The 1,153,433-nt window shown below is 40.0% G+C and overlaps 3 protein-coding genes, 2 long non-coding RNA genes and 2 other non-coding genes across 7 annotated transcripts in view; 3 read left to right on the top strand and 4 right to left on the bottom strand.

The window, feature by feature from the left end:
- LOC105737651 overlaps nt 1-6,233 on the bottom strand; it is a 14,777-nt gene extending 8,544 nt beyond the window's left edge. The window contains exons 1-2 of the long non-coding RNA XR_001113338.2: nt 5,968-6,233; nt 5,559-5,636 (exon numbers count right to left, since the gene is read on the bottom strand). This is a non-coding gene — a long non-coding RNA (uncharacterized LOC105737651). The remainder of the gene's footprint in view (nt 1-5,558; nt 5,637-5,967) is intronic.
- Nucleotides 6,234-50,412: 44,179 nt separating this feature from the next.
- LOC115830786 lies at nt 50,413-50,519 on the bottom strand. The gene has a single exon (XR_004026323.1). It is a non-coding gene; the product is annotated as a U6 spliceosomal RNA (small nuclear RNA).
- Nucleotides 50,520-113,322: 62,803 nt separating this feature from the next.
- On the top strand, nt 113,323-230,998 carry SDC2 (syndecan 2). The gene is made up of 5 exons (XM_030795453.1): nt 113,323-114,065; nt 212,719-212,830; nt 221,610-221,743; nt 227,564-227,699; nt 228,614-230,998. The coding sequence occupies exons 1-5, from the start codon at nt 114,006-114,008 to the stop codon at nt 228,775-228,777; spliced, it is 606 nt and encodes a 201-aa protein (XP_030651313.1). The 5' UTR covers nt 113,323-114,005; the 3' UTR covers nt 228,778-230,998.
- Nucleotides 230,999-252,668: 21,670 nt separating this feature from the next.
- Nucleotides 252,669-784,540, top strand: CPQ (carboxypeptidase Q). Its single transcript, XM_003268337.3, has 8 exons — nt 252,669-252,828; nt 392,397-392,861; nt 448,157-448,364; nt 495,154-495,361; nt 588,866-588,977; nt 669,399-669,490; nt 699,844-700,045; nt 784,059-784,540. Exons 2-8 carry the CDS (start codon nt 392,429-392,431, stop codon nt 784,220-784,222), a joined length of 1,419 nt encoding a protein of 472 aa, XP_003268385.1. The 5' UTR covers nt 252,669-252,828; nt 392,397-392,428; the 3' UTR covers nt 784,223-784,540.
- Nucleotides 574,841-1,093,627, bottom strand: LOC115830693. The gene is made up of 3 exons (XR_004026250.1): nt 1,093,251-1,093,627; nt 1,065,633-1,065,731; nt 574,841-576,588 (listed from the first exon to the last, which is right to left on the bottom strand). It is a non-coding gene; the product is annotated as an uncharacterized LOC115830693 (long non-coding RNA).
- On the bottom strand, nt 911,146-915,609 carry TSPYL5 (TSPY like 5). Its single transcript, XM_003268336.4, has one exon. The coding sequence runs from the start codon at nt 915,485-915,487 to the stop codon at nt 914,234-914,236; it is 1,254 nt and encodes a 417-aa protein (XP_003268384.1). The 5' UTR covers nt 915,488-915,609; the 3' UTR covers nt 911,146-914,233.
- Nucleotides 995,869-996,082, top strand: LOC115830759. Its single transcript, XR_004026303.1, has one exon. It is a non-coding gene; the product is annotated as a small nucleolar RNA U3 (small nucleolar RNA).
- Nucleotides 1,093,628-1,153,433: the final 59,806 nt, after the last annotated feature.

The raw sequence follows: 1,153,433 nt of genomic DNA, 5'->3' as shown, positions 1-1,153,433 counted from the left end.
AGTTGTTTGCTCCCTTGTAATCATGTGGGACCACCACCACATATCCAATTCATCATTGCCGCATAACTGTATTTGTTGAATGATTGATTCAATGAATGAATGAATTAATTAATTAATTAAAAAGTTGACCTTGAGGTAATCAAAGGGATAAAAATTAAATATTTTTGCCCATCACTGTAGCAAAGCTTTTTTTAAAGGAGTAATATGCAATGAGTATAGTAAATGCATGTAGTGAAAAGGACTTTCTCATGCAAATTGATGGGCATGCGAATTGTGAAAAGCAATTTGTCAACAACATGAACTGTGATGTGGTAGAAACTTTAAGTGCTCACCTCCTTCTGGTGCATGGGTGGACCACGCTTTCCCACCCAATCCCACCGCCTTGAAGGCAGACAGGGCTGTGTAACAAGTTCCGCCTACGGGGTATGAGTGAGTATTTAGGAACCTTCCCGTAAAGATGTAATCGGAGAGGAGGCTTGGTTGAGACGGTGGAACCAAAGCACTGAACAGTCCGGACTGCTAAGTCCCCATATGAGGACGGCAGCTTCAGACAGTAACCTGAGCCCAAAAATGAATTCCCATAACTAAGAAGCATATTTTTATTTTTTGTTAGGTCATTGAGATAATACTGCTGCTTGTTACCACAGCACACCTGGCTCATTCTGATTAACCTACTTATTTAATTCTTTTAATGTCTGTCAATTGAGCTATGCACCTATTATAAAACAGATCCAGAAATTCCATTTATAAGGAATAAGAGAATACTCCTAAATATGGAAAAATATATTTATACATGAAGATGATCCTTGTAAGGTTATTTTAAAAACAGCATTCCCGTAATAGAGTAGTTAGCTGCTAAAGAAAAACATACCACATGTGCTTAGTAGATATTTATAAAAAAGATGTAATAACGTGGGAAAATGTTTATGACTGCCATCCTCATAGACTTTCTATTCATACAGAATAAGATTGAAGAAAAATCACCAAAAATGTTAAAAATTGGTTTTGTTGGGTAGTGCAAATATAAGCAATTTCTTCTCCTTCTTTCTACAGCTTACAGTTTTCCAAATATTTTTAAATAAATGTATATCAATTTTTATAAAGAAAAAATGCTGCTCTTTCAATTACTTGTTTTAAAATTAATAACAAATAGGTTATTTTATTATCTCATTGGTAAGATTGTTCTTAATCCTGGAAACAGATTTTTCCCTAGTTGCTCCGAAATCCAGGTGGTGGACAAATCTTTAAATTTTATATTTTTTGCTACTTTTGTTTATATACATGCAGAAAAGGCAAATTTTAAGAAAAGATGTTTGTGAGTTCATCTCATTTAAAAGCACAATAGGCGGCCTATTGATTTTTAAAATAGGCTCTGACCTTGACCAAGGCCTTCCCGCTCTTTGGAGCCCATTGTCCTTCTCTGATCCATGAGAGATTGAATCTGGTGATCCCTAAGGCCCTCTTCCAGATCTTCTACTCTGTAATTCCATGTTCAAATGGAGTAAGATGTTCACAATTTGATATGTCAGAAGTGTAATTCAACCAGGCATTGGAAAACGTTTATCTAATTAATCTTTGCAAACAGGTATCTATGGAAACAACTTACATTTGTATTCAAGGGAGATAATCATTTATGAATTCATCCTTATACAATCATCACAAAGGTAAGTTGTGCCCAGGATAGCTTCTTGCAGTATGTACAACAGGACACAGTTTTACACCAGTTTTAGTAGAATCAAGTAGAAATCATTCTGACAAACTGAGATACCACCAGAGTTTCAGAAACTGGAGATTCTAGGTTGAAAATATATTGTAGGGATCGTGAGAGTCACAGTGCTCAGTAGACACAATTTTAGAAAAGCTGAGAAAAAGACACTAGAATGATGGAAGACCCAAGTAATCATGGAAAGCAGAAGAAAATGGATTAGATACAGAGAGCATCATTTTTCATTCAACCTGGGTCAGTTTTACCCAATAATTCTGGAATGACCACCTTGTTACCTAACTAGCTGCTCCTCCTTTCTGGGCCTGAGCTTCTACACATAGAAAATTAGGGCCCTTGACCAGATAGCATCTAAAATCCCTGCAAGCCCTAATAATAGGATTGAGCTAGTGTTTGTTTTTGCTATCATTTGATGTCCTTCAGCACTGATTTATAAGAACAAAATACAAAACTCAGGTTACGTGCAAGGAGACACTTTCATGTCTTGATAATGTCTGATAAGCAGAACTGGTGTCTTCCAGCTCACAGTTTTTTACTTCTCTCTAGCTTTATTCTTCAGACCTCTCTGGCTGCATGCAATAGAAGCTCAGTATGACCTGGCTCAAATCAAAAGGAGAAGCCTTCGTTCATATGACCAAGTCGCTGGAAGGGCATGGGTTCAGGTGGCCAAAAGACAATGAATGCAGGGTCTCGAACACTGTCAGGACTCTCCATGCTCTTTGGGTTTCAGTGTTCAAATCGGTTTCATCATGTTAGTGGAGTCATGGATACGGGCAGCTCTGGGCTCACATTCCTGGGGAAGTTAGCATTCTTCCTTAAGCTCATCTTTAATAATTCACAGGTAAGGACACTGGTGGCACAGCTTAGGTCACAATCCCAACACCCAGTCATCATGCTCAGAGGTGAGAGATATGATTTGCCAACGTGGTCACATGTCCAGTCTTTTTAATCAAGAGGATTTGAGTCATATTGGAAGCAATAGAGACATCCATACTGAGAGGGAAACAGAATAGCAGCTGTATTTGTTTTCTATTGCTGTGTCTCAAATTGCCACAAACTTAGAGGCTTAAAACAATGCTCGCCTATTAGTTCACAGTGCCATAGTTCAGAAGGCTGTGCACGGCGTGGCTGTGTTCTCTACTTAGGATCTCACAAGGCTAAAAGTGTTGGCAAGGTTTGTTTTTTTTTTCTCATTGAGAGCTCAGGGTCATCTTCCAAGCTCATGTGGTCATGGCAGCATTCACTTCCTTGAGGTCGTAGGACTGAGGCCCTCATTTCTTTGTTGGCTATCAGCCAGGGGCTGCTCTCAGCTCCTAAAGGCCCTTCATATTCCTCTTCAAATCCAGCTATGGAGAATCCCCCACCCTGGCCCCAGTGTCAAATTTATTTCACACTTCGAATCTTCGAATCTCTTTTACCAGCAAGAGCCTAGTCCTTTTTAAGAGCTTGGCTGATTAGATCAGCACCTGCTGCTCCCCAGATACTCCTCCCACCTTAAGGTCAGTTGATTTGGCACCTTAACTACATCTGCAAAATCTCTTCATGGTACCTAGCTTAGAGTTGGATTAAATAACTGGGAGAATGTGTACACCAGGGAAGAGGAGAGTGGGAATATTGGAGCTCGTCTTAGAATTCTGCCTAACTTGCCATATGAACTTAGGAAGTTTGAATCTGAGTTTGATCTTTTGAGGCATATCTCAAAAGATCAATCATCCAAAGACTAAATCTACCTAAATCTTGACCAACTAATTCACTTATTAAACTGGTTGCTTGACTCATGTAATCAATATAATTGAATTGAATAAATTTTTAAAAAGTCATATGATTGTCTTAACTTTAGGAAGATAGAATATGAATTTAAAATAGAGCTCACTTAGGTAAAAGCATGTTTTAAGCACTTTCTCCATGGTCCTTTTCAGATGAGGAGCTGTTTGATTCCATAAACTCAATTAGGCCCTTCTGTTATACATCCTCATGGAACTCTGTTCTATGACTTTCGAGACACTCTTAATTACTTACTCAACACTATTACCACTATCCTGTATCCTGACAATGCAGAATCTGCATTTCCTGTTCCATGCAGCATGCCTAGTACATGGCATAGTGGCTGGCACATAAAATAAATATTCACAGAATAAAAGAGGACAAATGCCAGGCCATGCTTTCATCATTTATGTACTCCCTGTGCTTAAGGCAGTACCAGCACATAGTAGATGTTCAACTGAAGTGGAAGGAAGTCACGAAAGGAGGGAAGAAGAGAGGAAAGCAGAACACAGTGCTAGGCCCCTTTAAAAGAAAGCAGCTAACTCTGCTTCCTGCTGTGTTGACTTGATTGACCTGTACAAACATTTCTTAGCATTTTACTTCCAAGAACAATCGTATAAGGTGATTTAATTATTTCCCAATGGTTGCTGGGACTCTTGAAGCCCATGCAGGACAATGGGCAAAAGGGTCCCCACACCAAAATTGGCATTGGGTATACCCAGAGGGTGTTTATCTGGCTGGACTCCATGCCACTGGTCACCCAAGGCTGTTCTCTTTGTTTGTTTTATCTCGAACACAGTCACATGTCCACTTCAGGTCTCTGTACAGGCAAAATGTGTCTGGAGTCAATTACTCAGCAAAGCAAATACACTCATCCCCAGGCCTGTACTAGACTTTAACTGCAGACAGGCCGAACTCACAGAACCTGTGCTGCTTACACAAAAGGAGACCTCTTATCACGTCCAGGGGGAAGTCAATATCACTTATAATATGTTAACTATCTCACTGACCCTGGAGATGATCTGGCTATGGAGAAGGGCTCAAGCAATCAAATATCTCTGAAAAAAGACACATAATCTGGGTCCAAAATGTCAGTAATAATGCACAAGCAGACCATCTTCTTGGAAGGAAATTTGGGAAATACCTTCCAGGGATGTCGTCCATGACATAGTGTTGGTCTTCCCTGCCAGCCCCCCCCCAGCTTCCTCCTTCCCCTACCCTGGCCTCACCCACAGCTACAACTCTCACTTCTCTTTTAACCTATAAGTGGAAGTCTGATGATGATCGCACACACGTCCTCCTTCCTAAGTGCTGCATTATGTCCTGCCTCTTTTTTTGCTCTGATGCATCACTAGTTGCAGGATGAAGCTATTCACAGACCCTGGATCAAGTCCATGGGGAGAGACGATAGGGAAGAACATGATTTTTAAAGATAGTTTTACCTCAACAGTGCTCAATCCCAGACCACTCTTCCCCAGTCACTTGCTTATTGCTATGGGCTGAATGTTTATGTCCTCTGAAAATTCATACGTTGAGGCCCTAACTCCCAACGTAATAGTATCTAGAGGTAAAGCCTTTGGGAGTATTAGGTTTAGATGAGGTCATGAGGGTGAGAATTCTCATGAGAGAAACAGTGCCCTTATAAGAAAAGGAAAATAGGCCGGGCACGGTGGCTCATGCCTGTAATCCCAGCACTTTGGGAAGCCAAGGTGAGTGGATCACCCGAGGTCAGGAGTTTGAGGTCAGCCTGGCCAACATGGTGAAACCCCGTCTCTACTAAAAATACAAAAATTAGCTGGGCTTGGTGGCGGGTGCCTGTAATCCTAGCTACTTGGGAGGCTGAGGCAGGAGACTCACTTGAACCAGGAGGCAGAGGTTACAGTGAGCCAAGATCGCGCCACTGCACTCCAGTCTGGGCAACAGAGTGAGACTCTGTCTCAAAAAAATAAGTAAATAAACAATAAAAAGAGGAAAATAGATTCTCTCTCTCTCTCTCTCTGTCGTCAGTGCACTCACCCAGGAAAAAAACCACACGAGGAAACAGCAAGACAGCAAGACAGCGGCCACTTACATGTACAAACCAGGAAGAGGGTCCTCACCAGGAAATGAATCCACTGTTACCTTGACCCTGGACTTCCAGCCTCCAGAACTGGGAGAAATAAATTGTTTTTTAAGCCACCCAGTCTATGGTATTTTGTTACAGCAGCCTGAGCCAACTAAGACACTTATTGCAATTAATTATTTGTATGATGACAGATTTCCTCCTTTCTATTACAGCTCTCTAAGAATTCATCTTATTTGGTTTCACCCCTCATGGTGCCTAACTACAGGTACTTATGTGTATAAATGGTTGTTAAATGTTTCTGAAACCTTCGCTTTTGTCCTAAGGAGTTTGGACTTGATCACTCATGCAGTAGTAGCTGCTGGGGGTTTCTGAATGCAAAGTGGTATTAGCTGTGTTTCTCAAGCAAATGACTTACCTTTGGAGCCTCAGGTTTCTGGTAAGAGAAATTATGTTGCACAAGGGCAGAAAGACGAGAAAGTTTTTTGAACAGCGTAACTCATTGCGTAAATGTAAAATATCCTTAAGAGCTCACATTTGCCCCTTGCATTCCTCAAAAGGGCAGAGCATCTGCTAAAAGACCAATCTGTGAAGCATTAACTTGACTTCTGCTTATTTAAGCTGGACTAACCTTGTGACTAATTCTGTCTCTGTGCTGTGGCTGCCTAAGTAGGGAACATGTCCAAATGTGGAGGGGTTGAAATCCCTTATTATGAGGAAAATATCCCAGCATGCCTTTCAACTTTACTTCTAGGCAAAAGTGAAGAAGATTCCTTTCTAAATAGCAAAAATTCACTTTGCTATACAAGAACTACTGAGGGGGATAAACCCTTGACTTTAAACTTGTCAAATATGTTTTGCAGCTCCAAAGGCTAAACACACACACAGACACGTACACAGACACACACACACATAGTCATGCCTATTGCTGCCATTTTATCCTTAGAATAACTTAGTTATAAAGACCACAATACACTAAACACTTCCTATAAAATGTCCTAGCCAGGGACTATGTGATAAAGATTTCCATATATGGGCGTGTGACTAAGGACTGAGAGCAAATATGGCAGACACTGCTGGCTACAAATCTTGGATAATTCCCTGAGAAGGAAAAGGAAAAAAAAAAGAAGCATAACAAACCTGCCGCATGCAGGAAATGCCTGGCTAACATAACGGCTGAGCATATTCGTGTGGGAAAATGCACAGGCTCACGAGCACCGGCTTTCAGGGGAAAGATGTCTTCAAAATACTCTCTCCCCATTTTTATGCTTTCAGATTCCTAAGAGCTTCTGCGGGGACTTCTGAAAACGATCTTGGCACTTTAGGCCAGGACTTTTTGAACAGCCTTTTTCAAGGGCTTAGCTCCATGTTCTTTGTAAACTGCTAAATCCTTCAACCTCTAAATTTTGTTTCAAAGTCATAAATTTCTCTCCAGGCTTCTTGGTTTTCAGAAACCAGCACAGCATGTTTCACTTGTGAACAACTGGAAGAAAGCAATTTTACTGCCAAACTTAAAAGAAAAATGGCAAGTTTCATTGGCTTTTAATTTTACATAAAGGTACGCCCTGCCTGCCAGATGTGGGTAAGTGCAATAGAATTAAACTTGTTTAATCTTCAGCATTGCATAGGTTTTCTAGTCTAAAAATATGTCACCAGGCTAAAACGCTGGTCTGTATGAACATAATGTAAATTAGAAGAGCTGAACATAATAGTCCTTGGTTAGCTTAGAAATTCAGCAGCACGGCTGGGCGCGGTGGCTCAAGCCTGTAATCCCAGCACTTTGGAAGGCCGAGGCGGGCAGATCACGAGGTCAGAATATCGAGACCATCCTGGCTAACACAGTGAAACCCCGTCTCTACTAAAAATACAAAAAATTAGCCGGGCATGTTGGCGGGCGCCTGTAGTCCCAGCTACTCGGGAGGCTGAGGCTGGAGAACGGCGTGAACCCGGGAGGCGGAGCTTGCAGTGAGCCGAGATCGCACCACTGCACTCCACCCTGGGGGACAGAGAAAGACTCCGTCTCAAAAAAAAAAAAAAAAAGAAATTCGGCAGCACAAGCACATTTGGGCTGTTATCTACTTGCAAGTCTACTGGTCCTCACTCCAAGTTCCTTTCTGCTATCTGCAGCCCCTACACACAGCCAGGGACATTGACGTTGTGGGGTCGGGTGGGCCACCTAGATTACAGGACAGTCCTGCCTTTACATAGGTGTGTGTTTTGGGGCAAGTCACTCACCTTCACTGAGCCTCGGGTCCTCACCTGAAAGGTAAGGATAACAGGAAGCCTCTCCCAAAGATGGGTCAAGATGAAATAACATGACAAGTGTAAACGTTTATCACCATGTCTGGCACTTCTTAAGCTCTCACTAAATAACAGCCTGTCTTTATTAGGTTCATCCGTCTCTGCTTGAGCGCTACTATAGAGGACAAATTGATCAGTGGGCACCACTGAGCTTTTGGTATTTCTGATACAAACCAATTCTGTAAGGCTCATTACATTTAAAATGTTAAAGCCAAAATGGATTTCTTCTGACTAACTTAATATGGACATGCTGAAGAACTTTGAAATCACCCACAGAGTCTCAGTAATTGGCTACATGTTATTTTTAATATATCAATTGATAGCCTGCAACAATCTTCCTTGACAAGTCCTAGGTTGAGTGTCAGAATCTCCCCCAGGGTGGGAGGTCCCTGGAAGCAGCTCATGGTTTTGTGTGTGTGTGTGTGTGTGTGTGTGTGTGTCTGTGAGAGAGAGAGAGATAGAGAGAGAGAGACATGAAGTTTTCAGACTAATGCTGCTCTACTACGGCACTTCCTCTTTATAGTGACTGAATGATACGGTTTGGCTATGTCCCCATCAAAATCTCAGCTTGAAATGTAATAATCCCCACATGTCAAAGATGGGGCCAGCTGGAGATAATTGAATCATGGGGTGATTTCGCTCATAATGTTCTCCTGGTAGTGAATAAGACTCACGAGATCTGATGGTTTCATAAATGGGAGTTCCCCTGAACAAGCCCTCTTGTCTGCCACCATGTAAGATGTGACTTTGCTTCTCCTTTGCCTTCCACCATGATTGTGAGGCCTCCCCAGCCACGTAGAACTGTGAGTCCATTAAACCTCTTTTTAAGATAATACCCAGTCTCAGGTATGTTTTTATTAGCAGTGTGAGAACAGACTAATACACTGATTGAGTTCCAATGCTCTGTTACTTAGGTACTTAGCCTTTCTGTGCCTCGATTTCCCCATCTGTAAAATGACTCTGAGCAACAGAATACCTACTTCCTGATGGCATTAGGAAGGGAGAGCTGTTTTTGCTACGCCTAAAAGCAGTATGGCATAGTCAAGAAAACAAGAGCTTTGGACTGGGCAGGGGCCTGGCTTCAAATCTCAGTCCATCCTGTTTCCAGCTGTGGCCATGGCCATGGACTTTACGTCTCTTGGCCTATTTTCTCATTTGTAACAGAGTGGCAGACCCTGATGTTGCTTATGCCGTATCTGTTCCTCATTCTTCTTTACCAATAAAACTCTGATTTTGTTTGGAGCTTAACTGTGCCCAGATAAAAATATTCATCTTACCAGTCGCCCATTTGATATAGTTCTGGCCAATGACACATAAGTAGAAATCACTGGGTACAGTGGATGGGAAGCTTGTTTCTTGAAAGAGCAGGCCAGGCTGGCATGAACTTCTCCCTTTGCCTTTTTTCCTTCTTCTCCCTCCCCCCGAACCCGGACATGATGCCTGGATGGGAGTCAGCCATCCCATAATCATGAGGTGGAAAATATGAAGAGGAAGGCCTACACACTAAGGATAGCAAAGCAGAAAGATGGAAAAGGCCTGGTCCCTGATGGCTCCCAGAGCTCCTGGGAAAGCCTGGGCAGCCTGCCTCCAGACTTCTTATTTTTAGAGACGAGTCTTTGTTGTCAGTCTTTCTGTTACTTGCAGTGAAACTCGTTCAGAACAAACACACGTGGGAACTAAAATGGTACTTACTTCCTAGGGTCCTCGTGAGAGTCAGAGAAGGTTAGGTATGTGAAGCATGTACCACAATTCCCAACACACATTTGACTTCCAATAAATGTGTATTCCCTTCCTCCCTTCCCCATCTTCACATTATGGATTCTCCCTGCTACCGGTAAATATCAAGGGTGTTGAGGGCCAGTTCAGGTATCTTCCTTTTAATGCATGTTAATCTCTAAGTGTGGATTACCAAACTAGAAGTGACCCCACCATCTGATATGACTTCCCAAAGCAAATACATATATAGACTGTCTTCTTAGAGCAGAGTTGCAGGAGAAAGGGAGCTAATGGCCACGTGGGGCTCTGCACTAGTACAAAGCATTTCAAGTTTTATGATAAATTCTGAGCCCCACATTTCAGGACAGACCTCCCTACTTAGAGAAGATGTCAAATGTGTGTGATGCTATCTGAAAACCACTGTCATATTAGCTACTTTTGTATGTTTAGCTTAGAAAATAGAAGATTTAGGGAAACATGGAAACTTTCTTCAACTATAACTTGCATCCTAGGGAGATCCAGTCAACTATTAGCTGTGTGGACTCAACAGCAGCTTCTGAAAAGCCTTCCAGTTCTATTTGAGATGAACTATGGGTCACAGGCTTTGAAAGGATGACCAATATATATTCTCAGTAAGTATTTAGTGAATTGATTAACTAATTAAAGACCTACATATTTGGCCCCGATGTTTCTATGTGAAAATGCAGCTGGAGTCCTCAATATCTAACTTATTGGTAAAGACATGGCCTTGTGTGAAATGGGGTCACCTACCTTTGAGGTCATCTGAAATCCAGCTTTACTTTTCTCTACCTGATAAGCTCCTGTTTTGGAAATGTACTGGGAAGACCACCTTGAAGAGGCAAGGCCTGCAGCCTACCCCAGCCCAAAGTCAAAAGCAGTGGCTATAAAACTGGAATTGCTAAGGCCAGAGGGACTGGTTTATGCACAAGTCATTTTTATGAACATCTTGTTTATTTCAAGTGAGTTAGCATCACACACATTTGGCATCTCCTCCAAGATGTCTACTTAGTTGGTTAGAAGCACATGAAATGGAGCCTGAGCTCTCAGCAATGGTATGTTGACTGTACTCAAAATTATTAAATCTCGAACACGTGGAAAAGAAAAAGTCATAATGCTACCAGTGGAGAGGAGAAAGTGCACACGAAATCTACGAATGTGAAAACAGCATGTTGGGAAATGAAGCAAAAGGAAATTTTTCATTACTTGTATCTGGTTTTATGTTATAGTGAAAGCTATCTGGCTATTACAGTTGGTTTTATGTAGACCTCATCTATAACTACCTAAGCACTCCACTGGGCTAAAATTTAATCAAATATCTTGGTTTCTAGCAAGTAGATTTGTGGCAAGCATCAGTGATTTTAAAAAAAAAAAAAAACACCTGAAGTATTCCCACCTTAGACTTAATAAATGTGCTCTTCTCAAATTCAGGTTGAAACAGAAGAAATTCGCTGATGGAGGCAAGGGAATTAGTTCTCTCACTTTTTATTTTTTCAACTTACTTAGACAACACATTCATTTTATTGAGGACTCCTGGCATTGAATGTGAAGTTTCAAAGCTTTGGAACTCATTTTTGAGGTGATATTGGGAAAAAAAGCATCACGTCTTTTTAATGAATTTTTTTCCACTATCAATAAAAGTCAGCTGAACCGTTTCCCATCGTTCTTCCCTCCTAAGCCTTGCTCCAACTTTACCTTTCTGTTTAAATCTGTCAAATTTCCAGTAAAATCCTCCTTCCCAGAATATGACAAACTTGACTAATGAAATTAAGGCACCTAACTCTGGCAATGAGGGAGAGGACCAAGTTCATGTGGATATTTTCCTCAGGATTTATTTGGATAATCTATAAAGTCCTGTATTTATACATGCTAATTTTTTTTTTAAATCCTATAAGAATGAATGGTGCACAGGCCCTTTTGGGAAGGCAGGAGGAGGTTGTGTAAGAATGAATTAGTTCCTCAAATCCACAGCTGGAGCCCTCTGCCAGCCTATCAGGGCCTGTAAACTGAACTTTTGCATACTTCAAGAACTGCAGTGGAGAATCCAGATGAGAGAGGAGCTAGGTTTGTCAGACAGCATCGGGAATCTTGTGTGTTCAGCTCCAAGTGCCATGTTTTAACCCAGACACCGACAGCCCAGAGAACACTGCGAGATGCTGGCAGGGCTGGAATCGATGCCGGCTCAAGTTTGCTCCAGGTGCTGCTGGTATGCAGGGTGAGGCGAAGCCCGCACGGGAGGCAGCACAGTAGCCTCTGATGCTGGAGCCCTGTCCTGGGAGAGAAGGGCCAGTGTTCTTAGATTTAGCGCCCAAGAGCAGCTTGGATCAGGGTGGAAGGAACACTCAGTGAAGCTGATCTCGGATCAAGATGAAGAAACGCTTTCTGACTCGGAGAATTGCCCCAAATGGAGTGAACTGCTCCATGAGAAGGTAATCCTTGTAATCAATAGCTGGTGTTTTAAGTCTCTTTAAGGTCTGTAAAACACTTTCATATGTATCATCTCAGTGGAGAGACGTTTCCCTATCTTACTGATGAGAAAACAGGATTCTGTGAGATCCATGGCTTTTCCAAAGTCACATCATCATCCTAGAGTCTTAGTGTTGGAAGGGACAAAAGATGTCACCCACACAAAGAAGTGAGTGAGGATCTGAGATTGGAATCAGCTCTCCCAGCCTCCTGGTCCAGTGCTCCTACCTGACATTTCGTGTCCTTTCAGCCTGCTCCTTTGGCTAGGAGTTTTCAAATTCTGTCTGGGAGCACCTAAGGATCATCCTTCACCCCTCTATTCCCACCTTCACCCACAGAAGTATAGCACAGTAAAGAATTATTCTGGCCAGGTAAGGTGGCTCACGCCTGTAATCCCAGCACTTTGGGAGGCCGAGGTGGGCAAATCACCTGAGGTCAGGAGTTTGAGACCAGCCTGATCAACATGGAGAAACCCTGTCTCTACTAAAAATACAAAATTAGCTGGGCGTGATGGCGCATGCCTGTAATCCCAGCTACTTGGGAGGTGGAGGCAGGAGAATCGCTTGAACCCGGGAGGTGGAGGTTGTGGTGAGCTCAGATCACACCATTGCACTCCAGCCTAGGCAACAAGAGTGAAACTCCATCTCAAAAAGAAACAAACAAACAACAAAAAGAATGATTCTAGCTGGGCTTGATTCTTAAGGTCTGCACTTAACTGGCAGTATAAACTTAACCTCTCTAAGCCTCAGTTTCATCATTCACCCACTGAGGATGGCAGTGGTACTATGTCTTGGGTCTTATGCTGCGGGGGTTAAATGAGATGATTCATGGATGATGTCCATTGGCACAGAATAAACACCCATTGGGTTTTCAGCTCAATTTCACCTGTGCCATCACCTAGTCCAGGTCTCTGTTGTCTCTCACTGGGAACTATAATATCCTCTTAATTAGTCTTCCCACATCCATTCGTGCCCTGTCCAATGTATTCTCCATATTAGAGATGAGTGACCTTCCTAAAATGCAAATCTGATCATGTCACTCACTCCTGGACTTAAAACTCTTTAGTGACTTCCATCGATTTTAGGATGAAGGCCAAAATCTTTAGCAAGGCCCACAACATCATGCAAGGTCTGGCCTCAGCACACCAGCCTCCAGCTTCAGCTAATACAACCTCCTCTCAATCAGCTCTGGCCACATTGGACTTCCTCCTGTTCCTAAAGTCTTGCAGGATCGTCGCCCACAGAAGGTCAGGTTGCCCCGCCCCCACCCTGCTACTCTCAGAGCCTTCTGGCATTATCCCCATGCATGGTCATATATTTGTGTGATTATTTCACTACAGTTTGTCACTAAATTATAAGTGCCTTAAGGGTTTGCTCACTGCTGTTCATCAACATCAGGCATGGAAGCTGTCATTTAGTAGATGCCCAAAGAATATTTGTTGAATGAGTAAATGGCTTTGTAGGGAGCACTTTCAGAAAATATTTCTATGAGGCTTAGGGTAGATTTACTCCGAGATCCCTGATTTCTTGGGGATTAGATGATTCCATGCTTCCTTGTGCATCCTCCTGTTCCCCTGTCCAGACATCTTAGTATGCAGATGAGTCCACAAGAGCCTTTCAATAAATCCTTGCAGCCTTATAAGCAAATGAGTCAGAGAAGTAGAAAATGAATCTTGAGCTAAATATATGGAAATTCTTATCCTGACATCCTCTTTACTTCCCAACAGAAAGGAAGACTTTTATTAGGCATGTGATTTGGGGCAAATTAATTAACATCTCTGAGCCTATTTCTTTGTTACAAAAATTATTGGAGTTAGTAGAGAACTCATCTAGATTCCTAGATATAAGTTCAACGTATAAAAAATAAAATCGTATCTCTTCATATCCGCAATAAATAATTTGAACTATAACTTAAAAATACTATTTATAATAACAATGTAAAAATATAAGGTATATGAATAAATATAGCAAAAGCTATGTAAGATCTTGTGGAGAAAATTATAAAGCTTTATTAAAAGACATTAAAAGGGATCTAAGTAATCAGAGAAATAGACCATATTCATGGTTATAAATACTTTATAATACAACTCTAATTGAATTCCTGAGAAAAACTAAAGAAAAGAAACATGACCAGAGTTTTTGTGGATTTGACAAGCTGGTAGTCATTAGATAAAAGGGTAGTGGGCCAAGAATAATCAAGACAATTCTGAAAAGAATCAGGTAGTGAAAGTATAGAGGAAATAAGATACCCTTAATTGCCTACAGCAATTAAGATGGTGTGGTTTGGTGCAGGGAAAGAAAAACAGACCAATGCAAAAGAATGCACAGTTCAGAAATAGATCCTTGCATAATGATAATAATATATAACAAAATTAAAATTAAAGATCAAAGAGAAAAGAATGGTTTAATCAATAAAACTATGCCAGGACAACCGGTCGTCTGTGTGGAAAAAATTAAAATAGATCTTCTCTTCACTCAATTTCCTAAAATTATCTCCAGGTAAATCAAGATATAAAAATGAAAAGTGGATCTTTAAAACTTTTGGGAGGCCGGGTGCAGTGGCTCACACCTGTAATCCCAGCACTTTGGGAGGCCACGTCAGGCAGATCATGAGGTCAGGAGTTCAAGACCAGCCTGACCAACATGGTGAATCCCGTCTCTACTAAAAATATAAAAATTAGCTGGGCATGGTGGTGCACGCCTGTAATCCCAGCTACTCAGGAGGCTGAGAGAGGAGAATCACTTGAACCCAGGAGGGGGAAGTTGCAGCGAGCCGAGATTGCGCCACTGCACTCCAGCCTGGGCGACAGAGTGAGACTCTATCTCAAAAAAAAAAAAAAAAAAAAAAGCCTTTTAGGAGGAAGTATTAGAGAGTAGCTTTCTGAAGGATTTCTAACCCTTAAGAGAAAAGATTGATAAATTTGACTGCATTAAAATCTCAAATGCTATTGAGTACAGAGTTTCAACTGAGAAAGATCCTAAAGCTCTGGATATGGATGCTGGTGATGCACAATGTGTGAATGTACTTAATGCTACAGAACTGTATACACTAAATGATTAAATGGTAAATTTCATGCTATGTATATTTTACCACAACTTTAAAAACCCAATACTATTAAAAAGTGAAAAAACAGGCCAGGTGCGGTGGCTTATGCCTGTACTCCCAGCACTTTGGGAGGCCGAGGTGCGCGGATCATGAGGTCAGGAGATTGAGACCGTCCTGGCTAACATGGTGAAACTCCATCTCTACTAAAAATACAGAAAAATTAGCTGGGCACAGTGGCGGGCACCTGTAGTCCCAGCTACTCAGGAGGCTGAGGCAGGAGAATGGCATAAACCTGGGAGGCAGAGCTTGCAGTGAGCCGAGATTGTACCACTGCACTCCAGCCTGGGTGACAGAGCAAGACTCCATCTCAAAAAAAAAAAAAAAAAGTGAAAGAACAATTGATAACCTAGAAGAAAAAGTGTTTACAATGAGTATCCAAAATACGTAAGAAGCCATACAAATAAGTGTTAAAAAAAAAAAAAAAAAAAGGAAATTAAAGAATGGTCAAGGTTTATGGACAGGCAATTCACAGAAGATAAACTCCAAATGGTCAATTAGTATATAAAAAGATGCTCATACTTACTAGTCATCAGGGAACTGTAAATCAATACTTCAATAAGATATTTTACATCCACCATATTGGCAAAAATTAAAATGTCTGACAATACTAAATGTTGGCCAGAATATGAAAAATGCAAACTCTCATCCTTGTTGGTGAGAGTGCCCATTGATATTTGGTATTGAACACTTTTGAGGTAACTCTGGCAGTATCTTATTGCAATGAACTGAATGTTTATGTCCCCCTAAAATTCATTCACTGAAGTCCTAACCCCCAAGGTGATGGTGTTAGAAAGTGGGGTTTGGGGGAGGTGATTAGGTTGTAGTAAGGGCAGAGTTCTCATGAGTGGGATTAGTGCCCTTATAAAAGAGATCCCTGAGAGCTTGTTTGCCCCTTTCACCATGTGAAGACATAGCAAGAAGGCACTCTCTGTGAACCAGAAAGTGGTCCCTCACCAGACACTAGATCTGCTGGCACCTGGATCTGGAACTTCCCAGCCCCTAGAACTGTGAATAAATTTCTGTTGTTTTTAAGCCACTCAGTCCATGATAATTTCTCATAGCAACCTGATGGACTAAGACACTTAAGAAACTCAAGATGGCCAAACCCTATGACTCAGAAATTCTACTCCTAGGTAGACATCCTAGATAAACTCTTGCACCCCTGCCCAGCACAAAGAAATGACTGAAATAGCAAACAACCAAAAGCACAATAACCTAATTGTCCATCAACAGACATATAAATAAATAATATAATAGAGTCATACATGGAATAAATTACAGCAAAAAATGAACAAATAAACCAGAACTTCATGTGTTAGCATGATACATCTTTTTTAAAGTTTTATAATTAAAGCAAATCTCAGAAGGATATATACTACAATATTCCATTTAGATAAATATTGTAAATAAGTGAAACAACAAAATGTGTTGTATAGGGATTCTTGTAGATGTCATAAAAGTATAAAGACATCTAAAGGAATGGTAAACACCAAAGCCAGTTCAGTGGCTAACTCCAGGATGAAGGAGGCTAATGTGATCTGAGAACAGTACCCAGAAGGCATTAACAATTCTAATAATATCTTATTTTTTAAAATGGAGAGCTGGTAAACTGTTACTCATGGTAATAATCTCTCTGCCTTCTGTATATTTGAACTATTTTATAATAAATTTTAAAAATATATTTGGATTGATTGATCCAACTTAAAACGAGAGCAGTCACACAAGGGTTTATGGGGCTCCTATTCCTGTGCCTTGCTTACATTAAAGTGGAGTTGGGGTTTCCTGTGCCCTTTCTGGGCTCAGAGGTGCCATGTGAATTCCTAGCATCCTTGCTGTATTATCTCTAGTTACCCTGCCTCCCTGGGCATATTCTCAGTGGACCTTAATAAGCACCCAGGCCAAAAACTTTAAAAGAAAATGTTTTGCCTTTAGTGCTGGGCGCAGTGGACAGAACCTTTATCCTCCTTTGGGGGATAAAGGAGCTAGCAGGAGAAGGGGCTGTAAAGAGCAGAACAGGGCAAATAGATCACAGCTTTGGCTCTCAGGCAGGCATTATTGCAGATTAACTGTTACTTCTCTGGCCAGAAGGAACACCAGGGCTTTGGGTCTTTACATCAGGTATGCGAATAAAACCAGTTTACTCACTCCACCTCAGGAGGCTAGTGGGCAAAATCTGCATTGCGTTATGGTCCCTCTCCACATCATGTACTACACACCTGTCTTTCTGCAACTGCCAAAGGTGAGAGTTGTCATAGTAAATCAGCAGGGCATTTTATTTGTCTCTTGACATGAGCTGTATAATAAGATGCCAACCCAGGGTCTGCTCCTGAAATGTGCCATCCCATCAGCCCTACTCCTTCTAAGGAAGAGCACAGAGAGATTACAGGGTCACAGGAAACAAGAAGAGCTGCCATCAGAGCAGCTAATAAATAAGAGGAACGTGGGCCAGTGATTAGAGTATACCATCCCCGGAGCTGCCAGTACAGCCCAGGAGGGGTGCTGCCAGCAGGATATTTGTTGAGCTTCTGTCCATTTGATCCCCAGACCAAACTGACATCCCTTATAAAGGAACATCAGACCCTGCTCTCTGGTTTCCTAACCATCCTCACTTTAACACCAGAAACAGGTCAAATCTATATCTGGGCAAAACGGACCGGATAACAAACTCAAGCACAAGGCTTGGGAAAGACACACTGAGCCTAGCTGGTTTACTCTTTGGCATTAAGATTGTGGGAGCCCTTTGTTGGGGGTAGGGGGGCTACTGTCCTGTCTTAAATGCACCTCGTTGGTTGTGGGATCCATTTCTGAGGTCTAGCTCCTGCCCTGAGGTGATTGGGGCCTGTAAGTAATAGTATCTCACAGTGAAAACCACCCAAAGTCTACACTAATAAGAGCTTTCTTCTCACTTTTTGTCCCAGAACAGCCCTAAGCCAATGGTGAGGGAATGAGAAGAAGAGTGTGACCATCAAAGTAGAAGAGAAAGAGTTGAGGGTTGCAGGAAGTGGGGAGGAAGCCCAAACAGTTGAGAAGGTGAAACCTCTCTCTCTCACACAGACACATACAGAGAAATCTCTCTCAGAAAACACATCTCTCTCTGTAGTAGTAGTAGTAGTAGCAGCAGCAGCAGCAGTAGTAGTCCATTTTTATGCTGCTGAAAAGGCACACCTGAGACTGGGCAATTTACAAAAGAAAGAGGTTTATAATGGACTTACAGTCCCACGTGGATGGGGAAGCCTAACAATTATGGTGGAAGGCAAGGAGGAGCAAGTCACATCTTACATGGATGGCAGCAGGCAAAAAGAGAAAGCTTTGCAGGGGAACTCCTCTTTTAAAAATCATCAGATCTCTTGAGACTCATTCACTGTCATGAGAACAGCACAGGAAAGACCCGACCCCAAAATTCAGTCACCTCCCACTGGGTTCCTCCCACGACACGTGGGAATTGTGGGAGTTACAATTCAAGATGAGATTTGGTGGGGACACAGCCAAATCATATCCTTCTCCTCCTCCTTCTTTTTCTCTTCTTCTTCTTATCCTCCTCCTCTCCTCCTCTTCCTCCTTCTTCTTCTTCCTCTTCCTCTTCTTCCTCTTCCTCCTCCTCCTTTTCGCTCTCTCTCAGACACACACACACACACACACACACACACACACACTTCTGTCTTATGCAAACACATCTCTCTTCCTCTGTCTCTCACACATACCCACCCCCTCTTCTGGCCTGGTGGTGAGGAGCATGGGCTCTGGCATTAGCTGGATTTGGATCCTGGCTATGCCACTTACCAGCTTGATGACTTTGGACAAGTTATTAAGCCACTGAGTGCCCCAGTTTCTTCCTTCCCCAGAAAGAATGACAATAGAAATCTGGAACCTGTATCATCTTCATTGCCAGGAAGATGAAATGAGTGAATGTGGGTTAAGCACTGAGTACTGGCATAGAACAAGTCCCATGTGATGTGAGTATCTGGTCAGTCAAGCAGTGAAGTATCCCATTCCTCATCCTCTCCCCACTTGTCTTCCTCAACTAGTCCCGGTAAGACTCCAAAACAGCCTTCTGGCTGCTCTGCCCACCTCTGCCCTAGGCAGGGAGAAAAGTGGGTGGATTAGGCTATCAGTCACCCCACTTCCTCCCTCAAGTTTTGGAACAATTGCAACCATGCCAGAAGGGGAGGTTCAAGGCCCCCCTTGCCCCAGTCACCAAGTTTTTCAGTATCTTGCTCAGGGTCACTAAATGTGAGGGAACAAATGGCAGCTTGTCAGCATGGTCAGTTCACCTGTGTCCTAGCTGTGTTTGGGGAGAGCCAGGTAGAATCTATCCTGCTCTCTTTTACTGGCATTAGGTGAGCATTGTAGAAATGGCATGTGTCTGACCTCTTTCTATCACTGCCTTGCAGCCCTGATTGGGCAAGGAGTGGGGGTTGCCCCATTTCCCCAGAAATATTGCTAATGGTTATTAAACAATTAATATGTGCCTGGCCCTACGTGAAACACTTTACATCTATATTATCTGTTTTAATCCTCCCAAGAACCCCTTGAGGTGGGTATTCATACTATGCCCATTTTACAAATGAGGTTAAATACAGATTAGGGAGCTTAAGTGACATACCAAGATCTTACCTCTCTTACCCCCTTCACATTTAGCCTTGGATTTGCTTGAATCTGTTCTGCTTGTCTCTCTGTCAGGGGTAGGGGGTGTTGAGGGAGGGTGTGGATCTTCTTCCTTTCCTTTCTATTCATCATCATGGCTTCCTGACAGCACATAAAATGTCTAGTATGGGGCTGAGAATGTAGTCAACTTTTTTTTTTTTTTGAGACAGTCTCGCTCTGTTGCTCAGGCTGGAGTACAGTTGTGCATTCCTGGCTCACTGCAACCTCTGCCTCCTGGGTTCAAGCAGTCCTCCTGCCTCAGCCTCCCTAGTAGCTGGGATTACAGGCACCCGCCACCATGCACAGCTAGTTTTTGTATTTTGGTAGAGATGGGGTTTCACCATGGGCTGGTCTCGAACTCTTGACCTCAAGCAATCCACCCGCCTCGGCCTCCCAAAGTGCAAGTGTGAGCCACCATGCCAGGCCATGTAGTAAACTCTTAACAAATGCTAGCTATTATTGCTGTATAATATTTATTGACCACACTGGATTAGGCCCTGGGAGTGGGCAAAGGATATAACACCATCCTGACATCCAAGTACTTACATTCTAGTGTGGGGGAGAATGAGAGGGGCAAAAGATAGGAACAGACACCTCATCAAAGATCTACAGATGGCAAATGAGCATATGAAAAAACCCTCATCATCATGTGTCATGAGGAAATTACAAATTAAAACAACAGTGAGCTATCCCTGCACATCTATGAGTGGCAAAAATCCAAAACACTGGCAACACCAAATGCTGGTGAGGACGTGGAACAATGAAACTCTCGCCCATTGCTTGTGAGAATGCAAAACGATACAGCCACTGTGAGGGAGAATTTGAAACTTTCTTACAAAACTAAACATACTCTTACCAAGCAATCCATCTATCATGCTCATTGGCATTTACCCAAAGGAGCTGAAACTTATGTCCACATAAAAACCTGCATATAAATGTTTATAGCAACTTTATTCATAATTGCCAGAGCTTGGAAGCAACCAAGATGTCCTCAGTAGGTAAATGGATAAACTGTGGTACATCCAGACAACCGCATATTATACAGTGCTAAAGAAAAATGAGGTATCAAACCATGAAAAGACATGGAGGAAATGTAAATGCATATTACTAAGTGAAAGATATAAATGTAATTGGCTTCTTTCACTTAGTAATATACGTTTACATTTCATTTACTACTAATTACTAATTACATTTCACTTATTACTAATTACTATTACATATTACTTATTACTAAGTGAAAGGCTACATACTGTATGATTCCAACATGAAATTTTGGAAAAGTATGGAGACAATAAAAAGATCAGTGGTTGGCAGGGGTTGGGGGAGGGAGGGATGAATAGGCAGAGCATAGAGGATTTTTAGGGCAGCGAGACTATTCTATATGGTGCTATAATGGTGGATACACGTCAATATAAATTTGTTTAAACCCATAGAAGGTACAACACCAAGAGTAAACCCTGAAATAAACTAGGGACTTTGGGTGATAATGATGTGTCAGTGTCAGTGTCAGTGTAGGTTCATGAATGGTAACAAATGGAGGATGTTGACGATGGGGGAGGCTGTGCCTGTGTGGGGGCAGGGGATATATGGGAACTCTTTGTATCTTCTGCTCGGTTCTTCTGAAAACATTGTAGGTCCTAGTGAACCTAAAACTGGTAAATAAATAGATCTAAAATATAAAATAGACATAAAATAAAGTCTATTTTTAAAAGATGATGCAGGGTGGACATTGACATCAGGAGACCCTAGTTCCAGCCTTGCTACTCTAAGACCTCGGAATAATTATTTAATCATTTCTGAAAAATGAAGAAAAGGGACTTAATAAAATCATATCCCCCTTTAGCTCTAGATCTTGTATAATAAAAATTATATTCAGGAACTTGAGTCATCCTACAAACATTTTGTCTTTGCCAAACTGAATCCTCTTTATATGTAACTTTCCCCTGTGTCTATGTCAAGAAAAGTTAATCAGATTATAATCACATCATCAGACCTTTCTGCAATTATTGCTAGCACATGGAGTACAGACTCCAAACAAAATTACGATGGAAGCAAACATTCCTTTGTTGTCCCGTGGCTTCCCTTTCCCCCTCTCTTCCCTCACCATTTCTGTCTCCTGGGAGGGTAGAATCCTCATCCTCTTCCCTTCTCCTTTTTAAAGACCCACTGCCAGGAAATGTCTCTGTAGTTCTCTCAGATATGCTTCTCCCTGTCCATGGGGAATTCTGACCCAGCTTTGTAGAGGCACCCATGGTATAAGGCATCTGATTCCTTGCCCAGCTCCTTTACCAGATTCTAAGCTCCTCAACGATAAGAACTATATCTCACTATGAGCACAGGCTCAGTTTATAGTTTCAAATAAGTCACTTCACATCAAAGGGCCCACTGCTGGTGAAGCCTGCTTTATTAGCTTTCTATGGAGTACATTTGAACCTCATTATTCATGGATTGTGTATTTTCTTTTTTCTTTTCTTTTTTTGAGATGGAGTTTCACTCTTGTTGTCCAGGCTGGAGTGCAATAACACGATCTCGGCTCACTGCAACCTCTGCCTCCCAGGTTCAAGCGATTCTCCTGCCTCAGCCTCCCAAGTAGCTGGGATTACCAGAACCCGCCACCACGCGCAGCTAATTTTTTGTATTTTTTAGTATCTACAGGGTTTCACCATGTTGGCCAGGCTGGTCTTGAACTCCTGACCTCAGGTGATCTGCCCACCTTGGCCTCTCAAAGTGCTGGGATTACAGGTGTGAGCCACCGCGCCCGGCCCGGATTGTGTATTTTCAAATGTATCTACAGGCGCTCACTAAAATGTATTTGTAGCTCCAAAATCAACACTCACAAAGAGCTTCATGGACATGCATAGAAAGGTGAAAAATGTGAGTAGCCCGAGGCACACATTCCCAGCTGAGGTCAAACGAGGCAACACTGCCTTCTTGTGTCAGCTGCCATATTCTACACGTGTCCTTTTTGTGGTCTAGGTCTAGGCTTAACATGTCTTACAAAGAAAACACCATATTAGCTGAGCTCCATTTAGTCATGACTTCTAGTGCTGGTGGACGTGAGTTCAGTGTTAATGAATCAATAATGTACACTAAACAAGGTATCTTTCAACAGAAACACACATAAAATAAGGTTATATATTGACTAGTTGATCAAAATGTTATCACCAGAGGCTCCAAAGAGTCTAACCCTGCATTGCCGCTTAGATCAATGGCTCAGTATTTGTTCATTCCGTGTTCATGGTGACTTTATAGAACATAACTACCACAAATAATAAGAATCAACCGTATCTGAATTTTTACAAGAAGAGGCCTGAATATCTTTGCAGAGATTCTCCGACCATGCTGAACAAATGGACTCATTCAGATAACAAACAAGATGGAGATATGGCCAGCCCAGTTGTCCCCAAAATCATGTTCCTCCCCTGAGTCCGTACAGTTTAAAACACTCCACATGATTGTCCCAGAAAAGTAAAAATGGCACCCAGTTGTCTTCTCGCTTTCCAGCCCATGATTTTACTGTGGGAAATCTAAAGTAAAAGCTAATTGTCTTCAGCACTTAAACTCTATTAGAAACATCACTAATAAGTAATTGGTTTTTTAAAACCACTTATTATGAGAAAAACAATAACTTCTCACCTAACCCTCAGGTCTGCAATACTCTAAATTCAGATTCTTTTATTAAAGATTAAAATACAGATTAAGTATTAAAATGTAAATTGTACTGAAGCTCCATAGAACCCATTAGAAGATCAAGATAGAGCAAAATAACACTTTACCACTCAGGAATGCAAATAAAAAGGCATCAAAATCTGCTACTTATAGCTTGAATCTGGGGTCCATTAATTTTGCATGCTTTTTTCCTAAAGAACAAAAAAGATAGGGGAAATAACCTTAAAAACAAATAGTAAAAATAAAAATTAAAAATGCAGCTAAGTGATATATTAGCTTCCAGTGGCTACTATAACAAATTTCCACAACTTGGTTGCTTAAAACAGTAGAAACTGCTGGTGCAGTGTCTCACACCTGTAATCCCAGTACTTTGGAAGGCCAAGGCAGAAGGATTGTCTGAGGCTAAAAGTTTGAATCCAGCCTGAGCAACATAGAGAGACCCTGTTTCTACCAAAATAAAAAAAAAAAAAAATAGCTAAGCATAGTGGTGCTCACCTGTAGTCTCAGCCACTCAGGAGACTGATGGGGGAGGATCAGTTGAGAGCAGAAGTTTGAGGCTGCAGTGAGCTATAATAGTGCCACTGCACTCCAGCCCGGGCAACAGAGTGAGACCCAGTCTCTCAAAAAACAATCCCCAAAAAACCAGCAGAAATGTATTATCTCTTAGTTCTTGAGGCTAACGTCCAAAATCAGTGCAACTAGGCCAAAATCAAGGTGTCAGCAGAGCCACACTCTGTTCTACGGGAGAAACTATTCCTTGTCTATTCCAACTGCTGATGGCATTCCTTTGCTTGCGGCCACATCACACCATGGTCACATCACTTCTCCTCTTTTCTGTGTGTGTCAGCTGTTCCTCTTCCTCCCTCCTATAAGGATATTTAGAGCCCATCTGTATAATCCAGGATAATGCCCCATCTCAAGATCCTTAATTCAACCATATTTGCAATATCCTTTTTTGCCATATACAGTAACATTTACAGGTTTCAGTGGTCAGGACATGCATGTCTTTTGGAGGACCATTATTCAGCCTACCACGGTGGTAAAGCTAATATTAATTATATCTATACACCAATGACCTAGCATAATGAAAAATAAGAGAAATGCCTATAAGAACACCCCCTCTGTGTTCCTGAGCCCCCATACTTCATGGTTGATTGTGATTCTTTTATAATAGCAATGACGATCGGAACTAACATTTATCGAGCACCTGCTGTGTGCCTGCTCCTGTGGTGTGAGCTGCCATGCATTAGCCCACAGAATTCTCACAATTATTCTTATGAGGTGGGACCACCATACTTCCATGTTCTATGGATGTGGAAACTGAAGAGGCTAAATCCACACTAAGAGAATGGCAGAACCATGATTCAAAACTGGGGACATCCAGCCCCAGTGACCCTGCCTCTAGTTCACTGGTGGTGCATCCTGGCTCTATGGGAAAGAGCATCTAACAGGCGGCAGTGAGTGTTATTGCTGCAGGCATGCAGTAGAAGCTGCCAACTACCAAACTGTGTGTGGATTGCAGCTTCCTGAGTTTCATATTACCCTAAGATAAAATGCTGTGCTGAGAGAGTAGGGAGCTCCTTTTAAGTTACTAAGGGTGGCACAGCTATTCAGGAGCTCATTTTAAGTCTATCTGAGAATTTGGGCAACATTTTACCTTCCTGAAGGTGAATGGAGCAGATCTGCCACACCAATTCCCTTCGATTGTTAATTCTAGGAGTTTCTGTGAATAGCGATAGATGAATATAGGCACTAACTGAGCCCATGGAGGTTAATGATGTTCACAGAGTATAAGGTTGCAGAAGCTGCAGATTCTTTTACATCGTGTTTTAGCAGCACAGAAGCAGGATGGATCCATTAAATGTCTGATGTTGAGATGCCCAGTGCTATAAGCCAGACTCACTGCTGACATGGATTAAATGGGCTGTAAAATGATTTTTCTGAGCCAAATGGTCCACTCGTTGTCCTGGAACACACTATCTCATGCCTGTGCTCACCCTGCTCTTCTTGTGTCAATTCCCAGCTCCCCACCAGCCAGCCATTGTCTCATATTGAGCACCTAATATATGCAAGGCATTGGGCTGGGTGCTGCCCGTAGAAAAGCAATTGAACAAGATTTCCCCACCCAAAAGTGGAACCTAGAGTCAGGCTATGGGAAAGGAGAAGTGGGCAGTTTATTCCAACACTCTTAAACTGGTAAGAGCTACCCACTCATTTATTCATTCAACAAATAGTTTTTGGTTATCTACTGCAGTGGTCCCCAACCTTTTCCGCACCAGGGACCAGTTTCATATAAAACATAGGGGAGTTGGGAGATGGTTTTGGGATGAAACGGTTCCACCTCAGATCATCAGGCATTAGTTAGATTCTCATAAGGAACACGCAACCTAGATGCCTCACATACGCAGTTCACAATAAGGCTGGCTCCTATGAGAATCTAAAGCCAGCGCTGATCTGACAGGAGGTGGAGCTAAGCGGCCATGCTCACTCACTGGGTGCTCACCTCCTGCTGTGCAGCTGGTTCCTAACAGGCCACTGCTGCCTACCAGTTCACGCCTACGGGATGGGACCCCTGATCTACTGTGTGCCAGGCACTCAAGAAGTAAAAACAAATGAAAATTAAAAGGCATGTAACCCAGTCTGAAAGAGAGTGTGGCTAACGCTTCTAGGAGGAGTTATAGACTTCACTTCATCTGAAAGACAGATAGGAATTATCTAGACCCAGTAAGAGGAGGATTTTCCAGGTGGCGGAGTAGCTCTGTAAGGCTGGGTCTGGGGGATCCTGGTAAGAGCTGTGATAGATAAGTGTGGGGAATTAGGGCCAGAACTTGGAGGAGTTTGAAGCCCATGTAGAGAATTCCAGATTTTATCCCAAGGGGAAGAGGAGCTCTTAAAAACTTTTTATTTTTTTAATAAAGAAAAAGTGTATTTTCATCACAAGAAGCATCCAGACTCTATATAACATATACCAACTTTATTTGGGAGGCTAAGGCGGGTGGATCACCTGAGGTCAGGAGTTCGAGACCAGCCTGTCCAACGTGGTGAAACCCTGTCTCTACTAAAAAAATACAAAAATTAGCCGGGCGTGGTGGCGTACGCCTCTAATCCCAGCTACTCAGGAGCTGAGGCAGGAGAATTGCTTGAACCCAGGAGATGGAGAATGCAGTGAGCCAAGATCACACCATGGCACTCCCACCTGGGCAACAGAGCAAGACTCCATCTCAAAAAAAAAAAAAAGTTAGGAAAACAAAAAAAATTTTTTAAAATTGATGTGGGTTGTATCTATACGAATTTTCTGGTTGTGATATTACCATTATGTCAGATATTACCACTGGGGGAAATTAGATGAAGAGTATTGTTATTATTTCTTACAATTGTATGTGAACTACAATTATGTCAAAACAAAAGTATCATTTTTAAAAACGTATACACACAAAAAAATTAAGTCAGAGAGATCTGCATGGGGTAAAAACATTGATATTGTCACGCAACACACCATTGGCTGTGCCTGGGGCTCAGGGGTGGTCTGTAATTTCTATTTCATTGCAAAGGAGCTGGGCCTGCTCAGGGCACCCAGAGGAAGGAAAAGTGGAATGGCTCAGATGACACTGGAATTCTATTAAAGAAGAGTACAATACCGTGGTTAGAAATAAGGGTGGCTGCTAGACTGTGGCTCAGAGGTGGGTCTAGACTTGCCCAACTCTCAGCTTACTAACAATAAAATTATGTTATATCCTTGGCCACTATGGGGTGTTGTGCCAGTCGGTGGCTTCCCAGCCTGCAGAACTGCCAGTGTTGTTTCTAGCAATGCTCCTTGAATACTTACAAACACACGATAAAAACTGCATAGTTGAATAAACACAAATACGCAGTAAGACATGTCCTAATATTCAATTCATAAGACAAAGTACGACAGAATTTAGAGCTTAAGAGTTTCTTGAAAGGTTTTTAACAATGGGAAGGACATGTTCAAATTTATCAAGTAGAAAATCCCTCTGGCAGCAGTATGGGCAATTTATGCAGAGGATGAAGAGCAGAGGGAGAAACAAGGACTTCTACTATAGCTACAGTGGTAAGGAAGAGATGATGGATTCCAAAATCAGCAAAAATTACTATCTTAATTAACCATAAATCCCCAGTAGAGTTTGGCCCCTGAACTTGGCTGCAAAACAGAAACCTCAAAATAGCAGTGATTTAAACAGGATAACCATTTGTTTATCTCTTACAAAAAGAAGTCTGGAACTGCTCCTGAATGGCAGCTCCAGAGTCATCAGGGACTCAGGCTCTGCCTGTCTTTCTGATCTGTGGAAATACACAGCTCTCATCCTTAAGTTACCTCATGGTTCAAGATTGCTGCCAGAACTCTGCTCTCGTGACCACGTTCCAGGGAGCAGAAAAGGAGAAAGCTGAGTGTGTAACTCTAAAAAAGCCTTCCCAGAACTCCTACACAGCACTGTTATTTATATCTCATTGGCCAAAATAACGTGGCCACGCCAACTCACAAGGAAGGCAGAGAAATAAAATATTCTAGCTGGGTGCCTTGCTACCCTCACTTCCAAATCTGGAATGGATAGGCTATGGATAATGAGCAGTCTCTGTCACAGCCATCAGTCAAGTAAGGCACAGAGAAGGTGAGATTATCCTGGTCCTCCAGGGCATGAGTCAAGGAGCACCGTGGACACTGTGATGTGTCACCATGGTCCCCATCAAGGAGGGGCTTGCTGTGTCGGCTGCAGGGGACACTGTGGCAGACAGCCTTTCCTGCTAGCCCTCCAGGGACTGCCTCAGCTGTAGAGAGCCTCCTTGCCCAGGGAGCCTCAGCAGCCTGCTTCAGTGACTATTGATCTATGAATATAAAGACCTGTTCATCGTGGTCCAAACAAGGCAGCTCTAAAGGACTATTCTGGCTCTGGAGCCTCCCATGGAGTTGATCAAGACTATTGTTGAGCGACACTGTGGCTTGACTTCTCTCTGCCCACTTCTGCTTCCTTGCCCTTCCTTCCACAGTGGTGGTCCCCAGGACTCTCCATAATAAACCTGCATGCCAACGTGCTCCAGATTCTGCCTCCTGAGCAACCCCGCCTATGCTGAGGAGGAGGATGTCTGCCTGGGACCAGGTATCAGAATTTCTAGGAAGAGATGAAACATTCATATTTATTGAACATGGAATGAGCTGAAAAGACAGAGAAATGCCACTATCCACACATGTTCATTTTTCTGTCTCCTGCTTGCTTCTCATGGCTGTCAGTGTGCATGCCTGTAACATCCTCTTATGCCCTCCAATGTGTTACTATCCATCTCTAGGAAGTTTGGACATCAGATGCTTCAACTTATTAAAACTAGGTATGAAGAAAAGGAAATGGGGCTGGGCGTGGTGGCTCACGCCTATAATCCCAGCACTTTGGGAGGTCCAGGCAGGTGGATCACCTGAGGTCAGGAGTTCAAGACCACCCTGGCCAACATGGTAAAACCCTGTCTCTGCTAAAAATACAAAAACAATTAGCTGGGCATGGTGGTGGAGGCCTGTAATCCCAGGTACTTGGAAGGCTGAAGCAAGAGAATCACTTGAACCTGGGAGGCGGAGGTTGCAGTGAGCGGAGATTGTGTCATTGCACTCCAGCCTGGGTGACAGAGCAAGACTCCATCTCCAAAAAGAAAAGAAAAGAAAAGGAAATGGATGTTGGATGACAGCTTGGTATTCCTAGTTATAAAATGCCTGAATGTCCATCGGCAAAACTTCCACCATCTCCAACTGTACTTAGAGTCCTTTTTGGCTTATTTTCTTGGTCCTGGCTAGGATCCTGATAAGTGAGGTGACTTTAAATACAGTAAATTAAGAGGGGAGAAAAGTTACTCTAATTTGGTGATATTTGTTATTCTAGCTCAGAAGTCAGGTTTTTATTTTTTGTTTTATTTATTTATTTATTTATTTATTTATTTATTTATTTATTTTTAGCTTCCCAGTGCTTATGGAATGTAGCCTCAGGACAGCTTCTCTGCATAGATGCCCTTCCTCTGGCATTCCAGATGCACATTTTTGAAAAGCGTGTCCACACAAATGTTCACTCAGGATGGAAAAAGGTCACCTGGGCTCCCAGTCATGTGTGAAAGGTACACATGACCCATGCAGGTAGCTCTCAGAGGAGTAGCTCTCCTGGGGTGCCAGGACTGCATCTTCCAGCTCGAGAGCCAGCAGGCTTTCCCTCTATGGCCCTGCCTCCCAACCAGTGTGCAGCAGTGATCTGCAAACAATAGACAGCACCAGAACCTTAGTACTTAGAAATGGTTTTTCATGTTTATGACTCAGAGCAAACATTATTTATATAGGACCTGTGAATATACCCAGTCAGGGGAAAAGAAGAGAAATTTGTGGAAAGAAAAGGAAATCTTGCTATCCATTTCTTGGGGGAGTTTGGATTCTAGGTTAGTGAGCGGCAGATGTTTGAGACACAAGTCTGCATGCTATGTGACTTTTGAGATTTTCCTGTTCACAGATCTTTCTGGCTTTGCCCATTTGTCTCTGCCAACAATTGGAATCGCCACCTTTATTTATCTCGATTTTTAAAAATTGAAATTGCAATAGCACTTTTCCTCACAAACACTTGTCAGGGCAGAGTTGCTAAGCAGTCTATAGCTGCTTTCTCCAGGTATGTTTTAAGGAGAAGCACTAGGAAAAAAATTCATGTCCATTTGCAAAATATTAACCCAAACAAGTCCGTAAATATATTTACACAGAGACTCGTATTTATCTTTGAATCTTCCAGGGCCTGCTGCCTGGAGGATGGCACATACTAAATATTTGTTAAATGAATGAATAAAGTAAGGAAGTGGATGACTGTATTACTGAGAGAATAAGTGAATGTAGGCTCAAGACATTTACTAGTAGAAAGATAAAATAAGCACACAAAAGTTATACAAGAAAGACTGAATGCTGGGAGGAGGGGATGATCACACCAGGTTAGATACTCAACCCTGGCTGCATGTCAGACTTATTGCTTAGAGCCACATGAAGGGCTTTAAAAATCCCAAAGTTGGCCAGGCTTGGTGGCTCACGCCTGTAATCCCAGCACTTTGGGAGGCTGAGGCGGGCGGATCACAAGGTCAGGAGATCGAGACCATCCTGGCTAACACAGTGAAACCCTGCCTCTACTACAAATACAAAAAATTACCCAGGCATGGTGGCAGGCTCCTGTAGTCCCAGCTACTCGGGAGGCTGAGGCAGAAGAATGGTGTGAACCCAGGAGGCGGAGCTTGCAGTGAGCCGAGATCACACCACTGCACTCCAGCCTGGGCAGTAGAGCAAGACTCCGTCTCAAAAAAAAAAAAAAAAAGTAAATAAAAAATAAAAATCCCGAAGTCCAGACTGCACTCCACATCAGTTAGACCAGAGCAGACCGAGGTGTTAGTATTTTTTAAAGTTTCTCAGGACATTTTAGGGTGTGGCCAGTGTTGAGAACGAACCATGAGACAAGAGGATCAAGAAGGATATAGGAAGTGGCTTTTGTGAACACCCTTTAAGGATGGGTAGAGTTTTGACTTGAAGAAATCAGCAGGAATACAGGAATACAGTAGCTTAACATGTCCTAACTTTTTCCCCTCCCAACTGCAATTCCAGCCTGACTATCCTACATAATCCAGACAGATGGTAGAAGCTGATCAGAGGGCACCTGTACAGTTTAGTGGCTTCTCCCCTCTGGGCGATGTGAGAGCCTGGGTACTAGTGTCTGAAGGACTCAGGTAAGGATCTGAACAGAGTTTCCCCAGAAAGCTGGCCTCAGGGGATTCTCCATCCCTGAGGAACATCCTCATCAGCTGGAAAGGCATGTCTGATTTCCATGGCTGAAAAGGTAAGTTGAGGCCATTTCATCCTTGAGGTGGGGAGCTCATGAATGATAGGAAACATAATAAAACATAAAGTCTTGCTTCTTGTGGTATCTTCACAAGGGCCCAACAACCCCTATGTGCTCCATTGCTGGCCTTTAGGACTGAGACCACAAGGCCATCTCCTACCCTTGGAAATGAGACCACATAAGATTCTTAGCAGCTATGCCTGAGCTCCAAGGAGTAAACACAGAAAAAGCACACATCAGAGAAGGACAACAGCTAGAGAGAGAGAAAAATGACAAACAAAGCAATCAGGAATGAAGAAGTACTCATCAAAAATTAGAGCTATTGGAGGAGATAAGTCTATGACCTATACAAAAATAAAAATAATGAGAAACTGAGGAGATTTAAGAAAAGTCCTTAAAAGATGACCTGGAATTTAAACAAATAAACATGACTTTTCAAATGAAAACTAATTGAATTAGGTGAAGAGTAGAACAGTCAGTGTTGAGATTCAACTCAGGGCCTGAGGATCAAGTCAAGATGTCCACTGCACAGGAAAACAGTAATTCCAGATGAAGGAACAGGTGGGAAGAGGCAACAATTAAACGATAGTGCAAGAACATTTCCTGTGGATAAAGAAGTATCAGAGGCTGAGTGTGGTGGCTCACGCCTGTAATCCCAGAACTTTGGGAGGCCGATGCAGGCAGATCACCTGAGGTCGGGAGTTCAAGACCAGCCTGGCCAGCATGGTGAAACCCTATCTCTACTAAAAATACAAAAATTAGCTGGGCGTGGTGGCAGGCATCTGTAATCCCAGCTACTCCAGAAGCTGAGGCAGGAGAATCACTTGAACCCGGGAGGCAGATGTTGCAGTGAGCCGAGATCGCACCATTGCACTCCAGCCTGGGCAACAGAACAAGACTCCGTCTCAAAATAATAAATAAAAATAAAAATAAAAAGAAGGATCAGAAAGTATGTGGGAAGGTTTCACTGGTTTAGGCTATATTAAAGAGGAAAGACACACCCAATCATATCATGGTAAAATTTCTGAATTCCACAGGTAGCACTATAAATTTTTTAAATTCACAGATAAAAAGAACGAGGAAGAAGAATCAGATTGACACTTAACATTGCTGTGTTGGAAGTTAGTAGAGTGACATTTATGGACTCTTGAGAAAAAAGGACTATGCCAGCCAGGATATCCTTCGTATATCAGCAAGAAAGGAAGATATTTGGGGTATGCAAGAATTCAGAGAATATATTATTCTCATACCTATCTGGGGAAAATACGAGAGAAAAGACTCTGGTGAAACAACAAATGAATCAGAACAGAGAACTCAAGATCATGGAAGAAGAATAAGATAGGAAATAGCAGTGAGCCATGCTTGCTTTTTATATAAATATGTATAATATCTAAACCCATAATGATAGACTATCTAAGAATGTGTAATACGAGTTCTAAATAAGGATTCCTGAAATAGGAAATAAAGACTCCAAGTAAATTCTAATAACGGTAATCTAGATTGAAAAGTTCTTCTGTATGTCAGCAAAACCTAGAAGTGGGAGAAGGACAGAACAATAAAGTCAAAGTCAAATTTATTTTATTATGACTTCTCTGGAGAGGGAGAGGAAAGTGAGGCAGAAAAAGTGTTCTAAAGGAGAACTAATAAATGTGAAAACGGAGTGAACTAAACAGAAAACAAAAACACAGGAGACACTGTCAACAAATCCAAAGGCTAAATCTTTTGTATCACTCCATTGCCAAGGCTGGAGGGCAGGACAGTAGTGCTATTTTGGCACACTGTAACCTCTGCCTCCCGAGTTCAAGCAATTCTAGTATCTCAGCCTCGGAGTAGTTGGAATTACAGGTGCACGCCACTACACTCGGCTAATTTTTGTATTTTTAGTAGAGATGGGGTTTCACCATGTTGGCCAGGCTGGTCTCAGACTCCTGACCTCAAGTGATCTACCCGCCTCTGGCCTCCCAAAGTGCTAGGACTACAGGCGTAAGCCACCACACCTAGCCCAAAGGCTAATTCTCAAAAAGTTCAACTAAACAGATAAACCTCTCTGAAATCTAATTAAAGAAAAAAGAACAACAACAACAAAAAGACAAGACTGGGAATGAATAAAGAGCCATGGTCTCAGATACAGAAGAGATTTGAACAATTATAAGAATGTATTATATGCTAACTCCATGATAACAAAGTTGAAGATCTAAAGGAAATTACCAAAGTTAATTCAAGAAGTGAAAACCTGAATAACTAATTATAGTGGGCCAAATCAGGAAGATTATTAAAGATCTACCATTGAAAAGGGTGTCAGGACAGAGGAGTCCACAGCTCAGTTTTCTAATCTTCAAAGAATAGATAATAGTAATGTTTATCAATATATTCTAGACAAAGGAATAAAAATGAAAGCTTACATACAAACCAAGCTTAATTTTAACACTAAAACCCTATAAAGACAGCATAAAAAGAAAAATTATAGACAAATACTTAATAACTGTTGATGCAAAAATCCTAAATAAAATATTGACAAATAGAATCTCGCAATGTGGCAAAAAGACTAACACACTATACTAAGGAGAATTTACTCTAATATTACTAAGCTCAACGTCAAGAAACATATCAACATAAGTCTTTTTATCAAAAAATTAAAGATGAAAAACCATATCATCTTATCAGTAGTTTCTGCAGAGGCACTTGATAACATTCAATAGCTATTCCTATTAAAGCTTTAAGTAAAATAAAAATTAGGATTGTTGGATATAATCAAATCTCTTTATCAAAAACCAATAGACAATATTCTAGTGAACAAAACACCAAAAACATTTCAATTAAAATCAAGAATCAGACAAGAATACCCACTATTACCATTTTAATTCAACATTTTCTTAGAGACTTAGAGAGTCAAACAAATGTATAAGGTAAGAAAAAGAAATGATTAGTGTAAATATTTGAAAGAAGTGACAAAGTATTGGAATATTTCTTTTTGCTCATGATTCTATCTTTTCTTTTCCAGATTTATGCCTGCTGTTACCATTACTGTTTAACATTGTCTTGGAGGTTTTTAGAAAATAGAATAAGAATATAAAATTGAATCACTAGCATAAATATTTGACAATGTTTTCTTTCATTTATCACATGATTGCATTCTTAGAAAACCTAGGAAACTAATTTAAAAAACAAAACAAAACAAAAAAGCACTCAGATTAGGCTGGGCATGGTGGCTTATGTCTGTAATCCCAGCACTTTGGGAGGCAGAGGCAGGAGGATCACCTGAGGTCAGGATTTCAAGACCAGCCTCACCAATGTGTTGAAACCTCACCTCTAATAAAAATAGAAAAGTTAGCTGGGCATGGTGACCCACGCCTGTAATCCCAGTTACTTGGGAGGCTGAGGCAGGAGAATCACTTGAACCTGAGAGGTGGAGGTTGCAGTGAGCTGAGATCTCGCCACTGCACTCCAGCCTGGGTGACAGAGTGAGACTCCATCTCAAAAAAAAAAAAAAAACCCACCACTCAGATTAATAAAGACTTCAGTAAGGTGGCAAGGCTTACCAAAATGCATATTAAATTAATTATTTATCTCCTATAGCATATTCATCAAGAAATATAAATGAGAAAAATATTTAATTTTAGTGATAAAAATCTATAAATTTTTTTTGTTTTTGTTTGTTTGTTTTTAGACAGAGTTTCGCTCTTGTCCCCCAGACTGGAGTGCAGTGGCACAATGTCGGCTCACTGCAATCTCCACCTCCCGGGTTCAAGGGATTCTCCTGCCTCAGCCTCCTGAGTGGCAGGGACTATAGGCACCTGCCACCATGCCCCGCTAATCTTTGTATTTTTGATAGAGATGGGGTTTCACCATGTTGGCCAGGCTGGTCTCAAACTCCTGACCTCAAGTGATGCGCCCACCTCAGCCTCCCAAAGTGCTGGGATTACAGGCGTGAGCCACCGTGCCCAGCTAAAATCTATAAAACATTGAGGGATAAATATAAAAGAGAGGTACAGGATTATGTGAAAAACAATCCTATGGGGAAAAAAAACATAAACAAAATAGGGATACATTTTAATACTATGCAATTTGTTGAGAGGAGTTAATCTCATAAAAAATTCATTCTCTAAAAAATTAAAAATTTAATGCAATCCCAATTATAAGCCCAGCAGATTTTTAAATTCTAAGAAAGTTTTGTATCGAAGTACAACATACACAGAAAAAGCAAATCCCTCTGCCGAATAAACAGTTGAAAAAGATGCTCACGCTCACCAGTAGTCAACAAACTACAAATTAAGTTTACAATGGAATAGGGCTTCATGACTGTAAGACTAGAAAAAAATTAAAACGAGAGGTAGCAACTGTCTCTACTAGGGATGAGGGTAAAAAGTACTGTATATTTTGCTGCTGAAAATATGTTTCAGCCTTTTTGAAAGCAATATATACTAAATTTTAAAATACACATGACTTTCAACCCTGGAATCCATTCAATAGAAGTAAAAGCATTGGTATATAAAGATATATGTATAACAATATTGCTTCATTGTTTAGAGGGACAGAAACTTAAAACAGAGGAAATATCCATCAATAGAGAAAGGGTTGGATAAATTATGAAAGAGCCTCATTATGGATTATAATGCTGCCAACACAAACAATGAAACTGAAACATACCAGGGAACTGAGAGGAATTTCTATGAGATATTTTTGAATGAGAGATAGAAGGTGCAGAGAATACATGATCCAATTTTTCCAAAGCAAGAAGTGAACCCAACAAAAAACTCAAATATGTAGAGAGAGACAGAGAGAGAGAGAGAAAGTACATGTACTTAAGCACGTGTGTATAATCACATATCAGATATTATATGAGCAATAAGAAAATTTAAAAACTGTTAGCATCTGGTTATCTGGGAGTAAAGAACTGGGGGAAAACTGGTGTAGATACCGGAAAGGACAAAGGTGGGAGGCTTCAGGGAATGTTTGGAAAAGAATGAGTAGTTCAGCTTGCTTCAGGGGTTGAGGTAACCCAAAGCTCACACCAGGCTGCTGGTGGGGTCCTCTCTTGGAAGATACTGAGGTCAGACTCTCAGTCTTAGAGCACGTAGGTGCAGGGTATATCACAGAGTGTGTCCGACCCACCAACATGTAACCTGGTAAGATCAGGTCATTAAGAATACCAAGGTACCAAGGTCACTGTAGGAAACCTGGGAGCACATAGCCTAATGTGGTGGTGGGTGAGGCACTCCTACAGGTCTCCTGTCCTGGAGGCCATGACTGTACAGAACCCAAATAACTCCTAGGGTCCACTTGACCCAGTTTTGCTAGGTTAAAGTCTACAAGTCAACAGTTATTAAAAATATACTCCAGTCTTCACTTCTGTCCCTTGACAAACGTTAAGGGATCAAACGCATAATCCACACCAACACACCTTAAAATACCCTTACCTGGAGCAGTGGAAGCATTTTAGAACGAGACAGAGGTGGTTGGTTGCACAACACTGTGAATATGCCAAATGCCACTGAATTGTTCCTCTGGAACTGGTTAGCTTTATGTTATGTGAATTTCTCCTCAATAAATTATTTAGAGGAGAAACAAACCCCTTTCTCTCCCAACCTAAGACTGCTTTTGTATCTCCCTCTCAACTCTGCGAAGAATGCTCCCCAAAGCCCAGCCCACAAGCCAGTCGGTTGAGTTTCCCTCTCTCTTCCTCCCTATGTTTCTTTCCTGTACCTACTCTTATGCCGCATCTTGAAATCCCAGGAGACAGGGTGGCAAACCGGAATTCTCCATATGGGGAGGAAAGAGACACGCTGAGAGGGAAAAGACAGCTTTTTGTTTAACAGGAGGTGAGAATGGGCGAGGCAAAGGCTGGCATTATTCAATCATAAGTTTTGCTTTCCCATATGTGAGCCTAAGGGACTTCTTGGGCTGTCCACCTTCTGCAGCCTGACTTCCCTCACGTCCTGAGTGGCTGTCCCCGCCTGTCACAACAGCTGTTCTTGGCCCACCGAAAGCCAAGGCCCTGCAGTGGGGAGCCCCCTACTAAAGAGTTACTTTTGAATAGGGACAAGGTACCCCTCACTGATGTGGTTACACTCCTCACCCCCCATCCTGGGGGCTTCTCTTGCCCTCCCCTCCTGGACTCTGGGGGAGGAAGGGAGGGACAGGAGAGCTCCACGCTTGGCAGCATGCTGTCTCGCAGAACAGGTGGTTTTGTTTATTTTTCTCCATTTGATTTACAAAATTGTACCCTTTACTAAAACAGCCTTGGGGCTTAAGCACAACAAGTACAGGCACAATGAGATGACATTTAATTACAGAAATATAAGCAGGAGACATCATGATGGAGCGGCAGAACTTACTGCCAAATAAACATTCACACAGCTCCCCACATTTGGCTGCTCAGCAGCTGAGAGAATGAGGAGACAGAAGGGTCTTCTGCTTGCACCTTGATCACCTACAGATGGCAGCAAGGCCAGGGATAGGACCAGTCTGTAGGGTCCAAAATGTACAGCCCCAGTCCCTGCCTCTCTTCACTCTGTACTTTAACGGGGGTAGGGGGTGGGGGGTGGTGGGGGCTCTTCTCTGGGCTTTTTGCTTCCTTTCCCTGCTTGTTTTAGGGAAGCAATCTACTAGTATTACTAGTATCAAAGAAAAGTTCTAGGCCAGGCACGGTGGCTCACACCTGTAATCCCAGCACTTTGGGAGGCTGAGGCAGGCGAATCACCTGAGGTCAGGAGTTTGAGACCAGCCTGCCCAACATGGAGAAACCCTGTCTCTATTAAAAATACAAAATTAGCCGGGCATGGTGGTGCATGCCTGTAATCCCAGCTACTCGGGAGGCTGAGGCAGGGAAATTGCTTGAACCCGGGAGGTGGAGGTTGCAGTGAGCCAAGATCGAGCCATTGCACTCTAGCCTGGGCAACAAGAATCTCAAAAAATAAATAAATAAATAAATAAATAAAAAGGGAGAAAGAAAAGTTCTAGAAGTCATTATGGTATAGTAGAAAGAACTTGCTACCTTTTTGTTTTTTTAAAGACAAACTGACTGGTTCAAATCCTGGCTTGTCACTTATGAGCTATGTTGAACTTCCACAAATCACATAAATTCTCTCAGCTTCCATTCTCTCACCCCTTCTGCAAGGTTGTTGGTTGTAATGACATAACTGGTTTACCGGGAGGCTCAACTCACTAGGGGCATAAATATGAAATGGTTTTATTTTTTCTGCAACTGCCCCCAGTGTGCTTATGTCAAATCCCCCTATTTTTCACTGGTTAACATCTCCTTTCTTGACAGCTCAGCCCCATTCCATAACATTGCAGTCACCTTTTAATACTAAATAGTTACTTTTGATCCTTAAGACTCTGCCCTGATTGTTCATTTTCAAATTTCAATCTTCTACCCAATCCAAATATTTTTCCTACCCTCCTAAGATTGTCACTATCAATATTTTATCAATACAGAATGCCCAGTGAAATTAGAATTTTAGATAAACAAGTAAGTGTTTAACGTAAGTGTCATATGATACTTTTATTTGTATTTGCGAATTCTTGCAATCCTACACCTTCCCCCAGCGGCACTGGATACTCTACTTTGGCTTTAGAGAAGTGGTTTGCAGCCTCAGCTGCTCATTAAAAATGTCAATGCCTAGGTTCCACTCCAGACCAGTTAAACCAGAATATCTGGGCTCATGAAGAATTCCTGAAAGCTTCCCCATGTGATTCTCATGTGCAACCCAGGCTGATAGGACGGCCAGACCCTGGGAGGGCGGCCTGGCCTCCTCAGCTTCCCCGAATACCTCCCCCTTCCCAGCATGCACTGCGCTGGTGTTGGGGGCAGGAGGAGAAAGAGAGGCAGGTCTCATCTTACTTGGATGCCTGTTGTAAGCTTGTAATCCTCTCTGTTGGCCACCACAGCTCCTCCATTTGATGACGACGGGCCATTTGTTCCAGGGTATGGCAGGCATCCAAATATGGGCACTTCTGTGAAACCCGTTTGTTGCTTCCCCGGAGGGCCCTGTGAGGGTCTTCCTGCTGCTTCGCCTGTGGTGTGGGAGATCAGGATTCAGCTTGCTCTCCCCAGATCAGCCCTCTGACAGAAGCAGCCCTGAGCCCCTAATAGCCTCTTGCTGCCAAGGGTCCCTTCCCTGACTAGGCAGCCTTGTTGGGGTGTGTGGAATACTGGGGTTGTCTGTCACAGGTTACAGACAGGGATGGAGGGAACTAGGGAAGGCATTTCTCCTTCCAAGCTTTGGTATGTCACGGAAACCTTAGAGTCCTGGAAGACTCAGAACCTCTGCTGGTCCAGTGGCATGGCAACGTTCCTATGCTAGGCAGCCACAGCGCCACATTAGTTTAGGCAGAGGTTCAGTTTAGTCTCCTCCCTTAAGTAAATTCATAGCACCGCCTCCCACCTCCACACTCCTCGACCTTAGGGAGATGCAAGCCTAACACACAGAGACTGTCTTCTCCATACTCCCAGTTCACCTGGAGGAGACAGGAGTTGGGGGGTTTGTGTTTGTGGGGCTGAAATTGGAATTTCTCAGCAAGCCTTGTGGGGACTTAGCTTGTCCCAAACACTGTGGTTCTCTGACCTCTTAGGAGGGGGTATCTAGCACCTCTTGTTCTTAGATGAGAGCCCTAGTTCCCACTTCAACAGTCCTGCACCCACCAGCATGGTTCACTCCTAATAACTGATGTTTGTTGAAATTTTCTATTTGCCAGGCACTGTGCTCAGCTGCTTCATTCATTATCTCCTTTAATCTTCAAAGCAGGGCAGGGTGGTAGGAATCACTTTTCTATTTTTCAGATAAGTAAATTTTGGCCAAGAGAGTTTAAATAATTTGCTAAAGGTCATACAGCTAATGAGAATCAGAGCTCAAATTTGACTCCAAAAGCCTTGCTTTCACCGTTATAATTTATAATATTTCCTCCCACTGTGATGTAATTTATGAATAAAACTTATCTTAGTGTCTGGTACACAGCAGGCACTCCACAAATATTCATTCTCTTACTAGATAACACTCAAACTAGAAATCAATAATCAAGTACAATTTTATAGTATTCAATCCAAGTTACTTAGAAGCAGTTTAAAGCTTTGTTTCATCATCCCCATGTAGTTATCTATTAACTAATTAGCTCTTTTTAAAAACCATCCCAGAGCAAGCAAGGATCACTCTTTTTTTTTTTTTTTAATTTTAATTTAAGTTCTGGGATACACGTGCAGAATGTGCTGGTTTGTTACATAGGCATACATGTGGCATGGTGGTTTGCTGCACCCATCAACCGGTCATCTAGGTTTTAAGCCCCGCATGCATTAGGTATTTGTCCTAATGCTCTCCCTCTCCTTGCCCCTAACCCCCAACAGGCCCCAGTGTGTGATTTTCCCCTCCCTGTGTCCATGTGTTCTCATTGTTCAACTCCCACTTATGAGGAAGAACATGCAGTGTTTGGTTTTCTGTTTCTGTGTTAGTTTGCTATGAATGATGGCTTCCAGCTTCATCCATGTCCCTGCAAAGTACATGAACTCATTCTTCTTTATGACTGCATAGTATTCCATGGTGTATATGTGCCACAAGGATCACGCTTTTAAAACACCTAATATGTGCCAGGCACTGTGCTAGTATTAAAGATAGAGGTTAAATACTTGTGTTAGTTCCCCGTGGCTGCTGTAACAAATGACCACAAACTGGGTGGCTTAAAACAGTGGAAATTTACTCTCTCATGGAACTGGAGCCCAGAAGTCTGAAATCAAGGTGATATCCACAGAGTTGAGCTCCCACTGAAGGCTCTTGGGAAATATCCTTCCTTGCCTCTTCCACTTTCTGATGGCTTCAGGGTATCTTTCTAATCCCTGGCCTTCTCCCTGTATCTGTGTCTTCTTCTTTTTCTGTCTTGTCTAAGGATTCTTGTCATAAGATTTAGGGCCCACACAAATAATTCTTATATCTACAAAGACCCTTTTTCCAAATAAGGTCACCTTCACAGGTTACAGGTGTTAGGACATGAATTTATCTTTTGGAGGGCCACCATTAACCCAGTACAAAATGATAGCATGCTGTGTTGAAGGAGCTTGGGTCTGGCCTTTGGAGTCAAAACATGTGTTCAAATCCCATCTATGCCCCCAACTCACTTGGGCAAATCACCCAACTTTTCTGACACATAAGTTCGGGTCTTCTGAGAAACAAACACCATGTAGAATTAGACATGCAAGAGATTTATTGGAGGAAAATTCCTGTGAAGGATAAAAGGCAAAGAGCAGGAATGAGCAAGGACAGTCTTAGACTGCAAGGCAGGTCTGACATCTGTGAAAGAAGAGCAGTAAGGAAGGAAGATTGTGTAGGAAAAGCCCCAGATTTTTCTGAGACATTTTCAGACAGGCCAATGGGAAATCCCTGAGTGAACATTGCCCATTAGATGAGACCTGCATCCTCCAGGAATGGGCCCTCTCTGATGCCCCAGCTGTGCTCAGTCACTGGCCAGCAGCAGCCCAGGGAAAGCAATGCCTTAGTTCAAATTTGGGAATAATTCTAGAGTAACAGTGGGGCTGTCAACTATCTATACTCTCCACAGAAGATTCTCTGGAAGGAGATTCGAGCAGAGTATTTTCATGGCCACCACATTAGTATTTTCTTTTATGTTTTTTAAATTTCTAAAATAGTAATAATAATACCTACTTGGCCACAATGCTGTAAAGACGAGACACATGGAAAGTGCCTACGGTGGTTCTGGCACACAGTAGGTCCATCGTAGCTCACCTTCAGGATGGTCCCCAGTGATCCCTGGTTCTTGGTAATCACTCTTGTGTAACTGCCTCCTGTTGAGTGTGGGCTGGATTTAATAACTCACGTCTAACAAGTAGAACAAGACAGAAGTGACAGTGTGTGGCTTGTACAAAGCGTAAAGAACCCATCAAAAAGTCAGAATTCTCTTCACTTAGAGAAGTAGGAAAAGGCTATGATGTGTAACCATGAATCTCTGACATAGCATGTAATCTAATACTTAGATGTGAGGGCAGGTCTAATGGATGACTTCCAGGAAATATTTTCTTATTCTTAAGAAAAGAATTCTTCTTTTCAAGAAATATCAAATATTTAAGGAACTGACACCAATCCTTCTCAAACTTTTCCAAAATATTGAACAGGAGGAAATACACCCTAACTCATTCTAGGTATTCCAATTTCCCTGTGTCCTTGCCAATGCTTGTTTTTTGATTTTGTTTGTTTTGTTTTTGATAATTTCCATTTGAGTGGATGTGAAGTTGTATCTCATTATGTCTTTTATTTGCATTTCCTTAATGATTAGTGTGTCTTTTCATGTGCTTATTGGCTATTTGTATAGCTTTGAAGAAATGTCTATTCAAGTCCTTTGCCCATTCGTATATCCAGTTGTTTGTTTTGTTTTTGTTAAGTTGTAGGAGTTCCTTAAATAGTTTGGATATTACTCTTATCAGATATATAATTTGCAACATTTTCTCCCATTCTGTGGGTTGCCTTTTCACTCCGTTTATAGTGGCCTATGATACATAAAAGGTTTTAATTTTGATGAAGTACAATTTATCAATTTTATCCTTTGTTGTCTGTGCTTTTGGTGTCAAAGCCAAGAAATCATTGCCAAATCCAATGTCAAGAAGCTTTTCCCAATGTTTTCTTCTAAGAATTTTATACCTCTTGCATTTAAGTCTCTGATTCATTTTAAATTAATTTTGGTATATGGATGAAAGTTGAGGGTCCAACTTCATTATTCACATGTGGATATACAGTTTTGAATTAGTTATTCTAAATGAATTTAGACTTATGGAGAAACTCACTGCATTATTTTTATTTTTCCCTGAAGATTAGCACAAACTTTATCAGAGTCTGTAGAATGATCTTTGGTAACCCCAGTCTAGGGAGAGAAAATGGTGGCCTGAAATAGAGCTGCAGAACAGAGTAGGGTGGAAGAAGAGGGGCTTAATTTGAGAGCTTCTCTGATGCAGAATCAATAGGATGTCATGGCTGGCAGAAAATGGCCTGTGAAGTCAGAGCACAAGGTCTGTTCAAGTGATAGGGCAGATCATATTTTCTTTAATAGTGCAACATAAAGAAAATATTCTAAAAGCTGGAAGCCACAGTACAATTTCTCTCAAGGTGCAATTTTGGTTTAAAAAATATCTTGGTTTATTCATTGGGGTGGGAAATAAAACATAAACCTTGCTGTAAAGAAGAAGATAGGAAAAAGGAAGGCTGAACTAGTTTGCAAAGGAAATGAGAATGTTGTGGTTTTGCATAGCAGCTGGGGAAGAAGAGGGTGAGGGGCCCAGGAAGTGAGGGAAAATAAACAAGGTGCAGGGAAGTTGGAGCCAGAGTTGTTGAGCATGATGGTGGAAGCTGGTGACTAAAGGGAAAAGAAAGCCAGATTGGAGTGGGAGCATAGAGACTTTGGAAAACAGGCTAATATTTTATGTTGGGTTTTTGTTGTTCTATGTGTTATGTAGCCATCTCCATTGTCTTCAACTTCCAGTAAACATCTGCCACATACTCTGCCTTGTGGTACCGGTTCTTTGGGAAGGTTAAGTCAAAGAAACAAAGACTGAGTACCTTTATAGGTACAAGGTAGGGAGGACAATGAGGTGAGATGCAAAAGGGAGCTGTTTCCTTCCACAACTATTAAACAAAATCTTGCACTTTCCAAGATTGAACCAATTTGAACCAGTCCCTGTGGTGCAAGGAACACTAGGTGCTGATGGGTTTTCTTTTTTGGTTACTCCCTGTCTTCACTCATTTTGTGCTGCTATGACAGAATGCCACAGATTGGGTTATTTATTTATTTATTATTTATTTATTTATTTATTTATTTTTATTTTTTGAGACAGAGTCTCACTCTGTCACCCAGGCTGGAGTGCAGTGCTGTGATCTCGGCTCACTGCAAGCTCCGCCTCCCGGGTTCATGCCATTCTCCTGCCTCAGCCTCCTGAGTAGCTGGGACTACAGGTGCCCGCCACCACACCCGGCCCAGACTTGGTAATTTATACAGGAAGAAATGTATTTGGCTCACAGATCTGGAGGCTGGGAAGTCCAAGGGCATAGTGCTGGCATCTACTCAGCAGCTGGTGAGGGCATTCTTGCTGTGTCATTCCATGGTAGAAGACAGAAGTGCAAGAGAACAAGAGGGAGTCAAGCTTGTTATAACAAGCCCACTGTCAAGATGACTAACCGACTCCCTTGATAACAACTTTAATTCATTCGTGAAGGCAGAACCTTCATGACCTAATCTCCGCTTATTAGGTCCCATGCCCCAACATTATTTCACTGGGGATTAAGTTTCCAACACAGAAAATTTGGAAGACACATTCAAACGATAGCACTCCCCATCTCTGAAACAATCACTGAGACAAAGAGGTGAGGTTATGCTGACACCAACAGAGGCAGGGTCAACCCACTCAACTCATGGCTTCTACATATGGAGGAAGGGGAGGTGAGTGTGCATGGATGCTGGAGAGACAACTGCAATGTTCACTTCATGGGTTTGAAGCAGTTTTCTTTTAAATTAGTATATAGTATGTATACATATATTTATAGAGTAGATGAGATATTTTGGTACAAGCATACAATGTGTAATAATCACATCAGGGTAAATGAAGTATCCACACCTCAAGCATTTATCATTTCTCTGTACTACAAACATTCCAGTTGTACTCTTTTGTTTTTAAGTGCACAATAAATTACTGGAGTGTAGTCACCCTGTTGTGCTATCAAATACTAGATCTTATTTAATCTATATAATTATATTTTTGTACCCTTTAACCACCACTGCACCCCCCTCCCCCAACGCTACCCTTCCCAGCCTCTGGCAACCATCATTCTACTCTCCATCTCCATGAGTTCAGTTATTTTAATTTTTAGCTCCCACAAATGAGCGAGCATATGTGAAGTTTCTCTTTCTGTGCCTGGCTTATTTCACTGAACATAAGGACCTCCAGTTCCATCCCTGTTGTTGCAAATGACAGGATCTCATTCTTTTTTATGACTGAATAGTACTCCATTGTGTGTATGTATCACATTTTCTTTATCCATTCATCTGTTGATGGATACTTAGATTGCCTCCAAATCTTGGCTATTGTGAATAGTGCCACAATAAATGTGGAAGTGCACATATTTCTTCAAAATACTGATTTCCTTTCCTTGGGGTATGTACCTGGCAGTGGGATTGCTGGATTATGTAGTAATTATATTTTTAGTGTTTTTTAAGGAACCACCATACTGTTCTTCATAGTGGTTGTACTAATTTACATTTCCACCAACAGTGTATCAGGGTTTCCTTTTCTCCACATCCTCAGAAGCATTCATTATTGCCTTTTGGATAAAACTATTTTTACTGTGGTGAGATGATATCTCATTGTACTTTTGATCTGCATTTATCTGATGATCACTGATGTTGAGCACCTTTTCATACACCTGTTTGCCATTTTTATGTCTTCTTTAGAGAAATATCTATTCTGCTCTTTTGCCCATTTTTAATCAGATTGTTAGATTTTGTACTATACAGTTCTTTGGGCTTCTTATGTATTCTGGTTATTAATCCCTTGTCAGATGGGTAGTTTGCAAATATTTTCTCCCATTCTGTGGGTGGTCTATTCACTTTGTTGATGTTTCCTTTGCTGTGCAGAAGCTTTTTAACTTGATGTGATCCCATTTGTCCATTTTGCTTTGGTTGCCTGTGCTTGTGGGGTATTACTCCAGGAATCTTTGCCCAGTCCAATGTCCTGGAGAGTTTCCCCAATGTTCTCTTTAGTGGTTTCATAGTTTGAGGTCTGAGATGTAAGTCTTTAGTCCATTTTGATTTGATTTTTACATATGGCATGAGATAGGGATCTAGTTTCATTCTTTTGCAGATGGATATCCAGTTTTCCCAGCACCATTTATTGAAGAGACTATGCTTTCCCCAATGTATATTCTTGGCACGTTTGTCAAAAATGAGTTCACTGTAGATATGTGGGTTTATTTCTGGGTTCTGTATTCTGTTATATTGGTCTGTGTGTCTGTCTTTATGCCAGTACTATGTCATTTTGGTTACCATAACCATAGCTCTGTGGTATAATTTGAAGTCAGGTAATGTGATTCCTCCCATTTTTTTCTTTTTGCTCAGTGTATTAGTCTGTTCTCACACTGCTAATAAAGACATACCCGAGACTGGGTAATTTATAAAGGAAAGAGGCTTAATTGACTCACAGGTCCACATGACTGGGAAGGCCTCACAATCATGGTGGAAGGCAAAGGAGGAGCAAAGTCACCTCTTACATGGCAGCAGGCAAGAGAGCATGTGCAGGGGAACTCCCCTTTATACAACCATCAGATTTCATGAGACTTATTCACTATCACGAGAACAGCATGGGAAAGACCTGCCCCCATGATTCAATTACCTCCCACCAGGTCCCTCCCACAACATGTGGGAATTATGGGAGCTACAATTCAAGATGAGATTTGGGTGAGGACACAGCCTAACCATATCATTCAGGATAGCTTTGGCTATTCTGGGTCCTCTGTGGTTCCATATAAATTTTAGGATTGTTTATTCTACTTCTGTAAAGAATGTCATTGGTATTTTGATAGAGATTACATTTAATCTGTAGATTGCTTTTGGTAGTGTGAATATTTTAACAATATTGATTCTACCAATCCATGAACATGGAATATCTTTTCCTTTTGTGTGTGTGTGTGTGTGTGTGTCCCCTCTTCAATTCCTTGCATCAGTGTTTTATAGTTTCTATTGTAAAGACTTTTCACTTCTTTGGTTACGTTTGTTCCTAGGTAGCTTATTTTATTGGTAGCTATTATTAATAGGATTAGTTTCTTCATTTCTTTTTCAGATTATTCACTGTTGGAATATAGAAATGCTACTAACTTTGTTTATTTTGTATCCTGCAACTTTACTGAATTTGTTTATCAGTTCAAATAGTTTTTTGGCGGAGTTTTTGGGTTTTTCTAAATATAAGATTATATCATCTGCAAACAAGGATAATTTGACTTCTTCCTTTCCAATTTGGATGTCTTTCTTTTGTCTGATTGCTCTAGCTAGAACTTCCAGTACTATGTGGAATAACAGTGGTGACAGTGGGCATCCTTATCCTCTTCCAGATCTTAGGAGGAAAGGCTTTCAGTTTTTCCCTATTCAATATAATACTAGCTGTGGGTCTGTCATATATAGTTCTTATTATGTTGAGGTATGTTCCTTCTATATGCAGTTTTTCAAGGGTTATTACCATGAAGGGATATTAAACTTTGTCATCTGCTTTTTCAGCATTACTTGAAATAATCATATGATTTTTTTCCTTCATTCTGTTGATATGATGTATTACATGGATTGATCTGCATATATTGAATTATCCTTGCATCCCTGAGATAAATCGCACTTGATCTTGATGAACAATCTTTTTAGTGTGTTGTTAAGTTTGGTTTGCTAGTATTTATTTTGTTGATAATTTTTGCATTAATACTCATCAGGGATATTTTTGGTGTTTTTAGAAAACTAAAAAAGTCATTTTTTTGGATGCATCTTTGTCTGGTTTTGGTATCAGGGTAATACTGACCTCATAGAATGAGTTTGGAAGTATTCCCTCCTCTTCTTCTTTTTTTAATAGCTTGGGTAGGATTAGTATTAGATCTTCTTTAAATGTTTCAGAAAATTCAGCAGTGAAGCCGTAGGGTCTCAGGATATTCTTTACTGGGAGACTTTTTATTATGACTTCAATCTCATTACTTGTTATTGATCTGTTCAGGTTTTAGATTTCTTCATGGTTCAATCTTGGTAGGTTGTATGTGTCTAGGAATTTGTCCATTTCTTCTAGGTTTTCTAATTTATTGGCATATAGTTGCTCATAGTTGTCTCTAATGACCCTTTGAATTTCTGTGATATCAGTTGCATTGTCTCCTTTTTCCTCTCTGATTTTATTTATTTAGGTCTTCTTTCTTGGTTTACTAGCCTGGCTAAAAGTTTGTCAGTTTTGTTTATCTCTTTAAAAAAAAAGTTTTGTTTCATTGATCTTTTGTATTGTTTTGTTCATTTCTATGTCATTTATTTCTGCTCTGATTTTTATTAATTATTTTCTTCTACAAATTTTAGGTTTGGCCTGCACATTGTGCACATGTACCCTAAAACCTAAAGTATAATAAAAAAAAAAATTTAGGTTTGGTTTGCTCTTGCTTTTATAGTTTTTAAAGATGCATTGTTAGGTTGTTTGTTTTATGTTTTTCTACTTTTTTGATGTAGATGTTTATTGCTACAAACTTTCCTCTTACTACTGCTTTTGTTGTATCCTATAGGTTTTTGTACGTATTGTTTCCATTTTTTGTTTCAAGAAATTTTAAAATTTTTTTCTTATTTCCTTAATTGACCCACTGGTCATTCCAGAGCATATTGTTTAATTTCCACGTGCTTGTATAGTTCTCAATGTTCCTCATGTTATTGATTTCTAATTTTATTACATTGTGGTCAGAGAAGACACAATACAATTTCAATATTTTTGAATTTTTATAAAGACTTGTTTCATGGCCTAACATATGGTCTGTCCTTGAGAATGATCCATGCGGTGAGGAGAGGAATGTGTATTCTGCAGCCATTGGTTGAAATCTTCTGTAAATATCTATTAGGTCCTTTTGGTTAATAGTGCAGATTAAGTCTGATGTTTTGTTGTTTGTCTTCTGTCTGTACGATCTGTCCAATGCTGAAAGTAGGATGTTGAAGTCTCCAGCTATTATTGTATTGGGGCCTATCTCTCTCTCTTTAGCTCTAATGATATTTGCTTTATATATCTTGGTCCTCCAATGTTGAGTGCTTATACATTTACAATTGTTATATCCTCTTGCTGAATTGACCCCTTTACAATTACATAATGACCTTCTTTGTCTCTTCTTATAGTTTCTGCCTTAAAATCTATTTGGTCTGATGTAAGTATAGCTACTTCTGCTCTTTTTTGGTTCCCATTGGCATAGAATATGTTTTTCCATTTCTTCCTATTTGTGTCTTTATACATAAAGTGTGTTCCTTGTAGGCAACAGATCATGGGGCTTTGTTTGTTTGTTTTTTGAGACAGAGTCTCACTGTCTTGCCCAGGCTGGCATGCGGCAGCACAATCTTGGCTCATTGCAACCTCTGCCTCTCAGGCTCAAGTGATCCTCCCACCTCAGCCTCCTGAGTAGCTGGGACTACAGATGCATGCTACCATGTCTGGCTAATTTTTGAATGTTTTGTAGAGACAGGGTTTTGCCATGTTGCCCAGGCTGGTCTTGAACTCCTGGGCTCAAGCAATCCACCTGCCTCAGCCTCCCAAATTGCTGGGATTACAGGTGTGGGCCACTGCACCAGGCTCAGATCATGTTTTTTAATTCATTCAGCCACCCTATACCTTTTGATTGGAGAGTTTAGTCCATTATATTCAATGTTATTATTGATAAGTAAGGACTTACTTATCAATTTTTTTTCCTGGTTGTTGTGTGGTCTTTCCTTCCTTCCTTCCTTCTTTCCTTCCTTCTTTCCTTCCTTCCTTCTTTCCTTCCTTCCTTCTTTCCTTCCTTCCTTCCTTCTTTCCTTCCTTCCTTCTTCCTTCCTTCCTTCCTTCTTTCCTTCCTTTCTTCCTCCCTCCCTCCCTCCCTTCCTCCCTGCCTTCCTTCCTTCCATCTGTCTTCCTTTTTGTGAAGGTGATTTTTTTCTGGTGGTATGTTTTAATTTCTTGCTTTTTATTTTTTGTGTATCTAATGTAGGCTTTTTAAATTTGAGGTTACCATGAAGCTTGTTAATAATATCTTATAACCGATTATTTTAAACGAATGATAACTTAACATTGATCGCAAAAACAAACAAGCAAAGAGAAAACTAATACAAAGTCTATATTTTAACTTCATCACCCCTACTTTTTAACTTTTAGTTGTTTCTATTTATATCTTACACTGCCTGTCTTGAAAAGTTGTTATCATCATCATAGTTGATAGGTTCATCTTTTGGTCTTTCTACTCAGGGCATGAGTAGTTTACACACCACAATTACCTTGTCAAAATATTTTGTATTTATCTCTATACTTAGTATTATCAGTGAGTTTTGTACCTTCAGGTGTTTTCTTATTGCTCATTAACAAGAACATGAATCACAAATGAATTTTTGTGAACATGAATTTGCACATCATCCTTGTGCAAGGGCCATGGTAATCTTCTCTGCATCATTCCAATTTTAGTATATGTGCTGCTAAAGAGAGCATTGAGCCAGTTTTTACAATATTAAAGTGAGATTTGGAAGACCTAGGGATGCCCAGGTTGCTAATGCTCAGGTTGTACAAGATAAGAAATACTAAAGTCCAGTAAAAGAAAAAAAAGCATATTGGCTTGATGTTCTTTGATTATGGTGTTTGAGCATTTTTCAACCATCCTGATTTTATTTTTTTATTTTATTTATTTATTTATTTATTTTTGGAGACGGAGTCTCGCTCTGTCACCCAGGCTGGAGTGCAGTGGCGCAATCTCGGCTCACTGCAAACTCCGCCTCCCGGGTTCACGCCATTCTCCTGTCTCAGCCTCTCCGAACAGCTGGAACTACAGGCACCCACCACCACGCCCAGCTAATTTTTTGTATTTTTAATAGAGACGAGGTTTCACCGTGGTCTCGATCTCCTGACCTCGTGATCTGCCCGCCTCAGCCTCCCAAAGTGCTGGGATTACAAGCGTGAGCCACCGTGCCCAGCCAACCATCCTGATTTTAAAATGTAAACTTCAGTATATTCATGGAAACAAGGTACAGTTGTTGAGAGCCAGTGTTTCAGCGTTCAAATCCCAGCTTTACCCCTTACTTTTACTTCTGTGATTCAGTCTTCTCATCCATACAATGAAGGTAATAATGATACTTGCTTCAAAACGTTATGATATGGTTTGACTCTGTGTCCTCACCTGAATCTCATCTTCAATTGTAATCCCCATGTTTCAAGGGAGGGACCTATAATCCCCACGTGTTGAGGGAGGGAAGCGATTGGATCATGGGGGCGGTTCCCCCATCTTGTTCTCACAATAGTGAGTGAGTTATCATGAGATCTGATGGTTTTATAAGTGACTGGCATTTCGCCTGCTTGCACTTCTCTCTCCTGCTGCCATGTGAAGAAGGCCCTTGCTTTGCCTTCCCCTTCCCCACCATGATCATAAGTTTCCTGAGGTGTTCCCAGCCATGTGGAACTGTGAGTCAATTAAACCTCTTTTCTTTATAAATTACCCAGTCTCAGGGAAGTTCTTTATAGCAGTGTGAGAATGGACTAATACAGAGAATTGGTACTGCGGAGAGTGAGGTATTGCTATAAGGATACCCAAAAATGTGAAATCAACTTTGTAACAGGCAGAGGTTGGAACAGTTTGGAGGGCTCAGAAGAAGACAGGAAGATGTGGGAAAGTTTGGAACTTCCTAGAGACTTGTTGAATGGTTTTGACCAAAATGCTGATAGTGATATGGACAATGAAGTCCAGGCTGAGGTGGTCACAGATGGAGATGAGGAACTTACTGGAAACTAGAGCAAGGGTCACTCTTGCTATGCTTTAGCAAAGAGACTGGTAGCATTTTGCCCCTGCCCTAGAGATCTGTAGAACTTTGAACTTGAGAGAGATGATCTGAAATTGGAACTTCCATTTAAAAGGGAAGCAAAGCATAAAAGTTTGGAAAATTTGTAGTCTGACAATGTAATAGAAAAGAAAAACCCATTTTCTGAGGAGAGCTTCAAGCCAACTGCAGAAATTTGCGTAAGTAATGAGGAGTCAAATGTCAATCACCAAGACAATGGGGAAAATATCTCCAGGGCCTGTCAGAGGTCTTCACTGTAGCCCCTCCCATCACAGGTTGGGAAGCCTAGGAGGAAAAAATGGTTTCATGGGCCAGGCCCAGGGCCTTGCTGCTTTGTGCCATCTCAGGACTTGGTTCCCTGCATCCCAGTCATGGCTAAGAGGAGCCAACGTACAACTCAGGCCATTGCTTCTGAGGGTGCAAGCCCCAAGATTTGGCAGCTTCCATGTGGTGTTGGGCCTGCACGTGCACAGAAGTCAAGAATTGAGGTTTGAGAAACTCTGCCTAGATTTCAGAGGATGTATGGAAACTCCTGGATGTCCAGGCAGAAGTCTGCAGGGGCAAAGCCCTCATGGAGAACATCTGCAAGAGCAATACAAAGGGGAAATACAGGGTTGGAGCCCCCACACAGGATCTCCACTGGGGCACTGCCTAGAGGAGCTGTGAGAAGAGGGCCACCATCCTCCAGACCTCAGAATGGCAGATCCACCAACAGCTTGCACTGTGTGTCTGGAAAAGCCTCAGACACTCAACACCAGCCATGAAAGTAGCCAGGGAGTGGGGCTGTACCCTGTAAAGCCACAGGGACAAAATTGCCCAAGGCCACGGGAGCCCACCCTTTGCATCAGCATGCCCTGGATTTGAGACATGGAGTCAGAGTAGATTATGTTGGAGCTTTAAGATTTAATGACTGCCCCACTGGATTTTGGACTTGCATAGGACCTGTAGTCCCTTTGTTTTGGCCAATATCTCCCATTTGGAATGGATGTATTTACCCAATGCCTGTACCTTCATTGTACCTTGGAAGAAATAAGCTTGTTTTTGATTTTACAGGCTCATGGATGGAAGGGACTTGCCTTGTCTCAGATGAGACTTTGGACTGTGGCTTTTGACTTAATGCTGAAATGTGTTAAGACTTTGGGGGACTGTTGGGAAGGCATGATTGGTTTTGAAATGTGAGGACATGATATTTGGTAGAGGTCAGGGATGGAATGATATGGTTTGGCTCTGTGTCCTCACACAAATCTCATCTTGAATTGTAATCCCCATGTATTGAGGGAGGGACCTGTAATCCCCACATCTTGAGGGAAGAAAGTGATTGGATCATGGGGGTGGTTTCCCCTATCCTGTTCTCATGATAGTGAATGAGTTCCCATGAGATCTGATGGTTTTATAAGTGTCTGGCATTTCCCCTGCTTGCACTTCTCTCTCCTGCTGTCATGTGAAGAAGGTCCTGGCTTCCCCTTCCCCACCATGATCATAAGTTTCCTGAGGTGTCCCCAGCCATTTGGAACTGTGAGTCAATTAAACCTCTTTCCTTTATAAATTACCTAGTCTTAGGAACTTCTTTATAGCAGTGTGAGAATGAACTAATACACATTAGTAGCAAGATTAAGTGACTAAATATTCATAAAACCCTCAGAACAGTGTCTGACACATGGTGTTTATTAAATAAAAGATTAAAAACTAGAATCTTTTGAGGTCCCTAATTTTCTCCCAGATTTTATCCCTCTTCCCAGAACATATCTGCCTCCTTCCTCTCCTGACCCAGAAGAAAAAGTCTACTGAAAAGCAGAATGCAATCAGTTGACTCTCCCTAGCCTCCACAAAATAGATTCATGTCTGAGGACCAAGAATAAATAATTGGCCTGATATTGATTTGGTTTTAGGGTCATTCTTTCTTTCCAGTGACTAAGTTGTTCTATTTAGAGCACTAAGAAGTCAGTGATTTACAAAATGGTGTTTTGATTGTGGAGTGAAAAAGAATGGATACCCTCATAAAATGGCAAAGTTAGTGGAACAGTATTTTGGCTGGGCAGAATATTTCAGGTTATCCCAGGCATTTAAAATCACAGGTGATGATTCTGTCTTAAATCGTTGATTGAAACCTTTTTTCCCACTCAGAAATTCAGACAATAATTCAGACAATGTACTGTGATGTTTATTACAGTATATTTTATAATAGTGAAAAGTTGAAAATAATTTATATGCTCAACAATAAGGACTCGTAAATGAATTATGGTGTAGTCACATACTAAAATTATGCAGCCACTAAAAGATGTATTTCAAAGAGCTTTCAATGACAGTTCAATGTTTTCAGTATAACGTTAAGTGAAAAGAGCAAGACACAAAACAGCATAAAGTGCAGAATCTCAATTTTGTGACAAATATACACACTCACCCAGATGCTCAAAGGAAAAAAAAAAAAGACGAGAAGAATATATGTCAGAAGCATACTGGTGGTTGCCTCTGGGAGGTGAGATACTAGGTGGTTTTAATTTTCTTCTTTGTATTTTATATGCATATCCCTAAATGACAGATCTTGACAAAGGTCCACACATTCCTGCTACTGAGATCCCTGAGCTGCCCTATATTCTTCACATCCTGTCTGTCAAACTCTCCTTCCATTATGTGTGATTCCCTTGTCTCCACTCAGTAATTTTCCCTTTTTCTTAAGAGGGAAGATATGGTTTCAGTTGCTTGAAAATAACAGAATATTAATTAGTACTCTCCCCTAATTGCTTCAGATGCATATATTTTATATCCTCAACTAAATTGTTAGTTCTTTGACACTATGGACTAGGTCTTTTAGTTTTCTCTGAGTTCTTGGTGCATAGGAACTCAGATACTGGGGTTTCCCTTGAATAGGTTGGGAGCCTAAAAAGGCACACAACAAACATCTTCTAAATGAATACAGGTGACTGAGAGGTGTAAGTTGTGGGGAAGGTGATACACAACAAACAGCATCTCCTCCCTAATCAGCTGCTGAGGCACATGACCAGGGCTTTTCGAGAGCAGAGCTAGCTTTTAGGGGAAGAAAAAGTCCATGAGTGCTGATCCTTTTATAAAAACAATCTTTCCCCTGCTAGTCATTAACCTGTAAGCCCAAGTCACTGAAAGAGTGCATCAGCAATGCATGCCCTGCAGCAGAATTCCTCTCCAGTTGAATTTAACTGAGGCTTGGATGGCATAAGCAAGGATCGATCCTGGGGACGTTTTAAGGGGCCTTTCTGAAGTCAGAAAATGCACATCTGCTTACATACTGAAACCTTCCAACTAGGCTTCTTTTTTTAATGAAACGGTTTCATAGATAATGTCTATTTTGTGCAATAAGTTTCTTTACAAGCATCATACAATATCTATACCACCCCGCTAAAAGGAAATTGAAGCAAAGGTAACTATCACTGCCTCTACACTGCACTTGGTAGTCTGTCCTTCGTGTCCATGTGTCTGTCTCCTTGGGTCTGTTCCTGTCTTTCTCCAACTCTCTTTTTGGGTTTTGGTGCTGCTCCCTTGGCCAAGAATCATTCTGCCCATATTTCTTCCTGCCATCACCTGTTCTCTGCTTAGATGCCACCCCCTCCAGAGTCCCTTTTATGACCACCCATCCCCACACAAACTTATCCCCTTCCCTCAGCCTAGACTGGGTAAGATGTCCTCCTGTGTGTCTCCTTTGCACTTTGCTCTCACTCTTCACAGCATGTTTTACACTGAATAGTAATGGTCTGCTCGTCTGTCTTCCCACTAAAAGATCTGCTTCATGCAAACTGCATGAGGCCAGCGACTGGCCCTTGTTCACCCCTGCATTCACTGTGTCAGCATATGGTATAGAGTTCAGTCATTCACTCAACAGACATTTGCTGAATGCGTCCTATGTGCCAGGCTCTGTACTAGGTGCTGGAAACAAACCATGAACAAAAACACAGTATCTAGATTACTTACCTTCTAGCTTGGAAGACAATGTGAATCCAATAAACATACAAATAAATATTATTAAACATCCATTATTGTGCCAAGCTCTGCTCCAGATACTGGGGACACAACAGTGAATCCCTACCCTTGAGGAGTTTACATTTCTAATTACACTATGATTACCATACAATAGAGAGATCAGTGGTGCCAGAGGACTTACAACAGGGCACTTGACCTGGTCTGCAGGGTGATCAGAGAAGACTTTCCTGAGGAAGTGACCTTGAAACTTCTTAAGCCTGTGCCCCACCACACTCCATTTATTGTGCCATACACACAATAAATTGAGTGTGTGTGTACGTGTTTTTGTGTTTGTGTGTATGAGTATTTACATCCACATCTCTATTTACATATAAAGCTCGATATAGATATAGACATAGGTATAGACAGACATAGATATATCCTGGGTTCTGAAGGATGAGCAGAAGTTACCTAGGCAAAGAGGAAGGGAAGGAACATTCCTGGCAGCTGGAGGGGTGTAGGCACAGGCTCTGATGCCGATGACGTTACAGTGCATTCATGGAGCTGGATGGAATGTAGAGACAATAGGGATGTGGACAGAGATGGGACTGGAGAGGTGGGCAGTCAATGGCTATTGGATGACCAATGAGTCAGCAGCATACACTCACTGTGGGAGGTGTGACCTGCACGCATTTGCCATACTAGTTGAGGACAGTTTCTTCTTCAAGCAGGTGTACATTTCCTGGCTCTTGGTATTTGCTTCCCCTACCAACCTGCTGAGTATTTGCTGATTTATTCCAGTTGAAGGGACCACTGATGGATGTGGTGTCCCAGACCTGGCCTCATTCTCATGGTCTTTATTTTTTATTTTTTGAGATAAGGTCTTGCTGTGTCACCCATGCTGGAATGCGGTGGCACAATCATGGCTCATGGCAGTCTCAACCTTCTGGGCTCAAGCAATCCTCCCACCTCAGGCTTCTAGGTAACTGGGAACATAAGTGTGTGCCACCATACCCGACTAATTAAAACTTTTTTGTGTACAGATGGGGTCTCACTATGTGTCCCGGGCTGCTCTCGATCTCCTGGGCTCGAGTGATCCTCCCTCCTTGACCTCCCAAAGTGCTGGGATTACTACAGGCATGAGCCACCATGCTCAACTCCCTCTAGTCTTTTTAGTAGTTTCTATGTACAGGCCTCTCTCTTCACACCCATGATGTTTTGCTGCCCCTGCATATCCCTTTGCCACACTCTGTAATGCCGATAGACATCAGGGAGCTGGAATATGTTATAAAAATATTGTAAAACACAAGCAGATAGCTTAATCTACAGTCTTCACAGAGTGAAAAAAAATCAGACCACATCATTTTCTAATTTTGTTATTAGAACTCTCTCCTCCTTACACAAAAGCTGAAAAATTCCTTAGGATGATCATGGAAAGTTTCGCTGAAGGATTTCACATCGTGCTTCTAAAACCTATCTTGTGCTTATTGGAGCAAACCAGTAAGCTACTCCTTAGCTTGTTTCTCTCTTTTAAAAGGTCTTTTTCATACAGCAAATTATGTCTAGATGCTAGAATAGGCTCTAATTACTTGTTTTGCTTTTCATCGGAGACTCACAGGCTCCTGGTGGGTGGAATGATTCACACTGGACCAAGTGTATGACCCCCAGTCCTTGCTGACTATGAGGCTAAGGAAGAGACAGCAGAAGGGAGGAAAGACAACAATAGCATCTCAAAAACAAAAGAGCAAGAGATGATGGTGACAACAGGGATTACGAAGTTACGTGTTAAAATGCACAGAAAACAGAAGGAAACAGCGAAGTGAAAAACACACCTGGGCCAGCCTTTGAGCACCAGAGGCTCACGTCTACCACAGATGGCCCACCCGAGGGGAACATCGATGGAATAAAGGCTGGACAAAGGTGAGATGGTGCTGAGCTAGGCTAGATTTGACAGCAGAGTCAGGAAAATAATAGATATTGGAAATCAAGAAATCAGGGCATTGAATGATGACAGGAGAGCATGACTTCCTGGAGCTGGAGACATTTCTAAGCAGTTGGCCACCTATAGATTTCCTATGAGGTGTATCCTGGATCTTCAAGAAGATATCTGATAATTAGATACCAGGGTAAAATGGAACTAGTGAACATATTAATGTCTTTATTTTTTAATGTGTTTTTCTGGTTGTAAAAGTAGAACATACAGATGAAAAGTGTAAAGGCAAAAATAATCAAATCCTGTCACCAAGGGAGCTTATTAAGTCTTTTTGGGGATTCCCTGTTCAATAAATGGTGCTGGGATAGCTGGCTAGCCATATGCAGAAGGATGAAACTCTGGACCACAACTTTTCACCATATACAAAAATTAACTCAAGATGGATTAAAGATTTAAATGTAAGACCTCAAACTATAAGAATCCTGGAAGAACACTTAGGAAACACCATTCTGGACATCAGCCTTGGGAAAGAATATATAACTAAGTCCTGAAAAGGAACTGCAACAACAACAAAAAAATGGACAAGTGGGACCTAATTAAATTAAAGAGCTTCTGCACAACAAAAGAAAATAATCAACAGAGTAAACACAACCTACAAAATGGGAGAAAATATTCACAAACTATGCATTTAACAAAGGTCTAATATCTTGAATTTATTTGGAACTTAAACAATTCAACAAGCAAAAACCAAATAGCTATTAAAAAGGGAGCAACAGACATGAGCAGACACTTCTCAAAAGAAGACAGACAAGCAGCCAGCACACATATGCAAAATGTTGGACCTCATTACTCATTAGGGAAATGCAAATCAAAACCACAACGAGATAGCATCTCACACCAGTCAGAATGGCTACTATTAAAAAGTCAAAAAATAACAGATACTGGTGAGGCTGCAGAGCAAAGAGAACATTTATACACTGTTAGTGGGAATGTAAATTAGCTCAGTCACTGTGGAAAGCAGTTTGGAGATTTCCCAAGGAACTTAAAACAGAACTGCCATTCAACGCAACAATCCAATTACTGGGTATATAACCCCAAGAAAATATATTGTTCTACCAAAAAGACACATACACTGATATGTTTATCACAGCACTATTCACAATAGCAAAGACATGGCATCAACCTAGGTGCCCATCAATGGTGGATTGCATAAAGAAAACGTGGTACTTTTATACCTTGGAACACTATGCAACCATAAAAACAATGAAATCATGTTCTATGCAGCAACATGGATGCAGCTGGAGGCCGTTATCCTAAGCAAATTAACACAAGAACAGAAAACCAAATATCACATGTTCTCACTTATAAGTGGAAATTAAACATGGACATAAAGATGGCAACAATAGGCACTAAGGACTACTAGAGTGGGAATGGAGGGAAGCAAGGGTTGAAAAACTATTGAGTACTATGCTCACTACCTGAGTGATAGAATCAGTTGTACCCCAAACCTCAGCACTATGCAACATACCTATGTAACAAACCTGTGTATGTACTCCCTGAATCTAAAATAAAAGTTGAAATTATTTTTTTTAAAGACTCAGGTATTTCCTTAGGTCTTTGTTTTATCTGTGCATATACAAGCACCCTCAAACTTTCCCCCCAAATAGGAAATAATATGAAATATTCCATGTTATAACCTGCTTTTCTATCTTAAACATATATAAAGTTGTTCTATATCAATATATATAATTTTGTGTCACTTTAATGACTAAATAGTATTCAATCATATGGATTTAAGTAATTTAATCTAGGGGCTCAAAAGTTTTTTTTTATTTTTAATCATTATAAATAATGTTATAATGATGTGTTTGCTGATAAAATTCAGTACATAGCTATGACTATCTTAGGATAAATTCCCACAAGTAGAATTGATAGGATAAAGGACATGCATGTTTTTAAAGAATATGAATACTATTCCAAATTTCCCTTATAAAGGTCATGCCAATTTATACTCCTGGGTCCTTCTATCAGCATAAAAGCATTCTCATTTTCTCACTTTCTCAATAACATGTACTTTTCAAGATGTTAATTCAGGGGAACACCATCCCTGCTAATTAAGCAGATTTGAAGGGAAGCACACATCAAATTCTTGTTATTGCAGTTTTCTCCCATTCTCAGCCTTTCTCACACTCCCCTACACTCTCCCCTTATTTCCTCCTTGGCATTATTTGGGTACCCATCTCTGTCTTGCATTAAAGTTGCTTAGAAAGAATCCCTACCCTTGAGTTCCTAACAAAATCCTTGCCAATGTTGTCCATAGTCAGCACACTCATTTAATTATGCATTCATTTGTTCCAACACTTATCAGGGGCCTACCAAGCACTGAGCACATCCGTGAAACAAAACACAGGGCCAGGCGTGGTGACTCACGCCTGTAATCCCAGCACTTTGGGAGGCCGAGGTGGGCGGATCACGAGGTCAGGAGTTTGAGACCAGCCTGACCAACATGGTGAAACCCCGTCTCTACTAAAAATACAAAAATTAGCTGGGCATGATGTTGCACGCCCATAATCCCAGCTAATCAGGAGGCTGAGGCAGGAGAATCGCTTGAACCTGAGAGGCAGAGGTTGCAGTGAGCCAGGATCACGCCACTGCGCTCCAGCCTGGGCGACAGAGCAAGACTTCGTCTCAAAAGAAACCAAACCAAAACAAAAAAAGAACACACAGTTGTCACACTCAAGGATTTTACCATGGAGTTGAAGAGAAGCAACATACATATTTCAACAACAGTGATCAAGCACTCATGATGTAGCAGACCCCCAGAATACAGAAATCAAAAATACCTAGCCTGTGACCTCTAGCAGCTTATGATTTCATGGAGAAGAGAGACCATAGACAAACAATTTCACCATCACATGGTTAGTGCTATGGATATCACAGTCCTGTGCAAGCAGAGGGCACTATGGTGTGGTGGGGAAAGAATGAGCTTCAGAATCAGGCAGCCTAGGTATGAATTTATGATTTTTCAACTTTCTAGTTCTGTGACCCTAGGCAACCCACTTGACGCTTGTTTTCATATATCAAACTTAATGTGCACATCACATGAAATAAGGTGTGTGCAGGGCCCTGTTACACTACGTGGAGACACTCGGTAAATGGTTGCTGTTAGCAGGGTATGGTCTTAGAAGAGGAGGGGCTGCAACAGGAATCAGAAGATGTTGCATCATTGGGCACAAAAGGTGGAGAAAGGAATTCCAAGCAAGGAAACAGCACTTGCAAAGTGGGGACATGAAAACACGTGACTTGTTTGGAAAATTATGGAAGTTTCGTGGTATAACATAAAATGAGAGATAGGGAAGGGCAGAAAACAAGGAACAAGAAGTAGGCCAAAGATCTGCAGAGGGCTTTGTAAGGCACAGTGAGAAGCATGGATGTTATCCTCTGTAGCTGTGCTATCCAATACAGTAGCCACTGGCTGCATGTGGCTATTTAAATTTAAATTAACTAAAATTAAATTGAATTTAAAATTCAGTTCCTCAGTCACACTAGCTGCATTTCAAGTACTCAGTAGCTGCATACAGGTTGTGGCTACTATATTGGACAGACACCATCGTAAAGACTTCCCTTGGACAGTGCTGCCCTAGAGCCTTGCTACTCAAAGTGATCTGCAGATGAGCAGCATCAGCCTCACCTGGGAGCTAGTTAGAAATGCAAGGTCTCAGGCTCCACCTGAGACCTACTAAATTAGAATCCACCTTTTAACAAGATCCATCCCCACCTTCACTGCAGGTGATTCACATGAATGTGGAAGTTCGAGAAGCGCTGCTGTCTAGAATAAGGAGCCATTGAAAGCCTTAAGCAGGAGCAGCATGGTCAAATCCACATTTTATAAGTTGGTAAGTGGGAGGATGAATAAGAAGAGGGCAAGACAGAGGAAGAGAGACCAGTCAAGAGATGGTGGCAACAGGGCTGCTGCTGCCACATTTGAGCAAGTTAGAAAAAGGTACCTCTTCTGGGCAGAAGCACCAAACAGGTGTGATGAGCACAGTGAGGCTGGATTTAAGCTCTCCCTCTGGCGAGGCACCCCTGGGCAGTGAGCACCCTGCGTGAGCTTACAAGGCAGCATGGTGGCAATTGTCCAGGTGGGTGATGAGGAAGGCCTGAACTATACGACTTGAGGATATTGATTAACGGAAAAGAGCCACCACTACATAGGGTAGTGTTTTGTAAAATGCCATGTGCTGTAGGAGGAGAGGGCAGCGGCAGGCGTGAGAGAGTAAGGCTGTGCCCTGCAAGAAGCAGAAAGGAGGCTGGCCTCTTCATATCACGTGCTAATGGGCTGCCCTGCTCTGTGGTGTCCCTGTCTCATTTCCCATCAGGAAAGTGATTAAACTAATTGCCTTTAGCCAGTGCTGTATTTCGGGCATATAATACCCATAATTTGGGGTTTGAATACAATTGCAGTAGATTATACTAATCACAGGAAAACTTCATTAAACTAATATGGGTTTATTCAAAAGAGTGTAGTTTTAAGCAATCAGTCCTCCCTAGTTGAAATGGTGCTTTCTTGTTTTATAATAAAATATATTGGATAATTCAAAACTCTGTTAATTGGAACTCTATTTTTTTCTAAAATGGACTTTTTAGAAAATGTTAACCCATTTGAAAATGTGGTCATCTTTTAAACTATGAGCCATAAAGAAAAAGAAAACTTAGAAGCAACCTTAAAGTAGAAGATCTTGAAACTTAGTTCTTTCTATTTTGAATACTTATGGATTTCTGGGACAGGGCCCCTGTGGTAGAGGGATGCAACCAATTTACAATGAACCAGCAGGAAGGGAGTTGAAGGAATATATGCAAACCTCACACTCCTCCCTCTCCCTCTTCTTCTCCTGGCATCCCCCCACCCCCTGCCACCCCACCATTGGCCAAACCTAACAGGAGGCCAGGTTGGTAAGGGAACCTGTTACTGCAGTCCATTCAGGAGAGACTTCCAAACCACAAAGCAAGGTGGAAAAGAGTAAAGAGTGAATCTGCAAGAGTGAAGGCTGTGAAGGGTAAGTAACCAGCACCTGCTCCACAAGCACACTCACAGTTATCCACAAACATATTTGCGTAACACCTTAAAGTTAGCAAGTACTCAACTTTCAAACATTTTTCAAATAAGTACTTGACCCATAGCAGGTACTCCATATGTATTTATTGTACAAATCAATGAAATATATTATTTGTCACTGAATTGATTTTTTCTATTCCCAATAATTGGGCTTCTTTATAAATTATTTTATTGTGGAATAATACACATAAAATTTACCATTTTATCCATTTTAAAGTATACAATTTGGTGCCATTAAGTTCAGTTGTGATGTTGTGCCACCATCATTCCTGTCTTCTTCCAGAAGTTTTCATCATTCCAAATGGAAACCCTATATGACAAATTATTTTTGAAGTGACAGACTTGTTTTTCATGCAAAGATTTGTGAAAGGCAAAGGATTTATAAGATCTATTAGACAGTATGATAATTTTCCTATTAGTCAAGATTTTAAAAAAAGACTTCAATATTATTTTATCAATAGAAACAGTGAAATACATACAGCAGTTACATAGAATTAACATACAGACAGCAGTTAATTCAAACATGGAACCTGGGTATTTGAGGAAATAACTTCCCGTTGACTACCTTGATTGATCAAATTGGCCAGAAAGTCGATTAATTTTTCATTTCAGCTGGACTATAGAGAGATGCTAATGCTCTAATAGCACATCCTTCCTCCTTCTCAAACGATGCAATATCCACTTTCAATTCCCAACCTTTGTCAATGAAGCCAGATAAATCGCTAAAGAGTTTTGATAACATAATTTGACAATCTCCGTCAGCCAGTTCATGGCAGATGGGAGGTCTAGTCCTGGTTCTGCCATCACTAGCTGCATGCATGCAGGGGCAATCTGGCCTAGCTTATCTGTAAAACAGGGGTTTTGGGGGCTGGACTTTGATTCCCTAAAACCCCTGGCCGCTCTAACATCCCCTGTGACTCTGGCTCTGCCCACAAACCTCTGAAGCTTTCACTGGAAAATGCTCCTAGTCTATGCACATCAAATATCTAAACACACAGTATTTACCCTTCTGATGAAACAGCCAGAGTGGAATTTGACCTTTCCAACGCATCATGGATGTGAGAGCCAACATTCTGTGCACGTAAAGCCAGTCGGGAACAGGTTTAGCATTTGGGCATGTAAGTAAGGCAGATTTGTTGACTAACATGTTTTCAGTGAGTATTTTAATGATATGGGGAAGCTAGTTCTGACCTATTGTCAGCAGCACAGTTTTCCCTACAGAACTGGTTGACTGGCACTAATTCATCCCCATTCTCCCACCTGGTCTCCTTGGTAACCAAGGGCCTAGACCTATGAGATATTTGCAGGACATCTGGCCAGGATTAAGGCACAGACTAGTGCTATCAGAGATCAAGCCCATAGCCTTGGCCTTTGAAGATCCCAAGCGAATTAAAGAACCGCAACCACAGGCAGGGATGTGAAACCACCCAACCCTGCTGCTGAGTCAGGTTAGCACAGCAGCTGAGAATGCAGGCTCTGCAACCAGGCTGCTTGGAACTAAACACCAGCCTGTCCCTTACTTATAGTGGAACCTTGGGCAAGTTAATTTGACTCTCCGGGCCTCAATGTCCTCCTCATTCGTAAAATGAGTTTAATAAAAGTACTTTCCTCGTATGGCTGTTGACAGAATTAAATGCATTAAAATACTAAGAGAATCTAGCCCTGTACATAGCAAGCATCCATTACAAATTAGGCAGTGATAATAGCACTGTGATCACCAGTAGCTAGGTTTAACACCAATAAGAAAAACACGGATTTTCTTTTTTTTTTTTTTGTGGGTGTTTCTTTTTTTTTAAATTTTATTATTATTATTATACTTTTAAGTTTTAGGGTACATGTGCACAATGTGCAGGTTTGTTACATATGTACACATGTGCCATATTGGTGTGCTGCTCCCATTAACTCATCATTTGGCATTAGGTATATCTCCTAATGCTATCCCTCCCCCCTCCCCCCACCCCACAACAGTCCCCAGAGTGTGATGTTCCCCTTCCTGTGTCCATGTGTTCTCATTGTTCAATTCCCACCTATGAGTGAGAACATGCAGTGTTTGGTTTTTTGTCCTTGCGATAGTTTGCTGAGAATGATGGTTTCCAGTTTCATCCATGTCCCTACAAAGGACATGAACTCATCATTTTTTATGGCTGCATAGTATTCCATGGTGTATATGAGCCACATTTTCTTAATCCAGTCTACCATTGTTGGACATTTGGGTTGGTTCCAAGTCTTTGCTATTGTGAATAGTGCCACGATAAACATACATGTGCATGTGTCTTTATAGCAGCATGATTTATAATCCCTTGGGTATTTACCCAGTAATGGGATGGCTGGGTCAAATGGTATTTCTAGTTCTAGATCCCTGAGGAATCGCCACACTGACTTCCACAGTGGTTGAACTAGTTTACAGTCCCACCAGCAGTGTAAAAGTGTTCCTATTTCTCCACATCCTCTCCAGCACCTGTTGTTTCCTGACTTTTTAATGATCGCCATTCTAACTGGTGTGAGATGGTATCTCATTGTGGTTTTGATTTGTATTTCTCTGATGGCCAGTGATGATGAGCATTTTTGCATGTGTTTTTTGGCTGCATAAATGTCTTCTTTTGAGAAGTGTCTGTTCATGTCCTTTGCCCACTTTGTGATGGGGTTGTTTGTTTTTTTCTTGTAAATTTGTTTGAGTTCATTGTAGATTCTGGATATTAGCCCTTTGTCAGATGAGTAGGTTGCAAAAATTTTCTCCCATTTTGTAGGTTGCCTGTTCACTCTGATGGTAGTTTCTTTTGCTGTGCAGAAGCTCTTTAGTTTAATTAGATCCCAATTGTCAATTTTGGCTTTTGTTGCCATTGCTTTTGGTGTTTTAGACATGAAGTCCTTGCCCATGCCTATGTCCTGAATGGTAATGCCTAGGCTTTCTTCTAGGGTTTTTATGGTTTTAGGTCTAACATGTAAATCTTTAATCCATCTTGAATTAATTTTTGTATAAGGTGTAAAGAAGGGATCCAGTTTCAGCTTTCTACATATGGCTAGCCAGTTTTCCCAGCACCATTTATTAAATAGGGAATCCTTTCCCCATTGCTTGTTTTTGTCAGGTTTGTCAAAGATCAGATGGTCGTAGACATGCGGCATTATTTCTGAGGGCTCTGTTCTGTTCCATTGATCTATATCTCTGTTTTGGTACCAGTACCATGCTGGAAAAACAGGGATTTTCAAGACAACCACATGCAGCATTGTTTTAGGGAGATCCACAGCAAAGATGGTGGGACTTTAAAAATGTAGCTTCGAAAGCCTCTGCTAGATTCCCATGACCAAGTATGCAAGGTTAGACTATCAGGACAGGGATCTGAACACAGTAAAGTTGTGGAGATTTAAGATCATAGGTTTTGGCGTCAGACAGATGTGAGTTGGGATACTAGCTCTGCAGATCACTAGCCGTGCAAACTTGAGTAAGTCCATCTATTGGAGCCTTGCTTTCCTGAAACGTAAAATGGGGATAGAAGCAGAACCTGTCCCAGAGGTTCGTGCTAATGACTAAATGGATAATGCATGCAAAGTCCTCAGCATACTGCTGGAACATAGCAAACCATCAATAAATATTAATGGCTATTATTACTAGGTCCAATGATGCACATATGACCCCAGTTTTCTCCCATATTCCTAAGTTTATTCACTTACTCATTCATTTCATCTGTCAAACATTTGTCGGTACTAGCTTTGTGCTTTTTATCAAATGGGACACCAAGGAATTAAAAAATGATTAAGAGATGAGGTTCATGCTCCTAACTATCTCACAGACTAGCCCAGAAGTGAGTAATAGATACTCCAAGTAACAGGAGGGCCACTGCCCAGCCCTCTATGCACAGTTTGGGATCACAGAAGGGAGCAGCCGCAGGAAGCAAGAGGCGGGTCAGGATTAAAGGAGGTGTGTGGAAGAGGCTCTCGATGGCTGAGGAAAGGCTGTATGGCCTAGCGGTGAGGGGCACAGGCTCTAGACTCCAAGGGCCTACATTCACAATTCTAGCTCTGCCACCATGAGCTCCTGTGACTTGGTTAAGCTACTTTATTTCTGAGTGTCTCAGTTCCTCTCAGTTACAAATGATAAAATGATAATACTTAAAGAATTAGTGAGTTAAAACATGGGAAGCATTGAACTGTGCCTGACTTGTAGTAAAAGTGATTGTTATGGCATGGATAAGAGAATGGGAGAATTCTTCAGGCAGGTTAGTGATCAGGAGCTTCCTTTTTCCCTTTTTAAATGAGATATGCCCACATAATCCTGCCACTGTGGTCCTCAAAGTCCAGAAAGATGAACCCTCTTAGTTTATCTCAAGAAAAGCTTAATCTTAGCTATGGCTTATCAGAAACACATGCGGACCCTAATAGATTATATTTCTAGTATATATTATATATATTATCTGCTATATATGTTGCATGTATATAATACATATATATGTCTTCACTTTCCCTTTGGGCCACTTTTCAGCAAGCACCGATTCAATATTACGCAGCACACAGAAACCACTTCCCCTTGGCCTTCTGGCATCCCACCCCCTCAACATTCATCTCCCCAGGTCCCAGCCTCATGCTGTCATTGCCCTGGGGTGGAGCTGATGAGTGTCATCTTGCAGGGCTCTCCATAGTTCCCTGACTGGGGTCCTGTTTGCCTGTGTTTCCAAATTCTTTAGGTAGAGTACCCACCACATAAGCCAGCCTCTTTCATGCTAAAACCAATCATCTCCCATAGAAAAATATGTACCTATTTTATGTTAAAACACCCCCTCTGCACTAAGGCAGAACAAAGAAAAACAATAGGGGTGGCCACAGCATTGAACCAACAGGAAATATGTTAAGAAATTTTCTGCTTAATTCACCACACAGAGGTCTGGCATAGAGACCCATTTCATGGCTTTCTTTATAAGGTCACCCAATGCCAAGCTTAAGCCCCTGACGTCTAATTTAGGAGGGTTAATAACATAATAGAGAATTCTAAGAGCAGCTGGGTAGATGCATCATTCTCTAAACCCCATTAGGATCCTGATTCCAGCAGCATCAAAAGTCTTATCTCCTGACCACCAGTGACTCAGTGAGCAGCCTGGCTCAGTGTGTCACCATGATGCTTGTCAGTGGATGCATCTGGCTTCACTGGCCATATGGTGGTTTGGAAGAGCTCTTTTGTAGTTCGATGGTTTGGAAATGACTGGGGCTCTCTTCACATTCTGTGCTTTTGGCTCATTTCTATTGGAGAAGAGCGGCTGCTTCTGGGGCTGACTTTGCCCTTGATACTGCTGATGGAAGCCTTATGAACTGATGTTTTTCATCATTCAAGCCATAATATCTTAACTTGTTAAGGCAGATAGGTAAGAACTAGTAGCTTAGGAGCAAGTTGTCAACAAGCAGCATTTCTTGAACAATTAAGATGTGTCAGACATGGTGTTGGTTGCTGGAGATACGGGGAGATAAACAAGACAAATAGGTCAGAGTAGTTGGGGAGAGAGATGAAAATGGCGATCACAGTCAAGTGGGACAAGTCCATAGGAGAGGGTGTGTGGGAGGCCATAGGAACTAAGTGAGCCAGAAATAGCTTCCAAAAAGTAGCTCCACTTGAGTTATAAAAAAAGAGTACCATTAATTGAGCACCTACCATGCCTAGGTCCTCTCCCGTATATTTTACTTGTGTTATTTCAATTCATTCTCTCACCAAAGACACACAGCTAATAAGCAACAGAGCTAGGGTTTGAATCTAGGGCAGTTGAACCAAAACCCATTCCACTCCATCCCACTGCTGAGAAACTAGGCAGGCCTGGGACAATGGGTGGGAAGATAGGATCTCAGGCCAGGGAAACAGCCCCAGTAATGGGAAACAACTGTGGACTCTAAGCCAAATAGAAATGGCAAGTGTAGAAATCCTTTCCCAGGCCTGCGGCAGCACGTAGCACATTCTGTTACTGAGCCCTGAAATGGCTTTAGACTCCTTCTCAATTCACTCCTGCAGGATCATTATGAATCAGTTTTGAAAGCTATCTGCTAAATGGAATAACTAGATAAATCTGGAAGGGCCATAGGGGTTCTAAAGGAAACTCGCAGAGCCAAAGGCTCAGGAAGGACACTTTTTTCTAAGTTCTCAGTTGCCTCAGAGGGAAGAATGCTAACCCTGGAAATTCTACTATTCAAATGCTGAGGCTAACACTTACTTAAGGAACAGGACCTGAGTTCAAGGTTAAGGTGCCTTTCTTTGATGTTGCAATCCTGGTATTAGCTACCAGGAGACACTTGTTGACTAGCCCAAATCCAGACTCTAGAATGGCCCTGAAAGCTTGGTAAGAAGTGCTCAAACTTGGGCTTTGCATTGAATATGTAAGAACAGATTCACATCAGCTACTTGCTTTGCCCTCCTACTTAATTAAAGCACTCTTACTATAGTTACAGAGAAGCATTAAAGGCTACTCACCTTTGGTTGAAATGTTTATATTCGGCTGCACCAACTTGGAAGATCACTTTGACCCAGCCAGAACTTTGATTAAAAATCTGCAACATTTTCTGCCTCTACAGTTTTTGAGCACTTGGCTGATGTTTGATGCCCAATTGGGATTAATCTCCATTTCCCATTAAGAGGAGTAACTATTTCTCAGGTAGTTTGTGTGTGTGTGTGTGTGTGTGTGTGTGTGTGTGTGTGTGTGTGTGCTGGCTGCAATATCTTTGCAATATCCTTGCAGGGGCTCCTGTGGGCTTAAACATATGACATTCAAAACATAATATGTAAACAAGTTTCTATCCATTTTATCAAGGGGGTTGTTTTCTCCATTTGTAATCTGTTTTTATGATTTTACTCTTACTGCAGGAAAAAAAGAAGTTAGAGGTGCATTCAGCCCATACCCATAACATTGAGATCAGCTCTCTGTGATGAAACTGGAAGCAAATTCCAGATGAGAGCCCCAATTGTTCCAGAAAAGCATTGCAAAGCCCAGTGTTCCTGACTAAGTTGTCACACACAAAGCAGAACCTTTGATAAGAGCCATACAACATCTGTTGCCTGGGTAACCATCAATCCATCAAGCCAACCTTGAGTCATAAATGGTGAGAGGAGAAGGGCTGCCAGGAAAAAGGGGTGTACAGACACTTCTTGCTCCTCCCCACCTCCAGATGTGGCCTCAGGCTGCCATGCAAGGTTAATAGAAGCCTACTGTTGTGTCCCTACAGACCTAAAAGACCCCTCTTACCTTAACCCTAATTCAAGGATTCTTGGATCTCCATTAGTCTTATTACAAAACCTCCTCAGGTTCTTATCAGTGCTTAGCACCTTACCAGCCCTAAGCCATACTCCTCACAATGCCAGTCCACTGATTGGCACTATGTTGTTCACAGGATGCTTCCTGGACTGCACTTCAGTAACACTAGACTAGGGTGTCCTCAGGACAACCGCGGCGGCTCACCAGAGCTCATGCGCTTCCTGTCACTTTCACTTCGGACTGTGCTGATGAGAAATCTACTATATGGTTCTGCTTTCCATCGCATCCAAGATGCTGCACACAAATTGAGAGAGGAAAATTGATAAATTTGCCCTCACTGAGCAACTAGCTCTAGTTCTGTACCAACACTCCTAGGTATATTCCCAAAAGAACTGAAAATAGGTGTCAAACAAAAACATGTACATGAATGTTCATAGCAGCACTATTTACTTCCCATAGCCAAAGGTTGGAAACAAACTAAATGTCCACGGATGGATGAATGGATAAATAAAATATGGTCTAGTATACAATGAAATAGTATTTGGCCATAAACAGGAATGAAGTGCTGATACCTGCTACTACATAGGTGAAACTTGGAAACATACTAAGTAAGTGAAACAAGCTGGACATAAAAAGTCACATATGGTATGATTCCATTTACATAAAATATTCAGAATAGGTAAATTAGTACAAACAGAAAGCAAATTAGTGGTTGCCAGGGATTGGGGAAGAGGAAGTATGAAGAGACTTCTTAATGGATATGAGGTTTCCTTTTGGAGTGATCAAATGTTTTAGAACAACATAGAGGTAATGGTTGTATAACATGGTGGATGCGCTTAATGCCAGTGAATTGTACACTTTAAAAACCTTAATTCTATGTTATGTAAATTTTACATTCATAAAAAGCAGTGCAATGAAATTTATTATTTTAAAATAAGAAAAATCAGAAGGAAAAACATTACCCTATAATTCTACCACCCCAAACCAAATACTGTTCCCAATTAATTCCATGTATGTTCTGTAGTAATAATTTATACTGCACATATAATTTATACTTTGTTTTAAAACTTAATGTTATTTCCAGGATGGGAACAGTGGCTCATGCCTGTAATCTCAACACTTTGGGAGGCTGAGGCAGGCAGATCACCAGAGGTCAGGAGTTTAAGACCAGCCTGTCCAATGTGGTGAAACCCTGTCTTTATTAAAAATACAAAAAAAAAAATTGGCTGGACTTGATGGCGGGCGCCTGTAATCCCAGCTACTCGGGAGGCTGAGGCAGGAGAATCTCTTGAACCCAGGAGGTAGAGGTTGCAGTGAGCCAAGATAGTGCCACTGCACTCCAGCCTGGAAGACAGAGCGAGACTCTGTCTCAAAACAAACAAACAAACAAACAAACAAACAAACAAACAAAATGTAATGTTATTTTCAGAGCATTATCTTTGTTACATAAGTTTCATAATCTTTAACTACTGAAGAAACTTTCTTAATATACATATTTTAAATTGCTTCTTAAAATTATTGTACTGATTTATATTGACACCTGAAATATATGAAAATATCTGTTTCACACACGTCCTTGCTAGCATTGACTAGTCTCCCAAAAAGAGGGGAAAAAAAGCACTACATAGTATTTTAATTCATTTCATTTGATTGTTGGGTTGTTATTGATTTTATTTGACTATTTTGAAACAAAAAAAAATTTGTTTTTTGTTTTGAAACTAATCCAATGCTTAGTAAAGACTCCTCTATGCTTTATTTTGTTAGAGTAGATACTAGTTAGTCATTATTGTTTTGGGGGTAATCCCACAGTAAATGCTTCTAAAAACTAGACTATATTAGAAACAGTTTGTCCCTGAAGGAGGAATTAGAAAATTGGAAGACTGATATGATCAAATTATCTATTGCAAAACTGAGCAGAGATAGAAATTATGAAAGATAAGACATAGAAATAAAAGTTTAAAGTTCCGGAAAAAATCAAATAGGTCGTATCAATGAAGGATTTGACCTTGTACAACTGTTGGAAGTGGTTAGACACTCCATGAAGCTATTGCCTTCCTGTTTGATGCTGTGGTAGCCACTATTTAGCCACAGAGGTCATGCACACTTCACCGCAACTTGGCTTGTTAACGAGTCACTGGAGATGAGGCACAGGAGCGCCACATCAGTGGCTGGCCTGCGACCCTTGCCCATGGCCTTTCTGCTCCTCACTGTGCCTCCTGGCTAAAGCATCCCTTTAGAGGATTGTAAAGAATGGCTGAATAAAAGGAGAACTTTAGGATTTCCATTGACATTGCCCAAGATTAATCCTGTATTTGTTCTCTAGTAAACCCAGGTAAGAATATTGCAGGGTAGTCTACTAGGTGGCAATCTGTCAAGATGCAAGGTTCTCCTCTTTCCTATATTAGAGTAGAAATAATGGGAGAAATGGGTTTAACTTCACTGTGCAGAAGAAACTGGGATTGAACTGTGATAAAACTTGTTGAAATAAAGCACACACATCATATGGACTCCACTTACGATGGGAGGAAGCTGTGTTCTCACTGGTCATTCCTCCATCCTTCAATGCCAAAGTGCAATGCAGGGTGCTGACTTCCACACTCTATCACGTAGAGCCATCGTGTCCTGGAGGCCAATCCCACCTTTCGACCCCAGCAACTCTGTTCATATCTAATTTATATATTGGAATTATATTAAGATGTTGTTTGGAAACAGATCGCAAATTCTAAAATTAGTTTGTAAACCCACTTTTTTTTTTTTAAATCTATGATCTATAATCTATAATTAATTGGTTTGGGTCTCAATTTTAATTTCTTCAAGCTGTATTATCTTAGGCTAGACACTTAGTATTTTGCCTCTCAAATTCCTTACCTGAAACATTGGTATACTATCTGACTATTCACTGATGTTTCTGAGGATCAGTCATGTGGGCAGTAAATAAGCTGTAGGCCTAAGGGCCCGGAAGAGCTATTTGAAAGGTGACAGCGTGCTGGCAGCCCTAGCAGCCCTCACTCGCTCTCGGCACCTCCTCGGCCTTGGCGCCCACTCTGGCCACACTTGAGGAGGCCTTCAGCCCAACGCTGCACTGTGGGAGCCCCTTTCTCGGCTGGCCAAGGCCGGAGCCGACTCCCTCAGCTTGCAGGGAGGTGTGGAGGGAGAGGTGCGGCGGGAACCGGGGCTGCCTGCGGCACTTGCTGGCCAGCATGAGTTCCGGGTGGGCGTGGGCTCGGGGGGCCCAGCACTCGGAGCGGCCGGCCAGCCCCGCAAGCCCCGGGCAGTGAGGGGCTTAGCACCTGGGCCAGCAGCTGCTGTGCTTGACTTCTCGGTGGGCCTTAGCTGCCTCCCCGCAGGACAGGGCTCGGGACCTGCAGCCCACCATGCCTGAGCTTCCCCCTCACACCACCCCCCACCATGGGCTCCTGCCTGCCCGAGCCTCCCCAACGAGTGCGGTCCCCTGCTCCATGGCGCCCAGTCCCATTGACCACCCAAGGGCTGAGGAGTGCAGGCGCAGTGCGGGGGACTGGCAGGCAGCTCCACCTGCAGCTGGGTGTGGGATCCACTCGGTGAAGCCAGCTGGGCTCCTGAATCTGGTGGCAACTTGGATAATCTTTATATCTAGCTAAGGGATTGTAAATACACCAATCGGCACTCTGTATCTAGCTCAAGGTTTGTAAACACACCAATCAGCACCCTGTGTCTAGCTCAGGGTTTGTGAATGCACCAATTGGCACTCTGTATCTAGTTAGTCTGGTGGGGACTTGGAGAATATGTCTAGCTAAGGGATTGTAAATGCACCAATCAGTACTCTGTATCTATCTCAAGGTTTGTAAACACACCAATCAGCACCCTGTGTCTAGTTCAAGGTTTGTGAATGCACCAATCGGCACTCTGTATCTAGTTAGTCTGGTGGGGACTTGGAGAATCTTTATGTCTAGCTAAGGGATTGTGAATGCACCAATCAGCACTCTGTATCTAGCTCAAGGTTTGTAAATGCACCAATCAGCACTCTGTGTCTAGCTCAGGGTTTGTAAATACACCAATTGACACTCTGTATCTAGCTAATCTAGTGGGGACATGGAGAACTTTTGTGTCTAGCTCAGGGATTGTAAACACACCAATCAGCACCCTGTCAAAACGGACCAATCAGCTCTCTGTAAAATGGACCAATCAGCAGGATGTGGGTGGGGCCAGATTAGAGAATAAAACCAGGCTGCCCGAGCCAGCAGTGGCAACTCGCTGGGGTCCGCTTCCACGCTGTGGAAGCTTAGTTCTTTCGCTCCTTGCTATAAATCTTGCTGCTGCTCACTCTTTGGGTCCACACTGCCTTTATGAGCTGTAACACTCACCGCGAAGGTCTGCAGCTTCATTCGTGAAGCCAGCGAGACCACGAACCCACCGGGAGGAACGAACAACTCCAGACGCACTGCCTTAAGAGCTGTAACACTCACCGCGAAGGTCTACAGCTTCACTCCTGAGCCACCAAGACCATGAATGCACCAGAAGGAAGAAACTCCGAACACATCCAAACATCAGAAGGAACAAACTCCAGACACGCCGCCTTTAGGAACCGTAACACTCACCGGGAGGGTCCATGGCTTCATTCTTGAAGTGAGTGAGACCAAGAACGCACCAATTCTGGACACACTATTGCAGTACTCCACGTAGGAGACGATAATGGCTTAGTATTGATAATGGCAGGATGAAGTATTTGTACTTGGAAATATTTTGAAGCTCAGGCTGGTAGGATTTGCAGACTGATTGATGAGGAGTGTGAGAAAAAGAGAAGAATCAAGAATGTTGCCAAGATTTTTATCCTGAGCTGCTGAAGAAAGTTAAAGCCATGTTGGGAAAAGCTGAGAGCAGCGGAAAGAGAAATAAAGAGAAGCAAGAATAAGAGATAGGGTCAGAGTCCTAATGAGCTCTCAGCGCTTTCCTTGCCCTCTGTATTAGTCCATTTTCACACTGCTATAAAGAACTGACCAAGACTGGGTAATTTAAAAAGAAAAAAGGTTTAATTGACTCACAGTTCTGCATGGCTGGGGAGGCCTCAGGAAATACACAGTTATGGCAGAAAGGGAAGCAGGCATGTCTTACATGGCAACCGGTGAGAGAGGTGTGAAGGAAAAACTGTCAAACACTTATAAAACCATCAGATCTCGTGCGAACTCACTCACTATCACGAGAACAGCACGGGGGAAACCACCCCTATGATCCAATCACCTCCGTCCCTCAATAAATGGGGATTACAATTGAAGATGAGATGTGGGTGGGGACACAGAGCCAAACCGTACCACCCTCTGATCATGGAAGTCACCCTGGTGTCCTCATTATTCATTTCCCCATTTTATTCAAGCTAATTGAATTGGTTTCTGTTACATGCAATCAGAGAGCCCTGGTTAATAGAAGTGCTGTACCATCTGTGTGCCCAATACTGTGCTGGGCCCTGGGGAAATGGAGAGGAATCAGCCACAGCTGCCTTCCAGGAGTGGCTCACAGTTTGTACTAGTCAGGGTTCTCCAGAAAAACAGAACCAATAAGATCCAATATGTGTACGTATACATATATATATGTAGACAGAGAGAGAGTCAGAGACAGAGAGAGACTGAGTTATTTTAAGGAATTGGCTCATGCAATTATGGAGGCTGGTAAATCCAAAATCTGTATGGTTGGCCTGAAGCCTGGAGCCCCAAGAAAGAGTTGATGTTGCAGCTTGAGTCCAAAGATGGTCTGGAGGCAGAATTCTCTCTTCCTTGGAGGGTGGAGGGAAGGAGTGTCAATCTTTTTCTCTTAAAGACTTAAACTGATTAGATGAGGCCCACCCATATTATGGGAGGTGATCTGTGCTTAATTCGTATTGAATTACTAATCCTGAAAAATGTCGTAATTGGTGCCATGTGGTGCCTGAATTTTTCTCTGAGCAAATCTAGCTGTGGTTTTGCTTTTGCTTTCTCTTCTGCAAGATGTAAATGCCTACCCTAAGGTTCCTTCTCTATTTCTGTGTGGGTTTGCAGCTGGTCAGGGTTCTTGGTTGTAACAAAGAAACTCAAAGTCTACTGATTTAAATGTTAATCTCACTAAAAAGTCCATCCACAGTAACAGCTAGACTAGTTTTGACTAACTATCTGGGTAACATGGCCTAGCCAAATTGACATATAAAATTAACCATCACAAAGTCTAATAGGGGAGGAAGACAGGTCAACAGATAGATTCTTATGATAAGTATTGGTTCTCCATATTGATTCACATTAGAAATATCTGGAGAGCTTTTTAAAAATACTGATTCCTAGACCCTACCCCAGACCAATGACTTCAGAATCTCTAGGGGTAAAGCTAAGAAAAGGTATTTTTTAAAAAACAAAACCAACGATCTTAATGCCCAACCACAGTTGAGCATCTTAAGTGTTCAAAACTGATAGAAAATGTTCTGGGAAGACAGCTGGAACAATGAACGCTGCCTGGGCCATGGTGAATGGCATCAAGGAGTGGGTACTGGGTTTGAAAGATTAGCAAAGATTCATCAGATGGGGAAGGCATAGGAGGAAAGGCATTCTAGGCATGGGGAACAGCATGGGCCAAGCCACAGAGCAATGAAAAGGTACTTAGGGAATAAAGTTCAATGGATAAAGCATATCTATTGTGTCACCTTACACATACACACACACATACATATACAAACGCTCATATCTTTATTCAAATATAAGCAGGTTATCTCCTACTGTTGGGTGAGACTTTTGCTAATAATCTAAACGTACATAAAACTCTACATCAAAAAAGGATGGAAACTATTTGGAGCTAGGTTCTTATTGAGGAGAAAATGTGGAAAGAAGGAAACTTCAAAAGTGAGAATTGCTAAAAATACATTTGTTATGTCTTAGTTCACATATCGGGATTTTAATATGGTGCAAATTGTAGCAAGCAGCAACAATCCCACATCAGTGAATCCCAACAGAATAGTTACACTTAGCCTAGACTGGTTGGGGGTTTTTCTGAGACATTTGTTCCCTGGTTTTGGGTCTTACTGCTCTCCCTCTGCACCTCTCCTTCCCCACTTCTTGCTTCAGTGCCTTTGATCGTATCATACACATTTGCCAAGATGTTCCCAGTCTTTGCCCCCACCCCGCCCTGGTTAACTCCTACTCATTCCTCATACCTCTCCTTAGATACCACTTCTTGCAGGAAGCCTTCCCTGAAGGAGAGCACTTAGGTTGAGCCTTAATGATCCCTTAACCTGTTTGTAAATTGAGAACACTTAGTATTTTTCTGCATTGTCTTTGGCTGTACAGTAAAGTTTCACATTCTTTCCTAATTCTGGAGCACAGGTCTAAATGAGATTTTTAAAGCGGATGCCATTTCAGAGCCTGTGAAGCAGCTGGAATCCCCTGTGGTCATTATTTCTCAGGAAGCAGATTTGAAAGATTGTAGCAAATGGGTGTTTGTTTTTCTTGGGTACTACAAGAAACACCGAGGAAGCCTTTAACTCTAAGCTGTGGCAGGTGGTGTTATTCCAGCGAAGAAATTAGGCATTAATAAGGATGGTAACACTAGAATCAGATGTGTATCTTCTCTCTGTGTTGGGAAGTTGCTGGAAGGACGCCAGGGTGTTGCATGGACACATCTGAAGCTCTCTAAGAAACGGAATTTGATCCCAAGAGGCCCTTTACAGGAGAGAGAAGTTTGTTAGCCATAAAGCTCTTAACCAAAAGTGAAAACCCCACATAAATGTTGATTTTTCCCTCTCCCTGGAGTTCCCTATGGCAGAGAACAGAGAGAACTGCATGCAAAAGTTTTAACAAAACAAGGAATTGAAGCTGGCAGTGGGGCAGGTGTAGGTGGTATGAATTTTTAATGATGAGATATCAAAACTATCATTTGGGACAAGAATTGTTGAGTTGAGTACTTCCCTACTTAAATAAAATGAAAACATAGGTACAAACAGGCTAGGCCTGATAAGAGGCTGTGTGAAAATAAAAGCCAGAAAATACTATATTTAATGTCATCCTAACTCTACTTCAAAGCAGGAAAAAATACTGCTTACAAAAAACACTGTTAGGAATGTTATTAACATTTTGACAGTGATTTCTATGAGTGTTGAGATTACAGGGAATACTTTTGCTTGATTACGTATTTTGGTGTTTTATATATTTTTCTATACTAAGCACACATTGCTTTTATAATAGAAGAGCAGTAAATTTTATTAAATAATAGTAAATAGACAATAATAAGTTAAAACATGAGGATATGTGTGCAGGAAGAGGGCTTTGGCTGGACCTGGGGCCCTGGGTACACTCAAGCTGTGTACCTGCAGAGTGAGGGAATGGCCAAGGTTGTGCTTTGCCAACTTGACAAATATAAAGAATAGTAACTCAGTGTTGTTTAAGCTTTGTCAATTTGAATAACCATTGTTGTTGAACACAGCCTTTGGAAAAAACACTGAGAAAGCATTTCAGGTATCTGCCATGGAAAATACCATCAAGTGGGACACCCACAGCGATCTCTGTACCCACAAAAGTCACACTTGATATCCTTGGTGAATTTTCCTTAAAAACTGTGGATGAACTTCCAGTGAGTGCATAAATAAGGTTTGTGGACTTCTGAATTCAACCAGAGAATTGTTACCCTTGTGTAGGAACTCCTAACTCAGAGCGGTTCTGTGGTTGGTAGGTAGATGAGGTGGATGTGCTTTTGAGAAAAATAATGGGACTATCCAAAGGGGGAAAAGACAGTTAATTGGCTACATTTGACTCATGCATTTGGTGCCCTGGGAGCCCCCATGCCAGTCTTCATCACTGGATGAGTGTTCCATCATTCAACCAAGGCAAACCATCTGCAATCCAGCAGGTACCTGGTAGACAGGATTGCCTAGTTTTCAGAAGCAAGTCAGCAACTGATGAAGAGTGGGCATGATCAGAAAATAAGTGAAAAAGAGATGAATTAGCTGGGCATGGTGGCTCATGCCTACAATCCCAGCACTTTGGGAGGCCGAGCGGCTGGATCATCTGAGGTCAGGAGTTTGAGACTAGCCTGACCAACATGGAGAAACCCTGTCTCTACTAAAAATACAAAATTAGCCAGGCGTGGTGACGCATGCCTGTAATAATCCCAGCTACTTGGGAGGCTGAGGCAGGAGAATCACTTGAACCCGGGAGGCAGAGGTTGCGACGAGCTGAGATCACGCCATTGCACTCCAGCCTGGGCAACAAGAGCGAAAGTCTGTTGCAAAAAAAAAAAGAAAAAGAGATGAATCAATCCTTATAGTTATTTCTAATTCCACCCTGCCATGCAGACCCATCGAGAGTCTTCCCAGGAAGCAAAAAGAATCCTTCAGTCCTGTAAAGTCACACTTTAAAGTTACACTGATGTGTCACTAAGGGCACCCCTCTGGAAGTCCTCACCCTATTTTGAGCCATGACTTGCTGACTTTCAAGCCAGGAAGAAGAGTTACTGTTAATAACTTGTCCTACACATATGAACCATTGGGAAAACACTCAGAGTTTCAGAATGCTGTTATCAAAATCTGCATCATCATCATCATTGTCATCATTATTAACTCGGGAGAGTTAACAGCATTTTTAGCTATCCGTGCTGAAGCAATTTTCTGAAGAAAATATTCCAGATTTACTATAGGATTGAATGAGGTTTTAGCATGCCAACAGCACGAGAGAGTTGGCATGAGCTTGATGAGAGGTTTAGCAGGGTGGAGGAAGTAAAAACTAGGAATATGTAAAACAAGTAGACAACAATCAATGACAACTGTTATTTATATAATAAATGCTCAATGATATCAATATTTATATCAATGACCAAATTTTTTTAACTTCATTTTTAAAAATTATCATACAGTAAAATCGACCTTTTTTGATACATAGTGGTATGAAGTTTAATACAGTATGGATTCATGTAACCACTACTGTAACCACACCAGATCAATCTGGCTCAACTTTTTTTTTTTTTTTTTTTTTGAGACAAAAGTCCCACTCTGTCGCCCAGGCTGGAGTACAGTGGTGCAATCTGGGCTCACTGCAACCTTCGACTCCTGGGTTCAAGCGATTCTCTTGCCTCAGCCTCCCGAGCAGCTGGGATTACAGTAGGTGCCCGCCACCATGCCTGGCTAATTTTTTTTTTTTTTTCATATTTTAGTAGAGACGGGGTTTCGCCATGTTGGCCAGGCTGGTCTCGAACTCCTGACCTCAGGTGATCCACCCGCCTCAGCCTCCCAAAGTGCTGGAATTACAGGCTTGAGCCACCGTGCCCAGCCACTGGCTCAACTTTTATGCAACAATGTTGTGAGTTGTTTTTCATTTGCCATAGACCCCTCAGGATGAAGGTCATGTAACCTGAGCATGCCCAGATGAACCAAGTGTGCAATCATAGGCGGAACCTAAGTGCCCGGACTGAGGAGCAGAGACTGAATTAAGAAGCAGACACTGCATGGCAGGATCCAGGATCCAATCAGATCGAGCTCTGGCATTGCCCCATGGTCGAGAGCAGGATCCAGTCAGATCATGCCTCCCAGCATCACTTCATTGCAAGATCCAACCAGATCACACCTCATTACCCTGTGTTTATAAAACCTGACCCAAACCCAGTTTGGGGAGACACACTGGGGCATTTGCTCCTGTCTCCTTGCCAAATAAAGAATTTTTGCTCAAAAGTGAGTGCCATGGTATTGACCTCTGTGTACATCAGGCAGCAAGCCCATTGATTTCTCGGTAACACTACCACAGTCAGGATGCAGAATAATTCTATCACTCCAGAAAAATTCTCCTGGCTGCCTATTTGTAGTCACACCCTCCCCTCACCCATATCCTTGGGCCACTGATCAGTTCTCTATCACTATAGCTTTGTCCTTTAGAGAATATCACATAAATGGATCATACAATGCATAACCTTTTGAGAATGACTTCCTTCACTCTGCATAGTGCTTTGAGATGCATCCAAGTTGTTGCATGTATTAATTGTTTTCTCCTTTTCATTGCTGAGTAGGATTCCATTGTATGTATACACCACAGTTTATGCATTCAAAGATATTTGGGTTGTTTTTAGACAATTCAGAGTATAGCTGCTATAAATATTTGTGTACAGATTTTTTTTATGAACACATTTTCATTTCTGTAGGGTAAATACCTAGGAGTGGAATTGCTGGGTCATATGATAAACCTATATTTAACTTTATATGGAAGTATTAGCATAGCTTGACTATTTTGCATTCTCATCAGCTATGTCTGAGAGTTCTAGTTGCTCTGTATCCTCCCCAGTACTTGGTATTGTTAGTATTTGTTTATTTTGACCATTCTACTAGGTATGTAGCAATACCTCATTGTGATTTTGATTTGCATTTCCCTAATGGTTAAAGATGTTGGACATCTTTTCATTTGCTTATTTGCCATCCTTATGTCCTCTTTAGTGAAGTATCTGTTTGTCTTTTGCTGGCTTTTAATTGATTTGTTTGTTTTCTTACTGTTGATTTTGAGGATTCTTATATATTCTAGATATAAGTCATTTGCAGGATATTTAATTTACTAATATTTTCTCCCAGTCTACAGCTTGTCTTTTCATTCTCTTAACAGTACATTTCATGGGCAAAAAGTTTTGATGAAGTCTAATGTATGATTGTCTTCTTTTATGAGTCATTCCTTTATGTCTAAGAACTAACTCCATGTTATAGTTTTGCCTGTGTTCTTTTTTTAAAAGTTTTATAGTTTTAGATTTTTCATATAGATCTTTGAAAGATCTTTGTGTAAGATAAGCTTTCTGTAAGATATAAAGTTAGGTCAAGGCTCATTTTTTTTGTTTATGAATGTCCAATTGTTCCAACACCATTTGTTGGAAAAGATCATCCTTTCTCCATTGAATTGCTTTTGCACCTGTGTAAAAAATCAATTGGATATATTGATGTGGCTCTATTTCTGAACTCTGTATTCTGTTCCATTGATTTGTGCATCTATAGTCCTTCATCAGTACCCTCACTTCTTGGTTACTGTAGCTTAATGGTAAGTTTTTAAATCAAATTGTGTGATTCTTCCAACTGTATTCTTCTTTCTCAAAATTCAGCTCATTCTCAATGAGCTTTTGCTTTGAGTCCAACATCATGACCAGCACTTTACATGCATGATCTCATTTAATCTTCACAACAAACCTTTGAGGATATGTGTCAGTTCATGCACACCAGAAAGCAGGTGGATTTAGAAGTGCGATGGATTTATTGGGAGGAATGGCTGTGGAGGATAAAGAGAAGAGGGAGCTGGACTAACAGGGAAAGATTTCAGATGTGAGGCTGGTCTGACCCCAGCAAAAGGAGAAGGGAAGGAAAGAGGCTTGAGTAAGAGGAGACTTAGTCTGTAGTTTAGCTCTGAGAAAGTCTCAGCCAAGGTTATGGGGGAATTCCAGAGCAAAAGTTCCCCAGTAGAGGTGTCCCATTTTGGGCAGAAATCACCAGGCTCTTGTACTCCAGTGTGCTAGTCATTGGCTTGGAGAAGTCTGGGAAAAGTGTGGCCTCACTGTGAATGCTGCACAGGAATTAAAATAGCGACTCTAACTATTATTTCCCCAAATGCAAATTTCACCTCATGATTAGATTTAACTATACTATAACAAACATGTGTATAGTTTGAATCCTTCCATGCTCAAAAATGAATATGTCAAGGTTTATAGAGTTACAAGTTTTACAGCAGTTTTCTGCTCTGGCAAGACCCAAATATTCATATGCAGTCAGCCCCCCATATACATGAGTTCCCCATCTGCAGATTAAACAAACTGGGGGTTGAACATATTTGGAAAAATAAAACCAACAATAAAAATGATAAAAATAGAAAACAATATAGCATAACAACTATTTACATAGCATTTACATTGTATTATATTTTATACGTAATCTAGAGGTGATTTAAAGTATACAGAAGGGTATGCATAGGTTGTATGCAAATACTACATTATCATTTTATATAAGAGATTTGTGCATGCATAGATTTTGATATCTGTGGGGGATTCTGGAACCACTGTCACTCAATATAGTGTTTTTGTGATGGAATTTAGATTCATTTCCCTGGACACAGACAGGGAACTGGACTTGGAATCTTTTTCTTGCCCTAGCTCCTTGTTAATGGATGTTTCTTGCTTTAATATTATTGCTCTTTCCCCTTCTTCCTTTCTTATCCCACTCTATAAATTTCTTCAGAGATCAAAGTCATCATCCACTCATGTCCTCCTGTCTGGTTAACAGAGGCCAGCTGTCTTCTGCTTTATTAAAATACCACATTCAGGATCTCTATAAGCAATGATCCCATTTAGCATCTGTAATAAAGTGCTATATCGTTGCATAGATGAGGCCTTTCTACAAAGCCTGTCGCTGACTGACAAATGTTTCACTGCACCCTGATACTGTAGGTGCATCCCCTTTGAACATTCTGAGGCATCCCTTTGTACAAGATGTTTTTAGTGTGTCCTTACTAAACATGTATACTGACAAGCAACTGGCAAATTGAGAACATTTCTCCGTTGATTTTTTTTCACTGATTTTTCTATTATTTAAGAAAAGAAACTGATAAATTAAGAAGGTATTCATTTCAGTAATAACAATAACATTGACTTAAATGTATATAGTTTTCTTTACTCCAGAATGTGCTTCCTTCTTTGAATCCTGCTATAGTATAGGAGGGAGGCAGGGCCAGTGTTATCACCCCGCTTTTTACAGATGAGAGCAGTATTGCCCAGAAAGCTAGTGGGACATCCAAGGCTTGAATCATGTGCCCTCTTCTCTACACACAAAAGCCTGTATACAGCATCATAATATGTAAACATAGAAGAGATACAAACCGTTAAAAAAGGAAATCGACAGAAGGTTTTGAGTGTTTGTGAACACGGAACATGCTAGGCATACACATGTTTATGTAGGAGCCCAACCACCCACTTTAATAAGAGAGTGACCCAGAGACCATTCACTCCCTGAATGAAAGAATGAATGAATGAACGAATGAATGAATGAATGAATGAGTGAACTAATGGAGGGCCTGCCCCAGACTTGAGCAAAGCAGCCATGTCCAGCATAGGGGCTCAGAGGGCAACCACAGGGTTCTGCCATTTTCAGAATACGTCTTTCTGTGTCATAATCTCATTTGCCCTGAAAGCCCTGCCAGGAAGCATCTACTAACAGTCAGATAGTGGAGTAGAGTGTTTTCCCTGGGCCTGGACAAAATACACTTTTATGTTCTGGAAGGAAATGGAGATGGTGGGTCAGCCTTTGCAATGAGCACATTTATGCCCATTGAATTCATCAGGAAAATGTATTGATTTCCTTCTACTCTTCCTCCTGCATTACCACTCTCATCATTTAACTTACCAGGTTGTCTGTCAGTCTCCATCATTTAGTGAGCAACATGATTATAGGAACACACTCATTCATCTTTATATTCTAAAGTGCCTATTACAGTTCCTGGCATAGTTGGCACTCATTAAGCCATTATCCAAATGAAGGAATGAGAACTATACACTAAGCATTAGGGCTAGGTTTTCTAGCATTCAGGTAAGGAGGAGGAGGATGTTATCAGTTAACATTTATCAGCACGTATTATATGCCAGCAACCCTGCTACATTTTTTTATATAAACAATCATATAGAACTCTCACACTAACCTTTATGAGGTAGGAATTTTTACTAGTCACATACACATATTAGGAAATTCATATTTGTCGGAATTAAATAATCTGCCTAAGATCACACAGTGAATATGTGGCAGAATTCTGTCTGTTGGACTCCAGGAAGCATAGTCTTAACTTCTATGTTATTCTTCTGGCCATACTGTCCAGTTCAGAAAGCTGATACATGGTCCACACCTTGATCTTTCAAAAGGGACAAAAAAGATTCCCTGGAAAATCTCGGCACCAAATCACCTTAGCTATGGGGGTAAATCTTAAATAGAAGGCAGGGTGCCATATTCAAGGAATTTATAGCTGTAATAAGCAGATGAGACTACCACACACATTAGAGAGAGAGGGAATATGAAATTGTCTAGATATTTACTGATTTATGTAGACAGTGATATCTTTATGAGTTGGTGAATGTACTCTGTATGCCCCACACTATGCTACATGCCTCACATCTATTATCTTAATGATCCTTCCAAGGACCTTTAAAAAATGTGTATTATTCTGTATTCACAAATGGAGAAAATGGAATTAGGAAAAGTAAGTAATTTGCCTTAAATCACAGAACTAAGAATACATGGTGGATTTGGGCTTCCAAGCCAGGCCATGTGATTGCAGAACCCAGATTGTACAACCCATTCTCTCTGCACTCTGAACCCAGAATGGCAGACAATGATGCCATAAGATGAGAGTGTCTCCAAAATATGCTGTTAAATGGAGACATTTTTGTGAAAAATGAGAATCCTTAGCAAAGACTCATAGATCTGATATAGATTAGCTTTTTTGGTTAGCTGGTAATTCAGTCAGTATACGAATGGGGCTGGAACACAGGAAAGATAAATATTTTATCTTCTGCTCAAAGATGAGAGACCTGAATAAGGGCCTCATAAGGCATCCTGAGTAGATAGGGTTATGACCCATGAAAGGATGCGGGTACTATAGCCCAAGGACCCTGGAAGTCCGAAGAGAAGCAGGTCCACATAGCAGAAAAGAGGATGATGTTGACCAAGTCCACGATTTCACTTTATTGCTTAAAGGAGTGGAAACATCATATCTTGGAGATTTATTCTTGGAGGTTATTCTGCTTATTTTATTATTCTGCTACTTTATAAGCAAAATATTACCTAGTAAAACAGCTAACATTGTGGAGCACTTGATATATGTGTGGGCTGTGTTCTATGGAAGCTTTACATGAATTATACTTCATTAAATCCTCACAATTAGCTATTAGGTAGTTGACTTTCAACAAAGATGGGCTGAATAAATGAGTATCGTATGTATTAATCTGCAGCTTGCTTTTTATTTAACATAACAATACATTTGGAGCTATTTCCAGGTAAGGATATAGTGACTGTTACATTCTTATAAATGGTCACATATTAGTCTGTAGTATCAATGTACCATGATCCATATAACCATTCTCCTATTGTTGGATATTTCGGACACTTCTATTTTCTTTACATAAACAATAATCCAACAGCTATCTTTGTTCATACAACCTTGTATACATTTACCAATATTTCTGTAGGATGGACATCAAAAATGAAGTGACACTCTTCTTTTATAAAGAATCAAAATCCAAGTTTCATTAATTGTTGAGTTGATGAAACAACTTTTAACTTCTGACCTAAATCAGCGTTTGAAACGTTCTTTTTCTCTTTTAATGTAAAGCTGAAAAACATCTTTTTTTTTTTTTTTTTTTGAGACGGAGTCTCGCTCTGTCGCCCAGGCTAGAGTGCAGTGGCGCTATCTCGGCTCACTGCAAGCTCTGCCTCCCGGGTTCACGCCATTCTCCTGCCTCAGCCTCTCCGAGTCGCTAGGACTACAGGCGCCCGCCACCACGCCCGGCTAATTTTTTGTATTTTTAGTAGAGACGGGGCTTCACCATGGTCTCAATCTCCTGACCTCGTGATCCGCCCGCCTTGGCCTCCCAAAGTGCTGGGATTACAAGCGTGAGCCACCGCGCCCGGCCAAACATCTTTTTAAGGATAGGAGGTATAAATTATAGGCCTTCTCTTTGAGATAATAGACCAAAAAGCTATGTGCAATCATAATAGAGCTATAAAATGGTATTCTGTTCTTCAGCATGAGGCAAATACAAAATTTCAGAGTAATGAATATAATTGTAGATGTTCTGATGTCAACTTCAGGCCTTATATCTTACAGTAATGCTCTTCATTAGTCATATCTTCAATTGATTTCTTGTGTGGATTTGTTTTTCTACATTGCACACCAAAATGTGTGGGAAATGTACTAGTGACTACTCAAGTGCTTTTTTTTTTTTTATTAAAAAAACCTTACATTGTATCTATTCATGCATTGATTCAACTATCATCTAAATACCTGAGTGTGTTATTTCAGAATTAGAATGTGGTTGGTAAGGAAGGTCTGTTGGAGGTAGAGAAATAGAATTGATCTAAAATAGTACCTGTAGAACCTTTCTCTTGCAGTGAAGCCTCCTAGGTTCTGAAAGAATTACAGATAGGTAAACGGAATGTCCACCGATGGATGAATGGATAAACAAAATGTGGCATATACATACAATGAAATAATGTTCAGTCTTAAAAATGAAGAATATTCTGACACATGCTACAACGTGGATGAATCCTGAGGGCATAATGCTAAGTGAAATAATCCAGTCACAACCTGGCTGGGCGTGGTGGCTCACGCCGGTAATCCCAGCACTTTGGGAGGCCGAGGCAGGTGGGTCACCTGAGGTCAGGAATTCAAGAACAGCCTGGCCAACATGGTGAAACCCCGTCTCTACTAAAAATACAAAAATTAGCCAGGCATGGTGGCACGTGCCTGTAATCCCACCACTTTGGGAGGCAAAGGCGGGTGGATCACAGGTCAGGAGTTTGAGACCAGCCTGACTAACATAGTGAAACCCCGTCTCTACTAAAAATGCAAAAATTAGCTGGGCTTGGTGGCACATGCCTGTAATCCCAGCTACTCATGAGGCTGAGGCAGGAATCCAGGAGATGGAGGTTGCAGTGAGCTGAGGTTGTGCCACGGCATTCCAGCCTGGGGGACAGAGTGAGACTCTACCTCAAAAAAAAAAAAAAAAAAAAAAAAGAAAATTACAAATAATCTAACCCAAATAATAAGGAATAGCAACAAGGAATCTGAGTTAGAGTAACTAACCTCTGTGTGCTCACATTTAAAATTGTATTATCAAATTTAATTGTAGTATTTGGGGTAGCCTAGATCCCAGTAGCAAAGTGTCCCCCAGAGGTAAAATGGCTAAAACCCTACAGAAGATAATTTATCTCATGAAACAGTCCATGTATGCGGTAGATAAATGCTTGTTAAGCAAATGAATGAATGAATAAATAAGTTAATGGATGTAGCTTATAAGACATGTACAAACCATATTACCAGATATGAATCTCAGGTTACCAGTTCAGATGTGAAAGAAATGTGGCTTTATTCTTCCATAATTAAACTTAAAATATATCTTGAACTTTCATTCTGCTGGGTTAAGTGGCCAAAATGAAATCTGAGACAACTCCTTGTCACTCTACAGTAGGCAGAATAATGGCCCCCAGGGATGCTTGGGTCCTAATTCCTAGAAGGTATGAATATGTTACCTTACATGGCAAAGGAGATTTTGAAGATATGATTAATTTAAAGATAGAGAGATAGGAAAAATATCCTGGATTACCTGGGTGGACCCAGTGTAATCACAAGCATCCTTGTAACTGAAAGGGGGAGGCAGGAGAGTCAAAGAAGATAGGGCAACAGAAACGGGGGTCAGGGTTAGAGATAGAGGGATTTGAAGATGCTACATTGCTGGCCTTGAAGAAGGGAGAAGGGACCATAAGTTAAGAAATGCAGGCGGCTTCTAGAATTTGGAAAATGAAAACAAACAAACAAACAAAAAGTAACAAAAATAAAAACAAAAAAACCCCACCAAAACAAAACTGGATTCTCCCTCAGAGCTTCCAGAAGAAACACTGTTCTGCTGACACCTTGAGATTAGTCCAGTGGAACCCATTTGAGACTTCCGACCTCTGGGACTTTAAGATAATACATTTGTGTTGTTTTACTCCACCAAGTGTGGTAATTTGTTATAGCAGTCATAGGAGACTAATACACACCCCACTGCCACTCTCCTGGCAGTGGTGGCTGAATTCTGGATTGGAAAGGAAATGGGGCTACAGAGAGGCCACAGAGTACAGGGACTCAGAGAGAAACCACCTGGATTCAAAACTCAGCTCAGTCACCTGCTTGCAGTTACCCTTAGTGAAGGGATGCAAGCTCTCTGAGTGTTAATTTCCACATCTGTAAATTGGGAAGAACAGTACCTACCTCATGAGGTTACTGTGAGGATTAAATATGTTGATTTAACAAATGGGTTTAGTACAGTGCCTGGCATGTAGTAAACAGTATATTTAGCTATTATGGTGATTTTTTTAAAAATTATATATATATATATATTATATATATATATATATATATATTTTTTTTTTTTTTTTTTTTTTTTTTTTTTTTTTTTTTTTTTTGAGATGGACTCTTGCTCTATTGCCCAGGCTGGAGGACATAGGGAGGCCTTAAGGGAAGCCACCATGCTGCAGTGGTGCAATCTCGGCTCACTGCAACCTCTGCCTCCGGAGTTCAAACAGTTCTCCTGCCTCAGCTTCTCGAGTAGCTGGAATGACAGGCACCCGGCACTACACCCAGCTAATTTTTATTTATTTATATTTTTTCTGAGATGGAGTTTCACTCAGTCGCCCAGGCTGGAGTGTGGTGGTGCAATCTCAGCTCAGTGCAACCTCTGCCTCCTGGGTTCAAGCAGTTCTCCTGCCTCAGCCTCCTGAGTAGCTGGGATTACTGGCACCCGCTACCACGCTTGACTAATTTTTTGTATTTTTAATAGAGATGGGGTATCACCATGTTGGCCACGCTAGTCTCAAACTCCTGGCCTCGGGTGATCTGCCTGCCTTGGCCTCCCAGAGTGCTGGGATTATAGGCATGAGCCACTGCGCCCAGCCAATGTTTGTATTTTTAGTAGAGACGAGGTTTCACTGTATTGCCCAGGTTAGTCTTGAACTCCTGATCTCAAATGATCCACCCACCTCGGCCTCCCAAAGTGCTGGGATTACAGGCGTGAGCCACCGCTCCTGGCCCTATATTGATTACTCTTATTATCATCATCTGGTCCTAGGTCTTGAGTAGTCCATGCTGCCAGATTCTGCTCCTCAGTCATAATCCATGCAGATTTCTGCTAAGTGGGTCCTCTCTGGGGCAGAAGATACTGGTGCTCCAGCCGGATCCCTTGAATCCCTTTTACTGTTGGTTGGTATGCTTGTCCCCTCAGCTTCTGTGGATGCTTGGCTGAAGGCTTACCCCTGCAAACATGTCCAGAGAATTGCCTTTGGGCAACGGAAGCCACTGTGCTCAGAGCTGAGATGCCTTCATGCGTGGCCAGGAACCCCTGGAGGAGGGTATGAAAGTCCTGCTCCCAGTCTCAAGGCAGGACAGACTCTGCAGTATAATTTATGCTCCAGAGCTCACAAGGACCTGTTGGGAGCCATATCCTTTCCCTTCCTTATCCTGCTGCCTCCCTTCCCTGTGGATGTCTCCTGAGAGAACTCTCTCGATATGTCACATGCACACAAAGTTTTGTCATGGGCTTTTTTTTTGTTTTAAGGGAATGTGACCTAAAATGTGGTCTGAGGCCTCAAGACACTGGCAGCTGTGTAGGCACGTGACAGGTAGCCCAGGAAACACTAAGGAGCTGTGGGGCTGTGGAGGAAGAAGAGGGTTGGGCTGGAGGAGCAGGGAAGGCCTCACAGAATGGGCTGAGCCAACATTCAGCCTGCACGCACCTCATGAAAATAGCACACATTTAGACCAGGCTTTGTTCTATCGGTCACCTTCAGATGTCATTGTGTCCTATGCACACAGAATGTGTAATGCTATTTTCAACCTGGACTTAATTGCCACAAAGTCAATTCATTTTCTGCAAAAAAAAAAAAAAAAAAAAAAAGGACAATGACTTCTAACCCTTAAGGCCTCCCTATGTCCTAGATCTTAAAAGTAAAACTCAAAAGCTCAAATTTTTGGTGCAACTAGAAACCCAATAAAAAGTTTCTGAGACAAGCAAAATTATATGTGTAGTTTTTCCCGAAGAGAGAGAAAAACAGGAAAAAGACTAAATAAACCATTAAATTTTGAGACATCTCAGCAATTCATACTATTATCTTTCTATTTTTCCTTTAGGTGATGCATTGTTTAATATGTAAGCATTTATTGCCATAGTGTCTCAGTACTTTATGAGTTTTTGTCATTGCATTTTCTGTCATTTACATATTTATGTTTCTTCCTGACTTCCCCTAATATCCAAGGCAACTCCTACCTCAATTTACACTCTTCTCTTTCATATCATCCATATAAATGTTGCCTCTCCTCGTCCCCATATGTTTTTTTTTCTTTAAAACAAAATAACTAATGGCCATTGGCAAGCTACCCTGGGAGCTGAAAGAGCATTGTTTCTTGGAATCACTAAAAAGTTGGACAAATTTACTGAAAGACACTGACTATATACTCCAGTGGAGGTCCAGACAACGAATCTAAAGGACAGTGTTCTCCCCAGGACATAAAAGTGTTCCACGAAAGGAGCAACTGACAATGACCAATCACTTGCCATTGAAGAGGACAAGAAAATGACAGTTAGTGACTCTCCACCATCCATTTGCTTCTCTAGCCCCTTCCATCTTATCCACCACCTTCCTATTTTTTCTGAACAGTTGCCAAGAACTAAATACAGCCCAAACAGAACTGTGGGACCTGCCTTGAGCTGACTGAGTGAGGGAACCAGGCTCCTCCAGGCCTACAGGGTGACCAGGGACAGCATGTCCAGGGGAGATTGCCCCAGTCATGGCCCGATGAAAGGCTACAGGCCCTCCCTGGGACAGAGGTGCTTAGGCATCAAAGGTGGAACTTGGGAGGGATGGAAGAGAAGCTACTCCTGATCTGCCCTCTGTTAATTTCCAACTTAGAAACACACTGGCATTTGTGTTGACACTTACTCATTGAGTCTCCAATGTAATTAGTTGATTTTTGTATTTTTAGGGTATAAAGTTGAAACTTGGAAGGAAAGGACAGAAAAGATACTTTTACTCCTTCTTCTCATTCTTCTCTTAAAAATATACAGTAATATATGTTTTGGGACCTTTCTTTGTTTACAGAGTCTTTTCTAGGATTCTTTACATTATTTTTTTTAGTTCTAAAGCAAGAATAGTGATAGACCAGAACCCAGATGCCTTACAAACTACTTTAAGGGAAAATAAGGAATTGTGTTAGCAAACATAGCATGTAGTACTTACTCATTCTCAACTATTTTTATTTATGACAAAGGCTTGCAAAATGTGTTGGTAATCTCCATTTAACATATTAACTAAACGAATGAAAAATAGAATGATTTGTTCAAAACTCATCACATTCATGGCATAGGCAAAGCAGGAAATTAAGAGCTCTTTGATGGGAACCCAAAAGAGCTTGTATAGCTTCTAATTTGGGGGAAAAGTTGTGAGTACACATGTCTGAACATAAAATGAAAACAGAAATATAACCTCTAGTTCATTTACTAATTATGAGAGAATGTAGCTTTCAGTTTTAGAGTTTAAAAGTGTATATCAATATTTGAATAGTTTTATGACGGCCTCAACTGAGCCTTCATTTATATCGCTATTAGCAACATTACTACACAAGAGATTTTCTAACAAAAATAAATAAATGCTTATATATCTTCTTGCCCCCACCCCTAAATGTGCATTACTATTTTCTATTGTACATAAAAGCAGTAAAGCCATTGTCAACAATTTCCACCTAAACTTGAGGCAGGAGAATAGGGTCTGGAGGCAGAGAACCTAAGGCCAACTCACTTCCTAGAACTGAATCAGAAGGACAGGCTGGAGTGCAGTGATGTGATCTTGGCTCACTGCAAGCTCCACCTCCTGGGTTCATGCCATTCTCCTGCCTCAGCCTCCCGAGTAGCTGGGACCACAGGCGCCCGCCACCACACCTGGCTGACTTTTTGTATTTTTAGTAGAGACGAGGTTTCACTGTGTTAGCCAGGATAAGGCTACTTCCTTTGCTACCTGTCCCCCTCCACTATTGCAGATGAAAAATAGAAAGTACATCTAATTGGTCCCCTGCTGCAGCCAATCAGACTGGTCGCTGGCCAAGTCTTCATTTGCATAGGGTATAATCAAGTAACCAATGGGAAATCTCTAGAGGGTATTTAAACCCCAGAAAATTCTGTAACCAGGGCTCTTGAGCCCCTTGCTCCAGCCTGCTACCACTCTGTGGCAGGTACTTTCGTTTCAATAAATCTATGCTTTCGTTGCTTCATTCAAAATGCCAAGAATCTGGACAACGCATAGTCAAGACCCTACCAGTAACAAACTGGTAAGTGCCTTTATAAGTTACCTCTTGGATAACTATACTGAGACCACTAAAGAGGAACAGAAGAACTCTAACTCAAGCCCTGCACTTTAAAAAATAGTATCCTTTAGCCTATAACAAAGGGTCTACAGTGAGAATGTTAAAGGCGAGCAAATTGAAAGGTACCAAGAAGAAAATCTTACAGGGAAGAAGAACATCAGAACATACATAGTGGGAAGAGATGGAAGAATGTATGGCCTTTCTTAAAATTGTCAGGTTTGGGTAGGTTTCTTGTCTTATTTTTGTCTTAATACTTTATAAATAAGAAGATACTTATATTTATTATCAGATAAAATATCTATCCAAGAGTATGATCTTATATTTGAATTGTACGAAGGGCTTTCTTGTTCTGTTTTCAGTGCATAATTGACTAAAACGGAACTACTGCCTATTTAATTATTTTCCCCCTTGTTTTCCTGTTATCTAAAAACCTGAGAATTAGATTTAAATTCAGTTTGTAATTTAGTTTTTGGTTGTTGTTGCTGTTGTTATTGTTTAGAACAATTATTGTTTCTAGTTCCAGCTGTATATTTATTCTCTCTCCTAGGTTCATTAGAGCTAAAAATAAATTGGATTAGGCTTAGATAAAATTAAACTGAATGCAATGTCTTTCAACTGAAAAAAAAGAACCTCAATATTCTTTATGCCGTTAATGATAACTACCATAGGCTCATCAATGTGATGACGTTGTCCAGAAGACAGGTAAATGTTCTATAGGCCAGTAAAAGTCTTTACAGAGTCAGGTTCAAAACCTTTATCTGCAACACTAACAAATTAATTTGGGCTTAATGTCTGGGGAGATTTGCGCTACACATGCAAATTATTATTACAGTAAGTTAATTCCCTGTAGGGGTCAATATAAGGGGAATGAGCATAATTCCATGACCAGGCTGAGGGGAAACTTTTCAACAAAAACAATCACATGTTGGAATGAGAAACCTTTTCTCAGAGAAATCTTAAAATGAGTCAAATATTTGTTTGTCCTAAGTGATTTAGTTGAAGTGTCTCTAGAGACTAAGTGATGAACTCTACAACTCTGAAAGCCCTTCCCATTCCTATAATCTGAAGATAAATCTCTGGGCAGTTCATTAGATTTGTGTTCTCATAAATGGGTGACTTGGTCTTCTCATCTTTGACTCTAATGAGAAAAATATATATTGAGAGGTTTTCTTCTTAGTCACTCTGTCACTCTTTCTACCTGAAAACGGAGAATACAGAAATGTGATTTATAAAGAGAAAAACAATAATAAGTGAAATTGGATCCCTACCTCATATCAAACACAAAAATCAATTCTAAATGGTTTAAGGATTTACGTGTCAAATGTAAAACTTTAAAACTTTCTGACCATGGATCTTCGAAAGAGTACATCCAAATGCACTGGTCGTAAAATAAGAGCTTGATAACTTTGACTAGATTAAAATGAACTTCTGCTCATCAAAGAGACCTTTCAAAAGTGAAAAGATAAGCTACATATTGAGATAAGGTATTTGTAACACATATAATAGATAATAATAGTTTTAGAGTATATAAAGCTAATAAGAGTTAATAAGGAAAAGACAAATAACCTAACAGAGGCCTACCCAAAAGTAACAGAAAGGCATTTCACAGAAGAGATAATATACATGGCCAAAGCAACTTTTGAAGAGATGCTCAAGTTTATTAGTTAAAAAGGAAATGCAAATCAAGACCACAACGAGATACCATTTTATACCCTTTCAATTGGCAAAAATTAACTAATTTGACACCAAGTTTCAGAAGGATGGGACTCAACAGGATTACAGGCAGGAATGTAAATTGCTACATCCATTTTGGAAAAACAATTTGGCATTATCTTGTAAAGTTGAACATTCCCATATCTCATGACCCAGCAATTCTACTCCTAGGCATATTCTTGTGTCCTACCTCAACATCCATATCTCTAGGAACAGCAAAAACTGATATTCACACTAGCAGAATAGATATTCTGTGACATAGTCACCCAACAGAACAAGTGAACCATAGCTACCCACCAGAACATAAATGAATTTGAGTAACGTAATAATGAGTGAGAACAGCAAGTTTGAGATATAAAATAAGCAAAACTAAACAACATATTGTTTACATATATACCAAACATGATAAACACAAAACTCAAAGTGGGGGTGTTTCTGGAATTGAAGATAGCACACAGGCAAGTTTTTTTTTTTTTTTTTGAGACGGAGTGAGTCTCAATCGCCAGGCTGGAGTGCAGTGGCGCAATCTTGGCTCACTGCAACCTCCGCCTCCCGGGTTCAAGTGATTCTCCTGTCTCAGCCTCCCGAGTAGCTAGGACTACAGGTGCCTGCCACCATGCCTGGCTAATTTTTTGTATTTTTAGTAGAGACAGGGTTTCACCATGTTGGCCAGGATGGTCTCGATCTGTTGACCTCATGATCCACCCGCCTCGACCTCCCAAAGTGCTGGGATTATAGGCGTGAGCCACCGCACTCAGCCAAGTTTTTTATTTTTATTTTTTACTTTTAGAGATGAGGCTTCATTCTGTCACCCAGGCTGGAGTTCAGTGGCATGATCACAACTCATTGCAGCTTTGACCTCCTGGGCTCAAGTGATCCTCCTGCTTCAGCCTCCCAAGTAGCTGGGACTACAGGTATGCACCACCATACCCGGCAAAGTTTTAAGTTTTGGGATAATTGTAGCTCTTAGATTGAATGGCAGGTTCATAAGTTTTCATTAATAATTAAGCAAAAACAAATTAGAAAATAAATAAGTGAAAAAGAAAAGATAGCTTATGTGGACCAAAGATAATAGCATTTGTGAACCAAGGATCGATTACAATTAACCAAATTTTGTATGTGTGAGATTCTCCTATATCCCAAAAGGTAAATCAGAATAAAAGTAGTGACTTCACAATTGGTTTATTTGCTCTCTTACAATAATTCAAGGATTATAAAGTATTTTACAAGTTTCAATTCAAAGAGTCTTTGCCACCTGAAGTCTTCTTACCCCTCCCTCCCACTTTGTCTGTTTTTCCTTTTTGGCTTATAGTTGGAGAAAGGCAATGCTTAAATTTTACAGTTAGAGAAAGAGAAAATGCTTAAATGTTATTCTCAAATATCAATGGTGAGCGTAGAAAAATGACTTCCTGGGCTTTTATCGCTGTACCCAACAATTCATCAGTGCATATTTCACCCTAATAGCAGCAAGTGACATGCCCAGTTCTTTGAGTTTTTCATTTTTTGCCTGTGGGGCTACTTGGATTTTATCTTGCTTCCTCCAGGCTCTAAAATTTACATTACCACTAGAAATCAAAATGGGCTTTGAATGCCATTGGTAACCAAGGAGCTTTGGGACTTGAAGAGGCCATTTACGAAGACTTGTAGAGACAAGAAGACTGTTATCTTTTGAACTCTAGTGGCTAATCCACCTCCTCCCAACCCTCCACCCACTGGACAATTGGAATGGGACCCAGTCTGGCACTAGAGTCAGACTCCAAAGGTACGTAGGTATTTTACCTGAAGCAGTCTGAGTAAGTGCAGCAAGAGTTGAGTAGGATCCACATTTTCGAGTGTCCTGCGCAGTCCAAACGAGAAAATCCAAGTTCAGCCACCAAATCCAAAGGGTGAATGGAGCCAAAAGAAAAGGAGGACGAAGCCAATAGGACAGGAACCAGTGGAATTCTGTTTGTAAATAGTCTTGGGCTATCGCAAGGAAAAAGATTAAAGTACCCTAAAATGTGAGAATGAGTCGGTTTAGTTCAGTTTTGTTTAAAGGCACAGTATTGGGGCTAATATTAACAAAACCCTCACTGTTTTAGTTTAACTGAATTCTTAGGTCTCTTTTCCATGAACGTCTGCCAACATAATTCAGATCTTTATTAGCAGCTAGTTTTTCATCTTCAAATACTTCTGAGCAGAGGCAATTGTATATAAAAGGGGAGGGCAGATTCTATGATGGAAGGAGGTTAATCAGGAAACAACAGAAAAACAGGAAACGTCATATGGGTTCATGCCAATGGTTAATCCAAATATTATGTTGTCAAGGGCTATTTTGTGACATATATTTATTTTTTCCTTGGAAGATAGGCTGTCAGTGTTCACAGGGCAGTTAATCCACTGTAAGCATTTAGCCAACATCTGCAATTTTCCCAACAGCAGTGTATGAAGTTCCAATTTCTTCACATCCTCACTAACACTTACCTCTAAATACCATTATATTGAGGATTAGACTTTAACATAAGGATTTTGGAGGGGCATAAACATTCAGTGTATAGCACTAGTTTTAGAGGGAAAGTGCTCAATATTTCATAATTAACATTGGTTTTAGCTTAAGGTCTTTCAAAGTTATGGCAGATATTTTCCAAAGCCGGACTCAACAATATTTTTTATCCTACATGTTTTTCTAGAACCTTGCCATGATACCAGTAGGAGGCAGAGTTTATTTTCCCTCCTCTTGAACATGAGCAGGCATTTGTGACTGTCTCAAGCAACACAGTATGATGGTAGGGAAGCGTGTGACCTCTAAGGGTTGGTCATGAAAGATGCCATGCTCTTCTCCCTGGCACTTTTGAGATACTTATTCTCAGAACCCCACTGCCATGCTGTGAGGAAGCCCAAGAAGCCAGAGCAGGGTTCCACGTGGAAAGGAACCAAGGTTCCTAGCTCACAGTTCAGCTGAGTTCCTGTCTGACAGCCAGTACCAACTTGTGAACCATGTGACTGAGTCAGCTCGAAAACAGAGCCCCCAGCCTTGGGTCAAACTGCCCCAGCCGACATTGCATGAAACAAGCAGACCTGTACTCCCCGAGCCTTACTCAAATTGCAGACTTGTGAGTGAAAAAAAGAAAATATGGTTGCTCTAAATGCCCATCAGTGACAGACCGGATAAAGAAAATGTGGTACATATACACCATGGAATATTATGCATCCATAAAAAAGAACGAGATCATCTCTTTTGCGGGAACATGGATGGAACTGGAGGCTATCATCCTTAGCAAACTAACTCAGGAACAGAAAACCAAATACTGCATTTCTCACTTTTAAGTAGAAGGTATATGATAAGAACGTATTAACCCAGAAAAGGAAACAGAAGACACTGGGGTCTATTTGAGAGTGGAGCGTGGAAGAAGGGAGAGCAGAAAAGATAACTACTGAGTACTGAGCTAAATACCTGGGTGATGTAATAATATGTACAACCCACCACTGTGACACATTTATCTGTGTAACAAACCTTCACATGTACCCCTAAACCTAAAATGAAAATTTAAAGATATATATTTAAAAAATTGGGGCCTGGTGCAGTGGCTCACTCCTATAATCCCAGCACTTTGGGAGGCCAAGGTGGGCGGATCACTTGAGGTTGGGAGTTCCAAACCAACCTGGCTAGCATGGTGAAACCCCGCCTCTACTAAAAATACAAAAATTATCTGGGCGTGGTGGTGGGCACCTGTAGTCCCAGCTACTTGGGAGGCTGAGACACGAGAATCACTTGAACCCAGGCAGTGAGCTGAGATCACACAACCCAGGCAGTGAGCTGAGATCACACCACTGCACTCCACCCTGAGCAACACAGCAAGACTCTGTCTCAAAAGAAAAAAAATTGCTTGTTAAAGCTACTGCATGTTGGGGTGGTTTGTGTTGTAGTAATAAATAACTGAAGCAGATACTCATTAGACTGAGAAAGTTACTTTCTGTTGTTCATGTGCTGAGAGTTTTATGATAAATTCATAATTTTTATCAAATATTTTTGCTGCATCTATTAATAAAATATTTCCCCCTTTTTTGTAATATGGTAAAATGTATAGATCATTTTTAAATATAAGGCCATCCTTGCATTCCTTATTCTTTTAATATATTGCTGGATTTGATTTTGTAATCTTTTGCTAAGATTTTTGTATTGATGTTCATAAGTGAGACTGGTTTGCAGTTTTCTTTCTTCATAATATCTTTGATAGGTTTTGTTATTAGGGTTACACTGGTTTTATAATGGTTCCTTTTCTTTTTCTTTTAGATACATAGCATATAAAAGGTACTCCTTGTCATTCGTCATCAGGGAAATGCAAATAAAAATAACAGTTAGATACCACTATGCACCTATTAGAATGGCCAAACTCTAAAACATTCACAACATCAAATGCTAGTGAGGATGTAGAGCAACAGGAACTCTCATTTATTGCTAGTGGGAATGCAAAATTGTACAGCCACTGTGGAAGACAACTGGACTGTTTCTTACAAAACTAAATATACTCTTACCATAGGATCCAGGAATTCCATTCCTTGATATTTATCCAAAGGAGTTGAAAACTTATGTCCACACACAACCCACACATAGATGCTGATAGCAGCTTTATTCACAATTGTCCAAACTTGGAAGCAATGAAGATGCCCTTCAGTAGGTGAATGAATAAACAGTGGTACATCCAGACAATGGAATATCACTTAGCACTAAAAAGAAATGAGCTATCAAGCCATGAAAAGACATGAAAGAAACTTAGCTGTATATTACTAAGTGAAAAAAGCTCATCTTAAAAGGCTGCATACTATATTATTTCAACTGTATGACATTCTGGGAAAGCCGAAGTTTGTAGACAGTAAAAAGATCAGTGGCTGCCAGGGGTTAGGGGGAAGGAGGGATGACTAGACAGAGCACAGAGGATTTTTAGGGCAGTGAGACTATTCTGTATGATATTATAATGGCAGACACATGTTGTTACAAATTTGTCCAAACCCACAGAATGCTGTGTGTTGGGGCAGAATGTACAATATCAAGAGTGAACACTATGGGCTTCTTTGCTGCTTTTCTGTAGGACCTTCAAACTTCCTTTATGCCTCTTTCTGAAGCACATTAACCCCAGCTGCATCTGGTATTCCAGGTGAGCATCCACTATAGATATTCCTAAGAAGAAAGATCATTTAGCAAAGACTCTCTTTTGCTTCTCTCTTTCTTTTTTCTTTTTTTTGACAGAGTCTCGCTCTGTCGCCCAGGCTGGAGTGCAGTGGCACAATCTCGGCTCACTGCAACCTCTGCCTCCCAGGTTCAAGCGATTCTCGTGCCTCAGCCTCTCCAGTAGCTAGGGATTACAGGCACGCACCATTGCTTCTCTTAAGGTCCCCTTTTGCTCAAAACACATACCAATGACACATAGAAACATCCAAATTACATTCTCTTTTGGCAGTACAAGTCATTTAGTACTTGATAGTAAAAACATTTTTAAAATCTGCAAATGGGGAAAACTAAAAATCACATTAAAAAACAAAACTGAAAACACTCTTGGTGAGATATTTATAAATTTTGCTTGAGCCTTTAAAAAGCTAACAGGTAGCTAATGCTTCCAATTCCTGGCCAAGAAGAATTTATGGAAAAGATTTCAGAAGACTTTTAAAAGCTCCAAATACATTGGGCTGGGAATCCTGGCTCTAAAATCCACTAGCTGAGTCAATTTGGACAACTCCTTCAGCTATAGTTTCTAGTCTATAAATGCAACTATTCCTTGGTCTGCAAGAAGCTTTTTCCCTGAAATACTCACCTTGCAAAATGTTATTTTTTTTGTTTTTTTTTTAAGACAGGGTCTCGCTCTGTTGCCCAAACCGGAGTGCAGTGGCACAATCACCACTCACTGCAGCCTCTACCTCCTGGGCTCAAGCAATCCTCCCACCTCAGCTTCCAGAGTAGATGGGACTACAGACACATGCCATGATGTCCAGGCAATTTTATTTTTATTTTTATTTTTACAGATGGGGTTTCACTGTGTTTCCCAGGATGGTCTTCAACTCCTAGGCTCAAGTGATCCTCTCACCTTAGCCTCCCAGAGTGCTGGGATTACAGGTGTAAAACAGCTTGGCCAGCTTGAAAAGTACCTGGATTACATGCGTGAGCCACCACACCCAGCAGCAAAGTACTCTTGTTATTTTAACTTCCTCTGTTCTCACTAAATCGGCTTCTAACCCGGATCTGTTTGACTCCATATCCTTTTCCATTTACCCTGTTATAATTTTGTTAGTTTATTTCCTTTTAGAAAATATAACTTGGTGGCTGGGTGCGGTGGCTCGTGCCTGTAATCTCAGCTTTGGGAGGTCGAGGCTGGGGGATCACTAGGTCAAGAGATCGAGACCATCTTGGCCAACACGGTGAAACCCCGTCTCTACTAAAAATACAGCAAATTATCTGGGCGTGGTGGCGGGCGCCTGTAGTCCCAGCTACTTGGGAGGCTGAGGCAGAAGAATCACTTGAACATGGGAGGTGGAGGTTGCAGTGAGCGGAGATCACGCCACTGTACTGCAGCCTGGCGACAGAGCCAGACTCCGTCTCTAAAACAAACAAACAAAAAAGAAAATATAACTTGGGGAGTTCACAGTAGTGGTAGTCCTGAGCACATCCCCATTTGCCCTCATGTATACCATTGATTTTCCCCAAGAGGATCCAGAAGAGAAATGGGCCATGCAGCGTCTGTGAGGTAGGAGGCACTGCCTGCTCTACGTGGGTATGCTAAGCCTTCCTGGCCACCTCTGCAAAGGCCAAAAGGGGACAATTCTTCCCTGCCCTTGAGACTGAGGACCAAGGAAGAGAGAAGCTTCCTGCAGGTAACCTGGCAGGGAAGCAAGAGAACTGGCAGCAGACTGGCCCATGGGTGTAGGGACACCTGAGAGGCCCTTTGTCTTCCACCACCTGTGGGTCCCCATTGTGAGGATTCTCCACCAACCAGATCTGAGACCGAACCAGCCAACAAAGAAACATGACACTGCATATGATGGCACCCAGCAGCCAGAGAGAGGAAAAACCAAAAGAACAAGCACACGCCCAAGGAAATACAACTGCTACAGGAGACAGATGAAAACAAGCTGGAAACAAAACAAACCAACAAAACCAAGCACTTAAACAGCCCAAGTGCATCTGCAAATAATAATAATAATAAGTCATTAATAATAAAAACACATGAGTTCTCATTAGAAATTTCACAGGGAAATTAAAGGAGAGAATGGTCACTGATCTGAATTAGTGGTCTGGAAATTCACGGACACAATCAAACAAATGTGAGAAGCTGGAAATCACAACAGAAAATGTAAGGGATTTGGAGGCTATCTATTCAGGACATTTAAAAGACAATAGAAGTTTCAGAAACAGAAAACAATATATTGAAAGAGAGAAAACAATTTTTAAAAAACTAAAGAAGGCCAGGCACGGTGACTCACGCGTGTAATCCCAGCACTTTGGGAGGCCAAGGTGGGTGAACCACAAGGTCAGGAGTTCAAGACCAGTCTGGCCAACATAGTGAAACCCCATCTCTACTAAAAATAGAAAAAAATTAGCCCAGTATGGTGGTGTGTGCCAGTAGTCCCAGCTACTCGGGAGGCTGAGGCAGGAGAATCGTGTGAACCCTGAAGGCGGAGGTTGCGGTGAGCCGAGATCGCGCCATTGCACTCCAGGCGGGGGGGTGGCCATGCGAGACTCAGTCTCAAACAAAACAAAACAAAACAACTAAACAAACGAAACCTTTCACTTGAGGAGAAAGACTTGAGTCAGTAAACTAAATGATCCACTGAAGAGAAATCACAAGTACACAGGCATAGCATAGCAAACCCCCCAAATTCTAGGGACAACTGGAAAATCTTATAAGCTCCTAAGCAGAAAGGACAATTATCCACAGAAAATGCATAGCCTCAAATGCTTTTTTATCATTAAAGAAATTTAAAATAAAAGAACTTAGAATTTCATTTAAGAAATTATAAAGAGATCAATTTTTAAAACAGGAAAAGGAATAACAATTAACAAAGAGAAAACAGCAAACAAACACAAAAAGAATAAGGATAAGTTTATGTAAAAGTGTCTTTTGAAAAAGATTAATAATAGAAATAAATCCCTCAGGAGCCTGATAAGAAAGAAGAGAAAGCCAAAGAGACAAGGTAAAAAAAATAGAAAAAAAATGCAAGAGAAATTTTTAACAATAAGGAAATATTTATCTCTCTAAAGGTAAATCTGACAACAAATTTTAAAACCTGGAGGATAATAATGGTTTTCCAGCAAAATACAAATCACTAAAATGGACCCAAGAAGAAATCGTAAATCTGAATAGACCAATTATGACAGAAGAAAGGGTAGTAAGAGAGCTACCACTTAAATAGGCACCAAGACCAAATGGGCATTTGGACTGGGTGCTATCTAATTTCTAAAGAACTGATCATTTCAATGCTATTCAAATTAGTCCAGAATAGAGAGGAAATACAGAAAAGTCTCCAACTCATTTTACATAGCCAGCACGACTTTAATGCCACAGCTTGATCTAGTAGAACACAGAATAAAAAATTATAGACCTATATCACTTTCAAATAAGATGCAAAAACTTCCAAACAAAATATGGGCAGACATCAGCAAGTTCTCAAAAACTGGTGCGCTAAGATCAAGCAAATTTTTTTCAAGGAACGTGGGAGTGACTTGCTTTCTGAAAATCACTCTCAGTGACCATCGGCACAATCTATTACATCAACAGACTAAAGGATAAAATCCACAGGATTATATCAGTAGATTCTGAGAAAGCTCGAATAAAACTAAACGACCATCTCTAACAAAAACTCAAGATAAGTAATGAAATTTTTGATCTACTAAAGACAATTCACAAACAAACCACAACTGTCATTCCAAATCATAACACACAATACACTAAACCATTTCCATTAAAACCGGGAACCAGTTGTTAAAACTAGTTACTAAACAACTGGCATAGACATTGAAAAAGATATTAAAACAACATTTTTTGCTGATGACCTAATTGCATACCTAGAAATCCATGAGATTCTAGTAAAATATCTACTAGATTCACTTAAAAATTATTGGTAAGATGGTAGTATACAAAATAAATATTAAAGATAGACAGTTTTTCTCTGCTCTAGCAGTAAGTTCTTAAATGAAAATAGGGGAAATTCTATTTACAATAGTGACACAATGTAGGTAAATAATGGGAATATATTTAACAAGAGGTTCACAGGATCTATAGGAAAACTATAAAATCTTATGAGCAGACATTTAAAAAAGATCTGAACAAAATTGAGTATAACATTTTATGGTTTGAGATGACTTAATATCATAAAAATGTTACTTGTACCAAAACCAATGCATAAATTTAGTTCAATTCCAAATGGAATCCTAAAATGGCTTATTTTAATTGTCTAAAATATCTTTAGAATTTATGTGGATGAAGAAAATGCCCAAAAATATTCAAGAAAGCCATGAGAAAAACAACCACCAGTGTCTGGTCAGGGAGAGCAGGGAGATTGACTTTGGGAATATCAGAGGGTTCTATAAAGTCGTGGTAATCAAATGAATATGCTATGACATGGGAATAGACAAACACATTAGTGGGTAGAATAGATAATTAGAAATGGTTACAGTATATATAAGAATATATGCAGCTGGACGCAGTGGATCACGCCTGTAACCCCAGCACTTTGGGAGGCCGAGGCAGGCGGATCACAAGGTCAGGAGATCGAGACCATCCTGGCTAACATGGTGAAAACCCGTCTCTACTAAAAATACAAAAAATTAGCCCAGCGTGGTGGCGGGGGCGCCTGTAGTCCCAGCTACTCAGGAGGCTGAGGCAGGAGAATGGTGTAAACCCGGGAGGTGGAGGTTGCAGTGAGCCCAGATCGTGCCACTGTACTCCAGCCTGGGCAATAGAGCAAGACTCCATCTCAAAAAAAAAAAAAAAAAAAGAACATATGCAAGATGGATTAATAACATAGTAATGTTAATAGCAATCATATCAGAGCTCTTCCAAAAAAAGCATTTTACCATGTAGAAAGGTGGGGAAAAGATATGAACAGACAGTTCACAGAAGACCAACTCCAAATACAACAAACACATGAAAAGATGCTCTAAAGCACTAATAGTCAGGAAATTGCACATAACAAGAGCAATGAGCTGTCACTTCATACTTATCAAACTGGCTGAGAAGAAAGCTAACACCTATTGCTGGCTGGGATGTGGAAAAAGGAAAAAAAAAAAGATACCCTCAACATCACTGGTGGGAGTGTGTGAACTTTTTGTTGTTGTTGTAAAACTGTCAAGCAACATCCCATAAAACTATAAACATTTATACCTTCCAATCCAACAATCCCACTTTGGGGAATCTAGCCCACAGAAAGAAAATCACCAGTAACTAAGGAAATATGTAAAAGGTATTTCCTGTCATATTGTTTGCAGTAGGGGAAAATACTCGACTGGAAACAAAAGAGATGCTTATTACAGAGAAATAGCTAGGTCAAGTTGGAAATACCAGTACCAAGGGGGTAAAAGACCCACATTATATACATGAATGAAGTTTCCGTCAGGTGACTTGGAGGGATTTCGACAAGATGAAAGTGTGTTTAATAGGATTCTATTTTTAAAAACAACTAAGAACAAAACAAACTAGCATTAAAAACTCATGCGTGGGGCTGGGCTCGGTGGCTCACGCCTGTAATCCCAGTACTTTGGGAGGCTGAGGCGGGCAGATCACCTGAGGTCAGGAGTTCAAGATCAGCCTGGCCAACATAGCAGAACCCCCGTCTCTACTAAAAATACAAAAATTAGCTGGGTGTGGTGGTGTGTGCCTGTAATCCCAGATACTCAGGAGGCTGAGGTGGGAGAATTGCTTGAACCCAGGAGGCAGAGGTTGCAATGAGCCGAGATCATGTCATTGCACTCTAGTCTGGCCAACGAATGAAACTCTGTCTCAAAACAAAACAAAACAAACAAACAAGAAAAAAACTCATGTGTGTGTCATGGATTTGTAAGTGTATCCCTATAGGATTATACAAATAGAGAAAGAGAGGACAATTCATACCAGGCTATTCATATGGGTCACCCTGGGGTGTTGGGGTGTGCCTGTGGTGAGTAGGGGTTGGGGGATAGGAGGAGACACTAGCTTTTGTGGTGCGACACTGGAATGAAATCCACAGAGAAACCCTCAGCCTTTTGTCATTTGTATTACTAACAGCTACAAGAACAAGAGCAAAAAGTAGACATTTTGAGTTCCCATTTCATGATAAATTGTATTATTTTCTTTCCCTGAAGCATTTTTCTTATTTCTATCTGAACTCATAGGAGCATTTGATTTTCATTTTAACAATTCAAAACTATTTACTGCTATTTCAGAACTTGCAAGTTTGGAATTTTATACTATTTTCCTGGGTTTTTAGTTGGATTTAAACTTGTTATGGCACTTGAAAAAAAAAGATAGAATGGTGTGTGTTCTTGTTTCCTAGGCCTTTCTGAGTGGTATTCAGTTTTATGTTTATACTTTTAGCCACAACAGAACATGTTTCTAAGAGCAAATTTTACAGCAGCTCCAATATTCCATGCTAGGTTAGAATTAATTATCATAGAAGTCTGTTATCTAATCTGGTGGATCAGCGAAGGCTTCCTGGAGGAGGTGTGCAACACACAGTAGGCATTCAGATATTTGCTAATGAGGACACTTCTAAACTGACCCTTAAAGGGCAAGCAGGAGTTAGGCAGGCAAAGAGAGTTGAGAGAACAGATGAGTTATTCCAGGCAGAGAAAATACTAGTCACAAATGGCATTTGTAACAACTGGCATTTATTGAGAGGAAATACTAATAACCACAACTGGCATTTATTGAGACAACTGGCATTTATTGAAAGTTCACTAGGTGCAAGGTAGCTTGCTAAATACTTTATGTGTATTATTAACTCATAGGCTCCACACATTAACCCTATTATCTCCAAACTACAGATGAAGAAACAGGTTTAAATTTAGTGGCCTGCTCAGGTGTCAAGGCCTCTAAGAACACCGTAAGAGGTGGAACTGGGATTCAAACCCCAGTCTGTGTATTTCCAAAGCCTGAGGTTTTAACCACTGCAGGGCACAGCCTACCCTAACAGCAAGTGTAAGAGCCTGTGTTAGGTGTCCTTAATGTATTGGGTTGCTTAACAACTCAGCCAGGCATGGCTATCCTACCTGTTTCTCATTTCACTAGCTGAAAGAATTTAGTAACATTTTCACACCTGGACATTTGTGTGCCTTGACCTCTAGATCTTTTAGAAAAGTGTTCAGTGAGGCAATTCCTGGCATTAACTTGTAGGTGTTCCCAGCACTAATACTATTTAATTCAGCAAAGAATCTATGTATTCTACTCTGCTTTTAGAGTTTTAAAGATACCAAATTCTACATGGAAAACATTTTCCCCCAAGGTAATTCATAAGTAAAACTTGTTTTTCTTTAAAAGTTTGTGTTTTTTCCTGAAAATCTAAATAATGTTAGTAGTAGTTTATCTTCACTAAAACTGTTCTTAAGTATACATGGCTCATAAAACACTAAATGGCAAGATTTCCATTCTATCCAGAGTAAAGCTAAGGTAGTCAAAGCTCTTTGCTTTATTTTCATCTCTGTCTGGGACTGGATTCATTTGTTTACCAAGAACTAGTAATAAATTAATTACTAGTAAATTTAGCTCTTTAGCTAATGAAAAATGAGGAATTTACCTTAAGGATACCATAGTATCTTGTATATCCTAAAGGAAGAAAGTTTATTTGGGTTTCAAAAGAGGCTAGAAAAGGGACTGGAAAAAAAAAACCCAAAAACCGGAAACCTACATTATTCTGGAGCCATATGTCCTCTGCTGTTGCTTCTCTCTGTTCATCTGCTTCATTCTTTCCATTTTACATCAACCTTTTCTCTCTCACCATACAAGGACCCCTTAGCAATTCTGGATTACTCCCAGGTCAACAACATACAATTTAGTTAGACTCTGAGTTCCTTGGCTCAAATAATCTGAAAGGTGAATCTGATTGGCCACTGGCCCACTAATAAATTGCCTCCCCCTGCTTCCAGCCCTGGTCTACATAATTGTGATCAAGGAGGTGTGGAATCATCTAAATGATGATATGTAACATGTAGGCCCCTTTCCAGGGCCTTGGAGAGGGTAGATTTCTAAGAACAGTCAATGAGGTTAGAGCTAGCTACCATTAAAGTAATCACCTGCAGAGAGTAGTAATAAGAGTAGTCCCAGCTGGGCACAGTGGCAAGTACCTGTAGTCCCAGCTACTTGGGAGGCTGAGGAGGGAGGATCACTTGTATCCAGGAGTTTGAGGCTGCAGTGAGTTATGATCATACTACCACACTCCAGCCTGGGCCACAGAGTAAGACCCCCTTTCTAAAAAGAAAAAGAAAAAGAAAAAAAAGAATAGGACTGTCCACCAACAGACGAAGAAAATGTGTGGTGCATATACACAATGGAATACCATTTAGCCTTATAAAAGAAGGGAGTGGGGCTCTTCCAGCTACATGGAAGGATTGCTTGAGCCCAGAAGTTGGAGTTCAGCCTGGGCAACATAGCCAGATCCTGTCTCAAAAAAAGAAAAAAAAAAGAAATTCTGTCATTTGTGATGACATAGGTGAACCTGGAGGACATTATGCTAAGCCAGTTATAGAATGGCAAATACCACATGATTCCACTTATGTGCAATCTTAAAAAGTTGAATTCACGGTAAGTTCAAGAGATCCGTTGTATATCATAGTGACTATAGCTAACAATATATTGTATCCTCGAAAACTGCTGAGAAAAGAGATTTTAAGTGCTCTTACCACAAAAAATTTGTTTGTGAGGCAATGCATATGTTAATCAGATTGATTTAATCATTCCCCAATGTATACATTATTAATTAATTAAGTATTTAATAGACAGGGTCTTGCTCTGTCACCCTGGCTGGAGTGCAGTGGTTCGATGATAGCTCACTGTAACCTTGAACCCCTAGGCTCAAGTGACTCTCTTACCTCAGCCACCCGAGTAGCTGGGACTACAGGTGTATGTGCCACTGCTGCACCTGGCTACATATTTTTAAACAGCATGCTGTACACCATAAATATATACAATTTTTATTTGTCAATTTAAAAAATAGTACCATTTTACATAAAATTAATCAAGGTTAGACTTTCCTGTTCAACTGGATATATACAAATGCAATGCAAAATAACTTGAAGATACCTCTGTGGTACCTTCCTGGATTCATACATCCAAATCTATAACATTCAAATATGGCTCTTTGGATATGTATTTTAGTCCATAAATAATGTTTTCTTTAAACTATATCTGATTTTAGAATGAAATTCATCATGTACTTTAGTCACAGATTCATGACTTGAGAACAACTCTTAGTTTAAAAATGTACTAACTCTAACAAGGTTCAAGAAAATTCACGTGCCTACCCAGTGAGTACCTGAGTTGCAGCAGGTGATCCATACATATTTGTTGACTGAATGTCAAATTTTGCCAGCCTTTAAAGAACCACACCACACTGTTAGAAAAACTGACATGAAGGGCCAAGTCTGATGGCTCACACCTGTAATCTCGGACCCTTCAGAGGCCAAGGGGGAGGATCACTTGAGTCTAGGAGTTCGATGCCAGCCTGGGCAATATAGTGAGCCTTCGTCTCTAAAAAAAGAAAAAAAGAAAAAAAAGAAAAAGAAAAACAGAAGTAAGCGTTTTATCTCCTGTCTTATTTTATGTATTATGCACTTCCTTGATTTTCCTGTGTCCTACTATCCAAAACTGTAGCAATTTTGTTCAACATTAGCACCATATCATTTTATAAAACTCAAATCAGCCAACTTCCCTGGGAAGGGGTTGATGGAGGTGAATAAAGAGAACAGTGGAAAGCTTGAGGCTGAAAATAGACTTTTTTTTTTTTTTTTTGGAGACAGAGTCTTGCTCTGTTGCCCAGGCTAGAGTACAGTGGCGTGATCTCGGCTCACTGCAACTTCTACCTCCCGGGTTCAAGCGATTCTCCTGCCTCAGCCTCCCGAGTAGCTGCGACTACAGGTGCTCACCATCACACCTGGCTAATTTTTGTTGTTGTTAGTAAAGACAGGGTTTCACCGTGTTGCCCAGGCTGGTCTTGAACTCCTGAGCTCAGGCAATCTGCCTGCCTTGGCCTCCCAAAGTGCTAGGATTACAGGCGTGAGCCACCGTGCCAGGCCTGAAAATAGATTTTTTTGGATTGCCTGTAGATTTTGGTCATGGCCTCAGCTCACTTGCCAGTATTAGCGATGGCTCATTAATGGTTGGCTGGCTGGATATCCTATTCCTCTCAGCTTCTATCATCTTTCAAGTCAATTTCATAAGAGCCAATCCTACCAAATTGATTTCTAGCCTGGACTCCTCGTAACAGTCCAGGGGGTGCCAAGTGGAAGAACAACCGAGAACAACAGAATGGCATCTTTTTTTTCCGCTATCCCCTACTCTGACAATTCACCTCAGGACAGAACACCTGTTGATCCATGGTTGTAATGTGGTATCATTTGTTACCGTAGTGACAGAGTCCAATGTGTCAGTTTAGGTTAAAAACTGTCTTTAGTAGCTTTCATTTCTATTTTTTCACTTGTCTCGTTCTCTTTATTTTATATTTTTTTACATGTTTGCATCTTAATCTCTATGTTGTTTATTTTTAGTATTTTCTCCTGAGATTCTTGAAGTGTGGTAATTATTCTTTTAGCAATCAATGAAGCCATGTGGAAAGTGATTGGTTAAGCTGTGCCCCTCAAAGCATAGCCCTCAAACCTGAGGACTTGAGGTATATTAGCAAAGAACCTTTGGTTCTAGTCACAAGCTATACTTAGTGAATTAGATATACTCCACAAAATTCTGCCAAAGTTTAGTCTCCATCAGTTTTTTAAACATTTCCAATTAGCAAAACACACAAACAGGCCTACATCGTTTGCAAATTTAGACAAATCCTGACTAATACCAATGGACCTCCCCTGACCTCTGTCCCCATCCCCACTCAGCATGGGTGACCTCTTTGCAGCCAGCTCTTGTGTAAGTGCTTTTTATCCTGTCAGATTATCCTTCTTGCCACAGCTGTTAATAAATCTGAACACAAGATCTTGAATATTTGTTTTCATCTACTTAATATTGTGTCAAAATGGTACCAATTCCCTTATTATATATACTCTCAATGGAGTATTTATCATCTTTAAAGAAACAAGTCACTGAGCATCTCATAAACACCAAGAGCCTTGGGGTGTGCCTTCAGGGCAGCAGACAGATACATCCCTTCAACACGTGTATCCACTTATTCATTTTTTATCACTGTCTGCCCAAGCTGAATCAGAGAGCATTCACCACGCTTCTTGTTACATGGGTGCCCCAGTAAACAGCAATAACTGTGAGAACGAGCAAACCAGTGGAGTGCATTTCCTGTTTTACTGGAATTCCAATTTATTTGATGAATACTTAACTGTTGGGGACAATGGAGGTGTGGCCTTGCCTGAAGGCTGGCGAGTAGACAAGGCCTCTTATGAGGACAGAGCTGGTATTTTATGGCTCTTTGCATGTATTTTGCATTGCTGATTTTCCTTTGGAGCCCTTTTTAAGAAGTCTCCCCATCTCATGAAACTCTTCAACCCACAGACTCCATCTTACAAATAAGGGCACTAGGCTGGTGGCTCACGTCTGTAATCCCAGCACTTTGGGAGGCTGAGGCAGGCAGATCACTTGAGCCCAAGAGTTTGAGACCAGCCTGGGCAACAATGGAAAACCCTGTCTCTATAAAAAACACAAAAATTAGTTGGTGTGGTGGCCTGTGCCTGTAGTCCCAGCTACTTGGTAGGCTGAGGTGGGAGGATTGCTTGAGCCTGGGAGGTCGAGGCTACAGTAAGCTGTGATCACCACTGCACTCCAGCCTGGGCAAGAGTGAGACCCTGTCTCAAAAAAAAAAAAAGGCTGTGGTTCATTTTTTCAAAAGCTAAGTGGAGCCCACATTGGCACAGGTGCCAGCTACAGTGTCTGTGGAATCAGAAGCATCATATGATGTTACAACTTCTGGCCTCTTGCTCTTTTTCTTCTTTCTCCTTTGCCTACTCTTCTATTTCTCCATATTACCTTTTTGGTTGCCAATGCCTTAGATTTGCTCATGAGCATTTGTAGGTTTGGTAGTTGGCACACAAAACCAAAGGACTAAGTGTCTCCAAGTTTGAGTTGTAATTCTCCAGTTAAATTTCTTTCTTTAAGATTTATTACAGTAATAGGTTACTAAGACATTTTAATTCTCACTTAGGGTATGACTGTATTTTATTCTAGTATTGAGTTGAAAAATTACCATGGCCTCATATCTATATATCTACATCTGTGTATTTTAAAGGCTCACAACTCTTATACGGTATAAATTGAGCTTTAGAGCAAAATATTTATAATGTGTCTTTATGTACCAGAAATGAGAATACAGTGGTGAATAGACAGAAAAGTCTCTGGTTTCCTGTAGTGGGTATTCTAGGAGCAGAATGGCTTCATAATTCATTTACTCCATAAGTCAGAGAGAAAAATGATGGCACAAACTGCAAGGGATTTGTGTGTAAAATTTGTGACAGTACGAAAAAGAAAAGAAACTGGAAGGGAATACGCATTTGCCGTGTTCTATGATACTCCACAGACATTGTAACAAAATATTTCATGTCAGTTACTTCCATTTAGGAAATACGTGTTCATTATTTTCTTCAGACTAAGAATTACTTTATCCCTCTTTTCTCTGAAGTTATCTTAAATCTGTTATTATTCAGGGTCTCTATCCAACTTCTCATCAAATTACCCTATTTGTAGCTTCCAAACGTTAACACCTCTCTGCTAAAATGGAGCCTATAAAAAGCCTTAGGGGCATAAACTGTGTGTGAGGCAGAAATGGTATTTAAGCCCTTAATGAAGTTATGAGCTTTCAAACTGTTGCACTTTGGGTTTACAGGATCCTTCCTCCGTGTCCCTTTTTTGGGGGTGCGGGAGGATTTGGGAGAGTGGGAAATACTCTCACTACATATTTATTACATTAATTATCTTGTCTTTTAAAATGCAATTTTCATGAACTGGCGATTTATGAACACTTCACATTGCTTGAAAGTATCTTACAATTTTTTTTTTCCTCAACTCACAAGGCAGTTTCTTTCTACTGGTCGAATTCTCAAGGCAGAAAAGCTACATACGTCCCTCGTTTCTTCACTAATTGTTCTCTAGAAAAGGGAAAGTGAAGAAGAAGGGAAAGAGAAAAGACAACGGGGAAGAAAAGAGCATAGAGGAGAGAGGAAAAGTGGGGAGAGAAGGGAAGAAAGGGAGCGAGAAAACGCAGGAGCCCTGGTTTGCCGGTGAGCAGACCCGGCGCAGCCACAACGCGGAGCCGCAGCGCCCACTGGTCCTCGGAGCTGCCAATCGGCGCGTAATCCTGTAGGAATTTCTCCCGGGTTTATCTGGGAGTCACACTGCCGCCTCCTCTCCCCAGTCGCCCAGGGGAGCCCAGAGAAGCAGGCTCGGGAGGGAGGGAGGGAGCCGGAGGAAAAGAAGAGGAGGAGAAGGAGGAGGACCCAGGAAGGGGGCGCGGCGCGGCGCGGGAGGAGGAGGGGCGCAGCCGCGGAGCCAGTGGCCCAGCTCGGACGCGCTGCTCTCCAGATACTCCCGGAGCTCCAGCCGCGCGGATCTCGCGCCCCCGCCGCTCTGCCCCCAAACTTCTGCCGCAGCTCCCTTTCAAGCCAGCGAATTTATTCCTTAAAACCAGAAACTGAACCTCGGCACGGGAAAGAAGTCCGCGGAGGAGCAAAACCACAGCAGAACAAGAAAAGCTTCAGAGAGCAGCCTTGCCGAAGCACCAACTCCGTGTGGGGAGTGCAGAAACCAACAAGTGAGAGGGCGCCGCGTTCCTGGGGCGCAGCTGCGGGCGGCAGGAGCAGGCGCAGGAGGAGGAAGCGAGCGCCCCCGAGCCCGAGTCCCCGAGTCCCCGAGTCCCCGAGCCCGAGCCGCAATCGCTGCGGCTACTCTGCTCCGGGTTCCTGTGCGCGGGCTGCGCCGAGCGCTGCGCAGGAGGCTTCGTTTTGCCCTGGTTGCAAGCGGCGGCTGGGAGCAGCCGGTCCCTGGGGAATATGCGGCGCGCGTGGATCCTGCTCACCTTGGGCTTGGTGGCCTGCGTGTCGGCGGAGTCGGTGAGTGGGCCAGGCGGGGGACGCGCGCGCCGTTTAGGGTGTTTGAAGCTACGAGAGGAGCCCGCAGGGAATAGGGGAGCGCCACCTGGGGAACCCCCAGCCCCCCAGTATACACCGGAGATCCGCTGGGACAAATGCGCTCGTCCGATCACCCTTTTCCCCTCTTCCGATCACCCTTTTCCCCTCTTCCCTTCCGCAGAAAAGCGCTGCTCGCTGGCGTTGCCCCGCGGTCTGCGGGAATGGGGGCACCGAGAATTGCAGTTTGGTCTAGCCGCAGAGGCCCCTGAAGTCACTCCCAACTTCTTCGCCCTCGGCGGGTCTGGCTGCGTGGTCCGGGAAGGACGGAGGGGAAAGGGTGGCAGGAAGGGGGAGCCTGGGTCGGGCTCGCGAGGGAACCGCTCCTCTCCGCGCGCTCCTCGAGACCAGGGATGACCTGGAAACTTTGGGGTCCCTTCCTCCGCACACCATCCCCCACGCCAGCTTTCCTATTTGACTGCATGCAAGTTCTGGGGAGATGGGGGCCAGATTTAAGAGACCCGCGAGTGTCCAGAGAGAAAAGTTTGCAAAAGTTCTTTTGTTTGATGCTCCCTGCGGCGAGGGCGAGGTAACCGACACTACGTGGAGTCGCAGTACGCTGTCCCTCAAGGGGACACTGGGGGATGCACGGAACGCGTCCGAAAATGCTGGGACGCCGGCCACTGGATTCCCAGTCCTGCGGCGACCCCCTCCTCGTTGAGGGGCGGAGGTTGGACCGCGGGGCGTCAGAGGCAGGAGGACATTTTCATAGGAGTTACACGGGAGTGAGGCAAGCAGGGCGAGGCGGGGTACGTGTGACACGGCGCTCGGCTTCGGGTCGCCTGGCCGCGGGGGGACAGAGGCTTCCCTCCCGCCACGCTCGCCCTCTCTGGCCCTGGCGGGGCGCTTCTGGGGCCGGGAGGAGTCTCGTCTCTGGCGGGGCGCCTGCGGGCACCCAGCTTCCCTTCCCCGCCCTGGCGGTGGGAACTTGATTTCTCCTTTTGGTCCCGCTTCGGGGGCTGGAGCTTGTTTCCCCACGTCGCCCAATGAGCGCCCTCTAAAGGGAACTGCCTCCTTGGCCGCCTCTCGTCCGCAGCTGCCTCTACCTGGGCGCCAGGACCTTTGTCTAGCCAGGTGGAAGCTTGAGCACCCCGGATTTCGTCTGCAGCCTCAGTGCCCTCTGGGGTCTCAGGGAGTGCGGCTGTTTCTGGCCCTTCTGGTTCCCCACGTCCTCTCCCTTTGCCATTAATAACGTATCAATTTCTAATTAACTGAATTGTCTCTTCAAAGACAAATTATATCATCTTAAGGTCTTTTAGGTGGTTTTATGAGTTTGAGTCTCCCTCCCCACCTTTTTGTGCTGAGGCTAATTTAGGACTGGGAAACCTCTTTGGCATCGAGCGGCAGATGGACATTTTTAATCAGTGTGGGAGCCTCTGTGTGCGCTAGCAGATCCCCATACGTTCTTTGTGGTTGGAGAGCATGTAGAATTGGAAACTGTACAGACTACATGAGTATTTTGGGTGCTAAGGTTGTGAAATAGAACTCCGAGCCTTATCAGTGTTTCCCTTTGGCAAATGATGGTTTAATCCGTTGGTATTAGTTATCTCCCAGCCAGTTATGATGAACTTTGGCTCTTTGTACACCAAAAGGCAGCCGTTCTCTTGTTTATTTCAGATAAACGTTGTTGCTCCTCTTGTTGCAAAACAGGGCAAAGGGACTTCATCTAATAAATTTCAAGAGCCTGCCTAAAAAACTGCACATGGTTAAGGAGGCCCTTTTTTTGCTGAGTCTTATTCAGGGATTTGCTAGGAAATGTTACTGTTTTGGGATTCTGGAGAGAGAATGTTTCTGTCTTCTGCCCCTCTGGGTTTTTGCATAAATCTACCAGTGCTCCTTAAGGAAGTTTTTTGGCCGAACTATGTACCCGTCCTCCCCGGTGACAGCTTTGCCCTGAACTGTGTATCTTTGGGGTTCTAATATTTCTCAATTTGAACCAGAACTGGATGCTTTCCGAGTGAACTGCTTCATTGTGATAGATACTGTTTTCAGTAATTGGAAAATCATCCAAAAAGGGTGATTAGATATTTATAAAATGTCAACTTGGAGACTAGCAGAGAATCTTTGTTAGGCAGTGAGTCAGTCTTTCTAAATAGAAGCTGTTTCAAGGCCCAGAATGGCTAACAGTCCATTTAAATTACTTTTCAGTCTCTGTTTCATGTATAGCAGCAAAAATATAAATGAAGTCAAAAGACTGAATTTAAAAAAAATTAGCAATTACAGAATATTATTTCCAGGACTTTGCATTTTAATTTGAAAACTGCAGCTGTTTCCTGGGATTTAGAAGTAGTGATTTGGGTTTAAAGTCTCCCTTTAAAAGGAAGAAAGGAAAACTGCCTATAGTTAGTGAATTCTTGAGTTTTATACTTAGCTCTGGGGGTAAAAAAGAAGGTTCTCAGGAACTAAGGCTCAAAACTGCCTATGAAAAGGAACTGGTAGCTGTTCCTTTATGGATCCTGGAGACAGCTGGGAAAGCCTGTTTCTAGTGATCCATTCATACTTTCCACTGGCAGGTTAGGTCTTTCGCTGCGGAACACCAGGCAAGGGGAAAATCTGACTGAGTGTGGCAGTAGTGATATGCTGCTGGTTTTCTGTCCATTTTGTACATGACTGTTTATCTTTAGAAATAATATATTGCAGACTGCTATAAACACGTAATTTGAACTGGAAATATGTTTAAGAAAAGGAAGTGTTTTGAACTAGAGGAATTTTATAAACATTCTTAGATGTCTGTAAATTAAAAGAAACTGTCAAGTCATTTGGGCCCATGCATTATCTCTTGGTGTATTATGAAAGGCAGGCTCTGGAAAGTTTGTATTAGAAGGGTAACTAAAATCGAAATCATGTAACTGTTTGCAGTTCTTTAGAAAATATAGTTTGGCTGTTTTATGAGTGAAACAAATTGCTTTTGCTGGGGAATTTTATAAAAACAAGGGCTCTTTCTCTCTTAGTTGGGTATTAGCAGAAGGAAGATATCATTTAAGAGGGAAAGATCTTGAAAGATCAGGCTTGTAGAAAATGGATGTCTGAGAAGCAATTTGAGCATGCCCTTCAGCTTCTGCTTTTAGGACCTGATATGTCTTGTTTTGATGGTAACCAACCTTCCAGGGGTAGCCTACCCTGTGTAATATGATCACTTAAATGGCGCCTTGGATAATCATTAGTTTGGAAAGGATTTCAAAAGGTGAACTGGTTTGTTCCCTGGGTGGAACTAGTTTTCAAGTCTCCAAAAGCCCCCAGAGACCTGACTGGCCAGCCAGAGGTGGCTTGGAGTCTCCTTAGGTTGGCAAGGCCCCTGAACCTGACCCAGTCACACAGAGCCCCACCAGCCCTGTCATTAAGGTTTATAGCGAGTCCAGTCAAGCCACTGTGCTGTTGGCATCCCTGCTGGTGGGGATCCAGTTGTCCTGTGAGGAATGCCATCTGAGTTTAGATTCTCACTAGATTGTCCTTCTTCCATTGCCAAAAATCAAACTAAAAGATTTTGCGCTTCCTTTTCTTCTTCCCAAGGCAGAAGGGTGCATTGCAGAATCTCAAAACCACTGAATTCTTTTCATGGACTAGAGGCCAAAATAAAGTCTTAGAGAAAAGCCAGAAGTAACGAAGAAGAATCTTTGCTAAAACCAATCTAATTTAACTTTTTTAGTCAACTGTGCCAGTACTATCATTTTCATTCTAATCATTTGGATTTAAATCTTGAAGAAGCCCTGGACTCATTCATCTTTGTTGGTTTCCACGTCCAGTCAGCCTCTAAGTCCAGGTGTGCATTCATTCTGCAAATATTTATTTCGTACCTACTAGGTGCTTGAGGTAAAGCAGTGAGCAACCAGGCAAATATCCCTTTGCCTTCTTGGAGCTTGCATTCTAGTGATCTTTCCGTTCATTTTTTCATGCCTTCAGTGGCCAGCGTGAAACTTCCGCAGGAGTGCCAACCGGTCCCAGAATGCCCTGGCCCATGGGAACCTGCACTTAAAGATGCAGCACCAACAGGTGTTTACCCAGCTCCTGACCTGAGCTCAGCACTGCAAAGGAGTCAGGGGTTTGGAAACGTGGTCCCTTCCCACAGCGCTAATCTTTTTTTTTTTTTTTTTTCTCTTGAGATGGAGTCTCGCTCTTGTTACCGAGGCTGGAGTGCAATGGCATGATCTTGGCTCACTGCAACCACCATCTCCCAGGTTCAAGCGATTCTCCTGCCTCAGCCTCCTGAGTAGCTGGGACTACAGGCACGTTTCACTGCACCTGGCTAATTTTTGTATTTTTAGTAGGGATGGGGTTTCAACATGTTGGCCAGGCTGGTCTCCAACTCCTGACCTCAGCTGATCCACCACCTCGGCCACTCAAAGTGCTGGGATTACAGGCGTGAGCCACCACGCCTGGCCATTGGTCTCTTCCTGCAGCAGTAATCTTGATGGGAGAGAAAATTTCAAATGAAGAGCTTTCCCTCTTTTTTTCTTCCTTGGGGGCTTGCCAGCTTGCGCTTCTGTCAATAGCCTTGTAGTTGCCATTCCTGGCCCAGACACTTGCATGCAGTTTGGTTTGTCCTCTGCCACTTTAATCATGTTGCCCATGGTCTAGACACCTCCATGTCCTTGTTTTCATGGCATATAGTCTGTATGTCTCTGCTGGATTTATAAGCGGCTCCATAATAGCCATGTTACCCACTTGATCATGTTCCACCACATCTCCCAGCCCTGGCCCATTGATATCAGTATCATGAACACTCCCTGGACATTGCTACTTTTTCAGTGTTTCTCCTTTTAAATGCTATTGATTAAATGCAAGCTCCAAATACCTTTTCATGGCTGATCCAGCCCTGTTGTTTTTAATCCTTCTGTAAATAGCAAGGCATACTGATGATCAGAATCATTGGAAGTATGTGAAAATACAGATTTCAGGCCTCCTCTCAGACTTACACAATCAGAAGCCTGAATGGGGGTGGGAGTGTGGGGGAAACTGTATTTTTATAAAGCAACTGAGATGATTCTAATGAATCAGACTAATTTGGGAATCGCTGGTCTAGATCACAGCATTACCCTTAATTATGTGCTATTCTGTGTTACTACTAGGGTTTTCAGCAGTAGCTGGGCTTAGAGTACAAAGGGCTTGGGCTTGGGAGGTGGACAAGTCTGGGTTCAGATGCTGGTACCTTGCCACTTGATGTGTCAGAACTTGGACAGCATATTAAAGCTCTGAGTCACTTAAAAAAGTGTGTGTGTGTAAATTGGACCTAAGAATGCCTTTATAACATGACTGTTGTGAAGATGAAATGAAGGGAGCATATGAATGATACTTGAAGCACAGAAGATAGGACGTTTTTTTTTCTTCCGTTCCTCTCTTGGCCGCTTATTTTTTGGCAATGAAATGAATGAAATGAGGGAGCCATGTCAGATGTTCTTACCTCTCTGACATTCTAAAGAGGTGAATTTTCTCTCCCATCAAGTGATCGTGCTATGGGAAGAAACCATGTTTCCAAACCTCGTACGCCTGTGCAGTGCTGAGCTGGGTAAACATCTGTTGACGCTGCATGTTGAAGTGCAGGTACCTGTGGGCCTGGACATTTTGGGGTTGGTTGGCACTCCTGCAGAAGTTTCATGCTGGCCACTGAAGACATTATGGTTCAGGGTCAACTGAATACACCAGCTCCCAGTGGACCTGGGCTAGTTGTCCGGTTTTGATGCCTTTGCACTCAGTGTCATCAGCATTGCAGGGTTGCTGTCAAGAATAAAGAAGACATTGATGTAACGTCCTGACACATCAGCTGTGCACAATCACACCTCCTCCTCTTCACTGAGGCTGTGCTGAGATTCCAGCACATGGGAAGGAGAGAGTTAGAATTTAGTCTGTATCATGTGTTGGTATGCCGTTGGTCATTTAGAATGGGGTGGCAGGGGTAGTGAGTATATTTTGGGGATCTGGGGGCAGAAAAGGGAGTATTTTTATTTTTTAAGAGTGGAAATGTGGCCTGGCATGGTATCTCATGCCTGTAATCCCAGCATTTTGGGAGGCCGAGGTGGGCCAATCACCTGAGGTCAAGAGTTCGAGACCAGCCTGGCCAACATGGTGAAACCCCGTCTCTACTAAAAATATAAAAATTAGCCGGGTGTGGTGATGGACACCTATAATCCCAGCTACTCGGGAGGCTGAGGCAGGAGAATTGCTTGAACACAGGAGACAGAGGTTGCAATGAGCCGAGATCCTGCCATGGCACTCCAGCCTGGCGACAGAGTGAGACTCCATCTCAAAAAAAAAAAAAAAAAAAAAAAAGAGTGGAAATGCATGAAATTTCTTCTTTTAGCCATTTGGGCTTTAGGTCTTACTATTAAAAATCTCGATTGCATTTTGATAAGTCTGTTTCTAGGCAGGATTAGCTTTAGCAACAAGGACAGAGGGGTGAATGCCTCTGAATGGGAGAGGATACTGTTGAAATAGAATTGTGAATGTCTGTTTTTCTCGAGTATCTCAAAGAATTGGTAGGAGTGGGAGAATGGAGAAGCCTTGAAATCTTTGGAGATTTTCCATTTGCATTTCACATCAGCAGAGTGAAGCCAACGAGTGTGCAGCTGGTGGCGTGATAGCCAATGCAGTCTTGGAAAAATGGGAAAATGTTATTAAAGACATGTTTTCACAGTTTTTTTCTCTACCATTCAATCTATTTTGTGAAAAACGTCACAAAGACTCAGTAAGTATGCTCTCTACAAAGCATTTTGGTTTTTTTTTTTTTATGATTACACAGGTATATTAAATACAAGTAGCCGTGATGTTTAAGGAGTATGTGCAATTAATAGAATTTAGTCTCATGGTATAAGAATGACACATGGAACAAGATACACAATTATTAAAGGAAATTTTTTTTTTTTAAGGGAAAAGTTAAATATGTATTTTTTTTTTTTTTGAGACAGAGTCTCACTCTGTCACCCAGGCTGGAGCGCAGTGGCATAAATGAGGCTCACTGCAACCTCCTCCCCTCGTTCAAGTGATTCTCCTGCCTCAGCCTCCTGAGTAGCTGGGATTACAGCGCACACCACCACGCCTGGCTATTTTTTTTTTTTTTTGTATTTTTAGTAGAGATGGGATTTCACCATGTTGGCCAGGCTAGTCTTGAACTCTTGACCTCAACTGATCCGCCTGCCTCGGCCTCCCAAAGTGCTGGGATTGCAGACGTGAGCCACTGCACCCAGCCGAGTTAAGTATGTATTTATGTGTAATTTGTTATTAAATATAAATACAGTAGACTAAATATACAACATTTTAAGTCAAGGCAAAAGCAAGGTTTTGTACACATGTAATTAACTGTCTTAATCCCTGTGAGACCTCAGTTTTTCCATCTCTAAAATGATGGAGTTGAACAAGAAGAACTCTCTTTAATATTTACATTTTCTGCTCTTTAGGGTATGGTAGGAGAAATGTGAAGATTAACTTAATAAGTAATTATTAATCCCCGGTCAAATACTTCTAATTTTATTATTGAAACATGGAATTTATTCACCTTACAGAAAGGCAAGTAATTTCTAATAGCTCATGGTAACCTGTTACCTTGAACTGAGTATTCATTGTTTACTAGGAGTGTATACATTGTCCTGAGTATTCACGATCTAATGTCTATTTATATTAGTCTGTTCTCACTCTGCTAATAAAGACATACCCGAGACTAGGTAATTTATAAAGGAAAGACTTTGATGGACTCACAGTTCCACATGGCTGGGGAGACCTCACAATCATGGCCGAAGGCAAAGGAGAAGCAAAGGCACGTCTTACATGGTGGCAGGCAAGAGAGCTTGTGCAGGGGAACTCCCATTTATAAAACCACCACATCTTTTGAGACTTACTACCACAAGAAAAGTGCAGGGGAAACCGCTCCCATGTTTCAGTTATCTCCACCTGGCCCTGCCCTTGAAACATGGGGATTATTACAGTTCAGGGTGAGATTTGGGTGGGCACACAGCCAAACCATATCACTAGTATTTTTTTATATATTTTCTGATACAAGCCAGAGTAACATAAAGAACAGCTGAGTGGCAAAAATAACTTTCATTCTAGATAGAAGACTACATGACTTGATATACTGGGGGGCTTTTTAAACTATAAGTCTCATAAAGTGTTTTAGGCTCCTCATATGGTTTCTGGCCTGGATCTCCATTTCCGGAGTTGCCTTCCATTTGGTCCCTCTCTAGAGCACTTGAGCCTGGTCTGAGTACTGTGCAGACCACAAGCAAGAATCTAAATGAGCAGACTATGGTAGTGTTGCCTGGGTTTGGATACACTTACTATGTAACCTTGGGCAAGTTTCTTAACCTTTCTGAGCTCAATTTTCTCATCTGTAAAATTGAATATCCTAAAATAAGCTTTTAGGATTATGTGAGACACAATAGGTAGGGACTTTTTAGCATAAGGGAATGTCCATGCTTTGTGTCACATACTAGTTATAATTCCTGGCTTTCTGCTTCTCTGAAGAATAAGGGCTTGGCACACACATTACTTGGGCTCATCTGATAAGCTCTAGCCCAGAGGATGGCTCAGCATATGCATGCTAAGGCCTACTTTTTCATAACGGGGGCTTTCTTCTTGTCTTGGGGTAGACTAGTTCTACGCTGAGATATTGGGACTATGTTTGTAGTCAGCTTTTCTCTAAAAGTGGATGATGTGAGAAAATATGCCATTTATTATTTCTGGCTGATGAAAGGTTCCTTACAGGGACAGGACAAATCCGTGTTAAGATGTGAAAAGCTCATCTTTCCCAGTAATTTTACCTCTACAAATCTGTCCAAAGGAAATCATTACCAGGTAAATAGTATTTAATGTCTTTGTTGAAGTCTTACTTATAGTAGTTAAAAAAATGGAAACAACCCAAGTGTACAATAATAGAGTAATTGTTTAATAAGATTCTGATTTAGACACTGAATATCATGTGGCCATTAAAGATTTATTTGAAGGGTATTTATAACTTAGAAACTACAGTACACAAAAAGTTGGATATAAAACTATGTATAGTGAGACCTTGGTTATATTTTAAAAGGTGTGTGTGTATATAAAGATAATGTATATATACAAATCCATACATGTCATAGAACTGTGTAGATACACATACACAAACATACATAGCATGAATACAAGTAAAACTAGGAAAATCAGAATAAGATTGGTAGATTGTATCAATATCAATATCCTTGTTGTGATGTCTACTGTAGTTTTATAAATGTTACCATTGGCGGAAACTAGGAAGGGGCACAAGAGATCTTTGTATTATTTCTTACACTGTGTGTGAGTCTACAGTTATCTCAACAAAAATTTCAATTAAAAAATGACAGCAGAGCTAGATTGTTGTTCAAGTTAAGTTCTGCTGATCCTTCAGAGAAAGATATGTTATAAAGCTCAGAGAATGATAGAAGGCTGTTCCTTCTCATTTTAGGAGGTTAGCATCACTCTATGTCAAAACCAGACAAGAAGAGCAGAAAAAACAAACCTATAGGCCGATGTCACTTATATTAGATGTCAAAATTTTAAATAGAGTATTATTAAATTGAATACAGCAGTTTATTAAAAGAATAATGATGGGCCCAAGTGGGATTTTTCCAAGGACAGTTTCAACATCGGAAAAGCAATGCAGGTATTAACAGTTTAAGGGAGATAACAATATGATCATCTCAACAGATGCAGAAAAAGCATCTGACCAAAGTACATGTGAAAGTATTAATATAAAGGTCCCCAAATTCTGGTTAACTGAAGGCATGTTATATTTGGCTAGTACATCTGTGCTTCGGACTCAATTCACTTGACATGTTTAGGAACCAAAAGGCCTCTGTTTACAAAGTTGTTAGGCAACAGTCTCTAGTTGCATGAGTGACAGATGTGTGACAACCCAATAAAGGATGGGCCATGGCATATATAGATTCTAATTCATATGGAGTTGTTCTAGCATTGCCCAGGTTCACTGTGTACTCACAAATTAAGACAATGCAAGAGATGGTTTTGAATGTTTTAGAATCAGATAAATTGGGGTTCAGTTTCTGGTATTACCACTTAAAAGCCGTGTGGCCTTAAAAGCCATGAGAAGTCTCTTATCATCTCCAAGCTTGTTTCTTCAGTGTGAAACTGGGATTAGAATAGTTTGCTTTTTGGTTATTTTGAAGATTAGCCTCAATAATGACTAAAATCTTCTAACACAAAGCCTGACCCATAGTAGGTGATTTAAACCTGTTGGTTTCTCTTTTCTTCTAAGTTTTGTGATTCTGCAGTATATTATATTTTATGTATAAATATATATGCATATGTTTTGTGTTTCTCACTTGCATCCTGACTCTTAACTCTATGGGACATATATTTTCACAAATTTAGAACTGGTTTTTATTTTTATTTTTATTCTTTATTTTATTTTTTTTGTGTGAGCAACAAGGCTGTTTATTTCACCTGGGTGCAGGCGGGCTGAGTCCGAAAAGAGAGTCAGTGAAGGGAGATAGGGGTGGGGCCGTTGTATAAGATTTGTGTAGGTAAAGGAAAATTACAGTTAAAGGGGGGTTGTTCTCTGGCGGGCAGGTGTGGGGGTCACAAGGTGCTCAGTAGGGGAGCTTTTGAGCCAGGATGAGCCAGGAGAAGGAATTTCATAAGATAATGTCATCATTTAAGGCAGGAACAGGCCATTTTCACTTCTTTTGTGGTGGAATGTCATCATAGAACTGGTTTATTTTTAGTCAGGCAAGTTATGATGCTTAATTATATTTTGTATTTCCCCTATGGCAAGTTATGATGCTTAATTATATTTTGTATTTCCCCTATCACCCATATTTCCTGAATAATACTTAGCTAAAACTTGCATACAAGTTGGAAATTTAGTTAAGACTGGAAAATCTTTGGTAGTACTTGGATTATAATTAAAATACTTAAAGAAGGTCAGCCACGGAACCCTAATTATTTTTATTTTTTTTATTTTTTTTTGAGACAGGGTCTCGCTCTGTCGCCTAGGCTGGAGTGCAGTGGTGCAATCTCGGCTCACTGCAGCCTCTGCCTCCCAGGTTCAAGCCATTCTCCTGCCTCAGCCTTCTGAGTAGCTGGGACTACAGGTGCACCACCATACCCGGCTACTTTTTGTATTTTTAGTAGAGACAGGGTTTCACCATGTTGGCCAGGATGGTCTCGATCTCCTGACCTCGTGATCCCCCTGCCTTGGCCTCCCAAAGTGCTGGGATTACAGGCATGAGCCACCGTGCCTGGCCTGGAACCCTAAATTTTAAACACTGTTTTATATAAATTTACTAATGAATTAAAATCTTAACTTTATTTATATCCCACTTCTGAACTCGCTTAAATAGGAGTGGTGTTTTGATTTGATGATTAGATTTGATTAGATTTTGTGATTATGCTGATTAGTTATTGAATTAAGTTTTGTACTTGATAAATCAGTTTAACAATGGACACACGTTACTATAAGCCAAAGAAGGACAAAGCTCTCTGTTGGTCCTGCAAGTTAAAAAGAAATTATGACATGGTACTCATCTTCAAGTAACTACTATCTACATTATGATTATTTAGAGAATTGAAAATGAGTTGGGCCAACACTTAAAATATGTGTTATATGTACAATATGCATCAGTTTTCATTGAATCTAGTTGGGCATTTGTACAATCAAAATTGCCAAAAAAGCACAATGGAGAATAAGAAGAGCCCCTTGTAGTAGAGAAGTCAGTGGTCTCCTGGAAAGGCAAAACCTTCCTAAAACCTTCGTTGAAGTGGCACAGTATATTGGAGAAAAATGAGAATTCTATTGATGACTTGGAGACACTTGATTTTCATATGTTTCCCTTTTTCCCAATCTTCTCTTCAAAGAAAGACTTCCAAATGGTAAAATGTACAAAAGGTAGAAAGAGTAAGAAATTGTTTAGAACCTGAATGATGTGTTGATACTTCTATCAGGGGAGAAAGTAACCTTATATTTCAGCCAGTCTTGATTCTCCATATTCTATAATCTTTGGGGTCTTAAAAGTGAGAGCTGGGCCTTTGTATATATCATATGTAATCAGGTAAAAAGTATATATTTATAATATATACTTATACACACCGTATATTATATACATTACTTATATGTATCCGGCAAAAACTTACAAGAGACGGAGTCTCACTCTGTTGCCCAGGCCGCAGTGCAGTGGTGTGACTATGGCTCACTGCAACCTCGATCTCCTGGGCTCGAGGCATTTTACTGCCTCAGCCTCCTGAATAGCTAGAACTTACAGGCACCAGTTCTGGCTGTTTTTGTTGTTGTTGTTCACGTGGGGTCTCATTCTGTGGCCCAGGCTGTGGACCTTATATTAGGTGTTCAGTTAGATCAAATAGCTTTAGCTGGCCGGGCACGGTGGCTCACACCTGTAATCCCAGCACTTTGGGAGGCTGAGGTGGGTGGATCATGAGGTCAGGAGATCGAGACCATCCTGGATAACACAATGAAACTGTCTCTACTAAAAATACAAAAAATTAGCTGGGTGTGGTGGCAGGCACCTGTAGTCCCAGCTACTCGGGAGGCTGAGGTGGGAGTATGGCGTGAACCTGAGAGGTGGAGATTGCAGTGAGCCGAGATCATGCCACCGCACTCCAGCCTGGGCAACAAAGCAAGCCTGTCTCGGGGAAAAAAAAAAAAGATAACTTAGCTAAGTAATCAAAGAGGTTTAAAAGTCTTGGGATAATTCTCACTGTATTCTTTTGGATTTTGCTTTTTTAGTTTTTGTAACAATGGAATTTAGAGCTGGAATGGACTTTTAAAAGGAAACACATCCAGAGAGCTTAAGTGATTTATCCAAGATTACATAGGTAATTAGTGGCAGAGTTGTAAATTTAGCCTACGCTGTTTTATTAGTATATTTTCTTATATAACATTCCTTTTCTGGCTGCTTCTACTCCCTCATTCCCCCCATTAATGATTAGCACCTAATGCACTTATTTCTGGCACATGTTTGATAAATAAATGAAATACCATGAAACATACATTTTACGTTATACATTTAGCATCAGTGTGGTTAGTGGGTTTTGTGCAGAATCCTTTGGTGTTTAGATACTTTTTCAATTTCCAGCAAAACTGTGTTCCAACTAATTCCTTTACCTGCTGGTGAAACTTCAGGCTAATTACGGGAAGACAGTTGAGAGGACTGAGATTTGGAAGACCCAGAGACTGAAATAGAGTTGATTTGTAAGTCTTAGGAAGATTGTGGAGACTTATAGATAGAAAAGGAGATAAAAGCTTCCTGGAGATAAGAATCGGGACCAGAAGCAAAATCCTCATGAATTAATACTGCATTTTCTGGGGGAAAGAAGGCTGCTATTGTAGTTAAGAGAAAAGAACATTCCTTGGATTTTTATGCTAAAAATATGTCAGTGCCTTCCAGGAGAGAGTCTGATGCACTTACAGCCCAGGTAGAAGTGCTTTTTTACCCAATTCCTTTTGCCAGTCTTAGATGTAGGCTCCTCTTTTCTCCCAAGAGTTTCCTCTTGAATATTGGCCAGGTGCGGTGGCTCATGCCTGTAATCCCAGCACTTTGGGAGGCCGAGGTGGGTGGATCACGAGGTCAGGAGTTCAAGATCAGCGTGGCCAACATGGTGAAACCCTGTCTCTACTAAAAATACAAAAATAGGCCAGGCGCGGTGGCTCACACCTGTAATCCCAGCATTTTGGGAGGCCGAGGCGGGCAGATCACGAGGTCAGGAGATCAAGACCATCTTGGCTAACATGGTGAAACCCTATCTCTACTAAAAATACAAAAAATTAGCCGGGCATGGGGGCGGGTGCCTGTGGTCCCAGCTACTCGGGAGGTTGAGGCCGGAGAATGGCGTGAACCCGGGAGGCGGAGTTTGCAGTGAGCCGAGATTGCGCCACTGCACTCCATCCTGGGCAACAGAGCAAGACTCCGTCTCAAAAAAAAATAAATAAATAAAAAATAAATAATAATAATTAGCCGGGTGTGGTCATGGGCGCCTGTACTCCCAGCTCCTCGGGAGGCTGAGGCAGCAGAGTGGCTTTAACACAGGAGGCGGAGGTTGCAGTGAGCCGAGATTGAGCCACTGCGCTCCAGCCTGGGTGACAGAGCAAGACTCCATCTCAAAAAAAAAAAAAAAAAAGAAAAAAAAAGATTATTGGTTTATAAATTTTATCATAACACAAATGTATTTGAGTCAAACTTTTTCAGAAAAATGTCTGTGAGATGTTTTTAAGAAAAGAATTTTATTAAAAGGCAGTAACATTAAAAATTACCACAGCCTTCTCCTACTATAGATAGGCATTTTCCGTTCATTGTCTATAACTGTCTCACAACTGCTATGCGGTATTACTTGCCAAGTCTGCATTTTATGTGGCCCAGCACAAGTTAGAGCCTCAGTTTTTCTAGCTTTAAATAGTCTTGCTATGACACAGTAATCTTTCAAGAGAGCAGTGAAAGTGTCTAAATGTATCACCACTGTTTAACGTAGTCCAATGGGTGCAACCCTGGATCATGAAGTGTCTAATGGTTGCAGCCTCAAATCACGAAGTATCTAATGAAGGACTGCAGCCCTGAATCATGAAGTGTCAGAATCTTCCTTTTCATTGGTTGGCCTAATCTTCCAGGTCGCTGATACTCTGATTTCTTTACCAACTTTTAGCATATTGCTTTAATGGCTTCTTTCTGCAAACTTCAGTCTGGTAGTGGGAGAACTAAGAGGTAGAATTAATAGAACCTCTCTAAATCTCAGCTCTGCCAATTTCTGGACTTGGGCAGGTGATTTAACCTCTCTATGCTTCCATTTTCACATCTGTAAAAAGGAGATTAGTCATCGTAGCCACCTCATAGAGGTGTTGTGAGGGCTAATGCCTTAATTAATGGGTGTCAAGCACTAATAAAAGTGCGCAGGATAGAGCCTGCACTAGACTCTTAGTGTTGACGATGATTGAAATGGACAGCTAATTAGATGTACTGACCAAAGAAGACGGTGTCAATAGTCTTTTGAGGTTTTGAACATGAGGCAGAGAAGAATGATGGTGCCACTGACCAGATCAGGAGGACAGACCGATTTTTTTCCTCTTCTTTTTGTGGCTCTTGTGTTTTGGTGAAAGGAGGAGGCATTTTGGTTTCTCTAGGTTTTCCATCTGGGTAGTGGAGGGCATGTTCTCCATTATGGGTTTTCAACCCTTGCTGCCGATTACGTAAACTTGGGAAGCTTTTAAAAACTATTCATGCCTTGGCCCCACTCCAGACAATTAAATCAAAATCTATGTGGTTGGGGTCCAGCTCCCTGTTAAAGCTTATTCTCACTTCCAGAAGGCTTGAGAACCCTGCTCTAGAGGACTTCTTAGTCTCCAGTTTAGAGGGCAGCCTAGCAGGCAAGATTTTGTATTCTTAACGTATGCTTTCTACTGCTGTGATTAAGCCCCATGTAATGAGGTGGCTTTCCAGGACTCATCTGCTGCCTGTCACAGTCTAAGCAGTGTGGAATTGGGAAATCCTTGCTCCCTTCCAGCTTCTTCCTTTTCTCCAATGTCTTTTCTGCTGGATCATACTTTTTTCTTTTGACTATTATTTTGGTGGATTTGGAAACATTTGAGAGGTCTTTAGACAGAAGACTGCATAGCTATAAAGTAAGTTTATCTGAGGATGTCTTTTAAAAAAATGCACACATTGCCCTTCCTGAAGGAAAACTTTTCCTAGTGGAACAAAGGACACTTGTCCTCTTGGTCTGGTTACAGAAAAGCATGTTTGGCCAGCTTATTAGATTTTCCTGAGTTCATACTTTGAACAGAAAAATTGCATGTTTTACTGATTGGAAATACATTCTGGGACTTGATTGAATATACTGATCATGTATAGGTCCTGCATAGGTGTCTTAATAACGGCCTTCTTACCGTACCTGCACTTAAGTTCAGCAATTTGGACCTGGTTCAAGTCGCTTCAATTCCATGGAGCTGTATTGTTTGCGGCTGAAGTAGGAAGAGAGAGTGCTTTAGGCTGTCTTGTGAGCAAGACATCTGAGTTGTCTTTAGTTCATGCTTAAGCACAAAAGCAGCAGCCCATCATCTAATCTATTCATAGTTTACTTTGGGTATCTAATTTGGGAGCATGCTGCCCCTCACTCACTTCTAAAACACAATTTTCCATCCATTGAATAAAAGGGTCTATCTTTAATTGACTCAGGGAACAAAACCTTGTTGAAGAATTCTGGATTTCTCAAAGCTTTTAAAAATTGCTCTGCAGGATAGCATTACAATGCTGACCCTACCGTCACTCAACATGTATCTGTCCTACAATGGAGTTGGAAGAGGGATTATTCTGAGAAGGCTATTAAAATGAAACATTTACTATGATTCATAGGCTTTTAAACCCAGTAAGTCTGTAATATGTAGAGTAAAATTCAACATCAGTTTATTATTTTGGTGATGATAGGGTTAAATGTGTCTTTACAAAGTATTAAGCATGCACAGAGAAACTGCAAATGTGAATTCTCTTCGTTCTCCCCATTAGGAGTGTATGCCTGATAGATAAATGTTCCAGAGCATTCATGTAATACAATTAGTAGATGTAAGTGCTTTTTCTCAGTGGAAATTGAGGTCTGTTACAAGGAGTAACAGATTAGGCCAGTGGTTCTCGAAGTAGGGACTGATCAGCAGCATCTACAGCTCCTTGGACCTTGTTAGAAATGGAGATTCTGGGCCTCTCTGCAGACCTAGCAATCAGAAACTTTGCAGGTAGGGCCCAGCAGTCTTGAGCTTTAAAAAGCCCTTCTGCATGCTAACGTTCGAGAATCTCTGAGCTATGGTTCTCACCTTGACAGCACAGACACTATTGAGAGTCCTTGGTTGTGGGGCACGGGTGTCGGTATTTTTGTTTCTTAAGCTGCCTTGGTGATTCCAGTGTTCAGTCAGGATTAGAGGCTGCTGCTCTAGGACCTTGCTACCCAAAATGGGGGTCCCAGACCAGCAGCGTGGGCATCACCTGGGAGCTCTTTAGAAATCCAGGCTATCAAACCCCACCTGAGACCTACTGAATCGTATTTAAGTTTAACAAGATTCCCAGTGACTCATAAGCACATTAAAGTTTGTGAAACACTGATTTATAGAAATACTGAGTTTCCTTTGTAGAAGCCAGCCCTTAGAACGCCCTTAATTTAAAAGTTTTGTGAGGAGGTAGAACAGCTGTTTTGGCTTCTGCCTGGCAGTGACTCAGGGAAGCAATCACTGGGGGCAAGGGAAGATTCCAAAAGCTGCGAAGGACCCAGGACCATTCCATCAAGTGAGTGCTGGTGCAAGTAATGAAAATCCCAACTCAGATTGGCTTAAGCAATGGAAACTTTTTGGTTCAGATAATGGAAAAGTTCAGGAGTAGTTCTGTTTTCAGGTCTGGCTGCATCAAGAGGCTTATGTGATTTTTTTTTTTTTTTTTTTTTTTTTTTTTTTTTTTTTTTTTTTTAAATCAGCCTCAAGGCTTACGTAACTCTCAGCTCAACCTGACTTTGTTAGATTCACTTTCAGGTTTTATAGAATTAGAGTAACAGCTAAGCTGTTGTTAAAAAGAGATTCCTAAACATAGTGGGTTAAAGTAGATTTATTTCTGTTTGACACAACAGTCCCAAGACAGGTATGGTGGGATAGCTCTGCTGTGCTCACACGCAGTTCTTACCTGCTGGTCCAAGGTGGCCAGTCCATCCATACTGTCTCCCAGCCAGGAGAGAGAGTCAAGGGGGAGAACATACCCATTCCTTTTAATGCCACAGCCTGGAGGGGTAACACATCACTTACACTTATATCCCACTAGTTGCAGCATAGTCACATGGTCACACAAGGTACTATGAGGGCTGGGAAATGTAGTCTCTACATGGGTGGCCACATGCCCAACTAAAATCTGGGGATGTTTTGTTACTAAAAAGGGAAGACTTTAGGTATTGATGACAACCAGGAGCGACTTCTCCTCTGGTGGTGGCAAGATGGAGTCTGGCAACTTCAGGTTAACAGCCCATCCTCTCAGCAGTTGCAGTAGAAAGCACTACTCTTTCCTAGTTCTTCCAGTAAGAATCCCCGAATAGCTTCCTAGTTCCTTAATTTCTGGGAACTACACATGAAGAAGTGTCCCCAGAATCCCGTGGACTGTGATAGAAAAGGATTGGTTCCCCCAAAGAGAACTTTTAATAGCAGGCATAGAACAGAGAGACCTTTACCTCACTCCTTTGTGAATTGGCATTTGGACCCAGACAAGAAAGGAAAGTGGAGAACACGGGGGTGCTCAAGCCAGATGTGGGGGCATTGGGGGCTATTTACTGTTGAGTTAGTCAAGTATGGAATATTTGAAGATTATTAGCACGTGACATAAAGGGTATTTAGGAATAAATGTGTTTGCTGAGTTTAATAAACATAGGAGACTGTAACAGTGTACTTTTGATCTTCCGATCTCTTATTTTAATGGTTGGTAAATAACAGTAAAAGAAAATATAAACTTTGGTAAATGCTTTTAAGAATGTTTTAAATTATTTAATCTTTAATTGCTAAAGATTATATAAATAGAAGCCTTTAGTGCATCAGACAACCATGAGTGTTGGAGAGATGATGAATTGAACTTGTGTTTACCGTCTCCTTCTCAAGGTTTTGTTTTCTTAGTATGTTTTTTATGCTTAGTACTTTTTTATACTTTATTCATTACACAAAGGATTTGAGGTAATTTCCAAGACTAAGGCCTTTCTCACAAGCTTTAGAAGAAAATTCTAAAAGCATACTACATCCTGCTTTTAAAAAAAGTTGTGACAGTCTTACATGATAGAAAAATAATATATCATATTCAAAATAACATGGTATTTCCAAGGCTCTCAACTGCTTATTGTCCTTTTAATAAAAATGTGGATTGTAGGCACATCTGCTATAAATGAATTAAAATTTCATTTGCCCAGAACTTTGTGTATTCCATTAATAAGATTTACCCAAAACACTATTGTTGGTTTAATAAATATTAAGAGAGCATTTGGGATGTGCCTCCTGGCGTTTGTTGTTTCTCTCCTTTGAGCATTAACTACCCTTCTGAGTGTTCACAGGCTGCCTTTGTTGTTTTGTGCCTTGAGGTATAAATAGAGGCAGAAAACCCAGAAGATGCAAACAAATTTAATACTATAAACTATTTACAGATGTGTTTAGTATTCATTCAATAGAACCTTTTAGTTTATTGAATATAAACCAACTTTAGCATTCTACATGTGCAAGGGGTTCTGTTTTTTCTTTTATTGAAAATTTTAAAGACGACAAAAACATCTTTTGGTAGTATCATCATCTAATAAGCACCAGAAAGATGTAACGTCATGACTTGCATCTGACCCTTTGTCTTCTTGGATCTTACATACTTTTGGACAACCAAGAGTAAAAAGGGCGGAAACTTCCAATCTCGACTGAGTAAAAGGAAAGCCTTTCTAAGAGGTGGTCAAAGATGGAACAGGCTACTTCAGCAGGAGGCAGGACCTGTACCTGGAGCTAAGCTGGTGTGTGTTTGGATCGCTGTTTACTGAGGATCTTTAGAGGAGATTCAAGCCATCAACTGGCTGGGGAGAGTTGCTGACCTTTATAGCTTCCTTCTAACCTTAGAAGATTCTGTACGACATTTTAAAGGTGAGTGCTGAGCAACTTAAACTATATTTTATTTCCTTTCCTGGTAACTTGGTCTGACTGAGACTAGGCATCTTTTGTTGCCTGTAGTTGAAGGAGTCTGGCATTCTAGGACCAACTTGCTGTTCAACTGATGGCAAAATCTCTATTTGCCAAAGTTAGGGGACTGTGTATGTAACCGCTGAAATCTAACATTACCTCAAACTTCAAGGGACTCTGACAGGTACTTTAACCAGTTAGAATGGCACACTTGACTGTCTGGTTTGAGTCAGAGCAGTGAGTGCCTGGGAGAAAACAGCAAACTCAAGACACCATGAGTGGACTTCAGGGAGAGGGAAGAGAGACAGAGGGGCCCACAGGCCAGCACGAAGAGTATAGAGGGAAAGTGGCCACTGTCCCAACCTGCCAGGGGTTTGGGAGGCACTCTTAATTTCCCAAGCATTCACTTATCCACACTTTGACCAGGCAACCCTTCTTAGGCTGGACGGGGACACTCTTGCTGGACCTTGATCACCCATGACCCATGTGTCATAGTGCAGAGCTTTCCTTCTGAGGCTTAAGTGACCAGTGTGACAAGAACCCTGAAACACCTAATGCACAGAAGGACTCTAGGCTCATGGTCCCCAACCTTTCTGGCACCAGGGACCGGTTTCATGGGAGACAGTTTTTCCACAGGTGTTGGGGGGGATGGTTTTGGAATGAAACTGTTCCATCTTGGATCATCAGGCATCAGACTCCTTTCACAAGGAGTGTGCAAACTAGATTCCTTGCCTGTGTAATTCACAGGGGTTTGCGTTCCTAGGGGAATCTAATGCTGCCACTGATCTGACAGGAGGTCGAGTGCAGGCGGTAATGAGACTGGATGGCTACTCACCTCCTGCTGTGGGGCTGGGTTCCTAACAGGCTGTGGACCAGTGCAGGCGGTAATGAGACTGGATGGCTACTCACCTCCTGCTGTGGGGCTGGGTTCCTAACAGGCTGTGGACCAGTACTGGTCTGCGGCCCCGGGGGTCGGGGAATCCCTGCTCTAGTCATGAACCATTTGTTTCCCTCTTGATTTTTCCTGTACTAGCACTCACTTCCATGTTTCCTTCTTTATTCTGGGTAAAGCAAGAGAATGTTGGACAGGTAGCCAGAAGACTTGGGTTCTTATAGGCTGGCCTTTCTCTGCCAGTAACCAGCTGTGACCTCTGGCAAATCACTCAGCCTCTTTTACCTCAGTTTCCCTTTTTGTAAAACCAGCTAGTTTCTGCAGTCAAACCTTCGATAGTTCTATAATGGCTATGCTTTTCTTAAGGAGTCACTTTTTTCCCCTACTTTCTACCTACTGCCTTGCAATGAAGTTTTTAAAATTCCGGTCCAGACTTTAACACTGTGTTCTATTCTCCTCTCTTCTCCTTTGGCAGCCAACTAAATTGGTTACAGTTGTCATGTAGAATGCTGTAATCTTTCATGACTAACCATTTCCTCTCTTAGAGATGCCACTTCATCTAGCTGCTGTAGCTCGGATTTCTTCTTCACAGATAAGAGGATGGAGGTTGCTCTTGATATGGGAAATAAAAGTCGAAGCAGGAGGTAAAGTTCCACCGTAGAGGGAAAATGTCCACCTGTTGGAGACAGGAAACAACTGGGGTGCGAAGGGCCAGCTGTCCATGTTCTATCGATGAAAATTCCCAGCAGATTTTTTTCTGTATTTTTGGCTCTGAATATTATACACTGAACATAGAGTCTTGTCCTGGAATCTGATAGTTTTCTTAAACACTGGACAAGTGAATATACTCCAAAAAGATCATGAGGCCATGGGTATTGTATTCTGAGGTCCCGAAAAGTTGATGAATCTTCTCTTCCAAAGGCGAATATTTTTACCAGCATGAGCTACCCAGAAAATTTTAAATTTGAAAATCTCCCAAATGCCCATGATTTTGATGGCAAGAATTGTTAGAGGCAGGTGGAAAATGCTGCCCAACTGTGATCATGACACTTTCACCAACTTAGGCTCCCTAGCCCTGGGACTGGCCAAAGAACCCAGTGTTGGGCTGGAAGGGGAGCCCTTCCAGGCTGATGGATCTCTTTGCCCCAAGTGCTGTTGTCACACTGCCGGTGTTCGAATCGCCTTGGGGATTGGGGTTATTTGTTAAAAATGCACATTCTTGCATCCCATCTCAGACCCTGCATTTGAATGTAGCTGAAACATACTGAAGTTACAGAATCATTGCTTTTGGCTGAAAACCTAGAAAGCTTGTAATGGCTTTCTGTGGACCCCACCTCTCTGCTTAACCTTTTTGGGTTTTTAGTTCTGGATCTAAGGCCCTCCCCTCTCTAAAATGCAAAATTTGACACTGAGCTAAAGATCCAAACATAGCAATTATTATCTAGAAATTATTCCTTTAAAAATAGTTTATTTAGCCATGCAATAGGATAACTGTCAAACAATATTTTATGCTACTTAGAGTTGTACATATAGGTACATAACATTGAATAGCTTTGTTGAAGTAATGTACCTATCACAAAAATTCACCCATTTAAAGCGTAGTTTTTAGTGTATTCACACAATTGTGCAACAGTAACCACAGTCTAACTTTAGAATATTTTAATCATGCCCCCACCTCAAAAAAAAAAACCTGTACCCATTTGCAGTCACTTTTCATTCCGCTCACTTCAAGGCCTAGGCAACCACTGGTCTCCCTTCTGTCTCTGTAGATTTGCCTATTCTGGACATTTTGTGTAAGTGGAATCATGTAATATATGGCCTTTTGTGATTAACTTCTTTCAGTTAGCATGTTTTCAAGGTTCATCCATGTTGTAGCACTAGTACTTCATTTCTCTTTATTGCCAAATAAATAAATATTTATTGTGCATTGTATATAGTCATACCCCCTTTTCCATTTGTTAGTTGGTGGACATTTGGGTTGTTTCAACCTTTTGGCTATTAGGAGTAATGCCGCCATAAGCATTTGTGTCCAAGTGTACAAGTTTCATGGGGCTATATGTTCATACATTTCCATTTCTCCTGAGTATATATACCTACGAGTGGAATTTCTGGGTGATATGGTAACTCTGTATAACATTTCAAGAAACTGCCACACTGTTTTGCAAGGTAGCTGTACCATTTTACATTCCCACCAGCAATGCACAGGGTTCCAGTTTTTCCACATCCTCATCAATACTTATTATTGTCTGTCCTTATGATTACAATCACTATTGGGTATGAAGTGGTATCTTATTGTGGTTCTGGTTTTCATTTTCTTACTGACTGATGACGTTGAGCAAGATGTCTTTTTGTGTTCTTCTTAGCCATTTGTATTTACTCTGTGAAGAAATGTCTATTCAGATGTCTATTCTGTGGGTTGTCTTTTCATTTTCTTAATAGTGTCCTTTGAAGCACACAAGTTTTAGATGTTTATGAAGTCAAACTTACCATTGTTTTTCTTTTGTTGCTTATGTTTTTGGTGTCATATATAAGAAACACTGCCTAACTGAAAATTGCAAACATCTATTCCTATTTTCTTCCAAGAGTTTTATGCTTTTAGTTCTTACATTTAGATCTAAAATCCATTTTGAATTAGTTTTTGCATATGTTGTGGGGTTGGGGTACAGTTTATTTTCTTCTTTATGCATGTGGTATCCAGTTGTCCCAACACTTTCTTAAAAAGTCTTATTCTTTCCCCATTGAATTCTTGGAACACTTGTTGAAAATATATTGACCATAAATGTAAAGGTTTATTTCTGCACTCTCAATTCTATTCCTTTTATCTGTATGATTTATATGAAGTACTATATGTACATATTTTTGTATATATGTGTGTGTATAAATACACACATATATTTGTGTGTGCGCACGCATGTGTGTGTATATATATTATATATATATTATATATATATTATATATTATATATATATACACACACATGAATCTTAAAATTGTTTTTCCTTTGGCCTTAATTTAGGTGATTAGGGAAATGGACAAGTAAATAGGTAGGAATTAAAGACGTTAACTACACCAGGAGACTTGACCATGAAGTCCCTCCTGCCTCAGCTGAACTCATTTAACAGGGATACAAAGAGCCGCAGAACGATTGGTTTGCTGTTGGTTTTTATTCTTTTTCTCTCCCTCCCTGAAATGGAGTGCCTTTCAGAATGTTTTGGAGTAGGGTGCATTTTAGATATCTCTAGTCCTTGGCCTAGCCCTGACAGTGAGGTCTTGGCTAAGATACTTAATGAGTTCTGAATGCCCCCCTCCTCACCCTTAAGCAGCTGATTTTTCTAAGTTTTGTTTCGCTTCATGGTATAAAAAGCCTAGTCATGTGATCTTCATAATGTTTCTTGGTTATTTTAATTTTTGATGGTAAAAAATGCCTGACAGAAAAAAAAACCCAAGACTTTGCTGTGACACGGTGCGCTTCTGCCTTGTGGACCTAGTTGGAGAGACAGCCTTACCTTGAGAGGTTTTTTTTTTTTTTTTGAGACAGAGTCTCTCTCTGTCACGCAGGCTGGAATGCAGTGGCGCGATCTCGGCTCACTGCAAGCTCCGCCTCCCAGGTTCACGCCATTCTCCTGCCTCAGCCTCCCAAGTAGCTAGGACTACAGACGCCCGCCACCATGCCCGGCTAATTTTTGTATTTTTAGTAGAGACAGGTTTCACCATATTGGCCAGATGGTCTTGATCTCTTGACCTCGTGATCCGCCCGCCTTGGCCTCCCAAAGTGGTGGGATTACGGGCGTGAGCCACTGTGCCTGGCTTACCTTGAGAGCTTTTAACTACAGATAAAGAGCTGAAACTTCTTGTGAAAATGTCTTAATTTTATTCTTGGGTCCGTGGGAATTTAGAAATATAGGCTTTTAATTGTTCACAGCTGGTGCATGAATAGAGCGGTAATAATAATTAGGAATAATATGGTTCACCTCCTAAGCTGTTAGTTTCAATCCGTTAAATTTTTTTGATCAGAAGTCTGGCACAGTCTGCAAGTGAGACCATTTGGAGGAGGTCCATCCTAGGTTTCAGTCAAGAAGTGTGCATGTCTGTCTTGTCCTGCTAATTTGTTACAATGATTTCTATGGTTTGATTTTAATGTTTTTCATCTAAAAACACACGTGCAAATCCAGCCTACACTCAACAAAATCCATCCAGACATTCCCACTACAGAGCCCTTGAGTGACCATTTTCTCTAAGTTAGAGGGAGCTTGCAGCCTCTCCTGCATCCCTCTGCGGTGGGAGGAGCCTTGCTAGGGGAGAGAGGGGGTTTGCTCTAAGTCTTCTGTGAATGGAGGCCGACCCAGAGTGCCCAGAGTGCGGTGCTCCCTGTAATTCCCCAGAGAGTAGTTTGGAAATCTTAAAGCTGATTTACAGTTATTTAGTCCCTGCCCCTCCCCCCACACTATTTTTTGTAAAATCCTCAAATTTCAAAGTATTAGTACAATTTATTAGTGATGTTTACTTTTCATCATTTCTTAATGCTCCACGATACAGAAATTTTTCAAAATGTTTCAAAATGACAAATATTTAGTAGAGAATAAGGATTAAAAAAGGAATGTGTTCTTGAAGAGTGATGTGGTTGGAGGTTGTTTTCTGGGAAGGTTTAACAAAATAGTTGTCTTAGGAGAACACATCATAATATCAGATTATTTAATGAAACCTCTTTTATCTTAGATAATCTAGGGGGAAAAATCCTAAATTTACACTTAAGTGGTAAAAAAAAGTTAAATCTCAATTTAATTATTTTTTAGAAGTAGTATAAAATTTTTTTTTTCTTTTGAGACAGAGTCTAGCTGTGTCACCCAGGCTGGAGTGTAGTGGCGCAATCTCTCCACCTCCCGGGTTCAAGCGATTCTCGTGCCTCAACTTCCTGTAGCTGGGATTACAGGCGCGCACCTCCACGCCTGGCTCAGTTTTTATATTTCAGTAGAGACAGGGTTTGTTGGCCAAGCTGGTCTTGAACTCCTGACCTCAAGTGATCTGCCTGCCTCAGCCTCCCAAAGTGCTGGGATTACAGGTGCGAGCCACCACACTCGGCGTTAGAAGTAGTAGTATAAAATTGATGACATCAACAAGTTGATAGCTTCTCATAATTTATGCTGCCCACTAATTTGGCTAATTTAGTAAATAGTTGTTACCTGGAACCAAATGATTTCTCATAACATGCCTTCTTGGCCTTTCTCACGGGACTTCCTGGAACAAGATGACTTTTGTTGGGTAGAGCTGATAAAAGAATCCAGCCATAAAACTTTGTAGTGACAACTTTTTACTTTTAAAAGTATATATTGTAAAAAGCTCTCTTGAATCTACAAATAGAATCCATTTTACTAAAGCTAGGGTGTTAGTCCCATTATATTTCCAAGAAAACACAGTATAATTGTCACTTTTGAGGGCCATCGAACTGAAGTAGAGAAAGGTGGTGACTTTATGGAAACACCAGATTAGTATTAGAAATTAGCATGAGATCTATACATTTAGCAGTTTCTAAAGGTGATTTCTGCTGCTTCACCCACTCTTACTGTTTCCTGAAGTATTGCTTGTCAAAGTGATTAGAGGAGCAGTAATAATTCATTTACAGGGAGTCTTACTGCCTTTTCCCTTCCAGAGCCTCTCCTCACATCCCAAGCTGTTTATATGTGATGTTCAGCTTGTGGACAGGGTGTGTGCTTATGTTTTAAGTATTTGCTTCTGGAGAGCTAGCTAGAAAAAGCAAAACAGAGAAACCCATTGGCGTTTTGAGAGTTGAATCCACAAGAAGATGTTGTTTGCACTGTGCCGAAAACATAAGGTCCAAACAGCCGGAACAGGCCTGGTGCCAGGCAATTTCACTGTGAGAGAAAGCTGAGGTCTGATGCGGTTCTCTAAGGATTAGCTGCAACTCAGCAGCTGCTGTCTGAGTTTGATTATGCACATCCTGAGACCTGCATTAACCCTTGGGCCCCTGGGGGAACCTCAGGGCTGTCTTCTAAACAAAGGACTCTTCCCCTGGACACCCAGGGGCAAAAGCCAAAACAATATGGAGGTTAAAAGAAGGCGGAGCTCTGGGAGACTGGATTTGAGAGAACAATCTAGGAAGGAAACGGATTGTAGAATTTTCGAACTGCGGGTGCCTTTTAAGACCCTTTCATTTTATTGGTCAAGAAGCAGAGGCTCAGAGAAGTTAAGTAACTTGCCCAAGGAGAATCAGTCAAAACTTAAGTCCAGGTGTCTTCATTCCCAGCTAAGCTGTTTCATGCAGCACCACATCCCTAATGGGATGATTTTCACATTCGTATAAATAATATGTTGTGTATTTTTGAAAACTGCGCTGAGAGGAAACCAAAAGCATTTTTGAATTATGTGTTAATCACTTTTTATAGACTGTCTAGGGATATTCAGATTTTTCTTTCAAATAGCATTTTATCAGTGTGTAAGTCTTAATAAGTGACGGGTAAATAGATCATTCCAGTACATACCATGTATAATTCTTAAAAGCAGAACAGGAGTCCTGGGAAGGTGTTAGGAGGGAAAGCTCGGATCTAGGGAGACTGCTCTGAAAACAAGGAAGGATGTTTATGGAACGAACTCTTTTGTTCAACCATGGCGATGTCTGGATCAGGGCAGCCTTGGAGGATTTATGGCCTCCAGTCTGGAGAAGGTAGGTGGGCTCACATTATCTGTGTTGTAAGAAAAGTGTGTGGGGTCTTTGAGCCTAAGGCTGTCCAGGTAACAAGAGACTCTGTCAAAAAAATATGTCTATTTAGAGTTCTTTGAGAGTAATATGTTGCTATTTATTTCACATCTGTGTCGGGTATTCAGCATTTTCCCTGCTTTGCGGTTGTAATAAGATCCTCAGCTTTCTTCCTTTTAAAGGTTGGGGAGCTAATTTCTTGTAGGAAATAACACATTAAATCCAAGCGTATCACTAAAACGTGTCTTCTCTTTTTGCTCAATTAAAAGATTGAGCTGTTCGCGTTTTGTTTGATATGGGGGTACTTATTGAACATTGTCAACCTAAAGCATTTTGAGTAAACAAGAGAAAAATCAGGATGGCCTAATTCACTAAAATTCCAAGTAGATTTGGGATGTGTTTTTATACTTTTTAATTATGAGATTTTAAATTGCTTTATTTGTAAAGGTTGAGTGTGAGCTGAGTCTGTGTCTTTTTCTGTAGTCCTACCATCCTTTCTGCAAAACTCAAGTGAAAATTATTTATTTAGGATGCCCTATTGAGATATAGTGGAATGTCTTTGTTTGCATTTATTCTTTTTCTAGGATTTTGGTTATATCTATAGCTGTAAATAAAGGGGAAAGGAAGGCTTGGAGTGCATGCTAGGACAAGAGGTCCCAAGTAGGAAAAAAAGTCTTGCCTTAGAGCTATGCCTTGGGAAGTGCTTTTTATGTAGTAACCTAATCAGGACATGCCTGTGTCTATTTATTGTTGGATGAGTTTTTGAAGTACATATTGCCTGAAAGAGAATTTTTCAAGTGGTTACCTAATTTTTTTTTTCTCCTCTGGCTGGAGAAAAGTTAGAACAGAAGGGAACGCTGTGTATTATTTTTGTTGTTCTTCACTAAAGATATAGTCTTGGCTACTTTGGAAAAAGAAGGAAGGTATGAAATGGTGGTTAATCCTTTCCTCCATTTTGTCCCCAATTGCTTGCAGTGTCTTTTCACCCTACCGAGAAGCACTTTCTCAAAGCTATCTCTGTACTGTGATGATATCAGAGGAGTCAACTAAAAGCGATTTTCTCTGTAGACAGTTATTCTAGTTTATGGGATGTATTATAAAACTATTGGGGAAAATCACTGAACTACTAAGGTAAGGGAAATAGCTTAAGGATCTATGATCCATATTTGAAATAGTTATTAAGTTATATAATTGGATTTTTAGAGAACAAGATAGAGCAGTTTCAGGATGTAAGGTGTAAGATAAATCTGGTACATGAACTGCTTCCAAATTGTCACCCTGACCAGAAGTAGTAACATTCCTCAGGTGGTGGCTTTATCTAGAAAGGGGAAATGGCTATTTCTGGATTAGCTTTATACAAATGAGTGTATTTCCCACCTGCTGCTTTTGCCTGGGGTTGGAATTTTTCCTTTTCACTGCTTGTTACTTGGCGTTTGGATGGAAATGTATCCTCCCTTTCAGAGCCAGAAGATTCTGTGTGAGTCATCAAGAAAAATTTCTCTGAGGAGTTATTAATTCAGTTAGTTGCTCCATAGTAAATGGTTCATGCAACAGTGATAAACCTCTGAATTTGAAATCTTCTTTAAAATCTTTTTTCCTTCAAAAAATGCATACAGTGGATTGCTGAGCATCTAAAATCCTGCACTGTTCAGCACTGTCATTCTTGGTAATCGCTTTTTAGAGGATTTGGTGTTGTTTTACTGCTTAAGCTAAACCCCGAAGTTTAAACTTTTGTACTGTGGAAGTAGCTTATGAGTCCTTTAGATTTCCTGGAAGAGGAAAGATGAGTGTGTGGTGAATATATATAAATATCACATATTTGAATGTGTTACTTACTAATTTTGGTTGAGCATTAAGGTTGCCCCTAATGGATGGGATCTCTGCCAGGGGTAACTCCTGGAGTCGTAGGTACTGTTGGAGAGGAACCTTTCATTCTCGGCATTCTGGGGGAGATTTACATCTGTAAGCCGGATAAAAATATGTGGAAAGGTGATTAGTTTAATTGGCCCACTATTATAATTATTCAGTAGGAGGTGGCTGTGGGACTGCTATTATAGCCCAAAATGCCTGGTAGGAAGAGGCGGAGACTCATTGAAAACAGCAGCAAGGTTATAAAACGTTTGTTTAAACGTGCATTTAATAACAGATTACCCTGGTGCTTTAAAGACAGAGGAATGCTTAAGTATTTGGTACAAGAATCCATCCAAAAAAAGACGTGGATTTTTTTTGCAAAGATAATTGTGGGAAATTCTGCTAATGATTTCTTTTCCCTTAAAATATCATACAGGGGAATAGGATTTAGCTAGGTGTAAAGTTGCTCAACGTGTTGGTAACTTTAAGATTATTTCTTCTCTGGTTGTTGCCACAGACACTCAGGGTGGCCACAATGGTGGTGTTGTTTTAGGCTTCCTTCAGAAAAGAAGTCCAGTCCAGGATAATGTTGTAAAGTGGAGTATTTTTCTTTCACATCAAAGGGCAAGGAATGTTTTACAGACAGTGAGCTAAGAAGTAGGGCGCAGACATTTCAGTACTTGCGTTGGGAAACTATGTGTGGAATGTCATAGTTCATATACCAGAGACCCTGAAGTGAATCCAGGTGCTTGCACGGTGCTAACTTTTCCTGGAGTGAGATGACTGTAGGCAGAAATTGCAGCCACATGAACCTAAAATAAAATTGATGGCTTTATTGGACATTCTTTTCATGAGATTTAACTTCTTAACGTGCACATACATCACTCTGGGGATGTCATTATCATGGCTGACCTTTTGTTTGGGGGAGCTGCTGCTCGCTGTCTGCGCAGCTCTGATCAGCTTGGCTTTGATTACCGCCCACATCTGTTGAGCATGTGAGAGAGAGATTTTCAAAAATCTCAAGCACACTGACAACTGGCTACAAAGATTTAATTAAAACCAGTCAGAACTAATTTCAGTTATATATTCCAGTTTAGGGTATCAACTCTTCTGGTTTCAGAAGTGGGAGTTATGACTTCCTAAAAGTTGTTGTTGAAGGCAGCATGAGGAAATCTCCTTGGGCAAGCAGTGGGTTTCTTTGTCTTAGCTCCACTGCTACCTGGGGTTAATGATTGCAGGGTGGCTGGCATAATGAACCAGTGCCGGAAAGCTTATTATCAACATGCTCAAGTCATATTTTGAAATCATTCCTCCTTCCTTTTTCTCCTTTCCAATACAAGTCAGAGCACTGCTGTGGTTCCACCTAATAAATACTGCAGGCTTCATTGGGCTGTTTAATGAGACCTAATATAGTATCATTTGTGCACTTTAGTGGGTGGTTCCTATTTATACTTTTGTGTGGTTTACTGCTCAATCTTGGAAAGATGTGGAGTTTGAGGGTTTATCAGTTACAGTTTTTTGTGGAACCAGTTTGAGTGAGACAAGACTGGCCATTATTTGTCAGGTTACATGGATCTTCATATGAGCTATGAAGATACTGGAATAATTGGGTCACAGTAATGTAAAATAGTAGTCTGTACTTTCAGCTCATTCCAGAGGAATGATTGGAAGCCCTGCTCTCCCTCTCTTCTGCATGCAAACCTCAGGCGTGATTTCGGCCTGTGCCCAACTGTTCTTGAAATGTTCAAGGCTGTCCTTTCCCCCTCTGTGATGAGGCTTTCAGTCGATGTGTGACGTCACTTAGGGCAGGAACTGGCACTGTCTTGATCCTGGCTGTCCTGGAGAAGCTTCTGTGCTTGGCCTTGGGAAGCCACCCCATTTGGTGCTGCTGTAGTCTCCTTTCTGCTCCTCTTTTAACAGCTGCCTCCCACCTGTGCTCACTTCCACCTGCAGGCCTTGTTTTCCAGCGGCACTGGAGTGCCATGCTGAGGTCACTGGACAAGTTCCTCATCAGAGCCCCCTTCCCATTGGAGTGAGGCCGCACCCCATCCTGCCTGGGCTTACTTTGTGAGTTGCTTGGGGACACGGAGAAGGCTCTTGCCCGTGGTGCTTTATATGAGGTCCAATTCCTCCAGTGTTTGCCATCTCCTTTAGAGCTCTCTGGTGACAAAATCTTCTTCAGCTGGTCTACCCTCCAGGCTGGTGAGTTGAACTCAGACTGGTGCTTGGAAAGGTTAAAGGACTTGTCCAAGATGTTACCTTACTGGTAAACTGCATCCCCAAGTCTTTATTGATCTCCGAGGGCATCTCTTAATTTGTTGGAGTTTTCTTTTCCTGGAAAAAATACTGCTTGGGTCTCAGTTTCTCCACATATAAAATCAGAATAAGACCATAAATTCATGTAATTGAAAGGGGCAGTTTCAGGAAGAAAACTTAAGATAAGGAAAGCCTCCGGAAAAGGGTCTGGGATGACATTATTTCCAGAGTGCTTTCCACACATTGTCAAGGTGGGGCCGCACAGGAACCTTGTGGGGTAGGCATCATTGACCTGTTTCAGAGATGAACAAAGTCAGTCCCAGAGACCTTGAATGGAGGCTTGTCAAAGCTAAGCGTACGGCTTCAAGTTTAACCATCAAATGGTAGAGTTAGTCATGGCTTTTGGATGTGCGGGGCCAGGCATGTTTTCGCCTTGTGGTTCTTTTCCTGATATTTCGGGTCTGTGGGGCTCCTCAAAGTGGCTTTGTACCTATTTTTGTTATGGGTGTAAGGAAGTTAGAATTCTGTGAATATGTACTGATTTTTGGTGATTCTGAATTTAAACATAGGCGTCTATAAAGCTAATACTTGAAGTTTTGGTGTAATGAAGCATCAAAAATACTTTTACATATGAAAAAGGAAAAAATGAGAATTTTACATGCTTGACATACCAAGCTGATCTCCTTAAAGTGGTTGCAAAAACCACCCAGTTGTTATACGATTGTTTGTTTCTTGTTTCTTGTTATGTAGCGTATTTCCAGTAAGTGGAGGGTCCAAATATTTTATAGTTACAGAAACTTCTTCTCTCCTTCCTTGAAGTTTAAAAAAGTGGATCAAATGTCTGCCTATTTTCAAGGAGGCGGGGAGACAGAAGATCTTTTCCAGATTGCAGGAAGGCCAACACAGGTTGCACCCAGGGAACTATGGAAACCACTGTTGAGGAGGAAGGAATTGGGTGAAAATTAAAGAATCGAGCTAGTAAAAGTGAAAAGAGGCCTTTGGTTTTTTTTGGACAGTTTTTTTTTTCTTTTTTTTTCTTTTTTGAGACGGAGTCTCGCTCTGTCGCCCAGGCTGGAGTGCAGTGGCGCAATCTCGGCTCACTGCAAGCTCCGCCTCCCAGGTTCACGCCATTCTCCTGCCTCAGCCTCTCCGAGTAGCTGGGACTACAGGTGCCCGCCACCACGCCCGGCTAATTTTTTTGTATTTTTAGTAGAGACGGGGTTTCACCGTGGTCTCGATCTCCTGACCTCGTGATCCGCCCGCCTCGGCCTCCCAAAGTGCTGGGATTACAAGCGTGAGCCACCGCGCCCGGCCTTTTTTGGACAGTTTTTAAGGGCCTTCATAAATACTTGGTGTACTCCTCAAAGACCAAGCGTTGAAGGGTCAAGTCAGGGAATTAAAACTTGGATTCTGTGTTGACCCCTGTGTAGCTGTGGCCAGGGCTGCTGATTTTCCCCTGATGATCCATTGGTAGAACAAGGCCAGTGGTACTGTTTTCTGGTGCAGGGGTGGCTCGGACCTGCAGGGGAGTTACGGAGGCTGGCCACTGGTTTGGAGCAGACAGGTAAGTAGCCTCTAGGGAGGTGGTAGCTTTGTACAACAGTCTGTTCCCGATGTCTGGGTGACTCTTGTTCCCAATACTTGGCTCTCTTTTTGGATGTCAGTGTCATACTCTTCATTCTCCATGTCTCCTGCTAATTTTTGGCATTGACCCATCCAGGATTTATTTCAGCAGCTAGCATGGTGCCTGACCTATCCATAGTAGGTGCTTAGTAAATACTGCACTCCACAGGGGGAAGAGGGCAGGCACGTTCTGCCTATTGACGTGGTGGGAAGAGAGACCGTGCTTAGGGACAGTTTTGGGAGCTTCATTATTTCTGCCTCGGGAGTGTTTGAATGCACCCTATTTTGCTATAGGGGAAACACCGCAATAACATAAATCCCACTTGAATCATTCTTTGTTCTATCACCCCTGCCCTTATCACTGCTCTTGTAAGACAGGCATCTTAGGAGACTCCTAATCCTCTCCCTGCCTCTGGTGGGTGCATGACACTGATCTAGCTTCCACTTGCACAGTTCTCTCTCTCTCTCTCCCCTTAAAAGAGAAATATGATCATGTTATTCTCCTACTTACATGCCTGTCAGTGGCTCCCCAATGCCTTACTTCTGTGGCACACAGAACCCTACGTGATCTGGTCCTGCGTGCTCTGCAAGTGGCAAGTCCCAGGGCCTCTTTGTGCAGGCTGTTCAAGGGGGTCTCATAACCTACCAGTCCGAGTTAGACTTGTTGGGTCTTAAAACCAAGCTGCTTTGAGTTGGGTCTTCAGATGAACTGGGAATCAACATATTTGGGATGGATCTGTAGGGTGCATTTAAAAAAAAGGCACTGAATGTTTGGAATGGAGTGCAACAATTAATGTTCAGTTACCAGAGAAAATTAAGGTATTAAGGGATCTGTGCATATAGTTTTCAAAAATCAGTTAAACAAAAAGCCTGTTTTTTAACTGATTCTATAGTTCATTTGGAAGACTATGTATATTACATGTATATCATATATCTACATATGTGATATATTTAGAATAGAAAAATGAAGCAGAAACTTCTACTACCAAATATTAAAATACATTATAAAGTGATGATAAAAGAAGATGATGTGGGCATAAAAACATGCAAATAATCCAACGAAATAGCACTTTTCAAAACTTTTTTTAGCGTATGGAATAACTTAATGATAAGTCATTGGGGAAGGAACAGATTATTTGATAAAGGGAGTTGTGAAACTGGGTATTTTAAAAAATCTATATCTTTGCTTTGGTAACACACCAAAATATCTTTCATATGGACTGGATTTAAATATATATATTTAAAGCTCTAAGCTAGAAAAAAAATGTGGAGAAAATTTGATCTCCGAGAAAGAGGATTTTTTTAAGCCTAAAAGCCAAAAACTCTGATTGCTCAACTTAAGTACGTAACAGTATTCATTTTACTGAAGAATTACACATAACTAATAATGATCACTAGAATAGAAAAATGTCAAAAGAAAAAACACACAGTATTCATTGTCCTCTCATAAAATTAAGAAAGATTTAGAAAATGCAAATACTCAGTGCTCATAAGAATATGGTTAGATTTTCAACACTTTCTAGAAGGAAAAATGTTAAAATAAATTCCAAAGAAAAAATTTTTTAAATGGTTTGGTTTTTACATATACTGGGGAAACTATTTTAAAGACTAGAGTTAATTATTTCAAAATAAAAATAATCTTTCTAATTTTAGTTTCACAATGTTGGTTTTTAATCTTTGTTTGATTTTAAACAACCTTTTAGTCTTTGGGCTGTCCCAAATTATAAATTATATGTCTGTAACTTACTATTGTTAATCATACAGTTCTCCATATAAAAAATGGCAGAGAGATAAACTGGAAAAATATGCCCTGTGAAGGGGATTTATGATCCTTAATATCCCAGAAGAAGACCATAATGAGGCATCTTATGTAACAGAGAAGTCATATAGGGCTTCAGTTTCTAAAGTGCTCAAATTGTAATTCATAGTGTGACTTTGAACAGGCTCCTTTACCTCTCTTGGTCTCAGTGTCTTCATCTGTGAAATGGGAGGGTTGGGTTAGATCAGTTTCCCAGCTGAGATGCCCTGGCACAGCTGTGCCAAAATTCGGATGCCCCTCGGCCCTAAAGACAGCTGGACAGAGCTGGGGTGGAGGCCCTAGGTCAGTTACTTCCACCCAAGGGCAGCCATTTGTTTTCCCCAAGGAAAATAGTACCACAGATCACTCTCAATGCACTCTTAGATAATGAGTTGTCTTACTCTTAAATTCAAGAGGTGAGAGCTACGTGGAAGAGGAGATAATTTTGGACATCACAGTGAACCATTCATCCTTCCCACTCAATATTCAATAGGTATGTTAAAAAATGAATGGAAGAAAACACATCAAAATGTTATTAGTAATTATCTCTGGTGATTGACTCACAGGTAATTTTTATGTCCTTATTTATAATACTCTGCCTCATTCAAATTTAATGTTAAGAATTTGTTAAATTTAAATAAGAAAAGTTATTTAAAACAAATCCCAACCTGTACCCATTTTTATATTTAAAAACTCCATGAGTATGAGTGACGGCTATGGCTGTCAGAGTTAAGAATCTAACAAAAATAAAACATCCAACATGGACCCATTTCACATTATGGAAATATCCTGGGATATTTTCATTCCAAGGTTTCTTGCTCAGTGCTTACTTTCAAGGCTGGTTTCAGGTGTGAGGAAGAAGCTTTGAGCAGAAGCCCTGTCTGTAGAGTGAGTGAGTAGCCTTCTTACTTGGGGCAGCTGATCCCAAAAGTCTTCCTCTCCATCTCCCTCCTTCAATGCTTTCTTCCCTTATTTTTCCCCTTCCCCGTGACCCCTGAATTGCTGATAATTCCTTTTCTTCTTTGTTCTTCTCAATCCCCGGCGTGTATATGGTTAGAAGTTCCTGGTGCCCACTTAGCTGAGCCACAGAGATTCCATTTTTAACTTGTCCCTCATATGCCAGCCCGTCTAGTTCCTTAGGCATTACTGCCTTCCCTCTCCCAGCTTTATTCTGCTTATTTACATCTTTCTGGGAATGATGTGCCTCAAACTTTCCAACCTATTAGTTTAAACCAGATTTAGTGGCAGGGGCGGGGGGAAGTAGACTTTCTCTGCCCTTTGGTTTTGCTTTACTTTGAGATAAACACTGTATACATTAAAGGTGCTTAAATGATGTTTTCTCTGACTTCTTAAAGGGGTTACTTTTCATTGACTCCTAACATTTTAATTCTCTGATTGTGATTGTTTTGTCAAATCATGGGGTGGAGTGCATATGGGGAATTAGAAAACTAATTGTCGTTATAACCTTTCAGCGGAATTTTGGAATGATTAATAGCTACGTTAATATGCCATAACATAATTACTTATAAAAATCAGAATATACTACCACCTTGTTAGTATTAAAACTGTGCTAGGCTGGGCGCGGTGGCTCACGCCTGTAATCCCAGCACTTTGGGAGGCTGAGATCAGGAGTTCGAGATCAGCCTGGCCAACATGGTGAAACCCCGTCTCTACTAAAAATATAAAAATTAGCTGGACGTGTTAGCGGGTGCCTGTAATCCCAGCTAGTTGGGAGGCTGAGGCAGGAGAATTTCTGGAACCCAGGAGGTGGAGGTTGCAGTGAGCTGTGATCGTACCATTGCACTCTGGCCTGGGAGACAGAGTAAGACTCCGTCTAAAAGAAAACAAAATGAAACAAAAAAACCCTGCTAAAATATAGGTTATTTTCTTTATATAACATTTTAGGACCTTACAGTGTACCTTAGCTTTCTGAGCATAGATAACAAATGAAGATAATAAGAAATATTGTTTTATATGGTTTATAAAGCACTGTGCTCTACATTGCAGTTTATAGAACCACATAACAGTTGGCCATGGGCAGTATCTCAGGAAGCCTTACAATCTCAGGAAGACTGACAGAATGGCAGAGCTAAGATGGACCTCAGGGTCATCTAATCCAGTGTTTCCCAACCATTTTCACATCATGGCACACATTGAAAAGGTGCACAGCACACCCTGGGGAAATAAATGACTGCTCTTGGCTGGAGGTAGTGGATCTGAGGCCTCCAGCCTAAGCTGTGTCCAGCTCCGCTGAGGGCTGATGGGCATCAGAACCTTGGCCCAGCTGTCCTAGGGCATTCCAGTTGGGAACTGTGATCTAACCCAACCCTGCCATTTTACAGATGAGACACATCTGCGTTCACATATTGAGACCCAGAGAAGTAAAGTAGATTGTTCAAGGTTACACAGCGAATTAGTGACATTATGCTAAATAGAATTTGAGCATTTCAGAAACTGGAGTTTAATATAACTTCTCTTTTACATTGCATGCCTCATTATGTTGTTCTTACAGTACATTAGAACTTTTATAGGGCATGTTTTTCCAAAAGGTTTACCTCTGCCTTATTGTATATGGAGAAGTATGATTAATATTAGTAAATTATAGATATATTTCTTTTGGACAACCTAAAGAATAAAAGGCTCTTTTAAACCCCAAATTCAAGTTAAAAATTGAGATTATGAAGCTAAAAATAGTCTAACATATGTAAAAACAATTTAAAAATATTTTATTTACACAAAGAATGTACTCAGGCTATGAAACTTGTATGCTGGCAGTTGCCTCGCTTTAAAAAATTCAAGAGAGAAAAGTAAGATGGAAAAGAAAATTAAAATTGTAAACATTTTAATGACTCACCACTACCTCCATCCTTAGATTTCTTTGCTATCAACTATTTAAACCCTTTAAGAATATTAGGAAACCATGGTTACTTGGCATGGTTTTATAATTCTGTTCTGGTAACCTCTAAATTCTCCTTCAACCCCATGATGATTCACTGATTCTAGTGTAATGAGGGCTTGGTTCAGCCTTACATACATTTACGTGTGTGCCAACCAAGATATACATGGGAACATGGCATCTCATTTTCAGTTCTTTGTCTGAACCACAAAATTTATGTGCCAATTCAGGACAGTTTATGGCACTAGGTTTGTAATATCAGAGTGACTTGTTCCACCATGACCTCAGGATGGTAGTTGTAGACTAGCGACACCTTCCATTAACAGCTGGTTGACCTTGGAAAAGTTCTATAATCTCTTTTTTTCCCTCTGTTTTTTCATCTGTGAAGTGAAGGACAGACTACCTACCTGCTAGGATTGTTGTATGGATTAAATGCATTAGTTAATGCAAAGTCTTAAGAACAGCACCCAGTGTACACAGAAATAAATATGATAAATAAGTACAGTGAATGTGGGCTGTTTTCATCACCATTATTAGTAATAGCTGCCATGAGTTGTCATTGAATAGGGAGCAGTAAGGGGGCCTCCAGGTATAAACAAGACCCACCCTGCTTTGTCAGTCTCAGGTTTTATAAAAATAGTCGCCGCCTAACTGAGTTCTTGGGGCACCAAGGAATAGGATTATTATTACCAGATGCCCCTGAGTCTCTGCTTATTGAGGTGTTTTGTTTTGCTTTTTTTTTTTTTTTGATAGGGCTTTGTTTGGGAAAAAAAGGAAAATCTACCTCCAGGGACATGGGTAAAATATTTTTTCCCTTAGTTAACATTAAATTCCAGTCATTCTTTTGCAGAAGTATTGTGGAACAGAAGGGAGGGATAAAGATTCCAACTTTAGACATTAGACTAAGAATGCATGTAATGAGTACCCAGACAGCATGACACTTCTTCAGTTATCACTGCCACCCCCATCCCCCCAAAAAAACACTGTGAGGGAAAGAGCAGCAGCTGTGAACTCAGACAGGCTGAGTGCAGCCCCTAGCCCACACTTAATGGCTGAGTACATCCGGGCTATGCATTCACCTTCTCTGATGGGTCTTCTAGGTTGGAGTCATCTTCTAGAGGTGCTGTAAGCTGGTGTAAGAGACTAGCAAAGTGCCAGCAGCATAGGCCCTGTGCCTAAATGTGCCCACATTTTTCTGAGTTCATCTTTGCTAAGGGGAGTTTTTTTTCTTAAGTACATACTGTGTCCGGAATTGGTGGGTTCTTGGTCTCACCGACTTCAAGAATGAAGCCGCAGACCCTCACGGTGAATGTTGCAGTTCTTAAAGGCGGCGTGTCCGGAGTTGTTCCTTCTGAATTTGGATGTGTTCGGAGTTTGTTCCTTCTGGTGGGTGCGTGGTCTCGCTGGCTTCAGGAGTGAAGCTGCAGACCTTCGCGGTGAATGTTACAGCTCTTAAGGTGGTGTGTCTGGAGTTGTTCGTTCCTCCTGGTGGGTTCATGGTCTTGCAGGCTTCAGGAGTGAAGCTGCGGACCTTTGTGGGGAGTGTTATAGCTCATAAAGGCAGTGTGGACCCAAAGAGTGAGCACCAGCAAGATTTATTGCAAAGAGCAAAAGAACAAAGCTTCCACATTGTGGAAGGGGGACCCAAGCCGGTTGCCACTGCTGGCTTGGGCACCCTGCTTTTATTCTCTTATCTGGCCCCACCCACATCCTGCTGATTGGTCCATTTTACAGAAAGCTGATTGGTCTGTTTTACAGAGAGCTGATTGGTGTGTTTTGACAGGGTGGTGATTGGTGTGTTTACAATCCCTGAGCTAGACACAAAAATTCTGTAAGTCCCCACTAGATTAGCTAGACACAGAGCACTGATTGGTGCATTTACAAACCTTGAGCTAGACACAGGGTGCTGATTGGTGTATTTACAAACCTTGAGCTAGACACAGAGTGCTGATTGGTGTATTTACAATCCCTTAGCTAGACATAAAGGTTCTCCAAGTCCCCACCAGATTGGCTAGACACAGAGTGCTGATTGGTGCATTTACAAACCTTGAGCTAGACACACAGAGTGCTGATTGGTGTATCTACAATCCCTTAGCTAGACATAAAGGTTCTCCAAGTCCCCACTAGACTCAGGAGCCCAGCTGGCTTCACCCAGTGGATCCTGCACCGGGGCCCCATGTGGAGCTGCCTGCCAGTCCTGCGCTGTGCGCCTGCACTCCTCAGCCCTTGGGTGGTAGATGGGACCAGGCACCGCAGAGCAGGGGGCGGCGCTTGTCAGGGATGCTCGGGCATGGCGGGCTGCAGGTCCCGAGCCCTGCCCCACTGGGAGGCAGCTGAGGCCCAGCGAGAATTCGAGGGCAGCGCCGGTGGGCCGGCACTGCTGGGGGACCCGGTGCACCCTCCGCAGCTGCTGGCCCGGGTGTTAAGCCCCTCACTGCCCGGGGCCGGCGGTGCCCACTGGCCGCTCAGAGTGCGGGGCCCGCTGAGCCCACACCCACTCGGAACTCGCTCTGGCCCACAAGCGCCGTGTGCAGCCCCAGTTCCCGCCCGCGCCTCTCCCTCCACACCTCCCTGCAAGCTGAGGGAGCTGGCTGCAGCCTCGGCCAGCCCAGAGAGGGGGCCCCCACAGCGCAGTGGTGGGCTGAAGGGCTCCTCGAACATGGCCAGAGTGGACGCTGAGGCCAAGGAGGTGCCGATAGCAAGCGAGGGTTGTGAGGGCTGTCAGCACGCTGTCACCTCTCAATACTTTAGGCAATTTCTTGTGGTGGCACATTCGAGACTGTTTCATGCAGTGACTTTTTCATTTTCCTTTCTTTTTTTGAGACTCTTGCCCTGTTGCCTAGGCTGGAGTACAGTGGTGCAATCATAGCTCACTGCAATTTCAAACTCCTGGGCTCAAGCGATCCTCCCACCTCAGCCTCCTGAGTAGTCAAGACTATAGGCGCATACCACCATACCTGGCTATTTTTTTAATTTTTTACAGAGATGAGGGCTCGTCATGTTGCCCAGGCTGATCTCAACCAGTCTTCTTACCTCGGCCTCCAAGAGTGCTGGGATTCCAGGCATGAACCACTGTGCTTGGCTGGCCTTTTCACTGTCTATTAATGGTTCTCAGGGTCATCTCCCACTGCCCTTCTTCCCCAGGAATATTTTAGCAGCATTCTAAGCTATTTCAGCTCCTTTAGTTTTGTTGCTTATATCTTTGCTACCCTTGCTCACCATTACAATTCAAAGCCTCACTGTTCTTGCCTTCTCACTGATGGGTTAGCCTTTTTTTCTTCTATCACAAATAGGGTTGCTAGATAAAATATTGGGCACCCAGTTAAGATGGAATTTCAGATAAATGCCAAATAATTTTTGTTTTTTTTGTTTTTTTGTTTTTTGAGACAGAGTCTCCCTCTGTAGCCCAGGCTGGAGTGCAGTGGTGCGATCTCGGCTCACTGCAACCTCCGCCTCCTGGGTCCCAGTTCAAGCAATTCTCCTGTGTCAGCCTCCGAGTAGCTGGGATTACAGGCATGTGCCACCACGCCCAGCTAATTTTTGTATTTTTAGTAGAGATGGGGTTTCACCATGTTGGCCAGGCTGGTCTTGGACTCCTGACATCATGATCCGCCCACCTTGGCCTTCCAAAGTGCTGGGATTACAGGTGTGAGCCACTGCGCCTGGCCCCAAACAATTTTTTAGCCTAAGTGTGGTCCATCCACTATTTGGGACATACTTACACTAAAAATTATTTGTTTATCTGGAATTCAGATTTAACAGAGCATCCTGTATTTTTAAGTCTGGCCACTCTATAAATATCTGTACCAATTCTCCCTTTATAACTTTTTACCCATACGGCAGCATGTTTTGGCCAAGAGGAATAAAAGAGGCTTCTCAGGTATTTCCTAAGGCCCTGTTTTGACGAACTTAAAGAGAAAATGCCAACAGGTTAATAGGAGATTCTGACAACGAAGAGGAATTCTTGTGATTGTAGGGGTTGAGATATATATTGACTTCAATTTGGGAGATCACTTGGTAAATGTGAGGTGTCTGTATTTTGGGCTGAATGTCAACTCTGGAAGTAGGTGAAAGTTAAGTTGTATATCCACATGCCATTCCAACTCCGTTCAAAACTTAGAACAATACTGTCTTCCATACCTAATTCACAGTCCTAATGGTCAGGTATTAGCTGAACAGAACAAAGAAGCCTGCCTTAGAGGATGTTGTGAATGGGTTTTGGGGATGGTTTTTTTTTATATTGAGACACAATATAAAAAGATGGTCAGACCAGCTAAGTATGACATGAGGCAGTTTTATGAAACGTAAAAATGGCTTTTTCATGCAGCTCAAAGGCATGGATGTAGAAAGGGAAAGACCAAAAAGGAATGATTTGTGTATGTCAGCCCACTAACATTTATGGAAATGTCCCTGGGGACTACCGAAGTAATCAGATGACATGGACTTGCCCCTCGAGGAATTTAATTTATGGGTGAGAAATTTGAAAAGAAAGTGGCTTATCCTAGCTTTTCTTTTTTTTTTTTTTTCTTTTGTTTCTTCCAAAAATTTTCTCCCAAGGGACAGAAGTGGGTCTGCCACAGCTATGGATAGGAATAAGCAAGTGAAAGGAGGCAGTGACATGGGTACTTCCACATAGAGGCTGCACTGTGATGATTCAGGAATATTTCTTGAGTACCCTTTATTTAATTTAATTTAATTTTATTTTATTATTTTGAGACAGGGTCTTGCTCTGTTGCCCAGGCTGGAGTGCAGTAGTGCAACCTTTGCTCACTGTAGCCTCAACCTCTACGGCCCAAGGGACCTCAGCCTCAACAAGTAGCTGAGACTACAGATGTGTGCCACCATGCCTGGCTAATTTTTGTAATTTTTGTAGATATGGGGTTTCACTATGTTGCCCAGGCCAATCTGCAACTCCTGGACTCAAGCAATCCCCCTCTCTTGGCCTCCCAAAGTGCTGGGATTACAGACATGAGCCACTGAGTTGAGTACCTTTTAGGTGGGTTGTCATCATATTTGAGTGCCTAGCATGGTGTTAGGTGCTAACGATGTAGCAACAGTCAGCAAGGGCAGAATCTCAGCTCTGTAGAGCTTGTGTGTTGTCATCATAGGTACTTTGAGAAATGCAAAGATAGACCAGGTAGGATAGGGAATTCTGGCCTCTAGGAGCTTCCTTAGTGTTGATTACCTATGCTTTTCCTTCTGTGGCAATTGGAGACTCAGTCTGCTGTTGGCCAGAATACTGGATAACTGGCAGGTAACTCTGCATTGTTAGGAAGGCTGATCAGACTTCAGGTCCCCCACTGAGGAGTTTTACATCTGGATCTTCAGCAGCTGGTCTAAACTGACAATGGCAGGCTTCAGTAAAATCAGCCAATCAATTTATCTATATTATAAAATGATGAAGGCATGCTCCATCGGTATCAGATAGAGTACCTTCTAATATTGGTGCATTATCAGTACCTTTGTGTGTAGGAGGCCTGCTGTAATGAAAAACAGTAGAGCTCGATTCATCCTAATTACATTTTGATCAGTTTTAGGGGATTAAAAAGATTGTACTGTGACAATAAGGTTTTTCCTTCTTACCAAAAGAATTTATAAATGGTACAGAAAATGAAAGACGGCTAGTGGTTTTAGCAGTTCTAATGTTTTTTTCTTTTTTTAGATCAGGAAAAAAAACTCCACTGTGATTCTAAAACCCGTTGGAATTTGAACTCTTGCCTATGTTCTAAAAGTGTCTTGAATTGCTTGGGATCCCAAGCCTGAAGTTTACAGGATCTCATGGTGTCCAGGTATCCGAGAATAGTCATAAAGTTCTCCGAAAATTGTGAAAACCATCTACTTAAGGGACACACGCATGCAATGGAGTATTCTTCGATGGCAGCATTTTCTTTTGGGGGAAATAGCAAATCAGGCAGTAATGAGGTGTAAGGTCAGGAAAACTGCATAGAAATCAATGACTGTGTTCAGAGAAGTTAAAAGAAATTAATAACTTTTCTTCTGTATGATTTTTGCTTTGGGATATTTTGGTTATTTTTTACTGGTTTCAGATGCTATTTTAATCAGTATTTTGTTTGTATTTTGTAGGCCCATGAATATGAAGGATAACTTAGATTTTAAAAGTTCTTTCTTCTATTCCTCAAGGGCTGATGGACTTAAAAATACCTGTCAGTTGAACCTTTAAAATCTTTTTATTGACAAGTGACTCCTGATTTCAGGCCTAATTGGTTCCTGAATGTTTAGTCTTGAGGCATGGTCATAACACAAACTCTTACTTCCTGCAGGCTGTGTTATCTGTAAAGCTTATGTTTTGTTTTTGTTTTTTTGTGTTTTTTTTTTTTCTTTTTGAGACAGAGTCTCGCCCTGTTGCCAGGCTGGAGTGCAGTAGCACAATCTTGGCTCACTGCAACCTCCACCTCCCAGGTTCAAGCTATTCCCCTGCCTCAGCCTCCTGAGTAGCTGGGATTATAGGTGCACACCACCACGCCCAGCTAATTTTTGTATTTTTAGTAGAGACGGGGTTTCACCTTGTTGGTCAGGCTGGTCTTGAACTCCTGACCTTGTGATCCACCCTCCTTAGCCTCCCGAAGTTCTGGGATTACAGACGTGAGCCACTGCGCCCAGCCAAAGCCTTTGTTATATATTGGGCTTCCATTCTTGAAAGCTGGTTCTATACTATAAAAATAACAAAGTCAATATGAAAATGTGTCAAAAATATGAATGTACCTCTTAAATACACATATTTATTAACTATTTCAAACAAAAGTACTAAAGATAAAAAAAGTTATACTGTAAATGTTACTTTCAGGGAAATTTTTTCTGCTGAGGTTGAGTTGACTGAACCTTTTGAAGTACAATGTTAAGTCTTTCTAAAGCATATAGAGGTATTTTTTTTCCAGTGTTTCAAGGTCTTTCAAATAGTGTTAAAAAATAGAGTTATCTGCTCCCAATTCTATTGCATATGAAAAGTGTAGAAATGCTGGGAAGTTTGTTAATTGCCAAAAGTTGAAGGAGGGGCAGTTTCCATGGCAACTTCTTCAGTAACCCATGCTCTGATATTTCAGAAGGATATTCTTTGCTGAGCTGTGAATGCAGTATTAAGAATTCAATCAAATCTTCAGAATGTGAAGAGCAATTGCTAAAGAAAATCATTTGCCCTGTGCACAGTTAGACCAAAGAGCTGGCTGGATCTGTGCTGTCCCCTATTGAGTCAGCCTTACCTGTCCACTAATCAAGGCGTTGCCTTCTGGATATAGTCCTTGGTGAGTCTGCTAGCCATCTGGTTTTGGTCATCCCTGTGAAAGTCTTAGGAAAGGCAATAACAGTTGGAGCTGTGTTTGGTTGAGTTAGATTCGTGACTGAATATCATTAGGATGTATTCCTTTAATCTGTATGTGTTGGGAAATGATTTGTGTGTCTGAAGAAAGTAAGCAACATACAAATTTTGTCTAAAAGGCCACATTTATGCTGTAATAATTTTCTGGTTTTCCTTTTAAATAAGGGGACAAACCAGGGCCTGGCATTATCTTGTAATAACCAGTACTGAGCATAGAATTTTATGTGTCCATGTCTATGCCTTCGTGAATTGTCAGATTCTGCAGACATGACCTGAAAGGGAGATCTTTTATCTCCCATGTTTTCAAAGATGAAACCCATCCATGTGTGAATGAGATGATATAAAAGTATTTTGTTCAGACATTTTTGGGTACTTACATTTTCTTACTGATCTTCTCGACTAGATTTTGTGCTTTGTAGGGTTGTGCACATATAAAGTACTGAAGTATTTATGGATTTTATAATATGTTGACTCATTTTCTGGTTGAATTTGTATTTTTAAAAATTATTAAATAATATTAAAGAGAAACAATCATCTTGCATTATTGCTAATAGTCAAGTAAACATCAATCTCTAAATCAACGTGTTAAGTACAGTGCATATTTGCTTGCCTAGCACTATACCATAGGGATCAAAAGGGAATGTAGGAAATGATGCCTGCATCGTTTAAGTTGCCCAGTCTGATTTTATAACCTCTTATTCATAGTTGAAAAGCAATATGACATGAATTTAATTAGGTTTTCACTTAACAAGGCAATTTACTCCATTTTTTTCATTCATTCTGTTTTCTTGTGTTAGATGGCATTTCTGATATTTATAGTCTTTGGTCATTCCCCTACCCAGGTTTTCCAATTTTCTACGGTGTCATTTCTGGAGCAAGGTATAATTTAACCCTTACCTACCCTTAGGACACCATATGATATAAATTAACTTATCCTGACTTCCATAACCACAGAAGGGAACCTGCTTGGGGGTGGGGTCTCACTGTTACCCAGGCTAATTCTGACCAGTTAACTTGGTTGGGAAAATGGGGACATATTGACGGAAGAAATCCTTTTAAAACCAGTCAAGCCTCCAGTAAGTTCAAGAAATAGGAAGAAAAATGTAGTGTTCATTACATGAACATGAAAATCATCTGTGATTATGCCTTTCTGACATCTGTTCAGAATCTCAAGAAGGGGAGAGGAAAGAAAAAAGTCCCCCCCACCCCCACCAGGTACAGCCTTGACAACTATCAGAATTGCACAGGAGGCCAGGCATGTAATCTCAGCACTTTGGGAGGCCAAGGTGGGTGGATTGCTTGAGCTTGGGAGTTCAAGACCAGCTTGGGCAACATAGCAAAACCCTGTCTCTACAAAAAAAAAATATATAAAAAAATTAGTTGGGTGTGGCAGTGTGTGTGCCTGTGGTCCCAGCTATTCAGAAGGCTGAGATGGGAGGATTGCATGAGCCTGGGAGGTGGAGGTTGCAGTGAGCCAAGATCGCACTACTGCACTCCAGCCTGGGTGACAGTGAGACCCCACCTCCAAAAAATAAAAAATTTGTACAGTAACTTCAATTGGGCCTGCCTCTGCTCACCCGCCCATCTTTAGGAAGCCAGTCTTAGAAAGAAATTGGCTGGCCAGAGGCCTCCCTCCCTCAAACTCCTTTCCCCCAACACTCCTTTTTCAAACTTCTGTGGTTATGGAAGTCAGGATTTGAAAAGAGATTTAACCATGTTTTTTCATGTTGTAGTGGCTTTCTCTTTCCGGTTGAAGAGGCTGTCCTCTTGGCCTTCATGAAGTAGGTTTTACCACAGCATTGAAAGTGAAGTATTAAAATATAAGCTGATAAGAGCAAGGAAGTTTACCAGAAAGTTTTCAGTTCACATAGGCCAAGTAGGTTATTGAGTGGTGCATTCTTTTTGAGTGGTAGGAAATAGAAGAGAGCCTTGGAGAAGCATTTTCTTACCTGACTTTAGTTCATCTCTGTATATCTAAGAAATTTCAAATATTCCAGTCTAAGAGATTTGAAATTCTCTCAAATTTAAGGAGACTGTCTTTCAGTCTCTAAAGTATAGTTATTTAATTGATTAAAAGGTATTTATTACAGATAAACAAAAATATTTTTATGGATATGTGTATACATACAGTGGAATATTATTCAGCCTTAAAGAAGGAAATTGTAGACTGGGCACGGTGGCTCACACCTATAACCACAGCACTTTGGGAGGCTGAGGCGGGCAGATCATGAGGTCGAGGGATTGAGACCCTCCTGGCCAACATGGTGAAACCCCACATCTACCGAAAATACAAAAATTAGCTGGGCGTGGTGGCGTGCGTCTGTAGTCCCAGCTACTCAGGAGGCTGTATCCCATCTCTACTAAAAATACAAAAATTAGCTGGGCATGGTGGTGTGTGCCTGTAGTCCCAGGTACTCGGGAGGCTGAGGCAGGAGAATCGCTTGAACCTGGGAGGCAGAGGTTGCAGTGAGCCGAGATTGCACCACAGCACTCCAGCCCGGTGACAGAGCAAGACTCCATCTCAAAAAAAAAAAAAAAAAAAAAAAAAGGAAATAATACTACAACACGGATGAACTTTGAGGACATTATGCTAAGTGAAAGAAGCCAGCCAGAAACAGAAAGACAAATATTTCATGATTCCATTTATATGAGGTACCTAGAGTAGTCAAATTCATAGAGGCAGAAAGTACAATGGTGGCTGCCAGGGGCTGAGGGAGGGGGCAATAGGGAGTTAGTGTTTAATGGATACAGAGTTTTAGTTTTTTGAGATGAAAAGAGTCCTGGTGATGGATGTGGTGATGATTGCAGAACAATGTGAGTATATTTAATGTAATTGAACTATAGACTTAAAAATGGTTAAGAGGGCAAATATTATTTTGTGTGTATTTTACTACAGTTCTTAAAAATGTTTATTGAGCACCTGTTCTTTGGTTCCAATTGAGCTCCAATGACTGAAACAAAGGCCCTCAGCCTTGAGGGAGCTGACAGGTGAGTGAGAGGTGAGTGTGATGCTGCTGGAATAGGGAACACAAGGTCATTGTCATGGTTTAGGATGCTGTGGTCCTCAGTGCAGGTGAACCTGAACCTAGCCATGAAAAAGCACCAGAAATGGCTCTCTTTGTAATTTTCACTTCTCCCCAGCTTCCCCTCCCAATATGTAGTGCTGCCCCACTGCTGCATCCCAAAGCCAATGCCATGGATCATTTTAACCAGCTGCTGCTTAAACTGGTTTGTCTTCTGCTCTTTTCCTAAATCCAGCTCTGCTCTTCCTCCTTGGCCTGCACTTGTAAGGCCTTTATTTGATGTGCGTGTATCTCCCATTTTATAGCCCACATCATTTTTCATCTTGGACTATAAATTCAGAGAAGATGTGGGCTATGCACTTTGACCTTCACAGCACCCAGCACAGTAAACCATAATGAATGTTTTGGATGAGGATGAGACTCTGAAGTTGGAAGCTGACATGGCTAATGCCTATTTAATTGAAGGTTATTAACGCCTCTTTAGCAGTGAAGGCTAGATAGTCTTCTGTTTACAGCAGAGAAGGAACAAGCCCTCAAGCTTTTTCCAGTGGTCTCAGAATTCTCTGTCAGGTGTTGCCCCAGTACACACTGACCTGAACTTAGCATCCCGGAGAATGAAAGGGACAGTTGGGGCAGTGGGGCAGCTTCCCCCCCGAGAAGACAAGCATCTTCTCCTCTGGGTGCATGGTTCCCAGGTGGGAATTCAGGGCAGGGGTAAGTCAGAATATTTATGTTCTAGTTCAGCTTATTAAATATGAGATTTTCCATCTCTTAGTGAATAGAGTTTGCCTTCTGTCCAGCATGATAGTTCTAAGTAGGGCGACCATATGTCCCAGTTTTAATACCTATTTGCCTGGATTAATTATTAATAGCTCCCCCTTTAAGAGTGCCCTGGTTTGGGTGATAAATGTTATTGCTATCCTTGTTATAAGGGGGAACATATAGAGAGGATTGTTATACAGGGGAAGGTGGGGAGAAAGAGGGAGGGAAACTTAGGCAGGCTGCTGGAGATTCAGAAGATAAGGAACATGAGAAATAGCTGTGTAGTCAAACATTTAGATATTTTTTGGATGGAAAAAATTATTTGGCTTTTAAATGATAAACAAGCTAGTCTAATAAATTAGGGTTTGAAAGTCTTGATCAAAGGGAGATTTTATTATCAGTCATAGTATAGGATCTTTTAGTGCAGGTTAACAGGTTAATGTGTATACTCAGAGCTTCAGGTATTTTATGGCTAATGACAAAGGACTTTAATGTACAAATAAATGTGTGTATATATCTCACATTTGTTTCTTTAACTATGAAAATGAATTTAGTCTGTTTAAAATCCTGTTTTTATTTGCATATGTATTTAACTTAGATAATGGTATAATGGATATTCAATATTGATTAACCTTAGGTATGGGGAAAAGCCACATTGGTAGTGAAGGAAATTAGGTAGGACCATATTAATTCCTTCATATTTGTTAAGGGAATATCATGTAATCTGAACAAAATAAGTGTTTTATAATCAGATGTTATTTTGGAATTTTTATATTCAAAGTTTTTGTTTAAATCAGTTTGAGCTGGTTTTCGGTGAAGGGGTTGTATCAATTTCACTTTAAATCAGTGGAAAGTCTAAACGTAGGGTGCTCTAGGGTTGCTCCATCAAGCAGCCCAGCAATCTTAGCCGCATCCTGTGTCTTTCCATTTCTCTTCTCTGGCGTCCCTGGTGTGTGCTTCAGCCTGAGCCAAATGCTCACCTTGCTCTGGGAGAGCCATCATATTTGAGTTTTTAAAAATCATAACAGTATATGTATATGAGTGTGTATTATATGTGTGTGTTCCTTGTGTATTTAAAAATAAATTTATAACTTTTCAAAGTTATCTGGCGGTATCGCTTTACATTTTGAAAGAGCATTACAGTTTTAGAAATGACTGTGTCTAAATAGAAATTGACTATATCCAATGATCAGCAAACAATTTTACAGGATGGTGAAATTATCGATTGTATTTTGCATGTTAGTGACTTACTGGAGGTGCTAGAGCTGTCAGAATGAACTTAGACTCAAACCCAGGTCTTCTGACTCTATGTCCATCACCCTAGCCATGATACTGACTTGTAGATGTCTTGCCCAGTATATTTCAGAAAGAATTTTTCTTTTACAATTGCTTTTCTATTTTGGTTTAATTTGATGTTGTCCTACAGTATTCCTTGTTAGAAAAAGAAAATAACCTGGGTGCCTTTGGGCTAACTGGATGTGTACTTACCTATCAACAAAGTGTACTTACTGATGCAAAATTATCACCATCCTACTGGTGTACCTTGATGGTGGTCTCAGTTCAAACATCCTTTTGACAACTCTGCCTCAGTTGCTGTCTCAGTACGTTTGTAGCATAGGAGCTTTTCTGTCTGCATTCTTTACCTCTTGTCCTTCCTGCTTGCTGACTGTCTTTTCTATTCTAACCTCCACTTAAAATACTTACGCTCATCCTTCAAGAACCACCTGAAATGCTGCAGCCTCAGTGATGTTTTCTCTTTTTATTCTAGTGATCGCTCTTTTCTCTCCTGAGTTCCTGTAGTGCCTTGAATTTCTCTTCTGGCCCTTATCATACCCTGCTTTACACCATAGTCATTTGTCTTTATTATATTCCTCCCTACAAGATTGTGGTGAGCTTCTCAAGGGCACTGGCTATTTCTCATTCATCTTAGTGTCCCCACAGCACTTTGCACAGTGCCACATCCCTTGGAAACTCTGCGGTTCATTTTGTTATAAATAAATGAATGGGTTTAGACATGGTTACACCCACTCATAAGATATGAGGTGATTGTAGATTTTTACAGCACATGGAGATTACAGAGAACCTTATATTGGTATAATTATCACCTGGTTTGTGCATAATTAAAAATGTAATTGTATATTTTTATGCAGTAGGTTATCATGTACTGTTTTAAGTGTGTACAGTTTTTCATGGGCCTGCCATTTAGTTAAATTGCATAGATGCTTTTTAGAATGCTACTGTGAAGAAGTGCAGAGTTGAGGTCTTTTTTAGAAGCTCAGTGAGTTGGCCCCTTTTGCTCTCTGTATTATCCTGTTAGGCTAAGCCGCAGCACAGCTGTCCCACCTGACTAGCTTTCCTCCTGTGGCTCTTACATTGCATTAGCTGAAAGAACAGGTTTTAAGATTTTTAACTCTTCTCTGCCTAGCCTGGGTTTCAGAAACATTTTAGAGGGTTTTTAGAAAGTCGAAATTCAATGGATAAGACTGATAGTTTTGCAGGTTCTCTTTGTTTTATGTAACCTTTGGTTTTTAAAAATGTTTACATTTCATTCCATTTTCTTCTAATCCTGTAGATCTTGGACTGGCCTAGGATCTGGCATTTTAAATAACCTTTTCACTTCCCCTTCACCCAACAAGATAATTCTGATGTCAGGGAGACAGGGAAAAATTCACCTCGAGAAACACCACGATAGATCAGTATTGGGGAATGAGGACTTTGAGATTAGCCTTTCAAAATGAGTAAGATTTAGGTGGATGGAGAGAAGATGATTTCCTTGTGGAGGTAAGAAATAGAGCAAAGTCTAAGGTGAGAATGAGCACGTAATATTAGGAGAGAAGGCGGGCAAGGAGGATGCTAACCAGCTTTCAGTGGAAGATTATTTTAGAGCAATGTTCTCAAACTGTGGGTGCATTAGAAGTGTCCCATGGGCTTGTTAAATAGCCACATTCCTGCCTTCCACCCCAACCCCGAAATTCCTTGTTTGGGCGTTCTGTGGGCTTAGGCTGGTGGCCTGGGCATTGGCATTTCTAACAGACATCCAGCTGAACTTGGCGTGATGGAATCCCTGCTTTATGGAATAAAAGAGGGTGTGCTGACAAGACAGCAGGGACTGCATTTTGGCATCCTTACTGTGTTAGATGAGGTTTCGGAGTTAAGATGGGGACGCTAGAACTCTAGCTGGGAAATCAGGTCCAGGGATGCTGCATAATCCGGTGAGGTGATGCGTGCAGCAAGGCAACAGCGGTCAGGCTCTACAGGGTAGAACTTATTCTCAGAAGAAGGTATAGACCGCTGACAAAGGAGTTCACTCCTCTGTAAACTGTTAAGGAATTGCAAAGAAATTTTCCATTTGTAATCTGCTGACATATTTTAGAAAGGTAGCCTCCTTAATCCATCCCTCAAAAGACCTGATGGTGGTCCCTCACAGGTATCCAAAGTAACCTAAAATCGGAGACTGGTCTAGTTGGAGGTTTTGACTTGGAATCTATGAACCCTGAATGTACTTGAGGGCAACTCACTTGAAACTTTGGAATTTCATGTGGATGCGTGTTTTCTGGAGAGAGGTCCTAGAGTCTTGACCATATTCTCAGACATGCCCTTACTTGGATTTAAGATAAGATGATTTAGTACTTGGCTCATTGGGTGGCTGGCTTTCTCTCTCCTCTCTTTTTTAAAAACCCAGAACAAATTCCTATTAGTTAAAAAGAAACAATAGCTTGAAGAACAAAGAAGGCCACAGACCATAAGATAGAATGATAGAAGAGCCCTAGATTTTCCAACAGATGACCCTCCCTTTATTTTTGCTTGGGTGGGTGTGCCATTATTAATAATAAGCCAGGGGAATAGGGGATTGAGAAGCTCTTTGTAGAATGTGTAATGAATTTTTCTGTTCCTTGTGGAGCAGTTTCAGTGGTTTCAGCTGAAGTACACAGAGAGGGCTATGTTAACAGTAAGGAGGTGAATTACTAGTTATTGCTATCAAGTTTGGAGCTGGGGAGAAAGCTGGTGTGTGAAACAGGACCATGTGTGAATGAATTTCTCAAGTGTTTCATTAAAGATCCGTCAGAACGGTTAGCCCTCTAACCATGCTTCAGTCTCTGGCTTCTGATTCCTTTGTGGAATTAAAAATGCTTTTGGAAAGAGGGGCTAAACAAGCCTTTTGTCTGGATTTCCATATATTGATTAATGGACCCAGCAGAGCATCCTGCTGTGAATTCCTTCTGCTGATGGTAACTCTTACAATAAGCAAAGCTTTTCTGCACTGGCATTTTCCACGCAGCCTGTAGGCTGCTATATTGGGTGTGACAATTTTTTAAAAGCCATCATGCTAGAATGAAGGTGATTTGCAAAACCTTTTTGTGTTGGATTGAATGGTTTCATATCTGAGCTGAGGGAAAAAGATGCAGGCTATTTTTAATTTATTGCTATTGTATCTTAAAGATTTCTGTTGACAACGTTTTGGTCATGATGTTTACCTACTGTTGAAAGGTCTACCTGCATCTCATGACTTGATAATAGATGTAAAACTCTGGTTCATTAGCTTACACTGTAAAAGAGTTCTACAGCTCCACTTACAGTGTGAGCCACAGTCAGTAAATATGGATCTAGAAGTCCTAATTATGACTCAAGCTCACCCATAAACTTGGGGACCACCTTCGCACCAACGCTGTCCACTGGGCTATTTATGGGAGAAGCCACCAGGAACTGTTAGGTGGCTCCATGTGTCTGGCTAACAGGGTCTTTATTCATTCGCCTCATCACAGTATTCAGTCTTGATGCTAGTGTGCATGCTTCCTAAGAGTTACAGATGGGAATAAAAGGTGTCTGGGTATACCTGGGGAGTGTATGTTTTTGCCTGCTGATATGGGATACTAGGGTAGCTCGTATGCAAAAGCATGAGGGTCTAGGTTTAAAGGTTTCTTTTGTTAATATCTGAGTTGACTTGGCATGGATCCTTGTTGATTTTTTTTGAAAAATTTTTTATGTATGTATGTATTTACTTTTGAGACAGGGTCTCGCTCTGTTGCCCAGGCTGGAGTGCAGTGGCATGATCACAGTTCACTGCAGCCTCGACCTCCCGCTGCTCAAGTGATCCTCCCACCTGAGCCTCCCAAGTAGCTGGAACTACAGGCGCACACCACCACACCTGGCTAATTTTGTTTAATTTTTTTGTAGAGACAGGGTTTTGCTATGTTGCCCAGGCTGCTCTCAAACTCCTGGGCTCAGGCCATCCTGCCCGCCTCGGCTTTCCAAAGTGCTGGGATTACAGGCATGAGCCACCAAGCCAAGTCCTTGTTTGATTTTCTTAACCCCTTGATGGCAGCTTTTGTAGATGTTTCTTACTTCCAACAATAATAATAATGATAAATAATAAACGTAGTCAAAATATCTACTATTTGCTAGGTGGAGCAATTTCAGTGGTCTCAACTGAAGTAGCTGATTTTTGTAAAATGCAGAAATTAAAATCAAAATGAAAAACAGGACGGTTTTCCCAGCCTCTCTGTACAATTTTGATTAGGGTACAGTTACAGGTTGGGCATCCCAAATCCAAAAATCTGAAATGCTCCAAAATTCAAAACTTTTTGAGCACTGACATGCACAAAGGAAATGCTCATGGGAGCATTTTGGATCTCGGATTTTCAGATTTGGGATTCTCAACTGGTAAGAATAATGCATACATTTCAAATTGTTTCCCCAGACATGAAGGGTCAAAGAGAAAGTTCATTCTAAGAGTCACAGATGCTTTTTGCTGCAGATAGATGATATGATTCATCTTGATAGAGGGGTTCTTCTCTACTCTGCAGACAGGAATGAGCAAAGTGCCACCTTTTCACTTGTTTTTAACCTGTACTTTACTCCATCACTTCAGTATCTCCTTTTTCTCTTCTTGAAGTGGCATGAATCTTAGGGAAAGGTGAGGAGCTCCTAGAAGTAGCTGTCACCAGAAATGGGCCAATGAACTTCCTGGTCCAAGTCTTCTGTTTAAACTCCCAGTTTTAACATTGAGCATCTGCTTTGCAATGAACATGAAACAAGGAATTTGCAGCATTGAGGGTCATAGGCTTCACTGACTTGAGGTCAGTGTTGCTGGTAAGTAGGCCTATGGCAGTGAAAAAGCTTTGACCCCAATTCTGCGGGGGATAGAACTTCCTAGAGCATCCTAGAAAACAGTGTGCACATGGAGTAGATGCCATATTCAGTGCAATTTTGCAGCATAATGTTGTGTTGTGGAAACTTCCCTCTTACCACTGTGCCCCAGTAAATTGAACTCGAATGTGCCTCTGTACCTTTTGTCTCTTGTATAGCAAGTTATATCTGTCAGAAACATTTCTTAGATAATCTGAGTATAGGAATCTAAAAACTGAGTACTCTTGTACTAAAATGAGACAGCAGTTTCTCAGGAAAACTTAGGAAAGCATGTTATTTAAAAACAATTTTGGATATTTCTAAACTTTCTCCTTTGCATTTTTTTCTCCAACCAGAGGCCTTGGCTTAGATAAAACAACCTAAGAAAATCTTTTTTTCTTTTCCTGTTTCCTACTGTTGAATGACAGCCTCCCTGAGCAGCCTGGTGGCTTGAAGGCTCCGCTGTGAAGTATAGGATAGGTGGAGGGCGAATAACAAAAGCCTTATCATGTAGATAGCCCTGAAATGGGACAGTCTTTATCTTTGAGAACTGTCCAGTGACTGCTGCAAACTAGGCAGCTTTTTTGGAAATGAGCAGTCTCTGATACAGCTGATAGGTAGAACCAATTTGGCCCCTAATAGGCTAACTGGAGCCAGTAGTGTGGGGGGGTGTTTATTAATTTGCCTTGTGTTTGTCTTCGTTTAGAGTAAGTTCATCAGGCTATGTTATCTTCGTACCTTGCATCAAGGAAAATGTGGTTCTGTGAGTCTTCATATCAGTTTCTCTTCTGAGAGTAGGGGTAATAATGCATATATGTTTGCATACTTCCAAATGCCTTTGTTTAGGGACTCAATAAGTATTTACTGTTGAATTTGATCTTTTAGTTGAATAAACATGTTTTAAACAAAAATTATTTCTTAATTTTGACTCAGAGCCTAGAAACTGTTATAATGTGTGGCATATACACTTCTTTTTTAGCTGAAAGAGTAGAGTTAGAATCTACTTTCTTTTTTTTTATTATTATACTTTAGGTTTTAGGGTACATGTGCACAATGTGTAGGTTTCTTACATATGTATCCATGTGCCATGTAGAATCTACTTTCTAATTCATCCATTTTGAATGTTGAACCTGAAATCCAGCTCATCTTCAAGATTGTTCTATCTGCTAGGTTTGGAATTTTAAACTTGGAATTTTGGGGTCTCCTTGGTGGTGTATAGTACTTCCAGATATAGAAAGCGTAGATGGGTCTCTTAGCTCATCTGAAAATGGGAGCTCAATTTTTTCAAAGATCTCATATTTACAAATGAATAAGTATAATGTAAAATGCAAAAATGAAAATCAAAATGAAAAACAGGATGGTTTTCCTAGCCTGTCACTGGGATTTTGATTAAAATACAGTTACAGGTTGGGGATCCAAAAATCCAAAAATCTGAAATGCTCCAGAATTCAAGACTTTTTGAGCACTGACATGACACACAAAGGAAATGCTCATGGGAGCATTTTGGGTCTTGGATTTTCAGATTTGAGATTCTCAGCTGGTGAGGATAATGCAAATATTGGAAAATGTGAAAAAATATGAAATCCAACACACTTCTTGTCCCAAGCATTTTGGATAAGGGACACTCAACCCATTTAATCCAAGCACTTGGTGGAGAATGTTGACAGTCACTTTCAGAGGTAGACAAATTCCACTGGCAAGTTTCATGACCGATGGTATTCTTATTGTTAACTGACACTTGTGTCAAAGATGCTTGTGACATAGGGAGTTTTGCTCTCTCCAGCATGTCCATTGACTTGAGCTGGTTCCCACTCAACACACAGACCTCAGGGCCCTGGGGAAATAACTTAGGCAGGCCAAACAAGACCCCTGACCTCTGCTGTATAGGCAGATTTCATTAGCAAATAAGAAATGTTCTATTTAAAGTATATTACGGTGATTCATTGTAGATTAACTCACAAATCAAGACAGACTAGTGCCCTTTTGTGACTGTTTTTCATCAGCCTCAGGAGCCTCTAGGAGCCTCCTGTGGAGGTCTCACCCATGGAGTGACAGGAGTCAAAGTGCTTCCTGCTGATGGGTGTCCTGATCTTTTTTCTGGGTTTAATAGTATTAGCTGTGTGTTCCTTCCTGCAGTATTTGTGATCATCTGACTGGCAAGGTTTCCAGGCATCCACAGCTCACAAGTTACTATTGGCGAGGGCTTGGAACTTGCCTCCAGCCCAGCCAGTGATAGCATGTTCATGCAAGTCCCCACTGGCCAGCAGCGCTGCCAGAATAGTAGATGGCGCTCCCTGGGGAGCTCTGCCTGGTTCAAGCCATTACCATGGAGAGGATTTCTTTGGCCCACACCTAGCCTAGGCAGGTGGTGCAAGTGCAGAGACACCTGTCACAGCCTTGCCATGGGTTGCATCACATTCCTCCTAAAAGCTCCAAGAAGTTCACTTCTCACTCACTAAGTGGGATTGAGAAAAAACAGTAGTTACAATTTTCCTAATCGAAACTCACCTCTTTTCAGTAGGACAGTACAAAACAGGCTGCTTTCTCAGTAAGTAATTACTAATAACACTGATATACTGCCTATTTACTATGTGCCAAGTACCTATTCCAAGCATTCTGTGTATTTTAAGTCATTGAATCCTCCCAGCAATCTCATGAGACAGATATACTATTATTAGCCCTAGTTTACAGGTGAGGAAACCAGAGACAGAGCAGTTCAGTAACTTGTCCGAGGTTCCTGGTCCAGTGGAACCTGGAATAACTCATCCAGCTCCAAGGCCCACCTCCTCACCTCTCATGCCTGTCATCACCAAATGCAAGCTAGTTTCAGGGTGGTTAATTTTGGAGCTGATGAGCTTTACGGGTGATTGAATTTAATGACTTATGAGAGTAGGCAGGTAGGATATGCCAAGAAAGAGACCTTAATAAATTTGGCAGGCCTCCATATTTTGGGCCTTTCCTTGCTTCCCCCTGTGATCCCAGTGAACTTGGGTGCCAAGTCTTCTTGTTCCCATTACCCTTTTCTCGGAATAGATTTTCTCAGATAATCTCCATCTTTCTCCCAGTCTCCTCTTCCTTCTTCCTTTTTCTTAAACAAGATGAGCCTGTTTACTGCTGGGGGCAGGGTATGTATCCCCATGAGTCAGGGGCTTGATTGGTAGGGGAGGTGATTGTTCATGCTGAGTCCCTAGACATCTTCAATGTCCCCCAATTTGGGCAAGTAACACATCACTTAGTTCTGCAACAGAACCAGCCGCGCATTGGTGTGTGTTTGGCTTGCCTCTGATTTGATGTTGCTCTTTTCTCACGAGGCTTGGACAAAACTCCTGCTTTACTCAAATCTTGTTTTGAGTTAATAGCTCAGCCTCCAGGTGAAATGAGGAATGAAATACAGATTTTAGTATCTAATATAAAACCGTAACTTGTTTTTACTCTGAGCTCCATCTTGGGACTATATTCTATCCAGAGGCCCTGAGGAACTTCTCTCCCTCCTTTGTTTTGATTTATTAAAGTTCTTGAATTATATCCCATGTTATTGATCTTGGCAAATGTGGGTTTCAAAATTGAGAGAGAAGTAAATGGTGCTGTGTTGTTACTGTGCATTTGGCTGAATTCTGTTCAACCTCTAAAGGAAAGGACGTATATCGTGCTGCAGTCTTTTAACATAAAATCAGTTTACACTTTGCCATTCTAAAAAATTGATCAGTTCAATACATTTGATAAGTGCCGCAGGTAAGTATTTACTCTGATTCAGTATCATTGTAAAGTCCTAAATTTTACTTAATTTTTTTTAACTTACAAGCTGTCTTCCTCTAAATTTAGGATGGAAGGGGACAAATAAGTTTTTAGATTTTTGTCACTGATTTATAGTATATAATTAAGGTTATTTTGTACTATTTTGAAGCTCCATTTTGTTTCTTGGTTATGTTGTCTTTTAGAAGGAATACTTTACAATTGTTGAGTGTATTTACTTAATGTTTCTTATAAAATGGTATCTACTTCCCCTCCCCCAGGTTAGGAGACTCTGAATCATGAAATTCCTCTGGTGTCTTGAAGTATCTTTTTAGAAAGTAATGTTTCTCCAATTCATTAAGCTACTAAGAGTTTTCTGGTATTGAATGAAAAAGAATTGTAGGTATTTCAGGAATTCCTGAATAGCTGTTTTATAACCAGACTGATGAAAAGAAAGCCGTTTTAGATGTGGGGTTGTATGTAATAAAAGTTTCAAATTTTAAAAATAATGCAGAAATCTGACATTTATTTTAGAAAATGCCTTTTTTACATTGAGGGAGAAATTACTGAAAGGCATAAAATAAGTTTTATCTGATAAATATTTAAAATAGAAATGTGTCTGTGAGGTATAACTTTTTAAAAGACTCAACCCCCACAAGCCGGTATTTCTGTTGATATTAATTTTAGAAAAGATTAATTACAAGTATTCAATTTTGATGCTGATCTATAAAATATATATTCTATTTATGCAGGCTCTATGTGAAAATGCATTCTTATTGGATTTTAATATTGTTTTATTTTGATTTTAAAAATAATTTTGAAGATACCTATAGCATATTGTAAGTATAAATGGCTCAGAAGTTAATACATTTTAAGATACATTTTCAGAAAATTACAGGTTTTTTTTTTTTTTTAGTACACAACTAAGTTTGATTGCTTTAATATCTTCCTCTTAGGAAGAGATAAGCGTAATGGGAAGTTGTAGAGATAAGCTAAACTTACACCAACACCAGTTTGAGAGCCACTTGATTTTTTTTTCTTGCTATTTTTTGGCAACAAGAACTGCACAACACCAGTAGCAGGGTAGATAATACAACCATTTATCGACCTTAAAGAACCACAAATGTTATTCTTTATGCTTTATTACTTCACTTCAGAATATTGCCTTTAGACTGTGAAATTGTACCCCTGTTTATTTATGATTTTTATTTAAAGATTTTTTTTTTTTTTTTTTTTTTTTTTTTTTTTTTTGGAGACAGGATCTCACTGCAGTTGCCCAGGCTGGAGTACACTGGCACAATCTCAGCTCACTGCAGCCTTGACCTCCTGGGCTCAGGTGATTTTCCCACCTCAGCCTCCCAAGTAACTGGGACTATAGGCATGCCATGCCCAACCAGTTTTTTTTGTTGTTGTTTGATTTTTGTTTTGATATTTTTAGTAGAGACGGGGTTTCGCCATGTTGCCCAGGCTAGTCTTGAACCCCTGGAGTCAAACAATCTGCCTGCTTCAGCCTCCCAAAGTGTTGGGGTTACAGGTGTGAGCTACTGTGCCCGGCCTAATTTTATATAAAGATTCTTAATCTGTCTGTCTGGTTTGGACTTAAGCTCTCTGTATAATAAAGTAATTGATAAGATGATATGCCGTTCTGGATTTATGCCAGATATATGTTTTATAAGGAATTTTACATGGTAATTATTTAAAATATAAGATTCTGGTGTATTGAAATACGTATTTGAGTAGCCTGCCATTTTAAAGTTATAATGCAAGTTAACTTCTAAATTTTAATAAAATTTTGAGTTTTGTGAATACCGTTTTCTTCAGCAAAGCTCAAGTATTAGGCTATTCGTGTAAAACTATTATATCTTTGGGCATGAGTTTCTTAATGTGATTTTAAAAGGAAAAAAAGTAGGTTTTAAGCAGGTCATGGTTTATGTTCCAGCATTTAGTTAAAATAAAAAGACCTCTAATCTTATAATGCTGTTAATTTGCTGAACACTTTATCTTTACAGAGCGTACTTTTATCTAGTTCATTTTTCACAGCCATGCTCCGAGTGAGGTGTTCTTATCATCAGTTGACACTGATGGGACAGAGATGGCTCAAGGATGTTGGGCACCCAGGGGTGGTTGAACTGGCAGTTACGACTTGGTCCAGGTTATCTGATTTGGGATCCAGTCTGCTTTCTCCTAGGTCACAGAAGCCTTTTGATTTTGTTTTTCTGCTTTTTTAATGTTAAGACGGGTAACTGACTAGGGCTGCAGGTCTAGCAGCTGCTTGTTTTGGGTTGGTCTTCAAACCCTATGTTCCCTGACATCCTGCCTTCAGCACAGGTTGCTGTACAGCTTTTCCTGTGGGCGCAGCTCCTCCCTCCAGGGGCCTTTCTTTGCAGAAGCTACTCTTTCTGCATGGAACTCTGTTCCCTTTCCTTGTTTCTCTTCTTTCCTTCTTCTCTGGATTTAAGCCTAATTACCCTCCATGTCAGCACTTCCTCCCACCTTCCCCACTGTATACTCTCCAAACTCCACTTCCCTCTCCTTGAAACTCTTTCTGCAGTGTATTTTTGTGGCACTTGAGTGGCTTTGTCCTTAGACTAAGTTCTGGGAGGATGGGATCTTTTGCCAGTTTTTTACTCATTGTATTCTCAGCCCTTAGCAGGATGCCTCATACTGAAGAGATACCCACATATTTAGGTGGATGGATGGATGAATGAATAATGCAGATTCTTTCATTATACAGACTTTGTTTCCTTTCTTAGACCATTGGAATCAGCTAATCGTCTAGCACTTGGCTAGATTTGAACAAATTAGGAATCCTATGTTCTGTTTAGTTCCAACTCCAATCAATTAACCAATATTTATTGAATGGGAGGCAGAATGTGAAGTGCTGTATCTCTGTTGTCTTCTCTGTTTCTCTGTCTTAGCATTTTTTCATGTTTACATGAAATCAAGCATGATTCAAGTAGTTGCTGGAAGCCGCCAGGTCAAAAGTGTGCAGAGAACAAATACCAGTATGAGGGGAGCTACATAAACATATGCACACATATTAAACATAAGCTATGTCATCTGTAGAATTTAATAAACTAGGCTAGATTTAAAATCTTTCCCTTTGATGTGTAATACTTCATGGTTTTGAACATTTTCAGAAAATGGGGCCACTTCTCAGTTACTTCAGATAAAACTTACTCTTCAAATATGACAGCATTTTCTTCACCAATGTATTTTCTTTGCTCATTTTTCAAAATCCCTTTATTGACCCTGGGTGCCAGCTGAGTGCAAGTTGGGGCACTCATACAAACCCACATTTTAAACTTCTTTGTTGCAGGGAAGGTTTGAGATAGTGTAAATTTTCTCTTAGTCTAAGAGTAGGCTATTTCCAGCCTGAGCTATGGTACTTTGTTAAACTCAGTGAAAGCTACACCTTTCAACTTCATAAGATTGGTTGCCAAAATGTAGTTCATTTGGAATGAACTATTAGAATATCACACACACACACACCACACACACACACACATATATACACACACACACACATTCAAATGTGATTATCTACTGGAAAGTCAGTAGATAAATCAGTTGACTAGAAAGTTTATGGTTTGGATTATTTTTGTAATGTTATTTCATATTTCCGACCCTTATATTCCCCTCTTTGGGAATGATAATTTGAGAAATTAACTATATATTAGCCTTAGTAAGAAACTGTATTATGTTTATCAGAGAACGAAACGAAACAAATTATTCCTCCTCTTTAGCTACTCCCCTCCCCCACCCCACACACCTTTAACCAGTTTTAGGATTTTATTAATTAAATACTTTGCCACATGTCTCATCAGTTGGTGTCTTTGTATAAGAATGGTAGCACTTCTTGCTGAACAGTATTTTTATCTCTTTGATGACTTTCCCTTGAACCAAGAACACACTGTTTTGTAGCAGGAAGATTCTAGAACTCTATGCTGAGTTATTTTTGTTTTTTAAAGGAAGATACATAAGTACTGGAGGAACACAGTGCGTTAAACTTACCCTGAGGATAGATGTTAGGGTGTGTCTAAACCATGTCTACATTTAGGTTACTTTGTAAATAAAGCCCATAATTGGTACACATGAGTAGTTAGAGCAGTTCTAATTGCATGAAACCTGTCTGAGAGAAGGATTCATTCTGTTCTTGGTGGTTGAGAAGATTATAAGTGTAGAGTGGGTTGTGTGTCATTTAGAAATGGTTTGCTAGGGTTCAGACATGCTGCTTTTCTGGTGAGTGGCTATAGGGTGAGAGGAAAGGAGCTGGATTTGCCCTGATTCTTGGGAAAGGAGAGGGGGTTGGGGATTCTGGCTTAGGGCTGGGGGTTCTGGCTTGGAGTTTGGGCATTGGGAGCAATGATTAAGCAGAGGAGTTGGCTTATGGTGTTTTGTGGCGTGCAGCTGATAGGCCTTCATGGATAGGTATGTTGCCTGTGTAGATGGTGGTCTTCATTTACAACCTTGCCATGGAGGAAATCTTTTTAAGGTAAACATACAACATAGAATTTCTGAATTTCACCTCCTGAGATAGCCTTAAGGTTCTCATAACTAAATTTCTATATCTAGTAAGTGCTTAGAAATATTTGTTGAATAAATGAATGGATGTGATTTTTAAATGAAATAAGTCTCTATAAATTGTATCTGTTTCTGAAGCATCTTAATGAATCAAAGCTTTGGAGCACTCTTTCCCTTGTAATCCCAACACTTTGGGAGGCTGAGGTGGGCAGATCACTTGAGGTCAGCCCCAAAGAGGGGAATATAAGGGTGGGAAATATGAAATAACATTACAAAAATAATCCAAACCATAAACTTTCTAGTCAACTAACTTATCTACTGACTTCCCAGTAGATAATCACATTTGAATATGTGTGTGTGTGTGTGTGTGTGAGATATTCTAATAATTCATTCCGAACAAACTCACAAATCGTGAATGTAATAGTAAACTAAGTGATGCTCAGCAGTAAAGAACCTCAATTAAAAGTCTTAATGCAAATATTATTTTCAAAGTCACATTTAATTTCCAGATTATTTCATGGATTGCCAGTGGAGGAGCTGGCTTATTTTTAGACTGTTTTTACATGACTTAGTGTAATTGGTGAGTAATTTTCTGCACAGTAATTTAATGAGTAAGTCATCTACTTTATGCTCAGTCTGGGCGGCGTGCTTGCTATCTGGGATCTCCCCAAGGAGTACTGGTGGAAATGAGGTTGCCATATTTGACACAAGGGCCAATGGCGGCTGTGTGGGGTATGATGACATGAGACAAGAGTGTCAAGGCTTGAATGTCCAAGGAGGTGAAACTTGAGGTGAGGCTTGAAAGATTTCAGATTTTAACAGCGAGAGAAAGAGAAAGGAAGAAATTGCTAGAGAATCTTCACTAACTTGGAGATTGAATAGTGAAGAGGGTGACCGACCTTGTTGGAGGTTGTCTGTTGTTGAAAGGTGGGAAATGACATGATGTTGTGGGGTCAGGCAGAGGAATTGGGATTTACTAAAATAAGTAGTAATAGGAAACCACTGCAGATTTCTGAAGAGAAGAGTGAAACTGCAGTTTAAAGAAGCTTGACTTGCTATGTTCATGAGTAACTTCTCATGACACTGGTATAATTTGTTGCTTATGTAGCCATATAACAGATATTGCCTCCAGTAGGTTTTGCCTCCCTCCCTTTTTAGTGGATGACCAGTGATGATTTAGTGATTAAACCTTTCTAAATATCAAGATGTTTTTTGAGTTTTATACTCTGTGAGTTATAGAGTGCAAGTAGGTTTTGTAGTCTCCATTCTATAAGAAGAGAGATGAAACTCAAGAATTCTTCAGCAGAATTCTAACAAAGTTGGAATCCATCCAGGAATAGTAAGCCAGCTTTTCTCTTCCACTTACTACTGAACTTCCTAACGTGAAGTGAATTGTCTGTTTTGGAACAAAACACCTAGGCTAAATTTTATTTTTGAGTTTGTATTCTTGATAATTTGATCTTAAAATAACAAAATATTAATAATTCATTTGCTCCCTTAATTTTCAACTGATATTTTTAATAGCTGTAAAATGTAATTTACATATCATTCATCCATTTAAAATGTGTCCAATTCAGTGGTTTTTAGCATATTTGGAGTTGTGGAACCATCATTACAATCAATTTTAGAACTTTTTCATCACCTCCCTGAAAAACCTGTATCCATTAGCAGTCACCCCTACCCCTACCCTGTCATTCTCAACCCTTCCCAGTCCTAGGCCATCACTAGTCTAATTTTTGTCTCTATAGTTCAATTGGTATCTTTCTAAACTAGTATTTTACAAAATGTTACTCTAGCTTTTGTTATCAGAAGATGGTTTCAACTTCAGCTTGCTAGTACTATGACCTTGAGAAAATTTCTTAACTTTGTGAAATCTGTCTCCATATCTGTAAAACATGAATAGTCATATCTTCACAGATTATTTTGATGATTAAAGGATATTTATGTGAAAGTGTATTAAGTGCTATATGAGTTAACTGTTCTACCAAAGATATGTAACTGGATTATTTTATTAAATGGTCTCATTTTAATCTTTTTAAATAGTTGGTGGAACATAATAAAACACATAATAAATGTTGGGATAGGAAAGGATGGAGTTTATGTTTTTAAGGTGATGGTTTTATTATGTATGTGATTTTGTGGTTTGACTTTTAAGATGGAAGGAGTTTTTCTGAATTTCCCTGGAGAACTTAGTATAGTTGTACTTACATTATTTTTGGATCATAAAAGCCTTTGAGAATCTAAGGAAAGCTATGTACATACACTTGATTTTCCAAAAAAAAAAAAAAAAAAAGAGGTTCATGGATCTTTTAAAACTATTTACACAGTCCCTCATACCAAGTTAAGAACCCCTTTATCTAAAAAGAGAGATAAGGCCGGGCGTGATGGCTCACGCTTGTAATCCCAACACTTTGGGAGGCTGAGGTGGGCGGGTCACTTGAGGTCAGGAGTTCGAGACAAGCCAACACGGTGAAACCCCATCTCTACTAAAAGTACAAAAATTAGCTGGGCATAGTGGCATGCCTGTAATCCCAGCTGCTCAGGAGGCTGAGGCATGAGAATCACTTGAACCCAGGAGGCAGAGGTTGCAGTGAGCCGAGATGGCGCCACTGCACTCCAGCCTGTGCAACAAAGTGAGACGCTGTCTCAAAATAATAATAATAATCATAATAATAATTAAAAGAGAGATAAAATAATTCTTCCAAGCTGGGCCAAGTGATTCCACACATTGGGAGGAAGACACAGCCAGTCAGCCCAAGGTATGTTTATTTACTGTCCAATTTTCAGTATGTTCTGTTGTCCATATAAAAGTATACCCAGTATATGCTTGCTCAAGCAAGGAGGATTTTCTTCTTGCTATGAGATTGTAAATACATCATACATAGAGAAGACATGAAGACAGCTCTTGAAGACAGAGCTGAGGGGAGGAAGAACAGGCAGCCAGAGTGCCTTTCATACTGTAGCAATACTCTTTGGGCTTCACATTTTAGAGCGCTTGTATAAACAAGCATTGGATTCCCAAAGGCCCTGGGGGAAGTGGGAATGCTGTACAGGCTGTGTGGAGCGGCCTGATTGAGTTTATTCTCCAGATAGCTGTTACTCACAGGCCACTTAATAACCACTGTTGTTTATTTCATTGTTGTTAGATGGCCCAACAGTACAGCATCCCTCAATCCATGTAACAAAAATGTTCATACCATGTCTAAAAAGCAAATTTTTTCCTTACCAAGTCTGTTCCCAGTTGCTTCCCTTAATTTGAGATGTATTATTGTGGAAGTATTTGGATACCAGTAGTGAAAGAATGCAGCTGAGAACAAAACTCAGAGGGGCTGGAAAAGCGAGAAAAGAAATGCCAATTAATGGAATGGCTGGATGGTCGTATCAGGTAAGAGGGCAGACCACTTGCCACACAACCTTTGGATAACAGTCCTTTGTCAGGCATGGGGTTTTTTTTTTGTTTTTCCAAATATTTTTTCCTAGTCTGTGCTTGTCTTCTCATCCTCTTGACAGTGTCTTTCACAGAGAAGTTTTTAATTGTAATGCAGTCTAGCTTATCAATTATTTCTCCTATGGATCATGTGTTTGGTGTTGCATTTCAAAAGTCATTGCCATACCCAAGGTCATTTTGATTTTCCCCCCTGTTGATCTTCTAGGCATTTTGTAGTTTTGCCTGTTACATGTAGGTCTGTGATCCATTTTGAGTTAATTTTTGTGAAGAGTTTTTAAGATCTGTGTCTAGATTCATTTTGCTTTTGCATGTGGATGTCCCATTGTTCCAGCACTATTTGTTGAAAAGACAGTCCTTTCTCCATTGTATTGCCTTTGCTCCTTTGTCAAAGATCAGTTTCCTGTATTTATGTGGGTCTTTTCAGGTCCACAGCCTTTCAGGTCCACAGCCTTTCAGTGACTTAATGATGAAAAGAGGTGGCATCTTTCCCTGGGGCTGCCTCCGCTGCTTGCCCATGGCAGGATTTCTGAAGGCCACAGTCAGCCTGGGAAGTTAGGATGCCAGGGAGTTGGCATGGAGTCCCTGTGGGACTTGGTAGCTCTGGGGGGCTTCTGAGGAAGCGACTCATTGTTACTGGAGTGAACGTCAGAAGCTCTGCATTCGTGGATTAGTGAGTCCTTTCCTCATTTTCTCCTCTTGTGCAGGCTTCTCATTCCTAATGCGCTTATTCTAACTGATGAGATAATTACAGCAAAATTTTGTGTAGCTACTAGAACCAGGAATTCCATTGACACAATTAGAATTGGTAATCCTTACTTTCAAATCTTCATTCTAATGAAACCTAAAATAAAATTAGCATTGCTTTCAAGCAGAGCTTTTGTGCTTAAATTACCCCATTTCTCTTCCATATCTTCAGGCTGACCTCCATTCCAGATTTCCCATTTGGGGACTTGGATGGTTCTCCTGTGGAGACCAAGGTGAATTTAGTGACAGGTTAGTGACTCTGGTGGGGGACATGTTTGCAGTAGAGCTCCACTCTTTATTTTTTCCTTTCCTGACAATATTTCCTAACTTTTTGGCTTCAGACTATCATTTTGACGCACATCACCCCTAATTTGTTTTCGTGGCTCTGTACTCCTTTCTCTCCAATTACTGTTCCATTGTCCCAGCTACCTGAAAGACATTTTCCCTTGACACACGCTGTCCGTATCTCAGACACCTCAGCAAGGTGACTGTGTTGCCAAGTCTTGTCAAAGGTTCTAATTTTGAAACCTTATAAATCTCTCCCTTGCCTGTATTCAGCCTTGCTGGGATCAGCTGTCTTGACAGCCTTCCATCTGGCCTTCCTATCCCTTCCTAGCCCACCATTCTAACAGCCTCACTTCCTGCCTCCAAAATTTTCAAGAGCTCCCAATTTTCAGGGAGAGTGCGGGCTTCCTAGGCTAGCACTCAGTGTCTTGAATTTCCTGGCTTTTATGTAACTGTCATCTTTAATTCTAGCACATCCTCTCGTGCTCTTTGCTACCTAAGCTGAGTGCTCTCCCTTCCCTCCATTTCCTATAAATATCTTGTACTTTTCCACTTTTATGTCTTTGTTCTCAGACTTCTAAGCCAGTGGTCCTCAAACTTAGGAATGTATCAGACTCCACATGGAGGCCTTGTTACAGCAGGGAACACGGGGCCCAACTCCCAGAGTTTCTGATTCATTAGGTCTGGGGTGGGGCCTGAGAATTTGAGATGCTGCTGGCCCCAGGGACTGCACCTTGAGAACCACTCTTCTAAGCAGTTCTCTAATTCTGATATGTTTTGGTTAAAAGAAACATCCAATTCATTGGAGGCCATTGGTTATTCAGATCTGTGCATTGGATTTTACAACCAACAGTGCTAAAATTGTGTTTTGAACATAAATACATTTTGAGCTCCTACTTGGTGCCAGCTGACAGGCCCTTTGTCCATAAAACTACTGATGAATTGAAGGTTATACTTCTGTTTCCTCTCTGCATGTTGGATGAGGACACTTACATATTTAGCTGTGAGCCACTGGCGGCTACACTCTGTCATTACAGACCAACAGGCCCTACAGCCAGTCAACTGCCAATTAACAAACGACAGGCTTGTATTCTGCAGGCAGTTTAGCCAAGGGATGCCAGCATCTCTGTTGTTCCTGCTGTTACCAGGCCTAGGCATTGTCTTGCAGCTTGGTAACTTCACCTTTCTAAAGACTCAGGTGTCCCCAGTTGTACTGGTAAAAGGTTTTGCATTTTAGTGTTATGGTTAAATTTGGGAATAAAAAAAATGTAGGAATCCTTTGTCTCATTCACAGTGTAATTGTCAGCCACCTGTACCATTAGTGGTGGTGGGGAAAGGAGGGGTGAGGAGTCTCTGTGGCCATGGATACATGTCATCTGTCCAGGCCTGTAGCCTATTATAGGCAATTGATTTGAGTACTTTCAACTTTGCAGGGGGATGGGATGTCCAAGGGTGAATGTGATTTGAGTAGGGCATCTGGAACTTTTTAGAAGATAATCAGTACCTAGTAGATTTTTTACCACATAGATTTTTCACTTCTCATTGCACTTGCATTTTGCTGGTGTAGAATGCAGCCCCTTGACTATAGAGCTGTGTGGGTTGCCTGTGGATTAGCCTCACACAGAGAGGTAAAGGGCCTCTAATTTAATGGACTTTTGTGAAGGATTCTAAAGTAAAAGTGTACAGAGTGCTTTCTGATTGGCGAATGTACCTATGATACGTTTTATTTGGGCATATTTTCATGTTTTCCTTAACACACCTATAGACTTTCGATATCTGACATGAAATAAAACTTTCCAAGAAAATACCTCAAGATTCCAGGTTTTTTCCTACAGTTCAGCTTACACGTGTTATCACATCCCATAGGTAAGTGATGAAGTCTGCCCTGCCAGTGCTTTGGGAAAGCACCTTGCCCACTGTTTTGGGAGTTGAACTTTGTGATTGTTTAGAAAACCAGCTTTTAATTGTTTGTTGTTACATTTTAATCTCTGTACATTCTTCACTTTGCTTCATAAACTTTGATAAGTTAGCAATGGGATATCCCTTTCTGCCTAGGTATACTTATTCTTTAAAAAATGTATATTGAGGAAGGGAAAGTAATTTTTAGGAAAATTACAGTGTGGTAAGCATACTGATCACTGAGGCCATCCTAAATCTGATTTTTTTTTTTTTTTTTGAGACGGGGAGTCTTGCTCTGTTGCCAGGCTGGAATGCAGTGTGCGATCTCGGCTCACTGCAACCTCCGCCTCCTGGGTTCAAGTGATTCCCCTGCCTCAGCCTCCTGATTAGCTGGGACTACGGGTGTGTGCCACCACACCTGGCTAATTTTTTTTTGTATTTTAGTAGAGACAGGGTTTCACCATGTTGGCCAGGATGGTCTCGATCTCCTGACCTCGTGATCCGCCCACTTCAGCCTCCCGAAGTGCTGAGATTACAGGCATGAGCCACCATACCCGACCCCTAAACCTGATTTAATCTTTGATTCAGAAGATATCTCAGAGTCTTACAGGATCCATGTACATCTTCATTTTTTTTCTCCATGCTGAAATGAATATAGTTTGAGTTTTAATTTAATAGGGTTTTGGATAGAATTTAACATAAAAATAAATCTATATGCATATGTATTAGGATAGAGACATAATAGGAAGTGTGATGTTGGGAGACAGAGAATTGAAAATCTGGGACCCTAGCAACAGTTGCTTCAATAACTATAGTACTGAATGTGTGGCCTTTATGTCTGTGGCTCAGTTTTCCCTGACTCCAGTCATACCTGTATTACATGTAGTTTGGGAAAGACTGCCTTCCCTCTACAAAGTCCATCTGATTGGAAAGGCTGGATAGATAACTACAATAAAGAAATTGAATACAGTTTGAATGTAAAGGCGTTCCTCCTGGGGATGGGAGGTGAAGGATTCAGGGATAGGCAGTAGAGTGATCAAAGACCAGGAAATTGTAGAATTCAGAGTTCTGCAGCCAATTGACATAGCTGCCTTGTTACCCCACAGAAGATTCATATTGTTCGTGAAAAATATGCCACTCAGAAGATCTGGGCTTGAGTCCTGCTTCTTTCCTGCCCTGCACACCACGTACCAGCCGTGTGATCTTGGGGAGGACCTTAGATGAAGTCCTTTTCCCATCTGTAAAATGTTGGTGATGACCACTGTCTGGTCTTCCTCACATGGGCACAGTGAGCACTCACTGGGATAGTGTGAAAGCCCGTCATAGATGTAAAGCAGCAAACTGAAAGTTCTGGTGGTTTATCATGATTATTATACTTGTTCGCTGACTTTCTCATGGGCTTCTTAGATGCTTCTCTTAAAGGCAGAATTTTAATTTAAAAATGCATATTATGTAAGAATATTGGAGTTGACTTTGAGAATTCATGAACTGAAACACCTAAACTCTCTCAGGACCTCTAAATATTTCTTGATTATTTCAGAGCGTTTGATTTGTCCTAATGCTATGGAGTTATAAAACCATTAATGGTATGATAGCTCTGGAAACAAACATTAATTCATTTGAATTCATTAGAATGCTAAAGCATATTGTTCAGGGATTTTCAGGCATTCAGTTCTTAACTATCGAAATGTGGATCACAACAAATTTTATTTGGGTATGTTTTCGTGTCTAAAGAGGATCTTATCATAACTCTCATACTTATTAGTTTTATGTGAAGTACAACTAGCCAGCATATATATGTAACAAAAAAATTTGCTGATTATATTTAGTTTCTCTGACATTGCTCTATTTTATTAAATTATTTTTTAAAATAATTTTTTATTTTATTTTTATATTTATTTTATTATTATTAATTTTTTTAGTTGTAATTAAGTCATTCTGACCTTATAATTTGAGAAGCATGTGCCCTGTTTTCATGCTTTAATTTTATTGTCAGCATCTATATTTAGGGAGGGGTGTGGTTATGTGTTTGTATATATATGTTCAAGTATATCTTTATTTTTATTTTATTTTTGAGACAGAGTTGCACTCTGTTGCCCAGGCTGGAGTGCGTCGGCACGATCTTGGCTCATTGCAACATTTGCCTCTCAAGTTCAAGCGATTCTCTTTCCTCAGCCTCCCAGGTAGCTGGGATTATAGGCGGCCATCACCACGCCCGGCTGATTTTTGTATTTTTAGTAGGGATGGGGTTTCGCCATGTTGGCCAGGCTGGCCTGGAACTCCTGACCTCAAGTGATCCACCTGCCTTGGCTTCCCAAAATGCTGGGATTACAGGCGTGAGCCACTGCATCTGGCCTTTATCTTTATTTTTTAAAGTTTACAGAATGATAGTTTATTAGTAAGCTTTCATGCCAATAACAGTTTCTATTCAAATGTAGTCCAAGCCTGACTTCAAGAATTCTGGTAGCAAAAAGGGAAGATTTCGTACCTCTCAGTTGCAATTTGAACAGAAAGTGGCATCTTATAGAAGTCTTAATTTTGGCATATTTTGCCATTAAAAATTTTTAAAATTTCAATAGCTTTAGGGATACATGGTTTTTGGTTATATGGATTAATTGTATGTGAGGAAGTCTAGGATTTTAGTGCATTTGTCACCTGAATAGTGTCCATTGTACCCAATAGGTAGTTTTTCATCCCTCACCCTCCTTTCTCCCTCCCCACTCTGAGTCTCCAGTGTCTACCTTACCATTCAGTATGCCTTTGCACACCCGTAGCTTAGCTCCCACTTAGGAGTGAGAACATGTGGTATTTGGTTTTCGATTCCTGAGTTACTTCATTTAGAATAGTGGCCCCCAGTTCCATCCAAGTTGCTGCAAAAGACATTAGTTTGCTCTTGTTCTGCCATTTTAATCTGATGAAGAATCATAAGAATAGTTGTCATAGATATTTTTTCCTAAACTTATTTTTATCATAAACACCTAATTATTCACCCATAGTCTGAGAGGTGGAGTGGAGTAACACCTCTGTTGAGCACCTGTTATGTGCCAGGCACTGTTAGACAATGTGCAGGCAGTTATTATAACTCCTATAGAATGCAGTGGCTTTATCCTCACTTTTTAGGAGAGGAAACTCCTTCAAAGTATTGCTGTCATTTGAACCCAGGTCTGCTGCACACTAGAAGGTCCGTATTTTCTCCCATGCTTTCGTATAGAGGCATAATTACTGGCTCTTTACCCTAGTGTATGGCAGTAAAACAAATTCTTGTGTTTTAGCATCCATAAACTTAAAGGAGAATTGCCTCAATTTTCTTTGCCTTCTGTTACAAAGTTATAGGAGGGTTAAGCTAAGTACACCCTCTTTCTCCAGCAAAGCCTGCGGGTTTTCCTCTCTTCCTCAGAAGTTCTTAATTACTGTTGACACATCTTGTGGTGAAAGAATACCTTGTGGGGGTGGAAAATGAAATGTTAACTGTAATGAGTAAGATTGTTGGCCAACCCAAAGAGTTGGTTTAAACAAAAGTGGGGAACAGCTTGAATGAATCTGCTTTTCATAGGTACTTTTAACACATAACCATAACCTGTCAGACATACCAATCGACTGTCAGTTGCTTACATGATTGTTTTAGTGTCTGGTGGTGGAGCCCAAAGCTCTGTCTGTATTTGCCAGACAGGCATGGTAGTTGGAGTGATGTATGTGGTCAAAGAGGTCCAAAAACTTGCCTAAGTGAAAACCTGGAAGTGGAGCTCTTGGTTGGAGTTCTTGATTCATAGGTAGAAATAAATGCCACAGAAACAGTGCCACCCTTTCTTATATCTGTAGGTTTGGAGATTGTGACCTGATTAAATAACTGTAAATTGAGCATGGGTGTGCTGAACCCAAAGCTGGTTAGCGCAGTCCTGTCTAGGACATAACTCAGGCCACCATTTTAGAAGTATGGGTCTTTAGTCCTAAGAGGAACTAGGGGAAAAGCGAATTCATTCAATAAACATGTATTGCTTCATGGTAGGGAAACAGGTAAATGGGGAACTGTTCATCTATTTGGGATAGGCAGATGTAAGCCAGAGTGCAATGCAGGTGAACAGTGTGAAGAGTAAGGAAGAATCACTGGGTGTCAGGGAAGGGAAATTTCACATGGCTGCTGCTTGGATAAGAATGGTAGATAAGATAGAATGTAGAATGCTCACTGCTTCCTCCTCCTTGTTTTTTTGTTTGTTTGTTTTTGAGACAAGGTCTTGCTGTTTCCCCCAGGCTAGAGTACAGTGGCACAATTATGGCTCACTGCAGCCTTGAACTCCTAGGCTCAAGTGATCCTCCTCTCAGCCTCCCGAGTAGCTAGGACTGCAGGTGCACACCAGCACATCCAGATAATTTTTAAAATGTTTTGCAGAGACAGGGTCTCACTATGTTGCTCAAGCTGGTGTTGAACTCCTGGCCTCAAGCCATCCTTCCGCCTTGGCCATCCAAAGTGTTGGGATTACAGGCATGAGCCACCACTCCCGGCCTCTTCTTTTTTCTTATACTCTCAGCCTACATATCCTTTCCTCCATGAAATGCCTTCCCTGACCTTCACCCCAGTTCTGGGTTAGGTTCTCTTACTGGGCCAGTGTAGAGTACAGTACACCACACTTAGCAGAGTGTCTACCTCCTGGATTACCACAGCTCTTATCTCTCTCCTACCTGACTCTAAGCTCCTATAAGAGCAAGAGCCTTGTAGACACATTGCCCAGTACATAGTCGGTACTTAAATATTTGCTAAATGGATTAAAATGAAGCTGTAAAAGTTGGAGTCCAGTTGGGGAGAACCTTGTAATAAAACTAGATGATATTTATTGAGTGCTTACTATGTTTTAGGCACTGTAAAGGTACTTGGCATATATTAACTCATTTAATTTTTCAATAACCTATAAAGTAGATACTATCATTAATCCATTTTCTAGATGAAGAACCTGAGGCATGGGAAGTTGGGTGTCTTCTCAAAGGTCGTTCACTTTGCTCCCTGCTTCTGGCTCCCGTACTGCTGGGAAATTTTTTTTTTTTTTTTTTTTTTTTGAGACGGAGTCTCGCTCTGTCGCCCAGGCTGGAGTGCAGTGGCGCAATCTCAGCTCACTGCAAACTCCGCCTCCCGGGTTCACGCCATTCTCCTGCCTCAGCCTCTCCCAGTAGCTGGGACTACAGGCGCCCGCCACCACGCCCGGCTAATTTTTTTTGTATTTTTAGTAGAGACGGGGTTTCACCGTGGTCTCGATCTCCTGACCTCGTGATCCGCCCGCCTTGGCCTCCCAAAGTGCTGGGATTACAAGCGTGAGCCACCGCACCCAGCCCAACTGCTGGGAAATTTAGAGTGGCTCCTGGAGGCGGCGGGGACTGTTAGTGCTATAAGGGGCCGGGAGGTGTAAGCACATGTGCTTTCTGGGAAAGGAGTCCTGGCACTGTATGTAGATGGACTACAGGAAGGGGAGTCGCCTGAAGCAGTCCAGGGTCACCTCTGAATCGTGTGATTTGTTGATCTAACACACAGGACTCTCACTAAGTGCTGGGCATTGTTGAAAGTGCCTTAAATGTTAACTGATTCAATGCTTTTGGCAGCTGCATGAGGTAGGCACTATCACTATCCTCTCCATTTTATAGATGATGAGCCTGAGGTTCAGAGAGATCCCACAGCTGGTAAGTGGCAGAGCCAGGCCTGTCTGGTGCCAGGGTTCCAACGACTATGCCAAGCTCTGCTTAGTCTTCCTGTACAAAGGAAATGATAACTAGTAGTCTCCAGTGATGTTTTTGTTCCAGATAGTACAGGATCAAAGTGATATTTTGGAGACAGATCCTTCCATTTTCAAAAGCATCTGCCTTAAAGACATTTGTCTAGAAATATTTATATAATTGTATTACATTTAATACTTGCTTGGCTTAGAACAGGCAAAAACAAAAAACAAAAAACCCAAAGACACAGGTCCTGCCCTTGGGGAACTCATACTGTGCTAAGGGGAGACAGAGAAGTATGTAGACTTACAAAGAAAAAAATAATTTCAGTTGAGAAAGGCAAATGAAGAAAGTAAAACAAGCCATTGAAAGATACCTGTGCATTCCAATGTGATAGCCACGAGGTGCATGTGTCCATTGAGTACTTGAAATATGGTCAGTCGAAATTGAGAAATGCCGTAAGGGTGAGGTACACACTGGAATTCAAACTTAGTATGAAAAAAATATATAAAATATCTCAATAATTTTTACATTGATTATATTTTAAATGTTCATATGTTGGGTTAGAGTATATTATTAAAATGAATGCTAAGTGAAGTAAGCTAGGCGTAAAAGGACACTATTATTGTACTTATGAGGTAACTGGAATAGTCAAGTTCATGGAGGCAGAAATTAGAACGGCAGTTACCGGGGGAAGGGAGAATAGGGAGTTACTGTTTAATGGGTAGAGTTTCAGCTTGGGATGATGAAAGGTCTAGAGATGGATGTGGTGATGGTTGCACAACAGTGTGGCGATACTGAATGCCGCTGAACTATACACTTGAAACTAGTTCAAATGGTAAATCTTAGGTATATTTTACTACAACTTTAAAAAGCCAAAAAATATGTCACACTTTTTAAAAATGTGACTACTAGAAAATTTTAAATTACACATGTGGCTTGCGTTATACTTCTGTTGGACTGTGCTGGGTAGAGAGTAATGGTAAGATGGTCAGGAAAGGCGTCTTTGGAGAGGGTCACATTTGTGTCCTATGAAATGAGAAGGAACTGACCACACAAAAGGCTTGAGGGAAGCATTTCAGGCAGAGGCGGAGCAAAGGCCCTGGGGTAGGGAAAGTTTGTATGCTTATGGAGGTGGGATGAAGTTAGGATGGAAAGGGGCAGGGCCCCGATCACCAGGGTCTTACGGGCTTGAATACTACTGCTCTGCATAAAACTTGAAAATAGAAACAAAGCAATAAAAAACTCAAATTTCCATACAGATTAAACCATGTGAAATTGCTGGTATTCTGACCTATTTATATGATTCAGCCTAATCTTGTGTTTGTGGTTGTGGGGTTTAATTCTTTCCCTAGTGATGTACTTGTTTGGCTAGCAGAGAAGGCACTGCCTTGCTTTCTAATTGTTTGCTAATTGGTGGGTACCCAAAAGACAGCACCCCCTCTTGCTGGCTTACATACCACTTTGCCTGACAACAAATTTGTGTTGAAATGGAAGGAAACCCAGCTGCTCACAAACTAAAACTGTCACAAGTAATAAAAAATTCTGAAGACAGTACCTTGAACATTTTCTATTTCATAAACTTCATCTTTGTCAGCTTGGTGGCTTTTGGAACCCAGAGGGAGCAATAATAGTATCATTAGCACCTTTGGATCCTGGCGCTATGAAGTCACTGGGAGCATTTATTATTATTGCACAGGTAGACTTTTCTTTCTGGAAAGGTCTTGGCTCAGGACAAGTAAACTGAAGGGTTGGCTTTCTCAGTAGGGAAGGGTTGTTAGGAAGGTAAATTGGGGTTTGTTTATCCTTCTGTTAAAGGCCATCAGTGCTGGCTCAAGCAGTCTTGTGGAGGCTGCTGCCATCCCGTTTTGTTTCCCGAGTCCACCTCGGTGGCCTCATTGTGTTACTACTGCTTTTCCTGGAGCAGGGGGTCTGGGACAATGAGAGGCAACCCTACAGGAGGTGCTGCAGAATGAATTGTTTTCTTAGTGGTTTTTGACTCCAGAACCCCTGGTGGAAAATGTTTGTTCATATTAAAGGAGAAGATGGTTAATACCTAAAATCTTTCATCTTATGGAAAGTTTTTTTGGGCTTTGAAACATCTCTGGCCACCTGCTGAGGACCAGTGAGTCTGGCAAGCGGTAATGCCCACTGCCTGTGCACTGGTCTTTTGTGGAGGAGTTCTGTGCCACATTTGAACTCCCCAGTCAAATGGTTCTAGTGGTGTCTCAGGTGGTATGAAGCAGAGAGGTGCCTGCATTCGGTTCTCCAGGCTGGCCCAAGTTTAAAAGTTGACTGGGTACTTTGTGCTCTCTTGGGATGGCTAGATATTTCCTCATAACCTAGGTGCTGTGTAAGCTAATTTGTTAAAAAACAACAAAGCCCCATGTTATGTAATTATTGATATCTGAACCACAAACCAGAAATCTGTGCCCAGAAACCATCCCACAATTTCTAGATTTCCACCCCTGCACATATCGTGGTCCATTTCTGTAGGATCACTGTTGGTGTCATCTTTATTTACTGTCCAATTTTCAACTGCTATAAGTCATTAACTACATTAGTTGAATACTTTCTTACTTCAAGGAATTCCTTATTGCAGTAGGTTTATATGAAGGTGGGGTTAGCTTTAGGCTTAGCTGCAGAGTCTTCATTTATTTTTCAGTCCTGATCAGCTTTATTTATTTTGTTTTGTTCATGTTAGGATTGGTCAGATTGTTGTGACCACCAGCTTAGTTATAACACGGACAGGAAAACTGTGTGGCTTGAGCTACAGGAATAGGCACTTTCTTAATATGGTGCCTCGCCTGCCTGAAAGAGCAGATGCATCTGCATAAATATAAATAATTACTTGTATTCTTGTTTTTTGTTGTTTACAGTTTACATGAACTATTTCACTTTTTTTCTCTTTAATCTTCATGTGAAATTTGGGAGATGAGCACAATTATTATCTCATTTTATAGACAGAAAAACTCAACCTCAGAGTTTCAGTCCAGGCGCCTGACTTCAGGATGCATCCTCTTCTCAGACCTCCCAACAACAATGTTGCCTGACCTTCTGGCAAGTTTCCAAGAGTGCCACAAACAGCCAGTTGTCCAACATGAATTGAGAAAACGGTCCTCTATCAAAGTAATCTTCCCTTCTTCCTTCCTTGCCTTCTTCCCTCCTTCCCACCTTCCCTCCTTTCCTTCCCTCCCTCCCTCCTTCCTTCCTTCATTCCTTCCTTCCCTCCCTCCCACGAGCATGTTCTGCCTCCTCATTCTTCCAACTCATCACGTCTCAGACACAAGTTGCTGTCTGAGCCTACACGTATGTACTCCCTGTATAGCGGTTGACAGTGAAGGACTCTATCCCTCAGCGAGGACCCCAAATTAGAAACCTGGGTGCTGTGCTTACACTTCATGTGTGGGTGATGAAGGGGAAACCATGGGATCGCTAAGGCTCGGGTTCCACAGTTGCAAAATGGGGCTAATACCTGCAGCATTGGATGCTGGGAGGATTTTGAGGTCTTATCCATGTAAAGTGATAACAGCACCTGACACAAATTGCTCTACGAGGACAGCAGCGACCGTTGTCATTTAAAAAAATAAATCATCATATCCTCTCACTTACCCTTCATTCAATAAGTTGACAAGACCTGTAGATTTTACTTACTTTAATACCATTGACTCTGCCTTGGCTTTCTAATCTTTCTGGTTTGGCACTTCTTACACAATTCCTGCCATAATTGGATGGATCACACTGACTGCAGTCAAGCCCCTCTAATCTGTCATCTGCACTACATCCAGCCTGATCTTTCCAAACATGCAATTTTGACCTTCTCCTTGAACATCCCTCATTTGCTTACAGAAGAAGTATAAATCTCCTAGTTTTTCACCAAATATTCTTTATGATCTGACCCTCTTCTTTTTTTTTTTTTTTTTTTTTTTTAAAGACGGAGTCTCGCTCTGTCGCCCAGGCTGGAGTGCAGTGGCGCGATCTCAGCTCACTGCAAGCTCTGCCTCCTGGGTTCACGCCATTCTCCTGCCTCAGCCTCTCCGAGTAGCTGGGACTACAGGCGCCCGCCACCACGCCTGGCTAATTTTTTTTGTATTTTTAGTAGAGACGGGGTTTCACCGTGGTCTAGATTTCCTGACCTCGTGATCCGCCCGCCTCGGCCTCCCTAAGTGCTGGGATTACAAGCATGAGCCACCGCGCCCAGCCGATCTGACCCTCTTCTTAGTCTTATTTCACCTATCCTGAACACACACCTTACCCTTCATCATGCAGAACTAAAACTCCTCTCTTTTCTCATCCTGTCTTGGTCCCCTAAATGCCTGCATTCCCTGTGCCTCATTTGACCCTATTCTCCCCCTGCCCTCCACACCCCCTCCCCTCTGCATAGCTAGCACCAACTCACCTTCAGCTTTGGGATCTTAGCACCGTGCACACACCCTGCATGGTGCTCAGTGAATAAATGAATTAACTCTTGGTGTAAGTGGATACAGTAGCCAGCATCTTTAGCCTAGGGGGTCTCTCAAGTCTCTAGCCTTTCCAAGGGGTTGGCAAGGCTGGACACAGACTAGATCTTCATGGGGAAACCCTGAGATGGCAGCAGAGCCCTCTGAAGACTGGAGTCTGCACCTGGGACCTGAGGGGAAGAGAAGTGAGATCACAGTCACCAAAACATCTGCTTTATCAGCAGCAAAAAAGCCTACCTGTGGTTGATCTGAATTCAAATATATGCCAGCAGCATCTATCTCATCAGAAACTTATCTAGAGCTGTCATTTGGCTATTTAGAATTTAAACCACAATTACTTCCTAAATATTCTCTGCAGAAGTAACTGCCCTTCCCCACCAAGCAGCAACCAGGCAAGATGGGTTATCTGTGGTTACCAGGTACAAAATCTCCATTAGCTGAAATAACAGCCAGGCCTGCTATCTGTGTGGTCTGCAGGACCTTGTTCTCTGTGGTAGGAATTACACCTGTTCACAGTCATTTGACTGCTTTCTACTGAAGGTGTTAAAGTGCTAGGCTTGTCTTACTGTTGTTCTGTGAAAAATACATTTAATGCCTCCTATCTTTATTTTATGTTTTATGTCTTTGGAAAAAGGGAAGAACTATGGAAAATGTATTGCATTACCTGTAGGTTCTAGACCAGTGGTCCCCAACCTGCTTGGCACTAGGGACTGGTTTTGTGGAAGACAGTTTTTCCACGGACCGAGGGCAGGGGTGGGGGATGGTTTCGGGATGATTCAAGCGCAGTACATTTATCATTAGATTCTCATAAGGAGCGTGCAACCTAGATCCCTCACATGTGCAGTTCACAATAGGGTTTGTGCTCCTATGAGAATCTAATGCCGCCACTCATCTGACAGGAGGCGGAGCTCAGGTGGTAATGCTCACTGGCGGCTCACCTCTGCTGTGCAGCCTGGTTCCTAACAGGCCACGGATCGGTATTGGTCTGTATCCTGGGGGTTGGGAACCCCTGTTCTAGGCAACCAGAAATCTAAGCCTTTATCCTTCATGAAAACTGTAGAGATGCAGAGCCTTCTAAATATGTTTCCTGAGTGAGCACTGGCATCCCTTTGACTTCAGTGCTCAGAGACACAGATAACAAATGAAAAAACCTGAAAGAACCATAAGATCCCCCTGGTAGGTGTCTTGTAAATACCTGTAATTGCAAACCTGCGGGGTGGGGTGGGGTAGGGTGGGGTGGGGTTGGGGGAGGGTTTCTGAGATTCAGGTTACTCTCTTTATGTTTGTTTTAGTCAACTTTTCACTGAAGTATAACAATCAGAAAAGTACACAGATCCTAAGTGTACAGCTTGAATTTTCAAGTCATCCTTTTAATACATTAACATACAATACATGAATAATTTATGTATTCATGCCACCAACAATTTCTTCTTTAATTAAATTAAGGGGTTGGTGAGGATGGCGATAGGAGCCAAGTTCTGAGTTCTGTTCTGTTGACATAACTGTTGAATCACTTCCCACCACTCACTGGTTCAAGGAGGCAAGGTTTTGTTTCCTGGGGGTAATATCTAAGCCACTCACAGCCTGAAATGTTTACCTCTAATTCTGTTTCTTTAACTATCTGAATACGTGGATTCCATTAAAACCACACACATAGAAAAGTGATTTCTGTTCTGCAGGTCAGATTTGTTGTTTTCCCAATGAAAGGGCACCAAAGAGTTTGCAAGTAGCTCTGATAAGGAAGTTCCTTACCGTGACTGGACTTGTTTTCTGCCCTTATAAAGATGCCTCTCTTACCTACTTTTCTGTCTTTCCCCTTTCCATTGTTGTCAAAGAAACCTTTTCTCTTTAGGGCCCTAGCTTATCTGTCAAGTTCATAGCCGTCTTTTCTCCTAGAATATTATCTGGTTACCACCCTCCCCCATCCCCACACACAAACACATCATGCAGTCTTTTGTGGGCCCAATTTGTTTAAGTCAACTAACTACAGGCTGGTATAATTTTTAGCAGATTTCAGCTCATTCTTGTACCTGGTATGAAGGCAGTACTTTCTGGTCCCATTAGTGATTAATACCAGCTCTGGTGTCACCTGAAGTTTTTTCAGCTGGAGTTACCCTACTGCCTTCCAACTTTTAAATTATGCATTCTGAGATATACAGAGAAGTTGAAAGCATAGGACGATATTCTCCACCTAAGTTCAATAATTGGTAGTTTTTTTGTTTTGTTTTGTTTTGTTTTTACCAGATTTGCTTTATTATTCTCTTTATATACAGATTTTTGTTGTTTGGTTGTACCATTGACAGTAAATTTCAGTGATGAGGATACTTGACCCCTGAGGATTCAGCATTTATCACCTGGGAAAAAGAGAAAACACAATCTCACCTAAGAAAGTTAATGATAAATACATTTCTAATACTCAACCCGTATTTACATTTCTCAGTTGTCCCAAGAATGTCTTGAGATATAGTAGACTTTTAATCCTCTGCAGTTTATTAATACATCAGAGAAATCCCAGTGATTGTGCTGGCTAAGTGGATGGAGCGGTGGTGCAACTCATTTAATACTTGTACACAAATGAGCTATTTTCCTAGAGAAGACTGAACTTTCCATATATGTTGCTGGCATCTTACTTTCTTGCTTGATGGAACAGTGTAGGCAACAATGAGTGAATGAGAATGAATGTATAATACCTATTACAACTGTAAATGGGCTACTTATAACTTCTAGAAGTCCAGGAATGCGTCGTTTATTTGCCGAAGCTAATTGAGTCTGATGCCAGAGAGGTGAGGTAGCTAGGTACATACATCATTAACAAACAAGAACCATCTCTTGTGTTATTTGTCTAAAACCTGATTTCACTGTAGAAGGGATGGTTGGTCAGGGCAGAATATATGGGCAGGCCTCAGGAGTTCTCCAGGTATTTGTCTTTTTGATCATGAATAGACTATTTTTTTTGGTAAAGTCTTAGATTTATACAATAATTGAGCAGATAGAACATTGTGTTCCATATACCCCCCTCCATTCCCCCATTTCACCTCTTACTGTATACTAACATATCTTGTATTAGCGTGGCACATTTATTGGGATTAATGAACCAACATTGATACATTATTACTAGCTGTAGTGTCCATAGTTTACATTAAGGTTTACACCTTGTGTTATACACTTACATGAGTTTTGACAAATGCATAATGTCGTGTATCTACTATTATCATACAGAATAGTTTCACTGCCCTAAAAATGCCCTGTGCTCCACCTATTTGACCACCCCCTCTTCCCCTGAACCCCTGGCAACTACTCATCTTTGTATGGTCTCTGTAGTTATGCCTTTCCAACATGTTGTATACTTGGAATCATACAGTATGGAGCCTCTTCAGATTGGCTTCTTTCACTTAGCGATGTGCCTTTTAAGTTCCTTCATGTCTTTTGATGGCTTGGTAGCTCATATCTTTTTATCGCCAATAATATTCCATTGTGTGGTTGTACTCTAGTTTGTCTATCCATTCATGAAGCTTACTGTTTTACACAAATTATAGGACATTTCAGCACATAGCAGTTGTTTGATAAATAGTCATTAAATGACCTAGTTAGATGGACTCCTTAATTTTTCTGCCAGATGTATAGTGCCAAGGGAGAGTTGTGATGGAAAAGGCAATTATGTTGTTAGGCACTGACTTCTGTTAATGTGCAGTTAATGTTTAAGTGGCTTAGCCCAGCAAAGGTAGGTGGCTTTGATGTGTCCAGGCTTCCAACAGCAGTTTCTTAAATTCTCTTTAGAGCTGCACTGTCCGGTATGGTAGCCACTAGAAAAGTCTGGAAAAATAGCCACATGTGTCTATTTGAACTTAAATTGATTGAAAAGTAAATAAGATGGAAAATTCAGTACCTTGGTTGTACTAGCCATGTATCAGCTATTCAATAGCCATATGTGGCTATTTGCTATTATTTTGGACAGTGCAGATGTAGAACATTTCCATCATCACAGATTTTTATGACAGCCCTAATGCAAATAAAAGCATTCAGAGAGAAGGACGGGATTGAAATGAGTTGACCAGGCTGATTCTGGTTTCTCTTTAATGCTTAGCTCTTTTGTGCCACAATTTTACAATGGAAGAGATGAAGCTCAGAGGTCTGTTTGCTGAAGAACAGTTGCTTAAGATGACTTTGGGGATGAAAAGGCTGCCAGGCCAGTGAAGCTGTGAAATGCGCCCTGTGTGACAGCCCCAGGCGGCATGGCTTGACAATGGTTTAGGCCCTTGATCAGCTAGTGTTAAGGAGTTTTACAGAACTCTCAGCTCTTGCTTATTTAGTTTGGTGTTGAAAAAAGAAAGAAAGAAAGAAAGAAAAAGCAGGGGCCTTCTCTAATTTGAGGGGATGATGGGGTGGGTGTGGAAAGGGAGTTAAACTTCCCAACTAATAAATTTGGAAATTGTACACCCATTTCCTCAGTAAACTCCTGTGGTTGTTGGATACCAGGAATGTGAAACCTGAATGCATATCAGACACTTGCCACAGAAATTGTAGCTCACTCCTTTGAAACTGCAATTGCTCTTATTTGGGAGCAAAGCAAATAGCAGTTAAGTTTTTTTGTGTTTTGTTTCTTTGCCAGCACTTTGGATTTGATCAGATCTAATTTCATTGACGTGGTAGGTGCCACGCTGACAATAAAGCATTATGGGCTGTCAGTCTACTTAGATTTCAGTTCTGTATTCGTTTTATGTATGGCATTTTAATAAAGTCTTAATTTTTTTTCTTCTAAACAGATAACAGACTAGATTACATTGTGCTTTCCTTTAATGTCTAATCTGGAAATTGGCTGTTGATGCTAGTGAGGGTTTTTAATATAAGTTTTAAATGAAAATGCCAAATTGCTTTGTCTGCGCATTGTAGCTTTTTAAATATTGACTTTGTGCCTTTTGAAATGCTTGAGTTTCTAAGAGGCCTAGGGTGAAAAGGAAAACTTTACAGAATAATATTATCTACCATAATTCCTGTGAAAAGACTTAAAATATTCTGGTATTGGAAGTTCAGTCAGTTTGTGACCACTTGGAATCATGACTGTCTATAAACACAGGCTTAGAATTGATACTTTTCTCTAAGAATAGGCACAGAGAAAATAGTATATTATCTTGCAAATTAAAAATTGGAAATGCCAGATCTCAAATGAAGACAGTTTTCCTCAATCTTTAAGCTACTGTCATCTGCTAAAGAACTCTTACAAGAGTTGCAGACTTTTAATCAGTATTTAACAGTTATTGAATTTGTTCAACTGGCATTTGTTTTAAACAAACATGTTGTCTCTTACATGAAAGGCAGGATAACATATGGCTTTCTTTTATTTGCTACATTTTTTTTGTAATTTTTGAAGATAACATTTTAATTTAGATACTGTTTCATGTTAGCAAAGTCTAGAAAAATTGATTATAGTTTCTTAGTATGGGATTGTTTTCTTAAAAGACGTGAAAGGGAAAAGAATCAATATTAGGGCTTTCCGAATGGCAGCTTTTTACAGAGCCCCCCAGCACGATTGATTACAGCTGCTTTTGTAAAGGATTTAAAAAGAACAATCTGTATTAAAAACATCATTCTTTGGTATGAGCTTGAACAGCTCCAAATGGGTTACCATGGGGGCTGCCCTGCAATGTGACCACTTGAACGGATTGTGATCATCACCGGTGGGCCAGGGCAGCGAGGCAGGGGAAAGGCTCTTAGGTGAGGCATTGCTGGCACGCATGCCAAAGAGGTTACCGTGGCAGCTGCAATCATTCAGCCGCATTCTTCAGCCGCCAAAGCAGGAGGGGCAAGAAGCGTGTCATTTTTCTACAGGCAGAGTGTAAGGTTAAGCAGCAGGAAGGGAGAGTCAGAGGATGTCTTTGTTCCAGAGCATTGGCCAAAGCCAGGTACGTCCAGTCAAAGGGATAATGCGACCAGTAGCGCCCAAGTCTCCATATCCTCAGCTGTTGCTTGTTGCCACTGAGGAGTGGACATGTTTTCATTTGGCATCTTACATGTGAGCATCATGACTACAGACTCATCTTATACCAATTAAATCATAAACTCCACTCTGTGGGCAGAGGCCCTGTCTGGAAGTGAGTGTGCCTGGAGCAGTTAAATCTATTAAATATTAGAAACATTGGTCCCATCCTCACAGGGCATGGGACAGGGCCCAAGCAAGAGACCATTAATGTGGATTGGGCTTCCAGAGTTTAATTCAGTAAGACTCCGTGCGCTCTAGAAAATTCAGATGTAACAGGTAGTCCAGGTGCTTTCATTCTAAACGAGTGAGCGGGGTGGCGCTCATTGCCATTGGCTGCTTTACAGAAAGCATTTGCAGAAATGGGGTGCCCCATTAATTTGGGAAGAATTGAATATCCTAGAGAGTATGGGGATTTTTATAAAATAGTGTTGAATTTAGCATCACTTTTCATTTAGCACCCCTGGGTGCCAAATCCCACAGAGGCCTCTGTAGTATGGCTTGCCTCAGAACTAGTAGAATCAGCTTTTTTTATTCCTGGACTAACTTGGAGAAACAAATTCCTGAGATGATCTATTTTTAATTCCTAGCTGTTTTGCTTTTCTTCATCTTCCATATTTTTAGAAAATGAAATGTTGTATCTCTTATGAAATGGTACTTACACATGTGTGTTCCAACTGAGACTTTTAATTGTCACTAGTGAATTACTATAAATCAGCCTCATTCGGGGCAAAAAATAATAATATGTGTTCTTGTTTTAAACGTATTCTCAAAAGTGCTTCTGAAGTATTATTTTTTAATTAAGCATGTAATTTTATCATTTTGCAAGTTCGCTTTTACCATTCATCCTGTGCGACCCTGATATCATAAGGATAAGAGTACTATATGAGGGCTGGGCATGGTGGCACACGCCTGTAATCCCAGCACTTTGAGAGGCTGAGGCGGGCAGATCACTTGAGGGTCAGGAGTTCGAGACCAGCCTGGCCAACATGGTGAAACCCCGTCTCTACTAAAAATACAAAAATTAGCTGGGCATAGTTGCACACGCCTATAATCCCAGCTACTTGAGAGGCTGAGACAGGAGAATCGCTTGAACCTGGGAGGCAGAGGTTGCAGTGAGCCGAGATTGCACCACTGCACTCCAGCCTGGGTGACAGTGAGACTCTGTCTCTTAAAAAGAAAAAAAGTAAAAGAGTACTATATGATTCTGTCAGCAGGATGCTAGAATGTCTTCATATATAGATTCTGATGGAGGTAGATTAGAAAGACAGAAGGCAGCACGGGAGTGGATTAGGTTACCTCTTGGATTTTTGAGGGCTTTGGCCACGTGTCAGTTTGTACAGCTGATCAAGTATTTGTCATTGGTGAAAAAACATATTACTGTGCACAGGTTTCCTTTCCCTCTTATTGGGCAAGAACCTGAATGTCTTGTTCGGATAAAGTACTCATATACAGCACTTCAGCACACCAACAGGAGTCCTTTCTAAAATGCATTTGCTTTGAGGTGGCACAGGTCATGTGGTCATCAGTATACTCTGCTTGAAGCGTGTCAGCTTGACCGGGAGCTAATGCTTCTGCCCCAACTGCCATGGTGCAGCTCAGGGAAGGCTTCATTTCCTGGGGAATTTCATGCGTATTCTGTGATGGATTTCATAATAGACTCTAATACCTTTAAATATTTTCCTGGTTCTTCTGTCAAGGAAACCATTTCTTTAAAAGTTGCTTGGTTGGCCGTTACCATTTATTTTACTTGGTTAAAAATTTTGGCCAGGAACAGTTCCTTCATATACAAAAATAAATACAGAACCTGGGGCTATGAGTCTCGGGCAGAATCAGGCTGTTTTCCCATTAGATATCGGGAATATGAATAACCTCTTTGGCACACAGTGCAGCCACCCTGGTGACTTGGTGCTAGGTATTAAAAACTCTACCGTTCAGAACAGTTTCTTTTAACTTCAGCTTTGAAATCGGTGGTCTCATCACCTTTAAATTTATTCCTTCTTTTTTAGCTTCCTTGCTTTTGTTTAGATTTTTAAATTTTTAAGAGAGTCTTTGAAAGTGCTGACACATTTTCAGGCTCCCAGTATAAGGAACCAGCTGCAAGTGTCATTTTCTTCATTTAAAAAGTCCTCCTAGATCAGGTCACTGTGTCCACTTACAGGCTTTCCTGTAATCAGCAGAAGGAGAGGCTCCCATTACAAACAGGCGAGGTAGGTGTAATAGATTGGACGCTGAAAAGCAGGAGCAGTATGGAGCATCTGCCCAGCTCACTGGCATGTCAGCCCTGCAGGTGTGTCGGAGGCACAGGGCTCAAGTGCAGGCATCTGCCTCCTCTGGTTGGGGCTAAGCTGGAAGGAAGCTTGTGTGCTGGGAAACGGAGCAAGCTCTCCTTGACTTGGAGTGGCTTTCTCTACTTGAAATAACCCAGGAGCAAGGAGGCACTAACAAGACTGGTTATTAGACCCAGGAATTTTTAAAACCTGAAATCTTACAACTGAATATCCATTTTATTAGACCTTTCGCCTTTGTGACCACAGGTGAAATGGATCAGGAGTGGCCCAAGCACTGTTCTGTGAGTTGGCATTTTTCTGAAGTGTGATTTTTTTTTATTTTTTATTTTTAGTACTTACATACTTCCATAATATTTGCTTCTTTTCTTAAAAAAATCTTTTGTAGAGATGAGGTCTTACTATGTTGCCCTGGCTGGTCTTGAACTCCTGACCTCAAGCAGTCCTCCAGCCTTGGCCTCCCAAAGTGCTGGGATGAGAAGCATGAGTCACTGCACCCAGCTCATGACACTCGCTTTAGATTTATATATTATATATCTATATATATATATGAAGTAGATATATAATATATATATTATATATATGTGTGTGTGTGTGTCTTGTGTTTGGATGTATTAGCTGTTAATTAATTTTCAAAAGTTTATTTGCACAGTTGATGTCTGAAAGCTGGTTCCAAGGCATTTGTGTCTATGACTTATCAGTCTTGTGCTTTCTGTGCTTTCAGCAACATTATAGTGCCAAAAATGTAGCTGTAATATTAATTAGGAAAAAAATTACACGCAAATCCACCACCCTAACCAGTTATCTTTCTTCTTCATTTTCCATTCCCTTTGCAGTGCTTGGCCAAATATATATATATATATATATATATATATATATATATATATATATATATGAAATTGCAATATAGTTGTATTATTAGAAAAAGTTAATGTATGCTTTTTAAATTTAATATGTTGTTAAAAACACTTTTACTTATTACTATGTGGTATATGATTTTTAATGGCTATGTTGAGAAAACTAATATATCATGCATAATAACTTACCAGACATAGTACTCCCCTGTAGTAGGCACTGAGATTGTCTCCCTGATTTGTCTTTGATGCAGTAGTAAACACCCTAACTTTTATTTCATTAGGATAATTCTTGGGAGAAGAAACATCTGGTCAAATAGTATAAAAGATTTCATAGCTTCTTAAAACACATTGCCAATGTGATTTCCAAAGGGTCTCTGCCAATTTCTGTTAGTTGGCATCTTTTAAATAGTCAAGGCTTCTTTTTACAGGCCAGCAGCAGAGTGTTGCATATTCCTATTGACATTCAGACTCAGTTCTAGCTCAGACCTCTGAAACACTTGGAAATTCTATCCATTGACTGTGGCAAGTCTCGGAACTCACATTCTTTCTCTAGCCTGAGCTGAAGCCTGGAAAGATGTGGTCTGCCCTTTGGCCCCAAGGTCTTTCCCATTTTTCTGTCCTGTAAGCTTTCTGTGGCATTCTGTCAGCCCCTGTATAGGGAGGAGAATATATGTGGTTATGCCTTGGGGCCTAAAATTGTAGCAGTTGAAAAACCCTTAAAGTGAATTATTAAATCTAAACCAGAGCCTGTTGGCTTCCTGTGCTTGACTTGGACTCTGTTCCATTATGGGAGTTTTTACAAAACACTTCTGAATACGAAATAAATTCCAAATATCTTTTTCCCCCCTTCCCCTGCCAAACTCCACCAGGAAACAGAATCTCATTGCTTCAGTTAGAATTTATTAATGCTGACCCTCTCCAGCACTTGGAGCTTTTCAGGTTAGGCTCACACAGCTTCTATTTTTACTCTAGTCTGAACTGTGGTCATATGGATAGCAAAATAAATACTAGAATATTCTAGTTTGGGAGGGGGAGAGGCAGCGATGCCTATAATAACATGGCTGCAAACCTCTCGCTTCCCTCTGTTTGATATTACAAAAAAGGAAGAAAGCTCAATGCGGATCACATCTGTAAGTCATGAACATTTTCCTTTTGTGCGTCATGCATATTCAACATAATCCCACTCAAAGTCTCAGGCGTTGCTTTAGTATACATTGCCTCATACATCCCTACTGTTGTTGCCAGAAAATTTAATTCAAGACAAAGGTTGCTTCCCTTCTCTCTCTGGATCAGGAATCTGAACCCATTACCACAAACAGAAGTAAGAATTGTCAGTGTGTTCTACTTTGCTTTTGTTTTGTTTTTTCCCCCAGTTGCCTTTTATCCTTGTGGCTGAGGAGGAAGATTTCTTGTTCGTTTATTTGTTTTTAGTGTAAGCAATACACCAGTTTCATGAAGCGTATTTTTAAAAAACGTATTGATGGGATTTTGTCATGCAAGTGTTTTGCAATTCAAAAGCAACAAAAGGGCATAATGTGACCATTCTCTCCAGGTGGGATATTTGGCTTTTAATTAGTTGTCTCTGTAATTATTTTGATTAAAATGTATGAAATGTGTCAAGTTTGGGTGCAAAGGTTTAGTTTCCTTTTAGCTGGTTTTATTCAGTTAAGGGTTCATCATGAGATGATGACTTGGAACACCTGAGGGTTCAGATGACATGAGTTTGTAGAATGATATGCCAGTGATAGGATGACTGGGAGGTGAGCATAGACTCAGCGAGTGCATGTACCCAGGGCTGCTCATTGTTACCAAGCTTTAGATTGAAGACAAATGAGAAGGATGGGGGCGAGTGCATCCTGTTTTATGTGTTGTGATGCTTGGGGACAGGGGAAGGGGACATCATTCAGTTAAATAAGCATATGAGATCTTTCTAGATCATCATATCTGAGATGCTATTATAAATTTACCCAACAAACCACTTACTGCGCCAGGTACTGTTCTGTAGAATCAATAAACAAACACTGTAGGAAGAAAAATCGTTTTACAGCACCAGATGCCCCAACGTACATACAGCAAGGCCCCTTTCTGAAAATGATATTGATTATATTGAATCATGACTACAAGTTTAGATGTGCCAAGTAATCCTCAGGCAAGAGTTTTGTGTGTGTGTGTGTGTTTTTTTTTTGGTTGGTGGGGGGCGCAGTTAATGTACTGATTATTGCGCTGAGCATTTTATGAAACAGATTTTACTTGGAGCTTTGTTGGCTTAGGAAATCTAACTGCTCTGAAGCAAGTTTAGTTCTTTTTTCAAACAAAAGAGGAGAATCTCTACAGTTAAGTACCCTAACTTGGTGTTAGTTTTTAACACACTCCTCAGCCATTTAAATGTTTTCCAGAGCCGTGCCTGGCTCATTGGAGGCCTTCTTCATGAGCCCAAGATTTCTTCCAAGGTCACATTTACCTTTTCTGGCAGTTCCCCTCACAGAATAAGGCCGAATTCCAGCTTTTTAAAAAAGAGACCATGTAAGAGAACATTGATCTGTTTTTCTCAGTTGTGGGATAACCAGGTAGTTTCTTTAAAGGGCTTGGTTATTTCCTTTCACCAAATGGCGTAAAGCTTGGATTCAGCCCCTTAGAAAAAAGGGCTTCTTCTGCCTTCTATTGAGCCTTTACCATAGGTTGGTTCCTAGAACACAACAGCAGTCAAGGGAGAGGACGCAGAAAGCATCAGTCTCAGGCCTGGGTCTTGGGCATCTTCAGGGAACTCACTTTCTCAGTGGTATAAGAAGAGCCCCACTCTGTAAGAGGCATCCAAGAGGAACAGCCAACATCAGTGGCACATTCCAAGTGAGTGGTTCAGACTTCAAGGACTGTGAACAATTACAGTAGGAATTCTGTCACCTCCCAGACCTTGTGTCGTTTCAGAAGCTTCATGGAACTAGAGGAATTTCTCCAAAGTTGCCTATTACTTGACATCTTTATGACCAGCCCAGTCATCCTTGTGCCTCCCACTTTCCACCCAAATGTGATTCTACCTTCATGTAACCTGATTATTTTTTTGGCTTTGGGTTTGTTTTCCTAATATGCATGAATAAATCATTTAAATTCATTCCCACTCTGTGGAAGGGATGTTGAAGTGTTTCTTAAAGAGACTTTAGCTTTCTATATAATGAATTAAGAACTATTTAAGATGTTTGAAGCAGTTTGGAACTAAAGACCCTTCTTTTTTTCTTTTTAGTTTTCGAGATGGAGTCTGGCTCTGTCACCTAGGCTGGAGTGCTGTGGTGCGATCTCGGCTCACTGCAACCTCCGTCTCCTGGGTTCAAGCGATTCTCCTGCCTTGGCCTCCCAAGTAGCTGAGATAACAGGCACCTGCTACCACGCCTGGCTAGTTTTTTGTATTTTTAGTAGAGACGGGGTTTCACCATCTTGGCCAGGCTGGTCTCAAACTCCTGACCTCAGGTGATCTGCCTGCCTTGGCCTCCCAAAGTGCTGAGGTTATAGGCGTGAGCCACTGTGTCCAGCCTAAAGACCTTTCTTAAGAATTTCTTATGTAGGGGGGGTTAAGAATTTTCTTTCATGTGTGACCTCACTTTTGATTTTGGCTTTTTTCCATGGATGGTTGGTATGTATATATGGGATAATAAGGTAAGCCTAGGGAATTGCTACATACTAGATAGTTCTCTGTAAACAAACCCTTAAAGTAAGTGCTAGTAAAGACAACAGTATGTGCTTATAAGTCAGCCATATCTAACATATTCAAGGACAAGAGTATCTTTTCCCCACAGTAAACAAAGGGCTCTTTTCCTTCCGTTACATTTTTAGTTTGCATGGGTCACCTGCTTGTTAGAAATGGCGTTACTAAAAATTAATGAATGACAATTGGTGTACATGGCTCCAGACATCTTCCATGTAGGAAATTTGAGGGGCATTAGGCAGAGAAGTAACTGTTAAGCCAGAACTCAAAACTCTCAGTGCAATTTTTTCCCCATCTATGATGCCAAGAATACTAGTTCTGAAAGATGTTAAATCGATATTCTGGGGGGAGAATTTCCATGATCAAAGTTTGAAAATGCTGGATTAAGCCAAGTTCAACATAGCTCTTTATTGTAGTTCTTCCCCAGTTCCTTTATTATTATTATGTGTGAATCACAGGAAAAGGGAGGGACGAGGTAGGCAGCTTGTTGAACATCCTCAGTGACACACATTTTGAGGTCCCAAGTCCCTACTTCTGGGGCTGTATGACTTCAGGCAGCAATCTCCTGGGTAGGCCCTGGAGATTGTTGAGATGATTAGATGAGCCAATGCTTAATAAAATGCTAAGCACAAAATGCCTGGCACATAATAAACACCTAACAGCCACAGATAATCCTTTTGAACCCGAGGCTGAATGGTCTGATGTCACTCATGTTTGGGGCGTTACAGTTGCAGCAGAAAGAGCCCACACTTAGGTGTCAAGAGATTCGGGCTCCAGTTTGGCCACCAGCTGGACCAGAGAACTTTTGAGCTACTTTGCCACTCTGGTGTTCTGTTTCTTCATTTTTGAAATAAATCAGTGATCTTGGTGACTATAGTGTCCAGTCAAGCTCTAAAATTGTATGTTCCTTTGGGCTAGACCTAAGCCAGAATTGACAAGTTTAGCTTAAGGACAGGTATATCATCTCTGAGTGACTGTGTGGGTGAAATAAATTTTTAGCTAATTATTTTTTCCTTTACAATGTGTGTTGCTAGTAATAAAATAGTTTACTGACTCACCTATGGAAAGATAAGCTCCAGTTATAGCCTTTTTGGCACTTTGTAATCATCATAAAAATTAATATACATTTGAGTCGTAATTGGGGTTGGACTGCCTTTACCCTAAAACAAGAGGCATCATCTAGGTGTTGGTCGTCTGTGATGTGACACAGAAACGTATTATTAGGCCACATGGATATTTTATTTTTATGTTCAAAGGCTAATTTTCTGAAAGTTGGGTCTGGGAGTCTGAGTTATCCATAATTAAGTTTTCTACCTTCTGCTTTCATTGTTAACCCAAGTTAAAACCATAAAGTAAATTTGACATTTACTAATTTGAGCTTTCATTATTTTGACCACTGTGTTGGTGGTTGCACTGGTTGAAAGCATGTGGAGGACCTCTGCTTAGTAGGTAGGGTGTTGTGTTTTTTTAAGCAAGGCTTTGAATTTCTAAATAACAGATTTCCACACTGGCAGTTTGAAACATGGTATTTGTTCAGTGTAGGTTTTACCTACATGAGAAAAGTCAAACAAATAGATTTGTTCAGTTGCTATCCTACAAATTGTCTTTGCTGAGAAAATGGACAGGTTTGTGATGTTTCTGACTAAATCAAGACTCTACTACACTTGATCTTTTGTGTGTTGAATTAACACTTGTTCTTGCCATTTTTATTACAACTACCGTATAAGTTTGGGCTGAATCATTTTATCAAACTCTAAATTTTTATCATCAAATGTGGAAGGCCTAGATCACCATCGCTGTCCTCAATTTTCCATCCTAAAGGTGTTTATTTCCTCTTAGGGGTATAATATGAAGGAAATTGGTGTCACCAGATCTCTTCTTGGTGTTTTTGTATTGGTGCCTGGGGTTTGGGCAGAGGAAGCAGCAGCAGCTGACACTAGAACTGCAGCTGAGGCCACTTGGTAAAGAACTTTCTTCCAGGCTAAGGACTTTTGTTTTTTGTTGTTGTTGTTGTTGTTTGTTTGTTTCTTGATTCAGAGTCTCCTTGCTCTGTCTCCCAGGCTGGAGTACAGTGGCGCAGTCTTGGCTCACTGCAGCCTCTGCCTCCCAGGTTCAAGTGATTCTCCTGCCTCAGCCTCGTGAGTAGCTGGGATTACAGGCACCCACCACCACACTCGCCTAATTTTTGTAATTTTTGATAGAGAAGGAGTTTCACCATGTTGGCCAGGCTGGTCTCAAACTCCTGACCTCAGGTGATCCACCCGCCTTGGCCTCCCAAAGTGCTGGGATTACAGGCGTGAGCCACTGTGCTAGGCCCAGCTAAGGAGTTTTTATGTCATCCTCTATGTGGCAGGGAGCCAATAAAGGCAGGAGAGTGATATGATAATGTTTGAGTTCAAGAACAGTCCCTCTGCATAGAATGGCTTCAAAGACACAGACGTGGGCAGTGACCAGGTCAGGAGGCCTTAGTCCAGGTCCAGGCCCAACATGATGATTTAGCCAGAGCCGGGGGGCCAGAGGCAAAGGGGTGGAGACAGGAGACAAGTATGTATCTTGCCTTCCTTCTAGGCATTGTGGGTTTACACAACTGAATCAGATGTGCATTCTCCTCTGGGAATTTCATCTATGGAGGCAGTGTAGTGCTTCAGTTTCCCTGGCTGAATGTGGCATTATGCAGAACCCTCTGTCTGCCGCACATTTTCCTCTTGGTCGTACCTTGTTGCTTTCCACAGCCTCCCTTTGCTCTCCTGTATTCACATCTTGCATCGGCCAAAAGGGAAAGGTCCGAAAGACCAGCTTGGTTTTTCTCCCAGCTCGTACTCTGGACCCTGTTAGCCAACAGTGTCGGCACTGCCTCACAGCGATGATCAGTCCCAAATTAAACAGCCTCGTTATGACACCCTACAGCCAGGCTGCAGCTCTGGCCTTCTGTGCTTGTGCACGTTTCCTTCCAGTTGCTTTCGTCCAGTGTCACGGTCCCATTGAGTAAGGGAGTGTGTGCAGAGTATGTCCCAAGGTTTTCTCCTCAGTCAAGCAGACTACATTTCGCCAGGTGTAAAATCGGTAGTTTCGAATTCACCCCTTTTCATGGCCTTGAGGAGATGCTTGTCTCCTTGTCCCAAGGGAATATTGGTGCATAAATCATTTCCCGTCCTAGGCATGTTCATTCCAGAAACCCTTTCAGAACAGAGCGTGGAGTCTTCATAAAAGGAATTTGTCATGAGCGCAGGGTTTTATTTTTTATTTTTTTGTTTTTTAAAGGGGAAGGCAATAGAGGTATTCATTATCTGCTGCAGAGTGAAAAGGGCCCTGCTGTATGTGAAATTGGACTTTATGGAAAGATATTGGTAATTTCTCCTGTGTTCTTGGTGCTCCTGAAATCAGAGTGGGAGAGAACTTTGATGTCAAAATCATTTTCGCCACCCTGGATCACAGAGAAACACACTTTTGGCTGCCTTTAAACACATTAAACATCTGGTCAGCCCAGAGACCACCTTGGAGCCCTGTAGACCCCAAGTAACTGAGTGGCTGAGGGCAAGCCAGCTTCTCTAGACACACCCTGACTTCCACCCCAAGTCTTGTTGAAATACAGGCCTGACGGCTGTCCCAGGAAGTCAGTTGGCTTGTCAGGCTGCCAGTGTGGTTGAACGGTGAGGTGGCTAGAATTCTCTGGGAGGCATTTTTGGCCCATCTGCCTGGTAGTGTGACAGATGTGTTAGTCCAGACAGCTGGGTCATCTAATAAATTGAAATTCAATTTACACATAGGGATTAAGTATCTCAATATTACCCTTGCCACATCAAACTTCATTGACAGAGCCAAGAGGAAAATGAAAGGCATTCAATGTTAAGAAAAGGGAAACAAGTGTCTAATATCGAAAGGGAATATTTTCCTTACTTTTAAGACTCTAGGTTACTTAAATAGATGCAATGCAAGCTATAGGAGGTTTGGGGCAGATGGTCTCCTAGGCTTAAAATGGAGAGATTTTAAACTACGAGGATCCTGGAGGTCCTGTGACATGTAACTCTGAAACCTCAGTCCAAGGCCAATTTGGTTTAAGTAATCTCAGTCAAATATTTATTTTGCGTCCATGCATTTTGAGAGGGACAGAGAACACAGGTCATTCAAAACCTGCCTTCAATGAGTTGTACTCTGCTGAGGGGCAAGAAAAATACACATGAAACAATGAAAAGTAACAGTGAGGGTTTATGTCTTAAACTGTTCATATGCTACAAAATCCTAAAATAGTACTTTATAATTAGGAGGTGTATAAGGAGTGGAGAAGTCACAGCCTGTTTCATAGCAGACAGGATTTGAGAGAAGAAACCAGGAGGTCCTCCAGGGGAAGTAAATGGGACAAAGTTTAAGACAAGCAGAACTGAGAATGGCTTTTTCATGGGAGCACGAACAGTGGTTCAACCCAAGCGGTGTTTACTGAGCATCTACTATGTGCCAGGCACTGTGACTGGGGGAGGGAAGCCTTGCCTTTAAAGGAGCTGAGCCAAGAGGAGGCAGTTGATGATAGAGCTGTAGAACACAGGGCTCCTGACACAGTTCACAAGCTTTGGGAATTACAATCTGGAATGGTGATAGCCTTGGAAACCAGTGTAACAGGGTGGCGTCAGACTGCAGAGTTAAGCTCTGACCATTCTAGTAGAAAGGTTGCAGCACACTCTTGGCTCAGGGTGGTCCAGGCCACTGGAACACCAGTCCCTAAGGTTTCAGTTCTCAGAATCCACCAGTGTGATAGCTCAAACAAAATAGATTCCCATACTTTGCTTTCAGTTGGCACTGAGGCCTGGTGGAGAATGTGGGCTCAGGTTTAAAGTACTTTAGCCTTGCTAGCCAGCCACTGAAACCTGAGAAAATAAAGTGGTACTGTTACGGAGGGTTGGACCTGTCCTCTTAGGAAGGTTCCAATCACAGCGACTGCTGGAAGAGAAAGTTTTATTTTAAGACTAAATCTAATGAAAGCCAATGTAGTAAGGGAAACATTATTTTATAATTTCTGTTAAGAGCAAACATTCTATTTGATTTTTAAAAATAGAGCAATAATGAGTGTTGCCTGTTTCCAAACAAACGTTGTTTGAAACCTGCCTGTCTGCTTTATTATTTTTTTCCTGGGCTTTTGTGAGATAATGGTAGTAAAATATCAATTTACTAAAACCATTTTTTAAAGTCTTATACCTCTACTCTGTCTCCAGTTCATGCAAGTTCTTCTTTTGGCAGGATTAGGTTGAATTTTAATACTAAACTCTTACTGAAGAGTTAAGAAGCTGTGGAACTGGTATACTTAGTGACTGATCCCTCTCCATATTAAGCCTGTGATTTGCTATTACCAGTTGCCAGTAATAGAAAAAGAATGTGCTCGTGTGGGTTTATCTGTATTTGTCATTAAGGCTCTGCTAAGCCAATGAGCCCTAGAAGCAGGCGTGCAGTGGGCTTTCTCCCTGTCGGGTGAGCTTCATGGGCGCTGCTCCTCTCCGGGCACTGTGCCTGGCCTCAGCACAGGTCTGGGCTGGGGTTCTAGAAAGGCCTGCATGGCCCGAGGACCCGGGTGACTGGGGATCTCTCATCTGTAGCGGTAAAGTTCTGAGCATTGCCAGGCCTGCAAGCACTGGTAGGATTTGATGGATCCCTGGGTGATTATTTAGCCTAAGCTAAGCTGTAATTTGCATACATCCCCAAGAAAGTCCTAAGTGTTTTGTTCCCTTTCCAGTAAGGGAGTGACAAAGAGAATGCCCAAGATGGCTTATAACTAGCATTGGGATGGCTGAAAGTCAGGTAAGTTTAGTGGAATGCAACAAAATAAGCCCAAGATAGGAGTTCAGATCTCCGAACTGTTTTCATTCTACTGGTTTAAGCTGTGTAGGCTTCCCTTGCAGGTATTAGTCCGTGCTCACCTCTCAAATTGCTGTAAGTTGTCAGGGTGCCTGAGGAAGACTGTGGCCAGAGATTTGGATTCAGACTGCTGTGGGAGTGGGAGGGGTAGTCACTGCAATATGTACCTGAACAATCAGATATACAAGTGTGTTTCTTAATCTCTCAACATCCTGACTCCCTTGTCTTTCCTTTCTCAGAGAGCAGAGCTGACATCCGATAAAGACATGTACCTTGACAACAGCTCCATTGAAGAAGCTTCAGGAGTATATCCTATTGATGACGATGACTACGCTTCTGCGTCTGGCTCGGGTAAGGTGGCTGCTTCTAAACACTGGACCTCATTCTCCAGGCATGTGTGTACACACATTTTACTGCGCTTACTTCAAGGAGAGAGGCGGGATGCACAGTGGTTAAGGGCATGGTCTTTGGAATCAAAGGGCCTGGGTGCTAATTCTAGCTCTCTCTGCCACTTACGCTGTGAGATCTTGAGAATTTATTTGCCGAGCCTCAGTTTCCTCCTTTATAAAATGGAAAGTAACAATAGTCCTTACCATAGAGTTGTTGTGAGGATTAAAAGGGAGTTGACACATCTAAAGCTCTTAGATTTGGGGACTTGGCACATAGTGCTCTGTCAACATTAGCTTTTAATCTTATTAAGACTTTCAGAGTGATGTCATGGAAACCACCCTTCAAGAAATCCCTCAAACACTGGTTTCATAAAACCACCTACCCTATGTTAAAAATTATAGATGAGACCAAGAAGTTAATACATTTTTATTCCTAGGGTATTGTAGGAGGAAAATGCAACAGCCAAGTAAAATGATTATGTGGTGACATAATCAGATTCCTTAGTAAATTATTAATAGTTATCTATTACCACTCTAAGGCTACATAATAAACCACCCCAAAAATTGGTGGCTTAAAGTAACAGTCATTCATTTAACTCAATATTCTGTAGGTTGGTGATGTAGGCTGGGCTGGCTGGGCTCCCTCACATGTCAGTGGTCAGCTGCTGGTTGAGTGTACAGCTTTAGGTTGGGTTTGCAGCTTTTGGGTACTCATATCTCTGGGGCAGCTGAGCAGACTTGGGTCCTGTTCCTGTGGTCTCTCATTCTCCAGTAGGCAAGCCATTTTTTCACAGTAACAGCAAGTAGAAGTGTGCAAAGCCTCTTGCAGCCAGGCCTTAGAACTGGGCACAGCATCACTTTTACTACATTTTACTGGTTGAAGCAAGTCAGAAGGCCAGAACAGACTCCACCTCTTAGTGAAAGGATTCATAAAGTCACATTTACAGAGGATATATATGTACACGGAGGATTAAGGGATTCTGGTCACATTTGCAATCTACCATAATTGATTAATATTTCCCCTGTTCTCAGAATGGCCCCTGTATGAGTTCATTCTCCACCTGCTAACAACACAGGGACTGGGTAATTTATAAAGGAAAAGAGGTTTAGTTGACTCACAGTTCACATGCCTGGGGGGTCTCAGGAAATTTACAGTCATGGCAGAAGGGGAAACAAACATGTACTTCTTCACATGGTGGCAGCAGAGAGAAGTATGAGCGAAGAGGGGATAAGCCCCTTATGAAACCATCAGATCTCGTGAGAACTCACTGTCATGAGAACAGCATGAGGGTAACTACTCCCATGAGTCAGTGATCTCCCACCAGCTCCCTCCCATGACATGTGGGGATTATGGGAACTACAATTTGAGGTGAGATTTGGGTGGGGACACAGCCAAATCATATCAACCCCCAAGAAGCTCAAAAAAAGGAAGAGCTTTCCACATGCTTAATTAATTGTCAAGTGAGACATTTGTGGTCAGCAGCATGGTAGGCAAGACTTATCCAGACCTTTTTCGCTTTAGGGTTTTTATAACAGATTCAACAGATTGTTAGACATCTATGTTCAGCATAACTTTTGTGATCAGATTGAGCTGGGCTTCAGAATGACCCAGAACAAATTAAAATCAGTTGTGTCTTTGGTAGAAATCTAGCCATGTAAGAGTGAATGTTTTAAGTTGAAAAGCAGAAAGTCTGAGAAAGACAAGAGAGGTGGTTGCTGACCTAGTAACAATGAGCTTACAATGCAGTCCTAATGTAAAAATAACGCTAGTTTTTCTTGGGAGAGTGATATATATCACACACACAGAATGGGTGTCAAAAGAGTTGTTCTTATTGCCCACAACTCTATAAATATCTTTCACTCATGGCACCTCTTTTTTTTTTTAGCACCTTAAGAGTGCTTTGTGACTGTCATCTTCAATATGTCCCAGGAAATAAGAAGTATGGACCTTTTTTGTTCCTACTTCACACATCTTAGAATCCAGGAGTTGTTAGTGGGGTGCACAGGTTGACGAAATCATTTTGCTGATTTGCTAAGGTTGACCTTAAGTTTAATTTAAAGAAAACAGTATGCTTAAAGTAAGTTTTCTTTAAATTAAACTTAAGGACAGTCTTAGCAAATTAACACAACGACTTTGCCAACCTCTACAGACCCTCTGCCCCCATCCAGGTAAAAGAGAGTTAGGGAGGGTCATTTGAAGTCCTGAACCCACTGATCAGATAGATCAAGCTGAGGGTTTAAACATGGGCCCACACTGGTTGTTCCATGGCCCTAGCCTTAGGCAGATCACTGCTGTGAAGAAGTGAAAGAGCTTCGTTCTTGACTTTGGAAACCACCTCACACTGAGCTGGGAGTGTTGTTTTTCAGCATGAAGCAGCAGTACTTGTAACTAAAATTTGTGAAGCTTTTAACTGTGTGTCAGGAACTGCTCTAACCCCTATAACATCTCTGAAAGGATAAATTCTATTAGTATTTCGATTATTCCCATGAGAAAACCTGAGGCACAGAGAGATTCACTTGCCTCAGTTCACACTGTTAGAAGTTAATAGAGCCGGGATAGTGAGAAAGTGAGGGAGTTGGGCGTGAGAGTGTGTTTTCTTTCATTTCTTTGCTGTGCTGCCTCCTTGTGTCATAAACCCCTTCTAGAATTACCCGGTTCCAGCTTAAAAACACCCCAGGGTTTGGCCAGTGTACCATCCGTCCCTTCTTCCATCCAGCTATCCAGTAGAAAAGCAAATGGATTGGAAGAAATGGCTGAAGGCCCAGAGGGGACTTCCTGGGCAAGGAGATAGGACTATGTTCTATATGTGGGCTCAAGTATGGGCATTAGCAAACATGAAACCGTTCATAGGCATTTGCTGTGTGCCACACACTGTGCCATGCTCTTGGGGCACAGAGATAAGAAAGACTTGGTCTCTGTCTGTAGGGGACCAAGAGTCTAATGAAAAAAATACAAACATGAGAAATAATCATTGTGATACCCAGTGAGGGGTGACATAATATAGGAAAGGGCTGTGTAACAAAAATGTAAGAGTTAAAATATAGACCTTTGGTTAAAGATGGCAGATTGAACACTACTACCTTTCAGTATGCAACTAAATTGACGATAAAAGAATTGGGCATGAACTCATAAGGACAAACAAAACACTAAAGGAAACAAAAGCCATGAAGTTTTGAAAGCTGGGAAGAAGATGAGCTAGTGGGGACAGACTTGGCAGGCTTCAGAAGGCCGAGTTAGTTAGCAGTGGGGAGAGCCAAGAAGCAACCCAGTTAACACAGCAGAATCTCTTGGGACCTAGGAATTGGTGGCATTCAGTGGAGGGTGAGAGTGATGTTAAACTCAGGATGATTGGCTGGAAGTCTGTTTAAGAAGTAGATCCCCTGATTCCTTTCCTCTGTCATGCAGCAAAGGGGCTCATATTCCCTGCCCTCAGAGGGAAACCTGGAGATTATCATCTGGAGAGGATAAAACAGGACCCAGGGGTATTTCAGGAACAGATGGGGCTGGGGGTACCTTATGTAAAACAGAGAGAATAAGTTCTTAGATTAAGAATAATTTAATGTGGTGTGATCCCCAGTTGTCTTCTCCCACTCAGTTCCCAGAACACTGGCAGTCTATCCTTTTACCCTCTGGGTAGGGGCCTGGGAGGCTCCCCTCTGGGAGGCTGGACCAGTTCAAAGAGAGTGGCATGGGAGCTCTGCAATGAAACATACAGCTCTGTATTACAAAGAATAAAACTTCAATGAGAAATGAAAAATTTCAGTCAAGGGGATGATGCCCACTCTTGACACACCTCTCCTGTGTGCTCAAAGCTTCTAGTCCTCTTTTCGGTGTTTCCCTCTTCAATATAAACAGGCAACCAAGGCTCCCCAGACATTTAGGAAAAACTTGTAACATGAGAGAAAGAGAAACCCCCAAATTGGGAGAGGACAGCCACTTACAGGAAGAAGAAAATTTACGGAAAAACATAGTAAATTCAGAGAGAAAAGCAGATGTTCGAACAATGGCACAAAAACAGGATACTATAAAACAGGAATGTTCTGAGACACAACAGTTCTTAGAGTGTGGGACTGTCATGTCAAAAATGAAAAGCTCATTTGGAAGGTGAGAAGACACAGAGGATATTCATTCATTGAGGAAGTATTTCTTACTCAGTACATGGGGGAACAGGCACCGTTCTAGGTTCTAGGGACACTTCAGTAAATAAAATCTAACAGCGTTTTCTCTGGTGATAGGATAATTGTATTTATTCCTTCTGTGTTTCCAAATTCATACATGCAAATGTATTTTCAAAAGTATTATTTTTATAAGTTGTCTTAGTCCATTCAGGTTGCTATAGCAAAATACTTTAGACTGGGTAATTTATAAATTTACTGGTCTCAGTTCTGGAGGCTGGGAAGTCCAAGATCAAGGCGCAGCAGATTTGGTGTCTGGTGAGAGCTTTCTCTCTGCTTTTTAGATGGTGCCTTCTTGCTGCATCCTCACATGGCAAAGGGGACAAACAGTGTCCCTCAAGCCTCTTTGCAAAGGGCACTAATTCCATTCCATGAGGGCGCTGCCCCCATGACCTGCTCACCTCCTAAAGTCCCTCTTCTTAATACTATTGCATTGGAGATTAGGTTTTAACACATGGATTTTGGGGAGACACATTCATACCACAAGTGAAACAAAATGTTATTTTAAAAAAAGAAAATAAGGCTGGATGTGGTGGGTCACACCTGTAATCCTAGCAGTTTGGGAGGCTGAGGTGGGTGGATCACTTGAGGTCAGGAGTTTGAGACCAGCCTGACATGGCGAAACCCCATCTCTAATAAAAATACAAAAATCAGCCAGGCGTAGTGGCAGTGGCACATGCCTGTAATCCCAGCTACTTGGGAGGCTGAGTCAGAATCACTTGAACCCGGGAGGCGGAGGTTGCAGTGAGCTGTGATCATGCCATTGCACTCCAGTCTGGGCGACAAGAGCGAAATTCCATCTCAAAATAAATAAATAAATAACAACAAAAAAATAAGAGAATGAGCATGGGAACATAGAGACAGAACCGGTGCCCTAATGGAAAGATCAAGGAAGCCTTCAGAGAGCTGTACTTGATAGTGTGAGCGGGAGTTTCCCAGGGGGAAACAGGCCTTGGAGTAGTCTATTTCAGAAAGGGAGAACAGTGGGACCTGAAGGAGGAGATACTCAGTGGGGCTCCGAGATTTCTGGTTTGAGCAAAAGAGTTAATATTTTTAATAAAGATATTAAAAGCAGCAGAGCCATCTGAGAAAGATTACCCATCTGTCTCTACCTTTTTTTTTTTGAGACGGAGCCTCACTCTGTCGCCCAGGCTGGAGTGCAGTGGCAGGATCCCAGCTCACTGCAACCTCCTCCTCCCAGGTTCAAGCGATACTCCAGCCTCAGCCTCCCAAGTAGCTGGGACTATAGGCACCCGCCACCACACCTGGCTAATTCTTTTTATTTTTGGTAGAGATGGGGTTTCACCATGTTAGCCAAGATGGTCTCGATCTCCTGACCTCGTGATCCACTGGCCTCAGCCTTCCAAAGTGCTGGGATTACAGGCGCGAGCCACTGTGCCTGGCCCTGTCTTTAACTTTAAAAGTGCCAGCTTAAGGGGGATTTTCTACGTTACAAATCTCTTCCCTCATACAGATTCATCCCACTTCTAGGTTGATGACTCATCTTGGTAACTCTGGTGAAACAAGGGGGTCTTTAATAAGCCCTAGATTGAAATTTTTCATTTCTCATTGAAGTTTTATTCTTTGTAAGAAAATGATTCATTGTAGGAACAAATTAAGCATATTATATGTAAAATGTTGATGGATAATTAGGTCAGCTGATAAAACAGCATTGTATTTCTGGACCCAGCATTATTAATGACCTATATTTACGTAACAGTTTATATAGAACGCTTTAAATATGTATCATGTCTGTGAGATATGTATCTGTGATATATATATACCTTTGTGGGTTAGTTATTATTAGCCCCATTTTACAGATGAAGAAACCAAGACTCAAGTATTACTTGCCTAAGAGTACAGAGCTAATTAAATGCCAGAACCAGTACTAGGTTTGTTTGCTTTGTTAATACCAAACCCTGTATTTATTCCAACGTGCCCTGCCATTTCTTCTGTATAATAATGAATATATATATTTCTAAATTAAAGGAAATAGTTGATAAATTAAGAAATGAACCAGCCAGGAGCCAGGCACAGTGTCTCATACCTATAATCGCAACACTTTGGGAGACCCAGGCAGGAGGATCCCTTGAGCTCAGGAGCTCGAGACCAACCTGGCAACATAGTTGAGACCCCGTCTCTACAAAAAAAATAATAATAATAATTTTTTTTTAATATTAGCTGGGCACAGTGGCACATATACTTAGTTCCAGCTACTCAGGCAGCTGAGGTGAGAGGATTGCTTGAGCCCGCAAGTTTGAAGCTACAGTGAGCCATGATCACACCCCTGCACTCTGGCCTGGGTGACAGAGCAAGAAAAGAAAAAGAAGTGAACCATAGCCATCGCACATGTTTCCAGCATGTGTTGCTTTCCCACCTGCTTATTGCATTGATACGATTCTGTGGAAAATACCCATTTTCTTTTGTTTGAGGAATTTAGAGGTATTTATCATTTGTTGTCTGAGGAAGCCTGGTTAGTTTGAGTTACGGAGTTGGAGTTTGTTTGAGTTGTTACAAATTTGACAAATGATCAACTTAAAAGGAATGTTGTATTTGAATGTCAGAAATTCTCAAATGCTATTCTAGTGAAAAGGCAACAACAACAAACAAAAATCATGCTCAGGTAGAAAGTCACTTGTTGAACAAATACCAGATCAGAGCCTGTTATGTCTTAGACACTATGTTAGGCACTCAGGGGCCTATTAGGAAGAAGGCAGGTACAGTGGTTCATGGAAAGGTCACAGTGGCTTGGATTGCAGTGGTGGCCTTGGAACTGTAGAACGGTGTTAAGAGTGGAGGGATAATAAGAAGATAAGATTGATAGGACTGGATAATGGATTCAAAAACAAGGTAAGGAAGAGGAAGTCATAGTTTTGGTGTGTAGGAACAGAAGGCTTCAGTCACTGCAAGGTCACACGAGGAGAAGACAAAGGGACCATGAGTTCTGGTTTGGACATGTTCAGAGGTGTATTGTACCTTTGAGTCATTCAAGTGAAAATGCCAGGAAGGCCACTGGATATGAGTCTGAGCTTGAGAGGGGTGGTAAAAGCTGATGATGTAAATTCAGGTATCATCTGTGCCTAGCTCATCATTTATTGACATTGTGGACATGGATGAGGGAGAAAGTGTACAGTAAGAAGAGGCCTAGGGACAGACCTTCAGATACTCTTTGATATTTGATGTTCAGGTAGAGGAGGATAAACCAGCAAAGGAAACTTAGAATAGCCAGAGAGGTGAGGGGGAAGCCAGGAACTCTTAGGAATCCAAAGAAACAGGGTTTGTCAGGAAGCAGATGGCACTTGACAGTGTGCAGTGGTGCTAGGAAGTTCTACTAGAGGAAGGCGATTCTGAAAAGTGCCATTGGGTGCTGTGGATACTGGTGACCTTAACAAAACAGTATTAATAGTGATGACAGGGAAAATGCTCCTGGAGGGAGTAGAATGCAGAATAGAGAAGATGATGAGGACAAGACCTAGTGAGTATCCACCCCCATTGGAAAAATCTGCCTGTAAAACCAGGAGAGGGCCAGGCACGGTGGCTCACGCCTGTAATCCCAGAACTTTGGGAGGCTGAAGCAGGTGGATCACAAGGACAAGAGATGGAGACCATCCTGGCCAACATGGTGAAACCCCGTCTCTACTAAAAATACAAAAAATTAGCTGGGTGTGGTAGCCTGTGCCTGTAGTCCCAGCTACTCGGGAGGCTGAGGCAGGAGACTCACTTGAACCTGGGAGGCAGAGGTTGCGGTGAGCCCAGATTGTGCCACTGCACTCCAGCCTGGCGACAGGGCAAGACTCCGTCTCAAATAAATAAATAAATAAATAAATAAAAACAAAACAAAACAAAAACCCAGGAGAGAGGGCAAGAACTCAGATGAAATAAGGAGTCAGCCATAGGAGAGTTTTCCTGTTTGTATTTTGTTTTGTTGTGGATTTTTTGGGTTTTTTTTTGGCAGAGTCTCACCCTGTCACCCAGGCTGGAATACAATGGTGTGACCTTTGCTCACTGCAGCCTCCACCTCCGGGTTCAAGTGATTCTCCTGCCTCAGCCTCCCGAATAGCTGGGATTACAGGCGTGCGCCACCATGCCCAGCTAAATTTTTGAATTTTTAGTAGAGACGGGGTTTCATCATATAGGCCAGGCTGGTCTTGATCTCCTGACCTCGTGATCTGCTCTCCTTGGCCTCCCAAAGTGCTGAAATTACAGGCGTGAGCCACCGCGCCCAGCCTGTTGTGTTCTTAAAATGGAAATGGAGCATGTTTCAGTGTAGATGGGAAAAAATCTTGTCAAGCAGGGAGAGAAGGAACATGCAAGTGAAAGAAGGGCTACTTGAGTGTTCTGGATAATACTATTGAGGAAAAACTTGCTAGGCTACCCACAGACACCTTTGAAATCACTTCTTCATCATGGTGAAGACCACAGGAAGCTTTGTGCTGAAGTCTTAAAGAGCCAGCATTTTGAAAGAACATGATTCTGTCAGTGTCAACGTCAGGCAATAGTGCCTGATAATGGAGACATCTGTGTCATGATTGCCATGCTCAATTCATCTTCACTTACTTTTCCAGGAGCTGATGAGGATGTAGAGAGTCCAGAGCTGACAACATCTCGACCACTTCCAAAGATACCGTTCACTAGTGCTGCTCCAAAAGTGGAAACCACGACGCTGAATATACAGAACAAGATACCTGCTCAGACAAAGGTGCGTTCTATTTTCCATTGCATTGCATTATCAGGTTATTATAAATGCTCCACTTTACTGACTGTACACAACAGTCCCTTTTTTATTATTTTCTTCTTTTTGGAGCTACCCATCATGAGCTGTGTACACAACAGTTCTTTTAAAAGGCCCCACTTAAAACTGTGTAAGGACAAATGGTCTTCAGGAGGTGTTATAAATGGCTCTTCCTTACTCTTTTTGATCATTTTGGCATTTACCCACTTATAATTTCTGTCATCCAGGCTCAAATTATATACAACTATTTTTCACATGGCCCTCCTTCTTAAGGAACATCTGAAGCCCAGTTAAGAAGTAAAGCCCTGTTTCTTTGGTTTCCTGGTTTGTAGGTTACGTAATTAGAAGACTCCAGGTCACGTCTTGAGGTGGTCCTAGTCTCACTAAGTCATTTCTCAGTCTTCTTAGGCCGACCATCAGTAGTATGTAATCCTTGACCTCTCTCAATGATGATGATGAACCTGGGTACATCTGTATATATTCATTTTGAGAGCTGACATATTAAGAATAAGGTCTTTGGCCTTAGACCTGAGTAAAGTGACCAGCTAATGAAAACTTGGAGCTTGTGATTTTGACCTCGTTAATATTGCAGTTAGCTGACCATCCACTAATAGGTAACCACTGAAGTTAGAATATGCATATTAAAGTCTGGCCAAGACCTAAGTTTCAAATCCTGGATCCAGTCACGTTTCTTAGCTTCTGAACCCATTTCCTATGGGCTGTGAAGAAGATGAAATATGAGTGCATGTAGCATGGCACCTGAGACCTAGTCACTATTCTGTAAGCATTAATTGAATTTGGTGGAGCAGAAGAGACCAAGCCAATTCACCAAATGAGCATGTGTAATAACTGTAGTGGTAGACTTTGCAATCAGTGCAGGGGTAACATACAGCTTAAGAAAACTCAGAAGCACAAGCATCCCCTTTTAGAGCTCACCCATCTGTTGATTAGAAATGAGATGCTGCCAAGCTTTAGCAGCAGACAGGATATGGATATGGAAGGCTGTTTGATGAAGGTGGCGACAGGCCTTCCTTGGAGTAAGAATCATCCCGTCTTCAGGCAGGAATGCATGTGGGCTTTTCTTACCCTTGCTCCAGAGTACCTTTGTTCTTCCTCCTCCTCCATCCTCCCAGTGTCTGTGACTGGAATGGTGAATGGCACTGCTGGATGGGTTTCTGCAGATGTGGAACAGCCAGGAAGCCAGCCCTGTCCAAATTGAAGTGCTTTCTGTAGGACCAAGAAGGGTCAATTACTATCAGTGGTAGACTTTACAAGCCAGGTGGTAGGAAGGCAGGGAGAGCCCTATGAGAACTGAGACCAACTCACCTGGCATGTGCTATATCCATGCATAAAAGCTACTGTATCAATGTATCAGTTGAGTGAATGAAACAAAAAAAGAAACGGAGAAATGAAAAGTGCAGGTGCAATTGGTAGGATGACTGAATGCCTCAGAGTGTGTGTGGCACAATTATCTACTATCTACTAAAGATGTATTTGGCTCTTACCACATTTTTATTTGACCACTTCTCTTGACTAAATCTGTTGAAGTCAGAGACAATTAGGACTCACAAGCTTGAGGGAAGAAACTCTCCTGGGTGTGTTTCGGCTTGTAGTGATAGAGAGTTGTATCCTAAGCAAGACTTAATTTGACATAGAGTTCTATCTGGTTTGTTAACAACAATGGATTGACCACTAATTTAAGTTTTTAAAAATTGGTTTTAAGGAAGTAATTGCATCAGATCGAGATAAAAAATACAGAACTTTGACAGGTGAATTTAAAAATTAAGGAGCCCAAAAGATTTTAATACATTTATATTCTTACTATCATTTGTGTTCAATGTAGTAATAATAAAAATTCATCCATTTATAGGAGATTTATTGAGTGCTATTCATTATGTGTCGAACACTTTGCAGCACTGATAATGATAATATTGATCATAAATAACATGAATAATAATGATTAAATTTTTCATTTTGCTGTTTATGTGGTACAGCCGAATTGAACATTGCCTGTAGGATACCATTAGTGTAGATTTTGCTTTTCAATTGGTCTCACAGTGGCATTAATGTCACTATTACAGATATCCTATCTAGTTTGTTGTAAATTTAAGTGACTAAAATGCAAAAAAAAGGAATCTCGTTATTTGTTTGAGAAGAGCATCACTCATAAGCTTTTACTTCTGTTCCATTTCCATGGCATCCAAACAACCAGACATGGATGTGGCAGATCTTTACTTGGCCTCATTTAATCATCCCTGCTGCCCTTTTGCAGATTCATTTTGCACAACATTCATACAAGAGTTAAGGTAGTTCAGATTAGTTCCATATTACAAAATGGTTTCTTCTTAGTCAAGCCTCTGCTTCCATACGATAAAACATTTTGACTTAAAAAATGAATTTTCCACCCAGAGCCGCTTGAGGCTTGTGCACCTCCAACTGCAGGGCGGCTCCAGTTCTGTGGAGTCCTTCAGTCCCCACACTCTCGGATCCCTGGATTGCACGCTTTGTTCAGCCTGCCGGATCAGAAGCTGAGTCAGAGGAAACCGAAAAGATCAAGTCTCTTAAATGACTTTAGCCACTCAAAAGTCGCATGGTGAAACCATATGATTTGTAATAATAATGGGACAAAGATGATATGGATATGGATAAATTAAACTCAGTCTCTCATATTACAGTAACTACTTAATGTCCATTTCATTTCTCACCAGAACTTGTTTACCTCTCTCCCTAGTCACAAACCTGAGTATTCACCTATTTGAGATTTCTCTTCCCTTTTCTAACGTGTAATAGTAAAGCAGTACTAATGAGCAGTGAAAAGATTTCTAGACTAGAATCCAGATAATCCATTCTCTGATCTGTTGTCTGTCTTTCCACCAGGCAGCCAATTAATGATGGGCTTTTCATGAGAAGGATAGAAAAAACTCAGGAAAAATACTGCCAATGAGCTGCTGTCTTCTGCTTTACTTTGGTACCTGAAGGCCTGGGAAGGCCTGTCGTATTTCCTTCTCTCATAGTAATAGAGAGGACCATGACATTTTCAGTGCATATTGTGCACCAGTGAAATGAACATTTCTCTATGGCCTCTGCTTTTTGTAAGTCATGGCAGGTTGAAGTTTAGGTAGTACAGGGTTTCTTGCAATTTGGGAATGACAGTTACTCTTTATTATACTTTATTACATACCACCTTCAGTAGAAGCATAGCGTTCTGCTCACTGAGGCAGGGACCTATTGATCTTACATACCCTAGAGTACAAATGGATCCACCTGGTCTAGCTTATGGTCCTTCCTAGCAGTGGGGGTGGCCTTAAGGTGCAGAAAAGAAGTATGATGTGGTCAGGGTCCCACAGGAGCTACTTGCACAGCCCAAGAAGGTGAGGTCTTTTCTTCTTATACCCTTGAAGCCTCTAGACTTAACTAGCAGGCCGCCATTTTGGATGAACTCCAGCCTTCAGAAAGCAATCAATTGCTTTGCTGAGCCATGGTATGTTAGACTCTGTGGAGTCCTAATGAAGATGGTAGGAAGCTCTCAGGAACTTAGGAAGAGTAGTAGAGCTGAGAAGGCTTATTGTCTGCAGTATTTTTTTTGAGACAGGGTCTCACTCTGTTACCCAGGCTAGAATGCAGTGGCACAATTATAGCTCACCGCAACCTCCAACTCCTGGGATCAAGAGATCCTCCACAGGTACACAGCACCATGCCTGGCTAATTTTAAAATTTTTTTTGTAGAGACAAGGTCTCAGTATGTTGCCCAGGTTGGTCTTGAATGATCTGCTCACCTTGGGCTCCCTACCCAGCCATCTTTAGTCTTTAAACCTCAATGAAGTTGACAGTGTTTTCATCAGTGATGTTGGCTGACAAGAACTTCAGACTGTTAAGAGAATGAACAACTCCTTTGAATGGGACTTCTCTAACCCACTGGTTCTTAAACTATGGAATTGTCTGGAGAACTTAAATAGCAATAAAAATCAGTGCCAGCTACGTAGTGCCCTGTATAGCTCAGAAGTGAAGGAGTAAGGAGAACTGGGGCAGTGCTGTTGGGTTGGAGCAGTCAGAGGGAGATGGTGACCTGAAGTCAGACCAATTGAAATGGAACCTCTAGTAGTAGGCCTGTATTTTTTGTGTGTGTGCCTTTCAGGTGATGTGGATCAGCGTAACCTTGGGTGATTCACATTAGATGGCCAGTGATGGTGCTGAGAGTTAGAAAGGCAACAGATGATTTCTATGTAAATAATCCTGGGGTTTTAGTGAGGTAAAAGGTCAGAGAAGGCTTCATTAAGGACAAACAGATAGTAAAAGAAGTGCAACATTTGGACTGGGGATAGAACTGCATGAACTAGAGCAGAGTTCCCCACCTGCTTCTGGGGCCATGGACCAGTAGCGGTGGCCTGTTAGGAACCAGGCTGCGCAGCAGGAAGTGAGTGAGCATTACCACCTGAGCTCCGCCTCCTGTCAGATCGCTGGCGGCGTGCCATTCCCATAGGATCTAGGAGCGCAAACGCGATTGTGAACTGTGCGTGTTGTGCTCCTTATGAGAATCTGAGGTGGAATATTTTCATCCCTCCTCCATCCCCCCACCCTCCCATTCATGGAAAGATTGGGGACCGCTGAACTACAGCACAGATATTAAGAATCATTTTTGATAATGAAGAGGTGGTGGAAATGGCCTCACAGGGTTTTCTACTGGGAGTAAGTGGTGGGTTGGGTGAGGACTGGAAGCTACCCAACACTTGCAGTTCTGAGGTCGATGCGGGATGGGAGCTGGGCTGTGATGTGCTGGCCACCTGAACAAAGCTTTGGAAATGAGAACCCAAGGGAAGAAGTTAATGTGAGAGCAAGATGGGAGGCAAATTGACAGTGCCGTGACATGGAAAACATATGATAGAAAATGTGCCGAAATAGGTAACTTGGGAACACCCCAAAATACACGCCATTAATGTGAATAGAAAAGGAGGCTGATCTGATTCAGCAGTGAATTAATTACTACTTAGACTTGACAAGTAGAGTTAAAGGTGGTACAGCCAACAGTTAATGTCCTGCAGGCTGCTGGCCTTTTGGGAATAATGCTGACTAGAGATGCGGCTGTGAGAGGTATTCCCATAGATTTCTACTTGAGCATTGTGCAATGTCCAAGACCCTGTGAGTGTCATTCATTAGATGGGTGGGGAAATCAAGGTGGAGAAAAGAAGTATGATGTGGTCAGGGAGGAGCTACTTGCACAATCCAAGTCCCCAGAAGTCCTGGTCCAGGGTTTGCTGAAGGTAATATGACTGGAGGAAGCATTAGGAGTAAAGCTTGGGGATTGCTCCCCACAGAGTGGGGACAGGAAAAGCCCAGTCAGTCGTGAGAGAATATCTGAAAGGGAACTGTTGTCATAGTGCCCTGTGTAGTTCAGAAGTGAAGGAGCAAGGAGAATGGGGGCAGTGCTGTTGGGTTGGAGCAGTCAGAGGGAGATGGTGACCTGAAGTTAGAAGAGTGGTGAGAAAGTAGAAATCTTAGGAAATGTCCACTAAAACAACCTCACCATGTCCTTAAGATTATTATGAACTCACTAGCTCTCTGACTTGCCTGATCATGCGATGAGTGTTGTGCCAAACCATGAACTACATGGGTCCATCATGACACTCACCCCTTGCTATAAACATAACACAAGTGATTATTCCAATTATTTCCTAAACTCATTCTTTGGGGGATAGAAAAAAAGGAATTTTGGAATATACTCATCTATTATTTCTTCTTTCTAGCACATTTTCTTAAATCAATGTAATCTTTCCCTGTTTCCCATACCAGTCACCTGAAGAAACTGATAAAGAGAAAGTTCACCTCTCTGACTCAGAAAGAAAAATGGACCCAGCCGAAGAGGATACAAATGTGTATACTGAGAAACACTCAGACAGTCTGTTTAAACGGACAGAAGTCCTAGCAGGTGAGTAGCCTGGTGGGCTTCAGGTGGGAGGGTGCCTACATAGGCCTCTGTTAGTCTAAGTGATATTCAAAAGTGCAGCAAAGCTTGCTGTCATCTTTCTGCTGAAAGCAGTCTTGTGGGTGCTTGCTTCCAGAGCGAGAAGCAAGAGGCTCAGCAAACATTGTCTTTATTGTCTGCCAGCTCCCTCAACCTACCCCTTCGCCAGCCATCGGGCAGGGGATGGGAGGTAGCCTAAAAGAGGGAAAGTTAACATCTGAATTGATCCAGAACAACTGGATGTAGAGATGGCAGAGTGTGAACATCCATCAGTCTTGCTCAAAGGCATTCTACATTTCAAAATAAAGAGAACAAAAAGTTCTTTAGGGGAAGGCAGTTCACATAAGTACTGTCCAAAGTGTTAAGAACGTTGTTTCTGTTTTAACTTAATTGGATGGAAGTGCAAATATTTTAAAGGGGAAGACTTTCAAGATTGAGGAACACTTGATAGTCTCAAATCGAAGAATAGAAATAAATTTGCATGCTTTTTTCATATATACTCCTTAAAATTTTAAGTCAGTTATACTATGTTTTGTGTTGAAAAAAAGCAATTAGAAAATTAGAATATGAAATGTGAGTTCTGAAAAGACAAAAGTAGTTTTCAAGTATGGAATTAGTTAAGATCAAGGCCAGATTTTTCTTATTGAGGTTTTTGGGTGATATTATTAACCCTAACCAAAGAAATTACTGTACCTTCCTGAGGACTTTCAGATTTGCATAGTTACCAGGTTGCTTCATTGAATCCAGCTTTTTTTTTTTTATTGGGGTTTTCAAATTTAGCCTTTTATAAAAGTGTAAGTAGATTGGGCTTGACAATAAAGCTAATGTCTACAACCCTTGAATCTCTTCTAAAGTAATCTTCCTTTTGGTTGTTTCAGCTGTCATTGCTGGTGGAGTTATTGGCTTTCTCTTTGCAATTTTTCTTATCCTGCTCTTGGTGTATCGCATGAGAAAGAAGGATGAAGGAAGCTATGACCTTGGAGAACGCAAACCATCCAGTGCTGCTTATCAGAAGGCACCTACTAAGGAGTTTTATGCGTAAAACTCCAACTTAGTGTCTCTATTTATGAGATCACTGAACTTTTCAAAATAAAGCTTTTGCATAGAATAATGAAGATCTTTGTTTTTTGTTTTTTTCATTAAAGAGCCATTCTGGCACTTTAATGATAAAATCCCATTGTATTTAAAACAGTTCATGTATTTCTTTAGAACAACATAAAATTAAAATTTAACATCTGCAGTGTTCTGTGAATAGCAGTGGCAAAATATTATGTTATGAAAACCTTCGATGTTCATGGAATTGGTTTAAACTTTTATGCGCAAATACAAAATGATTGTCTTTTTCCTATGACTCAAAGATGAAAGCTGTTTCATTTGTGTCAGCATGTCTCAGATTGACCTTACCAAGTTGGTCTTACTTTGTTAATTTATCTGTTGTCGCCTCCTCTCCTCTGCCCTCCCTTCTTGTGCCCTTAAAACCAAACCCTATGCCTTTTGTAGCTGTCATGGTGCAATTTGTCTTTGGAAAATTCAGATAATGGTAATTTAGTGTATATGTGATTTTCAAATATGTAAACTTTAACTTCCACTTTGTATAAATTTTTAAGTGTCAGACTATCCATTTTACACTTGCTTTATTTTTCATTACCTGTAGCTTTGGGCAGATTTGCAACAGCAAATTAATGTGTAAAATTGGATTATTACTACAAAACTGTTTAGTCATATCTATCTAATCAGATCTTCTTTTGGGAGGATTTGATGTAAGTTACTGACAAGCCTCAGCAAACCCAAAGATGCTAACAGTATTTTAAGAAGTTGCTGCAGATTCCTTTGGCCACTGTATTTGTTAATTTCTTGCAATTTGAAGGTACGAGTAGAGGTTTAAAGAAAAATCAGTTTTTGTTCTTAAAAATGCATTTAAGTTGTAAACGTCTTTTTAAGCCTTTGAAGTGCCTCTGATTCTATGTAACTTGTTGCAGACTGGTGTTAATGAGTATATATAACAGTTTAAAAAAAAGTTGGTATTTTATAAGCACAGACAATTCTAATGGTAACTTTTGTAATCTTATGAATAGACATAAATTGTAATTTGGGAACATAAAAACTACTGAATAAATCATGTGGCCTAATATTGAAAATGTCACTGTTATAAATTTTGTACATTTTTTATCAAATGTACATCTCCCGTTTGCTAACGGCCGTCTGCTCTCAAGGATGACGTGGGTTTGATTTCTAAGTGTTCCACAGTGTCTGTAAATCAAGACCAAAGAGCCTGTCAATGAGACTGTTTATTACCAGATTCACTTCTGAATTGGCCAGAGGAAATCTGAATGTATTATCCTGTGTGTGTCTAGGTAGAGATATTGGAAGGCTGCCCGGGAATTTCGAAGTTTGCAACCTTTATAGGATAGCTGATGGCAATATTAAGACAGACGCCTGGCTTTGCAAATAACTTGTAAGACTATAAATTCCAAAGATCTGAAGGGGGCTTTTCTGATGTTGGTATCTAAGGCTTAGGCCTATAGATTGATTTACCTTTGAAATTGTGCTCCAAATGTCTACTGAAGCTTAACTGAAGAACTAATAAATGGACTACAATAGCTCATGTTACAGGGAAGGAGGGTAGGCAGGGAAGCTCTGTGTGTTAAAATGAGGGCCTCACTGCTTTAGGATTGAAGTGGCTGGAAAGAGTGATGCCTGGGGAAGGAGATGGAGGTATGAGGGTACCGTGGCTGGTACTTTCTGTACTAAACATTTCCTTTTTCTGTTTTACCATTAATTTCGTTTTAAACTGTGAGCCGTCCAAGTAGGAAGAAGACAGCAAAGAAAGCAACTTTTCCAACAGACAATTAGCTTTTAATAAAGTATGAATATTTCGTTTTGAGAACATTCCCTGGAATTGCCACAGAATTCATTAAAAACATTTTTTTAAGCAACACTTGGAACAGTGTTTACTTAAATCCTTAATGGCCTTAATTAATTCTCAAATTCCTGCCCCATCACTTACAGAATCAATTCACTTTAGAGTGACTAAAAGGAAACGATAGCGCTTTCTAAAGCCACGCAGTGTCCCTCAATTACAGAGGGTAGGAATGGGTATACCTCTAACTGTGCAAAGCAGAGTGAAATTCAATTCTTAGAATAACAACTGCTTGGAATATCCGTGCCAGGAAAAGAAAAATTTCTGGCAAATATTTTGTCACTGCTGTAAAGCAAAATATTTGTGAAAGTGCCAAAATAAAGTCTGTCATGCCAAAAGTAAATCATTGTATAGACTGACATCCAGTTTTCTTCAACTGTACACTTTCTGCTTAGTTTTTGTTTTTATTTTTAAGATGCAGTAAGTAATACTATAAAAAGTGTTAGTAATGATTACTGAGTTCAGGAAAATTTTGGTAAAATGTAAATATTAAAGCCAACGTGAAAATTTCCTGTTTCCTTAACCACATGTAAATGATTTCCCTTGAGTGAATATGGCTTTGTGTTTGAGAGACTTGAAATATTCACACTGTCCCATTTTCAGCCCATAGGGGGAATAGGAAGCACTTGGGTCTTATTTTTGTTGCAGGTGCATACATAGTACCTGAATTTCAGGATTAGGACCTGTTTAATAAAAGTGAACAAGATTATAAAAATTGCCATCTCTTAAGGGTTGATAGTTTCTCGTCAAACGTTTAGTGAATTAACTTTTTGTTAATGCACTTTTTTGCAAGTTAGACAAAATGTACTTGTTATGGATATAGTCTGTTAGGTCTAGGAGAGTAAGCTAATTAAGTAGAATACAATTAACCTTCTTCAAGTGTGCCTAAAGAAACTACTGTGTCCTACTTCATAGTTTTAAGGAGCTTATTTCTTCAATATCTTAGACATTTTGAAACATCAAGGAAAGATGTTAGGTGAGCAAAAATATAAAACCTAGAAATATTGTGGGGTTAATTTTGTAAGTGTGATCTTTATAGCGTTATTACAATTACATAAGGGGGTGGTAGAGGAAAAAAATATTTTTAAACACATTTGGTCGTACCAAAAAAGGCAACAACTTTGAGCAACACTGTCTCTAATGTGAACTTCTAAATTCTAAGCCTGCAACAGACATCGGTGAGACCCTAAGAGGTTTCCAATTAAAATTAAGCCAGATGATAAATGGAGTAATCTGAATTGAGTGATCACTAAGGTTTTTTTCAGTTCTAATATTTTATGACAATGTGAAATTTGAGACTTGGCCATTTCTAGGGAATTACATTAAGTCAGCACAAAACTTTAAAAGGGTAAAACATCTTTCAGTGATAAAAACAGTTACCAAAATCACTTCTGTCCCACTCTGTCTCCAAACTCTGGGTGACTTCACTCTTACGGTTTATGGTTGTAAAGTTTCATTTATTTTTGTTTGTCTGCCGTATATGGTCTTTAGCAGGGCCTTTTCTGACCATGGAATCGTGGCAACTCTGAGAGCAACTTGGTTTCCTGCGAATTAGCTGGAAGGGTGTAACCCAAGCTGTCAATCCAACCCAGAAACAGCAGAGTGAAATGTTAGGCTTTGGTGCTTCAGAGATGCTGAGTGCAAGATGCATTTATTCCAGTTTTGTTGGCAAAATAGCATTCAAAAAACAAATGCTTGTATGTGCAATCCATCAGAAGTTCAGTCAACAAATATTTGCCTACTGACTGCACTGGAAACTTAAAGAAGCAGAAGGTATGGTGGTGAATTACACAGACAAGGACCCTGCTCACGTGGAGCTTTCATGAACTTGGTGTGGGTTGCAGAGTGGAAATAAAATCAATAAATGAAAGTGACAAATGGAAATTATCAGTTGGTAATTTCCACAGTGGACACAATACAATATAAGCTGACATGTGGGACTGAAGGGCTGTAACAGTCCAGAGAGGCTAGGTATGCTATGGTAACAATCTGAAAGTCTCAGCAAATTAAAACAGCAAAGATTTCTTTCTTGCTCCACTCTGTGTCCCATTGGTTGATGGGGAGCTGTGTTCTGGATAATTGTCATCCCCTCTCCAGGGCTCAGGCTGATGGAGTAGCCATTATCTGAAACACTGGTGGTCACTGGTAGAAGGAAAAAGGGTGAAGCACCCAGTGGGATCTTAAAGCTTCCACCCATACTTAATTTGCCAAAGCAAGTCATATGGCCATATCTCATGTCCAGGGTGCAGAGAAGTGCAGTCTTACTTTGTTCCCAGAAGGAGAGAGATGGAATATTTGTGAGCAGCCAACATTACTACTATAGCTGAGTCAGCAAAGATCTCTGAGAGGGCAAGGCCTGAATGATGTGTAGCCAGTTGTGCTAAAATCAGGACAAGCATGATTTTAGCTGTGAAAAGATTCTGAAGAGGGAACAAGCTTGGCATGTTGGAGTAACAGGGAGAAGACCAGTAGCTGGTGAGTGGGGAGACAGAGGTAGAAGAGGTGGAAGAAGAGGGCTGAGAAGTACAGTCCCCCCTTAACTGGTCTTCTTCCTCTTTTGTTCCTTTGTACTTTATTTCCCATGAGGAAGCTAAACTGATCTCATTAAGGTAGAAGTTAGTTTATGTTGCTTTCTCCAATGGCTTCTATAGCACTTAGAATAAAGCTGCTTCTTACCCTTGCCCTCAAGATCTGCAGGAACTGCCCCCTGAACAATGCATTGTAAGTGGACACAGTGGGGGTAGCATGGCTAGTTGGGAGGTCATTATAGTCACCTAGGGAAGAAATGGTGGTGGTTTGGCCTAAGGTGGTTATAGTGGAGATGGAAAGGAACCGTTGGGGGAGGAACAATCAATAGGTCTTTCTAAAAGGTTGGAAGAAGTAGGAAGTAAAGAAAAGAATCAAAGAGGGCATTGCCATTTTTGCCTGAGTAGTGGGTGAATCACGTTCTGAGAAGGAATACCATGGGGAATTGGCTGCTAAACCAAGGTTTTCTATTGGGCCATGTTAAATTAGAGAGCACTATTAGACAACCAAGTGGAGGTGTCAAGTGAATGATTAAATGTCAGAATTGAGCTCAGAGAAGAGGTCCTCTCTTGGAACGAGATACTAATTTAGGGGTAGTGTTAGTGTTCATTTGCCTGTTGGCACTCTGATTCATTTCCTGCTCTTTCATGCTCTACTCTGTATGGCTTAAGGATGAGTGGATACCAGGAGAGTGGGGTGTGCAAGGTTGACCCACGCAAACTACATTTCCCAAGCTTCCTTGCCAACTGGCCTCTGGGAAAGTTTGGCCAATGGAAGACACTGGCAAAAGACCGCAGTCAGTAGGAGAGGAAAAGCCAGAGTACTTTCCCCTGTCTTTGCTCTGGGCAACATCTCTAGCATGAATGCACTTCCTCTGTAGTTAAATCACCACCAGGCAAGCCCTCCTGCATGGCCGTAGCTCCCACTATTCCTAAACTCTCATAACTCCACTTTCCTCCTTGGTTTCTCTACTCCTAGGGAAGCATCAACTTCCTGATGTTGGTATTCTCTGAGTTATTTCCCTCTCTCCAGTTTGCCCTTACAACTTTGTCAACATCTTTGCAACCGACTGGTACTAAATTCTCTCTATTGCGCTACCAGGTGTGGGTTCTGTTTTCCTTCCTGGACCCCTGGTGATGACACAGGAGTGAACAGCATATAGATGGTATTAAAAGCCATGGGACTAGATGAGATTATTTAAGAGGTAAGTACAGTAGCACCCATGCTTATCCAAAGGGGATACATTCCAAGACCCCCAGTGGATGCCTAAAACCATGGAGATACCTAGCCCTACACTGTGTGAAAGTTGCTCATACAAATTGGGTCATTTTTTTCATATCCAACCAATTCAGTCAAAGAGTCAGAGAGAAAAAGAAGGTATGGCATATAACATTGCTCTGAGAATGTAATTCTCTGCAAGCCTGGCTGCTGAAACTGCCTGTTGTAACCTGAAACTAGTTTTATCAACAGCTACTGAAACAAGCTGCTGTGTCTCTAAGACTAGTTTTACCTACTGCAGCCACTCACCAATCAAAGCTTGCCAGCTCCCCAAAACCTTACTAGTGCCAATGAACTTTCTTAAAAAGCAGTAGGTAACATTTCTTCTTTTTATAAAACCTCCAACCTTCTCTTGTTCTTTGGACATACTGAAGACCACCCAGTCTGTGTGCATTCCTTGAATTTCAATTCTTGCTTCCCATATAAAACTATTTATTTTATTTTATTTATTTATTTGAGATGGAGTCTCACTCTGTTGCCTAGGCTGGAGTGCGGTGGCAAGATCTTGGCTCACTGCAACCTTCGCCTCCTGGGTTCAAGCGATTCTCCTGCCTCAGCCTCTCAAGTAGCTGGGACTACAGGCATGCAGCACCAGGCCTGGCTATTTTTTGTATTTTTAGTAGAGACAAGGTTTCATTCACCATGCTGCCCAGCCTGGTCTCAAACTCCTAACCTCAAGTAATCCGCCCGCCTCGACCTCCAAAGTGCTGGGATTATAGGTGTGAGCCACTGAGCCTGGACTAAAACATTTTAAATTTAGAGATTCATCTCTATATTTTATTTGACTTTGACAACTGTATAAACTATGTTTTTTCCTACACTTACATACCTATGATAAAGTTTGATTTACAGATTAGACACAGTAAGATATGAGCAACAACAATAATAAAACAGAAGTTATAACAACATAGTGTTCATGATTTCACAGAGAGAAGACTCGTTTTGACCGTAGATCTTAGCAACCTCAGTATACAATATTTTTCTTTCCTTATAAAGTTGACAACTTTCACCTTTTCACTTAAAGGAAGCACTTTATGGCTCTTCTTTGCATCTCTAAATTATCAGCATCACTACTCTTGCACTTTAGGGCCATTATTAACCAAAATAAGAGTTACTTGAGCACAAGCACTGTGATACCATGACTGTTGATCTGATAACCAAGATGGCTACTCAGTGACTATGCAGTGGAGAGCGTCTACAGCATGGGGACATGGGACAAAGGGAGGATTCATGTCCCGGGTGGAATGCAGCAAAATGGCAGGAGATTTCATCACACTACTCAGAACTACACATAGTTCAAAACTTATGAATTGTTTATTTCCAGAATCTTCCATTTAATTTTTTTTTTTTGAGACAGGGTCTTGCTCTGTTGCCCAGGCTGGAATGCAGTGGTGCAATCTCAGCTCACTACATCCTCTGCCCCCACCAGTTTCAAGCGATTCTCCTGTCTTAGCCTCCCGAGTAGCTGGGATTACAGGCACCCACCACCATGCCGAGCTAACTTTTGTATTTTTAGTAGAGATGGTGTTTCACCATGTTGGTCAGGCTGGTGTCTAACTCCTGACCTCAGGTGATCCACCCGCCGTGGCCTCCCAAAGTGCTGGGAATACAGGCATGAGCCACCATGCTTGGCCTATTTAATATTTTTGGACAGCAGTTGGCCTCAGGTAACTGAAACTGTGGAAAGTGAAATTGCAGGTGGGGGGACTACTGCAAATAGAGAAGGATGGTCCTGGGTCTGCCTTCTAGCAATGTGACTATCTTTTTAGGTGAACCAGTACCTGATTCACTGTTGAGCACTGGTTTGCCATGTTGGCAGATGCTTTGCAGATAACACAATCTTTCATTGCAAGGGAGGAAAGTCTCCATAATGCACCACTGACACATTTTTGAGAAAATTAATAGGCAGGTAAAGTATCCTCTTCTACCTGGTCATTAATAACATAAAATCTGAACTGTTTTTAAAATAGAACATAGTAGTTGGGTGGAGGAGTAAGAACTATTTGAATATCAGGAAGTGCCACTATTATCTGTGTTTACAATGGGAACATATCAGCAAATAAAGCAGTGAGTAATTCTCCCACTTGTAGCTTTGTCCTAAAGTCATTGAAAGCATGATTTTTGCCAACCTTAATTACATTCTGCTTCAGTAAATACCAGAGTGTGCTTGAATTCCTCTGTCGAGATCAATTGCAGGGACGAGCAGTAAAGAGGGTAAAAATGTAGACAACTTGGCTGTATGTCAGATCCAGGACTTAGAGATCATGAAGTTTCCTTTTCTGATGACCCCACATCTCAGTCCTTTATGCTTTTAGTATCTGTTACCCATTTTTTTCACTTAGCTCATTTTTTTCATGTGTAAAATAAAGATAATAATATCCACCACATTGGCTCTGGATATTCAATGAGGCAATGGAAGTGATGCACTTAGTACTATATCTGGCCTCTGGGAGATGCTCAATACTCACACCTGTAATCCTAGCACTTTGGGAGGCCAAGGTGGGAAGATTGCTTGAGCCCAGAGTTGAGACCAGCCTAGCAACATAGTGAGACCCTGTCTCTACAAAAAACTTTTAAAAAAATTAGCTGGGCATGGTGTCACAAGCCTATTGTCCCAGCTACTTGGGAGGCTGAGGTGGGATGATCACTGAAGCTTAGGAGATGGAGGCTGCAGTGAGCCTTGATGGCACCACTGGACTCCAGCCTGGGCAACAGAGCGAGATCATGTCTAAAAAAAAAAAAAAAAGATAATTTATTCTTCTACCAAATGCTTCCTGAGCACTTTGCTGGGCACAATTCCAGTCCCTGGGAAGAGACAGACAATAACAAATAAGTTATATAGTCATGCGCTATATAACATTGTTTGTGTCAATGATGGACTGCATATATGATGGTGGTCTCATAAGATTATATTACCATATTTTTCCTGTATTCTTTCTAAGTTTATATATCTTTACATACATTAATACTTAATGTTGTGTTACAGTTGCCTGCAGTATTCACTATGGTAACATGCTGTACAGGTTTGTAGCCTAGGAGTCATACGCTATACCATATAGCCTAGGGATGTAGTGGGAGATGTCATCTAGGTTTATTTAAGTTCACGCTATGCTGTTTGTACAGCAACAGAATTGCCCAGTGATGCATTTCTCAGAGCATATCCTCATCATTAAGTAATGCATGAGTGACTGTGTGTCACTGAAAAGGTGACATTTGAGCAGAGTTGAAGGTGGTAAGGGATTGAGCCATGGTGTGTGGGGAAGGGGAACCAGGGCCTTGGGGGATCTGGGAAGCGTGGCAGGCAGAAGGAACAGCAAGTGCCAAGGCCTAGAGTGTAGCCAAGGAGCAAGTGAGCTAGAGAGTAGAGTGGTGGGTAGTCAGGGCTGTATCCATGAGCCAGACCGCATATGTATGGCCTTGTAGTCATTGTGATGACTTTGGGGAGCAGGATTTTGAGCCAAGACGTGACATGATCTGACCTATGCTTAAAATTGGTTCTCAAACCTCAGCAGGGATCAGAATCATCAGGAGGTCTTGTTAAAATACGGATTTCTGGGCCCCAGCCCTGGAGTTTCTGATTCTGAGAAACTCCAGGGTGGAACCCGAATGTGGGTGGAAACCTGAGAATGTGGGTGGAAACTCGTGGGTGGAACCTGAGAATGTGCATTTCCAACAAGTTTCTCAGGTGCAGCGGCTGCTGCTCGAGCAGGGACTTCTTTTTGAGAAGCGGTGCGTCAAAGGGATTCCTGTGATTTTACTTGGATTACCATGTTGACAATAGGCTAATTGAAGGTGGCAGAGATGGGCAAAACACAACAGGGAGAGTAGTGAAGCTATTGCGGGACTCAAGGAGAGAGACAATCATGGTGATGGAAGTGGTCAGATTCTAGAGAGCCAGGGTAGCCTCAAAGTCAGGAAATCCAGGTGAATACATAATAAATGGTCTGTTGATGTTACATTACAATATCTGATAACATAATATAATCTGTGTTTTCAGACTTTATGGCCATCCCATTTTTTGAAGATCTAACCAACCAGATTTGCTAACAAATCCTGGGTGACCCTCTCTTCTTCTTCTTCCAGATGGCCACACACTCCATAATCCTCTCCTCTTCTCAGGATATCAGGAACTGCTGTCATTATTCATTCCCTCAATCAACCTCACTCCTTTTCCTTCACTCCTTTATCCTTTAACATTATACCTTGTCTGGTTTTGTGTTGATGGATGATATAGATATAGATGATATAGATATAGATATAGGTATCTACTTTTGCCTTCAGTTCTAATTATACTGAGGACCTAGATTATGTTTGATTCACTTTGCCATCCCCACCCCACATACTCCCACACCTCCCCACCCCCTTCTGCTTCCCATCCCCAGTACCACTACCATTCTTAGTACCAGCCAAGTTCCAAACATTGTATGCATCATCAGATCTCCTCCATTTCTCTGTGAAATTTGGTGGGATCCCATATATTTGGGATGTTCAGCCAAGCAAAACAAAACAAAACAAACAAATGACCAATGTCCTGTCAAAAGTCTAAAGAGAATTGAAGTAACTAGGTGTTCACAGATACTTGTTAAACCCTGGGCTTGTACTTCACCTCCTTAAGGCACAGAATGTGCTCTGATGAATTTACAGTTTTCTTCCAGATACATTTTAGCATTTGGCGGATAAATATTTAGCATTTAAACAGGGAGCTGATTAGTGTTTTTTCCCTTTGTTCTTTCAATATTTCCACCATTGTGCCACATAATCACCATGCTGGATCCAGGCTGTCCCTGAGATCAAAAACTACCCTTTTTATGACCTGTTCTCTCATTTATGTGAAGGAGGCTGGGCTGTAAACATGGTATGAAAAAAATTCTTATATGCCATCTTGATTGCTAACATCTGTTCAAATTTCCATTCATAAATTTAAAATTCAGGCTTCTGTAGCCATCTGTTTTCTCACAACAATCTGAAAGGAAGAAAAGCCCAAGGCAGATGTGCGGGTGGGAGAAGAGCTTCTGCCCGGCTTGGCCAACTTTTGAGAGGTTTTACTTTGTTTTTGTTTTTCCTCCCTAGCAGGGTAGGCATGACTTTTCTCCCTTCAGGGAGATTTCAGTCCCCGTGTCTCAGTTTCCTGTTAGACAGTGGGGTTAGAAAATGGCTTTTATCTCTCTGTCCTTCCCAATTCCCTCTCTCTCTTTCTTCCCCTACTCTTTTTGTCTCTTTCCCACATGTATGTGCACATGTGTGTGTGCACATAACACTCACAAAAATGCCCATCTATGAACAAGAGGTAGGAACTGAAAACTTTCTGCTGACTTTCTTAAAGTTGCCCAACAATCTCAGCACACGCTGGTGAGCTAGAACCCACTGCTTGCCTGGATCATAGGCAATTTTCTGGCTTGGTGGGCCTCTCATTGGGAATTTCTCCACGGATTACCTTGGCATGGCTAATGGATATGATTTGGCAGCTGCAGGATCCAGATGCCAAGCCAGGCAATGGCCCTTTTTTATTTTGCTCTTGGCAGTGTCATCTATGTCTAAGGGACTGGGCTTCTTCTGAAGCCACCTGGCTTTGTTCCAGCAGTGCTGTTGCAGCAACTGTGAAATGCCTTCGAAAGCTGACATGACATTTTGGAGGCCTGCTGGGCTACAGTACTCTCCTAAATGGGACCCAGCTTGGGACTCACTTTTAGCATCAAATACTTTTTTCCCCCAGTTTATGTTGAGAAACAAGTTCTCAGCAAACCACATTCAAAGTCTATTTTGCATCCTAATGTCCACTGTGCAAACCTCAGCACTATGGATCAAGGCTCCACCCATCCCAAACTTGAGTTTAACAGTTCTGCACGCAAGCTGGTGGTTTGTGGGATCATCTTGCTGGGTTATATGTGCTCATTTTCACTTTACTCTGACATTGCATTTATATATAACTCGTGACTGATGTCCTGGGCCTCACTGTGTGACAAGTCGTTTAACCATTCTGAGCCTGACTTTTTAAAATGTCAGTGGAATAGAAGATATCAATAGCTTACCTCCCCTTGCTTGCTAGTGAGTGGATCACTGGGGTGTAAGGAAGGGCTTGGCAGGCATTGATGACGTGGGAATACTTGACTTATAAATTACCCATACTTCTGAACAGCTGTTATCCCCACATCAGAGCTGCCCCAGCCCTTGAGTTCATCAGGGCCTCCCACACTGTCACTGAAGCCTCTCTAGTATCTACTTCCCCTCTCTGCTCTCTGTATCGTTCTCCTGACCTCTTCCCCTACTCCCTAGACTCCTCAGGCTCAAGATTGAGGAGTACTCAGAGACAGAGACCAGGTCACTGGAGCAGAGATGACAAATATCTGGTTTTTGGTCTTCTTTTCACATTTCTTCAGACATCATTAATTGATTCTAGCATGCATTCCTGCTAAGGCCAACCTCAGAATTCTTCTCCAGACAGGGATCCATGTAGCCACAAGTAATCAATTGGAATTGAGTTGGGAGATTAAACTTATCCACCATCCTCTGTCTAGAGGGACACTGGTCTTGGGGCCACAGTGGTTCTGAACCAGCCATGTTGTGAGTTAAACAGTTTTGGTCTGCTTAGATAGGTTGGCCTACAGAACCAAGCCTAACCTTAATACTGTAATACTGTTTTGGGGGGAAACACATTTGGAACTTGAAACATTAGCTTAGCAGGGAGCTTTTGGAAAGCCACTGGCACCTAAATCAGAGTTCACCTGTACTTGGTTATGGCATGATGAGAGTGGCACATGGGTAGAGACTGAGAGCACGGACCGCTTGGTTGTAATCCTGGCCGTGCCTCTTAACTGGCTGTCTGACTGGGCAAGTTAAAGTTAACTAACATGTCTGTGGCTTACTTCTTTCATCTATAAAATAGAGATGTTAATAGGATCATCCTCCTCATAGGATTACTGTGATGATTAAAAATACATTATTTGTAAAGCACTTAGAACAATGCCTGGCATACAGAAGGTTTTTTTGTTTTGTTTTGTTTTGTTTTGTTTTGTTTTTTTGAGACAGAGTCTCGCTCTGTTGCCAAGGCTGGAGTGCAGTGGTATGATCTTGGCTCACTGCAACCTCTGCCTCCCAGGTTCAAGGAATTCTCCTGCCTCAGCCTCCTGAGTAGCTGGGCCTACAGGCGCATGCCACCACGGCCGGCTATTTTTTGTACTTTTAGTAGAGATGGGGGTTTCACCATGTTGGTCAGGCAGGTCTTGAACTCCCGACCTCAGGTGATCCACTCGCCTCAGCCTTCGAAAGTGCTGGGATTATAGGCATGAGCCATCGCGCCCAGCCAGAAGTTTCTTATATATATTCTTATTTTAAACCCAGAATTTAGCAGCTTATTTTTGACCTCATATATATTCTTATATTGTAGTATAAGAAGTTGTGAATAAAAAAACCAAATTCTAATCTGAACTGGGAGGCTATATCTGTTTTCATCTTCTTTATGAAACAAGAAAAACAGAGATGTATAGCCTGCAGAACCATGAGCCAACTAAACCTCTTTTCTTTGTAAATTACCCAATCTCAGGTATTTTTCTTTATAGCAATGTGAGAACAAACTAATACATGTAGCATGTGACAGGATTTCCTTCCTTTTCAAGGTTGAATAATATTGAGGTATAATATGTATATGCTACAGTTTGTTTATTCATTCATCTATAGGTGAAATGTCCATTTGGGTTGCTTCCTTCTGCTGGCTATTGTGAACAGTGTTATTATGAACAAAGGTGTGAAAATATCTCTGAGATCCTGCTTTCAATTATTTTGCATATACACCCAGAAATGGGGTTGCTGGATCATATGGTAATTATATTTTTCACCTTATGAGGAATTGCCATACTGTTTTCCATAGTGCTGTACCATTTCCTTGCCAACACTTGATATTTTCTGTTTTTTTTTTTTAATGTAGCCATCACAATGAGTGTGAGGTGGCATCTTATTGTGGTTTTGATTTGCATTTCTCTAATGATTAGTGATGTTGAACATGGATGCTTGTTATCCATTTGCATATCATTTTTGGAGAAATGTCTGTTCCAGTCTTTTGCCCATTTTTTGTTTTTAATTTTTAAAAATTTTAATTTTAAAAAGATAAGGTCTTGCTATTGTTCCTAGGGTGGACACAAACTCCTAGGCTCAAGTGATTCTCCTACCTCAGCCTTTCTCCCAAGTAGCTGGGACTAGCAGCATGAGCCATTTTTTGTGTTATTATTTATTTATTTATTTTGCTGTTGCATTGTAGGAGTTCTTTATATATTCTGGCCATTAACCACTTATTGGATATAGAATTTACACATACCTTCTCTAATTCTGCAGGGAGAAATTTTTACTCTGTTGGTTATATCCTTTGATGCATAGAAGTTTCTAAGTTTGATATGGTCCCATAGGTCTATTATTGCTTTTGTTGCCTATGCTTTCAGTGTAATAGTCAATAAATTATTGCCAAGCCCAATGTCATGAAGCTTTTCTTCAATGTTTTTTCTCCTAGGAGTTTTATAGTTTTAGCTCTATATTTAGGTCTTTAATCCATTTTGAGTTAATTTTCATATATGGTATAATAATGTCAGAGTCTGACCTCATTATTTTACATGTGGACATCTAGTTTTCTCACATCATTTGTTGAAGACATTGTCCTTTCCCCATTGAGTGGTCTTGGTATCCTTGTCAAAGATCATTTGACCATATATGTGAGGGTTTATTTCAGAGCTCTCTATTCTATTCTGTTGGTCTATATTTCTGTCATTATACCATCGAACGTATTTTTGAATAAACGAATCCAGACACAAAATGACACTGTATGATTCAATTTATATAAAATTTAAAAACATTTAAATCTAATTGATGGTATTAGAAGTCAGGCTGAGGGATAGCCTTGTGGGTGTAGGTGATGATTAATAGGCAGTATGAGGGAGACTTTGGGGGGCACTTGTACTATTCTGTTTCTTGATCTGCATGCTAATTATATGAGTGTGTTAACTTCGTGAAAATACACAGATATAGTCATGTACTGCATAATGATATTTCAGTCAACAACAGACCTCATATGGATGGTCAACTTCTAAGATTATAATGGAGCTGGAAAATTTCTAATTTCTAGTGACACTGCAGTCATCATATTACTCAAATGTTTGTGGTGATCCAGGTATAAGCAAACCTATTGCACTGCCAGTCATATAAAAGCATGGCACATAATTATGTACAATACATAATTTTGATAGCAATAGTAAAAGACTATGTTACTGGTTTATGTATTTACTATACTATACTTTTTATCATTATTTTAGAGTGTACTCCTTCTACTTATGAAAAAAAACAGCTTCAGGCAAGTCCTTCAGGAGGCATTACAGAAGAAGGCATTGTTATCACAGGTCCATGCATGTTATTGCCCCTGAGGACCTTCCAGTGGGACAAGATGTAGAGGCAGAGGGCAGTAATATGGATGATCCTGACCCTGCATAGGTCAAAAAATGTTAGCTCTTATTAACATTTATTGAGTAACTAGCATATGCCAAGCTTGCTAGTAACTTTTATAAGGTTAATTAAATCTAATCCTTGAAGTAGGTTTTGTTATTTCCCATTTTATAGATAAGAATATGAATGCTCAGAGAGGTTAAGTGATTTGCCTGTGGCGACACAGCTAATAAATGGCAGAGCCAGAGTTTAACTTCTAAGTTGTCTATTGTAAAGCCCTGGTTTTCAAATGCTTTGGCTAATATACTCCTTGGCGCATTTTTGTAACATTAAAAAAAACAATAAAATTTCCAACATCTTATAAATATTGACATTTCAACATAAAACTGTTACATCTCTCTTCTAAATGTAACTAATGGAATTTAGATTCTGCAATAACCAGATATTCCCCATGGTACACTTAAAAAATACCGGAAAAAAGCTCTTTAATCATCAGAAATTTTATGCTGTTCCTTTTCTTCCATAAAGTTGTTTTTCTATTCTAGTGCTCTCCATTCTGGGTTTTATCTCCCCAGTTTTTATGCTTCACAATATTTTGTTGATTGCCCCATCATAGTTCTCCACAACAAAAAATACACATTAAAATATAATTTAAAAATTTTTTGTCCAGGTCCTGAATGTTAAAAATTTTGCTGAATTGAATTATCATTATGATTACTAGTATTATATGATCTATTACAACAATATAAATACATTATATATTTAATAAGTAAGTACTGAATACAAGAAGTAAGATATTGGAAGTGAATCTTCCTGAGGTAGATGAGGGTCACGGGTACTGATGGAACTTAGATTAAAGGAATTATCGAAGTGTCCCTTGGCTTGACACATCTTTTCTTCCTCCAGACAATGCACCTCAGAGAGATAGAGGATGTGTCAGAAGAATTCTTTCTTTTGAGAAGTGGAAGAAAGGTAATCATGAAAGGTACCTTTTGGGCAAATTCCATTTTGGAAAGAGGTAATATGGCATTTGAGGTTCTGAATCTTGAAACTGATTCTTTACAACTGTCTCTGCCTGGCTGCCCCTTGGAAAGTTCTTGAGCACTATCATAACCACACATCCCTCTTTCATGCCTCTCGTCTCTCTGTTACTCTCTGTCTCAGTTTCAATGGTAAATTATTGGTCATCCCACTGAGTACCCCTTGTCATTCCCCTTCTCATTCCCCAGATGAACATATATTCAGATTTGAAGATGACTCTTGAAAACAAAGGAGTGCCTATGTTCTATTTCTTTTTTTCCTATTAAGATTTTAAAATATTCATTGCATACCTACTATGTGCCACACACTATATTAGGTACTTTGATATATATCTCATTATATATGAGCTATATTTATTACATGTGAGATATTTTTATTACACCCTCCCCCTTTTAAAACATTTTTAAAAATCCTGAAAACCTAGAAGGCTTAATTGACTAGCGATGGCTAATAAGTGGCTGAACCAGAGCCCAAACCTGGGTCTCCCTGTTTCTAAAGCGTTTTTTTTTTTTTTTTTGAGACGGAGTCTTGCTCTGTTGCCCAGGCTGGAGTGCAGTGGCGCGATCTCTGCTCACTGCAAGCTCCACCTCCCGGGTTCACACTATTCTCCTGCCTCAGCCTCTCAAGTAGCTGGGACTACAGGCACCCACCACTATGCCTGGCTAATTTTTTTTATTTTTTAGTAGAGACGTGGTTTCACCGTGTTTGCCAGGATGGTCTCCATCTCCTGACCTCGTGATCCTCCCACCTTGGCCTCCCAAAGTGATGAGATTACAGGTGTGAGCCACCACACCTGGCCTAATTTATTTTTTTAGATGGAGTCTCGCTCTGTCGCCCAGGCTAGAGTGCATGGTGTGATCTCGGCTCACACCAACCTCTGCCTCCCAGATTCAAGCGATTCTCCTGCCTCAGCCTCCCGAGCAGCTGGGACTACAGGCGCACACCACCATGCCCAGCTAATTTTTTTTTTTTTTGTATTTTTAGTAGAGATAGGGTTTCACCATGTTGGCCAGGATGGTCTCGATCTCTTGACCTCATGATCTGCCCGCCTTGGCCTCCCAAAGTGCTAGGATTACATGCATGAGCCACTGCACCCAGCCTTTTTTTGCTTTTTTTTTTTTTTTTGAGACAGGATCTCACTCTGTCATCCAGGCTGGAGTGCAGTGGTGTGATCTCAGGTCACTGCAGCCTTGACTTCCTGGGCTCAGGTGATCCTCCCACCTCAGCCTTCCAAGTAGCTGGGATTACAGGCATGCACCACTGTGCCCTCGAGACCCAGGGACCAGACCTGGATTTCAAGAAAAGCCTATTGCTGAAATCTAGGTCTAGTCCCTGGGTCTCCAGGGCAGGCAATGCCTTGCATTGGTGTCCTTTCCTGGGGCAGGAGGTCCTACCTCATGAAACTTGGGTTGTGGCTCAGTCCTCCTCACTGCCAGACTGCTCTTTTGCCTATCAGGCTCCCTTTAACAGCTGTTTGTACTTTCTTGTAATCCTGGTTCTGTTCACCAGCATCTCTTTCCTGGGTGACAGCACAGTGCCAAACTATTCGGTGATGGCAGCCAGAGCAATTTCTCCAAACGCTAAATTAAATGCACTGGATGTAGGCCAGTCCAGTGTTTTCTATAAGGATAAAGTCCTAACCTTGAAACAAGATTGATACGGCCCTTTTTTCAAATGCACACTTCAGCCCTACTAAACTTTCTTCTCCTTCCTTGTCCACACCCCGACTCCTCTCATCTTGCCTATTGTTGCCCCACACACGTCTCCACCTTCTGGAATCATTTTTGATTCATGCTTCAGATCTCAGATTTCTGAAAAGTTCCCTGGGTTTTGTGCACCACTCTCTGCCCCACTAACTTTGATGCCCTTTCAGTGGTGTGCTGGAGCCAGCTGGTACAGGATCTTGAAGCTGACTGTGCATATCACTTCCCAGCTCCAGTGTTGCATGACATCATTTTGGCATTTTGAAATTGGCCATGATGTAAGTATTGAGAGCATGGAAATCAACAAATGGTACAAATGAGGGTTTTATTAAAAAAACCCAACAACTTGTTGGTAAGCATTTACAAGCACACCACCTTGCCCCTCGTATATTTTCATAACACTCTGAGCACTGTGTATTTCTTCATTTGTTCAGTGAATATTTACTGACTGTGTATTATGTGCCAGGCACTCCCCTCTATACTGAGGATATAACTGTGGGTAAATAATATCGTTCTTGCCATAATGGAGCTTAGAGTTAAAAGGGGGAGACTGCCCTTAGTCAAGTAAGTAAGTAAATAAATAAATAAATATTCAGTGATAATTATGTTAAGAACTAAAAATGCGTTCAAAATATATAATAGGGTATTTGACCTAGTCTAGGAAGGTTTTCCTGAGCTAAAATCTGAAGGATAATTTTGAACTGAGGAAGGAACAAGGTGAGGGAACAGCATTCCAGGCCAAGGGAACCACATGTGCTATGGTTGGAGGGAGCATGCCTCCTAGGAGCAAGGAAATAAGACAAGTTTGGCTAGAAGGGAGTCAGAGAGTTTCGTGTGAGATGCAGCTGAAGAGTTAACCAGGAAGCAGGCCGTGCAGAGTTTTGTAGGCCCTACTAAGGAGTTTTGTCCTATCCTGAAAGCAGTGAAGTGTTTTTTTTTTTTTCTTTTCTTCAACTGTTAAGTTCAGGGGTACCCATTACTGGGTATATACTCACAAGAATATAAACCATTCTATTATAAAGATACATGCACACATATGTTCATTGCAGCACTATTCACAATAGCAAAGACATGGAATCAACCCAAATTTCCATCAATGATAGACCAGATAAAGAATATGTGGTACATATACACCATGGAGTACTATGCAGCCATAAAAGGGAATGAGATCATGTCCTTTGCAGGGACATGGAGCTCCTTTAGGAGCTCTTGAAAGGCAGGCCTGGTGGTGATGAATTCCCTTAGCACATGCTTGTCTGAAAAGGATCTTATTTCTCCTTCACTTATGAAGCTTAGTTTGGCTGGATATAAAATTCTGTGTTGAGAATTCTTTTCTTTAAAAATGTTGAATATTGGCCTCCAATCACTTCTTGGCCTTTCTTTCTGGGTGCCCTTAACATTTTTTCTTTCATTTAGGCCTAGGAGAATCTGATGATTAGGTGTCTTTGGATTGATCTTCTTGTGGAGTATCTTACTGCAGTTCTCTGGATTTCTTGAATTTGAATATTGGCCTGTCTTGCTAGGTTGGAGAAGTTCTCCTGGATGATATCCTGAAGTATGTTTTTCAACTTGGTTTCATCCTCCTTGTCTCTTTCAGGTACCCCAATCAGTTGTAGATTCAGTCTTTTTACATAATCCCATATTCTTGGATGCTTTGTTCATTCTTTTTTATTCTTTTTTGCTCTATTCTTGTCTGCTGGTCTTATTTCAGAAAGACAGCCTGCAAGCTCTGAGATTCTTTCCGCCACTTGGTCTATTCTGCTATTGATACTTGTGATTCCATTGTGAAGTTCTTGTGTTGTGTTTTTCGGCTCCATCAGGTCGGTTATATTCCTTTCTCACCTATTCTGGTTATCTGGCTATCAGCTCCAGTATTGTTTTGTTTCTTGGCTTCTTTGCATTGGGTTACAACACGCTTCTTCAGCTCAGCAAAGTTCGTTGTTACCCACCTTCTGAAGCATGCTTCTGTCAGTTCAGCCATCTCAGCCTCAGTCCAGTTCTGTGCCCTTGCTGGGGAGGGTTGTGGTCATTTGCAGGAGAAAAGGCACTCTGGCTTTTTGAGTTTTCAGCATTTTTGCATTGATTCTTTCTCATCTTTGTGGGCTTATCTACCTTTTATCTTTGAGGTTGTTGACTTTGAATGAGGTTTTTATGGGGCCTTTTTTGTTGATGTTGTTGTTGTTGTTGTTTTCTGTTTGTTTTTCTCTTAACAGTCAGGCCACTTGACTGCTGCAGTTTGCTGGAGATCTGCTCCAGACCCCAGTTGCCTCACTTTTTCCTGTAACTGGAGATATCACTAGTGAAGGCCACAAAACAGCAAAGATGGCAGCCAGCTTCTTCCTCTGGAAGCTTCATCTCAGGTGATTTCTGATCTGTTGCCAGCCCTCATACACCTGTAGGAGGTGGCTAGAGACCCCCACTGGGAGGTTTCACCCAGTCAGGAGGAACGGGATTAGGGACCCACCCAAAGAAGTAGTCTGGCTGCTTTTTGTAGAGCAGGTGTGCTGCACTGGGAGTGGGAGTGGGTGGGGCCCTCATAGTCTGGACCACCTGTATTCTCCACAGCTGGTAGGCTGGAGCAGCTGAGTCCACTGAACCATAAAGATGGTGGTTGTCCCTCTCCAAGGCAACCTGTCCCAGGGAGATATCAGAGCTCTATCCATAGAGCCCTGGCTGGAGTGACTGAAGCTCCTGCAGGGAGGACCCACCCACGAGGAGGAATGGATTGGGGTCCCACTTAAAGAAGCAGTCTGGCTGCAATTTGGTAAGGTAGCTGTGCTACATTGTGGGGAACCCTTCCTTGTATGGTCTATCTGTATTATCCACAGCTGGCAGGCTGGAATGGCTGAGTCTACTGAACTGCAGAGATGATGGCTTCCCCTCCCTCCAGGAGCTCCGTCCCAGGGAGAGATCAGAGCTCTGTTCATAAAACAGTTGCTGGAGGGGCTTAAGGAGGTCCTCTCCAGCTAAGAGGAATGATTTGGGGTCCCGCTTACAGAAGCAGTCTGGCTGCTTTTTGGTAGGGCAGGTGTGCTGCATTGTAGCCGAGGGAACCCTTCCTAGTTCAGACCGTCTGTATTCTCCACAGCCAGGAGGCTGCAACAGCTGAGTCGACTGAACCACAGAGATGGTGGCTGCCCCTCCTGCTGGGAACTCAAACCTGTCTCAGGCAGACTCCTACCTGCTGCCAATGGCTGGCTGGGATTCCAAGCTGGTGGGTCTTAACTTGTGGGGTGTCATGTAAGCAGGGCCTGAAGAATGGTATTGCTTTGCTCTCTGGATTCAGCCCCCTTCCTAGAGACGGATTTCCTGTCTTGCCGGTGATTGTGGCCAGAGTATGTAAAACTTCTGGGCCTCTTTGTATGTGCCTGAGTGGCTGCTCTGCCAAGATAACACACAGTTCTGTGTATCAGACTCAAGGCCCTGGTGGTGTGGAGTTACAAGGGTGGCTCTTGATCCACAGGTTGCAAAGATTCATGGGAGAAGCATGGTTTCCTGGGTTGCACAATCACTCACCACTTCTCTTGGCTGAGGATGGAGGTTCCTTTGGCTCTGTGCTGCTCTGAGGTGGGCTCCCCACCCTGCCCAACTTTTCTTCATTCTTCATGGGCCAGTGGTTTGCCTAGTCAGTCCCAATGAGAGAACCTGGATATTTCAGTTGAAGGTACTGAATTCACTTGCCCCTTTTCATTCCTCTCTGAGTGCTGCGGGCAGGAGCTTCTAATTGGCCATTATGGATTGATCTCCCTGCAGTGAAGTGTTCTAAGTAGGAAGAACACATGGTATTGTGGAAAATCATCATAGCATGGTGGCTCAGAAATAGACTCTGGAGCCAGGCAGATTGCTTGGTTTGGAATTCTGGTCCTGCAACTTACTGGTAACCTCTCTGTGCCTTAGTTTCCTCACAGTTTAAATAGGGATAAAATAATATCTACTTTATAGGTCTATTTGCGAGGTTTTAAAATTCTTGGAATAGTACCTGGCTCATTATACATGCTATAGAAGTGCTTACTCAATTAAATAAATAAAAACATCTTTGGTAAGATAACTCTGAACATTGTATGGTTTAGTAGAGGATGCTGACAAGAATAAACAATTAAAACATATCATGAATTAAGCATAAAAGATAGTGGTAACGAAAAGATGAGAATGAGCTCTGCTTCCTGTGATTAGTGTGAGCAGACAAATGTCACTGTACTCAGAAGCTTAAAGCCTAGTGTGGGAAGCTGACATGAATGAAAACCAATGGGAAAAAATGTTAGAGTAGAGGTTTAAGCAAGAGTGATTAATTTCAACTTGAAAGCAAATCGGGGAGGTTTCACAGAGAGGGGCCCAGCATATTGGTTGATTGCTCAGGCTCCAGAATCAGGCCAGCTCAGTTTAATGCTGACTTTGTACCTCACTTGTTTTGTGACTTGACCTCTCTAATCCTCCATCTCCTTATCTGTACAGTGGGGAAAAATAATAATGATAATAATATGTAGCTCATAGGACAAATGAGAATTCACAGTTAATGCATCAAAAATCTTAGCACAAGGCACTCAATAAATGTGAAGCTTTTATTGTTATTACGAGTTGAAACTTGAGCGGGAAAGAACTTCGTTTGCATTAAACATGAGAAAAGGCCCAGAAGTTGAAAAGCATTTGACATACTTAAAGAACAGCAAGTCAGTCAGTGCCACTTAAACTGTAATCCAACCACCGCCAGTCAATGAATAGCTTTTTACTGGTCCATGAACAGGTAAGTATAGAAATTGTGAGTAAGCATTTAGAAATAAAAACAACAACAACCAATAATTGAAAAACTAATTTTATACTCTTTGGCATACTCGTTGTACACTTGTAATTAAAACTGGGCTTGTAGTTTTTGTCTCTTATTTGCTAGCAGGTTTTGATTTGTATTTTACAGAAATAATGGTCCATGTCAGATTGGAAATACTAAAAACTTGTCTTTTACCCTTGATAGTTTGAGAAAAAAGTAATTCAGTGGGGTTGGATATGGCATCCGACAGATGATTCTGGAAAGGTGGGCCAGGGCCATGTTTATGAGGACCCTCCAATGCCTCACAGAGTTCACACTTTTTTCAGTGGGCAACAGGGCTAGTAAGGTTTAGAGGGGTTGTTAACTGAAGGTGAGTGGACTTTGCACATTTTGTGGTATTTTTCTTCCCAGTAGGCATGTGCTTTTTCTTTCTTTTCTTTTTTAATTAAAAGTTCGGTTTTGTTTTTTTAGTTAAGAGGAAAGACTGGAACTGCTCAGTGTTTCACAAAGATAACTGTTTGTATTTGATGAGTTTCGTTAAACAAAGGAATTTGCACGTATCAAAACATAAAGCATTGAAAACACCGAGCACATACTCTGTGACCAGAATGCGTGTGACTTGTTGAGATAAGCCACACCAGGTAATCGGATGAGTCCCCTTTTTTCTTGGGCACCCTCATATAATTAAGGCACAAACGAAAGAGAAAAGACTCTTTCTGATCTCTCAGTTCGGGTCATCTCCTCTGCCTTCCATCATCACCGCTTAACAATCCTACACCTGGCAGGATGGGAAAATGGTTTAATAATCGCTTCCCTTTGGGAGGCGTTTGACAGCTCAGAAAGCATGGCCTTTACTCAGGCTCAGAGACACACAAAAACCTTTTCACGTTTTCCTTTCAGCTTCGCAGCCCCGTCCTTCTCTACCTGCACGGGCATCCACTGAAGCACAGGATCCTTCCGCCAAGCCGTGAGCCTTCTCAGGCCCCTGCCGCCCGCCTCAACTGAGGCTGCGCTTCTGAAAAGCACGCGGCCCTGGCCTGCGCACCACCCAGTCTGAAGGCGACGCCCCTGCACGAAGGAGTCAGGCCTAGGGGCTCGGGACCCAGGGCGACACTCAATTTTCTAGCAGGAGCCACAGCCCAGAAGCTGAGCAGCCTTCCGGCCGATCTGTGGCCCTGAGGTCGCCCTTGGAGGGCGAGTGAGAACCCCCGAGGCGTTCCGGAGGTGGCGCCCGGCCCGAACCCGGCGCCCGCCCCGGCCCCCGAGTCAGGTCTTTGCCCCGCCTCTCGGCCCACGGCCTGGCCGGCAAGCAGGGCTGCAGTCACGGGGCGGCGCGGAGGGCCCCAGCCCGGTTAGGGGTGTGGTCGCCGCCACCGTAAGGCTAGGCCGCGAGCCTAGTCCTGGGAGCCGCCTCCGTCGCCGCCGTCAGAGCCGCCTTATCAGGTGCGTTTGCAGCCGACCTGTCAGTGCCCGCGGTCGGCTGGGCCGAGGCCTTGGCTCCTACCCGCGGCGGTCGGGCGGGCTGAGGCTGGAGCAGGCCAGGGGCGGGGGCAGAGGGGGACGGACTTCCAACATCGCTCATTCGGGGGAGTGACGGGAGGACCTGGCTGGGGAGCGGCGTGTTGGGAGCCCGTGACTGCCCCTTCGGTCATACTGGAGGCACCGAGCCTAGAAATGGGGAAGCTGTGACGTGGGGGTGGTGGAGGATGCTGCGGGACAGCAGCGAGCACAGCCCTCAGCCGTCCTTCCGAACACGGTTTCACTTCCCCTCAGCTCCAGGGCTCAGCCCCAAGCCGCACCCTTCATCCCCCATCTGCAAACAATCCTGGTCCCCCCACCCGAGCCTCCAATATGCCTTACGCAGTTCTTTTGGGGTTCCTTTCGCATTTTACCGTGTACTTTCGCTTTTGATGCGTCTAGTTTCTGCTACTGGACTCTCCTAGAATCGAAGTTCCATGAGGGCAAAGTCCCATTTGACTTAGGACTCAGAGCTACTCAATAAGTAATTGAATGAGTACCTATGCTGTAGAACTGAGTGAATTAACAAATGAGTAAGTGAATGAGTGCATACGAGATGGAGCTGAATGAATCAGTGCATGAGTGAAAATAAATGTGTATGAAGTGGAAGCAGTGGAGACGCAGGCTTACAACTCCTATTTTTTGATAGCTTTCCAAAAAGTTGTGTAAATGTCGCACTTTTGCAAATGGAGGCATTCTGATTGGGACCACTTAAAAAGAGTTCTATGCTGTTCAAATCTCTGGAAACGCCCCCTGGTATTTCCATTTTTGTTGGACTTAGCTATATGTGTTTGCTTAAAACAAAATATGCCTAGGTTTTTTCTTGCTTGTGTTTTCTTCACTTCTACTTTGGACGTTTAAAGAATCATTGTCACCATAATATTATTTCATGTATTTCTTAAAGATAAGGGTGACTCTAAAGGCAGAACCATATGACTCTGACTTGTTTGTAAAACCTGGCATTTCTTTTGAATTCAGAGTTGTTAAGAATCTTGTCTGTTTTCCTGAGACAGGTGCTGGCTGATTTACAGGTGACTTAAGAAGCCTGCATATGGCCCAGAAAGACATTTATCTGTTTGTAAACACATAGGCTTAGCACATAGCTTTAATACAGTTGGTCACTGCAGCAGTTCTTAGTTGCCAGGTGCAGGTTCCAGAAGAGCTGGATGACCTTGGACTTGCCACTTGATCTCTTTAGGTTTTAATTTCTTAATCTCCAAAATGAAGGTGTTTAGCTAGGGACCCTGCCTGAGTTAGACCTCTGGGATTCTTTTGTATCAGGGTTAGAAGGTAAAATTACAGATGATTTCATGGAGTTCTGCTTACTTCACCTCCTCTGTTTGAGATTCCATAGCATTTTGTTTCTGCTCTCTGCTGTTCACAGCTCATTTCCTTTCTTCTCCACATCTGCAACAAGAAAGCCTGGGAGCTCAAGATAAGTATAATAAACCCTAGGCTGGTGGGGAGAAAGGAGGGTAAGATTTTCTTCTACATTGTCACAGGTTCCTGGTCCTGGGTCTGACTTTTTTCCAGTGCAACCCAGTCTGACAATGCCATATATTCCCAGTGCATCTGGGGAACTGCATCACTATTTCTTTGCATGCATTTGAGATTAGTTATCATAGATCACATTTTGGAGCTGGAAGGACCTTGGAGATTTTTTAAAGGCACTTCAAAAGTCATTATATATACATATTTAAATATTTTTGCATGCTACATTTAACAAACACAAAGTTCCAAATGTGTTAAGTAAAATGAAATTAATGTTACCTACTTCAGTGAATTCAAGTTTATAAGGAGAAGTGGAATACACATGTTGCTTGGTGAAAAGGGCCAACTTTCTCACACTGTTTTCCCAATGAGGTCATGTGTCATACAGGTATGGAATGTTACAAAGCTGATATTTACGGGCACTGACCATACACCAGGCACTGTTATATTTAATCTTTTTACTTATATTGCCCCATTTAATCATCACTATATATCTAAGAGCTAGATACTATGGTAAGTCCTATTTGACCTTCTTAGCTGGAAATAGTACGTGGAAAATGGGAGAGTTAGGACTCAAAACTCAGCAGATGGAAACAGGGTTTCTCCCAGAAACAAGACAATCCTGCCAGGAAAGACTGTGTGACTTTGAAGAATGTGGTCTCTGTGTGTTTTCAAGCATATATACAAACCCTGGGTTATTTGGGTAAATGAATTTAGAATGAAAGCACAGGGTGAATGATTAAGACTGAATTATAGGGGAGTTGGTTGTTTTATCATTTTGAAAATTATTGAATTCCATTGAGATTGTAGGAGACTGATACTTTGACCTTGGTGCCCATGCATCTTGATTTTAAACATGTTCAGACTTACCAATTTAGGGAATATAAAATGAGTGACATCGAGAGCTGCCATCAGTGAATGGCACTTAAGGGCTTTGAACCATGAGTGCCAAGCAGTGTTGTTTCTTGGACTAGCTTTGTCCCTTGGTAAGGCACTGCCTCCCAACCTTTTTCTTTATAAGACCAACAACCCCTAGTGTAGACAAAGAACAATGCCTACATCTGTGTAATCCAGAGACAAGAATGCAGTTTGGGTTTCCAGAACCCTTATAATTAATTGATGAGAGCAAAAGACGAAAAGAGAGGCCCATAAAATAAGTGGGAAATTATTTTGTTTCTTTTTTGTCAGCCAAGTTTAGCCCCATGGAAAGCGGAGACCAGTTGTGGCTGCCTGAAAAACTAAGAGCTGATGCCAGTTTGATTTAGCTCAGGAGGCTGAAACTTTCTGCCCCGAAGGCTGGTGTAATGGAATAGACCTTCCCATTGCTCACAATATTATGAAAAAGAAAAAAAATTAAAGCAACAATTTTTATTATTTGCCCTGAAGCTAGAGCTTTAAAATGTACTTTCTTCTCCCCCTACCCTCCCTAAACCACTTAGCTTTTAAAAACAAACAACCCATTCATGCGTTTGTTGCAGTCACATTATTAGTTCTTTCTCTTTATTCCTGGGCCCTTTTCTTTAATGCAGCAAAGTATTTGGAGGGATGTACTTCTGGATCTGTGGAATTTTCCTTTAGTTATTTTATTCAGAAACTATTAGTTTCAATAACCATTTATTGAGTGTATACTATGTGACAGATAAAGATGAATGAGAACAAATTTAAATAGGAGAGTGACCCATCTGCAAACAATTGCACCACAGGGTAATGTGGAAGTAGTGGCCACTCACTCTTACAGGAAGGAGGTATGATTGGAGCTCAGGAAGACTTTGCAGAGAAGGTGAATTTTGAACTGAGTTTTAAAGCATAAAGACCAAGCAGAGGGAGAAGGGTATTCCGAGAATGGAGAACAACAAGAGCAAGGAAAAGGAGGCAAGTATGAACATGGCATTCTTCGGGAGATGGGAGTTCAGTGTGGCTGTGGTAGGGAGGTCTAGTAAGGTTAGGGCCAGACAGTGATGGTCCTTGAATGTTATGTTATTTAAACTTTATCACAGTCTAGATAATCCTTTTCAGCATTATTTTTGTTTTGAGACAAGGCCTCTCTCTGTCACCCAGGCTGGAGTGCCATGGCAAGATCTCACTGCAACTTCCGCCTCCCGGTTCAAGTGATTCTCCTGCCTCAGCCTCCCAAGTACCTGGGACTTGTACAGGCGCACACCACTACAGCCTGGCTAATTTTTGTATTTTTAGTAGAGATGGGACTTTGCCATGTGGGCCGGGTTGATCTCGACCTTCTGGCTTCAAGCTATCTGCCTGCCTTGGCCTCCCAAAGTGTTGGGATTACAGGCATGAGCCACCGTGCCTGGCTCTTTTCAGCATTTTTAAGCTGAATTTTGAGCAGAGGAGCGATATGATTGGATTTTCTTTAGAAAATAGCTACAGTAATAATGTTTCAGAAGAACTGGGGAAGGAAGAGCCAGAAGGCCACAGGAAAATGAAGATGCTATTGCCATAGTTCTAATGAAATAGGATAAGGATCTAAACTAAGATAGGTTTGAGAGACTTTTTGAAAAAAGAGCAGGATTAATAACTAGCTGAATATGGGAAAAATGTTTGAGAATAATCTGAGGTTTTGGAATTGCTTAACTGGGTGAGTGGAGATGCCACTAATGAGGGTAAGAAATACAAGGTGAGGAAGAAGTTTCGGGAGAAAGACGGTGAGTGAGCGGAGGTAGCTGTGGAACATCCAGGTGGAGATCCCAGGATATAGCCTTTTCTGTAGCTGTGCTGTGATGTCACACAGTCAAGACCGCAGCCAAACATTACAATAGGGCCTCAGTCTAAAAAGACACATCAATTTAATAACTCACTTAAAAAATACATCATACTTATCTAATGACCATTACATTATATTTCAGGTGAGTTCTTAGAGAACTCTGATTCTTACGTAAGTGCCAGTGAAGGAAAAAAGATTGGAGACTCAAACAATGAGAAGTTATTATAAGCTGCCAGGAGAAACTGAAAAAGAGAAATACAGACTAGAGTCGTTCAAAGGAACAAAGATAAGGAAGTGGCAGGAGTGTTGCAGAAAGCAGTGGTTTCTGAAGACACAAGTACAGGCAGATATGAAATACAGAGAAGAAATTTGAGCTGGCACTTCCAAATAACTGTACTTCTTTAATGGTAAGATATCACAAGCTTTGATTTCTCATCTTATACAGTTTGTCAGGAAGAGAAAAACAGGAGATTGTTCAGAGGTGTGGGTGCTGGGCAGAGGGCTTGATCTCATTTTGCAGAGAAAGTGTTTGGAGACTGAACTAAGCAAAGTAACAGGGAAAATAAGGTAAAAATGAAAAGGGTAATGATTTGGAGAAATTTTTCAGAGAATTTAAGTAACTCTATGACAAACAGGTGTTAACAAAGAAAAAGGCAGATCAACACAGTGTTCTTTTGATGTAGTGGTATTAGACTTCCTTGGAAAAAAGATTCGCATAGCACCTTATATTTAAAAAGCAATTTTATATTTGATTGTTATAAGAACCTAGGAAGCAGGTGCAGCCAGGCATTATTATCTTTCTTTTATAAACTTAAAATCTGGCGTGAAGGAGGCTGCAGTTTGTCTCATGGCTCAGATGGCTCAGATCCCATGGCTGGCAGGGACTCAGAGCCTTCTGACTTTGGGTCCATTGCTTTGTCCATTGTATCAACGCCTTGCCTTACCTTGGAACCTTGGCCTTCTGCAGTGTGTCCCTCCTTCCCTTACCATATCATATCATGTAAATGTAAAAGTAAAGCAGATGGTATTTGAAGACCAAAAGAGCCAAGATCTCTGGGGAGACAGGCAGTGATGTGAAAGGATCCTTAGCACCGATTATGCTATATGCACTAGGGATGTTCATGAAGGGTTGTGCATAGAGCGTATCTGTGTAAATCAAATGACACTTTCAATGCAGTAGGGAAGTCCACAATATCAAAGTGTTATGATTAAATTTTTTATGAGGCAAATAATCCCTTTATAAAATGAACAATCAGTCACTCCTTGATATATTATCTGAATAAATCCAGACTTTCAAATATGGGGTTGACTTAAAGCAAGATACATCTCTAGTAGCCTACGTCTATATTTATCATATATGAAGATTTTTCTGACTTGGGTATTGAATATGAAGATGGGGATCTGGAGCTGGATCCTCTAATTGTTAGAGACCATTTAAAATACAATGGACATCATGACTTGCAGCTCAATCCATTCAGCTACCTTTACTGTTTACCAAGCACCTAACAGGTAAACCACTGGAGGGGGCAAAACTCAGCTGGGAAATGGAGAGAGAAGCCCAGCACTGGCACTGCCTTCAGTCTGACAGACCACAAGAAAGTCATAAATGTAAATTCACCAATATAGTGAGCCAGGGTAAGAAAAGCAGAAACTCTTATGGTCCTTGAATTCTACATCAGTATTAAAATGAAACCAAGTATATTTCAAAGCAAAGACCGTATATTAGACCCAGAGTTATTCTGTACTGATAAAAGATAATCTCTGTAAGGAAGAAGAGGTAGTTGTGACTCTTTATGCATCAAACATTAAAAAATGCATATCTTTAAAACATAAAACTAATGATTAGAACTATGAGAAAATAAGCAAAGCTATCTGTAGGACACTTTAGATCTGTTGTTTTAAATGACAAATCAAGTAGACAAAGTCAAATGGTAATACACAAGATTTGAATAATATAACTAATGAGGTTGAATAATATAATTTATGAGTGAATAGGGATATGGAACATTTAATAGTATATTTTATTATTAATCAAAAAAATATGTATGAATATATATGTACATGATATATATTGGGATATATATGGGGTATATGTGTGTATATATGTCTCCTTTTTTGCATTAATCAGTTCTTTTTTATTTTATTGTAAATTGACAAATTATGGTTGTATATATTTATGAAATACAAAGTAATGTTGATATATGTCATAATACAACCTTCCATACAATGTGGAATGATTAAATCAAGCTAATAAACATACCCATCACCTTAAATACTTATCATTTTTGTGGTGAAAATATTTGAAATTTGCTGTCTTAGCAATTTTAAAATATACAACACAGTATAAATTAACTATAGTCATCATGCTGACAATATAATCCCAAAAAACTTATTCCTCTTGTTTAATTGAAACTTTGAACCCTTTGGCATTCCCTATTTTCCCCAACCCCTCAGACTTTGGTAAGCACCATTCTACTCTACGCTTCTTAGTTCTGTTGTTTTAGATTCCACATAGAAGTGAGATCATGTGGTATTTGTCTTTCTGTGCCTATGTCTGGCTTATTGCATTTAGCATAATGTCCTGCAGCTTCATCCGTGTTGTCACAAATGACAGAATTTCCTCATTTTTAAAGACAGAATAGTATTTCATTGTGCATATATACCACCTTTTCTTTATCCATTTATCTGTTGATGGACATTTAGGTTGATTCTATAATTTGGCTATTGTGAATAGTGCTGCAGTGAACATCGGATTGCATATATCTCTTTAATATAATTATTTCAACTCTTTGGATATGTACTTAGAAGTGAGATTGGTGGATCATATGATAGTTCTATCTTTAGTTTTTTTGAGGACCCTCCATAAAGTTTTCTGTAATGGCTGTACTAATTTACATTCCCATCAACAATGTATAAGAGTTTCCTTTACTTCACATTGTCACCAGAATTTTTTTTTTTTTTTTTGAGACGAAGTCTTGCTCTGTCGCCCAAGCTGGAGTGCAGTGGCGCGATCTTGGCTCACTCCAAGCTCCGCCTCCTGGGTTCACGCCATTCTCCTGCCTCAGCCTCACGAGTAGCTGGTACTACAGGTGCCCGCCACCATGCCCGGCTAATTTTTAGTTAGCCAGGATTGTGTCGATCTCCTGACCTTGTGATCCACCCGCCTCAGCCTCCCAAAGTACTGGGATTACAGGCGTGAGCCACCGTGCCCAGCCCCAGACTTTTGTTTTTGAGGCAGCATCTGGTTCTTTTGCCCAGGCTGGAGTACAGGGGCGTGATCTCACTTCACTGCAACCTCTGCCTCCTAGGCTCAAGCCATCCTCCCTCCTCAGCCTCCTAGGTAACTGGGACTACAAGTGTGCCACTGTGCCTGGCTAATTTTTGTATATTTGTGGAGATGGAGTTTCGCCATGTTGCCCAGACTGGTCTCAAACTCCTGAGCTCAAGCAATCTACTCCCCTTGGCTTCTCAAAGTGCTGGATTACAGGAGTGAGCCACATTTCCCAGTACATTTGTCATTTTCTGTCTTTTTCATAACAGCCATACTAACTGGGGTGAGATAGTCTCATTGCAGTTTTCATTTGCATTTGTTTGATAATTAATGATGTTGAGCATTTTTTAATATCTCTGTTGGCCATTTGTATGTCTTCTTTTGAGAATTGTCTATTCAGGCTCTTTGTCCATTTTTTAATTGGGTTCCTTGTTTTCTTGCTATTGAGTTGTTTGAGTTCCTTATACAGTTCATCCTTGAGCAATGTGGGGCTTAGCGGTGCTGACTCCCTCTACAGTTGAAAATTCTAGTATAACTTTTGATTCCCCCAAAACTTAACTACTAATAGCCAATTGTTGACTGGAAGCCTTACCAGTAACATAAATAGCCAATTAACACATATTTTGTATGTTACATGTAATATATACTATCTGCTTACAATAGACTAAGGTAGAGAAAAGAAAATTTTATTGAGAAAATCCTAAGGGAGAGAAAATATATTTACTATTTATTAAGTGGAAGTGAATCACCATAAGGGTCTTCATTCTTGTCATTTTTATGTTGAGTAGGCGGAGAAGGAGGAGGAAGAGAAGGGACTGGTCTTGCTGTCTTAGGGGTGGCAGAGGTGGAAGAAGTGGAGGAGGTGAAAGGGGAGGGAGGAGAGGCAGGCCCACTTGGTGTAACTTTCTGGAAATACATAATAATTTCTGTATGGCTACTTTTCTTTTTCTAAAAATGTTGTAAAGTTTATCTCAAAATGTTTCTATACAGTATCAGTCTTTCTTCCGCTATTTGCTTTAGCTTCAGTGCCCATATCATAGAAGCGTTCGTGTCATAAAAGAAGTCAAACGCAGTCTTAAATAATCAGAACGCTTCTGCCAGATAGTCTGATGTTAATTTGCTTTTTGGTACTTTTATATCCTCCTCATCATCATAAGGCACTGGTTCAGATGCATTCCGTCAAGCTGTCTTCTGTCAATTCTTCTGGTGTGTAGGGTCTATTAGCTCTTGAATTTCTCCAAGATTCATATCTTGACACCTTCATTCACCACTTTTTTTCCCACTATATTTACAATCACTTTCATTATTTCGTTGATTGGCTTTGTCATAAACCCTGTGAAGTCATACACAACAGCTGGGCACAGTTTTCTCCTGCAGGAACTTATTGTTGGCTTGATGGCTTTCACAGCTTTTTCTATAACAATGATGGTGTCTTCAATGGTGTAATCCTTCTAGACTTTCATGATGTTCTCTCTATCGGGGTTCTCTAACATAGCGTTGATATCCTTTCCATAGAGTACTGTGTATAATGAGCCTTCAAGGTCCTCATGATCCCCTGATCTAGAGGATGATTAGAGACGTTGTGTTTGGGGGCAAGTAGGACACTTGGATGTCTTTGATGTTGAACTCATGGGGTTCTAGGTGGCCAGGGGCATTGTCTAATATGAAAATAATTTTAAAAGGCATTCCCTTACCAGCAAGATACTTTCTGACTTCAGGGAAAAAGCATCGGTGGAACCAATCCGGAAAAATAGTTATTGTTTAAGCCAAAAGACTGGTAGCTGATGTTTATCTTTTTCCATCAAGGCTTGGAGGTTAGCAGCTTTATAGATGACAGTCCTGACCATAAACCTGACTGCATTTGCATGAAACAGTAGTTAGCCTATCCCTTCCTATCTTAAATCTTGGTGCTCACTTCTCTTCCTTACGAATAAAAGTCCTTTGTGGCTTTTTTTTTTCCCAGAATACAGCATATTCATCTGCATTGAAACCCTGTTTAGGCAGGTATCCTTTCTCCTCAATGATTTTTTAATGGCTTTGCAATATAGTTTGATATCAGGTAGTGTGGTGCCTCCAGCTTTGTTTTATTTAAGATCATCTTGGTGATTTTTTTTAATTCCCTATGAATTTTAGGGTTGTTTTTTTTTTATTTCCTTTTAAAATATACTTTCTGGCCATTTTTCTGTCTCTTCATCTTCTGAAATTTCCATTATGTGAAGATTAGTTCCCTTGACTGTGATTGTGTCACATAATTCTTGTAGGTTTTCTTCGTCTTTTTCATTCTTTTTTCTTTTTGCTCCTCTGATGAATAATTTCAAATATTCTGTCTTTAGCTCACTGATTCTGCTGCTTAATTGAGTCTGCTGTTGAAGATTTCTATTGCATTTTTCAATTAAGTCATTGTATTCTTTATCTCTAGGGTTTCTTTTTTATTGTTTCTACTTCTTCTATATTCTCATTTTGTGTATTGTTTTTCAAATATCATTTAATTTTATATCCATATATTCTTGTAGTTCACTGAACTGCTTTACAAGGATTCTTCTGAATCTTTTTTTCTGCCACTTTATAGATCTTCATTTTTTAGTCTGTTATTGGAGCTTTGTTAGTTTCTTTTGATGATTACAGATGCTCTTTGACTTACAATGGGCTTATGTCCTATTAAACCCATAGTAATTCGAAAACTTTTTAAGTAAGAAATGTGTTTAATACCCCAGTAAGCCAATTGTAATGTCAAAAAATTATAAGTTGAACCATCATAAGTGCAGATGCTCCTTGACTTAAAATGGGGTTATATCCTCATAAGTCCGTTACAAAGTTGTATAGTTGTAAATTGAACCATCATAAATTGGGGACCGTCTATATTTGTAATCCTTGTGTTCTTGCATTGGTGTCTGCACATTTGAAGAGACAGCTTCCTCCTGAGTGCAGTGGTATAATGACAGCTCACTGCAGCCTTGACCTCCTGGGCTCATAAGATTCTCCCACCTAAGCCTCCTGAGTAGTTGGGACCACAGGTATGTGGCACCATGCCTGGCTACTTTTTGTATTTTTTATAGAGAGGGGTTTCACCATGTTGTCCAGGCTGGTCTTGAACTCCTGGGCTCAAGTGATCTACTTACCTTGGCCTCCCAAAATGCTGGAATAACAGGCATAAGCCACTGCATCCGGCCCCAACAGCTTGCTCTTCTGGTCTTTACAGGTATTCTTTGGCAGGGATTGACCTTTACTTCTTAGTCTAGGCTGTGATTCTAGTTGGGTCAGGTGGTAATGACCCCATGCAGGCAGAGCTGGCTATAGTTGGCTGGGCTGCTGCCTTTGCTCTGGGGTCTGTTGGGGCTGCTGGCTCGGCTCCCATGCTTGGGGGAGACCACTGGCTGGGCTGTGCTATAATTTCTGATTGGACAAGGTTGTAGGGTGTATTTCCTGGCTGAATGGTACTACTTTTTTGGTTCAACAGTTGAGCAGGGCTGCAGGCTGGACTCTGAGTTTAGGTGGAGTTGCTGCTCAGGATGGATGGGGTCTGGAGTCTATGCTGCATAGAACTGCACAGTTGAGGATTGCCTTTCTTTGGGCAGGGCCTTAGAATGGGCTCTGAGTCTGGATCGAGTCACTCTTTGGATTTCTGGGTCAGGCAATTCCAACCCCTATGATCCACAGAAATGTCTTTGGATTGTTGCTTGTTGGACTTTCTGTAGAGGGAAGTGAAGCCAAGTGAAGCCTGGGACTTCCTATTCTGCCATCTTGCTGATGTCATGCCTACATATTTACAGAAAATTCACATCCTCTTGTAACATTTATGAGAGATTGTAAAAAACAAAACAACAACAACAACAAGAAAACCCAAAAGCCTTAAATGAAGACTTCAGTGAATTCCAGAGTCCTTCTTACTCTTACTGGCCTTGTGCCTTAGTCCTCTGGTTTAGCCCGTTTCCAGGTAGCTTTTAACAGGTTGAGATGATGAAAAGAAAACATACCTCTTCCTTTCATAATGCTGTGAAGTAGCTCATATAATTCATCTTCCACGTTTATATACATATGTCTCTTTTGTGCCCAGAGCATCATTTTGAGATTTTTTTTTTCATTATCAAAATACATTGGATCTATGTTATTCATAACGAATCTGAGGCTGTATTTGTTACATTTGAGTATTTTTAATCATTAATGCCATATGTATTGTATTCCCAATTTACCATCTAAAACACCTGGCTAGTCTTTTGTAGGGTTTTTCTTTTCATTAGCTTTTTTGAGCTAAAGCTTAAAGAAAATCAGGGACCAAAGGAAGGTTAGAAAGTGACTGGAGGTATCAAACACCAATTAAGTTCTTTGAGAAGCAGAAGGTGCATCATGGAAATCAGCATTATTCTGAATTCATTTCATTGCCTACTCAGTCCAAATTTTAGGGTTTACAACTTAAACTAATAACTCACTGGCACCTTGCATTTCCTGTGGCTTAATGGTGAAGAACATGGGCTTTGAAGTCATTGTCTTGAGTTCAAATCTGAGGTCTACCACCATCACCTATGTGACTTTGGGCCAAACACATATACTCTTTATACCTCCATTTCTTCATCCGTAAAATTGGGATAAAAATTATAACTGTCTGCAGTGGGCAGAATACTGTCTTCCCTACCACCCTCTACGGTGTCCATATCTTAATCCCTGAAACCTGTGCATGTTAGGTTGCATCACAAAGGGGAATTAAGGTTGCAGATAGAATTAACATTATTAATCATGTGGCCTTAAAATAGGAAATTATGCTGGATTATCCTGGTGGGCCCAATGTAATCACAAAGGTCTTTAAAAGTGGAAGAGTGAAGCAGAAGAGGAAGTCAGAGAGTTAGGAAGATGTGATTATGGAAGAATGTTCAAAGAGAGACAGTGCCACTGGCTTTGAAGATGGAGGAAGGGGGCCATGAGCCAAGGAATGTGGTTGGCCACTAGAAACTGAGGAAAGCAAGGAAATAGATTCTCTCCTAGAGCCTCCAGAAAGGGATGCAGCCCTGCCAATACCTTGCCTTTACGTGATGCATACCGTGTCAGACTTCTGACTTAAAGAACTGCAAAATAATACATTTGTATTCAGATACCAAATTTGTGGTATTTTGTTACAGCAGAAATAGAAAATAAATGCACTGCCATATGGGGTTGTTGTAAGGGTTAGGAAATGTAAACCTTTAAGGCAGACCTGCCACATGGTAAATGCTCAGTTAGTATTAGCCACTATTATTATCCATTGGTACTTTAGTTTCCCTTCTGTCTTTGCTCTTTTGTGGTAATTGTCTTGTAATTACCCAGATTTGTGGATATCTTCCCTGCCAAGATTATGGCCCTTGGTGTTTTTCACTCTCATTTTAGTCTATACTCAGCCTCCAGTAATTTGTCAAAATTACCATTTCAGAGTTCCTACCATTTTGTGGTTCCAGCAGCTTCTGTTCCAGGTGAGTAGATCTTGGCTGTCACTCCCTGGATTTGCCTGTCTCTCCAAATTTTAGGGTAATAGTTTGCCCTGCAACTTCAGTTCTGTGGGGCGTCCAAGGAAAGTCACTGGTTTTCACTTTGTTTTGTTTCATTATTGTAAGGACATGAGTGCTGACTTCCAAGTTCTTTACATGTTGGTACTGAAATTGGAAGTGTGGGTAGTGCTCTTTACCCTACGGCTTTAATAACCTTTCTATACACATGAGATCTTCATCTCTACACTTTACTTCTTTCTGATTTCCATTATCTGGTTTTCACTTCATTAATTTCATTTCCAAACATGCTTTTTCTGTATTTTCTATTTAGGTTAGTGGCATCTCAATCTAAGGGATAGTTGTTAATTTGATATGTCTGAAATACAAGGTACAAAACAGGCTCATAGTCGGGGAGATTACCCTTAACTCTCCACCTTTTCTGAATCCTTTTCTTCAGAATTAGTAAGTTGCCAAGGGCTGTGGTGTCTATGAATTTGCCCGCATCCTTGCTGTCATTGCGCTAGTCCTAACTCTTGACTCGACCATGCAGAATATTTTAAACCACTTTATCTTCTACACTGCCTCAGAGTTGGATCATAGGTTGGATCATGTTACTTGCTTTCTCGGAAGACCTACATTTTGAAAAATTGCCTGTGGAATAAATCCCAAACTCCTAATTTAGCATTTAAGGTTCTTAAAGATCTGTAATTAAGGTATATTTCTAGGTGTATTCATAGTGCATGTACCTACTGTATTTGCTAGTGCTACCACAGCAAAATCCTGCAGATTTGGTAGGTTAAACAACAGAAATTAATTTTCTCATGGTTGTGGAGGCTGGAAGTCCAAGATCAAAGTGTCTACATGTTTGGTTTCTTCTGAGGCCTCTCTTTTTGGCTTGCATGTGGCCATCTTTTCTCGAGGTACTTACATAGTCTTCTCTCTGTGCATGCACACCCCTGGTACCTCTCTGTGTATTCCAGTTTCATCTTCTTGTATGGACACCAGTCAGATTGTTTTAGGGCCCACCCTGATGGTCTCATTTTACCTTAACACCTCTGTCAAAGCCCCATTTTCAAACAGTCACATTCCAAAGTCCTGGGGGTTAGGGCTTTAATGTATGAATTTTGGAGAACACAATTTAGCCCATAACACCGACTGTATCCCTCTATGTATTCTGTACTCGTGAATGTATAATGGATCACCTAGGAAGATTTAGAAAATACTGATTTGGGGGTCTCGCCCAACTTCTTGTAGGTTCTGAATCAGTAGGTCTGAAATGGGGCTGAGAATACATTTGGGGTGTGTGTGTGTGTGTGTGTGTGTGTGTGTTTACACTTCTCCCTAGTGCTTTCCCAGCTTTTCTAGACTCTTTAACATTATTGGTGAACATACTATAAATGTTTATACCTTTGCTCATAATTGTTTTTTAACTGGAAATTATCTTCCTACCATACATCTATGAAAATTAATGTAGCCTTCTAGGCTGAGCCGAAATATCATCTTTTCTGTTATCTTTTTCTAATTGTCTCCAGAGATAATCCTGCAATACTTTGTTGTGATTTTATTTTACTTATATAAGTACTGAAGAATTTATTTTGTTTTATATGATAGTCATTTGCCTTCTTCTTTCACTAGCTTTCTGAGACCAAAGAGGACATATTCTTTATTTCTGTATATATGAAACAGTGGCAGTTGCTCTGAACATAGTAGATAATTAATCTTTGCAGTGTGAAAAATGAACTAGTTAATAAATGCTAATATTTTTATTGTGACTTTTTATAAAATGGAGACCATTGGGTAAAAAATGAACATATCAAATGTAAAACAAGTGGCAGACTTTTTTTTTTTAAAGACTTTACTTTTTTTTGAAAAGCAGTTTTAGATTTATAGCAAAATTGAGAGGAAGGTATAGAAATATCCCATACACTAACTGCCCCTCACATGTACATTCCCCACCAGAGTGGTACATTCGTTGCAATTGATGAACCCATGTAGACATATCATCATCGCCCAAAGCCCATGGTTTATATTAGTGTTCACTCTTGGTGGTGTGCTTTCTGTGGGTTTGGATTGCCCTAAAAATCCCCTGTACTCTACTTGTTCATCCCTCCCTTCCCCTCACTCCTGGCAACCACTGATCTTTTCACTGTGTTCATAGTTTTGCCCTTTCCAAGATGTCATATAGTTGGAATCGTACAGTATGTAGTCTTTTCAGATTTGCTTCTTTCACTGAGTAATATGCATTTACATCTCCTCCCTGTCTCTTTATGCTTGATGGCACATTTCTTTTTAGCTCTGAATAATATTCCATTGTCTGGATGTACTACAGTTTATTTATCCATTCACCTACTGAAGGTCATCTTGGTTGCTTCCAAATTTTGACAATTATGAATACAGCTGATCTTTACATCCATGTGCAGGTTTTTGTGTTGACAAGTTTTCAGCTCTTTTGGGAAAATATTAAAGAATGCCATTGCTGGATTGTATGTTAAGAGTATGTTTAGTTTTTTAAGAAACTGTCAAACTGTTTTCCAAAGTGGGTGCACCATTTTACATTCTCACCAGCAATGAGTGAGCATTCCTGTTGCTCCACATCCTCACCAGCATTTGGTGGTGTCAGTATTATGGTTTTTGGCCATTCTGCTAGGTCTGTAGTGGTATCTTGTTTTCTTTTCCATTTCCCTGGTTACATATGATGTGAAGTATCTTTTCACATATTTATTTTCTACTTTATGTCTTCTTTGGTAAGGTGTCTGTTAAGGTCTTTGGGTCATTTTGTAATTGGGTTGTTTGTTTTCTTGTTACTGAGTTTTTAAGAGTTCTTTGTATATTTTGGATAATAGTCCTTATATTTAATATATCTTTTGCAAGAGTGGCAGAATTTTTGTTCATTATTCTTTTCTTGAATTAAATATCCTTAACATTATACATAAACAGTATTTTTAATGTGTATTTTCAATTTGGAACTTTTAACATTTAAAAATTTCTCTTGATGAAGATATGTGATAATAAGAGGGGGGCAAAGTGAAGGCATTGTAACAATTTTTGATAATCGCATCTTCTTCTGCATTGCATTTTTCAGGACAGAGTATTAATGGTCCAGTTCTTAAAGATAAATGGATTCCTCAATGTTTATTTGTAGTATATCCTTGTTTATCCTCCTAATGAAGAACTGCATCCTTAAAGCTGGCATAATTAGGTAGACTTGTCTATTAGCTGAGCTACTAAGCTTTTTTTTCCTAGGTCAATGAATAACAGAAACAATTCTCAAAATAATTAAATCAGTTAAGACCCAATTTTGGGGTAAAGAGCTGGGGTCTTGCATTTCCTTTTTGTTGGTTTCTCAAAAATTATTAAAACTTCAATGCTTGGCCAGATGTGGTGGTTCATGCCTATAATCCCAGCACTTTGAGTGGCAGGCAGATCGCTTGAGCCCGGGAGTTCAACACTAACCTGGGCAACATGGCAAAACCTCAACCGTACAAAAAATATGAGAATTAGTTGGGTGTGGTGTGGCACTCCTGTAGTCCCAGCTGCTTGAGAGGCTGAGGCGGCAGGATCACCTGAGCCCTGTAAGGGTGAGGCTGCAGTGAGCCAAGATCGCACCAGCACTCCAGCCTGGGCTACAGAGCAAAGCCCTGTCTCAAACAAAACAAAACAAAATCTCAATGTTAAACTTTCTAGAGAATGGGTAATCACCTTTCAAGTCATTTTTCCAAACCCATTTCTGAACCAGGGCAGGCAATAACAGAGATTGGCCGGGGAAGGACTGATGTCTACTCACAAGGGAAAAAGGACTCTGCATTGAAAACACCCATGAACCTTTGGATGTGGAAATTTACAAGGCTCAGAGAGCCCTGAAACGTCTTTAGAAGTGGAGCCCAGCGGAATAATGGGAGGCTGTGTGCTGGCTTGGCAATGGAGCCTGTCTGGCACAAACTACACTGTAAACAACTCCTCAAACATTTGCATCTGCATACATGACATTAGATTCTCCAAATGTCCAATTAAACACTTGTCAATGGAAGAAATGTTTGTTTCCTCAGCTGACCTGTTGTCAGCCTTGGCCTTCCTGATGGGGAAGCAGTTTCAGCCGATACTGTTGTATGCTCTTCCTTTCTGGGCCTGATCTTGTCCCTGTTGGGAACCGTGGAGACTGTGCCAAGCTGTGGACCGTGGGATTAGGTTAGGTAACTAAAGAAAACATCCAGGCACTGAGCACTTTTCGAACTTAAGAAAATCTTTAGTTTCTTTTGCACAGTTGTAAACCGTTAGTGCTTAAAAAATTATAAAAGTGATTGCAGTTGAGATAAAGAGAAAAGAGCAGTGCTGATATGTGTTTATATACTTCTAAGGGCTGACTTCATTTTTTCAACATCTTAACACACTTCTATTGAACAAATATTAATTGTCTGTGTGGGTTTTTTGTTTGTGTGTGTGTGTCATCATCTCTGTTGACGGAAATGCTCAATTATAAGTCTCTGTGACTGGAAGGGCAGTGAAGGACTTGGACACATGCTGTAGAAACATAAAGGAAGCGAGGAAGGCAATATTGGAGAAGAATCAAAGGAGTTTAAATTATTCTTTGGAAAAGTTGGAGTTTATAAATAAGAAAAACTGTATGACCTTGAGCAAATTTCTATTTTTACTAGTGTCAGTTTCCTAATCCATAAAATAGGGAATATAATGTCAAGAACATCGAAGGTTATTGTTAAAATTAAATAAAATGGTCTATGTCAAATACTTACAGCAACACTTGCCACATTGTAAATGCTCAAGAAATGCTAGCTAATAATGAAATATGAAATAATACTTCTTTGGTCCAAAGATGTTTAAACATTCCTATTTGGTAAAGAGAAGCAGCAAAGGAACAAGAGAAAAATTAGATAATCGGTACATTATGAACAGAGAATTTGGCTTTGGAAAGGAGGGTGGGCAGTTCTTTCACTGGGACGGGAGCTCAGAATGACTATATAGGTAAAGAGATAGAAGAACTTTAAGGTGAGGATGAAGAAAGACAAAGCATGTTATGGTAATACTATTGTCTCTTCAGTTATGTAGAAGAGGAGAGCTTTTTCTGAGCATGAGGGGGAGTAGGAGTGGAATTTGAGGCTTAAAGAGAATGGAAAAATTTCATAGCAGCTGCTGTGGAGAATTTGATAGGTGTCAACTGAAGATAAATATAAGGGTTGTGCAGCAATGCAGAGGATATGGCTGAGGTCAGACAGCCTTAGTTTATAGTGGCATGATTTTGGGAATGTAGAGGATGGCATTATGTACCCTGGAGCAAACACAGAGAAAATTCAAAATTAGCTTTGAGGAATGAGAAAGGAGGTTAGGAGTAAGGGTAAAGCCATCCTAAGGTGCTAATGAAAATGCTGTTGAAATCATTAACCACCAAGTAAAGTTGTGAGCCAAGATTAATCTGAAATGGTGATTTGTGTGGATAGAAGCACAAACAGACTGGAGGTGGGGAGGCCCTTCACTGGACAGGCAACATTAATCTAGCTGCTGCTGTAGCACACACATACTGAATGATGATGATACAGGAATGAAGGAAACACAATTCACTTGGGCAGCTCAAGAGCATTTTTTAAGCTCTTAGTATATACTGGCTAGATCATCCATATGACAGCAATGCTTCCCTTGAAAAGCTTTAAGTCTAGTGATATGCTCTGGATAATTTAAACTCAGACTGTGGGGTACTTTGAAGGAGGTAAGCAGAGGGTCCTAGGAAACCATAGAAGAGGACATTCAACACAACCTGTGAAAAGAAAGGGCAGGTCAGGAAAAGTATCCTGGAAAATATCTTGCTTGAGCTGAATTGATTGTAGAGAGCCAGGGTAAAGAATGGCAGAAAGGGAGAGGCAAAAGCAAGGGAGAAAAAGCAAGGAAAAAGCAGAGCAAGGGAGTGATTTGGCTAGAGCAGATAGAAGATTTCAGAGAAGGGATAATTAAGATGAGTTACATATGATACTATTACTAAGTGAGAGAAATAAGGAAGACATGAATGAAAGTGATAAACAATGTATTCGTAGGAACAGAAGAAAGAATGTCAAGAGAACAGAATGATAAGATTTAATGACTGAATATGTGGGGAATGATTAGGTGATTTTACACTCTTGATCCTGAATTATAGGGACAATTATGGTTTCCTTAACAGAAAGAGGGAAATCCCAAGTTAGGGAAGATTTAGGGGAAGGTGATGAGTTTGGAGATGTTGAATCAGAACATATGGTTTCAAGTGAAAGTAATTCAACTAAGATGGGATTAAACCAAATGAGAGAATTTGTGATGTTCATAATTAGTAAGTTCGTAGGTGCATCTGGATTTAGGCATGCCTGGTTCTCCAGGGTTCAAATATGATATGGGCTTATCTCTATTCCTATGATCTCTGTCTCTTAGATTAGCTTGTCTTGCTTGTTTTCATTCCAAAGACAGGCTCTCAGTATATGGTAGGCAAATGGGTACCTCCAGGTTCGCGTTCCGGCAATCCCAGTGGAAATAACTTTTATTCGCAACATCCATATATTTTAAATGTAGGTTTTATTATTATTCAGATATGGTGAGGCCAGGAGATCAGGAGAAAATTGCCAATGGAAAATATAATTTGTTACTCATATCTTCTATGATATGGGGGCACACAATGACATGCAGACCACACAGGGAAGCACCAGGGTCAGTTAGAAAGCAGAAGGAGTGAGGGAAAGAGCCTTTATTGTGGGGTTTGTGGGAAGGAATGGATGAGTCAAGGCAAGTAGGCTTAGGTTTGGCTAGTTGGAATGATTTTCGGGGGCTCTGGGGTGTAGAGTTCTTTAGCAAGTCGTCTGGTACCTAGCCCGGTGGTTATAAAGGCAGGAGAATATTGGCTAGGTGTGTGAGGATTTGATAAGGGAGGTCATGGTGGTGGGATGGGCTTTGGATTGGCTAGATTCTTTATGAAAGGCACACTTACAGGGGTGTTATTTGCTATCACTAGAAATTAGCGAATGCTGTGAGAGACAGTCCCTCCTGGTCCATTGAGTCCCTGGATGCCCGAACATCAAGAATACAGAAAATAAGAGAATATAGTTAATACACTGTATATCAGTGTCAGGAAAGATTCTGATTTGCCTTACTTGAGGCATCCCAGCTCTGTAGTTTAGGTGCAAAGTACAGAGTGAGGAATGGTATTGTGATTGACAGTCAACCTAGACCAGAGTGTGGGGATCAGGGAGGACTACCCTAAAGAAAATAAAGCCAGAACATGGGAAAGTATGCTGGCAAATCAAAAACTGTATCGACTGGTCCATCACAAGGTGGCTAGAGCTGTCTTGGTTGAGATGACCAGGTGGCCATTCAAATATGGCTCTTGGCCTCTAGACTTCGAAGAGGTTAAGGATTTTTATTTTTGTTTTAGCAGCTCTCGTACACCATGTGTTGCTCCCGGGCTTGATGGCCCTCTTCTGTCCTGCTTTTCTAAAGCCTATATAGTTCCTGAACTCAATGTTAAAAAGCAAACTGGAGTTTTAGGCATCATTTAGGTTTTCTGATTCTCTTGATGAGGTACCAGCGTTTTCCTCAATGCCTACCTCAGAAACCTTAGCTTTGACTCCCTTCCTTTCCCTTCTATCAAGTCATCTATCTTCTTCTGAAATAGCTCCCAGATTTACTCCTTCCTTACTCATATTAGCTGTTGCCTTTCTAGTCTCTCTTTTTTAATACAGCTTTCTAAATATTGCCAGAGTTATCTCACATCCCCACTTCTCCCACAAAAAAATCTACCCCCACCATTTGAACATTACAGAGAGTAAATGGTATGTACATATTACATGGATGAGTGCCTGAAGACCTAGATTCAAGTCACTTCACGTTCGTCCTCTGCATTTTATTAAAGATATTTGGTGGCTTACATGAGAAAATGCATGTTTTAAAACTTTTTATAAATTGTAAGGTAGTTCAGATGATGGTGATTTTTTGATTTCTCTAATTTTAAAATTCTAATTTTCAGGCTTATCTTTTTTCTTTTTTTTTTTTTTTTGAGACAGTCTTGCACTGTCACCCAGGCTGAAGTGCAGTGGCATGATCTCGGCTCACTACAACCTCCACCTCCCGGGTTCAAGCGATTCTCCTGCCTCAGCCTCCCATATAGCTGGGATTACAGGTGCGTGCCACCATGCCTGGCCAATTTTTTAATATTTCTAGTAGAGACAGGGTTTCACTATGTTGGCCAGGCTGATCTCAAACTCCTGACCTCGTGATCTGCCAACCTCGGCTTCCCAAAGTGCTAGGATTACAGGCGTGAGCCACTGCACCTGGCCTTATCTCTTTTTTCTAAATGAACCTCTCTGTCCCCACACTTAGGCCAAGTTTGTTTCTATCTTTGCATCTTTCTATATTGTTCCCAACCCCAAATCCCCTTCTCTTTGCTCTACTGTCTGCCAACTAAATATTAGCTATCCTTCAAAGTGTGTCTGAAGTCCTGTCTCTTATATGAAGTCTTGTCTAATTATCCAGATCACCTATATTCTCTATTTTTCTTACACTTCAATTTCACTACTGATTATTTACCTTTAATTATTATATATCTTTTATTCTCCACAATATGTTTGATGCTTCTGAGGGCAGGGATCCTGACTTTTACTTACTTTGTAGCATGGACAGTTCTGGGCATAAATTAAAGAAAAGGTGCTAATGATTAATTATTAATTGGGGAAAAGTACTAATTTGCAATAATCACACTTTGGATATAGTTTGTGAGCTTCCCTTTTCTTCATGGGAAGAAATAAGTTTGGATTGATTGGACTGACAGATGTTGAAAAAATTTAGTTCAGTTAGACAAATCCTTATTGAGTTCTAGAACATATGGGTAACTGCTGAATAAGTATTCATTTGTTCATTTATTCAGTCAACAAATATTTATTGGATATCCATTGTTTGCCCCACACTGTGCAAGTTACCATAATATATGTCTGCAATCAGACATTTAGATATTGAGAATCTAAACATGGTTCTCATCTTCAATTTGCTTTATTACATGACCAAGGATGAGATCATTGGGTGATTATAAACATTGCAGAAAAGTAAATGATATGCTTGTGGACATTTGAAGAAGGGAGTAATTTATTCTGACTCGGGTAGCTCTGAAAAGGATTCACAGAGACCATATTCAGGAAAAAATGAAACATGTAGAAAGGAAATATTAACACTCATGTTTGCTTTGTGAAAATTTTGCATTTTACACAGTGTGTTGTTAAAAATTAACATGTTGGAGAGTTTGCGTTTCCAGGAAGATGGAGTAAATGTAGTTTTTCCTATTTGTCTCCTAAGTACAACTAAAAACCCTTGACATTATATATATATAACAAATATAAGAAGACTCTGAAAGGTGGAGAGAATAAGGCAAACCGGCTGGAGACCTCAGGACCTGAGGAATGACACATTACTGAGTTCTCTGGGTTTTTCTTTTTGCCTTGTATATCTCAGACTTAGAGCTGAACAAATGGGCAACTTGGAGATGCCAATGGTGCAGACAAAAAAAAAAATCTCCAACAAAAGCCTGTTTTCTCTAACAAAGGACCCATAAAGGGATAATCTAGCAAGACAAAACTTTTAAAAAGTAACCACTCTATTCCAAACAAACACAGAAAAATTGTGGCCCCACTTTTATGTATTCAGCAAAGACTGAGTGGGTATCTTAGATGTCTACTCTGATAAGGCTGTGATGAGGTATCTGAATATCCCTGCCAGGGTAGGGTCAGAGAAGACCAAGTAGAGGTACTTTCCTTCCCATCAGCCAGTAATGAACCTCCTGCCATCCTCACCACATCCCCACTTGTGATGTCAGTAGAGACCATGTGGGGATCTTGGACTTGTGGCCTAATTGACAATAATGCACCTCTCCCTTGCCCCGCTGGCATGATGTCAGAGGAGATCTAGTGGACTTTTACCATTTCCCAGAAGTATCGAGGCCATCTTACCACAGTGTCAGTGGATACCACATGGAGGATCTACGACTCTCACTCTCACTCAGAATGTATGAGGAGACCCTGCCCCTCCTTGGGTGTCAGTGGAACCTGGACTTGTACCTCTATCTGGCATTGATGAGGCGGTGACACCTCCCACCCTCCATCGCCCCTGCAGTAGTGTCAGAGAAATCCAACTAAAATGGATGTGGAGTCTCATAACATAATATAAATGTCTGGGTTTCAATTGAAAATTACTTGTCATAAGAAGAACTAAAAAATCTCAAACTCAATGAAAAAGACAATTAATAGATGCCACCACCAAGATCACAGAGATTTTAGAATTATCTGAAACAGATTTTAAAGCAGCCAGATACAAATGCTTTAACAAGCAATTACAAGCATGCTTGAAACAAATGATAATGTAGAAAGCCCCAGAAAAGAAATAGAAGGTCTCAGCAAAGAAATAGAAGATACAAAGAAGAATCAAATGGAAATTTTATAACTGAAAAATACTATAAGCAAAATAAACATCTCAGTGAATGGGCTCAACAGCAGAATGAAGGAAGAGATGAAAGAATAAGTGAACTGTATGATAGAGCAATAGAAATAGATCAATTTGAAAAACAGAAAAAAATACACTGAAAAAGAAAATGAACAGACCCTTGGGGAGCTGTGGTACTATGAGTTGATTATCCCTTATCTGAAAATCTGAAAGTCCAAAATCTGAAATATTTCTGGTCCCAAACATTTTTGGATAAGGGATACTCAACCTGTATAAGAAAATATCTAACATTCATGTCATCATTGTCACAAAAGGAAAGGAAAAAGAGATCATGATTGAAAAAAGCATGCAAAGAAATAATAGCTGAAAACATTCCAAATTTGGTAAGACATAAACCTATAGATTCATGACACTGAGTGAACCTCCAATAGGATGAACCCAAAGAGATTTCTACCAACAGACATTATAATTAAACTTCTTAAAACTAAAGACAAAGAACAAAATCTTGAACACAGCCAGAGAAAATAAACACCTTACCTGGAAGGAAAAACCAATTTGAATGAAAGTGTATTTCTCATCAGAAATTCTGAAGTCCAGAAAGGAATGGCCAATATATATGTGTGTGTGTGTGTGTGTGTGTATATATATATATATATATATATATTTTTTTTTTTTTTTTTGGAGACGTAGTCTAACTGTCGTCCAGGCTGGAGTGCAGTGGTGTGATCTTGGCTCACTCTGAGCAATGGCAAGATATTTTTTAGGTGCTGAAAGAAAATAGCTATCAGTCCAGAACCTCGTACCCAGAAAACATATTCTGCAAGAAAGGAGAAATCAAGACATTCTCAGATAAAAGAAAACATGCTTAAGCAGATCTACCCTAAAAAAATGGCTAAAATAAGTTCTCTAAACAGAAATGAAATGATAAAAAAAGGAACTATGGCTGGACACAGTGGCTCATCCCTGTAATCCCAGCACTTCGGGAGGCCGAGATGAGTGGATCACCTGGGGTCAGAGTTTGAGACCAGCCTGACCAACGTGGAGAAACCCGATCTCTGCTAAAAATACAAAAGTTAGCCAGGTGTGGTGGCGCATGCCTATAGTCCCAGCTACTTGGGAGACTGAGGCAGGAGAATCGCTTGAACCCAGGAGGCAGAGATTGCGGTGAGCTGAGATTATGCCATTGCACTCCAGCCTGGGCAACAAGAGCAAAACTCTGTCCAAAAAAAAGGAACTATGGAACGAACATTAGGAAGGAAAGAAAGAACATGGCAAGCAAATATATTGGTGAATACATTGGCTTTTCTTTCCTCTTGAGTTTTCTTAGTTATGTTTGACAGGTAAGGTGAAAATTTTTACACTTTTGTATTAATTTGTTCTCATACTGCTATGAAGAATTACCGGAGACTGGGTAATTTATGAAGAAAAGGGATTTAATTGACTCTGTTTCACGGGCTATACAGAAGCAAGACTGGGAGGCTGCAGGAAACTTACAATCATGGTGGAAGGTGAAGAAGAAGCAAGCACATCTTCATCATGGCAGAGCAGGAGAGAGAGAGTGAAGAGGGAAGTGCCACACACATTTAAACCATCACCTCCCACTAGGCCCCTCCACTGACACTTAGGGATTAAAATTCGACATGAGATTTGGGTGGGGACACAGAGCCAAACCATATCAACTGTCTAATGTGATTGTAAATGTATATAGAGAAAATTATATTGTAAATGTAGAAGGGCAATGGGATGTAATAGGAGGTAAGGTCTTTACATTTCAAATGTAGTAAAATGGTAAAATGATGACACTAGTAGATTTTGCTGTTATGTATGTATGTCTAGTAGACTGTGATGTTATGTATGTTATGTGTGTATAATACCTAGAGCAACCACTAAAAAAGCCATGCAGAGATATACCTAAAAACACTGTAGATAAATCAAAGTAAATTTCTAAAAGATGCTCAAGTAACCCACAGAAAGACAGGAGGAAAAGAAACATAGAGAAACAAAAAACAGAGAAGAAAAATAGAAAATAAGAAATAAAATGGTGGACAAGTTCTAATATATCAACAATCACATTAAATGTTAATGGTGTAAATGTAACAATTTAAAACAGATTGCCAGAATTGATTGAAAAACATGATCAACTCTATGCTGCATACAAGAAACTTACCTCATACGTAAACATATAGGCAATTTGGAAAGGAGAGAAAAACATATGTAGTTGATTCTTGTTAATCATGGTAGTTATGTTCTGTAAAACTGCTGTGAATGCTGAATTCGCAAATACTAAACTGCTGTTCCTAGGGGAGATACAGAGCTAGATTCCTGCAAGCCTCTGGTCACATTTTTCTCAACTGGCCAATGAATAATTTTATTTTATGTGTTGTGTTTAAAGACACCTTACTGATTATGTATTGTTGATTCATTAACTTTGAACTCATTGCCAAGAGCACTAGAACTCATATCTGAACAAAGCTTATCGCACACACATGTTTTCTCTGTAAGGTACATCACAGCTTTCATTTGCTTAGGAACAATAGGGCTTTAATACTATGCTTGAGGCCATTTTAAACAGTGAAATCACCAACAAAAAGTACAAACATATCAAAACCGTGGCACTAAATAAACTGTGAGAACGGTTGTTTACAGCATGAGAGCTAAAACAAGAAGGCAAAGTATTTACTTGTTTGACCTTGGCTGGGAACATGTATATGGAGTGACTCAATTTTTTTTTTTTTTTTTTTTTTTTTTTTTTTTTTGCTGTACTGCGCTTGTGCACAAATGACTGCAAAAGCAATGCAAGTATGATTTTGGGGTTACAAATAAATTTTAGTGAATAGGCAAATTAGCAAATATGGAATCCACAAATCATGAGGATAGATGGTGTCATGCAAAGATCAAAGGAAAGCATATATATTAATACCAGATAAAGTAGACTTAAGATGAAAGAAAATTAACAGAGACAGAGAGACATTATCTAATGATAAAAGCCTTATGCTAATGTTTATAACAGCTTTATTTGTAATAGCCAAAATGGAAAGAATCCAGTTGTCCTTAAATTGATGAATGATTAAACAAACTGTGATATAGCCATACTATGGAATACTACTCAGCAATAAAGAGGAAAAGATTATTTATATAGGCAATGACCTGGAAGAATCTTTAGGGAATTCTGAGAAAAAAATCAATCATAAAGGTTATATACACATGTTTCTATTTATATAACATTCTTTAAATGACAGAATTATAGAAATGAATAACAAATTAGTGGTTGCCAGGATTTAAGGAGTTTGGGTGGGGGTGGGAGTAGAGGGATGTGTGGGCGTAGCTGTAAAAGAGCAACAGGAAGGATCCTTGTGATAGACATGCTCTATGTCTGGACTGTCTCAATGGCAGTATCCTGCTTCTGATAAAGTACTGTAGTTTTGTAGGATGCTGCATTGGGGAAACTGGGGAAAGTTTACATAGGCTCTCTCTGTATTCTTTCTTACAACTCACTGTGAATCTATAATGATCCCAACATAAAAACTGTAATTTAAAAAACTTAGTGTACTTTACTGTAGCTCCTTTCCTTGTACTTGATAATCTTAAGTCTTTTTGTCAACCAGTGATACACTGGTCTACAAATATTTATTTTGAATTCCTGCTTTGTTCTCAGCATTATGGTGGCTGGAACTATTAGGAATACAATTACAGAAGCATAAGATTTAGAGTACATATAAAAAAGCGTGTGTGTGTGTAAAGCATATGCAAGTATGTCTGAGAGAGTAAACATAATTCTCATCTTCCAAAATTTTAATGTTCCACTGTAAATTGTAAAAGCTACAGTGTAAAGTAGCATTTGTAATCCTATTCAGCTCTTAACTTGCCAAGAATATCCTCTCTCAGGATGTGTTGCTTCACTACAGTACTAACCATTGTGTTGTCAAATCCATGTGAATTATGCAAAACAAAAGAAAAACAAATGGCCTACCTAAGGTTTGGCAGCTGCAACAAGGAAACTATCAATTTGAGGTTATTGTAATACATTAAATTTGAAAGAATATTCTTCCAAGTAATTCTAGGGCTTGGAATGAATGAAGGATCATTTGAAAAATCTGCAACTCATTTCTAAAAGATTAGGAAAAAAGAGAAAAGAACATAGTTGCCAACTTCTCCTTGGTTTGTATTTATGGAATATATGAAGGTTTAGCATCTTAGATTCTTTCCTAATTCTCAGTTAATTTACCTGTAGAATCTCTTTGAAGAACTACTTTTACATTTCTTTCATTTTGATGAGAAAATTGAAAACTTGGGGCAACTAAAAAAAGTGTTTAGCTTGAGTGATAGTTCATTAATATGATTTTTAGGAGCCTGGCAGAAACAAATAGATCCTAGCAGGTCTCATGATTTAGAGGATTACTAGAGATTTGGGTGAAATAGATAAGTATTTATCCTTTGATAGAATCAGATAATTGTCTCTCTGTGCAATGTCCAACACCAGCTTTCTATGTAATAAAAATAAACTATGAAAACAAAAAGGAGGCAAAAATAAAGCTTTATGGGCTTCTTAAACCATTTGTGAAAGTTGTTATTTTAGCGATCATAAGGTAGGGAGTTAATAAATACTTTGTTCCTCGACAGAGCTACCCCATTGTACCACTCCAAAACCATGGGAATGCTGTCCTGTGAGGTTGTATAGTACACAGCCTGGTTCTGTGCAGCAGCCCTGGGACCTTCCATGTACTCGACACTGTTCTAGGTACTGGGGAGATATAGCAGTGAACAAAACAGATGAGAAATATCCCTGCCTTGATGGAATTTCCTTTCTAGACTGGAAATTGAGACAATGAGCCAAATGGATAAATTACTTTTATAGCATGCTTGGAAGTGGCATATTCTATGCCAAAAAATAAAGCAAAGGAGTTGGAGAATGATTGCTAGGATTGGGGAGTTGTTTCAGTTTTAAATAGGGTGGCCAGATCACTTGATTGCAGGAGTTCGAGACCAGCCTGGCCAAGATGGCGAAACCCCATCTCTACTAAAAATACAAAAATTAGCTGGGCTTGGTGGTATGTGCCTGTAATCCTAGATACTCTGGAGGCTGAGGCATGAAAATTCCTTTAACTTGGGAGGCGGAGGCTGCAGTGAGCCGAGATCGTATCACTTTACTCCAGCCTGGGCGACAGAGCAAGACTCTGTCTCAATTAAAAAAATAAATAAATGGGGTGGTCAAGGAGTGCTTCTTTGAGAAGTGAATGTTGTTTCTTTAAAAAATTTTTTTCAAATGTTAGATTCAGGGTGTACATGTCTGGGTTTGTTACATGCATATAGTGTTTAATGGTGAGGTTTGGGCTTCAAGCATAACCATCACCCAAACAGAGAACATTTTCAACCAAGATGAAGGTGTGCTGTTCACTCTGGGTAAGAGTGTGCCAGGCAGAAGGAACAGTTAGTACCAAGGTACTGAGGTGGGAATATTGCCCTTCAGCAAAGAGGCCAGAGTGACTGGAGCAGAGAAGGGGAATGGTAGATGTTACCAGTGGAGTCTTGACTAGGAGTCATCTAGGTTCTTGGCAGTTTGAACAAAGAATTGGACAACACACACACAAAGCAATGAAAGAATGCAGCAACGGAAGTACAGATTTATTGACGTGAAAGTACACTCCACAGAATGAGAGCAGACTTGGGCAAGCAGCTCAGGAGCAGTGGTTACAGAATTTTCTGGGGTTTAAATACCATCTGGAGGTTTCCCATTGGTTACTTGGTTACATCCTACATAAATGAGGTAGTGGGCCACAACCAGTCTGATTGGTCACCTTTCATGATCAATCAGAGACTGAAGTGGTTACAAAGTTACACCCCTATGCAAATGAAGACTAGGTCTATGACCAGCCTGATTGGTGGTGGGAGGGGACAAATCAGAGGTACTTTCCATTTTTCATCTGACACCGGAAGGTGGGTGTTGTAAAGGGAGTAGCCTCTGATACTTTTGTTACATGGGCATGGAAAGTTGGGGTTTTCCTTTTGATTTAGTTCTAGGAGGTCACGTGAATTGGCCTTAGGGTCCCTGCCTCCTGACGCTATTCTCCTGCCTCAGTAGAGATGAGGTCTAAACATAAGATGGGACTTGTGGGACATCCATAAGACTTCAGCTTTTACTCTGAGCAAGATAGGGCGCAATTTGAGGGCTCTAAGCTGGGAGGTGACATTAGCTGACTAGATAGCTGTGGGTAGTGTGAACACTATATTGTCTGGCTAGTTGGGAAGTGGCTCAAATATATTGAATAAATCGCAATAAAATACTAAAGTTAGAGCTGTAACTGAGGAAAATGTTGGTTAGAAAAGAGAAATAAAAAACAAACCCGCGACAAGACTTTTCTATGACTTGTAAGAAAGTGGAGGTGGAGGAGTGGGGGATATTGTCTTGTAATAAAAACTTAGTCTTATTTCTAAAAAGTAATTGTTCAACTAGAAGCAACAAAACTAATCATAGGGAATCTGTTTTAGTAGGTAATGCAGTATGTCAACCATTTTTAGAGTATCTCAAAATTTTCAACATCGGCAAAATACCCAAAGCTGGCATTACAGCTTGGATTCTTCCCAATGGAAAACCAAGTTGGACACAAAGTTCTTAAGAGGAAAGGAGTCTGAGAAATAGAAAGAACTGAGATGCATGTATTTCCTGAAACTTTTTTCCCCCTGGCCTTAATGATGTTGTGGTTAAAACACTTTTGTGGGTTTATTGAGACTGATACACTCATTTACATCTCATTAATGTCAAATTGATGTGGCTGAATAGTATAGTTTGGTAGTCTCTAATGTGTGAGACTTCATGACTTAAGTAAACTTTTCTATTACTCTGAATTAGTGTCACCAAGGGCATAGGTTTTTTAAAGAAATGCTTGTAGAGACTTTAAAATAATGAAAAATATTCAACATACCTGGCTAAGAGTGATTGTATTACATTCCTGTTTCTTTAGATAAAGGTCTGTCAGCACATCCATTACAGACACATCTTTTCAGGTTGAAACTTGGCATAGCAGTTCTAAAGAGGAAAGAGATTCAAACAAAACGTGAACAAAATGTTTCCTTTGTTTGAAGAAGACATTCCCTTCATACCCTGATGCAGCTACATCCCATAAAACTTTGAGAATCTTATTTTCGTTTTGTTTTTGGTAAAATAAGAAGCGCCTTTGAAAAACAGTTTATCTTTGGACACGAAGGTAAAGAAAAACCTTTTGATGTTTGGCAACAGATTTGCTTAAGAACAAAAATGATTTAAAGGGCTTTTTAAAAAGAGTTAGTGTTGTCTATTTTTATTTTCTCATACAGACCATAATCACAATGAAAATTGAAACACTGATACCCTTAAGGGCTAAATTTATCCTGCCTGTCCCTGGAACAAAACAAGAATATCCACAAACATGACACCTTCTTTGGAAGAATAGACACTAAGTGCATATTTGTTGAGAATTGAGAAGATGCATAAGTCAGGGAAAAGAAATTATATTTAAAAAGGCTTTACAAATTTTTAGTTTTTGAGGTAATATATGCAAGTGGAACACAACTCAAAAAGAGTATGTAGTGAAATGTAAGTTTCCTTCTTTCTCCTTGCTCTAAGCCACCACTGGGTTACCCTCCACAGAGACAAACACTGTTATCAGTGTCTTATGTATCATTTAAGAGAGCATATTCTTTTTTCTTTTTAGTTAATTGGTAGCTTTACATTTTGTTCTGCACCTTGCTTTGTTCTCCTGACATTTCATTTTGGAGGCTGTTCAATATTTGTATGTAGAGAGCTACTTCTACTGCATTCTTTTTAATTAGCTTCATGTTCTAATTGGTACATTACACATACCAATACACATAGAGGTACCATGATTTACTTAGTCTATACATAAACATTTAGACTATTCCTAACTTTTCCTATTACAAACAGTGTAACACAACATCCTCGTGCACAGATCATTTTGTGTGAGTGTATCTGCAGGATAATTTCTGGAAGAGGAATATTTATGTTAAAAGTATATGCATGTATGTAGACTGTTCTCCATAGAAATTGTCCTCTCCCGGCAGCAATATGGAAGTGTGCCTATTTCTCCATTTCCTTTCCATCACAATGTATATCAAAAACTTAGCAATCTGATGGAGGGGAACAGCACCCTGTTTTAGTTTGTGTTTTTATCATGAGTAATGTTGAGCATCTTTTTATAAGTTTAAGAATCATTTGTATTTTCTGTGAACTGTTTATATATTTTGCTGCTTTTAGAAAGTATTATTGGTCCTTTTCACCTCTTCAAGGAGAACTACAAACCACTGCTCAATGAAATAAAAGAAGATACAAACAAATGGAAGAACATTCCATGCTCATGGGTAGGAAGAATCAATATCGTGAAAATGGCCATACTGCCCAAGGTAATTTATAGATTCAGTGCCATCCCCATCAAGCTACCAATGACTTTGTTCACAGAATTGGAAAAAACTACTTTAAAGTTCATATGGAACCAAAAAAGAGCCCGCATTGCCAAGTCAGTCCTAAGCCAAAAGAACAAAGCTGGAGGCATCACACTACCTGACTTCAAACTATACTACAAGGCTACAGTAACCAAAACAGCATGGTACTGGTACCAAAACAGAAATATAGATCAATGGAACAGAACAGAGCCCTCAGAAATAATGCCACATATCTACAACCATCTGATCTTTGACAAACCTGACAAAAAAAAGCAAGGGGGAAAGGATTCCCTATTTAATAAATGGTGCTGGGAAAACTGGCTAGCCATATGTAGAAAGCTGCAACTGGATCCCTTCCTTACACCTTATACAAAAATTAATTCAAGATGGATTAAAGACTTACATGTTAGACCTAAAACCATAAAAACCCTAGAAGAAAACCTAGGCATTACCATTCAGGACATAGGCATGGGCAAGGACTTCATGTCTAAAACACCAAAAGCAATGGCAACAAAAGCCAAAATTGACAAATGGGATCTAATTAAACTAAAGAGCTTCTGCACAGCAAAATAAACTACCATCAGAGTGAACAGGCAACCTACAAAATGGGAGAAAATTTTCGCAACCTACTCATCTGACAAAGGGCTAATATCCAGAATCTACAATGAACTCAAACAAATTTACAAGAAAAAAACAACCCCATCAAAAAGTGGGCAAAGGATATGAACAGACACTTCTCAAAAGAAGACATTTATGCAGCCAAAAAACACATGAAAAAATGCTCATCATCACCGGCCATCAGAGAAATGCAAATCAAAACCATAGTGAGATACCATGTCACACTAGTTAGAATGGCCATCATTAAAAAGTCAGGAAACAACAGGTGCTGGAGAGGATGTGGAGAAATAGGAACACTTTTACACTGTTGGTGGGACTGTAAACTAGTTCAACCATTGTGGAAGCCAGTGTGGTGATTCCTCAGGGATCTAGAACTAGAAATACCATTTGACCCAGCCATCCCATTACTGGGTATATACCCAAAGGACTATAAATCATGCTGCTATAAAGACACATGCACACGTATGTTTACTGCAGCACTATTCACAATAGCAAAGACTTGGAACCAATCCAAATGTCCAACAACGATAGACTGGATTAAGAAATGTGGCACATATACACCATGGAATACTATGCCGCCATAAAAAATGATGAGTTCATGTCCTTTGTAGGGACATGGATGAAACTGGAAACCATCATTCTCAGCAAACTGTTGCAAGGACAAAAAACCAAACACTGCATGTTCTCACCTCATAGGTGGGAATTGAACAATGAGAAAAACATGGACACAGCAAGGGGAACATCACACTCTGAGGACTGTTGTGGGGTAGAGGGAGGGGGGAGGGATAGCATTAGGAGATATACCTAATGCTAAATGACGAGTTAATGGGTGCAGCACACCAGCATGGCACATGTATACATATGTAACAAACCTGCACATTGTGCATATGTACCCTAAAACTTAAAGTATAATAATAATAAAATTAAAAAAAAAGAAAGTATTATTGGTCCTTTTCTTATTGATTTGTGAAAACTCTTTTTTAAAATAAGTGTTTTCTCAACAACACACACTAGTGCATTTTTGGTGTATGTAAGTTCCAGTTGGCTTTTTATCATACCAAAAATATTTTTTCCTATTTTTATTGATTAATAATAATTGTACATACTTATGGAGTATGTGTGATATTTTGATACATGCATACAATGTGTAACAATCAAATTGGGATATTTAGGATATCTATTACCTCAAACATTTATCATTTCTTTGCTTTGGGAACATTTCAACTCTTTTAGCAATTTTGAAATAATAAATTATTATTACTATAGTCACCTTACTATGCTATCCAACACTAGAACTTATTCTTTCTACCTTTCTGTATATAACCAACCTCTCTTCATCCCTCCCACTGCCTCACACCCTTCGCAGTTTCTGGTAACCATCATTCTACTCTCTATCTCCATGAGATAAGCTTTTTTAGCTACCACATATGAGTGAGAGCATGCAATATTTTTTCTTTATGTGAATTTATTTCTGGGTTTTCTATTCTATTCCATTGGTCTATGTGCCTGACTTATTTCACTTAACATAACGACCTCCATTTCCATCCATGTTGCTGCAAATGACAGTATATCATTCTTTTTTATGGCTGAGTAGTATTCCATTGTGTATATATACACCACATTTTCTTTATCCATTCTTCTGTTGATAGACACTTGGGTTGATGGCATATCTTGGTTATTGTGAATAGTGCTACAATAAACATGAAAATGTAGGTATCCCTTTGATATACTGATTTCTTTGTTTTGTATTTGCTTTTTTAAAAGTAATTTTTATTTCAATAGTTTTTGGGGTGCAGTTGGTGTTTGGCTACATGGATAGGCTGTTTAGTGGTGATTTCTGAGATTTTGGTGTACCCATCACCCAAGTAGCGTACACTGTACCCAATATGAAGTCTTTTATCCCTCATCCCCTTTCCAACCTTCCCTACTGAGTCCCCAAAGTCCAGTATATCATTCTTATGCCTTTGCATCCTCATAGCTTAGCTTCCACTTATAAGTGAGGACATACAATACTCGTTTTCTATTCCTGAGTTATTTTACTTAGAATAATGGCCTCCAGCTCCATCTAACTTGCTGCAAAAGACCTGATTTTGTTCATTTTTATGGCTGAGTAGTAGTCCATGGTCTATATCTACCACATTTTCTTTATTTATTTGTTGTTTGATGGGCACTTAGGTTGGTTCCATATCTTTGCAATTGCAAATTGTGCTGCTGTAAAAATGCATATGCATGTGTCTTTTTCCTACAGTGACTTCTTTTCCTCTTGGTAGATATTCAGTAGTGGGATTGCTGGATCAAATGGTTCTACTTTTTGTTCTTTAAGGAATCTCCATACTGTTTTCCATAGTGGTTGTACCAGTTTACATTCCCACCAGCAGTTCTAAAAATGTTCCCTTTTAACCACATACACACCAACATTTATTGTTCTTTGACTTTTTATTATGGCCATTCTTGCAGGAGTAAGATGGTATCTCATTGTGGTTTTGATTTGCATTTCCCTGATCATTAGTGATATCGAGCATCTTTTCATATGTTTGGTGGCTGTTTGTATGTCTTCTTTTGAGAATTGTCTATATATCCTTTGCCCACTTTTTGATGGATTTGTTTTTTTCTTGATGATTTGTTTGAGTTCCTTTTAGATTCTGTATATTAGTCCTTTGTCAGATGCATAGTTTGTGAATATTTTCTCCCATTCTGTGGGTTGTCTGTTTACTCTGCTATTTCTTTCGCTGTGCAGAAGTTTTTTAGTTTAATTAGGTCCCATTTATTTATTTTTGTTTTTGTTACATTTGCTTTTGTGGTCTTAGTCATGAATTGTTTCCCTAAGCCAATGTCTAGAATAAGTTTTCCAATGTTATCTTCTAGAATATTTATGGTTTCAGGTCTTAGGTTTAAGTTTTTGATCCATCTGAGGTGATTTTTATATAATGTGAGAGATGATGATCCAGTTTCATTCTTCTACATGTGACTTGCCAGTTTTCTCAGCACCATTTGTTGAATAGGTTGCCCTTTCCTCAATTTATGTTTTTGTATGCTTTGTTGAGGATCACCACTTACTTGCTATATTTGGCTTTCTTTCTGGGTTCTCTATTCTGTTCCATTGGTCTATGTGCCTATTTTTATACCCCTACCCTGCTGTTTTGGTAACTATAGCCTTGTAGGATAATTTGAAGTTGGGTAATGTGATGCTTCCAGATTTGTTCTTTTTGCTTATCTTGAGTTAGCTATGAGGCCCCTTTTTTGGTTCCATGTGAATTTTAGGATTATTTTTTCTAATTCTGTGAAGAATGATGATGGTATTTTGATGGGAATTGCATTGAATCCATATATTGCTTTGGGCAGTATGGTCGTTTTCACAATATTGGTTCCACCTATCCATGAACATGGGATGTGTTATTTGTTTGTGTCTTCTATAATTTCTTTCATCAGTGTTTTGCAGTTTTCCTTGTAGAGATCTTTTACCTCTTTGGTTGATATACTGATTTCCTTTCCTTTGGATAAACACTCAATAGTGGGATTGCTGGAGTGTATAGTAGTTCTATTTTTAGCTTTTTGAGAAACCTCCATAATGTGTTTCATTATGGCTGCACTAATTTAGATTCCCACCAACAGTATATAAGAGTTCCCTTTTCTTTGCATCCTTGCCAGCATTTGTTATTTTATGTCTTTTTGAAAATAGCCATTCCAACTAGGGTGAGCTATCTTTTATTTGCATTTCCTTCATGATTAGTGATGCAAAGCATTTTTTCATATACATGTTTTCCACTTGTGTATCTTATTTTAAGAAATGTCTCTTCAGACCCTTTGCCCACTTTTTAATGGGATTATTTGGGCTTTTTTTTTTTTTTTTTTTAGCTGTTGTGTTGTTTGATTTCCTGGTATGTTCTGGATATTAGTTCCTTGTTGGATAAATAGTCCACAAATATTTTCTCTCATACTGCAGGTTGTCTCTTCACTCTGTTGATTGTTTTCTTTGTTCTGCAGAAGATGTTTAGTTTACTATGACCCCATTTGTCCATTTTTGTTTTTGTTGCCGTTTTTGAAGTCTTAGCCATAAAAATCTAATGTCCTGAATTGTTTCTCCTATGTATTCTTCTAGTAGTTTTATACTTTTGGGTCTTATGTTTTAGTATTTAATCTGTTTTGAGTTTATTTTTGTATATGTAATAGGGGTCTAGTCTCATTCTTCTGCATGGATATTCAGTTTTCCCATTTGTTGAAGAACTGAATGCCTTTTCTATGTCTACTGAGATGATTCATATGTTTTTTTGTCTCTCATTCTGTTGATGTGATGTATCATATTTATTGTTGGTGTTGAACAATCCTTGCATCCCTGGGATAAATTCCACTTGATTGTGGTGTATTGTCTTTTTAATGTATTGTTGGATTTGGTTTGCTAGTATTTTGTTGAGAATTTTTGCATCTGTGTTCATCAGGGATATTAGCTTTTAGTTTTCTTTTTATTTTTTAGTGTGTGCTTGTCTTGTTTTGGTTTCAGGATAATTTTGGCCTCATAGGATGAATTAGGAATAATTCCCTCTTCTCCAATTTTTTTGAATAGTTTGAGAAGAATTTTTGTTCTTCTTCATGAGTTTAGTAGAATTCAGCAGTAAAGCCATCTGCTCCTGGTCTTTTCTTAGCTTGGGACATTTTATTAATGATTAATTATTATTAATTTTTCATTCTGCTCAGGCTTTCTGTTTCTTCCTGGCTCATTCTGGGTAGGTTTTATGTGACCAGGAGTTATCCATTTTCTCTAAGTTTTTCCATTTGTTAAAGTCTAGCTGTTTATAATAGTCTCTAGTGATTCTTTGTATTTCTGTGGTATCGGTTGTATTGTCTCCTTTTTTTTGTTTCTGATTTTATTTACTTGAATCTTTTCTTTCTTTTTCTTGGTTACTATAGCTAGCATTTTGTCAATTTTACTTATATTTTCAAAAACTAACTTTTCATTTCATCGATCCTTTGTGGTTTTTCAAGTCTTGATTTCCTTTAGTTTTGTTCTAATGTTATTACTTCTTTCCTTCTGTTAATATTAGGTTTGATTTGTTCTTGCTTTTCTAGTTCCCTGCAATACATCATTAAGTTGTTTATTTGAAATCTTTCTACTTTTTTGAGGTAGGCATTTATTGCTATAAACTTCCCTCTTAGCACTGCTTTTGCTGTATGCCATAGGTTCTGATATGTTGTATTCACATTTTCATTTGTTTCCAGAAATATTTTAATTTCCTTCTTTATTTCCTCATTGATGCAATAGTCATTCAGGATGCAATAGTCATTCAGGGGCATGTGGTTTAACCTTCATATATTTGTATGTTTTCCAAAGTTCCTCTTGTTACTGATATATAGTTTTAGTTCATTGTTGAAATTCCCAACTGATATGGTTTGGCTGTGTCCCCACCCAAATCTCATCTTGAATTCACACGTGTTGTGGGAGGGACTCAGTAGGAGGTAATTGAATCATGGGGGCTTTTCTTTCTCATGCTATTCTCATGATAGTGAATAAATCTCATGGGATCTTATGGTTTTAAAAACAGGAGTTTCCCTATACAAGCTCTTTGCCTGCTGCCATCCATGTAAGACATGACTTATTCCTCCTTCTCTTCCACCATTATTATGAGGCCTCCCAGCCCTGTGTAACTGTAAGTCCATTAAACCTCTTTCTTTTGTAAATTTTCCAGTCTTGGGTATATCCTTATCAGCAGCATGAAAATGGACTAATACAGTAAATTGGTACCAGGAATGGGGTGCTGCTGAAAAGATACCCCAAAATGTGGAGGCAAATTTGGGACTGGGTAACATGCAGAGGTTGGAACAGTTTAGAGAGCTCAGAAGAAGATAGGAAAATGTGGAAAAGTGTGGAACTCCCTAGAGACTTGTTGAATAGCCTTGACCAAAATGCTAATAATGATATGGACAATAAAATCCACACTGAGGTGGTCTTGGATGGAGATGAGGAACTTGTTGGGAACTGAAGCAAAGGTGACTCTTGTTATGTTTTAGAAAAGAGACTGGTGGCATTTTGCCCCTGCCCTAGAGATTTGTGGAACTTTGAACTTGAAAGAGATGATTTAGGGTATCTAGCAGAAGAAATTTCTAAGCAGCAAAACATTCAAGAAGTGACTTCAGTGCTGTTAAAGGCATTCAGCTTTAAAAGGGAAACAGAGCATAAAAGTTTGGAAATTTTGCAGCCTGAGAATGCAATAGAAAAGATAATCTCATTTTCTGAGGAGAAATTCAAGCTGGCTGTAGAAATTTACATAAATAACGAGGATCCTAATGTTAATCCCCAACACAATGGAGAAAATGACTCCAGGGCATGTCAGAGGTCTTCATGGCAGCCCCTCCCATCACAGGACCAGAGGCCTAGGAGGAAAAGATGTTTTTTTTGGCCAGGCCCAGGGCCCCCTGCTCTGTGCAGCCTAGGGACTCGGTACCCTGCATTTCAGCAGCTCCAGCCATGGCTAAAAGGGGCCAAGGGACAGCTTCGGCTGTTGCTTTGCAGGGTGGAAACCCCAAGCCTTGGCAGCTTCCACATACTGTTGAGTCTGTAGGTACACAGAAGTCAAGAACTGAGGTTTGGGAACCTCTTCCTAGATTTCAGAGGATATATGGAAATGCCTGGCTGCACAGGCAGAAGTTTGCTGCAGGGGTGAGGCTCTCATAGAGAACTTCTGCCATGGCAGTGTGGAAAAGAAATGTGGGGTTGGAGCCCCAACACAGAATCCCTATTGCAGCATTGTCTAGTGGAGCTGTGAGAAGAGGACCACCATCTTCCAGACTGATAGATCCACTGACAGCTTGCACCATGCACCTGGAAAAGCTGCAGACACTCAATGCCAGCCCATGAAAGCAGCTAGGAGGGGGGCTATACCCTGCAAAGCCACAGGGGCAGCTGCCCAAGGCCATGGGAGCCCACTTCTTACATCAACGCAACCTGGATGTGAGACATGGAGTCAAAGGGGACCACTTTGGAATGCCCTGCTGGATTTCAGACTTGCATGGGGCCTGTAGCTTCTTTGTTTTGGCCAATGTCTCCCATTTGGAATGACTGTATTTACCCAATGCTTGTACCCCCATTGTATCTAGGAAGTAACTAATTTGCTTTTGATTTTACAGGCTCATAGGTGAAAGGGACTTGCCTTCACTAAGATGAAACTTTGGACTATAGAATTTTGGCTAAATGCTGAAATGAGTTAAGATTTTGGGGGACTGTTGGGAAGGCATGATTTGTTTTGAAATATGAGGACATGAGATTTGGGAGGGGCCAGGGCAGAATGATATGGTTTGGCTGTGTTCCCCACCCAAATCTCATGTTAAATTCTCATGATAGTGCTAGTGAGTAAGATCTGATGGTTTTAAAAAGAGAAGTTTCCCTATACAAGCTCTCTCTCTTTGCCTGCTGCCATCCGCATAAAACGTGACTTGCTTCTCCTTGCCTTCTGCCATGATTGTGAGGCCTCCCAGCCATGTGGAACTGTAAGGCCATTAAGCATCTTTCTTTTGTAAGTTGCCTAGTCTTGGGTATGTCTTTATCAGCAGCATGAAAATGGGGAAATACACCAACGATTGTTGTACTGGAGTCTGTCTCTCCCTTTATATCTGATAATATTTGTTTTATATATCTAGGTGCTCTGCTGTTGGGTGCATGTATGTTTGGAATTGTTATATTCTCTTTCTGAATTGATCCCTTCATCATTATATAATGACTTTCTTTGTCTCTTTTTACAGGTTTTAACTTAAAGTCTGTTTTATCTGATATAAATATCACTATTCCCGCTTGCTTTTGGTTTCATTTGCGTGGAATATATTTTTCCATCCCTTTACTTTCATTCTATATGTGTCCTTATAGATGAGATGGGTTTCTTGGAGACAGCATAAAATTGAGTCATGCTTTTTTATCCATTCAGTTTGATTATATCTTTTAAGTGAAGGCTTTAATCTGTTTGCATTCAAGGTTATTATTGATAAATGAGGAAATAGTCATGTCACTTTGTAATATGATTTTTGGTTGTTTTATATATCATTTGTCTCTTTCTTCCTTTTTTATTTTTTATCATTATGGTTTAGTGGTTTTCTTTAGGAGTAATGTTTCACTTCTTTGTCTTTCTCATTTGTGTATCTTACTTTTATACTTTCATGTGTTTTTATGATGGTAGAGATTATCCATTTGCTTTCAGATGTAGGATTCCGTTAAGTATTTCCTGCAGGGCTGATCTAGTGGTGGTGAATTCCCTGTTTTTGATTGTCTGGGAAATACTTTCTTTCATTTCTGAAGGACAAATTTGCTAGGTATGGTATTCTTAGATGGCAGGGTTTTTTCTTTTGGCACTTTGAATATATCATCCCATTCTCTTCTGGAATGTAATTTTTTGCTGAGAAATTTACCATTAGTCTGATTAGGATCCCCTTATATATGACTTGGCATTTTTCTCTTTCTGTTTGCAGAATTCTCTCTTTGTCTTTGGCTTTTGGTAGTTTGATTATAATGTAATTTAGAGAAGACCTTTTTGGATTATGTCTATTTATGAGTTTTTGTGCTTCTCATACCTGGATGCCTAAATCTCTTGCAAGATTTGGGAAGTTTTTAAGTATTATTCTGTTAAACAGGGTTTCCATGTTGTTATCTGTCTCTTGCCCTTCTGGAACTCCCAGAATTAGAATTTTTTTCATTTTATGGTGTCCCATATATTATCTAGGCTTTCTTCATTCTTTTAAATCCATTTTTCTATTTTTTTCTTTTCTCTTTGTCTGACTGAGTTATTAAAAAAAAAACCTGTCTTCATGTTCAGCAGTTCTTTTCTCTGCTTGGTGTACTCTATTGTAGAAGCTCTTGATTGTATTTTTTATTTCATTTATTGAATTCATCAGTTCCAGGCCTTTGGTTTTGTTCTCTTTGGATATCTGTCTCTGGTATTTATCATTCAGCTCATGAATTATTTTTTATTTCTCTGTATTATTTATCTGTGTTCTCCTGTATCTCACTGTGTTTCTATAATATTATTGTCTGGAATTCTTTTTTAGGCATTTTATAAATTTTCTTTACTTTGGGATCACTTACTGGATAATTCTTGTGTTTCTTTTGAAGTGTCATGTTTCTTTGCTTTTTCATGTTTTTTGTATCCTTACGTTGATTTCAGTGCATCTGACATAACAGTTGCTTCTGATTTTATGCATTGGCTTTCATGGAGAAAGACTTTTTCCTGTAGGTAATTTATAGTGTTGGCTGGGTAAAGTGCTTTGGTTTTGATTCTGGTTGGGTACAGTAGTATAGTCTGCATGATTTCTTTGGCTGTAATTAGCATCAGTGTTGTCTCTGAGTTCCTCAGTGGCTTAGACTGCAGTTGTTAATGGAAGTTGTAGGGAGGCTTTGCTGGAGATGGGCATGCCATGCAGGCTGGTCCTTGGGTACCAGTGGTGTTGGTGAGGCATGCCTGTCCTCAAGTCCCTGATGGTGGATGCAGGTATTAGCTGTGGCAGGTAGGGTGAGGACTGATCCTTAGACCCCCACACAGTATGCTTGGGTGCAGGCAATCATGGTGGTGGGTGGGGTTGGCTTGTCTTCAGGCCCCAGATGATGTACTTGGGTGCCATCAGTGGTGGCAGTGGATAGGGTGGCCCTGTCTTCAGGCCCCTGGATGGAACATGTGGGTGCCAGTGGCAGCAAGATGGATGGGTTGATTTCCAGGTTCTTGGATTATGTGCACAGATACCAGCAGCAGGGAAATGAGCCTTTCCTCAGGCCCCCTGATAGTGTGGGGAGGTACCAGCAACAGCAGGTGAAACAGATTGATTTAAGAGTTAGCTCAGTGTTGGCCAGGCATGGTGGCTGACACCTGTCTCCCAGCACTTTGGGAGGCCGAGGTGGGTGTATCACGAGGTCTGGAGTTCGAGACCAGCCTGGTCAACATGGTGAAACCCTGTCTATACTAAAAAAGAAATATAAAAATTAGCCAGGAATGGTGGCACTTGCCTGTAGTCCTAGCTACTTGGGAGGCTGAAGCAGGAGAATCACTTGAACCTGGGAGGTGGAGGTAGCAGTGAGCTGAGCTCGTGCCACTGCACTCCAGCCTGGGGTGATAGAGTGAAACTCCATCTCAAAAACAAACAAACAAACAAACAACAAAAAAACAAAAAACAAAAAACAGAGTTATCTCAGTGTTTTATAAGTATTTTCTTAATTTTCTAGGCATTTGTATTTTGATTTTTATGAAAAACTTTTTATTTCTACTTTTATTAGTCAAATTAATCAATTTTAACGGGTTCTGAGTTTTTTTGACAGAATTAGAAAATCTTTATTGCTCTGAGATCTTTTTTATAAACCATCTCATTTTTTAATAGTACTTTAAGGGTTCTTATGTTTAAATCTTTAATCTTTCTCAGATTTATTTTGGTGTAAGGTGTGTTGTATATATCTAGCTTAATTTTTCTTCATTTAGTTATCAAGGTTTTTTTGTTTTTATGTCCCTTTTTAAGTTCATTTTTTCCCATGGGATTCAAATTTACTTATCACATTAAAAATTTCTAACTATAATTGTGTCTATTTCTGGGTTCTCTGTTCTGTTTCATTGATCTATTTTTCTGTTTACAAACCAGCAACTCACCATTTTAAATAATAGCTTTACAATAGGTTTTTATATCTTGCATTGCTAATCCCTGATCATTTGTGTTCTTTTTCAGAATGTTTCTGGTTATTCTTATTTTTCCTGTGAACTTCAGAATCAAATCAATATCTTTCATTTCAAATAGTGTTAATTGTGTGTGTGTGAATATGTGTGAACATATTAAATTTATAGAATAAGTCAGGTAGAACTGACATTTTTAACATTTTAAGTTTTCTTATCCATCAATATCCCTCACTTTTCCATTTATTTAATTCCTGCGGGTCCGTCAGTAACATTAAAAGTTTATTCACATATTTCTTGTTATACATTTTTCTAGTTACTCTATAATTTTGGTTGCTACTTTTAATGCAATCTACTCTTCCTTTGGATCTCCTATTTGTGTTGTTCGTATGTATGAAAAGTAGTGGTGTCACAATATTATTTTTGTATTCATTCACTTAACTGAATTCTGTCATTATTTATAGTTTTCCAGTTGATTCTCTTGTGTTGTCCAGGTAAATAATCATATAGTTGGCAAATAATGATATTTTAATTTTATCTCTTAAAATTTTCCCTGCATTTTACTGTCTAGTTATGTTATTCAGGACCTCCAAAAAATTAATGGTGGTCATAGTAGACACTCTTATCTTCAACTTATTGTTAATAGGAATACTAATAGAGTTTTCATTAAGCATGACATCCTGGCTTTTGAGATGCAACAGAGATATTTTGTCATATTAAGGGAGGAAACCCTCTATTCTTAGTATAGTACATGATAAGGATTTTTGTCAAAAATAACGTTGAATTTTATCAAAAACCTTTTCATAATGTATTGAGATGGTATTTTAGTTTTCTCTTTTTATTATTAACATGGTAAATTATATTAATATATTTATTGTTATACATTATTCTTTTATTTGGGACAGAAACACCACTTAGTAATGGTATATTATACTTTATTGTGATCCTGGCTTCTATTTGCAAATACTCACTTTGGGTCTTTTTTCATGATATTCACAAGTGAGTTTAGGCTATATTTTTATTTTTTTCTGTGCTTTTTATTGTGGATTTATATGTTATAAATATACATTTGAAGATGTTCTTTTTTTTCCTATGCTCTACAACACTTTGAATGGCATTAAAGTTAGGTGTTTCTTAATTTGTCAGTATTCCGCTAGTGAAACCAACTATGTGTTGAACTATTTTGTTGGGAGTAAATTGACAATTTTTCCTCCTTTTAAAACAGATATTGGTATGTTAAATTTTCAAACTTATCTGGGGTGTGATTTCTTAGAAAAGAATCTCAATTCTCAAATTTACTCACACTGAATTGATCAAACTGGTGTTATAGGAGTCTTTTAATTTTTTTTGTTTCTGGGATCTTCCTCATTGTTTCTTGTTCTTTGTGTTTGTATTTTCTATCCTTATAATTAAAAATGTTTTGGCAAGTTAAAGGTTTTGTTTCGTGTTATTTCTCCTCCTCCACCAATGAAACATCTGTTGGGTTTACTTATTAGTTCTTCCACATTCCATTTTTCTTTTCTTTTCTTTCTCTTCTCTTCTTTTTTTCTTTTTCTTTTTTTGAGACAGTCTCGCTTTGTCACCCAGGTTGGAGTGCAATGGTGCAATCTTGGCTCACTGCAATCTCCGCCTCCTAGATTAAAGTGATTCTCCTGCCTCAGTCTCCTGAGTAGCTGGGATTACAGGTGCACACCACCATTCCTGGCTAATTTTTATATTTTTAGTAGAGATGAGGTTTCACCATATTGACCAGGCTGGTCTCGAACTTGGCCTCGTGATCTGCCTGCCTCGGCCTCCCAAAGTGCTGGGATTACTGGTGTGAGCCACTGCACCTGGCCACATGCCATTTTTCTAATTCATTATTTCACTTTTTGTGTTTATTAATTTCTTTTTTCTATTTTCCTGTTTTTCATTTTATTCTAACTTCTTGAGTGCTTATATTATCTCTTTCATTCTCGTTTATTAATATTTCAGCTATATCACCTAGATAATTGTATATTGTTCTTTCTTCGATTGTTATTTCCCAGATATCCTATAATTTCAGTTTTGGTTAATCTTTGATGCAAAACTTAATAGAATTTTAAAATATCCTGATAGTAGATTATTTTCATTTTCTGGGTTTGTTATTTTTAAGTTTTATTGCATTATGAGCACAGATGTATGCATTGTTTCTCCTTTTTGAAAACTGTTGAAGTTTTTTTTTGTTTGCAAATGGTCAGTTTTGTGAATGTTCCATGGAAACTTGGAAAGAAGGTGTATTCTCTATTTTTAGAGTAATGTATATCACTTAATTTTATTTAGGTTTTCTATATTCTGAAACAAATTTTTTTTGCTTATTCTATCATGTACTGAGAGAAAAGGAAGTTTCGTATTGCTGAGATTTTATTTTCTAATTTAAGACTTCTGTTTTCTGTAGGTTTTTCTTTATTGATATTGCTTCTGTATTATTGGGTAATTAGATAGTCATAACATTTAATCTACATTTTGGATTGTGCCCTTTAGCATTACAAGGTGTTTATCTTTTTTCATTGAACATATACTACGCTGCATTAAAACCCATCTGATATTAATACCATGAACGTTATTTTCTTTTTACTTTCTCTTGCCTGTTGTAGTCTTTGCCTTTCCTTTTATTTTCAACCCTTCTTGGTTACTTATTGAATTTGTGGTGTTCTTGTATGCAGCATATATTTGGATTTCGCTTTGAGGCCCACCTCATTTTTCTTTTAATGAGTATGTTTAGGCCATGTGTAGTTGTAGAAATAAGTGTTTACTTTTAATTCTGTTGTTATATCTTATCACATTTTGTTCACAGTATGGACTATTTTTGCTTTGTGGGGCGTGTGTGTATTTTCTGATTTGGAAGATTTGTAATTTTATGCTACCAGTTACTTTATAATTATATCTTTATGTGACTCTCTATATCCTACTATTAGCATAGATGAACTTAGCAATTTCCATTTTCTTCCTTCTACTACTACTGCAAAATTGATGGTACTATATTTCTTCATGTATGCCTCTTTATATTTCAATGTACTGTAATTCTCTTGCTTGACTTATCAGTTTTAAATGATCTCTTTTGATTGCTAGTATATCATTTAGAATATTTTCATCAGTAAGTAACTGAAAAGCCATCTAATGGTTGCTTAATCAAGACAATTGTTACCTTAATAATAATGTTAATAAGTCCAGAAGTAGGATAGTTCTAGTATCTCAACAATGTTTTTAGAATCCAGTTTTTCCATATTTTTCTTGACCATTCTCAGCATGCAGGCTGTTAACTTCATTGTTGTTTCTTCTTGGTTACATTTATAGGCACGAGTTTATCATATAGCAGGGTAAGAGAGAAAAATGCTGTTTATCTTCTCAAATTTCTTCATAAGAACAGAGAAACAAATGTCTGCTCATGACTCATTGGACAGAATTGAATCACATGTTCATGCTAAAACCAGCCAATGTTAAGAGAAATAGATTTCCCAAGACTAGCTTACACTAATCACAGATCATTCTGTGGAGCTGGGGAGAACCTCCTAGTTCTACAATACAGAAGCAGAAAAGGACGGATTTGTGTAGGTCTCCAGTGGTGTCTGCTACCTCTGTCTCTATAAAATGAAGAAATCAGCAGAAATATACTGCCACCAATTTTCTTGCCCCCTTGCTGTCTCAAGTTTTGTTAATTACACATTGTTACATGTCAAGGCTTCTAACCTATTCATTCTATCCTGTAACCATAATGTATTTGTTTTGGTCTTAGTTATAGAGAATTCAGTACAACTATTCGTCATTTTGCCAGAGTTTTATCATGCATTTCTTGATTGATTGAAGTTAATGCACTAGCAATTTCTTCCAGAAATGGAAAAAGGGAAGAAAGGAACCAAATTCTGTGGATTATTGCATGTTAAAAAAAAGTTTGTCAGCAGTCTTTATACTTCAGCAACAGTTTGATTGGATATAAAATTTTTGATCTTATTTCCTTCAGGACTTTTCTCTAGATGGAAAAAAATTATATATTGAAAACTGTTCCTTCCATTGTTTTGATTACACTTTTTGGGGACACTAGTTATACATATGCTTGATTTCCATTTTCTCTCTCTTCAAGGCCTTTTGTCTAAGATCAAGTGTAATTGATTTCCATTTTCTATATATATCCTTTTTTCTATAATCATTAAAAATTTTACTTTTGCTATAATCCTTTTTAACTTGGTTATTAACATTTTATTCTGATCACTTTTTAAATTTGTGTCCTTCATAATTCTTACTTTGTTTTCAGCAGCATTTACTCTGTTTGGATTGTCTCCAATATGATCTTCATTTCTCTGATGGTTTTATTTTTCTCTCCTGTTTATGAACTCTGCCAGTCCACGCATCATCTCCTTGTATTGCCTTGCCTTATTTTACTTGGGCTCTTGTATACTTACTTTGCATTTTTAATTTATAGAGGTATGTGCTTATTTTTTGTTTATATCATTATATTTGGTCACAATTTTTATCTGTTCTATGGCAATATTTTTTGGATGCCACTTTCCTCTGTTCCCTATTTTCTCCTTTTGTGGCTCTTATGCAAGTTATTCCTTTTAAAAAATAATCATCTCTAACTGAGGCACATTTTTTCTGGATCAGCTACCTGTAAAAGGTTTGTGTGAGAGGGGCACCCCATTGTGCTCTAGGCTAATAACAATTGTCCTTATGATTTAATGAGTTTTTTTTTAATTTAGCTTTCACTGTCTTCCCCACTGCCTTGCCTTCAGACACATTTCTGAAAATATAGCTTATACATGTGATTTGTTGTTCAGTCTCAGTTACTTGCTTTCTTTAGTGCCAAGTTTTGTCCAGGAAATCTATTGCCAAGTTATGCAACTACCATAATTATTCCTAACAAGGGATTGTTAGTTTTTCTGTTAGGATGTGATGCTTACTTTGGAAGATTATTTTCTGCCGTAGCCACAGGTAGTTTCTTTTGACATCTTCTTGCAACTCCTTTTGAGCTGTGATACAAAGTTTACATGCCCAATGCAGGGGAAATGATGTGTGTCTGCCACTTTTGAGTGCTGTGGTTGTTGACTTCTTTAGATTCTCATAGTCTGTCCTGATAATTGCAGGAATTAGAAAAGGCTGGCCTAGAGTCCTTTCCTCACCTATGACTTTAGAGCCACATTATGACTTCTTGTCCCATTTCATGAAAATATGACTACATCTATGGTCTTCTGTGAAAAACAAAGTAAAATGCCCTGCTAGCAACTGACAACCCAAATCTGAGAGGTAACCAGATTTTCTTTTGGAGTGTAAGTTTTTTCAAGACAATATCCATGTGTGAGACATCTTCGTATACCTGAAATGCCTAGACACAAAAGCCTCCTGGGGGATACTTTCTGAATGGAAGAATAAATGTACAGAAGTTGATTGTATTAATTTCCTAGGGCTGCTTTAACAATTTACCATAAAACCAGTGGCTTAAAAGAACAGGTATTTATTCTTTCACAGTTCTGAAAAGCTGAAGTTCTAAATGAAGGTAACAGCAGGGATGTTGTCCCTTCAGAGGCTCTAGGGGAAGAATTCTTCCTTGCCTCTTCCATGTTCTAGTGGCTCCAGATGTTCCTTGGCTTGTTGCTGCATAACTCTAATCTCTGCCTCAGTCTTTATATGGCTTTCTTCCTTATGTCTGTCTTCTCTTATGTCTCTTGTAAGGATACTTATCATGGAATTTAGGGCCCATCCAGGATGATCTCATCTCAAGATCTTTAACTTAATTATATCTGTAAAGTCCCTTTTTTGAATAAGGTTATACTCATCAAAAGTACTAGGGGTTAGGACATGGACGTATATTTTGGGGGACAATTACTCAACCCACTCCACTAGTGTTTCTGTGTCATCTCTGTGTCATATCTCTATATAAACATTTAACAGTTGTTTATATAGCAATGTCTTTGTGAGTAACACTGTTCTGGGGATTTCGGAGCATTGACTATCTTTTCCTTAAAATGTTTATAATTTACTTGAGGACTCAAGATCTACATTTGGACAATAATATAAGTTAAACCAAAAAATAAAGCGGAGTCATTTTGGTAACCAGTGTGAGAATTCCATTACTGGGAAAGATGTTCTTGATATGATACTTTGATAAGCTTGGGTAGAAGTTAGCCTCCAAAGCCCAGCTAGTCCTCAGGCTTCTTTGTTGCTGGTATGATAGGTGGCTTTTAGGTAGAGGCAAGCCCAATGGGATTTCCATGTAAAATGCTGTTGTTCTGTGCACTCTGACCCTTCCTCATTACTTTAAAATGTCTCCAAAACCATATAAATAACACTGAAAATAGATTGCGTGTATTTCCTTTGGAAATCACTGAACAAGCGGGTATTACCAAAACATACAATTACATATAATTAAATAAGACAATAATACTATTAATAAGTCATACAGTTCTGGAAAACAGTAAGTTCACTGTGGTTGGAGTTGTCTCTGGGAAATGAATCTTGAGTTGAATGTTAAAGTTGGGTGGAATATGATTGAGAAAGGGTATTCTAGAAAGGAGAATGATATTGGTAAGTGCAGGAGTGTACCTAAGACAAGCTTGAGACACCAAGTGAGTGGTCTGATCCTGCTGAATTACAGTAGGCTTTCAGTAGAAGTGCAAGATTGTACCTTGCTTGTAGGTGTGTAATAGAACTATTGTGAATAAAGTTGTGGTTCATAATAATTATTGAACCCTAGGGCCTTAAGCAAACATAGGCAGTGGTCAGTAGTTACAGTGGGCCTTGGGTGAGACCCAGTGCTATGCTGGCTTCAGGTCTGACCCAGCATAGTCCCAGTGTTGGTGACCACAGGGGTGCTTGTGTCACCCCTCTCCCAGCTCCAGGCAGCTCAGCATAGAGAGACGCTGTTTGTTTGAGAGAAAGTAAGGAAAGAGAACAAGAATCTTCCTGGTAATCCAGAGAAATCTTCCGGATCTTATCCAAGACCACCAAGGCGATACCTCTACAAGTCCACAAGAGCCATAGTTTTACTAAGCTTTAGGTGTCCCCTAATGCAGATACAGCTGCAATGACCAAAAACTTAGACCACAATACCCAAGTCCTTTCAAATACTTGAAAAGCTTTCCTAAGAAGGACAGGTACAAATAAGTCCAGGCTGCAAAGACTACAATAAATATTTAATTCTTCAACAGCCAGAGACCAATGAACATTCGCAAGGATCAAGACCATCCAGAAAACATGATCTCACCAAATGAACTAAATAAGGTGCCAGGGACCAATTCTGGAGATACAGAGATAGGTGACCTTTCAGAAAATTCAAAATAGCTGTGTTGAGGAAACTCAAAGAAATTCATAGATAAGGAATTCAGAATCCTATCAGATAAACTCAACAAAGAGATTGAAATAATTTAAAGGAATCAAGCAGAAATTCTGGAGTTGAAAAAGGCAATTGACACTCTGAAGAATGCATTAGAGTATCTTAACAGCAGAATAGATCAAGCAGAAGAAAGAATTAGTGAGCTTGAAGACAGGCTTTTTGAAAATACACAAAGTAGACAAAAGAAGAAAGATTTAAAAAGATTGAAGCATGCCTACAAGATCTAGAAAATGGCCTCAGAAGGGCAAATCCAAGAGTTATTAGCCTTAGAAAGGAGGAAGGGTGGGGGGGGGAGAGAGAGAGAGAGAGAGAGAAGGGTAGAAAGTTCATTGAAAGACATAATAACGGGAACTTTCCAAACCTAGAGAAAGATATCAATATTCAAGTACAAGAAGGTTACAGAACACCAAGATTTAACCCAACGAAGACTACCTCAAGGCATTTAATAGTCAAACTCCCAAAGGTCAAGTATAAAGAAAGGATCCTAAAAGCAAGAAAAAAGAAACAAATAACATACAGTGGATCTCCAATATATCTGGCAGCAGACTTCAGTGAAAACTTTACAGGCCAGGAGAGAGTGGCGTGACATATTAAAAGTGCTGAAAGAAAAAATCTTTTACCTTGGAATAGTATATCCAGCAAAAATATTCTTCAATCATGAAGGAGACATAAAGACTTTTCCAGACAAAAAAAAAAGGCTGAGGGATTTCATCAACATCAGACCTGTCCTACAAGAAATGTTAAAGGGAATTCTTCAATCAGAAAGAAAAGGATGTTAATGAGGAATAAGAAATCATCTGAAGGGAAAGGACTCACTGGTTATAGTAAGTACACAGAAAAAAATGGAATATTATAACACTGTAATTACAGTTTGTGAATTACCCCTATCTTAAGTAGAAAGAAGAAAACATGAAGTGATGAAAAATAATAAACTGCAACTCTTCAAGACTTAGACAATACAATAAGATAAATAGAACAACAAAAAGTTAAGAAGCAGGGAGACAAAGTAAAAGTGTAGCGTTCTCTCTTTGCTTGCTTGTTAGTTTGTTAATGCAGTGTTAAGTCACCAGTTTAAAATAATGGATTATAAGAAGGTATTTGCAAGCCTCATGGTAACCTCAAATCAAGAAACAAACAAATACACTATAAAAAGCAAAAAGTTAAAACATAGCACCAGAGAAAATTACCTTCACAAAAAGGAAGACAGAAAGGAAAGAAGGGAGGAAGGAAGAGAAGACCACAAAACAACCAGAAAACAAATAATAAAATGGCAGGTGTAAGACCTTACTTATCAGTAATAACGTTTAATGTAAATGGACAGAACTCTCCAATCAAAGGACATGGAGTAACTGAATGGTTTAAAAAAAAAAAAAAAAAAGACCCAATCATCTGTTACCTGTTGGAAACACAATAAAGAAATATCAGACTTAATCTGCACAGTAGATCAAATGGACCTAATAGATATTTACAGAACATTTTATCCAATGACTGGATAAGACACATTCTTCTCCTCAGCATATGGCTCATTCTTAAGGATAGACTATATGTTAGGCCACAAGACAAGTCTTAAAACCTTTGAAAGAACAGAAATTATATAAAATATCTTCGCTGACTACAGAGGAATAAAACTAGAAGTCAATAACAAGAGAAACTTTGGAAACTACAAACACACAGAAGTTAAACAATGTGCTCCTGAATGACCAGTGGGTTGCTGAAGAAATTAGGAAATTAAAAAAAAATTTGAAGCAAATAATAATGGAAACACAACATACCAAAACCTGTAGGATACAGTGAAAGCAGTACTAAGAGGAAATTTATATCTATAAGCACCTACATAAAAAATAGGAAAAACTTCAAATAAACAAACTAATGATGTATCTTAAAGAACTAGAAAAGCAAGAGCAAACTAAACCCAAAATTAGTAGAAGAAAATAAATAATAAAGATCAGAGCATAAATAAATAAAATTAAAATTAAAAAATAGTACAAAAGATCAATGAAATGAAAAGTTGGTTTTGTGAAAAGATAAACAAAATTTACAAACCTTTAGTCAGGCTAAGAAAAAAAGAGAGACTATCCAAATAAATAAAATAAGAGATGAAAAGGAGACATTACAACCAATACCACAGAAATTCAAAGGATCATTAGAGGCCATGGTGAGCAAATATATGCCAATAAATTGGAAAACCTAGAAGAAATGGATCTCGTTCTAGATACAAACAACCACAAGATTGAACTATGGAGGAATCCAAAACTTAATCAGATCAATAACAAGTAACAAGATGGAAGCCATAATGGAAAGTCTCCCAGCAAACCAAAGCCTGGGACTTGATGGTTCCATGGCTGAATTTTAACAAATGTTTAATGAAAAACTAATACCAGTGCTACTCAAACTAGTCCAAAAAATAGAGGAGGAAAGAATACTTCCAAACTGGCCTTCTATGAGACCAATATTACCCTGATACAAAAACCAAACAATGACACATTGAAAGACAAAAACAAAAAATAACAGACCAATATCCCTGATGAACACTGATGCCAAAATTCTTAACAAAACATTAGCAAACTAAATTCAATGATACACTAAAAAGATCATTCATCATGACCAAGGGGAATTTATCCCAGGGATGCAAGTATCCTCAACATATGCAAACCAATTCACGTGATACATCATATAAACAGATTGAAAAACAAAAAATCATATGGTTATTTCAACTGATTCTGAAAACGTATTTGATAAAATTCAGCATCCCTTCATGATAAAAACTCTGAAAAACTGGATATAGAATGAACATAGTTCAATGTAATAAAAGCCATATATGACAGATCTATAGCTAGTATCTTACTGATGAGGAAAATCTGAAAGCCTTTCCTCTAAGATCTAGAACATGACAAGGATGCCCACCTTCACTATTGTTATTCAACAGTCCTAGCAAGAGCAATTAGACAAGAAAAAGAAATAAAGGGCATCCAGATTGGAATGGAAGAAGTCAAATTATCTTTGTTTGGAAATGATGTGATCTTATATTTGGAAAAACCTGAAGACTCCACCAAAAAAGTATGAGAACTGTTCATCAAATTCAGTAAGGTGGCAGGATACAAAATCAACATATAAAAATGAGTAGTATTTCTATATGCCAACAACAAACAATCTGAAAAAGATATTTAAAAAGTAATCCCACTTATAATAGCTACAAATAAAATTAAATACCTAGGAATTAACCAAACAAGTGAAAGATCTCTACTATGAAAATGATAAAATGCTGATGAAGGAAATTGAAGAGGACACAAAAAATGGAAAGATATTCCATGTTCATGGATTGGAAGAATCAATATTTTTAAAATTTCCATACTGTCCAAAGCAATCTGCAGAATTAATGCAATCCCTATCATGATACCAATGACTTTCTTCACAGAAATAGAAAAAACAATCCTAAAATTAATATGGAACCACAAAAGGCCCAGAATAGCCGAAGCTATCCTGAACAAAAGGAACAAAACTGGAGGAGTCACATTATCTGACTTCAAATTATACTACTGAGCCATAGTAACCAAAACAGTATGGCACTGGCATAAAACAGACAGACCAATGGAACAAAATAGAGAACCTAGAAATAAATCTATACATCTATGGTGAATTCATTTTTAGCAGAGGAACGAAGAACATATATTGGGGAAAGAACAGTCTCTTCAATAAGTGGTGCTGGGAAAACTGGATGTCCATATGCAAAAGAATGAAACTAGACCCCCATCTTTCATGATATACAAAAATCAAATCAAAATGGATTAGACTTAAATCTAAGACCCAAAACCATGAAACTACTATAAGAAAAAATTGGGGGAAACTCTCTAGGACACTGGACTGGGCAAAGATTTCTTCAGTGATACCCCACAAGCACAGGCAACCACAGCAAAAATTGACAGACGGGATCATAGTAAGTTAAAGTGCTTGTGCATAGCAAAGGATACAACAAAGTGAAGAGACAATCCACAGAATGGGAGAAAATATTTGGAAACTATCCATCTGACAAGGGCTTAATAGCCATAATATGTAAGAAGCTCAAACAGCTCTATAGGAAAAAATATAATAATACGATCAAAAATGGGGAAAACATGAATAGATATTTCTCAAAAAAGGCAAACAAGTATATGCAAAGGTGCTCAACATCATTGATCATCAGGATAATGCAAAAAAAAACTACAGTGAGATATCATCTTACCCCAGTTACAATGGCTTTTATCCAAAAGACAGGCAATAACAAATGCTGGCAAGGATGTGGAGAAAATGGAACCCTTGTACACTGTTGGTGGGAATGTAAATTAGTACAACCACTATGGACAACAGTTTGGAGTTTTCTCAAAAAACTAAAAATAGAGCTACCATTAGATCCATCAATCCCACTGCCAGCTATATACCCAAAGGAAGGAACTCAGTATATTGAAGAGATATCTATGCTCCCATGTTTGTTGCAGCAGTTTTTCACGATACCAATATCTGGGAGCAAACTAAGAGTCCATCAACAGATGAATGGATAAAGAAAATGTGGTACATGTACACAATGGAGTACTATTCAGCCACAAAAAGAATGAGATCCTCTCATTTGCAACATGGATGGAAGTGGAGGTCATTATGTTGAGTGAAACGAGCCAGGCACAGAAAGGCAAACATCACGTTTCCACTCATTTGTGGGAGCTATAAAGTAAGACAATTGAACTCATGAACATAGAGAGTGGGAGGAAGGTTACCAGAGGCTGAGAAAGGTAATAGGGGGCTGGTGGGAAGTGAGAATGGTTAATTGCTACAAAAATATAATTAGAAAGCATGAATACGACCTAGCATTTGATGGTACAACAGGGTGACTATAGTCCATAATAATTTAATTATGCATTTAAAAATAACTAAAAGAGTATAATTGGATTGCTTGTTACACAAAGGATAAATGCTTGAGGTGATAGATACTCCACTTACCCTGATGTGATTATACACATTGTATGCCTTTATCAAAATATTTTATGTAACGCATATATATGTATACACCTACTGTGTACCCACAAAAATTAAAACTAAAAAACCCCAAAATAATATAAACCACAGTATCATATTTGTGCTTCACTACATTCAAACAAATTTTGAAACATATGGTACTGAGGGCCCAAGCTGAGGGCAGAGACATCAAGCACACCTATTCTAAAGTGAACTATAAATAACTGGGGTAACACACCTCTCCCAGAGATCAGTGAGAGGTGGCCAAACTGTCCTTATCACTCTAAACTGTCACCCAAGGCCTTTCCTATCATTTCCTCATTGATAAAAGAAGATGTGGGGTAGAGAGGAGAAAGAAGATGACATTGTTACAGTTATGAGTTTCTTGCCAAATGTTGTGTTTCCCTCCCTTTCCCATGGGGGTTTCCTGCCTACTTCAAAGCCCTGTGAAAAGTGGATTACTAGACAAGAGCCTGGGAGTGTCAGCACGAGACTGGCTTCTCACTCCTGGCTAGATGTTGCATGAGGTGAGGCAGCAGAGGCTTAGCTTGGTGAGGTCCTTAGCATGAAGTGAAGTATGGTGAAGGAAGAAAAGGACCTACCATGGGTCCTTGATGTGTGGGGGCATATATGTACTTGGAAATTGATGCCTTCTGCTTGCGTGGCTGCACTACTCTGCTAAGGCTGATAGACAATGGACTCCAGGTAAGATGTCTGAGAAGAAGACAGAGAAAATTCCCCAGCTCACTTAGAAGATCTGGAGGAGGATTTTCATGGTTCCTATGGCTCCTCAGAATAAGTCTAGCAGGTAGAATGCAAGGCATGAGTTTGGGAACTGATCAAGTGGCATCTAGTTATGAGATACCCCATTTGGTGAGAGGGTCGAGGGCGTGGACCAGTGACTGAGACACAAAATGGAGATGCAGTTGTCTCTTGTTTTGAGGGCATTCTCAGTCATGTATAGTGCCAGCTTGAAGCAGAACATCTCTCCAAGTAAACTGCATGCACCTCCTGGGTAGATAGTACCACATTGGTAAAGACCACCAGCATCAGAAGGAACCAGACCTAGCTAGAAGGGAGCTCGAAACAGCTGCCCACTTCTTCCAGACAGCCAGTCTCATATGTCAACCTCTGTCACATCTGAAATTTCTCTCCCACTGCTCTAATGCATGGGTGGACTTACAGCCTGGAAGCTGGAGGAGGGAGGAGGTACAGAGGACACAGAGAACATCTCTCTCCTTCCTGAAGGATGGAGAGAGAAGAACTTTCCCCCTGTCTGCTCCAGGCCTGACCTGAAGCTTGGCTGGCCCCAGGGAGAGCAAAGAAGAGCTTTATACTACCTATGAAACTGGAATTTAAAATATATTTGAGTCTTAAATACTGGAATTAGACTCTTCTAATAACTGAAAGTGATTGGAATTTTGTGGAATATTCCCAGATGTTACTAAGGGATAGTGAAATATGATTCAATGTAGGACAGCTGTCAGCAGGGATTGGGGAAAATGAAACCATTTTAAGTTTATTTTACATCAAATACAGACTACAATAACCTGGTTATGTACAATATAGTGGAAAGAAGATAGATTAAGTCAGACTGACTTGAGTTTGAATCCTTGCTCAGCAACTTACTTTCCACATGATTTTTGGCAAATTACTTTCAATAGTTTTCTTAACTGTGAAATGGGGATAGGCAGTAACATCATTCTTCCAAGGATTTGGGAGAAGATTAAATGAAATAAATTCTAGGAAGTGTCTAGTGTGTTGCCTGAGACATATAGACCTCTGAAATGGGGATTGATTATTACAGCTGGAGACAAATCTGGTAAATCAAGGACTAATGGCTGATGTAGCTATCAAATGTAATTTGAAGTAGTTAGATGGGTGGGATCTGATGAGTATTTGATGTTTTCTAAATCCCAAACTATCTTTTTCAATGAAGTCAATGCATTTTCAAAGCATTTTTCTGCTTAATTTGGAAGTTTAAATGTATCTAACTGGAAGCACATACTATGAAAAGCATGAGAAAGGGCTTCTTGTCCTGCTCAGAAAGATGAGGAGGCTCCGAAGAGATCTGAGGCAGGACTTCTGCCAGCCTCAAAATGTGCCACACACATTTCACTGGGAAGATGCTCTGAATAACATACTCTTGGCCATGTGAATGCGTTCCTTGGCAACCCTGGCCCTGCAAAGTTTGGCAGGAGGGGATTTTCAGGTTGCCAGCTAAAGCCCTGACACTCAGAGCTGGCCTCAGTGTCTCTGTTCCCAACCCTGTCCCCATCCCCAACTGAAGGAACTTTTGTTTGTGCAATAGCTGTTGTATCTCACTCATCCCTTCTACTAATTGGCTCTGACCCTAACTTTCCATATTCTCCAGCTTGGAGATTCCTGTGGGAGGTTTTGCTTTGAGAAGGTCCCAGCTTTGGCATTGTCAGTTTCTCATCTGGCTCCTAATCTATTTCACTTTGTCTCAAGCTTCCCTTCTTTGGTGACCCACTAAAAACTGAACTTGTGCTGGCAAGATGGTGCTTTGTTGTCATAGAAAGAGGCTGTTTGCAGAACTGCAGGGTTAACAAGAAGGCTCCTTCGGCCTGTGGACAGTTGGTTTGTCTTTGGCAGTAGCCAGTTGGAGTATAGCAGGGAGGCATGTTCATTCCAGAAGCTGTCTAGTCTTCACTTGAAGGAAGTGCCATCTTAATTTTGAAATGAGAGCAACTTGCATCTAGAGCAAACTCTTTGAAGGAGGGGGATCTTCCAATATCCTGTGTGGACCTCCCAAAGGCCCGAGGCATAGGCAACAAGGAAGCAAGGAAGATGAGGAGGAAAAGGGGTGGGCAGGGAAAGGGAGAAAAAGAGAGAGAAAGGTGAACGAAAGCTACAGCTGCTGAATCCTCTTCTGTATCCATCACTTATTTTTACTGAAAGTTTATGATAAGGTCCCATTGCCTTATGTTTATTTGTTTATTTTGATAGCTAACACTTCAATAGTGCTTACTACCTACCAGGTGCTGCATTAACACTATATATATTAAGTCTTTTAAGCTTCACTACAAACTCATGAGGAAGGCAATGGTACTGTGTTTACTTCAAGATGGTAAACTGAGACATGGAGCCATTAAGTAACTTTTCTAAGATCACACAGCTAGTAAGTGGTAGAGCCAGGTTTCAAATGCAGGATTTATATTTTCTCTTCCCTTTCTTTCTTGTCCCTCTCTCCCCTTTCTCCTTCTATAAACAAGTGTCTTCTTTGAGGTGTATTTAGTGTCACGTATTTTGCATTTTTGTGCTTTTTTGGGGGGTGTTGTGATTTTGCTGTTTAAAATGGCCCCCAAGTGTGGTGCTGAAGTGTTGTCTAGTGCTTCTACATGCAGGAATATTGTGATGTGTCTTATAGAGAAAATGTGTGTGTTAGATAAGCTTCATTCAGGCTTTAGTTGCAGTACTGTTGACTGTGAGTACAATGGTAATGAATCAATTGATAGATATTAAATATGGCATTTAAAAGAAGCATACATAAAGCAAGGTTATGTCTTCGTAAGTTGATGAAAGTGTTATGACCAGAGGATCACAAGAACCTAATGTATTTCCCAAGAAGCCATGATTCAATAATCTCTAATTCAGTGTTTGTGACAACTTTATAGAACATAACTCCATGAATATTGAGACTTTGCCATATTTTTTTGGCAAAGATTATAATAAATATGTCTTGCCACCTAAGTTTAGCTTGATGCACAGTCTTCTTTCTAAGCTATGTGGCCATTTGCTAAGCAGTACCACTATATAGGTTTTGTTTCTTCAGTTCTTAAAATCTCATGCATAATATCTTATGTGGTGCCTGAAAAATAGTCAGTGCTCCATAAATGCTTATTGAATGAATGAATAAATGAATGATTAAATGAATGAAAAAAGTGACACTCAAAATTTACAAGATAATCCAGTCTGGTACTTTACATTTTAAGAAATACATGAATGGACCTGGAACCAATGTGTGTGTGTTTTTTTTCTTTTTAAGTAAGCCATATAACCTATGAGGCAAGCAAGTTGTTCTAATTGCCTTCTGGTTGATTACATACTCTTTGTTGACTACTAGCTACTGGGATTTTCAAAATGGAATTTTGCATAGTTTATTTCCCTCAATCCTACCTAATAAGATTAAGGTCCATCTGTTTTGTATAAGAGTCCACTGTTTACTTACCAAGAGTGCTTTGATAAACGAAGAGGTTATCAGCCACTTGTGTGGGTACCCTATACTCTGTTTGGCTATAGTGGGGTTAAAAGGTCAAGAATCTGTAAGGGGATTCTTATCCATGAGGATATTATGTATGCCTAGGGACCATGGAAGTGGTTTTGTTTCCATTTTTTCATCTATTCAACAAATATTTTGAAGATGTGCTGGTGATCTAATTTGGAATACAAAAATATGATGTCCCTGAGATTGTTCTTTGGCATCTTGGAAAATAGTCCTATGTAGAAAGCAACATCTTTCATACTTTCAGTTCTTAAGTATTCATCAAGCACCTATTATGTCCCAGGCACTGGGGATATAGCAGTAAGACAAAGCCCCTACCCTTTGAAACATATTCCTTCAGGAAGAGCAGGCACTGAACAACCCATTTGAGGTAATACTCTCTCCTTTGGCCCTGATTCTGATTCAGCTGCTCTCTGTTTATTATCTTCATATTATGTGAAATTATCTTGCCTTTTTGCTCATTTGCTTATTGTCTGTCTCTGCTCATGACAAATGTAGCTCTAAAAGAGCAGAAACTTTGTCTTTCCTATTGCTGAATGTCCATCACTGAGAATAGTGTTTGATCCAACAGTAGATGCTTAATAAATGTTTGTACTTATTTAATTATAGTTATGGTAATGCTAGGAAGTGTATTTCTGGAGATTTTGAATTAGTATGGATAATCAGGAATACTCCTTTAAGGAAATACGGATTGAGTTGAACTTTGAAGAAGTAAGCAGCAACTAAATGGAGCAAAGAGTATATATTTTAGGCAGAGGGATCAGGTCAAAGAATGAAACATTAGAATGTGTGATATAAAATTGATATATCTGGAGTTCAAGAGTAGGAGAGTATATTAGATGAGTCTAGAGAGGTAGGAGAGGGCAGGATAGTCAGGGATTAGGAGGCTATATAGGGATTTGGAGTTTTATCCTAAGAGCATTGGGAAGTTATTAAAGAACTACAAACAGGAAATCAATCTGTTGTTCTGTGGATGGGAGAGAGACTACTGAGTGGATAGTGCAACCATTCATGGTCTTGAAGATTAGGTGTTCAGTTTGGGAAATCTTTGATTCAAAGTACCTGTGAAACATCCAGCTAGAGGTATTAAGTAGACAATTGGCTATACATATTTTTGGGTTCAGAGAAGGAGGTCTGAAATGAATATACTCATTTGAGTGACAGCACTGTGAATGGTGTTTGAAGTCTAGAGGACTGATGAAATTGTCTAGGGGGAGAGTGTAGAGTAACAAAAACAGAGGGCTTCATTCAGGCTAATCTTTGAGGAACTTCCTCTTTTAAAGATGATAAAGAAGGGTGAACAGGAAAGAATCTTAAAAGCAGAAAAGTTTAAACTAAACTATCTATGCTTATTTATATGGCCTCTCTGAGTGGTTTTATTGTCAATTGCCCAAGCGTATCTCTCTAAGACGACTCTATTTAATTTACCATATTTTAATCACTTATTTTCTTGTCTTTTTCTTCTATTGTCCTTGAGAGTAGAGATTTTGTTCTTTAAAATCATGCTTGAAACCCTAGTGCCTAGCATGCTTCCTGCTTAATAGGCATGAAATATATCTGTTATTGAGTGGGAATACAGAGCTTTCTTAGGAAAGATGAGCAAGAGTGGAAAGCAGATTTTTCCTCACAGCCTCTTCTATGTGGGAGACCATAAACATTTTATTTTAAGCCTTTTGTCTATAACTGTGAAATGGTGATTTAGGTATAAGGAAGCAGATGGGAAACTTTTTGAGGGGTAGAGGAGTTTAAATTCTGCATCTGTGGTTTCTTTGCATGGATTTACTCCTACCCCTAGACCTGTGGCTGCTAAAAGTTATTTCCAGAAGCTGTTGCAGCCAAGAGTCTGGTGTCTACTTCATCACTTTGGAGGTTGGCCTGCCTAGGTCTCCCAATAGTCCCTTTCCTTCTTTTCCCTCTCTCTTGACTATCTGTTGCCCATTTCCTCTAACTTTATCCCAATTCCTCTGTGTCCAAAGAATCCCAGGAGCGTGTTTCATAATTATAGGCATTATTTTACTCAGGATTTATTAACATTTTATACAGTTATCATCTTTCCACATTTTTCCATTATGAAATACATTTTTTATCTCATATAATTTTTACCTTTGATAATGAAGTGTATATATTCTCTTTGATAATGGATTTAATGATAATGTGACCAGTGTGTGAAGATCAGTGGGCCTTCCTCTCCTCCCAGTTATTCCACATTCTGGCTAGGTGCCTCTGTTATTAATAGCTTAGCCTGCTGTTCCCATGTTTGAGGATTGATTCCTTTTCCTAGGCTGAGGCAAATAGTTGTAATGTTAAAGGCTTGCTGACAGCCAGTCTTTGTTGCCTGGACCGTGTTTTAATACGTGATCTTTGCTGCCTGAATTTTCTTTTTTCTAGACTACCTGATTTTTCTTGACCTGTGGAATTTTATGATTACTTGATTTGTGGAATTTATCTCAAGCCCCTGGTTTTGAACCAATGACTCTATTATTTTAAGCCAGGCGTATTGTTTTTTTAGCCTGTGTCTATTATACTGTGTGTTGCTTCTTATATTCCCTATATCTAAGTAACTTGGCTGACTGGGCATTTTGTTAACTTTGGGGAGGAAAAGCATCAACATGACCTGCATATGGCTGGAGAAGAGTGGGGTTAGCCCTTGAGGGTTGGGGGTGAATGTGTTAAGGGTATTAATGGTGGGGAGATAGTGCTAAGTTGGAGAGAAACTTTCAGTGAATTTCACTGATTTCAAATCAAGCTGAATTTGAAGTTCTTGAGTGAACACCAATTTTTAAAACATTTGAAGGCATGCATTTAAAGTGACAGCTTAATGTTAAAATGAGAAGTTATGATTCATAAGCAGTAGTAAAATTTTGAATAACATGACTTTATTCATTGACAGTAACTGCTTTACGTTTTCCGGTTTCATTATATCAGTACTGTGAATAAAATCCAGAAAAGTTATAGAGGAGGAAATGACTTTGAATTTTTATTCAATAGTCATTACTTACATCTTTCCACATTTTTTTGCAAATTTTAAATTTCAGTAATGATCTTGCTATTCAAATTTTCTATTTCTTACAACCGTAATCTTCTAGAATAGCCACAAAGGTAGGAGTAAGCTGAAGTAAAAAGCCTGTAGGTCAGTGTAAATGCCTTTCATAAAGCCCACAGCTTGATTCAGTAAAACCCAGATTGATGTCTCTTTTCTTATGATAGGCCCAGAATTTATTTGATTTAGTTATATCTATGGCATTTTATTTATCCTGGCAACATATAGTTTTCACTTTTGATCTAGGAGAAAAAAAAGGAGGCTTATAGCTGTAAAAATAGCCCTGTACAAAGTAATAGACCCTAAAGTATAACTGTGCAGAGACAATGAAGAAACAGATCACTGTTGGTCAGTAGGAATTTCTGCAATGATAGAAGTTTTTCTCTGCACTGCCCAATACAGTGGTCACTAGCTACAAGGAGCTGATGAGCACTGAAAATGTGGCTATTGAACCTAAGATACTGAAATTTAATTTTAATTTCAATTTAACTAACTTAATCACATGTGGATAGTAACTACTACATTGGCCTAGTGCAAGTATCTACTTCAAGCTTGTCCAGCCTGTGGCCCAGGACAGCTTTGAATGCCAACACAAATTCGTAAACTTTCTTAAAACATTGTGAGATTTTTTTTTCCCTAACTCATCAGCTATCCTTAGTGTTAGCATATTTTATGTGTGGCCCAAGACAATTCTTCTTCCAATGTGGCCCAGGGAAGCCGAAAGATGAGGCACCCCTCATCTAAATCATTGTATTAACTTTCTACTGGTATTACAAAAAAATTACCATGGACTTACTGGCTTAAACAACACAACTTCATTTTAATGAATGAATGAATGAATAAATGATTTTTTTGGCTTAGGACAACACAAATTTATTATTTTATAGTTCTGGGAGTCAGAAGTCCAAAATGGGTTTTACTTGGCAAAAAATAAAGTGCCCGTAGAGCTGCATTCCTTCTGGAGGCTGTAGGGGAGAATCTGTTTCCTTGCCCCTTCCAGCTTCTGAATGCTGTCTATGTTTTTGGCTTGTGGCTCTTTCCTCCATATTTAAAGGCAGCAATGACCAGTCAAGTATTGTCATATTGTGTCACTCTGACACTCAACGTTAGAAATCTAGCACTGTTCTCACTGGGCTAAAATCAAGGTGCCCTCAGGGCTGCTTTCTTTTCTGGAGGATTTAGGAGAGAGTCCGTTTTCTTTTCCTTTCTAGCATTTAATGGCTGCCCATATTCCTTAGTTCATGGCCCCCTTCCTCCATCTTCAAAGCCATCAATGTTGCATCTCTCTGTCCCCTTCTTCTGTAGTTCCACCTTCCTTTGCCTCTCTTCCTCTGCCTCTCCCTTACACTTATAAGGATTCTTGTGATTACACTGAGCACACCTTGATAATCCCAGATAGTCTCCTTATTTTAAAGTCGGCTGACTAGCAATCTTAAATCCCTTTTGCTATAGAACCTAATGTATCCATAGGTTCCAAGAATTAAGACTGGATATTTTTGTGTGGGCCATTATTCTGCCTACCACAGCTTCTAAATTTGGAGCCATGTAATGAAAAGACAAGGTGAGCCATATATATATATATGTATATATGAGCCATATATACATATATATATATATATATATATATATTTTCACATTGTTTGTTGGGCTTATACCTATATTTCATCCAGCACAGTATAGGGTCTCAAAATAATTTAAGAGCAATAGAAACTTAATTTTAAAAAAGGACTGATATTATATCTGGTCCAATCTTCTATCCCTTGTAGTTTTATTCTCTTCTATAATAGAATCTCTAGTTTATTAAGTTTCTGTCATTAGTTTCCTATGAAGGATACTCCCTACTTAACAACAAAATCAGCTGCATTGTTGTATAGCTATGATTGTTCTAGATCATCCTATCACCTAGCCTTTAGAGTCACCACAGAGTAGCGCTTTGGTTTCTGACTTTTGGAACAATGTCAACCTGCTTTTTCTCAGAGTTGCCTGTCTCAATAAATGGAATTACTACCTACATAGTTGTCTCGGCAAAATCTTGGGAATTCTTCTTTATCACCCACCATTCACGACTGTTGAATATTCTTAATATATAACTCCTAAAATATCTTTCAGATCTGCCTACTTCTTTTAAGCATTTTACTTTTCAGTTTTATAATTTAATTTTTTTGTTTCAATTTATTTGCTGAGATTCTCATTTGTGTATGAATCAAGACCATATTTTCTTTTTCTGTCATTGTTCTTTATGTATGTTCATTTTTTAGTTTTTAAATTTATCTATATTTAACTCATTTCCATAGCTTTTGAGGTACAAGTGGTTTTGTTTACATGAATAAATTGTACAGTAGTAAAGCCTAAGATTCTAGTGTACCTATCCCTGGACATTGTACCCAATATGTGTTTTTTTTTTTATCCCTCACCCCTCTCCCACACTCTCTGCTTCTGAGTCTCCAAAATCCATTATACCAAGCTGTATGCCTTTGCATACCCACAGCTCAGCTCCTACTTATAAGTGGGATCATACAGTATTTGGTTTTCTATTCCTGAGTTACTTTACTTAGAATAATGGCGTCCAGCTCTGTCCATGTTGCTTCAAAATACATTATTTCATTCCTTTTTATGGCTGAGTTGTATTCCATGGTGTATAAACATCACATTTTCTTTATCTGCTTATCTGCTGATGAACACTTAGGTTGGTTTTATACCTTTACAATTTTGAATTGTGCTGTGATAAACATATGCATGCAAGTGTCTTTTTGATATAATGACTTCTTTTCCTTTGGGTAGATACCTAGTAGTGGGATTGCTGGGTATCTACTTTATTGCATACTCATTTATTCTGAGTACACAATAAATGTGGTTGTGTATTGACTTGTGAATGCAAAACCATCTCTGCATCCTTGGGATAAAACCCACTTGATCATGGTTAATTATCTTTTTGATGTGCTGTTGGATTCAGTTTGCTAGTACTTTGTTGAGGATTTTTGCATTAATGTTCATCAGGAATATTGGTCTGTAGTTTTCTTTTTTTGTTGTGTTCTTTCCTGGTTTGGGTATCATGGTGATACTGGCTTCATAGAATGAGTTAGGGAGGATTCCCTCTTTCTCAATCTTTTGGAATAGTTTCAGTAGAATTGGTACCAATTTTTCTTAGAATGTCTGGTGGAATTCCCCTATGAATCTCTCTGGCCCTGGGCTTTTTCTTTTGTTGTTGGCAATTTTTAAAAATTACTAATTCAATGTTACTGCTTGTTATTTGTTTATTCAGGGTTTCTATTTCTTACTTATTCAAGCTAGGAGGGTTGTATGTTTCTAAGAACTTATCCATTTCCTCTAGATTTTCTAGTTTGTGTGCATAGAAGTGTTCGTAGTAGTCTCGAATGATTTTTTGTATTTCTGTGCTATTGGTTGTAATGTCTCCATTTTTATTTCTAATTGAGCTTATTTGAATCTTCTCTCTTCTGTTTTGTTTATATTTTTAAAGAACCAACTTTTTGGTTTATTGGTTTTTTGGTTTCAGTTTCATTTAGTTATGCTCTGATCTTTGTCATTTCTTTTCTTCTGCTAGCTTTGGGTTTGGTTTGTTCTTGTTTCTCTAGTTCCTTCAGATGTGACATCAGGTTATTAATTTGTAATCTTTCAGGCTATTTGATGCAAGCATTTAGACCTATAAATTTTCCTTTTAGCACTGCTTTTGCTGTATTCCGAGGTTTTAAAACCTTGTGTCACTATTATCATTCATTTTGAATAATTTTTATATTTCCATTTTGATTTCATTGCTACCTCAAAAATCATTCAGGAGCTGATTGCTTAATTTCCATGTATTTGTGTAGTTTTGAGGGTTCCATCTGGAGTTGATTTCTAGTTTTATTTTATTCCATTGTGGTCTGAGAAGATACTTGATATGATTTCGGTTTTAAAAAACTTAATGAGATTTGTTTTTGTTTTTTTTTTGTTGAGACAGAGTCTCGCTCTTCCACCTAGGCGGGACTGCAGCGGTGCGATCTCGGCTCACTGCAAGCTCCGCCTCCCTAGTTCACGCCATTCTCCTGCCTCAGCCTCCCCAGTAGCTGGGACTACAGGCGCCCGCCACCACGCTCGGCTAATTTTTTGTGTTTTTAGTAGAGAGGGAGTTTCACCGTGTTAGCCAGGATGGTCTTGATCTCCTGACCTCGTGATCCACCCGCCTCAGCCTCCCAAAAGTCCTGGGATGACGGGCGTGAGCCACCGCGCCCGGCCATGAGATTTGTTTTGTGGCGTGTCATATGGTCTATCTTGGAGAATGTTCCATGTGTTAATGAGAAGAATGTATATTCTGCAATTCTTGGGTAGAATATTCTGTAAATATCTGTTAGGTCAATTTTTTTTATAGTGTAGATTAAGTCCGGTGTTTCTTTGTTGACCTTCTGCCTCTATGATCTGTCTAGTGCTGTCAGTGGAGCATTTAAGTTCCCCACTATTATTGTGTTGCTATCTATCTGTTTTCTTAGGTCTAGTGGTAACTGTTTTATGAATGTGGGAGCTCCAGAGTTAGGTGCACATATATTTAGGATTATAATGTCTTCTTGTGACTTTTTTTGCCCCCCCTTTTTTTTTTAACTATTGTTGCTTTAGTCTGTTTTATCTGACATCAGAATAGCTACTCCTGCTTGCATTTAGCTTCCATTTGCGTGGATTAACTTTTTCCACCCCTTTACCTTGAGTTTATTAGAACCCTTACATTTTTTTTTTTTATTTTTTTTTGAGACGGAGTCTCGCTCTGTCACCCAGGCTGGAGTGCAGTGGCATGATCTCAGCTCACTGCAAGCTCCGCCTCCCGGGTTCACGCCATTCTCCTGCCTCAGCCTCTCCGAGTAGCTGGCACTACAGGCACCCGCCACCACGCCTGGCTAATTTTTTGTATTTTTAGTAGAGACGGGGTTTCACCGTGGTCTCGATTTCCTGACCTCGTGATCCGCCCGCCTCGGCCTCCCAAAGTGCTGGGATTACAAGCGTGAGCCACCACGCCCGGCCAGAACCCTTAGATTTAAGGTGATCTCTTGAAGACAGCAGATATTTGGTTGTGATGTTTTTAAAATCCATTCTGCCAATCTGTATCTTTTAAGTGGAGCATTTAGACAATTTACATTCAACATTAATACTGAGATGTGTGTACTGTTCAGTCATCGTGTTGATGTTACCCAGATGATTTGCTTTCTCCATTGTGTGGTTGTTTTATAGGTCTGTATTAGTCTGTTCTCATACTGCTAATAAAGACATACCTGTGACTGGGTAGTTTATAAAGGAAAGAGGTTTAACTGACTCACAGTTCAGCATGGCTGAGGAGGCCTCAGGAAGCTTACAGTCATGGGAGAAGGAGAAGAAAACATGTCCTTCTTCACATGGTGGCAACAAGGAGAAGTGCTGAGGATAATAGGGAAAAGCACCTTATAAAACCATCAGATCTGGTAAGAACTCACTCACTATCATGAGAAGAGCAGCATAGGGTAACTGCCCCCATGATTCAGTTACCTCCCACTGGGTCCCTCCCATGACACATAGGGATTATGGGAACTATAATTCAAGATGAGATTTGTGTGGAGACACAGCCAAACCCTATTGTTCTGCCTCTAGCCCCTCCCAAATCTCATGTCCACATATTTCAAAACATAATCATGCCATCCTAACAGTCCCCCAAAGTCTTAACTCATTCCAACATTAACCCAAAAGTGCAAGTCCAAAGTCTCATCTGACAAGGCAAGTCCCTTCTGCCTATTAGCCTGTAAAATTGAAAGCAAGTTAATTACTTACTAGATACAATGGGGATACAGACATTGGGTAAATATAACTATTCCAGATGGGAGAAATTGACCAAAACAAAGGGGATACAAACCCCTTGAAAATCTGAAATCTAATAGGGCAGTCATTAAACTTTAAAGTTCCAAAATGATCTCCTTTGACTCCATGTCTCACATCCAGGTCATGCTGATGCAGAAGGTGGGCATCCATGGTCTTGGGCAGCTCTACCCCTGTGGCTTTGCAGGGTACAGCCCCTCTCCCAGCTGCTTTCACAGCTGATGATGAGTGTCTGTGGCTTTTCTAGGCGCATGGTGTAAGCTGGTTGGTGGATCTAGCATTCTGGTATCTGGAGGACAGTGGCCCTCTTCTCACAACTCCACTAGGCAGTGCTCCAGTGGGGCCTCTGTGTGGGGGCTACAATGCCACATTTCCCTTCCACATCACCCTAGCAGAGGTTCTCCATGAGGGCTCCATTCATGCAGCAAACATCTGCCTGGATATCCAGGTGTTTCCATACATCCTCTGAAATCTAGGCAGAGGTTCCCAAACCTCAGTTCTTGACTTCTGTGCACCTGCAGGCCCAACACCACGTGTAAGCCACCAAGGCTTTGTGCTTTTACCCTCTGAAGCAACAGCCTGAGCTGTACTTAGGCTCCTTTTAGCCATAGCTGGAGCTGAAGCACCTGGGATGCAGGGCATCATGTCTTGAGGCTGCATAGAGCATGGGGGCCCTGTACATGGCCCACAGAATCATTTTTCCCTCCTAGGCCTCTGGGCCTGTAATGGTAGGGGCTGCCATGAAGGTCTCTGACATGCCCTGGCGACATTTTTCCCATTGTCTTGATGATTGACATTTGGCTCCTTGTTACTTATGCAAGTTTCTGCAGCTGGCTTGAATTTCTCCCACAAAAATGTTTTTATTTTCTATTGCATCATTAGGCTGTAAATTTTCCAAACCTTTATGCTCTGCTTCCTCTTGATGGCTTTGCCCCTTAGAAGTTTTTTCTGCCAGGTACCCTAGATCATCTCTCTCAAGTTCAAAGTTACACAGATCTCTAGGGCAGGGGCAAAATGCCACCAGTCTCTTTGTGTACCAAGAGTCACCATTACTCCAGTTCCCAACAAGTTCTTCATCTCTATCTGAGACCACCTCAGCCTGCACTTCATTGTTTATGTCAGCATTTTGGTCAAAGCCATTCAACAAGTCTCTAAAAGGTTCCAAAGTTTTCCATATCTTCCTGTCTTCTAAGCCCTCCAAATCTCTAGGAAGTTTTAAATTTTTCCACATTTTCCTGTCTTCTTCTGAGTTCTCCAAACTGTTCCAACCTCTGCCTGTTACCTAGTTCCAAAGTCGCTTCCACATTTTCAGATACCTTTATAGCAGTGCCCCACTCCTGTTACCAATTTACTGTATTAGTCCATTCTCGTGCTGCTAATAAAGACATACTCAAGACTGTGTAATGTATAAAGGAAAAAAGATTTAATTGAGTCACAGTTCAGTGTGGCTGGGGAAGCCTCAGGAAACTTACAGTCATGGCAAAAGAGGAAGCAAACACATCCTTCTTCACATGGTGCCAGCAAGGAGAAGTGCAGAGTGAAGTGGAGAAAAGCTCCTTATAAAACCATCAGATCTTGTGAGAACTCACTCACTATCATGAGAACAGAAGCATGGGGATAACTGCCCCCATGATTCAAATACCTCCCACTGGGTCCCTTCCACAATGCGTGGGGATTATGGGAACTACAATTCAAGATGAGATTTGGGTGGGGACACAGCCAAGCCATACCAAGGTCCTTGAGTTTTATGCTTTCAAGAGGTCTATTCTGGAGCATATTAACCTATTGTTTCAAGATTTAGAACTCCTTTTATCATTTGTTGTAGGGTTGGTGTGGTAGTGACAAACTCCTTCACCATTTGGTTGTTTGAGAAAGACTATTTCTCCTTAATTTATGGAACTTAGTTTTGCTGGATACAAAATTCTTGGTTGATAGTTATTCTTTTTAAGAGGCTAAAGATAGGACACCAACTCCTTCTGGCTTGTATGGTTTCTGCTGAGAAGTCTCCTATTGGTCTGACAGGTTTTCCTTTATAAGTTTTCTGATACTGTTGTCTCACTGCTCTTAGAATTCTTTCCTTCATGTCTACTTCTGAAGCCTGTTGACCATATGCCTTGGTCATGCCCTTTTTTCAGTGACTCTCCTAGGAGTTCTTTGAGATTCTTGTATTTGGATACCTAAATCTCTAGTAAGGCCAAGGAACTTTTCCTCAATTATTCCATCAAATAAGTTTTCCAAACTTTTTGCTTTCTCTTCTCCCTCAGGAACACCAGTGATTCTTAGGTTTGGCCATTTTACATAATCCCATATTTCCTGGAGACTTTGTTCATTTCTTTAATTCTTTTTTATTTCTATTTTTGTCTGATTGGGTTAATTCAAAAGCCTTGTCTTCAAGCTCTAAAATTCTTCTATTTGGTCTATTCTACTTTTTAAACTTTCCTCTACATTTTGTAATTCACAAAATGTGTCTTTAATTTCCAGAAGTTTTGATTGGCTTTCCTTTAAAATATCTATTTCTTTAGAGAATTTTTCATTCACATCCTGATTTTTTACATAAAAAATTTATGTTAATTTTTATCTTTCTCTTATATCTCCTCAAGTAGCTTAATATCAACCTTTTGATTTCTTTATCTGGTATTTCAAAGATTACTTCTTGGTTTGGATTCATTGCTGGAGAGCTACTGTGACCTTTTGGGGGTTGTTATAGAACCCTGTTTCATATTTTCAGAATCATTTTCTGGTTTCTTCTCTTTTGGATAGATTATTTTTTCTAATTATTCTTGAATTTATTTTTGATTCTGCTGTGTTTTCTTTTTTTCCCTCTTGATGATGCGACTTTAGTATTTACAGTTTATTCTAGCCTAATTAAGCTCTTGGTGCTTTCAGGCGTGAAGACTCTGTATGAAATTCTTTGGTTATAGATAGTCTTTGTATTATGGCTTTCTCAGATGCTGATTGTAGTTGCAATGTGTTCAGTGTGTGAGCAGGTTCATAGTCTCTTTTGGGGTTGAAATGGCAGAGGCCTCTTGAAGCTTATCTTATTCCCCAGTGTTGTGTACTTTTTAATTTTTTTTTCCCCAGTATTTTACTTACTGGGTTGAAGAGTTCAGGCTTCAGGCCAGTAGGGGAGGTGTCTGCGGGTAAAAAACCAGTGTGGCCAAAGCAGGTGGGTAAATGCAATACCCAATGGTGGGCAGAGGTCCTAGCCTTGATAGAGGAGGCTGGGGGAGCTCTCAGTGAAACACAGTGAGGTCTCTGCAGGGGAAATTTAGGGAGCCACATTAGCTTCCCGGCCAGGCCAGCAGGAAAGCAATCTACCTCCCAGTCGTACTCCTGACCCAGTGTTCTAGCTGTTCACATCAGACAGGTGCCTCTTTCCATCTCCAAGAATGTTAATTCTTTAAGTAGATAGGGATTGTGACTCTACTCCTTGTGCAAGCGTGAACCTGGAGGGCACTCCTCCTGTGAAGAAGGAGTTACTCTGAAGCATTTCAGAAAGGCTGTCTATAGGTGTACCCACACAAAGCTCCCATGAAAGAAGCCCCAGCTGTATCTGCAGTGGTGGATGAAGGGGAGAAGAAGTCCCCTTCTCCAAGACCCTTCATGAGTACCAGGGCTGCCCGAGTATTGGGTAGAGCTGCAGACTTTCCCTATGGAGCGCAGCACTTCACTTGTGCCTCTGCTGAAAGAAACTTCCCACAAGCAGAAAGTTCTGGGACTCAAGACCTGCCATCTGGATTCTTTTGTCCCATGGGGTGCTCCCTTGATGTGGTGCAGTCCCCCTTTCTGCAGGAATAGGAGTCCCTGAAGGCCAGACTACTGTTAATAATGCTGCTCCTCTTAGTTTAGCCACCCAATGGGGCTGCCACACTCCAAGCTGTTGCTAGGGAATTCTGCAAGGGTTCTAGTGATGTGAACTGTCCTCAAGTCTCCCAGCAGCAGGTACCAGCACTAGCTCTGATGCAGGTGGCAAGGGAGTGACATAGACTCTGTGAGATTCTTTGGGTATACATAGCCTTAGTGTGTTGGTTTTCTCAAATGTTGGCTGTAGTAGTAATGAACTGGTCATGTGGACAGACCAGGACCTTCTCGTTAGCTAGGGTGATGCAGGCAATGGTGAAAGCTGAGGTCATGCACAAGTCTTCTCCGGCCTGGGCGCTGTGTCATTTTAACTGCAGATGGTGTAATGGACTGTGTTGGTTGGCTTCTAGTAGGTGGTGGTACTTGCAAAAGAGTGCCAGCTGTGGTGGTAGCAGTGGATTTTTTTTGTTGTTGTTGTTTCCATGAGGGAATATACAGATTTATTTTTTATTTACTTTTAAATTTTAAATTTTTATTTTAATAGGTTTTTAGGGAACAAGTGGTGTTTGGTTACATGGATACGTTCTTTAGTGGTGATATCTGAGATTTTGGTGCATCCATCACCCAAGCAGTATACACTACTACACTGAATGTGTATTCTTATTTCTCATCCCATTTCCACCCTTTCCTTGGAGTTCCCAAAGTCCACTATATCATTCTTATGCCCTTGCATCCTCATAGTTTTGCTCCCACTTATGAGTGAGAACATACAATGTTTGCTTTTTTATTCCTGAGTTACTTCACTTAGAATAATGGTCTCCGGCCAGGTGCAGTGGCTCATGCTTGTAATCCTAGCACTTTGGGAGGCTGAGATGGGTGGATCACGTGAGATCAGGAGTTTGAGACCAGCCTGGCCAACATGGTGAAGCCCCGTCTCTACTAAAAATATAAAATTAGCTGGGTGTGTTGATGTGCGCCTGTAATCCCAGCTACTTGGGAGGCTGAGGCAGAAGAATTGCTTGAACGTGGGAGGCAGAAGTTGCATTGAGCTGAGATCATGCCATTGTACTCCAGCCTGGGCAAAAAGCAAAACTCGGTCACACACACACACACACACACACACAAATAATGATCTTCAATTTCATCCATGTTGCTGTGAATGTCATTATTCCATTCCTTTATATGACTGAGCAGTATTCCATTATATATATATGTGTATATATATATACACACACACACACACACACCACATTTTCTTTATCCACTCATTGATTAATGGGCATTGGGGCTGTTCCATATTTTTGCAATTGTGAATTGTGCTGCCATAAACGTGTGTGTGCATGTATCTTTTTCATATAATGACTTCTTTTTCTTTGGGTAGATAGCCAGTAGTGGGATTGCTGGATCAAATGGTAGATTTACTTTTAGTTCTTTAAGGAATCTCCACACTGTTTTCCATAGTGGTTGTACTAGTTTACATTCCCACTAGCAGTGTAAAATTGCTCCTTTTTCACCACATCCATGTCAACATCTATTATTTTTTGATTATGGCCATTCTTGCAGGAGTAAGCTGTAATGGTGTTGTGGTTTTGATTTACATTTCTCTGATCATTAGTGATGTTGAGCATTTTTTTCATGTGTTTGTTGGCCATTTGTATATCTCCTTTTGAGAATTGTCTATTCATGTCCTTAGCCCACTTTTTGATAGGATTTTCTGTTTTGTTTGTTTGTTTGTTTGTTTTCCTGCTGATTTGTTTGAGTTCCTTGTAGATTCTGGATATTTTCCTTTGTTGGGAGTATAGATTGTGAAAATTTTCTCCCATTCTGTGGGATGTCTGTTTACTCTGTTGGTTATTTCTTTTGTTGTGCAGAAGCTTTTTAGTTTAATTAAGTCTCATCTATTTATCTTTGTTTTTGCTGAATTTGCTTTGGGGTTCTTGGTTGTGAAGTTTTGCTTAAACCAATGTCTAGAAGGGTTTTTTCAATGTTATCTTCTAGAATTTTTATAGTTTCAGGTCTTAGATTTAAGTCTTTGATTCATCTTGAGTTGATTTTTGTATAAGGTGAGAGATGAGGATCCAGTTTCATTCTTCTACATGTGACTAGCCAATTATCCCAGCACTATTTGTTGAATGGGGCATCCTTTCCCCACTTTATGTTTTCATTTGCTTTGTCAAAGATCAGTTAGCTGTGGGTATTTGGCTTTATTTCTGGGTTCTCTGTTCTGTTCCACTGGTCTATGTGCCTATTTTTATACCAGTACCATGCTGTTTTGGTGATTATGGGCTTATAGTATAGTCTGAAGCTGGGTAATGTGATACCTCAAGAAAAATGTGATTTGTTCTTTTGGCTTAGCTTTGCTTTGGCTATGCAGGCTCTTTTTTGGTCTCATATAAATTTTAGGATTTTTTTTTTCCAGTTTTGTGAAGAATGATGATAGTATTTTTCTTTGCCTTATGTTACCTAGGGGAGGTACTCAGACAATGGTTTGGGCCACAGCACTCCCCAAAAGTTCTATCATTTGTGTTAAGCTACTAGGACACATGGAGGGGCAAAGCCAAGTCGTGGGCACTGGGTCAGGCAAGTATGTGTTCTGGCCCTCCACATGTGGGCACAAGCAATAGCTCCAGAGCGGATCGTCAGGCAGTTCGCTAGATGCTGGGGTAATGTTCCAGGGAGGAGCACAGCTGCCTCTGTTGTACAGAAGAGTCTTCATGGGGAGTGGGGAGTAGCAGGTGGCAGTAAGCCCTACTTAGCTCCTATGCACTTGGCAAGGATGTTCTCACACTTGCAGTGTTCCACTAGCAGCAGTTAGCTAGTTTCCAGGCAGTCTGCATCAGGACTCAAAACTGCCCTAGGCCATAAGCTTTCTCCATGGAGACAGAAACCACTGTGCCCAGGCCATGCCCCTCCCAGCCTGCCCTAGAAGCAGGGGCACACTGCTTCTGTGCTTGTGGCTACAGCCCACTTCCCACTCACCCCTCAGTTCTGGCCAAGGGAGTTCATCCCTACTTGAGATTATATTGTGAATCTTAATTGGTGGCTTCTCCCAACCTGTGACCACTGCCTGTGTCAGCTGGCAGACTTCTGTGAGGTCCCTCCCCTGTGAGGTAGGATCAGGAATGGCTTCCCTCTATCTCTGCTGGAGATTACGAATGCACACAGAGCATGTCTCAATGTTACTCTTTCTCATATACTCCCTCCTGCTCCCTATATCAGCTCCAATGCTGTATAGGGTTAAGGCCTTCCCCCGTGCTTGGGTTGCCAGGTTCCCCAGCAGAAGTGTATGTCCTGGAGGTAGTTTATCCCTCTCTCACATTCAGGGGACTTACAGTTTTCTGCCTGGCTCATGGTGTAGGCCGAAGCCTGCCACTTCATTCAAAGGGTCTGTGGTTTCTTTTAGTTTTCCTGTGAAGTTCCTGTATTGCTTCTTGGAGAAAAGTTCACAGTGTGAATCTCTATGCACTATTTTGTCTTTCCAAATGGAAGAAGCATGCTACCAATAACTCCAATCTGCCATCTTGGAAAAAAATGTACATATATCAAGACCATATTTTCATTTCATTCTTTGAACATATTTTCTCTTAATTCCTTGAACACATTTAAAATAGCTATCCGAAGGTCTTTTGTAAATCCAACACTTGGGGCATCTTGGGATTGGTTTCTATTGATTACTTTTTTTAAAAAACTGTGGATCACATGTTCCTTTTTTCTTTGTGGATGTAGTCATTTTTTTATTGTATGAGGGACATTGTAGACAACATATTGCAGACACTCTAAAGTCTGTTATCTTTCTCTGAAGAGTTTCATGTGTGTGTGTTTTGTTTTGTTTGTTTAGAAGGCAGTGGAATTATTGGCTGATCACATTGAACTTAGATAGGCATGGTTTTATGCTTTGCTGGAATGGTTCTGTGGAAAGCTCTAGGTGCTGCCTAAGCCCCTATAAATTACTAGGATTTAACTTACAAATTACTTCCTCTGAAGATCTTGTCAAGACTTAGTTCTAGGCTTTTCTTGGACTAGTTTAGAGTAATCTGTACTCATAGGGCAGTGTTTCTCTATCTTTTTTTTTTCATTACTATAAAAGAGATTTTTAAGACATTTTTTCCCAGTTTTGTTCCCCCCTCCTCCATGAAGTTTTAATACCACAGATATAACTCTATATCTGTTTATGTACTGTGGTTCTTTGAAGAGGTACAAAGCATTGTAATATCTAAGATTCTTTTTGCTCCCCGCCTCCCTGCCAAGAACTAATTTTCGTCCCTTGGGGATGATATTCCCCTTGTTGAGAATGCATTTTCTATGGTGTGATCCAAAAGTAAAGCCTTTCTGATGTCTCTGCTGGATGCTCCAAAGATTAATAAGGTGTTCATGGTTTTTTTTTTTCTTCCCTGGCTGTGCCAGAATGCCAGTATCTTCCAACAATGCTCAAAATCTCATACATCTTTTATGTTTTTAATCCTATGGCAGCCACTCTATAAGCTTTGGGTAGTGCTGTCCTGCACATGTACAGCCCATCTCTCAGCAATGTACTTGCAGGGGACTCACTCCTACATGGACTTTGAGGACCCCATGTTGCATGGTTTCTTCCTCTCTGGTGCCCTGCCCTGCATGTTTTAACTTTTAGCACTTTGAATTCTGCCTTCTCATCTCAGTAAGACTGCTGTCCTCTGCTTGGACTCTAGCTCACTTTACTGTGGTTGGGAGTTGTCCTGTAACAAAGGGATGGGAAACTGGGATTACTTTGTGAGTTTTTATTCTCTCAGAGAATGCAGTCTTACACTGCTGCCTTCCCAGTGCCTGAAAATAGTTGCCTGTTTTGCCCAGTTTTATGGTTCTGTGGTCATTTATGGAGGGAGGGTAGACCTATACCAATAACTACAGTTTCTCTGACTTCTGTTGGAAGCAGAAGTCCTCCTTCTACTACTTTCAGTTCTCATCTGCACCCTGTACAGGTGATAAGCATTCTATCAGAATTAGGACAATAATCTTCTAACGGGTCTTCTGATCTCCTTACTTTCAGCCTCCATACTACCTCCAGAGTGAACTTTTTGAAACACAAAAACACAAATTTCCTCTTGTCATTCTCCTGTTTGAAACCGTTATTAGGCACTCCTTTATCCTTAGGATAAAGTTCAGTCTTTTTAAAGTAGCTCACAGGCCTCCCTCTATGATCTTTCTTCTAGCTCTCTCTCTAGCCTTGGCTTTCACTCTCCACCTTGAACCTTTGTGCATATCATACTAATTTTTTCCAGTTTGTCATATGTGCAGTGGTTTTACTTGCCTCCTTGCCTTTGCACATTTATTTTTCTTTTTCTGGAATTCCTACTCTGTCTCCCCACTTTACTTGGCTAACTCTTGCTAATCCTTTAGGTTGCAGCACAGATTTAACTTTTTCTGGTAGGCCTATACCAGGATAGAGGCCCTGTCTTATCTTTCATATACTACCCTGGTGTCATTATTAACAGTTCTTTTTTTCTTTTCCTTACTTCCACAAGAAATAAACTCTATAAAGGCAGGGATTTTTATCTCTCTTGTCCAGTGCTATATCCATAGTGCTTAGTACAATGCATGGTTCACAAGTAGGTATTCCATTAATATTTATTTATTGAATGAATAAATAAAGAGAGATAGTGTTTATTCCCTTTTTCATATGATTGCTCTTTAAATATACAGGATAACTCTAATGGGTTCCTTAAGTCTTTACTTTTTGAGGCTACATATTCAGAGATCATAAAGGAAAGGTTTAAATATCTATAGCAGGAGTTGGCAAACTATGGCCCTGGGACCAGATCTGGCCTGCTGCCTGCTTTTGTAAATAAGGTTTTATTGAAATATAACCATGCCAGTTTTTTTTTCACATATTATCTATCTATGGCTGCTTTTGAACTACCATGGCAGAATTGCATAGTTAGGACAGAGACATATGATCTGTGAAACCTAAAATATTTACTTTCTAGTCCTTTACAGAAAAAGTTTGCTGACAACTGGTCTACATGAAGTTTCCCATGCATCCTCAATTTATTTAAATGAAGAAGCATTGGAAAGTGTGCTAAAGTATATGTTGTAGGTGATATACTAGGCTAGTCTGAGGTCAGTAACTAACCTTAAAATCTTGGTGGCTTAACACAACACAGATTTATTTCTCTCTCATGCAAATTTCTTTGATGCTTGGACAATTTTCCAGTGTACTCCTCTCCATATAGTGACTTAGAGATCCAGGCAGCTTCCATTTTGTGTTCCATCAAATCGTCTATTTTCTTGATTTCCCTGGCACAGGAGGAGGAAGCTAGAGGCCCTGCAATTCTTGGGACTGAAAGTGACGCATAGAGCTTCTTCTCATAGCTCATTGGCCAGAAGTAGTCATATGGCCCTGCTTAGTGAAAGTTGGTTGGAAAGCAAGGAAAGACATATAAATATTTAATGAGCAATGAGCATCTCTGCCATAGAAAGATTGCCTTAACATGATTAAATGCTTGTTTTTTGGGGAAAGTTTTTCAACTTAACACTTTCAGCTTCAGTTATCTTGAAAATGCAATCCTTCCAAGTAAAACATTATAATTATGTTTTTATTTTACAGATACCATACCCTGAATAGTAAAATATTATCAAAAGTAAATAGAACAAGGATTTTTTTTCTTAAAATATTGGGTCTACTGGTTTTTAAAAATTGGATTTTATTTAAAAATATTCACTGACACAATTTTCTAAGAATATATCAATCAAGCAAATTAAATAAAATACAGTAATGGTTGAAATGGCCTGAAGAATCTCCCTGACATAAGGGGATCCTTTTATAAACACTTACATGGAGACTGAAAATTTATCCTGCTAATGGAGTATTGTTATTTAGAGTGGTGGTTTTTCACTACTCCCTCCACCCCTTTGGTTTGTTTTATGTGATAGAACCCTCTTAGGAGAGAGCCCAATTTATAAAACATACAAAAAGGAGCTATTGTGTCTGAAGAAGGCTTGCTTTGGATTCTGTCTACTCAGTCTCTCTTTTATTACCCCCATCTCTCCCTCCCTAAATGAGTACCTTTTTAGTATCCTTGAGGACTGAAAACCACTGCTTTAAGCATCTATAGGACATAATTTCGACCTGTAGAACCACAGATTTTAGAACTCAAAGGGAATTTAGAGACCATGTACTCTAATTTTACTATGATTTAGTAGATGTTGGTTAGCAACTCTGGAGCTGCAGGACAACAACCAACTTGTGTGCCTGATTTTCTAAAAAACTAGGGGCATCTCAAACAAAACTAACTCTAAAGTGATTATTTATTCCCAAGAGACCTCTTATGTTAGGGGAAGACTACCAATTTACATCAAACTAGATTCCGAAGGGCATTTTCAGGATCTGTACTTTTCATTTTAATATAATATAATTTTTAATATATAAGTACCCAAGAACTTACCCTAAACAAAATCTGGGATCTTGACAGTAATCTGTCTTTATACCTCACCAACCTATCTCTCTGTCTACCCCTATTTGAACTAATCATCATTCTGAACCCTATGTTTCTATTTGCTTGCTTTTCTTTTTATATAGTTTTATTGCATCTGTATGCATTCTCTCTCTCTCTCCCTGCCCCCTTGCTGTTTTTAACTAAAAAATAGGGGATCGTGTTGTTTATAATCTTTTGAAGTTCATTTTTAAAATTCAGTATTATACTGCTCAGAATCACCCATATTGTTGCATATTGTAGTCATTCATACCTTTTGACTGCTCTGTAATATTCAGTATGTGAACATAACAGCTTGCTATGGCTTGAATATTTGTTCTCTCCAAAACTCATATTGAAATTTAATCCCCAATGTGATGGTATTTAGATGTGGGGCCTTTAAGAGGTGATTTGCAGTAGTATTTCTGTGCATAACATTCAAGCTAAGAGCCAAGTCAAGAATGCAGTCCCATTTAGAGTAGACACACACACACACACACACACACACACACACACACACACCCCTAGGAATACATCTAACAAAGGAGGTGAAAGATCTCTATAAGGAGAACTACAAAACACTGCTGAAAGAAATCACAGATGACATAAGCATATGAAAAAGCATTCCATGCTTGTGAACTGGAAGAATCAATATCGTTAAAATGTCCACACTGGCCCCAAGAAACCTATGGATTCAACATTATTCCTATCAAACTACCAGTGTCGTTTCTCACAGAATTAGATAAAACAATTCTAAAATTCATATGGAACCAGAAAGGAGCCTGAATAAACAAAGCAATCTTAAGTAAAAAGAATGAAGCTAGAGGCATCACATTATCCAACTTGTTTATACTATAAGGTAGTGGTACAAAAACAGACACATACACCAGTGAAACAGAATAAAAAACCAGAAATAAAGCTGCACAACTACAACCATCTGATCTTTGAGAAAGTCAACAAAAATAAACAACGGGGAAATAACTTTCTATTCGATAAGTGGTGCTGGGATAACTGGTTAGCCATATGCAGAGAATGAAACTGTACCCCTGCCTTTCACCACATACAAAAATTAACCAAAAATGGATTAAAGACTTAAATATAAGCTCTCAAACTGTAAAAGTCTTAGAAGAAAACCTAGGATGTACCATATTGGACATTGGCTTTGGCAAATAATTTATGGCTAAGTCCTCAAAAACAATTGCAAGAAAAACAAAAATTGACAAGTGGTACCTAGTTAAACTAAAGAGCTTCTGCATAGCCAAAGAAACTATCAAAAGATTAAATAGACAACCTACAGAAAGGGAGAAAATATTCATAAACTATGTATCCAACAAAAGTCTAATATCCAGATTCTATAAGGAACTTAAGCAATTCAACAAGCCAAAAACTAATAACCTCATTAAAACATGGGCAAAGGACATGAACAGACACTTATCAAAAGAAGACAGACAAGTAGCCAATAAACATATGAAAGAAATGCTCAACATCATTAATCATCAGAGAAATGCAAATCAAAACCACAATGAGATACCATCTCACACTACTCAGAATTGCCATTATTAAAAGACAAAAACTAACAGATACTGGTGAGGCTGAGGAGAAAAGGGAATGCTTATATGCTGGTGGTGGAAATGTAAATTGGTTCAGCCACTGTGGAAAGCAGTTTGGAAATTTCCCAAGAAACTTAAAACAGAACTGCCGTTCAACCCAGCAATCCCATTATTTGGTATATACCCAAAAGAAAATAAATCATTTTACGAAAAAAGACACATGCACTCATATGTTTACCATAGCACTATTCACAATAGCAAAGACATGGAATCAACCTAGATGCCCATCATTGGTGGATTGTATAAAGAAAATGTGGTACATAAACATCGTGGAATACTACACAGCCATAAAAAATAATGAAATTGTGTTATTTGGAGCAACATGGGTGCAGCTGGAGGCCATTATCCTAAGTGAATTGACACAGGAACAGAAAACCAAATACCACATGTTCTCACTTATAAGTAGCAACTAACCATTTGATACATATGGACATAAAGATGGGAACAATAGACACTGGGGACTAGTAAAGTGGGTGGAGAGGCAGGGGGTCAAGGGGTGAAAAATTACCTGTTGGGTACTCTGCTCACTACCTCGGTAATGGGATCATTCATACCCCAAACCCATGTAACAAACCCACACATGTGCCCTCTGAATCTAAAATAAAAGAAGAAATTATAAAAAAGAAGTGATTGGGTCATGAGGGTTCTGTGCTCATTATGGATTAATTCATTCACGAATTAATGGATTAATGGTATAATGGATTAATTGCTTATCATGTGTATTAGTCTATTCTTGCATTGCTATAAAGAAAGAACCGAAACTGGGTAATTTATAAAGAAAAGAGGTTTAATTTGCTCATGGTTCTGAAGGCTCTACAGGAAGCATGATGCTAATATCTGCTTGGCTTCTGAGGAGGCCTCAGGAAACTTACAATCATAGTGGAAGGCAAACAGCGAGCAGGCATCTTACATGGCAGGAACAGGAGCAAGAGAGCGAGGGGTAGGTGCTACACAGTTTTAAATGACCCATGAGAATTCACTCACTATCTCAAGGACAGTACCAAGAGGGATGGTGCTAAACCATTCACGAGAAATCCACCTCCATAATCCAATCACCTCCCACCAGGCCCCACCTCCAACACTAGCGATTACAACTGAACATGAGATTGGGTGTGGACATAGATCCAAATCACATCATCATGGGAGTGGGACTGGTGGCTTTTTGAGAAGAGGAAGGGAGACCTGAGCAAACACTTTCGACCCCCTTGCCAAGTGATGCCCTTTGCTGCCTTGGGACTATGCAGAGAGTCCACACCAGCAAGAAGGCTCTCACCAGATGTGACCTCTTGATCTTGGACTTCTCAGCCTCCAGAACTATAAGAAATACGTTTATTTTCTTTATAAATTACCCAGTTTCAGGTTTTCTGTTATAAGCATCAGCAAATGGACTAGTACATAGCTTAATCATCCTCTTTTCTGTTGATGGGAAATTGGGTTATTTCTAGGTATTGCTGTTGAGTACAGTGATGGCTATGAATATTCTTGTACATATCTCTTTTTGTACATGTGCAAGAGGTTCTTTTGGGTATACACTTAGTGACTAAATTACTGGGTCATAGAGTATGTGAGTTTTCCACTATAGGGAGTAATACCAAACTGTTTTCTAGCCCTTTAGCCAATATATAATGGAAGCAACAGCATTTTTTTCTTTTTTCTTGCTGAAAGAGCAAGCAGCTATTTAGTCCTGTCCCTGCAGTCCCCATTTCGTTTTCACTGGGACCTGCATTAAAACACATCTGAGGGTGTCTCACTTTGAAAACAGGTGTGTTCAATCATCTACTTTCAACTTAGGTCATCCGCAGTCTAGTTAGCAGTTCTTGCTCCTGACATAAGGTATAAAAACACTCTCAGGACCACTTCAGGTTTTATCTCATCTCACTGCTATGTTCTGTGGCAGTACCACCCTGATTTTCCTAGCTGCTTTAGTCCTTATAGTTCTTTTACATCTCACCTAGCTTTCTGGCTTTAAAATCCCTAGCTTGCACCTGCATGTTGAGGAAAGATAAGTCTTAGGCCTCACTGACTTCCAGATTCCTGATTTTTTTTCTCACCTTTGACAGCTGAGAGCTCCTTAAACGAGGGGTGACACATTAAAATGCTTATATAGGCCAGGGTGGGAGCACTAATGAGTGACTCAGGATTCCAGGATTAATATAACACTATCAGGAGCAGTGGGACTGTGGTGGCCTGATGATGGGGGTAGCTTCTCCTTATGGGGTTGCTCCCAGGTCTTCTGATTTTTCCAGAGAAAAACAGTTATCTAGATTTTTAAGTGAAATCTCTTGACCTTTGAGTGTCAACAATAGATTTAATATTTAGAAACACTGTGCAGGCCAAATGAAATATTGCTGACCTGGATTCAGCCCGTAGGTCACCCGTTGGTGAACTTTGCCTCAAACTTTGGCTTATCTGCCTTTTGCTTTGGCCATTGCCTCATCTGCCTGTTCCTGCCAGGGTGTGCCCCTCTCTCTGGAGGACACTTCATTGTGACATCTCTCAGGTTTACCTTGACTTCCAAGTGACCTGATACTGATAGCAGGCAGGGCAATGTCTGATTACTTACCCTTTCTCTCACTGCTTGCCTTAAATGCTTCTATCAAATGCTGGTGCTTGGAGGCCTGACTTGTTTTGATAATTTTTAGAAGAGAAATGTTACATGGAGTGATATTTTTTAACTTAAAAAAGTATGACAAGAGGCCAGGATTTTGCTATTTAATGGCTCTCAAACTTATTTGCAGTTTTAAGGCTTCTCTGCTTGATCTTGCTCTGGTGTTAATCAGGTGGCCCTGACTTCACTGGATGCTGGATTTGTCCCCACTGTTGTCCTAATGGATTGGTGAACTAAAACAGCAGTTTTTTGATTTAGGAAAATAAGGTCTTTGGCTTTCCCCCATCTTAGAAACGGTCACAATATTTTGATTTGGGATTCTAGGCTTTTGAGCATTTGAGAATATCCTTCTCAAAACAGAAAACCTTTGCTTTCTTTGCAATTATTTGGCACATTCTAAGGGTGGATATGGTCAGTATCCAGTTGGGAAATAAAGTGCTTCATAAATCACACAACTTTTTCTGTTGCTGAGTCAGTATCAGACACAGATATTTTCTGAGTCAAGCCTGCTGTTCTGTCAGGTGGGAGATTATGGATAAGGTCTGAGATTGAGTGGAGTTCGTTAGAGCAAGAGGCTAATGAGCACAGGGTCATGGGTTTGATCCCCATACAAGTCGATTAGCTTAAACCATAAAGGGACTCCTGGCTCATCCAGCCTGGCAAATATGTGGTCACAGGCCTAAGGAAGACTAGGTTAGAGAGTGAGAAAAATCCTTCATTATCAAGAGGAAAAAAAAAAACCCTTAAAGCACATGTCCTATTGGATGTAGTACGTGATATCATCTGCGGTTGTAGTCAGTGCCTATATTACTTATATGTAGGGGGAAGATTTGCATCCCATTAAATCTCCCAAAATACATAATATAGGGTGCATGAGGTTAAATAGCCAATGGGAACTATAGTGGCATCCAAAAACTCTTGCAAGAGAAGAGAAGTCTTATAGCTAACTGAGATGGGGTGGAACCTCCATGGCCATGGTGGAACTCTGTGACTATGCTAAAGACTTCTTGTGCAATTAATTCCTTGCTGGGTGTGAAGCCATGCACATATACCCTAAGACAATGCTGTCTTCCCCTGGAGGATGGATAAAAGGGCAGAGAAGATTGTGTGAGGGCCTAGGATTGTAGCCACTTGTCCTATGGCTGTCTTATTCACTCTGTATATTTGCACACCCTGGTTTCGTATTATCTGAGTGTTTTACTATGGAAAGAGGTTTTCCTATCTTCATTATAAGGACAGTATTTTCTAGCCATACTCATTTTTCAAGGATGATCTATTTAAAAATTGTTTTTCTCAATGAAAAATTTCAAATGAAGTAATCAGAATAGAATAATGAATGTTCATATGCACATCATCTGGATTTAACAATTGTCAACATTTTGCCATATTTGCTTCATTATTTTGTGTTGTTTTTGCTAGTGTTATCTTGCCTTCACATATTTTTCTTAAAAATGACAATTTTCTGCATAACTGTAATACTATTATCACTCCCATTAAAATGAACTATATAATTCCTTAATGTCCTCTAATATTGCAAATTCAAATTGCTCAATTGTCCCCAAATTGTCTTTTGCAGCCAGTTTGTTCAGTCAGGATCTAATCAAGGATAGTGAATTTCGTGTGTGTGTGTGTGTGCGCGCACATGTGACATGGAGTTGTGGAAGAGACAAGCCAGTTGGTCTGTACAATGTCTCATCTTTTGGATTTGTCTGAGTTTTCAGGATGAGTTTCGATGATTTGTATTTGGTGTTGAAAATGGGCTTGGGTCTGGAGATTGGCAGTGGCCAGGAGACCCTGTACAGAGAGGACCTTCGATAATGAGGGAGGTAAACACAAAGGCAGTAGCAATGTTCTATATTTTTGTGTGCTGCTTCCCACCAGTGCTGACAGACACAAACTCATGTGAACACACAGGGACATAGACTTTTATAAAAGAACCAGGTAATGTTTTTCTCTTTGCCAGGCCATAGATAGCAGAGAGCTTGAGGATATGATAATCCTATTGGCTGTATATTTTGAATAGTGTATCCTGAATAAAACAGGATAAAACCAAGAGGCAGAAAAACGAATAGAAATTAAAGCTATGAGAAAGTCATAGAAAATTCTTACTGGTCTGACATTTTGAGTATGTTCTTCTTTGGTTAAGTTCACTCATCTCTCTTGGGAGTAGAGAGAACCCGTATTTGAGATAAACAACTGCAGAGGACCAAGAGTCTTGGGAGAAGCTGATGACAGGCATTCAGAGGTAAGACTTGGGAAGAAGATAGCCACAGAAGGAAAGTACAGGGAGGCAAACAGTGGGAGGGGCCAGCTCATCTCTTTTCTCCTTCCCCCAAAAGACTGGTGGTTGTCAGTGGGCCTATAAAATCTTTTCTGATCTTAAAGGTATTTTGGAAGACTAAGTCAATCTTTAGCATTCTTAACCTGGGGCAGGGTTTCTGAAACTTGAATTGGCACATTGGCATCACCTGGGAACTCTAAAACACACTTACATTTGGGTACCACCCTCAAAAATTCTGATAGAATTTGTCTCAGGTGTGGCCAGGGCAACAGGCTTTTTAAAAGACTTTCCAGGTAATTCTAATGAGTATCTAAGTTTGAGGACCCCTGATCTAGTTCAATTAACCATATATATATGCCTTTAAAAAAAAAAGATACATTTAACACCTCCCACCACCCAATAAACCTTATGGAAACCCAATGCATAGAAAAGATAAAAGTGGAGGTGCTTTACATAAGGTGCTCTTGAAACCTGGCTGAGTAGGCGCCATTTGCTACACCCACTCCCCGTTTCTTTCAAACCCTCTCATCTTCCTAGAGCAGTGCCTTCAAAGAATTAGGGTCTGAAGAGTAGGACTATTTGAAAAATGACTGGTCTAGAGTTTACAAGGTTTTAACCATCTACATCTAGAACTCTAGCTCTTTCAATTAACTTATTAACTGTATGACTTTGGACAACTACACCAAAACTCTCTGAACCTCAGTTCTCTTATATCTTAATTAGAGATGATACCTATCTCACAGGTTGTAATGAAGACTAAAGTTGGATATATGCTAGTGTACTGTCAGTAGAGATTAGCTCCTTCAGTAGTTCAGGCTTTCCTCCAGGCTACTGCAAGTTTTCAGGTCTATCCTGGGATGGGATTGATGGTTTGGTTTAATCTGGGAACTTCAGTTACCTTCATATTATACTCATATTGTAGGGTGTACACAGATACCCTTTACTCATGATGGGCCTAAAATTCCTGATTGACTTGCAGCATCATAGGAATAAATGGAGGTGGGATGGGGGTGACAGTTTGTTCACTGCTGAGTGCTAAGGGAGAAGGCAGGAGCTTCCATGAAATGACTCAGGAAATGCTCTATAATTCAGATAAACTGTTAATCAATGGGGAGGGAACCAGGCAAAGTCCATTTTAATGGAAATGACCATATGCAAAAGGTATTAAGATCCATAATAGGCGTAGTGGAAAGACTAGGGGTGTTGAGGTGGGAAGGAGTTCTCTGTGGACCAGAGGAGCAGGTTCATGACTGAGGGAGGAGTTTTTTATTTTTTTTATAAACAGTAGATTTTTGTATTATGGTCCTGATTTTTCAACACATCTTTATTTTGCTTTTTCCAGTTTTAACAATAAACTTTTCCAATCTATCATTACTTAGTGAAGATGGTTAATAGTGAATACATGGTTCAGGTATTTCTTTTAACAGCCCTGCAAATAGAAATACAGTGTAAGCCCCATATGTGATTATATATTTTCCTGTAATCACATTAAGAAAAGAAACAGGTAAAGTAAAATTTTAATAACACATTTAATCCAATATGTCAAAAAATATTATCATTTTAACATGTAATCAATGTAAATAATGAGGTATCTCATTTTTCTCCCTGAAAAAATCTTTGAAATCTAGGATTTCTTTGAAATCTGGGAGGTATTTTACAATTACAGCCTATCTCAATTTGGAGTGGCCATATTGAAGTACTCAATAGCTAAGTGTGGCTACCATATTCACAGCCTTAGAAAATTTTGAGTAAGATGAATATAAGTTGTGAACCCATACTTAGTTTCAATTAGACTATCTTCTTTATGAAAATATTTAAATCTAAACTAATTTTTCTCCCCAAATATGCTTATCTGCTAGTGTTCTCCAATTCAGTAATTGGCCCTGACATGCCTGTCATATGTGGTTTTAAAGGTAGAACATGGTACACCTCTAAGAGGCATTAATTACCGTGAGCACAGCTGTATGTAGCAGTATGAGCTCAATAACACTACTTAGTTGTCCATGCCAGAAAAAGAGTTATTTGAGACACGTCATCTTCCTCATGTCTACACTCCATCTTCCAAAATTGTCTTTCACTAAGTCCTTTCAGTTCTACCTCCAGAGTACATCTGGGACCGGATCACATTACTCCACCTCTACAATCATCTCTTTAAAAAGGCTGCTACCTCCTAGATGGCTGCAATAGCCTCTAACAGGCTTCCCACATCCTCTTTGGATATTCTCCAGTCCATTCTCCATGTTGCAACCTGTTTTGTCAAAGGCAAATCTGAGCATGCCACACTCCCACTTAAAATCCTCTGACAGGCCGGGCGCGGTGGGTCATGCCTGTAATCCCAGCCCTTGGGAGGCCCAGGTGGGCGGATCACAAGGTCAGGAGATCCAGACCATCCTGGCTGAAACGGTGAAACTCCGTCTCTACTAAAAATACAAAAAGTTAGCTGGGCGTTGTGGCGGGCGCCTGTAGTCCCAGCTACTCGGGAGGCTGAGGCAGGAGAATGGCGTGAACCTGGGAGGTGGAGGTTGCAGTGAGCTGAGATGGCGCCACTGCACTCCAGCCTGGATGACAGAGCGAGACTCCATCTCAAAAAAATAAATAAATAAAATAAATCCTCTGACAACTTCCCAGGCTTTTATACTTGAGTCCAAAATCCTATGGTGACCTACAAGGCCTTTGTGATCTGGCTCTATTTATCTACTACTCCTTCCTTCTTTATTTTGTTATGCTTCTCTCTCTTCCTGTGTGAGGATTTTCACATACTCTCTTACTTTTATCTGCAGTGCTTGTTTGCGCGCTGTCTCTCTCTTTCTCTGCCTGGCTAACCTCTTTTTGCCGTTCTGCTTAAATGTGACTTTTTCAGGAACACCTTCTCTGACTTCCTTGACTCTTGGGCCCCATCCTGTATGTTTTTATATTAAATAGTACCACTATGCTTTTTTCAGGACACTTATCACAATTTTATCTATATGATTATTTGTGTAATTTTAGTATATTATCTGTCTCCACTAATGTAAGCTTCATATGAATAGAGAACCAAGTCTCCCTTGTTTATTCCTTTATGTCTGTAGTACTAGCCTAGGGCCTGGCAAATATTAAGCCTTCAATAACTTCCAGCTGAATCTGCGAATGCATGTGCTCAGCCCATTGTCTGTAGCAGCTTGGTAGCTTTAAGAGGCTTCTCAAGGTTGCAGAAACCCTTGTGGGTATGACTAAGTGTTCCAGCTTCTGTTTCATTGTGAAGATTTTAGTTGCCTTTAAGAGGCATACTACAATCCTTCCAAAAACAAAAAAAAGTCTGAAAATAAATTTGGGAGAGGATGTGGAACAAAGTAATTTCTACACTAATAAGAAAAATGTAAATTGGTGTAACTTCTTCGGACTGTGTCCCCAAACAAAAGCTGGGTCATGTCAACTGGCTGTGTTATTCTGTCTTCTTGGTTATTGGGTGTTTCTTTGTGGGGGTATTCCTTCTGGTGGGTCATAACGTATGCCATAAAAATCCACATTGTGGCCGCTTCCATAGACCCATCTGCAGACAGGCCTTTACTCAGATCTTCTTGTCCCAGATCTTTCAATCTTTCTTGTTTCAGGTGACTGCCCAATTAGCCAGGGTATTCTTCACTGTTTATTAATCCTTCTATCTTCTAACAGCAAGTCACTTCTTGTCCACACAAAGAGGATGACTTAGTATACTGCGTTTGTCCATTGGGAAGATTTTCCCCTCTTTGCTGTCTTTCGAGGCCATCCCTAAGGGAGGGTTGTTGTGCAACAGCAGTCCATTTTTGGGTCACACTGAGATACTTAGCTGATTCATTTACAAACTAGTTTTCCCTCTTTCAGTTGGCCATTAGGGACTCAACACAGGGCTACAGGTATCGTTTGAAGAGAAATGGATGACATGGGTTTGAGAGTCATGCAATTTGCTTGTGCCCCCTGGCCCTGCCTTTGTCCAGTCCTGGATGTATCATTTCCATCTTATGATGGAGTACCACCAGACCTGCCTAATCATATGAATTGGTGGGGTTGTTAGAACTCAGCTTAATGTGGTTATTTCTTATTGCAGGGTAACTTGAGGTTCTATGGTCAAATGCTCAGTCTCTACTAGGGCTCAGTAGTAGTATTCCAAGAGCTGCTTTTTGAATGTTATATAGTTCCTGGCTGAAGATGGCATGCTTTGTTTTAGAACCCTGGGGAACTGCTTATGTTATGATTCTACTATTTCTTTCTATAAAATCCACGTGGTGTCTTTTCAAACCACAGAAACCCCAAGAACCAAAAGTTTTGCCATATCATATTGCATAAGTCATAGGGTCACTTTTTTGACAACCTGAACCTGCTGGAGAGCCCTTTGGTGTTTTGAGCTCCACTCACAGCTGGTAAATGTGTATTGTTGCCTAACCTATGCAAATGGGTACTGCTTCTGATCTTCTTATTGATAGGCATGGAAAAGAATGCATTTGCCAGATAAATGGCTGCATACTACATGTCAGATACTGTGTTAATCTGCTCTAATGAAGCTATCATATCTGGCCCAGCAATTGCAATTGTGGCTACTACTTGGTTATTATAGAATGTTGTAGATTTTATTTCTTTAATAATTAATGGACATTAGAGATTTTCTAAATCTTTAATTTCTAAATTAGAGATTTTCTAAATCTCTCTGAGCCCATATTGGTAGTTCATACTTTTCTAGGAATATGTCTATTTCACCTAAGGGATTTAGTAAATTTCTCTTATTACCTTTTTAATATCTACTACATCTGTAGTTGTGTTCCTTTTCTATTCATAATATTATTTGTGCCCTCTTTCTGTATTTCTCATTCACTTTTGCCAGAGGTATGCCAATTTTATTAGTTTTTGCAAAGAACCAATATTTGGCTGTGTTGTTTCCTTCTAGTCTATCTTTGCTTTCTGTTTTATTAATTTCTTCCTCTTGTCTTTATCTTCTCAATTTTTATATTATTCCAATTTGTTCTTTCCTTAACTTTTTTAAGTTGAAGGTTGTATTAGTCAGGGTTCTCTTAGAGAGACAGAACAGATATATATATATATACACACACACACACACACACAAAACTAATAGGGTATATATATATACACACACACACAAAACTAATAGGATATATATACACACACACACACACAGAACTAATAGGAGATATATATATATATATATGAGTTTAAGTATTAACTTACATGATTACAAGGTCCCACAATAGGCTGTCTGCAAGCTGAGGAGCAAGGAGAGCCTGTCCAAGTCCCAAAACTGAAGAACATGTAGTCCATTGTTTGAGGGCAGGAAGCATCCGGCACGAGAAAAAGATGTAGGCTGGGAGACTGGGCATGTCTCGCCTTTTTCATGTTTTTCTACTTGCTTTATATTTGCTGAAAGCTGATTAGATTGTGCCCCCCAGATTAAGGGTGGATCTGCCCTCCCCAGCCCACTGACTCAAATGTTAATCGCTTTTGGCAACACCCACACAGACACACTCAGGATTAATACTTCGTATCCCTCAATCCAATCAAGTTGACACTCATTATTAACCATCACAGAGGTTTAGCACATTAATTTTTCACCCTTTCTTGTTTCTTATTACAAGTATTTAAGGCTATAAATCTTCTTTTACTTTGGATTTTAAAATTATGTATATTTAAGTTGTAAATGGCTCTAAATCTGTCTCTATCTGCATCTCACAATTCTTGATTTATAGTACTTCTGTTATCTTTCAGTTGTATGTATTTTCTATTTTTTAGTATTTTCTAATTTTTATTCTTCTATAGCCCATGAGTAATTTAGAAGTATGTTTTTGAATTTTCTAATGTGTAATTTTCTTTGATAGTTCTTTTTGCTGCTGATTATTGATTTAACTTTTTTGTCAGATATTGTAATGTATGAGATACAGAGTCTCTGAAATTTGTCAGTATCTATTTTATGGCCTGAAATGTGGTTAATTTTTATAAACCATGTGTGCTTGAAAAGAGTGTGTATTCTGAAGTTGCTAGATGCATTGTGCTGTTCAAATTTTTATATCATTATTGATTTGTTGTTGTTTGACATATCAGTTAGTGAGGAGGTATGTTAAAATCTTCCGTTTTTGTGGATTTGTCCATTTCTCTGCAGTCCAGACATTTTTTGCCTTATACTTTGAAATCTGTGTTATTAAGTGCATATATATGTAAATTGTTATGTCTTCTTGATGAATTGAGATTTTTATATAGTGATCTTTTTTTAATCAATAATCCTTTTGCCTTAAGTCTATTTTGTCTCATACTAATAAAACTTTACTAGTTTTTAAATTAGTGTTTTCTTGATTTTTCTATAAATTTGACATTAAATTTTTGTTTTATTTTAAATTTTTGTATGTTAAGCTTTAGATGGTGTCTCTTGCAACTAACTTAGAGTTGTATTTTCTTTTTAATCCAGTCTGACAATATTTGTCTTTTAACTAGGTAATCTAGGCAATTTACATTGATCATGAATAATATTATATTTGGATTCATTTCTATCATCTTATAATGGTTTGGACTGAAGTGTTGATCTGGATTGTTCCACGTTCCTTGGTTGAAAGATGTTCCAACCACTGAATCACCCAATCACTGATCCACATCCTATTATTTTGAACTATCCCTATGGCCCCCAATAGCATAGTGACTTAGGGTTAAATGGCAGTGTAAAAGGATACAGGAGGCTGGGCGCGGTGGCTCACGCCTGTAATCCCAGCACTTTGGGAAGCCAAGGTGGGTAGATCACAAGGTCAGGAGTTCGAGACCAGCCTGGTCAACATGGTGAAACCCTGTCTCTACTAAAAATACAAAAATTAGCTGGGCGTGGTGGTGCATGCCTGTAATCCCAGCTACTCAGGAGGCTGAGACAGGAGACTCACTTGAACCCAGGAGGGGGAGGTTGCAGTGATCTGCGATCACGCCGTTGCACACCAGCTTGGGCAACAGAGCAAGACACCATCTCAAAAAAAAAAAAAATGTATATGGGAACTGGAGATGGTTAGTGGGGTGAACAGCAGTTTTAGGAAAGAAGTTCACCATCATCCTATATTTAAAGGACTATGATACGTGTATAAAAGAGGGATTAAAACATGAGCAGCAAATGACAGAACTAGAGCAAATGAGTAGAATAACACCTTATTCCTTGAGCAGCTGTTATGTGCCAGGAAAATTGCTGAATACTTTTCACATATAGCTTAATTCATACAACAAACCACTGAGGGAAGGGCTTATCATCCTTATTTTATAGGTGAGAAAAATGAGGCTCAGAGAGATTAAAGAAGATACTTGAAGTCAAACAACTAGTAACTGGCAGAATTGGGAATCATACTTAATTTTGTATGACTCTAAAACCCTTGTTCTTTTTACTGAATTATATCACAGAGAGGTGAACTGGTAAATACCAAATGAAGGAAGAATACTTTTTATAATTAAAATTCATAAAAAAGTAATGAACTATATCATTTGAAGTGGTGAGCATCCCATCACTGGGCATTTCTAAACAGAGATAATGTGATCATGTATCAGGACTACTATAGTGAGAGTTTTACTTTGAGTGGAAAGTTGTATTTTAGAACAGACGCTTGGATTAGATGATCATTAATTGTGGTCTATTTCAATTTCCATGAGGTTATTGAAACTGTGCCAGAGCTTAACAAATGCATGCTTTTCAAAACTCTCCCTACCTTCTGAAACTAGCCGCAGTGTGAACTTGTCCTTTCTTCACTTAGCCTCCTTAACTCACTGCAGCGTTATGTGATGTGTACAGGTGGGGACTTTAATAAAACCCTATTTGATGATGACTTGATGAAAGTCTATTTGGCCTGTTTAGATAGGAGAAAAAGAAGTCATGTGTGTAAGTGCAGTGTAAGGTTCTTTAATTTGAAATACTGGAGCCAAGCAATGCAAAAGCTGAGAGACTCCATTTAATAGCGTGTTAATATATTAAAACCCTTAATAATAAATTCATAACATTTAAAATACAAATATTTCTACAATGTAATATTATTTTACAGCTGGTATTTAGTAAATAGCCAGTATTCACTGGGAAGTGGGGAATTCGTTGTCTTTTGTGCCTTGCTTTGTTGACACATTCTACCACGTGAAGGCCAAGAGCCCATAAGAATAGAAAAACCTTTCTGTCAGCAGCAGCCTCATCAAGCTGGTCCCTCTGTAGACTCTGCTCTGTCCACTTATTTTCTTTATCTTTACTGCTAATCCATCAAGTAACCATTTACTCTTCTTTTAAAGCCCAGCCACAAGCATTATTTCTTCCCGGAGCTTTCATTGACCTGTGCCTCTCCCTGCACTGTACCTCTCGAGGTATCCAGTAGTGGCAGTTGAAGTATATGAAGAAGGATTTTATACATTCTTTACTTTTGTTTTGAGTAGTTCTTTTAAACCTTGTGAAAGCAATTTCACAAGTGCTTCCTATAGTATTGCTCTGATGTGGATAGGAAAGACCTCATTATAGCCTTTGGACATGAAGAAACTGAGACATCAGGAGGCTGAGAATTGCCAAATAGTGGTAGAGTTTTAGCGTCTTTCAGCACCACAGCTCTACTAGCCAAATGTGCGTTCCAAAATATTTCCCACAGGTTTCTGACTCTTGGATTTTAAGTAGTATGCTATGGCTGGTACCTGGGATTTGGTGTATTTAAAATTTGTCTGGGCCAGGCTCAGTGGCTCACGCCTGTAATCCCAGCACTTTGGGAGGCTGAGGCGGGTGGATCACCTGAGGTTGGGAGTTTGAGACCAGCCTGCCAACATGTTGAAACCCTATCTCTACTAAAAATACAAAAATTCGCCAGGCATGGTGGTGCACACCTGTAATTCCAGCTACTCCGGAGGCTGAGGCAGGAGAATCGCTTGAACCCAGGAGGTGGAGGTTGCAGTGAGCAGAGATCGTCTCACTGCACTCCAGCCTGGGTGACAGAGCAAATCTTTGTCTCGAAAAAAAAAAATTGTTTGACTCATTATTTGAATGGGCCAAGCAAGTGCTGACCAATGCATAGAGAGAAGTATGGTTGTTGAATCCCTACTAGAATTGAACAAATTTTGAGAAAGGCCTACGATTGAGGTGACTGTGCTGTAACCTGAGCATGTGAGACCAAAAAAAAAAACACCTGAGAAAAATTTTTGCTTTCAGAATTAATCCATGTGACTATAGATTGGATATGCTGGTTTCATCGAGTTAGCCCCAAACTGACAGAGAGTTGTCTTGGGCAGTCAGAGATGTGTGGTGTAAAGATTATTGGGCACTACTTAGGAGCCAAAGGTTCTAATTATGGAGCGTCTTAAGATTAGATTCATCTTTTTTACTTTCCTGGCCTCAGCTCTCTGTTATGGCAAGTGAGGGGTTTGCAATGAGGTCAGTGGTTCTCAGATCGTAGTCTTTGGAGTACATGGACCAGAATCACCAGGGGACTTGTTAAAAGTTGAGATGCTGGACTCCATCTAGGCCTACTGAATTGGAATCTCTGGAGTGGCATTCGTTTATCTTCCTTTTGACAAGTTGACCAAATATGCACACTAAAGTTTGAGTACCTCTGGATGAGGTAGATTCTAAGATTCCTTCCAGCTCTATGATACTTTGAATGAGAAAGACAAAGACAGATAGCAATTACAGATTTCATTTCATATTTCTTCACTATTCTTTAATGTCAGAGCCTTTAGTGATTTTAAATTTGCCAGAAATCACCTAATTAGCATGTGATGACAATATACTATTTTCATTTTTTATGTCTGCCTCCCCCAGCTTATTATCAGCATTGTTTCTGTTTCTTTTGTGCATTACTACAGTAATCATCAATCTCTTCTTATTCACTTCCATCCTTTATACCATCATCAGAGATTTTTGGTGTTGTTTTTGTCCATAAAACAACAAACACAAAAAAAGTCCCTCACATGATTAATAAGTTGCTTTTTTTTCTGGCAATAAAAACCCTTAATTTCTCAGCATGGCTTACTAGACCTTTCCAAGTATTATTTATCTGTGTAGTTTTATCTCCCAAATTTTTACCCACATCCAGCCAGAAATCCTTTAATTCTCAAACTAGTTTAGGTAGCTGATTACCTAGAGTCATCTTGTTTCTTTCTTTCTTATTAAATATGAAATAGCTTTATAGTTAACTTCATTGTATGATCTGGGACAATTTTATTCATAGAAAATATTACTATATGATAATATTTTAGACTGTAAGCATTTATTAATAATAAAAAAAACCAAGCACTGGATTTAGTTTGGCTCTCTGTGAGTTTTTTACCTAATATATTTTCTATTTTTTTTTAAGTGTTTGCTACCTCTTTCTGTTAGAAAACTGAAGAAAAATACCAAAGAAATATTTTTGTAAGAATAACTTAAAATGAAGACTATTCCATATATCAATTTAAAAAAATCAAAATTTCAACAGATTGCTACAGATTGCTTTTATATGGTTTAAATAATAAATTACTTTGATTCCATTTATGGAGCACCAGTGTTTTTTGTGAACGCTGTTAGGTAACAGGACCTGTGTCCCTGTGGTTCTCTTTCTGGAATGCCTTTCTGAAGCTTCTCCTCTTAAAACATTCCTGCCCATTTTTCAAGACCCAGTAGATTTGTCACCAATTGCAAAGCCTTTTCTGACCCTCATAGAAATAACCATCAACTCTCTCCTCTATATTTTCCATATTTCTTGGTATGTTCATCTCTACTTAAAAAACTAATATCTAACATCATCATCATAATTATTATTATTCTGTTTATCTCCTCTCTTCCTCTCTTGCCTCTATGGGTCCTGGCACAAAGTTTATGTTCCATAATTGATGTTAAATGAATGTCTTGTTTTGACTAAGATTTTTGTTCCTTAAGAACCTTATCCCTCTTACCTTTATTCTGTAGGACCAAGAACACAAGATCTTATGTGTACCCATTTAGCGATGACAGACTGGCCAAGTGATCTGGCTTTTCTCCAGTCGCTGGGAAATAGTTTAACTCTGTCAAAGAGCAGTCAAGAAAAGTTCATATGTTGAGAGTGATGTGATGATGGCTGTTTGAAAAGCTTGGAACTACCTTTTTAGATCAAATAGGCTTGGTTCTGTCTCAAATCTGGATTAGGGCCAATGCTTTAATATCCCAGTCAGCAAAGATCAGAAGTCAAGAATTCACAATCTTTCATCATGCTCTGAAATCATTTGTCAATAAACAACAAAGACCTTCTAGGGCTGGATATTAGAGAGGGAAGTAGCCGAGAGCTTGGAAGGGGAGCTCTTCTATCAGCTGAGGACTCTGGATGGGAAAAAGGCTTAGTTCAGGTCTGGTAAAGAATTTGAGAATAAGCAAAATGCAAGGACACAGTAGTCAAGAAAGCGTTTAGTACTGGGTGTTGGCTCGGATGTGAGGAAAAAGGCACTTTACACTGTTGGTGAGGAGGACAGAAGTAGAAATTGGTATAGCCTTTCTGGAGTGCAGTTTTGCAAGGTGTATTAAAAATGCTAAAGGTGTTTATACTTTTTTTCCCACCAATTCTACTTCTAAGAATTTTTCCTAATGACATACTCTAATAAGTATATCTGGATTTTTGTATAAAGAGATTTATTTAGAACAACTATAAAGATCCCAAAATAGGGAACTGCTTAAACAAATTTATTAATCTATACAAGGTAATATCACACAGGCATTCAAATAATGATGTAAGATATATTTATAGAAAAGAAAAGGGATATATGATGTATTGTCAGATTTAAGAATCTATGAAATAATATGTAGATTATTAATTTTTGTAAAACAGATATATACATGTATATATATTTTATATATACACACACATATGCTACACAATTTATGGAAGTTGTCATTGAGAGTTTTTTTTTGGTTTACCTTGATGTTACAAATTTTCTACAGATAATATATAATACTCAAATTATAAAGAAATAATTTTTTCAAAATTATTTCTTATAGAAGGGATAATTCTTTCAGATTGGTATTCTCCACCTTGACTGAATAGTTCTTGGAACAGAGTACATGTGTGATATGTATTAGCAAATTTAATGACTAAGTGAATAGGCAAACGACTTTACTCCAAACTTGGTAGTATAGGTTTTATTGGTGAGAATTTTTAAAATTTTATCCGTTCATCTTCTTCCACTGGAACTGCATCTGTAGGATAGCTGCTTTTTGATTCCTGAGATCTTTTCTTTCTTTTTTTTTTTCCTGGTTTTCACTTCTTTTTTTTTTTTCTCTCTGACTTTTATTTTAAGTTCTGGGTTACATGTGCAGGATGTGCAGGTTTGTTACATAGGTAAACATGTGCCATGGTGGTTTGCTGCACAGATCAACCCATAACCTAGGTATAAAGCTCAGCATCCATTAGCTTTTCTTCCTGATGCTCTTCCTTCCCTGAACCGCTCTCCCAACAGGCCCCAGTATGTGTTGTTTCCCCCAGTGTGTCCATGTGTTCTCATCATTCAGCTCCCACTTATAAGTGAGAACATGTAGTGTTTGGTTTTCTGTTCCTGCATTAGTTTGCTGAGGATAATGGCTTCCAGCTCCATCCATGTCCCTGCAAAGACATGATCTCATTCCTTTTTATGGTTGCATAATATTCCATTATGTATATATACCACATTTTCTTTATCCAGTCTATCCTGGATGGTCATTTGTGTTGATTCCATGTCTTTGCTATTGTGAATAGTGCTGCAATGAACATATGTGTGCATGTATCTTTATAATGGAATGATTTATATTCCTTTGGGTATATACCCAGTAATGGGATTGCTGGATCAAATGGCATTTCTGCTTCTAGATCTTTGAGGAATTTCCACACTGTCTTCCACAATTGTTGAACTAATTTACACTCCCACCAACAGTGTAACAGCATTCCTTTTTCTTCATAAACTTGCCAGTATCTGTTGTTTCTTGACTTTTCGATGAACCACCATTCTGATTGCATAAGGTGGTATTTCATTGTGGTTTTGATTTGCATTTCTCTAATGACCAGTGATGATAAGCTTTTTTAAATATGCTTGTTGGCCGCATGAATATCTTCTTTTGAGAAGTGTCTGTTCATGTCCCTTGCCCACTTTTTAATGGGGTTGTTTAATTTTTTCTTGTAAATTTGTTTAAGTTCTTTGTAGATTCTAGATATTAGACCTTTCTCAGATTATTAGATTGCAAAAATTTTCTCCCGTTCTGTAGGTTGTCTGTTCACTCTGATGATAGTTTCTTTTGCTGTGCAGAAGCTCTTTAGTTTAATTAGATCTCATTTGTCAAGTTTTGCTTTTGTTGCAATTGCTTTTGGTGTTTTCATAATGAAATCTTTGTGCGTGCCTCTGTCCTGAATGGTATTGCCTAGATTTTGTTCTAGGTTTTTTATAGTTTTGGGTTTTACATTTACATCTTTAATCCATCTTGAGTTAATTTTTGTATAAGGTATAAGGAAGGGGTCCAGTTTCAATTTTCTGCATATGGCTAGCCAGTTCTCCCAGCACCATTTATTATAAAGGGAATCCTTTCCACATTGTTTGTTTTTGTCAGGTTTGTTGAAGATTAGATGGTTGTAGGTGTGTGGTCTTATTTTTGAGTTCTCTATTCTGTTCCATTCTATATGTCTGTTTTTGTACCAGTACCATGCTGTTTTGGTTACTTTAGACTTGTAGTATAGTTTTAAGTTGGGTAGCATGATGGCTCCAACTTTGTTCTTTTTGCTTAGGATTGTCTTGACTATTCAGCCTCTTTGTTCCATACAAGCTTTAAAATTTTTTTTTCTAATTGTGTGAAGAATGTCGATGGTAGTTTAATGGAAATAGCATTGAATCTTTAAATTAGTTTGGGCAGTATGACCATTTTGATGATATTGATTCCTCCTATCCATGAGCATGGAATGTTTCTCCATTTGTTTGTGTCCTCTCTGATTTATTTGATCAGTGGTTTGTAATTCTCCTTGGAGGGGTCCTTCACTTCCCTTGTTAGTTGTATTCCTAGGCATTTTATTCTTTTTTTTTTTTATTATACCTTAGGTTTTAGGGTACATGTGCACAATGTGCAGGTTTGTTACATATGTATCCATGTACCATGTTGATTTCCTGCACCCATTAACTCGTCATTTAGCATTAGGTATATCTCCTAATGCTGTCCCTCCCCACTCCCCCCACCCCACAACAGTCCCCGGAATGTGATGTTCCCCTTCCTGTGTCCATGAGTTCTCATTGTTCAATTCCCACCTATGAGTGAGAACATGCGGTGTTTGGTTTTTTGTCCTTGCGATAGTTTACTGAGAATGATGTTTTCCAGTTTCATCCATGTCCCTACAAAGGACACGAACTCATCATTTTTTATGGCTGCATAGTATTCCATGGTGTATATGTGCCACATTTTCTTAATCCAGTCTATCCTTGTTGGACATTTGGGTTGGTTCCAAGTCTTTGCTATTGTGAATAGTGCTGCAATAAACATACGTGTGCATGTGTCTTTATAGCAGCATGATTTATAGTCCTTTGGGTATATACCCAAAGGACTTTGGGATGGCTGGGTCAAATGGTATTTCTAGTTCTAGATCCCTGAGGAATCGCCACACTGACTTCCACAATGATTGAACTAGTTTACAGTCCCACCAACACTGTAAAATCCTACAAGAAAACCTAGGCAATACCATTCAGGACATAGGCGTGGGCAAGGACTTCATGTCTAAAACACCAAAAGCAATGGCAACAAAAGCCAAAATTGACAAATGGGATCTAATTAAGCTAAAGAGCTTCTGCACAGCAAAAGAAACTACCATCAGAGTGAACAGGCAACCTACAGAATGGGAGAAAATTTTTGCAACCTACTTATCTGACAAAGGGCTAATATCCAGAATCTACAATGAACTCAAACAAATTTACAAGAAAAAAACAAACAACCCCATCAAAAAGTGGGCAAAGGACATGAACAGACACTTCTCAAAAGAAGACATTTATGCAGCCAAAAAACACATGAAGAAATGCTCATCATCACTGGCCATCAGAGAAATGCAAATCAAAACCTCAATGAGATACCATCTCACACCAGTTAGAATGGCCATCATTAAAAAAGCAGGAAACAACAGGTGCTGGAGAGGATGTGGAGAAATAGGAACACTTTTACACTGTTGGTGGGACTGTAAACTAGTTCAACCATTGTGGCATTTTATTCTTTTTGTAGCAATTTTGAATGGGAGTTCATTCATGATTTGGCTCTGCTTGCCTGTTGTTGGTGTATAGTAATGCTAGTGATTTTTGCACATTGATTTTGTATCCTGAGACTTTGCCGAAGTTTCTTATCAGCTTAAGAAGCTTTTGGGCTGAGACGATGGGGTTTTGTAGATATAAAATCATGTCATCTGCAAACAAAGATAATTTGACTTCCTCTCCTCCTATTTCAGTACTCTTTATTTCTTTCTCTTGCCTGATTGCCCTGGCCAGAATTTCCAACACTATGTTGAATAGGAGTGGTGAGAGAGGGCATCCTTGTTTTGTGCTGGTTTTCAAGGGGAATGCTTTCAGCTTTTGCCCATTCAGTATGATATTGCCTGTGGGTTTGTCATATATGGCTCTGATTATATCATATGAGGTTATATCCCTTCCTTGGTATGAGTTTGTGCCCCTTCCTGTGTCTGAGTGTTGATGATACATTTCTGACTGGTCATTAGTCGTTTTTGTTCATTTCATTAAGGGTTTTGAGAGTCAGATTCCATTAACCAGTGTCATTCCACCATTTTATTCTGTGACTTCTTTCGGTGCTATTACATTTAGAAAATTCTTCCTCTCTAAAATGTGGTAAATATTTACCTACTTAGCTTTTAAAATATATTTTCATTTAATTCTAAAATGTATTTGAAATTAATTTTTATATGATGTGCAGTGAGACCACAAGTTGATATTTTTCTTTTGAAATACATAACCAGTTTTACACAAACCATGTATAGAGTGGTCCATTTTTTCCATATTGGTTTATGATGTATGTTCTGTCACATATTAAGTTATAATGTGTACAAAGCTCTATTTCAGGCCTGTTTTGTTGCGTTAATTTGTCTGTTGATTCTTATACCACCATTATACTATTTTGTATGTTATAAAATGCAGTTTAATATTGAGTTTGGGTATATTTCCACTGATTTTACTTTTTTAAACAATTGAACTATTTTCACACACAATATTTGCCAAATGCAATGCTTGACATTACATCAAAAATATAAATTAATTTTGGAATAATTAACATGTTTTATTATGTAGTCTACCTCTCCAGGAGCATATTTTACTTTCCATTTGCTTAAGTTTTCTTCTGTCTTGCATCCCTCAAGGTTTTGCTTAAGAAATTTACAGTTTGCAAGTATTATGTATTGACCTTTCCCTCATTACGTTTTCTAATTATTGTTAGTATATAGAAAATTGAATCTTGAATATATATTTTATAATTAGCGATTTTCTTGAGTATTATTATTGATTTTGGTTCTTTTTGTATCTTCTAGAAAAGCAATCATACCTTCTGCAAATAATTATAACTTCTATTCTCTTTTGAAATAGTTGTATGTTGTTTCTTTTCTTGCATGTTAGTATGATCTTGGACATCCTTACCTTCCTCCTGATATTAATGAGAACAGCTTTAATAATTTGCAGCTAAGAGGCAATTGGCCTAAAAGAAATTAGGAAATACACTTGGCTTCCTAGTGAGGCTTAAAAAATCAGAAAAAAAAAAACAGTGTTGAATTTTATCAAATGATCTTTTGTTCTTTTTTTTTTTTATAATTATGTCCTCTTATTTGACCTAGTGATGCAATGTGTTATATTAATATATTTCTAATATTAAACAAGCCTTGCATTTCTGAGGTAGTCCCTACTTGATTATGCTGGGTTATTGTTTTAATATACTTTTACTTAATTTTATAGATTTGTTATTTAGAATTTTCACAACTGTATTCATAAATAAAACTTGTTTGGAAGAATATTTCTTGAAATGCATTCTAAGAAGGAATGTTATGAGCAAGAAATGGTTCCATGGTCAAACACACTTGAGAAAGGCAGATTAAAACATTTTAACGAATTTCTTTGCTTTAGGTTTCTCAGAGACTTTAATATGCTAATACATGCTGTAATCTCTGAGGGAGTGCTTTTCAAGCGAACTCACAATAGATTCTGTTCCCCCCTCAGAAAATGACACTAATTTCCACAGAACCCTCTTTGGAATATTAATCATTGTCATATTTTGTTATCAGGGTTATGTTAACCTCATAAAGTGAGTTAGGATAGCTTTTCCTACCTTAATGCACCCTGGAATGGATTATATAATGTGGGTCTCATAAGTTTCTTGAAAACGTGAAAGGCTTAGAACCAGTTTTGCAAATTATCCTTTAATAACATTTGCTAAATTTTCCATGGATATTCAGCTTTCTTATAATATTTAATCAATGTTATTAATTCATATTTCTAGAAAATGGTTCACTTTATTGAAATTTCTAAATTTGTTAAAACGTAATTGTGAGTGGAATTCTCTTTTAATTCTTAAAATATGTTTCATTTACCTGTTGGTAAATACAATGAAATGAAATGATCTGTGCCAAATACTTGAAACAGTGCATGGCACATGGTAAATGGTAAATGTTTTTATTTCCTCCCCCTTTTTCTTATTTTGTGTCTTTCTTTTTCAAAAAATTTAGATTTGTCAGAACTTTGTTGATTTAAAAACTTTGTTTCCCAGATAATCACCTCTTCTGCTTATCTTTTAATCTACTTATCTCTTCCATCTATTTATTTGTTTAAAAATTCATCACTGTTCGCCTTAGATTTATATTTTATTCTTCCTGCTTTTTTATAGTCATTTTTTTCTTTCTTTTCTAGCTAGCTTCTTGAATTGATTGAATAATTCTTTTAAAACAAAATTCTTGGTTAGTAATGAAAACATTCAAGTCTATCAATTTGATTTAAAAATAGTTCTGTATTTTGTGGTCCTTTATGCACATTGTACAAAACTCAAAGCATACAAAAGGGCTTATAGATAATAGCGAATTTTCTTCATTCTCCTGCCTTAGTCTTCTTGTTCTCACCAGGAGGTAACCACAATTATGATGTCTTGTGTTTCCTTCCAGAGTTATTCTAAGTGGATTTGGCTATTGAGTAGAGCTTTGTCAGAAATGTATATATTTTTACTTAATTATTACTTTCATTATTTTAAAATAGAATTTGTTATTAATTTAAATTTCTCACTTGATACAATAATTAGGAGAGTCAAATTAAAATACTTATTCATAGGACATTATTTTGTTATTTCTAGTTTTGCTGCATTGTGATTAAAGAATGTAGTCTATAATTTCTGCTACTTTGAAAGTCCTGAGGTTAATCATGTGAACAATTACAAGGTCAAATCTTATAAATATTTTATGAAGTATTTTAAAATTTATAATCTTCAAAGGGCACAAAGTATATAATTATTAATTCAAAATAATTTTTATTTATTGTGGTTTACTTGATCTATTATAGACAGCAATAAATTTCTTTCTCAAATCAAAATTTTGTTGTTTTATTTATCCTTATAATAACTTAAAAATTTTTATGCCATAATATTTTGCATAAATTTTGCATAAATTATGATTATGATAAATTATGATTCTATGAGAATAAACACAAACATAAAAGTAAACTCTGGCTTGTAAATTTTATTAAATAAATAAGTGCTGAAAGTAACACCTATGCCAGGATATAAACATTCAATTAGCGCAGCAGGATATCAAATTAAAAGTGAAATTTTTGTTCAGACTCCCCATTTCTAATCGCACATTTCAGTCATAATTACTTTTGAATGCTTTGTATTTCTTCTAATAGTTACCTCCATAACTCTAAATAATGTGTTTAGATCTTTCATTCTTAATTAGTAACTATAGACTTTATCTATTAATTCTTCGATATGAAAGAGTAAGGCTCAAGTTATTTATACTACCCTTACCTTTCCTTTTCAAATTCTTCCCAATTGTAATTTTTTTCTTAGATGAGTAACTTTTGTAATTTTTAAAAATACTTAAGCTTCAACTTCTTGATTCATCAACTTTAAACATTTTTTGGACTCTTGGGGTATGAATTTCCCAATTTAGCATTCTCTGTGTCTTCCTTTCTCTACTATCTGACTCCTGTTAGCTATGTTATCACTTTATGTGGGGAATGTTTAGAGCATTCTGTTCTCTAATTCTAATTAAATTTTCTATGCTTCATCTGTAGGTTAATTCTGAAAGTCAAAAACTGGTGGAATTTTAATATAATAGTTATATAAATATTCATTTCATGTTTGAGGAATATTGGGTATGTAGAGAAAGCAATGCAGCTCAACACCTACGCCCCTTTAAGGAGAATTTTCTAAAGGTCAAGATTAAATGGATTTTCTCTTTCTATTTTAATATTTCATCCATTATTCAGACCATTGTCATGATTTAACTTGTTTCATATTTGGACCATTCTTGGGAAATGTTTTGGGTTTAATTGCCTTTTTTCTTGAGAAAAGAAACACCTATCTTTTTACCATATTGCCAATATCTTGCAATTGTTTAATGCTTTAGTAAGTATCACTCTATTTCTAGGTCTGTTTCAAAGCTGTCACCCTGATATTTCTCTTTATTTCACTTCTAGATTAGTTTCACTATTTCTTAGATCCGGTGTACTCCCTTTTAAGAACATTTCTTTTTCCTCCCCTTCAGTACATTTATTCAAGTGATTTTTTTCCATAAAGGGTGCATGGGAGGTAAACTTCCTGGGTCCTTGTTTTTCTGAAAATGTATTTATTTTTCCCTAATCCTTGACTGATAGTTTTGGTAGGTACTGAATTCTGGATTTAAAATAATTTCCAGCTGAGCGTGGTGACTCATGGCTCTAATCCCAGCACTTTGGGAGGCCGAGGTGGTAGATCACTTGAGATCAGGAGTTTGAGACCAGACTGGCCACCATGGTGAAATCCCATCTGTACTAGAAATACAAAAATACTTAGCTGGGCATCGTGGCACATGCCTGTAATCCAAGCTACTTGGGAGGCTGAGGCACAAGAATCACTTGAGGGAGGCAGAGGTTGCAGTGAGCCGAGATCACGCCACTGCACTCCAGCATGGGCAAGAGAGCAAGACTCCGTCTCAATGATGATAATAATAATAATAATAATAATAATAATTTCTTATTAGTAATTTGAAGGCATTGCTTCTTTGTCTTTCAGCATTGACCGTTCCTAATAAAAAGCCTGAGGCCAAGTTTATTCTCTTTGCTTTCTAGGTAACCTGAAGTGCTCTATCACAAATTATATTTTCTTCAGTTTCATTCTGTTCTTCATTGTTGTCAATATGCTTTTAAACTCTTGATTTTGTTTTGGGTTTCCTTATATTTTCATATTTTAGCCAATTATTTTTTCAGCTTGTTCTCTATTTATTGTGTTCTGACCTTGTTTCATAGAGATGATGACCTTTTACATATTTATGAAGACAGCAAAACTGGTTTAAATTTTCACTGAGAAAACTCTTTTTAGAAGTTTCTCTTTCTTTGAGGTTTTAGAGAGTTATCTATTTTCTCTGTTGTTCAAGTATCTTTTTTTCCATAATCCCATCGTTGGCTCTTTTTCTACTTTTTCATTCTTGAATTGTGTGAGATTTATCCAGGCTTTCTCTTTATTAACAAAAATAATAGGTGAATTATTTTTTGCTTCACTTGGCGTTCACACGTTTTGCCCAGATTTAAACTAAAATTTTAATTTGATGGTTTTTTCAAATGTCTAACAGGCATTCATCTGTCATGGATTTAGGTGAATTAATACAACTCTTGCATTTTTTAAACTATAAGGTTACATGTAATTCGAAGTTGTTTGAATAGTGTAAAACATTAATTAATATTCTTTCACATGCTCTTCCAGAATGTGAGCTCTTTGTTCCTATTTATAAATTTTTTTTCTAAATAACTGTGCTTCCACTCATGGTGATTATTTTGCTAAGTTAGGAGATCTGAGGTCTTTTAGCAAAAGTAAAATAAGTAGAGCTCATAGAATGGGAAGACTGGTTTGTGTAGGAGTCCATGACTGCAGTAAAGAAAGTTCCCATAAAACTCTATGGGTAATCAACATCTTTTCTTATATTTTTTGAGACCAGAGTGGAAGGAAGCATCCATTTTATGTGGTTGTAAAAATAAAATATGTGATGTATGGTCTAAAACTACACCTGCCAGCCTATTCCTGATGATATATTAAATGGAATTTTTACACTCATAGTAATTCTGATCTTTGGCTTTCTGTACTTTGCCAGTCAATGAAGGTGTGTGCATGTGTGCATGTACATATGCGTGCATGATTTTTTCATAATGGGAGATGGGGAGAGGCCCTATCATACATAATAGCCTGCTGTCTGCTGCCATGTTAAGAAGTCCAACCATTAGTCTGTTTTGATAAGCTAGGCATCTCAAGTAGCCCTATTGATTTTTCTTTAGTTCTTCTTCTTTTTGTTTTCTATTTATTTTTGTGTTTTTAATTTATCCTAGGCGGTTGAATTAAATTGTCTTCCACTTAATTCATTTCAGCTTCTCTCCCAGTCTTTTTATGCCCAAAGTCCTTCACCAGTCTTCTTATTGCCTCCAGATTGTGAGCCAATTTCTTGAAGGTGGAGCCAAGTCTCACTCTTTATATCTCTGTATAATACATGTTTCATACATACCTACTGATAAGCTGATCAGCTTAATGATGGGGATAGAAGTGATCTCCTACTCCTGTTTTTTCCATCAAAGGTAAACCCTGGAAAAGGACAAAGTTGGAGTAATATTTTCTATGGAAAGCTTGGAACTCAGACGTCTCCTATGGAGTTCTCATCTTCTTGCTCCCTTGTCTTTTGGTGAGGGAAAGAGTATGCCACCTGTCTTGTCTCCTGGGCCCATGCCAATAAGTGTGCTGCCCAAGGGGCTTTGCAGGATGGGTTTGTTCACCTGCTTACCTTGCTCCATCCCTGCCCTACCTTTCATCTGCTTTCAGGAGGCTCAAATTGTTCTCTTGTTTCCTTCTTTCCCTTTCTCCCAAACCTCCAGTAAAGAAGAGATTTTAGTATTAGGAAAATGGGCTGTTAAATTCCAAAATCAGAAATAGACCACATAAATATGTATGAAGCATTAAAACCCTTCTTTGAAGTGTGATTTCCTAGCTAATGGATGCTTCTGGGATGATTATTATATATTTTTTGTACTCAGTTAAGCCCTATTCAGACCAACGTATTTTTTGGTGAACTTAAGGACCTTATGATTAGCATCCATTAGCATTTCCATTACATCTGTATTGTAATAATACCATCTAAAATTTCTATGCTGTATCTTTCACAGAGTGCTTTTATGCCATTATTTTATTTGATACTCCCAACAACACCGTGAAGAATGTTGAGATTCTCTTAACATTTTTGTTTTGTAGATGAGGAGACTGAGGTGCAGAACATTTAAGCGACTTGTCCAAAGTCATGCAGTGAGTAAGGGAGTGGAATGCTGACTAGGAGCCATGTCCTTAGCTAGTATGGCAAGGGCATGCTCCCTATCACTGCTAGTAATAGAAATGATCACTACCACTGAGTATTTGCATCATGCTAGCTACTGTATTAGGCTCTCTGTATATATTTTCTCATTTAATACTCCTCATAACCCTGCAAAATAGGAATTGTTATTATTCCCCCTGTTACATAGAGGGGAACTGCAATTTAGAGAGGTTAAGTAACTTGGTCCAAGTCACACAGCTAGTCCTAGTATACCTAGGACTATACTGCAGTTGGAACCCAGGTTTCCCTGATTTCAGACCTCAGCCCTAGCCACGTGGGTCCCTCGTGGTTTTACTGGACTGAACCTATGAAGATATTCAACATAGCATAGCTCATAAAGGCTGTTCCATTTCTCATGATTCCCTGAGCTGTGATTACGAGCGCTCCTTGTGACGCCTATGGCTCTGGGGTGTATTGTCAAGGGTAAAATTGGGAGCTGTATGGATCAGAAAGGCAGAGAAAGTGAAGGGACTAACATTTACTGAATGCTTACTATATGCCCAGTGGCCATTAGAAACCCATATCACAGGAACCTTGTTAAGTCTGGTATTATCATTTCTACTTTATGGAGGAGGAAACACAGGTTCAGAGAGGTAAAGAAATGTATGCAAGATTGCAAGTGGAAGAGTCAGGATTTTTAGCCAGGTCTGTCAGACCTTAGAGCCCATGTTTTCTCCTCTATGCCTAAGTAGGAGTGGGCTCAGTGGTGATGTTTTAAGGGCTAATGAGAAGGAGCAGTATTTCTAAAGGGCTTAAGGAGGATTTTAAGGAACAGAGATGAATTTAGACCCTGGTGGTTATAAGGCATTATAATCAGTACTCTGGAGCCCTATAAAGGAACTCATAAGACAACCCAAAGAGAAGAAAAACAGTGGCAAGTTTTAGGCTACATTGCCTAGCTTATATCACAATGCCAGCAGTCTTCAGCTGAAATACATAGGAACTGGGACTTAAAAACCAGCAGAAACTCATTGGTAAACATCATAATGACACACACATTTAGGAAAATGATGTTTTTAATTTCAAATTCTATGCAGCCTTGCCTTATATAGTCAGTGCTAGGAAGTTGTGGTGTACCAGGAAATGATTTACATTTTAGCCTTAGGCAAAAATATGGAACTTGTAATTATGTCGGAGAGAGGCAAAACCTTCTAGATTTTACAGCTTTAAAGCTGTAAAAGTCTCAGTTAGGATGTGTGTTGATTAAACTGTGGTGTGGCTGAGCATTTTGCCTGAAACTTCATAGGGAATAAGCATCTGTTAATGACTTTCAGGTAAAAACCTTCCTTCTAAATCTTTAATGCAGTATTGTCAAAGTGTGGAAGTGGTAGGTGACAAGCGTTTTCTTGTTCCTTCTAAGGCCTTCCTGATCCAAGGTAGTTTTGAGCACAAAAGGCTGTGCTGGTTAAGCTTTTGGCTCGTGGGAAGAAAGCCGCACATCAGCCCCTGATACGCACGAGCTAGCCTGAACTCTGTGATGACCATCAGATGCAGATAAACTGCCAGCCAGAGAAGCTGTCTTGCAGATGTGACTTTGCTGCCTTCAAGAGCAGGGCTTTCTGCACCTATGCTCTAAGCACCCTTAGTGTTCCTCTCCCAGTGGTCCTGGATTGATTTCTCTAATGGGGAGCCTCCTCTGCAGGGTCCACAAGGTGACTGGTGGATTGATTGCCCTACTCCACGTAAAGAGAGTAGGTGATTGTAAAGGGCAGGTTGAAGAGCTTGCCTGTTTTCTTTGTTATTCTTCTTCCTCAGAGAGGTGGACTAGAGTGGTAGTTCAAAGAACTGGCTCTGCAGCCACAGATCTGTGTACCAATCCAGGTTCTGTCCCTTATTTTCTGTGTGACCTTGAGCACATCATTTATCATCTCTAAGCCTCTTTCTCATCTTTTAATGCTTCATTCATAATACCTGGTTCACAGGATTGTTGTGGGAATTAAATGAGATAATGTGATATTAAGTCCTTAGGACTTTTAAAGTTGACATAGTATTATAACTCTTACCTCTGCTAATAGCATCAAACCTTGGGTCTAATCAGGGCTCAGTCTCTTTACTATTTGTGTGACCTTCCTAACCCTTTTGCCATTCTGTCTCCCTTCTGAACGTAGCAAATGTAACCAGCTTGCTTTGGCCTTTAAATTAATAGAATTCATCAGCCACAGATCTCTGTGAGCCACTTGCTGTGTAACAGGGAAGGAGTATGTGTGTCTGGCATGGGAGCTTGCCAAGAATATTTGCTCAATAGCTATGATATTATACCATCACGTGCTGCTGTGGCTTTATAGGAAGTATATCCTGGATGGTTATTACATATTTAGCTGGAGTTTAGTTTCCTAGGGAAATAAAAGTTTCATTTTTTAAGAATAGACAATTATTTTGAACAAGTGGTTTATGTCCACAGAAAGTTCATGTTCTTATCTTTTATGTTTGAATGAAGGCACTGTGTATGAGGTGTCCCTGAACATTGGAAGTCTAAAGAGCATGGATTGGGACGTCAAAACTGGGTCCAGATTGAAGTTATGATATGGGCCACCTGTGAGAGCCTTAGTTTCTTCCTGTGTGAATGTAAATAATACCTACCTCATGGGATTAAAAGAGAAAATAATAGAAGAAGGCATCTATCATATTATGTAACACATAGTAGCCTCTCAATAAAAGTTAGCGGTTACTATTTTGGGCAGATCCAAACATTATGTTAATAAATTTCAATGGCTTCCACATTTTATTCTTTGGGGTGGCACATTCTGTAGAGATATCTTAGGGGCTACAGAGGGACAGTGATGGAGGGACTAAGGAAATAGTATCCAGGCTCTCTGCCCCGCTTCCCAAGAAGTTCTGCTTATGTCTGTTTTATATCTAGGGCATCTGAGATTGTTTTATGGGGGAGAAAGAAGGCTTTGTAAGTGTTTTCAGTTCAATTTATTAGTTTTTCCCCTCAATGAACCATAGTTTTAGTGTTGTATCTAAGAAATATTTTTATATCACAATGTCACAAAGGTTTTCTTCTAAAAGTTTTTATGATTTAGAGTTTTAAATTTAGGTGTATGATCAATTTTTTAGTCCATTTTTTTATGGTAAGAGGTGTGGTGTATTAGTTTGCTAGGACTGCCGTAAAGCATCACAGATTAAGTGGCTTAAAAATAGAAATATATTTTTTCACAATTCTTGAGGCTAGAGGTCTGAGATCTAGGTGTCAGCAGGGTTGGTTTCTTCTGAGGCCTCTCTCCTTGCCTTATAGATGGCCATCTTCTCCCTACGTCTTCATGTGGTCACTTCTCTCTGCCTGTCCCTGTCCAACTTTCCTCTTCTTATAAAGACACCAGCCATATTGGGTTAGGACCCACCCAAATGAACTAATTTTAACTTAATTACTTCTTTAAAGACTATTTCCAAATGCAGTCATATTCTGAGGTACTGAAAGTCGGACTTTAATATATGAATTTGGGGGGTACATAACTGAGCTTATAATTCATGGATGAAAGTGTTTTTTTCCCATATGGGTATTCAATTGTACTAGTGTGGTTTGCTGCAAGGAACCTCCTTTTTCACTGAATTGCCTTTGTACCTTTCTCAAGAAACAGCTGTCCGTATAAATATGGGTTGATTTCTGGAGTCCCTGTTTCGTTCCACTGAACTATTTGTCTGTCGTTGCTCTAATATCATACTGTCTGGATTACTTCCGTTTTATAATATGTTTTAGAATTGACAAACTGGACTTCCTCAAAATGAAACATTTCTGCTCTTCAAAAGACACTGTTAAGGGAATGAAAGGATAAGCCACAGACAGGGAGAATATATATATATACACACACATACATTTGCAAAAAGTAGAGCTGATATGGGACTACTCATATCCAGAATATATAAAAAACTCTAAGATATAAATAATAAGAAAGTAACCTAATAAAAAAGGACAAAAGATTTGAACAGATACTTCACCAAAAAAGATATGTGACTAGCGAATAAGCATATGAAAATATACTCAACATTATTAGTCATTAGAGAAATGTAAAATGAAACCACAATGAGACACCAATACACACATATTAGGAATATAAAAAGACTGACCATTATCAAGTGTTGGTGAACATACAGAGGAACTAGAACTCTCATATACTTTTGGTGGGAATGTAAACTGGTACAACCACTTTGAAAAACAACTTGGCAGTTTAAAAAAGTTAAACATACACTTACATGGTCCAGCCATTCTATTACTAGAAATGAAAGCATATGCCCATATAAAGAGTACAAATAAATGTTTATAGGAGTTTTACTTGTTATAGCCCCAAACTGGAAGCAACCCAAATCTCCATCAATAAGTGATTGGATAAATGAACTGTGTTATATCTATATTATTCAGCAATAAAAAAGAATGAACTATTAATGAATGCTACCACATAAGTGAATTGCAAAATAAATATGCTGGATGATAGAAGCCAGGTATAAGACACAAACATGCTAAATGATTCCATTTATATCAAATTCTAGAACATGCAAACTAATATACAATAACAGAAAACAGATCAGTGGTTTCCTTGTGCCAGTGGTAGAAGGGTAGGAGGAAAGGAATACCAAGGGGCCTGAAGAATCTTCTGGGAGTGTTCCTTATCATACGTTCATTATCTTAACATATATTCATTCAGTTAAGGAACACATGTTCATTATTTTAACTGTGATAATGGTCTTATGGATGTAAACATATGTCAAAACTTATCAAATTATGTATTTTAAATATGTGCAGTCTATTGTATGTTAATTATATTTCAGTACAGCTGCTAAAAAAGTGATAAAAAAACATTTGGGCCAAATATGAAAAACCCAAGACTAAAGTGAAAAATTACAAGACTGTTACTGATCAATGTTCAGGCCTATTAAAATTTCCCCTATCCCAATGGCACTTGGACAACTATTTTTCTTGTATACTTTAGGAAGTATCCAATTCAGACAGGGGACTAAGAAGAGACTCTTCACAGTGCTTGCTGATAGCCCCAAAATACAGCACGAAACCACCCAAATGCCAAGACAAATTGAGAAAGGTTGACCTTAATATGTAGAGTTCAGTACCTTTGAATTAAATTGCATGTTCAGCTTTGGTTCTAGTTGCTAGAGGCTACTTTTTTCAAGTTCACAATTGGCTCTCCCAACTGGGTTTGAAATTCAGTAAAACCAGCCTTTGCACCTGCCTTTGTTAAAATCTGTACCTAAATTGTTTGGAACAAGAAAGAACAGTAACTAGAAGCAGATTTACTGCAGTCTGGACTTAGTTGTTTGGGTGACCTCTTTTTGCTGGTTTTCTGGGTTGATTAGACTTTGCTAATTGACACAGAGTGTTAGGGGCGATAGCCCAGGTGGAGCCACTCTGCTGTGGACTTGGACCTGGTACAAGCATTCCTGGTGGTCAAGTCATGTATTTTCTAGTTTGGAAACAGACATTGGAACAGGACTGCTGGAGCAGGATTTGCAGGGTTCTATGGTGGAGAGACTATAATGACTTTCAAAAAATGGGCCAAGGTAATTTGGCTCTCTTTTCATTCCCATCTCTAAAAGAAAGAACCCACCAAAGTTCAGAGCATCTTAAACATTTTGAAGTTGTGACAGTGAGTGTGAATAATTGGTGTCTGTGGGACTCTAAGGGTAAAAGCAGGGCTTACTAATGCTTCTTATTATTTAACAGAGAAGAGCCTGGAAAAAAAAAAACCTATAGTCAGACATAAACATTTCAGCTTTATTTATTTTCAACCAGGGAATAGCTAATACCACGATGCTGTAACGTTCTTGCATTTAAACGTCCTATTTCACAGGTCCAAACCCATGTTCCACATAGTAGCATTATAATAGTACCATGGAGACTATCCAGTAGGATCCTGCAAGTCTTCTTACCCACTCTTTTCCATTTTGCTAAGCACTTGGTTAAATTAAAATTCCAAACAGTATTATTCAGAGACAGCATGGAACAGCGGATTCTTAATTCTGGCCCCCGCATTCATCAAGCACACATAGGCCAGGCAATGCATTTAGCACTGGAGATACTGAAGTAAGGGATTGCCTCTGCCTTCAATGAACCTTTGGTCTAGAGACAGAGACTGAGAAATAAACAGGCAATTCTAATGCAGAGTGCTGTGTACGATGGAGAAAGTCCTAAACAGATTAATACTGGGACCTGTAGGAGGCCCTCCCAGTCCAAACCATGAGGATCAGGCAAGGCTTCCCAAAAGATGAGTAAGAGTTACCTCCTCAAAGAAGCGGGGGAAATTGTCTCTTACTACTGTATGACAATAAGCAAATCACTCAAATTCTCGGAATCTCTCTTTTGGAAGAAATAACATCATTTACTGGTTGCTTTTGAGGATTAAATCAGGTGAGATATAGTAAAGCCCTTAGCCCAGTGCTTGCTAGGGGAAAGGTCAATATTGGTTTTCATCTTTCCTTTCTTTTTTCCTCCCCTCCTACCTCCATCAAGTGGGGAGTGTGACTTCCGTAGCACACTACACAGAGGTGACTTTTGGAGGTTTTTTAGTTGTCATCTCTGTCACTCGGTGTTTATCTTCCTGCTTCTAGTTCGTTAGGGTCATTTTCTTCTGATGCTGGCTTGGGCTGTGTTTATGTCTTTCATGTGCTTCTGTGACACTTCATCAGGGGAAGTGGCTGGCCCTCTGAGCAACTGCTGGAGGCGGAGGGAAGATGGGAATCAAATACAGCTTCTGTAGGTGGGTGTGGAACAGAACAGCAGTGTGGCCCTGTGCGTGTGTCAGAGGCAGGCAGCAGCCATCATCTGTCCTCATGTCCTGCCTGTAGGGACCGATGAGAAAAGAATGTGTTAGTAATGAAGTAGAGAGGAGAGAGAGCTGAGTGCTAAGTCGAGAATAAAATCATCTTCAAGTATAACTCAGGTTTACTCTGGAGCTGTGTATCCTGCAAATAGTACAGTATTCCCACTCTTGGCCGGGCATTAACAGCTGTGGAAGCAAATGGTGTAACTGCCTTTAGGGGGCGTTCTGACTGGCCAGCAGGCATTACTGATGCAGGGAAGCAATGCAGAAAACTCCACGGCAAGCTGGGCACACTTTGCTTTCTGTTGCTCTGTGTGTCCTTTGGTTTATTTTTCTGTGTACTCTCCCCTCCTAAGAAGACTGTGCTCTTTCCAAACCCAAATCACCTTCTTATGTTGCAAATCCACCTAACCTTCAGATTCTTTTCCTGCACAGCTGTCACAACAAACTTCCCCTCATCTGCTACTAAATGTATCAGACACTGTTGTGCACTCTGTGAGCTGCCGACTCATTACCCGAGGGCTTTCCAATAGAATCTGATGTTATCCAAAGCTTCTCATCTGTTTCAAAGGGAACAATTTCCTGCGTTCTCTGGAGGGAAATCAAACGCACTACGTTTAGGAAGTAGGACAGTCCTTCACAGATTTAGTAGACCTCAAGGCAATTATGGGCTGATTATTCCCAACTTAGTGTTTCCTCACCTCATTTCCCATAACAGCGACTGGAGTGACCTGATGATGGGCTTTTTGTCTTTCCAGTGAGATATCGGGAAATAAATCACAAAAATCAAGATAAGCTGTGGTAACTTTGATTTCTCTCTGTCCTCCTCCCAAGCCGTTTTTGGCACTCCCTAGAGGAAACCAGTTCTCCTCTCCTCTTTTACTTCTGCAGTGGGCACCTGGGCTCCAAGTATCTTTTTTTTTTTTTAAATTCATCCTCATCATCGTTTAAATTACACACCTACTCTCCTGATAAATATGATTCTCTTTTTAACAATTAGTCATTGGACATAGAAGTTACTGATGAAGAAAAATCCCTTTCAGCTGGTTACCTATGCTTTTTTTTTGTTTGTTTGTTTTTTTCTTTGAGACGGACTCTCACTCCGTTGCCCAGGCTGGAGTGCAGTGGTGCGATATCAGCTCACTGCTGCCGATGCCTTCCAGATTCAAGTGATTCTCCTGCCTCAGCTTCCCAAGTAGCTGGGATTACAGGCATGCGCCACCATGCTCGGCTAATTTATGGTATTTTTAGTAGAGACAGGGTTTCACATGTTGGCCAGGCTGGTCTCGAACTCCTAACCTCAGGTGATCCAACCACCTCGGCTTTCCAAAGTCCTGAGATTACAGGTGTGAGCCATCGTGCCCGGCCCCATGCTTCTTTATACTAGTTCTTTCCTCCCTTCTCACCTCCAGCCTGGGATGTAGTCTCCACCATGGTCTTTCTTCCATACTCCAAATTCATCTCTTTTCAAGTATCTTCCTAATTCCTTTTTTTAAAGTTACCTTTTTAATTTCCTGCTGTGAAACATCTGCTGTATCATCTTGCTTCCGCCACTTGCTAGAAAACTTGTTTTATGAATGTTCTTTCTCCTCAGTATAATTTTCCTGGCTGTGCCCTGATGTAGTGCTACAATAGTTTTATTTTACATTGACTGATTAAGCACTTTGAATAATTGTTTTAGCTCCATTATGGCAAATCTATTTGGCTTAACACTTTTTGTTTTTTTTCTGCAACCTTTGATTAATGCCTGACCATTGGGACAGAAAGGAATTGGCACATTAATTTCCCCTTGACACCACGGAGAGCTGCTCTTTTTCCTGTGCAGGAGCCTGAAGCAACAGATGCTCTGTGTTCCTATTGCAGGGGAGAGCACACACTGTTGCAAATAAGTATGTGTGTGTTCTCAGTCAGTGTTTGCTAATGGTGCTGTGTGGCAGCCATTTCACACCAGAGAGCAAATGTTAGGATTTAGGGAAAATTGTACCAGCATATCAGACTTTAAAACAGAATGGTGGATTTTTGTTGAGTTAACAGTGTGTAGCTAGATGGTGTTTTCTTTCTAAGCTCATGAAACTTAACAGCTGTTTAGTGAAGCAGTATTTTCATATATGCCTGTTTGACAGGTTTAATAGCAAATTTTGCAGTAAGTGACTTGCTGAACAGGCCTTCTGGCTTGGGCTGTAACAAGAACTGTATTTGCAGCAAGATTCATTGAGGGTCTTTGTGCTTTAGTGTTTATGGGAAGGGGAAGCCTGGCTAAAGTGAGGAAAACTGAAAGGCATGATCCAAAGGAAATTACTAATATCTCTACCAGAGTGTTCCTCAGAACTTGTTATTAACTAGTTTTGGGGAAGATAACATGGGGAAAACATGCTGTTTAGCAATAAAAACACATGGGTACAGTCAGCTTACTGTAACCCATTATTGCTGCATAGTAATTAAATCTATATATCTCCAACTTTATAGTTTTCTGCAGCAGAATCTCTGAAAGACTTCTGCACTTCATCTGATTCGAGGAACCCTATATTCTCTCCCCTGTCTCTGGAAAGGCTGCTGTGCCTTGTAATCGCTTTTTAATATTGCCAGATCGAAGACAAATGCTTCACTGGTTTTATTGGGAGAAATAAAGCACTTCCTAGTACTCTTACAGGGGGGATCCAAGTCTTGGAAAACTAGCACTTTATGAGGTTAGAATCCCATTTCCTTTCTTCCCATTTTTGAGTTCTGTCAGATCGTAGGACCTCAGAATCACTCATTCCTAGGGCTACCCACTTTGTATTTGGCTCCTAAGTGCGTTTTTCGTGATTTATCTGTGCTTTTATTGATTGCATGTGTGCTTAGTTATACCTGCTGATTGTGGGTGTGTGCATGTATGACAGAATCACAGATCATAGACCCCTGTTCTCCAGGGCAGCCACCCTCATGGTCAGCCCAGCATCCTCAGCTAACAAAAGGACCTAGAGCTGTCTCATATCCTCTTTGGATTTCAGTATAGATTTTGTAAGCCGTAAATACAAAATTTGTCTAGAATTCATAGTTGGTTCTGTTTACTGGTTTTTTTTTTTTTTTTTTTTGAGACATTGTCTGGCTCTGTTGCCCATGCTGGAATGCAGTGGTGCGATCTTGACTCTATGCAGCCTTCGCCTCCTGGGCTCAAACGATTCTCACACCTCAGCCTCCAGAGTAGTGGGGACTACAGACACGTGCCACCATGCCTGCCTAATTTTTGCATTTTTGTGGGGGGCAGGTAGAGATGGGGTTTCACCATTGTTTCTTAAGCGGCATGTAAGGGAGCTTCATATTTGTTTGTCTCAGTTCCATCATGATGTAGGTCAAAAGCAAGTTACATTCAGCTAGCTGTATGACAAAGATGCCTCCTTTTGAACAGTAAGAATTTAGGCTTTGTTGTTTTATACACTCAGGCAACTTGAAAGGGATAAAAGAAAGGTGGAGAAAAGAATAGTAAAGTGAGCCCAGTTAATTTTCTGATAAAAGTGGAGAAAAGAATAGTAAAGTGAGCCCAATTAATTTTCTAAGAAGGCAAACTAAAAACTTCTCACATGTAAACAGTAAGATGTCAGGGACACAAAATGAGTTAGCCGCTGTTGCTGGGATGAGGAGGGATAGCAGAGAAATGGCCATATGATGTCTGAGAGTGTGGCCAGTGGGAGGAGAGGGGTCTACTGGTGGACTTCTCTCAGCAGGTTGTCACCTCCACACTTTCTCATCCAGAGCTCTTGGGATTCCCTCTGGGAAGGAATCATTATACCATTTGCCTTGCTCCCATCATCTCACTAACCTGCTATCACTGTAGTAACTCCAAAAACCAGTGAGACAAGAAAGAGGGATGTCATGAGCTACCTCTGCACAACTGTTGAATTCAATTTTCTTTCTTCAATACTCCTTCCCCCATGTTTCTCTAATGCCCATACTTTATTCAGGATGTCGTGTTCAGTAGCAGAGACATTTGAAATGAAGCTTTCTTATCATGGCTCTTAGGAAAAATAATGGCAAAACTATTGGATACAGGTGAATTCTAGTCTAATATGATAGGAGAGGTGAGCCTGGAATTGCCCTTTTTACATATCCTGCAGTCTGATTCTAATAAAAGTAGACACAGTTCTGGTATACTACTATGTGGTTATTTCCAGAAATATAAATGAGTGTTATTATATATATATATAATATATATATTTTAATGTTTAAACTTTTAAAAAATCAGGTAGGACTTCCTTTTTTTTTTTAAATAATAACTATGGAAGTGCAGAAATAATAGAGAGACATTCTATTATGGTCTTTACCTACCTTTCCCAATGGAACATCTCTACAACTCTAGTAGAATGTCAAAACTAGGAAATTGCCATTGGTACAATCTATAGACTTTATTTAGGTTTCAGCAGCTGTTTCTAGGTGGGACTTTCTAAGGATTGCAAACCCCACGGCTTTTTCTTTTTTAAGCAGGTAGAATTGAGGGTGCAGTGGAAGCAAAGGCTCATGTCTGTTCTCTTCCTTTCTTTCTGTATTGCTTTCCTATCCCCCATCATGCGAAAAATAGATACTAGAAAACTCATATCAAAAAGTACAGTCTGAATGCTTACTTTGCATGGTAGTATGTTAGGTGCCCAGGAGGACATGAATGACTATAAGAAGAAATGGTTCTGTATTTTGGAATCATTTGTTTATACAGAAAGATTCAGCTCAAGACAGTACCTATTTACAAAGCATGCAAGATGTATTCAGCACTGTTCTTTGGGTTATAAAGAGGGAACTATTCTTTAGTATAGAATGTACATCTACTTCTCCTCCCTAATTGTATGCCTGGTGGCTGTCCTAGAGCCTTTCAAAACTAATTCAGGTATCACCTCCTATATTGCCTGCCTATGTTCACTTACTACTACATTTTTAGAAGGCATGCGTACCTACTAACTGTCAGTTCAATACTAGATCCCAGGGGTTCAAACATGGATTCTATACATTCTCTACCCACAATGAGTTCACAATTTAGTGGGAGAGAGAGACATTTAAGGAGGAAAATGTAGTACAGTGTTATCAGAGGTATAAGTAGAGGTATGAGTAGGGTATATCTTGAATGCTGTGGGGTTTGGACAAAGGAGGAAAAAATGAATTTCTTTTGAAGAGAGAAAACTGTTGTAACAAAGAGAACATATTGGAGAAGAGGAGGCTGGAGGCAGGGAGATCAGTTAGCAGATTATTGTGGTAGTTCAGGTTGAAGCACGATGACTGAAACCAAGTTGGAGAGGAAGACCTAGGGGAAGGGACGGGTTTGGGGGCTACTCAGGAGCTAAATTTAAGAGCACTTACTGATTAACTGACTATAGAGTTGAAAAGAGAGTGAGGTGTCCAAAGTGGTCCCAGACGATGGGGTGGTGGAAGTGCCATGCACCAAGAGGGAGAGTCTGAGAGAAGAGCAGACTCTGGAGGAAAACTCATGACAGGGGTATGGACGTATTGAGTTTGGGGTGTCTGTGGGATGTCCAGACTGAGAGAGCTCATTCACTTATAGATGAGCTCAAATGATAGATGGTGCCTTGGTGTGAATGACTTTGCCAGTTAAAGTATGTAGTAGGACAAGAAGGTCAAGGAGAAGTCTTAGAAATCACTAAAATTTAAAGGACAGATGGGGGAAGGGACCCTGCAGGAGAGATTAAGAAGGAGAGCAGAGTGAGAGGAAGAAGAGTGTTTGGAAAAGGAGAGGCAGTCAACAATATAAAATGTTTTAGATGTCAGAGATGATAGAAATTGAAATGTTTTCATTGGAGTTAGGGACAAAGGACATCCTTATTGACCTGTGTGAGTTCAATTTCAGCTGGCTGGTTGCAGGAGACAGCAAAACAGTAGATCAAGTAGTGATTTTTAACTATGAAACAATTAAGAGTTTGGTATAAGGCAATTTAGTTAAGTGCTAACGTGGAGTGTAAAGAAAAGTGTAATTGATATTAATTATTTAAGAAAATCCATAATAGAATGTTAGAGCAGAAATGCAACCCCATTTCTAAACATAAAGAGAAATATCAAGTAAATTGTTCAAGGTCATGCATCTAAAGAGGAACAGCCAGGACCAGGTCCCAGGTCTGTTTACTCCCTTTATAAAAGAAACTTCTGGATAGACTAGTTTAAAGGAGCAAATGAATGTCTGGTGCAGGAAAAGTGATTGTTAAAATGATAAATCAGAGCTGTATACTTCTATTGTGAAATATAACTACTTGTTTGATGAATTTATTCATTTATTCTATAAATATTAATAGATATTGTGCTATTTGTTTAATATGCAAAGACAAACACGTTAGTTGTAGAGAACATGATTGGTGAATTTTATAAAAGTAAAATATTATCGCCATTAAGTGATGTAGTCCAGCAAGGTGACAGACACAAAAATGGTAGCATATAATGTGCAATTGAAAAGGCAGGAAATAGTTCTGCCTAGGAGTTGGAGACTAGTGAGCTGCATCTTGCATCATGATTGTGATTTCTCCAAACGGAGAAAGGATTAAAGAGAACTTTCAACAAAGGGAACAGTGTGAGCAAAATCAGACCAGTATAAAGAAAGTCTGTAACTTCACAGACCGTTAAACAGCCTGGTGGGGATACAATATAAAGGTAGGGAAACAACAAAGAATTATTGTGAAGACTAGAAAAGTATTAGTTAGTTTGTGCTGCTATAACAAAATACCTGAGACTGGGTAATTTACAAAGAACAGAAATTTGTTTTCTCACATTTCTGGAGTCTGAGAAGTTTAAGATCGAGGCACCAGCATTCGGTGTCTGATAAGGGCTGCTTTCAGCCTCCAGGATGGCACCCTGTGGCTGCATCCTTTGGAGGGGATGAATGCTACATCCTCACACATGGAAGGGACAGAAGAGCAAGAGAGTGCTTCCTTCAACTTCTAGCCTTTTTATAAGGCTGTTAATCCCAGGCATGAGGGCAAAGCCCTCATGACTTAATCACCTCGCAAAGGCCACACCTCTTAATACTGTTGCAGGGGATTAAATTTCAACGTGGGCCAGGCATAATGGCTCAGACCTCTAATCCCAGCACTTTGGGAGGCCAAGGTGTGCGGATCACCTGAGGCTAGGCGTTCGAGACCAGCCTTGCCAACATGGTAAAATCCCGTCTCTACTAAAAATAGAAAAATTAGCCCAGCGCAGTGGTGCATGCCTGTAATCCCAGCTACTCAGGAGACTGAGACAGGGGAATCGCTTGAACCCAGGAGGCAGAGATTGCAGTGAGCCGAGACTGTGCCATTGCACTCCAGCCTGGGTGACAGAGCTAGACTCAGTCTCAAAAAAAAAAAAAAAAAAAGTTTCAACATGAATTTTGGAGGGGATACCATCTCAAACCATAGCAAAATTCATAACCGTAATACTGAACAGTAAATAGTGGGGAAACAGATGTTTTAAGCCAAGGTGTCCTTTGATCTGGGCTTAAAATAAATCTGGTGGCAATGTAGAAGATGAGTTAGAAAGGGACCTCTGTTTAAGGCAGTGAGATGTGTGCAGAAATGTGTCACATGAGTGATAATGAGGTTGTGAGCTAGGGAAGTGATGGTAAGAGTGAAGAGGAGGGAAGTTAGTCAAGAAAGAATTTGAAGGCAGAATTACAGGCAGGGTTTGGCAAGTGTTCACCTGTTCTTCCTGAGGGAAAAAGAACCCGAAAAAAACCCCACAGTCATTTCTAACTTATTGACTACGGTGGGGAATAAAGGGAGAGCAAGTTTGGAAAGGAAGATTCTGAGTTTGGTATTGGATATTTAGAATTTCAGGTACTTTGGGAAATGTAGGTGGACCATACATGAGATCCTAAACACAGCATAGTCATAGGCCTTGCTTATGGTGTTAAGTAGTGTAAATAATATATGTAATTATGGATCCCCAAGAAGCCCTTAAAAGTAGTATATAAGTTGGAAATGCATTCAGATACGTGGCACAGAAAATCTGACTAAGCGGCTAAAACAAATAGAGTTTATTTTTCTCATATACAGGAAAGTTGGTGATGCTGGTGTTGGTTCAGCTGCTCAGTGATGGCAAGACCAGTTCTCTGGGACTTGCCATCATTGTTATAAATAGCTGATGCAGCTCTAGAAACATGACCACTTTCTTGTCAGGTGCTTCTGTTTGGGTCTGTTTGGGTAGAACTGGGTCACGAGGCCTCCTCTGGCTGGAAGGTTGGCTGGAAAAGTGGGAAGAAAATTGTTGAATTCACTTAAATATGTACTTTCCCATCCTATTAGACACAATTCCTCTTCTTTAAAAACAAATACTTTGTAATACCTCCTTTATTATCCTGAAATAAACATCATGGACAATCTGCTTATGTATATTTTTAAATAAATATATTAACTGTAATATAAAGGAACAATTAAAGGAAAATAATTTATAATTATTTCAAAATGTGAATTCTAAGGCATGACTACCCTAGAAGACATAATGAAGAAGTCAGATTCTTGCATGGCGAATGTGACAGCAACATATGCAGATGATACAAGGGTATGGTAATGGCATTTCCAGTACCACAGGCAGCATATTCATTTGTGTTTTACTTAAAAGATGACCAATTTGGGGTCAAGTTCTGCACAAAACACAGCATAGTCTTCTCTTGATATACAAGATAGTTGTTTCTTGAAAGAGTCAACTTGCATCAAAACTGTGCAACAACAATTTTGTATTCGTATACACAATAGAGTTACATTCAAGGCCAAGGTAATAGGTTTTTCACATTTAGAAAGCTATTTGGAATGTAGTAGAGTTCTTAGTACACAGATTGTCCCCCACATAGCTGTCTGTCTAGTGTCCCCGGCCTCTGCCAACTAGTTACCAGTAGAATCTCCATACCACGGTGACAAGTATAAGTGCTCCCCCTACATATCCAAAATGGCCCCTAGGGGCAGCATCATCCATATTAAAAACAGCTGGCTTAGATTAATGGGACTGGACACTTTGTACTCCAAACAAAATGGCGTTTGGTTAGCAAGGAAAAGGGGGAATGGATATTGAATAGGGAATTAAGTGTCTATTAATAGTAGGGACTGGGTTTTCCTTATGTTTGTGTCTTTTCCCAAATTCTTGCACAATTCCTTGCATATAGTGAGTTCTCAATAAGCTTTCTTGAATGACTGAATAAATAACTGGAATGTAAGCTATGGGAAATGGAAAACCAGTATTATGTGAGCTTTGAATTTAATAAAAGCAAAAATCTTCCTTAAGATACTTAAAGAGCTAACTACTGTAAATCTAGGAATGTTAGCAGAAGTTGGGAAGTGAACTTTGGTGTGCCAGTGTCTGTGCTAGGATTTAGCACTTCTGGACTTTCCGTCTGTTGCACATTCTAGACTGAAGACTGAGGGTTAAATTTACATCAGTGAATCCTGTTCAGGAATGGAGAGTTTAGGGGAAATATTTAAGTTTTCATGTAAGTAGTATAGAAGAAAAAGTAACTGTCACAATAAAAGATCAATAAATCTCAGGCTTTAAATCTTACTCCCTCTGTCTTTTAGCACATTCTCTTTCCACTGTGTTCTTTTCCACTTCTGTTTGTCTATTCGCTCTGGCATTTTTATCATAGCCTGAGACATTTTCAAATGATAATTTTTAGGATAAATATTTAGAAATAGAATCAAAGGGCTTTGTTTTGTTTCCTCAAAATATAAACCTATTATTAGAATATAATTCACAGTATGAGAGATGTAGGTGTTGCTTGAGTTTGCTTCCAGATTTAAGTAGAAAAGAAAGAAAATGACATTATGAAAAATTTTATCTCTTTTTTTGTGAAAAAGATAATCTGTAACTATGGATTGTGAAGACAATATATGAAAAGCAAATCTTTTTCAAACAGTGCTCCAAAGTTGCCTTTGAATATATAACTTCTGAATTCAAAAGCATGATACAGCATGGGTTTTAAAAAAAATAGTCGTTTAACATTTTGAAGGGTATAACATTTGATAGTTCCATACTTTGAATTAAAGGGAAGGAACAATAACTTCAACCTTTTGTTTATAAGAATAAGGAACACTAAAAAGTGTTGTGTAGTTTAAGTTTAGACATTTCAAATAGTCCTATAATTGCTTGAGAGAGCAGTAGAGTTTTTTTTTTCAATTAGTTTATTAGTATTTTAGGGATTTTAAATGGAAGAAAATCTTGAGTTTCTTTGTAAATGAATTGCAGCTTTTATAGGCACAGATGACTTTCGCAGCATTATTTTCATCCCCGTGGCTGCTTTACAATATGTGGCCTATGGAGAAAATGACAAGTAGGTAGATGTTGAGTAGGGGAAAATGGTGGAAGGTACAGCAGCAATAGGAAGGAAGTGTTCCTCAAGGTTTTCCTGAAAACATCTACTTTGTGAAGCTCCAACATTTATGGAGCGAAATGCCCTAGAGTGCTGCAACAGGAGACACAACTTACCACCCCTCATACGGAAGGATAGGAGGGAGAAATGGAAGGGGAAAGGGAAGGAGGGAGAATTCCTCTGATCTTCACTACCCGCTGTCTCCTTAGCACAGAGAATTCATCCATTGCCACATCAGGACAAGGACAACATATGAAGTTCCTCAAAATTTCCAAATAAGCCATTACTTATTACCTATATGGTTATTCCCTAAAAGTTTCACACTGAAGTAAACAAGTGTTTTTGGTCATTTCATGCCAACAAACTGATGGCCCTTGATCATCATCCTTTGAACTGACTCCAGGTCTAGAAAGAATTTTCCTGTGTATGGTGACCCTAAGTCTGTGTCTTAGAAAATAACTTTTTTTTTTTTTTTTTTTTTCTGGGCTCACTTCAAGCTCTGTCTCCCTGGTTCACACCATTCTCCTGCTTCAGCCTCCCGAGTAGCTGGGACTACAGGTGCCCACCACTATGCCCAGCTAATTTTTTGTATTTTTAGTAGAGACAGGTTTCACCGTGTTAGCCAGGATGGTCTCGATATCCTGACTTCGTGATCCACATGCCTCGGCCTCCCAAAGTGCTGGGATTACAGGCGTGAGCTACCATGCCTGGCCAGGAAAGAACTTTTTAAGGTTGCGTTTGAATACTGGTCTTGATTAAGTTTTATTCTGTCTATATATTTCATTATTTAAATTTTATAATACATTTCTATTTCTTGCTTAGAATTTATAAATTATATGTCAGATTATGATTTCTGTGTTTTAAAAATACCTATTATATTTTATGGTGGTTTTCTTAAGTGGAATGTGATATATTAATATCTTGTTCCACTTTTGTTACTTCTCCAAATGTAGACCATTAGTAATGTTATTTTCTACTATTTATTAATGAAAAACTACCTTAGTTGGGCTAATATAACTATCTAAAAACAATAAGAATAAAATTCTGTAGTGCTGTTAGAGAGATCTATAATTATGCATTCCAGCCAGGAATCACATCAGTAATTTTTAGATTATGTTCCAGGGAAAACCAGGTGTTGAGTCAACTAACACCTATTTATTGTTCACTTATGTTGAAGGTTCTAGGTGATTTCTCATATAGTTCATTGTTTTGTGCCTTCAGTCTTAGTAAATCTTCTAAAGTGCTGCTGATATACTCAGGGAAAACTGACTTTGTTAAAAGATTATCTTTTAAATTAACCTACTTTTAAAAATAAGCATTATTATGTTTGTGGAATTTGAAAATACAGTCTAGTTAAGGTATTTAGAATAATACTCAGTTTCTGTTTTAAAGTGACTATATCATTTTATGTCAAAATTAATTTAATTGACCATATAAGGAGACATTAAGTATTATTATAAAAATGGCATGTTATGGCAAAGTGTGGTGGCTCACACCTGTAATCCCGGCACTTTGGGAGGCCGACGTGGGTGGATCACGAGGTCAGGAGATCGAGATAAGCCTGGCCAACATGGTGAAACCCTTTCTCTACTAAAAATGCAAAAATTAGCTGAGCATGGTGGCGGGTGCCTGTAATCTCAGCTTCTCGGGAGGCTGAGGGAGGCGAATCGCTTGAAACGTGAAGGCAGAGATTGCAGTGAGCTGAGATTGCACCACTGCACTCCAGCCTGGACAACAGTGAAACCCCATCTCCAAAAAAAAAAAACCATGATATTTATTAATACGAGTGACATACATGCAAAAGGATGTCTAACTTAGGCAATGTTATTTTCTGGACATATTTTTTAACTAGACTATGACCTAAGTTCTGGTGGTCCTTCCAGAAAGGGTACCATTCCCCCACCTCTGCCTGCTGAGCCATTTCCTAAGACTGTCTTCAGATGTTAAGGCTTCTCTAGAGCTTTTCAGCATTCCTTTTGTTCTTCTTTTTGTTCTCACGGTACTCTATGCATGAGAATGTTTGAGTATATATATATTATTATAGTTATTTGCCTCTCAAACTGCATTTGGGTATTCCTCATTGAGTTTCTATTTCATGTAAATGCATACGGTTTCCTATAAAAAACACAATTTATAATCCTCCAGGAAGTCTGTGTCAGTTAGTCAAATTGCCTGGTTGATTATAGTTTCTGGTTTATCTGCTGCCTGGAAATCAAAACACAGGTCTTGATTAACTTTCTACAAAGCAAGGATATGGACTAGGGATCACTAAGCTCTCCTATATCTCTACAATAGTGTCATTATATGATTCTAATCCATCACTAGGAATATATTGTGAAATAGTTAATTAATGTTTGCAGAATGCTTAGAGAACTTTTAATGAGAAGTAGATATTTGTGGATAGTGCTAATGAATAGATGTCTTATGAACCTTTTGTTTTGCACCAGCAACACATTGGAAAAAGGTACTTTCAAGAATAAATTGCAATCTGGTGAAATTTTTTTATGATTTAACAAAATTTAGCTTTTAAAAACAAGTGTCAGTATAGTGGCTTCAGTGGCTATAGAAACCAGGACCCTATGCATGTAAATAGTTGTAATAAAAAGGGAAGCAGCAGCAAGGTATAGTTTTCATAATTTTTCAAAATATTTTAAATATGATAGCAACTTTTTACTCTTACAGCTTAGTTGTGAAGGAGGCAAGGCCAATACTCTTATACTCTGGGAAGCTAAGACTTAGAGAGATAAAAGGCTCATTTATTTCTTAAATAAAAATGTATTGAGTGCCTATATTTGAGTATAACAATTGAAGGTGCAGTGGTGAATAATTTACCCTACTTTGATAGTAAGGGAGACAGGTTTATAAACAAACATATAAGCTGATAACATAGTTAATTATGGTAGAAACACAGAAGATGGTGCAAATAACTCTGGAGTGTTGTTTAGTGAGCCTTTACAGAAGAGGTAGTTTTTAAAGCATTTTCATTAAAGAGTAAGTGGAGGCATTTGCCAGATGAAGGGGAGGAGGTGAGGAGAAGGGTCTTTCGATAAGAGAGAATGAACATATGTAAAGACCCAGAGTTATGGAAGAGCCTGTGTATTTGAAGAACAGCGTGAAGTTCAGTGCAGCTAGAGCATTATTGTCCAATATAAATATGAACACAAATATGCAATTTAAATTTTTCTAATAGCCATACTAGAAAGTAAAAAGAGACAGGTAAAATCAATTAATAACACATTTATTTAACCCAATTTATCTGAAATATTTATATTTATTTCAACTTAAGTCATTAAAATCAAATCAGGTGAATATTTTACACTTACAAAACATTTCAATTTGTCTTCCTTCCTTCCTTCCTTCCTTTCTTTTCTTTCTTTTTCTTTTATTATTATTATACTTTAAGTTTTAGGGTACATGTGCACAATGTGTGGGTTTGTTACATATATATCCATGTGCCATGTTGATTTCCTGCACCCATTAACTCGTCATTTAGCATTAGGTATATCTCCTAATGCTGTCCCTCCCCCCTCCCCCCACCCCACAACAGTCCCCGGAGTGTGATGTTCCCCTTCCTGTGTCCGTGTGTTCTCATTGTTCAGTTCCCACCTATGGAGTGAGAACATGCAGTGTTTGCTTTTTTGTCCTTGCGATAGTTTACTGAGAATGATGGTTTCCAGTTTCATCCATGTCCCTACAAAGGACATGAACTCATCGTTTTTTATGGCTGCATAGTATTCCACGGTGTATATGTGCCACATTTTCTTAATCCAGTCTATCGTTGTTGGACATTTGGGTTGGTTCCAAGTCTTTGCTATTGTGAATAGTGCTGCAATAAACATACCTGTGCATGTGTCTTTATAGCAGCATGATTTATAGTCCTTTGGGTATATACCCAGTAATGGGATGGCTGGGTCAAATGGTATTTCTAGTTCTAGATCCCTGAGGAATCGCCACACTGACTTCCACAATGGTTGAACTAGTTTACAGTCCCATCAACAGTGTAAAAGTGTTCCTCTTTCTCCACATCCTCTCCAGCACCTGTTGTTTCCTGACTTTTTAATGATGGCCATTGTAACTGGTGTGAGATGGTATCTCATTGTGGTTTTGATTTGCATTTCTCTGATGGCCAGTGATGATGAGCATTTTTTCATGTGTTTTTTGGCTGCATAAATGTCTTCCTTTGAGAAATGTCTGTTCATGTCCTTCGCCCACTTTTTGATGGGGTTGTTTGTTTTTTTCTTGTAAATTTGTTTGAGTTCATTGTAGATTCTGGATATTAGCCCTTTGTCAGATGAGTAGGTTGCAAAAATTTTCTCTGTTCACTCTGATGGTTGCCTGTCCACTCTGATGGTAGTTTCTTTTGCTGTGAAGAAGCTCCTTAGTTTAATTAGATCCCAGCTGTCAATTTTGGCTTTTGTTGCCATTGCTTTTGGTGTTTTAGACATGAAGTCCTTGCCCACGCCTATGTCCTGAATGGTATTGCCTAGGTTTTCTTCTAGGGTTATTATGGTTTTAGGTCTAACATGTAAGTCTTTAATCCATCTTGAATTAATTTTTGTATAAGGTGTAAGGAAGGGATCCAGTTTCAGCTGTCTACATATAGCTAGCCAGTTTTCCCAGCACCATTTATTAAATAGGGAATCCTTTTCCCATTTCTTGTTTTTGTCAGGTTTGTCAAAGATCAGATAGTTGTAGATATGCGGCATTATTTCTGAGGGCTCTGTTCTGTTCCATTGATCTATGTCTCTGTTGTGGTACCAGTACTATGCTGTTTTGGTTACTGTAGCCTTGTAGTATAGTTTGAAGTCAGGTAGCATGATGCCTCTGGCTTTGTTCTTTTGGCTTAGGATTGACTTGGCGATGCGGGCTCTTTTTTGGTTCCATTTGAACTTTAAAGTAGTTTTTTCCAATTCTGTGAAGAAAGTCATTGGTAGCTTGATGGGGATGGCATTGAATCTATAAATTACCTTGGGCAGTATGGCCATTTTCACGATATTGATTCTTCCAACCCGTGAGCATGGAATGTTCTTCCATTTGTTTGTATCCTCTTTTATTTCATTGAGCAGTGGTTTGTAGTTCTCTTTGAAGAGGTCCTTCATGTCCCTTGTAAGTTGGATTCCTAGGTATTTTATTCTCTTTGAAGCAATTGTGAATGGGAGTTCACTCATGATTTGGCTCTCTGTCTGTTATTGGTGTATAAGAATGCTTGTGATTTTTGTACATCGATTTTGTATCCTGAGACTTTGCTGAAGTTGCTTATGAGCTTAAGGAGATTTTGGGCTGAGACAATGGGGTTTTCTAGATATACAATCATGTCATCTGCAAACAGGGACAATTTGACTTCCTCTTTTCCTAATTGAATACCATTTATTTCCTCTTCCTGCCTGATTGCCCTGGCCAGAAGTTCCAGCACTATGTTGAATAGGAGTGGTGAGAGAGGGCATCCCTGTCTTGTGCCAGTTTTCAAAGGGAATGCTTCCAGTTTTTGCCCATTCAGTATGATATTGGCTGTGGGTTTGTCATAGATAGCTCTTATTATTTTGAGATACGTGCCATCAATACCTAATTTATTGAGCGTTTTTAGCATGAAGGGTTGTTGAATTTTGTCAAAGGCCTTTTCTGCATCTATTGAGATAATCATGTGGTTTTTGTCTTTGGTTCTGTTTATATGCTGGATTACATTTATTGATTTGCGTATGTTGAACCAGCCTTGCATCCCAGGGATGAAGCCCACTTGATCATGGTGGATAAGCTTTTTGATGTGCTGCTGGATTTGCTTTGCCAGTATTTTATTGAGGATTTTTGCATCAATGTTCATCAAGGATATTGGTCTGAAATTCTCTTTTTTGGTTGTGTCTCTGCCAGGCTTTGGTATCAGCATGATGCTGGCCTCATAAAATGAGTTAGGGAGGATTCCCTGTTTTTCTATTGATTGAAATAGTTTCAGAAGGAATGGTACCAGTTCCTCCATGTACCTCTGGTAGAATTCGGCTGTGAATCCATCAGGTCCTGGACTCTGGTTGGTAAGCTATTGATTATTGCCACAATTTCAGAGCCTGTTATTGGTCTATTCAGAGATTCAACTTCTTCCTGGTTTAGTTGGGAGGGTGTATTTGTCGAGGAATTTATCCATTTTTTCTAGATTTTCTAGTTTATTTGCTTAGAGGTGTTTGTAGTGTTCTCTGATGGTAGATTGTATTCATGTGGGATCAGTGGTGATATCCCCTTTTTCATTTTTTATTGCATCTATTTGATTCTTCTCTCTTTTCTTCTTTATTAGTCTTGCTAGTGGTCTATCAATTTTGTTGATCTTTTAAAAAAACCAGCTCCTGGATTCATTAATTTTTGAAGGTTTTTTGTGTCTCTATTTCCTTCAGTTCTGCTCTGATTTTAGTTATTTCTTGCCTTCTGCTAGCTTTGGAATGTGTTTGCTCTTGCTTGTCTAGTTCTTTTAATTGTGATGTTAGGGTGTCAATTTTGGATCTTTCCTGCTTTCTCTTGTGGGGATTTAGTGCTATAAATTTCCCTCTACACACTGCTTTGAATGTGTACCAGAGATTCTGGTATGTTGTGTCTTTGTCCTCATTGGTTTCAAAGAACTTCTTTATTTCTGCCTTCATTTCATTATGTACCCAGTAGTCATTCAGGAGCAGCTTGTTCAGTTTCCATGTAGTTGAGCGGTTTTGAGTGAGTTTCTTAATCCTGAGTTCTAGTTTGATTGCACTGTGGTCTGAGAGACAGTTTGTTATAATTTCTGTTCTTTTACATTTGCTGAGGAGAGCTTTACTTCCAACTATGTGGTCAATTTTGGAATAGGTGTGGTGTGGTGCTGAAAAAATGTATATTCTGTTGATTTGGGGTGGAGAGTTCTGTAGATGTCTATTAGTTCTGCTTGGTGCAGAGCTGAGTTCAATTCCTTGGTATCCTTGTTAACTTTCTGTCTCGTTGATCTGTCTACTGTTGACAGTGGGGTGTTAAAATCTCCCATTATTATTGTGCGGGAGTCTAAGTCTCTTTGTAGGTCACTCAGGACTTGCTTTATGAATCTGGGTGCTCCTGTATTGGGTGCATGTATATTTAGGATATTTAGCTCTTCTTGTTGAATTGATCCCTTTACCATTATGTAATGGCCTTCTTTGTCTCTTTTGATCTTTGTTGGTTTAAAGTCTATTTTATGAGAGACTAGGATTGCAACCCCTGCCTTTTTTTGTTTTCCATTTGCTTGATAGATCTTCCTCCATCCCTTTATTTTGAGTCTATATGTGTCTCTGCACATGAGATGGGTTTCCTGAATACAGCACACTGATGGGTCTTGACTCCTTATCCAATTTGTCAGTCTGTGTCTTTTCATTGGAGCATTTAGCCCATTTACATTTAAAGTTAATATTGTTATGTGTGAATTTGATCCTGTCATTATGATGTTAGCTTGTTATTTTGCTTGATAGTTGATGCAGTTTCTTCCTAGCCTCGATGGTCTTTACAATTTGGCATGTTTTTGCAGTGGCTGGTACCAGTTGTTCCTTTCCATGTTTAGTGCTTCCTTCAGGAGCTCTTTAATGGCAGGCCTGGTGGTGACAAAATCTCTCAGCATTTGCTTGTCTGTATTTTATTTCTCCTTCACTTATTAAGCTTAGTTTGGATGGATATGAAATTCTGGGTTGAAAATTCTTTTCTTTAAGAATGTTGAATATCGGCCCCCACTCTCTTCTGGCTTGTAGAGTTTCTGCCAAGAGATCAGCTGTTAGTCTGATGGGCTTCCCTTTGTGGGTAACCCGACCTTCTCTCTGGCTGCCCTTAACATTTTTTCCTTCATTTCAACTTTGGTGAATCTGACAATTATGTGTCTTGGAGTTGCTCTTCTTGAGGAGTATCTTTGTGGCGTTCTCTGTATTTCCTGAATCTGAATGTTGGCCTGCCTTGCTAGATTGGGGAAGTTCTCCTGGATAATATCTTGCAGAGTGTTTTCCAACTTGGTTCCATTCTCCCCGTCATTTTCAGGTACACCAATCAGATGTAGGTTTGGTCGTTTCACGTAGTCCCAAATTTCTTGGAGGCTTTGTTCATTTCTTTTTATTCTTTTTTCTCTAGACTTCCCTTCTCGCTTCATTTCATTCATTTCATCTTCCATCAGCGATACCCTTTCTTCCAGTTGATCGCATCTGCTACTGAGGCTTCTGCAATCTTCACATAGTTCTCGAAACTTGGCTTTCAGCTCCATCATCTCCTTTAAGCCCGTCTCTCCATTGGTTATTCTAGTTATCCATTCTTCTAATTTTTTTTCAAAGTTTTTAACTTCTTTGCTATTGTTTTGAATTTCCTCCCGTAGCTCAGAGTAGTTTGATCGTCTGACACCTTCTTCTCTCAACTCGTCAAAGTCATCCTCCATCCAGCTTTGTTCCATTGCTGGTGAGGAACTGCGTTCCTTTGGAGGAGGAGAGGTGCTCTGCTTTTTAGAGTTTCCAGTTTTTCTGCTCTGTTTTTTCCCCATCTTTGTGGTTTTATCTACTTTTGGTCTTTGATGATGGTGATGTACAGATGGGTTTTTGGTGTGGATGTCCTTTCTGTTTGTTAGTTTTCCTTCTACCAGACAGGACCCTCAGCTGCAGGTCTGTTGGAGTTTGCTATAGGTCCACTCCAGACCCTGTTTGGCTGGGTGTCAGCAGGGGTGGCTGCAGAACAGCGGATTTTCGTGAGACCACAAATTCAGCTGTCTGATAGTTCCTCTGGAAGTTTTGTCTCAGAGGAGTACCCGGCCTAGTGAGGTGTCAGTCTGTCCCTACTGGGGGGTGCCTCCCAGTTAGGCTGTCCGGGGGTCAGGGACCCACTTGAGGAGGCAGTCTGCCCGTTCTCATATCTCCAGCTGCGTGCTGGGAGAACCACTACTCTCTTCAAAGCTGTCTGACAGGGACATTTAAGTCTGCAGAGGTTACTGCTGTCTTTTTGTTTGTCTGCGCCCTGCCTCCAGAGGTGGAGCCTTCAGAGGCAGGCAGGCCTCCTTGAGCTGTGGTGGGCTCCACCCAGTTCGAGCTTCCTGGCTGCTTTGTTTACCTAAGCAAGCCTGGGCAATGGCGGGCCCCCCTCCCCCAGCCTCGCTGCCGCCTTGCAGTTTAATCTCAGACTGCTGTGCTAGCAATCAGTGAGACTCCATGGGCGTAGGACCCTCCAAGCCAGGTGCAGGACACAATCTCCTGGTGTGCCGTTTTCCGAGCCTGTTGGAAAAGCGCAGTATTAGGGTGGGAGTGACCTGATTTTCCAGGTGCTGTCTGTCACCCCTTTCTTTGACTAGGAAAGGGAACTCCCTGACCCCTTGTGCTTCCCGAGTGAGGCAATGCCTCGCCCTGCTTTGGCTTGTGCATGGTGCGCTGCACCGACTGTCCTGCACTCCCTAGTGAGATGAACCCAGTACCTCAGATGGAAATGCAGAAATCACCCGTCTTCTGCGTCGCTCACGCTGGGATCTGTAGACCTGAGCTGTTCCTGTTTGGCCATCTTGACTCCACCTCCCCTTCTTTTTTTTTTTTAGGGACTGGATCTTGCTATATTGCCCAGGCTGATCTTCCTGCCTCAGTCTCCCAAAGTGCTGGGATTACAGGCATGAGCTACTGCCCTCAGCCTAAGACATCTTGGTTTGGACTCAACACATTTCAAGGGCTCAGTACATAGAACCTTAGCAATGCATGTGTATGTATGTGTGTGTTGGAGAGAGAAAGAGAATGAGAATGAAAATCTGTGTGCTCTATAGTGGGAGGAGGTTAGATAAGGTTGAAGTAGTTGTTGGAGTCATTTTTAAAGGCTCTGCATGCTGGCTTATTTTAGAATTTTTTCTTATAATTTAGTAGTTTATGATTGTGCTTCTCATATTATCCGTGGTGAAGAAACAGTTTTGAAAATTTTGAATTTGTTATAGACTAATGCTTTTGCAGAGTAACAGTAAATTAGAAAGGTGAAAGTAAAAAGACATACAAAGAGAAGCACCATTTTTTAATCATTAAAGTTGACAGATGTTGTCTTAGTCTATGTTGTGCTGCTATAATGGAATACCCCACAGACTGGATAGTTTATAACTAAGAGAAATTAATTGGTTTACAATTCTAGAGCCTAGAAATCCAAGATTGAGAGGCCACATCTGGTGAGGGCATTTTAGCTGCATCAAAACTTTGCAAAAGGCATCACATGGTGGAAGGACAAGAGAGGGAGAGAGAAAAAGCAAGAGGGGATAAACTCACTCCCATGATAAGAACCCATTCCCTCAATAAAGGCATTTGTGCATTCATGAGGGCAAATCCATCATGATCTAAACACCTCTTAAAGGTCCTACCTTCTAAGACCATTACAAAGGCAATTAAATTTCAACATGAATTTTAAGGGACAAATGTTAAACCCATAGTATTCCTCCCATCATGTTTTTCTTACATACAAAACACATTTGTTTCATCCCAGTAGCTCCAAAGTCTTAATTCCTTCCAGCACTAACTCAAAAGTCCAAAGTCTTATCTAAATCAGATATGGGTGAGACATAACACAATTCATTCTGAGGCAAATTCCCCTCTAGCTGTGAGCCTGTGAAATTATACAAGTTATCTATTTCCACAATACAATGGTGGGACAGGTAGAGGATAGACATTCCCATTCCAAAATAGATAAATAGGCAAGGAAGGGGTAACTGGTTCCAAGTAAGTCCAAAACCCTATGGGGACAACAACAGTAAATCTTAAGGCTCAGAAATAATTTTCTTTGACTCCATGCTGCCCTGCTTCCTGGACACACTGGGGCAGGGGTTGAGCCCCCAAGGACTTGGAGAGCCCTGCACCTATGGCTTTGCTGGAAGGTTGGAGTCTTATGCTTACAGCTCTCCCAGGCTGGCTTTGCATGCTGGTATCTACAGTTCAGGAGTCTCAGGTGTGGTTCTGCCCCTGCAGCTTCACTAGACATTGCTTTAGTGGGGACTGTTTGTGGCAGCTCTGCTCCTGCAGCAGATTTCTACCTGGATTCCCCAGGCTGTCTGATACATTCTTTAAAATCTAGGTGAAGGTAGCCATGCCTCCACAGCTTGTGAATTCTGTGTGCCTGCAGAATTGGCACCGTGTGGATACCACCAAGATTTACTGCTTGTGCACTCAGGAGCAGAGTCCTTAGCTGCACATGTGCCTGCTCAAGCTATGGCTGGAGCAGCTTAAGGGCACTGCATCATAATGTGGGGAACAGACATTTGGGGAGGTGAGGTGCAGAGCAGTGAATTCTGAGGTCCCCTGGGTGCCTCTTTGGAAACTCTGCCCTCAAGATTCTAGCTTGCCTCAGAGATCCCTGAAGTGCCTTTGGGGTCATTTTCTCATTGTCTTAATGAATAGCACCTGGCTCTTTTCTAGCTGTACAAACCTTTTTAGCAAATGGTTGTGTGGCCACACCCTTTGTTTGCACTCCTAAGCACACATTTTTATTCTTTACATGGCCAGGCTGTGAATTTTCATAATTTTTATGTTCTATTTCCCCTTAAATTATAAATACTGTCTTTAAATTATTTCTTTCCTCTCTCATTCTATTGTATACCTTTAAAAGAAGCCACACAGCTCCTTCAATATTTTGCTTAGAAATTTCTTCCATCAGATATTCTAGTTTATCACTCTTAAATTCTGCCTTCTGTTAAAGCCCTCAGGCATGGACACACTTTAGCCAAGTTTTTTGCCACTTAAAACAAGGATAGCCTTTGCTACAGTTTCCAATACATTGTTCTTCATTTCCATCTGAGACCTCATCAGAATTGCCTGTACTGTCCATATTTCTGTCAGCATTCTGGTCATGAATCTCTAAGAAGAATCACTCAAGTAACCTCTAAGAAGTTCCAGACTTTCTCTCTTGCTCATCTCTTCTTCCGAGCCCTTCCCAGAATTGCCCTTAATACTCTATTCATTGTAATCTAGGCTTTTTCTAGGCTGCTCTTCCAAATTCTTCCAGACTCTCCCCATTACCCAATTTCAAAGCTGCTTTCACATTTTTCAGGTATTTGTTGTAACAACCCACCTCTCTGGTACCAATTTTTGTCTTAGTTTTGTGTGTGTGTGTGTGTGTGTGTGTGTGCACGCTGCTTTAACAGAATACCACAGACGAAGTAATTTATAAAGAATGAAAATTTATTGGTTCGTGGTTCTGCAGGCTAAACAGTCCAAGATTGAGGGGCCACATCTGGTGAGGGTCTTCTTGCCACATCATAACATGGCAGAAGGCATCGCACAGAAGAAGGGCAAAGGGGATGAGAGAGATCAAAGGAGGCACAAACCCCTTCCTGCAATAAACATTAGTTTACTCATAAAGGTGGAGCCCTCACGTCCTGAATACCTTTTGAAAGTCCAACCTTATAATACCGTCACAAGCGCTATTACATTTCAACATGAGTTTTGAAGGGGACAAACATTCAAACGATAGCAGACATACAGTTTATGTGAAAGTGTCTAAACCAGTGCTATCCAGTAGAACTTTCTGTCATGATAGGAATGTTCTGTCCATGCTGCTTAATATAATAGCCACTAGCCACACGTAGCTATTGAGTACTTGAAATGTGGCTAGTGTGACTGAGAAAATAAATCCTTAGTTTAATTTAATTTTAGTTAATTTAAGTTGAAGTGACCATATGAGACAGTCGATTACTATATTGGACAGCATTGAATACATTTACTCATAATCTCTGTATTTACCTATTGTGCATTAGTAAAAAACAGTTTTTGGACTGGTATGGCCCACAAACCATGCTTTGAGTAGCACTATTTAAAGCATGGACTCTAGAGCTAGAAAGCCTTTGTGTATCTTTGGCAAACTGCTTAATCTCTTGGTGCCCCAGTTTCCTTATTTGTAAAATAAAGGTAATAATAAACTACCTTATAGAGTTGTCGTGAGGATTAAATGCATTAATGAAGGTAGCATACTTAGCACAAGGTCTGACACACAGCATGCACTATATAAATGCTTCCTGTTATTGTTATTATTATTTTTATTATGTAGGTGGTGGATGTCAAACAGTTAAGTGGTAACAAAGCCCAGTCTTTTTATTAATTCTCTGCTTTTTGCAGTAGCTTAGACTTTTTCCTTTTAAAAACATACCACAGTTTGTGGCATCTAGTGGCTTCCAATAAATATCTTTTGAACATAAGCATAAAGTACTTTTCAAGCACAGATGAAGAAGCAATTATTTTTCTGAAGGGGGGATTGGTAAAAGTATCAAAAACAGATGACAGCTGAGAGGGCCTCAGTGGATGAGTCTGACAGGCAAAGAGGAGAGGAGAGAACACACCTGGTGGAGGGAGCAAGGACACTCATTTGGATTATACTCTATTTAGGAGACTATACAGCAGGTAACACTGCATTAGCCCTATCACTCCTACCACCACTTCTTTCTCTCCTTCCCAACTCTTTTCTTGATTTATCCTTTTAGCATATTTTAAACAGGATTAATAGGTAACACGTGATTCTACAGTTTTAAGGGAGGTCAATCATTGCCTCTTTACTTGTTCATTCCTCGGAGTAACAGTGCCTGAATTTGATGGTGGATGTTGGGCAGTGGTTGGGAAGGGAAGGGGAATGCTGCTTGAAAAGCAATCCCTGGGTTATGGGCAGATAGCTGTGAGATTCTTTTCCCCTAAAACATAATGTTTCTTATTTATGTAGATTATCTTAACAAGAAAACCAACTGGAAAAAAATGAAATTCCTTATCTTCGCATTTTTTGGTGGTGTTCACCTTTTATCCCTGTGCTCTGGGAAAGCTATATATAAGAATGGCATCTCTAAGAGGACTTTTCAAGAAATAAAAGAAGAAATAGCCAGCTATGGAAATGTTGCTAAAGCAATCATCAACCTAGCTGTTTATGGTAAAGCCCAGAACAGATCCTATGAGCGACTGGCACTTCTGGTTGATACTGTTGGACCCAGACTGAGTGGCTCCAAGAACCTAGAAAAAGCCATCCAAATTATGTACCAAAACCTGCAGCAAGATGGGCTGGAGAATGTTCACCTGGAGCCAGTGAGAATACCCCACTGGGAGAGGGGAGAAGAATCAGCTGTGATGGTGGAGCCAAGAATTCATAAGATAGCCATTCTGGGTCTTGGCAGCAGCAATGGGACTCCTCCAGAAGGTATTGTTTGTCTTTTCAGTTTGATTTGTATTTTATAAAACTAATGTCCCTTGGTGTAATTGAGTACAATATGCATGATTCATGTTATAATTTGGATAATCTCCTATTCCATTGGCTTAATGAGTTCTCTACCCTTTTTCGTCCTCCCATTTTTTACTTCTGTTTCTTTTGTGAAAGAGAACTGATCATGTTGGATCGCTTTTTAAATGTAGAATCTGTAGCTACTGGTCCATGATACTTACCAGCCCTATCACTTTGTAATTGCTATCTAGTTAAACATTAGCATCGTTCTATAGATAATTGAAATATACATAAACAGGATACAAAAATGATGACTTCTTCCAAGTGGCCTCAGTGTGAATAATTTTTTAGAATTAATGATAGAGAATAGAACTTTGCACTCTGAATTGATTTAATTACTTTTATAGAGCTGAGGCTTCTACTGCAAGGAATTATCCAAGGTTGAGTTCTACCTTTACTTATAAGCACCCTGGATCAGCTTTATCAGATAATATACAGTTAATGCCCAGATCAGGGATGTGTATAGCCAGTCATCAGGGAGCTATCAGTTAGCCTTGAATATATCCATGGGCTAATTTCCGGTGGCAGAAGAATCAGTTTCTATTCTTTTGACTTTTTTGAATGCCAAGAGAAAGGCCTAGTGAAGAAGTACATTGTCAGTTTAAAACATTATTTATTGAGATACAATTCACATACTCTGATGTTCACGCATTTAGAATGTATAGGCGATTTTTAATATATTCACAGAGTTGTGCAGCCACCACAGTCTAATTGTAGAACTTTTTCATCACCACAAAAAGAAACTCTGTGACTATTAGCTGTCATTCTCCAGGCTACCTATATCCCAGCCCTAGGAAACCACTAATCTGCTTTCTGTCTTTATGGATTTGCTTATTCTGGGCGTTTTACGTGAATGTGATCTTTTGTGAATGCTTTTTTTCATGTAGCATACTGTTTTCAGGTTCATCTATGTTGTCACATGTTTCAGTATTTCATTCTTTTTATTGCTCAATAATATTCCATTTTATGGATGTACCACATTTTTATTTATCCATGCATCAGTTGATGGACATTGAGATTGTTTTCACCTTTAGGATATTATGAATAGTGCTGCTGTGAACATTCATGCACAAGTTTTTCATGTGAACATTTGTTTTCATTTCTCTTGGGCATATACCAAGAAGTAGAATTGCTGGGTCATATACCAGCTCTATGTTTAACTTTATGAGGTATTGCCAAACTGTTTTCTGAAGTGGCTGCACAGTTTTATGTACCCACTGACAATGTATTATAATTTTTCCATATGCTTGCCAACACTTGTTATTGTCTGTCTTCTTGGTTATAGCTATTCTAGTGGGTGTGGAATGGTATCTCATTGTGGTTTTGATTTGCATTTCCCTAATGACAAGTGATGTTGAGCATCCTTCCTTGTTCTCACTCGCCATTTGTTTATCTTCTTTGGAGAAATGTGTATCCAAATTCATTGCCCAGTTTTTAATTGGACTATGAGATTTTTATTATAGAGTTTTAAAAGCTTTTTTATGTATCATATATACAAGTCCCTTTTCATATATTTGATTTGCTAATGTTCTCTCCCATTCTGAGGACTGTCTTTTCTTTTTCTTGATGGTAATATTTGCTACAGAAATATTTAATTTTTTATTTAGTCCAACTAATTTATTTTTCTTTTGTTGCCTGTGCTTTTGGTGTCATATCAAACCATTGCCTACACCATGGTCACAAACATTTACTACTACTACTGTAATGTATCTAGGTATGTGTATCTTTACTCTCATCTCATATTTTCTTCTAAGAATTTTATGGCTGCCATTCTTAGATTTATATCTGTGAATTAATTGCATTAATTTTTGTATATGGTATAAGATAAGGCTTCAGCTTTCTTCTTTTGAATGTGGTCATTCAGTTGCCTCAGCTTCATTTGTTGAAAAGGCTATTCTTTCTCCTTTAATTCAGTGCATTACATTAATTGATTTTCAGATGTTAAACAAACCTTGCATTACTAGGATAAACCCCACTTGATTACAATACATAATCTTTTTTATATGGTGCTGAATTCAGTTTGGTAGTATTTTGCTTAATATTTTGCATTTATATCCATAGGGATATCGGCTTGTAGTTTCATTTTCTTGTAATGTCTTTTTTTATTTTTTTTATTTTTTTGGTTTCAGAGTAAGACTGGCCTCATGAAATCAGTGGCAAAGTGTCACCTCACCTTCCATTCTTTGGAAGAGATTACAAATTACTGCTATTAATTCTTTAAATTTCTGGTAGAATTCACCAGTGAGGCAATCTCATTCAGGCTTTTCTTTGTGGGAAGATTTTTAATTATTAACTCAATTTCTTTACTTGTCTAATCAGATTTTCAATTTCTTCTTGAGTCAGTTTTAGTAGTTTGTGTCTTTTGAGAAATGTATCTGTTTTATCTAAGTCATGTAATTTGTTGGTATACAGTTATTTATAGTATCTTATTAAAATTTTTTTATGTTTGTAAGGATAGGGGTCTAAATCACTGCTGTCACTTGCTTTTGGGGAGAACAACTGTTTAGATTTTTCTAGCAGCAAATTCTCTGAGCCTTTATTCATCTTTATCTCTTTATTTAACCTTCAGTTTTGAAAGATAGTTTTACTGGACACGAGATTCTTAGTTGACAGGTTTGTTTTTCTTTTCTTTTTTTCTTTTTCTTTTTTTTTTTACTTTCAGCACTTTGAATACATTATCCATCCCATTGCCTTCTGGACTCCATTGTTTCTTTTTCTTTCTTCCTTTTTTTTTTTTTTTTTTTGAGATGGAGTTTCACTCTTGTTGCCTAGGCTGAAGTGCAATGGCACAATCTCAGCTCACTGCAACCTCCACTTCCCCAGTTCAAGTGATTCTCCTGCCTCAGCCTCCCAAGTAGCTGGGATTACAGGTGCACACCACCATGCCCAGCTATTTTTTTGTATTTTTAGTAGAGATGAGGTTTCACCATTTTGGACAGGCTTGTCTCGAACTCCTGGATTCAGGTGATCCACCTGCCTAGGCTTCCCAAAGTGATGGGATTACAGGCTTGAGCCACCATGCCTGGCCTGGACTCCATTTTTTTGATGAGATGTCAGCTGTTACTGTTTTGGAGGTTTCCTTGTATGTGATGAGTCATGTCTTCTTTATTGCTTTCAAGGTTTTCTTTTTCTTTTTGATTTTTATTTATTTTGACTCTAATGTATCTAGGTATGTATATCTTTATTCTCATCTTACTTGGAGGTTGTTGATTTTCTTGGGTGTGTAGATTGAAGTTTTTCATCAAATTTGAAAAGTTTTCAGCTATTATTTTCACAAATTCTTCTTCTTCCTTTTTTTCTTTTTCCTCTGCTTCTGGTACTTCCATTTACAGTGTGTTGGTGATTTAATGATGTCCCATATTTCTCTTAGGCTCTGCTCATTTTTCTTTGTTCTTTATTTTCTTTGTTCTTCAGATTGTATAACCTCTATCAATCTATCACCAAGCTTACTGATTCTTTCTTCTATTAGCTTAAAGCTACTATTGAGCCTCTATACTGAATTTGTCTTTTTAGTTATTATACATTTAAACTCCAGAACTTCTCTTTGGTCTTTTTAAAAAATAATTTCTGTGTCTTTATTGATATTTTTTATTTGATGAGATGTTGTCATCATATCTGCCTTTAGTTCTTTAAGTATGGTTTCTTTTAGTTCGTTGAATATTTCAATAATAGCTGCTTTGAAGTGTTTGCTATATCTTACTTCTGGGCCCCCTAAAAGACAGTTTCTACTGCCTACTTCTTTTTTTTCTTGTGTATGGGTTGTACCTTATTGTATCTTTTTATGCCATAGTTTTAAAAACAGAAAACCTGAATATTTAAAATAATAATTTAAAATAATATTTTATGGCAACTCTGGATACTGACTTGTCTTCCTCTCCTGCCCCCATCTATTTACTTGGTCGTTCATTTGTTTAATCGCTTGACTGTACTAACTCTGTGACGTCTATTTCTCCTCCACTGTTCAGCTTCTGATGTTCCTGTTTAGATTGTTTTTCTTTTTTCTTTTTTGTTTTTCTTTTAGCTGGGTCCCTATGAGTCACCCATAGGTCTGCATAAGCCACTTATTTGTCAAAGGTTATGCTTAGGTTCCTTTAGACAGTTATGGTTTTACTCTTTGCCATTTGATGTTTTTATGGCTTGGAGTCTGTTATTACAACTTAAGAAGTTTATTTTTTCCCCCAACTTTGGCCAAAGCCAAATGCCTTGGAAGTTCCTTTTCTAATCACTTCTGAGAGGGTGCGGCCTTGGCCATGCACACAGCCTTCCAGATTACCAGAATGCAAGTAATTTTATTTTAAAGCATGGCTTAATAGTATTTTCTCCAGGGTCAGAATAGCTTATTTTTTAGCCAGTGTTTGCTCAGAGGTTGTCCTTAAACACCTTGAGTGAGTGAGGCTTCTGCTCTTTGTTGATGGATCTGTGTGCAGCTTGGGAAATGTTTTCAAGTCTGACTCGTGTGTTGTTTTGATTGTTTCTGAGTAGGTATAACCTAGGACATGTGTGTAGATTTTCAACCCCCAGGGTTTACTGGGATCCCAAGAAGGCCCTTCTTGGTTGTTTCTTTCCTTGGTTCTTTCTGTTAAAGCTATGATTGTTCTGCCATTTTGCTAGCAGTATCGTGAAGCTACCAGCACCCCCTTAATTGTTCTTCACCAAGCTCTCCATTATTTTCAGCAACACCCTTAGGCAGGGAATTCTCCATTCTCTGCACTAAATGAAGTCACTAACATCAATAAGAACTATGGAACTCTTCATCCTTATAGCTTCTCTCTTCCCCCAGGAGAACATTCTTGCTACTGCATGGGAGCTAGATGCAGTGATAGTGGCACCACCCAATGTCACCCAGAATGATATCCCTAGTGGATGATAAGAAGGGAGGAGGTAGTTCTCAGCCTTGTTGGCTTGCAGCTTCCAGTGTGGGACCACCTCCTATGAGTGAGCTGAGAAAGGGGTGATCAGAGTCTTAGTATTCTTGATGGCTACTTAGGGTAGAGTTTCCACCCTATGAGTAGGACTTGGGTAGAGGAATGGTGCCTCAGTTCTCTTGGCATTGCTTGACTAGAACAGAGGTTCTACCACAAGGTAATGGGGTTGGGGAATGAGAAACACTGGTAGCCTGTCCTTCCAAAGGTGAAACTATAGCCCTAAACTGAGAATTGGGTGGAGAGAAAGCTCTCATGTTCTTCTCTGCACTTGGTCAGAATACAGTACCTGTAGCAGAGTTTCTGTAACATGGAGCTGGGGGTGGGAGAGGAAAGCAGATCATGACCCAGATGCCACAGACTCTTACTGTTCTCGTCAAGACTTGGTAAATTTTCTTGGATGAATGTTGTCCTTTGCTGTATGCCTTTTGAGAGACACTAAATTATTATTATTATTATTATTATTTTTTTCTTTTTTTGAGACGGAGTCTTGCTCTGTCGCCCAGGCTGGAGTGCAGTGGTGCAATCTCGGCTCACTGCAAGCTCCGCCTCCCGGGTTCACGCCATTCTCCTGCCTCAGCCTCTCCGAGTAGCTGGGACTACAGGCGCCCGCCACCATGCCCGGCTAATTTTTTGTATTTTTTAGTAGAGACGGGGTTTCACCGTGGTCTCGATCTCCTGACCTTGTGATCCGCCCGCCTCGGCCTCCCAAAGTACCGGGATTACAAGCGTGAGTCACCGTGCCCGGCCACTGAATTATTTTTTTAATAATTTTTCCCACTAAATATTTTGTGGGGTGAAGATCTGCTGAGTTACTCATGCTGCCATGCTGGAAGAATTACTGGGATAGCCAGTTTTGATCTCTCTAAGGCTGCATGAATGGGTGGTAGAATTCTCCAAGGTATTAGGGAGCTCCTTAGCTTGGGTTCTATAGTGTTAGTCAGTTTTCTTCAGTTGCCTTCTGTTAAATGCTAATCTGTGTTAGACACCAACTTAAATCCTCCTTTTTAAGCTCTCTCAATTGTCCAATTATCTGAAAAGGATTAGCACTTTTTTTCCCAGGTGAGAGAACCTGACTCCAAGAGGTTATGTAATTTACCAAGGGTTGCACAACTGGTAAGAGGCCTTGTTTGGGCATGAACAACTGTCAAACTCCAGAGTTTGTGCTTTTAGTCATTAGACTATATTGCCTCACATACAAATATTTTAATGTTGTTTCCATTTATAAGATTACTATTTTTAGCCATGTAGCTGAAGCAGATCTGTTTCAAAAGCCTTTGATACCTGTACTGTGACAGCAGAATATATTGGTTTCTGTGTGTTTTTTTTAAAGAAAGTTTTCTTATTCCCATTTCTTTCTCATCGTCATTTCTCATTCTACAACTGGGCCTCCTCTTTCCTGGCTACCTGCCTGGTATTGAAAACTAAGCCAAGTTACTGATTGCTCCTGAGACCTTCAGAACCCAGGGGATGTGAATTTTACTCACCGGAATCTATTCTGGTTTTCCAAGACTCACTTTCACTCCACTCCTTGTTCCATGGGGCTCAAAGTAGATAAACAGTTGTCTGGCAACTGGACTATTTTAAGCTCTGAAGAGACTGGAGAGTTAGGCTGCACCAGGTGTGGAAAATTCCCACAGGAGACAGTGTAAAGTTGGCGTAACAGGATCTCTAACCCAGGCAGAGTGGTGCAGAGCTTATCTTCTAGCCTCTCTCTCAGGAAACCTGTCTTCTCACTTTGGCTTACCACTAACTAGTTGTGTGACCTTGGTTGCCATTTAATCATCATGGCCTTGATTTTGTGACCTGTGAAATGAGAGATGGTTGGAATTTTGAATCTGTAAGGTCTCCTCTAGATTGGAAAGGGTAATTTTTATGAGAATCCATAAGGGATCACTGAAGCTAGAATTCACAAGAGCTGGATTCTGCCAACTATATGTGATGGAGCAGGTTCTTTGTTTAACCAAATTTTTAAATTTTTTAATTCTAGACTTAAGTATTACAGTATGTATGTTAGTTTATCCACTCTTCTCGACTTCAGTATTACAGTAGGTATGTTAGTTTATTCACATGGCAGGATTGAGAGCTCTGCGAGTTATCTATGGAGAGTTTGAAGAAGGCAGATATACAAGCAGGCCAAGTCCAAAGAGATGAAGGACAAACTTACAAGACAGGAGAAAGCACAATCTCCAATCAGTCCTGAGATAACATAGCATACATCAGATTTGAATGGACCAAGTAAAAGAATGAGAATCAACAGTCACATCCAGGACAGGCTGACATATGTGCAAGAAAGAGGAACTTGGGCAGACTATGTGGTTCTTTTCCAGCAGACATAACTCTGGGTCTTCATGGTTTATGGTCTCTGAGCCCAACACAGCAGGTCATTGAGTATTTATTAATCCTCAGTGGAGACTGACATCTCTACCGAAATACAGGGCTTTCTTAAAATTTTAGGATTGTATGTTTCTATTATGTTTAGTGTATGTTTTATTATGTTTGTATGCCATATTACGTTATGTTTTATTGTATGTTTTATATTAGTTTGGGGGCTCCTGGCAGCCTGGACTGAGTCTTATCCATTTCTGTATTCTCAACATCTAGCATCATACTCAGTAAATAGTAGTTACTCATTTAGTTTACTCATTTATTTGAGAAACAGTGGATTTTTAAGGTAGTTCTTTCCTTGGGGTATTATTCACTTGTACTAAAATAAAGCCTTCTTCTACATTGTATTAGTCTGTTCTCATGCTGCTATGAAGAAATACTGAGACTGGCTAATTTATAGATGAAAGAGGTTTAATTGAATCACAGTTCCACATGGTTGGGGAGGCCTCAGGAAAGTTACAATCATGGCAGAAGGCACTCCTTCAAAGGGCGGAAGGAGAGAATGAGTGGCAAGCAAAGCGGAAAAAGTCCCGTATAAAACCGTCAGATCTTATGAGAATTCACTCACTATCAGAAGAACAGCATGGGGGTTACTACCCCCATGATTCAATTACCTCTCACTGAGTCCCTCGATAAGATTTGGGTGGGACACAGCCAAGCCATATACATAATGAATGATGATGCTGTTGAGCCATCATCATTTATTCAGAATTTCCCTGATTATAAAATTAATACTTGCTTATTATAGAAAGCATGTACATAAATATAAAAATAATAAAAATCATCTGTATTAGTCCATTTTCATGCTGCTTATAAAGACATACCCAAGACTGGGCAATTTACAAAAGAAAAGAGGTTTATTAGACTTACAGTTCCACGTGGCTTTGGAGGCCTCACAATCATGGCAGAAGGTGAAAGGCACATCTCACATGGTGGCAGACAAGAGAAGAGAGCTTGTGCAGGGAACTCCTCTTTTTAAAACCATGAGATATTGTGAGACTTACTCACTATCATGAGAACAGCATGGGAAAGACCTGCCCTCATGATTCAGTTACCTCCCACTGGGTCCTTCCCACAACATGTGGAAATTCAAGATCAGAGTTGGGCCGGGACATAGTCAAACCATATCATTCTGACTTGGCCCCTCCAAAATCTCATGTCCTCACATTTCAAAACCAGTCATGCTTTCCCAACAGTTTGCCAAAATCTTAACTCATTTCAGCATTAACTAAAAAGTCCACAGTCCAAAGTCTCATCCGAGACAAGGAAAGTCCTGTCCACTTATAAGCCTGCAAAATCAAAAGCAAGCTACTTACTTCCTAGATACAATGGGGGTACAGGCATTGGGTAAATACAGCCATTCCAAATGGGAGAAATTGGCCAAAACAAAGGGGCTACAGGCCCCATGCAAGTCCGAAATCCAGCAGGGCAGCCAAATCTTAAATCTTCAAAATGATCTCCTTTGACTCTATGTCTCACATCTAGGTCATGCCAATGCAAAATGTGGGTTGCAACGGTCTTGGGCAGCTCCATCCTTCCAGGCTGCTTTCATGGGCTGGTGTTGCGTGTCTGCAGTTTTTCCAGGTGCACGGTGCAAGCTGTTGGTGGATCTGTCATTCTGGGGTCTTGAGGACAGTGGCCCTCTTCTCACAGCTCCACTAGGTGGTGCCACAGTAGGGACTCTGTGTGGGGGCTCTGATCCTACCTTTCCCTTCTGCACTGCCCTAGTGGAGGTTCTCCATGAGAGCACTGGCCCTGCAGCAAACTTCTGCCTGGACATCCAGATGTTTCCATACATCCTCTGAAATTTAGGTGGAGGTTCCCAAACCCCAATTCTTGACTCCTGTGCACTGGCAGGCTCAACATCATGTGGAAGATGCCAAGGTGTGAGGCTTGTGCCCTCTGAAGCCATGGTTCAGATTCTACATTGGCTCCTTTCAGCCACAACTAGAACGACTGGAACATAGGTCACCAAGTCCGTCAATGGCACACAACATGAGGATCCTGGGCCCAGCCCATGAAACCACTTTTTCCTCCTAGGCCTTCAGGCCTGCGATGGGAGGAGCTGCCTTGAAGACCTCTGACATGCCCTGGAGACATTTTCCCCATTGTTTTGGGGATTAACATTCAGCTCCTCATTATTTATGCAAATTTCTTCAGCCAGCTTGGATTTCTCCTCAGAAAATGGGATTTTCTTTACTATCACATTGTCAGGCTGCAAATTTTCCAAACTTTTATGCTCTGCTTCCCTTATAAAACTGAATGCCTTTAACAGCACCCAAGTCACCTGTTGAATGCTTTGCTGCTTAGAAATTTCTTCTGCCAGATACCCTAAATCATCTCTCTCAAGTTCAAAGTTCCACAGATTGCTAGGGTGGGGGCAAAATGCCACCACTCTCTTTGCTAAAACATGACAAGAATCATCTTTGCTCCATTTCCCAACAAGTTCCTCATCTCCATCTGAGACCACCTCAGCCTGCACTTCATTGTCCATATTATTATGAGCATTTTGGTCAAAGCCATTTCAACAAGTCTCCAGGGAGTTCCACACTTTCCCACATTTTCCTGTCTTCTTCTGAGCCCTCCATACTATTCCAACCTCTGCCTGTTACCCAGTTCCAAAGTTGCTTCCACATTTTTGGGTATCTTTTCAGCAGTGCCCCACTCTACTGGTACCAATTTACTGTATTAGTCCATTTTCATGCTGCTGATAAAGACATACCAAAGACTGGGCAATTTACAAAAGAAAGAGATTTACTAGACTTACAGTTCCACATGGTTGGGGAAGTCTCACAATCATGGTGGAAGGTGAAAGGCATTTCTCACATGGTGGCAGACAAGAGAAGAGAACTTGTGCAGGACATTCCCCCTTTTAAAACCATGAGATCTTATGAGACTTTTTCACTACCACCAGAACAGCACAGGAAGCCCTGCCCCCATGATTCAATTACCTCTCACCAGATCCCTCCCACAACACGTGGAAATTCAAGATGAAATTTGGGTGGGGACACAGCCAAACCATATAATCACCTATGATATTTTCTTCTAGAGAGTCATTGCTATCATTTCTATTTTTCCTTTTGATATTTCTATATGCATATGTATTTTATTTTATAAACTCGTGTTCACGCTGCATATAGTTTGTGTCCTTTTATCTTATATATCATGAACATTTACCACATACTAGTAAATATCTTTTTAAATAAGTTTTAATGGCTACCAAATTTAAATATGCAACAATTAATATAATGCCTTGTTATTGGAAACTAGATTATTTTCTTATTTTTTTCTCTTCTTTTAAACAGCATAGCTATAAAATCTTTTAATGTAGAAAGACGTATGGACTTTCAAAGGAATTTTTATGTTTTTAATAAGTGACATATAAAGGAGGAATCATTGGTATATTCTAGGAAGTTGTAGGAGAGTAGAAACAATTAGTTTTGAAACTGCTTGTATAGATGTAAAAAATGCCAATAAAGTTCTTAGAAGCTGTTTTATTTTTTAGTGGTTTTAGTTGTTTAAAAATGTTAACACAATAGATATGTAAACGTTATATATAATGTACATTTTAATGATACAATGTAAATATATATATTTTAATTACTCTAAATTATTAATGTACATATTGATACATTTATATTCTTGACATATTTTGTTAAACTGTTTTCCAGATTGTACACACCTATTCTCTTATTAGCAGTGTATCTTCAAAACCCTGCACCTTCACCTGCATGGGTATTTTTTCCTAATCTTTGCCAATTTGATGAATCAAAAGTGGTATTTCCCTATTATTTTACTTTGTATACCTTTGCTTATTGTTCAGGTTAATATTTTCATAGGTTTATTGGAAACATTTTTCTTCTTTAAATTATTTGAGCATCCCTTGCTCATTTTTCTACTGGTGCTTTAATGATAATTCTAATTGATGAATAATAATTCATTAATGAATTATTTTAATAAATCAATTTTAATTGATTGTCCTATTTTATGCAAATTGAGTGTTTTAAAAGATATTAAGATGGTTTGCATTGATATATCACCTTCTTTTTCATTTTTTCTTAAAAGTGTATTTCTTTCTGTTTTTTTAGGATGACTAGAATGTAGTTAATAGACTACAAAACAGCAAAGTTGACTAATTTCCACTCCCTCTCCCCTATCAAAGTGCTCTAAGGAACAGTTCTTTAGGTTCACTTACACAGACTTTGGAACATCAGTGTCATTGTTCGAAGATTGGTGAATAACATGCTTTTGAATATGTACCTGCAAACTTAAGGTCTCAGTCTAGCTAGACTTGGATTTTGAGCTGCGTATATGGATTGGTACTTCTGCTGGTTTATGTCAAACTGTGTGTACCTCATGACTTTTCCTTTTGGGAATAATATAGGAGTGAGAGGAAGGACAGGTAGAGAGCACTAGATTGAGCTCAATGTGCAGAGTTGAGTGGACAGTTAATGTTCAGCTGTGGAGATTAGCATCTCCTCTAACAGCTTCAACCAGCTATGAATATCTTACAGGATTTTAAATGGTTTACAGAATCACTGGGTAAGCTAATGATGTGGATTTTAAATTGAGCTTCTCAGGAGTGAATTTGAGAATAATTCTGTAGAACCAGGCTACCAAGATTGCTGTTGCCTTTCCTAGATTAAGCAATGGCCTTTGTCAGAAAACTGCCACAGAAAATCTAGAGATTTTCACAATGGTGCTTGTCTCTGAAACAGCAGAAAACAGTCTCTGTCTAATTCCTCCTTTCCAGATCTTGTTCAAGTGCAAAAAATTGGTGACACTTAAATTACTTCTAGAACCCTAACTGTAGAAAATCCCAGGAATGTAGTTCTTAGGTTTTCAGTCTTTGTGGCTCAGAAAAGCACATTCAAAGGACCTTGAATGGATGTTGAGTGCCAACTCTCCATATCTAACACAATACTCATTTTATTATGTCCCTTAATCAACAATATGATATGGTCTTTTTTGCATAAATAAACAAGAACAGATTGCCATTGGTTATATAGTACAAGTAACACTACCAATAGCATTGTGGTCCTCTGTGGTTATAGGATTAGAATGAATTTAATAGGAAAAAAAGGAATATAGAGCATAATCATGAAAGGGGATATCTCCAGGGGCATTCTGATGGATTGAAGGGAAATTGTTCTAGGCTGTTTGTCACATTTGCCATATAAGTTAAAGTAGGTTCGGCTGGGCGAGGTGGCTCACACTTCTAATCTTAGTGCTTTGGGAGGCTGAGGCAGGTGGATCAACTGAGGTTAGGAGTTTGAGACCAGCCTGAGCAACATAGTGAAACTCCCTCTTTACTAAAAACTACAAAAATTGCCAGGCGTGGTGGCTCACGCCTGTAATCCCAGCACCTTGGGAGGCTGAGGCAGGCGGATCATGAGGTCAGGAGATCAAGACCATCCTGGCTAATATGGTGAAACCCAGTCTGTACTAAAAATACAAAAAATTAGCCAGGCTTGGTGGCAGGTGCCTGTAGTCCCAGCTACTCTGGAGGCTGAGGCAGGAGAATGGCGTGAACCCGGGAGGCAGAGCTTGCACTCCAGCCTGGGGGACAGAGCAAGACTCCGTCTCAAAAAAAAAAAAACAAACCAAAAAAAACCTACAAAAATTAGCCGGCTGTGGTAGTGCACACCTATAGTCTGAGCTACTCAGGAGACTAAGGCAGGAGAATTTCTTGAACCTGGGAGGTGGAGGTTGCAGTGAGCCTAGATCATGCCACTGCACTCCAGCCTGGGCAGCAGAGCGAGACTCCATCTCAAAAAAAAAAAGAAAAAGCTAAAGTAGGTTATCCTTCATTTTTTTTTTAATTATTATTATACTTTAAGTTTTAGGGTACATGTGCACAATGTGCAGGTTTGTTACATATGTATACATGTGCCTTGTTGGTGTGCTGCACCCATTAACTCATCATTTAGCATTAGGTATATCTCCTAATGCTATCCCTCCCCCCTCCCCCCACCCCACAACAGTCCCCAGAGTGTGATGTTCCCCTTCTTCTGTCCATGTGTTCTCATTGTTCAATTCCCACCTATGAGTGAGAACATGCAGTGTTTGGTTTTTTGTCCTTGCAATAGTTTACTGAGAATGATGGTTTCCAGTTTCATCCATGTCCCTACAAAGGACATGAACTCATCATTTTTTATGGCTGCATAGTATTCCATGGTGTATATGTGCCACATTGTCTTAATCCAGTCTATCGTTGTTGGACATTTGGGTTGGTTCCAAGTCTTTGCTGTTGTGAATAGTGCCGCAATAAACATACGTGTGCATGTGTCTTTATAGCAGCATGATTTATAGTCCTTTGGGTATATACCCAGTAATGGGATGGCTGGGTCAAATGGTATTTCTAGTTCTAGATCCCTGAGGAATCGCCACACTGACTTCCACAATGGTTGAACTAGTTTACAGTCCCACCAACAGTGTAAAAGTGTTCCTCTTTCTCCATATCCTCTCCAGCACCTGTTGTTCCCTGACTTTTTAATGATGGCCATTGTAACTGGTGTGAGATGGTATCTCATTGTGGTTTTGATTTGCATTTCTCTGATGGCCAGTGATGATGAGCATTTTTTCATGTGTTTTTTGGCTGCATAAATGTCTTCCTTTGAGAAATGTCTGTTCATGTCCTTCGCCCACTTTTTGATGGGGTTGTTTGTTTTTTTCTTGTAAATTTGTTTGAGTTCATTGTAGATTCTGGATATTAGCCCTTTGTCAGATGAGTAGGTTGCAAAAATTTTCTCTATTCACTCTGATGGTTGCCTGTTCACTCTGATGGTAGTTTCTTTTGCTGTGCAGAAGCTCTTTAGTTTAATTAGATCCCAATTGTCAATTTTGGCTTTTGTTGCCATTGCTTTTGGTGTTTTAGACATGAAGTCCTTGCCCACGCCTATGTCCTGAATGGTATTGCCTAGGTTTTCTTCTAGGGTTTTTATGGTTTTAGGTCTAACATTTAAGTCTTTAATCTGTCTTCAATTAATTTTTGTATAAGGTGTAAGGAAGGGATCCAGTTTCAGCTTTCTACATATGGCTAGCCAGTTTTCCCAGCACCATTTATTAAATAGGGAATACTTTCCCCATTGCTTCTTTTTGTCAGATTTGTCAAAGATCAGATAGTTGTAGATATGCGGCGATATTTCTGAGGGCTCTGTTCTGTTCCATTGATCTATATCTCTGTTTTGGTACCAGTACCATGCTGTTTTGGTTACTGTAGCCTTGTAGTATAGTTTGAAGTCAGGTAGCATGATGCCTCCGGCTTTGTTCTTTTGCCTTAGGATTGACTTGGTGATGCAGGCTCTTTTTTCATTCCATATGAACTTTAAAGTAGTTTTTTCCAATTCTGTGAAGAAAGTCATTGGTAGCTTGATGGGGATGGCATTGAATCTATAAATTACCTTGGGCAGTATGGCCATTTTCACGATATTGATTCTTCCAACCCATGAGCATGGAATGTTCTTCCATTTGTTTGTATCCTCTTTTATTTCACTGAGCAGTGGTTTGTAGTTCTCCTTGAAGAGGTCCTTCATGTCCCTTGTAAGTTGGATTCCAAGGTATTTTATTCTCTTTGAAGCAATTGTAAATGGGAGTTCACTCATGATTTGGCTCTCTGTTTGTCTGTTATTGGTGTATAAGAATGCTTGTGATTTTTGTACATCGATTTTGTATCCTGAGACTTTGCTGAAGTTGCTTATGAGCTTAAGGAGATTTTGGGCTGAGACAATGGGGTTTTCTAGATATACAATCATGTCATCTGCAAACAGGGACAATTTGACTTCCTCTTTTCCTACTTGAATACCCTTTATTTCCTTCTCCTGCCTAATTGCCCTGGCCAGAACTTCCAACACTATGTTGAATAGGAGTGGTGAGAGAGGGCATCCTGTCTTGTGCCAGTTTTCAAAGGGAATGCTTCCAGTTTTTGCCCATTCAGTATGATATTGGCTGTGGGTTTGTCATAGATAGCTCTTATTATTTTGAGATACGTCCCATCAATACCGAATTGATTGAGCGTTTTTAGCATGAAGTGTTGTTGAATTTTGTCAAAGGCCTTTTCTGCATCTATTGAGATAATCATGTGGTTTTTGTCTTTGGTTCTGTTTATATGCTGGATTACATTTATTGATTTGCGTATGTTGAACCAGCCTTGCATCCCAGGGATCATGGTGGATAAGCTTTTTGATGTGCTGCTGGATTTGCTTTGCCAGTATTTTATTGAGGATTTTTGCATCAATGTTCATCAAGGATATTGGTCTGAAATTCTCTTTTTTGGTTGTGTCTCTGCCAGGCTTTGGTATCAGGATGATGCTGGCCTCATAAAATGAGTTAGGAGGATTCCCTGTTTTTCTATTGATTGAAATAGTTTCAGAAGGAATGGTACCAGTTCCTCCTTGTACCTCTGGTAGAATTCGGCTGTGAATCCATCTGGTCCTGGACTCTTTTTGGTTGGTAAGCTATTGATTATTGCCACAATTTCAGAGCCTGTTATTGGTCTATTCAGAGATTCAACTTCTTCCTGGTTTAGTGTTGGGAGGGTGTATTTGTCGAGGAATTTATCCATTTCTTCTAGATTTTCTAGTTTATTTGCGTAGAGATGTTTGTAGTATTCTCTGATGGTAGATTGTATTTCTGTGGGATCAGTGGTGATATCCCCTTTATCATTTTTTATTGAGTCTATTTGATTCTTCTCTCTTTTCTTCTTTATTAGTCTTGCTAGTGGTCTATCAATTTTGTTGATCTTTTCAAAGAACCAGCTCCTGGATTCATTAATTTTTTGAAGGGTTTTTTGTGTCTCTATTTCCTTCAGTTCTGCTCTGATTTTAGTTATTTCTAGCCTTCTGCTAGCTTTGGAATGGGTTTGCTCTTGCTTGTCTAGTTCTTTTAATTGTGATGTTAGGGTGTCAATTTTGGATCTTTCCTGCTTTCTCTTGTGGGCATTTAGTGCTATAAATTTCCCTCTACACGCTGCTTTGAATTTGTCCCAGAGATTCTGGTATGTTGTGTCTTTGTTCTCGTTGGTTTCAAAGAACATCTTTATTTCTGCCTTCATTTCGTTATGTACCCAATAGTCATTCAGGAGCAGCTTGTTCAGTTTCCATGTAGTTGAGCGGTTTTGAGTGAGTTTCTTAATCCTGAGTTCTAGTTTGATTGCACCGCGGTCTGAGAGACAGTTTGTTATAATTTCTGTTCTTTTACACTTGCTGAGGAGAGCTTTACTTCCAACTATGTGATCAATTTTGGAATTGAATATATATATAAATAATATGTATATATATAAATATGTATATATGTATTATATATATATTTTATATATATATGTATATATATGTATTTCTGGTCTTACTCTGTTGCCCAGGCTGGAGTGCAGCAGCACAATCATGGTTCACTGCAGCCTGAGCCTCCCAGGCTCAAGCAGTCCTCCCATCTCCATCTCTCAGGTACCTTGGCCCACAGTTGCATGCCACCACACCTGGGTAATTTTTAGATTTTGTTTTTATAAAGATGCAGTCTCACTATGCTGCCCAGGCTGGTCTTGAACTCGAACTCCTAGCTCTTGTAATCTTCCTGCCTTGGCCTCTCAAAGTGCTGGGATTACAAGCATAAGCCACCATGCCCAGCTACTAGACCTCATCTTAAAGGCTGGCATTTTAAAGGTTTCTATCTTTTGTTTATAAACATTCTTCTTAACTGATATGATGCAGTTCCATCGCCTTAAGTACCACCTTGTGTTTCAGCTACATGGGGTCTGTTTGCTTTTCCCTCAACACGTGGAATACCCCTTGCCTTAAAAGCTGTTTCTTGGACCTCTGGCTAACCTAACCCTAACCCTAACCTTAACCCAACTGAACCCCTCTCTGCTTGGAGAATTTATACTCATTTTTAAAGACTCATTTTTTTCTTTGAAGTCTTTCTGGAACCCAAATCTAAATAAATTTAATTGTTCTTTCATCTCTACTTTTGTAGCACTTTGTCTGTTTTATACAATGGTCAGATTTTATTGTAGTTGAGTGTTCACATGGTTATCTCCTCTGAAAAACAGTGACCTCTTCCATGGTAAAAAGCCACACCTTATTTATCTTTCCATCTCCTGTAGCACTAGGCCCAGGGCCTGGTATGTAATAGACACATATTAGATATCTGCATGTTAAATCATGAGTGGATTGTGAAAGGTCACAAATTTAAAAAGGATATTTGGAAACTCATTCATATTAAAACAAGCTTCTTTTTAGCACTTTGTGACTCTCATAGGTCTTTTATGTCCATGTCATATCCAAATAACAAGAAATTTTGGTTGGCATCTCAGTGAAAGCAGATGAGAAAGAGAACGATAAATAAACATCAATCGAATAGTGATTAGGTTGTTCACCATGGCCTATTCTTTCTGGAAACTTAAGCAGCATGGATAAGAAAGTCTGGGAAGCTACAGCCTAAACTTATTTCCAAACTCTTGTCCCATAGGAACCTAAAATAGCCTTCCTGCATACTTCAAGCACATCCAGCAAAAGAAGGCTTTCTATAGCCAGTAAGTTCAGTCCATTTGTTAGTGAGATGCTAATTTACCTGCGAAGTCCCATCATCAGATAAGTAATTATTTGCACATGTCCTCATCTCCTCTTTTGATCTCACCAAGGGAACAGCATTTTCAGTATTTTTTTAAGGCTTAATCTTTGTCTGATATCTAATTGCAGAATGAGCAGAAGTGCTCTAGACAGCTTGTATCCACAGATGATACTTTAAAATTGGCGGTATGGGATCAGTTGATGGATCTGACTACAAAGTGTCAGAGGTTGCAAATTCCTTCTCTCTGTATCAAATTAGGGATGGAAATGAGGAAGTAGGGGGCCAAGGAATTTACATTTATCGAGTGTTTATTATATTCTAGTCTAGTCATCGTGCAGATTCTTTTATGCGTTTTGTCTGTGGCTATAGGTGTTGTTCCCACTTTACAAATGATAGGCTCTGGGAGGTTCATCATCTTGTCCACGGTCACACAGCTAATACATGGCAGGGTCTTGCCCCAACATCATGCCTTTCCAGTAGCCTTCCCTCTTCACCTTGCCTCATGGTAGATCTTTTTGCCCATATCTTTTAAGTATTTCCACTTCCCTCTTGGCTGTTTCTGTAAGAATAAACACATCTATCTCCTATGCACACAAATATGACTTAAGAAGCATAAATTAAAAGACAAAAATATTGCTGAATTTGATTGCATCAGAACTTAGAATTTCTGTTCCATGAAGGATACCATGAACAAAGCCATTAGAAGGCAAAATGAGAGAAGATATTAGCACTGTCTAAAATGTTAAAGAATAAATATGTGGGCCTAGAGAATACTGGAAATCAACATGAAAAAGGCAGTAGGCCTAATAGAAAAATGGGCAGAAGTTCTGAATTGGCAACTTAAAGAAGAGGAAGCCTAAAAGCTAGCAAGTATGTAAAGAAGTGTTCAACTCATTAGTAATAAGTACAATGTAAATTTTAAAAACAATGAGATCACTTTGTAGCAGGGATGTATTAATAAAATGTGTTGGCCAGGCTGTGAAGACGTAGGCACCCTCATGCACTGAATGGTGGGTGTGAAGCATGGTGCCGCCATTCTGGAGAACAATCTCTAGCCAAATTAAATATATTTTCATATTCTATGACCCAGTAATTCACTTTTCTGGTATATTTCCCAGAGAAATTATTGTACAGATTCCTAAAGGTACATATTCAAGGATGATTATTATAGCAGTATTTATGGGGGCAAGATCTATGTGGGAGAGTGGACATATAAAATATGGTAGATGACCCCAGGGATTATGACACAACAGTTGGAAGCAATAGAGTAATGTATATATTGCAACATGAATGGCTCTTACAAACATAAAGCTGGCTTTTAAAAAAGTAAAAAATAGAATGATATATAATACAATTGCATATGTAGACATACAATTTTACATGCATGCAGAATAATATTTTATATTTTGCAAGAAGATATACAATCAAGAAACATCTTAAAAGAGTTTTCTACTTAGGACATGGTGGGAGGGGGTGAGAAATGGGGATAAAAGAGAATAAATAGTTTTTTAAAAGCAAACAAGACAAAGAGACTTGCGATGAATAGGCTAATGATTTTGTACCATGAATTGAGGCACATAATTAACTGAACACTCTGAATTTGATTTTTTTTTTTTTTGAGACAGGGTCTCACTCTGTCACCCTGGCTGGAGTGCAGTGGCATGATCTTGGCTCACTGCAACCTCTGACTCATGGGTTAAACCAATTCTCATACCTCAGCCTCCCGAGTAGCTGGGATTACAGGCATACACCACAATGCCCAGCTATTTTTTGTATTTTTTGGTAGAAATGGGGTTTTGCCATATTGGCCAGGCTGGTCTCGAACTCCCGACATCAGGTGACCCACCCACCTCGGCCTCCCAAAGTGCTGGGATTAAATGCGTGAGCCACCATGCTGGCCTGAATCTGATCTTAAAAACAAAAATCCGGCCTGGCGCGGTGGCTCACGCTTGTAATCCCAGCACTTTGGGAGGCTGAGGCGGGTGGATCACGAGGTCAGGAGATTGAGACCACGGTGAAACCCCGTCTCTACTAAAAATACAAAAAATTAGCTGGGCGTGGTGGCGGGTGCCTGTAGTCCCAGCTACTCGGAAAGGCTGAGGCAGGAGAATGGCGTGAACCCGGGAGGCGGAGCTTGCGGTGAGCCGAGATCGTGCCACTGCACTCCAGCCTGGGTGACAGAGCGAGACTCCATCTCAAAAAAAAAAAAAAAAAAAAATCCCCTCGCCTGTGAGGCATGAGGTTAAACAGATATATGGATAATTTATTACTTACTTCAAGCATGAAGGAGGCCACTTCTCTTTTACTCTTTCAATGCTTATCTAGTTCCCTTTTCACTCACTATTTTATGACATTCAATTAGATTTTTGCTTTTGATTTTATACGATGTAAATAAAATATAAATTATTTACTTTTTAAAAATATGTTTTTGGTTTTTATGTCACATATCTTTGCCATTGTTTTCTTCTTTATTTCTAAGCTTTTAAGGGCAGGGATGATATTTCTTTTCACTTGTTATTGTATAGTCCCTAGCATGGTGATAATCCCAGTGTTCAATTTTATGGAAAATCTTCTAGGAGGAGATTTTCCTTTTTAAATTCTAAAAGTGTGGATAATGTTCCTAGGAGACTAGATGACTAAATAATGTAGGCTGATAGCATCAAGTATCCTTTTTAATAAACACCCCATTCCATCTTAACACCTCCTCTCTGCCTTCTCTTTAGCAAATCTGTCTGCCTTTTTTCCTGATAGAAAATATCATTGGTTAATAACTGTAGATTTTTGATAATTGTTATTGTGAATGAATCTCAAAATTATGGTCAATAATTAATAGGTTATAATAACTATTGAGCTTAATTAAGTAGAAGTAGTAAATTTAGATATTTCTTCTTGATAGTTATGATTCCATCTCTTTATTTCTCTTTGTGTTTATTTTTTCAGCTTCTCTCTGTGTGTCTTTTTCTATATCTCTCTACTAATCACCTCTTTCTTTCTTTTTATCTCCCTCTCCCTTTCTTTCTCTTTATCTCCTCTCCCTTTCTCTCTGTCTCTTTCTTTATTTTTGACTCTGTCTCTTTCTTTTATCTCTTTTTTTCCCCTCTCCTAGTTTCTGGTTCATGGCCTCACCAACAGTGTAGTCCAAGGCTGATGCATTTGCAGCTATGTCAGGTTAGTGCTCTAGAATTAATTAGAGCTTCTATCTTTTTTTTGAGTCTGTAAAAGTTTTCTTTGACAGGCTCATTGTAGTCTTGGAATTATAGTCACCTGAATCAAGCTGGTGAGTACATGTTTTGTATCTTTATAACAGTAAAGAAACATTTTGTGATGCATTTCACATTGAAAGTGGCTCCAAAAGAGTCAGTGCCATTTTGATGGCACTTGGTAAAATGCATCAGTAATATCAATTAGCTGAAGGCACTTTGATTTCTCCAGGAGAGCTGAATAGACCAAGGCCTTATGAGACTCTTTACTGTCCTGATTTTCTTTGCCTTGAAAAATTTCATGGCAATTTCCAGGAAGTTTCAGAACTTTGTGTCAACAAATTGAAACTTTTTTTCTTAGAAAAACATTAAGATTTTTCTTCTTTAGTAGTAGATGGCTTAAAGGTTTTAGGTCTGCTATTGGTAAATGCATTGGATGTTCAAAGCTTGATTGACAAACTGGGTAACAAATAAACAACTGGGACCAGATGACATCAACCCAGTATTTTTGAAGAAAGTAGAAGGTAATATTGTCAAAACTTGGTTCAATTATTTTTAACCCTTGTTAGTTGGCACTGAACACAAGAACTATCAAATTTTTTTGAGCTTACCCTTCATGAGAATTATCCTATGATGACTTAAGAAGTACATTTTGTTGGTGATTATTATCTCTTTATTTCATCCTTGTATTAATCAAGGTTCTCAAAAGAAACAGAAGCATATATGTATGTACACACACACACACACACACACACACACACACACACGGCCTCTTTGGAGGCCAAGAAGTCTCATGATTTACCATCTACCAGATGGAGACCCAGGAAAGCCAGTGGTGTAGTTTGAAGGACTGAGAGCTGGAGAACCAATAGTATACATTCCGGTCTGGGTGTGAGGACCTGAGAACCAAAAAATGCTGAGGGCAGGACAATATTGATGTCCCAGTTCAAATGATCAGGCAGAGTTATTCCAGCCTTCTTTTGCCTTTCTGCTCTATTCAGCCTCTTAATGGTTGGATGATGTTAACCCACATTGGGGAGGGCCATTTGCTTTATTCAGTCCACCAATTCAAATGCTGGATGGAATAAGAGAAAGACTGAAGACAGAGTCCAGAGTTGAGGGACTAATGGTTTGATTTAATGGCTTCAGAAGTGGAGAAGCAAAAATGTTAAAGATCTGTTAATACCTTTTGTATATGAGAGATGAAGGAATTGGAGGAATCAAAGATTATAAAGCTCTCAAGTTTGGATTGGTGAGAAAACCATAATGGTATTACAGAGAAAAAGAAGAGGGTTGGCTGAAGTTAGCCGAAGCCAATAATGAGTTTGGTTTTCAATACACTGAACCTTTTGAGGTTGATTCCATAAAAGGTAGTCATGTCCTCATATGCAATACTCCCAAGTGTCACAGAGTGATAACAATGGACCAGTGTAGTCACTGATCCCACCTATGTAGCATTTCTTATTTTCTTCAGTTAAATTCTACAAACCCATCAGTATCTCCTACTAATACTGCCACAACAGCGATCCCTGCTTAGTTATCTGTCAGGTCAACATACTGTGAGCCTGATTATGGCAAGGGCTGCCTGTAATCTGTCCTGAAGATAGCACCTGCCACTTGGTAGGTGATCAGTAATTGGTTGTTGCATTGGCATCCACGGTGTGCCCAGGTCAAGGTGATGATGATACACAGATGAGGCAAATGAGGAGATAGCACTGGTGTAACATGGGAACATGGAGAAGAGGAAGAGTAATAATTCTGTCTGGGGCTTGAACAAGCCTTCAAAGAGATGTGACATTGAAGGATGAAGGATTTATTGGGGCTGAGGAGGGAAAAAAGATATTTTTAGGACAGGAAACTAGGAAAGCAAAGGCATGCAGGTGTGAGAGTATAAGATGTGTTTGCTCAATGACTGGAGGAGCGAGTTCACAGGGAGGAGAAATAAGTGGATTGTGCTAGGACTGGAAAGGTACGCAGGTGGACTATAGAAAACCTTGCTAAGGCTCTTATGTGCTCTCACACTTCTTAGGACAGAAATTATTTTTAGAGTGAGGAAAGAAGGGGAGGGAGGTTATTAGATGGTAATTTAATCTGATATCTTTTAGTGGAAGCACAGAGAACTGGGAATGAAGAGTTTTGAGTTTTAATTTTTGTTGCTAACTAATGTGATTAGGACAAAGTTATAAAAATTCTCTGAACTATCTAGGGTTAGTTTCTGTTATTTGTAAATACTATTATTAGTAGTAGTATAATTTTTATTGAATATAAGAATTCCTAAAAGTTTTTTTTCAGGAAAATATCTAGTTTTTTTTTATTTTAAAAAATCTAATAAACCAAACAAAAGTTCATACTCTTTTGGTCACATAGGCATCAATGAAATAATTTCTATTCTGACTGCCATGGAGAATCATTCGCCTGTTGCCTACCAATATTCCCTTTGTCTTTTACACTGTGGTTTTTTGTAAACTATGTCAGTCTTACTATGATTCAAAGGACATTAAAGCAAATGGGGTGTTTAGTGACAAAAGTATTTACGAAAAGCCTTTTTTTTTAAGCTCACACCGCCATATTGTACTCTCCTCAATGTTACTTTTAAGTACATATTCTATACTTAATTTGGGAGAAATTACCATAAAAGATTCAGTGCTTTGTTTTCTGATACAGTTTGGTTTTCTCCCTTAGTTCATGGAATAGGACATTTGCCTTCAGACTGCATTTATGTATTACTTTCATCTGAAGAACATTTATTAAGCACCTGTTTGTGGGCATTGCCAGTGATATAACTGGTCTGAGCAAAAACATAGCTAATGATGTGCAAGCAGAAAGTGTAAGTTTCCTGCAGCCTTTTTTTTTTTTTTTTTTTTTTTGAGACGGAGTCTCGCTCTGTCGCCCAGGCTGGAGTGCAGTGGCGCGGTCTCGGCTCACTGCAAGCTCCGCCTCCCGGGTTCAGGCCATTCTCCTGCCTCAGCCTCTCCGAGTAGCTGGGACTACAGGCGCCCACCACCACGCCTGGCTAATTTTTTTGTATTTTTAGTAGAGACAGGGTTTCACCGTGGTCTCGATCTCCTGACCTGGTGATCCGCCCGCCTCGGCCTCCCAAAGTGCTGGGATTACAAGCGTGAGCCACCGCGCCCGGCCGCAGCCTTTTAAAATAATATTTTCCTGATCATAAAAGCAATGTACTTAGAATGTAATATATGTAGAAGTTTGAAAAATAAAGAAAAGCACAATTAGGAAAATAAAATTCCATGAAATTCTATTGCCTGAAGATAAGAGCTGTGAATATTTTGGTCTGTTTGCATGCTCTGTTTTTTTTCCCTATGCATTTAAATGTTTATGTACATTTATAATATCTTGTGAATGCTTCCCCTCTTTTAAATGAGAGTATAGTGTAATTGTTCAGGACTTGGCTTTCCTGATCCAATTAATAATGACAGTGTGACCTTTATCAACTTATTTCGCCTTTCAAAGGCTCTGTTTTATTTTCTGCAAAATGGGAATAATACTAGTGTCTACTTCACAGGTTTGGAGTCAGGGCAAAATGAGATAATGCATTTACCGCACTCAGAGCCTGGCTCATTACAGGAGTTCTTTATTATTGGATATTGCAGTTATTTCATTTTTTTCATGTATGTAATGTTTGCTAAGCTATGCACAGTCAGTGCCATCAGTTTCCTTACCATTCAGTTGTTAATCACTGAGTTTGATTCCATTACAATAATAATTGCTGAGTCAGACTTTCACCCCACTGTAACTTGTCCATAGTGGAAATTTTTCCATTAGTTTCTGAAACTTGGGACCTCTCTGTTGTTTCCCTCATGCAGATTTAGCCACCCTAGATGACCTCATTTGGTTGTCATGGGGTTTATTTCTGTAGTGATGATAGTCTCTTACATTCCCTCCACCATAGAACTTGGTAGGGATGAGAACTAGCTGGACGAGTCCAGTAACAGGGTTGCATATGACCTGCTGGGTGGTTCTAGAGTCTGGATCTGAGTCACTTCTGGCAATGGATCAGCCATAGGATTTCATAGGAGTGGCCATTACAGCCCTTTTAAGCAGAATACTGAAGTCTGGGGATGGAACCAACCTAGGATTTAGAGTTGGGGAATCAACTATCAGCAGCATGAGGTGGGATGGAGAAGGGCATGAGGCTAGCACAACATTAGTGAATTTTGCTGCTGTTTTGGCAGGCAATATAGGTTTGGCTATGTGTTTGTCTTCTTGTGTCTTGGTGACGTCTTAGAACCTCACACTACTCCCTTCCTCAACTTATTTATTTATTGGAAAATATAATACAATTGAGATAATATTTACCTTTAACGTAAAAGTTTGGCTCTAAAAAAATGTTTGGCAAAGCAGAAACTCTAAGTACTACTGAGGGTATGAGTTGCTCCTACAGCCACTTTAGAGAGCTACTAAATGCAAATAAGCATGACCTGATTCTAGGCTCACACCCTAAAAAATCTCTCCCAGAGTACTAAGACAGACTTGTACAAGCATATGTATTGCAGTGTTGTTTGTAAAAATGTGAAATTATTATTAAGGGAGAGTAGTAAACCAGGTCAGATTTACACAAGGAAATACTAGAAAGCAGTTAAAATGGATGAACTGTGGTTACATACGTCAGCCTGAATTAAACAACATTGAATTTAATAGGTGTGTTGAGAATTACAGGTACAGTATCATACAATTTAAATGACATTAAAGAACATGCAAATGATACTGTATGCATTTATGTGTAGTGAAAGTATAAATGCATTCATTCACATGTTGAATACTGTATTTAGATAACAAGTGCTATGTCTAGAGAAGGAAGAGAATGAGATGGGGGAGATAAAGCATCAGAGATTTGTATTCTATGGATATGTATTTAAGTTAAAAAATGACAGCAAAAACAAATATTTGAGGGGATGGATACCACATTTTCCATGATGTGATTTTTATACATTACATGCCTATATCAAATATCTCATGTACCCTATAAATGTATACACCTATTATGTACCCACAAAAATTAAAAGTAAAAAATTTAAAAGGACAAAATATTAAGTTTTAAGGGGACTGAAGTATGTTTTATATTATCTCTATTTGTTATCTGATTAACGTATTTCACCATTTTCTTAAATGGGGAAATAAGGACAGAGGAAATTAATATATAACCACAATAAATTCTAGCAGTGCAAGGGAAAGTAAGCCTTTATCACACTGCTGATCCCTGATCCCTTGTTCCTGTGGCCAGAGAAAGCTACTCTTTTTTTTTTGAGATGGAGTCTCGCTCTGTCTCCCAGGCTGGAGTGCAGTGGTGCATTCTTGGCTTACTGCAAGCTCTGCCTCCCAGGTTCACGCCATTCTCCTGCCTCAGCCTCCTGAATAGCTGGGACTACAGGCACCTGCCACCATGCCCGGCTAATTTTTTGTATTTTTAGTAGAGACGGGGTTTCACCGTGTTAGCCAAGATGGTCTCGATCTCCTGACCTCGTGATCTGCCCGCCTCAACCTCCCAAAGTGCTAGGATTACAGGCTTGAGCCACTGTGCCCGGCTGAAAACTACTCTTAGTAGTTACCCATGAATCCTCATGACAGCCGGTGATATAGAAGCATATTGCATGCACATTCCTTTTACACCTGCATGGTAAATGTTCTTTGCTCTCTTCACTGAACTATATATACCTTGGAGGTCATTTATCCTGCAATATCTGACACTTTCTTCTAAAGAAACTTTTGCTTCATGAAGATAAGTACAACTACAGTTTCTCTAAAGCTCAGTTTTGAAATCGGTGATATAAAATACATAGGGTCAGTTTTAGATAGTAAGTTGTCAAGACAGATTGCACTCAGACTCAAACCAACCTTGAAAACAAAGTACTGTATATCTGTATTTATATTTGAAAGGCTCTTTTCCCACTTCAGTTTGTCAAACAGTTGAATATGTTAAGCTTGAGACTAGAGACAATGTCAGGGTAAACATATGTGAGGGATTCACACTTCTCAAAGAAAAGCACGCTTTTTGTGGCCTTGGACAAAGCTGGGATTCCATGCTGTTGTTATTTTCATGAGTCCCTCTACTGAGATCATGACTGCATCTTAGAGTTGCTGTTGAATACAGATAATGTTAATTTTGTTCTCATTTATATTCTATTTAGTTTTTACCAAACTAAATATTTATTAGTTGGTGATATTTAGGAAGGTTGATAGGATTGTGACTATATAGCTATATTTTATGAAAAATGGAGGAAAAGTTCCCTTTAAAATACCTAAATTTTTTTTGAGTTAAAGAAAGAAAAACAAAATTCATGAAATAGTGACGTGAAGCTTGGTAGTTTAGCTGCAGCTGCCAGGTGTCTAGGCTGGCTCTTGGGAGAGATTATTATGGGATCACAGTGAGCCTGGCTACACAGAGCATGGAAAGTCCCTGATCCTTGTCATCACAGAATTTGGCTTACAGACCTCTCCTCTCAAAGATGGAGGCTTCTGGTATTTCCGATATTGTTTTCTCTTCCTGTCCCTCCTTATAGAGAGAAATCCAATATATTTTTGCTAAAATTCTCTAGAGTTGAATTTGGGAACACCAGGGGATAAAACCCCTCATGTTAAGGCATGTAGGAGGAAAGGTATCCTCTTTACCAATCAAACTGTAGTTCAAATATGCTGTAAACCCACCTGTTTACTCCTTCGTGGTGGCCATAAGATGTGGAAAGGCAGGGGCTCCAGAAGTTCTAGGTAGGAGTCCTTTGTTCTTATGTTTTTCAAGGGTCTCATGGTGACCAACATTGTTAACTTCTTTTAGCCTCTGTTTCCTCACCCTCAAATGAGGTCAATAGTATCTACTTCCAGAAGCGATATTCAAAATATCTGATATGGGAGTGGGACTTGGTTGTCATCAGACAGATGACATATGCATCCCATAAGGCTGTGGCTGGTGCTGTAAGGTTGTGCCTGGTGAATGTCAACTAGGACTTTTACAGAGTTGCTATAAGGGTAAGATAAGATCATGCACATGAATGTGCTTTGAAAACTGCAAGGGGATACATAAATTTGTACTATTAATGCAAAATACATGCAATGGGCAGGAAGTTTGAGAAGCACTTTGAGCTGTTTGACCAAAAGATTCTTTAATGAGAATAAGGAGTTATTGCCCCGTGATGTCAATGTATTTAAATATATGCTTATTATACATATATTGAACTATATATATAATATACATGTATTATACATATATTGAACTCGGCAATTGAATGCTTAGGTATTTACCTAAGAAAAATGAAAACACAAGTCTACTCAAAGGCTTATAGGTGAATATTCACTGTAGTTTTATTTATCATAGCTAAAAACTGGTAACAGTTTCTTATGTTGATCACCTGCTGAATGAGTAAACATGCTGTGATGCCTCCATACAATGGAACACTATCCCGCAATAAAATGGAACACATGCCTGATGGACACAATAATGCAGACAAGTCTCAAGTGCATTATGCTAACTGAAAGAAGACAGACACAAAACATTACATACCGTATGATTCTATTTCTATGAAATTCTATCGAAGGCAAAACTTTAGCGACAGAAATCAGATACTGCTTTTCAGGGGCCAGGGGTCAGGGGAGAGATTGGCTGTAAGAGGTGTGAGGAAACTTTCTGAAGTAATGGAAATATTCTATCTCTTGATTGTGGTGGTGGTTATATGATTCTATATGTATTTGTCAAAACCTATGGAATTGTATACTGGAAAATTGATCAATTTCATTATACATAAATTATACTTCAAAAAAATGTAACTGGGTAAAAATAGTTTCCTCATGAAAAAAATAGAAAATGCAATGTTGAAAGAGAAAGGAGGAACATTCTTTACAAAACAAAATGTTCTTTATAGGCTATATATTTCAGTTTCAGCTTCGAGTAATGAATTTTATGGCTTCGTCTCTTGCGTTGAACATTACACTCTAGTAAACACTCAACTTGCTAAGTCGTCCCCCATACACACCTTACTGTTTCTCTCTTTGTTATCATTTCCTTATGCTGAGCACTTGCCTGGAGTATCTCCCTCCTCCAGCCTTCCCTGGGACTGTCATTTCCTCCCTCACTCATTTGGTTAACTCTTATTTACCATTGAAGATTCAGTTTGGAATTCACCTTCTCCAAGAGGCTTCCCCTGATTTCTCCCCATCCCTTTCACACTGGGGCTCCTTTGGGTATCCCTGGCCATTAGCTTTGTTAGTATACTCACCAGATTTCACTATAAGTAGCTCTTTATGGGTTTGTCTTCCCCAAAAGAGGTTAGGGACCATATCTTACACACCTTTATACCCTGGTGCCCAGCATGTTGCTGGTGGTCAATAGATGTTTGTAGAATTAGTGATTGGGAGTGCCAAAGGGAGTGGTGAGGACATGTGAGATTGTGGAAAGAATGCAAGGGAAGGAAGATTATTTGAATCCCAGTCTCTCATTTAGTGGTTAGAGTAACTTTGGACAAGTTGGTTAATGTGTCTCAGATAGAAAATGGAGATCTAGACCCATCTACTGGATAGGATTACTATGAGACATACATAAAACTATGATGTGAAAGCACTCTACCTAGTAAAGCAGTTCACACACATAAGTTATTATTATGTCATTGGAAGAGTTGTTTCTCAGCTCTTGGATATAGCAATGTAAACCAAACCAAATGGATAAAATATATTCACCTTCAACTTTAAGGATAGTGTCAGCATTGCATTGATATGTTCACCTGACTCCTTACAGCATCTAGTTAGAACTTCCTCTGCTCATGAGAGACAGCTATAGTCTTGTCAGTCCTTTCACTCTGTTATTTCTCATTGAAGCAATTGCTAACCAGTGTATAAAATTTTTGAAAACATGGATCTTGTTTTATTTAGCTTTGGGTCCTCTATAGTACTTACTAGAGTTCATTGCATCTAGAAATGTTACCCAAAGGACTATAAATCATGCTGCTATAAAGACACATGCACACGTATGTTTATTGTAGCACTATTCACAATAGCAAAGACTTGGAACCAACCCAAATGCCCAACAACGATAGAGTGGATTAAGAAAATGTGGCACATATACACCATGGAATACTATGCAGCCATAAAAAATGATGAGTTCATGTCCTTTGTAGGGACATGGATGAAACCAGAAAACATCATTCTCAGTAAACTATTGCAAGGACGAAAAACCAAACACTGCATGTTCTCACTCATAGGTGGGAATTGAACAATGAGAACTCATGGACACAGGAAGGGGAACATCACACTCCGGGGACTGTTGTGGGTTGGGGGGAGGGGGAAGGGACAGCATTAGGAGATATACGTAATGCTAAATGACGAGTTAATGGGTGCAGGAAATCAACATGGCACATGGATACATATGTAACAAACCTGCACACTGTGCACATGTACCCTAAAACCTAAAGTATAATAATAAAAAAAAAATGGCAAGCCAAGTAGAGGTTGACATAGACATCTAGAGAAATGTTATCCAGTTTTCTGGAGAAGGCTAAATATCAAAATAGTGTTGTAATTAAATCTTATTTTTAGAATCTGATAAAGTAATTTTGGGTTACCACAGAAATCTTTCAAGTTTAAGCTAATAAAATATTAATGTCCTAGATCTTTGGAAATCTACTAATACTTTCATTTGGAACTTTGTAAGAATCAAGAATTTCACTGCATCTAAGATCTGTTTTCCACAAGTCTTAAAATCTGAACTACAGCATGTTATCTATGTGATATTCTGTCTAGCATTTCATAAACCTATTCTTTTAAAAAAATAATTATTTTATCTTGATTATAGAAGAATGGAGTCTATATTTTTAGGTGACAGATCAAGCACCAGGCCCTTGACCCACTCTCACTGCCTCCGTTCATCATTATTTTTAGTTTCTATTAACCTTTGTTGTATTATTTGGAACAAAATGGAAGAAAACCTAATTGGGTGTATAAATTTTGATGTACATTAAGAATTCATCAAAGTGATATTATAGATAATGTGACTGTTTTCATAAACAAAGCAGGACTAAAATAAATGAATATGCAGAAGAAAGTGTGAGAGATACTGAAATATTTTGCTGGTATAGTATATTATGCAGATGTTTGCATTTATGAGGTAGAATTAGAAAACAAAAAAATCTCTATGTTATAATCATTTTTAATAATGAATTTTTATTTCCAGGTAATTTATACCTATATTCAAGTCTTGGTAAGCAATTTAAAATAATTTGCTGACTTGTTGATCTCATCTTTCAAATAATATGCCAAGGGCCAATAACTTCTTGCAACATGTATAGATTATTTATCCAAATGTGTTTTTGATAAGGATATGAAAATATTTGGGGAATAAATCCAATAATTATGCTTATTTATGGTACATAAATCGGAGTTTCCCATGAGTGACTGTAAAAATTGGAGGAAGTGGAAAGAGGAACTGAAATATAAACCAAATGTTTGTTTATGGGCTTTATTTAGAAATCCACATTAGTGGTTCTGATATTGGGATATTAATCCAAAATTTCCTTTCTTTGTGGATTATTTTCATACACAATTGTACATTCTTATGAGGCAATTCTCTTTGGAGTACCCATAGAGAATTATTACATTTTTACCAGATAGGTTCTTTTTAATATTCTAATCTAGCAAATTTGCATTTAAGAAAACTACTTTATTCCAGGATAGCTTTTTTGCACAGGTTATTGTTCTGCCCACCTCCCCTCAAATAAAACCAGCATCATAACTTCTCAGAGCTTTGCTTTCAAGATTCTTTGGCACCTGCACTGGGTTATATGCCATACCAAAAATGTTTCCCAGCCATTCATGTTTAAATACATTTAAGTTTACATTAATTTTTAAAAGGATTAAAAGCACCTTCAAAAATGAAGCATCTGTTCACTAAGCAGGAAGTATTAATTTATAGGGGCTGTTCATAGAAAAAAATGCTGTTATTCTATGTCTCTTGCCCCATGCATAATAAAGAACTTTTCTTTTTGAAAGTAATTGCTGTAAAATATTCCTTGAAGGATCAAAATATTAGTATGATTGGGAGGTAGGATATCTGCTCTTAGGCAGATTGTTTTGAGTTACTTAGTTGCAAATATAAAACTGGACAAAGGTAGGTGAGGTAAGGGAATGATAGAATGGTTAGAAGAGATCTTTAGATAACAGCATCTTTGGCAACAGGGATAGGGCCTTCACAATCTTTCTTAAAATCCTGGAGCAGCAGGCTTCATGTGGGAGGAAAGCAGGGATTGCCACTAGATCAGCTAAGAGACAAGCAAATAAGAGGCTGGGTGCAGAAAATGCTGTCTCTCCGAAGGTTTTTCCCTCAAGCTGAGCTGGTGTCTGGTTTTTTGACCACATGTTGTTTCTTCTCTTTATAAGAGTGAAATAACATTCCTGTTTAAAAAAAAAAAGCCAAAATATTTGTCATCAAGCCTGACAGTGATACGGGTCCTCACTCAAATACAGTGAGACTTCTTCCTACGATATTGGTCCTGTGGAGTTTGGTCAGAAGGATGTGGTTATAAAATAAAGTGATTTCATTTTGTTTATCTCCTACTCAGAAACTTTCAGTGTTCACCCTTTCCCACAGTGACAACAGGGAAAGGCCCGAAAGCTTCAGCATGGCAGGTGGAGGCCTTCTAGAACCTGTCTCCAATCTCAGCATAACTTTTACCACTTCCTAACTCAAGCCTCAACTCTAGCTCAACCATTCTTCTATGTAATCAAGAGATATTCTAGGCACTTCTGGTGGGAAGTAGAGAATAAGCCAAGGCTGGGAGGAGTGAGGCCTCGGGAACTTTAACAGAGATTAGTACCCAGATCACTAAATTCGGGGTTGGAGGGTGAGGCAAAGAATTCTGGTACTGTCCACACTGACAGTCTTTCTAACGTACCTTTCCAAGATGAGAAGACAGTGCTTGCCTAGTGACGGTGATGGTTCAGGGATAATGTGACATTCTTGATGCCCTGCTGTTACTTTACTTACAGATCAGAACATATTCTGTGAGCTGATATATTAGATTTTAGAAGGAGAAGCCAATCCCAAAAGACAGGTAGGAATTAAATGGGGAATTCAGGATACCTGGCTATCAGTTTGGTGTCCAGAGCTGGACCTGCTTTCTTGAGGAAATTATGATGAAAACCAGGGCCTGAGTCTTGCAGTCAAATTGGCCTCCGAAAGAGAGGGCTGGAAGTGGGAATGAGTGGGAAAATGGCAGCTCACTCTGCTGCCTAGGACTCAACCCCTGGCATATCAGATACCAGAAAACACGTATTATACTATTCCAGAGATTATCTGTCTTACTAATAGGGCCCTGGGTTGGGCAGAGCCTATAGGCTTTTAATTTTGACACCTGGGCAGGACAAGTTCTTTCAGCGACGGACACTTATCTGCCAGCACTATAAGAGGCCTCATTATGGTACATATGATAAATTATCTTATCTTGTCCAATTAATTTATGCCACTTTAGACTAAGGACTGTCATATATATACACACATACATATATATATACACATACATATACATATATATATACACATACATATACATATATATATATACACACATACATATACATTATATATATAGTTTCTTTAGGTCTTAGCAAAGTATTAAATACTTTTTGAACAAATAACGTATTTTGGGGGCATTATTCTGTCCACTTACCTAAATCAAGGATTATATAAACAATAAATCCAATTTCATGTAAATTAGATTTTAATTTTTTTTAATGAACAGAAAGCCAATTGATTGGTTTCCTGAAGCTCTATTGTTTCCTCCTGTCAATGGAATACAAAATCACAGGGACTCTTTATCACTTAGATTGGAGATTACGAATGCTGTGAAGGCAAGTAACTGCCTTTCTTCTAATTATTTTGGAAAGAACATATTTTTCGCTAGAAAGACCAGAAGCTGGAAAGCCAAAGGCTTTGGCCACAAAACTGTGAGGGGACTCTGGATGGATGGAGGCTCCAGGAGAGCTTCATTACAAATTAAGATGTTCAGGCTGCATTGAAGAAAGCAATCTATTTGCCTTGGAAAAATTTATTAGTGCTAAGAGCTAATATATGAAATACACAATCTGAATCTAGATGTTTGCATTTCTCTAAATCTTGCCCTCAACATATATATCATTTTCAATAAATGGTTTGGAGCCATAATTTTTTCATTCATTCTATATGCCAGTTGGTGTGCAGGTGGTGTTGATATAGAAATGAGTAAGGCACAGGTGCTGACATCAGGGGCTCACAGTCCTCACTGGCATCAGGTGAGGCACTGCATGGAATACAAGGACAGGTCCTCAAGCAACTGATGCATAGATTTTTAAAAAGTGGTATAGCCATACAACAGAATAGTCTTTGGCAATAAAAATGAATGAAGTACTGGTGCATGCTAAAAACCTCAGAAACATTAGGATAAATGAAAAATGCCAATCACAAAAGACCACATTTTATATGATTCCATTTATATAAAATGTATAGAATAGGCAAAGACATGGAAATAGAAAGTACATTGGTAGTTGCCAGGGGTTTGGCAACCCCACTTTGCCAGTGGAGGGCGCAGATGGGGAGTGATTACTAATGCTACTGTGTTTGTCCTAGAGGTGATTAAAACCTTTCAGAATTTATTGTGGTGATGGCTGCATAACTCTATGAAATACTAAGAACCTTTAAATGAACACTTCAAATGAGTGAATTGTATGACATGTGAATTTAACCTCAACAAAGGTATTATAAAAAGAGAGAGAGAAATGGAAGGAGGAGATAGATCTTTCAAAAAATTATGAATTAGGGGAAGTAGAGAAATTGGAAGGTGTTAAAAGAAGATGTTTTAATCTACATTGGTTATCAAATGTACACAACAGTTTTAAGTACACCTTCTCATTTCATCCAAACAACATTGCTGTGATTTTGCTGTTATTTACATAAGGAAATGGAAGCTTGGAGAGCTTAAGCGACTTGCCAAAAGACATACAACTTAACAAGCAGAATGGGCTATTAAGGTCAGACCTCAGGAATGCAGATCACAGTTGAGGGGGTTGGAGGAAAAAAAGAAAGAGAGAAAGAAAAAGACAAGTTGAAGATATAGGGATTTTGAATTCTCTGATCCCAGAAGCTCTCATTGGCTAAATCACAGTTTTAGCACTGTTCACTTTTATTCTTTTGTAGGCTAATGTACTAAGCTAATTAAGTATTTACATTTTAAATTCCTTGAGGACTAGGCAATGTCTCTATCATTTAGATTCTTCTAGGTACAGGCATCCCTCGGAGATATTGTGGGTTTTGATTCTGGACCACCACAGTAAAGTAAATATCACAATAAAATTTTTTGGTTTCCCAGTACATATAAAAGTTGTGTAGTCTGTTAAGTGTGTAATAGCATTATAGCTAAAAGAATGTACATACTTTAATTTATAAATACTATTAATATATTGCTAAAAATGCTAACTGTCATCTGTGCCTTCTGCAAGTTGTAATCTTTTTGCTGGTGCCGGTCTTGCCTTGATGTTGATGGCTGCTGACTGATGAGGGTGGTGGTTGCTGAAGGCTAGGGTGGCTGTGGCAATTTCTTAAAATAAGACAACAATGAAGTTTGCTGCAATGAATGATATTTCTTTCATGAAAGATTCTTCTGTAGTATGTGATGCTGTTTGGTAGCATTTTTCCCACAGTAGAACTTCCAAAATTGGAGCCAGTTCTCTCAAACCCTGCCATTGCCTTATCAACTAAGTTTATGGAATATTCTAAATCCTTTGTTGTCATTTCAACAATGTTCACACACCTTCACCAGGAGTAGATTCCATCTCAGGAAACTCCTTTATTTGCTCATCCATAAAAAGCAACTCCTCATCTTTTAAGGCTTTATCGTGAGATTGCAGTAATTTAGTCATATCTTCAGGCTCCACTTCTAATTCTAGTTCTTTTGTTATTTCTACTACATCTGCAGTTACTTCCTCCTCTGAAGTCTTGAAACCCTCAAAGAAAAGTTATTGCAATATTTCAAGCTTTTTTCATTTTTACTATATCTGTTATGATAACCTGTGATCAGTGAGTTCTGATATTACTATCATAATTGTTTTGGAGCACCATGAACTGCACCCATATAAGCTAGCAGACGTTGGTTCATTTAAGGAAAGAGGCCATCCCCATAACGTGAAAATGCAAGGTGAAGCAGCAAGTGCTAATATAGAAGCTATAGTTAGTTATCCAGAAAACCCAGTTAAGACCATTGAGGTATGTCACTACACTGAACAACAGATTTTCAATGTAGACAAAAGAGCCTTCTATTAGAAGGCTTATGGTTGATTCCAACCCTCATGGATATGAGGGTTGGAATCAACTTCTTCCAAACTCCCGTTAACGTTGATATTTTTACCTCCTTCCATAAATCATGAATATTCTTAATGGAATCTAGAATGGTGAATCTTTTCCAGAAGATTGTTGATTTACTTTGCTTAGATACATCAGAGGAATCACAATCTATGGCAGCCATAGCCTTATGAAATATATTTGTTTTTTTTTTTTTGAGACGGAGTCTCGCTCTGTCGCCCAGGCTGGAGTGCAGTGGCGCAATCTCAGCTCACTGCAAGCTCCGCCTCCCGGGTTCACGCCATTCTCCTGCCTCAGCCTCTCCGAGTAGCTGGGACTACAGGCGCCTGCCACCACGCCCGGCTAATTTTTTTGTATTTTTAGTAGAGACGGGGTTTCATCGTGGTCTCGATCTCCTGACCTCGTGATCCGCCCGCCTCGGCCTCCCAAAGTGCTGGGATTACAAGTGTGAGCCACCGCGCCCGGCCGAAATATATTTGTTAAATAATAAGACTTGAAGATTGAAATTACTATTTGATCCTTGGGCTTCAGATTGGATGTTGTATTAGCAGGCATGAAAACAACATTAATTTTCATGTACATCTTCATCAGAACTCCTGAGTGAACAGGTGCCTTGCCAATTAGCAGTAATATTTTGAAAGGATTTTTTTTTTCTGAGCAGTACATCTCAAGAGTGGGCTTAAAATATTTACTAAACCATACTGTTTAATAAACCATATCTGTTCTATAAACAGATATGCTGTCATCCAGGCTTTGTTGTTTCATTTATGGAGCACTGTTAGAGTAGATTTAGCATAACTCTTAAAAGCCCTATGATTTTTGGAAAGGTAAATGAATATTGGCTTCAACAAAGTCATGGATACATTAGTTTCCAACCAGAAGGTCAGCCTGTCCATTTGAAGCTTTGAATCCAGGCATTGACTTCTTTCTAGCTATGAAAGTTCTAGATCTTCTAATAGAAGGCTCTTTTGTCTACATTGAAAATCTGTTGTTCAGTGTAGTGACATACCTCAATGGTCTTAACTGGGTTTTCTGGATAACTAACTATAGCTTCTATATTAGCACTTGCTGCTTCACCTTGCATTTTCACGTTATGGGGATGGCCTCTTTCCTTAAATGAACCAACGTCTGCTAGCTTATATGGGTGCAGTTCATGGTGCTCCAAAACAATTATGATAGTAATATCAGAACTCACTGATCACAGGTTATCATAACAGATATAGTAAAAATGAAAAAAGCTTGAAATATTGCAATAACTTTTCTTTTGTAGCTTCCTTACTTCTTTCAGTCGTCATAGAATTGAAGAGAGTTAGGGCCTTCCTCTGGATTAGGCTTTGGCTTAAGGGAATGTTGTAAGGGGTTTGATCTTCTGTCCAGACAACCAGAACTTTCACCCTATCAGCAATAAGACTGTTTTGCTTTCTTATCATTCACGTGTTCACTGGACTAGCACTTTTTTATTTTATTGTGACAGGGACTTGCTCTGTCACCCAGGCTGCACTGCTTTGGTGCAATCCTGGCTCACTGCAGCCTTGATCTCCCAGGCTCAAGCAATCCTCCCACCTCAGCCTTCTGAGTAGCTGGGACTATAGGCATATGCCACCATGCCCAGTTAATTTTAAAACTTTTTGGAGAGATAGGGTCTCACTATGTTGCCCAGGCTGGTCTCCAACTCCTGGATTCAAGCAATCCTCCTACCTTGGCTTCCCAAATTGCTGGGATTACAGCAGTGGGCCACCACACCTAGCCAGCACTCATAATTTCCTTCAAGAACTTTTCCTTTGCATTCATAACTTAGCTAACTATTTGGCACAAGAGGCCTAGCTTTTGCCGTATCTTGGCCATTGACATGCCTTCCTCACTAAGCCTAATCGTTTCTTGTTTTTGATTTAAAGTGAGAAATGTGTGACTCCTTTCACATGAACACTAAGAGGCCATTGTAGGTTATTAATTGGCCTAATTTCAATGTTGTTGTATCTTAGGGAATAGGGAAGCCTGAGGAGAGGGAGAGAGCACCATGTATGGCACCCATATAAGAAGAGAAACCTAATCAATAAACTTTGTTTGTGTTCTGACTGCTCCATCAACCTTCTGGACCAGTCAGAACACAAGCAACATTTATTGATTGGTTTCTCTTCTTATATGGGTGCAGTTCATGGTGTTCCAAAACAATTACAATAGCAATATCAGAGCTCACTGATCACAGATCATCATAACAGATATAGTAAAAATGAAACTTCTTGAAATATTGCAAGAATTACCTAAATGTGACACAGAGACATGAAGTGAACAACTGCTCTTGGAAAAATGGTACGGATAGATTTGCTTGATGTGGGGTTGCAACAAACTCGATTTGTAAAAAACGCATTCATCTGTGAAGCACAATAAGGCAAAGCAAATAAAATGAGATATGCTTGAATATTTGGGGATCTGACTATCCATTTGCCTGTTTTGGGCAACTGTATTCTGAGAAAAATCTGAGCTCATTGGCAACCAATCAGTAGAAGTAGGGTGGCCACAGATACAGACATATGTCCTTGTTAGTTGTTATTATTTTGTAAGAGAGTATCACCTGTAGTGTCAATATGTATTAGTCTGCCCTGAGCTGATAACATGGAACACACATTAGCTCCAAGTTTTTGGCAGAGATGCTGTCCTTTAACTCTTTGTTATTCAATCCTCATCAAACCCTTCTTTCCTTTTTCTAATTGCACTCCTCTTATACTTCCATATCAAATCATTCAATGTAAACTGTTAATTCTATTTCTAAAATATATTGCAAATTCAGCCACTTCTTTTTCTCTTCTATGAAATCAGGCCTGGCCATCTCCATCATCTTTGTTTAGGTCTTTCTTTTCAGCTGGTTACATTACTTTCAAGTCTGTCTCTCCTCTACTCCATAACTGAAAAACTGTATTTTTTTCTATGGAAATTCCATCACATGGCTCCCTGAAGGTCCTCCCACCTAGAAAAATTATCATCACACAATTACCTTTTAAAACACCTCTTAAAAACCCATTCAGCAAATGTTTGAGGGGCTACTATGAGGGAGCTTCAAAAAGTTTGTGGAAAAAGTGAATTAAAAATAAAAATGAAAAATATAACCTTTATTTCTCAACATAAGCTCCATCAAGTTCAAAACACTTTTGTAAGTGATGATATCAGCCATTTAGTTTATCCCTAAATAACTGGGCACCCTAGGTATATAACCATATCATTGCAATCTTTTTTACATTATTAACTAAAGAAAAATGGGTGCCCTTTACAGATTTTTAAGATTAGGAAACAAAAAAAAATCAAAAGGAGCTAAATCAGGACTTTCAGGTGGACGCCTAATAACTTTCCATTGAAACTTTTGTAAAATTGCCCTTGTTTGATGAGCAGAATGAGCAGGAGCATCACTGTGGTGGAGAATGATTTTCTGGTGAAGCTCTCCTGGGCATTTTTCTGCTAAAGATTTGGCTACGTTTCTCAAAACACTCTTATAATAAGCAGGTATTATTGTTCTTTCACCTGCAGAAAGACAATAAGCAAAATGCCTTGATCATCCCAAAAAACTGTTGCCATGACCTTTGCTCTTCATTGGTCAGCTTTTGCTTTCACAGGACCACGTCCACCTCTTGGTAGCCATGGCTTTGCTTGTGCTTTGTCTTCAGGATCATACTGGAAGGCCATGTTTCATCTCCTGTTACAGTTATTTAAAGAAATGCTATAGAATCTTGATTCCACTTGTTTAAAATTTTCATTTAAACCTCTGCTCTTCTCTGCAGCTGATCTGGGCACAATGGTTTTGGCACCTGTCAAGTGGAAAGTTTGCCCAACTTTGATATTTTAGTCAGAACTGCATAAGCTGACAAATCAAGATATCTATGGTGTTGGTTATTGTTTCTGCTGTTAATTGTCACTCTTCTTCAGTTAGGACATGAACAAAGTGAATTTTTTTCCTCACAGATTGGTGTGGATGGCCTGCCACTGCAAGCTTCATTTTCAACATTGTCTTGTCCCTTCTTAAAATGAGTTATCGATTTGTAAGCTGCTGATTCCTTTGAGGCATTGTCCCTGTAAACTTTTCATAAAGCAGCAATGATTTCACCATTCTTCTTCCCAAGCTTCACCCTGAATTTGATGTTTGTTCTTGTTTCGATTTTAGCAGAATTCATGTTGTGCTGATGGGGGCTCTTTTTCAAAAAAATCTTTTTTATTGTACTAAAATATACATATATAATTTACCATCTTTCCCTTTTTTAAGTGTGTAGTTCAGTGGTAACAAATGCATTTATATTCTGTTTGTTTCTTCACCTCTTCTCCCCTCTCCCCTTCCTGGCCTCTGATAACTACCAATCTCTATCTTCATGAGATCTACTTTTTTAGCTCCCACATGTGAGTGAGACCGTATGATATTTGTCTTTCTGTGCTTGGACTTTTTCACTTAACATAATGGTCTCCAATTCCAGCTATGTTGCTGCAAATGACAGGATTTCATTCATTTTTATGGCTGAATGATATTTCACTGTGTATATATATGGCATTTTCTTTCTTCATTCATCTGTTGATGGGTACTTAGCTTGATTCCGTATTTTCACTATTGTTAGTAGTGCTGAAATAAACATGGGAGTGCAGATATCTCTTTGATGTATTGATTTCCTTTCTTTTTGATGTATACCAAGTAGTAGAATTACTGGATCATATGGTGGTTCTACTTTTAGTTTTTTGAGGAACCTTCATACTGTACATGAGGCTGTACTAATTTGCATTCCCACCAACAGTGTATGAAGGTTCCCCTTTCTCCACATCCTCACCAGCATCTGTTATTGCCTGTGGTGAGATGCTGTCTCATTGTGGTTTTCATTTGCATTTCTCTGATGAGTAGGGATATTGAGCATTTCTTCATGTACTTCTTGGCCATTCGTATGTCTTTTGAGAAATGTCTGTTCAAACCTTTTGCCCAATTTTTAATCTGATTTTTTTTTTTTTTTGCTATTGAGTTGTTTGAACTCCTTATATGTTCTGGTTATTAATCCCTTGTCAGATGGATAGTTTGCAAATATTTTCTCTCATTCTGTATGTCGTCTCTTCACTTTGTTGATTGTTTTCTTTGCTGTGCAGAAGCTTTTTAGGTTGATATAATCCCAATTATATTTTTTTGCTTGGGTTGCCTGTGCTTTTCAGGTCTTAAACAAAAAATATTTGCCCAGACCAATGTTCTGGGACATTTCTCCAAAGTTTTATTCTAGTAGTTTCATTGTTTTAGGTCTTCTATTGAAATATTTTATCCATTTTGATTTGATTTTTGTGTATAGTGGGAAATAGAGGTCCAATTTCATTCTTTTGCATATAGCTATCCAGTTTTTGATAGGGGCTCTTTTAAAACTGATGTCTTATCCTTCTTAGTGCCTCAAACTAGATTCTGTTCAGATATGTTATAATAAGTTAGTATGAGTTTATTTTGATGCAAAAAAGTTGAAATCTTTTTTTTATAATACACATTTTTCATGAACTTGAAGACCCCTCCTATTTGCCAGACACTGTTCTTCCATTGACTAATAAATAAATTCTCTCTACTTTCTTTTTTTATTTTTTAGCTCTTGGGTTTTACAGTTTAAAAATTAATTTTTAATTAGACAAGTAAAAATTATATGATTTGTACTGTACAAGCGTGATGTTTTGATATGTATGTACACTGTGGAATGGCCAAATCAGGCATATCCATTACCTCACATACTTCACTTTTTTTTGTGGTGATAATACTTAAAATCTATCCTCTTAGCAATTTTCAAGTATACAATCTATTGTTATTAACTATAGTCAGCATGATGTACAACACATCTCTTGAACTTTTTCTAACTGAAAATTTGTGTCCTTGGACCAACCTCTTCCCAATCTCTACATTCCCTAATCTCTGGTAATCATTATTTTACTCTCTGTTTCTATGAATTTGAGTTTTCTAGATTCCACATATAAGTAAACTCAGATGGCATTTTTCTTTGTGTGCCTGGCCTATTTTACTTAACATAATGGCCTTCAAGTTCATCCAAGTTGTTGCAAATGACAATATTTCTTTTTTTGGTAAGGCTGAATAGTAATTCCATTGTGCCTATATACCACATTTCCTTTATCCATTCATTCACTGATGGAGACTTAGGTTGATTCCATATCTTGGGTATTGTCAATAATGTTGTAATGAACATAGGAGTGCAGGTATCTCTTTGACATACTGATTTCATATTCTTTGGATATGTGTACCCAGTAGTGGGATTGCTGGATCATATGGTAGCCCTATTTTTAATTTTTTAGCTCTATTTTTAATTTTTTGAGGAGACTCCACACTGTTTTTCATAATGGCATTCGCAATTTACCTTCTCTTCAACAGTGTACAAGGATTCCCTTTTCTACTTATCCCTGCCAACACAAATTCTAACTCTTCACCATGGCCCAGGAGGCCCTGCATGTTATGGTTCCTGCCTTTTTATCAGATTTTGTCCCATGTTTCTCTTTGCCCTTTCTTACTGCACTCCAGCCACAAAAATCCTCCTTCAGCTTCTTGTGAAAGTTTTCCTGCCTAGAGGCTTTTGTAGCTACAGTGACCTCTGCAATGAGTATTCTTGTCTCCATTCTTCTTGTCCATAGCTCCTTAGCATAAAATCTTTCAGTTTTTCAGCTTAAATATCTCCTCAGAGAAGTCTTCCCTGATCACCTAATACAAAGAAGTTTTCTGTCCCCCTCATTCCTCAGTTAGCTAAAAATGATAGAAAACCCAAAACAATAGTAGCTTACACACCATAGAAGTTTCTTTCTCTGTCATATGAAATTATAGATAACTATGCACCAGAGTGTTAGCAATCCAGATTCCACTGTCCATATGTTCCTTTCCAAGCCTACCTCATCATCCAGGATAGCGTCTTCCATCTGCATTTGAGTGACCAGGATAAAGACATGCCACCTCCTTTAAGTAACATGGCCACATCTAGCTACAGAGAAGCTAGAAAATGGGGTCTTTTTAAAACTCTAGACAGTCATCTTCCCAGCAAAATTAAAACTGTTATTAATGAGGGAGAGGGAGAAAATGGAAATGGAGGGATGAAGAGGAGTTATATCCCCCATTTTATACTCATGGTAGAAATGGACTTCTGTACATTATTGTATCACATGGCATTTTTTATTATATAATTTCCTTGTAGGAAAATAACTTTCTTATGGGAAATTTGTGCTACTCTTAAGCAACTGGCTTGTTTTCCTATTATGGACGTTGTGAATCTTCTGCCTGATTATGTTTTGCTTTTTGCTTTGTTTGCCAGGCAGTTTGTAGCTAAATTTATGGTCCTCTCCAGCAACTACACAAATCTTATGATGGATTTTTTTTCTGATAATATTATCTGTAGTGTTATTTTATTTTACTATACCTTCTTCCTTTCTTTCTTTACCTTCTTCCTTTCTTTTTATTTTCTTCAATGTAATTTTGCAAGTCTCTTCAAATTCCTTTGGTAATAAGTCAGGAAATAAGTAAAACACAAGTATAAATAAATAAAGTATTTTATATTTAATGAAGGTGATAAAAGTGCCTACATTATAGAGCTGTCGAGAGAATCCACTGAGTTAATGTAAGTAAAACATTTTGAACAGTGCCTGGCATATTGTAAGATCTATAGAAATGGTAGTTCCTTATTATTATTATTTTAATTAAATCTTTCCTGAAATGACCGTCAGATAAATCTGCTTGATGAGACAGTTTTACTATAACTTTTATTCTAGGTTAAACAAGGAGGGAAATATTAAAATATACATTTAAGGACCACTCAGCAACAATTATTCTATATCTTCATATTCTAATCTATGTGGCAGCTAGTAAATGCATTGTGCTGTGTAAGATAATATGCTAAAACTCTTAGTGGAGATGGCCTCTAAATTTTGTATGTTTAGTATTTAGGCATCTTGTAGATAAAATGTATGGATGAATAATCAGATGAGGATTCAGTGACCAGAAGTACTGTTGCTCTCTCTCCATCTCTTTCTGTTAGAAATAGATCTCCATCAGATAGGTCTGTGTTTGAATTTTAGATGTACTACCAACCACACTATGTGACCTAGGTCAAGTCTCAGCTTTCATGTCAATATATTTACCAATGGGTGGCAGTAATACCTATCACATAGGGACATAAGGATTACATTAAATAATACATGTTAAGATCTTTGCATGGTTCCTGGCCACAGTACACATAGAATAGCTATTTCTGTTATCATTAGTTTCACTCAAGTCTTTTAAACTGAAGAATTATCACCTTTTACCACTTAAATTTATATTGAATCTATACACACATATCATGTTTTTGTTTAAATATTTGAAATCTTTACCCTACAATCCAATGGAAATTCTGCAAATGTTTAAAGTTTTGGACTCCATGACAAAATTGTATCAATAGAATAGTGGTTTTAAATATGGCTCAGGGATTACAAATGGTCCACATGGACCTTGGGAATGAATCAAGCTATAAGCTCCTATAGCAATAATATTTCTATTAGCATAGCGTTTGTGCCTAAGTTTCTGGTGTGGATTAATAAATTATTATTGTTGTTAAATGGATGCCTGGTTTTCTTAATTGGTAGCTCATCAAAAGCTTATTAAAAACTTCCTATTCATTTTGTTGATTTCAGTGGTTGGGGATAAATGGCCCAGGAGGCTCTTTGCCCTGCTGAAGTGGATCATGAACAATGTGGGATATTTAATTCAATTCAATTCAGCAAACATATTGAATTCAAAATATGCAAAAAGCATTGTGCTACAAATTGTGGCAATATCAAGGGACATCCCCTGTGGTGGCCTTCTGTTGTTTGGTACCCAAGATCCATTTTTATTCTATTTGGGAACTACAGCCTTGGCCCACTCCAAGCTATGTGGTTTGGGTAGAACTGGCCCCTTACCCAGGTCTGGGGGTGGAATGGCCTTGCTTGGCTTAAGGTAGTTAGCATAGCCCTTTCCTATGGCCATGGTATTAGATTTATGAGTGGGCATATAACTCATGAATCTTTAAAAGACTTGTGCCTGGGGCTTCTGAAAAAAAAATGAAGTCTCCTCTGTCTTTGCGGTGGGAACTTCTGGAAAAGATACTCTCTCTTTCCCTGGGCCTATAGTTAGGATGTAAGGTCTAGGAGAGCCTGCAGATGTTTTGGGGGAGAACACCACACAGATTTTGAATATGAAGCTGACACCATGGGTTTGGAGTCGGTCTGACCTGGATTCAAATCCAAGCACTGTCACTTTCTAGTTTGGTAAGATATTTGAGCCTCGTTGTGCCTCCGTTTTGTCACCTATAAAATGTGGCTAATGCCCTTATTCTCTCCTCCTTAAAACTATATGGTACTGGCTTTTAATTGTAACAGAATTAACATCAATAATTGGATTTGTGCCCATCAAGCCAATGAACTTTATAAAATGAAATCCAGAAAATTTTCCTGTAATTCATATAGTTCTGATATTTAACCCATGTCTCTAGAATCTTCTTCTAGTGACAAATTATGTTGTATTGAATCATGTGAAACTGAGCCAAGTTTATCATTATTAGGGTAGAAAATCTGTTTTGTTACAGTAGTTTTACTCAAGTTTTACTTCTCTAAGAAGAACATAAGACACACTTAAAATTTTAAGCATATCTACATAAAAGAGCCCAGTTTGTTATACCGTTTTCGTAGAGTCATTTTAGCCCTCTAATATAGCACTGTAATAACATTTTGTACTTGTTACAAACATAAGCACACTAGTTTCTATCATTTTTGCCCTTGGTTTGTAAAGATGGAATTTAGAAAGCAAATACATTTAGGGATGAAATAATGAAATCTACTGAATGTGTGTAGAATTATTAAAGAGTATAACATGGCTGCTTGTATTTAGAAATGACATTGGGTGGGTTAGCTAACCAAAGCTGACAATACTGTATTTTAATGATCTTGAGTTTATCTTCTATTTACAATTCTTTGTCATTTAGTCTGCAGGTGTTAGATCACTTAACACTTGCTGAATTCTTCAGATTTGTTTGTTTCCTGCCGTTTGGTGTTGATTGTTTTGATGTGTGATAGGAGGAAGTAGTTATCTAATTTTCACTGAACAATCTTCCCTAAGGTATCACATATATTCATTCTATATCTTCCATCAGTCAGCCACAGATTGTGAAAAACTTTGATAGAAACTTTAAATTCAGAGCCCCTGAATTAGTCAGTTTTCACTCATTAATGCTGTAGTAACAACCAACCTCCAAAATCTCAGTGGTTCACAAAAACCAAGCTTTAATTCTTGTTCCCTATATATATATATACATATATCTGCCAGTTAGTAGTGCCTTTGCTCCTGCCTCAGGTATCTTTTTTCACCCCAGAATGCAGACAGAAGGAGCAGCTTCCATCTGGGACATGCCATTCTCCTGGCTGAGGGCAGTGATCTCTCTTTTTCTTTTTTCTTTTTCTTTTTAAGTTCTAGGGTACATGTGCAGGATGTGCAGGTTTGTTAACATAGGTAAACGTGTGCCATGGTGGTTTGCTGCACCTATCAACCCATTACCTAGGTATTAAGTCCAGCATGCATTAGCCATTTTTCCCAATGCTCTCCCTCCCCATACTCCACCCCTCAACAGGCCCCAGTGTGTGTTGTTCCCCTCCCTGTGTCCATGTGTTCTCATCGTTCAGCTCCCCCTTGTAAGTGAGAACATGCAGTATTTGATTTACTGTTTCTGCATTAGTTTGCTGAGGATAATGGCTTCCAGCTCCATCCATGACCCTGCAAAGGACATGATCTCGTTCCTTTTTATGGCTGCATAGTATTCCATGGTGTATATGTACCACATTTTCTTAGAGACAATGCCAAATCTTGCAATGGTCCTTAAAGCTCCTGCTCAGTTATGACTGTATATCGTGCGTATTCATATTCCATTGGCCAGAGAAAGTCTCTTGGCCAAGTCCAGGCTCAGTGTCTTTGACTGAGATATCGCAGTTTACAAGGCAATGGGCGGGCATGAGTTTCAAGAGGAAATAATGGAACATATGTCATAGGTCTGTTTTGGACAGGGCTACTGGTATATTTTTCTCTTATGCCCTATTCTTCTGCTGTTTTTTTCTCCAAAAATTCCCTTCCTTGCTTCTCTCATCTACCCCTCCATCACTTCCTCTGTACTCTTGGCTGCCAAGTAGACCCACGGCGCATACTCCACTTTTCTGTCCAGCCTGATGTAGGATCTTCATGATATAGGACCTAAATTATTGCTTTAGTAAAAACTGGAGCTGTCTGATGTTATAAGGAATAGCTCTACTCTAAGCCAAGTAGGCTTGATATTTACTGAAGTCATATCCACTTTGTTTTATTCCTGGTAATTTGGCTTGAACTGAAATTTTAAATAAACCAGATACTTACTGCTTATGCCCACTAAATATATGTCCACAGCCCTTAAATAACTACCTTTGTCTTATAGTGCTTTAGGGAACGTAGAGCAGTCTTACCACCATTATCTCATATGATGGTCACAAGAAGCCTGGTGATGCCAATGTTATTGTGATTCCCATTTCACAGGATGAAAAAAAGTTAAGTAGCTTATTCAGGATTAAAAGGCTGGTGAGCTTTATAGCCAGCATTCAAGCCCGGGTATGTAATGATAGGTACTTCTTGTTATTGACAAAGAAATCCTCTGCTTTAAGCATATATTGAATAATGCATAATGTAATAAATACCGTTTTTTTTTTAAAGTTAGAGTAAGATGTTGGCTTGTTTCACTGAAAATATTCAACTTAAAATTTTTAGAAATGTCTTCTTAGTTTTGAATGATCTGATGACTAAATTTCCAGTTTATATAAAACTTTCCCTCATAAAACAATCATTACACAGTTTGGGCACTATGCTTGCTGGAGTATAAAACCCCATTGCAGTAAACAGTGTGTCATCATGCTGTTACTGAAAGTGGCCTACTATGCTTTATCTCCACTGCCCTGTCCCAATCTAAGCCACTGTCACCTCTTGCCCAGAATGTGGCAGTAGTCCTTTCAACAGTCCTCTATACCTTTTCTGACTTCCTCCAAGCCTTTCCTCAAGCTGACCCTAGTGATATTTTTAACTGTGAATGTGAATTTGTCTGACTTCTCTATCCTTACCCAAAGTCCTTAATACAAGTCTCCCACGTGATATCACCCTGCAAACGTGGCCAGCCTTCTGTCGTCATTCTCTCCCTCAATTTCTGCTTACTTTCTCATCTTAGTCCTCTCTCCTACCCACCCTCCAGCCAGTGTCTCCTAGTCAATTGGCACTCATTTTTCCCATCCCAGCTTCCCAGGGAAGCCAGCCATAACCCCCAGACCATGATAACTAGCCTATTTTAGTCTACTGTAGCCGGCAACTCACCTCCATATCCCACCCATTGCGACACCTGGATTTTCCTCTGTAAATACTGCTTGAAGCTGACTGAGGTGCATTATGCCTTCCTACTGCTCACTTTACCAGGTTAGATGACGGTGGTTTTCATGAAAGCCCTCCCTCACCCACTCACATTAGTCACCTTTACAAGGAAACACCCAGTGATTAGAGAGAAAGCAACCACCATGTCAGCCATGCTTCAAAGCAACCATATTCAAAACAAGTTGTTTTTGGAAAAGAGTATATTTCATGTTTTAGAGCATAAATATTCCCTGTGATAATTACTAAAAGAAATCAAGGTACTCAAGTCTGCGTGACTGTTCATGCTGCTGCAAAAACAATGCGAAAAGTTTGGATTTTAAGGCAATCCAATTTCTAAGGACCAGAAGCAGTCTATGCTTATGGCTGCTTGTTGCTAGTTGGGTTCTTATAAAACTGGAGTGTCCTACGTTTCATGTTGAATTGAACATAATGGGCCTGTGATAGGCACCTCTCCACTAAATAACAAAAGTCTCTGTATAAATTCAATATTTTAAAAATCAAAGTAGAGAGGATGCTTTTCTTGTGGCTTGTCCTCGGGTATCAGTACAGCAAGTGGCTCTCAGCACACCACCCAACAGGGCAGGCAGCTGGCTCTCTAGAGATAATTATAATTTATTGTGCTCATGGATTTTGATGCAGTGGGGTCTGGGCTCTCTCACAAGGTCAACAGAACAGGTCTAATCTGAGCCAGATCTCAGGAGACACAGTCCGGAGAGGATGGGTCATGTGCCTTCAGTTATCACTTGGAGTTGCACTTTGCCCCTTGTTCCTCTTTCTCTCAACTAGTAGCTGAGTTTTAATTTTTTTCCCTGAAAATTTATTCAAAGAGACTGTTTTCCTTTTCTTCCTGGAATTCACAGAATGAAGATGGTAGTCCATAAATACCTTGGTTAAAAGTTGGAAGATCATAGAGTGTCCCACTGTCTGTTTTGGGGCCTGGCAGGAAGCCTCCTAATCACTGTAAAAGAATAGGTGTTTCATCTATTTTTGTCTTCTCTTCTTTGTTCTCTACCTGAAAATGTCCTTCCCTCATTTTCAGGCTACTGAAATCTTCTAAAGCCTTCTTAAAGTTTCTTCTTTATAGGAAACTTCCTAGATTTCTTCCCTTAGTCAGAATTAATGCTGATTTATGTTATCTCATGAAATTGTACTTTGTACTTTCATTTAGTGCTGTGACTATGTTCTTTTTAAAGTTATTGTTTACCTATTTTTTTCTCCTCCAGATTATACAATCCTTAATGGTAGTACTGGAATTTCCTTGTCTTCCTATTGTCCACATTGCCCAGCATGAAGTTTTGGCCCAGTAGGAAGGCTATACATTTGCTGAATTAATTTGGATCTGTAAGTCCATTGCACAATCACAATATTCTCCATAAACAAATGGACACTCAGAAAGAACTGTTGTGATGTTCTTTTATCTGCCTTCCATGAATGTGCAGTTTCCTTACCACTTCAAGCCAAAACACTGAGTTTCCCAGAACAATTGTTTCTCTTCTCCATAACTCTGAGTTCTGGAAAAATCAGCCATTCCATGGACCTACTTATCTTGCATAGTGCACACATTAGAAGATTATGTGATAAGAGTAGAAAGCTAGGCTTCCTTTGGGTAGGACTAGACTATTTCCTGTTCAGGGGTTAAGACTTCTGAAATCAGAATCAATTTTCTAAAACGTACCACATTAAATTGAGCCCATAGACATGTTTTTCTGTCTGTAAGTCTTTTTATTTTTATGGTAGAAAATGTTGTAAGATTATTTCATTATCTTCTTATTCTTAACGGTTTTGGGGAAGAATCAACTCAGGAGAGACTGAGATTGGAGTCTCTTTATCAAATTCTCTATAGAATAGATGATCTGTGCCAATACCACAGCAGTCAGCAGCTGTTGTCTGTGCTAGGCAACCACAGTAGTAATTACACACAGGTTAAGTGGCTTAAAAAAATTGATTGGTTTTGAAAATTGGTTGTCGAAGATAGAAAGGAACCTGAGGATTTTTATAAGTTTTTTGTGATATAATAGACTATAGCCAAAAGAGTTACTTTATAATGAGTATTTTTAGCTTCAGTCCCATGTTCTCTTCAGAAATTAGCTATTATAATCCTTTTCATTACTCTAACAGAGTCTGATGACTCCTGTCCCAGAATGAAACACCCCTCCCAACTCCCTTATTAAGAGATTGGGACCTAGTGTGATTAACAGCACCCTGATCGATGAGCAAGATTCTTATAGATTAAGGAAAAGAATTGCTGACAACTTAAGCAGACTTTTATATACCTATTTGTTTTCCTTCCTAATTCCTCTTAAAATGAAAATGCCAAGCTTTTCTTTTGATATTTGTTACATTTGTGAAAGAATATAACAATGCAGTTAATGGGAAGAGCATGACCCCTGGATTCAGATATCCAATAGTTACAAATCTCAGCTTCAGCACCTAGCAGTTATGTGAACTTTCTTCTCTGCACCTCAGTCTCTTCATAATAACTACTTTGCAGAGTTGCTGTGAATATTAGTGTAAACAATGGACATTCAAATATAGCTATTACTATTAATATCATCATCAATTATTCTGACCTATAGAAATATGCAAGTTCCTTGGAAGTATACATTTTTGGAGAGTGATCAGGGATGGGGTATTATACTTTTATTTTTTCGGTTTCTCTTCATTCATTCAGTGGGTTGTGGGTATGTGTTTGTGTGTGTGTGTGTGTTTCACATATTATGTGCTAGGCACTATTTCAGGCACTTGGAACTTACATTATTGTAGGGGTACAACTGGAAACTGATAAATTCTGTAAAAAAATTAAACAAGCTAAGAGGTATAGGAGGTTGGGAGTGAGTTGCAATTATTAATAGGGACATTAGGGTAGGCATTACTGTGAATATGACACAGGTTTTGTGTTCTTAAAGGTTTTCATGAACTATCTTTTGGAATGGGAGGATGGGAAGAAGGGAGATGAGAGTAGAGTAAGAGCTTGCTGATTTGTAGGCAAGCATGAATATTCCCTTTGGTATAAGGTGTCAAAACACAAACTAATATAGAAGAGTAAAATTTTCTAGGTGGTCTAGTTTTATTTTATTCCATTCGAGCAAAAATCTTCCTAAAGTATTTTGTACACACCCTGCCTTCCCAAACAATGGCTACTGAATACAGTGGCCCACCTTGTCTGTGACTGCTGGAGGAGGTCATCACCATGACTCACACCTGTTATTGGACTTTCATGAAGCAAGTCCCTCAGGGCCAGAAGAGATGCTGTCATCTGTTTGTCCTATGCAATGGCCTGAGCCTGCAGTCATTGTGAGTTCTACCCACATGTGGCTATTTAAATGTATATATAAATTAATTGAAATTAAATGACATTAAAAATTCAGATTCTTAGTCACTCTAGTCACATTTCAAGTGGTCAATAGCCACATGTGGCTAATGGCTACTGTGTTAGCACAGATATCAAACATTTCTGTCACTGTAGAAAGTTATCTTAATGTTAGTTATATGTTTCTGACTCCAACATTGTTTTGTGTGGTACTGTTGTCAGTTTTCAGACCTTATTTCCTCTTTTTGATTTGTTGTTTCTCATAGCTGATAGGTTTAAATGCCAGATGTAGAATTTTGTGTAAAGTAAGGGTAACCAGGCTCTAAGAGATCAGAAGAGCTTTCTTGTGTTCAAGTTTTTGTACTTGGAATTTTTATTTCTATTCTGAGTGCCCCAAGGCCTCTTTTGCTTGGTTATTGTTCTGCAGCTGTACTGTAGGTGTAAGGGAATCAGACTGCTGAGTTCCTATGGGAGAAGGGCTATCAAACTTTAAAGGTAAAATTGAACATTCATGGAGATGCTTTAGATCCAGTCAGCAGTCTCTTATTTGGAGCAGCACAACTGCAGAAGTGCTTAATGACCAACTGGCTACATGTACGCCAGGCACTGGGTTAGTACCTTGACACACAAACAAAAATGAACATGGACTCAAATTGAGGAAATTACAGTTTAAGGGGTAGAGAGAGTTTCATTAAGTCAGTTCCCGGATATGTCCCAGGTACCCTGAAAGTCCAGAGGAGGGCAGTACCTGATCCAGGCTTCCCTGATGTTACAGGAGACAAGAGGCCAGGGAATGCTCCCTAAAGAAGTGATTCTTGAATGGAATCTTGAGGGATACATAGGTACTGGTCACATGATGAAGGTGGGAAAAGGTGTCTTTATAGGTAGGTGTCTGTATAGGGAAGAGTGTCTGTATAGGTAGGCAGACTTTGGATGTTGAAATGATGGGTTTTCGGCAGAGGTGGAAATGGGGAAGAGGGGTTGGGGATGGTGCCTGGGGCAGATCTGACTCTTCAGTAGTTAGACTTGTTCACTCAGGCTGGAGGCTGGGACACCGGTGGTATGGGAGGGCCAGGGAGTAGAGACCTGTAGTAGTTCAAAAGAGAGGTTATGAGGGCCTGCTATGAGAGTGTAAGGGGGTTGAACAGAGTTCATGATTTCAGTTGGTATTGATTTCTAAGGAGTAAAATTATCAATATTGGGGGATTGATTAGATATGGGGGATAAAGGAGACAGAGGAATCAGAGATGATTGTGAGTTTTCAGAAAAACAGATTAATTTAAACTCTTCTTCCAAGTTCACAGTGATAGGTTTTGACCTGTAGCTGCTACTAGTGATTTGCATTGGCAACCGTGGTGTCTAGATTAGGTTTTGGCACTTTAGGACTCCACTCTCTTGTTTGTTTAGAAAAAACAAACAAACAAAAAAAACTTGAATGGAAGCATAGACCATAGTGAAGTACCACCCTCGTATGACTTTAATTTCACAGTGGCTTATGAAAATTTATAGAAGTTTGGCTTCATTTCTAGTGGCTCCAATCCAGATGCCAAAATTACCCTATTGTTGTGACATCCCTTGAGTGGACCATCTAACCTGTTATTCATTAGGAGCAGCAGCTGAAAACCATCAGCCAAGTTCCCATACTATGCCAACAATAACACCAGTCAAATTTCAAGGTAACTCCAGGTTTCAGAAATGTATGAATCTCAAAATCTGTCTAGCGAAACTCTTATTTGTATTTTTATGCATGCATATTATATGAAAAAAGCTAGTGTTTTCCTTACTTTCCATAATTATACATTGCTTCTTTTAGACTATAAATTGAGTTCTCAGTGTTGGTGAAGGCATACCTATAGATCTGTAGCCGATCACTTTAAAGTGAAAATAGAAATTCAGTCTGGATCATGGTACCAGGGGAGTAGCCAGCCCAAAGGGCCCGTTATGATGAGGCCTATATTGAAAGCAAAAATTCTTGCATACCTGTAGTGCATTTTAAAAGGATTTTCCAAGTAACAGTTAACGTTTGTTAAGCTTTCAGAAAAACTTAGTTATCTAGTTTTTAATATTAAGGAAATATGGAAATATATGTTGATACTTTGTTTTTTTACTGACATACTTCATGACTGCATGGCTAAAGCCACAAAACACTAGGCACCTACCACTTTCTTTCTTTTAGATATATTTAGCCACTGCATCTGGCCTTTGTTGCCAAATATTTTTTCCTTTTTACTCTGACTGCTCCATCAATTTGGATCTTTAATGGTCTGGCAGATTTTGAATGATTTCTTGGAAGATGTGAAACCCCGTTCCCTAATCAGGAAGATGTGGGCAAGTCTTATGGTATGAGAAAAGAAGGGACATCTCTTCTAACAAAGACAACAGGATTATAGCGCCATTACACAACATCTTCAAAATTTTTATTTGAAAAATAATGATGTGTTTGGTGATGAACAAGTACCGTAAATTGGGAAGCATGGGAAGTTTCCACTCTTTAAGAATGTTTTCATACAAAGGAGGAAGGAAAGCTTACTTTTTATGGTTCTTGAGAGAGATTACATTAACCATTTGTTAAAAGTTTCATTTATGAAGAACACTGGCTTCTAAGAGTATTCTTCACACACTGGCATCCTTTGTATGATGTTGTTGTAGGTTGTTTAGCAACATATCAAAATAGTTATGTAAAAAGATTAATATGTGTTTCATTAATCCTAAGGAGAGCTTTCTGAAATGCATTTTTAAAAATAAATGATTAGCATCATTCTTTGAAATTTGTGACTTCTTAGGGTGGGAAAGAATTAAAAAAGAAGCTATCTTTTCAAGCAGTTTGTGATTTAATACCAGCTGGTCAAGTGAGTTGGAAAACCTTATGATTTTTGTGTTATATTATTTTGAATGCCTTTTCACTCTCTTGGGAAGTTGGCTAACCCCATAATCTTTTTCCTATGGTAAATGGCTCTAAAACCTTGATCTTATACCAGTTTGCCAGATGTAGCAGAAAGAGCATGTACGTGACCTTTCATGTGCCAATTCAACCCAGCTGATGGGAAACTGTAAGTTAATCTTGCATGACTTTTATTTCTAGGCATTACAGCAGAAGTTCTGGTGGTGACCTCTTTCGATGAACTGCAGAGAAGGGCCTCAGAAGCAAGAGGGAAGATTGTTGTTTATAACCAACCTTACATCAACTACTCGAGGACGGTGCAATACCGAACGCAGGGGGCGGTGGAAGCTGCCAAGGTGGGGGCTTTGGCATCTCTCATTCGATCCGTGGCCTCCTTCTCCATCTACAGGTTTGTCATAATGTTCATTTGAACTCCTTTCAAAAACAAGGGTTTTCCATGAAGGAAAAGTCCTTATGAAATAAAAACAAACCATTCAAGTGAAAATACTTATTGTTCATGGGGTTTCCCCCGCCAAACACACACACCCATTCCACATTTGGTCATTTGTTTGTAATATCTTCTTTGGCTTTTCTGGATTCCAAGCATCATTTGTGCATTCCTTTAAAAAGCTTTAAAGCTTTCCACATCCACAGTGATCCCATTACATTCCTTATATAACTAATATATTATGTATTTTCATTGGAGGAAGAACTGCGTTCATGTCTGCATTTCATCAGATTCCTAATGACTTCAGAGGGAGCCAAGCTGTTTTCCATGTTGCTAGAGAAGTGGAGTAAAAAGAGAGTGGGTGACATGATGGGGGCCATCTATGGTATAGTGAAGAGTTAGGGAATTAGAGGACCTTGGATACAGACTTGGCTCTGCTCCTGAACAACTATGTGGTCTTAGGAATGTTTCTTAAACTTCTCTAGGCCTCATAATTTTCTTCTATTAACCAGGGATAAAGAATAATAACAAATGTACAAAATAATTTTGAGATTAAATGAGGTCAACTTGAAAAAGATACTTAATTATCTGTAAATGATTATCTACAAAGGTCCATATAAATATTTGGTAATATTGTTTGAGAGTAACATAAGACTTGTCTTTTTCTTTGTTGTCTTGATTGAGGTAATGCCAAATAATTTTATTGGCCCTCAGTCCTAGGACGAAATTCAGTATTACAGTGGATAAAAAGTCTAAAAACTGAGATGTAGATGTTCAGTCTAGTTTAATAGCTATTATGGCAGTGTCATACCTTAAGGATAAAATATCTGAGAAACATGGGGAAAAGAAGCATAACTTTAGTGTGATAGCCTGGCCTAAGTTTTTTTTAAAATGCAAAAATAATAGCAGATAGGGTTTGTTTGGGTCTCAAGATTGGATTTTTAGTATCTATTGGAAAGGGAAGTTTATTCTTCACAATTGCTGTTTGGAACTGGAGACACAGCTGCTTGACCTTAATTAGCACCCTAAACCCCTGAAAATAAAAATAACTGGGGAACATATGTCAGCAGCTAGGAAACCCAGTCAGAGGAGAGTTGTACAAAAGTGCAGGGAAAAGGAAAGACATTTTCCTTATACAGGGATAAGATATCTTCCCAGGGGAGGAGGATGGGGCATGTTAAAACTACATGTTAGAAAGTTATAAGACTAGTTACATTGATGTGATAGTGCTAAAAATAATGTTCTTTGCGGGGTCTTTAGAGGTTTCAAGACTAGTGAAATAATGATTGGACCATATTCTTTTGGATGATTAAACTTCCCAGGAAGGAAGTCCTAAAATGGCTAGCTTACTTTCCATAATACCTCCATCACCCCTTGGAATAACATACTCAGCAAGCTGTGGCCATTCACCATGATTTCACTGGTTATGAGACTTAAATTATGGAGCTGGTCTGTTGCTTTGTGAAACTGGGTGATTGCCAGAAACCTTTATTTAAGAACTACTACTCATAAGACTAATAAATTCCCAAATGAATTAATGCACAGTAATTTGCCAGGATTCACTGGCATTTTTTTTTTTTTTCTGGCATAATGAAGACATCTGGAAACCCAAGCTACAACTTAGGAGTACCAGAAGAATTGTCCAGCAAGGGACTTCAGAATCTGTTGCTAGCCTCTAAGACTGATTATAATGTTTCACTGATTTTATAGCCAATCCATATTTCACTGGACTCTTAACTTGTATAACTCTATTCTTTCAACATTTATAAATACATAATAACGTTGGACTTTACATAGCACTTTAGAATCTTTCACATGTTACTTTATTTGCTCTGACAACAATTCAGTGGCTCATGCAGAAGGGTCATTATTAGCCCTATTTTATTGATAGGGAAATAAAAGTTCAGACAATTAGATGTATTAACATGTTTAAGTTTTGCATCCCAAGAAATAAAAACAAAAATAAAATGAGATAAACTATGTTTGTCTACTTCTAGCATATTGTTTTTAGAACTAAATTTCTTTGATGAGTATTCTATATTCCTACCTCTAATTCCTCACCTTTCATTCACTCTTCAGACTATTATCTCCTGGCTTTTGCCAATACTGAAACAGGACTTGTTAAGGTCGCAAATAACTGCCTACTTGTCAAATTTAATGGACATTTTTCAGGCCATCATCTTACTTCACTTTTATGAAGCACTTGCCTTCATCAACTGCGTTTTCAGTGTTTCTTCTCTTTGGCTTCCATGCCTTCTTTCTCACGTTTTCTCTCTCTTGCTTGCTGTCACTCTCACTCTTACACCCTTTCACTCTCTTCTCTATTCCTTCCCTATATCTCTGGCTTCTCACTGTGACCGTTTGACCTGAGTATCCTCATCATGCTCCTATGAATGTGGTTCATGCTTGTGAAGAAGTGACTTCAACCACAGTCTACATTGTGGCCATTTCTTTTTTTTTATTATTATTATTATACTTTAGGTTTTAGGGTACATGTGCACAATGTGCAGGTTTGTTACATATGTATCCATGTGCCATGTTGATTTCCTGCACCCATTAACTCGTCATTTAGCATTAGGTATATCTCCTAATGCTGTCCCTCCCCCCTCCCCCCACCCCACAACAGTCCCCGGAGTGTGATGTTCCCCTTCCTGGGTCCATGAGTTCTCATTGTTCAATTTCCACCTATGAGTGAGAACATGCGGTGTTTGGTTTTTTGTCCTTGTGATAGTTTACTGAGAATGATGTTTTCCAGTTTCATCCATGTCCCTACAAAGGACATGAACTCATCATTTTTTATGGCTGCATAGTATTCCATGGTGTATATGTGCCACATTTTCTTAATCCAGTCTATCGTTGTTGGACATTTGGGTTGGTTCCAACTCTTTGCTATTGTGAATAGTGCCGCAATAAACATACGTGTGCATGTGTCTTTATAGCATCATGATTTATAGTCCTTTGGGTATATACCCAGTAATGGGATGGCTGGGTCAAATGGTATTTCTAGTTCTAGATCCCTGAGGATTCGCCACACTGACTTCCACAATGGTTGAACTAGTTTACAGTCCCACCAACAGTGTAAAAGTGTTCCTATTTCTCCACATCTTCTCCAGCACCTGTTGTTTCCTGATTTTTTAATGATGGTCATTCTAACTGGTGTGAGATGGTATCTCACTGTGGTTTTGATTTGCATTTCTCTGATGGCCAGTGATGATGAGCATTTCTTCATGTGTTTTTTGGCTGCATAAATGTCTTCTTTTGAGAAATGTCTGTTCATGTCCTGTGCCCACTTTTTGATGGGGTTGTTTTTTTTTTCTTGTAAATTTGTTTGAGTTCATTGTAGATTCTAGATATTAGCCCTTTGTCAGATGAGTAGGTTGCAAAAATTTTCTCCCATTCTGTAGGTTGCCTGTTCACTCTGATGGTAGTTTCTTTTACTGTGCAGAAGCTCTTTAGTTTAATGAGATCCCATTTGTCAATTTTGGCTTTTGTTGCCATTGCTTTTGGTGTTTTAGACATGAAATCCTTGCCCACGCCTATGTCCTGAATGGTATTGCCTAGGTTTTCTTGTAGGATTTTAATGGTTTTAGGTCTAACATTTAAGTCTTTAATCCATCTTGAATTAATTTTTGTATAAGGTGTAAGAAAGGGATCCAGTTTCAGCTTTCTACATATGGCTAGCCAGTTTTCCCAGCACCATTTATTAAATAGGGAATCCTTTCCCCATTTCTTGTTTTTGTCAGGTTTGTCAAAGATCAGATAGTTGTAGATATGCGGCATCATTTCTGAGGGCTCTGTTCTGTTCCATTGATCTATGTCTCTGTTGTGGTACCAGTACCATGCTGTTTTGGTTACTGTAGCCTTGTAGTATAGTTTGAAGTCAGGTAGCATGATGCCTCCAGCTTTGTTCTTTTGGCTTAGGATTGACTTGGCGATGCGGGCTCTTTTTTGGTTCCATATGAACTTTAAAGTAGTTTTTTCCAATTCTGTGAAGAAAGTCATTGGTAGCTTGATGGGGATGGCATTGAATCTATAAATTACCTTGGGCAGTATGGCCATTTTCACGATATTGATTCTTCCAACCCATGAGCATGGAATGTTCTTCCATTTGTTTGTATCCTCTTTTATTTCATTGAGCAGTGGTTTGTAGTTTTCCTTGAAGAGGTCCTTCACATCCCTTGTAAGTTGGATTCCTAGGTATTTTATTCTCTTTGAAGCAATTGTGAATGGGAGTTCACTCATGATTTGGCTCTCTGTCTGTGATTGGTGTACAAGAATGCTTGTGATTTTTGTACGTTGATTTTGTATCCTGAGACTTTGCTGAAGTTGCTAATCAGCTTAAGGAGATTTTGGGCTGAGACAATCTACATTGTGGCCATTTCTAAACCCCTCTCTCCCATCCATACCACTGCTGTGAGCTCTAGGCCTATATATTCACCTGCGTGTGGATTCTTCTTTGGGATGTTCCATAGCTATTTCAGTTTCAATTTTTTTCAAAATTGACCTCATCCTTCATCTTCTAAGTCACATGGTCCTTTATTGCTTTTTTCTTTCTGTGTCCATTATTTCTAACAGCCACTGAGTCTCTTAGGTTCTGCTCTTTATCAGTCATTTCAACAATTACACACGGAGCAGCTCCATTTCCCAGTGTGACTCCACATTCCAGCAGTCAGGAATTGCTAACACTTTTCCCATGCACCACATTTCCTCAGAGTTTTGTGACTTTGCATATGCTTTCTCCTCTGCAACCCTCCATTTCTCTTCTCACTGCCACACACTTATGAGTTTCTTCCTCTGGGGATCCCTCCCTGATAGCCACTTGTGGCCCAGGTGAGTTACCTCTTTTTTGGTATTTCCACAGACATCGTCCTGTGCATGCTCTGTATCATAATGTCTTGGAAGTATTGATAGTTTTGGTTCGTGCTTTGGTAGACTAACTGTTGTAACAAACAGCTTCAAATCTCAGTCGCTTCACACAATAGGAGTCTCTTGCATGTTCACATAATGGTTTCAAGGAGGTGGTCAGAATGTGGCCTTCTGCTCCTTTCCATCTGTGGCCCTATCATTTTTGAGATCTGAGTTCTCTGCAGAGTCTTCTGCATTCATCTGACACATAAGGGGATAGAGAGAGAAAGTCAATAACCTAGAGGGAGATTTTCCATGGTTATCCATATCTAGGCCTGGATATGGCACACCTCACTTCTGCTGACATTCTATTGGGCAGAATGCCATTACATGGAGGCTAGGAAATTTGGCCTATCTTTATGTCCAGGGTGAAAGGAAAGTGAATTTGGTGAAATACTGCCCAGTCTGCCCCAATTGCCTGTCTCCACGCTAGACTCTAAGTTCCAGAAAGACATTGATTACATGTATTTTTTAACCTCTGGGTTCCTATCATCTAGTATAATGTTTGAAACATGGTAATAACTTAGGAAATGTCTACGGAAGGAATGAATTTGTCTGAGGATGTAGAGTAAATCATGGCAGGGCTCTCTTAACAAACCAGCTGACCCAGTTCCTGGTGCTCTTTGTCCGAACTATGTAACCGATGTATAGTAAGTTTGAAACAACTTGAACTTTTAGGGTACTTTGTTCTGCATTTGGAGGAAAATATTCTGATGCCCAATATGCCAGATTGTATATTTTTTCTGCCGCAACACTTATGAACAAAGATGTTTCGAGTTGCTGATTAAGGAAAATAGCTCCCTTCTCTCTGAAAAGCATTTCACCTCTGGGGAGTGGGTGATACTGGATTTCATCTAAAAATATTATAGAAGTCAGCAACACTAGAGAACATAATATATATATTATAATTTGTTGCTGCTTGGATTCAAAATTTGAGAATCCCTTGGAGGGTAGTTTGATTTGACCAGTTTGATTGGACACTTTTTGGTGCAATCATCAATATCATCAGCCCTTTTGGGTCTGCAGTGGTCACACGGTTACATGATAGATGTCCTGAAAAAATGTCCATTGCTTGTTGTCAGCATCGTCTCCAGGTTCATTATTGTTATTCTCTGTGTTGCCATTATTAGCGTTCTTGGGCTGAACTTTACTTCTAGGAGATCTTCCCTTTATTAATGCTTTTCTAATGACACTTCTTTCCATCACCATTATCAACTGAGACCCCCCTATTAGAGCGTTTTTAGTTTTTCTGATGGTAAAATACCTTTCTTTACTTTTGACATGGGAAATATATTTTAAGAATAAATGCAATTAATTAGAGATTTAAGTCCCACAGAGGAAAGCTTCTCTATGGAACAATTTGTCTTACATTATTTCTCAAATTTATCATATTGTTTAGTACATATTTCTTGAGAGCTTCCTAGTAGCTCAGAAATTTCCAAGTACTGGGATTACTAAGGTGAATTCCATATATTTTTTGTCCTCAAGAAATATTTTTATGTAGCCAAAAGAGAAGGGGGTAAGAACATGTAAGTGATTAGTGTTTTTTTTTTTATATTTAGTGCTAGGTGAATGGTTGGGGGAAAGGGATAAAGAAAGGAAATTACTATTTATTAAGCACTGACTTCGTACTATTCTAAAGGGTTAAAGAGTTTGTCTCAATTAATTCTTTATGTAACCCAATAGAAGTAGATACTGTATTGGTATCTCTTTTACTGAAGGAGAGACAGGTTCAGGATGATTAATGGCTTATCATGCTACACATCTAATCAAAGAACTAGGATTCAAACTCAGAGTCTCTGGCTCTAACTTCCATGCTGTTAGATTGTACCAAGCAACCTGGAGAGCTAATGCTATAGGAATCTAGAGGAGATAACAGAAATCTGATTGGGGTTGGTTGCACTGACAATGTGAATTTGGGGTGTGTTCAATAAAAAGGCAGACTTGACCAAGAGAAAAGAGGTGTAAAGACTCTCTGTAAATATCAAAGCAAGGTGGGAGTGCATGATATATTTGGGTAAAACACAAGCAGATCAGTTTAGCTGGAGCCAGGCCTCCTAGGGGGTCAGAGAAATGCAATTTTGGGGTGAGAGGAAGAGACCAGGCTTGAAGAATTCAGGGTAGCAGATTAGGCAGTTTTAAGTTTAATGTGGAGGAAATGGAGAACCATGGAATGTGTTAAAGATATGGGGTGAATTTTATAGCAGTGGTTCTTGAAGTGTGGTCCCGGGAATAGCATCATCAACCTACCTAGGAGCTTATTGACGTGCAAATTGTTAGGCCCCACCTAATACCCATTGTATCAGAAAAGCTAGGGATGGGGTCCAGCAATCTGGTTTAACAAGCCCTCCAGGTGATTCTGATACATATTAAAGTTTAAGAACTACTGTTTTAGAAAGATCAATTTGGCCGTTGTGCATAGCATGCATTGGAGAGGGAAAGACAGGATACTCCTCTAATAATGCAGATATGAAGTAATGAGGGCATAGATGATGGCAATTGGAATGGAAAGAAATCAGCAGGAGGCATAGTATGAAAACATTAGAACTTGGGGATTGATTGGATTCAAAGGGGGAAGGAGTAGGGGTCCAAGTTGATAGGCAAGGATAAAAATCTACGGGATGAATCTGTGTTTAGTTCAGCCCCAATGTTGCCTATTCGAGTCCTATAGATATTTGAGCTGATGATCCCTGCTCTAAGGATCCCAGCTTGGGGACAGGAGAAGAAGAAATGTAGGGGTCAGGAGAGGGAGCTGGCTTGGAGGGAAACCGGCCAGTTTGGTTTCTAGACATTTTGAGTCTGAGGCAACTGTAAGATAGTCCCATTAATCTGGTCTTTATATTTTGCAATAAAAACAGTTCAGCATTTCCATTTCTCTGTTGCCACTTTTTAGATCACCCAAGGCAGTTTAAAATTCTAGGCTGGCTTTCTTGCAATGCGGTATACCTTGGGACTTCTGCCTCCTGCTTTCTCAGTATGCGAGCTCAAGAATGCAAAGTAATTTTTATATTAGCCCAAGTAAAATATAATTCAAAAGGTAACTCTACTGAGGCCAAATTGTTTGTTGTATTCCCATTGCCACACATGCATTTTTTTCCTAGTTATTTTCTCCATTGCCCCAGATAGTTGAACAGAGACTGCAACTTTTAATCAGCTAAGGAAGCAAAAGACTTTCTCTTCACTTTACTGTGAAAATTGCATCACCACACTGAGTATGAACTCATTGAGGTGGGGATGAGTTGTTGATAGGGCTTGGCTTTGGAAATACTACTGGCTGATGTTTTATATCACTTGGCCTTTGTGTACTCTATTGACAGAGTATAGTGAAGAGGAGGAGGAAGAGGAGCAATTTAGTTTGAAGATGACTAAGAGCTGATTAAACATTCAGCTGGGGAGAGAGAGATGAGTGAATCCAGGTGATGTTTATGGAGTGTCAGAGAGGGAGAATGCTATACCATCTGGTGAGAGAGACATGAAAAAGTATATAAATCAATCTCTATAATGATACTTAATTAATACAGAGTTGATAAATGACATAATTGAAGCAATGGTTGGGCTACATCATAGAGTTAAATAGCTTCAAAGAGGGTGCTGATTAAAGCCATTACAATTTATAAAACATTCTTCATCTTAAGAAAGCATCTTGATGAGATTTCACATGAACATCTTGTAATCAGAGGGCCAGCTTAAAACACTCAGAGCAGAGGTGAAATGTCTTAAGAGGTTTATTTTGGATGATTTTTGAAAACCAGTTATTCTCAGGGAATAAAAAAGCTTGCTTTCCCCACTCCCTTTGTTTTTTAGTGGGAAAAAAATTAATGTTGCATTCTTCACTTTTAGACAGTCTCAGATTTTTGATGTCCTGGTGGTTTGCTTCTTAAGCATGACCTTAAGATAATTAGCTATCAAGCTTGATTTAAATTGTTTTGAAATATCATTGCAATTTGGGGGGCATATGTGCCTTCTGGTGAAAAATAAGGAAAATACCACTGGGACTCAAAAACTGTACAAGTGACTCACCTCGATTAGTAGGCTTATTTTGTTTTTGCTCAACTCACTCTGAAGCTCATAACAGATGCCCAGTAATCAAGCAGAATGCCAATTCTCATCATTCATGCAGGTGGAGGGCCACTGTGCTCCCAAGGGGGAAACCAGAGAAGACCCACAACGAACACTGCGTTTTTTCTTCTCATCATCCTTTTCTTTTCCCCCTTTCTGATTTTTGGAAGGTAGATTCTTTGTTTGGAAAGCCTTTGTTAGAAATTCCAAAATGTTCTTTAATCACTGGATTCTTATTATTGTATCAGGTAGTGTGATAGGCATGCTTCCTTATAATGGATAGAGCCAGGCAATGTATTTTGGAGCCTGCATTCTGGAGACTCCATGCCTGTATCTTTGTTCAGCCACTTGCCAGATGTGCCTCAGTGGTGCCTCGGTTTCATCTGTAAAATGGGGGAAATATCTTCTTTGTTTTTCTTCCTGGAGTTTTGAGGATTTTCTTTTTTTGTTTCATTTTGTTTTTGTTTTTCTGAGGCTGAGTTTTGTTCTTGTTGCCCAGGCTGCAGTGCAAATGGCATGAGTTTGGCTCACTGCAACCTCCGCCTCCCAGGTTCCAGCGATTCTCCTGTCTCAGCCTCCTGAGTGGCTGGGATTACGGGCACCCGCCACCACGTCCAGCTAATTTTTTGTATTTTTAGTAGAGATGGGGATTCACCATGTTGGCCAGGCTGGTCTTGAACTCTCGACCTCAGGTGATCTGCCTGCCTCGGCTCCCAAAGTGCTGAGATTACAGGTGTGAGCCACTGAGCCTGGCCTTTTGTGGGGTTTAAAAGCAGTAATGTTATTAATGCCTGACACATCGTAAGTTTTAAGTACATGTAAAGTTGCTACTATTATGCAGTCTTGTTAACTATTGACTGGATATAGTTATTGAATGAAAAGGAGAAAGGGAGGGAAGCAGGTAATCAGGGAGGGATTGAGGGAAGGAAGAAAGAGAAGGAAGGAAAGAAGAAGGAAGGAAGAAGAAAGAAGAGCTTAATTTAGTTAATGTCACTGTTGTAATTGGTGGATTATAATTGAAGCTGTCTGGTTGGGAGACAAACCCTATGCCATTTAGATCTCTATCTGTTCAGTTTGTCCAAACTCTGCTAGGGTTATGTATTTACTAGTCTGTCTCCCTTTCTGGATTGGCAATTCTGCAGACAGACTGTGTGTCTTATTCATCTGGGTATCCCCAGGGCTGTGCTCTATACCTGGCACACAGTAGTGCTGGAATAAATAAAGAGCTGGAAGCAGCACATCCCTTTCTCTAACATGTAAATTCAAGGTGTCACCATTTCACATTCATAGACGTTGAATAATAATGTAGATGAGGTGACTAACCTTTTGAATTGCTACTTATCAAAAATGGAATCTCTGGAATCTGAGAGGAGACTATATAGTTATGTAAATTTCGGCAAAGTATTGCAAACTCCTTATTACTATGGTGCTTTGTGGGGCTGCTATAATTAATGGTCTGTTTGCATTTCTAGTACAGACTGTCATTTTTCATCTGCTTATAACCTTGATATAAACATTTATTCTTGGCTGCTATTTTGCATTCATAATTGTAAAATATATATAAATGTTAACCTTCTGTTTTCCAGCTTTTTTATTTATCAAAAGCACAGCTCAAGAATCACATCATTGTGGCATTCATTTCTGAATCTCTAGTGGCAAAAAGAAATGAATGCATTTTGAATTCAGGCTTCAGGATTAAGGCAATGTTGTTTGCTTATGCAGTGCCCTTTGAAAAATGTGTAATGTAGCATATGAACCAAAAGACTCGTGAGAAACTTTTTCCAGCTGGTCTTTTTCTATTACTTATGCCTTTTTTATCCCTCTGTGTTCCTCCCCTCCCTCTGTCATCAGAGGGAGTCCTCTTGCATGCATCCAAATGATCCATTGGCCTCTTCAGGTGCCTGGAGAAAGTACCAGCCAAAGGTATTTGTTGGAGTCTATCAAAGGTAACAATACATAGAGTGGGATTCAAAATCAGACAGGCTAGGTTCTAATGCTGGCTCTGCCATTTAGATGCTGTGTGACCTTACGTACATTAAACAACCAGTGTGAACCTGTTTTCTAATCTGTAACATGTGGAGAACAATGTTTACCTCATAGAGTTGTTGAGAGAATTAAATGAAATCAAGCCCTTGAGACAGACTGAAACATGGGAAGTGATCGATGAAATATAACTGACGTCTTACTTGGCCATGGTCATTATTATCATTGTTATCATTAGATAGTGTTGGGACTAAGCTAGGTAGGTTGACATGAGCTGACTTGTCTTAAAAGGCACCAGCTCTAGATAGAGCTCTCCTCAGTGTTCAAAGACTCCAGAGACTTGAGTTCTGTTTATCTCCCGACTTCGGGAGCCCACTCTCCTTAGTCTCCCTCAGTCATTGACTAAAAACTATGCACTTGTCTTTTCCATTCTCTCTGTCCTCATGTTAAATGCTTGATGTTGTTCTTGCAAGCAGTACCAAAGTTGTGATGGCCAAAATCAGTATCAGTGGCCAGCTTACCCAAAATGCAGCAAATATTCTATTTCAAACAATACCCAAGATATTTTCCACCTCAAGGCCTTTGCACTCACTGTCCCCTTTATCTGGAATGCTGTTTCCCTGCTTTGTGTATGGCTGACTCCGTTTCAATCTTTACATTTCAACTGAAAGGTTCTTTTGGTGAAAAGCCTTTCCTGACTATACTGAGTAGCACTCTCCCTCAAACTCTCTCACACATAATCTCCTCTGTATGCACAGAATCCTAATTATATTTGGTAATTTCTGTTTATCTACCTACCTACCTATCTAGTTTTTCGGCATGTACTTCTGCATAAAAATATAAATTGCATGAGGACTGGAACTGTGTCTTTCGTGTACCTCATTGTATTCTCAGTACCTAGGAGATTGCTGGCACAGGGCAGGTACTTAAGAGATATTCATTGAATAAATAACTATTTTAAAAATCATGTAAGACAATAGAGAACCAATTAAACAGATACATATTATATCATAGCTATTTTTCTGAAGCCACATTCTAAAGCACCACAGATTTTTTTCTCAATTTTTTGTTTTGTTTTGTTTTGAGACAGGGTCTTGCTCTGTTGCCCAGGCTGGAGTACAGTAGCATGATCATGGCTCACTGCATCCTTCACCCCCTGGGACCCCAGGCACAAGGCACAATGCCTGGCTATTTTTAAAAAAAATTTTAGTAGAGATTTTTGTGGAAAAATATAAATCTATAATAAGGCTGAAAGAATAGTAAATGACTCATCTACTCTTCTGAGATCAGACAAGATCTCAGTGTGGTATGGCCATAGATGTGACTCATATACTTTTTATAAGAAATTGCCTAACTTTTTATTTTTATTTTTATTTTTTGAGACGGAGTTTCACTCTTGTTGCCTAGACAGGAGTAACTGGCACGATCTTGGCTCACCACAACCTCTGCCTCCTGGATTCAAGCGATTCTCCTGCTTTAGCCTCCTGAGTAGCTGGGATTACAGTCATGCACCACCACACCTGGCTAATTTTGTATTTTTAGTAGAGACAGGGTTTCTCCATGTTGGTCAGGCTGGTCTTGAACTCCTGACCTCAAGTGATCCACCCACCTCAGCTTCCCAAAATGCTGGGATTTCAGGCATGAGCCACGGTGCCCAGCCTCCTAAGTTTTGTTTAAGGAAGTTGTACCATTTTATATTTTCAGCAGTCATGTGTGACATTTCAGGCTGCTCCACATTCTCGCCAAAATTTAATTTTAGCCTTTCTGGCAGATATGTATTGGTATATCACTGAAGTTTTGGTTTACATCTCCCTGATTTCTGAATCTCTCTTAGTGAAAAGTCTACTCCAGGCTTTTGCCCATCTATAATTTTTTTTAAATTTTTGGGTGGTAGGAGTTCTGTATATAATTTAGATACAGATCTGTAGTCAGATATATGTTTTGCAAATATTTTCTCCCAGTTGATGTCTTGCCCATCTTTTGTGTCACAGAGTCTTTTCTTAATAGTGCCTTTTGATGAGTAGAAGTTTTAAATTTTGAAGTCTAATTTATCCACTTTTAGTTGCTTTCTTTTATATTCATCTACATTCATTACTCAATATTTTGCCACATTTGCTTTCTCCCTCTCTCTCTCTGTTTCTGGATCATTTGAAAGTAAGGTTGTTATAACACTGAAAACATTTCACCCATAAATATATAAGCATGTATTTCATAAGAGCAAGGACCACCTCTAACATAACTGTAATATTGTCATGCCTAAGAAATTTAGCATTGCTATAGAAATATTATAAATAGTATTTAATTTAAAATTCATCCATATTCATCCATATTCATCCATATTCAGATTTTCCCAATTGTTTCCCTCAGAATGTTGTTGATCTTTTCTTTCTGAATTCCATAATCCAATCAAGGACATTTCTTTATTGAAAGGTAGCATTCCACATTTGTAGAGGAAATACATTGTAATTATGGTGGGATGCTCTTGAGACTTTGTGAATCTTAAGTTCTTTAACAAAATTTCACCCAATGAGATTTTAACATCCGTTGATGACCCCTGCCTGAATCAATCATTGTACTGGAAGTTGCAAATGTTTTTCTAATTCAATTATTTCTATTACAATTATTTGCTGTGTGCTTTTGTAATAAAGAGCATCTGCCTCCTTTTCCTTCTTTTTGTTTCTGATGATCACTTCATGGGTTTTTAAAAAATGTATGTGATAAAATGCATTAATATCATTCTTTTTGATAAAGCATCAAAAATTTCAAAATAATTAATGTAAAAGTTAGCATTATATGATAAGCTTGAATATTTGAAGCACTGGAAGGAATACTCTTTTTATTCATCCAAAGTTACCCAGACTACCACAGATAAGTCAACTAATTAGGAATGTGTAATCAATATCATTTCCTCTGAACTTTTTCATTAACAGCATGAGCTTTGGGGTAATAATCCTGAAGTTATTTTTAGTTTACAATTACCAATGTATAGAATATACAAATAAAGATCCTTCATCCCATACATAATTGCTGTTAATTGTTAAAATAAGTGAGCAAAATCTCAGGTCCAGCAATTGCTTCTGAGTTTCTGCAGACTGATATTTGTTTTCCTTTTTTTTTTCTTTAAACTATGCAGCTCTGATGTTGAGGAGTATGAAAAGACCTTTTTTTTTTGCAAGAGAAATAAGGATCTCAATATAGGTTTGCAGAGGCCAACAGGGATGTATCTTTAGGATGGGTTTACCTCATATCCGTGTAATACAGAGAACTATAAATTATCCACCCACTCCAACCTCCCCATGTCATCAGTGGTTGTGAAGGGGTAACTAGCCTCTGCCTGGGTGTCAACAGTAATAGTTTAATAGCTCAGTGAATGTCTGTTGCCTCACTGGTTACTGCTCCGTAGAGTAAATATTTGACATCGAGGACAAGAATTTAATTTTTAACGTTTTCAACTTAATTTTATTCAGTAAACATTTATTATGTGTCTTCTATATTTCAAGCCAGGAGAAGACCCAAGTTTTATAGGGGTAGGAACTTACATAATTTGGGGGCCTCTTTAAGAAAAACAATACAAAGTTACTTCTACACATTTAGATATAAAATCAACATTTATTTGCAATAGGGAAGAAATTATAACAATTTATAAATTTAAGAGAGCCACCAAATACTACAAACATGACAAAATTCAGAAAAATATCTTGTTTTGATTAAATAACTACCTGTCAAGCTGCTATACTTTGTCTGCATTTTTTATTTGCACATTCTTTGATTGTTCTTTATATGACCGTGCTTTTCTGTTGTAGTTTCTAAAACAAGAATAAAAAAGGAATTCAGTCTTTCCTCTAGTATGGTTGATCATAATTTAGTTTTTATTATTGATAGTTTGGAAAAGTTTATTTCAGCTTTATAGCTTTTTTATTGGTAGTATCATATACATTTTTAGGATTGTTGTCAAATTTTGGGAAAATGTTATCAAGCTTTGTTCATGTATGGGCTGTAAGATTTCAGGACATTTCATGTTTTTGTATAGTGAAAATGAATGAACATCATTCCATTTAGTTTGTTGTCTAGATCCTCTTTTTTAGTGGCATTTTATGAATTTTTGTTATCTTTGTATTTGTCAGCATTTTGTGTCAAACCAACAAGAAATTTCAGTGTTTTCCCAAGGTGATTTACTTTTTCATTATTTGGCTTATTGAGTGATCTATGAGACTACTCATCACAAATACCCAAAGTATGTCTCTTTCTGTCAATAAACTGTAGTTTTGTATGGCTTTTGTCTGGGAATGCCATACTTTGTCAGAATAAGATGTGGTGTATATTTTAACATGTAATCCAATATGTTAACACAAATAAAACTGTGACTTCATACATAGATGCATTTGCTCTTTGAGCTCTACAAACGCAGTAATTCTGATAAATTCTATTTTGCATGACTTCCTTAAAAATATAAAATTAGAGGTTGTGTTTGCAGTAGCATACTCTGAATTACTGAACCTATTCTTGATAGGAGAGAACTTCCATTTTAAGTAGGAATTAATGAGGATTGGATGCCTCAACTGCAGTTCTGCATATCTGATAACTGGAAGCATTTTCCAGTGACTGGCTTCTGGATCTCCACCACTGTCTCCATGCTTTCACTGCCAGATGTTGCAGGATGCATTCTTGTTACAATATGACCTCTGGCCCTGTGTCTTTGTATTATGACACTAGTAGTCCCGGGACACATTCCTGTACCAGGATGGAAACAACTGTGAATCACCTAAGCACATCCCTGTAAACCCAAGCCAATATATCTCCAAGTCACCTTCTCCTAGCTGGATCCTCAATGCCTATAGTCAATCCAGTGCTGCTTCATATGTTGGGAAGTATGACCGAAAGGAAGTCAGAGTGGATTAAAAGATTCCACACCTGTGGAGTGCATGGATTGATGCAGCCCTCCTAGTGAGGCATCCACAGATGTTAGCTGATAACATCCTCACCCTCATCCTCCCCACCATCACTTCTCTATGTTTTACTGGCCTGATCCAGTTTTTGGTGGTTTGGCACTTGGAATTCTTTACAAGCACTTTGTTTCTGTATTGACTTCCTATCATTTTTAGAGCCCAGATTTTTTAAATGTTCAAGCTGGATGAACCCTTATGCATTTGCTCTATTCTTTCATTTTATAAATGAGGAGCTTGGTGCTGAAGGTCATTCAGCTAAGTAGAAGAACAAGGACACATTTTTTTTTTAGCTCTTTATGCCGTCTTTCTTTTCTTTCAAGTCTCCATCAGACTACACCCAGCCTTCCAGGATTAAAGTAAGTTAATTAAGCATGCATTGATTTGATGTCTGTAGGTCCCCTCCAAGTTGATATTTTTAGGAGTTAGAATATTCAATGTGCTCCCCAAATGCTGCGTAATAGTGTTTTTTGCTCCTTTTGATAGGGCTTTTAGCAGAGTGAACTGTTTTGTGGACACTGTCACAAGAAATGGAAACTCACCTTGTGAAAAGGTAAGCTTTCCATGGGCTTTGAGTTTTCCTTTCCTCAGCAGGGGAAGGGCCTGTATGTGTTAGTGTTAGCTGCCTGGCCTTCCTCTGGGGCTTGGTTTTTAATCTCCAGGGAGGCAAGGCTGACAAAATGTCATCTATTTGCCTACTAAGGAAAGAAGCTTTGAAATAGACCTCCATTGCTTATGCACCTCAAGTCGCTTAGTTCCAGCTGTATCCATAACATCGTGGTGTATTTAAAATACTACTCATTGCAATCCTTTTGAAAAGGGATTCTGATGCTCGTAAATACTCCAAAAGGGCATTATGGTGTTACACTGATTTTTATTTTATTTATTTATTTATTTATTTATTTATTTATTTATTTATTGAGATGCAGTTTTGCTCTTGTTGCCCAGGCTAGAGTGCAACGGTGAGATCTCGGCTCACCACAACCTCAGTCTCCAGGGTTCAAGCAATTCTCCTGCCTCAACCTGCCTAGTAGCTGGGATTACAGGCATGTGCCACCACAACCGGCTAATTTTGTATTTTTAGTAGAGACAGGGTTGCTCCATATTGGTCAGGCTGGTCTCGAACTCCTGACCTCAGGTCATCCACTCAGCCTCCCAAAGTGCTGGGATTACAGGCGTGAGCCACTTCGCCCGGCCGCTTTTTATCTTTAATTGGATTTATTCCCTTTAGAAAACAAGTTTGTGGATTCATGTCCAAATATTGCTCTTTATTGATCTAGCTTTTTCTGCTGTACATTCTAGGAACCTTTTAATTCAGAGAGGGGGAAAAGAAAAGAGCTAGCATATACTCAATAGCTTTTATGTTTTGGATGCTTCATAAATATCACCTCAATTGGACCCTTACAAGAGCTTTGGGAGGCAGGGAGCTTTAGACACATTTTACATCTGAGTAACTTGATCAGGACATTTTGAAAAAAAGGTTTTTGATTATCTCTTTTTCAACTTAAGAGAGTCATGAGATAACTAAACTACAAATGAAAAAAACGTAAATAAGTCTCTTTGTAAGGTCATATTCGTAAAGGTTGCAAGAGAGACCAAACAATGTATTCCAATTGAGAAGTCCAGGTAGAGTATTTGATTCATTTGTGCTGCTGTAACAGAATACCACAGACTGGGTAATTTATAAAGTATAGAACTTTATTTCTCACAGTTCTGGATCCTGGGAGGTCAAAAAACAAGGCACTGGCAGCTTCTGTTGTCTGGCAAGGGCTGTTCTCTGCTTCCAAGATGGCACCTTATTCCTTCATCCTCCAGAGGGGAGGAATGCTGTGTCCTTACACGTGGAAGAACAGAGGGACAAGTGAACCAAATCTTTGTGCGAAACCTCTTTTATAAAAGCCTTAATCCCATTTATGAGGGGAGGAGCCCTCTTAAAGGCCCCACCTCTTAATATTATCACATTGGCCATTAGAAGTGTCAACACCTGAATTTTGGAGGGGACACTTTCAAACCATAGAATAAAGAAAATGAAAGGGGGAAAACTGCAAACAAATGTGCTAACACCAGCGTTAATGAGATTAGATGGATTTGAAGGGGACTCGACAGTCTTGGGCCTTTTGTTTTGAAAGATGGATTTTGAAAGTTATCTTTTATTGTATTCCTGTGAGGCCCATTTGTTTCCTACCCTTTTCTCTTGTCCCCCTCTTCCTTCTCTTTATTCAGTATCTTCCTGTGGTAAACAGCAGTTACTAAATTTGGTTCTCTGTTGTCTTCCAACTCGAAAGGCAAAAGGCACAGGCAGTACCCTCCTAGTAATTATTTATGATGTTTCTCCTTCCAGAGATTTGCCCTATGGCAGCTTCAATCCATTACCATCACTTTTTATTTTTTTGCCCGTATTGGCAGCTTCCCAAGACTTTGGGAGGAAAAAGCAGATCTGCAGATAGCAAACCTCAAAATCAAGACTTGGTTAATGAAATCACTCCTCCACTTGCCCTTGCCTGTTACTGAATCTTGTTCCAGCTGGGATGGAAAAAGTGCATTGGTCATGCTGTCAAAAGCATATCACATTTCTCCACTGCTATTTCCTTCCTTCTTAACTAAAAACAAAACAAAACAAAACACCACAGACAACAAATAGACACACATACACAAAAAAAGACACCAGGTGAGAGTGAAGATAGTTTGTACTATTTTCATTTTTTGTACGTTCAGTTGTATTTCTCTCAGCAAATATGACTGGAAGTGGTGCTTTTCCTTCCTTCCCCACCTTCCAGCATTAGGTTTATAGGTGAACATAAAAATACACTGACACTCAAAGAAAGAGCTCTTTCTGCTCTGCACACATTCCATCTTGCCCTCTTCCTTGCTCCTGCTTACTTCTCTCTCTTTCTGCCTCCTTACCTCCTTCAGTTTAGAGCTTAGAGAAGTCTTTCACTCTTCTTTTGACAGGTGTCAGATAGACAGTATGAGCTCATTTAAGCTGAACTGTCTGGGGGAAACTAAATTTGTTCAGTAGAATAGCAATTTGGATGACAAGTGCCAGGACATACCAGATGGCACGGCTGGAGAAATTCTTATCAGGCTCCCAGCTCACGTTCCAGGCGGCCTCTCTGTCTCTCTCCTCTATTCTTATTTGTTCATGGTTGACCCAAATGGGAAACCTTGAAATGCAAATGTATTTCTTCTTGGAAGTTTCCAACCAAAAAAGGTGATAGTGACTCAGCATAAGATGCCTACATGCCCCCAAAAGAATAGCCAGTAGTTGTTATTTATGCTTATTACTACTGATGCTTCCCAGACCCCTATGGACACATATTTGAAGAAGTCTTAATTGTGAGCCCTACACTGATTGTGTAATTCCAGTTGTTTACTAAAATAGGACTGTTACCTAAGCTGCAAAATATTTGATGTTCTTGTCAGGATGTGAATGGAAGTGTTCTTAAACATTCTTCCTCAGTTGCCACACAGTTTGACTGATTTTGTTGGCTCTCACTTTCCAGAAAGGGAACCGTGGACATAAATGTCATAGGAAGGTATTTAGTAGCAGGTGTGATTTTGGGGGGCACATATAAAATATTCTAAAATTCAAGACCAGGGCACTGTGACAGGCTCTGATCTATGAATCATTATATTCTTAACATATCCTGAGAACAGGAAGAGAAAGCTCAACCTTTATAGACACAGATGGAATTTCTCCTGTGAAGACTGGTAATTCATGTGACATTTGCTGTTTGCTTTTGTTTGCAGTCAAATTCTTTCTCTCAACCTTGCACTGTGCTGTTACTGGTCACTTAACAGACCTTCTGAAAGAGCAATGTAAGTTTATATTTTAGGTACACAAACAAAGCAGATGTTTATAATACTGGGCATGATTTTTTTTTTGGTCAATATTTGGTTCACATGAGAAGATCAACTTTTTCTAGCCTGTATACTTTGGCTCTGAATTTACATGTTTTGAAAGGTTTGATGTTGTTGATAATTTAGCGATGAAACTTACTCATGGAAAAGGCTTATTGTGAGTGAATAAATAAATAGTATAGGCTAAAGCATGTGTAGCCTACATTATTTGGTAGTGTAGTGTACACTTCACATACTTTTATCATTTTAATTTTCTACTAAATTGTGCATGTCCTGGTATTAGGATTCCCATAGTCATGGCAAAACCAATGATGGCAGCGCCATACTTATCTGGAGGTTAAAGTTTCATTAACAATTTAAGGTGGAGATCAGAGAAGAAGGCCTCTAAGCCAGCCTAATAGCTATTCTAACCCCACACAGCAAGGTAGTATATTGTATTTCTGCTCTTCTCACCAAGAGCTTCTGGGCCTTTAGCACATTACTTCTGACATGTTTAAATTTCTGGGTTTTGTGGACACATCACATTAGCAGATGTAGGAATGATAGAGGATATTTTGACATACAGAGAGGAGACAAGAAAACTGAAGTGTAGCCACAAAGCTGGGTTGCCACATCCTATGGAGGTGTAAATTCATAAGGATAACATTGAGTCACCCAGAAAAGTTGTATTGTGTCTTCCTTTTAAGAAACAATGTGGTGGAACTAAAAGCCCAGTAAAAGTGTAACATGAAAGGAAAGGCTATGTTATATTAATCCAATAGGGTGTGTGTGTGTGTATGTGAATATGAAGAAATTTATTATAAAGAATTGGTTCATATGATTATGGAGGCTGACAAGTCCCAAGATCTTCAGGGTGAGTCAGCAAGCTGGAGACCCAAGTGAGCCAGTGCTTTAGTTACAGTGTGAGTTTGAAGCCTGAGACAGGAGAACTGATTGTGTAATTCCAATCCTAAAGGTAGCAGACTGGAGACCGAGGAAGAGTTGATGTTTTACTTCAAATGCAAAGGCAGGAAACATTCTTCCTCAATTGCCACATAGTCTGACTGATTTTGCTGGCTCTAACTTTCCAGAAAGGGAACCATGGCCATAAATGTCATGGGAAGGTATTTAGTGGAAAATGCGATTTTGGGGGTCCATATAAAATATTCTGAAATTCAAGGCTTGATGTCCCAGTTTGAAGGCAGCAGGGCAGGAGGAATTCTCTCTTCCTTGGGGAGGGTCAGCCTTTTTGTTCTATGTGGGCCTTCAGCTGCTTGAATAGGGTCCACTCACATTGGGAAAGGCAATGTGCTTTGCTTAGTCTACAAGTTTAAATGATAATCTCTTCCAAAAACACCCTCACAGAAATATCCAGAATAAAGTTTGACCAAATATATGAGCACCCTGTGGCCCAGTCAAGTTGATACATGACCATCACAGCCATCCTTCCAGTTAGTCACAGAAAGATACCTTCCTGCATGTAGACAACAGGCAGCTGCTGAGGAGGGCTGGGAATAGCAGATTGATGGTATCAGATCACAAACCCAAGGGTCCAGCACAAAGACATAGATCCAGCCCTGATAGGAGAATGCCTGGGTTTTAGAAATAGGGGGATTAGCTTCTAAACTATGGAAAGAATTCATTCATCCATTCATTCATTCATTTTAAAATTCAGGTCTTAATTCAAATATCACTTCCCCAGGGAGGGCTTTCTGATACATTGTCTACAGAAGTCCTTTCAGCTGCCCTTATTTATTCATTCACGAAAATGTATCAGGCCTACCCTGTGAAAGGCACTGGGAATCCAACAGTGACTGTGAATAACAAGCAAGGTCCCTTCCCTCACGCATCTTACCTACTAGTGGGGACAGACAGAAACTAAGTAAGCAAATAAAGAAGGTAATTTCAGATAGTGATAAATGCCATAAAATATAAAATAGGGTAATGCATTAGAGTGTTGATTTGTGGACAGGGGGAAGTTAAGCTAGATATACTGGATAGGGAAGACTTCTCCAGAAGACCAGTCAGCTTGGATTGAAGGATGAAAAGGAAAACCTCCATTCAGAGCTCCAGGGAAGAGCCTCTTAGGCAAAAAACAGCTGGTGCAACAGATCAATGGACAGAACCATTTGGCCAGTTCTGGGACTGAAAGAAAGCCAGTGTGACCGGAATATACTGAGCAAAGGAGAGAAAGGTCAGAGAGGTGAGCGGAGAGGTTGGCAGGGCAAGATCTTCGTGGAAGGTCATACAGGCCCTGATTCAGAGCTTGTATTTTATCCTAATTGGAAATAGGTTTTAAGCAGAGGAGTGATATGATCTAATTTGTGCTTTGGGAAGATCACTGACTGCCCAGCGGGACACAAATTGTGTGGAGCAGGAATGTTGTAAGAAGTACAGCTACTTGGGAGGCTGAGGCAGGAGAATGGCGTGAACCTGGGAGGAGGAGCTTGCAGTGAGCTGAGATTGCGCCACTGCACTCCAGCCTGGACGACAAAGCAAGACTCCGTCTCAAAAAAAAAAAAAAAAAAGTACAGACATGTAGGAAGTACAGACATGTAGGAGGCTATTCCAATAGTCCAGGTGAGAAATTACGATAGCTGGGCTAGGGTGGTAGCTGTGGAGACAGTGGGCAGTGGGCAAGCTTGGCTGTTCTGTGAAAAAGTCTTCAGGAATTGCTTATGGTTTAGATATAAGGGGTGAGAAAAATAAAGGACTCATGGGTGACTGCTAGGTTTTATTTTCTTAATGGCACATATTTTTATTTGAAATTATTTGTGTACTGTTGATCTCCCTCATCAGGCCGTAGGTACAGTGAGAGAAGGAATCTTGCTTATCTTGTTCATTGCCTCAGCCTCAGTATCCAGAAGAGTGCCTGTTCCTTGAATGTATGTGTATATAAATATTTATTGAGTACTTAGTATGGACCAGGCCTGTACTAAGGCTGAGACACAGAGGAGAACAAGACAGAAATGACCCATACGATCATGGAGCCTGCATTCTGGCAGAGGAGCTAGACAATAAACACATAAACTGAGTTGTTTCAGGTTTTCATAAATGCTGTGTTGACAAAAGGATGAAGAGAGTGGTTAAGGAAAAACCTCTTCTCTGGTCGCTCTGTTATTCTACATGTATTCACTAGACTCTAACTTCTGTGAAAGCAAGGACTAGGTCTTATATTCTTTGTGTAGTACTAAGAAGATAGTATGTGCCCAGGAAATAAAAGTGGGCTTGTCATGCCAGGAAGCCATGCTCAGTTCCTGGAGCACCCTCAGTACCTGTTTTGTTATCTATGTGATGTGACCTGCTAGGGAAATTGTCCAAGTCTCTCCTTTCTTGTGTAGGTGGACAATGCCTAGACGCATGAGTCTCTGCCTGGACAGGCCTGTAATTTAACTGCCTGCCTGGCTCTGATTGCTAATAGGCATGGGTAGCCACCTATGGATTTGCACAGCCGCATGCAGCCTTGCTGCAAATTTAGCAGCCGATAGTGCCTCAAGGTCACTAGGGAAGAAATGAATCTGTAAGGTGAATAAACTAAGGCCAATAAGCATAGAGTGCCAGAAAGTAGTGCTGAGAGGGATCTGAGGAGCATCTGCATGTTTATTAATAAACAAACACACAAAAAAACCCACCTCCTCCTCTACTTAAGGAACACAGCAAGATCTCCTCTTACGAAGTCATTTCTCCCACAGCTTCTGTTTGAACAGAAGATTTTCAAAAGAGCTTTGTTTGCCCTTAAGCAGTCTTATCCTCAGATAAGGATAAACGATCAGAGGAAAACTTCACTGGGTTGTTGGTCAGCTATCAAAATGAAAAATGAAAAATCTTCCCTAACTGGAGTAAGTGTGGAATGCTTGAATAGTGCAGCAGCTTTTAGTCATTCTTTTAGAACTGCTATACACATTGCAGCCAGAAAAGACCTTTTAGTTGTCAGGTAGTCAATAAATATTTATTACATGCTTCCTGTATACTGGTCCTCCACTGGGAACTGTTCCTAAAGGTTTGTTTTCTTGTTACTTTTCTTGTCCCTGTGTTCCTCATAACTCAAAACTGCTGACCCATTTAGGAGGTATGGGAAAGCAAGATTGATCAGAAAGCAGACTGGGAAGAGACAAGTCATGATAATTCTTATGCTGTCAAAAACTGAGTTTAGCATCATGCTAAGCAGACAGTATTCAATTCATAATTCAAAACTGAGTGTCCCAGTGAATGGGGCCCTGCAAAGTCAATGTCTGATTGTTTTCTTGCTGATAAGCACCATGATCAGAGGTCTCTTCACTTTGGCTTAAATCATAAACATGTTTGGAGCACCTACCATGTATGGCCGCTCTCCTAAGAGTGAGGCAGGATATTGAGGTACCCTCAATGTAGTGGCTGGCTTCTGGGGACTCAGTGTTAAATGAGCGTGGAGAAGATGTGTATATGAAGACTGTGTCTTAAGGAGAATGTACTAAGGGAAATACAAAGTCTGGTAGGTACACAGGAGAAGGAGATAGTAATACTTCTTGGGGGCAGTCCAGGCCTTACTAGAGATCCTTCTGCACACTGTCCCCCAGCTCCTCACTTTGAGTGTTTCTTTTGGATTATTCATTTTCTCTATCTTGTGGCAGGCCTCATCAAGACTGGTATGTGCATCTGTGTTTGCTTTTATCAGATAATCTTCTACCTACTTTGAGTTTACCTTCTGTTTCTAATTCTTTGCTTAACTTCTGAGTTCCTTGCACAGCAGCGTCTGATATCCTGCATGTTAGTTCTTTGTTTTCCCTACCCGACTGAAAATTACTAAGCAAAATTATATTAGCAAAATGGGCATAACCAGAATCACCACTGCTGGGGTAGTTAATGAGCAGAGGTCTCCCATTTGCTCCCTGCCCACCAGTCTCTCTCCTGCCCTTTCAAGGCGGATGGGTTGCTGGCTCACTAATTTCCCACATGTTGCAATCTTTTCCTGTGATGCAGAAAGCTATGTGTATTTCCCCACTCCTGAGGTGACTGAACTGTTTAAGTAGTTTTGATAATTCGTTGCTTTAAAAAATACACAAAGATTTGAATAATATAGATAAATGTTTCCCTTGACTACCCCCACCACCCTATTGAGGTCAGTATTCTTAGATATAACGAACAATGTGCGTTTGATCTATATTCTTCCAGACTTTGATCCCATGCACTGACATATGTATATGTGTGTGTGTATGTGTGTTTGTGTAGTTTTGTGCTTTTTTCTAACAACTCAGCTGCCAAATGATCAGTGCATATAGCACTACTTCATTGTTTTTATCCTCTTGAGTGTCATTCATGTATTTCTAACTCTTTGTATGCCTAATATTTTTTGTTTGAATGCCAGGCATTGTTTTAAAAAGCTATTGATGCTCCATAGGTTTACCTTTCCTCTACTAGGCAAATCAGGTTGAAAGACTGATTGCCTTAATCCAACAACTGACTAAGTTGCATCAGAACAGCTTGCAATTTTGTTAAATTACTTTTTGTTCTCCCTATTTCAGAAGCATAGCCCTCCAGGGCTTCTGATTGTAATTCTTTGTCTCCTCAGCACTAAGAGACTGTAGAATATCTGGTCTGCTTTTGAGAGATTTGGGCTTAGCTCTTTAGTCTTCTGCACTGTGCAGCTTCTGAACATGACAAATAACTTGACAGGGAGACCAACTCTGTGTTCAAGGCTCCTCAAATCTTTGATTTAACTACTGAAGCCCTACATGGTTTCCAGAGGATCTGCCAGTTTCTTTGTCCCAGCAGCTTCCCTCTGCCTGAACCTACCCTAGATTCCATTCTCTAGAATGAGCCAGCTCAGGGTGGCAAATGTCCCTGAAGTTGGCTGCATGTCCTTAGATCACCTCTGAAATCTTTCCTTTCTATAATTTTACTGTTGTTAGAACTTTTGGCTTCATTAACTTTCTAAATGTCCTTAAATATGTGATTTCTGTAATTTATTTAACTTTTCTAGTTGTTTTTGGTGGGCATGTTAGCCTGCCATGAACAACTTCATTATACTTAGAACTTCTCCCTCATTGCTTTTAACTCCTTCAGATTCTTTCATTGCATGATGTCTGTGGCTTATTTGGCCATTTCCCTGTTGATAGACATGCTGATTTTTATTTGTCTGTCACTGTTACAGTCTTATAATTTAAAATGAAGTACATACATTTTGTGTACTTATTTATAGCAATTACTAATATCTGTAATTTCTGGATTTAAAATATGGATTTTTAATTTTAATAGAGATTGCCAGATTGTTCTCCAAAAAGACTTAAATTTAAATCTCAGGGGCTGAGGCTTCCCGTTAAATAAACCAGGTCTATCTCTGATCTTATAGGTTGGTCCTAGTACCAAACAGTTCTACTAGGAACATTGAGAGTTCTATAAACTCTTTTAGAGACTCTGAGCACACTGAAAGCTTACCTGCCATGTTGTCCTTGCCACTCTTACCTCAGTGCTCTCCTGTGGGCACATTTAGTACCTTTACAATGTGTGCAGTGATCATGCCATGGATTACAAGAGTTTAACACATTTTCTAAGACACCAAGCGAGTAATGTAGATACTGAGGAGATAGTCAGTAGAAAAAGCCAAATCACTAATAATAGCATATTTTCAATATACAGGCAATTTCTCAGTTGAAAAGCTTAGCTACTATTGCTATGGCCATGGCTTCAAAGCTGTGAGGTTCGCTTTTTATTTATATTGGCAATTTTCCCATGTGCTTATAAAAATCAGTCCTTTGGATGGTTCACTCAGTGTATTTGAATACCTTTTCCAATTCTCTGAAGCTCCTTGATCCAGTAACAGTTTCTTTCCTTGGCAGACTATGAGGAGTGGGAAAGTAGCTTTTTCTAAGTAGGCATTGATTGGCATTGAGCAGTGGGAAAGATTGGAGCCGGTGAACATGGGGTGTGCAAATGTATTCAGCTAACAGGAGCTCTTCCAGTTCATAGGGTGGGTCTGCTGGAATAGTTGCCTTGGTTCTCCTTTCACTTCAGGGTGGAATTAAGCTCCTGGCTCAATAGGGAGGAAGCAGGATAAGTCTTAGCCTCTGGACACTTAACCTAAAATTCTAAAGAAAAATTCCTTATTCCTTTTTTTCCTTTTCAATGGCTTACCTTTAACAGCATTAATATACTGCCTGTTGTACTGAACCAAGAAACTGTAGTACCTATTTTCAAAACTAGTACATGGATTTTCAATGTGAGTGTCTTGGTAATAAATACTGGTTTATTTTGAATTTAAAAATGTATTTTGATTTTGTACTGACAGTTTAACTCTTTGAAATATAATGGAGGAAGGGTCAGAAATAAAGCAATCTTTCTTTCTTCTGGACTCATTCATTTATTCACTCTTCTTTAAACAGTTGTTAAATCTCTCTTATGCATTTGACATTGGGCTTTGCACTAGTGATAGAAAAATGAGTAAGACTGTGATACCTTTTTTGGTACTACATCATATAAATTGTCTAGATTGTACTTCTAAGCCAGCATGAGCATTTTAGAATATAAAAAATAGAAACCAAACCAAGAAACTCTAGTTTGGAGCAAAATTATATGCCCAGTTGTCTAAGAAATTGCTTTGCTTTTTACCAGTAATTTAGAATGCTATGACTATGACTAAGCAGAAAATTGGGAAGAACAGTGAAAAGGGCAAGAAGTTAATGGAGTGGGGTCAGAGCTGAGAGGACAAAATCTAAATGAAAGGGGGAAAAGCAATAAGGATTGAGGAAGGTTGTTTAGGTCACTAAGCTTACAAGATCTTCTATTTCCCAATTAGTACATTCTGACCCTGAAGACATGTACGTACATGATGAGGATGTCACTGGGGTGTGACAGATTCTTCACATTCTCACTTCCCTTTGCTAATTCTGGCATCAGAAGTTATTGCAGAGAACATAGTCAACCGTCTGTGGAGATACATCTGAAACAGATGTGCCTATTGTTAAACAAACATGGTATGTTTAAATCCATATTTATTTATTAAACAAAAATCAGATAATTACTCCGATTATTTGGTACTTATTGCTACCCACAGGGGCCATACAAATGACAAACACAAAGGGCCAGCACTCTGAGAATGAGAAGCCTAGAGAGAGGCCAGGCTGGGATAGTGTCAACCCTGACATAAGATAGAATATAATTAGGACTTTAAAGGAAATACGAAAAAATACTGTGGGCACTCAGGAAGAAAAGCACTTTTGGTTGTTGTGGATACAGGTAAAGGGAGAAAGCACAAACAACTCAGAGAAACTTTCATGAAGAAGATAGTATGCTAACTGGCCATGGAAAATTGTTTGAATGTCAACAAGTGATGGGATCTCAACAGGGATAAAGGATAAGGTGTCATGGGTAAGGTAGTGGCATAAGCAAAGCCATGAAGGAGGACAGCTTGTTTGATGACTAGCAGTGTGTGTTACAGGAGATGGGGTGGAGGATGCCGAGAAACAATGTATTTTGAGACCACACAACCATGCCTTTAAATCTCAACCCTTCTGCTTATACATATGGGACCATGCCTAGGTTGCTTAGCCTTTCTAAATCTCAGATTACTCATCTTTAATATGAGGGCAATAATATTGATTTTTGCATTTGTGTGTGTGTGTGTGTGTGTGTGTGTGTCTGTCTGTCTGGGAGAGAGAGAGAGAGAGGAGAGAAAAACTGGTTATAATCTATGTAAACCTTCTGGTGCTCAATAAATGATAGTAATTATTATGGCAAGTAGTTAGGCTGTCTCAATTTTGGACAATGTGTTAGATAAAATCAAAAAAATAATTTGTGATCAAATTTTGGGTGATCTTAAGGAGCTAGTTTAGGAATATGGATTTACTTTGATAGGCATTGGAAAGCCATTGAAGATTTTTGACCAGGGAATGATGTGATTAGGGCTTAGAATTGCAGTGCTGATTCTAGATACATTGTAGAGCTACGACATAAAGAATTAGAACAATTAGATATGAACCATGGTGTCAGACACCTACATATCTGTTCTTTACCCTCTTACAGTTATAAAAACCCTAATTTTTAGCTGGAAACATGGCTATCTAAAATGAAGACCCTATTTACCTGTTTTGCTTGTGGCTAAGTGTGCCTATGTGACGATGTTCTGGCCAGAAGTATCATACAGTAGCATACCTAAAAGATGGCTGGCCCACCTTTTACCTCTTTCTTCTTTATCACTTCCTCCACCCTGCTTCTTAGATTACCTGCCATCTTGGTCTAGGTCCAGCTGCTAGTTTGGACCCTAGCAATATTGGAGGGATGAACTGGCAGGAGACTGAGTCCCAAAGAACTTCATGGAACAGAATTCTGTCATACCATCCCTTGACTAAATTTCACTAGCCCTCTACATGAGAAAAGAATAAACTACCTTGTTGAAGCCTCTGAGATTTTGAGATTCTGTTACATGTAGTTGATCTTACAATCTGATTCTAACCAATTCAGATATGGAGGAAATAAATGAATAAGAACTTAGTTTCTAGGATTTCAAGCCAGTAGCCATTATAGGAATATAAGGAAACATGTTTGGAGCAGGGGGAGGATGATGGTTTTGGTTTGGGATTCAATCCAGGTGGAGATGTCGGGTAATTGGAAACAAATGTCAGGAGCTTGGAAGAGAGGCCAGAGTTGGAGGTTTAGACTTGGGGTGGGAAGCAGGACTTTAAATACCTCTGATAGTTGAATGTATGATAGGGGAAGACATTTTCAAGGGATAAAAGTATAAAAAGAGTGCAAAAACCTGAAGGCTGACCCTGGGCTAAGTGTCTGCTTACACAGGTGAGGAGGCAATAGAGATAGAGAAATTGGGCAGGAAGAGAAGTGTGGTGAAGGTGAGGGTAAAGGGAAGAAGAGTTGAGGCTGAATTAAAGAGCTTATTTCTTTTGCATATGGTGTGTAGGAGAGGAAAAGGATTCCTTGGTTTCTCATAGTCAAGAATGTACTGATTATATGCATTTGCTTCATTAATGAATATAGTGCTATTTTGTTTAGTGTTTCAGAAAATGCTTTGATTCCAGCATTGTTTTCCACTTTTAATGCTGGAAACAGCTTTGCTAGGCTCTTCTCAGGTGAGTAGCTGCACGCCAAAGTGTCTCAGTGACAGCATTGCTAAGGAGTTTTATGGAGAATGGATGGTCTTGATTGGAAAGTCACTTAATGGCTTTTAAAGTTGTGAGCAGATGATCATACTGTATAAGTGACAGACTGTGAAGTCTGAGACCTCATGAGTGGTTTTGATGTTGGCATCAAATAAAATTACTAACAAATTAGATCTGACATATTTTAATGGTATATATAATTATTATTGGTCTTTATGTTTATAGCCTACATAGTAACTGCTATCACTGGTAATAGAGAGTATTACTTTTGTCTGGACATACACCAGACATTTATGGAAATAGCTGGAAGAAGAATGATATTGAGAATTGAGGGAGAGGGTTGTTTGTGCCAAAAGGAAGGTTTGGAAGAGGTGGACACTATTCCTCTCTCACTTCCTAACAGGCTTATTCTGGAGTTGGAGGCCTGCAGTGCCTCACCCTGTCAAGCTGACCTAGGCACCTAGTATGTTTAGCTGTTCCAGTCTCCACTCTCCAGATCTGGCCACATTCTCTCAGTTGGAGATGATGGAAGATATTGCCATCTGGAGTTCTCTGATTTCCTGTAAGTTCTTTGAGACTTTATGCATGGCCCCACCCAAAGCTTTTCCTTCACCCCAACAGGAGAGAAGGAGGCTGCAGACCACAGAAACTTCAGAGATGATGATTTATGTGGACTCGTCAAAAGTCTAAAGGGGCATGTCTGTGTTCTTAAAGGGTACGGGAACCTCAGAGAGCCAATTGGCCCAAGAAGCAGTATACAGAATGGCTACGTGTTCTATATTTTCAAAGATAAAGCAATGCAGAGTGCAAGATTATAGGAAACCCAAAAGGGTCACAAACCATGATAAGAAAATATCCCATTCACTGCCATATTTTCCAAACCTAAAAGAGTGCCTCAATAAATGTTTGTTAAGTGAGTTTTGAATAAATATCTTTATTTCAGTAATGTTTAAAAATGTATTCTAAATCTGCTTGTCCTCTGTATTTTCAAACATAGGGAAATAAGCACCAATAGCTAATTGGAGGAATAGGATGGGGGATGGGGCACAGCATGAGGAGAGGAGTGAGAGTATGTCTCTCCCAGAAAACATTTATTGTAGGTATTGATTCAAATTCCAGTTCCTTTCATTCCTGGCTGTGTGATATTGGGCAAATTACTTAAATTTGAGCCAGAGTGTCTCCACTGTCAAACTAAGTAACAATATCTACTTTATAAGGTTATTGTGTAAAGTAGGTAAAATTTATGAGAACATGCTTAATAAATTCTAAGTGACAAAATGTTAGGTGTTATTACTGATATTTATAACAATAATAATAATAAAATAATAAAAATTGGAACATGGCCAGGGAGTGGTGAGGAGTCATACCATTGGTGTGAACGCTGGATTTGAATGTCAGTTTTTCTGATCATTTGGTAACTCTGCCTCTCCAGGATTTAACTTAGAATCAACAGCTCCCCAAACAACAGCTGAGCTCTATCCAGTTTGAACACTTGAACTAGTTCTTTCACTCAGTGAGAGCCTGTGAGTCTGTCTGGAGTAGAGAGGCGGGTGTTGAGATTAAACCACCACAGTGGGCTGTCTCTGTCTTGGGGAAGAATAACAGAGAAGGAGGTTCCTCACACCAGTCAGACTTAGCGCTGAGCAGCACGTAAACGTGTACCCAGGTATCTCATGCCTTGTGCCCAGCGGGACCCTTCCTGGTGTGTACGGTCGATATGCTACCCTGTGGAGGGTGGCTATTTATTGAATTCCTATTCCGCTCAACTTCAGTTTATCTGACTTTGGAGGGGTTGCAACACGGCCTTGCCTCTTAAGCTGAGCTTTCTTTGGAATTGCTATGTGACTGGTTCTTCGACAGACTTAGTTAGAAATTCAGATGATATTGATTTAAAATAGACCCATGGGGTTTGAGAGCAGAGAGAGCACAGATGAGAAGGAGAGGTTAAATAACTCAAGTTGTCAGTACTAAATTCATTATCCCCTGTTAACAGGCATAATAATGAAAATAATAATGTCTAACTTTTTCACTCCATTCACTCATTTATTCATGAAATATTTATTAAGTGCCTATGTACTAGAGTGTATACTAAATGCTAGACATATATAGTTAAATAGATAAACCATGCCTGTCTTAGGGAGTAAGGTGGAGAGCCTGAGGGTGGCATATACGTTAGTCTGGCATATAATCTCAACAAGCTTTTGGAAAGATGAAATTGTTTTCCTTAGAGGCAGAAATTGCATTTGTTTTGATCACAGATGTAGCCTACCTCCATTGCCTGTCACAGAACCTGGCTCAGCTAAGTACCCAATAGATGTTTTTTGAATTGGCTTAATATTTCTAATTGCATGATTAAGTGGCCAGAATCAGTTAATTTAACCCATGAGTCCTTTTCACTCCTTTTACAGAGCTAGAAACTTTTTGTTGCCAGTCAACCTGGTAACCAAACATTTAAATTCTGGTAATTGGTAAATATGCCTTGTCACAGGTTTGTTGAATGATTTATTTTTCATAAAAGCAGGAGGTTCATTACAAGCTCAGCAAATCTGTTGGCAGTTTTAAGACATTATACCAGGTAGTTTAGGGAAATTTCTGGGCGAATGAGACCCTTTAGATTATATAATATTCTTGCAAGGCAACTAGGAAAAACAGTTTTTAAAATCATGTCTATTTTGCTATGTTTAAAAGCAGAAATTATCTTATTATGGAGAATTGATTAAATATTTGATAGCATTTTTATATGATTTAACATATTTATAGGTGTTAATTTCTCACAAAATTTAAGTTATAGCTCTAAGTGTAGAATTAATAGTTTCCCTTTGATTACAGTTTTTTTGGTGTTAACTTTCATCTATTTTTGGATGATTTGACTTACCCTTCCTTTTTAAAATTCAAACTCTTAATTTAAGGCTATACGTCACCATAGTGTTTATGAAGTGAATTAAATCTTACAGAATGTTCCAGTGCAATCTGAAACTACAGCAAGTACTTGAGATTTTATGTCTGAAAAGTGTTTTAATCAGTGATGGATTTGGAATTATTGCAGCTGATTCCTGAATTCTTAGGCCTAGGCCTTAGGAACACACTATCCAGATGTTTATAAAATGCCATTTTACCAACGTCCTGTTTATACTTTGACTTCGTGTTTCAAAAAAAAAATACATTTGCCTACTTCAAAGTACCAGATGAAAGTATTTTACATCAACTAAATACTGTATTTGAGCTGCCCAACAGTCCCTAACCCTGACTCCTTCTGCCTTAAAGTCATTTATTTCCCATCATCACCTATTTTCTCGAAGACATGTGAGAAGAATACAGCCTGTATTGTGGCATTTTGTGTGAATGTTAAGTTCTTGGCAATGTTTCTTACACCTTCCCTAGCTCTTCTATTTTCCCTAAAAAGTATTCTCTTTTTGAAAGAAAAATTTAATTTCTCAATTTCTTAAACCAGATCATTAATTAAAACTGCAAAATGAAGGAAGGAACACCCACTAATTCTTCAAAGCTCAGCAACAGAGTCAAATCCTTTGAAGATCTGTCTGCTTAACTCATCACTATTAATCAGTTTAAGACTATTTAGAAAAGGTACTGAGAGAAAGAAATGAATAAAAATAGGTGAATAAGGCAATATTAAGCTGACACTTTATAGTCCGGTTGGTAGAGTAAAAAAGCAGTTGAACTTAACAGCTTTTTTAAAAAATTAAGAATGTTAGATAGGTTGATGTTATTTTTATTATAATAAATGTAATATTTACTCTTTTTGCAAACTTGGAAAATGTAGAAAAGTCAAGAAGAACATAACATTCATCCATGATCCCACCACCCAGACAAAACCACATTTACCTTTTCCCCTATTTTTAAGTCTTTTTTGCTACATAATTAATCAATTTGCATAAATACAAAATTGAGGTAACGGTATATGCACAATTTTGAGACATGTTTTAATCACTTTCTTGTGGCATTAAATATTCTTCAAAATATGTTTTTAGTGGCTGCATAGTTATGTTATGACTTTCTCATCCTTTAGTTGGTCTTTAGTGTGTTTTTATAGTGTCCAGTTTCAGTCTCATGTTGATCTCCTTCCACCCTTTGTCTTCACTGAGTCACTCTTGGCTCACTATGGTAATCATTAGCACTGGTTTCTAGATATTTCTGGCTCTTCACCTGCACATAAAACAGGGCTGTACATCTCAGTCCCTTGGAATTTGGGTGAGGACATGTGACTTTTTCTAACCAATGAGATGTGAGTAGAGCATTTAATTGCTGATGAGAGAGACCTTTCAGAGTGCTGTCTTCTTTGCCACAGTGACTGGCAGCTTTCCAGAGAGTGGCTGCTCCATTGGCGTGGATCCCAGAGTGAGGTTGAGGCCAACATAAACACCTAACTGGGCTGGGATGGATAGGTAATGGAGAAGAAAACGAAACTTTGTTTTAGTGAGTGAAATCTTAGGGGCTGTTTGTTATCAGTGAATAAGTTTGCCTGTCTTAACTGATACACCAATCATTTGTATCTAGATTGGGAATCTGATTTAGACCTTGTGGTCATCTTATAGACTCACGTTCACCTTCACATCTATAAATTGTGTGGCAAGTCATCGTATACACTTTCTCAAACAATTGGGGAATCTTTGCCCCTATGCATCTGTTTTCAGGGTGTTTCTTTAGCTGACTTCAGGCATATTCAATAACTCATATTATATACGTACGTAAACACTCATACCTTCATTCTCACAATGTTTATCATTAGCCTTGTTCATACTTTTCTGTTGCCTAGGAAAATGTCAATAGAAATTTTAAAGTAAAGACTGATTTTTTTAAAGCATAAACTTTGTAGTTATATGAAAATGAGAAAATTCATAAAGAAAAAATCCTGTCATTTCCCCTGCCATTCAAACCTATTTTTATTATCCCATATTTCCTCTATTCCCTGTGTATAAAACTTTATATTGCTTATCATAGTTTACATACAACTTGACATTTTCTATATATATCAAAAATTTTCATGTTTTTCGTACACTTCATAATTAACATTTTAATGGCTGCAAAATATTCCACTGAAATTGAACACCGTAATTTATACTACAATGTCCATGTTACTGGTTTTTTAGTTTGCTGCAATTTTTTTGAAATTCTGTTGGAATAAATAATTTTTAGAGCATTTTAAAACAAATATACTAGAATGTATACATCTAATCAGTATTATCATATAAATAACTTCTAAGTCTAAACACATATTCTAGTGCAGGTTCCATTGATATAAACATTTCTAATCTCTTTTAAAATGGTCTTTATGGCCAATTGATAAGCTACAAATTAAAAATTAGTCTCATTATTTTATAATATATCTTGATTTGGACCCCAAATCATTCATTCACTTTGTTAATCATATTTTGGCTGTTTTCAAAAATTAATTCTAATTTTAAAGCACCAAATTTTGCCTTCATTTAGACCATTTGGAAGGCTGCCAAATGCTCTGAAGGCAATTTCAGAGGAAAAGTTCCAAAACTGTTAACAGCACTGGGCAATTGCTGCAATAACTGTGCAGCCTACCACAGTGATGGTTTTAGAGAAAAAAACACTCCGTTTTAAATGTGAGTTTGGGTAGATTTGTTACTGTAATCATTAAATCCACAACTCTATAGTCACACTGGCATGGATCTAATATTGTTCAAAATAAATGCCAGTTGCTTGATGGCAGGGACTGATTCTTTCATGGCGTCTACGTTAGTGTCTTGCACATGGTAAGTACTTAGGTATATTTGTGATCGAGTCTGTGAAAGTGATCCCTGTTGAGATCACACTTTTTCCATTGACAAGGACGTATCTTTGAATAAATCCTTTCTGCTGGTGAAGTCTTTAAGTCTCCAGCACTCTAGACTTACAGCATTAGCATCATGTGGGAATTTGTTAGAAGTGAAAGTTCCCTGGCCTCACCCTGGACCTACTAAATCAGAAATTCTAGAGGTTGGGCCAGCAATCTGTTTTAGCAAGACTTCCATGTTATTCTGACACATAATAACTAAATGGTGAAGTTAGCCTGAAGAAAAACTGAAAATAAAGGTCAAAGAGATGATTCTATAATGAAAGAAAGTTGGTGTTAGAAGCCACAGACTAGCAAAATTCAATAAACATCTTCAGAGCACCTACTGTGGTCCAGAAATTGAGCTTGTAGATACTAGGTACGCAAAAGCAAAATAGTGTCTATACAGAAGACATAAATGTGTGTAAATGGGTATAAAATAAATTCAATGCTGAGTGATACTTCGGTATAGAAGAATATGCAAAATATGGGTGGTGATGATCATAACTACCATTTATAAATCATATGTTGTCCGTCAGGCACAGTACAATGCTTTATATATATTATTTTTTTGGTATGATTATCAGAAGGAATATAAAGATTAAAAGGTGCTGCATTACTTAAATAGGTTCCCTTAAACCTGGAAAGAATAAAAGCCTGGTCACAAAGTTCATTTCTTGCCCAGAGCACTTGACCCATTCAGGGACCATGTGTTTGTCAGTTCACTTCAGAAATGAGTATATTGGCACCTATCTCAGAATTGATATACAGATTAAATACGGTCATGGATGAAATTATTTAGCTCACTATATATCATCAATGTTCATTAGATAGTAATCATTTTTATTGCTACTAATAGTAATCATCATCATCATTAGAGGGGTGAGCGGCAATATAAGATAGATTCTATAGAGGTTAAAAGCATGACTCCAGCCAGATTGCCAGGATTCAATTATGTCTTTGTCAGCTTCTAGCTGTGAGACCATGGGCTTAGCCTCTCTGTTTCAATTTTGTCATCTGTACAATGGGGACAGTAAGAGTCCTTCACAGGGTTGTAATAACTGGGAAATGAATTAATGTGTGAAAAGCACACAGCACACTGGCAGGCACAGGGCAAATGCTCAGTAAGTGCTAGCTTGGAGTGTTCTGTCAAAAAACCTAACATCTCTTTGTGGTATTTTGTGATTTTTGACAGAATGGTGTATGCTTTAGGCATCTATGGAACAAAAATATCACCCTTCCTTAAATCTGTGGCATTCAGAGATCACTACATATTTGAATAAAGGCCTTTCTGTGGTGTCTAACAGGAAGAAGAAAACCACTGATACCAAACTAAGGTTTAAAAAAGGCCAAGGGGAAGGAAATTTTAAATCAAAAGTCATCCATTCTTATCTCATGGAAATACGTTATTTAAGCAAATATACTGATAATGATGCACAGATGCTGTTTGTATATATTACTTTCCTCCTTTGAATTCACTAAGTACTGATTTCTTATTGGCGCCAGAGATCTTCAGAATTAGTTCTGTCCCCTTCTGTATCATTGTTTGAGACAAATATCTCATATACAACTTTTCTAAAGATTAGAAGACTAAAATATGTGTCTATTGCCTCAAAGGCAGAGAAGATGTACACAAATGTGAATAAACAGTTAAAATATTAACAGATGTATTGGAAGAGTCCTTGAATACACATGTGATTGATATCAAGAAAACATTAGCTTTGTAATTCTGCCTAGATCGAACACTAATGGGCTGGCACTACAGAAAGATTCAGCTGCAAGTATTTCATGTAACTGATAGTGTAAGGCAAAAACATTTCAGTAGCTATCTTTCTAATAATTTGCCACAGGTGCTCAAATGCCTGGGAGCTAGAATTTCAAGGATTCAAATTGCTACTGTGATAGCTTCAGGCTTTGCTTCCAGGTTTTTTTTTTTTTTTTAAGCAGGCTGTGGCACATGTTTTTAAGAATTTAAGTCTATTTATTGGTAATGCTGCAGTTTGCTTGATTACAGTTTAAGAGGGTGACTGTAGTTTCTCAAAGAACCTAATGAATATGAACTCAATTTACATCATTGCAAACTCATGTTCAATCTCTATCCTGTGTGTACTGTGTTCAGTTATTTTCTTTGAACTTAACATTATTTCATCTATGTTTCTATGTATTGCTTTCGACCCATTTACGTGTCATAGATGTCTTCTCTTTTGCCACTTCCTCTCCTGAAGTTTCTCTCCTGGGTTTCTTCTACAGTTCAACATATATATAGAGATGAAGAGAACATCTTATTACAAATTATTTTTTCTTTTTTTATGATATTGCCAAGGAGTTTGTTCTCCAAAACAAAATAACCAAAACAGAATCAGAATTTTTATAGGTTTGCTGCATTTTGGGAGATCACACTCTAGAAAGATCAAACTAATTTAAGTGCCACCAGCATCGGATATACAGATTGATCATCCCTTATCCAAAATACTTAGGATCAGAAATGTTTTGGATTTCCATTTCTCTGATGGCCAGTGATGATGAGCATTTTTTCATGTGTTTTTTGGCTGCATAAATGTCTTCTTTTGAGAAGTGTCTGTTCATGTCCTTCGCCCACTTTTTGATGGGGTTGTTTGTTTTTTTCTTGTAAATTTGTTTGAGTTCATTGTAGATTCTGGATATTAGCCATAATGAGATACCATCTCACACCAGTTAAAATGGCCATCATTAAAAAGTCAGGAAACAACAGGTGCTGGAGAGGATGTGGAGAAATAGGAACACTTTTACACTGTTGGTGGGACTGTAAACTAGTTCAACCATTGTGGAAGTCAGTGTGGTGATTCCTCAGGGATCTAGAACTAGAAATACCATTTGACCCAGCCATCCCATTACTGGGTATATACCCAAAGGATTATAAATCATGCTGCTATAAAGACACATGCACACGTATGTTCATTGCGGCACTATTCACGATAGCGAAGAGTTGGAACCAACCCAAATGTCTAACAACGATAGACTGGATTAAGAAAATGTGGCACATATACACCATGGAATACTATGCAGCCATAAAAAATGATGAGTTCATATCCTTTGTAGGGACATGGATGAAACTGGAAACCATCATTCTCAGTAAACTATCGCAAGGACAAAAAACCAAACACCGCATGTTCTCACTCATAGGTGGGAATTGAACAATGAGAACTCATGGACACAGGAAGGGGAACATCACACTCCGGGGACTGTTGTGGGGTGGGGGGAGGGGGGAGGGACAGCATTAGGAGATATACCTAATGCTAAATGACGAGTTAATGGGTGCAGCAAAACAACATGGCACATGGATACATATGTAACAAACCTGCACATTGTGCACATGTACCCTAAAACCTAAAGTATAATAATAAAAAAAAAGAAATGTTTTGGATTTTGAATTTTTTCAGATTTTGGAATACTTACATGTACATAATGAGATATCATAGGGATGGGACCCAAGTCTTAAACATACAGTTCACTTGTGTTTGAGATACACCTTATACACATAACCTAAAGGTAATTTTATGAAATATTTCTGATAATTCTGTGCATGAAACAAAATTTTAACTGCATTTTGACTGCCACTGGCCACAGAAGTCGTGTGGAATTTTCCATTTGTGGCGTCATGTTGGTGCTCAAAAAGTTTCAGAGCATTTTGGATTTTGGATTTTTGGATTAGGGATGCTTAAACTGTATGTATAATTTTCCCATAGTTTACACGGTACCAGATTTTATTATAATTTAGGTGTGTAATAACTTCTTACAGTAATTTTTATTTAGATTTACTTAGGAAGTTATATATCTGTGAGAGAAAATGCTTAATATTTATAATTTGAAAATATATAATGCACTGATTTATCATTTTGGTCATGGCAAACACTGGGATATATTTGTCTGCAAATAAAAGAAAATTTGACTAATGGTGGTTGTATTAGTCAGGATTATCCAGAGAAACAAAACCAATAGGATGTGCAAGTAAGCAGAAATTGTAACATACAGTAGAATTAAATCGGAAAGGAAACAAGGAAACTCATATATTTTGAGATGTTTACTATGGGTTACAGAATGTACAGTAAACACAAAGCTAATATTTGTCCAATACTTTCTAGCTCACAAAACATTAAGTGTAAAATTTTAGCTATTTTAAATTTTCTTTTATCTTTATTTCACAGGCACTTACCTCTTGTATATTTGAATCTTCTTTATATTTTTATGTTTAAGAGAAAAAAGCCAAAAGTCCTCCCTGTATGGTGTGGATGTTAAATACCAAACAGTTTTATTCCCCTTAACATTTTGACCATCTTCCTTCTTTCTTGCACTCTTGCGGAGTCGGCTGCTTTCCTCTACTTTGGAAGAAGCTACGTTTTTCTGACACTGTAATGGTGTTCTTCTGAGATTTGCGGATGAACGTAAGATATCAAACATATCGGTTGAGTTTTGTTCATGTGGAGTCTGTCATCAATATGGAATAGAGTTCAATAATTTGACTTTTTCTTGCCTCTCTTCTGCCATTTCAAATAAATCATAAAAATTAGAAAGGAAATTTAGTCCCATCTCCTCTCTCTTGAGCAGATTTCTTTTTCTTCTCTTTTTTTTTTTTGTTTTTAAGCCTGTGGGAGTTGGGAATATTTTAGTGCTCCCCCTTTGTGAATTATGGTGTAATTGAAACTTTTGGCTTTTGTGTTATTAATGACAGTTTAAAAGTCTGAGATGGATTTTCTCTTATTGTTGTTAATGACAGTATAAAAGTCTTAGGTAAATTTACTCTTAAGGTGCTAGATTTAAAAAAAATTAATAAAGTCAATTGAAAATTTTCCACGAGTTATTTTAAAGTTGATTTTTAAATCAAATAAACTTTTCTAATAAGCAAAATAAGTGCTCTTTTAATTAGAAGCTTAAAAAAAACTCTGTGGAAACAAAAGACTATAGCTTCAAAAGCTCACAATCTTTACAATTCCCACCTCCAGACCTTTTTTTAGGAAACATTCCAAGGCTTTAAACTATTTGTGAATAATTTTTATCTTAGTCAATGTGTTATATGCCCCTGCACAGACTTACATATTCTTCATTGAGATACATAATTGTCCTCTCGTTGGATATTTAACCTATAAGCTGACACTCAGTTTCGAGGATTGATTTGAGCTTTGCAAATTTTGAAATGCTCAGAAACATAAAGTGCTTGGTATCTTTTATAAGAAGCTAGTCAGAACTGCCTGACATGAAAGGAGTTTGATTGATGTGTAATAATCAGGTGGGAAATTTAAAACTTATTTATTTAAGCATTGCATTTATTTTATGTAGATCAAAGGAAAATATTCAGCTGGCTTCAAATGATGTCACTTTTCATAAGATACACAAGAAATTTAATGAAATTTGAAAAACTGATTAAGACTTACATTTGTTCATGTTCATTTTATATTTTGGGTATACTATCTTGCAAGCACAAACACCAGCAGGCTTTGCTTTTACACATCTCAGAAGCCAAGTCCATGGAAGTATAAATTTTTAATTAGATACTAGGATTCTCTCCTTAAAGGAAAACTGGAACCTTAGGATTCTTATTTTGATTTTTATAATAGAAGTTCTTTTGGGGATATAATTCAGGCACAGTAAAATATGCTCCTTTAACTTGCACAACTCTATGGTTTTTAGTATATTCACAGAGTTGTGCAACCACCATCACTACCTAATTTTAGGACATGTTATCATCCCGAAAAGAAACCTCATACCTATTAACATTCCACTCTCCCCTGCCAGTCCTGGGCAACCTAAAATTTACTTTCTATCTAAAACCTAAAATTTACTTTATTGAATTTACATTCTATCTAGATCTGCCTGTTCTGGGCATTTCATATAAATGGAATCTTGCAATATATGGTCTTTTTTGACTAGCTTCTTTCACTTAGAATAATGTTTTCAAAGTTCATCCATGTTGTAGCATGTACTGAATGTCATTTTGTATTACTGAGTAATATTTCATCATATGGCTATACTGCATTTTGTTTACACATTTATCATTTGATAGGTATTAAGGTTCTTTCTACCTTTTGACTATTAAAAATAATGCTGCTATGAATATTTGTGTGTAATTTTTCTTCATGTGGGCATATATTTTCATTTCATTATAGTATATACCAAGGAGTAGAATTGCTGGGCCATGTGATAAGTACCTGTTTAACTTTTTGAAGAACTGTCAAATTGTTTTCCAGAGTAACTATGCCATTTCACATGCAATGTACAAGGATTCAAATTTCTCCACATCCTCCCCAATGCTTGTTTTTATCTCTTTTTGGTAATAGCCATCCTACTAGATGGAAAGTGACATCTCATTGAGGTTTTGACTTGCATTTCCTTTATGGCTAATCATGTTCAGCATCTTTTCATGTAATTATAATCCATTTATATATCTTCTTTGGAGAAATGTCTATTCAAATTATTTTCCCATTTTCATAATTGGATTTTAAAATTATTGAATTGTTAAAAATCTTTATATATTTTAGATACAAGTGCCTTATCAGATGTATGATTTGTAAAAGTTTTCTCCCATTCTATGGGTTGCCTTTTTACTTTTTGATGGTGTCCTCTAAAGGACAAAAGTTTAACATTTTGATGGTTCAATTTATCTATTTTTTATTTTGTTGCTTGTGATTTTGGTGTTGTCTCTAAGAAACAATTTCCTTTCTCTAAGTCATGAAGTTTTATAGTTTTAGCTATTACATATAAGGCTATGATTCATTTTGAAATTATTTTGTCTATGGCATGATTTAGGAATGTAACTTTATTCTTTTGCATGTGGATGTCTGGTTTGCCCAGAACCATTTGTTGAAAATACTCTTCTATTCTTGTTGAACTGTCTGAGTATCTTTGTTGAAAATGAATTGGCCATTCCTAGAAGGGTTTATTTCTGGACTCTCAATTCTACTCTATTGGTTTATATATCTGTCCTTATACCAGTACCATGCTATCTTGGTTACTATAGTTTTATGGTAAGTTTTTAAATATGGAAGTATGAGTTCTCCAACTTTGTTCTTTTTTTAAAATTCTAACTTGTTTTGGTTATTTTGAATGATTTCCATATGAATTTTATAATCAGCTTGTCAATTTCTTTTTTAAAAAAAAGCAGCTGGAATTTTGATAGGGATTGCATTAAATCTGTAAATCAACTTGGGGGGCATTGCCATGTTAACAATATTAAGTATTCTACTTTATAGACATGAACATCTTTCCATTTATTTAGATCTTTAATTTATTTTAACAATATTTTATAATTTTCAGTGTACAGGTCTCACATGTTGGTTAAATTTATTTGTTCTGTTTTATTGTTTTTATTATGAATTACATGGATTGCTTAGTTAATTTAATTTTCAGATTACTCTTTGCTGTTGTTTTGCTTTTGCATCGTTCGTTGCTGCTGCACAATTGGTTTTTGTATACTGATCTTTTATCTGATAACCTTGATGAACTACTTAATTAGTTCTAATAGTTTTGTGTGTGTGTATGTGTGTGTGTGTGTATGTGTGTTCCTTAGGATTTTCTATATGTAAGATCATGTCACTCTTTCTAGAAATTTGGCTTTGATATAAAAAATACATTAATATAAAACTAAAGAATTAGAATAAGATTTTATTAAAAATATTAACTTACTCAAAAAAAGATCATGTCATCTGTGAAAAGAGATACTTTTACTTCTTCTTTTCCAATATGGAATTTTTTAAATTTCTTTGTTCTTATTTGATTCCTCTGGTTAGAATCTCCAGTAAAATGTTTAATAGGAGTGGGGAGACAAACATCCTTGTCTTATTTCTGATCTCAGGGGAAAAGCATTCAGTCTTTCTCCATTACATATGATGTTAGCTGTGGGATATTTGTAGATGCTTTTTATCAGATTGAGGAAGTTCTCTTTCATTAGTTTGATTAGTGATTTTATCATAAAAAAGTCTAGATTTTGTGAAATACTTTTTCAGCATCTACTGGGATAATCATGTGGCATTGTCCTTTATTATATTAAAATAGTATATTACATCGATTGATTTTTGGATGTTAAATCAACTTTGTATTCTTAGGATAAATCCCATTTGTTTGTGGTATATAATCCTTTTTATATGTTGCTGGTTCTCTTTGCTGGTATTTTGTTAAGGATATTTTGCATCTATATTTATAAGGGATTTTTGGTCTGTAGTTTTCTTTTCTTGTATTGTGATATCTTTGTCTGGTTCTGATGACAGTAATGGTGGCCTTGTAGAATGAGTTGAGAAGGATTCCCTCCTATGTTTTGTAAGAATTTGTAGAGGATTGTTATTAATCTTTAAATCTTATTTAGATTTGTTATGGCTTCCTTGGTAGTTTACCTTTTGCTTTTATAAATTGCAGAAGGGGCTTGTAAATGGGGACAGGAAGGTGGTGTTTGTGCTGATTGGTCCTTTTACAATAATTTTACTACAGTGAAAGTAGAGGATTTTAAATAAAACTGAGTCTTCATTTTGCCTCCTTCTATAAAACAATGATAGATGCTGCACCATTGGAAGACATGCTTAGTTGCAGAGACAAATTCAAATGTTTTTATATCTTAAATTAAAATTAGAAGATGCCTTTCGGTGCCATCTCCTCAGCTGAGCCATGGGTGCATGCCCGGCTCACTGTCCCCACTTTAAGAAATCTTACCAGTAACCTGTAAGTACAAATCTGTCTAGAAACACTACTTAAAAGAGCCTGTTAAGAAGTGTTATACTGACCTTCTCTTGAGTAAGAGCCTGAGAACAAGGAGAGTTTGTTGAATCCCAGACATCACGTAAGGTAATATGAATAATAAATATTTAGATTGTCTTCCTACATGTTGCAAGGTAATTTTTGGTCATTAATCATTCCACTAGCTCAGTGGGAAAAATGAGCACCAAAGAAGTAATAACAACTAATGTTTACTAAGTAATTACTATGTGCCAAACACTGTCTTAAATCCTTTATGTATACTATCTCTTTTATTTTTCATAGCAATATTATGAGGTCAATGCTAACATTATTCTCCACTTTACAAATGCGGAAATTTAGAAACAAAGAGGTAATCTTAGTTGCAAAGAATGCTGGAGCTGGGGTCTGACCTAGGTTATGTAACCCCAGAACCTGAACCAGAATTTGGAATAGATTATATGCATCCCAGGGATTTAGACTCAGGGTCTCTGTATTCCAAGTTCTGGGTTTGGAAGATAAGTCTTTGTACTCCCTTTGATGAATAGTAAAATTTGCAGTCCACCTTTTCTTTTCTTTTTTCTTTTTCTTTTTTTTTTTTTTTTTTTTTTTTTTGAGAGAGAGTCTCGCTCTGTCGCCCAGGCTGGAGTGCAGTGGCATGATCTCGGCTCACTGCAAGCTCTGCCTCCCAGGTTCCAGTGATTCTCCTTCCTCACTACACCTGTAATCTCTGGGGATTACAGGCATGCGCCACCACACCTGGATACTTTTTCTGTATTTTTAGTGGAGATAGGGTTTCACCATGTTGGCCAGGATGATCTTGATCTCTTGACCTCATGATCCGCCCGCCTCAGCCTCCCAGTGTGCTGGGACTACAGGCATGAGCCACCATGCGCGGCTTGCAGTCTACTTTTTAGAAATGTTCATAGAGGGTATACTCAGATGGTACTAATCACTTGAGATTAGACAGTCTCTGCAGGGATAATTGAATAAGCAAGTTAATAAAATAAATATTTAAAAAGCATTGAGTGATTAATGTGTTTGAGGGTAAGTGATTTACTTGTATAATTAATTATTTCTGCAAAATAACTCCATGAAATGGTATTATTATCACTTCCATTTATAGATGACGCCCCTGAAACAAAGATGTGGGTAACTTGCCCTGGGCCAGTTAGCAATAAGCCCAGATTTGAACCCAAGCAGTCTTGTTCCAGACCTTCTGTTTTTAACCATTCTACATTGCAGTTTCTCTAAGTAAATAGTCACCTGAAATATGGTTACAACAATACAGTCACATGAAGAATGTAGTTAGAGATAAGAATGCATCATTGTGTTTGTGCATGTGGAGACTGGAGCTGCTTTTATAGAAGATAAGCACCAAGCTATCATCTGCTGGAGAGAAATGTGTTGTGGGTGAAAGGAGGAGGAAGGCTCTTCTGTAAATATGAGACAAGCTGAAAAAAATATAGAAATATGAAAAGAAAAAACTAATTTTCAAAAGGGAAGTTTTTAGCCTGTGCTTTAACAGAAGATAGGAATAGACTGTGGCATGCACTTGGAAGCTGTGACAGTTTGGTCCTGAGAGCACTGTGGTGTGGGAGGGTTTGGAGCCACACCTCAGGGGTGAAAAGGAACAGTTTGAAATGGCAATTTTAGAAAATGACTTTGATAAGCTCCATTAGTAGATACAGAGGTTGAATCAACAGATTAATATAGGCTTCAATTATAAGTGTTTCTATGAACGTAAGAAGCATCTAGAAATTAGCAGGAAAATATCTGACCAGTTGGTTGGGATGGTATTTCTCCTTTAGTGCCAAAAGTATAATAGTTTTTTTTTTCTTTTGTGGCAGTAAAATTAAAGGCCTGGATTTATTCAGCAACTTTTCTTCATGAGAATACGAATATATTCCCAGACATTGTTCTACACTTTTCCTGCATGGTGTTCTACCACCAATGTGGAGTTATAGATTTAGACCTCTGTGTTTGGGTGGGAAGAGAGTAGGCCCACTGGCAGGCAGTAACCACAGAACTACATGTATGTGGGCCAGTTTTATTCCAGACATGTGGATCATCTGGTCTGCAGCCTTGACAAACTTCAGAGTTCCCTTTTCTCCTTGTACAGATGTGTGTACCTTTTGATCATGAAGGCACTGTTAATGTCCTTCAGAGTTTGTGTCAATTTGCAACTTTGAAGGATATCCAAATTATCAAATAATTTACATATGATGATTATTAAATTGAAGTTTCTAATTTATTCTTAACAAAAAACAAAAATTACATTCACATCAAAAGCAAATAAATCAATACTTCCCATATTTCCTGTTTCCCAGATGCAAACAAAGATAAGTGGAAAGCAAATATCAATATACAGGTGCTTTCAAAAAAGTCTTTTGGTCTATTTCCACTTTCAAGGTAACCTGGTGGCTTCTTCTCTCAAGTCCTCACACAGGTATTCAGGAATACCAGGATGGTGTGCCCAAGATTCCAACAGCCTGTATTACGGTGGAAGATGCAGAAATGATGTCAAGAATGGCTTCTCGTGGGATCAAAATTGTCATTCAGCTAAAGATGGGGGCAAAGACCTACCCAGATACTGATTCCTTCAACACTGTAGCAGAGATCACTGGGAGCAAATATCCAGAACAGGTGAGTGAAGGAGAAGGCTGGCCTAAGAATACAGTTTCCTGGTCTAGTTTCAGTTATTAGAGATAGTTTGGGAAAGAGAGAATGTGAAACCACCTAGATGGTCCTCATAGATTCATTGAAGGCAGAAGCTTTATATATATTTTTTCTTATCAAAATTTTACCATGTTTACCATCTCATACCTGTCAGAATGGGTATTACTAAAAAGTCAAAGAATAATAGATGTTGGTGAGGTTGTGGAGAAAAAGAAACACTTATATGTTGTTGGAGGGACTATAAATTACTTCAACCCCTGTGAAAAGCAGTTTGGAGATTTCTCAAATAACTGAAAATAGAATTAGTGTTTGACCCAGCCATCTCACTACTGTGTATGTAACCAAAGGAAAGTAAATTGTCCTACTAAAATGATACCTGCACTCACATGTTTATTGCAGCACTATTCACAATAGCAAAGACATGGAATCAACCTAGGTGCCCATCAATGGTGGGCTGGATAAAAAACAAATATATGGTCATATATGTACCATAGAATACTACCCAGCCATAGAAAAGAATGAAATCGTATCCTTTGCAGCAAGATGGGCACAACTGAAGGCCATTATCCTAAGTGAATTAACACAGAAACAAAAACAAAAAGCATGTTCTCACTTACAAGTGGGAGCTAATCATTGGGTACATATGTACATAAAGACTGGAAGAATAGGCAATGGGGGCTCCAAAATGGGGGGAGGGAGAGAGGGAAGCAAGGTTTAAAAAAACTACCTGTTGGGTACTACATTACTCCTTGGGTGACGGGTTCAACTGAAGCCAAAACCTTAGCCTCACACAATATGTCCATATACTCCCTGAATCTAAAGGTTAAAAAATAAAAATTTTACCACATTGACTGAAGAAGAGCAGGAGTAATTGAAGGACAGAATGGTATTCGTGGTGTGGAAATTCAACCTTGGAACAGTTGAGAGTGGTATTTGTCCATATGTGTTGTATTTATTCCATTTGAAGCTAGCCTGGCATTTAAGATAAAACCAATAGTTAATACTTATTGTGTTAATTATCTTATTTAATCCTTTCAAAGCTTAGTGAATTTGGATGTATTTTCTGTATTAGTCCATTCTCACATTGCTATAAAGAAATACCTAAGACTGGGTAATTTATAAGAAAAGAGGTTTAATTGGTTCACAGTTCTGCAGGCTGTACAGGAAGCATGGTGGCATCTGCTTCTGGGAAGGCTTCAGGGAGCTTTCAATCATGGCAGAAAGCAAAGCGGGAGTGAGGTGTCTTACATGGCAGGAGCAGGAGCAAAGGGGAGGGGAGACGCCATACACTTAAACGACCAGATCTCATGAGAACTCACTAACACAAGAACAGCACCAAGGGGATGGTGCTAAATCATTCATGAGAAACAGCCTGTATAATCCAATCACCTCTCACCAGGCCTCACCTCCAACATTCGGAATTACAATTCCACATGAGATTTGGGCAGGGACACAGATCTAAATCATATGAAGTTTCTTCATTTTATAGGTGAGAAAACAAACCTAGAAGGAAACTCAATTACCCAAGGTCCACACAGCTAGTAGGCAGCTAAGAAGGAATTCAAACCCAGGATCTTGTGAATATTAAACCAAGCTTTAAACCACAGTTTATGTGCAGTTTCCAGAGTTTATGAATTTATCTGCAAATAAAGGGATAGTATGCAAGTAATTAACAGAATTATTGTGAGGACTAGATTAGGTAAGGCACATCAAATAGCTTTGTTGAGTGTTTGGCACATCACAACTCACTGAATGTAAGTTTCCTTTGTATGGCATCAAGTGTGCAACAAACTCTTTTTATAAGGTTTCTGGTGCAAATCTCATACATTTGTTACTGAAATTCTAAAAATGGAACTTAAAAATGTTATTTAGAAATTTCAGACCTGTATTTTATTTGACAGCATCAGTGGGATGAAGGAAAGGGTAAAGAGTGATGGCATTTGGTGATGGAGAAACAAGTCTTATGCACATGACTTCTCCCAGACTGAGGACTGGGAGACTCAGGACTCAGGACTTCTCCCAGACTTGAGGGCTGTACTGCAGTAAACATTAATTTTAAGCTCAGGACTCTTTTCCCTCTTCTAAAATCATCTGCTTCAAGGACCTGGGCATCAACCATGGCTTTTGCCACAGGGATGATGGAAAACAAGAACTCAGTAGAATCACAGGGAGTCAGACAGCTGTAGAGAAACTGTGGTTTCAAACAGACAAGCCCAGCCCCTTGTCCCTTTAAGAAACTGATAACAACAGAAGAGCCAAGAGTCTATATTTCAGATGCTAAATAGTCAGATGCCTTAAAGTGTAATCCTTCCCAGGTATTTTCCCCAGTCAGTAGTTCCAGGGTAAAGTTTTGTCATCATCAGGTAGCTAGCCCAGGGCTTGAAGGGTTTAAGATTATAATACTGTCGCTGTTTGGGTGAGCAGGCTGGGTGAGCTGGCCTAAGGTTGTGGGCAGGTGGGTGGCGGGGTGAGAGTGAGTTATTGGGATCCTTAGCCTGTAGCAGCTAGGGAGTCTCAGAATCTGAGGCCGAAGTATTTAGGCAGAGGAGTTCCTGAGAGCCAGAGGGCTGAGATAGTGCTGGCTCTGATAGCTTCATGAGGGCCATTAACATCTTCTGGCTAGGAGAACTTGGGCCTATTTGTCAGCTCAGCCTGACTCATTCTTTTATTTTTTAAAATCAGCTGAATTGAGGTATAACTTATATAAAATAAATCAACCAATCTATTGTACAATTTGATGAGTTTGGAAAATGTATAATGTAACCACTAGCACAAATTATAATATATAATATTTCCACCACCCAAAGTTTCCCTTGAGCTCCTTTGTAGTCCATCTCCAACTCTACCACCCTGCCCTGGCAGCCAGTGATCTCCTTTCTAGAGCTATAGTTGTTTTGTTTTTTAAATTATTATTTCATATATAAGTGAAATAATATAATCTGTAGTCATTTTCTGTCAGACTTATTTCACTCAGCATAATGCTTTTGAGATTTATCCATGTTGTTGATTCAGTTGTTTCCTCCTTTATATCCCTGAGTAATATTTCATTGTACAGATATATGACAATTCGTTTATCCATTCAGCAATTGATGGATATGTGGGTGGTTTCTAGTTTTTGATTATTGTGTATAAAGCTTTTGTGAATGTTCTTATACTAGTCTTTCTGTGGACTTAATGTTTTCATTTCTTCTGAGTAAATATCTTGGAGTGGAATTGCTGGACTGGCCTAAATTTAAGTACCCTTCTCTCTGTCAAGATGCTTCACTCTGTATTTTGTCGGGGTAGCACCTTCTCCCAGAAGGTAGATGGACAATTTCAGAGCAATCATGAGATTTAGGATGTTGCCTAGAATTCCAAGAGTTGATCATAAATACTTTGTTACCAAGATGTAAAAGGTAGAAGTTTAACAAAAGTTCTTCCACAAAGAAGCAACAGCATTACTTTCACAGAAAAAAATGAAAATGAGGACAGTAAAGTCAAGTCTGTGGTTGCATTTTGTGGAGGAAATCTGCATTCTAGCTGGCCTGGAACCATGGACATACAGACTTGAAGGCAAGCAAGAAGCATGAAGTCCCTCTGCAGGTATTAAGTTGACTAATGAGCCTGAAAAAGAACGGCCTTATCCCCAGTAAATGTCACTTCTTCCATGAAGACTGCTTTGGTAACATTCCCCTCATCCCAACACTTCATGCCACTGTTATGGTGTCATCTCCCAGCAGAACTTGCAAATGCCCTGAGAGCAGGCACTCTGTTCACTCTATTTCCTTTGTTTTCCTTTTTCCCGCCTCTAATGGCTGTTTCAGGAACTTGGCATGCAGTGGCTTCTCAACACGTTTTATTTTGGTAAAATGAAGGAGTAAGTAAGAAAAAAATGGTTGGAGGATGTCACTAATCTTGATCCTCTTTAAATCTAGAAGTTTTACTGCCCTTTTAGAATACCAATTGTTCATTGGCACATTGAACCTCACCGCTGAATGTAGTGCAACATGCCCAAATATGAACACATGGGCTCCCTCATACTTGATTTTTTGTCTTCGTTTCTTGTTTCTATTAAATGAACCATATTTATCTAACAGCAAGGTTATAAAACTTCAAGTCATTTTTCATTCCCTCTCCTTTATCACTGTCCTACAGTCAGGTATCACATCCTATTCAGTCTATTTTCAGCATATTAAAAAAAAATTCTGTTCCTACCTTGCCTTTACTGCTACTACTGCCTTAATTCAGGCCCTCACTATTTGTCCCCTGATTTTTTTCTTCTGGTCTTTTCCATACTTCTTTGCAATGAAGCTCAAAGTTATTTTAATACATTTGATCTCAACATGGTGATTCCCTGCTTTCAGGTCCCTCTCTCCTGTTTCCTATAAGATAAAGGTTGTGATGAAGATAAATGCCGAGGTGAGTGATCAGAGGTGAGCAGAAGACAGAGGAAAAAAGACAGAGAGGGGAGTTAGGGTTAGATAGGAGGCAGTTACAGTAAGAAGAAATTATATGGTACCATTCATAAATGAACAGAAAATGAGAATGAAGAAAGGGGAAAAGGAAATGTATGATGGTGAAAAGCAATGTCTGGTGGAGATTCAAGGTCAACTGAGAACTGATCTTTCATAGGCCAGGGAAGGAGTTCAGTTCCAAAGTCTAGCAGACGTTCCTAAAATCATTCATTTTTAAGTTATCAGTAATGCTGGCAGTAACTTAAAAGTTGGTTTTTATAATTTAGGTTGACTAACTTTTTCCTGACAAACCCTTGCTACTTTGCTCCATAGCATACTAAAGAATAGTGGTGCTAAATAACTTATAAAATTAGCTGCAGTGGAAATTATCTCTATAAAAGGAGAAGGTATGTTGAAATTATCATTATTCTGCCTACAGAATAATGCAAACATCTTCGGAGACTTCAAGGTAGGCAGAGGGGAGGAAAGTGGGTATCTCAGTCTGTTTTATGCTGCTATTGCAGAATATCATAGAATGGGTAATTCATAATGAACAGAAACTAGATCAGAGTTCTGGAGACAGGGAAGTTCAAGAGCATGGCACCAGCATCTTGCAAGGACCTTCATGCTGCATCATCCCATGGCAGAAGGTGGAAGGGCAAGAGATGGTGAGAGCAAGAGAGCAGGAGGGGACCAAACTCTTTTTATGACAAACTCATTTTTGAGATAATTAACCCATTCCTGTGATAATGATATTAATTCATTCCTGAGGGCAGAACCCTCATGATTTAGTTACCTCATATTAGGCCCCACCTTCCAGCAATGTTGCATTGGGGATTAAGTTCTCAACACATGAACTTTTGGGTGACATATGCAAACCATTGCATGCACTAACGCTAGGCAGTGGCTAATAGATATTGTTCAGTGATGACACCCACTATAGCTCCTTACATCTCATCAACCATGCACGGAACCTTAATAAAAGTAAAGCAGTTAGCATGTAAATAATCCTTCTATTTTGGCCCAAAACCCATGTGCAAAATGTGGTAAATTTCAGCTTTAGAAAAGTGTATATGTGATTGATAAAGTATCAGTGCATTTCAAAACCCTGTTGCATAACTCATCCATAAGCCTGGACTGAATTAACCACAGGCTTTAAAAAGATGCCAATAGGCCAGGCACAGTGGCTCACACCTGTAATCCCAGGGAGGCCGAGGCGGGCAGATGACGAGGTCAGGAGATGGAGACCATCCTGGCTAATATGGTGAAACCCCATCTCTACTAAAAAATACAAAAGAAGTTAGCTGGGCTTGGTGGTGGGCGCCTGTAGTCCCAGCTACTCGGGAGGCTGAGGCAGGAGAATGGCATGAACCCGGGAGGTGGAGCTTGCAGTGAGTGGAGACTGCACCACTGCACTCCAGCCTGGTCAACAGAGTGAGACTCCATCTCAAAAAAAAAAAAAAAAAAAAAAGCCAATAATGCAAATACTTTATTGGGTTTCACTTTGTGAAAATAGCAGAATAGGGGTATTATATACCTAAAATCTACCCTCTTTCCAAAAAACTCATGGTGGCACATTCTGGCTCCTCTAAGCCCAGAATTCTCTCTCCACTCTGACTTCCTCAGAAACTGTACTCCTCTGTGATTTGGACATGTTGTGCAGGACCCAGAAGATATTGGACAGTGTGCATGAGTGCACTTCACTGGGGCTAAAGCAGTCCTCTAGAAGCCCTGACATTAGCCTCAGAACTCCATTCTTTCAAGACAGCTTTATCCCTGGGAAATCATGGTATCGTTAAGACCCATCTATGGTTGAGAATAAATCTGAGTAGGTGAAAATGAGTGCTTTTTGATTTCTGAGCTGATACTTCATGGTACTAAAATAGCAGTATTATTTCTACCCCCACTTATTAAGGAACTACTTTGCATTTGAAAATTCAGAGGAAACTTCTTGCCATCTGTGAATAGGTTTTATTTTTTATTAACTCTATAGAGGTTATCCTAACAATCAAAACAGTCTTAGAGGCAGAGACAGAGAGTAGGGATCCCAGAGATTTAGTACAAACTCCATGACTTTCAGATTAGGAAAATTGACCAAGGAGAACTTGTCTAAGGGGACACAGCAAATGTGTGGTACAAACACATCTGGAACATAACTCTAGATTTCTGGACTCCCATTTCTTTTAACCTCTAAGAGATTCCATTATGTCTGAGCATGCCTTATTTCAATGGTGTCTAAATTTGAGGGCTATACATTGATTCATCCTTACCAAGTCATTTTTATAGGAGAAATTGTACCTTTCTCTCATGCTTTTTCTCCTGACATCTTTTCCCTAAGCACAAAGAGCTCTCATTTCTACTGTCCTTTGTTGTCTCAGAGTTTCCTTAGAGCACCCATGAAGGAGTTTTACCTGGGAAAGTTGCCTGTGCTTGATCCATTGATTTTACGTATCCTCCCTCCAAGTCCTCCTTGGGTCATTTCTTTTTAGCTCCTTGTCACTATGGAAGAGGATCTGATGAATGCATCACTTCTGGGATGTTAATGACTCTTTATGATGCCTTGTTTCCCTGTGCCTCTTTTCACACCCCTTCACTGATCAGCTACTCAGGTCCATCTTTATCAGAGGGCAACAGAAAAAGCCAAAATAGATGCACTACCAATCACATTATATTGTAAAATAAACTTTTTTAGAAATAATTTTAGACTCACAGCTATTGTAAAAATAGTGCAGAAAGTTCAAATGTACACTTTGACCAGGCTAACATGATCAGTGATAACATCTTACGTAACCATAGTACATTAATCTGTTGAGGACACTGGTGAGAGGATACTCCTGAGAGCGAGCTGCTTTCTTGGAAAGCGAGGGCTGCCTTGTGGGATCTCTGTGTAGCACCCAGTGCAGGGTGGACCTGCTCTGACTTTAGCCCCCCTTAGTCTTTTTCCAGTTTTAATTTATGATGCTTTCATGATTTTCCACAAACGAACAAATAAACACAGAGGGAAGGTTGTGCTTGAATTGACCTGACCACAGGACAAACTAATCCTAAACTGGACTCTCTCACCAATAATGGATTCTCTAATGTTGACTCTTGGGGCTGGCCCATTTCTTTTGACCCCCAGCAATTTCCTAGGTCTTATTTTGAGATTTGCTTAGTAAAGGCAGTATTTTTAAAATGGTAATATATTCATGAATTATTCTGAAGTTATTGTATGGAAAGAAAAGTGTTTGGGATTTTGGAGTGGTTGGCAGTTGATGGTATTCAAACCCATTTTGATAGGGCCTTGATGCAGCGAATTTTTTTTTAACATGCCTTTTTCTTACAGCAGTTATTTTCATGCATTCAAAGAACAAATTCAGTTTTATATGCCAGTATTATTTTAAATATGGTACAGTACCATGAAGGCTAGTGGGGAACATTGAAATGAAAACTCTAGTTTGTTAACTGAACACTTCACTCTTTCTTTTTTCAGTGTGGGGCAGGATTTCTCAACATCATCTCTGTTGGCCCTTTGGGTCAGATAATTCTTTGTCGTGGGGGGCTGTCCTGTACACTGTGGGGTATTTAGCAACATTCTTGGCCACTAACTGCTAGTATCACTTCCTACCCCACACCACACCTCCTGCAGTCTTGAGCATCAGAAATGTCTCCAGACACTGCCAAATGTCCCTTGGGGGACAAAAGCCACCCCAAGTTGAGAATCGCTGGTGTGGAGTAATGGAAGGAAGACTAGATGGGTGTTGTGAGGCTTTAGTTCTGGTTTTATTTCTGCCACAAATAAGCTAAGTGGCTTAATCCTTCATCTATGGAAGGAGGAACTTTTTCTGAAAAAGCTTGAAGGTCATTGCCAGCCCTAAAATTCCATTATTAAAAAAATACTGAAAGATGAAAAAAAATACTTAAAGATGAAATTTGTCATCGGACTAACATCACAATTAAAAGAACTAGAAAAGCAAGAGCAAACACATTCAAAAGCCAGCAGAAGGCTAGAAATAACTAAAATCAGAGCAGAACTGGAAGAAATAGAGACACAAAAAACCCTTCAAAAAATTAATGAATCCAGGAGCTGGTTTTTTGAAAAGATCAACAAAATTGATAGACCACTAGCAAGACTAATAAAGAAGAAAAGAGAGAAGAATCAAATAGATGCAATAAAAAATGAAAAAGGGGATATCACCACCGATCCCACAGAAATACAAACTACCATCAGAGAATGCTACAAACACCTCTATGCAAATAAACTAGAAAATCTAGAAGAAATGGATAAATTCCTCGACACATACACCCTCCCAAGACTAAACCAGGAAGAAGTTGAATCTCTGAATAGACCAATAACAGGCTCTGAAATTGTGGCAATAATCAATAGCTTACCAACCAAAAAGAGTCCAGGACCTGATGGATTCACAGCCGAATTCTACCAGAGGTACAAGGAGGAACTGGTACCATTCCTTCTGAAACTATTCCAATCGATAGAAAAAGAGGGAATCCTCCCTAACACATTTTATGAGGCCAGCATCGTCCTGATACCAAAACCTGGCAGAGACATAACCAAAAAAGAAGTCAATAAATCTTACGTCACATGATAAAGGAAAAAGAAAATGAAGATATTTTCTTAGTGCAAGTGTATACATGCACATATTCTCAACAAAATTAGAAGGAAATATCCACAACAATTACAGTCCTCTTTCTGTAACTGGTCACGTGGTTGTAGCTGGTATTGATGACTACCTTTTTCTGCTACCTATTCTCTATTCCCTTTGCCTTCAGCAAGCACCTCAGTGGGTCGTAGTTTTTTACCTGGTGTAGTGACCCAAACCTTCACTCCTGAAGGGTCTGGGCCATTTATAGTCATGCCTGGATTGGGTTGTTGTAGTTTCCCATTGACGATAATCACAAGGCAGGGTAATACTAAGAGATGCCATAAGGGATCTCCTGTATTCCATGCATACTCTTCCTTACCTCCACTGTGGGATAATAGACTAATTTTATCTTGATAATCCGATCAGTCACTCCGGCCAACACTATAACTCCCTTCTTAGCCTGTTGACTTAGAGGTGGGCAGAGCCCAAAGTGTCCAGATGGCAACCTTAACTTCCAATTTAATAGAATCATTGCTGTGCCTCCTGGCAACATTCCTCCCTCTGGAACTAAGACTTCTAAGCCAGCAGAATATAATGTAGCAGGAACGGAAAGCAAAAATTTTGCTACTGGGTCACTAGGGGTGATGGTGAGTGATGCCACTTCCACTTCCACCCCTTGTTTCTTGGACCTGTGAATCCTGGCTATGGGAGAAACAGTACCATGTATTGGACGCTGATTCAGATCATACACAGCCTTCTGGAGAACTTCACTTGAGCCCTGCAAAGCCCTGCAAAGTATTGTCGCCTAGTTGGCATTGTAATTGTGACTTCAAAAGTCATTCCACCATTCTGTCAATCCAGCTGATTCAGGATGATGGGTAACATAGTAAGACCACTGAATTCCATGAGCATGCACCCATTGCCACACTTCTTTAGCTGTAAAGTGAGTGTCTTGGTCAGAGGCAATGCTGCGTGGAATACCATGATGGTGGATAAGGCATTCCATGAATCCATAGATGGTAGTCTTGGCAGAAACATTGTGTGCAGAATGGGCAAACCCATATCCAGTGTCTGTTCTAGTGTGGACAAACTGCTGCTCTTTCCATGATGGAAAAGGTCCAATATAATCGACCTGCCACCAAGTACCTGGCTGATCACCCTGAGGAATGGTGCCATATCGAAGGCTCAGTGTTGGTCTCAGCTACTGGCAAATTAGGCACTCAGCAGTGGCTGTAGCCGGATCAGCTTGGTGAGTGGAAGCCCATGTTGCTGAGCCCATGTGTAACCTCCATCCCTGCCACCATGACCACTTTGTTCATGGGCCCATTGAGCGATGACAGGGGTGGCTGGGGAAAGAGGCTAAGTGGTGTCCACAGAATGAGTCATCCTGTCCACTTGATTATTAAAATCCCCCTCTGCTGAGGTCACCCTTTGGTGAGCACTCACATTGGATACAAATATTTTCACAGTTTTTGACCACTCAGAGAGGTCCATCCTTAAAATTTTGTATATACATATTATCCCATTATCAAATATTGTCAAATTGCCCTCATAGCACCATAGCTGCATGGTAAGATGGGCAATTAAACAAGCAACAGTGATAGAAGGTGGTAAGTGCCACAGTATGGCAGCTACATGGTTCTATAGTGGCTCATTTGAGGGCAACCATCCTGGTCTAGGAGGCCAAGGATGGCTTTCAGGAGGGATTCAGTTTAGTCCTACTAAAAAGGAGATTAACTGCATGCTAGAGATTATAAGGATGGGGTTGGGATGATGTATATTACAAGCTGAGGAAGTACATATGAAAGCCTGAAGAGCAGTGTTATTCTTTTTTTTTAAGAAATGTGATGTGACTTCCTATAACTTCTGAATTCATTTGCTAATGAATCTTGTTTTCATGGAGTTATCCTGTAAAATAACCCAAAGGCAAAGACATGGCTTTTTTAATGTATATGTGTTTTTAGAAATAAATCATTGAAAAGCTCAGTAATCCCTTTGGAGAATGGCTTTAGCGTTGATGCTGTCAAGATCCTTGTCAAAAGAATAAACCAAACCTGATTGGCCTGGTGGATAAACTCATTCCATACATAATTGAATAGTTAGAGACTGTACAGTAAATGCAGTTTTGCCTTTCGTCTGAATATGTAGTCTGATGATTTGTAAAAACCTTCTTGGTGGGAACAGCAGGTTATTCTGCCTGGGTGGGAGCCTTTTTACTAACAAGCAGCTGTTTAAACTTTCATAAGCAAAGTAATTATTAAATGTTTCATGAACATATTGGTTGGAACGTTTGTTCACATTTTAACCTTGAGTTGGAAAGTTTTAGAGGGGTGGGGTTAAAGATTTTTAAGCTGGCAAATTCATTCTTTTTTTCTTTCTTATTATAAACTTTTTATGGCTTAGAACAAGCCAACCTAAATCATGGAAGGAAAAATACATGTGTGGCAAACATGAGACATTTCATTGTTTACTTTTTAAATTTCTGAAATGTGCTCATAGCTGAGCATGCCTCTGGGCTCATAAAGACAGCAAATAGAAATAGCTGAAGCCAGACAGACTGTTTTAGATAGATAGCCACCCAGGTAGGCAAGGAAAACCTTGGAGGTTACTCTTTCCTGGACTCAAGTCGTGTTAATTTGCCAAAATGGGATTTTCAAGCAGGAGGATGTGATCTTTCATAGGTCTGAACACCTTGCCTTTTTAAATGATGGAGCCATTTAATAATAATCATAATCAGAAGATGAGGAATAATATACATTTATAGAGTAATTAGTATATGGCAAGTATATATGGCACACAGTAGTCTAGGTGTTTCTCATACATTATCTCCTTTAATATTCACCACAACCTTGTCAAACAAGCAATGCTGTTATACCCATATAACAGATAAAGAAATGAAGGCTTAGAGAGGTCACAGAATTTGCTAAGCTTCTGAGTGGCTGAGCTGGGATTTAAATTCATCTGTCCTATCCAAGAACAATTCATTATCCTGTACTTCTTAGTGCCTTTTTATTCTAGTTTGTGAAGTGCTGCTACCTAAAGAGTTTCCCATTTTACTCTAAATGAAAAAGAAAACCAGGACAGCCATCAGCGTCAATAGCAACTAATGCTTGTTGAACACCTACTATGTGCAGGACGCTATGTTATAAGCTTGGGAAATATTCTGGGACTGAGAAGAAAGAAGATAAAAGGGTCCTTGCCCCGTGGTTGGTGAGGAAAATAGGCAGTAAGTTCTGGAGCTCACACTGTGCAGCACTAGTGCAGGGCCTGCCGCACTGTGTCCTCGCTGGCCCACTACTAATGACTGCATATAGTACTTTACAATTTGTAATGTGCCCTCACCGATATTGTCCCACATAATCCCAACAATAGGACTGATAATTACAATTCCCACTTTAAAGATGAGGAAGGTGAAATTCAGAGGGACGAAATAATTGGACCAAGGTCAAGCACACACCAAAATAAGTGGAAAATACGATTCAAAATGTGATTCCTCTATAACTTGCTGTAGTCATTACCTAGAGCCCTGCAATTTTATATAGCATAAAATAAATGCTTTAAGGATTACCTGAAACACAACCTTAAAAACTGAAAGCCTTTAAATAATAGTAATTACAATATAGTGATGTAATGAGAGCAATTTTAGTGGTTTAAAATATGTCCACATTTTTTAAATTTCTGTCTAAAAGGTGGAGCCAAATTCTCTTCCCCTGCACGTGTACTGTACTTAGTGTCTGACTTCTAGTGAATAGAATATTGCAGAAGTGCTGGGTTATGGCAGCCAAGATTAGAATGTAAAATGCAGTGTAGCTTCCTCCTTGCTCTTTCTCTTGCATCACTTGCTCTGGGAGAAGCCAGCTGCCACGCTGGGAGGGGCACTTGGAGAGGTCCAGGTGGTAAGACACTGACTCCTTCGGCTATTAACCAGTACAAACTAGCTATCAAGTAAATCCAACAGGTCCAGTCTAGGCTTCAGATGACTTCAACCCTGGCCAATATTTTGACCATAACCTTATCAGAGACCCTAAGCCAGAACCACCCAGCTACGCCACTCCCAGATTCTTGACTCAAAAGAACAGTGTGAGATAATAACTTTTTATTGTTTTAAGCCACTAAGTTTTGGGGTAAACTAATACAGCAATCAAAGGGCACAAGATACACAGAGATCGAGACCATCCTGGCTAACACGGTGAAACCCCGTCTCTACTAAAAATACAAAAAATTAGCCGGGCGAGGTGGCAGGCGCCTGTAGTCCCAGCTACGTGGGAGGCTGAGGCAGGAGAATGGTGTGAACCCCGGGAGGTGGAGCCTGCAGTGAGCCGAGATCGCGCCACTGCACTCCAGCCTGGGTGAAAGAGCGAGACTCCGTCTCAAAAAAAAAAAAAAGATGGGCACTAAAATGTGACAAATATGAGTAGGAACTTATAGGTGGACAAGGAATTTATTGGGAGGTGTTCTGGGCAAAGAGACGAGTATGTGCAAAAAAGTGTGGAAGTGTGCCACAGCAAGGTACATTTATGAAACTGCACAGTACAGAGCAAGATAAAAATCACACCAAGAAATCTAATATAATATAACAACTAATGTTCCTAAGAGTGACTTTGAGTCTGCAAGACATTTAGTTCCATATAGACTATTTAAAAAGATAGGAAAGCAATTAAAACATTGTTTGAAATATTTACTTCAAAATTTTTTTTAAAGTACTGTATAAATTTTTAGTTAAAGTCTAAACTATCCAGAAAAGCCACTTCCCTGTGTTCTTACTTCACTAGACTGTCTGGTTCCATGTTTTGAAAACTTTAGTTTAAATGTAGAGCCAAGAATTAGCTAATGAAGAACACCTGGATTTTCTGCAGGATTTCACTGCACCAATTCTGTTACAACAATCAGGTAGAAATTAACATTTTATAACCAATTATATGTTTTACTTGGCATCATGCTAACCAACTGAATTTTTACAAAAGAGAATTTCCCAAATTGACTCTTTATTCTACACCATACCTCACTCATTGACTGACTATTTATTGAGTGCCGTCCATGTGTTACCCACTGTGATAGACCCATAAAACAAACCTTTATGGTTGCAAAAATCACTTTGCATCCCAGTTGCAGCTCTACTGTTTTCTAGAGTTAATAGAAGTTCCTGGTGAAAAAGACTATGCTTAGTTTTTTTTCTAAGCGTGTTTAACTTGGGTTTTTAATATAAAATTAATATCTACTCATTTGAAATAAAGAGAAAAGTGAAAAGAAATTTTACTTGGAAATACATTAATTCAAAGACAATTGCTGTTAGCATCTTGCTACACTTCTTTTTTTTTTCTGTGTGTCTTCTACGGATATATATATATATATATACACACACTTTTTTATTATACTTTAGGTTTTAGGGTACATGTGCACAATGTGCAGGTTTGTTACATATGTATCCATGTGCCATGTTGGTGTGCTGCACCCATTAACTCATCATTTAGCATTAGGTATATCTCCTAATGCTGTCCCTCCCCCCTCCCCCCACCCCACAACAGTCCCCGGAGTGTGATGTTCCCCTTCCTGTGTCCATGAGTTCTCACTGTTCAATTCCCACCTATGAGTGAGAACATGCGGTGTTTGGTTTTTTGTCCTTGCGATAGTTTACTGAGAATGATGGTTTCCAGTTTCATCCATGTCCCTACAAAGGACACGAACTCATCATTTTTTATGGCTGCATAGTATTCCATGGTATATATGTGCCACATTTTCTTAATCCAGTCTATCGTTGTTGGACATTTGGGTTGGTTCCAACTCTTTGCTATTGTGAATAGTGCCGCAATAAACATACGTGTGCATGTGTCTTTATAGCAGCATGATTTATAGTCCTTTGGGTATATACCCAGTAATGGGATGGCTGGGTCAAATGGTATTTCTAGTTCTAGATCCCTGAGGAATCGCCACACTGACTTCCACAATGGTTGAACTAGTTTACAGTCCCACCAACAGTGTAAAAGTGTTCCTATTTCTCCACATCCTCTCCAGCACCTGTTGTTTCCTGACTTTTTAATGATGGCCATTCTAACTGGTGTGAGATGGTATCTCACTGTGGTTTTGATTTGCATTTCTCTGATGGCCAGTGATGATGAGCATTTCTTCATGTGTTTTTTGGCTGCATAAATGTCTTCTTTTGAGAAGTATCTGTTCATGTCCTTTGCCCACTTTTTGATGGGGTTGTTTGTTTTTTTCTTGTAAATTTGTTTGAGTTCATTGTAGATTGTGGATATTAGCCCTTTGTCAGATGAGTAGGTTGCAAAAATTTTCTCCCATTCTGTAGGTTGCCTGTTCACTCTGACGGTAGTTTCTTTTGCTGTGCAGAAATCCTTTAGTTTAATGAGATCCCATTTGTCAATTTTGGCTTTTGTTGCCATTGCTTTTGGTGTTTTAGACATGAAGTCCTTGCCCACGCCTATGTCCTGAATGGTATTGCCTAGGTTTTCTTGTAGGATTTTAATGGTTTTAGGTCTAACCTGTAAGTCTTTAATCCATCTTGAATTAATTTTTGTATAAGGTGTAAGGACGGGATCCAGTTTCAGCTTTCTACATATGGCTAGCCAGTTTTCCCAGCACCATTTATTAAATAGGGAATCCTTTCCCCATTTCTTGTTTTTGTCAGGTTTGTCAAAGATCAGATAGTTGTAGATATGGGGCATCATTTCTGAGGGCTCTGTTCTGTTCCATTGATCTATGTCTCTGTTGTGGTACCAGTACCATGCTGTTTTGGTTACTGTAGCCTTGTAGTATAGTTTGAAGTCAGGTAGCATGATGCCTCCAGCTTTGTTCTTTTGGCTTAGGATTGACTTGGCAATGTGGGCTCTGTTTTGGTTCCATATGAACTTTAAAGTAGTTTTTTCCAATTCTGTGAAGAAAGTCATTGGTAGCTTGATGGGGATGGCATTGAATCTATAAATTACCTTGGGCAGTATGCCCATTTTCACGATATTGATTCTTCCAACCCATGAGCATGGAATGGTCTTCCATTTGTTTGTATCCTTTTTGATTTCATTGAGCAGTGGTTTGTAGTTCTCCTTGAAGAGGTCCTTCATGTCCCTTGTAAGTTGGATTCCTAGGTATTTGATTCTCTTTGAAGCAGTTGTGAATGGGAGTTCACTCATGATTTGGCTCTCTGTTTGTCTGTGATTGGTGTACAAGAATGCTTGTGATTTTTGTACATTGATTTTGTATCCTGAGACTTTGCTGAAGTTGCTAATCAGCTTAAGGAGATTTTGGGCTGAGATGATGGGGTTTTCTAGATATACAATCATGTCATTTGCAAACAGGGACAATTTGACTTCCTCATTTCCTAGTTGAATACCCTTTATTTCCTTCTCCTGCCTGATTGCCCTAGCCAGAACTTCCAACACTATGTTGAATAGGAGTGGTGAGAGAGGGCATCCCTGTCTTGTGCCAGTTTTCAAAGGGAATGCTTCCAGTTTTTGCCCATTCAGTATGATATTGGCTGTGGGTTTGTCATAGATAGCTCTTATTATTTTGAGATACGTCCCATCAATGCCTAATTTATTGAGAGTTTTTAGCATGAAGGGTTGTTGAATTTTGTCAAAGGCCTTTTCTGCATCTATTGAGATAATCATGTGGTTTTTGTCTTTGGTTCTGTTTATATGCTGGATTACATTTGTTGATTTGCATATGTTTAACCAGCCTTGCATCCCAGGGATGAAGGCCACTTGATCATGGTGGATAAGCTTTTTGATGTGCTGCTGGATTTGGTTTGCCAGTATTTTATTGAGGATTTTTGCATCAATGTTCATCAAGGATATTGGTCTGAAATTCTCTTTTTTGCTTATGTCTCTGCCAGGCTTTGGTATCAGGACGATGCTGGCCTCATAAAATGTGTTAGGGAGGATTCCCTCTTTTTCTATCGATTGGAATAGTTTCAGAAGGAATGGTACCAGTTCCTCCTTGTACCTCTGGTAGAATTCGGCTGTGAATCCATCAGGTCCTGGACTCTTTTTGGTTGGTAAGCTATTGATTATTGCCACAATTTCAGAGCCTGTTATTGGTCTATTCAGAGATTCAACTTCTTCCTGGTTTAGTCTTGGGAGGGTGTATTTGTCGAGGAATTTATCCATTTCTTCTAGATTTTCTAGTTTATTTGCATAGAGGTGTTTGTAGTATTCTCTGATGGTAGATTGTATTTCTGTGGGATCGGTGGTGATATCCCCATTTTCATTTTTTATTGCATCTATTTGATTCTTCTCTCTTCTTTATTAGTCTTGCTAGTGGTCTATCAATCTTGTTGATCTTTTCAAAAAACCAGCTCCTGGATTCATTAATTTTTTGAAGGGTTTTTCTTTCACTCTATTTTCTTCTATGAGTATCTTTATAAAGTTATAATATTTTATAGATACTGTCAAATCTAGTTGTTTTTTAACATCAGGCAAAATATCCCTTGAAACAGAATTTTCAATGTATTTGTTATTCTAACAAATGGATATCCTGCAATTTACTTAACCTGGTATTAGATGTTTTGATTATACATGAATCTTTCAGGAAAAATGATGTCATAGTTAAATAAATATGTAGCTAGTGAATTTTGAATGTGTCTTTTGAACTGTTTATGGGCTTTGTGATAATTGGGTAATTTTAAATGATAATCAGTAGGAAGCTTAGGAAGAGGTTAACGTGGTTTCTCTCCCTTCCAAGAGAACTGCCTTTGTAAGATTCTGAGATGACCACTGTGGCCATGTGCCCAGTGTGCTGTCATGGTTATACTGTCAGTTAAATTAAGCATGAATGATTCGATGGAGAACATTATTATTCTCTGCACATTCTTGATTCTTAATTTAAGGTTAAACTAATTTAATGTCGTGAATTTTTAGCAGCAATTATGGACAGTTAATGCATGTTCTTCCTTAGTTATGCCTCATCTCTTTGCAAAATTACAATATTTCATTCCAAATTTCTTCTGACCAGATTTGGAAGTAGCTCTTTCTTCTCTTTTCCCTCAGTGTTTATATCAGAAGGGTTTTGAGTTTATACTGTAAATCTCCATTTGTGTATTTTCATAATAAGACTCTAAGAACCTTGACTGGTTATGAGGGCCCTGGAATCAAAGCAAATGAGGGTACTGGACCCAGTGCTTTCTTCATCCTTTGGGGGATATTATACAGATAATAGAGATGCTATCTTAACATCTCTGTTTCAGTTTTTCCCTCTCCACCTGTCTTGCCTACCACCGTAACCAATACTCCTTAAGTATGCCTCTATATTACTATGCCCCTATCAACACTCTATTTTAAAAAGGCAATGGCTTCACATTTCCTGTAAGATAATAGCCAGTAGTCCTTGAATCTGGCATTCAAAGCTTTAAATCTACAAGATGATATACTGGTCATACCTTTTCCTGCCTATTTTCTAGAGTCTTTTCCCAGAAGACTCTGTTCCATGTATTTGGTGTCACTTTCCTGTCTCTGTGCCTTCCTCATACTGACCCCCTTTTCTAATCTGACTGTTGAAATCTTACCTAGTCAGTCTTTTTTCATTTATTTGTTGATTGTTTCAATAAAATTAATTTACTTAATAAGTATTTACTGAGCACTGATTACTCATCAGACAACATTCAAGAGCCTACTGAAATGGCACCTTCCCTGTGAAGCCTGTCTTAATTACTCACCCATATACAACGTTTCTCTCTTCAGAACTTCCATAGGTCTCTTTTTTATGCTTTCCATAAAATTTGTCACTAATCCCATACCTTATTTATGTGCATATAGGAGAATCTAGTGGGAACTCAAAATTGCTTTAAAGAACATAAATGAATGAATGAACATGAATGAGCTAATAAATGAAAGAAAAGTTATGCCTTCTGCACCAGCAGAAGCTAATGACTAAAATAAAATGGTTAAACTGGACTAGAATTTAAGATTGTTATGGGTTTCTAGTCTAGGAAACACCCTCAATGTGGCTTTCATATTGGATTATCCCAACAGAGAAAGATATGGAATCCCCATCTTCTGATTCCCAGACCATTACTCTTTCTGCACCATGTTATCAGATGCTACTCTATTAAAAGTGAGGCAGTATTATTATACTTTGTTATTGCTTTTCATTATTAGACATAGTGTTTTAAGGACAGTATTGAATAGGAATGTTGTTTTTTCAGAGTGCTGTAACCTATTTTAGCATTCAAAAGGGCAAATGTATAAACCTGAGTGGTGAGAAAAACGTAGCAGATTAACTAATTTTGAAAGATGATTTGTTCTGAACATGAGTAGGGGCTAGGGACCTTCATTAGTTCCTAAGAAAAGTAGACCACAAACTCAACCTCTATGCTCTTCTTTATCTAGTCATGATATTAGAATATGTGTGGGCTTTGACAGTGAGACCTAAATGGTTTTTACTTGCCTCATTGTTTCCTTACTAACTTTATGAAAGAAGAACACATGTTGAGCCCCTCCAGTCTAAAAATGCAAACTCTGGAGTGCTCCAAAATTTGAAACTTTTTGAGTACCAACATGATTCCACAAGTGGAAAATCCTGACCTCACATGTTGGGTCACAATCAAAAGGTAGTAAAAAAATTGTTTCACGCACAAAATAATTAAAAATGTTGTATGAAATTATCTTCAGACTATGTGTATGAGGTGTATAAGAAATATAAATTAATTTTGTGTTTACACTTGGTCCCATCCTCATGATATCTCATTATGTATATGGAAATATTCCAAAATCTGAAAAATCCAAAATCCAAACATTTCTGATCCCAAGCATCTCAGACAAGGAATACTCAACATGTGAAGCTCTGGAGGTGAATTTTTGTTTGTTTGGTTGGTTGGTTGGTTTTTGCAGGAAATTGTTGAAGTCTTAGAAGGGGTGCATTCGGCAGTTAGAGCTTCCCTTTTAATTTGCATACCATGCCGAAGAAGAGGAGGTGTGATTCTCCTTCTGGAGATGATCATTCTTTCAAAAAGAATTACAGTGAATTCTGTTTTTTAAAAATAGACTTCTAGGGCAGAGTAGGGGAAAAACATAGGGAACCGTTAATTAAGGTATCAGGGCTTGAGAACATTGTTTTTGTCTGCCCAAGACCCCTTCCTTTGGAAACAGCACCTCTCCCAACATTTGTGCTTCTAGTGGACTGGTAACTTGCACTCCTAAGAACTGGAATCTTGAGGAAGACACAGAGCGATAGAAGAGATTGGGGCTGAGTCATCCATGATGGTGTCCTGGGCAGTTCAGAATCTCTGAGCCTCAGTTTTTCTTCCCCCAAAATGGGATTCTATGTCTCACTGAGTTATTTGAGGATTCAGTGAGATGATGTCTCTGCAAGCTTTGGTACAGAGTTGTTATTCAAGTGAATATTAGCTACCACTCTTTGAGTTTAGTAGTCCTGGGGACAGTTCTTTTCTCCCCCTAAAGAAGGAAAGGGAAAGGAAACTTTCTACTGAGGAGGCAGCAAATGCAGAATCACTGAAAGTGCTTGCGAAGAATATCCAACTATTCAAATTATGAATTAGCAAAAGATAATCAGGTGATTGTGAACTGTGGGTTGCTGCTGCTTTGTTATAATACTGCTGTTGAAACCCACATTACTTCATTCTTAAAAAGTCAATAGTACTGAAGAAACTCAGGCTTCTTGTTGGATCAGAGAGTGATGGAATGTAAAGGGAGTAAAAAGGGTGGTAGTCTATAAAGGAACTAGCCATCTAGCCATCCAGAGACCAAGTCCCTCTTTTAATTAATAGAGTTATGGAGAGGCTCCAGCATATTAATAAATGTCCCCCTATGGATGGTGAGAACGTCAAATGTGAAACAGAGCATATTGGATTTCATAATAAAAATATAGAGAATTATAAATGAGATGTCCAGGAGGCATCTAAGTTAAGGACACCTAAGATCAAGACTTTATATTCTAGTTGATAAAAAGTTGTGGGTAAAATTAGGGTGCTGAGATGGAAAAGAAAGGATCCTGTTGGCAGGAGGAACACTGATATGAAGTGATGGGGGAGTTTTGATCAAGCCTGTGTCTTTGGTATTTAATATGCGTATGCGTAGAGAGTATTAGAAGCCATAGGTACAGCCACATACATTGTTAAAATGTGACTTTTTGTTATATTATTTCATGTTTGAGCAATTACCAACTTACTAGCAGTTGTACAAAAAGTCATTGTGAATTTGGAATGCATTTTCACATATACATTCTTGCATTGCTATTAAGAAATACGTCAGACTGGGTAATTTATAAAGAAGAGGTTTAATTGGCTTATGACTCTGGAGGCTTTATAGGAAGCATGGTACTGACATCTAGGCTTCTGGGGAGGTCTTAGGAAGCTTACAATCATGGTGCAGGTGAAGGAGAAGCAGGCAACTCACATGGCGCGAGTGGGAGCAAGAGAGAGAGAGTGGGAGGAGAGGTGCCACACACTTTTAAACAACCAGATCTCATGAAAACTCACTCACTATTGCAAAGGCAGCATTATGAGGGATCTTCCCCCATGATCCAAACACCTCCCACCAGGCCCCACCTCCAGCACTAGGGATTGCAATTCAAAATGAGATTTGACTGGGGATAAATATCGAAACTATATTAGACATGAAGCTGCAAATTATTATTTAATTCATATTCTAGCATTAGCTGTACCAGAACAAGGTATCAGGGTAAGAGAAAGTCGGTATGAAGGGCACAAGATAATGGAGGAGGACAGTTTCTTCTATCATCTAGGGACTTTGAGTCAATTCTTGGGGAAAAAAAATAGATGATGTTGTCTTTGATGGTCCTTTTGTTGTTGTTTTGATCCTCTTTTTCAAATTCCTGGTACCTTTTCTTTCTGACTAACAGAACTCTTGTTGTAAAACAGCCCAGTGAAATAGGTATTATCCCAATGTTACAGCTGAGAAAATGGGGCTCAGAAAGGTTTTGTTAACTTGCTCATGCCAATATAATAAATAAATAGGAAAAGCCAGTTTCATAATCAAGTATGTCTGGCTCTAAAACTCACCAAGTTCAACATTTTTGTCTTGGAATGTGTAAGTTAACAGTGCCCCCACTAACAACATGAAGCAATACAGAAGGAATGGGTTGAGATGGGGTTTGGGCAAAGGAAAGATGAACTTGGTTTTAGGTATGTTGATTTTGAGCTACCTTGGAAAGCCATTTTCTGTTTTGTGGTCACAAGACAAATCGTGGTTTGTTGCCCAGTGTTAGACATGGGTAAACTTAGAGTGTTCCATTTGCTGTAGAATTAGTGGAGGATAGATAGATGGGATATATAGGCAGAGATCGATAGATAGATAGTTGTTTGTACATTGGTTGTTTGAAAGTTGAGCAATGTCTGCAGTCACTAGTCAGTATTTCTATTGCTTAGCAACTCTATTTCCTCATGTAGCCATAACAAATGGAACTTTAATATTTATTTTTTATGCCTAAGGGTACATAGTACTGCTTATAAATGATGCATAAGTGACAATTTTATACTGTGAGCATTACTCTGACTCTTGGAATCATAGAATCTCAAGGTTGGACAGGAACTTAATAGTTGGATTTGTTCTATATTCAGACTACACCTTCACGAGGTCCTGACTGACACATACTACTCGTTTAGATAGTGCTCCCTATCTGAAAAGTCTCGGTTTTGAGATAACATTTTCTTTCCTTTAGGCAAATTATTCCTGTTTTACCCATGAAGGACAAATCCGAATATCTCGTCTTCATGAGAGCTCATTGCACATTTAGAAATAGGCCCCATGTCTCTGCCAGTTTTCTCTTTCCTGGGCTGAGCTTCTTCTCCATCTTTTCAGTGGTTCCTTGGGGAGATTAATTCCTTGAGGGCAGGACTCTTTAGCCCAGGTCCTGGGAATGCACCTCACAGAAGGCTCCAGTGTCATCCCCTGCAGGCATTGTCTCACTGGCAGAGAGCCACTCATCCATGGCCATACCCTTTTCCGGTGTGGTCCCCATCTAATGATCAATTCAGATGGGGTATAAGAGCTCAGTTATTTCAGTCCAATGTGTGTCAACTCTGACAAGCCATTTTAGTTTCAGAGCTGCTCATGGGGTCAGCTGAGTCTATTGTTGGGCTGCATTGCAACTTGACTTATTTTCTGTTCCTTCTTGAGTCCTTCCCCTCCCTTTCTCAGGTGTTCACTCCAAGGGCATAAACATTCTGCCTGCCAACTCTGATGCAGAGTCTGCCTCCTGGGGAACCAAGCCTGCAATGTATGACTTCAAGTCTTCTTGTGAAACCGTTCCAATTTGTTTATGGACTTAGACATGTTGGCAGGGCTTCTGCAGTGGATGGATACCTAGGTGTAATCTCCTGTGTAATCAGAATACATTTTGCTTTGAAGAATATTTTAAATTAAGTAAGATTCTACAAATCTAATGTGTAAAGCTCATACAGTAGAAAGTTTTCAGTGGGGGTCTCTTAGCTTAGGTTCCCCCTCAAAAGCAGAGTGTGAAACAAGGACTTACGTGTGAGTAGTTTATTTGAGGAAATTGTCCCAAGGAACAGAAGTGGGAGACTGGAAATGATTGGTCACAATAATCTCTGTCATTTCATAGTCATAGTTTTTCATCAACACTTTCCTAATGAGCTCATCTTTGGGATGCCAAGTGGCATTGCTGTGTGCTTTCTTCAAGAGATCTGAGCAATGTCGTCAGACAGCCAATTAACATTTTTATTTACTTTGGGAGAGCTTTGAGTCCTGAGACCTGCATGAGATTTTTCTGGTAGTATTTCCAACTGTCTAACAAAACATGTCAAAAATTTCATATTTGTCATTCAGGAATTCAGCTTAATAAGACTACACAGACCAGGACTGAGAGGTTGGTGGCAAAGGAAGGAGCTACTGAGAGCCTCACATCAATAAGATGAGATATCCAAAGCATGGAAGGAGGAGGGTCAGTCAAGGCAGTGAGGGATAGACTGAGATCAGTTCAGGAGGCTCCTTCCAGAACCAGGAATCCAATTAGGAGACTGAAAAGAAAGGAAGTGAAGGGGTCCCAAGCCAGAGAGCCCTATGTATAAAATTATACATAATTTTATATGTATAAGTTGCAATTTAATTTCACAGAAATATTGTGAAGAATGTGCCAATATTATTATCAAAACTGTTTAGCAGATGAAGTAACTGAGGCACAAAGGGGCCAAATAAATTGTCCAATGTTGCATAGGTAGTAAGTGGCTGAGCCTGACTTCAAACCTCGACAGACTTTTCCCAAAGTTCATGCTCTCTGAATATTACTTATTTCTCATGTACCTGTTTCTGAGGCAGAGGTTCTTATGTATTACAAAATTTCCTTGATAAAAGACCAGGACTGGTTCAGAATGTGTGTGTTGGAGAAGAGGGGTGTAACAGATACACATTTTATAGACTTCCTTCCATCCATCTGGGCCCATTGCATCTTGCACTGCACCACTCAGGGAACTGCCCCCTTGCCCTTGTCTGCTACTATGTATCTTGGTCAGCAAGTTCCAACTTGGAGTTTCTGGCTCTTCTTGCCACTTCAGGACTTGGATGAGATACTATGCCATGGGGCATGCAATGTGGCCCCACATGTGTTGGAAGAAGCCAGATGATACACCCTGGACATGAAGGAGAGTTAACTCCTTGTAGGGTGAAATTTGACCAGAGGAGCACAATGGACAGGAGGGAAGTGGCTAAATTCCCTCATCTTGCACTGTCCAATCGACTTCTCTGAGGCATGAGTTTTTCTTCTAGCTCATTCTTTCCCTTGTCAAGTGGATGCACCAGCAAAGGACCTGTTGCGTCTCTTTGTGGCTTAGTGTGAAGTGATAGGCAGCATAGTGATACTTCAGTTGGTGTTGCTTGGCATCTTTTCTTGCCTCACTTTCCTTCTTTCTAATCCTTGTGCCCTGGGTTTACCCCTTTCAAAGAAAGCATTAAAGGCCAAGCTAAGAAAGTGGGTCTGGACTAAAAAGTGGAAACAAATAGAGTAGTAGGCATAGTTCTTAACAGCACTTCACTGTTCAGAGACAAGAAAGGACATAAATTCTTTGAAAAATAAGTGTAGAACAAGTTAGATGTTGATATTATGACTAATGTGTAAGTTCCAGTACTTAACAAGAAGTTGTTGTAAGGTGAGTATTTATGAAGAAGGGGGAGAAGGGAAGAACTCCCTGATCAGGCTGATTGTAAGTCAGATCTATTTACTGCCTGTTATGCCTGTCTCCTCTTCCTCTTCATGTTGCTAATAGCAAAAATAGCCACTATTTTCTGAACACTTAAATATATGCCTGAGACCACGCTAAGTGCTTTATGTATATTTTCTCATTTATTCCTTTGAGGTAGAAAATTGAGACTCAGAGAAGAGAAGTGACTCTCAAGCAGCTAATGAGTGCTAGCATCAGATTTCAAACCCAGGACTGCTTAACTCTGAAGCCCATACTAAAAATGGATTTGTTCTGCTGTCTTCTGCAAAGTTCCTTATCAAAGGAAGTTATCTAGAGCAGAGGAAAGCCACATGGAGAAAAAAATATGGCATGAGAGTATCTTATTCATTTTGTTCTTATTTGCTCCGAAAGCAACTTCTGGTGGAGCCAGCTGCTGGTGTTTGGAGTGTCTTTGCCTTCTAGGAGGAAATGCTCTTTCCTAGGTGTCACACTGTTGATACTTCTCAAGACCAAAATACCACAGGCCTCCAGCTCCTTGATAAAGCTTTAATGTGTTGAATTGGCATAAATCAATTCCCTAAGTCCGCCTAGCAGAACCAAACCCTGAATATGGTGACCTTACAGGGTCACCTAGCTCAAGGCAGCCAGCAGGCTTCCTACTTCATACTTTCTTTGATAGGTGTCTTTAGGGGAGCCAACTTTTCTTTAACATCTTTCCTTTGACTCTAAAGCTCTCCTCTCCCAACATTTCCTCATCAGTATAACCCGAGTTTTGTGTTCATGACATAAATAGGGCCATGTTTGCCGCTGAATGATGTCACAGTGCAGGTGACCCACAGATAGAGAATACAAATAGCATTTGACATTTGCCTTTGGGATGCCTTATACTACTTTTTATCCTCCCAGTAATGTTTATGTTGTTGTTTTGTTTTTGTTTTTTGTTGTTATTTAAATGATAACGGCAAAAGACCCTTGTTAAGAGTCATGAGATCTGGGATCTGATTGCAGCTCTGACTTATCATCTGGATGTGACTTTGATCTGTCACCTGGTCCTCTGAGGACTCAGTTCATTCACCTGCCAAATGGGAGAGTTGGGAGAGATTATTTATTCTTAAACCATGCTGATCATCAGAATCACCAGAGATGCTTTTTAAAAAAGGCCGATCTCAGAGTCCTGAGTCACACTTCAGGTAGGTGAAGGGAGGAGAAAGGAGACTGGGGAGAGGAGCAAAGGTCCAGAATCCATAATTGCAACAAGCTGCCTAGGTCATTCTGATGCACAGTTCAGGACAACTTTATGCAATACTGCCAGTTGCACAACTCCAGGGAGTGCCACTTGCATTCTACAGACTCCATGGGCACAGTTCACATGAAATAGAATCTGAACAGCCCCTCTTGGAATTGTGTAATACAGCAGCCCTCTATGAGCTGATTACTGTAGAGGGTCATTTGTAAGCATGGATATTCTTTGATTGGATGACAGTAGAGTGCTTTGAGGTCCTCAGTAGACAGTGGCCCTGTATTAGTTCATTTTCACACTGCTATAAAGAACTACCTGAGACTGGGTAGTTTATAGAGAAAAGAGGTTTAATGGACTCTTAGTTCTGCATGGCTAGGGAGGCCTCAGGAAACATACAATCATGGCACAAGGCCAAGGGGAAGCAAGGCACATCTTACATGGTGACAGGAGAAAGAGAGAGAGAGAGAGAGTGTGAGGGGGGAAGTGCAGAGAGAGATAGAGAGTGAGGGGGGAAGTGCCACACTTTAAAACCATTAGATCTTGTGAGACCTCACTCACTATCATGAGAATAACAAGGGAGAAATCCACCCCCATGATTCAATCACCTCCCACCAGGCCCTTCCTCTAACATGTGGGGATTACAGTTTGAGATGAGATTTGAGTGGGGACACAGAGCCACACCATATCAGACTCATAAGCATGTGGTTATGGATGAAGGCACAGTAGCTGTGACCAATAGGATAGGAAAGTGGATGGCTTAAGAACAGCTAATGAACACCGCCCCATACGAAGCTGACTCTCAGATTGTCTCCCACATTATAGCATTACAGCTGGTGCCCGTCTGACAAGAGGGAGAGGTGTGTGAAGAAAGCAGGATGTTGAGAGCAGCGTGAGCCAAACAGCAGGACCTTGGGTCATGGTTTCCGCAATAGGGTTGAATTGAGGAAAAGAAACAAGGCTTTCTCCCTGTTAAGAAAAGCTTTTAGTTGCCTACTAATTTCTGTGCTTTGGGGTTTCTTTGACTTTGTTTTCCCTTTACACATGGTGAAATTCCTTTTGAAAATAAATTCAGCCCTGTCTTAACCAAAAAAAAAAAAAAAAAAAAAAAAAGACTGGTAAACCTGCATGGAGATATTACTGGAGTTCCTAGAAGCCAGGTTACGTTAGTAAAAAATTGGATAAGTTTGGGTGCTTGGGCAGACAGAAAGTTGAAAATCTGGGGAAAGAGAGTTAGCATGCAGTTGTGATTAGATTAAATGTTATAAATGAATTTTTATCAGAAGCTAGTGAGATGCTGCTGAGCTGACTTGAGGTATTCCCTTGTCTAGAATAATATTCTGCTTAATTTGCATGAGAATCAGTTGAGGCATTTGTCAAAAATGCAGATTCCTGCCACAGCCCCAGGCAATTCTGAGTCACCGGGTATGGAGGGGGCACCTGGGCTGTGCATTTTACATGAGCATCCAAAAATCATGCTTTGAGAATGCTGCCCTAGACAACTGATGGAAAGACAGGGAACTTTGTTCCAGAATACATCCTGTGTTCCTTGGAAATTATATTAACTCCTCTCAGCCTTAGTTTTCCCTCATGTAATGTGGATAAGGATACTTACCCTTTCCAAAATCAGAGGCCTTAGAAAAGTATTTTATTTTATTTTATTTTATTTTTTTATTATACTTTAGGTTTTAGGGTACATGTGCACAATGTGCAGGTTTGTTACAGATGTATCCATGTGCCATGTTGATTTCCTGCACCCATTAACTCGTCATTTAGCATTAGGTATATCTCCTAATGCTGTCCCTCCCCCCTTCCCCCACCCCACAACAGTCCCTGGAATGTGATGTTCCCCTTCCTGTGTCCATGAGTTCTCACTGTTCAATTCCCACCTATGAGTGAGAACATGCAGTGTTTGGTTTTTTGTCCTTGCGATAGTTTACTGAGAATGATGTTTTCCAGTTTCATCCATGTCCCTACAAAGGACATGAACTCATCATTTTTTATGGCTGCATAGTATTCCATGGTGTATATGTGCCACATTTTCTTAATCCAGTCTATCGTTGTTGGACATTTGGGTTGGTTCCAACTCTTTGCTATTGTGAATAGTGCCGCAATAAACATACGTGTGCATGTGTCTTTATAGCAGCATGGTTTATAGTCCTTTGGGTATATACCCAGTAATGGGATGGCTGGGTCAAATGGTATTTCTAGTTCTAGATCCCTGAGGAATCGCCACACTGACTTCCACAATGGTTGAACTAGTTTACAGTCCCACCAACAGTGTAAAAGTGTTCCTATTTCTCCACATCCTCTCCAGCACCTGTTGTTTCCTGTTTTTTTAATGATGGCCATTCTAACTGGTGTGAGATGGTATCTCACTGTGGTTTTGATTTGCATTTCTCTGATGGCCAGTGATGACGAGCATTTTTTCATGTGTTTTTTGGCTGCATAAATGTCTTCTTTTGAGAAGTGTCTGTTCATGTCCTTTGCCCGCTTTTTGATGGGGTTGTTTGTTTTTTTCTTGTAAATTTGTTTGAGTTCATTGTAGATTGTGGATATTAGCCCTTTGTCAGATAAGTAGGTGGCAAAAATTTTCTCCCATTCTGTAGCTTGCCTGTTCACTCTGATGGTAGTTTTTTTGCTGTGCAGAAGCTCTTTAGTTTAATTAGATCCCATTTGTCAATTTTGGCTTTTGTTGCCACTGCTTTTGGTGTTTTAGACATGGAGTCCTTGCCCACGCCTATGTCCTGAATGGTATTGCCTAGGTTTTCTTGTAGGATTTTAATGGTTTTAGGTCTAACATTTAAGTCTTTAATCCATTTTGAATTAATTTTTGTATAAGGTGTAAGGAAGGGATCCAGTTTCAGCTTTCTACATATGGCTAGCCAGTTTTCCCAGCACCATTTTTGAAATAGGGAATCCTTTCCCCATTTCTTGTTTTTGTCAGGTTTGTCAAAGATCAGATAGTTGTAGATATGCGGCATCATTTCTGAGGGCTCTGTTCTGTTCCACTGATCTATATCTCTGTTTTGGTACCAGTACCATGCTGTTTTGGTTACTGTAGCCTTGTAGTATAGTTTGAAGTCAGGTAGCGTGATGCCTCCAGCTTTGTTCTTTTGGCTTAGGATTGACTTGGCGATGTGGGCTCTTTTTTGGTTCCATATGAACTTTAAAGTAGTTTTTTCCAATTCTGTGAAGAAAGTCATTGGTTGCTTGATGGGGATGGCATTGAATCTATAAATTACTTTGGGCAGTATGGCCATTTTCACAATATTGATTCTTCCAACCCATGAGCATGGAATGTTCTTCCATTTGTTTGTATCCTCTTTTATTTCATTGAGCAGTGGTTTGTAGTTCTCCTTGAAGAGGTCCTTCACATCCCTTGTAAGTTGGATTCCTAGGTATTTTATTCTCTTTGAAGCAATTGTGAATGGGAGTTCACTCATGATTTGGCTCTCTGTTTGTCTGTGATTGGTGTACAAGAATGCTTGTGATTTTTGTACATTGATTTTGTATCCTGAGACTTTGCTGAAGTTGCTAATCAGCTTAAGGAGATTTTGGGCTGAGACAATGGGATTTTCTAGATATACAATCATGTCATCTGCAAACAGGGACAGTTTGACTTCCTCTTTTCCTAATTGAATACCCTTTATTTCCTTCTCCTGCCTGATTGCTCTGGCCAGAACTTCCAGCACTATGTTGAATAGGAGCGGTGAGAGAGGGCATCCCTGTCTTGTGCCAGTTTTCAGAGGGAATGCTTCCAGTTTTTGCCCATTCAGTATGATATTGGCTGTGGGTTTGTCATAGATAGCTCTTATTATTTTGAGATACATCCCATCAATACCTAATTTATTGAGAGTTTTTAGCATGAAGGGTTGTTGAATTTTATCAAAGGCCTTTTCTGCATCTATTGAGATAATCATGTGGTTTTTGTCTTTGGTTCTGTTTATATGCTGGATTACATTTATTGATTTGCATATGTTGAACCAGCCTTGCATCCCAGGGATGAAGCCCACTTGATCATGGTGTATGAGCTTTTTGATGTGCTGCTGGATTCGGTTTGCCAGTATTTTATTGAGGATTTTTGCATCAATGTTCATCAAGGATATTGGTCTAAAATTCTCTTTTTCGGTTGTGTCTCTGCCTGGCTTTGGTATCAGGACGATGCTGGCTTCATAAAATGTGTTAGGGAGGATTCCCTCTTTTTCTATCGGTTGGAATAGTTTCAGAAGGAATGGTACCAGTTCCTCCTTGTACCTCTGGTAGAATTTGGCTGTGAATCCATCAGGTCCTGGACTCTTTTTGGTTGGTAAGCTATTGATTATTGCCACAATTTCAGAACCTGTTATTGGTCTATTCAGAGATTCGACTTCTTCCTGATTTAGTCTTGGGAGGGTGTATTTGTCGAGGAATTTATCCATCTCTTCTAGATTTTCTCGTTTATTTGCATAGAGGTGTTTGTAGTATTCTCTGATGGTAGATTGTATTTCTGTGGGATCGGTGGTGATATCCCCGTTTTCATTTTTTATTGCATCTATTTGATTCTTCTCTCTTTTCTTCTTTATTAGTCTTGCTAGCGGTCTATCAATTTTGTTGATCTTCTCAAAAAACCAGCTCCTGGATTCATTAATTTTTTGAAGGGTTTTTTGTGTCTCTATTTCCTCCAGTTCTGCTCTGATTTTAGTTATTTCTAGCCTTCTGCTAGCTTTTGAATGTGTTTGCTCTTGCTTTTCCAGTTCTTTTAATTGTGATGTTAGGGTGTCAATTTTGGATCTTTCCTGCTTTCTCTTGTGGGCATTTAGTGCTATAAATTTCCCTCTACACACTGCTTTGAACGTGTCCCAGAGATTCTGGTATGTTGTGTCTTTGTTCTCGTTGGTTTCAAAGAACATCTTTATTTCTGCCTTCATTTCATTATGTACCCAATAGTCATTCAGGAGCAGGTTGTTCAGTTTCCATGTAGTTGAGCGGTTTTGAGTGAGTTTTTTAATCCTGAGTTCTAGTTTGATTGCACTGCGGTCTGAGAGACAGTTTGTTATAATTTCTGTTCTTCTACATTTGCTGAGGAGAGCTTTACTTCCAACTATGTGGTCAATTTTGGAATAGGTATGGTGTGGTGCTGAAAAAAATGTATATTCTGTTGATTTGGGGTGGAGAGTTCTGTAGATGTCTATTAGGTCCACTTTGTGCAGAGCTGAGTTCAATTCCTGGATATCCTTGTTAACTTTCTGTCTCGATGATCTGTCTAATGTTGACAGTGGGGTGTTAAAATCTCCCATTATTATTGTGTGGGAGTTTAAGTCCCTTTGTAGGTCACTGAGGACTTGCTTTATGAATCTGGGTGCTCCTGTGTTGGGTGCATATATATTTAGGAAAGTTAGCTCTTCTTGTTGAATTGATCCCTTTACCATTATGTAATGGCCTTCTTTGTCTCTTTTGATCTTTGTTGGTTTAAAGTCTATTTTATCAGAGACTAGGATTACAACCCCTGCCTTTTTTTGTTTTCCATTTGCTTGATAGATCTTCCTCCATCCCTTTATTTTGAGCGTATGTGTGTCTCTGCACGTGAGATGGGTTTCCTGAATACAGCACACTGATGGGTCCTGAATCCTTATCCAGTTTGCCAGTCTGTGTCTTTTAATTGGAGCATTTAGCCCATTTACATTTAACGTCAATATTGTTATGTGTGAATCTGATCCTGTCATTATGATGTTAGTTAGTTATTTTGCTCATTAGTTGATGCAGTTTCCTCCTAGCCTCGATGGTCTTTACAATTTGGCATGTTTTTGCAGTGGCTGGTACCAGTTGTTCCTTTCCATGTTCAGTGCTTCCTTCAGGAGCTCTTTTAGGGCAGGCCTGGTGGTGACAAAATCACTCAGCGTTTGCTTGTCTGTAAAGTATTTTATTTCTCCTTCACTTATGAAGCTTAGTTTGGCTGGATAGGAAATTCTGGGTTGAAAATTCTTTTCTTTAAGAATGTTGAATATCGGCCCCTACTCTCTTCTGGCTTGTAGAGTTTCTGCCGAGAGATCAGCTGTTAGTCTGATGGGCTTCCCTTTGTGGGTAACCCGACCTTTCTCTCTGGCTGCCCTTAACATTTTTTCCTTCATTTCAACTTTGGTGAATGTGACAATTATGTGTCTTGGAGTTGCTCTTCTCGAGGAGTATCTTTGTGGCGTTCTCTGTATTTCCTGAATCTGAATGTTGGCCTGCCTTGCTAGATTGGGGAAGTTCTCCTGGATAATATCTTGCAGAGTGTTTTCCAACTTGGTTCCATTCTCCCCATCATTTTCAGGTACACCAATCAGACGTAGGTTTGGTCGTTTCACGTAGTCCCAAATTTCTTGGAGGCTTTGTTCATTTCTTTTTATTCTTTTTTCTCTAGACTTCCCTTCTTGCTTCATTTCATTCATTTCATCTTCCATCAGCGATACCCTTTCTTCCAGTTGATCGCATCTGCTACTGAGGCTTCTGCAATCTTCACGTAGTTCTCGAAACTTGGCTTTCAGCTCCATCATCTCCTTTAAGCCCTTCTCTCCATTGGTCATTCTAGTTATCCATTCTTCTAATTTTTTTTCAAAGTTTTTAACTTCTTTGCTATTGTTTTGAATTTCCTCCCATAGCTCAGAGTAGTTTGATCGTCTGACGCCTTCTTCTCTCAACTCGTCAAAGTCATCCTCCATCCAGCTTTGTTCCATTGCTGGTGAGGAACTGCGTTCCTTTGGAGGAGGAGAGGTGCTCTGCTTTTTAGAGTTTCCAGTTTTTCTTCTCTGTTTTTTCCCCATCTTTGCGGTTTTATCTACTTTTGGTCTTTGATGATGGTGATGTACAGATGGGTTTTTGGTGTGGATGTCCTTTCTGTTTGTTAGTTTTCCTTCTACCAGACAGGACCCTCAGCTGCAGGTCTGTTGGAGTTTACTAGAGGTCCACTCCAGACCCTGTTTGGCTGGGTGTCAGCAGCAGTGGCTGCAGAACAGCGGATTTTCGTGAGACCACAAATTCAGCTGTCTGATAGTTCCTCTGGAAGTTTTGTCTCAGAGGAGTACCCGGCCTAGTGAGGTGTCAGTCTGTCCCTACTGGGGGGGTGCCTCCCAGTTAGGCTGCTCAGGGGTGAGGGACCCACTTTAGGAGGCAGTCTGTCCGTTCTCAGATCTCCAGCTGCGTGCTGGGAGAACCACTACTCTCTTCAAAGCTGTCAGTCCGACAGGGACATTTAAGTCTCTGGAATTTCCTGCTGACTTTTTGTTTGTCTGTGCCCTGCCCCCAGAGGTGGAGCCTACAGAGGCAGACAGGCCTCCTTGAGCTGTGGTGGGCTCCACCCAGTTGGAGCTTCCTGGCTGCTTTGTTTACCTAAGCAAGCCTGGGCAATGGCGGGCGCCCCTCCCCCAGCCTCGCTGCCGCCTTGCAGCTTGATCTCAGACTGCTGTGCTAGCAATCAGCGAGACTCTGTGGGCATAGGACCCTCCGAGCCAGGTGCGGGACCCAATCTCCTAGTGTGCCGTTTTCCAGGCCCGTTGGGAAAGCGCAGTATTAGGGTGGGACTGACCCGATTTTCCAGGTGCCGTCTGTTACCCCTTTCTTTGACTAGGAAAGGGAACTCCCTGACCCCTTGTGCTTCCCGAGTGAGGCAGTGCCTCGCCCTGCTTTGGCTCGCTCAGGGTGCGCTTCACCGACTGTCCTGCACCCACTGTTTGGCACTCCCTAGTGAGATGAAACTGGTACCTCAAGCAGAAATGCAGAAATCACCAGTCTTCTGTGTCGCTCGGGCTGGGAGCTGGAGACCAGAGCTGTTCCTATTCGGCCATCTTGGCTCCACCCTCAGAAAAGTATTTTAAAATAAACTGGATTAAAGAGGTAATGCTAGTTACTTAGAATAGGAATTTATATGAATAAAAGTCTATGTCATGTGCTTCTGTAAACTCACCTCTCAATCCCAGCACACAGCACAGGAATATGGAAATAGAAGGAAGTATGCATGCATATATGTGTATAAATATGATTGAGATTGCGTAGGAGCCTGTCTTAGTCCATTTGTGCTGCTATAACAAAATTATAATAAAATACCACCAACTACGTAGCTTATATACAACAGAAACTTATTTCTCACAGTTTTGGTGGCTGGGAAGTCCAAGACCAAGGAGCTAGCTGACTCAGCGTCTGATGAAGTCTCACTTTCTCATAGATGGGGCTTTTTTGCTATGTGTCCTCTTGTGGTGGAAGGGGCAAGGCAGCTCCTTGGGGCCTCTTTTATAAGGACAGTAATTCCATTCATGAAGACTCTGCCCTCATGACCTAATCACCTTCAAAACACCCTGCCTCCTGTCACATCACATATGAATTTTGGGAGGACACAAATGCTCAGACCATAGGAGAACCTTGGAAAGATTTCTAGGAAGTCAAACAATAGATTTTTAAGAAGTCTATTTTCTAATAAGCTATTAGTTAGTGCTTATTAGAAAATAGAATCTGCCAAAGTAATGTAGGAGGAGCATTTATCACGGCAGATTGATAGAGGAAGCTCAGTAGATAAGGAAAACAAATATTGCCCAGTGAATTATATTCATAATATATTTTGTATTTGTAATATATTTTGTTCTTGTTTAGAGAATGTACTAATTAGGGTGAAGGATAGCTGCTGTAACAGAGAACCAATAATCTAGTGGCTCAAATAACAAAGAAGTTTATTTACTGCTCATGTAGCAATCCTGGTATGAGTAGTCATTGCCTGCTGAGTAAGCTTGCTCTGCATGGTCATTCGGTGAGAGGTTCCTTCTATCTTGTTGCCCTGCTATCACATAGGACACTGCCATCATTTACTTTGCAGAAGCTGACTTGTCACCTGGAAAAGGGACAGAGAACATGGAGCATCATAAAGCTCAGACCTGGAGGTGGCACATAGAACTTCTATTCACAAACCACTAGTGAGCTTAAAAACACCAGGATGCCTAAGTGAAAGGGAGGCTGGGGAATGTAGCCTAGCAGAATAACCATACCCAACCATAACTCTATTATTACTGCTGTTAAAGAAGGGGAGAATGGGGTTGGTGACTAACTAGCAGTCTCTGCCATGGGAAGGTATACGGAACTTTGAAAATGGAGCCAATTACTACTTTTCATGGCTTCACTAATTGGCCAGAGCTACTACTGTGCTGTAGAGTATCAGTGTTTCCTTTGATGTGTTGTTCCTAGCGTCTCTACGGGCTTATATCTAGTATCCCAGGTAAACCTGAGAGTTATCTTGGGCAATGTGGATGCTGGTATTCCCTTTTCTCAGCTTTAGGGTTCTCCTCCTTTATCCTGTACAGGTCGTGAGAAAAGACTTGTTGAGTCCTATCCTACTGTTAATAAATGTGCTGTTGATTGGAAAATGTTGGCAGAAGTGCCAGTATAAATAGTCTTCTAGTTGCCTTTCTGAGGGTTGTGACATAATGAATCTCAAGTGTGACTTTTGTCATATAATTGGAGGCTCTGAACATTAAGAACATTTTCTTAAGGATCATCCAGGCAGAAAATGAGTTCACAGGTTTTTAACATTTTTACTGATGGTTCCCAAGGCTCCACCTGTCCCTGCACTCTGTTCTATACTGCCTCTTTATTGGATTTCTCCCCCACTGCAACGTGTGTGTGTGTTTGTGTGTGTGTGTGAGAGAGAGAGGAGAGAGAAGAGAGAGAAGAGAGAAAGGAGAGAAGAGAGAGAGGAGAGAGAGAGAAGAGAGAGAAAGAGAAAAGATTGACAATATATTTCAGAATTCTTAAGGTTTGCTCCTCGTTATTCTGTGATGTGCAGTACTATTCATAACAGAAAGGTCTCATAATTAGCTGCCTTGGGATGTTCTAAAGGTGAAGCCACTCTCCTGCCATGCATCTTGCAAGAGAGATTAGTGATGTAGACTGGAGGTCGGGGTGTGACAGAGACTGTTAAGGACAAAAGCAGATTGATAACAGTGAAAGCTGCTGCTTGGATAGGTTCATGGATTTAGAGAGTGACCTCCCCACCATGGGAACTACATCCCTATGAAACTGTGGCATGAACTACAATGAGAGGAAATTACCTCAGAGAAAAATCTGAAGGCACATTTGAGGGTTGGGACATTGCTTAGGAAGCTGATTACCAAAGACAAAAACATTCATGTGTATAGTGGGAGAATGGGAGATAGGTTACTTTTTAAATAGCTAGTTGGCATTGTCATTGAAGTTTGCCTTACTGGAAAAATTATGCAACTATTTCTCTTTTCAGTTTTATACGCATGCACATGCACACAAACACACACACACACCCCATATATTCTGGGGAAGAGGTGTTTTATTTTCCTTTTGTATCGTGATTTCATAGACCCTTATATTCTCTAAGAGATCTGGGCTTTCAGCCACATTCCTATAGGATTCTGGAATTTTTCCCTCTACCCTCAACCTGCCCCGTCACCCAAGTGTGATTTTTGTGATTCTTGTGTTTCTCTAGTGTCTCACCAACTGTATTTCTAAAGCTTGGTCAGTGTTCCACCTTGGATTTCATGTTTTGCCACTTGTGATGGCAGTTTATAATAAAACCAAGATATGACCTGTTTTGTGTCCAGCAATGAAACAAGTTGGAATCTGCCTGGGATGTGCAATGTGCCTTCAGTGAAGGGGCAGCTGTGATGTGAATGGATCTTGGGGGAGAGAAAGGACCTTAATTTCTCTTCTCTTTTCCCATGGATATAAAACTTTGTATGGTAAACTAAACCTCTGATATCATATGCAACCGCTGGCATTCTAGATTGTTTTAATGGCCACTCCTTATTGCTTCATGCTAAGCATTACCATCTGTTTCTTTCTTAATTATAAATGCAGCAGGAATTCACAATTACATCAGTAACGGTGGAAATAAAATGGAGTTACAAGCTTTCTACTAAACACAAGGCAGCCTTCCTCTAATACTTTTCTTCTGTTACAGGCGTTGGTCAGAGAGGAGACTTTTTCAGTGGTTTTCTTTTCCTTCTCTTCAGTATACTCACCATGAGAATGTCATGCTATAAATTCAGCAATTTCCTTTTAGTGAGAGGGAGAGCTGTGTTTATTTTCTGTCCATGGAGCTGGGGATGTGTGGGCAGCTCTTTCTCACAGTATTGGAAACCAGTGGTGTGATTGTCCTGCTGTTATTGGCCTCTGTTTTTGTGAAAAGAGATGAGTTATAATAGCCCAATGACATGAGTCATGTCATCCCCCAGAGGAGAGCTGGGAGTGGACATCTAAAAAACTCTGGTAGCCAGCCTGCCTGTCTGTGACTATGTGGGAACATTTCTAGAGGGAGGTAATATAAAAGCTGAAGACATATTTAACCCAGATTACTTAGGCTTTTATTTTTCATTAAGTGGAAGAACTAATCAAATTTCAGACTCATGGAGTTTTAGTGTTAAAAGAAACCCTTATAAATCACCTTGATCGAAGCTGTAGTGACTGTCCTTTCCTCTGTGTAGTGCTTGACCAGGTTGAGCACAGGATTTGGAGTCAGCAGAACAGGTTTGAATCTGAAGCCGCCACCATGGACTTTGAGTCTTCTTCACTGAGTTTTTAGTGTCAGTTCTCTTCATCCATGACAGTAGACATGATGCTTCTTATGAAGCCTATGTTTGGATTAAATGAGAGGGAACAAGTAAATCCTAGCCATTGTGTGGCCGATCTGTGGGGTTTTTTTCCCCTTCTTTCCATTCACGTTTATGATAGATGAAGAGATACTGGTCCAGAGAGGTTAAATGCCTTGCCCAATATGATACATCTAGTTCAGGGTGGACCTGAAGTAGAAGTAGTTTTAAGACTCTACTTCAAGGCTTTTGCTTACTATGTCATATCTAGACCCTTTGCTACCTTTCTTCATCCTTGTCACCATTGTACAAGGGTGTGTACTTTTGCACAATGAATAACCACAATGGTTATCATGTGTATGATACTTTTTAAATCTGTAAAGTACCTTTTAAAATGTATATTCCCATTTAACGTGAAGTAGGTAAAATAGTGTTATAATCTTTTTTTCTCTCTCTTTGAGACAGAGTCTCGCTCTATTGCCCAGGCTGGAGTGCAGCGGCGCGATGTCGGCTCATTGCCCTCCGGGTTCCTGCCATTCTCCTGCCTCAGCCTCCCAAGTAGCTGGGACTACAGGGGCCCGCCACCATGCCTGGCTAATTTTTGGTATTTTTAGTAGAGACGGGGTTTCACCGTGTTAGCCAGGATGGTCTCGATCTCCTGACCTTGTGATCCACCCGCCTCGGCCTCCCAAAGTGCTGGGATTACAGGTGTGAGCCACTGCACCCGGCTGAAGTAGTGTTATAATCTTATCCTTCCTCTTATTTTAAGTTGGAAATTCTGAAAGGTCAAGTATCTTGTTGAAGTCACACAGAAGGCTGAGTCAGGACTTGAACCAGGTTTTTAAGACTTCCCATGTATGGGCTTCACCCTATACTAGGTGGACTTTTACTGTTACACCAGTACATGTAGGAGAGGACTGAAAGATGCAGTAAAAAGAAATCAATATTATTATCTATAATTTCATAGTTGTAGTTAGGACTTTTTATGATGTGGATACTTTAAGACCAAAACCATTTTCTTGAATTATATTAATATTTTAGCAAACCTTACCCACCGAAGTTTCCCCTGGGTAAGTAAAGAGGTGGAGCAGGAGAGAGCAGGTTTGCACCGAAAGTAGTTACAAAACAAAACAAAACATATATGACATCAACCACAAGAGGCCCTTGCTCCAAAATGCAAATGACTCATTTGCTACTTCAAAAATGTACCTCATCAATGAAGGGATCATTTGATCATTTGTTCCTGCCAAGTTTATGTTTAGTCCAGGAAGGGTCAGGCTGGTGCATGTTCTCACGCAGGGGTCTGAGAGCACAGTGGCAGGTGTGAAAAGTCTTTGGGCCTTGCTCTTTCCTTTTCATGCCAATGCCCTCATCCAAATGAGAAGTCCCCTTTGCACTTTCCCAGCTTCTATGCCATATGTTATGTCTGTTTCTTACAGGGTAATTCAATGATTCCTGGTGATAATGACATCACACTGAGTTTTACTTACATCCTGTTTCTCTTGCATAATGCCCATGCTCCTCTTGTCATGTGGTCCTGAGCCACAGGGCCCGCTCTATAATAAGCCAGCTTCCTGAAAATCAGGCCTTCCTGGCGACAAAACTAAATCTTTTAATCTCAGAAACCCTACTACTGACCATGTATAGAAAACCATGCAAATTTAAAGAATGTAAATATTGACATTCTCAAGTTTTCCCATGTAACCTGATTTAGTCTGATTTCCCTATTATTTCTGCCATTTCTGTGGGCATTTTACTGAAGCCAGGTTTTATAAAGCAGCCCAGAAGCAGCATCGTTCATAAGGTAAGGGCACAGGCTGTAGCATCGGCCAGACCTTTGGCCGAGTTCTGGCTGTGCAGCTTGACTGTGTGATGTCATGTAAGTTCTCAGAGCCTCCCTTTCCTCATCTGTAAAGTGATGATAATGGTGCCCACCCATTAGCTGGTGCTGTGAGGATCAGATGAGCTACCGCATGCAAAGTGCTTAATTACAGGACAATGTTTTGCCTTTCTGACCCCCCAGAACCAGATGAATGATTCATTTGTGATGTTCTTCTCTCATTAGGAAGCTTTAGCTGGACAAAGGTCATTCAGGATTATTTTAACATATGAAATGCATTTGTTTTATTGAAAGAGATTAGAAATATTATTTTGAAAGTTTTATACCTTACTTTAGAAGTCAAGTCTTATAACATTAGTAGGTTTTCACTTCAGGTTACTTTCATGTTCTATCTCTTCACTGTGAGCAAGGTGGTGAGAAAGGCATTCTTTCTATTGTCTTGCATGCGAATGTGAAAATATCCTCTATGTTCCAGATACAACTTCGTGAGCATATTGTTTATTTTAATCTATCCTTTTAATGTTAGAAAAAAGTCTCAAAGTTCTAGTATAATAATAATGATTAAAATGCTTATTAAAGAGCACATTAAAAGATAAGGCTATTTTGAGGACTCAGGGGCATATAAACAGGTTATTATTTTTTCATAAATGTATTAAATCAGACATGTGCTAGCCAAATGTATGACCTTATATAGGTTTTTTTCAGAGTTTTACAGAAATAATGCTAAAATAAAGGAATGTGAATTCCTTTGCCAGTTCTTTGAAGGAAATGGTAGAATCTGACCTACCTCGAAGGAGTATTAAGAGAAACAAGCCGGTTATATTGCTGGAGGCTTAGAGTCTTAAATAGTCTCAGAGATCAAATCTCCCTTGGCTACATAGAATGATTCCATATGCTTTCTTCTGAAACTTCCTCTCTTTATCTCTAAACAGGGCTGTTTTGAGCCCCACATGAGGAGGTGCAGTGGAAGAAAAATGTTCTGCTGAGCAGAATCTGCAAGCCATGCCACATGCAGACATCTCATCTGATAATGACATCCTCAGTCTGTAGAGGCCAGGACCAACTGTGTTATCCTCTTTCTTCTGCTCCTCTCCTCCTACCACACACATGCACAAGCACCTGTCAACCAACATCCTCATACCCCTTCTTCTCTTAGAAAGAAGGGGCTTCAAACATACTATTCTAGGGGGAAAGGTCCCATGACTCTCTGATAAGAAGAGGAATCTGTGTTAAATCCTTTAATTCTGCTAAACATGCAAAAGCATTGAGCAAGCAATTAGGCAACCATGTATATAGCTCCAGATGTCCCATACATATGGACAATTGTCCACACTGCTGGTGGGGCTGGCAGCATTTTAAAAACTGGTTATAACACATATGGTCCTTTGCTTTTTGCTCTGGCATCTGAAGTCTTGCTAATCCAAACATATCATCGCTGTGGTACTTCCAGCACAGTAAATACCTATCTATCTGCTCTCAAGTTATGAATGCCATGTGCTTCCCTAGCTCAAGGATGTGGGTAAATTAATTCTTAAATTAAAGTGAGGGGCAGGGAGCTTTGCAAAGAGAAGAAGCATGTTAGGTGTGGGAAGAGGAAATTAAATGGATTGGACTTTTCTCTATCTTTTCAGTGTTTTGGCCCTCCACCCATTGTATGCTTTCAAGCTTTATTGGATGATAGTTTCTAATTCCCCTTCTAGCCAAGGCTCCAAGGTATGATTTCAGGATGGAGAGTAAATTCTTTGTGTTTCCCATCTCTCAGAAAAATTGCTCATCAGCTAAAGTTTTCAAAAGTCAATTTATGGGAAGCTGTTTTGGTTGTCTAGCTACTTATGTTATCATTATTCAGTCTAAAGTCTTGCCTATTGCTGAAAACTTTACGTAAAACAAGATATTGTGGTTATTTATTTCTTAGCCATTGCTTTGTTGTTTACACACCCACGTAATTACCTTGAACACCACAGAAAAACAATTGCAAAATAATATTTCCTAAACACACTTTGGGTTTACAAAGTGATTATAAATGGCTTTTAAAGAAATTAATTCTTGTTCATTTCATTGTGTTCAAGCTTCTCTACTTAATTGTGCTGTGTGTGTTGGAGGATTGTGGTGGTAAGTTGAGATATATAGACAAAACAAACTTTGTCATTTTTTTCATTAGACAAAATTATAATAGTGTGGAGATACTGTCGTTTTAAAATTAATCTGAAAAACATTTATTGAGTACTTTCAAAATGTCATCAGACAACTTCACCTCTCTTTGGGTATGAAGTTTTTGTTTGTGTTTTGCTTCGATTAGTTTTGTAAAAGGAGACAGCAACCCAAGGACTTTATAGCTATAAAAAGGCAAGGGTGGTTACTACAACCTAAATATGAGAAAAAAACAGTTTTGATTCATTCCTTGAATGCCTCCATCACAGAATAGTTTTTAGCAATGGAAGTAAGATTGTGAAAGGAAAAGAACAGGGCCCTTTACAGAGCTCCAGGAATCCTTTTGTGGTACTTTCAGCAAGTATTGGCGGTAGAAAATTAATAGGTATAATAAACACTGTGAGGTTGGCTGGCATTTTATCTATCCCTTGAACAGGTTTAGGAAATATAATTGACTTGTGTCCACAAATCTGAAATACAATTTTTTTTGTGTAATAGTAATTTTCCCTGCAGCTTTGGCATTCTTTTTTCCATTAAACATCTCAGTTTTCACTGAGGGGAATACATCCTTGGTCCTACTTTGTCATTTTGGGATGATTTATTTTAAAATTATAGTAAGGGACTTTGGTCAGAATTCCACTAGGCTAATTTCAAACCCAGTTTGCTGACTCCAACTCGCCGTAATGTTCCCTACCTCCAGCACACCGAACAGGAAGTGGCATACTCAGATGCCAGGAACAAGGCGATTGCTCAGATGGAATAACTCTTGGCAGTTTGGAAAAATTTGTTGATGTAAGCTGAAATTGTAGGTTAGAGACTGACTTGTGGGATACATTTCTCCCAATTACGGTCCATTGTACAGTCAAAAATGGGAAAAATTACTTACTGCAGCTGGCTTTTTGGCATTGAAATCACTGATGGAATAATCAGAGGGGAATCTTCTAAGTTATCATAAAAGATAGATTGTGACACAGGATGTCAGTTTCCAGGGTTATCCATTTTACCTGCCTCACATGACTGGAAAGCTTTTGGTTTAAGAAAAGAATCAAAGAGCCAGAGAACTGTTGAGCAGTCCTTGACACTGACTTGCCCAATGATAACTGATTCCTACAACTAGCCTTCCTGTCCTGCTACTTCAGGGGTCTATGTTTTTAAGAGTTGCGGCCTTGGGAAGATTTTTTTTCGGTGCCTTTCCTGTGTCCAAAGCTCCCGAAGCATCTGTAACTTCCTATTCCAGGAGTGTACACATTCTGTAACTAGAAGCCTACAGCTGAAATGCTGAACACCAAAATAACTACAGTTGATCACTGGAAACATGCCTAAGGCTGAACATAATTTTTCATTTTCATTCATGGATTTGTACATATTCTAAAAAAAATTCACTCTGAAAATAATATTTGCATAAAAGGAAATAAGAGAAAACATACCACCCACCCATGTAAACCAAATGAGCTACATCTCTTTATTGATGAATTTTAAGTCATTTGGGTTTTTCCATACTTATTTCTCATTGAATGCTCCTTTTCCAGAAGACCTCACAGTTGTCTGACTGTGTCCTCCATCACAGTCCTCCCAGTATTGAGGACAGATCTTAGGATTCCTCTCTTGAGGGTCACGCATCCATGCTTTGTAATTCACCTCCTCTGTCCTCTATTTCAGGATGCTTGGCTCTAAATACTGCTTGCCTCAACCTTCCCTTTGGATTGTAAGTTCCTTAAAGGAACTTAGGCAGCCGATGTTTCAGCCTCCCCAGAATCTGCCTCCTCTTTTTCTGGAAATAGTACCTTAATTACTCAAGAGAACCTACTCTCCCACTTTGCATACAGGCCAAGTGGCATCCCAATTAAGATTTTCTTCTCTTTTCTGCCTGGAGGTGATCACATGATTCAGTTGAGGCTATCCAGACTATCTCTGCTCTGAGAATTTGAGCTTTGAGTAGAATCCCTGTAAGAATGGAAAAGAGAGAGATCTGATTCCTCTTAGGAGAGTTTTCTGAAGAGAAGGCAAGATATCTTGCTGCTTGTCTTGCCTTGCCTACTTCCCTTCCTTTATGAGGCCCGGTTGAGTAGCTTCACTTTAGAGTATGCGAGTTGACTCATATCTTCCCAATACATCTTTTAGTTTTGTCCCAGTTGGCCCAAATTGGTTGGTGTTTGCTGACAAAGTATCCTAATACAGCTTCCATCTTCCAGTTCCTATTTATGTATCATGATGATTTGAAGCATTTCGAAAGAATAGTGAAGGTTATTGCATAAGATTCAGAAAGTTCCAGTATTCAATGGGATCATAGATATGAATTAAACCAAATAATATTCTTTATTATACAACTTTATTTCTTCCCAGAGTTTTAGAAACGTGTGAGTTTAAAATGGAGAGTTTGAACAGGAAATAACTGGAAATTCATGACCATTATCTTTTAAAAATGATTTTTAAAAAATTTTAGAATAGTTTTAAATTTACTGAATTATTGTAAAATAGTACAGAGTTTCCGTATAGCCCACACCTAGTTCTCCCACTATTAACATTTTACATCAGTATAGTAGATTTGTCACAATTAATGAACAAATATTGAATATTTTTAACTGAAGTCCATAGCTTATTTAGATTTCTCTGTTGTTCCCTAATATCCTCTTCCTGTTCCAGGATCTTATACAGGGTACCACACTACATTTGAAGTCACATCCTTTAGGCTCCTTTTGGTGTGATAGTTTCTCAGAATTTTCTTGCTTTTGATGGCCTTTACAGTTTGGAAGAGCATGGTCAGATATTTTGTACCATGCTTCTGATTGATATTTGTCTGATGTTTTTCAAAAGTTTGGACTGGGGTGATGTGTTTTAGAGAGGAAGACCACAGAGGTAAATTGCCATTCTCATCATCACATCAAGGGTGCAAACTATCAAAATGCTTACTGCTGTTGATGGTAACTTTGATCACCTGACTGAGGTAGTATTCGTCAGGGTTCTCTTTCTTTTTTTCCCTCCTTTTATGCATTGCACTCTTTGGAAGGAAATCACTACACTATGTGTAGCCCACACTAAAGAGCTGTAAGGTGAGAGACAGACAGGTACAAAGAAAGAGGCAGTTATTAATTCCAGGATTTTAAAAAAAAGATGGCGTTATACTCCACCTCCTTAAGTGTGTAGTTTGTATATGTATTATCCATAATTCTTCCACACACGAGATTTATCTATTTTCCTTCTTTCTTTTATAGCTTATTTATATTACTGTAGATGCTTGAATACTTATTCTATAAGTACTGGTTATAATCTAGCACTAGTTTATTTATTATGTTGCTCAAATTGTTATAGCCTTGGCCATTGGGAGCTCTTTCAGTGGCTCTTGTGTCCCTTTGGCATACTCCCATTGTTGTGGAGTTTTTTGGTTTTTGGTCTTTTTTAGCCCTTCCTTACTTTCTGGCAATACAAAATGCTCTTGGCTTATCTCTCATACTTCCTGCCCCAGTCCTAGAATCAGCCATTTCTCCAAGGAACCCTGGTTCTTTTTAGTGGAGAATGGCATTAAAAATATGGATCTGGTGTTAGTTATGCTCATTACGCCTAGAGTGTCATTGCTTCTAGGTCTTCTCAGCTGAAAGAGCAAGAAGATGTATGTGTTTATACTAACCCATCTGTATACACATATCTGTAAGTATTTCTCTGTGTAATCATTTGTACCTATTAAAATAAACATGAACGCATACTGATATCTCCAACTCTAATCTTTCACCACATTCTAACTTTGTCCTCTTGCTTTTCTGTAAGATCCCAACAGTGAAAACCTGGTTCCCTTCACCCACCATTCATTGTCCAGTTCCAGCATAGAAGTATTGTTTCAGAATTGTTAACTCATACTCCTGTGGAGAACAGCTTTATCAACTAGAGTACAGTGGTTATAGTGCAGTTACTGTTACCTTTAGCCGTATAGAGTGTACTCTTAGTGCACCTTATTCCAACCCCCTGCAGTGACGTTGTTTCATACTGTTCTCTTTAAAATTATGTTTTAAATTTATCCAGAGGATAATGCATAGCTAAAGATGACAACTCGTGCTGATAGGCTTATAATAAAAACTAGCAGCCCCTTTCTCTCACTCCTTCTCCACCTTTACCTGTTCCCCAAGAAAAACACTTTCAACTCTTTTAGCTGTTCACATCAATTTGTCTAAAATCTAAATAATGTACTTTAAAGCTTGAGATATCAATTTTAAACATTATACATTGATTTCCTATTATTGTAGATAAGGATTTAGCTTTATTGTACCTCCTTTCCCTGACCCATTTCTTTACAACATAGTTATTTCACATTTTTTATTAAATCAACATTTAGTGTTTACATTGCTTTCCTGTTTGTTTTTTTAAATCCTGGAACCAATAATTGACTCTTTCTTTGTACCCATTTCTCACCCTATAAGACTTTTTCCCACATGATCAAACTTACCAGACAGTATCCAGTTTCTTCTTACTCCTGGTTCTTACTTCCCAGGACCCTCTGTTTATTCACGCCACTTCATTGAGTGTATTTATGCATAGCTAGGAATAGGGCTGCTGGTGTCTGGGAACTGAATGGGGAAGGAGACTAGGGGGGTGGGGGGCTCTCATTGTCTTCTATGTAGGCTTTCATTTCACCTCCTTGTTCTTAGATTGATGTCTCACCTCACCTCACCTTCCACTGTGCCCAGGTCACTAAGTCACAAGCCTTTCTGAGTCACTTACTGTGAGACTGATACTACTATCTCCTGGCATTGGAAGGATGTAGGTTGCAGTTGCCTCACTGGGCATGAAGGGCTTAGGGACCTAAGGGTGTATATGCTTTTCATACATGCTTTCTAAAAAACTTTCTGCTTTCAACCCTGTGACTTACCCTGCTTTAGTGGTACGTGGTACCTCTAATTCCTGCACCTTCCTTAGGTTCTTTGCAGTAATGCATTTGTTTCTCTTAGGTATACCCTAAGATTACCCTATGGGCACATAAGTTACTCTAGCTTTACTGTGCTGAGTCAGTAAGAATTCCTATATCTGCTTGACATCTTCATTTTGTGTGGTTCAGTGTTACAGATGTCTTTCACCTTCTTTTTGTGCTGTTGGTTGTTGTGAGAGGTGATTGTGGAAAGAAAAGGGTATGCCAAGTTAAACCTGAAGTCCCATACCTGGTCTACACTTTCTATGACCACACTAAACTCAGCTCATGCGACCTCTTTGGAGAAGGTACTCCTGAATCTTCCAAAGTAAGTTTCTTTGTCTTTGGCTTCCATGGTATTCTGTCTGTGGCACATGCCATACTCTTGTCATTTTCCCCACTAGACAATAAACACATCTAGGGCTGGGATCATATCTAACTAACTAACGTATGTATACTGTGAACTCTGTGCTGGCTGACTCTACTAGATATCCTCAATATGTACTTACTTAAATCTAAGAATTTGCTACATTAATTATAAACTAAAACCTCTGAGATATATTATGTTGCTCAGGTACCATCTGAGAAGTTAAGTGTCAATGTTGGGCTGAAACTAGAATTTCACATTTTAAAGTCTTAACCTGGTTTTATGTCCCACAACTATGCGGCCCCTGGAAAGTATTCTTGTGTGACCTAGAAAAGATTGGAAGAAATTGAGGATACTTCAATTAGGGAGGTTCCCCAAATAACTTGATTTTTCTAATTAGATAGAGATATCTTTCATATTTAAAATTTTATTTCTGTGCAGATTTGCTGTGACTTTGGTGTGGCCTAATCTTTAGAAGTAATCACTTTAGTAGTGAAATTTAACTTAGAAGTCCAGTTAGGGTTAAGATAAAAAGGCCACATGAGGTAACAAATGAGAATATGTACTCTGAAGTTATACAGATCTGAGTGTGAACTTTAGCTCCTTCACTTACCAAATAGATAAGTCATTAACTTCTTTCAGCCTCAATTCATCTATGTTAAAATTGGGATAATAGCAATACAAACTTTATTGGTCTGTATGAAGATTAAACAATATAATGTATGTAAAACAACATAATGCCTGGTATGTGGTAAGCTCTCAATAAATGTTACCTTCATTTGTTATTATGTATCATGACAGTTAATACAATGCTGAGCGAATATTTGATGATTGTCTGAAACAACCTGAAAAAGTTTAGTGAAAAAATTGGGGGGTGGAGGGGTTAGGAACTGGGCACAGACAATTCAGCCATCTAAGGAAGCAGTGGCACTTTCTTCACTGAGCCCTATTAAATTGAAAGATTGTGTTCTAGCACCAGGGAAGAGTAGCTATATGAATCATTTCTTATGATCTAAAGTCCATTAGCTACTCCATTTAGCTGTTAATGTTGTGAGGCCATTGGTGGAAATAAATATGTTATTTGGTAATGGACTTGTTTTCTTAACAATTATAATATATTGTTCTTTCCAAATGCTGTAATTTAATTCTGCCATTCTGCTAATTAGTCAGCTGATCAGCCTTCAGCATTGTTTCAATATCCCGCCCACCACATTTTTATATTAAAGCTCATATTTAATTGGTGTTGTGGGCTGAATTCTGTTCCCCCCAAATTCACACATACCCTAACACCTAGTACCTCAGAAGGTGATCGTATTTAGAGATATTTCATCTTGAAAGATTAAAATTAGGCCATTAAGCTATTAGGGTGGGGCCTGCTTCAGTGGGACTTACCAGAAGAAGAAATTTGGACACACAAAGGGACACTAGGGGCATGCAGAGAGGGACCACCTTGTGAAGAGACAGAACAGGCGGCCATCTGCAAGCCACAGAAAGAGACCTCAGAAGAAATCAGCCTTGCCAACACTTTGATCTTCAACTTGAAGCCTCCAAACTGTGAGAAATACATTTCTGTTGTTTAAGCCACCCTGTCTGTGGGATTTTGTTACAGCAGCTAAGCAAACTAATGTGGTTGGCATTGAGGAGCAAAATTTAGACTGGAATTTCTGATTTATTTTATTCTCTATAGCTTATAAAGCACTTACCACACACGCCATTTGAACTTCACCCAGTCCTATAAAGTAAGTGTTATTATTAACTCCCGTTTTACAGATGAAGCCATTGAGGCTCTGAGAGTCTACACAAACACATAGCTGCTCAGGGGGCAGGTGGAAATTGAACCTAGGCTACTTGATTTCAATCCCCCTTTCTTTTTATGTTTCTCATTTCTCTCTCCCTTTACTGTGAATGTAGAGCATGCACCTGTTCTTTTCTATTGCAGTTCATTCATTTGTGCAACTGACAGGTTACCACTGGTGACTGTGGATTGCTGCCTAATGCTGGGCTGAAGAAAACAACAAATTTGCCAATCTCAAAAGAGAGCATTTTTATTTATTGTTCAGCTTCCAGAACCTAATGCCTTTCAATTTTCTGTCATTGTTCCACTGAAAGTGAAGAATGCAACATTGATATACCTCTTGTTTTTTCTGTTTTTATGCCACTCCATGTGGTTAGACCACCTTTTAGGTGTTCATTCATTCCACAAATATATACTGAGCACCTGTTTTCAGCCCCAAGTTTGGATGTCATGTTTTTGAGGCAGGAGTTAATGTGCTCAGCATGAAGAGCTGGGGCTGCACAAAAAACTGCTGCTTCTTGAGCCAGGGAGGTCTTCCCATGATACTATATTGCAGCTTCTTTGCTGTAATGAAAATACAGTACACCTTTACCCCACTCCCAAATTAAGCTTTCAGTGTTCTCCTTCATTCTCTGAAAAACTTTTATAGAAATTCTAAGGAGTGTGCCTCAAAATAATATAGTAAGCAACCTGATGTTCCTGGTTTTATATAATCTTAGTGCACTATCTTATTCATAATTAAAGTTACAATGGTGACTATGTGGAAGTATCTTGGAGGAGAAAGTGAATAGATGAGGTGGGGGGACATTTGAGTAATAACTTTGATTTTGGATGTCTTCTCTATTATTTTTAGATTCTAATTTAAGTAAGTTCATGTGTATTATATTATTTCACCAAAAATTTTACTTTAAGATACGGAGAATGCTCCATTTTTCCCCATAAGAGTAGCAATAATTTTTAAAATTGTCTTTTAAAATTAGATTAAATTACTTAATTCCAGAGACCTGTGTTGTTCTTGTGTGACAACACAGAGTATGCAGCTTTAAGTTACTGGCCGTCTAATTAAAAAGATGTTTCCAAAGTATGACCAGCACTGGAATTGGTTCAGACCCATATTTATAAACAGTAACTATGACAACCCATTCCTCCCAACCATGCTCAACCCCTCATACTTTCCCAACTGTCTGTTTTACAAGATGACATAAGTAGAGGGTTTGGAAAAAAGAAAAAAAATCTTTGGATGATAAACGCTTTTTGCAAACAGAGCCTATAAAGCTGTTTGTTCAGCAGCATGTGAATCGGACAGTGGGAGTTCATCAGACAGCAAGGATTAACCCCCTAATTTGTTTCTCTCTTTTGGAAGAGAACAGACTGCTGTGAATTCCGTGTACTCAGCCTGAGCTGCCAAACATGATTGAAAACTATTTGACTGACTGGTGGCCAAAACGTGAGGCAGGGACCATTCATCATTTTCCTGCTCTTCACAACCCCATATAATAAGTTTTGTTTTGTTTAAAAGAAGTAAATGTATGTTACAGTTTTCAAACCAATGTCTCCCACAACCTAAAAGCATTTCAATATTGTACCCTTTTCCAATAGAATGGAATGATGCTACGTATCTGTAGCAATTTTAACCAAATTCCTTCTAGTTACCTCCATTTCCAATGCAGAAACTCCTCTCAAGTGAATACGTACACAGGTTATAATATACTTGATGAGCCAGTTTCTTTAGGATGAGTACATACATGATTGGTTTTGATTTGACCATTGTGGTGTGCAGTGGTCTTACTGTGTCCATACCAGTGTCAGGATAGTCCTCTGGTGCTTGATTGGTTGGCATAGCCCATAAGATTAGCTGACTTTTAAAATCAAAGTAACAGGAGGACTATGCAATGGAGACAACTCCTCAACATTGACCCATCCCCTCAGTCCAATTCCCTATGTTCCCTTGGGAATTAATTTCCTGCAGGCATAGAGGAGTTGTAAGAGCTGCCTCTGCCAGAGAAGCCCCATCTTTCCTTGAGCCAGGAGTCAGTAGAAGATAGTAGGCTACAAACCATTTGACTATACCTCTATGATCTCTTGCCACTGAATATAGAAAAGGAGTATAAAGAAACAGTATAAAATATGATATTGAATTGTCAGTGGCTAGATAGTTAAACATATAGTCTGGGTATTCAAAGGGAGTGCCTTTTAAAAATGTGCTCAACCCCCATTAGCCCAGGAAATGCCTCCTTTCCATTCCTACACTGGCATATCTTTCACCAGAAGCATTTAACCAGATTCTAGAACTTGTCCATTGGGAATAATTTAGTTACCTTCTTCAACTTCTTTTTCTCTTTTTCCCCTCTCAAATGTCATTTTTTCCCCATGGCTCAAGTCTCAATTCTCCTCTTATTTTATCCATTGTCCCCAGTAACACTCTTCTTTGTCCATCTAGTCATACATCAATCCACCTATCTATTCATCCAATCAACCATTATTAAGCCCCAGTTACATGCATGGGAAGCATATTCTCAAAGCACCATTTCCCTGGCCAAGCTAGGATGATAATGAGAGATAAGATGCTCTGTTTCAGTTTGGTTATTCAAAGCAGACCCTATAATAAGGAATTAGGAGCAAGTAGTTTATTTGATAGGTAATTCCAGGAAGCAACAGTGAGGTAAAGAAGGAGGGGAAAGGGGGAAAAAAACAACAAAATGATAAAAGGTGCATTAATATGTGAGAAACTGCTTATAGGCAACTGGCTTTAGTCCTGCTGGGAATTTTTTGAGAAACTTTGTAGAACATGCCTCAGAATTGTCCCCCTGAAGGATGGGAAAGCTGAGATGTTTATCCATTTGCTTCAGTCCTCACTGGCTAAGAGTTATCTTGGGGGCATTAAATCCCTGGCATTTTCAGGATGCCCTCCCAGTAGGCTTTGCAAGCCTTAGTACTGGAGAGAGCCTTCAGGCAGAAAAGCAGAAGACAGGGGCATGCATAGTTTCTGTTCACCTAGGCCGCAGGTGAACTCAAAGGTGGACGCAGAGGTTTTGGTTGGGGGTGGGGGTAGGGGTGGTGGTGGTAATTCCATAGCATCTGCTTCAACCTCTGTGTGACCACCCCCAACTGCCTTAAATGGAAGCATATCAGAGTTTTTCATTTTCTGGTAAAGAGTACCAGGGTGGGCATTTACTCTATGTAATGTGCAGAAACACAGCACTGTGTTTAGAATTGGACTTACTCATTTCCTGAATATATATATAGCTTCCCTTTCTCTACAACCTCTTTTCAGCAGATTTATGCAGACAAGAAAAATATTGTAACCCAAAGCGCCACTGCAAATTTCACTATACTGACATTAATCATGCCCATTTGATTTATTATCTATCATTTGAAAAGAATATTTTGCAACTCTTGCGCACTGATTTTATTTTTTTTTTACCAAGAATGATTACATCCATGCAGCATAACTCTTCTAATGGCTAATGCAGTTTGCTTTATCACCCATTCGCTCCCTAATTATGGTGTTTTCGAAAGCAGACACTATACCTGGAAAGTTGGGAGAGAAATATTTGATTCACCCATCTTTCAGAGAAGAGGAGATGGATTTAAACCAGGCTAGATACTATAACTGATTATTGAGTACTTGGCTTGGTGGGCTTAATTTACCAGCTACCATTGAATTAATTGAAGTATAAAGTTCTGTGGATATTAATACCTTCAAGAGTCAAAGTTTAAATGTCATCTACTTTGGATCCGTTCAAAATATTTTCACTAACCCTTTAATTGACTTTTTAATTTTTTTGTTCTATTTTGTTTTAACACAGTGATCTACCCTTTTGTGTAACCCCTTCTGCTCTACATATCACTGGGCTGGGGCCAAAAGTAACTGAGTGACTAATATCTGGGAAATATTTATTGAATGAGTGAAAGAAATCCACTTGGGATTTATACCCAAGAACAAATGCTCATTAACTGTAAATTCTCCTTTTTTTGAAGTTCATATATAGATGCTCTATGTGTGTTTATCAAACACATATCAGGTTATGACAAGAATGCAAGAATGCTTCCCTTTTCTCTCCATTTATCCAAATCTATCATTTAAGGCCCTGGCGTAATCTCTCCTTCTTTAATGAAGCTGCTTCAATTTCTTCCAATTCAGTGCTTCATATACTTGGCTGCAGTTGGGGAGCTGTAAAAAATCCTTTTGACTAGGCTACACCCTAGAACCCTAGATGATTTAAACCAGAGCCTTTGGGTGTGGAATTCAGGCCTCTGCTTTTTTTTTTTTTTGAGACAAAGTCTCACTCCATCCCCCAGACTGGAGCGCATTGGTGTGATCTTGGCTCACTGCAACCTCCGTCTTCTGGGCTCGAGCGATTCTCCTGTCTCAGCCTCCTGAGTAGCTGGGATTATAGGTGCCTGTCACCACACCCAGCTAATATTTGTATTTTTAGTAGAAACAGGATTTTGCCAGGTTAGCCAGGCTGGTCTCGAACTCCTGACCTCAAGTGATCTGCCCGCCTTGGCCTCCCAAAGTGCTGGGATTACAGGCATGAGCCACCGTGACTGGCAAGGCCTCTGCACTTTTTGTTTTTTTTTTTTTTTTGAGACGGAGACTTGTTCCGTCACCAGGCTAGAGTGCAGTGGCGCGATCTCAGCTCACTGCAACCTCTGCCTCTTGGGTTCAAGTGATTCCCCTGCTTCAGCCTCCTGAGTAGCTGGGACTACAGGTGTGCACCACAACGCCCGGCTAATTTTTTGTATTTTAGTAGAGATGGGGTTTCATCATGTTAGCCAGGATGGTCTCAATCTCCTGACCTCGTGATCTGCCCGCCTCGGTCTCCGAAAGTGCTGGTATTACAGGCATGAGCCACTGCACCCGGCTGGCATCTGCATTTTTAAAAGCTCAAGTGATTACAATGTGCAGCCAAGGTTGAGAACACCACTGTACCTGGATGTGATTGCTCTCTTCTCTGAAAAGCTAGGAAACCTCGATATTAAAAGCCACCTCTTAAAGACAGTTGTAATTGGCCTGGTATTCTGGCTCAAGTTACTCTGAAGATCAACTAGCCTAACCACCCTTCCAATTCCCAGATACCTCTGACAGCCTTCTGGTTGTCCAGTTCAAATCCTTAATGCTGACATGGAACTTATTCCCAATGCAGCCTTGCCGATCTTTGGGCAGCTCTGCCCAGTCCAGATATAAGTCTGTCTCTTTGTAGCTTCAAGCTATTCTTCCTGTCTCTATCAGTTTGGGGTGGGGCTGGGAGTGAGGGAATCTTTCTAACAAGTGTTTTAAATGTCTGAACAATCTATTCAATAAACGTTTATGGAATGCCTCCTATGTATTGGACACTGGACTACCTCATTGAAAAGCAATGTACAAATTCCTAGGAGGATTTGCAAGCCAGTCCTCCTCCTTCTTCTTCTTTTTTGTTTTTTATTGTACTTTAAGTTCTGGGGTACATGTGCAGAACGTCCAGGTTTGTTACATAGGTATACACGTGCCATGGTGGTTTGCTGCACCCATCAACCTGTCATCTACATTAGGTATTTCTCCTAATGCTATCCCTCCCGTAGCCCCCAACCCCCCGAGAGGCCCCGGTGTGTGATGTTCCCCTCCCTGTGTCCATGTGTTCTCATTGTTCAACTCCCACTTATGAGGGAGAACATGCATTCTGTTTGTTGTTATTTTGTTATTAAGCTGCCACATTTCTGACATAAAAGAATATCTTTGGCTGCAATAGTAAAAGAGCAAATGGGCTTAAGCTACAACATGAGAAATTTAGGTAGCAGAGCGATGACTATTAAACTTTGAGAACAGTTTTCTGATTAACATTGTGAAATCTTTCCTTGAAGCTTTAAATATGACATACTTTCATGTGACTCTATTTATATACTGCCTTGAGGGCAGAGGGCAATGCCCTGTGTTCCTTCTGAGGGTTCCTTCTGAGTGATTCTAAGTCTCTAGATGAGGTAGCCCTGAGGAAGCAAGAATGAATAAGATACTTCCTGATGATGTTTTTAGGGGAAAGATAAACAAGGTTGCTTCCCCTGCTGGCTGGTGTTCCCCATCGTGCATGCATCCAGATGAGGTCTCCAAGGAAAATCTTGGTCCAGCAATGCTTGGCTGTGCCAGTTCCCTGATGCTGAAGGCTTTGCTGGGAAACAAAGCACATTAAGGGTGGGTCTAGGTCACTCCGGACTTCATACCTTTCCAAGACAAGGAAAGGCCAAGCTCCAGGGGCTCCATTCACATTATTGTGCTCCTGAGGGGTTGTGCTCCTAGACTTCATTGGTGTCACTGGAAATGATACCTCCCACAGTCATTTAATGAGGTGGTCCTGGGCATATAGCACAGTGGAGATAGGCACCTTGTCAAACAATTGGTGCTGGAGAAGTGTTGAAAACTCTATGCTGTCTCATTGGAGGGAAGGTAAGGGGTCTCAGGGACTCTCTCCTAGGAATTAGAACATGGTTCCACTTACTCCAACCTAGAAATGCATCAGAGAGGAATTTTATACTCCAGGAACCAAGCTAACTAAGATGTTTCCACCACCTTTTCTTGCCTGCTTAGATTTCAGATCCTTCTTTCTTTCTAATACACCAAGCCCTGAGATGACCTGGGTTCCTTCTAATCTCAGAGTGTGAAATTTTCTCTCTGAATTTAATTCTGGTTTATTCCTCCACCTTGCCCTGCTTTATCCTGTGGCATATGTGATGCCACAATGCAGTTGTGACTTCCCCGGATGCATCAGCGTTAAAGCAGACACAAGCACTGAAAATATGCAGGGCCAGACCAGCAGGTCCTGTACAGCTGAAGTTCATCATGGTGTTTTACAGCCAACCAATTACTCAATTCATTTTATGGGTTGCCTGTGCCCACCTTTTACTCTCAAGAAGCATTTTCTAATATCATAAGACAGAAAGCGAGGGAAAAGTGCTCTTTCTGTTCCAAACCCTGGGGCATTTATGCACTAATAACCTTCCTCCTTTGTGCTTTTCCAAAGAATGTAAACCAAAGCAATTAAATTAAATGGAGTTAACATTGGCATGGTAGCATAAATCAAATGTCAGGAAATTTGTTATTAAGGGGTTATCGTTCCTTTCTCATGAGCTATCTAGTATCTGCCTTCTCTGAAGTAAGAATAAGCCAAAAATTTGGTCCTGATATAAATGAGGGGACTGCATGAGAGAGAGACAGACAGAGAGAGAGAGACCTTGTGTTTAGCAGCAGATAGGCAGACTTGTGATTTGTGGGTGAAACATGTTTATCAGATGCTTGTCTCTTTGCCTCTTAATCAGGTTCTTCTTCCCATGGCATGCTAAGCAGGCAAACACTGTTAAGCAGTTTACCTCTGTACTCAACAGTTCCAGAACTGAAAGTAAACAGCCTTGTGTGTTTAGGCTGCAGCCACCGGGCTGTGCTCTGTAGAGCCGCCAGATTTCTCCACATCACTGATTCTCCAAGTGAAAAGCAAAAGCTTCCTCTTCATTTTGTTCACAGACTGAAAGTTGCTTGCAGGATTGGCTTCCGAAGTTCAGACCCTGATGAAGGAAAATTATACTCCGAGTCTGAGGGTGGCAAATCAGAAGAAACAATTTGTTTGGATTCGGGTCTGATTTTAATTTCAGGAGTCTGGGGCCTGAAAGCTTTCTGCTGAGTCTGAACACAAACCCCAAACTTCTCAACTCAGGTTGCTTTTAAGGAATTGTAAACTATTTAAAACCTATATTTTTAAAAAATTATAATTTATTCCCAATGAGAGGATCCTCTCCCCAGCCAACCTCAATTTTGCACATGACTTTCTAATGAACTGTTAACAAGCATTTATATTAAGAGCTTGCTCAGGCTTTTGAATGATGGAAGATAATTCTGATTTACATGAGTGATAGTTTAAAATTCCAGGTGCTTTATTTCTGTTTATTGGGGTGGGACAGGGGAAGGACTAAAACTGCCTACAAAGACCCTTTCAAAGGCAAAGGAATAGAATGTGTAACATTCCATTTTGTCAGCATGAGGAAGGTCTTATTTAAGACTCTCTGAACAAATATGACCCATTGCATTGGTAAGGAGGAATGTTGGAAGATAAGGTGTTCTGCTCTGTTTGAATGTGTATTTTTAGCAGTGTCCTATTGTAAAGAAGTTATGCCCATGATCTTTTGACTTGCTTTATCAGATTAAACAAAGATGCTCATCTTTCTAGGCTTTCTAATATGCTTCCCTCAATGCAAGTCTTTCAGCTCCAATGCTGCGTGCTGGAGTGTGATCCCCTCTCCTGTTACTTCCATTTGGCTGAATTTCAGAAATCCATTTAGATATTCTCACAGTTTTGTTCAGCATAGCTCAAAACATGGCTTCTCACCAATTCTGACTGTCTCTCTGAAACATGATTAATTTTTTCTGTATCTGTCCTTACACTGTAGAGTTTAGGTTGAAAATATACTTTTACTGTAGTCCCTTTTTTTCAGGAGTGTGTACGTAAGCACCCAAATGAATTATACTCTGAGATACAATTACCCATGTATGCTTCCAGCTGAAAGCATCCACTGAAAAAATATGGATAGGGAATTCAGTAGCTCTGACTGTTAGAGCATCTCAGTAGGCAAAAGTTTCCTTACAGTAATTGCTATGCTTTGGAAACAGCATTTTCTGTGTACTGAGAACTCAAGGGAGAGCTGTGTTCAGGTCAAAGCTTGGGTGAGGTATAATAAGAAAGACCCCCAGCTGGAGCAGTGAAAAAACAGAGAGGCGAGAATTTTCTCCTCTCTGAACTTCTCAGTTAGAAGATTAAGAGGGAGATATAGGTTCCCTGAGACATATTCAGAAACTATAGGGGTTTCTATGGCAACAGAAATGAAAAATGAAAATACAGTCTCATCTTCTCTTGTTAAGATCCCTCAGTTTCACATGAGCCCAAGATCAAGGAGTCAAATACAGAGAAAGTCACAGAGCAAAGAGGGAGCCATGTTTCTTTTAGCCCAGCAGATGGCTAGCAACAATAACTCCTTAGAAGACCTTCACTGGTTGAGGAATTGAGAGAACTGTTGAATGTCCTTTTTTCCAGGTGATTTTTGGGAAAGATTGAAAAGTTAATCCAAAGAGTTGGTTGAGATAGAGCATTTATCTCAGTTGGTAGCTCCTCCAGTGGAATTGAAGTCCACAGAATTGCTGGTCTCAGAAGTTTCATTATTTGGTTAGCTGTTTCCAAAGTATAAGTGAGTCCTTCATAAACATGATTACCAAAAGTAATAAATAAATATATATCTGGCAGTGAGGATGATTTTTTTTGGAGATTTTTAGTTTTAAACCACATATTTTATTGGAAATATAATGCACCCATTTCCCAGTGGTTAGATGGAAAGACTTCGTTCCTCTTCTGGTTCTCCCAGCAATGACTTTTCAGTCACTGCAGAATTCAGAGGACAATGACAACTCCCTTCACAGGATCATACAGACACCTGTCATTTGAATGCCTGGGAAAATGATAGGAATGGAGATGTATCTGGTTGGACTCCAAGATAAGGAAACACTTTTGATGGGCAATTGGAATGTCAGCAGATTTATATCTCCTTGAACTTGGGTCAGTCAACACAGCCATGATGTTTTTCCCACAGAGAGACATTTATGGGGCAAAGACAGACATCAGTGTGCTAAATCTTATAAAATTCCCTTGCGTCATCCACCTTGACAGATGGTCTTCAGGAATGTGCTGAATATCCAAAACAGAGGGTTGGGAGGAAACCCGAGTGTTCTTCACCTGTCTTCTGTCAATGACTACGACACACTGAAGGCCACATTGACCTTTCATCAAACATACATGCAGGCTTCAAGCTTCCCTTCCTTCTTCCGCGTAAGGGACTAGTTGAAGCAAAGATCATGCTATTAGATATTAGGTAACAAGCCTCCACTTACAGAGTATCCTAGGGATGAAAACCTTTTTGCCTTATAGCCATGCTAGCTTCAAACATGAAATAGGTAAAATCGTTTTGTTTTCAACTTTCTTTCTATTTACTTCCCTTTAACTTTTCTATTATGCCACAAAAGACAAGTATGTGTTTTTCATATAAAAAGAAGTTTTGGCAAAAAATGAAGTTTTGGTCCTATAATTTATAGTGGCCCCAGAAAAAATTGCCTTACTATTTCCACAACACCATTGCTTGTTTTTTGTTTTTGTTTTTGTTTTTTTTTATATAGTCCCACACTTTCTTTTGCTCCTGTTTCATTTACTAACTTGGAATGCTAACTCTCCTGGGCCTGATACACTCCTAGGATCACCTAGGCTGGGTGAAGCTTGGCCTTCAGAGGAGTAGACAGAGCAGGAAGGATGACCACTACAGTCTTAGCTTCCTTTAGTATGACTTCCCTTTCTTCAGCTGGAGTCCCTTCCCTAAACACCTGCAGCCATCCTGTGGCTTTGCATAGTGGAGCCCAGGGACTAACACGACAGTGGCCTGAGTATCTCAAACTTTGAGACTATTGCTTTCTCCTCTGTCCCAACCTCCAAAAAGAGTTCTATGAGAATAATTGCCCAAAAAGAAGGTACTTCATTTGGTAGGGCTGGGAAAAGAAGCATCAGATAGCATCTTGATATGGTGAAAGATTTGAACAGACAAAGATCTATCTGGTGCTAGTTTAGCCCTGTTGTCTTGAATCATAGTTACAGATCCCTCTGGACTATTTCCCTTTAGCCAATCAGCAACTTCCCCAGGGAGAAACTTGAGGTCTTTTGTTCTAGATTTCTGGATCCCTAACTTGTTCCAATGTTCCTTTCTTTTTAAAATTATTTTTAGTTTATAATTTAAAATTTTTTCAAACATATTTTTTTAAAATACAGAAAATCAGAAAAAGGTCAGCATGTATATATTCACTACCCAGATTGAATGGTTGTTAACACTTTGCTATGTTTTCATCAGATAACTTGGGAAGGAAGGAAGGAAGGAAGGAAGGAAGGAAGGAAGGAAGGAAGGAAGGAAGGAAATAGTGCAAATATAGTTGAAGTTTTAGCCAGTATTTCCTGGTCTCTTCCTTTACTTCCCCATATAATTTACTTAAAAGTTTGTATATATTATTCCCATGTGCATTTTGATTATTTTTATTACATATGCATGTTCTCATAAGCGACATATTGATTTTTAATATTATAACTTTAAACAAGCAGCATCATAAAGTATGTATCCTTTTTCAACTTGATTTTCATTCAACATTATTATTATTACATTTTTAAAGACTCATCCACATTGATATATCTAGCTCTAGTTCATCCATTTTAATTATATGAACTACAGTTTGTTAAATGGCATCGTTGCTCTAAATGCCACTTTACTACACAAAGCTGATTATGTTTCTTCCCTACTCATAACAACCCAGCCTCAACCTGCCTTTCCAGTCATCATGAATTACATGTTCTTGGACCCTTTCCCCTTGGTCCTCCTGCCTTTCAAAAGATGTGCTACGTTATGTGATGAATTAATTGTCTGTGCTTTGACCCCAGTGAGTACAAACAGCTTCATGAGCAGCCTCTTTCAGGTAAGAGAGTTCATTTGAGATATGAGATTTTGTTTGTTCACCATTATCTTTCCAGCATCTAGGAGAGTGCTTGATTCTTAATAGATGTGCAATAGATATTTGTCGGACAAATGTCTGCATGAGTGAGTAGATGGCTGTGGAATTGGGTTTAATGCTGTGATCCCAATGCATGTAATAAGGAATTAAGTTCTTTCCTAAAATACTCACACTACACTCTAGCAACCATTGGCTTCTTGCTGGTTGATTTATTCTCTAAGAATTGCCACAATAGATTAAAGAGATGATGTTTGTCAACTCTTTCAGATGGTAGAATCCTTGCATGCCTCAGAGAGGACCACTGAATGTTTGCAAAGAGCTACCACAAGCCCTCACCATGGGGAATTGGTGATTTGAAAGGCCTGGCAGATGCTACCCTCTTTTGCCATCTGTCTCTTGGAAGAAGCTTCAATTTGGCTTTCAGTAGGCCCCAGCAAGGTCATGAATATCAGATTTGGTGAGAAAATGCCAAGTGTGTAGCTTCAGTCAAAGGGAGACAGCTTTTCCCTTATGCTGCTCTTCTCAGCAGCCCTGGCCCGTTTGTTCTTGCTCTGTGTGGAAGTGGATGCTCCCTCCTGTAGTAAATGGTTGGAGGGTCCAGGGTGAAATGGAAAGTGGTCCTGTATCATCAGCAGTAGCTTCTTGTGGACTTTGTCACCCTCATTCATTCAACAATTGTTTACTGAACAAGTAATTGACAAGACATTCTAACACCCACAAGTTGTGTTTAATTCAGAGGAGGAGACTAAACACTGGTGTTTCCAAGGCACTAAATAAATGCTAAAACAGGGAGAGGAAGCACATAGGGCAGAGGAACACTTAGGAGGAGCACCATCCTATTCTATGATGTGGTGGTCAGCAAAGGCTTCCTGGGGGAAGTGACCTTATCTGTAAAATGAAATGGGATTAATACCTGTGTTGCAAGGTGGAGCCAATGTAAGGTAATGTCTTTAAGTTTCCTGCTGCTTGCTTAGTAATAGCAGTGATGCCCATGTGGTATTGATGGTGATGATAGTGACAGAGAAGAAAAAAAAAATGGCTTCACAACCAGATAGTCCTGTTTCAAATCCTAGCTCTTTTTGTCCTTAGCTCTGTGGTCTCGAGCAAATAACTTGGCTTCTCTGTGCCTCATCTATAAAATGGGAATAGTGATATGTACCTCTACCACAACTGTAATGATTGCAGAAAATGTTCACAAGGAACGTAGCAGTGCCTAGCACCTGGTAGGCATTCAATAAGAGATGAAAATGCAACAGGAGCATGAAGAGAAGGTAGCAGTAGAAGCCATCAGTGGATATGGAGGGAAGAGCTCTGCATGTGGAGTCTAGGGACCTAGATTCCCATCTGACTATCACTGAGGAGCTGGGTGCCCTTGGGCACGTCATGTCTGGCATTCTCTGGAGTCTCCCATTAGTGCAGAGAGGCCCATCCGTGAATCAGGTAATTTTTAAGTGAGAGGAACACACAACAAGCAACCTAGGATTAAGGATGGTAGAGAGATTACTGTGTGATGCTATGGCATGGGAAGGCTTTGTGGAGGGGAAAGCCCTCAGGCTGGATACTGAAGGCCAAGTAGGTGTTAGACTGGGGGAGCTAAGTGAAGAGGGCATTCCAGGCAGGGGCATGATTGAGCAAAAGGGGCCAAGTCACACATTAAGTATGTCAGCTGCTTCCCTCATCTCCTCACCTCTGGGGCAGCCTTACTCGTGGAGAAGAATGGATAATACGAAGGTTTTGACTTCAGCTCAGAATTTTGTTTCTTTGATAGTCAGGACTGGTCTGGCAAAACTGTCAAGTCATTGAAGTTAGTCTGTGCGACGATTCATCTTAATGTGAGCAACCCACCTTTTTTGCCTGCACATTGCTGCCAGCTGGGCTAAACAAGCCCCCCACTCCCACCCCACTTTGCAATCCTACAAAATATGCCCTGTATAGCAGCTCCTTTTTCTTCTTTCCACCCTCCAAAGCGTACCTAGAAGCACAGTATGTCAAAGCTTTGAGGGAGCTTGGAGTTCATTATTTTAAGCCTCCTTATTTTATTATGAAGGGCCATACCCAAGGATAAGCACTTATGGGCAGAAAAGGAACAGAGACAGATCGTCGCGATCCCCCAGTTGTGTTCTTTCTTCCACTATGCAGCCTACATTTCTCTCTACCATACATTTTGATTACTTAGCCTAGGGCATCAATACCTATGTATTAATCAGGACTCTTGGGATTTTAAATGTCAAATACCTAGAGAAACTCGTTTGATAAGCAGGGAAGTTATTGGCTTGTGTAACTGAAGAGTTTCGGCAGGGCTGAATCCAGGTTTCCGGAAGATGTCAGGTGTTTGCCTCTCCTTCAGAAGGCTTAACTTTTCTCAGTGTGGCTTCATTCTCAGGCAACCTGCCTACAAATAGTGTCCAGAAGGCCTTAATGGCAACAGGCTTTTATCCTACCATCTTGGCATCCCAAGAAAAATAAAGAAATGTCTCTGGCATAGGTCCTAGATAGGTCTTTCATTAGTTTGGCTTGAGACATGTGCCTACTTTCATTGTGATGGGGTTATAGAACTGTGATAGTCTTAAACTAGGTCAGATACCCACCACTGAAACCAGGACTCAAAGTCAGTCTCACCTAAACCATGGATGGGAGTGGGGAAGAGGAGGTTCCCAAGAGGTTACCAGGTTTCTGTTTCCAAAAGAGAGGGAAATGGATGTTAAGTTAGTATGTGTTCACTCACCCACACATCACCCTCACACAACCCACCACAAGCTGATAACAGTTTGAGGTATTGTATTCCTGATGACATTAGCCTTTTGTGAAGGACTGTACATGTTTTAGTTGAGTATAACATGGAAATTTGGGGTACCATGGAAAGGCCAGTGAGGGGGTTAAAGAAGGCGGAGATTTTGTATTTCAGGGTTTTTTAGGCTCCCTCAAATTATAGCACAAAATAACTATCTACTTTGTGGCATAGCATAAAGTACTTTACTTATAAGTTCTGTCCTGATGATAGCCAGGAACTCAGCCTGAGATGAAAAGGGTTCCATTAGTGAACCACATGTAGACAATTGAAAGTTGATGCTAATTCATTATCCTCCCACCTGGGCTTTCCAAATTTGTTTACCTCTTTTTTTTTAACCATGTATTGCTTATCTTTCTCGTGAACATAACCAATGTCTTATGAGCCCAAGTCAAGTAGTGAACATCAGATAGGAAATTATAATTTTGTGTATATTCTTTCTCTCATTTCTGTGGCCTTTTTGTGTAGTTCTCTTGTGCCTGGAGAAAACTCAGGGTTTGTGTGTTAAGAATGAAGTGCTTGCATTCCCTTGCCCGGATGCAGTGCGTCAATGGGGTACAGTGGGACCACATTGGAAGGAGGTAAGAGTAGTGGCACGTAGTTAAAAGGTAGCATTGTTTACTGTGGGTCTAATGCAGTATTTCTGGACTGAATGGAATGGAAGTTTTGCCTAACATCTTTTAGAAATCATTTTCAGGTCTGTTTCAATTCCTAATGTTCTTTCATATAATTTCTGACTCATTTGCTTAATGGTTTCATTTGTGTTTAAAAAAGCAACACCAAACCTTCATTATTTACTTTCTGTGATGCCTTAAATACCACAGAATTCAGTAAGGCCATCAGAGAGACAGAGAGGCCAACATTAAACATTAATTTTTATTATTTTGGCAAAGAATTCTTGAGATAATTCAGCACAGAGAAACCAGTACAGGTCTCTGATAGCTGTACCAAGTGCTGATTAACTCAACCTCACAAAATCTCTTGCCTGTCAACAATTAGTAGAAACATACAGAACTATCTAAATATCCCAAAGATACTGGGGAGATATTTGGAAAGTATATGAAAACATTTAGAAACATCAGAAGTTTGAAAAACAAAAGTTTTCCACATATATGAATGAGACTGGGGAGGGGAGTATGGTCTGTTTTCTTCTCACAGTTCTATCACCCTGGCAGTTATTGGTGGAGAGAAGGTTCTCAGTAAGCATATGACGCATCTATTACTTTATCTTTACCTTGATTTCTCCATACCCATGGCTTTAAAGGTCATTAAAGGAGATAAAACAGGGTCATTTATTTTGTATTGTCATATGTATGGATCTAGCAGCATGTGATATCTTTCCTTCCTTCCTTCCTCCCTCTCTCCTCCCTCTCTGGGTATTCCCTCCTTTCCTTCCTCCCTTTTTCTTTCCAGTATTTAATGACTCCTACTCTATGTCATTGTCTCTTATGACTGAGAGATGCATAAGGCTTAGTCTTGCCCTCAAAAAGCTTACAGTTTTTTGAGAGGTTACACACAAGTAAATGGGCAATTTCAATATAGTATAATAAATATTATGATAGAGGAAGTGCGCGGTGCCTTTGGGTCATTTAAGGAGAGCACTTAAACTCAGGGAATCAGGAAAGCCTTGTCAGGGGGAGTGCCATCTAATCTGAGTTTTGAAGGACAAGTCGAATTAGCCAGAGCTAGTTTTCTATGGCCAAGTGGGCCAGATGGGAGGAGCCTGGACCTGAATTTAATCACCCTCCTGGGGTAAGGCAGGTGTCGGTGGCCACCCCCAGCTTCAGGTACTCAGATAGAGTCCAGTCCAGTAGTCATAGCATGGTAGCCAAAGGATTTTGCCTTAGAGTTCATAATCAAGAAACGCCTCCAGGCCCTGGGGAGCAAGAGAGGAGATAGTAGTACTGGAAGTCTGCCAGACCTTAGACCTTAGGAGGGACACTTGTATGAACATGGTCAAGTGAAATTCTAGTGTCTGGAGACTGTGACACAGCTCAGCCTGCACAGGCCTTGGGACCTGAGCTTTGTATACACAGTGCAGTCCAGGATCCAGCCGACAGTCCAATTGTTGCCTATGCCCGCAGTCAATTGCCATGTTTTTTTAGGAAGCCTCTGTTGAGTGACTCTAGAGGTGTTTCTCCCTTCTCTCTTATTACTAAACCTTACAGAAGCTAAGCTTGCTTCTAAGATATCTTTTAGGTTTAATATTCACAGGATTACAGCATCTGCATTCCTTAGAAGCTCCTATCATGCTGTGCTAGTCGGGCACTGTGCTAGGCACAGGGAATGTTGAGACGAAAAGAACTTGGTTTGTTCTTTAAACTACCCAGCTTGTGCATTGTTAAAAATTATTATTTTTTGGAACTCTTAAAATTTTGTTATGCCCAAAAAATTACATGACACTTTCCTCTTAGAAATAAGTTAGTTATACAATACAGAAATGTAAAGGCCAAAACATTAAATATTTTCCTTCTTTAAATTCTAGCTTCTTTCACCAGCGTTAACAACTGATAGTCTTCTCTTGTGTATCTTTTTATTCCATTTTCTATGCTTGCCTATCCATATATAATTGTATCAGTTGAGATTCCAGTAGGAAACAGATGGTACATTCAAATTAGAATAATTTAGACTGGGTGTGGTGGCTTATACCTGTAATTCCAGCACTTTGGAAGGCCAAGGTGGAAGAATCGCTTGAGGCTGGGAGTTTGAGGCTGCAATGAACTGGCATGGTGCCATTACACTCCAGTCTAGGTGACAGAGCAGGACCCTGGTCTCTAAACAACAACAAAACCAAATTAGGATAATTGAGGTTTAGTTTAATAAAGGGACTATTTATATGACGTAGAGAGGGTATAGGGAAGGCACAGGGGGTCATGTTTATTAACCCTAAATCTGAAGGGGCACAGAGAGGAAGTGGTCATGGAAACCTGGACACAGAAAGGGTGCTGCAGAAAGGACCCTCTAATGGGCACTGAGACCTTTGATGGAGAGATGCAGCCAGTTCTTAGCAACCACAGGAAAGGGGCTGCGAATAAATGCACTCCTTCCTCTCTGCTTCTAAGCGCCCCCATTGACTGAACCCTATGGGAAGCCAAAGGAACAAGAAAACCTATTGATGTAGTCCGTATAGGTCAGCTCCTTTAGCCAGAGAGCTGAGTGGAGAAAGGTGGAGAGTGGATTGGAGGGGCAAACAGAAGATCTCCAGTAAAAATACATACATAGCATATAGTTTTAGGAGCTTTTACTTTCTGTGCTTCTTTGTTACAGAAATGAGATTGTGCTATAGTACTATTCTGAGACTTTTTGTTAACACAATTTGTCTTGAAGTCTTTTTGCATCAGTATGTATGGATCTAATTTAATTATTTTATTCATTGGCTGCTTAGTATTTCATCATACAAGGTATCTGAACTTTTTAAAATTCTGTATATGTAATAGTTGGTATATACAACAGAATATGTACCACCTATGTAAGTTATGAAGCCTAGCAATAAAACAGTCATCTGTAAATTTATCTCTCAACCTAAGATCACTAATACCATTGACCTTAGTCAATGAAACTATTCGACCTCAGATCATCAGGCAATCAGGCATTAGTTAGAATTACCTAAGGAGCACGCATGTGCAGTTCACAATAGGGTTTGGGTTTCTATGAGAATCTAATGCTGCCACTAATCTGACTGACAGGAGGCAGAGCTCAGGCAGTAATGCTCACTTCCTGTTGTGCGGCCATATTCCTAACAGGCCACAGACTGGTACCAGTATGCTAGTTGGGGGTTGGGGACCCCTGCTATACAATCTTCCTGTGTCCCCTCACCCTGTCAATGCTAGTCTGAAGTTTTTTGTATTAATTCTCTTATATTTTTTAAAAATAGTTTTTCCATATTGTGAGTATGTTGAAACAATATATTATATAGTTACTTTTTAAAAAGCTTTATAAAATTGCCGTTTTAGTTGTACATAGTCTTTTACAATTTGCTTTTTTAACATAGCATTTATATTGCGGTGTGCAGCTGTGCTTCATTTATTTTCACAGCTTACAACACTCCATTGTGTGAATATGCTGCAATTCACCTCTCCATTCTACTGTTGATGGACTTTTGGGTCATTTCCAGTTTTTGCTGTTTCAAACAGTGCTGCTTATAAACATTTTTGTCCATGTCTCCTGGCACATACATACAAGAGTTGCTCTAGGGTATATACCTAGGAGTGGAATTTCTGGGTCACGAGGTTTACACATACTTGGCTTTGCTAGGTAATGCCAAATTGTTTTCAATGGGATTGTGCCAATTTACATTCCCATTAGAAGTATGTAAGAATTCTGGTTGTTCCTTTTCCTCCTTAGTGCATGGTATTTGCAGAAGTCTTAACTTTTTACCACCAATACTCTTTTCAGGGATACCAAGCAAAAACTTAATGTGAATCTGACTCTGTTATCATAATAAATATTTTTCTAATTTCTGTGTAAAAATGATTTTCTTTTTCTTGCCCTATTTTTTTTTGTCTCATTGTTCTCTAAGTTTATGTCATCTACTAATAAATTATATTTAAAAATAATTAATACATTAAAACAAATCTGCCAAATGGGCCTTTCAATTCTTTCCAACTCTAAAATAAATGTGATTCTAGTAGAAATCCATATGCAAATCATGGTTCATAAAACTGAAGGTTAGCATTGGTGCCATATGGAGAAGTTAGCTCACACACAAAAAGAGAAAACCATCAGTTCTCCAAATATTTCTTTTTACCAAATTTGACTTTCACAGCAAACCAGATGTGTGTACTCTTGAAAGGAATAGTGCTCCATCTTGCTCTCCCTCTCTTTCTTCATCCTTCCTTAGTTTTGTTCTTTCTTTCTTTGATTCTTTTATGTATTCATTCACTGATTTGCTAAAACCTAGTGGAGAAGACAAATGAATTACTACTGTGTAGCCTGCAGATGGGATGATGAGGAATGGACAGATGTCTTCTGGAGTGAGAGAAGGAAACTTGACTTCTGTATTTCTTGAGTTCACTTCAGTTCCTGAGATAAAGTAGGCTCTACTGAGTATTTGCTAAATGAATGAACAAATCAATACTATAAAATGTTTTCAGCTTTTTACTCATTGTAGTGTAGGAAGAGCTACACGGAGTTGAATTTCTATCAACTAGCCCATCTTTTATTACTGGAGTTAGTCTTCTTTGGTAACTTAATACTCAGAGTACCTCATATGATCTCTTTATTGATTCCTTCAGGAGACATTAAACGTTCTATCAATTAATTCTACTTAAAAAGAATACCTTTTGGATTCATTCAAGCACTTCATCTTCTTTCCCCAAATCTTGGGAACTGGTGTCAGCTCCTTAAAATGAGCCAGCATGCTTTTTCACCCTTCCATATAAATAAGAGCTTGTAATCACCCAGTGTTTCTCTGACCTAGAAAAGCTGAGAAATTCACATAAACGAAAACACAGGGACTTACAAAATTGCTTTCAGCCCTCTCCCTTAGAAGCATGTCTGGCACTTGGTAACTAGCTGGATGGAATGTGGGTAATACATGGAGTGTCCTGGTGCTGCTGCTGCTGCTGCTGATAGGCTTATGTAACTTTGAAATCAGAAAGCAGATTCAGTGGGGTAGGGGAGAACTGCTTTTAACAAGCTGCTGGGATTGGCTGAACTTGTGCTGGCCTTGCACTCTTACTATTATAAACTTGATGTCTTTCTCATTTGTAAACTTTATTTGCATGCCAGAGCTCAGCTGAATTTGCCTGGGTTCCCCTAGTTTCTTTAATCTTTTGTCCTGACTGGCTTGCATGTAAATCAGCTTCAGACTTTCAGCTGCCCATATATTGCCCTAGTTTGCACTCTATAAAGAGTTCTTTCTTTGTAGGCTCCTGTCCAAAGCATGGCAGTGTGTCTTAAAACCTACAATATGGTTACTATTAGTAGTAATGAGTTGTTATTGAGTGTCAGTATGAGATTGGGTAGATGGAGCAACCAAGGCGGCTTAGAACTGAGGGTTTCCCAGCTAACATGCTGTGGAACCCTGGAAAATTTGCCAAGCCCCTCCAGGTCTCCTATTCCATCCTGCCAGAGGTGATGTTTTTCTTTCCTGCTAGGGGTGTCATGAATATAACTGAGAACCATGATTCTAAAACAATTAGAATGAAACTTTGTAATTTTATTTGATGAGGTAAGCACCGTTTTCATATCTTTACATACATACTGCATTGTTAAGTACTATTCTCATACCTATGAATTAAATGTAATCATTTTTATATTTTTAAATATAGCAATGCAAGAAAACTGAACTGATAAAGAGTGATAATAAGGCAGATAAGTGAAAGAGGAAGGTGTTTAGCCATTCAAGCTACTGCTGAAATATTGAATCTCTTTAATGGTGTTATATGAGCTGGAATGTTTATCCTTATCCTTTCCTCTAGAGAAGATTCATTTATTTGGCAATATCTAAATAACTGAGAATGGTATATTCCTCATTCGTAATTTAGAGAAAAAATTTGGCTACTTTTGTTGGCAGAACCTGAAATAGCATTGCCCTTCCAAAGACTGTTTAACTTGATTTCACAAGTAAACCACAAAATACAATTATTTGATATTTTACCATATCCCATTTCCTTCTTTCATCCCCATAATGCAGGGGGCTGAGTTTGGATTTGCAAACCTTACTCCTTAGCCTGAGCCCCTACAATTGTTTTTTAAATGGGAATTTGATAATCTTGCCAGATGCATGTTAAGGAAGGAATCCTATAGAGGCAGGGTACTTGGAGCGAAGTTTTCAGGGTGGCCAGCTCTGCCCAGTTGCCTTCTTTGGTCCCAGGGAGATTTGTAGTGTTGGTTTCTCTGTTTGAGGCTGGGTTGGGTGCAGGGACCAAGCAAATGAAAAAAGAGACCCTTGGGGTATAAAAGAGGTGAGACATAGGTCAAACAACCTATGGCTCCTCTAGCTGATACAGAAGATCCATCACCAACAACATAGGTTTATGGCTCAGTCCCATGACCTGGGTGGAATATCTGGAGCAGTTCTGGAAATATACCATCCATTACAATCATCTGAGTGCTTGATTAAAATGTATATTCCTTTAAACACAAACAACAAAAACAAAAACATGTAGATTCCTGGGACCCATGCTCAGATTCTGATTCACTAGATCTAGGGTGGGACCCAGGAGTCTGCATTGATGCAGATGTCACAGACAATTCTGATGCTGGTACTCTAAGAGCCACACTTGGAAAAATTCAGTTTAGTGCCTCTTTGTCATTCTTCCCTTTGGCTCTTTGCCTTTACTTCAGGAAATAACTTTGAATATGACTTTTAATGTCACCTCTTGGAGCTGCAGCCAGACATACCTATGATGTACTTATAGCTAATCTAGTTGAGCTCTATTTGAGAGGATTCTAGATATATTACTTACGAGAGACCTGGCTTTCTAGAAGGTTCCCACTGGATCCAGGTAATGTCCAGTGGTTTGAATGATAGAAAGCTGGAGTCAGCAGCTGGCCTTCCAGACCCATGCAAGTCCTCTTTCTTTGGAAAGCCTCTAGCACTTCACTGTAAAATAACAGATAATCCCAGGCCAGAATTTTAATTAGAAAAGCTGAATGACCTGGAAGTAAATTATTAAGAATTTGAATATCAGCTAAGATCAATGGAACAGAACAGGCAGCCCTGAGGTGCATCTGTAGATGTGTGTACACGATAATTAAGTTTGTTATAAAGATCCTATATATTATTTTCTCTGTATATCATGGTGGGACCTATTTTCATACAATCCATAGATACAATTGAAATAATACAAATAATACAAATCATTGATAACTGACTACCATGGGTCAGGCCTTGTTCTGCATGATTTCTATATATTCTGCTAATACTCATAATAAGCAGCACTTTAAGTATTATTACTCTTCTCCTTTTATAGTTAAGAAACCAAGGCACAGGGAAGCTAAGTAACTTGCATAATGTTGCACAGCAAGAAAGTAGCAGGCTGGCCCTCTTGCTTAAAATGAAATTTAAATTAAAGTTAAAATTTAAGTTAAAATGAAATAATTGAGGAAATTAGGAATCTGAAGAAACCTCCATTTTCAAAAGAGTAGAAAAATAGATACCTGAAGGGCATTGTAGGATCATAACATAACCACTGTGAGAAGTGTTGTAGCTTTTTGTATGTTTGTGAAATTTTTCAAAAATGTGTCTAGGTACAGTAGTTGAAGCTTCTAATGCATATCGGGGTTAATTCCAGGACTCTTATTGTCACTCAGGGTTTGACAACGTAATAGTTATTTGTGTTACTAAACCTTTCAGGCTGGAAGGTTTTGTACATTAATAGATGTTAAAGATCTTACTGCAGAAATTAGTCATGATTTTGGAAGCCCTAATTTAACCCACATTGATCATAATATGTCTCTGGCATGGTCAAGAAGTTCTTTTTTCCTGATTCAAGTACTTTATAAAGCGTATTTAAAGGTTGGCTTCAATCTCTCTGGAGTTATACAGCCCTTCTATTAGTCCTGGTACAATCCCTCTTGAGATTTTTTTCTTTTTTTTAGTGTTATCAAAAAAAACGGTAAGATGATTGATATTGCTTAGTACTGAATCCCGGAGTTCTGTCTATGATCAAAATATCTCTGGCCCACCAGCCAAGATTCCAAAAGTGGTCTCATTATGGTTCATACCCAGTTTTGCATCCTACAGCCTTGGGTCGAGAGCTGCAGCCTCCCTCCAAAGTCCCCTCCAGGCAGTTCTGGGAGTTCTGAGGTGTTTCTAGTCTGCTCAGTCCATTTGTTCATGACCCCCTGCTTCTGTCATCTCGTTAGCATATCCTGATATAATAAAAGTTTGAAAATATAATCAATGCTAGTAAGGAACAGAGTGCTATGCTTTACCATTTCTTTCTGAAGTGTAGTTTTGTTATTAAAAACAATAATTAAAAAAAAGGACTAGTACAAAATTTCCTGTTCTGGAGGTGTGGAGTTTGTCATATGTCAACCAGCTTTAACCTTTTGAAGGTTTAATGAAATCAGCAAACATAATCCACTGTATGAGAGTGGATATGAATCAAGTCTATCATTGTTGAACAAATGGCATTAATTTCCAGTGCACATGTGGATCTGAGTTTCAAAATATTGGTTTGAAAAATGTCAAGCTGCTCATTGTTTTAGAATATTTGAGCAGCTTGCTAGTATACTCTTTTTAAACAGTTGTACTTCTAAAAGGTTACAGTGTTTGCATATTTATTCCTTTCAATTTAAAAAATTCTTCCAGTGGCCTGGGTAGTAGGGAAATACCTCGAATTCCTTTTTTTTATGGATTGTACTTCCTAGAGGATATGAAAAAAAACTCCCTTTCACTTTTAGCAGTAGCTGAAGCTACAGGACTCACTTTACACCCCAGTGCTCGTCATCATGTCTCCGGGTGAAGTTCTCTTCAGTGTCCTCAGAAGCTGTAGAATTAGATTGCTTAAAGCTCAAGGAAAAGCTTGTATCTCCTATGTCCAGTGTCAGCCCCCTAGGAAGAAAAGAGCTCTGGGGGAACTAATGCTTGTTGAGTGCTCTAAGGAACCAGGGATTGGATGATGAGCAGGATGGCCATGGGCCCTGCTCTCTTGGAGATCATGGTTGCTGTTCAGCCAGGGTCAGTGGGGCAGAGAGCACAGTAGTCTCAAAAGTGGGTGTGGGGAGATCCATGAGGATGTTGGAAGCAAATATGAAACTGAGGGTTTCTCATTTTGAATTTCCATTGTTGCGGATGTTTCATAATGCAGATAGTATATTGGTATTTTGGTGCATCTTTTACAACCAACTTAATTATTTTGTATACACATACACAGATATGCTTCAGGGCTGTCTGTTGTGTTCCATTGATCTTAGCTGATATCTTTAAGAAGGATTGACAACTATATTTTAAAAATCTAATCTATCTAATCAGGAAATTGATTTAAACAAAGCACTCCATTCCATACCAGATTTGATTGAGCTGTGTTTTTTTTTTTTCCAAGATGAAAGAGTGCCTAGGAGCATGGTTATTTTTGCACCTATATCCAATTTAGCACCTCTTTCAAGTTAGGTTTGAAGTTGGAAGAATGACAACATATTTCTGTAAGATAATCTGTTTAATGATATGATGTTTCATTTCTTACTAAAACAAAACCCTTCCCATTAACTTGTTCGCTTGTCCCCATTTTATCATATATGCCTAGAGCGAAGTCTCCATTAACTGGTTTCTTCTTGCTCCTAAACCATATCTTCTTTCTTAAGCAAGTTCTCCACACTATTAGTTTGCTTTCAGGTTCCCCTGTGTTTGCTCTCTGTTCAAAACTAGTGATGCTGTGAATTGTAGTCAGCTCAAGTGACTTCCAGGTGACTTGCCTTCAGCAGTGGCTGCTCATTTCATGCACTGCAGAATCCCTGGGTCATGACCTGTTGATGCATGAATCCCTGTTTCATGCTGACCTGTTGATGATACCAGCATCACAGACTGCATATATCAGGCCCGCTTTCTATGATGCTGGTTTTCCAATTAACTTTGTGAAAAGATATATCCCTGCTTATGTCTTCCTGGTTATCCAGCTCCTCTTCCATTTGATTTCATCTTCAGCACTCGTCTGTTTGCCAGTTTTCCATAGTAGAAAGATAGATTTTTTTTCAAAAATGACTCTTCCCTTTTAGTTCCATTCCATAGGACTTCTAAAATGGATACTTGCATTGCTTTCATTTCCAAAACAAAATTATTTGATAATTAGAAAAATAATTCTAGAAAATAATTGTCATGTTAGTTTGCTATATTGAATATTTTTTGGGACTTCTAGATTTAATGTATCACATTTCACTAATTGAAAGAAAATTATTATCAGCAAGATGAATCTGTTTGGGAGTGTTTACTTATTTCTTTAATTTTCTAAATTAACATGCCCCTCCATAATTCTGAAATCCAAATTAAACTAGTATTTCTGGTACCTCGAGATTCCCTAAATGGAGCTTCCTGGGTCACTACGCCACTTAATCTAACTTGTGAAGAAAGACTTCAGCACTCAAACTCATTCTGACCCTGTGGACTTTGCTTCAGCTGCTCCCTTTGGCTGTAGTTCTCTTTCTCAGAGCTTCATGTGGCCAACTGTTATCATTCAAGTCTCAACTCCAACCTTCTTTCTTGGAAAGACCTTTTTCTGGCCGTTGAGGTCTCTGCCACTATCTGTCATATAATTTGATTTTATTTTTTCACAGCATGTGTCAGTCTCTGGAATTATTTTTGTTAACTTGTACATCTACTGTCCTCCAATCAGAATGTAAGTTGAGAAGAACAGAGCCATTGTCTGTCAAGTTCATTGCTGTATCCCTAGTACATAGTATGGTGGCTAGCACAGAGTGGTTTGATAAATTCTTGGTGAATGCATGGATATAACATTTGAGAAATGCTGCATAAAATATCATTCAATGGGTTTCTCTAGAGTGAGATATATTGGTACAGCATTTTCCAAATATATTTGACTAAGAACATATATATATGCCATGTGCCACATAATGCAGTTTTGATCAATGACTGGCCACATGTATGAAAGTGGTCTCACAAAATTATAACGGAGTAGGCTATATCATCTAGGTTTGTTAAGTACATCCTATGGTGCTTGCACAACAAAGAAATTGCCTAAATGACACATTTTTCAAATGTATCACCATTGTCTCCTACTATTGGTCTATATGACTGTCATTATGTCAGTACCATATTGTTTTGATTACTGTAGCTTTGTAATACATGTTGAAATCAGGAAGTGTGATGTTTCCAGCTTTGTTGTTTTTTCTTATAATTGATTTGGCTATTTGTGGCCTTTTGTGGTTCCATATAAATTTTAGAATTGTGTTTTCTATGCCTGTAAAAAACAAAAAACAAAAAACAAAAAACTTCTGTTGGGATTTTGATAGGGATTGTAACCAAGCAGCTTGGCTTCAAAAATGCATTTTAAAACTTTTTTTCTCCTTTCTCTTTTCTCCCTAATCTCAAGATGTAACCTTGAAGCCAACTGCAGAAGCTTTTTCCCCTTAACCTTAAAATAAGACTTCACATCCCTTTCTTTCCCATCATTATCTAACTGTATGCTAGTGTCTAATTATGTGCTTACTTAAAGTTCTGGGACTTAATCTTGAGACAGGCAGACCAAACCTGGAAACCCTGCTGCAAAATTTCAGATAACCTCAAGGTAGCTAGTCAACAACCTGGCCATTGTTGAGATGATGCCAGCCCATGCTCCAGGTGGACCAAGACCCAATATAGCAACCAAAACAAGACACGCAGATCTAGTACTTAGCGCAACTCCTGCTTGCCTTCCACATCAAGTCTCCGCTTTTTAAATCCTTACCTTCTTCCTAGAAATTCAAAGTTGGTTACTTTGGATAGGGAATCTGGCCACTTCCCCATTACTAGTTTTGGTTAATAAAGTCACTTTCTACCAGACCTCTCTCTTCTTAATTGGACTCTGCAAGCAGTGAGTGGCCAGACCTGTGTTGTTACAAGATGACATTGAATCTTTAGGTTGCTTTGGATAGTATGAACATTTTAACAGTATTAATTTTTCCAATTTGTGAACTGCAGCCTGTAAGTTTTGATATACTGTGTTTTCATTTGTTTATATTGAGGTATTTCTAATTTCCTTTTAGATTTCTTTTTTGACACAACAGCTGTTTAAAGGTATGTTCTTTAATTTCCATATATCTGTAGATTTTTCAGTTTTTCTTTTGATATTGATTTCTAGTGCCATTCCATTGTGGTCAGAAAAAAATACTTGGTATGATTTCTACCTTCTTAAGTTGGTTAGGACTTTTTTTGTAACCTGGCATGTTACCTACCTTGGAGAAAAATTTGGGGGCACTTAGGAAGAATGTGTATTCTGCCACTGCTGGGTGAAATGTTCCATATGTATCTGTTAGGTCTGTTTGATCTATAGTATTATTCATGTCCTCTGTTTCCTTACTTATCTTCCATACTGCTGTCCTCTCCATTATTGAAAGTGTGGTATTGAAGTTTCCTACTATTACTGTATTGCTATCTATTTCTTCCTTCAGTTCTGTCAATGTTTGCTTTACAAATCTAGGTGCTCTGATGTTGGATGCATATATATTTATAATTCTTATATCTTCCTGATGGATTGACCTTTTTAATCGTTGTATATGTCCTTCTTTGTCTCTTGTGATAGTTTTTGACTTAAAGTATGTTTTGTCTAAGGATAGCCACCCATGCATTCTTTTGGTTACCATTTGCTTAGAATACCTTTTTCTAGCCCTTCACTTTCACCCTGTGTGTCTCACTAAGTCTAAAGTGAGTTTCCTGTGGAGTGCATGTAGTTGGGTATTTTGTTTGTTTTCCATTCAGCTACTCTATGTCTTTTGATTGGGAATTAATTCATTAAAATTCAATGTAATGATTGGGAAGGGGAGGATTTATTATTGCCATTTCATTAGTTGTTTTCTTTTAGTCCTATAGTCCTTTTGTCAGTCTTTTCCTTTCTTACTGTCCTCGTTTGTGTTTTCTTGATTTTTTTTGTATTCATATGCTTTAATTCTTGTTGACATTTTTAGTGTTATACCTTTTCATGGGTTTTGGAATTTTGGTTTGCTGACTCATTTTGAGTGGGATGTTTTTACATTCACTTTTTATTACATTTTTTTCCCCTCTCTCTGGGCTTACTCTTGTTTTCCTTGAGGTTTTGTGATCACTTTTATCTGGTCTGAAAGACTTCCAGTCCAGACCCAGGTTTTATTATGTTCTATCAGCCACCCTTACCAATGGTGATATTGGGGATATCACATACTCTGTTACCAAGCGAGCAGGTGGTTTGATTCTGTGCCTGGTTCTGAATCATATCTTTGTCAACTTTTCCCTCACAGGCTTAAATTTTTATAAAACTGCTCCTCTTAGTGTGTTGTGTTTTTTGTTGTTGTTATTGTAGTTTTGTTTTTAGCTTCTTCTTATTAGCCCAACTTCCTTGTTTGGCTTTACAGTTAACCTGGCTTAGGTCTCCTTATCTCCAGTGAGCCAATTTTAGATTGTCTTATCCTGTAGGAGCAGAATACCCAGCAGTCAATGCTGGCTTCTAAATCTGGAGTCTTGCAGGTTCCCTGACTTCAGACTTACTCACTGCTTGTGATTCTAATGCATTTCTAGTCCACAGAGATGTTTATCTGGTTCTTGGAGACAAACTATAAACTTTTTATGTTTACTTTTTATGTTTCATCTCTAATGATCACATGTTTGGAACAGGAGGAGTTTTATAATGGTGTGAATTTGCTGCATCATGTTGACCAGAAGTCTCACCATTACTTTTGAAGCATTTTAAAGCATATTTCTATCCTAATTTCTTGTCCATAGCTCTGTATGATTCTGACCTTTGAAGACTATAATAAAAGTTCATCATTTTTAATGTACTTATTGTTTATACTCATCACTAAGAGAAAATACATTACATTACACAGTAGTCGAGAATAAACTTCTTTAATGGGTTTATGTGACTAAAATTGTAAAGGTCAGGGGAATTAATGGGAAATTTGTTTTAATTATGCATTGATCACAAAACATAATATTGTTTTCTTTGAGGAACTGAACTAGCTGGATTCTGAATCATATTTTATTACTAAACAGAAACAAACTCAGATTGATTTATTGACTCTGCTGTATGCCAGGCCTTGTGAGGAATACATGGGAAGGAAATAAAAAGGTCTCTCTCATTAGAAAGGCCAGTGTTTCTCAGCTGAAGGCTGAGGTTGGAGGGTCTCCTCCTCCCCTCTCCCCAGTAGAAATCTGTGAGAATCTGAAATAGGAGGCTTTTTTATTTTCAAACTATGTACCCTATCTCCATTTCCCAGCCCCCTACCACCAGGGGAGTGTGTCTGTTGCCCCTCAACTGCTTCAGAACTACTATCAGAGCCACTTTTAACAAGAACATACACCATAGCAATTGGGCATTATGAAAACAATAAAATATGTAATTAAATTCTAAAATGAATTAGGACGCTAGATGGATTGAGCATACACTGGATACTAGGCAATGCATTAGGACCTTCCTTGCAATTGCTGTTACATCAACTCTGTGGACGGATGTTAACATCCATTTTTAGATACACAAAAGAGGGAGTGCAGAGAGCTCAAGCAGCTTGCTGAGGTTCCTAGTAAGTGGCAGAGGTGGACTTGAAATCCTGGCCTGCTTGCCTCTGAAACCCAGATCTTAATTACTGTGTTGTAATAAGAGGGAGAAAGACAAGGTTAAAATATGTCCTACTGTATTGTGGTTTACTGAAGGAACTTCTGGAGATTAAAATTCATAAATTGTTATAGAGTTAAAACAGATGAAATAATCCTTCTTTGACAGACCATTTAGTTTTTTCTTTCATCTTTAAACAATGCTGCACTAAAATTTGTCTGTAATGGCATAAAAAAACCTGATATTTGCCTTTTCTTCTCCATTCCCCATGCTTGTCAGTCGTTACAGAGATTATGCTCAAATGTGATATCAGGAAATACTTTTAGTCCCCAGCTTAAGCTTCTCATTTCTGTGTGAAATATGGCAGATTTTGATGCTTTCTCTAAGGTCCTGTTCTGGATATTCTCCCTGTGTTCAAGGCCCTTTTAGGGAGAGAGCCAGTCTATGGCCAGTCTTGCCAATTCTGTAAATGCAATTGACAGTGGAATCATTCTTAAAATTCGCTGTCACCAGGTCAAAACTAGCCCCTGGTGCATTTTGGGAAGCTTCAGTTCAAACACCTGAATTCGTTTTCACCCAATGCTACCTGGTTACCTTGTAACTCCAGAGTTATTTAGAGAGGTTTTGTATATGATTGCTTGAGCTATAGCTTTTTCCCCTTTTGCAAGCTATTATTGAAATAAAAATGTAACTTAGCTATTTCATGGTGTATGGATGTTTTTAAGTGGAATAAGTTCATGCTGTTTTAAATTAGGTTCACCAAACAACATTTTTAGAATATTTTCACCTTTCTAAATAACGTGCCTCTGATTGATACTCCCTCTAATTCAAACTGGCAGTGCATACTACCCTAAACCAGTGCCTGCATAAGCAGTCTGTATAAGACTTGCTTATGCTTTTCAGCTTCCCAAGTGAATCTTTCCTAGACAGAATTGTTTTTTATTGAATGTTTGAGGTCATCTTACGATAATTATGACATAATCAGTAATGGAAACAATTTAAAGAGTTTACACTATGTGCCAGGAATATGATAGTGATAAACAAGTCATCTCATTTATTTCTCACAACATACTTTTTAAGGGTAGGTTTGTATTATTATTCCCACTTTACAGAGAGGGAAACAAAGGTTAGAGAGATTAAGTAACTTGCTCATGTCAAGGTGGTAGGGAGAAATTATTAAAAGCACTCATTATGCCATGTGTGTAAGCAAAAACTGGCAGACTAATTTTTAGCATACTCAAATAAAAGGTCATGCATTAGAGAAAAGCAGTCAAAAGTAGGTTCTGCCCCATCTTTAGTGAAGCAGACAGAGGGATATGATTGAAATAACCCTCAGCTCTGGGTCAAACGCTCTGGCTTCTATTTTCAGGCCCTACCACTTGGGCAAATATTCCTCCTCTGTGGAAAAGTAGAATGTTGGCCACAATCTCCTAAAGTCATTCTGGCTTTGATAGGGTGTGATTATAGGAGGCTGCAAAGGAATCTAGAGTCATTGTAGATTTCCTAATATATGTAGCTCTATGCAATTAAAAAGATTAAGTAAATCTTGGGAGCTGTCAAGAAGGTTCTTACAGTTTATATATGACATACAAAAAAAATATATAGGATACATCATAGTTTTGCTTGCTACATCTCCAAAATCTAGTGGAATTCAAGAAAGTTTCAGAAGGAACCACCAAAATGGCATGATGAGACTATTATAAGGGGTATAGCAATCTTTAGCCTGCAAATAGAGAAAAAAGTCTTATTTAGAAATGTCTACAAAATTATGATTGTTATGTATTTCATACTTGAGAAAGTAATTTTAGTTCAGATAAAATGAAGTACTGTTTTACACAGTGGATGATAATTTTGTGGAACTTTCCATCTGTAGAATCAAAAAGTAAAAAATAAATGTGAAAACAGGCAAATGTAGAAATAACAGTCCATCATGGATTATCAAAGGACACTATAAAGTATGGAGTTCTCCCCTAAAAGTTGGTATTGGTAGGGATCTTAGTTATTATGCCCTCCTAGTGTATGTCCCAGGGTTCCAATGGAAGTTGTCAATACAGCATAGCTCCAATTCAGGAAGGCAAATTTTAAGTCATAAAAGGTTCTGTTTAGGATGGCAGATTTCCTTAATCATTAATTTCATTAGTAGTATAATATAATGTTAAATTTTTGTTTTGGTTCCAGTTGAAGAGCAGCATGATGATAGGAATTTGTACTAGAAAACAATACTAATATCACAGGAAAACATTAAGAGTTTCTTCTCTCTGAATAGTGGTCAAGATAAGCCCATCCTTCCTTTTCATAGAGGTTGACGGTGTCTTTGGAGATGATCTATCTCACGGCCTCCTTAGGGCAGGTGTCCATTCTCTACTTGGCAGGTGTTCCTTGCACCTCTGCTTGAACACTAACAATATTTGGCAGCTTATCCTCTGGGGAGTACTGTTTCCTTGTGGGACTGCTCAGGTTTATTCTTTACTGAGCTCAAATCTGTGTGCATATGCTCTTTCTCACTGGCCTGATTATTCTTCTGGGGCAAGTCTACTCTTCTTGCAGATGAAGCATCTAGCCCCTTACAGTCTTCTCTTCTCCAGTGTAATATATTCTGCTGCTCTTCAAGCAATGCATTTCTAGACACTGGAAAATCCTGACAGCTCTTTTCTGACCACCGTCTCTTTTCCAAACTCTTTCCTCAAGTGTCCTAGAAGGAAACAAAAGGGAGTAAAAAAGCGTTGGATTTATTTAGAGTAAAAAGGGAGTATTACTTCACATAATCAACAGCATTATTTTATTTTTATCAATGAACCTTAAAATCTTTAAAAACGTTTTCCCATGACTGAGATACTGTTAGCTCAATATGCTTGTGGCCACCACCTGAGTTTCCTGATTGTTGCCAGACAGACCGCTATCAACTCACCCTCTCAAAGTGCAGTGTGTGCTTCAGATTTATCCCCACTGAATTATCTTGTCAGTTTTAAGCTATTATTTCTGCTTCAGGATATTTTACAATCTTGATTATTTGGTCCAACATATTAATGATTCATCTTATATTTTTACCATCTTAAAATTCATAAGAATATCTCCAAGGTATTGATGGAAATGTTAAACAAGGGCTGAGTTAAGTTAAGCAATGCTAACATTCAAAACTTAATGAGAAATATAATTTAGTGAGAATGGTACTTTGATGCTTGTATTTCCTTTAATCTTGCTCTAATTTATAGCCTATTAAAATATACTGTTTATGCTAATAAATACAAGTTAAATTTTAAAATACATGTTTTTGTTTGTATTGTTGTTTTTTCAAAAAATGCACAATTGAGAAAAAAAGTCCACTTTTATTTTTTTTTAAGGTTTTCCACAGGTTGTGATTATTCAACACATGGCTACAATCGACTGATGAGATTTAATTGATTTAATGTATGATAATATAATCTAATGACAAGTCAAAATAATTAGGCAGACAGGGACAACCTCATGAGTGTTGACTTTAAAAATCTAAATCCACAACATGACAATAATGTCACAATGTCCATTGATGAAGAAAGTGAACAGTCTTTTTTTAATGATGTTCTTTTATTTTAGTTGATTGCATTTAGAGAGAGGACAACTAAACTATTCATTCTCCTTTGTGGTATCTATTAAGTTTTAAAAATTACTTTGTCTTTCTGTTATGTTTTTTAATTTATTATACTTTAAGTTTTAGGGTATGTGTGCACAACGTGCAGGTTTGTTACATATGTATACATGTGCCATGTTGGTGTGCTGCACCCATTAACTCATCATTTAACATTAGGTATCTCTCCTAATGCTATCCCTCCCCCCTCCTCCAACCCCACAACAGTCCCCGGTGTGTGATGTTCCCCTTCCTGTGTCCATGTGTTCCCATTCTTCAATTCCCACCTATGAGTGAGAACGTGCGGTGTTTGGTTTTTTTGTCCTTGCATTAGTTTGCTAAGAATGATGGTTTCCAGCTTCATCCATGTCCCTACAAAGGACATGAACTCATCATTTTTATGGCTGCATAGTATTCCATGGTGTATATGTGCCACATTTTCTTAATCCAGTCTATCATTGTTGGACATTTGGGTTGGTTCCAAATGTCTTTGCTATTGTGAATAATGCCACAATAAACATACATCTGCATGTGTCTTTATAGCAGCATGATTTATAATCCTTTGGGTATATACTCTGTAATGGGATGGCTGGGTCAAGTGGTATTTCTAGTTCTGGATCCCTGAGGAATCACCACACTGACTTCCACAATGGTTGAACTAGTTTACAGTCCCACCAACAGTGTAAAAGTGTGCCTGTTTCTCCACATCCTCTCCAGCACCTGTTGTTTCCTGACTTTTTAATGATCACCATTCTAACTGGTGTGAGATGGTATCTCATTGTGGTTTTGATTTGCATTTCTCTAACGGCCAGTGATGATGAGCATTTTTTCATGTGTCTTTTGGCTGCGTAAATGTCTTCTTTTGAGAAGTGTCTATTCATATCCTTCGCCCACTTGTATGGCCATACTGCCCAAGGTAATTTGTAGATTCAATGCCATCCCCATCAAGCTACCATTGACTTTCTTCACAGAATTGGAAAAAACTACGTTAAAGTTCATATGGAACCAAAACAGAGCCTGCATTGCCAAGTCAATCCTAAGCCAAAAGAACAAAACTGGAGGCATCATGCTACCTGACTTCAAACTAAACTACAAGGCTACAGTAACCAAAACAGCATGGTACTGGTACCAAAACAGAGATATAGACCAATGGAACAGAACAGAGCCCTCAGAAATAATGCCACATATCTACAACTATCTGATCTTTGACAAACCTGACAAAAACAAGAAATGGGGAAAGAATTCCCTATTTAATAAATGATGCTGGGAAAACTGGCTAGCCATATGTAGAAAGCTGAAACTGGATCCCTTCCTTACACCTTATACAAAAATTAATTCAAGATGGATTAAAGACTTACATGTTAGACCTAAAACCATAAAAACCCTAGAAGAAAACCTAGGCAATACCATTCAGGACATAGGCATGGGCAAGGACTTCATGTCTAAAACACCAAAGCAATGGCAACAAAAGCCAAAATTGACAAATGGGATCTAATTAAACTAAAGAGCTTCTGCACAGCAAAAGAAACTACCATCAGAGTGAACAGGCAACCTACAGAACGGGAGAAAATTTTTGCAATCTACTCATCTGACAAAGGGCTAATATCCAGAATCTACAATGAATTCTGTTACATTTTTAAAATAATTATTTCTTATGGACTCTTAGTCTAAGCTAATTTTTATTTGTTCTCTCCAGCAGGTCTATCTTTATAACATTCAACCTCCCCCTACTCCTTATCCTTGGAGTTCACTTTTATGGGGACAAAAGATGAGTTTTCTATGCTTTGTAAAGCATGATTATGCTTCATGTTTTGGAATTAGAAGAAATCATTTTCGGACCATTCTTTTTGAGTTGTGATCTGCAAACATTATAAGGTTAATCAGCATTTTAGCTTATTAGTGGCCCTTGATTCTTACGAAACTAAGATAATTCTCTTTTTCATGCAGATGTGATATTTGACTACGAATATTGAAGTTAAGCTTCAATCCATTATGTTGTAAATGGAAAAGAAGAGTTTTTCATTTTAGGTATATATACATAATACATATATTCTTTTCCTTGGCTCTCATTGTGTTTATATTAGGTGCAGAACTATTTAACATGTCTATTCTGGCATTTTTCCTCCAAGATATGTAAATTCTAATAAAAAATAAGACAAGATCAGGGAATGGGGATAATAGTATTCTTTTAAACAAGGATGCAAGAAAATGAAATGTTTAATTTTTGCAACATCTCCTTTCTAAAACAAAATATACTGATGGAAATTTGGCTTGTTTCCTAGAGTCTCAACACAGGGGTTATTAACTTCGATGGCCGGGCTAGTACTATGTGAGGTGGAGTATGATAAAAGGATTAAAAGCTAGGAGGTACTGTGCTTGGATAGCAACTGGATGCTTGTGCAGGCATGGAGCCTTTCAATGTAAAGTTGGCTCCTTGACACTCTGTCCTGAAGCTTGAGCTGATTTTTAACATCATTAAAAATCAGATCATTGAGAAGTCTTCTTTTAGGGATGTCTGTAACATTTTTTGACTGTCTTATGTTTAAGCTAGAATTTAAGCATCCAAATAAAAGTTGTTCTCAGGTGTCATCATCATAGGAAGCCATTCAGCTACCCTAAAGTTCACTAAAAAGTCTTGGAACTTGAGATGATTGACTTCTGACTCCTCACTGTCAGTGTGGTCCAGGGACATGGCAGGCAGGAGCCAACTGCTTAAGGTAGAAATGCTTTGAGTAACTTTCATTTAAACTGCACAGACTATCATGGCTGGGTATTTTTCAAAGCTACGTAGGGTTTTGGAATTTTAGAAACCATTAGGGGCTGAGAAGAATCTGTCAGCTTATAGATCTAAATGTTCAAAATTTAAGTTAAAGCCTGTTTCTTTTGGTAGGAAGCACCTTGACTCCCATTTTTTATAATGGAAGATTGATGATATCTCTATTAGCTTGTTTAAACTGAACCATAAAAGAGTCTGTAGGAGGCCAGGTACAGTGGCTCATTCCCTTAATCTCAGCACTTTGGGAGGCTGAGGCGGGCAGATCACTTGAAGTCAGGAGTTCCAGACCAGGCCAACATGGCGAAAACCAGTCTCTACTGAAAGTACAAAAATCAGCCAGGCGTGGTGGCACGTGCCTGTAATCCCAGCTACTCAGGAGGGTGAGGCATGAGAATCACTTGAACCTGGGAGACAGAGGTTGCTGTGAGCCAAGATCACACCTCTGCACTCCAGCCTGGGTGACGGAGTGAAACTGTGTCTCAAAAAAACAAAAAAAAGTCCGTAGGGTACCAAATGCTTTTTTTTTTGGAGACAGGATCTGGCTCTGTGGTACATACTGGAGTGCAGTGGTGTGTTCATGGCTCACTGTAGCCACAGTCTTCTGGACTCAAGTATCCTCCTACCTCAGTCTACCTTCCCCTCTCCAGTAGCTGGGACTATAGGCATGCACCACTACACCCGGCTATTTTTTTTTTTTTTCCTATAGAGATGAGGTCTCACTACATTGCACAGGCTGGTCTTGAACTCTTGGCCTCAAATGATCCTCCCTCCTTGACCTCCCAAAGTGCTCAGATTACATGTGTGAGCCACCATGCTTGGCCTTCTTCTTCTTTTTTAAAATCCTACCCACTTAGCATGACAAAGACCTGGGACATAATGGTAAGTGAATAGTTGTAAGGAATGAGAAGTTCTAGCTGTGCACTGTACCATGCTTGGATTTGATTATGGGAAAGATGATCAATATTAACATAGAAGTTACCTAAACTCTCTGCATCTTTTCCCTTACCTCAGGAAGTTCGAATACAATGTTGTAATTCAGCTCTTCTACTCTTCCTGTCCTCTCAAATGAGACAACTTATACTGTGGTTGCTGAGGCTAAATAGAGGAGGAATTCAAATACATGGTTCTTCTACTTAAGAGAAGATCATCTCCAGTTGCATCTAATCATGACTTCTGGATGCAATCCAGTTGCCTCCATTTCATGAGAATGATTTCCTTCCATAGACATTCTCTGCTGTTCCCCTATCGTCAAATCAATGTTTAATCAATTCCAGCCATTTCTTGCAAATCCACTGCAATCACATTTTATAAATCTACCTAGTGCTTGGTTTTCATGCGCCACAGATAAATTAGGTCCTTCTTGTTTTATCCGGAGCTATCAGTCTAGTAACATGCTCACAGCATGCAACCAGGAATAGGCATGATCTCCTTTTTGTGAGTCTAATCTGAGTGTCCTTTACAAGTAAGAGGGGATAGTCGGGGAGTGGAAACAGCTCTTTTCAGGACCAGCTGGGTGATCCATGAGCATTTGAACAGATGGCCCATTTTTGTGGGAAAGGATTCTGTATCCTACAAGCTAACACCCAACAGCTTCACTGAAAAAAAAAAAAAAAAGCTTGAAGATAAGAAATCAATTCAAGAGGAACTCACATGTTTGCTGTGTTGCCTGTGAACACACCCTGTATGTCAAGAGCTTAGCTTTATTCTGTAGACCACCTAGTCAGAATCACTGGGGAGGAAAATATTTGTTCAAACATAGTCCCTTTTGTCTGTGCTGGGCAATAGCACAATACATTCAGCAACTGCCCTCTGAAAGCCAAGGCTTTGTCTCCAGTGGGGATTATGAAAACATGGATTTCTTGAGAAATGCCTGCCCACCTGTGTTTAGATTTTAAATTTTAGGAAGATGCTTGACAGCCAGAAAAGAGATGCTCAGGGAAAAGTCTGTTGAGATTATAGAGACTTTTTGAAAGACCATTACCTCCTTTAAAATGATTAGAAGAGGAATTCTTGAAAACTCTCATGGAATATTGTATTAGATGTAACCTTGAAAGGTTTTATTTATCCCTTCTCTTTTAGCTGTCTAAGGCCTCAGAATGTAGTCTATTTTAGAAACTCTCCAAGGAAGGAAATTTTTCATAACCTTTCCCCTGTTAGTCATTTTTTTTTTAACTTCAACAAAAGCCTGCATCAGAAGATGCTTGCTCGCTTACATGACCCTAATGCTCACTGCTGCAGTCCAAGCCTGGCTTCCTTTGCGCTTTCTTCTGTTGTTCATATTCTTCACAGTGGGACCTGTCTTAGCTGAAGCCCATTATTAGGTCACTCCTTGGCCTCTTCTCTAAGGCTTAATAATTATTTTTTTTCTCCTTTTTTGGTACGTCATATTTTTTCAACCATTTAATGATTTTTGTTGTTGAAAATTTGGGGATTTCCTGTGTCTGGAAATGCATTAGGCCTCAAACTTTGTACCCCTAAGACTTTTCCTGCTACCTTTTAAAAGACACCAAGTCAAATTAAGACTAGGAGAAGAAAGCTGCTGCAATTTTAAAAAAATCACAAAAGCCAAAAAAAAAAAAAAAAAAAAAAACAAGTAGCTGTCTTTCTGGTTTTTGATTGAGCAAGATGTTTGTATAATGAAGCATACTTTATTGTCAGATGGGCCTGTTGTTTACTGACAATTGACCAACATGAATGTGGTCAGGTTTAGATGAATATCTGTACAACTCACATATTTTTTAATGAAGAGAGTTAAAAGCTAAGCATGCCAAGAAAATAAGTATGACTCAAAAGTGGCCCTTTCTTAGCATATTGGATGTATTGTAGCTTCTAGTTACCAAGGGCCTTTGAAGATGACTGGGCCATTATTTTAATACTTTTTAGTATGCTTCTGGATTCAATTATTGCAGATTTTTACAATTATATTTGATCTCTAGTTAGTTTTTAAGGAGGACACTATCTTTGTCAGGTTTTAATGTCAGGATTGTGATAGCTTTGTAAGTAAATGTAGACATTTTCTATACTTTTTCTTTGCTTTAGAACAGTTGAAATAGAGCAAGATCAATCTGACATCTAATGTTTGGTCGAACTCACTTCTAAAACTGTCTGAGCCCCTTGACTTTCAAAAGTAGGTTTTTGACAATTCTTGCTGTAGTTTAACATATCACACATATGGAAGGCTTTATTTATCTATGTTCAATCTAGAGAATAGTAATGGAAGGATTACACATGTTCTCACCACTGAGTTGCAGAAACAGAACACTATCAGTGTCTTTGAAGGTCACTGTGTTCCCGCACCTGATCACCTCCTCCTGTCTGCCCTAACTCCCATTTGACATAAACACAATGCTAACTTTGGTATACTATTGCTTTTCTTTTCTTCATAGTTATACCATCTTTGTATGTATTACTGAAGATCATATTATTTAGTTTAGTTGAAATTTACATTACAGAATCATAATCTTCTTCTTTTGTCTTCTTTGGGTTTTTGTTTTTTGTTGCCTATTTTTGTTTTGAGATTCACTTATATTTAATAATGCATCACTAGGTCATTTTCGGTTTACTTTACTACTTTGTCATAGTCCATTGTGTGACTATTTCACAATGTATCGATTCTACTGATGATGGACATTTGTGTGTTTTCAGTTTGAGAACTTCTGAATGTGTCTGTATGACCATTTTGGTCCATGTCTCCTGGTATTAGAATTCCTCTAATGTTTACACCAAGAGTGGAATTGTTGGATTGTGGAATGCACATATGTTCAACTTTATAAGGATATGTCCAATTGTTTTCCCTTAGTGATTTTAATAATTTCCTGCTTCTACCAGGAGGGGATAAGAATTCCTATTGCTCAGCCTCCTTGCCAAGATCTCATTTGTGTGATTTTAAATTTTTTGACAGATAGTTGTAAAGTGGTATCTTTTTAAGGATTTAATTTACATTTATATTTCCCCGATTGGTAATGAAATTGGTCACCTTTTCAAATGCTTGCTGTCCATTCATAATCTCTTTTCTTTGAAATGCCTCTTTATGTGTTTTGCCTATTTGCTTTTTGGGTTTCTTGTCTTTTTTTATTGATTTGTAAGAATTCTTTATCCATTTTGAATATAAATCATTTTGAGTTATATATATTGTAAATGTCTTCTTCTAATTTCTAGCAACTCCTCTCATTCTATGATTTCTCTTGATGAACATAAAGGCTTCATTTTATGATAGTTAAATTTATACATCTACTATTCATGCTTTGAATTTTTATTCTATTTTAAAATCTCCACACTGAAGATATAAAGATATTTTTCTCTTTTGCACTTAAAACTATCATTATATTGTGTTTATTTATTTTCCATCTTCCCACCAGAATCTAAATTCAATTAAGGCTAGAATATTTGCTTGTTTTATTCATTTTGGTATCTCTAGCACATAGTGGGAATTCAATAAAAATTGTTGAAGGAAACCATGACTGAATGCCAGAGAGCAGAAATTTTCTTCAATATCTTGCATTAGCTCATTTTCCTAAGAATACACATCCTCTGAGGCTATTTCCTCTACCTAGTCCTGCCATATTTTTCATATGTCTCATTTTCATCTCATAATCAGGTGGATCCATTTGGACTTGGTTCTTCATATGCACCAGTAACAGAGGGGCTTGTCCTCAGGCTGCTCTCTGCACATCTTTGATTTCATCCATCTCCACTCTCAGACCCACAGCTGGCCTGCGGGTGGATGTATGCCGTTGCCATTCTGGTTCCTTCTAGCAGGCTTTCATCCGGTGCATTTCTGTTCGACTGCGGTGTATTCTTCCCCTATTCCCAAGGCCCTCATTCCCAAGGTAGTCAGGGCTAATTTAGTCTGCCTCACAAATAACAAACCCTACATTTCGAAGAGCTAGAGTTCCCATTCTGCCTTTCTAGTTGTTTTGTTACAGCTGCTATTGCTATTGTTGTTTTCAGAGTAATTTTTTTACTCTATACTGCATTTGGAAGAGACGGTGGTGAAAAGGAAGTTCAGGGAAGGAAATGGTCAGTGCCTTCAATGCCTCAGGACGCAGAACACCAGGGGTAGATGGGCAGGTGCCCACTTCTCTGTTGATTCTAGGCCATGCTTTTGCTCAAAGGAATCTGGATCTGGCAACAGAGGCAGTGAAGGGACTGTGCATTTTCCTAACATTTATCAGGTGATATTTTTCATGAAACTTCAGTTTACTGCATTTCTGGGTAGTCTGTTTTTGTTTTGTTTGTCAAAATCAGATCCAAGTTTATTATAACTAATGTTCTTTTATGCCTGACCCTGACATAAGGGAGATTTTCAGTAGCCTTGTGCATTGGGATATTTTTCTGGATTATCTTTTGTGAGGTGACATTAAGGAATGCTAGCCACATTCCATTTTGAGTGAAACCTCCTGCACTGCTATTTTCTAAGTGTATGCAGAAGCCCTTATATTTGGAAAATTCAAGTTCATTCAAATTGCTACTGAATTAGAAGTAGCTTTTTGTCATTACCTAGTTTTAAATCAATAGATATTAAAATTACTACTACTATTTCATTGTTGCCCCAGTTTTTTTCTGATTAAAAAAATATACTAAAACAAGCTCTCATAATCCAGAGAATATGTAATCATTCTTCTATAGCACTATACCAAAGACCTTATCCTGTGGGATATTGCTTAGTTTCCTATCATTCAAAAACCATCTTTCCAATTTTTTAACTACTAGTTTAAGTAACATTTTAGTAGATTACAGAATGGAGGAAAGATAAAGAAGTATGATCGTAAACAACCTCAATTATTCTGAAAGAAATCTGAAGGATAAAATAACAGCTTCCTTGACTTTATTGCTCCTATGTATTATCTGAGAAAAAGTTTACTGAAGCACGTTTTGACACTTTTAATCCACTGGAACGTCATTGGGAAAATGTTCTGAGAGTCATGAGAATGTTGACTAATTGGGCTGTTTGTCCCACATGGGATTACACCACTACTTTCTGAATCAGAAATTCCTGCTATTGCAACATGAATTATTCTTTATTCTTTATTTTTCCCCCTTAGAAACAATCCATTTGGGTTCATTACATAGCCATTTGTTAGTTTGGGGGATTGTGCTTGTTTGTAACTACAATGAAGTCATACTAGATTGGGTCTGTATGTAAGTCAGTGGGAGATCCTGCAGCTGCTCAGTGAATCATTCAGTGCAAAGCGTCACCCTAATATTTTAACCCCAAAGTCCTGCTTTCCCAAAGTCATGGGCAATATTTATTTTAATCATCAAGAAGATTGGTTCAACTTTGGTTTACTTAGTACATGTTGCACATACATGTCAATCTGTAAAACTTTAAAAAAAAATTATATTGAAATATAATATTCTCAGAGAAAGTGCACGAATCCTAAGTGTATATGGTGAACTTTTACAAACTGAGTACACCTGTGTAACTGCTACCCAGATCAGAAAACAGAACATGACCAGCACCCCAAAAGGTTTCCTATACCCCCTTTTTGTCACTAACTCTCCTCACCAAGGGTAATCACTCTCCTGTTTTGCGTGTTTTTATACTTTATATAAATGGAATTATACATCATGTGTTATTTTGTATCTGGCTTCTTTCATTCTTCATTATGTTTATGAGACTCATACAAATTTATCATGAATTGTGTTTTTTCATTTTCCATTTCTACCTTATTGCTATGGAGTGTCCTATTGATAAATACAACACAATTTATTCATTCTATTGTCAGCAGACATTTGATGAGTTTCCTTTTTTTTTTTTTTAGGAGGGTTAGGCCTATTATGAATACTCTGTTATGAACATTCCAGTACATCTTTTTTCATTAAAGTATACACACAGACACACACACACACACACACACACACACACACACACACACACACACACACAAGTCATGTTGGATATATAACGAGGAGTAGAATTGCTGGGTCATAGTTTTGTGCACGTTCAGATTTAATAGATAAGCCAGTTTTTCCAGGTGGTTGAATGTACTTACACTAGCAATGTACAAGAGTTCCAGTTGCTCTATCTCCTCACCAATATTTGGCATATTTTGTCTTTTTCATTTTAGCCATCCGGTTCGATATGTATTGAATGTGGTTTAATTTATATTTCCCTAATGATAATGAAGCTGAGTATCTTTTTATATAATTATTAGCAGTTTGCATATCTTTCTTTGTGAGTTCTCTGTTCATATATGTATATATATATATGCTGAATATTTTCTGTTTTTCTGTGGGTTACCTTTTCACTCTCTTAACGCGGTCTTTTGATGACTAGATATTCCTAATTTTAAAAAAAACTCTCACATATTAAAGATCTTAGTAAATATTTAGAAAATTGTTAACCAATGTGTGAGGATCTCAGTAGTGACATGTTTAACTCAAAACATAATTTATTATTTTTTTCTTTTATGGTTTATAATTTTTGTGTCCAGTTTAAGATATCTTTGCCTACTTCAAATTGGCAAAGTTATTCTATGCCTTCCTCTAAAATCTGTATTTAGATATGTAATTCATTTGACGACATATTTGTATGTTTTATAATGATCAAGATACATTTTTTAAACCAATATTCTATATACCCCAGCATCACTTTACTTGGTTTATAACTTGTCTGAAATTTGTCCACAAAATTTAGTTTCAGTGAATTTTTTTATATTTTCTTAGAATTACTAATACTTCCTAACAAGAATTTTAAAACCGTGATGATTTAAAATGTGTATTATAATTTCTAGATTTATTTAATACTAATGTCAGTTGAAAATTCCCTTAAAAGTTCTCCTGTTCAATTGGATCTAGTTTTGAAATCCAGCTATTTATTTATTAAACATCAATCTATAATGCATAAAACAATTTTTTAAATAAATTATTGTTCTCATTTTCTCATTTAAATCAATTCAACACGTTTATTACGTTTCTTCTAGAATTTGGGACAATTAAGAATGTTGTTGAAGTTTCAAGCTTCATTTTTATGTCATTTAGGTTTTAAGCCATATAATAAACTTATCAAATATCTGTCAGTAATAAGCCAATTTCTTTTTTTTTTTCTTTTGAGATGGAGTCTTGCTCTGCCGCCCAGGCTGGAGTGCAGTGGCGCAATCTCAGCTCTCTGCAAGCTCCACCTCCCGAGTTCACACAATTCTCCTGCCTCAGCCTCCCAAGTAGCTGGGACTACAGGCACCCGCCACCACGCCCAGCTAATTTTTTATATTTTTAGTAGAGAGGGGGTTTCACTGTGTTAGCCAGGATGGTCTTGATCTCTGTGATCTGCCCGCCTTGGCCTCCCAAAGTGCTGGAATTACAGGCGTGAGCCACCATGCCTGGCCAAGCCAATTTCTTTAGTAGTCAAAATTATATTAATAAAGGTACAAAGTGAGGATTTTTATTACTATTAGGATAGACTTAGACCCCTTATATAATTCCTCAATACCAAGTTTTCCACTAATAATGACACATATCTTTAAAGACATAAAAATAGGAAAGAAAATATAAAGGTTTCATTTTTATATTTTGAATACCGATAAATGTTTACTCTTTGATGTCATTTTTGCTTAGTTTTATTTTTTGTCTTTTTATTATTTGTTCTAGGTTGTACTGGTCAGTGGACATCTGGACAGCTGGGATGTTGGGCAGGGTGCCATGGATGATGGCGGTGGAGCCTTTATATCATGGGAAGCACTCTCACTTATTAAGGATCTTGGTAAATATTTAGAAAATGGTTAACTAATGTGTGAGGATCTCAGTAGTGACATGTTTAACTCAAAACACAAAATACTTAACAGATTAGTTACTATGGTATGTTCAAAGATCCTCTTGAGGTCAGCTGATTCCCAGAAAAGAAACAACTTATCCTCTTAAAGAAATTTTTATTCATGTGTACGCCAGACATCTAAAGTGTCAAATGTTATTATCAGCCACTGGGGAAAATGAACAAGCAAATAAAACTGAAGCAAATGTAACCACACCAGCTAAAGAATATGCAAGGAAAATATGACGAAATGCAAAGAAAAATCAGCAGCACCTCCTACTTCCTTTCCCTTATTCATCTTAACACATTAGCAGACTATTAGGACAATGGATAAAGGCTGGTCATCTTTCCATCATAGAAATAAAAGAGTAACCTAGGATAGAAAGAATGATTTCCATAGCCACAATAAAGAATCCAGGCAGATAATTTTTTGTTGCAATGTCTGTCCCATGCATGATAGGATGTTTTGCAGCATCCCTGACCTCTTCCCACTAGAAACCAGTAGCACCCTCCCCTAACCTCAAGTTATGATAACAAAAATGTCTCCAGACTTTGCCAGATGTCCCCTGGGGGGCCAGGGGAAGCAGTTGCCCCATTTTGAGAACCACTAATATAAACTAATAAAAATATCTAGGTAACCTGAATACAGGGTCATTTTGTTAAAGAAAACAAACTAATTGGAAATCTTACATTGTATATATGCTTTTACCACAATTACTATACATGACAGAGAATATTTTGACCACCTACTTTGCTTTTTATAAAGCATTTTGTAAAAGCTGGGCACATAGGTTTAAAGCATGTCCTCTGTTCTTAAGGCTCTTAGAATGGAGTGGGTAACCTTCACACATACATACACACATAGTTATCAATATAGACATAATTTCAACATCTAATTTTAGAATTGGGGAAGGTTTGAGAGAGAAGTTATCCAGCAAATAAAACTGAAAATCACACATTCCTTCACAGAAAATCTGGGAGTTGCTATGTTAATTCTCTTCTCCTCTTCTCTTAAAAATATTCCCTTGGCTATCTCTTCTTTCTGTTTCTCGTATCATTCCAGAAAGAAGTGGGTTCTAGAGGAAAGCAGGAAAAAGTCAAACATTTTTCCTCTTCAAAAAGCACCGATAATGATTTGGGACATTAATTTTATTTCAGTATGTTCAACCAGCTTGATTGGAAGCACAGTGGTAGAGTAAAAAGAGAAACTTTCTTTTTTTTTTTTGCCTTTTCAATACTAGATGAATTCTCTTTGCCATCTTCATTTTTTTTATTTTTTAATTTTTTTTATTTATTTTATTTTATTATTATACTTTAGGTTTTAGGGTACATGTGCACAATGTGCAGGTTTGTTACATATGTATCCATGTGCCATGTTGTTTTGCTGCACCCATTAACTCGTCATTTAGCATTAGGTATATCTCCTAATGCTGTCCCTCCCCCCTCCCCCCACCCCACAACAGTCCCTGGAGTGTGATGTTCCCCTTCCTGTGTCCATGAGTTCTCGTTGTTCAATTCCCACCTATGAGTGAGAACATGCGGTGTTTGGTTTTTTGTCCTTGCGATAGTTTACTGAGAATGATGTTTTCCAGTTTCATCCATGTCCCTACAAAGGACATGAACTCATCATTTTTTATGGCTGCATACAGAAACTTTCTTTAGACCCATTTGAATTGGACTTTAGGTCACTTTACTACATTTTGGGCCTTGAGCAAGTCATTTGAATGCTCTGGACTTCATTTTTCTCATCTGTATTCAACTGTAAGCTTCAGAGTATTTCATTTGCTCTAGATTGGAATAAAAATTGTATCTTCTTTAAGCTTTGAATCTTACTTCTTTGGTATTCGGCATGGGACCTTAAATCACTGTTAATTGAATTGAATTCAGTTGCATGGACAAATGTTAAATACCATGCAAAAGTGAATTGAGTATCTTTTACCAGTTCTCAAAGTACATCGACTTCAGTTGCTTTTGATAGCTAGTGACCAGTCTCTTTAATTTGGGACTCAAATCTTCAAAAGATTTCTGAAAGTCTATGTAAAGATATGAATATAACTCTAAAATAAAGAGTAATATTTCTTTTGAGTAGGCGTTATGAGGCACCATAGTATACTGTTAAAAACGTAGGATTCTGGAGCCAGACTGCCAGAGTTCAAATCTCAGCTCTGCAGTCTCCTAGGTGTGTGGCCTTAGGCAAGTTACTTTGCCTCTGTGTGCCTCAATTTTCTCATCTGTGAAATGGGATAATAATAGTTCCTATCTCATAAAGTTGCTTTGAAAATTAAATAAGCTATTCATGGAGTATACTTAGAACATGGGCTGGCCCAACCCAAGTTATCAATAAATGTTAACTTTTATAACTTAATAAGCATGATTCTGACAGTACCATGTTTTTAATATAAGAGAAGATGATAATTTAGTTTACCTTTATCCCCATTAGTGATTACTTTGCCTCCTAACTTAGTATATTAGCTATACTAATGTAACTTTAGGGCCAGTTGCTAACGTATCCCTAAAATATCCTTTCCTTTTTCTACTTAAGTCACCATCCCTTGTACGATAGAAACCCAGTGACCCCTCCACTTTTTTTCATTTCATACTAAATTTTTGGGAGTCTTAAATTTCTCCTGGTCATTTCTATATCCTGCTTATGTTTAATGCCCAGTATCTACTCTGCACCTCACTTTCCATGATTGCACCCATTGAGTCTTACTCTTTAATTTTGAAATTGTGGATTTCTATTTGTAGATTGCCTAAGTATTTTAACATAAAGAGCTAGGTTCAGCATGTGATGTATGAATTCTGGATGAAAATTTCTGATATACATGAACTAGAAATATGGCCTTGGGCTTGAGGCCAAGAAATAGGTTCATAATTATATTACTTAATTACATGGAATCCAATCTGTTTAATTGGTAAAATGTGAAAGCTCTGTGGCAATCTCTTTTTCCAAGAAAAATGAAACTCCTTTTGGATGCTATTCCTTGGACGATGTGTCATGCAGCATGTCAGAGTCCCTCAGTGGAGCTTGTTAACTTGAAGAGTTGGTCCAGTGGGATCTCTGATATTTGGAAATATTTTTCTAAGATTCATCCTTCTGGTATCTTCTTCTTTGTCTTCCCCTCTCACCACTCTTATAGATTCACTTTTTTGCTAAAGCCTTCAGCTTAAATTATATTCAATTAATCTAACAGAAGAGTTATTTGTGCTTTGTAAATATAATCAGTCTTTCCTGAGTAACTGTCTACAGAAGGCTATTTGCTGTGAAACGTCGTTGAATACTTTTCTGTGTTTGTGGTTTACTGGACTTGAAACTGTTTATTTGAAATGTTATTTCCTGGAATGTTCTGGTGTCAGTGGACAAAGCCTATGGCCAGTGATGCTCCAAAATGCTCATTTGGCACTTAGAAAATAAACTACCATCCATCCCAAATTCTTCCAACTGTATCATTTTCTATGAAGTTAGAATTTTGTGTTTTCAGGTCTAAAGAAATGAAAGATATGAGAATTAACAGTATTACCTGGTTGTTGGAGTGTGGAATATATAAGAAACATTTTTCCAGAAAAAATGTAAATGTTGAGCCTCCTGACTGTGATTACTATAGAGCTTGAAAGTCTATGTCTTAGAAAAATATTTTATTGGTATGTTTCTTCATTCATTTACTCAACAAATACTTGTGCATTGACTGCTGGTTCATGTATCAGATGCCTTGCACTAGAGAGGAAAGAGAAATGGCCCTTTAAGTCCTTGAAGTAGGAGAGACATTTAATTCAAAAATTGCAATGAAATTGTGGTAAGTTCTCTGAATGTAGGATGTACAAATTACTTTGGGCACCTGGTAAAGAGACGGACCAACATGGCTTGGCTGGGTCTGAGCAACTTCACTAAGATGTTATTTGAACTTTCTTTTATAAAGATGAATAGAAATTCCTGAGGCGAACGGTGCAGAATGAAGTATTCCCAGCAGAGTACAGAGCTTCCAGTTCTGCGCGTCATTAAAAATGAGAAGAAAATTGTTGACAGTAGCAGTCTTGGGATTATAGGGGGAGACAGGGGTTGTGGAATTACAGGAGAGGTTCACTTTTTACCTGATATATTTATATAATGTTAGATTTTTGTGTAATAAGTATGTGTTACTGCAGTAATCAAGAAAAAGCCATCAAATACTCCTCTACCCCCACTCCCAAAAAAGAAATTAAAAAGAAAAGAAAGTTTTGGTATTGTCATTATCATAAACACCCTGTTAACAGAAACAACACTGCAGAGGTAAGGAGTTGGAAGAGTTGTCCAGGAGTCACCAACCCTCCCTGGCCCAGAATACAACCATGAAGACAGCCAAAGGCATGCCAGGGCTTTGATGCAAGTTCCACTGTAGCTAGAGCTTTATGCAGCCATTTCCAATGCAGTGGGTTCTCTCTTAGAAATGGGGACCCATCTGGGAAGAAGGTTTTCTTCCCTAAGACTCTGGTCAAGTCTGTCTTGGAAAAGCCCCAGGAAATGTAATTCAGAGTAACAGAGAAGAAAATGAACAGCCTCCAGTGAAATGGAAGCCTAAAGGGCAGAGCTAGAGATGGCTGGTGTCCTGAAACGAATCTCGGACTAGCTCAGACCTACAAAAGATATCTCCTTTGGAAAGGACCTCCCCACTGGGTTTAGCCGTACCACTGGGTATAATAAAATTATTGAGAGCTAGCATTGACTGAGGATTACTATTTTAAGCATTGTGCTAAGCACTCCACTAAGTACATATTCTCCTTTATTCCTGAAAATAAACCCAAGCAGTAGGTAACTTGTGTTATATTCATTTTACAGAAGAGGAAACCAAAGCAGAGAAAAGCTAAGTACCTTGCCCAAGGTCACCAGCTATTATGTGAAAAATTTAAATCTAGGCAGCCTGACGCCATGCCCAACACTCTTAAGTACGTTATAATATTGTTTTAATGGAACAACACTCCCAGTCTGTTTCTAGGAACACTCATCCTCAGGATAAAAAGAGATATTATAAAGAAAGGGAGGAAAAGTGTCCTATGGTCAGATAGGTTTGGGAACTCCCTCTTGGTAATTTCTTTATCTGTAAATAACATTTGTTGGGAGAGTACTCTGTGGGTATAGTGTACTTTGGAACACAATGCCCTGCGGCATTTTTTGAGGTGGCAGAACTGAGTAAGAATACAAGAATCCTTACACAGATGCACTTCTGGAAGTAAGCACAAATAGCCTCGGATTTGTTTTCATTCTAGATTTTCTAGGCTACCTTTGGGAACTTGAGATTGCCAAAATATTGACAAGCTAGAACCATATGATGATTCCTTAATTGGCATGATGGAGCCTATTCTTGTGTTTCTCCCTGAAGAACATTTGTATCCACCCAAGTGCAAACTCTAGCCGACAACTAACTTTTTATCCACACTATCTGAGTCTATTTTATTCAAAATGAACATAGTATTATTGTAAATGTTTGAAATATGCTAATGACTCTTTCTGTCAGGTTTTTCTATGGCCCCAGATGAATCAGAATTTGGTAAGATTTTTATTTTCTAGAAGGAATTTTTATTTTAAAACATTCCATGAACTCTCCCTATTGCCATGTTGGATATGTTTTCTGCACAATTATTTGGGAACAAAGGAAGGGAGACAATGGCCCTGGGAAAGGTATCCTATTAAAATCACTGGTCCTCAATATGTTTAGCACATAATACATCTGCTTGTGAAGCTGTCCAGGAAATTAACTTGTTTTAAGTCTTAAATATTTCCCCCAACATTAAATTTTATTTTTATTAATTTAAATGTTAATGTGTAGATGCTGCTTGCATCTTTGGTTCTGAATTTTGGTCTTGATGTTTTATAATTGCACTTATTGAGGAAAGTACCTAAAACAGTAGAAGAATTAGAAACTTGAAGAAATTGTTTGTGAAGAAGGATTAAAATGGCAGATAGGAGGCAGGACTAGTTTGCAGCTCCCATTCTAACAGACAGAGCAGTGTTTGGAGACTCACATAGGGAACTTTTGCTCTAAGAACTACCTCAGGAACATACCAGGAAAGCTAAGAGAATCCACAGACCCTTTGAAGGAACTGGATCACTGCTGCAGGCTTCCTGAGATGTCAAAAAAACTATGAGTCTGTTTGCTTTCTCAAAGGAGAGGCTCATGGTCTGGGGCAAGTTCTCAGCCCTAGTTACCTGCTGCCTGGAAATAGATTTGGTGATGTTATGGGGGCACTGTGGGAGTGAGACCAGCCTTCAGGATTGCAGGCTGCATGGGAGCAGGGTAAGACCTGTGACTGCCAGCTTTCCTCCACCTCCCTGGCAACTTGTATGACTCAGTAGAGACAGCCATAATCCCCCTGGGAATATAACTCCATTGGACTGGGATCCACACCCTCATAGCCCACAGCAGCTGCAGCAAGCCCTGCCCAAGGAGAGGCTGAACTCAGACATGCCTACCCCTTCCCCCACCTGGTAGTCTTTCCCTACCTGCCCTGGTAGCCAAAGACAAAGGTCATAATCTTTTGGGAGCTCTATGGCCCTACCCATCACCTGAGAAACCACTTAACCAAGTGTTCCTAGGGCAACTAGGAACATAGCTGATGCACTCTTGTCAGTGCTACCTCCTGACTGGAGGCCAACCAACACAAAACCAACATTCTAAACAAAAACACAACCAAGAACCCTCATAGAGACCACTTCACTCCCCTGCTAATTCCATCAGAGCAGGTGCTGGCATCCATGGCTGCAAGACCTGAAGACAGATCACATCACAGGACTCTTTGCAGACACTCCCCAGTACCAGCCTAAAGCCCAGTAGCTCCTCTGGGTGGCTAGACCCAGAATAGCAAAAACAATCACTACAGTTCAGCTCTCAGGAAGCCCCATTCCTAGGGGAAGGGAAAGAACATCACATCAAGGGAGCATCCCGTGGGACAAAAGAATCTGATTAGCAGCCCTGAATCCCAGACCTTCCCTCTGACATAGTCTACCCAAATGAGAAGGAACCAGAAAAACATCTGGGTAATATGAGAAAACAAATTTCTTTTACATCCCCCAAAAGATGATACCAGTTCACCAGTGATGGATCCAAACCAAGATGAAATATCCGAATTGCCAGAAATAGAATTCAGAAGGTTGATTATTAAGTTAATCAAGGAGGCACCAGAGAAAGGTGAAGTCCAACTAAAAGAAATAAAAAATATGATATGGGATATGAAACAAAAAGTCTTCAGTGAAATAGCATAAATGTAAAACAATCACAACTTCTGGAAAGCAAGAAATGCAAAATGCACTGGAAAGTCTCAGCAATGGAATGGAACAAGCAGAAGAAAGAACTTCAGAGTTCAAAGACAAGGCTTTCAAATTAACCCAATCTGTCAAAGACAAAGAAAAAAGAATGAAAAAATTGAACAAAGCCTCCAAGAAGTTTGGGACTATGTTAAACATCCAAACCTAAAAATAATTGGTGTTCTCAAGGAAGAAGAAAAATCTAAAAGTCTGAAAAACATATTTGTTAGAATCATCAAGGAAAACTTCCCTGGCCTTCCTAGAGATCTAGACATCCAAATACAAGAAACCCAAAGAACTCCTGGGAAATCATTGCCAAAAGATCATCACCTAGGCACATAGTCATCAGGTTAACTAAAGTCAAGATAAAGGAAAGCATCTTAAGAGCTCTGAGGCAAAAGCATCAGGTAACCTATAAAGGAAAAACCCATCAGATTAACAGCCGATTTCTCAGCAGAAACCCTACAAGCTAGATGGGATTGGGGTCCTCTTTTTAGCATCCTTAAACAAAACAATTATCAGCCAAGAATTTTGTATCCAGCAAAACTAAGCTTCATAAATGAAGGAAAGATAGTCTTTTCCAGACAAACAAATGCCGAGAGAATTCACCACTACCGAGCCAGTACTACAAAAACTGCTAAAAGGAGCTCTAAATCTTGAAACAAATCCTTGAAATATACCAAAATAGGATCTCCTTAAAGCATAAATCTCACAGAACATTTGTAACAATAACACAATGAAAAAAAGGTAATCAGGCAACAAACAGCATGATGAATAAAATAGTACCTCACATGTCAATACTAACATTGATTGTAAATGGCCTAAATGCTCCACTTAAAAGATAACAGAATGACAGAATGGATAAGAATGCACCAACCAAGTTTCTGCTGTCTTCAGGAAACTACTCTCACACATAAGGACTCACATAAACTTAAGATGAAGAGGTGGAAAAAGATACTCCATGCAAATGGACACCAAAAGTGAGCAGGTGTAGCTATTCTTATATCAGAAAAAACAAACTTTAAATCAACAGCAGTTTAAAAAGACGAAGAGGGACATTATATAATGATAAAAGGACTAGTCCAACAGGAAAATATCACAATTCTAAATATGTGTGCACCTAACACTGGAGATCCCAAATTTATGAAACAATTACTATTAGACCTAAGTAGTGAGATAAACAGCAACACAATAATATGGGGGACTTTAATACACCACTGATAGCACTAAACAGGTCATCAGGACAGAAAGTCAACAAAGAAAAACTGTACCTAAATGATACCCTACAAGTGAACTTAACAGATATTTACATGACATTCTACCCAGCAACTGCAGAATATACATTCTGTTCATCAGCACATGGAACATTCTCCTAGACCATATGATAGGCCACAAAACAAGTCTCAGTAAATTTAAGAAAATCAAAATTATATCAAGTACTTTCTCAGACCACAGTGGAATAAAATTGGAAATCAACTCGAAGAGGAACCCTTAAAACCATGCAAATACATGGAAATTAAATAATCTGTTCTTTTTTTTTTTTTTTTGAGACGGAGTCTCGCTCTGTCACCCAGGCTGGAGTGCAGTGGCACGATCTCGGCTCACTGCAAGCTCCACCTCCCGGGTTCATGCCATTCTCCTGCCTCAGCCTCTCTGAGTAGCTGGGACTACAGGTGCCTGCCACCACGCCTGGCTAATTTTTTGTATTTTTTAGTAGAGACGGGGTTTCACAATGGTCTCGATCTCCTGACCTCGTGATCCACCCACCTTGGCTTCCCAAAGTGCTGGGATTACAAGCGTGAGCCACCGCGCCCGGCCCAATAATCTGTTCTTGAATGATCATTGGGTCAACAACGAAATCAAGATGGAAATTTAAAAATTTTTTGAACTGAATAATAATAGTGACACAGCCTATCAAAACCTCTGGGATACAGCAAAAGTGTTGCTAAGAGGAAAGTTCATAGCATTAAATGCCTAAACCAAAAATCTGAAAGAGAACCAATAGACAACCTAAGGTCATGCGTCATGGAACTGGAGAAACAAGAACAATCGAAACCCAAACCCAGCAGAAGAAAATGATGAAGATCAGAGCAGAACTAAATGAAATTTAAAAAGACAAAAGATAAATGAAACAAAAGCTGGTTCTTTGAAAAGATAAATAAGACAGATAGACCATTAAGGAGATTAACCAAGAAAAGAAGAGAGAAGATCCAAATAAGCTCAATTAGAAATGAAATGGGAGATATTACAACTGGTACCACAGAAATACAAAAGATTATTCAAGGATACTGTGAACACCTTTACACACATAAACTAGAAAACCTGGAGGATTCTGGATATTACCCCTTTGTCAGATGAGTAGGTTGCAAAAATTTTCTCCCAATCTGTAGGTTGCCTGTTCACTCTGATGGTAGTTTCTTTTGCTGTGCAGAAGCTCTTTAGTTTAATTAGATCCCATTTGTCAATTTTGGCTTTTGTTGCCATTGCTTTTGGTGTTTTAGACATGAAGTCCTTGCCCACGCCTATGTCCTGAATGGTATTGCCTAGGTTTTCTTGTAGGATTTTAATGGTTTTAGGTCTAACATTTAAGTCTTTAATCCATCTTGAATTAATTTTTGTATAAGGTGTAAGAAAGGGATCCAGTTTCAGCTTTCTACATATGGCTAGCCAGTTTCCCAGCACCATTTATTAAATAGGGAATCCTTTCCCCATTTCTTGTTTTTGTCAGGTTTGTCAAAGATCAGATAGTTGTAGATATGTGGCATCATTTCTGAGGGCCCTGTTCTGTTCCATTGATCTATATCTCTGTTGTGGTACCAGTACCACGGTGTTTTGGTTATTGTAGCCTTGTAGTATAGTTTGAAGTCAGGTAGTGTGATGCCTCCAGTTTTGTTCTTTTGGCTTAGGATTGACTTGGCGATGCGGGCTCTGTTTTGGTTCCATATGAACTTTAAAGTAGTTTTTTCCAATTCTGTGAAGAAAGTCATTGGTAGCTTGATGGGGATGGCATTGAATCTATAAATTACCTTGGGCAGTATGGCCATTTTCACAATATTGATTCTTCCTACCCATGAGCATGGAATGTTCTTCCATTTGTTTGTATCCTCTTTTATTTCATTGAGCAGTGGTTTGTAGTTCTCCTTGAAGAGGTCCTTCACATCCCTTGTAAGTTGGATTCCTAGGTATTTTATTCTCTTTGAAGCAATTGTGAATGGGAGTTCACTCATGATTTGGCTCTCTGTTTGTCTGTTATTGGTGTACAAGAATGCTTGTGATTTTTGTACTTGATTTTGTATCCTGAGACTTTGCTGAAGTTGCTAATCAGCTTAAGGAGATTTTGGGCTGAGACGATGGGGTTTTCTAGATATACAATCATGTCATCTGTAAACAGGGACAATTTGACTTCCTCTTTTCCTAATTGAATACCCTTTATTTCCTTCTCCTGCCTGATTGCCCTGGCCAGAAGTTCCAGCACTATGTTGAATAGGAGTGGTGAGAGAGGGCATCCCTGTCTTGTGCCAGTTTTCAGAGGGAATGCTTCCAGCAAATTTACAAGAAAAAAACAAACAACCCCATCAAAAAGTGGGCAAAGGACATGAACAGACACTTCTCAAAAGAAGACATTTATGCAGCCAAAAAACACATGAAGAAATGCTCATCATCACTGGCCATCAGAGAAATGCAAATCAAAACCACAGTGAGATACCATCTCACACCAGTTAGAATGGCCATCATTAAAAAAGCAGGAAACAACAGGTGCTGGAGAGGATGTGGAGAAATAGGAACACTTTTACACTGTTGGTGGGACTGTAAACTAGTTCAACCATTGTGGAAGTCAGTGTGGCGATTCCTCGGGGATCTAGAACTAGAAATACCATTTGACCCAGCCATCCCATTACTGGGTATATACCCAAAGGACTATAAATCATGCTGCTATAAAGACACATGCACACATATGTTTATTGCGGCACTATTCACAATAGCAAAGACTTGGAACCAACCCAAATGTCCAACAACGATAGACTGGATTAAGAAAATGTGGCACATATACACCATGGAATACTATGCAGCCATAAAAAATGATGAGTTCATGTCCTTTGTAGGGACATGGATGAAACTGGAAAACATCATTCTCAGTAAACTATCGTAAGGACAAAAAACCAAACACCGCATGTTCTCACTCATAGGTGGGAATTGAACAATGAGAACTCATGGACACAGGAAGGGGAACATCACACTCCGGGGACTGTTGTGGGGTTGGGGGAGGGGGGAGGGACAGCATTAGGAGATATACCTAATGCTAAATGACGAGTTAATGGGTGCAGGAAATCAACATGGCACATGGATACATATGTAACAAACCTGCACATTGTGCACATGTACCCTGAAACCTAAAGTATAATAAAAAAAAAAGAAAAAAAAAAAGAAAACCTGGAGGAGATGGATAAATTATTGGAAGTATACAACCCTCCTAGATTAAACCAAGAAGATACAGAATCTCTGAACAGACCAGTAACAGGCAGTGAGATTGAAATGGTAATAAAAAAAATTCCAAACAAAAAAAGTCCAAGACCAGACAGATTCATGGCTGAATTCTATCAGACGTTCAAAAAAGAATTGGTACCAATTCTACTATTTCAAAGGATAAGGAAATAGAGAATCATCCCTAACTCATTCTATGAAGCCAGTGTCACCCTAATACCAAAACCAAGGGAGGACGTAACAAAAAAAAAAAGAGAAAACTACAGACCAATATCCCTGATGAACATAGATGCTAAAATCCTCAACAAAATACTAGCAAACTGAATCCAACAGCATATCAAAAAGATACTTCACCATGATCAAGTGGGTTTCATACTAGGGATGCAAGGATGATTTAAGAGACATAAGTCAATAAATATGATACATCACATAAACAGAATTAAAAACAAAAATCACTTGATCATCTTAATAGATGCAGAAGAAGCATTGACAAAATCCAGCATCACTTTATGATTAAAACCCTGAGCAAAATCGGCATAGAAGGGACATACCTTGAGGTAATAATAGCCATCTACAACAAACCGATAGACAACATTATGCTGAATAGGGAAAGTTGAAAGCATTCCCCCTGAGAACTGGAACAAGACAAGGATTCCCATTTTCACCACTTCTATTTAACATAGAATTGGAAGTCCTAGCCAGAGTCATCAGACAAGAAAAAGATATCAAGCACATCCCAGTCAGTAAAGAGGAAGTCAAACTGTCACTGTTTGCTGATGATATGATTGTATATGTAGAAACCCTAAAGACTCATCCAAAAAGCTCCTAAAACTGGTAAATGAATTCAGCAAAGGTTCAGGATACAAAATTAATGTACATAAATCAGTAGCTCTTCTATATATCAACAGCAACCAAGCTGAGAATCAAATTAAGAACTCAACCCCTTTCACAATAGCTGACAAAAAAAAAAAAACAAAAACCAAACCTTAGGATTATACCTAACCAAGGACGTGAAAGACCTCTACAAGTAAAACTAAAAAGCACTGCTGAAAGAAATCATAGATGACACAAGCAAATGGAAACACATCCCATGCTCATGGATGGGTAGCATCAATATTATGAAAATGACCATACTGCCAAAAGCAATCCACAAATTCATTGCAATTTCCATCAAAATACCACCATCATTCTTCAAGAAGTAGAAAAAGCATCCTAAAATTCATATGGAACCAAAAAAGAGCCCGCACAGCCAAAGCAAGACTAAGCAAAAAGACCAAATCTGGAAGCATCACATTACCCTACTTCAAACTATATTATTAGTCCTTAGACACCAAAACAGCATGGTACTTGTGTAAAAATAGGCATATGGACCAATGGAACAGAAGAGAGAACCCAGAAATAAAGCCAAATACTTACAGCCAACTGATCTTTGACAAAGCAAATAAAAACATAAAGTGGAGAAAAGACGCCCATTCAATAAATGGCGCTGGGATAATTGGCAAGCTACATGTAGAAGAATGAAACTGGATCCTCATCTCTTACCTTACATAAAAATTAACTCAAGATGGAACAAAAACTTAAATCTAAGACCTGAAACCACACAGATTCTAGAAGATAAAATTGGAAAAAGTCTTCTAGACATTGGCTTAGGCAAAGATTTCATGACCAGGAACCCAAAAGCAAATGCAACAAAAACAAAGATAGACATATGGGACTCAATTAAACTAAAAAGCTTCTGCACAACTAAAGAAATCATCAGCAGAGTTAACAGACAACCCACAGAGTGGGAGAAAATCTTTACAATCTATACATCTGACAAAGGACTAATATCCAGAATCTAAGAACTCAAATAAGCAAGAAAATAACAATCCCATCAAAAAAGGGCCAAGGACATGAATAGACAATTCTCAAAAGAAGATATACAAATGGCCAACAAGCATATGGAAAAATGCTCAACATCATTAATAATGAGGGAAATGCAAATAAAAAACACAATGCAATACCACCTCACTCCTGCAAGAACATCCATAATCCAAAAAAAAATAGATGTTGGCAGGGATACAGTAAAAAGGGAACACTTTTACACTGTTGGTGGGAATGTAAACTGGTACAAGCACTGTGGAAAACAGTGTGGATAATCTTTAAAGAACTAAAAGCAGATCTACAATTTAATCCAGCAATCTCACTACTAGGTATCTACCCAGAGGAAAAGAAGTCATTATATGAAAAAGATGCTTGCACACTCATGTTTATAGCAGCATGATTTGCAATTGCAAAACTGTGGAACCAGCCCAAATGACCATCAATCAATGATGGATATATATATATATATATATATATATATATATATATATAAAATGGAATATTACTCAGCCACAAAAAGAAACAGAATAATGACATTCACAGCAACCTGGATGTAATTGCAGACCATCATTCTAAATGAATTAACTCAGGAATGGAAAACCAAACATCATATGTTCTCATCCACGTGTGGGAGCTAAGCTATGAGGATGCAAATGCGTAAGAATGATACATTGGACTTTGGGGACTCAAGGGAAAGGATGGGGGGTGGCAAAGGATAAAAGACTGCACATTGCGTACAGTGTATACTTCTCAGTTGATGAGTGCACCAGAATCTCAGAAATCACCACTAAATAACTTATTCATGTAACCAAACACCACCTGTTCCCAAAAACCTATTAAAATAAAAAAAATTTTTTAAAAGAATTTGTTCCTTTCCTTTTTTAATTACATGTAAAACTAGGTTTATGGCCATGGGGCATCTGTGACTCCTCCTCTTTTTCTTTAGAGGATGATCTTCTCATTTTTTATTCTGATATGTTATTTCCTCTAGCAGCCAACTTATGTTAGTGAATGGTTTTTCCGTAAGACCCATGGCAGATACATATTTTTTTCTGCTGGGAATTTCTGAGAGCTTTTCCTGAGGTTTTAACACATTTGGAAGCTTCGCTAAGACACTCAACAACCTTATGTCTCATCAGTTTACACAGACATTTCTACTAGCATGTGTAAAAAGACAAACTGTGTATAAATTGATTTGCAAAATACATCTGTGAGATAAAGCAAGATTTGTTTACAATGAGTCACTTAGAATGTGGTCTACCTTTTAGTCTGGATTTGGTATGAGAGATTCCATAGTCATTTTAGAGCCTTAGGCTGCGTGAATATTGCTGTGTTATTGTATCATTTAGTTAGGATATACAATTTCTGTGTAAAAGTAGACACCACCCCGGGTATACAGCATGATGACTAGTTCTTTTCTGTCTGACAGTCTGGAAGGGTGGCAGATGAATGCTATGAGAGGGCCCCCTTTTCTACAGCATGCTCAGCTTCCTCCCTGATGTATGCTTTGATTTGGCCTTAGAAAGTGAGGACATGTGGTTGTAAAGGAAACGGAAGCTTAAGAAATTGGTATCATTTATCCTGGAGAATAAGGGCCATAGAAAATCTTACTAATGGTATCCTTAGTGCCCCAGTGGATTTCCTCCCACCCAAGAATGGAATACATACAAGTCCATGGTAGGGCTGTCTGGAAAACCTAGGCTACCTTATTGCAATGGCATCATCACTGTATCACACACTTGGCTTACAAGGAGACGTCTTATTTCAATAAGAAGCTTTGACTGCCCACTTCATGTCAGGCAAATAATATGGACAGGACACAGTTCCTTGCATCAAGGAGCTCATAGTCAGGCAACAATGGCTTCATATGGATAGAGGCATTTAAACCAGGCCTTGAAAAGTTAGGAAGTGGGAAAAGAAAGAACAAATTAGAACTCATGAAAGTACATAGTTTGAGGAGTAGAAGATGTCTTCATAAATCTAGAGCAATGGGTGAGTGAGGAGGGGTGTGAAGGATGAGAGTTTGTGAAGGGGACTGGATGCAAAGCTAAAGATTGGAGTTGGTGCTATAGGCAGTAGGCGCCATTGAGGATTTTAAGCAAGATAGGACTTCTTTCTAAAATAGGGATATCACGTTGACTATTTTAACTGCTAAAGTACTATGATAAATAGAATAGAGATACAGAAAAACAGAGCAGGGAGATCCCAGTTACGCTGAGCCTGGAGAACTATAGCTTTGGAGTTGCTTAGCAAATTTTATTTGCTGTGGTGGATGAGCCAGCTTCTACCTCTCTATATTAAATATACCAAAGAGGAAGTGATGGGGTTTCCAGGGATGCTGTGTTCTTCGCCTACACACTTCTCTGCATCATGCTAATGCTGCATTTTGCAAAAGCTGTGGTTTACCCAGCTTCCAATGACTTTTGTTCCAGTAAACTTGCCTAAAAACAGAAGTCTGCAAAAAATAAGAAAATATGCTATGAACATCTGATCAGACCTTTATGGTTAACTGGGTTTTTTTAATTGCTGTGGAACGTAAGGGTTTAGTTCAGTCTATTCTTAGGCTCCTCGACTCCTGCAAACATTCTCAAAAATAAGCACTAGGAAAAGAACATTTCTACTGGGTATGTGATAGGATAAAGAAAGTATTGAGGGAAGTTGACTATTATAAGAGTACTTATTTGTAATCCTGCTCGTGCCCTCCTCATATTAGATAATCATTATCGATGAGCCGATGCTTGGCCTATGTTCTTGCCTGACACTAGCATTTTCAGACTGCATGTGACCCAGATCTCACTGATTTTTCAACTTTTAAGTCCTCCTTTCTTAATCCTTAAATAATTCAAAATCTCTAGGTAAGTGAGAGGCAGCATGGATAGTAGAATAAGCATATGCTCTATGTTAGAACATCTTGGATTCCAATCCTTCTGTGCTATCTAGTAGTTGTATTTTCCTGGACAAATTATTTAACATTTTATCATTATATCTAGATTTTGAAACAGAGTCTCGCTCTGTTGCCCAGGCTGGAGTGCAGTGGCACAATCTTGGCTCACTGCAACCTCCGCCTCATAGGTTCAAGTGATTCTTGTACCTCAGCCTCCAGAGTAGCTGGGATTTCAGGCACACACCACTATGCCCAACTAATTTTTGTATTTTTGGTAGAGACGGGGTTTCACCCTGTTGGCTGCGCTGGTCTCAAACTCCTGGTCTCAAGTGATCTGCCCACCTCGGCCTCCCAAAGTGCTGGGATTACAGGCATTAGCCATCATGCCCAGCCTAAATTATTTAGCATTTTAAATCTCAGTTTTCTCTTCTTTACAATGGGAACAATTTATCTTGAGTGCTTGATAGGATAATTTGAAATAATATAGATAGTAGCTGGTCCCTGCTAAGCCATCAATAATAGTAACTATTATTATCAGATTCTAATTGCCAAAACAGCGGGTTGGATGTTCCAGGAAAGGTTATAATCCCAGTATCAACTCTCAGCTCTTGAGTCTTCATGTCTGTATCCCATTGCAAAGTTCAGCTTGGTCGGGGAATTCCCACAGTGAGGAGGCCCTCATAATAAAGCCTAAATGTGAGTCTGGCCTGGATAAGCTAAACTCACAAACCTTCACCCCAGTGTAGCCACCATCCATGAGTATACATGAGGCTAGTGTATAAGGCTGATTCTCTCCTCACTGTTGTAGTGAAGAGCACTTAATAGATGTGTCATAAATGTTATGCAGACTTAACACTCTGAGGACATGGGGATGCACAGATCATTTTTCCCATCCCGTTTGCTCTCTCCGTGATGTCCTTAACCTAAATAACAGTACATAGAGAAAAATTTATAATATTCCTGAGGAAAAGAATAGTAGAAACAGTAAATAGCTGTTAAGGTCAATATCATTTCCTACAAAATAAGTTGTTTGAGAGACAGAAAAAAATCAAGGCAGAGAAAACACAATCAAATCTAGTGCTTACTATTTACAATTTACCCTGGGGCCTGAATTCTCAAGAAATCTTTCTGTTTTTTAATATAGTCACAACACCACAATTTTTAAGCATTTTCAGAAGATCCTCATGCATAAAAAACCATGGATGGTGACCACTGATGCTTGTATTATTGTCCTTTCTCTGAAATAATGGCATCTTTTAAAAGGAATATATTTAAAATGTAATTGAAATTATTGAGTTGTTGCTCTGATTAATGTATGTGGGAAAATATAAGTCAGGAAGTGTTCCAAAAGCTATATTTCTGTTCTCATCACCAATCACCATAGACCCTAGATCCATTTAGCCATCCCATATTCACTTGTTTTAGGCAGGATGTTAGGATAAAGAAATATTTTATGGAGTGCTTCATATTGGAATTACTCCTTTTCTGAAAGAGGGAAGTGTGAATTTATCTCTTATAGTGAAATAATTTTACCTGAAGTCATTTCAGTGTCCTTTTTGGTCATAAATGAAGAGTTTGATAGAGGAATCTTTGAACTAATTACTTTTCTGAAACCTTACAATATTTTGTTGCAAAAAACAATGGTTAAACTTATAAAGGAGAGGTTTTTGCTTTTTGCAAAACATCTACCTAAGAAAGCCCCATGTCCTATATTTTCATTTTTATAATCTATAAACATTAATTGAACACCTGGGAGAACGGAGGAGAGAACCAGTATTTATCTCCTATGTGACAGTTACTTACCATGATCTTTTTAAATCCTCAAAGGCCGCCCTGTAAGGCATGTATTATTACCACTGGCAGGTCATTGGACCTATCTGAGACTCAGTTTCTTATCAGTAAACTAGATGGTAACATGCTTGCAGGACTGTTATATGGATCAAACATAATCTAGGCAAAACGCATGTCTATTAGAGTTGCAAAGGTGGAAAATACATGGCACATGATGTTAAAGAAAACTGTAGTGGCAGTGCTGCTACTAATGGTGATCATCTCATGGCTTGAATTGAAACAGAGAACTTTTGGAGCAGTGATGTTGGATATAGAGTGACAAGGCAATGTTCATAGTGGTTGTAATAAGGAAGAACTTCAATAATGTCCTACAGCATTTTATAACAGAAGCATCATTTTACTAATCAGAAATATATAACATTTCCTGATTTTTTTAAATAAAAGAATTGGCAGTGAATACTCTTGCTTTAGGACTTAAATGAAGTAGAGTCAAATAAGATTTCTCATCCAGGTCTTTTATTTTTTTTCTTTGATATGGAGTCTTGTCTCCCAGGCTATAGTGCAATGGCACAATCAGCTCACTGCTGCCTCAAATTCCTTGGCTCAAATGATCCTCCCACCTCAGCCTCCTGAGTAGCTGGGACTACAGGCATGCACCACCATACCTGGCTAATTTTTAAAATTCTTTTTTATAGAGACAGGGTCTCACTGTGTTGCCCAGGCTGGCCTCAAACTCCTGGACTCAAGCAACCTTCCTGCCTTGACCTCCCAAAGTGCTGGGATTACGGGTGTGAGCTACTGTACCTGGCCTCATCCCAGTCTTCTTAAATTGATGTGAAGATGGGAGTAGATTATTTCAGATTTTAGGATGAACTAATAATAGCAGTTAGCATGCTTGAACAGGCTGTATCTAGTTCTGAGCTAAATGCTGGATATGTGATTCTCATTGAGTCTAGGAGGTAGGAACCACTATTACTCCTTTGACAGGTGAAGGGACTAAGATTGATAACCTCACAACTTGCAAAACTAGAAAATCTCATATTTCTTTTTCATAAGGTTTTATTTCTTTGCCCTTTTTTTAAACTAAGAAATATTTCAAATATTGAAAAATAACATAGAATATCCTCTACCTAGATTTCACAAATGTTAATGAATCCGGATATTTGTTTCAGATCCTTAGTTTAGAAGAAATTAAAAGTTACCAATACAGTTGAAACCTGTTTTCTACCTCTCCACAATCCATTTCCTTCTCCCTCTGCAGATGTCACCAGTGTTCTGAGATTGTTTTAAACTTACTCTGGAGTATGTATATAAAAAATGTTATCATATAGTTTTTGTGATTTTGAATTTACATAAGTGGTATTATTTTCTTCCATATTCAGGTTTATCCTTTTGTCTGTTTCTTCTATCTTTTTGCGGTAAATATTTAGTCTATTAATTTTCAGTCTTTCTTATTTTCTAATGTATACACTTAAGGCCATGCGTCACCCTCTAAGTACTAGTTTAGCTGCATTTTGCAAGTTTGAAATAGTGCCTTAAAGTTTCCAAAATAGAGAGTTATTATTGAGTTACTGAGCTCCAATTTTGTTGCATATGAGTTGTAGTGTCATCTATAGAATATCAACTTTTTGTTATTTATTGAGAGTTAACCTTGGCTCATTACTGATCAATATTTTTTAAATGATTATGTTGACTTGAAAAGAAGATATAAGGTGTAAGGAAGGGATCCAGTTTCAGCTTTCTACAAATGGATAGCCAGTTTTCCCAGGACCATTTATTAAATAGGGAATCCTTTCCCCATTGCTTGTTTTTGTCAGGTTTGTCAAAGATCAGATAGTTGTAGATATGTGGCATTATTTCTGAGGGCTCTGTTCTGTTCCATGGATCTATGTCTCTGTTTTGGTACCAGTACCATGCTGTTTTGGTTACCGTAGCCTTGTAGTATAGTTTGAAGTCAGCTAGCGTGATGCCTCCAGCTTTGTTCTTTTGGCTTAGGATTGACTTGGCGATGCGGGCTCTGTTTTGGTTCCATATGAACTTTAAAGTAGTTTTTTTCCAATTCTGTGAAGAAAGTCATTGGTAGCTTGATGGGGATGGCATTGAATCTATAAATTACCTTGGGCAGTATGGCCATTTTCACGATATTGATTCTTCCAACCCATGAGCATGGAATGTTCTTCCATTTGTTTGTATCCTCTTTGATTTCATTGACCAGTGGTTTGAAGTTCTCCTTGAAGAGGTCCTTCACATCCCTTGTAGGTTGGATTCCTAGGTATTTTATTCTCTTTGAAGCAATTGTGAATGGGAGTTCACTCATGATCTGGCTCTCTGTTTGTCTGTTATTGGTGTATAAGAATGCTTGTGATTTTTGTACATTGATTTTGTATCCTGAGACTTTGCTGAAGTTGCTTATCAGCTTGAGGAGGTTTTGGGCTGAGACAATGGGGTTTTCTAGATATACAATCATGTCATCTGTAAACAGGGACAGTTTGACTTCCTCTTTTCCTAATTGAATACCCTTTATTTCCTTCTCCTGCCTGATTGCCCTGGCCAGAAGTTCCAGCACTATGTTGAATAGGAGTGGTGAGAGAGGGCATCCCTGTCTTGTGCCAGTTTTCAAAGGGAATGCTTCCAGTTTTTGCCCATTCAGTATGATATTGGCTGTGGGTTTGTCATAGATAGCTCTTATTATTTTGAGATACATCCCATCAATACCTAATTCTTACACCTTATACAAAAATTAATTCAAGATGGATTAAAGACTTACATGTTAAGGTAGAGCCAAGATGGCTGAATAGGAACAGCTCCAGTCTACAGCTCCCAGCATGAGTGACACAGAAGACAGGTGATTTCTGCATTTCCATTTGAGGTACCGGGTTCATCTCACTAGGGAGTGCCAAACAGTGGGTGCAGGACAGTCAGTGCAGCGCACTGTGCACGAGCCAAAGCAGGGCGAGGGATTTCCTCACTTGGGAAGCACAAGGGGTCAGAGATTTCCCTTTTCTAGTCAAAGAAAGGGGTAACAGATGGCACCTGGAAAATCGGGTCAGTCCCACCCTAATACTGCGCTTTTCCAACGGGCTTGGAAAATGGCACACCAGGAGATTGTGTCCCGCACCTGGCTCGGAGGGTCCTATGCCCACGGAGTCTCGCTGATTCCTAGCACAGCAGTCTGAGATCAAACTGCAAGGCAGCAGCCAGGCTGGGGGAGGGGCACCTGCCATTGCCCAGGCTTGCTTAGGTAAACAAAGCAGCCAGGAAGCTCCAACTGGGTGGAGCCCACCACAGCTCAAGGAGGCCTGCCTGCCTCTGTAGGCTCCACCTCTGGGGGCAGGGCACAGACAAACAAAAATTCAGCAGGAACCTCTGCAGACTTAAATGTCCCTGTCTGACAGCTTTGAAGAGAGTAGTGGTTCTCCCAGCACGCAGCTGGAGATCTGAGAACAGACAGACTGCCTCCTAAAGTGGGTCCCTGACCCCCGAGCAGCCCAACTGGGAGGCACGCCCCAGTAGGGACAGACTGACACCTCACTCAGCCAGGTACTCCTCTGAGACAAAACTTGCAGAGGAACTATCAGACAGCTGAATTTGTGGTCTTACGAAAATCCGCTGTTCTGCAGCCACCGCTGCTGACACCCAGCCAAACAGGGTCTGGAGTAGACCTCTAGCAAACTCCAACAGACCTGCAGCTGAGGGGCCTGTCTGGTAGAAGGAAAACTAACAAACAGAAAGGACATCCACACCAAAAACCCATCTGTACATCACCATCATCAAATACCAAAAGTAGATAAAACCACAAAGATGGGGAAAAAATAGAGAAGAAAAACTGGAAACTCTAAAAAGCAGAGCACCTCTCCTCCTCCAAAGGAACGCAGTTCCTCACCAGCAACGGAACAAAGCTGGATGGAGAATGACTTTGACGAGTTGAGTGAAGAAGGCTTCAGACGATCAAACTACTCTGAGCTACGGGAGGAAATTCAAAACAATAGCAAAGAAGTTAAAAACTTTGAAAAAAAATTAGACGAATCGATAACTAGAATAACCAAAGAAGAGAAGGGCTTAAAGGATCTGATGGAGCTGAAAGCCAAGTATTGAGAACTACGCGAAGATTGCAGAAGCCTCGGTAGCCGATGCGATCAACTGGAAGAAAGGGTATCAGTGATGGAAGATGAAATGAATGAAATGAAGCGAGAAGGGAAGTTTAGAGAAAAAAGAATAAAAAGAAATGAACAAAGCCTCCAAGAAATTTGGGACTATGTGAAAAGACCAAACCTACGTCTGATTGGTGTACCTGAAAATGACGGGGACAGTGGAACCAAGTTGGAAAACACTCTGCAAGATATTATCCAGGAGAACTTCCCCAATCTAGCAAGGCAGGCCAACATTCAGATTCAGGAAATACAGAGAATGCCACAAAGATACTCCTCAAGAAGAGCAACTCCAAGACACATAATTGTCAGATTCACCAAAGTTGAAATGAAGGAAAAAATGTTAAGGGCAGCCAGAGAGAAAGGTGGGGTTACCCACAAAGGGAAGCCGATCAAGCTAACAGCTGATCTCTCGGCAGAAACTCTACAAGCCAGAAGAGAGTGGGGGCTGATATTCAACATTCTTAAAGAAAAGAATTTTCAACCCAGAATTTCATATCCAGCCAAACTAAGCTTCATAAGTGAAGGAGAAATAAAATACTTTACAGACAAGCAAATGCTGAGTGATTTTGTCACCACCAGGCCTGCCCTAAAAGAGCTCCTGAAGGAAGCACTAAACATGGAAAGGAACAACCGGTACCAGCCACTGCAAAAACATGCCAAATTGTAAAGACCATCGAGGCTAGGAAGAAACTGCATCAACTAATGAGCAAAACAACCAACTAACATGATAATGACAGGATCAAATTCACACATAACAATATTAACTTTAAGTGTAAATGGGCTAAATGCTGCAGTTAAAAGACACAGACTGGCAAATTGGATAAGGAGTCAAGACCCATCAGTGTGCTGTATTCAGGAAACCCATCTTACGTGCAGAGACACACATACACTCAAAATAAAGGGATGGAGGAAGATCTATCGAGCAAATGGAAAACAAAAAAAGGCAGGGGTTGCAATCCTAGTCTCTGATAAAATAGACTTTAAGCCAACAAAGATCAAAAGAGACAAAGAAGGCCGTTACATAATGGTAAAGAGATCAATTCAACAAGAAGAGCTAACTATCCTAAATATATATGCACCCAACACAGGAGCACCCAGATTCATAAAGCAAGTCCTGAGTGACCTACAAAGGGACATAAACTCCCACACAATAATAATAGGAGATTTTAACACCCCACTGTCAACATTAGACAGATCAATGAGACAGAAAGTTAACAAGGATATACAGGAATTGAACTCAGCTCTGCACAAAGTGGACCTAATAGACATCTAGAGAGTTCTCCACCCCAAATTAACAGAATATACATTTTTTTCAGCACCACACCACACCTGTTCCAAAACTGACCACATAGTTGGAAGTAAAGCTCTCCTCAGCATATGTAAAAGAACAGAAATTATAACAAACTGTCTCTCAGACCACAGTGCAATCAAACTAGAACTCAGGATTAAGAAACTCACTCAAAACCGCTCAACTACATGGAAACTGAACAACCTGCTCCTGAATGACTACTGGGTACTTAAGTAAATGAAGGCAGAAATAAAGATGTTCTTTGAAACCAACGAGAACAAAGACGCAACATACCAGAATCTCTGGGACACATTCAGAGCAGTGTGTAGAGGGAAATTTATAGCACTAAATTAGAAAGCAGGAAAGATCCAAAATTGACACCCTAACATCACAATTAAAAGAACTAGAAAAGCAAGAGCAAACACATTCAAAAGCTATCAGAAGGCTAGAAATAACTAAAATCAGAGCAGAAATGAGGGAAATAGAGACACAAAAAACCCTTCAAAAAATTAATGAATCCAGGAGATGGTTTTTTTGAAAAGATCAACAAAATTGATAGACCGCTAGCAAGACTAATAGAGAAGAAAAGAGAGAAGAATCAAATAGATGCAACAAAAAACAAAAAAGGGGATATCACCACCGATCCTGCAGGAATACAATCTACCATCAGAGAATACTACAAACACCTCTACGCAAATAAACTAGAAAATCTAGAAGAAATGGATAAATTCCTCAACAAATACACCCTCCCAAGACTAAACCAGGAAGAAGTTGAATCTCTGAATAGACCAATAACAGGCTCTGAAATTGTGACAATAATCAATAGCTTACCAACCAAAAAGAGTCCAGGACCTGATGGATTCACAGCCAAATTCTACCAGAGGTTCAAGGAGGAACTGGTACCATTCCTTCTGAAACTATTCCAATCGATAAAAAAGAGGGAATCCTCCCTAACACATTTTATGAGGCCAGCATCGTCCTGATACCAAAGCCTGGCAGAGACATAACCAAAAAAGAGAATTTCAGACCAATAACCTTGATGAACATTGATGCAAAAAAATCCTCAATAAAATACTTGCAAACCAAATCCAGCAGCACATCAAAAAGCTTATCCACCATGATCAAGTGGGCTTCATCCCTGGGATGCAAGCCTGGTTCAACATACACAAATCAATAAATGTAATCCAGCATATAAACAGAACCAAAGACAAAAACCACATGATTATCTCAATAGATGCAGAAAAGGCCTTTGACAAAATTCAACAACCCTTCATGCTAAAAACTCTCAATAAATTAGGTATTGATGGGACGTATCTCAAAATAATAAGAGCCATCTATGACAAACCCACAGCCAAAATCATACTGAATGGGCAAAAACTGGAAGCATTCCCTTTGAAAACTGGCACAAGACAGGGATGCCCTCTCTCACCACTCCTATTCAACATAGTGCTGGAAGTTCTGGCCAGAGCAATCAGGCAGGAGAAGGAAATAAAGGGTATTCAATTAGGAAAAGAGGAAGTCAAACTGTCCCTGTTTGCAGATGACATGATTGTATATCTAGAAAACCCCATTGTCTCAGCCCAAAATCTCCTTAAGCTGATTAGCAACTTCAGCAAAGTCTCAGGATACAAAATCAATGTACAAAAATCGCAAGCATTCTTGTACACCAATCACAGACAAATAGAGAGCTAAATCATGAGTGAACTCCCATTCACAATTGCTTCAAAGAGAATAAAATACCTAGGAATCCAACCTACAAGGGATGTGAAGGACCTCTTCAAGGAGAACTATAAACCACTGGTCAATGAAATCAAAGAGGATACAAACAAATGGAAGAACATTCCATGCTCATGGGTTGGAAGAATCAATATCGTGAAAATGGCCATACTACCCAAGGTAATTTATAGATTCAATGCCATCCCCATCAAGCTACCAATGACTTTCTTCACAGAATTGGAAAAAACTACTTTAAAGTTCATATGGAACCAAAAAAGTGTCCGTATCGCCAAGTCAATCCTAAGCCAAAAGAACAAAGCCGGAGGCATCACGCTACCTGACTTCAAACTATACTACAAGGCTACAGTAACCAAAACAGCATGGTACTGGTACCACAACAGAGACATAGATCAATGGAACAGAACAGAGCCCTCAGAAATGATGCCACATATCTACAACTATCTGATCTTTGACAAACCTGACAAAAAGAAGCAATGGGGAAAGGATTCCCTATTTAATAAATGGTGCTGGGAAAACTGGCTAGCCGTACGTAGAAAGCTGAAACTGTATCCCTTCTTTTCACCTTATACAAAAATTAATTCAAGATGGATTAAAGACTTACATGTTAGACCTAATACCATAAAAACCCTAGGCAATAACCATTCAGGACATAGGCATGGGCAAGGGCTTCATGTCTAAAACACCAAAAGCAATGGCAACAAAAGCCAAAATTGACAAATGGGATCTGATTAAACTAAAGAGCTTCTGCACAGCAAAAGAAACTACCATCAGAGTGAACAGGCAACCTACAGAATGGGAGAAAATTTTTGCAACCTACTCATCTGACAAAGGGCTAATATCCACAATCTACAATAAACTCAAACAAATTTACAAGAAAGAAACAAACAACCCCATCAAAAAGTGGGTGGAGGACATGAACAGACACTTCTGAAAGGAAGACATTTATGCAGCCAAAAAACACTTGAAAAAATGCTCATCATCACTGGCCATCAGAGAAATGCAAGTCAAAACCACAATGAGATACCATCTCACACCAGTTAGAATGGCCATCATTAAAAAGTCAGGAAACAACAGGTGCTGGAGAGGATGTGGAGAAATAGGAACATTTTTACACTGTTGGTGGGACTGTAAACTAGTTCAACCATTGTGGAAGTCAGTGTGGCGATTCCTCAGGGATCTAGAACTAGAAATACCATTTGACCCAGCCATCCCATTACTGGGTATATACCCAAAGGACTATAAATCATGCTGCTATAAAGACACACGCACACGTATGTTTATTGCGGCACTATTCACAATAGCAAAGAGTTGGAACCAACCCAAATGTCCAACAACGATAGACTGGATTAAGAAAATGTGGCACATATACACCATGGAATACTATGCAGCCATAAAAAATGATGAGTTCATGTCCTTTGTAGGGACATGGATGAAACTGGAAACCATCATTCTCAGTAAACTATCGCAAGGACAAAAAACCAAACACCGCATGTTCTCACTCATACATGGGAATTGAACAATGGGAGCTCATGGACACAGGAAGGGGAACATCACACTCCGGGGATTGTTGTGGGGTTGGGGGAGGGGGGAGGGACAGCATTAGGAGATATACCTAATGCTAAATGACGAGTTAATGGGTGCAGCACACCAGCATGGCACATGGATACATATGTAACAAACCTGCACATTGTGCACATGTACCCTAAAACTTAAAGTATAATAATAATTAAAAAAAAAGAAAAGAAGATATAGCCTCCCTTTGCTGGGAATAGAGTTCTACATAGCTCATTAGAGCAAACTTATTAACTATTCAAAAGTACTGTGTCATTTGAAAGAAGTATATTAAACGGCCCCATTAGTATTGTGATTTCATAAATTTCTCCTTGAATTTCTATCAGCTTAGGTCTATATAGTTTGGGGTTTTATTGCTTTATACAGTTTAGCCAAAAGACCTTCTTTATTCTTAATAATGAATTTTCTCTGCAAGTCTATTTTATCGAATATTAGTATCATAGGATCAATTCTTTTTTGGTTACTTTTTTTTTTTTACTCTTCCTTTTCTGACTTACCTCGGTTGTTGTGTTTTAGTTGATTCTGGTATATTTTTAAATATCCAATCTGACAATAGCAGTTAACAGGGAAGTTTGTCATGTTTATCTTTATTGTGATTACTTACATTTTGTGATTTTCCAACATTTTCTATTAAAGTTGCTATTTTGCTCCTTTTTTTCTCCTTGTTTGCTTTCTATTGGATTCAGTGGTTTTTCTTACCCTCTCTCCTCATTTTCTCTCCACTATTTAGAAACTTATACATTCCCCTTCTTTTTTTAGTGGTTACTGTTAAATATCACATGTATATTTGTTTTAATTAAATAATATAGTAACCATACATTGCTTCAATATATCCCCTTCCATCATATATATTATTGTTGATTAGTGTTTTCGTTATGCCTTGTTTATAAACTGTCCCCAGATTTGTTATAACATGGTCATTATTGTCTGCTGTGGTCTGAATGTGTCCCCCAAGTTTCCTATGTTGGAAATGTTGGAAATCCTCAATGCAACAGTGTGGGGAGGTGAAGTCTCTGGGAGCTGTTTAGGCCATGAGGGATCTGCCCACATGAATGGATTGATGCCATTATAAAAGGGCTGGAAGGAGGGAGTTCACCCCATTTTTCCCTTCTGCCTTCTATGTGAGGACAGTTTCTCCCCTCTGGAAGATGAATTGTTCAATGTGCCATTTTGGAAGCAGAGACTGGACCTTAACCTACAGTGCCTTGATCTTGAACTTGTCAGCCTTCAGAACTGTGAGAAAATAAATTCCTGTTCTTTATAAATTACTCAGTCTCAGGAATTATGTTATGGTAGCACAAAATGGACTAAGACATTATTTGTTTGACTTTTCCACTTACTAGCTGTGTTACTTTGCAAGTTTTTTTACATGTGTGATGGCTAGTTTCCTCATGGATATACTGGGGATTATAATAGTATCTAATTACAGGTTTATTGTGATAATTAGATGAGCTTCATCAGTTCCTGGCACATAACTGCTCAGTGAATTTTAGCTGTTATGATTTAGTTAGTACTTATTAGATTGTCAACATGTTCACTGATATGTTTGTGAATTATTATTTCTTTTTCCTGGTTCAATTACCTTCTTCCTGAAATAGGACCCATAGTAGTTCCTTTAATAGAGTTCTGTGGGTAATAAACCCTCAGTTTTATTTGAAAACACCTTTACTTTGTTCCGTCTTTGAATGATGTTAGTTGAATGTGAAATTGTAGATAGCAGTTATTTTTTTCCTAGAATTTGGAAGATATTATTTTATTTTTTCTGGCTCCTATGGATGTTCTTGAGGAATCTAATTGTATCAGTGACGATCTGCATTTTCACCATAATCTGTTTGAGGACACTTTAAAATAATATTTCCTTGCTCTTACTTTTTTTTTCTTCTTCAATCTGAGAACTGGGAGCTCTTACATTTTTTTTTATTCAGTAATGTCATAAGCTATTATTGCCTCAAATATTGCCTTCCTGCATTCTATTCTGTCCTTTTGTAATCCGTACAGGATAAATCTATCATTTTGTCTCCCATGTCTCTCAATCTCACTCTCAGGTTTCCATCTCTTCAACTTGCTTTACAGCTTTCTAGGTGATTTTCTCAGGATTCATCCTTTCAATTTATTTCTCTTCAGTAGTGTTTTTAATTCTATTTAATCCTTCCATTTAGTTTTTTAGCCTGATGCTTGGCATCTGGAGAAGACACGAACAGGAAAATCAGGACAATGACCTGACTGTGTCTCCCATTGGCATGAAATAATGAGGAAGGGGGTGAGGAGAACTATGAAAAGTATGAATGACATGTTCAGTGATCCCCAATCAGTTTACCAACAAGTTTTCTTTGTATTTTAACCTTTTGTGTGTGTTTTCAAAGGCGTTGTGAAAAACAAAACAACATATAAATTTGTTAAATAATAATAATGTATCTCCAGATTTTGCTTATCACAAAAATTTATAACAACCATACTTTAATTTAAATGACCAGTATTACTGTATCAAATTGGCATTCTTTCAACTAAGAGAAAAGAAATTAAATTTGCCAATTTAGTTTACTTGGGGTACCATCTCACCCATAGAGATATAATTTTTCTATGTTTTTTAGAATACTTGAAACTGGTTCATAGAGTCTCTTTCATGATCACAGGTTTGTAAACACGGGCATAACATTACTGATTGGAGCTCTAGAAAGCAGGAAGTCATTCTTGCCTACCATCTTTTATTCAGCGTTTAGCTACTGGCTGATCCAGAAACTGCATCTACAGCCACTGCTCATTCCCTTCTTGACCCAAGTTGCAGCATCTACAGAAGATGGAGATGCAGTTCGTAAGTGGTCCAGGAATGAGTGTTGATTAGCTTTTAGAGGGTGTTGCTTGGACTAGCACAAGGAGTATCATACAAAACTCTCTTGTTGCCACTCTTGACAAATGACCCTAATTTTCATATCAGATTAGAAAATTCGATTGGACCATCAAAGCAGATGTGTTCTTTTATGGCTTATTTGTGATTCTTCCCAGCTTTGGTAAATGCAATTTATATAATCAGCTCTCAAAGATTTTCACTATGGGTTTTTATTTATTCTTGCAGAATAGTGCCTTAGAAAATTTTATACGGATTTTTTTGGCAACTATTAAGCAGTTCTCCCCTATTCCCACTCTCTCAAACCCCAATGTCCAGCATGAAGAAGAAACAAATCTCTATTTTCAAATCTAAGCCACTCATGACACACCCAGCTGGGCTTACTCTGAAATTGGACTGCCATTGAAGGACAGTGGGCAGAACACTAGTCACTTGGGAGCCTGGAGAAACAGTGGGAGGGTGAATCAGGAAGTCATCAGGAGATGCAGCCCTCTTGCTACTTTATGTAGTTAGAGAGAGAGCATATTTTTAGAATGGACTTTGCTAGGAGGATAAGTAATACAGTTCTATTATTTGGACGTTTGAATCACACACGTCTAGCCCTTTAACTTATCTGATATACCCCTATGTACTATTATTTTTCCATAGGGGAAAAAAGGCATTAAGTGAGGGATAGGTATGTTAATGAATGTACTTAGAGTTACTACATTGAAATCTGGGGAATATAGTTACAGAGACCAAAATGGGGAGTGATGTTTATCATTGTTGGTTAGTGGCCCTGGATGGAGCAGGGAGTAGGTTCCTGAATGGGCACAGGCAGGAATCATGTGGGAAATGGGCACATGTGCATCCTTGAAATCCCTCCATGAGGCTGCTGCCTACTGCTTGTATTAAAAGGCATTTTATGTTGCATCTACTTGAAGATGCCTAAATATGCTATACTTTCACCTCTCCTCATTCAACATATGTCCATATGTTATGTATACTTCCATTGTCAGATTTGAGCTCTTGAAGCATGATTTTTAATCTGTGCATGCCCACATCCGGTGCAAGGTAAAAACCAATAGTGTCTTTCAGGTTTAGAACTGACCACAGTCAAGTACTTTAGGACAGGAAAGTGAGAGGGCCAGAAGGAAGCTTCGCTTTGGGGAGTAAAAGGACCAATCTACAGAGGCCCTTGGTCTCCCAAATAAACACAGAAATGATAAGGAAGTATAACTATGACTAAAGAGAAAGGAAAGAAGAGAGAGAGAGAGAAAGTGAAGAAACACAGCCAAGTAGAAGTGGAGCCTGCTCAGGGAAGCATAGATGGGTTAGAGGAGGGACATTTGGGATGCACATCAGAAAATCAGATGGGAAGTCCACGTTTGTCTGTTTTGTCCGGTCACCATAATTGTGCTGGCTGTGAGTTTCAATCTTTGTTAATCATACAGCCTTGTTTAAATATGGAATCATTTTTCTTTTGTCCTTCCTTGACTCCATCTTAAACATCACATTACTGATAACTCAGAGAACTTTTAACCTAGGCAATCTTCATGTGAGTTCCTTTCAGTTCCTTTTGATATACACGTATTTAAAGTGACAGTTATTTCCTCTTATGGAAGATAGATTTTATTTAATAATTTTTTCAAGCAGAGAGATTAGTTGTGGTCACAGTAGCAAATTTTTCATAATTCTCCAAGTACTATAAAAAGTAACTTGATGGCATAAAGTGAATTCCCATGATGAGAGTCATCCTGTCACTGTGAATTGCTGTGATCATCTTTAAAGTGATATATCTTTCCACACTGTCTGTCAGCAACTATGTAGGGTTTGTTTTAGACTCAAAAATGTGTGAGATTAGTTGATCTATATCCAAGGAATTCAGACACTTTTTGTTGTTTTTGGATCTGGTCACTGTTCGCTAGTTCAGTTGTGGGGTAGTTTTCTTATGTTTATCTGTCCTGAAGTTTTATATTCAGAGGCAGTTTTTACATGCTCTTTTTTTCTTACCCTTCACTTATTGAAGCAGGGTTATAGGAGAAAAATAACCTTTTATCTTTCCTCAGTGATATTAACTTCATTGCATCTAACTTTTTAATAAATCGTATGCCTACTAATTTACAGAATCCTTATTTCTAAAAAATGTATATGACTTAAGACTGATCAACATCTTCCCCTTTCTACTACATACATATTCAGAGTTTTTATTTTGTTTTCTTTTTCTATATTCCAGACTGGGAAAAAATGTAGTAGTCATAAGCAGATGATTTAATTTCAATAAATGTCTTTTTATTTCTCTCTCCCTTTGATTTATTGCTTGGAAACCATGAGAAACATCCAAGTGCAGATGCTGTTTTCCAGCTCTGACAAAACATTGCTTGTTGACCTCGCAAACTTAGAAAGATTTATCTCCTGTGATTCAATGGTGGAAGTAATAATATTATCAGTTAAAATTTTCTAAGACACGATCAGGAAAAGGAAACTTTGGTCATTCTGCTTCTTGTTAATAACAGCTGGCAATTTAAAAAGCAGACACTTGCTAAGGGGGGAGGAGATAAAGAAGATCAAACAGAAATGCCTCCTCCTTTAGTTAAGTATGAACTGAGCATGCTGCATAGTAGCAATAAAATCAGATTCTTAAACGCTTTCCCTTGTTTAGTGTGTATATGTGTTTATTTTTATTTAGTCTTCAAAGATGACTTTCCTTATGTATTTATTCTCTTCGAAGGAAATACATCTTGACCAAATATTTTTTGCCAAATACTTGTTGTATATTAAAGCCAGCTTAAAATGTCATATTTGCTGTGGCTATGTTGAGACTCTGACAAGATTATCTGCAGTGCGAGTGATGTCTGCAAGAGTGGCCTCTCACCATGCCTTCTGCACATTGATTCCACTCATCTGCCAGGAGGCAGAGGTGATTCCTATCATTCTGAGAGCTTCCTATAGAAGGCAGGGCCTCTGCAGTCTCTAGAACTGAGGAACTAAATGAAGGCCACCACAGTGACCATTAAGTTCCTTAATTGTGAGGAAGCATCTTTAAGAGGAAATGATTCTACAGACAGAAATATGCGTGACCAGTTCTACAGGATGTGATGTCCTGTGACTGGTGGAGCTTGCTTTCTATCAAAGGCTTGTACAGAAAAGGGAAAAGAAATGGGCATGTTTCAGGTCAGTTCTGAATAATGGAAGAAAGAATGAAAGGAAAGAGAGGGGAGGGGAGGAGACAGGAGTGGAGGGAAGGGGAGGGGAGGGGAGGGGATAGGAGTGGAGAGGAGGGGAGGGGAGGGGACAGGAGCGGAGGGGAGGGGAGGGGAGGAGAAGGGAGGGGAGGAGAGGAGAGAGGAGAGGAGAGGAGAGAGGAGAGGAGAGGAGAGAGGAGAGGAGAGGAGAGGAGAAGAGGGGCATGTGAGCTGGATTTCTTCAAACCCTACCAACCTGGACAGTGAGTCCTGGTATCAAAATAATGGTGAGCCTCAGCATCTAACATCAAACACCCAGACTTCCTTCTGGTTTAAGAAATTCCAAAGGCTCTCAGCTGTGATAAAATTAAAAGGACATATTCCTATTTGTTCTTTGTGTTATTGGTTCTCTGTCTCCCCCTGAACCTTTAGCCAGAAATAGAGATGCACCCTTTCTTCTTCAGTAGCTTTGAGGATCAAAGAATCTTAGTTGCCAGAGCTGGGAGGGGAATCTCAAAGATTGCCTAGTGGAACAATCCGATTGTTCATGTGAATAAACTGAAACTCAGAGAGAATGTGGTCTATGCAAGACATGGCCCATAGTCTGTCAAAAAGCCAGGTTTTCTGACTTGTGGCCCAGGGCTCTCTGTAGTATTCCAGGCCAGCAAAATCTCGTTTCTCTCCAGACACATCTTCTCTTGCACCAAGTGGGCCTCCTTGCTGTGTCCTCTTCAAACCACCCTCACTCCCACCTCTGAACCTTTGCTGATGTTCATGCCCTGCACAGAGTGCCCTTCTCCTCCAACTCCTCTGCTCAGCACATCACATCCCCTAATGCTCAGCCCGATCTCATTTCTAAAGTTAAGGCTCTGCTACTCTTCCAGCCCAAATTGATGTCTTCTCTCCCTAGACCCCTTCAGGTCTTTTTTCATTCCCTGTTTCATGTTTGATTTTAACTTCTTAACCAGATGATACTCTCCCAAGCCTGTGTTTTTGTCTTCTCCACAGCAGTCCTCCAAGCACCTACTGCCAGGCCAAGTGCTTTTCTCTGCTTCAGTCTTCTCATCTGTTAAATGTGAGTAATAACACCTGCTCCTAAATCTAAGCCTACTGGACTCCCAGCTTGTTGAAGGGCATGTTGAATAGTCTTATGTTCTGGAAGTTTGAGCTTTTGGGAGGGTAAAAGAAGGGACAGGGATGCCTAGGCACACAGAACTCAAATGCAGTTATTTGGGTCTTCCTATAACTTAGCCTCCACTGGCCAAATGTTTTTAGCACCTGCACCAGCAGCAATTTCCATTTATCCCTTCTCCCTGGAGACAGTACAAACAAGAGATAATTCCTATCATTGTTGGGACAGAAGTCTCTCAAAGCCCTTACCAATATTGCAGTTTTGAGATTCACAGTTTCCTCTGAAACTTCCCCTTTAGGAGGGATGGAAACCACAGGATGGGCATTCTGGTAAATGCTCAACATAGATACCTATGGACTGGGTATCAGGTGACCCCTAGGAAAGCCTCAAATATCCTATAAGGTCCTAATAAGGGCCAGTTATTCTAAGCAAAGGAGCTTCTGTGAGTCATAGTGCAATCCATAGATAAGCTTGTTAGCTCCTTTTTTAAACCCTTCCTGAAACAACAGCCAAGAAAGGAAAGGACTCAAGGTCACCTCTGGAATCAGAATCTACTCAGTCTTTTCCCATCCTAGTTTGTATTCACCATATTCAGCCCTCAGCTGACTTGAGGCAGAGTGCCTTGGTAGAAAGTGGTTCTTAGAGACAGGCATCCAGGCTAGAAAGAGCCCTAGACTAGAACTATAAAGACCCAGGTTTGAGGCCTGACTCTGCCACCTGCTGTCTCAAAAACTGCAATAATATAAAGCCTCTTACCAATTCTAGCTTCAGTCTTCTCCGCTGTTAAATGTGAATAATAATAATGCCTTCCCTGCCAGTCATGGTGGCTCATGCCTCTAATCCCCCCTACTTTGGGAGACCAAGGTGGGCCAATCACTTGAGGCCAGGAGTTCAAGACTAGCGTGGCCAACATGGCAGAACCCCATCCTACTAAACATACACAAATTAGCTGGGCGTGGTGGCAGGTGCCTCTATCCTGGCTACTCTGGAGGCTGAGGCACAAGAATCACTTGAACCTGGGAGGCAGAGCTTGCAGTGAGCCGAAATTGCGCCACTGCACTCCAGCCTGGGCGACAGAACAAGAGTCTGTCATCATCATCATCATAATAATAATAATAATAATAATGCTTTCCCTACATCTAGCTATAATTATTTCTTTAACATTTCCTTCCTGCTACATTGTCAGCTGCATAAGAGTAGGGTCTACGTGTATCTTGTTTACCACTGTATCCCCAGAACCCTAGTAGGACATGTACTGTATTAACTGGTTGGTTGACTGAGCAATAGGGAGAGGTTTAGAGCAAGTGCAAGCTATTATTATGATCCTTATTATGTTTGATGTTGTTGTTATGGCTCCCTAGAGTTTGGTGGATTTTGGTTTGGATTTCCATTCCACTCTCCATCATTGAGAAGGAACTGAGTCAAAAGACCCATAGTGGATCAGCAGAGACCAACCACTCACCATGGTCATAAGTAATTTCAGAGTTCATAGTATCTCTCTATAGATTCTATCCTAGTCTCGGTACTTGGCCACAGCGTGTCTGGCTTTGATCTTACACAGATTGATTCTATATTCCTTGATGGGTGTGTGGCAGCAATCATCAACAGCAAGGTGACCTTCTCTGCTTATCATGACTGGCCCCTTTTCTTCTATAATTTTCTTCTTTGGTTTTTGATGTATGAGTATTTTTAGTGACAAAGATAAGCTTCCAACAGTACTGTACTAAATGTGGCTTCTGCCTGACGATGCACTTGTGTCTGAGGAGGATCTAGACTGTCCAAGTGAGCTCTTATTTTGAAGCCCCTCTTACAGGTTGGCTCTGAAGGACTGAGGAAAAAGCAGGGCCTTTAGCATCAGACAGGTCTACTTTTGGAAGCCCATGTAGTTGACAATCTACCTACATGGGACAATGTAGCTACAGGGAAGGAAATGTTAAAGAAATAATTATATGTGTGAAGAATGCCTAGATGTAGGGCAGATATTATTATTATCATTTAACATGAGAAAAACTTAGTCTGAGAGAAGCAAGAAGCTTTGCTCCAAGTTTTTGAGATAGTGACACAGAGAAGGTGTCTCTACTTATTGTATAATGGGGACAATAATAAAGCCATCTTCAGGGATGTTGTGATGAATCAGTAAGAAAATGTATGTGAAGTTAATGAGCAAAGAGTCTGGCCATAGTATTAATTAGTATTAATACTATTAATAAGTATTCAATAAAGGAGAGTCTCCCACTTTCTTTCCTTCCACTCTCTTTTCCATAAATTAACCAGAAATAAAAGTGGTGGAATTAGACTTCAGTCCTGTAATGGTGCACCTGAATTGCTTCCTCTCAATTCATATCCATCTTCCAGATTTCTGTTGTACCCACATTTTCTGTTAACACAAATTGGAGGGAGTATCATGACTTTCATTTGTTGACAGAGACACAAATGGGCAGAACACAATGATGAATGTCTCAATTCAGACAGGAATTGAATGTTGCCTGTGGGGTAGGCTGGCTCTGCCACCTGCACTGACAATACATCATCCCTGGAAATTAACCCATCTTCACCATAGCCATTGAAATGGAAAGAAGTGCTTGTTCATTGAAAACACCTTCAAATGGAAAGGATGAAGGTCTAGCACAGTGTATATGGTGCATTAATATCTATAATCATGTTTAATTTACATTAGTCTAACTCTGCCACTTGGAAACTGTTTTTAAGATATTGTGTTGCATGAATGGGTTTGTGTATGCATTATTTGCTTCTTGAATAAGAGCTGAACGGAAGCTAATAGCTTTATATAAAATATAATGATTACCAAATTCAAGAGTCAATGTCCTGTTTCACGTTCATTCTTGCTCACTTTTAGTACAAGCTTATGCATCATCAGGCATGTTGTATACAAAAATAATGATGTGGATCCTAGTCTTTATATGTCTAATTGGTGGTAGTTCCATATTTCTGTAAACTTTAATAGCATTATTACTCACTAAATATGGATCATTTTAAAGTGATTAGATATATGTATGAATAGGCTTCATATCGCAAAGTTTTATTTTCTTTGTTAAGGATATGAATCCTAATGTCTCTACTATTGAATCTGCTAATTCAAATAATATCTATCAGTAGGTAGATTAACTAAACACTAAGCCTGTATGTCAAATTTTATACATGATATTATGCTTAGATGCATACATAGCAAAACCAATATTTACAATATATTGGTGTACAAACAATATATTGGTGTAAAAAAATGATTAGTGCTTCTTCATCAAGTTAATATATTCAGGTTTTATAATTATGTATTATTTCATAGTGTATCAACAAGGAGAGAGAAACTAGTTATTTCAAGCAGGAAGTGATTTAATTTAGGGAAATAGATGCTATAACAGAAAGCATTAATGTTTACCAAACACCATATTGTTCTCCCGTTCTCTCTTGCTGTTAATTGGGACCCTGTGATAGTCCTGGCTGAAGGACTGTGAAGGGGAGGGAAGAATTAATATCCCAGGGCCTAATTGATTAAGAGCTTGTGTGCCTCTTTCAGCCCTCACTTTCCCTGGAATAAACCTTGGAGCTATATGTTGAAATAGAAAATAAAAATATGGATGAATCTTGGTCATCTGAGTCACCAGATAGAGGAGATCTCTTGCCAATCTGCACTGGATTTTGCATGAGCAAAAAGTCACCTTTTACTGGGATAAGCCACAGAGATTTCAGAGTTTTGTCTATTGAGACAGCTAGGGTTAATTACTGTAAAAATACTAGGGCCTGGAAAATATTGGAAGGCTTGAGAGAGGGAAGATCAGGTTGCAACTACTAGTATGCAGAAAATCATGAAGCATAGGAACTACAGGAGACTGTCACCAATGATCTCAGCTGTCTACAGCACCAAAGTGAGTGCTTAGTAGGAAGATACTTGGAAGCTGTTAGCAAAAGCTCACATCTGGGGTCTACCCAAGTCCATGTGGGTACCTGTCTCAAAAGAGTAATAATAGTTCTATTTATCTTTTGTCTTAGAAACCTTGCATGAATGAGTCTAATTGTCTTAATTTAAACCATAACCCTGCTGGCAGAGATTCTAAGAAATGTAGTTCTCATGCTTCCAATCGCTATAATACTAGGGAGAACATAGAAGGAGAAAATGGTGTCAAATTGCCAAAAAAATAACCTGGCATATAGAAGTAGCCCAATTATTAGGGTGATGACATGCCCCAGTTTGTCTGGGACAGTCCCAATTTATTCCTGTTGACCTAGAGTAATTTTTGATAGTACCCCGTTTCAATCTCAACATGTTGCCTGCATGGACACTAAATTATATGGACATCGACCTATTAATAACATGATAAAAATATTTCATCAAAAAACACTTATTCAGGATATGCTAAGTGCTAATCATTGTGTGGGACATTGGTCAACAAAGGCACTTAAGACCTTGGCATTCATGAAACTTGGAGTTGAATCTAGTGAATGATGGGAGCCTAAACAAGGCAATAGCTATGAGGTTGGAGCAGAGGAGGCATACTTGAAAGATGTTGAAGAATTAAGTCATACAGGTCTTGATAACTAGCATACTGGTTAAGACCCTTAGGCTCTTAAGTCAGACTATCCAGGTTTGAACACCAGCTCCATCACTTGTTGGGTATTTTAACTTGGGAATTTACCAACTAATCTCTGCCTCAACTTACAACTCTGTTAAATGGGAATTATTATAATACTTATAAGATTGTTGTGAAAATTAAATGAGATAAAAATTTATAAAGTTTATAAGAGGGCCTAAAATATAGTAAATGCTCAACAAATATTTATTGTTATAATGAAGAAGTTGTTGTTGTTTTATAATAGCTGAATATGAGAGAACTGTTAAGAAAATCCTAGGTTTTTGACTTGAATATCTTGATGGATGGTTATGTAAAATAATAAATGCAGAAGAAGCTGATTTATATGGGGGAAAATAATGCATATAGTTTGAATGGATTGCTAGAAGAGTAAACAGAGGCATTGGCATTCTAATTTAAGTGGGGGAAATAATGCATTTGGTTTGATTATGCTGAGTTTGAGGGACCGGTGGGAAATCCAAATGGCAATGGCTGATAGCAGCTGACTAGTTAGATTTGGGGCTCAGATAAAGATCTGAGCTGAAATTTAGACTTGTGAGGCTTTTTTTAAAAAAAGACACTTCTATTTTAAGTTTAGGGGTACAAGTACAGGTTTGTTACACAGGTAAACTTGTGTCATGGGCGTTTGTTATACAGATTATTTCATCACCCAGATATTAAGCCTAGTACCCATTAGTTATATTTCCGGATCCTCTCCCTCTTTCCACCATCTCACACCAGTCAGAATGGCTATTATTAAAAAGTCAAAAGATTTGTGACTTTCTAGATGGTAGTTGAAGCCAAGGAAATTTGGGAGATGAATTAGAGAAGGTATTCAGAGTAGACCAGAACTTAAAGGGCAGAGGAAAAGAAGCACATGAGAAAGACAAGAAGGAATTTCCAGAAAAATAGAAGAGAAGCAGGCAAGTGATGTGATGGAAGGTGAGGAAGGAGAGAAAGCCAGAAAGAACAGGGTGGACAATGGTGTTAAGTGCCAAGCACAAATCAAGAAGATGAGAACAGAAATGATTTCCACAGATTCAGCAATTGAGGGCTTTTGCTGATTTTAGTAAGAATAGATTCAGTGGAGTAGGGAAGGTGGAAGTCTTCTCAGTTCACCAAGGGTAGAGGTGAGAATGAGAAGAGAGGACATATAGATCATGAAATATTAATCTTCAGGGTGCTTGGCTGTGAAGGAAAGGAAAGGGTCAGCTGGTGGCTAGAGGCTGTTTAAAAGCAGAGCCTACAAGATCCTTTGGTCCTAGAGTTGCACAAAGGATTTGCAGACCAGGAAAGGTTTGGATTACATGACTGCCAAAGTCTTCCCCATTTCAAAGTGTTTATTATTTCATGATATTCTGCTTAATAAGTACCAAGGTTCAGCTTTTATTTTCACAGGTTGTTACCTGTACAAAATCTATTTAATCCTAACAAATTTAAGTTAGAATTTAGTTTGATCTTACGAGTCTTTAGGGAAATATATTTTAGAGGTCAAAATGTGTATCTGTACATAGTATATTTATGAATAATGTTCTTAATTTTTAATTCAGTACCTTTACAAATTATTTTATAATTGGTTCCTGTTTTCAACCAGTTGCTTGTGCTTATATATGCAATTTGTCAATTTTTTTCATATCTGTTTTCAGCTTCTCCCAAAGAATTATCATTAGGTCATAACATTGGGGGAGGTTTACTGAGTGATCATTCTTTTCAAAGACTTTACCATTTCCCCCAGAGCCTTGGTTGGTTTATTGACTAGAGCAAAGCAGTTAGTTTGCTATTAGTGGAATAAGGTAGGCAAAGCATCTGGAAATGTTCTACCAGGAGGAGCCAGTGGCCTTGTTTTCGAAAAGTCCCAGGTCTCCCATCACTCCCTCCAGTCTTGCTAGGGCATGAAAGAATCAGAATTTATAACTGCATCATAATTCTATACTACAGCCTTTCATCTGGGATCTTCTGTTTGGAAAGTCTCTTCAAATGTTTTCTTAGCCTCAAGGGAAAAATTTCTCCCAGAGATACCTCAATTTTGATCAAAAGCATTCACAAGTCCACTTTTAGTTTTTTCTCTACCAATTAAAGTCCTCTTAGCTTGGTAGATTAAAGCTCATAAAACTGGTTCCACTAGTTTATTAGAAAACTCACTTTAGCTAGAAGAGTCGAAGTTTTGATATAGACAGACCCTAGAGAGCTAGGAAAAGCTTATTTTTCTCCAAAGAATTCAAGTCCTATTATTTAATTTTCATCTGATTTTGGCCAAGTTCAGATTTTTGCTGACTTTACTGTGTAATATAGCCTATTGATTTCAGCTCTAAATAGTTCTCTTTTGTTTCCATTTACTTAGAAATTAACAAATTATTGCTATCATTTTATGTGTTTTCATATATGTATTTAAAGCCTTTTATAATTATGATATTTAAGTATTCTGTTTTCAAATTCCAAATAACATTAGTTGAGAGATGCACCTTTGACATAAAAAAAAAATTTCAAGAGAAAAAATTCTTGTAAAAGCTTCTCAGTGAGTGTATACATTGATCATAAGACCATTCTAATTCTAGAAACATTAAATATGAAAAAGTATACTTTTGGAATTGAAAAGATATGGCATTAATGGTCATTTCACTTGACTTGAGGCTTCCCACGTGTGGGATTCATCATTACTTCATATGCATCTATCTAATCTTCATTTATCCACTCAGCTCACGGTTATTGAGAACAATATTAAGTCTTAAGCCCTTTTGCTAAGCAATGGACAATGAAGACTCCCTGGTGATAGTTAGCATCTGAATTTGTAAAATGAGCCATTTGTTGTATGTCTTAACCTTTTAAAAAATTCAGCATTTTTCTCTAAATATTTTGAAATCTAACTCAAGAAAAATAAAAATCACCTGGTGGCTTTTTCACATAATTTTAATCACCTTTATTCTTCTGCTTATCCTGTCTCCTCAGTCTTACATTCCCCTACACTGTGCAGCAATCTGAGTTGATAGCTGTCATACCATGCCATGCTACTCTCTTCACCATACGGTGGCATGATTAAGACGGAGAAGACTTGAAAATAAGTATGCTTAAAATCTTCAGAAAATAAAATATGGATAGCATCCATTAAAAAATAAAGACAGGAGTTTATGAAATAACAATTAAGTGGTAATCAAATTAGAACATGCAGATACAAAAGACAACCGATTTAAATGATTAGAAATAAAAATGTATAGTCATTTAGATTTTCTAGAAAAAAAATCTAAATAAAAGGAATAAATAAAGAGAATGCTGTCAAAGGGAGACTTTATAAATTGGATCACGGAAATTAGAAATTGCCAAACTGTGCAAAACAGAGAAAAGAGAACTGAAAATATAAAAGATTTTGTAATGTAAGAAGTTCTATTATATATAAGCAAATAGTTCCAGTGGGAGAAAATAGAGAAAATTGCTGAACAGTTTCTAGAATTAAGGCAAGATGTGAGTATTCGTATTCCAAAAAGGATAAATCATGCCAAGCAAGATGAAAATTTTAAAACCTCTTTCTATATTTACATTAGAATGAAGCTAAAGAACATCAAGGGCAGAATGTTTGCTTTTCTGAATGGAGAGATATGAAATATCATTGAAGCTTTCCTTGATTACTAGAGGTTTATTCCTGCATTCTGTTGTGATAACACTTTATTCTATGTTGATTTAGTTATTTGCCTGCTGTAACTTCTCATGCAGTCATTGTACTGGCCTCCAGCTCACTTTTGTTTACTGCTGTTCTTTGCTATTTGCTGGACAAACCAAAAAACTGCCTTCGTTAAAAGACTTATAATAAACAACAATAGCTTATTAAACGAAGAATTGGCTTTAAAGAAGGTACATGATACTAGCGTAGCAAAAGCTAACATTTGTCAGGTGTTTACTATCTACTAGACATTTTTACAAGATTTTTCTCACTTCACCCTTACAATGTCCCCATGAGGCTGGTATTACTCTATCGCCCCCATTTTACAGATGAGGAACCTGAGGCTAAGTTAGAGAAACTGCCCAAGATCATGTGGCTTTAGCAAGTATGTTAAGTGGTGCCTCCTAGATTTTAACAAAGTCAAATTCTAAGCCCCAAATTTTTAAATACTCCTTTTTCTTATGCTTTTTTTTTTTTTAACTTTTATTTTAAGGTCAGTGGTACAAGTGCAGGTTTGTTACATAGGTAAACCTCTGTCATGGGGTTTGTTGTACAGATTATTTCATCACCCAGCTATTGAGCCTAGAACCCATTAGTTATTTTTCCTGATCCTCTCCCTCTTCCCAACCCTCATCCTCCAAAAAGCCCTAGTGTATTTTGTTCCCCTCTATGGTGTTCATGTGTTCTCATCATTTAGCTCCCACTTATAAGTGAGAAGATGTGGTATTTGTTTTTCTGTTTCTGTGTTAATTTGCTAAGGATAATGGCCTCCAGCTCCATCCATGTCCCGGCAAAGAACATGATCTCATTCTTTTTTATGGCTGCGTAGTATTCCATGGTGGGTATGTACCACATTTTCTTTATCGAGCCCATCATTGATGGGCATTTAAGTTGATTCCATGTCTTTGCTATTGTGAATAGTGCTGCAGTGAACATATGTGTATGTGTCTTTATAATAGAATGATTTATATTCTTTTGGGTATATACCCAGTAATGACATTGCTTGGTTGAATGGCATTTCTGTCTTTAGGTCTTTGAGTAATTGCCATGCTGTCTTCCACAATGGCTGAACTAATTTACACTACCACCAACAGTGTATAAGTGTTCCTTTTTCTCCACAACCTTACCAGCATCTGTTATTTTTTGACTTTTTAATAACAGACATTCTGACTGGTGTGAGATGGCAGCTCATTGTGGTTTTGATTTGCATTTCTCTAATGATCAGTGCTGCTGAGCTTTTTTTTTTGTATGATTGTTGGCCTCATGTATGTCTTCTTTTGAGAAGTGTCTGTTCATGTCCTTTGCCCACTTTTTAATAGGGTTGTTTGTTTTCTTTCTGGTAAATTTAAGTTCCTTATAGATGCTGGATATTAGACCTTTGTCAGATGCAAGTTTGCAAAAATTTTCTCCCATTCTGCAGGTTGTCTCTTTACTCTGTTGATAGTTTCTTTGGCTGTACAGAAGCTCTTAAGCTTAATTAGATCCCATTTGTCAAATTTGGCTTCTGTGGCCATTGCTTTTCATGAATCTTCGTCATGAAATCTTTGCCCTTGCCTATTTCCAGAATGGTATTGCCCAGGTTTTCTTCCAGGGTTTTTATAGCTTTGGGTTTTACATTAAAGTTTTTAATCTATCTTGAGTTAATTTTCATATATGGTGTAAGGAAGGGGTCCAGTTTCAGTCTTCTGCATATGGCTAGCCAGTTATTCCAGCACCATTTATTAAATAGGGAAATCTTTCCCCATTGCTTGTTTTTGTCAGCTTTGTTGAAGATCAGATGACTGTAGGTGCATGGCCTTATTTCTGGGCTCTCTATCCTGTTCCATTGGTCTATGTGTCTGTTTTTGTACCAGTACCATGCCGTTTTGGTTACTGTAGCCTGTAGCATAGTTTGAAGTCAGGTAGCATGATGCCTCTAGCTTTGTTCTTTTTGCTTAGGATTGCCTTGGCTATTTGGGCTCTTTTTTGGTTCCATGTGAATTTTAAAATAAATTGTTTTAGTCCTGTGAAGAATGTCAATGGTAGTTTAATAGGCATAGCATTGAATCTATAAATTACTTTAGGCAGTATGGCCATTTTAAATATATTAATTATTTCTATCCATGAGCATGGAAAGTTTTTCCATTTATTTGTGTCATCTCTGATCTCTTTGAACAGTGGTTTGTAGTAATCCTTGTAGAGATCTTTCACTTCCCTAGTTAGCTGTATTCCTAGGTATTTTATTCTTTTTGTGGCAATTGTGAATGGAAGTTTATTTATGATTTGGTTCTCTGCTTGCTTGTTGGTGGTATATAGGAAGGTTAGCGATTTTTACACATTGATTTTTTATCCTGAGACTTTGCTGAAGTTGCTTATCAGCTTAAGAAGCTTTTGGGCTGAGACAATGGGGTTTTCTAGATAGAGGATCATGTTATCTGCAAACAAAGATGATTTGACTTCCTCTCTTTCTATTTGAATACGCTTTATTTCTTTCTACTGCCTGATTGCCCTGGCCTGAGCTTCCAATATTATGTTGAATAGGAGTGGTGAGAGAGGGAATCCTTGTCTAGTGAAATGTGATTTTCAAGGGGAATGCTTCCAGCTTTTGCTTATTCAGTATGATGTTGGCTGTGGGTTTGCCATATATGGCTCTTATTATTTTGAGATATGTTCCTTCAATACCTAGTTTATTGAGATTTTTTAACATGAATCATTGTTGAATTTTATTGAAAGCCCTTCCTGCATCTATTGAGATTATCATGTGGTTTTTGACATTAGTTCTGTTTGTGTGATGAATCACATTTCTTGGGTTTGCATATGTTGAACCAAACTTGCATCTTGGGGTTGAAGCCTACTTGATTGTGGTGGATAAACTTTTTGATGTGCTACTGGAGTCAGTTTGATAGTCTTTTGTGGGTTTTTTTTTGTTTTTTTTTTTTGTAAAGTCCTAAGGTGTTAATCTTTTTTTTTTATTATTATTATACTTTAAGTTTTAGGGTACATGTGCACAATGTGCAGGTTTGTTACATATGTATCCATGTGCTATGTTGGTGTGCTGCACCCATTAACTCGTCATTTAGCATTAGGTTTATCTCCTAATGCTGTCCCTCCCCCCTCCCCCCACCCCACAACAGTCCCGGAGTGTGATGTTCCCCTTCCTGTGTCCATGTGTTCTCATTGTTCAATTCCCACCTATGAGTGAGAACATGCAGTGTTTGGTTTTTTGTCCTTGCGATAGTTTACTGAGAATGATGTTTTCCAGTTTCATCCATGTCCCTACAAAGGACATGAACTCATCATTTTTTATGGCTGCATAGTATTCCATGGTGTATATGTGCCACATTTTCTTAATCCAGTCTATCGTTGTTGGACATTTGGGTTGGTTCCAAGTCTTTGCTATTGTGAATAGTGCCACAATAAACATATGTGTGCATGTGTCTTTATAGCAGCATGATTTATAGTCCTTTGGGTATATACCCAGTAATGGGATGGCTGGGTCAAATGGTATTTCTAGTTGTAGATCCCTGAGGAATCGCCACACTGACTTCCACAATAGTTGAACTAGTTTACAGTCCCACCAACAGTGTAAAAGTGTTCCTATTTCTCCACATCCTCTCCAGCACCTGTTGTTTCCTGACTTTTTAATGATGGCCATTCTAACTGGTGTGAGATGGTATCTCATTGTGGTTTTGATTTGTATTTCTCTGATTGCCAGTGATGATGAGCATTTTTTCATGTGTTTTTTGGCTGTATAAATGTCTTCTTTTGAGAAGTGTCTGTTCATGTCCTCCACCCACTTTTTGATGGGGTTGTTTGTTTTTTTCTTGTAAATTTGTTTGAGTTCATTGTAGATTCTGGATATTAGCCCTTTGTCAGATGAGTAGGTTGCAAAAATTTTCTCCGATTTTGTAGGTTGCCTGTTCACTCTGATGGTAGTTTCTTTTGCTGTGCAGAAGCTCTTTAGTTTAATTAGATCCCATTTGTCAATTTTGGCTTTTGTTGCCATTGCTTTTGGTGTTTTAGACATGAAGTCCTTGCCCATGCCTATGTCCTGAATGGTATTGCCTAGGTTTTCTTCTAGGGTTTTTATGGTTTTAGGTCTAACATGTAAGTCTTTAATCCATCTTGTTTTCTTTCTTTCTTTTTTTTTTTTTTTTTATTTCTGCCAGGCTTTGTTATCAGGATAACGCTGGCCTATAGAATGAGTTAGGGAGTAGTCCCTCTTCAATTTTTTGGAATAGCTTCAGTAAGAATGGTACCAGCTCTTTGTACATCTGGTAGAATTTAGCTGTGAATCCATCTGGCCTTGAGCTTTTTTTGGTTCGTAGGCTATTTATTACTACCTCAATTTCAGAACTCATTATTGGTCTATTCAGGGATCCAGTTTATTCCTGGTTCAGTCTTGGGAGGATGTATGTATCCAGGAATTTATCCATTTCTTCTAGATTTTTTAGTTTATGTGCATAGAAGTGTTCATAATATTCTCTGATGGTTGTATTTCTATGGAGTCAGGGGTAATATCCCCCTTACCGTTTTTGCTTATGTTTATTTGAATCTTCTCTCTTTCCTCCTTTGTTAGTCTAGCTATCAATCTATTTTATTAATTTCTTCAAAGAATCAGCTCTTGGACTTGTTGATCTTTTTAGTGGCCTTTTGTGTCTCTGTCTCCTTCGATTCAGCTCAGATTTTGGTTATTTCTTGTCTTCTACTACCTTTGGGATTTGCTTGCTCTTGGTTCTCTAGTTCGTGTAGTGGTGATGTTAGGTTGTTAACTTGAGATCTTTCTATCTTTTGGATGTGGGCACTTAGTGCTATAGCTCTCCCTCTTAACACTACCTTATCTGTGTCCCAGAGATTCTGGTACATTGCATCTTTGTTCACATTAGTTTCAAAGAAATTCTTGATTTCTGCCTTAATTTCATTGTTTATGCAAAGGTCATTCAGGAGCAAGTTATTCAATTTCCATGTAATCATATGGTTTTGAGTGAATTTCTTAGTCTTTATTTCAATTTTGATTGTGTTGTGGTCCAAGAGACTGTTATTATTTCCATTCTTTTACATTTGTTGAGGAGTGTTTTACTTTATGTGATTTATTTTAAAGAAAGTACCATGTGGTGATGAGAAGAATGTATATTCTGCTATTTTGGGGTGGAGAGTTCTGTAGATATCTATTTGATCCAGGTCCATTTGATCCAGGGCTGAGTTCAGATCCTGAATATCTTTGTTAATTTTCTGTCTTAGTGATCTGTCTAATATTGTCAGTGGGGTGTTAAACTCTCCAGCTATTATTGTGAGGCAGTCTAAGTCTCCTTGAAGTTCTCTACGAACTTGCTTTATGAATCTGGGTACTTCTGTGTTGGGTGCATATATATTTAGGACAGTTAGATTTTCTTATTGTACTGAACCCTTTACTATTATATAATGCCCTTCTGTGTCTTTTTGTTTATCTTGGTTGGTTTAAAGTCTCTTTTGTCAGAAGTTAGAATTGCAACCCCTGCTTTTTTCTGTTTTCTATTTGGTAGATTTTCCTCCAACCCTTTACTTTGAGCCTATGTGTGTCATTGCATGTGACATTGGTCTCTTAAAGACAGCATACCAATTGGTCTTGGTTCTTTATCCAGCTTGTCACTCTGTGTCTTCTATTTGGGGCATTTAACCCATTTACATTTAAGGTTAGTATTGATATCTATGGATTTGATCCTGTCATCATGTTAGCTGATTATTTTGCAGATTTGTTTATGTGGTTGCTTTATAGTGTCACTGGTCTGTGTACTTCAGTGTGTTTTTGTAGTTCTAAACCCAAATTCTTAATGACTATATCTTTTTTAGTGGAAAAAAAGACTTTATTTCCTAGGACCCCACACACTATAAGTCCCTATATATTTCTCCTGAAGCCTGAAAGTCTTGACTTATTCTTCAGCTGTAATCAGCTGTGATGTACTTTGGAGACCCATCACTAGATTTGCACTGTGAGGTTACCTGTGCTCCATTTCTCCAGTGGCCTGGTGCTATCTGACTCAATCTGGAGTAATATGCATGCTTTGCCAAGTGAATTTGATGACTGAAGAGTTCCATAAGGGTCTAAGATAAGCATAGATACATATTGGCATCATCTGCTTGGAAGGGGCCTTTAAAATGACGCCATTCCTCACTATGCTACACCAAGGAAGGGGGGATAATTATCATTGCTTGTGGTAGGTGAGGGAGGATGGTCAGAGCATCTACTTTGAACCTCATCATTCTGCTAAGTACTACTATATGTTATTTTGTTGACTATCATTATCACTGACATCTAGGATATAAGCACCTGTCTTTACTAACCAGACTTAGTGAGACATTTTGGTATGTGTTGAGAAACAGTAATATTGAATGTATAACCTTAGAGATGGAATTACATTTTGGATTTAACTATCCTGACATCTTTTTCTTTAGCTCTCCTAATTGATTTCCATTATGTTGAAATCCAAGGCCATCCTTTGAAATGTTAGCGGGAAGACTGAGGATTGAAATGTTTAGATAGTAAAGTACATGAAAAAATTCCAATGAAATTATAACCATTGATATCCTTAATACATAAAATATTCACACAAATCAATAATAAAGAATCCCCATGACTGCAATAAATAAATAAGTAAAGGTCCAAAATACATAATTTGTAAAAAAAAAAAAAAAAAAAAAAAAAAAAAGTTTAATATGTTAAATCCCAGTAGCAATCAAATACATATAATTCAGTTCAAAACACTGAAATGACACTTGTAGTCTTTTAAATTAGTCATTTAAAAAAAAAAAAAAAAAACAGAATATTGACAAGACAGCAATGAAAAATGCGTTTTCATACACTGTGGGAAAATAATTTGGTACCAACTATTTAAAAAGCAATTTGGCAATACTGTATACATCAAGAGCTACAAAATTACCCTTTGACTAATTTTACTTCTCATAAATTATCCTGAAAAAAATTCAAATATCTGAAAAAGCTTTAGTTCAAAGCTAATCATTACAATGTTATTTGTAATGTTAAATATCAGAAATAAATGAAAATTACTACAATTGAAAAACAGTTAAAGTTTACTTCATCCTTAAATGGAATATTTCACAGAGAATACAAATAGAAATACAGAGAGACTGTGAAATAGCACAGATAAATGTCTAAGCTTTAATGTAAAATGAAGAATATACATGTGTAATGAATCAACTACAAGAAACTTAAAAATATGATTAAGAAAGAAAGATTAAACAAAAATCCCAAATGTTAACAAAGATTATCTCTTGTTAATGGGGTTTGACTATTTCTTTTCTGTGTTTCCCAAATTTTTAATGATGAATGTGATTTATTCTATTTTAAGAGGGAAAGAAAATTTGTTTTTTATAAAGAAAAATTGAATTAAAATAAATTTTTATGGGGCTGAAGTAAAGGCCTCTATAAATGTGACTTGATTGGGAAGCTTGTGAATTTTTTCTGTAGCAACTGAGTATTTATGATCTTTTTTTTTTTTTTTTTTTCTGAGATGGAGTCTCACTCTGTTGCCCAGGCTGGAGTGCAGTGGTGTGATCTCGGCTCACTGCAACCTCCGCCTCCCAGGTTCAAGCGGTTCTTCTGCCTCAACCTCACAAGTAGCTGGGACTACAGGTGTGTGCCACCACACCTGGCTAATTTTTGTACTTTTACTAGAGACAGGATTTCATCATATTGGCCAAGATGGTCTCAATCTCCTGACTTCATGATCCGCCCACCTCAGCCTCCCAAAATGCTAGGATTACAGGCGTGAGCCACCGCCCCTGGCCTGTGATCATTTTATATGGACTGATTTAAAATCTGTTTTGAAGCCAGGTGCAGTGGCTCATACCTGTAATCCCAGAACTTTGGGAGGCTGAGGTGGGATAATTGCTTGAGCCCAGGAGTTCAAGACTACCCAGGACAACATAGGGAAATTCTGTTGCTATAAAAAATAAAAATGCATTTAAAAAATAAAAGAAAATCTGTTTTGAATAGCCATCAAAAACAACTTCTCCTACACTAACACTTAAGAGCGTGAAAGGTGGCAAGAAAAGTTCTATCATAGCTTAGATCCTAAACTGTGCTATGCAGGTTTTTGATGGGCTCTAACATGTTACAGCATATATGTAACACTAATTACAAAGAAACCTCATTTCTTCATTGAAAAGGTTATCAGTTTAATGCAGTGAAATCTGACTACGTGAGTGTGAGTATATATAGTTGTGCTAATATCTGTTTGTAGTCGTTCAGGGCTAATCTTCCCACTCCAGAGGAATTTTTTTCTCATATATGCATACATTGCTGCACTGAATAATGGGAACCTAAAAAAAAGATCATTAACTATTTTATATGCTCCATAAAATTCACTGACAGTAACCACCAACATCCCAGGTATCGTCTGCAGTTTAGAATCCTGAATATTTTCCCCAAAAATGTCCAATGAGGGAAGCAATTTAAGCAAGGCAGACAGTGCCGCTAACAGAGACCATACAGTTTCAGCCAGCGAGTCTGCTGACTGAACTGAAGTCCTTGGACCTGTGGCTTTTTTGTGGGGTTATTTGCTCTTGTAGAAGAAGGCTCTCAGAATTTCAATAAAAGGGTGAAAACAGTTTTGAAACTGAAAAGACTGTTACACTGCCTAAGAGGAATAGAAGTGTGATTGAGATGTGGTGAAAGAATCTGAAAGTTGAGTTGCTTTTTTTTTAAGAGTCTCTTCCCATGTCTATGTCCTGCCATTTCTTAGATTTATGCAAACCCGACCCAAAAAAGGGTGTCAGGGGCTTGAATCCCGCAGGCACTCTCGTACAGGTCTGTTACACCACTTCACCTTTTATAGTCAGTAGACAGGACAGGGGGAATTACTCAGTATACAAAGAAGTGCAAGGGAAATAAAACCTATGCAGATCACATTTGTAGCCTTCTAAATATTTGACCTATATGAAAAATTCCAGCTTTGATTTCTTAGTCCAAATTGCAAATCAGCCAAACGTAGCTGATTCTATCCTATATGAGTTGGTTATTACTGTCTTTCCCTTTCTTAGAACCCTTGGGAACAAACAAGAAAAAGTAAGGAAAACAAAATACTTATTAAAATGTAAATACAGTGGCTGGTTCCCTGATGTGTTATGCTGACAACCCTTGCTGGCAACCCAGGAGGACCCAGGTGCACCAGGAACCGACTTATCTGGTCACAGAACATCAGGGCTGGAAATTGACAGCCTCTGAAAGGGGCCTTTTGTTACTTGACTTCTGTGGCAGGTTGCTGGCTCATTCTCCTGCATAGAAGAGTCAAAACTCGTCTTTCAACTAAATGGAGTACATGAGGGCAGAGATTCTTTTTTGGTTTGGCAACCCAAGTATATTAGGAAAAAATAGGCACTGCAAAATAGCAGGAAAGCATGAAAAATGCTTTATGAAGAAACATAAAAGAAAACCAGAGGAAAGCATATTCAGCCTCAGTCATTAAAAAGCACACTACTGTTCTCAGTCTTGCCTTCTCCAAAAGTTTGTTTGTTTGAAGTTTCTTCTGTAGAACTCTAAACAGGTCTCAAATATACCGACGTGTTTAACAGCATTCTGGAATGAGAGGAGCATCTATTAAGAGAGACATACTCCTCTATTTCATTTGGAATTTTACACAACAGTTTTCTGTGTGGCTTAATTTTTGGCATCAAACTGTTTTTAACAGAAGCTGTGCTTTTCAGTTAGATCTTTATCTTTTGAGTTCTAGTGTCCTCCCACGATGCCCCTAGGAGCCTATCAAAGCAGGCCCACCCTGCAGAAATGCCTAGAATAAAATAACATGCAAATGCCCTAAGAACTTGCTTCCTTCCTGACTCATATTTTAGTTTCTATAAAGTGTCTGTTTTCAAAACTGACAGTGTCTGTAGCCTGGTGATGGAAGGTAATGATTAGCACACCAAAATGGGAGTAATCACAGGGCTATTTGACACTGTTCTTAGAAAAATTCCTTACTTAAAAGCCAAAGCAAAGAACTATTTCTAAAATAACAAATGTGTGTAAATTTTCAAAGTGGATTGTGATTTCACCCAGAAAAACACAGGCAGCCAGAACACAGTTATGCTTTAGTGTATATGGTGATCTAATTCTTGAAATAAAACTTTATTCCGGGCAATAGCATGCATTTCTAAATGAGAGGAGAAATTGTTATTGCTCATAATAAAGGACGAAATGTTTTTCTTATTTGGGAACTTCAGGGGGATGAAGTAAGGAAGTGGGCTGCGGAACACTGGGATAAATCTTATTTATTTAACATTTAATGCTATAGTCTGTTAGGAAACAAACTCACTGTGGTATAATTATTTAATACTGGACAATAAAATCATCTGCTAAGATTAGATTAAGTAGTTGACTCGAAGTACTCCCCAGGTTCAAGGCTCAAAAATGAATAAATCAACATTGTTACTGTACAGAGCCCTTGAACATTATGTGTGCTGGGATGGTGGCTTACTGAACTATCCTCTCTTGTTTGGGTCTGTTGTGAAGTCAAGGCTTGAGGACATGACCTAACCTCTTTATTTAAAAAAAAAAAATCTGTTTAATATCAGTTATCACTTGAAGAATTTAAAGAGAATTATTTGCTCAAAACAATTTGATGCTTTGTGCTATTAAACCCTCAGTACACAGAAATAGATTTAAGCAACATGGTGGTGAATCCAGCCAAGGAGAGCTGGGAAGCTGAAATTGATGGCTCAGTATTCTCTGTAATAATGTGTCAATTTATGCCTGGACATTTTAGATGTCTGTTTATACAAATGTGAACAAATGTACCTTTGACTTGTGGACAGGGTGAACCCAGTGCCAAAAGAATAGCTCTTCTCTCGGACTGGGTTTCTCATTTTTTTCAGTTTTGTGACTGGCCTAGGGTGTATTTTCCTTATTGGAGCCTTGTGTACATACACTAAATTGTTGTCATCTTCATCCGTGCCAGGTTCTCATAGGACTAATCCCCAAGGAAGTCATCCCAGTCTACTGGGCACACTGAGGGAACCCACGTGTACAATGGAGGCTTAAGCTGTGAGCTTTGCTATCAGGAGAACCTGGCTTTTAAGTCCTGTTTCTGCCCGTTATTATATATGTGACCATAAGTGAGTTGCTTAACCTCTCTAAGCCTCAGCTTCCTGATCCATAAAATAGGTAAAGTACTAGCACCTGCATCCTGTGTTACTGTGAGGTTCAAAAAGTAAAGGAACTAATGCACATGAAGTGTTTAGCATACTGCCTGGCACAGGATAGGGACTCCATAAATGCCAGCTTTCTTTATACAAAGAAAAACATCTTTGCCCTTTAGTCAACGTCCTCCTGTCCATGTCAAGGTCAGCATGACACCATGGAAGTCTGTCTAGCTTATATTTGTGTCTGCTGCTCACATAACTGTTTCTTCACTTGCTGACCTGGTTGGCTGAAGTTTTGGCCATGGGCCACCTTGTCTGTGCCCCCCTGGCTTTGGATCCCATCTCGTCTTATCCACAACGTCAGGAGCAAAGCCGCTTCTTTACGTACATGGCAGAATCCAGCCAGACACTCTGCGTCAGCAACGTCTCCACAGCCAGCTGCTTGGTCTTCAGCCTGTCAGGCGCTGAGCACTTGTTCTCCAACTGAACCAGCTCTGTGCTGGTCTCTAGCAATTATAATGCACCTGCTCATGCCTCAGAGAGCCAGGCCAGACTGACGCTTTCCTCTTGGTATTCTTTAATTCTATGCTTGACCAGTTCCAGCATTCTTTCTTCTTGGTCCCAGACACTTTCCACCTCATCTCCTGCATGCCACATCTGATTTGTCCTTATTGTAGAAGGTGGGTGTAAGGCCTAAAGTGTGAGTGTGGTTTGTTGTCAGCTGCTCCAAATGGGGCAGCATTGGCAGGAGGTGCAGGAACTGATAGAATAAGATTTCTATATCTTTTCTTCAGTTTGTGACAGTGCTGTTTATGGTCACCAGTTTTTATTTGAGGAATTATCCGTTTATGCAAAAAATATGTTTTTTATTCTATATATCCTTTAAAAAGACATACAGGTTGCCCTCTGGAAATGAGTCTTAAGCATGCCTATAGTATAGCTATATCATCCACATCTTGAGTCATTTTGCTCAGTAGATTTTCTTAATTCTCAATTAATTTGTATTCAGTCAGACAGTCTAGTGAGGGAGTAACAAGTGGTAAATTAGAAGGTGACAATTTTATCCAAGGTCTGTGCATAAGGCACAGTGGAAGAATGCAGACAGTGATGCCTCATGGCCTCAGCTTACAGTGTGATTTGTACATTTTCTGTGATTTCTATAAGTAACAGGCTGACAGTGTTGGATTTGCTGTGTTGTGCTTTGTATCTACCTTTGTACTGCCTCTTTTTTTCCCTCCCATGCTGCCTTTATCTCATTCCTTGTTTTCCTTGAGAAGATTGCACTGGAAAACTTGAAGAGGGGTTAGAAGGTGGGGCCACAGTAGATACCAGTAGGAAGACTTCAGAACAGACCCTGTCCCCTGCTGTGATGATGCCTTGTGACTTAACACTGATGACCTTACATGGAGGATTTAGTGAAAGTTATATCAGAAAGCAATTCAGTTACTTCCAGATTGTTACTGAAGTTCAGCCTCTGTGGTCTACCTATGCCATTAGTATTTGTCCTAGGTTATTTTTCCTTTCATATGTCAGAGAATGGTCTCAATGTAAGGGGGTCTGAGTCAGGGTGGTCTAGTTGAAAAGGTATGGGCATTGGAGTAAAAAATAGAAAATCTGGATTCATATTCAGCCTCTAGCACTGAATAGCTCTGTGACATTGTACAAATTGCTTACATTCTTTTAACTTTTGTTTCCTTATCTGTAACTTGGGGATCCAGATATAATAATACTGTCCGGTATTATAGAATTATTGTGAAAATTAAATGAGATAATGTCTGGAAAGAACTTAGCACAGCGTCTGGCATAGTGTTAAGTACCCAGTAAATCCTGATTCTTTCTCTCCCCCAGCCTCACTGCCTCACCAGCTGCCCAGCTGTCTCTAAACACAGCATCAGTGGAACTGTAAATACTTTCACAGTTATGTAATCACTCTCCACCAATTCACTCTTTGATCACCTTTCTGCCCTCCCTCCAGATCTATTCCTAAACTCAATTTTGACTCTCCCTCTGGTATAATCTCCTTCTCTCTGCAGAGGAAAGTAAGACCTTAATGTTTAAAAAAATCATTTCTTCTTAGAACTTAAAGGCCCTAAAACATCATTTTGAGTTTTTGTCTCCAGCAGGGTTTATTTTTGACAACAAAATTAATATATTTATATTTAATATTTGGAGCTTTTATTTTATAATCATCTTGACAGTCATATTTTTCTGATATTTGAAGAGCCCTGTGATTTTTCTGTGCAGAGAATGCATTTTGTTAATTTGTCTAAGTGGCTGCTAGGCTTTTAAGATTTTAGGTTCATTTTTTATTTTTCTGGAGCTCAGTCCCCTAAAATGCAAATGAGTCTTGAGCAGCTCTTCCAGAAGATAAATTATTCTTCTTTTCTGTCTCCTACTGTTCAAAGTTAGTGATGATTTTTAGACCCAGCAGTTTAAGATTTTGACATTCCTGTTGATATAAATCTGGACATTCCAATGTTGTTCAACTTCTGACTGTCTTAGGGACTGATTGCTTATCTCTATCAGCCAAGAAAATGCCCTTTGCATTGGTCTCATCTCTCATCCACACCAACCAAACACATATATGCAATCTAATGTCTATAGGTCACATTCTTGCCACTTTATCTCTTTAAAATTGGATAGTTTTAGATGGAATTTGCAGGTGCTAATATAGACCACTGGGTAACAGGGATAGATGCAGTAGCATTGTTAGATTATATTCTCTAAGTTGAGATTTTCACCTAAAAAGAGACAGAAGAAGATAGAGGTTGCACAGTACTGGTGAGATCTTCCCATGCAGTTTATCTTTTGGAAGGGCAACAGTATAAAGCAGTTAAGAGCAATGATTGAGCATTAGATAGTCCTAGGTTGGAATCCTAGCTCTGACACTTATTAGCTGTATAATACTGGGCAAGTGACTTAATTTCTCTACCTCTCAGTTTTATTATTTGTGAAACAGGATGACAATATTACTTGCTTTGCAGAATTAAACGAGGTAATATTTTGAAAATTATATGAGCTATTGTCTAAAAACATTTAGCACAGTGACTGGCACAGTATAGAGTGCCCAGTTAATCTTGGTCCCTTCTCCCCAATTTTGCCCTGAATGTTGGCCAGCTTTGCTGCAGATGCTTTCTCCACTATGCCATTACTCTCGTCGTCCTTTCCTTTATTAGCTTTCTGCCCTAGCCCTCACTTCTTCTCTTGGACCTAGTGCTGTCTCTCTCTCTCTCCAGAAAAATAATAACTTAATTTTTAAAAAATCAGTTCTTCACATGAATGCAAAACACCTACTACGATGACGCTGGTGATGGTGATGATGATAAGAATAATGTGGGAACTTCTTACCCTTTTTGTCCTCTGGATTGTAAGTTTCATGAGTTCAAAGATAATGATTTCTTCAGCACCAAATTCTTTGGTTCCTGGGCCAGGAATAGTTGGTGAATGGATGAGTCTGATATTCAGAGTTGCAATGATTGTGGTATTTAACCTTTTCTATTTCTGCATAGTTAGTCCAAATGAGTATTTATTGATTTGTGTATTTACTACTTCTATTGCAATATTTTAGTTTTTTCTTTTATGAAATAGAATTCTTAAATGCATGCTTGTGTATGAAGGACAGTGATGATGTGTTTCAATGTGTTAAATGTTGAAATTTAAATGTTGGGGCATGTTCTTGAAATGGTGTCTACACAGGGGAAAAAAATCTAATAGATTTGTTACAAGGTTTGAGGACGGGGGTCCTGGGAAAGTGCTAAGAATGGAGGCATAGCATTCCTTCCCACACTCAGCACATAACTGCATGGATTTGGTTTCATTTCAAAAATGGAGTGTTCACAGACTGAATACACCTCTGTACACTTGACCCTAGGAAGGCAGCAGATAAACTTGGGGAGTCTTTTTTAGACGATGTTCCCCTGAGGTTTTAAGTAAATTTTTACAAGCTCCTAGAAATACTTTTAAGAATCTATATAAAATTTCTCCCTTACCTTAACAGCTTTTACTTAGAAGATATATCAAAATGACCCCAAAAAGCAAAAGCTCCATAAGGGCAGCTAAACCATTACCTTAGCAATGTAAGGTGCATAAAATGTGAAGCACTGAAATTTCATGTAAACACCTCGCAGTTTGCTCTAAATTTTCTTTTATCTCAAGGATGCAAATGTGTCTCATGCTTCCCATAATTGAAGAATGAAAATGTTTGAGATAAATAGCCCTTCCCCTGAGAGGCCAAATACTTTCCTTGAAGAAATGCCAGTCCTATGCCCCTGTGGGTAGGGTTCAGTATTTGTAGAGTCGCCAATTATAATGGCCCAGATCTAATAGGAACTCAAGGATTCCAGCCTATTTCCACCTACCCCACCTGCCCAAGACCAGCCTTATTTCCAGGCTTTACTCTCCCTTCGGCAAATGTGGTGGCAGGCACCTGTAACCCCAGCTATTCAGGAGGCTGAGGCAGGATAATCGCTTGAACCTGGGGGGCAGAGGTTGCAGCAAGCCGAGACCATGCCACAGCACTCCAGGCTGGCAACAGAGCAAGACTCCATCTCAGAAAACAAATAATAACAATAATAATAATAATAATGATTTAATGTTCAAAAATATCCTATGTCCAAAAGTTCTTTTTATAAATCTGGTCCATATGGCTATTGTTGCAGCTTAAAATTCTATTACACGTGGTAATACATACATTAACAAATACATATAGGGCTCTTTGATTTACCAGGGGCTGTGTGTGAAAACTACATTAATCATAATTAACTGCCAAATGGTTAGAACAGAAAATAACAGCTTTGAAGTCCAGAGGAAGGAGAGAGTGGAGCAGGAGGAATTGGAGCTGGATCTTAGAAGATAGTTGAGATATGCATACGTTGAGAGAAAAAGAAAGGACAAACCAGATGGCATAAATGGTGTGAGGAAAAGCACAGAAATGGAAAGAAAGTGAGGAGTCCAATTTACATGGAAATGAGGCTTTTGGAAAAGGAGTAGTTGGAGGTAACTCTGGAAGGCAGATGGGAATCTATCTACATAGGGCCTTGAATGCTATACTAAAGAGGATGGTCTATCCCATAGACCAGTGGCCTCCAAAGTTAGGAAGTGTGTAGGAAAATACATTTGTATACAGAAAAAGATGTATTCTTTATATAGAAAAAGAAATAAATTTTACTAATAATTTCTTCTATTGATAATGTTGTACATGTGTCATTTATATGTAAATATGCATGTGTGGTGATCCACACTCAAAATTGTTTTATTGATAGAGATACATGTTCAAAAGAGGTTGGAAGCAGATGACTGCTATAGATGATAAGGGATGATTAATGGTTTTCATGCAGCCAGTGACATGTGCAAAGCAGTATTCTAAGAAGATGAATCTGGCAGCAGTTATACAGAGAGGATTGGTGGAAGCAGTTAGTTGGCGATTGCAACAATTCAAAGTGCTTAAATTATGATAGCCACAGTAGGAATGTAAAGGAGGGGGAGAGTTCCAGGGACGTTCGGATGATCTTATTATTTGCATGGTGAGATTTTCCTTTAGCAAGAGTATTCAGCAATCTCTTTTTTTACATTTTATTATCATTATACTTTAAGTTTTAGAGTACATGTGCACAATGTGCAGGGTTGTTACATATGTATCCGTGTGCCATGTTGGTGTGCTGCACCCATTAACTCATCATTTAGCATTAGGTATATCTCCTAATGCTGTCCCTCCCCCCTGCCCCCACCCCACAACAGTCCCCGGAGTGTGACCTTCCCCTTCCTGTGTCCATGAGTTCTCACTGTTCAATTCCCACCTACGAGTGAGAACATGTGGTGTTTAGTTTTTTGTCCTTGTGATAGTTTACTGAGAATGATGGTTTCCAGTTTCATCCATGTCCCTACAAAGGACATGAACTCATCATTTTTATGGCTGCATAGTATTCCATGGTGTATATGTGCCACATTTTCTTAATCCAGTCTATCGTTGTTGGACATTTGGGTTGGTTCCAAGTCTTTGCTATTGTGAATAGTGCCGCAATAAACATACGTATGCATGTGTCTTTATAGCAGCATGATTTATAGTCCTTTGGGTATATACCCAGTAGTGGGATGGCTGGGTCAAATGGTGTTTCTAGTTCTAGATCCCTGAGGAATCACCACACTGACTTCCACAATGGTTGAACTAGTTTACAGTCCCACCAACAGTGTAAAAGTGTTGCTATTTCTCCACATCCTCTCCAGCACCTGTTGTTTCCTGACTTTTTAATGATGGCCATTCTAACTGGTGTGAGATGGTATCTCATTGTGGTTTTGATTTGTATTTCTCTGCTTGCCAGTGATGATGAGCATTTTTTAATATGTGTTTTTTGGCTGTATAAATGTCTTCTTTTGAGAAGTGTCTGTTCATATCCTTTGCACACTTTTTGATGGGGTTGTTTTTTTCTTGTTAATTTGTTTGAGTTCATTGTAGATTGTGGATATTAGCCCTTTGTCAGATGAGTAGGTTGCGAAAATTTTCTCCGATTTTGTAGGTTGCCTGTTCACTCTGATGGTAGTTTCTTTTGCTGTGCAGAAGCTCTTTAGTTTAATTAGATCCCATTTGTCAATTTTGGTTTTTGTTGCCATTGCTTTTGGTGTTTTAGACATGAAGTCCTTGCCCATGCCTATGTCCTGAATGGTAATGCCTAGGTTTTCTTCTAAGGTTTTTATGGTTTTAGGTCTAACATGTAAGTCTTTAATCCATTTTGAATTAATTTTTGTATAAGGTGTAAGGAAGGGATCCAGTTTCAGCTTTCTACATATGGCTAGCCAGTTTTCCCAGCACCATTTATTAAATAGGGAATCCTTTCCCCATTGCTTCTTTTTGTCAGGTTTGTGAAAGATCAGACAGTTGTAGATATGCAGCGTTATTTCTGAGGGCTCTGTTCTGTTCCATTGATCTATATCTCTGTTTTGGTACCAATACCATGCTGTTTTGGTTACTGTAGCCTTGTAGTATAGTTTGAAGTCAGGTAGCGTGATGCCTCCAGCTTTGTTCTTTTGGCTTAGGATTGACTTGGCGATGCGGGCTCTTTTTTGCTTCTATATGAACTTTAAAGTAGTTTTTTTTCAATTCTGTGAAGAAAGTCATTGGTAGCTTGATGGGGATGGCATTGAATCTATAAATTACCTTGGGTAGTATGGCCATTTTCACGATATTGATTCTTCCAACCCATGAGCATGGAATGTTCTTCCATTTGTTTGTATCCTCTTTGATTTCATTGAGCAGTGGTTTGTAGTTCTCCTTGAAGAGGTCCTTCACGTCCCTTGTAAGTTGGATTCCTAGGTATTTTGTTCTCTTTGAAGCAATTGTGAATGGGAGTTCACTCATGATTTGGCTCTCTGTTTGTCTGTTATTGGTGTATAAGAATGCTTGCGATTTTTGTACATTGATTTTGTATCCTGAGACTTTGCTGAAGTTGCTAATCAGCTTAAGGAGATTTTGGGCTGAGACAATGAAGTTTACTAGATATACAATCATGTCATCTGCAAACAGGGACAATTTGACTTCCTTTTTTCCTAATTGATTACTCTTTATTTCCTTCTCCTGCCTAATTGCCCTGACCAGAACTTCCAACACTATGTTGAATAGGAGTGGTGAGAGAGGGCATCCCTGTCTTATGCCAGTTTTCAAAGGGAATGCTTCCAGTTTTTGCCCATTCAGTATGATACTGGCTGTGGATTTGTCATAGACGGCTCTTATTATTTTGAGATACGTCCCATCAATACCTAATTTATTGAGAGTTTTTAGCATGAAGCATTGTTGAATTTTGTCAAAGGCCTTTTCTGCATCTATTGAGATAATCATGTGGTTTTTGTCTTTGGTTCTGTTTATATGCTGGATTACATTTATTGATTTGCATATGTTGAACCAGCCTTGCATCCCAGGGATGAAGCCCACTTGATCATGGTGGATAAGCTTTTCGATGTGCTGTTGGATTCGGTTTGCCAGTATTTTATTGAGGATTTTTGCATCAATGTTCATCAAGGATATTGGTCTGAAATTCTCTTTTTTGGTTGTGTCTCTGCCAGCCTTTGGTATCAGGATGATGCTGGCCTCATAAAATGAGTTAAGGAGGATTCCCTCTTTTTCTATTGATTGGAATAGTCTCAGAAGGAATGGTACCAGTTCCTCCTTGTACCTGTGGTAGAATTCGGCTGTGAATCCATCTGGTCCTGGACTCTTTTTGGTTGGTAAGCTATTGATTATTTCCACAATTTCAGAGCCTGTTATTGGTCTATTCAGAGATTCAACTTCTTCCTGGTTTAGTCTTGGGAGGGTGCATGTGTCAAGGAATTTATCCATTTCTTCTAGATTTTCTAGTTTATTTGCATAGAGGTGTTTGTAGCATTCTCTCATGGTAGTTTGTATTTCTGTGGGATAGGTGGTGATATCCCCTTTATCATTTTTTATTGCATCTATTTGATTCTCCTCTCTTTTCTTCTTTATTAGTCTTGCTAGTGGTCTATCAATTTTGTTGATCCTTTCAAAAAACCAGCTCCTGGATTCATTAATTTTTTGAAGGGATTTTTGTGTCTCTATTTCCTTCAGTTCTGCTCTGATTTTAGTTATTTCTAGCCTTCTGCTAGCTTTTGAATGTGTTTGCTCTTGCTTTTCTAGTTCTTTTAATTGTGATGTTAGGGTGTCAATTTTGGATCTTTCCTGCTTTCTCTTGTGGGCATTTAGTGCTATAAATTTCCCTCTACACATTGTGTCCCAGAGAATCTGGTATGTTGTGTCTTTGTTCTCGTTGGTTTCAAAGAACATCTTTATTTGTGCCTTCATTTCCTTATGTACCCAGTAGTCATTCAGGAGCAGGTTGTTCAGTTTCCATGTAGTTGAGCGGCTTTGAATGAGTTTCTTTATCCTGAGTTCTAGTTTGATTGCACTGTGGTCCGAGAGACAGTTTGTTATAATTTCTGTTCTTTTACATTTGCTGAGGAGAGCTTTACTTCCAACTATGTGGTCAATTTTGGAATAGGTGTGGTGTGGTGCTGAAAAAAATGTATATTCTGTTGATTTGGGGTGGAGAGTTCTGTAGATGTCTATTAGGTCTGCTTGGTGCAGAGCTGAGTTCAATTCCTGGATATCCTTGTTAACTTTCTTTCTCATTGACAGTAGGGTGTTAAAATATCCTATTATTATTGTGTGGGAGTCTAAGTCTCTTTGTAGGTCATTCAGGACTTGCTTTATGAATCTGGGTGCTCCTGTGTTGGGTGCATATATATTTTGGATAGTTAGCTCTTCTTGTTGAATTGATCCCTTTACCATTATGTAATGGCCTTCTTTGTCTCTTTTGATCTTGGTTTAAAGTCTGTTTTATCAGAGACTAGGATTGCAACCCCTGCCTTTTTTTGTTTTCCATTTGCTTGGTAGATCTTCCTCCATCCTTTTATTTTGAGCCTATGTGTGTCTCTGCACATGAGATGGGTTTCCTGAATACAGCACACTGATGAGTCTTGACTCTTTATCCAATTTGCCAGTCTGTGTCTTTTAATTGGAGCATTTAGTCCATTTACATTTAAAGTTAATATTGTTATGTGTGAATTTGATCTTGTCATTATGATGTTATCTGGTTATTTTGCTCGTTAGTTGATGCAGTTTCTTCCTAGCCACGATGGTCTTTACAATTTGGCATGATTTTGCAGTGGCTGGTACCGGTTGTTCCTTTCCATGTTTAGTGCTTCCTTCAGGAGCTCTTTTAGGGCAGGCCTGGTGGTGACAAAATCACTCAGCATTTGCATGTCTGTAAAGTATTTTATTTCTCCTTCACTTATGAAGCTTAGTTTGGCTGGATATGAAATTCTGGGTTGAAAATTCTTATCTTTAAGAATGTTGAATATTGGCCCCCACTCTCTTCTGGCTTGTAGAGTTTCTGCCAAGAGATCCGCTGTTAGTCTGATGGGCTTCCCTTTGCGGGTAACCCGACCTTTCTCTCTGGCTGCTCTTAACATTTTTTCCTTCATTTCAACTTTGGTGAATCTGATAATTATATGTCTTGGAGTTGCTCTTCTCGAGGAGTATCTTTGTGGTGTTCTCTGTATTTCCTGAATCTGAATGTTGGCCTGCCTTGCTAGATTGGGGAAGTTCTCCTTGATAATATCCTGCATAGTGTTTTCCAACTTGGTTCCATTCTCCCTGTCACTTTCAGTTACACCAATCAGATGTAGATTTGGTCTTTTCACATAGTCCCATATTTCTTGGAGGCTTTGTTCATTTCTTTTTATTCTTTTTTCTCTAAACTTCCCTTCTCGTTTCATTTCATTCATTTCATCTTCCATCGCTGGTACCCTTTCCTCCAGTTGATCGCATCGACTCCTGAGGCTTCTGCATTCTTCACGTAGTTCTCGAGCCTTGGCTTTCAGCTCCATCAGCTCCTTCAGCTCCTTTAAGCACTTCTCTGTATTGGTTATTCTAGTTATACATTCGTCTAAATTTTTTTCAAAGTTTTTAACTTCTTTGCCTTTGGTTTGAATTTCTTCCTATAGCTCGGAATAGTTTGATCGTCTGAAGCCTTCTTCTCTCAACTCGTCAAAGTCATTCTCCCTCCAGCTTTGTTCCGTTGCTGGTGAGGAACTGCGTTCCTTTGGAGGAGGAGAGGTGCTGTGCTTTTTAGAATTTCCGGTTTTTCTGCTCTGTTTTTTCCCCATCTTTGTGGTTTTATCTACTTTTGGTCTTTGATGATGGTGATGTACAGATGGGTTTTTGGTGTGGATGTCCTTTCTGTTTGTTAGTTTTCCTTCTACCAGACAGGATCCTCAGCTGCAGGTCTGTTGGAGTTTGCTAGAGGTCCACTCCAGACCCTGTTGGCCTGGTTATCAGCAGCAGAGGCTGCAGAACGGTGGATTTTCATGAACCGTGAATGCTGCTGCCTGATCGTTCCTCTGGAAGTTTTGTCTCAGAGGAGTACCTGGCCATGTGAGGTGTCAGTCTGCCCCTACTTGGGGGTGCCTCCCAGTTCGGCTGCTCGGGGTTCTGGGGTCATGGACCCACTTGAGGAGGCAGTCTGCCTGTTCTCAGATCTCCAGCTGCGTGCTGGGAGAACAACTACTCTTTGCAAAGTTGTCAGACAGGGACATTTAAGTCTACAGAGGTTACTGCTGTCTGTTTGTTTGTCTGTGCCCTGCCCCCAGAGGTGGAGCCTACAGAGGCAGGCAGGCCTCTTTGAGCCGTGGTGGGCTCCACCCAGTTCGAGCTTCCTGGCTGCTTTGTTTACCTAAGCAAGCCTGGGCAATGGCGGGCGCCCCTCCCCCAGCCTGGCTGCCGCCTTGCAGTTTGATCTCAGACTGCTCTGCTAGCAATCAGAGAGACTCCATGTCCCTCCGAGCCAGGTGCAGGACACAATCTCCTGGTATGCCATTTTTTAAGCCCTTTGGAAAAGCGCAGTATTAGGGTGGGAGTGACCTGATTTTCCAGGTGCTGTCTGTCACCCCTTTCTTTGACTAGGAAAGGGAACTCCCTGACCCCTTGCGCTTCCCGAGTGAGGCAATGCCTCACCCTGCTTTGGCTCGCGCATGGTGTGCTGCACCCACTGTCCTGCACCCACTGTCTGGCACTCCCTAGTGAGATGAACCCGGTACCTCAGATGGAAATGCAGAAATCACCCATCTTCTGTGTTGCTCATGCTGGGAGCTGTAGACCAGAGCTGTTCCTGTTCGGCCATCTTGGCTCCCTCCTCTCTCAGCAAACTCTTTGGGGGCTGAGAATAGAGCAGTGCTCAAGAAGGTGAGTTTTTGTTCAAAACTGACTTCAAAAATGGATTAGTTGCCAGGCGCAGTGGCTCACACCTGTAATCCCAGCACTTTGGGAGGCCAAAGTGGGCGGATCACATGAGGTCAGGAGTTCAAGACCAGCCTGGCCAACATGGCAAAACCCCGTCTCTACTAAAAATATAAAACTAGCTGGGCATGGTGACAAATGCCTGTAATCTCTGGAAGCAGAGTCATGAGAATCACTTGAACCCAGGAGTCGGAGGTTGCAGTGTGCTGAGATTGCACCACTGTACTCCAACCTGGGTGACAGAGGGAGACTCCATCTCAAAAAAAAAAAAAAAGGATTAGTACCACCCCAAATGTACTATGGTCTGAAAACCTATTCTTAAATGTGACCAATAATTAAAAATTACATTAATTACTGGTTAAAAACAATAAAGGATTAATCATTTAATTGAGTATAGATAACTTCATAACTAATTTTATACACAAGGAAAATCTTTGAAAATGTAGATAACATCTTCTCCACCATAATCATAAAAAGGAGCATGTTAACAGAAATAGCTTAATGATGGTTCCTGCATTATATTTAAAAAAAAACTTTTGCTTCATATTTGCTGTTTGGTATTGAAAAGGGATCCCAGAAATTTTCTCATCTCAGTTGCTTGTTGGAGATGCATTACTTTTTCATAATACATGATTCAGGTACAAACAGTTGTTTTTCCTCACACAGCTTGATCTTCACAAAAAATAAAATTTAAAAAACCATTTTGGTAAATGTAAATTTGTAAAAGGAGGTTTTGGTACTTGTACTTGATTTACCATTATTTTCTTTAAAATTGTACTGTTGTTTAACTTCTCACCAGTTGATGTTTTTGTAAGGTAGAACTCTTAACAAAAGTGTGATTCAGAGTTCAAATCTATTATTAGCCAGGCTTCTCAATTTCTTCTTGCACATTAAAACACTATAAATAATGATAGCGAAAAAGAAATAGCATGTTTTAAAATGCCAACTAGATCAGGCTGGTGATTCCTACATGATACTAGCATTATCTTAGACATGTATTGATAAAAGAGCCCTACTATCAGGCAATTTAAATTTAAAAAAAATCAGATATTTTAACTCTTGTCAGGCATCGGATATAAACTTAACAATTATCTCAATCAAGGTAAAATAGACTATAGATTGTGTGTGCATGTGTGTTGAAAATGAACAGAATATAGTATAGAAAAATAGATATAATATGACACATAAAAAAGAAGATAAGATTTTAAAGTTCTACATTAAGCAAAAGTAACTTTTCTCAGGCATTGCTGGTAGGAATATAAATTGGTAACCTTTCTTTAGGGCATTGGTGGCATGTGTCAAGAGCCTTAAGAATGTTTATACTGTTTAAACTCAGTTCTATATTTCTATTTTTAAGAACTTGTCCCAAGAATAAAATCCTTAAATGCCCAATAATAAGGGAGTAGCTAAAATAAGTGAAGAAACATTTTTGAAGATTATTGATTATAATAAGGACCATATGTGCCCTGATTTTAAGTGGAAAGGGCAGTAGAAAACTACTATCGTTTACATACATTTATAATTTTTGTACGTACATATTTGTATACATACATTTGTTTACAAAAAAAGTAAAGAAGTATAACAATATTCTTACAAGTTGTTTTGGTTTCTAGTTTTTTGTTTCTCTCAATTTTAAATTTTAAAAAAGATATGTTGCTATATATTGTATTTATATTCAGAAAAATTATCAAACTAATTTTTAAAATAAAATAATTAAAGATAGCTCCCAGAGTTTAAAATGTAAATACCTATCATTTAATTCAGTTAGCTGATGGAAAATTTTGGTGACCATTAGATATTTATTTAATGACTTAGTCAACAAGAGTTGTTGATGTATTAAATTTTGACTAGACCCAGCTGTGCTACAAAAGTAGGTAATGTAATGGCAACTAAAGCAAATGTCAAAGCTGAAGTACATTTAATTATCCTGGCTACTGGGGTGTTTTAACCTGTGTTTCTTGTGCTTTGGTCTCACAAAAATAGCATCTTTTACCACCTTTCTAAACTGAGTAGGCAATGCATGCTCTAGATTAAATGAAAAGGTGGTCCCTTTTATTTATATTTATACAAATATATTCATTCAGTCAATCAAATAAACATTTATTCAGCAATTGTTAAATGTCAGGTATTGGGCCAGATTATGAAAAAGGGAAATGAGTATCAGAAAATTAATGGTCTAGTGGGAAGATCAACATTTAAGGGTGGTTGAAAATGAAAATAGAGTTATGTATGTAGTTCTAGAGGAACATTGAGAAAGGGGCAGCCAACTCTGCCTTTGAGTTAAGGGAGCCTTCCCAGAGAAAGTATTATAGAGATAGGCTTTGTTCAATGAATAGGAGTTTCATAGATGGAAAAGGTGAAGAGGTATTCTAGATAGGAAGAAGAGCATATACAAAATGTCAAAACTCTGAGATAACATGGCCTGTTCAGGGACTGGTAGGAAATATGGTATAGCTAGACCTTAGGATGAGAAGCAGAAGCAGATCATGATGGCAGACAGGAAGCAAGACTAGATTGCAGCTCCCATTCGGATGGACAGAACAGTGTGTAGAGACTTGCACTGTAAACTTTTACTCAAGAATGACTGCAGGAATACATTAGGAAAGCCAAGAGAACCCATAGACCCTCTGCAGGAAGCAGATTACTCCTGCAGGACCTGGGAGACACCCCAAATACTGTGAGACACCCCAAAAAACTGTAGAAGTGGGAAAGGGAGATCATCTGTCCTGAACATATATCCCCACTGGAGAGGGAACCTGAAGTTCTAGAGTACAGGAGAAGATTCTGACCTTACATGCAGCTGAGTCAATGTAGAGGGCCGAGCAAAATATAGGGCTAGAGGAGGCAGCAGGAAAGTCCTTGTGGGCTCGCTGGCTCCCCTAGCAAGCCACTTCTGCCTCACCTCACAGGGGTCCTTGAGGAGGGCTTCTAGAGGCACTGGGAAAAGGCCACAGGGAGAAGGAAACCTCCAGCTGAACTCTGTAATAATTTGAGCTGATCAAAAAGTCTCCTGGCCAGAACTAGGGGGAGGACATGAATCCGGTGTGCAGACTCCACAGGCAGGGGAAGAAGGAAAGCCCTGCTTACTTTGGCAGCTGAGAGGCAAGTAGCCTGTGACAAGTTCTCAGCCCTGCTCACCCACTGCCTGGAAACAGACTTGGTGCTATTGGGAGGGGCACAGTGAGAGTGAGATCAGCCTTTGGGTTGCCTGGGAGCTGGATGAGGCCTGTGACTGCCTGCTTTCCCCTACTTCCCTGACAACCTGCATTACACAGCAGAGGGAGCCATAATCCTCCTAGGAACATAACTCCATTGACCTAGAAACTTCAACCCCATCCTCCACAGCAGCCATAGCAAGACCTGCCCAAGAAGAGTCTGACATGCCTAGCCCTGCCCCCACCTGGTGATCCTTCCCTACATACCCTGGTGGCTGAAAACAAAGGGCATATACTCTTGGCAGTTCTAGGGCCCCACCCGCCACCTGTTCCTCCCCATATTACCACAGATCATGCCCTCTTGAATGTGCCACCTCCCAGCAGCCGGATAACCAGCACAAAAATAGTGCACTAATCAATCAAAGCTAAGGTATCCTCACAGAGTCCATTTCACCTCCTTGCCACCTCCACCAGAGCAAGTGCTAATATCCATGGCTGAGAGACCCATAGACAGTTCATCACAGGACTCTGTGTAGATGACCCCAGTACCAGCCCGGAGCCTGCTAGACTTGCTGAGAGGCTAGATCCAGAAGAAAGATAACAATCATGACAGCTCAGCTCTTAGGAAGCCACATCCCTAGGAAAAGGGGGAGAGTACTACATCAAGGAAACACCCCATGAGACAAAAGAAACTGAACACAGCCTTCAGCCTTAGACCTTCCCTCTGACAGAGCTGACCCAAATGAGAAGGAACCAGAAAACCAACTCTGGTAATATGACAAAACAGGGTTCTTTAGCACCCCCCAAAAAAATCACACTAGCTCACCAACACTGGATCCAAACCAAGAAGAAATCCCTGTTCTACCTGAAAAAGAATTCAGAAGGTTAGTTATTAAGCTAATCAGGGAGGCACCAGAGAGAAACAAAGCCCAATGTAAGGAAAAACAAAAAAAAAGATACAAGAAGTGAAGGGAGAAATATTCAGTGAAATAGAGAGCATAAATAAAAAACAGTCAAAACTTCAGGAAACAATGCACACACTTATAGAAATGCAAAATGCTCTGGAAAGTCTCAGCAATAGAATTGAACAAGCAAAAGAAAGAACTTCAGAGCTTGAAGATAAAGTTTTCACATTAACCAAAGACAAAGAAAAAAGAATAAGAAAAATATAAACAAAGCCTCCAAGAAGTCTGGGATTATGTTAAACTACAAAACCTAAGAATAATTGGCATTGCTGAGGAAGAAGAGAAATCTAAAAGTTTGGAAAATATATTTAGAGGAATAATTGAGGAAAACTTCCCCAGCCTTGGTAGAGAACTAGTCATCCAAATACAAGAAACTCAAAGAACGCTGGGAAATTCATCACAAAAAGATCACCACCTAGGCACATTGTCCTCAGGTTATCTAAAGTTAAGATGAAGGAAAGAATCTTAACAGCTGTGAGGCAAAAACACCAGGTAGACTATAAAGGAAAACCTATCAGATTAACAGCAGATTTCTGAGCAGAAACCCTGCAAGCTAGAAGGGATTGGGGCCCTATCTTCAGCCCCCTCAAAACATTTTATCAGCCAAGAATTTTGTACCCGGCGAAATTAAGCTTCATAAATGAAGGAAAGATACAGCCTTTTTCAGACAAACAAATGCTGAGAGAATTTGCCACTACCAAGCCACCACTACAAGAAATGCTAAAAGGAGCTCTGAATCTTGAGACAAACCCTGGAAACACATCAAAACAGAACCTCCTTAAAGCATAAATCACATAGGACCTATAAAACAAAAATACAATTTAAAAACAAAAAGCAAAAAACCAAGGTATACAGGCAACAAATAGCACGATGAATGGAATGGTACCTCACACCTCAATACTAATGATGAATGTAAATGGCCTAAATGCTCCACTTAAAAGATACAGAATTGCAGAATGGATGAGAATTCACCAACCAACTATCTGCTGCCTTCAGAGACACACCTAACACTTAAGTGCTTAAGGTAAAGGGATAGAAAAAGAGATTCCATGCAAATGGACACCAAAGTGAGCAGGAGTAGCTATTCTTATATCAGACAAAACAAACTTTAAGGCAATAGCAGTTAAAAAAGACAGAGGGTCATTATATAATGATAAAAGGCCTTGTCCAACAGGAAAATACTACAATTCTAAATATATACGCACCTAACACTGGAGCTCCCAAATTTATAAAACAATTAGTAATTGACCTGAGAAGTAAGATAGACAGCACCACAATAATAGTGGGGGACTTCAGTACTCTACTGACAGCACTAGACAGTTCATCAAGATGGAAAGTCAACAAAGAAACAATGGATTTAAACTATACCCTGGAATAAATAGACTTAACAGATATTTACAGAACATTCTACCCAAGAACTGCAGAATATACATTCTATTCATCAGCACATGGAACTTTCTCCAAGATGGACCATATGATAGGCCACAAAATGAGTCTTGATAAATTCAAGAAAATTGAAATTATATCAAGTACTCTCTCAGACCACAGTGGAATAAGACTGGAAATCAACTCCAAAAGGAACCTTCAAAACCAGGCAAATACATGGAAATTAAATAAACTGCTCCTGAATGATCATTGGGTCAAAATTGAAATCAAGATGAAAATTTAAAAATTCTTTGAACTAAATGACAATAGTGACATAACCTATCAAAACCTCTGGGATACAACAAAGGTGGTGCTAAGAGGAAAGTTCATAGCATTAAACGCCTACATCGAAAAGTCTGAAAGAGCACAAATTGACATTCTAAGGTCACATCTCAAGGAACTAGAGAAACAAAAACAAACCAAACCCAAACCCAGCAGAAGAAAGGAAATAACTAAGATCAGAGCATAACTAAATGAAATTGAAGCAAGAAAATACAAAAGATAAATGAAACAAAAAGCTGGTTTTTTGGAAAGATAAATAAAATTGATAGACCATTAGCAAGATTAAACAAGGAAAGAAGAGAGAAAAGCGACATAAGCTCAATTAGAAATGAAAGGGGAGATATTACAACTGACACCACAGAAATACAAAGGGTCATTCAAGGGTACTATGAACACCTTTATGTGCATAAACTAGAAAACCTAGAGGAGATGGATACATTCCTGAAAATATACAACCTTCCTAGCTTAGATCGGAAATAATTAGATATTCTGAACAGACCAAAAACAAGCAGCAAGATTGAAATGATAATAAAAAAATTACCAACAAAAAAAGCCCAAGACCACATGGATTCACCCAGAATTCTACCAGACATTCAAATAAGAATTGGTACCAATTCTATTGACTGTATTCCACAAGATAGAGAAAGAGGGAACAGTCCCTAAATCATTCTATAAAGCCAGTACCACCCTAATAGCAAAACCAGGAAAGGACATAACCAAAAAAGAAAACTAAAGACCAATATCCCTGGTGAATATAGGTGCTAAAATCCTTAACAAAATACTGGCTAACCAAATCCAACAACGTATCAAAAAGATAATCCACCATGATCAAGTGGGTTTCATACCAGGGACGCAGGAATGGTTTAACATACACAAGTCAATAAATGTGATACACCACATAAGCAGAATCAAAAACAAAAATTACATGATCATCTCAATAGATGCAGAAAAAGCATTCCACAAAATCTAGCTTCCCTTTATGATTAAAACTCTCAGCAAAATCAGCATATAAGGGACATACCTCAATGTAATGAAAGCCATTTATGACAAACCCACAGCCAACATAATACGGAATGGGGAAAAGTTGAAAGCATTCCCTATGAGAACTGGGACAAGACAAGGATGCCACTCTCACCATTCCTCTTCAACATAGAACTGGAAGTCCTAGCCAGAGCAGTCAGACAAGAGAAAGAAATAAAGGGCATCCAAACTGGGACTGTCACTGTCTGCTGATGATATGATTGTTTGCCTAGAAAACCCTAAAGACTCCTCCAGAAAGCTCCTAGAACTGATACAAGAATTCAGAAAAATTTCCGGCTACAAAATTAATGTACAGAAATCAGTAGGTTTTCTATACACCAAAAGCGACCAAGCTGAGAATCAAAAACTCAACCCCTTTTAAAATAGCTGCAAAAAGATAATATAATAAAATACTTAGGAATATACCTAACCAAGGATGTGAAAGACCTCTACAAGGATACAAAACACTGCTGAAAGAGATCATAGACAACACAAACAAATAGAAACACATCCCATGCTCATGGGTAGGTAGAATCAATATTGTGAAAATGACCATACTGCCAAAAGCACTCTACAAATTCAGTGCAATTCCTATCAAAATACCACCATCATTCTTCACAGAATTTAAAAGCAAACAAACAAACAAAACCGGTCCTAAAATTCATACAGAACCAAAAAGAGAGCCCACATAGCTAAAGCGAGACTAAGCAGGAAGAACAAATCTGGAGGTGTCACATTACGTGATTACAAACCATACTATAAGGCCATAGTCACCAAAACAGCATGGTACTGGCATGTAAATAGGCACATAGACCAATGGAACAGAATAGAGAACCCAGAAATAAACCCAAATACTTACAGCCAACTGATCTTCGACAAAGCAAACAAAAACGTAAAGTTGGGAAAGGACACCCTATTCAACAAATGGTGCTGGGATAATTGGCAAGCCACATGTAGGAGAATGAAACTGGATCCTCATCTCTCAACTTATACAAAAATCAACTCAAGATGGATCAAGGATTTAAACCTAAGACCTGAAACTATAAAAATTCTAGAAGATAACATTGGAAAAACCCCTCTAGACATTGGCTTAGGCAAGGATTTCATGATCAACAACCCAAAAGCAAATGCAATAAAAGCAAAGATAAATACTGGGATTTAATTAAACTTAAGAGCTTTTGCATGGCAAAAGGAACAGTCAGCAGAGTTAACAGACAACCCAGAGTGGGAGAAAATCTTCAAAATCTATACATCTGACAAAGGACTAATATCCAGAATCTACAGTCAACTCAAACAAATCAGCAAGAAAATAACAAACAATCCCATCAAAAAGTGGACTAAGGACATGAATAGACAATTCTCAAAAGAAGATATACAAATGGCCAACAAACATATGAAAAAATGCTCAACATCACTAATGATCAGGGAAAATGCAAATCAAAACCACAATGTGATACTACCTTACTCCTGCAAGAATGGCCATAATCAAAAAATCAAAAAATAATTGATGTTGGCAGGGATGCAGTGAATAGGGATCACTTCTACACTGCTGGTGGGAATGTAAACTAGTACAACCACTATGGAAAACAGTGGGGAGATTCCTTAAAGAACTAAAAGTAGAACTACCATTTGATCCAGCAGTCCCACTACTGGGTATCTACCCAGTGGAAAAGAAGTCATTAAATGAAAAAGATACTTGCACACACATGTTTATAGCAGCACAATTTGCAATTCCAAAAATGTATATATATTGTATGTATATATATACACAATATATATACTGTATATATATACTATTATATATATACAGCATATATATATAGAACCTGTAGTGTATATATATACACTATATATAGAGAGAAACTGTAGTGTATATATATACACTATATATATATATATGTACACACTATATAAATGTATATTACTCAACCGTAAAAAGGAATGAATTAATGGCATTCACAATGACCTGGATGAGATTGGAGACTATTATTCTAAGTGAAGTAATTCAGGAATGGAAAAACAAACATTGTATGTTCTCACTCCTATGTGGGAGCCAAGCTATGAGGATGCAAAGGCATGAGAAAGACACAGTGGACTTTGGGGACTCAGATGGAAAGGGTGGGAAGTTGTTGAGGGATAAAAGACCACAAATTGGCTGCAGTGTATATTGCTCAGGTGATGGGTGCACCAAAATCTCACAGATCACCACCAAAGAACTTACTCATGTAACCAAACACCACCTGTACCCCAATAACCTATGGAAATAAAAAAATAAAAAATATAATAAGCAGAAGCAGAGGATGAGAGTGGAAAACTGGGCTAGGCCAGAAATGGCCTTTATACACTTGGAGTCATAATGTTTCTGCTTCACCAATGATTAATAGTGATTTTCCTGGCTAATAGAATCTTAATCATTATAATGAGGTAGGACTGTTGCCTTTGAATTATGGAAATTATAGCTGTTAAGACCTGTTCCACAAACACAGGTTATACATACTATCACATCTCTTTAATTTTCTTTACAGTTAATCACCCAAGTCTCCACAGGGCTTATTAGCAGGAAGTCTATTATCTCCTCTTGAGATCCCTCCCACTGCCCCTGAATTGTCCATGAATCCTGACTTTACTCAGGCCAAATGGGTCAGTCCTCCTGCAGAAGCCCATAGCTTGATCTGTCTGTGACTGCTGCCCTCTCTGGTGTCTGCTATATGGCACCATTTGCGCATCCATGTCACAGGGTACCCATTTTGGATGACAAGGTTACAACTCTCTTTGTTTACATTTCCATCCTCAGCCATTGTTCCCTAAATCGTAACCACTGTGCCAGGCTGGCTGGTCTGGAGGCGCTTCTGGAGTTGGCCTCATGCTAGTCTGAAATTAGTCCTTCTCCTAGAATCTGAGTCCATTTTGTTGAGCCCAGATCAACAGCCCAGATTCCTCCCTTCTTAAGGATCACTTTATTTCCATGGCTTCCAGGACCTTCCCTGCTCTGGGACCTTAGTCAGTGTCACCCTGACCCAATAGGTCTCTCATCCCTGGCCTCCGCTTCAAGGAAATGGGGATGAAGACACTAGGGCTTCCTTCAGAAGGCCCTGGGCTCCTGTTCCACACAGATTCTCCTTCTGCCAAGTGTGCAGATTGTTTCTTGGGGTGGCTCAAAAGGTAGCAGTTTGCAAGACGGAGTTTAAAAAACATTTTTTTGCCCTGCCCTAATGCTCCCCCAAAATGCCTAATTGCTTTATATTTACATAACTAAGAAAGACACCAAGGGATTCTTCCAAGAACAAAGATCTTCTTCAAGGTGATCTTCTGTTCTGCCTTTAAAGAGAAGTAGTTGCAGTTTACTTCACTAAAATAATTAATTTTTGTCCTATTTTATCAGTGATAATGTGCTCATAAATTATATGACAGATTATGTAATTTGCCCATAGCAGAAAGAGGTCTCAGCCCCCAAACCCATGCATTTAACCACTCTGCTTTACTACGTCTTGTCATTCAATTCACACGCTACCATGTCATTATTTACTTTTATATCTCAGATACTGTACGCTTATTAGTTAAGTTTATTGCAGGAATATAAATCTCTTTAAGTGTAGGCACTCTCTTCTGAGCTGTTGCTGAAAGAGAGTGGGACAACAGGTGTATTTGTGAACTAGTAGAAAATGAGTATATTTACTGCAGAAGGAAGTTGTGTTTTCTCTGCAAAGTTAGATCACAGAAGGGAGAATGATACTTATCTATAGTTCTGGAGGGTTGAAACCGAATAGTAAATGAGTGTTAGGGTCAATACATATTGTTAACAAAGTGTTCTATAAGTTTCATGATTTAGGAAAGCTGTCTACAAGGCTGGATTAATCTTTTTCTGCTGAGAGCCAAGTTTGCTTTGCTCTGCCCCTCTCTTTGTGCAAGTGTAAGACAGTCAACTGACCTTTCAAATTATCAGCTTAATGATAGTTCTCTCTCAGAATTCTTTAAATTTAAGAATAATGAAAAAAAAAGTCCAAAGAGATCTTTTTCATCATTTCTCTTCTCCCTATTATTATTACTGTCCTCAGTAAAATGAAAATGAAATGCATGTATATCCTATTTCATAAATCAAAACCAAGTTCTGACACATTATTGGTAGTTTATGTTGCTTTAGAGGAAAACCATGATGGCTATAAACTGTTGCATTATCTGGAAATCATACTGTAGATTCCAGGAGGTCAAGGCATCTCTGGCAACTTCTATATATTTATAGGAGAACTGATTGCCTCTCCTCTAACAAAACCTCAATGAGACCTGACTCCTAGCCAGCTAAGACTCGGCAGGGTCCTCCCTGCCTCTTCCAATTCTAGGACTTTCCTTCATGTGCTTGCCTTGGACTGGAGCTGCATGCTACCAAGCCAGCGCCAGAATGGGGGCCAGGCTTACAGCAGAGCTTCCACTTACCTCAAATCTGCCACAGAATTAATTCCCTACATTTGACCTCATATCACTTTGTTTTGTTGCTATCATTGTTATTGCTTTATTATTGTTGTTGTTGTTGCTTTCCTGTATATATTTAAGACTTGTGGCTTTTAAAACTAGTTTGGATTTAAGATACACAATAAATTCTATCATTTGAAAATGATAAATATAGATGTCCTTATATCAATTGTCTTCAAATTTCAAATATATTTAGCCTTTTGACTTTATCAAAAAACTAAACATTCTGACTGACCCTCATTTTAAAAGGGAAGAACTTGTTTCTATTTATTTATATTTGTATATGCTCTATATTGGGATGAGGGAGCTTTTAGTACTGAAAGAAGTTATGTGTTTTCCTACAGGTTAGATGAAATCTGTGTTTTCCCTTGGCTGGTTTATGCATGCTGTATAAACAAAGGTGTTCTGGGGCTCCTAAGGAAGCTGTCTGAGGACCATGCGTCTCTCCTAGTTATCCCACTTGCTCTCCCTGGTGACTGTTGGCACTGACCAGAAAGGTCTAGAGTGATGGAGAGAGAAGCTAATAAACAATTCTAGAAAACCTACTATGTGCCAGGGACTATGTTTGATATACATTTGCTTTGTTTCACTTAACTTTTATAACAATCCCATCAGGCAATTCCATTTTCCTTATTATATAGATGAAGAGATTAGGTATTATAATTAATCTCATCTCACAGAGCCAGAAGCGGCAGAGCCAGGAGTAAAACACAGCTCATTCAGACTCCACAGCCAATGCCTTTCTGTACCCCACACTGTCCATCATGGATTTGGGTAGCCTGGGGACCTGAACTCCCCACTAGGTTTAAGGTCTAATTCTTGAATGAAGCCTCACGCATTTCTCTTAGGTTCAGGTACAGTCAGATTGTCAGAGTAGAAAGAGACTTTGGAATCAATATTTGCTAGCCCACTGGCTTCCTAACTTCTTCCTAAGGCCTTCACTCTGTGAAGTAGGTGCTAGGGTTCCCTGCTAATGTGTGCTAAGCTTCTCAAGGGCTTGAGCAGGCTTGTTAGTCTTTTTAGGGCCAGCTATGCATCAACTATGCTGTTGTTGTGTTGAGGCCTTAGCATTCCTCACTTCAAATCAATTACTTCTTTATTACCTTAATACATCACTGGCCATGTGGCTGATTTGGAATGTAAAGGAGACTAACCCTGTAGGATAATAACTTTCACTTGGCACACAAAATCTATACGGATATTCAAAGCATTTGCTTTTAAAAAACGAACATTCTATAGCGTGCTGCCTGTTTATTCTTATTTAGAGAATTTTGTCATTTTAATAATTGGGTAATATTTTACTGGTAGGTGCAGAGATATGTAAAAAGAAAGTGTATTTTTTCCTTTTCTTGTGGATTTAAAAAATGTTTAGAATTTTTATTTGCAGCCTGTAAACAATAATAGTACTTTATCCTTTCTTATTTTTACCTATGTTACAAGCAAGTGATTTCATTTAAATTGACTTTAAGCACATTTCTTTGAAAGAAACCAAAGATTGTTATCTTTAGCAATCCTGATTAGATTTATTCCTCAGACAACAGTTTATTAAGTTTGTGCTGTGAATGTGGGCAGCTGGTTTGACTCAGTGGAGCAAGCAGTAGGCGCTCTAGAATTCTTGTTCTCCAAGTACTCAAAGGCCTTTGGAAGAATTTCCTGTCTGGGCATTTAGATGTTCCTTCTACTCTGTGAGGTGAAAGTGTGTTATGTGGTTTTATTGTTCACTTATTGAATGCCAATTACATGCCAGCCCCAGGGTTGTCTTACATGTGTTATCACATCTCATTTAATTTGAAAAAGGGTTATGGCATAGGCACATAATATTATATTCATCTTTCAGATAAAGAGGCATAAGTTCAGGTAGATAAATTTCCCAGTAGTTACTCAGCTAGTGCCTAATGATAGCAGGATTCACCAGATCTGTCTGCCTTTTTCAAATGTAACACCTTGCCAGGGAATGAGCTAGCAGAAGACTTTTAGAAGATGAGACTGGAGAAGTGGCTTCAAATTTCATTCTAATCAAGACACTAAGCTTTGCATTTATTTATTCCTTCATTATCATTTATTGGGCACCTAATGTGTGTCAAACAATCTAGGAATTGGCGACATTACAATGAATAAAAAGCATAGATCCCTGTCTTCCAGAAGCTTACTTCTGGTTATTGGAGGTTTTGAGCTAAGAAATGACATGATCTGGCTTAGGTTGTACAAAGATCCTCCTGGCTACAGTGTGAAGCATCACCTGAAGAGAGGTGAGGGCTTCAGCAGCAAGCCCAGTTAGGAGGCCACTGCAGCAATCCAGACAACAGAGGGTGGGGCTCGGACCACAGTAGTGGCCAAGATGAGAATTTGGATTCTATATGGACTTAGATGGAAACACCAATGGGATTGCTGAGGAACTGAAAGTAGAAATTGCTTGTCCATGTTTTAACTGCAACTATGGTCAGCCTGCATCCTAAACCTATGCTTTGTAAATTGTGTTAACATGCTAAAGTATAAAGTGACTTCACAACTATATTCAATTTCATGAAAAACTGTAGCGCCTCCTTTTCAGCTCCTTAGGCTTAGGAAAGGAGAGTGCCTCTTGGAGACTGGAAGAGGCAGGAGAGAGCTCTGTGTCCCAGGAGCATTTGTCATCCAGGCTGAAGCTAGCCAGCTGGCTCCTTCAAGAGCCACACACCTGGGTGTCAGCACATATGTGGTTATACTTGAGATATGTGGTGTGTCCATCTCAGAGCCACTCAAAGTCCATTTTAACCCTTCCCTATGGCTCCCCATGAGGAGGTGGGAAAACGAATCCTTTTAATAAGATTTAAGCACAGCTTCACATTTTTCTGCCTTTGTTATTTCTCAGAAATGCCATTATCAGTCTGAATCAGAACAGATATTAATTCTTGGTCACAAAGTAGCACTTTTAGCACACTCTCACCATTTTTTTAGTTTCAGAAACAGAGTTTCCTTGTAGGTAACTTTCACTGAGCAGACATTGTCAGCTAAAAATGGTTCTGGATCCACTTCGTCTGCCATAAACTTTAATAAGTCCAGGATACAAATGTGTGTATCACAAGTCAATAAAATTGCCACCAAGCTGTTTGTGCAGTAATAAGGTCAATAAATATCATCCTCATTCAATTAATTTTCATTGACCTTAAGGAAATGACCTTCTATTTCCAAGTAGGAGAAGAAATTGGCCACGGAGAAGCATAACTGTTGCATCTGCTTTTCAGTTATTACATTACTGAAGATAGCATGGGCATCTAGCTATGCTTGTATATTTAGACTAAAAAGTAATCTCCTACACGGCTTATCCTGAAGTAGACCCAAATGATTTAATTTCAATTAAGATCATCGAAAGACCCCACAATCTGCTTGGGGTCATCCTAACTGCATCTTCCAGATATGATCTAATATCTCGCTGATCTTGGCCATCCATTGGGTTCTGCTGGGCAGGATATCAAGTTAAGGATGTGATGAGAGGCTCTCACTTTCTGGCCTGCAAACTGCATTTGTCACAACCCCTTTCTCCATTAACCTGGCCTGGAGATGAGCCCTGAAGTTGCTCCTTTGCTGTGCTGGCCATACCCTGAAGGAGACAACCACACCAGTGAGAGTTGAGTGCCTCTGATTTCCTCCTTCCTCCACAAGGCAGATGAGGGACCCTGCCATTTTTTTTATAAAATTCAAAATCAACTAAAGTATCACTTTTTTTATTTGATTATTTTCCCAGGGCTGCGTCCAAAGAGGACTCTGCGGCTGGTGCTCTGGACTGCAGAAGAACAAGGTGGAGTTGGTGCCTTCCAGTATTATCAGTTACACAAGGTAAAAACCCAGCCATGGACTGCTAAGCATTTGTACATGTAATATACAGAAATCCCTCTTATTGTCCATTTAAGACTTCAATAATACTTTCTGGTCAACTGGCCCTAGGAAACACCATTGTATGAGCCTTCTCCCTCCAGCCCTGTGAATGAGAATGCACTGGTAAACCGATGATGCTGTGGTGTAGAGCTGAGGGCTTTTCTTCTTCTACACCACAGTCTGAGGCCAAAGAAAAATTCCAATTGCCATGCTGCCATTTTTTAAAAGTCTCCCTAGTTCTGCTGTATTCATGTATGTCAGAGAAGTAGTTATAGGCAAACATTCCCTCTCCCCACCAAGCCTATCCCCATACTTCAATGCCCGCCATATTCCCAGAAGCCTTGGCATTTGAGAGCCAGGTTCCGAGTCATTGAGTCTGCCAAGAGCATTGCCATGATGGTGGTGGAAATGGCAGCAGCCACAGGCCTCTGTCCCGGGAATGTGGAGGACAGCTTGGTTTGACACCAGCTGTCATTACACAAGTGTGAAGCTTGAAGCAGGAAGGTTATTGTGGATGGTCATGATTAGAAATACAAGACCACATGGAAGAGAGGGGATGGGGAGATTAATATCAAGAGAAAACTTTGAGACAGCAAAATATACAAGCTCAGAAATTCTCTAGATCAAGTCAAATGTTAGTTCAAAGAGTAACTCCAAAATCAATGAGCACATGCTGGCAAGCAGTGATGGTTGCCCAGAGAGGAGCATCTGGTCTGCTGCTGCTGCTGGATGGTTTCCCCTGAATGTCCAGATTAGAAGAAGCAGATCTTGCAAGCTTAAATTATCCAAATCAGAGAAGGGTTTCTTTTGTGAATTGTGTGTATGTTATTTTTGACCTTTTTTTTCCCCAAAGTCAGTCTCTATTACCCTATTTCAGTCAGTTAGAGTATAATGAGTTCAAAGTCATGAATTTGGTCACTGAATACAATTACTTACTGTACAAAGGACAACTTATGACCTATGCCCTACTCTTTCACCACTTTAGTTCTTTTGGCCTCAGGTGATCCTGGGGATAACATAATTCCAGACAAGTGTCCTTTGGTTGGTAGGTCAGTAACATCATTTTCTATGTGTTGTGGTAGACCACAACATCATATAAGGGTTGTTCTAGATTCAGCAACATTCAATTAATATTTTCTGAACGTGTACTGTGTTCCATACACTATGTTATGCATTAATGTTAGCATCAAAAAGATCTACCCTGACCTTACAAAGCCTACATTCTAAAGGACACTGACCATTAACTTAAATTATAAGGTGTTAAGTCTTTCTGGGAAAGAAATTACATCTAAGCTGAGACCTGAAGACTGAGTGGAAGTAAGCTAAGGAAAATGGAGAGGGAGGGAGGAGGTGGGTACTGCACCTTGGCAGAGGGACCTGTGTGTGCAAAGGCAGGAGATGAGACAGAGCAAAGCACACTGGAGAAATGGAAAGGAATTCAGAGTGGCTGCTGCGTAGAATGCAAGATGCACAGTGGTAGGAGGGTGGAACAGAGAGGTAAGGAAGAGCCTGAACAAGAAGAACATATGAATCATGTTTAGAAGTGCGGACTTTATCTTCAAGGCAAGAAAGTAACTTATTTTTAAGAAGAAGCTTTAAAATTCTATACATATTGTACTTTATAAAAAAAAAACAGAATAGTTAAAAGAACTGTTCTTTTTTTTTTCTTTTTTCTTTTTTTTTTTTTTTGAGACAGAGTCTCGCTCTGTTGCCCAGGCTGGAGTAGAATGGTGTGATCTTGGCTCACTGCAACCTCTGCCTCTTGGGTTCAAGCAATTCTCCTGCCTCAGCCTCCCAAGTAGCTGGGACTCCAGGCGTCTGCCACCATGCCTGGCTAATTTTTTGTATTTTTAGTGGAGATGGGGTTTCACCGTGTTAGCCAGGACGGTCTCCATCTCCTGACCTTGTGATCCGCCCTCCTCAGCCTCCCAAAGTGCTGGGATTACAGGTGTGAGCCACCGCACCCTCTTTTATTCTCAATAATACACTCTACTCCAAGAAAAAAATTGGATTTAAATTGCAATTGATCTGGCTAAAAATTTTATCATCAGTGAAATTCCTAGAATGTGAAAAAAGAAGGTTTATTTCTCTGTAATGTGAGTTTCACTGTAGCCTATCAAAGCACATGGATGAAATCGGAAATGCCTAAAATTCTGAGGTTGGCAGAAATACACACACTCAAAGGACATGCAATCACATAAACAGAACTAGTTTATCTTGACAGCATCCAGGCTGCCTCCATACAAATGTAGCTTCATGTTGGTGGCTAGTCTGCATTGCATTTTCAGAGATAGAAGAAATTCCAGAAAGGGAAGACATTGGCAATTTGTTTTACAGTAACTCTTTACCTCACCTTTAAAAAGATATTGTGCATGCTTTGCATGATACAGCCAATTTCAAAGGACTTATTCTGAATTCTTATGATTAGCATGTTGATATTGACATCACTAAGATTAGAATCATTTCAAAGGTGGCTGAGTTTAACTTAAAAGTTAATATAATAAGCAAGTCACAAACCACAAGGGTAAATTAGATTGTCTTTAGACTTCTCTGTGGCATTATTGAATGCCAGCAGATAGTCCAACAATATCCAGTTCACTCCAGTCACAACAGAGAGATCATCTGTTCCAAATAAGCTTATGCTAACTGCTGAAACAAATAATCGGTCAAATTTCAATGACCTAACATAACCCAGAAATATATTCCTTGTTCACTTAACATCCAATCTACAGTAGGGCTCTGCTTTATACAGGTATTCAGGGATCCAAGCTGACATACCCTTTAACAACATGGCTTTAATATGCCTTTGAGTATTGACATCCAGCTGGCAGGCAGGGGGATAGTAGGAGGTTTTTATGGGACAGTTCTGGAAGTGGCTGACATCATTTCTACTCACACTGCATTGGCAAGAACTAGTCATGTAGTCCAACTGCGTGAGAGGCTAGGGCATACAGGCACTGGCTGAGCAGCCACTTCCCAACAACAGCTCTATACTGTAGGCTGGGAGCATTCTATAGCTATATTCTCTATCTTTGGCAGAAAGCTGACCCACTCTAGGGTCTTCCTTTCACTTTGTTCTGGCTTTCCAAACACTTTAGCTACACAAGAGGCCAACTGCCCTGAGGTCTTTACCTCCCATGGTGCTCAAAGTTGAGATCAGCTCTATGAACTGCCTAAAAGTACTCATCTTCACCACTACCAGGATGCCTTTATCTAGCAACACACAAAAAGAAAAGAAAAGGAATCACAGTCTTTGGCCAGAAAGACCTTACATTTTACTTCAAAAATAACTTTAAACGCACACATAAGAAAGTTAGTATAACAAACCATATATAATGAAGTCTTAAATAATGTACTAAAAGTATTTTATTTTTATGGAGGATGCTATCATTGACAAAGTGCCAAATGGTGTAAAGGCTGAACAGAGTAAATGGAAAGGATTTAGAAAAGGGAGAAATCACTATGGCATGTTAGTCGTGAGGAAGGAGGCAACACCTAATCCTTGCAGAGCAAGTGGATTTCAGCCAGTGATCAAGAGGGCAGAGAAGGGACAGCTGCTCCCCTTCAGACGGATGATAATGGAGTCTCCAGGTCTGCCTTTGGCATTGGTGTGGGTGATACCAAATAAGAACAGAACTTTTATGGGGGGAGGTGGGGCGATCTATTTTAGTGATTGTAGAAATAAAAGGTGTGAACTTTTTAAATGACTCTGCTAACATTTTTATGATACAGTTATGGTTATTAGTGATCTATGTCAGGAATCAGAAAATTATGGCTGGTGGACCAAATCCAGCCTGCCACTTGTTTATGTACAGACTTCAAGCTAAGAAGTTTTTTCATATGTTTAGCTGATTATGCTACAGAGATTGTATGTGGCCCACAGAACTTAAAATATTAACTATCTGGGTCTTTACAGGAAAAGTTTACCTATTTCTGGTCTATAATGATAAAAGTCATAAAATATCATCACATTATTTGTATACGATAATCTCTTTATCGTTTGTATGACCTAAAATATAATTTTGTAAATTTTGTTTGGAGCCTAATATTGTCCAATGTAAGTATATTGTAGGAAGATATTATTGTAATGATAAAAGCTTGCATGCACAATCTTTTTTTTTTTTTTGCATTCTTATCTGGCAGTCTTTAATAATAGAGTTGGCTAAACCTACATGGCACTAGCTATGGAGAAAAACAATATGTAGATTATTCTTCTTTTTGTTTTTCTGAATGTAACATTCTTTCTTTCTCCTCACAAAGTCTTTTCAACAGCAAAAGTTCTACAAAGGCTATTTTAATAATAAATCAGTTTGTGGAATAATGAATTATTAATATTCATTATCCTTTCCTTAGTAAATATATCTTTGTTTACACTGTACTCTAATATATGCAGAAAATATAAAATAGTTATTTTAAATTATGTTGTAAAGTGTATTGCTGAACTAATTTTCAAAATTATATTTGGATTAAAAGCTACTTTTACTTCATAATTATGCTTTCTTATGACATATCAGCTCAATTATTATAAGTGCTAGAATTTACTATATTTACTAAACAATTTATTAAATTATAAAGTATGTGAGGCTATTTGTAGCTTGTGTATACATTTTGAAATTCATATGCAACTTTATTATAATGTCTAAAACACTTCAGGGAAACAAACTTTTGCTCAAAAATGGTCTATAAGCATTTTAGTAGCAGTTACTAAGTAAATAACTCAAACAGGAAGTGTTGAATATTTCACTGCAGTACTATTCACTAGAATAGAAATCATTCCTGAGATCCATTCAGCATGCCTCTAACAGTTCATAGCGGAAAGTCCCATAAAAGATTTCTCTTCTTAAGAAAATGCAAGTTCACATGTTCTTAAGAAAATGCAAGTTCACATGTTTCAATAAGTTGTTAAATTTTCTCTCCTCGTTTTAAAGTCCTTTTCACCATGTCTTTGATTGTCTTGATATTAGCACATAAGCTTGAGAATTACTTATATGGACAGTATATTGTTTGTGCTTTATTTAGAAGCTTCTTTTAGAAGCAACTCATTTTTCTTGCTGTTTTATTGAAGTTTAATTAGCGTTTGGTAAATGCACATATCTTAAGTACACGCAAAATAAATTTGGAAAATGTATACCCCTATGTAATCATCCCCCAGATCAAGGTATAGAGCATTCCTATTACCCTAGTAAGTTTCCTTATATCCCCTTCAAATCAACCTCTGACTCTACCAAAGACAACTACTATGCTCCTTTGTAACTCCAGATTGGTTATGTCTGTTCTTAAACTTCATATAAATGGAACCACACAGTACATAATCCTGAGTCTAACGTCTTTCACTAAACAGTATGGTTTTGCAGTTTATCCATGTTGTTGCATTAACAGTAGTTTGTCCCTTTCTATTTTTTTTTTTTTTTTTTTGAGATGGAGTCTTGCTCTGTCCCCCAGGCTGGAATGCAGTGGCATGATCTCAGCTCACTGCAACCTCCACCTCCCGGGTTCAAGAGATTCTCCTGCCTCAGCTTCTCGAGTAGCTGAGACTACAGGTGTGTGCCACCACACCCGGCTAATTTTTGTATTTTTAGTACAGACAGGGTTTCACCATGTTGGTCAACATGGTCTCAGTCTCTTGACCTCGTGATCCACCTGCCACAGCCTCCCAAAGTGCTGGGATTACAGGTGTGAGCCACCATGCCCAGCCATCCCTTTCTATTACTGGTTAGTTTTCTATTGTGTGAATATACCACAGTCTCTTTATTCTCCAGGACGAATGAAGCAAGAATATTCTGTTGATGGACATGTGAGTTGTTTCCAGTTTTAGCGATTATAAATGAAGTTAGCATGAACATTTATGTACAAATCTCTGGGTGGACGTATGCATTTATTTTCTTTTCTAGGAGATAATTGCTGGGTCATATGATAGATGATGTTTAACCTTACCAGAAACTGCTAAAGAGGTGACAAGTTGTACCATTTTACATTTCCACCAACAACATGTGGGAGTCCTAGTTGCTCCCCATCTTTCCCAGTATGTGGTATCATTAGCCTTTTTATTTTTAGCCATTCTTACAGGTGTTATGTGTTTATATTTTTCAAAGTACAGTTCTGAAGAGTTACAAGAAAAGTCCTGACTCCACTCCTAATGGCCACTATTCTTTTGCCCTCCCTGCTTCTTCTTGCCTTAAGACTTTTTGTTTGTTTGTTTTGTTTTCTTTTGTTTTTGAGACAGAGTCTGGCTCTGTCACCCAGGCTGGAGTGCAGTGGCACAATCTCCGCTCACTGCAACCTCCGCCTCCCGGGTTCATGCCATTCTCCTGCCTCAGCCTCCCGAGTAGCTGGGACTACAAGCGCCTGCCACCACACCCGGCTAATTTTTTGTATTTTTAGTAGAGATGGGGTTTCACTGTGTTAGCCAGGATGGTCTCGATCTCCTGACCTCATGATCCACCCACCTCGGCCTCCCAAAGTGCTGGGATTACAGGCGTGAGCCACCGTGCCCGGCCGCCTTAAGACTGTCTTCATTCCGGTGTTCTGCTTTATGATTTCAGGGAGACCAAAGGCCTTTTTACCCTGCATGAGGTTTGTGGGGCTGTTCATGGTTGGAGGGACCTTATTTCAATTTAGAGAAACATCTTGGCAAGAGGAGGACATAGAAATGCTGTCCTGCTCATAACCACAGCCGACTCCCTAAGAACACATGGGAGCTGTTGAAACTCAACTGGAGCCCAAAGGGGAGGACGATACTCTTAAAGGGCATGAGGAGGAAGATTTCTCTTTTATGCCCAGAAAAGAGGTTATTCTAGGGAGAGGGGAAAAGTCCAGAAAATGCCTTTATGTTATTCTTTATTGATAAATTATATTTTTTAAAAATATGAACTCTATTGGTTAAATTCAGCTGGCATTCACTTAAAAGGAAACTTTACCACATAGAGAAGCATATTATTGCACTCTAGTGAATAAGAGTTTCTTTATAGGAGTGGAATTTGACTTTGAAATTTGAAAATATAGACGAGTTTATTGAATTTTCAAATCAGTGAATAAAGTGAGGGTTGTCCAGGTACCATTTGCCTAATCTGCTCTTCATGGGAATAATGTTGCTTTCTTCTCTTCTCTTCTCTTCTCTTCTCTTCTCTTCTCTTCTCTTCTCTTCTCTTCTCTTCTCTTTCTTCTTTTCTCTTCTCTTAGAAGGAGAACAGGATGTCATTTCTCATGTCCTGAAATGGACAAAGGAGAAAAAACATACCTAGCTTCAACTGGATTTCTGGCATTTGTTAATCTTTTCCATTTTAAGGAAAAATATGATGTGGCATAATTATAATGAGTAAGGTAATCTGGCCTTGAGAAAGCCTCATTACACAAGGTAATCAAATAAAATAGATTGATATGTCTTATTCTGGCATGAAAAATATTTTAACCTTTTCCTGATTTATTGCACAAACTTCTGGCAATTGAATTACAGGGATAATGAACACTGTTGTGTTCTGGTAGTCATTAATAAGGGCAATATTTTAAATAGGCTTTATTAAATGAGGGATGGGATGTGTAGTCATTCCAAATACACAAATTTATCTGAACTCTAGCCAACTCTAAAACTGAAAAAGCAAAATTGAATATTTTGTCAGAACTTCCTGTTTTGTCATACTGAGGAACAAAAAATCCTCTTTATGTATAGAAATACACAAAAGTGTTAGCTTCTTGTAGCAGTGAAGTTCTTGCCAGCTTCCCAACCTGCATTAGGTTTCATGTTTCACTCTAAAATAAAAGAATATGTTAGAAATGCTTTTGAGACTTCTTCGTGCTATCTGGGCAAATGTGTTTCTTTGGCATTTTTATTTTACCAACTCTATTTCCTCTATATGATGCTAATTTAGATAGAGTGACACTGCTAGAGTAAGGGTATTGTACTCATGTTGAGCTCTGGTTATACAAATAATAGAGCTGACGTACTCATTCAGCATAATTGTGTCTGGACTATGTCTCCAGCACAGCTTTTCTTATATCTTTAATGTTCCGTGCAGTATAGATGTACTAATCAGAGGTTATTGTCTCAATCATTACTGCTGGGCCTTTATGCATCCTGTGTTTTTCTTTCAGTGCCTAGATATTGCATTAGTCTGTCAAGCACATCACAAAATTGGTTTAAATTTCATTTGTCTCAGTGTGTTCTTGGTCTGGAGCCCTTGTAGTTCCTATATTCACATGATTTATACTGCACACCTGGGAGCTCTTAAGGGTCTTATTAGTAGAATTTGTGGATTTTATTTTTGTAAAAAAAGGAAAGGATTGTCTTTTGAATTTGCTTTCTCTTATGTAGTATTCCATTATGACTAGGGGAGTTCTGAATCTTATGTACATATGGTAATTATATATCGATGTATGCCAGTCTAGGCAGAGCTATCAAAATATCCCCTTTGATACTAGGAGAATCATATACCATCATGGGAATAAACATGAGTAGGTTTCAACTCATCTCTTTATTGCTCTTTAGAAGGGATCCTTCTTAACTGGCTTTTATTATATTTTTCTATATAAGAGAAAATAGTTTACGGTAAAAAGATGATGACAACTAGAATGGAATTTTTTCATGTTTCTGGGAGAGCAAGACCTTGCCTACCATTCTGAGGTAATTTTTTTTAACTTAATGCCTTATGGTTTCAGATTATAGTGAAGTTTGACTTGAGTGTTGGTTTTAGCCCAATACCTCTAAAGAAAAGAAAAATATCCCAACTTCTCTGCTACCATTACTAACCCAAGTAAAACAATTGCCTTTTAAAGTTACTCCTAAGAATGTAGTGCCAAAACTGTGAAGTTTCTTGTCAATTATTTGGCTGGCATTTATTCTCCCCTCCTGAAACCGTGAAGAATGGCTTCAGCTTCTATCTAGTCTGTTTTACCAGCTTACAGGAGAGTGCCTTCTGGCACAAATAATTTCTGCCTCAGTGCCTCCCTACTCCTAACCAGGTCATGACCTGACCCAGAAGGACCCATAGCATATCTAGTGCATGAACTTCCCGAGGAAATCAAGTTGGCACACCAGGATGCACAAATCTGAACTGAGGCATCATGCCTTGACCTCACAAGTGAACTGCATAGGTCAGAGGCTTTGGGACTAAATTATCTCATTACATGTACTGGGGCCTTACTAAGTTACAGAGTCAAAAAACCACTTTTCAATCACCAGCACTATTTTATTTTGCCTGAAGTTGTCTCCTGCCCTTTTGTTTTCTAAATCAGCGGTTGGCAAACTTTTTTTTTTACAGTCCAGATAGTAAAGATTTTAGGACTGCAGGTCATATGGTTTCTCTACTCAACTCTGTCACTGTAGGCAGTCATGGGCAATACTAGACAAATGAGTATGGCCGTGTTCCAACAAAACCGTATTTACAAAAAAAAAAAGAATAAAGGCGGGTCAGATAGTTTACTGACACCTGTTCTAAACTGTTACAAGGCAGAAGTTTAGAAAACTTTCTTCAGAAGCCTTTTCTTATATCACAGTCACAGCTTTTAGTGAAAGAGATTTGTAGCACATAGTGGAATTCTAATGTTTAGAGATTATGTCTTGGTAGGCTAATAATAGGACTGTTTGTAAGCTTAGCATTTACGAGGCTGCAGTTGTTTCCCTGTAGGTATTTGGCCAACAGAACACACCATCACCAGATCAGTCTAGTGCCTTAATTATATCCCACTGAGCCACACAACAGGCATAATTACCTTGTTGGAGGAAGAGGTTAACATACTTCCCCAGTATTTCTAAAAGCAAGAACAGAACCCTTTATAAAGATAGCTAAATGTGTACTGGAAAATATATTTTAAAGGATATCTATTTTAAATGTTTACACATATAGAAGGGTCTTTTAGAGAAATGAACATTCCAATACATTTTGGCAATTTCACTGTTTAACCACATCCTAGTTTTGTCCATTGGTTTGCTTACAGTATTTCTTTTTTAAACCTGAATGATTTTCTGGGAGAGAGGCTCTTCCCAAGTGACCCAAAGACCATTAGGTCTTTGGGTATTCAGTAGCCCTTCTGGAAGTTCATCTTCTACTTCTGGTTACTGTGGTTTTCTGTGCTTCCACGACACTAACATGTAAACATCAAAGAAGGGTCTCTCTAAGACAGTTTGAGGAGTGCTTGGGCAGAAATACTGGCAGGGCTGTTTGCAAGACCAATGGCAGAAAGCAGCTCCTGGCTGGCTCATCCACTTTGTACTTTGAGAAGCAGTGTCCAGAAGCCAGGATGGGCAGTACCCAAACTATGTTACTTTAAGGGCTGAAGATCAGGCAGGGAACTGAGCCCCAGAATTGTTAGACATAGTTATGAGTGCAAACTGAACACTTTTGTCTTTCCTTCTGCTGCTCATCTTACTTGATCATTCCTGAGTATATTAACCAAATCCTGTGGTGTCTTAAAGAGACCATGGGTGCTCTGAGAGGCTGGTCTTGGTCTAGCTTTCTGATTTCTGTATCAATTGGGTCACATCTATATTTCCTGCTGACTCACTTATGTGTGTAAAAAACACAAAGGCATACTTTTTTTTCCTAAGCAGAAGATCAGAACTTCCATTCCTTTTTTTTTTTTTCAGGAGACCTCTCTCTTGTGTACTCTCATCAAATGCTTGTCCTACATTTGTAATTATTCATTCTAGAAGCTGAGGTTGCCCCTAGCAACCAGCAGTTTGTCTAAACTGTTTTGGTTTCAGGGTTGTCTTAAAGGAGAGTTTCTCAAAATCCATTTCTAAAGAGCTTTTATACCCCACACAGCAAAACATGTATAAACAACAATTCAAATTTAGGGAGCTTAACAAGGCCTTTCAACAAAGGTTTAAAGTGGTTTCATCACATGATTTATTTAAGATTAAACAGAATTTCTGTTACTAGTTAAAACGGGAGTGTAATTTGCTTTTACGGATTCCTATAGTTTCATTTAATAAAACTCATCCAATCAGATGCACTTCCTCCCCTGTGAAATCAGAGGCAGTGCCATATTTGTAAATGTGTTTCAGGCAACTCTCCAGGTAGTAACTGAGGGCTGGAAGAACGTATGGCATCCATCCGCCCTCACTGCAGTAGCTGGATGTTTTTTCCTCTCCAAAGCTCTGGAAAATACTATATTATACCTCACAGAGCCAATTGAGAGGCAATCAAACTGTTTTGTCATTTGAATTAGGAAAGGTCAAAGGGAAAAGAACATAATAGTAGACAGACAGAAAAGTGCTTTGTGAAAATTGCCCATTTTTTCCATGTAAGGAAAAGTAATTTGTTCCTTTTATTAGATCTGAGAATTCTGTACTAGAGATTTTTTCTGATAGATTTACAGAGAGAAAAGAAACCATCAAGAATTCTGAAAGGTCCCATTTCCCAAACAAATATGTAACAAGTTCTCACCATTTAAAAGATGGCATTATAATCTCTTGCATCTGTGTGATCATTTATAAATTACGCTTTCGTGGACATCAAGTCATTGATGATAGTAATGACCCTGGTGGTTGCCAGATCATGTACTGTTTTCCTTATTTCACACATAAAGAAACAGAGGGTCAAAGAAGTGAAGAATGTACCCAAGGTTGCATAGCACAGCCCATAAAGTGCAGAGCCTGAACTTGGACTTCAGCCATGACTTCTATGACCACGTACTTCTCTGTCACCATCTTAAATGTAGATATCTACTAATTTGTCATAAACTGAAGTACATACACAGCAGTATATTTAGGAATGCTGGATAATCAGTAACATATAAATAGATGAAAGGAGAAGTTGCTTCAAGGTGCTTAGTTTAAAACACATATAGCATGGTATCAATTCTATACAATGGCCAAAGGATATTGTGTAACCATGCATACATCAGTTGTCACTAGTAATTCTCAATATTTTGTATTCACACTTTCTCGGTATAAAAATAAATATTTGTATTTGTTCATGAAGTTAATTCTATAAATCCTGCTACAATGAGTTTTTAAAAAATAGCCAACAACACTTCAGTCGTCCGTGTAATTTTCCTTTAGTTTGGGGCATTTTCTAGGTAAAGTTTTAGCTAAACAATACAGAAAAAATTAAAAAGTTCAAAAAGATCTTTTAATGATATGAAAAACTCTTTCTAATAATAATAAATGTTAAAATCATTTCACTATTCAAAAGACTGCGTTCAGAGCAGAGGCACCCTAACATACTACCCTAGGACATTTCCCACTGCCTTCATCTTCAAATAAAAGTGAGAATAGAACCCTAACCTTTGAGAGATGGAAATAATGTGTGTATATGTCTGTTTATATATCTTTCCCATGTGTATACAGCTTAAACACTCCATATGTGAAGACCCTCCAAAAATCAAGTCTGGCTTTCTTCTTTCAGGATAACCATTCCCGAAACACCAAGGACAGGGATACACCAGAATGGACCCCTACCTGTGCTATATTTAAAGGTCTCTAAGGATAGAGATTTTACGTGTGTCAATATTTTTTAACACTATCGGACAAGGAGAATATTCCTGGCCAGATCCCCTTAGTAATTTCTTCATTGAAGGATACAATTTAGAAGATCGGGGAAGCAATTATAAAAGAAAGTGATACAATTTAGAAGATTGGGGGAGCAATTATAAAAGAAAGTAGCTGTAGGTCTCCAAAAGTTAAAGTCCCTTAATCCCAGTTGCCTTAGTAGTTCTTGCATGAAAGCACTAAGGAAGGATAAATGCCTGGGAGATGGGATGAATTCTGAATTGCAAAAGAGACATTTAACTATTACTTGCAAACTAAACTCAAAGCACAAATAATTTAACACTGTTTTTGTTTTAGTTTCTAAAAAAGTGGACTCTAATTCATTCTTTCCTTGTTCAGGAGATAAAACTATTTGTAACCTTTAACATGTTCTTTTCTTCACAGTTGAGAGCTCAGTTTGTTAATACTTTCTTTCCCAAACTGTTTTCTGAATGTATTTGAAAACTGCACCTGCCAGAATGGATTGGTGTTTGTTCTTCTTCAATGAAAGGTGGCTGTGATCAGGAGCTGCCCCTCTTAGAGAGCTCAAGCTGCCAAAGCCTAATACAACAGAGGTGGAACAGAAAATGAGAATGAAGGACATATTCAAAAATTTAACAAATTGTTGGTGCCTAAGGCATGAAGCCCATTGGTTTCCAAAGAATTTGGCAGAAAGATTTCTATCTTCTCATCTTGTAGGCAATTACCCTAATATGGCACACTTTTGTGATGGCTTTCATTGAAAGGCTCTGTTTAAACGTCTTTTTCTGAATCACCAAGATAAGAATGGAGCAAATGAAGGGAAAAAAAGTATTCACTTGTACACAAAGCTGCTACCTTCAATTCTCTGAAATTGTAGTTAATGCCTAATTATACTGACATTCCTATTGTACAAAAGTGTTGAGAATGCAAATATAATTTCCCAGCTAATTATTTCATTATACGGAAGTGACATGTGTGAAGTAATAAATTAGCATCATCTTTATAAGAACCAGCAATTCTGGCTTTAATATTGAAATTTTCAAGTGGAGTGAAGTGCTTTTTTCTTATGACTACTCTGATTAGGTGAAAAATGCCTTTTAAATTTGTATGTATAATACACCTCCTTCTTTTAGCAGATATTTTACCATTAAGATAGGACAGCGATATTTATGTGAGCATATTATTACTGAGAAGGAGACCCAAAGGATGTCAAAGGGCAGAGCTGCCAGCTGCGACAGTCTGGCTTGTACTGCTTTTCTTAAATGTGGTTCAAAGCAATCAGATTATGAATAACAGTGAAATAAACTTACTTTTATTTTTAAAATACAACCACCATTAACATCTCCCCAGTTAGAACAACTGAATGTCAAATAATTGTATTCTCAAATTTAAACTAGAAAATAGTAGAGCTTGAGGAAGGGGAGTGGAAACTCAATAGTGACACATTGAGCTGGGTTAGAAGGTATTCAGTTCTCCATTACTTTGATTTAAGGATCGTCAATTGTTAGCGGTGCGATTAAAATTAATACAAATTTTCAGGAAAAATAAAACTACATTAAATGCACAGGGGTTTTTAAACTGACAGTATCATACAGTGCCCAACACTTTTGTTTTTAGAATCAATCTATGTCTAAGATACCTTCAATCCAGAGTCTGCAGATGTCTCTGAACCCTTTGGTCATTAGCAGTGAAGCATTGGCATTAAGGTGCCAGGCCACTTTGTGTCACCCGTGCTCCTTGTTTTGACAGGGTGCTAAAGGTGTACCTTGTGGTTGGCAGCCTATTACAAGGCATATTGAATGCATCTTTCCTCTGTACTTTCAATTTGGCTAAGTTTTTACGCTTTATTTTTAATTTTAATACTTCTATAAGCCATATAGCTTCTCCTGAAACTCTAAGGGAGCTTTTGGCAAATTACTCAGTACCCGAGTGGGCGGCCTCCATGATTCATGGCTGGCTACACCAGTCTTTGCTCACCTTGAACACTCTAGAGTCTATTCTGAAGATTTGGTGATTTCTATTGTTTTTCATTGTTTTGCCTCACACATGAAAATCAATCTTCTGTGTACATCAAAATATAATGAAGAATTTTAATCAATAATTATGGACTGTAATTTAAAATTTAATGATCTGCGTTGATACCAGTGTAAATAAGTGAAGTGTAAAATACATTATCCAGGGCCCTTTCTGTGTGATGAAGTTTGCATGTGGACAAACAATGACAATGAATATATGAATACAATACAATGAATATGTTTATTTCTTTGCCTAGAATTTGGTAAGTTTCTTATGGAATGCATCAATAACAAGATACATTCCAATTTCCAAAATGTTAAAAAAGGAGAATACTGTGATTCTTACATTTAGGGAAATATGGTATTTTATCTTTTGAATTTTATAGTGGCAGAAACAGGAGATGCAAAAAATCAGAAAAACAAGCCAGACATGGTGGTGCACATCTGTAATCCCAGCTACTTGGGAGGCTGAGGCAGAAGGATTGTGTGAGCCCAGGATTTGTGATCAGCCTGAGCAACGTAGCAAGACCCCATTTCAAAAAAATCAGAAAAATTGTACTTAAGTAGCCTTTTGGTCCTGATTTGCTTGAGAGTCCAGCTTCTACCCATTGTCCTGACATAATCATTGATAGAATCCCCTTTCACTCTCAAAAGTGTCCTGGCCTACATAGCAACTTAAGTAATGGTTACTCTACTTATTAGTTACTTTTGTTGGTAATAACAATGTCTCAAGAGAACAGAATAGCGTGGTATATTATAGCCCTTTGAATAAATATATTAAATTTATGTAATCCTCAGAACAACCCTATTAAATAGGCCTTTCTTTTTGATGAGGATGTGAAGCTCAGTGAGATTAATGGTTGCCAGGATCATTTAGCTATTATGTGACAGAACCAGTACTCCAACCCACATGTCCAGGGCAAATTAATTCCATTGAGTTTAATAATAATAACACTATGAATGATCGTCCTCATCACCATTATTACCTTACTAATAAAGCTACCATTTGCCCGACAGAGGTTCTTAACCATTGCTGTGCCACAGACCACTTTGATAATCTGGTGAAACCTATGGACCTCTTTTCAAATAATATTTTTGAATGCATAAAATAAAATGCATAGTATTACAAGGATATGAATTTTGTCAAAATATAGTTACCAAAAATTTTAAGCTAAATTTGTGATATAGTTATATATGTGGTTTTCCAAATGAATTAAACAAGATCTTGAAGGATTAATTATGACTATGATATCAAAGCACTGATGAACATAAAGAATACTTAGAGATTTCTGCAGCAAGTCTAATGTGATATGAAAAGATCTATGATTTCTACCAGCAACAAAGTGACAGGTTTTGCTAATACTACTGAAGTTTGTTGCTTACATTCATAATTAAAGGAAATTCTAAATTTTACATAGAGGTTAGTAAAAATAAAGATGTAATTTTTTCCCATTCAAGTTCACAGACCTCTTCCAAGTGTATCAACCCCCAAGGGACTCCAGTTAGGACTTCCTGCCTTAGGATAAACCTGCAAAACAACTATTATTCCCATTTTACAAATGAGTAAACTGAGGCTCAGAGTAATTAAGTAATTTGCCTAATATTATTTACCTTATGGCTGAGAAGTGCATCAGATGGCATTGGCACTTGTACATCACCTCCTTTTGCTCCCCAGTGGCAATCACTATAGAGGTGGGGATTGTAGTGTCCATCCCTCTCTGAGACTGACAACCTTTTCAGCATGGTTGCCCTAGTCACTTGCACATCCTTTAAACACCAATGATGCCCTTGATGGAGAACACAGATATCCAAAGAGAAACTGGAGGAGAGGTCTGAGTGCCTGACTAATGCTTTTTATTCAACCCACCTTGAGGATTTCTAGTGTTCAGTATCCCGTCAGTGGTCCTCACATGGCTCCCCAGAATGATCATTATTCCCGACATATTTGCCGCTATTTTCTACCATAGCTATTTTCCTCTTCTACCTTTAGGTGATTATTGCTGCTACTTATTACTATTCCCAGATGAAGGAAATTGTTTTTCTTCACCTCCCTTAGTTCAATAGAAGTACCTATTTGGATTTTTTCAGTAATTGCTATAATTCCTTAGCCTCTCTTTATCTAAACTATACCCATTAAATTATGTTAACTCTTCTCAAAGCTAAATTGCCTCATCTGTTTATTATTTTCCTCATCTTGCCCGAATACTTTAAAACTTACAAAATATGTGACGTGATTGTTAAAGATCTAAGTAGTCCCAGGACACATTTATTAGTTACTGTAATTGAGTCTTACTGATTACACATGCATTATAAGCCTCATGATGTGCTAACTTTAGCACAACAAAGATACAGTTTTAAAATATTATATATTTAATATTTTTTAAATTCTATGTTGTCAGTTCAGTTACTGTTGCTCATCCCCTTCTCCTCCTGAGTAATGGCCATGTTATTTTGGTGAGTCTGACATATGGGAGAGTCTCATCTTTGATAGCAAAATGATGATGACATAAAGTCTACTGAGAATATATTCAGCCCTGTTTTCACCTGAGAAGGAGGAGATTTTGCCACTTAGCCTCCAAAATAAGAGCATCTTATTCCATTATTGAAGGGACCTTTGAAGTTTCACTTGTATTTTGATAATTTATGGCCACTTTTTAAAAAATCACTATCACTCTATATATCCTTATGGAAAGTATTTGTTTTTAGCACTTATAATGGATGTTGTAAACATTTGTATATTATTAAGTGCTTTATCACATACACAGTAAAGATTCAGCTAATTAATTGTGGAACTGTAGGTGTTCTTGAGAACATTTTTTTAAAAAGGAAAACAGATTCTGAAAAACTGATGTTATTTTATCACCAACATGAGTAACCACATCATCATCATCAACATCATCATTATCTTCACCACCACCACCATCATCCAAAATGGCATCTAGTTGCATGCTTGCATGGGTTCACATATACAAATATACACACATATGTGTTTAAACACACACATACATGCATATATTTATTAATTCACTCAACACATGTTTACTGAGAGCCTACTAAGTACCAGGCAGTGTTTTGAGGTCTGCCCTCATCTTGCTTCCATTCTAGTGAATCAAGACTGATAATAAATTGGATAAATAAGTAAAATTGTATGTTAGATGAAAATAACTGCTAAGGAGAAAAATAAAACAGGGAGCAGAGATAGGGTACATGAGGAAGGGGCTGTTTTAATTTTTGATTGATAGAGGGGAACAAGGCAGACTTTATGGAGGTGGTAATATTTGGTTAAGACCTGAAAGGAAGAAGAGGAGAGCTACATGGATATCTGGAGGAGAGCATTCTACAGAAGGTGGAGAGTTGTTCCAAAGGTGCTGCTGGAGGCCATGCTTGACATTCAGGGGATAGGGAGGAAGCCAATGTGCTTGAAATGGAGCAATGAAAGGAAAGCAGTAGGATAAGAAGTCAATATAAAGAAGCCCAGGCAGAGTCAAGCCCCATGGGCCATTTTCTCTGAATGAGGTTGGAACTATGGGAGGCTTTTGAGCATAGGAGAAACATGATCTGAATCAACGTTCTAAAATAATCATTCTGGCTGCTTGGTTGAGAATAGACTAAAGGGGAACCAGAATGGAAGAAAGATAATAGTCTAGGCAAGACAAGAGGGTAGTTTGGAACAAGATGATAGCTGTGGAAGGCACAGCAAGTTGTCAGGCTGCAGACAATATTTTAAGGAAGGAACCAACAGGATCTGATGGTAGGTTGCATATTGAGTATGAGAGAAAGAGAGGAGTCAAGTGTAACCTGACAGTTTGGGGCCCAAACAACTGAAATGAGGGGAGTTAGGCAGGGGGAAAGGGGGAGATAAGGAGTATGGGTTTGAACATGTTAAGTCTGAGATATCAGACTTTCATGTGGAGAGGTCAAGTAGGCAGCTTGGTAAAAAGTATAGAGTTCAATGAATTGACATTTCTCAAAAGAAGACATACAAATGGCCAACAAACATATGAAAAAATGTTCAACATCACTAATCATCAGGGAAATGCAAATAAAAACCACAATGAGATACCACCTTACCCCCGGTAGAATGGCCATTATTAAAAAATCAGAAAACAATAGATGTTGTCATGGATGTGGTGAAAAGGGAACTCATACACTGCTGGTGGGAATGTAAATTAGTATAGCCTCTATGGAAAACAGTATGGAGATTCCTCAAAGAACTAAAAGTATATCTACCATTCTATCCAGCAATCCCACAACTAGGTATCTGCCCAAGGGAAAAGAAGTCATTATATCAAAAAGACACCTGCACATGTACATTTATCACAGCATGGTTCACAATTGCAAAGATATGGAATAAACCTAAATGTCCATCAATAGATGAGTGGATAAAGAAAACGTGGTACATACATACCACGGAATACTACTCAGCCATGAAAGAGTGAAATAATATCTTCTGCAGCAACTTGGATGGAACTGGAGGCCATTATTCTAAGTGAAGTAAGTCAGGAATGGAAAACCAAATACCACATGTCCTCACTTGTAAGTTGGAGCTAAGCCGCGGGTATGCAAAGACATACAGAGTGGTATAATGGACACTGGAGACTTAGAAAAGGGGAGAATGGCAGGTGAATGAAGGATGAAAAAACTACCTATTGGGTATAATGTATACTATTCGGGTTACGGGAGCACTAAAATCCCAGGCTTTGCTGCTATACAGTGCATCCATGTGACCAAAAAACCACTGTACCCCTAAAGTTACTGAAATAACAAAATGTTTTAAGTGTAGAGTTCAGGGGAGAAGTCTACAGATAGCCATAGGCATGGAGTTTTCTTCATATAAATGCTCCGTCTGAATGGAAAATAATAGTTACCCTCTCACAACACCCCTGTCCCCTGTCCAGTGGAAACTCAGCTTCTATGTTTTCAATGCTGTGATTGTTGGTTTTGCTCTCCAGGGAATATAGTGCCCTTAGAGGCTCTGTCTCTTCATCTTGAAGATCACCTTGTCCTAGGGTCTGGATTCTCCACAAGCCTCCTTTATCACATCATCATGACCCTCACTGGAATCAGTCTCTCTGAACTGTTTTCTTCCTCCTCCTGATGTCTCACTCCCCTCTCTCCTTTCTTCAGGGCTATTGTTGCCACCAGTTCCTAAAGCCATTGGATGCACCACCTTTCCTTCAATAAGTCAGCTGATGTAATTGGATAGAGACAGTTTTGTGGCTAACTTGTTCAGCCTTTTTGAGGTTCAATTCCATATTCTGTAGACAACTTGAGGCTTCTTTAGTCATAAAGCCAAATAAATAATAACTCAACTCTCGCCTTCAGATTCTCCCTGACCAAGATCATTTCTCCCATTTTTTAAATAGGCTGAAGGATGGCAAGGGCTGAAACAGGGAGACAGGATGCTACTGCAGTACTCCAGGTGAAGGCTGGTGGTCGCTTGGACTGAGTCAGAACAGTGAAACTGACGGGAAGTTGTTGGAGAGTAGGTCTATGTTGAAAATAGAGCCAACAAGATTGTTGATAGATTGCATTTTGGGTGTACAAGCGAGAGAGGAGTTCCAGAAGGAACCAGCTCTACCAGCACCTTGATTTTAGCCCTGTAAGGCTTATTTCAGACGTACAACCTCCAGAACTGTTAGAGAATAAATTTTTAGGCCAGGCACAGTGGCTCTTGCCTATAATCCTAGCACTTTAGGAGGCCAAAGTGGGTGGATCGCCTGAGCCCAAAAGTTCAAGACCAGCCCGGGCAACATGGCGAGACTTTGCCTCTATAAAAACACAAAAAAATTAGCTGGGCGTGGTGGTGCACCTGTAGTTCCAGCTACTCAGGAGACTGAGGTGGGAGGATTGCTTGAGCCTGGGAGGCCAAAGCCGCAGTGAGTCAAGATCATGCCACTGCACTCCAGGCTTGGTGACAGAGTGAGACCCTATCTCAGAACACACACACGCGCGTGCACACACACACACACACACACAAATTGTGTTGTTACAAGTCAGTGACTTTGTGGTAATTTGTGACAGCAGCAATAGGAAACTAGTACACAATTAGACATCTAAGTGGAGATACTGAGTAGCTGTGGGATATGAGTATAGAATTCAGGAGATGCATGAAAATGTGAATTTGGAACTCATCACCATACAGATTTATTTAAAACCATGAGCCTAAATAAGGGTTCCAACAGAGTGAGTGTGATAGAGAAAAGAAGAGGCCTTTAGTCTGTTTCTGAGCACCCCAATGTCTATTGGTCAGGAGGATGAGAAAACCAGCCAAGAAAAATGAGAAGGATCATCCAGTAAAGCATAAAAAGAGCCAAGAGTCTGAGGTTCCAGAAGCCAAGGGAAGAAAGCATTTCCAGGAGTAAACAAATGTCAAGTGCAGCTCCATCACAGGTTTGAAATTTGATGCTCACTAATGGTTTCCAATTTAAATTTTTTGCTAATGCCTACAAAAATTCTAGGAGGGACAACTAATGTTTGAGAGTGAGATACTCTACAGAACATGCTTATATTTATCCTTTTAGAGATTACCTAAGCTCTGATCCTCTCTTGGAAAGCTACATTCTGGACATTAGTTGGATGCTTAGAATAAAGTCATTTGTTCATTTGACAAGTATTTTCAAGTGCCTGTTAGCTAGGTTCTGAGAATATGCTGATGAACTAACAAGATCCCTGCTGTCATGGGAAAACTTTCGATGTAGGGTATTTGCTGAGGCCAAACATCACCTCTTTTATCAAGCTTTTGCCAACATTTTTCAGTAGTTGCTTTCCCTTCTTTGTACATATTCATAGAACTCATCGCATTTAATGTATTAGCCAGTTATTGCCTCTGCTGGTAAACTCTCCCCTCCTTTAGGAAAGCAACCCTATCTTAGTCATCTTCATATATAGGTTCCCTCATATGTAGGTTGGAAATATGATTTATTATTAAAACCAGGAAATGTTTGCAAGAGAAAGGGGGCTCTGTTAATTAACACCAAGACAGTGGATGTAAACTGGGACTTCCTAGGGCAAACAAAAATGTATAGTCACCCTATCACTCAAGTTTATGTCAAAAGAACTGTTGAATAAATACATTTTGCTTCCTGAAAAAATACATTTACTGAAATGTGACTTAATATTTTGCTTTTGGCTTTAATTGAGGATCAATATGTAAGAAATAGTGTTAGGAAAAGTGTTTCTGCATCTTTTGTAAAATTGTTATTGGAGACTGTGTCCATTATTTTGTCCAGTGTTCCTCATATAAAGAGCCACGTAATTACTCCTCTTAGACTTGAGCGCTAGAAAAAAATATTGCTTTTTTTCAAGGAGATGGTGGTGTACTTTCTCTTCCTAGATAACGAGAGCTCAGTAATACATCAATCACCTCTCACATTGGCAGCCACAAGCTAGAGCTAAATTACATACTCAAGTTGCTATTGAGGCTATGTCAAAATGTTCCAAATTGTGACTTTTCTTTGCCTTAAACATTTATTGTGAACCTACTATGTGCTTAGTTCTGTTATTTAATCTAGAGATATGGCAGAGATCCACACACGTGATTCCTGTGTTCATGGCATTTTCTTGGTTCTGGTGCATTTACCTACTCTTTTAGTACAGTATTAGGATATTTTCTTGTAGTAAGCCTTAAATTTTTGCAGGAGCAAGGCAGGTATTAAAAAAATTGAATGAAGTGCAATAGGCCAACAAATTAGGGAGGGGTATGGATGGTAGTCACAGAAGGCTTGGGCAGAAGTAGGGCATGAAGTCACTTGAGCAGACCAAGGAGCCCTGAAGTTCATATTTTGGTACTTTCGTTTTTCATAAGGTTTCAAACCTGCTAATTTTCTTTTGAAAAAGAAGAAGGAAAGGCCTGCCTAAGAAAATATAATTATTTCTAAAGCTGTGTTTAGCATCTTTACTAATATTTGTAAAGAGTACTTGATCAAATAAGGCATATGTGGATATTATCACAATCCAGAAATGCTGAAAGTGCTTGTCTGTAGCCTAGAGAAAGAAAAACTCACAAATTGGGTTTTAATATGATACACCCTAATACACCCTAAGATTGAGTAAATATTTGGGTTCTAGAGTATAGCGTAGTGTATTTTTGCAGGACAAGAAAATGATGAGTACTGTATTTTTTAAAATAACCCGTCTACTTATAGGTAGAGGAACTTAGCAGTCAGTTATAACCTTAGAAAGGGACTTGAAGAAGCTGCTGCAGTCTTCCCAACCAAGAGAAGGGCATTAGAGGTCAACCAGAAAGCACTATCTTGGCTGGTACAACAATGCCATCAAAAACAAGAAACACATCTTTATGTGTTAGTTTATTTAGCATGTCACAGTATTAAAGGAAAATGGTCAAATGAAGGAAAGTTTCTTCAGGCAGGCAATTTAGTTGTTACCTTTTGAACCTGGAGAAGAATAGTAGTGTGGTGGGTATAACAGGAAAGACTGACAGATAACCTGTTAGAAGAGGGGACTGAGAGGGATAGAGAATGAAAAAGGCAGGGAAGTCTGCTCCTACAAAGCCAGCTGTGTTGGCGCTTTCTCTTCTACAACTGCATACTGAAACGAACATGAAACCAGTAGCATAAAACACTTGACCAATATATAGCATTAAAGGAATCAAAATTTAATTGTGAGCTCTTGAGTCCCACTACTTCTATTATTATTATATTGCTTCAACATTAAAGAATAAAATTAGAAGCTGAAATAGATATTAATTTGCTATGTAAGCCTTTTTTAAGTCATATCTAACGAATATCCTGGATATTGCATTTTTTAAAAAAGCATATCAAATGCAGTCAGATTTGCTGTATAATACAAATAAAATTACTCTTTTTAGCTAATGTTTATGCCACATTTTTAGCCTTCTGGCTCACTGTTATTACCGTAGTGTCATTTATGCAGGGATCGTGTGTTTTAGGGAAGTTTAAGAGTTATCCACGGGCCTTAACAAGCACAAGAGGAGAATTCACTAAGATCTAGAGTGCTTCAAATGACATTGCAAACATTGGACTGCCTGAAAACATAGGTTTGTCTCAGAACAGAATACCTGTGTGCACACACAGAGAATGATAGGTCTGGAAAGGGATCTCCAGTGGCTACTCATTCTGTTCCTGTCTCCAGGTACGATGGTGGCTACCTGGAGTGAGAAGTAGGAGTGGAGTGAGAAGAAGGTTAGATCCACAGAGGCTCCTGCATGTGTTAGGTTTCCTGCTGTGTCTGCAATTTTGGTACTAATGTAACTTACCCAAGACTGCCCATTTCCCCAAGCTGCAGCCAGTTGAGCTATCAAATAAAATAATTTTGTTATCATCCCTTTCCTGGCTCTCCCTTGGGTGCCCAAAGCTCTTCAAAACTGAGTGCTGGAGACTGAAAGTAAAGGTCAAAAGGAAAAGTCTGAACTTCAGGGTAGATCTGACCAGAAAGTAAAGGCTAGCTTTTTACTTTGCACAGCAGAACCTTCTTTACCTATCATCCAATCATGTTAGTTGTTTGAGCTAAAGCTCTGTAAAGAAATCACCTTCATCCACAGAAACTGGGAATTCCAGGGTCACTCGTAGAATTGCAAAACAGGATTGCAGCAACTCAGCACACGCATTGTAAGATGATTTGCTTTTGAGAACTTGTTTTGAGCCTACCACCTGACCAAACAGCATCACCACCGTTAATCTGTAAAATATTTACATTTACAGGACAAGAAAGAGTTACTAAAATTGATTGCCCTGTGTCAGTGTGGAGTTTACTTCTTTGAAGAATAAATTGAGGCGCCTACATGATTAATTCAAATAGTTAGGAGTCTCTTTTCTTTCCACTTGATCTTGAGACTTCAATGTCACTCTAAGTCAAAATCAAAGACATGTTGAGAAACATGAGAAAATACATTTATTTCATTTATTTTTCCCCGGTGGTCTCATAGGTTATTTTTTCTAGGTTATGAGAAGATAAAAAACTTTTAAACAAAGAAGCCAAATTTGGAGAGAGAGGAGCTATTATTGAACTTGGGTCTATATTTCTGAAAAATAGCCTAGGATTTTATAAAAGCAAAAAACACAAACATCATCCTTGTGTTTATATTAGGAAGTAAGTATTTTAAAACCTGCAATACGTATTTTAAACACTTTTCTTCTTTTGAATCTTGCGTTGCACCCAAAGAATGCTAATGGTTACCAAATTGTTCTTTGGCAGAGTAGCCTGACCCTTAAAAAAAGGAACAGAAGTGTTACAGCATGTGATTGTACCACAAGACAAAATTATGAAACCTCAACCCTGAGCAGATATTAACTAATCCTATGATCTGACCATAAGAGATTACCTTGGAGCATTCCTCTACATTGCATTACATATATTACGTGGTAATGAATGACAGTTTTCATGGCTCCTAATAAAGAGCTGCTTCTCTTTAGAGAACAAAGTAGGGGGTTTACAGATAATATCTGAGTTTATCATTGAGCTGCTCAGCCTCCTCTTCTATGTGCCTCAGCTTGTCTCAATCAGTGCTTGTTATCTCAGCAATAAAGCATTCAACCTCTAGAAGCTGGTTTCTTCCTACACCCTATAAACAAGAGGATGAATATCTTGTTACGTGTGCTAAAATGGGTTGGGTGAAATTAGCATTACTCTGCTCCCTGTCACTAGCTATCATCAGCTTTTCAAATCTACATTGAGTGTGTCCCCACACATAGCACACTAAGGAATAAGGATGTTTGTGACAACATATTCCTCAGAAGCAGCAGTTCTAACAGGCCAGTGACACAGCTATTCATTCCAGTTTCTTTGTGCAGAGACATTTTCCCAACTCCTTCACCATGTGCTAACAATTAGATAATGACTCCATAAATGTAGAGAAAAAGCAGTGTCATGGACGGTGGGTGGTTTGTTTTCTTAGTTCTTTATTGAAAACATATGGAGATGTTTATATATAAATAGAAAACAATAGAACGCTGCCGTCATGTAAGCAGCAACTAAAAAAGTTCTACACGAATAGAAATCAAACATTTCTATACCTATGCCAGAATTCTGGTTTACTGATATCTACACATCCTGTCTTATTTGGCTTGAAAAGATGTTTTATTATTTTAGGCTTTTTATGTCTATTTAGAATCAAATTGTGGAGCAAGAGATTTTTGTTTTTGTTTTCATTTCTTTTTTGGCTTAAACAAATTACTTTTTTAGCAGGAACAACAACTTCTGTCCAAGTATACCTTGTGTTGTGATCATGAAAAAAAGTTTTTAATCTATACATTTAACTACAGTCTTTGTACTTCTGAATTAAAAGTGAGGACTTGTGGCCTGACAGAAGTGACTTTCGGGAGACCCAGCAGTGGAGAGGTTGAGAGCACTGCTTAGGAGGTGGAAGGAATTCCTCTGAGTTGGAATTCTGGCTGCACGACTTAACTAGCTAGGTAACCATGGGAAAGTTAGACAACCTGACTAAACCTCAGTTACTTCATCTGTCAGATGAGAAATATAAGAGCACTTAAAGAATGATCATGCACACTCATGGGATGAGCTGTAAGACGTTACACATAGTGTCTGGCTCGTAGGAAACATCGCAGAAATGCTGCCTAGCATCGTTGTAATCAGCTAACAGAAGGGCTTATATTGGGACCATCCTTGAAAATCTGAGAAGTGTTGATGCTCAGTGCCAAGAACAGTAACAACAGTAATGCTACTGTTTACCAAGTGCTAGTTATGCCGTAGCCTTTACGATGTACTGTTTTTGACAATTTCATGAGCTGGGTACCATTTTCATCCTCATTACAGCTAAAGATTGCTTGATGTGAGGGTCAAACCCAGTCTGGATCATTCAGAAGCCCACACTCTTGCTTTCTCTGCTAAAATGGCTGCCACATATATAGACTAGGGCACCTTTGAAACCTTCTTTATTTATACACTGTTCTCTACATTCCTGTCAACATCCTGTGACATTGCACAATGGCATTCACAAACTGTGAAGTCCCCTGTCCCTAGAACATCTGTTCATTTGTAGTTAAAGAGGACCAGGAAGCACTTAATGAACACATTATTAGAAGCCCTGGTTTTCAATTCATGCAACCACTTTTGCTTTGGTTTAAAGGCCTTTTCTTTAAAGGTGCTTGAAGCTTCATATGGACAGGCTCATTATTCAAGCTTTTGTCCCAACCTACAGATGCAGAAGCCAAGGACCAAGGTAACATGACTTGGGGACAGAGGGAGAGGCCATTCACCCGCCATGGTAGCCCAGTGTATCAGTTGCTGAGTCAGGAATACAACAGACTGAGTCCAGGGCAGTGTCCAACTCACCAGGCTGCTCATTAATGTTGGGTCTAACAGCCAAACTGCTCACTAGCTCCACTTTTTAAAAACTTTTATTTTAAGTTCAGGGGTACATGTGCAGGTTTGTTACATAGGGAAACTTGCGTCATGAGAGTTTGTTGTACAGATTATTTTCTCTCCCAGGTATTAAGCCTAGTACCCATTAGTTATTTTTCCTGATCCTCTCCCTCCTTCCACCATCCACCCTCTGGTAGGTCCCAGTGTGTGTCGTTCCCCTCTATCTGTCCATGTGTTCTCACCATTTAACTCCCACTTATAAGTGAGAACATGTGGTGTTTGGTTTTCCATCTCTGCATTAGTTTGCTAAGGATAATGGCCTCCAGCTCCATCCGTGTCCCTGCAAAGGACATGATCTCATTATTTTTGTGGCTGCATAGTATTCCCTGGTGTATATTACCACATTTCCTTTATCCAGTCTATCATTGATGGGCATTTAGGTTGATTCCATGTCTTTGCTATTGTGAATAGTACTGCAGTGAACATACACATACATGTGTCTTTATAATGATTTCTATTCCCCCTTAACTGGTATATACCCAGTAATGGGCTTGCTGGGTTGAATGGTAATTCTGTCTCTAGGTCTTTGAGGAGTCGCCACACTGCTTTCCACAATGGTTGAACTAATTTGCACTCCCGTCAACATTGTATAAGTGTTCCCTTTTCTTCTCAACCTCACCAGCATGTACTTTTTTAAGTTTTTAATAATAGCCATTCTGACTGGTATGAGATGGTATCTTATTGTGGTTTTGGTTTGCATTTCTCTAATCGTCAGTAATATTGAGCTTTTTTTCATATGCTTGTTGGCCGCATGTATGTCTTGAGAAGCCTCTGTTCATGTCCTTTGCCCACTTTTTAATGGGGTTGTTTTTCTCTTGTAAATTTGTTTAAGTTCCTTATAGATGCTGTATATTAGACCTTTGTCAGATGCATAGTTTGCAAAACTTTTCTCCCGTTCTGTAGGTTGTCTGTTTACTCTGTTGATAGTTTCTTTTGCTGTACAGAAACTCTTAATTAGGCTCCATCTGTCAATTTTTGCTTTTGTTGCAATTGCTTTTGGCATCTTTGTCATGAAATCTTCACTAGTTCCTATGTCCAGAATGGTATGCCCAGGTTGTCTTCTGGGTTTTTACAGTTTTGGGCTTCACATTTAAGTCTTTAATCAATCTTTAGTTGATTTTTGTATGGTGTAAAGAAGGGGTCCAGTTTCAACTTCTGCATATGGCTAGTCAGTTATCCTAGCATCCTTTATTAAATGGGGAACCGTTTCCCCATTGCTTTTTTTTGTTTTGTCAGCTTTGTCAAAGATCAGATATTTGTAGGTGTTCAGCCTTATTTCTGGGCTCTCTGTTCCATTGGCCTTTGTGTCTATTTTTGTACCAATACCATGCTGTTTTGGTTACTGTAATCCTGTAGTATAATTTGAAGTTGGGTAATGTGATGCCTCCAGCTTCGTTCTGCTTGCTTAGGATTGCCTTGGCTATATGGGCTATTTTGGGGTTCCATATTAATTTAAAATAGTTTTTTCTAGTTCTGTGAAGAATGTCACTGGTAGTTTGACAGGAACAGCATTGAATCTGTAAATTGCTTTGGGCAGTGTGGCCATTTTAATGATATTGATTCTTCCTATCACGTAGCTCCAATTTTAACCTACATAGTACATGATTAGAAGCACTTTGCCTGATTTTCTTGTTGGAAGAATGGGATCTTCCTGCAATGTGGAAACCCTCACAAACAAGATTGCTCAATTCTGTTTTCATTTGCAAGATATATTGTGAATGTTCTTTTCTCCTTTTTGCAGGAGAGGGAAACAGTTTAGGGTTGTGGGTATGGCAGGGCATACAAGGGAAGAGGCTTAGGACTGCCAAATTACATGTCAACCTGCTGACTTAGCATCAATGGACTAGTTAAATGAGCCCTGAGTGTAAGACATTAATGCAAATATTTTGCATATTGTTAACTCTAATGATGCTACCATAATGCAGTAGCCTCAGCTAAAAGCTGAGGTGGCATTTTTTATTATAAATGCCCTGGGTCTTTCACTGAAAAACACCATGAAGACAAGTCCCTTAGAAGTGAGAGCAGAAATATGAACGGACTTCTGCATTATTAACCCTCTCATCATTAACAATAACAAAAAATATTGGTGTCCCAGGTCCCTGCATTCAGTACATGCCGGCAACATCTTTCTTTAGAAACTGTCACTGCTCTTGCCCTTATAACTACAATTCACTTCCAGAGCAAAAGGTTAGGCAATCATTGTAAAATGGAATCTGTTTTAGAAAAAAATACTATGCAATCCCCAAATTGTTATGTAAGTGGAAAATCATTCTAAATGCAGAAGAAGTATTGCTTACCCTCCAGTGCCATGCTAGTGATGGTGGTGTGGAGTCTTGGAAAGCAGGGGGTTTCAGAGCCAGCGCTACCATTTGCCAGCTGTATGACATTGAGCAGATCACTTGACCTCTCTGATTGTCAGATCCTTTCCTATAAAACAGCAATATTAATAATACTGCTGTGTCTATTTTATGAGTTGCCAAAGAACACCAAAGGAGATTGCAAATGTGAAAGCTCTCTGGACGCAATGTACAAATGTTATTATTGATTTTTTACTAGGTGAGTAATGAGGAATGAGTAGCAGTGTTTGTCCAAGGATAGCTTGGGAATAAGTCAACCAAGGTGGCAATTGGTAAGTTTTAAAGATGTGGTTGGCTCCTGGGAAACAGATGAGCTGGCCAGTTTGAAGGATCTTGAAGTTGCAAGTTTTAGGGCTGGGTAGCAATTTAACTGTGCAACCTGTCCAGAGCCTATTATATTCTAAATTCGTGCCGTGACAATATTGGCTACATGAAATAACTGTGTGCTTTCTTACCAGACTTTATTTGGAAAGAGTTTATGAACTAGTGGCCTGGCAGCGTTGCCTGGAATTAGAGTGCTGTGGTTTTACACCAGGGAGAGCAGTGTTTCATGCCTTGTTCTATTACCTCCCTCCCTGGAGATTCAACAGATGGAACAACAACAAAATCAGAACCCCAAGACAAACCTGTCAGCTTGATGCCTTTAAGCTTCGGCAGAACTCACAATTAAAATAAGATAGAATATCTGTTTAGAGGAAAGAGGTGCAAAGAAATAAGTTCACAGAGCATACCTTCTTTTGTCTGAGCATGGCTAATACTATCTGGAGATCCCTGCCACATAGGAGGAATTGTATACTGGAACACAGTGAACACTTAAGAAAATTAGTTGAAAGAATATTATTGCTAGTAGAAATAACTGAACATCTTTAATATGGGCCTCTATATTTCCCTTCATTATATTTTTTGAATCCTTTCAAGCCAACTCTTGAGTTTGGCAAATCCTAGGCTGAGTAATTGTGCATCTCAGAATGGTTAGATAATATGCAGACCAGACCTTAAGTCAGGCACAGCAACATGTGTTTTGGCACAGCCGTGAGGAGGTAAAGTATTTGGTAATTGTTGTTTGATAGTTCCCAAGGAGAAAGCACAGAAGCAACAGATAAGAACCAAACAATTTTCTCTTGTGTTTAGGTAAATATTTCCAACTACAGTCTGGTGATGGAGTCTGATGCAGGAACCTTCTTACCCACTGGGCTGCAATTCACTGGCAGTGAAAAGGCCAGGGCCATCATGGAGGAGGTTATGAGCCTGCTGCAGCCCCTCAATATCACTCAGGTCCTCAGCCATGGAGAAGGGACAGACATCAACTTTTGGATCCAAGCTGGAGTGCCTGGTAAGACCAAAAGATGAAGTTGTGTTCCTTATATATTGCCAACAATTTAAAATAAAATTTCTGTTTTAATAGAGCACAATGAATACTGGTAGGCCAGGTTGTGCATGGAAACCTCAAGCTTTTGTTCAAGGTATAATCTGATGATTTCCAAAACTGGGATAATAGTCCTCACCTTGTATTTGTTTACCCATCTGTATCCCTCCACTCTTTCTAAATTATAAGCTCCTCACTCCCAGAGATTCTGATTTAGTCATTCTGGAATTGGGCCTAAAAATCCATTGTTTTGTTTTGTTTTTTTAAGGAGGTATCTTTGGTGATTATAGCACAAATGATCTCATAACCAAAATTTGAGAAATAGAGTAGAAGGCAAATATTACTACTAATATCCTTCTAGTTCTAGTCCTGTGCTAGAAAAACTTCCCTGATCCAAATAATTCCCTATTAAAACACTGTGGTATCTGAAATTTTACCATTAGAGATGGATTCCTTGAGGATGGGGTACTTCCTTTTAATCATGTTTTACCTTAATGCAAAGACTCCTGTGCAAGAGGTTGAGCATAAACTAATTTACCCTGGGCAGTGATTTATTATGTGAATATCCTGAAGAGAAGTCCTAAGTCCCTGGGGTCAGAGATGAAATTATGAAATGGGAGCGGACATGAGGAGGTTACTTACAGGAATACAAGCTGGAACAGCTGGAACAGTCTTTTTTATTTTTTTTTTTAGACAGGGTCTCACTCTGTCGCCTGGGCTGGAGTGCAGTGACATGATCACAGCTCACTGTAACCTCCACCTCCTGGCCTTAAGCAATCTTCCTGTCTCAGCCTCCTGAGTAGCTGGGACTATGAGTGTGCATCACCATGCCTGGCTAAGTTTTGTATTTTTTATAGAGACAGAGTTTTGCCATGTTGCCCAGGCTGGTCTCCAACTCCTGGGCTCAAGTGATCTGCCTGCCTTGGCTTCCCAAAATGCTGGGATTACAGGCATGAGCTACCTTGCCTGGACTCTAGAACAGTCTTAAAGATGACCAATTTATACTACTTCACAAAGTTACCTAAGCCTGGCCATTGAAAAAGTTTACTGATATTAAGTGTTTGTGACCCGAGGTTGCTTCCTCAACACCATTATATCCATAATCCAAAAAAGTTAAAGGATCTATCTGCAAATTATTCTGTATTTGTACTATACAAATAGGAAGCCTAACCTTTGAACAGTTTTAACATTGCTGTATTCAGAACTATTTCTGTGGCTACAAACATTTCAGAGGTACTAAAACAGTGTCTTTGGACCTACTTCACTCCAGATTTTTTTTTTCCAGGCTGCAAAGTAGATTTTACCAATAGTTACATACTACATAGATTGAAGATTTTTAAAAAGCTTATTCTTGAAATACTGCAGATTTTTAAGGCATATTTTAAGTTTTAAGGTTTATAATAATCTTTCATAACTAAAAATAAAAGGAGCTTTTCTTTATTCTAATACAAACATCAAAATTCTTTTCCTTTGTTCTTTGTTCTGTGTATATGTTAACATATTTTGAAATTTCTGAAAGCAACATTTCCATTTACAATGCTGTACTTCTCCGGACAGATCCAATACTATCTACATACGTGTCATTGATAAACATGATCTAAGTGTAGGGGAGAGAGTCTGCCCTTTAAGTTATATAGAATCATTTGTATGAAATTCTAGATTTTTCCTGGGCCTGAAATATTTCCACAGGAACATCTTAAAAATTGAGAAACCCTGAATAAGCTGCTATGTGGTAGCTGTGAGGAAAAGACTGGTAGACTGTGGGTGAATGAGAGTGCAGACTGGGGGTGGTTCAAGGTGAGGTAAGGAGCTGAAACCTAAGACAGAATTGGGAACAAAAACTTGTCCCTCCCCATCCCAGATATTTCTTATTTTGTTGTGTTTGATCATTGAGACTTGGCTCTAGCTTTATTCCTTCACATGTACATGTTGTATAAGAATGGTTCTGTTTGGAGTGATCAGGTTAATGTGATTCTTTTCACCTAAAATAAGAAAGCGTTTTCTGTCTTTGCCATGGTAAGGTGAGGTCAGATTTGATTTCTACCTAACAGAATGGAGTGGGGAGACTGAGCCCATTATGGTTGCATAAGAATTAATAAGAGGCCGGGTGCAGTGGCTCATGCCTGTAATCCCAGCACTTTGGGAGGCCGAGGTGGGTAAATCACTTGAGGTCAGGGGTTCGAGACCAGCCTGACCAACATGGTGAAACCCCAGCTCTACTAAAAAAATACAAAGTTAGCCGGATGTGGTGGTGCAAGCCTGTAATCTCAGCTAACTGGGAGGCTGAGACAGGGGAATTTCTTGAACCCAGGAGGCAGCGGTTGCAGTGAGCTGAGATCATGCCACTGCACTCCAGCCTGGGCAACAAGAGTGAAACTCCATCTCAAAACAAACAAACAAACAAAAAAGAATTAATAAGAGTTAAAATGTATTGAACTCCTAATATGTAGGAAGTACCTAGGCTTTTTGCAGACACTGTTTTATCCATACAGTCATCCTATGAAGGAGGTACAATTATCATTATCCCTATTTTGCAGATGAAGAAACAGACTCATAAGGGTTAAATGACTTGCCCAAGACTATACTGCCCTTAGGGCAGGAGTCACCCTGAGAACAAGCCATTTTGGCTTCAAGGCTGGTGGCCCTTTTCTCACAATATGCAATAACACTGAGGAGTCTGGAATGCTGAGAAGTCTCCAAATCTCTGGCAGTGTCTAAAATGTTTATCTTACTCAGCTCTTGCTTATGCAAAGGATTTCAGTCCATTCCTGCTCCACAATGATTTACCCCTGGGAGAAGGGAGTTTGTTATTGTAAATAACTACTTACATCTTCTCACATTCTTTGTTCTACTCCCTTCTTTACCTCTGAAAGATCAGAAAGGTTTACATAAAGTCAGTAGCTTATTTAGATGACTATAAATGTTTCCTGGAATTCTGTTTTATTTCCTTTAGAGCATTATAAGACAGAACCAAATTACTGCTGTCTTCCTTTTATTACTTTTGAGTTATCCTTTGATATTTCAAATTTGGGCTATTCCTGGAAGAAACAATGGTACTGCTTATAATTCTTGTCACCTATTGAAAATTTCAGGAACCTCACTGCGCACAGTGGCTTACCCCTGTAATCCCAGCACTTTGGGAGGCTGCAAGGTGGGAGAATTGCTTGAGGCCAGGAGTTTAAGACCAGCCTGGGCAACATAGCGAGACCCCCATCTGTCTCTAAAAAAAAAAAGAAAGAAAAGGATGAAGAACCATACTTGGGTTCTTCATCTTTTTTCTAAAAGATGAAGATGAATTTGTCTGAAAAAGAAAAAAACAGTAAAAATATATCAGTTGTGTACCCTATATTTGTGAAGGCCTGATAAATTATAGCTTAAAGCTAAGGGTAGGATTCTAAATACTAATTAAGTTATCATTTAAATAACTTCTCACCTAACTTCTAAAAAATTAATGATAAATAATATTTCTAAACTCCATCCTTTTTTCTTTCTTTTTTTCTTTCATTGATTCAATAAACATTTATTGAGTCCCTACCATGTTCTAGGCCTATTAAATTTCTTTAATTTGCGGTGACTGTGTGATGACTAGGCCCCAATGTTCCATGTATACTATTTACCAAAATACTGATAGAATTAAATATCTATCACACAGATAGAATTAAAATTCAACATTGCTTTCATTAACTATAGAAGACAAAAGGATCAATTTATAATACGGCCATCTTTGGGAGAGAAAAGATGATATCCTTTACCCATCTAGATGATATCTATAATGGACAGAATAACTGTCAACATAAATACAAGGCTTTGGAGAAAAAAGATTTTCTTAAAAAGCATCTTGGATATACTTTCCGCATAAACTCTTTGTTCTAGATCTTCAGATTCCAGCCTTCTCCCATGTACACCTCCTTCCATATTCCTATTCTTTCCCTCTAAATCCTCAATGCTCTTTAAGGCTCATTCTGTATTCATTGGTGTTCATGAATCCTTCCTGAGTCCGTAGTGCTCTACTGCTTTTCCAAATTTCTAACGCGCTTCAAGTCTTTGTCCCACAACCTGGCGTGTGAATTACAAACTATGATATTGTTCTTGGAACACTAGGGGTTTATGTGCATCCTGCTGCCTGTATGCAGTGATCAGTTCTTTGAGGTTAATGTCAATAATTTCTCATTCTTTGCCTATTCCATAGCTGTCGGTTTAATTTTGGGAGACATTTAAATTCTTATAAATCTGACTTAACAGAAACAAAAACATTGAAATAATTATTGTCTAGACAAGCTTTTAGATACTTCAGTTTAAGAATGTGAAGAAAATAAAGGATACTAAGAGCCAAAAACATATAAAAAATATTGGGAGAATGATATAAATTGGGAAGCCTAGAGGAGTAAGGATTATTTCTCTTAAAGGAGCAAAGACTAAGAGAAGATATATCTTTGAATACTTTAGTGATTCTCACACATAAAATGGTGAACTGCTATTCCCTGACAATTTGAAAGACAATACAAGAAATGACTTAAAGTGACCTAAGAGGGATTTAAGCTAGTCTCTATTCACTCCAGATAATAGAGAGGCTTTAAATCTCAAGTTTTTGCCTGATTCTCCAATTATGAGCTCCAGGTTAGGATGAAAGGAGTCTATTTCATTCTGAGTATGTCGCCAATGAGGTATAATCCATGGTTCTTAGATGTCCCTAAGTGCATCCTTCCTGAATATATTTCTTCTTTAGAAACTCTTTCACAAAATATGCATTGGTGAAAAAAAATTAAATACCCTCTTACTGTGACCTGAGAGAATGAACCCACTCTTACTCTGTATCTGCCAAAAAGAGTTTACTCCTCTGCTTCAGAATCTGAAATTCAACTTTTTGTTGTTGTTGTTTTTAGTGTGGTGGCTTGTGGTAGACGGTACATTGGAAGGAGTTAGAGGACTTGAGTGTGTATTCTGACTTCAAAACTTCTAACTATATAGGCAAACGATGTAATTTTTCTAAGCCTCATTTATTTGTTATTAAGCACCCTCATTAATCAACTATTGTATGGTACTGGAGAATCAGTAGTAAAAAAAGACAGATAAGATCTATACTCTCACAGACAACACAGACTAGTAATGAGACTTGGTTATTTCATCTGCAAAATAGGTCTGGTAACCTATGAGTCATTATTTCTACCAGGACTCCACTTGTGTTCTCCTCCTCCTCTGTCCCCTATCTCATTAGCAGGCAGCATCATCCAGAAACCTCAAAAGCACCCAGGACATAAAGCCAAACGTCTACAGGTCCTGTTTACTCCAAATCCCTCCTATTTCTTAAACCCATTCCCTCCTCTCCACCCCACAGACCTTGTCTCACCAAAACTCACTGATTCCTACAGCAGCCTCCTAGTAATATCCCAACCTGTGTTTTTAATCTTCTTTCACCTAATTGACTCACTGCTTCTAGAATGAACTTTCTGAAGTGAAAATCAGTATATCAACCTGGATGCTTTTGGCTGCAAAATAAAACAGAAGACCCAGTCAGAATGGCAGTAAGGGGATGATGTTTTTAAATTCGCTTAAAAAGAACTTTGCAGCAGGTGTTACAGAGTGCATAATTTGGCCATTCAACCACTTCAGGGACGTTGGTTCTTTACCTCTTTCCATGTTGCCATTCTCAGCATGTAAACGTTTGTCAGGCCTGTCCCTTTGTGGTCCCAGGATGGCTGCAGTTGCTCTAAGCAGCACATTCTCATACATTGTGCAGTAGTGGAAGAGAGAATGTCTGTAACAGATATCCCTTTCGAAGAGTGAGGAAATGTTTTCTAGAAGCCCTAAAACAAGTTTCTTAAACTCCATATTATTGGCCAAAATTGTGACATATGTCTGTGGCTAAATCATGCAGTGGCGATAGAGTGGAATTACCTAGATTGGCTTATACTGATCAAATTTTACTTCCTAGGCATAGGGTGGGGCCCAGTATTCACTGAAAAACAACTTCCTGAGAAGCTTTTGAGAAAAACTGGGATTCTTTAGGGAAAAGATGATGATATCTATTGGGTAAATAATTAAAAGTAGCTGCAATATCTGATCATCCCTGCTCCCTGCTTCCAATCCTCCAGCGTCTCCCTGCTGTCTCCAGAGTATGTATGAATAAAGTGTTCACCAAGTATGGCATTCAAGGTCCCAAATCTCAGAAATCACTGCTAAATAACTTACTCATGTAGCCAAACACCACCTGTTCCTCAATAACTTATGGAAACAAACAAATGAAAATGGTAATTAAAAAAAAAGAAATCAAGGGCATCCAAATCGGTAAAGAGGAAGTCAATCTGTCGCTGTTTGCTGATGATATGACCGTATACCTAGAAAACCCTAAAGACTCCTCCACTCCTTTCTATCCATCTCTTAGTCATACAAGTCTAATTGAAGTTCCAGGCACACCCTGCTGCTCTCATACTTCCTTGCCACTGGACCTGCCCTATTCTGTCTTTTTCACCAGTTAATTTCTACTCACTCATGATGCAGCTCCTTGTTCTCTTCCTTCTCAAACCTTTTGCAATCTGCTACAGTCTGAGTAAATGTCCCCTGGGTACACTACTACAATGCCCTGTGTTCACCTCTCCTCTTAGTACTTATCTTGTTCTCATAATTGTGATCAATTGTGAATTCCTCAGAATTCTCAGTGCCTACAAGTGCCTGGCCCTCGACAAAATGTCCATGACTCAAATGCTGAATAAGCAGGATCCATATTTGTAGGAAGAGTAAGATAATGCCAATGAGGTTTATTAACTATAATGCAAGACGCAACTGTAAGTTATGATTACTTTAGTAATAACATCACTCATTAAGCTGTCCTCTTTCATTGCATATTGTGTTGTTTTAAAAATCATATTTTAGTTTATGTCATCTTTTCTATAATAGTTCAGACTCCACGTTGAAGTACCAAATACACAGATTACTCAGAATTTCACGTATTTTCCATCTTGCTTATTTCTGCCCAATACCTCATGTGGCATTAAGCAGAACTAAATTAAAACTTTCCATTTCTACATTTGCAAAGGCCTTTCCTCTAAAATGTTCTAAGAAAGGAGACATCAGGACACAGTAGGAATGGTACTGTAAAGTAAATTGAAGGTTCAGCCTCTGGACCCAGGACTCCTGCATTTTCCAATCACCAGATGGAATAGCGTAGCCCAGCAGTTCTATGTCCCCTGTTGTCCCTAATTAAAGGGTGTCTCCCTTATGGTGAAAACACTCTGTGCAGTGATGTTTGAAGGGATTGATGCTCCATGGTAAGGCAGACTTCACCCTACTGGGAACATGAAAAGGAACCTCTCTGATTTTGTGGCTGTAACCCTCAAGCCCTCACTTAAATAGCCAGGGCAGTTTCATTTAATCAACAAGCATGTGTTGAGTGCCTGCTGTAAACCAAACGCTGTTTAGACACTGAGGATAGAGGATGAAAAAGGCTCACCAGGTCTCTGCTCTTGTGGCGTTTACATTGTGATGGAGGGGTGGGACATTGGGAAGATACAGACTATAACAAAGAAATAGATTAAGAATAGAGAAAAACAGTAGACATTGATAAAGGCTATACAGAGAATTACAGTAGGTGGTTACCTCTTACCTCTTTAATTCAGATGAGTCAGAGCTCTTGCTATTCACTGACTGCTATTTGCTTGACAGCTATATATGACATCCTCATCAATATTGCATTCCTGGAAATTGTTCATCAGAACAGCTTATAAGCTTCTTCTGCTCTTCCCTCTTGCAGTAGATCTGCTTCAGCTCAAACAGAAACTACTGGGTATCTTGCCCACAGCAGACCTGGCTCATGCCTTCTAGGATAATTACCAAGTAGGAGAAGAGCAAATTGTTATACCATTGGGCAGTTAGTCATGCACTGCTTTATGAAGTCTCTTCTATTGTTGCCTTGAACTGTTTTTTAAAGCACACACTTTAAAGTTAATATACTTCGTACTTTATCTCCTTAACCGGATTGAGGATGAAGAGACTATTTTCTTCTTGTTTATATACCCATGACACCCATTATTACTTGGCACATAAAATGTACCAGTAAATGTTTACTGATTAGATGTATTGATTTAAAGATGAAAATAAGCTAAGGAACAATAAAAGGAAGTTTTTGGTATAGTACCAAGATAAATAACACATGCAGAATAACTGCAGGGACACACAGGTCAGAAGACAGGAAAGACCTGGAAGAGAGGAGCTTGAGCTGGACATTGAAAGATATGTAGTATAAGAATGGACAGGCCAGGCATGGTGGCCCATGCCTGTAATCCCAGGACTTTGGGAGGCCAAGGCAGGCAGATCACCTGAGGTCAGGAGTTCAAGACCAGCCTGACCAACATGGTGAAACCGCCTCTCTACTAAAAATACAAAATTAGCCAGATGTAGTGGTGGGTGCCTGTAATCTTAGCTACTCAGGAGGCTGAGGCAGGAGAATAGCTTGAATCCGGGAGGCAGAGGTTGCAGTGAGCCAAGATTGTGCCACTGCACTACAGCCTGGGCAACAAGAGTGAGACTCTGTCTCAAAAAAAAAAGAATGGACAGAAGAGGGTAGAGAAGGACATTCCTGATGAGATAATAATATGAAAAAGACAGGTGTCCCTGTGGGGCCGGAAAGGAAAGTGACACCACTTTCCTAATTCATCTTGCGGGGCAGTGGGCAATGAGAATAGGTGAGTACCTCTGGGCCAGATGAAAGAGTCATAAATGTCAGGTGAAAACTCTCATAGCTGATACGAAGTTACTGGAACGCTTTATAAGGAGAGGGATTAATAAAAGCAGTGTTTTAGGATGTAAATCCCTAAAGCTTGTGCATGCCTGGAGCATCCAGGTCACACTCAAGTAGAAGGCTCAAAGTGAGAACACTTAAAGGGAACCCAGGAGCTTGAGGAAGTAGCAAAGCGTTCAAAACAATTGCTTTAGAAAATCAGATAATGACATTATGATGTTGCTCCATTGTATGTACTATAATGACCCATAAAACACTATTACTTAAGTCTCTGTACCATTTTCCGTGCCTTCTAATGACATCGCCTAGAAACGTTTTCCTTCTCTATCTTCCCCTTTTAGGGTCTCAAGATTAGCTCTTCTGAGTTCCCCTTCTTATTCATTGGACTTTCCATCAGTTTCACTTTACAAGTTCTCTAATTTATTTCTTATGTTACACTTTGATCAATGGGTAGCCATAGTGTATATAAATTATGGAGGATACAAAAATGAGATATGGCCCCTTCTCTCCTGGAGCTCACAATTGAAAACTGATTTTGGTTAGCTTAACAATCATGAAGATAAGAATAAAGACTTCATCATAGAAAATTAAATAAAGCTACATTAAAATTTCTAAGAAAAATATCTAAAATTACTTGAAAGCCAGTGGAGTATAAGGAAGAAGGATTTCAAAATATGTTTTCTCCTTGTCAGCCATGTGAGATTTTTCTCTCTCTGCTTTAAATAATTAGGGAATGTAGAATTTATTTTGACTTGTTTTAATATATCAAGTGATTTTAAAGTGTGATTTTTTAAAATGCTATTACTGAAACTTTCAAACGTATACAAAACTAAAATAATATAATGAACCCCCATGCACCCACCATTCAGCTTAAGGAGTTTTTCACTCATGGTCAGTCCTATTTCAGCTACACCCAGTTTATTTTGAAGCAGATCTCCAAAATCACATCATTTCATTTATAAATATTTTAATTTGTATTTCTAAAAGGTAAGGACTCGGTTTTATTTGTTTTTGTTTGTTTGTTTGTTTTTTGTTTTTTGAGATGGAGCCTTGCTCTGTTGCCCAGGCTGGAGTGCAGTAGCACGATCTCGGCTCACTGCAACCTCTGCCTCCCAGGTTCAAGTGATCCTCCTGCCTCAGCCTCCTGAGTACGTGGGATTACAGGCACGCACCACCATGCCAGGCTAATTTTTGTATTTTTAGTAGAGATGGGGTTTTACCATGTTGGTCAGGCTGGTCTTGAACTCCTGACCTCGTGATCCTCCTGCCTCAGCCTCCCAAATTGCTGGGATTACAGTCATGAGCCACTGAGCCCTGCCAAGGACTCATTTTTATTTATATAACTACAATACAATTATTCTACCTAAAATATTTTACAGTGATTTCTTAATATCATATCCAATATATGGCCAGTTTTCAAATAGTCCCAATTGTCTTCATACTTCTTTAAAAATAGTTTTCTAATGTAAACCAGGATTCCAATAAGGTTCAAACAATGCAGTTGGCTGATATATCCCAAGTTTCTTGTAATCCATAGGTTCTACTTCCATCTTTTTTCTTCTTACCACTTATGTGTTACAGATGCCAAGTATTTGTCCTGACTCCATTTCCACGGCATCATTTGTCATTTTCCCCATCCCTTGTATTTCCTGTGGATTGAGTTAAATCTAGAGGCTTGATTTTTTTTAGCGGGGGAGAGGGAGTTTGATTTTTTTTAGTGGGGGAGAGGGAGTGGGCTAAAATGCTTTCTAGATGTTGCTGCTTGTTTTCATAGGAATAATGTCTAATTATCTCCCTTTTTTTTGACATTAGCAGCCTAGATACATTTGAAGTTGACCCTTGAACAACAGGGAGTTTAGGGGTGCTGAGCCCTGCACACAAAAATCAGCATATAACTTTTGGCTCCCCAAAAACTTAACTACTAATAGGCTACTGTTGATCAGAAGCCTTTATGATAACACAGTCAGTTAACACATATTTTGTAAATATATTATGTACTGTATTCTTATAATAAAGTAAGCTAGAGAAGAGAAAACTGTTAAGAAAAGCATAAGGAAGAGATACATTTATAGTACCGTACTCTATTTGTCAATACCATCTGTTTACAAGACGAATTTTCTGAAATGGCAACCACGGTGGCACACCTCAATCTGTGGTACATATCAAGCAATTCAACTTTTTCTTGCAAAGTCACTTTTCTCTGCTTCTTGGGAGCACTTCCAACATCACTAGTTGCACATTGCATGAGTCCTATGGTGTTAGTCAAGGTCTACAATATTACACTAAATGTGATGAAAAGTATGTGAGAGCCATGAGACATCACTTTTTGCTGCGATATGCAATTTACTGGCGAGATGAACTGCTCACATAGAGGTGATTAGCATCCGCAGCATTTTTACCAGATACTGGCAACACTTGAGCTCACCACAATAGCAACAGGAGGTAGCTATGAAATTACTACAGTAGTACAGTATGTACTACAGATAATGTTCTGCAGTTATGATTTAATACTACATCTTTACATTTGTTTACATTTCTCTCATCTGCAAAGGGAGCCATGTACAGTCTGTGTTTATGTGCATATGTTTTGACAAATTTTAACTTTTTATAATAGATCTGTGTATACTTTATGGTAGTAAATGCTAAAATAAACTAGCATCCACATATATTTATGCATTCATAACATACCTAACTTTTTCTTAATTATTTTGATATTTCCAGACTATGTGGTTCATTGTAGAATTTTTTTAAATTGTCACAGATCTCCAAAAAATTTGTGGAAAAAAATATTTGAAAAAGTGGATCCACACAGTTCAAACTCATGTTGTTCAAGGGCCAACTAGATTTAATTTCAGTATATTCTGAATGGTACAGTCTAATAATATAATTCCTTCTTTATTAATTTAAATAAATCTATGCAAACAGAACTTTCCCCTTATCAGCTGTTCAGTTACTCTGAGATACTTTTGTATAAGAAGGTAGGATAAATGCCTCATTCTTTCTCTTTATTTACCTATTTTTAAACCAATCAGTTTGTTTACTAGTATCACTCAACGACGATTGATTTATTTTTTGTGTCATTATTAACTGATGGATTTAAAAATATTTGATGTGTTTCATTCCATTGTAGTAGCTATTTTATTGATGGTCAAATTGTCCCATCTTTGGCCAATTGAAACCTCTTTAAACTGGTTCTGAGTCCTTTTGACATGACCCTCATAGTTGTTGATATCATCCTGGCTTTCTGATAGGACAAATTGTTTCAGGCCATCTTGTACATGTCCTGCCCTAGATCTGAAATCAGCTATCTCTTCAAAGAATCCAATTTATTTTCCTAGATCATAGTATTTAGAGGCCACAGTCTGAGCAGTAAGTGTGTGTGTTGCTACTGGATTGTTCATTGTTTCTAGGTCTTTTCAGCAGACAGGACTAGGAAACACTTTTTTTTTTCTCCAACAAGAAATTATATTACTAATTATATGATATTTCCAATTTAAGTTCAGCACTATAAAATTGCACTTTACCTCACTGATGTTACATCTGCATTTTCTTTTTCCCCTGCCTACAATCCTGGCTCTCAGTGGAACAACATAATCACTTATTTGCTTTATCCCACAATACACACCCAGTAGTCTCAGAAAAACAGTATCAACACGATCACCAACAGTATAACTATTGAAAAGAGTTTTCTGTAGTTCTTTTTGTTTTTAGTATGTATATTCTACTAGAGATGTACAAATTTCTGTTAACCTATGATGCATATTACTCTCAATGTGATATCATTTCCATTTCTCTCTCTCTCTCTCTCTCTCTCCCTCTCTCCTTTTTTAGAGATGGGATCTCACCCAGGCTGGAGTGCAAAAGTACATTCATAGTTCACTGCAACCTCAAACTCCTGTGCTCAAGCAGTCTTCCCACCTCAGCCTCCCGAGTAGCTAGGACTACAGGCTGGCGCCATCATGCCCAGCTAATTTTTTTTTTTTTTTTTTTTTTTGAGACGGAGTCTCGCTCTGTCGCCCAGGCTGGAGTGCAGTGGTGCTATCTCGGCTCACTGCAAGCTCCACCTCCTGGGTTCACGCCATTCTCCTGCCTCAGCCTCTCCGAGTAGCTGGGACTACAGGCGCCCGCCACCACGCCCGGCTAATTTTTTGTATTTTTAGTAGAGATGGGGTTTCACCGTGGTCTCGATCTCCTGACCTTGTGATCCGCCCGCCTTGGCCTCCCAAAGTGCTGGGATTACAAGCGTGAGCCACCACGCCCGGCCAGCTAATTTTTTTAAAATTTTTATTTTTAGAGATGTGGTCTCACTATGTTGCTTAGGCTGGTCTTGAATTCCTGGGCTCAAGCAGTCCTCCCACCTCGGCTGCCCAAAGTGCTGAGATTATAGGCAGGAGCCACTGCACCTGGCCATTTTTCTTATTTTTGTTTTAAAACCTCCACCATTGATTTCTAAAATGTTTAAATGCTTATTTTCTAATTTTTCTTTATAATGTGGGAAAGAGATTATGAGTAGGAATCATCATATGATTTATGAATTACCTTGGAGTGTCATAGTTAGATCCTCAGGATACTATTGCCTGTTCTTTCTTCTTAGACCTGACTCAATTTCACAATTTCATTCACTCATTCATTTAAGAAACCCAAGTAAATGCTATGAAGCAATTAGAAAAGAGGCTTAAGGAGAGAATTTAACATATATTGGTTGTCTACTATGTGTCAAAATTATGATAGGTGCTTTACTTATAATTTTGTAAGAACATTTTGAAGTATAAATTATTATTATGTAACCAATTTTCAGATGAGGCAGCTAGTTTCCTTTGCCCAAAGTCACAAAGATATTAAGTAGGGAAGCTAGAATTAACACATACAGTCTGTTTTACTCCAATTTCATATATAAGATGCAGTCCAGGTCCTTAAGGAGTTAATGGAGGGTTGAGACCCAGGAAGAACAGAGTACAATAGGAGTTCAGGCCAAAAGAAAAGTATTAAACTGCCGGGGCCTCACAAAGAGGTGGCATTTCACCTGATTTTCAGGAAATAATAAAATGTGCTGGGTGTAGAGGGAATGCATCCCATGTCAAAAATTGGAGATGAGCAACATTCTGTAGGTAAGAAAATGTAAGGGGTGCTTAAAATGATAAGCAGTCTGGTTGGACCAAAGTTTAGTTCATATAGGGAAATAGAAAACTAAAAGCGTTGCCTGGAACCTCAGTTGGGATCTGAAGGTCATTCTGAGGATTCAGGACAGCTCAAACTTTTGAAGGTTTGAGCAGGAGTGAAATATGATAGGGCACAATCCTAGCCACTGGGCAGGCTCCAGCTAAACCAGATCTTTCTCCTTGGAGGGACTCCAGACAAAACCCACCCTCATAGATCCACAAGTCTTGCTGATTGACTGCATGTCTTCTAGCAATTCCCTGGAAAAGTTGCATTTTCTTTGATGTTTTGCTACTGGAAGTTTTGCCAAATTAAGGCTTCCAGTTGGAGAGAGATGGAGTACCACAAAGCATTGCATTGCGATTGGCAGTGGTTTTCTGAAGTCTCAGATGTGAGCAAATAAAGTCTGACTCTAATTAGACATACTTAATCTGCTCGTTGAACCTTGGAGTCAAATAAGTCTTAGAGTAGTGTGACATTTCACTGATTTCTTATAAGAGCTTTGCTAAAAAATATGCTTATCAATTTAATCAATTATAGGATTATAGAAATCACAGGAAAAACATCACAAAGAGATTTTGGTAAAACTGAGTTCAAATTGGGTAGGACTTTTTACTATAAAAATAAGTTATATCTAAATGTTATACAATAAACTGCCTAGTTTGGATAATTTCATTAGCTTAAACTCTTCTCTTTGCTCAGTATTAAAGTTCAGAAGTGGCCACCTAACCTAACATTCTTACATATCCCCCTTATGGGGACTTTTAACAGAGTAAATTAAGTGTCCCCTTTATTCCATTTTTTATAAGAATGTATGAGATTGCATAATTCATGATAACTAAACTTACTTTTAAAATATGACATTTGCTGTCTTAATTCTTTCCAGTTCATAATCTGTAAATGAAATACGGTCGAGCTATGTGAAATCTATTAGTTATGCATCTTTTGAGACCTGAGTGATCTGTTGCCTATCATAGGACTAGATATGAAATGTGTCCTCAGTATTCTTAGTACCCACCCTTCCTTCCTTCCTTCCTTCTTTCTTTCCTTCCTTCCTTCCTTCCTTCCTTCCTTCCTTCCTTCCTTCCTTCCTTCGTTCCTTCTATACATGTATTTTTTGTAATAGCTTGAATAGTTTACTGTCATGTAAGAGAATAATATCGTATGTAGAAACATAGCGTGGACTTCACCAATACTCATTTTTGGAAGTTTAAACCCAAGAGAAAAATGTATACATCTTTATAAAATCTACATTTTTACAGAAATAGTTCATCGATTATTATAAATATCATGTTTGAAAATTTTTTAAAAATGAAGTTACACACAGATATTGTTTAATACCTTTAGCACTATACTGCAAAGTGCACTGCAGAAATAAAGCCATTGTTTATTTAGATGGGTCAGTGATTCCAGACTCACTACTCCTCACACAAGATTTTATCTGAGATACCCTGATCATTGTAGTCATTTGGCTTGTGAGCTTCAGTTGCCCCCCTATACGCTTAAATTTTTCATTTTGTGCTAGTGTAGACCAAGTCAAAGCCCACAGAAACCCAATATATGTGTTAAGGTTAGAGTTGTGCTTCGCACTCTTGACTGTACTTTAAAATCACCTGGGAGCTTTTAAAATTGTCTCAGTGCTGGGGCCCCACTCCCAGATAGTCAGAGCTAATTGGTCTGGCTGCAAGGCCACAACAGTTGCACAAGTGCAGGGGGCACCACTTACCAAGAGCCTCTTAATCTCCCTGGCCCTCCAACTTCCTGGAGCACAACTCCACTGTTTTCCATGTGAATAGCACCACTGTACTTGTGCAAACTTGGAAGCCCTAGCGATAGTGGCTGAGCACCCATGTTTTCAGAAGGCCCCCAGGTGTTCTAATATGCAGCCAGAATTGAGAACCACTGACATATAACTTTGACATTAGGTGTATGGATTAAGGAGCTGTGTAGAAATAGATTCAAGATCTAGCTCTACTACTTTTTAGCTGTGTGACCTTAGGAAAGTCATTTCACTCCTTGGAACCTCAATTTCTTCCTAAATAAAATAGTAATACTAATACCTACCTCATGAGATTATGTAAAAGAAAAATAAGATGGTCAAAGTGAAATGCTTGGCACAAAGTTAACACTTAATAAGCCACTTTTATTATTTTAGCTGTTAAAGCAAGATTTCTATATTAGTCTAGATTCCTTAAGTACTAAGTTACAGAGGACTATCTCAGATGATCTGAAACAAAAATGGGGAAATTAAGCAAGCCACAGAAGGGTAGAGTTTGATCTGGCCTCAGATTTTGGCATTTGAATGCTCTTAGGACACACAGTCTCTCTCTCTCTCTCTCTCTCTCTCTCTGGAGCTTATTCCAGCTTCTCTTTTCATGGCGCTTTCATTCTCTCAGCCCAACTTCCCCCCTTGGGCTAAACCATGACCATGGGCAGCTCAAGACATGTCTTTACAGCCTCTTTAGCACAGAACAGGCAAAAAATTCATCCTATCTGACCAGGTTGGAAAAGTTACAGTGACCCAGCCTGGCTCCATCCCTGTGGTCAAGAGCTGTAGTCACTAAAATTGGGAGAAGGAGTGCTGTGCAGATAAATACAATAACCAGCTTTGTTTCATTGTTGAGACCTGATTCAAAATAAATAAAATACATAAAACCCTTGCCATTCTGGGATCTATTGGCAGACAAGGACAGACAGCAGTAAGATCCCAAGAGCAAGAACTTCCCTGAAATTAAAACACCTAGTCTCTCCACTCTCCATGACCTATGCACAATAATCACCCCTTAAGGTGAATTTAAGATCACAGAAGTGTGCCTTATCCCCTCTGGTCCAGTTTACTTGAGACGTTCAGACTGACAGGCAAATGAGGAGTTGAATCACTTCAAACCAAGCTCCCAGCAATCTGCATTATTGAATACCTGAAGTGTTCTGTCCTCCCACTCCCACCCCATGGTATTTCCTTACCCATACAAGTGAGAAGACTAGGCAGAGTTATTTATTTATGTAAGTGTTATTTATAGGAACACTCTCTACAGCTACTCTAACGTGTACGTTATCCAAGAATAAGGCAATGAGGTAAAACAACCACAAAAGGCCCAGAAACATCCTTTAACATTTGGATTGTTCTAACCACTTTTCTGACACTTGTGGTAGAGAGGCAACAAGTGTCATGAAAGAGGAACAAGATTCATCACTTACAGCAGTGTGCTTTTGACAAGTTACTTAACTTCCTGGAGCTTCAGTTTCCTGATCTGTAAAATGAGGGCAATAATATTTCAAAGGACTATTGTGAGAATTGAATGTATTTGATAAGTGATAATGTATTTGAATGTCAATTACACTCTGTACAGTTGACATTAAATAAGTGGTTTTTCGGGGGGGGGTGGATAATTTTATATTTAAAGCATTATTGAAAAAGCTTTGCTATGAACATGTTCTCATGTATTTGGACCCAGTAGAGAAGATGACTGGGCATGTACTCGACTATCCTAAGAAACATTGCAAAAGAGGCACAAGTACTATTGGTACTCACCAGCCATTGGGTTCTTAGCATACTTACTTTGTGGTTACAAAAAAGAGTGATGGAGCTACTAGCATACACTGTAACCACCCTGCTACTATACTGGTTCAGTGTCCTTATTTAGGAAAGCAGCCTGACTCATTTCACTGTAACATGGTACAACACTGCAGAGAATAATGCCAAGAAGAAAAATGTCAAATATTAATAACATTACTAGCTCTTCTATTTCAAAGAATGCCTCTAGGGATTTTGAGGTCTCTTTATAGTTCCTATTCAGCCAAAGTAAATTGATTATAGGTGATAAGAGTCGGTGGAGGATTATATGAGTGAATGTATAAAAGCACCCGGCCAAAGGCACAGAATATCACTTGGACTGACTCTCACAGGCAACATCAAGTTCTAGTTTGCCTGTTATGGACTGACTGGGTATTCTTCACTGTCAAGGAGCCTCATCCCTAACGGTGATGTGAAGATAGTATGTATCCCAAAATATACATAGGGTATGCATTTTCTGTGACCTGGAAATGGGACAAGTACCTCTGTAAGCCTCATTTATTTTATTTTTTTCACACTGCCATGAGAAAGTAAAGGTAAGCCTCTTTTAGCATTAAAACTCTATGACCCAAACCCCACATTTTTCCAGAAGTGAAAATTGCTTACAATGTAAAAGAGGAACATTTTGAATGAAGGAGCAGTCTACTCATAAACTTTTAGGAGCAAGAGATGAAATAGCACAAAACTGCCTATATCAAACAAACACGAATAAAGTTCAGACGTGGATTTTAAGCTGTTCAGAAGATTGGTACTTCAACCTACTAAAATATTGGGGACAAACTGATGAGAATATCTTGGAAGTGAAGGAACATATTTCCTTAATTTTCAACATGTAGTCTTGGAACCAGTTTTATTTCAATTTTTTCTGATATAAATGTGTAAATATCTGATTTATTCAGTTTATGTATCCCATGGCAACATGATCTTTTGCTTCTCTCTTTTATTTTCTTCCTGCCCCTCCCCCATCTTTTTCTTGAGGGAATCAGGAAAAGGTGTCCTATTTCTCAACTGTTGAATCTATTTATGAAAATTAGAACTAAACAGTTTAGCACAATTAAGCAGAATGCCACATTCATCAAATCTTCATTTTTCTAAGACTTCAATCCTGTCAGTCACTAGAAAGCATGTGTTAAGTGGAAGCTGTGTTTTCCGTCTTTTGGCATCCCACATCTGTTGACAATTACAGAGGCACATACAGTGCCATTCATAGAATGGCATGTGTCTCCCTATGCCTTGGTTCACAGGCCCTCGGGGACATTTACAAAGTGTGTGCTTTTTAACTGTCCTAGAACTAAGGAGTTTAATTTTGTCTGAGAATGTGTTTATGTGCCTTGTAAAGGAGCTAGTCGTTCCCTTTTGCTTTCCTTTATTATGACGTGTGTACAATCTGTGTGTGTGTGTGTGTGTGTGTGTGTCTGTGTGTGTATGTACACCAGAGAAGAACCACACCAGGAATTGAGCATAAAGGCTTTCTCTTACCCATCTACAAACCTTTCTTGTAAGTTGCTGCTTTTATTTTTTATTTATTCTTTTGTTAATAGTGTATTTCTTGGCTTCTGCTGGATTTTTTTTCTGTTTCTAAACACTATTTAGTTCTGATTTCACATCCTCATGTTCTTCAGTCAAGACTGGGGTCAGACTTCTTTATATTATATATGTAATTATTATAATAAAAGTCACCATGTGTGGTGGCTCACACCTATAATACCAGCAATTTGAGAGGCTGATGAGGGAAGATTGCCTGAGCCTAGGAGTTCAAGACCAGCCTGGGCAACATAGCAAGACCCTTTCTCTACATAAAATTTAAAAATTAGCCAGGTGCAGTGGTGCATTCCTGTAGTTCTAGCTACTTGGGAGGCTGAGGGAGGAGGATCACTTGAGCCCAGAAGATGGAGGCTACAGTGAGCCATGATCATGCCACTGCACTCCAGCCTGGGTGACAAAGTGAAACCCTGGCTCTGAAAAAAAAAACAAAAACAAGTCCCTGGACCCTCTCTGGAGCTATGCCCTCTTTCTTTTGGATCTCTTCCTGACCCATAAGCAAACCATATTCTTCAGGAAGTATCTAGTACCTAGAAAACTGAAGCTGAATCTACATGTCATCTATCCAGGAACTTCATCTCGCTAGTCTTAACACCTCAGATATTTGGCAATATCCAGAATATTGACCATTTTTCCTATTTTCATCCAAATATTTAATATTGGGTATGCATGACCATAGTAACATTAATTTTTTTCATTTAAAAGAGAGGTGCTGCCTTTGGACACTGTGAGCATCTCATGTTAATACTATGAATAGTTAAATAAATTCTAGTATAGGAGCCACCTAGAGGAGTTGTTTAGCGGCTGAAAGAAGAATTAGGTGAAAAAGAAGTTGAGACTGAGGCTAAAGCCAATTGTGGTTTCATCCACGGTGGTTAATGGTGTTTCTTAATCTTTAAATATCAAATGTGTTGTAATGCTTAATTATCCTTAATACGTAAAGGAAGTGACCTACAAATTCTTTACTGTTTATTGAAAAGTAGCATATTTGGAGGCTTTGACAATTCTACAGAAGAGAGGAAGCTGTTAAATTCTAGGCTACCATGTCCTTCAAATGGGAAAAAACAAAATGCCTGAGCATGTTTCTTCTCCAGCATTAAATTTTTCATCAGATTCCTATTAAACTCAAGGATATGTGAAGGGAGCAATTTTAATTGCTTGGCACTTAAAAAGCCTCCTCCACTGTTCAATGAGTTAGAAATATTTTGAAAATTTGATTGCATTTAGAACCACACAAATTTACCTGTAATAAAATTTTTGCTGCACACTTAAATAATGTCTTCTATAAATGAACATTTAAATGAACTATAGAATGCTCAGAGGGTAAAGGGAAGCTAATATTTATTGAAGACCTACAAGGTGCCAAATACAGTACATTCATTATTTTATTTGCTCTTCTTAACATCCATGTGAATAGGTATTGCTGTTTCTGTTTTACGAATAAGAATTGGGGCTAAAACCAGCTGAGGGGGTTACCTAAATGGTATGAGGTGCAGGGCAGATCTGAAATCTGTTCTGTTTGATTGCAGAGTCTGTTTTCCTTCTCTGTTGTCTTTACATTCTCAGGATTATGTTGAAAACAGCAAAGAGTGCCATCTTAATAGCTCATATAGGATTTACAGTCAGTGCAGCCTGATTCACCAAAGCTACACACCCACCCTCACACACAGAAAACCACTTGGGGGCTGACTTACCTGGATTTGTGTCTAAATTATCCCATATATCAAATCATACTAGATCTCCTCTTCAGTTTCTGCTTTGTAGTTAGCTTAAAATATCTCAAAACTCACATTGTCCCAGAGGAACACCAAGAATGTCATCTTATGTTAATTAAGTATGTACTGTACTGTCTCATATTAATTAAATTTATGGTACCTAAATCAAGAATCCTTCAGATTGGCTTTTGAAGTGTGCTCTATCTCTGCCATGGGAAGAGCCCATTTTGAGGTTTTCCTACACAAAAGAAAAGAAAGCCACCTCCAGGTATCCTTAGGGTCCTTTCAACTGATCCCCAAACACAGGAATCTAGTTTCAATGGAAGTTTTTAATAAACCTCATTATTTGACAATTAGTCAAGTGTCTGGCATTCCTTCTTTCTTTATTTTTCCACTTCTGCTTAAGCTTTCAGGCTCCTTTGATGTTGTTTGCCCCTCCGGTGGTGGTAAATGATCATGATGGCTAATAGACTGGCTTCCACAGGCGCCTGTTAACAACCACCTCATAAATATTCAACAGGAGCATTCTGTGCAAAAGGCTGGGGAATTAGGTGACCTGCCAAATCTTTCCACATCTAATATCTAGGATAATATACAAATTACGCGGGACAGAAGGAATGGCCTTGCGCTGTGAAAAACCGAAGGAGAATCAATACAGCCTGTGGCTCCCAGCTCAGGCAGGCAGCCTTGCCCAGTGTACTTCTCCCAGGTGCTGACCTGGGGGGTCAAGGGCTTTCCCCTCTGCCTAATGAGCAGTTCTTCCGCAGCAAGTCATCACCACCCCAGAGTGGTGGGCTCTTATCTGTATTTTAATTTTTTGTTATAATGGTAATTAGCATTACATCTTGAATAGTAAATTCAGAAACCCAAAACAGAATTTTAAATTTAAAAAGCTTTTCCATTAGGAATCCAGTTGCATTGATTTTGTGGATGGAAGGTAAGCTAAATTAGCCAAGTTTGTGCATTCATTACCTCGTTCTAATCCTCAACGTCACAAATGCAAAAGGCTGTCATTAGATTTGAGAACTGACAAGAACTGGGATTTCACAATATGAATGTTGAAAGATTAATTTGAAAAGATCTCACTAAAAACACAAAAGGTTATTGCTAACACGGAATATTTTATATTCATCGTCTGTACCTAGTTTTAAAATGCCTATTTACAGTTATCTGGCTTAAAAAGAAATGATACATTTAGAGTACCTGATCAAATTGGAATATTTCTAGGTATCTTGTTTTGATAATAGAGAGGTGTAGGTATCCAATATTATATGATAATATTGGAAATGCTTTTTTTATCAAGAGATATTTGACTTTCCATTATTATATCCAAAGAGAGGTTAAAAGAGGTTAAAAATAAAGAGAAACAAGAAAGAGAATGGGCTTTTTCACCCTTTTACTTCATAGTATGGTGTCAAAAAAGAAAGTTATTCTTTTGCAATATTTCACCCTTTGTGTTTGCCCTGAAAATATTAATGGTGAAGTAGAAATCATAGTGATGAAAGCAGTGTCATACATTTCATGAAAATATAGTTAATTTTCACCAAACGAGTTGCCAAGCTGGTAGTGGGTAAAAATGTAAACGTTCATCTTTGATCAATGGAATTTTAATGTTGTGAATAGCTGTATGCCTTGATTTATACATCTGTAGCACATTTTAAACATCTGTGTTCAAGATGACCATTTGGGAAAAGATTCATTGGCTTCACTTAGTTCATGTTGTTTGGTTCTATATACTACATTCAAGTCCCAAATGAGACTTTCTAAAAAGAAATTTTACACAAATTGCTTACTTTATTATAGACTGCATAACCTAGAATGGTTTTTTTATAAACCAGCATGGGTGATTTCACCATGAGTTTTCAAAGGTTATACAATTGTTGAAGAATGAAAATATATCCATTTCAACAGTGAAAATGAGAATAATTGATATTTAAATGCTACAGTAGCTGAGGCTAATGTTTCTCTTAGAAGCTCTGTTACCAAAGGACCCTCACTCTCTATGTTGTCTTTATTAGTTTCTAGGAGATTTTTGCATTTAGAACCTATAGCCTAGCTTTTAAGAAATGCTACTTTAAGGTCATAGACTGGAGTGTAGCATTATTTTTCATCAAACTTGATTAATTTTAACCATAGGTAGCTCAAAAGAACAGCTCAATTAAAACTGCCACATATACAGGAAGAAAAGAAATAGATTGCCTGTAGCTTAGCTCTAAAATAGGAAGTCCAAGCTATACTCGAAGTAACTTTTACAGATGACCCTTCTATTTTTAAGACAATTATAGGCTGGGCATGGTGGCTCACACCTGTAATCCCAGCACTTTGGAAGGCCGAGGCGGGCAGATCACCTGAGGTTGGGAGTTTGAGATGAACCTGACCAACATGGAGAAACCCCGTCTCTACCAAAAATACAAAATTAGCCAGGTGTGGTGGCACATGCCTGTAATCCCAGCTACTCAGGAGGCTGAGGCAGGAGAATCACTTGAACCCGGGAGGCGGAGGTTGTGGTGAGCCGAGATCGCACCATTACACTCCAGCCTGGGCAACAAGAGCAAAACTCGGTCTCAAAAAAAAAAAAGAAAGAAAAAAGAAAAGAAAATTATAATATTACCATTTCTAAAATGTCTAGGCAGCTATTGCTATTAAGAAAGTTGCACTGCTTCTATTTACCTTACAATGTGTTTGCATCTTTCCTAAAAGCACAGGCCTAGAAGCAATTCCAATGATCCAGGGGGTAGTCCATAGTCTCCCCTTCAAGACCAGAGCTACAGCTGCAGATTTTGCTAACATCAGAATAGTCCGCTAGTTCTTCTTCATTTGCTGTTAGTACAGGAATCCCCCCATGGGCTTAAAAGCAGCAGCTTTGTTATAAGAGGATCTTTAAAAAAAAATTACTCTTGAGATCCCTTTCTGCTGGAGATATGTTTATATTTTGTAGTCAATAAAAACTTACAGGACCCCTTCTGAAAATTTTGCTTGGTAACTCATAATTTAAACATTTGCCATTTTTTCCTTTTTAACACTACCCTTTATGTGTATTGAACTCAACCTAGGATGGGGTAGGGAGTGCTGATGCTTTCTTTAATTTTGAGCGGCCTTTTGGAAACACTTACCCCTGGACCAGTAGTATTCAATGTGGTTAACAATCTCCTGTACAGCTTATTACAAGTACAAAGACTCCTGAGCCCAATACCCCAAAATACTAATGTAGTAAGTGTGGGGTGAGACTCAGAATTTTCATTTTTCTTAAGTTCCCCTGCTGGCTAACATGAAGGGCATCTGGGAACCATCCTTTGAGGAGTAAGATGGTCTCTGAGTCCTTGTTTATCTGTTTACACAGAAACTACCTATTGTAACCACCTAAGAATTATGTGATCTAGGCAGTGTTTTCCCAGATATACTAATGTTAACAGTTGCAGAAGCAAAAGGATAACACTGAGGTTACTTCACACGAATGGATGTTTGATGGATTCTGAGAGTTCTCTGGAGTAGGGAGACCTGGGTGAGTTCCAGGGCCCTGACGCTGATGCTCTGGCATTGTGCAACTTAAATGACTCAGTTTTCTAGTGTGTGAGTGGAGATAATCATCTTTCCCTCCTACCCACATGATTCCAATGTTCTGACAAATGTCGAGGCACTACTTGTAAAAATAATCTAATTTCTACATGATGGTGTAGTTATATAAGTAAAAGTTTTCCAGAACAAAATACGAATTGAAAACCTAGCATTTTTTAATGTTTTATAATTTCCCCCCATTTTAGATGATAGCTTGTAAAACTACTTCCTCAGAGACTTCCCCCATAACTTTCTACTTTACCTTTATCCTGTCCTAATTCATTTCTATAAATACATTGAGATACCGGATTACATGTCACGTTTCTAAACCACTCTCTAACTGGTGTCCTTGGAAATTTCACATTTCCCACACTCAGAACCTAGGAGATCAACCATATTTGACTCGCCGAAAATAATAACCAGTCTGGGATATGGTATGGGAAAAAATTTAGGTTAAACCACAAAACTCTTCCCAATAATGAGTCAGTGTATGGGTGACTCTGTGTAAGACCTCATTCAAGAGCAGCAGGAGCTGAGTGGGGGACAGTTCTCAAGCAGTTCTTTGGAATTAGCATTTTTGCAAGGAAGCTTTCTTACCCACCCCCACTAGAGAAACCTCTCTCATTGTTTTACCCACCTCATCCTCTCCAAACATTATGATGCAACTTCACATCAGAACAGGATGCTGCAACAGTCCATGCCCCTTTAACTTCTGCTTTGTCTAAGACCAACAACACATCTATGGCTGGACAAATTGGGTTTATCATTCATTGCAGTGAGGGAGAACTCATGTCATGGGGACCCATGATGCATCTCAGTAAAAGGGTGTTAGAAGGGCTTGGAGGAGGATTGAGATTTTGTGTAGAGGAGGGTTTGGTAAGAGTCCAAGAAAGTGGAGTTCGCTCTAGACTGGGCGCTGTTGGAAAGTGGGGACCATCCTATGACTGTGTATCTTAATAAATTGTGTCTATAGGGAGAGAAGCCCAGAAGGAGACTAAAGCTTTAATTAGTAAAGATGCAGCCATCACTTATATTTCTCAGAAAAGGGGATGTCTGATATTTTGTGGTTTGCCAGTGACTTTGTTTTTTCTGGGCTTAACCGAAATTATGAACTGGCTAGTTTTGACTTACTTCAGTACAGTCACAGAGTGACCTTGTCTGTTGCTGGTGTTCCATGAGATTAGTTATTTGTTCATGAGGAGAACAGATGGCATGGTTTCTTTAAGAGCACTGGTACCTACTTGTAAATGTCAGGCCAGTTCCCAGATGTCAGAGGCTACTTCTTTTTTAGATCAGATACCTTTGTAGCGTAAAATCAGTTTTAGGGCAGTATGATTTTTCATGGTGAACATTTTAGGTTCTCTTTGTAGGTGCTGATTTTTAAATTAATCTGTAGTTTTGCCATTGTCCATTTATGATCAGTTGATCTGATTTCAAAATGCAAGTCCCTAGCATTTAGGAACTTATACATTGGGAACATTTAGGGATTTAGGAAAAGTGGGAAGAATGAAGAAAGGATTCTCCCATGAAGCAGTGGGTCAGTAGGGAAATTATAAGGAAGACCAAAGAGAATGAAATGGTTACCAAAGTGTACTAATGTGAGAGATACAAAGATGGATGGATGGATGGATGGATGGATGGCAGGCAGAGAAAGAGAAAGGATGAAAATGTCGTGCTCATCTGAACCTCATTCTTATCACCCCAGGGAAACTGCAGTTATCCTGAATGCCTCTGGTACCAATAATTGACAAAACACATGATTCCTACCATTTAGTTATTTGTCTGTTTGTATGTATGTGCATACGTACATATGCATTGCATCTGTTTGACACATAATACTGAAATTGTAGACTGCTAAAATCATGGTAAAGAGCAGCTAATGTTCCAGTAGGCTTTTCTTGCTTCACAGCTAAGGGGAAAGTATATGGGATGAAAACTCCAGTAGAAAACTGTGTGCAGCATTTATTTTTAACACCCACTACCTTTGAAATCTGTCAAAAATCCATTGTCAGCTGTGGTTAGCCTCAGAATCATAAGGTTTAAAGGCTATAAAATGTTCATTTTCATATAAACATAGAATGGATTCAGGATTTGAGGTGATGCATTCCTTTTCCAATAGGTACTTCTGCATAACTACCCAGTAGAGAAGGATCCTTTCACAAGAGGTGTGGGAAAACTATACCACAAGGCTACAGTAACCAAAATGGCATGTTACTGGTACAAAAACAGACACATAGGCCAATGGAACAGGTTAGAGAACCCAGAAATAAAGCCACACACCTACAACCATCTGATCTTTGGCAAAGCCAACAGTAAAAAACAATGGGGAAAGGACTCCCAATTCAATAAATGCTGCTGGGATAACTGACTAGCCATATGCAGAAGATTGAAACTGGACTCCTTCCTCTCACCGTACATAAAAATCAACCCAAGATTGATTGAAGACTTAAGTGAAAAACCTAAAATTATAAAAATCCTACAAGAAAACCTTGGAAATAACATTCTGGACATTGGCCCTGGCAAAGATTTCATGATGAAGACTCCAAAAGCAATTGCAACAAAAACAAAAATCGACAAGTGGGATCTAATTAAAGAGTTTCTGCACAGCAAAAGAAACTATCAACAGAGTAAATAGACAACCTACAGAATGGGAGAAAATATTTGCAAACTATGCATCTGACAAAGATCTAATATCTAGAATCTATAAGGAACTTAAGCAATTCAACAAACTAAAAACAAACAATCCCATTAAAAAGTGGGCAAAAGACATGAACAGATGCTTCTCAAACGAAGACAGACAAGCAAGCAACAAACATATGAAAAAATGCTCAACATCATTAATCATCAGAGAAATGCAAATAAAAACCACAATGAGATACCATCTCACACCAGTCAGAGTGGCTATTACTAAAATGTCAAAAAATAACAGATGCTGGCGAAGTTGCAGAGAAAAAAGAACACTTACACACTGCTGGCGGGAATGTAAATGAGTTCAGCCACTGTGGAAAGTAATTCTGGAGATTTTTCAAAGAACTTAAAACAGGACCCACCATTTGACCCAGCAAATGCTGTGTGTATACTCAGAGGAACGTAAATTGTTCTACCATAAAGACACATGCTCATGTATTTTCATCACAGCACTATTCACAATAGCAAAACCATGGAATTCACCCAAATGCCTTTCAATGGTAGAGTGGATAAAGAAAATACGTTCATTACCTGGGTGACAAAATAATTTGTACACCAAACCCCAATGACACACAATTTACCCATGTAACAAACCTGCACATGCACCCCCTAAACCAAAAATAAAAGTTGGATAGAAAAAAGAAAGAGGTGAGAAAAGACCCCATCGTGACACATAAGTGGCATAGATAACAGTGGAGATTCACTCACATTTGATGCGTATTACCTAGACAAGGAGGACAATCGCCCCTCTTCCTTTCTGTATTCGTTGTAAAGAGTAGGCCTTCTGAGAGGTTAAACCACCAATCAGAATTTGGAATACTTAAAGTAATCAATTTACCCGCTATTCATCTGCCTTCTACTTTAAATCTAAAGTTTTGTCACAGCCAATATTTAGAGTCTCTGACATCACTGGGATCAGAATGGAGATACTAGAATTTGTTTTGTGGTATCCTAAATTCACTGAATTAGTATTTATTGTAGGACTCCCATAGGGTGTGAGTCTTTATAAATAAAGGTAGGGAATGCCCTTTATTTGTAAGGGCAAATAAGTTCCTCCTTCTCTTGTCAAGGGGATGTGAAAACCTCCTTGCATATTTTTTCTTTTCTTTTTTTCTCTTTGCAGAATGAGTGTTCCCAGAAGAACAAAACTCTTTTCTGACAACTCTTATAAAACGCTTTTGTGTTTAATTCTCCAACGACTAAGAATTGGACACACAATTCTCCATTCATTTCTCAAGTGTCAAGAGAGAATTGAGTTTAAAGGCTCCACTTCCCTTGCAGGTTACACTGTCTATCTAGATGAATTAGTATTCAGCACAGCTTTGGGAAATCTCAGATGATTTGCAGGTTTGCAAATTGTTCAAACTCATAATGAAATTTCAGGCTGAGGAAATCACTAAACAGTTCATGGCATGAGTTTTTCCCTCTGAGGTCTGGACATCTTAGATCAATTCACTCCTTTACCTTCACTGCCCCATCCATGCCAGACAGCCCAGGGCTGCTTGAGAAAGTCACACATACCTGTCACCACTGAGGTTATTCTCCTACCCCCATGTCCCCCTGCTCAGCAAAGCAGCCCACTCTCCATCCATTTTCATTCTTCATTTTCTGTTCCTATAGGATGTGTTCCTCTTCTTATCCAGGGCTATGTTCTGAGTCCAGTCCCCCTCTATGCCCTCAAGCAACTCAAACTGGCAATTGTTTATATCCTAGTGCTTCAAGTCTCTCTCTTCTCTAAACTTTTCCCATCAGAATATAAATATTTCAAGTATTCGCCATTAAATATATATATATATACACACACATATATATATACACACATATATATATACACACATATATACATATATACACACACATATATATATATACACATATATATATATATATATATACACACAGCTTTACCCAACTTTATGAACCTCCAGCTCTTTCTTTTCTTTGCAGCCAAGCTTTCTGTCCTCTCACTCATTCCTCCTACCAGTGCTTCCTGAATTCCACTTGGAACTGTCCACCAGGACTACCTTCCCAAGGACACAAAGGTCCTCCTTTTGGCCAAATTGAACTGCTGCATTCTAGTCCTTTTCTTGTTTGATTTTTCTGAAGCATTGACATAGTTGACCACCACGTACATCTTGAAACTCTGTATGTCCTTAGCTTCTCTAAACTCCTCTTTTCATTCCTTTTTTGCTTCCCTTCCTTGTGCCAGTCCCTTAAGTGTTAGTATATGCTAGGATCTCATCCTTGGACTCTATTTATTCAGGTCACTGTTCCTGGAATATAACTCTAGATCCTCAAATCTATATTTACAGATTTTGGAAGCCATGTGGCCAATGTTACCACTTGGATATCCTGTAGGTATTTAAATTCAACATGTCTGAAGCCAAACTTCTATCTCACCCTTACCACAACCCATCTCTAGGAATAGAAATTATTGTCCAAGTCACTCAAACCTGAAAACTTGGCATTGACTTAGACTTATTTTCCTCATTCACTCTCCCTCATTCAGTCAATCCTTAAGATAATGCCATTTCTACCCTTTTAATGTGGCCTCTCCTTTATTCATTGTACTACTGCCTTAGCTAAGGCACTCAAAATTCCTCATTACTGCATTGCTCCCAATTGTCTTCCCAAAATGTGGCTTCCCATTCTTTCAAGGCCAACTCTTGAGCATGACATATTGGTATATAAAGGCCTACATGACTTGACACTTGCCAAACTCTCCAGCCTGGTATCTCATGGGTTTTTCATGTGGACTTAACTCTGGCCATAGCATCCTGCTGGAAATTCCTTAAAAACACCAAATTATTTCACAATTCCTTATTTCATATGCTATTCCCTTTGCTACTTATCTTTTAAGGCTTAGCACAGAGAGCTTCTTAACGCATATTACTCAAGAAATGTTAGCCATCACTATTGTTGTTTTTGTTGTCATGTCTCCCTTTAGTATCTAAGGCTGTTTGGTACTCCTCCTCTGTTTTCATAGTAAACTTAAAACCTAGCCTTAATCATACTATATCGTAGTTGGCTACTTGTTTTTCTTGTCACCAAATTCTGAATTTTACTTTTCTCACTTACATTACCTTCCTGGACCCTAAAAGCATTTGGGTTTGTTATTTCTGTTTAAAATAACAAAGGCCATCAACAAATTTACAATGAAATTGTAGTTGTGGTGGGGATGATGATGATGCTGATGATAGCTACGTTTATTGAACTATATGTCCTAGGCACTTGCTAAATGTTTTTAAACGTTTTCCATTATAATCTTATTAATGATTTCATTTAATGGGTAAGGAAACTAACACTGAGAGAGGTAAGTACCTTGGCCAATTCACATAAGTTATGAGTGGTAGAGCCGGGATTTGAGCACATAGAGTAGTATTCCAGAGACCAAAAAATAAAGAAATTATTATCTATGTCCTGATACTAACCTTCTTCTTATTACTTTATGAGAAAGAGAGCCTGGAAAGTCAATTCAAAATATTTGTTACATATCTACTTTATGTTGGATTGAATTAGGTCTTTGAATAAAACAACTCTTCTCTGAACTTTATCTCCTAGAAAGGGAAAGAAGATATGAACATCCTTAAATAACTAGGCAAAATATCATAAATGCTAAAATGTGCAACTGCTATAAAAATGGTAAGAGAGAAAGTTTAAACTGGTTGAGGAAAACTCAGGAAAGTCATCTTGGAGAAGGCAGCATTTGATATGTGCCTGAACAATTGAGTCCTAATGCGTGAAGATGGCAGAGGGTTGAAGAGTGCATGAGATTTGAAGGGTACTTGTAAGGAATGGAACAACCACCTCTTATTACTCTGCTTTATGGCAAAGGAGTAAGATGAAGGCAAGAGGCCTTGATAGAGCTTTCTCCCTACAGAGTGGAAGAATATAGTCCCTCACGACTCAGAATCTCTTGGTTGCTGCCATGCAGGCATCTATGGAATCACAAAAGCGAGGCCCAGGAAACTTTAAACTAACCTATGCTTCCCATCTAGAATTCAGTCTGTTTCCATATTAGTGGGTGCCATCTGTCCATACCTATTTCTGTGTGCAATGTGTTGAGTCTTTTGAGTGGTGGCTTAACAGCCCAGGAGAGAATTGAGCTATACTGAGGCTTCATATATGAACACAGTATGCTTCTATTCTTGAAAAGGTTGCCAGTGTCCTTTTCCAAAACTATAGAGTTGTGCTGCTCCTGTCTAGAAAGCAGCTCAGTGAACTTGACCTTGACCCTTCTGCTGTATGAACTTCTCAGAAGATTGCAGATACTTTTATTCAATAAGTCTATTCCCCCTTTTTTTGTTTAGTCAAGTAGATAACTATTTAGTGGATATATTTTCTTAGGGCAAATTCCTAATGATAATAGACAACCTGAAGTTGATAGTGGCCAACTCTGTGACATTGCTACTTAATAATATACCAATCTTAGGATCTCTTCCTTTTGTTTATGAGTACACAAAAATCATTTTGAAATGCCTGACTTGCTAGTTTTTTGATGCCTTACGTATGGAATATGCTTAATAAATTACATTTGTGATTTAGTATATGTGATTCAGTATATACATATGCAAGTATGTATGTGATTGTAACCCCCATTTTTTAGTCCTGCTCTCTGTCAAGAATAAGAAGCTTAAAGGTCCCTATAACCAACATAAAATTCAGTGGCCTCTGTAGTGTAAGTAATGCTGGCAGCTACAACAAGCAATCCTATCTCAGTGGCTTAACAAAACAAACATTTAGTTCTTGCTTATGTTATAGGCCAGTGGGGAACAGTTTGTGGGAGGGGTTTAGGGAGGAATATTGTGCGCCATGCAGGTATTCAGGTATCCAGACTTCTGTCTACCGACGTGGCTGTGCCCTAGGGTCTCAGAGCCTTGAAGTTCTCCACTGGAACCTCTGTAACTGGTTGCTCAGACAAGGGGGGAGAGAGAGAGAGAGAGAGAGAGAGAGAGAGAACATGGAAGTTTGCAGGAGAGGTTTCTGGAAGTACCACACATGACTTCTGCCCAAATTCCATTGGCTAGAACAAGTTACATGTTACATGGCCCTAACTAAGTGCGAGGGGAGCCAGGAAATGTTGCCTTCTTATGTATCCAGGAGAAAAATAAAATGATTTGTTGAACATACAGCATTGTCTCTATCACAGCCTTTATCCCCTTCATTATTCCACTTATTTCTAGTATTTTGAAAGTTTCAAGGTCTCCCCCAACCCTCAGATGTCAAGAGGGCCTCCTAGTAGATTGATGGAGAGAGTTGGGGATACATAAAGAATATGGTCTTCCCAACTTTACACTACTCTCTTTTTCCTGGATCATGGCTTTCTGCAGCTGCTTCTCATTTAGTTCAGTTCAAAAACATTAATTGAAATCCTACCGTGAACCAAGCACTGTTGTAGGATCTGGGGAGTCAATGATGCACAAGACAGTCTCTGCCCTCAAGATGCTGAGTCTAGTGGGGTCCTCTACTACTGTGGCATGTTCTTTCATCAACTCCAAAAGGCTTTCTCCAGTGCTTTTCCCCCTCCCAAACTTCTGGGTTCTTCAGAGAGAGGTCATACTCCCCTTCCAACTCTAGACAGCAACTCTCAGCAGAAGCCCTGCTGGTCCTTACAGGAATACTCTGTGTTTCCAAAAAACTTCTTTGAACACCCTAGAATTAATTTTGAGGGATAAGTCTAGAAAACATAACCCAGAGCCATATTCCTGCTTATTATTAAGGTCCTCTTTAGATTATGTCCTCGAGCATGGCACAAATTCACTGATGTTCTCTGGCACAAGGAAAACTCTCATCCTCTCTGAGTGGATTGGTTGTCTTAATGGTCACAGTACAGGTCATCATACACCTCTGGAGGAAGTCTGTTCTCCAGTATTGAGAAAAATTAGCAGTAGAATCAAATTCCCCTTCACAGGGGAATTTATTTAATTGGGTCCTGGAAACAGCCATTGATATCCCATGATTCCCAAAGAGAGACATGCAAATGGAATTCTGTAATAACCTGAGTTGTATGTGTGTGTGTTCACACACACCCCCACACACACATATACATAAACATACAGATATGTGTATAAAATTAAATTTAGAAAGCCATTTTGTAGAAGAGACTGACTTAGGCCTGTTAAATGTTTAATTTAACAGAGCAACCCGGTATTTTTTTCACCAAGTTTTTAAAGGATTCAAGATGCTAAATTTTCCAAGATGAGTTTTCTGGAAGAAGTCCCAAAACTCCCTTCTGTCTTTTTTTTTTTTTTTTTTTTTTGCGATGAAGTCTCACTCTATTGCCCACCACCCAGGCTGGAGTGCAGTGGCGCGATCTCAGCTCACTGCAACATCTGCCTTCCAGATTCAAGGGATTCTCCTGCCTCAGCCTCCTGAGTAACTGGGACTACAGGCGCACACCACCAAACCTGGCTAATTTTTGTATTTTTAGTAGAAACAGCGTTTCACCATGTTGGCCAGGCTGGTCTCGAACTCGTAACCTCAGGTGATCCATCCACCTTGGCCTCCCAAAATGCTGGGATTACAGGCGTGAGCCACCGTGCCTGGCCCCAAAACTCCCTTTCTGATCACATTCTATCAGGCTTAGAAGGGGCAGGTATTTTCTTTTGGTGGGTTCAACTCCACCTTTGTTCATTTTGATTTTAGGAAAAATTCTTAAGACATGTGTTTTTTTTTTTCTGACTATGTGGTTTCTCCTAGTGCTGAATTCTCACCGTGCTTGAAATGCTGTAGAGCAAAGCAGCTTTAGTTATCCTCAAGAAAAGGATCAAAGAAGGGAAAATATATTAATGAGCACAATAATTCAAAACCTCTTAAAATGCTGTTCCCAAGTGTGCTGGGACTTTCTGGGCATGTCTCTTGAGAGATGGATATTTTGGATCTTGCTTTAGCATACACAGGAAACCAATCTCCAGGCAGTTCTTCCTTATAATTTCTTTACAAGTTTCCCTTTAAAGAATTCCTAATGTACCTTCCTCAACAGTAACATAGTTTTTTCTAGAGTTAGAAAATTATGAGAAAATAGAATGAGCGGCTATCTCAAGTGTTTACTTGTCTAGTCCCCTGACATTAACTAGCTATGTATCTCTAACACAAAGGCAACCACATTATTGATTTAATGATAAGCTGTACAGCAGTGAAATCACATTGTTTCTTCATAGACACAGAGAAAGCAGAAGCATAGCTACTGTTGTCAAGGAGGTTAAAATCTACATGTGAACACTAAAAGTGGGAACCCCAACTGGAACATAAGTTCCACGAGAGGCAGCCTTATTCACTGCTGAATCTCTAGTGCCTTGAGTAGTATCTGGAATATGATACAGTTCTCCAGAATTATTTGTTGAATGAATGGAGATCCAACAGCATAGAGCAATATGTCACCAAGTATTAAAACTGTAAGAATGGCAGGAGTTCACTGAGAAAAGTGAAGACTTTATGAAGACAGTGGAGTTGAGCAGAGCCATAGAGCTATAGACGTCCAATAGGTGGAGGAGAGTGGAATGGGCAAACCAGGCAAAGAGAGATGAGAGAAGTAACACAGGAGGTAATGAGCATGTTGCAGTGGGAAAGTGGGCTTGGCTCTGGTCAGAGGAATCACGCAGTGGATTAATAGAATCCACACAGGTCAGGGATAGGGATAAGGACTTAGATATCCATCTGGTTTTGTGTCCTAGCTTCGTCATTTATTCAATAGTTGAATAAATCACCCCTTTTAGTCTCATTTAATATCTAAACTTGAGAATAATACATAGAACATCTATTTTTTAAATTCAAGAAGAAATTATAGGTTAAAATGGTAAACTTGAAGAGGATTTTTAAAAAATGGTATTATCATTGTTATTATTTATGACAACAGTGTTCTGGTTGACCTTTTGATTGTGGTTTTCTTAGCGGGAAAATAGCTCATATAATGGCCCCCTCATGTATTTAACATATTTCTGGGAAGAAATATGTTATAAAATCTAGTGATTGATTGTTTGTTGGATAATTTCAAAATAGTACAAGTGAAAAAATTATTTTAGTACTCCTAAGTATTAGAAATAATTTTACAGTTCAATTTGTGTGATTAAATTATTGTATATTATATACGGTCGTTTCACAAAATTGTTATGTGGGAAGTAAAGATCCATTCAGTCACCGAGTTAGCAAAGGAACTTGATTGGAATAATACTCAACCACGTTTGTATTGTCAGGAAATGTTAGAGAAAGCTTTATTGTTGTTAATGACTCTTGGCATATATAATATTCCTCATCCTTAAAGGACTTGACAAACATTGATTTAAACCTCTTTTCAAATATATTCCAAAACTAAAGTCATTGTTTCTGAGTATGCCATAAAAGATAAAGTAAGATTTGGTGGTTCTCACATTAAAAAAACTGTTGAAGAAGCAGAAGTGAAAACTGCATATTCATAGAGTAACGATAGTTTGGGAGATGATGGTGTTGGCTTAAAACAATTGGGTAGTATGTTCTGCCCACAATTGATCAAATTGTGGTCAATTATACAGACAGATTCAGCAAATATATAGTACTTCTACAGTACTATATATATATATATATATATGATATAATATATATGTAGAAGATACACTCTGTCTCTCTCCTCAGAGACTCTGAGTCTAAAGCAGACATCACTAATCAATCACATATTCTTTCCAACTGAGTCTTTTTTTTTTTTTTTTTTTTTTTTTTTTTGCATTTTGACCAGGAAAAGGAATCCAACTGAGTTTTGATTTGGCCATTAGGTCTCTTTGAGATATAGGGCTGTAAGTAGCCAATACCAGTAGATCAGAGTTGGCACAGGCAAAATGGAACCTACTTACTATCCTAGAATCAAGGATGGTTCTACAAAAGTTTCAAAGAGGCTCCCTTATCATTAATGGCTGCAAATATATAAGGGCATATAACTAATAATACATAAATGCAGGACTTAAATGACAGTAATGTCTCAATCTCCCTTCCCACGTGTTGCTTTCTTCATTCATTTGGCCCTTCATTTTTATTCATTAGATTGGTGGCTCTCTCTCTCTCTCTCTCCTGATAGCTCACCTTATGTTAAGTGCTAAAGAGAAAAGATATAAGACCTGCCTGCTGCTCTGAAAGAGCATGCAATATGGTACAGTTAGGGAGATAAGATCTAGCTGTGAGAACCAGTCACATCCTGCTTCTTTTTAAAATGAATGTGATTACTTGAGTTTTTTGTTTGTTTTGAAAATAAAAATGCACTCAAACTGAAAAAAAGAAAAATGGATGTATTTCTCCTGGGTTTGCAAAGCCACTTCTGATTTCAAAGAAAGCTGCTCGGTAATTTCCTATGGGCTCAATTCTGAAAGAAGCTCTTAGAAACCAAAGTACCTAATTACTAAGTCACCCCCATCCAACCATCACTACTGTTTGGCTTAAACTGCCTTTTTCCAGAAGTAGAGAGAGGAATAGGGGAGAGGTTCTGTGATGGGAAAAGAATGAGGACCAGAGTGATTGTATATGTTGCTGTTTCTTGCTATTCAACAGGCAATTGAAGGCAGCTGCTTTACAACACTGGCGATAGTGCCTTTTCACTTACCTTCTTTTACTTGCAGTTTCAAGCATTCAGATTTGGTGTTTTGATTAGGAACATGGTCCAAAAGGCCTGAGTTCAGGTATTAGCTGTGCGATTTCAGCCAAGTTCTTAACCTATCTACATGTCAGTAAAATGACATTACTGACATTTTTCATCTGTAAAATGAGATTAAAAACAGTGTCACTGAGGGAATTATGGTGCACTAAAGCACCCAGCACTACAGCCAGACTTTTCATGGGCTGAAAAAATCTTGTCTAGTATTATCACTAGTGATGCTTAGTTGACTATATTAGTTTCCTTTTGCCACTGTAAGAAATCACCACAAAGTTAAGATGACTTAAAACAACAACAACAAAAAAATGTGTCTTTTTTTACCTTCTAGAGGTCAAAAGTCAGAAATCTGCTTCACTGGGCCAAAGTTAAGGTGTTAGTAGAGATGGTTCCTTACGGAGTGTCTGAGAGGAGAATCTATTTCCTTGCCTTCTAGTGCCTTGTGGCCCCTTCTTCCATCTTCAAAGTATATCACTCCAATCATCTCTGCTTCCATCATTGCATTGTCTTCTTCTCCAACTACCTCCTGGGTTCCTCTTGTAAGGACCATTATGGTTACATTGGACCCACCCAGATAACTCAGGATAATCACCCATCTTAAAATCCTTAATTTAAGCACAACTGTGAAGTTCCTTTTTGCCATATAAGGAAAAGGTAACACTCATGGGCCCTAGGAATTAGGATGTGGCCAGCCATCTTTGGGGAACATTATTCAACTTACCACATTGACTAATCAGATTATTCAACATCATTGAGACAGTCTGCTTCATAGTGCTATAACGCAGAGTGGTGACTGTGAACCTTGAGGCCATGAGGGTTTGAGATGCTAATCAAACAAATCACTTTAGAAAACTAGTATTTTTCAAACTCTAGGGTTATTTCTGTAACACCCATCTTTCCTTCCACTCCTGTCTTATTTCTACTTGCTCAGGAAGAAAGATGAAATTTGATAAAGCAGAACAGAAGAGCATAATCCTAAAACTCAGATAGACCTGAGTTCATGTTCTAACTCTGCAACCTGATGGCTGGATGGGTTACCTTGGGAAAATTACGATTGCATTGGGTGCATTCCTCAAAAGCATTCCCTGAGACAAAGATTTGAGGCAGGGCTTTATCTGAAAGATGATCCCAGGAAAGATGGATGAAAAGTGAGGAAATGAGTCAGAGAATGGAAAGAAGCTAATAAACAGTATATTATCAAGCAGGTTACTCCTGTGGGTCACTGGGTGATCTGTGGGAGGTCACAGGGAGACAGTGTAGAACATCAGAGCTATCCTACCTGTGGAAAAGAAGATTTCATCATTGGCTAAGGGCTGATCCCTGGCACATTATCTTCCGCACTTCCAGGCTGCTCCTGATGCAGGCTGAGAAAGCCCTGGGGAGACTGCATAGGATGGCCTACCTCTAGTGAGAAACGCTGAGTGCCACATTGGTTGTAAATGGGGTACTAGAAAGGCCTCTCTGAATTTCAAGGATGATAGTACTCAGCTTGCAGGGATTTTCTGAGAATTAGGGATTTTCTGAGAATCACATACTAAAGCACCTACTAGTATGCATGGCACATAATAATCGCTCAACAAGTGGTAGCTTCTAAATAATGATCATATCGAAGGTTTCCCTTTGGTTTCTGCTTATGAAATTAGTTTGCACATGAGAAGATCACTCAACATTTTTGTGCCCAGTCGTTTTTTAATCTCTAAAATCAGGGAGGAGAGTAAACTAAACCATCCCAAAGTGTATTCTTAGGACTAATAATCTGAGTCATCATGGCTTAGTTTCTCATGTCCTTTGGCACTATAATTTCGCTCTGGTTTCTATGCTGATGATTGTAAACTGACCTCAGCTGATCTGGTCATGTGTGACTATTAGGATCTTTTTGGTAAATCATAGTAGCCCCTGATGAAGTTTTGAGGTAAGAGTTGCCTACTCAACTGACTGCTTCACTGCTAGGTTATAATGAACAGAAATTCCAGACAAATACTGTCACATATTAAACACCCATCAAGTAAACATTTATTAGCAAGTAAGCACACAGTTACACACACACAATTTATATGACCTGTTCTGTAAACTTGAGCATGTGTCAGCTGTTATTTTTAGCTGCTCTGACCCCCATCTTGCACAAAATATTCCCTGAAGGCCATCACAAAGATTCCATGGTCAGGAATTCATCACTCTGGCTAGCATCAGGGATCTAGAATCCCTCAGTGTTCCTGGCTGGGCATAGGACTGTTTAGAGATTTAGCCTAGGTCATCATCCCTCAGGGTAAAGGCTACAGGACTAATTGGATTCTTGTGCCCTTGTGAAGCAGGTGTGGGGAGTGTTTCTAAAATATTTCTACCAATCTGCATGTAATGGATACTTTTAATTTCACGAATGAGAGCCTTTTTCTAACATTCACTGGTCTACATAACAAACTACCAATTTCATCAAAGAAAATCTGTTTCTGACTTTCAGTATGTTAATTAGCAAAGCATTGCTTGTGGGTTGAGATACAGATAACAAAAACTTGTGGTAGCTAATTGAAAAGACCACCCCGGTATTGTGCTTTCTTGATTAGCATGCAGACAGCTCTCGGGTTATAGCTTAACCTAAGTAATGGCCACATAGTATCACACAGCACACGCTGAAGTTTGGGGATTTTTTAGATTATAGTAAAATAGACATAAAATTCCACCCAGCCCTTGACAACCACCATTCTACTTTCTGCCCTGAATTTGACAACTCTGGATACCTCATCTAAGTGGAATCATACAATATTTGTCCTTTTGTGACTGGCTTGTTTCACTTAGCATAATGTCTTCAAGGTTTATCCAGGTTGTAGCATGTGTCAGAATTTCATTTCTTTTTAAGGCTAAATAATATTCCATTGTATGTGTGTACTACGTTTTGTCTATTTTTTTATTCAGCAGTGGACATTTGAGTCATTTCTACCTTTTGGTTATTGTGAATAATGTTGCTATAAACATTGGTATACAAATAAATGCCAAAAGTATTTCGACATAAATTACAGATATAACAATCTGCTCCTTTTACTAGGAACCAAAGGAACATGCAAAATATTGCTTAATCCTTAGTATTACTGCACTTTAGTAAAACACTTGTAGCTTCTTAGTACCTTAGTATATCTAAAAGCATTGGTCACGTGGATCTTCAAAATAAGATTTTAGAAGAAAACAGTTTTAAACTCTTTATTTGTTATCATAAGCCTGATTTCATATTTCATTCCCCAAACAGCTTTTAAAAATATCATTCACCCTATAGTCATTTAATTTCCTATACAGTACCTTGATTCTGCAAAAATCAGTTACATTTCTACAGCTATTTGGTAATTCTGCTTTGTTTCTGGGATGCAGTTGCATAAAACATTATATTCTGTGACCTCAACCTCTTCCTCTGTGAATGCTGAAATGTGCCTTCATCTTCCTTTCCACTGGGAGGTCCCGATACTTTACAGAATTTTAATAACTTCCCTCTGTACGACCATGAATGTGGATAGTATCTGCTCTGAATTCTGATGATAGCCACGAATGAGTCAAGTGGATTACATATCAGCAGCGATTGGAGGGCTTGGATTCTGTGCAGGATGGATTGTTTGTTTCTTTTATTTATATGTGTGAATGAATGTGTTTGTAAAATCAGGAAAACCCAGGACCAGGCACTCTTCTTACCTACAGGTATGCTGTCAGAAAGCCCCTGCCCAGACTTCTGGATCTTTCCTTAACATGCTTGGAAAGAAGTGTGTTTCCTGAGTGATGAGTTCCTGGGTTCTGACCCTATCTCTGCAAGTGATAGACTGCAAGTTCTTGGAAAAGTTGACCTTGGACTTTGATCACACATCTAGTAACACATTTTTATTGAGCACCTACTATGTGTCAGGCACTCTGCCAGGTGCTTAGGATACCTCAGTGAGGAAACAGTGCTCCCTGCTCTTGCAGCACTGCATCTAGAGCTGCTCCTTGGGAGCCGCTAGCCACATGTTGCTATTTAATTTAAAATATGTTTAAGTTTAGATGAATGAAAATTAGGTAAAATTTAATTCTTCAGTTGCACTAGCCACATTTCAAGTACTAGACATCCAAATGGAGATTTTAGGTAGAGAGTATGATGCTAAGAAAGGGGTGAAGCCTGCAGAAATCATTTGAGAATCATCAGCAGGAGAGCCTTGGGCCAAATGGATCACAAGCGAGTGAGCATAGAGAAGAGCAGAGCCCTGGCAGTTCCATCATTAAGAGCTTGGGGATAAAAAGAGAGAATCAGCAAAGAGCTGAGAAAGAGAGGCCAGTATAGGAAGAAAACGAAAGAGTGTGGAATACTAGAAGCCAGTGAAAAAGCGTATTGAAATAGAGGGAGTGATTCTCATGTCACATGCTGCAGGAATATAAAGTAAAATGAGGATAGAAAACCAATCATTGGATTTAATATATTGGTGACCTTGACAAGAACAATTCTATTAGAAGGTGAAGAACAAAAGCCAAACAGGAAAGAACAGAAGGGAAGGAATGGGAGCTACTGACTGTAATAGCAGAAATTTGCTACAAAGGATCTTTTTTTCAAAAAGGCTTCATAGTTAGTGTACCCCTAACATTTATGGGATCCAAGCCAAAATGGAGGCCTATATACAATATTTGTAAATAGGTAAAAGTTATTTATCAAGCTAACAAGCTATTAAACAAATATGTGCTTTGCAGTATATTGACAAATATAACTTCATAAGAATCTGGAAAGGCAGATTCCAATTTAGAATTATTGGACTTTGGAGTTCTGTTCTATAACTTGGTGGCACAGGGAAAGGGCCTGAGGCCAAACCCCAGCTCCATCCCATACTCTGGAGGGTGTGCTTGTGAGGGGCCTGCATGCCCTGGCCTGCATATCCCAGCCCTGTCCACACTTCTTCAAACAACGATCCCCTGAATATCTCTTGAGTCTAGGAGTGTGTAAATTAGCAAGTCCACCCTAAGGCAGATGGACCCAGAGAAGAGGACTATGAACACCCTGTAAGGGGCCAAGGACCATGTGGGCAGAGAATTCTGAGGTGCAGAGTACCCATGATCTAGATGGCAGGAAGCATCAGCTCTAACTAAGCACTTCTCCTTGGCCTAGCAAATGCTCACCCAGAGAGAGATGTATGGCTGGAGAAGGGCCAGAATACAGACCTTAAGGCACAGAGCCAAGGGCAGCTCTCTGAGTTGGTGGGGAAATGGGGCAAAGAAAAATATTTTTAAGATAAGAGAAATAACACGTTTGCTCATGAGAACAATCCAGTAGAGTGGGAAATAGATGATGTGGAAAAGAAAAGGACAGCCAAAGCCATTATCTGAGTAGGCCAAAGGGAAGAGGCTGTGGTGTGCAAGTGTGGAAATGGGCTTTGGATATAAGCTTGAACAGTTCCTCTACAGCAGCAAATGAGAAAGCAGAGCATGTGGATGCTGATGCAGGTGAGGAAGTGGATGTGGTGGTGGGACGATGTGGAAGTTCCCTTCTGATTAATCAGCACGTGTTTCTGGAAGATTTCTGATTAAGAATGCCTTGCCAATGCTGTTTCAGGTCAAAGTTGATTATTTTTGTTAATTTAATTTCTATGTAAGTCTCACTAATAACGCACTGTTTTTAAGTATATTAAGTACTAATACTCCACATTGTGTAGCTCTTTCACCTGCACAGTTTCTCCATGAGGAAACTGAGGCACAGAGAGACAATAATTTGTCAAGGGACACATAAAAATTCTGCTGCCATTTTCTTCTGACTCATGATATAACAGGCAGCTCCCACTGGCCTTTTGAATGTTTTTCTTGATTTGGGAGTCTGGGGGTTCCCAAATAAGAAATTTTATTTTTAAAGGCTTGATGGGATTATGTCAATTTTAAAAATCAATAAAAGAACTAGAAAGATGAATAAGAAGAATACAACTCCTTTCTTCTCATAAATTTTATTTTTAAGTGTCAAAACCTGCAGTTTCTTTTCAGATACTGAAACCTATGATATTATGTGCCCTTTGCCTACTGCAGTCGCTTTCTGAATAGTCAAGTGATTTCAGCGATTACCTCTGTGCACCCAAATCCTACCTGATTGGAAGGAAGTCACCGGGGAGGGGATGGTGAGATGACGCACTAAAATAAAGCTCCTTGTTTGCAAAAGGTGAATAAAAACCACTTTTGTGTTACTCATAGAGACTGAATTGAGATCAACTTTAAAACATATTTTGAAGAATTTCCAGCTTCATAGAATTAAAGTGGTTAATTATAGACAATAACATAAGAGAAAGAGAAGCTTGTTGAGTGAGGATTCTCCACCACATTTTCTCAAGGACTTCAACCTTTGGCTCACTCTTCCTCCATACCCATATTCTGCCATGATCCTTAGTGACTCCAGCTTCCAACACAAAATGTCACCACCATTCAGCTTATCCCTCAGCATAGCTTGTAACTCATCAGCATTCAGAGATGCTCTCCTTCAAACATCTTGAGCATTAAATTTACCTTAGTTGATCCACATTGCCTCATACTTACCAACTTTCTTGTACATCCTGAACCTACTTCTCTTCTTCCTGACTTCCAGACCCTTGACCCTTCCCCACCCTTCACTGGCTCTGCTCCATCCCAGTCCTGCTTCTAGCCATGATCCATTTCAAGGGTGTTCTTAATAGCTACGGTGCACTTTCATTCTCCATGCTCTGCTAGTTTCCCACACTGGCAATGATCTCCACTATTGGTCTATGCCATACAACTCAGAATTGTTTCATTCATCTCAGGCAAACCCCCTTTCAGATTCTCTGTAGTGCTGTGTTCTGAACCCTTAACATGCTCTTGAGACCACAGTTCTATCTTTCACTGAAGGTCTTTTCTCCACTGTGTTGAGACATTGGAGGATGTCTGTCAGGGGTTCTCATTCTTTTCTTCCCCTCACCCTTCACAGCTTTACCCAGCCCTCCACCTTCCTTCCTGACCCAGAAGGTTCCCCTCCTTTCTAAGAGTGAGCCATCAAGGTCTACCAGAACCTTGCTCTGTGAATGATCTCCTCTCTTCAATGTCTCTTCCTCATTGATTCCCCCTTTGGCCTACAAACTTGCTACACACAAATGATTTTTTTTTTCAGTTATCTAGACTTTTCAGACTCCTTGAATGATTATTCCCCTTCTCTTTCTTGGTGAATCCTATGGAATATGTACTCAGCGCTTTTGGCTCCTACTGCCTTACCCACTGTTTTATGACCTCCGCCTCCCTTTCTGGCTTTACCTCCATTCCCCACATGACTCGTCCTCAGGCCAGTGCACGTCCCCAGCTCCCTACCTTCTATCTCCATTTCTTCCTCCTTCTTTGCCTTTCCCCCCAAAAATTCTTTAAGGGTCATTCTCCATGGAGCCTTCTTGAGGCAGCACTTCTACAAATCCATGCTGTCTTTCTACCCAACTCTTATTTTTTTCTATTTTTACTGAGATACAATTGATGTATGGTAAAATGCACCCAGCTTGATGAGTTTGGATAATTATGTAACCTGGGTGACCACCACCCAAATCAAGACAGAACATTTCCAGCACCCCAGACATTTTCCCAATTCTACTTTCCAGTCAACTGCCAACTTCACCAAGAGACAACACTATTCTGATTTCTATTACCAGAGATTAGTTTTTCCTGTGCTTGAACTTCATGTAAATGGACTCACACATGGGTATTGTATCATATTTAGTACTGCATACTGTTTCTGAGATTCACCCATGCTGTTGCATTTATCAATAATTCATTCTTTTTGATTGCTGAGTACTATTCCATTATATAAATACACCACAGTTTGTTTATCCATTTTCCTGTTAAATGCATATTTAACTTTTTTTTCAGTTTTTGGCATTTATGAGTAGAGTCTACTATGTACATACTTATACAAGTGTGCAAGTTTTATTTTCTTTCTTGGGAAAATATCTAGGACTGGGATTGCTGGGTCACAGGTTAAATATATGTTTAACTTTCTAAGAAGCTGTCAAACTATTTTCCAAAGTGGTTTTTACCCCCTTTTCATTCTTCACATCCCACCAGTAGTGTGCATGGAGTCTGGTTGCTCCACATCCATCCCCTATTTCTGTGTCCTCCTTCTTGGCTTTTTTTGGCATCATTGCCTATATTCTTAGAGCATCTTATCTCATCTCCCCTCCACTTGAGCTTCTGAGGGACTGCAGTTGTGCCTTCATCATCTCTGCACCCCTACACTCTAGCCTTCCTTAAAGCTCTAAATCTGTACAGAATAGGATAATATGGAATCCAGCGAAGGAGCCAGGGATTCGGGAGTTCTGTACAAACAGCCAAGTGGCCCAACCAAATCTATATGATCCGACTCACCCAGCAGTGTATTACAGTATTGCAGCTTGAATGTGGGGCTCCTGCAGCCATTTGTCACGGTCTTCAGGAAAGGCTTTTTATCAGATTCATAGTGGCAAGTGATACAAATTATTGGATTTCTTTTCCAACATAAAAAATAGCTATTTGCAGCCTTTTGAAGCTGGGTAAATGAGCCATTGATCTTACCTGTGGAACACCGCAGGGTATTTTTGTCCATCCTAACTTCCAATATTCTATGACGGGAGCCCACCCCTCCAGCCAAGCTGGTCTAATCATTATTCCTTGGGTGTGCCTGATCTGTATCCTCCTCCATACCTTTTCCTACAGTGTAGAGAAAATTCTTAGTGGAAATGTCCTCCCTTTTCCCCCTCCTAGAAGCTGTCTTCAAGGCCTGGCACAAATGCCAGTATGTCTATGAAGCCTTCCCAGCTGCATCATCCTGTAGTAACTCTTCTCTCCCATGAATTATTACAACCTTCCCAGGATGAGATGATGGCCTCCGTCATAGCTTCCTGGACTTCTAAATAGAAAGAGGCATCTGAGAACAGAAGAGAGCTCCCTAAATGACAAGTGTACCCCAGATGTCTGTGGCCATGTCCCAGAGGGCCAGCTGCAATGCAGGGCCTCTCTTTTGATGTCCCTTGCTCACAATGAGCCATTTCACTTCTAGTCAGGACTGTCTGCCTCCTACCATCATCTTGAAGCAATAAATTGCTTCAGACCGTGTTTCATCACTTAGCAGTCAGTCAAGAGCTTGGGTTGCATTCAAGAGCACATGTTAGAGCATTCTGTCTGCTGAGTGTGTGGGAAGGCACAAAGTAACATGGCCCTGCCTCATGTCATCAGTGCAGGATGCTCATTTCCAAGGGGGACAAGAAACATTCAGCTTAAATTTGGTAAATATCTTGAACAAAACAAGAGGAGTCTAAAAACCCTCCAGGTTTCTTTTCTCTTATTCTCTCTCACTCTCTCTCAAAGCAAACCAGCGCCTGGTCTGTTTCTTCATATGCTCTGGGATATCTTCCTGAAGAACAGCCTGAAAATCAGAGTCTTCTCTTGCCATTGTCCACACTGATCTCCAGGAAATCCTTCATCTTTAACCCTGGAAAATGGCAGCTGGAGAACCAACCTCCCATGCTTCCTTATTTTCCCTTCCAGCTTTGGTACTCCACTCTGTCCTCACCTCCCATTTCCTATAAAATATGTTTATTCATTAAAAAGTATTTAATGCCTTATTTATTATTATTATTATTATTATTATTTTTTTTTTTTTTTTTTTTTTTTTTTGCTAAGACACTGTGATAAGAATTAGAAGTCCAACAACAGACAAGATGAAAACAGTGTCTACTTCTGGGGCTTATATTTTACTAGGAGATATGGACACTCAACAAGTCATCTACAAAAGAGTATCCTGACTGCCATCTTAGTAAAAGTACAAGGACTGTGGGCATATGAGAGGGGCACCGAGGCCAAGCTCAGGACATCTGGGAAGGCCTCAGAGAAGAACTGACCCTTAAGCTGGTGAGAGTTACCCATAAGTCAGCTGGAAGTCATGAGGGTGGCGTGGCACAGAGGACATGGGTGGGGGCACCCAGCAACTGAGAGCATGGCACAATAAGGAAGCAGTGGCAGGTATGAGAGGGAGTAGTGAGGACAAAGCTGAAAAGGGCAGCAAGGATATTCCCATCACAGGCCTTTCCGGTACGTTCTAAGAAAGAGTAGGGACTTATGCAAAGGGGAGCCATTTATAAGCTCACACAGGGGAATGAGGGCATCGCTTTTGTGTTTGCAAAGGCCGTGCTGCAGCAACACTGACAGCATGGATCAGAGGGCAACACTGGACGGGCGGGAAGACAGACGAGAGATGACGATGGCCTCCATGAGGGGAGGGGCAGTGCTGATGGCGTAGATGGAGGCACTAGTGATGTCATGGAGAGGAAGGAGTAAAGGATGGGGCTCAGGTTTCAGGCTTGGGCCTCTGGGATAATTGTAGCACAGCCACAGAAGTTGGGAAGACTAGAAGCTGCAGATCTAGGGACAGAGGGAAGCCATTTTGGGGATAGTTTGCTGTGTATCTGGGCCTCAGGAGAGGCCTGGACCATTGGGGTCACAAATCATCAAAACTTTGCTAGTCATGCTGCCCTGGGAGTGGGTTAGACAGCCCAGGAGAAGAGGAGGGATGCTAAGGAGCAGGCAGATAAAGAGAAGCCCATGGAGAAGACTGAGGGGCCGTCAGCGAGTGGGGGCAGGAGAGAGGCTACCATGACAGGGCGCAGGGAAGAGCTTTGCAAGGAAGGCAGATGATCAAGCACATCCGGTGTCCCAGAAAGACCTTTTTTTGTTTTTGAGACAAGTCCTGTGCTGTCTCCCAGGCTGGAATCTCAAGAGGCTTGGCTCTGAAGGGAGGAGACAGAGAGAGCAGTAGCAGGCGAAGGGTGTGGGGTAAAAGAATGGGTTGGTTTAAGACAGGAGGAACATAAACAGGACTTTAATGTGTTTTAGAATGAAGACGATGAATGAATGAATGGTGAGAAGCAATTACAGGGTATAAAGCAAATAATTAGAATATAGGCACAGTGTTTACTGACTTAAACACTTAACAACAAAATTATATGATAGTGGACTGAATCCTCAGTTTGCAAAAGGGTTAGAGAATTCAATTCCATGTGGTGGAGGCAGCATAGTGAACAGGTTCTGGAGCAAACCTCTGTGGTGCATTCCCAGCTGAGGGTGGCTAAGGGCAAGTGACCTAATCTCTCTACCGGAAATGGAGATAATCACACCCATCTCTCAGGCAACAATAACTGAGCTCAGTTAGAGCTCAACAAATGTCAGCTCTAATCAGCTACTGAAACTTAACATTAAGGGAAAAAAACGTATCTGGTGGATACTCACCCAGTCTGCTAAAGGTACAGAAAAATGTGTTCATGTGCTGTTGATTTCTAAACTGCTGAAACTCAGACCAGTCCTCAAGAGCTGGGCCTGTTCCAACTGTGGAAACACTTAGTGTTTGTATTGTTTGGCTACAGCGTGGGCAGCAGAGTATCCATCACGAAGGCCATGTGTGCACAGCCAAGAACACTCTTTTGGGTTCCTACCTCTCTTTCCAGAGCCATCCCTCTGGATTTCAAATGAGATTTCCCTATTAAGGAGGGATGCCAAATGCTGGGGATTTCATAATACTCCCAACCCCAGGCACCAGATTTGTGTAATTGCAATAGTGGAGATTTAATTGTGCTTTGAAGAGGCCCCATACTGTTTGTCTGTCAAATTGTCTGCGCGTTGGTGCAGTTGAAATTATAGGAGATGAGGAACACAAAGGTATGTTTCAAAGTAGCTGGTACATGGTTGGTGATCCATAGTGCCAGTTTCCTTTCTGGAAGGTACCAGGACTGTGTTCTCATAAGGCAGCATGGCAGGGTGGAAGCCATATCGGATTTGCCCTCAAATTTCAGCGCTGCTGTTGAGCAGCTGTATGAACTTGAGCTATTTGCATATCTTCTTGAACTTTTTTGCTCCTCTGTGAATGAAGCCTGATACCATCGCACCAGCATGTTTTCAGGATTAAGTGAGACAATATGTGGAAGTACCTGGCACACAGTAGGTGTTCAGTATTTTTTTATTTTCCATTCTCTGTGTCCTTGTTTTGACTACCAGGTAACTATGTTTACCCTCAGAGATCTGATGTATTTCTTCACATCAAGTATATATCAAGCGTTTCATCCCTCATCCTAATGCATTAAACTCACTGCATGGAAGTTATACCATTACCTAGACTCGCCACGGTCTTGTCAGCCACCAACAGAGTTTTGTGTGGCTGCAATAGAGATGTTATTGCCAGTTGTCAGTATTGAAATGAGGCACTCCTTCATTCTTCAGTGAAATCTGTGCAGGCATTTTCCTTTCTCTGGTTAAACATTTTATAGTCTCCTTTAAAAACAATGCCCTCATTTTGTTTCCTCTCTGTGGCCGGCCTCTTCTCCTCCCTCCTGCTTTCCTAAAATCCATCTTGTTTCCCTGTATTGTTTGCTTAATGGGCAGTTTAATGAATATAGCATTTCCATTTTGAAATGTACAGAGCACAAGGCAGAAACTGAATTTCCTCCTGGACAGTTTCCATCCACAGTCCTCATTTCCAGTTTTCTCCCTTCTTTTCTTTTCTACAACACAACTGAAATTTGCTGAACCAGAAAGGGGAGGAAGGAGGTGTGACAGGAGAGGCAATATGCCTTCTCATTGTTTCAGCAAAAGCTTATTAGCGTCCTGCTCCCTAGAAGAGACCAAGTGCCCTAAAGATGCCCTGGGTGCCTCTTCTATTGCACAAAGCTAAAGGTCCAGAGTATACAGTGCATGACAGAATCTAATTATCAAGATAATTATTGTTACCTGCACTGCCTAACTGTGGTGTTTTGTAATCAAAAGCTATATTGGCAGGGGTGAGTGTGAGCCTGCTGAAAACTCAGGGAAACTGTTGAAGGTTTATCAGCCCGAAGCAATTTTACTCTAGTTAGTGGGCCTGTGTTGCTCAGTTAGCAGAATGTTTGGGGATCAGAAGAATACCCCAGAGCATGTCAGCCATTGCATAGACATTAGTCACCGGGTAGGAATATCCTCAGCTAACTCAGGTACTCATGTTGTTGAAACCAGACTTCATGGCAATTTGAAAACGTCTGTGCCATTTTTAAAATTGTTCTTGAAATAGTTGATCAGTACCTGACTTAGCCTTCATTTGGCATTCATTGAAGGAGAAACTGATTTCCTTTGGGCATGGCTGTATGTATTTGATGGGTACAGCGTGTGCTAAGCTGGATGTAGGTATGTATTCATACCATCACCACCTGCTTCATATTCATTCTGGCACAAGGCTACAAATTGGCTTTCTGTTTCCCATCTCAGCCAGCTCTAGTTAATTTATGTCTTTACCTCTGTGCTTCACACACTAAAGAAATGGAGTTTCTACTTTAAAAATCAGGTTTATTGAAAAAATGGTTATAATTTTTTTTAATCTTTAAAGAAATTCCAAGTGGAAAACAATGAATAAGTTGCAAAAGAGTAAGAAAAGTTTGGTAATAAAGACAAGGACACTTAAAAGGAGAGAGTAAAATAACAAAGCAAAATGGGTGAGGCTGACAGGCTATAAATTGAAAAGGGAGAGGGGTCAAGGAAAATGCAGACAGGAAGAAAAGAGGCAGAAAAAGAAATGATATGGCCTTGAGTAATGGACTCAGAAAAGGAAATAGGAAAAGTTAAGACCAAAGTAAGAATTATGGAGAAAGAAGTCAAAGACATCCAGGTCTCAAGAATTACAGGTTATTGGTGGCCTGGGAGGTAGTGAAGAGGGGCTAGGCATATCCCTCCTGAAGTTAGATGTCTGAATTCCTCAGGACAGTGTGACAGTCAGGGAGAATGTCCCCTGAATATGCTAATTCAGACTCTAAAATAAGAGCCAGCCAGATTCATTACTGTGGTTGGCCAGCCTGTAATGGCAACAGAATTCACTGATGCATATTAAACTGAATTTTTCTAACCAAGGTCTTAAATAAACAGACACCAGCTATAACTGAAAATTAGAATAAGGCTTTCAGTGGTGACTGTTTCTGTAGGGAAAGTCTGAAAACCCTTAACATTGTTTTTTTCCAAATTTTTAGAAATTTGTGGTTCTTAAGGCTGCTTAATATGTTAGCAATTGCTCCTGTGCAGGACTGTGTGGATCCCTCTAGTATTTTCTTTTAACTTTCTGCAAGGCAGAGAGAGTGGCTGACCTGTGATATAAATGAAACCCCCTGGCAGGAACATTAACTCCATCTACAACAAAGGAACATGTAGAGATTTGGATTCTAATGAAAATAATAGAAGCTCCTTCTCCCAAAGTTGGGAAATCCAGAGCAGGTCTTCTCAGCCAGTCCAAATTTGCAAAACCAGAATCATCACAGAAAGGTAGATATAATAGGAGGCCTAAGAGAAATCTCAGGTTTCCTTTGGCCTATGGCCTTTGGGCTTGCTGTAGATCCCCTGCTGGCAACTGGATGCTCTGTTGAGTCCAGGAATTGAATGATAACCAGTAGTTTGTGGGTAGATTTCCATGTTGAGCACTGCCTTCAGCTAAGCGCTTTCAGTTGCCTCTTGTTATGGTTGGAGCTGAATGACCTTTGTTTACGTGTGTTTCAGGCTAAGTGATGAAATACAAGATTTTCACCAATGAGTGGGAAATGTAGCAATAATTATTCAGACTGATTTATATTTGTCTTTGGGCTGGTTTTTCATGTATATTTTTAGATATTTTAATATAGTTGGATCTGATTTTTTATAAAATCATGAGGTTCTCTTTATGCTCAAGTGCTGCCAAGAAGTTGGACAGCCCTCCTGTTCTTCTCCCCCGTTCCCCAGTCCCTATTCCAGATGAGGGGATGCAGAGTTAGTTGTCAATTCATTCAACAAACATTTATTCAGCAGTTAGAGTGACTATCTCATCTCAGTTTCCCTGAGACTTTTCTGGTTTGAGCACTGAAGAGTTCTGTATTCTAGGAAACTCCCTCAATCTCAGACCAGCCAAGACAGTTGGTTACCTTATCATCTACCATGTTCCAATAGAGCTAGGAGAGACGCTAGAAATCATGACAATTTCTTTATTATTATTAATTACTTTTTAATATTCTTTTTTTTTTTTTGAGTCAGGATCTTGCCCTGTACCCAGGCTTGAGTACAGTGGTACAACCACAGCTCCTTGCAGCCTCCACCTCCCAGGCTTAAGCAATCCCCCTGCCTCAGCCTCCCAAGTAGCTTGGACTATAGGCATGTGCCATCACACCTGGCTAATTTTTTTATTTTTATTTTTTGTAGAGACGAGGTCTCATCATGTTGCCCAGGCTGGTGTCAAACTTCCAGTCTCAAGCAATTATCCTGTCTTGATGATTTAAATTCAAAGAAACCTAGGTTCCCAAAGTGCCAGGATTACAGGCATGAGCCACCATGCCCAGCCCATGATGATTTCTATATAATCATTTTAAAGTGCCAGTTAAAGCCAAGGAGACCTCTTTATCAATTTTTTTTCCTTCTGATTCACACATTCCCTGGATTGGAAGAGAAAATTAAGTTCTATGGTTGAAGATGTTATCTTCAGACTGCATTAAAGAATAAAATTAAATAAAAGGTCATGCAGTGTGCCAATAAGAATTTTACAAGCCAGGTTGGAATTTGAAAATTAGAGAGTCAAAAAGATAAAGTGAATCAAAAATTATTTATTTAGTATCGAGGTACCTTTTGGTACATCAAAGAGATCATTCACAAAATAGTATAATGTATTGAAGTTGAAAGAATGAACTACAGTGGAATACTATTATTTTATCTACTTATGCCTTTTTTTCTGGAAAATGTTCACAATGATGTGAAAGGATCTAAGACCAGCCTGGCGGCCACCAGATGGTGATTCTAGTCCTGGCTCAGTCAGTAATAGGTCACTGACACCAGAGAAATCAATTCAGCCTCCCCAAGTCCTTGGATTTCTTTCTGTGAAAATGAAAGCATAGGTAGGAATTTCCCATGGAACAGCTAGCAGAGGAGAAATACTAAAAGTCAGGAGACTCATGCTATAGTTTTCATACTTCATTACAACAATGTTGTTTAGGACAAGTGAGTTTACCTGTTAGCTTCCTCATATATAAAATGGAAAGTCATTAAAAACCTACATAGCAGAGTTCTTGTGAAGATCAAGTGATAATGTAGGAAGCATGTATAAATGTCACATTCTGCCATCATGTAATGGCCCTCACAGCTTGAGGTAGCATTTAGCATGTGTCATGATTTAATACAAGGATTGGCAAACTGTTGCTCTCGGATTAAATCTGGCTCATTGCCTGTTTTTCAAAGAAAAAAAGGTATATGTGTGTATATATGTTATATATAGGTACACACATATGTGCTATATATAGCATATATACACACATTATATATAAACATGTACATATATAGCATAATATATATACGTGTATAATATCTCCAGTCCTCATGACCAGTCATGCTTGTTCATTTACATTTGCATACTCTATGATTGCTTTCATGCAACAATGGCAGAGTTGAGTGAGTGTTTTGCAACAGAGACTGTATGGCCCACTAAACCTAAAATATTTAGTCTCTGACCCTAAAATGTAAGATTGATAGCCCAAGACCAGGCGTGGTGGCTCACACTTGTAATCCCAGCACTTTGGCAGGCCAAGGAGGGTGGATCACCTGAGGTCAAGAGTTAAAGACCAGCCTGGCCAACATGGTGAAACCCTGACTCTACTAAAAATACAGAAATTAGCTGGGCGTGGTGATGGGTGCCTGTAATCCCAGCTACTCTGGAGGCTGAGGCAGGAGAATCGCTTGAACCCAGTAGGCAGAGGTTACAGTGAACTGAGATGGTGCCACTGCACTCCAGCCTGGATGACAGAGCAAGACTCCATCTCAAAAAAAAAAAAAAAATTATAGTCCAAGATCCAGGATTCTTTTAGTTTCTGTGTCACTATGTGATCTCAGGTTAATGATTTATTGTTTCTTACACTGTAAAAAAAGTGGGGGGGGAATACAAATCCAGCCACTTCTTTCCTCACAGAAATGTTGTTAAGATAGATAAGAAAACAAAAGCATTGATCTCTTTTGGAGGAAAGATGATTTAAATTCAAAGTATTACTCATAAGGTGGATGCTGTTAGATGACTCAGAAATGATGACTGATGTGTTATTATTATTCTCTGAAATTAGTTCCCTCATGTACCTCAGTGGGGGATTACTTAGATCAGCGATAGCATACAGACCCCTGCATCATGACACTACATCAAAAGCTAAGATACTGCCCCAGAATCTAATTTAATCACAGTACCCAGTCAGGAGTGAGTTTTAATTGTTTCTTTATCCCTTTATCCTCTGAAGACTGTCATTAACACTTACAAGACATGAACGTCAGATCATGCCAACATCTCTGCTGAGGTCACCTGGCAGCTGGCCATTTTAGTCCATGATCAAGACAGAGGGGCCTTCTGGGCACATGAGGAGGGACAAGACAGAACAGTAGTGGTGGTAGCACATGAGCTGGTTTACAGAGCAAATACCAAAGATACTTGTTTTTGTTAAAACTTGAATTTATATTTTATTCTTGGGCACGTGACTGATATCCAGGCTGATTAAGCACATACACAAGTAATTAACAAAACTTTGTCTAACACGTATAAATATTAGGACCTCCTTTTTCCCCAAGAATCCCCTCAAACCTCCAGGGAGCATCTCCCTAAAGGAGCAGCTGTTCATGTGGCTGAAAGCAGCCACATAAGGAGGCTAAGGCTGGCCTCTGAAAGTTACCTCGGCCCAGGTGCAGCCCATTTATAGACCCTCCATACCCAACTCCAGATTTATGGCATAGATAAATTAGTGGGCAATCATTTGCTCTATAAAATGATTCTTCACTTTACAAGCTTATTCACTGCCGCATTCCTTTACTGATCTATTGCCACTAGTGCAGTTCCAATAAAATCTCATTGTTAGAAATCCAGTACACATATGCTTTTTCACTGCTAACCTGGATGGAAAGATGAAGAATACAGTGCACTTATAATTCCCTTAGATCTTATGATGTGGCTTTGGTCAAAGTCTTCTGTTCTCAGTTTAGGAGCTTAATGTTCCTTGGTACTTACGATTGACAGGGAGAGACAGGATACAAGATTCCTTAAAATAACAATGAAACAATATGTGATTTTATTAACTAACTTGCTCTAATCATCTGCATGAGATTTTTAATAAAAGAATCAGTCATACAGAAATAAGCCATCTGGCCTTTTGATGATGAGTAATAACGATATTGACAATAGCTACCATATTGAGCATTACCATGTGCCCCATAGCATTCTAACTCATTAACTCATTGAAGCTAAAACCTAAAAGGTAGGTACAATTATTTTCATTTCGGTATTACAGATGAAGAAATTAAGGCACAGAGAAGTAAAATATCCTACCCCATGTCACAAGCTGCTATATTCAGAGTCAATATTCAAACTCAGTGACACTGGCTTTATAATTTTGCTACTAAATAGTCACAGTGCCATATTGACAAGTAAAGCAACTGTCAGGTGCTGAAATGTAGGAGCAAGAGCAATACATAACATGTGTTCTACCTTCAAGAAACCAGTAAGAATTTCTGCCTCAGGCCATTAGAGAAAAACTGGTTTGGGACTTGTGCTTTGCCATAAAACGAAAGAAAAAAGGAAAACTGGACAAAATATATCAAACAACTAATTTCATACCTTGGACAACAGGAATGTTGTTATTGGACAACAGGAAGCCAAAGTGGAAAGAACTTGTTGGGTATATAGAAGGGCCTTGGTTTAATAGTAAGGCTAAACTAGCCCTATAATCAAGATTATTTTAGACTCACTCTGGTAAAACTTAAAAACAAGACTTGAAAGGATCAAGTACATCTAGAGCTGCCAAAACAATAGCCAACACTTTTTAAAGGAAAACAAGAAAATCTAGACACTCAACATGTAAAATTTATTATATCTATCATTCAATCGAAAATTACTAGACACGTGAAGAAGCAAGAAAATATGAGCCACAACTAGAACACCCACTGAAGAGAAGCAGACCTAGAAATGATAGTGATGATGAAATTTTTAGACAGGCACTATAAGCAGCTATTATATATATATTCAAGGATTTAAGAGAAATCAGAAACATAATGAAAAGAGAAATGGAAACTATAGAAAAGGAATCAAATGTAATTCTATAACTGAAAAATACAATATATGAAATAAAAAATTCACCTTATGAGCTCAACAGTAGATTAGATACTGCCAAATAAAAGATACATGAACTCGAAAAGATAGTAATAGAAGCAATTCAAACTGAAGATAAAATGAGGCTGAAGATAAAAAGGCTCCTGTAAAAATAAGAACAGAGTCTCATTTTTAAATAAAAATAAACAGAGTCTCCATGACCTGTGGGACAACATCAAGCAGACTAACATATATGTAAATGGAGTCCTAGAAAATGTCAGGGTAATGGCAAAAAAACCTGAGGAATTAATGACTACAATTTTTCCAAATGTAATAACAAATATAAACTGACATATCCAAGAAACTCAATAAAACCCAAGCATGATAAACGACAAGAAAATCATTACAATCAACTAGGCAGAAAGCAGCAATACAAAAAAACTTAAAAGCCTCCAGAGAGTTGAAAGACATTATATAAAAAAGAAAAAGATAAGAATAATCACTAATGTTTTTGTGAGAAAATGCAATATCTTGTAGAAGACGATGGGTGACATCTTTAAAGTGCGTAAACAAAAATCTGTCCACCTAGAATTCTATAATCAGCAAAAATATTCCTCAAAAATAAGAATGAAATTAAGAATTTTTTAGACAAACAAAATTTGATAAGCGAATTTTTCACCACTCTAAGAAATGTCGAAGGGAATTTATCAAGTCAAAATAAAATAATGGGAACTCAGATTTGCACAAAAGAGAAAAGTTTCTAAATTAATAAATATGTAAGCTGGGTATGGTGGCTTATGCCTGTAATCCCAGCACTTTGGGAGCCCAAGGCAGGCGGATCATTGAGGTCCGGAGTTTGAGAACAGCCTGACCAACATGCTGAAATCGCATCTCTACTAAAGATACATAAATTAGCCGGACATGGTGGCGTGCACCTGTAATCCCAGCTACTCAGCAGCCTGAGGCAGGAGAATCACTTGAACCCAGGAGGCAGAGGTTTCAGTGAGCCGATATCACGCCACTGCACTCCAGCCTGGGCAACAGAGTGAAACTCTGTCTCAATAAAATAAATAAAATAAAATAAAATAAAATAAACTGAGTAAATACAAAAGGCATTTTTGTTTTCAAAATAGCTTTAAAAGTAAATGGACTGTTCAAATAAAAAATAATAAAGATATAATAATGATATATTAGGAAAAAAATGTATGATAATAGCCTAAAAGAAAAAAGAGAATAAGTGGAAGTATACTATTGTAGAATTCTTAAATATATGAAGTACATATCTAATGAAGACCGTGATAAGTTAAAATGCATATTGTAAATGCTAGAGCAACCATTTTTAAAAAATGGTATAGCCAATAAGCCATAGAAAAGATGAGATGGAATTTGAAAAGAAAAATCTCATATGAAATGAAAGGAAGAAAAGAACAGTGAAAGAATAAAGAATAAAGTACAAAAAAATCAAGATGATATAATAGACAAACTCAATATATCAGTAATTACATTAGGCATAAATAGACTCACCACGCCCCATTAAAAGACAGAAATCATCAAACTGAATAAAAAAAGCAAGATTCAGTTATATGCTATTTACAAAAAAAACATTTTAAATATAAAAATGGCTAGGTTAGATATAAATGGATAGAAAAAGATATACAGCAAATTCTGTATACATGAAGGCTATCATAATTGTACTATCTGGAAAAGTTGGCTTCAAAATAGAGAACATTATTAGAGAGGAGGAGGGACATTTTATAATGGTAAAATAATCTATTCATCAATAAGACACAGTGATCTTAAAAGTAAATTCACTCGCCGAGGTGGGCAGGTCACAACAAGGTCAGGAGTTCAAGACCAGCCTGGCCAACATGGTGAAACCCCGTCTCTACTAAAAAAAAAAAAAAAAAAAAAAAATTAGCTGGACGTGGTGGTGGACACCTGTAATCCCAGCTGCTCTGGAGGCTGAGGCAGGACAATCGTTTGAGCTGGGGAGTTGGATGTTGCAGTGTGCCGAGACTGCACCATTGCACTCCAGCCTGGGCAACAGAGCAGGACTCCGTCTCAAAAAAAAAAAAAAAGTAAATTCACTCAATTACAAGTTTTGAAAACTACATGAAGAAAAAACTGACAGAATTGAAAGAATACACACATCTATAGTTGTGGCTGGAAATTTCAAGACTTCTCAGCAGTTGTTAGAACAAGTAGCTGGAAAGTCTGGATATGGAAGATTCAAACAATACTATCAATCAACTTGATCAAATTGATATTACAGAACACTGTATTCAACAGCAGGGTGTCCATTCTTTTTAAGTGCACATGGGGTATTCACCATGATAGACTCCATGCTGGGCTATAAAAGCGTCTCAACAAATTTAAAAGGATTAAAATTATATGAGATCTGTTTGTTGACCACCATGGAATTGGATAAGAAGTCAAAAGCATTAAGATATCAAGAAAATTCCCAAATACTTGGAAATTAAATATCACACTTGTAAATAAGCCATAGATCAAAGAAGAAATCACCAGGAAATTAGAATTTATTTGAACCTTATTGATAATAAAAACACAATATATCCCAGTGTATGGGATGAAGCTAAAGCAGTGCTTAGATGGAAATGTGTAGATTAAATGCTTATGTTAGAAAAGAAGAAAGTTCTAAAATCAGTGATCTAGCTTCCACATTAAGAAGCTAACAACAACAACAAAAATACTAACCTTAAGTAGTAAAAAGTAGAAATCAATGAAATAGAAAATAATAAATAATAGAGAAAATCAATGAATTTTAAAACGGACTTTTTGAAACAAAGCTATAAAACTGACAAACTATCAGACTGGTCAAGAAAAAAGAGAAGATGCAAATTGGCAATCTCAGGTGTGAAATAGGACGCACGACTACACATACGTCATTAAAAGGGCACTAAAGGACTCTAATGAACATATACCAAAAAATTCAACAATGCAGATGACATGCATAAATTCCTTAAAAGACAAATTACTAATACTGATTCAAGAAGAAATAAAAAACCTAAATACTCCTATAAATTAAATGAATTGAATTCATAAGTAAAAGCCTTTACTCAAAGAAAACCCCAGGCCCAGGTAGTTCCCTAATTAATTCTGTGAAACATTTAAAGGATTAATATTAACATGACTATACAAACTTTAAGAAAACAGAGAAAGAGGTAAATACTTCCCAACTCATTTTATAAGGCATATATGACACTGATATCAAAACCAAAGATATTGTAAGAAAACTATAGACCAATATCCTTCATGAATATAGACACAAAAATTCTTAACAAAATATAAGCAAATTAAATTCAGCCATATGTAAACTGGATAATATACTATGTTCAAGTGGCATTTATCTTAGGAATTTAAGGTTGGTTTAATATTTTTAAATCAATCAATATAATTTACCATATTAACATAATAAAGGAAAGAGTATGATCATTTCAGGAGGTACATAAAAAGCATTGCACAAAATTCAACACCCATTCATAATAATGACTTTTGGAAAATTAGGAATAGTGACAGCTTCCTCAACCTGTTAAAAAGCAGTGATGCCAAATCTTCAGCTTAATTATGAAAGAGTGAATGCTTTCCTACTACCCTGGGGAATAAGACAAAGATTCCCATTCTCACCACTTCTATTTAAACATCATATTGCAAGTCCCAACTAGTGTAATTGGACAAGATAAAGAAATCAAAGATTACAGATTGCAAAGGAAGTAGTAAAATTATTATTATGGATAAACAACAGAATTGTGTACTGTCAACCTAAATAACTAAAAGAGAGAGGCTCTGTGAAAGAAAGATGTTTATCTGGGAATAGAGCATTGCAATGGAAATACCTAGGCTGCAGTTAACTGTGTGTATTCAGGGAGGTAAAGGAAGACAAAGCTTTTTCAAGGAAAAAATGAGGAAGATTATATAATTGTTTTGAAATAATTATCCTTGACTACAAAGATCAATAAGAAGGGTGTGATGGGTACGCTAAAAGCCCAGACCTCACAACTGCACAATATATACACGTCTTCTGCACTTGTACCCACTAACCCTATAATTTAAAAAAAAATAATAAAAAATAGCAAGAGTGACACCTTCTGAGGTTGGACAGGTAGCTGCTGGGCAGATGTACTTACAGAAGTAAGTTTTATGCAAAGTCTTGATGGTCTTTGTGCAAAGTCGTGGTTTTAGCAGTCTTTTTTGTTATCAGGCATGCAAGCATGAGAACCCTCTCTTCGTGACCTTCCCTAGCTATATTTGTTTGGGTTTTCATAACATTTATGCCTTCGTTTTCATTCTGATAACTTTCACAGTACATAGAAAATCCTAAGAAAACTACAAACATATGCTACTAGAAGTAAGAAGTAAACTTAGCAAGGTCACAATACACAAAATTAAAGTTTATGTCTGTATACTAAAAACTAGCAAATAATATTTTTAAAAATAACATCAAAGAACATGAAATACTCAAGAATAATTTTAATAAAATACACGTAAAATTTAGGAGATTTTTAAGCAGACTTAAATAAATGAAAGAAAAATTTTGAAAAGGAGAAAAAAATTCGAGGACTTACTCTGATTTCAAAAACTTTCCATTCATCTACAATAATCAAAGTCATGTGGTATTGGCACATTGGCATAAGAATAGACAGATCAGTGGAATAGAATAGGTCTATGCATATATGGCCACTTAATTTTTTACAAAAGTACAAGGTTATTCAATGGGAAAAGGATAGTCTTTACAACAAATAGTGTTAAAACAGATATCCTTAAGGGGAAAAAAATGAACCTTAGCTCTTATCTCATACCCTGCACAAAAATTAACTCAAAATGGATCATAAACCTAAATGTAAAATCTTAAACTATGATAATTATAGAAGAAAATATAGGAGAAAAATCTTTTGACCTCAGGTTAGGCAAAGATTTCTTAGATTACTAAAGGAACTAACCATTTAAAGAAATTGATAAGTTGGACATCATTGTAAGTAAAATTTCCACTCTTTGGAAGATATCATTAAGAAAATGAAAGGCAAGCCACAGAGGAGAAAATACAATACATACATCTGACAAAGGACTTTTAACTCTTACAACTCAATTAAAAGGAGACTAACAACTTAAGAAAAAATGAGCAAAGTATTTTAATAAACATTTCACAAACAAGATACACCAATCCCCAGTAAGTACATGAAAAGGTGCTTGAGATCATTAGTCATCATTGAAATACAAATTAAGGCTAGGCCTGGTGGCTCACACCTGTAATCTCAACACTTTGGAAGGCCAAGGCCAGCAGATCACTTGAGGTCAAGAGTTTCAGACCAGCCTGGCTAACATGGTGAAACCCCACGTCTACAAAAAATACAAAAATTAGCCAGGCGTGGTGGCACGCACCTGTAGTCCCAGCTACTCAGGAGGCTGAGGCATGGGAATCACTTGAACCTGGGAAGTGAAGGCTGCAGTAAGCCGAGATTGCGCCACTGCACTCCATCGTGGATGACAGAGCGACACTCTGTCCCAAAAAAAATGAAAAAAAGACAAAAAAAGAAAAATACAAATTAAAACTAAGACAAGACATTGCTAACATTCACTGAAATGTCCAGAATAAACAAACTATGCAATAATGTGGATGAATTCCCAAATCATTATGCTGAGCAAAAGAAGCCAGACACAAGAGATCACACTGTATGATTCCTTTCAGGCAAAAGTACAGGAAAGGCAAGCCTTATCAATAGTGACAGGAATCAAACCAATGGTTGCCCGAGACGAGGGTGGGAAGGAATGGACTGAAAAGGGCCATGAGTGAACTTCTAGGAGTGATGGAAATGTTCTGTGTCTTATTGCTGTGGTAGTCACACAGGTGTGTTCATTTGTCAAAACTTGTCAAATGTATACTTAGAATGAGTATTTTCTATTCTATTCAAATTTTGCATAAAAAGAAGCAGCTTATTTTGTTGTTCATGATAGAAGCAATATTAGCACTTACTGTTATCTAGCTCTTTCCCAAGGTTTTGCAGCACTATGAATTCCTTTAGTCACTCAGAGAATTAGGAAATTAGCATGGGTTGTTTTGATCTGATTGGGCATCACAATAGGAACTGACCTTTCTGTCTTCTGAGCTCTAACTTTGGATCTCATGTTTTGCTCCTGGTGTGTAAGTCCTAGCTCTCCTATTTGGGCCTCCTTAAGGGTGGGTGCTTGGCACAACTGTCATAGTCCTTTGCTTAAAACTTTCTCCTTGGCCGGGCACGGTGGCTCAAGCCTGTAATCCCAGCACTTTGGGAGGCCGAGGCAGGTGGATCACCTGAGGTCAGGAGTTCGAGACCAGCCTGGCCAACTTGGTGAAACCTCATCTCTACTAAAAATACAAAAATTAGCCAGGCATGGTAGCAGCCGCCTGTAATCCCAGCTACTCGGGAGGCTGAGGCAGGAGAATCACTTGAACCTGGGAGGCGGAGGTTGCAGTGAGCTGTGTTGGTGCCATTGCACTCCAGCCTGGGCAACAGAGCGAAACTTTTTCTCAAAACAAACAAACAAACAAAATTTTCTCCTCAGCTCATTTTATGAACATAGTTATAAGTTGAATGAGTGCATGCCTGGAGAGCAATTGGGATGGGCTAATGTGGAAAGTACTGCTTTTCCTATTAGTAGAGGTATTCAGAAAAGGCTCAACAGCCATATATTAGGGATATTATGAAGTGATTTAAACATTAGGTGATGGTTGGACTACAGAAGTTCTTTCCCAGTCCTGATTACGTGAAAAGAAAGCTTCCAAGGGGAGGAGACATTTCTCCACAGGGGGAAGTGAGTCTAAATATTAGGAGGGTCAGTAGCCCTTCTGACAACCTACCCACCATACACAGAGTGGGATTCACACCTAAACCAGCAGAGTGGTTAACTGTCTGTCACCAGGCACGTGGGGCTGAATCAGAAGAAAGAGAAGGATATCATTTTGGAAATTTACAAGTGAGACATGAAATCTAATAGAAGGGATTTCAAAAAGCGCAGATTCATATGAGAAGTTCCCTGGAAAGAAAAGATGGGTGCTGGTGTGGGCAGGGGCCATCTGAGGATGGCAGCTTCACAGAATTGCCCTCTCACTCCACTCTGGGGCCAGGACTCCCCACTCCTGTGGTCTTCTCCCTAAAATGAGTAAATATGAATTCAGCACCAAGTAAAACGGCCTATACATCCTCTCACCAGACTCTTTTGCTTATAATCATCATTATTACCTTAAAGCCAAAGTTTACTCATCTGTAAAATGGGATAATAATAATTATAGAATCATTGTGAGGCTTTGATAAGATAATGCCTGTAAGTGTTTAGTACAGGCTCATAGAAAGTACTTAGTAAATCCTGGCTATGATTGTGGTTATGATTTTGTTAGTTGTTTCATCATTAAACCATATATCATTTACTCCGGAGACAAAAAGTAGGAATGCTATTTCCCAATCTCTGTACCACTCTCACAGCGAAACAACCTGTGCCATCCACTAACATACCCATAAACAATCTCCACTGCATTACAATCAGGAACTTAGGGAGAATGAGGCTTTTTTCTTGTTAAGCTTTATCTGCAGAATCTCAAGTAGTTTTTAGCTGTGCTCTTTTATATTCCAGTCAACCTCATTTCCACAGATGTACTCCCCTAGATTGAAAGTTCTGTGAGAGCAGGCATCTGGTAAATTATGCCCACCACTATTTCCACAGGGCCTAGCAAGGTACTTGGCACTTAGTGGGAGCTCAGTAGATATAAGATGAATGAATATGGTGTCCTTTCCAAAATCCTTCTATGCAAGTCCCACTACACTAGTCGCTGCCCTGCTATGGATGCAAAAATGAGTGAAAGGTTGATACATTGTAAACATAACTGTGATCATTCTGAGTAGTCATTTAACCTCTTTATAGCAGCTGGATGATTATTTCTCAGCTATATGAAATTATTAAATAAGAAATAATTCATGCTTCATGTTCCATGTCCTCCATCATGAGGCCTTTTTACCAGTTTAATTAGTTAGGAAAGGACAGCATGCTTTCCTCTCCACCTTTTGTCAAGAATTCTAAAGGCTTTAGAGAAAAAATGACTCAGGAGGTGAAACAGCAGGACTCCTGGTGTTATTTATAAACTCGTCACTGGCATCTGCAGCAGCAAATCTCAAGCATCGTTTACCTTGCCCCGTAATTCTGGAGTTTGAATATAAATGATGAAACAACTAATGGCATGTTACCTGACAAAGTAGCATTAGCTTCCTTTATCATCGTCAGCTGTTTTTCACAAAAATGTGTAAATTGCAGTTTATCTCACCAGAGAAGCATTTGATCAAATGTACTTTAATTATATTTTGTGTGGCTACTGAGAATAATCACTGTTTCTTCATCATAAGGATTGTCCTAAAAAATTGTATTAATGCGGGTCAACCACAAACAGCAGTGGGAATTTAGCTACCTTTAAATGCTAAATTTGCCTCTCAGCTTGTAGATTTCCTATAAATGAATTTCTTTGGGTCAAGATTTTTTCATGAGCACTGGCAATTAGTGGATATTCCTTGAATCAACCTTTTACTTTAGGTGAAATATATTTGCGTTAAGAGCATATTCATTTCCCAGGCTGCTTCTTAACACATTTATTTCCCTTTGTTTTGGAATTCACAAAGCTTTTCATGGTTTGCTCGTTCATTCCCTCACTGCATAATGATTTTTAGTAGGTTATATTTTAGAAGGTTTTGTATCAAAAAAAAATTTGCATCTCTTCATCAGGTAGTCAGTTAAAGAGGCTGTGCTGAGCTGCCAAATGGGACGCTGCCAGGTGACCAAGAAAGAAAAGCCTACTTGCATAAATAAAATGAAAGCGTATTAGAACATTTAGCTAACATTCACCTAATTTTTCACTGTTGGCAACTTCTAACTTTGTTTCATCTTCAAGGATTATGGTTTGAAGCAAGGATAATTCGCCTTGTTTCTGTCTTCCTTTTAGTTCTTCCCTCAGAACCTGGTTTGGGAAAAACCTCACTAATATTTTGTAGCATCAGCCAAGTAGTTGTCATCTTTTTTGTAACCAACTGCCTTATACAAAAGCATAGACATACTTATTTTGGATAAATCCATACTGTCTGACACATAAGCAAATATGGAAAATATAAAGGAATCCAAAGGCTCTCACACCCAGATCAATTTTCTTCATTGGCCAGAGCTGCCTCTAAAGAAATTCACATGACACCGTCTTCATTTTTCTGAACATGATACATATTATTCATTAGCATTTAAGCTTATATCTAATGCACATTTTCAGATAGGATTTTTTAGTAGTAAGACTTTTTTATATGTTTACCTGTTATTATCCATGGTAGAGTTTCTTGTGACCTTGACACTGTGATATCTGGAAATGAAAAAAGCCCATTTTGTTTCAGACTCGGTCCCTCTAGCTATAATTCTACTTCTGACAGTGGCCCCCAGAGGCATTTTGTGGAGGGCCGCTGCCACTTTGACATCACCTCTAAAATTGTTGCGCACACCCTCTCTAAAATAATTTTATTTCTCAGTATAGCTTAATCACTATGAATTTTATACTAGAGTCCTTTAAAAGAACAATTTTAGCCTGCCCTACTTGGTGGGAAGAATAGGGGAAATTAACAGCATGTTGTAACTGGAAGGGCCTTTATAGGTTCCCAAGACTGATTCCAATTCCAAACAATAATTACCAGTCCACAAGTGGACCTGCTTATAGAGAAACACCTGTTGCTTCTGTTTTTTGTCTCATATCCAGTTAGTTTCCCATTCACAGCAAAACATTCCCTTCAATCCCAAAGAAACTCAACCTTTGATTATTAGTATAGTTTCATCAAAGTTTCTTTGAATAGGTAAAATATCCCCTTTTTCTTGCCTATAATTTTTAAACCTTTTTAAAGGTTGTAAAGAATTAGTCAAGGCTTCTTCCCATAAAACCAGGGTTTCTTTTTTCCTAGAATCTATGTGCTTAAGTGCTCTATGATAAAATGTGGGTGTTATAAACTCATCAGCTTGGCCATGTGGAAGTGAAAACCACTGGTCAGAGGTGTGTGGATTCTCCCTTGTGACCTCTCTCATATTACTGTGAACCAGCTGGCCTCCAATACCATAAGCATTAACAATAGCTGACAAAAGTGGGACTCCAGCTCCATTGTGTCACCTGGGCATCTGTGCAGCACTCTTGCCAAACAGTCCTGCTAAACTATTCCGATTTCAGATGGGAATTTCGTCAGAAACAGCATTTTCTTTTTTTTTTAAATTTTATTATTATACTTTAAGTTTTAGGGTACATGTGCACAACGTGCAGGTTTGTTACATATGTATCCATGTGCCATGGTGGTGTGCTGCACCCATTAACTCGTCATTTAGCCTTAGGTATATCTCCTCATGCTATCCCTCCCCCTTCCCCCAACCCCACAACAGTCCCCGGAGTGTGATGTTCCCCTTCCTGTGTCCATGAGTTCTCATTGCTCAATTCCCACCTATGAGTGAGAACATGTGGTGTTCGGTTTTTTGTCCTTGCGATAGTTTGCTGAGAATGATGGTTTCCAGCTTCATCCATGTCCCTACAAAGGACATGAACTCATCATTTTTTATGGCTGCATAGTATTCCATGGTATATATGTGCCACATTTTCTTAATCCAGTCTATCATTGGTGGACATTTGGGTTGGTTCCAAGTCTTTGCTATTGTGAATAGCGCCGCAATAAACATACGTGTGCATGTGTCTTTATAGCAGCATGATTTATAATCCTTTGGATATAGACCCAGTAATGGGATAGCTGGGTCAAATGGTATTTCTAGTTCTAGATCCCTGAGGAATCGCCACACCGACTTCCACAATGGTTGAACTAGTTTACAGTCCCACCAATAGTTTAAAAGTGTTCCTATTTCTCCACGTGCTCTCCAGCACCTGTTGTTTCCTGACTTTTTAATGATGGCCATTCTAACTGGTGGGAGATGGTATCTCATTGTGGTTTTGATTTGTATTTCTCTGATGGCCAGTGATGATGAGCATTTTTTCATGAGAAACAGCATTTTCATGTGATACTTCCCACTTGTCTAATTCCCTTGTTTCTGCTTGCCAACAGAATGGGAGGTGGACATGAAGAGGTGGGGAAGATGTTTAAGTTCAAATGTCATCTCTGCTAAAACCTGACTTCCACTGCACTGTGGCTTTGTAACCTCCTTGTGTTTGTAGCCAGCTATCAAAAATCTGTCCATTTGAACATTATACTAAAGCATGATTATTTTAAAGCTTTCATTATAAACTCTACACTGGAAATAATCTTTAGTGTTTTCAGGTTTGAAAACCCATATGCACTGAATGTTCTCATGGCGTGCTCTGTCAGAAACAATTTTTAATGATGTTTTCTCAGTGAGCATCATTCCCCAGGTGTGGAGAGAACTGCAGAAAAGCATTTACAAGGAGTCATGCTGGCTCAGATAGGTGGAGAGAGAACTTTATTGACGTCAGACCATGAAAAGAGAGTGGGCAATAAATTCTGTGTAGACAAAGGTGAAAACAATAAACTCAGACTGATATATAAACATGAGTACAATTCAAAATACAATGGTAAGGAGGTGTGGATGTTTCTTTATAGCTATATGTTTTTGACACACTTGCATACACAGAAAATTATAAAGTCAAAGATAATGAACCTAGAGTCATGTGGAAGTTGTAAGGTGGGTCAAGGGAGAAATAGAGGTTATTAAGGAGTACAGGTAAGTATTGAAGAAGAGCCTCATTTTATACACATACAGACACATGCACACATATATACCTATATATACTCTTTCTCTCTCTCCATATATACATATATATTTATGCACATGTAAATACATATATGTAATTCATATTTATTTTTCCCCAATACTCCTCATACCTAGAGACCATGAACTACGTACAGAGGGAAGGCACACTTTCTACCTGAAGGCCAGCCCTTATATTGGTGATCAGTTTGTTTGGTGCTCTCAATCATTAGAGTAATTGTGTACAAAATCATGAATGGGGACTTTGTGAGTCTCTTAACTTTTGCAAGAAGCCTATGAACGTGATTGTTCTTTTAGAGTTTGTTAGGTGGGTGGTGGTAAAGTAAAGTAATACAATTTTATAAATGGTAAAATCATGAATCCCATGCATGTCAAAAAATTTATTCAATTCATTAATGAGAATATCAGTAAGATGTTACACCAATTTAAAGAGCATTTGAGAAACCAAGTCTGTGCAACCTAATAAATATATAGTAGGATAAAATTGCTTGGTTAGATAAAACTGGTTAATGTCTTAGAAGCCAATAAACTGTAACCTTTGAGATATCTGTTCTATGGGACAAAACTCATTTTCATCTCTTTTAGACATCTGTAAGTTGACATGTAACTTCACTAAATCTGGGACCTTTAATCAACGTAAGCAGTGAGTCAATATAAGTACATTCTAATAAATAATCTTTGGGTGGACTTGGCCCCTGAATGACATTGAAAGAATGTACTGCCTACCTTTTTGCTTTATTTTTAAGTCATGAATAATTTTTATAAGAGTGGTGAAAGGTATAAGAACATACTGAGTACTACATAATAGTGTTTGGATCTCAACTTGTATACTGCTATATGTTTACATGGCTTTGGTAAGGAGCACTGACTTGTCATTCTCCAAGGCAGAAGCTGAGAGTAGAGGTCCTGGAAAGTGGGATTTGCTTACCATAAGTTGCTATAGAAAAGGAGGATGGAGTCAATCTTTATTTCTGCTTTTGTCCCATTACATGTTAAGAATTTTTTTCATTTACCCATTCAGTGATTCAACAAATATCTGTTAAGCATCCACTACGTGCCAGGCATCGAGGATTGGGGTGAAAAAGCCCCTGCTCTTAAGGAGCTTACATTCTAGCAGAAAAGACAGACAACAAATAATAAAACCATGATAACATTGTTTCAACTGGTAGATAGTGCTATGAAAAAGAAAAAAAAGCAGCATCAAGGTAAGGGAGATAATGAGTGACCACATGGAGGGGTGGACTTTAGATTGAATGATCAGGAAGTCCCAGGAAGACTGGCAGGCCTGTAGAGTGTGGCCCAGCCAGAGCGATGGGCTCGGTGTCAGGTTGCCATTCATCTTCTGCCCACTGTATGAATGTAATTCAAGTCTTCACTCTATTTCATGGTCCAGGATACCTCCGACCCAAGTTTCCATCTCTTTGTCATAAAGTAGAATGGGGTGGGAGATCAGAGCTGCAAATGAAGCAAGTCATGCAAATGGTTTCCCACTGGGGAAAAGGCACATTTTTTTCCTGGGATAGGGCAGTGAGAGAAGGTACAGAGCATGGATTTCAGATCAGAGACACCTGGGTTTGAATTCTATTTCTACCACTTACTACTGTATGACATCAGACAAGTTACTGATATCTATTTTCCATCTGTTAAAGACACATGAAGATCCCTCCCTCATAGGACCAATTCAATGAAATCATCTCCAGAAAGCCCTCAGTACACAGAAAGCCCTCAACAAGTAGTGACTGTTATTCTTGTGATTCCCCTATTTGAGGAGTCTGTAGTATCATCTTCATGTAGTACTGATTAACTAGTCTTAGTTATTGCTGCCACACAGTTTTACAACCTTACAGAAAGATGACTCACTATCACACAGTTCAGATACCGTGGGACCTGCAAGTCCACCAGAGGTGTTGGTGTTGACCTAAACTGTGTGGTCAAAATTATCCCCGTAGCCAAGCCAAGGTTTCCAAATAGATAGAAGGTACATGGGCTTAGTGGCACCCCTAAAAGTTTTTAGCCCAAGTTTGGAGATTCTTGGGTAGCTTGAGAGTTTAGAAACTAAAAGTAGAATACTTTTCATGGATTTTTGATTGAGGATTTTTGTTTGTTTGTTTTTACTTTCTGGTCCTGTCCTGTCGTTTGTTTTCCTTTTGTTTTTTCCCCCTCTTATGAGTTGAGTTGCTTTCTCTTCTAAGGAGCTATGTGTTAGGAAGCTGTTAATGAACTGCTTTTGAGTCTAATTTTCGATAAGATTTAATACAGTAGGGATTAAACTGCCCCCTTGAAAAGACAGATTAAGTGTCTGCAAATCCCATGAATTGATTTTCTAATAGTTTTGGTAATAATATGTGTGTGTTTTTCATTTGCTAATGTTGCTGAAAATAATAATAATTTTAATTAAATTTTAAATGTATTTTTAGTATTTTAAGGATTCTAGAGGGACTAAGTTTTCTTGCAGGGAATATGTTAAGACCATAACATTCTTCCCTAACCCCATAATTATTATGATCAGGGAATGTCTATAATACATTCCAAGGCAATTAAATTGCATACCCCGGACTGTTCAAGATATGTTTATAAAAGGAGAAATGGATTTCCCACAGCTGCTCGCCTGTGAATGCATCCTTCACACAGAACCACAGTAGCCAGTATATGCACTAAAATAACAGACTTGAATTTAAACTTTCAGTGCTTTCGAATGTCTTTCAAAAACTTCTCATAACACAAATTGCTTAATTTGTGTACATGAAAACTCACTGATTACATATGATTGAGAGTCAACCTACAATAAGGGGGACTTTGAGAATCTTTGTGTATGTGCCCACCCATCTCTTCAGGAATTAGCAGGTATTCAGTCTTGTTCCAACATTCTGCACAAGCCACAGTCATTACTGAGAGCACCCTGTGAAGGCTGAAATCTGCTTTGAACAGTATGGGGCAGCTCGGGTATTTTTTATAATATTCATCGGATGGTCTTCACCGAGTCACGTAGCTGGAAAATGTTTTCTGTGAGATGAGTGTTTACAAAAAAAAAAAAAGGAAAAAAAAAGATAGAGGAAGAGGAAAAATAATCCAAACCAGAGTCAAGGCAGTCATATAGACTAGAATCACAGACTAGCTGTTCCATCTTTAAAAGCGATCGTCACAACCTTGATTTATTAAATTGGAATTTAAATCTTCCAAGTTGTAATGAATTGATCGTGATACTGTTGATATAGATTGGCTCATCTTTGTGGCTGTATAACAACTATAATAAAGAATTAATTGAGTACCTATTAATCCTCACAAGCATCTTGGAAGTTGGATATCATTAGCCCTGTTTGCTGATTGAGGAAACTAAAGTTGAATGGCTTTACAGCATTCTTTCAAAGTCACCCAGTTTTTAAGCAGAAGAATCTGAATTTGAACCCAGCCCTACCTGCCTCTAAACCCCATAGTCTCTCAGCTGTATCCATCTCCCTGCCTAGGTGCAATGGCTCCCTGGCTGACATGCTGAAGGATATGTCTTGTCTTCACATTCTTAAACTCCAAACCTCCCTTGGAAATAATTTCCTAACAGTGAAACTGCCGTAATAATGCTGTATTTTGTTTCTAGGAGAGAATATTTGCCTTCAGAGCAGGCTCCTTCTACCAGCTTTCCATTTCATAAATGCATTTTATGACTCCCTCTTCAGAACTCATATACCTGTCACAAGATCCTGTGCAATTTATCCCTGGGGATAGTTAATATTCCCCCCGACCCACCCACCCTGCAATGTCAGGTGCTCTCAGAAATGAAAGTGCTGGATCTCCCTCAGTGCCAGTCTTTTAGATCAGTAGCTGTCACTGATAAAATGTCTCCTTGGAACTACAGAGACAAAGTTGCAAGCCAGCCAGCGGGCCCACCCTGGTATCTCCTGCAGTTACCAGCATTCTCACTAGTGATAGAACACGTTTTGGGGTTGTTTTAGTTTTGTAGAATGTTCATGGGAACTTAGATGATATCTGAGGAAATGCCTTCTTCAAGTCACTAGTTCTAAAGGAAGGCAGCCAAATTCCTTTCGTCTGAGAATTTTGGAGCTCTGAAGAGGGCATGGACAAATATTTCTTGCCTCTCTTTTTTAAATATGGAATTTGGAGGCTTTGTCTGTCGACCACCATGCAGTGTCTTTAAGAAGCTCTGACTGGGAAGGAAACAGCCCCAAGTGTTCCAAGCTCTGTCTGCTGGAATTAAACGTCCCTTCCTTCCTCTTTCCTGACATCCACAATTCTAATTCATCCTCCATTCACCCTCAGTGACTTCTGTTCTTTGAAGGTTTTGACTCTATCCTTGTACATGAATTTGACATTCACCTGATGCTCTGTGGGGTCCAGAGAGCATGTACTCCCCACCAGCTTCAACTAATTCTAAAATGTCACAGTTTCTGTTAAAGTGCTTTCTAGCTACTACCAGAGTAAACATACAGATTCGTCTCCCCTGGGTGTGCTGTGAGTTCATTGCATAAAGTATTTTCTGGTTTTAAAATGGACTTCTGGCCTGTAATCCCAGCACTTTGGGAGGCTGAGGCGGGCAGATCATGAGGTCAGGAAATCGAGACCATCCTGGTTAACACGGTGAAACTCCGTCTCTACTAAAAATACAAAAAATTAGCTGGGCGTGGTGGCGGGCGCCTGTAGTCCTGGGAGGCAGAGCTTGCAGTGAGCCAAGATCACCCCACTGCACTCCAGCCTGGGCGAAGAGTGAGACTCCGTCTCAAAAAAAACAAAAAAAAAGGACTTCTGGCTTTTCTACTGGGAAATGTGGTTATCTGTGCCTTCTAGAGGTCAAGATGTCATCATCTGGCCCTCGTCCCTCTCACTTTCTCACTTATCCTCAGACTGGACCTCTTCTCCAGCTGCACACTCACCTTCGTGGTTGTTCACACAAGTTCTCCTTCATGCTTTTTGGAGCATCTCCCTAAGGTGCAGCTCTAGTCACCCCACCTTCCCGTTCATCCTCCCGACCACCATGGCTCCACATTTATGAACTATATTCAGTCTATTTTCAGCCTTACATTTAGGGCCTTCCACAGGTGGTTGCCAACTTTATCTGCCAATAATTAGCCCAAGTTACCCCCCAGTGTCAACCAAACTGGAACACTCACATGTTCTGTTCATCTGGAATACCTGTGCCTATATCTGTCTGTTGACGTCCTAAGTACTCCACCCCAGAGCAAGGGATTTATGGGAGTAGATAGGGGAAAACTCTGGTACAAAGTTGTAAGAACTTGGGTTGGGCTTGGAGAAAATCTAGATGGCATCCTGGGGCAATGGAGGGCTCAAGAACAATGGCAATGTCCAGTCTACAAGACAGGAGGTAGGGGATTTGAAGAGGGAAAGCCTAGCAATGTGGTTACCAGAAACACATAGAAACATCCCTCCCCTTCCCTAAAATAGTTATTGGATATAATAATAATTGCCTTTTTATAATACATGACTTAGCAGGAGGCAAAATAAGGGAATTCCTCAGAGGTGAGAAATAATAGAAATAATGAAAATCTACAGAAGTAAGAAAACCCTGGGGCCTGGCATTTGTCTGCTAATCCCTGTTTGCCTAAAGCATGGGTTTTAATGAGCAGCGAGTGCATCTAGGACAAGTAGAAAACTTGGGGCCACTAGTGTACTTTATAAGATATTGATTAACTTTAGACTTATTAAGATGAAAATGTAACCTATAATTTCCAAGGTCTCCACTGACAGAATTGAAATAAAGCATGTAGCTTCCAAATTATAGAGTTGGGGGGAAAAGGAATGAGAGGAGGGAAAAAAATCAACCCAAAAGAAGGCAAGAAAGAAAGAAAGAAAAAAAAGACACCTAGAAAACAAACAGATAGAAGCAAAAAAATTCAACTCTAAACTATTCATAAGAGAAACTCCTAAAAGTATGAGACAGAGAAAGGCTGCCAGTAAAACGATGGGAAAGGACATACCAGGGTAATACTCTGCAAAAAGAACTAGGTGTGCCTATCTTAATTATTAGGAAAAACTGGACTTCCAGAACAAAAAGCAATACTACAGATGAATTTTCAGCTTACCAGGGATACATAATTTTAAATTTGTATACCCCTAACAGCATAACTTTGAAATATATTTTTAAAAATTACTAGAACTACAATATATTCAAAATCACAAAGGGACATTTTCACACATCTCACAAAGGGACATTTTCACACATCTCTCTCAAAATTGATGGGTCGAATAGACAACAAATCAGTAAGGAGTTAAAAGGTTTGAAGAACACGATTAAGAAGCTTGATCTGGGGGTGGAGCCAAGATGGCCGAATAGGAAGAGCTCCGGTCTACAGCTCCCAGCCTGAGCGACACAGAAGACAGGTGATTTCTGCATTTCTGTTTGAGGTACCGGTTTCATCTCACTAGGGAGTGCCAAACAGTGGGTGCAGGACAGTCGGTGAAGCGCATTGTGTGCGAGCCGAAGCAGGGCGAGGCATTGCCTCACTCAGGAAGCGCAAGGGGTCAGGGAGTTCCCTTTCCTAGTCAAAGAAAGGGGTAACAGACGACACCTGGAATATCGGGTCAGTCCCACCCTAATACTGTGCTTTTCCAACGGGCCAGGAAAACGGCACACTAGGAGATTGTGTCCCGCACCTGGCTCGTGGGTCCTATGCCCACGGAGTCTTGCTGATTGCTAGCACAGCAGTATGAGATCAAGCTGCAAGGCGACAGCAAGGCTGGGGGAGGGGCGCCCGCCATTGCCCAGGCTTGCTTAGGTAAACAAAGCAGCCAGGAAGCTCGAACTGGGTGGAGCCCACCACAGCTCAAGGAAGCCTGCCTGCCTCTGTAGGCTCCACCTCTGGGGGCAGGGCACAGACAAACAAAAAGTCAGCAGGAACCTCCACAGACTTAAATGTCCCTGTCTGACGGACAGCTTTGAAGAGAGTAGTGGTTCTCCCAGCATGCAGCTGGAGATCTGAGAAGGGACAGACTGCCTCCTAAAGTGGGTCCCTGACCCCTGAGCAGCCTAACTGGGAGGCACCCCCCTAGTAGGGACAGACTGACACCTCACTCGGCCGGGTACTTCTCTGAGACAAAACTTCCAGAGGAACTATCCGACAGCTGAATTTGTGGTCTCATGAAAATCCGCTGTTCTGCAGCCAGCGCTGCTGACACCCAGCCAAACAGGGTCTGGAGTGGACCTCTAGTAAACTCCAACAGACCTGCAGCTGAGGGGCCTGTCTGGTAGAAGGAAAACTAACAAACAGAAAGGACATCCACACCAAAAACCCATCTGTACATCACCATCATCAAAGACAAAAAGTAGATAAAACCACAAAGATGGGGAAAAAACAGAGAAGAAAAACTGGAAACTCTAAAAAGCAAAGCACCTCTCCTCCTCCAAAGGAACGCAGTTCCTCACCAGCAACGGAACAAAGCTGGATGGAGGATGACTTTGACGAGTTGAGAGAAGAAGGCTTCAGACGATCAAACTACTCTGAGCTACGGGAGGAAATTCAAAACAATAGCAAAGAAGTTAAAAACTTTGAAAAAAAATTAGAAGAATGGATAACTAGAATAACCAATGGAGGGAAGGGCTTAAAGGAGCTGATGGAGCTGAAAGCCAAGTTTCGAGAACTACGTGAAGATTGCAGAAGCCTCAGTAGCAGATGCAATCAACTGGAAGAAAGGGTATCTCTGATGGAAGATGAAATGAATGAAAGGAAGCAAGAAGGGAAGTTTAGAGAAAAAAGAATAAAAAGAAATGAACAAAGCCTCCAAGAAATTTGGGACTATGTGAAAAGACCAAACCTATGTCTGATTGGTGTACCTGAAAATGACAGGGAGAATGGAACCAAGTTGGAAAACACTCTGCAAGATATTATCCAGGAGAACTTCCCCAATCTAGCAAGGCAGGCCAACATTCAGATTCAGGAAATACAGAGAACGCCACAAAGATACTCCTCGGAAGAGCAACTCCAAGACACATAATTGTCAGATTGACCAAAGTTGAAATGAAGGAAAAAATGTTAAGGGCAGCCAGAGAGAAAGGTCGGGTTACCCACAAAGGGAAGCCCATCAGACTAACAGCTGCTCTCTCGGCAGAAACTCTACAAGCCAGAAGAGAGTGGGGGCCGATATTCAACATTCTTAAAGAAAAGAATTTTCAACCCAGAATTTCCTATCCAGCCAAACTAAGCTTCATAAGTGAAGGAGAAATAAAATACTTTACAGACAAGCAAACGCTGAGTGATTTTGTCACCACCAGGCCTGCCCTAAAAGAGCTCCTGAAGGAAGCACTGAACATGGAATGGAACAACCGGCACCAGCCACTGCAAAAACATGCCAAATTGTAAAGACCATCGAGGCTAGGAGGAAACTGTGTCAACTAATGAGCAAAATAACCAACTAACATCATAATGACAGGATCAGATTCACACATAACAATATTAACGTTAAATGTAAATGGGCTAAATGCTCCAGTTAAAAGACACAGACTGGCAAATTGGATAAGGAGTCAGGACCCATCAGTGTGCTGTATTCAGGAAACCCACCTCACATACAGAGACACACATAGACTCAAAATAAAGGGATGGAGGAAGATCTATCAATCAAGCAAATGGAAAACAAAAAAAGGCAGGGGTTGCAATCCTAGTCTCTGATAAAATAGACTTTAAACCAACAAAGATCAAAAGAGACAAAGAAGGCCATTACATAATGGTAAAGGGATCAATTCAACAAGAAGACCTAACTATCCTAAATATATATGCACCCAACACAGGAGCACCAAGATTCATAAAGCAAGTCCTGAGTGACCTACAAAGGGACTTAAACTCCCACACAATAATAATGGGAGATTTTAACACCCCACTGTCAACATTAGACAGATCAACGAGACAGAAAGTTAACAAGGATATCCAGGAATTGAACTCAGCTCTAAATAAAGTGGACCTAATAGACATCTACAGAACTCTCTACCCCAAATCAACAGAATATACATTTTTTTCAGCACCACACCACACCTATTCCAAAATTGACCACATAGTTGGAAGTAAAGCACTCCTCAGCAAATGTAAAAGAACAGAAATTATAACAAACTGTCTTTCAGACCACAGTGCAATCAAACTAGAACTCAGGATTAAGAAACTCACTCAAAACTGCTCAACTACATGGACACTGAACAACCTGCTCCTGAATGACTATTGGGTACATAATGAAATGAAGGCAGAAATAAAGATGTTCTTTGAAACCAACGAGAACAAAGACACAACATACCAGAATCTCTGGGACACATTCAAAGCAGTGTGTAGAGGGAAATTTATAGCACTAAATGCCCACAAGAGAAAGCAGGAAAGATCCAAAATTGACACCCTAACATCACAATTAAAAGAACTAGAAAAGCAAGAGCAAACACATTCAAAAGCTAGCAGAAGGCTAGAAATAACTAAAATCAGAGCAGAACTGAAGGAAATAGAGACACAAAAAACCCTTCAAAAAATTAATGAATCCAGGAGCTGGTTTTTTGAAAAGATCAACAAAATTGATAGACCACTAGCAAGACTAATAAAGAAGAAAAGAGAGAAGAATCAAATAGATGCAATAAAAAATGAAAAAGGGGATACCACCACCGATCCCACAGAAATACAATCTACCATCAGAGAATACTACAAACACCTCTATGCAAATAAACTAGAAAATCTAGAAGAAATGGATGAATTCCTCGACAAATACACCCTCCCAAGACTAAATCAGGAAGAAGTTGAATCTCTGAATAGACCAATAGCAGGTTCTGAAATTGTGGCACTAATCAATAGATTACCAATCAAAAAGAGTCCAGGACCTGATGGATTCACAGCCGAATTCTACCAGAAGTGCAAGGAGGAACTGGTACCATTCCTTCTGAAACTATTCCAATCGATAGAAAAAGAGGGAATCCTCCCTAACACATTTTATGAAGCCAGCATCGTCCTGATACCAAAGCCTGGCAGAGACATAACCAAAAAAGAGAATTTCAGACCAATATCCTTGATGAACATTGATGCAAAAATCCTCAATAAAATACTGGCAAACCAAATCCAGCAGCACATCAAAAAGCTTATCCACCATGATCAAGTGGGCTTCATCCCTGGGATGCAAGGCTGGTTCAACATATGCAAATCAATAAATGTAATCCAGCATATAAACAGAACTAAAGACAAAAACCACATGATTATCTCAATAGATGCAGAAAAGGCCTTTGACAAAATTCAACAACCTTTCATGCTAAAAACTCTCAATAAATTAGGTATTGATGGGACGTATCTCAAAATAATAAGAGCTATCTATGACAAACCCACAGCCAATATCATACTGAATGGGCAAAAACTGGAAGCATTCCCTCTGAAAACTGGCACAAGACAGGGATGCCCTCTCTCACCGCTCCTATTCAACATAGTGCTGGACGTTCTGGCCAGAGCAATCAGGCAGGAGAAGGAAATAAAAGGAATTCAATTAGGAAAAGAGGAAGTCAAATTGTCCCTGTTTGCAGATGACATGATTGTATATCTAGAAAACCCCATTGTCTCAGCCCAAAATCTCCTTAAGCTGATTAGCAACTTCAGCAAAGTCTCAGGATACAAAATCAATGTACAAAAATCACAAGCATTCTTGTACACCAATCACAGACAAACAGAGAGCCAAATCATGAGTGAACTCCCATTCACAATTGCTTCAAAGAGAATAAAATACCTAGGAATCCAACTTACAAGGGATGTGAAGGACCTCTTCAAGGAGAACTACAAACCACTGCTCAATGAAATCAAAGAGGATACAAACAAATGGAAGAACATTCCATGCTCATGGGTTGGAAGAATCAATATCGTGAAAATGGCCATACTGCCCAAGGTAATTTATAGATTCAATGCCATCCCCATCAAGCTACCAATGACTTTCTTCACAGAATTGGGAAAAACTACTTTAAAGTTCATATGGAACCAAAAAAGAGCCCGCATCGCCAAGTCAATCCTAAGCCAAAAGAACAAAGCTGGAGGCATCATGCTACCTGACTTCAAACTATACTACAAGGCTACAGTAACCAAAACAGCATGGTACTGGTACCACAACAGAGACATAGATCAATGGAACAGAACAGAGCCCTCAGAAGTGATGCCACGTATCTACAACTATCTGATCTTTCACAAAGCTGACAAAAACAAGAAATGGAGAAGGATTCCCTATTTAATAAATGGTGCTGGGAAAACTGGCTAGCCATATGTAGAAAGCTGAAACTGGATCCCGTCCTTACACCTTATACAAAAATTAATTCAAGATGGATTAAAGACTTACAGGTTAGACCTAAAACCATTAAAATCCTACAAGAAAACCTAGGCAATACCATTCAGGACATAGGCGTGGGCAAGGACTTCATGTCTAAAACACCAAAAGCAATGGCAACAAAAGCCAAAATTGACAAATGGGATCTAATTAAACTAAAGAGCTTCTGCACAGCAAAATAAACTACCATCAGAGTGAACAGGCAACCTACAGAATGGGAGAAAATTTTTGCAACCTACTCATCTGACAAAGGGCTAATATCCAGAATCTACAATGAACTCCAACAAATTTACAAGAAAAAAACAAACAACCCCATCAAAAAGTAGGCAAAGGACATGAACAGACACTTCTCAAAAGAAGACATTTATGCAGCCAAAAAATACATGAAGAAATGCTCATCATCACTGGCCATCAGAGAAATGCAAATCAATTTCTCAATAGATGCAGAAAAGGCCTTTGACAAAATTCAACAACCTTTCATGCTAAAAACTCTCAATAAATTAGGTATTGATGGGACATATCTCAAAATAATAAGAGCTATCTATGACAAACCCACAGCCAATATCATACTGAATGGGCAAAAACTGGAAGCATTCCCTCTGAAAACTGGCACAAGACAGGGATGCCCTCTCTCACCGCTCCTATTCAACATAGTGCTGGAAGTTCTGGCCAGAGCAATCAGGCAGGAGAAGGAAATGAAAGGAATTCAATTAGGAAAAGAGGAAGTCAAATTGTCCCTGTTTGCAGATGACATCATTGTATATCTAGAAAACCCCATTGTCTCAGCCCAAAATCTCCTTAAGCTGATTAGCAACTTCAGCAAAGTCTCAGGACACAAAATCAATGTACAAAAATCACAAGCATTCTTGTACACCAATCACAGACAAACAGAGAGCCATCTCACACCAATTAGAATGGCCATCATTAAAAAATCAGGAAACAACAGGTGCTGGAGAGGATGTGGAGAAATAGGAACACTTTTACACTGTTGGTGGGACTGTAAACTAGTTCAACCATTGTGGATGTCAGTGTGGCGATTCCTCAGGGATCTAGAACTAGAAATACCATTTGACCCAGCCATCCCATTACTGGGTATATACCCAAAGGACTATAAATCATGCTGCTATAAAGACACATGCACACGTATGTTTATTGCGGCACTATTCACAATGGCAAAGAGTTGGAACCAACCCAAATGTCCAACAATGATAGACTGGATTAAGAAAATGTGGCACATATACACCATGGAATACTATGCAGCCATAAAAAATGATGAGTTCATGTCCTTTGTAGGGACATGGATGAAACTGGAAACCATCATTCTCAGTAAACTATCGCAAGGACAAAAAACCAAACACCGCATGTTCTCACTCATAGGTGGGAATTGAACAATGAGAACTCATGGACACAGGAAGGGGAACATCACACTCCGGAGACTGTTGTGGGGTGGGCGGATGGGGGAGGGACAGCATTAGGAGATATATAGCTAATGCTAAATGACGAGTTAATGGGTGCAGGAAATCAACATGGCACATGGATACATATGTAACAAACCTGCACATTGTGCACATGTACCCTAAATCCTAAAGTATAATAAAAAAAAATAAATAAATAAATAAAAAATAGAACTAAAAAAAAAAGAAAAAAAGAAGCTTGATCTAATGGACTTACACAGAGCACTGAAAGCACGTTCTCTTCAAATACACATGGAACATTTACAAAAATGCATCACATACTAGGCCATAGAGCAAACATCACAAAATTCAAAGAATCTGTATCATACAGCCAACATTCTCTAACAATTAAATTAGAAATCAATAATGAAAAAAATAACTCAGAAAACTTCATACTTCTGAAAATTTAAAAACTCATTCTAACTCATGAGTCAAGGAAAAAATCAAACCAGAAATTAATAAATATTTAGAACTGAATTGTCCTGAAACTACTAATGGAAACTGGTGAGATACAGCTAAAGCAGTATTGAGGGAAGATTATAGCCTTACTGCTTATGCTAGAGACAAAGTACATCTGCAGAGTAATAAACAGAGTGTTTAACTCCAAAAATTAGAAAAAGAAAAGCAAATACATCCAAAGAAAGGAGGAGTGAAATAATATAAGCATAATATAAACTTAGGAGCAGAAATCAATGGAAGAATAACTACTAAATAATAGAAAGTATCCAAAAAATGAAAGTCGTCATCTTTTCTTTTTCTTCAAATTATTAATAAAACTGACAAACTGCCACCAAGATTAAAAGAAAAAAACAGAGAAAAACACTGATAATCAACATCAAGAGTGAAAAAGAGGGCATCACTATAGATGCTGCAGACATCACCTAAAATTAAAAACAGGATATTACTGACAACTTCATGCCAATTATTTTGAGCATTTAGGCAAAAATCACAAATGTAAAAAAAGACAAATGTAATTTCCCTAGTTAATTCAAGAATAAGTACAAACCCTGAATAACCCAATAACTATGAAAGAAATTGAATCATTAGTTAAAATTGTTATCATAAAAAAAGCATCAGATTTTGATGGCTTTGTTAAAAGTTCTACAAAATAACCAGGAAATAAATAATTCTAATCTTACACAAACTATCCCAGAATGTATAAAAAAAAAGAAGGAAAACCATGTTATGAATCAGATACATCCTTGATACTAAAACTGGAGAGCCACAAACAGAAAATGTAGGTTTTTCAAAATGAAAATTTACAATAGCAACAAAATATATAAGCCATCAAAGAAAGAAAACGAACAAAAGGTATGTAAAACTGTTATAAAACTTTAAAGACGTTAAGAAGACAAATAGAAACATATATAAACACACTATTTTCACAGATAAGAACACAATATTCTAATAAAAAGATGTTAGGTTCCCCCCAATTTAAAATAGATATTACCACAATTCTGATCAAAATCCAAAAATACTTTTGGAGTATATTTAAATGATTCTAAAATTTATCTGAAAGAGCAAATGGTTCTGAATAATCAAAACACTCCTGAAGAAGAAGGAAGAGAAAGTGAGGGAATTTGCCCTAACAGATATCAAGGATTCTAAAGTAATAGCAATTAAGATAGTGTGGCATTGTTGCAGAGATAGACAAATAGATCACTGAAACAATTAGAAAGCCCCAAAATAAACATATAAGGAAACTTAATATGGCACAATCAGTACTGCAGATCAGTGGGGAAAGAGGATGTACTACTAATCAATAAATGTTTCTAGACAATGGAAAACTGAAAATAGAATCCTACCTCACACCCAACACAAAAATCATTTCCTATTCTGGATGGGTGGTGAACTTAAAAATGAAAATAAAATATTTTTAAAATTTAGAATAGAATTTCAGAGGATATCTTTGTAATATTAGGGTAAGGAAGGACTTCTTAAGACATAAACAGTATGGATCTTACAGGAAAAGATTCATAAATCCAACTACATTGAAAGTAAAAACACTTATTCATCAAAACACACACTAAACAGGGTAAAGAGATGAGCCACAAACTGGGAAATAATATGTACAAACTTACTAACAGAAGAGTAGTGTCTAAATTATGCCAAGAATGCTTACAAGTCAATAAGAAAAAGACAAATCCATTGAAAAATGGGCAAAATGCATGAACAAGAACTTCACAAAAGAGAAAACACACATAAATGACCAAAAAATCCATATGTAAAAACATACTTGATCTCACAATTAGTCTCACTTTTAAAACTGAAAATGAAATGTTAGCATTTCACACTCACCAAATTTACAAAAATTAGTTTGACAGTATCAAGTGCTGTAGACTACGTGAAGCAAGAGAATGACTCATATACTAACAGTGTAAGTGTAAATTGAAAAGGAAAACATTTTGGAATTGCATGGTAAAATTGAACACACACATACTCTATAGCCCAGCAAACCACTCCTACATTCAAAGCCTTGAGAGTGTTGGTAGCAGCACGTAATAGAAAACTGGAAACCACCTAAATGACCATTGTTGGTAAAATGGATAAATAAATACAAAGAGGTAATTTACTGCAATAAAACATGAAAATACTACAACTATACACAACAGCATAGATAAATCTGATATACATTTGAATGGAAAAAGCAAGCTGAAGAAATATATCTGGAGGATATGGTTCAAAAGTAGGCAATATTAAACTGTATCTGTACATGTATAATTGTTATATATAGTCATATACATATATGTGGTAAAGTATGAAGTGGTAAAACTGTAGAAAAGCAAGGAGTGATTAAGAGGCAAGACAGGATAGTGGGTACCTCTGGAGGGAGGAAAAGATCTGCAATGGGCAGGGGTGTCATAAATGGGTCTCCAAGATACTGGTAGTATCATTCTTGCATTAAATTATGGACATATATGTACTTATTATTTTCACCCTTTATAATATACATTTATGTTCTGTACAATCTTATGTGTGTATGGTATATTTCACAATAAAACAGTCAACCAACCAATCAATCAAGCTAGCTAGAGGCTAAAGAACTGCAACTGGAATCCATAAGATGGGTCTAGTAGGTTTTCAAGGATAAATAAGAGACAGTGAAGTTTCTCTGAGGCTATGATCCATGACTGAAACTAGCAAAAAGCTTCACACTTGAATGAGAAGAAAGCTTTGAAGTGGGGCAGAGACTCCTGCTGGTGCCCTTGGAGGTTGCTGGGGATGTTATGACTCTAGGAAGTAAATGGATGATTTGAGAAGGAAAACTTGAACAAAGGGGTATTGACTTTCTTTTATATCCAGGAAGGTACATAATTTGCAAACGTGCAGATACAAAGAAGATACTGTCTTTTTATAAATATGAGGCATTTGTCTCAGTTACTTATACAAATAAAAGTTTATTTTCCCTTATATCACAGGAAATCCAGAAGAAGGCGGTGCAGAGCTTGTTGAGAGAGTTAGCAATATTTTCTAAATGCAGGCTACTTCCACTCTGCCATTTTTAGTTTAGGGGCTTTTTGCCCCATGCAGCTCCAAAGTTCTCATCTGGCTTTAATGTAGCATTAGGGGTATTTTCCCAACTCTTTGTCAATGAAGTTAAAGGCTTTTCTAGAACTCACCCACAGCCGGCTACTCACATCATAGTCATCAGAATGGTGACACATGGGCATTTCTTGCTGCAAGAGAGCCTGGAAAAGTAATTATTTTGCTATTGCAGACTGTATAATAGGGGCAGGCAAAAGTGAAGGGGGAGAGGTGTGTATTCAGCAGTGTCTGTCAAAATACTCCACTAAGAATTCTTCCTCTTTTATCCCCAGGAGCCAGTCTACTCGATGACTTATACAAGTATTTCTTCTTCCATCACTCCCACGGAGACACCATGACTGTCATGGATCCAAAGGAGATGAATGTTGCTGCTGCTGTTTGGGCTGTTGTATCTTATGTTGTTGCAGACATGGAAGAAATGCTGCCTAGGTCATAGAAACAGCAAGAAAGAAACATTTTCATGCTTCTAGCCAGGAATCCTGGGTCTGCAACTTTGGAAAACGCCTCTTCACGTAACAATTTCATCTAATTCATCTTCAAAGCACAACTCTATTTCATGCTTTCTGTTATTATCTTTCTTGATACTTTCCAAATTCTCTGATTCTAAAAAAAGGAATCATTCTCCCCTCCCTGCCACCACATAGAATCAACATATGGTAGGAATCATAGTGGGGGCATTTCTTTATATCACCTCTTAAAAACATTCTTTCCACTTTAAAAGTAAACACTTAATAAATTTTTGGAAGATCTCTGATTTTCATGTGTTCACTTATGAACATTAAATATGAAAATATTATGGTTTATCCCAGTACTTTGGGAGGCCGAGGCGGGTGGATCATGAGGTCAGGATATCGAGACCATCCTGGCTAACACAGTGAAATCCCATCTCTACTAAAAATACAAAAACTTAGCCGGGCATGGTGGTGGGCGCCTGTAGTCCCAGCTACTCGGGAGGCTGAGGCAGGAGAGTGGTGTGAACCTGGGAGGCAGAGCTTGCAGTGAGCCGAGATTGCACCACTGCACTCCAGCCTGGGCGACAGAGCCAGACTCCATCTCAAAAAAAAAAAAAAAGAAAATATTATGGTTTATATTATTTATTGAAGGAGTAGAAGAATTGCTCAATTTTAGTATGATCATAATTGAATATATGGAGGCATTTGACTTTCTAATTTGTATATTTTTATATTATGTGAATTTTTTAAATGAGCTTTAGAATGTTTTAATTTACAGGAAAAAAGGATATTATCATTTGGGGAAAAAAATCAAGAATGTATAATTCAATTGCCTAATTAAAGATAAGTACTAGGATCTGTCACTAGATAAATAATAATGCAATTTTGCATTTATGTTTTGTATATTTTACACAACATTTCCATGAAGTTGGGGCTTATTCACAATTTGCTGATGACGTGGCTGGAGCTCCCAGAGGCTCAATAATATTTACAGAGGCATCTAGAGCAAAAACAGTAATCCCCATCCTCTCTGGAGCCAATTTCTACTATTCTTCCTCACACAACATCCAATATTCAATAAAAATTACAAGACACACCAAAAAAAGAACAAGAAAAAATAAATTTATTGTCAAGAGATAAAGCAATTAGGAGAACAAGACTAAGAGATGACCTAGAAGTTTGAACCATCTGAGGAGTTTAACCTAACTATGATGATTATGTAAAAGGTCTAGTAAGAAAAGTGGACTGCACACATGAACAGGAGAATTTCAGCAGAGTTGGAAACCATAAAATGGAGTCAAATACAAATGTTAAAAAATGCAATGTCAAAGATACAAAATTTTTTTGTCAGACTCAGCCAATTGGACAAGGCTGCAGAGAGCATCAGTGGACTTGAATATAGACCAATAGAAATTATCCAAAAAGAGAAGAAAGAGTAAATAAAAAAAAATACCAGAGTGAATCATCCAAGAATTGTGATACAATATCAAGTTGTCTAATATATGCATAATTGGATTTTCAGAAGGAGAGGACAAAGCGTCAATTGTATTAAGATAATAAAATGATTGAAAGACAGAGTGGGATCTTTCATTTCTGATGAAGTAGCACACCAGTACTCTGACCCTTACACTGAAGATGACTAAAAATGCTAGATAATATTTGAGAAACATCTTATTAAATATATGAATGAACTGATTAACAAGAATAGTAGACAAAAGACTAAGTATTGGAAGACTATATACCAAGAGGTACATAGAATATTTTTGCTTTTAAAAGGTTTTTAAACTTCTAAATATATATATATACATATGTGTGTATGTGTGCATGTGTGTGTATTTTTTTTTTTTTTTTTGAGACACGGTCTAACTCTGTTGCCCAGGCTGGAGTGCAGTGGTGCGATCTTGGTTCACTGCAACCTCCACCTCCCAGGCTCAGGTGATCCTCCCACTTCAGCCTCCTGAGTAGCTGGGACCAAAGGGTGCTAAATTTTTTTGTGTTTTTTGTTTGTTTGTTTTTAGAGATGGGGTTTCGCCACATTGCCCAGGCTGGTCTTGAACTCCTGGACTCAAGCGATCAGCCTGCCTCAGCCTCCCAAAGTGCTGGGATTACATGCATGAGCCACTGTGCTCAGCCTTAAAAATATCTATATTTTTTAATTCCAATAGCTTTTAAGGTACAAATGGTTTTTGTTACACGGATGAATTGTAAAAGTGGTAAAGCCTGAGATTTTAGTGCACCCCTCACCCAACTAGTGTGCATTGTATCCAATATGTAGTTTTTTTATCCCTCACCTCCCTCTCACCCCCCCTGCTTCTGAGTCTCCAATGTCCATTGTAGCACTCTGTATGCCTTTGTATACCCACAGCTTAGCTCCCACTTATAAGTGAGAACAGACAGTATTCAGTTTTCCATTCCTCAGTTACTTCACTTAGAATAATGGCCTCCAGCTCCATCCAAGTTGCTGCAAAAAACATTTCGTTCTTGTTTATAGCTTACTCAGCAGTGTTCCGTGGTGTATATGTACCACATTTTCTTCATCCACTTATCAGTTGATGGGCAGTTAGGTTGGTTCTATACCTATTCAACTGTGAATTGTGCTGCGATAAACCTATGCATGCCAGTGTCTTTTGATATAATGACTTATTTTCCTTTGGGTAGATGCCCAGTAATGGGGTTGTTGGATAGAATGGTAGATATACTTTTGGTTCTTTGGGAAATCTCTATACTGTTTTCCATAGAGGTTGTACTAATTTACATTCCCACCAGTAGTGTGTAAGCAGTCCCTTCTTACCACATCCAGTCAACATCTATTGTTTTTTGACTTTATAATAATGGGCATTCTGGGGCCAGTCATGGTGGCTCGTGCCTGTAATCCCAGAACTTTTGGAATGCAAGGCAGGAGGATTGCTTCAGTTCAGGAGTTCAAGACCAGCCTGGACAATATTGTGAGAACTTTTCTGTACAAAACATAAACATAAAAATAAATTGGCTAGGCATGGTGGCATGCATCTGTGGTCCCAGCTACTTGGGAAGCTGAGGTGGGAGGATCTCTTGAGCCCAGGATGTCAAGGTTGCAGTGACCTGTGATCATGCCACTGCACTCCAGCCTGGGTGACAGCAAGACCCTGTCTCAGAAATAATAATAATGGCCATTCTGACTGGAGTAAGGTGATATCTCATTGTGGTTTCAATTTGCATTTTCTTGAGAAATAGTGATGTTGAGCATGTTTTTATAAGTTTGTTGGTCATTTGGAGATACATAGAACATTGAACAAGCTTTCTCTTTGAGAAAGTTTAAGGAATGTGGTAAACTTAAATTCCATTCAGAGATCAGGAGACTGTAGACAAATTCCAGATTCTGCCACATTAAGGATACTATAGAACTCCAGCAAAAATGAGACCCCAAAATATTATACCTCAATACAGTGGTGAACAAAAATAACCCTCAGGTCTGCAAGGAAAGTTACCATGATTGAGTAAAAGCTAAGTAGAGGGTCTGAAGAAATTCCCACTTATAAAGTTACAGAAAATATTAACTCAACAAAAAGGGGGAAAAAACAGAATCATAGCATTCTGAGCAAGAGCAAACAAAAAAAGATAAAGAATTAACCCACAGTGTCCTCTGATATTGGAATTTTTAGGTTAAAATTATTTAAGCTATGTCCATTATTTCAAGGAAGTCAAAGAAGAGTTTGAAAGTAGAATAGAGAAAATGGGACCATAAGAAAAAAATGACCAAGCATATTGTAGAAAGAACCAAATAGAACTTTAGGGAATATAAATTATACTCAGTGAAATTTTAAAATTAGGGGACAAATTTAACCAATTTAATGAGAGAGTTAATAAACTGCAAGACAATAGTGATGAAATTTATGAGAACTTAGCACAGAAAGACAAAGAATGGAAAATATAAATGAAAGGTTAAGAAATATGAAGGACAGAGTTATATTGTCTAATGTGTTTAATCAGGGTTTCAGAAAAAAGAAAATGGGACAAAGAATTATCTGAAGACATAATAAATCAAAATTTTCCAGAAATAATGAGATACACAAAATCAAGAAACCCAGTGAATCCCGAACAGAATAAATAAAAAGATATATTTTAGAGAAACTACAGACCAGAAGAGACAAAAGAAGCTCTTTGAAGAAAGAAGAGATGGACTATCCTGAAAAAAGCAACAATTGGACTTTTAGCTAACTTCTTAACAGCAACAATGCAAGCCAGAAGATCTTCCACATGCTGACAGACAACAATTATCAACCTAACCACTCTGTGCTCAGGGAAAATATCTTTTGAAAACAAGGACAAAGTAAGGATGTTTTTCAGATTAAAAAGTGAAAGAGTTGGCCAGGCATGGTGACTCATGTCTGTAATCCCAGCACTTTGGAGGATGAGGCAGGTGGATCACCTGAGGTCAGGAGTTTGAGACCAGCCAGGCCAACATGGCAAAACCCCATCTCTACTAAAAAAATACAAAAATTAGCCGGGTATAGTGGCACATGCCTGTAATCCCAGCTACTGGGGGGCTGAGGCAGGAGAATCACTTGAACCTGGGAGGCAGAGGTTGCAGTGAGCCAAGATCATGCCACTGCACTCCCGTCTGGGCAACAGAGTGAGACTCTGTCTCAAAAAAAAAAAAAAAAAAAAAAAAAAAAAAGTGAGAGTTTACTACCAGCAGGTCTTCACTAAAGGAAATTAGAAAAAGTGTCCTTTAGGCAAAATAAATTAAATGATTGTAGAGTGGACACTAATATACAAGAAGTGAGGAGATTGGCTCCAGGCCAAAATCAAAATCTGTGTGTGACTTTCCAGGCCTGACTTTAGGCATTACAAAGGCTTTGCCTGGCAGGCCTACTGGGAGAAAGCTGCCCTCTTGATGTGGTTTCATTGTGTCCCCACCCAAATGTCATCCTCAATTCCCATGTGTTGTGGGAGGGACCTGGTGGGAGATAACTGAGTCATGGGGGCAGGTCTTTCCTGTGCTGTTCTCATGATAGTGAATAAGTCTCATGAGATCTGATGGTTTTATAAAGGGGAGCTTCCCTGCACAAGCTCTCATTTGTCTGCCACCATGTGAGACATGCCTTTCACCTTCTGCCGTGATTGTGAGGCCTCCCCAGCCACGTGGAACTGTGAGTCTATGAAACCTCTTTTTCCTTATACATTACCCAGTCTCAGGTATGTCTTTATCAGCAGCATGAAAACAGACTAATACACCTCCCCACAGCTGACTTAGTGCTCTGCCAGTGGGTTACAGTTTTCCAGAAGGAGCTGCAGTCAAGGACTCAGGCCCCCTAGGGCAGCCACCCATTCCTCACCCAAACACCTCCATTCAAGGCCTCCTTATCTTACGACCAAGATACTTTCATCCACTCTGACCCAGTACTTTTCTAGTTCTAGACTTCCCCCGCTCCCTTCTGTCAGTCCCCTGGACCAGAAAATGTCAGGAGTCATTTGTTTAGGGCTCTTTGGTAGTGAGATGATTTTCCCTGTCTGAGCTGATTCATCTGACCCTTGCCTACTGCCATTCCCTGGGGAAGAAATGGAACGTTAGGAAGCTGGTGCTTATTTTTGCCTCTTGTTTACACTATCTCTGTAAGTGATTAAGGCTTGATTGTTACTTTCAGTTTGGCTCATTGTTCTGACTGACCACCTAACCCTGGCTGCTGGACAGAAATTAAGAGCAAAGAAAGTGATAACCATTTTAAACAAACATGGAATAAATAAAAATCACAATAATAAGGTGTTATTTGAAAAGAAAACAAGATGGAAAGAATATATTTCACTGGAATAGCATGTGAATAAGAAGTGAAGTTACTGGAATTAGTGTTCTAAGGTCCTTGTGAAGCCGCCTTTGCAAAATTATAACAGTAAGAAAAATCTGACCTAGTTGACTCCATCTCACTTCTAACCCCAAGCTGTCCTTGGTCATTCCTGGACACAGGCCAAGATAACTTTGAGAGGAATTTAGTTTATAGTTTAACTTAGAAGCAAGAATGATAATAGTCCCTCCCTGAAACTAACCCTCTCCCTGTTCAATGGCTGAAATTGCCTTTGGAAGACTAATGAAAGGCCACAAGATTAGGATTATGGGAGAGGCCCAAGTTCTGCTAAAATGTAGGCATAGTTTCTATAATTTCTTACTGCTCAGGAGTCATGTGGCCAGAGGTCCCAAGATTTATAACTTCCCCAATTGCTTCTACAGGTAACACTATTGTAGAACCTAAGACTGGGGAGTTTTTTTTAGATGTTTTTCAGACTGATCCCACCTGGACTCATGACTCAGCTGGTCCTGTGGCTCTGCCCACAGGTGGCCTCACTGCACAAGGACCATCTTCCAGCACCCCTGTGATGGCATTCCCAACCAATCAGCTGCACCAATTCCCTAGTCCCCTGCCCACCAAACTGTCCATAAAAACCCTAACCTCTGACCCTTCAGGGAGACTGATTTGAGTGATAACTCCAGTTCTTCTGCATAGCTGGCCTCATGTCAGTTAAATTCTTTCTTTACTGCAATGCCATGGTCTCAGGCAATTGATTTTGTCTGTGCAGTGGGCAGAAAGAATAAATTTAGGAGCTCATATGGGATCCGCCCTTGTGGGTGCCTGCTTGCAGTTCATTGGTCCCCCACAGGTCCGACTGACCTGGAGGTGAGCTCTGACGGCCACTTATTTCTCCAGAACTGAGGGTCTCTGCCGATGTCCCTCTGCAGCTGTCCTGCCAGTGAGGCACTGTTGACCCATCATGCCTGGGCCTGTCATGTAGAAATAGTTTCTGGAAGTCATCTTTAAACTGGTCTGGTGAGTATTCTAAGTGCAACCAACATCCCCTTCCTTCTCCTGACCTAGTTGGCCCCTTTTGTGGGTTCCAGTTAGCCTTTTTCTGTGGGTTCCCTTGTATTGCTCTAGAAGAGGATAAAGATATTGTCTAACTTTAGGCTTTGCTAAGTTAAATATGAAAGTTAAATTTTCTGGCCAGGCGCCTTGGCTCATGCCTGTAATCCCAGTACTTTAGGAGGCTGAGGTGGGTGGATGGCTTGAGGTCAGGAGTTTTTAAGACCAGCCTGGCCAACGTGGCCAAACCCTGTCTCTACTAAAAATACACACAAAAAAATTAGTCAGGCGTGGTGGTGTGCACCTGTAGTCCCAGCTACTTGGGAGGCTGAAGCATGCAAATCATTTGAACCCAGGAGGTAGAGGTTGCAGTGAGCTGAGATCGTGCCACTGCACTCCAGCCTGGGTGACAGTGGGAGACTTCATCTCAAAAAAAAAAAGAAAAAAGAAAAGTTAAATTTTCTAAGGTAACCACAAAAATTAGAGAGGTAAAGTGTATAACAAGAAAACCACCTCCCCCACCAAATGGAATGAGAAAAAAAGGCTTAACAAATTTGATATCATATTCTTATGACCACAATGCCACTAATCAACTAAAAACATACGTAAGTTTGGAAAATTAGAAATACAACTCATTGAAATAAATAAATGACTTAGTAAATAAAGAAATTATTTAGTAGTTTATGAGTCTGATATGGTTTGGCTGTGTCCTCACCCAAATCTCATCTTGAATTGTAGCTTCCATAATTCCCACGTGCCATGGGAGGGACCCAGTGGGAGGTAATTGAATCATGGGGGCAGGTCTTTCCCATGCTGTTCTCATGATAGTGAATAAGTCTCATCTTATGGTTTTATAAAGGGGAGTTCCCTTACACAAGGTCTCTTGCCTGCCGCCATGCAAGACATGACTTTGCTCCTCATTCACCTTCAGCCATGATTGTGAGGCCTCCCCAGCCATGTGAAACTCTGAGTCAATTAAACCTCTTTATTTTATAAATTATCCAATCTTGGGTGTGTGTTTATTTTCAGTGTGAGAACAGACTAATACAGAGTTACAGAAAGAATTATAATTAAAATTAAAACATATGTACAACTGAATAATAGCACACACACAGACAACACTTTCATATCAAAACCTGTAGGATGCAGGTAGGCAGTTTCTTAGAGGCAAACTTACAGTTCAAAATGATAAAAATTTTAAAATAAGCTAATAAACCCAAAGAAAGAATTAGGGATTATTGTTTATTCCCTAATTATTTGGGTTTATTCTGCTATCCTTTTTTTCCTCCAATTAAGAAATAGCAGAATAAACCCAAATAAAGAATTAAGGCATAAACAATAAATATGAGTAGAAGTGTGTGAAATAGATCACAAGCATTCAGTAGAAAGGATCAACAAAGCCAAAGATTTGGCTCTTTGAAAATACTGAAAATTACTGATTAAAAGCTTTATGCCAATCATTTGGAAGCTTGAATAAATGCATCAATTTTTAGAAAAAAATGTGATTACTTAAATGAGTTGATGAATAAACTTAATATTTTAATAGTTCTAGAAACATTAAATTGAATCACTAGTTTAAAATGTACCCCCCACCACATAAATTCTTTAGTTTTATAAGTAAGTTCTCCCAAACTTTAAATAATTTCAATTTTACAAAATTATTTTACAATATAGAAGAGGGACTAATTAATTCTAAGCTCATTTTATGAGACTAGTACAATCTTAACACCAAAATCTAACTAAGGACAGTTTGGAAAAATCACAAGCCAATTTCATTCATGATTATAAATGAAAAAAATTGAACAAAATATTAACAAACTGCATCTATTAGTGAAAGAAAAAGAGAATAAATGATGACAAAGTTGAGTTTCTGCCAAATATGCAAGATTGGTTTATCATTAGAATTATCAGTTAATTTAATTCATCACATTAACAAATTTAAAAGAGAAAAGGTATCCAATCATCTCTAGATACAGAAAAAGAGTCACATAAAACCTAAAATCTATTTATGGTAAAAATTAAAGAAGACATCGGAGGGTGGAGCCAAGATGGCCGAATAGGAACAGCTCCGGTCTCCAGCTCCCAGCCCCAGTGACACAGAAGACGGGTGATTTCTGCATTTCTGCTTGAGGTACCGGTTTCATCTCACTAGGGAGTGCCTAACAGTGGGTGCAGGACAGTGGGTGAAGCGCACTGTGCGCGAGCCGAAGCAGGGCGAGGCATTGCCTCACTCGGGAAGCGCAAGGGGTCAGGGAGTTCCCTTTCCTAGTCAAAGAAAGGGGAAACAGACGGCACCTGGAGTATCGGGTCAGTCCCATCCTAATACTGTGCTTTTCCAACAGGCCTGGAAAACGGCACACTAGGAGATTGTGTCCCGCACCTGGCTCAGAGACTCCCATGGAGTCTGGCTGCTTGCTAGCACAGCAGTCAGATCAAGCGGCAAGGCAGCAGCCAGGCTGGGGGAGGGGGGCCCGCCATTGCCCAGGCTTGCTTAGGTAAACAAAGCAGCCAGGAAGCTCGAACTGGGTGGAGCCCACCACAGCTCAAGGAGGCCTGCCTGCCTCTGTAGGCTCCACCTCTGGGGGCAGGGCACAGACAAACAAAAACTCAGCAAGAACCTCCACAGACTTAATTGTCCCTGTCTGACTGACAGCTTTGAAGAGAGTAGTGGTTCTCCCAGCACGCAGCTGGAGATCTGAGAACGGACAGACTGCCTCCTAAAGTGGGTCCCTACCCCTGAGCAGCCTAACTGGGAGGCACCCCCCTAGTAGGGACAGACTGACACCTCATTCAACCGGGTACTCCTCTGAGACAAAACTTTCAGAGGAACTATCAGACAGCTGAATTTGTGGTCTCACGAAAATCGCTGTTCTGCAGCCACCGCTGCTGACACCCAGCCAAACAGGGTCTGGAGTGGACCTCTAGTAAACTCCAACAGACCTGCAGCTGAGGGGCCTGTCTCGTAGAAGGAAAACTAACAAACAGAAAAGACATCCACACCAAAAACCCATCTGTACATCACCATCATCAAAGACAAAAAGTAGATAAAACCACAAAGATGGGGAAAAAACAGAGCACAAAAACTGGAAACTCTAAAAAACAGAGCACCTCTCCTCCTCCAAAGGAACGCAGTTCCTCACCAGCAATGGAGCAAAGCTGGATGGAGGATGACTTTGATGAGTTGAGAGAAGAAGGCTTCAGACGATCAAACTACTCTGAGCTACGAGAGGAAATTCAAAACAATAGCAAAGAAGTTAAAAACTTTGAAAAAAAATTAGAAGAATGGATAACTAGAATAACCAATGGAGAGAAGGGCTTAAAGGAGCTGATGGAGCTGAAAGCCAAGTTTTGAGAACTACACGAAGATTGCAGAAGCCTCAGTAGCAGATGCGATCAACTGGAAGAAAGGGTATCGCTGATGGAAGATGAAATGAATGAAATGAAACGAGAAGGGAAGTCTAGAGAAAAAAGAATAAAAAGAAATGAACAAAGCCTCCAAGAAATTTGGGACTATGTGAAAAGACCAAACCTACGTCTGATTGGTGTACCTCAAAATGATGGGGAGAATGGAACCAAGTTGGAAAACACTCTGCAGTATATTATCCAGGAGAACTTCCCCAATCTAGCAAGGCAGGCCAGCATTCAGATTCAGGAAATACAGAGAACGCCACAAAGATACTCCTCGAGAAGGGCAACTCCAAGACACATAATTGTCAGATTCACCAAAGTTGAAATGAAGGAAAAAAGTTAAGGGCAGCCAGAGAGAAAGGTCGGGTTACCCACAAAGGGAAGCCCATCAGACTAACAGCTGATCTCTCAGCAGAAACTCTACAAGCCAGAAGGGAGTGGGGGCCGATATTCAACATTCTTAAAGAAAAGAATTTTCAACCTAGAATCTCCTATCCCGCCAAACTAAGCTTCATAAGTGAAGGAGAAATAAAATACTTTACAGATAAGCAAACGCTGAGTGATTTTGTCACCACCAGGCCTGCCCTAAAAGAGCTCCTGAAGGAAGCACTAAACATGGAAAGGAACAACCGGCACCAGCCACTGCAAAAACATGCCAAACTGTAAAGACCATCGAGGCTAGGAAGAAACTATAGCAACTAACGAGCAAAATAACCAACTAACATCATAATGACAGGATCAGATTCACACATAACAATATTAATGTTAAATGTAAATGGGCTAAATGCTCCAACCAAAAGACACAGACTGGCAAACTGGATAAGGAGTCAGGACCCATCAGTGTGCTGTATTCAGGAAACCCATCTCACGTGCAGAGACACACATAGACTCAAAATAAAGGGATGGAGGAAGATCTATCAAGCAACTGGAAATCAAAAAAAGGCAGGGGTTGCAATCCTAGTCTCTGATAAAATAGACTTTAAACCAACAAAGATCAAAAGAGACAAAGAAGGCCATTACATAATGGTAAAGGGATCAATTCAACAAGAAGAGCTAACTATCCTAAATATATATGCACCAACACAGGAGCACCCAGATTCATAAAGCAAGTCCTCAGTGACCTACAAAGGGACTTAAACTCCCACACAATAATAATAGGAGATTTTAACACCCCACTGTCAGCATTAGACAGATCAACGAGACAGAAAGTTAACAAGGATATTCAGGAATTGAACTCAGCTCTGCACAAAGTGGACCTAATAGACATCTACAGAACTCTCCACCCCAAGTCAACAGAATATACATTTTTTTCAGCACCACACCACACCTATTCCAAAATTGACCACATAGTTGGAAGTAAAGCTCTCCTTAGCAAATGTAAAAGAACAGAAATTATAACAAACTGTCTCTCAGACCACAGTGCAATCAAACTAGAACTCAGGATTAAGAAACTCACTCAAAACCACTCAACTACATGGAAACTGAACAACCTGCTCCTGAATGACTATTGGGTACATAATGAAATGAAGGCAGAAATAAAGATGTTCTTTGAAACCAACAAGAACAAAGACACAACATACCAGAATCTCTGGGACACGTTCAAAGCAGTGTGTAGAGGGAAATTTATAGCACTAAATGCCCACAAGAGAAAGCAGGAAAGATCCAAAATTGACACCCTAACATCACAATTAAAAGAACTAGAAAAGCAAGAGCAAACACATTCAAAAGCTAGCAGAAGGCTAGAAATAACTAAAATCAGAGCAGAACTGAAGGAAATAGAGACACAAAAAACCTTCAAAAAATTAATGAATCCAGGAGCTGGTTTTTTGAAAGGATCAACAAAATTGATGGACCGCTAGCAAGACTAATGAAGAAAAGAGAAGAATCAAATAGATGCAATAAAAAACGAAAAAGGGGATATCACCACCGATCCCACAGAAATACAATCTACCATCAGAGAATACTACAAACACCTCTATGCAAATAAACTAGAAAATCTAGAAGAAATGGATAAATTCCTCGACAAATACACCCTCCCAAGACTAAACCAGGAAGAAGTTGAATCTCTGAATAGACCAATAACAGGTTCTGAAATTGTGGCAATAATCAATAGCTTACCAACCAAAAAGAGTCCAGGACCTGATGGATTCACAGCTGAATTCTACCAGAGCTACAAGGAGGAACTGGTACCATTCCTTCTGAAACTATTCCAATCGATAGAAAAAGAGGGAATCCTCCCTAACACATTTTACGAAGCCAGCATCGTCCTGATACCAAAACCTGGCAGAGACTTAACCAAAAAAGAGAATTTCAGACCAATATCCTTGATGAACATTGATGCAAAAATCCTCAATATAATACTGGCAAACCGAATCCAGCAGCACATCAAAAAGCTTATCCACCATGATCAAGTGGGCTTCATCCTGGGATGCAAGGCTGGTTCAACATACGCAAATCAATAATTGTAATCCAGCATATAAACAGAACCAAAGACAAAAACCACATGATTATCTCAATAGATGCAGAAAAGGCCTTTGACAAAATTCAACAACCCTTCATGCTAAAAACTCTCAATAAATTAGGTATTGATGGGACGTATCTCAAAATAATAAGAGCTATCTATGACAAACCCACAGCCAATATCATACTGAATGGGCAAAAACTGGAAGCATTCCCTCTGAAAACTGGCACAAGACAGGGATGCCCTCTCTCACCGCTCCTATTTAACATAGTGCTGGAAGTTCTGGCCAGAGCAATCAGGCAGGAGAAGAAATAAAGGGTATTCAATTAGGAAAAGAGGAAGTCAAATTGTCCCTGTTTGCAGATGACATGATTGTATATCTAGAAAACCCCATTGTCTCAGCCCAAAATCTCCTTAAGCTGATTAGCAATTCAGCAAAGTCTCAGGATACAAAATAATGTACAAAAATCACAAGCATTCTTGTACACCAATAACAGACAAACAGAGAGCCAAATCATGAGTGAACTCCCATTCACAATTGCTTCAAAGAGAATAAAATACCTAGGAATCCAACTTACAAGGGATGTGAAGGACCTCTTCAAGGAGAACTACAAACCACTGCTCAATGAAATAAAGAGGATACAACAAATGGAAGAACATTCCATGCTCATGGTTGGAAGAATCAATATCGTGAAAATGGCCATACTGCCCAAGGTAATTTATAGATTCAATGCCATCCCCATCAAGCTACCAATGACTTTCTTCACAGAATTGGAAAAAACTACTTTAAAGTTCATATGGAACCAAAAAAGAGCCCGCATCGCCAAGTCAATCCGAAGCCAAAAGAACAAAGCTGGAGGCATCACGCTACCTGACTTTAAACTATACTACAAGGCTACAGTAACCAAAACAGCATGGTACTGGTACCACAACAGAGACATAGATCAATGGAACAGAACAGAGCCCTCAGAAATGATGCCGCATAGCTACAACTATCTGATCTTTGACAAACCTGACAAAAACAAGAAATGGGGAAAGGATTCCCTATTTAATAAATGGTGCTGGGAAAACTGGCTAGCCATATGTAGAAAGCTGAAACTGGATCCCTTCCTTACACCTTATACAAAATTAATTCAAGATGGATTAAAGACTTATATGTTAGACCTAAAACCATTAAAATCCTACAAGAAAACTAGGCAATACCATTCAGGACATAGGCGTGGGCAAGGACTTCATGTCTAAAACACCAAAAGCAATGGCAACAAAAGCCAAAATCGACAAATGGGATCTCATTAAACTAAAGAGCTTCTGCACAGCAAAAGAAACTATCATCAGAATGAACAGGCAACCTACAGAATGGGAGAAAATTTTTGCAACCTACTCATCTGACAAAGGGTGATATCCAGAATCTATAATGAACTCAAACAAATTTACAAGAAAAAAACAAACAACCCCATCAAAAAGTGGGCAGAGGACATGAACAGACACTTCTCAAAAGAAGACATTTATGCAGCCAAAAACACATGAAGAAATGCTCATCATCACTGGCCATCAGAGAAATGCAAATCAAAACCACAGTGAGATACCATCTCACACCAGTTAGAATGGCCATCATTAAAAAATCAGGAAACAACAGGTGCTGGAGAGGATGTGGAGAAATAGGAACACTTTTACACTGTTGGTGGGACTGTAAACTAGTTCAACCGTTGTGGAAGTCAGTGTGGCGATTCCTCAGGGATCTCGAACTAGAAATACCATTTGACCCAGCCATCCCATTACTGGGTATATACCCAAAGGACTATAAATCATGCTGCTATAAAGACACATGCACACGTATGTTTATTGCGGCACTATTCACAATAGCAAAGAGTTGGAACCAACCCAAATGTCCAACAACGATAGACTGGATTAAGAAAATGTGGCACATATACACCATGGAATACTATGCAGCCATAAAAAATGATGAGTTCGTGTCCTTTGTAGGGACATGGATGAAACTGGAAAACATCATTCTCAGTAAACTATCGCAAGGACAAAAAACCAAACACCGCATGTTCTCTCTCATAGGTGGGAATTGAACAATGAGAACTCATGGACACAGGAAGGGGAACATCACACTCCGGGGACTGTTGTGGGGTGGGGGAAGGGGGAGGGACAGCATTAGGAGATACACCTAATGCTAAATAACGAGTTAATGGGTGCAGGAAATCAACATGGCACATGGATACATATGTAACAAACCTGCACATTGTGCACATGTACCCTAAAACCTAAAGTATAATAAAAAAAAAAAAAATAAATAAATAAATAAAAAAGAATGGCCATCATTAAAAAATCAGGAAACAACAGTGCTGGAGAGGATGTGGAGAAATAGGAACACTTTTACACTGTTGGTGGACTGTAAACTAGTTCAACCATTGTGGAAGTCAGTGTGGCGATTCCTCAGGATCTCGAACTAGAAATACCATTTGACCCAGCCATCCATTACTGGTATATACCAAAGGACTATAAATCATGCTGCTATAAAGACACATGCACACGTATGTTTATTGCGGCACTATTCACAATAGCAAAGAGTTGGAACCAACCCAAATGTCCAACAACGATAGACTGGATTAAGAAAATGTGGCACATATACACCATGGAATACTATGCAGCCATAAAAAATGATGAGTTCGTGTCCTTTGTAGGGACATGGATGAAACTGGAAAACATCATTCTCAAGTAAACTATCGCAAGGACAAAAAACCACACACCGCATGTTCTCACTCATAGGTGGGAATTGAACAATGAGAACTCATGGACACAGGAAGGGGATCATCACACTCCGGGGACTGTCATGGGGTGGGGGGAGGGGGGAGGGACAGCATTAGGAGATACACCTAATGCTAAATGACGAGTTAATGGGTGCAGGAAATCAACATGGCACATGGATACATATGTAACAAACCTGCACATTGTGCACATGTACCCTAAAACCCTAAAGTGTAATAAAAATAAATAAATAAATAAAAAATTAAAGAAGACATCCTTACCCAGATAAAAAGCATCTACAAAAAAAGCTAAAGAAATATAATTAATATGAAATGCTGAAAATATTTCTTTTAAGGTGAGAAATAAACTAAGGGAGTTCACAGTAACTACTTCTATTTGGTAGTACTTGGATAGTCTAGCTTCCACAGACAAGGGAGAAAATGTATAAGCAATGGAACGGAAGAAAGAAAACTGTTTCTACTTGTAGACAAATATGATTGCCTACATTGAAAATTCAAAAGAATCTACCAAAAAAGTATCATAATTAAAAGGGGGCTTAAGAAGTTTGCTCAAGAAAAGAAATTTTAAAAAACGAAAAATATTTCTAGACAAATACTTAGAAAATGCAACTAAAAAGATATCATTTACGTTTGCATCAAATAATATAAAACATTAGCTGTGTTCATTGGCACACACCAACATTCCTGTAGTTCCAGCTGCTAGGAAGGGATGAGGCAGGAGAATCACTTGAGTCTAAGAGTTCAAGGCCAGCCTGTGCAACATAGGAAGACCTTGTCTCTAAAAATAATAATAATGGAAAGAGTCTAGAAAAAAAATTTATGATAAGATGTGAGATTGTTTTATGGATAAAAATTATCAAACTTTATTAAGTTATATTAAAGTAGAGCTAAATAATTAGAGAAATACGCCATTCATGTTTCGGAAGACTCAATAGCAAAGATGTTCATTTTCCCCAGATTTATCTATGGAGTCAATACAATCTCTATCAAAATTTTACAATGGAGTGTTTTGGCTTTGAGTTCTTGATTTTGGTTTGTTGGTTTGTTCATTTATTTAATGTGTCAAGCTGAATCTAAAGTATAATTGGACTACTAAGGGCTAATAACAGCCAACTATTTCTGAAAAAAACAATAAAAGTAGGGGATCATAGCCCCTTACTTCCACTTTCATTCAAGGCAAGATTGTACTTTCCTGATTTCTTGTAATTTGGTATTACTATGTACTTTTGGCAAATTAATATAAGCAGAAATCAGCAGGTGTTTTGTTTTGGACTTAACTGTTTGGTGTTCAATGAGAAGAGCTTCTACACAGGACTTACAGAAAAAGAGCAAAGCCCAAATATTAAGCAACTAAAACTCATGTTTCAAAGAGATCATACACCTCTGAGTGGAAATTGTAAAATTCCCTGTATGGTTTGCCATACTGTCTCTTTCTCCAAGGCAAATGGCAGTGTTTCAGATAATGCCTGCTCCACAAGCTTGGATCCAGAGCGATAAGAAGGAATGACAGAGCTTCCAGTTTATTCACAATGGACATGAAGCATGACTAAGAAATAAATTTCTTAGTCATGCTTGTGTTAAGCCACTAACAATTTTGTGGAGGTTTTGTTGCCACAACATAACGTAGCCTATTCTGATTTTTTATCTTGTCTTGCCAGATGTCAAGACTTAACTTATTGTCTTTAAGATGGCATAGCATTAGCACAATGATAAATGAGTAGACTAGTGGGACAGGCTAGAGTTCAGATGCAGAACCACATATGCAAAAACTTGATTTATGACAGGTTGGTATAGATGATCTGTAAAAAAAAGGTGGACTTTTCAATAAATGTTACAACAGTTATCTATAAGTAAACGTTTAAATTGTACTGCTACCTCATACCTCCTCTGCAGTCTTTTGTTAAGAACAGTTGAAAAACAAGTGGTTGTTTCCCTAATTTAAGGGCACCAAGAACAGTGCCCAGTACATAGTAGGTCCACAATACATGTCCCCTGATTGAGGAATGTTAGCTGCTTCTATTTTACAGCAAATTCATTTCTCAGTTCCATTCCTCCTTCCTTCCTTTTTTTGAAGTAATGATGGAAACAAAACGAAAATTCCCATCAAGAAGCCCTGTCAAGACAGAGCTAGCCTGAGTGCCTTTCCAGGAAAGTCCTGGAATTCTCTTAAGAGAAGAGAAAGGCTTAGGAAGGAAATATGGAAACTACCAAAGAGGCAGGTCATTATCACAATTGTGCTTTAGGTGGTATCATTCATATCCTATCTTCACGAAAGGAAACAAGTGGTCAGAAATGGAGACTTGCATTGGAGACACCACTCAGTAACCCACATGAGTAATAATTTCTACCACAGTGGCCCTTGATGACACAAGGAGATATTTTGAGTGATTAATATTGGTCATGTAGCTTACAAGATGGTGTCTTCCAACTCAATCCAAAAGACAGTCACTCTCAGGTTCATGCGGGATTCAGAAATGTAGCATGTCCTGATTCTTTAACCAAGCTCAATGAGGTGAAACTAGAGCAACGTTTAGTCTAGGGCTAATTTTGCCCCACTACTAAAGCTCAACCCTTCTAAGTACTCTTGATGCTCTATGGATTATGATGTATTTTCTCTATGACTGAAGGAACAGGAGTTCCTAGTATTATTTTCTATATTCCTTCCAGATGGGTCTTTCCCCAGTCTCTGATCATTTCCGCAAATACATGAACTGATCAGTACTCACCTGAAGTTGTGGGAAGGTGGGACCCTCTGCAGCTTTCTGGCCTTCTCTCTGTGTGTGGAACTATCCTCTGTGACACTGTGTCCTGTGAATTCTAGCTCCCTCAGCCTCTCTGGACATTCACATTCCTCTCTTCAACTCATGGTGGTTCCTGGGCTCTGCGTGGGTTTCCCTTCCCCACAGTGTAACTGGAAACTCTATTAAGGAAGTAAGCTAGGGCTTTCATAGTGCTCACCTCATTTGTTTTCTGTCTGTTGGGCATCATTGCTCCTCATTTCCTGATGTCTGGTGTCTTGAATACTGTTATGTAATAAATTGTATTTGGATTTTTTAATTGTTTCATGCATAAAGGTAAGTCTGGTCCCTGTTACTCCTACTTGGTTGGAAGTGGGTGTCAGACCACTATTTTTTGTCTGATGAATATACTTATATTCCTTTTACATTTAATGCATTTTGATTCATTTTTTCACAACTTGATTCCAATCTGGGTATGTAGATTCACAGAAATTTTGTGAACTGTCCAAAGTCTGCTCAAATATGCAAGATTGGTTTATCATTAGAATATCAGTTAATTTAATCCATCACACTAACAAATTTAAAAGGGCCAAATTATCCAATCGTCTGTAGATGAAGACAAAGAGTCACATAAAACCTAAAATCCATTTATGGTAAAAATTAAAGAAGACGTCCTTAACCAGATAAAAAGCATTTACAAAAAAAACTAAAGAAATACAATAATTAACATGAAATGCTGAAAACATTTCTTTTAAGGTAAGAAATAAGCTAAGGGTGTTCGCAGTAACTATTTCTATTTGGTAGTACTTGGATGTTGTTGCTATCTTTGAATTACCACAGTTCAAGGAAAATCTATAGTTTATCTAGTCATCATTATTGGATTTCAGGGTTATTTTCTAGAAAAGTTATATCCAGTTTTATAATTAGCATTAAAAATTCACGGGCTGACTGACTGCCTCTTTTTTGCTTTCTAAGATGGATATTTATGTCCTACTGGACTAAATTTCTTCCCTTTTCTTCAGGAATAGCAAAGAGTAACTTCTTAGAGGAACACTGCCACACCAATGAGCTCCACCTCCCTTTGACTTGGGGCTGCTGTGCTTTCTGCTTATCAGCTCTGAGCAACATCTTAGATTATCCCCATAGACGGTGGAGCCCAGAGTAAGTTAAATTCTGTATTCTCCACTCACTGCTACCACCACCTGCCCCAGTCACTCCAGAATTTTAGGTTTCAGAGCAACTTTAGAAGAGAGAAACTCACAAAGTTGTATTATAGTCCCAAAGTTACACCAGTTGGCAAGATCATCATTTCCTCCCCCACTGCCTCCTGAGTCACTGTACCCTTCTAGTTCCTCCAGGGAGCTAGACCCTTTCTCCACCTCCACCTTTGGCATAGGGTTAGGGATTGTACCCCCATTGCCTTATCCTACAAGTGGCTCTGAAGAAATGGATCTTATTCATTCTGTCCGTAAAATTGTCTGTTTGCTTAGCAACAAAAAAAATTATATGGGGCCAAATGATAACATAAATGGCCCATTTCTAGCTGGGCTCCTTTACTGCTGCCTTATTAGAGGAGTATGGAGGGTCTGGGTAAGGGCGACAATGTGACTGTGTGCAGGTAGGGGAGCATGCTGACGAGTGTGGTTATCAATAGCAATAAGAGTAGGGGAGGTATGAAGAAGTACATGGGAGTTAGAAGAAGAGAGGGTGGAAGAAAGATGATATAGTTTGAATGTTTGTCCCCTCCAGACCTCATGTTGAGATGTAATCCCCAGTGCTGGAAGTGGGGCCTGGCATGAGGTATTCGAGTCATGAGAGCAGATCCCTCATGAATGGCTTGGTGGTATCCTCACAATAGTGAGTTCCCACAATATCTGGTTGTTTAAAGGTGTGTGGCACTTATCCCATCTCTCTCTTACTCCCACACTTGCCACATGAGACATCTGCTCCCCTTTCCCCTTCCACCATGATTATAAGCTTCCTGAGGTCCTCACTGGAAGCAGATTCTAGTGCCATGCTTCTTGTACAGTCTGCAGAACCGTGAGCCAATTAAACCTCTTTTCTTTATAAATTACCCAGTCTTAGGTATTCCTTTGTGGCAACGCAGAAAGCCTAATACAAGAGTGGTCTGTAGAGTTATTTTCCTCTCATGAAAACTCTACCTGCACATCATAATTGCTGAGGTGTACCAGGCAATCTTGCAGCCTGGCACAAGCTATTGAGTAACTATAGCTATAGGCATTTTTAAGTATGATTCTCTTGTTTTCCATAAATTTAAAAAGAACTGTTTATCTGCTGAGAAATGGTATATCACTTGCATGGTGGCCTATTTTCTATGCATGCAGCCACTTTCCAATTTGACTTGAGGGTCAAGTTGCTTTTCTGATTCATTTAGCTGAGTACACTTAAGTGCAAGTTGAGAAGAGAAACCCATTCAAATATTGTATAATGTGAAAAGGGTGAAACCTGTCACCAAAAAAAAAGGAGGAAGCTAGAGGGAAAGGAGGTCCATTGCTGATTTTGCCCTTGACATTGTTAAGATGTGGTTTTGAGGGTTCCGCTGTGTCTGTGGATAATTTGGAGTTTATGTTGCCCAGAGTGTTCCACCCTTCTCACAATAATTACAGTACTGACACCAAGAGTGTCTTAAAAATTCTCATGCATCTACACTGCATACATTACATTGCCTCACACAGTCCTATTTGCTCAGTATGCTCCTTTCATAATAATTTGAGATGCTTCCCATTTACCTTGAGTAAATATCAAACGGATCTTGATATCTATATCTGTCTCATGAAATATACATCCTCCCTAACTGTGCCCAAATGATTAATTTACAGCTATGTGATGATTAGCATAAAAACCTCATCACAACACGAGATAGAAATGTTATCACTAATTGCTATTTGAAGTGAAGAATGTTTTCTGCATAGAAATTAATGATGCATGCTTACTTCTCAATTCTCTGTTAAACCAGAAAACCCAAGACCGTTTTTGGAAAAGAAAGAAATTGCCTTTGAAGTTGTGTGGGGTTTTTTCCTCTCCCTTAGATGACCCACAGTTAACCAAAGGAATTGTGGAAGGCAATGGCTAATGAAGTTCCATGCATAAATGAGACAGATATACTCAGCCCTTATCAAATCAAGTCTTGCTGTCAATCCGTGACTCAACTATTCACCTGCAGGCAAAGACATTTTCCCCTGGGCATGAGAGCCTCCCTGTAGCCTTGAAACTTGACTCATAAATATTCTTATGTTTACAGCATATCCTAAGAGTGTCCAGGTTCTTCAGAGAACCAGACAGTCTTAAGATCATTGGTGATCATTCTGGGCCTGCTCAAGCAGCCACACAACTACCTATGAGTTGGATGGTACCTCAAGAAAGCCTTGCTTTGTTTTCCAGATTTAAAGAACATTGAGCTTTGACTTAGATTTTGACAATAAAGTCACGCCCTGGTCCAATTAGTTATCTTAATTCTAAGTACCAGCCAGTCTATCCCAGAGATTGTAATGGAACATGAATTTTCCCCAAGCTAAGCTTGTCTCTGAGATTCTGCCTTGCCATCCAAATCATCATCATCATTATCAGTAATACCTATCCTGGGCCAATCATGCTGCTAAAAACTTAATGCGCATTTTCTCAGATAATGCTCACCCAATGCAATGAAGTAGGTCCTATTTTAATCCCCATTTTAGAGTTGAAAAGTCCTGGGTATAGAGCTTGTAAGTAACTTTTCCAAGATCACAGAACTGACCAAATTTGACTAAAATCTAGATGATTCAAAACGGGATATCTTCCTCAAACATACTTCTCTGAATAGTGAGCCTTCTAATGTTCCCAGAGTGAATATATCCAATCTAACCAGTGCATTTTCATTTTAAGGAATAGAAAGTGGGGTTTGAACAGTGCCATGCTTCAGCCCAGGAAAGAGGGGACCCCTGCCCTGAGCCCTGTGCTTTAGAGGATCCCATGTATCACAAAAACACACCAACAGTAAATTTACTGAAGGATATATGGATGCTTCTATCACCAGGGATCTGACACTCAGGGCTAGCACAGCGTGACTCTGCATGACTCAAAGTGTTCACCTCCAGGCTAATGCCATTTAGGCCCCAAAGAAACGTGGTTCTCAGGTCCTGCCTTGGAGGGAAGACTGTGTCTGAATGTTGTGAAGACAGACACTGCTTTAGAGCATGAATATTTGAGGAACAAAAGTATTCAAGAAGAAAAGACAAATTCATCAACTTGTCAAATCTTTCCTCTCAGAGAGCACAAAATCAATAGGTTCTCACATAAGGGAGTATTGTTTCCCAGAAGTGAAGAGCATCTATTCTTTGGATTCTTGTTATGCTCCAATTTGTGGTTCCAAGGGAACTCGTGAGTTGGCATGGCATTTGCAATAGTTGTACATGGTGGCATTTTGCATTGTTTAATATTTGCAATGTTAAATAATTTGTACTTATAAATTTGATGTGTTTGTCTAGGTATAACACTTCTGAAATGCAATATCCATAATTTACACTGGCAACAAGATGGGCATTTTCATACTGGAATTGTAAAGTTTTACTTTGTAAAATTAATAATATTCAGCAAACATTTTAAAATCCAAGTAGAAAATGATTGCTTTATTTAAATATCTTTATTTAAAAATTTGATATATGTTAATTATAGTTAATAACTCCCCTTCATTCAATAGTTAACTTTAAATTATTGTGTTAAAAATTTTGTGTTAAATTTGTGTAAGCTTTTTGTTACAAAGCTACAGTAATCAAAACAATACAGTACTGATATAAACATAGATATATAGACCAATGGAGTAGAACAAAGAACCCAGATATAAACCCTTACATATATGGTCAAATGATTATATTTTTGCAATTAAAAAGCTTACATAAAATTTAATGCAACACAAAATTTACTATCTTAACCATTTTCGTTGTACAGTTCAGTGGTACGTCACATTGTACGTTCACATTGTTATGCAGCCATCACCACCATCCATCTCTAAAACTCTTTTCATCTTGCAAAATTGAAATTCTACTCCTTCAACATAACTCCTCATTTCTGACTCCACCCAGCTCCTAACAACTACCATTTCACCTGTCTCTATGAATTTGACTCTTCTAGATACTTCATGTAAGTAGAATCATATAGTATTTGTCTTTTTTCCAACTGGCTTATTTCACTTAGCATAATGTCTTCAAGTTTCAACCATGTAATAGCATGTGTCAGAGTTTCCTTCTTTTTAAGGCTTAATAATATTCCGTTGTCTATATATACCACGTTGTGCTTATCCATTCATCTACTGATGGACACCTGGGTTGCTTTCACTTTTTAGCTTTTGGTTATTATGCTGGTACAATGCTGGTATATGGGTGTACAAGCTTCTTTTTGAGACCCTGCTTTCAATTCCTTTGGGTACATACTCACAAGTAGGATTTCTGGATCACATGGTAATTCTATTGTTAACTTTCTCAGGAACCTTTATACTGTTTTTCATAGCAGCTTCACCATTTTACATTCCCACCAATAGTGCACAAAGCTTCTAATTTCTACACATCCTAGCCAACACTTATCATTTTCTCTTGTTGTTGTTTTTTCATAGTCGCCATCCTAATGGGTGTGAGGTGTGTGAAGTGGTATCTCATTGTGGTTTTGATTTACATTTCCCTAATGATTAGTGATGCTGAGCATCTTTCAGATGTGCTTATTGGCTAGTTGTATATCTTCTTTGGAGAAATGTCTATTCAAGTCCTTTGCCCATTTTTTAATTGAGTTGTTTGGTTTTTTGTTGTTGAGCTGTAGGAGTTCTTTACAGATTCTGGGTATTAACCCCTTATCAGAGATACGGTTTGTAAATATATCCTCCAATTTCATAAGTTGCCTTTTTACTCTGTTGATTGTGTCCTTTGATTCACAGAAATTTGTAATTTTGGTGTAGTCAAATTTATTTTTTCTTTTTTTGGCTGTGCTTTTGATGTCATATCTAAGAAACCATTGACAAATCTAATGTCATGAAGCTTTTCCCATATATTTTCTTCTAAGGGTTTTATAGTTTTAACTCTTACATTAGGTCTTTGATCCATTTTGAGTTAATTTTTCTATATGGCATAAGGTTAGGATCCAACTTCATTATTTTGCATGTGGATATCCAGTTTGCCTAATAACATTTATTGAAAAGACTGTTCTTTCTCCATTGAATGGTCTTGATACCCTTCTCAAAAATCATTTGACCATATATGCAAGGGCTTATTTCTGGGTTCTGTATTCTATTCCATTTGTCTGTATGTCTTTATACCAGTACTATACTGTTTTGATTACTGTAGCTTTGTAAGAAGTTTTGAAATCAGGAAATGTCAGATATCTGTTCTTTTTCAAGATTCTTTTGGATGTTTGGAGTTTCTTGAGATTTCATATGAATTTCAGGATGAATTTTTCTCTCTTCAGTTTTGATAGGGATTGTATTGACTCTGCAGATCACTTTGAGTAGCATTAACATCTTAATTACTGTTAAGTCTTCAATCCATGAATAAGGGATATTCCTCATTTATTTGTGTCTTCTTTAATTTCTTTCATCAATGTTTCATAGTTTTCAGCGTATAGTCTTTTTCCTCCTTTGTTAATTTATCCCTAAGTATTTTTTGATGCTATTGTAAATGTAATTGTTTTCTTGATTTCCTTTTCAGATATTCCCTGTTAGTATATATAAATGCAACTGTTTTTTTGAATGTTGGTTTTGAATCCTTCAACTTTGCTGAATTTGTTTATTAGTTCCAACAGTTTTTTGGTGGAATCTTCAGACTTTTCTACATGTAAGACCCATGTCATCTGCAAATAGAAATCATTTTACTTCTTCCTATCCAATTTGGATGGCTTTTATATCTTTTTCTTGACTAATTTCTCTGGCTTCAATAATTCTGAATATTTTAAAAGAAAAATAACCTTTTGGAAAACATAAAAAATGTACAAAATTGTTTTTAATTGTTTACACTCACTTTATATTTCTATTAAATATATTCAAAATTTTCTACATTAGAATTCAAATACTTTTTAATCTTTTAGAGCATTATTTTAAACAGACAACAACTATGTAAATTTATAATGACATAGTATATAATTGTGTTCTGGATTATAATAACACAATTCATGATTTTGCTGAAAAGGCAAGAAAAATAAATTTCATAGAATACATATGTAATAATTTGTGAATTATGTGTGTCTTTATTATTCATCCAAACATTACTAGCCCATCAATAGAATATCAGACATGGGCAGTAATGATTAAATTCAACTATCTTTGTTTTTTTTTTTACTTTTAGTCATTATGAGTGTGTATTTGTCAAAGTACTTAGTTTAACAGTTTGTTAGTCTTCATGTATAACTTTTAAATATTTAAGTATATTTAAAAGTTTCTCTGTAACAGTCAAGAATCCCAGAAATAGCCAGTTTGGGCTGATCTGTAGCTCAATGCTCTCCTTGCCAGAGTCCCACCAACATGAGGGACAGGCTTGGGTTTGCAAGTACACTCTTACAGTAGGTTTCTCATTTACAGAAGTTATTCTGTAACTGGGATAACTGTCCCTCAACATTGCAGCCAGGATGGTGTTTATGTGTTACAAATCTGTCCATGCACTCCCCTACTTGGAGCCCTTTGGTAGCTCCCCTTCCCACTTGGGATGAGTTCATGATATCAGCCTTTTCCTTTCTAGACTCACTTTATACTGCTCCTCCTGTCTTCAGCCAACTCAGGCCACGTTGGCTTTTTACCAGTTTTTCCAACATTTCCCCTCCTGTCCCAAGACCTTTGGCCATGTGGTTCCCTCTCCCCATAATGCTGTCCCTTTACCCCTTCCTTTGCCTAGCTTACTCCTGCCTATCCATGGAACTCATCTCCAAGGTCTCTCCCTCTGGGAAGCCTCCTTTGAATCTTTCCACTAGATAGATATCAATAATAGCAAAAATAATTATTATGCTGGTCATGTGTAAAAGCTAACACTGACTGTTTGCTGTACAATGAAGTAGTAAGCACTTCATGTGTATTAACTCTTTTAAGTCTCACAAAAGTCTCCCCTCCAATTTTATAAATTAGTAAGTTAAGACTTAGACCTAAGTTAAGTCACTTGCCCAGGGTCACACTGTTAATTAGAAGTGGGGCCAAGATTTTAATCAAGACTGTCTAACTCCCAAGCTTATATACTTAGTCACAGTGCCATATTGGTTTTCTCTGGCAAGGGTCCTCATTCATAATCTGGTCATTCATCCCAAATGTTCATTAAGTTTCTACCATGTGCAGGCACTGTGAGGCACTGGGAGTATGGTGTTGAGCAGCAAAGTAGATAAGGTCCCTGCACTCAAGGAACTTTGTTCTAGTGGGGGAAGAAAGACCACAAAAAGTAAAAATAATCAAATAAACGAACAAGATTATTCCCATGGTGGAGCTGGACAGGTTTTGTGATAGAAAGTAAGTAGGGGAAACTTACTATTGACAGAATAGTTTCAGGTGGTCTCTCTAAATAGGGGTCATTTGAGCTGAGTCCTCAAGGATGATGAAGTAGACAGAGATTATTGTTTTTCAAAAAATTACCCTTTTTATGGTAATAGAGGCCCTAAATTTTAGCTGGAATAAAGATATTATATTCTCCTGCCCCAGTTTGTAATCAGGTGTAGCCACATGGATCATTCCTGGAAATGGTATGAAAAACTTCCAGGAGTTTTCCTTAAGAAGAGCTAAAGGGGAGTGCTCTCCTCCTCCCCATCTTCCTTCTTGCTAGAAAGTTGTAGCATCAGCAGCAGATTTAGACCATGAAGTGAACTTGGGAATGGGAGTCACGCATAGCAGAAACAAACAGAAAGAAGTGTAGGTCCCTGATACTCTGAAATACCACACCAGCTCTGGACTGACTACCTCAGATAAACTTTATTCAAAGAGTGCTTCCTACTGCAAGACGACTGGACTTCTTTATCCTTCTGAAGATTTAATGCTGCCACTTGTGCAATGTAGGAAATAAGCGTCATGCACAAGCTTTCACCCACAGTAGTGATAAATTAAACATCCTCAGAAAGTCATTATAGACTTTAGTTGCTTCTGACTCCCAATCACAGGAAATGGCTGGGTTCTCTTTCTCTCTGGAATGCATTTGGAAGGTGTTTGGCATGCCGGGAGGGCTACTCGATCAGATGGCACCTGCCAAACTGACATAGATAAAAACCGCCACAAAGCAGATCTCTGAGAACCGCCTCCATGACACATTAGTGATTTCACAAACACATTCGAATGCTCAGATAAATCTTTTGATGTCCCTGATCTTTGCACCTCCAGATGGTGGTTGAACAAATAGAAATCGGTCTTCTTTGAAACCCTTCAAAGCAGTGAAATTGCCTAAATCAGTCTGTTGACTATTCTTTGACTTCCAAAGGTCAGGAAGGCTTTCTGTTTGTTCATCTTTCCAAAGACACGTTCACATTCTCTTCTAGGTACCTTTGTTCTGGGAAATTTAAATCCATAACTGATCTGTTTGATATACAACTTTAAATTCCACATAAAGACTTGGCTAGTTTTTCTAAAGACCGAACATGATTATTTTCAAAACAGTTGTACAAACATTCTATTAGGAAATGGTAAGCCGAACTTATCAGCATGGAGGTAAATAATTAAGAGGAGAAACTGATTGTTTTACCAACGTATTTAAAGCTCATGAAATCACAAATGTGTCATTGTCATTTTACTAGAATATTCTGTGTAAAATCCAATGTGCTGAGGTTATTATGTTACCATCTATGTGAACTGGGCCTTGGTCATGGTCCTGGCAGTAGGAAGACTACGTGGTTTGTATTTGTTTTTCTTTTTCTTTTTTTTTTGAGGCAGAGTCTCGCTCTGTTCCCCAGGCTGGAGTGCAGTGGCGTAATCTCGGCTCACTGCAACCTCCGCCTCCCAGGTTCATGCCATTCTCCTGCCTCAGCCTCCTGAGTAGCTGGGACCACAGGCGCCCGCCACCACGCCTGGCTAATGTTGTTTTTTTTTTTTTTTTGTATTTTTAGTAGAGACGGAGTTTCACCATGTTAGCCAGGATGGTCTCGATCTGCTGACCTCGTGATCTGCCCGCCTTGGCCTCCCAAAGTGCTGGGATTACAGGTGTGAGCCACCGCGCCCAGCCTGCACTTGTTTTTCAACAATTGTTAACTTAAGTAATCAGCTCTTGAGGATGACTCTCACCAGGTAGAAAACACCATGAAAATTACCATGTGCAGAAATGAGCTAAGAGGCTGATACTTTACAGTTTTCTCTGTCATTATGACCCTCGTAATCAGGACTCTATAGGTAAGAGACAAAATACATTTAAACTTACTCCATAAGAAAGAGGAGATACTGAGGTATCACATGGACTCAAGGTCTCGGATATAGTGAGGCTGAGGCTTCAGGAATTGAACTGGAGACTGCTGCCTGCTCAGCAGTACTTTTCAACCTGCTTCACCTCACAAATATTACATAAAATGATGATATTTCTATGGCTCATGGGGATAAAATAATGAGACTGCTCCAATGCAATCAAAAGTGACGTACTCCTTGTCATACTGCTCAGCCATCCAGATTCCAGATAAAGCCCTTTATTCTCCCAGTTCCCAAGCTCTCAGGAAAGCCATGGCAGATATTTATGGAGACCCTGTTGTGTGGCAAGCACAGTTTTAAGCACTATACCTGCATTTCATCACTCAACAAATCCTCACACAATCCTTTAAGTCAGCTATTATATTTTCCCATTTTATAGATAAGAAACCTCAATTACTTAGGGGCTAAGCAACATGCCCAAAGTCGTGGGACTAGTGATGGAGACGGAATTTGAATCAGTTAGGCTCCTGTTTCCCCTTAACCCTCAGTTTCAGTGCCCCAGCAATGGAAGGCAGTAAAGCTTTCTATAACAGGGAGGGAACTGATTGGCTGAGCTTGAGTTAGGTGCCCACTCCTTGACCAATCAGCCATGAGAAGGGGATGGTCTCACATTGTAGACGGCAACTAGGTGCTCCTGCTAAGCCCCGTGGAAGTGGATAGGGGCAAGTCCTAGCAAAAGAGTGCTTAACGGTCACTCATAGGGGTCCTCTTCTTTCTCTCCCTCCTGAGTCCCTCAGGGACTAAGGTTGACTTAATCATTCTCATCAGTTCACAGCAAGCTGTCATTCCAATGCATCTCTTGCTTTATTTCATCCTATTTCTATTTTCCATTCCCATTCTCCTCCCAACCCCAAAGGCAACCATCCTACTTTGTTTGATAGGAATCATTTTATTTTTATGTGTTCTTACATAATGTGTCAGTATATATTGTTTTGTGTGCATGCATTATTCATTTACATACATGACACTGGGCTACAGGTCCTGCTGTGTGTCTTCCCTTTGTCACCCAGTGTTATGTTCATAAAATCTATCCATGTTGCTGTGTGCATGTCCAGCCTATTGCTTCTGACCACAGCATGGACTCTATGATGCACCAGCAACATGTTTTGCTTTATCCAACCCATGTCCTGTTAAGTCACGGACTAGTGTGGTCTATGGGCTGGCAGAGGTGAAAAGATCTCCCTTTTCATGTAGCTTGCCCACCTACTCACAGCGTTGCATCACAGGGTCAAGTGTTTCTCCTCCACTTCACACAGGTCGGGAGCCCTCTTGTCTGGAAAGACCCTTCCCTGCTGGTGCCTCTAGGCTGGGCTGGTTGTTGCTCCTTTATGCTCCCAAGGTCCTCAGTGCCTGCCTTTATCAGAACAGAGGCCACAGCACCTTGGTTAAATGTACAGTCTCTGGAACCAGACTGCCTGGACTCACAACTCTGGCTCTGCCATTTACAGGTGAGTCACATAACCTCTCGGTGCCCCCACTTCCTTGCCTGCAAAGTATCATTAACCACAACTACTCACTGGATTGGTGTGAGGGTTCAATGAGAAAAATCTATGAGACGTGCTAAGGATAGTACCTGCCATCAATTAAATTCTATTTGTGCCTATAAAAATAACATTTGTTGTATGTAATGAAATTGTGTTTACTTGTGTGTCTCCACCATCAGGCTAAGACATCCTCAAGTCTAAGAACCTTGGCATTTTCATCCCAGAGCCCCACACCTTGCAAGTGCCCAGAGCATTGTCATTGGATGATGCTGTTTCCCAATTACCCTCTGGTTTGACATGGCTGCAGGATTTGCATATGGAAACTGACTGGGTTGAGAAGAGACTCAAATAGGGACAGACCGGAGATGTAGGCTTAGAAGGGAGAGATTTCCTGAAGCTTTAATGCTGTGCAATAGAAATATACAGCATCAACTTCCTTATACCACTAGGCGGGTCAGCAGGTCACCTGTGGTGGACCCAGGGAGGACATCCTCACACCGACAGGTGAGCTTGGCTCGGAGCATGGCCAGGAGCCAGCCCATAGCCACATGCCACCACTTTATGGCCTTCAGTGTGTTTGCCTTAGTGTCCTCATCTGTAAAACAGGACTAATGGCATCTACCTCACAAGGCTGATGTTAGGACTTTGGGAGGAAACAGTTTTCAAAAGCTTAGAACAGTGTCTGGCATGTCCTCAATTGGCAAGAAATGTCAGCTCCTCTTGGTGTGGTGATCACCAAACCCACTTTTTTTACAAACAGACTGGGGAGACACCATGTCATTTTCATTCTTGTTTCAGGATCTTGGGAATTTCTGTTTGTCCATTTATGCATTTGTTTTTGTCTTTATTTATTTATTTAGAGTTCTGGTGGAGATAATTTGTTAGCAGGTTTTCTGTTGGAAGGTGCAAGCCTTCTTCCCTAGCCTCAGTAAGTGTGTCCCTGTATGCAGAAGGGGGCAACATAGCTTCTCAATCCTCGAAGCCTTCCTAAGGACAACATCACTCTCAGGTTGGAAATTCTCCGAAATCCCAGCTTCGAGCAACCCACAGTCAGGTATTCCTAGGAATATGAGAGGGCTTTGTTCGCAGTCACAGAACACGTCTAAATGGGGATAAACTCAAATGGTTTGTTTTGGTTAAAGTAAATAAAAGAGAAGAAGAACAAGGAAATCAAATACGGGTCCAGTGGGACCATCCTCAGTGTAATAACCGCCTTTCCCATTAGCTTTCTAAGCAACTTTTAGGCTGCTGATTTGCCGCAGAAAGACTTTTTAAAAATGCTTTGGTTTCATGCATGGAAAGAAGCCCTCGGGGTGAATTGCTGGCTGCCCTACATTAGAGGCCTAGCAGTAAGAACCATGAGCTCTAAAGAAAGGTTAATTACGAGGAGAACTCCCTGGCCTAAGCTGAGGGAGTTACAGTGATTCCCAGTGAGAGGCTAATCAGGAGGCCGCGTTGGGTGGCAACAGCCCTCTCCCAGACAAGGGCTTAATGGGAGTGTCTAATACCATTTGCAGTGTTTGGGTTTATGTGGGGACCAGGAGTCCTGTTGTGTTTGGGTTCATTAGCTTCAGGGATTATTGCCTATGGGGATTCACTAACAAGCAGCAGGGGAAGGCGGGAAGAGGCAAGATGAGCTAGAAAGATTCAGCAAGACCTCTTATTCTATAAAATTAAGATCTTGATGAAACCCCAGACTTTGTCCAGGGCTGGCTCCTTGGTCTATCTGGATTGGCAAATAGGTGTAGACAACATATTACAGGATCTTACACCCCATGTCATCTATTCCAGATGATTCTGCAATCAGCTGTGCCTTAAAACATGTTCATGAAAGCTACTCTTGATTTCCAAGAAACTGCATGAGATTTCGTTTAGAAGCCCTTGAAAACAAAGTTTGTATTTTGTCAAGAAAAGTTTGTTTAGAGCCAGCAACACAATTTCCAACCCATTCACCACCCTCCACCAACATTCTGAGGGCAAATAGGAATCTGGGATGTGCAAAATTTAGGAACTCTTCTCCAAAAGAGGTATTTTGACAAAATATATCTAAGCATCATATTCCACAGTTACTAACTGAGCACCTACTATGTGCTTGACACTGTGCAGAGTACTTTGCTTTGCTCCACGATTCCCACAATGCTCATTACTCCATGGGACAGGGGTATGGTTATCAGTTCTGCAGATGATGAGACTGAGGCCCACAGACTCACAAAAGGCAACACAATGGGAGCAGAGCCAGCCTCTGTCTTCCGGTCCTTTAACTTTGGGCATTTTTACTGTCTTCTGCCCTGCCTCAACAGAATAATCTAAATACTTACCTATAATGGAAATTAGAACCATTGTAACAAGTATTCACAAGTATTTAGCTTAAGGGAAGAAATGTTAAAATGTCTCTCCCTGTGGGTTACTGAGTGTGACACCCCCTGACCTCACCCGCCCTCTACAAGTGGGGGCCAGGAGCCCTGTTGTGTGTTGTTGTTGTTTGTCTTCCCAACTTTGGAGTGAATAAGTACGCAGATAAACCTTGTGACACATATCAGGTAAATCTGAAGTGGCTGTTTGTGTTGATATTTCATTTTTATTATGTTTTCAGTATCTGTGAAAATTTTCAATAAATAAATTTTTCTTATGATACCTTCAAGTTGAATTATATTTTAAGAATATCTACTTTGCTGTGCTGGCACTGGATGAAATTCTACCATTTTGAACTTCTGTTCTTCATGCCCATGTGACAATTAAGGTAATTATATAACATCTTACAGAATGATGATCTTGTCACAGGTTAATAAAAATTAATGTATTTCTATTCTTTACTCTTTAATTTCTTACCAACATTCAGCTTAAGCATTTTTAGCTTTTAAATATTGTACATTTGGCAATGTCTATAAGACATTTCCACTTGAGTTCAGCCAAGGCGGTATGCAAATGAGGAGCTGACACTGTTCTGTAAGTCAGCAGAATGCGGTACGTAACAGTTTGGTTTCAGGAGCCAGCTTGCCTGAGTTTGGTTCCGGGTATACCCTCACTTCTGCTGTTGATCTTGGGCAAGTTACTGCACCAAGCTCCATCTTATGTTTTCTGTAAAAATAAGATTAAACATGCCCCTGCCCCATTTGGTTCCTATAAAACCATTATTTATGGAAAGCATTTAGAACGAAGCCTGGAATATAGCAACTCTATATAACTAATTGCTGTTATTATCATTATGTAGGAAAAACAATGAATAAGACCTAAAAAATTTGGAAGGCAGCTACCGGGACATCAGGAATCAGGACTTGTGTATGCTGGGCCTCACCACCATGACCTTCCAGAACTGAAGAACCTGCAGTACTAAAGCACTTAATGATTATCTTAGTCCATCTGTGCTGCCATCACAAAATGCCACAGACCGAGTAACTGATCAAGAACACAACTATTTCTTACAGTTCTGGAGGCTAGGGAATCCAAAACCAAGCTTCCTGGCATTGGCGTCTAGTGAGGGCTGCCCTCTGCTTTCAAGGCGGTGCCTTGTTGCTGTGTCTTCACATAGCAGATGGCAGGGCAAGAGGGCTGAACACTGTATGAAGCCTCTTTTATAAGGGCCCTAATCTGATTCATTAGATCTCCACTCTCATGACTTAATCACCTCCTAAAGGCCCCCTCTTAACATTGTCACATTGTGATTAAGTTTCAACATATGAATTTTGGAAGGGACACAAACATTCAAACCATAGCAGTGATATAATCATGACTCTTCTCCCCTAACTCACCTCTCAGGCCTGTCATGTTCATGCTTTTTTCAGTCTATTAAATAAATCAGCTCGTAATTCACAAAATATAGGCAAACAATCTTAAGATGTGAAAGTATCAATAAGTAGCCACTTAGCAAAAAGTTTGATTCTCATAGGCAGAATTTATGGGATGTGTTAAGCATAAGATAAGCAGATAGCAAGCAGAACATGTGTGTTATACCCAGATTGAGTAGGATGAAAGGACCGAGAAATAGCTAATATTCATGATGCAGTTGAGTATTAAATATTTGTAATGTACTAGATAGACATTTAGACATAAGGCTAAACACCGAGAGGTATCAAATAGATGTGAGCATTTTATATACAAGATCTCCTAATTTGGCAACCTATTGGCTGTATCTTTCTGGTCCAATGTGTCCTCTGCCCCCAAAAACAAATAGAACTTATAGCTGCTCATCTTGCTAACTGGCAAGCTATAGCTGTCACCAGGCATACTTGTCCTTATATCTCTAGTAGAACAGGTATGTGACATCAACCCAGCAAATCCATCCCGCCCTCATGTTCAATGATTTTCTGGAAGGACTCACAAAAATCAGAAAAGCAGTTATACTCATGATTACAGTTTATTATAGCAAAGGCTATAGATGAAACTTGGCAAAGGAAAATATGCAAAGGGTGGAGTCCAGGAAAGACAAGGTCCAAGCTTCTAGTTGTCCTCTCCCAATGGGGTTGTATGAACAACACTTAATTCTCCCAGAAATGATGTGTGATACTACATGCAAAGTACTGCCAACCAGGAAGTTTAACCATGCTTTAAACTTGGTGTCCTGGGTTCTTACTGGAGTTTAGCCACATAGGCATGGAGTGCCCATGTAGCTTATCTTCGCTACTCAAACCCTAGGCCCCCGCTGCCCCCCAGAGGTCAAACTGATAGCATATGGCCCAAGTCTACCACCTAAATCACATTTTTAGCATAAACTATCTGGTATGGCCCAGGGCTCTGGGCAAACAGTAGCACTCTTATCAGTAAGGATATTCCAAAGGCTCAGGAATTATCTCCCTGAACTAGTCCAAGGGCCAGTTCTTTCTTTGGGATGTACAGGTTTGAACACCCCAGACCCACTGAGTTAACCCTTTTCTGCACAGTGGGGTCCTTCCACTCCACTTGTGTCTGATCCTAAGTGCATTAACTTACCCCATCTCTCTCTTCTTGCATCTCACTTTGTGTTTTAAATTGACTTAATAACCTTGCTATTTGCAAATTTTAATCTGCCTTTTAATGAGCCCTTCTGGGATAGCTTGCTTGATAGTGTATTTGTAGACTATCATTTCATGTACTTGGAGCTAACTTCTCACCAGACATGTCCAGCCTTCATCATTTGCTTTACCCACCCATCATTAAGTGGGTAAAGAGAGGTGGTATATTAGTGTGCTTTTCCTGAGCTATGCCATGGAGGCAAACAATACCAATGCTTACAGTGACCACCGTTATAAATTAGGAATCTGTACAACCTACCACAGTGGGATAGAGAGGAGGAGAAAGCTTAAAAAGCAGATTTGTGAGAGTATTATTATAGGCTTGGTCTTGTTCATTGCTTCTGGGCACTGCTGACCACAATTTGCCTACAAGTCACATTTAGTGAATGCCCACTACAGACTAGGCACCATGCTAACCACTCTAGATGAATTAGCTTATCCTCACAAACACCTCTGAAGTAGGTATTATTTATATCTTCACCATTTTATAGATGGGTAGATGGAGGTACAAAGGAACTTTGAGCTTGTGTGCTTTGTCAACAGTGGAGCCAGAATTCAAAGGCTGGTGACAAAGTTCACACTCTTAACCACTCTGCTAGGCTGTTTGGGCTCTCTCATTGGTTTGTCTCAGCTACCTGGCATAGAGGAGACATAACTCTTTTAACTATGAGTGACAGAAACTCAACTCAAAATGACTTAATTGAAAAGGAACACTTACTCCACAAGCTTGAAAATTTCCAGAGCTAGAACTGAAACAGTTGGATCCAGGAGCTCAATCAGGAAGTCAGGATTTGACTGCCCTCTTGCCATCTCTCAGTTCTGTTTCTTCTTATTGGTCTCACTTTTCTCTCGTGGCTGTTGGCAACTTGAAGCTGACATTCCCAAAGTTTGGCAATCCCAGCTGTATGAGAGACATTCTCTTCCCCAAGAATTCTAACCACAAACCAAGGAGTTGGAGTGGCTTTGGTTTCCCTAATCAATCCAGTCACTGGGGTAGCGCAGTGGCCTAGTGTGGGTGATGTGTCCATTCTTGGTGCTGGGTGCTGTGGTCAATCCCACTTGAACCACATGGATTTAACATGAAAGAGAACATTGGCCCAAAGGAAGAGGAAACAGCTCCAGGCAGGCAAAAATAATCAATGCTCTTATTGGGTTCAGAAAATGTATGAATATTGGAAGATGGATGAATGGATGGATGGATGGGTGGGAGAGGGGATGGATGGATGGATGGATGGATGGATGGATGGGTAGACAGATGGGTATATGGGTAAATGAATGCAAAATGTAATGCCCAAGACAAGGGCCTCTATGATGAGAAACGCTTAAGAAAAATACTTCTTATGCACCCAAACAGTAAGAGGAGTCAAGGTTAGGTTAAATCAGTCAAGGTTAAAGAAACTTGCTTCTCTGCCACAAAAAGAGACACCAGGATATTTGGGGGAAATGGCAGAGAAGGACTATTGAAAAAAGGTATATGAAACAAAGAATGAGAACATGAGGAGGAATTTCTCTAATGGAGACAATTACAGTTTAAATAGGACATCTACTTCGAGCAGTATGAGTTTCTGGGTGCTGCTATTGTTGGTATATCTCTTTTTCTTGGTGCAGTAACTAGGCTACGGTTGTCATGGGCAATTACAGCCCAGTGCGCAAAGTCACACGTCCCATCTGGAGAGACCGGTCATCTCAACTGGCACAAGCCAGCAGGATCCTCAGGAAATATGAGCTCACTCCACAGGGCTTCTCAGATTCTCTTTAACTTCCTAACTCAAACTGTTCCTTTAGGTTGCTCTCTAGTTTTCAGCCTTGTTTGTGTCCCCTTAAAGCTGCCGTTTGGAACGCTGAATTTTCAGAATGGGATTTGGCAAGGCAAATAGAGCCTCAGTTGGGAGAGACTATCTGTCCTGCCGAGAAGGTTATGAAAAAGGACAGGATGATGGATTCCAGCAGCAGGTTTAGAGAAAGAAAAAAAGAGCGATGTACATACTCACATACATAAGCATCTTGAACTGCTTTTATGCAGAGCTTGGGTTCAGCAAGTCCTTAGCATATTTCAGCCCAAAACCCTTGTCTTATTTTATTTTTCACCCTATGCTACATTTCAGAAAAAAATGTAATCTGTATCTTTCTAGTTCTTCTGACTTCAATTTTGTCCTTCAAATTTATTAGCCCATCTTTTATTTTTTAACTCATACAGCCACTCTTATATAACAACTCCACTCTTCTATAGCTAAGTAGATGTTTATGTCTTTTGTGTTTATGTCAGGGATTTGTTGTGAGAAAGTAGGGAGAGGGTTGCTTCCAAGAATTTGAAATTTCTTTTTCAACCCAGAAGTTTCTAAGAGTCTAGAGGGCTCAAGTCTAGGGCGCCTTTTGAGGTATGATGCTTCATTCCTTGGGCTCTGATGTGGCACTGAGTTTGCTTGCAATCTGGGACCTAATATCCTAACTATTTCCTTCTGCATCAGGACTGGTTATGCCCATCTTAAGCCAACTTAGGGTTAAATGTAAGAAAACGGTTTTCATTGTAGAATGCAATTTGCCAACCAAAACTTATGCCAAAACTGAAATCTGAAGGGAGAGAGAACAAAATGGGGTCGCTTTTACGAACTTTTGCCAACCTGGCTGGGCTAAATGCAACACAAAGCAAGAGAGCTGGTTTTCTAACCGCACCTCGGGCAAGCACAGTGACAGTAGTCCTTTAGGAACCACACATCACCTGCAAGACATGGAGAAAGTGGAGATTCGGCAAGGAGCTGGATTCTTTGCACAGATAATTTCAAACTTGTCCTTTCCCTGCTCTTTCAACTGGTGAGATACTCTGCAAGATTTTCTGCCTCATCCTATTTTATTGCCAACCTATCTCCACTCAATCCAGTTTTGCCCAGATATAATAATTGGCAACATGAGCTTTCCAGCCTATAAAATTAATATGGAAATGGCTGAAACAGTGTCTTGATGGCAGAAGGAAGAAACATTTCCTTATAATCTGCCCTGCAAACAATCCGCTACATCCGTAACGGTGCCTTTTCACTTGCAAATGAAGGAGCCACCCTGATATATGATCTTAATTGGGCCCCTTTAGGAAAGGAAGTCACATCTGAACTTGGCTTCAGGAACTACCTGCATTCACCTTAGTACATAAGGTCAAATGAATATTTTTTAAATGAATGCCTCACTGTATTTCCTTCCATGCCTCCCTAGACTATTTCATTCAGATTCAAATCTCATAGACCAGACCAGGCATTAATACTGACAATTCATCTGACTGTTTAACAAAAAAAGGGAGATAATTTCTTACATATAGAAACAGATAAGCCACTTCCCCAGACTTGATGAATTTAAATGCATAACTTCATCTTAGAAAGAATAAAGCCAGTAATAGTGAGAGGAAGTCAGAAGTGGGCAGGGCAGACCAGGTAGGCCCTTACAAGCCTTGCTAAGACTTTGGAAGGTTGAAAGCAGGACATGACATGATTTGAATTAATACTTCCTCTTTTTATTTTATTATTATTTTTTTAAAGTTAGGATTCAAATTCTATTTAGGATGCTATTTTAAAAAGAGAAAATGCAAGACCTGAGAGAACCAGAAATCACCAGTCAGGAGCTGCCATATTATTTTCAAATATTCTCCTCTACAAGTGGAACTGCCCACACAATACCAGCATACTCATTGGTCTTGCCACACAAGGAAGAATTTGTGAGAAAAGTCAAAATTCAGTTTATAACATTCTTTCTCCATAAATGACCAGAGGATATCAACTTTTTCTTTATGATATGACTTAGGCTAAGAACTGTGATCCTGGATGAAACTTAGCTTCCTTGGCCACCCTGGCTTCTGCCTATGACTTGTTATGCTTTGTCATTGAAAGGTCCTGGCTGATCTTGGTCAAGTCACCCACCCTTGCTGGCCTCACTTTGCCTTTTTTGTACCATGAGCCCAGAGAGGATGATCTCTGAGGCATTTCTATCTGCCTCCTCATAGTTCTAAGTCTCCACTTTTAATCTACATTTCCAATTAAGTGAGAGATATGTGAATGATTCAGAAGCAACATTCTAAAGGAGTGGTTCTAACCCTGCCCTGCCCTATTCTCCAGAAGGTATCACACCAGTTGCCTCCTTTAAATATAATTCTATGGAAGTGTTTGCTTACTTGCGTGTTTCCTTCCCTGCCTTCCTCTTATGCCTTCCATTACAATTATCTTTTCCTCCCAGCCCCCACACTCAATTGTAGCAATTGCTCATTTGCTGGGTAGACGTCTCTAGAGCACCTCTAGGTACGAAGCACAAGGCCCCAGTTTCTGACCATCAGAGAAGGGAAAGTTAGTGACCAAATGCAAGATAGAAAGTTCAAAGGAAAAGGAGGTCACACAGCAAAGATTTCCTGGGGAAACAAACAGAAGGAGGAGGAAAGGGAGCTGACAGAAATAGCCTCAGGACATTTGCACATGAAAGGCTCTCAAAGCCTATCTATGCTGCTCAGTCCCAGCTTTGGTTTCATAAGAGGTAACTGGTAAAACTGAGAGGCTTGTAAAACCAGATTTCAAAGCATCTCTCTCTCCAAGCTTCTAAGAAACAAGCCTCTAGGCCTCCACACACAGAAACACTTTCCACAAGTCTTTGCCTTTTGGGGTTCAGAAGAGAAACAAGATACAACAGGCCATTTGGAAGGGAAGGGTAGCAGGAAAGAGGGGGACAGCTAGTGGAATAATAACCAATCATCATAAATTAATATTGAGCCCTAAACATGCAGACCTGCATTTAGAGCACAAAACAATTAGTTCCCACATAGACTGAGTCTTTACAAATATTTAAGTTGGAAAGAGAGAAAAGAAACAAATCCTCATTTTGATGTTTGCAGGAAATACATGAATTTCAGCTTGGGAGGCAATGGGGTGCTCTAGGGTGGGAAATGATGTCTTGAACAATTAAGGCACCTGCTCCTGCCCTTTATCCAAGCAGACTTCCTTCCTGTCCATCCTGAAGCTATCACTGGGGTGTCTACCCACTGTGTTCACTTCTGCAAACTTCTCTGACAGAAGAAAGGGGGACTTGCAGCTGGATGCTGCTCCCTGGCTCTTTGGAGTGGGTTCTTTACACTGTGCTTCTCCACAGCATGGACCATAGATTAACTGCAGGCATGACTCAGGGAGAGCTTGCTAAAGAAGCAGGGTCCTGGCCTCCACCCAAAACTTCTGACTTTGAATCAGTGTCTAACATTTCTTTATTTATGTACTTACTTGTTAATCTGTTTTGTTCACTGCTATATCTTAAGCTCCTAGAAAAGTATTGAGCATGGTAGATGCTCAATAATTACGTACTGAATAAATGAATGAATTCATGTGTTACATTCACTTGGCCACAGTGGTTGGCTTTAGGAAACACAATCAGTATGACACAAGAAGACCCAGTCCGAGGGCTCTTGTTGGGAATGAGAGCCATTCTTTTATTGCTGGGATGGACTGAAAAAACAGTGGGGTGATTTTTGCCTGAGAATAAAGTCAACAGAGAGAAAAGTGGAGCCAAGAGATTGAGTGAGAAAGACTGGGTCCCGATGACACTAAACTTCTCGAGCCAGCTGTGATTTCCTTGGGGATGAGAGGCAATAAATTCCTTTCTGCTGAAGCTGTGCTGACTGGGGTCTCCATCACTCACTGAGAACTGCCAGGCTTCCTGGTGCTTCCCTGTCAGGATCACACACTCAGGCTGAGTGACAGCTTTTTCAGAGCAGACTTGATGCCTTTTCGTGTTTCCTATATCTCTCCTTTTCCAACCTCCTGCTTTTGAGGGTCTTTAATGTAGGGCAGGGCTTTCTAGGCATGGTTATCACTGTTATGATTATTGTAAGAAACTTATTTTTGAAAATGACTTAAGAATTTGCAAATCATTTTGTATTTATTACCTCACTTGATCCTCTCAAGGACCCATAAATCAGCAGTGGACGTGTAATCCTCGTCCAGTTCATTGATGAGAAAATAGACACTTGAGGAGATAAAGGCTCCAGTCCTGGGGTCAGATAACTCGTATGCAGCAGGGTCTGACCTGGATTCTCACCCAGGCCCTCTAATCACATAGCCTTTGCTTTTTCACTTTGTCTTTGTGTCTCCTTTTCAAGAAAAAAATAATAGGCCTAAGATTCAGTGAGTTTTCCCTAATGAATTTATAGACTCAAGCCATAAAGAACACTTGAGATTCCTTGGACCTTGCAGGAATGTTTCTGTGCCCCACTGTTGGATTTTGTAAATGGAGCAAGTCTCCACCAGGATGATACTCAGGCCATGGGTGCATGCTGGAGCTTCCAGATACTTTGTGATGAGAAATTAGTTGAGTTCATGTCAGTAGCATCTTTGCAGCCCATTTCCTGGTACAGATGGTGTGGACTGAAACACAAGAGTGGGATGGAAATCCATCCTGGTAGAGTTCAGTAGATAAATGACATATTTTAGAACTTGTGCCCAGACAACATCCCAAGGTACAAGACACCATTTCCCCTTCACCAATACCTAATGCTCACTGTTGAGAAGCCAGTGCGGACTTCAGCCTAGACACACACACACATACACACACACACACACACACACATTTATAATTTATTTATTGGGTGTTTTAAAACTGTACGCTTCAGGAAATGACTATGGATGAAAGCCTAGAAATTATATACCAGTAAAAAACAAATATAAATATGATACTAATTAAAACTATAGCAAGATATAAAGTTCACCCAGAAAACATCACCTTGTTGAGAAGAGTCTGTTTAAAGATACAAGTCAGAATACAAAGGCTGGCACCTTGTCCTTAGTGAATTAAAAATTCCAGAGTCCTTCATGGATTTGAAACTTGCCATTGGAATTATAAATATTGCCATATTGATAGATATACCTCGACAGTTATGAATAGTAGTAGTAATAACAATGATAAATATGTTATCTGAAATAAACAATGGCTAATACTTTATTGTTAGCCAAGAACTCACTCTCCATGTATCATCTCATTTGATAGAACAGTCCTGATGAAAATATGGAGCTCATCACAGGCAGTTCAGAAACAATCCCATGCATTATCAACGGATGTCCCGAAGCATCGGCTCTCAGAACAAGAGCGACTCATTGAGTCCAGCTGGATCATTCTACAGATGATAACAATAGCCAACATTTGTTAAGCCAGGCCCAGTGCTACACATTTTATATTCATTATCTCATTTAATCCTCACCCCCAGTTTGCTGGTCAGGAAACTGAGACTTAGCAATGTTAAGCGATTTATGATGGTTACTCAACTAGCAAATGAGAGCCAGGCTGTGTGGTTGAAAGGTGGTATGGTATCCTTGTGGCTCAAGATACACTTCTAGTTCAGTCCTACACAACTTCATGTTCTTTACTAGCAGAGCTAAGATATGACAAACTTTCTGCCTTGGAGCAAAGGGTCCAAAAGAAGACAAATGAAAGAGAACCTATACTAACTAGCCATTTGCCCTTTGGAAAATCAGCATCCCGCAGCCTTGTCTTCTGCAAAACAAGACCCTTAGACTGAATGCTCTCTAAAGAATCATTCAGCTCTAACATTTGATGATACCATAAAATACATCATGTGTGGTAATAGGCAAGTGTGTTGGAGAGGGAAATTTTGCTATTAACAAAAAAAAAAAAAAAAAAAAAAAGAAAGGAAGGAAGACAGGAATAAGCATAGCTACTTCTGAATTCTAGAGAAGCAGCAGAATTCCTCCCAGGGGACTCTTAAAATGCATCCTATTAGGCCTTTTGGTTGTTAGTATATTTCTTATAAAAGAATTTTAAAAGCCCTCTGGTGCCCATAAGTAAGTGATTTCTGTACTTCAGAATCCTTCTCAACACAGGGCCCCAGGCAGCCACCAATAAATGATCAAAGTGGGCTTGCAAGATAAAATGCATTTTATATCCTTCCTACAAAAGGATATCTTGGTTTTAAAAAAGCATATGCCTTGCAGACATCTCATGGTTATACTGTAGTGGTCAAATAAATGGTGAATGGGTGACAGCCTGTTGGACAAGTGCAAGGCCTGCTAAATGCATTGCCAAGGACAAGGTTAAAATGCATCTGGGGCCAGGCACAGTGGCTCACACCTGTAATCCCAGCACTTTGGGAGGCTGAGGCGGGTGGATCACGAGGTCAGGAGATCGACACCATGGTGAAACTCCGTCTCTACTAAAAATACAAAAAATTAGCCGGGCGCGGTGGCGGGCGCCTGTAGTCCCAGCTACTCCGGAGGCTGAGGCAGGAGAATGGCGTGAACCCAGGAGGCGGAGCTTGCAGTGAGCCAAGATCACGCCACTGCACTCCAGCCTGGGCGACAGAGCGAGACTCTGTCTCAAAAAAAAAAAAAAAAAAAAAAAATGCATCTGGAAATGAGGTAGTCCAATGACCACAGTCCAAGCTGTGGTCATTGGTTGGCTTTGACAGTGACATTCATAAACTCTCAGTATTACAGCCCTAACACCTCTGGGATAGAAATTGATGTATCCACTTTCAGCCAGGAGAGAAAAAGAGAAGCTTCTCGGGGAGAGTCCACACTCCAGACCATGGGGCTCCATCTCTGGGAAGACAGTAGCTACTCTCAGCATGCTGGCTCCCACAGGGCTCACAGACAAAACATCATACAGATGAAAGCACCCTATCAATCTAGTTTACTTCTCTCTCCTTTGGGAGTGAAGATGAGCTTGTGGGATCATAGCAACAAGCTGTAAATAATGGTTGCAGGGACAAATGCAGGACGAGAGCATCTGGGCGGGCTCCTGGCTGCTGCTGCATTCCAGGTCCGCCTGCTTCAGTCACCACCACGCCCAACTCAGAGACACCTCCCGAAGGGAGTGTGGGTCCTCTTGGATTTTATTTCTGCTGCACTTTGCCTTCCTATTCCTGCCAGCTTCTGTTTGTTAAAAGTTGAATGATACAACCATAGCTGAGTGAAAACACAGCCGGCAAATCTAGCTTTCTTCTCAAAACTGGGCACTCCCATGAGGTCCTTTGATTCTCTGTGAGAAGAGAAAATGATTATCTCCTGAGGTATCCAGCTGGGTAGTCAGTCAAATACGTACTGGAGTGGCCACTGAGTGCCAGGCTCAGGGGATGCAAGTGAATACAAGGGGTGGGGAGGGCATGGGCATGGGTCTTATTTCATGGTCCTAGCAGTTTAGATGGAAAGATGACTGAAATAAATAACTACCAATAACAAATGAAAAAATGGCTAAGTGCCAAGTGCTGTGAGGGAGGACAGTGGGCAATGGAAGCTCCACATGGGCACCAACCGGGTCTAGGTTCTATATGGTGAAAGTTCACACACACTCACTGATATGTGAATATCCACAGAGCTTTGTAGCCATGGCTACACCCTTAGCATCACTGCCTCTCTGCATCAGTTTCAGGAAAAGTTTCCCTAAAAATGCACTCCAAAGTCCAGGGATAAGCCATGTTTTCCAGCTCCTAGAAGCAGTGCTGGCAGCAGCGGTGGTTGGGTCCATAGTGGTGGTCAAGGCAGGACCCACAGCAGGAAGACTCTGGTGCTACAGCAGCCGCAGCAACATGGTTCTAATGGCAGCAGCCTCTGTGGTGAACTGAACTCCCTGGGTGCATCATTTTGCCTTTTTCTCCATGGCCTAAGGAGCAGTAGCAACTCTCTGCAGTTACTAATCTGTGGTTTCCCTTACTCTTCTCCTTATGCCATCTAGATTTTTCAGTCAATTCCCCAAATAGAATTCTCTCTGATTGAAATCTCTGGCATGTTTCAGTTTTCCTGACTGGACACTGACAGACACAGGGTGCAAAGATGTCTAAGAGGTGGCCCTGCCTTCATGGTCTGCTGAGGACAAACCCTCGGCCTTCCCAGCAGTACCATTTGAGTTCTCTTCTCACTTCGCTGAGAGCGATGGGGTAAAGAAGAGAAACCCCTGCACTATCCCCAACTAAATGTGTCCTAGCTTGACTCATTGCTGGGGACTAAGAGCTTTCTCTCACTAAATGTAGGTACCCCAGAGCTTTGTGAACTGCTAGAAGTAACTTGAGAAAAATAGAAACCAGTGGAAAGCATGTGCTGAAGGAAACTTAGCCAGGGAACAGAGAAGTACGAATGACAGAAGGCGACCTACAGAGAGGACTCACAAGGTTAAGAGTGAGCAGTAAGTAGGAAGAAGCAGAATTCAAGTTGGTCAAGGCCACCTCAGCCTGTTGGCCAGATTGGGTGTGATGAAGGAGGAATGAGCTTCCAATCTGCTCAGGGAATTGGGATATTTCTGCACAGCCAATTTCAGTCTAAAGCTGGGTTTATATCGGCAACCTCTCTATAACATGGTGGTTAAGGCATGGCTTGTGTGTCAAATCACACACTAGCTACGTGATTTTGAGCAGGTTTTTATATTTTTCTGAGCCTCAGTTTTCTCATCTGTTTAACAAAAAAATGGTAGAATGGGGGAATGTGATGGTCAATTTTAGGTATCAATTTAGCTGGACCATGGCATCTAGATGTTTGGCCAAACACATCTGGATGTTGCTATGAAGGTAATTTTTTTAAATTTGAGGTTAATGTTTAAATCAGTAGATTTTGAATAAAGCAGATTTATCTCCATAAAATGGTGGGTCTCATCCAAGCAGTTGAAAGCCTTGAGAAAACGACTGACCTCTCTTGAGGAAGAGGGAGTTCTTAGCCTTCAGACTTGAGCAGCTTCATCAACTCTTCCTTGGGTTTCCAGCCTGTCTTGTAGATTTTGAACTTACTAGGCCTCCTCCAACTGCAGAAGCCAATTCCAATTCTTGAAATTAATCTAAATTAATCTCTCTCTCTCTCTCTCCTTCTCTCTCTCTCTTTCTCCCTCTCTCCCCTCCCTGGAGAACTACTATAGAGAGTAATCATTTCTACATTACCAAACATGGAAGCCTGATAGCTTCAGAGGCCATTACTCAGCCTTCTACAACTTGGTTCCCTGGGCTGGGCTGGTGCCCTGAGTTCAGAGGCGTTTACATTATGCCCTGAGTAACGGCAAAAATCAAAGCCCCACTGATAGGAAGAGAGGTCGTACCATGAGCCCCCAAGACAGCCCACTTCAAGACCCAAGGGATGAATAGGGCATGTTTGCTGAAGGGAGACCCCATAATCCTGCCAAAGACTGACTCCTTGGCTGCCTTCCAGAAGCTTAGCTTGAATCAGAAGAGGCCTTGGCTGGACTCATTCTTCTGGGGGCAATGGGTAGGGGGAGGAATGGCAGACTCAGCCCCAGCAGAAGTTTATACTGGCCCAGGAATTCATTTGGGAAAAACAGTCTGACTACTAGACCAATTAAAAGGAGGACTCAGATCCTTTTTTCCCTAATCTGTGGAACTTTCTGTGCCAAGAAAAGCAGCTTCATTTTTTTGACATAGCAAACTTTTTCTCCCACGTCCAGCTCCACTCTTAAGGAGGAGAAAACCATCTATCTGTGCTAGCAGGCTGCTCAGTATGAGAACATGGAAGACTGAAATGATTAAGCCTGATAGGCAAGTCCAGTTTTCTTTTTGCACAGGGAACGGGAGCAGCAGGCAGGAAAATTCTCAACTTTAGCTCTCTTGCTGTCTGGTCCTCACTCTGACATCATTGGCCCCTCACTGAACCTGCTTTCTTCTCTGTAGCTGCTCTACTCTTGGTCTACAGCTTTAGTCTCTCCTTTTCTCCCATCGCCCCTGCTTGTTTAGCCCGGAGTGTGTGCAGATGTAAAACGATTACTCTTCAATCTTTACTTCCCTGGTGATTCTTCTGAGAGGTGCCCTGCACAGATGTTGGCAATGCCCAACTCTATCCCCTCTGCATTTACCATCACTGTAAATGTAGCCCAACTCTCACCTGCCAATCAGCACCCATGATGCTTTGCCCATGGCCTCGCTCTAACTGTTAGAGCCCCCTCTACCCACTGTGCCCACTGGGGCCCACCCAGCTCCCTCTGCCCTCAGATAGGATGACTCCAAGGCCTGTGCTCTACACTGTGTCCAGAGTGTCCACAGTGACAACTTGCCTGATGAGGGGCTTTACTTGGCTGCCTTCCCATCTCAGTCTTACTGCCCCACTCCTCACCAGGGCTTCCTGCAATCACCTCCCTAAAACTACAGTAGTCCCCTCGTATCCACAGTTTTGCTTACCAAAGTTTCAGTTACCCACAGTCAACCCAGTCCAAAACTATCACATCACTATTCTTGTGCTTTGGGGCCATTCTTAAGTGAAATAAGGGGGACTTGGACACAAGCAATACCATGACAATTTGATAACTGAGTGGGTGTATTAGTCTGTTTTCACAGTGCTATAAAGAACTGCTCATGACTGGGTAATTTATAAAGGAAAAAGGTTTAATTGACTCACAGTTCAGCATGCCTAGGGAGGCCTCAGGAAACTTACAATCATGGCAGAAGGCCAAGGGGAAGCAAGGCACCTTCATAAGGCTGCAGGGAGAAGCACCAAGGAAGGGGTAGGAGCCCCCTTATAAAACCATCGGATCTTGTGAGAACTCACTCACTATGAGGAGAACAGCATGGGGGAAACTGCCCCCATGATCCAATTACCTCCACCTGGTCTCTCCCTTGACACATGGGGGGTTCTGGGGATTACAATTCAAGATGAGACTTGGGTGGGGACACAAAGCCTAACCATATCAGAGGGCTACTAGGTGACTCAAGGTGAGCAGTGCCACAATGTGGAGATGCTGGACACAGGGAGGACTCATGTCCTGGGTGGGACAGTGCGATATTTTGTCATACTACTCAGAACTGAGCCCTATTCAAAACTGATGCATTGTCTATTTCCGGAATTTTACATTTACATCACAATGCCTACATCATTCACCTCACTTCATCTCATCACGTAGGCATTTTATCATCTCACATCATCATAAGAAGGGTGAATACTGTGCAATAAGATATTTTGAGAGAAAGAAAGACTACATTCACATAACTTTTATTATAGTATATTTTTATATTTGTTCTATTTTATTATTAGTTATTATTGTTAATCTCTTACTGTGCCTAATTTATAAATTAACCTTTATCATATATAGGTATGTATAGAAAAAAATATAGTATATATATATGTATAGGATTCTGTACTCTCTGCAGGTTTCAGGCATTCACCAGGGAACGTATCCCCCATAGATAAGGGGGCTGCCATATTTGCACTTGAATTCTTGCCTCAGGGTCTGCTTCTGGGAAAAATGCGAGCTGGAACATCCTCCTGTCATCTCTGGCACTCCCTGTGTTCCCCACATGCCCATGGGCATGAGCCTTGGAGCAAACTTTCCTAACTACTATTATGGCTTCATACCCTGAAATCTGCTCACTTTGGTAATAATGGGAGAAAGCAGATAGGGCCTAGCATTTCCTTGCCATTCATTGTCAGCCAAGATTATTCACTCCTGTTTGCTTATTATCTCATTTTTACACCCTACTTTAGCTTCTCCCACAATAAACACACACAGGCTTCCTTCTAGAAGCTATTGCAATGTTGGTTTATGGTAAGCTTCAAGTTTTTCTTGCTATTTTGCTTGTTTCTCATTTTTTCACCCATCTCTCTCTCTCTCTCTTTTTAAAAGAGATTGGTTCACGACTTCTGGAACAATTCAAACCCATCACATGACGTCCTTCTTCTACTCCCAAGCCAAGTGCAGGCAAATGGCTCTCCTAAGGAATCTTCAGTCATCGCTTGCCCCCATTGCAACTCTGTCAAATCAGAAACTGACCTTCCTAAATCAGCCCCTTTCAAAGCTGTTATTATTTATCTTTCTGGTCTCCAAATGCCCTCAATCTAGTTGACATCATTTTAACGCAGACAGGCTTGAACTATACCCAGGGTGGCTCGGCATCCATTGACTTGCATCCTGTCATTTTCAGCAGTGACAAGACCCCTAAGTCAGCATTGCCCCAAAGTGAGGTCGATGACCTCAGTAATTATTGCTCCCCTCCTGGGTGTCTCTTGCTGTGTGTGGCCATTAATTCCTGGCTGATAATAATGCTTGTTCAATGTGATTTAAGAAACAAAACCTAATGCAAATAACTATTCCTGTTGCTGGTAATTGGATCGTACTTCCTCAATGTTATCCCTAACAGAACCCAACTCTCTGGAGAAACACTTGATTGGGATTTAGAAGATTGAGAGGTCAGTGTTCAACTCTGTCCCTACCTCTCCAGGTCTTCCTTTTTGCCTATCCCATAAGTTTCTAAATGACTTTGAGGTTGGTGGGTGCGGGGAAGCCATGAAGGTCAATGCAAAGCTCCTGGGCTTTGAAATGCTGACATCCCGGGTTATATCTCAGTTCTATCATTTGCTCGGCATGTGGCCCCTAAACAAGTTAACCACCACTCTGAGCCTCAGTTTCCTCAAGTGTAAAATAGGAATGATAAAATCTACCTGCACATTAAAAGTGATACAGTGTATCTAATTCATGGGTCAATTATGGAGAGGAGTGTGTTGAAATATTTCACTATGATGGTGGATTGGTTGATTTCTTCTTGAAGTTCTGATAATGTATACAGCACAGGGCAAGCATGGTCGGCACTAAATAAACACACACATTTAGCAGGCGGAAAGCTAAAGTAGGGTGATAGATACAACATTTTATTTTTCGCAGCCATAAAAATGAAAGAAATCATGTCCTTTGCGGCGACATGGATGCAGCTGGAGGCCATTATCCTAAGCGAATTAACACAGGAACAGAAAACCAAATACTGCATATTCTGACTTACAAGTGGGAGCTAAACATTTGGTACTTGTGGACATAAAGCTGGCAACAACAGACAGTGGGGACTACTACAGGGAAGAGGTGGAAGGAGGGAAAGGCAGAAAAACTAACTGCAGGGTACTATGCTCAGTACCAGGATGATAGATCATTCGTACTTCAAACCTCAGCATCACGCAATACACCCATGTAACAAACCAGCACGTGTACCTTGTGAATCTAAAATAAAAATTGAAAAAAAGTCATATGTGCTATGTTTGAATTCCAGCTTATGCATCTATTAGCTGTGTGAGCTTTGAAAAAAAAAACCACTTAAATGAGTACTAGTTCTTCATTTGTAGAATGGTGGTAATAATTCTAGATATATGCTGGGCATTCAGCATTTCCTATTTTTCCTGTATTTCTTTTCAACTACTTCAAAGTTGAGGTAGTTAATAGTGTGGACTCAGTATAATCGATTAGGGTGAAATGTGTCATTTGTTGTTGCTTTGTTATTATTTTGCCCCATGTCTTCTAATGTTAAACTTCCCAATTAAACAAAATATGGCAAAGCCTGAGACCATGCTTAGTTAACAAAAAGGTAAAATCTAAAGGTCTTACTGTCCTGTATGCCCCAGGTGGGGATTAAGCCACATATAAAAGATGTGAACCTTATCTCCTAAGATTCAATAAATATATTTTATTTTCTTAGAAAGCAATTTCCTTCAGGCTTAGGTCAGAATTTCTCTGAAATAAAATGGCAACATATCTCTACTTTGTCACAATTCCCAGTAAATCATTAGAGCTGTGAAAAATAAATCTCATTTTTAACAAAACATCATTCTAGATCAGGGTCAGCAAACTATATGGCCCGTGGGCTAAATCTAGTCCACTGCTTATTTTTGTATTTTTTACATTTTAAAATGTCCTTTTAGAAAAATTAAAAGAAGAAGAATATTTTACAACACATGAAAATGATATGAAATTCACATTTCTGGGCCCATAAATAAAATTTTATTGGAACTCAGCCACACCTATTCATTTATGTATTATCTTTGACTGCCTTCATGCTACGAGAATCGAATAGTTGCAGCAGAGACCATATGGGCCACAAAGCCTGAAATATTTTCTACCTGGCCCTTTATATAAAAAGTTTTCCATCTTCTGATCTAGATTCTAGATCGATGGTTTATTTAAACTATGTTAACTCTAAAAAACTGCCTCCAAGTTACCTCAAGTAAGGGGGATTTATCATCAGCCTCCAAGTTTCCACAGAAAGAGCTGGGGCAATCCTAGAGCAAGGTGCTGGCGTGCAGTAGGCTGCCGTCCTTGAACGGATGTCTCACTGACAGCGACAGAGTTCCAGCCATTCTGCACTTGCTCCAGCCACTGACTTAGAGACAGCAACCTGTACAGGCACCAAGCAAGAGAAGAAATCTGGAGATCTCAATTTGACTAGGAAAATCTCTCTTCAATATTTCAAATCTTTCAAAAGCCAGGTTGGTTTTCATTTCCTTATCTTCCTACTGTTGACTGAGTTCTAGCTACGAGGTGCTGTGCTGAACACTTAGATCCATTGTGTCCTTGACTCTTCTTAAGAGTTCTGTGAGGTCAGTGTGATTATCTCCATTTGACAGCTGAATAATCTGAGACTGAGAGAAATTAAAAATATGGCTGCTTTGGTTTGTCCCCTCCAAAACTCATGTTGCAGTTTGATTCTCAGTGTGGCAGTATTGGGAGGTGCAGGCTAGTGGAGATGTTTGGATCATGGGGGCAGATTTCTCATGAATAGATTAGGGCCCTTCTTCTGGGCTGAGTTCTCGCTCTCAGGAATGGATTAGTTCTGGAGAGAGCAGATTGCTAAGAAGAACCTGGCTTCTTCAGTCAGCGTTCTTGCTTCCTATCTCTCCATGTGATCTCTGCACAGACCCACTCCCCTTCCACTTTCCACCATGAGTTGAAGCAGCCTGAGGCCCTCAGCAGATGCAGTTGCCCAGTCTTGAACCTTCTAGCCACCAAAATTATAAGCCAAATAAATCTTTTCTGTATAAACTACCCAGTCTCAAGTATTCTGTTATAGCTATACAGCTATACAGCTATAGCTATACTGCATATATATATATATATATATATGGCTATACAGCTTTAGCTAAACAAACTAAGACAATGCCCAAGGTCACCCACCTACAAAGTGTGGATTTGAGGCTTTAAACTCGATTTTTCTGACTTCAAGAGCCCCTGGTTCTACTCATTATAGTCTACTACCTCATGTATGCATTTTTTTTCTAAGAAATGGAAAGCAAAAGCATGTACATTTTAAAATAAAGTCTGAGCTCTTGTCTGTTTTTCACTTTATTAAGGCTATGGAGTTGGGTACAAATCCATCACTGTGGGATCCCAGATGCAGTTGGTTGATTACACCTGAAAGGTGTAATAGCTTGCTTAAATGAAGCTTCATTCATAACCACCAGTGTGCACTCTATCTCCTGAGATGTCCAGTGATTAATTTCTCACACACTCGGGATTTGGAAACTTAAACGTGAAAGTGAGTGGCTCGGCAACCCTCCAAATTGGACTATGATGTGACTTTTCCCCTGGAGATGCCACCACTATTGTGAAAAGCGTCACTAAGACTCAATCTTCATGTAGGAATACATTCCTTTTGGATTGCATAAGAAACACACAGTGTAGGATGCAGGGGTGTCCTGGATGTCCATTTGGTGCAGACTCCTGTGCAGCACCCCTGAGAACTCAGGAACTTAGCCTGTTGCAGAACATATGATGGGCCCCAGGGAGAAGGCAGAGGGATCTTCCCAAAATCCCTCAAAAGATCTGAAAGGAGACATTGAGTTTTATAAAGAATGATTGTTTTCAGGTAGTGACTAAAAGCTAAATTTTGTGTCCCCAGGAGATCCTTATAAGGATTCTGTCTTAAAATCCTAAAAGCTGTCTTTTGGCGGAAATGCTCCAAGCAGTATTTTTTTAAGTTTCAAGTGTAAAATATGAGTGGCATACATATGCTCATTTATATTAATGTTATAAAACTCATCAAACATAAAAAAGATCAAGTATATGACCAGTATTAGCAATGGGCCTAATCTATTTTTTAAAGAAGCAGAATACAATATATTTCTAACACAAATATCAAAAATAGACCCCCCAAAACCCTGTAAAATAACAAACTAACTAGCACAAATATTTATGGGATGCTGATCTATGCCCAGTGGCCAATGTGAGGTGCAATCACAGATCAGGTTGGGGATAAACAGTTTATTTTCAGTGAGGCTGCTTTGGGTGTCCGGGAAATAGATCAAGCTGACAGAGGGCAGAGGACTTTACGGAAGGAAGGCCCTGGGGATCTAGAGTCTGGAAAATCAAGAATGAAAGCATAAATGGCAGAGAAGAAAAAGCACCTCCCATCCTCCTGTCAATGGTAGATGGCAGACTGGGTCATGCATTTCTCTGTTCTCCCCTCCCATTGCTTCCCTGTCCCCAGTAACAACCTCTCCAAACAGAATCAGGACTTGAGTCACCAAAACCATCTTTGTGGATCTTGTACTTACAGTCCTCTCTCTTTGATTTAAAAAGAGATATTGCCCCCACTTCCTATGACCTGCCGTTTCTTGCTGACATGCTGTCCTAGCACAGCTCCCGGGATTCTGTCCATAGTGGTGCCAGGAAGTGGGCACACTTTGGCCCTTCCGGGTGTGACAAGACATCATCTTTACTGGGAAAGTAAGTCAGTTGTGGGGGAAGAAGTTGACTATTCAGGTAATTGCTCTGATTGCATCTGGAATCTCTGGACACAGAGTGAGGCTGGGAGGCCAGGAAGTGATGAGGAGTTCTGAGGTGGGGTGGAATGGGGGAATATTACCTCTCTTCCAAGCAGTGACATTGCATGAGGAAATACCACCTGTGAGTAGTGAGAAAAAGCCCAGGATGATTCAGTAACACTGCAGCAGAGAGCGAGTCTCCCATGCTAAGGACAGGTTATGTAGCCATCTTCAATAACTCCATCCCACCCATCACCCATGCTTTAGCACTTGCCATTTCCCAGCACCGTGCTCACCAGAGTACATATAACGAATGCAAAGACAAGTCACGCAGCACATAATAGGCACTTAGCAAATATTTGTTGAATGGATATGAATGAATGAATAACTAAAGACAGTCTCTGCTCTCAAAGTTTTCACACTCCAATAGAGGAGACTCAAGCATGGAAAATGTAGTCCCAGAACAACAAAGGTGTGAACTGGAAACCATACCAGAACACAGGGTTGACTAATTACTTCTGTTTGGGTGGGTCAAAGAGGACTGAGTCTGGGTTTCGAAAGAAGAGCAGAAGTTTTTCACTTGCAACCCAGGCAGAGAAAATACTATATGCAAAATACAGAGGCTAGTATATGCAAAAGTATAAAATAGAATATGCAAAATATGACATACTTGGGGAGCTGGAGCTGTTCAATATGGCTGGAGAGGTAAGTATAGTACTGGGGATGAGGGGAGGATCACGACTGAAAAGGTCAGGAATTGAATCATAGAAGGCTTGACGTGTTTTCCCAAGAAGTATGAAATGGCATCCTGTATGGGATGCATACATCAGCATCCTGTAACCATTCACTTTAGTTAGGTATTTGTTTTATAGGGTTTTTGGCATCTTTTTTAGTATTTGTGTTTAACATATATTTTATGCTACTTCTTTAAAGAAAGATTGGCCGGGCGCCGTGGCTCACGCTTGTAATCCCAACACTTTGGGAGTCCGAGGTGGGTGGATCACCTGAGGTCGGGAGTTCAAGACGAGCCTCACCAACATGGAGAAACACCGTCTCTACTAAAACTACAAAATTATCTGGGCATGGCGGCGCATGCCTGTAATCACAGATACTCAGGAGGCGGAAGCAGGAGAATAACTTGAACCCAGGAGGCGGAGGTTGTGGTGAGCTGAGATCACGCCATTGCCCTTCAGCCTGGGCAACAAGAGCAAAACTCTGTCTCAAAATGAATAAATAAATAAAAGATTAAGCCCATTGTTAATATCTGAATATATACTTCACCTTTCAATGTTTGATGAGTTTTATAACATTAAAACATGCTTTTTTTTTATGAATGATTTCATTTTTTAAGAACTAGCAATTCAACTGATTGGATTAGGTGGACTATGGTTTTTCATTGGATGAGGAGAAATTGAATTTAGGCAAAATATTCCTGTCAGGTTTGGGTAGGCACACACTCAGCCAGCCCTATCATTTCAGCCTGAAAGAACCTGTCCTGCAGCGTGCTGTGACTAAGGTGCCTATCCCCTCTGGGGGTTCCAACGTGGGGGTGTGCCTGGACTCTGGATCCTGCACACTGGGCAGTGTGTGGACAGTGGTGACTGGCGCCTGGTGCTGCCATGCTGTTCTTTGCACTGGCTCCAGGTTTCCTCTCACATTCAGTCTTGCCTCAAGACACAGGCCAAATGAAAATAAACTGTCGCAGTTGGCCCCTTTCCCAGAGAAATTATATTTAGCCTCCAAAAGCAGCAGGCTTCAAAATGGCATGGTTGTCTCAGCTAAAAATGGCCATCCGGAAGGAGCTGGATTATGGGAAGCCATCCAGAGATGAAGAACGGGCCACTTTGAGGCAATGATTATTATGTGCTTCAAGGAGTCCTGTTCTCAAGTCCTCATGGACTGGGCCAAATTAAAACAGATGGGCACATGACATTTAGAAGCAACCATAAAAAGGGCTTATCTGGAGGGTCCTAGGCCCAGAGCCAAGGCTGGCCAAGGCGAATTTCAGCCAACTTCAAATTTATGCTCCACAACATAGATAGCATTTACTACGTCATAATATTGAAAGCCGTTTAGGGCAAAAGACGCAAACAGACATTATACAAAGGGAATGATAAAAGTGGCAAACATATGTTTTTTAAAGCTCAATCTTTGCAAAGAAACAAAATATAAAATAATACCATTTTTCAAAAATGTTTTAAAAATAATTATAGATAGTAAAGTGTTGGGAAATAGGTATTCTCATACAATGCTAATACGAATATAAATTAGTTGAGCTATTTAGAGTTTTGTTTTAGAAAAAGCACTTTGACTAAGGGGTGGAGAATGGATTGGAAGGGCTCAAAATTCAAGGCAAGGAGACCACTTAGGAGATAGGACAAAAGCAGAGGGGAGAGTAACCTGAATAGGGCAGTGGCAGAGGGGTGGAGGAAGTGAAAAAAATCAAGAAGTATAACTCACAAGTCTTGGGAATTGATTGGATTGAGTACCTGGGCAGACAATGGCCATTCACTGAAAGAGGAGACATCATCATCACCATCACCATCACCATCACCATCACCATCACCATCAGTGCAAACCTTTATAGACTGCTGAGTAGGGTGAACTACTGTTTTGAACACTTTAAAAGTATTAATGTGTAGGGCAAATACCTAATGCATGAGAGCTTAAAACCTAGATGATGGGTGGATGGGTGCAGCAAACCACCATGGCACATGTATACCTATGTAACAAACCTGCACATTCTGCACATGTATCCCAGAACTTAAAGTAAAATAAAAATAAATAAATAAATAAATAAATACACAAATACATAAAAGTATTAATGTGTTCAATCCTCACAGTAGCCCTATGAGGTTGGTCTATTCTTGTCCCCACCTGACAAATAAGGAAACTGAGGCACAATAATTGAAAACTTGCCTAGCGTTCATACATTGGCATTATTCTCTTCACCTTTGTTTATGATATTGTTAAAAATGGAAACAACTTCGAAATACCACAATAGTATATTGATTATATAAGTGATGGCCCAGTCACATGATGGAGTGCATGTTTTAGAAGAATATTTAATGAATGGAAGAAGACATAGAACATAAGTTAAAAAGTGAGTTATAGAATTCCAGGTGGGGGTGGCTGGTTGCAATAGCTCACACCTGTAATCCCAGCACTTTGGGAGGCCAAGGCAGGCAGATCACCTTAAGTCAGGAGTTCAAGACCAGCCTGACCAACACGGAGAAACCCCGTCTCTACTAAAAATACAAAATTAGCTAGGCGTGGTGGCGCATGCCTGTAATTTCAGCTACTCAGAAGGCTGAGGCAGGAGAATCGCTTGAACCTGGGAGGCAGAGGTTGTGTTGAGCCAAGATCTTGCCATTGCACTCCAGCCTGGGCAACGAGAGCAAAACTCCATCTCAAAAAAAAATTCCAGATGGGAGTATATATATATATATATATATATCTCCCATTTTCTGACAGGAAAAGATCATTTAAAGTAAATCCACTTAAAATATTTTTAAAAAGTGTTATAATGAATAAGCAAGAAAAGATTTGATTAGGGTTGTGTCTCTAAAAATTAAGCTAAAAATTATGAAAATTTTTATTTTATCTTACATTTAACACTACATAGATTACTATTAAAACTTTGAGCTAATTCTTGGAACCCAGACTGAAAGGAGGCTTAGATATGAGCTTTCTGAGAAACTGTATAGTGACTTGAGTACCCTCCAAAGTGAATCCTGAGTCAAGGACTTGTGTGCTGCTGGTTGACTCAGCAGGAGATCCAAGTAGCATGGCTGAGGAATCAAGGAGAGGGAGGAGAGGAAGAAATGCAATGCAGGGTGCATTATTATCAAGGTCACTCCTGTTGACAGCTAGGGTGTAGCCTTACCAGTAACCTCTGAGGAAGGCATAGAATGCATCTCAGAGTTATCCACCTGGGGACTGACTGGAGGACTTTCTCCATCAGCTCCTTGCCCACATTGCTTATGGGTTGTTCCTAGGGCCCTTATTGCTCCCAGCACTTCTGGGCTACTTGTGTCTGTTTGGGAAGCAGTGCTGGTGGCTACTGCATAGAGAAGCCCAGGAGGGAAGTGAAGAGCAGGAGTCCTGAATGTGGAAGTCCACAGGGAACTGCCTCCCGTCCTGCAGCCTTGGCTGTGATGAGAGGAAAGAGCATGAGCACATGAATCTGGCCATCAGAGGTGGGTGACTGACACAATAGCATGACATCATAGCATTCTCATTTGAATCACAACATGATCATACTGAGGACTTCTGCAAAAGAGTTGCATAGAAGTCTTCATCAGTTTTCCCAAAGGCCTTTTGTATCCTTTAATATTCAACTCTTTCAAACCACCTTCCATGCTGCGCTGTTTCTATTCTTTAATTGTTAACTGTCCCAACCCTGCCAAACAATGTTTGTTGATGACTTGGTATGTATTTTCTGCAGTTCTCCAACTCACTTTAATCAGCTTCACAAAACAATGCATCTTTTGCAAGATTTGAGATTTCTCTTTGCAGTGAACTTGCAACGCATTTGCAATGAGCAGGCAACCAACAAAAATATTCATGTGAAGAGTGGGAGTATATACAGGGAGGGCTGGCTGTTAAGACTGGGAATTAACTTACTCAATGGTCAGTTTATTACTTCTAGTTAGTGTCCTTCACCCATATCCAAACCCTTACCTTCTCCCAGCTGGTTGCCTAATGAATATATCCCTTGGAAAGCAGAGGTCAATGCCTAAAGCATTAGAAATTCCTGCCATACGAGTGTATATTTCCCTCGTAGCCACTCCCAGAAGAGAAAAGCAACGCAGGGTGTGCCCTCTCAAGCATCTCTGCACCTTCTCTACCACCTAGCCATGCCTGATTCCATCCTTGCCAGACAATTTCCCAACATGGGCTTCCTCTGCCAAGGATGTGAACTAGGATTTCTTTTCATATCACCTTAGCAATATCTCACCGATATACTGAGACCTCCAGACCCTTAACACTAACTTCACTCTTATCCTCAAAGCCTCCTGACCCCCTGCTTCATTTTCTTTCACATTAGGAGGGAAAATGGTGGTATTATAAAAACATGGATTGGAAGGGCTTTGGTACATCAGACACGTATCCCCATTCATTGACATATATCTTAGTCTGTTTTCTGCTGCTATAACAGAATACCTAAGATTAGATAATATGTTAAAGAAAAGAAATTTATTTTTCTCATGGTTCTGGAGGTTGGGAAGTCCAAGATAGAGGGGCTGCATTTGGTGAGGGCCTTCTTGCTGTGTCAGCCCATGGCAAAGGCAGAAGGGCTAGAGAGCATGTGTTCACATGAGAGAAAATGAGGTCAATCTCATCCTTTTATCAGGAACCCACTCCCACAATAGCTAACCCACTCATGTAACAACAGCATTAATTCATTCATGGAGGCAGAACCCTTATGACCTAATCACCTTCCTTTTAAAGGTCCCACCTCTCAACACTTTTGCACTAGGGATTAAGTTTCCAACACATGAACTTTGGGGAACACATTCAAACCATAGCAATGTGGGTCATGAACATGTTCTCAGTTTTATGAAAATTGTGAAAAAGCAGCTTTAGGGCAAACCTCTTCGTCATCCCCTTTACCCCACAGTTGCCTCTAGCTCTGCCTAAGTGGAAATTCTGGCCCTACTCCTGACAGGGAGGGGCTTTATATTACTTGGTCTTTGTTAAATCCCAAGCAATAATGATTGGCAGCTCAGTGCTCTAGGTAAAAGTATGAGTTCTGGTATTTGAGCACCTGGCTTTGGGGCCTGGTGGCACCATTTACAAGTCACGTCACTCAGCTGCTCTGTGCCTCATTCCTCCATCTGCAAAGCAAATATAATTATATAGCTACCTCTGGTCAGATGAGGATTAGTGAGTTTATTCATGAGAAGCACTTAGACCAGCACCTGACTTTGAACAAACACTCAAACATTAGCCAAAGCTATTCTCCTCCCTCCAGTTTGAGACACAGAAATAATACTTTTCATGTGGACCACATGTAATGAAAGAAGTCTGAAAGAAGCTAAGAGGATGACCATTGATTAACAACCTTCTTGGAGAGCACAGCTTTCCTCTGCCATGTCTGAGAATGTAGAGAGGGCTTATCCCAGCTCCCCTGGTTAGCTGAGCCTGACTCAGCTGAGCCTCCTTAAGAAGATGAACAGATCATGGAAATTTATTAGCAAGCACCAGAACCATCATTGTGGAAGCATTTCTCCAAAAGCCATAATTGAAGGCTAGAATGTATGACATGGGGAAGCGGCAAGGGCCTGAATTAAACAGGGACTTTGTCACTTCATTTTTCAAGAGTGATGTGAAATCTGCACAGCCTCAGAGATCTGTGTCCGGAGCTCAGTGGGTATTCATCCATAACCTGAGACCAGAAGCATTTGGCTGAGTCAGGCTGTCATTAAGGGTCACTGGGGGTGCTGCCTGCAGCTTATCAAAGGCATCCTTCTGAACTGAGAAAGGCACAGATGAAATAAACAGGACCTTGGCCCCACTGGAAATGGAGCTTTCTTTGCAGGGGGCTGACCTTTTTTTTGGAAAGGGCTTTGATTATCAGTTGATCTGACTCCAACAGGGTCATTCTAGGGCAGAGGGAACCACCTCCAAGGGAACCGATGCCAGTGCCAACACATGTAGGTGCGCACTGCCTGCTTTTGCTTATGTAACCCTTCACCTGCCAACTCCCTTCCCACCTCTGCCACTATGGGAAGGTGGCATAAACTCACTGACATACCCATTTCCAAGGCCTAGCAGGCCAACCTTGTGTCCTAACTAACATAAGACAGTGTTTAAGCACAGTTGTGGGGAGCACCTTTTGGCTATCAAATGACAAGTAACCATTTATGTCCTTCAAAAGCAGCAGCCAAGCCCAGGGTCACTTCAGGAGGGTGCAGCATACAGACCGTCTTCTCCCACCATGTGAAATAAGAACTGCTGTTCACTGAGAACTTATCCAGGACCACACCCCTTCATCTACTTGGGGATCCTGTGAGATAAGACAATCTCCATCTACAAATGAGAATTAAGACTCAGAGAGGTTAAGCAACTAGCACAAAGCAGCCCAGCAAGGAAGTATGAGTGGGGATTCATACTTGGGGTGTTGAATATAACCCAGAGGGGTCTTATACCCACTATCTCTGAAGATCCCCAGAAGCCTTATTAGTCTTTGGTAAAACTGAGAGGCAGTGAAGTTTATTTTTGGTTGTCTCCTGCTTGGCATTCAGTGTTTCTCCCCCAAAATTAACAGAGCACCACTCTTTGTTGGGTGAGCCCCTTGCCCAAACACGTGTATTCCCCTTTGTCTTCTTCCCACCTCCATTGTCCAATCCACATGCTCTTCGTGTTTCTGCCTTAGCTTCCATCTGGAACAAAGAACACTGATGAATGAAACACATCAACTCAACCAACCGAGGTTGAGGATGACTGCTGCCCACCTCACCCAGGGTTACTCATGCGTTCAAAACTTAACTCCAAATAATGAATTGTGATGGTTCTGAAAAGTACCCAGTATGGCCTAGAGAAGGGGACCTCCAAGCTGTGTCTAAAATAATCCAGGCCTTGGGCTGGGCATGGTGGCTCACACCTGTAATCCCAGCACTTTGGGAGGCCAAGGTGGGCGGATCACCTGAGGTCGGGAGTTCAAGACCAGCCTGACCAACATGGAGAAACCCTGTCTCTAGTAAAAATATAAACAAATTAGCCAGGCATGGTGGCGCATGCCTGTAATCCCAGCTACTCCGGAGGCTGAAGCAGAAGAATTGCTTGAACCCGGAAGGCAGAGGTTGCGGTGAGCCAAGATCACGCCATTGCACTTCAGCCTGGGCAACAAGAGCAAAACTCCATCTCAAAAATAAATAAATAAATAAATAAATAAATAAATAAATAAATAAATAAATCGAGGCCAAAGGGCTATCTGTGCTTTCTTTCCTCTCCTCCCTATGGTTCCTGAGACGCCATGAATAATCCAGCTATATCCAGCGATTCCGGGGGGTGCAGACCAGAGCTCCCCTGGCCATAGGCCTTTGAGTTATATTCACTTCAGGGGTTCTGGAGCTGATTCCTAGGCTCAGCATAAAAAGTCACTAGGCACAGTGGCTAAGCATCAGATGCCTGAGTCAGGCGGCCCAGTTCATAACATGCACTGCCATTAACTAGCTCGTTCGCCCTGCAGACATTACTTAACTACTCTGAGCTTCAGCACATAGGAGGCACTCTATAAATTGATGGACAAATGGCAATAATAAAATGACCTTCTTCATATTCTTCATAGGATTGTTGTAGAGGGGGTGTGTGTGTGTGTGTGTGATTTATATGTGATATATATACAGGCAGTGTTTGGCTCCTAGTAAGTACTCAATAGATAACAATTATACTGTCCAAAGGTATGACTTGCCCCTGATCCTGGAGATCTGAATCATATAAGGGGTCAAAGGGCATGAATTCGCATGGTGGGTGAGACTCAGAAGTGGCTTGCTATAGTTCTGGGCCATTAGTCCATTCCTCTTAGGTGCCCAGGTTATGGTCTAGAGAGCGGGAGAAGATCCAGTTGCCCCCAGCTCCCTCTCAGTGAGGCGATGGAAATTAGTGAGCCAGGCCCTGTCCTTTGATATGCATGGCAGGGCTTCAGTCCGAATGGGGAAACAGGGAAACTTGTTGGTTGATGTGCCTCCTGGTCCTCAGTCCTCAACACCAGACTCATTCCAGACTCCTGCTGGTGCACCATGCACCGTGAGGCTCAGCAGGGCCCTACACCCAGGATGGGTCAGGCTGGCTCAGGAAGTGAACTAGACTAAGCTGCCATGGGAGACATCGCTGCTTTAGCTGAGATTCTGGGCTACTCTGGGGTCCTGACCCCAGGGGGTTCTGGGGACTTTTGCCACAGCCCTGATCACATGGCTGAAGGAATCAGTCACTCCCATCTGCTGAGCGATGGAAGCAGGGAAAACTGTCACACCATCTAAATCACCTATTTCTTACTCACGCTTTTATCTGTCCATTCAAAAATAATTACTAAATTACTACCTATGCCAGCTCCTGTACCAGAGACAGTGAAAATAAAAAGCCCCTTGAAATTTACAGTCTGTTAGGAGAGGCCCAACTAAATGAACAATTACAGTAAAGCATGATTAATGCTGTAATGGAGCGAAAGCAGGTGCCATGGGAACATAGCAGGGCAGCTTACCTAGGCTGAGCCAGAGAGGCTTCCTGGAGGAAGAGGCACTTCCATTATGGTTAGTGATTATTAATAATATTCCCTCATTCTTAAATATGAAATACTATATATACCCCCAAATAAAGTGAGCTCTTTTTTCCCCAAAAATTATCTTTTTAAAGAAAAAGGAGAGAGCAGTTACCTTTTTCTGAGTTTTTATAGTCACATTTTTCATAGCAAAGAATCTCTCTCTAAGATTTTACCTAGAGTAACAAAGTTCTAGTAGGAGGAAGGATGTTAGGCTACATGACCTCAGTCGATACTAGTTTGGGATGTTTAAACAGATGACCATATAAATTTGGCTACAAATAAAGAAGGCAAAAGAGCATAACACAAATGTAGTGATTATTTCTGCAGCTGTGTCCTCACAGTTGTGTTAGATATTGTGAGCAAGCATGCCAAAGACGCTTATGATACAGTGATAAGTGATTTCCTTGAAATATTTTCATGTATGCTGTCTTAGTCTTTTGGGGCTGCTATAACAAAATATCATAGGCTGAATAGCTTATAGAGAGCAGAAATTTGTTCCTCATAGTTTTAAAGGCTTGAAAGTCCAAAATCAAGGTGCTGGCAGATTCAGTGTCTGTTAAGGGGTTTCTGGTTCATAAATGGTATCTTCTTGCTTGTCCTCACATGGTGGAAGAGGCAAACAAGCTCCTTCAGTCCTCTTTTATAAGGGCACTAATCCCACTCACGTGGGCTCCATCCTCATGACCTAATCACCTCCCAAAGACCCCACCTCCTAATACCATCACCTTGGGGGCTACAATTTCAACCTGTGAATTTGAGGATGAACACAAACATTCAGACTGTAGCATATGCAATGGTAGTTTGCTATCAGTGTCATATATGGATTCAAAAAGGGTTCTAGCTCAACAACCTTGGGGGCTACAATTTCAACCTGTGAATTTGAGGGTGAACACAAACATTCAGACTGTAGCATATGCAATAGTAGTTTGCTATCAGTGTCATATACAGATTCAAAAAAGGCTGTAGCTCAACAGTGCTCTGAAAAACCACTGCAAATGCAGCTCTGGTAAGAAAAAGACAGTGATGTCAAAGACACCTGCAGTGTAATGAAGTATTTTAGTAAAGTGTGCTCCAAAATAAAATGCTTTATGTACTATGTGATTTTTAAATACATGTGTATTCCTAAATTAATAGATTAAGTACTTAAGTAGACATTTGACTAGTCGACCTACCTAAGAGACTTCAAAAAGTTCATGGGAAAATGGAATTAAAAGATAAAAATAAAAAACATAAGCTTTATTTCTCAACATAAGCTCCATCAAGTTTAAGACATTTTTGTAAGCAATGATACCAGTCATTTATTCAATCCCTAAAGAACTTAGGGTCCTGGAATTTAACCATGTCCATGCAGACTTTCTTACATTTTTAACTGAAGAAAAATGGATGCCCCTTACAGATGTTTTTAAGATTAGGAAACAAAAAGAAGTCAGAGGAACCAACTCAGGACTGTAAAGTGGATGCTCAATGACTTCTCATCTAAACTTTCACAAAGTTCCCCTTGTTTGATGAGAGTAATGAGTACAAACATTGTCACGGTGAAGAAGAACCCTCTGTTGAAGATTTCCTGGGTGTTTTTCTGTTAAAGCTTTGGCTAGCTTTCTTAAGACACTCTTATAATAGGTAGACGTTATTTTTCTTTGGCCCTCCAGAAGGTCAATAAGCAAAATGCCTTGAGCATCCCACAAAACTATTGCCATGACTTTGCTCTTGACCAGTCTGCTTTTGCATTGACTGGACTCCTTCAACCTCTTGGTAGTCATTGCTTTGATTGTACTTTGTCTTCAGGATTGTATTGATAAAGCCGTGTTTTATCTCCTATTACAATTCTTCAAAGAAATGCTTCAGACTCTTGATCCCACTTGTTTAAAATTTCCATTGAAATCTTTCCTCTGGTCTGTAGCTGATCTGGGTGCAGTGGTTTGGCACCCATCGAGGGAAAGGTTGCTCAACTTTAACTTTTCAGTCAGAATTGTGTAAGCTGAACCAATTGAGGTGTCTGTGGTGTTGGCTATTGTTCCTACTGTTAATTGTCAGTCCTCTTCAATTAGGACACGAACAGGATGATCTGCTGCTGCAGGCTTTATCTTCAACATCGTCTTCTCCTCTTTTAAAACAAATTATCCGCTTGTAAACTGCTGATTTCTTTGGGGCCCTTGTCCCCATAAACTTTTCATAAAGCATCAGTGATTCCACCAAACTTCACCATAAATTTAATGTTTGTTCTTGTTTCAATTTTAGTAGAATTCATGCTGCTTTGATAGGATCTCTTTTTAAACTGATGTCTTATCCTTCTTAGTGCCTCAAACTAGATCCTCCTCAGACATGTTATAACATGGTAGTACAAGTTTATCTCGGTGCAAAAAATTTTTTGAAATCCATGCCTAGTTTTTTCATAAGATACATTTTCCATGAACTTTTTGAAAGCCACTCGCATATCCTAGACTTTGTACAATCAGATTGACAAGGAAAAAAAAACGCTTTGGGAAAAATCTTATTGAGGAAATGAAGACTGTCTTAACTTCTAGCTTGTCTTTTATTTGGGCAAGATGAGAAGTCACTTCAGTCACTTGGTCAACGAACAAAAATGTGTTCAGTGCCTACCTGAGTATTGCAGGGGCTACTAAAGGGAAAACAGAGGCCTCCCTGTCCAAGAGTTTGCCCTTGCGCTGGGGAGATAGGACACAGTCATGGGAAAGGATCAAAGAACAGGACACAGTGTGGGGTGGGGAGGGGGAATCCCCTGTAGAACTGGCATGAGCCATTTGTGAAAGCACGTTCTCCAAATGCAGGTCCACTGTGTCTTGAACGTGGAAGCATCCCATGTCCTTAGATACTTGTCAACAGGGGCTACAGCCCAGGCAAAAGGAGAAAATTACCCTGAAGTGTCCTCTATTACCAATGTGGCCCCCAAAGACATGGAGAAGGTTCATGCAGGGGCCCTCAATAAGCCAATGTGTGGCAGACAAGGCAAGGAATCACAGGGAGCCACCCACCATGGGACCCCATCTGCCATATTGCCAGCCCCTAGCCATCCTCTAGGTTCCTCTGAGGTGCATGAGGTTCTCTCTAGGGCCAGATTCTGACACTCTTCAGGCAGTCTGACAGTGCCAGACCCCTGCCTGTGCTATGGCTCCTGGTGCTTCTGTGGCTGCATAAATGCCATACCCAAAGCAAAGCCCAAGGTGCAGATAAGCTGTGCCTTGTGCCTGTACCCACAGAGCACCTTTGACTAGGCCCAGACCCTGCCAGTGCCCCTCTAACACCACAGTGCTTCATGGTGAGTTCGCCAACGGGCACAGACATGATCCCCCGGGCATCAGAGGCAAGTGCCTGGGCAGAGCGGGCAGAAACATATTGCTTTACAGCCACTACCTGGAATCCGACACACATCCCTTTTCCAAAGTGTGCACCTCATTGGCAACTTCTAACTGGAATTCATGGGAAAGTATTTAGCAAATCACATGCTGACACATTTATCTTGTTAGCTGTCAAAATGAGTAAGTATGCACGTTGAGTGCCATCATTCAGCCTGAAGTGAGAAAGGCTACTAATCAAGAAATCTGACAAAATAAATATGTTTTCTAACCGGATTTGTCAGACTTATATTAATCCTTTGTTCAGACCTTGTTTTGATTGACCTTAAATAGACCTATGATGACCCAGGTGACTAGAGACCACGAGCCATCATGTGTCCTACATATTAAAGCGACATGCTGCCCACAAGGCCCTGCAGAGGATGTCATGGAGCAGCTATCCAGCCAGCACCCCATATTTTACTTGCCTTTTAGTACCTAATTACCCAGAAAAATCTATCAAAAACCATATGTTCAGGCCTTGCCACAAATGCAAGCAAAAAAGCCATGGGGCAGGTGAGGTCATGGTCACATTCTCAGGGGTTCTGTCCACCCTTCCCACAGCCAGCGCAGAGCCTTGAAGTGAGTTCAAGTGTGGAGGAAATGGTAAGAGCATGGACTCTGGGGTGGAAATACTTCAGAGCACTAACAGACTTCAGAGTAGAGAAATGTTTGTAACTGCCCACATCCTCCCCTGCCCTATCAACCCTGGCCTGGCCTGGCCTGAGGCAGCAGATCAATTGCTGACTCATCTGTACAGGTTTAGGAGTTCCAGGGAGGACAAGCCCCTGCCCCCTCCTTTTTCTAAGCCTTCCTTGAGGACAGCCTTCTGAGTGCCTACTTTCCTCTGGTAATTTGAGATTAGGAGCCTAGGAATCTGTGTGTGTTAAAGCTCTGTGGCACTGGGGCCTGGTGTGCAGACGTAAAGCCCGCCCCCATTAGAGGAGAGTGGGCTTCCAGCTATGTTCAGAAAGGGCAAAGCAGACATTAAAAGCACAATTTTATTTTCTCTGAAAGCTCTTGTTTTATTTTTAAATGTATTTTTTAAAATGCATAATGTTCTTGCTCTATTAAGATAATCAAAATTAAAAACTCTTCCCCAACTCAAACTGATTTCCCAAAATGTACCCTATTTATCCTGTGGTCTTATGTACTAATAATAGCTAGAATTTCTGGAGCACTTATTAAACACTTGGGAACATCCTAAGAGCTTTACCTGTCCTAGCTCACTTAACTCTCACGATTGCACTATAAGGAAAATAGCATTATCTGTATTTTGCAATGAGGAAGCGGAGGCTTGGGGAGATTATGTGAAATCTCACCCAGCCAGAAAGAAGCAGAGCTGGGAATTGTGTCTAGGTTTGTTTGAACCCCAAACTGGCACCTTTAATTATTGTGATTGGCAGTCTTCGGGTATGAGATGCACAATCCTAGACCAGAGGCTATTTTCTTCCCCAGTTGAGGATGGACTTTTAATGACACTCCTCCTCCTCAAAGGAACAATTATAACAGCAATAACAAACAATGGTATGTGCAAGGCCACTAAGTGAGTGTGTGGAAGGACTAGAACTCAGTTCTCCACCATTCTTTACAGGGAAGGTGTGAGAGGTTCAGTTTGAGATGCTATTCAAGAGACGTGGGAAGAGGCTGGTAAAAGTCCCCCACACCCCAGCCTCTCTTCCTACAGGGCACTGACAGAGGGGGCTGGCAAGGGAATCCACGATGGGAGGGCTACACAGAGATGTGGTCTAGAAGGGTCTACGCCTGGAAGCTACCAGGTTCCATGGGTTTGATTTTGCATCTGAAAATGTGTATGCTTCCAAAGGGCATATCTCAAAGGCGGTTTCAGTGTCTGCCGTCACCAAACATTTTTCTTCAAATTATATTTCCTTGCAGGCTCCCTCTGAGGAGACAATGTCTGAGAAAAAGCCTCTGGTCGCCCTGAAAAGGGAAGTTCCATAAAGACCCTTCACAAAATGCTGACTTGAATGTGTAGCTCAGCTGACAACATGAAAAATGCAAGTTAGCCAAAATAGATTGCAGTAAACAGGGACTATGCTCCTTGATTTAGACTGTATCTTGCCCTTCATTCATTCTTTCACCCGTGGGATATTTACTGAGCACCTGCTAGGTAGATGCCATGCACTACGGTAGATGCTGTGGATACATAGATAGATATGCCTTTTGTGAGTTCAAAGTCAAATAAAAAAAGACATAAATATGTGTCTACACCTAGAATGAGGAACATAAGAACTAATGGTTGCATGGCAATAAATAACAAGAGCCAGTAGTAATTGAGCACCTACTATACAACAGAGGCTTACTAAACCATTGCTGTGTACTAATGTGTTGAAAATTTACAAACCCTTTAGGATAGATCCAATTAGCATCCCATTTTACAGATAAGGGTATCAAGCCTTAGCAATATTAAATAACTTGCCTAGCATCTATAGCTGGGGCATTTAAAACCAAGCTCCTCAGGCTTTGGTTTAGAGCTGTTTGGCTCCAGAGCTATGATCTAAAGGGGCCTGGGTTCGATCCTAGCCTGGTCACTAAGCAGCCATAGCACAGGTTTCAGTGAGGACTAAAGGCAAAATGCATGTGAGGTGTTGTCACCCACTCTAGTCATCTAGCCATGAACTTGAAGGTCTTTGTGTTTTCTACAGAGGTCTGGACTACACACCTCTTCATCTAGCTGTAGTTCTGGTGATAGGTAGACAGGCAAGGAAAGCATCAGGGAGGTGACCTTAAACAGGATTTTGAAGGAGCTGTATGAGTTTGCCAGACAATGTGTTGTGGGGAACAGAGAAGAGAGGACACAAGAAAGGATACTCTAGGCATGGAAATGACATGAGTAGAAGCAATTAGATATGGCTGGAGCCTATCTCAGGGCTGGGCTGGGGGCATAAAAAGAAGAGGCCAAAGAGGCGGACAGGCCACAGGTCAGGAGACCATGCATGTTGTGCTACCAGGTTACACCTGACCAAAGGTGACAGCGGGGCAGTGGAAAGGTCACTCTGCAACAACGTGCAACAAGGTGGAAGGTGATCACAGGGGGAGACCTGGGTGGCAGCCGGAAGCCCAGTTAAAGAAGTATTGACATAATTCAATGAGAGCTTCATTCATTCATTCAGTCTATTAGCCAAGTAATAGGCAAATATTTGAAGATTGTCTTACAGCAATTCTCGAATTATGATATGGGGACCCTTGGGAGTCCTGAAGACCCTTCCAGGGGTATCAAAGAGGTCAAAACTATGTTCTAATACTACTAAGACATTATCTGCCTCTTTTACTCTCATTCTCTCACAAGTGTCCTGTGGAGATTCCCAGAGGCTGCACAACCACAGATAAAAGAACATATTGAAGGCAGGAGCAGATAGAAGAATCCCTAGCCTTTTATTAAGTCAAACAGTTAAAGAGATTTGCAAAAATGTAAAACAAGGCCACTCGTCTTAATACACGTTTTTGGTTTTCAAAAATATAGTCATTTTTTCATAAAAATAGGTTTTTTATGTTAGCATGTAATGGGTGTGTTTTTTAATGAACTATTTAAGAGTATAATAAATATTTATATATTTTTAAGTAAGTATTTCTAGATATTATGCTTTAATTTCTAATATGAAAATCTTGATAGATATAATCCGCCAAAAAAAAATTTTAAGAGTGTAAAAAGGGTTTCTGAAACAAAATGTTTGAGAGCCACGGGTATAGTACATACTGGGTACTGTCCAGGACACTAGGAGTAAAGCAGTGAACAGGACTCAGTCAGTTCCTGCCCTGTGGGGGCTGTCATTCTAGTTAGTGGAGGTCCATAAATAAACAGTGAACAGCAAAGAGCTGGGTAATGGGTAAGAGCAGTGAGCCAGGCTCACCTTGCTGTCTGCTTGCGGGCAGCAAAGCCCTGGTCCCACCCTCTTCTCTTGCTCTCACTGAATGCCACAGTCCCCAAGGGCATCCATCCTCTGAGGGCATATTAGTCCATTCTCACACTGCTATAAAGAACTACCTTAGACTGGGTAATTTATTTTGACAAGAGGTTTAATTGGCTCACAGTTATGCAGGCTGTACAGGAAGCATGGCTGGGGAGGCCTCAGGAGACTTACAATCATGGTGGAAGGCGAAGGGCAACAGGCATGTCCCACATGGCTGGAGAAGGAGGAAGAGCAAAGGGGGAGATGCCACACGCTTAAGCAACCAGAACTCATGAAAACTCACTATCACGAGAAGCAAGGGGGAAGTCCACCCTCATGATCAAATCACCTCCCACCAAGCCCCTCCTGCAACACTGGGGACTACAATTCGACATGAGATTTGGACGGGAACACAAATCCAAACCATATCAGAGGGCCTCTCACATGACGGCAGTTTCCGTCCCATGCCCCTCACAGCACAACCAGCCCTGGCATTGGGGAAATGGTTCTTCATGTTCCCACTGCCTCCTCCAGTCCCTCTCCCTCTTTCCTGCTCAGGCACTGATGTGTTGTTAGAAGCTTCCCAGAGCCAGAGTTCAAAATGATTCCCCTGAAATACTCACACCATTCATCTCATAGATGAATTCTTCACACTCTCCTCCTCAAACACCTCTTCCCTGTCCTCACTCACAGCTTCCTAATCCATGGGGAAAATGGAAACAATCCAAGAAGAACCTGCACCTTCAATCCTCACCCCATCTACCCTAGTGCGTCTACTCTCAGACACTCTGGCTTCCCTCCCCCACCACTCTGTTACCAGGAACGAACCCTCCTGCTCCTACCACCGGCCCTGCTGGGCATCCCACTGGCTCCTACATTCTCCACTTGCCCCTTCACTCTCTCCTGCATCATTCATGTTTCACTCTTTACCAGAAATTTCCTATTGGCAAAATAATACAATATTTCTCCCACTAAAAAAAAAAAAAAAATCTTTACCCCACATCCCTCTCTATTGCCCCAAGTCTGTATTGTCTCTTTTAAAGCAAAATTCTTTGAAAGGGTTGTCTTTACTAGCTCTCTCCAATTCCTCTCTCCAATTCCTCTCTTCTCATCCATTCCTGAACCCATTCCAGTCATAATTTCTCTCCCACCATCCCACTGAAACTGTTTCCCAACGACAACCAAGTCACTAAATCCAAGTTCAATTTAAGTCCTCATCCTACTTGACTCTTTCAACAGCACCTCACCCAGTTGATCATGGTCTCCTCTGAAGCACTTTCGTTTTCTTCCCTTTCTTGGGAAGGAAAACCCGAGAGTGGGACGTTCTGGAAGTCCCACTCTCAGGTTTTCCTTACTTCATGAGCTACTTATTCTTGGTCTCCTTTGCTGGTTCCTCTTTGTCTCCCTGAATTCTGTTAGGGTTTAGTTCTCAGAACTCTTCTCTATACTACAGTCATCTCCTAGATAATTTCAGTCTGTGTCAGTGCTTTAAATGCTCTTGGCCAGGTCCATGGGTCAGCAGTCTCTCCATGGAGCCAAAGCATTATTGAGGACTATCAGGAGAAAGTAAGACACTTGCAAACAAGATTTCCACTTTCATGCAGTTGTTTTATACAGTGTCATACACAGCAGCATGGCCATGGAGTAAAGTGTTGAAGTGGGCAGGAGGAAAGCATCACTGCAGGGATGCTGTCAGTGTTCTGAGTGGCCAAGGCTCTCGTCCCTGGATGTTGAAGAGGAAAATAGCCACAGTTCTTTGCGCACGCTTTATCACCCCATTTTTGTTTATGCATCTGTCTCCTAGGCTAGAAAGCAAGCTCAACAAACACAGGAACCGTGCTCTGTGCAGTACCTACCACAAAGCCTAGTATAGGGAGGCACTACATAAATATATTTGGTGCTTTTTGAAATCAAAATAAAATGCTAACTTCTGAAGAGGCAGAGAGATCACCAGATGTAGGCCCTCACCTTAAGAAAGGACTGATTGTTAAAATCTCCTAAAACCAAGCTGGTCTTGAGGCCTGTGTTCTGCATCTCCTGCAGAGAGAAATGTCTCCTCTCAACTCCCCCAGTCATAATCTCAGACTGCCCTTCATTTAGCCATTTAAGAAGACTGCCCTATGAGCTCTGCCCTATGAAAGTTAGCTATGTTCTCCCTTAGAATTATAAATCCAACTTCATTCTAATCCTTACATATTCATTGAGCAGCTACCATGTGCCAGATTCTGCAGTGCTGGGGACAAAACAGCTACCCACATTCCTTCCCTTTCATATTGGTGAGGCCTGGGAAACCCAGGTTCTAGCAGTAAGAACAGTGTTTTTCTCCCAAGAATAATTTCTTGGGAATATGTTGTTGTTTTGGGACTGGGAGAATGTCTCTCTAAAATTCCAAGTAAGCACCATGCTTTGCTGAATTTCAGCAAATGGAGCTTGTACTGCCTTTTTAGTGAGAATTTTGCCTTACTAAGCTGGATTCCTGCTGGTTCTTTTTCATTATTGCAGCAGAACTGGTTCACATGGAGCGCTTTCTTCCATGTAACATTGATCTCTTAAAGACCAAATCTTATGTGCAACCACTTGACATAATGACCACAGGAGAAGCACAGAAAGCAAATGGAGAGCTCTGCATTCCTGCTGTCACTCGCCATCTCATCCAGGCTGCCTAAGCCTCCTTGGAAACCAGAGAGACATCACCCCATCGCACCCCCCATCACTGGTCAAAACTTGAGTTCATGGCGTCAGACCATTCTCATTCATTCTCTCACAAGCTTGAGTTTATTACAGCCCACATCTCAGAGGAAATATTCCATATCTTGAGTTTATCACTATCTTTATTCAGCCTCCCAACAATTTTAGCTAAACTACCCACCAAGCCTTCTCTTAAATTCTGCAATTTGAAAAAAAAGAGATACCATTCTATGTATGAACTCCATTCTTCATTATTCATTCACTCATTCATTTCTGTACAAAGCTCAGTATACATGGTAAAACAGGGAAGCAGAGATGTAAAGCAACTGAAAAACTGCTGAAATGGAGGCAATACAAGGTTAAGTAGACTATCTGCTCTTTCATGCCAGTGTTTTTGTACATGTTTTTCTCCTTGTTCGAAATAATAATAGCTAAGATCTAAAAAACACTTAGTAATATGTCAAGAACCATGTACAATTTATTTTTCCTCAACTGAATGGAATAGTTATTTAACATCTTTTTGCCTTAGTTTCTCTTCTCAAAGATTGTGGAAGAGTCTCAAGTTGATAGGTACGAACCTAACATAATTTTAATTTTTTAGAACCTGCAAGCAGCTATATTCTGTCATTTTAGCTATTAGAGAGTGTTTGTCTTCTCACTCAGGACTCTGTGCCATCTATTTTAAAACTGAAAGCTTCTATTTGTTTCAAGGTTCTCCCCCTGACCATCCTGCACTGAATGGATTTATAGCTCCTTTAGTCCCGGATCGTGGGCAGGGGTGGGTTAGGATCTGCATTTTTACCACCTCCCCTCTGCTGTCTCTTTCAGGGATTCGCCTTCTGGTGTTGAGCAGGGAGAAGAAAGGGGCAAGGCACCTCCTTATGTGAGTGCCCAGGCTGAGGTTGTTGTCCTATTTTAATATTCATCCAACTCCAATCCAGCTCATGGTCTCCAGTCTTGGGAAGTAATGATGGTGGTCTCACATACTCTACTGACAGGCCTTCATCTCATGTGACTCCTTAGGTATCAATGGTCACTTTCCTTTTTTTTGTGGCAGAACTCTCACTGCCTTCCTCTGGTGCATGAAACTTTTTGTCCCATTCTGGAGCAGCCTCCACAGTGCAGCAGCCTCATCCCATCAATCCTCTGCAGGATGACTGGGGTTTCCCTTTTGACATGACTGTGCCCTCTGACTTCTCTTCCCAGTTCTCTGATGAGTTGGAGGAGCAAATCATGAGCTCTGGCTGGATTGGGCAGGGACCAGGCCATGAATGGCTGGTAGTGGAGTAAAGCATTTATGCCTTAGGCCAGGTGGAGCCACCAAAGAATTTTGAACAGGGGAATGATATGATTTGATTTATTACAATCCTTCTTAGAACACAGTAGAGAATGGACAGGAGAGTGTGAGACTAGCAGCAGGGAGACTAATAGAGCCAAATGCCATACTTTTCCACTTGCATATTATCTGCAAACTTGGCCAATCTTGATCACTCTTTTTGCTTATGACGTAATCTAGAAGGTGATTCAACATGCCTTGGGTGAGTCGGTCCTTTCTGTCTATGGAAGGCTGTAGTGGGTTGAATTACATCCCCCTCAAAGGTATACTGAAGTCTTAACCCGTGGTACCTGTGCCTGTGACCATAGTTGAAAATAAGGTATTTGCAGATGTAATGAAATTAAGGTCATGATGGATTAGGGTGGTCCCTAAATCCAGTGACTGGTGTCGTTTTAAGGACAGGGGAGGTTTGAAGACACACAATGAAGAAGGCTGTGTGAGGAGAGAAGCAGACACTGGAAAGATGCAGCTATAAGTCAAAGAATTCCAAGGATTGCTGGCAACCACCAAAAGCCAGGAAAGACAAGGAAGGATTCTTTCTAGAGTCTCAGAGGCAGTGTGGCCCTGTTGATACTTTGATTTCCAGAATGATGAGAACATTACTGTTTTTGTTTAAGTCACCAAGTTGGTGGTAATTTATTATAGTATCCCTCGGAAACGAACACAGGGCCAAATAATTACAGAACATTAGAACCATCTCCATCATCAGATGAGAAAGCTGAGGCCCAGAGATGTGATGTGGATTCCCGAAGTCCCCAGAGGATTCACGGCAAGTCCTGTAGATGAGGAAGGTATACTTGGGGAAACAGGGACCGTTTACCCTGGTTGTAGTTTCTGACACTTCCTTGGCTGCCTGCATTTGACTTCAGACCCTCAGCTCTTTGCCTAACCAGACCCTTCTTCTCATCCCCTACCCAAGCCTCCCTCAGTCCTCTCTCCCTGATCATCCAGTTTGCAAACTGTCTGCCCACCCAGGACCTAGCTGGAGTCAGCTCTGGGAATCTGACCCAACGTCTGTCTGAGCCTGACCCATCCCTGCTGCCAAGCACAGCCACTGGGATCTCCAAGTCATCATGTGAGCTGACCCTGAAGGATCTCTCCAGCTCCTAGACCCAAACATTTATTACACTAAAGGCAAGGCCACATCATTTTCATGAGTCTCTTTCCCACTAGACTATAAGCTCCTTGAGGAAAGAGACCACTTACTTTTACAAATCTTTCTTTTTTATACCCAGCACAATACCTGATCCATGGTGAGCTCTCAAGAATACTGAATGATGTTATTAATTGAGTCATTTCTTTACAAGCTGTCTAACATGCCTCAGCCCTATGGAGAGAGATTGGAGGGATCCCAGGGTCAGTTCACATGGGAAGTTTCCACCCCATGAAAAAGAATATGTGCAAAGAGACCAGGCAGAGTTACCAGCAGTTAACAAGTATTCCACAAAAAGAGAATATTACTTGTGCAAATAAGTTTGGGGAGGGCTATGTCATAAAGAGTTAAACCTGTCTTTCCTATAGGACCTGGAGGGATCTTGAATATGCTAATATGCCACTCTCCAAGATGAGTATCAATAGGAATCACTCTTCCTCTGCACAACACCTGACTTGTACCAGGCATCCCTTCTTTTCTGCTGAAGAATATTTGGATTTCTAGTGAATTTTTGTTTTGTTTTTAAGAGGAACATGAGCCAAAGGCATCCTCTTGTGAGCTGTAAGTCTGCCTGCTCAGTTTGAAGATGCTGACATGGCCCTAAATGTCACCACATGTATATTAAAATCTTTGGCTTCTCCCCACTCCACAGCGCCTCTGGGCTGTTTTGCCAGAGTGCTTTAGGGGGAAAATAGGCAGAGGAAATAGATGACCGCAGTGTCGCGTGGCAGTCACCTAGGAGACCAGCTGTGCCTCTCAATTCTGAGTGCAGCCCCCAAATAAATGAGGCTCTGATGTGTGCTAGCTGAGCAGATCGCTCCTTGAGCATGGGGGAAGTGTTGAGAATGGAAACACTTTGAGCCTCCACTGTGTTAGAGAGGAAGAAAGTAGAGCCCAGAGAAGTGACATGGCTTCCACAGCATCACAGAGCCAATGCTTGTCTCGTCAAATGTAACTCTCAACCTGGTTAAAACTGTAACTCTACCACCAACCATTATAAGGTGCTGTATTTTTAAAACTTGCTTCAGAAATAAATATATGCAGCCTGGGGTCCTAGCATGGGCATAGTGGGAAGGCCAGAAGACAAAGGCAGCCATCATTAGCCATTAGGATAGCAAGGGATTCCTAGGTAGAGGTGATGCAGGTGTGATTTGTCTCCTCCAGTTCTCAACTGCACTTATTCCCACCTTTTGCTCACTCCCAGGCAACCACAGGCGATCTGGGAAGGAATCCTCCTCAGGTTCCCCAGGAGATTCTGCCCCAGTTTCCTGAGCATTCATGGCTAACAATTCCAAGGAGAAAGAGGCACCCGGCCTCCCCTCTAAGGGCATCCCTCTTCCCTGTGTTAAACCTGCAGCAGCAAGCCCAGCTGAGCACCTCCCACACCCCCTGACTCTCCAGGGGACTCTGCATCAGGAACAGAAGGGGAAGGGAGAAAGTGTGGTGACTTTGTTGTCCCCTTCACACCCCATTCAGCATCCATTTACCTTCTCTAAGAGCACCCTGATCCCTGATTTCCTCCTGGTTTGAGTTGTAGTGGGATGGTAAACCCAGGCACCTGCCCTCCAAATAAAGCAATCAAAATCTCCTTCCCCCAGAGCCTCCCTCAGTATCCCAGTGTCACAGGGGACAGGCATGGGACCACACTCAGTAGCAGGGGCTTTCCCATCTCTGTATCTTGAGTGGCTGTCCCTAGGAATGGTGATATGTCCAGAGTCCTACTCCCCTGTGGTGGCACCCTGGGCATGCAGTCCTGCTAGAATTCTACTCCTGGGGCTTTGCTTCCTCATCCTCTAGGGCTTTCTCACCTTTTGCTTGTCTCCTAGCCTAGTTTTCCAACATTCCCTCTGATTCTATAAGCACCTGATCTACCTCCCCCTAATCCCATTCCCCTGGCCAACCAGAGTCACTTTATGTTGCTTGCAATCAAAGACCCCTAAGGATACAAATTTGTGCACCAATAAACCTCAGCAGATGTAGTAAATACTTAAACTCTCACCAAGTGCCAGAAAGAGGAAAATGTTTGGGGAGAAGTGGGAATGGCAGGGGAAGAAATCCAGGAAGCCTTTGAAAAGGAGGAGATGTCTAGGGATTGGAAAGATCCCCTACAGGGTCAGGAAGTGGCCTAAACACTTAAGCAAGTGCAGACAGGGACACCTGTGCACAGATGGAGCAGCTGCAGGGAGGGGAGAAAGCAGAGCATGTCCCAGGTGCCCCCTCTGCTGCTGCTTCTGCAGGACAGCCACAGCTGTGTCCCTCCACTGTACCTTCTCCCCAGAACTGAGATGCAAATGCAGCCACACAAACGCTGGCACACACCCCTTCCTTCCACCTCTGGGCAGGGGCCAAGGGGAAAGGGGCTGGGGTTTCTCAGTGGTGACAACAAAGCCAAGCCAAGGAGGCATGTGTGGCAAACTTGCATCCTCATAAGGGTCTTTCCTGAATGCCCAAGCCCAGAGCTTCCTCTGAGCATACCTGGGGGCCATTGCAGCATTGCGTTCTAGTAACTTCTCCCCCTCTCTGCCGCTCCCTCCCTGAGCTCGCTGGAAAAGTTCCCTCTTCGTGTTTACAATTCTTCATTTCCCACTGGGCCATAATGGCCCATGCTCCATAAGCATGGAGACTATGCTTATAATGCTCTGCATTAGTCATTTCCACAGAGATTCAAGCAAAACAGCAAATCCAAGTGAATTAATTCTGACAAAACTCTGACAAGGAAAAAAAAAAAAGGAAAGAGGGCCAACTGCTTATTACAGTCCTCAAAGTCAAAACGAGGGGTTACAGCAACTTATCTGGTGTTCCCCAGTGTCAAGGACAAAGGCGAGATAAAACCGATCCTCCCTCACGCCTGCCTCTTTCTTCACGAGGACATTGGAAATAAGGAAGGTCTGGGAACAATTTGTTCAAGGTTTGAGCTGTTGGCTCCTAAACAAGGAGTGATCTTGGGGAAAAACATTATAATGCAATTGTGATGAAAATCTCTTTTCAGTAGAAGATTTGCAGAACATTACACACTATCCACAGATGGTTTCAGACGCAGTCCCTAGCTGATGAGAACAGAGCGGCTTTTGAATCTGAGTTTTCTCCCTGCCATACCTGAGAAACCTCTCCTTCCATTTGGGGTGCTGTGTTTGAGGTTTGGCAATGAAGTGGCATTTCCTTAAAAGGAAAAGAAAATACATATTTTGGTGGCTATGGCTCAGGTAGCACATGTTTCCAGAGGAAATGAAAGTCTTTGAAAGGAATGTTTGCCTCCTTCAGTATAAATAATGTTGATTTGTCGATGTCTTAACCTCTGTTTGGTGTTTAATGAGCAAAAATATATCTTCTCACACATGGAGCACACTGGAACCTTTTTAGTGGGCCACACTGGGGTAAATAAAGATGAAAAGAAAAGCGTTATTGTGACTCCAGTGAAATACGGTGTTCTTAAAGCAATTATTCTGAAGTTTGGATCCAGGCTGTCCCTAGGGAAATATCAGCTCCTTCACCGGTATTTTTCTTTTTCTGCTTGCAAATCATAACCCCCGGAAATTTTAAATTACTTCTTCATGCTTAACAAATTAACTAATTAGATTATTTCATTTGGACATTGCATAATATGGTAGAATTAGGGATTGGTCAAGTTCCTTGATTTGATTTGAGAACCAGTTCCAGGAGTTACTGGCTGATGGATCTCCCGAAAGCCATTTTTCCCTTCAAAGCCTCAGTTACCACAGGCGTGAAGGGGGGTGATAATACCCACCTCACCCCCTTCAGCTATTATGAAGATCAAGTGAAATAATGAATTGAAAGTGCTATAATGCAGATCAAATAAAATAACAAATTGAAAGTGCTTTGGGAAGTACAAAGCATGTCACAATTAGAAGACAGGGAAGGAAAACGGAGTCATGGTTTATTGTGCACCCAATGTGTACCAAGACTGTTGCAAACTGACTCTCGCAATAGCCTCCTAAGCCCTCTCTACATCTCCAATCTTACCATGCTCCCCCCAATCCATCCCCTAATGGCAGCCAAAATGACAGAAATCAGATAATGTCATTTCCAGCTCTAAAATCCTCCTGTCTCCCATTGCAATTATAATAGTATCCAAGCTCCTTGCCATGGCTTTATGAGACTCTACCTGACGGCCTCCTCTCTCCCCAGTGCCTACTTCTCTACTTGGTCATACTGGTTTTTCCTGTTATTGGGCCATGCTCAGCTTCTTTCTGTTTTGGGGCCTTTGCACATGCCTTAACCTCGCCAATCCTCTTCCTCCTTTGCAATTTGCATGTCATTTGCTCCCTCTCAGCTAGAACTACCATATTGACCAAACCTGTTATGTAATATACATCTCCAGGGGGTGCCATTCACATAGACTACAGTCTGCACAACAGCACATGGTGGCCCTGTTCTCAGCCTCCACCACCGCTCCTGTTATACCCTTGACTTGCACTACACTTCTCCTTCACAGCAATTTACACATTCAGAATCATTTATTTGTTAAATGTCTATCCTCTCCACTAGTCCATCAGGGTAGGGACCATGACTTCCCTGTTCACCTAGAATCCTCAGCACCTACAACAGAAGGTACTCAGTAAATGTGTATGGACTGACTTTCCATGAAGTACAGATGAGTACATATCATGCTGTCTCAACACATGTCACTAAATAGGCATGAGCATTGAGGCTTGGCAAGTATCTCAGCAGCTTCCCATCATCCATCTCCATCCCCAGTGCCAGCATTGACCTGGAAGCTAAGAAGTCCTCATATACCACAGGCTAGGTGTAGAAGACCTCAGAGGAAGAAGGACAAGGGGTCACTGGGAACTGAGTCCTGCCTTCTGCTGCTAAGAGACACATTGCTGCCCACTAGAAGTATTTAGTGTCTCTCTCCAGAAATGAACTATTCCAGGGAAAAGTATATAAGAGCAGACTCTCAAGTTCTGAAGAACTGAATTTTAATCTTGCCCTATAATGGGCGAGCTGATGATTATTGGCAAGTAATTATAAAATTTTCTATCCTTTATCCTTGCTAGGCTATTTTTTAATTAAACAAGGCACTTTATAAGTAGAACCCTGAGCTCTAAGGCAGAATGACTCTAATAATGTGATGCAGCATTGTTATTATACAGTCGATTAATAAACCTCTCAAAGTATGTGATTGCCATTGCTTCCCTCTCGCCTGGGTCTTAGCTGTAGCTAGCTTCAGTAATAACTTGTTGATTAATCAATCACAAAGGATTTAGAAACAGAAGGTGATGTCTGCTCTGTGTTTTGCATAATATTAAAATAAATAACCCTAGCAAACTCAGTGCTCTCTTTTGGTGAGACCTCATTCATTGATTCTTAGAGCAAACATTTATCAAATGTCTTCTCTGCACCAGGGATTGTGTTATGTGTTGGAAAAGATGTGTTTCCTGCCTTTAAGAACCTCACCAGCTAGTGCAGGGGGGTGTGGGGAAAGAGCAAACCAATGTGCAAGCAAACAATTGCAAGCAGAAGGTCAAGTCTGTTCTGATGGTGGTATGCACAGCATCCCACGGCAGCACAGCAGGGAAGCCAATCAACTCTGCCTGAGTGAGAAGACAATTCTCAGGGATACCATCTTAGACAAAGCTACTCTGCGTCTCATGTAGATACTCAAGGGAGAAGAAGGTGGGAAGGCTTTCTGGAGTGTATTAGTCCATTTTCAGGCTGCTAATAAAGACATACCTGAGACTGGATAGTTTATAAAGAAAAAGAGGTTTAATGAATTCACAGTTCCATGTGGCTAGGGAGGCCTCACAATCATGGTAGAAGGCAAAAGGCAAGTCGTACATGGCAGCAGTCAAGAGAGAATGAGAGCCAACTGAAAGGGGAAACCCCTTGTAAAACCATCATATCTCCTGAGACTTATTCACTACTATGAGAACAGTATAGGGAAACCACCCCCATGATTCAATTATCTCCCACCAGGTCTTTCCCAGAACATGTGGGAATTATGGGAGCTATAATTCAAAATGAGATATGGGTGGGGGCACAGCCAAACCATGTCATGGAGCTACTCCTGGGCAGTGAGAACCAATCAGATTCCTTCCAACTTCTAGTTATCCATTTAAATTTGATTCCCATCATCTGAGTGCACACAGACCCACAGGAAGGAGAACAAACAAGGAACTGTTTGCAGAATACCAGCTCACTACCTCTCCAGGTAGGCTTGATGGCAGGTTTATGGGCAGCAACATCACTCCAAATTCCTCTTGAATGAGTGAGGTTTGGCAGGGGTCACTCTGCCTAGTGCATTTTTCTTCTTTTCTTCTCTTCTTCTTCTTCTTCTTCTTCTTCTTCTTCTTCTTCTTCTTCTTCTTCTTCTTTCTTCTTCTTCTTCTTCTTCTTCTTCTTCTTCTTCTTCTTCTTCTTCTCTTCTTCTTCTTCTCTTCTTCTTCTTCCTTCTTCTTCTTCTCTTCTTCTTCTTCTTCTTCTTCTTCTTCTTCTTCTTCTTCTTCTTTTTTTTTTTTTTTTTTTTTTTTTTTTTTTTTTTTTTTCTTCTTCTTCTTTCTTCTTCTTCTTCTTCTTCTTCTTCTTCTTCTTTCTTCTTTCTTCTTCTTTCTTCCTTCTTCTTCTTCTTTCCTCCTCCTCCTCCTCCTCCTTTTGTAAATTTGTGTATTTCTGACAAAATTTAATTCTTAGGAGTCTCACTTGCTTACATTCCAAAATGCCATTTTTTATTCAAGGTATAAGAAGCCCCTATACACCCTTTCTTTCCAAAAATGTTAGATTTTTAAATTCCCAAAGTCCAGAATGTAGTCTCCAGATTTAAGCCTGGAAAAATCAGTGAAAGTTTTGAGTTACAAGCACTCCCATCTCTGACTCTCTGGGACTTCCACAGGGCTGGTGGTGACATGGTATAGGGCCGTGCAGTGGACAGCGAGCTTGAGCTGGCTGTGACCATCACATCTAGATTGGAGTTGGGGGCTGGCTTTTGTTGACCAACTAAAGTTCCATGGAGCTTTAGAAGGGTTGGATAGATCAGAAAATACTTTGATAAGTTTCCTGGAGGAAAGGCAAGAGCCAATGAAACAAAAGAAATAGCTAAAGTGGTCCACATTAGAAACGTAAGTGACCAAAAAACATATTTAAAGATGCTCATCATCACTAATCAGAGAAATGCAAATCAAAACCACAATGAGATACCATCTCATACCAGTTAGAATGGCTATTACTAAAAAGTCAGAAAACAACAGATGCTGACAAAGCTATGGAGAAGAAGGAACACTTACACACTGTTGGTGGAAATGTAAACTAGTTCAGTTACTATGGAAAACAGTTTAGAGATTTCTCAAAAAACTTAAAACAGCTACCATTTGATTCAGCAATCACATTTCTGGGTATACATCCCCCCAAAATAGATAATTCTACCAAAAGACACATGCACTCCTATGTCTATCACCTAGCTATTCACAATAGCAAAGACATGGAATCAACCTAGGTGCCCATCAGTGGTGGACTGGATAAAGAACATGTAGTACACATATACCATGAAATACTATGCAGCCATATAAAAGGATGAAATCATGTCCTTTCAGCAACATGGATGGAGCTGGAGGCCATAATCCTAAGCTAATTAATGCAGGAGCAGAAAACAAAATACTGCATGTTCTCACTTATAAGTGGGAGCTAAACATTGAGCACACATGGACATAAACGTGGGAAAAATAGACAATGCAGACTACTAGAGATGGGAGGGAGGGAGGCGGGTATGGGTTGAAAAACTACTTATTGAGTACTATGCTCCCTACCTGGGTGCATTATACCTAGATAACAAACCTGCACATGTACCCCCTGTATCTAAAATAAATGTCAACATTAAAAAAAAAGAAAGAAAGAAATGGGCACAAACCAGGGGGCGGGGGAGTGAAAGAAAAAGACAGGAGGGAAGATGGGAACAGAAGAGGTGAAGACCAAGCAACATGAAGGGGCCCAAGGAACCTTTGGAAGCAGAATTGGATGACACTGTGTTTGAGTCAGTTTCTGATGCTATGGTATAATTCCTTTCATCTTTCCAAGCCTTCAGTAAGGTCACCTACACATAAAAAATGCCTGTGGGAGAGGTTTGTTTCAGGAAAGTTAGCAACTGAGTTACTTGGCAAATGTAGTGCAAGGTCAAACATAGACTGAAATAAACAGACCTACCGAATCCCTCAGCCTCCTCCTCTGTCCTTGTGGTATTTATCTGTTTGCTGCTTGGGCACCATATTTGGGTGAGACAATACACAAATTGATTAATTTAGTGGAAGAAGGAGCTCAAAACCCAAGGTGACCAACCACAAGCATGTAATTTACCCCAAAATTCCTGTGGCTCTGGAGGAAGTAATTGGAAGTTCTATAACCTGTAGTTCAAGGGTGCAATAGTTTGAATGTTTTTATCCCCTCCAAAACTCATGTTGAAACTTAATCCCCAATGGAACAGTGTTGGGAGGTGGTGCCTTTTGGGAGATGTTCAGCCATGAAAGCTCTGTCTTTGTGAATGGATTAATCCCACCATAAAAAGCATTTGCACAATATATCCACATCACATAATGGGACTAGCTTACCCCCCCCCACCATACCAAACAAAGACTGCCAGCACTACAACTAACACCTCCATTCATCAAGCACCAACTGTGTTGTGTACCTGGCACCATTCCAGGAAATATGCAGATATCCACCACTTTGAGGTAGTTATTCTTACAGGAGCACAGGGGTGCTTGGAGGGCAGACATAACCATATATAGAGATCACTCAACAATCCTCATAAACTTACCTTTTGTGTAGTCTGTTCTTTTGATAGCAAAACCTGTTTATTAGTTCTGCCATCTGTAGCCTGAAGTACAGAAAGAACATAGGTTTTGCAGCCTACCTCTGACACTTGCTGTGTTAATTTGGGCAAATTCCTCAACCTCTCTGAGCCTCAGTTTCCATTACGGATCTAACACTTTCTTCCTTGCAAGATTAATATGATATATGTAAGGAATCTAACACAGCTGCTGCCATGTAATCAGCACTCAATAAATCATGCTACCATTTTAAAAAGACAGTGGCCAGGGGTTCTTGAGGGAGTTGAGAAAGTGGGTTGGCTCTCTTCTACTCTTCTACCAGGTGAGGAACAGTGTTTGTCCCTCCTGAAGGATGCAGAATTCAAGATACCATGTTGGAAATGGAGACCAGGTCCTTAGTAGATACCAACCCTACTGGTCCCTTGATTTTGGACGTCTCAGCTTCCAGAACTGTGAGAACTGAATTTCTTTTCTTTACAAATTACCCATTCTCAGGAATTCTGTTATAGCAGCAGAAAATGGACTCAGAGAGTTTGAACAATCTCCTTTTACCCCTTAAGGGGCAAAGAGACCCCAGCTAAATCTAGGTCTAGAATTTTATTTTCTCATTTGATCATGTAATAAATAGAAATAATTGTCCTATCTTCCAAAGGAAAAGGCCCAGAGGGTCTTTTATTTCCCTAAGTCCCATACCTAATAAGTAACAAATCCAGAATTTGAATTCAAGTCTTCAGCTGCAATTTTTAAAAATGTTTTGTTTAGACATTTTTATAGACTTAGAGGAAGTTGCAAAAAAAAGTGCAGAGAGGTCCAGTGAACCCTTTACCCAGCTTCCCCAATTTTTGGGAATTCTTCTGCAATTTAATATTCTTCCCTTCACCCACTGAATTTAGGGATGAAGAGCTGAGCTGCAAAGACGAGTTTTGTGCTACAGCAGCCTTTTTAGGTTTACAGATCATCAGGCCCTGGGTCTCTAGCTGAGAATCAGAAAATAAACAGACAAAGAGTTCGGCCTAAAGAAGTTCAAGTCCCAGAGCAGTGGATCTCAACCCTAGCTGCACATAATCATCATCTGGAGAGCTGTTTAAAATACAGGTTCTAATATAATCAATTAGTTCTGGGAATTAGGCTTCCATGTTTTCTGAAGCTCCTTAGGAGTTTCTAATAGGCAGATAGAGTTGAGCTGTGCCATTGGTACTAACAGGCTCCAAAGTGAGCCCACCCTCTCATCAGAGCGTGGTGTTAAGCGACTCTCCTTCCTAAGATCCCATCACTGACACCAAGATACCTATAAGAGGATTCTGTGAGTGGAGAGGCTCCTGGGGTAGCCTGGCAGGGAAATTTGTCTATTGTGTTTACTGAAAGGCATTGTAGCACTGCCACTCAGAGCTGTGTTTCCCTTTCTGAAACAGTCAAGCAGTTCCGGGCACATCAAAGGAGATTATCATTCCTCTGGCACCGGCTTTGTTTTTCGCTGCCTCTAAAAGAAACAGGTCCACTTATCTCCAGAATGCTTTCCCAGAAAGCCCAGTCCCTGCTGGGTGAGGTCACCAGTCTACAATTTGCATCCATCACACCTTGTAGGAAGTGAGGAGAAATTGGCTTGCTTTGTTTTCCAGCACTGGGGAAACAGATTTCTTCTTAAGCTTCACACAATAAATTGTATTAAATCCTTTCAGCAGGGTTTCCATGGCTATGTGAAAGGAAAATCATACAGTATTTGTTTTAAATAATACAGCAAGGCAAGTTGGAGAGTACATCTTAATTTTTGTCATCTGTGCTGTGTTTCTGTTTGTATGGAAATGTTCCCGAGGCAGAGGAAAGGTTTCTGCATTCACTGGGAGTTGCTTGGTGAATGTAATGCAAGGTCAAATACAAACCAAAATAAACAGACTTACTGAATCCCTCAGCTTCCTCCTGTCCATGTGAGCCCCAGGGCTTGTTTGCTTACTTTAAGTGGGAATTAGGATGGCATTTATCTCTTTGCTGCTTGGGCACTAAAACTGAGCCTTCGACTGTGTAAGCCTGATTCCTGCTTCTCCCTTAGTCCTCCGTAAGGAGACAGAGTTAGATGTCTGCCCTAGACAAAGGTGACGCCTGAGAGGAACCTTGAGTATAAATTTGTCCCCCAGCTGCCTGGTACCTGGGGAATTCTGCAGGGTTGGGGAATTCTGCAGGGTTAGTTCTTTCTACCAGTGTTTGCGCAGTCATTCACAACAAAACATCACGCATAACAGTCAAGGTCCTATAATCCCAGCACTTTGGGAGGCTGAGGCGGGCAGATCACCTGAGGTCGGGAGTTTGAGACCAGCCTGACCAACCTGGAGAAACCCCATCTCTAGTAAAAATACAAAATTAGCCAGATGTGGTGGCGCATGCCTGTAATCCCAGCTACTCGGGAGGCTGAAGCAGGAGAATCGCTTGAACCCGGGAGGCGGAGGTTGCAGTGAGCCAAGATCGTGCCATTGCACTCCAGCCTGGGCCACAAGAGTAAAACTCCGTCTCAAAAAAAGCAAAAATAAAAAAGAGTCAGGGTCTTCATAATGGACTGTCCAAGATTCTGAGCCCCAACAACCAGGCTGTTGCAAACTGCCTACCCTCTCTGAGATTTCATTTCTTCATCAGGTGAATGAGGACAGTGAAACCTATACACCCAGAGATTCTGGCAGGTTGTTGCCTGCCTGGGTGGTATCCAGATTAAATTCAACAACTACTACTGAGCCCCTTCCAGATGTCACAGAGCTGGCTAGTGTTGGGAAATTGGCAAAGGTCTGCTTCCTGCCCTGAAGGAGCTCTCAGTCTAGAACTAGGACCCTCACCAACTGATGCTGATGAACATTACACTCAGATTGTACTTGACCATGGCTGGCCCATGTTGTGCGATTACTCCAGGGAGAAAGCAGTTCCTAACTTAGTCCTAAACAATCAGTTGGGTAAGGAAATAGAGAGCTCTATACTGTCACTGACAGAAAATGTCATGTTGGGTCCCAATCCTCTGTAGGCAATTCAGCTTCTAAATCGGGATATAAGTAAATTCCCTCTGCCAAGCCCCAAAGAGAGGCAGGGCAGACTGTACCCCAGGGCCTAGTCCTTTGACCACAATGATGCTGATGAGAACCTCATGTGGCCGGGAATGGGGAGGTGGAGGAAAGAGAAGATAGGAGTCGAGGAGGCAGAGCCTCACCAAGCAAGTATGAGATCACTTGGCAGACAAACCAACATTGGAAGGAAAAGGACATTAGCTCTAGTCACAGTCTGCCATTTTGAACTCTGGAAGTTTATTTTAGCTTTTTTTTTTTTAAACATTTTACAGCATGGACAATAAAAAGTAAGAGAACGCATTAAGAAGATTCGCCCACACAGAAGTCATCTATGGAGCCAAAACCAAGACATAGTTGAGATGCTTTGCTTTACTCTGTGCCTGTGAGAGACACTTGCTCTCTGCAGGCCCCATGGGAGTTGTGGAACAGACTCATCAGATTCCAGGGCTGCCTGAGAGTGCACCAGTCTATGGCCCCTAGAGGCCAGTGTGGCCCTGTCCTTTGGTGCCTCTGGTAGGTGGCTTTTGCCTACAGTTCACTAGGTCAATCCCAAGCCTATCCCTTTTTCCAGAGGCAGCTCATGCCTCACTCGCTTCCCTGTTTAGAACTTTTTCCCAAGATGGAGTAAGCTGATGCCAGAGTTGGAGCCCCTCCTCTGCACTCCCATGTTGCCCTCTACTGTGGTACTTACCCCTAGCCATACTTCCTGTTTACCTGTCTGTCTCCCCTGCTGGTTCATGAGCCCCTCATGAACACAGGGGAGGAACCGTCTCTTAAGTGTCGTGCGTCCCCAGAGCATAGCACAGGGCCTGGTGCATACAGGCATGCAATAAATGGTTGTTGAATGAGTGAATGCCTATATAAATAAATGAATGGGTGACAAAGCTCACTGAGCACATCAGTATGGTGATGTGCTGAACATCAAGACATTCCTTTAAACCTCTCGGCTGGGGTCGAGCCTCTTTAAGTTTGCCCTCACCCCATTTGGAATTCCAGCACCCACTCACCCATCCACACGCACATACAGTGGACAGCAGCAGCATCCTAGGCCTCCAGGGGGCTTTAGAGCCCCTGCTCCTTCTCTCTAGGCTAGTGCCTCTGGTCTCACTGTAACAAGGGCTGGGTCTGCTCAACTGCTCACTATGACCTCAGTGAGCTAGGCCTGCTCAGCGCATGTGGAGGTGGTAAGTGCCATCTATGGAACCATAACAGCCCCATTTTAAAAGGCCAAGTGTTTCTATTTCTTTTGAGCCCAGGATTTTTTCAGAACATTTCCCCCATGAATCAAAATCCCCTATAGTCCATTATAGAAAGATGGACAGCAAATACAAAGTTGCTAATGACCTAACCTTACTCTCAGGTCCTTAGTAAAATGACCAGATTCTTAAATTAATTCTTCCCACATGGCCACAAACATCTCATCTACCTTTCAACAAAAGCAGATGACTCACACTGATTTACTAACCGTAGTAACTACCTACTGACCCACTTTCTCTCTGTCACTATATTGTCACTTTTCATACATTCTCTCTTTTAATTCCCATACAAACCCATTAGGGGGGTTCTGTTTTGATTCCCATTTTATAGATGAGGAAAATGAAGCTCAGATATTTTAGGTGACTTGCTCACAATCACATAGTTGATAAATGATGAACTTGAGATTTGAAACTACCACTGCTGAACTCTAAGATTTAACCTTATCTGGTTATCTCTTGTTACATAACAAACCATCATCAAAATTTAATGGCTTAAAACAATTTACTATGATCTCTCATGGTTCTGTGGATTGACTGGGTCAAGTGGGAAGTTTTCACCTATAGTCTCTCACGCAGATGCACTCAGATAGCAGCTGGGGCTGCAATCATCTGAAAGCTGAACTGGGCTGGATGTCCAAGATGACAACTCCTATGGCCACCAGTCAATATTCACTGAGGACTGGGAGTTCTTCTGGGGCTACTGATTGAGCATCTATATGTAGTCTGTGTGGTTTGGGCTTCTCACAGAATTTAGAATCCACAGAATAGTGGGATTCTAAAAAGGAGTATTCTAAGAGAAAACTTTTCAAGAGATCCAGGCAGGAACTGCAAGGCTTCTAATGCCCTAATCTCACAAGTCCCAAACTTCACTTCCTGTGTATTCTATTGGTCAAGCAATTTCCCAGGGCCAGCTTGGATTCAAGAGGAGGGAGATAAGACAGTAACTCTTAATAGGAAGAGGGTCAAAGAATTTGCAGTCATCTTTGTCACAGTCTGCTCTCTGATTGCATATTATTTACATTCCTCCCACATAAATACATGTGTCTCCTCCTAAGACCCAAAAGTCTCATCCCATTATGGCACCCACTCAAGCTTGAGGTCCAGGATTTTATCATCTAAGTCAGATCTTGATGCAGATGAGCCTCCTTGGGGTGCAGTTCCCTGAGTACAGCTCTGTCAATCTGAAGACTTGTTAGATGAAGAGACAAGTTATCTGTCCCACACACATAAATACAGTGGTGATACAGAGATAGGATAACTTCACTAAAGCTTTCATTCAAAAGGGAAAGAAACGGGAGGCACATCACAGTCACTGATCCGTAGCAATTCTAAACTGCTGCCAGGTGCATGTTGCCAGATCCTTGATTAGTGTGTTCCCAGTTGTGCCTCCCTGGGAATGATTGTAGCTCTTGGCTCCCCACACCTACTGGGATTTTGATTCTGCTCTCTGAATCATTTTTCCTTTTCCATAAGAAATGGCCATGTTTGCAGCTTAGTAGCCTTCTTGTCCTACTTCCTACCCATATAAGGCTCTCCACAGTTTGAACTGTCTCTTTCCTATTTAGTTTAGGCTGATGGTGCTTTCACATGTACAATTCTCTTAAATTTTTTGTAAGTTTCCTAAAGACTCGTTCAGGTTCACTCCATTAGTCAAAATACATACCTACAAATCTCTTTAAAGTATGCCACTTTCTGCCTTGGGCTGACAGTTAGGTGCTATGGAACAATGCCCTTCAGAATCCTTCAAAGTCTGTGAAGTAGACTTTTGCCTCTCTGTGTGGCCTGGGCTTCTTACAGTATGTCACCTTAAAGATTTCTAAACTCTTAGCAAGCACCTTAGAGCCATATCTCTGAGATGATCATTACCTTATATCATGTCTTACTTTGAGAACTTTTCCTACTGAAGAAGCTTGGAATGGAAAACAGCTTTATTTTTAAACCCAGCAAGTGTGGCTTCTTATATTCCATCTAAGTTTTGCTTGAAACTGAATAGTTCATTATGGAAGATGGGAGTTCAGTTCCCTATATTCATACTTTACCATACTTGCCTAAGAGAAACCATTAGGCATGTTTAGCATTCTGCCTGGAAGTCTTCTTAGCCAAATCTGCCATTTCCTAGATATATTTTCTGTTTTTCACATTACCAAAAGCAAAAGTATACCAAATTATCCATCATTACAAAACAAAGGATGCCTTTTTCCAGCTTCCAATAACAATGTCCTCATTTTCCCTCTAGTTCTAATTAATAGTTTCCTCAGGGACCTCACAGCTTCTTCCTGCTGCTTGGTCCCCAAAGCAAATGTCCCACATTTTAAGTTTTCATTATGGCAGCACTCCAGGTACCAAATTCTGTACTAAGTATCCACAGTTCCATAGAATGCCACCCAAAACATAATTGTTTAAAACTGCAATTTATTATTTATCATGGTTTTATGGGTTGACTTCGTTCAGCTGGGTGATTCTTATCTGGGCTTTCTCTTACAGTTGCAGTCAGATGTTAGCTGGGGCTGCACTCAGCTGAAGGCTTGATTGGGATCCGTGTCTATATGGCACACTCAGATAGCTGGCAGCTGATACTGGCTGTGGAAGGGAAGCTCAGTTGGAGCACCTACTTATGGCCTCTCCATGTGGCCTGGGCTTCTTACGGTATGCCACCTGGTTCCAAGACGGACAACTCTGAGAGTAAACGTTCCAGGAGACCCAGGCAGAAACTACAACACTTACTCTGACCTAACCACAGAAGTCCCAGAACATCATTTTCACTGTATTTTATTAGTCAAGCAAGTCACTATGGCCAGCTTAGATTCAAAAAGGGAGGAATTAAGGAAAGGAGAAGACATAGACACTTGCCTCTCATTAAGAATCCATCTCTTAATGAGAAGCAAGTCTGTGTCCTCTCCTTTCATACTATTCTATACAAATTATGGGTCAGCTCTGCATATCTGGTAACTCATTCCTTTAAATATTGATGCTGATCCTGCTCCCAAGGCCATCTTGTCTCTTACCTTAAAAAAATACTCATATCCTGCAAATATATAGACTCAATTTGACATTCTTCTGAGCTTTGTATTTGTAAAATATGTTAACTTTTAGTAACTTTAGGACATATGAAAGCTAAAATTGACAATGGCTCTGTCAAACAGCCATCCATGGAGGACCTAAATCAAGAATATTGCCTCTCAATCCCCAGAGCTCTCTCACTCCACTTGATGGGGCCCCATGGGGCCAGGTACTGAGGAGACTCCCCTCTCTATGTCCCACTCACCATTAGCTTCCCCCTGCCCCCTGGGGGGGTCCATAAACTGGGCACTGGATCATTCTCACAAATACTTTAAGGGGGAGTGGAAAGGGAGGGGGTCACAGCTGTTTTGTTTAACTGGAACTAGAACAGGTATTGTGTCCTATTTTAGGACAGAAAGGGGGAAAGATATCAGGATCTCACTTCTGCACTGGCCACCACCACTGTCACTCATCACATTGAGTGTACGTCCCTCAAGAGTTTGTATAAATTCAGGTCAGAGCTGCAGCTACACAGCCGTCCAGTGTCACAGAAAAGCAATTCATGGATGACTGCTCTCTCCATTCGGAAGGATGCAGTCTTCATGTACAATGATGAGAAACTGTTATTTTATAATCTTTTCATTAAAAGTTTGGCTGAAAACCAAAAAAAAAAAAAAAAAGAAATATTGCCTCTCTTTAGGCAATTTATTCATGAGCAATTAGCTGCCTGAAACAAAGAAGAAAACACCCGGATCAAACATGTTTATAACCTTCAATTAATTACCACTGCTAAGTGGCAGACCAAAGTGTAAGTCTATGTCCAATTACGCACCTTATGGGCCATTACTTTTGTTGGTGTAATAAGCCTTCAGCCCCCTTTTGCTATCTTCATCCTTCAGAATGGCTATCTGATGTGGGTAAAAGTGAGTGGTCATTCTCCACTTGTGCTTCCTCTACCTCTGTCAACAAGCGTGATGGAGGAGGAGGCTGTTAGGGAAGAGGGGAGGAGGAATGGAATGCAGCAAGGACCTCTGTGATTTTATAACTATGACAAAGAACATACGCTCTCCTGCTCAAATCACCATTTGGCAGTATCTCTCACCTTGCCGAGAGCCAGTATAGCTTGGAGAGAATGGGCACAATCTCTGGAGTCAGGGAGCTCGTATCTGGTTCCTGGCCCTTCCATTTAATGTGCAACAATGGACAAGTTATTAACCCTCTTTGTGCCTTATTTCCTCAGTTCTCAATACTTATCCTGCTTCTCCTATTAGTCACATGTAATCACCCGATCACTCCCTCCTTTTGAAAACACCCAGAGTGACTGAAGAGTCAGGGAGAGCTGACTTAACACCCGGCAATCAGGTGAGCACATCTGAGGAGGTGGCATTTAACCTGAGCCTTGAATGACAAGAAGAACCCAGCAGGCTTGTAACAGTCGTGGCAGGTGTATTAGTTTTCTGCAGCTGCCGTAACAAATTACCACAAACTGGGCAGCTTAAAACAACAGACATGTATTCTCTCGTAGATCTGAAAGCCAGAAATCTGAAATCAAGGTGACAAGGCTGCCCTCCCTCCAAAGTCTCCAGGGGAGAACCTGTTCCTTGCCTCTTCTGGTGGCTCAGAAATTCTTTGGCTGTGACCACATCTCTCCAGTCTCTACCTCTGTGGTCACATTGCCTCCTCCTCTTCTCTGTGTGTCTTCTTCTCTGTGTGTCTGTCTTACAAGGATGCTTGTGATTGCATTTAGAGCTACCTGAATAATCCAGGATAAGTGCCTCTTGTCAAGATTCTTATTTTAATCACATATTTTTGCTATGTAGGGTAATATTCACAGGTTCCAGGGATTTGTAGGTGGACATATATTTGGGGGGCCACCATTCAACCTGCTGCAGTGTGGTCAAAAAATAAAAGGAAAATCAGACTGAATGGGGCCTTTTCAGGCTAGTAAAGGGTTTAGTATTACTAGCAATGAGAAGCCAGTAGAGATCTCAGACAGGGTTTATACTGAGATGTGTGTGTGTGTGTGTGTGTGTGTGTGTGTGTGTGTGTGTGGTTTTTTTTTAGAGGCAGCATCTTGCTCTGTAACCCAGGCTGGAGTGCACTGGTGCAATCCTAGCTCACTGTAACCTTGAATCCCTGGGTTCAAGCAATCCTCCCGTACCTGGAACTACAAGCACACACCACTGATAGCTAATTTTTACATTTTTAATAGAGTCGGGGTTCGATATGTTGTCCAGGCTGGTCTCAAACTGCTGGCCTCAAGTGATCCTCCTGCCTTGCTGTCTCAAAGTCCTGGGATTACAAGCATGAACCACTGTGCCCAGCCTATACTGAGACATGTCTTATGATTATCACTGATCACTCTTGCTGCTTTGTGAAGAATGGATTTGGAGGGAGAGTAGAAGTAGAAAGACCAGTTCAGAGGCCATTGCCAATCTGAAAACTTGAGTATGGGGCAGATCTGATATTCTCCATGTAGATTACAGGCAAATAATCCTTCATCAAAGCCTGTAACACAATATTGTTCATAAGAACAATTTTTTTGATAAAGCAACTTCTCATTCTAAATCCTACAAAATAGGACTATGTCCTGGCCCCACTTTATTTTACCTTTAACCCAAATAATTTGCTTCTGATATCACCTAAAATGAACTCATGCTCTGTTTTCCACAGCAATTTGGGGACTTCCTCCATTATACCGATGACATGGTTTTAGAGTCAGGAACTCAGAGCGGCCTTCAGAAGAAGCTAAAACATTTGGTAACAACAATCAGAAAGAACAATCTCAGGTCAGCCATACAAAAGTGAAAATAGTTGCAGTGGGGAGCAAGTGGGTAAGTAATAGACTGAATACTTCCTGTTTTAGGCTGATCAGGTGCCATAACAAAGTACTGTAGATTGGGTGACTCATCAACAACATAAACTTAGTTTTTAAGCTCTGGAGTCTGGAGGTCTGAGATAGATCAGGGTGCCAACATGGTTGGGCTCTGGTGAGGGCCCTCTTCTGGGTTGCAGATGGCTGTCTTCTTTTTGTATTCTCACATGGAAGAAAGAGAGCAAGCTAGTTCCCTGGACTCTTCTTCTAAGGACATTAATCTCATTCATGAGGGCTCCATCCTCAAGACTTAATTACCTCCCAAAGGTTCCACCTCCTAATATAATCGTATTGGGATTAGGGTTTCAATATATGAATTTTGGGGGAACACAAATAGTCAGTCCATTGCACCACCGACCATGCCCCACAGGCCTTTCTTTCACGACATGAAGGTTTCCTTGCAACCAACTCAGTTAATGGGTCCATTAGCTTATGGATGTGTTCAGAAAAAGACTTTCTGCAGAGATGAGACTAAGCATTTTTGTGATCAAAAAGAAGCAGTGCTTTTATTAATGTTGCTTTTCAGGCCACAGTTGTCTCTTTCATGCATAGAGCAGAGATTTCTGAGGTCTTAACCAAATACATGTGTTTTGTGTGATTAAACTAGCCATTGAAATAGAACATTGGTTCTATTTCAAAAACAGATGCTGGCTCTACCAGCAAGTATCCCTGCAGCCACCCTCTGGTTTTGCCTTGCCTCACAGGGAAAGGGAAGAGAGGACCAACATTTATTGCCACCCACTTTGAGGGGTCTCACTTTGTGGCAGAGACTTCTGATTGTCCTTCAATGTTCACCCTTCCTCCCCATGCAACTTCACCCTCAATTAGTAATAGGATCCTTGATTGTTAACTAGTTAGAGTTGCCAGATAAAATACAGGACATCCAGTTAAATTTGAATCCCAAATGAACAATGAAAAAAAAATGTATGTTTCAAATATTGCATGAGACATACTTATGCTCAAAAAATTATTCATTGTTTATCTAAAAATTCTGATTTAACTGGGTGTCCCATATTTAACTGGGTTGTCCTGAACAAAAATGACATTTCTCACCTTTCCCTGAGGCTAGGTGAGACCTCATGACAAAATTCTGGCCAAAGGGATGTAAATAAAAGTGTTCTTAAAAGAAAATAATGTGCCCTCTCCCTTTCTTCTTCCTGCTTGTGTGCTGGGATGTGAAGGTAATTCGGGAACTCCAGCAGCCATTTTGGACCATGAAGTGATCTTGGGAATGGAAGCCATTTGTGATACAATAACACACTAGAAGGAGTCTGGTCCCTGGTCTAGAAGAAATAAACTTCTACCTTATTGAAGTCACTGCTATTTTGTTTTTTTCTGCTACTTGCAGCTGAAGCTAATAGTACCTACTACACTATGTCTTCTAATTCTCAGTTAACCTTGAAAGGCATATTATTCACATTTTGGCAAATAGAATCCTGAGGCTGAGAGAAGTAACTTGGCCAAGGTGGTCACATAGCAATCGTTGAGTCACATTTTGAAACCCAGTGTATGCAAATGGTATCCTGGGCTCTTATTTTTCTACAATACATTCCTTCTCTGGGTAATCATTGTTATCAAATTCCTAAGGTTTTGTAGTATATTAAATTTGCTTCTGCATGTCTGCTATCTAAAGCATTTAGCTTTCTCCCTCACCAAAAATACACAACGAGACATTTCTGCTGTCAATGTTGTAGGATCTAAAACTCCATCCCTAGATCTGATATTTGAGAGATCTGCACCAAACGACACATTATTTATTTACTTGTTTCCTTTGGGGTTGCTAAAGAAATGTTTCTAGTCTGTATTATAATAGTTCCCTGCAAAAATGTCTTAAGTGAGTTATGATTTAATATGAAGTGCTCACTTTTATAGAGAATCAGTATTAAAAGGTCTATTTGTCTATATCTTTTGAAACTTACTTGGTTGTTTGTTGTTCCTTGTAAAATAGAATTTTCATGCAATAAATTTCACACTGAATTTAATGCCAGAAAAAAATATTTTCAATATCTATTCGGGCATAATTCTATGTTTGCTTGTTTTTATTTTTGTCAAATATCAAGAGAATAAGAGAGCTTAACAGTTACTTTTTTGCTTTGGTTTCTAGGAAACTTGGAGTTAAATCTCATGTTTATTTATGGTCATTCAATCATTCAGATACTAAAATATTTATTTCTGATTTTTTCTTTTTTAAAATCCATTTTTTCTTTTTCTCCAACAGTTTTTTTTTTTCTTGTCTCTACGTTTCCATTTTAGGATACATTTTTATTATTATTGACTACCTCAAATCTGCCTTCATTTATTTCACAAATGCTTATTCATTGCCTCCTTTGCATACCATACTTGCCTGAAAGAAGGTAAGCTGCAAGCTATAAATTCCTAACTGAGCCTTTGCTTGTAACTCATGAATACTATTTTCTTTTGAAATGGCCCTACAAATCTCTACCAAATAACTTATTCCAGAATTAGATGATCAACAGTAAACCCAATATTTTCCAAAATTTACATTCTTTCCTCTGTTTTAAAAACCAAGATATTATCCCCACCATTCCAGCCTTCTGACAGAAACCACGTAGCAGTCATAAATTTCACGTACCATTAATAGGACCAATCCTAGAGAAAACTGTGGAAGGAGTAGCGTTTTGACAGCAGCATTTCTGCTGCCATCTCTTTTGCAATTGGGGCTTTGCTCTGGGTTCCCGAACACTGAGTACTTCTGGGCCCTCTTTTCACCCACTTCTAGCTACCAACCCTCTTCTCAAAGGACATCACAGGCATCATTATAGCTTTGTGTGAATATCACTCTTTTCTCCCCCAGGGGGAATGGCACCTTAGCCCTTATAGCAAATTAGGAAATGAAGGGCTTCATCCCCACTAGAGGAAATGTATACGCTGTTGAATAGGTTTTAAGAAGGGGGAGGGGCCAGGCACAGTGGCTCACGCCTGTAATCCCAGCACTTTGGGAGGCTGAGACGGGCAGATCACAAGGTCAAGAGATCGAGACCATCCTGGCCAACATCGTGAAACCCCATCTCTACTAAAAATACAAAAAATTAGCCTGGCGTGGTGGCAGGCGCCTGTAGTCTCAGCTACTCAGGAGGCTGAGGTAGGAGAATTGCTTGAACCCAGGAGGCGGAGGTTGCAGTGAGCCGAGATCACGCCACTGTACTCCAGCCTGGGCGACAGAGTGAGACTCTGTCTCAAACAAAAAAAAAAAAAACAAAAAAAGAATGGGGAGGGAGGGTGAAAAGCAAGACCTCAGGGCCTTGGAGACAGTAAGAAGCTGGGGCCTTCCTGGTGTCTCTGAAGTGGCCATGCAGTCAGCATCCACATGCCTGCTTGTCCTGCCCAGCAAAGCACCTGGCAGGTGCATGTCTCCATGGTGATGCAGCCCGTTCTGTCAAATATTACTGAGCTTTCAAAGGGTGGAAAAAACAGCCAAGCAGAAAATTTGAGCCTTTCTCCTAGACCAGGGAGGCAGAATTGGAATTTTGATTTTCTTGCCCCCTCACTGTTAGAAATGGTTGACCCCATCATCTAGGATAGCCTGAGCTTTCTGCTCTTTCAAGCTGAAAAGAGAGACCAGCAATGGCCCATATTCCTAAAGAATCTGTTTGGCTCCTCCATGACATTCCCCTCCCTCACACGTGGGGTTTCCCCCTCTGCCCACAGTCTCTTCTTGGAGGAGGCTCCTGATTCAGTCCTCTCCGGCCTCACAGAGGGAAATCACGAGCAGTGATTCACAGACATTATGGTTCACAAACCCCTTTCACAGGCTCTGTGAGGTAGGTTTATGACCTCTGCATTCCTGCTGAGGAAACAAGCTCAGGAAAATTTAGTGGCTTGTATAAGATTTACAAAAAATGAGAAAGCAGAGCTGGGACTAAGAGGTCATAGCTCTCACTCCAAGACAAGAGTTATTTTCAGTTCTCTTCAGCAAATGTGTCTGCTGAGAGCCAAGCAGTTTGGCCTCCTCTCGGAATCCTCCTGCTAGCAGATGCTCGGCCCCCTTCCCTTCATTCCCCCAGTGCTTTGCTCACACCTCTCACGTTCTAGGTGGCTGTTGATGTGACTCTGTTCCTAGGCTGTGAGTCTGTCAATGGCAGGGACAATGTCTGATTCAACTCCAACTACCACATGCCTACCACCATAAATGTCAAATGAAGGAATGGACTCGGTGCTAGACTCGTTATGCTGTCATACCAGCATAACGACAGTACTCTAGTCCTTGTGGCACTCTGTATAGTAAAAAAAAAATAATAATTTTGTTGACACATCATCCCCACTGCACCCTTGCTGTGTTCACTGAATAAAGGAGCAGGCTTTAGGTGCTGTGGGACATTTTAGTGGGAAAGATTTAAGGCCCTGGAATAATATCTGCCTCATCAAGTCCACATCAGAAAATCAAACAAACCAGAATAGTCTTTTTTCTGTTTTTGTCTTAACGGCTTTGGAATTGTGGTCAGTGGAAACAGCATAGTTTGCAGTAAAAATATTCCTGGCTAGCCAAGTGACACATCTGGTTAGTCAAGGACAAGGAAGAGAACAAACTCTTTCATTCCTCAGCAGCTCAGGAGAAGGCATCTGGGTGGGTCTGCCCATGAGAATGTTTGTGAAGTGTCATTTGAGAAACTCTAGCAGAGCAAGGATGATGAATTTCATAACTGAAATCAGGAATCAGGTCCAGAATAAAGTTTGGACAATTTTATAAAATTGTGGTGTAGACGAGATCCTACATGAGGACAATTATTCTATCCCTCCCCTGTTCTTTAGGACAAGACTGAAATTATCCTAGAAAATTTACTCATTTAAAAAATCTCTAGAATAGGAATTTCTTAAAACTTTCCTGGATGAGCCCTTTAAATACCTCACAAACTTTATGGGGAGAAAAGTTTTCCTTCTTTCTAACTCAAATCCTTTTTGCTGAAATTCACATCCATTCCCTCTTGGTTTGAGGATCAGCCAAGGATTTAATGCCTTGATCAATTTGTATCAATACATGCAATAAACTTATTGGTTTTTAAAGATGTGTAAAGTACACCTATTAGCACTCCTTGTTGCAAATAAATACCCAACTCACAGTAACTAAAACCATAAGAGAAACTCTTTGATACCCATAAGTGAAAAGTATAGAAGTAAGCTGAGCCTTGGCATCTTAATAATGTCAGTAAGGGCCTGGCTTATTTCCTATTATCTGCTCCGCTTACCATAGTGTCAGAGTCATCCTGAAGCTATTTCCCTCATAGTGGCAAAATAGCTGCAGCAGTTCCACACCTCACAGGCTTATACTGCACCATCCCTTCTGCTATAGTTTGGATGTTTGTCCCCTCCAAGCCTCATGTTGAAATTTGATCCACAATGCTAGAGGTGGGGGCTAATAGGAGGTGTAGCAATCACAGGGGCAGATCCCTCATGAATAGATTAATGCCCTCCCTCAAGGGCAAGTATATTCTTACTCTATTAGTTCCCTCAAGAGCTGGTTGTTTAAAAAGGACCCAGCACCTCCCCATATTCCTCTTATTTCCTCTCTCATTATGAGATCTCCGCACAGGCTGGGTCCCCTTTATCTTCCGCCATGAGTAAAAGCTGCCTGAGGCCCTCATCATATGCCAATGCCCAATCTTTAATTTTCCAGCCATCAGAATCATAAGCCAAATAAACCTTTTTTTCTGTATAAATTGCCTAGCCTCAAATACTCTGTTATCACAACACAAATGGACTAAGACACCTTCTAAGCAACAGGTGCTAAAACTCTCCCGATGAGACTTGCTTGGGTTATGTACCCACACTTGACCCAGGAAATGTAATATACCTGATTGGTTTGATTTCATCAGGGCTCACCTTGGATCTGGTAATAGGGGGCCAGCTTTCCAGCAGCACTTGGGCTTAGTGGGAAAGAAGACGAAAATGGAATTGAAATCTTGGTACTGTTGCAAAGGGGATGAGTAAGATGGACAATTGAATACTCGGTAATTGTGCAAACAGAAATGCACCTAAGGTTAAAAAGCATGGTATGATTTGTTTTGCATATAAGACATCTCCCCAGACCTGTGGCTTGTCCACTTAGAGACGGGTTTTATAATCCTCATATATCAGTGTTCCCACCCTTCCCTGATGATAAGAATCACTTAGAGCATTTGTTAAAGCCATAGCTTCTTAGGTTTCCCTTGGAGCTTCTATTTGATGGGTCTTGGATAGGGCCTGGGAATTTTTAATTGGAAACATTCTCCAAGTGATGCTTATGAGACCACGTTCTATCCACAACCAACTCCAGTGCATGCTCTTTCTACTCCTAAAAGCAGGCAGGTACACTGTGGCTGCAAAGATCTTTGGGATGAGGAGGGGCATGCTCAAATCATGACAGTTCAGTCTAAAAAAGACTTTAGGAAGGTCTTTTCACACTTGGTCATTGTGAGTATTGGTCTGAATCTGTAAGTGGTGAAGAAAACAGTTGCTAATCCTTATTGAGTACTTAATCTGTGAAGGATGCTGAGCTGAGTGCTTTGCATGAATTATCTTCTGTAACTGATGCATTTCCTTCTCTGGAGGATTTTTAGGTAAAGCAGGGACTCTCAACCTCCTAAAACATTCTTAGTAAGCACTGACACCCTTATCACGTATAAAAATCAAAATCTCCCCCAATAACCATTTTATTTACATATCCATTATGGAGAAAATATGTAATATCAAGAATGACTTTTGTCAAAGTTTTCTTTTGTTGAAATTATGGAAACCAGCATGAGCTACCATGATCAATTTTTAATGTATTGGAAAGACGTCTAAGCTACTCAGAGGCAATTCTGGGAGGTAAAAAGCCGGAGCTGGAGAGCAGTTAGGGTCTGACTGTGCGTTGCCTCAGTTTCTACTTCAGGTACTTGAAACACTCTTTTCCCCCTGCATCCCTGCTTCCCATGCTGAAATTGGGGTGAGCAGAAGGTGGTGCCATCCCGCAGTTCCCAGTTACATATTATCACAGGGCCACTCACCTGCACCCAAAAGGTATCTTTGAATTCCAATTTCAAGTTTCTAAAAGGGAGGCTGTAGTTGGCTGAGATTAGGCAAGGCATCTGCCCTGGATCCAGTTCACTGAGACTGAGGAAAAGGGGCTCATGTGGCACAAACATGGGCCAGGAACCAGGGGCCACTTTCTAATGAGGGGAGGAGCTTAGTTCTCACAGAAAAGAAGTCTTTGAAAGCTGAAGAGAAGCCTCCCACAAGGCTATTGATACAATGAGAGTGAATCAATAGCTCTTGGATTTTTATTTTATTCATCCCAGAAGCATCTGGAAACATTTGAAAAATTGTGGTGCTGGATGTGCTCGTGGCTTCCTAGACCTACTGCAGTAACCCTTCAGCCCTCCCAGGGTCCAAGGCCAGCACGTGGGGGCCAGCGTTAGAGGAACAGGAATAAACCAGGTGATTCTTAGGAGTCCTTGGCCTCTCTGGTTACATCCTTGGAAAGAAATGGGGGAGATAACGCTTCACCTGCTGGAAGTGATTGGATGAAGAGCAACAGATTTCCTCCCTGGCCTCCCCCGGGGCCCTCCCAAGGGCCTACCTCCTCCCTCCCTGGCCTGCCTCAGAGCAGGCCCAGCCACTGAGCCTGCCTAGCTGGTAGTAACATTTCAGTCTTCACTGGCAGCTGACTGCCCACTTCCTAGCAGCTCCAAACTGCAGGAGACTAATAAAACAAGCCCTAACGAATGGGTGGCACTGCAGTAATAGTGAACACTAGATTTATTCTTGTTGATAATTTCAGTGGAGTAGGCCAAAGGGACTCTCATCAGTATAACTAGGAGATAAAATTCTGATGAATGAAGCAATACCTTGTTGCTTAAGGAATAGTGCATAATTAAGAGGATTGTTGACCCTAATTGAAATGATGTTGCCAAGGTAAGCCAAATAGCACTTCTGGACCAAAGAGGGAGTTTTCTGCCCAGGGCAGACTCTTCTACAAGCAGAGCAGCTAACTTTGATTCTAGTAACGTTAAGAAACGAGCTTTGGGCCGGGCGCAGTGGCTCACACCTGTAACCCCAGCACTTTGGGAGGCTGAGGCAGGCGGATCACGAGATCACGAGCTCAAGACCACCCTGGCTAATATGGTGAAACCCCGTCTCTACTAAAAATACAAAAAAAAATTAGCCGGGCATGCTGGCGCATGCCTGTAGTCCCAGCTACTCCAGAGGCTGAGGCAGGAGAATGGTGTGAACCTGGGAGGTGGAGCTTGCAGTGAGCCGAGATTGCGCCACTGCACTCCAGCCTGGGCAACAGAGCGAGACACTGTCTCAAAAAAGAAAAGAAAGAAAGAAAATGAAAAAAAAGAAACGAGCTTTGTTAAGGGGGCTTTTTTAACCTGGATATGGAGCTAGATCTGAAGACTGCCAAGTGCCAGATTCTGCCTTATATAGCCCTCCTGGCTAAGAAGAAGGAACCAAGATAGAATCCAGGTGCCTGCCCATCCCAGGCCTCCACTCAGGGTCTGCAGTTGCTCTTCTGAGTGACCAGGTGAACAGGGCCAGGTGGAGACTTTCAGAGAAAGTTTGCATAAAAAAATATAACCTGCCCACAATACGTAATTTAAAATATAGTAACAGACCTTAAAATTAATTCAAGGAATGCTAAGATGTACTGATTTTTTTCCACCATGAGGACTTTGACGTATCTTTTAGAAATTTCTAATTCTTTCTTTTAAAGGTCTGGGGCACATCTTAAGCATATTTTAGGGCTCCTCTTGGGTAAACTGTGATGAGTCAGAGAAAGAGGCAGGACCGACAACCAACACACCTGAATTCCAACTGTGGCTCTGCATCTCAAGCAGCTCTGGGACCTTGGGCAATTCACTTAACCTTTCTGGCTCTCAGAAAAGTCATTCAGAAAATGGTGGTTCTTCAATAGGCAGAGGTAAGAATCAAATGAAATGTCAAAGTGCTTTGTAAACTTAGAAACACTGTACAAATATAAAAGGAAGGCCCTGTCACTAGAGCATTCATTATGCAAGGGCCTGAAATATGGTATGGCACAAGATGGCGAAAGGTTTCATATCACAAAAATACTCACAGATTGGTCCCTACTCCAAACCTCCTTACAATTAACATACGCACTCCTTCTTGCCAGAAGCACAGGTCTGTCCCTTCCTGATGGTCTGATACTCACAATATCTGACCTTACTGGCAAATGCTGTGCAAATATATGGCAAAATGAAATTGCAAATCTGATAATAAATGAGGGATTTCATGAGGTCAGTGAAAGTGATGTTGGAGGCTGCGTTAATTCAGGCAGCTAAGCCACTGACCAAGAAGTATGGGCAGAGGTAGCCAATTCCCAAATAATGAAAGAAAAAAAAGGAAGGTTAGTGATGCTTCAAAAAAAAAAATGATTTTAATGTCAAAGACTTAAAAGAAGCTCTTGCAGAAAATGATAAAAATTCAAAAATACTTGAATTTTATAAAAATTATTCTTTTGGGGATTGTGCTACAGAAGTTAAATGCAAAAAATTTGGTATAGACAATCATAATTTTGTTGGAAAATTTTCACATATAAAGTTAATTGTATTCATTCTTTAAGAATTAGCTGATAGTTGATATTACAACTTAAATTTTGTTCAACATAAAATAAGCTTATTTTATAGTTTTTAGTTTTATTTTCTAGGCAAAAATCATAAATAAAACATTTGTTGTGCTTTTTTATTTTTTGCTTTTGGGTTTTGTTGTTGTTTTTGCTATTTACCACAATCTTTTTGGTCAATGTTTTAGGTGGAGTCACTTTCAAGTGACTTTTATTTCTTCTGATATGAAGCAGTCTCAGATAATGAGGAACTTTTATAGTTATTTAATTATTATTGCTGATTTTATTATTTCCCAGTACCCTTCAATGGAAATGGTGTTGACAGTCTCCTCAAGACCAAGAGAGGGAAAGGAATGAACTCCTACGCCTTTTGGAAATGGGAAGGTTCAAGAGCTGCTCTTTCAGAGAGAAAGCCAACATGGCTTGGAAACCATACAGTCAGCAATGAGCCCAATTTTCAGGCAGGTCTGACGTTGGCATGCCAGGCCGGTGCAGTGTGTTCTGGGAGAGGAGCATGGCAGAGACTGGACTGCAGGGCCTCTGTACCCCACCGACCACAGGCTGGACTAGGCCACTCCGACTTGCCAGGCACAACGCACATCCCCGTCCTCTCCAATGGCTCCATTTCTCCCTCCCCAAAACTGAGGGGGACCAAACCTCAATCAAAAGAGTTGAAGTTTCAGAACGCCCTTGATAGAACCTTCACAGAGAACACAGATGCTGTTGTCAGTGCCCTTAGAAACAACAGGGTCCACCTTACCAGCAGATTGCTTGAGGAATTCAACATGCCAAAATCCTTTGTACTCTGCCCCTCCAGGTCCTGGGCCACCATTCAGAGAAAATGGGCAGCTGGAAGATAAGACTGCAGGGTGCTGCTAGGCAGACCTGGGTTCAAATCATAATTCTGCCACCTTACTTGTTGTGCAACCTGAGGTAAGTTATCCAAACTGTCTAAGCTTGTTTTCCCTTTTGTAAAATGGAAAAGAGTTCCCTATAGTTCTACCTCATGGAGCTTGGGGTGTGTCCTAGGTCAGATTCCTCAGAAGAAGATCCTGAGATGAGGATTCAAATGCGTGGGGTTTATTTAGGACATGCTCCCGCTAAGGGAGTTGGGGAAGTGGGCAGGGACCGAGTGAAACCAAGCACGATACAGCTTCCCAGCCTGAGGCCACGGGGCACTCTGAAGAATGTTATTCCTCAGAGTTTGTCCTGACTCACGCAACTGAGCTTGGCCTCCAAACTCCTGCACTGGTCATTTATTGGCCGAGGGCTAGGTTGACGCAGATACTCTGGCTGGCTGGCTGCATGGTGGGCAAAGAGGCCCAAGAAGCGCTCAGACGGAATCACAGGTGTGAACCATTAGGAGCGTTATTACGGTAAAAAAGACCCAAGGATCTGGGCAGAGCAGGAATGGTGTCTGCTACAGCACTGGTTAAATGACATAATGGTAAACCACTCAGCACAGTGCCTAGTGCAGAGGAGGCATGGCATGTGTGCCATGCCAGCTCTTATTGCTGCTGGAATTATTCATAATATGGTTGTCATCCTTCTAGGCCCTCTGCATCAAGGAATCTGTACTATGGGCCACAGCCAAGGAGCTAGCAGTCGAAGCCTCCACGTGGGTAGATCGCACACTTTAATGGACAGCAAAGAAGGGGCACTAACATTTATTGAACACTTACTGTTCAAATGTCAGGCACTGTGCTTAGCACTTTACAAGAGCTGTCTTATCTAATCCTTATAACAGCCCCATAAGATGGAATTATTATTTTTATTTTTATAGCTAAAGAAACTCATCCAGAAAATCAAAATAAATTGCCCAAACGCAGCTAAAAAGCAATAGAGGCAGGATTCAACTGCAGTTACGTCTAGGTTCTAAAGCAATATTTCTTCCGCATAAGCTTCAGAGGCTGCCCCTAAAAGATGATATGGCATAGCCTGCCTGTTGCCAGTCCAGCATATTCTGCACAGCAATGTGCCCAGCTCAAATAATACATACATCAGCTTCCCTTGCAATGAAGGATGGCCAATAAAAGAAACCAAAGTCATCTGGTGGGGCTCCTTTAAATAAAATGGATTCCATCAGGAGGCATTCTTTTTGTTCTTCCCCATCCTTCTCCTGCTTAGAAGACAAATGTGATGGCTGGTGCACCAAAAGCCATCATGGGCCATGGAAGCTAGAGACCTATGGATGAGCTCTGAATTTATCTAAGACTTATTTATATGAGAGAAAACAAACCTTTATATTACTATTACTTAAGCCTGTTATTTCTGGTTTCTGTTTCTAGCAGCTAGACCTAATCCTAACAGACACAGATCACACGATATTTATGATCTCCTTTAAGGACTTTACTATCTTGAATCAAAGAAAATTACCCACTTGCCCCTGGCCCTCTGTCCTGGAAACATGTTGATGTATCTCCATGCTACAAAGTTGAACCCATAAAGTCCCAACGTGTCGCTTTATAAACATCAACAGATAATAACAATAATAAACTATGAGTGGTCTGGGCTTTCAGAATTTCCAGGGCAGGTATGATTTCTTACCTTTTGAAACTGAAGAAACTGGGACACATGCTGAGAGACAAAGCCCTGATATGACAGTGTTCTCTGAGACCCTGGAATCACTACCACTGGCACTTTGACATCCATGCCTCCCCACACAATCCTCATAGGAGCTGCGCCTGCCTTCTCACCTGGGAAGCAATGACATTTTGCCCTGTATCTTGTAGCCCTTTAAGTGTCCCACTATTGAGTGACTTGTTTTTCTAACTGCAGCCCCAGGAAATAGTGCATGACTGAAAGCCTGACAAGGACTTCAATCTATTTCTTGCCACTTGCAGGAAGAGTTGATGAGAAGCTTCAGTCGATAGCAGAATCTCCCAGTCTGGAGCAGAGCAGAGGACTTACATAGCCAGGGATGGTTTGTCAAAGCAAATTTCACATGCAACTGATTCCATCACCCTGGGACTCTGGCGGAATAAATAATCACCATACACATTTTGTTAGCTATGCCTCGTTAGAGATGGATTTTAGGAAGTGGCATCCTGAAGGCTGCTTATCTGTCAGTGCTCCTTTAAGCATGGTAAGCTTTCCAGATTGGGTTTTCTAGAAAATTAGAGACTGTTGCCATGGCCAGGTGCCACCTGTCATGTTTACTGGCATTGTGGGAGCCAAACGGAGGGATATGAAGGCCTGAGCTCACCTTCAGAAAAAGTGCTGGCAGAAAGCTGGGAAGACATTTCCTTGCAGAGTGAAAACTTGATCAGAACTCTTGCCAAGAAGGCTCTTGACTTGAGCATCAAAGAATTCCAGCTTCAAGTCACAGTGTATTTCTACACCTTTCTCCCACGTCTCTCTTACCACACTTAATCTATCTTGAGTTGGATCCCACTGAATGGAATGTTGGACGGACCATCCCTACAATTCTGCCCTGTTTTCTGTGTTTCTATGATTACAAGGGATGTGGCCTGGCCACCATGGATGTTCTAATTGCATCGAATTTGCATACCGAGTTCCTATTGTGAACCAGGTGCTGTATTTTGTCTGGGAAATAGAGGGCTCAGTGACCAGTCCCTGTCCTTGAGTGGTGGGACCCTAGGGACAACGGGGCCCCTAACAACATCCATTCACACAAAGGTCCCAGGGTATGGTTTGGGGATTTTATTTTTAACCTAATTTGGCACCTAGCATATCATGGAGCCACAATCTGCATTCTTAATTGTAAAGCCTATATCTCTTTTATCTCTGTGTACTCCTTAGCATTTTTTCTGCTCCAATTCTTATATCTTATACAGTCTTGTTTCCAAGGCCACACAAGCCTCAAGAAAAATAAAGCTCTGGGACTAATTAATAAGGTTGCTGGCTCTGGACTCCACCCAATTTTGTTAACAGGCTAATTACCCCTTACCTCACATTCATGTCACATGCCCATCTACTTTGCGTCACACAGACACCTCTGTAGGCCCTAAACCACTCCTATATCATGTCAACCATATTTAAATATGCCCACAGCCTTCATTTAGAGATACATAGGCAGATGGAGAGAGTTACAGAGTTCTACACATACTTATCTATATTATATATTATTCTACATTGTTTTGCTATAAATTTTTTGAAAGGATGTTCAATTTTCATACATTTGAGTTTGTTAAGAAATTATTTTATTTTTATGATCCAAACATTTCATACTATCTATAACTATATGAGACCTATACATAATCCATTATTACATGAATGGCCTAATGTTACATTTTGAAAACACCTAATTATTCATTTATTAATTTTGGCTTCGAAATTTTCTTTATATATTAATAGTTAATAAATATTTTTACAATACCTGAAAAGTTTATAGGCATCGGATATGTTGACCTACGAATAAACAATTCTGTTCTTCTCCCTCTACTACTCAGCCAATCCCAAATTCCCTTTGTAATGGATCCCAAAAACTTCCTGCTCCCATATCCTTGCAACTAGCTAGATATTGCTCCTGGGTTCCTATTTCTGTTGCACTGGGTTCCGTGGTTACCTGAGATGACCACACCCCCAGTGAGCTCTTTATTCTCTCAAGGAGTAAGGCTCCCTCTTATGGAGTTTCTATCAAGTTTCCTAACCATTAGGCCACAAGATTACTCTTGTGGCTTCTCCATGTGCCATTTTACCCCCTGCCATAGAACATGTGTCTCAAAAGGGACACCAGAACCTGACTCTCCCCTACACTGGGGTGAATTCCTGACCCCCTCAGGGCAGCCTTCACCTCCTTACCTTGCATCATAAGTCAAGCCCAGCATCTCGTGGTCTGACTCTAAATACCAATGCACTTATTCTCCAAAGAGTCTGGAATCTTACAAATCTGTCTTGGCATCCCAGAGTGATCCCACACTCACCTTCTGATAACACTTTACACCCTCCAAATAATCTTTATGCAAGATAAAAGATGTTTGACTCAGAAAGATGTTCTCTTCTAAGGATATTCTGACTCCTAAGAATAATACCATTAAAACCAAAATTATGTCATAATGAATACACTTTTGTACTGAAAGGATTTTCTGGAGAAAACTCCATTAAGTCCATTTGACTCCTTGATCAACCTTCTTAAAATAGCCTAGTTAAATCTTCTTTAATTTTTCCCGTTTTCATTCATATTTTATTTCATAGAAGTTATTTGATTGGGATTAATTTTTTCCTGTGTCAATTTTATATAAAGCTTTGACACATTACTCAATTGGTTTATTTATATCAAATAGTATGGTTGTAACTTTTGCCCTTGAAAACTTACTATATAGACATTGTTCTACAAAGTTCAATATTCCCAAGTCAGACCGCACAGATTAGATTTTAACCACTAAAGGCTTTAAATTCTGTTGATCATTTCTACAGTGATATTCATTATGAACCATATAAAAAAGCTGAGAATGGTGTCTCTTTCACAACAAAGCTACACACTCATGTCCTTAGCTAGATCTTCCAGAGTAGGCCTTTCATTTAGGGCTGGATTGTAGTACAGTGAGTGAATAAGGCATGAGCTCTGGAATTGAACGGTCTGGGTTAAATTGGGCAAATATTTAATTTCTCAGTTTTCCCATTTGTGAACTGGGGTCAATATTAGTACCTAAACCACAGGGTTCTTGTGAGGATTAAAGCAGAATTCACACAAGGTGCTTCACACAGTACATTGCATGCAGTGTAAGATGTGATAGCTCTTGTTATTACTCCAACCACCTTAAAAATTCTCTGTTATCTATTACTACAGTTAACAAACCAGCCCAAAACCTGATGGCTTAAAATAACAGCAATTCATCACTCAATAATATTTAATTGTATGGGCACAACACATTTTGCTTATCCGTTCATCAGTTAATGGACATTTAGATTGTTTTCACCTTTTGGCTATAGTGAATAGTGCTTCTATGAACATTGCATACACGTATTTGAGTGCAAAAAGAAATGAAGTAGCGATATATGCTACAACATGGATGAACATTGAAGACATTATGCTAAGTGAAGGAAGCCAGTCACAAAAGTGTCTCCATAGAGACAGGAAGCAGATGGGGGGTTGCCAGGAGTTAGAGGGAGCGGGGAATGAGAAGTGACTGCTTAATAGGTATAGGGTTTGCTTTTAGAGTGATGACAATGTTTTAGAACTAGAAAGAGGTGGTGGTTGTACAACATTATAAAGATACTAAATGCCATGAATTGCATACCTTAAAACAGTGAATTTTCTGTTATGGTGTATTTCACCTCAATTTTAAAATTCATCATAACAGCAATTTATTATTTCTCATGATTCTGTAGGACAGCTGGGAGGCTCTGCTGGCTTCACCTAGGCTCCATTCAGCAGGAAAACTGGCTGGTAGGGCAGGTCCTCTCTTTCACCTGGTCTCTCATCCTCAAGGAGGCCAGTCGGAGCTTCCAGCAAATCCCCGTGAGCAAGCACTTACCAAGTCTCTGCTTGGGTTATGTTAGCTGATGTCACATTGACCAAAACAGGACACATGGCTAAGCCCAGAGTCAGTGTGGGCGTAGTATCAGGAAGTATGATTCACTGGGGGCCATTATTGTGATAATCTCTACAAGCATCATTCTAATCATCTACCCCAACTTGACTTGGTCTGAAATGACTCTTACATCCTGACTAACATGGAATAGAAAGCTTGGGCTGCATGGCTTTAGAAGAGTAAGATGCAAGTCTCAAATGTATTCAGAGTCCTCAGAATGAAAGGAAACTCAGCTTCTTTCAGCATTCCTTTTTTTCCAGAGTTCCCCCTGTATTTAAGTTCAATGTTTTTGATCAGAGACCTCTTGTTATGATCAATGTAATCTGAAACAGCTGAATGAAGGGCAGTGGCGATGCAACACAATGATCATCTTCACAGTGTCCAACTGTAAGTGCTCCAGAGTCACCACCCTGACATTCCTGGGGAGTTAGTCCTATCAGAAAGGGCTGGTGGCAGCTCTGTTGGGAGGGGCTCCCACAGCCAGGGATGCCTGGTAGACAGAATACCCACAGTGCCCTTAAAGATAACTATTGTTTATGGAAGACAGCTGCACCCACTACCTTACTTTAACCCTGCAAGCTGGTACTATCATGATCCCCATTTTGCAGATGAAGAATGTGGTAGGACAGGAGATGCACTGCCCAAATGCCCTTTCTGGAGGGAAGGACTTGCCTTCAGCTGTCAGCTCCTTCCGGGTGTGCTTGCCATAGACAGCTGCTTTGCCCAAGGGCATCTCTTTCCTTTCCAGGTAGCCCAAATGCAACAGCTGACAGTGGCAGGGGTACAAAGACCCATGACAGGACACCTCTGTGGGCTGCGTATGCTCCAGAGCTCCCAAAAGGGTTTGCTGATCAACTTCTCCCTCTGTCCCATTCTACCCCCTCCCTCTACAGTTTACACATGTTGATCCATAATAAACACTCGCCACTTCCCAGTTAGTGAATCTGGGCAAGTCGCTTTGTCTTCCTGTATAAAGGGTGTGGTGGAGGCTGTCCTGCCCACTTTACAAAGTGTCAACAAGATGTAGAAATGCTGGTGAGATTAAGGCAAAATATGCTGACCCCAATATCTGCTCTTTGATCCACCACCATGTCAATATCTTTTCTTGGATTCTCAGATACACTCACCCCTGGTTTCTTCAAATGGTTATAGCTATTGATCACTTCGCACTAGTCATTGTGGTGATAGCATTACCATGTGCTAGTCACTGTGGTAATAGTATTACTCATAAAAATGCTATGAAATAGGCACTATCGGTGATAGATTTGTTATTTTCTATTCCACTGTTTTTAGAGACATTTAGATCTGGTGAAATCTGTTAAGCAATTCTAGAAGTTTGGGTGTGCAATACTGGGAGTAGGACATGGGGAGGGCTGAATTGCCCTGTGCATAGAGGGGAAAGAATTTGGCACTCTGAGAAATCTAGGAGGACAGAAGTAAAGAAAGATGAGGAAAAAGAACCATGAATGAGATAATAAGCTGCTTGTTCAGTATCCCCAGATTGCCTGTAAGGTATATTAAGCTTGCAAAGTGCTTGCTATGAGTGGGTTTTGTGGAAATCGGGGCAGGAGCTGAGTTTTGGGTGTGAGCTGATGGAGGCAAAACAGGCTACAGCACCAACTGGTAGCTGGGACAGAGGACTCCACATGAGCATAAGCCCTATTTCTGGAGAAGGATTTGGGTTTCCCTAAACTATGGCCTGTAGGTCTGAGTCCGAGGCATTGCTTTCAAAATCACATGATATTTTGTGTGACACAAGAGGTCCTGAGCCTTTATCTGGGGTAGGTATGATTATGGCCGTATTAAAGATCAAGAAACTGGCCCTCAGAAAGGTCAAGCTATTTACCCAAAGTCATCAGCAATCAGTGCTGGGGCCAAGATTCAAACCCGTATCTGTCTTGTTACAAAGCTGGCCTTCCCGTAGCTACCCCAATGCCATCCTTTTTGTTCCTCTACCACCACCACCACTCTGCCCCAGGCCCACCATACTCTGCCATTCTCACACAGCCAAGCACGGTTTTCCTGCCAGGTCCCAGCACAGACCAAAAGGTGGAGCCACCAGCCCGCAAGAGACCGTCACTGGGGTTCAGAGGCAGAAGGGCCAAGAAGACAAGTGCCACGGCACCTCCTGTGGCTTCACCCTTCACCTCCACTTCTAGTCAGCCCCTTGCCCTACCCACCTATAGCCACATGCCTCCCATGCAAGCTGGCAGAAAATCCCCCCAGAAAAGAGACAGGTGGAAAGGGCGGCACCTTCTTCCACAGACAAAGGAAGCTCATGGTGGGCACCCCGGATGCACTGCAGCAGGAACCCTTTAACAATGGAACCAAGAGAAAGGGCTCCATGGTGGGCCAGACTCCCAAACAGAAGACGGAGAGCCCAGGCACTGCTAAAACCACATGCCACAAGAGGGACCACTCTCCACCACTTCCTCTCAAATAAACAGCAGTACAGCACTGCCCAGGGACCACAGCACAAGGGCTGCCAAAGCTTCCATTAGGAAGCCCCTCTTTTCTGTGCTGAAAATACAGCTTTCGGAGTCTATTCTGGGTTGAGACCCCTGCGTCATCTTGGGAGCCAGTTTCAAACTGACTTTTCCATCATTTAGATTCTCCAGGGATAAAGAACTCCCTCACTGGGGGCGGTGGCTCACGCTTGTATCCAGCACTTGGGAGGCGAGGGGGCGGATCACGAGGTAGGAGATCGAGACCATGGTGAAACCCGTTCCACTAAAAAAAAAAAATTAGCCGGCGTGGTGGCGGGGCCTGTAGTCCCACTCGGAGAGGCTGAGGCAGGAGAATGGCGTGAACCCGGAGGCGGAGCTTGCAGTGAGCCGAGATTGCGCCACTGCACTCCAGCCTGGGCGACAGAGCGAGACTCCGTCTCAAAAAAAAAAAAAAAAAAAAAAAAAAAAAAAAAAAAAAACTCCCTCACTACCCACTCCCCAGCACACAGCCTTCGCCAAATAACCAAACAAAACTCCTAATTGTTTAAAGTGGTTTTACTTTTTGTTTTGGATTTTTTTTCTTTTTCTTTTTCTTTTCCTTTTTCTTTTTCTTTTCTGTGTTATGGAAATCAGAGAACAAATCGCTCCTCTAGGTAGGGCTGGAGACTGGAGTGCTCCACTGTTTACAGGTGTGTATGTGGTTGGGGTGAGAGGTGGGAGGACCTCACAGTGGCCCTCCTGCACAGCAGGAAATAGGACACAAATGCCCTAGCCATGGGGCCGGCTAAGCCCCCTCAACCAGCTGAAGGGGCCTATAGGAGCTTTCTGTAATGCTGCCTGTTGGTTCTCCAGCTAACTCCCAGGAGGAGGAGGAGGAGGAGGGGAAGGGGGAGGGGGAGACTTCCCTGTTGAAGGCCTCAGTCCAGAGTCCTGGGCTGCCCCTGCTGGCCCCACATTCTCTTTGAGCATCACTTCGTCACCCCATCCTCCCACAGCTGGCTGGAATACAGAGCTAGGCTTGACCACAGATGAGGGAAACGGAGGCGCTCAAAGGGCCGAGATAACTGTGCACAGTCCCCTGGGTCTCCGCCTAGGCACAGGAAAAGTCTCCCTTTTCTGGGTGGTCTCTGTTCCTTCTGCTCTAAACCTCATCCTCAGAGCAAAGCTTTCCCTCTTCCTTTCTCCCTCTGGCCCAAGGCTGGGCACCCCCTCTGGACTCCTTTGATTGCTAAAGGAGGAAACTGTCTTTTCTGCTTGGACCCAGGCTCCCCACTTGGACTTGTGGGTGGAATTATCTGGACACCCACTTCTCCCAACCTGTTTAACCCATTTATGTCCCGCCGTGAGGGCTCTCCTTTTCTCTTATCCCACATCAAAGTCTGGACACCCCAAGCCCCTAAATTTTGAGCAATGCATCTAAAATTCTCTTAATTCCCTTGTACGCATCTTCTCTGTCACCACAGCCCAGCCCAACCCAGAGGGAAGTGCACCGAACCACCGCCACCAAGCACAGTCCATCTCTTTCTCTCACTCATGTTCTTGGAATATGTTTGTGTGGAGCATTTCTCACTAATAATCTTTTCCCCGGTGTTATACATTCATTCTAGTTCTGTCCTGCTCTGTCCAGAGGTGAACCCTGCCATCTCTCTGAGCCTCGGACACTACACCTGTATGGCCAGTCTTACATCCATCCCTCAAGTGGCACCGTCCAGGGCTGGAAGACGCCCCTGCACCTGTGTCCCTCTGCCACCCACGTTCATGAGGCATATCCTGTGGTGGGTTATCCCCAGGAGAACAGACCCATTATGCAGAGAGTGAAAAACTCCCAAGCCTCCCTCAAGTATGAACCCTGTGGCTCCAAGGAAAATCCCATCCCTGATTCTCGAGGTGCCAGCCTGTCTCACCGGACCCTGTGCCTCTGCCCCTGAGGAAGCCCCTTCATCTGTCAGTAGTGGCCGTTAGCCTCACTTTTTGGACTTCCCAGCCTCACATGCCCACAGACAGCAACCAATATCTGGATTATCTGTAGCCAAGAGGCACATCAGAAATACAGAGGGAAAATACCAAAACCTTAAGAAAAGAATAATAGTAATTAAACAAGGTTTGATGCCTTGAGAGTTGAAAGCATGTGTATGTCACATTGAAGCTGCAACCAAATTTTTATCATATAAAGCTGTGTTACTGTGTAGAAAGGCAGGGTAGGGAGTTGCTGATGCTCGATGCCTGACCCTGGCCCAGATCCTCATAAATAAGTGTTTTTGGTTCCTGTCCCTCCCATTTCCTTATTAACAAGGATGACCTGGGAATGGAGTGCTTCTTCAGTGGGCATCTATTGTTTTTGCCTGCCCAGCATCCATCCCCCTCTTCCTCTGGTACTAGCACCATGATTTATTTTCATTTGGAAAAAAATCATCCCTTTCCTATTTTCCGTTCTTGTAGCTCGGGTGGGGCTGACCCCTTTCCTGGCTCCAGGGCTGGGCAGTGACCCAGTTCTTAGCAATTGACTCAAGTGTTTATAATGACCTAATAAGCCAAGAGTCAATCTCAGGACTTTTTTTTTTTTTTTCCTCTGGCACTGGCAAGGACGAAATACTTTCATGCTTTATTAGGGTTACTGAAAGGGTAAGATTTGCAGGCCTAGAGCATCGAGACGCCATCTTGCCACAGGGAGGAAAGGGTCTGCCCCTGGATCAAGTCGTATCTGAAACCCAGACTGCCCCTGGACTTTTCAATTCTATACATAATTTGAGCCTTTTTTTTTTTTATAACTTCCATCTAACTCCAAACTTTTATTCCTCTCTTACGGATTAAAAAAAAAACACTTAGAGAAGCTAAGTAAACTTCCAGGTTCCACACGCTAGCTAGTAGCTCTCAGAGTTTCGATATGAACACAGTCCAAACTTTTTTTTTTTTTTTTTTTTGAGATGGAGTCTCACTGTGTCACCTGGGCTGGGGTGCGGTGGCGCAATCTCGGCTCACTGTAACCTCCACCTCCTGGGTTCAAGCAATTCTCCTGACTCAGCCTCCCAAGTAGCTGGGATTAAAGGCACCTGCCACTACACCCAGCTAAATGTTTGTATTTTTAGTACAGACAGGGTTTCACCATGTTAGCCAGGCTGGTCTCAAACTTCTAACCTCATGATTCACCCACCTCGGTCTCCCAAAGTGCTGGGATTACAGGTGTGAACCACCGTGCCCGGCCTGATTCCAAGTCTTAGCTGTCATACTCTACAACCTTCCATTATATTCCTTCCCTTCACTCTATGCTCCAGACCCAACCCTAGTAAACATTTAACAGACAACCATTCTGGAACATGTGGTGTCGCCATCAGGTACCCAAAGCCAGTGACTCCAGCCAGGCTTACTTGTACCACCGTCCATATCCACTGTGCTTCCTTGGTTCCAACTGGAGTTTCAGTTTGGGTTCTGAAGGCCAGGGCTTTCAAACACAGACTTTAAGCCAGCTACAAGGTGAGCATGTTCTGCAATCTGCATTTTACCGTTTTTCCTTAGCCAAGAGATCGACATCATTTTCCACCAATTGCATGTTGACCCAGAAGCTACTGGAGCACTCAGGGAACGAGGACTACGTATGGATGACAGTTTGGCAGAACTGTCTCTTTTTAAGCTGGCTTGGGTGACCATGGTTCCAGCTCAACTAGAGCCAAGGAGCATTTAAAAATACCGAACAAGGTGAGGTGAGACATCAAAACCCTTACATCCAACTCCAATTAGAACAATCCCATGAAAAGAGAGCCTGAGAAATGCACGGGCCATACCATGTTGGGAATGATTCTCCCTGTTTTCCCCTAGCCTGCAACCAAGAAGAGGCTGAGATAAATAAGGTAAGCTTTTCTGGGAGGATAATGTAACAGAAGTCCAATAACAAAAAGAACAGCCTTCCAAATGGTGATCTTTAGCAAAGTTACTGGGCTATGGGGAAAGTTCTCCATCTGGAGGTCTAGAGCAATCACTATTTGGGGGGGTTTTTGGTTTCAAATGAGGACAACTACTCCTAGCCAAATTGTTATAGAATCAACACACAATTATCAGCAAAGTACGTGCTTGTGTTTAATCCGCTCACAGGATTACTCTAGAAACTGGGGCCAGATTGAGAAGACTGTCTTTCATCAGAGGCCAAACTAAAGTTTTGGCTGCTGCTGTAGCATTTTGCATTATTCAGACGCCTCAAATGTAACTGTTGAAATAACTGTTCATGCTTAATTTGAATGCAAGGTGACACCACTTGATTTTCATGCTGCTTAGATCCACAGGGAATCTATCAAAAAAGTCAACCATACATGGTAAAGCTACCAGGGCTGATACTTAAATTTATAGCTGGTTCACATCTCTTGCCGAAGCACCGAATGCTTTTTCTAGGAAGCCAACAATATAGATTTAACACCTAAAAATAATTTCCTTGGCCAAAAACAGCCTCCAAATCATTGAGAAATATTAATATATGTATTTTATTTGGAAAGAAATAACAGAAAATATAAAATTAATCCCACTGATCAAAAAGAATTTAAAGTGCTTCCACTGAATCATGAGTAGGACAAAGAAACTCACCAAATCTTCCAAGAAGAATCTGCTGTATTGCCCTATGACCTCTTGGGTCATATGCTGGCTTTTGTTAAATTTTTGTTTCATGTTTTCATTGAACTGTTCATATATATATATATGTATATACATATATATATATACATACACATATCTATCTATCTATCTATCTATCTATCTATCTATCTATCTATCTAATCTATCTATCTACTCTTCCCATTTAGATGAAATAGTAAGTGCAAGCCTGTATTCTACAGGTCCTTTGACCCTATGGTGCCTAACTCATGCCTGAGATCACAGAAGGTACTAAACAAGCAAGCTGTCTGAATCGATGAATAAATGTTGACTATTCTCCCTTCTCCAAGGTATTCTAGCAATGGTGGTCATGGAGTCTGATGAGCCCCTGGCCTTAGAATTGTGTGGTGAGGGCCTATCTAACAGCAATGTTCCTTCTTCCTTGCAGTTCCTAGGGAAATAGTCCTGGTCAGCCCAAGCCAGTCATGGCAATAACAGTCCCCTTTGCCAGCAATTTGTCTAAGGGTGAAGACTCATTTCTGGCCAAAAAGATATAAAGCAAAGTCCATTGGGAGGCTTCAGGAAATATTTTCCTCCCCAGTAAAAGAGATAGGGTTCTAGGGGAGAAGTCCTTGTTTGCTCCCTTTCCTAACTTTCCTGTTTTAAACACTGTATTTGGGGATATGACGCCTGGAACAGAAGCAGTCATCTCAGGGACATGAGACAAGTTTGAGGACAAAAAGTCTTTGCCAAATCCAAAGATGTTGGAGGGGAAGGACTGGAAGGATGGAAAGAATCTGGAAGCTTGATAAGTGAGCAGCTAAAACTAAGCATAGGATCACCTACCTCCAGATTCCTTATTACAAAAATAGTGTCTGTCCTTATTTCTGGGCCTAAGTCAGGGTTTCTGTTACTTGCAACTGAAAGCATTCTAACTGATTCATATCACCCTTGTTAAAAACAGGAGTAATTGTGTCTCCCCTCTTCTAGGTATGTTATAATTGAGAGAACAGAGGTTCGGGAGCCAAACAGACTCCAGTCAGACAGAATTCTGGCTGAGTAACCCTGAGCAAGTTCCTTAATCTTCAAAGCTTCAGTGTAATTAACTATAAAATATAGGTAACAATGAAGACTTTATAAGCTTGCTATTGTAAAAAAAAAAATAACAACTGTATATTAGTCACTTAGGCATGCAGTAGGTGCTCAATGTTAACTCCTTACTTTTTTACTTTCCATATAATCCCTGTGTGGAGTAGAAGGGTCAATTTTTTTGTGAAGGGGAAAGCACACTCCCATGGTAATATCAAGAAACCTTGATTTTATTTTTCATCATCTTTCTTATTCCAAGACATGACAAATGATAGGGAATGCTGTCCATGTGGGAGACTGGAGTTCAAAGAACAGCTTCTAATCAGCAGGCCTGCCTACGTGGCCTGTACACAAATCATTTAGGAGCTGTTCTTGCCTTTTGTTGAGCCTGATGCTATCCGTGACTCAGCCTGATCAAACCATCTGCTTAAGGCCACTATTCAGAAAGGCCCCCACCTGCTGGGCTGCTTTGGGCCAGGAGGGTCTCTGTTTCCCATAAGCTGCCCACAGCTGGGAGCCTTTAAAATGTGGACCCAACTACCTCAGTGGGCAGTGATCCCCAAGTGAGTGTGAATCATATCCTGGCAGCCTCAGGATGGTGTGGGCCTGAGGACAAGCAGCAGGCAGTCAAAGCTGGCTTGCTGGCCACTCTCATGGCCTTCCTGGACACACACCTAGATATGGTCCCCACACACATGTGCATGCATGCACACACACACCCTTTCCACACTCCCCTCCCTGGTGATTAGGCACAGTGATCGTCACCCCCTGGAGAGCTGAGAACCTATCTATAGTCACACACTGTCCTTCCTCCTTCCTGAACGCATGAGGACGATGTTAGCCTAACTCACAAACTCATACTGCAAACCCCCACCAGAGAGGCAGTGCAGAATAATGGTTAAGAGCCTCTACCCCTAGTTCCAGGAATTACAACTTATGTAACCTTGGGCAAGTCACCTAAACCCTCTTGGGCTCTTTTATCTCATCTGGAAAATGAGTATGAAAATAGATTTGTTGTGATAATGTGTATAATGTGCTTAGCACTGTCCTTAGCATGTGGTACCCACTCAATAAAATGGACTCTCCCAGTCCCCTTGTATATTAGGAAGGGATCATCTCCTCCTGCCAAAGACAACCCCAAGGCATGGCCCACCCAACCTGCCATCTTAATTGGCTCATAAGATCAACATTTGCATTAGTCCAAAATATTTGTCAGATACCTCCTATGTGTGGGCATTTGCGATTCAGCAGCAAGGATCTTTCAGAGGTTACAGTCTAAGGGAAGAAACAAACTCAGAGACAAAATTATAGTCATGAATCGTAAATTCTATCAAGGAAAAGAGGGAGCTGTGAGAAGGAGTACAAAGCGAGCAGCAGGAGTGGGAGTATCATTTTACTGAAAGTCAGATAAGACCTCTTGCTGAGAGAATGGCATGTAAGCTTGTAGGGACTCAGTGTCCCTCACATAAACGCTAGCAGGATAATAAATTGTCCTCAGGCCAGAGGTGGCACTAGTAGCAAGGCAGGTTCTCAAAGCACAAGATGAAGAGATCTCCTGATATGGTGGGGCCCCACAACCTTGCTTCCTTAGGGACAATCTGCCCTGTAATCATAACCTCCTCCAGAATGTGCCTGGGTTCAAATGCCTCACCTTGCACCCTCGTCCCCCTCTAAGTGCCCTGAATTATCTCATAAATCATCTAGTCCCACAGCACTTGGCAAAGCAGCACCGGGCTTTGATGAGCATATTTTCCACATAGTCTTGGAATTCAGGCTATTTAGTATTGAAGCTCAAAGTAATTTTCCCCTAGATTTACTCACTCTGTTCCACTCTGCAGGTTTAACCTCCTGTCCAGGTTGCTTTTTAGTGAAACCACTTTTAGAGATTGTTTTTGTTCTACCCCAATTTTCTGGAGTCATTTAAATTCAAGGGACCTCTTAGGAGATCGCAGATTATATATACATATCTACGTATAAAGAGAGAGAAAGATCCCTGGGAAAGTCATTGTCCAGAATCACACTGGCTTTGCTTTTCCTTGTTTTCAGTTACAGACTCAAGTGCTGTGGAACATTACTAAAGCACAGTGTACATGGTACATTTCCAACATTTTTCATTTGCTTTCCTGCTCTCTTCCATTTCCCTACTTGATTTCCAATGTGACAGTGATTTGGTGCCACTGTGTTTTTTGCCCAAAACTTTGTGCAGGTAATAGCTTCCCTCTCCCACCCCTTTTAATCCATTTCTATTAGGTTCATGCTTCTCCTTCACTTGAAGTTATTCCCAATCTCTGCTCCTGGGCTCTTCTAACCTCTCTGTAGTTTGTCACTGATACCTTCATCAATTTCTAAGGACCATTCATTTGCATTCATTCAGTGCTTAATGAGCACCTACTATGTGTAGGCCACTGTGCTGTGGGAATACAAAAATGATTAACACATACTGTTTTATTCTTCTGTGATCTAAGGATCACATAATCTCTGGTGGGAGCAGGCAGGTAAACAGGTAAGTACAAGTCATTACATTAGTTACTGTAGATTGAAGTGTGGACAAAATATTGCAGAAATAAAGAAAAGGGAAGGATTAATTCAGCCTTGAAAGATTAAAAATAACAGCACAGAACAAGTATATCTGAGCTGTATGTGAAAGGGCTTTCTTGCTGAGCAAACAGCTTGTGTAAATATGGGTGTTCAGAGAACCAGATATGGTTCATACTGGCTGGAGCACAGTACAGGGTGGCAAGGGGAGACAGAGACAAAGATGAGAGGAGTTTGGTAAAGGTTGGTTAGGGCCAAAATACAGGTCAACTGAACAGTTGACTGTAACTGACTGTAGATATTAAATAACTAAAAACCCACACACTTGTAGTGACAGTAAAGAAATCATGCCCTTATTTGAGACCACTGGAGGTTATTATACCAAGTTCTGATGCTGAAAATTGGTGATTAAAGGGAACGAATTAAGTCTTTACACTGCCTTTTTAGGAGAAAATGTAGTTCTTTGCCAGAAGATGAGGGAAAGACCTCCCTTATACCAGAATACCAGCTAAAGTACGTAAAAAGAATGACAGGATTATAAAATCACCATTTTGCAACCAACAGTGAAATACCTGACTTGGGCAAAAACTATCAATGGCTGCTAAAACCTTGGGATGAAGTTTTGGGGAACATAATATTCTCCCAGTAACAGAGTACCATCTAGAAATTACCTGCTAACTGGAAAGGGAAAATGCATCTTTAAAAAAGAGAGACATGGTGATCACCATCATAACCAAAAGATCAAACTAATGGCACAACCGTGGGACAACCTCTCATTGTGCACCTTCTGATGTGACACATATGAAGTACACAGCTTCACTTAGGTAGTATCTTCGGTGTTTCAACTGCATCTTTAGTTATAAAAAAAAAAAAAGGAGATAGAGGAAAAAGTTAAAACCAAGAAGAAGCAATTGGACAAATCTAGAGTATGGGGCATCCTACAAGACAACTGCCCTAACTTCTTCAGAAATTCAATGTCACGAGTGGGAAAATTTAAAAAGGTAGGGGGATTATCTTGATTTTAAAAAGACTAAAGAGAGATAACAGTCAAATGGAATGCCTGAATATTATTAAATCCTGATTGTAAAACTAACACGGTAAGATAAACTTGGAAACAATAGAGACATTTAAAGACATTTAAATATGGACTGGATACTAGATGGTATTTGAGAACCGATTTCTAGTCTTATAATGATCTTGTGATTATGTGGGAAAGTATCTTTTTTTTTGAGACAGAGTCTTGCTCTGTCACTCAGGCTGGAGTGCAGTGGCATGATCTCAGCTCACTGCAACCTCTGCCTCCCGGGTTCAAGTGATTCTCCTGCCTCAGCCTCCCAAGTAGCTGGGATTACAGGCGTCCGCCACCACGCCCAGCTAGTATCCTTATTTTTAATGAGATGCACGCTGAGTATTTAGGGATGAAGCATCATGCAACTAATTCAAATGGTTCAGCAAAATAAACATATATACACACACAGAGACAAACTAAATATGACTGAAAGTTCAGAATCACTGAACTTAAGTTGTAGGTATACAGGTGGATTGTACTTTTCTGAATATTTGTAAGTTTTCATAATAAGGAAGTTTGGAAGAAACAAAAGGAAAGGGCACATAATGGAGGGCTTGTTATGAGCTCCTTGGGATTCTGGATCCTACTGCTGAAGGTTTTAACCAGTGCTTGACATGATCAAATTGACATTTTAGAAAGCTCATTGATGTATTGCATTTACTCAACTAGCATTTACTGATCACCCACATCCAATGTTGAGTGAACCCTGAGGTAGGTGCTGTGGGAGATATGAAAACCAAAAAGGCATCGTCTGGCCAGAAAAGCACTTTCCATGCAATAGAGGAGATGAGACACAAAACACTGAGCACAAGGTAAAGCTTTCTTGTCACAAGGGGTAACTGGGAGACCTGGGAGGAAAAGGCAGATGCACGGTGCCTCCAGGTGTTATCTGGTGTTCAATGCCCATAAAATTATCTCAGAAAGCATAAAACTACAGGTGATTGAAAATCACCTGTCAGCTCTAGCCCCTTGAACTTTCCTTATTTCTAGATGGCAGAACCCTAACCCCATGAGAGATACTGGAAAATGCAAGATTTCCTTGAGGTAGAGTGTAGGAATGTGACTCATTTCTGGCCCAAGGGACCTGACTTAGGTCTCCTGAAATCCACCAGGGACTACTGACAAAGATCTTCTTTCCTGATAAAAACAGAGACATGTAAGAAGGCCCCCTCCTCCTCCTTTCTTCCTGCCTCTGAGTGCAGTTGGGTGAGGTTGTGATGCTTGGAGCTGTGGAATTGTGAGGGGAAAGCCAAGGGAAAGAAAGAAAAGATGGCAGACTCAGATCCCTAATATCATTGAGCCGCTGAAGCCTACAACCTGACAACCTCCCATTACTAGACTTCTTCTTATAGAAGCAAAATTTCCCCCTTTCCAACTAATTTATATGCAGTTGTTGATATATATGGCCCCAAACCACACTCAGCCCTCATCTGCAAGCATACTGTGCCTAGAGCACAATCCTTTGAACAATGCAGTTGAAGGAAGCCTCACCCACCAATGAGTCAAGTCGGTCCTGCTCCTAGTTGTTATGACCACATGCATGCTGTAGTTCGGGATGGTAAAGAAGTTTCACATTCATATGCCAACTCAGATTGACTGGCAGCAACTGGATAATCTGCTGTGCAGAAAGTTAAATACAGGTTCTGTGGAAAGAAGTTTCTAGATTCATAGTGCCAGACATCTGCCCTGGGCCACATGCTTACCGTCCCATGGATGGATGGAACTTGGAATCAGAAGACCCAAGTTTGAGTCCTGGCTCTACTACTTTTGTGATTTTGGTCATTTAACATCTTTGAGCTTTCTTATGGCATAGTTGTTATAATCAAGATAATATAAGTGAATGTGCTTTGTAACCATGAAGTGTCACACAGACGATAGCTACTTTGTCTTATATTTGTCAAACCTCAGCTGAGGACCAGGTTGACAGAATGGAGGGAGAGGAGGAATTCAAGACTTGAGCCCTGGACGGCCAGTAGCGGGACACCTGACAGGAGGTTCTAGGGCCAGAGTTTCAGGTGAAAGTGAATGAGTAGTAGTGAGCTGTGGCCCTGAACAGTGAAATATAGCTGGAGAAGATCCCAAAAGCAGGAGTGAAGACACTAAGGGGAAACAAAGATAGAAATCATAGACTGGATAGCCTACGCTCTACTTTTTTATTGTTCCAACACCTGAGGGATATGACCCTACCCATCAGTTACAATGGCTCCCCATGGCTGAGGACTTTTCTGAATCTTCAGAGGGGCAAGCGAATTTGCCAAATTTCCCTCCCTAGGTGGTTCTAACATGCCTCCCTAGGGCAGTGTGTCTCTTTCCTCTGTTGCAAACCACTATAGTAGACTAGAATCTTCGAAGAAGCTCAAAGTGCAAGAAGAAATAGACAGTCCAAAGCTGGTAGAGATCTTTGGTAAGCTCAGAGTGGCAGGACCATTTTATTTTTCTCTCCTCCCTCACCTATGGCCTAGCACAAACCTACCACATTTCCAAAAAGCACAGGAGGTAACAGTGAAAAAATCAGAAGAGGGCTTTTTATAATAAAAGTCAAAGCTAAAAAGGGGGCCAAGGACTCAAGATAACTAGAATGACCCAAGAGGCCCTCCCTCTCCAGGTTATGGAAGGCCTAAGTCCCTTGTGAAGTGTGACCTAAAGGCCAAAGGTGAGGGAGGCTTCCTTTAGCCCCCTCTTCAACCCACATGGACCTAAAGCATTCAACAGCCCCATGCAGGAAAATGGAAAAAAAGATTGATTCTCAAACCCAGGTGAAAGCTAAGAAGAGACTGAAACCTATGGCGGGTGGGTGGCAGGGTGGGGTGCAGGTGGAGGAAGAAAAATTCAAAGTTGTGTTTGTCCATAGCTATAGCTCCAATGTTTACACCAAGGACTAGTTCATATAAGAGGCAATGAATGAATGAGCGGATGGAGAAGTAGTAAATCCCAGACTGAATGGGTTGTCCAAGGAACTGAAGAGAGGTATTTGAAAGAGGGCCTGGACAACAGAGGCTCTGCACCCACAGGGAAGCAAGTGCATTAACAGAATTGAACTGGGCAGAGAGCCCTTCCCAATTCATAATCCAAGCAGACTCTGAGTGAATCCTGAGAGGAAGATCAGGCCTGGAGATGCTGCTCTCCATCCCTTCTGCATTCCACGTATCAGAAAAACTCCAGGGGTTTAAATTTTGTTTAACATGCAAAATTAGGAGATTCTACATAAAGATACTGTTGATAAACTGAAGATTATTCCTACTCAAGTCAAGAGCTATATGTGAGCTGGTGCATTCTTGAACCAGACTGCCTGAATTTAAAGCCTGGCTCATTCATTACCAGCATGATCCTGAACAATTTACTCAACCTCTTTTTACCCCATTTTCTCAACCCATCCCCTCATTAAGAGATAATTATCACTTGTTATAAGGACTTAATATATTAATCCTTGTATAACGCCTGCAATAGTGCCTGGCACATGATATGCCTCAATACAATTAACTACCATAACATGTGAGGCACATGTGTGTCAAAAGAATACAAGTTAAGATGTTGTGAGGGGTTAAATTGCTCCTGCCCTCACACCAAATTCCTATGTTGAAGTCGTAATCCCCAATACTTCATAATGTAGCTGAATTTAGAGACAGGGTCTTTAAAGGGTAATTAAAGTTAAATGAGGTCATTAGAGGGGCCCCAATTCAAGATGACTAGTATCCTTATAAGAGATTAGGATATATATACACACAGACACACACACACAGACACACACACACACACACACACACACCATGTAAAGACAGAGAGAGAAGAAAGCTATCTATAAGCTGAGTGAGGCCCTCAGAAGAAACCAACCCTGCTGACACCTTGATCTTCAATTTCTAGCCTCCAGAACTGAGAAAATAAATTTCTGTTGTTTAAGCTACTCACTCTGTGGTACTTTGTTATGGCAGCCCCAGAAAACTGATACAGATTTTCTTATGAAACAAACGTGGCCCACTTCACAAATTACCAAATTCAAATGCCCTCAGGCATCTGAATATAAACAGTGCTTTAAATTCATTCATTCATTCAACACTGGAGCACCTACTATGCCCTGAACATTGCATGTTTATTAAAACCCTTCATCATATAAGCTGATTTTATTTTCTTGTCAGTAACCACTCACTTCTAGTTTTGTCCATTTTCTGCTGGGCAGCTTAGTGTGGCACTTGGTTGTCCGCCACTGCTTCTCCTGTTCAATGGGAAATGATCCTTGTTATGGATCTGAAATGAACAGCATCAGAGTATGTAGTTCTCAACTCTGGCTAAACACTAGAATCACCTGAGAAGTTTTAAAAATATCTACACCCAGACCTACCCCTTACCCCATTCTGATTTAGTTGGTCTTTGTGTGGAGCTCTGGCAGTGTTTCTGTAAGCTTCCCAGACAATTCTAGTGTGCAACAAAAGTTGAGCACCATTACTTAAGTTTAAAAGGGCCTTCAAGGTCACCCCCCGCTTTCGACTCAAAGTGCAGTTCACAGATCACCAGCACTGTCATCATCTGGAAACTCATTAGAAATGCAGAATCTCAGGTTCCATCCCAAACTACTAAATCAGAATGCATATTTTAACAGGATTCACCACACAATTCAGATGCACTCTAAAATTTAAGAAGCACTGTATTCCTACTAGAATCTAGATGATTCATAGAATCTAGATTATTCTAATGGGAGTTCACTGCTTCTGAATCAACTAGAAAGCATGTTAAAAACTAAGCTACCTGACTTCCTCACAGAATCACAGAATCTCAATCTTTGGGAAAAAGGCCTAGAAATCAAAATTTTATGTAATTTTGTGTAGCTAGTCACACAAGGGTCTGCGGCTTGGGAATCACTTATCTAGGGCAATGTACATATTCTCTCAACTGCCCAGCCTCTGTTTAAAAACCTTCCAATTCTTTTTTGAAAATCAGAAATATAACAGAGATACAGGTTTTTATTTTTCCATCATGCATGCAAACTTACAACTATTTATACTGTTTAAGAACACAGAAATAATTGCGTTTTAACAAGGTGTCAAATTACCAAGTACAACAACCAGTTACTAATTATTTTGGGGAGGTTATTTTCACAGAACACAGCAACAATTTCCAAATTATTCTTCCAAAACCAGAGTTATGAGACCAATACAAGCTGATAACAATGCTAATGGTCACACAAGTTTCCATGTTACACAGAAAAAAAAAGATTGACATTCTGGTGAAGGGTCTCAAGTACCTTATTATATCAGAATTTTTGAAAGAGTTTTACAACAGAACAGTCTCTCTCGTTTTGTGGATGCAAGGGAAAGGAGGCATCCCTCTTATTTCTTTTTGAGACTCCTTGTTAATTCTTAAAACACATTTCTAAGGCCCATCTCTGGAACTTCACTAGTTAACATTAAAAGCAAAAAGCAGACCTGATGTGATTGTGATAGTGCACCCCATCACTATCACCATCAAAAGAGACTACCAATCTCCCAAAGTAGTCACGGTTGCATTGGCATAGTGTCTTGGATTTTCAATAAACAATACAGGTGAAAAGAGGGAGATACAGATGAAACCAGGTTGACCATAACTGGTAAGTGATGCAGCTAGGTGATGGACACATGGGGTCCAAGGACCATCCTCTCCACTGCTGTGTATGTCTGAAAATGTCCATAATAAAGAGCAAAAAAAAATAACAAAAAACAAAAAAGCAGACTTGCACAGCTGTCTTCCCATTAGACTAAAATGGGGAAAGTGGTAAGACTTTAAAGGCAAAATGTGCAGCATATAGCATTCTTCTGCATGTACAAAGCCACAACTAGAACAAAAAAATAAAGCATCCAAAGTAACATTATTCTGTTTCTGGTTTGTCTCTGTGGCTTATAAAATCTACTAATGATAAGATTGGACAAAACTTTGGGAACATCCTCAACTAGGCATCCTATTTGTTCATAACCCCTTCAATTCTCCTTTTCCAAGCTAAGGAGGTCCCTCCCATACTCTATCACTGAGAGACAGGCATGCTCCCCCTGCAGCCATTTCTGTCTGATTTTCCAGGCCCACTCCGTACCAGTATCATACCTACTTGACAGTTTTGCTCCAAATCCCCCGCCTAGCACACCTTGCTACAACTTTAAGTCAATGACTCTCTTGAGGAACTTAGAATGAGGCCTCCCTAACAAAAGAGAAGGTAGGGAAGAACAGGTGTAGATACAGCCCTTCTTACCCACCCTCAGGGATAAGAGAGGGAAAGGCCCAGCTCCGCTTTTATACCCACTGGAAATAACCTGGAGATCCAAAACAGATTCTGCCCATCCCAATCCCCATTCCCCAGGAGAAGCTTGAGATGCTCCATATTGGAGACTAAAGCCCACTCCTGGGGCTATTTGAGGTAGAAGCAAAGAGAGCAAAGGACTGCTGAAAGTGGGAAAGCTGGGGATTGAGGTCCAGATAGCCAGAGGCTACCACAAAGGAGGAAACAGCAGGAGGCACTTGGGTCTTAGGGAGCATTAAAACAAAGTCAAAACAAGAGTAAACACTAGTTTATGACATGGCTGCCTTGGGGTTTATAACTCAAGCAGATGCTAGGCATGAAAAGGATTTTCAACTTCAGAACTGTAGAGCAAGCCCAGGAGACAGGTTCAGGGTTTGCCAGCAGATCCACTTGGCCTTCTGGTTTCCTCAACTCTCTTTCAACGTAGTATGTGTGCACAGTGCCAAGTTCTCAGCTACCTCCCCAGCTGTATGTAGAAAAATGTGGTTTTTCAGTTGTTTTCTCTGTGGTACTATTTAAACAAAATAAAAAGGAATAAGGAAAGATGGAAGGGGAAGGTGGAAGGGGAGGAAAGGAGGCTATCAGGAAACTGAGGGAGGAAAGAAGAATGAGAGGGAGGGAATGAGGGATGGAGGAAGGCAGGCAAGCAAAGTAAGAAGTATAAGCAACCTGAAGTCAAGCAAGCAGAGGCCCACAAATCAGAAATATCTCTTCCCAGAACCCCTACTATGGCACTCTGCTCACGTCTTAGATGGGAATAAGAGAAGTTGACAATGGTATCTGGATTCTATTTAGGCCCAGTCCTCACCCTCACCTGGAGCCACAGCATAATGACAGTGAACACATGTCCACACATACCAGCCCGCCCATCAGTCTGGCAGCCAGTAGGGTTCCTGGAAAGCTGGGAGGGTAGGTGTGTGTCTCATGCACTGGTAGGCGGCCTCGGTCCACAGGCAGTTCTTGAGGTCCTTGTTGACCAGGAAGCCAACTGGGGCTGAGAGCAACCCAGACAAAACTTAATGGCTTGATAGTGACACAGCATGGCGCAGATCTTGATGAAAGTTCACCAGTAGAAGGGCCCAGAAGCAAGAAGAGACACACGGTGGTACAGAACACATGGCATACTGTTTCTTGCCCTTAACTTCATGCATGCCCAGAAGTCAAGTGCCATTCTGCAGAACATCAAGCAGGATGGGTATCATAGACCACAGGCCAAAGCCAGAAATAAAGCAGATGACATCTTAGCTGGTGACCCCAGACCCACAGAACAGGAAGTTCTGGCTGATGACTAATACCATGTGCACTGGCTTCATTCTGCAGTGGCAATGGAAATGCTTGCATAGATGACATGCATGGCCAGCACCAACACGAAGCCCAGCAAGTCACTGGCCCTGAAGGAGCAGAGCTTGAGGATGCACAGGTCGTCCTGGAGGATGACTCATGAGTGTCCATGTTAAAGACAAGCAGGAAAGGCCAGAACCAAAAACAAGGTCCAGGCAATGTAGATAACAGGCAGCACACATCTAAAGTATGTGTGCTTAACATATGAACAGTCCGGGTGCGATCACATAACATGTGACACTAACGTAGAAAAGCAAGAGGCTATGGGAGGCAAAAGAACATGATGATAAATGCCATATTCTTGTAACTAAAGTCCAAAGGGTCTATAGTACACAGAGGCCAACATGAAGAGAAGGCAGAGAGCCAAATATGTAGTCAACCAGGAGCAGCCCAGCAGGAGGTAGCAGGGAGACTTGTGCAGGATCAGTTGGATTGGCTCACCCCAGGCTGAGCAGTCTCCACTGGCTGCTTTCCTGGACCTTGCCTGCCTTCTTTTTCCTTTCCTTTCTCTACACGAGCCCCTTCACTCAAAAGGTAGAACTGCAAGGGATTGGGCCACAATTCTTCGTTGATTATCTCCACAATCTTGTCAGACTCAATGGAGCTGTGGTTTGAAAACCACCCAAAGAAGCTACGGTTGTTTTCTGGGTTTCCCTGGCTTAGGGACTGGAGATCATGCCCTGGGAGCCACTGGATTGGAGTAGAACGAGACACCACCTGGCCAGAAGGACCACACCCATATTCCTTGATGAGCACCTTATTTTGGAAATATGGGTTGCGATCGAAGTAGAACTTGATTTTGTAGCCCAATCTGGCAAGGCCAAGCTCTTCCACTTCCAAGCTGTTTAAATAGCTCAGTACCTCTTTCTCTTGGCTGTTCAGAAAGGATGCTAGCTGGGGGTGGTTCTGAAATGCTTGCCCCCAAAAGCCCGGGATATTTTGGATGAGGTGGTTCCTGCGCTCCAAGTGCTGCAGTCGCAACTGCCCAAACTTCCTGGAGAGCCGAAGGTAGGCCCTGTCCGCCTGGGCGTTCATGTTCTCCAGCTTCAGCTGCACGTTCTCCAGCGTATCCATGCTGCCTTCCGTCGCTGGGGGCCCCGACCCTGCATCCCTCTCTTCCTTCTTTTCCTCCCCAGCTGAGACCGAGAGATTCTCCCCTGCCGCCCCTTTCTTCTGCCTCCCACCAGCTATGACCTGAGGCCCCCTCCCCGCGGTGCTACAGGTTTCTGGGGCCTTCTTCCCGGCAGGGCCACGCCGGTTTCCAACGCGGGGGGCATTTTTCGGCCTTCCAACGGTTCCCGCTGTTCCCACGAAGACCGTGTCTGCGGTCAAGCGCTCCGAGAGAGACGCGGCCTTCCCCGGGCCGGGCCTGGCCGCGGCCTGCCCGCGGTCCCCCGCAGCTCGGGCCCGCAGCGCGAGGCCACAGTCCAGGGGGAGCCGGCAGGCGGCCTCCTCCCCGAGCCGGAGGAGCTGCGCGGACGCAGCGGTTTCCAGGCCACCCCACCCCGCGCCAGCCTGCACCTGTGCCGCCTGGGTGTCTTCCCCGAGACTCTGGTACTGTGAAGGGTCCGGGTCGCGCGGGGCGTCGTCCGGAGCAGGGCGGACTCGGGCTTTGGCGCGGCCTTTGCCCCGGTTTTTGGCGCGGGAGGACTTTCGACCCCGACTTCGGCCGCTCATGGTGGTGGCGGAGGCGGCTTCAAAGCCACGCTGTGACCCTGCGGCTCCTGACACCAGCTCTCGGTCGGGACCGAGCGGGTCTCTCCACGGCAACCGCCGACGTCACGACCGTACAACTGTACGGTCGCGAGAGGACGGGATGCGCCCGGTGATTGGTGCCGCCGCTGCGGCTGCGCAGGAGACGACCCCCGCGGGCGCTCCCACCCCCATCTCGCGCGGACTCGCTTTAGGTCTCGGCGAGTTTCTCTGATTTGCGATCGGGGGGTGCTGCCCTTTCATCTTTTCCCTGCGGGCTCATCGTGCCCTCAGGGTCTCGTTGAACAAGGCAACGCTAAGAGCCATCACCACCTGTCCCCCATCACCTGTTTTCTAAACTAAACATCGTCAGCTCCTCCAGTTATCTCTTGTGGCATCTGTCATGAAGAAAGTGCTCGGGCGTGTGTGTCTCTCTTTGAACACCTTTGCTGAGGGATTTGCTCTGGTACCTTAACTCCAGAGAACGTAAAGGTGGATGCTATAATGCCGGGCTTAAAAGCGACTTGGTACGTAGTGAGATGGTAGTAGAAATTGTAAAAATAATGGCAACTAGTATTTTGTATCATTTGTGCCAGGCACTTTACTAGGTGCTTTAAATGCATTATCTCAATTTACATAGGAGGTGTTGATATCATTCCCATTTTCCAGATAAGAAAACTGCAGCTCAGAGACACCCGGGCACATTCCCCAGGTTACACAGTAAGGGATGGAAGCACAATTCAAACTCAAGCCCATGGGACTCCGTATCCTATGCCTTATATTTGGAAATGGCAAGTCCTTCCAGACTTGTTCCACTGTCAATTACTGGGCTCGCACTTAAGAAATCAGCTTTGCTCCTTAACAAACAGGCTTCCGTGGACCACCTGACCACCTCTTCTGCCTGGGAACATCACCCAAGTCCCCCAGCTGCCTCAGTTTACAGAACTGGACTATCACTCTAGGTATAGGACCAGAAGTGAAGACCTGTATTAGAGCTCCTGTAATTGGAGTAAGACAAGAATCTGGTCAGAAGTGAAATTATTATTCAGGGAGCAGATTGAGGTTCAGAAGCAGAGCCTCCACGTGGCACTGCAGAAGCCCTAGAAACTTCTTACACTGTGCACGGAAACAGCCGGACAACCTCCCTCATAGTCCCGGAGGCAGCCCTGGACCACGCTCTTACTAGCGAGGTAACAGGACCATGAATAGTGAGGGGACCCGTAGCTAATGTAAAAATATAAAGAAAAACTTTTGAGGTTGTCTTTTCAGGCTCAAAGGGCACAAAAAGGCCCTTGTAATCAGCTAGTGGAGAGATAAGCCCAAAAGCCCCTGGGACCTCATTACTCAAAGTGTGGTTGTGGACCAGCAGCCTGATATCACCTGAAAGCTTGTTAAAGATGCAGAATCTCAGGCCTTTCCCCAGACGTACTAAGTCAGAATTTGAATTTTAACAAGATCCTGGGTGATTTGTATACACCCCTAAGTTTAAGGAAACAATTTAAAGAGGAATTATTTTTATACAGATGGCCCTATTTTAAGCCGGCCTAATACAAGTGATCCCTCATTTTCTCAAAAGCTCTAGAATAGCCTGCAAGGCCCTGTATGATCTGGCAAGTCCTCTACCTGCCACTACATGAGTTACCTCTCTGACCTCATCTTCTCTCCTCTCTCCCACCTCTAGCTACACCGGCCTCCTTGCTGTTCTTAAATTCACTAGGTAAACTCCTGCCTCAGAGCCTTTGCACTGGCTCTTCCTTCTACCTTAAATGCTCTTTCCCGATGTGGTTGGTGGCTTTGGCCAGCTGCCTTCACACTTTGCTTAAATGTCACCTTCTCAATGACCATCCTATTTAGAATTGCCACCCACCCCATCCCTTTTACCCTGCTCTACTTTTTCTTTATTCCAACACACTATACCAATTATTATGCTTATTAACTATCTCTTCTCTCTAGAATGTCAGCTCCATGAGGGAAGAGATTTTTGTTTTGTTCACTGATGTATCCTCAGTGGCTGCAACAGTGTCTGACATATCAAGAGCACTTAATAAATACTTGTTGAAAGAAAGAACAAATCAGAGCAGAGTTTTCAAAATGGGTTTGTAAATGATTGTCTGAAGTTCAGAATAGCTCCCCTTTTCCCACAGAAGCAATGCTATGGATGCTGTATTCTCAGATCAACTCATGGAAACCTACTAAACTCATAATTTAGCCAAAAAATTATCTTTGGTTACAGAGCACCATTCAGGGACAGTCTGTAAGTAAGAATTTAGAGTGACAAATTTAAAAATTAAGTTGGGAGAATTAATATTTGACTTAAAAGGGATTAATTAGTACAAGGATTATCTTAAATTCTTGTTGAAGGCCCTTTCATAATAATTTCCTCCCAAGGCCTTCTGTGATCACCCCAGACCACAATAAGCAGCCTCGTCCTTGATCTCACAGAGTACTTGTTAACTATAGTATTCATTTGGCAGTGGGGCACACCCTGTTTTGTACCAGTTCTTTTACAAAATTACCTCTTAAGCTGGATAATCACAGCCTGAAACTCTCTGTAAATCTCAGAAAAAAAATTAAAAAATCATCTGACGCATTTGCCAACCCTCTATAGACTTTAGACATTGATGGGTTGGACCACTTCTTAGAACACTCACAGATCAATCCATCTCTGTTGTCAAGAGTCTTAATCCAGCGTCACCATCTGCGTCATGTAGCAGTCACCAATGGCTAAACCACTGCAGGATTAACACAGGGCTGGGCCATTGCAATGTGTTTATTATACAATCTGCCTTAAGCCTTTTTTCATCATGTCAAAGAGATAAGCATCAGATGAAGGGAAATAATTTATAAAAATACCCCTCTGCTCTAAGTCACCCAGTTCCCCATGGCTTTTGTATTTAAGAGTTTGGTCTGTGCTGCTGAACTGGACTGTATTTTCTTCTTGGGTATTAATATTTAGCTTTATGTGGAACTGTAGTTTGTGTTCCTAATTGGATAGTAAACTATATAAGTGTGGAGACTGTGTCTCTTTTTACTTTTATCTCTCAGAGCACCTAGCATGGGGCCTTGCACATACCAGTAATTACAATGAAAGTTTACATTTATTTCACACTTTATATAGTGCTATGCCTTAACTCATTTAATCTCTGCAATCACCCCATGGGGCAGGTGCAATTATTGTTCTCATCTTGGAGAGGAGGTTACTGCCACACAAAATGGTTCCATAACTTGCCCAAGGTCACACAGTTAATATTATGTTTTTTGCCCAAGCGATCTGACTCCAGCACCATGCTCTTAATTAAAAATACATGATGTAAAATTATGGCTTAAGAGATTAAAACTTTCTCTAGTGGGTAAAAATACCTTTTAATGTTAAAAAATTATATATATTAAATATATATATACACACATATGCAGATGCATACATATACACATAATACATACATCAATTAGTTATGAGTCATTTATTTATGGGGTATACAATATACCTGACATAGCAATACTCAACATAAATTTAGTTTCAACAGCCCATGATGAGAACGAAGCATCTCTATTTGCACTGCATTTATCATAAACATCCTGTTAATATTATGAAAGAAATGCAAGTTTGCTGTCATGAACTCAGAGATCCAGGAGTGTCGTGAACTTCTTGCAATATCTGCAGGCTTAAGTTCATGGTAATATAAGCATTTTATTGATTATTTCTAATGTAATATTTCTTTATTAGCAAATATTTATTAGAAATTATAAAATATTTTTCAAATGTTTATGTGTATTATGTCTATATGTATGTATATGCATATGTACTTGTGTGTATGTAACTCAAAATATTAGAATAAAAAGTCTTCACTTTTGTTTTCTGCATATTGTGCTTTCTCCATTCCTTTTGATATGTTTTCTTTGAATCATAGAAATTTACAAGCTGGGAAAAAGACATTTGTCATCCAGCCTACTCCCCAGCCAAGGGAACAACATTCCCCATCATTTCTCTCATAGAGCTTTAGGATCCCAGACCTGACATTTTTAGCCACAGGACTTTTCTATTCTTCCCCAAGGAGAAAGTTTAAGTCTGTTAGATAGCAGTGAGTATTGCTTACTGTGTGGAATTTTGCCAACCAACCCTCCCAGGTTACCAAAGGGCATGGAAAAGAAGGCAGTGTCCTAAGAAATATTTTCATAGTCAAGGAGGGAGGGAGAGAAAAATCTGCCTCTTATGATAAATTTCAAGACTATTTGAGCTTAACATCTGAGAAATTTGTCTAGCTTCTTGCCAGTTCCTTGCCAAAGAGGAAAATTTTATGGTAGACCACCTAACTTATTTCAGTTCATATCCTATAGGTAGCTATAAAATATTTTAAAATATTGCCTGATGTATTCTATCTTCTTGGCATTTCCTTTTTATCTTGCAACATCTTAACCATTAAAAAAGATCTTACGCTGACGCTTTTGTTCTAGAAAAGGGAAAAAAAAAAGCAAAGAACCCAGCAAGCAGAATTTCAGCAAGTCAAATTCTTCACTTTCAATTTCAAAATTGGCTCTTGAGAGGGTAAGACACAATAGCATGGAAAGAGAAAGATATATATTTGAAGAGTTAAATGCGCACGCGTGTACACACACACACTGCCTCTACTCTCACTGTGTGTGTGTGAGAGAGAGAGAGAGAGTGTGTGTGTGTGTGTGTGTGTTTGTGTGTATTTAGCTCTCCAAAGATAAGTCCTGGGGCACTAACAGCATAGAGTTTATAACATTAACCGTAGAAGAGGAAAAACATGATGATATACAAGCCATTTCTCCGCTACACAAAGAGGAGATAAGAACCTTTTCTGGTCTGGAGTCGAGGAACTTGGAAAAGATTCAGAGAGCGAATAATTGGTGTAGGGTCTTGAGAAATGCTTCTCACAGTGACCACACAGTGACCACCACATGGGTCAATATCCTTGGAGCATTGGTAAAGACCACCTTCTCTGGACAAGACAGAGGTATGAGAATAGGGAGAATTAGTTCTCCACTTGACAATTAAAACTCACACAAGCAAGGGCTTTTCTCAGAGGGCTCCATACCATCAAAGGGCAGCCAAGACAGTATAAAAGTATGTATAGGGTAACAGAGAAAGTTCTGAAATGGCCTCTCTCACCCCGTATGCCTCCCACTCCCAATCTCTTGCAGCCCTAGAATGAAGTGGAAGGGCAGCCATATGTTCCTCAGGCTTGCTAAGAGAGGTCCAGAGGTTGGCTAAGAGCAGATGGAGTTCAACTGGGTCTTGCAAGGTACGCACAGAAGTTGCAGAGTAAAGGGCTTGGTCATCAGATATCATGGGGACGTGCCGCATCAACGGACACAATAAAAGTAGTGGCAGATCCCAAAGATTAGGCAGGGCCAGCTAAGCTTCAGCAGCGGCCAGCAAAGACAGAAGATGAGATGCACACCAGAAACCTTTTCACCAGTTACGGGATGGATAACCCTTGGCCCCTGAGAAGATGGAGAAAAGAAACAGGGAACACCCTAAATGAGTACATATTTACCTCAAAGAAACTAGAATTTCAAGTAGTACGTTACCAAGTTACCTGAATTGCCATGGTTAAATTCATCTGGATTTTATAAATTGTTATAACTATAAAAAATTATATTCACTACAATAGTATTTTCTGGACCAGACCCAGTATCTAACAGATGTAGCCATATAACACTAAAGCGGAAGAAACTCAAGAAACAAGTGACTTTAAAACTCCCTGGAATATAAGTCACATTAATAATTTTAGAAATAGCAAAAGGTATTAAAAGAAGACTTCATAAAATATGTTATGATCGCAAAAATCAAGAAATCCACGAAACTCGAAATATGAGCATTTTTTACTACAGTTAAGAGTAACTTCTAAAGCAAAACTGAGTGCTCTCCAAGAAAGTCTTTCATTCATTGCTTATGAGTTAAATTTAGAACCATGGGTACACTCCATTTATTGCAGCTATTGCTTTTAATACATAATTTAGTAATTTATCATACACTGGAATTCTTCTCCAGTTGGGTTACATATGCAAGCCTTTTGCCTCCAACCAGACCAGAAACTTCAAGTTGCAGAAACTGAACTTGCTTTATGTAAGCTGTACCGTGCCTTCTCCCTGAATTACTCCAAAGCCATTCCTGCACCAAACAAACATCATCAATTTCCAAACCCAAAACAAGTTGTTCTCAGTCAACACCACCACGTGTTTTCTAGTGCAGAAAACAGCAGGGATGCAAGGTCTTTTTCTTCCCTACCATCTCTTTTTATGCCACTCAATAATGCTGATATCATACTTGTTTATATCTTTACAGTTATACATACATACAGCCACACTCTTGACTTCCTTACTCCTCTTTTTCTTCTCCAAATACAACACATCAATTACTAGTGTAGAAATATACTAAAGAAAAAAGTAAAGTTGCAAATTTTTCACTTGGAAGATTGAGAGGAAAAGATCCCAATAGAACATGGATATGCCAGATGTCATTGAGAAACAGCAAGATGGAAAACAGAAACTGGAATCATATCCACCTCATGTACTCTAAGGCCCTGGATGGTTTTGAGAGTGAAGAAGGCATACTGCTTCAGAGAATGGCCAGGACCAGCATGGAGTTAGGGTCCTGGGGTAAGGTGGGGGAGGTATCTCAGATAACCTGGCACACCTCAGACACAAGCCAAGCAGCTTTGGTGGTGACAGAAACCAACTAGAAGATCCTCCCCCACTTTATCAAGCAAGTCATCGTTTTCATGAAGCTAGGAGTTTGTACCTAGGATATAAGAGACATGAACAAAGATAAAATTAAGTTAAATTTTAAATGAATGGGGAAGCATTGTGTTCAATCATAAGTTGTAATCAATTAGAGTCCATAAGTATGGGGTTTCATTGTTCCACTTTATTTTACCTGGGCTAATTCAATTGAAGATACTCCTTGGCCTCTGGAATGCCCACTTTAGTTATTAATTTTGTATTTGTATAACACTTGGTAGCAATAAGACATTTTTAAAAGCACTTAAAAATGAATATTCAAGAAGAAGGACAAAGGAAAATTAACGGCTGGGAAATCCAGAAAAGAACAAAAGAGAGTAAAGTACCCAAGTGCATTCAATTCTATTGTGTTTGATATACTTGCTAAAGGCAGGCCACAGATTGGACTCTCACCTTTTATCCATCAGTGCAAAGAGAGAAATCAGATGTGGTATAACATTTATAATGTTTGTAATATTAAGAAATAAAGAAAAAAACACATTCTAAGGGAAAACACATTTATTTACAATACTTAGCCCAGAGAGGAATGTCAAGATTGAAAGTCCCAGTGGAATCCTGACATTGAATGGAGCCCTGTGGGCCCGTCCTGTGGCACTCGCCTTAGGCTGGTGAGCAGAACAGAGAGACACTTCATAAAAGCAGTTCCACAGTGGTTTAGGTCCAAAACTAGAATGACTCAATCCAAGGAAACAGTTCGTAGAATTTAGAGGAGACAGTGGACATGTATCTCAAAGTCAGCCTCTGCAAACACTGCCTTCTTCGATTGACATTATTCTCCCTGACAAGAGCCTGGAGCCTGGGTATTGTCTGTGGTAGACAACATCACATGAGGAATGGACTGTGTTGAATTTCATTCTGTTTCCTGCACCAAATGGGTACAGACCTTTCCTGAGAGCCATGCCTTCCATTGCTTTTAAAAATGTTTTCCCACTTCAAGTCCTCCCCACCTCACATTCAGACTGTTAGGTCCCAGTGGAGTTGAACATTTTTCTTCTCAGAGTGACTCTGCACCTTGGTTTCTCCATAGTATCAGAGATGGTTGTTCAGGTCAGGGTTCAGGTACAGGGTCGTGCAGGTGGTGGAATGAATAAAGTGACCCAGTGCAGTCCTCAGGAAGTCACAGGGGCTGGGAGGGAGTGTGGGTTATGCCTCATCTCAGACTGAGAGTTGCCACTCAACTCCAACTGATTGCTGCTGTGAAGAACTCTGCATTTTTATGTGAAATTTCTTACTTTTTAAAATCCCATGAGAGCCAAATGAAATAACGCTGCTTGTGGGCTCCACGGTGCAACCCCTCTTCCATGCCCATGTTCTTTAAAAACTAAGTTTTTCAATGAAAGCATGAACAAATGTCTGGAAATTATTTGAATTCCCCTAAAGAACAGAGATTTTTGTTCCTGTCACTCCAGAGAAGCTTTTGAAAATAAACAGCAGTAATATGATTCAAGGCAGGACTCCACCTTGTGTTAAAGAGGAAAGAATTGATGGCAACTGGAAGACAGCTTTTACAAGTAAGGGATATTTTTGTTAAGCAAGATTTTTAGTCTTTTTCATTTTAAACATCAAAGATGATGACTGTGTGGGTTTTTTATTGTTATTTTTTTCCTTTTTTTTTTTTTTTTTTTTGAGATGAAGTTTCGCTTTGTTGCCCAGGCTGGAATGCAGTGGTATGATGTCAGTTCACTGCAACCTCTGCCTCCCAGGCTCAAGCGATTCTCCTGCCTCAGCCTCCCGAGTAGCTGGGTTTATAGGCTCCCACCAGCATGCCTGGCTAATTTTGTGTGTGTGTGTTTTCAGTAGAGATAGAGTTTCACTATGTCGGCCAGGCTAGTCTTGAACTCCTGACCTCAAGTGATCCACCTACCTTGGCCTCTCAAAGTGCTGGGATTACAGGCATGAGCCACCGTGTCTGGCCTTATTTTTCACTTTTGTACAGACAGAGTCTTGCTTTGTTGCCCAGGCCGGTCTCTAACTCCCAGGTTCAAGCAATCCTCCCACCTCATTCTCCCAAACTGCTGAGATTGCAGAAATGAGCCCATGCTTACCCGTCATTATTTTTAATTGGTTTTATTTTTTCATACATAGGGTTCTGTGCTACCTCTGTTTTCTTTTTCTTGCTTGCCTTTTTTTTTTTTTTTTTTTTTTGAGACGGAGTCTCGCTGTCACCCAGGCTGGAGTGTGATGCCGCAATCTTGGCTGGCTGCAACCTCCGCCTCCCAGGTTCAAGTGATCTTTGTGTCTCAGCCTCCTGAGTAAATGGGATTACATGCACCCACCACCACGCCCAGCTAATTTTTTGTATTTTTTTGTGGAGACAGGGTTTCACCACGTTGGCCAAGCTGGTCTTAAACACCTGATCTCAGGTGATCCGCCTGCCTTGGCCTCCCAAAGTGCTGGGATTACAGGCGTGAGCCACCATGCCCGGCCCGTTTTCTTAAATATGTAGTTTAGACTCCCCAAGCATGTTCTTCTCCCTACAATACGAAGGCTTTTCAAGACCAGCTCAGACCCATTCATGCTGCTTGCGGCCCTCAGCAGTGGGATCTGCAGATCTTTATTGAGCGACTAAAATGCTCCTGACGGGAACGGCAGGTGGAGTGACTAACTCTGCCTCTTTGGATGATTTTTTCCTCCCCATCTTAATCAATACCTACATAATTGATCAGGTGAGCCAGATGGCCCTTCCACTTCACAGATTAAGACAATTAGGACACCAGACAGGTGTTCAAGCTGGCATTTTTCATAACTAAGACAAGAAAAATCTAATACTTTATCTTCCTCAGAAAAAGGCAAGCTCCATCTGGTCCTGGGCATGAATCAGTATTAATTCATATGCTATCTAGCTAAAAATGGGTACAACCATATTTAGACAAAATACGGTATAAAAGGGAATTATGCGTCGGTAAGTTTGTAAGAGCTCCCACCACAAAATCTGGATTGAAATATCATAGAAAAACCCTAATAGAATACTGAGAACACTGTGTGTACCAACATTTTACAGACACTCTAAGAGAAAGAGGCTGGTTCTAGAAAGCAACTAGACTCCCTTCTCTAGTACCAAATCTCAGAGAGACGAAGAGCTCTGAGACCGGGGGAGCCTCACAGCTCTGAGCTCTGAAATGACTGGGGGGAACAAAAAGACCTAGAAACACAAGGCGAGTTATAAGGAAAGATCAAAGATCTATTTCTGGAACCTGGACTTACAGAGGGTACTCCTCCCATGCCACATGCTATTTCAATGGGAGAAAATATGCAAAACAAGTTGCAGTTTGAACATGGAATGGTTATTTTATTTGGAACCAGAAGAATATTTACCATTCTGTAGCTAAACATAGGACTTGTATTTCAAGAGGCCAGGGGATTTATGCTTCCCTCTGTGACACACTCTCTTAACTCCAAGCCCCGGTGCTCCATTGCAAGAGTAGTAGAGGGACTCAGCTGTAGTGGAGGGACCCCACTGTAGCAGGGATCATCCTAGAAATGATACTGAACACCAAGCAGGCTCCTGCAGAAGATTTATAAACGTAAGAGTGACTCCAAAGTACCTGGGCACCCTACCCGCCACACAGAGGAGAACTGAAAAATAACAGAAGTGCCTCTGGGAAGGAAATGACAAATATTCTTCCTGTCTCTTGCCTTCCATCACTCATACCAATTAAAAAGTAAAACGAACATAGCCAATGATAACAATCAATTCTCCCAGTTTATAGTCAAACAAGATTTCAGCAACCAAGAATGTTGCAAAAAAAAAAATTATTACCATAGGCCCTGCATATTTCTATAGTAAATAAATTCATTCATCATCAAGAGAGCTTATATGATATTCTCTTGATGATGAAAGAATTCACTTATGAGAAAAGAATTCTGGAAAAAGTCATGTTAAGAATCCTGCAGGTGGAGAATAGCTAATGGATGCTGGGCTCAATACCTAGATAATGTGTTGATCTGTGCAGCAAACCACCATGGCACACAAAGATTATCTATGTAACAAACCTGCACATCTGGCACATGTACCCCTGAACTTAAAATAAAAGTTGGAAATTTTAAAAAATTAAAAATTAAAAAAAAGAATCCTGCAGGCATAATTCAGTCTGGCCTTCTGGCCTCAATTTTACTATTCAAGAGTAACTGGAAAATATCATGCATGACAAACCACCCCAAAATCACACACAATTAACGAAGTAAAATGTCATTTTAAAATTAAAATAGAAAATTTGTTAATGTTTTTGGGATGATGTTTGCTGAATGGGATAGGTGGGACCATGTGTGATGTAGGAGGGGGTTGGCAGGAAAGAGTGGCCACAGGCAGGGTGCTAATTTATGAGTCAGTACGCATGAGGACCTAAAGAAATCTAACCCAGGTTTTTATGATTTTGAACTCAGAAAAACGCAGCTACCTGCTGACAAGCAGCAGCAATGCTGAAATAAGAGAAAAGAGAATTGGGGCCTGCATTTGTTTCCTATTGCTGGTTTAACAAATCACTACAAATTTTGTAGCTTCAAACAACATGAACTTATTATTTTACAGTTCTAGAGGTAAGAAGTCCAAAACGGTCACACTGGACTAAAATCAAGTTGTCGGCAGCTCTGTTCCTGATGGAGGCTCTAGAGGAGAATCTGTTCCCTTGGCTCCTCTCTCTTCTAGAGGCTGTCCGCCTTCCTTGGCTCTTCCAATCAGGAGTTACATCGCTCCTACTCCTGCTTCCATCATCACAACTCCTTCTCTCACTCAGACCCTCTTGCCTCCCATTTTCACTAATAAGTACCCTCATGATAACACTGGGCCCACTCGGGTAACCCAGTATCATCTCCCCATCGCAAGAACTTTAACTCACATTTGGAAAGTTCCTTTCTCTATATAAGGTAACACATTGACAGGTTTCTGGGGATTCGGATTTGGACATGTTTGGAGGCCATTATTCTGCCTAACACAATGTCATAAACTATTGAGCTTTATTTCTAACAGAGAAGTGTCAGAAGAAAATGATCAATTGTCATGTTTTAAAATTGTTCATCTCCCTCTCATACAGACTCAAACCTTTTTATTCCTGTGCCCTCTATCTATTTTATATTAGAAATGGCTAGAATTTGCTGGGTGTTTGTAAGTATCAGCTACTGTGCTAGGCAACTTACTTGCGTTTTCATATTTAATTGTCTCAACAATCCAGTGAGGTAAGTGCCATCCTCATCCCCGCGTTGTGAATGGGAAAACTGAGGCTTACAGAAGATAAGTCATTTGTCTGAGCTTTTACAGCTGAAATTCAAACCTACGTCTGTTTGAATTGAGCTAGGGCTCCTAACCAATAAGAAAAAAAAAAACCAGAATATATTGAGGCTTACAATAAACAAAGGTGTATTCTTCCTCATGCTCCATATTGGACACTACGTGTTCATCTGGGGCCTGCTGCAGCCTGCACATCATCATCATTCTGAGACCCTGGCTGAAGACGCAGTCCCTGCCTGGGAGATTGCCCTTCTCAGATGTTGCTCTTCGTTAGCAGTGGGGAAACACAGGGATGGGGTGGAACTTCTTGGAGGTTTTTAGGGTGTTAATTTGGAAGTGATGTGCCCCACTTCTGTTCACATCTCACTGGCCAAAACAAACTCAATGACCAAGCCTGATATCCATGTAGCTGGGACAAATCATTCTGTCACCATGCAGGGCAGCAAATATTTGGAAATGATAGTACACTCTGCTATGGCTCTTAGCTTCTGTGCTCACGGAGATGAGAGGAAAAACAATAAACTATTATTATCACAGAGAGTCAAGATGACCTTGGACTTTCCTCAGTGGCAAGCACTCACCTCCAGGCCAGATGGACTCCTGGGTCTATGTAGAAGAGGCCACCTGTATAAAGGGAGATTCTGAGAACCTGAAATTTTCCTTCAACCAGATGCCCAAAGTGTCTGACACTCCACCAGTAGAGATAAAGTCGTGCTGCCTGAGGATAGCTATGTGCTACTAGGAGTTATGACGTGTTCTTCAAGGAGGCTTTCTCCCACCTGGTAGGACTCTTGGTATGGAGCTCCCTCAAAGCAGCAGATGAGAAAGAGTAAGGGTCTTCTAGTCTGAAGGCTTTGTAGAATTCTAATCCAGATGAAGAACACTCTTCTCTGAGGACAGTTGTTAGGACTCAAAGATTGGGAATGATTACATCTTGTCCAGTATTTCTGAAACTGTGCTTCAAGGAGCCCTTGGTGTGCTATAAAGGTGTCTCAGAAACAGCAAGAGAGATACACATAACCTTTACATGCCCTTATGCCCTGGGGGCTTGACATACACAGAAGCTAGGGCTAGGATAAGACATGGGGCTTTCAGTCCATCAGCAAACAAATGGATAAAGAAAATATGGGGTGGAGCCAAGATGGCCGAATAGGAACAGCTCTGGTCTACGGCTCCCAGCGTCAGCAACGCAGAAGACAGGTGATTTCAGCATTTCCATCTGAGGTACTGGGTTCATCTCACTAGGGAGTGCCTAACAGTGGGTGCAGGACAGTTGGTGCAGCGCACCGTGCGCGAGCCGAAGCAGGGCGAGGCATTGCCTCACTCGGGAAGCGCAAGGGGTCAGAGAGTTCCCTTTCCTAGTCAAAGAAAGGGGTAACAGACAGCACCTGGAAAATCGTGTCAGTCCCACCCTAATACTGCGCTTTTCCAACGGGCTTGGAAAACGGCACACCAGGAGATTGTGTCCCGCACCTGGCTCGGAGGGTCCTATGCCCACGGAATCTCGCCGATTACTAGCACAGCAGTCTGAGATCAAACTGCAAGGCGGCAGGGAGGCTGGGGGAGGGGCGCCCCCCATTGCCCAGGCTTGCTTAAGTAAACAAAGCAGCCAGGAAGCTCGAACTGGGTGGAGCCCACCACAGCTCAAGGAGGCCTGCCTGCCTCTGTAGGCTCCACCTCTGGGTGCAGGACACAGACAAACAAAAAGACAGCAAGAACCTCTGCAGACTTAAATGTCCCTGTCTGACAGCTTTGAAGAGAGCAGTGGTTCTCCCAGCACGCAGCTGGAGATGTGAGAACGGGCAGACTGCCTCCTAAAGTGGGTCCCTGACCCCCGAGCAGCCTAACTGGGAGGCACCCCCAAGTAGGGACAGATTGACACCTCACTAGGCCGGGTACTCCTCTGAGACAAAACTTCCAGAGGAACAATCAGACAGCTGAATGTGTGGTCTCACGAAAATCCGCTGTTCTGCAGCCACCACTGCTGACACCCAGCCAAACAGCGTCTGGAGTGGACCTCTAGCAAACTCCAACAGACCTGCAACTGAGGGTCCTGTCTGGTAGAAGGAAAACTAACAAACAGAAAGGACACCCACACCAAAAACCCATCTGTACATCACCATCATCAAAGACCAAAAGTAGGAAAACCTACAAAGATGGGGAGAAAACAGAGCAGAAAAACTGGAAACTCTAAAAAGCAGAGCACCTCTCCTCCTCCAAAGGAACACAGTTCCTCACCAGCAACGGAACAAAGCTGCACGGAGAATGACTTTGACGAGTTGAGAGAAGAAGGCTTCAGACGATCAAACTACTCTGAGCTACAGGAGGAAATTCAAACCAATGGCAAAGAAGTTAAAACTTTGAAAAAAAAAATAGATGAATGTATAACTAAGATAACCAATGCACAGAAGGGCTTAAAGGAGCTGATGGAGCTGAAAGCCAAGTTTCGAGAACTACATGAAGATTGGAGAAGCCTCAGTAGCCGATGCAATCAACTGGAAGAAAGGGTATCAGTGATGGAAAATGAAACGAATGAAATGAAGCGAGAAGGGAAGTTTAGAGAAAAAAGAATAAAAAGAAATGAACAAAGCCTCCAAGAAATATGGGACTATGTGAAACGACCAAACCTACATCTGATTGGTGTACCTGAAAGTGATGGGGAGAATGGAACCAAGTTGGAAAACACTCTGCAAGATATTATCCAGGAGAACTTCCCCAATCTAGCAAGGCAGGCCAACATTCAGATTCAGGAAATACAGAGAACGCCACAAAGACACTCCTTGAGAAGAGCAACTCCAAGACACATAATTGTCAGATTCACCAAAGTTGAAATGAAGGACAAAATATTAAGGGCAGCCAGAGAGAAAGGTCAGGTTACCCACAAAGGGAAGCCCATCAGACTAACAGCTGATCTCTCGGCAGAAACTCTACAAGCCAGAAGGGAGTGGGGGCCGATATTCAACATTCTTAAAGAAAAGAATTTTCAACCCAGAATTTCATATCCAGCCAAACTAAGCTTCATAAGTGAAGGAGAAATAAATACTTTACAGACAAGCAAATGCTGAGTGATTTTGTCACCACCAGGCCTGCCCTAAAAGAGCTCCTGAAGGAAGCACTAAACATGGAGAGGAACAACCGGTACCAGCCCCTGCAAAAACATGCCAAATTGTAAAGACCATCAAGGCTAGGAAGAAACTGTGTCAACTAACGAGCAAAATAACCAACTAACATCATAATGACAGGATCAAATTCACACATAAAAATATTAACGTTAAATGTAAATGGGCTAAATGCTCCAATTAAAAGACACAGACTGGCAAATTGGATAAGGAGTCAAGACCCATCAGTGTGCTGTCTTCAGGAAACCCATCTCATGTGCAGAGACACACATAGACTCAAAATAAAGGGATGGAGGAAGATCTACCAAGCAAATGGAAAACAAAAAAAGGCAGGGGTTGCAATCCTAGTCTCTGATAAAATAGACTTTAAACCAACAAAGATCAAAAGAGACAAAAAAAGCCATTACATAATGGTAAAGGGATCAATTCAACAAGAAGAGCTAACTATCCTAAATATATGTGCACCCAATACAGGAGCACCCAGATTCATAAAGCAAGTCCTGAGTGACCTACAAAGAGACTTAGACTCCCACACAATAATAATGGGAGACTTTAACACCCCACTGTCAACATTAGACAGATCAATGACACAGAAAGTTAACAAGGATACCTAGGAATTGACTCAGCTCTGCACCAAGCAGACCTAATAGACATCTACAGAACTCTCCACCCCAAATCAACAGAATATACATTTTTTTCAGCACCACACCACACCTATTCCAAAATTGACCACATAGTTGGAAGTAAAGCTCTCCTCAGCAAATGTAAAAGAACAGAAATTATAACAAACTGTCTCTCAGACCACAGTGCAATCAAACTAGAACTCAGGATTAAGAAACTCACTCAAAACCACTCAATTACATGGAAACTGAAAAAGCTGCTCCTGAATGACTACTGGGTACATAATGAAATGAAGGCAGAAATAAAGATGCTCTTTGAAACCAACGAGAAGAAAGACACAACATACCAGAATCTCTGGGACACATTCAAAGCAGTGTGTAGAGGGAAATTTATAGCACTAAATGCCCACAAGAGAAAGCAGGAAAGATCCAAAATTGACACCCTAACATCACAATTAAAAGAACTAGAAATGCAAGAGCAAACACATTCAAAAGCTAGCAGAAGGCAAGAAATAACCAAAATCAGAGCAGAAATGAAGGAAATAGAGACACAAAAAACCCTTCAAAAAATTAATGAATCCAGGAGCTGGTTTTTTGACAAGATCAACAAAATTGATAGACTGCTAGCAAGACTAATAAAGAAGAAAAGAGAGAAGAATCAAATAGATGCAATAAAAAATGATAAAGGGAATATCACCATCGATCCCACAGAAATACAATCTACCATCAGAGAATACTACAAATGCCTCTACACAAATAAACTAGAAAATCTAGAAGAAATGGATAAATTCCTCGACAAATACACCCTCCCAAGACTAAACCAGGAAGAAGTTGAATCTCTGAATAGACCAATAACAGGCTCTGAAATTGTGGCAATAATCAATAGCTTACCAACCAAAAAGAGTCCAGGACCTGATGGATTCACAGCCGAATTCTACCAGAGGTACAAGGAGGAACTGGTACCATTCCTTCTGAAACTATTCCAATTGATAGAAAAAGAGGGAATCCTCCCTAACACATTTTATGAGGCCAGCATCATCCTGTTACCAAAGCCTGGCAGAGACACAACCAAAAAAAGAGAATTTCAGACCAACATCCTTGATGAACATTGATGCAAAAATCCTCAATAAAATACTGGAAAACCAAATCCAGCAGCACATCAAAACGCTTATCCACCATGATCAACTGGGCTTCATCCCTGGGATGCAAGGCTGGTTCAACCTACGCAAATCAATAAATGTAATCCAGCATATAAACAGAACCAAAGACAAAAACCACATGATTATCTCAATAGATGCAGAAAAGGCCTTTGACAAAATTCAACAACCCTTCATGCTAAAAACTCTCAATAAATTAGGTATTGATGGGCTGTATCTCAAAATAATAAGAGCTATCTATGACAAACCCACAGCCAATATCATACTGAATGGGCAAAAACTGGAAGCATTCCCTTTGAAAACTGGCACAAGACAGGGATGCCCTCTCTCACCACTCCTATTCAACATAGTGCTGGAAGATCTGGCCAGAGCAATCAGGCAGGAGAAGGAAATAAAGGGTATTCAATTAGGAAAAGAGGAAGTCAAATTGTCCCTGTTTGCAGATGACATGATTGTATATCTAGAAAACCCCATTGTCTCAGCCCAAAATCTCCTTAAGCTGATAAGCAACTTCAGCAAAGTCTCAGGATACAAAATCAATGTACAAAAATCACAAGCATTCTTGTACACCAATCACAGACAAACAGCCAAATTATGAGTGAACTCCCATTCACAATTGCTTCAAAGAGAATAAAATACCTAGGAATCCAACTTACAAGGGATGTGAAGGACCTCTTCAAGGAGAACTACAAACCACTGCTCAATGAAATCAAAGAGGATACAAACAAATGGAAGAACATTCCATGCTCATGGGTTGGAAGAATCAATATCATGAAAATGGCCATACTGCCCAAGGTAATTTATAGATTCAATACCATCCCCATCAAGCTACCAATGACTTTCTTCACAGAATTGGAAAAAACTACTTTAAAGTTCATATGGAACCAAAAAAGAGCCTGCATCGCCAAGTCAATCCGAAGCCAAAAGAACAAAGCTGGAGGCATCACGCTACCTGACTTCAAACTATACTACAAGGCTACAGTAACCAAAACAGCATGGTACTGGTACCACAACAGAGACATAGATCAATGGAACAGAACAGAGCCCTCAGTAATAATGCCGCATATCTACAACTATCTGATCTTTGACAAACCTGACAAAAACAAGCAATGGGATAAGGATTCCCTATTTAATAAATGGTGCTGGGAAAATGGGCAAGCCATATGTAGAAAGCTGAAACTGGATCCCGTCCTTACACCTTATACAAAAATTAATTCAAGATGGATTAAAGACTTACAGGTTAGACCTAAAACCATAAAAACCCTAGAAGAAAACCTAGGCAATACCATTCAGTACATAGGCATGGGCAAGGACTTCATGTCTAAAACACCAAAAGCAATGGCAACAAAAGCCAAAATTGACAAATGGGATCTAATTAAACTAAAGAGCTTCTGCACAACAAAAGAAACTACCATCAGAGTGAACAGGCAACCTACAGAATGGGAGAAAATTTTTGCAACCTACTCATCTGACAAAGGGCTAATATCCAGAATCTACAATGAACTCAAACAAACTTACAAGAAAAAAACAAACAACCCCATCAAAAAGTGGGCAAAGGACATGAACAGACACTTCTCAAAAGAAGACATTTATGCAGCCAAAAAACACATGAAAAAATGCTCATCATCACGGCCATCAGAGAAATGCAAATCAAAACCACAATGAGATACCATCTCACACCAGTTAGAATGGCCATCATTAAAAAGTCAGGAAACAACAGGTGCTGGAGAGAATATGGAGAAATAGGAACACTTTTACACTGTTGGTGGGACTGTAAACTAGTTCAACCATTGTGGAAGTCAGTGTGGGGATTCCTCAGGGATCTAGAACTAGAAATACCATTTGACCCAGCCATCCATTACTGGGTATATACCCAAAGGACTATAAATCATGCTGCTATAAAGACACACGCACACATATGTTTATTGCGGCACTATTCACAATAGCAAAGAGTTGGAACCAACCCAAATGTCCAACAACGATAGACTGGATTAAGAAAATGTGGCACATATACACCATGGAATACTATGCAGCCATAAAAAATGATGAGTTCATGTCCTTTGTAGGGACATGGATGAAACTGGAAACCATCATTCTCAGTAAACTATCGCAAGGACAAAAAACCAAACACCGCATGTTCCCACTCATAGGTGGGAATTGAACAATGAGAACACATGGACACAGGAAGGGGAACATCACACTCCGGGGACTGTTGTGGGGTGGGGGGAGGGGGGAGGGACAGCATTAGGAGATATACCTAATGCTAAATGACGAGTTAATGGGTGCAGCACATCAACATGGCACATGGATACATATGTAACAAACCTGCACATTGTGCACATGTACCCTAAAACTTAAAGTATAATAATAATAATAAAAAAAGAAAATGTGGTATATGTACACAATGAAATATTATTCAGCCTTGAAAAAAGAGACCCTGCCATTTGCCACAACATGGATGGACTTGGAGGACATTATGCTTGCTAAGTGAAATTAGCCAGATATAGAAAAAGAAATATTGCATCGTTTTGCATATTGTGGAATCTATTTTTTTAAAAGCTCAAATACACAGAAAATGAAACAGTAGTTATTACAGGTGGGAGTGGGGAGAGGAAATGGGGTGATGTAGGTCAAAGGATACAATATGGCAGACATGGTCAAGTCTGGAGATCTGATGTACAACATGAGGACTGAAATTAAAAAAATTGTATTGTATTAGCGATTTTTGTTAAACGAGTAGATTTTAGCTGCTCTTATCACCAAAAAAGTAACATGTGAGAGGACAGACATTAATCTGCTTCACTATTGTAACCATTTTACTATCTACACGTATCTCGTATCATCATGTTGTAAACCTCAAATATACACAATAAAATTTATTTTTTAAAAAACAAGAAATGGAGCTTTCAGGACTGAGACTTAAAGTAGATTAACAGAGAGAAGTGTTCTTTTTGATATAAAAATACAAGACTGTCTGCTAAGAGTGGCTGCATCTTAGGGGGCTACAAGATCTGTCTGTCAAGTAGATACCTGTGGTTCTGAATGGCTCTGCATGGCCCATCCATAGAGGATGGAGCTGAATGACCATCTGGCAGTGTATTAGTCTGTCCTCCCGCTGCTAATAAAGACACATCCCAGACTGGGTAGTTTATAAAGAAAAAGCGGTTTAATGGACTCACAGTTCCATGTGGCTGGGGAGGCCTCACAATCATGGCGGAAGGTGAAGGAGGAACAAAGGCTCATCTTACATGGTGGCAGGCAAGAGACCATGTGCAGGGAAACTGCCCTTTATAAAAACATCAGATCTCATGAGACATATTCATTATCATGAGAACAGCATGGGGAAAAACCCACCCCCATGATTCAATTACCTCCCACTGGGTCCCTCCCATGGCACATGGGGATTATGGGAGCTACAATTCAAGATGAGTTTTGGGTGAGGACACAGCCAAACCATATCAAGCAGGAAGCAAAGAAGAAGAGGGTGATCATAAAGGGCAGGGGGATGGCAGGGACGGGGAGGCAGGGTGGTGAAGGAAGCTCAAGGGCTGGTTCCAGGGGAGGAACAAGGAAGAGAGAGGGTCAAAAGGGGAGGTTTGTTCTCTGTGACTCCGAGAAGGGCTATGTGGGTGAGCTCCATAACTCTTGGGGTGCAGAAGGTTGCATGGAGGAAAGTCACGCCTCTGATGCCCCTACCTCCTTTTGAATTCCTTGGGATGGACGTGTGAGCTGAAATGGCCACCAGCAAGGCTGCTTAAAAACATTTATTATATTTTTACTTTTTTCTGTCACAAAAGCATTGAGTGCAGAAACATAAAAGGCTTCCACTTAAGATTTTGTTTGAATGTTTAAAAACAAAAGAGTGAAATGCCACAATTCAATCCAGTGTTCTTATCTCATGAAAAAAGAAATGGGAGCCCAGATTAAAAGACTAGTCTAAGGTCAGGAGAAAAACAGGTAGAAAGTTGAAGCCACAACCAAGACTTGGGGCTCCCAGTCCAATGCTCCCTCCCCTACAGCCATATATCCCTCAGCTCCTGGGTTCCCATTGTTGGTGCCCACAGCCCCCTAAGTGAGGGGTGGCAACCCTTTGCTTTCCCTGGGTAACTTGTGGAGGCAGGGTGAGTTATTTATTTGGATTCTGCAGCAGCACCACCCGGCTTTGAAAGCAACCAAACCCTCATCTTCCAGAGTTACTAGGCTAATCTGTACCCATAAGAGCCACAGCATAGAAGAATGTGACCTGGCTTCACCCAGGTTCCCACTGTCTTGTCACATCTGTTCTCTTGGCCTCCTCTTATGGACCTTTGAAAGGCCTCTCCTGCTTGCCAGGTTGGGGCAGCCTGTTAGCTGGCTCCCAGTTGGATTTTTCACAAGTTTGCCACGTTGCAGTGACAGGACTGTGTTGAGGCCCAGATGCCTCAGCATAAATAAATAACACATCTGGGATGTGGAAGGGGTCCAACTGCATATTATAGAAGAAGCTGGGGTGGAAACAGAGCCAAAGGATACACATCTGGAAACAGTTAAGTTAGGAGTAAGTGGGGAGGAGGATGTAGTAGAAAAAGAGAGAAGAAAGGTTGAGGGGAAAGATCAAACTAGGAATTACTGTTGTCTGGAAGGATCTGAATTAAAATCACTAAGAAACAGAACCATGGTTTATGTAACAGCTGAATTAAGAGCATTCCTATAAAAATGATAGTTTATAATAATTGACCTCAATGCAGAGAGGCTGAGCAGGACCGAGCAGCTGGAATCCTGGACGTCTGATTGCTTTGGATGTAGCTAGGAGGGGTGGTTCCCTCCTAGCTATTTGAATCTATAAATGGCTTCGCGGTGAGCAGGGTGAAGGAGTTCAGCCCTGCGAGGATGAGAACCCCAGGGCTCCCTGCCCAGGATCAGCAGGCACTTGGGAGGCTTAGTGAGTTCCCAGGTTCCTGGGCAGCCTCTGCTTAACATGCTTGTTGTGAATATACAGAGCATTAAAGAGGAGGCCTGGGAAGAGGGGGACGTGCAGTGACACCGCTTCCTCCCAGCCAGAGACCCAAGCAGATGATTCACCTAGATGAATCAGGAATGGCTGCAGAGGGAACTGCTCACGCCCATGCCCCCAGCCAGCAACTGAAAGCTACAGTGACATCACCACACAGAGGACAGAAGTTTAAGTAACAGGGAAATTAGGACAAAAAGAAGAGAGAAAAAAATATCCTTTTCTCTCCCTCTCAATGGAATTCAAGTGTATGGATTACCTTCTTAATGGATGGCCTGATTTAATCTCCTGGCATCAAAATATTCCAGATTAAGCCATCATTAAGAGAAGCCAGAATGCAGGCATTCCAAGCAAAACACAGAAGCACAGGGCAAGGCTTTTCTCATTTCTTCCAGCCCCCTTTCACTCAGTCTCTGTTTTGTGACGGGTAATACCGGCTGGATCCTAAGAGCCTCCAATCGACTTGGGGCTGAACTTTGATGGTGGTAAAATGTAGGCTTGTCATTGTTTAAATAAAAGCAGATGACTCAGCAAAATGGACGTACCACCATGGCAACTTTTACACCTGGTTTGGTTGAGATTCCAGGTTTTCTACATGTGCAGGGAATCTGAAAGAATAAATGGCTTTCTTCGGGTCTTGGTTAGAAACAGTTTCCAATTGGTGATAACTGTACTTTAGAGAACCCTCAAAATGATCAAACCCTAACACTAGTCTCAAATACTAATCCTTAGTTTGTAGGTTCTCAGCATTCTAGTGGAGGGGAGAAACCAGTCCATCTTCCCAATATCATATGCCTTGTGATTCTGAAATCTTTTAATAAAACATAATTAGGGAATATGATTAGAACTTGGTATGATTCAGTTTTAGATCTGTGCATAATATTAAAAGCTTTGTTCATTCAAGAAATATTTACTGAGTCTTCTAAGAGCCTGGCATTATGCTGGAAGCTGATGGGTACATTGCTGAATGAGACAGAGCCCCTGCTCTCAAGGAGCTTATAATCTGGCCACCAGAGTTTCTGCAACCATTGTTAACAGTGAAAACACAGCTGTTAATTCTGTTCAAGTTAATTTTCTGGAGCACCAGTGAATTTGAGGGCAAAAGAAGGCCACATAGCTCTACAAATACTCCATCCTCAACATAAAAATAGAACTATATTTAGAAAATCTTAATTTTGTGGCATTTCAAGAGCACAGAAACTACATAAAGAGAGATAAGCCAAAATTCTTTCTGTAGCCTGGTTATTAATTTGCAGCTTAAAATCTGCTGCAGGAGACTCCAAACCAAAGTGATATTTTGTGGAAGAACTGGGGAGGTTGAAAATAATGGTTGAATATAATGTCTCCTAAAAGTATCTCCTTATTCAAAATCCATACAATTCAGGAGCAATTCTGACCAATGTGAGATAGTTTAGGTGCTGTTTACCAGCTAAAATGGCATTGCCATGTGGCCATAGCATAAACACCATTTATAATATATACTGCCTGTCTGTTTGAAATTATATGATTTGGGGCTCATTGTTTGGTTAGTTTGGGGGTAAGCTAGATTTTTTCTGTTTGTTCCTCCAGATCCTTCTCTACTCTGCTCTGTATTCCCAGGAAGTCCATCTATAAGGACTGCATCAACAGGTTCTCTAGTCTTCTGGCTTCCAGGCATGTTTCACCAATGGCTGGCACTTGCAAGACATCAGGGAGATGGAGGAGAGAAATCAGGCTCTCTATGCCCAGGGCTCCCTCTCTGCCAAGTCACTGTGGGTCAGTTGTGTCTTCTCCTAAAGTCCCCAGCTTCTGTCAGGTGGCCCTCTTCACAACCACTCTCCCAGGGGCTCATTAATGACTCATTCCCCTTGTCCTTTCAGAACTGAAGGGGGTACAAGTACTATTCCATGTAGTTTCCCTGCATCCTCCTCACACCTTTATAAACAGTCATTTTGTCCAATTAAACTGTGCCATCTATTTCCTGCTGGAACCATGACAGATACAGGGGATTTCACATTATTTCAAGTGTTATACCTAAAGGAAGGCTTTATTATTATTTTCATATTACAGGGTTTCAAATTTGCATAGTAAAATTTGCATGAAAAAGCATTAATTTCAACAGATCCCCATGCCCATCTGTATCAGTAACGGTAGAAAATTGTTTACAATAACCTGCCTTAGATTTTCCTTTCTGGCTTAAACTATTCTCATTTATGACTTTGGGCTTTCCTTTTCCACTTTACTTAATTTAGCTTAAATAGTAGATGTAAGGTTGTCCAATAACTATTCCTTCCACCCTGGCTTCATTCATTCCTTGGCGAAAGGACAGAGTTTACAGTGGACACATTAAGGCAATCATCCCTCTGCCTTTCTAGTCATTGGAAATCCATTCTCAGGCAACAGTAAGCTCTGAAATATTTAGAACAAGCATGTGACATTTCTCCTTCCACTGCAGCACAGGGTTTAATTTTTGTTTTGCGTGATTTCATCATTGCAGCCCTTCTTGCTGGGTCACTGATTCAGCAGTATATGGTTTGGCTTCCACTACAGCTCAGCAAAGCCAAGGCACACAGTTTGGCCTTGGGGCAAATGGGTGTTTGTTACCAAAAGCTGTGGTACATCTGCTGATTTATGGGCATAGCCCATCATTTCAGCATTTCCCACCTCCATCTGGAACTCCCCATTCATCCATTCATTCTTATTCATTGATGCCATTTCCACTTCATCATTTGCAAGGAAATGCATTCTGGAAGCATAGTGGGAACGGGCAGGCAATAACTTCCTGAGATTCATGTCCAGGGAACATAGGTTTAAATGAAAAGGCAAGGATGGACAGTGACCCACCTTCGGATGGGCAGATGATCAGCATACTGGCTGACAGCATTGACTTTAGAATCAAATCTGGATCCTCTGCCTTGTATTAGCTGTGTAACGTGGGCCAGTTGCTTAACCTTCTTCTCTGTTAATACCTACCTCAATGGCTGTCGTGGAAAGTAAATGAAGTAATAGCATAAAGCTCTTAGCATAGTGGGTGACACAGTGGGCCCTCAATAAATGGTAGCTAGTCTCAAACAGTGAGCCCCTTGGTGGCTTCCCTCCCTCTTTTTCTTTTTAGACGGAGTCTCGCTCTGTTGCCCAAGCTGGAGTGCAATGGCACTGTCTCGCCTCACTGCAAGCTCTGCCTCCTGGGTTCCCGCCATTCTCCTGCCTCAACCTCCTGAGTAGCTGGGACTACAGGCGCCCGCCACCACACCCGGCTAATTTTTTTTTATTTTTTTAGTACAGATGGGGTTTCATTGTGTTAGCCCGGCTGGTCTCAATCTCCTGACCTCGTGATCCCCCCCCGCCTTGGCCTCCCAAAGTGCTGGGATTACAGGCGTGAGCCACCACGCCCGGCCGGCTTCCCTCCCTCTTAATTCTTTCAGATTTCAGCACACCCTCTGCCTTCCATTGCATGGTTACAACACGTAGGAACAGACAGAATTTTCCTTCTGTTGCTATGTTTAGATTTGCTAATCACTTTTGGTCACATTTTCCTGTCCCATACAGACCTCAGCTCTACAAACCCACTATTGTGAAAAAGGGCAGCATCATAGGCACATAAGGTTTTCCCCTTCTAATCTCTTTTAAAGTCATTGTTTTTGGGGTGAAGGGTTAGGCTGAACTGTACTTCTCTGATGCCTCTCTGAATAATAAAAGGCCAGAAAAACACCATTTAGCCCATAAAACGACCTAGCAGCTAACCCTTCCGATTTTCCTATCTGCTTACAACTCCTCTGTTGGAATTGTTTTTATTTTCTACTCCTTCCTTTCCTAAATCTATGAAATTCAAATTTAATTCCTCTGGTGAATAGATATCACTGAAGAATTTTAAGCAAAGAGCATTTAGACTTAGATCCTCAAAAGATCATTCTGGGGGTGTATAAAGATTAGGGAGGGAGGGCTCATATATCTCAGTGCTGATGGAACATAACATGCATCTAATCACTGTAAAAATGCAAGTCCTCATTTGCAGTAGGCTTGGGGTAGAGCCTGGAATTCTGCACTTCTAATCAATGCTCCTGGTCCAGAGGGTGTACTTGCGTTCCAAGGAGCCAAACCACCTAATAATACAAGCTCTGATAGTCCAAGTTCTGATTTAGGACAGTTGCCTGTATCTTGCCCCGTATAACTCCTAGTATAGTTTCATTATAGTTAACATGTTTAATAATTGCTTTCTGACAATGCTGATGTCGATTGCTGACAGTCAAAAAATGAAGAGAAATTAAATTATTGAAAACGTGCCCAGAAGATTTCTAAATGCTTGGTTTTTGTTTGAGGGTAGAGAAAAACAACCCTAAGTTTACCTAACTTAGTTTAGGTTTTGCCAAACAATTCAACAATTTCAGATGAATTTTTCAGTTCAATAAAATAATGGGTCAATTAAGAAAAAAAAAAAATCTGTCACTGTGGTTCTCTGGTAGCACTGACAGGTTAACCTAATGCCCCTTGTAGAGAAGGACTGAGTGTCCAAATGCCTAAAGTCCTTTTCTCAGTCAACTCTTCTTCCTCTCCCTGGTCTGATGTGGAGACAAAGTCACTGGGGCTGCATCGCCTGTTCTCTGTCACTCACACTTCTCTAAGTCACTCAAATCACAAACGGTTTCCTTGTTCAGGCAAAGAGTGACCGATCTACTTCAGGGACCCTCATTCTCCCAGATTAAAGGTTCTCAAAGTGAGGTCCTGCACCAGCAACATTAGCATTACCTGGGGACTTGGGAGAAATGCAAATTCTCAGCCTGGACTTCAGCCCTATTGGATCAGTGATTCCGGGATGGGCCCTACACTCTGTGTTTTAACAAGCCCTCCAGCTGATCAAGTTAGAGAACTATTGCCCTCAACTTGGGTTTCCTGGTGGAGGAACTTCAGCTAAGCAACCCTCCTGATAATTTTTCCCCACCATAAAGAGAAGATCTATGTATAATTGCTGAGTATGCAAGGAGAGATTAGACATTCTAAGCTTGGTGCCTCCTGGGATCTCTGATTTTGATCTTCCTTTCCCCAGGGAGGATCCACTCTGCCTGCTTCCAGCCATACTGGAGGTGGTCTGCCCCACTAGGGGAGGCCTGTGTCTGTCCAACTGTGCCTGAGACAGGGTGCAGAAGTTTAATTCTAAGAAAAGTGTCAGGAGACCCACTGTGGATAATGTTCACTTCTCCAGGGAACATTATCCATGATAAAGCTGATATGTGACCTCCATCTCTTTGTTTCCTGTGTGTTATTTCTCAAAGGATCCCAAATTTGGAAGGTGAAAAAGGATGCTCTTTATTGAACCTCTAAAACTCCAACATATTGTTGAATGAATAAAAAAACCCACGAGAAATAGTAACAGTTAACATGACTTACTATGTGCCTATTTTCTAAGCCTTCTCCATGTAGTAATTCACTTGTGTCCCCACAATTCTCTGAGAAACACCCTGTTATTATCATGACATTTTACAGATGAGGAAACTTTAGCAGGGAAAGATTTAAAAGCTTGTCTGAGGTTTTGTAGTCTGGACCTGTGAGGACTGTGACTTAACCCCAGACAGTCTGGTCCCAGGGTCCTCCCTGCTATATTGATGAGGATTGCTACTTTGGTTGACAAGAATTGCTTCTTAGGGAGAAAATAATTCACGTAAGTGACTGAAGCCAAGGAATCTTGATTCAAGGCTGGAAGCTTTGGGCTTTTTGACTTAGTCCATTCAGGCTGCTATAATAAGATACCATAAACTGGGTGGCTTATAAACAACAGAAATTTATTTCTCACAGTTCTAGAGATGGGAAGTCCTAGATCAAGGTGCTGGCAGATTCAGTGTCTGGTGAGAGCTCAGTGTATTGTTCACAGATAGCCATCTTCTTGCTGTGTCTTCACATCATGAAGGATGAGGGAGCTCTCTAGGGCCTATTTTACAAGGGCACTAATCCCATTCATGATGGCTCCAACCTTCTAAAACTGTCACCTTGGGATTAGGATTTCAATCAATGAATTTGGAGGGGACACAAACATTCAGACCACGGCAGCTTTGTAAGTGTTCAAGTAAAAAGAGAACATGCAAGTTTTTTAACTTGGAAGTTAACAGCAGCCTTTGCTGTAGCTAGGGGACTACCTCATGTAGTATTCGCTTTCTATTGCTGCATGAAAAATTAACACAAACTTAGTGGCTTAAAACACCAAACATTTATTATCTCACCATTCCTGCGGTTCAGAAGTCCTGGCATAGCTATACTTGGTCCTTTGTTCAAGGCCTCACAGAGCCACAATCAAAGCATTGTCCAGGGCTGTGGTCTCATCAGAGGCTTAGAGTCCTCTTCCATGCTCACATGGTTGCTGGCAATATTCAGTTCCTTGTGGGCATAGGACTGAGGCCCGTGCTCCTAGATGCTGCCCCTTTCTATAGGCAGTTCAGAGCAGGGCTGTTTGCTTTTCCTAGACTAGCAGGAGACTCCTGCTTTTAAGGATTTCACTTAAGTCAAGCCCACCCAGGATCATCTCCTTTTTGTTTAATTCAAAGTTAACTGATTGAGAACCCAGTCACAGATGTGACATGACATCATATTCACAGGTACCTCCCGCACTTCAGAGGTGAGGATTATACAGCTCCTGTATAGTAGGGGGCAGGAATTTGGGGGGCAGAACCTTAGAATTCTACCTACCACAATAAATAATGATTGTGATGTCCTTTGAGGTTGTCTTTGATGTGACCCGGCAGGAGCACTTTATGCCTGAGCAGGCATGGCTGCAGCAAGAATTTCATTTTAGGGAAAATAGAAAGTTTTGGACTTAGTCAAGTAATCCTAAAATCAACAGAGCTATAGTATACAAGCTGTTTGGACACTAGGGTATGAAACAATTGCTTTTCTGCTTATGTTATGTTTCTTAGACATTTCTAGAGGCAAGGCCTTTAAACTACAAAGGCAGCTACGTTATTCCTGGATGCAGAGCACCAACGTTCATTTTATGCCAGTCATTCGTAGACAGTGCAAAGTCAGCTACACAACATGCAGTTCTCCCTGTGTTGTTTAGAACTGTGTTCAGGCACAAGGGGAGGAAATGTGGAAATAGGTGGCAAATCCACAGACTCAAATCACCCACAAGCTTCAGTCTCCAGTTCATTCTGAACTTGCTAACTACATACATTCTGGCCCTCACTTTACATTCTAGGGTCCCTAACTTTGGTGACACTCCAAAAGAGTGATAGATTTCACCAATAAATGTATCAATAGGAACAGGAGCCATCAATTTATAGAGAATATTCCAACTCTTTGGGTTTAAATAAAGAAAAACAGACCAAAAAAATACCCTCAAAAAGCTCAGTAAAATTATTACAAACTCAAAAGCTAAGAGAGCAATTTAGGCAGTCTGAGCCTGAAACAGTGTTTCTGAAAGCAGATTTGTTCAGAAATTCAGGGAGGAACTGGAATGATTGTCCAAATATGCTTCTGTCTCACTATCTAAACAACGACAGAAAGAAAATTAAAGACAAATAAAAGCAGATGGGCTGAGTAAGCCTGGGGCAGAGAAAAAATTTCCTTAGAAAAAAGATTGGACTTTAAAAGACAAGATAAATGGGTATAGAGGGGATAAAAAGGCACACCCAGCTCTAACTGCTCCTAAAGAGAAGATTAAGAAGAAGAGCCATGAATCTAAAAAAGCCAGCTGCAATAACCCCTCCTCTGCCCTCACCCTCAAGGGATCCCTAGTTCCGGAACCCATTGAGAGGCATGCTCTTGCAGCTATAGGAAGAGAGTTCATCATGAGAGCAATTGCAGAAATCACACACAGGAGACTGCACTGCTCTGCCAGGTAATCACAGAAATTTTAGACAGATTGAAGAGGTTTCCCTAAAATCCAACTAAAATATTCAAAAGAATTACTGGGTGAGTTTCAAGGTAGAACCATTATTGTAAGTAAAGGTGAAGTATTGCCTCTGATCTAAAGGAAGATGCCGAGAAATCCATGGAATTTGGACAAAGAAAGCCCCAATGAAGATGAGACCTTCTGAAAGGAAGCAAAGCAGGAAGAAAATAGTTGCAGGCCTCAGATTACATATTGGTCTGATGGGACTATACCTCCTAGGCTGGAGTATCCCATATATGGAAGTGAAGGTAGAAAACTTGTGTTTGAACAATGAATGCTGGGAAGATCCAGAAATCTTTGACCTCTTAGCTCTCAGCATGAAGAACCCCAGAGACAAAATCTAGAGGGGTATAAAAAAGACAAACACAATCCTAAAATTTCAAAGTTATGGTCAGGGAATGGTGGCTCAAGCCTATAATCCCAGCACTTTGGGAGGCCAAGGCAGGAGGATCACTTGAGCCTAGGAGTTTGAGACCAGCATGGGCAACATAAAGAGACTCTGTCTCTACGAGGAAAAAAAAAAAAAATTAGCTGGGTGTAGTGGTGCATGCCTGTAGTCCCAGCTAACTGGGAGGCTGAGGTGACAGGATCACTTGAGCCTGGGAGGTCAAGGCTATAATGAGCTGTGATTGCACCACTGCACTCCAGCCTGGGCTACAGAGCAAGACCCTGCCTAAAAAAATAAAATAAAATAACATTTTAAAGCTTTAGTTTGCTTTACAGGAGAGAAATAAGACCCTGAATTAGGCTTGGTGACTAGGGCTGCCACTGCTATGAATTTCTTTCTTTTTTTTTTTTGCTTTGAGATGGAGTTTCGCTCTTGTTGCCCAGGCTGGAGTGCAGTGGCGCGATCTTGGCTCACCGCAACCTCTTCCTCCTGGGTTCAAGCAATTCTCCTGCCTCAGCCTCTCAGGTAGCTGGGATTACAGACATGCGACACCACGCCCAGCTAATTTTTGTATTTTTAGTAGAGACAGGGCTTTTCCATGTCGGTCAGGCTGGTCTCAAACTCCCGACCTCAGGTGATCTGCCCACCTCGGCCTCCCAAACTGCTGGGATTACAGGCGTGAGCCACCGCACCCGGCTGTGAATTTCTAAACTTGGCAAGAAAGCAGGAACATATCAACATTCAGTCCCTAATGAAGAAAATGGTTTTCAGGTGTGGCTTCCACACCCACCTCCAATATGGTTAACCAGTGCAATAAGTCACCTCTTTATGGAAGATGTCTCCCAGCTGAGTTTAAATTAAAAAGTTATAGGCTATGGACAAGTATCTTACAATGGTTGGCATTTTGATAAAGATGAAACTGAAAATTCCTCTTTCCCATTGCCTCTACTACGGTCTCCATGGCATTAAATCTAGACTTATGGGGATATAGTTTGGCCAGATATACCTGCTCTAGAACATGGGTCCCCAACCCCCACGGTACTGGTCCACGGCCTGCGAGTAACCTGGTTGCACAGCAGAAGTTGAGTGGCATGACGGTTGGGCAAGCATTACTGACTGAGCTCTGCCTCCTGTCAGATCAGTGGTGGCATTAGATTGTCATAGAAGTGTAAACTCTATTGTGAACTGTGCATGTGAAGGATCTAAGTTGCACACTCCTTATGATAATCTAATGCCTTATCTAAGGTGAACAGTTTCACCTCAAAACCATCCCCCACCACCACTATCCGTGGAAAAACTGTCTTCTGTGAAACCAGTCCCTGATGCCAAAAAAGGTTGGGGACTGCTGCTCTAGAAGATGATAATTTGCTTATGGTCCTCTAGGAGGTGGTAATTTGTTCTAGAAGAAAATAATTGATAATTTTGGGTATCCTATTAATTATTTGGACTTATTAAACTAAGAGACTTTGTGTTAATTAATTCACTTCAAAGGCACCAAAGGAAGCACACATCTTCCACTCAAAGGAATTGTATACTCAGGCCCCGAGAATCCTCCTGGTCCAGCCTGAGCCAAACATGCCTGAGAATGGTTCCAGCCATCAGACCAAAGATGTCCCAGCAAACTTACAAATCACATCCTTGATGCCTTTCTCACCCCAGCTATCCTCCAGCATCTCCTTCTGCTCCTGACTCCCATCTCCCCAAATGCCATGCCCCGCTCCCTCCCTCTTGTTCTCTCTCTGACAATGAGCCTTCTAGAGCCATGCTGTCCACTGTGATAGCCACACATGGCTATTAAGCTCTAGAAATGCAGCTCTTCAAAATTCAAATGTGCTGCAAGATTAAAATACATGCTGGATTTTGAGGACTTGGTATGAAAAGAAATAAAATATCTCAGTAGTTTTTGTAGTAATTAGATGTTGAAACGATAATTTGGGGGGTTAAACATAACATACTAAAATTTTTATTTATTTCTTTTGCCATTTTTTCTCTTTTATTAAGTTGGTGCAAAAATAATTGCAGTTTTTGCCATTGAAAGTAATGCCAAAGGCAGCAATAACTTTTGCACCAACATAATACATTTTCTAAATTAAAAAATTTAAAATTACCTATGTGGTTCACATTTCCTTCCTTCCTTCCTTCCTTCCTTCCTTCCTTTCTTCCTTCCTTCTCTTTTTTTTTTTTTGGACACAGTTTTACTCTGTTGCCCAAGCTGGAGTGCAGTGGCACTATCTCAGCTCACTGCAACCTCCGCTTCCTGGGTTCAAGCGATGCTCATGCCTCACTCTCCTAAGTAGCTGGGATTACAGGCATGTGCCACCATGCTGAGCTAATTTTTGTATTTTTATTAGAGAAAGGGTTTTGCCATGTTGGCCAGGCTGGTCTCGAACTCCTGACCTCAAGTGATCCACCCACTTCAGCCTCCAAGTGCTGGGATTACAAGCATGAGCCACCACGCCCAGACGGTTCACATTATATTTCTATTATGAGTCTGGTGCCCCAGGCCCCAGCCATCTCACTCCATCCTCCCCTACTCCTGGTCTGCTGAGGCACCCAAACCAACCTAACTTTCCTTCTTCTGTATAAGCAAAAGATTTTGGTATTCTTAGTTGGAGAATTATTTAATAAATGGACCATCACACCATGATCGTAATGGTTGACTATGCTTACTTTTGTCTCTCCACTTGTACTTTTGAACACCTACCGTGTTTATGGCTTGTACTTGCTGTCAAGGGGGCATACCAAAGAAGAGATAGGACAGCCCCTGCCATCCAGCAACTAATAAGCTGGCAGGGTGTCCTCATTTAATTAGAGTAATCCGAAACACTGACATATCCTCCCATAAAGGAATGAATCAAACAGGAATTCTAGGCATCATGGAGGAATTAGGAAAACTATTTGTATTATGGGTTATAAAGAAAGTTTCATGGAGCCCTTCAATTCATACCACATATGTCTACATGCTTCCAGCCCACTGCATTGTCAAGCAGTTGCAGGCTTTTGGTTTTTCGGGGGTTTTGGTCCCTGACAAGAATTACGGGGTATCTCTTTCTCTGGTGCAGACAGAGAAGAAAAGTAAGTGACTTGAGCCAAGTTAGAGAAATAAAACAAAATGTCAAAATATCTTCTATTCTGTCTCAACCATTTGAAGAGGCAGGTGTCTGGGAGCTATGCCTTGATGGGTTCACCCTACAACATTTTCTTCCCATTTCTGCTCAGAGCAAAACCAATTAAACAAGAGCCCCACTCAGAGAGGAAATATGTTCTGAGAGAATGGTTATTTCATCTCTTTTCTCCTTTCATTGAGGAAGGTAATCGCGCCAGTTCAAGAAGCCAAGGATAATTTCATTCATAAATTGTATACTTTGACCTCATGGTTTTTAGCACAAATTAAAGATGGGATTTAGTTTCAATTCTCTTTCTTTTGAATTGGATTATTTTTTAAAAGGAATGTTTTCCCTGAAGTATTTAGTATTTGCAACCCAAACATTTTCTGCTCATGGCTGTCTACAGGGCTGCCTTTTGGATATAAATGTTCCTCATAGATCACAGTTTGAGGCTTAAAATGTCCATGTTTATCCCAAAATGTTTATTTCCTTTCTCCTTCTGCAGACACTGTAGTCAATTTCTTTTCCAGCCCTTTTTATCTCAAAGAAAACAAGCTTTATTATTTGGAAGTGCATCTCATGCCATAAAACCAGGTCAATATTAAGAGAAGAGTGTAATCACATAGATCAGTATCAGACACCAAATACAGGATTTAGAGTGGAGAAAGATGAGATTGTAATGACCACAGTAATTAATTGCAAAGAATGGAGAAAATAGAGCCCAAGCTTAACTGTGGAGATCTTATTTATTGGGACCTCAGTCCCTGTGCCCTGGGACTGAGATCCCTCCAGGCAGGAGGAAAAAAGCACTCTACTCTGTCTACCTTCAGCTGCCGTAGTTAAGTCTGAGTGCCAGGTTCTGGTTATAATCAATCACTGATTTATTTACCATGCTATACAGACATTCCAGCCCTGAATGCACCCACACATCCTCAAGCCACCTATTTTACAAGGTTCATGATCTTCTTTGTGCCTATATGCCTCCCCTCACACCAGCACCATGCTTATCTCTTTCCCTGCTCATCCATGCCTGCCAACCTGTATGTCCTTTCTTCTCCCTACTCAAGAAGAACCTCCTCTGAAACACCTTCTCTGTTTTACTTTCTCCTCCCTTTTGCCTCTGAAGTTTGGGTATTTCCAGAGGCAGGCTTCTCATCTCAGTCTCTGCAGTATGTATCCAATCGCAAGAGTTCAACAGCATCTCTGGACCCTTCGTCTCTCCTGATGAGGCCCCTTTGCAGCACTTGGTTTCAATCCTACTTATCTAACTCTTCCTGGAAGCCCTCGATTTGTCCCTCAGGATTCCTAAACAATATGTTCGAGTTGAATTTATCATCCCCTTGTCTCCCGACCCATCGTATGCTTACCAGCAATGTCTCCCACTTCGAACCACCTCAACCTGCCCTTCCTTGTTAATTTTCTGTCTCAGTGAGAGAACTTCTATCCCCCTAGAAACCCAACCAGAAATCCTAGAGTTGGCTCTTCCACCTCCCTATGTCTTCCCCGTGATATTCAATAGGACTTCAAGTCCTGTGTATTCTGCCTCCTGAACATCTCCCAAACCTGCGTCCTCTGCATCCCCTTCACCACCACCCTTGTCTTTTCATGTTGGGATTCTCCTACCTATGCTCTCTGTTTTCATCCCAGACCCCCTGATCTGTCCTCTCTATGGCCACCAGAGTCATCTCTAAAAAGTGCAAATCCAGGAGAAGGCTTTGATGACTCCAGATTATTTTAGGATAAACTCTAAGCTTCTTCTAAGTATACAAGGTCCTGCATTTCTCTCAAGCCCCACCTCTTGCTATAACCACAATGAAGTACTTGTGGTTCCCAAAGGTGCTCCTCTCTCCAGGCTCAGTGCCTTTATACCTGTCTTCCAGGAAGGTCCTTTATCCATATCTTTGTCTGGCTAAGTCTTACATACTCTTCAAGCCTTAGCTCAGAACTTCCTTCAGGGAGACTTCTGTATCAGTTTGGATGTTTTCAGCTCAACTAACAAAATATCCAACTAGATATTTAATAGTATAATAAAGAGGTTTATCTCCCCAGTAAGATGTCTGCAGCAGCAGTTTCACAGCCAGTTAATTTAGCAGCTGGAGGATGTCTGAACTCTGGGCTGCCTTTTTTTTGTCTGGCTTTCCCTGTATGGACTCAAAATACATGCCTTAACTCTAAACATCAGATCCACACAACGCCATACTCAAAACAAGAAAAGAAGTGAGGAATTCCCCTTAGACCCCTCTCCTTTTTATCAGAGAGAAAAACTTTCCCAGCAGACTTTGCATCTGGTTCCCTTAAGATCTGGGTTTCCCGTTTACAGTATTCAGACCACTGACAAAGGGAGAAGAGTTGTTGTGGCTTATCTGTGACTGCGGGAAGAAAGGTATCTTCTTTGAGTACACTCTGCCTCATATAGAATAAAATTAGTGTTCTCTTGGCAAAGACAGAGACAGAGACAGTGATTGGGGGAGGCTACCAACAGTTTTGGCCATGGCTTCTTCACCCAGTGTCCCGTGCTCATGGCTCTCTTACCAGAGTGAGTTAGATGCTTTTCAAGTACTCTGTTATTATGCTTTCCAAAGTATAGTTTAGTTGTTGATTTACTTATCTGTTTCCTTACACTAACCTCCTCAAAGTTGGGGACTGTTTTATACATCATAATTCCTTGGAGGACCTAAGACTTAAGACCTAGCTAAGGCCTAAGGCCTAGTGCATAGCAGGTGCTCAATAAAAATAAATCCATAAAAAGCATTGATTGAATGATTGTATCATTGAACTAATTAATTAGTAAATTGTCCAGGACACTTTCCACATAGTCTAGAATTGTAGTGCATTAATGCTAGTAATTTGACCCAATTGATATATGGCTAGTTTGTGCTATTTGCTCCATGCAATTTCTATTATCTTCCTGTTTTTATGACTCAGCCCTGTGATTTGTTACCCACTGCAGTAGCAACCAAAGAACCATGTTCTTTTGTAAATAGAGTCAATGTTTTCCCTGCAAGCGGCCATCCTGGGGTTATTGAGACATGTTTTTTTTCTCTTGGTCCATCAGTCCTCTGCCAAGCCAGCCTAGATCAACATCATCTACCATCCTCCCATCTTTAGGGTAGAACTTCAAAGGCAGGGTTTCTTTTCCTGGGTCAAGTTGACCTGTAGCTTCCATCTTGCTCATACTAACTCTCAGTTTGTAGAACCGCATAAGCTCTGCAAAGTGGTCACAAGCTTCTCATCCAGGCAGTGCCTTAACAAATATTTATTGAGGGAATTAATGAATGGATCATTTGACTGACTTGTGTGTAATCTGCAAAAACAGGCATAAGCAGACAAGAGTTCTCATTTAAAAGGTATGTGCTTCAGCTAAAACACCTTTTAAAATAACCAAACCAGCAGCTTTTATCAATGTTGGCATTCTTTCTTCAAACTAATTATCTGCTTATATAACTGACCTTATTAAGGGCTGTTGCCACCTTCTTAAGTTATCTTTGGACACCAAAATCAAACCCAAAGACAATTTATGATCTTGCCAGTTTCAAAGACTGCCATTTTGATGTGACCAGAATTCCCTACTGAATTCAGAAATCCAATGCAAATCTTTGCTGGAAAAGAGGAATGTAAATTGAATCAATAAATGAATAATAAATAAAACAGTCGATGATTAACTTAGTCATGAAAATAAAAATAGAAGTGTCAACTGAAGCACCCTCTGCTAATTTTCTATTATACGATAAACATTAGCTGGTTGATGAAAAATTTGTTTTTGACATTTATACAGAAGATGGCTCCTTAGCAAATCAAAGCACTACAGAATACTGTCATGGCAATATCCTGTTGACAGTGAGGACTGTCCCATGGCAGAAATCATAGTCAGGTTCCTCGAGGATCCCCTCAGCACAGGAGAAACATCAAATAGAATGTTCTATTAGAAATTAAGGTCTGTGACAACAAAGTCATAGAATCGTGCCCCAGACAGCCAGACAGGAATACCTCTTGATGCAGCTCCCCCAAGATGTAAACCAATCCATGAAACAAGGGAACGGAACTGCCAGCAAGCATTGCCCATCACTACAAACCAAAGGCCAATCTTGGTTCACCCAGTCATAAACTCCTAGAGGACAGAAACAGCTAGATGATGATATGATTTGTAAATAATAAGGCTTGAGCTGACTCTGAAATGCATGTTCATAAAATTGCTGAGTGAAGATGAGCTTTACAACATAGTTAATCCAAATTCCTCTTCTAACTGAAGAAAAAAACAAGTTTTAACGAGAGAAAGGGACATGGCCAATCTCATGCGGCCCTCTCTGGGGAAGTTAAGACTGGACCCCTGCACCCCTGACTCCTACCCAGGGCTCTTCCCACTTTATACCATAAAGTCCCTACCACATTGCCCTGCCTGCAGCTGGCTTTCAATACAACTTGATGAATAAATCATGTCAATCTTCATTATGCATGAGCATGGTCAGATCCCGGGTATGTGGGGCCTATAATTCAGGGGGAGGGCCTTCTTTAAGAAAAAGGATGCAGACTGAGCACAGTGGCTCATGCCTATAATCCCAGCACTCTGGGAGGCTGAGGCAGGTGGATCACTTCAGGTCAGGAGTTCAAGACCGGCCTGGCCAACATGGTGAAACCCGTCTCTACTACAAATACAAAACTTAGCCAGGCATGGTGGCATGCACCTGCTGAGGTGGGAGGCTGAGGTGGGAGAATCGCTTGAACCTGGGAGACAGAAGTTGCAGTGAGCCAAGATCATGCCACTGCAGTCTAGCCTGGGTGGCAGAGTGAGAACCTGTCTCAAAATAAAGTAAATAAATAAAATAAAAGTAGGTAGAAAAGTGAGTATTTATTTAGACTGTGAGAAGAAAGCATAACAAATTAGAAATAAAACAAAGTTGACTATTAAGTATCACAAAATCCAGAAACCTAATATTTCTATTGAATAACTGCTGATATGCTTCTACAATGCTTCCTTCTTTCAGTTCTTGGCTTCATACTCTGATTTTCACTCTTCATATCAGAAAAACTGTATAATCTTTTCTGGAGAGAAAACAGTTCAGTCTTCTCGCAAAAGAAAAGGTTGTTTTGTATTATTAATCGCACAGAAAAGTTACTTTCTACTTCACAATTTGTTATTGATTATCTTACATAAATTTTGTGGGTGGTTATGAAATTTGGGGAAACCTGCATCTGGTTGCTTTTTTAATCAGCTGTAGGATTTCAGGGCATTTCTTGGCTAATTTTAAGTGTTTTTAGAATTCATGACACACATTCACCAAAGAAAATGTACTTTAAAAGTCCACTATATTATAATGTGCTACATAATTTGTACAACAAATTACTCTTATGATACACAATGATTCAAAGATGGGTACGTGTAGGAGTTTTGTTCAGTAGAACATTTGTTTTTTCAGGCTGTTTCTTGCATGCTGTTTCATCTGGAACCACCAGATTTCTCAGGACAAGATATATTAGATTCACAAAACTGTAATGTGATATGCATGCAAAAATATGCAACTTTACATTTTGAATGGAGTCACTGCTTAAAGTACTGTCACAGGTTTGTATCCTACAAATACAAGAATTCAGATAAATTCTATCTCATGAGACTCCCATTATAATAGGAAAAACTGTAAGATGTATGATCAGTGTACACACTACATTACTGAAGTTTATTTATTTATTTATTTATTGAAGAAACAGAGTCTTGCTCTGTCTCCCAGACTAGAGTGCAGTGGCACAATCGTAGCTCACTGCAGCCCCAACCTTCTGGGCTCAAGCAATCCTCCCACCTCGGCCTCCCAAGTAGCTGGGACTACATGCATGTACCACCCTTGGTTGGCTAACTAAAAAATATATTATTTTTGTAGAAATGGGGTCTTGCTAAGTTGCCCAGGCTGGTCTAAAACCTCTGGCCTCAAGCAATCCTCCCACCTCAGCCTCTCAAAGTGCTGGGATTATAGATGTGAGTCACAGTGCCTGGCCTAAAGTACATTTCTAACAGAAGAGAACTTCATTTTGACTAAGAGTTGATGCGCATCTAGTTTTCTAATTATAATTTTACACATCTGGTGATTAAAAGAAATTTTCACAGGTTAGTGCGAATACACTTCAAACCTTGTTTCTCCCCCGCTATTTTGGGACTAGGCACTGAAGGACACAAGCACACTATGGTCATACTGTGGTGTGGTCTCCAGCCTTGCACTGTTGTGTCACTTCACCCAGTGGGTCAGCAAAGTGAGCGAGAGAAGGATTTCAGAAAGTCATCTGCACCGGAGAGCCAGGAGTAATGGAACAATACATGCAAGAAACTGCAAACTATGTAAATATATCCCACTAAGTTAAATTAAATCTCTCTCCAGCTTCACATTACCTTGGCAGGATCCCAGAAAGTTCATGGTCATGTTAGTCACCTGACCCAAGAGAAAGACAGTGCTCTTAATTGATCATGGTTAAAATACCACTTTGCAAATTTTACAAAAATGTATCATCATGTGGATAAAGCTGGAAACCCACCCATGTCCTTGGAATGGGCCTCCTCAGTGAGGGGCCCTGAAGCTTTTGCTTCATGAGGTTCGTGGTCATTCTTTTCCTACGTAATGGCCTTTCTGTGACTGTTGCGCAAAGACAGGAAGACAATCAGCAGTATCATATTTAAATGTGAAGGACAAGGATTGAGCATATGGACTGCTGGAACATGTATTCCTTTTGTAGGGCTGCCACTACAAAGTACCATTAAGGCAATGGCAATTGCTTGGCTCATAGCTCTGGAGGCTAGAAGTCTGAAATCAAGGTGTTGGCAGAGTCATGTTCTCTCCGAAGGCTCTAGGGAAGAATGCTTCCTTGCCTCTTCCACCTTCTGGTGGTTCCTAACAATCCCTGGCATTCCTTGTCTTGTAGATGCAATTCCTTGTCTCCAATCTCTGCCTCCATCATTACATGGTCCTGTCTGAGTGGGTCTGTGTCCCTTCTCCTCTTCCCATAAGGACACTAGTAATACTGGATTGGGGGCCCACTCTAATCCAATATGACCTCATCTTAACTAATTACATCTACAAAAACTCTATTTTCAAATAAGGTGACATTCTGAGATACTGGAGTTAGGACTTCAACATATCTTTTTTGAGTGACACGATTCATCTCATAACAGAAAGGAAACAATGCTGTCTTCACTATGCATTGGTCATCTGTATGATCCTAAGCAGCTCAAATTTGCCATTCGATAAACATCAGTTAGCAACATCAGTTAGCACTAAGTGTGTGCTGGGGATACTGAGAAGAGTATGATCAGGCAGCCACTCTTAGAGAGCTCCCAGCGTGGGAGAGAGATAAGGAAACTAGCAGTGCAATGCAGAGTGGTGGTTGCTAAACTGGAGGCATGTGCACACAGTGAGACAGGTCCACTAAGGACAGAGCCTGAGAGCATGAGGGTTTGAGGGGCTCTACAAAACGTGGCCTGTTTGAACAGAGCCTTTAAGAATGACTAGATGTTCACCAAATAGCCAATGGAAGGCAGAAAATTCCAAGTGGGAGTAATAATGCATGAAAAGGCTTGGATTAATGGGAAATTGTGCATTTGAGGAGATTTTGTGTTATTTTGTGCGACTGGAAGCAAAGTGGCCTTTGACATGGCACATTAGGCCAGAAAAATAGGGAGACTCAGGTGATGAAGACACAAGAAAGTGTGTGGAGGGTGTGTGTGTGTGTGTGTGTGTGTGTGTTCCACATGTGAGCCAGGGGTAGCGCCAACCATGATAAGAAGTCTGGTCTTTATCTAATAAGGGGGATGGGTACCAAAAGGAAAATAACTTGACTGGGTTTGCATTTCAGAAAGATTGCTGTGGCATCAGCGTGAAAGGTGGATGAGACGGAAAAGGAGAGCAAAATGGTCTCTCTCTCTCTCTGACACCCTCGTTGGGCTAGGCAGGTTCACACAGGCTATCTTCTTTAACCTCTTCAACCACCCTTTCAGATACACTTGAAAGCTGTGGGAACTGGGGCACAGAGCAGAGGAAAATACCCACAGTTCATAATCAGCCAGCTATTGGCTACTCGGTCCATTGGCTCAAGGCATGGCAGTAGTCCATGGAAGAGGCCATCGGAGCCTGACCTAAGGCAAGAAGCAGCGTGATAAGGAGGAGAAGATGGAGGCAAAGAATGCTCAGACTAAATTCCCATCCATGCAGGTATGAAGGGCGAGAAAGATGGCCTCACTGGGCCTGTTTCTTCATCTGTCATGTGGGGAAAACAGGCCTTACTAATATTCCCACAGCCTCAGGTCGAGTGATGACCACTATAACAGAACACCTTGAGGAGATGAAACACACAGGGTCACCTGAGCATTGCCACGGAGGAGAGCTTTGTTTTTGTCACTTTGGCCTCTTTTTCTGGAGTCTTCATACTGTAATAAAGCTAAAATCATCCCAGGGATTAGCCAGGAAAAAGGAAAATTTCAGGGAGGGAGAATAAGGGCAGGAATTGATCTAGTGCCTCAGACACAGCAAAGTGTGTGGAGGCTGTGTGTGTTTGTGAGAGGGAGAGAGAGAGAGAGAGTGTGTGTGTGTGGAGAGAGAGAGAGAGAGAGTGTGTGTGGTGTGTGTGTGGAGAGAGAGAGAGAGAGTGTGTGTGTGTGAGGAGAGAGGAGAGAGGGAGAGAGAGGTGTGTGTGTGTGTGGAGAGAGAGAGAGAGAGAGTGTGTGTGTGTGTGTGTGTGTGTGTGTGTATCCACACGTGAGCCAGGGGCAGAGCCGAGGCTTCTTTTTTCTCTTTGTTTTTCTTGTGTTTTTATTTTTCCCTGCCTTTCTTTCTCTTTCTTTCCTTGTCTTTTCCTTGCCTACATTTTCTTTTCCTCTCTTCTCTTTTCCTTTCTTGGATCTATTCCTTTCTGGGGTATCTCTAAAAGACCCTGAACCCCCTGCAAAAAACAAACACAATTATTCCATGAAATCTCTTAATTGGTTGACATATTGCTCTTCAAATTTTTCCCACTACCTTAAAAATAACTACAATGCTTGCTTTAACTTTGGTAGTCTTATCTCTGCCACTTTGATGTCATTTAGCTTATATAAGGGCAAGATGGCAGAGGTGGTGTTTTGTTTTGTTCTGTTGTGTTGTTAAATTCTTCCCTACTTCTATTTCCTAGCTCTCTCTATATTTGGAGTTTAAGTGTAGTGGTGGTTGATTTTGAGTTCCTTTTTAAATCTAATCCAGTATAAATATTAACCTGCTTAATATTTAGACATTTATAGGTTCACTCAACTTATGTTTGGTACTTATTTTTTGTTTGTTTTGTTTTTATGGAGACAGAGTCTCTCTCTGCCACCCACATTGCTCACTGCACCCTCAACATCCTGGGCTCAAGTGATCCTCCCAACTCAGCCTCATAAGTAGCTGGGACTACAGGTGTGCCCACTTATACTTGGCTAATTTTTAAATTTTTTTGTAGAGACAAAGTCTTGCTATGTTGCCCAGGCTGGCTTTGAACTCCTAGCCTTGGGAGATCCTCCCACCTCAGCTTCCCAAAGTGCTGAGATTATAGGCATGATCCCACAGACCATGTTTGGTATTTTAAAGTAAAAACAAATGTGACTTGAAGGACTAAAGAAATTGTTAGCATAAATTTATCTTTATGAGATCATTTGTATTACTTGTGAGTATCTTCCCAGACACCAGAGCTTGAGCATGAAAAGTCAGGCTCCCCAGGCCTCACAGGGCAGAGAAGCCCTCAGGGAGTGCAGTGGGTCTTCTCCTGACCCCACCTCCAGAAATGCCATGTAGGTGAATTGCTTAACATATATACTATATTGATTTTATATTCTCATAGGCACATCATTGCATGCATCAGATTAACTCTATTAAAAGGCTTATTAAATTGTGATAATAAATTAACTTCACAAATCCTCAATCGTTTATATTTGTTGCTTATTGATACATTTACTCACACATGTTAAGGACTGACGAACTTTATGTTCCACCCTACCTTTTCATTCATGCATGCATCCATCAGTCATTCTTCATTTTACAAATGTATATTAAGAAACTACTGTGTGCTATGCCAAGTTATGAGGATAAAACCATACCATAAAGTGATAAAACAAGTGAATTCAGTGAAAAATTCATTGAGATGTTTATGCCCTATATAAATGTGTTATGTAGGACTGTGTTTTCTCTTTTATGTGCAATGATGATCCCTACAGCCTGACATCAGCAGGACTTGTACCTTAGCTACTTTCTGGTCATGGCATGGGGTGCCCTAAACCATCCCTTCCATACTCCAGGCCCTGTGTGATACTAGATATGTGCAGTGCTTGTATTCAGAGACTCCATTCACTCACACTCCAGACCTGGGTCTCTACATACATGGGTGCTGAGGATTTTCAACTCATTTAAAAGTTAGGGATGTCTACTTTTATCCTACAAAAAGTACCTAAACTACCTTTCCTTTAACCATTGATTTTCCAAATATAGTGCCTGCATTTAGCAATGAGAGTAAATTCCCCTTAGTTGCTACAAAGCCAAACAAGATTGGGAGAAGCCTGCCTATTGAGGTGGAACTGATGCTGGAGCAGAGGGATGAGCTCTGGCTGCAAGTTCATTGTGGCAGGCAGACTCTCAGCATGTGAAGGACTAAGCCCAGACAAAAAGGGAGCCAGCATGCTGATGCATGACCAAAATACAGGGAAAGAGAGTGTAGGAACAGACAATACTCAGAAACACACGGGCAGGCAGCAGGGCCAAGCAAAGTCTGTCGGCAGACACAGAGACCAGGCTAAGCTGCTGGGGCAGGGGGCAGGCATCAGATGACTGCAAAAGAAGCTTCCCTCAGGAAGACAGAAGAGGGCAATGATAGAGTTGACTCCAAAGGCAGACAGAGGTAGGTGTAAATCCTGATCCAGCTACTGTGTAACTATGGAGGAAACCACTGGCAGATTTTTTTTTTTTTTAATTATACTTTAAGTTCTAGGGTACATGTGCACAACGTGCAGCTTTGTTACACAGGTATACATGTGCCATGTTGGTTTGCTGCACCCATTAACTCCTCATTTACATTAGGTATTTCTCCTAATGCTATCCCTCCCCCTACCCCCGACCTCATGACAGGCCCCCGTGTGTGATGTTCCCTGCCCTGTGTCCAAGTGTTTTCATTGTTCAGTTCCCACCTATGAGTGAGAACATGCAGTGTTTGGTTTTCTGTCCTTGTGATAGTTGCTCAGAATGGTTTCTAGCTTCATCCATGTCCCTGCAAAGGACATGAACTCATCCCTTTTTATGGCTACATAGTATTCCATGGTATATATGTACCACATTTTCTTAATCCAGACTATCATTGACGGACATTTGGGTTGGTTCCAAGTTTTTGCTATTGTTAATAGTGCCACAGTAAACACATGTGTGCATGTATCTTTATAGTAGCATGATTTATAATCCTTTGGGTATATAACCAGTAATGGGATGGCTGGGTCAAATGGTATTTCTAGTTCTAGGTCCTTGAGGAATCGCCACATTGTCTTCCACAATGGTTGAACTAGTTTACACTCCCACCAACAGTGTAAAAGTGTTCCTATTTCTCCACATCCTCTCCAGCATCTGTTGTTTCCTGACTTTTTACTGATCGCCATTCTAACTGGTGTGAGATGGTATCTCATTGTGGTTTTGATTTACATTTCTCTGATGGCCAGTGATGATGAGCATTTTTTCATGTGTCTGTCGGCTGCATAAATGTCATCTTTTGAGAAGTGTCTGTTCATATCTTTTGCCCACTTTTTGATGGGGTTGTTTTTTTTTTCTTGTAAATTTGTTTAAGTTCTTTGTAGATTCTGGATATTAGCCCTTTGTCAGATGGATAGATTGTGAAAATTTTCTCCCATTCTGTAGGTTGCCTGTTCACTCTGATGGTAGTTTCTTTTGCTGTGCAGAAGCTCTTTAGTTTAATTAGATCCCATTTGTCAATTTTGGCTTTTGTTGCCATTGTTTTTGGTGTTTTAGACATGAAGTCCTTGCCCATGCCAATGTCCTGAATGGTATTGCCTAGGTTTTCTTCTAGGGTTTTTATGGTTTTAGGTCTAACATTTAAGTCTTTAATCCATCTTGATTTAGTTTTTGTATATGACGTAAGGAAGGGATCCAGTTTCGGCTTTCTACATATGGCTAGCCAGTTTTCCCAGCACCATTTATTAAATAGGGAATCCTTTCCTCATTTCTTGTTTTTGTCAGGTTTGTCAAAGATCAGATGGTTGTAGATGTGTGGTGTTATTTCTGAGGTCTCTATTCTGTTCCATTGGTCTATCTCTCTGTTTTGGTACCAGTACCATGCTGTTTTGGTTACTGTAGCCTTGAAGTATAGTTTGAAGTCAGGTAGCATGATGCCTCCCCACTGGCAGATTTCACACCTGAACCCTATTCTTCGTGAGCACACATCCTTTGCTGTTAGTTGTGGCCACTAACTAGACGTGACTTCATTTTAGCCAATGCATGGTAAGTGGAAGCAATCGGGACTGGTCCTCCACTCAACTCTCCATTCTGCTGCACCATTGGGTTGACCTTGGAGTTGAGAGGTAAAACTATAAGATAGATGAGGCCTGGCCTCTGAATAATCACTGCTTGGAGGAAAGCCCTGGCCACTCAGAAACACCTGCTCTGGATTTCAGGTGAACAATAAATGCATTTCTATTGTGCTGAAACTGAGATTTAGTGGGTTACTGTTACTGTAGCCACTATTACCTTAACTCATACAATAACTTAGACAAGTTACATAACCTTGCTAAAGCTCATCTGAAAATTTAGAGGAATATTAATCAAATGATTTCCTATCATTCTTCAGCAACCTGGGATTCTCTTTCCCAGATAGTTTCCTGTTCCATGACATCACTTCATAGAGGCTCTGCTCTTATGTTGCTGATGCTTGAGAAAGGAATTCCTTGGCCATTCTCTCTAAAACACTACTCTTCTCTTGCAGCATCCACCATCATTTTTCTTCTAAATTTATCTCCACCTCAATTTTATTGACATATAATTGGAATACAGTAAAATGCACATATTTAAACTATGAATTTAGTTTTCCCATGTGTGCACAGCTTGCCCTGATTTTTCTTCTTAGCATTTATTACTACCTGATTTATTTGTTTGTTTGTTTATAACCTATCTTTTCCATTAGAATATGTTTCATTAGAATGTAAATACTGTACCTTTTGGGCAGCATGGGTGACTTTATGTGGGAGCTATAGTCTTAGGCTGGCTCTCTTTATGGTTTTCCTACATCTAATCCATCCAAGAGCAAAAAAGGCCAAATAGGTTCTCTCCTGCATGCTAATCCTAGGCTGTTGGATACAGCTGCATGGAGCACCGAGTTGAGGGGGATTCTAAGATTGCATTTATCTGGGCTTAGCAGAAATGAGAATGGTGATCCATTAATGATGCCTACCTTGAGTAGGAAAGTAGGAAGTGTCACAGGCATATTTGCAATTATTTTCCTAGAAACTATTGTGGGGCTGACCCTGCTGGTGGGGATCAAATCATGTCAGCTGTGGGAGGAAGTGAGCCACAGAGGCTGGGAAAAGGCAGGACCTGACAGTAACATTTCTGAAATGCCATTTACTGCCTGTGCTGGCTGTGATTACACAAAGGCTGACAGTTGTGTGATTAAATACACTGAGATGATTAGTCTGAATGGGCTTTGGGCTCCTGGCTTTTTTCCTGATGATTTTCAATGGGTAATAATAACACGGTGATAACTTCCACATAGGAAGAGGACACAAGGGCACAAGAGGACTTTCACGCCCACCTTAACCAGGCTTGTGTTTACCCTGACAATGGTTGCATCTCACTAAATTGGTACTTATGCAAGCCCCCTTTTCATTCCAGCAGCATGATTTCTTTCCATGGGATGCCTTAAAGCAAAGCACCTAGAGCCTGATGAAGCCTTGTCTGACAGTAATCGAAGATAAAGACTAAACCCTCAAGGTCTGAAGCTTGCCACATGTAATTCAGCCTTGTTCCAGCAAGCCATAAATCTGAGATGTCTCCTTTCATCATAAAGTGTCTCTTGCAAAATCATTTTCTGTTTGTCCAAGACCAAGCTTCAAGAGATCCACTTTACTGCAGCCAGATCTAAAGCCTAGATGCTGCCTAATATTCTGTAAAGCCTTGGAATTTGAATAGCTCAGAGGCTGAAACACAATATGCATTAAGTGCTTAACTTCTTCAGGTATCCCCTCAAAAGCCACTGAATCTCGCTGCTGTGCAAGTCTCTCCTTAGTAGAAAGTCAGGAACCCAGTGGTCTTTCCTACCAGTCTTCAGAGTCACTTGTAATTGTAAGCAACACGGCTGTGCTTTGGTCAAGGATAGGCCGAGGTAAACATCCAAAGTGACTCAGCGAGTTTACAGCGCAGGCATATAACTCCACTTGTTATCACAGCCATGTAGCCATAACATGGGAAGGCTTATCATTTGGCTCTAAGCCACTATTGTCTGTAAAATATATAATTGCCCTGCTGACACTGTACAGGTGCGCTCGTGCCCAGAGAGAGAAAGAGTTAAGCTGCTGACCCTGAAGGCAAGGGAGAGCTGGCCATACAGCTGTGCATGGGAGTGGCTGGTTCAAGCAGCCAAGACAGAGCAGACAGTGTAAGAAAGCTGCTGACAAGAAAGCTGCTGAATAAAGCTGTGTTTTAGCTACCTACGGCCCCCCCATCGAGTGTTCTTTCAACTATCTGCCATTCATCCCCCCACTCCTTCAGACCTCAGCATGGGCTGGAACCTGAACTTGAACCTAACAGCAACCCTTTAATGTATGCGGTGGCAATGGTTAGGGATTCTATCACCCATCATTGCCAGTATGACACCCACACCCAAGCTAGTGTGTATTGTGTGTGTATTCATATCCATGTTCATTTTTAAGTCTTTTAATTCTTTCAATACATTTTTATTACATTTTCCACCTAATTTTTTGTATTTTTAAAATGTTTTACTAGGTACCTCTTATTTTTGAATGCTATTTTGATATTTTACTTCATTATTAAAATGATTGCTGGTATATAAAAATGTATTGTTTTGCTGTTATTCTTGTTTTTATTTGTTGCTTATCCAATCATTTTGCTAAACTTTCTTATTAATCTTAATAATTTGTCTGTAGATTCTTTTAGATTTCCTACATAGAAAATTTTATATTCTGTTACTAATGACTCTTAGGATGCTTCCTTTTCAATCTTATTTCTTCCCTTACTGAACAAGTCAGCATCACTGAAATAGAAGTACATGAAATAGAAGTAGAGATGATAAGCACTTTAGCCTTATTCTGATATTAAAGAAAATATTTTCAATAGTTTTATTTTATTTTATTTTATTTTTTTGAGACAGAGTCTCGCACTGTCACCCAGGCTGGGGTGTAGCGGCACAATCTCAGCTAACTGCAACCTCCCCATCCTGGTTCAAGAAATTTTTGTGTCTCAGCCTCCTGAGTAGCTGGGATTCCAGGCATGTGCCACCACGCCCAGCTGATTGTTTGTGTTTTTAGTAGAGATGGGGTTTCACCATGTTGGCCAGGCCGGTCTCAAACTCCTAACCTCAGGTGATCCACCACCTAGGCCTCCCAAAGTGCTGGGATTACAGGCATGAGCCACCACACCCAGCCAATAGTTCTCCATTTCTTATCATGTTTGCTGTTGAGGTACTTTAGCTTGATTTTTGAGGTTAATAAAGTTTCTTCCTATATCTAGTTGCTCAGTGTTTATATTGTGAATATATGGTGAATTTTGGCAATACATTTTCCCATTACTACTGAGATGACTTTGTAGTTTTCCCCTTTATTAACTGACTTTCTAATGTTAAACTAATCTTACGTCTTTGGGATAAATCCAACTTATCCATGGGGTATTATTCTTTTCATGCATTGCTCAATCCAGCTTGCTGATATTTTGTGTAGAATGATTGCCTCTATGTTCGTAAATGCCATTGAACTGTCATTTGTATTTTTTGTACTGTCTTTGTCAAGTTTTGGTATTAAGAGTATGCTAGACTCATATATTCTACAAGAAATTTTATAAAATTGAGATTATTTGTTCATTGAATGTTTAATAGCATTTAACAGTAAAATTGTCTGGGCCTGATTATTTTTGGTGGGAATACTTCATATTACTCATTGAGTATCTTTATTGATTATAAAATTATTCATAGTTTCTATTTTTTCTTGAATCAGTTTGTTGAGTTATATTTTCCTAGAATTTGTCAATTTCATCTAAATTTTTAAATTGATTGGCATTAAATTGTTCCAAAGACCTTATTTCCATCTTAATAATTGCAGCATCTGTAATCATATCTTTACATTTATAATATTAATTTGTACCTCCTCTCTCTGCCATTAAGTTTTCAGTGTGTCAATTTCATCAGTCTTTTAAAAACACTTTGGCTTTGCTGATCTTTATTACATGTTCATTTTCTGCTTCTATCTTTGTTATTTAATTCCTTCTACTTCTTTTGGGTTTATTTTGCTATTCTTTTTCTAACTTCTTAAGAAGAATACCTAGTTCATTAATTTTCTACCATGATTCTTGTCTGACTATTCCTTAGACTATAAATTTTTCCCCAAATATAGCTTCAGTGAAAACCTAAAACTTTTCATAAGTAATATTTTCAATTCTATTTCATTCTAAATAGGCTGTAATTCTTCTTGTTATTTCTCCTTTGGCCTTGGAATGTTTAGAATTATGTTTTCAGGTGTCTAAATAAATAAAATTTTGTCATATTTTTCTTTTTTCTTTTTAGCTTAAACTATGATTAGAGAATATGACCTATGTGATTAAAATCTTTTAAATGTGTTGAGCCTTGCCTTGTAGACTCATACATGGCTGATTTTCATAAATGTTTCTTGTGTACCTCTGAAGCATGGGTTTCTTGAAACTGATTGCAGTATCTCATTTATGGAACTGATCTATGATTATATGAAACTTGTTAATTGTGTTATGCAAATTTTATCTATCCTTAGTGGTTATTTTCTTAGCCTGCTTGTCTTCTTACTAAGGAGATATATTAAAATCTCAGCTGCGCACAGTGGCTCACACCTGTAATCCCAGAACTTTGGGAGGCTGAGGTGGAGGATATAGCTTAAGACCAGGAGTTTGAGACCAACCTGGGATACATAACAAAACCCTACCTCTACAAAAAATTTTAAAAAATAAAAAAAAAACCTCTCACTGTGATGGTGGATTTGCCTATTTTTCATTGAAGTTCTGTAAATTTTTACTTTATCTATTTTGAGGTGGCATTTTTAAGGTTCATATAAACTTTATTATTATATCTTTCTATTGAACTTAACCATCTCGAAATGAAGATATTCCTCCACTAGAAATATTTTTCCCTTATGGTTTATTTTGATATTAATAAAGTGAAACCAGTTATCTTTTAATTAGCATTTGCTCATTGTTCCTTTTGCCTAAGCAGTAAATGAATAAGCTACATTTTGTTTCCTATTTGATATGGTCATATTTGCCTTTTCATTGGAATGTTTAGTTCATTCTCATGGATTATAACTACTGATATATTTGGATTTATTTCTAGCCATTTTAACTCTATCTACCATATCTCTTAACCTCTTTTTTATCTTTTCCATCTCTTTTTCTGTTTCTACATTCTGAATAATTTCTTCCAGTTGACTAATTCTGTTTAGTGGTTAACTAATAAATTGTTAAAAACAATTCATATGTTAATTCAATTGTTATCATTTTATGCAGTTCTGTTTTATTCTATTTCAGATTTGCTTGCCTGATCTTTTTTTGTTATTGTTGTTTTAGTGACACCTTTTTTTTTTAATTAGTGACTTTTAATTTTTTATTATACTTTAAGTTCTGGGATACATGTGCAGAACATGCAGGTTTGTTACATAGGTATACACGTGCCATGGTGGTTTGCTGCACCCATCAACCTGTCATCTACATTAGGTATTTCTCCTAATGCTATTCCTCCCCTTGCTCCCCATCCCCTGACAGGCCCTGGTGTGTGATGTTCCCCTCCCTGTGCCCGTATGTTCTTATTGTTCAACTCCCACTTATGAGTGAGAACATGCGGTGTTTGGTTTTCTGTTACTATGTTAGTTTGCTGAGAATGATGGTTTCCAGCTTCATCCATGTCCCTGCAAAGGATATGAAATCCTTCTTTATGGCTACATGGTATTCCATGGTGTATATGTGCCGCATTTCCTTTATCCAATCTATCATTGATGGGCATTTTGGTTGTTTCCAAGTCTTTGCTATTGTGAATAGTGCTGCAATAAATAGTGCACACTGTGAATATGTGCATGTGTCTTTATAATTGAATGATTTATAATCCTTTGGGTATATACCCAGTAATGGGATTCCTGGGTCAAATGGTATTTCTAGTTTTAGATCCTTGAGAAATCGTCATGCTGTCTTCCACAATGGTTGAACCAACTTATACTCCCACCAACAGTGGAAAAGAGTTCCTGTTTCTCTACATTGTCTCCAGCATCTGTGTTTTCCTGACTTTTTAATGATCATCATTCTAACTGGCATGAGATGGTATCTTCATGTAGTTTTGATTTCATTTCTCTAATGACCAGTGATGATTAGCTTTTTTTCATGTGTCTGTTGGCCACACAAATGTCTTCTTTTGAGAAGTATCTGTTCATATCCTTCACCCACTTTTTGATGGGGTTGTTTGTTTGTTTTCTAGTAAATTAAGTTCCTTGTAGATTCTGGATATTAGCCCTTCATCAGATGGACAGATTGCAAAAATTTTCTCCCATTCTGTAGGCTGTCTGTTCACTCTGATGATAGTTTATTTTACTGTACAGAAGCTCTTTAGTTTAATTAGATCCCATTTGTCAATTTTGGCTTCTGTTGCCATTGTTTTTGGTGTTTTAGTTATGAAGTCTTGCCCATGTCTAAATCCTGAATGGTATTGCCTAGGTTTTCTTCTAGGGTTTTTATGGTTTTAGGTCTTACATTTAAATCTTTAATCCACCTTGAGTTAATTTTCGTATAAGGTGTAAGAAGGAGTCCAGGTCCAGTTTCAGTTTTCTGCATATGGCTAGCCAGTTTTCCCAACACTATTTATTAAATAAGGAATTCTTTCCCCATTGCTTGTTTTTGTCAGGTTTGTCAAAGATCAGACAGTTGTAGATGTGTCATGTTATTTCTGAGGCCTCTGTTCTGTTCCATTGGTCTATATATCTGTTTTGGGACCAGTAACATGCTGTTTTGGTTATTGTAGCCTTGTAGTATAGTTTGAAGTCAGGTAGCATGATGTTTCCAGCTTTGCTCTTTTTGCTTAGGATTGTCTTGGCTATACAGGCTCTTTTTTGGTTCCATATGAAATTTAAAGTAGTTTTTTCCAATTCTGTGAAGAAAATCAATGACAGCTTGATAGGGATAGCATTGAATCTATACATGATTATGGAATGTTTTTCCATTTGTCTGTGTCCTCTCTTATTTCCCTGAGCAGTGCTTTGTAGCTCTCCTTGAAGAGGTCCTTCACATCCCTTGTAAATTATATTCCTAGGTATTTTATTCTCTTTGTAGAAATTGTGAATGGGAGTTGATTAGGCTCTCTGTCTATTATTGGTGTATAGGAATGCTTGTGATTTTTGCACATTGATTTTGTATCCTGAGACTCTGCTGGAGTTGCTTATCAACTTAAGTAGTTTTAAGGCTGAGATGGTGGGGTTTTCTAAATATACAATTATGTCTTCCACAAACAGAGATAATTTGACTTCCTGTCTTCCTATTTGAATATCCTTTATTTCTTTCTCTTGCCTGATTGCCCTGGCCAGAATTTCCAATACTATGTTGAATAGGAGTGGTGAGGGCATCCTTGTCTTGTGCTGGTTTTCAAAGGGAATGCTTCCAGCTTTTGCCCATTCAGTATGATACTGGCTGTGGGTTTGTCATAAATAGCTCTTATTTTTTTGAGATACATTCCATCAATACCTAGTTTATTGAGTGTTTTCAGCATGAAGGGCTGTTGAATTTTGTTGAAGGCCTTTTCTGCATCTATTGAGATAATCATGCGGTTTTTGTCATTGGTTCTGTTTATATGATGGATTACATTTATTGATTTGCATATGTTGAACCAGCCTTGAATCCCAGGGATGAAGCCATCTTGATTGTGGTTGATAAGCTTTTTAATGTGCTGCTGGATTCAGTTTGCCAGTATTTTATTGAGGATTTTCGCATCAATGTTCACCAGTTATATTGGGCTGAAATTTTCTTTTTTTTTTTTTTTTATTGTGTCTCTGCTAGGTTTTGGTATCAGGATGATGCTGGCCTCATAAAATGAGTTAGGGAGGAGTCCTTCTTTTTCTATTGTTTGGAATAGTTTCTGAAAGAATGGTACCAGCTCCTCTTTGTACCTCTGGTAGAATTCGGCTGTGAATCCATCTGGTCCTGGGCTTTTTTTGGTTGGTAGGCTATTAATTACTGCCTCAATTTCAGAACTTGTTATTGGTCTATTCAGGGATTCAACTTCTTCCTGGTTTAGTCGTGGGAGGGTGTATGTGTCCAGGAATTTATCAATTTCTTCTAGATTTTCTAGTTTATTTGCATAGAGGTGTTGATAGTATTCTCTGATGGTAGTTTGTATTTCTGTGGGATCAGTGGTGATCTCCCATTTATCATTTTTTGTTGCATCTATTTGATTCTTCTCTCTTTTCTTCTTTATTAGTCGAGCTAGCGGTCTATCTATTTTGTTAATCTTTTCAAAAAGCCAGCTCCTGGATTCATTGATTTTTTGAAGGGTTTTTCATGTCTCTAACTCCTTTAGTTCTGCTCTGATCTTAGCTATGTCTTGCCATCTGCTAGCTTTTGAATTTGTTTGCTCTTGCTTCTCTACTTCTATTAATTGTGATGTTAGGATGTCAATTTTAGATCTTTCCTGCTTTCTCTTGTGGGCATTCAGTGCTATAAATTTCCTTCCAAATGCTGCTTTAGCTGTGTCCCAGAGATTCTGGTACATTGTGTCTTTGTTGTCATTGGTTGAAAAGAACTTATTTATTTCTGCCTTAATTTCATTTTGTATGCCGTAGTCATTCAGGAGCACAGGATGTTCAGTTTTTATGTAGTTGTGCAGTTTTGAATGAGTTTCTTAATCCTGAGTTCTAATTTGATTGCACTGTGGTCTGGGAGACTGTTAAGATTTCTGTTCTTTTGCATTTGTTAAGGAGTGTTTTACTTTCAATTATGTGGTCAATTTTAGAATAAGTTCGAAGTGGTGCTGAGAGGAATGTATATTCTGTTGATTTGGGCAGGAAAGTTCTGTAGATGTCTATTAGGTCCTCTTGGTTCAGAGCTGAGTTCAAGTCCTGAATATCCTTGTTAATTTTCTGTCTTATTGATCTGTCTAATATTGACAGTAGGGTGTTAAAGTCTCCCACTATTATTATGCAGGAGTCTAAGTCTCTTTGTAGTTCTCTAAGAATGTGGTTTATGAACCTGGGTCCTCCTGTATTAGGTCCGTAAATATTTAGGATAGTTAGCTCTTCTTGTTGAATTGATCCCTTTACCATTATGTAATGCCTTTGTCTTTTTTGATCTTTGTTGGTTTAAAGTCTGTTTTATCAGAGACTAAGATTGCAACTCCTGCTTTTTTTGGCTTTCCATTTGCTTGGTAAATATTTCTCCATCACTTTATTTTGAGCCTATGTGTGTCTCTGCATGTGAGATGGGTGTCTTGAATACAGCACACTGATAGGTCTTGACTGTTTATCCAATTTGCCAGTCTGTCTTTATATTGGAGCATTTAGCCTGTTTACATTTCAGGTTAATATTGTTATGTGTGAATTTGATCCTGTCATTATGATGCTAGCTGGTTATTTTGCCCATTAGTTGATGCAGTTTCTTCACAGTGTCAATGGTCTTTACATTTTGGTATGTTTTTGCAGTGGCTGGTACCAGTTTTTCCTTTCCATATTTAGTGCTTCCTTCAGGGGCTCCTGTAAGGCAGGCCTGGTGGCAAAAAAATCTCTCAGCATTTGCTTGTCTGTAAAGGATTTTATTTCTCCTTCACTTCTGAAGCTTAGTTTCATTGGATATGAAATTCTGGGTTGAAAATTCTTTTCTTTAAGAATGTTGAATATTGGCCCCCACTCTCTTCTGGCTTGTAGGGTTTCTGCATTGAGATCCACTGTTAGTCTGATGGGCTTCCCTTTGTGGGTATCCAGACCTTTCTCTCTGGCTGTCCTTAACATTTTTTCCTTCATTTCAACTTTGGTGAATCTGCCAGTTATGTGTCTTTTTTTTTTTTGAGACGGAGTCTCGCTCTGTCACCCAGGCTGGAGTGCAGTGGCACGATCTCGGCTCACTGCAAGCTCCGCCTCCTGGGTTCACGCCATTCTCCTGCCTCAGCCTCTCCGAGTAGCTGGGACTACAGGCACCCGCCACCATGCCCGGCTAATTTTTTTTGTATTTTTTTTTAGTAGAGACAGGGTTTCACCGTGGTCTCGATCTCCTGACCTCGTGATCCGCCCGCCTCGGCCTCCCAAAGTGCTGGGATTACAAGCGTGAGCCACCGCGCCCGGCCCAGTTATGTGTCTTGAGGTTGCTCTTCTCAAGGAGTATCTTTGTGGTGTTCTCTGTATTTCCTGAATTTGAATGTCAGCCTGTCTTGCTAGGTTGGGGAAGTTCTCTTGGATAATATCCTGAAGTGTGTTTTCCAACTTGGTTCCATTCTCCCCATCACTTTCAGGTACACCAATCAAATGTAGGCTTTGTCTTTTCACATAGTCCCATATTTCTTGGAGGCTTTGTTCATTCCTTTTCATTCTTTTCTCTTTAATCTTGTCTTCATGCTTTGTTTCATTGAGTTGATCTTCAATCTTTTATATCCTTTCTTCCACTTGATCAATTCGGCTACTGATACTTGTGTGTGCTTTACAAAGTTCTCATGCTGTGTTTTTCAGCTCCATCAGGTCATTTATGTTCTTCTCTAAGCTGGTTATTCTAGTTAGCACTTTCTGTAACCTTTTATCAAGGTTCTTAGCTTCCTTGCATTGGGTTAGAACATGCTCCTTCAGCTTGGAGGAGTTTGTTATTACCCACATTCTGAAGCCTACTTCTGTCAATTTGTCAAACTCATTTTCTGTCCTGTTTTGTTTCCTTGCTGGCAAAGAGTTGTGATCCTTTGGAGGGAAGAGGCTTTCTGGTTTTTGGAATTTTCAGCGTTTTTGCTCAGGTTTTTCCTCATCTTCATGGATTTATATACCTTTGGTCTTTGATGTTGGTGACCTTCAGATGGGGTTTTTGTGTGGTCATCCTTTTTGTTGATGTTGATGCTATTTCTTTCTGTTAGTTTTCCTTCTAACAGTCAGGCCCCTTTTCTGCAGGTCTGCTGGAGTTTGCTGGAGGTCACTCCACATCCTGTTTGCCTGGGTATCACCAGCAGAGGCTGCAGAACATCAAATATTGCTGCCTGCTCCTTCCTCTGGAAGCTTTGTCCCAGAGGGGCACTTGCCAGATGCCAGCAGGAGCTCTCCTGTATGAGGTGTCTGCCAACCCCTGCTGGGAGGTGTGTCCCAATCAGGAGGCTCAGGGGTCAGGGACCCACTTGAGGAGGCAGTCTGTCCCTTAGGAGAGCTCGAGTGCTGTGCTGGGAGATCCGCTGCTCTCTTCAGAGTCGGCAGGCAGGAACATTTAAGTCTGCTGAAGCTGCACCCAGAGCCGCCTCTTCCCCTGGGTGCTCTGTCCCAGGGAGAGGAGAGTTTTATCTATAAGCCCCTGACTGGGGCTGCTGCCTTTCTTTCAGAGATGGTCTGCCCAGAGAGAAGGAATCTAGAGAGGCAGTCTGGCTACAGCGGCTTTGCTGAGCATCGGTGGGTACCGCCTAGTCCAAACCTCCCAGGGGCTTTGTTTACACTATGAGGGGAAAACCGCCTACTCAAGGCTCAGTAATGGCAGACACCCCTCCCAGCACCAAGCTCAAGTGTCCCAGGTTGACTTCAGACTGCTGTGCTGGCAGCAAGAATTTCAAGCCAGTGGATCTTAGCTTGTAGGGCTCCTTGGGGGTGGGATCCACTGAGCAAGACCACTCAGCTGCCTGGCTTCATTCCCCTTTCCAGGGGAGTGAACAGTTCTGTCTCACTGGCTTTCCAGGTGTCACTGGGGTACAAAAAAAACTCCTTCACTTAGCTGGGTGTCTGCCCTAATGGCCACCCAGTTTTGTGCTTGAAAGCCAGGGCCCTGGTGGTGTAGGCTCCCAAAGGAATCTCCTGGTCTGCAGGCTGTGAAGACCATAGGAAAAGTGTAGTATCAGGGCTGGATAGCACCGTCCATCATGGCATAGTCCCTCATGGCATCCCTTGGATAGGGAAGGGCATTCCCCTGGCTAGGGAAGGGCATTCCCCAACCCCTTGCACTTCCCCGGTGAGGCAACGCCCCACCCTGCTTCTGCTCACCCTCTGTGGGCTGCACCCACTGTCTAACCAGTCCCAGTGAGATGAACTGGATACCTCGGTTGGAAATGCAGAAATCACCCACCCTCTGCATTGGTCTCGCTGGCAGCTGCAGACTGGAGCTCTTCTTATTTGGCCATCTTGCCCAGGAAAAAAATGTTGCCTATTCTTTATAGATTCTTTCCACTGCTCATATTTTCAAGCTTGTCTCTTACTTTATTAAATATGTTTACTATAGCGATCCAGAGTATTTGTAGGTCTGTTTCTGAAGTCTGTTCATTCTGCTGTTGCTTTGTATCCTCGTGATTTTTTAACTATGAGCTGCTCAGTTTGCTTGAAAATTTATCTCTGGAAATTGTTTAAGGGCCTGGGATGATGATGGGTTCCTCCAGAGATAATCTGCATTAGCTTCTGCCACACTCCTGGAGGCCTGTCATTATAAGTCTAACTTTAAATCACATTCATGGTTCAATGTTTTTTGAGCTGCTAATTCCATTTAAATTCAGACTTCAAATTAGCATGAGGCCCACCGGATGGCTAAAAATTCTGAGAGGACTTTGCCTCTGATTAGCACCAAGTTTTGAGACAATTAATTTCCTCTGCAGATAGGGGAGAGAGGAAGGATAAAACCAACCCCTTAGGGTCACAGCTTTTTAAAGAGAGGGTCTATTATTAATTTCCCACCTTGTACACACCCTGGGTTTTCTCCTGTTCCCTGTTTTCTATGAGGCCATGAAAAAAAAAAAAAAGATTAACTTTATCAGGATCAGCAACTCTACACAAAACATCATAAGCCCAATTGTGGTTCTCAGCAAGTAAAACCAGGTCACCCTCTGCTTTTACAATTACCATATTGTATATCTAAATGTCAAAAATTATCTGACCTACATTTTTAGTTTAGTGATTTGACTCAAATCCAAAGATGGTGTGTGTGTTTCAATAATACAGCCACTACTTCAGAGCTTCATAATTCAGTATAAAGGAGAAGGCACTAATGAGAGTCAGGGGCTGGGAAAACATTGTATGACACATACAGGCAATATTCTTGATAATATCATAGAAGATAAAAAGCTTAGATCTTAGATATCTCAAGTGCAGCCTCTTTGTTTTACAAATAAGGAAACAATAGATCAGAGATGCAATGTCATATAACATATTACACAGCTAATAAATGTCAGAGCCATGGTCAGAGATCATCTAACTTTCAACTTAGTCTTTCTTCCTCATAAAACTGTGGTTTCTATACTTGAGTAGGTAGGATAAAATTTCCCCATGAGTCACTCCTCAAAGGGTTCTTTGATCAAATAAATTTAGGAAACTCTGCACACCATAACTCCGTCTTAGAGACTTAGAAGCCATACAACATACCTAGGGCTCAGAAACATTATGAAGTAAAGAATTCTGCATAACTATTACTTCCCAAACTAAGTTAACCATAAAAATCTTTTTCTACAGAATACTTGCTAATACTGTACAGGGCACTGGTGTATCCCAAAGCAAATTAGGAAATGGTCCCTTGAAAAGTCATCTCAGCTACTTTCTAAGTAGCATGAAATTCTGCAGTTATTACATCCCCAACAAAACGAAACAAAAAATCCTCCTGCACCTATTATTTTATTACATTTGAAGTTGGCATGCCTAGAGGCATAGATCAAAATTTTGCCTCATCAGTTATTTGAACCTTCAATTGTGTAAACAGAAAATTTTAATCTTTTAAAAATGAATTAGAGAGGACTTCCACTTCCAACTATAATGGATTACCTCTTATCAGACCACCTCTCCTACTAAAAACAATTCCCAATGTTGAATAGAATATTAGAAACAGCTGCTTAAAGATATCAGTAATCAGTTAAGGCAGCCAAAAGTTGCTGGGCCAAGACCCCATGGAGGAGAGAAAGGCATTTCTGTGAGCCTATCTTCCCTGCCAATTTGTAAATGAAGTAGAGTCAAGAAGCCAACCAAAATGTAACTTCTCAGAGCTTTTTGCAGTTTCATGGAGCTACAGAAACAAAAATTGAAGTTTTAGGTGACAAATAAGTCAGTACCTAAAGTCCTAAGATACTACAGAAAAGGAAACTACAGGTAAGGGGGCCCCATATTCTGTCTGTGTGACTTTTCTCAGTGAAGAATTTGCTGATTCTCAAGTTGCACCATAAACAAAACAACAGCTAAGAGGCAAAAAGCTAAGCAGAACTCTTAGGATTCTCACAGTGCTAGGAAACAAAAGTAGAGGTTAGGGCCTGCCAAGAGAAGGGGTCCTAGTAAGCACAGAAGACTTTCCAATGAGAGTCCTGAAGGGCTACTATCTAGAAGACAAAAACTGGAAATATATTAGCCTTTAAAAAGACTGAAATCCAGCTTGGAATGGTACGATTTGCAGCAGGATCAAGGTCATCTGTGACTTCTCTAACTGCTACAAGAAAAGTTAACCCTCTCTGGAAAAAAGAAAAAAAAGCCTCTAGAATTTCTCATAGAGATATTCTGGCCTTGAATAAAAAGAAAATTTACAGATATGCCAAGAGAAAGGACTGTATGACTAAAAACCAAAGAGAAAATTAGATAATAGGAATAGACCCAAATGCTGCAGATAATCATCATCAGATACAGACTTTTAAATCACTATCTTTGATATCTTCAACAAAATAGATGAAAATATGAAAATTTCACTAGAGAACTAGAATCTATAAAAGCATGAAATGAGAATTATAGAACTAAAAAATGCAATTACTAAAAATAAAATCCCCATAGTGAATTTATCAGGAAACTAGATACAGCAAAATACAGGATTAGTAAATAAATGATAGGTCCACAGAAACTGGTAGGGAACAGCAAGGGAAAAGAATGGAAAAATACCGAACAAAGGATAAGAAACATGGAAAGTGGTAGAAGGTCTAACATATTGTAGTTCACCTCCCAGAAGGAGAAGATAGAGAGAATAGAGTAAAAGCAATATTTGAAGAGATACTGGCCGAGAACTACCTAAAATAAAGGCATCAAACCACAAATTTTTAAAATTCTACAAATTTTAAGTAGAATAAATACAAAGAAAGCCATACCTAACCATATCATAGAAAAATTGTGATAAATAAAACAAAAAGTATATCTTAAACCCACTTAGGATAAAAGATGCATTACTTTCAAAGATAAGGTAATCTTTGCAGTTGACTACCAATAGAAATTATCGAAGCAATGGTGTCTTTAAGTTGTTAAATGAAAATAACTGCCAATATCCAGTGAAAATGTCCTTCAAAAATAAAAACAAAATAGGCTGAGTGCAGTGGCTCACACCTGTAATCCCAGCACTTTGGGAGGCTGAGGTGGGTGGATAACTTGAGGTCAGGAGTTCGAGACTAGCCTGGCCAATGTGGTGAAACCCTGTCTCTACTGAAAATAAAAAAATTAGCTGGGCATGGTGGCACACACCTGTAATTCCTGCTATTGGGAAGGCTGAGACATGAGAATCGCTTGAACCCAGGAGGTGGAGGTTGCAGTGGGCTGAGATCACACCCCTGCACTCCAGCCTGGGCAAGAGAGTAACACTCTGTCTCAAAATAAAATAAAAGCAAAATAAAACATTTTCAGGCAGAAAAAGAGATTGAAATTGTCATCAGACCACCTAAAGGAAATACTAAGGCGAATTCTTTAGGCAGAGAAAAATGATCCTAGATGGAACATGGAAATACAGGAAAGAATGAAGATCAATGGGAAGAATAACTTTATTGATATACCTAAATAAAAATTGACTGCAAAAAAATGATAAAGATGCTTTCATTTTAAATATAACAAAAATATGTGACAAAATAGCAAATCCAGAAAGCAATAAAAACAATTGAAGAATACTAACATTCTTGCATTATTTGATAAATGGTAGCAGTACTAATTTATAACATGCTCCAATAATTCAAGGTTGTCTATCATAGTCTTGAATAATTTAATAGAACAGTAAAAAAAAAAAAAAAAAAAAAGCTATGACTAACAACCTAATGGAGAATAGATGAAATTTTAAAATTTGGTTAGGCCATAGGTAAATTTTAAAAAGGAGAAAAACAGGAAACAAGAATGTATGAGAAGGCCAAGCACACTGGCTCATGCTTGTAATCCCAGCACTTTGGGAAGCAGAGGTGGGTGGATCACTTGACGTCAGGGGTTCAAGACCAACCTGGCCAACATGATGAAATCCTGTCTCTACTAAAAATACAAAAATTAGCTGGGCTTGGTGGCGCATGCCTGTAGTCCCAGCTATTCAGGAGGCTGAGGCCGGGAAATCCCTTGAGTCCAGGAGGCAGAGGTTGCAGTGAACTAAGACTGTGCTACTGCACTCCAGCCTGGGTGACAGAGCGAGACTCTGTCTCAAAAAAAAAAAAAAGAGAGAGAGAGAAGTAGAAAAAAAAGACAGGACAAATAATACAAATACAACAATAATTACATTGTTAATATATGAAATGTACTTTAAAAACAAAGCTTGTTAGATTATATTGTAGATAACCAATTACATGCTGATGACATTAAATGGGGGAACAAAGTTGATGTAGCTTTAATAATGTCAAACAACGTAAACTTTAATGCAAGAAGATTATCAGAAATAGAGACATTTTATAATGATAAAAGCATCAATCCACTAAAAAAGACAAAACAATCTCAAATTTGTTTGCATCTAATAGCATAGCCTTAAAACATATAAAACGAAACTGAAAAACCTAAGGGATAAATAGAAAGATTTACGATCACAGTTGGTATTCTGATACATCTCTCTTAGTAACTGATAGAACAGACAATGAATTCGCGAAGATACGGAAGAGTTCAACAACACAAATAATGAATCTGATCTAAACAGCACATACAGAACGCTCTGCCCAAAAAACTGAAAGATACACTCATTTTTCAAGTGCATATAGAACATTTACTTAAACTGACTATAAACTGGGCTGAAAAGAAAGTCTTAATAAATTTTCTAAAATTAAAATTATATAAAACATATTTTCTGACTTCATTAAAACAAAGCCATAAATTCATAATAAAAATACAGTTAGACTATATACATTTAGAAATTTTAAAATTATTTCTAAATGACCCATGGGATCAGAGAGAAATAAAAACAGACATTGGAAAATAACTTTAACTGATTCATAAGATTATAACATATCGAAACTTGTGAGATGCAGCCCAAGGTGTGTTTACAGATAAATATATAGTCTTAAAATCATGTATTAGAAGGGAATTAAGCTTGAAATTTAATGATCTAAATATCCATCTCAGGAAAGTTTTAAAAGACATAAAGATCATGTCTTTCTCAGGGACATGGATGAAGCTAGAAGCCGTTATTCTTGGCAAACTAACTCAGGAACAGAAAAGCAAACACCGTATGTTCTCACTTACAAGTGGGAGCTGAATGATAAGAACACATGGACACATGTTGGGGAACAACACGCACTGGGTCCTGTTGGGGGTGGTGGTGGGGAGAGGGAGAGCATCAGGAAGAAGAGCTAATGCATGCTGGGCTTAATACCTAGGTGATGGGTTGATCTGTGCACGTGTTTACCTATATAACAAGCCCTCACATCCTGTACATGTACACCGGAATTTAAAACAAAAGTTGAAGAAAAAGAAGGAATGGAAAAAAAAAGACATAAAGAGCAGAAAATTAATGAAACAAAACAAATTCAGAGAAAACTTACAGAGACAAAAGTTGGTTCTTTAAACAGAACTTTATGAACTCTATAAACCCCTAGCAAGAATGAAGGAAAAAAAGAGAGAAAACACAAATTACCAATATCAGAAATGAAAACAGAGACATCATTTCAGATCTAATAGATATTTAAAAGGTAATATGTGTATATTACGAACAATTTTATGCCAATACAATTGAAAATTTACATGAAATGGGCAAAGTCCTTGAAAAACTTAATTTACCAAACTGACTCAAAAAGAAATAGACATATAACAATAGAAATATGAATAGCCCTATATTTATGAAAGAAATTGAATAATATAAAGCTTCCCACTTTAAAAAAACAAGCTCATTTTAAAATGCAAATCTGGATGGCTTCACCAATTTTTCTAAACATTTAAAAAATAATGTTAAATTTATACATATTCTTCCAGATAAAGAAATAAAATAGTCTGTATGTCGCCATTTGTATCATGAAGCCAGGATAAACTTGATACCAAACCTCACAGAAAACAATTAACAACAAAATCCCTCTCACAAAGTAAATACAATGTTAGCAAATCCAATTCAACAGTAGGTAAACATATCATACAACACAATCAAGTTGGATTTATTTCAGGAATGGAAGGTTGGTTTCACATTCCAAATCATCTTTCTAATTTTAATCTCAATAGATACAGATAAAGTATTTAATAAAAGTCAACATTCATTTACTATAAAAATTCAACAACTAGGCACAGAGGTGAATTTCGTGATAAAGTAAATTTCCTGATTAAGTAAATGTATCTTATGAAGGTGTATACACAATGCCAACAGCCAGCACCATTATTGTTTTGGGTTATTAAGCCATTGGATGATTATTAGGTTTGAAGCCCACCCTTATTTACTTTTCTTTGTTATTGGGGGCCAGGACTCTGCAAATCACATTTCCACTTTGCCAGTAGAATCCATGTTCAGCTGTGCCAATAAGGGGCATAAGAGGGAGGCTCCAAGGCTGGAGGAGGAAAAAGGTTTTCTCCCTCCTGTTTGCTTTCCATTTCTGTTTGTATTAATGCACCAGAAGTTCTTCATCCTGGCAGCAACAGTTGTTCCTAATACTGGCTGTTGGTGCCAGTCTGCAGTTTTTTCCTACTTTAGAATCTGTCTCACCATGCCCCTCCAGGGATCCCAAGACCAACCCTGAGGTTGCTCCTTCCCAAGACCTAAGACCAGCCCTGGAGTTACTTCCTCCTTCAAGATTGGAACTGCAGCTCCAAGGAACCCTCTTCAAGGTTCCCAAGCACCAGCACCAATCAGGCAGTGAGTGACCTGCACCCAGGGGTCTATGATCTGAATCCATGGAGACCCTCATCTAAGCTTTTAAGTTTTATGAATATCAACCTCTTCTCTTTGTTTTCCCAGCACTGGACTAGTAGCTGTTTCCTGTTGTAACAACAACCTCTGTGATACCTACTGTCCTCTCTGCCTTTTCTCTTCTCTGAAATGTGGTTAGCAATTCTTTAAATTAAATTCTCTCTCTTAAAATAACTGACATGGTTTCTGTGTCTTAACTGATGCTGACTGATATAATGCTTAATGGTAAAATGTGGAAATCTCCTCCCAGTGAAAATGAGAATTAGCAAGGACACTGCTGACATCTCTTCTATGAAACAATATTCTGAGAGACCCAGCCAGGATAGCAAGATGAGAAAAAAAAGTAAAAAGTAGACAGATAGGGAAAGAAATAAAATTCTTATGACAATGTGATTGTATGCACATATTGTATACAAAAAGATGTACCTATAAATTATTAAAATAAATAAGTGGACTTAGCAACATTGATAGATTAACATATCCAGGGCAATATAGAAAAATATATTGTATTTCCAAATACTAGCAACAAATCATGACAAAATAAAAAAATTTTTAAGGTAATATTTATATCAAAATTATGCAATCGCTACAAATTTAACAAAAGATGAACAAAGAATTATTGACAGAAATTTCAAAAAACCTAAGCAACCAAAAGGATTGCGTCCACTGACCAAGAATACCACTTTGTATTTCTGTGAGTAGAAAATAAACTTCAATTGTGCTAAGCCAATGAAATCTAGGGATTTATTTGTTAGATGTGGTGTTAGACTACATACATATATTAAAATCACAAATGTTTTGACTAAAAATGCAATCCAATATGACATTATTTTCTCAGAGATCAATTATTTGTTTAGCCTCTCAAATGAGGCTGTTATTAGATTTCATTTTAAAGAGTTTTAATTAAAAATCAGTCCTTTTCTTCAGCTTTCACTCTACTCATTTCAACAAACTGAGAGGCTTTCCTATTTGTTAGGCTTCAAGGATAAGTTGAGCCAAATTGGTGCCAAGCCCATTCTCATGACCAAGGGAAGAAACCCTGAGAGGAACACCACTTTCATCATCTTTCTTTCCTTAATCTCTTATACAGTTTTATTAAAGGGCTGAGTATCAGAGACAAATTTGCCTCCCTTGCCTACTGGTCCTTTAGAATATCTGCTCTAATCCTTAGCTTCTGGCAGATGATCATGTGATCCTCCCCCACCCCACAGCCAGGTGGTGTGTGACCCAAAGCCAGTGATTTATGGGTTCACCAAACAAAAAAAGGTTCTTTCTTCTGGGACTGGAAGGTTATTTATATCCATTTTAAGCCACATTCATACCAATAAGAAAGCAAGGAAACCAGTCTACAAAGAGAAGCCAGAGAGTAGTGCTCCCGTCTGGAGAAAAGCAGGAGCATGCAAGCATTTGGAGAGAAAGAACGAGAGAGACCACTTCACAGTTTTCTACCTCCCTTTGAGGCTTAGCTATACTTCCTGAACATGAATCCCATCAGACTTCCCTGTAAGCTTCCAATAAGCCCCTTTCCCCTTGAGCTAATTTGAGTTGGCTTTGGTCGTTTGTAACAAAATAGACCCCGATTAAGGCAGAGAGTGTTATGACAGTATTTAGCCAGGAGTCTAAAGAAGAGATGAATCCTGTCTTCTCTCAGTTATCCTTCTGTCAAAGTACAATTTTCAAAATATTAAAAATCTAATTTTCATGTAGACAGATAAGTGAGCACATGTCAAAGTTTTATTCAACTCATTAATAAGAGAAGCAGTAGGATGACAAAGCCAGTGCAAAAAGAGAATATGAGAAAATAGGACTTCTGTAGTCAGAGGGAAGAAAAGGATTCCAAAGTAAAATTGCAAAGTCAGACACAAAATTAGTTAATGTCCAAGAGAGCAGTAAAGCCATAATATTTGCAGTTGTCTTCTCTACAGGACAGAAAATTAAAATTATCACCACCTTTCTACTATTATAAACAACTGAGCCCAAATCAATGCACAAACTATGTTGTATTCCCCTGGAGTGTGAGAAGACCCTTAGGCAAGCTTCTCAAGATCAATGCTTCTCAAACTGAAAATACAGACTCCTAGGCCCTGCCCCCAGAAATTCTGGTTCAGTAGGTCTTGGGCAGGGCCTGGGAATTTGCATTTTAACAAGTTCCCAGGTGACATCATTAGTCAGCAAGCCACACTTGCAGTAACATAGCCTTAGATGACATTGAAAAGCCATACAGTAATCCTTTTGCTTTATTTCCAGGTTTTGCATAATTTTCTTAACACTCCACTCAAGGTCCCCAGGGGAAATCTAAGCCTCCAGATGACAAAAAGCAAAATAAGGCTAAATAACACTTCACTCTTGGCTGAAAATTTAAGTCCAAAACTGAGTGAAGAACTTAGATGAACAAAATGAGGTCATAGGGAGGAGTCTGTTCCCACGTTGAACAAATGCAGGTCCTTGACTATTTTCCCCAAAGCTCTTATTTGAGATCCTCGTGTTACCATTGCAGTGCAAGGAAAAATGGATTCAAGCTACACCACCAAGGAAAAGATACTAAACAGAAAGGGAGACAGCAAATTCCTTCCAAAATCAAGAATGAAGCTGGCCTAGGCTGTCTTCCCAGAGGGACCTCAGTTTGGTGTCAAAGTAGAGAATAGCACTTCTAAAGGGGAAAAGAAGAGGCAACAGGCCTTCTCCCAAGGGAGCAGTCTGAGCCTATTGTGGCTCCAAGGGGTAAAGTCACCGGATAAATTATAGGAGACACAACTAAATTTGAATTTCACATAAACAATAAATAATTTGTTAGTGTAAGTATGTCTCATATATTGCACAGGATATACTTACGCTAAAAAAAAATTACTCATTGTTTGTCTGATATTCAAATGTAACTGGGCATCCTGTATGTTTCTTTGCTAAATCTGTCAACCCCAGCAAGAGAATATCTCAAGAGGGCCACATCACGTGCAATGGCCTTGTAGCACAGGATACAAACTCGAATGCCCATGGGTGCCAAGAGGATGGTATAATTCAATCAATTACATTGCAGCAAATCTGAGCCTGCATGCTGCTCAACAGGTGCAGCCACCATACAGTTCCAGCCCATTTCCTGGAAAAGGGTTGCAGGCTCGGTGTTACTGGGTTTGATATTTCAAGATATGCCAAAAATTTAGTTTTATGTAAAATCTTCCAATGTTTGGCTGTTGGGACATAATTCCATTTTTTAAAACATTGAGCAGAAATAAGAATCTCAACCCCCTATAGATTTTCACTCAGTTTTTTCTCAAATCTCACCAAAGCAGGTCAAAACTTCTCTTCCTGGGTATATATCATGGTCTTAAGACATTGCCAAGGAGACAGAAAGAAAAAAAGAGGAGGCCAATTTGTCCAAACTTCCCAAGAGGAGAAAATAACCTTAAACTTCTCCCAGATACTAACCCCCCAGTTTTTCATTCTTGCTTTGGTTAGTCTTTTTTTAAAAAGGTTATTGGACACATGGTGGTTAGCCCACCCAGCTGTGCTGCTGGCCCTCATTGGTAGCCACTCCTGACATGAGGGTTTCAGTCACATCTTTCTTACATTCCCTATTTACACAACAGGGTTCTTGAGGTAAGGAAATTACTTACATCTATTTGTGTCCCTAGTACAGTGCTTTGCACAGAGTGGAAGATAATTGATAGTGATGAATTCTTTTAGCTTTTGTATATCTGAAAACATCTTTATTTCACCATCATTATCTAAAAAATAATTTTCATTGGTATAGAATTCCAGGTGGACAGGCTGGGGGTTTTTTCAGTACTATACTTTAAAAATGTTACCCAACTGTCTACTTACATGCATTGCTTGTGACAATTAATTTGTTGTCATTCTTATTTTTGTACAAAATATGTCGTTTTCTCTGTCTGCTTTTATAATTTTCTTTTTATCACTGGTTTTCAGAAGTTTGATAACAATGTCCTTTGGTGTCGTTTATGCTTCTTGTATTTGAGGTTTGTTGATTCTTGGATCCTTGGGTTTACAGTTTTCAATAAATTTGGGAATTTTTAAGTTATTATTTCTTAAATAATCTTTCTGTTCCCCTGTGCCTCCATCAGGAACTGCAATTATGCACACATTCAGCCACCTAAAGTTGTCTCACAGCTCAGATGCAATATTCTTTTTTTTGAATTCTTTTTTCTTTGTGTGTTCCATTTTGGATATTCTCTGTTGCTATGGCTTCAAGTTCACTAATTTTTTCTTCAGTGTTTTCTAATCAGGTATTAATATCATTCAGGTATTAATATCATCTTGGATTCTGTTTTCATCTGATATGGAGAAGCATTGGATCTGAGTGGGACACATCCTCTCTAATGCACCCTGCCTTTTCCACTGCTCCAAATTTCACACAAGCGTCAGAAAGATTCACGACAATCTAGAAAATCTAAGTACAAATACAAAAAGGAAAGTGTTTTCTTTCAAAGCTGTGAATTATATAAAGTGAGTAAGCTCAATAAACATTTGCAGAAGTGGGAACATGTGTTAGTTCATTCTTGCATTGCTATAAAGAAATACCTGAGACTAGGTAATTTATAAGGAAGAGAAGTTTCTTTTAGTTCACGGGTTCTGCAGTCTGTGCAAGAAGCATGATGTCAGTATCTGCTTCTGGAGAGGCCTCAGGAAGCTTATAATCATAGTGGAAGGTAAAGAGGGAACAGATGGTGTCACATGGCAAGAGTAGGAGCAAGAGAGGGAGGAGGATGATCCAGGCTCCTTTTATTTATTTGTTGTATACATACGTGTGTGTGTGTGTGTGTGTATATATATATTTTTTTTTTTTGAGATGGAGTTTCACTTGTTGCCCAGGCTGGAGTGCAATGGCACGATCTTGGCTCACTGCAACCTTCGCCTCCTGGTTTAAAGTGAATCTCCTGCCTCAGCCTCCCAAGTAGCTGGGATTACAGGCGCCCACCAACACGCCAGGCTAATTTTTGTATTTTTAGTAGAGATGGGTTTTCGCCAAGTTGGCCAGGCTGGTCTCAAACTGCTGACCTCAGGTGATCCACCTGCCTTGGCCTCCCAAAGCGCTGGGATTACAGCCGTGAGCCACCGTGCCTGGCCCAGGCTCCTTTTAAACCACCAGCTCTCACATGAACTCAGAGTGAGAACTCACTCATCACCAAGGGAATGGCACTAAGCCATTCATGAAAGATCTGCCCCCATGATCCAATCACCTCCTACCAGGCCCCACCTCCAAAACTGGGGATCACATTTCAACATGAGATTTGGAGGGGACAAAACTAAATCAGAGCGGGATGGGCAGAAGGGACCAACATTCCACCTCTTGTTTGGAGGGCTCCTGTTTCATTCCTTCTAGGAGGGTGGAAAACCTTCAAAATGAGATCTGCTGTTCTGCTTTCACTCTGTGCTTCCTTTGTGAGAGGACAGGGAAGGAATTGGAGTGGGGAGTTGGGACAGAAAGAAAGGGAAAACCCTTTCTAATCCATCTTCTTGCTCTCAAGCTGCAGGGTCAGGTAGACCTGGGACTGAATCCCAACTGTGCCCCAGACCAGTTATTTCACCTTGGCAAGTTACTTTACCTCTCTAAGCCCCAGATCTTCATCTTCAAAATAAGAATAATATTGCTGGCCTCATGGTATTGTTGAGAAATAAATTAGGTCATGTTGAACGATGCAAGTAAAGCAATTAGCACAGTGGTTGACATGGAGAAATTAGCATTCAATACATGTTTGTTGTATGGTCATCACCCTCATTATTGTTACTGTCATCACCAGGACCATGTGATTAAAGATGAAAACCTAAATGAACCACCAGCACAGACCTAACTTTGGAGGCTGGAATTACAGTTCATTTTTATTTTCTAACTCTATTTAATATGAACATTTATTTGCTTTTCTAATCAGAAAACAAAAGATAAGTTATTTTTAAAAGTTGACCAGTGTCCTTTTGGGATTCCCTTTATCTTACACAGGTGAAAGCTATCTTTGTATTTCTTACCTCTCTCTGCCCAAAGAAGGAACAGTTATGTAGGCTGCAAGCACCCACAGCAGCCCTTTAAAGGTAGCCATGCTTCCTACGAATCTGAGAGCTTCAAAGAACGAAACACCCCTGTCCTGCCCTGATGTATTCCAGATTTGGCCACAGGCTCTCTAGACACCAGAAAGAAACAGAGGCTCCAGACTGGCTTGGTTACTATGAAATGAAGTGCAAGAATACTTGACCCCAACCGGGGCCAACAGTAGGGTAAGGTGAGTGAGATGCCTAGGGTGCAGAATGGAAGGAGGTGCCGACAGTGCACTCAGGTGGCCCTGACAGTATTGCTTCCTTCCGTTTTGCACCGTAAGTACCTCACTCACTTTACCTTAGTACTGGCCCTAATCCCAATCATGACCATGTCCAAGATAACAGCCAGGATCCAAACCAGCCTCCTACCCCACCTCCCCTGCCCCTGGAAGAGAAAGAGGGTTTATCAGACAGTTCTTTATGGCAGGGCTACTGCCTAGACACCCAGTGGAAAAGCCACATCCAGAAATCTGGGGTTGCATACACCGGAGGGGGCAAGGCAGCCTCAGGCTCCAACCTAGTTGAGATAGCGTTGTCATGTCCTGTCCACCTTCTGGGGTCACAGTGCCCTCTGGCGCAGTCAGCCTGTCCCCCAGACTGTACAGTATGTGCCTTCTCTATCCACAAGGTTCTTCAGGAGAACCAAACCAAACAGCTCTCTTAGCCAGAAGCTGAGCTCATCAGCAATTAACTTCCTTCACAAGCGGCTGCTAGGCCCCCATCTGTGTTGGCCTTCTCTTTCCATTTGTGTATAGGAATCCTCCCCTCTCTCAACTGCACCAAGGTCTGTGATACTATTTCCTCCAGAGCATCACAGAATAACCCCCACCCCAGTTGCCACCCCCTTCTACCTGCCAGAACAGCAGCCTCCTGTCAAGACCCCTCAGGTTTTCTGGCTTTTTTGGTTTGCATAGATCAGCATAATCCTCAGTGTTGAAAGCAGTAGATAATTAATTTCTGCTAATGATTTTCTGCCTTGTCTCCTAGACTCCTTTCAGTAACTCCAACCACAATTTCAGCATTAAATGATTCAGCACTTCCCTTGCTTCCTAAGGAATTCACTGCCTGGTTTATCTATTTGGCCCACTGAAACCTCCCTTTGTCCTTAGCTACAGTTTCCCTCTCTTCTCTGACAGTTAGTGTTTCTGAGTCTCCTGGCCTCCAGCACTGCCCATGTTGCTGCTCCACTTGCCCCTCCATCCTGGAGTCAAAAAACACTGGTAATAATACAAAGAAAGTCTGATTCTTCTGTCTTTGGCATGCCTTGCAAATCCCTGTCAATAACTAGAAATTTAACAGGTGTTACTTTTAGTGAAGTATTGTTGACCAATTCCACTTCCCCCAGCTAGGTTCCTTGAATGGCCCTTGATAAATGTGTGCAAGACCATGTTGTTCCTCTTGGGGACTTCTTTTCCATACTCAGTCATAAATGATGAAACAGACCAGATGTGGCCCAGAGCTGCTCGGGTTGTAGGAAACAGTGGGAAAGATTCCCCCACTATTTCCACTTTCACTAGAGCTCGCACTACAGAAGGCAGACCTTTGCCTGAGCTCACTCTGGCGTTTCATCTTGCTAGCCATGAAAACAACCCAACACAGTCTTGCCTCCTTTCCTTTAGCAATTGTCATGTGTTAGGCATCAGAATTATTGTCTGAAAAGTTATTTTCTTTCTCTTACACTCAGACCCCCAGAAACATGTATCTGGGCTAACTAAAAGACAGAAAATCTTTATTCATAAAATTTATACAGGAGAATTAACACGTGATACCATCACACATTCTTCTGACTCTTTAGCCAGTCTAAATTCTTTCTTCCACATAAATTTGTCCTTAAAGCAAAGGAAGGCCTGATGAGTCATGTAGAATCTGTGAGTATATTCAAAGCTTCCAATAATTACTTTCTACACATCACATGAGAGGTGACTAGTGACACAGATGGTTTAAACATGGCCTAAGTTGGTATCTGTCCAGAGGCTATCAAGGTTATTGTGAGATGATCATCTTATTGGTAATTTAAAATTGGCAGTGTATTTGGTTCCATTAACTCCAAATCAAGATAAGCAGTTTCAAAATTGTTTTCCCTGGTAAAAAAGCTCTGTCTTCAGAAAAAAAAAATGGAAGAGGATGTTTGTGGGTGAAGAAATGTCCCCTGGGCAGGAAAGTACAAACAGACCATGCTTATATGACACTGAATAATAGTTAGAATAAATGGTTCAGAGCAATGACTAAATAGTCAGAGCTGCCTGAAGCAGCTGAATGAAGTAGGATTTTCACCAGTAACTGTTTGATTACAACCCATTAAAAAGCTGACTTGGGGCCAGGTGTGGTGGCCCACATCTGTAATCCCAGCACTTTGGGAGGCTGAGGCGGGCGGATCACCTGAGGTCAGGAGTTGAAGACCAGCCTGGCCAACGTGGTGAAACCCCGTCTCTACTAAAAACACAAAAAAATTAGCCGAGTGTCAGGGTGGGCGCCTGTAATCCCAGCTACTTGGGAGGCTGAGGCAGGAGAATAGCTTGAACTCGGGAGGTAGAGGTTGCAGTGAGCTGAGATAGCACCACTGCATTCTAGCCTGGATGACAAAGTGAGACTCTGTCTCAAAAAAAAAAAACAACAAAAAAAAAAACCTGACTTGTTTTGCCTCCTTGTTCCCTTTTCTTCTAAGTTCTGCTTTTTTGGCCCACTCTGGATGGCTCAACACTCATTGTTCAACCAGTTTATCCCCAAAACATTTATTGAGCACCTATTCCATTCATAGCACTGTGCTGGGCCCAGGAGAAATACGAAGATGGAAAAGTTATTCTGTACTGTCAATGACATTAGAGTAACCACAGAAATATACAAGTAAATAAAAAATTAAAAGTCAGAAAAGAAGGTTATCATTGTTATGAAAGAGATATAAGAAAGAACAAAGGAGGCAATTTGCTCTGAGTAGATAATGTTTATTTTGATTTCGGTCATGTTAAAGTTAGTTGTCTAATGGGGCATTATGATTTTCCAAGAAGAAGATAAAGGATGCCTTGTTTCCCAAACTCATGTTCATGGCACAGGGTGCCTTCATTTATGGCAAACTGGTGACCCTCTCACTGAACTCAATTTGGAAAACGCCGGAGAAAGGCATCTATTGTGCAGAGGAAGATGTGTTTGGTAAGGGAGGTTGGGGTGTGATGGAAAGAGGCCTTGAAATTTCCTGCTCAGAGGAAACTGGCTCAGCCTTCTTTGCTGCATTTGTGTTTCTCTGAGGCCAGAATGGTTGTCCAGTCAGTTTCACATGCTGGTGTGTTTCACTCGAGGTGGAACTTGTTCCTCAGGATCAATCTAGCCTATAGACATAGTGAGGGCCCCTCTCCAGAGACTTTGCTTCCTCAAGTCACTCAGCGTGCTTACCCCCGGTCAATGGGCACAAAACAAATGTTAAGAGCTAAAATTAAATGAACCAACAACACACTGTAAAGGCAAAACGAGAGTGCCCCTATTTGCACATCTGTAAAATGATGTTTACCATTTGCAAACCCAAAATATAATAATTACAAAGATGAATAAAAAGACACACAAAGCATTGTGTACCCATTGAAAAGAGAATATGCTTCAGAAAATAAAACATAAAGTCTGTCAGAATATTGTTTTTTCTATGAAATGAGTTCATGGATTTTGTGTACAATCCTAACACGTTTTGTAAATCAGAATTTATAAAATTCAAAACCTGCCTGATGAGTAATAGGCCACTTGAGAAGAATCACCATCTTGGGAGCAGATTCCACCAACATTCCTAATGGCTAATAGTTCTTTTGTGTTTGCAATTTACGAAGTACTTCTGTGTCTGTGATCTCAATTAATATTCATGGCAATCCTGTTAGGAAGTTAGGACAACTCTTGCACCCATTTCACACATGAGAAAACTGAGGCTTGGGTAATACCTGCCCAAGAGAGTATAATGAGCATCAGACTTGGCCCTGACACTCTCACCCCAGAGTGGTCCTTCCACTCACCTGTGTTCTCTCCTGGGACACGTGCCAGCTGCTTTAAGTACCAGACATCCCAAAGGGTCGAGGAGTTTCCTCACCCTCTTATTAATTCAAATATGTATTCATTCATTTAACAAGCCCTCACTGAGTGTTGCTAGGCACAGGAGATACCATGGTGGCAGAATGTAGGTACCCCCATCCTTCTCCAGTTCATAGTTAGCTGAACAAGACACACAATGAAACAAGCACTAATAATGGAGTGTGGTTATACTATGACAGGGCAGTCACAGTAGTCACTGGCCTAAACTGAATGTACCCATTGTCTATAGCATTCAACTGTCCCTGGGCTTTGCAGCCTTTTGTATAATAGTAGTAACAATCATGTCAAGGCTCAACCTCAGAAGGATCCACTTTCAGGCTCACTCACATGGGAGCTGGCAGGATTCATTTCCTTGGGGCTCTTGGACTGGGGGCTCAGTTCCATACTACTTAGCTGGAGGCCATCCTCAGTCCCTTGTCACATGGGCCTCTCCTTAGGGCAGCTCATCACATCAGAGTCACAGAGACAGAATGCAAACAAGATAGTCTTTTACAAGCTGATCTCCAAAATGACAGACCATCACTTCCGCCATAGTCTACTAATTGGAATCACTAGGCCCAGTCCACATAAACACAGAAGGAGAGGGTCATGCAGGGAGCAAACATCAGGAAGTGGGATCACTGGAAGCCATCCTGCTACTCTTGCCAACAGCTAATTTGTAGTATATTCAAAACCCAAATCCAGGTCTGTCTGACTTACAGTAGCTGTGACACGTCCACCAAATGACAGTCTCACAGGTCTCCAATATGTGCAGAGTTAATTATATTACATTTCCAAGACAATATTACATGTGTGATTTGTTTCATTCAAGGTACACACAGGTAGATATCTTAATTCTCATTTTATAAAGGAAAAAACTGAAACTCACAGAGTGTAAATGACTCATGGACTTCTGTAGGTCATGGTAATTTTTAGTGTTGAAGTTAAATGACTTTTTAGTGTTGGAACCTAAATGATACGCCCAAGCTCACACCAGATGGAGCCTGGATGCAGGTTTTCTGCCTCCAAATTCCAAGAAGTTCAATGCTGCATCTGTATCTTCCATTGATTTCCACCTATTTTCCACAAAGCCCTCCCATGCAGCTCCTAACCCCCATCTGTCTGTAGGTAGCAGTGTCAGATCCTAAAGCCACCTAAAGCCCATCAGAGGGCACCTCCTCCCATGACTTTCCAGTGTGACTGCACCTCCAAAGCCACCATGACGGGAAGATTGGGTATGAAGCGAGAAGAGGAGCTCTGAGAACTTTGGGATCGTCCCCTGCGTGTTGAAGACAGATCTCACTTCCCTTCTTGGGGATCACAAGGTAACTTTTACAGAGTTAGAAGTGGAAAAATGTCTCATCCAGTACTCAAAGAGCATCCATCTTACTTTCGTTCTTTTGCAGGTAGCTCTGGCAACTCTTCTTCTACTCTTGCCAGTCACAATCAATCACTGAGAACTCCCAAATCCCCTTCACACCCACCCTCTGCTGCCTGCTCATGCAGCAGCCTCCTTACTGAGTCGTTTTCCTGCCTCTAGTCTCCACCCTGAAATCCATTCTCCATGGCACCCAGAGTGAGCTTTCCAAACTTTGATCTGATCTTAGAACTCTCCTACTTAAAACCTTCTGTGGTTCCTCATTGCTTCCAGCATAAGGCTGATATTCCTTATCATAGTGCCAAGGCCCTGCCCATCTGGCCCCCTCCTTTCTCTGCCAGCCTTAGCTCTCATCATTCTCCCATCATCACTTCTGCTCCAGACACATTGACATGGCGTGGCCAGTGTCTCCCATGCGCCCTCCTCTTTCTCATTTTCTGGCTGTCCCTGCTGTCTCCCAACCCCTTTTATTCTTAACCTGATCAAGACCTCCAACTCATTCCTCATCTAGATTTGGTATCCTTCCTTTGTCATCCCATAGAATGTCTTATTGTGCCTGTCACACTGTGTTGTTATTGTATGGTCAGCACCAGAAGGAGCGAGCCTGAATTTGCCTTGTCAGTGATATCCACTGTGGCCAGCATAGTATCAGGGCCATGGGAGTAACTTAGCAAACTTGTTGAACAAATGAGCGAATGAAAGCAATCTCCATTCCCATGTTCCTGGGATTAAAGGCTTCCATTTGCTTACTCACCCACCCACGGGTCACTGAGCTTCCTTTAGTCCTGATGACTCCAGGGGGGTTGTCCAGTCATTGGTGGGGCCCCCCACAGCTTGAGGCAACCTCTTCATACATTTGTTTTGTCAGCAAACATTTGTGACAGGCATGTGCTGGGTGCTGGAATAGAGTTGAAGATGAGTAAGGAACATAACAGTCCAGTCCAAAATGAGTTCTCAGTCTGGTGCCTGGAGCTTATGCAATTTCAGAGTTCCTTGGGGAAATAATAAGTTCATCTTTATAAAGTACCTAATAAAGACACTATCTTGTTATTACTATCCTCTTTCAAATATGTCTGATTTTTACTCACTGTAGCATTATCAGCCTATTCTGCTCATATTCAGCCTATTCTGTCCACTGTTATATTTTTGTTTCACGTTTTAAGTTTTGGGGGTATGGGGCCAGTGGCTAGCAATGTGGCAGCGCTCAGACCTCCACTGCATTGATGACAGCCCACACACCAGCTGCAGCTTTATTGTTTGGAATTGTTTTTGAGATGGTAATTATTTTAGGAGTTACTGGTGAAAAGCAATATGGGTCAGCAATATAGTCAGCAATATACTTTAACATTTTATGACCATTTCTTCATTCCCTTCTAGTTAAAAAATAAAAAATAAATTTTTTTTTTATTTTAAGGCTTAGGGGGTTGTAAGCTTCTATAGGATTTGAAGCCATCATCATTAGAGTTTGCACAGTTCATACTCCAGGCTGCTCCAGTCTATGAGAGGAGAGGAATGCTCCAGCAGGATGGAACGGAGTTTTTCTCCTCCAATATAAATATTTATATTATTAAATGTACCTACAAATAAATAGGTACATTTATTTATTCATGTATTTATTCTCTCATTAATTCTAGTAGTTACAATAGTCATAATTATGTAGCATTGACTCAGTACTTACTGTATGCTAGCCACCACATTAAATGGTTTCCATTTATTACCCACCACAGCCTTAAAAAAAAACTCAGTACTCTTGTTATCCCCATTTCATAGATAACGATGAGGATGCTGAGATTCGACAAGGTCAGGTAAGTCACCCAGGGTCACACAAGGATTAAGTGGCCGGACAGGAATTTGACTTCAGGCCAGCCTAACATGGGAATTCACATTTTTAACCATTGCACTCTTCTCAATTCCCTTAATTCCAGAAATATTTGAGGTGGCTTACAAAAACACATCCAGTACACAAGAAGACAAATCAGTGAGGTAAACAGATAAAGAGGAAAATTCAGGTAGAAACAAATAAGATGAAGTTAGACTTAATATACTACATATATACCCATGGAGTCCTGTGCACTTTGTAGAAGAATGCAGCAAATTTGATTATATATTTCTCAAAGAGAGAAATGTATTCATTTACATGTTTTACCATATTCATAAAATCAAAAACAAACTAGGTGCTCAGCGGAAAAAACTCTCCATCTGGATACCGAGACTTACAGAAAACTTCTCACTTGAGCCTCTTAAAAAATTACTGTGTAACATAATAATAGACTGTTGAACTTTACAGCATCCCTACAGCAAAGTCAGCAATCATTCTGTGAGACTGTTTCACAGATCCATTTATAACACATCTCAGTGTAGTGAAACATCAAAGCCTGGGCAAACCTCAGATTTTACAGCTTTCCAATGGCTTGGCTGAATCCCAGGAAGCAGAGCTCCAAAAACACATTTTCTTACACCAAGCCTGGAGATTTACTCCCTGACACCAGTCTGGGGTGAAGGAATTCCACAGCACCAGTCAGAGGCAGGCCTGTGTCCTTCCATAAAGTGTACAGGTGTTGACATCTTCCTGTGAAGAGCGATGAATGCATACAGGATGAGCATCTGATGGCTGTGCCTCACCCCCACCTTTATGCAGAGCCAGACACTGGCAGGGCTCCGATCCCCTCAGAAGAGGATTCTGGTGGCATCAGGTAATGTGGGTGATGCATTCTCAAAACCTTACTCCATAGAGCATGGCTACGATCATTTCAATCTGGAAAAGTGTTTAGTCAGCTGTTACTAAACTCTAGGCACAGTCATGTAAAAATCAATTAATCAATCAATACATGGATTAAAGTGTACTTTGAATATATAACACTAAGCAGTGTCACATCCTGTGGGGGCCTCCAAGGTAAACCAGTAACAAAATACATGAACTTGTAGAGGGTTGTTAGGACAAGTTAGACGTTGGAAGATGTTGTTGATATGGCCAATGGGACTCAACCTCAGCATCTGGAACAATTGTTTCTTTCCACCTTCTTTAAAGGCAACTGCCAGAGTCCAGACATGGTATCCTAGAGCCATAGAACCAATCTGTCCATCTAAATAGTACATCATCATCCCTGGGCGCAACCAGGAGTCTGCCTACATGTATTAGTCCATTTTCACACTGCTATAAAGATACTACCCGAGACTGGGTAATTTGTAAACAAAGGAAAGAGGTTTAATTGACTCACAGTTCCGCATGGCTGGGGAGGCCTCAGGAAACTTACAATCATGGCAGAAGGGGAAGCAAGCATGTCTTATATGGCGGCAGGAGAAAGCACATGTGAAGGAGGAACTGTCAAACACTCATAAAAACATCAGATCTCATGAGAATTCCCTTACTATCACGAGAATAGCATGGGGGAAATGACCCCATGATAAAATCACCTCCCACTAGGTCCCTCCCTCGACACACGGGGATTATGGGGATTACAATTCAAAATGAGATTTGTGTGGGGACACAGAACTGAACCATATGACTATACTCTTAGTGGGAGTGTGAGGCAGGCTATGCTGCTGTGCCTTAAAGAACTGTGTGGTCACTGAACTTTTGATCCTACACTCTATCAGTAACCATTTTACACATACATATATATAGTAGATTGTAAGTATCAGTTACTGTACAGTATTTTATAAGCAATACAAAACATTCATTAAAATGAAGATTGGGAGGAATGAAATATAAAATGAGCATAGAGAGAAGTTCTCTGGAAGTTCTACTATTTTCTTCCCACATTTCTTCGTATCATCCTGCACACTCCTCTTTGGAGAACACTGTCTTAATGTAAGAAGCTGGGCCTTCTCTAAACCACCTCTTGGCACTTCCAGCAAGCTTTTCATCATCCAACCCCAACCCATCTCCCCAGCTGTCCCTGCTGGTGCTCTCCACCCATACTCCACTATCCACCATGACAGCATACACACCATTTCCTGCACGCACAATGTATTCTGCATTTTTTTGTTCATGTCATTCCTTCATCCCAAATGCCTCTCCCTCTTTCTCCAGCTATCAAAATTTTCAACTTTTAAGACCCAGTTCAAATTCTATCTCTACCCTGTAATTAACCTAGATCCCTTCTCAAACAGAATGAATCACTTTCTTCCACAATATTAACCAAAAGTATATTTTCTAATCTTCCCAATATCCCTGCAAAGTATTATTAAGTATCTGACAGATCAGAAAAGGCTCTTTTCTAGTCAGAAAGACTATAAATGGCTCTTTTCTAGTCAGAAAGACTGTACTCTCAGGAATCATTTCTATAGTTTTTTACTAGAGAAGTTTCTCTGAATGTGTAGAGCACTGGAAACCATAAGGAGGAGCTGCATTCTCTTCTGAGCATGAAGTGAGCTCTCAGTGTTGCTTCTCTGCAACTGCCATTTGCCATTGATGATCGTTCTTCTCTTCCTCTGGGATAGTAAAAGGGTACAGGATACAGTCTAAGTGATTCCCATTTTAAAAAAGAAAAGTCTCTTGCATATTGTGTAATTAACCCATGCCCCTAGTGACTGATAGGAGCAGAATTTGAACCCATAATATCCCAGTGGCTATGTTCTTTCCAGCACACTAAGGTTTCCTTCATACCTTGGCTTCCCATGACAGAAACTGCACTCTATATATATTCTCTTATGACATCTTCAGCTAGCCCTGTGAATACATATTATCATCTCTAGATTGGAGCTAAGAAAACAAAGCCTTGGAAAGGTGAGGTAGTTTGCATAACGTCACTTAGTTAGCAAACAGCAGGGATGTTTCCAACCCAGGTTAGTCTGACTGTAGATCCCATATTCTTTCTGTTTTGCCATGCAAGTGGATCTATTCTTCTCATTACTTGTTACTTTCACCTCACTTTAGCTTTTAGTCATTTTGCCTTGGCTTAAATAGCAACTTTAATACCTCTTTCCTTCAATGCTCTGTGAGGTAACTGAGGACAAGAGAATATGTTTCACTCAATTCTCTGGTGGCCAGTACCTACATATCAAAAGTATGTTTATAAATGTGAAGTTGAACTCTACAGGAAGAATGATTGCAAAGAAATCTCGATTCACTGCGCTGTCTCTGTCTCTAGAGTTTTTGTACCTATTGGCTTGCCAACATTGCATTCAAAGAATATGGAAAGGAAACTGAAAAAGGTGGAAGAGACCACCACCTCTTGCTATCTCCTAAAACATCATTTTTAATAAGCTGCAGGCTACCCTTGAAAACTGCCTATCATAAGCAGAGTGCTGGCAACATCTCCTGAAAGATGATAGAGGTCCAGGTGGCCATCCAGATGCTGGAACATGCCTGAGGACGTGGAGGGATGTTTAAAATAATTGATAATTTTGAAAATAGAAAACAGTTTATTATATAAGGATATAAAGAATAAAATATTTTGTATAGCTGTACAATGTGTTTGTATTTTGAGCTAAGTATTATTACAAAAGGGTCAAAAAGTTAAGAAAATTTAAAAGTTCATAAAGTTAAAAAGTTATAGTAACCTAAGATTAATTTATTATTGAAGAAAGAAAAATATTTTTATAAAGTTAGTGTAGCTCAAGGGCACAGTGTTTATAAAGTATACACTAATGTACAGTAATGTCCTAGGCCTTCTGAGAATGTATCCCATCACTAAGTGACATGATTGTAGTAAACTCCTTGCAGATGTTGACTAAGTCAAAGATCTTCAGATGAGAAAATTCTCCTGGGTTATCTGGATGGGGCTAAATGCCATCATACGTATCCCGATAAGGGAGAGGCAGAGGGATATTTGACACAGAAGAGAAGGCAATGTAACCACAGGGGCCGAGACTGGAGGAATGTGGCCACAAGCCAAGGAATGCTGGGAGCCACCAGGAGCTGAAAGAGTCAAAGAACCTATGCTCCTCTAGGGCCTTTGGAGGGAGTGTGGCCCTGCTGACTCTGGTTTCAGCCCAGTGATACTGATTTCAGATTTCTGATTTGTGGTAATTTCTTAGAGCAGCCATCAGGAATTAATACACTAGTAAGAGCTTTAGTGCAAGGAGATAGAAGCAAATGACACAAATGACAAGTAATAACTTAGGGACAGTACTCAGCACCTCTCCAGTCTTAAGCATGCTCAAAACCTCGGCTACCACATTCCAGGGAAACCAGGCCATCCCCCACCACCAAAAACCCATGCTTCTTTGGACATTCTATCAGTTCAGATGGAGGATGATTATTTCTAAGATGACCACTCCACCATCCACCAAAGTCCTGCAAAAAATAACACTGTGTGGCTTTCCAGCCAGTTAAACCCATTATGATCATGGGCTTCTCTTTATTATTAAATATAAGTTCTAATGGATGCTATCCTCACCTTCATTCTCTTCCCTGTACCTCCTTGGATTTTATCTCCTTAGGCCTGAACTCCCACTGGTCCCAAACCTTCCACCAGGTCATTTGAGAATGCTACCCAATTTAAAGCACCTTGCTATATCCTGAATCTTTTCCCCACGCCTTTACTGCTCTCACTCCATCTGGGTTCTGCCTATCACATTGAGAACCCCAAGCCATTCATCCCTTCTATTGATCAGTCCCTTCTCTCTTCATTTCCTTGCCCACATGGTCCAGATCCTACAGCTCATTAGTTCAGCCGCTCCTTTGCCAATATCTTCAACTCCCTTACTCCATCTGTCCTCCTGTTGCACCTGCCTGGCAAAATCCCACACCCAAACTAATGCAAACATCTGGCCTTCCTCATCTCCACCTGGGCTTCTGGCATCCCTCGTCTCTACCTAAGCTTCTGAGCAGTGGCGAAGAAAATCAAAATATCCATCAAAACTCCAGCTAATCATGGTCTCTGGCCTCACCTGGATCCTTAAGACAGTCTTCGCATTTTTCTAGTTAGCTTTCTTGACAGTGGCTGTATCAAATCTTCTCCATTCTTACCAAAGCCCCTATGACTTTTTTACCCTCTCAGCCTTGTGCATTTATTTATCCATTCATTGTTTCTTTCAACAAATACTGGTTGGGTGTCAACCATGTGTCAGATGCTGCACTAAGCCTAAGGACAACACAGTGAAAAGACAGATATGGCCGCTGCTCTAACAGGACTTAATGAGCTACCAGAAAATACTCTCTCAGAAGACCACCTTTCTGTGAGAGGAGACACAGAAGCTATCTGAGGATTATTTCCACCTTCCTGTCCCCAGACTCACATTGTTACACCTTCCTTCTATCCTCCTTTTTTGTACAAAGAGAATCATGTTTCTCCTGTCAACAACCAGTCCCTTGACTGATGCTCGAAGGTCCCTCGCATCCCCACTCCTTGAACTCCTTGTTCTCTAAGTTACCCCTCTATCTTGAATTGCCGCCCTTTCTTTCTCTTTCCAATGTCTTTTCACCACCAGTGTTTAAAAGGTCTTAGGTCTTTTCCATCTAAAAGAAAATATAATTACTCTCCCAAGCTGCTGTCTTATTTTTCTCCTATTCACAGGCAAACTTTTTTAAAGAGTTGTCTGCGTCCCTAGTCTCTGCTTCTTGCTTCCCAGTCCCCCCAAACACCCATTATAATTTGGCATATGCTCCACTCCCAGGCCCCATCTTTCCTGACATCTGTATAGGATTTGATGCTGTTGACTACACCCCCCACTTGTTGAAACACTACTCCTTTAGTTTCCCTAACACTACACTCTTCTGGTTTGTCTTCTGTCTCTCTGTGATAAGCAGAATTCTAAATATGTCCTCTCAAAATTCCCATCTCCCAATTATTCAATTAAACACTAATCTAGTTTTTGCTGTGAGGAGACTTTACAGATGGAGTTCTGGTTACTAACCAGCTGACCTTTAAATAGGGAGAGTGACTTGGATTATTCAAGTGGGACCAACGTAACCACATCTGCCCTGAAAAGCAGAAGAGGAAGGCAGAAGAGTCAGTCAGAGAGATGTGGCAACAGAGAATCAAAATGTGAAAAGGACTGTGCTGCCACTGCCAGCTTTGAAGGGAGCCATGAGCCAGGGAGTGTGAGTAGCCTCTAGAAGCTGAGGACATCTTCCATTCAGCAAGGAATTTTACCAATAACCTGAGAGAGCCTGGAAATGGATGCTCCCTGCTGGGGCTTCCAGCAAGGACTGCAGCTCTGCTAACTCTTTGATTTCAGCCTGGTGAAACCCTAAGCTAAGAACAAACTAAAAACCAGCTGAGTCATGCTGTGCCCAGACTCCTGACCTACAGAACTGAGATAATAAATGGATATTATTTTTAAATGATGAATTTGTGTTCATTTGTTATGGCCATTATAAAAAACTAATACATTCTCTATCTGCTCCCTCTCTGCCTCTTTGGGGACTTCTCTTCCTCTATCTGTCCCTTAAACATCATTTTCTGTTCTACTCATTCTCGCTGAGTAATATTATTAGCTCTATGCTTCCATTTCTATCTATATGCTACTAAATCCATAAGCCATTACTCTGTCAGATATCTTTGCTGAGTTCCAAACCAATAAATCCAGCTGTCTGATAGATATTTCCAACCATATTGAGTCAGAGGCACCTAAAACTCAACATATCCAAACTTGAACTCGTTATCTACCCCTATAGCGGCTCTTACTCCTGAGACCTCCAAGGCATAATAGTTATCCAGCTACCAAAGTCTAAACCAGAGCCTCATCCTGGCTTCTTCCTCTTCTTTGATGCTAAATCAAATCCCCACATGCTATCTATTCCAACTCCTAATTTCCTCTAATCCTTCTACTTCCCTCAATTTTTGCAGCACAAGTCACCATCATCTCTCATCCATGCTAATGCAAAAGCTCCTTACTGGTCTCCTTCTCTCCAGTGGTACATCCTCAGTTCATTCTCCCAGCTGCAGTCAAAATATCACTCCTGAGATAAAAATCACTCTCCTTGAGGGAAACAGAATAGAGTAATATGACTAAAGACCAAGTTACCATTCTGAAGAATGAAGTCAAGAAAATCATCCATAACTAGGGCAAAAAGATTAAAAAAATGAAGGAAAAAGTAACAGATGTGGAGGATTACTTCATGAGGCCCAATATCATCTATGATTTCTTAAATATGGGACTGGGAAGTAATTTTTAAAATAAGAAAATATTCCAAAGTTCTAGAAAGGAATTTCCAAGTGCCCTAGACTATTAATTTAAAAAAAGACCCATGCTCAGGCATATCCTAATAAAACTTCTCATCAGATGCCTAAACACCAGGGGGAAATATATTCAATCTACTAATAGAAAAAAACAATTTTAAATCTAGAATCCCATTTTCATCCAAACTAACTGACTAATAGAGGGCAAAAAGAAAGTATTTTCAAATATACATAAAGACCACCTCTCTAAATGAATTGTCTATGATGTAAACTGTGCCAGCATTTTAATTAACTTCATACAATTCTAGAAAGTCAAGTCACCTCTGACAGATATGATTAAAGCAAAATAAAAAATGTCATTCTACCATGACTTGTAAGCAAAGAAACCAGGATCACTTATAGTTAAATCTAAGTAAGTTGGTGCATGTTTTGCAGCTGACCAGATTTTAGAATTTTGCTATCTCTGGGATAGATTATACTTCGATTCTTTGAATCACAATGGGATGAATTTTGGAACACCAAGAGACAGGCTGATCAAAGGGTTTCACCACCCTTTATTCACTATCATATGCAATGTTTAAATAATATTTAGACATTGCCCATATTGATTTCAGCTCTCTGCCCAAACATTGGAAACACCAATTATGTAAACAGTCCCAGGATCCAGAGCTAAGGTTGCTTGCATAGTGCTTAAGGGTAGAATACACAAAGAATGCCAAGAGCCTGATGCCAAGCCCTACAGGGAACTTTCAGGTTATAATTCCAGCAAGCCGATTATAGACCTGTGGTTAAATTTACTTAAAACCACTACCCAGGGCGAAATCCATTGTGAACACCAGCCATGGCAAAATCCCATTACAACTTCCTTCTGATACAAAGGCACATAATAAAAGAGCAAGCAATCAAGGGTCCCAACCAAAAGACCTCAAGTGGGGCCTCACAAATATTTTTTCTCCATTTCCCAGATCTTGCAAGAGAGGGTTGTAGAGCCCTTGGACATGCTGCTGAAAACCACTGGTCACCATTAGCATCCACTGTTATTCCAGGATTTTGTTTTATTATTGGCTATAAGGATAGTTACACCAAAAACCTTTCTGTGCTGTATTAGTGACACAGTGGAAGCTATTTTAATATTATAAACTCATGTGATATTTCAATTTAACTCTAATCTTATCTTTTCTTTTCTGATTTTATGTAATCATTTACGGATTCATTTTTTTCCAAGAGGCCAGTTTTTCTCCTGTTTTCTCTGTAATTGTTCTTAGCAATTTTAATATACTCTTACTATATGTTGTCACCAGGTGTTTAAATTACAGCATTCTTCAAAACTTTAAAAATCTTAATTTTTCCACACAAAAAAATCAACAAATTCACTAAGGCAGAAATAAAACACATTAAAAACTCACAACTAGAGAAGGGTACCTCTGAGGTAGGCTGAATAATGGCCCCATAAATTGTCTACCTCCTAGTCACCACAACCTGTGAAGATGTTACTTTATATGGCTAGAAGAACTTTGCAGATGTAATTAAGTTAATGATCTTGTGATGGGGAGAGTATGCTGCATTATCTAGGTAGGATGAACGATGAAATCACAAGTATTCTTATAAGAGGAAAGCAGAAGAAAATACTACTATGGAAGAAAGGGCAATGTGGTGACAAAAGCAGAGATTGGAATGGCGTGCTTTGAAGGTGAAGAAAGGGTCCATAAGCCAAGGAATTGGGCAGCCACTAGAAGGGGAAAAAGGCAAAGAAACAGAGTCTCCTCTCAGAGCCTTCAAAATAAACTAGACTTGCCAATACTTTGACTTTAGCCCAGTGAGAACTGATTCCATACTTATGACCTTTGGAACTATAAGAGAAAAAAATTGTATTGTTTTACATCGCTGAATTTGTGGTAATTTATTACAGTTTCAGTAGGAAACTAATATAACCACCCACAAAAAAAAACCTAATTTATTTGGGAATTCAATAACACTTTTCAAAAAAACTAGTTAATTAAAAGAGTAATTACAAACTATTTAGAAAAGAAAGGGTGTGTGGTACATATTGGACGTGAAGGGATTTGGCCACTGCAGTAAGAAAAATAAAATGTAGAGAGAGGATTCCGGGAAGACAGCAGAGTAGGAAGCACCAGTAATATGTCCCCCTATCTAGACAAAAATTGCACTGGCAGGATCTGTCTGATTTAACTATTTTCAAACACTGGAGTCTATTAAAGTTTGCAACTTCCAGGGGAAGTCTTGAATGGTAAATTGCATTAATTTTGATCAATTTCAGCTCTTAGCCCAGGAGCAGCTACCCGTCCCTCACCCCTCAGCCCCATGGCAGGTGGTTGTGCATGCATTCCTAGAGCAATCTGCACACAGCTTTCAGGAGCCAAAGTGAGCAAAAAACATTCTGTCCTCCAGATATCAGAGATCTGTGCTCTGTGCTTTCATCACTAATTTCTGCTTCTGACCAAAGAGGTGCAAAAGTGTTGGCAAGCTTTTCCTCCTTTGCCTGAAAAGATGTCCAAGGGATTTATTTATTTATTTATTTATTTATTTATTTATTTATCTATTTGGAGATGGAGTCTCACTCTGTCGCCAAGGCTGGAGTGCAGTGGCATGATCTCGGCTCGCTGCAACCTCTGCCTCCTGGGTTCAAGTGATTCTCCTGCCTCAGCCTCCCAAATAACTGGGATTACAGGCGCGACAGGTGCCACCACGCCCAGCTAATTTTTTTTTTTTTTGTATTTTTAGTAGAGATGAGATTTCACTAACGTTGGCCAGGCTGGTCTCAAACTCCTGACCTCGCGATCACCCTGCCTTGGCCTCCCAAAGTGCTAGGATTACAGGCATGAGCCACTGCACCTGACCCCAAGGGATTTAAAGTGCCCTTTACACCTTATTTTTTTCTATTTTTTCCCTTTTGGGAGCCAGATATTAGACACTAGAATATTTAAACTGCATATGCAGGGAGAATTAGAAAGTGACCAAACATGCCCAAGGAAAGGCACAGGCTCAGAAAAGACTTGAGAAGATGTTGAGTTTACACTTCAGGCTGATCCTTGGCACAGAGACAACCCACAACAATCAAATCCAAAACAATTAAAAATAACAAAAACCAGCAAACCCTGGGAGAAGGGGAGAATTTGATTTCCAAAGTTACCACATTATTAGATTTAAGTGTCTAATTTTTAACAAAAATTCACAAAACCCAAAGGAACAGCAAAGAAAGGCCCATTCAAAGGAATAAAAAAATAAATCAACAGAACTGCCCCTGAACAAGATCTGATGGCAGCTCTTCTCATCAAAGACTTTAAAACCACTCTTTTAAAGATGTCCAAAGAACTAAAGGAAGATGTGAAGAAATTCAAGAAAATGATGTATGAACAAAATGGAAATATCAATAAAGAGAAAAACCTAAAGTGTAACCAAAAAGAAATGTTGTGCTGAAAAATACAATAACTGAAATGAAGAATTTACTAGAGGGATTTCAAGTCAGATTTGAATAGGCAGAAGAAAGAATCTGCAAAAACTTGAAGATAGGACAATGGACATTATTGAGTCTGAGGAGCTGAAAGAAAAAAGATTAAAAGAAAGTGAACAGAATATAAGAGACCTCTGGGATACCATCAAGTGGACCAATATATGCATTGTGGGAGTCTCAGCAGAAAAGAAAGACATAAGGACACAGAGAATGTTTGAATAGATAATGGTTGAAAACTTTGAAAATTTGATAAAAGACATGAACATAAACATCCAAGAAGCTCAATAAATTCCAAGTAAAATGAACTCAGAGACCAACACCAAGGCATGATCCAACTTTCAAAAGACAAAAAGAGAGCAGCAGGAGAGCTCCTGAGAGCAGCACCTAGTCACATACAAGAAATCCTCAGTAAGATTATCAGCCAATTTCTCCTTAGAAATTTTGGAGGATGAAAGGTAATGGGCTAGTATATTCAAAGTGCTAAAAGTAAAAAAAAAAAAAAAGAAAAGAAAAGAAAAGAAAAGCCAACCAAAATTTCTGTATCAGGCACAACTGTTCTTCAAAACTGAGGGAGAAATTAAGACATTCCCAGATAAACAGAAGTTATGAGACTTTATTACCACTACGACTTCCCTAAAAGAAAATCATGAGGGAGTCCTGCAAGGTGAATAAAAAGACAGTAGACAGTAACTTGAAGCCATATGAAGAAGTGAAGATCTTAAGAAAGGTAAAAAAAATGGACAATTATAAAAGCTAGTATTTTGTAATAAGTTTTTATTTTCTACAAAATTGTAACTACACCTTTTGTTTTCTGCCTGATTTGTGACTAATACATTTTCTAAAAGATTAGTCTTAAAGCCAGTATAATCATAACTTTGACTTGTAACTTCACATTTTGCTTTCTCCATAATTTAAGAGACTAATAGTTTATTTCTTGGGGGCACACAATGTTTAAAGATATAACTTTGTGACATCAACAAATGAAAGGACTGTAAAGTAAAGGAGCAAAGTCTTTGTATGTTATTAAAGTTAAGCTGGTATAAGTTCAAATTAGAGTGTTATGACTTTTTTTTTTCTTTGAGATAGAGTCTCACTCTGTTACCCAGGCTGGAGTGCAATGACATGATCTCAGCTCACTACAGCCTCCACCTCCCAGTTCAAACAATTCTTGTGCCTTAGCCTCCCAAGTAGCTGGGACCGCCAGCATGTGCCACCGCACCTGGATAATTTTTGTGTTTTTAGTAGAGATGGGGTTTTGCCATGTTGGCCAGGCTGGTCTCAAACTCCTGGCCTCAAGTGATCCACCCGTGTTGCCCTCCCAAAGTGCTAGGACTACAGACCCAGCCAAGAGTGTTATAACTTTACAATGTTAAATGTAATACCCATGTTAACCACAAAATAGTTACAGAATATACACAAAAAGAAATGAGAGAAAAATTTAAATATTTTAACTACAAAAAACTGACTAAACACAAAAGACAATAAGGAAGAATATAAGGGATTAAAAAGCTATAAGACATACAGAAAACAAATAGTAAAATGACAAAGGTGTCTCCTTATCAATAATTACTTTAAATGTAAGTGGGACTGAGTGCGTTGCCTAAAGCCTGTAATCCTACTATTTTGGGAGGCCAAGGTGGGCAGATCACTTGAGGTCAGGGGTTCAAGCCCAGCCTGGCCAATGTGGTGAAACCTCGTCTCTACTAAAATTACAAAAAAAAATTAGCCTGGAGTGGTGGTGCATGCCTGTAATCCCAGCTACTTGGGAGGCTGAGGCAGGGGAATTGCTTGAACCCAGGAGGCAGAGGTTTCAGTGAGCCAAGATTGTGCCACTGCATTCCTCCCTGGGTGACAGAATGAGTGAGACTCCATTTCAAGAAAAAAAAAAAAAAGTAAATGGATTACATTTTCCATCAAAGGACAGAGATTGCAGAATAGATAAAAACATATGACCCAGCTATATGCCATCTACGAAAGACTCACATTAAATCTAAAGACACAGACTGAAAGTAAAACGATGGAAAAAGATATTCAATGCACATAGTAACCAAAAGAGCATGGGTGGCTATACTAATATCAGGTATAATAGATTTTAAGTCAAAAAAGTTTATAAGAGACAAAGAAAAACATTATATATTAATAAAAGGATATATTATATACAATAATTATAAACAATAATACGTAATAATTATAAACATTTACACATATAATAACACACCATCAAAAGACACAAAGCAAAAACTAATGGAAATTAAGGGAGAAATCAATAGTTGTTTAAAAATAGTTGAAACCTCAATACTCCCTTCTCAATGGATAGAACAACCAGACAGAAGATTAGTAAGTAAATAGAGGACTTACACAACACAGTAAACCAACTACATCTAACAAGCATGTATGGAACACTTTACCCAAGAACAACAGGACAACAGGATATATATTCTCCTCAAGTGCACACAGGACTTTTTAAGGATAAACTCTACGTTAGGCCACAAATTAAGTCTCAATAAATTTTAAAAGGTAGAGATCATACAAAGTTTCTTTTTTTACCACAATGGATAGAGTTAGAAATCAATAACAAGTAAAACTGGAAAATTTGCAAAATTGTGCAAATTAAACAACACACTCTTAAACAACTAATGAATCAAAGAAGAAGTCATGTAGGAAATTAGAAAATATTTAGAGATGAAAGAAAACAAAAATATAACACACCAAAACTTATAGGATATGGGGAAAGCAAGCCGTGCTCAGGGAAAACTCAAACAAATCAGCAAGAAAAAAAAATCTCATTAAAAAGTCGGCTAAGCCCAGGGCCAGCCCCATCATCATGGTATTGGTGGCCTCGCCCCATCCATGTCATCCACGTCACATCAGGATGTGCAGTCTTCCTTGTCCTCTGCTAGTGGAATTTGCCTGGGAAAACCTCCACTGAATACTAAAATTGTTGCATGCCCGTGGATTTCTTACAACAAATGGGGAACGTGGCGTTTCCCACCTCTTGTGGGTAGAAAGAAACTGTAGTCTACCTTGAGGAGGCAAGAAGGCAAAGCCAGGGCAGAGGAAGCATTCAGTGAGAAAGCGGGTTTAGACGCTTAGGAGGGCTGAGGGAGAAGATTCAACCAGCACTATCTTTGCTTCAAGTTTTAGGATGTCTGAACTTTCTGCTTTCATGTTTTCAAGCATCTTTTTTTTTTTTTTTAATGGCATAACCTACATCTTGCTTTTAAAAGAAGTAGCCTCAAATTAAACTTCTTAAACTCTGATGCTCTGGGGCTGAGAACAACAAGTTTGGATCTTGTGCCATGTAATTTGATGTTTCATCCTGCTGCCTCCATCACAGAACAGAATCGCTTTCCAGAAAGGCAGTTACTGGAAACAGCAGAGGCTCCCAGCAGTGGGAGGGCCGCTCAACAATGCCTCCTATCTCCCCCACACCCTTTTTTTCCTCTGAGGGGCCCAAGGGTTATGGCTTTCATGTCTAAATGTGGGGACAGAGGAGGGAGAGGCAGAGCCTGGGCCCAAAGAGGACGGCCTGGTTTGAATCTGGAATAATTAATGCCACCCAAAGAAAAGGTCCTGCTACGTCCAGTGTTGTCTTAGATCTAACGATGCTGCTATATACAAAACACTGATCATCCAAAAGCTTGAATCTGTTCCTCCTTGAATGACCCTGTAGATGCTTGACCTCCACCATACCTCCACATCATTATTTATGTCTTTGTAGGAAAATGTGCACATGCTCCATGCACTATGGGGAAGGGTGTGTTTTTAAATTAATAAAGTGTGTTACCATCAGCTGTATAAAAAAAAAGTGGGCTAAGGACATGAACAGACAATTCTCAAAAGAAGATACACAAATGGCCAACGAGCATATGGAAAAATGCTCAACATCACTAATTATCAGGGAAATGCAAATCAAAACTACAATGCAATGCCACCTCACTCCTTCAAGAATGGCCATAATCAAAAAATAAAAAAATAATAGAAGTTGGTGTGGATGTGGTGAAAAGGGAACACTTTTACATTCTTGGTGGGAATGTAAACTAGTACAACCACTATGGAAAACTGTGGAGATTCCTTAAAAAACTTAAAAGTAGATCTACCATTTGATTCAGCAATCCCATTACTGGGTATCTACCCAGAGGAAAATAAGTCATTATACAAAAAAGATATTTGCACACGCATGTTTATAGCCACACAATTTGCAATTGCAAAAATATGGAACCAGCCCAAATGCCCATCAATCAATGAGTGGATAAAGGAAATGTGAGATAGATAGATATAGATATATATATAGATAGATATAGATATATATGCACACACACAATGGGATACTACTTAGCCATAAAAAGGAATGAAATAATGGCATTTGTAGCAACCTGGTTGGAATTGGAGACCGTTATTCTAAGTGAAGTAACTCAGGAATGGAAAACCAAGCATCACATGTTCTCATTCATATGTGGGAGCTAAGCTATGAGGATGCAAAGGCATAAGAATAATACATTGGATTTTGGGAACTCAGGGAAAATAGTGGGGGTAACAAGGGTTAAATGACTACACATTGGGTACAGTTTACACTACTGGGGTAATGGGTACACCAAAACCTCAGGAGTCACCACTAAAGAACTTATTCATATAATCAAACACCCCCTGTTCCCCAAAAACCTACTGAAATTAAAAAAAAAAAATCCCAAGAAAAGAAAAGCGCTGGACCTTATGGCTTCACAGGTGAATTCTATCAAATATTTGTAGAGAATTACTATCAATCCTTCTCAAACTTTTCGAAAAAGTTGTCGAGGAAAGAACACTTTCTAACTCACTCTATGAGGTCAGCATTACCCTGATACCAAAGCCAAACAAAGACATCGCAAGAAAAAAAAACTACAGGTCAATATCCTTGATGAACCCAGATACAAAAATCCTCAACAAAACCCTAGCAAACCAAACCTGCCAGCACATTAAAAGAATAATACACCATCACCAAGTAGGATTTATTCCTGGAATTTGAGGATGGTTCAACATACAAAAATCAATCAACGTAACACATCACATTAACAGAATGAAAAAATTTACATAATCACCTCAATTGATACTGAAAAGGCATTAGACAAAATTCAACACCTTCTCATAATAAAAACAATTAGCAAACTAGGAAAAGAAGTAAACTACCTCACTAATAAAACCATTTATGAAAAACTCACAAGGAAGATTATAATTAACAGTGAAAGACTGAAAGCTTTTTCTTTAAGATGAAGAACAAGGCAACAATGCCCACTTTCACCACTTCTGTTCCACTTAGAACCAGAAGTTCTAGGCAGAGCAATTAGTCTAGTAAAAGAAATAAAAGACAACCAAATCATAAAGGAAGAACTAGAATTATCTCTGTTCACATATGATTTGATCTTGTGTAGAAAGCCCTAAATATTTCACATGCAAAAACTGTTAGAACTAATAAATTAATTTAGCAAAGTAGCAGGATGCAAAGCCAACACACACAAATCAGTTGCATTTCCATATACTAACAATGAACAATCTGAAAGGAAATTTAAAAAATAATTTTATTTACGATAGCATCAAAAAGAATAAAATGCTTAGGAATTAATTTGACCAAGGAAATGAAAGACTTGCACAATGAAAATTACAAAAAATTGCTAAAGAAATTTTAAAAGACATAAGTAAATGAAAACACATCTCATGTTCATGGATTGGAAGACTTAATATTGTTAAGATGTCAATACTACTCAAAGCAATCTACAAATTCAATACAATCCCTATTAAAATTCCAATGATGTCTTCAACGGGAATAGAAAAACCCATCCTAATATTCATATGGAGTCTCAACCCTGAATAGCCAAAACAATCTTGAAAAGGAATAACAAAGCTGGACAGCTCACAATTCCCAATTTCAAAACTTACTACAAAGCCACAGTAATCAAAACACTGTGATACTGGCATGAAGACAGACATATAGATGAATAGAATAAAATGGAGCCCAGAAATAAGCCCTCATGAATATAGGGTACCAAGGGTGTCAAGAGCATTCCATGGTTAAAGGACAATTTTTTCAACAAATGGTGCTGGGAAAATTGCATATCCACATGCAAAAGAATGAAGTTAGACCCTTACCTAACACCATATACAAAAATTAGCTTGAAGTGGATCAAAGACCTAAATGTAAAATCTAAAATAATAAAACCCTTAGAAGAAAACATAAGACAAAAGCTTCATGACAGATCTGGCAATGATTTCCTGGACATGACATCAAAGGCACAAGCAACAAAAGAAAAAAATAAATTGAACTTCATGAAAATTTTTTAAATGTATGCATCATAATGCCTTTTAAAATATGAGAAATACTTTGTACAACTTCACATTAATAAATGTGAATGTTCACATGAATTGTATGCTTTTCTATGAATGTGTATGACTTATGAAGAGGTAGGAAAAACTTAATGAACCCATAATCACTTAATAAATTATTTAGATTGTCAGAGAGTTATCCTGAAAATTATAGTAAGCTCAGATAATTTTAATGGCAAATTCTGCTAAGCACACGAGCTCTGTGTTATTTAAAGTAATACGGAGCATAGCAGGGTGGAGTAGGTGAGCTGTTCATCTCATTATGTGAGGCTGGCATACCCTTGACACCAAGATGGAAAAAAATAATAAAGAAAGAAAACTACAAACCTCACTTAGGAAAATAAATGCAAAAGTCATACAATAACAGCAAATAGAATATGGTAGTAAATTTTTTAAGTATACATCCTGATAGATTGAGTTTTATTCAAAGATACACATCTTTGTAGTAAGTATTAAAATGTCTATTAATTTAATTCAACACATTATCAGGTTAAAGAAGAAAAGCCACACAAACCAACAGATTCCAAAGAATATTGGATAAAACAACCTCCTATTCTGACTTGAGGTAGGGGGCTGGGGACATCTTAGCAAGCTAGAACCAGAAACAAACAAACTTACTTAACATGATAAACTATCAGAAATCTCTGGCCGAGCGCGGTGGCTCACGCCTGTAATCCCAGCACTCTGGGAGGCCAAGGCGGGCAGATCACAAGGTCAGGAGATCAAGATCATCCTGGCTAATTCCTATCTCTACTAAAAAATAAAAATATATAAAAAATAAATAAAAATTAGCCGGACGTGGTGGCAGGCGCCTGTAGTCCCAGCTACTCGGGAGGCTGAGGCAGGAGAATGGCATGAACCCGGGAGGCAGAGCTTGCAGTGAGTGGAGATCACGCCACTGCACTCCAGCCTGGGCAACAGAGCAAGACTCTGTCTCTAAATAAATAAATAAATACTAGAAATCTCTAACAAACCTTATATTGAAAGCATTCTCATTAAAGTCTGATAGAAGATAAAGATGTCTACTAACATTATTGTATTGCAGATTCTAACCAATGCCGTAAGAAAAGGAAACAATGGGTATAATTTGAAAAAGTTAAAAGACCAAAGGATCTGCATTCGACCTCGCATCTGTGGAAAGCTTACAAAGAAACAAGGAGAAGATAAGGCGAAGAGCCAGAAACAGGTCAAGACATGAAGTTTCAGGCTTATTTGGTGGATGCTAGTTAAGGTCAGGTTAGTTGTTTCTAGATCAGGTAAATTAGTGTATCAGAGTCTTAGGTTGTCCACCTTTTACCTGTTTATATAATCCAAGTGTGGGGTTTGGGAGAACATTTATCATGCATACAAACTTACTCACACACACAAAAATGTCATTATTTACAGGGGATGTATCTTCTAAGAAATCGCAAAATATTTTTTTCTTTTTTTTAAAGACAGAGTCTTGCTCTGTCAGTCAGGCTGGAGTGGAGTGGCATGATCTCGGCTCACTGCAGCCCCTGTCTCCCAAGCTCAAGCAATTCTCCTGCCTCAGCCTCCTGAGTAGCTGGGATTACAGGCATGTGCCACCACACCCAGCTAATTTTTGTATTTTTGGTAGAGATGGGGTTTCACCATGTTGGCCAGGCTGGTCTCGAACTCCTAACCTCAGGTAATCCTCCCACCTCAGCCTCCTAAAATGCTGGGATTACAGGTGTGAGCCACCGCACCCGGCCAGTTTCTTTTTTATTTTTATAGGAAAATGTGAAGCAACCAAAATAATTTTTAATGAAAACTAATAATGGATTAATCAAAGGAGCTAAATATGTGATCAATACAATCAATCCTTTTCTGGAATTAATCAATTTTAAAATTTCATAAAATTTCCATTCACTAAACAGTATATGAAATATCTAGGGGAAAAGGTAACTGGAAATATGCCTAAAGCAATATAGAAAAAGGTTTTTAAAAAGTTATCAGATATTTTTAAAGATAAGACTAAATAAAGAGATATCTATATTCCTGAATTGAGATGTTTATTATTATAGAAACCCCAATTTCCTCTAAAGTAAATATAAATTAATGTAATTGCAATCAAAATTATGAAAGGATTTTTATGCTATTTTACAAGCTGATTCTAAAATTTCACCTCGAATAAAGAACACATTAGAATGACCAAATAAATTTTGAAAAAGACCCATGAAGGGAGACATACTCTGAGAGCTTTGTAAACATGCTATAAAGATAAAATAGTATAAAATAGGGTGTTGGAACAAGAATAGACAAATAGATCAAAGAAAGAGAATAGAGGGTCCAGATACTATCTAATGTACACATGGACATTTAGTATACAATAAAGGGCTGTTGTTTCTTCATATCTTCAGTGAAATAAAAATGGTACATAACTATTCAGCAAAAAATCTTTATCCTTATGTCACACTATAAATAGAAATTCAATCTAGATATACTAAACAGTTAAACATAAAAAACACAACCAGTTAGAATGGCGATCATTAAAAAGTCAGGCAACAACAGGTGCTGGAGAGGATGTGGAGAAACAGGAACGCTTTTACACTACTGGTGGGACTGTAAACTAGTTCAACCATTGTGGAAGTCAGTGTGGCGATTCCTCAGGGATCTAGAACTAGAATTACCATTTGACCCAGCCATCCCGTTACTAGGTATATACCCAAAGGATTATAAATCATGCTGCTATCAAGACACATGCACACATATGTTTATTGCGGCACTATTCACAATAGCAAAGACTTGGAACCAACCCAAATGTCCATCAATGATAGACTGGATTAAGAAAATGTGGCACATATACATCATGGAATACTATGCAGCCATAAAAAAGGATGAGTTCATGTCCTTTGTAGGGACATGGATGAAGCTGGAAACCATCATTCTCAGCAAACTATCGCAAGGACAGAAAACCAAACACCACATGTTCTCACTCACAGGTGGGAACTGAACAATGAGAACACTTGGACACAGGAAGGGGAACGTCACACACCAGGGCCTGCCGTGGGGTGGGGGGAGGGGGGGAAGGATAGCATTAGGAGATATACCTAATGTAAATGACGAGTTAATGGGTGCAGCACACCAACATGGTGCATGTATACATATGTAAGAAATCTGCACGTTGTGCACATGTACCCTAGAACTTTAAGTATAATAAAAAAAGCACAACCATAAAATTATTAGAGAAAAATAGTAGAAAACTCAAAAGCCATAAAGTAAGAAACTGAAATATTAAGTACATAAAATTTTTGAATTGCTGTGGGGTAAAAGATGTTATAAAAAGATTAGAATGGGGCTATTGGAATTTTTCTTAAGTTAAAACCTAATGTGAAATTTTGGAGAAAAAAAATGTGACAAATATGGAGCCAAAGGATTAATATCCAGACTATGCAAAGAGATGGTGCAAATCAGTAAGATAACAACAATCTGGTTATTTAAAAAATAGCACAGGGGATATAAATAAGCATTTCACAGAAGAAAAAATACAAATGGCCAATAAATATACTAAAAGATGATAAAACTCACTAATGAACAGAAACTGCCAAATTAAAACAACTATGAGATATACTCTTATCCATCACATTGGCATAAATTCGTAAGTTTGAAAACTTAGTGCTGATTGCAAAGATATGGAACCAACCTAAGTGCTCGTCAATCAACAAGTGGATAAAGAAAATGTGGTATACGTACACCATGGAATACTACTCAGCCATAAAAAGGAATGAAATAATGTATTTTGCAGAAACTTGGATGGAGCTGGAGGCCATTATTCTAAGTCAACTAACTCAGGAATGGAAAACCAAATGTTGTATTTTCTCACTGATAAGTGGGAGCTAAGCTATGAGGATGCAAAGGCATAATGGACTTTGGGGACTCAGTAGGAGAAGACGGTGGGGAAGGGAGTGAGGGATAGAAGTCTATGTATTGGGTACACTATATACTGCTTCGGTGACAGGTGCACTAAAGTCTCAGAAATCACCACTAAAGAATTTATCCATGTAACCAAAAACCTGTACCCCAAAAACTATTAAAATTTTAAAAGAAAATGTAGTACTGGTGACAGGTTATGAAAAAGAACATGCTTGTGCACTGTTTTGGGGTGACAAATTAGTAATGCCTCTTTGTATCAAAATTAAAATACACGTACTCTTTCACCCAGCACTTCCAATTATAGGTATCTACCTGAGAGACGTGCTCATATGTGCACTTAAAGACACATACTCACCACAGCATGACTTGTAATAGTAAAATATTAGGGGACAAAACTAAATTTCCAGTAGAAAGGAAATGGTTGAATCTTTTGTAGAAAGATAGTATAGATGGCTAGGATTCTAAAGAAGCTCTTCTGCTGTAACAACTAAAATGCCAGAAAAAAATATTGAAAACATCTTGAAGGCAGAAGGAGCTGCAAAATAATTAAGAAACACTAAGGAAAGATGATGAATGGAGGTGGGAATCTAGACTGGGCAGCAGAGCGCAGAAGCGGGCTCTCCCTCCGAGGGCATCTGCCAAACCTAGAGCACTTATGTTTCATTCTGACAGTCTGAGGAATGCCAAGACCCACCAAGAGTGGGCAGACTAATAGAAAATTTTCATCCCATAAAGCTAAGGCCCCAAAGGGCTATATTCTCAGATGAAGGAAAAGAACTTGTAAGTTATACCCACGAGCTGTTCCTCACACTACTTTATTGCCAAGATTCACAATCTGAGGTGGTCTTTAAAAATTATCAACCATTGCTCCATGTATACCTATTTCAAAATAACATGTTGTACATGATAAATATATACAATTTTTATTTGTCAATTAAAAATGCATAAATAAAAATACATAACTTTTTAAAGATATCCTAAGACAAGTATTTAATTTCAAAAGATTCCGAACTGACAATGACCTCGGATACACTGCAAAGACAAAACTCAATGGAAGAATTCACCTTCATTTCTGCCTCAAGAATTTGTACACACACACATACACACACACACACACACACAGAGAGAGAGAGACGTACACTCAAATTAAGGTATCTAAGTTTTTCTCTAGAAATTCACTAAGCCACAAGAAAGTCTGTTATCAAGATGAGAAGCAGCTGAAACAATAGACAGCAAAATCCCCAAAAGAATTTAGACATGGGAATTATCAGTCAAAAAGTATAAAATAGCTATGCTTATCATCCCAAAGAAAGAAAATACAAGCTTGAAAAATATGTGTAATAAACAAGAAACTATTAAAAGATCAAGAAAATTTGTACAGACACAAGCAAAATTTCTAAACATGAAAAACATAATAATTGGCATTTAAGCTCAATAGATTTAACAGCAAGATGGATTCAACAAAAGAGACAATGAATTAAAAGATAGACTCCCCCCAAAATTATCCAGAATGAAGAATTAAAGAAAAAATATATAGAAAATATGAACAAATAAAAGCTGGAGAACACATTTAACGTATATCTAATTGGTATTTCAAGAGAAGACAGAAAAGATGTCAAGAGAAACATTTGAAAGATAATGGCTAAGAATTTCCCAATAGTATTGAAAGATACTATATACTGCTTGGTATAATTCATAGATTCAAGATACACAAAGTTTCTAAAGCAGAATGAATAAAAATAAATTCATACCTATCTATACCAAGGCACACTGTGGAACACAAAGAAAGACTATGTTAAAAATAGAGAGAGAGGGCTCACGCCTGTAATTCCAGCACTTTTGGAGGCCAAGGTGGGCAGATCGCTTGAGGTCAAGAGTTCTTCATGTCAGCCTGGCCAACATGGAGAAACCCTGCCTCTACTAAAAATATAAAAATTAGCCTGGCATGGTTGCCTGCACCTGTAATCCCAGCTACTCAGGAGGCTGAGGCGGGAGAATCACTTGAATGTGGGAAGCAGAGGTTGCAGCGAGCCGAGATCACACCACTGCACACTCCAGCCTAGGTAACAGAGCAAGACTCTGTCTCAAAAAAAAAAAAAAAAAAGAGAAAGAGAGAGAGAGAAAAGACAGATTACTTTCTATCAGTTGGACCAACAGCTAAAATCCCAACAACCACAATGGAAACCAGAAATCGGTTTAATGATATCATCAACAAAATGAGAGAAAACAATCATCATTTCAAAATTTTATACCCAGAAAAAAAATCATAATACCATCTGATAAATTCACACCGTGGATTACGTTTTTCTTCTACTTTGCATTAGAGTTTGTTGTTTGCTGCATTTCCCTTTTCCCCACTGTAACGTTCTTTAAGGATGGACTTTGTCTTATTCATCAAGTATCTGTCAAAAGTAGTGGCTTGCTTGCATTATAGCAGGTGATATCTAAAAGAATGGGGTAGATCTACATGTGCTGAAAAGGAAACAATTTCTAAGATATATGATCATGGGGGAAAAATATATTGCAGAAAATACAGTATAACTCAATGTGTGCAAAATATTGATTACATATATGGGCCTGTGTTCTATGAATATATGAAAGGAAACTGCCTGGAAAGATCCATTAAATAGTAAGTAATGATTACCTTTGAGGGGAAGCAATTTATCTGATTACTGAGACATGAAAATGAGAAAGGAACATGTGTGGCTCATGCTGGGCTCTTTTTTGCTGTCAAGTTTAGATCAAGCTATCTGCAGGACACATTTATTCTTCCCTCCTCCAGGCAACAAGCACCAGGATAGACTCTACTTTGCACAGGGCACAGGGCCATGAGCCTGCCAATGCCCAGCTGCTCCATTCCCGCCTGGATGGACAAGTTCAACTCAAGATGGGGAAGAAGCATGTTGCCTATTTTGGCCTTGGGTCCAAATAGCATTTTCTAATCCCATTTTGTCAGAGATAAATTTCATATTTTGATTTCAATCTAACTTCTGTGTCCTTTTATCAGTAAATTCAGCAATTCAACCAGAGATGGATATGAATAATTGGCCACTTCAAAACTCCAACAATGAAAATGTATTTGTGTATTAACTTGGAGAGTGTGCACCCATAGTGTGATTTCAAAATACAGAAAATCAAAGTTATTAGTATTGAAAAGAAGCAGTTTGTCTTAGATTCCATTCAGTTCAACAAGAGATATTAATTACCTGCTATATTGCAAGCAAAGCACTGCTTTTGATAGATACTTGATGAATAAGACAAAGCCCAACCTTAAAGGACATTACAGTGGGGAAAGGTGGAATGAAGCAAACAACAAATTCTATGCAGAGCAGAAGAAAAACAAATGCTCAAATAGATGGAAAATCAAAGCTCTCGGGGAACAAAGAGATTGGTCAGTTAATTCTACTTTAGGAGAATCTGCTCAGACATCACAAAAGAGAAGGCATTTGAGATCACTAGAAGGATGAGTAAAATTGTAATTGTGAAACAAGGGCAGAGAGAATAGTGGAAGCAAAAGCACGAAGCAAAATTCTACACATTCTGAGTCTGTAGAACTCTGAATTGCATGCTGCAGTTGGGACACATTAGAATGGAAGAGGGCCAGAGAGGAAGAGAAAATGGGAAAAGGGGAATGTAGTTATATGAAGGAAGCTGATGAACATTGGGCTCAAGAATTTAATGTTGTGCTGTAGGCAGTGAGAAACCATTGTGGATTTTTGTGTATGGCATGACATGATAAGATCTGTGCTCTAGAAAAATAATTTTGGTGTGAAGAATGGATTGGAGAAAAAAAGAGCATCCAGTTAGGAATTTACTGCAATACTGGTCCCTGGAAGTGACACTAAGGGTCTGAGCTGCAAGCATTCACACCATTAAACATAAAGGAAAGTAAGGGCAAAGGCAGAGTTCATGAAACATGTTAGATGTGGTGAAAGAGAACTGTTTCAGGCTCCAGCAAGAGACTTTGAAGGGAAGGAAGGCAGAGCTAGGTGCAGGCTGGCCACCCAAGAGCAGGAGGCAGTGCCAGGAACCCAGCAGCAAACAGGAAACCCAGTTTCTGGAACAGGCTGAAAAGATGTCACCACAGAGCAAAGTGAAAACTCAGGGAAGTTGCAACTCCTGGACCCCAGGAGGGGAATAGATTCTGCTTTGAATTCTTTTCCTTTAAACAGAGGGACTCTGGTGCTGTGGCCCTGGGATGGGTTTTCTCATCTGTCCCCCAAGGCCTCAGTTGGTCGGTCAGGCTCCTGCTTCCTAGACAGGGGACATGAGCATGTCCTGAAGCAGGGGCACAGTGGGGTTTGGGGGTGTGCCTCTCCTCCTGAGCCACATTAGAGCAAGGGGGAGGACCAAGGCCAGCCACACTGGGATAATCGGGAACCAGACAGACACAAAAAACCTGGTTTGTTCCTCCCCGATGTTTCTTCAGTTTCACTGTTGTTAAGTCTGGAGGAAGCAAGCTTCATTTAATTATCTCCAAGATCTCTAGAATGTGCATGCCAAAATCCTTTCTATTTTAAAGCCTTCCTGGTTGAGGCTTCTTTGATCCCTATAAACGACTTTAATTATACAAAGATCTCAATCAACTTGATTAATTTTTAATGTGCATAGAAGGCTACAACAAACTTTATTTCCATCGAGCAAAAATACTTTTCAGAAGCCTGAACATCCTGCCACTACCTTTGCAATTCACCATCAACATTTTATAACCACTAACTTTAGGGGCCCCCCAACACCAAGATTTTGAAAGTAAGTGCCTGTTTTCTATTTCTTGCCACACCAAGATTCACTCCATAATCCCCCACAACCTGGCCCTCTGGCGGATGAGCAGGGAGCTGGCCAGAGCACAGCTGGGGAGCTTGGCTCCATATGCCTCACCCTGGCAGCTGGGGATGGTGTGGGCTGCTAGGGAAGCTTGTGTCATAATAGCCTCAGTGTCTGAGGAGAACACGCCAGGCAGGAGAGGGCTGAACAAAGGGTCACTTGTATGAGCTGAACCGGGTCTGCTGCTGTTACTGTGACCTGGCTCCCCCAACCATCAGATCCTCCAGCTCTCGTTCCATCCCCTTCTCTTTTCTCCCTGGGACTGCTTTAGTGTTGCTCCAGAAATGAGTGCCTGTTCCAAACTCCTGTGGTTCTTAGTGTCAGGGCTGCTTGATCATATCCAAGGCCACCAAGAACAGCAACAACAGAAGCAATGTAAATGTAACAGCTCCTATTGACTGAGTGCTTGCTGTGTATGTGCCACACGTGTCTTCTCACGTCATCCTCCCCACAACCCCCAAGGTAAATTTCCCTAGCATTCACATGCTATAGATGAGGAAACTGAGGCTTAGAGAGATCCACTAGCTGGTGCAACATTGCACAGCTGGAAAGTAGTGACTTGAGCCCAGGACTGCTGACTCCAGCCCTGGACCTCCTAATTGCCACTCTACACATCTGAGTTTGTGGAGCTGTGTGTTTCTCCATTCACATTCTCCATTCCACTCACCAACTCTCAGAGAAGAAAGGGGAAAACATAAGCTACCCTACTATAGGTGCTGAAATTCCCTGAACTTTGGGCAGGGTGAGAATTTTGGAAAGACATACAATAGACTGCCTCAATAAGCCAGAGACTAAAATTAGTAGGATAGGGTTAGGATAACAGAAAGACTCCAACAAGATAGAATTTAACAAGGAAATAGTCCTACCCTGGACTCCACATGGGTAAATCCAGATGCCTGGCAGAACATCATGTGAGAAACATGAAAGGGTTTAGACAACACTGGTACTTGAAACATTACTAATAATTATAATAATTATAATTCTAATACCAGCACTGTGCTATGTGCTTTTGTTGAATTAATAACTTGATCCCCACTTAAAACAAATATATAATGTTATAATGGTAGGGTCTTTAGTATTCCTTATTTACAGAGGAGGAAACTGAGACTCCAAAAGCTCTTAAAATGATTTCCCACAGTCCCTCATCAGTAAATACTGGAGCCAAGATTAGAACCCAAGCAGTCAGATTTAAAATTCTGCTCTGGCACCCTCTGAGCTGTACACAGGTCCACTCAACAACCTGGTGCCATCATAGACTGCATGCACTGCAGTTTCTAGAATGAGGGAAGTGCATTCCACACTTCCCTGTGCCACACCAAGCCACAGATAGGGTATCGCCGCATACAACCCGGGAAGCCATTCAGGACAGCAAAGGAGCCTGAACTACATCCCACAAGGAAAGTTAAAGGAATTGGCCATACTTCCTTGAAGAAGACACTTCTTCAAATTCTTTCAGTATACTGGGAGGACTTGCTGGTGCAAAGGGACTGTATTTATTTTAGATGGCCTTAGGGTTGGAGCTAGGACCAGAGGTTGGAAGTAGCAAGGAGACAGCCTTCCGCTCAGCAGTCTAGCAGCACTGGCAAACATGGGAGGGACAGAGATGGCCCTTCACTGGCTTTCACAAGCCAGGCCACCACATGGCAGAGTGTTGTCATGGGGGCTCCAAGCAGCAGAATGTAGCTGGCAAGATGACAGTAGCAGACCATGTGCCAAATGATTCTCCCATCTTTGAGGATGCTCTGTCCAACACCTCTCAACTCACAGAGGCACCCCGCCTATAACTGTTACCAAACAAAGGGGCTCCTGCTAGAAGCCAATACTAAGACACCAGGTTTCTGAGAAAAGAAAAGCTTTTTGTTCTAAGTCAGCTCCCAAGAAGACAGCAATCCAGCTCAAATCTATCTCCCTGTGCTGGCTTTAAAGCAGTAATTTTATTAGAAAAGGCATAGGGAATGGATCCTGGTATTAGCAATTGATTGGTGGAAGGAAAGGGGGTCTGGAAAGTCCTCAGCCATGCCTCATGCTGCCTCATGGGCCCCATGTGTAAATTTGGAAGGAGCTAGTATGAAGCATACGGTGGAAATTCAGGCTGTGACATCAGCAAGCTCCTTCTGTGCAGACTGCACTTAGCCATATTGGTTCCAACCAATTTAAGCCAATTTTTTTAAATTTTAAGTCTGGGGTACATGTGTAGGATGTACAGGTTTGTTACATAGGTAAACATGTGCCATCGTGGTTTGCTGCACCTATCAACCCATTACCTAGGTTTTAAGCCTAGCATGCATTAGCTATTTTTCCTGATGTTCTCCCTCCCCCCAGCTCTGCACCCCTCAACAGGCCCCAGTGTGTTGTTCCCCTCCCTGTGTCCCTGTGTTATCATTGTTCAGTTCCCACTTATAAGTGAGAACATGCAGTGTTTGGTTTTCTGTTCTTGTGTTAATTTGCTGAGGATAATGGCTTCCAGCTCCATCCATGTCCCTGCAAAGGACATGATCTCATTTATTTTTATGGCTACATAGTATTCTATGGTGTATACGTACCACATGTGCTTTATCTAGCCTATCATTAATGGGCATTTGGGTTGATTCCATGTCTTCGCTATTATGAATAGTGCTGCAACGAACATACACATGCATGTATCTTTATAATAGAATGATTTATATTCCTTTGGGTATATACCCAGTAATGGGATTGCTGGGTCAAATGGTATTTCTGGTTCTAGGTCTTTCAGGAATCACCACACGATCTTCCACAAAGGTTGAACTAATTTACACTCCCACCAACAGAATAAAAGTGTTACTATTTCTGTGCAGCCTCACCAAACTCTATTGTTTCTTTATTAAGCCCTTTTTTTTTTTTTTTTTTTTTTTGAGACGGAGTCTCACTCTGTCACCCAAGCTGGAGTGCAGTGACGCGATCTGGGCTCACTGCAAGCTCTGCCTCCCGGGTTCACGCCATTCTCCTGCCTCAGCCTCTCCGAGTAGCTGGGACTACAGGCGCCTGCCATCACGCCCAGCTAATTTTTTATATTTTTAGTAGAGACGGGGTTTCACCGTGGTCTCGATCTCCTTACCTCGTGATCCGCCCGCCTCGGCCTCCCAAAGTGCTGGGATTACAAGCGTGAGCCACCGCGCCCGGCCATTAAGCCCATTTTTTTAACCTCACAAGTGGAGGGAGTTTCAGAGTTTCAGCAAGTTGTTTATTTTCTTATATGCTCTCCCGTAAACCCAAGAACAGAGTCATTGGCTTTTTAACTCTTTGGGGCATGGTTTTAAAACCATTCTGTATTGTCCAAACCCTCTCTCATCCCTCATTCCTGCCCCAGCCACAGATGATCAAACAGGGGCAGATGCCCGATCCAAACAAAGCCATCAGATATTTCACCCTGGGAATTGAGGCTTGGGAATGGATAGGAGTGGGCAACTCCAAGTGGCTGACCCCATAGCATGTCAGTTTGAGGGCTCTATGGTAGCTATGTTCTGCCAAGTAGCCACAGGAGCAAAGGAATCAGTCTACAGAATAAAAAGGACACAAAATAAGATTTTGCAGAACAAAAAGGACACAAAAAGATTTTGCAGAACAAAAAGGACACAAAATAAAACTCCTTGGACTGGGCCCTATCTGGGGGTGGCTCCTCTGTCCCTGAGTAGAGGAAAATACCCTTGTATCATTTTTTAAATATTCCCTAGGGAAATTTTGACATCTGTAATTAGAAGAATCTTGATTACGACAGCAGCTGGCCAGTAAGGTCCCATCACTCAGAGGGTGTGTGAATGACGACGGCATATTCCAGTGCAGCCCTTTGAAGTCGGTTCTTGAAAGACAGTACGTGTATTGAAATAAGATCCTGAAATATTAATCTTGAAGCTTCCTCTTTCTTCCCTCACTTGCCAACTGTGCAGGAGCAGAAGTCCCTGAGTGGAGCAGAACTTGCAGTCTGTGCCACAACAAGATTAGAGTGCACCCCTTTCCCTAATTGGTCATGGGCATCTACAGGTCCTTGAGCCACAAGGACACTGAAAAAAGGAAACAGATAATAGTCAGACTCTTTTTACCTCCAAACTAGACTTTTGGAAATCCAAAGAGAAAGCCCTGAGTGGAAGAGAACATAGAGTTTATGATGGAATCAAGACTAGAAAGAAAATGGAGGGAGAGGGAGCAACTGAGCAGCCCTCCCTGGAAGATGAAATGAAGGGCACCAGGATGGGGGAGGGCACTAGCATGGTGGGGCCATGACCTTGGGGGTTCTGTTGACAAGAAGACTAGACATGGCATGGAGTGCAGGAATTACTCTCAGAGAGGAAGTCTGTGTGGAGAGGCATCTTAGCCCCTCCTAATGAGTCAGTCTAGTGCCGGTGGATCATCCCAACCCTTGGAGGGAGCAGCTCCCTTGCAGAGGCCGTGCTGTAGGGTCTTTCACAGCAGCCTGCACATCTCCCAGCTCATCTGGCTGCCTGGGCTACAGGACTTTTCCAAGCCCCCATCAGAGCTTCCTCTTATGGACCCCTCCCTTATCAATGGCCCAAAATGCTCTAATGTCCCTGAAATAGAAGGCGATGGCCTTTGCCCTGGAGGAGCCACAGTGGTGTGAAAGCAATGAAGGCACGAAGCCTTCATTGAAGTTGGTTTCCTTGGGTCACATCAGTATTGTCCCCAGTTTCTGTCATTCTTGGCACCTCCTAAAGTGCAGCCCTTATCACCCCAGGTGCTCTCCTCTCACCATCACATGTGCTCTCTACTACTCCCTCTACTTTTCTTCCCCTCCTTTTGAACCTGCCCTCTCTTATTAACAGAATTCATCCCTCCACAGAATGCCTCAGCAAGGCTCAGCCCTCCAACACACACCAATTCCCTATTCATCTTCTCAAATAAGTGTGGCTCTTCTCCCCTTAGCCCAGGACATCCCCAGGCCAGGAGGGACATAGTATTCCCCATATTGCTTCTAACCTTTTTCATCTGTACTTTCCCCCTTCACTCACCTGTCACTTTCTCCCCAGTCACTTACTCTGGCATCTGGTGCAGCATCTTCATTCTCCATCCACAGTCTGTCCATCTCTCCTAGTGACCTCAGCTTCCTGAAACAATACTTCTGAGTTCCAAGCCTCACATTCCTCAGTTACCTCAATTTCAACTACCTCCATCTCTGAGCACAGCCTGACTCTACCTATAGTCGATTCTCTTCTTTTTGTTTTTTTTTCCTTGAGACTGAGTCTCACTCTTGTCACCCAGGCTGGAGTGCAGTGGTGTGATCTCAGCTAACTGCAACCTCCACCTCCTGGGTTCAAGCGATTCTCCTGTCTCAGCCTCCCAAGTAGCTGGGATTACAGGCATGCATCCCCACGCTGGGCTAATTTTTGTACTTTTAGTAGAGACGGGGTTTCACCATCTTTGCCAGGCTGGTCTCAAACTCCTGACCTCAGGTAATCCGCCCGCCTCGACCTCCCAAAATGCTGGGATTACAGGCATGAGCCACCGCCCCTGGCCAATTATCTTCTATCTTAAACCCCAGCATTTACAATGGGAAAGTCTTTCCTGCAAATATTTTTAACTCCATCCTTAACCTCCTTGTACCTCAGCTCTGCTGCACCCCCTTTTCTTTTTTCTGTCAATGAATAAAGACTTTCCCTGGTCTTGTTTCTCTCCTCTCTCCACTGAGCCTCCTTAAATAGTAACCTTTTGTGCACTTGCAACACTCATATCCCCTGTCCTTCCACCTCCCCCAGCCTATAGACTCAACCCTGGATCAACCCAACAATCTGCCTTCTACCCCCTCTGATACTAAAACAACTCAGTGCAGCTGCAGAATATCTCACAACCTCTCTGGCTGGGGCTGTTACCAAAATGCCAGGGTTTTGGTCTAGGTCCCATAGCTCCTCACACAGAATGCCAATCACTGAGACAATGAGAATTGCCAGAGAAGAAGGCTTCAATTGGGTGCTGCAGCAAAGGAGAATGGGAGAGAAGTCTCAAATCTATCTTCCTGACCGGCTACAATTGAGGGCTTATATAGTGGGGGAGGTGGGAAAACAGAAAGTAGGGAGAGATATGGAAGCAATCATGATGGATGAGGGGTCTTGTGGCTCATTTTCTTGACTCCATGATCTGGTGAGTTTCAGTCGCTTGCCTGAGGGTCGGTTTCCTGAGGAAAGAACTCAGATGAGACAAATGTAGGTTTCAGGTTTTAAGATGGGAGGGTCAACTTCTATGTGTATTCAAAAACTCATGAATATCAGTTCTATGGAACAACTGGGCCAGTTCCAGGGTTACTACAATGTGTAGTTCTCAGCTAGCCCTTTGGCACTGCCATCAATCCTTTGATTTATTTTAGATTAACTCCCTTTCTTCAGTAAATACACCCAACTTTGCGATTACCCTACTAGTCTGAGTCAGTGATGTGCCATTATCGGCTTCCTCCCACTGATGTCCAATATCAATAGGTGTCCCCATAAGATGGGGGTGGGGGTGGGTGAAGTTTAAAGTACTAACCCTCTAGTAATCACCTGTCTGGTTTCCATGGCAATCAGTCCTTTTCAGGAGCCTGCAGGCCCCCAAGCATGGAAATAAAGGAAAACCTTGAGTTCCTTCAAGGGAAATTCCAGGCATCTAGCTACCCTTCAGAAGACTACAGCATAATAAGAAATATATATTTGGTCCCTACACCCACCCCATTGCTCATTTTCTGGACACAGCTCCTAAAACCCTTAAAATCTCCTAAGTGATGTTGTCTTTTGTATCCTAATGTGGTGACTGGTGGCATACCCCACTTCTGGCACCAATTCTCTGTGTTATGCCATTCTCGCATAGCTATAAATACCCGAGACTAGGTAATTTATAAGAAAAGGGATTTAATTGGCTCATGGTTCCACAGTCTGTATAGGCTGGCATCTGCTTCTGAGGAGACCTCAGGAAGCTTTTACAGATGGTGAAAAGTGAAGCAGGAGCAGGCATATCACATGGTGAAAGTGGGAGCCAAAAAAAGTTGGGGAGAAGGGAAAGTGCCACTAACTTTTAAATGAACAGATCTTGCAAGAACTCACTTACTAAGACAAAGAACAAGTCATGAGGGATTCACCTCCATGATCAAAACACCTCCCACCAGGCCCCACCTCCAGCATTAGGGATTAAAATTCTGTATGAGATATGGGTGGGGACAAATATCCAAACTATATCAACATCTGAAGTGGGGGGCAATCTTGTGGTACTGAGCTCTTAACTTGTGGGATCTGACACTAACTCCAGGTAGATAGTATCAGAATTGAATTAAATTGTAGGACACCCAACTGGTAACAGAGAATTGGTCAGGGTGGGAAACCAGATCCATACCACCACATCTGGTGTCAGAAGTGAAGTATTGGGGGTAATATTGAATATAGAGAAAAACAGTTCACTTTTCCTTTATGCAGACCAAGTTCATAAAGACCCTCCAATGATTCCCTCTGCTACTCATGAAGGAGTGCTGGTTGACATTCTCTGGTTTGACCCAAGCAAGCTCTTTGATAACATGGTACTACCTCAACTCCTGGATATTGATGTGCATCTCTGAACACAGATTTCTACAGCAGTGGGTAGACTCCAGGGATAGGCCTGATGGGGAATTATAGTGTTTCCGAGTAACCTAATGCTAGGAAGCACCATTCATCCACAGAGGCCACTTTTGGATGGAGATTGCAATGACCCTAAGAAACTCCTTCAATTTCTATAGTCTACCTGGGCACAACTTCCCTTGATAATATTTTAAAGCTGATTTTCAATAACTACATATCACACTTCAAACACTATTCTAAGTGTTATTACATGTATAGTATATAGTAATTCATTTAATCCTCACAATAATCCCGAGCCCAATAATATTATCATCCCCATTTTACAAATTAAAAAACTGAGCCAGAAAAAGGTTAAATAACCTGCACAAAGCTGGTAAGTGATAGAGCCAAGATTCAAACCCAGCAATTATGGCCCAAAACTCATACATTTGACCACTTCCCTTTACTGTTGCTGTGGTCAAGTGAGTGGCAATCAGGATCACTGGGTTTCTTAAGATCAGCTCAGCTCAAATTTCCATCGGCATCCTGGGGAAACACCAGTGCCCTGCTAAAGGTTCTTGAGATGTCTCAAGGAGTCAAGGGTCTCATGGTCACCTCTGGCACCAATTGTGTAACTCCACTAAACGTCTCAAGATTCCCATTCTTAACTCCACATCTCATGAGTATTAATTTATCTCTACCCTGGCATTGACCCAATGGGGAAATTCTGTCTCTTCCCTTGAGTGTTTTTCAAACTGCAGGTCCCACCCATCGGTGGATCATATAATCAATGTAAGAGGTCAAACCAGAATTTTTTTTAACTAACTAGAAAACATAAAAGTTCATAGGAGGAATTGTGGCAATGTAAATGCTGACACAAATATTGTGGCCAACTGCTCCTTACATGTGAGAGAGACAGTGGTAGGTATATAATGAATATACACAGTGGCTAGGAATGGGTCATTTATTCTTTTGCTCAATGACATTTTATTCTGTTCCTCAGCTTATGATGGTCAATTTGACCATCATCATAATGGTAGAGTTAATGTGGTGCACTTTTATTTTCTATTATCATAATTTGCATTTCCTCTGTCAGCAGAATTATAGAGGCTTTCAATTGAGTTTTGGTGACCAATTTGCAAGGTCGTTTTCAGAAAGGATACTTTCAAGCAGGACTTTTTTTAGTTTCTCAACAATTGTTATCTTCTTATTGAAACAGTGTAACTTGTCCTTCAACTGTATTACTTTATTATTAGAAGACAAAAGATTGAAGAGGGGGGAAAATCCAGAGGCATGTGTGCAAGTTCAACAGCTGAATTTGGGAGTTCAAAACTAATGATATTAAGCAAAATGTTCACTCTAATCAATAAACATGGACTTAATTGAGTTTTATTTTTAAAAAGTAAAAAGTCAATGTAAGCTTTTATAACGAAGATTATTTTTAAACGCATTTTATCTTATATGCAAACTTCTTTGAAAATGACAGAAACCGATACATCTTTGGGAAGTATACATTTTCACTAAGTTCTACAAGACTTTTCAAGTAAGGAAAATAGAAGACATGAATTACTGACACAATTTCTAATTTCAGAGGTAGTTCAATATATTGGTTAAGTACCAAACTTTGAAGTTAGTTGCCTGGGTTTGGATTCCAGAACTTCCTTTTGCCCTCTTGGGCAAGTTACTCTCTATGGGGCTCAGTTAATATAAAACAAAAATAACAATGGTAATTAGTTTATGGCATTGTAAAAAAAAAAAAAAAAATACATGCAAAGCCCATAGAAAAGAGCTTGCAGACAGGGACTGCTATTCAGGGGTCTCAAAACCCCAGGCCATGGATTGATACTGGCCTGTGGCCTGTTAGGAACCAGGCCACACAGCATGAGGTGAGAGGCAGGCCACCAAGCATTATCACCTGAGCTCCGCCTTCTGCCAGATCAGTGGTGGCATTAGATTCTCATAGGAGTGCGAACCGTATTGCGAACTGTGCATGCAAGGGATCTAAGTTGTGCATTCCTTATGTCTGGCAGAAGAAATTTCAAAAATCTAATGCCTGTAATGCCTGATGATCTGAGGTGGAAGAGTTTCATCCCAAAACCATCCCCCTCGATCACAGCCTCCAGTGCATGGGAAAATTGTCTTCCATGAAACTGGTCCCTGGTACCAAAAAGGTTGGGGACTTATGCTACCTATAATACTGTATATAGGTGTTTGCTATTTCTAGTTTTAGTCATTTTATTTTATTGTATTTTATTATACTTTAAGTTTTAGGGTACATGTGCACAATGTGCAGGTTTGTTACATTTGTATACATGTGCCATGTTGGTGTGCCGCACCCATTAACTCGTCATTTAGCATTAGGTATATCTCTTAATGCTATCCCACCCCCCTCCCCCCACCCCACAACAGTCCCCGGAGTGTGATGTTCCCCTTCCTGTGTCCATGTGTTCTCATTGTTCAATTCCCACCTAGGAGTGAGAACATGCGGTGTTTGGCTTTTTGTCCTTGTGATAGCTTGCTGAGAATGATGGTTTCCAGTTTCATCCATGTCCCTACAAGGGACATGAACTCATCATTTTTTATGGCTGTATAGTATTCCATGGTGTATATGTGCCACGTTTTCTTAATCCAGTCTATCATTGTTGGACATTTGGGTTGGTTCCAAGTCTTTGCTATTGTAAATAGTGACGCAATAAACATACCTGTGCATGTGTCTTTATAGCAGCATGATTTATAGTCCTTTGGGTATATACCCAGTAATGGGATGGCTGGGTCAAATGGTATTTCCAGTTATAGATCCCTGAGGAATGGCCACACTGACTTCCACAATGGTTGAACTAGTTTACAGTCCCACCAACAGTGTAAAAGTGTTCCTATTTCTCCACATCCTGTCCAGCACCTGTTATTTCCTGACTTTTTAATGATGGCCATTCTAACTGGTGTGAGATGGTATCTCATTGTGGTTTTGATCTGCATTTCTCTGATGGCCAGTGATGATGAGCATTTTTTCATGTGTTTTTTGGCTGCATAAATGTCTTCTTTTGAGAAGTGTCTGTTCATGTCCTTTGCCCACTTTTTGATGGGGTTGTTTGTTTTTTTCTTGTAAATTTGTTTGAGTTTATTGTAGATTCAGGATATTAGCCCTTTGTCAGATGAGTAGGTTGCAAAAATTTTCTCCCATTTTGTAGGTTGCCTGTTCACTCTGATGGTAGTTTCTTTTGCTGTGCAGAAGCTCTTTAGTTTAATTAGATCCCATTTGTCAATTTTGGCTTTTGTTGCCATTGCTTTTGGTGTTTTAGACATGAAGTCCTTGCCCACGCCTATGTCCTGAATGGTAATGCCTAGGTTTTCCTCTAGGGTTTTTATGGTTTTAGGTCTAACATGTAAGTCTTTAACCCATCTTGAATTAATTTTTGTATAAGGTGTAAGGAAGGGATCCAGTTTCAGCTTTCTACATATGGCTAGCCAGTTTTCCCAGCACCATTTATTAAATAGCGAATCCTTTCCCCGTTGCTTGTTTTGTCAGGTTTGTCAAAGATCAGATAGTTGTAGATATGCGGCATTATTTCTGAGGGCTCTGTTCTGTTCCATTGATCTATATCTCTGTTTTGGTACCAGTACCATGCTGTTTTGGTTACTGTAGCCTTGTAGTATAGTTTGAAGTCAGGTAGCATGATGCCTCCAGCTTTGTTCTTTTGGCTTAGGATTGACTTGGCGATGCAGGCTCTTTTTTGGTTCCGTATGAACTTTAAAGTAGTTTTTTCCAATTCTGTGAAGAAAGTCATTGGTAGCTTGATTGGGATGGCATTGAATCTATAAATTACCTTGGGCAGTATGGCCATTTTCATGATATTGCTTCTTCCAACCCATGAGCATGGAATGTTCTTCTATTTGTTTGTATCCTCTTCGATTTCATTGAGCAGTGGTTTGTAGTTCTCCTTGAAGAGGTCCTTCACATCCCTTGTAAGTTGCATTCTTAGGTATTTTATTCTCTTTGAAGCAATTGTGAATGAGAGTTCACTCATGATTTGGCTCTCTGTTTGTCTATTATTGGTGATTAGAATGCTTGTGATTTTTGTACATTGATTTTGTATCCTGAGACTTTGCTGAAGTTGCTAATCAGCTTAAGGAGATTTTGGGCTGAGACAATGGGGTTTTCTAGATATACAATCACGTCATCTGCAAACAGGGACAATTTGACTTCCTCTTTTCCTAATTGAATACTCTTTCCTTCTCCTGCCTAATTGCCCTGGCCAGAACTTCCAACACTATGTTGAATAGGAGTGGTGAGAGAGGGCATCCCTGTCTTGTGCCAGTTTTCAAAGGGAATGCTTCCAGTTTTTGCCCATTCAGTATGATATTGGCTGTGGGTTTGTCATAAATAGCTCTTATTATTTTGAGATACGTCCCATCAATACCTAATTTGTTGAGAGTTTTTAGCATGTTTAGTTTGTTGAATTTTGTCAAAGGCCTTTTCTGCATCTATTGAGATAATCATGTGGTTTTTGTCTTTGGTTCTGTTTATATGCTGGATTACATTTATTGATTTGCATATGTTGAACCAGCCTTGCATCCCAGGGATGAAGCCCACTTGATCATGGTGGATAAGCTTTTTGATGTGCTGCTGGATTTGGTTTGCCAGTATTTTATTGAGGATTTTTGCATCAATATTCATCAAGGATATTGGTCTAAAATTCTCTTTTTTGGTTGTGTCTCTGCCAGGCTTTGGTATCAGGATGATGCTGGCCTCATAAAATGAGTTAGGGAGGATTCCCTCTTTTTCTATTGATTGGAATAGTTTCAGAAGGAATGGTACAGGTTCCTCCTTGTACCTCTGGTAGAATTCGGCTGTGAATCCATCAGGTCCTGGACTCTTTTTGGTTGGTAAGCTATTGATTATTGCCACAATTTCAGAGCCTGTTATTGGTCTATTCAGAGATTCAATTTCTTCCTGGTTTAGTCTTGGGAGGGTGTATTTGTCGAGGAATTTATCCATTTCTTCTAGATTTTCTAGTTTATTTGCATAGAGGTGTTTGTAGCATTCTCTGATGGTAGTTTGTATTTCTGTGGGATCGGTGGTGATATCCCCTTTATCATTTTTTATTGCATCTATTTGATTCTTCTCTCTTTTATTCTCTATTAGTCTTGCTAGCAGTCTATCAATTTTGTTGATCTTTTCAAAAAACCAGCTCCTGGATTCATTAATTTTTTGAAGGGTTTTTTGTGTCTCTATTTCCTTCAGTTCTGCTCTGATTTTAGTTATTTCTTGCCTTCTGCTAGCTTTTGAATGTGTTTGCTCTTGCTTTTCTAGTTCTTTTAATTGTGATGTTAGGGTGTCAATTTTGGATCTTTCCTGCTTTCTCTTGTGGGCATTTAGTGCTATAAATCTCCCTCTACACACTGCTTTGAATGTGTCCCAGAGATTCTGGTATGTTGTGTCTTTGTTCTGGTTGGTTTCAAAGAACATCTTTATTTCCACCTTCATTTCATTATGTACCCAGTAGTCATTCAGGAGCAGCTTGTTCAGTTTCCATGTAGTTGAGCGGTTTTGAGTGAGTTTCTTAATCCTGAGTTCTAGTTTGATTGCGCTGTGGTCTGAGAGACAGTTTGTTATAATTTCTGTTCTTTTACATTTGCTGAGGAGAGCTTTACTTCCAACTATGTGGTCAATTTTGGAATAGGTGTGGTGTGGTGCTGAAAAAAAAATGTATATTCTGTTGATTTGGGGTGGAGAGTTCTGTAGATGTCTGTTAGGTCCGCTTGGTGCAGAGCTGAGCCAATTCCTGGGTATCATTGTTAACTTTCTGTGTCATTGATCTGTCTAATGTTGACAGTGGGGTGTTAAAGTCTCCCACTATTATTGTGTGGGAGTTTAAGTCTCTTTGTAGGTCACTCAGGACTTGCTTTATGAATCTGGGTGCTCCTGTATTGGGTGCATATGTATTTAGGATAGTTAGCTCTTCTTGTTGAATTGATCCCTTTACCATTATGTAATGGCCTTCTTTGTCTCTTTTGATCTTTCTTGGTTTAAAGTCTGTTTTATCAGAGACTAGGATTGCAACCCCTGCCTTTTTTTGTTTTCCATTTGCTTGGTAGATCTTCTTCCATCCTTTTATTTTGAGCCTATGTGTGTCTCTGCACATGAGATGGGTTTCCTGAATACAGCACACTGATGGGTCTTGACTCTTTACCCACTTTGCCAGTCTGTGTCTTTTAATTGGAGCATTTAGCCCATTTACATTGAAAGTTAATATTGTTATGTGTGAATTTGATCCTGTCATTATGATGTTAGCTGGTTATTTTGCTCGTTAGTTGATACAGTTTCTTCCTAGCCTTATGGTCTTTACAATTTGGCATGTTTTTGCAGTGGCTGGTACCAGTTGTTCCTTTCCATGTTTAGTGCTTCCTTCAGGAGCTCTTTTAGGGCAGGCCTGGTGGTGACAAAATCTCTCAGCATTTGCTTGTCTGTAAAGGATTTTATTTCTCCTTCAATTATGAAGCTTAGTTTGGCTGGATATGAAATTCTGGGTTGAAAATTCTTTTCTTTAAGAATGTTGAATGTTGGCCCCCACTCTCTTCTGGCTTGTAGAGTTTCTGCCAAGAGATCAGCTGTTAGTCTGATGGGCTTCCCTTTGTGGGTAACCCAACCTTTCTCTCTGGCTGCTCTTAACATTTTTTCCTTCATTTCAACTTTGGTGAATCTGACAATTATGTGTCTTGGAGTTGCTCTTCTCGAAGAGTATCTTTGTGGCATTCTCTGTATTTCCTGAATCTGAATGTTGGCCTGCCTTGCTAGATTGGGGAAGTTCTCCTGGATAATATACTGCAGAGTGTTTTCCAACTTGGTTCCATTCTCCCCATCACGTTCAGGTACACCAATCCGACATAGACTTGGTCTTTTCACATAGTCCCATATTTCTTGGAGGCTTTGTTCGTTTCTTTTTATTCTTTTTTCTCTAAACTTCCCTTCTCGCTTCATTTCATTCATTTCATTTTCCATCACTGATACCCTTTCTTCCAGTTGATCGCATCGGCTCCTGAGGCTTCTGCATTCTTCGTGTAGTTCTCGAGCCTTGGCTTTCAGCTCCATCAGCTCCTGTAAGCACTTCTCTGTATTGGTTATTCTAGTTACACATTCGTCTAAATTTTTTTCAAAGTTTTTAACTTGTTTGCCTCTGGTTTGAATTTCCTCCTGTAGCTCGGAGTAGTTTGATCATCTGAAGCCTTCTTCTCTCAACTTGTCAAAGTCATTCTCCATCCAGCTTTGTTCTGTTGCTGGTGAGGAACTGCATTCCTTTGGAGGAAGAGAGGTGCTCTGGTTTTTAGAATTTCCAGTTTTTCTGCTCCGTTTTTTCCCCATCTTTGTGGTTTTGTCTACTTTTGGTCTTTGATGATGGTGATGTACAGATGGGTTTTTGGTGTGGATGTCCTGTTTGTTAGTTTTCCTTCTAACAGACAGGACCCTCAGCTACAGGTCTGTTGGAGTTTGCTAGAGGTCCACTTCAGACCCTGTTTGCCTAGGTATCAGCAGCGGAGGCTGCAGAACAGAGCATTTTCATGAACCATGAATGCTGCTGCCTGATCGTTCCTCTGGAAGTTTTGTCTCAGAGGAGTACCTGGCCATGTGAGGTGTCAGTCTGCCCCTACTTGGGGGTGCCTCCCAGTTAGGCTGCTCGGGGGTCTGGGGTCAGGGACTCATTTGAGGAGGCAATCTGCCTGTTCTCAGATCTCCAGCTGCGTGCTGGGAGAACCATTACTCTTTGCAAAACTGTCAGACAGGGACATTTAAGTCTGCAGAGGTTACTGCTGTCTGTTTGTTTGTCTGTGCCCTGCCCCCAGAGGTGGAGCCTACAGAGGCAGGCAGGCCTCTTTGAGCTGTGGTGGGCTCCACCCAGTTCGAGCTTCCTGGCTGCTTTGTTTACCTAAGCAAGCCTGGGCAATGGTGGGCGCCCCTCCCCCAGCCTCGCTGCTGCCTTGCAGTTTGATCTCAGACTGCTGTGCCAGCAAGCAGCGAGACTCTGTGGGCGTAGGACCCTCCGAGCCAGGTGCAGGACACAAGCTCCTGGTGTGCCGTTTTTTAAGCCTGTCGGGAAAGCGCAGTATTAGGGTGGGAGTGACCTGATTTTCCAGGTGCCGTCTGTCACCCCTTTCTTTGACTAGGAAAGGGAACTCCCTGACCCCTTGTGCTTCCCGAGTGAGGTGATGCCTCGCCCTGCTTCGGCTAGCGCACAGTGCGCTGCACCCACTGTCCTGCGCCCACTGTCTGGCACTTCCTAGTGAGATGAACCTGGTATCTCAGATGGAAATGCAGAAATCACCCATCTTCTGAGTCGCTCATGCTGGGAGCTGTAGACCGGAGCTGTTCCTATTCGGCCATCTTGGCTCCCTCCAGTTTTAGTCATTTTACAGCAGCTAATAAAACAGCCTTATTCTAATATGTAGTTGTATCTTGGGTGGTAAAACAGAAAATGGAACACATGGCTCCTAAAATGTATTATTCTTTTAGTACATATGAATATATGGATGTAATTTTAAATAATAAACCAGCAGATCAAATTAAATCTCTTCGTCTTAGGGAAAACACAATACCACCGTACAGAGTGCACAGGCTAGTATAGATTTCAAAATCTGACTTGAGGGCACTAGTTTTCTAAGAGAAGCAATATTTTTATGTCAGATATGTGTGGTTAGATAATTCATGGAGAATTTGCTATATAATTTAAATTTATTTTATTTTATTTATTTATTTTTGTTTTGAGATGCAGTTTCACTCTTGCTGCCCAGGCTGGAGTGCAATGGCATGATCTTGGCTCACTGCAACCTCTGCCTCCCAGGTTCTAGCAATTCTCCTGCCTTAGCCTCCCAAGTAGCTGGGATTACAGGCATGCACCACCACACCCAGCTGATTTTTGTATTTTTATAGAAATGTGGTTTCTCCATGTTGGTCAGGCTGTCTAGAACTTCCAACCTCAAGTGATCCGCCCACCTTGGCCTCCCAAAGTGCTGGGATTACAGGTATTAGCCACTGCACCCAGACATAATTTAAATTTAATCTCACATAACTGAATTACATACAGTTACAAAATGAGAAGAGTGCATTATTCATCAATATGAATTACACTAGAGCACTATTAAAAAGCATAGGAGAGTAAATACACCTGGGAAATTTGGTGGAGTTAAATGCTACTAATAACAGTGCATTCGGGATGTTTTATATGTCTTGATATGGGCATCTAAAGATATTCTACCGAATCTCACAGACAAATAGAAAACTTCATTCTAGATTGTTAATTTTACTGAAGGAATCTCACTGAATAGCTAACTTTTTGGAATATTTTATTGAGAGACTAGAGTTAATCATATCTACTTACTATATCATCCCAAAGTTTATTGGTTGTTACAGGGAAAGTGTTGAACCTTGTATATGAATTCTGGAATGAGATTCATATTTTTCTAGTTAAGCTGCAATATCATTTGGCAATTGTTTCAAAAATGGTGTTTGTTAATAAAATTGGCATATTCGGCTGACATCTTCAGCATTCTTAATGAACTAAATTTGAAACCACAGAGAAAAATCAACAAGATACTCAACATAGGGATTTCAAAAGATTTATTTGCCTACTAAAACTTAAGTGATCACCCTACTAAATGTTCCTAATATTGTTACAATATATCAGAGAACATTACTAATGAACATCGCCCAATTGAAATAGAATTAGAGATATTGTTACAACTTCCTTCTGAACCAAATTTTTCATCTTCAACTTTCCAAAAGAGAAATTGAAACATTAAAGAAAAACGCTTGGATTACAAATCCATTTTCTTTTCCAAAGCCTGATTCAATAATTAAGCTTCACTGGTGTTGTCCAGAGAACAGAACAAATTATTGCAGTTAAGTCATTCATGCTGAAGAATGATCACAGTGATCACAAGACTTATGTTTATGTCCATCATTTTTGATTAAGATTGAATAAGAATTTCTATAATTAACTAGAAAAAGTATATTGCTATTATCACTCACAGAAGCCCATTTAGGTTAACTAAATCTTCAACTATGACTGCATTAAAAACAAAGAAAAAATGCCATCAACAATTCACCAGATGTGCTAGCAGCCTTGTCCACATGTGTCTTAGAAAGGATGAAATTATGAACAGACAAGCACAACTATCTCATAACATCATCTTTGTTTATTTGAAATCATATAGTTCTTATTTATTTGAACTATTTCTATGTTGCATTTAGAGATTAATAATACCATATTTGATATTTAAATTATGTGTTTACTTTATCACACAAAATAGGGACAAGAATTGTTTTGTGGACATGTATGTGTGTGTGTGTGTGTGTGTGTACAGGTGTGCATATACTCATTCTGGGTTTAATGAAAATTCATCCCAACAAGATTACCTGAATCAGTCCTCTCAACCTTACCCTAAACCACTCATGAAAACAAGGATGTTGCCAACATCCAAACAGGCCCAGGGTCTGCATAACAGAGGGCTTACATGGCCATAACATGTAGCTATCAACTTGAAGTGGCAATTTATGTTTTAAATTTTATTTATTTATTTATTTAGTTATTGGAGATAGGATCTTGGTCTGTTGTCCAGGCTAGAACAAAGTGGTGCGATCATGGCTCCCTGCGGCCTAAACCTCCTGGGCTCAAGCAATCATTCCACGTCAGCTTCCTAAAGTTCTGGGATTACAGGTGTGAGCCATCATGCCCAGCCAAAATTACAATTCGATTGTCCTTGTTCTTAAGTTATGTCAGCCGTCATGGATCACTTTGGGACCTCAGCCTCCTGCTGTGTGCTGGCTCCTCTCTTTTCTACCCCTTCCTCTCCCTACCCCAAAACCCACCTCCCCAAGTCCCCTAAGAAATTCCAAGTTTGTTTCACTCTATTAAGCACAGTGTTTCAACTCTCCTCAGCCAGCTCCATGTCCACCTATCCAAAGCCACTCAAAATGTCCACTAAATAAACTTAGGCCCATTTCCCTCTAGCAGACCTCTCCTCCTTTTCATTCTCAGGCCTCAAATCTATCTACCCATCCTACCTTCCTGCACCCTTAGGATTCAGAAAGTCTCTCCTGAAACATAAATCTTCTTGAGACAACCTCTTCCAGTATTCTCAGGCCTCTCTGACTCATCTTTCTCGTTCCAGCCCCTGCCACAATTTCCTTTTATAATTGTCAGTCTCCTGTGAAAAAAATCTGCCTACAGCCAGGACTACTCTGAGCGATCTCTTTCCTTCGTCCACTGAGATCTGAAACTCTCCCTCATGTGGGAGTTGTTCCCTCCTCAGCCTCTCCCAAAATGGCTCTGCAGGTATCACTTCCTGAGCACTTAACTCTCCTGGGTACTATGCCAGTGCTTTGCATAAATTATCCCCACAACAGCCCAGCTTAGTAGATTCAGTTAGTTCCTGCATTTTACTAGAGAGACAACTGAGGCTTACAGAGAAAAGGTAATTTTCCCATTGATTCAGCATTAAGTCGGGCAGCTGGGATTTGAAAATACCATCACCCTGGCGCGACAGCCCAGGCTCACTACTCCATCCAACACTCTACACCATCCCTCTCCTGTGTTAAAAATCACTTCTTGCACTCAAACCACACTCCAGTGAAATTAGAGCAAAGCAGGGAAAAATAGAAAGAGACACCTGATCTTCTGAGAATTCTTGAACTACAGGAAGGAAGAGCTTTGTTTGCTCACTGCTTGATATGACTTGTATCTGTGTCCCCAACCAAATCTTATGTCAATCTAATCCCCAATGTTGGAGATGGGGCCTGGTGGGAGGTGATTGAATCATGGGAGCAGTTTCTCATGAATGGTTTAACACCATTCCCCTAGCCGCTGTTCTCGTGATAATGAGTTCTCATGAGATCTGGTTGTTTAAAAGTGTGTAGCACCTCCCCACTCTCTCTTCCTCCTGTGCTGGTGGTGTGAAGATGCCTCGCTCCCTCTTCATCTTCTGCCATGATTGAAAGCTCTCTGAGGCCTCCCTAGAAGCAGAAGCCACTCTGCTTCCATATGGCCTGCAGAACCATGAGCCACTTAAACCTCTTTTCTTTGCAAATTACTCAGGCACTTCTTTATAGCATTGCAAGAGTGGACTAATATACTGCTGTATCCCCAGAACCCTGACCACTAAACACAGAATAGATGAGGGGCTCAGAATTAATTGCAGGGTAAATAAATGAATGGAATTTCAAATTCTATCTCTAACCATTAATTTCTTTTTTCTTTTCCTTTTTTTTTTTTCTGAGACACAGTCTCACTCTGTCACCCAGGCTAGAGTACAGTGGCGCGATCTCAGCTCATTGCAAGCTCCGCCTCCCAGGTTCACACCATTCTTCTGCCTCAGCCTCCCAAGTAGCTGGAACTACAGGCGCCCGCCACCATGCCTGGCTAATTTTTTTGTATTTTTAGTAGAGACAGGGTTTCACCATGTTAGCCAGGATGGTCTTGATCTCCTGACCTCGTGATCTGCCCCCCTCGGCCTCCCAAAGTGCTGGGATTACAGACATGAGCCACTGCGCCCGGCCACCTCTAACCATTAATTTCTTAGCAACAAGAGCAACAGTAAAGGTTTTCTTATATAGCTTATCAAGCACATGCACATCCGTTACCTGATTCAAGCCTAACAACAGCCCCATGAGTTTAGAGTTACTGTCATCCCCCTTCAGTGAGTACATACTATGTATGGAGTACCAGGACATAAGCCCAGTGGAATGAAGAAGCATAACCATGCTACCCATTCATTCATCCATTCAACAAGTATTTATTTATTGAGCACCTGCTAAATTCCAAATACTGTTCTGGGTTCCAGGAATTGAACAATGAACAAGACAGTCTCTGCCCTCATGGAGTTTTAAGACTAGTGGAGAAGGCAGAAAAACAGACACGACAATATATTTACAGTATAATGCAAAGGAAAAATACATGCTATTGAAAATAGTAAAGTAGGAGGGAAATAAGGGTTATTACTCTATCTAGGGTGCTCATATTTGAGCAGAGCCCAGGATGACGTGTGCAGGAAGGAAAGCCAACCACATGCCTGGATGGCAGGGGGAGGCAGTGGGAGAGCGGTGCACCGGCACAGGCAGGTGTGTACGAGGCTCCCCTAAAGAAGAGCCAAGACGGGGATGGCCGGAGTTCAGCCTGATGGAGGGAAAGAGTTGTCAGGCTGCAGCCCTGTTCAATAGCCCACAAGATGACTCTGTGAAAACTTGAAAAAGATATTGCTTCCCCTAAACACCTTATTTCAACTGCCAGAAAATTGCCTGGGGTTGTGCCCCTGCCATTGTGCACAGCTAAAGAAGAGAAATTCAAGAAAGAACCCAGGCATAGTCCAGAAGAGAAGGATCCAGCAAATGAAACTGGGACAGAATGGGCAGGGTGGGAACCAGAGGAATGTAGTAGCCTACAAGCCAAATGAAGGATGCCTCAAGAAGGAAGGAGATGGGTGGGATGCTACTCATCAGTTGAGATAAAAACTAAGAGGTTTCCAATAGATGGTCATTGCAGACCTGGAGTTTAGATGGAGTAGTGAGGACCCAAATCTGATGGAGTGGATTAAAGAGAGAACAAAAAGTGAGGAAATGGAGGCAGCTACCAGAGACAACTCCCATAATTTAGAATAATATTAGAAATAAAGGGGGGAAATGGGGCTGAGCAGGATGTGAGGTTAAAGATAAGTGGTACTGCAGTGTGTTTAAATTTCACTGGAATGACACAGTAGAGAGAGACAGGTGATGCAGAAGGAAGAAAGAAGACTGGGAATAGAGTGCTTGAGTAGGCAAGAGCAGAAGGAATCCAGCATGCAGGTGGAAAGCCAGCCCTAGGTAGGAACAAGGACTTCTCATTCAAGCAACAGAAGTAGAGATGTAGGAAGGATCGTAGATCTTGTAGTTAAAGCCTACCAAAGTTCTCTTTCAGTTGCTTTCATTTTCTCAGTGACATAAGAAGCAAGGTTATGAGTGGAGCAGAGAAAGCATTGGTGGTCTGAGGAAAGAGAAGACAGGAGTGAAATCACTCTTTGGGAGAGGGGGGATGGACTGACAAGGTGAGTGAAGCTCCTCTGCCAGGAAGGGCTGAGTGCCTACTTCAAGTCCAAGGTCAGGAGTTTAAAGTGAGGCCAATTGACAAGGGTGTATGCTCTTCACAAGCCATAGGGAGCTTCTTGGGTGAGGGAGGAGAATAGTCCAAGTTGGATTTAACCAGAATTGAAGCTTTGCCAGTAAGTACAAAGAAAGATGAGATGAACAAAGGAGTTGAGTGGCATGCAAGAAAAGGTATGCAAGCCAGTTCATGAAATCTCAGCTGGATAATGGGGAAAGAGATTGACAGAGAAAAGGAATAAGGTGGATTGGCGGTCTCAGAGGTCCCAAAGAATTGTTGGAGTTGGGATACCAAAGGGAACAGGCTAGAGCAAAAAGAGAGGATGATCAGAGAGCACATGAAGTGAAGTGGAGACTTTGAGGTGGTGAGGGAATGGGTAATACAAAGTCTAGGGTATGGCCCTGGAATAAAAGACTGACTTGGTCCAAGGATAAAATCCTTGCAACTGAGAGGCCAAGCGCTGGATGAATTATCTATGTGGATATTCAGAATACTGAAAATAATGACATAAGTGGCAGTGGAAAGACTGAAATCCAGGTGCTAAAATTCTCAATAAATGAGAGACATGCAGAAGAGGAGGGTAGGTGACACAAAAGGAGGGTGTGGCATGTGGCGGAGCCCGGTAGCATGTGCTTTGGATGCACTGTAATTATTTAGAGTGGGTGCAACAAAGGCCTGGAAACAGCAGGGAGACTCAGGATGTCTCACCTGCCTCCAGGCTCAAGATGTGAAGAGGGCAGGAGAGAAAAGAAAAGGAAGGAAGCACCACTTGAATGGTGGGCTGCAAAAAGATGAAGAAAGTGTTCAGAAAACAATTTGGGACTAACAGGGATTTTGCTAATGACAGTCTGGGAGCCCAGAAAGCTTAGTGGACAGGTTTGGGGACTGGGAAGAGCCAAAGCTTGAGTTAGAGAAGGGGCTGTAAAGGCAGCAAGAGAGGGAACAACATGGGTTGGCCTGAGACGCTGGGTCACTCACAGTGTCTAGGTGAACGGGCCACTCTTGGGTAGGGCACAATGGGAAATGAGACCTAGTGAGTGATTATTCGTAGATGCTGCCTCTTTAGGGACTGGCCTGGGAGTGTTGAGTGTTGAGAGAGAGGAATTGAGGGTCTTTCCAGAAGCACTAATGGACACCAAAGCGTTTTACTTCTGATCTAACTTATTCAGGTTTCCTTATTCCCGATTTCTCTTTGCTGGCTGGGTCCTGATTTCCTGGCCCAATTAAGCCAGTGTGAGCTTCTGAGCATTCTGCTACTTGGATCAACATCCAAACCTAAGCTCGTGTCTGCACTAGTGAACATGCCTCTTTAATTCCACCTACAATAAATAGGCTATGGAAGTAAATATTTGGGGACTGTTCTGGTTGCATTCTATTTAACCTGGCCCAACACTAAGGGCTTTTCATAACATGAGCAGTAAATAAAACTAACTGAGCTTTATTTTCAGTGAAAACACTCAGACACCCCTTCCTGGTAGACAAACATGGGAGAGAAAGCATGAAATGAGCGAATATAACGGCAGCCAGAGGCCATGGTATTAATTATCATTTTATTTTCTTCCTGTAGAATGTGACAATCCCAGGTCATGTCTTTTCACACCTCTCTGTCCTTAAACATGCTATTCTTGCCCCTTGGGTGTGCTTCTTTCCTTTGTCTACATGTAGAATTCCTACTCAGTCTTCAAGATCGGGTTCAAACGCTATCTCACCTTCAAATTCCTAGATCAGCCTCTCATTTCTCTAGCCAAGTTGCTTCACTGTATTCCCTTGTTGGTTTGCTCTAATTTGCCCCATTGGGTCCAACTCATCTTGCAACACTCCAGCTCCTTCCTGGGGCTAAGAGTCACCTCACCCTTTACCTCTTCCACTCATCACCACTCTTGCTCAATGGCTCATGTCTTCTTATCCTCCAGTTTTGCTTATAAATCATTTCTTCAAAGAGGCTGTCCTGACCCCTTTTTTAGGGATAGGTCCTTCCTGTTATTTTTTCAAGTCCACTGTTTGTGTCCTTCAGGCCCTGATCATAATTGGCCACTGTTTTCGGCTCTCTCTTCCAGACAAGCACATAGTCCAGTTGCAGCCATCTCCTGCTTCCCTCCCCATCTTCTGCAAATGTTTCTCCATTAAATCTAGCAATAGACAGCATCTAGAAATGAAAACAATCATTGCCAACCTATCTTATGTCACCCTAACTGCATTTTTTCTTAACATGGAACTGAGTTTTACCTGTTCTCTTTTCATCATCAACAACTAAAAACATGAGGCAATTCCTCACTGTTCAAAGTAAGCCCTGTGTTGCTGAAGATAACTTAGCACACAATGGAGATTGGGTGGGTTGAGGGAACCACGGCTTCCTACTTCAGCCAGAGCAGAGACTGGAGAAGAAAGAGGTGCTTCTCCTCTCTCCCTCTCTGGGCCAGGACCACTGGTGCCAGCTCTGCTTGATCTGGGATCTCTTAAAGCCAAGATCTGAGATTTGTTTGGAGTCAGAGGACGGAGGAAGAGTTTCAATCAGAATTTAAATTCCCCCATTTGGAACTCTATGGAGCAGCCAGAATGATCTTCTCAAAGGGAAAATCTGATCAGATCCCTCTCCTGCTTATAAACCCCTTCAAAGACATCCAATGCTCATAGGATGAAATCTAAACCTCTTGACAGACCTGTGAAGCTCTGAATGGTTTGAGTCTTGATCATCTCTATGGCATCAACATCAACCTCCTGGGGTCTTTGAGGGCCCCACAATTAGCACCCTTTTTTCCCACCCAAATTCTGACCAATGAAGAAATAGGACAAAGGGGTAAGCATCTTTGTCAGTGATAAAGGCAGGTCGGAGGAATGTAGCTTGAATCTGTGCACTGGTGTACCTCATACTCAGAACCTCAGAATCAGGCTGCCCAGGGAAAGATAGTGCTGATCCAAGGCAGGCCGCCCTCCTATGGGTAGAGCCACCCCCTGGAGGACCAAAGGGATTTCAACCTCCCTGCCTGAGAAGAAAAGAAGGCACTGAGCTGCTTCTGTCCACTACAGACATCATTCCTACTACATTCCAAGGGAGGTGAGTCAGTGAGGGGTAGAAAGAGGCCAGGAATGCTCTAATGAAGTTACCTCCACATGGGAGAAAACTCAGGAGAGGGGAAAAAGGACCCACTCACACAGCTCTCCCTCACTTCTTCACTCTGGCCACATTGCTTCCTCTCAGCTCCTCATACTCACCTCCTTCCACCACAGGGCTGCTGAACATAGTGTTCCTCTGCTGGAATGTGCTTCCCTCCCCTCGGGCCCAATTAACTTATCCTGATCCCTCAGCTCTCAGCTGCAACATCATGTTCTTTGGAAAGACTTTCCAGCCCCACTCCATTCCCACCCAAGACCAGTCTCTCAGGTCTCTCTCATTCATAGGACTCATCACGGTTGAAATCTTATAAGGTGTATGTGATTGATTGAATAATGTCTATCTTCCCTACTAGCCCATAAGCTTCATGAGGGCACAGCCTGGCAGTTCTTGACACATAGGAGGCATCTGATACTCACTGAATGGAATGCATGAATGAATGAATAAATATATTTTGGAGAGATTAACAATATACGTGTGCACATACACACACGCACACACACAAGCCAGAGATTCCACAGACAGAACTACACATTTCTGCATGCATGAATGGGACCAAAGAGACAATTGCAGTCTTTCCCTGGGAAACAGCCTTGGAGGTGAATACTTGCCTACAGAAAGATTGTTGGGGAATGGTCTTAGGATCAACACCCCTGGGGAAGTGAAAGAAGCAGGACTCAGCATACAGAGCAATTGAAAGTCATAAGAATGGTCTTGGTGGAACCTATGCAAGCTCTGAAGCTGAACAGCCTTTCAGAGATTTTTTGAGCCAACTCAGGGTGCCTGGCCTTTGTAGCCCCACTGTATTGATGAGTCACTGGAAGTGGGCTTCCCTTGGGAAGGAGCTATGACCTTGAGTGAGGTGTCCCTCTTATTCTGAGGACAATTCTTAGAGAAGGATTCAGCTGAGAGCTGCCAACAGTCCCAGCAGCTGGGGACTGAGTGCCTCAGCCCTTGGAGAGGAAGGGGGATCTGGGTGGTGGATAATAACATCCATTAAAAGCACCCATTTGTCACCTGCTTCCTGAGTCACACATGGGCATGGCCTCTGCTTAGAGATCTTATTCATTAAATGTTAGGTCACTTATCCAAGAAGATTTCCTTGAGCACCTTTTATATAGCAAGCACTGAGTTTTGTAATGTCTGAAAGAAAAATATAGATTTTCTAAAAGAGTGTCACTAAAAGGTTTAAGAAGGATATTAATAATAAGAGCTACCAGGTTAACACTTTTCATGTGCCAGGCACTATAGTAAGTACTTTGCAGGCTCATTTAATCCTTGCATCAGTCTGAGATTGATATTACTATCCCCATGTCTTAGTCCATTTTGTGCTTCTGCAGCAGAATACTACAGACTGGGTAACTTACAATGAACTTTATTGAATCATGCTTCTGGAGGCTGGAAAATCCAAGACCAAAGGGCCAGCATCTGGCGAAAGCCTTCTTGCTATGTCATACCATGGCAAAAGGTGGAAGGGCAAGAGAGAGAGAGAGAGAGAGAGAGAGAGTAAAATGGGGCTAAATTCTTATAAAAGAACCCACTCTAACAATAATGGCATTAATCCATTTACTCTACCTTCATGGCCTAATCACCTCTCATTAGGCCCCACCTCCCATCACTGTTGCACTGGAGAGTAATCTTTCCAATACATGCTTTTGGGGAGATACATTCAAACCATAGCACCCCATTTTACAAATGCAGAAAATGAAGCTCAGAAAGGTTAGTGACTTGCCTGAGGCCATACAGCTCATGAGCAGCAAATCTCTGATTCCCAAGTCCTTGCCTTTAAACACTATCTTACACTGCCCACATTTGAAGATAGCAACTTCCTGTCAGAATGCTTTGCATATACTTTTATGTCCATTGGGAATGCATCCAGTTGTAAGTAACAGGCATTCCAACTTACAGTGGCTCAAACAAGTCAAGATTTAACTTTCTTATATTATAAAATATCTGGGGGTAGCCTGCCACTGGTGTTGGTTCAGTGGATGGATTATGTTATGTCTAGCAACTCTGCAAATGTCTTGGCCTTTACCACATGCTTATTGCCTCATGGTTGCAAAATGGCAGTTGACCCTCTAGATACCACATCCATTTCAAGTCAAGAAAAATGGGGAAAAGTTGCATTAGTGCTGGCCTTCCTTCTCTTTCCACCAAAAACAAAAAACAAAAAAAAAACAGATAAAAGCTTTCTAAGAAACCATATTATCTTCCTCTTACATCTCATTGGCAAGACTGTTCATATGATCACCTTCCTGCACAGGAAACCAGGAGACTAAGTATTTAGCTTTTTGAACCTCTATGGGGGTGGCAGGCAAGGGGTCTGGGTACGGGCACAAAATTGGCCAATCAGTCACATCTACCACAACCACCTAGATGATCAGTCTGCATTATAGTTATTGTCTGTACATGTGTCTGTCTCCCTCACATATCAGGCAAAGGTAGAAATCCCTTCTTACTCATGTTTGCGTCTCCAAAGTTCCTGGCACTTAGTAAGTGAGAGTTTAATAAGTAGATGTTCTACAGAATTAATACTCCATTCCCCAGGTCCTGCTCCAATGCTGAACCTTAGGGAAGAAATTATAATGTCTTCTGGATGGTGCGCTACCCAGTCTGCAGCCCTGCTGGCTATGAAAAGAAGGCATATCTAGGATTGTCAACAGTGTGTAGGCTTCCAGACTCATATTCAGGCTTCAGATCATCCTCCATAAATCCTGGACAGAAGGTATGGACAGAAGGACAAAGGGTGTGAGAAATTAAAGGGGAGACTTTAGAAATTTTAGTGCAGCCCAAGGGTCATTATTTAGCCTTGTTAATAGAAAGAACACAGGTATCTAAGTCAAGGGCCCTAATTTTAGTCCAATATTTTCTCATAAGTAAGTACGGCCTTAAGAAAGTTGCTTCACACACCTCTTTGCCCCAGTGTCCCCACCTGCAAAGTAATAACCATTCAACTATGAAGATAGTTTCTTAGAATTGGAATAAACATTCATCTCTCCTTCTGAGTTTTTATTTGCCATTTTTTACTTTTTACTTTTTTTAGTTTTTGTGGGTATATAGTAGGTGTATATATGTATGGGGTATATGGATATTTTGATCAGAGTAAATCCATCACCTCAGGCAGTTAATCCTTTGTGTTACCAGCAATCCAATTATACTCTTTTAGTTATTTTTAAATGTATAATTTTAAATTATTGGCTTTTGTGGTAGATTTCACATATCTAGTAAAAAAAAAAAAAAAACCCTTTTATCATTGACTGTAGTCACCCTGTTGTGCTATCCAATCCTAGATCTTATTTATTCTTTCTAACTATATTTTTGTACCCATTAACCATCCCCTCTTCCATCCCATCCCCACCCCACTGCCCTTTTCAGCCTCTGGTAGTCATCATTCTACCCTCTATCTCCATGAGTTCAATTGTTTTAATTTTTAGCTCCACAAATACATGAGAACATATGAAATTTGTCTTGCTGTGCCTGGCTTATTTCGCTTAACATCATGATCTCCAGTTCCATCCATGTTGTGGCAAATGACAGGACTTCTCTCCTTTTTAGCCATTAGAAAATTGGGGCACAGAGGGGGAAAGTGACTGACACAGATTTTCTAGTTAGAATCACATGGAGTTGTCTAAATGAGCATTTACACAGACACAAGAAATATGATGGCAACCCACATAATCACAAATTCTGCCACACTTTCCTATTGGGTGGCTTGTTGCTGACCTGAAAGAGGCTCAAAATGCCTCCAGGCTGAGGTACCACTGGCATCCTCACTCAATCAGGCTCAAGGGTGACATTTTCTAGTATTCAACCAGCCAGGTTATATTGAGCTACATGTGTCCTGAAAGAACCTTCTCATTCCTACGTACATCAACAACAGCAGACAGGCCAGCCACGCTGGTGTCAAAGCTTGTCTGCAAGCAATCACTGAGCCTTTTAATTAGTCCTGGTGAAAGTCTGGGCTCTTTGCAGCTGCACTGCTTTCTGCACCCCTGAGGTCTCAGTCAGTGGTGCCCAACTCCAACGTCACAGCAATTGAGAGGGCATCATCCACTGAGAAAACACAAGGGTCAAAAAGTACTCTGAATCCAACAATGCTTCTAAATAAATTTGTGTTTTACTCATTAAAACAAGCTCTACATATATTTTCAATCAGTCATTTTAAAATATGAATATTTATAATTCATTTAGTCGAGAGAGTTGATACTTGCTCTTAGGCTAGGAACCACTGGACTAAAAATCAATGAACCAAGTCATCAGTAATGTGCCATTATTCATGTGTTTTCATACAGAGTCATGATGGAAATAATCTGGCTGGAAAAGAGTAGATGAGAATCATGAGACCTGGTAAACATTCTCTGCCTATAACTATATAACATCTGGTGATTTGCATTATCTCTCAAAGCCCTTGTTTCCTTTTCTGTAGGATTCTCACCTCTGAGTGCACATGGGAATCACCTTTGTCCTACACCCAGATATTCTGGTTTAATCGGTCTGAGTGTAGCCTGACATTGGGATTTTTTATGCTCCCCTAAATGGTTGCAGTATACACCCATGTTGACAACCACTGTTTTAAGGGACTAGATAAGGCACAACAATTACTGACCCATCTTCTGCCACAGCCCTCCTCTCACACACCCATTGTGAACATCACTATTGATAGCAGTGCCCAATCTGCTGAGCCCAGATAGATATCGTCTTGCTATCCTTCTCAACACAAGAACCCACCCAACAGCTACCAACAGTTCAACACTGGCACAAGGAATGAGATCATTTTGCCATTCCCAGACTAGATAACTCTTGGGATTCATCTCTAAAATTCTGAGTCTGAGATTTTCTCTAGTACTGAGAAGCGAGAAATGATAATGAATTTCACAGGTTAACTCGTGGAATATTTGATGTGACTCAGAGCTATTTTTTTCCCTATTTCCTTGCTGATACTCACACCTTCTGCAGTGATAATGCTGATGAGTGATGAGTTAACCCACACAGAGATAACCAGTATGTGCTTCTCCAGACACTTGGCCAAAACATTGTGCTCTATATTCTGGACATCAAGGTCTCAAACATTGTAATTAAATATTTTTTTTTATTTCAATAGGTTTTTGGGGAACAGGTGGTGTTTGGTTACATGAATAAACTCTTTGGTGGTGATTTGTGAGACTCTGGTGCACCTACCACCCTAGCAGTGTACATTATACCCAATTTATAGTCTTTTATCCCTCCCCACCCCTGACCCTTTCCCCCAAGTCCCCAGAGTCCAATGTATCATTTTTATCCCTTTGCATCCTCATAGCTTAGCTCCCACTTGCATGTAAGAACACACAATGTTTGGTTTTATTTCTGAGTTACTTCACTTAGAATAATAGTTTCTAATTCCATCCAGGTTGCTGTGAATGCCATTATTTCATTCCTTTTTATGGCTGAGTAGTATTCCATTGTATGTACATACCACATTTTCTTTATCTACTCATTGATTGATGGGCATTTGGGCTGGTTTCATATTTTTGCAATTGCAAATTGTGTTGCTATAAACATGCATGTGCAAGTATCTTTTTCATATAATGGCTCCTTTTCCTCTGGGTAAATACCCAGAAGTGGGATCACTGGATCAAATGGTAGGTCTACTTTTAGTGCTTTAAGGAATCTCCACGCTGTTTTCCATGGTGGTTGTACTAGTTTACATTCCCACCAACAGTGTTAAAGTGTTCTCTTTTTGCTGCACCCACACCAACATCTATTATTTTTTGATTTTTTGAATATGGCCATTCTTGCAGGAGTGAGGTGTATCACATTATGGTTTTGATTTGCATTTCCCTGATAATTAGTGATGTTGAGCATTTTTTCATATGTTTGTTGGCCATTTGTATATCTTCTTTTGAGAATTGTTTATTCATGTCCTTTGTCCACTTTTTGAGGGGATTTTTCTTGCTGATTTGTTTGGGTTTTTTGTAGATTCTGGATAGTAGTCCTTTGTCAGATGTATTGATTGTGAAGATTTTCTCCCACTCTGTGAGTTGTCTGTTTACTCTGCTGATTATCTCTTTTACTGTGCAGAAGCTTTTCAGTTTAAGTCCCATCTATTTATCTTTGTTTTTGTTGCAATTGCTTTTGGTTCTTGGTCATAAAATTTTTGTGTAAGCCAATGTCTAGAAAGGTTTTTCTGATGTTATCTTCTAGAATTTTCGTGGCTTCAGGTCTTAGATTTAAGTTTTTGATCCATCTTGACTTGGTTTTTGTATAAGGTGAGAGATGAGGATCTGGTTTCATTCTTCTACATGTGGCTTGCCAATTATTCCAGCATCATTTGTTGAATAGGGTGTCCTTTCCCTTTATGTTTTTGTTTGCTTTGTTGAAGATCAGTTGGCTGTAAGTATTTGGGTTTATTTCTGGGCTCTCTATTCTGTTCCATTGGTCTATGTGCCTATTTTCATACCAGTATCATGCTTTTTTGGTGACTATTGCCTGATAGTATAGTTTGAAGTCAGGTAATGTGATGCCTCCAGATTTGTTATTTTTGCTTACTCTTGCTTTGGCTATGTGGGCTCTTTTATGGCTCCATATGAATTTTAGGGCGTTTTTTTCTAGTTCTGTGAAGAATGATGCTGGTATTTTTATAGGAATTGTATTGAATTTGTAGATTGCTTTTGGCAGTATGGTTATTTTCACAACACTGATTCTACCCATCCATGAGCATGGAATGTGTTTCCATTTGTTTGTGTCATCTATGATTTCTTTCAGCAGTGTTTTGTAGTTTTCCTTATAGAGGTTTTTCACGTCCTTGGTTAGGTATATTCCTAAGTTTTTTGTTTTGTTTTGTTGTAGCTATTGTGAAAGGGGATGAGTCCTTGATTTGATTCTCAGCTTGGTCACTGTTGGTATATAGCAGAGCTACTGATTTGTGTACATTAATTTTGTATCCTGAAACTTTGTTCAATTCACTTACCAGTTCAAGGAGCTTTTTGGATGAGTCTTTACAGTTTTCTAGGTATACAATCATATTATCAGCAAACAGCAGCAATTTGACTTCCTTTTTACAGATTTGGATGCTTTTTATTTCTTTCTCTCATCTGATTGCTCTGCTAGGACTTCCAGTACCATGTTGAATAGAAGTGGTGAAAGTGGGCATCCTTTTCTTGTTCCAGTTCTCAGGGGAATGTTTTCAACTTTTCCCCGTTCAGTATAATGTTGGCTGTGGGTCTGTCACAGATGGCTTTTATTACCTTAAGGTATGTCTCTTCTATGCCAATTTTGCTGAGGGTTTTAATCATAAACTGATGCTGTATTTTGTCAAATGCTTTTTCTGCATCTCGAGATGATCATGTGATTTTTGTTTTTAATTCTGTTTATGTGGTGTATCACATTTATTGATTTAAGTATGTTAAACTATTCCTGCAACCCTGGCATGAAACCCACTTGATCGTGTTGGATTATCTTTTTGATATGCTGTTTAATTCAGTTCACTAGTATTTTGTTGAGTATTTTTGCATCTATGTCCATCAGGGATATTGCAGCTTTCTTTTTTTGTTGTGCCTTTCCCTGGTTTTGGTATTAAGGTGATACTGGCTTCACTGAATGATTTAGGGAGGCTTTCCTCTTTCTCTGTCTTTTGGAATAGTGTCAATAGGATTGGTACCAATTCTTCTTTGAATGTCTAATAGAATTCAGCTGTGAATCTGTCTGGTCCTGGATTTTTTTGTGTGTGTAATTGTTTTATTACCATTTTAATCTCAGCGCTTGTTATTGGTCTGTTCAGAGATTCTATATCTTTCTGGTTTAATCAAGGAGGGTTGTATATTTCCAGGAATTTATACATCTCCTCTAGGTTTTCTAGTTTATGCACATAAAGGTGGTCATAGTATCCTTGAATAATCTTTTGTATTTCTGTGGTATCAGTTGTAATATCTCCAGTTTTGTTTCTAATTGAGCCTATTTGGACCTTTTCTTTTCTTGGTTAATCTCACTAATGATCTGTCAATTTTATTTATCTTTTCAAAAAAAAACAGATTTTTGTTTCATTTATCTTTTGTATTGTATTTGTTTGTTTCAATTTCATTTCATTCTGCTCTGATCTTTGTTATTTCTTTTTTTTCTCCTGGGATTGGGTTTGGGTTGTTCTTGTTTCTCCAGTTACATCAGGTGTGACCCTAGACTGTCTATTTGTGCTCTTTCAGACTTTTTGATGTGGGCATTTAATGCTATGAACTGTCCTCTTAGCACTGCTTTTGCTGTATCCCAAAAGTTTTGGTAGGTGGTGTCACTATTATTATTCAGTTCAAATAATTTTTTAATTTCCTTATTGATTTCATTGTTTACCCAATGATCACTCAGAAGCAGATTATTTAATTTCCATGTATTTGTATGGTTTTGAGGGTTCCTTTTGGAGTTGATTTCCAATTTTGTTCCACTGTGTTCTGAAAGAGTACTTGACATAATTTTGATTTTCTTAAATTTACTGAGACTTGTTTTGTAGCCTATTCTATGGTCTATCTTGGAGAATGTTCCACGTGCTGATGAATGGAATGTATATTCTGCAGTTCTTAGGTAGAAGGTTCTGTAAATATCTGTTAAGTTCATTTGTTGTAGGGTATAGTTTAGGTCCATTGTCTCTTTGTTGACTTTCTGTCTTGACGACCTGTCTAGTGCTGTCAGTGGAGTATTGAAGTCCCCCACTATTATTGTGTTACCATCTATCTTATTACTTAGGCCTAGTAGTAATTGTTTTATAAATTTGGAAGCTCCAGTGTTAGGTGCATATGGATTTAGAATTGTGATATTTTCCTATTGGATTAGTCTTTTTATCATTATATAATGTCCCTCTTATCTTTTTTAACTGCTGTTGCTTTAAAATTTGTTTTGTCTGATATGAGAATAGCTAATTCTGCTCACTTTTGGTGTCCACTTGCATGAAACATCTTTTTCCACCCCTTTACCTTAAGTTTATGTGAATCCTTATGTGATAGGTGAGTCTCATGAAGACAGCAGAAATTTGGTTAGTGAATTCCTATCCATTCTACCATTCTGTATCTTTTAAGTGGAGGATTTAGGCCATTTAAATTCAATGTTAGTATTGAGATCTGAGGTGCTATTCTCTTCATCATACTATTTGTTGCCTGAATAGCCTGTGGGTTTTTTTTTTTTCATTGTGTTACTGTTATATAAGTCCTGTGAGATTTATGCTTTAAGAAGGTTCTATTTTGTTATATTTGGGGGATTTTCTTCAGGATTTAGAGCTCCTTTTAGCAGTTCTTATAGTGCTGGCTTGGCAGTGGCAAATTCTCTAAGCGTTTGCTTATCTGGAAAAGACCGTATCTTTCCTTCATTTATGAAGCTTAGTTTTGCTTGATACAAAATTCTTCGCTGATAATTGTTTTGTTTAAGGAGGCTAAAAATAGGAAGGACCCCAATCCCATCTAGCTTGTAGGGTTTCTGCTGAGAAATCTGCTGTTAATCTGATAGGTTTTCCTTTATAGGTTACCTGTAACCTATAAAGCTCTTCAGATTCTTTCCTTTGTCTTGACTTTGGATAACTTTATGACTATGTGCCTAGGCAATGATCTTTTTGTGATGAATTTCCCAGGTGTTTTTTGAGCTTCTTGTATTGGGATGTCTAGATCTCTAGCAAGGCCAGGGACGTTTTCCTCAATTATGCCCTCCAATGTTTTCCAAACTTTTACATTTCTCTTCTTTCTTGGGAACACCAATTATTCTTAGGTTTGGACATTTAACATAGTCCCACACTTCTTGGAGCCTTTTTTTTTTTTAATTCTTTTTTCTTTGTGTCTGATGGACTGGGTTAATTCAGAAGCCTTGTCTTCAAGTTCTGAAGTTCTTTCTTCTGCTTAATTCTATCACTGAGACTTTCCAGTGCATTTTGCATTTCTCTAAATGTGTCCTTGATTTTCAGAAGTTGTGATTGTTTTTTATTTATGCTATTTCACTGAAGAATTTTCATCTCATATCCTGTATCACGTTTTTTTCTTTTAGTTGGACTTCACCTTTCTCTGGTACCTCCTTGATTAACTTAATAATTGACCTTCTGAATTATTTTTCTGGCAATTCAGAGATTTTGTCTTGGTTTGGATCCATAGCTATTGAGCTAGTATGACCTTTTGGGGGTGTTAAAGAACCTTGTTTTGTCATATTACCAGAATTATTCTTTCTGGTTCCTTCTCATTTGGGTAGACTATGTCAGAGGGAAGATCTGGGAATCAAGAACTGCTCTTCAGATTCTTTTGTCCCATGGGTGCTCCTTTGATGTAGTGTTGTCCCTGTTCCGTTAGGAATGGGACTTTCTGAGAGCCAAGCTGTAGTTATTGTTTTTGGGTCTAGCCACCCAGTAGAGCTACTGGACCCCAGGCTGGTACTGTGGATTGTCTGCAAAGGGTCCTATGATGTAATCCATCTTCAGGTCTTGAAGCCATGAATACCAGCACCTGCCCCAGTGGAGGTAGCAAGGGAGTGAAGTGGACCCTGTGAGGGTCCTTGGTTGTGTTTTTGTTTAGTGCACTAGTTTTGTGTTTGTTGGCCTCCAGCCAAGAGGTGGCACTTTCAAGAGAGCATCAGCTGCCATCCTATAGCGGGGAAGCAAACTTGCCCTAGGGATACCTGGCTAAGTGTTCAGGTTTCTCAGGTGGTGGGCAGGGCCATAGAGCTCCCAAGAGATTATGACCTTTGTCTTGGGCTAACAGGGAGGGTAGAGAAAGACCACCAGGTGGGAGCAGGGATAGGCATGTCTAAGTTCAGCCTCTCCTTGGGTGGGGTTTGCTGAGGCTGCTGTGGGGGATGGGGGTGTGGTTCCCAGGCCAATGGAGTTATATTCCCAGGGGGATTATGGCTGCCTCTGCTGAGTCATACAGGTCACCACGGAAGCTGGGGAAAGCTGGCAGTCACGGGCCTCACCCCACTCCCAAGCAGCCTACAGTCCCAAAGGCCAGGTCTCACTCCCACCATGCCCCCACAACAGTACCGAGTCCATTTCCAGGCAGCCAGTGAACAGGGCTAAGAACTTGCCCCAGACCATGAACCTCCACATTGAGAAAGCAAGCAGACTCACAGGTTTTTGGCATCTCAGGGAGCCTGCAGTGGTGATCCAGTTCCTTCAAAGGGTCTGTGGATTATCTCGGCTTTCCTGGTATGTTCCTGCAGTAGTTCTTGAAGCAAAAGTCTACGATGTGAGTCTTCACATGCTGCTCTGTCCATTCAAGTGGCAGCTGCAAGCTAGTCCTACCTCCTATCTGCCATCTTAATCCATTGTGATTAAATCTATTACAAGCCTCTTATGGGTAATAATACAGAAATTGGCTATCTGAATGGTGAAAAATCTAATCCAATCACAACAGAAAAAAAATAACAATTAACAACATGGCTGCATCTAAGTACATTTGAAATTACCTGATATAAAGTTTCTAAACTTGAAATATCATTTCCTGGAATTTTTTTACTTTCCTTATTTTGTTTTTAGTGGGAAGGGGTATGGATTGTAAATGAATTTACAGCTAAGCAAATGAATAGGGGAAAGTTTTTACCTTCAGTTTCAGCATCACACTTTATCTTTCACCATTCCCAGGGTACAAATATGAAGAAAATATATCCATAACATAAATTATAATAAACAATATAATTCCATATATGCAAATTAGTTAATAAATGGTTCTTACTGAAGCAATTTCTAAGCAATACCCTATAACCTACAACTATAGCTTTAAATTGTTAATCGGGTGATGAAAAACTGTTGGATCTCTCATTCAAAAAGTCTGCAGTCTTTCTAAGACAGAAAGTTTCTTCAAGAGCAGAGATGCTCAATGCCCAGGCATCAGAAACACCTTAGGTGGTAACATTAGATCCAGTATTTTCCAGGTTTGATTTATTTTAGGGAAATAAAAACAGAATTAGTCAATACCTTCCCACCAGCGTACACTAAGGAAGGTTTAAAATCACTCAAATAGTTTTAAGACAGTGGTTCTTAACTTTGGCTGCACCTCAGAGTTAATGGAGAAACTCTGAAAATCACTGATGCTTAGGTCCCACCCTAGAGATTCTGTGTAGTTGATCTTGAGGGCAGCCTGGGCATCAAGACTTTTAAAGACTCCACCACCAACCCTGCTGTGCTCCTGAAGTCAAGCACCACAGCCTCAGAAAACACCATCCACATTAAGCCAGGGGGAGAGCTACATAAACAAAGACATGCAATTCATCCCGTGTCACTAGCTATTCATGCCCACTGCTTTTTGGCTGAACTAAGAGGAACCAGGAGGTAGGAAAGTCTGGAAGTGAAATTGATAAACAAAGAACAAATCCAGAAACCATGAACCAAAGCCAGAAAAGCCACCACCACAGCCTAGAGGGCCTGGGAACTAAGCTCCTGGGGATGCGATGTATACCTATGGATTTAGGAGGGTCAGAAGCCCTTAAAGGGCAAGAACTCTGCTCCTCTGCTTGCTCTCTCTGCTCAAGAGGAGCCCCACATGGGAGACAGATTCCTGTAGTGAGATCAGGCGGCTGCTATGAAAGCAATAAATGGGAAATTCTGGAAACTGATGACCGGCGTGTTTGTTTATATTTTGCCCCTGGAACAGGGAGACCTTTGAATGTCTCCTCTGCTCAGAGCGTCTGTTTTCCACATGTCCCAACAGTGAAGAAAGGGAAAAAGAAAAAACAAAATGGACCTTTTTTGGGCCGCAAAGCCTATTGGTCAAACATCCCCTTTGCCTGGTGCCAGAAATTTACCTTTCATGTAGTCATAGCAGTTTGGCATGAAAAACATTGGCCTATAAAGATGACTTTTTTTTTCTTTTCTTTTTGAGACAGAATCTCGCTCTGTCACCCAGGCTGGAGTGCAGTGGCGCGATCTCGGCTCACTGCAAGCTCCAGGTGACCTTGTTGGAATAATTTTGCCATTATCTTTTCTATGTTTTCCAGCCCAGCACTAAGTTACTTTAAAATAAATGACCACTTCAGTGTCTTTGTGCCATATAAGATGGGGAGTAATTTCAAGGGAAAGATGCTTAACAGAGCAGTGAAATATACACTGACTGACACCTGTTTCATACAAAAATTCTGAGACTTTATACAAATGTATCAGTAAGTTGCTAGTATTTGTTGAAAGCTGAGTTTTTGCTCCGTAAACAATCCCAGCTTATGAAGACCTTCGAGAATTGTCTTGATTTCAAAATGCATTTAATGATCTGTAAAGGGCAGGAAAAAAATGCAGAAAACCACTACAAATAATAACTCCCATGTTGAACATGGGGAAGTAACAATGTATTGGTAATCATTAGGCTTTGTGTTTATCTAGATTCTCTCCAAGGAGGGTGTATGAATCAGCAACAAAGTAGAGAATCATCTGGAAAACACAGTGGCTGTCTAAGCTCTTTGAACAAATGTGGGAGAGGCGGGGGATTTCTGTGTGTGTGCTTACACACCCCTCCTCCGACTGCTTGCTCGCTTTTCTCTTTTCCTATTTTTCTAGACATCGGCTGTTAGGCCCCAGTGCCAGCTAAATTTGGCAAGGATGGCATTTTTTTATTTCTACTTTCTTTTCCTAACTTATTTCTTTCATGTAGCAAATATGCACTGATTGTCATTACTGTCAGTGAAAATCTCAGAATAATCTCTGATTGAGTGCATACGGTGACTTTGGAAACAGAAATGAGCCAAAGATCTCATTGTTGGGCCTGATTCTGACCCCTTTAAGATTCTGAGAGCCATTAGGTCCCCAAAGTGCCAATTCTTTCATTTACTCTAAATGGCCACATCTCTCAGGCAATCTGGGTTAGCTGAATGCAAACCAATGCAGCATCACTTTTCATTGCTTTCACCTGTTTGGTTTTTGTCATTTCTTCCTTTGTAATATCAGTAAAATCTGTCCTTGTTTCCACATTCAATTGTACAGCTCCAGTTGGTAAGGTAGGTAGACCTATACTTACCTAGACATGTGAGAGGCCTGAGCAATGAATAATTGGGTGACCCCTACAGACCAATACTCTTTAAAGATTTTCTCAACATTTCATGAAAGCAGAGAGAAACTGATTTTATATTAACAAAATTGTATTCTTTTCTATTTTCCGTCATGTGGGATTCATTACTAAGGTCTTCAGAATAAAAAAAAATGTTTGTAAGCAAATTGAACTATGTAAAGACGTAGGCAATAAATCCCTCTAAAATAAATTACTGAGACCCACTAAACAGTAACATGTCATATATTATTGAATTTCAAAATAAGTTGCAAACACCAGCTTCTCACAACTGTCAACAGGAGCTGGTCTCAGCGTTAATGGAACAGACAGAACGTGTAACTTGTACATACATGCATGTTGAAAGATACTCAAAGATGGCAGTCAAGGGTAAATCTTTAATTTCTACTGTACAGCAGGGCCTACTTTAGTGGGAGCAGAATCGATTTACATTTGGCCAGTATGGAAGTCATCACATGGAAACCTGAGTTAGTCTGTACTATATTTCTAGGAGGTTCTAGTTTACAGATTGACATCTGGGAAGCTCCCTACCCCACAACTCCCTAAAGCTAGTTCTGTTCCTAGGCTAGGTCCTGCCCATCTAACATGAGGACTGCTACTGATTTTTCGTCGTTTACTTCCATGAATGAATGGGGTTCCTGCCTCCATTTTCTCTCCCTTCAAATAAGTCCCATTTAATCTGCTTTACCTTGTCCTGGTTGCCATTCAGTCACTAAACCCAAAATAGGCTTTCCTGTGCTTCATACAGTTTGTGAAGGAAGTGATAAAGAAAACACAGGCTCCCTGAATTAATACAGCTGCCATACCTATGGGATGTTTCTATGAGTGTACAGTCTGGACTCCCAGAGTTACAATGGAAATTGGCAACCTATAAATGTCACTTCTGCAGGGCTGCATTGCACCCCCTCCAGGGATAGAGAGAGGTCCTCACCACTGCAAGGCTTTTTTTTTTTTTTCCAGTGAAAGCCTGTGTGGCTAGTCCCCTGCACTCCAAAGTGAAAAGATAATTAAGCTGATGAGATAATAATTTCATCCATCATATGTATCTTGGGAGGAGAAGAAATGAACTCTTCTCTTTAAAAATGAGGTAAATCCATTAAAAGCATCTCTGTGATGAGCCTACTTAGAAATAGGTCACTTGCCTTGAAAGCACAGGTGAAAATTGTGCTGCATGAATACCCAAGAGCATGCACACTGGCCAGAACAGCAAGAAGAGAATTGAGACCTAATCCTGCCTCCGACAGCTGACTGATCACCCATGGGCAGGAGCTCAGTCTCCTTGAGTCTGTTTCCTCATTTGTAACATAAGAAGAAGAATCTCTGTCGATTTCAGTATCTTTGAGATGCTTGGTTTGGGGGGAAATATATATATCATAAGCCAACTCTGTTTTCTATAATTTCCCTCATTTCAGATGGGACATCGGTAAGTGAACTAAATTAATTCTTTTTCAATTAATCACTCCAGGAAAAATGATGTACCTTTAATGCAAAGAGAAACACCAAAGCTGGTGGTTTTATTGAAAAGAAAAAAAAAGTTTTTACAATATTGAAAAACCTTTGCAAGAAAACAGTGATGATGGCTTAACTTTCTTGTTTGTTGACTTATCATCTCTACCCAATTCACTGTCATCTCCCTTTTTAAAGGAAGTTCTGAGGCTGCCCAAATGTGAATTGGGTAAAGAACCCCTTTTCTATCTTTTCTTCTCAATTTACTTCCCAACTGACTCAAGCATGGGCTTCACTCCCCAGCCCACTCCCACTGCTGAGACACCCCTTATGCCAAGAGCCTTCCTTCTCTCTTGCCCTCCCCTTCCCCACCTCTCTGTGGTTTAGGGAAGGATAGGGTGCCATGCAGCACGGCCCCATCAAGCCATGCCCACCTCTGCCCACCTCCCTCCCTCCCAGCTCCCCTCACCACACTCCAAAGGGAAGGTGGATTTTCTAGCCTTATTAGTTTGGCCAGAAGACATTCATTGGGCCATGCTTATTATTTGGATAAGGGAAGAGGGCATTCGATGCCTTAAAAGCAGGAGCCCTTAGCATGCCTTGTTCCCCTCTCTGTTAGGTCCTACTTCTGGCCTTCAGGCGCTCACGAAGCCTAGGAGGCAGGACACACTAGCCAGCCTCATTCTCTTTAAGACCAAGAGGCTGGGTAGACGAGGAGGCTCTAGGGCCCAACAAGGCCCAGGAGTCATTCTCTCACTGTGTGTCCCCACCTGTCCTTCTCTGTCCCTGCCACACTCCCACCTACTTGCCCCTAAACATCCCCTAGGGCCCTTCTGCACTTCTCTCTCTGTGGAGAAGCAGTTTAGCAAAGTAGTTATGAGATCAGGCTTTGGGCTGGGACTTGACTTGACTCATGCATGTAATCCCAGCATTTTGGGAGGCCAAGGTGGGCGGATCACTTAAACCCAGGAGTTTGAGACCAGCCCGAGCAACATAGTGAGACTCTTGCTTCTGGCTCTACCACTTACCAGTTTCATGAGCTTGACAATATATTCCTCGAGCCTCAGTTTTCTCATCTGGAAAACTGGCACCTGGGTCATTGTTTCTGCTCCATTTAGAAAAATGTCTGGCACATAATAGTTCATAAGTGTTAGATCCTATTCTCATCAGCACTGCTCCTATCATAGGAAAGAAAGAAAGACGAAAGAAAGAAAGAAGGAAGGAAGGAAGGAAGGAAGGAAGGAAGGAAGGAAGGAAGGAAGGAGAAAGAAAGAAAGAAAGAAAGAAAGAAAGAAAGAAAGAAAGAAAGAAAAAAGAAAAGAAAAGGAAAGGAAAGAGAAGAAAAGAAAAGAAAAGAAAAGAAAAGAAAAGAAAAGAAAAGAAAAGAAAAGAAAAGGGGTCTCACTCTATTGCCCAGGCTGGTCTTGAACTTCTGGCCTCAAGTGATCTGCCCACCTCAGCCTCCTAAAGTGTTGGGATTACAGGCATGAGTCACTGCACCCAGCTTCCTATCATTCTTTTTGAGTCCATGTGGCTGGGTAGGAAAGATGGCTCAGGGCCCCAGAAGAGCAGCATCCCCCACCTTCCTTTTCTACAGCACCCTTACATGCAGATTTAACCTGGTGATAGGTTAAACCAGGGCCTGTTTGCAGACCAACTGGCAGCCTCTTTCTCTCCTAAATGTCCTTCCTCCACACCACAGGCAGAGGGTAGTGTGAACCACGGTCTGAAATGGGGGTCACTAAAAGATACCCCCCACATAGGCTCTGAGCCAAAACTGCATGATCTAACCCAGACTTTACCAGTTTTCTGCTGGGCTTCGGCTGGCACACTTACTATAAAGATGTCCTTTATTCTCATTCTGCTATTGTTTTCCCAGACACTCTCTAGGTGACAGGAAAAGTGTTGTTACTGGGAGCCAGAATGGGGGCCTTCATGGGAATCTGGTCATAAAATTATCGATAAAGCAGCAAATCCACACCTTTATCTGTCATAAGCCAGGCACATGCACAGGAACTCTTTTAGATACTGGGGGCACAAAGACCAATCAGGCTCGTCATCCCTGACTTTGGGGAGCTGATAGTCTAACAGGTAAGATTATTTCTCTGCAGAGTGGTTCTCAAATGTTAATGAAAACCAGAATCCCCTGGAGGTCTTGTTAAGTTACAGATTTCAGAGCTCCAACTTCACCCTTTCTGACTCAGCAGGTCTTGGTGCTGAGAATTTGCATTTCTGACAGCTTCCAGGAAAGGGTGATATTGCTGGGATGGAAACAACAGTCAGACCCGCTGCTTCACTGTGCTCCGAGCAAGCACAGAATGTCTGGGATTCTGTGGTGCTACAGATTTTTACCTCTAAACTACAGGGCTGTGGGTCCACACCCAAATTATCCAGGGGCTAGGGAATATTTCCTGGAGTACACAAACCTGCACAGGATCCTAAAGGATACGTACGGATTAACCCTGGAGTGGCTTTTGGGCCAGGTGCTCAGCCACGTGGTCTGGGCATAGGAATCATCATCATTAGAGTGACTTGGATTATTGGAGTGCAGCTTCACCATCCTTTAAGAAAGCCGAAGTCAATAAAACAAACAACCCCATCAAAAAGTGGGCAAAGGATATGAACAGATACTTCTCAAAAGAAGACATTTATGCAGCCAAAAAACACATGGAAAAATGCTCATCATCACTGGCCATCAGAGAAATGCAAATCAAAACCACAATGCGATACCATCTCATACCAGTTAGAATGGCAATCATTAAAAAGTCAGGAAACAACAGGTGCTGGAAAGGATGTGGAGAAATAGGAACACTTTTACACTGTTGGTGGGACTGTAAACTAGTTCAACCATTGTGGAAGTCAGTGTGGCGATTCCTCAGGGATCTAGAACTAGAAATACCATTTGACCCAGCCATCCCATTACTGGGTATATACCCAAAGGATTATAAATCATGCTGCTATAAGGACACATGCACATGTATGTTTATTGCGGCACTATTCACAATAGCAAAGACTTAGAACCAACCCAAATGTCCACCAATGATAGACTGGATTAAGAAAATGCGGCACATATACATGGAATACTATGCAGCCATAAAAAATGGTGAGTTCATGTCCTTTATAGGGACATGGATGAAGCTGGAAATCATCATTCTCAGCAAACTATCGCAAGGACAAAAAACCAAACACCACATGTTCTCACTCATAGGTGGGAATTGAACAATGAGAACACATGGACACAGGAAGGGGAACATCACACACTGGGGCCTGTTGTGGGGTGGAGGGAGGGGGGAGGGACAGCATTAGGAGATATACCTAATGCTAAATGACGAGTTAATGGGTGCAGCACACCAACATGGCACATGGATACATATGTAACAAACCTGCACATTGTGCACATGTACCCTAAAACTTAAAGTATAATAATAAAAAAAAAAAAGAAAGCCGAAGTCCAATGCTGATTGTGCCATGACAGGCACCAGAAACAACAAAGGAGATTTAGCTACTCATGGGTGTTTTGTGCCCTCCAGCACCCCAAGGGCCCCTGGTCCATACAGACCCTGGCCAAGCCAGGGAATAAACCAACAATTAGATCAAGAACAGATGAGGCAATCAGGGGAAGAAATTGGTCAAGGGAAATAAAAAGTGGAAGATTAGAAGGAAATACCAATAAAGCCAAAGTTGTGAGACAAATGGTGGAAATTTCAGTAGACCTGACATGCAGAGGAGATCCAGTTTAGGGGAATAAGCATAGCCTTTGAAATAGCATAGATCTGAGTTTAAATAGCAGAAGTAACTAGAATATAATTACTGCACAGTGATAGTTGTTGGATTAATTGGTATATGAAAGTACTTTCATATCTTATGAACTCAGTGGCCTTGGGAGAACAATGTACCTACTCTTTAGGGAGGTGGTAGATACCATCTAGAAAAGAGGGTCTTTGATAAGCTTTTGGGCTCTAAGCTATGGGTCCTCTTGATCAATGCTTCTCAAACTATCTATGGAGGAGGACCTGTGGGGTTTCTTTTGTTGCTGTTGTTTCCTGTTATTCTAAATCCACATGTGGATCCACTGCACATGATGAGTATCTACAGGTGATTTTTTTTTTTTTTCGGGACAGGGTCTTGCTCTGTCACCCAGCCTGGAGTGCAGTGGCTTGATCTCAGCTCACTGCAGCCTCCACCTCCCAGGATCAAGTGATCCTCCCACCTCAGCCTCCCAAGTAACTGGGACTACAGGCACTCACCACCACACCGAGCTAATTTTTGTATTTTTTGTAGAGACTGGATTTCGCCAGGTTGTCCAGGCTGGTCTCGAACTCCTGAACTCAAGAATTTCCCCATCTTGGCCTCCCAAAATGCTGGGATTACAGGTGTGAGTCCCTGCTCCCAGCCTTACAGGTGATTTAACACATGAATTTGAACGCAACCAAACAAATCTATACCTTGTTCAATAAAATGAACCAGCTAATCATGTACTTGGATATTGCAGCTTTGTCAAATTGCTACAGCAGAACTGCTAGATGTCAGGTTTTGAAGAAAGCAAGATTCCACACAACTTCCTTTAGATACCAAAAATGAAATTTTGAAGTCTGGGGAGTTTTACTTCAAGCCACAGGAAGCTAGAAATCACTCTAAGAAGAATTTCTAGCTCTATTAGAGAGGCTTTTAGTGTGCAGAGAGAAAAAAAGAACAAGGAGAAACAAGAAGTCAGACACATCTTACTCACTTCCCCACTCCCAGCACCGCTATCATCACCATACCAAAAACCACCAGGCAAAAATCCCAGGGCAGGGCGAGGGCCTTGCTGATTGTAGTAGAAACATGCAGACACACGTGGAAAAACCAGAGGGCACCAGGACCAGCGGCCAGATTTCATGACACAGTAGGGTGGGGGCTGCTGCATGCTTCTCCAGAAGCCCCAGGTCCTGCACAGCATCACACCCAGCTTGGCACACTTGCAGATGTGCACCTTAGCAGAGGGAGGAGCAGGTGTGGTGCCTGGAAAAGAGGTCACCTTCTCTGACCTTCTGACCTAACTCAGTGTTGTTTTGGTTTTGCTTTCTTTTTTGAGACAGAATCTCCCTCTGTTGCCCAGGCTGCAGTGCAGAGGTGCAATCTCGGCTCACTGCAACCTCTGCCTCCCATGTTCAAGGGATTCTCCTGCCTCAGCCACCTTAGTAGCTAGGATTATAGGCACGCACCACCACGCCCAGCTAATTTTTGTATTTTTAGTAGAGACAGGGTTTCACCATGTTGGCCAGGCTGGTCTCGAACTCCTGGTCTCAAGTGATCCACCACCTCGGCCTCCCAGAGTGCTGGGATTACAGGCGTGAGCCACCGTGCCCAACCCTAACTCCAGTTTTCTTCCCACTCTTGGCTCCACTCTGCACCACACTGGGGGCCACCCAAATGTCCACAGACCCCCTAAACTGTTGCTCCCTGGCCATCCTTGGGCCCAGATAGATATACAGTGGTGGCCTGGGAGATGGCATGCAAGGTCCTGGACGCAGCCTCAGGGATGTTTACACAGGAATTTCAGAGTCCTGACTACCCGAAGTGTGGTCTAAGAAAAGAGCACAACCTCTTGGCCCCGTGGACTCCTCACTAGAAGGAAGGGGTGCAGCCAAAGGAACAGATAAGGGATGGCCTCCAATGTGCAGGGCCCAGGGCTGCACTCAGTTGGCTGGGCCTCGGGGCAATACAGAGAAAAGTCTAGACAGACAGCCTGAGCTGGCACTGGTGGTTTCTCGTGACTGGTGCACTATATTCAGACGGTCTAGAAGTTCCCATGTGCCCTGGTTGGGGACACAGAGGTGGAGGGAGGAATGAGGACTAAGGAGGCCTGAGATTAGGAAGACAAGCCCATCAGGAGCAGGAACCTTGAAACTGGAGACAAAAGCAAGGTCCAAGGTCAGCGACTGCTGATCCCAGCATGGGACCCAAAGCCAGACAGGACCAGTGACACCAGCAGTGAAATCAAGACGGACAGAGCTGGTATACTCAGTCAAGCAGGCCAAGACCCTTCCATTAAAGCCAGCAAGGATCTAGAAAACACAAGCTGAGGAACTGCACGCCCATACACTGGGAGCCAGCCCAGAACGAAAAAGGGGGAAGGAAAGAAATTTTGAAAATTCAAGCATTTCTGTGGAAGGCAATGAGCTAACTTGAAAAAGGCAGTTTAAACTGGAAAAGACTGAGAAGTCATCATCTCATCAACTGGGAAGTGGATGTACATACCCCTTTTGCCTGGCAGGGTGGGTCCCAAGAGCGAGGACAGTTTCCAGTAGAGTTTCCCAGCCTTTTTCACATGGTAGCACAGATGGAAAATGATAATACCTGTATAGAGCATAAAGGAAAGCAGTCAAGACAACTAGCTAGGGACTCCCAACCCTGCCCAGGTTCCAAGAGGCAGAGGACATCAAGGTCTCTGCACCCCTGCAACTCAATTGCACCCCTGTGCCACAGAACATCAGTGAGGGGGCCTGAGTTATAGAAAACAAAGAACCTACATATTCCTCTGCACATACAAGTAATCGCTTATAAACTTATAGACCCCAACTACAGGATGAATGAATGAATGAATGAATGAATGAAGAAATGAATCCATATCATATCACTTCTGACTGAGTAACTTCTGTCAAGTTACTTAACTTCCCAGTTTCTCTGGGAAGAATACAGATAATAATACCTGCCTTGAAAACCAATTTGTGAGGATTGAATGAGGCAATGTTAGCTTTGTCAATCAATGTTAGCTTTTTGGACCACTTCTCCTTATCCACTCTAAGCAGGCCATCCCAGGGAGACTAAATTAGCTAAAGGAACAAAGCTCAGCTTTTTGCCTCTGCCCATTAGGGCCCTTCCCTGGTAGGCCCTGGTACCCACAATTGCCTTGGGGTGATTTGTCTGGCTTTTGAGCTACAAATTGCTCTCACCTCCGCCAGCCTATTGTGTACCCATATGTTAAGTTGCTTTTTCTCTTGATTCATTCTTCCTTTGGTCCTCAGACCTTGTCCTCCTTGCCTTCACGGCCAACTGGTTCTCATTTTTCCCTCTCAGAACCTGCAGCCCCCTCTTTCCTTATGGTCTTTGGAGGAAAGGACCATAACAATATATCCTAGATAGAGGTTCACAGTTTCAGGGAGAAGCTGATATCAGGAGCCTATGAGAATGCCTAGAGAATACTGGCAGATCTGAAAGAAACTCTGTGACCTGTAAGAACACGACACTTCAATCTCAGCAATTATTTTCTCTAAAAAGTGCTACATCCTTTCCTGAATATTGGTTATAGCACCAAATAAATCAGCAAATCCATCATCCTATCTCCTTGTGGGACATGTTTTTCCCCAATGTCTATGAGTCGTCTCATCAAGTCAGCACTCAGAAAGCTCTGAGACTGAATATCCCCACTTATCCTGCACTTCAGCTATTAATGAGTAACAGCAATATAATTAAGGCTTTTCACTTAACGATGAATCAACCAAAGCACTTGGGAAAGATGTGACACTTACAAGAACATTTACATTTTTTGTGCTAAAATATTATTTTAAAACTCCACACTATATCACCAAAAACAGTTCTGGGTGGAATTAAACACCACATTTCATGTAACTTGGTGCCATATGTTTTGTTAAACCTTGTGCTCTTGAAATGTCTGAGTCTGCACTGGAACCGAGGCAAGAAGGGTGGCTCAATAGGAAGAAATATGTACATACATCAAGTGTGTCTTCAGTTCTTATGTGCCAAGAAAACTGGAACCAGTGTGAATGGATTAGATGACCCAAGTGGGTTGACAGGATGCAATGCCCTGAGGGTAATACATGAGTTCCTAGGAAGAACTGAGAAGCAGAAAAGTTCACCAACTTGACAAGAACATGGCCTAAGATACTGACTACTCAGTGAATTGCTTCTCATCTGCCCTTCCTGACAGCTCATTAGTTTCTTTCCTAAACATGCTATATGCTAGACTGCCTTCTCTGGGACTGAGGAAAAATGAAGTGAACCTTATGAAATATAGAGTTGAGCCCCTCCTCTCCACAGATATCCAGAAGTATCATTGCTTAGGGAGCTCATACAGAGACAAATGGTGGCCAAACTCAGTAAGGAAAGGTATGGGGCTCACTGTCTCAGTCAAAAGTGCTCCCTAGATTTTAACATCTTTCACATTTTGCTCTTTCCTTTGAATTTATGACTTTAGCAAAGCAACTCATGCACGTAATTCAGAAATGCAATCTTTTTTTGTCCTGGGAGACAGGTTGAACATATAGACTTATTTTAAATAAATGATTCCCAGTGAAATGTGCACGAAACATGGGGATGTCTCCTTTTAAAGTGTGGCTAACATTTTGTTCTTCTCTTTGGAATGGAGTTTGTTTCTGCTGTGTTTCTTTCTCCTACTTAGCCGAGTTTTCCAATATGTCAGAGGCTGGACATAGCGCACACCTATGGTTCAGTGACCCCTCTGGAATATTTGATTTTCATGAGATCCATTTCTCCTTGGCCATATGATAAACTCAAATCAGGCTACTTTCAACAAAATGTTGTTGATTAAATCATTGTGTTGCAAATTAAGTTTTCTTCCCAACTTCCCTTCCTGGGGACAAGTGCCTACAGAATATTTTTGTAATAGTACTTAAGACTCTGAGGGATGGTGTATGGTTCGAATATGAGTTCAGTTGTGTGTGAAAGCAACCCAAAATAACACTGGTATAAACAAGATAGAAATATATTTCTCTCTCACATGATAGTTGCCCTCAACCACATGGCCCCAGATGACTTTTCATGAAGTCCTCATTCCAGCCAGCAGGAAGGGGAGAGAGAAAATATATTCCTTCCTTCTGAGATTGGTGAAATGATACATTTCATTTCTACTTATATCCCATTGGCCAATACTTAGTGACATAGCCAGACCTGGCTGCAAGGAAGTCTGGGAAGTGTAGTTTTTATTCTAGCTTGCCTGATAATGTACTTTTCAGGCTACTATAGCTTACCTGATAAATTACTTTCAGGCTACTAGTTTATCACAGTAATTTCCCACATGACAACTGTGAAGTCAAAACAATCTGTGACTTTGGACCAGATTGGTATTGACTTTGGGCTGGTATTTGTGAAGGGTACTCCCTTCAATTTATGACTCTGGGGAGCAGCATAGACATAAAATACGGTGCTCCATATTTTTGAATCTGGAATTCTTAACCCAGGGAAAAGTCTATATACAGAATGAAGTGCTTGAAGGAATTATCCAGATAATTCAAGGCAAAGCATAAAGCTCTTAGAAACCAGACTTCTTGTTTTGAGGGACTTGAACCAGAAGAACCCTATGCAAGGAGTCTGACATTATCTTGAAGGATGCTAAGTAAAAGTCTCTTTGGCAGAAAAAATCTATTTCAACTAGCTGTGTCAGAGGCGTTCGAAACAAAGTGACTCACAGTGTGGCGATTCCTCAGGGATCTAGAACTAGAAACACCATTTGACCCAGCCATCCCATTACTGGGTATATACCCAAAGGACTATAAATCATGCTGCTATAAAGACACCTGCACACGTATGTTTATTGCGGCACTATTCACAATAGCAAAGACTTGGAACCAACCCAAATGTCCAACAACAATAGACTGGATTAAGAAAATGTGGCACATATACACCATGGAATACTATGCAGCCATAAAAAATGATGAGTTCATGTCCTTCGTAGGGACATGGATGAAGCTGGAAACCATCATTCTCAGCAAACTATCGCAAGGACAAAAAACCAAACACCGCACATTCTCACTCATAGGTGGGAATTGAACAATGAGAACACATGGACACAGGAAAGGGAACATCACACTCCGGGGACTGTTGTGGGGTGGGGGGAGCGGGGAGGGATAGCATTAGGAGATATACCTAATGCTAAATGACGAGTTAATGGGTGCAGCACACCAACATGGCACATGTATGCATATGTAACAAACCTGCACATTGTGCACATGTACCCTAAAACTTAAAGTATAATAATAATAAAATTTAAAAAAAAAAAGAAAATGATCAAAAAAAAAAAAAAAAGAAAGAAACAAAGTGACTCCATCTTGAATGAGGTTTACGAAAATGAGGCTGGGGCTGGCTGGGCTGCATTCCCAGAAAGGTATTCTTAGCCTCTAGATGTTTATGGTTAAAGAAACAAATTGATAATGTTTACTAAACAGACCCAGGCAAAGGCATTCTTAATTTTGCTGTAAAGATAATATTGATTCTTGCAAAATATAGTAATTAAGAAAATAAATCCTTTATCACAAACCCTTGTAGCAGAGCACATCTCCCCATGATCTTTTCTTATCCTATATATACAAGCATTGTACCTAGGATGGACGTGTTCCTCCTCTTACTTTCGGGAACACTGTACTCTGTCTATGGAGTAGCCGTTCTTTCACCACTTTACTTGCTTAATAAACTTGCTTTTGCTTTGCACTGCAGACTTGCCCTGAATTCTTTCTTGTGTAAGATCCAGGAACCCTCTCTTAGTGTGTGGATCAGGACCCCTTTCCTGTAACAGCTGGGATCAGCAATCCCACTTGCCATATCAACATTATGTGTCCGGAGAAGGAAGTGCTGGTTACACTGTGGATTCTGAAGTCATTGTCTCGTAAGACAGTGTTGTAGAACAAAAGGCAGGGGTCAATTTGTCAAAAATCACAATCCTGATTTTAGCTGGCCTTGGTTCCTATGTTAGGCAAATATGCGATCTCTGTTGTTCTCTCTAGCAAGGGTGCTGGCTGTTACTTATAGATAATGTTTGAATGGGAACTTACACTGAGAAATCACACTTTGAGTTTTACCCTGACTTCAAGTAAAAGATATCAAAAAGGGAAATGTTAGGCTATTTGACACCTTGACTTTTTTGTTTCCTGACAGAAATTATCTAAGCAGTGGTTCCTAACTCTCATAGTACATTGGAATCACCAGAGGAATTTCCTAAAAATTAAAAACTAATTAAAACTAATGTCTAATCCCAACTTCAAGGATTCTAATTCAGTTATCCTGAGATGGGGCCAAAGGACCAGAATTTTTAAAACCTTCCTAAGTGATTCTAATATGCAGCCAGGGTTGAGAACCAATAACTTAAGGACCCTCCTCCCTGCCCTGATCCATTCCAATCATTACAGGATTGTGCAATCCAGATTAAAAGATTTCAAATGGGCTGAGCAAGGAATCCCTTTGCCATCAATAGCTGTAGCCAATTATCACACACCCACAGCTCTGATATCAAGCCCTGGGGAAGAGCAGATATAATAAATGGAGGGAAAAATAACAAAGCAAGGAGGTTAGCTTTGGTCATGCTCATTTTGTACAAGAAATCCACCCAAGGTACCCCACAAAAGATGTAGGTTTATTATAACCCTACATAAGGACCTGCAGTAGATGTGAAAAACGGGATAATTCCAGGGACCAGCTCCTCACTGAGTCTCCTTCGTGGGCCTAATATTGAAGACTGCCTGCAATGTCACCTGAACGACTCACCTTTTCATCCTATTTCGCATTATTTTCCTACAGTCACCCAACACTCTAGCCAAGCTGGACCACTGTTTGTTCCCCGTGTCCCAACTTCTTCATGGAGTCTCTTTTCTTTTCCCCAACAGGAGGTGATCCAGCCCCCCTTCTTAATCCAACATGTTGTATCTTTGTTAGACATGTGTGTTATTCTGCTTATGTTGCACTTACTTGTATTCTTTTCCTTCTCAATAATATAAAAACATCTTGCAAACAAGCTCTGCATCTTACTCATGTTTGTACCCCTTTAGTCGCTAACATAGCTCTTTCTGTGTGTTTGGCCCTCAGCAAATATTTACTAAGTGGAAATGAATTTTCAGAAACTTCTCCAGATGGTTCTTTCATATAGTGGATTGGTTCCCAGTATATGTACTTTATACCTTATCTGCTGCTTCTGAACCATGAAAGCCTGAGCAACTCTGTCTTTGAACGAAGGCTCTTCTTAGGTCTACACGTGCTAAGAGAAATTGCTCTGGGCATGTCAACTATTATTTATTTAGCAGTTCAGCATCCACTATCTTAAATGGCCCTCTTCCAACTGCAGTGACTCATCTGACATTTCGGAATAAAATAAATATCCCTTTTAGGAAAGAAAAAATCCCAAAGTTTCTCTTTAAAAGCTTTGGGGTTACTAGGGGGAAAAAAGAATGGAAAGGAAAAATATGAGAGTGGATGCAGTGGTGAACGTGCAAAGAAAGTTCTTCCAATGATAATAGAGCTTTTAAATATTTATGGAGAAGGAAAGAACACTTTTCAGAAGCCAAGTCATTTTTCAGTTAAACAAAACTCTCCATCTCTAGGGAGACATGGGTATTCCCATTTGATCTGCAGGGGGAAAGTGGAGGATTAGCAAAAGGATTTTACTCCTAAGCACATTTCTGTTTTTTAAACTTTAAAAAGCCAGCTAGACACTCTGCCTCCAATACAGGAGTAACTATATCCACAGAATTTGTGAGGATTGACAGATAAATATTGTCATAGTAAAATTAACATAATTGGTATTTATATTTACATGACTCCTTCCAAGTTATAACATTTTTCTTATGTGTTATCTCATTGAAAACTCACAACAACCCTGTAAGTAATAGGAATTACGATCCCCATTTTACAGAGCACGAAACTGAGGTGCTGGTTGCTGGAGAAGACAAAGTGACCAGGTATTCTTTCCAACCACACACCCTGTTAATATGCAGGACATAGCTAAGCAGATGCAACCCTGTACAAATACTTCCCCACTCAAATACATTCAGGGTCAGTGCAGTGATTAAAGGCTTACACTTTGGAGTCAGAGAGAACAGACCAAGAGGCAGAGATTCCAGCTCTGCCTCTCCATAACCCTGGGCAAGGTACTTATTAACTTCACTTGGTAGCAGGCTTCTAATTTGTAAAATGCACATAAAAATAGCCACAGGGTTTTTCTGAGAATTGAGTTCGTGAAGTGCTTACCACAGGGCCAGGTACAAGACAAACCCTTAATGAATGATAGTTATTAATATTAGTATAGGTTCATCTATGAGGAATAACACATTGCACATTGCAAAGTGCTCTATAATTATGGCTTCTAATTAAATACATGGCCTAATGAAAAACACATCTGGGAGTTTTCTCTGGCTGAGAGTAAACACTAATTTCAAATGAAAAATCGGTGCTAAACCATTGTACCTCAAAAGGGACTCCAATATTTTTTCAAGATTATGTATTCTGTTACTGAAAGTGCACATACTAATCAAAGTTGGGTTTTATTTATTTTAAAATACCCTGTGTTTTAAAATTTTTACCAATAAACCATGTCTACCAGATTACCCCATATTTCGCTGCACACTTCAATAATCTTTACACGTTAATCAACCACCTTGACTTTGCACCCCGTATTTATTGTGTCTGTATTTTATTATTTCCTTGGTAAACCTTATGTTTCAAAAGCTTTCCAGAAGAACTCAATCACAAAACTATGCTTCTGGGTGACACTTAAGATATAAGGTTTTAACCCAGTGGTGAAATAATTTTAATTATAAAAACAAAACCATGAAATGGAATCCCAGTGACAGTTAAACAAATCTGTAATTATCCAGCCAGTGTGTAAATCCCTTCTCTCCCCTTTCTCATTCAATTTGCAGACCTGCATGTCATCTCATTAAATCAACAGCTCAGATGTGCACAAAAACGTCTTACACCAAATACATATTTCTCTTTCCACCTCTCTCCCAACATCTAAGCTTCTCTTACATAATGGCAACATCAAATTAAATCAGGAGTAAAAAGTAAATGAGGAAATCAGGTATCCAAAGCAAATGCAAGCAGCTACAGCTGGTGCTTCAAACCAACAATCTCCAGGTGTTGAAAGATTATGTGAATGGGAATACTGTGTGTGTATGCACACACACGTGCAATTCAACAATTACTGAATTCTTCCCATTTGCACATTTCCAGCACTAAGCCACATGCCTGGCACATATGAGTCTTAATAACTTCATCAGATGAATCTATGAATTACAAACACTCCACTGAAATCAGTCTGTAATGGTCCTTGCATGACCCTCTGATCCCACGTATTCAGCATCTGTATTTAAGACTTTGTTTTGGTAATTAAAAGTCTTAACAGTTATGCTTTGTTCAAGCCCCAAATATCATTCAGATGAGATGGTGCTTCCTGTAGCAGTTTCTCTATGTCATCCATCCACACCAAGCTTCACCCTTACCCTCGAGAGCTTGCTAAAGTTTTTGCAAGAGATGGGAATGTCCGTCATCCATAGAAGGAAAAGGGAGGGTGCAGTGCTGCCTGAAGTGCTGAGAAGCACAAGCCAACACTCTTACTTCCAGGAAATCCATGGCCTTATGGACTAAGTTGTTGTCCATGGTCCCCAGCTGTAAGCCTTCACTCCTTTCCAAGCTGGGCCCTGAAAAGGGGACCTGGGGCCCAGGCCTTGAGAATGGCTTGCAATGGCAGGAAGTAATTCAGGAGTATGCTTTTGGGAGTCCTAATCTCTGATGCTCCTGGCAGTCATGGGATATCATTGTGGAATAAACTCTCAGTGAGGAAATAAGGAACTGGACCCAACCAAAGTCATTTTAAAAATACATCTGCTATTGGAAAGAGAAGTGAATCTAATATCTTTCTCACAGAACTGACTTGCAGATAAGTGGAAACTCTAAGTGTCATTCCTGGGGATGCCGCGCCCTGCTACACAGCTGGAGTGGATCCTTATCCTCCATCTGGGACTCATCCAGAAACCCAAAGCCATCATGTCATCCACTTGTCCATTTAATTACCAGGCTTTTTTACTTTTAATATTCTTTCATTCTCACCATCTGGAATTGGTATTTGTCAGATGTTAGGATCCATAATATCTTCCTCTGAGTCGCTAAAATTGGATGAATTTCTTTGGGATTAATTTGGGAGGAGGTGTTTTCTTTAATTACAAACTCAAACAACTCAAAATGTTTTAATGACCAAGGGAATTGTGTTCAAAACCAGAGCAGTCCAGCCAGACTTGGTCCTTTTGACTTCTGGAGAAGAACACAAATAAGTCCTTCCCTCAGTGTCAGGAACCAGATGGGTATTTACTGCTCACAAAAGTAAGAGTTCATATTAAATTAATAACAAACTTTTTTTTAGGAAATTCTCTGTGTCGGTTCTTTAGATATAAACTAAGAAAAAGGAGTCATTCTCATCATGACAGACTGAGATGAGACCTGTAAGTGTGGAGTCCACTGGGAAGGTGGCTCTGTTGGACAGAGGCCCTGGCCATAGGCCAACGGGCAGAGAAAGAAGGTGGCAGGTGATTAAGGAGTTGCAAGAGGAGGCTATGTTGCAGAAGAGTTACTCTGGCAACAGTAAATGGGGTGGATAGGAATGGGAGAGGATGGGGCCTGCAGTGGAAAGCCAGGAACCTCTGTATCAGGGACGGGCCAGGAGAGGTGGCAGTAGGAAGGCAAACACCTCCCCCACCCCAGACATTCTAAAGAAATACAATGATTGGGACTTAACTAGGTAAGTGATGAGATAAAGGTGAACCTATGAGCAAGCCTGAGTCAATGCTAGAAATGGATGAGGAAGTAGGCGGGTGTCTTGGTCTGTTCCAGCTGCCATAACAAAGTACCATAGACTGGGTAGCTTATAAACAACATAAATATATTTATCACAGTTCTGGAGGCTGGAAGTCTGAGATCAGGGTGCCAGCATGGTAGGGTTCTGGTGAGGGATCTCTTCCAGCTTGCACATGGTCTCTTTTATAAAAAGAGGCCCTCATAAGGGTGCTAATCCCATTCATGAGTGCTTCACCCTCATGATCTAATTACTTCCCAAAGGCCCCATCTCCTAAAACCATCACACTGGGGATTAGGATTCCAACATAGGATTTGGCAGCAGGACACATATATTCAGTCCATTGCAGTGGGTTTGAAAAGTTCTGGTGGGCTGAGCTCTAGCAAGCACCTGAAAAGTGGCAGAGCTCCTGCGTGTCAAAACATCTGTGGTTGACTCACTCTTCCCACAGCCCTAGTATAATCGGCTAGCTTCATTTCCCTCCATGATGCTCTGCAGAAGAAAGAGCACCCAAACAGGAGAAAGAATGGAGTCCACTGCTTTGATTTTGCATGTAGCAGACACTAAGCTACTCAATTTTTTCAGACCTTCTAGTTCATTTTTTTAAGATAGATTTATTTGACAACATGGAGTTTGCCCAGAGGAAGAGAACCAATGTGGGAAAATGTTTGGAGATGGTGTCAAAACAAGAAAGGCTGTTGTCTATAAAGAGCTATCATATAGATGGAGTAGACTATTCTCTCTGTTGCTTCAGAAGGGCCAAACAAGGAGAAAAGGATAGAAGCTGCAGGGGGATACATACTGATTCATTATAAGAAAGACTTTTTCTTATAATTAGAATTTGCAACCACACCTCTTGGAAGAATGCATTTCCTGGGATTTTTGCATGATCGCAGAGTTACTAAGTTGGTAGGAGCTATAGAGCCCAACTTCTTCATTTTATAGAAAGTGAAATTTAAGCCTGAAAATACTGCAGGCTCACCACTGGTTCTGAGGTTAGAGTAGGGTCTCCTGCATTGAAGAGGGTATTGAGATGACCATCAAAGTGTATTCCAACTTGTGAGCCCAGGTTCCCAAAACCTAGCTCATAATACAAGCAGAAAGGCAGAGTATAATGGGAACTAAGAACATTGGCTTAAAATTGACAAATGGGATCTAATTGAACTAAAGAGCTTCTTCACAGCAAAGGAATCTACCACCAGAGTGAACAGGCAACCTACAGAACGGGAGAAAGTTTTTATAATCTACTCATCTGACAAAGGGCTAATATCCAGAATCTACAAAGAACTTAAACAAATTTACAAGAAAAAATCAAACAACCCCGTCAAAAAGTGGGCAAAGGATATGAAAAGACACTTCTCAAAAGAAGACATTTATGCAGCCAAAAGACACATGAAAAAATGCTCATCATCACTGGTCATCAGAGAAATGCAAATCAAAACCACAATGAGATACCATCTCACACCAGTTAGAATGGTGATCATTAAAAAGTCAGGAAACAACAGGTGCTGGAGAGGATGTGGAGAAACAGGAACACTTTTACACTGTTGGTGTAAAAGTTCAATGACACTAGTTCAACCAGTGTGGAAGACAGTGTGGCAATTCCTCAGGGATCTAGAACTAGAAATACCATTTGACCCAGCCATCCCATTGCTGGGTATATACCCAAAGGATTATAGATCATGCTGCTATAAAGACACATGCACACGTATGTTTATTGTGGCACTATTCACAATAGCAAAGACTTGGAACCAACCCAAATGTCCATCAATGATAGACTGGATTAAGAAAATGTGGCATGTATACATCGTGGAATACTATGCAGCCATAAAAAAGGATGAGTTCATGTCCTTTGTAAGGACATGGATGAAGCTGGAAACCATCATTCTCAGTAAACTATCTCAAGGACAGAAAACCAAACACCGGACGTTCTCACTTATAGGTGGGAATTGAACAATGAGAATACTTGGACACAGGATGGGGAACATCACACACCAGGGCCTGTCGTGGGGTAGGGGGAGAGGGGAGGGATAGCATTAGGAGATATACCTAATGTAAATGACGAGTTAATGGGTGCAGCACACCAACATGGCACATGTATACATATGTAACAAACCTGCACATTGTGCACATGTACCCTAGAACTTAAAGTATAATAAAAAAAAAAAAAGAACATTGGCTTTGGTATCAGAACTGAGCCAAATCCTGGCTCCACCACCTACCAGCTGAGTGACCTTGGGCCACCCAATATCTCTCTCTCATACCTATCTTGCTTCTTTACCCAATAAAATGGGACTGATACCTGTAACTACCTCAGAGGGCTCTCATGAGAGTTAACTGAGAGAATGTATGTTAGCTATTATTACCTTTGCCTGGCCCCAATACCTGACTGATGTAGGTGTTTTCATTGGATTCGAAACATAATTTATCTTACTGTCACTATGCTGAGAAATGTGACACAAAACGTGAGATTGCTTTGCATGAACTTACTTACCGCCACATGAATTCCATCCTTATAGAGCCCTTGGAGCTTCCCTGCCATGCCAGGTTTCTCTTGAAGAAAAGTGGTATCTGAATAAGTATTTACAGTCAGTTGCTCATTGTACAATGAGCAACTACATGCTGTACCACTTTTCTTCAGGAGACACAGGTCTTGCCCTCAGAAAATGCAACCCAGAGAAGGAGACAGAAGACAGACGGATGCTTTTCTTCCCAAAAGGACTCCAGTTCATATCGACTCATTAATGAATGCTTTTTGGGAAAATAGTCATTATCATTTGAACTGTGCCCCCAAACAAAAGATATATTGGTGTGTTAACCTCCCAGTACCCTTAGAATGTGCCCTTATTTGGAGATAGGGTCTTTATTGAGGTAATCAAGTTAAAATGGAGTTATTATGGCAGGCCCTAATCCATGACTGGTGTCGATAGATAGATAGATAGATAGATAGATAGATAGATAGATAGATAGACAGACAGACAGACAGACAGAGATAGAGATATCATATATATATGATATATATTGATATATGTAGATATAGATATAGATATAAAGACATAGATATAGATATATATAGATATAGATATAGATATAGATATAGATATAGATATAGATAGATATACATATTGAATCAGAGTTTCGCTCTTGTTGTCCAGGCTGCATTGCAATGGAATGGTGTGATCTCGGTTCACTGCAACCTCCGCCCCCTGGGTTCAAGCAATTCTCCTGCCTCAGCCTCCCAAGTGGCTGGGATTACAGGCACCCACCACCACACTAGGCTAATTTTTTTGTATTTTTAGTATAGACAGGGTTTCGCCATGTTGGCCAGGCTGGTCTCCAACTCCTGACCTCAGATGATCCACCTGCCTCGGCCCCCCAAAGTGCTGGGATTACAGGTGTGAGCTACTGCACCTGGCCTGGTCCTTATAAAAAGGAAACATTTGAACAGAGACAGACACACACACAGGGAGAGCACCAAGTGGAGATAAAGGCAGAAACTGAGGTGATATTTCCACAAGCCAAGGATGCCAAAGGTTGCAGCAAACTACCAGAAGCCAGGAAAGGGGAGCAGGACAGATTCCGTCTAATGGTCCTCCAGAGGAACCAGCCCTGCCGACACCTTGATCTCAGCCTTCTAGCCTCCAGCAACAGTAAGACAAAAATTTCTGTTGTTTAAGCCACATAGTTATCACAGCCCTAGCAAACTAACACAATACTCTATGCCAAGTTCTCTGCCAGGCACTATGGGAGATAGATGCAAAATAAGAGCTCTAATGGGTTGTAATGTACTGTCGTGTTACACCAGCAGGATGCACAAAGTGTTGGAATAGCTTACAAAAGTGATTAATTTTGACTACAGAGGGAAAAAAGCAAAGGAGTTTTTATAAGGGAGGTGACATTTGAGGTAGCTCTGAAAGGATGAGTCTATGATTTCATGAGGTGGGGAAATGGAGAAGGAATCCTTGAGGTCAGAGAAACAGCATAAGCAGAGGAAGATTGACGGTATGTTCGGGGAAGTCCGGCGTGGCTAGAGATGGGGTGCAGGGGCAAGGAGGGAGTGGTTGTAGAAGAGACTGTGGCTAGTCTGCAAAGAGTGATGGCAATCTGGTGGAGAAGTCTGCTTTTATTTTGTCAACAATGGGATGTCATCAACAGTTGGGGAAGCTGTGTTATAATTGTACAGATTCAAATCTTTTATCTAAGTGCCCTTTGCCTTCAAACTGACACTGGCCTCATGGTGAGTTCAAACATCCTATCCATACAGGGAACTCATGTAGCTGGAGGTACCACTAGGTGGGTCTGGATCCCCTGATGCTTGCCCAATAGTGGAGATGCACACCTAGCTCAGTGCCAGGTGCATAATAGGTGCTTGTTAGACAACAGCTAATAGTCATTCATCTATTCCATAAATTGTTTTTAATGAGATAGGGTCTCACTATGTTGACCAGGCTGGTCTCGAACTCCTGGCCTCAAGCGGTCCTCCCGTCTTGGCCCCACAATGTGCTGGGATTACAGGTGTGAGCCACTGCGTCCGGCCATTCCATAATAATTTAATAAGCATCTATTATATCCAGGCTCACTGTTCCAGACACCATGTAATGAAAATGACAAAATCTTTGCCTTTCATTCTAGCAAAAGGAGACATAGAATAAACACAGAAACAAATAAAAATGATTTCAGATAGAGAGATGAGGAAAACAGAACACATTAAGGGGGATGGAGAATAACAGGGCATGGGGAAGGATGCTGATAAAGGAAGGTTGTTCTAAGGAGATGACATTTTTGCTGATTCCAGAAGGATGTGAAGGAGCTAGGTAAGCAAAGATCTGGGGAAGAGACTTCCAAATATAGGGAGCATCATACCTGAGGTGGGAATGAGTTTGGAAGTTCAAGAAACAGAGAAAAGGACATTGTGGCTGGAGGATCATGGTGTGGGGGAAACAGTAGAAAAATCATCCGAGAGGTAAGTAAGGAAAAGTCCGTGCATTTGGGGCCTTGCAAGTTCTCATAAGAAATTTGGATTTTATTCTGACTGCAATTTAAGCCATCGAGAGTGAGTCTAGTCACCAGGAGAGATGTTTGGCATGATTTACCCTTAAATGACAAAAGTAGAAGCAGGAAAATGAGTTAGGAGGTTCCACAATAGTCCAGATGATGAATGGAGGGAACTTGACTAGGTAGAAGCCATGGAGATGGTGAGGAGTGATAGAATTGGGGGTATATTTTCAAGGGAGGATTACAGGGCTCGATGATGGATAGCTCATGGGCATAGAATGCTGCGTTAGTCCACTCTATGTTGCTATAAAGGAATTCCTGGGACTGGGTAATTTATAAAGAAATAAGTTTATTGGCCGGGTGCAGTGGCTCACGCCTGTAATCCTAGCACTTTGGGAGGCCGAGGCGGAGGGAACACCTGAGGTCGAGAGTTCGAGACCAGCCTGGCCAACATGGTGAAACCCTAGCTTTACTGAAAATACAAAAAAAATAGCTGGGTGTAGTGTCAGGTGCCTGTAATCCCAGCTACTCAGGAGGCTGAGACAGGAGAATCACTTGAACCCAGGAGGCAGAGGTTGCAGTGAGCCGAGATCGTGCCATTGCACTCCAGCCTGGGCAATGAGAGCAAAACTCCATCTCAAAAAAAGAAAAGAAAAGAAGTTTATTTGACTCACCATTCTGCAGACTGTACAAGAAGTGTGGTGCCGGCATCTGCTTCTGGTGAGGGCCCCAGAAGTCTTGTAATCATAGCAAAAGGCAAAGAGGGAACAGGTATATCACATAGCAAGAGTGGGAGCAAGAGAGAAAGGGAGGAGGTGGCAGGCTCTTTCAGACCAGATCTTGAGTGAACTCAGAGTGAGAACTCACTCTTACCACAAGGACAGCACCAAGACATTCATGAGGGCTCTTCCTCATCACCCAAACACCTCCCAGGAGGCCCACCTTCAACAATGGAGGTCACATTTCAGCATGAGATTTGGAGGGAACAAGGCATCCAAACCATATCAGCCATTCAGAGGATTGAGGCTGCATATGTGGCAAATGGTGTCACGCACAAGAGGGGAAGGTTGGAAAAGGGCATGTTTGGTAGGAGAAGGGAAAGATCAAGAGTTCTATTTTGAACGTTTAAATGTCAAGGTACCTATTAGCCATCTAATGGAGATTGCTATTATGTGCAGCCAGGATTAAGAATTATCTTAATGTGTCTATTAAAGTATAATCAGTCTGATCTGAGTGGGGCATGGAAAGCTAAATCATTCCTGAATCTCGAGCAGTCATTATCCCAAGGCCTATGAGATGTTCCCAGTATAATAAACAAAACCCTTTGGGATGCTGGCCCTGCCTGTGCATTCCTGCCCTCTCACTCACAGCTTTCCTCTCATCCCTCCTTCAAAGCATCTGAGCTGGACGGCTACCCAGAAAGCCTCCCACTGCTGCAGAATTGGAAATGTGGGTCCTCCACCTAACAGCTGGGTTGGATCCTGGGTCAGCAGCAGATTAAGGCTACACTGCAGGGGCCTGACCCAGGAGTGTATTTAGGAGCTTCTCAAGTCAGGCAGCAGGAAGTGAGTCATCACCCGCCATCAGAGATGCAGGACTCCCTGCAGCTGGACACTGCCACAGCCTGTCAAGCCTCCTAAAGGCAGCTGAGTGGGCTGGAAAGCAGAATGGAAAATTACACTCATGGCCAGGCCTTTTAAAGAAAGTTTATGAAACTGACCAGTATATGTTGTGGAAAAGTCTGGGCTCACAGAAGAGGAAAAACATAAACCTGGAAGCTGAAAGCAAGGAAAATTGATTAAAGAAGAACATGAAAACTACCGCACCCTTAGCTATTCCACTAAGCCTACCCTGGTTTACTAATTCAGCTCTCCCCTTATTTTTTTTTTTTTTTTTTTTTTTTTTGAGATGGAGTCTTGTCCTGTTGCCCAGACTGGAGTGCAGTGGCACGATCTCGGCTCACTGCAACCTCCGTCTCCCGGGTACAAGCAATTTTCCTGCCTCAGCCTCCCAAGTAGCTGGGACTACAGGCGCGTGCCACCATGCCCGGCTAATTTTTTGTATTTTTAGTCGAGATGGAGTTTTGCAGTGTTAGCCAGGATGGTCTCCATCTCCAGACCACATGATCCGCTCGCCTTGGCCTCCCAAAGTGCTGGGATTACAGGCATGAGCCACTGAGCCTGGCCAGCTCCCCTCTTTCTAAGTCCCTCTTCTCTCCTGCTTTTCCCTTCCTTCCTGCTCTCTTGTATCAATTTGATTTCTCTAGGAGAGCCTTGGTTTACAGACTCAATTAGTTTTCAAGTGTCTGCTGATGAGCCAATCGCATCCTCCCCTCTTAAGTCAGATTCTCTGCATCTCAGTGGCAGGAGAGGTGAGCACAGCTGCTCAGATGCCCCTCCAGGAGCAGCCTCTGTGCACCTTGTTGGTTTTGGAGGGGCTAATAAACAGCATCCCTATTCCCCACTGGAGTTCTGAAACAGTTCAGAGGTAGACATGGGAACCTGGAGGCTGAAGGTGGAGATAGCACCCTCAATACAGATGAAAAGCTCTATCAGAGGCCATGGCTTAGTTCTCATTACTCACCAATGACAGGTGCAGTTGGAAAATGACAGGCTCCTCCTTGGAGACCAACCCTGTCCGGCTTTCCTCATAACAGAGGACAAAAGAAATCTCATCTCTACTAAAGGCAGGTAAAGCTAAGCTCCTTCTCCCAGACTCATCAATCAGGTCAAACATTCCTCGTCTACAGAAGAGTGACACATGACACGGGAGCGGAGGGAGAGCAGAGTGTTCCTCTAGAAAGGATCCTCTACACAGAAGGAACCATCAAGAGTGGAGCCAGACCATAAATATTTTAGGCTTTGCAAGCCAAAATCCCAAAATCAAGGCCATTATTTATGTAGTACTCATAAGAAAGGACATAAACTTCTACAATTTTTAATTGATATGTTTTTAAAATACAATAATAGTAACAATTTGGTATAATTTTGTACTACAAGTCTATTCATAAGAATAAATTTTCAATTTTTGATACAAATGTATATGGTACACATGCAATTTTGTTACATGTATAGACTGCTTAGTGGTCAAGTCAGGACTGTCAGGGTACCCATCACTCAATTAATGTAGATTACAATGCCTGCTGACACCTCGTCTACCTTTGCTCCCTTCCAATGTTTCTCTACACTCAACAAGATGAATATATTTGAAATACTTACCTGCTTAAAATACTTCAAAGGATTCCCACTATCCTTAGGTCTAAGACTGACATCCTTAAAAGACCCTTTATTGGCTTTCAATAATCATTTTGTTTTATTTTATTTTATTTTGTTTTGTTTTATTTTTTGAGATGGAGTCTCACTCTGTCACCCAGGCTGGAGTGTGGCGGCACAATCTTAGCTCACTGCAACCTCCACCTCCCAGGTTCAAGTGATTCTCCTGACTCAGCCTCCCAAGTGGCTGGGACTACAGGTACACACCACCATGCCCAGATAATTTTAGTATTTTTGGTAGAGATGGGGTTTTGCCATGTTGGCCAGGCTGGTCTCGAACTCCTTACCTCAAGTGATCTGTTCGCCTCGGTCTCCCAAAGTGCTGGGATTCGAGGTGTGAGCCACCGTGCCCGGACTTCAATAATCATTTTGTACCATATTACTTAGTGCTCGCTCCATTTCACTTATACTAGACTTACTTATTCTTAGTCACCATGTTCTATCCTGCCTCAGGGCACTTGTACATACAGGTCCTTTTGCATGAAACACGATTCCCTCTCCCCTTGCTCATTTAATATTATCAGAGTTTAGATCTAAAGTGCACTGTTGGCTGGGTGCAGTGGCCCATGCCTGTAATCTCAGCACTCTGGGAGACCGAGGCAGGAGGATTGCTTGAGCCCATGAGTTCAAGACTAGCCTTGGCAACATGGCAAGACCCTGTTTCCACAAAAAAAAAAAAAAAATTAAAATTAGCTGGGCATGGTAGCACACGCCTGTGGTCCCAGTTACTCGGGAGGCTGAGGTGGAGGATCACTTGAGCCCAGGAGACTGAGGCTGTATGAACCATGATCGCACCACTGCACTCCAGCCTGAGTGACAGAGTGAGACCCTGTCTCAAAAAAAAGAAAAGAGAAAGAACATAAATGGTCAGTTCTTTAGAGAATACTTCCCTTATGTCTCTGACTTTGTCAACCACACACACAACCATATACATTGCTTGCTTTCATAATATGAGTGTCTTATTTACATTATCATATTACAATTGAAATTGTAAGGTGGCTCTAGAAGGCATTTAGAACTGAGCATGATAATTTCTTCTCAAAACTCTCTCCAGGTCTCAATATCCTGTGATTTGAAGTCTAAACACTTTAGGCTGGAATGACATAGTCTGCTAACTTTTCCCCAATATCCACTCTCTCCTTACTTTTTTTTAATACAACCCTTGCCCTCCCCCCCCCACACCTACATTTTAACTGGGCACAAGGTTTTTCAGCTACAGTCTACATTTTCTATGTTTCCATATGACTACTTTCTAGCTAATGAGACATGAGGAAAAATACCATGGGCAATGTCTAGATCATCTTAAAAGAAAATTGCTTGCCCTCTATGTCTTTTTTTTTTTTTTTTTTTTTTTTTGAAACAGGAACTGGGTCTTGCTCTGTCGCCCAGGCTGGAGTGCAGTAGCATGATCATAGTTCACTGCAGCCTCAAATTCCTGGACTCAAGAGCTCCTCCCACCTCCCAAGGTGAAGGTACTACAGTCTCAGCCTCCCGAGTGGCTGGGACTACAGGCACAAGCCATCACACCCAGCTAACTTTTTATACATAATATTTGTAGAGACAGGGTCTCACTATGTTTCCCAGACTGGTTTCAAACTCCTGACCTCAAGCAATCCTCCCTCCTCGGCGTCCCAAAGTGCTGGGATTACAGGTACGAGCTACCATGCTCGGCCTATGTCCTCTTTCTTCCTTTCCATGCACTAGAAGAAAGATGGGGTAGGGATGAACCAGATTCAGCCATGCAGAAGATATCTCAGGGTACAGAAGCACAATAAAATGAAGGTACGTGGGACCCTGGATACCTCTGTGAAGCAGAACCAATCACCTCCCTGGGTCACCTACCAGCTTGGACATTTACAGGACTTAGAACTAAATCTTCTACCTTGGTTTCTATTAAAGTGACCAAACCGATGTACTAATACCAGTACTCAAGGATCTGTGAGTTCTGCTCCTCGTCATCCTACTTCCCCTTCTAGTCCTGCAGGAACCCGCAGTCATGCTCCTGAACTTGCCACCTGCATCCTTGCTCTGGCCTTTGACAAGTTGGTTCTGGGAATGTCCTCCTATCCTCCTTGCCTATTTTTCATCTGTCCAAGTTTACACATCCATCGACATCCAACTCACACTCATTTCACTAATTTAACAAACTCTTTAATATTAAGCACCTACGATGTGTCCAACAGTGAATGATTTCTGCCTATAATCTAAGGGCAGCTATTTCTAAATGTCAGCTATTACGTGCAACTCACCTGTCTCTCTGTGACTCACCTGTGTCAGGTGTCCATTTGGACTCCCTGCTGTGGGCTCTACCCACCAGATTATATCCCTGGGCACCAACTCTATCCAAATCATTGCTGAAAGCATTTCCCATGTAATAAAGAACTTGGCCTCTGTCTCCAGGTCCTGGAAGGCAGTGTCTAAATCCTTAAAATTTCCCAAATGATAAGAGTGTCTTTGTTATTCACGGTGGGTCCCCTGATAGTTGTTTAAGCTAATGAGGTGACTCATGGTGGACCCCCTAGTTTGTAATAGCAAGATAACTCAGGATCAGGACTAGCCATACCAGAAAGAACAACGATGTGATCAGAGGTTTGGTGCTTTGAGCCACACGATATCAGCCCAGCCTTTAGGAAGAAAAGGAGGGCTGAAGATTGAGTTCAATCATATAGCCAATGATTCAATCAATCCTGTCTACATAATGAAACCTTAGTAAAAACTCAGAACACCAAGCTCAGGTGAGTTCCCTGGTGGTGATACTCTGTCACACAACAATGTACTGAAAGGAAAATACTTCCTGACTCCACAGGGAGAGGACACAGAAGCTTTTCTCAGACCTCACCTATGTCTATCTTCTCTGGGCTGGTTCTAAATTGTATCCTTTTTGCTATAATAAAACCCATAGTCACAACTGTGGAATTTCCTGAGTTCTATGAGTCCTTCTAGCAAATTACCAAAACTGAGGGGTATAAGCTTCCAAATTTGTAGCCAGTTTGTCAGATGTAAATGTAGCCTAGAGACCTCCAGATTTGCAGCCAGTATCTGAAGTGAGAGTAGTCTTATGTCGGGCTGAGCCTTTAATCTGTAGTTTGGCTTAACTCTGGGTAGTGTCAGAAGTCATGGCAGTGTTCTGTCTGCTGGGGCTGAGTATCTGGATTACCTAATTACGTGCTTCATTCACTTAATCACCTAGCAAAACTCTATTGAGCATCAACAATGTGCTAGGTACTGAATTCAGGGTTGGATAAAACATAGATGAGATAATTCTAATCCCTGCCCTCAAATAGTTTGAAATCTTGTACAAAAGGAAATTACAACAGTATGGTAAATATTCACAGAATTGTGTGTGAAGAGTGCCACAATCAAAGGGAGGATCAACTATAAGGTGTGGGGAGAGGGCACTCCAGGGGACTTCCCAAAGGAGGTGGCCTCTGAGCTGGCTTTTGAAAGATGAATAAGCATTTGCCTCATGGGCAAAGAGAAGGGGTATTGTATTCAGCAGGGATTGCATGTACAAAGGCACAGTGGTGTGAAAATGTGCACTGTATTCAGGTACAGTCATCCGATCTTATCCTTGGAGGACATATCCCAACACTCCCAATGGATGCCTGAAACCACAGATAGGACCAACCCCTGTATATACTGTGTTTCTTCCTATACATACATACATACATTCCTATGATAAAGTTTAATTTATAACTTAAGCACAATAACAGATTAACAGCAACAACTAATAATAAAATAGAACAATTATAACAATATTGCAACATCACTACTCTCGTGCTTTGGGGCCATTAAGTAAACTAGGGGTCACTTGAACACAAACACTGTGGTACCGTCACAGTCAATCTGATAACCAAGCTGGCTGTTAAGTGACTAACAGTCAGGGAGCGTGTTGGTATCTGAAGTGAGAGTAGTCATAAGTCCAATCAACCACCACGTTAAACATTCCAGGAATCACAGCCTCTCTGAGGCAGTCATGGGTACGCTGGACAAAGGGAGGATTCACGTCTCAGGAAGGACAGTGAGAGGTTTCATCATGCTATTCAGAACGGTGTGCAATTTAAAACTTATGAATTGCTTATTTCTGGAATTTTCCATTTAATATTTTTGGACTACTGTTGAGGAGAGCGAACCTGTGGATAAGGGGGACTACTGTACCTTTAAGTTTATTCATATTTTTGGAACACAGTGTGGGGATGAGAAGTAGGGAGTAGACGAAAATAGGTCTGGGGAGTAGGAAGAGGCCTTGTTTTCCATGCTGAGCAGCTTGAACTTTGTTCTAGAAGTTTCTCAAAGTGATGCCTAGAGTCCAACAGGAAATAAATAAAGTTTAACAAGCAAGCCCTTTTGAGAATGACAGCAGTGGATAATAAGAAACCTGCACAGACTTGCATTTTGAAAGACCACTCAAGACTTCCAGTGTCTGGAAAAAAACAGCTAGGTTACTCAATCTTCCAGCTGAAATCAAAGAAAAATGAAATGTTGTAGAAATAACAACTTAAGGCCAGGTGTGGTGCCTTACACCTGTAATCCCAGCACTTTGGGTGGCCAAGGAAGGGAGGATTGTTTGAGACCAGGAGTTCAAGACCAGCCTGGACAACATAGCAAGACCCCATCTCTACCAAAAACAGGAAGGGGGCAACTCAAAAACATTGAAGAACTGAAAAAACAAGAGGAACTTCCCAGGCTAATTTTTGGATGAAAACCCATAACCAGATCCCCTCAGATCATAAGCCTCACTTTCTGAGGCTCTAGGGCAAAATTATTTCCTATTCTGTCAGTTGCATTTTGGTAAATTTCCACGTGGTGAGCTGCTATTTTACGGAGCATACCTGGGTAATAATTACTTTTTCTTCCTCAGAGAGGCTGTGATTCCTGGAATGTTTAACGTGGTGGTTGATTGGACTTATGCCTTTGGTCAGCAGCTCAAAGAATGCTACAATTCACTCTTCTACGAAGTAGACATTCAGCCTTGATACCCAACCCAGAACTCTGAAAGAATGAAAATTTGCCATCTCTAGCAGGTGGAATTATCAGTAGGTACTTTATTAATGCCCAGTAGCTCAATTTCATAATGTTCCCCTTTTTTATTAAGAACTAACATTTTTTGTTGGTCTATATCACCAGCATGCTGTGTCTAGGGTGCTACACTGTTACAGAAATCAACAATCCTCCTCACAGCTCCATAAAGATAAGTGGGTGAGAGATTGTATGGCACCTGTAGGGCTGGGAAATTTTATCTGAAATTCCCATAAGCAAAACTGCAGCAAAGACCTCTTTGCCCTTTGTTAATTGAAAATAAACTACTCCTTTTTTTGGAGAAGGCCTCTGAAGGCTGCCATGGAAACAAGCTCACTAAAGGCTTCAGCAACTGCTCAGATATTTAATTTCACCCACAGTGAATGTAATCCAGGCAGAGAAGTGCTCACAATATGAAAACATTGATTAGCAGGGGACTGCATGTGTACCTTGCTGGGTACAGGCCCCACTTTCTTTCTCTTTGAGGACGCTGAGCTTGAACGTCCAAGGGGAAAGACATCCAAAAAGCATTGCCACAAACCAGCTGTGAAGCTGACCAAGAAGATCATGGGTCCTGCCTGCAGGGAGGAAAAGGGTAAATTACTAGAGAAGTCAGCTTCTTCTGCCCCTCAGAGAAATGAGGAAGCTCAAGTCAGGATCGGGGGACCAGAGGACTCCAGAAAAAAACAAAAACAAAAACAAAAAAAAAAACTTATCTCTGATTCACCTTCTGCTGCAGTAACCAAGCCTTCTATCAGTGGCTGAGATTTCAGAGTCATTTTCCCAGAACAAAGCAATGATATTTCCAAATCAAAGAGAAGACAAAGGACGGGATTAATAAAAGTGGGTTGGGGACCTCTTTAAAGGGGAAGGCAGAGCTTCCTCTTTTGGCATCTTTTATATTCTCCCAGTTGTCCAGACTCCAACCCCCCAGCCATGTCGTCATAGCATTCCAAGTGGGAAAAAAAATGAGCAACTGTCAGTCTACCATTTTTACATTCCAGAGGAGGAACTGAGATCCAGCAATGTAGATGAGTGATGTGGCCAAAGCAGTGACAAAACCAGACCCAGAACCCAGGCCCTCTGAGTTCACCCCCTGCACTGACCATTCACTCACTGACCCTTCCTTGCCTCAACTTTTCAGCAGCCATCAATCAGCAAGTTCTCCTGAGTCTCATTTTCCCATCCATTTTCTTGCCAGTGCTGCTACACAAGCACAAGCCCTTATCATCTTGACCCAAGACAAAAGGAGAATAAGGTCAGGGTTCTATGCCAAGCCCTTGGCAAACATGCCTTTAATCCTTACCACAACCTAAGAGGTGAGTAATAATTCCTGTTTTGTAGATGAAGGAACAAGAGCTTGGAGACTGAGAGAGGCTACACAATGACAAGTGACAGAAGCTAGACTCAGACCCCTCATTCCTCTGAGCCCAGGTCCACGCTAATAACCCATCACTCTTTTGCCTCAGGAGACTATGTCCATGGCCTCCTAGTTGTGTTCATTCTCTTCCCATTTTAAACTACCTTGTACCCTGAAGCCAGATTGATCTTTAAATTTCCTTTTAATCATGTCACTACCTTCCTCAAAAGCCCAGCCCCTTGTCTTGCCCTTTGATGTGGTCCGACTGACAAGTTCAGCTCTGCCCTCCAAGGCTCACACACTGTCCTGTGGATGTTCTCACATGCCTCTTTCCCTCCCCTAGAATGTTTTCCACTGCCTTTTCCTTCACCCTCAAAGTCCCAGTAGTAGCTTCTTTATTTCCTCGATACTAACTGAATGCCTACTAACTCTTCTACAATATTTATTGCCAAGAGGCAGTATTGCTCAGTGGGCAAGGCACAGACTCTGGAACAATTTGTCTGATTTGAATCCTGATTCCACCACTTATTAACCACGCGACCTCGGGCAAGTTTCTCAACCTGTCCGTGCTTCAACTTCCCAAAACATAAAATGATGATATTTATGGCTCCTATTTACAAGGTTCTTGGAAGGATTAAATTAGTTAATACATATAACACTTTTGGAATTGTGCAAGGAGCAGACTAATAGCTCCAAAACCATGAGCTAGTCCTAGCAGTAGTGGTAGGTACCAAGCACTGGCCTCATTGCTGGGATCCAGAGATGAGTAAATCACAATCAGTCCCAGCCAAGCGCAGTGGCTCACCTGGCCAAGATGACGAAATCTCATCTCTACTAAAAATACAAAAATTGGCCGGGCGGTAGTGACATGCACCTGTAATCCCAGCTACTTAGGAGGCTGAGGCAGGAGAATCACTTGAGCCTGGGAGGCAGAGGTTGCAGTGAGCCGAGATCATGTCACTGCATTCCAGCCTGGGTGACAGAGTGAGGCTCTGCCTGAAAAAAAATGATAATAATCACAATCAGTCCCTTTCCTAGCCATCTAGTGAGCAAAGTGGACATGTCAACCGATAATCATAGCCCAGTGCTCTAGGTGCTGTAATAAAGGCAGGTACAGAGGGCTGCAGGGAACAGAAGAGATATTAAGTGTCTGGAGTAGGATAAGATTTCAGGAAAAAAAAAAAAAGTTTCATCTCAAAATTAAAGAATAATTGGAGTTCTTCCTAGTGCCCCTGCATGCACATGTCGCTATCATCCAGAGGTATCATCCAGAGGTTGCCAGGAGCCCCAGTGGCTGGAACATAGCATTTGTGGGGCTGGAAGTGAAGCTGGCAAGGCAAGCAGAAGCCTGATCTCACAAAAAACCTTGTGCCTTTCAGAGAAGGTTGTCCCTGAGACTGTAAGCAGAGGAAAGCCCACCTCAGACCATCATGATCTCAGCCTCTTCTGGCCTCATCTAGAGCACTAATTGCATATTTTACTAATGCCACACTTATTTGCTATCTTATATTATTACTTCTGAAGAGCTTGACTATACCAACCCACCAGCAGCCCCTCTCTGAGGCTTCTTATCCCAGGTGGACACATTTCGTACCAGGTAACTCTGCTACCTTGGTCACAGGTGATTGGACCAGGGATTAGCATCTGACCTAAGGGCAGCTACCCTATGGTTGGCCAGTGCCCCACAGCAGGTGGCCCAGAACAAAGCCCAGCTCACTGGTGCCAATTCTATCCTGCACGCTGACTGCCTAGACAGAGTTACCTCTCTCAGGGAATTTCAAATGTGAGACACAGAAAGGAAAACAGACACAGGGGCAACAGACGTGGAAAAACTCACTTGGAAGAAAGCAGTAAGCAGAAGACGTGACAAGCTGGGCCTAGAGATAGAGAACAGAGTGAGTTAGTCGTGTCAGAACAGCGACACGGACAAAAGCCGCTGAGACTCTGTGAGACAGAACACTGGCCGAGGGATCCCGGACCGAGATAAGCCATGGTATACACTGAACTGTGGCCTCATTCCCAAAGATCATTCCTATCATTCCGTTTTTTGTGAGTTCGGGCAGTGTCACTGACTAAGACAATTTTCTGTTTCTCATGATTTCATGAGCAACCTCATAATAAACCCCAAAACACCCTGAGCACATCGCTTCTCCTTCCCACATGTCCTTTCTGCTCGATTAAAAAGTGCATTCTTTCATGGGGGAATGATGGTCAGTGGTGTGGGGGTGAGAGAATTTACCAAGACAGTTGTAGGTAAAGGAAGGCAGATTTATTTGAGAAAGTAGGAAAATACGTGGCCAGAGAGACAACGGGCAAGTCAGCAGAAGCTGACTGTGAAGAAACAAAGGCTGGCTGGAGAGTGTATGCGATGGTGTGTACGCTGTCTGTTGAAGGAGGCTTTGTGCAGCACTGGTAATACCAAGGTTGGGCTGCAGGGAGCTGCCTTGCAGGTGTCTGGTGAGGGTTGGGCACAGGAAAATTGTGAGTTACTTTCACAGGAGGTCTGTGTGTCCTGGATCATGCAGAAAGGCGGACTTGTTGCTCACCTCCTTTCTCTTTTTGCTTTCCCTTCATTCCACCAGCCTGGCTCCCTTTTCCCCAGCTTGAACGCCCATGTTCCATGAGTGCTTTCTTATAGAACAGAGAAACAGCCCATGCATTAGCAGAAAAGCAAGACCCCGAAGGGCTGATTCTGAGCGATGTCCAGGATTTTCATGAGAGAGGATGGAGGCAACTTGTAGGGGGAGTGGGGAGACATGAGGCAAGAGAAGTGCGGAGGAAGCAAATCCTACAGGGATCTGGGCTTTCTCCTGAGGTTCTGGGGCCCGTTTAAGGGATTAGGAATGAAAAAATATGATCAGGTTTGGGATTGCTGGATAAAATGTTGCCACTTTATATAATACACACTGTTATCTCCAATACACATGAGGTGTCTCCATGGAAGTAGACATAAGGTATTTGGGGTCTCAAAGCAACTCTCTTCTGTGAAAATGTCTGATTCCTACATGACCAGGAAGGAAATCCATCTCTCCAGGAATATTCACCCAGCCAAAAATGTAAAGCGGAGAAAAAGAAATTTAGACACACTACACATCCAGTGCCTAGATAAAGGACCTCCTCCAACCCCGACCCCTGCAACCGCTGGAAGGACAACGTCAACAGTGATTTTCTCAACACAAAACACAACACACACACACAAAAGACCCAGAGCTGGTGGGGGTTTTTTTTTTTTTTTTTTTTTTTTTTTTGAGTCTCGCTCTGTCACCCAGGCTGGAGTACAGTGGCGCAATCTCGGCTCATTGCAACCTCTGCCTCCCAGGTTCAAGCGATTCTCCTGCCTCAGTCTCCAGAGTAGCTGGGACTATAGGCGCCCGCCACCACACCTGGCTAATTTTTGTATTTTTAGTACAGATGAGGTTTCACCATATTGGCCAGGCCATTCTCAAACTCCTGACCTCGTGATCCGCCCGCCTCAGCCTCCCAAAGTGCTGGAATTACAGGCGTGAGCCACCACGCCCGGCCTGGTGGGGGCTTTTTAAAGTCGTATGTGTAACAGCACACGAATTTCTCTCTCAGGAAAAACAATCTCTAAAGAAAAATTTAATGAAAAATTCACACCATGAGTATATTACCTACTTTACCCTGGCCCAAGTATCACAAATACTTGCTTCTACCCCACACAGCCAGGCACTGAGAAGTGTCCAGAAAGACTCCAACTGCCCGAGATTCCCAGAGAAGCAGAACACACAGAGCCATGATGAGAACTCAGGATGGGGTAAACTTCCAGGTCCACGTGAGCTTCCAGGACCCAGCTCACATCTGCCAACCCATTGTGTCCTCTGCTTCATGTTTACCTTCTGCATCCTTTTCACTAATGCCTTCAAATATCCCTGTGTGTGCACGGGAACAGTGGTTATGCTGCCAATTTGAAGAACCAAGGCTTCAGAGGAAAGGAACCTCATGCATGCCCCCACCCCCCCACTCCCCAGTTCCCGCTGGTTATTTGTAAAAGTTATTCACAGGAGGAAGAGAAAGAGCCTTCGTGTGTGATTCCCTGCTCACATCACAGTGGGGTGAACCAAGATTCTCTGTGCAGCTTCCTCCACCATCTGTTCACGCTGCCTTCTCTCGGAGACTTGGCAGGAAAACACTCACTGTTTTTCATCCTAACTCAAAGACAGTGAGACTTTTCATACCTGCACAGGAATCATGCAAGTTGTGATTGAAAAGAGCATCATGGGATGCAAACAGAAAGAAAAGCGGTGAAGGCGCCAAGCTGCGGATTCTAACAGCTTCCAGAATGTTTGGCCACAAGTGGCCGTCAGACTTGCAGAGTTCCATTTCCTTCTTTTCTTTACAGGTTAAACTCTGTCAAATTTGATCCAACTCCAACCCAAACTTCTGTTGAACGAAATGATTGTTTTCTAAGCTCCAGCTGGTAGCAAATTCATTTTGAGACATATTCAGTATAACTGAACCACAGTGTAACATAAGGGAGTGCCTTGGCCTGAATTTTCCTCTCCTTCCTCTGGTTCTCAATCCCCTTCTTCTCTTCCTCCCTTTCTTCTTACCTCTTTCTTTTCAGGTTTTTTTTTTTAACCCTTTGTTAGTTCACTTTTCAGGCCTCATTTCTGCTTCATTTTCTTTCTTTTTTTTTTTTTGAGATGGACTCTCACTCTGTCACCCAGGCGGTAGTGCAGTGGCACAATCTCGGCTCACTGCAACCTCTGCCTCCTAGGTTCAAGCAAATCTCCTGCCTCAGCCTCCTGAGTAGCTGGGATGACAGGTGTGTGCCACCATGCCCAGCTTTGTATTTTTAGTAGAGAAGGGGTTTCACCACATTGGCCAGGCTGGTCTCGAACTCCTGACCTCAGGTGATCCACCCGCCTCAGCCTCCCAAAGTGCTGGGATTACAGACATGAGCCACCATGTCCAGCCTTCTTCATGTTCTAGATGTCTTTCACCCTTTCCTATCTTCACCCTCACTTATTTACACTTCATTCTTTTGCCTTTTGTTTCCCTCTTCTTTCTCTGTCTTCTTGTCCCTTCTCAATCTTAATGTAGAGAGAAGCTACAAACTCAAAACCAGGTGATGTTGAAAATGTTACCACAAGGTACCACACAGCACTGACTCATCAGAAGAGACACTAGCGGTTGAGCTGCAGCAAGGTCTAGAAGGTTTCCTGCTCTACCACTAACTAGTGGGTTGTGGGGAGGTCTGGGGGAAGCCGGCACCAGGCAAGGAGATGAGAAAGCCCTCAGAAGGCTCATGGCCATGGCTAAATACTACACAGTACAGAAGTATTTCTATATTTTAACAATCAATATGGCTGTACAAGAGTGTACCAAATTGAGAACAAGAAAACAGGTCCCAACATCCCAGAAATGGCCTGGTTCTGTCAGCCAGGACTTGGTGCTGCTAGGAGCTGGTGTTGGCACTCATAGTCTTGTTGAACACAGACAATTTCACAGAACCCCAATATCACACCAGTCCACTCCACAATTGTAATGAATCAAAGCAAAAACAAGAACACTCCATAAACATGCCTGAGCATGGACAAAAATATAAACATTGTTCAATGCACAAAAATGACCAGACATCCCCATTGTGCTAATGAGTGACAGCTGCTGCTTTTTCCTTTTTTCTTTAATTTTTTTTTTTTTTTTGAGATGGAGTTTCACTCCTGTTGCCTAGTCTAGAGTGCAATGGCGCGATCTCGGCTCACCACAACCTCCACCTCCTGGGTTCAAGCAATTCTCCTGCCTCAGCCTCCCAAGTAGCTGTGATTACAGGTGTGCGCCACCACGCCCGGCTAATTTTGTATTTTTAGTAAAGGCAGGGTTTCTCCATGTTGGTCAGGCTGGACTCGAACTCCTGACCCCAGGTCATCCGCCCGCCTCGGCCTCCCAAAGTGCTGGGATTACAGGCATGAGCCACTGCGGCCGGCCAGACAGCTGCTTCTTTACCATTCAGAGCTCTGGCCTGATTCCTTACTCCTACCTTATAGAGGCCTGTTTTAGATACCCAACAATAAAATCCCCCTGCTTCCTGAAAGCATCCAGGTCTTAAACACATCTAATCCTGATTTTCCTTTTTTAAAAAATTTTATTTTAGATTCAGGGGATACATGTGCAGGTTTATTATTTGGGTATGTCGTGTGATGCAGAGGTTTGAGCTTCTAATGATCCCATCGCCAAGTAGGAACACAGTACCTGATAGGTAGTTTTCAACCATTCCCTCCCTTCCTAATTGAAATCCCCAGTGTTCACTGTTACCATCTTTATATCCATATGTCATGGACAATGATTAGCTCCTACTTATAAGTGAGAACATGTGGTATTTGGTTTTCTGTTCCTGTGTTAATTTGCTTAGGATAATGGCCTCCAGCTCCACCCATGTTGCTGCAAAGGACATGATTTCATTACTTTTTACAGCTGTGTAGTATTCTGTGGTATATGTGTATCACATTTTCTTTATTCAACCCAGCATTGATGGACATCTGCAATCCCAATTTTTTTTTTTTTGAGACAGAGTCTCGGTCTGTCACCCAGGCTGGAGTGCAGTAGCACCATCTCAGCTCACTGCAAGCTCCACCTCCCAGGTTCATGCCATTCTCCTGCCTCAGCCTCCCAAGTATCTGGGACTATAGGTGCCCACCACCACGCCCGGCTATTTTTTTGTATTTTTAGTAGAGACGAGGTTTCACCGTGTTAGCCAGGATGGTCTCCATCTCCTGACCTTGTGATCCACCTGCCTCGGCCTCCCAAAGTGCTGGGATTACAGGCGTGAGCCACCGCACCCAGCCTGTAATCCCAATTTTTTTAACCCTCCCCCAAATCACCAAACACAAGCCGAAACCTTCTAATAGGTCTTTTGAAACATCCTTCTGCTGAGGCTCCCCACAGTTCCCTATGGTGTGGTCTCCCTCATTGCAACCAGCAATAAACTCAACTTGTTCAAACATAGGTGTATGCCCAGTGGTCTTTGGCTGCAAAGTCATTGAGGAAATATGAATTCACACCCTGCCCAAAGCCTTAAGATCCCTTTGAGGAGGGGATTTGTGGCAAGGAGGACCTGAGCCGTCAATGAGGAATGCTAATTAAGTTTCCCTGTGAGGAAGAGAAAAGGGGGAACTGTTCCCCACCTTGTCCCTCTTCTGGAGTTTTAATCCTGGAAAACTTCCAAGAAGGGAGCATAACAAAGAGGGCAGTCTCCGGTGACAAGAAGAAGAACATGATGGCTCTTAGATCTAGCAGGTGAAATCCCAGCCTCTTACCTGGGGAGCCTCTTGAGGCAGCAGGAGAAAAGTACACAGTTTGGTAAAGATGAATCCCTTTGCCTGCCCTGCTTGAGGGTGGATTATTGACCACTTGGGCAGCTCTCTCTGTGTCCCGAAATGGTTCCAGAGCACCTGTATTATTGCTGCTTACCTCCCTGCCACAGCCACTTCCACTCCAGAACTGACTTCCCTTCCCACAGAGTTGGATCATAGGCGCAAGAAAATGGGACAAAACCAGGTGAACAAGCGTGCTCCTTCTTCCTCCCTGTGGCTAGGTTTTCAAGCTTGGTGCAGGAGCTCCAGCAGGCATTTTCCCCTTCATGATTGCTTTTAACTAACACAAGGGAAAGAGCTTAGAGCAAACAGAAAACTTACCAACTCATAAAGGCTAATGTCAAGAGGTAGGACCAACCTCTCTCTTTCAAAACGCAACTTTACTTTCAGAGAAGCACCAGGTTTCCAGGAACCTGATGGGCTACACGGCATGCCCAAATTCACATAGCAATGTTTTCTTATAAAGCAATTCTTTTCTGCTTCCAGACACTTAGTGAAATATGCTGCTTCAGAAGGATGTATAATTGCCACACAACAAATTAGCCACAAACCAAAATTTAGGATTGCTCTTAAATTATTCAAGATGTTGGAAAAATACATACACAAAACAGATCAATCAAAGAAATCAAATACATACCCCGCAGTTTTCAGACAATTAGGTGAGAAACATTCTGCAATCAAACACCAACAATTATTTCTCCCACTGAGCGGTATCAGAAAGCTTGGAAAAAATTAAATGTGGTATCATATCACTAATCCACAAGTAGAAAATGTCATCCTGAGCACTGATATCAGTAAACAGAATTACAAAGCCTAATAAGAATCACAGAACAAATGCAAACCTGAGGGAATCACCATCTTTAAAATAAAACAACGATTATCTCCACGTGTGAGCTTTTTGCTGACAGGGGAGCTGCTACCTGATTCAAGGATCTCACTGTGGCTGGACTAGCGCATGGGCATGCCAGGGCGGAGGGGCGTCTCTGCATCCTACCAGCACCTTAGTCGCCTACCTGTGGGACAGTTTAATCCGACAGAACAAAGCAGATGGCAGGTGTTGGGATGAAATCTCAGCATGCTAAGGACGCATTCTCTCCTTGCTCATTAAAAAGGTATAATAATCGGGGTAATTGAGCTGCTATCACAAATAAATCCCAACTTTCCAGGGCCTTAATAAAATAAAGGTTTCTCACTTAAGTAATTTTCCAGTATGAGTGTTCTTGGTCTATGGGCAGCTTTCTTCCCCATGATGCTTTCCATGTTATGGCTATAACCCCCCTCTACAGCAACAGTCCTCCTACTTGGTCGTCTCCTAGAATCACTTATGGAGCTTTTCCTGCTGCTCAGACTACACCCCAGCCCAATTAATTAGCATCCCTAGGGGTGGACTCTGAGCACAAGGACTTTTTAAGGATCCCCAGGTGATTCCAATGACTGCCAAGGTTGCAACCACCATGTCAGAGCCCCAGAGTCCTTCACATTGGGCTGGTGGAAGAGGAGAGAAGGCAGCAGCCCACTCTCTAAAGCCCTGGCCCAGAGATGAGTTGTTACTCTGCTCACATTCCATCACGGCAAATGTGTATGCAAGCAGGGACAGAAAAGGTAGTCTCTGCTTGGGCTGTCCTCTCCCAGTAACCTTCCCACAACACAGAAGGGAGAGGACACATTTTTGGTGGACAGCTGAATATCTCGATAAAGCGGTGAGCATATGAGAGGGGCTGAATAGAAGCAGACGTCAGAAAGGAGAAAGAAGGTGAGGGTTAGGAGTAGAGAGACAGAAGCAGAGAGAACCACAGCAGTTGGAAAGTCGATGTCACTTGGCCCCTCACTCCATCTGGTGCCATTGCTCACCTGGGAATACAAGTGCCGCCCTCTGCCCAGTCTCCCACCCTGGACATACTGCTTCACCAGTGTTTTGGCTTGGGTTTGGGTTTGTGGCTTTTTAAAAGCACAATCTCAGTGACCGCCAAATCACTTTTTCTGAAATTGGCATCAAATCAAAAGCAAAACACTGGGAGGCATTCTCATCTCCCCAACTCAGCTGAGGGACCCTGATGAATCAAGATCAAATTATATGACCATATAGGATCAATCCCTCTCTCTACCAAATAAGGAGCATTGCTTTGGGGGTAGCTGGTACTTCAATACACCTGCATACTCCATGCTGAGAGGAAAGACATGGAAAGATAAGCAGTAATATCAAGATTTTTAGCAGCCAGGGGGAGTGCTTGGTAGAGCCCCATTGGTTGGGACATACAATGGCCTGTGTTTAAGGCCAAAATAGAGCCCATCTTGTGCTTGGCTCAATACAGAGGTCACTCTTTTTACCAAATTAAACCAAAGCGGAAACCCCTTCCCAATGCCACGGTGTAGCAGAAAACATGGAGGCAGAACCCAGGGGTAGTGGCACACAGGGCAAATGCTCAGAACAGAGATGAGCAAGCCCTGGAGCCTTGGGAAAGGACACTTCTGACAACTATGCAGCTGTTTTTGCAGAGCATGTTGAGAAACATCAGTCTCCTTTAAATACCATTCACATAGACTCATGCTGAAAATGAACTTGGACCAGTGGCAGAGAGGGACTTAGAATTCTCTACAAATGCTGATAAGGGCCAGATACAACCAATCAATAGTCCCACAGAGTGGCTGGGGACAAAAACAGCACTGCCACATGGAAATGGTCAGCAGGATGAGGATGGTGTAAGAAAAGATGCCTGGATCAGACAAGGACTGAGATGATTTCTTGGCTACAGTTTGCTGAGGGTTTCCCCAGGAGGTTAGGAAGTGGAAATGAATCTCACAACACCACTAGATAGTATTCATGATGTTGTAAATAATCAAGCTTGGGTAACCCCTAGAGTAACCTACATAATGTTCTAATTCCATGGTGGGAGTTACATCATACTCAGCATGTCCTGTTTGTTACCTTTACATGGCATGGCATGGTGTGGCATGGCATAGTAATACCCTTCCAGGTATTAATATAAGTATAGACCTAATCTGGATATGCCCACTAGACTGATATAGTCATCATCCCGGTGCCCAGAGGGGGGCGTCCAGGCAAGCAGTTTGCTCCACAAGGAATACAGCTGTCAGCAGCACTGGAAAGAAGAAAGAAGAAGGAGAAGGAAGAGGAGGAGGAAGGGATAGAGGGAAGGAGGAAGAGAGAAGGAAGAAAACAGGACTCACTTCTGGGAAGAAATACAGTATACTGAAAATAATAGATTCAAGCATGATGAAAGCAGAATTCAGTGCAGACTCTGGCAAAAGCTAATGTTTATGACCTTAGACAAGTCCCATATCATCTCTGGGCTTCAGTGGCCTCCTGTAAAATGACAATATTGGACTAGAAAATCAAAAGGCCCCTTCCAGTTCTGCAATCCTTCCTTCTATTCAATGATGAAGATAATTATAGAAAAATGACTACCTAAAATCAACTTGGTTTCTTGTAAGAAATGACTTTATATAAGTCCCTAGTCATTTCTAAATTATTGATGCAAAAGAACTCAGATTAGAAATTATGCAGGCCTCTGCTTTCTCCTTTTCTGGTTCTGCTACTTGTAGCCGTCATCCTGTTCATTGAAGTTACTGTAAGATGAACAGCAGGAAAAAAAAAAGAGAGGGGCTAAAATGCAATCATTTCATTTTCCTTACTTGGTAAAGAGCAAATATTGAGCAACAACATGCCAGTAGGTACCAGTGGGGACTTGATACATCAAAGAGGAAAAGGAAGGCTGGGTGCGGTGGCTCACGCCTGTAATCCCAGCACTTTGGGAAGCCAAGGCAGGTGGATGACTTGAGGTCAGGAGTTCAAGACCAGCCTGGACAACATGGTGAAATCCTGTCTCTACTGAAAATACAAAATTAGCTGGGCATGGTGGTGCATGCCTGTAATCCCAGCTAATAGGGAGGCTGAGGCAGGAGAATTGTTTCAAACCCGGAGACGGAGGCTGCAGTGAACCAAGATCGCACCACTGCACTCCAGCCTGGGCAACAGAGTGACACTGTCTCAAAATAAATAAATACATTAAAAAAAAAAAAAAGAAAAGGAGAAGAAGGAAATGTAAGCCTTGTTTGACATGCCCATGATTTGCTGCCCTGTCATTGGCATGTAAGGAGAGCTGGCACATAATGACCAGCCTTCTTTGCTGTCTGCTGGGGAGGCCTCTGAATGTATGTGAGCCTTAGATTGGATTTCTCATGGTAACTTAGATCTGATGTATCTTTTCTCATTAAAGCTCTGGTCTTCTCATTCTTAAAAATTTGTACTTTCATTCTATTTGTGCTGTCTCACATAACACATAAAAAGGCAGCAGTAATTGTATGAATCTGGCCATCCTACAAGTACCAAACTCAGTTGTTCAGTGGAGACTTGGTGATGAGGTCATCTTTCAGGACTTTTGTATTCATGAGGTGTTGGGATAAGCTCCTGTCTTCTTAGACATATTTACACCAGCACTGTATACCTAACTGTGGCCCATAGCTACAGAGGACAGTGTTAAGCAGAGATCTGTCATCTCTCAAAAGTCAAACCTCTAGGCTAGGGGAGGGATAGTATTAGGAGAAATACCTAATGTAGATGACGGGTTGATGGGTGCAGCAAACCACCATGGCATGTGTATACCTATGTAACAAACCTGCACGTTCTGCACACGTATTCCAGAGCTTAAAGCATATTTAAAAAAAAAAAAAGTCAAACCTCTACTTGGTCATTGGATAAGTGAGGATAAGCTAAGTTGTCCTTACAGATAGCCACAAAGATTTAGGTGTCTAAAGAACAAGGAGTTTATTCTTTTTCCTGTAACAGTCCAGGTACCCAGGCTGACAATGGCGCTGCCATCTTCAGAAAGCAGCTGCCGAGGCCTCTCTGGGAACTGCCTTCCAGTTAGCCATGAGAGGAAAGGAGCATAAAGGAACTCACCAGGGAGGTTTTTATGGGCCAGGCCTGACAGCTGTACATATTACTTCCACTCACATTCTGCTAGACAGCACTTAGGCACCTGGTTAAATCTCAATGTAAAGAAGGCTAGGAAATGTAATCTCACTGTGACCACAGAAAGGGCAAATGGATTCTGATGAACGCCTAGTGGTACTTACCACGGCATTTTTCAATTACAGGTCACAACTCAGGGCAATAAAATCAATCCAGGAAGTAGAAATTAGCACTTTTAAGATGGAGTGGAAAAGAGCAGAGAAGGGAAGAGAACAGAACTGAATGGAATGGGGAGGATGGAAGGGGAAGAACAGAAGGAGAAGAAAGCAAGGGCCTGGGCGGGGAGGGATCAGAGAATATTGCATGGGTAAGGGTAAGTACTATTTAATGAAATGTGTGTATCAGTTTTGTGTATGTTAATAAGTTATAAGGCAAAATGAACTTCCTCCTGTGGGTCACAGTCAGAAATGTTTGAATGTCACTTGCTTAATGTATTAGTCCATTTTCACCCTGCCGATAAAGACATACCTGAGACTGGGCAATTTACAAAAAAAACAGAGGTTTATTGGACTTACAGTTCCACGTGGCTGGGGAGGCCTCACAATCATGGTGGAAGGTGAAAGGCATGTCTCACATGGCAGCAGACAAGAGAAGAGAGCTTGTGAAGGGAAACTCTCCTGTTTAAAACCATCAGATCTTGTGAGACTCATTCACTATCACGAGAACAGCACAGGAATGACTCACCCCCATAATTCAATCACCTCCCACAACAGGTGGGGATTGTGGAAGGTGCTATTCAAGATGAGATTTGAGTGGGGACATATCACTTAGTCTCCGTCTCTTCTTAAGTTTGTTATTTAAAAATCTAGGAAAAATAAAAATTAAAAAATCCCAGAAAAACATAGGGTTTTTTCTTCCCTCAGCCTACTATTATAATGTCTCACTGAACAACAAACTAAGATTATTCATTATTCACTATAGGGTGGGATTCTGTCTTGGACACCACTGAGTGGGGAAATACGTTCCTTTATTCATCTATTTATTCATAACAAAACAGAACCAGATGTGGAGTTGGAAAACCTGGATTCAGATCCCTGCTGTTAGGCTACTTCATGTATTCATCCCCTTCACAAATACATAATGAGTACCCACCATGTGTTAGTCACCATGCTGGATGCTGGAGATAAAGTATTCAGCAAATAGTCAAGGTCCCTGACCTCACTTTTCTTTGGAGAGACAAACAATAAACAAGGAAACAAACCAGATAACTACAGATTATGAGGGGCATATTCTGTTAACCTCTTAGGGCCTCTGTATTAGTCAGGGTTCTCTAGAGGGACAGAACTAATGGAATAGATATAGAGATAGAGATAGAGATAGAGATAGAGACAGAGACAGAGATACAAAGGGGAGTTTATTAAGTATTAACTCACATGATCACAAGGTCTCACAATAGGCTGTCTGTAGGCTGAGGAGCAAAGAGAGCCAGGCCGAGTCCCAAAACTGAAGAACTTGAGGTCTGATGTTCGAGGGCAGGAAGCATCCAGCATAGGAGAAAGATGTAGATTGGGAGGCTAGGCTAGTCTCTTATTTCACATTTTTCTGCCTGCTTATATTCTAGCTGGGCTGGCAGTTGATTAGAAGATGCCCACCCAGATTAAGGGTGGGTCTGCCTTTCCCACCCTTAAATGTATTTCCCCTACTCAGTGGAGTCCAAGACAGAATCTCGCCCTATAGCCCACTGACTCAAATGTTAGTCTCCTTTGGTAACGCCCTCACAGACACACCCAGGATCAATACTTTGTATCCTTCAATCCAATCAAGTTGACACTCAGTATTAACCATCACGGCCTCCATTTTCTCACTTATAAAATTAATATTGTATAATCTATACCTCAAAGGCATGTGAGGGTGCTTTGTAAGTGTCTATACCGAGGTAAGGAATTACTTTACTTATTCAACTATGATTTGCTAAATTCTGACCCCATGCCCAGGAGTGTTCCAGGACCATGGAGTTTAGTTATTAACAAATTAAACAACCTTGGATTCACAGCTGAATTCTACCAGAGGTACAAGGAGGAACTGGTACCATTCCTTCTGAAACTATTCCAATCGATAGAAAAAGAGGGAATCCTCCCTAACACATTTTATGAAGCCAGCATCGTCCTGATACCAAAACGTGGCAGAGACATAACCAAAAAAGAGAATTTCAGACCAATATCCTTGATGAACATTGATGCAAAAATCCTCAATAAAATACTGGCAAACCGAATCCAGCAGCACATCAAAAAGCTTATCCACCATGATCAAGTGGGCTTCATCCCTGGGATGCAAGGCTGGTTCAACATACGCAAATCAATAAATGTAATCCAGCATATAAACAGAACCAAAGACAAAAACCACATGATTATCTCAATAGATGCAGAAAAGGCCTTTAACAAAATTCAACAACCCTTCATGCTAAAAACTCTCAATAAATTAGGTATTGATGGGACGTATCTCAAAATAATAAGAGCTATCTACGACAAACCCACAGCCAATATCATACTGAATGGGCAAAAACTGGAAGCATTCCCTCTGAAAACTGGCACAAGACAGGGATGCCCTCTCTCACCGCTCCTATTCAACATAGTGCTGGAAGTTCTGGCCAGAGCAATCAGGCAGGAGAAGGAAATAAAAGGTATTCAATTAGGAAAAGAGGAAGTCAAATTGTCCCTGTTTGCAGATGACATGATTGTATATCTAGAAAACCCCATTGTCTCAGCCCAAAATCTCCTTAAGCTGATTAGCAACTTCAGCAAAGTCTCAGGATACAAAATTAATGTACAAAAATCACAAGCATTATTGTACACCAATAACAGACAAACAGAGAGCCAAATCATGAGTGAACTCCCATTCACGATTGCTTCAAAGAGAATAAAATACCTAGGAATCCAACTTACAAGGGATGTGAAGGACCTCTTCAAGGAGAACTACAAACCACTGCTCAATGAAATAAAAGAGGATACAAACAAATGGAAGAACATTCCATGCTCATGGGTTGGAAGAATCAATATCGTGAAAATGGCCATACTGCCCAAGGTAATTTATAGATTCAATGCCATCCCCATCAAGCTACCAATGACTTTCTTCACAGAATTGGAAAAAACTACTTTAAAGTTCATATGGAACCAAAAAAGAGCCTGCATTGCCAAGTCAATCCTAAGCCAAAAGAACAAAGCTGGAGGCATCACGCTACCTGACTTTAAACTATACTACAAGGCTACAGTAACCAAAACAGCATGGTACTGGTACCACAACAGAGACATAGATCAATGGAACAGAACAGAGCCCTCAGAAATGATGCCGCATAGCTACAACTATCTGATCTTTGACAAACCTGACAAAAACAAGAAATGGGGAAAGGATTCCCTATTTAATAAATGGTGCTGGGAAAACTGGCTAGCCATATGTAGAAAGCTGAAACTGGATCCCTTCCTTACACCTTATACAAAAATTAATTCAAGATGGATTAAAGACTTATATGTTAGACCTAAAACCATTAAAATCCTACAAGAAAACCTAGGCAATACCATTCAGGACATAGGCGTGGGCAAGGACTTCATGTCTAAAACACCAAAAGCAATGGCAACAAAAGCCAAAATTGACAAATGGGATCTCATTAAACTAAAGAACTTCTGCACAGCAAAAGAAACTATCATCAGAATGAACAGGCAACCTACAGAATGGGAGAAAATTTTTGCAACCTACTCATCTGACAAAGGGCTAATATCCAGAATCTACAATGAACTCAAACAAATTTACAAGAAAAAAACAAACAACCCCATCAAAAAGTGGGCAGAGGACATGAACAGACGCTTCTCAAAAGAAGACATTTATGCAGCCAGAAAACACATGAAGAAATGCTCATCATCACTGGCCATCAGAGAAATGCAAATCAAAACCACAGTGAGATACCATCTCACACCAGTTAGAATGGCCATCATTAAAAAATCAGGAAACAACAGGTGCTGGAGAGGATATGGAGAAATAGGAACACTTTTACACTGTTGGTGGGACTGTAAACTAGTTCAACCATTGTGGAAGTCAGTGTGGCGATTCCTCAGGGATCTCGAACTAGAAATACCATTTGACCCAGCCATCCCATTACTGGGTATATACCCAAAGGACTATAAATCATGCTGCTATAAAGACACATGCACACGTATGTTTATTGCGGCACTATTCACAATAGCAAAGAGTTGGAACCAACCCAAATGTCCAACAACGATAGACTGGATTAAGAAAATGTGGCACATATACACCATGGAATACTATGCAGCCATAAAAAATGATGAGTTCGTGTCCTTTGTAGGGACATGGATGAAACTGGAAACCATCATTCTCAGTAAACTATCGCAAGGACAAAAAACCAAACACCGCATGTTCTCTCTCATAGGTGGGAATTGAACAATGAGAACTCATGGACACAGGAAGGGGAACATCACACTCCGAGGACTGTTGTGGGGTGGGGGGACGGGGGAGGGACAGCATTAGGAGATACACCTAATGCTAAATGACGAGTTAATGGGTGCAGGAAATCAACATGGCACATGGATACATATGTAACAAACCTGCACATTGTGCACATGTACCCTAAAACCCTAAAGTATAATTAAAAAAAAAAAAAAAAATTAAACAACCTTGTTATGAAGCAGCCTTACCTGGTGTTAGGGATTGAATTGTATCTCCCAGAAAAGATATGTTGAAGCCCCAATCCCAGGCACCTCAGAATAGGATCTTATTTAGAAATAGGGCCTTTGCAGATGTAGTCAAGTTAAGATAAGGTCATTAGGGCAACCTTAGTCCAATATAACAGGTGTCCTTACGATCAGGGGAAACTTTTGGGCTAAAGACATGCATAGACAATTCTCAAAAGAAGATAGACAAATGGCCAACAAACATCTTAAAAAAAGTTCAACTTACTAATTATCAGGGAAATGCAAATCAAACCCACAATGTGATACCATCTTACTCCTGCAAGAATGGCCATAATTTAAAAATCACAAAAGAATAGATGTTGGTATGGATGTGGTGAAAAGGGAACACTTTTACACTGCTGGTGGGAATGTAAACTAGTACAACCACTATGGAAAACAGTATGAAGATTCCTTAAAGGACTAAAAGTAGAATGACCATTTGATCCAGTGATCCCACTACTGGATATCTACACAGAGGAAAAGAAGTCATTATATGAAAAAGATACTTGCACAGCCATGTTTATAGCAGCACAATTTGCAATTGCAAAAATATGGAACCAGCCTAAATGCCCATCAATCAATGAGTGGATAAAGAAAATGCTATATATATATATATACATATATATATATATACATATACATGTGTATATATACATATATACATATATATATACATGTATATATATATATATATACACACACACACACACACACACACACACACCATGGAACACTACCCAACCATAAAAAGAAATGAAATAATGGCATTTGCAGCAACCTGGATGGAGTTGGAGACCATTATTCTAAGTGAAATAACTCAGGAATGAAAAATCAAACATCGTATGTTCTCACTCATATGTGGGAGCTAAGCTATGAGGACACAAAGGCATAAGAATGATATAATGGACTCTGGGGATTCAGGGGGAAGGGTGGGAGGGGGATAAAAGATTACACATTGGGTACAGTGTACACTGCTCAGGTGATGGTTGCACCAAAATCTCAGAAATCACTACTAAAGAACTTATCCATGCAACCAAACACCACCTGCTCCCCAAAAACTATTGAAATAAAAAAACGCAAACTGAAAAAAAGGAAAGGGGAAACTTTGACAGTGGCATGCACACAGGAAGAATGTCATTTGAAGATGAAGGCAGAGATCAGGATGATACGTTTACAAGCCAAAGAACACAAAACCACCAGAAGCTACGAGAGAGGCATGACACTGATTCTCTCTCCCAGCCCTTGGGAGGAACCAACGCTGCTGACACACTGATCTCGAACTTCCAGCCTCCAGAAACTGTGAGTGAATAACCTTCTACCCTTTAAGGCATCCAGTTTGTGGTGCTTTGTTAAAACAGCCCTGGCAAACTAATATATCTGGATAGCAAAAGCCAGGACAGCAACACAAAGAATCTAGACAGCTCTGCAGCAGGACTTCAGGTCTTTTCTTGATGGATGGATTCTAGGGCTCGCGGCCATCTGCTGAATGCAGAAACTTTGAAAATGAGGGTTATTTTCATTCAAATCCTCCTTATTTTCTTTTTTTCCCTTTAGCATTAGGCTGGAATAGAGAAGTCAGAAAGTGAATACAATGCCATTATTAACATCATTATTAACAACTCATTTATACAAATCTTAGAGAGAATTAGATTTTAATGTCTCCTTACACTGAGTGCCGGTGCTGGCTACACCCAGCTAATTCAAGGCGACAAAACTGGTTAAGCCCATGCGTGATTTATTTTTACTCCTATAGAAAGTTGACACTTTATTCATTAAACTACTCCCTTTAACACATTTCTAAATGATTGCTTTCCACTCTGATCAGGTCTAGTTTTCATTTCTGAGTTTCAGCTGGAATGGCTTTCATAATGATTTCTTTTTTTACCTGACAAGGGAAGTTAAAACCTCCCCCTACTGAACATTTAAAAGGGAAATTGGGGGGTTTTTGTCAGGCTGTTTATCATATCTTACAAATACTCAAATCTATTTCCTTTGGAAAAGGTTTGTCTTTCTATGACAGGCATATAAAAAGGTTTTATTACAGTGCTCTATTCACTGGAGCTGCTCTGCCCAAAGATAAAAAGGAATTCATTTTCTGGATTTTCCTTGAATGTCAGCTCTATAGTTTCTTTCTATTATCAGAGTTCTTAACTCAAGAAGAATGAAGGGGAAAGAGAATTCAAGCTGATATACAATACCAAGATCCATTATGGACTAACATGAAATTCAAAAATCCCAAAATAAAATCCAAATCTAAATGAAAGTGATAAGTAAAAACAGGAAAAAAAAAATCTCTGTAGGTTTAATAGCAAGCATGGATTTACTTCAAACATGCAATGCTGCATGGCTCCCCAGTTCTGAAAAATCTCCCCAGCATCATTTCCTAAGTACACTCTGATCTGTCAGCTATGGTATCAAGCAGCGCTTCTCAAGCTCTGCTGTGTGTAAATCACCCGGGGATCTGGATAAAGCGCAGATCTGCATTCAGTAGGTGGGGTGGCGGGGAGCCTGAGCCTCTGCATTGCTAACAAGCTGCCTGGTGACACTGCTGCTGGTCAGGCACAACACCCTGAGTAGCCAGGGGATAGAGCTTAAAAGGCCCAAGCAGCATGCTCCAGGCCTGACTGGAAACACGAGCTTCACTCCAATCCTTGAGCTGGGTTTCTCGGAATAACAATCTGGATATTACACAAGAGTCTTGGATCCCACTAATTTGTACCCACTCCAGGAATTCACCATTGAATTCACGGATGGGTTGATGGAGAGTCCACATCGGATTCTGACCCCAGCCAGCCCCATAGACTCACGTCTGAGGCCTTCGGAGAAGGAAGGATTCAGACAAGCTGGAAGAGCTATACGCAGACGGGACTCTGGGAGACTCAGAGACCCATGCAGAGGAGAGCCATTGAGCGTAGCTGGCTTAGGATCTGGAAAAAAATGCAGAGGGGCCAGGACCAAGGCCACCGTTAGGGTTTGCAATGTGGGAAGCATCAGGAGACTATACAGTGGCAGCAACGAGGTGCTGCTGTCAAACCACAGACATTGACAAGAATCCAAAACAGAAACAGAGGCAGTCCCAGAGACTCCCAGCAATAACTTGGAGATCTGAATGGGGCTGGAGATCATTCGTTACACAGCTGCAGGAATGAGCAGAGAAACTTGACTTTCCCCATGCATGTAAACACAGGAGGCTTAAGGAAATTTGGATTACACTTCCTTCTAGTCACTGGGGGCTTAGGGCAATGAAACAAGGATGAGTCGTTGCCAAGTCTATCTCTATGACCAGGAAAATAACTCCAAAAGTTAGTAAACCTTCAGATAGTAGGGTCACAGACCTCTCTCATTTCGTAAGTCAGTGAGGTGGCCAATCCCACAGCACAATAACTAAGTATTATATAGGAATTTTAAAATAGAGGGAAGTAAGGAGGAACCATCAGCTCAATATCTGTAGCATCAAATTTGGGGAGCAATGTAAGTTCAAGAGAAGTCCAACAAGGGATAAATTAAAATCTGCCCTCATTCTTCCTTGCTAAGCCAAACATATGCTCCATAAACTTCTGAGCCTGAACCTGGCCACATGTATGAGTTCAGGCCTGAGTCCAAGGTATGGGCATCTTTGTAGCCTTGAAACTTTACTTTTAGCAACTTCTATATTCTATTGGTTGTTGCTCCTCTTTTCTTACCTGAAAAAGATGAAGAATTATATTGGCAGCAGAAACTGAGTGATACAGAAAAACCTGAAATTGCCATCTTCTATTTCTTTATTACAACAAACCAACCAACAAATGACACTCTCTGTCCATCCACCTTTTACCCACACCAACAACCAAAAGGCTTTCCACTCCATAGCCCTGGAGGGCTGAGCTCTGGGCAGTGAGGTGCTCAGAGCAGCAACAAGCAGGACCTTGCCAAAGGTAATGTGGGCATCAGTTGCTGTGGAAGGCAAGTCCCAACCTCAGTGCTATCCCTGGGTGGCACTATGGCTAAGAGAAATCACAGGTTTTTGCACAGTCTGGACATGCTCGTAACCAGTATGTGAGACCCCAGGGTTGGGCTGTATGAAAACTTGCATGTGTCCCTTGCTAGTGTTTTTACTCACTCTGGTGGTCAGTTATAGCAGCTCAGGGCAAGCTGACGCTTCACTACCACCCCCAGATCCATTCCACTGATTATGTGACATATGCTTCAATTGCTTCTGCTGTCAAATGGCAGTACAATGGTACCAACCTCACTGTGTGGTTAAGAATATAAGTGAATAATGCATTTAAGAAACACAGCACAGTGTATAGCATATAGTAGATGCTCAGTAAATGTTTGCTGTTGTTGCTGCTGCAGTTTTTGCCCTGTCTTCTACTACTAAGAGACAGGGCAGCAGAATGGTTAGAAGCATGGGCTAAGGCTTCAGACTGCCTCAGCTTGTAATCCTATCTCCACTGCTACTCGATGGCAAGCTATTCAACTTCTCTGTGCCTCAGTTTTCTTGCCCGTAAAATAGGGGTGATTATAAGAGTAACTACCCACAAGGTATGAAAAGACGAAATAGGATAATCCATGGAAAGCATTTAGCATAGAGCACCTAACATACAGTAAGTGCTAGATAAGTCTGGGTGCAGTGTTATTATTACTATTATTACTTCTGACTGACACCTTTAAAGAGAAAGTCACTTCCATTTGAGCTTTGTACAATATGTTACAAACCAACACACTGGCACAAGCTCCTCTGTGCAACTCACCCCCACCTTGGCACCATCTCCCTATTCAAATGATTTCTAAAAATGCAAGCAGCATTTTTAGAAATGCAATCCCAGTGGAGAAAAACGTAAAGTCACCTTCTCAAACTGTACTTTAGCTCATGCTCTTCCCCAGACAGAAAACTGTAGTCAAGAGAAGAGATGCAATTTTCCGAAGCCTTGATGACATCTTTATTTAAACCTTATTGACGCTGTAAAATATTTTTGAGGATCTGGCTTTTTCCCACCTGCCAGCTCCTCACAGCTTGTCTGAGAAACAAAGACATACAGTTAGGTAAATGAAAGAATTTTAATAAAATGATTCTGTCTCTTTTGTTTTTTGGCATAAACAAAAATTCTTTTCCAGAACCCTCTAACAGGCTGTAAAGAAGCCTTCTTTGGGATTCCCTTTCAGTTGGAGCTGGCTTCTCCATGAAGCCTTGGAGGTCAGGCCAGGGGCTAGATAAGCCTCCAAAAAAGTGAATCCGACGAACCTAGCCATCAGCACAGAACCTCAAGTCTGGTCTGAGCAGCTTGTCCCATTACAAGTTGGCAGCAATGACAAAAAGTAGGAGTGTTTCAAAAGACCAAACTCATAACATAGTCAGCTTGAGGCCACATTTGTCTCTGCTTCCCTCTGCTCTTCTGTCACTCTCCCCCAATGCCTTTCGGAGACCTCACCTCCCACCACACCCCAGCCCTCAGCCTCCAAACCCCAGCATATACCCACACTCCATATCCCTAATATCCTCCAAATGTCCAGGACCCACAGTAGGGAACATCTTCCCTATCCTAGGCCTGGTTCTCTTCTCTTCCTTCATCAAATTTTCCCATGCCAAATCCTAAGTCAGCAGGTCCCTGCTCTGTTCTATTGAAAATGAGTTGAACTTACCTTACATGAAGGCAGGAAAGGCAATTGCTTATATGATATGATTTAAAGCACACCACCTAGAATGTTCTCTGCTCCCATATTAAAATTTTCCCCATCCCTCTCCCACAGTGCCTTAAATACCATCCTTGGGAGGTTTTCTGCTTTGGGTTCAATCTTTACTGTTTCCATGAGTCCTCTGTTGAATTACATTGCACCTGGGTTAGAGCAACACATGAAGTCATAACCTGGAATAGAGAGCTCATGGAGGAGGAAACAAAAGACAAGGCAGTTGTGATAGAAAAGTAGGAAGGGAAAACTCAGTCTAGAGCACAGGAATTATTTTATTTAGAAAGAATAGATAAGGTCAGTCGCGCGTGGTAGCTCACGCCTGCAATCCCAGCAGTTTGGGAGTTTTAGGAGGGCAGATCATGAGGTCAGGAGATCAAGACCATCCTGGCCACATGGTGAAACCCCGTCTCTGCTAAAAGTACAGAAATTAGCTGGGCTTGGTGGCGTGCACCTGTAGTCTGAGCTACTCGGGAGGCTGAGGCAGAAGAATCACTTGAACCTGAGAGGCAGAGGTTGCAGTGAACCGAGATTGCACCACTGCACTTCAGCCTGGGTGACAGAACAAGACTCCATCTCAAAAAAAAAAAAAAAGAATAGATAAGGTCATTGGGTAAACAAGGCATGGCATAAAGGCCCTGGGTTACAGAGAAGGGGCCAAAAAAAAAAAAAAGGAAGGTTAAAAAGAATTGGGAATAAATCTCACCCACCTCCTGGTTCTACTCAGCTCCAGCACAGTGGTGGATCTGAAGCAGAATAATAATTGGATAAACTAATCCTCCTTTCACTGTGTCATCTGCTAATGTGTTACCTCCCACTGTCTTGCTTCTCTCATCAGCTTCTCCTTCTGCTCTACCCAGAAAACTTCTGCCTAGAACCAATCAGAATGTGCACTTTACTTTAAAAATGACATCAATACAGGAATAAGGTACTGCGACAAAACAGCAAGGGACACAATTTGGTGGGAGGTAAGGACTTTTCAACAGGCCTCTCAAATCACTACATTTTTGTGACAGTTTGTTTCATTATACATAAAACGGGGTTGGATGGTTTTATTCCATTTGTGTCCTATAGAGCCTAGTTACAGTCTCTTCATTCATTCATTCATCAAATACGTACTGAGTACCCACCATATGCCAGGAACTGTTAGGCTCCAGAGATGCAAAATGAAAGCCCTATTCCTGACTTCAGGAAACTCATGTGCTGGCCAACCAGCTCCCCCCACCCAAAAAAAGTTCAACATCACTGATCATTAAAGAAATGCAAGTCAAAAAACCACAATGACATACCATCTTGCACCAGTCAGAATGGTTTGTTACTAAAAAGTCAAAAAATAACAAATGCTAACGAGGTTGCAGAGAAAAAAGAATGCTTATACGCTGCTGGTGGGAGTGTAAATTAGTTCAACCATTGTGGAAAGCAGTGTGGCGATTCCTCAAAGAACTAAAAACAGAACTACCATTCGACCCAGCAATCCCACTATTGGGTATACACCCAAAGGAAAATAAATTGTTCTGCCATAAAGACACATGCACGCATATGTTCACTGGAGCACTATTCAAAATAGCAAAGACATAGAATCAACCTAAACATCCATCAACAGTAGACTGGATAAAGAAAATGTGGTACATATACAACATGGAATACTATGCAGCCATAAAAAAGAATGAAATCATGTCCTTTGCAGGAACATGGATGGAGCTGGAGGCCATTGTCCTTAGCAAACTAACACAGGAATAAAAAAGCAAATACTGCATATTCTCACTTACAAGTCAGAGCTAAGTGATGAGAACACATGGACACATAGAGTCAAACAAAAGACACTGGGGGCTTACCTCAGGGTGGAGGGTCACAGGAGGGAAAGGATCAGGAACAATAATGATGAGGACTAGGCTTAACATCTGAGTGACAAAATAATCTGTACAACAAACCCCATGACACGAATTTATATAACAAATCTGCATATGTACCCCTGAACCTAAAATAAAAAATTAAAATTAAAAATTGAAAAAAAGTCTTAATATAAATGTTTTTAAAAACCACAGGTTTGGAGCATTTGCCAAATGCCACAGTGTAAATATCCTCACTATGGCCAATCTCAAGTTACCCATAGTTTAGCAACTGGCTAACATCACTCCTGAACATGTAACAATCAACTCTCCCCAGTTGATACCAGCAGACTCCAGTACAAACATAGTCAAGCAAGGGAGAGGGGGTAGCCATCAGAATACAGAAGCAGGCACAGGGCTATGGAACCACGAAGGTAAGAGACAAAGTCTACCTACAGGGAGTCAAGGGAAACGGAAGAGAGAGAGATCATGAACTCCAGCCACTGAAGGAGAGAAATTAAATTTTTACAATGCCCCACAAGACTGTGAGCTGAGGGAGGACAGAGACTGAGGTTTCTTTTTTACTATATCTTTCTGGTAATGTCTTTCAGTGGATTTTTCAGTGTATGACATAGACACACAGTATAGCCATTAACTGAGATTCTGAAGGACACAGAATTAACATAAGTAGCTTGTCCCTTTTTCCTGGTGGCTGTGCAGTGGTTTTCAGATTTTATAAAAGGAAATCTTGCCATTGCTAAGTGCACCCTGAAAACTCATTTTATTATTTTGACTTCAGTTTTAATTAACTGCACATATGGCTGCTCACTCATTAGGGTCAGATGGCCCAGCTGGGGACAGAGCTTCCTGGCATCTGGGCTGAGCTAGCAGGTGCCTTTGGGATTTGGGTCTGTGATGAGAGGTTGTGAAGGAGAAATTCGGGAAAGGTTACAAACTCAGGTGCCAAAAGCAACTGCACAGCTCTTCCAAAGTGAGAGCAAAGAGAAAAACGGCTGTAGGAAAATGTTCCAAGGTAACAAATCAAATTCACTGTACAGCAGAGGCTGGCTGGGCGCGGTGGCTCACGCCTGTAATCCCAGCACTTTGGGAGGCTGAGGCAGGCGGATCACCTGAAGTCAGGAGTTCAAGACCAGCCTGGCCAACTTGGTGAAACCCCGTCCCTACCAAAAATACAAAAATTAGCCGGGCATGGTAGCACGCCTCTAATCCCAGCTACTCCGGAGGCTGAGATGAGAGAATCGCTTGAACCCAGGAGGTGGAGGTTGCAGTGAGCCAAGATCATGCCATTGCACTCCAGCCTCAAGAAAGAAACATTAAAAAAAATCACTCTACAGCAGAGGTTGACCAAGGACTATTCAAGCCCACTGGGGGTCTGGAGAGGGGCTAAAATGTCTGCAGACTTTTTAAGTTGGCAAGTTTCAAAATAAAAATTCAATGACATACTACTAAATCCAATAGCAGAAAATACCAGTGACCCAGAAAATAGCACTCCACAAAAATGCACGTCAATCTAACAACCACTTTCATCTGTGCTACAGCTAAATCTCACTTTTTTAATGCAAACCTCAAAAGACACTTAGTAGAAAACAGATTTGTAACCCTGGTAGACCACATGGCTTGCTGACTTCCAGAAAAGAGACTTCCTTTCTGGAAGGCTTATGTTTCCATATGATTATTTAAAATTGACTACTGAAGCCATGTCAAACAATGCCAAAAAAAAAAACACAGCCTGTTTGATTATTTTAGATAGAAAAAATAATCTGTCAATCCATTATTAATATTGTGTAGAAAAACAGTTGATTCGCTGAAGTTTTAACTGGCTGCCTAAAGCACCTAGAATGAAGACACCACTTCAAAAGAAAGTGAGAGAGAAAGAGAAAGGAAATGGTAACTGTGTGAGGTAATGAATGTTAATTAGCTTGATGCGGTCATTATTTCACAATGTATACATATATCAAAACATTGTTGTACACCTTAAATATACACCATTTTATTTGTCAATTAAACCTCAAAAAAGATGAAAAAGAGAAAAAAAAGACCCACTCCAGAACAAACATAAGAATTACAAAATAAGAAAAATACTTTAAAGTAACTAGCAAAAGCCTCTAGCATCTTAAAACATCAATTATAAAAAGCCAATTACTATCAAGTTTTCTTTGATTCCTTTATTGAAATGAATAATTCTTCACTAGTGGCTACCAACCTCAGCCCTTCCCCTTTCAACAAAAATCTTTGTGCAAACCCTATTGAATTCAAATTTTCTACAACATAAATACATCATCAGATTGCTCCAAGGGCCCTGATGACATTTTCTTAGTAGCACAAGCACAGTGGTAATTAATATCTCATTTACTATATGTTGAGTATAAAAAGTCACTGGCCTGGAGACCCCCTAAAACACCAAATATTTTTCTAAAATCATTAGCATTTTCCCTATGAAATGAGAATATTATATATTGAACCATATTTGTTATTTGTATTCTAGCTACTTGAAAAAAGTACCTGAGGTGGTTGAGACAATAAACATACGTACTTCTCAATCATTAAAATATGGATAAAGTATCAGTTGGGCTTGGTGGCTCATGCGTGTAATCCCAACACTTTGGGAGGCTGAGGCAGGAGGATCACTTGAGCCCAGGAGTTCGAGATCAGCCTGGGCAGCAAAAAATAAAAAAAATTAGCCAGGCATAGTGGTGCCAGCCTGTACTCCCAGCTACTCAGGAGACTGAGGCAGGAGGATCCCTTGAGTCCAGGAAGTAGAGGCTGTGGTGAGCCATGTTTGCGCCACTGTACTCCAGCCTGGACAACACAGCAAGACCCTGTCTCACAAATACATAAATAAAATAAGAATAAAATATCATAAGTATGTACTTGAGAAGAGGAAGATTATTATACTAGAAACCCAGGCTAAGGGGAGTTACTATAACTGAGTCCTAAATTTTGTTTTAGATTTTTCAGTGGCAAGCAGGAAATTTGGTGAACATTATAACTCTCACTTATTAAAATAGAAACAAAGCTTTTTCTTTTGTACTAAAATCTAAGAGAAAATTATTGTATGAATCCTTATATAAAGAACACTAAACAACAATAGGCAACTTTAAAGGCAATTTTAGAGAAGCAAACATTTTTTTCATATGAACATTTCATATAACCCCAAGGGGATAATATTAAATAATCATTTTATGAAGGTTGTTCTCCAGAGAAATAAACTAATATAGTCCAGGTGTGTGATTTTTCTGGAGCTGTAATTTGATGAGGAGATACAGCCTGGAAAATCTAAAAGATTAGATTATTAGAAGTTCTGTTAGATAACCTTAGTCAAGTATAAAACACTGTGGCTGTGTCTTTAACAGACAACTAAAGACTGGGCTCCCTTGAGTGTGTCTATTGTCTGGTCAATGCCTAAAATCAGACCTGCATGCTTTTGATAACAGAAGTGCAAAGAGCCAGATGCCACTTGGTTAAGATAATCAAAAAGCAGCACAGTGGATCTCAATCATGATACCTGCCCTGCCCAGAGCCCTTGCAGACATCTTTGCTGAAGGGGTTGTACCACATGTACCTGGCCAAAGCTAACTGGACAGGGGCAGTCACCTAACTTAAAGGCCAATAAGCCATAGGCCAATTAGGCCCATGACGTGTAGGGAAGAAAAAGCAGTATCTTTTACTTATCCATCACAAGGTTCATGGCTGAGGCTCCTATCATAAAAGACAGGTTAACAAGAGAAAAGTACACACATTTATCTAATAGATGTTTTATGTGGCTCCGGCACCTTCAGAAATGAAGACCCAAAGAAATAGGGAAATATGTATTTGTATGCTTACGTTTGATGAAGAGTAGATGGTTGTGGAGACGTAAGATCAAAGGATAATAGGATATGATCTAATAGCAATAAACTGGGGGGAACTTAGCAAGGCTGTTCAGATACTTCTCTGGGTCCGTGTCTTCGGAGATAAGGATGTTGCTTTCCTCTAGGTATAGGACAGGCACCTCTGGAGTGATAGTTTTATGACCTCTTTCAGGGAAAGTTTAGCTGAGTTTTATGGCCTGATTTGAGGGAAGAGGAGCAAGGAGAAGGTGACAGTGACCTCCCTGCTTCTTTTGTTCCTCAAATGACAAGCTGCCATATTTTGGGGTAGCATGTCTTGAGCCCCATCACATGGCTTGGCTTGAAATATAAACTTGTCCATTCTGATTGGCTCTCTTCATCATTTAAACAAACAAACAAAAATTACTGAGATTCGGACAGAAGCTATGAGAAGCAGAAGATTTGAGGCGGACAAGTGCATGGAGATAAAGATGAGAAATCTGAGCAGAAAGGATCTAAGGGTGTTTTCCAGAGGGGGCTGATGACCCATGTGCATTTCCAAGCTCTAGAATTCAGATCATTCTGCTTCTCTCCACTATATGGGTCCTGCCCCATGTGCATTTCCAAGCTCTAGAATTCAGATCATTCTGCTTCTCTCCACTCTATGGGTCCTGCCCTTTCCTGTCTGGTTCTTCAGTTTTTCCTAGCTTCCTGTGTGTATGTACCTTTCAAGTAAATGGTGAATTACCTAATTTGTCTAAGTCATTTTTTTTGCACACAAAGCAGATAAATTAAAATATATTATTTTATCTATGGAAAGAGCTTTTCACCTCTACCAGAGATTAGCTAAACCAATCTTTTGGGGCTCTGTTTAGCCAGAGGCAAAATTGTTCTCCAGCAACATCCTCTTAGGAGCCTGGAAAAACTGAAATCAATTGAAGCCCCTGAGTTTTTACCATGAAGTACAAAAGAAACAGATTTAACCTGAGATAAATATTTAAGGACAAATATTACCAGTTTTCTGTCTTTATGGGGAGAAAGAATGACAGTACATGTCTCTTGAATATCTGATTTTAAGCAGCATTGCTTCCTAGCCAGGACCAGGGTTGGTTAACTGCAGATGGGTTAGTCCTAGATAATCCAATATATTTTGTGTTACAGTCCATCTAAATATTGAAAAATGTCAATCCCAAGTAACAATTTTGACTTCAAAGTACTAATGAAAGTAAAATAAAAGATAATAAAGTTGACTAAAGACATTTTCTGGGAACAGAGAGCCTGGATTTAAATCCTGGCTCCTAAATCTGCTAGATGTGGAAACTTGAACAAGTTTCTGCGTCTTCATTTCCTCATCTGTACAATGGGGATGGTTATAATACCTACCTTCCTAAGTAAGTGATTATGACTTTCAAACAAAATGATTTATGGAGACCAGTTAGTACAGTGCCTAGCATACAGTAGGCACTCAATAACTGAGTTATTACTAACACTCCTTCTGGGTTATCTTCTTTTAGTTACTCCAGTCACTTTATTCAAAGTTACCGTACTCAGGAGTCATCTTTAGAAAAGTTTTAAAGAAGCAAAATCAAAAAGCAAAACATACAGAAGGTAGTTTGCATTAATATGGTAACGAAGTTATTTGGGACTGAAGTGCATGGATTTGAAGAACTAGAGTTCCAAGGGCTCAGTGGAGGATGAAGAAACCATTTTATGATAGTGAAGATGTAAACATCCATTCAAAGATCTGGCATCCTGGAGGAAAATATCTATTTTAAAAATACAAATTGGCTGGGCGTGGTGGCTCACACCTATAATCCCAGCACTTTGGGAGGCCGAGACAGGAGGATCGCTTGAGTCCAGGAATTTCAGATCAGCCTGGACAACATGGCAAGACCCCACCTCTACAAAACAAATATAAAAATTAGCTGGGCATGGTGACACACACCTGTAGCCCCAACTAGTAGGGAGACTGAGGTGGGGGGATCACTTGAGCCCAGGAGGTTGAGGGTGCAGCGAGCCATGATCATGCCACTGCACTCCAGCCTGGGCAACAGAGTGAGACCCTGTCTTAAAATAAATAAATACAAATACAAATTAATTAAAACAACAACAAAACTATTTTTTAAACACCTTCTGTTCTTTATTTTCACACTCACTATTATTGCTGCTAGGTTCTTAAACGCTTGTGTCAACACAATTTCTTTACCTTCCCAAAATAAAATCCCCAATCTAAGCACCTGTAGTTGACGCTATCAATGTCCCACTCTTATTCTTTATCCACAGCCTTCTTACTGCAGGTATCTGCATCCCTGTTCCTGCAGGTTTTTTATAGAACCAAAGTGCTGCTCCCCACCAAGTGGCAGAACAAAAGTGCTAGGAAGAAATACCCTACCCTTGGGAATAGCCTTCAACCAAAGACTTTTGGGAGTCAGTGTATAAATACCCCAGCTCCCTCACTCTTCAGATAGAATTCAAAGACAAGTGTTTTACCCGACTTCTCAGGGATTTCCTGCAGAATTAAGCCCTAGTCACCCACAGTAGTTGCTGAGTTAATAATACACTCTTATTGGCTGTCTTTTCTTCTCGATATTACTTTTCCACTCCCACCCCTAATGTTCCCTGCACCTCTTAAATAAACTACTTGCCTTGAATCCTTGTCTCAGGGTCTATGAGACAACCCAAATCTCTGCAGACATCTTTTTCTTATTAAGCAATCTAAAGTGTCCATGAGAGCAGTTAAAACTCCCAAGCAGCCTTCTGCATTGGTATTTTTCTGCTCTCTTCCCCATAGATTTGCCAAACTGCAGAGATGTCTGTCAAGATGCTGAGCCTAAGAACTGGGAATGAAAAACACCAATGTAGTTCTGCAAAAGGTAGCCTCACTTTTTCATGGGTACTATCCGAAGAGACAGAGACAAAACTCAGTGGCTGCTTTTCATCTCCACACTCCAGTACAAAGTGGCTGGATAGCCATTGCCAAGGTATCAGTTTTCCCATGGTGAGGACTGCCAGGCAATTAGATTCTTGCTCTCTCCAAATTTCAGCAGGAGCACAGAAGTTTTATTTTTAACTGTGCAGGAAGATGTTGCCATGGCAACATAACAAACTGTAAGAGCAATTTGATTGATTGATGATGTTGTGGGGAAGGAGGACTGGCATGAAAGACACTGAAAAAAATCATATAGTTTTATCACCCTGGATTGAGTTTATAGATCTTGGTTATTAGACACAGTATGTGACACATGTTTATCATTATGCAAAAGGAAACATAGACCTTTTTCTGCCTTGGTTCTCCAAAGCAAGACGACGACAAACTAGTGAATTGGCCATCAAGAAAGTGAGCTGGTCTCATGAGTTAAAAAGACACGATAAATGTGGCTGAAAGAACATAGTATTTGCTAGGCAGGCTAGGCATAGTGGAACATTCAGATGCCCCACTCATCAATTAATGGGGAACATTCTGCTATTCCCTGCCCTAAAAACATTTCACTTTCAGCCATCCTCTCCTTTCAATTAATCTTCCTCACCAACTTCCTTCCCTACAGCCCAGGGAAGGCAAGGGAGCATGCCAGTAGGGAAGAACGGGGATATGACTAAAGAGCGGTTCTCATCAGACAGGAAAGGAATGTGGAAAACCTTTTGGTAGGGCAAGGAGAAAGTTTTAGGGCAGCAGCTTTCAAAGCGGTATGGATTCTGTGAGTCCCAAGATCCTTTCAGGGACTGCATAAGGCCAAAACTATTTTCATGATTCTACTAAGACATTATTTGCTTTTTACACTCTCACTACTTCAGGAAGGTACAGTGGAGTTTTCCAGAGGCTACATATGATTATCATTAACAGTTTAAATGTTGAAGCATATATCTTCCATTAGATATATGCTGAAACAGACACTGTCTTCTGTGAAGCCAAACGTAAAAGTGGTTTCCAAAAAATGTAAAATGATGCTACTTTTATTACTAATTGTTTTGTTTCAGAAATATAGTTGTTCATTAAAAATGCAATTTATGTTAATAAGTAATGAGATTTTTTATTTTTAAATAAAGCAGTAACAGTTTTAATTTCTAACATGGTTAATATTAATAGAAATAACCCATTTAAGCAAAAATTCTTTGCAGTTTCAATAATTTTTAAGAGTATAAAGGGGACTTCAAACCAAAAATCTTGAGGACCAGTCACAAGAGATCAGATTAAGATGACCACGTTACTAAAGTCCCTGAGAAAGGAGTCAGAACCTCAGCACAAGAAGGGCTGCAAGGGATTAAAGAATATCCGGTTTGCGGGATGAAGCCTCTGGGAGAAGTTCCACACGCACTCTGGCACCACCATTAACAAGCTCTGGAGCAGTAGAGTAGGCGGCAGCAAGGATGGAAGGGCGTAGGTGAACAGTTTCACTTCCGGTTACCCATGGCTGCGCTTGGTGTGAAGGGATTCAGAAGCCCAGTGGGGTCCGGCGGAAGTGATAACTCAAAGAGCTGGAATCGTCGTGGAAGCAAGGCAGAAAGACTGCAGACTGGGGTGCTAATCCCCCAAAGGCTTGGGCAAGGACCATTTACTTCCACTAACAGGCAGGAGCCATCATTCAGCAACATCAGTATCAGATGTCCTATGACCCAACAGGGCCAGGAAGATTCTCGGCACTAGAAGACGAGGGTCTCAAGAGCCAGAGGCCCCGGTTCTTGCAGCCCATGAGATATCAGCCTCACCATCTTGAGAAGGAAAAAGGGAAAACACCTTGAGAAGCTGAAAGAGGCCCTCTAGGAAGCTTGTGCTTTCTGTTAACTACGTATTTACTCACAAAGGACTATGTTATACCAGAAAACCCCAGTTACTAGATTTAAGCAAATTTAAGGTGACTTTTTTCCTACATCAGTTGAAATTGTTGGTCAGAACAATATGAGCTCAACTAATTTTTTGGTACGTATAAATCACAGTGGTTACATTTTGACATCAGCTCAAAGTTCTCTTTCTCTATTCCTCTCCTATAGAAAGCTTTCCTTAATAATTTCTTCTTAATCTTTTTCCTTTATCGTTCTCATTTTTTTCCTCCATTTCTTTCCCTCTCCTTATCCATCTGCTTTTATTCTCCCTCCTCTATATTCTTTTTCATTATTCTCTGCCTCAGGCAAGTTAATCGTAGCCTAAACTTACTGACCCGACAGTATTCAAAGCTGTTTTCAAGAGTTGCTCATTCCTGTGCCATTTACTGTGAGCATACAATAGTACACCAGGAACTTTGTACAGAGCATTTCATTTAATCTTCACGGCAACCCTATATTTAATGTTTATACTTAATGCTTTATTGCAGCTCAGAGTAATGAAATTTGTCCAGTTTACACAACTGGTTATATGTGACAGGGTCAGGATTTAAACCCACACTCCTCAAACTCCAAGCCCATGCCCCTTCCTCTGTATCAAGCAGCCTCCACAGGTACAGTATTTTACAAGTTACAGTCCAAGAGCTATTTGCACCCCAATCTTCCCTGCCCTCTCCTACTTTTCACTTATGACATATGTTTCTCCTGTGCTCACACTTCATGAGTTGATGGTTGTAGACAAACCAAGAAATGGGGAGCAGTCACACACAACATTATACCTAGACTATTATCTAAGAATAAAATGCAGAAGCTTTAGCAGTGGAACTCCAATTTATATTTTTCTTTAATCACATGTGCCTTGGAAGTTGATGATATGGCAGAAGTTATATGATGAAGTCAAAGAATTGCCAAAATTCCCAGAATTTCATTAGATACAATTCTTAAATTATCTTTAATTGAGCACTTGCTATGTACCAGGCACACAACTAGTTAATTTCCATATATTATCTAATTCAACTCCTGCAATAACTCTACATGACAAATTTTAATTCCCTTTCACAGATAGAAAACTGAAGCCTTAAGGGTTTAAAATACTTTCTTATGATATCACAACTAGTAAATTCAAACTCAGGTCTGTCAGATTCAAAGCTTAAGTTCTTTTCGCTCCCTGCAATGATTATGTTTCACTGATATGTTACAATCCCACTGCTAGCATGCGACTTGGAGTTATTAGATTTTTTTTTTGGCATAAACCTTTTAGGATTCAATGTGTCCCCTCAGGCAGAAAACTGCCACATAGAGATGATGCATTGTCCCAGGAATGTGTTTTTTAAATCAGAAACAAATCCATTTATCTGCTTTTATATTGCATTGATGTCCTTCCTCCTTTTAAAGTTCTCCTGAATGATACAGGCATTGAAAATGACATTTTGCATGCCAGTTTTCTTGTTACCATCTACTAGCTTTTGGTGCCACCCTCCTTTTTATATTTTTTTGAAGAAAATAGTGAAATAGCTTAGATATTAAACTATAAATTATACCAAGATGTGATTTGGAACTGAAATAAACCTCATGCTTTTTTAATGGGAATTTTCAAATACTGGAATACAATTTATTACCCAAAAGGAAAGAGGAGTCTAGACTTTTCTACTTCTCCCCAGTGCCTGGGTGAAAAGTGACCTCAGGTTTCACCGAGGAATCACTAGAGGAAAAGGGATAGATTCAAGAATTTCATAATCAGAATGAACTTTTCAAAGACATACAACCACCCTGTATACATTCAGGCATGAGCTCCAAAACATTTAAAGTGACTAAAACATGCTACAAAGTTAAGCACCGTTTCATCTGTGCTAAAAAAAAATATTAATAAACAGTTCCAGCTAGGTGCAGTGCCTCACAACTGTAATCTCAACTCCTTGAGAAGTAGACAAGGGAGGATTACTTGAGCCCAGGAGTTCAAGATCAGCCTGGGCAATGTAGTGGGACCTCATCTCTACAAAAAATAAAAAAGTTAGCCAGCTGTGGTGGCACATGCCTGTAGTCCCAGCTACTTGGGAGGCTGAGGCAGGAGGATTGCTTGAGCCTAGGAGGTAGAGGCTACAGTGAGCCGAGATTGTGCCACTGCATTCCAGCCTGGGTGACAAAGAGAGACCCTGTTTCAAGAAAATAAAATAATTTTAAAAAAATTTTTTTTAATTAAAAAAAAAATTTACACCCATTTTCCAAGATGGCAGATTAGAGGCTTTCAGCATACCTCAGCCACTTGGAAATAGCAAGACAGTACATAAAGATCAACTCTGTGAGCTTTATTCAAGAAAGAAAACAGAAATGCACTGGAATCATGAAGGACACCCCAGATCCCAGAGAGGAGAACATCGGCAAACGGCCCCCATGATGGTGTTCAGCTGATAAGTGGATGAGGCCCTAGTACATGAGAGAGGCAGAGAGCCATTCTCTGTGACTCACCTTTCCACTGGGGATCTGAGCAACCCAGGCCAAGGAAGAGCACTTTGTTTCTCCTGAGCCAGAGTTAATATGGGGAAAGACTTGGAGACACCATGAGGGAAAGACACCAGGAAAAGCTGCAGGCATTTTCCCAGATCCAGGACTAGAAGCAGGACACCATTTTTAATGTGGGCACATACAAAGTCAGTCATTCTTTGGTAACCCAGCAGCAGGGCTGCATAGGCATTTTAATCTCAAGCCAAAGATTGGACTGCCTGCTGGGGAGTGGAGTAGGGGCCTCCACAGCAAGAACTGCGGAAAGCACCTCAGCAGTAGGTGCTGGGATTCACAGGCTACAGCTGCGGTTTTTCCTGGGCAGTGAGACTTGCAGTCAGGGCCAGCCTGGCAAACTGGAACTGATCTGCATGTGCCAATGCTAGTTGCCCCACCCTGCTCCCCGAGATTTTAGTGCAGTGGGGACCTATCGTCTCTACCCCCAGGCAGAAATCCAGACATTTGGAGCACTCACTTGCCTGGACCAGCAGCCTGAGCCGCCCCACCCCTTCTGGACATAAATCTTGGTGCAGTAGGGCTCTCTTTGCTCCAAGCTTATGCAAATCTCCAGGCATTCAGAGAACCTGCTCATCTGGATCAGCAGCCTGGCCCACCCCACCCTTCCTGTGCAGAGATCCAGGTGTAGGGAGACCCTCTCTGCTACCCAGGTAGATCTCCAGACATTCAGAGCACCTGCTTGCTTGGTCCAGCAGCCGGAGTCACCCCACTCCTCCTGAGCAGAGATTTTGGTGCAGGTGGTGATCTCTGCTCCACACCTAAGCAGATGTCTAGGCATTCAGAGCATCACTCATTAGATTAGCAGCCTGAGACACCCTACCCTCCTTGTTTAGAGGTCCTGTTACAGAGAGATCCTCTCTGCTTCACACCCAGGCAGATAGATCATTAGGCATTCAGAGCACCCAGTCATCTGGTTCAGCAACTGGAGCTGCCCCAGTCTTCCTGGACATAGATCATAGTGCAGCAGGACCCTCTATGCTTCACACCTAGGCAGATCTCCAGGTATCTGAAGCCTTGACTCTCCTGGATTAAAAGCTTAGGCTGCCCCTGATCTCTGTGCAGAGAACTCGGAGCCAAGGAAGTTTCTCAGCTCCATGCCTAGGCACACCTCTGGGCATCTGATGGCTACCCACTGGATTCTCCCTTGGCACTGGTGCAGGGGGCCTGCACATGGACCTGCCCAGTCCAGCCTCACCCTTTGTGTCTCTCCTTGCCCTGGGATGTGCAGGGAGCTCAGATAACTATGCATTCTATGAATCAGCCCACAGCCTGGGGCAAGAGACAGCTTCTGCCAGTAACAAGAATCAAGTATATACCCAGCCATATTGGCTGCATCTGGCTCTTACCTAAAAGTGCCAGGCTTGTAGGATGAACTGCATAGGCCCACATAAAACCTGCCAAAAGAAGTGCATAGGGCTATAGAAACAACCAAAAGACCCTTTCCAGCATTCTCTACAGTCACATCCCCTAGGAAGGGGGAGGGAAAGGGACAGGGGAAAGAAAAAATAATTTTTTAAATAACAAAATTTTGGGGGGAAAAAGAAAAGAAAAAAAATCCTATCTGCATAAAAATAATTACAAAAATTAGAAGTGCCAGTATCTCCAGAGATGAGAAGGACCCAGAGCAAGAATTCTGGCACCCTGAAAAATCTGAATGTAGTGACACCACCAAACGATTGCACCAGCTCTCCAGCAATGGTCTCTAACCAAAATGGAAACTCAGAAATGACAGATAAATAATTCAAAGTATAGATTGCAAGGAAACTCAGTGAAATTGAAGACAAGGTTGAAAATCAACACAAAGAAACCTCTAAAGCAATCCAGGAAATGAACGAAGAGATAAACATCTTAAAAAGAAATCAATTAGAGCTTCTGGAATTGAAAAACTCACTTAAGGAATTTCAAAATACAATTAAAAGCTTTATCGCTAAACCAGACGATGCAAAAGAAAGACTTTCAGAGCTTAAAGACCAGTCCTTTGAACTAACCCAGTCTAACAAAAATAAAAATTAGTTTTAAAAAATGAGTAAAGCCTTTTAGAAATATGGGATTATATAAAGCAACCAAACATACAAATTATTGACATTCCTGAGAGAGAAAGAGAAAAGGCAAACAACCTGTAAAGTATATTTTAGGGAATAATTCAAGAAAACTTCCCTAATCCTGCTGGAGAGGTAGACATCCAGATATAAAAAATCCAGAGGACATCTGCAAGATACTGTACAAAACAAACATCACCAATGCATAGAGTCATCAGACTGTCCAAGATCAATGCTAAAGAAAAAATCTTAAAGGCAGCTACAGAAAAAGGACAGATCACATACAAAGGGAACCCCAGCAGGCTAACAGTGGACTTCTCAGTAGAAACCTTACAAGCCAGGAGATATTAGGGGCCTATTTTCAGCATCCTTAAAGGAAAGAATTTCCAACCAAGATTTTATATCCTGCTGAGCTAAGCCTCATAAGCAAAAGAGAAATAAAATTTTTCCAGACAAGCAAGCACTAAGGGAAGTTGTTAGCACTAGATTATCCTCACAAGAGATCCTTAAGGAAGTTCTAAACATGGAACAAAAGAATCATACCTGCCACCACAAAAACACAGTTAAGTACATAAACCTCAGACCCTATAAAGCAACAACAACAAAAACTACAAAGCAACCAGCTGACAACTTTATGACAGGATCAAAACCTCACATAGCAATATTAACTTACATTCAAATGTAAGTGGTCCAGATGCCCCCACTTAAAAGGCAGAGTGCAAGTTGAAATAAAAAAAACAAAACCTATCCATCTTCTGTCTTCAAGAGACCCCTCTCACACATAGTGACACCCAAAAGCTCAAAGTAAGGAGTTGGGGAAAGTTCTACCATGCAAATGGAAAACAAAAAAGAGCAGGGGTCACTATGATTATATCAGATAAAACAGACTTTAAACTAACAATAGTTAAAAAAGAAAAAGAAAAAAAAGGACAAAGAAGACATAACATAACAATAAAGGGCTCAATTCAATAAGAATACTTAACAATTTTAAATATATATGCTAATAAAACCAGTACTTTCAAGTCTACAAAAAAGACTTAGCCACACAATAATAGTGAGGGACTTCAACACCCCACTGACAGCATTAGATAGATCATCAAGGCAGAAAACTAACAAATAAATTTTGGACTTAAACTCGACCCTTGACCAATTGAACCTAATAGACATCTACAGATTATTCCACCCATCAACCACAGAATATACATTCTTTTCATCTGCACACAAAACATACTCCAAGATTGACCACATGCTTGGCCATAAAGCAAGTCTCAATAAATGTTTAAAAATTGAAATCATATGAACCATACTCTCAGACCACAGTGAAATAAAAATAGGAATTAATACCAGAAGATCTCCCAAAACTATGCAAGTACATAAAAATTAAACAACTTGGGGGGTGGAGCCAAGATGGCCGAATAGGAACAGCTCTGGTCTACAGCTCCCAGCCTGAGCAACACAGAAGACGGGTGATTTCTGCATTTCTGTTTGAGGTACCGGTTTCATCTCACTAGGGAGTGCCAAACAGTGGGTGCAGGACAGTCAGTGAAGCACACTGTGCGCGAGCCGAAGCAGGGCGAGGCATTGCCTCACTCAGGAAGCTCAAGGGGTCAGGGACTTCCCTTTCCTAGTCAAAGAAAGGGGTAACAGACGGCACCTGGAATATCGGGTCAGTCCCACCCTAATACTGCGCTTTTCCAACGGGCCTAGAAAACGGCACACTAGGAGATTGTGTCCCGCACCTGGCTCGGAGGGTCCTATGCCCACGGAGTCTCGCTGATTGCTAGCACAGCAGTCTGAAATCAAGCTGCAAGGTGGCAGCGATGCTGGGGGAGGGGCGCCCACCATTGCCCAGGCTTGCTTAGGTAAACAAAGCAGCCAGGAAGCTCGAACTGGGTGGAGCCCACCACAGCTCAAGAAGGCCTGCCTGCCTCTGTAGGCTCCACCTCTGGGGGCAGGGCACAGACAAACAAAAAGTCAGCAGGAACCTCCCCAGACTTAAATGTCCCTGTCTGATGGACAGCTTTGAAGAGAGTAGTGGTTCTCCCAGCACGCAGCTGGAGATCTGAGAACGGACAGACTGCCTCCTAAAGCGGGTCCCTCACCCCTGAGCAGCCTAACTGGGAGGCACCCCCCTAGTAGGGACAGACTGACACCTCACTCGGCTGGGTACTCCTCTGAGACAAAACTTCCAGAGGAACTATCAGACAGCTGAATTTGTGGTCTCACGAAAATCCGCTATTCTGCAGCCACCACTGCTGACACCCAGGCAAACAGGGTCTGGAGTGGACCTCTAGTAAACTCCAACAGACCTGCAGCTGAGGGTCCTGTCTGGTAGAAGGAAAACTAACAAACAGAAAGGACATCCACACCAAAAACCCACCTGTACATCACCATCATCAAAGACCAAAAGTAGATAAAACCACAAAGATGGGGAAAAAACAGAGCAGAAAAACTGGAAACTCTAAAAATCAGGGCATGTCTCCTCCTCCAAAGGAATGCAGTTCCTCACCAGCAACGGAACAAAGCTGGATGGAGGATGACTTTGACAAGTTGAGAGAAGAAGGCTTCAGACGATCAAACTACTCTGAGCTACAGGAGGAAATTCAAAACAATAGCAAAGAAGTTAAAAACTTTGAAAAAAAATTAGAAGAATGGATAACTAGAATAACCAATGGAGAGAAGGGCTTAAAGGAGCTGATGGAGCTGAAAGCCAAGTTTCGAAAACTACACGAAGATTGCAGAAGCCTCAGTAGCAGATGCGATCAACTGGAAGAAAGGGTATTGCTGATGGAAGATGAAATGAATGAAATGAAGCGAGAAGGGAAGTTTAGAGAAAAAAGAATACAAAGAAATGAACAAAGCCCCCAAGAAATTTGGGACTATGTGAAAAGACCAAACCTACGTCTGATTGGTGTACCTGAAAATGACAGGGAGAATGGAACCAAGTTGGAAAACACTCTGCAAGATATTATCCAGGAGAACTTCCCCAATCTAGCAAGGCAGGCCAACGTTCAGATTCAGGAAATACAGAGAACGCCACAAAGATACTCCTCGAGAAGAGCAACTCCAAGACACATAATTGTCAGATTGACCAAAGTTGAAATGAAGGAAAAAATGTTAAGGGCAGCCAGAGAGAAAGGTCGGATTACCCACAAAGGGAAGCCCATCAGACTAATAGCTGATCTCTTGGCAGAAACTCTGCAAGCCAGAAGAGAGTGGGGGCCGATATTCAACATTCTTAAAGATAAGAATTTTCAACCCAGAATTTCATATCCGGCCAAACTAAGCTTCATAAGTGAAGGAGAAATAAAATACTTTACAGACAAGCAAACACTGAGTGATTTTGTCACCACCAGGCCTGCCCTAAAAGAGCTCCTGAAGGAAGCACTAAACATGGAAAGGAACAACCGGTACCAGCCACTGCAAAAACATGCCAAATTGTAAAGACAATTGAAGCTAGGAAGAAACTGCATCAACTAACGAGCAAAATAACCAACTAACATCATAATGGCAGGATCAGATTCACACATAACAATATTAACTTTAAATGTAAATGGGCTAAATGCTCCAATTAAAAGACACAGACTGGCAAACTGGATAAGGAGTCAGGACCCATCAGTGTGCTGTATTCAGGAAACCCATCTCACGTGCAGTGACACAGATAGACTCAAAATAAAGAGATGGAGGAAGATCTATCAAGCAAATGGAAAACAAAAAAAGGCAGGGGTTGCAATCCTAGTCTCTGATAAAATAGACTTTAAACCAACAAAGATCAAAAGAGACAAAGAAGGCCATTACATAATGGTAAAGGGATCAATTCAACAAGAAGAGCTAACTATCCTAAATATACATGCACCCAACACAGGAGCACCCAGATTCATAAAGCAAGTCCTGAGTGACCTACAAAGGGACTTAAACTCCCACACAATAATAATGGGAGATTTTAACACCCCACTGTCAACATTAGACAGATCAATGAGACAGAAAGTTAACAAGGATATCCAGGAATTGAACTCAGCTCTGCACAAAGTGGACCTAATAGACATCGACAGAACTCTCCACCCCAAATCAACAGAATATACATTTGTTTCAGCACCACACCACACCTATTCCAAAATTGACCACATACTTGGAAGTAAAGCTCTCCTCAGCAAATGTAAAAGAACAGAAATTATAACAAACTATCTCTCAGACCACAGTGCAATCAAACTAGAACTCAGGATTAAGAAACTCACTCAAAACCACTCAACTACATGGAAACTGAACAACCTGCTCCTGAATGACTATTGGGTACATAATGAAATGAAGGCAGAAATAAAGATGTTCTTTGAAACCAACGAGAACAAAGACACAACATACCAGAATCTCTGGGACACATTCAAAGCAGTGTGTAGAGGGAAATTTATAGCACTAAATGCCCACAAGAGAAAGCAAGAAAGGTCCAAAATTGACAACCTAACATCACAATTAAAAGAACTAGAAAAGCAAGAGCAAACACATTCAAAAGCTAGCAGAAGGCTAGAAATAATTAAAATCAGAGCAGAACTGAAGGAAATAGAGACACAAAAAACCCTTCAAAAAATTAATGAATCCAGGAGCTGGTTTTTTGAAAAGATCAACAAAATTGATAGACCGCTAGCAAGACTAATAAAGAAAAGAGAGAAGAATCAAATAGATGCAATAAAAAATGAAAAAGGGGATACCACCACCGATCCCACAGAAATACAATCTACCGTCAGAGAATACTACAAACACCTCTATGCAAATAAACTAGAAAATCTAGAAGAAATGGATAAATTCCTCGACAAATACACCCTCCCAAGACTAAACCAGGAAGAAGTTGAATCTCTGAATAGACCAATAACAGTTTCTGAAATTGTGGCAATAATCAATAGCTTACCAACCAAAAAGAGTCCAGGACCTGATGGATTCACAGCCGAATTCTACCAGAGGTACAAGGAGGAACTGGTACCATTCCTTCTGAAACTATTCCAATCGAAAGAAAAAGAGGGAATCCTCCCTAACACATTTTATGAAGCCAGCATCATCCTGATAACAAAGCCTGGCACAGACATAACCAAAAAAGAGAATTTCAGACCAATATCCTTGATGAACATTGATGCAAAAATCCTCAATAAAATACTGGCAAACCGAATCCAGCAGCACATCAAAAAGCTTATACACCATGATCAAGTGGGCTTCATCCCTGGGATGCAAGGCTGGTTCAACATACGCAAATCAATAAATGTAATCCAGCATATAAACAGAACCAAAGACAAAAACCACATGATTATCTCAATAGATGCAGAAAAGGCCTTTGACAAAATTCAACAACCCTTCATGCTAAAAACTCTCAATAAATTAGGTATTGATGGGAGGTATCTCAAAATAATAAGAGCTATCTATGACAAACCCACAGCCAGTATCACACTGAATGGGCAAAAACTGGAAGCATTCCCTTTGAAATCTGGCACAAGACAGGGATGCCCTCTCTCACCACTCCTATTCAACATAGTGCTGGAACTTCTGGCCAGGGCAATCAGGCAGGAGAAGGAAATAAAGGGTATTCAATTAGGAAAAGAGGAAGTCAAATTGTCCCTGTTTGCAGATGACATGATTGTATATCTAGAAAACCCCATCGTCTCAGCCCAAAATCTCCTTAAGCTGATTAGCAACTTCAGCAAAGTCTCAGGATACAAAATCAATGTACAAAAATCACAAGCATTCTTGTACACCAATCACAGACAGAGAGCCAAATCATGAGTGAACTCCCATTCACAATTGCTTCAAAGAGAATCAAATACCTAGGAATCCAACTTACAAGGGATGTGAAGGACCTCCTCAAGGAGAACTACAAACCACTGCTCAATGAAATCAAAGAGGATACAAACAAATGGAAGAACATTCCATGCTTATCGGTTGGAAGAATCAATATCGTGAAAATGGCCATACTGCCCAAGGTAATTTATAGATTCAATGCCATCCCCATCAAGCTACCAATGACTTTCTTCACAGAATTGGAAAAAACTACTTTAAAGTTCATATGGAACCAAAAAACAACCCGCATCGCCAAGTCAATCCTAAGCCAAAAAAACAAAGCTGGAGGCATCACGCTACCTGACTTCAAACTATACTACAAGACTACAGTAACCAAAACAGCATGGTACTGGTACCACAACAGAGACATAGATCAATGGAACAGAACAGAGTCCTCAGAAATGATGCCGCATATCTACAACTATCTGATCTTTGACAAACCTGACAAAAACAAGAAATGGGGAAAGGATTCCCTATTTAATAAATGGTGTTGGGAAAACTGGCTAGCCATATGTAGAAAGCTGAAACTGGATCCCTTCCTTACACCTTATACAAAAATTAATTCAAGATGGATTAAAGACTTAAATTGTAGACCTAAAACCATTAAAATCCTACAAGAAAACCTAGGCAATACCATTCAGGACATAGGCGTGGGCAAGGACTTCATGTCTAAAACACCAAAATGGCAACAAAAGCCAAAATTGACAAATGGGATCTAATTAAACTAAAGAGCTTCTGCACAGCAAAAGAAACTACCGTCAAAGTGAACAGGCAACCTACAGAATGGGAGAAAATTTTCGCAACCTACTCATCTGACAAAAGGCTAATATCCAGAATCTACAATGAACTCAAACAAATTTACAAGAAAAAAACAAACAACCCCATCAAAAAGTGGGCGAAGGACAGGAACAGACGCTTCTCAAAAGAAGACATTTATGCAGCCAAAAAACACATGAAAAAATGCTCATCATCACTGGCAATCAGAGAAATGCAAATCAAAACCACAGTGAGATACCATCTCACACCAGTTAGAATGGCCATCATTAAAAAGTCAGGAAACAACAGGTGCTGGAGAGGATGTGGAGAAATAGGAACACTTTTACACTGTTGGTGGGACTGTAAACTAGTTCAACCATTGTGGAAGTCAGTGTGGGGATTCCTCAGGGATCTAGAACTAGAAATACCATTTGACCCAGCCATCCCACTACTGGGTATATACCCAAAGGACTATAAATCATGCTGCTATAAAGACACATGCACCCGTATGTTTATTGCGGCACTATTCACAATAGCAAAGAGTTGGAACCAACCCAAATGTCCAACAATGATAGACTGCATTAAGAAAATGTGGCACATATACACCATGGAATACTATGCAGCCATAAAAAATGATGAGTTCATGTCCTTTGTAGGGACATGGATGAAACTGGAAAACATCATTCTCAGTAAACTATCGCAAGGACAAAAAACCAAACACCGCATGTTCTCACTCATAGGTGGGAATTGAACAATGAGAACTCATGGACACAGGAAGGGGAACATCACACTCCGGGGACTGTTGTGGGGTGGGGGGAAGGGGGAGGGACAGCATTAGGAGATATACCTAATGCCAAAAGACGAGTTAATGGGTGCAGCAAAACAACATGGCACATGGATACATATGTAACAAACCTGCACATTGTGCACATGTACCCTAAAACCTAAAGTATAATATAAAAATAAATAAATAAATAATAATAGAGATAAACCAAGACCCATACACAATGATGTTTATATCAGCTTCATTTATAATCAGAAAATATTAGAAAGAATGCCTTATAGAAGGATACTTATTATGTGAATCATGGTATATTCACATGATTGAAAAATATACCAGATTAAAAATCATAGGTCATAATAAAAAAAAAAACTTGCTCTTAAATGACTTGGATAAATAATGAAATCATGGTGGAAATCAAAAAATTCTTTGAAATAAATGAAAACAGAGACACAATATACAAAATCTCTGGGATGCAGCAAAAGCAGTGTTAAGAGGAAAGTTTATAATGCTAAATGCCTACCTCAAAAAGTTAGAAAAATCTCAGATTCATGATCTGACATCACACCTAGAGAAACTAGAAAAACAAGAACAAACTAACCCCAAAGTTAGCAGAAGAAATAATTAAAATCAAAGCAGAACTGAATGAAATTGAGACCCAAAAATTCATACAAAGAATCAATGAAACCAAAAGATGGTTATTTGAAATAATAAACAAGACAAATAGACCACTATCTAGATTAGCAAAGAAAAGGAGAGGAGCCAAATAAGCACAATCAGAAATGACAAAGATGACAGTTAGTCCCACAGAAATACAAAAGACCCTCAGAGACTACTATGAACACCTCTATGCACACAAACTAGAAAATCCAGAGAATATAGATAAATGTCTGGATACACACAATCTTCCAACACTGAATCAGGAAGAAGTTGAAACACTGAACAGACCAATATTGAGTTTTGAAATTGAATCAATAATAACAAACCTACCAACCAAAAAAATCCCCAAACCAGATGGATTCACAGCCAAATTCTACCAGATCTTCAAAGATGAACTGGTACAAATCCTACTGAAACTATTTCAAAAAATCAAGGAGGAGAAACTCCTCCCCAACTCATCACCCTGATACCAAAACCTGGCAAAGACACAAGTGAAAAAGAAAACTATGGGCAAATATCCTTGATGAACATAGATGCAAAAATTCTCAACAAAATACTAGCAAACTGAATTCAACAGCACATCAAAAAGTTAATTCACCATGATCAAGTAAGTTCATTTCTGGAATTCAAGATTGACTTAACATATGCAAATCAATAAATGTGATTCATCATCACATAAACAGAATTAAGAACAAAAACCATATGATTTATCTCAATAGATGTGGGAAAAGCTTTCGATAAAATCCAACATCCCTTCATGATAAAAACCCTCAAGAAACTTGACATCAAAGGTATATACCTCAAAATAATAAGAGGCATCTAAGACAAATTCATATCTAACACCATACTGAACAGGCAAAAACTAGAAGCATTCCCCCTGAGAACTGGAACGAGACAAAGATGCCCACTCTCACCACTCCTATTCAACATAGTACTGGAAGTGCTAGCCAGAGCAATCAGGCAAGAAAAGAAATCGAAGACATACAAATAGGAAAAGAAGAACTCAAACTGTCTCTCTTTGCAGATGATATGATTCTATACCTAGAAAACCCTAAAGACTCCATCAAAAAGCTCCTGGAGCTGATAAGTGACTTCATCAAAGTTTCAGGGTACAAAATCAATTTACGAAACTTAGTAGCATTTCTATACACCAATAACATTCAAGCTGAGAGCCAAATCAAGAGCACAATCTCATTTAGACTAGCCACACAAAAAGAAATACTTAGGAATATATCTAACTAAGGTGAAAGATTTCTACAAGGAGAACTATAAAACACTGCCAAAAGGAATAAGAGATGACAAAAACAAATGGGGAAAATTTTCATGTTCATGAATTGGAAGAATCAATATCATTAAAATGGCCATACTGCTCAAAGCAATCTACAGATTTATTGTTATTCCTATCAAGCTCCCAATGTCATTTTTCACAGACTTAGATAAAAAAAACTATTCTAAAATTCATATGGAACCAAAAACAAGCCCAAATAGCCAAAGCAATCCTAAGCAAAAAGAACAAAGTCGGAGGCATCACATTGCTCACTATACTATAAGGCTACAGTTACCAAAACAGCATGGTACGAGTACAAAAACAGACACATAAACCAATGAAACAGAATAAAGAACCAGAAATAAAACCACACACCTACAGCCATCTAATCTTCAATAAAGTTGATGAAAAATAAGCAATGAGGGAACAACTGTCCATTAGATAAATAGTGTTAGGATAGCTGGCTAGGCATATGCAGAAGAATGAAACTGGACCCCTACGTTTCACCGTATACAAAAATTAACTCAAGGTGGATTACAGATCTAAATGTAATACCTCAAACTATATGAATCCTAGAAGAAAACCTTAGAAACACCATTCTGGATATGGGCCTTGGGAAGGAATGTATTACTAAGTCCTGAAAAGCAATTGCAACAAAAACAAATTTTGAGAAGTGGGCCTAATTAAACTAAAGAGCTTCTGCCCAGCAAAAGAAACTATCAACAGAGTAAACAGACAACCGACAGAATAGGAGAAAATATTTTGCAAACTATGCATCTAACAAAGGTCTAATATCCAGAATCTATAAAGAACTTAAACCATTGAACAAGAAAAAAACAAATAGCCCATTTAAATATGAGCAAAGGACATAAATAGACACTTCTGAAAAGAAGATATACAAGGGGCCAAGAAACATATGGAAAAATGCTAATCATCACAGAAATGAAAATCAAAACCACTATATCTCACACCAGTCAGAATGGCTATTATTTAAAAAGTCAAAAAACAACATATATTGGCAAGGCTGCAGAGAAAATGGAACACTTACATGCTGTTGGTGACAATGTAAATTAGTTCAGCCCCTGTAGAAAGCAGTTTGAGGATTTCTAAAAGAACTCAGAACTACCATTTAATCCAGCAATCCCATTTCTGAGTACATATCCAAAAGAAAACAAATTGTTCTACCAAAAAGACACATGCACTCACACGGTTATTGCAGCAATATGCACAATAGAAAACATGCATGGAATCAACATAGGTGCCCATTAATAATAGATTGGATAAAGAAAATGTGGTATATATACATTACGGAATACTACACAGCCATAAAAAAGAATGAAGTCGTGTCCTTTGGAGCAACATGGATACAGCTGGAGGCCATTATCCTAAGAGAATTAACACAGGAAGAGAAAACAAATACTACATGTTCTCACTTGTAAGTGGGAGCTGAACATCAGGTGCTCGTGGACATAAAGATGGCAGCAATAGACTACCAGAAGGAGGGAGGAAAGGTAGGGAGCAAGAGTTGAAAAACTAACTGTTGGGTAATATTCTCAGTACCTGGGTAATGGGATTATTCATACCCCAAAACTCAGCATCATGCAATATACCCAGGTAACAAACTTGCACATGTATCCCCTGAATCTAAAATAAAAGTTGAACGATAAATAAATAAATAAACTGTACTACATGTCATCTAAATTCTATTTAGCAAAGACTTTTTAAAATTTATTCTACTTTAAGTTCTGGGGTATATGTGCACAACGTGCAGGTTTGTTACATATGTATACATGTGCCATGGTGGTTTGTTGCACCCATTAACTCATCATTTACATTAGGTATTTCTCCTAATGCTATCCCTCCCCCATCCCCCACCCCCACAACAGGCCCCAGTGTGTGATGTTCCCTGCCCTGTGTCCAAGTGTTCTCATTGTTCAATTCCCACCTATGCGTGAGAACAGGCAATGTTTGGTTTTCTGTCCTTGCGATAGTTTGCTCAGAATGATGGTTTCCAGCTTCATCCATGTCCCTACAAATGACATGAATTCATCCTTTTTTATGGCTGCATAGTATTCCATGATGTATATGTACCACATTTTCTTAATCCAGTCTATCTTTGATGGACATTTGGATTGGTTCCAAGTCTTTGCTATTGTGAATAGTGCTGCAATAAACATACGTGTGCATGTGTCTTTACAGTAGCAGGATTTATAATCCTTTGGGTATATACCCAGTAATGACATGGCTGGGTCAAATAGTATTTCTAGTTCTAGATCCTTGATGAATTGCCACACTGTCTTCCACAATGGTGGAATTACTTTACAGTCCCATAAACAGTATAAAAGCCTTCCTATTTCTCCATATCCTCTCCAGCACCTATTGTTTCCTGACTTTTTAATGATCGCCATTCTAACTGGTGTGAGATGGTATCTCATTGTGGTTTTGATTTGCATTTCTCTGATGACCAGTGATGATGAGCATTTTTTCATGTGTCTGTTGGCTGCATAAATGTCTTTTTTGAAAAGTGTCTGTTCAAATCCTTTGCCCACTTTTTGATGGGGTTGATTTTTTCTTGTACATTTATTTAAATTCTTTGTAGATTCTGGATATTAGCCCTTTGTCAGATGGATAGATTGCAAAAATTTTCTGCCATTCTGTAGGTTGCCTTTTCACTCTGATGACAGTTTCTTTTGCTGTGCAGAAGCTCTTTAGTTTAATTAGATCCCATTTGTCAATTTTGGCTTTTGTTGCCATTGCTTTTGGTGTTTTAGTCATGAAGTCCTTGACCATACCTATGTCCTGAATGGTATTGCCTAGGTTTTCTTCTAGGGTTTTTATCGTTTTAGGTCTAACATTTAAGTCTTTAATCCACCTTGAATTAATTTTTGTATAAAGTGTAAGGAAGGGATCCAGTTTCAGCTTTTTACATATGGCTAGCCAGTTTTCGCAGCACCATTTATTAAGTAGGGAATCCTTTGCCCATTTATTGTTTTTGTCAGATTTGTCAAAGATCAGATAGTTGTAGATGTGTGGTGTTATTTCTGAGGCCTCTGTTCTGTTCCATTGTCTATATCTCTTTTGGTACCAGTACCATGCTGTTTTGGTTATGTAGCCTTGTAGTACAGTTTGAAGTCAGGTAGCATGATGCCTCTAGCTTTGTTCTTTTTGCTTAGGATTGTCTTAGAAATGTGGCCTCTTTTTGATTCCATATGAACTTTAAAGTAGTTTTTCCCAATTCTGTGAAGAAAGTCATTAGTAGCTTGATGGGGATGGCACTGAATCTATAAATTACCTTGGAGAGTATGGACATTTTCATGATATTGATGCTTCCTATCCATGAGCATGGAATGTTCTTTCATTTGTTTGTGTCCTCTTTTATTTCGTTGAGCAGTGGTTGGTAGTTCTCCTTGAAAAGGCCCTTCACATCCCTTGTAAGTTGGATTCCTAGGTATTTTATTCTTTTTGAAGTAATTGTGAATGGGAGCTCACTCATGATTTGGCTCTCTGTTTGTTATTGGTGTATAGGAATGATTGTGATTTTTCCACATTGATTTTGTATCCTGAGACTTTGCTGAAATTGCTTATCAGCTTAAGGAGATTTTGGGCTGAGACGATGAGGTTTTCTAAATATGCAATCATGTCATCTGAAAACAGGGAAAATTTGACTTCTTCTTTTCCTAATTGAATGCCCTTTATTTCTTTCTCCTGCCTAATTGCCCTGGCCAGAACTTCCAACACTATGTTGAATACCAGTGGTGAGAGAGGGTATCCCTGTCTTGTGCCAGTTTTCAAAGGGAATGCTTCCAGTTTTTTCCCATTCAGTATGATACTGGCTGTGAGTCTGTCATAAATACCTCTTATTATTTTGAGATACGTCCCATCAATATCTAGTTTATTGAGAGTTTTTAGCATGAAGGGCTGTTGAATTTTGTCAAAGGCCTTTTCTGCATCTATGGAGACAATCATGTGGTTTTGTCTTTGGTTCTGTTTATGTGATGGATTACATTTATTGATTTGCGTGTGTTGAACCAACCTTGATCCCAGGGATGATGCCAACTTGATCATGGTGGATAAGCTTTTTGATATGCTGCTGATTCGTTGCCAGTATTTTATTGAGATTTTCGCATCATGTTCATCAGGCTATTGATCTAAATTCTCTTTTTTTTGTTTCTGCTAGCTTTGTATCAGGATGATGTGGCCTCATAAATGAGTTAGGGAGGATTCCCTCTTTTTCTATTGATTGGAATAGTTTCAGAAGGAATGGTACCAGCTCCTCTTTGTACCTCTGGTAGAATTCAGCTGTGAACCCGTCTGGTCCTGGACTTTTTTTGGTTGGTAGGCTATTAATTATTGCCCCAATTTCAGAGCCTGCTATTGGTCTATTCAGAGATTCAACTTCTTCCTGGTTTAGTCTTGGGAGGGTGTATGTGTCCAGGAATTTATCCATTTCTTCTAGATTTTCTAGTCTATTTGCATAGAGGTGTTTATAGTATTCTCTGATGGTAGTTTGTATTTCTGTGGGATTGGTGGTGATATCCCCTTTATCATTTTCTATTGCATCTATTTGATTCTTCTCTCTTCTTTATTAGTCTTGCTAGGGGTCTATCAATTTTGTTGATCTTTTCAAAAAGGCAGCTCCTGGATTCATTTATTTTTTGAAGGGTTTTTTTGTGTCTCTATCTCCTTCAGTTCTGCTCTGATCTTGGTTATTTCTTGTCTTCTGCTAGCTTTTGAATGTGTTTGCTCTTGCTTCTCTAGTTCTTTTCATTGTGATGTTAGGGTGTTAATTGTAGATCTTTCCTGCTTTCTCTGGTGGGCATTTAGTGCTATAAATTTCCCTCCACACACTGCCTTAAATGTGTCCCAGAGATTCTGGTATGTTGTGTCTTTGTTCTCACTAGTTTCAAAGAACATCTTTATTTCTGCCATCATTTCATTATTTAACCAGTAGTCATTCAGGAGCAGGTTGTTCAGTTTCCATGTGGTTGTATGCAGTTTTGAATAAGTTTCTTAATCCTGAGTTCCAATTTGATTGCACTGTGGTCTGAGAGAAAGTTTGTTGTGATTTCTGTTCTTTCACATTTGCTGAGGAGTGCTTTATTTCCAACTATGCGGTCAATTTTGGAATAAGTGCAATGTGGTGCTGAGAAGAATGTATATTCTGTTGATTTGGGGTGGAGAGTTCTGTAGACGTCTATTAGGTCCACTTGGTCCAGAGCTGAATTCAATTCCTGGATATCTTTGTTAACCTTCTGTCTCATTGATCTGTCTAATATTGACAGTGGGGTATTAAAGTCTCCCATTATTATTGTGTGGGAATCTAAGTCTCTTTGTAGGTCTCTAAGGACTTGCGTTATGAATCTGTGTGCTCCCGTATTGGGTGCATATGTATTTAGGATAGTTAGCTCTTCTTGTTGAATTGATCCCTTTACCATTATGTAATGGTCTTCTTTGTTTCTCTTTATCTTTGTTGGTTTAAAGTCTATTTTATCAGAGACTAGGATTGCAACCCCTGCTTTTTTTTTTTTTTTTTTTTTTTTTTTTTTTTTTTTTTTTTTTTTGCTTTCCATTTTCTTGGTAAATCTTCCATCCCTTTATTTTGAGCCTATGTGTGCCTCTGCACATGAGATGGGTCTCCTGAATACAGCACACTGATGGGTCTTGGCTCTTTATCCAATTTGCCAGTCTGTGTCTTTTAATTGGGACATTTAGCCCATTTATGTTTAAGGTTAATATTGTTATGTGTGAATTTGATCCTGTCCTTGTGATGTTAGCTGGTTAATTTGCCCATTAGTTTATGCAGCTTCTTCCTAGCATTGATGATCTTTACAATTTGGCATGTTTTTGCAGTGGCTGGTACCAGTTGCTCCTTTCCATGTTTAGTGCTTCCTTCAGGAGCTCTTGTAAGGCAGGCCTGGTGGTGTCAAAAGCTCTCAGCATTTGCTTGTCTGTAAAGGATTTTATTTCTCCTTCACTTCTGAAACTTAGTTTGACTAGATATGGAATTCTGGGTTGAAAATTCTTTTCTTTAAGAATGTTGAATATTGGCCCCCACTGTCTTCTGGCTTGTAGAGTTCCTGCTGAAAGATCCACTGTTAGTCTGATGGGCTTCCCTTTGTGGGTAACCCGACCTTTCTCCTCCAGCCGCCGTTAACATTTTTTCCCTAATTTCAACCTTGGTGAATCTGACAATTAAGTGTCTTGCAGTTGCTCTTCTCGAGGAGTATCTTTGTTGTGTTCTCTGTATTTCCTGAATTTGAATGTTGACCTGCCTTGCTAGGTTGGGGAAGTTCTCCTGGATAATATCCTGAAGAGTGTTTTCCAGCTTGGTTCCATTCTCCCCGTCACTTTCAGGTACACCAATCAAACGTAGATTTGGTCTTTTCATATAGTCCCATATTTCTTGGAGGCTTTGTTCATTTCTTTTTATTCTTTTTTCTCTACACTTCTCTTCTCGCTTCATTTCATTAATTTGATCTTTGATCACTGATACCCTTTCTTCCACTTGATCAAATTGGCTACTGAAGCTTGTGCATGCATCACATCATTCTCGTGCCATGGTTTTCAGCTCCATCAGGTCATTTAAGGTCTTCTCTACGCTGTTTATTCTAGTTAGCCATTCGTCTAATCTTTTTTCAAGGTTTTTAGCTTCCTTGCAATGGGTTTGAACATCCTCCTTTAGCTTAGAGAAGTTTGTTATTACCGACCTTCTGAAGCCTACTTCTGTCAACTTGTCAAAGTCATTCTCCAGCTTTGTTCCATTGCTGGTGAGGAGCTGTGATCCTCTGGAGGAAAAGAGGCACTCTGGTTTTTATGATTTTCAGCTTTTCTGCTCTGGTTTCTCCCCCATCTTTGTGGTTTTATCTACCTTTGTTCTTTGATGATGGTGACATACAGATCAGGTTTTGGCGTGGATGTCCTTTTTGTTTATGTTGATGCTATTCCTGTTTGTTAGTTTTCCTTCTAACAGTCAGGTCCCTTAGCTGCAGGTCTGTTGGAGTTTGCTGGAGGTCCACTCCAGACGCTGTTTGCCTGGGTATTACCAGCGGAGGCTGCGGAACAGCAAATATTCCAGGACAGCAAATATTGCTGCCTGATCCTTTCTCTGGAAGCTTCCTCTCAGAGGGGAATCTGGCTGTATGAAGTGTCAGTTGGCCCCTACTGGGAGGTGTCTCCCAGTTGGGCTACTCAGGGGTCAGGGACCCACTTAAGGCAGTCTGTCCATTCTCAGAGCTCAAACACCATGCTGGGAGAACCACTGCTTTCTTCAGAGCTGTCAGACAGGGATGTTTACGTCTGCAGAAGTTTCTGCCGCCTTTTGTTCAGCTATGCCCTGCCCCCAGAGGTGGAGTCTACAGAGGCAGGCAGGCCTCACTGAGCTGTGCTGGGCTCCACTGAGTTTGAGCTTCCCAGCCACTTTGTTTACCTACTCAAGCCTCAGCAATGGTGGACTCCTCTCCCCGAGCCAGGTTGCTGCCTCGCAGTTTGATCTCAGACTGTTGTGCTAGCAGTGAGCAAGATTCCATGGGCGTGGGACCTGCTGAGCCAGGCTTGGGATATAATCTCCTGGTGTGCTGTTTGCTAAGACCATTGGAAAAGTGAAGTATTTGGGTCGCAGTGTCCCGATTTTCCTGGTACAGTCTATCATGGCTTCCCTTGGCTAGGAAAGAGAAATTCCTCGACCCCTTGTGCTTCCCGGGTGAGGTGATGCCCCGCCCTGCTTCAGCTCACCCTCCATGGACTGTACCCACTGTCCAACCAGTCCCAATGGGATGAACCAGTTACCTCAGTTGAAAACACAGAAATCACCCGTCTTCTGCGTCAGTCATGTCAGGAGCTGCAGACCGGAGCTGTTCCTATTCTGCCATCTTGCCATCCATTCAGAAATATTTTTTTTGAGACAGAGTCTTGCTCTGTCTCCCAGGCTGGAGTGCAGTGTCATAATCTCAGCTCACTGCAACCTCTGCCTCCTGGACTCAAGTGATTCTCATGCCTCAGCCTCCCAAGTAGCTGGGATTACAGGCATGCCCCACTACACCTGGCTAATTATTGCATTTTTAGTAGAGATTCGGTTTCACCATGTTGGCCAGGCTAGTCTTGAACTCCTGGCCTCAAGTGATCCACCCACCTTGGCCTCCCACAGTGGTGGGATTACAGGCATGAGCCACTGCACCTGGCCTAGTAAAGAAAGATTCAAATATTTAGCATACAATACTTAGAGTAAAACAGAAACAGGGAAAGATTAATGACTAATCTATATTCATATTTCTTCAAAATGACAACTTGTATAACTCAACAGTGCTAAATATTTCTCCTAGTGTTTTGCATTTCTTTTCTAATTTGATTCACAGACCATTCCATAGCTCTGATACTCACCTAAATAGTCTAGAGGAAATTTTGACTCAAAACTAGAAACTTTGAATAGAATCTTTTTTTGTAATTTATTTGGTGTTTGCATTTTGAATACAAAATATACATGGTAAAAATTATATACATATAAATTAAAATTTTAGTCTGAGTTCAGCACTGGTTCTTATATTATCTGTGTGGAATCTGTTTTCTTTTTATTCTCTCTATAATGACAGCCCTAGCAACAATAAAGTCATTCTCTACTTGGTTAAAAAAATACAGGGCTAGAAAATATTTGCAAAATACATATCTCCTAAAGGAGAGTTTTCCATAATATACAAAGAACCCTTAAAACTCTACAATAAGAAAACAAACAACCTGATTTAAAAATGGACCAAAGGCCTTAATAGACACCTTACCAAGGAAGATATACAGGTGGCAAATAAGTGCATGAAAAGATGCCCCACATCCTATGTCATCAGGGAAATGCAAATTAAAACAATGAGATACTGCTACACACCTACTAGAATGGCCAAAATCCAGAACACTGACAACATTAAATGCTGTCAAAGATATAGAGCAACAGGAACTCTCACTCTTTGCTGGTGGAAATGCAAAATGATATAGCCACTTTGGAAGACCACTTGGTAGTTTCTTGCAAATCTAAACATACTCATCAGCAGTCATACTCCTTGGTATTTCCCCAAAGGATTTGATAACTTATGTCCCTGCAAAACATCTTTACTCATAATTGCCAAAACTTGGAAGCAGCCAAGATACTTTTGGTAAGTGAACAAATAAATAATAATCTCCATTCCATCTAGACAATGGAATATTATTCAGCACTAAAAAGAAATGAGCTATCAAGCCATGAAAGACGGAGGAAACTTACATGCATGTTACTAAGTGAAAGAAGCCAATGAGAAAAGGCTACATACTATATTATTCCAACTATATGACACCTGGAAAAGGCAAAACTATGGAGACAGAAAAAAGATTACTCAGGAGGCTGAGGCAAGAGGATTGCTTGAACCCAAGAGTAGAAGTCTAGCCTGGGGAACTTAGCAAGACTGTGTCCTTAGGGAAAAAAAATCAGTGTTTTCCAGGTTTGGGGGAAAAAGGGATAAATAGGAGGAGCACAGAGGGTTTTTAGGGCAGTAAAACTACTCTGTATGATACTTGATATGGTTTGGCTGTGTCCCCACCCAAATCTCATCTTGAATTGTAGTTCCCATAATTCCCACATATTGTGGGAGGGACCTGGTGTGAAATAATTGAATCATGGGGATGTTTTCCCCCATACCATTCTTGTGGTAGTAAGTCTCATGAAATCTGATGGCTTTATAAGGGGTTTCCTGTTTCACTTGGGTCTCATTCTCTCTCACCTACCATCACGTAAGACATCCCTTTGCTCCTCCTTTGTCTTCCACCATTTGTGAGGCCTCCCCAGCCATGTGGAACTGTGAGTCCATTAAACCTCTTTCCTTTATAAATTACCCAGTCTTGGGTATGTTTTTATCAGCAGTGTGAAAACTGACTAATTCAATACTATAATGGTGGATATTTGTCACTGTATATTTGTCCACAGAACATACAACATCAAGACTGAACCCTAATGTAAATTACAGACTTCATGTGATTATGATGTGTCAGTGGATGTTCATCTATTATAGCAAGTGCACCACTCTGGTGGGGGACATCGGTAATGGGGGAGGCTATGCATATGTGAAGGGAGGGGAAATGGGAAATCTCTATACTTTCCACTCAATTTTGTTGAGGACCTAAAACTGCTCTAAAAAATAATGTGTTTAAAAATAATTATAATAAAAGGTGCAGGATATATATATCCACCCCTCATCTTTTATATGCTAGGTAGACTCTGCCCCTGCAGAGTTGAGGAGCAGAGGAAGAATTGTAAAGGGCAGGGACAGGTCTTACTTGAGAGTATTTTGGACTTGGTGCTCTTTGGACTCTTGCTGCATTGTATTAGTGGATTCACCAGAGACATGCTTAGTGATCTCTCACAAAATTCCCTTAACACATCTGATACTCCCACCAGCCAGCCACTTATTACCCATCCTTTAGCCCCTTGTTTCTGAAAGGCCACCCCATAGATCCTCTTTTAGGATCTTAACACCCCCTGCAGGTTATCCTGTTGAGACAATGTAAAATCACTCCAGATCATGATCCACACTGGATTGACTGGAAATTCACACATTTTCTCGCCCAAACTAGGAGTGCAGACTATTCTGTAGGCAACCATTTTTCTTTGCTCTGTCTTCTGGCCATCACAGTCCTCTGGCTTTTAGACTTTTCTAGAGCCTCTAAACCCCACAGTCTCCAGAGCTATCACATGCCTCCCAAGTCTTCTCTTCTACAAGGGCAGTATTATTAGATGCTTTAACAATTCTTTATATGATGTGCTTTTGAGGTTGTATTAGCTAGCTATTGCTGTGTAACAAACCAATCCAACCTTAGTGGTTTGAAGAACCATTACTTTACCTCGTGAATCTATAGGTCAGCTGGATGGTTCTGCTTATCTAGGCCAGGCTTAGCTGATCTCAACTGGACTTACATATGCATTTGCAGCCCCAAGTGTCAGGTCAGCTGACTGGTCTAAGATATTCCTCTCCACGTGTGGCAGAGGGCTGACTTGACTTGGGCGACAGGTATAACTATGTTATGTGTTTCTCATCATTCAGCAGGCAAGCCTGGGCTTGGTCACATGGCAGAGGCACAATTACAAGAGAAAGTGTGGAAACATGCAAGGACTTGTGAAGCCTAACTCAGAACTGCTATCCTGCCATTTTTGCCATTTGCTATACAGGCCAAAGTAAATCATAAGGCTTGATTCAAGGGTTGGAGAAACATTCTTCATCTCTTATGGGAGGAGCTGCATGATCAAACTGCAAAAATCTCTAGTATATGGAAAAAGGGGACATTTCTGCAATCAATCTATAATGCAAGCAATTCCTTCTTCTGGTCTTTACAATAAGCTCCAGCTCCTATTCACCCCACTTAGTGCTACCTCTATTAGTCTAGCCTAAAATGGACATTAATATATCAAGGAAGTTGCTGTTAAACTAAATTTGGCCTAAGGATGCCTCCATACTTTGAGTCCCTAGTAACAAACTGCAACCTATCTTAGGATGTAAATTAACTAAAAGCCTAATTTAGGAATATAGTTTTGTAACAAATTGAGTCTCATCCAATCACAGCAGCTGAGCCTCAGTCAATCACAGGCAGCCAACTGATCAGACCACGTCCAAATTAGGCAAATGCCAAGTTGTAACCAATCAAAATTTTTCTATACCTCACTTCCACTTTCTATCAATAATTGCTGCCTGCCCACCTTGTGGAGTGGAGGTCTCTGAATCTCTTCTGGTTCTAAGGGCTCCCTGATGTGAATTATCCACATATACAGGGCCCCTCTGACCTGATTTAACACAAAAAAGAAGTCGAATCAGGAGCTGTAGTTTCTGCAGTTTGTGGTGGGAGAATTATGATTCCTGTTAGAAAGACCCTTCTTATCCAGAGCAAGCCTGGTAAGACCAAGCGCAGATGTGTGGTGTCAGGTCGGTCCAGCAGCCCCTTGTGGATATAAGCCTAATACCATTCAGAAAGCAATGAGAGGGAAAAGAAAGGAAATCAAAGAGCAGGTCAGTGAAGGAATAAATCAAAAGGAAGAATCCAGAAAAAGAAAGAGAGAAATTAGACTGTAGTGTATTTATTTTTATGGGGAGAAAAAAACATATTGGGATATGAGACGGTGGGCGGGGGAGAAGAAGCGGGACACATCTCTGATGAATTCCCTGCTCATTCTTTAGCATGCAAAAGCTAGTGCCTATTTGGCAGATCACTTTAAAAGGCTCTGTTCATTCCAGTCCCAGCAGGTGGAGATTTAAGGGGTAAGGCTGACTGATCCACTGAGTGGATGGGCCGTATTTGGAGTTGCTGGGGAGCCATTTTAATCTCTCTTCAAAGAGGCCAGTTACTATTGTATTACCGCAAGAATGCATCGTAATTCCAGTGGTCCTTACCACACTAAACTGAGATTGCTTTTCATAGACAGCCTCCCTAGAGACCAAAACTTTTGCTCTGAATCTTAGGGATTTCTCTGGTGGAGAAAGTTTTACATATCCTTCACATATCCCCCCAAAATAAACAAATAATTAAACTAATAAGGAAACTGGGAAACCCAAAATAGAATACAAAAAGTAAAAATGGACCTCACTGTATTACAAATAAATAACCACACTGAAGAGGATGAAGAAGAAAAAAACTAGCCTAAATAACTTTGGGAAACAGTATCCTAACTGATTATGTGGTGTTGGGCACCTGTAATCCCTGTTACTCAAGAGGCTGAGGCAGAACTGCTTGAGCCCAGAAGGCGGAGGTTGCGGTGAGCTGAGATTGTGCCACTGCACTCCAGCCTGGGTAACAGAGCAAGACTCTGTCTCAAAAAATAAATAAAAATAAATAAAATATAAGACTAAAGAAAAAAATTAATAGTACACAAGACTAAAGAAAAAATTAATAGTATACAAATGCTATAATATAGTTATTAAAGTGTTTCTCCCAAAGGTATGGTTAGCTTTTTTTTTTTTTTTTTTTTTGAGACAGAGTCTCGGTCTGTCGCCAGGCTGGAGTGCAGTGGCACAATCTCAGCTCACTGCAATCTCCACCTCCCGGGTTCAAGTGATTCTCCTGCCTCAGCCTCCTGAGTAGCTGGAACTACAGGCACACGCCACCACTCACAGTTAATTTTTGTATTTTTAGTAGAGGCAGGGTTTCACCACGTTGGCCAGGATGGTCTCAATCTCCTGACCTTGTGACCTGCCCATCTCTGCCTCCCAAAGTGCTGGGATTACAGGCATGAGCCACCACACCCGGCCCTGGGTTAGCTATTCTGAAGCACTTTACATGTGTACTAGAATCAAATAATTAAATAGTGTATATTGTAGATAAAGAAAGCTAGACTATTAGAGAAAAGTTTACAAAGAAAGACTAAAATGGACCTGGCATGGTGGTTCACGCCTGTAATCCCAGCACTTTGGGAGGCTGAGGCAGGTGGATCACCCGAGGTGAGGAGTTCGAGATCAGCCTGGCCAAAATGGTGAATCCCTATCTCTACTAAAAATACAAAATTAGCTGGGCGCAGTGGTGGGACCCTGTAGTTCCAGCTACTTGGGAGGCTGAGACAGGAGAATTGCTTGAACCTGGGCAGCGAAGGTTGTACTGAGCCTTGATCGCGCCACTGCACTCCAGCTTGGGTGACAGAGCGAGACTCCATCTCAAAAAAAAAAAAAAAAAAAAAAGAACCCTCTGGTCTTGAATTGGAATCAGAAGTATTAGGATAAACTCACTGTTTTTAATATCTATACAGACAGATACGTGCAGAAATATAAATGTGGGGGTGTTGCTATACATACCTGTATTTTCTGGCTCTGTCTGCTGGATAGGCCTAAAAGCAATGACAGTCCAGTAGCAATGAGCATGCCTAATTGCCCAGATTTTTATTTCTACTCACTTTTCCCCAATTTCTTAGAGAAGCAGGTGATTCTAAGGCTGGGGCGGGAAAAATACAAGACAGATGTCTTGTGGTGGCAGAAAAATGAAAGTACTCAAAAAAGATTGTGAGCTTGCCAGAGAACACGAGCTAACCTGAAAGAGCTCCTAACAACTAAAGATGGAAAAGGTTAAACAACAAAATAAATAACGATAGCATTATATTTTAATCAGTAAAATTAGCTAAACGTCCATGAGTCTATACTGATATAAATAAGCAATGAAATACATAAACAAATGGGAAGAAGGGACATCTCTTCCCTAAAGAACAATTCCAAGCAATATACAGAGAAGAGAGAAACAAAAAATCACTATTTGGTAAACACCACAGTAAAAATTGTTGCAGACAAGATCTACTTATGAATCTTAAAATTACTGGAGAAATTTGAAGAGGAAATAAATATTTTTATATTCTCAATACACCTACTCAAGATATTTATGAACTACAAAGGGAACGATAACTCTACAGTGGGAAGACTCATCAGGTACCACCTGAAAGAAGTAATCAAGGTTAATATCACCAGTAGTAAGACCTACTGACATAATGAACCCTTTAATATGATGCCCTGAGGATACAATATCATTTTTGTTTTGCTCTTAACAAAAACATACAACCTCATTCTAATTGTGAGAAATGATCAGGCAAGCCAAATTGAGAAATATCCTACAAAATAACTGATTAATACTCTTCAAAATAAGTCAAAGTCCTAAAAGGACAGACTGAGGAATTGTCATGGTTTAGAGGAGATGAAGGAAAAATGACAACAAATAAGATGAAAAGCGGGATTCTAATTAAGATCCAGGAACATCTGAAAAAGAAATCAAAAAAGGAATTCCATTTACAATAGTCACAAATAAAATTAAATGCGTATGTATTAGCCAAAGAAGTGAAAAATCTCTATAATGAAAACTATAAAATACTGATGAAAGAAATTGAAAAGGACATCAAAGAATGGAAAGATATTCCATGTTAATGGATTGGAAAAATCAATATTATTAAAATGTCCATACTGCCCAAAGCAATCTACAAATTCAATGCAATTCCTATCAAAATTCCAATGACATTCTTCATAGAAATTTTTAAAACCCTAAAATTCATATGGAGCCCCAAAAGACCCAAAATAGCCAAAGCTATCCTGAGCAAAAAAGGACAAAACTGGAGGAATCACATTATCTGACTTCAAATTATACTACAGAGTTATAGTAACCAAAACAGTATAGTACTGGCATAAAAACAGACACATAGGGGCTGGGGTGGTGGCTCATGCCTATAATCCTAGCACTTTGGGAGGCCAAGACAGGTTGATCGCTTGAGCTCAGGAGTTCAAGATCAACCTGGGCAACACAGTAAAACTCTATCTCTACAAAAAATACAAAAATTGTCTGGGCATGGTGGCACACATCTGTAGTCCTAGCTACTCAGGAGGCTGAAGTGGGAAGATGGCTTGACCCGGGGGGTGGAGGTTGCAGTGAGACAAGGTCATGCCACTGTACTCCAGCCTGGTGGCAGAGCCAGATGCTGTCTCAAAAAAAAAAAAAAAAAAAAAAAAAGACACAGAGCCAGTGGAGAACCCAAAAACAAATCCATACACCTATACACCTATAGTGAACTTATTTTTGGCAAAGGTGCCAAGAGCATACACTGGGGAAAATGGATTAAAGACTTAAATCTAAGACCTCAAATATAAAACTATTAAAAGAAAACATTGGGGAAAAAAGAAAAAACACTGGGGAAACTTTCCAGGATACTGGATTGGGCAGATTTCTTGAGTAATACCCCACAAGCACAGGCAACCAAAGCAAAAATGGATACATCAAGTTAAAAAGCTGCTGCACAGCAAAGGAAACAATCAACAAAGAGACAACCCACAAAATGGGAGAAAATATTTGTAAATTACCCATCTGACAAGGGATTAATAACCAGAATATATAAGGAGCTCAAACAACTCAATAGAAAAAAAATTGAAAATGGGCAAAATATTTGAATAGACATTTCTCAAAAAAAAAGACATACGAATGGTAGGCATTTGAAAAGGCACTCAACATCATTAACCATCAGAGAAATAAAAATCAAAACTACAATGAGATATAATCTCATCCCAGTTAAAATGGCTTTTATTCAAAAGACAGGCAATAACAAATGCTGGCAAGGATGTGGCAAAAAGGGAACCCTCATATGCTGTTGGTGGGAATGTAAATTAGTACAACCACTATGAGAACGGTTTGGAGGTTCCTCAAAAAACTAAAAATAGAGCTACCACATGATCCAGCAATTCCACTGTCAGTTATATTCCTAAAAGAAACAAAAATCAAGATATTGTAGAGATATCTGAACTCCCATGTTTGTTGCAACACTGTTCACAATAGCCAAGATTTGGAAGCAAACTAAGTGTCTATCAGCAGATGAATGGATAAAGAAAATGTGTTACATATACATAATGGAGTACTATACAGCCATAAAAAAGAATGGGATCCTGTCATTTGCAACAACATGGATGGAACTGGAGGTCATTGTGTTAAGTGAAATAAGTCAGTCACAAAAAGACAAACTTTTCATGTTCTCACTTACCTGTGGTAAGTAAAAACTAAAACAATTGAACTCATAGAGATAGACAGTAGAAGGACAGTTACCAGAGGCTAGGAAGTACAGTGCTGGGGTGGAGGGCATGGGGGAGAAGTGGAGATGGTTAATGGGTACAAAAAGTAGTTAGAAAGAATGAATAAGACCTAGTACATGATAACACAACAGGGTAACTGTTGTCAATAATAATTTAATTGTACATTTTAAAATAACTAAAATAGTATAATTGGAATGTTTGTAACACAATGTTTGAGAGGATGGATACCCCATTTACCATTATGTGAGTATTACACACTGCATGCCTGTATCAAAGTATCTCATGTACCCCATAAATATACACAC

The sequence above is a fragment of the Nomascus leucogenys genome, chromosome 16, assembly GCF_006542625.1.
Source record: "Nomascus leucogenys isolate Asia chromosome 16, Asia_NLE_v1, whole genome shotgun sequence".
Taxonomy (NCBI): Eukaryota; Metazoa; Chordata; class Mammalia; order Primates; family Hylobatidae; genus Nomascus; species Nomascus leucogenys.
The sequence above is the reverse complement of the archived record's forward strand: the minus strand, read 5'-3'. Positions and strand labels throughout refer to the sequence as shown.

Excerpts from the sequence above, each read along its gene's own strand:
- SDC2 (XM_030795453.1), top strand. The coding sequence starts at position 114,006 with ATGCGGCGCGCGTGGATCCTGCTCACCTTGGGCTTGGTGGCCTGCGTG. Across the intron at positions 212,831-221,609 it reads CGCTTCTGCGTCTGGCTCGG|GAGCTGATGAGGATGTAGAG; the intron begins GTAAGGTGGCTG and ends TTACTTTTCCAG. Across the intron at positions 227,700-228,613 it reads ACGGACAGAAGTCCTAGCAG|CTGTCATTGCTGGTGGAGTT; the intron begins GTGAGTAGCCTG and ends TGGTTGTTTCAG.
- TSPYL5 (XM_003268336.4), bottom strand. The coding sequence starts at position 915,487 with ATGAGCGGCCGAAGTCGGGGTCGAAAGTCCTCCCGCGCCAAAAACCGG.
- CPQ (XM_003268337.3), top strand. The coding sequence starts at position 392,429 with ATGAAATTCCTTATCTTCGCATTTTTTGGTGGTGTTCACCTTTTATCC. Across the intron at positions 495,362-588,865 it reads GGAGCAAATATCCAGAACAG|GTTGTACTGGTCAGTGGACA; the intron begins GTGAGTGAAGGA and ends TATTTGTTCTAG. Across the intron at positions 669,491-699,843 it reads AGTATTATCAGTTACACAAG|GTAAATATTTCCAACTACAG; the intron begins GTAAAAACCCAG and ends TCTTGTGTTTAG.